General features: G+C 39.8%; 10 protein-coding genes, 1 long non-coding RNA gene, 1 other non-coding gene and 3 pseudogenes across 36 annotated transcripts; 11 read left to right on the forward strand and 4 right to left on the reverse strand.

Moving 5' to 3' along the window:
- Positions 1 to 26,622: 26,622 nt before the first annotated feature.
- LOC105716542 (cyclin-dependent kinase 9-like) lies at positions 26,623 to 29,368 on the forward strand. Its single transcript, XM_064378495.1, is given in 3 exon segments — positions 26,623 to 26,749; positions 28,041 to 28,571; positions 28,574 to 29,368. Coding segments are annotated over 3 exon segments (1,344 nt in total). The 3' UTR covers positions 29,260 to 29,368.
- ACAD11 (acyl-CoA dehydrogenase family member 11) lies at positions 27,028 to 130,316 on the reverse strand. 6 transcript variants are annotated; one of them, XR_010343452.1, is made up of 21 exons: positions 129,755 to 130,316; positions 115,450 to 115,549; positions 113,252 to 113,377; positions 112,533 to 112,694; positions 110,458 to 110,622; positions 102,928 to 103,069; positions 102,145 to 102,266; positions 100,034 to 100,140; positions 91,897 to 92,023; positions 85,002 to 85,079; positions 84,166 to 84,304; positions 73,904 to 74,011; positions 72,116 to 72,214; positions 52,423 to 52,489; positions 51,715 to 51,800; positions 49,777 to 49,848; positions 48,228 to 48,382; positions 32,808 to 32,924; positions 31,530 to 31,639; positions 30,491 to 30,754; positions 27,028 to 29,744 (listed from the first exon to the last, which is right to left on the reverse strand). XR_010343452.1 is itself a non-coding variant. In XM_012451225.3 (20 exons), exons 1-20 carry the CDS (start codon positions 129,901 to 129,903, stop codon positions 30,640 to 30,642), a joined length of 2,346 nt encoding a protein of 781 aa, XP_012306648.1. In that variant the 5' UTR covers positions 129,904 to 130,316; the 3' UTR covers positions 27,028 to 30,639. The 6 variants fall into 6 exon arrangements, 5 of the variants coding, with proteins under 5 accessions (XP_012306648.1, XP_012306651.1, XP_064234767.1 ...); XM_012451225.3 differs by having other exon boundaries at positions 27,028 to 30,754; XM_012451228.2 differs by having other exon boundaries at positions 27,028 to 30,754; positions 129,685 to 129,769.
- On the forward strand, positions 65,063 to 71,517 carry ACKR4 (atypical chemokine receptor 4). 3 transcript variants are annotated; one of them, XM_064378696.1, is made up of 4 exons: positions 65,063 to 65,134; positions 65,598 to 65,768; positions 67,380 to 67,541; positions 69,278 to 71,517. In XM_064378696.1, the coding sequence occupies exons 3-4, from the start codon at positions 67,401 to 67,403 to the stop codon at positions 70,337 to 70,339; spliced, it is 1,203 nt and encodes a 400-aa protein (XP_064234766.1). In that variant the 5' UTR covers positions 65,063 to 65,134; positions 65,598 to 65,768; positions 67,380 to 67,400; the 3' UTR covers positions 70,340 to 71,517. The 3 variants fall into 3 exon arrangements, with proteins under 3 accessions (XP_064234766.1, XP_012306656.2, XP_012306652.2); XM_012451233.2 differs by lacking the exons at positions 65,063 to 65,134; positions 67,380 to 67,541 and having other exon boundaries at positions 65,388 to 65,768; XM_012451229.2 differs by lacking the exons at positions 65,063 to 65,134; positions 65,598 to 65,768 and having other exon boundaries at positions 66,640 to 67,541.
- A 358-nt stretch (positions 130,317 to 130,674) lies between the features above and the next one.
- On the forward strand, positions 130,675 to 151,190 carry UBA5 (ubiquitin like modifier activating enzyme 5). The gene is made up of 12 exons (XM_012451234.3): positions 130,675 to 130,850; positions 136,943 to 136,988; positions 137,101 to 137,190; positions 139,959 to 140,068; positions 143,635 to 143,721; positions 144,354 to 144,438; positions 145,165 to 145,269; positions 145,449 to 145,576; positions 148,627 to 148,762; positions 149,006 to 149,081; positions 149,218 to 149,324; positions 149,864 to 151,190. The coding sequence occupies exons 1-12, from the start codon at positions 130,690 to 130,692 to the stop codon at positions 149,945 to 149,947; spliced, it is 1,215 nt and encodes a 404-aa protein (XP_012306657.1). The 5' UTR covers positions 130,675 to 130,689; the 3' UTR covers positions 149,948 to 151,190.
- Positions 142,081 to 142,179, reverse strand: LOC135275999 (small nucleolar RNA U3; annotated as a pseudogene).
- Positions 148,141 to 194,822, reverse strand: NPHP3 (nephrocystin 3). 3 transcript variants are annotated; one of them, XM_012451221.3, is made up of 27 exons: positions 194,376 to 194,822; positions 192,460 to 192,585; positions 191,750 to 191,900; positions 189,645 to 189,797; positions 187,946 to 188,079; positions 186,014 to 186,174; positions 181,238 to 181,394; positions 178,710 to 178,784; positions 176,804 to 176,977; positions 174,381 to 174,484; positions 173,279 to 173,393; positions 172,877 to 173,020; positions 172,311 to 172,408; positions 170,228 to 170,330; positions 169,702 to 169,784; positions 167,835 to 167,973; positions 165,950 to 166,114; positions 164,524 to 164,618; positions 163,854 to 163,976; positions 161,770 to 161,959; positions 161,347 to 161,588; positions 159,475 to 159,550; positions 158,584 to 158,711; positions 157,145 to 157,385; positions 155,984 to 156,109; positions 155,313 to 155,428; positions 148,141 to 154,681 (listed from the first exon to the last, which is right to left on the reverse strand). In XM_012451221.3, the coding sequence occupies exons 1-27, from the start codon at positions 194,766 to 194,768 to the stop codon at positions 154,501 to 154,503; spliced, it is 3,993 nt and encodes a 1,330-aa protein (XP_012306644.2). In that variant the 5' UTR covers positions 194,769 to 194,822; the 3' UTR covers positions 148,141 to 154,500. The 3 variants fall into 3 exon arrangements, with proteins under 3 accessions (XP_012306644.2, XP_012306645.2, XP_012306646.2); XM_012451222.2 differs by having other exon boundaries at positions 187,946 to 187,980; positions 194,376 to 194,514; XM_012451223.2 differs by lacking the exons at positions 170,228 to 170,330; positions 172,311 to 172,408 and having other exon boundaries at positions 194,376 to 194,518.
- Positions 194,823 to 195,076: 254 nt separating this feature from the next.
- Positions 195,077 to 853,100, forward strand: TMEM108 (transmembrane protein 108). 10 transcript variants are annotated; one of them, XM_012451209.3, is made up of 8 exons: positions 195,077 to 195,316; positions 197,510 to 197,572; positions 418,448 to 418,597; positions 501,810 to 501,928; positions 688,626 to 688,711; positions 837,232 to 838,641; positions 847,450 to 847,604; positions 852,754 to 853,100. In XM_012451209.3, exons 5-8 carry the CDS (start codon positions 688,672 to 688,674, stop codon positions 852,874 to 852,876), a joined length of 1,728 nt encoding a protein of 575 aa, XP_012306632.1. In that variant the 5' UTR covers positions 195,077 to 195,316; positions 197,510 to 197,572; positions 418,448 to 418,597; positions 501,810 to 501,928; positions 688,626 to 688,671; the 3' UTR covers positions 852,877 to 853,100. The 10 variants fall into 10 exon arrangements, with proteins under 10 accessions (XP_012306632.1, XP_012306629.1, XP_012306630.1 ...); XM_012451206.2 differs by lacking the exons at positions 195,077 to 195,316; positions 197,510 to 197,572; positions 418,448 to 418,597 and adding an exon at positions 494,474 to 494,561; XM_012451207.2 differs by lacking the exons at positions 195,077 to 195,316; positions 197,510 to 197,572; positions 418,448 to 418,597 and adding an exon at positions 494,474 to 494,561 and having other exon boundaries at positions 688,630 to 688,711.
- LOC105716519 (isocitrate dehydrogenase [NAD] subunit gamma, mitochondrial-like) lies at positions 644,912 to 646,117 on the forward strand. Its single transcript, XM_012451220.3, has one exon. The coding sequence runs from the start codon at positions 644,939 to 644,941 to the stop codon at positions 646,115 to 646,117; it is 1,179 nt and encodes a 392-aa protein (XP_012306643.2). The 5' UTR covers positions 644,912 to 644,938.
- Positions 853,101 to 856,992: 3,892 nt separating the features above from the next.
- BFSP2 (beaded filament structural protein 2) lies at positions 856,993 to 920,876 on the forward strand. The gene is made up of 7 exons (XM_012451254.2): positions 856,993 to 857,507; positions 894,048 to 894,130; positions 895,526 to 895,682; positions 897,038 to 897,199; positions 912,639 to 912,770; positions 918,091 to 918,311; positions 920,637 to 920,876. Exons 1-7 carry the CDS (start codon positions 857,019 to 857,021, stop codon positions 920,638 to 920,640), a joined length of 1,248 nt encoding a protein of 415 aa, XP_012306677.1. The 5' UTR covers positions 856,993 to 857,018; the 3' UTR covers positions 920,641 to 920,876.
- LOC135275904 (AF4/FMR2 family member 4-like) lies at positions 867,113 to 868,018 on the forward strand (annotated as a pseudogene).
- Positions 920,877 to 929,814: 8,938 nt separating the features above from the next.
- On the forward strand, positions 929,815 to 934,111 carry LOC105716541 (repressor of RNA polymerase III transcription MAF1 homolog; annotated as a pseudogene).
- Positions 934,112 to 961,831: 27,720 nt separating this feature from the next.
- On the forward strand, positions 961,832 to 1,008,326 carry CDV3 (CDV3 homolog). 5 transcript variants are annotated; one of them, XM_064378703.1, is made up of 5 exons: positions 961,832 to 961,855; positions 992,309 to 992,385; positions 1,001,085 to 1,001,230; positions 1,004,636 to 1,004,795; positions 1,005,965 to 1,008,326. In XM_064378703.1, exons 1-5 carry the CDS (start codon positions 961,847 to 961,849, stop codon positions 1,006,113 to 1,006,115), a joined length of 543 nt encoding a protein of 180 aa, XP_064234773.1. In that variant the 5' UTR covers positions 961,832 to 961,846; the 3' UTR covers positions 1,006,116 to 1,008,326. The 5 variants fall into 5 exon arrangements, with proteins under 5 accessions (XP_064234773.1, XP_021522302.2, XP_064234772.1 ...); XM_021666627.2 differs by lacking the exon at positions 961,832 to 961,855 and adding an exon at positions 991,294 to 991,548; XM_064378702.1 differs by lacking the exon at positions 961,832 to 961,855 and adding an exon at positions 991,294 to 991,548 and having other exon boundaries at positions 1,006,422 to 1,008,326.
- Positions 1,008,327 to 1,033,838: 25,512 nt separating this feature from the next.
- On the reverse strand, positions 1,033,839 to 1,096,774 carry TOPBP1 (DNA topoisomerase II binding protein 1). Of its 3 annotated transcripts, none has more exons than XM_012451198.3 (28): positions 1,096,758 to 1,096,774; positions 1,096,022 to 1,096,112; positions 1,093,879 to 1,094,013; positions 1,092,707 to 1,092,850; positions 1,091,465 to 1,091,646; positions 1,089,757 to 1,089,953; positions 1,087,584 to 1,087,763; positions 1,086,429 to 1,086,586; positions 1,083,591 to 1,083,754; positions 1,083,196 to 1,083,443; positions 1,077,840 to 1,078,195; positions 1,077,006 to 1,077,178; positions 1,072,403 to 1,072,614; positions 1,070,843 to 1,071,129; positions 1,061,458 to 1,061,631; positions 1,061,263 to 1,061,372; positions 1,057,497 to 1,057,620; positions 1,056,766 to 1,056,912; positions 1,056,546 to 1,056,648; positions 1,053,156 to 1,053,348; positions 1,050,930 to 1,051,150; positions 1,049,596 to 1,049,762; positions 1,049,247 to 1,049,358; positions 1,045,882 to 1,046,045; positions 1,044,512 to 1,044,649; positions 1,041,666 to 1,041,755; positions 1,041,319 to 1,041,480; positions 1,033,839 to 1,034,653 (listed from the first exon to the last, which is right to left on the reverse strand). In XM_012451198.3, the coding sequence occupies exons 2-28, from the start codon at positions 1,096,103 to 1,096,105 to the stop codon at positions 1,034,510 to 1,034,512; spliced, it is 4,569 nt and encodes a 1,522-aa protein (XP_012306621.2). In that variant the 5' UTR covers positions 1,096,106 to 1,096,112; positions 1,096,758 to 1,096,774; the 3' UTR covers positions 1,033,839 to 1,034,509. The 3 variants fall into 3 exon arrangements, with proteins under 3 accessions (XP_012306621.2, XP_012306622.2, XP_012306623.2); XM_012451199.3 differs by lacking the exons at positions 1,096,022 to 1,096,112; positions 1,096,758 to 1,096,774 and adding exons at positions 1,096,177 to 1,096,261; positions 1,096,437 to 1,096,702; XM_012451200.3 differs by lacking the exons at positions 1,033,839 to 1,034,653; positions 1,041,319 to 1,041,480 and adding an exon at positions 1,041,872 to 1,041,953 and having other exon boundaries at positions 1,041,670 to 1,041,755.
- Positions 1,096,775 to 1,099,888: 3,114 nt separating this feature from the next.
- LOC135275951 (U6 spliceosomal RNA) lies at positions 1,099,889 to 1,099,994 on the forward strand. The gene has a single exon (XR_010343536.1). It is a non-coding gene; the product is annotated as a U6 spliceosomal RNA (small nuclear RNA).
- A 21,090-nt stretch (positions 1,099,995 to 1,121,084) lies between these two features.
- LOC105716514 (uncharacterized) lies at positions 1,121,085 to 1,124,595 on the forward strand. The gene is made up of 3 exons (XR_002477774.2): positions 1,121,085 to 1,121,284; positions 1,121,614 to 1,121,785; positions 1,123,256 to 1,124,595. It is a non-coding gene; the product is annotated as an uncharacterized LOC105716514 (long non-coding RNA).
- Positions 1,124,596 to 1,136,784: the final 12,189 nt, after the last annotated feature.

Below are 1,136,784 nucleotides of genomic sequence, written 5' to 3' on the forward strand. Positions count from 1 at the left end.
GAAACTATAAACATGGAGAATGTAAACAAATAGTTCTTAAAGAATGGGGAAACACCCACACCTCCAAGATTCCTTTCAAACCAAGAACCTAGTTTACAGTTGATGTGTAACAACAGCCAAAATGGAAACTTACTTACTTCTATTACAAATCACTAATTCAAACTTTTGCATCAAGTTTATCATCTCTCACAGATTATGGAGTAATATGTTTATGGAAGTGTTTTAGTTTCTAGACAATAGGCCATAAAAATGTTCACTAAAAGAAATTATAACAGCTAAATTGGGATTAGGTATTTAGGAGAGCATAAATCAACATAGCAATATTTTCTTTTAAATACTAAGAATATAAGTATTGTGAATATAATAAAGGCCTGTAAATTCACAATCATCGATGTTTAGATGCCAATAATAGCTAACCTTTATTGAATATTTACTGTCTGCCAAGTATTGTATAACCTCATTTAATCCTCAGAACAAACCTGTGGGCCAGTTAAACCTCAAAGCAAACCCATGGGCCTGGTACCGATATGATTCCCATCTTCAAGGTGAAGTACACGAGGTTCAGAGAAGTAAAGCAGTTTACTAAAAGTCACACAACTAGTAAGTTACAGAGTAAGAAATCAAAACTACTCTTATGTGGCGCTGAAGTCTATATTCTGAGCCATTATAGTAAGACAAGAGCAATGTCAAGCAAATGTATGTGATGGGGAAAGTTGAGTTTTGATCTTTCAGGGTGGAGGCTTTACCTGAGATTTAAGCATGAAGCCATTTGCCTTAGTCCTAAGATAGATATAAAAGTGAGACAGCTTGAGCAGGGTAACAGGAAAGTATATATAAGACACCTGGAGGGGTGGGGAGTTGTCTGATACAGCTGGGGGATAAAGGTCCAGAGAGAACCCAGCCTGAGACCCAGGGAGGAGCCAGCTGGACCATGTCCTAAGTGCCGGGCTGAGGCATTAACATCAAACCTAATAGTGATTCAGGAATGAGATCTGTGTTTTAAAATAAACAGCAGTGTGGAATGATCAGTTTGGTGTGTTTGTTATGGGAGGGGCTGTTTAGAGGTAGCAAAACTCAGATACACTCTAGTAACCCACAGTCCATCTAAGGAGCAGCATAGAGGCAGAACACTGGAAATGGGCAAGAGACCACTCTGGAACCTCGTCCATCCGCTGAGGATCATTATCAGGTGCTCAGTTCAAGAATCCCTTTCAGTCTAGAACTTCTGTGATCCCTCTCATGCTTAAATTGTTCATTATTTGCTGAAAATTGTGTAAATAACTAAGCTTTATTAGGATTTTGGGAAGAGCACTTTGAAAAAAACAGTGCAGATACACTGTTTTTGGCAGCCTACTCTGACTAGAAATTTAACCGCCTACTTGAGGTTTTGGGAATACATGGCCCTTCTTTTACTGGCCAGCGGAAGTGTGACCAAGGAAGGCAGACTCCTTTGTTTCCATAACTATAAAATAAGGTTGATAATTCTGAACCCATTCCTGAAAGGGGTGTTATGAGGCGAAAAATAACAAATTCAGTCCCCTTGCAATAAGAGAAAAACCAGTGGTTACAAGGAATTGGATGGATGTGCTTTCTGTCCAGTGAGTTATTAATCAGGTGTTCTTTTAAATGACTGAACTCCTTTTGCATATGTAGTTTCATGGTCACATGCCACTTTTGTGATGGGAGAGAGGAGGACAGGACTTTGGGGAAGCTAGTTGTTAACCGACTAAATGGTTGTGTCTTCCCCCGAAATTCATAGGGTGAAGCCCTAACCCCCAGTGATATTTGCAGATGGGGCCTCAGGGAGGAAATTAGCATAGATGAGGTTATGAAGATGGTGCCCTCATAATGGGGTTAATACCTTAGACACCAGAGAGCCCACCTGTACCCCTAAATTCCCTCTACCTCCTCCTCCCCTGCACTTGACATCCTGAACCAAGAGGTCATGTGAGCACACTGGGAGATAGCAGACACCTACAAGCCAAAAGAAGAGGCCTCAGAATGAAACTGAACTTGCTGGCACATTGATCTTAAACTTCCCAGCCTCCGGAACTGTGAGAAATTTAAGCCGCCAGTCTATGGTATTTTGTTATGAAAGGCCAAGCAGACTAATACATAGTGTTTGCAGAGCACCAGTAACAAATGAGAGGAGAGTTTGCTCACAGATTAGGACAGAATACTTGGCGATGGGTCTCCTGGCCAAGATGGCCAAATAGGAACAGCTGCTGCGCACCTCCCAGCAAGATCAGCTTAGAAGGTGGGTGATTTCCACATTTCCAACTGAGGTACCTGGTTCATCTCATTGGGACTGGTAGGACAATGGGTGCAGCCCAAGGAGGGCAGGGTGGGGCATTGCCTCACCCAGGAAGTACAAGGGACCAGGGAACTCCGTCTCCTAGCCAAGGGAAGCCATTAGGGACTATTTCCTGCACTCTGGCCAGATACTGTACTTTTCCCACAGTCTTCACAACCTGCAGACCAGGAGATTCCCTCTGGTGCCTACACAACCACCAGGGCCCTGTGTTTCCAGCACAAAACTGGGCAGCCATTTGGGCAGAAACCAAGCCAGCCACAGCAGTTTTTTTTTTTTTTTTTCCATACCCCAGTGGCACCTGAAACACCAGCAAGACAGAACTGTTCACTTCCCTGGAAAGGGGACTGAGGCCAGAGAGCCAAGTGGTCTGGTTCAGCTGGTCCCACTCCCACAGAGACCAGCAAGCTAAGATCCACTGGCTTGTAATTCTAGCAGCCATCACAGCAGTTTGAGCTTGACCTGTGGGGAGGGGTGTCCGCAATTGCTGAGGCTTGAGTAGGCAGTTTCAACACCACAGTGTAAGCAAAGCTGCTGGGGAATTCGAACTGGGTAGAACCCAACACACTTCAGCAGCTGTAGGCACTGTCTCATTAGATGTCCTCACTGGGCAGGCCATCTCTGAGAAAAGTAGTCGGGTAGGGAGGTATAAAGGCAGGCCCCACCTTCCTGGGGCAGAACACCTGGGTAAAGGGGAGGTAGTGGGTACAGCTTCAGCAAACCTAACCATCCCTGCCTGGCACCTCTGAAGAGAGCAGTGGATTTCCCAACACAGTGTTCAAGCTTTGATAAGGTACAGACTGCTGCCTCAAGTTGCTACCTGACCCCCATGTATCCTGATGGAGACACCTCCCAGTAGGGGACAGGAGACACCTCATACAGGAGAGCTCTGGCTGGCATCTGTTGGGTACCAGTCTGGGACTAAGCTACCAAAGGAAGGAACAGGCAGCAATCTTTGCTGTTTTGCAGGCTCTGCTGGTGATTCCCAGGCAAGCAGGGTCTGGAGTGGATCTCCAGCAAACTCCAACAGACTGCAGCAGAGGGGCCTGTTAGAAAGAAAACTGACAAAGAAATAGGTCACCAACCAAAGGTCACCAACCTCGAAGACCAAAAGAAGATAAATCCACAAAGATTGGAAGAAACCAGCACAAAAAGGCTGAAAACTCCAAAAACCAGAATGCCTTTTCTCCTTTAAGGGATCACAGCTCCTTGCTAGCAAGAGAACAAAGCTGAATGGAGCATACGTTTAACAAATTGACAGAAGCAGTCTTCAGAAGATGGGTAATAACAAACTTATCGAAGCTAAAGGAACATGTTCTAACCCAATGCAAGGAAGCTAAGAACGTTGAGAAAAGGTTAGACGAAATGCTAACCAGAATAACCAGTTTAGAGAAGAACATAAATGACCTGATGGAGCTGAAAAACAGAACGGAAACTTTGTGAAGCATACACAAGTTTCAATAGCTGAATCTGTCAAGCAGAAGAAAGGATATCACAGATGGAAGATCAACTCAATGAAATAAAGCGAGAAGACACAAGATGAGAGAAAAAAGTGAAAAGAAATGAGTAAACCTTCCAAGAAATACAGGATTATGAGAAAAGACCAAATCTACATTTGATCGGTATATCTGAAAGTGAAGAGGAGAATGAAACCAAGTTAGAAAATATTCTTCAGGATATTATCCAGGAGAACTTCCCCAACCTAGCAAGGCAGGCCAACATTCAAATTCAGGAAATACAGAGACCACCACAAAGATACTCTTTGAGAAAACCAACCTCAAGACACATAATCAGATTCACCAAGGTTGAAATGAAGGAAAAATTGCTAAGGGAAGAGAAAAATTGCTAAGGGAAGAAAAGAATTTTGAATCCAGAATTTCATATCCAGCCAAACTAAGCTTCATAAGCAAAAGAGAAATAAAATCCTTTATGGACAAGCAAATCCTGAGACATTTTGCCACCACCAGACCTGCCCTCCAAGAACTCCTGAAGGAAGCACTAAACATGGAAATGAATAACCGTATCAGCCACTGCAAAAACATAACAAATTGTAAAGATCATCAATGCTATGAAGAAGCTGCATCAACTAACAGGCAAAATAACCAGCTAGCCTCATAATGGCAGGATCAAATTCACACCTAACAATATTAACCTTAAATGTAAATGGGCTAAATACCCCAATTAAAAGACAGACTGGCAAATTGCATAAAGAGTCAAGAACCATTGGTGTGCTATATTCAGGAGATCCATCTCACATGCAAAGACACAAATAGGCTCAAAATAAAGGGATGGAGGAATATTTACCAAGCAAATGGAAAAAAAAAAAAGGAGCAGGAGTTGCAATCCTAGTCTCTGATAAAATAGACTTTAAACCATCAAAGATCAAAAGAGACAAAGAAGGGCACTACATAATGGTAAAGGGATCAATGCAATAAGAAGAGCTAATCTAAATATATATGCACCCAATGCAGGAGCACCCAGATTCATAAAGCAAGTTCTTAGAGACCTACAAAGAGACTTAGACTCCCACACAATAATAGTGGGAGACTTTAACACCCCACTGTCAATCTTAGGCAGATCAACAAAACAGAAAATAAACTAGGATATCCAGGACTTGAACTCAGCTCTGGACCAAGCAGACGTAATAGATATCTACAGAACCCTCCACTCAAAATCAAAAGAGTATACATTCTTCTCAGCACCACATCACACCTATTTTAAGACTGACCACATAATTGGAAGTAAAACATTCCTCAGCAAATGCTAAAGAATGGAAATCATAACAGTCTCTCAAACCACAGTGCAAACAAATTAGAATTCACTCAGTCACTCAAAGGATTAAGAAACTCACTCAAAACCACACAACTACACGGAAACTGAACAACCTGCTCCTGAATGACTACTAGATAAATAATGAAATGAAGGCAGAAATAAAGATGTTCTTTGAAACCAATGATAACAAAGACACAACGTACCAAAATCTCCGGGGCACATTTAAAGCAGTGTGTAGAGGGAAATTTATAGCACTAAATGCCCACAGGAGAAAGAAGGAAAGATCTAAAATTGACACCCTAACATCAAAATTAAAAGAACTAGAGAAGCAAGAACAAACAAATTCAGAGGCCAGCAGAAGACAAGAAATAACTAAGATCAGAGCAGACCTGAAGGAGATAGAGACACAAAAAGCCCTTAGAAAAAAAAATCAATGACTACAGGAGCTGGTTTTTTGAAAAGATCAACAAAATAGATAGGTCACTAGCCAGACTAATAAAGAAGAAAAGCGAGAAGATTCAAATAGATGCAATAAAAAATGATAAAGGTGATATTACCACCAAACTTGTAGAAATACAAACTACCATCAGAGAATACTATAAATACCTCTACACATGTATAACAGAAAATCTGGAAGAATTGGATAAGTTCTGGGACACTTACACCTTCCCAAGACTAAACCAGGAAGAAGACAAATCCCTGAATAGACCAATAAGAAGGTCTGAAATTGGGGCAGCAATTAATAACCGACCAACCAAAAAAAGTCCAAGACCAGACAGTTTCACAGCTGAATTCTACCAGAGTTACAAATCGGAGCTGGTACCATTCCTTCTAAACCTATTCCAAACAATAGAAAAAGAGGGAATTCTCCCTAACTCATTTTATGAGGCCAACATCATCCTGATACCAAAACCTGAGAGACACACCAACAACAAAATTTCAGGCCAATATCCCTGATGAACATAGGTGCAAAAATCCTCAATAAAATACTGGCAACCCAAATCCAGCAGCACATCAAGAAGCTTATCCATCACAAGTTGGCTTCATCCTGTTGATGCAAGGCTGGTTCAACATATGCAAATCAATAAACATAATCCATCACATAAACAGAACCAATGACAAAAACCACATGATTATCTCAGTAGATGCAGATAAGGGCTTTGACAAAATTCAACAATGCTTTATGCTAAAAACTTTCAATAAACTAGGCATTGATGGACTATATCTCAAAATAATAAGGGCTATTTATGACAAACCCACAGCCAATATCAGACTGAATGGACAAAAACTGGAATAATTCCCTTTGAAAACTGGCACAAGACAAGGATGCTGTCTCTCACCATTCCTAATGAACATAGTATTGGAAGTTCTGGCCAGGGCAATCAGGCAAGAGAAAGAAATAGAGTATTCAAATAGGTAAAGAAGAAGTTAAATTGTCTGTATTTGCAGATAACATGATTGTATATTTAGAAGACCCCATCATCTCAGCCCAAAATCTCCTTAAGCTGATAAGCAACTTCAGCAAAGTCTCATGATAAAAAATCAATGTGCAAAAATCACAAGCATTCCTATATACCAATAGCAGAGATCCAAATCATAAGTGAACCCCCATTCACAACTGCTACAAAGAGAATTAAATACCTAGGAATACAACTTATGAGGGATGTGAAGGACCTCTTCAAGGAGAGCTACAAACTACTGCTCAAGTAAATATGAGAGGACACAAACAAATGGAAAAACATTCCATGCTTATGGTTAGTAAGAATCAATATTGTGAAAATGGCCATACTGCCCAAAGTAATTTATAGATTCAATGCTATCCCCATCAAGCTACCATTGACTTTCTTCACAGAATTGGAAAAAACTACCTTAAATTTCATATGCAACCAAAAAAGAGCCCGCATAGCCAAGACAATTCTAAGCAAAAAAAAAAAAAAAAAAAAAAAAAAGCTGGAGGCATCACACTACCTGACTTCAAACTATACTACAAGGCTACAGTAACCAAAACAGCATGGTACTGGTGCCAAAACAGATAGACCAATGGAACAGAACAGAGGTCTCAGAAATAATGCCACACCTACAACCATCTGATCTTTGATAAACCTGACAAAAACAAGCAATGGGGAAAGGATTCCCTATTTAATAAATGGTGTTGGGAAAACTGGCTAGCCACATGCAGAAAGCTGAAAATGGATCCCTTCCTTACACCTTACACAAAAATTAACTCAAGATGTATTAAAGACTTAAACGTAAGACCTAAAACCATAAAAACCCTAGAAGAAAACCTAGGCAATACCATTCAGGACATAGGCATGGGCAAGGACTTCATGACTAAAACACCAAAAGCAATGGCAACAAAAGCCAACATTGACAAATGGGATCTAATTAAAGAGCTTCTGCACAGCAAAAGAAACTCTCATTAGAGTGAACAGGCAACGTACAGAATGGGAGAAAATTTTTGCATTCTACCCATCTGACAAAGGGCTAATATGCAGAATCTACAAAGAACCTAAACAAATTGACAAGAAGAAAACAACTCCATCAAAAAGTGGGCAAAGGATGTGAACAGACACTTCTCAAAAGAAGACATGTATGTGGCCAAGAAACATGAAAAAAAGCTCATCATCACTGGTCATTAGAGAAATGCAAATCAAAACCATATTGAGATACCATCTCATGCCAGTTAGAATGACAATCATTAAAAAGTCAGGAAACAGCAGATGCTGGAGAGGATGTGGAGAAATAGGAATGCTTTTACACTGTTGGTGGGAGTGTAAATTAGTTTATTGTGGAAGACAGTGTGGTGATTCCTCAAGGATCTAGAACTAGAAATACCATTTGACCCAGCAATCCCATTATTGGGTATATACCCAAAGGATTATAAACCATTCTATTATAAAGACACATGCATACGTATGTTTATTGCAGCACTGTCCACAATAGCAAAGGCTTAGAACCAACCCACATGCCCATCAATGACAGACTGGATAAAGAAAATATCCCATCAATGACAGAAATACCAGTCTGTCACTGACAGGCATGGCACATATACACCATGGAATACTATGCAGCCATAAAATAGGATAAGTTCATGTCCTTTGCAGGGACATGGATGAAGCTGAAAACATCATTCTCAGCAAACTGACACAAGAACAGGAAACCAAACACCACATGTTCTCACTCATAAGTGGGAGTTGAACAATGAGAACACATGGACACAGGGAGGGGAACATCACACAATGGGGACTGTCAGGGGGTGAGGGGCTAGGAGAGGAATAGCATTAGGAGAAATACCTAATGTAGATGACTGAATGATGGATGCAGCAAACCACCAGGGCACGTGTATCCCTATGTAACAAACATGCATATGCTGCACATGTACCACAGCACTGAAAGTACAATAATAATTTAAAAAAGATTAGTGGCACAAAGGGCTGATTGGAGCCAGAGCCACCTGACCCTTGATGAGACTTGGTATAAATTCAGCTCAAGCACCTTCAGAAACAACTGACAGCCTGTGCTGAAGCTGGGGAGGCAGACCCCCAAGGCTGGCCCACAGCACACACCAAAACTTGGAATGGATACTAAGTTAGAACTAAGTGACTGTTAGGTGCCTGGGAATGTTACCAGTTTTGTGTTTTTGTTTTTGTTTTTGTTTTTTTTTTTTTTTGAGTACGTGTTGAGTTTTTGGTATCCAGGTTATATCAGAATCACTCCTGGATGCCCAAGGTGTTGATTCTAAATCAGAATCACTGCTGGATACTCAAGGTATTGATTCTATCCTATGTCAGCGCCAAATGTTTGTGTGGATTTTGGTTGAATTCAATGTTTAACTCATCATCTCATGTCACCCAGTCTGTTTAAATTAGGACAGGAGAAGAGAAGCAAGGTATCCCGAAGCTGGTACGGACTGAACTGGGGCCACCTGGGCTATGATTCTGGCCTTCACCAAGTGACTTTGGAGCTGTCACCAATAAATGGGGGTCACTAATGTCTCCCTCATGGGGATGTTCGGGAGGTCAGGAATAATAGATGTAAACACCTAATAGGGCGTCAGCCTTGTAGACAGGAATGTTCAGGAATCAGGAGCTGGGCTTGGTGAGGTTGTGTAGAGGAAGAACACTGGCTTGTCAGGCAGATTCTGCCCTGCTGAGGTTTCTGACATCACGCGTTAATTTCGTCTATAAAATGCCTGGTTTCATCTGGTCAGGAAATCTTACTTTGGTATTAAGAATCTGTTGAAAGATATATAAACCCTCCATGCAAAAATGCCCAAAAGCACATATTTTAAAAATATCAGAAAACCCAGTCCCACTCTCACCCCAGTTTAAAACCTCAGACCCAGATCACTTCTCAGAATTATTGTTTCCCATAAATGACTTACTACGAAATAAATTCTTTAACTCCTCCATTGTAGTGGAAACTTCAGGCATCTCTCCTGGTCATCAATGCTTTCCTATTACTAGTTTTTACTACCTGTGTTGTTTAGTATGTTATTTAGCATTTAAAGCAAAGAACTTCACATCTGGATTATTCACCACTAATTTCCAAACTTAGGGAGTAAAAGGTGGGCGAGCCTACTGCAGGCTTCAGGGCCCCATGAATGCAGCAAACAGGGTGGCCAGTTTAAAACATCTGTTTGCTATCAAGCTTACGAAAGGAGATCTGTACATTTCCATCATTTTTACAAATCCCCAATTTAGGGAAATAACTTTGTAAGAGAAGAGAAAGGCCCAGAACTATTAATGAAAACTCTGTTATTTACGTAAGTAAGAATGTTCATGCTTACATTTTTTAACATTGAAAAATGATATGGTTTATATACAAGTTACCATGTATGAAGAGTTTTCAGCTATTGTCCAATGGCAGTAGATAAAAAAAACCTCAGGTCTGCAAAGAACATTGGCCTCATTCCCTGGCCCCTGACCAATGTCTGTGAGCAGGAAAAGAGGAACCTCATGCCCTCAGTCTCTTAATTTCAAGGAAAAGTTTACGAAGATGTGGCTTGAGTCAATGAAAGAATGAGTCATTTGTCTTCAAAAGGAAAGGTCATATGGAAGTAATTCTACAAATATTTAGCTGTGCATATGTTCAGGAAAGTCACTTCAGTTACTTAAGCTCAAACCCCAGTCTCACATTTTAGTATTTTACACAACTCAAAATAGCCCTTCATATGTATCTATCGGGTTTCCCAGTATTCCAAGGCAGGAAATGGGACATTTTTCCCAGCTTTAAATGTAAGAGCTGACCTGAAGACAATCTTGTCAGCCCTAAAATGATCAAGGTGAGTTCAGAGTATCTAAGCACATCTAGAGTTTGGAGCAGAAAATTTTATCAGCTGATACACAGCTAGATGATGCCACACCCTTCCTGTGGCAGGGACCTTCCTAAAGCAACTCAGCCTTGTGGAGAGCCTTTGAAGGCAGCCGTTCGTGTGAATGCTGGCAGGTGTATACCTCCAGATAGGAGAGGAGAAGCACGAAAGAGGCCAAAACAGGAAGAAAAAAGGAAATTTGGAGGACACTAGAAAGAAGAAAGCATTGGGAAAGAAAGCTATTTAACAGTACCCTCAAAAATAAGCATTGCATCTACAAAACAACAGGATGCCACTTAGAAAAAAATTTTTTTTCACAGAAAATCAGGTCTTAAATTTTTTTTTTTTTTTTGAGACGGAGTTTTAATCTTATTGCCCAGTCTGGAGTGCAATGGCACAATCTCGGCTCACTGCAACCTCCGCCTCCCGGGTTCAAGTGATTCTCCTGCTCAGCCTCCTGAGTAGCTAGGATTACAGGCATGCACCACCACACGCAGCTAATTTTGTATTTTTAATAGAGGCAGGGTTTCTCCATGTTGGTCAAGCTGATCTCGAATTCCTGACCTCAGGTGATCTGCCTGCCTCAGCCTCCCAAAGTGCTGGGACTACAGGTGTGAACCACTGCATCTGGCCTTAAAAATTTTTTAATAATAAAAATAGAAGAAATGAAAAACAATAGAAGACAATGACAGAGAAAGTTGAGGAAATTCTGTTAAGAAGCAGAGTAAGATGGAAAAAAGAGACCCAGTTCAGGGGGCTCATTATCCAAAAACTTTAGATCCCAAAAGAGATACTAGTTTTGAAAAGGGGCTGAGAACAAAATAAAGAATTCAAGCATTTTCCAGGTAAGGAAGACTATGCCACCAAAGAGGCCAAGGGAACTTCTCCTTCACCCTCTGAAGGTTCGCTGAAAACTCAACTTGCAAAAGGTGGATGAATTGGAGAAAAGGCATACACATTTATTTAATGAGTATACACAGGAGCCTTCAGAATGAAGGCCCAAAGATCCCGGGGACATTGTTCACTTTGATGCTTAGGTTCAACAAAGTATTGATAGCCATATTCTGATTGGCTATGTTTATGATTGGACAAAAAGGGTAAAATCTAATGCTAAGGGACTGAGTGGGGAAACTCAGCAAGGTCTGTCTAGGCTCCTCTTGGTCTATTTGAGCATGCAGTCCTTTCTGGGTATGGGGTGGGTCCTTCTCTGGAATAGGGGTCCTCTGACCTATAGTCAAACAATGTAGGTGAGATAATTTCTTTGTGGCCTGTTTTTACATAGAAAGGTAGAGGGAAAGGGTAATAATTTTAGGTTTTATGGCTGGCTTTGGGGAGAAGAGGTTCTGGTTTCTGACCCACCTTGGGGAAGAGAGATTCTAGTTTCTGTGGCTAGCCTTGGGGGAGAATGGAACTGGGCGACAGGAGGGTGGGAGAAGGTCAGAAAAACTTCTGGTTCTGAGGCCTTCATTTTGGGGTTTATGAGTCCCAATGTCAGAGGTGTTTGAACCAGAGTGACTGCACCTTGAATAGGGGCTGGGTTATACAACGCTGAGACCCATGGCCTGCATCCCCAGGAGGTTAGGCATTCTCAGTCACAGGATGAGACAGGAGGACAAGAGGACTGGTTTCATGGATATAGGTCATAAAGACCCTGCTAATAAAACAGGATCTGGTAAAGAGGCCGCCAAAACCCACCAAAACCAAGACGGCAATGAAAGTGACCTCTGGTGGTCCTCGCCTCATTATACAGTAATTATAATACATTAGCCTGAAAGATTATTCCCACCACTGCCATGACAGTTTACCAACGCCATGGCAACATCCACAAGTTACCCTATGTAGTCTAAAAAGGGAATTTTCTGGAAATCTCATTAATAATCCACCCCTTGTTTAGCATATGATCAAGAAATAACCATAAAAGTAGCTCAGGCCTGTAATCCCAGCATTTTGGGAGGCTGAGGCAGGTGGATCACAAGGTCAGGAGTTCAAGACCAGCCTGGCCAAGATGGCGAAACCCCGTCTCTACTAAAAATACGAAAAAAGTTTAGCCGCCCCTGGTGGTGTGCACCCATAATCCCAGCTACTCGGGAGGCTGAGGCAGGAGAATCACTTGAATGTGGGTGGCAGAGGCTGCAGTGAGCTGAGATTGCACCACTGCACTCCAGCCTGGGTGACAGAGCAAAACTCCATCTCAAAAAAAAAAAAAAAAAGCCAGCCAGCAGCCCTCAGGGCTACTCTGTCTATAGAGTAGCCATTCTTTTGTTTCTTCCCTAATAAACCAGCTTTCACTTTATGGACTTAACTCAAATTATTTTTTGTGCAAAATCCAAGAACCCTCTCTTGGGGCCTGGACCGGGACCTCTTTCCAGTAATACCAGTACTACCAAGTGCCCAGCCCAGTAGATGATAATCAACCCTTACAAATGCACATAATTGTGAAATTTTACCATATGAAAACAAAAAGATCTTATAACCCTCCAGGGTGTAGCAGGAGAAGAGGAAACCATTTTTTAGAAAGAAACAAGCATCAGAATAGGACTAGATTGCTCAATAACATTGAAAGAAGACAAGGGCGTGATGCCTTCAAAAATCTCAACCCAGGAGTTTATATCCAGTGAAACTACTGATTAAGTGAGGGGCACGACTAAGAAATTTTTACACACACAAGGTCTCACATATACCTCCCATTAATTCTTTTGTAAGAAGCTCCAGGAAGACGTTCTGTACTAAAGCAGGGTACCCAAGAAAGTGTGGGGGCCAAGGGAAACCTGCCCGTTGCCCTCTGAAGGTTCACTGAAAATCAACTGACATAAGGCAGATGAATAGGAGAAAAAGCATACAAACTTATTAACGTGTACCTGTGGTCCCAGCGACTCGGGAAGCTGAGGCAGAGAATCACTTGAGTCTGCAGGTTGAGGCTTCAAGGAGCTATGATCCTGCCATTTTACTCCAGCCTGGGCAACAGGTGAGACTTGGTCTGAAAAAAAAAAAAAAAGCTTTACAGAGTATGTCAAAGAAGTCTATTTTGGGATGAAATATTTTGGTTTTCTTCAAAAGGATGGTGGAATTCTAATGATATTGAAAAGATATTTTGAATTAAGACCAGCTTGCAGCTGACTTAGAGAACTACACATCCAGAATGGAACAGGTCAGAAGCTCTGGGAACAAATTCTTCAAGATGAAATTGATAGGCAATATATGTATTTGAATATATTGAGAGAAAGGAGATTGCCATACTTGGGAGAAGTGTTTAAAATTGTGGGGTACATATGTAACTGTGATAGGTCTATTGCTCAATGTGTACAGCAAGTCAATAAGCTGAGACGTTGGGGTTGCAGCAGAGAAAGGGGTTTAATCATAGGGCCACCGAATGAGGACACAGGAGGATACCTCTAATCCATCTCCCAAAGGAGTTGGGGCCGGGGACTTCAAGGATTTTGGAGTGGGCTGAAGTGTGCAAATCATTGATTGGTAAAATTGTGCAGGGTGAAGTCATGGGACAGGGGGATGAAGAAACTACGTAATGCTGATTATGTTCCTCTTGTGCGTGTGCGGGGGTTAGTCTTATGTACTGTGAAAGTAAAATAAATCTCAGGACCCCAAAATCACTAAGCCAAAGGGAAAAGTCCAGCTGGGAACCATGTAGGCAAACTTGCCTCACATTTTATTCCCAACAAAAATAAAAAGCAACATACTTCCCTAACAGTTTGCCCACAAGAAAATTCATTGCGGACAAAGGACAGACAGACCTCAAAGTCATCCAAGGGAATGTGTTCTCTTTCCGGGTCCACAAGAGGGCGTAGTTTTAAGGACAAGAATTTCCCAGCACCATGCCCCCTCCCATCTCTTGCCATCCTGGAGATTTAACGGTTTATGTTTGAATTTCACTGGCTTGGGAAGAAACTAAGAGTCAATCACTCCAGCGGAAGTTCTAAGGAACTCCTTTCATTGGCCAGGGCTCTTAGAGAAGGTGGCGGTTCCTCCCAGGTTAAAAGTCCCCTTCTTCCACACCCCTTCGGACTCCATGTTTGGGTCCCCTTCCACAAACACTCCCTTGGTGGAAGCTGTCTCTCTCCCTCCTGGATTTTGCCCTGGAGTCCCCTTTCACACTCTCTTGTGGAAGCCTGTCTTCTCTTCCTAAACTCCATCTCTCTCTATTCCCTAACACCCTCATGGAAGTTCCTTTCCTCTCCTGGATTCCACCTTTCTGGATTCTCTCACTCTGACTGAGAGTTAGCTGTTTCTCTCTCTCTCTCCTTCTCCTGTTTCTCTCTTTAAATAAATCACTTTCTACACTTTTGAGTCCAGCATTTACTGCACACTGCGCTGTGGTCCTGTCTCTCATTCTTGAGAGGGCAGGAGACCAAGAACCTGGAGAAACGTCCTCTGAGGGGAGCTGAGGGCACCCTGAACCCCTGAACCCCAATATTACAATCCCTCTGCTCATGTGGGACAAATGCATATCTGATTGCTTCCTTTGCCCTATTGTTTCACTAAGCAAGACTAAGGCATAAGTGACAATTCCTGTAAATCGCGTACTCAGTGAAAGGCTAATCAGAAACTCAAAAGAATGCGAGCGTTTGTTCTTTACCTATGACCTGAATCCCCCTCCCTTCCTACTTTGATTTGTCCCATCTTTCCGGACTGAAACAGTGTACATCTTACATATATTGATTAATGTCTCATGTCTCCCCAAAATGCATAAAACCGAGCTGTGCCCCAACTGCCTCGGGCACATGGCATCAGTACCTCCTGCGGCTGTGCCACAGGGGAGTCCTGAGCCTTGGCAAAATAAGTTTCCTAAATTGATTGAGATTTGTACCAGATACTCTTTGGTTTACACTACTATGATTAATTATTTTGCTGCCCAACTCTTCTAAACTCTTCTCCAAGGTACATCAGTCGCCTTTCTCTCAATGTATTCAAATACATGTGTTTTGCCTGTCAATTTCACCTTCTTGAAGAATTTGTTCCTAGAGCCTTTGACCTGCTCTAGTCTGGATGGGTAGCTCTCTAAGTGAGCTGCAAACTGTTGGCTGTTTCACTGGAATTCAAAACTTTAAAAACGTCATAAGCAATTCTTAACAAAAGTTTTATGATTCTAACCTGAGATCCTATCTATAGAAACAACAGGCATGCAAATGGTATCTCGTGCTAGATTTTCAGCAGCAAGGAAGTAGGCAAAATGCAGCCTTATTAATGCCTAATTATATTCTGTCCAGAACCCTGTATGCAATTCTTGTCAATCTTGTGGGGACAGCTTCACATAGTACATAGTAAGGTAAGGTTATGACTGGTACTTACATCATTATAGTATCAATGTAATTCTATTAGGGGGATGAGAAAAGAGGGAGTGTACGTGAGAAGTAAAGACTTTTAGTGGGGAGAGAAGATGAAAAACAGCTGAATTCTCATCTTCGAAACTGACAAATCAATAGATGACCAGACTTTACATGATAGTAATGTTTCATCAAGGTCAAATTCTAGTGTCATTATTATTGTTAGGTGACATAATGTCAGCAGCTCACTCTCAGATAGTTCAGAAACAGAAGGAGAGAGAAAGCAAGTGTGAATCTAGATAAGGATATACAGGTGGTCACTATATTCTTCCTCTAATTGAAGGTTTAAGGTTTTTCAAAATAAAAAATTGAGAGGTGAAAGTATTATAATTGTATTATTTCAAGATATGGAAGTAGATCTCCATCCTTATCAGTTAGCTTAAATTGTTTTGTTTATTTATTTAATTATAAATTTAATTAAAATTAAAATTATTTAAATTTGAGACTCGTTATGTTATGCAGACTGGGCTCAAGCAATTCTTCCATTTCAGCCTCCCAAATCGCTGGGACTGTTAATCAGGAGGGGATTTTATGCCAGGGCTCAAGAGCAGGTTCTTAGATCTTTCATGGGAAATAATCAGGGCCAGTCACACAGTGAAGTAAAATAGTTGATTAGTGGCCAGACTCGGTGGCTCATGACTGTAATCCTAGCACTTTGGGAGGCTGAGGTGGGTGGACTGCCTAAGCTCAGGAGTTCGAGACCAGCCTGGGCAACACGGTGAAACCACATCTCTATTAAAATACAAAAAAATTAGCTGGGTGTGGCAGTGTGCTGTCTGTAGTCCCGGCTACTTGGGAGGTTGAGGCAGGAGAATTGCTAGAACCTGGGAGGTGGAGGTTGCAGTGAGCCAAGATTGTACCACTGCACCCCAGCCTGGGAAGCAGAGCAAGACTCTGTCTCTAAAAAAAAAAAAAAAAAAAAAAAAATAGTTTATTAGAAAGTACTCTATTCCAGAGTAGGGTGTCCTTGGAAAGCAAGAGGAAGAATGCCCCTACCTTAACCCATTTATGCCTGAGGTTGCAACTTTTTGAATTTTTGCATTCGGACTTGGTGATGACCTTGAGCAGTAAGATATAAATAACTCTCACATGCTTAGCGTTCCAATGATGGAACACTAGGCATAAATGGATTTAAACAAGAATGCTTGCTTATATAGGATATTAGGGCTGAGAATAGTGTAGTTTATTATAAAGGCTCATGACGGGCTGTTGGTATGACTATTCTCTTGTGCAACTTTTGATTTTGGCAAGAATTTATCAGTATACTATTATCTTCAGAGGAAAGTCTATTTTTTAAAGTAAGAATGCCTTTTTCCACTAACTTGTTTCCTCAACCATAAACGTCTTGTGATCAAGAGTGCCTAACTTCCTGGGAATGTAACCCAGCAGGCCTTGCTTTATTCAGCCTTTATTCAAGACAGAGTCACTCTGGTTGGGATGCCTCTGACAGGGCTACAGGAGCCCAGCTCTATTAAGCGTTTTTAAGTAGCTGCCTATGGGAATGAGAAATCAGCATGTTGGGATGGTGAGAGAAGGAACCACTGATGGTTTTCATAACCAGCTTTGGACAGTAATTTAATGGTTGAACTCTGAAATCTATACCTTTGATTAAAAATAAAAACTAAACTAATAAAAAACACATATTAAGGAGAAATTAAAAATCAGCAAAACCAAAACCAAAATTAGCACCTTTTGTCTATCCAATGCAAACAATATATGGTAAATATAATAGGAAAAAAAGGCAATGTTCAACTGGAAAAAAAAAAACATTATTTAGAAATAATATTTTTTTAACCAGTTGAATGTTGCCTTTTCCAAAGCTACCTATGGCCTGATCCACCCCCATCCTGTGCCTATTAAGACCCCAGACTCAGTTGGTAGAGGAGAGAGAGGTGGCTTCACTTCGGTGAGGTGGCTTGACAACAGAGAGACAGCTTGAATTCAGGGAAGAGCCGGACAGACTTTGGGAAAGAGATGACTAGACTTTGGGGAAGAGATGACTGGACTTCAGGGGAAGATTACCTGCCCATCCCATCCCTTCTCCAGCTCCCCCTCTCTGCTAAGAGTCATTTACATCTCTTAATAAAATTCTCCACCTTCACCATCCTTCAAGTGTTCGTGCAACCTCATTCTTCCTGGATGCTGGACAAGAGGTTGGGACTCACCAACTGCAGGGACCCACAAAAAGGCTGTCACACCAGTGGAGGAAGTAGACTGCCCAGGTCAACAGGTCTATGTTGATCAGCCTGAGAACCAGCAGCCATGACTACACATGAAAGCAGGTTCAAAAGGAGCTCACTTGCTGCTCTGGAGAAGGGGAGCTTACTCTTCCACACAGGGACCATCTACATCTGATGAGCAGGCCATCCCTACAGCCTTACATCGTGGTTGAGTTCCTTAACAACAGAAAGTTCGTTTGGCCTTTTTGTGGACAGAGATGGGAGTTATGATGGTCTAAACTGAATGAAATGAAGCAAGTAAGCCCTTCCAGGACTGTTTCCCCTGAAGCCAAAAACCTTATTATGAACAATTTTCCAGAGGGTAGCTTGGGAAAGAGTAATGATTACTGTTTTGATTTTTTTTGAGACAAGATTCCACTCCTGTCACCTACACTGGAGTGCAGTGACATGATCACAGCTCACTGCAGCCTTGACTTCCCAGGCTCAGGTGATCTTCCCACCACAGCCTCCTGAGTAGCTGGGACTACTGGCATGTGACACCATGCCTAAGTTTTTACATTTTTTGTAGATACAGGGTTTCACCATGTTGCCCAGGCTAGTCTTGAACTCTTGGGCTCAGCAACCTGCCTGCCTTGGCCTCCTGAAGTGCTGGGATTACAGGTATGAGCCACTGCACTCAGCCCAATTTTGAATTTTATAAAAAATGTTTTCTCCATTTCCCATGACAAGATCATTCTGAATCCCACTGAATTGGGAAGAGTCTTTGGCTCATAAATAAACTGTGTAATCTTAAGAGATTTGAGTTCACACACACTTCAATTCCTATGTATTGCTATGTATCGGACCCAACCTTTTTTGGCAGTCAGAAAACCTAATCACCTTGCACAAATGCCAATTTTCCTTCAAATCGTCTTTAGTAATATCTATATCACAGGATCTTTGGTAAACTTGAAGCACTTAGCGATTCCTTTTCATGCTAGGTTTGGGTTCTATTTTTTTCTTAAATATAGGAGATGGATTAGAGTCAACTTTGCCCTTGCTGGTGGAGGGCAGCCACCTCATGCAAGGAGGCAAGGGGCCGTTAACATACAGCCATCCACAGAACTAAAGGAGCATTATAACACCCGCTCTGGGGCCTCGAGGTTGCAGGCAGCTCCTCAAACCTGGGCACTGCTGCAGGGAGCTTTCTCATGCTGGTGTCTGGAGTGGCCAGCTGGGTCCTGCACTCACTCGCTTGCACGTGGTCTGGCTGTGGGTCCCACACAGAGCTTGTTCCTGGGTCAGCGCCCAGAGTGGCCAGTCAGGTCCCGCACTTGCTCACTCACATGCTCCCTCCTGCAAGGGGTTGAGTGTGGCAGGCAGAGTAAACGTTCGCCCCTGTCACAAGTTGAATGAAGGGGCTGAGAAAAATCCTGCACTATTGCCATGCCAGTGCTATGAGCATTGTCCTTGACTCTCACATCTCTCTTACCACACTACTTCTAACTTGTTGTATTCTATTACTTCTATATCTTCAATGTCTCTAACAATCTATGTCCAATGCAGCTACTGTCTGTGGGCCCCTAACGTGTCTTCCGTGGATCAATGCAACAGGATCCTGACTGGTCTTCCTGCTTCTAATACAGGCTGAATCCAACCCCATCTTCACGGAGTAGCATTTCTACTGCCCTTCAGTGACTGCACTGCTCTTAGGACCAAGTCCGATACCTCATCTTGGATTATGAGGCCCTTCATGATCCGGCCCCTTCTTTCTCTGGCGTCAACTCTCTGTAACAGGAAACAGTCATCTTTACCAATTGACATTAAGAAAGCCACAGGTCGTGTCTGAGTCTGTGCTGTGTGGCCTAGTTTCCAAAATTACAACAAGTAATTTGAGTTCCAGGCCAGTCCTCCCTGAACTCAAAATATTTCCAGAAGGCCAGCTTCTTAGCTATTTGGGGCTGGGACTGGAGTTCCTAAATAAGGAGAAATCCCACCTATTGTCTTTTCCTACTTCTTTTTTCTGGGTTCTTTAGTTGAAGTTGCTTCGGGCTCATCTTGCACACTGTCCTTAGTGGCGGTGGGTCTTAAAGAGAATTTGCAAATGTTTCTCTTTTGTTTTCTGTGTAAAAACCAGCTTATTCTCTCAAGGTTGTGAGACTGACAAAAATCTTGCCCTATCTAGTAGGAAAGGGTGGGGTTATTAGGTTACGTAAGTTGTCAGTTGAATGAACTACCTACTTCCTTAGGACAAGGACACCAGGGGCCTTGTCACACATGCATCCTCCACAGGCATCCACAAGGACTCCTTGAATTGTTCAGAATTGCAGGTGTCCTCTGTCTCTTCTAAAAGTAATCTAGTGTTGTGTTGCTTCAACTAGATATCAATACGAAATCCTTTTGATGTGATATACTCTGAAGTGTATCGAGAGTGATGAGTTGGCAAAGACGCCACTGAACAGGAAGGAAGTATTTTAAGCCTCTCAGTCTATGTGCTCCACCTCTGGAAAAATATTAAGCTTTCTGTGAGTGGCTGTTTCTTCCTCTCTTCTTTCCTTCTAGACTTTTTTTTTTTGTCTCAAACTTTGCCAGCAAAAGAAAGTTTAAAAACAGAATAAAGAAAATTCCCTTAGCAGGTGAAGATCACAACATATTATGTATTTGCCTGTTAAATTATTTATTCCTCTAAGATTAAATTAGTTCAGCTGTCTTAGAGGGCTGGAAGAAGATCTCTTGCAGAAGGGTTTCAACTGGATTTAGAATTTAGAATCTGACCTCAACCAGTAGAGGAAGTAGACTGCCAAGGTCAACAGATCTGTATTGATCAGCCTGAGAACCAGCAGCCATGACCACATGTGACAGCAGGCTGTGAAAGGAGCTCATGTGCTCTTCTCAAGAAGGGGAGGTTATTCTTCCACACACGTGCCATCCATGTCTGATGAGCAGGTTATCCCTCCAGTCTTACATCATGGCTGAGCTGGCTGAGTTTTTTTTTTTTTTTTTAAGACAGGGTCTCTCTCTGTCTCCCAGACTGGAGTGCAATGGCAAGATCTCGACTCACTGCAACCTCCATCTCCCGGGTTCAAGTGATTCTCCTGCCTCAGTCTCCTGAGTAGGTGGGATTACAGGCGCGTGCCACCACGCCCAGCTAATTTTTGCATTTTTAGTAGAGATGGGGTTTCACCATGTTGGTCAGGTTGATCTCAAACTCCTGACCTAGAGATCCACCTGCCTCGGCCTCTCAAAGTGCTGGGATTACAGGCATGAGCCACCATGCCCGACTGACTGAGTTCCTTCATAATAGAAAGATTGTGTGGCATTTTGTGGACAGAGATGGGAGTTACGATGGTCTAAATTGAATGAAATGCAGCAAGTAAGCTCTTCCAAGACCACTTCCTCTGAAGCCAAAAACATTATAAGGAACAGTTTTCCAGAGGGTAGCTTGGGAGAGAAGAATGATTACCGTTTTGAATGTTTTTTTTTTCTTTTTGAGACAGGATCTCACTTTTGTTGCCCGGGCTGGAGTACAGTGATGTGATCACACGTGGCTCACTGCAGCCTCAACTTTCAAGGCTCAGGTGATCCTCCCACCACAGCCTCCTGAGTAGCTGGTACTATAGGCATGTATCACCATGCCTGGCTAATTTTTTATGTTTTTAGCAGTTACGGGGTTTCACCATGTTGCCCAGGCTGTTCCACTTGAACTCCTGGGCTCAAGCGATCTGCCCGTGTCAGCCTCCTAAAGTGCTGGATTATAGCTGTGAGTCATTGTGCCCAGCCCAGTTTTGAATTTTATAAAAAATGTTTTCTCCATTTTCAATGTCAAGATCATTCTAAATCCCACTGAACTGGGAAGACTCTGGCTCATAAATCAACTGTGTAATCTTAAGAGATCTGAGTTCATACACACTTCAGTTCCTATGTACCGAAGCCAAACTTTTTGGCTCCAGTTGAATTTGGACTTAGCGAAGACACCACTGAACAAGAAGGAACCACCCTGCACAAATACTAACTTTCCCTCAGATGATCTTTAGAAATATCTGTAAACTAGGAAAACTTAGCAATTTCTTTTCATGCTAGGGTTTTTTTCCCTCTTAAATATAGGAGATGGATTAGAGTCAACTTTTTCCTTCACCAAACAAGAAAAATAAAATCCCTATTTTGAAAGGAAAATAAATTTCGGGACCCCAAAATCATTAAGCAAAAGGGAAAGTCAAGCTGAGACTTTTGCTTACGGCAAATCTGCCTCCTGTTCTAGTCCTTAAAAAGATAGCCACTAAGATGAAAAAGCTATATACCTCCCTCACAATTTGTCCACAGGAAAATTCCTTGTGGACAAAGGACAGACAGAATTCAAAGTCATCCCTCTGCTCATTGAGTTAAGTGCATATCTGATTGCTTACTTTGGAAAGGCTAACCAGAAACTCAAAAGAATGCAACCATTTGTTTCTTATCTATTTATGACCTGGAAGCCCCTCCCCGCTTCAAGTTGTCCCACCTTTTCAGACTGAACCAATAAACATCATATATATTGACTGATGTCTCATGTCCCTCCTAAAATGTATAAAACCAAACTGTGCTGCAACCATCTCTGGCACATGTGGTCAGGACCTCCTGAGACTGTGTCACAGGCACGTACTTAATCTTGGCAAAAAACAAAAAAACTTTCTAAATTGACTGAGACCTGTCTCAGACACTTGGGGTTCATACTATGCTCCCTTAATTACCACAGTGGACAATTGTTTGGGGCTGCTCAGCATCCATTTCTATTTCTAATAATGCCCCAAGTCTTTTTCTCCCCACTGAGAGTGAGTTTGGTGAGAGGGTGATCTCTGAAATGGTGAGCACCAAGCGGCTACAGCTGAGTGGCTGAAGAGTAGCCACTGGCCACACATGACTACTTAGCACTGAAATGGGGCTAATGTGATTTATTTTATTTATTTATTTATTTATTTAAAAGGTCTGGCTCTGTCACCCAGGCTAGAGCGCAGTGGCACTCTCTCAGCTCACTGCAACCTCTGCCGCCTGGGCTCAGGTGATCCTCCCACTGCAGCCTGCCGAGTAGTTGGAACTACAGGTGTGCGCAACCACTCCTGGCTAAGTTTTATATTTTTTGTAGAGATGGGGTTTGGCCATGTTGCCCAGGCTGGTCTCAAATTCCTAGGTTCAAGTGATCCACCCACCTCAGCCTCCCAAAGTGCTGGGATTATAGGCATGAGCCACTGAACCTGGCCCTGAATTTTTTATTTAATTTTAAATGAATTATTTACATTTAAAAACTGACAGGTTAGTTTTTTTTTTTAAAAAAACTTTTAAGTATGTTTAGAATAAGTTGGGCATGTGAACCTACTTTCTTAACTATAAATTTTTGAAGCTTACTTATATACAGTTAACTTTTTGCACATCAAGTATTTCCACTGAAAATTTAGCTTCCAAGTTAAGATGTGCTATAAATTTTAAAGATATTGGGATTTTAGGGCAAAAGTGTAAAATAGCTTACTGATATAATTTTTTATATTGATTACATGTTGAAATGATAATATTTGGATATATTAAATAAAATATATTTAAATTAATTTCATATGTTTCTCTTTCTTTTTTTTTAATGTGGCACTGTAAAATTTTAAATTACATATCTGGCTTACCTTATATTTCCATTGGTAGCACTGGAAGAGCTCTCTTCTTCCTGGACAGCCCAGAGGGCAGGCCTGTAACCTGAGCTTGACCAACCATGTGCACCTCAGAACCAAAGCAAGGCAAGGGCAGAGCGATCTGGTGGACGAGGTCAGATGGAGGTCAGCGATGCAGGGGTGTCTCTCCCTTCAGCCAGGTCAGGCTGCTCTGGCCTCAGCTGCAAAGACCTGCTTCCTTCTCTGTCTTAGTGGGATCTTCCAGACTTTCTTAGTGTTCCCTTCCCACACTCGTGCAAGAGATTTCTTTTCACTCACATCAGCCAGTCTTTTCCTAGCGTTTGCAGCCAATAATCCTGACATAATCAAGATTTGTCAGCAAGTAAGGCTCGCCTCTCGACCATCAATGCCCTAGAAGCCCAGGTGAACCCTGTTATTACTAAAGTAATAATCACCAGGGCTCGGGCTGAGGCAGCTGTAGCTATAGCAAGCTGCTCAGGTGATTCTGATGCTCAGCCAAGTTAAAACTACTGCTTTAAGTTTTCTTTTGAGATGGAGTCTCGCTCTGTCTGCCTGGCTGGAGTGCAGTGGCATGATCTCGGCTCACTGCAACCTCCGCCTCCCAGGTTCAAGTGATTCTCCTGTCTCAGCCTTCCAAGTAGCTGGGACTACAGGCGCCTGCCCCTACGCCAGGCTAATTTTTGTATTTTAGTGGAGACGGAATTTCTCCATGTTGGCCAGGCTGTTCTCAAACTCCTGACCTCAGGTGATCCACCCACCTCGGCCTCCCAAAGCCCTGGGATTACAGGCGTGAGCCACCACGCCCGGCCCTAACTTTTAAGTGTCTGCATGGCCAGTGAGTGAACATGAGCCTATGCTACTACACTTCTCATATAGAGGTCACTCAAACATCTTGCATTCCTGCCCTTCTGCAGCTGGCATGCATTCACCCATTCAACAAATATTTATTGAGGACCTATTGTGCATGCTCCAGGCATTGCTCCAGTTTCTAGGGATGTGGCAGTGAGCAAAACAGACAAGAGCCCTTCTCTGCTAGAACATACTTTCTAGCAGGGGGAGAGAAAGCGGTAATAAGCAAAAGAGAAAAATACATAGTATGTCACACAATGAAAAGTTCTAAGAAGAAAACTAAAGCAGGAAAAAGGAGAGAGAAAGAGAGAGAGAGTGTGTGTGTGTGTGAGAGAGAGAGAGACAGAGCGTGTGTGTGTGAGAGAGACAGTGTGTGTGTGAGAAAGACTGTGTGTGTGTGTGTGTGTGTGTGTGTGTGTTGGGACGGTACAGAAATTTAGATGGGGTGGTTATAGAAGGAATTCCTGGAAGGTTACATTTTTAGGAAAGGAGGAACGCTTGAGGACATGGAGTAGGGGGAGAATTTTCTAGGCAAACAGAAAGGCAAGTGCAAAGACCCTGAAGTAGGAATATATCTGGGATATTGGAGGAACAGCAGAAGGCCAATGTGTCTGGTGTGGAGGGAGCAAGGAAACAGAGCAGTAGAAGCAGAAGTCAGAGGGGTAAGCGTGGTGGAGGGAGGGGGTTTATGCAATCTCCGCTTTTACCCACTTAAAACAAAAGAAACGAAAGACTCCTCATTGTGGTGGCGTTAGCCACCAGATGAAGGAAGACTGGGGAAAACACCTTCAGGAGATCCTATCCATGCAACTGTCTCCGTTTGACCTGTACTTATTTAGGGTGTCCTAAGAGTGAGGCATCTCTCCAGGAAAAACTGTTACCCATTACTTGGTCACGTAATTTGGGGGTGAAGGTAGGGCAGAGAGAAACCCTTGTTTCACAGAGCTTAGGGTAACCACACTCTCACACTAGAATGGGCGTGGGTTTTCTCCACAATAAACTCATAATCACCACAATGAGAAAGAGGTACTGAAAAGAAAAATAAAAATATAAGGAAGGGATCATAAATCCTAAATGCTCTTTGTCTGCTCTGAATTAAGGGAGGACACTTCCCAGAATCCTGCTAATTTGGGAAATTGGAAAATTCCAACAATCACCAGAAGTGGTTTTGTTTCTTTTAGGCATCCTGACTTCCCTCTGTACCTAGAGCTGATCACAGCCCTCCAGCTGATTAGACTAGATTAGACATCAGGAGAGAAAAACAAAATCCATATTTCCCTAGATTGTTAAATGTTCATTAAACACCTATTCCGTCAACCGACTTGCCCAAACTGCTGTGCGCGCCCCCTGCCAGGACGCCGAGGCTTATGTTTTCTCCAGCTTCCCATGACCCCTTCGCGGTCTGTTGTCCAGCCTCTGTGTTGTCTGCTGGGGCTCAGGCTTTGGCTCTGTTGTTTGCAGACCTATACATGAATGCTTTGCCCACTCACCACTTGCTGTGCCGCAAACCAGGGATCAGGAGTGCATCCACGCACACTCATTCATTCATTCACACTCTGAGTGGCTACTGGATGTAAGTCATGATTCCAGGGACCAAGGAGACACCAGTACACACACACAGAAGTGAGGGAAGTGAACAGAGGAGGAAAAAAGTGGGCCTTGCACTTGAGTGAGAAGACAGACCATAAATAAACATATGAAATATGTCAGGTGATAAGTGCTGTGGAAAAAGAAAGACAGATAAGCAGGTGGAGAATAACAACGCATGTGGTGCTAGTTTCTTTTCTCTCTTTTTTTTTTTTTTGAGCCGGGGTCTTGCTCTGTTGCCCACACTGGAGTGCGGTGGCACGATCTTGGCTCACTGCAATCTCTGCTTCCTGGGTTCAAGCGATTATCCTGCCTCAGCCTCCTGAGCAGCTGGGATTACAGGCGCCCACCACCATGCCTGGCACCTTTGTATTTTTAGTAGAGATGGGGTTTCACCATGTTGGCCAGGCTGGTCTCGAACTCCTAACCTCAGGTGATCTGCCTGCCTTGGCCTCCTAACGTGCTGGGATTACAGGTGTGAGCCACCGCGCCCAGCCATGGTGCTGGTTTCAAGCAATGGTCAAGAAAGGACATTTTGATAATGTGCCTTTTGACCCAGGCATCTGGAAAATTTCAGTGCAAATCCTTTCAGGCAGAGAAAACAGTCTGAACCACGGCCGAGAGGCCTGGCTGTGCTCACATGTTGGAACAGCAGCCAGGAGGCCGTGCTGGAGTGAGTGAGCCGGGGGATGAGATCAGAGAGGTGTCAGAGGACAAGCTCAGATGGAACCTCATCAGCCAAAGCAAGGACTCTGGATTTATTCTAAGTGAGATGGAAGCCACTGCGGCATTTGAGAAGGTCATCCTGGCTGCTGTGAGAATAGATTAGAACTCCAGCTAAGAGACTACTGAAGTAATCCAGGCAAAAGAAACGGTGGAGAAAGACATGTGACAGACAAACACCAGCCTGTCAACAGGAGGCCTCCCCTTTCCTCTGCTTCTTGGGGAGGGATCATCTAGTGTCAGAGAAAGACAAGAGCCAAGCGGGGCTGCCTGGCTTGACTGAAATAGGACATTTTTCACAGCAAACATTTTCATAAATACATTGCACTTTATAATATCCTTTATTGAAGAACTTTAAACATTTAAAGCCTTTAGAAAGCCTAAGTAAAAAATACCTTCCTTCTGAACTTCCCCAACACTGTTGTGGCTTAATTCGAGATCAAGGAGAAAAGTAGTTTTAGGCAAGCAGTGCCCAATGTATCCATGAAAGTATCTAAATTGCTTTTCACCTACTTGGTTTCTCTTGGACAAAATGTGTGCAGGCCCATGACACCTAAGTGAAGCACAGCTGTATGGAAACCGCTGGGCTGATGAGGACCCACCCTGAAGAAGCCTTTATCAATAACCACAGCAAATCAGTCCTCCATAACCTGCTGAACCTTCTGTTGCATGTTCTTATAGGTGAGAGGGTCAATTACCAGACACCCTTAGCTGGCTCTTCCCCTGGACAATCATAGCTACCCGCTACACATCCTAAATGTTTTGCTGGAGAAAGACCGAGATCTTTTTGTGTGGAGCCTCATGGTGTCTTCCCTATCCAGCAGTCTCAAGGCCCCTCCTCCTCTGTCGCTGACCACTTGGCATTCTTGGAGCATTCTTCACCACAGAGCTCTGACTGGTGAGCTCTCTCCCCTCCCCTCGTCCCTGCCATCTGGTTATCAGAAAGGGCAGTTTCTCACTTTAAAACCATGTGGTGTTGAACACATGGCAAACCTGGTAGACTGTCCCAGATATATGGCTGCTTAGTGACTCCCAGTGACAGCCTAAGGAGACAGAGCCTTAGAAATGGCCACAAGGCTGAGGCGTTTTCTTTGGTCCATTCACTCACCAGGACTGGGCACTGACCCTGAAACTGATCTCACTTTATCCTTTGGAGACTTTTTTCCATTTCAAAACAAACCTTGCCATTCTTTTTAACCAGACGTTATCTGACTAAATTCAGGAGTGACTTGCCTTAGGGATGGCCAGATACACGACAATAGATTAACTAAAACAAATCAGCAAGCAATTCAGCCAGGTTTCCTCACACAGAGAAACAAATTACCAAATTATAAGGACCAGAGGGCCGCGGAGGGGCCTGGAGCGCGGCGGCGGGACCCAGAGCGGGAGCGGCAGCAGCGGCGGCTGGGGGCAGCGGTGGTTCGTTGGAGGCGGCCAAGGCAAAGCAGTACGACTCGGTTGAGTGCCCCTTTTGTGATGAAGTTACCAAATACGAGAAGCTTGCCAAGATCGGCCAAGGCACCTTCGGGGAGGTGTTTAAGGCCAAGCACCGCAAGACCGGCCAGAAGGTGGCTCTGAAGAAGGTGCTGATGGAAAATGAGAAGGAGGGGTTCCCCATTACAGCCTTGCGGGAGATCAAGATCCTTCAGCTTCTAAAACACGAGAATGTGGTCAACTTGATTGAGATTTGTCGAACCAAAGCTTCCCCCTATAACCGCTGCAAGGGCAGTATATATCTGGTGTTTGACTTCTGTAAGCATGACCTTGCTGGGCTGTTGAGTAATGTTTTGGTCAAATTCACGCTGTCTGAGATCAAGAGGGTGATGCAGATGCTGCTTAACGGCCTCTACTACGTCCACAGGAACAAGACCTGCACAGGGACATGAAGGCTGCTAATGTGCTTATCACTCGTGATGGGGTCCTGAAGCTGGCAGACTTTGGGCTGGCCCGGGCCTTCAGCCTGGCCAAGAATAGCCAGCCCAACCGCTACACCAACCGTGTGGTGACACTCTGGTACCGGCCCCCGGAGCTGTTGCTTGGGGAGCGGGACTACGGCCCCCTCATTGACCTGTGGGGTGCTGGGTGCATCATGGCAGAGATGTGGACCCACAGCCCCATCATGCAGGGCAACACGGAGCAGCACCAGCTCGCCCTCATCAGTCAGCTCTGCAGCTCCATCACTCCTGAGGTGTGGCCAAACGTGGACAAGTATGAGCTGTATGACAAGCTGGAGCTGGTCAAGGGCCAGAAGCGGAAGGTGAAGAACAGGCTGAAGGCCTACGTGTGCGACCCGTATGCGCTGGACCTCATCGACAAGCTGCTGGTGCTGGACCCTGCCCAGCACATCGACAGTGACGACGCCCTCAACCACGACTTCTTCTGGTCTGACTCCATGCCGTCCGACCTCAAGGGCATGCTCTCCACCCACTTCACGTCCATGTTTGAGTACCTGGCACCGCCGCGCCGGAAGGGCAGCCAGATCACCCAGCAGTTCACCAACCAGAGCCGCAATCCCGCCACCATCAACCAGACGGAGTTCGAGCGTGTCTTCTGAGGGCTGGTGTTTGCCACTATGGCTGTTGTATTCTGCTATGTGACTTGCATCGTGGAGGCGGTGGGGCATTTGAGTTTCTGTCTCTCATGCATATTTTATTTAATCCCCACCCTGGGCTCTGGGAGCAGCCTGTTGAGTGGACTGGAGTGGAGCATTGGCTGAGAGGCCCGGAGGGCACCAGGGCTCTCTCATCTTGCTCCCTGGCTTTCTGGAAGGTGCCCAGAGGGTCTCCATGGGGTGGGAGGAAGGGCTCACCCACCAGTGACTTTTTCCAAGAGCCCCCAGCATGATGGAAGAGGGGACAGGTCTTTCACCCATCCCCAATCCTATTCTCGGGCTGTGAACTCTGCGTGGGGACAGGGCTGGCCTCAGGAGTGTGCTGTTTTTGGCCTTGCCCTCAGAAGCTGGGGCTGGCACAAACTCTTGGTTTCTTCAACAGGAGAATTTTATCATGTTTCTTTTGGTTCCGTTGTTTGGAGACATTCCTGGACACAGTTTGTTCAGTTAGAATTAAAACTTGAGTTTTTTAAAAAAAAAATAAAAAATAAGGACCAGACATAGACATTAATTCTAAATGTCAAAAAACAATCCTGTCTTCTAAATCACAACTTTTAAAATTAATCAAAAGGTTAAATAGTTTGAGTTATAAAATTTATCCACTTTAAATAAGGATACATTTTATAAAGTACTTTACTGTGGTTTCACGAATTTCAAGGTGCTTCTACATGGCAAACCCTCAGTAGTCAGGATCCTCTAAGATTAAAATATTAACAGCAATACATGAAAAGTAAAGTGAGGTATAGTGAGATTACGGCTCGGTGGCAAATGTTAAAAAGGCCCACACAACACACCGGGATCAGAGTCCAGGTCAAATTCCTGCTCCGTACCTCCACCCCACCCCAAGAAGAAATGTATTTTTTATTTGTTTTTATTTTTAGAAACAGTCTCCCTTGGTCACCCAGGCTGGCGTGCCATGTCATGATCATAGCTCACTGTAACCTCAAACTCCTAGACTCAAGCAATCCTCCTGCCTTAGCCTCCCAAGTAGGTAGGACTACAAGCATGTGCCATCACACTTGGCTAATTTTTAAATTTTTCATAGAGATGGGGGTCTCACTATGTTGCCCAGGCTGGTCCTGCCCGAACTTCTGCCCTCAAGGAGGCATTAGATTGAATGACAACAGCTACAGCATTTCTTATTAAACTTAACCCTTGAAATAATAAAACTCACCAATCAAAATAGATGCTAAAATCTTTACCACGCATGAATAATTAACCCTGTGCTCAAACTGCTGCAAAAATATGAGATTCAAATGTTGGAGCCAGTGCAGTTTGTGTAAAGGAGAGTTTCTGCCGTGGGATGTGGCGGTGCCGCTCTCCTTACATCCTGGCCGTCAGCTCTTTGGCTTGGTCCTGCAGCTCCATCGTTGCAATTGCTGAAAGGTGAACTTCATCAGGTCCATCTGCTATACGCAAGGCTCGGGTTATAGCATACCTGGAAAAGCAAAAGAAGCAGGGATCATAGGGAGTTATGGAAGAGGAACATGATACTTTGATATCAGTCACCCTGATTGTAAACCAAGACTGTATTAATTCTTAAATCCCACCAAGGTCAGGATAAGAAAAAGAGTACCAGGAAAACCAAGGAAAATAAGCTAAAGGGCTTCTGAAATGCCATCTTAACGTTCCCAAATTGGGAATGTTAAATGGCAAAGTACAGTGGAGTTCATCTCATTCTTGGTTTGCTACAGTTTTCTAGAAGTTGCTAGAACTTAGAATAGGCAGTGAATGGTATGATATTATATATTTAGTTCTTTCTTAAGGTTAAACACTGATGAAGGATGAGGCTCTATCTCCAGTGTGATACAGAAGGTGACACTGTAATTATGTGTGGAAATGGACAGATGGGGAATGGAGAATGTTCCTTCCTGCCTCCCAGTAATGAGAATCTAGATGTTAGATAGTCGCTGACATGTACTGCAATAAATTCAGCAAACCCCCATGCTGTATCTACAGCCCTGGAATCCTCAGTGGGTCCCCTCAGTGTAAAAATTAACATAATGGAATGAAATGATAATTGTAATAATCAGAACAACTATTTTTTGATGTTGAGCTCTGTATTAAAGTATGTCTATCACTTCATTTAACCTTCAATTACACTGAAAATAAATTAGTATTATTTTCTTTTAACCAATTAATGTCATCTATAGATTTTTTTTTTACCTCCATGCCTATACAATGTAGATGATTCTTAAATGACATCTACTCACATGCTGGCCAGAGGGTAATCCTGGGAAACACCAGCACCTCCGCACACCTGGATGGCCCGGTCAACGATTTTGCAGACAGCCCGTGGGGCAGCCACTTTGATCATTGCAATCTACATAAGCAAGATATGAAAAGAATGCTTCTTTCTTAGACTATACACAATGTGGCAAAACTGGGAAATGAAACTAGGGAACTTTCCCACACCCAAGTGACCACTAAAACAGGATATTTAATGAAAGCCAATAAAGAGATCCTGCAACAGTGCAGTTAATGGCCATATTTCAGTCAATACAGACCCTCTGGAAAGACAACTCTTCCAAATTACACTTTATTTATTTATTTATAACTTGCCTTGTTTCCAAAAGGATTTCAGGCAGCTGATAAATCACATTTATCACCTTAGGGATCATAAAAATAGTCCAAGGGTCTTTGTGCCACTAATTAGTTTTCTGTCAGCAGTTTTATGGGCTTTTAGAATTAAATGATTATGTCTTTATTTCATATAAGACAGAAACATAAGAAAGCAGAGAATGAGAGGTCTCTTTTATGAAACATTGTCTATGTAGCAGCATCATGCTGTGCATTCTTTTTTGTTTTGCTTTTTGAGACAGGCTCTTACTCTGTCACCCAGACTGGAGTGCAGTGGCTGGCTGTTCAGAGGCATGATTATAGCTCACTACCGCGGCCTCAGAATCCTGGGCTCAAGAGGTCCTCCTGCCTCAGCCTACCTGGCTACAGACATCTACCATGTTGGCTAATTTGTTTTAAGAGACAGGGTCTCACTGTGTTGCCCAGGCTGGTCTCAAATCCCTGGCCTCAAACAGTTCTCCCACTTTCGCCTCCCAAGTGGCTGGGATACAGGCAAGAGCCACTGTGACTCACTCTATGCATATTCTATGTACATCATCTTCGTTACTCTTCACAAGAACCCTAGGCCTTAGGCAGAAAGGTTAAGTACTTTGCCCATGATCACAAGGCTAGCAGAAAGTGGCAGAGTGGGTGCAATTCCAGGTCTGTATAAAGCCTATGATTTCCCCCATTCCATTGTTGCTCTATCTTAAGAATGCTGAAGATATTCTGTATCCTGAAAATCATTCCCTAAAGCACTTGCTAGGAGACAACAAGTGACAGGTATTTATAATCTATAACTCAAATATCACATGGGGGCTTCCAATATTCTGAGTGCCATCAAGATGCCATGAAAACTGAAATGTCCAACGGGTTGAGAGAACTGGAGAAGGCTCAGCAGTTGGTGGTTGGAGGAGAGAGGGTAGCCTCACCTCCTTCCTAGCGCCAGCACTGCCCAGAGCGTCTATGTTGTGAGCGGCTTTCAGAGTCAACAAGCGGATCTTCTCAATGGCAATGCGGCTTTCAGCAATCCAGTGAGCCACAGTCTCCTACAGGGGAGCAAAAGGCAGCAAAAGGAAGGAGGAGCTAAGCTGGTATCTGACGTTCACCTGTAACAGTCTTGTAGTTTGGTGAAAACACTCTCTAAGCCAGAGATTGTTCACAAGCTTTACTCAGTGTATTTTTAAATGGCAGAGTTAATTCATTTGATATACACCAGCCTAGCCACATACTTGTGGAATGCTAATGTTAAAATGGAAAGATTTTAGAAAGACATTTTATTTTCCCAGAAAAATCATTTATTTTGGATATCTTAATGTCTAAGGTAAAGATGGCTGAACTGAGCAACTGTCTTACTCCCAAACCACTCATGGGCCCTCCTGAATGCTAACTGCCTGCTGTCATGGAAACTTGGCTAAATGTATGGTAGTGAAGCTCCTTACAGGTAACCTAGAAAATTCTCAGCACAATTTCAGTGTGGGGACAGTTCAGCAGCTATTTGTTGTATTGTTATTTATTTATTAAAAATGACCTTTTCTTTGGTGGACAGTTCAATGAATTATAATACGTGTATAGATTGGACTAACCACAGTCAGAACACAGAACAGCTCCATCTCCCACAGAACTCCCTGGGGCTGCCCCTTTTTAGTCACACCCTCCTCCCACTGCAAACCTCTGGCAACCATTGATAGTTTCTCCATCGCTACAGTTTTGCCTTTTCTAGAATTTGATATAAATAGAATCATACAGCATGTATCATTTTGAGACTAGCTTCTTTCATTCAATTTAATGCCTTTGAGTTTCATCCAAATTGTTCATTCCTTTTTATTGCTGAGTAGTATTCCATTGTAAGTATGTACTACAGTTTGTTTATCCATTTGCCTGTTGAAGGACATTTCAGTTGTTGTCAGTTTTTTTTATTATTAATAGAGCTTCTGTGCATTTGTATATGGGTTTTTGTGTGGACATGCTTTCACTTTTTAAAGGAGATACTGGAGTGGAATTGTTGGGTCAGTGGTAAATGTTTATTAAGCAGCTTTCAGTTTTCCAGAGTGGTTGTACATTTTGCATTCCTATTAGCAGTGTATGAGAGTTCCAGTTGCTCCTCAAACCATCAGCACTTAGTATCATATTTTATTTCAGTCATTTTAACAGCGTGCAGAGATATCATGGTGTTAATTTACATTTCCCTAATGGCTACTGCTGCTGATCTCCTTCAGTGTACTGATTTGCCATCTCTATATCCTCTTTGATATCATTACCTCTTTGGTAACATGTCTGTTAAAGTCTTTTGTCCATTTTTAAATTGGGTTGTTTTCTTACTATTTGATTTAGAGAGTCCTTTATGTATTCAGGACACTAGTCATTTGCCATATGAGGAATTTGTCAATTCTTTCTTTTATGGGTCTTGCTTTTGGTGCATGTTTAGAAACATTTGCCTAATCCCAGAAAATGATATTTCCACTATGTTTTCTTCTAAAAGTTTACAGTTCTGCATTTTACATTTAGATCTATGATCCACTTAAAGTTAAAATTGTGTGTGAGGTGTGTGGTTTAGATCAAGGGTCATTCTTTTGCCTATCCATGTCCAATTGTTGCAACACCATTTACTGTAAAGATGAAACTTTCTCCATTGAACAGCCTTTGCACCTATGTAAAAAATCAATTGGCTGGTATTTCTATGAATCTATTTCTGGACTCCCTCTGCTCCAAAGGTCTACCTGCTATCCTTTTCCTCACTGATTACTGTAGCATAGAGTAAGTCTTAACATTGGGTAGTGTGATTCATCCAGCTGTCTTCTTTTGCAAGTTGTTTAGGCTACTTTAGTTTTTTTTGTATTTCCATATACATTTTAGGATCAGCCTGTCTTTATCTACAAAAAGGCCTTTTTGGGACTGTGATTGGAACTGCTTTAGGTCTGTAGATCAATTTGAGGATTTAATCTGTTAGTTGTCTAATCCATGTATTTACTTAGGTCTTCTTTGATTTATTTTATCACTGTTTTCTACTTTTTAGCATGTGGATATTATACATGTTTTGATAGAGTAGCACTTAAAAAAAAACACTTGTAAATGGTATTTTAAAACTTTCAGTTCCCAATTGTTAGTTCTGGGATGGTTGTTTTATTTGATAGGTTCCTTAGGATTTTCTATACAATCGCATTGTCATCTACAAGCAGTGCCAGTTTTACTTCTTTTTTCCCCTCAACTACATGTACTTTTTTTCTCATGTTTTACTGCACTGCCTAGGAATTCTCCTATGATCATGAATTGGAATAGTGAGGGTGAACATTCCTGCCTCATTCTCAGTTTTGGGGGGAAACCATTTAATCTTTCATCATTAAGTATGAGGTTAGACTTTTAAAAATACTCTCTATAAAGTTGAGTAAATTCCTTTGTATTCCCAGTTTGCTGGGAGTTCCTATCATAAACAGATGCTGAATTTTGTCAAATGCCAAAGCATCAATTGATATGACCATGTGATTTTTTAATGTTCATGCAATTTTTGCTGTTAGTTTGGCAGATTATAATTTATTTTAAATTATCAATTTATAGATATAAATCAGGCTTGCATTTGTGAGATAAACCCTACTTGATTATTTTGTATGATTATTTTTACATACTGCTAGATTTTATTTGCTAATACTGTAAGGTTTTTGCATCTGTATCAGTCTATAGTTTGTTCTTGTCTGGTTTTGAATTAGGATAATTCTGGCCTCATAAAATGAGTTGACAAGTTTCCTCCTCCTCTATTTCTAGAAGAGATTGTGTAAAATTGGTGTTATTTCTTCTTTAACTGTTTAGTAGAATTTACCAGTAATATCATCTGGGTCTGAAGATTTCTTTTTTCAGAAGCTTTTTAACTTTGAATTCAACTTCTAACAACAGTTGTAAGAACTGTTCAAGTTATCGATTTCATCTTCAGTGAGTTTCGATAGTTTATGGGATTTGAGGAATTGGTATACTTCATCTAAATTGTTAACTTTATGTGCTTTGCACACATACTAGAGTGTGTGCGTCCTAAGTCCTAGATCTGGAATGGAGGAGACTCTACTTCTGCCTTGGCTCCAGACCCCACTCTCCAATTCTATCTTTTCCTAGAGAGCTCTGCATTGTGGCTTATGGAGAGCCTACACAGACTAAGAAAATCAGTATGTCTGATGTTCCCTGCTTCTAACAAGGACAGAATTGATATATTTTTCTCTATTCCTTCTGTTAAGTACAACTAATAACCCTGGACATTATTTATAAAACAAACATAAGAAGATGCTGAAAGGTAGAGTAAAGGCAGACTATTTAGGGACTTGAGGATCAAAAGAATAACCTGGTGGTGAGTTTCCTAGGTTTTCTTTTTGCCTCATGTATCTCAGCTGCTGAGAGTCTTCCTAGCAGCTGAAGAATCTAGTAACCTGGAAATGTCAGTGAGCACAGACCAAAACAAAATGAAACAAAAAAAACAAAAACATCAAGCACCCCAACGAAAGCATAATCTCTCTTGCCAAAGGATCAGGAAAACAGCAGCCTAGAGAGCCAAAAATCTTTTAGAGAATAACCACTTTACTGTAGCCAAACACCACAGAAAAAACCTTGGCCCCTACTCCTCCTCACACCAGCAAAGGCAGGATGGGGAGCATAGGCCTCCACTCTGGTAAGCACTGTAATGAGATGCCCCAACACCCATGCCAGGAAAGTATCAGACAGTGCCAAGTAAAGAGATGAGGCTTTCCTCCCCACTGGCCAGTAATAAATCTCCCTCACCCATCTTATGAAGTGTTAGTGCAGTCCAAATGGGATGCCTGGACTTCCATCCCGCCTGGCAGTATGATGGCATCATCCTCTTCAGGTACTAATGGAAGCTGGGCGGGGAACTGGACTTCTCTCTCTGCCTAGCAGTAACGAGGTGATGCCACTCCTTTCCCTGACAGAATGGAGTCAAAAAAATTCAACTAAAATAGAAGGTTTAAAAAGGTCCAGAGTCGGGGCCGGGCGCGGTGGCTCAAGCCTGTAATCCCAGCACTTTGGGAGGCCGAGGCGGGTGGATCACGAGGTCAGGAGATCGAGACCATCCTGGTCAACATGGTGAAACCCTGTCTCTACTAATACAAAAAATTAGCTGGGCATGGTGGCGCGTGCCTGTAATCCCAGCTACTCAGGAGGCTGAGGCAGGAGAATTGCCTGAACCCAGGAGGCGGAGGTTGCGGTGAGCCGAGATCGCGCCATTGCACTCCAGCCTGGGTAACGAGCGAAACTCCGTCTCAAAAAAAAAAGGTCCAGAGTCTCACGATATGAAAATGTTCAGGTTTCAATTTTAAAAATCGCCATCATACCAAAAACCTGGAACAACTCAAAATGAATTTTTAAAAAATCAAGAGACATAGTTATATAGTTTGTCTCCTCCAACTTGCATGTTGAAACATAAAGGTGGAACCCAGACTAAACCACAGAGAGAAAACAAACTGAAGAAAAGAAAAAGAACAGCAGCGTAGGAACATGTGGAATTATAACAAAAGATCCACCATTCACATCACCAGATTCCAGGAAGAAGAGGAGTGAGGCTGAAAAAGTACTTGAAGAAACAATGGCTGAGAACATCCCACATTTGGCAAGAGCCCTAAACCTGGAGATTCAAGAAGCTGGGTGAATCCCAAGCAGGACAGTGGGAGGTGTCTGGGTTATGGGAGAATATCCCTCATGAATGGTTTGATGACTTCTTTGCAGTAGTGAGTTCACATGAGATCTGACTGTTTAAAACAGTCTGGTCACTCCCTTATCTCTCTCGTTCCCTCTCTCACCATGTGATGTTCTGGCTCCCCGTTTACCTTCTCCCATGATTGTAAGCTTCCTGAGGCCTCCCCAGAAGTAGATACTGGCACTAGGCTTGTACAGCCTGCAGAACCATGAGCTGAACAAAACCTCTTTTCTTTATAAATTACCCGGTCTCAGGTATTCCTTTATAGCACTACAAAATGGACTAACACACCCAGATAATAGAGATGTTAGAATTTCTGACAAAATTTTCAAGCAGTCATGAGAAAAACACTTCAGTGAGCAGTTACAAACACAACTCAAGCAATTAAAAAAATAGAAAGCCTCAGCAAAGATATAGAAGATGTAAAGAAAAATCAAATGGGTATGTTATAACTAAAAAATATAACAACAGTTCAAATAAAAAAGCTCAGTGGATGGGTTCCAAAGCAGATTAGACAGGACAGAGGAAAAAAAAATTCAGGGAAGTGGAAGACAGGGCAATAGAAACAGCCCAACCTAAACCACAGAGAGAAAACAAACTGTAAAAAAAAAAAAGAAGAACAGCATCATGGGAACATGTAGAATTGTAACAAAAGATCTACCATTCACATCATCAGATTCCAGAAAGAAGAGAAAGAGTGAGGCTGAAAAAGTACTTGAAGAAGCAATGGCTGAAAATACCCCAAATTTGGCAAGAGCCCTAAACCTGTAAATTCAAGAGGCTGGGTGAATCCCAAGCAGGATAAATCCCAGAAATCCATACCAACACATATTCTTATTAAATTTCTGAAAATACAGAGATAAAAAAGTCTTGAAAGCACCAGAGAAAAATGACACCTTACCTATAGTGGGGAGATATATGTGTATATATATATATTTATATATATATATCAGAATGAAGTAGCACAATATTTTTCCAGTTCTGAAAGAAAAGAAACCTATATCCAGGGTGGATATCCTTCAGGAATAAAGGAGAAGTAAGACATTCTTAGATGAAGGAAAACAGAATTTGTCACCTTTAAACCCTAAAAGAAATGTTAAAGGAAGTTCTCTAAATGCAAAAGAAAAGATAAAAGAAAAAAATCTTAGAAAATCAGGAAAGAAGAAAGAACACAATAAACAAAAATATAGCGAATACAATTTGTTTGCTTTGTTCTCTAAAATGTTTTAAAGTATGTTTGATGGTGGAGGAAAAAATTATAACCCTTATGTTGTTCTAAATGTATTTAGAGAAAATAATTAAGACAATTATATTATTTATTTTTTTAGAGATGGAGTCTCACTCTATTGCCCAGGCTGGAGTGCAGTGGCATGATCTCAGCTCACTGCAAACTCTGCCTCCTGGGTTCAAGCAATTCTCATGCCTCAGACTCCCAAGTAGCTGGGATTACAAGTACACACCACCACACTCAGCTAATTTTTGCAGTTTTAGTAGAGACAGGGTTTTGCCATGTTGGCCAGGCTGGTCTTGAACTCCTGACCTCAGGTGATCCACCACCTCGGTCTCCCAAAGTATAGGATTACAGGCGTGAACTACTGCACCTGGCCCAAACCAATTATAGTCTAAATGGGAGCATTAAAGAAACTTAAAGGAAGGTAAAATTTCTATATTTTACTCAAACTGGTAAAATGATAACACCAGTATACTCTGATAAGATCTAGAGAGAAAGGTGAATAGACACACATGTATATATAATACCTAGAACAACCAGCAAAAGAGCTATACAAAGAGATACACTCAAAAAACACTATAAATAAATCAAAATGGAGTTCTAAAAATGTTAAATTAACTCATAGGAATGCAGGAAAAGGAAAACAAACAAAAAAAAACAATAATCAGAAAGAACAAACAGAAAACAAAAAATGAAATGTCAGATTTAAGCCCTAACATATCAGTTATTATAAAGACAAAGATTAATAAAGTGTATTAAAAATATGACCCAACTATATATTATTTAGAAGAAATGTACCGGCATGGTGGCATCTACAACAGGATAGCTACAAAAATTCTAAAGCTAACATTATACCTTACATTCCCCTAAGACAGAGAACAAGGTAAGACTGTCAGTTCTCACCACTCTTAATCAACATAGTATTAGAAATTCTAGCCAGTGCAATAAGTCAAAGGAAGGAGATAAAAGGCATACATATTAGAAAAGAATAAATAAAACTGTTCCTGATTTACAGATGACATGATTATGAAAAATCCCAAGCAATCTACAAAAAAAACTCCTAGAACTAATAAGTGAGTTCAGTGAGGCCACATGGTATGAGATAAACATACAACATGGTGAACCCCATCTCTACTAAAAATACAAAAAAATTAGTCAGGTGTGGTGGCAGACACCTGTAATCCCAGCTACTTGGGAGGCTGAGGCAGGAGAATCACTTGAACTCTGGGAGGCAAATGTTGCAGTGAGCCGAGATTGCACCATTGTGCTCTAGCCCAGGCAACAAGAGCGAAACTCTGTCTCAAAAAAATAAAAAATTTAACTGTATTTCTGTATAATAGTAATAGACCCTGAAATTAAAAACACAGTACTTACTACAATTGGTCAAAACTGAAATACTTTTGTATAGGACTTGAATGCTGAAAACTACACACAGATAAGATGATGTGTGTAGATGACAAAAGAAATCCAAGAAAAGCTAAATAAATAAAGAGGTATACCAGGTTCATGGAATAGAAAACTCTACATAGTTAAGATAGCAATTTTTCTCAATGTTTGCAGATATAGACAAGATTATTTTTAAATTATATGCAAAGGCCTAAAATAGCTGAAACACTTTTGAAAGAGAAGTCTAAACTGAGAGGAATCAGCCCGGCTTATCGGAAGACTAATTATATAACCACAGTAATGAAGACTGTGTGGTGTTGGCAGAGAGATTGATACATGGATAATTAGGACGGAAGAGACAACCCAGAAACAAACCCACACAAATAATCAGTCTGACTGATTGTTGAGAAAGGCATAAAAACAATTCAATGGAGGAAAGATAGCCTTTTCAAAAAATGTTGCTGAAGCAATTGGACACACACACATACACACACACACACACACGAACCTTGACCTAAGTCTTATACAAAAATTAATTCAAGGCTGGGCGCGGTGGCTCAGGCCTGTAATCCCAGCACTTTGGGAGGCCAAGGTGGGCGGATCACAAGGTCAAGAGATCAAGACCATCCTGGCCAACATGGTGAAACCCCATCTCTACCAAAAATATAAAAATTAGCTGGGTGTGGTGGCGTGTACCTGTAGTCCCAGCTACTTGGGAGGCTGAGGCAGGAGAATTGCTTGAACCCGGGAGGCAGAGGTTGCAGTGAGCCGAGACTGTGCCACTGCACTCCAGCCTGGCGCCTGGCGACACTGTGAGACTCTGTCTCAAAAAAAAAAAAAAAAAAATTAACTCAAAACGTAAGCAGACTCAAAATGTAAAATGTGAAACTTCTAGAGAAACATTATAGGAGAAAATCTTCAGAATATAGGATTAGGTAGAGTTATTAGACTTGACACCAAAAGCATGACTGATAAAAGCAAAAATTGACACATTAGAGTTCATTAAAATTAAAAACTTTTGTTCTGTGAATGGCCCTGTTAAGAGGATGAAAAGACAAGATACAGAGTAGGAGAAAATATTTGTAAATCACATATCTGACAGGATAATATCTGGAATAAATGAAGAACTCTCAAAATTCAATAGTAAAAAGAAAAAGTGATCTAGGACATGGACATAGAACATGAACAAAAGAGAACATAAGATGGCAAATAAGCACATGAAAAGATGTTCGACATGATTCACCAATAGGGCAACTGGGCTTAAAGCCATAGTGAGATATCACTACAAACCCATCCAAATGGCTAAAATTAAAAAGTAGTGACAACACCATATGCTGGAGGGGATGTGGAGAAACAATCACTCATACACAGTTGGTTAGAATCAAAAATAGAAAAGTTTAGCAGTTTCTCAAAAAACTAAACATACAACTACCACATGACACAGTAATTGCAATCATGGGCCTTTATCTCAGAGAAACAAAAACTTATATTTATACAAAAACCTACACAAATGTTCATAGCAACTTTATTTGCAATAGCGCAGACCTGGAACCACCCAGATGTCCCTCAACAGGTAAACATTTAAACAAACTGTAGCATATCCAGACTAAGGAATTCTACTTAACAACAAAAATGAACCAACTACTGATAAACACAACCTGGATAAATCTCCAAAAAATTATGTTGAGTGAAAACAGCCAGCTTCAAATGTTTACATACTGTATGACTCCATTCTTGGAATGACAAAATTGTAAAAATGAAGAACAGATTAGTGGTTGCCAAGAGCTAATGAGGAGGTTGGGGTGGAAGCAAACTAGATGTGGCTATAAAAGGACAACATGAAGGATCCTTGTAGTGAATGGAATGCTCTGGATCTGACTATATTCATGACAACATCCTGGTCCTGATATTGTATTCTAGTTTTGCAAGATGTTACCACTGGGGAAACTGGGTAAAGGATTCAAGAGATCTATATGTTATTTCTTATACCTGTATGTGAAACTGTAATTATCTCCAAATGAAAAGTTGAATTTAAAAGTTGGTACTTCCTTCTTGTTTAGCTGAGAAAACATTCTCTGAGCTTTCCCAATTTGTCAGAACTTATAAGAGAAACAAGGAAGTAGGTGGAAAAATATGAAAATCAAACCTCACCCTAAGTCTCACAGGGATCCAAACATTAAGAATTCCTCACTGAAACCCGGGGGGCATACTAAATGCATCCACTAGCTTCAATGAGTTTTTTGGTTTCCAATTCTAAACACAGAATTGAGTTGGTTCGAGTGTTGTGCGTTATTGTTAGGCTAACATAGAATTGATGTTTACAAATGAGTTAAACCAACAGATAATTATGGTGCTTTAATTCAAGTCACATTAACCTATCCATATCTATGTTTTCCAGACTATATTTATATTTTATTTTTTTCTGATGGTAATCATATCTTTTTAATTTTTTATTAACTTTTCTTTTAAGTTCAGGGGTACATGTACAAGCTTGTTATATAGATAAACTCATGTCATGGGGGTATATTGTACAGATTATTTAATCACCAGGTTTTTTTTTTTATTATTATAACTGGCTTTTTGCTTTATTGTGTAATTTACACAGGACAACCCTAAATCCCACACTTGGTTTTTCTCTTCTGCCTTCATTATTCTTTCAATAGCTCCATCAACAGAGATTATTTCTCCAGTAGCACATGTGGTTTGACTGTCAACCAGGACACACAGGCCCTACAAGATCCCAGCCCTCTACCATGGATGCCTGAGCCCTCCCATTTGACTGCACCCATGTCTGTCTGCATCACCCAGGTTTTAATTCTAGTACCCACTAGTTATTTTTCCTGAACTTCTCCCTCCTCCCACCCTCTACCCTGTGGTAGGCCACCATGTCTGTTATTTCCCTTGATGAGTCCATGTGTTCTCATCATTTAGCTCCCACTGATAAGTGAGAACATATGGTATTTAGTTTTCTGTTCCTGTGTTAGCTTGCTAAGGATAATGACCTCCAGCTCTGTCCATGTTCCCACAAAGGACATCAACTTATTATTTTTATGGCTACATAGTATTGCCTAGTGTATATGTACCAAATTTTCTTTATCTAGTCTATCATTTATGGCCATTTAGGTTGATTCCATGTCTATACTATTATGAATAGTGCTGTACTGAACATATGTATGCATGTGTCTTTTTAACAACTTATATACCTTTGGGTATATACCCAGTAATGGGATTGCTAGGTCAAACAGTATTTCTGTTTTAAGTTTTGAGGAATCATCACACGGTTTTCTACAATGGTTGAACTACCACCAACAGTGTATAAGCCTTCCTTTTTCTCCACAACCTTGCCAACATCTGTTATTTTTTGAGTTTTTAATAACAGCCATTCTGAGGAGTGTTAGGTAGTATCTCACTGTGGTTTTGATTTGCATTTATCTAAATAATCAGTGATTTTTAGCTTTTTTTCATGTTTGTTGGCCACATGTCTGTCTTCTTTGAAAAGTGTCTGTTCATGTATTTTGCCTACTTTTTTTTTGTAAATTTGTTTAAGTTCCTTACAGATGCTGAATGTTAGACTTGTCAGATGCACACAGTTTGCTAAATTTTCTCCCATTCTGTAGGTTGTCTATGTACTCTCTTGATAGTTTCTTTGGCTGTGCAGAAGCTCATCAGTTTAATTACATTGCATTTGTCAATTTTTGCTTTTGTCGTTAGTTTAATTAAATTGCGTTTGTCAATTTTTGCTTTTGGCATTGTTGTCATGATATCTTTGCCCATTCCTGTGTCTAGAATGGCATTGCCTAGGTTGTTTTTCAGGGTTTTTATAGTTTGGGGTTTTACATTTGGTCTTTGATCCGCAATAAAATACTGGCAAACAGAATCCAGCAACACATCAAAAAGCTTATCCACCATGATCAAGTGGGCTGTATCCTTGGGATGCAAGGTTGGTTGAACATACGCAAATCAATAAATCTGACTCATCACATAGAACTAAAGACAAAAACCACATGATGATCTCAATAGATGCAGAAAAGGCTTTCAATAAAATTAAACACTGCTTCATGTTATTAAAAACTCTCAATAAACTAGGTATTGGGGGAACATACCTCAAAATAATAAGAGCCATTTATGACAAAACCATAGCCAACATCATACTGAATGAGCAAACGCTGGAAGCACTCCCCTTGAAAACTGGTGCAAGACAAGGATGACCTCTCTCACCACTCCTATTCAACACAGTATTGGAAATCCTGGCCATAACAATCAGGCAAGAGAAAGAAAGAAAGGGCATCAAAACAGGAAGAGAGGAAGTCAAACAATCCGTTTGCAAAAGACATGATTCTATGTCTAGAAAACTCCACAGTCTCAGCCCAAAATCTCCTTAAGCTGATAAACAACTTCAGCAAAGTCTCAGGATACAAAATCAACATACAAAGATCACTAGCACTCCCCAAGAGCCAAATCAGGAATGCAATCCCATTCATAATTGCCACAAAAAGAATAAAATACCTAGGAATAGAGCTAACCAGGGAGGTAAAAAGTCTCTCCAAGGAGAACTACAAAACAATGATCAAAGAAATCAGAGATGGCCAAGTGTAGTGGCTCACGCCTGTAATCCCAGCACTTTGGGAGGTCAAGGCAGGCAGATCACAAGGTCAGGAGTTCAAGACCAGCCTGACCAACATGGTGAAACCCTGTCTCTACTAAAAACACAAAAAATTAGCCAGGCATCGTGGCAGGTGCCTGTAATCCAAGCTGCTTGGAAGGCTGAGGCAGGAGAATCACTTAAACATAGGAGGCAGAGGTTGCAGTGAGCCGAGATCATGCCACTGCACTCCAGCCTGGGTGAGAGAGTGAAACTTTAAAAAAAAAAAAATGAAAAGAAAAGAAAAAGGAATCAGATATGACAAACAGATGGAAAAACATTCCATGATCATGGATAGGAAGAATCAATATCATTGAAATGACCATGCTGCCCAGAACAATTTATAGATTCAGTGCTAGTCGTATCAAGCTACCAATGACATTCTTCACAGAACTAGGAAAAGCTATTATAAATTTATATGGAACCAAGAAAGAGCCCAAATAGCCAAGGGAATCCTAAGAAAAAAGAACAAAGCTGGGGCATCATGCTACTTGACTTCAAACTATACTACAAAGCTACAGTAACCAAAACAGCATGGTACTGGTACAAAAACAGGTACATAGACCAGTGTAACAGAATAGAGAGCCCAGAAATGGGGCCACATACCTACAACCATATGATCTTTGAGAAAGCTGACAAAAACAAGCAATGGAGAAAAAGGAGTCCCTTATCAATAAATGGTTCTGGGATAACTGGCTAGCCATATGCAGGAGATTGAAAGTGGACCCCTTCCTTACACCTTAGCCATTTTTTTTCACATTTAATTATCCTTTTATTGTCATTTCTTTTCTTTGTTTTATCATTTTACTTTAAGTTCTGGGATACAAGTACAGAAAGTGTAGATCTTTTATGTAGGTATGTGGGTGCCATGGTGGTTTGCTGCACTTATCAACATGTCATCTAGGTTGTAAGTCCCACACACATTAGCTATTTGTCCCAATGCTCTCCCTCTCCTTGCCTCCACCCTCTGACTGGCCCCGGTGTGTGTTGTTCCCCTCCCCGGGTCCGTGTTCTCATTGTTCAACTCCCCACTTAAGAGTGAGAACATGCACACCTTAGCCATTTTTATGTTTGGTCATGTTTGCTCTTCACCAGAAGGTATTTGATTAGTGTTTCCCTAAAGCAATGATGTTCAACTTGATAGCCACTAACCATATGTGGCTACTGAGCAGTTGAAACATGCCTAGTCTGAATTGAAATGTACTAGAAGTATAAAATATGCACCCCATTTTGAAGAATAAATATTAAAACATAAAGTATCTCATTAATAATTTTTATATTGATTTTATGTTGAAATAATATTTTTGATATATTGGGTTAAATAAAATATATTATTAAAATTAATTCCATCTTTTTCTTTTTACTTTTTAAAAATGTTGCTATTAGAAAATTTAAAATCACATTTAATTTTTGATATATTGGGTTAAATAAATTATGTTATTAAAATCAATTCCATCTTTTCCTTTTTACTTTTTAAAAATGTTGCTATTAGAAAATTTAAAATTACATTTAAGGCTCATCGTATATTTCTTTCAGATGGCCCTGCCCTAAAGGTTGAAACATGGCTCTGAATTAATTCCAAACAAGTTGCTGGTGGTCAATGAATATTTTTTCATGGCTGTAAAAGAGGGTAATTATAACTTTATAACTTCATGAACAGACTTAAAATACATTTACTTCTCAGCTTTAGAATAAAGGAAGTATTCTCAGCTCGTCTCTACAGACCCTAGAGTTGCTGAAAAGCATTAAATGGATAGAAACTAGGTGCTCTAGGGAATTGCCAAATGTATTTCCTGACACAGAACTTGGATGGAGAACTTTTTATTATAGTCTGGAGTAAATTAGAAGGCAGCTGGAAGGAACCTCCAAATTCAAAGAAATGAAATGTTCCTTTCAAAAAATTTGTTTAAAAAGCTGGCCCAGATTTTTGTTTATGACATGCTCACACATCTTTTTGCTTCTGCCAGGTCACATTATTTGTGCCAGATGTGAGGAGTTTCCAGTGAAGACAGGCTTATTTGTTAAAAAGCCAGGCTTGTTCTACGTGACACATTAACTTTAAAAGGTGGAAGGGAAATTTTTTACTAGTGTAGTGTTAAAACACCAGCATGAAAGCAGAACTTGCGCAGAGTGCTTTTGTGCATTCAAGATGCCCATCTGTCGACTTTACTGTGTCCTCCCTTCACCCTGGCTCCAGGGTTTGCATGCAAGCTTGAGAAGAGAAAAGGATCAGAAGTAATGGTGGTGCCCTGAGCACCTCTTCATCCTTCTTCAGCAGCATCAGGGGCTATATTTGGGTCCCAGAAGGTCACACTTTCTCACCTCCTCCCACAGTGACCAGCTAACAGCTGAACCCTTGCCTTTGCCGTACACTAAAAGGGCTCCCAACAAATTCTTCCCAGGTGTAGTGTCATAAAGCAGGCTCTAGATTTTCAGTTAAAAAAACTATACAAATAAATCATATACATACTGAATAATACTTTACAAAAAGCAAACATAGATGATAATAATTTAAGGTAAAAAATATACTGTAAATTTTATAGGATGGTCAGAAATGTACAAGGAGAGCAATGTACTAAAATATACACGTTCAGCACACACAAATACAATTCCATCACTGCAAATTTGACCTAACACTAACATGTTAGCAATAATAAAGAGTTAACACTTTAATAGTTTTTCTTGCCTCTTAAAACTTAGAAGGGAGATGATTTGGATATCCTACTTCTCTGTAAAAGACTTTCCAAGGAAGTCTGAAATAATATCTTCTATATCTTCTCAATACATATTTTCTAATTTTTGTTATATGGTCCACATGTAACTATGTTTACAGCGCCTTGTGACAACAGACTCAGTAGTACATAATTTATAGACAAAAATTCAAAAAATCATGAATATCTCACAAAATGTTGATCCCATTTCTACTGCGTTTCTCCAGTGACAGAGAGCTCAAGTCCTCCTGAAGAAGCTGATTCTATTTTTATGTCTATTAGAACGTTTCTCCTTTCCCTGAGTTTTGGACTGTTTTCCTATATCTTTACACTTATATGTCCTAATTTCTTCTAGGAAACCAAAGGACAAGCAAATCCTTCTTCCTTATGACAGCTTCTTCATGTCCACAGGGAGCTCTAATGTTCCAGGTTCTCTAGAGAACAAGAATCTGAGAAAGTTGAAGGAACTGTCTACATGGTGAGAGGTGTTGAAGCACTTTAGGAACTACTTAATCTTTCACAAAGATAAATATCTCTCATCAGACTATATTTAAATACAGATATAAGTATGCCTTATAGAAAAGAATCACCTTGTTAATGTAGAGAAAGTCTCTCTCTCACAAGTGATTTTTTTGTTCAACGTTAGTGTAGTGCACTGGGCTACAATAAATTCAAATAGGTAATCATCCTTACATGTGCAAACAACTTCTTCTTAAAGGCTACCCTTTGTGTTGCCCGCTCACACATGATCTGCAACGCGCGCTCCGCCAAACCTATTGTTCTCATACAGTGGTGGATTCTGCCAGGTCCAAGGCGGCCTTGGGAAATTTCAAATCCCCTACCTTCACCTGGGAAGAAAGGGGAAGAAAAGGGGAATGTAAAAATGGCCTAGTCCATTCCTTTTGTTATTTATACAAATCCTGGGAAAGTGATGACCTGCCCTTAAAAAGGTCACTCTGGTTAAAAAAAAAAAAAAAAAAGTCAGTTCTATAATAAGGTTCACTATTCACGGGAATTTTGATTTTTATGTTTTTAAAACCACCATCATTAAACATTTCAAATTTAAGAACTATCTCTTAAGTACATACTATGCATAAGCTACTTTATTAGTGCTGGAATAGTTACAAACTTGGAATAACATGCAGTCCCTATACTAGGAGTTTAGAATCCAGAAGAGTGGGCAAGAGTAAGGGCTATAGAGAGAAACTAAGAACGGCAAATGAGGAAGAGATTTTCTGTTCATCACTATAACCTTAGGGCCTGGCAGGTATCAGGGGCTTGGTGAGTGGATGGGATGAGAAACACAAAAATATTCCTGGAAGAGGCAGTATTTTAGATGTTCTTTTTTTTTTTTTTTTTTTTTTTGAGACGGAGTTTCGCTCGTTTCCCAGGCTGGAGTGCAATGGCGTGATCTCGGCTCACCGCAACCTCCACCTCCTGGGTTCAGGCAATTCTCCTGCCTCAGCCTCCCGAGTAGCTGGGATTACAGGCACATGCCACCATGCCCAGCTAATTTTTTGTATTTTTAGTAGAGACGGGGTTTTACCATGTTGACCAGGATGGTCTCGATCTCTTGACCTCGTGATCCACCTGCCTTGGCCTCCCAAAGTGCTGGGATTACAGGCGTGAGCCACCGCGCCCGGCCTAGATGTTCTTTGAAAGGGATATAGGATTCTAATAAGCAAGAGGATGGCATACAGTGTTCAAAGTTATTTATACTTCTAACTTATATCTAAGACTTGAATTCATAAAGTACTGAGGTTTTCTTAAAACAAATAGAGGCCTACAGATCATGTTATAGGAAAAAGTGTGTTGCTCTGAATTGTGTAATTTTCATATTTAGTTATCTTTTCAATTGACGTTATATACAAAACCACATCCAACACTTAAATAACCTTACCATTTCTTGTAAGAAAATCTACCAAATAGGAAACTTTTCCTTGACAAATGGAGTAAAGAAGAAGGGAAAGTATTAGGTTGGTGCAAAAGTAATTGCAGCTTTTGCACAATTACCTTGGTGCAAAAGTAATTGTGGTTTTAAACTTCAATAACTTTTGTATCAACCTAATACCTAAATCAGGATAGACTTCAGGTCTAAATCTGGAAAGGTTTATCTTTTCCAGATTTAGACCTGAAGTCTATCCTGATTTAGGTATTAGGTTGATAAAGATAAATCTTTCCAGATTTAGACCTGAAAATATTAATGTACAATACTGAAGAATCATTTCCAAATTAATCTCACCTAGTATTAGATTTGTGGCAGGAACTCGCACTTGATTAAAATGGATCTCAAAATGTCCTCCATGAAAATTATCTATAAAATAGAAAATAAAATTTTAAAGAGCAAAAGGAGTTGACTAAAAAAGAGTCACATCTACTTAATCTTCTAAAGTATAATTACTCAAGGAAAATAGGATTTCAAAGATCCATATGGCACGTACATTCTGAGGTAAATCTCAGCCCGGAACCCCCAGGACCCAGCAGCCCAGAAAACTCATCAACTGTTCAAGAAGAGAAAGCCTTTGATCCAGAGGTTTTCTAATTCATTCTCTGAAGCACAATTTCAGAGAGCTATGAAAAAGGAAGACTAGGCTCCATAGCTCCAACCAGAGTATTTTGTTTTATTATTGCTTCTTCTTTGAAATATTTTACATATGGGGTTCCAAAAAAATTTGCCAGGAAAAAAAGTTTCAATAATTAAAAAGGAGCAATGTAATCCAAGTTTCTTATTTGATCATTGTGGAAACCAGCGCCTAAAGATGAGAAAGGCCTGCTTGAGGGGAAACAGCAAACTTGGCAGTAGTGATGACACAGAAACGGGAACATCAGGTGGTTTTACTCCCAGTCAACACTTGTTCTACTGTGTGTTCTTCTCTTGAAAATACCTGGCATTTCAATCACTGTGGCCAGGAGCACATTGGTATTTTATCTTTGCATCGCCCTTTCTCCCTGCCAAGTTCTAGAGATAATCTCATGCTAACTCTACACCCTTTTCATGTCAGAAGAGACAATAATCAGCCTTCTCTACACTGTTTCTTTTGTCCTTGGACATAGGGACTTGAAGAGGTAAGAGTAAAGTTTTCATAGTGAATATTCAAATGTAGCCTCTGCAATGGAAAGTATTTGCAGCTAAACTATATTATAAATGCATTTTTAGTATCTTTGAGGCTCTTTCTCTGCAATCCAACATATTCCTAAATGTAATTTTCTCCAGCAAGATTGCTCATCCCATCTTGCCACTTATGCTTACCCTGTGGGTACACCCTATAGCTGCATCTTACAGAAGGTGGGTGTGCCCTACAACTGCATCTTACTGAAGGTACCCACCCAGTGGGCACACCTTACAGCTGCATATTACTGAAAGGTGATTCTATAAAACTACAAGTCTTACATTTGCCGCTTGAACATATTCATTAGTTATATTCAATGATAAAAAGAAAGCCAGAGTCACCTCAGAACCTGAAGTTCAATTATCTTTTTCACAGCATTTAACATCTGCCAAGAAGCTATATAATTTACTTGTTTACATGTCTGTGGTTATTGCTTTTCTCCTTCTATCAGCAGGTAACCTCTATGAGGGCAAAGATTGTAGTGTATTGTGTTCACTTGTGTATTACAAGCATCTAAAATTCCCTTAGCTAAGCCAATGACCTTAGCAAGTATTTACTGAACACAATGAACATGTGCCACAGTGGATGGCAGGAAACAAATGGATCCTTGCTTCTTAGAAATCCCACCTAAGGGCAGAGGAAGGAAAAGTTTTGCTCTCAAATAAGTAAAAAACTCATTGCTTTTTAGCAGTTCTTGTAAGTTGATTGATTCAGAGGGCTAAAATTGGAGACAAAAATAATTTTATCGTGGATTATCTGGGTTTAATTTACCTATGTCTATTTCATTAATCCATTCTTATGAATGACAGAGAAGACTGGAAAAGTTGCTGCTCCTTAAATACAATCTGCCCTTTCCCAAAAAGTAAGAAAATGAGGTAGAATGCTATACTTACTATTTCCTTTTATTGGCTCTACTCTGAACTTCATCGGCACTTATATTAAGACGGTTGTCAGAGACAAAGGAATATCTAAGAATATATCTCATGCATTAAAATGCTATTGCCTTCAATGTTACTGGCTATTCTAGCTTTCTGCTGGCTAATGCATGATCATATTTTTTGAATACCTACCTGTGTAGCCAAAAACTGACAAAGGTCTTATTAATTCTACTCCAGGTGTGTTCATGGGAACAAGAATCATGCTGTGCTTTTTGTGTCTAGTCAAAAGAAAAATCATGTTAGGAAAAGTTTGCTAAGAAGAAAAATAAAACAGATAAAAGGCAGAGTCACAGTTGTCTTTTTGACATTTTCATGTAATCACTGCTTACAAGCAGTGATGCTGGGTGGGAACTGTATAAAAGACGTACACCAACATAGTCTGACGCAGGTTGTGATCTGGAACCAAAACAATGATTTGAAAATAAATGAGCTGTTTGACTGAGGCTTCTCACTGCTCAACAATGGTAACTGGGAACTTAGATACAAAATTAGACATTTCAAGACTATTGCCTTTGATCTAAACATCCAATCACTTCATTACACAGTTCTGAAAACATTTATGTCTGATAATTTAATCCAAACAGCTTTGATAATTTAACAACACTTTCTAATACTGGAAATTCCATAGCGAAAAATGTTCAGCAATACTCCCTAAAATGTTTTCCAAACATATCTGTTATCAAAATACTTGTGAAATATAAATATATGACATTTACTCTCATATTTTATATTATTATGATTTGTGAGCCCAAACAGTGAATTTTAAGTTAATAAAGTAGAGAGGTGGAAAGATTGACTCTTATTCCTACACAGATTCCTCAATCAGAATTGTTTTATTACCTGGAGACAGAAGTATTTTGAGTTCTTCCCAAAACAATCGCAATTTTGCACTTGGGATACCCAGCTCCTAAAACCGAGGGGAAAAAAAGCAGATTATAAAAGGAAATGTCTAGTTTGACATTTCACCTTGAACGTTATAATCCTTTCATTTATGGCATAAAACAAATAGGAAGAACATTCTTAATTCATTAAGATAATAATGTTTTTGTAACACTGTATATCATCCAAGAAAAATGATTAGGCAAGGCCAAGAATGGACCCCATCGATGAAAGCTGCTATGAAAGAGTTGCCACCTCTCCCATTCACACCATTTCAGACATCAGCATGCTAGAAAAGCTGAGAAATTTTATATATCTAATACAATATTTTATATGTCAACATATATGAGGCTGTGATCCTACTTTCAATAAGCTTGGTTCTCAGTTATTAATATCTTAAGGGTCTAATTTTAAAAATATTTTTTCATTTTAATGCAAAATTTCATGGTGGCTCACATGAGCCTGTAATCCCAGCACTTCGGGAGGCCAAGGTGGGTGGATCACAAGGTCAGGAGATCGAGACCATCCTGGCCAACATGGTGAAACCGTGTCTCTACTAAAAATACAAAACTTAGCTGGGAGTGGTGGCATGCGCTTGGGAGGAAGGAGAATCACTTGAACCCAGGAGGCAGAGGTTGCAGTGAGCCAAGATCACGCCACTGCTCTGCACTCCAGCCTGGCAACAGGGCAAGACTACATCTCAAAACAAACAAACAAACAAATAAAAACAGCCAACTAAAAGGACTGAGGACTAGTCTGGCATCAGACTTTTCAATAGCCACAATGGATGCTAAATGAAAATTAATAGTTCAACTTAGAATTCTATACTTGTCCAAACTATCAATTTATGTAAAGGCAGAATAAATACATATTCAGATATGCAAGATCTCAGAGAATTTACCTATTATATACATTTTCTCAAAAAGTTAAGAATATACTAGAGCGGCCGGGCGCGGTGGCTCAAGCCTGTAATCCCAGCACTTTGGGAGGCCGAGGCGGGTGGATCACGAGGTCGAGAGATCGAGACCATCCTGGTCAACATTGTGAAACCCCGTCTCTACTAATACAAAAAAAATTTAGCTGGGCATGGTGGCGCATGCCTGTAATCCCAGCTACTCAGGAGGCTGAGGCAGGAGAATTGCCTGAACCCAGGAGGCGGAGGTTGCAGTGAGCCGAGATCGCGCCATTGCACTCCAGCCTGGGTAACGAGAGCAAAACTACGTCTCAAAAAAAAAAAAAAGAATATACTAGAGCAAAATAAGGGAGTAAATCAAGAAAAAGGAAGTCCTAGAATCCAAAAGATACTGGATCCCAGGAAAGAATTATCTGAAAATCCTAGAATAATTGCCTAAAGGGTAATGAGTCTAGATTGGAAAAGAAATGCTAAATTCTTTAAGAGAGAAGTCTCCAGAAAAGAAACTCAATAGAAGTAAAGGTGCAATCGAGAGATGTGTGTGTATGTAAGGGGAAGGGGGTATTGTAAAAGCAAATAATGCAAATAAAGAGACATGGCGATTAGAAACTCCAGGAAAATAACTTTGAAATGCACAAGTGAACTGTGGTCCAGAAATAAAATGAAGTATAATGTGACATGAATTTAATATATAGTATATAAGAAAAGCATTCTGATTGATCTTGATTCTAGAAACATTCCTCAGAATGGCCCAGGTGATTTTATGTTGCATCAGTTACAGAAGGGCACAAAATTTAACACACTACTTAGACCAGCACCAAACAATATTTACAGTCCTCTAAGGTAAGTGCTATATATTGGTTTTCAAAGTTTACAGTCATCCTGTAGTCAACTACAATTGTGGTTTCAAGATAGAACATATATATTAGTAATCCCCACAATGTGAAAGTATAAGCTGTAGCTGATACAAGTTACAATAAGAAAGAGAGGGATAAACGGTATAGAAAGGGTTAAGAGTGTACATACTCTTATATTAAAGTAGAGCTTGAATAGAATCTGAAATGAGGATGCAGAGAGCATTAGCAATTATTTAAGGTTTAAAAAATTAAAAAACAAAAAAAAAAAATAAGATAAATATGTTAAGAAAGAGCAGAGAGAGTTATGAGACAAATGAGTGAAACTGTCACTATTCAAATTGGGGAGTCAATGGATGGTGTCTAAAATGAATAAATCAAGAAAGAGAAAAAAGTTTACCTACAATTATAATGGAAACCAGAGAACTAAAAATAGAAACTGTTTAAAAAAAAAAAGAATTTTCTCTGTGGCCTCATGGTGGGATGTGGAGACATGTGAAACAATGCTCTTAGATACTTTTTCATTTGTTACTACTTCTAATAGGATAATAATGACTTTAAAAACATTAAAGAAAAAAAACCATCTTGTAAACAAATCTGTGGATCCCCAAATAAAAGACTGAGAGGCCTGTTGAGTGAACTACAATGTTTAGTTTATTTTTCTTTCCAAATTTCCTTTTAATCTGAATATCTAATTTGCAGGCTGTGGTGGAGTTATTTCCTGCATACAATGGGGCATTTCCCCACTTCTGTATGACACATAACTCCAGAAACACTACATGTACACTCTTCCTGATAAAATGCTTAAAGTGATTTAAAAAAATGAACACCTAAAATAAATATTATCTGAGAAAGAGAGGGAAGGAGAGGAAGGCAATGAGCCTCAAATGGGTGACTCTTTTCATCTCCAGGCTGGTGGTAGAATAAGGAGACACCTTAAACCAACTTAGAGCTTGAATCATAAGCCTGCTTTCTCCATAGTCACAGCCATCAGAATTGTAGGAACATGTAATCATATATACATAGATATATAATTTTATCTATGACTAAAAAGGAAGAGAGAGGATTCTTACATAACTAGGACAGGAAATTAAAAAAAAAAGTGTTAAATTGGCCAAGAGATGTTCCACCGCAATCAGATAACAAATATGTTGGGCAAAATCATCTCTCCCATTATTCCCCTGAATACATAACTTATTGTTTATATTACATCTGAGATACAGAGAGAGGAACCATTTTCTCTACCCTTCTCGGCATTTGTTCCATAATCTTATTAAATCAAATAGGAAACTATTATACTGAAAAGAAATTAATTTTTCACTGAAAGAAAAATACAAGCATTTTCATAAATACAAGTTTAAAAAATGTCATGTTTTTCAAGTAGAACACTTCATCATGCATCAGAAAGTCTACAATAAGCTGGGCATGGTGGTGCATGCCTGTAATTCTAGCACTTTGGGAAGCCGAGACAGGCAGATCACCAGAGGCCAGGAGTTCTAGACCAGCCTGGCCAACATGGCAAAACCCCGTCTCTACTGAAAATACAAAAAATTAGCCAGGCGTGGTGGTAGGCACCTGTAATCCCAGCTACTTGAGAGGCTGAGGCAGGAGAATTGCTTGAACCTGGGAGGCAGAAGCTGCAGTGAGTCGAGTTCATGCCATTGCACTCCAACCTGGGCAACAAGAGTGAAACTCCGTCTCAACTACAAAAAGTCTATAGTATGTGTACTGACATTAGACAACAAAGACCCTTAATTCAGGTTAAACACATTTATTTTATATCAATCAATAACAAATAGCAGTTTTATAATTTTTAGAGTTTATTCTTCCTTTAAATGTGAATCTCTCCCTCTTGCTTCTTCTGGAACTCTAATTGCACATATTTTAGAACTAAATGGTCCCTAGGATTGTTCATTTCTTTATATCTTTTCTTCATATTGGATAATTTCTATTGTCTATCTTCAAGTTCATTAATTCTTTTCTCTGTCACCTCCATTATGTTATTAAGCCCAGTCAGTGAATTTCTTTTCAGATATTTTACCTTAACTTCCAATATTTCTACTTGGATATTTTTTATGTTTTCTATTTCTCTTCTCATATTTCCTACCTTTTTATTTTTCTTGACCTAATTGAGCACATTTATAATAGCTGCCTTAAGTCCTTGACTGATAATTCCAACATCTGAATCACTTGAGTGTTGGCCTTTCCCCTTGAAAATGGGTCATATTTTCCTATTCTTCACTGGTTGAGCAACTTTAGATTGTATTCTGGACATTGTGATCCTTTTGTTTTGAAACTCTGGAATCTGTCATATTCCTCCACAGAATGTTGATGGTTTTGTTTTATCAGGCAATTAACTTAGGTAGAGTAAAAGTGCAGAGTCTATCACACTTCAGGTGAATGGGAAATCAAATTTCAACATAGTTCCTACTATTTAGCTGCAAGGTGCTTTGAGTTTGCCCTGTGCATTACTTTAATTCAGGAGTTAGCTAGAGATCCAAACAAAGTTTCCACATGAAAGCTAGAGCTCCCCTTTTCTGGCTTTTTCCTTTCTAAAAATACCAACCTCATGTCCCAGCAGTGATGGCTACCCTATTTCCTTGAAAAATAAAATTACTTAGTATATTCTCAGAAAAAAAAAAAAAAGAATATGTCCTTTTGATTTTTATAGATGCTAACAGGTAAAGAAATTGCTATGGTCTGAATGTATGTGTCCCTCCCTAGAAGTCATGTGTTGGAATCCTAATCCCCAAGCTGATTTCATGTGGAAATGAAGCCTTTAGCAGGTGATTAGGTCCCAAAGGAGGTGATAAAGAGATTAAAATGGAATTAGCACCTTTATCAAAGAGGCCTGAGGGAGCTTGGCCACCTTTTCCACTATATGAGGACAGAATGAGAAGGTGCCATCTATCAACCAAAATGCCCCTCAACAGGCACCAACTCTACTGGCACCTTATTCTTGGACTTGCCAGCCTCTAGAACCATGAGAAATAAATTTCTGTTGTTTAGAAGTTAACCTAGTTTATGGTGTTGTCTAATAGCAGCCTGAATGGACTATGACAAAATTCCACTAATCTGAGGACCAACCCAAAGAATATTAGGATGATTTAATGGCAGATCACAGTATTTATCTTTCATTGAGGATCTTACCTGAATGACTTATCTGGAAATCCTCAGTTGGGAGGAATTTTTTATCCCTGGCTATGCAATAAAATGCAATCATGCTTTGATTCTTAGTTAGAAATTACAAAGGAAGATTCATTTACAGAGTGTTCACTTGTAACTTTTCAACTGGAAATATTTTTCTACTTGGTGCTATCTTTGAGGGTTTAGCCTTGGCTAGTGCCTCTCTAGAGGCCTACAGGCTGAAGGATCGAAGCTATTTACCCCACATAATACATTGTCTCCTTGGTGCGCATACTTCTGAAAATCAGGTTAGGACATACATGTTACAAATCATGTTACAACAACATGATTTGAGGTTAATTTTCATTAGAGATATTTTCTTAAAAGAAAAACATTTATTTTAGGTTCAGGAGTAAATGTGAAGGTTTGTTATATAGGTGAACTCGTGTCACTAGGGTTTGTTATAAAGATTGTTTCATAACCCAGCTATTAAGCCTAGTACCCAATAGTTATCTTTTCTGCTCCTTTCCCTTCTCCCACCCTACACCCTCAAGTAGAGCTCAGTGTCTGTTGTTTCCTTCTTTGTGTTCATAAATTCTCATCATTTAGTTCCCACTTATAAGTGAGAACACGTGGTATTTGGTTTTCTGTACCTGCCTTAGTTTGCTAAGGATAATAGCCTCCAGTTCCATCCATGTTCCTGCAAAATACATTACCTCATTCTTTTTAATGACTGCATAGTATTCCATGGTGTATATATACCATATTTTCTTTATCCAATCTGTCATTGAGGGGCATTTAGGTTGATTCTATGTCTTTGCTATTGTGAATAGTGTTGCAATGAACATTTGCATGCATGTGTCTTTATGGTAGAATAATTTCTTCTCCTTTGGGTATATACCCAGTAACAGGAATGCTGAGTTGAATGGTAGTTCTGGTTTTTTCATTTTTGGTGGTTTTTTTTCTTTTTTTTTTGAGACGGTCTCGCTCTGTCGCCAAGGCTGGAGTATAGTGGCACAATCTCAGCTCACTGTAATCTCCCCACTCCCAGGTTCAAGTCATTCTCATGCTGTGGCCTTCTGAATAGCTAGGATTACATGCATGTACCACCATGCTCAGCTAATTTTTGTATTTTGGAGTTTTGCCATTTTGGCCAGGCTGATCTTGAACTCCTGGCCTCAAGTGATCCTCCCGCCTCAGCCTTTCAAAGTACTGGGATTATAGGCATGAGCCACCACACCCAGCCAGTAGTTCTGTTTTTAGCTCTCTGGAGAATTGCCATACTGCTTTCCACAATGGTTGAACTAATTCACACTCTCATCAACAACGTATTGTGTTCCTTTTTCTTGTACAACCTCACCAGCATCTGCTATTTTATGACTTTTAATAATAGCCATTCTGACTGGTGTGAGATGGTATCTCATTGTGATTCTGATTTGCATTTCTCTAATGATCAGTGATATTGAGCTTTTTTCATATGTTTGTTGGCTGCATATATGTCTCCTTTTGAAAAGTTTCTGTTCATGTCGTTTGCCCACTTTTTAATGGGATTGTTTGTTTTTCTCTTGTAAATTTGTTAAAGTTCCTTATAGATGCTGGATATTAGACCTTTGTCAGGTACATAGTTTGCAAATATTTTCTTCCATTCTGTGGACTGTCTGCTCACTCTGCTGATAGTTTCTTTTGCTGTGTAGAAGCTCTTAGGTTTAACTAGATCACACTTGTCAATTTTTGCTTTTGCTGTGATTACCTTTGGTGTCTCTTTCATGAACTCTTTGCCCATCCCTATGTCTGGGACAGTATTGCCTAGGTTGTCTTCTAGGGTTTTCATAGTTTTAGGTTTTACATTTAAGTATCTAATTCATTTTGAATTGACTTTTGTATATGGTGTAAAGAAGGGATCCAGCTTCACTATTCTGTGTATGGCTAGCCAGTTATCCCAGCACCATTTATAGAATAAGGAGTCTTTTCCCCATTGCTTTTTTCTTTTGTCAGCTTTGTCAAAGATCAGATGGTCATAGGTGAGCAGCCTTATTTCTGAGCTCTCTATTCTGTTCCATTGGTCTATGTGCCTGTTTTTAGAGATAGTTTTCTTTCTCTACTTTCCATTCTGGCAATCAAGAACATTTTGGGTAAATCTTTCAAGGTTTCACTGATGCTAGATATCCAGCAACAGTGAACTGAAGTAAAATCTTCTTTTTAATTCCTTTGAACCCTGATCTAAAGTCCTCTTTTTCTAATATTCAGAATATATAATTTTTTAATCTATATATCCCAATATTGCTTCTTACCTCATTTTATCATTAAAAAATGTTGGCCAGGCATGGTGACTCATATCTGTAATCCCGGCATTCTGGGAGGCTGAAGTGGGAGGATAGCTTGAGCCCAGGAGTTTGAAACCAGCCTGGACAACCTAGCGAGACCTCGTCTATACAAAAAAAATTAAAAATTAGCCAAGCGTGGTGCGGCACGCCTGTAATCCCAGCTATTCAGGAGGTTGAGGTGGAAGGATTGCTTGAGCCCTGGGAAGTCAAGGTTGCAGTGAGCTGTGATCATGCCCCTGCATTCTAGCCTGGGCAACGGAGTGAGACCTTGTCTCAGAACAAAGCAAACAAACAAAAATGTTGCTACTGCCTTATATAAATGCCCAGAAATTTCAGATATCAGGTGAATTTTGAAGAAACTCAACAAGCAAGGCAACTAATTCTTTGATTCTGTCTTGTTCAATCTTATATGGAGAACAATTAATATTCTAAAAAATATAATTTTTAAGTTGGATGTCTTTGTCATCAGTAAGTGGAGGAAGTAGGATGAAGGCATAGTTTATAGAATTTGAAATATTTGTACTTAACAATGATGTTTCAGAAAAATGAGAAAAACCCTTCCCAAATATATCATCTCCTTTTAGCTACAAGCAGAATTTGGCAAGTGCAGTAGCTGAAACAACCTTCTTTTCCAGAGAATTTTGCTTGTTTGTGCCATTTTAGTTAATGAACAGGATACCCAATGTCATAAATAAAATATATTACAGGAAATCTGAATAGACCAACAGACAGAGAATGTTTAAACATATATACTGTGTCACAGGCTTTCATGAATGAAAACAGATGGCCTAGATAAAGTAATTTTGTTTTTAATCCAGACACTCTGGTATTTCAAGGCTGTTGAAGTCCCAGGATTAAGTCAGGCTGAAAATTACATCTCCCTGATGTTAGTTGATGATTTTTAATTTCTTAGGCTTTTACAACTGCAAAATCATTTTCTAATAAAAGGAGAGATGACAGGTGGATAAAAAAAACCATGACTTTTGAGTATGGTGTGGTTTGTAACAATTAAGAAAGTGATGTAAGCAATTACATACGTGAAGCACAGTTGGCCATCCACAAATTCTCAAGGCTGTTTCTTCTACCAACATTGAATTTCTGAGGTGGAACACTGGAACTTCACTTGGTTTTAGCTTTAATGCTAACAATTCAAATTGGAGTAAAAAGCTTTACAAGGTAAGTACTATTTTACAACAAAATTTCCCTTATAAGAAAAAAGATGATTATTGTACATAGTTACCCCATAGTTAAAGAAAAAAAAATCCCATGTGTTCTCTTAGAGTGTGTGTTATTTTTAACAGGGAAATCTTCAAAATTCACTGAATCCATCTCTATGTTTACATCTAAATAAGAATTGAGTAATAATGTTACAAGCTGCTGCTATTATTATTGTTATTATAGAATATGATTACATCAAATTAAATCCCAAATGGATCAGAGTTGAAAATTTAAAACAAGTCAAGACATAAAAAAACTAGAAGAAAAATAATCTAATAGTTATCAAATTTCTGGGTGAGAAAGGATTTTAAACCTTAAAAATGGTAAGTGAAATCAAAGTCAAAAGAAAAAGATCAATTGGTTTGTCTATATAAAACTATTACACATTAGAAAGTAAATTAAAAGGAAAAAAAATTGGAGGAGAAAATATTTCAACATTTATGACAAAATGTATGCAATACTTAGCTTCCTAAATGCTAAAGAATACCTGAAAATCAGTATAAAGATGGGGAAAGAACACAACTGCAAAAAGAGGAAATAAGAATAATAAAAGAGATTTTTAAAAAGTGTTTAATGTTACCACTAATCAAATAAATGTGGAGTACAGCAATAATGAAAACATTCAAAAGCAGTTTATTATCCAGGATTCCACGCATGCCTAGCAAGGGTAGGTAAGGGGCACTGACTCTGTTACAAGTCATTTAGAAAGCAAAGTGGTAGTAAAACAACACATTCTATTGGCAATATTTTAGAAAAACAGACATTATTGGTAGAGAACAAAGTAATACCATCCCTATGGAGTACAATTTGGCAATATTCATCAAAATTACAGATTCATCCCAGCACTTTTGGAGGCTGGGATGGGTGGATGGTTTGAGTCTAGGAGTTGGAGACCAGCCTAGGCAACATAGCAAAATGATGCTACAAGAGGAGGGATGAGAAATGGGTGTGGGGAGAGAAATTCTTTAAGAACAAGGGACACTGCTATGTTAGGGAGTTAAGGGTAGGAGCGCATTTATGATAAGCAGCAAAATGGAATCACAGTCAGTTCTTAGGGACATGAGAAGTAGAAGAGAGCTAAAAAAACATCAAATAACTACTTAGAAAAGTTGCCTGAGATGAGTGATGCTTCTGCCTACCCTCCAAGCTACATGATTACTTCTCATATTTTGTCAAATCTCCCCTATTACCACTGTCTCTCCTAGTTCTATCAGGAGAAAATGAAAATACAGAAAAACGGTCAGCCAGTTAGCTAGTTTCACCATGATTCATACACCATGATTTATACACAGCATTCATACACACGCTACCAGAAGAAGCTGCTCAATTCTGAGATCCCCTATGCCTCAAGGGCTTTGTATGTGTCTAAATTAGCAAAAACAATATGCAAATTTAAAAGATGTAAAGATTATAGCATTATAGCTGATTTACAATCAAGGAATCCCATTTATGAGAAAGCTTATGGTGGTTGGGGGTGGGGTAAATAAAGGGAAGGGATACTTTTGAATCTATAAAAGAGTATCAAGAGTCTATAATAGATGGCATCATAAAATAACAAAGAGAATATAAGAGCTATGATAAAATTGACTGAAGATCTGAATTCAGAATTCTAGCTCCATTGCTAAACTTATATGTCTGTGGAGGATAAGTTAAACATCAGTTGATTGATTCATAAATTTAACTATTTTTCATTAAGCTGGTACCCTAAAGAAGGCACCAAGCCAAATGCTGAGGATACAGCAGGGTATAAGATAGCTATGGAACACAGGAAATTTTAATAAGTACCAACAACACAGTGAAAAGACTATAGAAGAGTAGGCATATCTGTTCTAATCTGAAAGGGTTATGGAAGGCTTCCTGGATTAATGTTAAGGTCAGACCTAAATCTGAATTGTAAATAGGAGTTAGGGATCTAAAATAGGGTGGGAAGAGTACTCTAGACAGGCGTAATAGTACTTGCAAAGTCCTACAAGTCAGTATTGTGTGTCATTTAGACAGACTAAATAGATTGTTAACTGATAATTATGGAGGCTGCAGCTACAGACCAGTTGTTAAAGAAGTATAACATCGGCCGGGCGCGGTGGCTCATGCCTGTAATCCCAGCACTTTGGGAGGCCGAGGCGGGTGGATCACGAGGTCAAGAGATCGAGACCATCCTGGTCAACATGGTGAAACCCCGTCTCTACTAAAAATACAAAAAATTAGCTGGGCATGGTGGTGCGTGCCTGTAATCCCAGCTACTCAGGAGGCTGAGGCAGGAGAATTGCCTGAACCCAGGAGGCAGAGGTTGTGGTGAGCCGAGATCGCGCCATTGCACTCCAGCCTGGGTAACAAGAGCAAAACTCCGTCTCAAAAAAAAAAAAAAAGAAGTATAACATCAAGAGTAAGTAAAATGAGATAATAATTGAAGTGGACAGTAGGTTTTTTTTTATTAATTCAAAATATTTTTGAATACTTATTATGTGCAAGGCACTATTCTTGGTACTTGGAATATATCAATGAACAAGCAAACCAAAGTCCTTGTTCTGACGAAGCTTATGTCTAATACAGGGTGTGAGACAATCAACAGCAATCATAGCATAAATGATATGGTGCATTAGAACATGGTAAGTACTGTGGGTCTGGTGGATTGGAGTCCAGGTGGATGAGGGGTATTTTAAGAAGAGTAGTCAAGAATTGCCTCAGTGAGCTGGTGGTGATTGGGCAAAGACTTGAAAGAGGAAGTGAGCTTTGCAATTACTCAGACACAGCATATTCCAGGCAGACAGAAGAGCCAGCACAAAAGCACTGATAAGGATTGTGACTGGTATGCTCTAAAACAGCAAGAAGCTGGGTGTGGCAGAACAAGTAGGCAAAGGGGTGAGTAAGTGAAACGAAGTCAGAGAGACAATGAGGAGTAGAGGCAGACTTTGTGGGATCTTATAGGCTATTATGAGAATTCATAAAGAAGATGCCAAATGCAATTGCAATAGAAGCAAAAAATGACAAATGGGACCTAATTAAACTGAAGAGCTTTTCCACAGCAAAAGAAACTCCAACAGCGTAAGCAGACAACCTACAGAATGGGAGAAAATCCTTGTAAACTATGGACCTAACAAAGGTCTAATATCCACCATCTATAAGAAATTTAAATTTAGAAGAAAAAAACAACCTCATTAAAAAGTGGGCAAAGGATATGAACAGACACTTCTCAAAAAAAGACATATACCACCAACAATCATATGAAAAAAACTAAACATCACTGATTGTTAGAGAAATGCAAATCAAAATCACAATGAGAGACCATCTCACGCCATCAGAATGGGTATTATTAAAAACAAAAAATTACAGATGCTGGTGAGGTTGTGAAGAAAAAGGAGTGCTTATACACTGTTGGTGGGAGTGTAAACTAGTTCAACCATTGTGGAAAACAGTGTGGGAATTCCTCAAAGACCTGAAGACAGAACTATCATTTGAACCAGCAATTCCATTACTGGGTATATACCCAAAGGAATATAAATTATTCTATTATAAAGACACATGCATGTGTATGTTAATTGCAGCACTATACACAACAGCAAAGACATGGAATCAACCTAAATGCCCATCAGTGACAGACTGGATAAAGAAAACGTGGTACATATACACCATGGAATACTATGCAGCCACAAAAAAGAATGAGATTATGTCCTTTGCAGGGACATGGATAGAGCTGGAGGCCATTACCCTTAGCAAACTAACACAGGGACAGAAAGCCAAATTCCACATGTTCTCACTTATAAGTGGGAGCTAAATGATGAGGACACATGGACATATGGAGCGGAACACAATGGGGCCTATCAAAGGATAGAAGGTGGAAGGAGGGAGAGGATCAGGAGAAATAACTAATGGGTACTAGGCTTAATACTTGGGTGATAAAATAATCTGCACAACAAACCCCCATGATACATGTTTACCTGTAACAAACCTGCACATGTACCCTTGAACTTAAAAGTTTTTTTAAAAAAAAAGAAGAAAAAATGGCATGGGTCTGAAATAATTTCTGCAGGTGGAGACTGAGCCTGACCTCACATGAAAAAATAGATTAGGCAACTGCTATGCAAATTCGAGGAGAGTCAAGTTAAAATAGACCATGAGGGCCAAATCTGCATAAATTTCTCTTCTTTCTCTAACTTTCATTTGTGTGGAAATGTGGAAAAAATAAATAGCTTCCCAGACTGAAGGATTTTGAAGGCTCGTATTCTGGCTTTGGAAAAAAGGTAACAAGAAAACAAGAGAGTATAAAGCCATGGGAAAACACTCTGGGGCAAGGATAGAGAAAGCACAGTGAAAACAGCAGGAGTCTAGTAGTTTTAAGTAAATATTAAATGATGTGGCACAAAATGTTAAATTATATTGCAAATACCTAATGATTACTCCTAATTTAGTTTTTGATAATTTAGTCTTCAAAAAGATATTTTTCTGGGTTAAAATCACATTTGCTTTCTTTCCTAGACAAAATAACTTTAGAGAGTATTTTTCTAGATGCTCCCTACAAGTGCTGCCTAGATGCCCTCGGGTGGATTCTCCTTCTGGTTCAGCAGTCAGTAGCTCAGCTGCAGGCACTTTTTTGTCCCCTGTGACTAAGTGGAAACTTTGAAAGGTCTGTAGTTTTTTGAAAAAGATGGAATTTTTGCGATTTTGTAACCTCAACCACTTAAGAAGCTGAATTTAACTTCACAGATCGTTTTACAGAAAATAAAACATCAAGTGCTCACAAGATTGAATTTCAGGAAAGCCTTCTTGGATGCAAGATAAAGGCGGGGTGTAAAGTGAAAACAAAAGTAGCTGGAGTTAGGTCATTTGATTTTACACCCTCTACTCAAGACTGCTCCTCTCTGCCGACTGCAACAGGTTGGTACTTTCTTTCTTTTCTCATTCTGACTTGAATATATTTTTTTAAGCCCAAAGACCTTGTATATTTACCTATATAGAGGGAGTCTTGATCCATAAATGTTTAAATGCTTGTTAAAAAAAAAAAGAGTTATTTGAATACTTTAACCTTAAATGAAAAGCTTATACTGTATACTTTAACCTTAAATGAAAAGCTTAATGTAGCAAGAAGAAAATATGATTTTAAATGCCAGTACTTGTCAGTAAAACTTTGTTAAGGAGAAAATAGGTTTTGTTATACTAGTTTTTTTTTTTTTTTGCTTTCTTTTATAAGTACTGACTTTTTTTGGTTCTAATAGTAATTATAAAGACACTTAAAAGTGCATCTATGTATCTGCCAGAAGGATCATTTCTGCAAATAATTCCATTTCTATTCTTATTTACTCACATTTTTGGTAAGATTAATTCTTACTTAAAAATCCCCTTCCTTAATATATTATAATATTTGGCCATATTATTCCTTATCAACAAGTTTAAGGTTTTCTGATGAAAGAGAAAGGAAGAACAAGGTTCATACTGTGTTAATAATTAACGCATAAGAACATGAGGTAGTCTTATTATGCGCAAGGCACGTGCAAGTAGTCTTCATGTTCTTATGCATTAATTACTAAGACAATATGAAGACAACAGAGTAGTCTTCCAGATTGGAACTTTTTAAGTTACCTTAATGATAAAAAGAGTCATTTTAAAAAGTTGGCACCTAGTTTTTATATAATGAAAGCAATTCTTCTATGTGCTATCTTTCTTCAGAGCCTTCTTTTCTTTGCTATATTCATTCAAAAAAAGTTAGCAAGCATAAGAATGTTCTTTAGTTGGCACACTGTTTTGAAAATAATTTTCATTATTGATTCTATAACAATATTTGAGATTCTTCAAAGGACAAAAACAACTCAAGGAAGATAAAAAGGCTAAAAGGAATGAAACATTCAGCACTATAATAAAAACACTGAGAGTCATTATTTTATGCGTTCCAAAACTTATGAATTCTGTGCAAGCTTATCTTAATACTATGGGGTGCTAGTAGCCAGTATAGTGCAATAACAATGTTGACAGAGAAGATTGCTGGCACACTATCTATCCATTCTATCCATTCTAGAGTAACAGCTTTATACCTGCTGGCAAAACTAATTTGACAATTATTTACTGAGAAGCTACTGTGTGCCAGGCATATTAATAAGATTTTATTTACAAACACAAATCAAATAGGTCATGCTTTGAGGAGTTTAGAACCCAGAGGAACAAGGTAGTACGGGAAATGTGTCCTTTCCATAGGATGGGATCAGTTTTCTGAGGGGTATGTAGAGATTGCCAATACATCAGGAAAGTCTTGTGGGGAGGTGGCATCCATGTTAATTGAGTAGGAATTGGCCCTTCCACGGTAGGGCAGGAAATCATATGGTAGATAAAGGAACAGAACAAGCAATGATGTAGACAGATGCTGTTGCATGGTGAGTGCGAGTACACTGCTGAGAAATTAGTCCTATCACTGTCTACGGAGTGGACACAGAGAAGGGGGAGGTCGCAGAAGCCATGGGTTAACTTATGCTAAGGAGCTTGGATTGTCGCTTTCAGGTGAAGAGGTGTGTTTTCCAGATGAGGAGCAAAGCAGAGAAGAGACAGCTTGGCAATTTAGAGATCAAACACTCTGGTGAAAATAAGAAAAATGTTTTTGACAAGGAGGTATTGAGGAGGAGTAACAACAGGATACGAGTTAGAAAGATACTCTTTGTCCAGGTGAGATGGCTCATGCCTGTTATCCCAACACGTTGGTAGGCCAAGGGAGGTGGATTGCTTGAGCCCAGGAGTTTGAGACCAGCCTTGGCAACTTGGTGAAACCCCATCTCTACCAAAAATACAAAAATTAGCCAGTCTCATAACTTGGTCTCAAAATAAATAAATAAATAAATAGATTGAAATTTAAAAATAAAATAAAATATTTTTTAAAAAATTAAAAAAAGGAAATAGCAGTAGGCCAGGTGAGAAACATAATCGTCGAATTGTGCAAATGTGTGGAAGACTGCAGACTGAGAAGACAAATTCAAGACCTATTTGGAAGGTGGAATCAGAACTTAGGAACTGATTGGGAATCAGGGATGAAGGTAAGAGAGAAGACAAGAATGAAGCAGGCTTACAGCTTAGTTGACTAGAGGATAGTGGTGCTACTAAAACACAGTATACAATAAGCAAGTAGTGACCAGTTTTGGAGGGCAGTTGGCTAAAGGAGATCTAGTTTTATAAAATGCAACTACTGAAATTTAGTACAAATGCTGAGAGAATGTATTTAATTTATTTAAATTAAATTTATAAATAACATAAAAATCCAAAATAAATTTATTTTAAGTAAACCAAATAATTTACTAATTTATTTTCATTTTTATTCAATGTATTGCATATATACACACACATATATATATGTGTGTGTGTGTGTGTGTGTGTATATATATATATATATTTTTTTTGAGACAGAGTTTTTGCTCTTGTTGCCCAGGCTGGAGTGCAATGGTGGGATCTTGGCTCACTACAAGCTCCACCTCCTAGGTTGAAGCGATTCTCCCGTCTTAGCTTCCTGAGTAGCTGGGATTACAGACATGCGCCACCACACCCAACTAATTTTTTATTTTTAGTAGAGATGAGGTTTCTCCATATTGGTCAGGCTGGTCTCGAACTCCCAACCTCAGGTGATCCACCCACCTCGGCCTCCCAAAGTGCTGGGATTACTTCGTGAGCCACCACACCCAGCTTATTGCAGATATACTTTGAGATTCACAAAATTATGTATGTAAAGATTATAACACTATTCTTTTTAGTTAAAATCTAATTAAATTTTCATATTTTAAAAATCATTTTTACATAAAAGTCTTTTATTTAGGATTTAATGATTAAGAAAATTCTCCAGGGCATTGTGTTTATTGTCCTGTGCAAATCCCAGCTCTTTTACACAGAATTGTAAAAGTAAAGCATGAGTAACTAATCTTGGGGTCATATTCCAATGTGGCTCCCATTAAAGTGTTTCAAAGAGTGGCAGATTCAGGCTCATATATGTTACAGCAACAGTCTATTCTCTAGGGAAAGAACAAAACAGCTTAATGAAAACGGCTTCCTTTTATTTTTAGTTTTATTTATTTATTTATTTTTGCAATGGAATCTTGCTATGTCACCCAGGCTGGAGTGCAGTGATGCGGTCTTGGCTCACTGCAACCTCTGCCTCATGGGTTTAAGTGATTCTCCTGCCTCAGCATCCTGAGTAGCTGGGACTACAGGTGAGTGCCACTATGTCTGGTTAATTTTTATATTTTTACAAAAATACAAAAGAGATGGGGTTTTGCCATTTTGGCCAGGCTGGTCTCGAATCCGTCTTGGCCTCACAAAGTGCTGGGATTACAGGCATGAGACACAATGCCCGGCCAAAAACTGTTTTCTTTTAAGCATATTTAGACAAATATATATCCTGTATTCTCTTTGCCATTTAGATTGGAACCATGACTTTGGAACAGAACCAGTCAACAGATTATTATTATGAGGAAAATGAAATGAATGGCACTCACGACTACAGTCAATATGAATTGATCTGTATCAAAGAAGATGTCAGAAAATTTGCAAAAATTTTCCTCCCTGTATTCCACACAATAGCTTTCGTTATTGGACTTGCAGGCAATTCCATGGTAGTGGCAATTTATGCCTATTACAAGAAACAGAGAACCAAAACAGATGTGTACATCCTGAATTTGGCTGTGGCAGATTTGCTCCTTCTATTCACTCTGCCTTTTTGGGCTGTTAATGCAGTTCATGGATGGGTTTTAGGGAAAATAATGTGCAAAATAACTTCAGCATTGTATACAGTAAACTTTGTCTCTGGAATGCAGTTTCTGGCTTGTATCAGCATAGACAGATATGTGGCAGTAACTAAAAGCCCCAGACAATCAGGAGTGGGACAAGCATGCTGGGTGATCTGTTTCTGTGTCTGGATGGCTGCCATCTTGCTGAGTATACCCCAGCTGGTTTTTTATACAGTAAATGACAATGCTAGGTGCATTCCCACTTTTCCCCACTACCTAGGAACATCAATGAAAGCATCAATTCAAATGCTAGAAATCTGCATCGGATTTGTAGTACCCTTTCTTATCATGGGGGTGTGCTACTTTATCACGGCAAGGACACTCATGAAGATGCCAAACATTAAAATATCTCAACCCCTCAAAGTTCTGCTCACAGTGGTTATAGTTTTCATTGTCACTCAGCTGCCTTATAACATTGTCAAGTTCTGCCGAGCCATAGACATCATCTACTCCCTGATCACCAACTGCAACATGAGCAAACGCCTGGACATTGCTATCCAAATCACAGAAAGCATCGCACTCTTTCACAGCTGCCTCAACCCAATCCTTTATGTTTTTATGGGAGCATCTTTCAAAAACTACATTATGAAAGTGGCCAAGAAGTATGGGTCCTGGAGAAGACAGAGACAAAGTGTGGAGGAGTTTCCTTTTGATTCTGAGCATCCTACAGAGCCAACCAGTACTTTTAGCATTTGAAGGTAAAACTGCTCTGCCTTTTGCTTGGATACATAGGAATGATGCTTCCCCATCAAATAAAACATATGCATTATTCTGAAACTCAAATCATTCTGAAACTCAAATCTCAAATGTCATGGTTGCAACTTATAATAAAGAATGGGTTGGGGGAAGGGGGAGAATAAAAGCCAAGAAGAGGAAACAAGATAATAAATGTACAAAACATGAAAATTAAAATAAACAATATAGGAAAATAGTAGTAATGGGCATAAGTGAATAAAAACAATCTGCTATAAAGAAGAAGAGTTTCGTGGTGATAGAATAGTTTTGTATGTTGGTTGCAGTGGTGGTTATACAAATCTACACAAGTGATAAAATGACACAGAACTGTACACATACATTGTACCAATTTTAATTTCCTGGTTTTGACATTGGGGTAAACTGGATGAAGGGTACCCGGGACCATTCTGTACCATCTTTGTAACTTCCTGTGAATTTATAATAATTTCAAAATAAAAGAAGTTAAAAAAAACAAATAAACCTACTATGCTATAAGTTAGGCCATCTAAAACAGATTTATTAAAGAGGTTCATGTTAAAAGGCATTTATAATTATTTTTAATTATCTAAGTTTGACTATAAGAACTATTTCCCTGCATAATTGTAGTACTTGAATAACTATGCAGCAGAACTCAATCTATCTTTTCTTTTCCTGTTTTCTTAGTTTGTAAGTAATTTTATAAAATCCACCTCCTCCAAAACAACAACAGAAAAAAACTATAATAAGCTTTTCTGATCCTTTTCAAAACATTCCTGATAAGTTCCTAAAGACAGAATTTGCTTCCATGATATAAACTTTCTTAGTAATAACCGGTAATCCTGACAAATGGTAGGTTTATCATGTATAGTCTAGGTGTAATCCTCAGATTATCATTTGTATCTGGGTTCCAATTTCTTAACTTCCTAAAGAACTTATCCATTTATATGAGTCTATCACTGAGGGTTGACTAAAACATATATTATCCCATGCATAAAGTGTCCCAATTTTCATTTAAACACTTTCTTTTCGAGTAATTAAAATATGTACAATAAATTAATGTTAATAACATGTACAGCTATCTTTTAAAAAAATATTTGCTGTAAATTATTGTAATCCATGTAATATGCTCTTATTAAAATTAAATTTTGCTAGCAATTACATTGGTCAAAAATAGTATGTGCTAATGAATTTTATCTCCAAAATTACAAAAAATGACATGTTTTCTGCTCTTAAACATCCCCCAACCAAGATAAGTTATTTTAAAATTACTTTTTCTTCAAACACTATTCCTAAATTTGAAAATGCTTTAACATGCAGAATTAATTAACTAATTAATTTTTCATTTTTTTGAGACGGGGTTTTGCTTTTGTTGCTCAGGCTGAAGTGCAGTGGCACCACGTTGACTCACGGCAACCTCCGCCACCAGGGTTCAAGTGAGTCTCCTGCCTCAGCCTCCTGAGCAGCTGAGATTACAGGTGTCTGCCACCATGCCCAGCTAATTTTTGTATTTTTAGTAGAGACAGGGCTTCACCATGTTGGCTAGGCTGGTCTCAAACTCCTGGCCTCAGGTGATCCACCAGCCTCAACCTCCCAAATCGCTGGGATTACAGGTGTGAGCCACCATGCCTGGCCTACACATGCAGAATTTAAAGAATTATGATCATGAAAGTGATCACTATTTATCATAGCATTATTCTACCATAGCATCTGGCACAAAGGATCAGTGTGTTAGGTGAAAAAATCAAGCTGAACACTCACCACTGCTCCACCATTTCTTGCCATTAATTACGTAGCTATCTCCATCTTGTTGGATGCTGCATTCAATATTTGTGGCATCACTTGAAGCTACATCCGGTTCTATAAATAAACAAAGGCTGAATTTACAGACAGGCAGATATCATCAGTAGATTTAGGTAAGGATATGAAAACTTTAAAAACAAAGGCATCTTTATCTTTTTCAATTTCCTATCATTCCACATTCCACCCTGCTTTTTCCATGGCCTACACACAATAGGTGTTCAACAAATGTGCACTGGAAGAATGAGTGAATGAATGAAGTATCTTGAACATTGGGGATCAGTATTTTGAATGGTTATTTTTGGCTCCTCATTGATATATGACTTGGGATACAACTCAGTCCTTTCTCCAATCAGCAAAAGTAGATAAAAGTATTGTTTTCTATTTCTCACAATGGAGATATGTACTAAATATTAATTGGCAAGACAGACTCCCCCCAACCCATATAGTTTACTCTCATGCAATTTCTAACGTGCCTTGCAAATTCCATCAGGAATGCTTTCACTAATTTATATACTTTGCATTCTTTAAAACCTGTTCAACACTTAAGGTCTTCAAAAAGTTTTCCATGGGACACCCTTAGACAACTGCTTTACTGCATGGCACTTCAGAACTGTCTAGCTCTTAATCATAGCAATCTGCACTTGTTAATATGACACTCATTTAAATCAGTCCTTCAGATATCCTATGTGTTGTTTCTAAAACTTGAGACTCAGTCTTTTTTAAAAAAGAGGGCTGTGTATTCTACTTATTTTGTAACCTCCACCTAGCGCTTTGTAGACAATACATCATAGTGTAGATATTCAATAAATGCCTATTACTGATTTAAATGGAGATCAGTTCTGCTATTATAGTAGTCCCCTGTTACCTGTAGTTTTGCTATCTGAGGTTTCAGTTATGAGAGGTCAACTACATTCCAAAACTATTAAATGAAAAATTCCAGAAGTAAACAATTCAAAATTTTTAAATTGTGTACCCTTCTGAGTATTGTTATAATTGTTCTATTATTAGTTATTATAGTCTAAATAGAGTTCAGGACTATCCCCAGTTTTCAGACACCAGTTGGGGGTCTTGGAATGTATCCCCTTCAGATAAAAGAGAACTACTGTATAAATATATACGATGTTACAGAACACAAAATCTGGCCATTATTGATAGCACTTAAAAATTATGGCCAAGCAAAATATTGTTTAATTCTAAACTAAATCACAAAACTGATTTTTTTCTATATTGAAGAGTTCTTAATGTTTCCTAGGTACAAATAATGTCAAATCTGTTTTTATTAACATGTTCATTTTCCCACATGATTATAATTTGAGCCATATGTCCAGTACTGGTGAAAGTTCTATTTTTCTGTTTATATTTTTGGAGTTGAGTATTTTATAAGTATCAATATAAAATTAACACAAAGATAGATATTTCATACATATGGACAAAAAAGATATTAAATATTCACAGATAGCAATTTTAGAAATGACATCCAAAGATTGTGAAACTAACTTTACTCTGCTGCTAATGCGATGGCAGGCTACGAGAGAACATCATCTGATATTCTGCCAAAGGAGAGGATAATTTTTCTCTGCACATTTGAAAATACCAACATTTAGTAACAGGTTCAAAATAAACATACATTTTTGGCCAATGGCAAATTTGACTGAAACACAGAATCACATCCTATGTTTCTTCAGCTTATCCGCAGTAATTCCATATGACTGACTACACAAGGGGAGAATGGTGATTTGCATTTACCTGTCATACAGAAGCAAGAGGTAATGTCCCCTTTAAGAAGAGGCTCAAGCCACTGTTTCTTCTGTTCCTCACTTCCATACAGGTGCAGAACCTCCATGTTCCCTGTGTCTATACATAAGAAAGAGTATTTGTTTTGCATTTGAAATTTTATCAATACGAAATGCATAACTTTATGTAGAGAGTACAGACGTGCATCTTTTTGAAGCAAACGTCTGCTAACAAAAATATTTTGAAACATAGAGTAAATATAATTTACACTGATGGCATGTCATAAATATTCACAAGCACGTGGCATTTGGTACATATTTATTCAACTTGTTCTGAATCACAGACTCTTCTTCAGTTCATCCCAATGAAGAATGGTTCTAATGAAGATTAACTCAATTAGAACTGAAAGAAACACTTTACTGGCCTAAACCTTGCCTGCCATATTGCAAATATGCCCTGTTAGGAGTGATTGCAATGCTCCTGGAGAACAATTAATATTGCATGTCCTACTGAGACTCCAGCCCTTAATTCTATCTGTTGTTCCCCAAACACACCCTGTGCTTTCTAATTTCTACATATTTGCTTGGGCCAGACCTTCTCTCAAGTGAAATTCTCCCTGTCCTTCACAAGTAAATTCCTGCTTATGAGCCACCTCCTCTGCAAAGAATCTCTGATTACCCAGTCAGTAATACCTCCTTCTTCTGAACTCACATAACAATTATTTCTTTTTACCCCAACATTGTTCTTACTTTTATGCATCCCATACTACCTAGAAAATACAAGATAATTTCTCAAGGATGCTAAAGACAGAATCACTACCCTGGAAAGAAAATGTCAGTGGATAACCTCAAAGACCCTCTCTGACCTTTGGAGGGTATTGTTTATAGTACATGATACACTGTAGTATCACCCTTGGTTAGCAAAGAATTCTTCATGTCTGCCATGGAGCAAAACTTTCTAGGTGGCTTCCTCTGATTTTCCATTCCTGTCAAATTTCTAAAAATACTGTCTAAAACCTTTCCCTCGAGTGTTGATTACTCAGAAGATAGTTGCTGAAATGCTTATGAAAATTGAGTTGTGTAAGTTAAATCTCTCAAGATGCCTGCACTCTGTTCAGGCACTCCTAACAGAGCCAACATTATGTCAAGATTCACAAAATTCCTTGTAGATTAACACAGCTTAACATTCTTTTTGAGTGAGGGAGAAAATAAGTCCTGACTTAAAATTCATGAAGTTCATTGCTTGTTTTCTTTGCCTGTTTTAAATTCACTGTTACTTGTTATAGTTCAAATAAGGTAAATATTAAATTTGAAATTTTCAAAAATTGTCAGTTTCTTCTGAAAAGCCTCACAAAATTATCATTTATGGGTTGGAAAAAAAAGATAAACTACACCAACAAGAAAAATTATTCCCCATTAAAAAATATCAGCCCAGCTCTCTAGATTCGTCTTCTCTGAGCAGGGCATCTCTGAAAGAAAGGCAGCAGCCCAGTCAGGGGCTTATAGATAAAAATCCCATCTCCCTTGGACAGAACACCTGGGGGAATGAGTGGCTGTGGGTGCAGCTTCAGCAGACTTAAACGTTCCTACCTGCCAGCTCTGAAGACAGCTGTGGATCTCCTAGCACAATGCTTGAGCTCTGCTAAGGAACAGAGCTGCCTCAAGTGAGTCTGCCTACTCAAGTGGGTCCCTGACCCCCATACCTACTGACAGGGAGACACCTCCCAGCAGGGGTCAACAGACACCTCATATAGGAGAGCTCTGGCTGGCATCTGGTGGGTGCCCCTCTGGGATGAAGCTTCCAGAGGAAGGAACAAGTAGCAATCTCTGCTCCTCTAAAGCCTCTGCTGGTAAAACCCAGGCAAACAGGGTCTGGAGTGGATCTCTAGCAAACTACAGCAGACCTGCAGCAGAGGAGCCTGTTAGAAGGAAAACTAACAAACAGAAAGGAATAGCATCAACATCAACAAAAACGACGTCCACACAAAAACCCCATCTGAAGGTCACCAACATCAAAGACCAAAAGTAGCTGAATCCATGAAGATGAGAAAGAAACAGTACAAAAAGGCTGAAAACTCCCAAACACCAGAAGGCGTCTTCTCCAAAGGAGCTCAACTTCTTGCCCGCAAGGGAACAAACTGGACAGAGAATGAGTTTGATGAACTGACAGAAGTAGGCTTCAAAAGGTAAGTAATAACAAACTCCTCTGAGCTACAAGAGCACGTTCTAACTTAATGCAAGGAAGCTAAGAACCTTGACAAAAGGTTACAGGAATTGCTAACTAGAATAACCAGTTTAGAGAAGAATATAAATGACCTGATGGAGCTGAAAAACACAACACGAGAACTTCATGAAGCATATACAAGTAATCAATAGCTGATTCCATCAAGCAGAAGAAAGGATATAGAGACTGAAGATCAACTTTATGAAATAAAGTGTGAAGACAAGATTAGAGAAACAAAGAATGAAAAGGAACAAACAAAGCCTCCAAGTAATATGGGACTATGTGAAAAGAGCAAACCTATGTTTGATTGGTGTACCTGAAAGTAATGGAGAGAATGGAAACAAGTGAAAACACTCTTCAGGATATTATTCAGGAGAACTTCCCCAACCTAGCAAGACAGGCCAATATTCAAATTCAGGAAACACAAAGAACACCACAGTAATACTCCTCAAGAAGAGCAACCCCAAGACACATAATTGTCAGATTCACCAAGGTTGAAATGAAGGAAAAAATGTTAAGGGCAGCCAGAGAGAAACTTCAGGTTACCCACAAAGGGAAGCACATCAGACTAACAGCAGATCTCTCAGCAGAAACCCTACAAGCCAGAAGAGAGTGGGGGCCAACATTCAATATCCTTAAAGAAAAGAATTTTCAACCCAGAATTTCATAACCAGCCAAACTAAGTTTAATAAGCGAAGGAGAAATAAAATCCTTTACATACAAGCAAATGCTGAGAGATTTTGTCACCACCAGACCTGCCTTACAAGAGCTCCTGAAGGAAGCACTAAATATGGAAATGAAAAACCAGTACCAGCCACTGCAAAAACATACCAAATTGTAAAGACCATTGACACTATGAAGAAGCTGCATCAACTAATGGGCGAAATAACCAGCTGGCTTCCTAATGATAGGATCAAATTCACACATAACAATATTAACCTTAAATGTAAACAGGCTAAATGCCCCAATAAAAAGACACAGACTGGTAAAATTGGATAAAGAGTAAAGACCCATGAGTGTGCTGAATTCAAGAGACTCATCTCATGGGCAAAGACACACATAGGCTCAAAACAAAGGGATGAAAGAACATTTACCAAGCAAATGGAAAGCGAAAAAAAAAAAAAAAAGCAGGGGTTGCAATCCTAGTCTCTGACAAAACATACTTTAAACCAACAAAGATAAAAAAAGACAAAGAAGAGCATGACATAATGGTAAAGGGATCAATGCAACAAGAAGAGCTAACTATCCTAACTACATATGCATCCAATACGGGAGCACTCAGATTCATAAAGCAAGTTCTTAGAGACCTACAAGAGATTTAGACTCCCACGCAATTATAGTGGGTGACTAACACACCACTGTCAGTATTAGACAGATCAGCAAGACAGCAAATTCAGGACTTGAACTCAGCTCTGTACCAAGTGGACCTAATAGACACCTACAGAACTCTCCACCCCAAATCAACAGAATATACATTCTTCTCAGCACACTTATTCTAAAATTGACCATATAATTGGAAGTAAAACACTCCTCAGCAAATGCAAAAGAACGGAAATCATAACAGTCTCTCAGACCACAGTGCAATCAAGTTAGAACTCAGGATTAAGAAGCTCACTCAAGGCCGGGCGCGGTGGCTCACGCCTGTAATCCCAGCACTTTGGGAGGCCGAGGCGGGCGGATCACGAGGTCAAGAGATCGAGACCATCCTGGTCAACATGGTGAAACCCCGTCTCTACTAAAAATACAAAAAATTAGCTGGGCATGGTGGCGCGTGCCTGTAATCCCAGCTACTCCGGAGGCTGAGGCAGGAGAATTGCCTGAACCTGGGAGGCAGAGGTTGCGGTGAGCCGAGATCGCGCCATTGCACTCCAGCCTGGGTAACAAGAGCGAAACTCCGTCTCCAAAAAAAAAAAAACAAAAAGAGAAGCTCACTCAAAACCGCACAACTACATGGAAACAGAACAACCTGCTCCTGAATTGACTACTGGGTAAATAATGAAATTAAGGCAGAAATAAGTAAGTCCTTTGAAAGCAATGAGAACTAAGATATAACATACCAGAATCTCTGGGACACAGCTGAAGCAGTGGGAAATTTATAGCACTAAATGCCCACAGGAGAAAGCAGGAAAGATCTAAAATTGGCACCCTAACATCACAATTAAGAGAACTAGAGAAGCAAGATCAAATAAATTCAAAAGCTAGCAGAAGACAAGAAATAACTAAGATCAGAATAGAATTGAAGGAGATAGAAACACAAAAAACCCTTCAAAAAAATTAATGAATTCAGGAGCTGTTTTTCTTTAAAAGATTAACAAAATTAAAAAAAAAAAATTAACAAAATAGATAGACCACTAGCCAGACTAATAAAGAAGAAAAGAGAAAAGAATCAAATAGACTCAATAAAAAATGATAAAGGGGTTATTACCACTGATCCCACAGAAATACAAACTACCATCAGAGAATACTATAAATGCCTCTACGCAAATAAATTAGAAAATCTAGAAGAAATGGATAAATTCCTGGTCACATACACCCTCCCAAGACTAAACCAGTTAGAAGATAAATCTCTGAATATATCAATAACAGGTTCTGAAATTGAGGCAGTCATTAATAGCCTACCAACCAAAAAAAGCTCAGGACCAGATAGATTCACAGCCGAATTCTACCAGAGGTACAAAGAGGAGCTGGTAACATTCCTTCTGAAACTACTCCAAACAACAGAAAAAGAGGGACTCCTTCCTAACTCATTTTATGAGGTCAGTGTCATCCTGATACCAAAACCTGGCAGACACACACAAAAATTCAGGCCAATATCCCTGATGAACATTGATGCAAAAATCCTTAATAAAATACTGGCAAACTGAATTCAGCAGCACATCAAAAAGCTTATCCACCATGATCAAGTTGTCTTCATCCCTGGGATGCAAGGCTAGTTCAACATATGCAAATCAATAAACGTAATTCATCACATAAACAGAACCAATGACAAAACCACAAGATTATCTCAATAGATGCAGAAAAGACCTTTGATAAAATTCAACACCCCTTCATGCTAAAAACGCTCAATAAACTAGGTATTGATGGAACATATCTCAAAAAAATAAGAGCTATTTATGACAAACCCACAGCCACTATCAGACTGAATGGGCAAAAGCTGGAAGCATTCCCTGTGAAAACTGGCACAAGACAAGGATGCTCTCTATCACCACTCCTGTTTAACACGGTATTGGAAGTTCTGGCCAGGGCAATCAGGCAAGAGAAAGAAATAAAGTGTATTCAAATAGGAAGAGAGGAAGTCAAATTGTCTCTGTTTGCAGATAACATGTTTGTATATTTAGAAAACCCCACAATCTCAGCCTAAAATCTCCTTAAGCTGATAAGCAACTTCAGCAAAGTCTCAGGATATAAAATTAATGTGCAAAAATAATAAGCATTCCTATACATCAATAACAGACAAACAGAGAGCCAAATCATGAGTGAACTCCAATTCACAATTGCTACAAAGAGAATAAAATACCTAGAAATACACCTTACAAAGGATGTGAAGGACCTCTTCAAGGAGACCTACAAACCACTGCTCAAGGAAATAAGAGAGGACACAAACAAATGGAAAAATATTCCATGCTCATGGATAGGAAGAATCAATATTGTGAAAATGGCCATATTGCCCAAACTAATTTATAGATTCAATGCTATCTCCATCAAGCTACCATTAACTGTCTACACAGAATTAGAAAACACTACTTTAAATTTCATATTAAGGATGAATTTCATCCTTTTTTGAAATTTTTTTCACCAAAAAAGAGCCCATATAGCCAAGACAATCCAAAGAAAAAACAACGCTGGAGGCATTACCCTACTTGACTTCAAACTATACTACAAGGTTACAGTAACCAAAACAGCATGGTACTGGTACCAAAACAGATATATGGTCTAATGGAACAGAATAGAGATCTCAGAAATAATGTCACACATCTACAACCATCTGATCTTTGACAAGCCTGACTAAAACAAGCAATGGGGAAAGGATCACCTATTTAATAAATGCTGTTTGGAAAACTGGCCAGCTATATGGAGAAAACTGAAACTGGACCCCTTCCTTATACCTTATATAAAAATTAACTCAAGATGGATTAAACACTTAAACATAAGACCTAAAACCGTAAAAACCTTAGAAAAAATCCCTAGGTAATACCATTCAGGACATTGGCATGGGCAAAGACTTCATGACTAAAACACCAAAAGCAATGGCAACAAAAGCCAATATTGACAAATGGGATCTAATTAAACTAAACAGCTTCTGCATAGCAAAAGAAACCTATGATCAGAGTGAACAGCCAACTACAAAATGGGGGAAAATGTTTGCAATCTATCCATCTGACAAATGGCTAATATCCAGAATCTACAAGGAACTTCAACAAATTTACAAGAAAAAAAACCCCATCAAAAAGTGGGCGAAGGATATGAACAGACATTTCTCAAAAGAAGACATTTATGCGGCCAACTAACATGAAAAAAAGCTTATCATCACTGGTCATTAGACAAATGCAAATCAAAACCACAATGAGATACCATCTCACACCAGTTAGAATGGTGATCATTAAAAAGTCAGGAAACAACAGATGCTGGAGAGGATGTGGAGAAATAGGAATGCTTTTACACTATGGGTGGGAGTGTAAATTAGTTCAACCATTGTGGAAGACAGTGTGGTGATTCCTCAAGGATCTAGATCTAGAAATACCATTTGACTCAGCAATCCCATTACTGGATATATACCCAAAGGATTATAAATCATTTTACTATAAAGATACATGCACATGTATGTTTATCACAGCACTGTTCACAATATCAAAGACTTGGAACCAACCCAAATGCCCATCAATGATAGACTGAATAAAGAAAATGTGGCACATTATACATCATGGAATACTATGCAGCCATAAAACGACTGAGTTCATGTCCTTTGCAGGGACATGGATTAAGCTGGAAACCATCATTTTCAGCAGACTAACACAAGAACAGAAAACTAAACACAGCAGGTTTTCAATCATAATTGGGAGTTGACCAGTAAGAACACAAAGACACAGGGAGGGGAACATCACACACTGTGCCTTTTGGGGGTTGGGGGCTAGGGAAGGGATAGCATTAGGAGAAATACCTAATGTAGATGATGGGTAGATGGGTGCAGCAAACCACCATGGCACGTGTATACCTATGTAACAAACCTGCATGTTCTGCACATGTACCCCAGAACTTAAAGTAAAATAAAAAAATCATCCCAAAGGCCCCCAAATTTTCCAGTAATAGCTTTAGAATTAAAATAGCTATTTTCAACATTCCAATATACAATATTGTATGACTTACTGAAGGGGGAATAAAGGGCAAACTGGAAGACTACATATGTTTTCCATACGTTTTATAACTATTTGGGAAATGATGTGGGTGAGTTGAGTGAAAATTCATCTTTTATACTTAAGAAACTTCTCGAAGTATTTACTCAACATTAATTATTCTGCCTTCTTTATCAGCTTTGGAAATGCTCCAACACACAATGCTCAAGGCCTTCACGGTATCTCCACCACACAGAGGAAACGCCTGTTTTCCTCTTACAGTTTTACACAACTTGTTTGCTTAGGAGAGTTGCTCATCATTTCTTAGCCAAAGCAAATCTCTGCCCAATTTTAAAATTTCAGCAATTAAGTTATCTAATTTAGGCAGTACAACTGATGAACTCATGAAAATTTAATACTAGAGAAAAATCCATGACCATCTAGTGAAAAATGAGTTCACAGGTCAAGTGATAAAATAGTAGCAGAGCTGCATCTGCAAAAGTCTTTGGTAGCATTATTTTTCATATTTTGATTGATTAGTGCATCATGAAATCAACTTAATGGAATACAGTTAGCATTCTCTAAAAAATGAAATAGAACAAAATAGAATGCATTAGATTAGACTGAGTGGAAAATATCCAAATGCATTTGCATGTAGTAAGGGAAACTCTTGTTTTGTGAAACTTTTGTTTCAGTAATATCCATCTATCCATCTATCCTTGTATTCATTCTGAACATACACATACAACTATATATTCTACAAATTGGGTCACAATATAAAATATAAAATATATTTCTTAATATGAGTAGCAATCAAAAATGTTTTAAACAAAAAGACTGCCAGTTCTGTTCCCTTTCCACAAAATCATGCTAGCTAAGTAGAATGACGTAACAGCCTTACACAGTTGAGATGAAATCTTTAGGAACTCTGTTGATAGACTTTACTTTTACAGTAGCTTATTATTGGATTACAATGTAGTACAGCAGTAATTTGACAAATCTGTGTTTGGAAAAGGGAAAATCATTTCAGGGGCAAGTTCGACCATTATCAGAAGTCTACAAACTATTTTAATGATGCCAAAGAAATGAGACAGTCAAAGTCCAGTGTGGAAAATCCAGACTGCATTTTGTCTCAGAAGTCCAGTATAGTCTTATATACCTCTTTCTGGCAGCCTGCATTAACTTGTTTTTGGTAGAGCTTTAGCACCAGGGCCATACATAAGCACAAAAGGCAATACTGAGGCCTATGTTGTGCAGGGATGGCCCTGCCATAGCATATTGTACCATAGAAGATCATCCTACCACAAATCAAGTGCTAGTCCTTGACTAGTAGCATTGGGATAATCAGAGTAATTTGAAAAAAAAAAAAAAAATTCCTAGGGTCTACCCTAGATATACTGAATCAGAATCTCTAGGGATGGAGGCTGGGAACACAGATTTTTCAAAAGTTCCGTAGGTGGTTCTCTGCAAATCCAGGTTTGAAAACACCTGCTATAGATTATATTTCAGGTTTACTCCTTTCATTTTACTTTTTAAAAAATTGGCCTCCTTCCTTCATCTTTTCAATTTGATTTTCACAACAAAATCCTTGGAGGCATCCTTGACTCTTCCATTAATACCCCATATCCAATCAGGATATCCTCATGGCTCTGCCTTTAAAATATATTTAGAATTCTGCTACTTATCACCTACTGCACTACTACTACCTCAGTCTAAACCACCATTATCTCTCACCAGGATTATTACCACAGACTCTCTGCTTCCCTCCTTCCCTCCTTTGGTCAAATCTCAACATAGCAGTCAAGGTGATCCTTTCAAAACTGAAGTTACAACATATCACTACTCTGTTCAACATTCCCATCGGCTCATCCTTTGAAGGAAGGCATAAGCCCTTATTATTTGCCTCATAAAGCTCAAAATATGAGGCTCTTGCCTCTCTGATCTCTTGTCCTACTATTATTCTCCTGATCACACTGGTCTCCCTGGTTATTACTGGAATACATTAATCACACTCTGGCCTTTTCTGTTCCCTCTGCTATAAAAACTCTTTCCCCATAAAACAGCTTGGCTAACTCAATCAATCATCTTCTATAAGTTATTATCAAATGTCATTTTCTATTGAAAAATGTAACCCCTAGTACCTGTACTTCAAATTTCAGAGCTCCCCTATCCTGCTGGTTTTTTCCTAAAGCACTTTGTATCTTCAAACTTATTACATAGTTTACATATTATAATTATTCATTTTTGTCTCCTGCTATGTCAATTAGATCCTTGAAGGAAGGCATCTTTGTTTATTTTATTCACTAATATATCATTGCTTGGCACATAGTAGGCAATCAGTAAATAATTGATAAGTGAATGGTTTATTCATTTGGTGAATGAATAGTGAGGCTAACCAAAAGATTTGGAACTATCTATCCATTCCAACTAGTAATGGAAATATCCAATTCCCATCAGAAAACTGGGATCCTTATATGACCAATCCCTTTGGTGGCTAATTTTTTTCACCAATACCTTAACTGTAATAATATTTAACAAAAGAATAGTCCAATGAAAATTTCAAATCCATTTTTCTATTTAAATCAAACTAACTGAAAAGTAAAATTATAACCAAATTCATAAGTAATATCTTTGTATAAAAACATGTTATTATCATATATATAAATTTTAAACACTGATCAAAATATTAGAAAAAATCCTGCTTTCAATTAACGTAACAACCTGGTGCTTGGCAGTTAAAGACATTTGCAGCAAAAAAGCATTTTCCTGTTTCTTCAGCAATCAAGGCATAGTCCAACTGGCTGAGACCGCTGAGAGCTGGCAAAAACAAGTTCCAGAGACCCTCTGCTTTGGCCATTTCCTGTCAAGGTGATGAACATATCACAGTGACCACAATTTACCATGACTCACAGTAGTTTATTTCTTTTTAAATACTGGTATTTATACTCTTTGAAATTTAAAAACACTTATGGAGTTATTTATTTTACAGTATTCTTCAATGAGCAAAACCAAGTTCTTCTTATTAATTCATTATAAATCAACAATTTAACTATTAATAAAATGTCTTTTCCTCCAAGCTTCCTGGGATTTGGCTGAAAAATTAAATTTGCTACTTGAGAACTTCTTATTGAATCAGAACTATTACAAAATCTCTGACATTTGAGTATAATTATGTCAAATATACTACTTTGTGCATTTTAATTTCTTATAAGAATTGACGTGAAGATTTGAAAAACATGAAATCTGGATTAATTCTATGTGGGACAAATGCCCTACCTTGACTTTAGTCTCAGTTCAGTGATGGCTAATAATGAATAGTTTTGATCATTATTTTTTCCTTTGAACAGTTTTAAGAGGTTGTCTTCATTACTACCATATATAGAACACTACCTAGCCTAATTTGTATATCATAGATTCTATTTATTAACATCCTTTTTTAAAAGGTTATTATTGATATAATTTTCCTCTACATATATAACAATAGCAACAACAAAACTAGGTCTAGGGTCTCAAAAAACACTTGCTTATGAATTTCCTAGCATTAAAGGCTTTCTTACCTTGAGTTTATCAATCACTAAAGGTTTTTCCCACTTGTCCACTGAATTTTCATTTTGAACATAGAACTCAATTACCTCCTTAAAGTTATAAAAGAAAAAAAATTTCATTAGAGGTTAATACAAAGTAAACAGTGTCATAACCTGCTAATATCTAAAATAAACATTTTTAGGTGAAGATGCTTTTTAAAAATGTTTAGCTATTATTAAACCAGACACAGAAGCACAAAACATTCTAAAGGTTTGCTGATCACAAAATCATGGTGCCTCAATATTAGATGGTAGGCTACTAAAATCTTATACCAAGATTTGAGTGTTTCATTTCTAGCAACATGTCAAGCTAGATGGTTATAGAAATCCCTCAAGTAAAAATGTTGGATAAAATATTAAAAATAGTTAAAAAAATATGTATTAATACATAGCTGTGCTGGAAGGAAAATAAAAAAATTCCTTGGAGGCCAGAAACAAAAAAGCCTGACTCTTCAAATGTGAGTGCACACTGGAGCCAAGTTTGTCCAGGGTAAATAGGCTGATCTATGTTAGCCTAAGTAGGTCCTAGGTTTTAAAGGGCCACATAGGCAGGAGTCAGACATAGTCAAATGCCCCAAACATGGCAAGAGGGAGGATCAAAGATCAGCTCTTCCCTCCACCAAAGCTAAGCTGCTTGATGGGTGAAACCTAAGTGGAAAAAATTTAAAAAGCAAAAACAAACAAACAAAAACCCACCCCTCAGAGGTAGACCATGGGAATACAGGCCTTTATATAGGTCTTAGTTAGTCATAGGCAAAATAAACATTTCTAATCGAAGTCTGTCTTCACCCAAGTTTGTGACTGAATTCACAGACCTATGGGGCTCTAAAACTTCAAGCCAAAATTTTAGTTTACAGTGTTTCTGGTGACAGTGCCTCCTAACACCTGTCAGAAGCAAAAACAAATCCTATCTGGAGGAAAGAGCTTTAAACAAAGCCTTAAATAACTTTCACAGATAAAATTCCAGAACATAAGTTCAAAATAAAAAATTACTTATCACTTAAGGAAACAAGCCACCATTAGTAAGAGTTAGCAAAAACAATCATTCAGCAAGACAGAATCACACCTCCCAAAGACTATAAATAGAATAATAATCTGTCACAGGACATAAACTATTTGTGTGTAATAGATTTCAAGAATAAAGGAAGAAATTAAAAGTACAATAAAGGACGATTGAAAGTGACCAGATAAATTTGAAAAAGAATTGAATAAAACCTAAGGAAAAGAAAACCATAGGAATGAAACTTAAAAACTCTATGGCAGTGATTCCCAAATTCTGGTGGCTCTCAGAATCTCCTGGGGAACTTGGTAAAAATATGGAGGCCTAAGCTGTGTCCCACTTCAATGAACCTGAGCTTCTGTATTCTTTACTAGCTATATAAACAATTCTCACACACCCCATAATTTGAAAACAGTTGTTCTGTGGATGTTGAAAAGTAGATTAGATAACAGCTGAAGAAACAAATCATAAACTGGAAGAACAGTCTGAAGAAATGACTCAGAATGATGCACAGAAACTCAAGAGAAGGCAAATATGAGTGGTTAAGGAATATAATGAATTCAAAGAGAAGTTCTAAGAAAAGTCTAATTGGAGTCCCAGACACAAAGAATAAAGAGAGGTGCAATATTTGGAAAAATTGCCCTTAAAAGTTTTCAGAACTGAGAAGACAGCAATCCTCAAATTTAGAAACCCAGTAAAGCCAGAGCACAGTAAAACTACAGAACATCAAAGAGAAAGAAAAGCTCTTAAAAAGAGAAAGAGGAAGTCGCCTCCTTAGCGCAGTAGGCAGCGTATCAGTCTCATAATCTGAAAAAGAGAAAGAGGAGGGGGAACAAAGAAAGATTACTGATAACTAAACAACAGTTAAGATTGAGAGCTGACTTCTCAAAGCAACAGATTAACCCAGAAATCACTGGGATAATAGCTTCAATTGCTGAGAGAAAATAACTGTAGTTGTAAAATTATATATGCAATTAAACTATCTTTCAAGAACTAGGGCAAAATAAAGATATTACCAATAAGTAAATAAAGTAATTGCCACCTCTCCCCAGCAAGAAAAAAGGAAAACAGACAGACAAACAAAAAATGAAAGATGAACAAAAGAAAGGTTTACTAGCACACTCACAATAAAGGAACTTGACCTAGAAGAAACATCTGAGTTGCAAGAAGGAATAGTAAATACATAAAATGATAGGTAGGTAAACTTAAAATTTATAACTATAATCCCAGCATTTTGGGTGGCCAAGGTGGGCAGATTACTTGAGGTCAGAAATTCGAGACCAGCCTGACCAACATAATGAAACCCCGTCTCTATCAAAAAATACAAAAATCAGCTGAGTGTGGTGGCACATGGCTATAGTCCCAACTACTCAGGAGACTGAGGCGGGAGAATCACTTGAACCCAGGAAGCAGAGATTGCAATGAGCCGAGATTGCGCCACTATATTCCAGGCTGGATGACAGAATGAGACCCTGTCTCAAAAAAAAAAAAAAAAAAAGCCAGATAAAACAATAACAATCTCTAATTTGTATGACTAAAATTGTCAATATAGAACAAGAATATTGGAGTATAACAGCATTCTCTAGTATTTTGCTATTATAGTATCTCTGTATGTTTCTACACTTAGGGCAGTAATATTACTTATAAACATTGTCAAAACTCTTAATCCAAATTTTCAAATTATTTTCCCACTCATTCTATCAATTTACACTTATATAACAATGTACTCAAATGTTCCTTTCATTGAAGCATGGCTAGTCTGGAGTATTGCCATATTTAATGAAAACTTCAAGAAGACAAAGGTCTGCTCTTTCAAAGACACCAGGATAAATAGCCCTTGTCATTTCTGTCAGGAAGTCAGTTAAATTGGAAGATTTCCTGTTTGGGGTTGTTTATTATTTCCATTCTTTATATTGTCATGGAAATATTCCATGTTGCTGTGTTTGATAAGAAATAAATTATGCAACACATTTCTCATTTTCTCATCTCTGACCACAGTTTGAAGAAATTAAATTATGCCAGTGTTTGTATAATTATTTTAAAATTTGTGTGACTTAATACTTGGAGTTCCAAAGTTTATCCATTTAGAGATTTGCAAAGTTTATTTGTAGCATGATAGGACTCAAAATTAAATAAAATACTTCACTACAAAGAACACTTCTTTAGTTCTTAAAGTAAAAAAAAGTAATTTATCAGTTAATAGCCAAAGCAGAAACCATGCTTGGTGCTTGTTCAATCTTCCCAAAATATCATGGGTAGCATACCACGTCCTCATTCATTGACAGAGATACTAATTTGAGTATGTTGGTTGGTTCAGCATCTTAAATCTGAGCCTACAAATAATTCTGCAAAATATGCTTTTTATTTTAAACTGAAGTCTACTAGAAAGAAGCAACAGTTTCTCCTCAGTACACTATTAGACTCAGTAGGAAAGTATGATTAATGTTACCATTGTGTTAAAAGTGTATTCTCACTGTGTTACGTTGCTAGTTCCTGTTTTACATGCTATTTTTAGGACTCCTTATCCATTTTAAATTGGCTTGACCTGGCTTTTAATATTTTCCAAGTGGAAGAATTAGATTTTAATATTTTCATACATATGGATTATGTTCTCACTTTACAATATTCAAGGAGTTTCAAAAGGTCATTAGAATAGTTTAAATGAAGCTTATATTTTCTCATTATAGAAAATTGAAAATATCTAAAAATATAAAGAAAAATTCATCAAGATTCTCAGCAGTTAAAGACAAGAGCTGTTTAAGTGTTGGTGTATTATATGATACAATGTGTTTTCTCAACATGACTGTTTTGGTTTTTGTTAAGTTATAGTAATGTTGGATAGAATATTATATAGATTTTTCCCTCTTTCATTTTGAAAAAGCTATTTATTTTTCTCCAAATATCATCTCCAAATAACACCCTCTAATAAGATTTATATTGTTCACAATCATTCTACAGGATAAAACATTTTTACAGATGTTGGTACAGTACGATTTTTTAAAAGAAGATACAGCTCACATTATCAGATATGGGTAAGTCTCAGAGTTGAAGAATCTTCAAAGACAAATGATTGTAGCTTTTCTTGTCACACAAAACATTGACAATCTTCCCTTTAAAGCTATAGACTGCTTTTTTATTTATCTTAAAGCACTTTCTTTTATTGCAAGTATCTTGTATATATTTCAATAGCTGCGTGATACAAAGTTCAGCAGAGTATCACAACCCAACCTATGACACCTCTTCTGTGCTGCAGTTTCTCTTATATGCCTATTTACATTTACCAATGAAAGAACAAGCCTGCCTGGTTTCTTCTGCCAATTCTGGCCTCTCCTCTGAATGATGGGCTGGTTGCAAGTACTCACATGCTAACAGATAGGCTTCATTTTAGAGAAAGTAGGTAGGAATCAGGCAGTAACCAGGCAAGATACTCTGCCTAATCCCATTCCCACCACCCTCCCCAACCCCCGAATAAAGGAAAAGTTGGCAGGTGCAGTGACTCACACCTGTAATCCCAGTGCTTTGGGAGGCTAAGGAGGGAGGATTGCTTGAAGCCAGTAGCTTTGGACAACAGAGTGAGACCAGGTCTCAACAAAAAAATTTAAAAATTAGCCCAGTTTGGTGGTGTATTTCTGTAATCCCAGCTACACAGGAGGCTGAGTTGGGAGATTCGCTTGAGCCCTGGAGTTGAGGCTGCAGTGAGGTAGGATCATAGCATGTACTCCAGCTTGGAGACAGAGCAAGACCCTGTCTCTTGAAGAAAAAAAAAAAAGCCAAAACATGGAGGACCCTCCTCTAGGGTACTAAATCTCATGTTGAAGCCATGGCTTCTTTGAAACAGATCATTTGCTTTTTGTTGTTGCTACTGAGACAGGGTCTCACTCTGTTGCCCAGGCTGGAGTGCAATGGTGCAATCTCGCCTCACTGCAACCTCTGCCTCCCAGGTTGAAGTGATCCTCCCACCTCAGTTTCCTAAGAGGCTGGGACTACAAGTGTGCACCACGCTGGGCTAATTTTTTTATTTTTAGTAGAGATGGGGTTTACAACATGTTGCCCAGGCTGGTCTGGTCTCAAACTTCTGGGCTCGGCCTCCTACAGTGCTGGGATCACAGGCCTGAGCCAGCACACTGGCCCATCTGTATTTTTTGGAGTGCTGTTGCACCTTTCTGTCTGGGGGCAAATACCATTGCTATAACAGGGTTGTAAGAGACCAACCCAAGCAGTTGTCCATGTTTAGGTAATTCTTAAATCAAACATCTTGATTTCTCTTCCTCTTCTCATTTTTGCTTTCTATATCAGCCAATCACAGGGGACTCCACTGTGGGAAAATGGTTACCACTTGTGCTACAGCCTTCTCTTATTTCAAAATTCTTTTGAGACATGGCTTCTGTTGTTACATTATTCTAGGGGCTAATCCATTCTGCTTTCCAAACCTAATTTCCATTCTCTTTTCAAAACCTTAATTCCTCTGATCTGTCGTTCTGTTTTCAAGCTTATACCAATTTATTCCATTTTGTAAAAAACTTCCTTATTATTTATTAAATTGGATTTTATTTGAGGGAGGGGAGGGTATTGTTGAATTCAGACTGTTGTCTTAACCTAAAAGTGTTGCATTCCCTTTTTAATACTCAAGAGTTCACTGTTTTAAAAATCAGAATTGAACAAACACTAACTAGAACAGAAAATACTCAACATGATACCTTAGTCGCTAAACACACGTGAAAGGTGTCTATTTTAGAAAGAATTTCCTCAGTTTAAGTAGTATTTTTAAAGAAATTGTACCCTATTCTATGAGCAAAGTTAATGTCAAGACAGATATTTACTAAAAATATAATAATTATTTATATAATTCAAGCAACAGAACAAACTGTCCTGCAAACACATATCAGCTCTGAACATTTCTGTTGAAAGGATTTTGGTCTCTTTCAATTCCCTATTTGATTTTGCCAGTCTAGCTGTAGACCTCTCAGAATCACAGATGATTAAAATGAGAATTTCTTATATATTTGGTCGAAACTACTCGCATTGTAGGGGAAAAAAATGAGGCCAAGCAAGAACACCTAACACAAGGCCACCTAATTTGTGACAGAGATAAACTAGAATAAAGCAATTAGCATTTCTACACCAGTGTTCTACCCATACACACACCCTGACCCACCTCCCTTACATATTTGTATAAAAGCTTTTATCTTTTCTTCACAACATTTATCATCTCTTTAGTGTTTTCCTTTCCTGCTAAAGTCTAAGCTTCACATGAACAAAAGCCCTGTATGTCTTATTATTTCTTTACATTCAGTGGCTCTCCGGGTGCCTAACACATCATCAAGTATCCAATAATTATTTGGTAACTGAATGAATGAATGTTCCATGTTGCCTTTCTACTCTCAGTGAATTTATTGAAACTTAATGCCTTAAAATAGTAGTTTATAGAGAAGATGGGTGGTAGTATCTGAACAGCTTGAAATGATATGTAAAATTCACTAAGTTTGTCCAACCTGTATAGTCTACACTTCTCACTAAATTCTCAAAGGGTCCATATTTACAAAAATAAAAAATAGTTGAAAGTTACTGCCTTAGGACAAGGCCCCCAAAGTAGTGTTTTACTCTAATATATTTAGGCTCCCAATTTTAAAACTACTAATTCTCTTTGGCTTAATTTTAATTCCACAGATTTCCCTGTGCATTCCCTAGGTTCTATTGTGGGCTCAGTGCTAAGGTGAATCTAGTAAGAATTTTAGATTCTTACTAGAGAAGAATCTAGTAAGGATTGACTAAAGAAAATGACACCATGCTTCTCTTATAAGCAGAAATAACAGAAGTATTCATCGATAGTCCTTTAGCACAATTACATTCTATTTATATAATACTCACCTTTTCAGCTGGAAGAATGTGCTGTTTCATGAAATGCTTCACCTTAATAAGAACTTCCTGACCTTTCCGAGACTGCACAAACAACCATCCCCTAGTATCAATCTGTGGTAGTGCAGTACTGAAAGTTCTTTACCAAAAGAAAAAAGAAAAAAAGGTTACAAAGATGTTTAAAAATCATTATTACATATTTCTAATATAACGTGAAGTTTCCTCAGCTACCAAAAAATATCCCCCAGAAGGAGTAGGTATATTTTATATTTTTTAAAAAAAGTATTTCATATAATGGACTGAATGCAGAATCACTCACATTTTAAACATTTACCTTTAATGCTTAAAGCACTATTTGGGGAAAACATATAAACCTGGCATCACCTCAAGCAATGTTAGTGATATATGCAGGAGACAGATAAGGAACTGACTAGGGTCTTGTCTGGATGTGCTCACAAGGGACTGGGGGCCCACTGGCACACTGGGAAGATGCCACTGGGAATTTGCACCTTAAACAGCAGGAGGACCCCAGCCTCTTCAGCTCCTGTATGGTAGCCTGGTATTCAATCAGTGAGGTGTGAGCCTATTGGCAGGACCCTCTCTTTCTTTGCTGAGAGCTTTCTTTTTGCCTAATAAATCAGCCCTCCTCACCCTTTAACGTGTCTGTGTGTCTAATTTTTCCTGGTTGTAAGAAAAGGACCCAGATTTTAGCTGAACTAAGGAGCAAAAAATCCTGCAGCATTCTGGTGGCCTGTACAGGGACATAAGCTGGAGTGGGTAAAATGGGGACCAAAAAATAAAAAAAATCTCTTTTCCTTTTGTTTCTGAGCCTTCTGTCCTCTGACTTCTGAGGGTAGAAGAGACTACACCCTTCTCCCCTACCCACCATTGCTGTTGGAGATCGAGAACGCTAGCCTTTATAACTCAGCCTTTTCTATGGAATTTTCCTTCTTTCTTCCGGCCTGTAATGGCACCTATCTTTTCTTTGGCAATATTGGGGGTGTTTGTTCCACCTCCGTCCAATAGCCGTAGGCGTGCAAGAGATGGACGAGTGAGCGAGGCTTCCTCCTTACCTCCCTTCCCTCCTTGCTGGGGTGCATGCCTGTGCTCGTTGCGTGTGCGTGCTGCATCCAATGGCCATGCAGGATGGGAATGAGCCACAAGTCACTGCCTGGGCCCCAAGGGCGGCCTCGGGCCTGACGTTGCCAGCTGGCCAGCATTCCCCACCACGACCCACGGAGTCTTCCCCTCCCCTGGCGGAGGAATCCAACTCACTCTGAGCCCCAGGGAAGAAACATCAATTAAAAGTTTCTCTCCATGCTGGAGAAACTCATTTGCATAAGAATAAGAGGTTTCTTTCCCAGGCATCTTTTTCTTTTTTCCATCAGGTCAGCAGCTAATACAGCCATGCATTTAAGCTTTTTTTCTTTTCTTCAGCAGGTTAGGAGCTAATTTTTATGTGAGAGGCTTCCCCCCCCACCCCCACCTTTAGAAGACGTTTTACTAGGCCAGGACCCCAATTCACAAGATACACTTTTCTCTCTCTTGTTGGAGGAGGACTCAATGTCACAGCTTCACCTTACCATCTGGCTTATGATAAGGAGTCCCTACCACCCTGGGACACATTTTTGTCCCAAACTATTCCCTGTTTCAGAACTGGAAAGGCTACTGACAGCAGGGGAGACAGGGCATACGTGGGTAAGAGCAGATAATCTCACCTCCTAGATTCCTCTGTTAACATGGGTGAAAACTGCTTTGACACCCATGGGCAGCACCTTGTGGTCGCTGAGACTGGGGATATAAGGAAGGAAGAAAGGAAGAGGGATGCCTTGCTTTCTCTCCCTCAAGAACCCCAGGTATTTGATAGGAAGAGAAGGGAACCAGGGACACCTCACTACCCTCTTTCTAGATGAGTAGCCATTCATCTGCAATCTGAACTTCTTTTAAATGCATCTTGAGTCCGGGGATCCTTGAAAAAATGTCTTCTTTTTCCTTTTTCCTCCTCTGTCCTCTTTTTACAGATGGGTGGTTGTGTCTCTGTGCTGTAGGACATTCTTCTCAGATGTATCCTCCAAACTGGGAAAAGTTAATTTCCCAAATCTTAAACTGTTGGCTTGGAATTGAATTCAGTCGGGGAAGGAACCCAGAAGCCTGACATGCTGGCAAAAGGGTAAGAGTTTTTTTTTAACCAATTGGGCTTTTGGCCTTCCTCTCCCTGTGCCAACCGTAAAGGATCACTGTTTATATTCTCCATAAAGTTTTAATTATGAAAAAGAATTTGTGAGGTTGGTCTTAAGCTGTAGCCAATCTGGTATGCTTTGCATGTCTCTGTATGGTTCTGTCAGAAAGAAGGGTAGCTTAGGATGGGATGTGGGCCTAGGACTTCATTGGCCCACTGTTCAACCCAGACTGGCAAACAGGTCAGTGAGAAACTGTGCTGCAGGCCTCCATCCTGTTTTACATCCTCGGAAGTGGGACCTATAACCATGTGGCACTGCTTTATTTTGGCCTCCACCATTTTACAGTGGCAGCCAGGGTTCAGTCCTGGCTTAGGGAATGAGTCTTTCTGGTTTGATATCTGTGTGACCATCACCATTTGTTGACACTCCTTGCCTCCACAAACTGCCTTGAATTTTCCTTTCTCTGAGCATCTGGGAGGTTACTTTTGGTAAAGTTTAAAAGCCAGAAAAATTACCCACTTGGCATGGCTAAAGCTAGGAAATAAGAGACTTAAAAGGATTTAAAATCAGGTAATAAGGGATTTAAAAGGATTTTCTTAAAGAGTGCTCAGCTTGATTAAAAGTGGATATCCAAGTTATAGGTATTTGAAAGTACTTGGATCTTGTTTTGTTGGAAAAGGTTTCTTTCTCAGTTGAGTGAATTCTTTTTCTCCATTTTGTCTTGCCACCTTTAATGCATACATGAGAGGCCCTAAGAGAATTTCTGATGGCCTGGGACTCCTTGGGGCGGGGGAAAAAAAGGCACCAAAGATTCCATTTTGGGAAAGACCTCTGTTTTCCTCATGGAGCCCTAGGAATTAGAAGTGGATGGATCCCTCTCAAAATCTGTTGTTTTCTTCCAGCTATACCTCTCGATTCGGCCCTAAAAACTGCATGCTTTCCTAGCACTGCTCTTAAAGGGCCCACTTGGAGGCCAATAGTCCAATTAGGAGATTGGCGAACAGATGATTTTATAACTACTGGATCTGCTTCTGTTTGTCTCTATGGTTATACATGTGTTGTGTATGGTGCCTATAAAAAAGAGAGCTCTAATTAATTGTCCTAAAGGAAAATAAGCACTTAGATCAAATTTTTTTTAAGGAAAAATAAAAGCTGTAATGCCTTTTAGTTCATGAGATTTAATCTTCGAGAAATAAAAAACAATCTTAAAGATTACTGGTAAAATGTAAATGTTAAAATGTAAATAGTTGGTCTACATTATACAGGTCAGATACTAGGTTTGCTAAATGTTTTAAGGTTGTAAACTGCTTCTTTGGCCTTTGAGAATTGTTTGACTTGCCTACTTTACAATTTGGTAAAGCCTGGGAATGTAGGCCTTAATCTTGGTAAATAATCATTAATCATATAATCTTAGTAAAAGATTATAAGAAGGCACAGAAATGTAAATTTTTATCTAGTGTTAAAGGATTTTTAAAAAATTAGATAAAATAAAGCTAAAGGTTTAAGCAAGTTGTAGAAGGATTATAAAAATTAATCTTGCAAAAGAAATTCTGTGTGTGAACATTGACTAAATTCAAAAGGGTATTATATTGTTTTTCTGTAAATATGCTCTTTAGCAAAATCTGTAAAGGGTTATACAAAAGGTTATAAGAGGGCCGGGCATGGTGGCTCATGCCTGTAATCCCAGCACTTTAGGAGGCTGAGGTGGGCAGATCACAAGGTCAGGAGTTTGAGACCAGCCTGGCCAATATGGAGAAACTCCGTCTCTACTAAAAATACAAAAATTAGCCAGGCATGGTGGCAGGCGCCTGTAGTTCCAACTACTCGGGAGGCTGAGGCAGGAGAATCACTTGAACCCCGGAAGTGGAGGTTGCAGTGAGCCAAGATTACACAACTGCACTCCAGCCTAGGTGACAGAGTAAGACTCCATCTCAAAAAAAAAAGTTAAAAGAATGTTACCTCATGACCAAACTGGTAAAGACTGGATAGGATTGTCTATAAGGTTTCATTAGAAACTTGGGGTTGACATTAATAGTACTCTAATGTAAGGGTAAAATTTGGTTTTCTCTCCTTTGTACGAGATTTTCATGTAATGGTAAAGAATAATGAAAGATTTTCATTTGCCTTGTGGATAGGCTGCTAAGGAAAAGAAAGAGAAGGCAGGAGACAAATTGTTTGAAAAGCTAGGTCTCCCCTCTTAATGAGTAAATGTTTTTGCCTTGTTTTAAAATTTCTGAGTCATCATTTTGGCAAAATAAATAACTTATGATAATCTGGAATTCTATTTCATAATATCAAGTGTTTTAAAGTGCCAACATTTAACAGACTTCTCAAAATCAAATTTCAGCCTCAAGTTTGTCTTTCCTGACTCCTAGCTTTTGGATGCTCCAGAGGGTCTCTGGAGGGTCTCTGGAGCATCCAAAAGAGAGGTAAATAGGATTATTTGACATGTTTAGGTATGTGAGATTGCCAAAATCATTTTTAATCTTCAGGTTATATTTTAGGGAATGATATTAATATATGTTCCAAAATTGTATGGAATTTCTAAAATTCTTTTTTTTCCTTTCTGAGAGACTCTTGCTCTGTCACTCAGGCTGCAGTGCAGTGGCATGATCTTAGCTCACTGCTACTTCCACTTCCTGGGTTCAAGCAATTCTCCTGCCTCAGTCTCCTGAGTAGCTAGGATTACAGGTGTGTACCACCACACCCAGCTAATTTTTTGTATTTTTAGTAGAGATGAAGTTTCACCATGTTGGCCAAGCTGGTCCTGAACTCCTGACCTTGTGATCTGTCCACCTCGGGTTCCCAAAGTGTTGGGATTACAGGTGTGAGCCACCGCACCTGGCCGGGATTTCTAAAATTCTAATGTCTGAGTATATGCAAGCAATCACAATTAAGGTTATTATGTTAAGTTATTGTAAACTACCAGAGATAACTAAATTTCTTTGTCCATCATGTTTTTGACTGTAACTACTCTGGATGTTTTGTTATTCACAGACAATTGTTGTCTTGTTTTGATACTCTTCAAAAGATGGTTTATAATCAGCTACACAACTTTGATGAGGGCTCTCAAATGCAGGTTTCTGATAACTTTGGAGGCTGTGACATTGGAATAAAGGAAAAATGTATAGGACTTATGAAGAGCTGAAACGTTCACAAATTTCAAGCAAAGCAACTGTTAACTGAATGAACTGAACTGATAGAAAACTGAAGTAATCTTTTTTGACTTTTGCTTGGAACACTGCTGATCCATTTCACTTTTCAGATTCAAGGAGACTTTTGAGCTATTTACAGTCTGTGATGATTGAGTAAGGTATACTCTTGTGAACAACATTTAGAGCATATTTGTTTCTCTTACTGCCTGGCTTCTCCAGAATTCGGAAACTAGTGAATATTCATGACTTATGGTAATATAGTTCTTTGTATCAGTGCAGTAAGAATCCATTTTCTTTTGCAATGGGGTGCAATTGGAGAAACTGGTTGTTATACTAAGGCTTTGACTGGAAAGGTATGCTTCCCTTTAAGGAATCAAGCTCTACTTACAGAGCCAATAAATGTACCTTGGGAAAACTGGCCTCATACCTCGTCTATTCAGTCCCCGTACAGAGTTCCTAACCTGCGGTAAGTAAAGAATGTCACTTTCTAACAGGCCCAGGAAACCCATGTTCTTGGGACCTCAATAAGAGAGAAGTTTACTCAACTCACAGATATTTGAGTGTACAAACTGACGGCTGGGCTCAGCTTTACAAAGTCCTATCTGAGATTCCTTGTGAAACAGAATTCCATCAAAGCTAATTTTAAAAGCCTATGTAAAAACAATTATTCTTATGGTACTTTATGCAAATAATCAGGCCAAGTATAAGACTAAAGTCTATTTTGAAAACAATTCAGTCCTATCTTGATTTGTTTTTAACAAAAATGGGAACTGGAGAGAGAAAAATAATGTTTCAAAACTTATCATACATTTGTCATTAAATTCTAGACTCATTATTTGTTTTTGTTTCTTGCCTTCATTTTAGACTAATCTTGTTTATTCCTGTGAACCAACCAGTGATTTCTGGCTGCAGCTCAGAAGGAACAAAAGCAAAGGGTAATGTAAAAATCTAGATCAAATTTTAATTCTGAGCAATTATCCTGCAAATCCAGCTGGGTGACAGAAATAAATAAGGTGCCTATGACCCAGAGTTTTCTTTTTGGAAAAATAAGACCAAAGGAGCTAGCCAAATCCAAGTCCCATGCAGCTCTTTAGCAAGCTTAACTATAGCCTCCAGTTATCTGGGTGTGTGGGCAGCCTCAGGATTTTTGAGCTGTCCTTACCCATCCCTTTTTGCTTTGTTTTGATTACATGTTTTCTAATAACCTGGTTTGTCTCTTCTCATCTTTAGGCCATTGAACTCCAAATGGTCATGCAACTGGACTCTTGGATGATGGCCCCTTTTACAGGGACCATAGGCCTCTGAAAAAGATCTGACTGCTGTCTTCCAAAAATAGCACCCCTGTCAGCAGGAAGCAGTCAAAATCAGTCTTTATCCTTATCTTTATCCTTATTCTAATGGCAGTTTGATGTACTTCTTTAGAGTGAGAAATGATAGATGCAGGAGACAGATAAGGGAAACAGCACAGGATCTTGTCTGGGCATGCCTGAACAAACTGGGGACCCGCCTGCACACTGGGAGAATGGGTGGAGTCACCAGGAATCACACCTTACGCAGCAGAAGGAGCCTGGCTTCTTCAGCTTCTGTGTGGTGGCCTGGTATTCAATCTGTGAGGTGGGAGCCTGTTAGCACAACTCCCTCTTTCTTTGCTAAGAGCTTTCTTTTCGCCTAATAAATCTGCCCTCCTTACCTTTCAATGTGCCTGTGTGCCTAATTTTTCCTGTTTGTGAGACGAGAACCTGGATTTTAGCTGAACTAAGGAGCGAAAAAACCTGCTTCATTAGTTTTGAATCTTTATTGATTCAGTTACCTGTCAGAATCTCCAAAAGAGGAAGCAAAGTTGAACACAAATTTAATCATTATTCTTAGTATTAATATATGCCTCACAAATAAAGCTGCTGAATATTATTATAAAGAAGACCTGTAGAACAGAAAACCAAACACTGTCTGGTCTCACTCATAAGTGGGAGTTGAACAATGAGAACACATGGACACAGGGAAGGGAACAACACACAGGGCCTTTCAGGGCATGGGGGGCTAGGGGAGGAAACTTAGAGAATGGGTCAGTAGGTTCAGCAAACCATCATGGCACATATACCTATGTAACAAATCTGTAGGTTCTGCACATGTATCCCAGAACATAAAATAAAATAAAATAAAAAAGAAGACCTGTAAAGGTCATTATGAAGCAAAACAGAGTCAGTTGTTATGGTGTAGAGAGAACAAATACCCATCTAAATGATAAATTGGAAAAAGAAATTGTCCTAACATTATGCCATGGATACTTGTGGCTTAAGCAGAATTTCTGGGACAGCATCACACATACATTTGGTAAGCAATGGGAATGTAACTGGCAAAGTGTGTTTGATGCCTGAAAAAGTGCTCCACTGATAAAGACATGGGTTCAAAGATGCTTATGAAATGTCTGAATAAAACTTCATGAAATATAGCAGTGAAAGAGAATAATATTTGTAAATTAATAAATCATCTTATATAATGCATTTTTAAAATTGGGTATATGTAAGTGACATAAATATTAGAAGGAAACACTTGGAAGTTTTATCTATATCATTAAAAGTTTACACATTCAAGTGGCACAAAGATACTTTTAAACCTAAATATGGAGATTTTCCTTATATTTTAGGTCAATTTGTTTTTAGGCTTAGAAGAAACTTACCAGAAAAACTATTGTGATTGGCAGCAGTAATCCTGGTATAGACAATAAAAATAATCCCTATACCCCTAAAGTTTATAGCCTTCACATACCCAATAAAGGCTCTAATTTGCATTAGCCAAAGAATCTATTTTCCTTACCTTTTGGAGAGTTGTAGTCCAGTTTCTGCCAGAGGTTGCACAATATTGGCAAATAAAAAGCTATCCTCAGATGAATTATTTCCCAGAAGATATCTGCTATATACTCCCTATAAATAAATTAATAAAGAGCAATTAAAATTCATTGAAAACAGTCCCAACTATCCAATCAATCTTTCCAGTTTCTCAGTTATGTGGGATACTATACTCACAGGGTATGAAGATGTAAAACAGACTATAGATATTAATGTACATGCAGGGGTAATTATACCCTTCTAAAGAGTCATACTTATATCCAGGTAACACACTCTCATCCTAACATAATTCTAATTTATAACTAAACCAAACTTGAAAATGATCTCAGCAGTTACCAAAGATACTAAATCTGCGAGTTATTTCACCTCTAAAGATCACTACCCTCCTTCATAGTGGGGGAAAATTGAAAGAAACCCAGAATAAGATTAAAAAAAAAAAACTATAAAACTAAAGAGAAGACAATGAGATGATCGCTAAGAATATTTTATCTCATTTTTGGGCCCCTAACTTAGGTAAAACTGTCTCTTTTGAACAGTGTTAGTTAAATGCTAATCAGTGTTTCTTTGATAATTCTCTATTTCTGTACTTTCAATATAATAAACTCTTTCCTCTTACCAAAAGACAAACATCACTGTGTCTTCTTTATACAATTCCTTATACAATAAAACACTATATAATAGTTCTTCCATCATACCCAATTTTATATTTCCAATTAGATTGGAATGTTTATGATCATCTCTAAAGCTACTATATGTACAATATTATGTATATATAGTTTGTGTTGTACATTTTAATGTCAATCATAATCCACATCAAACTTTTATTTGAAATGAAAAGCCATTTCAAATTTAAAGCCATTTCAAATTTAAAGCCTATTTGGTATCTTATTTGTAGAAACAGATTTAACATCACGAGGTCAGGAGAGCGAGACACCCTGGCCAACATGGTAAAACCCTGTCTCTACTAAATAGATGAAACACAACTATTTTAGTTGTTCATGGATAGCATGAATTCTGAGAACAGAAAAAATATTATCGTAATTTTCCTTAATCCTTCTTTTCCCACTCTTTTTTTGCTTCTAAACTTATTTACCTGTTTTTCTTCTAAAATCCTAACCCCTTGTTATTGATGAAACATCTCAATTTCTTAAACCTCCAAGATTCAAAGTGCCGGAAAACTGGATTAGTATGAAGAAGGCATTTGTTTAGATTATAATATAATTAGAGAAAAACCTAAATTTATGCTCAATTATCTTTCAAAATTTATCACTCAAATATGACTATGAAAATAAAAAATCTTACTCATCTACTTGCTCAAAAACTTTTTACTTATTTATTTATTTTTAAGATGGAGTCTCACTCTGTCACCCAGACTGGAGTACAGTGGCGTGATCTTGGCTCACTGCAACCTCTGCCTCCCAGGTTCGGGCGATTCTCCTTCCTTAGCCTCCCAAGTAGCTGGGACTACAGGCACGTGCCACCACAACTAGCTAATTTTTGTATTTTTAGTAGAGACAGGGTTTTACCATGTTGGCTAGGATAGTCTGGATCTCCTGACCTCGTGATCCACCTGCCTCGACCTCCCAAAGTGCTGGGATTATAGGCATGAGTCATTGCACTTAGCCTCGAAAACATTTCAAGAGGCTACTATATACTAGATACTGTGCTAGCCTCTGGGAAGTACAAAGATAATTCTTCCCTCATCATCAACCCTAACTAACAAATGATTTCATAGTCTGAGGCAGAGATCATCAAAAGGTGTTAGCTTTTTCTTACACTGGATATTCAGAAAATGACTAATCCTTACATACTTTTCTCTTTTTAACATTATGTCATTCTTTCTTCCTCCCTCCATTTTGTGTTTATTATACAAAAAAAGTGATAATACATTCAATTTTGTCCTTGCCAAATTCCTATTCTGTAAATTCTGAATTTATATTTTACCCATGTCTGATACTTGTTATTATGTTAAGCAAAATGATCTAAGGATAAAGAATATAAAACCCAGAAGACTGGAAAATATTGTCAACAGTACATTGGTAAATAATGGTGAAACGCGGGTTGAAAACAATTAATTACCTGTGCTATTCCAGCCATCTTAAAATATGAAAGGGCAAGAAAGAAATTCCAGTTAGGAAGAATAGAATTAATTCCCCTGCAGCGGCAATAGATTGAAATCAGTTCTTCCATTGATGGTATCCCTATAAAACAGCATGTAATATAAACTTTAATTAAAATGTCATGGTGAATATTTCAAAATGTTATAATATGAGATGGATATGTAAAACGGAATGTAATAATCATTAACCCACACAACAAAACATGTTCTAAATCTTGATTGCCAAAAGATTATTATATACAAAGGATTACCCTTTGTCATAAATAACTACAAGCGGCATGCTAAGTTCAGAAAATTTAATGAAGAAAATGAAGTAAGTCAGTCACGATGGCTCATGCCTATAATCCCAGCACTTAGGGGAGGCAAGGTGGGAGGATCACTTGAGAGCAGTAACTTAAAACCAGCCTGGGTAACACAGTGAGACACTGTCTCTACAAAAAAATTAAAACTTAGCTGGGCATGGTAGGGTGTGCCTGTAGTCCTAGCTACTCAGAAGGCTGAAGTGGGAGAATCACTTGAGCTCAGGAGTTCAAGGTTTCAATGAGCTATGACCGTGGCACTGTACTCCAGCCTGGGTCACTGAGCAAGACCTTGCCTCTAAAAATAATAATAATAAAGTAGGAACATGTTTAAGAAACAAATGAAAACCATTATCTAAAATCCAAGATTTTATATCCTAATTATGAAAGTAATAAAGACAATTTTATATTAATAGCAATTTAGACTACATTATGTTTTCATACCTGAATTTTCTTGAATATAAGAACCTTGATTTATCAATGGAATTGTCTTTGGCCAAAAATAGAACAGAAGAAGATGAGCTAAGTCTGACAAAGGATGACCAATGGTTGAAAGCTCCCAATCCAGCACTGCTATAACTCGAGACTGTAATAAAAAATAAAGATGTGTTTAACATATTAAAAGTTAAAACAAGTATAATGGAGAAATAAATAATATCAAACACATTCAAAATCATGTTTTCCATCAAAAGTCAATTTCAGGTCTTTACCCACAGTGGCATATTGCATTTATAAAATAGCCAATTAGCCTTGATTATATAAAGCTAAGTCTTCTGGTTCCATTGCTGGCCATCAATCCTTCTTATTTTACTTTACACAGGCTTGATATATCTGCTAATGAGCAGATGCAAAAGCAGTTAAAGTTTCTTAACTGGAAGTAACTGTGATAAAAAGGAATTATAGTGAATTACTTATATGTTAATAATTCATGTTATGTCATGCATAATTAAGCATTTGCTTTAGTAATTAATCTAACTGCATAACAAATATTATACTACTCCATCAATCGTACTTTTTTTTTTTTGAGACAGAGTTTTGCTCTTGTTGCCCAGGCTGGAGTGCAATGGCATGATCTTGGCTCACGGCAACCTCTGCCTCCTGGGTTCAAGCAATTCTCCTGCCTCAGCCTCCCAAGCAGCTGGGATTACAGGCATGCACCACCACACCAGGCTAATTTTGTATTTTTAGTAGAGATGAGGTTTCTCCATGTTGGTCAGGCTGGTCTCAAACGTCCAACCTCAGGTGATCCACCTGCCTCGGCCTCCCGGCTAGGATTACAGGCATGAGCCACCGCACCTGGCCCATCAATAGTACTTTTTTAAGTAAGTTATTTCATGCTGTAGATACAAAGCATAATTGTTATAAAAGATACTGTTAGTTTTATAAATATAAAATCCATCATTATACAGCAATATGATAAAACAATCATTATGTAATTTGTAACCAATAAAACAAAAAGCTTTCCTCATACTACCTTGTAACAATATGTACAAGGGAATATATATCTTGATGTTAAGAATACAGGACATTCTTTTTTCATTTCTTATGTTCATTTGGCTGTACATATAGCCAAAAAATCAATTTGCAGAGTAGTATGTAGAGTATGATCTAATTTTTGCATAAAGAAAAAGATTATAAATGTATACTCAAAATTGAAAGGATATTGCACCAAACTGATAGCAATGGCTGTGGTTACTTTAAGGGATTGAGGCAGGAGGCAGGAGGTCCAGAGAGGGGAACCTTCACTGGAGGGTTCTGTATACAGGAGTGATATGATATGATCTGTATTTTAAGAGGGTCACGCTGGCTACTATGATTTCAATATACTATAGGGGGGCCAGTGAGGCAGCTGCAGCAATACTCTAGGCAAGTTATTCAAGTCACATAAAATTACAGAGCCCATTTGGGTAATATGAGTTACTGGGCTTCATGCCTCCATATAACTGTGTGTGCTTGCACTCCCTTGCTCCTGTGGCAAACTTACATACACTATTGTAGCTTTATGTGAAAATGTGGGCTCTGGAATCAGACAGGCCTGTATTCAAATCCTAGCTCTACCATTTACTGGCTGTATAGCTCTGGACAAGTTAGTTAACCTCTCCAATCCTCAATTTTTTCAGCCATAATATATACCTCTTACACAGGGTTAATGTAAAGATTAAATGGGCAGGTAGCATGTATGGTTCATTTACCAGTTTCTAGCAAAGAACCTGGCACATAACAGATAGCCAATATATATTTATTTGGTGAATATGTACAGAACCTGGCATGTATAGCCAGGCAACCAAAACTGGAAAAAAATTGATCACTACCTTCTCTATAACTTTACAAGAGCTTTTATTGTTGTGGTTATATTATACTATAAATTTATAATATTTATAATATTATAAATTATTATACTAGCTAGATTTATGAAACTACTGAAGAGGATGGATTCATTTTTCTCTGACATCATTCTATCTGTTATCTATGCTTTTAATATCCAAAGATGAGATATTTATGCTATAAATGTTTGCTTTTCCTTTTTAATGCAAATTGGGAAACTTCTCTGGAGTTGCGTTTCATAATATCCGAACTATTTTTGGGGTAAAAACACAAGGCTATAAAACAGCCAGTGAGAAAAGCTGATGGCTCATCAACTTGCATAAATTAGTGTGAACTAATTGATAATAGATTATTAGAATCCTGTCTATGCCTGTTTGTGTTGAAAGTTATTAAAAGCTCAACATAACTTTAAGTGGTTGATCTGGACAGTTACTATTTCATCTTACTGCTACTAAGGAACTTATTAGTAAAATGATTTTTGACAGTTTTTCTGAAACCTCAGCACAACAGAAAGCTTTTAGTTGTGTTAATTATTTTCTGTATAGAGAGATTCACTTTATGTATGCCTTTTATGCCATTTAATTTTATTAATATGTATGTGTATTACCATTAGAAACAAACAAAAAATACATACAATCCAACAGAACAAACAGTAGATGAAGAAGGCAGGAAAGAAAATAATAGAATTTGTAATAAAAAGATGAGGCTAGGAATAAGGTTATTACACATAATTGAATGTGATAGGACATGCATAGTTGTTAGTATGAGTAGTAAAATTTGCTTTGAGTTTTATAGCAGGTAAAATAAAGTGTGAAGCATGGTCAATCACAATCTTTATAGTGTATGCAGGTCAAAAGCAAACCAACTTTTCTTGGCAATGAGGCTAAAGAAAAATATCACCCATTAATCTGCATACAGGTGATATTGTGTAGCAGACTAAAATGTCTTAAATATTCTCTTATATTGTAAAATATAAAGAGAACTTTGAGTGGCATGATGTAATTCCTAGAATGCAGGCTATGCTGGAAAATGACTGAAAGGACAAAGATAAGGAGAAGGCAAGACCATATGCTGAGAGTGGTAGCCAAGACAGGACAAGAAATTTGAGAGTTTGAGAAGAATGGAAAAAATTTAGAAAAGCCATTTTTTAAAAATGTCACAGGTTTTACTAAGAGATGAAGTTACAGCCTAGATAAAATCATGTGGTATAAAAATGTCCCAGACCCAATTTACCTGATTTCATGACTTTATTCTGCAGCAAAAATATGAGGACTCAAGTTTAGGGCCAGAAATTGTTTAAAGTCAAGGGGTGATGAACTTCCCCTGTAGGGTTATTAGAAAAAATAAAAAATAAAAAATAATAATGATGATAATAAAGTCAGGGATAGGAAGGTTCTAGAATAATAAGTAAACTAAGGTCAGGACACTTTATAATTCTTTTATTACTTGCATATATCTACAGTCAAAAAATTATTAATGAAATCGATACTAAAGAAGGTATTGATTTTTGAGATGACTGATCATGACCATGTAGCACTTGTAGGATTAAAAAGTGAAGTCGTGAAGGGCTTATGGATTCTAAAGTAACAGCAATCAAATTTGCAGTGTCTCAGGGGAGATATAGAGAAATAAAAGAACAGAAAGTAAAGAGGGTGAGGTCAAAGATAAGAGATTTCAGGGCCAGGTGCGGTGTCTCACACCTGCAATCCCAGCACTTTGGGAGGCTGAGGTGGGTGGATCAGAAGGTCAGGAGATTGAGACCATCCTGGTAAACACAGTGAAACCCTGTTTCTACTAAAAATACAAAAAAATTAGCCAGGCACGGTGGCACGTGCCTGTAATCCCAGCTACTTGGGAGGCTGAGGCAGAACTGCTTGAACCTGGGAGGCAGCGGTTGCAGTGAGCCAAGATTGTGCCACTGCACTCCAGCCTGGGTGACTGAGACTGCCTCAAAAAAAAAAAAAGAAAAAAAAAGATAAGACCTTTCAATTTCTAGATCACAGAAGTTGACAAGTTCCAATGGCTGTTTCTAATTAAATATATTTTTCAAGTTGAAATGACAATGTGCAGATTTTATATTAAACTCCAAGATCTTAAACATTTCTTTACCAGTAAAATTTATATTTGGGAAATCAACATTTTCCAGGAAAACTGGATTTCTTTTAAACATTGCAGTAAGCACGTTGTTCTACTGAAATACTTGCTCAAACATGCTTTAAATACTTTATAAATAAGTAACTGAAAATAATTTTGTTTTGCCATATCCTGTAGTTTTCTTCAGTGGCTTACCCCACACATTCCTGGAAAGTTTGTCATTTAAAATTGTTTTTGTCTTATTTCTTAATTGTTGTGTTTTCTGATGACAAAAATAAAACTTGCTGTTGTTTTAAAAATAAAAACCAAAAACATCAAGCCCTAAACATCATGGAAATGTACAATTATGTCTCCTATAATTCCATTTCCTACAACCACTGTTTAGGTTTTAGTACATATTATGAAGGATTTACTTATACCCTAATATTTTTCTGAAGAAGCTTGACAAGTAGTCTTAGAAAAGTCAGATAGAAAAATGAAGGGGAAAAAAATGGAAAAGTGAGGGTAACTGAAATACAGAGATCATCACTGATGTGGCAGGTACCAGCTAGTTGCTCCATATCGACTGTTTCATTTTAGCTGTCCAGCAACTCAGAAATCGTGTTTTGTTTTTTTTTCAATTTTAAAAGGCACACGGTGCCAATTTTCTGGCTTTGATAATGTACCATCGTTGCATAAGATTCATTTTGGGGAATTTGGAAGATGGATACACAAGACTTCTCTGAACTATAATACTTTTACAACTTTTTGTGGGACTATAATTATTTCAAAACAAAAAGTTAAAAACGGAGGCACAGAGAGAGGTTAGTAACTTGCTTTAAGTTCACACTGCTAGGGAATGAAAGTTAAGCATAAATTTATGAGATGGAAATAGTTGCCTAGTGAATAATGAACAAAAATTAATCCCTGTAATGTAGATTCATTCAGAATCATATATGCACCTTCGATATAAAGATGAATGAATAAGATACAGTCATTGTTTTAAAGGAGCTCCCAGTGTAGTGGGTTCTAATTGTTTACCTACTATATAGACTTGAGAGGCAAAGATAAGGAAAAATAAAGACATAATTCTTAAACTCAAACAGAAAGCTTTCAATCATATCCCTAGGATTATATACAAGTGAGCGCATACATACACATTTTCAAGATGCTATAACCCAGGGGTGATTTTGCAATTTTTGGATGACCTCATGAAAAAAGAAACATAGTCTAATTTCCTGTTTACTTGTAAAATTTTTAAACAGAGGTGGAAAAGATAAACTATTAACTAAAATTCCATTCTAAAGTTTCATAGTTCTTTTTTTTTTTTTTTTTTTTTTTGAGACGGAATTTCGCTCTTGTTACCAAGGCTGGAGTGCAATGGCGCGATCTCGGCTCACCGCAACCTCCGCCTCCTGGGTTCAGGCAATTCTCCTGCCTCAGCCTTCTGAGTAGCTGGGATTACAGGCACACGCCACCATGCCCAGCTAATTTTTTGTATTTTTAGTAGAGATGGGGTTTCACCATGTTGACCAGGATGGTCTCGATCTCTTGACCTCGTGATCCACCCTCCTTGGCCTCCCAAAGTGCTGGGATTACAGGCGTGAGCCACCGCGCCCGGCCCGAGTTTCATAGTTCTTAATGCCAGTCCACTATGGGTATCTTTCCTTCCTTCACTGCTGCTGTAATTCATCTTGTATGATACACTTCAGCACCTGGGTATATATTGTTATCTAAGTACTTTTTCTCTCCTCTGTGTTTTAAGCTCTTTAAGAGTTGTATTTCCTCTCCAACCCCAAGTTTTAGGGCATAGAGTTTATAATGAATAAATACTAGTTGACTTGAATTCTACCAACTTTCCATGAAGAATTAACTATAATACAGGAGGCAGAAATTGATTAAATTAAATTTGACTAATATTTATGAGATTACTGGATATAAAGTAGAAAACATTTCATTACCTACTATATAGCCCTAGAACATTAAAAGATAATGATATGTGTTAACAAATTAGTATTGCAAATAACTAAAAGCTATGCCTTTATAAGTTGTTTCATTAAAAAAAAAAAAGTCTCTCCCAAACTATTGACTATCCTGTTTGTCTGAGGGAAACTGATACCTGTTTCGCAACTTTAACCCTATAAGAAATAGTTTTTAAATTTGAGATTAAATGTAAAAGGAAAACAACAACTTGGTACTTACTGAAGTTTACCATTATTTTCAGCATATTATGACTAATCCCAAATTTAAACATCTCAGTAGACAATATATAATCCATTAGAAGATCTGGGTCTGAATTTTTTTCTTACTTGCTTAAGATTAGGAAAGTACTATAGATACAGAACATATGGAGAACTCTGACTTATTCAAGGATAGGTTCCTAAAATATTAATCAAATGACACAGATCAAATACGGCCAGATCCTGCTATGTTTTAAGGTATATGTTTTTATAATTTTCTATGTTATAAATTAGCATATTTAATTTTTCTAAGAGTAATTAACAAGGTTAGAATTCAGAATTCATCAGATCAGTGTCCTTAGCAAAAGGTTACACATGAATGCACATACATATATAATTACATACATATAATTTTAATATCCAAATTGACTTTTCTATAAAATTTTTTTCTCCTGCTGGTAAACATGCTCACATGTGTTTATATTCTTTTTGGATTTTCAATTGATATACACTATTTTGAGTTATGACAATAATGCAATGTATAATGGTATTTTCCACCATCATTTTCCAGTAGGAAAGAAACAAAAAACCTGGAAGTTTAGCACATGAATTTAGAGCAGCTCTTCCTGCCCTAAAACATCTTAGCATTCTAATAAAATTCATAAACCCAGCATAAATCCTCCTCTCAGAAGCAGGATTCAGGGAACTGCAAACCTTTCTCATGCATGTAGGAACACTAAGCGCCAAATGGCATGCCTAAAGGCATACAGTTAATCAGAGGATAACTGAGAAAGTTTCTTCATTCCCACTATACTGTAATCCAAGGCCTCACTGTAGGTGCTCAGTGGAGGATTACAGCTTTCATTTATTTATATTCTTATAAAGAGTACAATGTGCACATTTATACAGAGCAAGGTTATATTAATCTCACGTAATTATTTTGAAGTCTCAAGAAACTTTTAGAATTCTCTATTCTCTGAACTAATAATAAACAAATAATACATTCTTCATGAGATAGGACTAAAAACCACAAAGAAGTATAAATGAACCAGGAAAAAAAAGCAAGAACATGGATAAGCTAAATATTTTAACTAGTAGATGAAAAACTTCTTTGAAGAAAACAGCAACACACAGGTAGAATTCCCAAATCCTTTTTTAAGCAGTAAACCAGATATCACTTGGGATTAGAACCAGTCTCAAAGGTAGGCAGCTAACCTATGCTAGAAAATCTACAGGACTCCTTTCTAAAAATTTTGAGTGATGAAGACAGTCCTGAGCTATAGGGGAACAGGGAGTGGGTTGGGCTCCTTCAGTGCTCTGGAGTGGGGGGACATTTACTTAGTGCTGTGTCACAGAACAGACCTACTTGATTAATTGTAAACATGGCTAACTGTACCTCTTTAGGGTGAAAAACTGTGTTATCTGGTCTGAAATCTCCATGAACTAAACTCTCTTCATTGTCATCATCTGGCAAGTTCTTCATTAGCCACTCGGATAGCTGTTGCATGGCAGGGATGTCCTGATGAGCTGTAGCTTGATACTGCTTTGTCCAGGTTGATACCTAAAGACATAGAAATAAGAAAAATGGTAAAGCTGAAAGTGGAATGTAAGATCTAGCAATTCTAAAATTAAAACAAAATTCAAATGCTGTTTTACTCCTTAATACTCAAGACCCATGCTGGTGATACACACGTCAGCCTAAAACACTAAAATCAGCCTAAACCTTAAACATTTAAGTCTCTTTTCCATATAGTTTCATTTTCCTTACCTAGCTTTTTATCAGGAAAAAAAATACCAGCCTAGGCATCAAGAGATGTGGGTTCTAGTCTTTATTCAGCAACTATTTTGTAGAAGAAAAAAAAAAACACTGCATACAAACACACACATTTTCTCTCTCTCTCTTTCACACACACACACACACACACACACATACACACACATACATATACGCACACACATATATATAGCCATAGATAATTTCTGGAAAGGGTCACTAGAAGTAAGCCCTGAAAAAGGGAATATGGGGACTAGAAGAAAAGAAAAAAGAAAGATATTTACTTTTCTTTTTTTTCTTTTTGAGATGGAGTCTCGCTCTGTCCCCCAGGCTGGAGTGCAGTGGCGCAATCTTGGCTCACTGCAATCTAAGCTTCTTGGGTTCAAGCAATTGTCCTGTTTCAGGTTCCTGAGTAGCTGGGATTACAGGCACACACCACAACACCCATCTAATTTTTGTATTTTTAGTAGAGACCGTTGGTCTCTACTTGTTGGTCTCACCATGTTGGTCAGGTTGGTCTCAAACTCCTGACCTTGTGATCCACCTGCCTCAGCCTCCCAAAGTGCTGAGATTACAGGTGTGAGCCACCGTACCCGGCCTACTTTTCATTTTAATATTCTTTCTTATTACTCATAGAATTTTAAAAATATATTACAGGTATAAGTAGTATAAAGATCTTCTATTGTTCTTAGAAACGAATGCAAACAAATCAACCTATTCTTAAAGCCCTCTAACAAGTGGGGTCATATTGTTTATCTGCTTTTTTATCTCCATTTCTCAAGGTATCTTTGCTCAATTTAGTGCAGTAGAGCAAAGATCTTTACTTTGTCTTACCCAGTCATATTGACTTGGGTTTAAATTCTATCTAAGCCACTTACTTGTGTATTACTTGATTGATGCAAGCCTCCCTTTCTTTATCTGCAAAGTGGGAGTAATAATACCTATATCTTAGGGTTGTTGTAAAGATCAAAAAAGAGAGGTTGACAACTCACCCTGCCATGTAGGACTTAGCATATAGTGAGGACTCTCTAAACTTTAGTTCCATTTTCTCTTTCCTAACCCCCATAAAATGATATGCTTAGAAAGGAAAGCAGCCCCATGTATATCTAGTATTGCTTTCCTTTAATTTAAAATGATCCCCATCACTTTAAATTTTATCTTTCCATAAATACTCATAAGATCTCTCTCCCAGAAAACTTTATATAAGCAAGGGCATCCCAACTTCCAACCTTTGAATGGCACAGCTCTCATGATGAGTATCAAACAATTTACTACTAGATTTTATACTCTTTAATACCTTTTTCAGGTTTGCATATACAGGTCTCTCCAAAATGACAAGTTCTTATGGGGAGGAACCTATTCTATATTTTTCATGATATTTAACACAGTACTCAGCAGATATTAAACACGCAGTCAAGCTTAATAAATTTCTGCTAGTCCAACTTAGAAAGAAAAAACTGTATAATTAAAAGCATTGGAAAATTAGGTGAAGAGTCTAAAACAGAAGATTTTGCTGAACAAAGCCTGATCTAAAAATGTAAGATAATTTTATGCTAAAAACAAGTCATTCTGAAGGACGATATTAAAAGTCATAGTCAAGTTTCAGAAAATTATACAAGAATAGGTTTTTATGTTGACTAATAAATATATTATTTACAAGAACTTGAAAAAGATAGGTATTTATGTGGATGTATTACCTGTCTTTTGCAGTACCCAGCACCTATACCATATCCTTTCAGCGGCAATGACTGTACACTCAAGGAATGTAACCGAGCCAGTGTTTCTACCATGGCCACATACAAGGCTGAACGTTCTGCTGGGCTAACTTCAGGAATTGTTAAATCACGAAAGATTCGACCCTATGGAAGTGATTACAACAGATTATTTAAATGTGTGCAACCAATACTTTGCAGAATCTACTAGAAAAACATTCATTTGTGAAATATATTAAATATTAGAGTATACGTGCCACAGGAAAAATACAAGGATATGCCAAGATGACTATAAACATCAAAACTACTCTCAACTATTTTAAAGAAAAAATTTAAAACACATTTTGAATTTATTGTTCTTAATGGCTTAAACTACGTGAAGATGGGTTTTCCCTGCTACCTTATGGACAAGTTGGTTATTGCCATTACATATAGCTCTTTACTGACACCTAGAGGAAAATTTAAGAATAAGTCAATACCTCTTAATTACTAAATGTGTTTCTTGTCTATTACATCCCTCCCTTTGTAAGTGCTCACATTTGAACAAAATTTTAAGCCTTTGCAAAGCAATCTAATTACCTAAAATGTTAAATAACAAACTATATCATTTATTAGTATCATAATAAAATTTCGTGTAATAAAACATCCTAACTTCATAATTAAAAGTAAAAGCAACAACAAAATAAGATTAAGTGTTAATTTACCTGCACATGTTCCATTATGTAAAATTCTGTTCCAATGACAGATGTATCACTGCAGTACAGTATAGGCTTGGGAACGGGGAATCCAATTGAAAATAAGGCTTTCTGGACCTTAAATTCTCTATCAATCTAAATAGGATGATGAATCATTAAAAATCAGAGAAATTGATTTAATTGTAATTAAATTTAATACCTACTCATGAGCTAACCTTAAGGCTAGAAAACAACTGTAAAACAGTATCAACAAATAACCCAGAGGATAATAGTAATAATTTTCCTAATAGTGGTCTTGGTATAATCATGATTACAAATTAGACCACTGCTAAAAAATATAATTTAATTAGGATAAGAAGATGAGCACCTGCATGAGACTTAATACTGGCTCTGATAATGCCAAGGCAATAGTTAATGTTCACCATATTTCACATATTTTATCATAAAACATCCTTTTGTCCTCAGCAGTTCCCTGGCCGGCTGGTTTTTCTTTCAGGGCTTCCAAGGAAGCTCAGGTAAGTCTGTATTCTAGCACTCTACTGCAGTCAGCTACAGAGAGCTGGGGGTGAGAGGTGGGTGGTGGTGGAAGGAAAAGTATCTTCCCCTTCTGGAGAGCATCAGAGGCATGTGTTTCCAGGGCAGGGACATGGGGATCTTTCCTGGCACTCAGGACTGCTGTGGAGCTCAAGATAACTACCAGGAAAGTAGGCAGCTTGAGGCAAACTGGAGCCCAAATAAGACAGTAGGAAGAAAATGGCTTCCTTAATTAGGACAGATGCACAGGCCTATCACTCAGGACCCAAAGGGAGAGCTGTTGATGCAGGCGAAGTAAGGATGGCTCATCTGCATGTAGTCACCTGGCTTCAGATTCAGACAATGGTGACTGACCATTCTAAGGAGGGGAAACCATGCAGCTCATTTTGATATCAGGAAGTAAAGCAGCTCTACAGCAGTAACTGGAACAGGAAACTAACGAAACCCACTTCCAAGGTGAGAGAAGCCAGTGGTATCAGGGGCTGTGGAATAAAGTGTTTGTAACCTCTCTGGTGTTGGGAGATGAGGGAGAGGTGGGAAAGGGGGAGAGGGCAAGAGGGTTAGACAAGCAAAAAGAGGATCACATAGGAGGAGCATTGCTTTTTTCAGTTCAGCGTTGAGAAAAACGAAGAGAGTTGAAACAAAGTACTCCAGATCCTTGTACTTGGGCTGAGAGCATTATGCCCTGTTCTGATGTGTTCAGGTGGGATGCTTTCAAGAAAAGAGACAAATAAAGCTGTTTACTGGGGCATGGGTAGGGATTCTCCTTCAGCCATGCCATACTGAGATTTAATAAAAGTTACCCAACTTTTTTTATCTTAAGCATCCAAGTTCCTTCATGTTTCTGGGAATATAATATGGGACCAAGAAAGTCCCATAGAATCTACATTTTTAAATACTGTGATATTAAGTCTACCCCACAACTGTCCTTCCCCAGTGAGCTGGGCCTGGGAATCACCTGTAGTACATGATTACAGTCACATATAAATATGCACAGTGCTTTTAATGTTCTCCAGTACTTTGATTTCTGTCCCCTTCTGTTCTCTGGAAATCTATAGATAATATATATTTTCTGAAGACAGAAAAACTTAGTTTTTAACAAAAATCTTTTATAATTCTCACTGTCTAATATTTAGAGGATACTGTAAAATACTTATTCAAATCTTTTTTTTTTTTTTTTTTTTTTTTGAGATGGCGTTTGGCTGCTGTTACCCAAACTGGAGTGCAATGGCATGATCTCGGCTCACCGCATCAAATCTTTCTTTTTATCACCAAAAGATTAGAGGATTGTCATAGCAAATATATTAAAATAATTCTGAGTAGATACTATTATGTTTTATAATTTAAATATATAACAAGACCAAAATATCTATAGAGTAGCACTGAAACTATTCATTGGCTGTTTTACTTCTAGCCAACAGTGTAGAGGAAAATCAAATACACAAAAGAAGTGGGTATTGTTCAAGATTAATAGCCTAAAGATAGGCTTACATTTCAACCTCAAATCCTTTCTTAAGACAAGATCTAATTCAAGGGAAATTTTCATTAAAAACAAAATACATTTAATGTTATTTGGCAATCATAGGATGCCTTTTAAAAGTATATTGGCTTTGTGTGTATTAAAAGCATTTATTTATCACCAAAGAATTTATCATTACATTTGTATACTATACCTTATGTGCTTTAGGAAGAAGTGAACCTGGTGGTTTTTTCCTGAGCACATATGCTTGAAAGCCCTTCTGGAGATAAAAGGTTGGATTGGACTGTCCTGATCTAGATAAAAGTAAAGAAAAGGTCAATTACAAAGATATATTTTCCTTCATTCCCAAATCCTACTGAAATGTCAGAAGAAACAAATGAAAATAAATTCATCCCAGTGCTGGAAAATCAAGAGAAGTGCTATCAGCAGCTCACAACATGAATTTCTAGACGATATTAAGGCAGATGGCAACATACTGGCAGCTGAAGAGTCTGACCCACACAGGTAGAAGAGGGGACCCCACTTCCTGACTGCAAATCATAAGTTTTATTAGGAGAATCTGTAGAACAATGACTGATATAAGTAAATAAAGAATCTGAGAAGAGATTGTAAATGATCAGTCAGAAAATGAATTAAAGGATGCAGGAACAGCTGGGTTAATTCCCCCTCATCTGCCTTTAGAGAGATAACCCCCATAGGTGTCACCAAGGCTAGTGCATGAATTCAGCTCTCTACAATGGGAGTTCTGAGAAGTGAGGTCCCACAGTGAGCATATGGTCCAGGGAAGTGCAATGCTGGCCCATCTAACTCACAGACACCAGGGCATTGACTTTCCCTGCCAGAAGAACAGAAATTCTCACCTAGACTAAGGATAAACAATTCAGCTACCAAAACTATTCAGTGTATACCTTCACTTATAATATGGGCATTTAAGAATCACCCAACTTTTGAAGAATCCAACTGTATAAAGGAGAGATCTAAATGAAATAAACAGAAGAATCAATCCTTAAGGTAACAGGTAATAGGAGAAAGTAGAAAAAAAAAATCTTTGAAATTTCTTCCCAGGACTCCAACCTTCATCAGGAAAACACAAGCGTGAGCCTAGATTGAGTGTGGCAGCAGCTCCAGTGTCTATGTCTTCTATAAGTCAAACCCATCCTTCCTGGCAATCATATCAAAGAGCATTGGTTTTGGTACCATCTAATCCTGTGTGGGTGCCTTTTACCATAGGAATGTGGAGATAATGGCCAGTGGTCAGGAAATAGGACCACCACAGGCTATGCTGTCTTTATTGATACAGAACAATTTATATTTGATGCTGCAAACAGTCAATTGCAACGAATCTTACAAACACATTTTTTTAAAATGCCAAACATCTGATTGGATGCATTTTTGATGAGGCAGTTCTCTAGTCACATATAAAGTACTGGTCTTTCATGATACTAAATAACTCAAATTAAAATTAAAGGAAAAACTAAAAGCTTCTTGTTGAACATAGAGTGACCCAGCAAGTCTGCTTCTACATATATATCCAAGAGAACTGAACACACAGAATTAACACAAAAACTTGTACATGAATGTTCACAGCAGTACAATTCACAACAGCCCAAAATTAGAAACAGATCAAATGAAAGAAAAAAAAAAAAAAGAAACAGCTCAAATGTCTGCAGGCAAAAGGATAAACAAAATGTGGGATATCTATACAATGGAATATTGTTTGGCAATAAAAAGGAATAAAATGCTGATCCATGCTACAACATGGATGAATCTTGAAAATATTATGTTAAGTGAAAGAAGCTAGTCACAAAAGACTACATACATATTATGTGATTCCACATCTATGAAATGTCCAGAATAGGCAAATCCATAGTGACAGAAAGTAGATTAGGCAGCCAGGGATAGAGGGCGGAAAAAATTGGGAGATACGAGTTTCTTTTAGGGTGATGAAAATGTTCTAGAATTAGATAGTGGTGATGGTTGTATAATGTTGTGAATATATGGAAAACAACTGACTCGTACACTTTAAAACTGCCAAATTTAAAATTTTTACATTATATTAATTTCTCACAAACAAAAACAATTAAAAGTTTCTCTTTTGAGGAAGTATCTAAAATGGTTATAACAAAGATAAAAAAACATTGCAGAAGCCCAACTGTGTGGGCAGGATCACTGTCAACACTGTCAAGACAGTACTCGCTAAATTTAACCACTTCAAGCATCAGGCCTCCAAATAGCCTGCAACCGTTGATAGTCTCAATATAAGAATCATCACTGAGCTAATAGTCATAATATTGGTTAGTTCTTGGACAAGATATTTGGTGCTGAGAGAAATGTGTTGATCTATAACCTAAGAGATAGTACTTGTGATGTGTCCAACCTCCATTGACAAACAGAAAATCTTTGCATGTAAGTGTAGCCATGGACACTTAGTTGGTTAGAGAAGACTTTAAACAGATAATCTCATGAGACCCTACTAAGCCATCCATAGCACTGGTTCACTTAGAAGCATACACAGACAGGAACAACAGGATGTGGCATGGCGGCATCAGATGAGTTTCTTCAGCAGACTCCTTGCAGCAGTCCAGGGTTTACTCTATGTCCCCATTCCCCCCCTCCCATGCCCCCCAGTGACAGCTCAGGTGCAAGGGAATGAGATCAGAAAATGGGTGAGTATAGGTGCCACCTTGATTTAGAAGTCTTAGTCTATTCAGGCTGCTATTATAAAATACCATAGACTGGGTAGCTTATAAATAATAGAAATTTATTTCTCACATTTTTGGAGCCTGGAAAGTCCAAAATCAAGGCGCCAGCAGATTCAGTGTCTGGTGAGGACCCACTTTCTTAGAGATGGCGCCTTGTTGCTCTTTCCTCACATGGTGGAAGAAGCAGGGCAGTTCTTTGGAGTCTCCTTTATGACACTGGTCCCATTCTTGAGGTCACTGTACTCATGATCCAATCATCTCCCAAAGACCCCACCTCTTAATAACATTACCTTGGGAGTAAGGATTTTCAACATATGAATTTTGGAGGGACATAAACATTTAGATCATAGTAAAGCCTCATGCCCTATGGGAGCCATTATCTGTAGTAGCAGTCCTTTGGCACCAGCTTCCAGGGCCCTAGCAAAGGACATGAGTAGTTGAAAGAACTCTCTACACTTAGGGAAGCCCAAAGCTATGCCTCTCTACCAGATAGGCAGCAGTGCTGTCAGTGATAGGAAATGGGAAGTGGTAGGTATGTATTGGGGCTGGAGAGGGACAATCTTACACTAAGTTGAGTAATGTGGACTCACTGTTTTTCTTTTTTTTAATGTCAGTTTTAAAAGGCTTTGTCCTCTATCATGAATTGCACTTTCTACCTATTACAGTTCATTTACAGACCTTCCAGTTCAGATGTAGTTTACTAATTGAGGTTATTTTTACCATAGCAATGTTGCCTGGAAACACAGCTGATATGCCACCTTACCAAGTTTTCAGAATTATAGAGCTAGAAAATTAAATAAATTTAACCATAGAGCAGGAGAAAAGTTTTTTTAACCCTTTATTTATATCACTGTTGACAAGTCTCAGACTCATGGCATCATCCTAGAGGGAGTGCCTACCTGCCTTTCTAAGCTTTAGAAACTCAGAAATTCCTTCAGAAATTTTTCAACAGAAAGGAACTGAAAAAATAAAAATAAAAAAGCATTGGCCCTGATAAGGGAGTCAGTTATCTTTGTGGCTATCTAGGAAGCCATTTCCTCCCTTGTCCAGAGATTTGAAAATATTCAGGATTCGCTGCTTTTTAATTTTACTCCTTTGCCTTTGGTATTGAAGCCACTGGTAAAATAATTACTAATCTGATCAAGTGTGTTTAATACAACCACTCATACTAAGCAGACTCAGACCTTCACCAGCTATCTACTCTGACAACCAGTTTGGTTTGCTCATTAAGGTTTACGAAATTGAGTAAGCAATGATGAAGGATAACAACCAGCCTGGCAAATTTGAACTCACAGGATTTCCACAGATTTACATAACTTTTTGTATTGATGCCAACAGCATCTCAAAAGTGTTTGCTGTTGATAAGAGATGAGGAAAAAAGAAGATTAAAAGACCTATGACCCAGTATTTGCACATAGAAACATTGAGCATATGGTGCAAGAAGCATAAAAGTACAAAGCTGGTAGATGAGAAACAGAGAGACATTTTTGCATAAGAAGTGGTCAGATCCTATGTATTCAATAGGCCACAGTAGAAAATGAGAGATGGCAAAGCAGAATCAAAGGTGAAGTCAAACAGAAGACTCTTGACAAGTGCAATGGAGTCATCAAATAACTGGTCAAGAATCTCATTACTGAGAAGGAAGAATTTAACATCAGCCAAAAGAGCTGGAGAGGGTCCAAACCCTGCCATTATCACAGAGTACCAGAGCTAGCACCATGCTAGGTGCTTTGCTGGGGACTTCCCTAGAAGTGGTTGCTCATCCTTAGAGGTACATATTCTGGAACCATGACTACAGAAACTGACTAAGCCAACCAAAACTCAACATGAAGTTTGAACATGAACATGAAATCTGAAGGATTCTGATTTGTAGGAAGTCAGTTTAGTGGCAGTTTTTAAAAATCATATTTGAGATGCTATTTCATATATTAATAGACATTTTGAATACCTGAATATACACAGGGTCAGGGAATACAGTTGTATTTTATACACATGATAATAGGTAGAAAGTGCAATTCATGATAGAGGACAAAGCCTTTTAAAACTGACATTAAAAAAAAGAAAAACAGTGAGTCCACATTACTCAACTTAGTGTAAGATTGTCCCTCTCCAGCCCCAATACATACCTACCACTTCCCATTTCCTATCACTGACAGCACTGCTGCCTTGAGACCCCTGAAACTGGTTTCATTGTGTTCTTTAACCCTCTTTATATCATCAATACCAGAAGTCCCAAATTCCTGTTTATACTTGTCTACTGCATTATAATTACTATAAGGCTCTGCATGTTCCCTATTTTCTCCCATGTCTTCTCCACCCCGTCAACTCCTGATATCCTTCCGCTGTGCCCCTGGAACTCGTAGTCTTTCACAATCCCATACAGCTTCAATATCTTCTCTGGATAGACTCTTCGCCTCCTTGCTCTAACTAAAACCTGAATATTCCATGAGGATCCTGTTTCCTTTGTAGGCTTCTTAAGTGGTAGATGTCTTTCCCACCTCAGTTTTCTAGTAAGCCTGGATGGAGTCTGTATCCTTCCTGAAACTCACTGCCACCTCCAGACTCTTTGCTCTCCCTCCTGTGTAAACTCTTCCCTCAGCCTTGAATCTCATATCATGAGACCCTGCCTCCCTCTACTGCTTTTTCTTGCAGTCACCTACTAACTCTCAGATCGTTTCTCCTAATTTCTTAAGGATTTTGGCATAATTCACTATTACTCTCATTAACACTACTGTCTTAATTACTGATTTCAAAATCTACACAGATGTCCCTTTTAACATTCAGGCCCATCAGTTCCTTGAATTTTTCTCCTCCAGTGATATTTTCCTTAACACTATATAAGCCACTAATTCTAAGAGTTATGCCCTATGCTTTAGCAATATCAACAGTAAAAGCACTGAATAATCCTAGTTTATAAACATTTCTACCTCTGACCTACCTTTCCACTTACTCCTGCTAGTACCTCAATTCCAACAATCCTTCAATCAATCCTAAACCTACTATCCATTGATCATCCTGCCCTATACCTCATATCCCTGGACCATGTCCTTTACCCAAGACTGTGGGAGTGCACCTCTTGCATCAGTGTGACCTGGATGTGAGATATGGAGTCAAAGGAGATAATTTTGGAACTTTAAGGTTTAATGACTGTCCCATCGGATTTTGGACTGCATGGGGCCTGTAGCCCCTTTTGTTTTGGACAATTTCTTTGCTTTGGAACAGGTGTATTTTTCCAATGTCTATATCCCCATTGTATCTAGGAAATAACTAACTTGCTTCTGATTTTACAGGCTCATAGGCAAAAGGGACTTGCCTTGTCTCAGATGAGACTTTGGACTGTGGACTTTGGAGTTAATGCTGAAATGAATTAAGACTTTGGGGGACTGTCAGAAGACATGATTCATTTTAAAATGAGAGGACATGAGATTTGGGAGGGGCCAGGGGTGGAATGATATGGTTTGGCTATGTCCCCACCCAAATCTTATCTTGAACTGTAGCTCCCATAATTCCCAATTCCCACGTATCATGGGAGAGACCTGGTAGGAAGTAATTGAATAATGGGGAAGGTCTTTCCTGTGCTGTTCTCATGATGGTGAATAAGTCTCATGAGACCTGATGGTTTTATAAAGGGGAGTTCCCCTGCACACATGCTCGCTTGCCTGACACCATATAAGACATCCCTTTGCTCTTCCTTCGTCTTTTGTCATGATTGCAAGCCTTTGCCAGCCATGTGGAACTGTGAGTCCTTTAAACCTCTTTCTTTTATAAATTACTCAGTCTCAGGTATGTCTTTATAAGCAACATGAGAACAGACTAATATATCCTTCCTTAACTAGCTTAAATTTGATAGTAAATTATATAACCACTACTTTGAATACACCTTCAGTACACTTCACTTGCCCTTTTCTCACATCATGGTGTTTGCTTGGCAAAACTCCCATCCTGATTAAATCCACATTTTTTTTTTTTTTTTTTGCTTACACTAATATAACTGGCCATAGCTGAAGAAAGACACATATAGTTATAATCATTGTTTTAGGTTAGGTTATCAAAAAAACAGATCATGGGGAAAAAATTGTATACAAGTGACTTATTGAGGAAATGTTTAAAGAACTAATAAGAAATATGGGGAAGCAGGTCACGGAAGGGGAGAAAGCCAAGCAAGGGTGTGATCTAAGACAAAGTCCCTTAGAGGGTAGCTTCAGCCTGATCTCACCAGTGTGTGGGTTGGGGGTAAAGGTAATGGGGGTACTCTGCTATGTCAGAGTTTCAAATATGTTTCTGAACCAAGAATAATAAAGATTTCAAACTCCTGAATCACTATTGGTTAAGGTCCATTTTAGGTACTACAACAGTAAGGGCAAAGGGTACTCCAGTAGTCCACGGGCAGTTTGCCGAAAAAGAGCCACAGATGCCGTTTATTGGAAGCAAAAACCAACAAAGGCAGGACATGTACAGCGACACTAAAAGGAAATCCAAGGGGATCTGGACAAAACATTAATAATATCTACTGAAATATCTAGTCTTGCTTCAAATTCATGACAGCAAACCTAAAAGTGAACTGCATCTGGCAATCATAGCTCATTCATTCTCCCATTCTCTTGGATGGCAGTTCCATAATTCTCTCTCCTCAAATCTCAAACACTTTCTTCTCCATCTACATTCTCAGCTAATTAATTACCTAGTTTCTGATTTCATGGAGCAAATAGGAGGAATCAGATGAGAACTTCCACAAGCTTACACTACTGTATCTACTGCATACAATCATCAATACCCATATATTCTGTCTTCCCTCCAGAGTCTGGAGAAGGATGTGCACATTTCTATCTAAGGGCAATCCCTTCTCTTGCATATTAGATTCCTGCCTTCTTAAGGACTTCTTTCCAGCCCTCTCTCCTTTACAAAATTTTCTTTCTTTTAGATTAGTGTCATTAGCATACAAACATGCTGTTATTTAAAAAAAAAAAAAAAAAAAGCCTTCTCTTGACCTCACTTCCCCCTCTACTTAAAACATTTCGATTTCCTTTTGTAGAAACACTCCTCAAGAGTTGTTTACATGTCCTCTTCCTATCCTCTTAAACCCATTTCAAGCAAGCTTTCATTCCCTTCTTTTCATTAATACTAATTTTTCAAGATCACTAATACAAACCATGGTTTTCCCCCACCTCTTTGGCTACTTCTTCTCAGACTCCTTTGTAGGTTTCTCTTAATTTGCCAACTTCTTAATATTGGGGTGCCGTGGACTCAGTCTTGAAACCTCCTGTTTATGTGGACTATTTTCTAAGTAAGACCTTTGATCTCATGTCTTTAAATATCTTCTTTTTGTTGATGATTCCCAAATTTATATATCTCATCCAGATCTCTGCCCTGACCTCAAGACATATCCAACTGCTTACTATACATATCTACTTGGATATCTAAAAGACATCTTGAAACTTAACACTCCAAAACTGAGTTCCTCAAATTCCTCCTCAAATCTGCTTTTCTACAGTCATCTGTATTTCAGTTCCTATGAAGAGGGAAATTAATAATTTACAATTGCTGTACAATAAAGCCAATTAACTGCGTTGTGTTCAATGCAATATAAATCTGAACCCCCAGCTCTGTCTAAAATTAACTAACTCCCTGTAAAATCTACCTTACCTAACATTCTTAGCAAGTTCCCAGACATCTAAAAGTTCCCGCTGCCCAGCTGCAAGGTCACAGGCAGGTAACAACTGAAGAATATACACTGTGTTTCTCAAGATGCTATTTCCAAATGTAACATCACAAGTTATGTTACAGGTTGATTAACTGTTCTTTGTTCTTGGTTCTGTAAATTTACTTCCTGCTTCATCATCCTGTAACCCAAAGGTGCTTAAAAGACTCTCAGTTTCTTGGTACCTCGCTCAGTCTTAGGAAGCAATTCCACTGAGCCCATGATCACGTTAAATAAAATCCTCCTGCTTCCCCATCGGTCTCTCCAAGTCTCTGATTTCCTGCTTCACCTAATAACCCCATGTTTTCTGTTACAAAGGCAGAAATGAAGTAATCTTCATCTCTTCCTTTCCTAATCCACATCTAATCAGTTAGTAAATCCTTCAAAATACAACCATGCATTGCTTAATAACAGGGATATGTTCGGGGAAATATGTTGTTAGGTGATTTTGTCATTGTGTAAACATCATAGAGTGTACTTATGCAAACCTAGATGGTACAACCTGATACATAATAATGTTTTATAATCCTAAATGTCTCAAAATGGAGTCACTTATGACAGGTGACTTAGCTTACAGTAAAATCACTGATCCCTCAGAATAGTAAGCATATGTATAGTGGACTGAGGTGATTAATCACCTGCTGTGGACAGGCACCGCTGACACCAGACAAGAAAGTAAAGCCCAAAGTGAAACCAAAAGTCAGCTGAAGATAATGGCCATGGACACTTCTGTGGAGAGCCGTAAAAGACTCAGAGAAACCAATCATGGCTGAGATGCCTGCAGAATCTCTGCCCATGATAACTCTGAGGACTTCTTTCCTTTGGCTGCGGTAAGCCCTGCTGGGAAAAGAGCAGGTACCCACCACCAGTGTCAGTGGGCATTCTGAGGAAAACCAAATGTGATTTTCTCAGTCAGTGTGCTGGTCTCCCAAGCTACTTGCTGTGGTTCCCCTCTCTCTATTACTGCCTGCGTGTGTTGGATAGAGTTACATGATTGTTGTGTTGAAGCCACTATAAGAAACCATGAATTCCTAAGCATTTAACGGGCTTGTGAAGCCTCTCAGCTGGTTGGAGTTAGCATAAGTAGGCTGACTTGAACCCGACAGGACACATCTGGGCTCTATGGTACAGCCTGCTGCTCCTAGGCTACAAACCTGTGCAGTATGTGACTGTACTGAATACTGCAGGCAATTAATTATAACACAATAAGCACTTGTGTATCTAAACATATTTAAACTCAGAAAAGGTACAGTAAAAACACAGTACTGTAATCTAATGGGCCCACTGCCATACATGCAGTCCATCATTGACCAAAACATCATTATGCAGCGTGTGACTTATACATACACTATGACCACTTCTCACCTATTCTTCATGACCACTCTGGTCACTGCCACTAGTATCTCCCTGCCGGAACACTGTAATACATTGGTGTCCTTGCTTCTGCCCTTGGCCCCTTCAGTCAACTCTCAACACAAGAAGCAGAGATTCTGTTTTTTTTTTTGTTTTTTTTTTTTTTTTAAATATCACTTCCCTCCTCTGCTCAAGTCTGTTTTAAATCTCTCCCCATCTCAATTCTAAGTAAAAGCCAGTCTCTTTATTGCCTGACAGGGTCCCTGTTGCCCTTGCTTACACTACTTCAGGCATTTGGGCTGTGTTTCCTCAACACACCAGGCACATACCCCTTTCAGGGCCTTTGCATTAGCAGTCCCCTCTGTCTGGAACACTCTTCTCCTGGATATTTACATGGTTCACATCTTCACCCCTCTTCAAGTCTTTGCTGAATGCCGTGTTCTCAAGGAAGCCTTCCTGTCCCGCACCCAAACACTCCCTATTCTCTTTTCCTCCATGTTACATATCAACTTCTACATTGTAAAGTTCAGAAATTGATTTTCCTGTCTGTCTTCTACAAATAGGATGGAAGTTCCAGGGAGACAAGATTTTTTGTTATATCCTCAGTGGTTGAGACAGTGCCAGATACATATTAGGCACTCAGCTACAAATCACAAGTTTTGTTGTATCAAGCTATATAATAATGCTTTCATTATCGATTAATTCTAAATATCTTTCCAGTAAGATTTAATTTTCGCAAATTTTAAAAGTAAATGTTGCACATAAAAAGAGTATTTACAAAATTGGTAAGGCATGAGGAATAGTAGTGCCACAAACACCATTTTCACTACCCTGAGAAAATTACTGTCTTTGAAACCCTATATGTCCCTCCCCTTGAGTAAACTATTCTGAATTTTATATTTATAATTCCCTTGAAGTTCATCTCTGTATACAATATACTGTTCATTTCTCCGTGTTTTTTATTCTGTGTTATGTATAGCTGTAGCTGAATCATTTTCACTGTTGTATGGTACTCCATTATGTGAATATACTGCAATTTATTCATCCATTCTATATCTACAAACATTGTGTTGTGTCCTGGATTTTTGCTATTACAAACAGTGCAATTAACATCTTTGTAGATTGTCCCCTTACACTGTAGTACAAGAAAAAGTCTCAGGAGTATACATCTGTGAGTAGAACTGCTAGGTCATAGGGCATGTGTATCTTTCCAACTTCTTCTTTTTTTGAGATGGAGTCTTGCTCTGTTGCCCACACTGGAGTGCAGTGGCACAATCTCAGCTCACTGCAACCTCTGCCTCCCCGGTTCAAGCAATTCTCCTGCCTCAGCCTCCCCAGTAGCTGGAACAACAGGCACGTGCCACTATGTCCAGCTAATTTTTGTATTTTTAGTAGAGACAGGGTTTCACTATGTTGGCCAGGCTGGTCTTGAACTCCTGACCTCATGATCCACTGCCTCGGCCTCCAAAAGTGTTGGGATTACAGGCGTAAGTCACCATGCCCGGCCTCCAACATCGTCTTTATAATGTTGAGTTATGTTTCAATGGTATATACTGATTCACACATCTATATGAGTCCCTGTTGCCCCATATCCTGACCAATGCTTCATATTGTCAGTTTTTTGTTGTTGTTTTTGTTGAGACAGAGTCTTGCTCTGTCTCACTCAGGCTGGAGTGCAGGGGCGCAATGTTGGATCACTGCAGCCTCCGCCTCCGGGGTTCAAGTGACTTTCCTGCCTCTGCCTCTTGAGTAGCTGCATAACAGGTGCCTACCACCACACCCGGTTAATTTTGTATTTTTAGTAGAGATGAGGTTTCACTATGTTGTCCAGGCTGGTCTCGAACTCTTGACCTCAGGTGATCCACCTGCCTCGGCCTCCCAAAGTTCTGGGATTATAGTCATGAGCCACTGAGACCAGCCTATTGCCAGATTTTTTAAAAAGAAGTCAATCTGGATGTGTTAAATGGTTTCTTATTGTGTTTTTTTAAATTTGCCTTTCTCTTATTACTACAGTGTAATGAAGTTGAGCATCTTCAAGCTTTTGCCCATTTTTCAGGTGAGCTATTATAGTTATTTATATGCTGAACGTTAATATTTTAACCATTATATATACTGAAAATATTTTATTTTGTCTTTTCACTTTAAGTAGTCTTTTAATGAAAATTTATCAATCATTTCCTTTGTGGTTTCTGCTTTTGTCTTTAAAACATTTTCTTCTCTAAAGTCATAAAACTAACTTACATGTCTTCCAAACATTTATAGTTTTGCCTTTAACATTCAATTCTTTTATCTACCTGAAACTGTATGAGATAAAGATTCTAATTTCTATTTCTTCATACAGATAACAATTCTTCCAGTATAACTTCACAAAAAGTTCTTTATTCCCCCCACTGACTCTCAATGCCAATACCGTCGCATATCAAACTTTTATAAATATGTGGGTCTTTCTGTGAACTCTCCATTCTGTTTCATTGGTTTGTTTGTCTACCTCTGTGCTAATATCATGCCATCTTAATTCAAATTTCCCACCTTAGGGTTCTTTAGAAATGTTTCTGCTATCTTTAATCCTTCACTTTTACACACAAAATTTAGGAGCACTTTTTCAAATTAGAGAAAAAAATTAGGATTTTTATTGCCATTGCTTTGCATCAATAGATCGATAAGAAGAAAAATGTTTGCAATATTGAATATTTCTATCCAATAACATAGCATCTCTTAATTTCTAAATTTCTTTTTAAGGTCCTAATAAAAGTTTTACCATTTCTTTACAAAGGTCTTGACATCTTTTGTTTAGGTAATTTGTTTTGATGCTCTTGTTGGTTTTTGAAATGACATTTTAATTGTTGCTAAAGTAGAGAAATGCAGTTGATTTCTGTACACTGAACTTTGATAGCCTTTTACTGTCTGTGTAGATTATTGGATCTTTAATCCATGAATCAATTAATTTCTAAACACATGCTAGCTGTTTTCTGTTAAACTTTTGGCATTAAAAAAAAAATTGTTTTTTTTTTTTCTTTTTTTTTTGAGATGGAGTCTCACTCTGTTGCCCAGGCTGGAATGTGGTGGCGCAATCTCGGCTCACTGCAATGTCCCTCTCCCAGTTCAAGGGATTCTCCTGCCTCAGCCTCCCAAGTAGCTGGGATTACCAGCGTGCGCCACCATGCCCAGCTAATTTTTGTATCTTTAGTAGAGATGGGTTTTCACCATGTTGGCCAGGCTGGTCTCGAACTCCTGACCTCAAGTGATCCAGCCACCTTAGCCTCCCAAAGTGCTGGGATTACACGTGTGAGCCACCACACTTGGCCAGAAAGCACATTTTCAAAATACAAAGATTGATTCTTTTGAGTTTCTGAGACTTCCTTCATGGCCTATGTGTTTTCCAATTTTTATAAACTTTTTCATGTGTCCTAGAAATGAATGTGTGTTCCCTGTGGGATCCAAAGTGCTATACATATTTATTTAACCAAGCTTATACAATATTTCTGGAAGCAATTTTTATACCATAATTTCATTTATTGAACACAATTATGGTTTAACATTCAGCTTGGTTCAGAATTAAGTATATTCCAGTTATGTACTTCTTCAACAACCCTAGAATATGAATGTTACTATCTCCTTTTTGCCAGAGCAGGACTAGATGCTCAAAGGGTAACATGTCCAAATTCCACAGTAAACAGAATAGTTGGAATTTGAACTTTGATCTGTTTTAGTTTGTTATAGCACGAGGTTTCTAGCCCAGAAATCTCAGCTATTCTTTATTCCACCTTTTCCTTCATCATCCAATATCTATCGGGACATGGGACGTTTTAATTCTATACCGTAAAATGTTCCCGGATCCATCTCCTTTACTACTATTTTCACTTTCACCAAAATCAGTAGTAAAAGAATATAAATGCCAGTGATAAAATGCCACTACTATACTGTGTTATTGCAATTTTCATGCCCTTTCACCTATATTACTTACTTCATTTCATTAATAAGACTAATCAGTACAGTCAGGTATTACAATTTAGGAAACTAGTTCTCAGAGAGTTTATATAACATATTTAAACTCCCAGATAGCAAGTGACAGATTTAGTTTTCTAAATGATAAGACTCTTTCTATAGCCCTGTATTAGAAACAATGCTATTTTTATAATAAAGTTTTAAGAATGTATTGTGTATTAGAAAACATCAGATTAAAGCCAGATTCCCGGTAGGGAACGGTACTCAGGATCCTCTCACCCAGTTCCATTACCTCACTTCAAAAAACCTGAGGCCCAAAGTGGTGCTGTGACCTCCTAAGTGGAAGAGTTAGTAGTACTCGAATTCGGATCCTCCTTCTGGTGTCATTAACTCAGCCTCCCGGAATACCGCCAATCAAACGGAATTACACCAGCTTCTCAGAAAAAGATCTAAGGGTTATATCACAAAAGGTCAGAGAAGGCATCTATTTCTCAGAGTTTCTAGCCTTAATTGCCTTAGAGAATCCTCAAGGGACATAAATCCATCCTTGAACAAAGATTCCCTTGGACAGTGGAATGGTGAACGTTATTGAGCTTCCATTACTGCCCTCCAATTGGGAAGACCCCACAGCATGGAATTCAGGGAGGCCGGCAACAGCAGCTCAGGCCTGCAGGGTGAGTCCACTGACGGTAGGAAAAGCAATCGGGATAAGAGAAATTTAGTAACCCACCTAGGGCCAAAGAAAGGAAAACGCGAAGCACAGATTTGTTTCTGCTGTAGGCAAAGCCTGGCGTCGATACCTGTACTGAGCAATGGTCAGCGTAGCCTCACGTTCGGCCCCAAAGCCAGGCAAGTGCTGGTTTAGGTAGGCCTCCAGGGACTTGCGGTCGAACTTGTGCTGTGGCAGCACTTCGACCAAATCGGTCTTGTCAGTGGCACCTAGCTTCATGATCGCCCCCGCAGGCCACAGCAACGCGGAATCCACAGGTCTCGAGTGCCAAGGTCCTTCAGGGTTGGGGCAGCGCCACCTCAGAGCTTGGGCCGAGGCCGGGGCGGGGTCTGGCTTCAGCCAACCACACACATGCTACGCGCCGTTGCTGAGCAACCCCGGCCCGCTGAATCTGGACGTTTTAGCTCTAGCCAAGTGCCAGAAGAGCCCAATGTGTGTTCGGATTTCAATTCTCCAGTCAGTGTCAGAGTTGGAGCCCTCAATTGTAAAGAAAGCAAAGCCATGGTCATCGTTACGGGCAAGGAACAACGCAGAAGCCTCTTCCACCCCGAAATGTAATGCATCAGCAGGCGGAAGACCTGCAGGGTCCAGTTCAGAAAAAGGCCCGTCAGGACTTCGAGCCCAAGAATAAGAGATCCTTGTTTCTCCTAGACACCCAGTTAGAAAGGCAACATCGCAGGCCGCCTGCTCTGGACACTTATCACCCCGGTCCTGCTGCGGCCGGGTTTAAGCCGACCCAGCGAGGAAGGAAGTCGAAAGAGCCAGGTTTTTGCTGAGGGGGAGCGATGTCTGCGACGCACCGGAAGCGTCTCCGAGGAAGACCCGTAGGAGTGGCGGAGACGTGTCTGTTTGTGAGGCGCTGGGGGCACTTCCCCAGGGCTCTGGGTTAGGAAGGCAGCGGCTAGGTGCCTCCCCACGTACCCCTCGCGGGCCCAGCTGAGCAGCGTGGGGCGAAGGCGGCGGCGAAGGCCCGGGCTGGGAGCATTGGCGGCCGGAGTCCCAGCCATGGCCGAGTCTGTGGAGCGGCTGCAGCAGCGGGTCCAGGAGCTGGAGCGGGAACTTGCCCAAGAGAGAAGTCGGCGGGTGCCGGGGAGCGGCGACGGAGGCGGCGGCCGGGCCCGCATAGAGAAGATGAGCTCAGAGGTGGTGGATTCGAATCCCTACAGGTAACCTGCGTCGCCAGTCGGAGGCAGGCGAGGAGGACGAGGTCAGGCTTCGTGAGATCAGGAGTGAGGCGCTCCCCACGTCCTGCTCATGCGGACTCCCGCCACCCTTTTCTTGGGGGGATCCCGTTCCCAAATGGGCAAGGCCACATCTTAGTACTGATCAGATGTTCTTTTTCTTTTTTAAAAAAACCTCTGGTGAGTCAGCCATATGGTGCTGCACCTGTGCTTGCTGAGGACGTGTGTCCAGTTTCCTATCGCCTCTAATTAATCCACCTTGCCTCTAATTAATCCACCTCGCTGTGCATAAGACTGATAGTAAGAATTTTCAGAAGATGCGATCAAATGTAAAACCTGCTAAGAGTAAACTTGGAGTTTTATTAAAGGCTTATCAATGGGGGCGGAGCGGGGGAGAACGAGGTTAGCTCTTATCTGAGATATTCGGGTGCTCCTTAACATCTCAAACCATTTGACATTACCAAGACTGCCCACGCCTCACTTTTCTTCTTTCCTAACAAAGTTTGTCAATTCAGCAGATGGACTATAGTAAGGACTCTACCTCCAGTAAGGTAAATGCTCCTTTCCTACCCAGGAGAGTAGAGATTTCTCCAGGCTGATTGCAGGTTAAGGGTAAAGACTCTACCTCCAGGCCGATTGCAATTCAAATCTACTCTTAGTAGCTGCCTAACCTTAGGCAAGTTGTGAAATTCTCCGCTTCAGTTTTACCTATAAAATGAAGATAATAGTAATATCTTTCTTTGTCCTAGTTGTGGGGATTGAAAAAATCAGTATCTATAAAGTTCTTAGAGTAGCGCTTGTACATGGTAAGCCTTATGCAAGATTTTATTGCTTGGTGCATTCAGTCGCAAGCAGTTATTGAGCTTTCACTGTGCTAAGCACTTTACATGCATTTTGTCCTCTCACCAAAACCCTATGGGATTGCTACCATTTTACCCCCATTATATAGATGAGAAAATTGAGGCTTAGAGAGCCACCTCAGGTCATAGCACTGGTAGTAAATAATACGGCCTGTCTTGCATTAGGTTTGTCTTAATCCAATATTCTCATGGAACTATCTCTCCAGTAAAAACAAACAATTAAGTCGTGTAGCTAAAAATTGTATAGTGTTAAAGTAAATGAAATGGGAAGATTTTATTGTTGCTTTTTTCCTTTAAAGAGCATAAGATTTTTGATTTTTAAAAAAGGTTTTAGTTTGTGATATATAAAGCCACAGTAGAAGTCTTAGGGTGCACTGTTTTAACTGTGTTGCCAAATATGAAGGGTTAATGGTCCACAATTTTTAGAGACTAAATAAGCATGAACTGACATCTTTAATCAGAATAAGTGGAAACTATTTGACATTTTTAAAACATTTAAAAATTTTACAAATGAAGACTTTGAAATTTTCCCTCCAGAATGAAAAGCAGAAGAATATGGGTCATGAATTTAAGTTGTCTTTCAGATATTATTTTAATATGAGATGATCCCTTGTCATTGTAATAATAACAAGACTTTCAGAACTCAAGCCTAAATATGTAGTATTTTCTTTTCTTTTCTTTTCTTTTTGAGATGGAGCCTTGCTCTGTTGCCTAGGCTGAAGTCAGTGGAGCGATCTCGGCTCCCTGCAACCTTCGCCTCTCAGGTTTAAGTGATTCTCCTGCCTCAGCCTTCTGAGGCCCTAGGCATGCATGACCACGCCTGGCTAATTTTTGTATTTTTAGTAGAGGTAGCATTTCACCATATTGGCCAGGCTGGTCTCGAACTCCTGACCTCGTGATCTGCCTGCCTTGGCCTCCCAAAGTACTGGGATTACACGCGTGAGACACCACGCCCGGCCCATATTTAGTATTTTCTGATTTGTACCATTGACTTTACTAAAATTGCTATACAGGAGATGGCTGTTTGACACCCAAAGCTGTTGACTGGTATATGGAATTTTAATAAAGGTCAACCTTAATTTTTTGAATTGTTCATACAGCAAATATTTACTGAGTACCTTTTTGTCTCCAGTCCTCCTTGACAATATTACTCACTTTGTATTCGGTACTTATTATGTACAGACACTGTGAATACAAAGTAGACATAGTCTTTTCCCTCTAGAGCTTACCAGATGAGTGTGAGATCAATAGAAAAGTAAACATGCCATTGCAGTGTAGGTGGTAAGAATTATGATCAAGTACAGGGTTATTGAAAGATATAGGAAAGGGATATGTATGTGTTCAACACCATTTTAATTGCTTCAAGAGATACAAAAGAAATATAAAGCCCCTGACTTTTGCTTCAGTTTAAGAGACTACATGGATGTGGGATATTGATCAAACAACACAAGTAACTGTAAAATTATGTGGTATGGAATATAGTTATAAGCATGTGGAAAAACTGCAGAGGCTTTGAGATGAGAAAACCTGGTATCAAATCCTGGCTCAGAAACCCAGCTCAGTATACTGTTTGCCAGTTAGCTGATCTTGGGCAGTTGATTAACCCAAATCATTTCCCTCATCTGTAAAAGGGGGTTGCCATCCATCCTTCTCAGGTTATTTGTAAAGATTGAAGGGAGCATCAAGGTAAATATAGCAAATTCCTGTGATGCAGCTGCCATCACTTTCTACCTAACCCCACTAAAGAGACAGTAAAGCAACTGTTTAAAAAGAAAACTCCCTTTGAAAATATAAAGGGTTCCTATTAATAACTGGTGGGAAGGGGTGGGTCCCTGTACTTGAAGATTATAGTAACAATTTGGAAACTAGCGAAGGGATGGGTGAAGGTAACCGATTTAATAGATTCAGAGAAGTTTAATCTTAAGCTTGTAACCCAGTTTATTGCAAGAATCCCCCAAAAGCCTCAGGAATAGGCACAGGTACTTGCAGAACTTCAGGTAGGGCTAAAAAATAAAAAAACTTTCAGTTGAAAATCTGTTGAAACAAAGCCCCAGATCCCCACTCCACTGCGGGTAGCTGGGCAAATGCTCCTTCCCTACCCAGAAGAGGAGAGTAGAGATTTCTTCATTAGAAAGAGTAAAATAGAAGATTTCCAAGAATAATTGGGGCAGGTTTTTATATCTGAAGGAAGGGGTAAACTGAATGTTTACATGCTGAATGCTGCAGCTAAATGTGAATGGAATGCTTACATACATAATGCTGAGACTCCCAGCCTTGCTTCTTCACTTCCAACAGCTGATCGTGGGATTGGAACTCCAACTCAGGTTGGAGTTTGAAAGATTATTCTCTAGGGAATCTGATAGCACCAAGAGGATTGTGGGTTTCTCAGCTGAATAGGCTGGCCAGATCACCCTACAGGGAAGTCCAAAGTCAAACAGTATGGCCTATATTGTTAACCTTTATTAGTGTCCCATTCTTAAATATGAACAGAACAAAGGATGAGAGAAACTTCTAACATGAAAGAAATAAGAATAGCAACTTGGATAGACTATGTAAGAGAAACACATCCACCCAAATTATCATTGGTATCCTCAGATGAGAGAAGATATGGTACAAATGACATAGGAACAAGGTGCAAAGTATTTAGATGATCAAGAATTTTTGCAAATGGATATGGTAATAGAAATGAAAATCTCAACAGAAGTGTTGGAAAATAAAGTTGAAAGAAATCATCCAGAGAATAGAGCAGATAACTAAAATGATAGATAATTGGAGAAAGAAAATAAAGGACAAATCCAGATGGTCCAACTTCCAAATAATAGGACTTCCAGACAGTGTGAAAAGCAAACCAAACAAGGAAGTAACCAAATTCTTTAAGGAAATTTCCCAGAACTGAAAACGTGAGTTTTCATTTTGAAAGGGTACACTAAAAACTCAGCACAAGGGATTAGAACAGATTCACATTAAGGCACACTGTGAAATTTTATAAGCTAGGAGACACTGCAGCATTACCTTAAAACGTTGAAAGACTATTCTAACTTTAGAATTCTATACCAAGTTAAACTATCAATTAAGAGTATATATGTAGCTTCCCACAATTATATGCCCTTTGCTTTGTTGTTTTTATAAAGAATATAATTTTTTTTTTTTTTTTTTTTTTTTTTTGAGACGGAGTTTCGCTCTTGTTACCCAGGCTGGAGTGCAATGGCGCGATCTCGGCTCACCGCAACCTCCGCCTCCTGGGTTCAGGCAATTCTCCTGCCTCAGCTTCCTGAGTAGCTGGGATTACAGGCACGCGCCACCATGCCCAGCTAATTTTTTTTTTTTTTTGTATTAGTAGAGACGGGGTTTCACAATGTTGACCAGGATGGTCTCGATCTCTTGACCTCGTGATCCACCCGCCTCGGCCTCCCAAAGTGCTGGGATTACAGGCTTGAGCCACCGCGCCCGGCCAAGAATATAATTTTGATAAGGAACATTTTCAGACATGAAAGTTCTCAAAATTTACCTCTGCTATACCCTTTGTAAAACTACTGGAAGATCATCTTCTAACCACAGCAAGACAGTAAGTTTAAAAATAACTGTTAACAGAGTCTTTTAAAACTTTCACGTGCATCAGAATTACTGGAGGGATGGTTAAAGCAAATTGTTAGACTCCACATCCAAGATTTCTGATTCAGTGAATGATTATAGGGTAGGGCCTAAAAAATTGCATTTCTGTCAAATTCTCAGGTGATGCTGTTGCTGATCCATAAACACTTTAGAACTAGTGAGCTATGGCATACAGGAAGCAGGGGGTTAACACAAAATAAAGAAATTAAGAAATGTTGTAGTATAATGATGAAGGAAGATCCTAGGAAGGCAGCTGTATGTGTAGTAAGTCTAGAGACAGATACTATGTCAGATTCTAGGAGATATATCTTTAAGAAGATGAAATTGATAGACTGCTTCATGCATATGACTGTATCCAGAGGAATTTTAGAAAATTAGTGGAAAGTTGGGGTTGAATTTGTGAAAAAACATAGGAAATTAAGCATCAGGAGAAACATACTTATTAAGTCCAGGGGTGGGGATTAGAGGAAAGGGTAAGTTTTAATATATTGCTTGGCCCAGATGTGAAGAGTTAACATCTAACCGAGATGACCATATGAACACTGTGGGGAGGTTGGTGGGATGGAAAATGTCTGTGTGCAGTAGGGATGAATGCTAAGAGCAAAATCTGATTCAGTTAATTGACTAAAACTGAAAAGAAATAACAATGTTGGCATGTTATTTAGGAATATGATGGTGATGGAGTTAAAAGTGAGGGAGAGGGCCGGGCGCGGTGGCTCACGCCTATAATCCCAGCACTTTGGGAAGCCGAGGCGGGTGGATCACGAGATCAAGAGATCGAGACCATCCTGGTCAACATGGTGAAACCCCATCTCTACTAAAAATACAAAAAATTAGCTGGGCATGGTGGTGCGTGCCTGTAATCCCAGCTACTCAGGAAGCTGAGGCAGGAGAATTGCCTGAACCCAGGAGATGGAGGTTGCAGTGAGCTGAGATCGCGCCATTGCCCTCCAGCCTGGGTAACAAGAGCGAAACTCCGTCTCAAAAAAAAAAAAAAAAAAAGGGAGGGAGAGGAAAATGGGGGTGTCGGCTGAATTTCCTAACAAGCCTGGTGAAACCATCTGATTCCTTAAAGTGACGATAAATGAGAATTAATTATAGACTTAAACTGCAGATTGCCAGTAACTAGTTAAAGCACCTCTTAGAGTCTTTGGCATATAGTAGGAGCTTACTAAAATTAGACATCATCCATTGTGGGCAGAGGCAACAAGAGAATGGAATTCCAGCCATGAGTTTACTCTGACGATGGAGATCTGAGTGTTAAAACATTAAATATTTACGTATTCTACCAAAGCATAGAAAAATGTTGAAATTTAACTTTGACCCTTAACATTTAGGTACCAGTCACAATCTTGGCTGTAAATCCAAATACATAGCTTTTAAAAACCAATCTTATTTCATAGGCTTCACCTGGAAGAGTTTTTAAGCTATCTGGATAGTTTAGTTTCATCTGGTTAAAAACCAGCCTGTAAGCATCCTCCTGTTTGAAATGATTAGTAATGATAATATTTTGTTATTTATTTTCTGTGATGATATATATCTATTTGTATTACTAGCACTTAAAAGACCGTAAGCTTTAAAACATTTTTTCTCCTTTGTTTTAAGCCGCTTGATGGCATTGAAACGAATGGGAATTGTAAGCGACTATGAGGTATGATAAACCCTTTCCAAGTTTTTGTAAAATGAATTCAGTAAATGAAAATAGCTTCTGTTGATATATTTGATGAAGAGCTATTAACCAACACATATTTTGTATTTCACAGAAAATCCGTACCTTTGCCGTAGCAATAGTAGGTGTTGGTGGAGTAGGTAGTGTGACTGCTGAAATGCTGACAAGATGTGGCATTGGTAAGGTAAAAACATTTCTCTTTGCCTATCATATAGGGAACTACTCACTCCTGGAGTAAATCAGGTACAAATTAGGAGTTTTTTCATTACTAATGGCTTATTGACTTGCAGTGTATTAATCTAGATTGTTCTTTCTACTCAAAGGGTTGAGACATATTCCACCTAAACAAAAGGTGTTATTATTGCTAATTTGACAAGGATTGTCTAATTGTGTTTAGAAACGTTTATGTTGAAGTAAATGTAAACAATTTGGACTTAAGTGTTTTAGATATAGAAGCTTAGGAAAAAAGGTTAATTTGATAAAGTGTATGAAACACTGAAACATATAAGAAATATTTTATTAAACATATACCAGACAGAATAGAAAACATGTACCTTTCTTACTCTTGAATTTGAACTAGAGAATGCTCTCGATGGATTTTTTAAAATTGGTACATTTTTAACTTTTTTCTAAAATTCATTTGGATTATGGGTAGAAAGAAGTAACTTTTCTTATACCAGAATTCAATCTACCAATCTTAGATTTATAAAGCCAAAGTCTATGATGTTAGATACATAATGGTTGAATAGATAAGCTTTCCACAATTACATATCCTTTAATTTGTCATTCTGGTAAAGCAAGCATTCTCCCACAGTTTACCAGTGCTTTCTAATATGTTGGTCTACCCCCAAATTCTTAAAATGATTTCAAAATTGGCACTCACTTATCAATATAGAAATAACAACACCAAAATACTAGAAATGTTTATTGAAATTTTAATATCTTTCAAAAGATTTACAAAAGCAGAACAAAAATTGCTTATAGCTGACTTAAGCACCCTGACTGATTGACCAGGGATAATAGAGATCATTGAGATTAGTGGCGCTCAAGTTTGAGTATGTTATCAGAATCACTTGGAAGCCTTATTAAAACACAGATTAACATCCTACTCTGGTGGTTTTGATTTTATAGGGTGTCAGGTGGACTTAATAATTGACATTGCTAACAAGCTCCCAGGTGACCTGATGATGATGTTCCTAGGACTACACTAGTAAGAACTACTGGATCCTTGCTACTCCAAATCTGGTCTCTCAAGTAGTAACATCAGTATCATCTCTCAATACCTACCCCAGACATACCGAGTCAGAATCTGTATTTTAACATGATCCTCAAATGGTTCATTTTCACATTAAAGTTGGAGAAGTGCTCTTGCATCTCTAACAAGTTCCAGGTGGTGCTAATGCTGCTAGACCAGGCCACATTTTGAGTAGCACAGAGCTACAATGGAACAATAGTTATCATATTTTGTTGTAGAGTCACCTGGGAAGTTTTAAAAAAATCTTGGTGTCCAGACTGCACCCCATAATGAGTAAATAAGAATATCTGGGGATGAGGCACAGACATCTGTATTTTTAAAAATTCTCCAAGTGATTCTAGTGCGCCCTCAAGTTTGTAAACTGAGAATCTACACAGGTAAGTTTCAGGAAGTCTTTCTTTAATTTGTAAAACAGATAAATACGAAGCAAATTAATGGGGCTAAATAGGAAAGTAGAAGATGTTATGAGACCCAGAGTCCATTTCTTATCCCTAAAAAAAAAGGCTCTGGGAGCTCTTGAAAGTATATGGGGTGCCTTGGATCACCAGATCTAGATTTCTGCTTTATTTTAGAGATGAGGATACAGGCCTAAAAAGTGCAAGTGATTTACCCACAGCCAGAGCTAATTAGTGGCAGAGTTACAATTCAGACCTTCTGTTCCCAAGTTTAGTGTTTCCTGCAACTTATGCATAAACAAGCTATGAGGCAGAAACTAAAATGTAATACTTGGCCTGACCTAATACATATTTATTGATGAGCTTAAATAAACTATGTTTTGGAGACTCTTAAGTAGGATTAGAAAATTATGGAGAGTGTGAGATCTTTTCTAGCAAGGTATTAAGGGCTACCTAGGTGTTAGGGGTTGAGGTTTTTCTTTTTAGTTTTTGTATTGAGAAGAAAGTCCCATTTTTGTTTTCATTATTTAGTGTAATGAGAATTGTATTACAGAGTCACAGAATTTCATATCAAGAAGGGATTTAGGAAGTCCTTGTCTCTAGCCTGTTCTTATTGATAAGAAATGTGATCTCATGGCCATTTTAATTTGTGTGTGTGTGTGTGTGTGTGTGTGTGTGTGAGAGAGAGAGAGAGACAAATGCTGTTTGAAACAGGCTTAACTATGTAGCAGGAAACAGTTAACTGATTTGTAATTTTGTTTGGAATAATGCTTTAGCCATGTCATTGATATATATTTTGTCATCTACGCAAAAGAGTCAGGTTATACTATATTTCAAGTTACAGCATTTGTTTTTATCTTTTTTAAAGATTTCATTTATCCAATGGATTCCTGGCTTTTAGCAAAAAATGGAAATGAAGTAGGATTTTGGCACAGTTTTTAAAAATGGAATGAAAGGGAATTAATCTTAATTTCTGAATGGATCATTTAGAGAGGCAGCAAAGCATTGTGGTTGAGGTGCAGATGCTAGATTGAGAATGCTTGAATTTGAATCCCATTTTCACTTCATATTAGATGAGTGGCCTTTGGGCAAGTGTTCCAGTTGCCTCATTTCTAAAGTAAGGATAATAGTACCTACATACCTCATATTAGCATTCAACAAATTAATATATGGTACCTGGTGTTTCAGAATTAGCTAATATTATCAAACTATTAAACTAATTAAATATAAAGCTAATTTATTCTTTGGTATTTTTAGCTTTTTGGTGTGTTTTTCATCTGAATACCACCATTTTCATTTTAGTTGCTACTCTTTGATTATGACAAGGTGGAACTAGCCAATATGAATAGACTTTTCTTCCAACCTCATCAAGCAGGATTAAGTAAAGTTCAAGCAGCAGAACATACTTTGAGGTAAATGGAATAGCAATCAAGAACCATATTCAATGAAATCTTACTTTATGTATTTGATATGAGTTAATAGAAATGGATCTGAATTTTTCTCTATTAAATGCAGACTTCACTTGTACAAAGAATTTTCTTTTTATTTGATTTATTTTTTTTTATTGCATTTTAGGTTTTGGGGTACATGTGAAAAACATGCAAGATTGTTGCATAGGTGCATACATGGCAGTGTGATTTGCTGCCTTCCTCCCCTTCACCTATATGTGGCATTTCTCCCCATGCTATCTCTCCCCAACTCCCCACCCCTCACTGTCCCCCCCACTCCCCCCCAACAGACCCCAGTGTATAGTGCTCCCCTCCCTGTGTCCATGTACAATTTTTATATGTAATAAAATGTTCTTTTGATTCTTTTCCCAACCATTTAAAAATGAAAAAAACATTCTTAGCCTCAAGGCTGCACAAAAACAGGTGGCAGGCTAGATTTGGCCCATGGGCCACAGTTTGCCAATTCCTGTGTTCAACACCCGTCTATGAGTGAGAACATGCGATGTTTGATTTTGTGTTCTTGTGTCAGTTTGCTGAGAATGATTGTTTCCAGGTTCATCCATGTCCCTACAAAGGACGCGAACTCATCGTTTTTGATGGCTGCATAATATTCCATGGTGTATATGTGCCACATTTTTCCTGTCCAGTCTATCATCGATGGGCATTTGGGTTGGTTCCAGGTCTTTGCTATTGTAAACTGTGCTGCAGTGAACATTCGTGTGTATGTGTCCTTATAGTAGAACGATTTATAATCCTTTGGATATATACCCAATAATGGGATTGCTGGGTCAAATGGAATTTCTATTTCTAGGTCCTTTAGGAATAGTCACACTGTCTTCCACAAAGGTTGAACTAATTTACACTCCCACCAACAGTGTAAAAGTGTTCCTATTTCTCCACATCCTCTCCAGCATCTGTTGTCTCCAGATTTTTTCATGATTGCCGTTCTAACTGGCGTGAGATGGTATCTCAATGTAGTTTTGATTTGCATTTCTCTAATGACCAGTGATGATGAGCATTTTTTCATATGCTTGTTGGCCTCATGTATGTCTTCTTTTGTAAAGTATCTGTTCATATCCTTTGCCCATTTTTGAATGGGCTTGTTTGTTTTTTTTCTTGTAAATCTGTTTTAGTTCGTTGTAAATTCTGGATATCAGCCCTTTGTCAGATGGGTAGGCTGCAAAAATTTTTTCCCATTCTGTTGGTTGCTGATTCATTCTATTGACTGTTTCGTTTGCCGTGCAGAAGCTGTGGAGTTTGATTAGGTCCCATTTGTCTATTTTGGCTTTTGTTGCCAATGCTTTTGGTGTTCTGGTCATGAAGTCCTTGCCTACGCCTATGTCCTGAATGGTTTTGCCTAGGTTTTCTTCTAGGGTTTTTATGGTGTTAGGTCTTATGTTTAAGTCTTTAATCCATCTGGGGTTAATTTTAGTGTAAGGTGTCAGGAAGGGGTCGAGTTTCTGCTTTCTGCATGTGGCTAGCCAGTTTTCCTAACACCACTTATTAAACAGGGAATCCTTTCCCCCTTGCTTGTTTTTATCAGGTTTGTCAAAGATCGGATGGTTGTAGATATGTTGTGTTGCCTCCAATGCCTCTGTTCTGTTCCATTGGTCTATATCTCTGTTTTGGTACCAGTACCATGCTGTTTTTATTACTGTAGCCTTGTAGTATAGTTTGATGTCCAGTAGTGTGATGCCTCCTGCTTTGTTCTTTTTGCTTAGAATTGACTTGGCTATGCAGGCTCTCTTTTGGTTCCATATGAAGTTTAAGGTGGTTTTTTCCAGTCCTGTGAAGAAGGTCATTGGTAGCTTGATGGGGATAGCGTTGAATCTGTAAATTACTTTGGGCAGTATGGCCATTTTCACGATATTGATTCTTCCTAACCATGATCATGGAATGTTTCTCCATCTGTTTGTGTCCTCTCTTATTTCATTGAGCAGTGGTTTGTAGTTCTCCTTGAAGAGGTCCTTTATGTTCCTTGTTAGTTGTATTCCTAGGTATTTTCAGTGCTCTACACATTCAGAGAAACTTCTCTAGTAACACACTATAGAAATGATCCCTGAAAGTATAGTCTTTATAAAGAATTTTCTTACCTGTAGGACATGGGTTGGCAAACTTTTTATGTAAAGGGCTAGATAATAAATATTTTAGTCTTTGAGGGCCAGAGGGTCTCTGTTGCATCTGTTAGTTGTAGTGTGACAGCAGCTGTAGGCAACGCAAACATGAATGAGCATTTCTGTGCTCTGGTAAAATTCTATTTTTGGACTCAGAAATTTCAATTTCATACTATTTTTAATTTTTTAAATTAAAAAATTGTTTATGAGACAGAGTCTCACTCTGTCACCCAGATTGCAGTGTAGTGGCACAGTCTTGGCTCACGGCACCTCTGCCTCCCAGGCTCAAGCGATCCTCCCATCTCAGCCTCTTGAGTAGCTGGGACTATGGGCATGTGCCACCATGCCTGGCTAATATTTTGTATTTTTAGCAGAGATAGGGTTTTGCAATATTGCCCAAGTTGTTCTTGAATTCTTGGGACTCAAGCGATTCATCTACCTAGGCCTCCCAAAATGCTTGGATTGCAGGTATGAGTCACTGTGCCTGGCTGATACAATTTTTATATGTAATAAAATGTTCTTTTGATTTTTTTCCCAACCATTTAAAAATGAAAAAAACATTCTTAGCCTCAAGGCTGCACAAAAACAGGTGGCAGGCTAGATTTGGCCCATGGGCCACAGTTTGCCAATTCCTGCTTTAGGAACTTTTTAGTGGCCCCAAATTTGTTCTTAACTGAATAAGGAAGTGAGGCTGAGCTGTATGTAGTTACTGGACATGGTAAAGTCTTAATTCCTGCACTTAGACTGATTGGGGTGGGAACAGTTTTGTTATCTTTATGACACAAATGAACCTAGTCCTTGAAATGTGGGATAAAAGAGAAAAGGACTTTGGGTTTTCTTTGAATAGCTTGAATTCTGCTTCTCTAAGGTATGTGAAATGCCCTTTAGCTCTTTCAACTCTTTTTTTCCTCACAGCTTTTTCCTATTACAGCTACTAGTAGTCTTTTTAAAAACATTTTTTGGCCAGGCGTCGTGGCTCACACCTGTAATCTCAGCACTTTGGGAGGCCAAGGTGGGTGGATCACGAGGTCAGGAGATCGAGACCATCCTGGCCAACATGGTGAAACCCCAGCTCTACTTAAATACAAAAAATTAGCTGGGCATGGCGGTGCGTGCCTGTAATCCCAGCTACTTGGGAGGCTGAGGCAGGAGAATTGCTTGAACCAGGGAGGAGGAGGTTACAGTGAGCTGAGATCGTGCCACTGCACTCCAGCCTGGTGACAGAGTTAGACTCCGTCTCAAAACAAAACATTTTTTTTAGAGATAGGGTCTCACTCTGTCCCCCAGGTTGGAGTGCAGTGTGTGCAATAATAGCTTACTGTAGCCTTGAACTCCTGGGCTCAAGTGATCCTCCCACCTCAGCCTCCTGAAATGCTGGGATTACAGACTTGTAATCATTCCCTTTTTCCTTCTTAGGAACATTAATCCTGATGTTCTTTTTGAAGTACACAACTACAATATAACTACAGTGGAAAACTTTCAACATTTCATGGATAGAATAAGGTAAAATTTTAATTTATGAATATTTTGTATAATGTTCAGTTCAAATATTAGAAAATCTATTAGAAAAATCTATTGATTAATCCAATGAATGGTAGATTGATATATATTTTTCTGTTTTTTAAAACAGTAATTTTTGTGTAATTTTTATGTTTTAGAATAGCATTTGAAGGTATATATTGTCCAAAAACAATTAAAAATAAAAAGCAAACAAGCAAAACCCCTGTAAGTTACAATATCAGAAGAGAGTGTCAATTTTAAGTTCTGTGTTGATTATATTTCTGTCTGAAATGGTTTTCTTCAGAGACTGTCAGAACACCACTGAAATAATTGCATTCAATTAGCTTTTATTACATTTAAATTTGTACTGAAGCATGAATAAAAGTGTGAAAGCTAGTATACTTCCTTCACCCTTGTAGTTCTTGTAAAAGAAGTAATACTACAGTATCATTGATGTTATATTCATAAGTTACTCAATACTTGATATATGATATCTTTAATAGTACAGATTTACTATGTGATAATTATAGTCAAACATTTAATGAAAGAATAAATGTCAGACTGGACAAATAAGTATAATGTATTAGAGTGAATTTTGTATCCTAATGTTTTTCAAATTTATTTTCTTTGACTAGTAATGGTGGGTTAGAAGAAGGAAAACCTGTTGATCTAGTTCTTAGCTGTGTGGACAATTTTGAAGCTCGAATGACAATAAATACAGTGAGTATTCCTGCTGTGTAAGATATATTCATGGATTTATCTGTTTTCCTCTATATTCTATCAGTATACAATCCCCATCCTAAAAATAGTTCTGAATATAAACCCTTTTATGTGTTTTATTTATTATATGTTTTAAGCCTACTCTTAAAATCTACTCTAATAGCTGTTGGACCTGTCTAGCCTTGCTGGTGTGACATGTGTTATAATATTCTATTCTTTTTGCTGGTAGAGGAAACTATAAAAAATACCTCTGATGTATAATTCTTAAATTAGTATCTTATAATAATTCTTGGTCAGCATTAGGTTTAACTTCTGTTACTTGATTTTATAAATGTATAAATATGTATAAATTACCTAAAAACATGGTTTCTCAAAAATAAAAATAAATATTTTTCTTTTGAATATTGTTTCAACTTTTCAGATGATATTTTAGCATTTTTTTGTTCCTGAAATTATTTTAGAAAAGTGAAATTTCATATTAATTTGACAAGAAAGCCAATAAACTTTGATTCAATTTAATAATATTTACTGACTACATCTTGAATACTGTCACTTTAAACAGAGTATGGTAATTACCAAGGAATTACATTATCTTATGACTTTCCTCATTTATTCTGAAAATTTATTTTAAAAGACCTTGGTAATCCATTCAGTTAAAATAATTTATTGTAAATTACTTCTTGCTCTTTTATTTTTTTTCTTATGTTTTCACCCATTTCTACTAAGGCTTGTAATGAACTTGGACAAACATGGATGGAATCTGGGGTCAGTGAAAATGCAGTTTCAGGGCATATACAGCTCATAATTCCTGGAGAATCTGCTTGTTTTGCGGTATGCATTATTCTTTTTGGATTATTATTCACTATTAGGTACTTGAGTTGTTAGGGGCATTGAAAATGTATTACAATTCAAAGAAAAAACAAATGAATGGGGATGGAATACTAATTGGAACATCTCATACTTTTTCTCTTTTTTTTGAAATGTGTTTTCTTTTATTCTTTTTCGTGTAGTGTGCTCCACCACTTGTAGTTGCTGCAAATATTGATGAAAAGACTCTGAAACGAGAAGGTGTTTGTGCAGCCAGTCTTCCTACCACTATGGGTGTTGTTGCTGGGATCTTAGTACAAAACGTGTTAAAGTAAGTCAGGGTAATTTTTCTCTACAGCTTATATGCTTTCAAAAAAAAAATATTTCACATAGCATTTCAGAAATTGAAATTACCAGTTAAGTATTTAATTTGGCTACTTTAAACTTAAATGTAGTTTTAAATGTTTTATATATGTATATGTGTAAATTCTATTTTATATATGTATGTCTACTTTTCATATATAGCTATATTGTTACATATATTAATACATATGTGCATATTCCTACATGAATACATATGAATGTCAGTTACTCCCTTCATTTGGAATAGCTCTTATTAACTGATACAATGGTAGTGGTATATTTACTTATGAAGCATTAAACAAATGATTTAAATCTTTGCAAGTCTGACCAGTGGATAGAGACTTTAACACACTTGCTTCTACTATCTTGATAGAAGTCTTACCAAAAATAACCCAAATGTGATTAAACAGTAATTATTGTTAATGTAATAAAACATTCCATTAGTGTTACTGTAAATTTTACATTTACATGAACATAAAATGTAAATGTTAACACTTATATTAGTGTTAATATAAAACACATTAACAATACTTAAAATTATTTTGAACAGATTTTTGAAATCTGCTTTTGGATACCTCTGCTATCCAAAAACAAATATCCAGCAACTATACAATTTAAACTGTAGCTAAAAAGAAGGAAAAAGATTTCTTTGCTGCTAAAATTTTTGTCAGAGTTTATGAATTAACTCATACTTTATTAAAAGCAGAGTCCCTTTAGGTATTCTCTAATTCAGGCCATTTATTTTCCCTCATTTTACAACTTTAATAAGCTTAGTTGTATTTCCTAAGTCTCCAATATAATAAGAACAAACTACAACAAGACATATGGAGGCACCAATCAATAAGAAGTGTCAGTTGCTAGCAAAGAAATTTTAAAAAGCATACATATAAACTCTCAAGGTAATGGCCTAGGGCTATTTCATATAAGAGCAAGTAGCCTGTTTAGCAGTAGGCCCTGTCTAAATAAACATTTTATAGTATGATACAAAAAAGGAGAAAAGAATTATGCTAACAAAGTATTCTCTTAAGGATGTGTCCTATTTAGCTAGCCCCTCTATTAATGGACATTTAGGCTACTTAATTTTTTTTTATTAACAATGCTGTAGACTACATCTTGTATATATCTTTGAATACTAGATCAATCTTTTTTTTTTGAGACAAGGTCTCACTGTATTGCCTAAGCTGGAGTGCAGTGGCACAATCATGACTCACTGCAGCCTCAACCTCCTGAGCTCAAGTGACCTTCCCACCTCAGCCTCCCAAGTAGCTGGAAGTACAGGTGCATGCCACAATGGCTGGCTAATTTTTGTATTTTTTGTAGAGACAAGGTTTCACCATGTTGCTCAGGCTGGTCTTGAACTCCTGAGCTCAAGTGATCTGCCCACCTCAGTCTCCCAAAGTGTTGGGATTATAGGTGTGAGCCACCATGCTCAGCCCAGAGTTTTCTATAGTACAGTCTTTTTTTTTTGAAGACAGGGTTTCACTCTGTCACCCAGGCTGGAGTGCAGTGGTGTGATCTTGGCTCACAGCACTCTGCACCTTCCAGGTTCAAGTGATCCTCCCACCTCAGCCTCCCAGTTAGCTGCAACTACAGGCACCCACCACCACGCCTAGCTAATGTGAGTCTCCCTATGTTCCCCAGGCTGTCTTGAACTCCTGGGCTCAAGCAGTCTGCCCATCTCGGTCTCCTAAAGTGCTAGGAATTACAGGCATGAGCCACTGCACCTGTCCTGTAGTACAAGTTTTTTAAAGTAGAATTTCTGAATTTATGAAATATTTATTTTGAGAAAGATTACTAAATTTCTCCTGCAAAAGGATTATACATTTGTATCATAGTTTAGAAGTACCTAGTTCACCCATACCTTTGATAACTTTGGATATCATCAAACTCTATAATCTTTGTCATTCTGGTGGATAAAAAAATAGGCATTTAATTTTTATTTATGAAAAATGAACACTTACATTCTGTGAATTTTCTGCTAATAGTCTTTGCTCTTTTTTGTCTTATATATTAAGAATGTGTTTTTGCAAATATTTTTGTCATTTATCTTTTTTATGTCATTTTCTCTGTGTAGAAGCTTTTATTATGTTAGTGCAAAGGTAATTGCAGTTTTTGCCATTACTTTTGACAAAAACTGCAATTATTTTTGTGCCAACCTAATAAAAGACATCAGATTGGCTGGGTGCAGTGGCTCATGCCTGTAATCCCAACAATTTGGGAGGCCAAGGCAGGCAGATCACTTGAGCTTGGGAATTCCAGACCAGGCTGGACAACATGGCAAAGCCCCGTCTTTACAAAAAAAAAAATACAAAAATTAGCCAAGTGTGGTAGTGCTTGTCTGTAGTCCCAGCTACTTGGGAGGCTGAGATGGGATTGCTTGAGCCTGGGAAGGTGAGGCCTCAGTAAGCCATGATCATGCTACTGCACTCCAGCCTGGGCAACAGAGTAAAAAGTATCAGATTTGACTGGGAAGAGGGCAGGAGGGAGCTGGAGGTACGTCGGATACTGGAAATGCTCTGTATCTTGATCTGGTTATGGTTACATGAAAGACTCACACAAAATTTTATTGAGCTATACATTTAAGATTGTACATTTTATAATAAGTTACATACAATTTTTAAAATATAATTAGATTTAGTACCATATCTCAGGGATTTAAAAAATACACTTCTCCCACATTTTAACTTCTCTGAAATCAGCATGCTTCTTTAAGTTGTTGACATAGTTTAGCTGCCAGCATTTCATCTTTATTAGAGGTTCAAAAAGTAGTATGTTCTACAGTTGATGAAATGGAGTAATCTTTTCTTTCCTTCATTCAATAAACATTGAAGCATCTACTATGAGCCAGGCAATGTAAATAAGAGAAAATTTCTGTTTTTTGGATGTAAATTTCTGCTTTCTGGTTAAAAAAAAAAATCATTACCTATTTCAAAGTCATTTAAAAAAAAATTTAGCTATTCCAGTACTTTTCCTGGTTTTAATTTCTTTATTTAAGTCTATTTTGATTTGTCTTTCTAGGTTTCTGTTAAATTTTGGTACTGTTAGTTTTTATCTTGGATACAATGCAATGCAGGATTTTTTTCCTACTATGTCCATGAAGCCAAATCCTCAGTGTGATGACAGAAATTGCAGGAAGCAGCAGGAAGAATATAAGGTATATGGCAATCTGTTAGAGTGCATGAGGGATCATATTGCATAGGACAATAAATAACAAGCAGATTTGGAATACAAGGTAAATGGATTCTGTATTTTTATAATGTTAATTTATTCACCATACTTCAAAAATGAATGTTCTTTCTTGCTTTTGGTAAGATAAAAAGGCTGTCTGAATTCTTGATTAATGCTTCAGAGAACTGAGAATGAGTAAGAACACTTTGATACTGTTTGATTTCTACAGAAAAAGGTGGCAGCACTGCCCAAACAAGAGGTTATACAGGAAGAGGAAGAGATAATCCATGAAGATAATGAATGGGGTAGGTGTTCTTTTATATATTGAAATGGCAGCATAAAGCAAAACCTTTTATGGTAAGGAATCTAACAAGATTATACAAATTAAATAATTATTGCTTATTAAATTCCTTGAAAACTGATATAGGATCAAATTTGCAGGTATTGAGCTGGTATCTGAGATTTCAGAAGAGGAACTGAAAAATTCTTCAGGTCCAGTTCCAGACTTACCTGAAGGAATTACAGTGGCATATACAATTCCAAAAAAGGTATTTCAAAAATATGATTTACCCATATGTAAATACCACATAAGAGGAAATATTTATCTTTTTTCATCTTCATTCTAATTTGTAATGCCAATGAAGAATTTCCCATTTTAGGTATTTTATGCTATAGGCATTAAGATGTGAGAGAGAGGTATTTATTGTTAATATGCAGATATTTATAGCTTATTTTAAATTCTTTTAAAACATGGAATAAAATGGTTTTGTTCACTCATTAATTAACCAAGCATAATAGATGTTGATTAAATGAAGATCTCATTTTTGTATATTGGTAGTTTTAGCTACAATACCATTTAAAAAAACTAGAGCGGTCAAGAATATTGAAATTACTGCCTTATAAATAAACAGACTGGTGGGGAATGCAAAAGACTGTCTTTTTTCTAAAAATTAGAAGACATTTGTTAAAGAAAATTTACTTTATAACCTGTTGAGCATGGTCAAAACTTACTGATTATTTATTCCTAAGCATCAAGAATTCTATATGGTTCTTTTTTTTCCACTATATTTTCCTTATTTGTCAATAGCAAGAAGATTCTGTCACTGAGGTAACAGTGGAAGATTCTCATGAAAGCCTGGAAGATCTCATGGCCAAGATGAAGAATATGTAGATAATGGACTGGCATATATTTTATTTCTCATGTTAAATCCTCTTCCCTTGAAATTAAAAACAAATTTTTTAACTGATAAATCTTAGGCAATATTAATTAATGTATACTCTTAACTGAATTGTTAGTTTTTGAAAATCCTGTGACTTGTTTCTCCCCACTCCAATAAAATCATTAACTTTCCTAAAATGTATGTTTCATTCTAGTAAGAAAACCTCAAAGGACATTGTGGGATATAAATCTTATTTGAAAACATAGCTATTGAAATGTGTTGGCCTTTTGGAGTGGGGGAAGGACAAATCTGATCCTGTAATCTTTTCCTTTCCAATCTCTTTCTTTTCTTTTTAATTCCTTGTGTCTATTGCATGAGGATATGGACAATAAAGCAGCACATGATCCCTAGATATAGGGAGAAGGACAAGGCATACAGCTTACTGATTAGAGCTAGCAAACATTCTGCTTATGATGTCTAGAATTGCTTTCTATAATAAAATTGTCCACTACTAACTTGATCAACGATCAATTTAAAATAGTTAATATATGAAGTAACATCCTCTCAAATGTTTGCTGATGAAATACAAGTTGAAATGTAGTTATTGGAAAAATTTGTAAACCTGTGCATTATATATATTCAAAGTGAGACAAAGGCAAATAAAAGGCAGCTATCTTCATGAATAGACAAAGTTGCTTTCAGGAAGTATAAATTATATTCTGCACTGACCAAGGAATAGAAATTATTGCATCTGTGGAACATATATATCTGGAGTTACTATACTTTACTGAAGAGCAAGGCATAAATTTAGATTAATATCCCCAGATTACACTAATTCTTTAGGCTACTCCTGGATACTTCATTTAAATTTGATTATCAAGGTAGTAGATGTCGGCAAGGTTTGTCCTGTATAGTGGGCATAAAAGAACAGTTCTAAATTGCCTCTGCAAAGACTTGTAGTCAGTGGAGGAGTATCATTTCCCTTGATCATGACCGCTAAACTGTAAGTTGATATAAATTAGCTTTCTCTGAAGTTGCACCTAAGTACCTTGGTTGAAATAAATTTCCAATGGTTTGGAGACTAATAAATACCATGCAGGTGTAACCATTACCAGTAGGATGTTTCTATGCTTATTTCCTATTTTGATTTTTACTTTGAAGATGTGAATATCTAAATTATATCTCTAGGGGAAAAATGTTGTAAAAAATCAAAAGTACGTCCCTGATTTGTAAAATAAAGTTCAAAAAACTGAATTCGGAAAGTCTCAAGTATCAAATGTCTTCAATACATTGTTCTGAGGTGCTAGGATTATACTATGAGTCTCATGTTTATAGTGAAGTCTGGAAAGCAGGAGGATAGTTTTTTTAGCCTTGAAACTTATCTGTGTTGCCTTGGTGGGTCTTTTACTATCTTTAAAAAATTTAGCATATTCAACTGTAAAATAGCTTTTCTAGTATGAGAGATGTTTTGAATTTAAAACATGAAATGCAGTCTTTCAAAAATAATTTTCCTTTGGAAACTTGCACATACATGTAAGGTTTTATAAAATTTTATGATTTGATAAAGTATCGTATCTAGAATTCACTGTCTTTTATCTGCTCTCAAGATAAAAGACACTGCATCACTGCTGGTGTCTTACACTGTACCAGATCTTACCTAATTGATCTAACTTTTTTGTCTAATATCTTTCATTAAAAACCATTGGATTATTTTACCATAAAAAAATCTGGTAACAGATATGCTGCTATCCTAGAATACTCTCTTCACAGTCGGCATGCCATGAAAACTTGCATAAGAAGGCAGCTGATTATGAAAAATTAATCTCATTGAATTTAGTATTACTAAATAAACTCACAGCATTTGACCAGATTTGTAAACACTATTGATTCTAATGTGAAAGATGGAAAAGCAGTCCCCAAATTGCCTTGGAACAGAGACTCTAAATGATAGTAAAACAACATATTCAACTTTAATTCCCGTCTCACTGTTAATGGGAAGTTAGTTATGGTTCTAGTTAAATGTTGTAGAGAAAATAAGTATTATTAATTTCTTCTCATAAGAATACTCCTTGGATACTTATGCTGAGCAAAACAAAAAACAATAGCCACTTAAGAATATTTGTTAAAGGAAGCTTTGACCCCTGCATCACATTTTCTTCGTATTTCCTTTTCTGTAAGATATTGACGAATGAAAATTATAACTAGAATAAATAAGTGCCCTACCAATTCAGATTTATAATTGAGTTGTCTGAAAGCTACCTTTTTCATTATGAAGGTACATATTAATGTGAATAAATATTCCTATTCAAAACTTCAAATATGCAGACACAAAGATGTTCCAGCTATTTTTATCTTTTTCAGTATGCATTCTACATGAGAACATTTGGGTTGGTAGTAAAATAAGTAGTAGTATCAAAATATAGTTTATTATGTTTAAATTTAATTCTTTTGGAATACATAATTTCAAATGATCAATATGTCCTCAACTATAGTTACTCAAGCACAAATTTTGGAGGTACAAAGAATAATATTCTTAAGGTAGTTTTTCCTTTTTTCAGGGTTCTTCCAGAGTCCTGCTCTGATTATTTTCTAAAGCAGTTTTTCTAAGGTGATAAACTGAACACATTACTTGCTATGTATTAAATTACTAGTGTAATTTAATACTATGTATTAAATTAATACTTGCTATGTATTTAATAATTAATTAAATCACTAAATAATCAAATTCTAAGCTCTAACAGCTTAATTCTAAAATCAATGTCTGGTATATTTGTGAGTTCAATTACTTTGTGTCTTTCACAGCTGCCAAACCCAGAAAGCTATGTTATGGTTATAGTTTATCTTCTATTTTTCCCTCTTGGACTATTCCTAAAGGAAGAAGAAGAATGCTCATTATATACTGCCTCATTCCTTTTAAATTGCCACTACAGTGCTTTAGAGTTACACCACTGCTTCTCACACCTATGTGTACATGAGTCACTTTGAGATCTAGCTAAAATAGAGATTGATTCACTGGGTCTGGGGAGAGGACTGAGAGTCTGAATTTTTAATAAGCTGCCAGGTGGTGGTGATAATGGTTTGTGGACCACCCTGTGAATAGAAACTACACCTTAGAGAACATTAACCAAAACCTTAAGCTGAGCAAACTACTGAGCAGCAAATATTGACATTTTGTTCAAAAAAAATTCAACATATTGCTTTAAAAATTATGCAAAACTGCCCTCTTGTATAAACTAGGTATTTCTTCAAAAATTAATGCAAAACAGCTCTCTTGTATAAACTAGAGTAGGGAAAAAAGAACTTGAAATTGCACTTTCATTTTAAAACAGTGAAGCGTGATTATTATATCTTTCACTTTTACAATTAATACATGTTAGGGTCTTACAAGTATTAAATTGATGATTTCATTACATATAAATACACAAAGGTTCAAAACTATCCAAAATGTTGCAATATTTATAAAATCCATAAAAATATTTAATTTTCAGTATAAAAATGGCAACCAAATTTGAGTTTCAGGTAAATGAACAGACAGATTTAGGCCATCTAAGAAGCAAGATAAAGGAGAATGTCATGTCTATATTTTGGAAAAAGTCAAAGAATGCTAAAGAGCTTGACCTGTTACTGCATTAAGACTTTGGACATTATACAGATACATATACTAGATAGTAATAAATAATATACAATGTAGACAGCACAGAAAGCAGAGGGATTGAACCAATCTGTTCAAGGGAAGGGTAAAATAAAGAATTTTTAAAAATGCAGCAATCAGGGATTCTTGTGACTAATTTGTTTCACTGAAGACAACTCGAATCTTTCATGAACATTATCCCTTTAATCCTTGAAACTTTCCTTTGAGGTAGAGAATTAGGACAGACTACTGCTGAAAAGCAAGAGGCACGGTGAGGCTAAAGCAGCTCTTGAGAGCTGTAAAGAATCATGGAATTCTTTTTTTCTTTTTTGAGACAGAGTCTCACTCTGTTGCCCAGGTTGCTCTTTGCAACCTCCACCTCCCGAGTTCAAGCGATTCTCATACCTCAGCCTCCTGAGTAGCTGGGATTATAAGGATGCGCCACCATGTCCAGCTAATTGTTTTTTTTTTGTTGTTGTATTTTTAGTAGAGGCAGGGTTTTGCCATGTTATCCAGGCTGGTCTCAGTCTCCTGGCCTCAAGTGATCCTCCCACCTCAGCCTCCCAAAGTGCTAGGATTGCAGGCATAAGCCACCATGCCTGACCAAGATTCATGGAATTCTTGAACTTGTATTAACTGCTCTGCCAGCTCTTCTTGAACAAAGACCAATCCACTCTTCATGATTTGCTCCTCATGTAATCTTAGAATTCTAATGTGTCTACATCCTTGGATACCATATGATAGTAAAATTATTTTAAACAAAACAGACACAATCAATTCCAACTTAATGTAGTCCCATACAACTTCATACAAATATCAGTCAAATCACACATAGTAAAATTTCTTAAAACTTTTAAGTTTCAAATTCAAATGTTCCAAATGTTTAATGATTTTGTCTTAAGGTACATTTGCAAAGAATTCTAACTGCTGCTATTACCTTTGTCCTTGCTGAAGGAAAACATTAGGAGAATGAGCTGTTTTTAAGCTAAATGTGTCTCCACTTGATGAATGTCGTGAAGGAGCTTTTCCACCCAAGAGTGATGTTTCTGCTTCTTTTATTTCCATTGCCCTTTTGTATAATTCAGCAGCTTTTTCAAAATCTCCTTCTTCATAGCTTTGAGAGAGAGAGAGAGGAAAAAAAAAAAACCTCTTAAAATGAGAATATAACCTCTTACCAATTCAAAATGACCTTACGGGATACAGAAAAAAAAGTTGTAAATATTTGCTAACTTCCCCCCTTTTCCAGTGTATTTACTCAAGCAGACCAGTAAAACAATACCCAAACTCTTCTCCTTTCTACCAGTATCAGTATTTAATGTCTCATATGGATACCATTAAAACCATGTTGTAATGGAGGCGGTGAAATTGCTAAGGAAAGTTAGGTATTCTCTGCTTCCTGAGAAAAATACAAATGAGCAAGCAAAAGTCAACATATACTTAATGGCAAATTCACTCTGAGCACAGCAAATTACCCATATTACTCGCAGAGCCAGTTGCAGTGTAAACCATCCTTCACTATTTACCATGGTAAGTACATACATTCCTCTGCGAAATAGATCATGCAGCCTTGGTTTCACTTCTGGATACTACTTTAGTATCTCTTGAAGTCGATCAGCAAAAAACAACCCCTCCCCACTCTAAGAAAAAAAATTCAGCAATAAATATTTTGTGCTGTTGTAAGACAAATTAAAGCTACTCCAAATAAAAGAGTTAGGCTGTATAAGGAAAGTGAAAAAAATTCTTACCTAAGTACAGCTAAATTTTTTAATGTTTCTCCAACTCGAGGATGCATCCGACCCAGGCTATCTTCGTAAATCTTTAATGCTCTTTCATATAATGGCAAAGCTTCAACATGTTTTTTCTTATAAAAAAATAATGATGTTTACTTAAGTACACTGGGTTTCTGAAATTAATGTATTCTAGACTAAGCTTACCTACATTGATTAGTACTTTAAAATGTTAATATCCTCCTAAAAGAGGGGAATAAAGAGAAGCAGTATAATAGAAAGTCAGATACTTAAGATTCAGCCCTGGCTTGGTAACCATTTGACCATAACCCAATACTGTAAGCACAAACCTGTTCCTTTATTGCCCAATGGGCCCCACACCTGATTCTCGCCCATCATCATCAAATGCCACAGACTTAAATACAATATTATATAGAAGGATGTAGATTATCTCCAAAATTTTAGAAACTAAGCCTATGCTCTCAACTAAACAGTGTTTTACACTAAGAGGAAGAGACCTTTGTACAAGTCTAACTTCAATAGTTTCTTAGGTGCTAAAGGAAGCATTAGAAATAAATATCCTTAAATTGTCTTTCATTATATTTACTGTGCCATATCTAATTCATGTTTACCTATATTTTATGTCATAAATTCATTCATTTATAAAACATTAAAATATGGGAACTTACCATTTGACTATAAAGAACAGCTAAGTTCACCAAGGCAGTAGCTACACTAGGGTGCTTTGGGCCAAAAGATTTCTGTCGAATTTCAACAGCCAATTCATACAAAGGTACAGCTTTGTCAAGTTTCCCCTAAAAAACAAAAGTTAAATCTAACAAAAATGTAAGGCAATAAATACCATCTTATCAGAGTTTTCTCCATAAGTAAAATTTCATATTAAAGGGTAATTTTGAAGAAAAAAAATCTCAGAAGCATTTCCTCTTAGCTTAATGACTAAGTTTATAGATAACTGACAATCTAAAGCTACACTGTATATAAAAGCATTTTCTTTGATAATTCAGAAAACCCTTTAGAATCATCCACTATTACTCACTGTTTCTAGTGTAGTAAAAACATATCAGCTAAAGTAGATTTACTATTGCACATAATTTGGAGACTGCATCAAAATAAAAAGATCATTTCTTGTCAAATCCCTTCCAGATTTTTCTAACTACTTCATTTCAACTGAAAGTTGGGCAGAAATAGCAGCAATGTACCCTTCTTTCTAAAACATAAACTGCAGTGTCAGTATGACCAGTAAGGGTCCCACAAAGTCTAAAGACAGTCTACAAAGCTCCGTAACTATGCTAAATGAAAGCAGATTTCCCTGGAATGTTTTTTTTGAGAATAGCTATAAAAATTCCAAATATCACTCAGTATAGAACGCTATGGCAAACAATGGTTACATTTAATTACAGGCAAAGCCAAGAAAGAATGAAATAAAAATGTTCATTTAATCAACTATGAAGACATCTCCTGATTTCTTATGTTTATGTTTCTTTACACAGCAAACTTAATATTGGTGGAATTTTAGAACTTCTGAAATGTAAAACAGGTTTGAATTAGAATGCTAATAAATGCATTTGCACTTGGAATGTATTTAACAAAAGCAAACCAGCATCTTAATTTACTAGTATATTATTTCAGAAAAACAATCAATGTAACCAGCTAAGCATGAAAAAATTATTTTTAAATGTTCTGGTCAGTTACTTGTTAAAACTTAAATCATGATTTTTAAAGCTCATATAAACAAATCTATCCATCATAAAGATAAATTATTTTGCTGATAGTAGTTATGGCTTAACTGATGTGTTATAAAACATGTAAGAATGTCAAGCATTACTTACCATTTTCTTATACAAGATGGCAAGATGCTTCACCGTATACGCCAAAGAAGGGTGATCAGGAGCTAATGCACGTCTCCGAATGTCTAAAGCTCTTTCATAAAGTTCTTCTGCTTTATCATACTGCTTCTTTTCATTGCATAGAGCTGCCAGATTATTCAAAGACTGAGCACAGTCAGGGTGATCTGGTCCTAGAACTCGCTCTCTCATTTCTAAGGAACGCTTCAGAAACTGGTCAGCTGTTCTGTGAACACAATCCCAAAATGGCTTAAACTATCTATTCTCTAGAGGTGGGAAAACCGACCCCTAATTAAGTGGAGAACTCAATCATCTTTATTCTTAGATTCAAGTAAAATGAGAGATTCAGCTCAAAATCTTACTTTCCCCCTTTTCCACCCCCATCCCTTCCTGTCCTTTTCCTGATAATTTGAGGGCCTAAATATGTGGATGACTGCCTCTTTTCTCCACTTCTGAAAGACAAACTGATAGATATTTTCCAAAACAAACTTTATACTTTAAAAATTATTAGACCCAGGTCAAATATAAGGTTTTGGTGTTCACTCTTCCTCCCTTTGGAGTTAGTACTAAATAATTTTTATTTCTCTCTCTCTCTCTCTCTCTCTGTGTGTGTATGTGTGTGTGTGTGTGTGTGTGTGTGTGTGTGTGTAACCTTGAACTCCTAGGCTCAAATGATCCTCCCACCTTAGCCTCTCAAGTAGCTGGGACTACAGGTGTGTACCACCATGTCTGGCTAATTTATTAATTTTTTTGTAGAGTCAGGATCTATGTTGCCCTGGCTGGTCTCAAAGTCCTGGCCTCAAGTGATCCTCATGCCTCAGCCTCCTAAAGCTCTGGGATTACAGGCATGAGCTCTCATGCCCAGCCAGTAACGAAATAATTTTTAACAAAAGAATAAATCATTATTTTTTACATAAGGTTCTGTAAGTGAACTAAAGATTTATTATACTTTTCTGACATCCAAAGTTTCAAATTTCTTATATTTTTCTGATATCTGAAGTTCAAAAATACTTCTTTTTCATAACATATAAATATAAATGTCATTTTGAATATTTTAGCCCAAATAAACTGACAATAAAACTAGAAACCATCTGCATTATTTATTTTCCACTAGTCCCAAGTTGCTTCTCCTATGAGGTCTCATGTACAATATCCACACAAACTCACTTTTCATAAATACATAAAATGCACCAGGGAAACTACAGAATAAGTTTTTAGTTAAGAAACAATGTGAAAAGAAACACAGCAGAGAAAATGGCATGGTCTTCAGGTATGTGTATAGTCATTATATAACATTCATACATGAAATTTGGCATGATTTTTATCAATTTGTTTCTAGCTTTAGACTTGATAAAAATGTAAAACAGCATTGCATTAAAGAGAAAATGGTTAATTATTTTCATTATTAACCACATAGTACTCACTCCAGGTTATTCTGAAGATAGTAGAGAACACCCAGTTCATTGAGGGTCCGAGCATTATCAGGTGTGTCCTTACCTAATGTAAGCTCTTCTAACTGTAGAGCCCGTCTACGTAAAAGGGCAAATCCATACTGCAGCGAACATGAAAAATGAAAAACAATTACTAAGTAGGTGCAATCCTTGATTTTGAAACAATATATGAGGGTCCTAAAAAATCTTCCTTTTTTCCCATTTAATCTAGATAACGATTATTTTAAGTATCACACTAAATTAACTTAATGATTATTCAAACCCAAATATTTCCACACAGCAAAACATTCTAAAATTCATTAAAAACTATTTCATGAAAATGATTATATTTTAGAAAGTAAACTATATCTCAAAGTGCTTCAATAAATATTAGAAAATAATTAATTTGCAGATCTTTATCAACCCCATAGGTAAACACATAAACATCAGGTCCATAAAAATGCATACAGCATTTTAAGGAAATATGTTACAGTTAGACTTTATCAGCAACTTAAAAAAATGAAAATAACTTCTATTGTGTGTTTAAGGGGAAGGTGTTCACATTTGAATATAACACAAAATGTGAACTCAATTGCTTTTATTCCTTCTTCCAACCCTTTAAAGAACTGAGGTAGCTTTAAATTCCATCTTTCAAAGCCTAACCTTCACATGAACTTTAGAGTTCTACTTTTTTAAAGTCTAAGTTGTACTTCTTAGTAATGTGATATTTTAACACATAAATAAAAAAGAAAATGTTGACCAGTTCTTTTCTAAAGAACTAGATGATTTTAAAATCTAATGCTCTTAAACATGTGGGGTGTATGCATTTATGATGCTCTTTTCCTCTTATGTTCAAAACACAACACAAAAGAAATCTCTCCTTACCAGGTTGCCTTTTTTCTTTATAGCTTTCTGACGAATTTTAAAGGATTTTTTCCTAAAATGATCGGCTTGTTCATATCTTAAAAAAAATTACAGCAAGTCAAACAAAAGAAACATATTCAAAGTATACTTCAGTGAAATGAAAGCACTCTTTTCATAGTGTAAAGTCTTTTTGGGCTATTAAATATAGCATTTTTCTAGAAATAATAGTCATATGACATTACAAATCTCTAAGAAACCCTTCATAAAACAAAATATGACAAAACTAAGATACCTTAGTCTATCATGAATGTTTTCCCAATAAAAAGTTCTGTTCAATTAAAAAAAATCTGATAGCTGGCGTGGTGGCTCACACCTGTAATCCCAGCACTTTGGGAGGACGAGATGGGCAGATCATCTGAGGTCAGGAGTTCTCGACCAGCCTGGCCAACATAGTGAAACCCCATCTCTACTAAAAAAAAAAAAAAAAAAAATATATATATATATATACACACACACACACACACACACACACACACACACACTATATATATATATATACACACAAAAATTAGCCAGGCATAGTGGCAGGTGCCTGTAGTCCCAGCTACTCAGAAGGTTGAAGCAGGAGAATTGCTTGAACCTGGGAGGCAGAGGTTGCAGTGAGCCGAGATTGCACCACTGCACTCCAGCTTGGGTAACAAGAGTAAAACTCCACCTCAAAAAAAAAAAAAGTCTAGTCCTCTAAGCAGCTGACATTTAATTATCTTTAATTTAACTCATCCTGAGTCTCTAAAGGGCAACCTAACTAAATGAAAATCGAAAATTTTTGTTTGCTATGGCATACTAACAGTTTTTAGCCAACAACTTTTTCTACATAGGCTAATTTCTGGTCAAGTATAAATGTGAAATTCATACAAAATTTGTATGAAACAATACTTCTAGAAGTTAAAAGAAAAAAATCCAATATGTGTCACTTATGACAGAACAAAAGAAATAACTTCTAATAGAGGAAGAGATGCTATTCAGTGGGACCTGATAGATAAGAAAGACTTTTTATTATATCAGAGATAGGCAAGCTTGTTCTAGAAAGGGCTAGTTAACATTTTAGGCTTTGTGGGCCATATGGTTTCTGTTCCAAGTAAGGAACTCTGCCGTTGAAGCACAGAAACAACCATAGACAATATATACATGAAAAAAAATTTGACTGTGTTTCCTTTAAACCTTATTTACAAAATTGGACATGGCCTATGGGCAATGGTTTGCTGTTCTTGTAAAGGTTCAGCATCCCTAATCTGAAAAACCAAATTCTGAAATGCTTCAAAATCAGCAGATTTTTGAGTGCTGTCATGATGCCACAGGCGGAAAAGTCTGTACCTGACCTCAGCTGACAGGTCAAGTCAAGCTATAAAACAAGTCAAAACTGTGTTTTATGCACAAATTAAAACTAGTACATAAAACTACTTTCAGTTTATGTGTATAAGGTGTATATGAAACAAATAAATTTCATGTTTAGACTTGGGTTCCATCCCCAAGATATCTCATTATATGTATGCAAATCTTCTGAAATCTGAACAAATCAAAAATCCTGAACACTTCTGGTTCTACATTTGTATAAAGAATACTAAACCTGTATTAGTAAAGCACTCAAAGTTAGTCAGTGAATGAGCCAGGATTCAAACCCAAGACTATATGACTCGAAAGTCCATGTTCTATCCTTCATGCATCTTCAAACAGAGATGAATCTTATAGTTCTAATTTTCTCTGTTTACCACATGAAGACTAGGCATAGGGCAAGGAAAGTACACAGTGATAAAACAAAGCCTACTGCATAAGTACATTAAAACTGTAACTTCCTTTCATAAAATCAGGTATTACTGATCGAAAAAATCTTACTTATTTTGTTTCTGGTACAAAGTTGCAAGTGCCTCAAGTTCACGAGCAGTGTATGGATGGTCTGCACCGTAAGCATTTTCCGAGATTTCCAACGCCTGCTTATACAGTTGTTCCGCATTGCCAAACTTCTTCCACTGCACGTATACACTGGCTAGTTGGTGGAGGGACTGGGCTACTCTTGGGTGATCTGGATCTAAGGCTGTTTCTCGAATTTCTAAAGACCTCTGTAAAGGTACTACAGCCTTGGGGGAAAAAGGGCGAAAGGCCAGTTAAAGTGAGTGAAATGCTGTAAGATCTGTCGTCTGATTAAATATTAAAGATTATAGCACAACAAATGAAAGCTACATTAACATCTTGTAAAAAGAGAAGAGTGAACACAAAAGTCCACCTGTCTCTGGCTTGCCATTCATGTGCTGAGCTTACCTGACTGAGAAGGCCTAGATCCTTGAGAAATCGCCCCAAGGTTTCATAAAGATCAGCTAAGCAACTCATGTTCTCCTCGCCTTCGCAGTTTTTCTCATACTGCTTCAATGAATCAAAGTATTCTGTTGCCATCGCACTTTTGTCTTTGCCAACAAACTGCCAATAACTCAGCAACTCAGCAAAGTGTCCCCTGTTTCAACAAATAACAGTACTTTAATGAAAAACACACTTTAAAGTCCACTACAGAATGAAAATTCCAGAATTAATATGAATTATTGACAATTTATTAGTAGGCAAGTATTGTGTAGTAAGGTAAGACTCAGACCACTATCTCAGTTTCACCACTATCCTAGCTGTGTGCTCTTGAGCAAGTTGTCTGACCTCTTAGACCTCGTCACCATCATCTGCAGAAATGGAGACACTACCTGCCTCGGCTGGTACTGTAGGGAATCATGGCACACAGTAAGTACTCCACAGTGTTGGCTGTTATCCTTAATACCATCATGGCTACTCACTAATGGGAATCCATCTGAATCCTTTTTACACATTTCACAATATGCAGTCAACTGCTGAGTTCACTCTCAAAATTGTTTTAAGTATGGAAATTCAAAGAGAAGAAACTAATGAAAAATAAACCATCATAGAGTATCTACTTTGCATTTTCACCAAGAAATTGAAGGACAAAAGTAAGCTTATTCATCTGTAGGCGATTTTAAGTAGTATGGGAGAGCTGGTAAACTAAAAAACAAATCTGATTTCAAAGGAATAGTAAAAAATTGGAATGGAGGTCAGAAATAATTTAAGAGATGCAACAAATAAATTTGAGAGTTCATGTAGGAGCAAAATAAATTATGTACGTATTTTATAAGAAATATTTAAATTGGCTGGGTGTGGTGTCTCATGCCTGTAATCCCAGCACTTTGGGAGGCTGGGGTGGGTGGATCACGAGGCCAGGAGATGGAGACCATCCTGGCAAACACGGTGAAACCCTGTCTTCTGTATTTTGTAAAAATACAAAAATTAGCCAGGCATGGTGGTGCACGCCTGTAATCGCAACTACTTGGGAGGCTGAGGCAGGAGAACTGCTTAAACCAGGGAGTTGGAAGTTGCAGTGATCCAAGATTGCACCACTGCATTCTAGCCTGGGCAACAACAGCAAAATTCTGATTAAAAAAAAAAAAGGTCTAAATTTCTAAGTAAGGCAGAAAAAAAAAAACCCTCATGAAGCTTAGTAGGTTAGACAGTTGGCTCATAAAAAGGTAGTTCTGGCCGGGCGCGGTGGCTCAAGCCTGTAATCCCAGCACTTTGGGAGGCCGAGGCGGATGGATCACGAGGTCAAGAGATCGAGACCATCCTGGTCGACATGGTGAAACCCCGTCTCTACTAATACAAAAAAAAAATTAGCTGGGCACGGTGGCGCGTGCCTGTAATCCCAGCTACTCAGGAGGCTGAGGCAGGAGAATTGCCTGAACCCAGGAGGCGGAGGTTGCGGTGAGCCGAGATCGCGCCATTGCACTCCAGCCTGGGTATCAAGAGCGAAACTCCGTCTCAAAAAAAAAAAAAAAAAAGGTAGTTCTGCCACTGACAAACTAGAACATATCAAAAGAGACAAAAGGAATACATTTTTGAATTAGGGTAATTCTTTCTTTAAATTCAATACTCAACAAAGAAGATAAACAAACAAACAAAAACAAATAAATTCAACACCAGACAGATTCTATTTGGAGCTCAGAATCTGGTTTGAAGGCTACACTTTTAGATATCTGAAGGCCGAAAGAAGCAGACATCATAAACCACCTCTCTGGGTGGCTTAGATTTAGACCTGCTTAAATGTAAGCATAAGATATAAAGTTGAACCAAAATCATTCCGGCTCTGATTTCATAAAGCAGCAGTACTCTATGTTTTTCTCCTGGGAAAAGCAGATCTAATAGAGATCTGTAAATTCTCTGAAGATTTCTCCTACACTGTATGTATTTCAGAAACCTGGACTAATTTTTAAATTAAAAATGCCACTTTTTCTTTGTTAAGTGGGACATCTCTAAATCTCTCTTTCTCGGGAAAGATGCTCTATAATGTTTCTTACCTTTTATAAAGGTTTTGAGACACAAAGAGATTAAGAAGGCAATCATGCAGCTTCTGTTTAATTCCCTGCTGCTGAAAAAGCCACGGGAGTTCATCTGCACTTCTCCAAGTCACTCTGTCCTGACTATCAGAAGAGAGGAGACAATATTCAATATCTTCCTACAAACAGACTGCCTCAAAAAGGCTTCAGACAAATGTTGAAGGAAGAAAATTATATTTAATATATATCTCTGACTCTTTAAGTATAATTTAATACTAAAAAAGTTAGGTCATAATCTGAGACTTTACCAATCTACAAAAATAAATTTAGTGATAGACAGAACCATCAACCAAACTCTAAACGTATTTTCCTAAAACTGAACTATTTAAAAAAACTCTCAATGGACCCATATACACACATATAGATACAAGGACACAAACTACAGGAATAAAATAAAAATAATAAAGTGATCCTACACTGATTTTACTTCTTTAAACGTTTAGCATTAAAAATTAAAAGACAAAATCATCTTTTTCTCTTTTGATATTAACAGAATACACAGAGGATTTAATCTGTTTTGTAATAATTAAAGTTTTATACTTTAAGTTGTAAGCTAAGAAAGAGAAATAAGAACACAAAGGAAGAGTATGTTGCAGAAGTTACAGAAAAACAATAGGAACATTTACAACACCTTAGCTGCAAGGTGAAGTAATTGATTAGCTTTTGCCTGTATGAAGCAGCAACAGTAGGGCCTTCCAGATACTCCAGTCTCACTGTTTCCCAAGCCTAGGGAGAAAAAGAGGAAATACTGAGCTTTATTTTATGTAAGTCACTGTACATCTAACAAGAGATTTGCAAAAAAGAATTTGTAATTATATTTATTTGATAGCTCTGTAATACAAATGTCACTTAAATGTTTTTAAATTTAGGACATATTTATTTGATAAACTATTATTAGAATAAGAATTCCTGTACTAATATTTACGAGCTCAAAACATAATTCAATTCAAACTTTAGTTAATACATTAAAAATCTCACAACTATGGAATAAAAAGTTACTAAAAAGAATAAATTATATTCAAACAATACACAATAAAGAAAGGAAAAAGATAAGGCTGTGAAATTGCAAAGATTTCATATCAACAGATACGATACAGCATACTCAAATGAAAGACTTCATTTGCAATTGTATACCTATATAGATCAATTATGGTATTGCAGATGACAGGAATTATATTAGCCAAAACTTCCTAAAGATATACTTCTATGTGCTAAACATCTTTCTAGTACCTCACAAAGATCAAGAACCACCTCAATTAATTCTCTTCACAACCCCTTTGGTAAACTGACAAAGTCTGCCCAGGGCTTAGAATTTGCCCAAGTTTATGTAGGTATTAATCCATTAAAAGGAGGCTGAGTGGCTTACAGAGTCCAAACTCCTAATGCATATACAGTTATGTGCACATAAAAATGTTTTGGTCAAAACAAACTACATATATTATGATGATCCTATAAAATTATAATGAAGCTGCCCTATACAGGCATACCATTTTGAAACTTTTATACCTCATTTTAACTGTACCTTATCTGTGTTTAGATACACAAACACTGTACAGTAACATGCTGTGCAGGTTTACAGCCTAGGAGCAACAGGCCACACCATATATCCTACATATGTGTTAGGTTGTGCCATCTAGATTTGTGTATGTACACTCCACGATGTTCACACAATGATAAACCCACCTAATGATGTGTTTCTCAGAACATACTACCATTGTTAAGAACTGCATGACTGTATAATAATACCAGCAATTCAATGAAATATAACTGAAAAAAACATTTTTTCTGTAAGAAACTTTTTTTGATCTTTTGTGTCTGAGAGTTTTTAATTTTTAAAATTGTACTGTGGTAAGAACACTTAATATGAGATCTACCCTCTTAACAAATTTTCAAGTGGGTACCATAGTATTGCTAACTACAGGGACAATGTTGTATAGCAGATCTCCAGAATTTATTCATCTGGCAGAAACAATCTTGCCACTGCACTCCAGCCTGGGTGACAGAGGAGACCCTGTTAAATAAATAAATAAATAAATGCGTGCCTAAAATAACATTACCTGCAGATGTTGAAACCTGAGCAAGCCACAACCATAAGTCAACAAACGCATTTTGTGTAAACTGTGAATAAGGGAGGTCAAGAAAATCCAGGACATCTCAGGATAGAGTTCCATCAATTCTGATTCACTCACACCATTGTGACTAACACTGACAAGGCAGAGAATCTAGGTAGAAAAACAAATTAACAGTAATCATAAAGCACCTCTATAAGTAACTAATAGCCATTAAAATTTCCATAATTCTTTTAAGCCAATTTTTTAACAAAACTTCTAATTCAAATGATTTAATAAATCAAGAAACAGATTTCTTAAAACTCACTGTCCCAAAGGCATTAATCAAGAATAAGATAGTGCATATATAAAATCTAGCACACCAAAGATAACACTCACATAGAAAAAAGTGTAGTGAAAATTAAAACTGCATAAAATGTATTATTATAATTAATGGCAGAATTCCAATTCCAGGAAGACAGTGGAAGAAAATAGTCCTCCTATTACAAACATCTATGAATATCAGACACACTTCTAAAAGCACAGTTGAGCCTGGAAAAAAAGAAGGGGAAATTCTCCAACTGCCCAAAATGAATAAGAAATTGAAATCGGAGTGCTGAGTGCTGGAACTACTGTCTATGGGGGCAGCAGAGCTAGAGGACAGCAGCAGCCCCTAGGAACTTAAGGGCTTAGGTTTTCACACCCACCGTAGGATGGAAGGTGAGCCCTTAAGCCGTGTGAGGCAAGGAGCTGCAACTAGATTTCTTGTCAATACCAGGACCTTTGAAGGGCTCTGAAGGACCTGCACCCTCAGTGAAGGGGTGCATGAGAAAAACATTAGCCCACAGACATGGAGAGAATACAAAGAAGCTCATGGGCTTGGAGTGGGCTGAGAAGTCCAAACCCTGGGAACCACCAAATTGAAAAGTTAACATAAAAATAGATCCAGGTTCAAACTATGAGGTTGCTAGATATACATTTTCAAAAACCAAAATTGAATATATCAACAAAAAATAAAATGCCATTTAATTACAAAGCACTTAATTCTAAAAATATATATGGAAAATTAGACAAGCCAATTGTGAAGAATAATCATAAAAGGAAATTTGCCCAAGTAACTCCTAAAGCTCACTTTAAAGTTCTAACAACTAAGACAGTGTAGTGTTGGCAAAGAATAGGCAAAATCAGAACAGGAGAGGCTAGAAACAAACTCACATTTATCTGTGAGCTTGGTATTTGTCAGGTGGCACTGCAAATGAGCAGAAGAGATGTATTATTTAGTAAAAAGAACAATTATCCATATGACAGAGGATTAAAAAGTAGATTCTTTCCTCACAAAATAAACAAAAAGATAACAATGAGACTTAAGGACTTCATACCTGAAGAACGAAACTGTAAAACTTTTTGAAGAAAATTATTTGTGTGTGTGTGTATACACACATGCATATATATATATATATATATATATATATATATAAAATAAAGCTTGGTGTAATGAATGACAATGACACTATAAAGTTGAAAGACAAGAAGAAAACAGGAAAAATACATTCATTTGCAAATTTTATAATAAAGGAGTTGTTTTCAGTATGCAGAACATTGAAGACGCCTACAGATCAATAAGGAAAATGACCCAATTAAAAAAATGGGTAAAGACTGGAACAAGCAATTCAGAAAAAAAAGAAAATGAGGATAGTCAATAACATCAAAAGATGACAAATCTCAGTGATAATCAGGAAAACACAAATTTCCACAAGCATACTATGGCTATCAGCATTCCTGCATATGCCTGAAACATATTTAAGCACAAATTTTAAAAGAATTGTTATTTACCTGAATTCATACACACACAAAGCTAACTAACATTCCTTCTTATAAGTGTATTACATTTTACCTGCTTCATTAGTTCTTTATCCACATCATTTGCCATGGACTCCTGGATGGAGTGCAGAACAAGCCTATATAATGAAACAGTATCTTGACACTGGAAACATTGATGAAGGATTTTATCTAAATTGCCTGCTCTCCCAGCACTGTTGGAATTGAGAAGAGATTTAATTTCTTACAGACTGCCAACATCTGTGAAAAATTTGAGGCAGAGTAAAAGCAATGTGAACTCTATTTTTTGTATTGCAACCAATAACAAATTCAATAAAACATGATACAGGAAAGTGGTAGTGTTATGGGGCTGCTAGAGTCACTGGGTTTATTTTGCTATATATCATAAAATTCAGTGCAATAAACATATGCTGAAACCTACTATTTGTCAAGCAATTACTATGCATTATGGAACATAAAAATGAGTTAGACATGGTTCTTATCATCCAGAACCATGCCACCTACATACAGGAAGCAGGGAAATGATAAGTATTGTTAGTTAGCCATGCAAATTAAATTTGTGTGGAGCCAGAATTCTGAAAACATAAGGCTAAAGAAAATCATTAAGTAGGAGGGTTTGCTTTAAAATATTACACAATATTTACCAGTTTTAAAAAATAATATGAAGATGTATAGAGAGAAAAAATAAAGGGCTCATGATCCCTTTAAAATAGATACTTTCAACGAACATTATTAAAAGTATGAAAAATGACTCACACTCTTGACTCATACTCATTGTATCGCTGATGTTCACAGAGGCCAGATGTGTTGTCACAGCTAAGTGGAAAGGATGGTGGAAATATCACGGCCAGGCTGGGCACAGTGGCTCACATGCTGTAATCTCAGCACTTTGGGAAGCCAAGTAGGCAGATTGCTTGAGCCCAGGAGTTCAAGACCAGCCTGGCAATCATGGCAAAACCCCACCTCTACTAAAAATACAAAAATTAGCCAGGCATGGTGGTGTGCTCCTGTAGTCCCAGCTACTCAAGAGGCTGAGGTGGGAGGACCACTTGAGTCTGGGAGGCAGAAGTTACAGTGAGCTGAGATCGAGCCACCATGCTCCAGCCTGGGCAAGAGAGTGAGACACTGTCTCAAAAACAAAAACTAAGATGAAATATCGTGGGCAATGTAAAGTTTCAGAAGAATTTTTTATTTCAGATTTGGTGCTCAAGATGAGAATGTGGAATTAAGAGACAAGAAGTACTAGATTTGGTGTCTGGAAATAGGTGTGCTAGAATTACCATTGATTGCAATGAAAAACAAAAAATGTATTAATCTTTTTTTTTAATCTCAGATTGAGAAAAGATAAAGTAGAGTGATGCTATACTGAAGAAGAAATAAAAGCAGTAAAACATTCTAATGGTTGAGAATAGAGTAGGGTAAAGCTATACCAAGGAAATAAAAGTAGTGACACTCTAATGCTTATCTAAAGGCAGATTATTAATGGATATCTAAAATAGAACTATTTTATAATAAAAAGTTTATCAGGATGTAAGAAAAGAGATAATTAAAAATTCCTACCTACATATCTACCTCCTGATATTCAAGGACACCTGAAATAATATTCTAACCCTCAGTTGCTTCCTTCAGTTTTCCAAAGCTAGGGCCCACAAATGAGGGCGAGGATGGCTTTCTCTTGCACCCTCCAATATGGAACAGGTTAGTGTGAAGAAAATTAGACAATTTTATCAAGTTCTGACAATCATAGGCTACTCAATCTTCACTGATAAGTTATGTTCTCACAAACGTTAGTATCACTATTTAAATAGAATCAGAGTGGCTCAAGAGATTGGTGTAGTTGATCAGTTCTCAATTTTGCAGGGTGAGAAGGGGTCTGCAGCAAGCACAAAACATGCAGATCATGTAAAATAACCACCACTTACCGTGCGATCATTTTGCCGAAAAGGGTGACATAAAGGGCATTGCAGGTTGTAGCAGAACGACAGTGTCGTTCTAGCTGCTTCTCCTGCATCAGTTTACCAAGAAAAACAAAACAGAAATACATAAACTGCAATTAGGCGGTTTTTACTACCCAGCCATCAACAATTACCCCAGCAGAAATAATACCATTGCTGCCATCAGCGACGTCACACTGTGTAGTGGTGGGTCCTCGGCTGTGGTCAGCCTTCCACCTGCAGACCACAGATGTGGCCAGCAGGAAAATGCTTTTTTGCTTTTAAAATACCTACTTAATATTATATAGTAAAGTAAGCCCTAAGATGAAAATCTTCTTATTGCTTCTTCTCTACCTGTCATTAGTTTAAGAGGGAATACATTTACCAAAGTAATTACTAAACTTCAATTTTCCTTATGACAGATCCCCTATACTGAATTTTAAGTCTTGTATAAGATGTCTCATAGGAAAGATAAGAGAGAGTAAAAGATTGCATCAAAATTAAAAATACACACCTGCTCTTTACTCAGTTTGATGTCTACAGAGTGGCATTCTGCAATTATAATAGATTTTGCATCTTTTGGACTTAAGGGATCGAGATGAAGTGTAGGCCACAACCTTTTATTTACAGTAAAGAAAAATGAAATGTAATAATACAGCAAGAACTGTAATTACCCACAACACAATTTAAAATCCACCACAAAAATTAATTTTTTATACTGCTTTTGTAAAATAAGCAAAACTAATGTTTGTTAATCATATTAAGTAATTAATATAGCCAACTCATTCTAACATGTATCATTACTTTCAGCAATGAATCACAGCAAAGAGTGTTATAAGATAAACAGTGTATACATTAGATAGTTACATGGTAAAACATTTCTAGTTCTATGTTCCATACTATCAGCAAAACTACCTTGAGTACCTATGAGCAGTGGCACCGACACAATTATTGTCCACAAGTACTTATAAGGCAATTAAAATTTAACTATTACAGCATACATTCTCGATATGGAAGTGAAAACTGCACTTGTGGGAAGTGAAAGAAACTTATTTTTTATGTGTAAAGTACACACAGACACATATATCTATATACACAAGCTGATATAAAATATGTGTGTGGTATTAAAATTTCTTGGGAGAGGCAATTACAAACAAACTGTCTACAAAGGCTCCTTATGGGAGCAAAAACAGGTTGAGAAACACTGTTCCATGGGATCCAATTGCTCTATTACTTTTTTTGTTGTTTGCTTTTGAGACGGAGTCTTGCACTGTCGCCCAGGCTGGTACACAGTGGCGCGATCTCAGCTCACTGCGACCTCTGCCTCCCAGGCTCAAGTGATTCTCCTGCCTCAGCCTCCCAAGAAACTAGGATTACAGGTGCCTGCCACCACACCTGACTAATTTTTTGTTTTCTTAGTAGAGACGGGATTTCACTGTTGGCCAGGTTGGTCTCGAACTCCTGACTTCGTGATCTGCCTGCCTTGGCCTCTCAAAGTGCTGGGATTACAGGTGTAAGCCACCGCACAGGGTTGTTTGTTTTTCAAGACAGAGTTTCACTTTTGTGGCCCAGGCTGGAATACAATGGCGTGATCTCGGCTCACTGCAACATCCACCTCCCAGGTTCAAGCAATTCTCCTACCTCAGCCTCCTGAGTAGATGAGATTACAAGCGCCTGCCACCACGCCTGGCTAATTTTTGTATTTTCAGTAGAGACGGGGTTTCACCATGTTGGCCAAGTTGGTCTTGAACTCCTGACCTCAGGTGATCCACCCGCCCCAGCCTCCCTAAGTGCTGGGATTACAGGCATAAGCCACTGTGCCAGGCCACTCTACTACTTTTTTAAGGGCCATTAAAGTAAGCTTGCATTTCAAAATAACAGGTGTCTATTATTCCCAGCCCAGCCCCTTCTCTATTTTCCTCATCTATAAATTCAACTGCCTATTAGATATCGTTAAGTGAAGCTACTCAAACTAACCATGACTAAACACTAAACTCATCACCTTCTCCCCACAACCTGCCTGTCCTTTGTGTTTCCTATTTCAGTTCATGAAACTACATTAATTAAACTCCAGAATCATCCTGGCTCTTTCTTTTTTCCTCACATCCCAGATCTACTTAACCTTCCACCAAATCCTTTTCCTTTTTTTTTTTTTGGAGACAGGGTCTCCCTCTGTCACCCAGGCTGGAGTGCAGTGGCACAATCTCAGCTCACTGCAACCTCCGCCTTCCAGGTTCAAGCGATTCTCCTGCCTCAGCTTCCCGAGTAGCTGGGATTAAAGGCATGTGCCACCATGACCAACTAATTTTTGTATTTTTTGTAGAAATGGGGTTTCACCATGTTGACCAGGCTGGTCTCAAACTGCCGGCCTCAAGTGATCCACCTGCCTTGGCCTCCCAAAGTGCTGAGACTATAGGCTCACACCACCGCACCCAATCCTATAGATTGTATTTTTTTCATAAATTCACCGACTTCTCCCCATCCTCACTGCAACTTACATAGAAAACATGAAAACCATAAATGCATATTAAAAATCTTTCCTTGTTTGTACTTAAAACATTTCATGTAATCTGAAAGAACTAAAGTTGGCATCGTACCTCCATGCTGGAGGGCATGTTTCTACATTCACAGAAACAATTACTCTTACATTCACTGGCAGTGGATCTATCAGCCATTTCATGTGTTTTTCAACTTGCTTAAAAATATAAAGACAAAATTCAATCTATTAATCAAAATATTTCAAAACAACCCAATAATAGCTCCCCAAATAAAATGAAATTCTTATTAAGTTTATCTAATTAAGGACAAAAATCTTATTTTGGGGTGATTTATTTTAGAATTTTAAAAGAACAAGTTTAGCAAAACATCACCAATTTGAACTCTGGACATGTAAGGAAGTGTGAAGGCCCTAAAAATATGTCAAAACAAATAGTCTTTGCTAATTGTGTAAATTCAGTTGGTCTTTCTCAATAAGATATTAGTGTCTGTGGGCTTACAGTATATTTTTTTAATCCATGCTTCCTCCCTAGAAATGAAGCAGAAATGTAAAAAATAACATCATATTTTCTTCTTACAAACATATAATTTATATGCCTGCTCTAGCCATTACTGAATTCTCATCTCTTTCTGAGTGTATCAATAGGTAACAAATGGAAAACGGTACCTGAACTTGATCTATAGAATCAATAATGATGATGATGCTGCCTTGATGACGAGCAGAGAGTTTTTCCAGCCAACGTGGAAATTCTTCCAGAAGCTTAGCAGGATCCAGTGTCAGAGCAGAGACTGACCAAGAGTGCTGCATCAACTACAAGGTAAGAACATACACAAACTGAAGTCGTTACACTTTATCCGAGCTGGGGGAAATATTTCTATTCCCACTTCTTTATAAGTCAAAATCAAGTCACCAAGAGGACCTGATTGCATCGAATATTATTTTTAACCATATACAAAATCAAAACAGGTGGATAATATTGAAAACTGGTTTACCAGTAGGTACTCACTAGTCTCAACAATTTCTGAATCTAAATAAAATTCTGTAATTCCAAAAGATGGCATACTCTACCTTTAGAGTTAGTCGTTTAATAATTAAGGAGGACTCTGAGCTGGTTGACATGGGCCTTCCTACAAAATGGGAAAGAATCAGTGTGCTGGGGGAATTCTTCTGTTGTAACTGAATCCTGAAAGAAAAAGAGAGAACTTTTATAAAACTGGTAAAGCTCCTTGACTGTCAATAAAAAAAGAATTCACAATGCAGTAAACATCAAATATTGCCTAACTGAGCAATCAGATGGTCAGTTACTTTTAAATAAATATGGAGATTTCTGTTTTTATTCCACTTTTAAATCATCCTAAATAATCTTTTAAAAAATTGTAGATTCACTTTAATTACAAATTGATGTTAATTAACATAAACCAAAGTACTTTACATATGAGGGTAAGGTATTAGTAAAATAAGCATTAACTTTTAACTAAAAATTACTATTAGAGGAAAATTTGTTAGGTACAAAAATATTATTTTCCAAACATAACTTTAAATAAAAGGGTAATAAAAAGGAAACAACTACATATGCTAACTCATCAATGTAAGTAATAATGAATGAAAATATTTTTACTGCTTGTTTTTAAATAACATAATGAAATAATACAGTTTATTAGCTTATATGAAACTCAGTCCATAATTCAAGGAACTAGACTGCATTCATGGTAAAGCTTATCCTTAATTTTAATGTTCTGTAGAACATATTTCACTCTAGTCTGTTTGTGTCTTGTTTCAAATATTTAAAATCTTAATGAAACTTTTAAATAAAGCCAGTAATTAAAAATAAAGGCATATTACTCTATAATCCACCTAATAACATGTCACGTGTTATATGACACGTTATGTCACATACGATCACTTCCTTACATAGCACTCTCATATGTCTTACCTATGATTTATATACATAATCATGAATGCTCATGCTTCCTATTCCTTTCTCATTCTGTGTCTTCTCTCTGACATTGAAATTCTATGGATTTCAGGGCATGAACTTTTGTTTTACTCCTTCGAACTTTTTTAATATTTTATGTAGGCCACACAGGAAGGCAGGCATGCAATACATTTTGTTGAATAGACTCAGTAATTCAAACAATGACAACAACAATTTAATTGCACTGCATCATACCACTTTGATAAAAGAAGAGACTTTCCAGAACCTGGTCCTCCAGACACCAGAAGAGGTGGAATTGGGGCTGGTGCTGCCACTAGATCATTAAGGCGTTGGTAATACTAGAAAAAAAATGAATTTAAATTGTAAGGAAGCACATGCCTCTGAGACTACTGAAGAGTCAACTTCCAATTATTCTCTGAAAACACTGGAGAAAAGCTTCATGAGAAAATGAAATTCACTTTCAGTTGACAGCACCCTCATAATTGCCTATTTTTATGACTGGCAAAAACATGGCTAAACTAGTAAACTAAGAATGGGACCCAATTTCTTCTACACACAGTATTGCTGTAAATTAATGGGTAAAGGACAACATTTCAGGTCCCTGTGTGGTTTTGCAACACTCAAATGTTTGCAGAATGTTGCAGGGAGCTCACTGTAGCCCCCAAACCACAGAATGCATTGCAGAAGACCTTGAAGGTACTGGCAGGTGACCTAGATCTCATGGTCAGAGCAATAAACACCTGTCCTGGGAATCACCTCAGTTTCTGGGGGTTGCTGAGAAAAGGTCCAAATAAGAGCAGTTTTCATCTGGGGACTTGAAGTCTCTCAACCTGCCCAAGAGAATCAGGTTAGCTTAGGCTGCCTGAGATATTTTTGAAACTAAGTGAGTTCTGTGTAAAGTCCAAGAACTCATATTTCCCAAGCTTTCCCCAGAAACTCAAAACTGGTTCAAAGCTGAAAAGGATACACTCCTAAACCAAAATATCTTAGTATTTATTAAGGAGTTTCCAAAGTTATCTTGAGAGGTGAGTTCTTCTTAAGTGTACCAACTGTCTAAATGACAGTTGATGCGGAATTTTAAAAAGTATATAGTAAGTAGTTTGCAGCCAGCTTTAGGCTAGCTTTAGAGTAGCACAATTCTCCAGCAACTATAATAAACTACTTGGTATAGTTTTTCCATCAATTTTTCTACTTGTTATATTTAATTAACAAGCAGAAAATTTATATCTCTAAAGAATATATTCCCCGGGAACTCAAATAATTTAGATAGAAATGATACTTCTGAAGGAGCAAAGAAAGTATTAATTTACTACCTCATAAGTGCTAACAACTTAGTTTGTGGTCCCACAGAAAGTTCATTTCTAGGATCCATGCTTCCTAAGTTAAGACCCCTTGCTATAAAAGAAAAACCACTGGATTTGGAGCCAGGAGAGAACTAGGTTCAACTCCCAGATCTGCAATCTACTCACTGTGTACTCTTAGGCAAACCATAATCTGAACTTCAGTTTCTTTATTTATAAAATAACAATAGCAATACTTCTCGTAAAATAACGACTAACATTTATCCTGTGCAAGGTACTATGTTAGGCACCTTATGTGCATCATCTGGTTTAATCCTTGCAACAACCCTATGAGGTAGGTACTATTAGTTATTCTCATTTTACAGCCAAGAAAGTCAAAGTTTAGAGTGGCCAAGTAACTTGAAGAAATCTAGTTAGTAAATGATGGAACCAGGACATTAGCAGTCTAAATTATAAAAGTTGTGTAAAAATACAACTGATAATATTAGCTATTATAATATTACTTACAATACTAGTTCTTACATTAATTTTTAACTATTAAGTATTAAATTTTTTTTGAACTTGCACATAGATTTCATTGTATACTTCAAGTTCTGATAATTTGTTTAGATATTTAAGGAGGATGTTGGTAAGACTGATAAAGAAGGACTTGTCTGCCTGTTTCATGAACTACTGTGCTTTGTTTTCTAAATGTAATATTTTGACTCAAGAATTGGAAGAAAAGACAGACTTATTATTCTTTTTTCTTTTTTTAAAAAGACAGGGTCTTGCTCTGTTGCCCAGGCTGGAGTGCAGGCGCATGGTCATGGCTCACTGCAGCCTTAACCTCCTGTGCTCAACTGATCCTCCCACCTCAGCCTCCCAAGTAGTTGGGATTATAGGTGTATACCACCATGCCTGGTTAACTTTTGTATTTTTTGTAAAGACAAGGTTTCGTTGTGTTGCTCAGGTTGGTTTCAAATTCCTAGGCTTAAAGCAATCTGCTTGCCTCAGCCTCCCAAAGCGTTGGGATTACAGGCATGAGCCATTGCACCTGGCCTCAGCCTTACTATCCTTACCAAGTTTCCTAGCTGTCTTAATCCTGGTCTGGGTGGGTTGCAGATGGTGGCATAATAAATATGTGGTTGATAAATTCTAGTCTGTAACTAAAAATGTCTGGTTTTTATAAGCATATTTGAATCTCACATATCTTTCTTATGACACAAACCCAAGCACGTTTCAACATGGATAATCAAGCCATGAGATTAGACGACTAATACAATTATAAACCTTAACTATATTTAGATGAAAATACAATCATAATGCAGCCTTTAGGTGGTGACAGATCTTTGTTAGAACAATACTCCAAGCACTTACTTTCTCAAATCCCAACTCATGGGTTGAATTAGAAGCCTGCTGAAAAGTTTCCATTTGTTCTTGTTCATCATGTATGTCCCACAGAACATCACCAAAATCATCTTCTTCTGGAATGGAATCCTCACTGCCCAAATCCTTAGACTCCAGGTCTGTGTTCTCAAAACCCAATATGTCCTGAACACAAAGAACAACCACACAAAAATGAATGAAGAAAATAAAGATCTTACAGCAGGGGTTAGCAACCAGGCCCAAAGTGGGCTTCACCTACTTTCAGGAGGGCAAGTTCAAACCTACAGGCTTTGTATAATAAACTTATAACTACAATAATAATAATAAGCATAACTACAATAAACTTATAACTATAAAATAAACATGAATTTAAAAACAAATAAAAGAAATAAAAATGTTAAAATAATAGAAACAAATACCTCTTTTTATAAAAAATAAAATTAAAGGAATATTTGAATTCCATGAAATTTGTTTTCTGAAAAATATTATACAACATCTTTGGTTGTATCTGGCTGGTGAATAGTTATAAAGTACTAATTACTAGGAAATATGCTATAATAATTGAATTACTAAGAGACGTGGTTTCTTGGTATCAAGTATTTCTACTTTTATATCTAGTCTTTATAGTAAGTTACTAAAAATATATTCTCCTTTAAGCCCTAATGATGGTAAGTACCTTCACTTTCACTTGCTGCCATTCATTCTGCTCAATTAATTTTATTAACCTTGGTCCCAAAATTCACAAGATTGTGGAGAAGATCAAATTTCATAAAGACAATCTTTATACTAGAGAGCACCATACAAAATGCATTACTAGATGTCATAACATTACGTTCTGGGGCCCACTCTTTTTCTCTAATGATAAATCTCTATACTTCCTACTTCTCAAATAGGGTCCCTGGTTGCCTAGGGGAGGTGTCAGAAGGTGTGGGCAACCACAGGCTAAACATGGTACATCTTCCTACTGTGCCCATTCTGCTTGAAGATCAGGGGAGTAATAAATTACCATTATTACTATTTTCTCTCTCTTTTTTTGAGACAAAGTCTCACTCTGTTGCCCACGCTGGAGTGCAGTGGCATGATCTGGGCTCACTGCAACCTCCACCTCCTGGGTTCAAGTGATTCTCGTGCCTGAATCTCCTGAGTAGCTGGGATTACAGGCACCTGCCACCACGCCCAGCTAATTTTTGTATTTTTAGTAGAGATGGGGTTTCACCATGTTGGTCAGGCTGGTCTCAAACTCCCGACCTCAGGTGATCCACCCACCTTGGCCTCCCAAAGTGCTGGGATTACAGGCATGAGCCACTGTGCCCAGCCTATTACTATTTTTTTCTAATATATAATTTTAAATTATTTTTTATATTAAACACAAACAGACATAATATCAGGCAGAATATATAACTCACATAAATTTTTAAGATAGCACATGAAACTCAGGGACTTTCAGCTCAAGGGCCCTCCCTGGTCCAGGTTCTCATCCCCCCTTGGAGGCATGCTTTCACCCTCCTCTTCTGTTAGGGATAACATGGTGGGAAAACCTGAGAAGGACTTTCCTAATATATAAAAATTGAAAGGGTGCACCAAGGAGCCTCCCTATTGAATAAAATGAACATTTTCTCTCAAATAGTTTTTAGCTAGTGCTTTTGTAATATGTTTTACACTTAGGTACTGAAGCATCAAATAGTCCTGTGGGACTGATGAGAGATAAAGATATTAATACATGGTCCCAGTAATACCACGAGCACACCACAGGATGGACTCCCAACAGAAACAACAGCGCTTTCCTCAGTTACTGTGTTCAAAAAGACAAGCAAGGGGTTTTCTCTGGAAAATTCAGTTTTACAGAAAGTGATCTTAAAATATTTTAGATGAAATCTTACAGAAAATGCATATTTACCTGTTTAATAATCTTTTCTACACAAACATAAGTTTTATATACTCCTTCTGCAGGATCTCCTGAGTGATCAATGATCTGGAAAAAAAAGTTTAAGAATAATGAGAAAAACCATAATATCAGAAGGAAGTGGTGGTAAATATTTTCATAGTGCTTCTGTGATAGGAACTATTCTAAATATTTAACACATATTACGTCATTTATCTTCACAACAACCTTAAGAAAGAGATACTATTATTGCCCATTTTATAGAAGAGTAAACTGAGTCAAGGTAAGTAACTTGTCCAGGGTCACACAAGGGATTTAGTGTGAAAAATGGAGCAATAAAACAAGAAGTATACATTTTTTTCCCTGTCTCCAAATTATCTCTTATGTATTTCCATACCACTTAATATATTTACCCTTCAAAATGCATCAAAATCTGGCTGGGCACGGTGGCTCATGCCTGTAATCCCAGCACTCTGGGAAGCCAAGGCGGGTGGATCACAAGGTCAAGAGATCGAGACCATCCACGCCAACATGGTGAAACCTCGTTTCTACTAAAAACACAAAAATTAGCTGGGCATGGTGGTGCATGCCTATAGTCCCAGCTACTAGGGAGGCTGAGGCAGGAGAATTGCTTGAACCCAGGAGGCAGAGGTTGCAGTGAGCAGAGATCACACCACTGCACACCAGCCTGGTGACAGAGCGAGACTTCATCTCAAACCCCGCCCCCCGCAGAAAACAAAAATGTATCAAAATCCAATTTTATGTCAGTAAAGCTATAATTCTACAAAGGACAAAAGCAAAATAGTATTTTACTATGTCTTTCTAGTTTTACTAGTCTAACTGAATTTGCTGAAAGAAGAAAGCCCAATATGTAAGAACATGTATATTGCTACAAATAATTAATATTTGATAACATTAGAATAAGGCAATTATTTTACAATGCATACCAACTGAACAAGCATAGAGATTTACCCTATATTTACATTTATAATCATGGTAGAGAGATCTTATTTCACTCCTATTTTATAAAATAAACTCATTCTTCTAGCATACTAAATTTTTTAAAGAGTTATAGAATAAATAGAATAAAAAAGATAAATTAATCTTTTTTGTGGTGGGATTACAGGCATGAGCCACTGTGCCCAGCCTACTACTATTTTTTTCTAATATATAATCTAAAATTGTTTTTTATATTAAACACAAACATAGATATAATATCAGGCAGAATATATAACTCACAAAAATTTATACTTTTAATTTATTTAAATATAAATAAAATTGTATTTATATTTAAATACTTTTAATTTATTTAAATATAAATAAATTATATTTAAATAAATTAAATAAATTTTATTTGTTTAATTAAAACAAAGAATGAAATGGCTCTGGAGATTGTAATAAAAATGCACTTCCTTTTTGTTTTAGCCTCTTTAGTTTTATATGCCATGCTGGTCTCAAGCTATCTTTTCAATACTAAATGATGGAAAGAAAAATACTAGTATTTCCACTAGATTTTATTTCCTGGCTGGGCACAGGGAAATGAAAACTCCGTAAAAATCCTATAGTTGTTTTCCGTTGTATTATTCACATAACTACAGACATTTACCAAGTTACCTCCATGTACAGTAATAAAAAGGCTATAATGTCTATTCTAAAAATTATCCCAACATGTGTCTAGGAATGATCAAATTTCTCTCATCCCATCATCAGCTTTTTGCTTTCCCCAATGCTTTCAGGAAAGGTCACTATAAAAAGTCTCCTCCTGCAGCGTGGGCAACATGAGACCCCATCTCTACAAAAATTTTAACAAAGTAGCCAGGGTGTGCCTGTAGTCCCAGGAGGGAGGATTCCTTGATCTCTGAGCCCAGGAGTTTGAAGCTGCAACGAGCTATGAACATGCCACCACACTCCAGCCTGTGTGACAGAGTGAGACTCTGTCACTTAAAAAAAAAAAAAAGGTTCCTTCTGGCACTGATCCTTGGTCAGTGGACAGAAGAACTCTGTGCTTGGGAGAACAGCACAAAATACCATCTGATCATTCAGATATTTTTGCTAGCCACACATAGTGATTTATTTCTCTCTTTTTCTTACAACCCACGACCAACCTGTTAAGAAAGTGTATTGGCTCTACTGTCAAAATTTACTCAGAATCCTACCACTTCTCATTATTTCCTCTACCACCACCCTGCTTGGAGCCACCAGCATCTCAGACTCTGCACACTACCCTGAATGACTGCCTATTTTCAATATGGCAGCCAAAAAGATCATTGTCAGATGATCACGCCAGCCCTCATTCTGTTGCTTATAGTCCTGCAATGGCTCCTCATCTCATTCCAAGTCAAAAGCCAATGTCCTCAAAATGGCCTCCGAGGTTCTTCACAATCAGTGAGGCCCCCTCACCTCCTATGCCCCTCACTATCTGCTCCAGCCACACTGGTTTCTCTCCCCTCCCCAGACATGACAGGCTCAGGTCCACCTCATGGCTTTTGCTCCAGCTTTTCCCTCAGCTAAGTGTGTTCTTCAAAAATGTCTATGGATTTTACCTTGGCTTTGTTGGTCTTGTTTAGAATAGAAACTTGATCGATCAATTGCTGGACGGAGTCAGAACTGACTTTTCCATCTTCCAAACGATGACAGATTAATCGTGGTTTTCCTTCCGGGTTTTTCAGAAAAGCTTCTTCACAGTCTTCCAATAAAAGACTAGATAGGAAATCAGCATTTTGTGTGCTATACTGCATGGTGGCAGCAAGCAGTTAGTTAATCAACCTAAGTGCCAATAACGGAGTTTTACTACAGTGACAAGTGGCCAGAAAAGGCCCAACTGCAGAACAAGGGAAGCTTTCCGAAAACAGATGTGTTATGGCTCTCTTCCAGCTTGGACTTAAAATCTAATATGTTCATTAGCCAACAGTGAGGATAAATATAATTATGCATTAAATTATAAAGCATATATAATTTTGTTTTTTAAACCTAAAAAAGATCTCAAAAACACTCTTAAACTTGGCTCAAAATAATGGACCAGACTCATGAGACTGGTTTGAAAATAGATGGCAAACAAAATTGCATTTACAAATGTTTAATTTCAAAATTAAACAAATTAATTTTGAAATTAAACATTTGTAAATGGAATTTTGTTTGCCATCTATTTTCCTTTGCTTTTGAAATACAAGCAAGCAGGATGCCACGCACAGTGAGGTGCACAGGCACCATCCAGGGCAATGGCCAGGTTCCTGCACTGCTTTTCCAGGGGTTCTTCTTAATGCCTTTAATTTGACCCACCTCCCTTCATGGCAGAATCACAGGAGAAATCTCTTACAATGAAAGATGGGAACTGAAATATGGTGAGTCCAGGAGAGAACTTCAGTCCAGATAAAGGTTTCAAAATGAGGAATTCTTTGCTCTTGATGGGTCCTCCTTCATTATGTCAGCACCCTTGTTGGGCAGACCAGACTAAGAATGCTTGAGCCTACGTAGAAAAGGAGAGGTGCTTCTCTGTTTGGATGACAGCCCCAAAGTTTCCCAAGTTTTCTCTTTCCCAGTCCTTTTAGCCTTTCCTCATCTAATAAATGATCCGAATCCTTATATCCAGTATATACTACAAGAAAGATCTGGGGGCAGACTGGAGGAGGTTGGGTGACTGGCAAAAACCTTGACTGAGGTGAAAGTAAAAAAAACCCAAAAAACAACTTTGTTACAGGGAACCAAAATTATATTTTTAATGAAAATTCTAGAAAAATCCTAGAACAATCTGCTGAGGTCTCTCTCTCTCTACTTCCCTCCTTTCTTTTTTGCTCTTTTTCTTTCTTTTTGAGACAGGGTCTCAGTCTGTCACCCAGCCTGGAGTGCAGTGGTACAATCACAGCTCACTGCAGCTTCAACCTCCTGGGCTCAACTGATCCTCCCACATCAGCCTCCCGAGTAGCTAGGCCCACAGGCACACACTACGCTCAGCTAATTTTTGCATTTTTTGTGGAGATGGGGTTTCACCATGTTTGTTCAGGCTAGTCTTAAATTCCTGGGCTCAAGTGATCCTCTCACCTTGGCCTCCCAAAGTATTGGGATTACAGACATGAACCACTGCGTGCAGCCTACATTTACTGGGGTTTTCTACACAACAAAGGACACTGCAACCAATCCCCTTTCTAGAAAGCATTAGATGAAAGTTGTCTAGAGAAGCAAATTTTGTGGGGGGTGTGTGTGTAGAAGGGAGATACTATATAATTCAGAATTTGCAAATTAAAGTACTAGCCCAAAATAAATAAAAAAGAAGAAATGTTCTATTGTATATTTCTGTGCCAATCCAATCTATTCAAACCACAGAAGTTTTCTATGTTAAAATCATTCTGAAAATCTATAGAAATTTTGAATTTCAGTGGTTCATTTATCAATGCTTTGGGGGAAAAGTCTGTGGCCCACTAGAAGATCAAAGAGTGGGTGTTCTGTTCAAGCACATGTTCGTATTTCAAAACCACTCCCTATAATACTGACCTATGGGGCTCAGATAAAGTGATGATCTCTGGGATTTTATTCAAATAATTTGGAGGAAGGGAAGCAGATGGTGCAGATGAAACAAACTAGTCACGAGTTCATAGTTGCTGAGGTTAGATAGTACACCAGGCCAGCTAATATGTTGATAAACTGCATGTTAGGATCCCTTCAGAAAGTAGCCTGAGCAGACAAAAATGCAGGGGAGGAGCTGCTAGAGAAGATGCAGCTTTGTGGGGTGGAGGAGTTAAAACAGTGAGGCTGGGGCGTAAGGAAAAAAAGTTCAATTATAGAATAAACAAGAGCTTCCACTTGCCTAAATTCTATAAGGAAACTCCACAGGCAATCTGGTTAAAAAAAAAAAAAAGTTGAAGGAAACCAGTAACAGGGCCTAACAAGTCCTAAAAGGTGATTGTATTACTCTTTAGGCACAGAAGCCTCCCCAAGAGGGAACTCTTCTCCCTTGAGAAAGACTGATGATGCCATGAGGAAAACCAGTCACAGTTACCCCTCTGTGCTGGTGTGCAAAGGAAAAAGCACCTCTCCTTCTACGTAGGTTCAAGCATTCTTAGTGAGTCTGGTCTGCCCAACAAGGGTGCTGATGTAATGAAGGAGAGCCAATTAAAGGCAAGGAATTCCTCATTTTTAAACCTTTATCTGGAATATTCCTACTCAGACAGCCTCTCCTGGAATCACCATATTTCAGTTCCCGTCCAACACTGTAGGAGATTTCTCCTGGGATTTTTCTCCTCTCATGAAGGGAGGTGGGTAAAATTAAAGGCATTAAAGAAGAATCCCTTGGAAAAGCAGTGCAGGAGCCTGGCCTTTTCCCTCTAACGCACCTTCTCCGATCAACGACATTGACAGGCACAAGGCCTGTGCACCTCACTAAGCGTGACTTCCTGCCTACTTTCCCTGCCCACAACTAGGCATGTTGTTAGCATAGCTTGCTCCAATCCAATCATTTCACACCTCAAACCCATAAATTATGAGCTTCATAATCTCTTATATGAGGCCTGAATGGTGGGAGAAGCCAGTAAACAGTATCTTCAAGTAACTCAGTGGGTACCATCTGCACACAAGGAATAATTATTGATCAGGAAAGTGTTTCCCCATGGAGCTTCTAAGCTGCTCAGGAGAGGCTTTTCTAGATTCATCTTTTCAGCAGGATGGGGTTGTCATCAGGGTAGGTGAAGGCACAATCTGAGAGAAACAAAGACTCTAACAGCCCGTTTGGGGTGTGGACCCCATCCCCACTGCCATACCTCTTGACAGGCATAAATGAAACAAATAATCAAAATCATAAGCAACTGGAATAAGAAAAGTTTAAGTAAAATAAGGCTAAAGCAGGGACTAAAAAGATTAAATTTAAAAAATTAAAATCCTTATTTCTTTAACAAGAATAAAATTAAAAAAAAATGTACACTATAAAATTTTACTAAAAGGAGATAAACATAAATCTACTAAGAAAACGTAATAAAATATGAAATAAGAGGGGAGGAAAACATTAAGAATAGTTTAAAATTAGAAAAGAAAAATAAATATTAAAAGTGTAAAAATAGTGTATACAATGTTTTATTAAAAAGTAAGGGGCTTCTTTGTTGGTTTTTGAGACAGGGTCATGCTCTGTCACCCAGAAACTTTCCTTAATATAAAGAAAAAAACAAAATGGTTTTACAGATCAAAGGTAAGAATTAGACAAAATAATTTAACAACCAATAACATACATTATCAAGTAAGATAAAAAACTACTCAATTATTAAGTAATAAGATATATCCTTAATAAATACTAAAACAGGGAAAGAAAAGGAAAGGAGTAGACAGCAATGAAACCCAACTGAAGGCAATCAAGTTGAAGAACTCCTTAAGGATATTCTAGATGAAACCTTATTGTCCAGGTAGTTTCCTGTTCACCTGGCCACTAGGCAAAGTCTGAAGGATCAACAATGGGTTATACTGCAGGGAAACTGGTGAAAGTTAAGGCCCTATGTATACCTATACACAGTTAAAGTCAGAGTTGGTCCACAATTGAAAAAGCAAAATGCTTTGGAAGGGTTAAATTTAGACAGTACATCTAGAAAGAAAAATTAACCTTTTATTAAACTTACTCCGTCCTTTATCTCCATATCTAACTGGTGAAAAAAATATTTACTCACAGACAAGATTCATTAGCATGATTATATTTACATTATAAGAATATTGTTCACTTTACTGGGTCTATTTAAATAGGAAGCGCCTCACAGCATGTAAATTATGATTCAACACCTATACAAGTGATCAAGTACATGAACTTCATTTGTAACATATAAAGTTCAAATGCCTCTGAGTTTATATCCAAAGAAAGAAAACAATGAAGGTTAATGTTGATTACTGAAATTAAGGGTTATTAACTTTTTCTGTAGAAGGCCAGATAGTAAACAGCTAAGGTTTTGTAGGACATATGGTTTCTGTTATAACGATTCAACTTTGCTATAGTAGTATGAAAGCAGCTGTAGAAAATATATGAATGAATGAATGTGGCTGTGTTCCAATAAAACCTTATTTAAAAAAACAGACTCCTGGCTAGATTTGACCCTTGGGCTATATTTGCCAAAATCTGATTAAAATAGCTTTAAATTAATGATTTTGATCATATTACCTATGAAACAAGTCTAACAGCATAAAATTTTTAATTATTTTATTTAAGTGTGAAACAGTTGTAGAATTTGTTGCATTTCATGGACTGTTTTTTATTATAAGGATGCAATTAAAATTTATCTTTGAAGTTTGTTTGCCAATCTCAATTCTATTTACAGCTTACTGCTTATAATAAATTACACTTTGTTTCAGCTTACCTTGGTAATGTTAAGTGAATAAATAAAATAACTAAAGAACTTTTCTCAATTTCCCATTTTCTTACAGTGAGGTATTGATTTTCAACATCTATTGGAAAATAAACAGTGTGGAAAAAATATCCCATTGTCTCGCACATTCTCTTAAGTTTAGGTGAATAGTCCTAAAAACAAATGAAAACATGTAAAAGCTTCATGTATTTAACTAAAGATCTAGTGAGATTCATACTACTTAAAAAGCATGCTTTGAAACAGGTTATACTGGATATCTTTTCATAAAAAATTTTAAAAATCACACTTTAAAGAAAATCTTAAAGAGAAAAGGCAAGATCTCGCAAATAAAAATAATAATAGCTTAGCAATTTGGCCATTTTCTAGCTGAGAAATGACTTATTTCAGAACAACAGGAGACAGTATTAGGCTGTTTTGCTTTGTTATTTCTTTTTGTTATTATTACTATGAACAATCTGTTTTATGGTCATAGAGAGTCTCTGCAAAACATAGATCCACAGATCTGTATAGTTAAAAAAAATCCATCATTATATATCAGAATGCTAAAGCAGAGAGATATAAGTCAAAAATACATAAATCTATAATTAGGTAAGTAAAGATGACTATTACTATGAAAGAAATTAGTAATATCCTCAAAATGTTCTTGGGAACAACATATTCCATTATTGGATGGAAGCTTTGGGCTTTAAAATATTTTATCTTTTTACTAAAAAAGAATAATCTCACAAAGGAAAGCTAAATGAATTAGGTAACCAACAACAGGGAAGATGTTAATACAGCAGCTACAGCATGTGACACACAGATTCTATAAAATTCCCTTGGAACACTGGTAGGCAAGCTTTTTATATAAAGGATCAGATAGCAAATATTTCTACAAAAATAATAATAGCTTAACGACTTGGCTGTTTTAGCAGGGATCTTTGTGGTTTATTTGGTTTCTATCACAATTTACTCTGCCATTGAATTGCTGCTGTAGTGCAGCCAGGGATGACATGTAAACAAATGAGTGTGGCAATGTTCTAATAAAACTTGATAGACACTAAAATTTGCATTTCATATAATTTTCACATGTCATGAAATATTATTCTCCTTTTGATTTTTTCCTATCATTTAAAATGTGAAAACCAATCTTATCTCTGGGTCATTTAAAACAGGCAGCAGGCCAGATTTCACCACCAGGCTATAGTGACCCTGCCTTAGAATAACTCCCAACAACTGCCTTGGAAAATTTAAACCATGGTAAGGAGAAAATTTTATTATCTGAGACAGACTCGAGGATAGAGCTGGCAGAGAAAGTAAAGTAGACACAATCAACAAGAGTCTTAAACATTGTGGAGAATATACAATGAAATGTTCATAAAACAAGCCTAGGCATCACAATGAGACCCTTTCTCTACTAAAAAAATTTTTTAATTAGCTGTATGTGTGGTGTGTGCCTATGGCCCTAGCTGTTCTAGAGGACTGGGCAGGAGGATTGCTTGAGTTCATGAGTTTGAAGCTACAGTGAGCTATGACTGCGTCACTGCCCTCCAGCCTAGGCAACAGAGCAAGACACTGTCTCAAAACAAGCAAACAAACACACAAACATTCCGAAAACTCCAGAAAGTTTCAACACCTTAGTTTGACATTTAAAACTAACTAAAATGAGTTAAGACCTTCTTTTTCCGTCCTAGCTTCTGTCTTAGGAAACTTAATTCCAGAAAGTAAAAATAAATAAATAAACCCTCAATTCACCACCTTTCTTTGCATATAACGCTGAAAAACATTGTCTCTTAAGAGAAGCCCAAGATGCTTCCTGTTACTTTAAGATATATAATCTAGTAGTAAGAAACTATCTGGTTTAGATATAGTAGTATCAGAAACAGAATATAATATTAACTTATATTTTAAATTGGTAGATACAGAATTTATAAATATCCTCACCTTAAGGAAAAGATCCATCTCAGGCTGGGTTTCATCTGTATAAATGAGGTAACATCTGACAGTGTTACTCCATAGAGAATGTGAAAACAGAGGAGTAACTTGTAATAAACTAGCTACAGCAATATCCCAATCATCTGAAAGTAAAATTTCTCAAGTTCATGAAAAAATTACCAAAACACATTTGATCATTCTAAAAAAGTTTAAAAAAGCATAACAGGCATCACAGAATGGAATCTGACCTCACATGTTAATATTGCCATAGCTTCTAGAGTAATATATTCGAAGGCAGTTAGTTTTCTAAACTCAAATTCTATCCTAGGACTTGAAGCAATGAATGTCACCAGTGGTCTTCCCTGAGGCACCAGTGGTTCCAGTCAAGTGTCATGAAAAAATTCTACATGAGTTATTCAATTAGTTTGGTACTTAAAGCCAGCCTACATTCCCAGGAGGATCTGTAGCTTTACTTTCTTATTATTCTTGAAATATACTGAGTCAAAATAAAGCTCAAGAATGGCATAAAATGAAAAGTGGCCTTATGCTAACTATATTTAGTGAGAATAAAAATTTTAAATGTATTTGGATAATTCAAGAAGCACAATTTTAAACATGATTTTCATTTTGCTGACAGAGAAATAATTGTATGGTTTTAAGGAAAAAGAGTAGAACTACTTATAACTTCTTAGGTCTGCACTGATATTGAAATTCTTAACAGATCTTACAGCTATTCTGGACACTATGTTATATAAAAATAATGAAAATATTATTTTGAGTAAGAATACAGTTTTCCTTCATTATCAATGGAGGATTGGTGCCAGTACCTCCTTTCAAATACCAAATCCACAGATGCGCAGGTCCCTTATATAAAATCACGTGGCATTTGCATATAAACTAAACACATCCTCCCATACCCTTTAAATCAAGCTTGTCCAATCTGCAGCCCATGAGCCTCAGGTGGCCCAGGATGGATTTGCGGCCCAACACAATATTATAAGACATTTTTACAATTTTTTTTTTAGCTCATCAGCTATCATTAGTACTAGTGTGTTTTATGTGCAGCCCAAGACAATTCTCTTTCTTTCAATGTGCCCCAGGGAAGCTAAAAGACTGGATACCTCTGCTTTAATTAAATCATCTCTAGTTATTTATAATACCTAATGCAATGTAAGTGCTATGTAAGTAGTTATTATACTGTATTGTTTCTTATTTCTATTTTTATTGCTGTATGGTTATTTTCATTGTTATTTTTCCAAATATGTTTGATCAGCGGTTGAGTGGATCTGTGGCTACAGAGAGACAATTGTACTATATTACCTAATAGGGCTTTTTGATATTTTGCTCCATAACCTGCTCTGATCTTCAGCACCATCAAAGAAGCAGAGGGAAAGACTAAAACCTACTGCTTTTCAGTTAATCTACATTAGATTTGCTGCTCAACTAAAACACTGGATAATTCAGATCAGAACAGTTACTAGAACCTGGCTGGCCAGGGTGGCGGGTGTACCATCTAATCCCCAAATGAATTATGTAACCTTATCCTTCCTTGTTAGTTATAGCCCTACTGTATGACGGTTTGTCAATGGAAAGCACTAGGAACACAAATTTCATGGTTTGCTAATGGTATTAACAGTTCTAGCGCAAGATTATAAAACATGAACAGTCACTACCACTAGGCAAGTAATTGACAAACAGCATGTGTTACCTCTGTTAACATTTGCAAAGGGTCCTTCCACATCTATAGAACTATGGGCAAACTCAGGGCCTCTGAAGGACTGTTGAAGCTGGATCATGCTTCCTATGGAAGGTTCACTTCCCAAGGCTCCACCAGTCCAGTATTCACATTGGGTTCCAGCAGCTGTTAACCAAGAGATTTTTATCTTGTGAAAGCTAACTTATTGAATGTTCAAAAACTCATCACATATACAAAATAGGATATCTAATTTTAAAAGTATTAAAATATAACAAATACTCAAACGATTTTGAAAATACTTTGCCATCAACTTTTGGCAAAGTTCTATAACATAATTCTGGTTATCATCTCAAATTCAAAGAGCAGATTAAAAAGAGAAAGATGAAAAGAAACAAGAATACAATAAAAATAAATTACAATAAGAGGGCAGTTAAAAACACCTTACAAAAAAAATTCTAAAAAAAATTTCTAACTGTACTGCTTAGCTATCAAAATCTGAAGGAAAAAAACATCAAAGGCAGACTGTTACTAGCACACTAGCAATTAATATTCATAATGTATTAGGATATAAACTCTTTGCAGCAGGGAGTACATCCTTCTCAACCTCCTAGAGCAACAAAATTAATGTCTGAATCAATAGCTACTTATGAACATGATGATTTCCTAATAAATTATATTTACCAGAATATAAATATAAATATTTATAATATAAATATTCTGGTAAATATAATTATAACTTACAATTCTGGTAAATATAATCATGAATATAATTATAAATATAATTTATAATTATATTTATATTTATATTTACCAGAATATTTATATTATAAATATACATAGACATAATTATCTTTACTTGATAACTATAAGTAGATTGTTATTGTTATCTGAGCTAAATCTCTGGCAAAATCTCTGACAAAACTGAGCTTACTATTGGTAGCTTTTAGACTCTCAAATGGGTGACATTCCCTCAAGTGTTCCTTCTTCATGTTTACATCGAAATATGAAGAAGAAAGACCTAGAAAAGAATTTGTTTCTAACTTGCTAAGACAATTACAATAGTTTTGAAACGCTGTACATTTGAATATGTCAATATTAAAACAATCACTAAGACTTGTGTTGGGGTATAAAAAAGCATTTTCTCAGTTACTCTTGGCCATGAAGAATTATTTCATTTTTTTTCCTCAAAAGTTAGCAATAAAAATCCCAGGACTTTGGTTAGATTCCAATGATACTAAAATGAAAATTAAGAAGAACTGTCAGTTACTATATTTTACTCCAAAATGCATCCATTTTGGATGAGAATACACTTGCAGTTCATTATAAATGAGAGTGACTACATTTTCCACTGCAAGTAAAATAGAATCTTTTTCTTTTTTCAGTATCAATCATACTTTATTAATATTTTCTTAGAATATATAAACCCTTTCATTCTGATTTCAAGCTTTTATTTCCAGAAAAACATATTTTATATGTTTAATTATAAAACAAATACTTTTTGAATAGTTCACAAAGCTATACTGGAAACCACTCACTGAACTGTAACACAAGTATTCTAAACGATAGGTGAAAAGAATACACCATTAAGTAAAGAAATAACATTGCAGAGACTACTACCTCCAATATCCATTTTCCTCTTCTTCTTTTAGTAACAGAACACTACATTTTAGTTGGACACATGTCTGCCTGGCTGCTGATTACACTTTCCAGTCTTCCCAGGTATAGTTCTGACTAATGGGACTTAAGAAGTGATCTCTTAGGGTGTGCTTTCTGGGAAAGGAATGTGCTCTCCTCTTCCTTCTTTCCCATGGCTGAAATGCAGATGTACTGGTGGGAGCTGGGGCAGCTATCTTAGTCCAGAGAATTAAAGTTTATGGGTTAGGGTTGGCAGAGAGACAAGGCTGAAGGAACTTCAGTCCCCAAATTCATATATTTTGTGGAAAAGAGGTGTCCTAGCAGCTGACAGACAGAGAGAACGCACAACTCTATTTGCAACAGTAGTTAAAGCAATGACCTAATATAGATGAGTAAAAGAAATCTGGAAGAATTCAAAGTTGGCTTTACATGTAATTAGAGCTATGCTGAAAGCTCAAAATAGAAATAGGATGTACACTTACCAGTGACATCTGTACAGTTGTCATCTGAATCAGACTCCCCAGGATCAAATACTTGGATACCCTGAGCCTGTAGCCTTTGAAGTTTGCTCTCCAACTCCCTCTTGGCCCTCAGTAAGTCCTGAATTTCATTTTCTTTGGTCTCTCTAAAAATCTTTAAAAGAGTATTTTAATTTTGAGAGCTTTTTCATAATCAAAAAGTTGTGTCGTCAACTTTAAGAGAAAAATATTTCATTCATAAAACCAATATTCATTTGGTCCTCGATATCCTCTTTTGTAGGGTGAATGTCCCAGTACCTTTACCTTACTGTTTTGCAACTGGAAGCCACTGGAATTCCAGCAGGATGCATGTCTGTGGTGTGGGTCCATCATGTGCACTGCATGATGTTTAGGAAATTTGTCTCTCTCCTACTAAATACCAATAATACAACCTCCCTAAACATTTCCAAATGCTTTTTCCCCATATGGAAATGCTTTTCTTTTTTTTCAAATTTACTATTAAAATGTTCACTTTCATACGTTTTTCTCTGAAACTATCTCAAGTTTACCATGTCCAACTCAAAAATGTGAAAGTGTTCTACACTAATTCCTACAACTTTCATAAATCCTACATGATTATTTCCACTTATTCATCGCATTATATATTACATATACTTTTAAAATACACTGTTTTATTCCATTTCACTTTGGGGGTAAAAATGTAAGAAATTTACCTTGAATTGCCTTTTAACTTTATCTCTGTCATGTTCAAATGTTGCTGCTCTCTCCATTGCTTGGTATTTTGCTTCTAAAGCACTTTCTTTTTCTCGAAGTATCTTCTGATACGTTTTTTGAAGTGCCTAGAATAATTTATCTTGTTATTTCCTAATAAAAATAGTCTTGCTCCCAAATTTTACATTCTTATATATATGTTACATATCTTAAAATTTTAAGTCTACTTATTATTTTACCAATTACCAGGAACTTCACATCACCATTTTATTCAAAATATAATGGGAAAAAAAGGCAAGCATGCTTGAACTATAGAACTACAACAAATAAAGACTTCAACATTAAGCTTTCAATGGAAATTAACTTTTTTTGTGAAACACTGCATCAGCTCTTAAACTTCCTTATGCCTTTTCCATCTTTGTGATAGTAAAAATTAATTGTATAAGGCTTAACTTGAAGGATAATTAGTTCTAGGAGACTGTGTGCCTCTTGGCACTATGTCTTATTCATTTCACCATCTCTCGAGCACTTACAGTGCTTGGTACACTGCAGGTCTCCAGTAACTGACTGAATGAATGAAATAAATCTGGAAGAGTTTTTTTATGCAGAGATATGTGAGAAAGGAACCAATATGTTTCACAGGGAATCAGGATTGGTGACAGGAGTAATCCGGGACTGTGACACTTGCCAACCCTTACTGCACTCCGCCCTGTTTGGTTTGGCCTTTTTTACCTGCCACCTCACAGTCGTTTCCAACGTGCAGTGTCTGTTGGGCAGTGGCTTGGACACATGAAATCAGATATTTGAAATGCACAGGTCCATTTTATAAATGCAAGTGCATTAAGGCTGTCCAGTAGGAAAACTGTTATCAGACCACAGATAAACTGTTACACGGACTTCTTCCCAGACCACAATAATTACACAACAGCTAATGAGGGAGTTTAAAAATAAAAACAACAAAAAAACCCTCACTAGAAGAATGTGTAGGCTTGAAGACAGGAAGCATTTTTCTTTTAGAAAAATCAGTCTTAGGTATTTATTTCACCCCTAGTAATGACCCCAGGAACTCTTAGGCTGCCTAGAAGTCTCTTCCACAGTAAAGAGTAAACAAGCAAAACAACGATCAGAGGGGCCCCAAACTTATGGCAAAAAGTCTTACAGCTCTGCTCAGAGAAAAGCAATCTCTTGCTTTATATACTATTTTAATGAATTATAACAGACCTGCTACACATGGAGGGCATACAATAATTGCTTTTAGAGTAAATTAATCAAATGAACCAAGGAAATTTGACTACATCTAGAGAAGGTTTTCAACCACAGCAGTTAAGATGGTGAGAATCAGAAAGTTTCCAGAAAATTTAAGGTCAAGACTATTAAAATGCAAGAGCGATGAAACTTCACAAAGAAACTGAGACATGAGCCCCACCTTGGAGCCCCATGTAAAATTTTTATGGCGGGGAGGGTGGTAACACTCGTAGGAGGAGTTTGTTGAGTTGCTTCAACAGATGTCACCAGCCTTCTGAGGGGGTGGGCGCGGGGGCGGGAGTGGCGCTGGAGATTGGCATTTGCCCCCTCAGGACACTTTCGGGCTAATTTCTTCTAGGTGTCTTAAAGCCAAAATCAGAAATAGAAAAGCGGGGACTGGGCGCGGTGGCCCACTCCTGTAATCCCAGCACTTCAGGAGGCTGAGACGGGAGGATCGCTGAGCCCAGGAGTTCCAGGCTGCAGAGCCGCGATCGTGTCACGGCAGCGAGACCGTGTCTCCAAAAACAACGGAGACAGAAAAAGGGGAGGGAGTTAAGGAATCATTTTAGACTCGAAGAGACTATGGCCTCTCAAATTAAAATGACCGGTTTCCGCCGAACTTTGAAAGCCGCTCGGTTTGGAGCGGGGGCAGGGGTGTCCCGCCGCGCGTTACCTGCAGTTCGGCCCGCAGCCGCTTGTTCTCCGTGTCCAGCTTGGCCTCGCGGCGGCCCATGGACAACAACTCCTGGTTTTTGCTGACGCGGAAGATCTCGTACTCCTTCTTGAGCCGCTCGTACTCGGCCGCCGCGTACTCCAGTTCGGGCACCGACGAGCCGGTGGACTTGAAGCTGGCCCCCAGCAGCCCGCCCGCGCCCGCCCCGCGGGGCAGCGACCCGGGCCCGGCCCCCGCTACCGCCCCCGCGCCTCGGCGGAACGAGTTGCGCAGCAGGCGGGCCTTGGGCTTCACCTCCACCGGGATCTCGCAGGCCTCGCCGCCGCCCGCCCCGTACGTGTCCTCGATCACCTCCCCGCCCGCGGGGCTCACGAGCGATGAGGCGGTCCCCATGGCTTCCGCGGCCGCTGCTAGCTAGGGGATGCCGGCAGGCCGGGGCAGCGGAACTGGACGCGCGCGGGAGAAGGAGGGGACCGGACGGCGGGGCGGGGCGGCTCGGGGCAGCGGAGAGGGCGGTGTGGGGCGGCGGGGCGGGGCGGGGCGGTGTGGGGCGGCGGGGCGGGGCGGCTCGGGGCAGCGGAGCGGGGCGGGGCGGGGCGGCGTGGGGCGGCGTGGCGGGGCGGCGTGGCGGGGCGGGGGCGGGCTCTCCGGAAGGACCTGGCCAGTGGCGACTATGCGAGACCAGCAGTGAATGGGACGCTGGTGTGGACTGGTGCTCTGACTCAGGGTGTCTCTGCCTTGTCTCCGCCCCGCTCGAGGCTCCCGGCCGGGCGTCCCTCACAGTGAGCACAGGGTTGGGTCCCAGCTGCTCTACCTCCGTTGCGGCTATTACTTTCGCAACCCCATCCACATCACCCTGCACTGGAGATCTTTAATCTTCAGCTCCCTTGACCAGGGTTGATGCAGCTCTATTCTAGCTGTTTCTCACTCCTTGCCCAGCTGTAAGTAATGCAATGATACTTTAGGCATCCTCTTTACTAATGTTTGTTCATTCTTTCGGGGTCTTCCTTGGACAGACCTAAGATAACCCATGGCGGTTCATTTCCTGTAGGGTTGCAGGGCCCCACAGGGTCGTGGGGTGTCCCTTATGTTGTGCTGAGGTTCAGGATCTGAGAAGTAAAGAGACAGGACACTGGGGAACTGGTCAAAAGCAGCTGGACTGGCGGGGGGGCACGCAACCTATAAGCAGAGATCAGCGAGAGCCCCAAATGACCAGAAGCATCTGTATTTATTAGGTACAAGCAGGGGGCAGGGTCGTGAGTGAGATCATCTGTAGGCTTAGTAATAGGGCATACATAATCGTGAGTCACAAGTGAGGGGGCCACCCTATTATGTCACTTGGGTAGAGAGGTGGGCCGTGCACAGTAGGGGGCCATGCCATTCGCAGTAGTAGAGGGTCGTGTACAGAAAAGGGGTCCACCCCTATTGGGTCACTGAGGCAAGGAGGTGGGCTGTGTGCAACAGGTGTGCGCTACACTTCTTATCTGGGGGCTAGAGACTTCAAAGGATTTCTAATAGAAGGATACTGTAAGCCAGTGCAGTGGGAACTGACGGACTTGTGCTCGGCTTTTAAGCTATTTATGGAAGGATGATTTGACCTAGCACAGAAGCGAGAAAAGACTGACAGGGTGTACAGCCACCATGACTGGTCACACCAGAGGGGTTCTTCTCCCTCGGTTATTTCCAAGATCTCAGGCCCGAGGCCTGCTTTCCACAGGAACTGAACGTAAGGTACTACAAATCCTTTGTTAGGAGGGCAGCCTCTTGCTCCAAGCCTGCCATACAGCGTATGTCCTTTCAGGCAGGGACGCCACCGCCTGGGTCTTTGGTTCTTGTCCTAGTCTGGCTGTTTTCCTATGTACTGCTTCTGTTCTGTGACTGCTCTAGGCATTCCTCCTACTGCAAACTACTATAATGGTTATATGGAAGGATTATATAAATCAGCACTAAATGTGTCAGTACAGCACTGACTACAATACCTATATGATTATATAGAAAGATTATATAGAACTAAGTATGATTATACCTATAAGCTAGATATAGTAATCGGTGAGTTATGCTTCAGGCACTAACTGTGCCTGGGGTCTGCACAGTTCTCCTTCCTTAGTGCCCATGGAGGGTGTTACCTATATTTTTTGACCTGGAATAAGAAAATATTTCTCTGAATTTGATCTGGGCAGCCTGTAAATTAATAAACGATGCTACTGCCTTTTTTTTTTTTTAAATGGAATTTGTAGAATAAATATCATTTGGGTAGGGTGGTATGTATTTGGTCCTGAGATTATGAATCTCACAGTCACTTGGGACGTTTGGTAAAAATTTGGGAAGCTTGACAGTTTGCATGTTTAGTTAGCTCCCAGGTGATGCTTATGTAGTGTAAGATCTCAAAATACTGAGACTGCATAAAAATTGTGGCTAGAGATAATTTATTTCGTTGCTACTCAAAGCATGGTCCTCAGGCAGTAGCATCAACATCACCCTGAAGCTTGTTAAGAATCAGATTCTCACATAGTATCACTGACCTCCTGAATCACAATTTGCAATTAAAGGATCTCTCAGGTGTTCTGAATATAAATTAAAATTTGGGAAGCACTGCTACAGCAGAAGAAAATGGTTCTTAACCTTGGCTGTACATTACCATCACCTGGAGAACTTAAAAAAACAAAGACTGCTGCCTGGGCCTCACCCCAGACCAATTATATCAGAATTTCCAGGGGTTGAGGTCTGAACATCATTATTTTTTTAAAAAAGTTCCCAGTGGATTTTAATTAGTAGTCAAGGTTAAAAGCCAATGGTTTCACCTCGGCCATCTCATTATTGCCAACATATGTGTGATCCCTATTGGTAACCATCTCAATATCTGCTTACAGGCATCCAGATTCCTCTGAGCTTTCTTCACAGTTCATCATAGTGGAGACACATGTAATTTTGACTATATTGATAGTATTGTGCTTCAACTTTAGAGATAGACAGGGCACCACCAATGGTCAAAATGTCGTGAGAAAATTTATCACTTTGGAATAAATGACCTGTATACTTGGAAATGCTACCTTGAGTAACAGTCTTTGAAGAGAAAGGAACTCTGCAAAACGAAGGGATTCTAGTTCTCACTAAAATTGCCTCCCTTTTCCCAGGCTGTTTGATCCTGCTCAGTTCTACCAAGTGAACTCTGATGTCTAAAGTCTCCTACAACGTCTGTGAGTATGACCCCAATTTTAGGAACTAATTAACAATAGGGGACAACTATGATTAAGTAGCTGTGATTTAACATTTCTAACACTGACCATTAGGGGTCAGTGTAACTCAGGAAGAAAATAATTTGGCTGTTTATGTCTTGAAAAGGATCATCTTGTGAAGATGACTGTAAAGGAGTCAGTCTAGGTATTGTCTTCATTAGCAGTTATCTAGACTGCCTTACTTAGTTCCCATCACAAGTAATAATATGACTCTGAAAATCATTATGAAACAGAAAAGAGCAGGATCAGCCAGCTTTTTCTACAAAGGACCAGATAGTAAATATTTCAGTCTTTAGTCTCTCTCATGTTACTTAACTCTGCTGTTATAGCACAAAAGCACCCCAACACCATATACAAGCAAATGGCTTGTATGCATTCTGGTAAAACTTTATTTGCAAAAACTGGTGGCTGGTTGAATTTGGCTCACAGGTTTGCTGACCCCTGAACTGGAGGAGTGGTTCTCAAACCTGGAAAATTACCTGGGGAGCTTGTTAAAAATTTAGAGTCATGAACCCCACATCAAATCCACTGAATCTAAATGTTTTTAAGTAGAGCTTACACGTCTGAATTTTTTTAAAGTTATCTTTTGATTCAGAAGCAAATACTAATTTAGGAACCATTGGGACAAAATAAAGTTAACCTTACCTTTTAGGAAACCATAAAGTCCACCTTACAATAATGTTTTTAGTATCTGAAAACCTATCCATGGTATAAACGATATGAATGTGAAGCTTAGGCTTAGATAATCTCCATAAGTACTCTGAAAGTACATCAATGTACTAATTCCTCATTCCTCTATAAATGCTTGTATTAATGCACTAGTCTTTGGATTATTTTGGCCACAGAACAACCCAGCCTGTCCTAACTGACAGAGGGGAATACTGAATTAATTTGAATAGGGAAGAAGAGATTGATGAAAACAGTAAAGGAGAAGGAAAAGAGATAAAGGAGATGGTGGAATCGTGTGTAGTACCTCCTCAAAAATGTCCCAAACGTTTGATAAATTTACAAACCCTGAAAAACTTGCTGTGAACTATTTTTTTCATGAATTGGTGAAGAAGAGGAGTTTAGTGCCAAGGTGGGTACAAGCGTGAAACAAAGACAACACACATTCACTGGACAGGGAAATGGGGTCAGAATAGTTTAAATGTGGGATATCCATTCTTTTATGAAGTATGTGTTCTAATGATAGGGTTTTCCTGGGCCGTATTCCCCTTGGGCTAATCAAATTGATGGATATATAGAAGGTCATACTTTAAGAAGAGTTGTAATGGGTTTCGTTAAGAATACCATAGCCAATATATTTACCTGTGGTCCGTATAAAGCATATTGCACATTTGGACTATTTGTTTAACAAATAAAGGGGTTCTATTTTTCCATAACAGCCTCTAGGATGAAAGAAGTCATTTATTTCTTACTTGCTGAGGAATGTCCCTTCGTTTCTCAAATTCAAGGCTGTTCTCCCACCTCTCCCTGCCTCTGCCTCATGTCCATCTGTGAAACTGAATATAAGTTTAATTTCTTCTATGGCGCCATCTAACCCAAATCTAGTAACTAGTGCTCACTTCAGGTTATCATTAGTGACTATCATTTTTTCTTACACTCAATGCCTGCATGCCAGGACGAAGATGAGGAGCCATATTCAATTAGCTCCTGTGAAGGAGAGATGAAGGCTTCACTGCTATATACATTTGAGATGTGCCTTTTCTGACATAAATTAGCCACAGAGAAGAGAGTCAGCTGACATTTGTAGTTGCAAGGGGAAAACAATCTCTTCACAAGTAATATATGAATAAAAATGGCTGATTTTAACTTTAAGAGCTTAAAACAGCCCAGGCGTGCTAGCTCATGCCTGTAATGCCAGCCTTTTGGGAGGCAAAGGTAGGTAGATCGCTTGAGCCCAGGAGTTTCAGACCAGCTTAGGGAACATGGTGAAACCTAGTATCTACAAAAAATAAAAAAAATTAGCCAGTTGTGGTGATACACACCTGTAGTCCCAGCTATTTGGGAGGCTGAGTTGGGAGGATCACTTAAGCCTGGGAGGTGGAGGCTGCAGTGAGCTAGGATTGTGCCACTGCACTCCAAACTGGGACAGGGAGACCCTATCTAAAAAACAAAAAAACAAAACATAGATTTTATCTTTTAGGTAAGATTTACTTATGGTTACAAAATTTTACTCTCATCATAATTAAGGGGAGTTTATGTGACTTAAAACCCCAATTTAGAAATAAATGGTGTTCCAGTGATTGATTAAAAAATCTCATATTTAGTATTTGAAGCCTATTTCCTCAGGAAATAGCATTAGACAAGGTGGCTATTGTTTCAGCTTAGCACACAGCTGAACACCGTTTATGCTAAGTGCAGAATAACAACACTGTAATGTGTAGTCTTTGGAAATATGCTTTCAACATATTAACTCAGATTATCTAGGAACACATCTATCCTTGGGCACCGTGAAGAAGACACCTGAGGCCACAGGTCAAAGGGTGCACATTTAATTGTTCCGAGACAGATGTTCCAGTAGGGAGGAGACCTGGAAAAGGGGACAGGGAACAAGTTGTATAACAATGTATAACAATGGTTGCCATAGCTTAGATTCTAGCAAAATCTTGTGCAAGGAATTTGGCTTCCGCTGAGACCAGCTCGATCGTGGAGACCCCAACCCAGGCAGCGCTGAAGACATTAAGAAACAAAGATAGAGTGCAAAAGTGGGATCAGAGTAGGACTGTCAGGGGTTTGATGGCCTTTCCCAGCTGACAGCCTAGAACAAAATCTGACCCACATACATATTTATTCTTTGTGAACAAGTGATTATTTTTAATAAGCGGGTGCTCAGTGTTTCTTCATAAAATGAAGATAGACTAAACAGGCAGATAGTGCCTGCTTACTACTAAGATAGAAATAAGCTAAAAAACACTCTTTGTGAGTCAGCAATGGGGACAAGGTCATATATCCTGTGTTTTGGGAACTGGTTTAACTAGTGCACGACTGGCACATATTGTTTACTATTCTAGCAGTTTTCTGCCTGGGGATGGTTCAGTGTTGGTTGCCGTCACCTCTCAGCAAACCACATATACTCTATCACACACGTCAAGACCTTCTCCCATCAGGCTTCTTGCACTTTAGTCTCCTCATCTGAAAATGGAGGTAATAGTAGTTCACTTTACAGCAGTTGTAGACGTCCAAATGAGTAAACTACATTTGATTATGTTTTGTTCCCCAGGGATCCAGAAAATGCACTATGTCATTTAAACTCTCTTCTCTAAGTAACTTAGTAGGGAGACCCTAAGCATTTTTCTTTTGACAAGACTGGCAGATATATTTCATTCTCTGGAGGCTGTTTTGATTGATATCCAACAAAACTTGGTCTCTCTGTGACAGAAATCACTGGTGTGTCTGCATCCCTAAATATATATCACTACCATTGTCCTAAAAAATAGTGTTTCTTCACTGTTTTCTGGCTATCCCATTTTGAACCAGAGTCAAATCGTTACATAGAGATGGTTGATGATCTGTTATATTCTGAGACCAAAAGGCAGAAAATGCCAGACTTCCTTTGAAACATTTTTTTAAGTTGACAAACAAAAATTGTATATATTTTTGGTATACAACATGATGTTTTGATACATGCGTATTTTATGGAATGGCTAAATCAAGCTATTCAACAGATGTATTACTCTACATACTTTTTGTGGCATGAATGCTTAAAATTTCTCTTTGTAATTTTTAAAGTACATAATATATTGTTGTTAACTGTAGTCACCATGTTATGTATGATAGATCTCTTGAACTTACTCCTCTTGTTTAGCTGAAATGTTGTATACTTTGTCAGACATCCTCTAGCCCCCCTCACCACCAGCCCCTGGTAACCACCACCACTCTACTCTCTGCTTCTGTGAGTCCTCTTTTAAATTCCACATAGAAGTAAGATCATAAGGCATTTGTCTTTCTGTGGCTGGCTTATTTCACTTAGTGTAATGTTCTCCAGTTTCATTTATGTTGTTGCAAATGGCAGGATTTTCTTCTTTAAAGGCTGAATACTGTCCCATTGGAGATATATATCTATCTATAATTTTCTGTATCCATTCATTTGGTAATGAACACTTAAGTTAATTCTATATCTTAGTCATTGTGAATAATTTTGCAATGATTGTGGAGGTGCAGATATCTCTTCAACATACTGATTTCATTTCTTTTAGGTATATACCCCTTGGTGGGACTGCTGGATCATATGGTAGTTATATTTTTAGTTTTTTAAGGAATCTCCATATTGTTTCCATAATGATTGTACTAATTTACGTTCGTACCATCAGTGTGGAAAGGTTTCCTTTTCTCCACCTCCTTGCCAACACTTATCTTTCATATTTTTTATAATAACCAGTCTAATGGGTATGAGGTGTAATAGGCTAGAGGTCACATTTGACAGTTTACTTTAAAAGTAAACAGGCTTCCCAATTAACCCACGTTGGGAAGGTCTTATGATTCATGGTGACATCTTGTTGCTCAGTAATGAATCTTATGAGTTCCTCAAGTTGTTATTGTACTAATAAAGACATAACCTACTGACACTGAAAAGGATGCTGATTTATTTTCCAGTGACAAACTTTTACTGGTTGCCTTGCATATAGACACTTTAGTCTATATGTTGCAATCTGTATCCAATGATTGTAACTTTTTTTTTTTTTTGAGACAATCTCGCTCTGTCACCGAGGCTGGAGTGCATTGGCACTATCTCGGCTCACTGCAACCTTTGCCTCCCAGGTTCAAGCAATTCTCCTGCCTCAGCCTCCCAGGAACCTGGAATTACAGGCACCTGCCACCACAGCCTTTAGTAGAGATGAGGTTTTACCATGTTGGCCAGGATGGTCTTGAACTCCTGACCCGTGATCTGCCTGCCTTGGCCTCCCAAAGTGCTGGGATTACAGGTGTGAGCCACTGCACCCAGCCTGATTATAACTTTTATATTGTAATCTCCAATGAAAAAGGACAACTCCTGTGAAGGGTCCCCTTCCCTTCTCTTAAATTTTCCTATAAAAGTCTTCCAACTTGTGAGGGACTCTGGAACCCTCCCAACTTTGTTGGTGTGTCTTCCTGGGTTGATCCTCACATTTGGCTTCCAAAACACCTTTATCAAATTATTTCTGCCTTACGAGCCTTAATTTCAGTTGACATTCTGGCATAATCAGCAGGATTCCGGAGCAGTCTCCCTGGACCATCCAATGTGGGTTTTGATCGTTGTGCATGTACCAGTAATGAACCTATTGTGTTCCCAAATTCAAATGCTTCTGCTGGGTGCTACAGATGGGTTCCTCCTGGAACCCTCACATCTTGGCTGAAGTTTGGTTTATTGAATCTAGTTTCCTCCTTGGTCAGAAGGTACAACGACTCTTTCAGAATGAGAGTTACCAATTCAAGGCAAGGGTTTTATTGGGAACTTTAGGGCTGGATAAAATAGCAGCTCAGTGAGCTGTTTCCCTGGAGGATTGGGGTCAGACAACCTTTCCTTAGCTTTCTCCTTTTCAATCACATGAGGGCACTCTTGCTCCAAAGATAAGAGACATTCAGTCCCTCTAGCCAAACTGTTAACTTTTTGCTCAGCCTGGAGGCTTTAGAAAGACTGATCATCTCTTGCCCTGAGCACACTGACCCTTCTTTGGAGGTGACTTGGGAGTTCAAAACACACAAAAACATCTTTTTAGCCCATTGTGTGAAATCTCCAGAAGAAAGCACATCTGACCCACTACAGAGCACACCTGACCCACTACCGAAAGCACACCTGATCCAGCACAACTGACTACAGAGCTTGTCTTGCTTACAGCAGCCAAGATGGGAAATGCATCCAGACTGAAGGTACACTACCTCTGTTGACACCAGCTGGTATCATGTTCTTTTACTTGAAAGTACTTAGATAAGTGGACCCATCTAACCCAGGATGGTCAGCAGCAGCAGTGGCCAAAATAGAGATCTTTTGAAAATGCCTAAAATAATGTATTTGTGCACACAAATGGAAAAAGTTGGTTTTAGAACCAGATTGAAAGGGAGACTTACTTCCAACAGCACCTAGAAGCTTCTAAAAATTCTTTTAAAAAATTGTCTCCAATCTAGAGGTAAACAAAAGGATATTCAAAACCATTCAAGCCATTGTACATTAGTTGAAAAATACTTAGAAGGCTCTCTCCCTTTCTTCCTCATGGCTCCTCCTTGTCTACCCCTGTTCTTTCATCTTCTCTCTCATATGAACTCATTCCTTTCTGCTGTTCCTTGGGCTCCCATATATCTCTTAGGGAGAGCCTTTTGGAATTTCACAATGCACCCATTTACTTATTTCAAGAGGGGCAAAATGTATTTAAATTTAAAACAGAAGGAACAAATGGAACAACTACAGAGTGAGAATGAAACTACTGAGAGTCTAAAAATACAGACACAACAAATGTTTTTCTAAACTGGGACTAATGATTGACACATCTGATTATTGATAGCTTTGCCAGACCATTATGATCCCAATCTTCCATGTGCATTAGTAAAATATATACAACCACCTCCATTAAAGTGGAAGTAAACCGATTAAACTTTCTACCCAATATCAAACAATATTCTTTAAATGTTCTGCTAGACCTCACAGTCCCTTGCAGATATAAAACTTCACTGGCCTTTTAGAAAACTTAAATTATGTCTCTGTGCTTTGAGATGTAAATTTGCTGTACTCAGTAAGATCTTCAGCCATGGAAGACAAATTGACTTGTTCTATTTACAGAGGCACAATTTAATTCAACTTTCCTTTTAAGTTGGTGAGTTTTACCTGACTCGTGAAACAAATTTTAAGAGCAAAGCTATAAAATATTTATATGCATCTGTTTGTATTTTTATGTGTACATGTCTGTATATTGTTTACATGGTACCAAATTGGTATGAGCACTTATAAATTAGTAAGCCAAAATACTTTGCATATTCATATCACCTAAATAGATCTTTTAGCAAATAAGACCAGTTTAATAAAAACAACCATCTTCTGAGTTTTTGGCAAAAAATCCATAAATTTAACTTTAAGATTCTTACTTAAGTGAACACCTGATATTCACAGGCTATAAAAGTGATTAGCCAGAAAATAACTTGAAATGATGACTAGCTTTGTCTAATATTTCAGTTTTCATAAATATTCTAGGTAAGCTGTTAAAAATAAATAAATTAGATAACTGTCAATGAGATACACTTCTATAAATTTCATAAATATTCTAGGTAAGCTGTTAAAGATAAATAAATTAGATAACTGTCAGTGAGATACACTTCTATAAAGGAACTTTTTGTGTAATTGGAAATCTTAAAGCTATGTTAAATAATAGTTACTCATTCAATGTCTGGGACATTTGCAATTAAGGTAAACATGGTATAAGAAAACATGTTTCTAAAAAGTATAAAATGATTTTCATTTATAAGATACTGTTTTGTGACAAACAAAGATTCTTGTTGCCTAGGTTGTCACTAAAATGTAAGGTTACTAAGAGTTAAAAGTTCGAATTAATATTTATATGCAATTTTATATATAATATACCAAAAATAAGAGGTGTTTTTGATGAGAAAAAATTATAAGAAGGCATAAAAATGTGTTCTTTACTGAGAAAGAAAGAATAATTTTGTCTAATTTGTAGGTTACTTAAAGGTTATTTCAAAATATGAACTTAGGAAGGAAAGGGGAACAAGATTAAAAAGGAATCAGTTAGTAGGAAAAAAAATATGAAGAAGGTTATGGATATGAAGATGAATTTTTGGTAAGGAAGGTTAAAAAGAAAAGAGAATAATTTTATATGAGAAAGAATCTCATATGGTAAAGTTTTGTCCTAAAGTAAAATGACTGGTTAAAAGAAAGAGGAAATATAAGACAAAGCAGAAAGTCCATGCATGTTTTCGATGGTCTGAGTATGTCATGATAAGGTTTGTGAGAAAAGAATATATGAAAAAATTTTGTGTGTGATTAAGTTGGTTATAATTCTAAAGGAAATGAGGTCCTCTATCTTATAACAACAAAGTTTTTGTCAAGTATTACTTTTCTTTTATTAAAATTGCAAAAGGTTTTATTTTTAAATTCTGAAATCTATTGCATTTTGAAACTTGGTTTTATCAAGATAATTCCTGTGTTGTCCTTACTTGGTTTTGATTGCTTTAAAGGGTTAAGGTTTTTACATCTCTGTGACTTTCTATATTGCTTTTGAAGTCTTTTGATTACCACTCTGGTTAAGTAAATATTAATTAACAGTGACCTGTGATTCTGTTTTGATCAAATGCTTGGAACTTTTGACATCTTGGACAAAATTCCCCAAAATCAATTCCTAGAGTAAGTTGTTTGCCCTAAAATTAACTTTAGGGTTTTCTAGTTAGACCTCTGGAGAACCTCAAAGAATATCTCTTGTAAAGATATTAAGTGATTAGGCTTATTTGGTAAATTGTATGAGAAACATTGTCAAATGATAAATGGTACTAGATCTTCTTTCAGTTATATATATGAACATGTTATGGATATAAATATCCCCCAAATTATATAAATTCATAAAAATCTAATATTATGAGTCATAATTTTGACAATGTTAAATCTTTTCTAAAGTTATATTTCTATGGATATATTATTAATATGGATATTCTTAAGATACATGACATTTATAAAAGGCTGGAAGTCATGATGTCATTCTGTCAGTCATGATTCTGTTTGTTGTCTTAAAATGCCACATATAATAGAAATAACTAAATTTCCTTGTCAATTGGGAACTTCCATTAGATTTTAACCATGACTATTTTAAGTTTTTGTTATCCACAGTTATTCTTTTAAATTCTTTACTGAAAGCATTTACTATGATCTGTAGTCCAAATGCTTTTCATGGAAAAGACTAACAGGTACTCTTGAACACAGATTTCTGATAACTTTCAGATCAATGTACTAGATAAAAATTTCCATAACTCTAATAATAAACTGATAGATTCATGAAAACAGCAAACCCCACACTAAGAAAAACAAGAATTACATGAAACTAAACTGATAGAGGGCTAAAATGATTTTTATGACTTTTTGAAACATTGCTGATTCTTTTCATATTTTGTTTTTTGGTCAATATATATTTTTTTCTTTGAGCTATTGATATAGCAATTGGGTAAAGTATACTTTTGGGAGCAAAATTGAGAGATTTACCTTTTTCTCTCTACCTATATTCTCCAGAGAGTTTGGAAACTGTAAGTGTTGTTATTTTATGGCAATATATTTATTTGCAGAAGTTTGATACAATTGTTTAAGACACATGGGAAACACTGGTTATTTTACCAAGGCTTTGACTAGAATGACATATTTTCAAATATGACAAGACTGCTTTGAGAGATTGAAATTGACTTTGTAAAGCCAATAGACTTGGAAAAGACTGACCTGGTACCTTGTCTACGTAGAGCTCCTTTACAGAGTTCCTGACCTTGCAGTAATTAAAGAATGTCGATTTCTGACAGGCCTAGGAACCTCAAGATATTTTGGGCACCTCAAGAAGGGAGAAATTCACCCATTTTATAAAGGTTTTATAGGCACAGTCTGATGGTGAATCCTTGGCTTGGCTCTCTAGCCTGAAGGGATTTTTAAAAGTCTAATCCAAAATCCCTTATGAAAAAGTTCCAGCGAAGTCAACTTAAAAGAGCCTATATGGCCAATCACTATTTTTGTTGTACTTTATGCAAATAATTAGACCAATTATGATAAGACTAAAACTTACATTGCAAATAAAATGGATATCATTATTTGTCTTTGGTAAAAAAGGAAGACTGGAGAGAGAATAATTATGTTTCAGAAGAAAACTATAGTATACCTGCTTTTTGATTCTAGACCTGCCCATTGTTTTTTGAGATTTTCTTTTTTTATTATTTGCCTACAATGTGTACTGAATACTAGATTCCTTGAGATCAACAGCTAATGTCTCCCAGTGACCGGTGATGATTCCTTTTTCAGGAAAATAACATGTAGCCTGTGACATGACCTGCCCCATGTTGCTAGTAATCTTGCCTGCCTGTGATAGCAAGGTTATTTCTCCTTGCTGAGGGACATGACTTCCTGGGAATGGGCCTTCCCAGTGCTGAGAAATGAGCAATGTCTATTACTCTAACTTAAGCAGAGATTGAGCAGCAATATTTCCATGGGAAGATTTTTGATCAAAAGGGGGAAATAACCTACAGGTCACATTTGATAGTTCACTTTAAAAGTAAACAGGGTTCCAAATTAACCCACCTTGGGAAGGTCTTGCAATTCATGTTGACATCCTGTCCCTTAGTAATGAATCTGATCATGAGTTCCTCACATTGTTAATGTGTTGATTAAGGCATATCTTACTGACACTGAAAATGACATGATTTATTTCTGAATCATAAAGTATTACTGATTGTCTTGCATATAGACGTTTTAGCCTGTACCTTGCAATCTGCATCTAGATTGCATTTTCTGTTTTATACTGTCCAATTAAAAATGATAGTTCCACTATGGGAGTCCCCCTACCTTCTCTAAATTTTCCTATAAAAGCCTTCCCACTTGTAATAGACTCTAGAACCCTCCCTAATTTGTTGATGTGTCTTCCTAGTCCAGTCCTCACATTTGGCTTCCAATGCAGTAACTGGAATGCAGAAATAATTTGTCAAATTATTTTTACCTCAACAGCCTCAATTTTGATCGACATGTGATATCTCACTATAGTTTTATTATGCAAATTACATAATTTGCATTTCCCTAATGATTAGTGATGTTGAGCATTTAAAAAATATACTGTAGGCTCTTTGTCTTCTTTTGAGAAATATCTATTCAGTGTGACTTTTGGTAAGTTCTTTTACCCCTTTGAGCCTTGCTTTTTTTAGTATTCCCCCCTTGCTCATTTTTAGATCAGGTTATTTGTTTTCTTGCTATTGAGTTGTTTGAATTCCTTATGTGTTGGATATTAAGCCCTTACCAGATATACAGTTTGCAAATATTTTCTCCCATTTCATAGGTTGTCTCTTCACTCTGTTGATTGTTTTGTTTTTGTTTTTGTTGTTTTGTCATACAGAAGATTTTTAATTTGGCATAATTTCATTTGTCTGTTTTGCTTTTGTTGCCTGTGCTATTGGATTCATATCCAAAAATTATTGCCCAAACCAAGTCATAGCATTTTCCTCCTATGTTTTCTTCTAGCACTTTTATAGTTTCAGGTCTTACATTTAAGTCTTTAATCCATGTTGGGTTGATTTTTCATATGGTATATGATAAGGTCCCATTCATTCTTTCTGCATGTGGGTATCCAGTTTTCCCAACACTATTTGTCAACAAGACTGTTCTTTCCCTATTGTGTGTTCTTGGCACCTTTGTCAAAAATTAATTGACCATAAGTGTATAAATTTATTTCTGGGGTCTCAATTCTGTTGCTTTGGTTTATGTGTCTGTTTTTATGCCAGTACTATGCTGTTCCAACTACTATAGCTTTGTAGTAGATTTTGAAATCAGTGTCATGCCTTCAGCTTTGTTTGTTTCACTCAAGATTTTTTAGCTATTTGGGCTCTTTTGTGGTCCCATATACATTTTGGAGTATTTTTTCTGTTTCCCTGAGAAGTATCATTGGTATTTTGATGGGGATAACATTATATCTGTAGATTACTTTGGGTAGTATGGACATTTTATCAATATTATTCTTCTAATCCATAAACACGAGATATCATTCGATTTATTTGCGTCTTCTTCAATTGCATTTTAGCAGCATCTGAGTTGCCTCACACATCAGTTTATTAGATGATAACAGGCTCACAAACTAAATTGAACCAAAACAATACAAGACCCGCAAAAAGAAATGCTACCCTGAAAATGGAAGGAAGGGTTGTTATTCATGGTGGGGAAAACATAACCAGCATATATGACTTTTAGTTTTAATAAAGCATTAACTGTTAGCACAAAATGATAGGGTGTAGCACATAGGGAATAGTTTGCTTAATCACTTTTTATTGTCTGTAATGAATGTTTTCTCCAATCCCGTTGGACTCAGGGAGTGTATTAGTCCGTTCTTTCACTGCTATAATGAAATACCTGAGATTTACAAAGAAAAGAGGTTTAATTGGCTCACAGTTTCACAGGCTGTGCAGGAATCATGGCTAGGAAGGCATCAGGAATCTTATAATCATGGCAGAAGGGGAAGAAGAAGCAGTCACATCTTACTTGGCCAGAGCAGAAGAAAGAGAGTGAGTGGGGAGGTGCTACATACTTTTAAACAACCAAACAACTAGATCTTGTGAAAACTCTATCATGAGAACAGCTCTAGGGGGATGGTGCTAAATTATTAGAAACTGCCCTGATAATTCTATCACCTCCCACTAGCCCTCACCTCCAGCATTGGGGATTACATTTCAACATGAGATTTAGGCAGGGATACAAATCCAAACCATATCAAGAGTCTCCTCAAAACTGTGTCCTCTGCTTTTCTTCCAGTGCATTTGGGTTTTGAGTGGCTCTAACCTCAGCTGTGAGGTCAGCTCCTGTCTACACAAGTGATATCTGAATCTATCTTTTCACCTTTGAACTTATCATCTCTGTCCATTTTTTACATTGCCCTTTTTCAAATGCACTTCTTCCATTGGACATTGATTCACAACTCAAATTATACCCAGTGAAAGCCCATCTTCTACTCTTTCCCAGAGAAGGGTAGCCACAGCCTTTTCCCTTACACCATTTAGTCTCCAAATCAGGCAATTTACAAGTCCCATTTGTGACTTATCAATAGCATCTTACTACCTCCATCAACCCAGTTAATGCAAATTTGCATGATTCCCTGACTCACTAGAAGGAATTCCTAGAGATTCAAGTTCACTGGCCTTACCTGACTTATACCTTATGCAAGTTAATTTTGATCCTTGGTGATTACCCAAAATTTCTCTTTAGAGAAGTTTAAAAATACCACCAAAAAGAAACTTCAGATTCATTTAAAATAATGTGCTTGCCTTTTCTCCTATATGTACCCTCTATAACTTAAAATTGTTCAATTTTCTTTTAGAAGATTTTAGATTATTATGTCATCTTTTTCCTCTGTGCAGTTTTAGAACCACAGCAATATTGTGCAGAATGTTGGAGCTATCTTTTCACCACAGTACATTCCCTAGCCTTGGTCTTTCCTAGTTAATCCCTGAGACTTTCCAAAGTTTTGACCTAGTGAAAGGGAATAACAGAGGCAGTGAGACAAAGCAAGGTTTGAATCCCAGTTCTGCTATTTTCTACCAGGGTGACTTCTGATAAATTTCTTTACTCCTCCAAGCCTTGCTTTTGTCTGTTAGGTTTTTTTTCCCTCTTAACTATAAAATGAAGTTGGCAACATGTGCCTCGTAGACTGGCTTTAAGAATTAAATGAGGTAACACAGTGGTGGCTCTACCTAGCAGGATCCCTAACAGTGGCTCAGTGAGTGCTAGCTCCTTTCTCCCTAACTTCTCATCCCATTCCACCCCCTTGCATCCAGGAACTAAGTAGAACCAATTCCCTGAGAGTCAACGGGTTAAAGTTCAGATGGAAGTAGATTCTGACATTATATGCATTATTAGTGAAAATCGACAAACATATGTCTTTCACTTCCATGTAGTTAACTTATAGGAAAACCTCAGCTGTGTAAAATACCACCCCAAACCCATAAGTGGAAAAAGAGAAAAGTAATTTTAGTAAAAGTCTATGCACTTTCCATGTCTAGCATCCATCTAACTCACAGGAGAGGATCTATAAAGATCCTATGCTCTGTTGTGTCAGACATTGGCTTCCAAATGTATAGTAGATTAGAAAAGACTGGACAAAGTGGGAACGTTGGCAGTAGTGAAAACTACAGCTGTGGCCTGAAAGTCAAGAAAGGAAGCAGGAAAACCACAAAAATTAGATACGATAATTTTCTTTAAAAAAGAAGTAATTTAGCACTTTTAGCAGTTCTGTTGTTTCTGAGAATATTGTAGGCTAGTATAATAATCAATGTTCATAATAATGGTCCTTAATTGTCAGTAAAGGTACATATTATGTCATCTGTAGTTGATGTAAGTATATTAGGAAGTGTATAATAATTTATAAAAACTTCTATGCTAAGTAGCTAATATGTTTTCCTTAAAAAGATGTTGGTGACCCTTCATCAGAGACATTTCTATTATCTTGAAATTTCAGTATTTGGAACATCTGTGATAAGTCAGTTACTTCCATTAATGCCAATACGTATGTGGTGGGAGTAGGGTGGGGTGTGTACATACAAATAAATAAAAAGATGTGCTATGATGTATTCAAGTAAAAATATCCCCATTGAACTCTACATCGGGAGAGTCAGTTACCAAAGGTATAAAAATTCTTAATTCTAGTATGGTTTCACAGAACATTGCTACAGTGAAACCTGAGAAGATAAAACCACATCTATCAAATACTATTCCCCTGGAATAGAAACAAACATTATTTGAGTAAATGAGATCCTTCTTCACCTGAAGAAATAAAACTTCACGCTTCCCATCATCACCTAAAAAAAGTGATTTTTGTCATTCTCCTTCTGCATTAAATTATCCTGAATGTTTCAGCTTCTTAAAGTAAATTGCCTTCCTCAGAACTAGCTATGTTTTTGAAATTACTTTTCTTTCTTTAGAAATAATTTCCATATATTATTAAACTTTATGACAAAATTTCTATCCTGGGTAATTTTTCTTCTGCAACTTTGTGGATTTAAATATAATAGTTACATAGCCCACATATATATTGACAATATTTATTATCAATTCTTGTGACTTAAGTTTTAATTTTTTCCTCATTTTTTTCAAAACAAACCAAAGGCCTATATTCAACAGATGCTGAAGTTTTACTTCCATTTAAAAGGAAAAAATATATATATTGCATATAAATATAATATGTATTTTGTATACAAATATAAATACATATATTCACACACACATAAATTATATATATTTATATATTATATTAAACATACATAAATTATATATATTTATATATTATATTACACATACTTTTATGTGTAAATATATGTATTATATATATTATATTCATATAGTAATATACATCTATATCTTGCTTTTATTTGGATTAATCAAGTATTTTTAAATGTTATTTCATTTGTCCATAGTAGCTTGTTATATATTTATGTGTTGGTATTGTAGTAGTTATTTTAAACATTTTAACATGTATCCTTGGCTTATTCATTAGAACTTTTAGTACTTCATGGATAATGCAAGAATTTTAAAACTTAAACTTCGTTTACCCCATTTTCAGTTTTTATGCTTTTGTTGTCAAGCGTCTTAATTCTCTATTTTAAATCTTATCAAACATAACTATTTTTATATAGTGAGCATTTGTTCATACTGATGTCCTTTTACCCTTTCTGCTGCTCTTCATTCCCTGCTACATTCCTCTGCTTCCAGTTGCAGGCATTTTTTATTTACCTGAAAAACTCTCTTAGTATTTTATTTTAGCCTAAGTCCACTAAGAACAAATTCTCTCCATTTTTGTTTGTTTGTCTTTAAACATTTTAATTTCACCTTTTGAAGGTTATTTTTTGCTGAGTATCAAATTCTAAGCTGTTAGTTTTATCTTTCAGCATTTTTTTTTTTTTTTTGAGACAGAGTCTCATGCTGTTGCCCAGGCTAGAGTACGATGGCTCTGTCTCGGCTCATGGCAACCTCCACCTCCCGGGTTCAAGCAATTCTCACTGCTTCAGCCTCCCAAGTAGCTGGGATTACAAGCACCTGTATTTTTAGTAGAAATGGGGTTTTGCCATGTTGGCCAGGCTGGTCTCAAACTCCTGACCTTAGGTTATCTGCCTGCCTTGGCCTCCCAAAGTGTTGGGATTACAGGCGTGAGCCACCGTGCCTGGCCTCTTTCAGCATTTTAAACATGTCGTTCCATTGATTCTATAGCTTTTATTGCTTATATTTAATAGGTAACTATAAGTCTCATTGCAGAGTCCTTGAAGATAATGTTCCTGTTTTTTTTTCTGTTCCTTTTTCAATTTTTCTCTTTATCTTTCATTTTCAGCGATTTGACTATGATTTTTTGCATCCTGTTTGAGATTTTAGAGTTTTTTAAGGTTAAGGCTCAATGTCTTAGGTTGATTATTTTTGCATATTCTCAGAGAATCTGTCTTTATTGTTTTTGCTCAAATTTCTGTCTCTCTATTCTGATTCTTTGGTTACATGTATGTTTGACCTTTTCACTCTATCGTATATGTCTCTTATCTTCAGAAAACAGATGAGAGAATGGGAAATTCTTTTCCATTCTTTTATTCTCACTGTATTTCTGTCTGGATGTTTTATACTGAAGTATTCAGTTTCACTAATAGTCTGATTTGTCTTTATAATAATGTATTGAATTCTTATATGTATTTATTTAACTATATTTGCTTATTTATACTAGAATTTTAATTTAATTCCTTGAAATGGTCTTGTTTTTCCATAAAATTCTTCCTATTGTCATCTATTTTCTTAACCATATGAATCTTCTAGAAATCTCACTAGACCAAAAGACTTTAGTAGAAAACAAATCTGCCAAAAGATGACTGCTGTTCTGGCCTATTGAATTCTATCTACTTGCAGAGATAAGTAGTAACAATCAACACAAGACATAAAAGCAAAACATCTTAAGAATTACATGCAGCAAAAGAGAGGTTGACCTGCATGCATGACATAAAAATGTTTATAGAATTTAAATGCTGAAAAAGAATTTGGTGACCATGTGAGCTAAATTCACCATAGTGCTTAGTATCTTGCACCTAATGAACACTCAATAAATCTAAATAATGAATTTATTCTCTAGATGAATAAATCAAGCCCAGCAGGTAACCTGCCCAAGATGTATAATGTGACCTGAGCTAAGATGGAGCTCATTTCAGAAGAATGTCACACAGAATTTTCATTTCTTCAAACTATCTTCCATCGACACATGTCATTTTTCTTTGCTTATTTGACTTTTATCAAAAAAAATTTTAAACTCTAGAAGAAAACCTAGGCAAAACCATTCAGGACATAGGCATAGGCAAGGACTTCATGACTAAAACACCAAAAGCATTGGCAACAAAAGCTAAAATAGACAAATGGGATCTAATTAAACTCCAGAGCTTCTGTACAGCAAAAGCAACAATCATTAGAGTGAACCAGCAACCAACAGAATGGGAAAAATTTTTTGCAATCTACCCATCTGACAAAGGGCTAATATCCAGAATCTACAAAGAACTAAAACAGATTTACAAGAAAAAAACAAACAAAACCATTCAAAAGTGGGCAAACGATATGAACTGACAGTTTTCAAAAGAAGACATATATGAGGCCAACAAATATATGAAAAAATGCTCATCATCACCGGTCATTAGAGAAATGCAAATCAAAACCACATTGAGATACCATCTCACACCAGTTAGAATGGCGATTAAAAAATCTGGAGACAACAGATGCTGGAGAGGATGTGGAGAAAAAGGAACACTTTTACACTGTCGGTGGGAGTATAAATTACTTCAGCCATTGTGGAAGACTGTGGCGATTCCTCAAGGATCTAGAAATAGAAATTCCGTTTGACCCAGCAATCCCATTGCTGGGTCTATACTCAAAGGATTATAAATCATTCTATTATAAAGACACATGCACACATATGTTCATTGCTTCACTGTTCACAATAGCAAAGACCTAGAGCCAACCCAAATGCCCATCAATGATAGACTGGACAAGGAAAATGTGGCACATATACACCATGGAATACTATACAGCATAAAAAACGATGAGTTTGTGTCCTTTGTAGGGACATGGATGAATCTGGAAACCATCATTCTCAGCAAACTGACAAGAACAGAAAATCAAACACCACATGTTATCACTCATAGGTGGGTGTTGAACGAGAACACATGGACAGAGGGAGGAGAGCATCACACACTGGGGTCTGTTGGGGGGACTAGGGGAGGGACAACGGGGTGTAGGGAGGTTGTGGAGGGATAACATGGGGAGAAATGCCAGATATAGGTGATGGGGAGATGGAGGCAGCAAACCACATTCCCATGTATGTACCTATGCAACAATCCTGCATGATCTGTACATGTACCCCAGAACCTAAAGTACAATAAAAAATTTAAATGTAGGCAGGGAGGGCTGGCGTGAAAGAAGTGCTGGAGCCGTGTGTTTTGGTTGCGCGCGATCCTGCGTGGATCGGGAGGTGGTGCTGTGAACAACTTAAAGATTAGACTGTAAGAAAACAAAATAGAAGCCATGTTTCAAAGACCTGTATTACAGGTACTTCATCAGTTTGTAAGACATGAATCTGAAACAGCTGCCAGTCTGGTTCTTGAAAGATCCCTGAATCGTGTGCAGTTACTTGGGCGAGTGGGTCAGGACCCTGTCTTGAGACAGGCAGAAGGAAAAAATCCAGTCACAATATTTTCTCTAGCAACAAATGAGATGTGGCGATCATGAAGAAATAAATTATTTGGCTCACAAAAAAAAAAAAAAGAAAGAAAAAAAAAATTTAAATGTACAAAGTAAATAGAATCATTTACATATATAAAGTAGAGAATAATGAATCTCCATGTACATATCATCCAAGTTTAAAGTTGTTCAACATTCGAATGGTTATTTTAACTAGTTATTGTTTCATCTATTCTAATGCCCATTCTCCAACCCTCAATTTATTATTCTTTAACAAAATTTTCAAAGTAGAATTTATAAACATGGAAAATACAAATCTTAACCATACAATATGGGCAAATGGATCTACTTATATAACCGTACTGTTATGGACTAAATGGTGTCCTTCCATAATTAATATGCTGAATTCTTTTTTTTTTTTTTTTTTTTTTTTTTTGAGACGGAGTTTCACTCTTGTTACCCAGGCTGGAGTGCGATGGCGCGATCTCAGCTCACCGCAACCTCTGCCTCCTGGGTTCAGGCAATTCTCCTGCCTCAGCCTCCCGAGTAGCTGGGACTACAGGCACGCGCCACCATGCCCAGCTAACTTTCTGTATTTTTAGTAGAGACGGGGTTTCACCATGTTGACCAGGATGGTCTCGATCTCTTGACCTTGTGATCCACCCGCCTCGGCCTCCCAAAGTGCTGGGATTACAGGCGTGAGCCACCGCGCCCAGCCCTAATATGCTGAATTCTTAACCCCCAGTGTTTCTATATTTAGAGACAGGACCTATAAGGAGGTAATAATGGTTAAGTGAGGTCATAAGGCTGGGGTCATAATCTGACAGGGCTCATGTTCTCATCAGGAGAGGAAGAGATGCCAGAGATCTCTCTCTCTTTTTCTGTGCATGCACAAAGAAGAGATCATGTCAACATACAGTGTGACGGCAGTGCCTACATGCCAAGATAAGAGGCATCAGAATGATATGTGCCATGCTTGCACCTTGATCTTAGACTTTCTAGCCTCCAAAATTGTGAGAACTAAGCCACCCAGTGTTTTGCTATTTTGTTATGGCAGCCTGAGCTGACTAATATATGCACGCTAGCATAATAGGAAGCATAGCAATCTAACCAGGAAATTTCTAATGCTCTTCTTCCCACCCTTGAGGCAGCCACTGTTCTTTTCCCCCCCTTATATCAGTGTTGCCTATTTAAAAAATTCATATAAATGAAATAATTGAGTATATTATCTTTTTTCTTTCTTTCATTCAATATTCTGTCTATAAGACTTGTCTGTGTTATGATTCCTTTTCATTGTTCCATAGTATTCTATTGTATAACTGATCTGTTCTCATGTTGTAGCCATTTGAGTAGATTCCAGCTTTTGTGACTAGAACTGCTGTGAACATTCTTGTACAGGCCTTTTTGTGGACATGAGTTATGACTTCTCTTGGATAAATGCCTACGAGTGAAATTTCTGGGTCAAAGACTACTTACATGTTTCACCCATTCTAGTGACTGTGTAGTGGTATCTCATTGGAATTATAGCTTATATTTCCCGGATGACTAATTATGTGGATCACTTTTTTAATGTGCTTATTGATCATTTGTATATTTTCTTCTGTGAAGTGTCTGCTGTGCCTTTACTTATTTGGAATTGCTTATTAAATTATAATTCATTATATGTTCTTCATGTAGACATAGAATTTGTGATATTTTCTGTATGTCTGTGGCTTGCCTATTCCTAAGAAAGGAAGATAGCAGAAGAGAAGATAATATTTAGAGAAATATGCAAACCATAGATATACAGAAAAATACATGTTCTCTTTTGATGAGCACAAATTTTAAATTTTGATAGTCTAATTTATCAATTTTTTCCCCTAGGTTATCACTTACTGCATTCTGCCTAAGAAATCTTTGCCTATTTCACGTTATGAAAACATTCTTCTTGATTTTATTTGAAAAGCTTTATGGTTTTAGTTTTTACATTTGGATCCATGATCTATTTTAATATTAACACACTTGAAATCACATTGTGTATACAGCTTTGTAATGTTCTTCCACCGCCAACACTATTTCATCCATCTTTTCACATGTCATTGAAGATACTTCACAAATATTAGGAGCTGTGTGACTTTCTATGCTATAGATGTACTATTATTTATTTAATGGTTCCTTTACTTTTGGACATTTAGATTATTCTCTCTCTGCTGTTATACTTGTAATAAAAATCTGTTTTTGTATATGTATGTGCGTTTTGGATTATTTCTTTTGGGTGCATTCCTAGAAGGGGAATTACTGGGCCAAACAGTATGGAACATCTTTAAGTCTCTTAATACATATTATTTCCCTAAATGCTTTCCAGAAGAGAATGCAATCATTTAAATTCCCTCCAGCAGCGTATAAAAATGGCTATCTCATCATATTCTCTCATTGAATACTATCCCTCTTTAAAATATTTTCTCCTTTGACACTGCAAGAAATAAAGAAGGTATTTCTTGCAGTGTCAGTTTGTGTTTCTTTTATCATTAATGAGTTTGAACTTATAAAATAGATTCGTTAAACTTAATTTTCCTAATTTTTCAATAGCCAGTTTATAAACTATGCTCACTTATCTATTACTTTTTCAATAGGGGTCCTATCTTTATTTCCTGTGAGTTCCAGAAATTTATATATTAAGTATATTAGTCACTTGTCTTATTTTATACTCATATAGTTCTTAGTTTTTGATTTTTGGTTATGATTTTTGATGATGTTAGTGGTCCCACTCAAAATTTTTGTCAGTACTATAAAGACATTTAGAAATATATCAGTAAAATTTCAGAGATGGGAAAAGCTAGCAATAGTGAGCTAAGCACAATGCCTTTTACCGGGATGGTAGAGTCGGAATTTTCATCTTTGGCCTGCTCAGCAATTACTGTGTGTTCAAGAATGGGTCCCATGTTTATCTTCTGCCTGTTTCTCCATGTATAAGATACAGATACATATTAAAATTTTATGAGACTCCTAGATGATAGTCAGTATAATTAAATGCAAAGTATGCCTATAAGCTATTTTAGCATACATATTATGTGGAAAGTACAGAATCATTTTCTTTCTTTTTATATATTTGTAGGAGATAAAAATGTAATAAAAATGCATACATTATTTTACTTTTATGGTAAAACTAAATTTATTATATTAAGAAAATTCCCTAAAAGAAAAGATACTTTTAAAGATACTTTTATTGAAAACAGACGCAATTATATTCTATGTAATACCCTGGGAAAATTAAAGAAGAAAGACGTCTTAATTAATGAAAAAGATTCATTCTAAATATACCCCTCTCCCCCCCCCTTTTTTTTTTTATCAGACACAGCTATGCCTTCTGAAACCTCACCACTCTTGTCAGTTAATACCAGAATTCACAAATGTTCCTTATGAATTTAAAGCATTTTCCTTATATCAAGTTACTTTCTTTGGATTATGAAATCATAGACTCCTTATAGACCTGGAAGATTTGAAGACTCTTATCTAATTTTATATTTGTGAGAACTGAGGCCCAAAGAATTTCAGTATTTTCTCAAAAACTAGTTATTTCTGGCCAGGTGCAGTGGCTCATGCCTGTAATCCCAGCACTTTGGGAGGCTGAGGTCGGCGGATCACTAGGTCAAAAGATTGAGACCATCCTGGCCAACATAGTGAAACCCCATCTCTATTAAAAATTCAAAAATTAGCTAGGCATGGTGGTGCACACCTGTAGTCCCAGCTACTTGGGAGGCTGAGGCAGGAGAATTGCTTGAACCTAGGAGGCGGAGGTTGCAGTGAGCTGAGATCGTGCTACTGCACTCCAGCCTGGCAACAGAGCAAGAGTCCGTCTCAAAAAAACCCCAGAAACAAAAAACTAGTTATTTCCAAAAAATCAATGCTAAGGCCCAGATGAGAACGTGGAATTTCTTGCTTTCTACTCTGGCGTTCTTCCATAGCTCCCACACTGAGTAAAGGAAGTTAGTAAGTTCAAAGCACAGCTACCTCAAAATGAAAAACACAACACTTCACAATGTGTACTTTTTAGCATAAGATCGATTATCCAAGCGCCTAATGCTTTCTTGTTCTAAAGCAATGATTGTGTTTCCAATATACAGGTAACAGGAGAGAAGTCTCCAAACTCTAGCTTGTGGAAAATTGTGTGTTCAAAAAGAGGTGAAAATTACGGCTTTTAGAGAGTATTTTTGTCATTTGCCTATAGAGTGGCTTCTGCTTTACAAGACTTTCTACCAGATGTCACAAGGCAAAACTTTTGGAGGTATTTTCCATTTGCTACTTAAAAAAAAATATGTGTATAGAAAAAATATGTGTATAGAAAAAATATGTGTATACATCTCAAACCCTCTTTTAAATTTACTTCAAAGGAAAAAATATCTGCTGCAAAGACTGTTCAGATTATTTATGAAAAATGAATTGTCATTTCATTTTAGAACAAGGTAAACAAAGCCATAAAAAGCATTGCTCAGAACTGTCAGAGATGCATACAGCTTTTAAATCAGAAGGGAGACTTGCTGCTGCATTTTAGGCTAGTGCTTTGTTATGCCAAACTATGTAAGTAATTGAAATGATGAATGAAAAACACAGCATTCTAGCATATATAGTGATAAACATGCTATCAACACTCTTGTTAACTACTACAGAGCATGACAAATGAAACTGATCCAGTGACCTTTGTGAAATAAACTACTATCTGTAGGCTGCATGGAAAGCTTGCTATTATCTAAATTTATTTTCAGTTAGATGGACTGTTGTTTGGACAACATATAGTTTTAATAGGTATCAATAAAAAAGGACTCCATGGCTGGCAAGATGGCTGAATAGGAACAGCTCCAGTCTGCAGCTCCCAGCAAGATCAATACAAGGTGGGAGATTTCTGCATTTCCAACTGTGGTATCCGGCTCATCTCATTGGGACTGGTTAGACAGTGGGCACAGCCCATGGAGGGCGAGATGAAGCAGGGTGGGGCATTGCCACCTGGGAATCACAAGGGGTCAGGGAACTCCCTGCCCTACTCAAGGGAAGCCGTGAGGGACTGGGCCATGAGGAATGGTGCACTCCGGCCCAGATACGACAGTTTTCCCACAGTCTTCACAATCTGCAGACCAGGAGATTCCCTCTGGTTCCTATACAACAAGGGCTATGGATTTCAAGCACAGAACTGGGCAGCCATTTGAGCAGACACTGAGATAACTGCAGGAGTTTTTTTTTTTTTTTTCTCCATATCCCAGTGGGGGAACCATTCACTTCACTGGAACTGGGGCTGGAGCCAGGGAGCCAAGTGATCTAGCTCAGCGGATCCCACCCTCATGGAGCCCAGCAAGCGAAGATCTACTGGCTTGAAATTCTCGCTGCCAGAACAGCAGTCTGAAGTCAACTTGGGATGCTTGGCTTGGTGGGGAAGGGGTATTCGCTATTACTGAGGCTTGAGTAGGAGGTTTTCTTCTCACAGTGTAAACAAAGCCACTGGGAAGTTCAAACTGAGCGGAGCCCACCACAACTCAGTAAAGCTACTGTAGCCAGACTGCCTCTCTAGATTCCTCCTCTCTGGGCAGGGCAGCTCTGAAAGAAAGGCAGCAGCCCCAGTCAGGGACTTATAGATAAAACTCATATCTCTATGGGACAGAGGACCTGGGGGAAGGGGCAACTGGGGATGCAGCTTCAGCAGACTTAAATGTTCCTGCCTGCTGGCTCTGAAGAGATCAGCGAATTTCCCAGTACAATGCTCAAGCTCTGTTAAGGGCCAGACTGCCTCCTCAAGTGGGTCCTTGACCCCCATGCCTTCTGACTGGGAGACACCCAGCAGGGGTCAACAGACACCTCATACAGGAGAGCTCCAGCTGGCATCTGGCGGGTGCCCCTCTGAGATGAAGCTTCCAGAGGAAGGAACAGAAAGCAGTATTTGCTGTTCTGCAGCCTCTGCTGGTGATGTCCAGGCAAACAGGGTCTGGAGTGGACCTCCAGCAAATTTCAGCAGACCTGCAGCAGAGGGGCCTGACTGTTAGAAGGAAAACTAACAAACAGAAAGAAATAGCGTCAACATCAACAACAACAAAAAAAGTCCGCACAGAAACTCCAACTGAAGGTCACCAACATCAAAGACCAAAGGTAGATAAATACATGAAGATGAGGAAAAACCAGTGCAAAAAGGCTGAAAATTCCAAAAACCAAAATGCCTCTTCTCCTCCAAAGGATCACAATGGAACAAAACTGGACAGAGAATGAATTTGGCAAATTGAAGTAGGCTTCAGAAGGCGGGTAATAACAAACTCCTCCAAGCTAAAGGAGCATGTTCTAACCCAATGCAAGGCAGCTAAGAACCTTGAAAAGAGGTTAGAGGAATTGCTAACTAGAATAACCAGTTTAGAGAAGAATGTAAATGACCTGATGGAACTGAAAACGCAACATGAGAACTTCCTGAAGCATACACAAGTATCAGTAGCTGAATCGATCAGGTGGAGGAAAGGATATCAGAGATTGAAGAGGAAATAAATGAAATAAAGAGTGAAGACAAGATTAGGAAAAAAAGAATGAAAAGGAACAAACAAAACCTCCAAGAAACATGGGACTTTGTGAAAAGATCAAACCTACATTTGATTGGTGTACCTGAAAGTGATGAGGAGAATGGAACCAAGTTCGAAACACTCCAGGATATTATCCAGGAGAATTTCCCCAACCTAGCTAGACAGGCCAACATTCAAATTCAGGAAATACAGAGAGCAACACAAAGATACTCATTGAGAAGAGCAACCCCAAGACACATAATTGTCAGATTCACAAAGGTGGAAATGAGGGAAAAATGCTAAGGGCAGCCAGAGAGAAAGGTCGGGTTACCCACAAAGGGAAGCCCATCAGACTAACAGCAGATATCTCAGGAGAAACCCTGCAAGCCAGAAGAGAGTGGTGGCCAATATTCAACATTCTTAAAGAAAAGAATTTTCAATCCAGAATTTCATATCCAGCCAAACTAAGCTTCATAAGTGAAGGAAAAATAAATCCTTTACAGACAAGCAAATGCTGAGAGGTTTTGTCACTACCAGGCCTGCCTTAAACTCCTGAAGAAAGCACTAATCATAGAAAGGAACAACCGGTACCAGCCACTGCAAAAACATACCAAATTGTAAAGACCATCAACAGTATGAAGAAGCTACATCAACTAATGGGCAAAATAAACAGCTAACATCATAATGACAGGATCAAATTCACACATAGTAATATCCTTAAATGTAAATGGGCTAAATGCCCCAATTAAAAGACACAGACAAGCAAATTAGATAAAGAGTGAAGACCCAATGGTGTGCTATATTCAGGAGACCCATCTGATGTCCAAAGACACACAGAGGCTCAAAATAAAGGATAGAGGAATATTAAGCAAATGGAAAGCAAAAAGACAAACAAACCCAAAACCAAAACCAAACAACCCCCAAAACAAACAAAAACCAAGGGGTTGCAATCCTAGTCTCTTTAGAAAACTAACAAGGATATTCAGGACTTGAACTCAGCCCTGGAACAAGCAGACCTAATAAACATCTACAGAACTCCCCACCCCAAATAAACAGAATATACATTCGTCACAACACCACATCACACTTATTCTAAAATTGACCACATAATTGGAAGTAAAACACTCCTCAGCAAATGCAAAGGAATGGAAATTGCAACACACAGTTTCTCAGAATACAGTGCAATGAAATTAGAACTCAAGATTAAGAAATTCACTCGAAATGGCACAACTACATGGAAACTGAACAACCTGCTCCTGAATGACTACTGGATAAATAACGAAATTAAGGCAGAATAAATAAGTTATTTGAAACTAATGAGACCAGAGACACTACATACCAGAATCTCTGGGACACAACTAAAGCAGTGTTAGAGTAAAATTTACAGCACTAAATGCCCACAGGAGAAAGCAGGAAAGATCTAAAATAGACACCCTAACATCACAATTAAAAGAACTAGAGAAGCAAGAGCAAACAAATTCAAAAGCTAGCAGAAGGCAAGAAATAACTAAGAGCAGAGAAGAACTGAAGGAGATAGAAACACAAAAAACCCTTCAAAAAATCAATGAATCCAGGAGATGTTATTTTTAAAGATCAAGAGAATAGATAGACCACTAGCCAGACTAATGAAAAGAGAGAAGAATCAAATACGATAAAAAATGATAAAGGGGATATCACCACCAATCCCTTAGAAATACAAAGTACCATCAGAGAATACTATAAACACCTCTACACAAATAAACTAGATATCTAGAAGAAATAACTTCCTGGACACATACACCTACCCAAGACTAAACCAGGAAGAAGTCAAATCCCTGAATAGACGAGTAGTAAGTTCTGAAATTGAGGCAGTAATTAATAAACTAGCAAACAAATAAAAAGCCCAGGACCAGATGGATTCAGTGCTGAATTCTACCAGAGGTACAAAGAGGAGCTGTTACCATTCCTTCTGAAACTATTCCAAAAAATATAAAGAGAGGGATTCCTCCCTAACTCATTTTACGAGGCCAGCATCATCCTGATACCAAAACCTGGCAGAGATGCAACAAAAAAATAAAATTTCAGATCAATATCCCTGATGAACATTGATGCAAAAGTCCTCAATAAAACACTGGCAAACTGAATCCAGCAGCATATCAAGACTATCCACTGCGATCAAATCGGCTTCATCCCTGGGATGCAAGCCTGGTTCAACATGTGCAAATCGATAAATGTAATCTATCACATAAACAGAACTAGTGACAAAACCCACATGATTATCTCAATAGATGCAGAAAAGGTCTTTGATAAAATTCAACACCCCTTCATGCTAAAAACTCTCAATAAACTAGGTATTGATGGAATGTATCTCAAAATAATAAGAGCTATTTATGACAAACCCACGGCCAATATCATACTGAATGGGCAAAAGTTTGAAGCATTCCCTTTGAAAACTGGCACAAGACAATGATGCACTCTCTCACCTCTCCTATTCAACATAGTATTGGAAGTTCTGGCCAGGGCAATCAGGCAAGAAAAAGAAATAAAGCATATTCAAATAGGAAGAGAGGAAGTCAAATTGTCTCTGTTTGCAGATGACATGATTGTATATTTAGAAAACCCCGTCGTCTCAGCCCAAAATCTACTTATGTTGGTAAGCAACTTCAGCAAAGTCTCAGAATACAAAATCAGTGTGCAAAAATCACAAGCATTTCTATACACCAACAATAGACAAGCAGAGAGCCAAATCATGAGTCAATTCCCATTCACAATTGCTACAAAGGGAATAAAATACCTAGAAATACAACTTATAAGGGATCTGAAGGACCTCTTCAAGGGGAACTACAAACCACTGCTCAAGGAAATAAGAGAGGACACAAACAAATAGAAAAACATTCCATGCTCATGGATAGGAAGAATCAATATCATGAAAATGGCCATACTGCCCAAAGTAATTTATAGATTCAATGTTATCTCCATCAATTTCTTTGCAGAATTAGAAAACACTACTTTAAATTTCATATGTAACTAAAAAAGAGCCCATATAGCCAAGACAATCCAAAGCAAAAAGAACAAAGCTGGAGGCATCATGCTACCTGACTTCAAACTATACTACAAGTTTACAGTAACCAAAACAGCATGATACTAGTACCAGAACAGATAGATAGACCAATGGAACACAACAGAGGCCTCATAAATAACACCACACATCTACAACCATCTGATCTTTGATAAACCTGACAAAAACAAGCAATGGGGAAAGGATTCCCTGTTAATAAATGATGTTGGGAAAACTGGCTAGCATGAAAGCTAGCAGAAAGCTGAAACTGGACCCCTTCCTTACACCTTATACAAAAATTAACTCAAGATGAATTAAAGACTTAAACGTAAGACCTAAAAGTGTAAAAACCCTAGAAGAAAACCTAGGCAATACCATTCAGGACATAGGCATGGGAAAAGACTTCATTACTAAAACACCAAAAGCAATGGCAACAAAAGCCAACATTGACAAATGGGATCTAATTAAAGAGCTTCTGCACAGCAAAAGAAACTCTCATTAGAGTGAACAGGCAACGTACAGAATGGGAGAAAATTTTTGCATTCTACCCATATGACAAAGGGCTAATATTCAGAATCTACAAAGAACCTAAACAAATTTACAAGAAGAAAACAATCCCATCAAAAAGTGGGCAAAGGATGTGAACAGACACTTCTCAAAAGAAGACATTTATGTGGCCAACAAACATACAAAGAAAACTTCATCATCACTGGTCATTACAGAACTGCAAATCAAAACCACAATGAGGTGTCATCTCACGCTAGTTAGAATCACGGTCATTAAAAAGTAAGGAAACAATAGATGCTGGAGAGGATGTGTAGAAATAGGAATGCTTTTACACTGTTGGTGGGAGTGTAAATTAGTTTGACCATTTACACTGGAAGACAGTGTGGCAATTCCTCAAGAATCTAGAACTAGAAATACCATTTGTCCCAGCAATCCCATTACTAGGTGTATATTCAAAGGATTATAAATCATTCTACTATAAAGACACATGCACATGTATGTTTATTGCAGCACTGTACACAATAGCAAAGACCTGGAACCAACCCAAATGCCCATTAATGATAGACTGGATAAAGAAAATATGGCACATATGCACAATGGAATACTATGCAGCCATAAAAAAGGATGAGTTCATGTTCTTTGCAGGGATATGGATGGAACTGAAAACCATCATTCTCAGCAAACTAACACAAGAACAGAAAACCAAATACTGCCTATTATCACTCATAAGTGGGTGTTGAACAATGAGAAAACATGGACACGGGGAGGGCCTATTGGGGTGTGGGAGGCTAGGGGAGGGATAGCATTAGGAGAAATACCTAATGTAGATGATGGGTTGATGGGTGCAGCAAACCACCATCGCACGTGTATACCTATATAACAAACCTGCACATTCTGCACATGTATCCCAAAATTTAAAGTATAATAAAAAATTTTTAAAAAGTACTCAACTAAATGCTATTAATTTAGGGACTTCCTCTGAAAACACGTTTCATCCACATAAAAGTATCTCTATAGACATATTGGAAGATAAGAGATTCTAAACCTTTTCAAATATCTTTCTGAAAATTTATCATAAAATAAGATATTGAATGCAGAATTATTGAAGTACAGTCAATATATTTAACTCCGTTTAACTCAGTGAGCTCAGGTTAACAAAGCTGCTTGTTTTTGTTGTCTTTTTGGTCACACTCTCTTATGAAATATTAAAGTGTTCTAATTACATTCTCATAGAGTAAACTACAGTACCAGTACTGGCAGTCATCTCTTCCATTTTCTTAAATTAAGTGTTTATTGTTTGTTCTTTAAAAACTTAGGCCAATGAATATTTGTGTAGATGTCATAAATGAGTTGGTGCGGGCTTTCTACTCTAAGCCCATTTCGAAGGTGAATAAGCTCAGCTGTGGAGGGAGAGTATCTTCAAGTTTCTTAGCATGTTGAAAGGGTAAAGGGCAGAGGGCACAATGTATAGAATTCAGTTCTGGCACCAAGTCCAGAGTTCTCTCTAGAACCCAATGCTAAGAATGAGTATCACCTATAGAAGAACTGGACAAAAGTAAAACTTGGTGTTTTCATTTTGCCACATTTTTCTTAATGAAAATAGAAACAAATAACTAAATTTACCAAAGAGTTCTTTTTTGGAAGTTAATTCAGCAGGAAACCTATTATAGTTTCCCTTTCTAGGTCAAGAGAAAAACATTCCAACAGCACAAGGGGATTTTGAAGAACATATCATATGTCTCAAAAGAGAATTACACAATCAGAAAAATGATTGCTTAACTTATGATTAAAGAAATGCAGACTGCATTATGACAGCCTAGTGGATTCCGTCTAGCTTTGACATTAACTTCTGTCTCAGTCCAGTGGAGTTGATCCCACAGAATTATTTTTTGGCCAGATGTTTTATGATGCTTACAGGAAAGAATGATGTTGGCTGCACTAAGCAGCATGAAGGGTCTTCATGGTGCAGAGCAGTAGAATGGAGTGGGGACACATACCTTCTACAGGGTTAAAGATAGTTCCTGACAAATATCAAAATAAGGTGATCACTCTGTGGTAAGTACCTGGGAAATTCTGCCCCCAAATGGAACATTTTGTTAAACCAGAGAAGGCAACATTTCCTATCATGAGGCTGTTAAAGAATTTAACTACAACTCTAATGGGAAATAGAAGCACAAACAGAATGACGATGGTCACCTAGAGTGGCAACTATCACCCAATGTTCTGATGATTGTGTCTATTCAGATTGAACTTTAAATTTGTACTTGTTAAAATTCGGCAACCAGGAAAGAATATTCCATAGAAACCAACTCTAACTATTTCCAGAACATTAATCAAAGACCACCAAGTCAACATTCATTCATAGCTAACTATTAATTGATATTTTCTACAGGATTATTTTTTGAGCTTTCAAATTATAATTATATAAGTGAGATAGATGGAAATCTTTATGGGGATGGAAAGGATAATGTGTTAATCAGCACGCTGCTTATTCTGTAGTTATTTCCTTCTTTCAGTCCTTGGTATTGTAGGTGGCCATGAACATATCTGAATGGTAAAGCTGAACCCTCAACAGCTCTGCTAAAATCTTTTAAAAGCTTGTTCACATATTAATTGTTCTATTTCAGACTAATGTTTTATTTAACTCAGGTTATTATCCTTAATGGACATAACCTTGAACATTTTTTAACCCTTTTAAGCCTTAATATTTTATCAGACTTATAACAAGGATGATAAAATGGGAACAGAAATAGAATGTGATTCACAAAGTAGTAGCGGGTGGTAGGAGATAATATCCATGAAGCAAATGTTCAGTGCAGAGGCTGGCATGCACTAAGCACTCAATAAATGAGTTCTCTTAGTATTATTAATGATATATTAAAGCTATGAGGATGAGTGTGTGTGTGTATGTATGTGTGTGTTTTGCCTATGTAAGGGTGTTTATTTTTCAATAATGTAGGTGCTTTAAAACAAAACCTTTCAAAGTTTCTAAAAACACCTAACCAGAGCAGACTTCATTGTAACAGGCAAACAAATAAGCAAACATTGTCTTTAGAACTGAAGTAGTATGGATGCATATTTTAAGTATTTATTGTAGATTATTTGAAAATTATATATTAAATCTGAGAACTTTGATAGAAGAGAATTTTGATCTGAAACATTTAAATAGAGGTGAATTAAAGCAAATGGAACCTATGATACTTTACTTATTTTGTCGTTTATGAGTGGTTAACGTGGAAACTTTTAAATGAATTTCTTCTCCAGCAGAAAATACTTATAGATATTACATTTCATTAAAAAACCTTTCCTAACAACGATTCTTCCCTATTATCTCATTAATAAGGTCTTTAAAGTATCTTTTCTCTTTCATTTCTAGCCTAAAATGATAAAAACTGTCATGAGAATTTTTCTTCATTGTCCTAGGTTTCAAAAAATTATGCTCTACATATCTCAAAAATTTCATCATTAAAATTACACTTGTATTATAGGGGGAAAATTCTCTTTTCATCAATGAGCCCTAAAAATGCTGATTAGACAGTGCCCAAAGCCTTGTGTCCTGATTGAACTGAACCAGGCACCTCACTTTGCTGCAGTCAAATTGTAGGGTGTTCACCAAGGAATTTCTGGGCAAAAGGAGCAATTCAGGACAAAATAAGCCGTATTTTAAATTTATTTCTAGTCATGTGTAGGAGAGACCAGAAGCAGGAAAACGGAGTTCCCTGGCTGTCTTTCTGGCTTCTTTCTGTGTCACTCATTCATTTAATTTTCAACAATGCTTGGCCTGTTTGCTATCTTCTGAGAACTAGGGGTCCAGTGGAGCAAAATCAGACCCTCAATTTATACTCATGGAATTTAGAGAGTTTAAGAGGAATATGAATAGTAATAAAAACAAATTAAAAGTATGAATATAAAATTGCAACTGTGAGAACAGTTGCACAGGAGAGATTTCCAGTATCTGGCCAGAGACATCAGTAAAGGCTCTCCTGGGGAGATACTGTTTGACCTAAAGTCTGAAAGGATGAGATAAAATTCCTTACCAGAAAGACCTTTTGGCAAGATGGGATTTAGTGATAGCAAAGAACTAAAAGAAGGATGCAATGGCCAGAACAGATTGCTGAGGGGCAGTGTGGAACTGGAAGAAGCTGGAGATGTGGGCAGGAGCCAAGGAATTCTGGGCTATACCATGGTAAGGAGTTCCCGCTTTATCCCCAAAGCCATGGGAGGCCTTTAAAGAGCTTTGAGTTTGGTATGACATGGTCAGATTTTGATTTTGGAAAGATGCCCACTCTGGCTGCAAGGTTGAAACAGATTGTAGGGAGCAATGGTGGTTGGGGAGAGATTAGTTAGGGGGTTACTTCTGAATCCACATGAACCAGGAGAGTGGCCTAAAGTAGCATTGTGGTGGAGGTGGAGAGAAATGGTTAGATTTAAGAAGAATTCAATTTGAAGAGTGGGGGAGAGTGGGTTAGAAGTGAGGCCTACTTTTCTGGATATGAGACTGGAGAAATAGGGATACCATTTGTTGAGTTAGGGAGCAATGGAGGTGGAAGACCTGGAAGTGTTGAGCTTACTCATGTCACTAGGTTCTATTAGATAGTTTGTCTCTTAGGTAACTACCTCAAAGCAAATTTCTAGAATCCTGTACCTTCAATTTTATAACAACAACAAAAAAAAACCCTCAAAAAAAAAAAATCGGCAAATACAGTAATAATGACAAATCATTTCCTCTCAAAAGAGCAAGATCATTTTCAGTACATAGATATCTATATTTGACCATTGATTGATTCCTTTATATACTTTTTCATTTATTTGACAAATATTTCTTAGGCCCCTCTCATGGGTTGAATTAGAAGGAAGAATTCCTTCTATGTTTTTCATGTAGAAATTTACCAAGGAAATTTCTGCTGTCCAATTAATGCAGGGAAAATTAATAGTTCAAATGCTCCTGGTATTTTGACCCAATTTTTGAAAAGCTTAATTCTCAAAAAAAAAAAAAGAAAAAATAAAGCCCTTATTCACTTGTTAGAAACACTTTACTGATTTATTTCTCAACATCCCACCTCTGATATATTAAAAATGCTGACTGGAATGTTTAAAAACCTGTAAGCTTCATTCACAATTCTGTGTGAATCTACCTTGTCATAGGATTTTTATTTTTGTCTACCTTAAGTTTAGGCTGCAGAGATAACTTGGCTTACTGTGCCATCTTTTAGTTATCATAGATATGTCTATGACTGATAATTTAATTAAAATACCTTGAACATATGTGCAAAAATAAAATGAGATATTTCTTGATATTTTCCAATTGTCATCCTCTGAATTTTACAAGAAAGAAGGAGTATTATTTTCAAAGTGTCTCACACCTGTAATCCTAGCAATTTGGGAAGCTGAGATGGGTGGATTACTTGAGCCCAGTAGTTTGAGACCAGCCTGGGCAACATAGTGAAACCTTGTCTCAACAAAAAATGCAAAAATTAACCGAGCGGCATGTGGCTTTAAATCCAACTACTCAGTAGGCTGAGGTAGGAGGATCACATGGGCCAGGGAGGTGGAGGTGGCAGCTACCAGTGATTGTGCCACTGCATTCCAGCCTGGGAAACAGAACATGATCCTGTCTCAAAAATCAAAACAAAACAAAACAAAAACAAAACCCAAACCCAACAACCGGATATATGAAGAAACTGAGTCACAGAGCAGTGAAATTTCTGTCAAAAATTATTCAATGGTGTGGCTACAGAAACTGATAAAACCTTTAGTGCAAAATGAAGCAGTGCAAATGGATGCAGCTACCTACAATCAACCTCCATGATCTCCTCCTTGATTATTCTATCATTATTTTTCCTCATTTTGAGTTTTTATCACATACTAAATCATGGTCAGTCTTATACTGTTTATTTTTGTTTAAATCTTGTTTATAATTGTTTAAAATTGTTTTTCATCTATGCATGGTTTTGGACATAGATTGTGGCTGCTAGGGAGCAAGGACTACAACTTTTGTTTATTTTTTATCTTAGCATGTGGGGTACAGAGATAAGCATGTACTTCGGGGGCAGTGGATAGTTAGTTGGTTATAAATCTGTGTTTTGTATTTTGTATTGTTTGGAGTGAAAAGGTCCTGACATAACTCTGTTGATTGATTGTCAGTAAAGTAACCCGAGACCAAAGAGGTCTCCTGTCTGAGTCTTTTATCCTGCCATACCTGCAGATGGGTACTATGATAGGAAGAGAAGAAAAAGGATGTTTCAGGTAAACTTTTGAAAAATTTACATGTCAGAACTTAATACTCGTCTTCCAACTTCAAATTCCATATGTTGTCTACCTGTTTCTTAAAAAACACAGGCTGGGCATTTGGGATATAGCGTCAAATTCCCAAATATCCTGGGAGTGGATATTATGTACAGAAATATTTTCTAACATTAGAATCAAGAAATGGGAAAACAACTAAAATGCTTTTACAGTGGTTTACAAATTAAAAAGATAATTGAATATTGTAATATATCATAGTAAAACTGAAAAAATAATTTCAAAATTCTGATTTAAAAAGATCCTTGCCATTGTGGAAATACTCAATTTTTATTTTTTCACTCAAGTACTTCAGTCTTTGTTCCAGTTTATGAGCAGCCAGTTGTTGAAATATTAGTGCCTAGCCAAGGTTAAACAACTCACAGATGGAACAATATTATTCTAAAATGCAACACTTCTGTGCAACTGGATTGTGTATTTCATGAGCAAAATTCATTTGATCTGATTCTCTCATATTCACAAAACCCAGACTCATCTGGAAGTGATAGCAACAATGCTCTCTAACAAGTATGGAATCATCTGTGATCCAGTTCTTTAGATATTACCTTATTTGGCCCTTAGTTGGGTAGTAGAGTCATTCTTCTTCTTCTACCCTTGGTTGGATAGAAGAGTCATTATTATTAAGATGCATGTTTGAAACTGAGGATCCCAAAGCCATTGTCAAACAAGTTATTGTTCAACGCACAAGTTGATAAGAGTATTGGGGGTCATGCTTATCGTGTGTTAGAATGATCAACTAGCACTAGGTTTTTTTTGTATTAGATAATATAAGACAGAGTATGTGGGTTAAAAACATGGGTCCTGGTTTCAAATCCCAGTGTAATCTCTACTAATTTTATGACTTTGAGCAAATATAAAAACTTTTAAATATGAAGAAAATAATATCACTTACTTCCTAGAAAATTGAATAAGTTAAGGGATATAAGGCTCTTAGCACATATTCAGCACTCAATATATTCAGCTCTTAGTAATCCAACTTAAAGCACCCACCTCCCCACACATATATGCATCACAACAAACAACAACCCTTTAAGTAGAGCTGTATTTTTGTCTTCTTTCTTTGTAATCACTCCTTGGCTAATCTCATCTAGTCTTATGGGTCTGAATACTGTTTACTCATTGATGATTTCCAAATGTATATCTCCAATTTGGACCCCTTCCCTGAACTTACATATCTAACTGCCTACTTGACACCTTCTTCTGTATGACTAACAGGAATCTAAAATATAACATATCCAGAAATGAGTTCCTGATGTTCTCCCTCATCCAGCACCTCCTGCAACCTGCATGCTTCTAGGTCATGGCAGTGCCAGGTCTTCCAGTCACTCAGATCAGAAACATTGGTGTTCTTGACTTCTCCTTACACTGCCTACTTCTCTTTTACACTCAACACTGGGTCTAGAAGTAAAATCTGTTGGTTCTACTTGCAAAATATGTATCACTATGTAACATACTATACATCATACTATTTTGTCTTGTTTATTGTCTGCTCCCCTGTTAGAAGGCAAACTTCATGAGAGTAAATATTGTTTTTTCTTTTTTTAAACTTTTAAGTTCAGAGGTACATATGCAGGTTAGTTAAATAGGTAAACTTGTGTCATGGGGATCTGTTGTACATATTATTTCATCACCCAAGTATTATTAAGCTTAGTGCCTATGAGTTATTTTTGCTGATCTCCCTCCTCCCAACCTCCTCCTCTGATAGGCCCTACTACATACTGTTCTACTTTATATGACCACATGCTCTTACCATTTAGCTCCCATTTATAAGTGAGAATATGTGGTATTTGGTTTTCTGTTCTTGCCTTAGTTTGTTGAGGATAATGGCCTCCAATTCCGCCCATGTCCCTGCAAAGGACATGATCTTGTTCTTTTTTATGGCTGTATAGTATTGCATGGTGTATATGTACCACACTTTCTTTATCCAATCTGTCATTGATGGGCATTTAAGTTGATTCCATGTCTTTTTTGTTGGGAATTGTGCTGCAATGAACAAATAGGTGTGTGTGTCTTTATAATAGAATGATTTATATTCCTTTGGGTATATACTCAGTAATGGGATTGCTGTGCCAAATGGCATTTCTGTTTTTAGATCTTTGGGAAATCACCACAGTGTCTTCCACAGTGGTTGAACTAATTTACACTCCCACCAACAGTGTATAAGCATTCCTTTTTTTCCACAACCTCACCAACATGTTGTTTTTTGACTTTTTATGAACAGCCATTCTGACTGCTGGAGATGGTATCTCACTGTGGTGTGTTTTTGTTTTTTTGTTGTTGTTGTTGTTTTTGAAATGGAGTCTCGCTCTGTTGCCCAGGCTGTGCAGTGGCACCATCATGGTTCTTTGCAACCTCCACCTCCTGAGTTCAAGTGATTCTCCTGCCTCAGCCTTCAGGGTAGCTGGGACTACAGAGAGTAGTCCAATTTTTGTATTTTTAGTAGAGATGGGGTTTTGCCATGTTGACTAGGCTGGTCTCAAACTCCTGACTTCAGGTATCTACCCACCTTAGCCTTCCAAAGTGCTGGGATTACAGGCATGAACCACTGTGCCTAGCCTTGTTATGGTTTTTTTCATATGATGATTGGTCATATGTATGTTTTCTTTTGAAAAGTGTCTGTTCATGTCCTTTTTCCATTTTTTAATGGGGCTGTTGGTGTTTTTTTTTTTCCTATAAATTTAAGTTCCTGATAGTTGCTGCATATTAGACCTTTTTCAAATGTATAGTTTGCAAAAATTTTCTCCCATTCTGTAGGTTGTCAGTTCACTTTGTTGTAGTTTCTTTTGCTGAGCAGAAATTCTTTAGTTTAATTAGATCCCATTGTCAGTTTTTGCTTTTCTTGCAGTGCTTTTGGCATCTTCGTCATGCAATCTTTGCCTGTGCCTATGTCCTGAATGGTATTGCCTAGGTTGTCCTCCAGGGTTTTTGTAATTTTGCATTTTATGTTTAAGTCTTTAATCCATCTTGAGTTAATTGTAAGGAGGGAGTCCAGTTTCAGTCTTCTGCACATGGCTAGCCAGTTATCCCAGCACTATTTATTGAATAAGAATCCTTTCCTCATTGCTTGTTTTTGTTGGGTTTGCCAAAGATCAGATAGTTGAAGGTGTGCAGTCTTATTTCTGGGTTCTGTATTCTGTTCCATTGGTCTGTGTGTCTGTTTTTGAACAAATACCATGCTATTTTGGTTACTGTAGCCTTGTAGTACAGTTTGAAGTAGGGTAGCATGATGCCTTTAGCTTTGTTCTTTTTGCTCAGAATTGTGTTGGCTATTTGAGTTCTTTTTTGGTTCCATATGCATTTTAAAATAGTTTTTTCTAGTTCTGCGAGGAATATCAATGGTAGTTTAATAGGAATAGCATTGAATCTATAAATTATTTTGCACAGTATGGCCATTTTCACAATATTGATTCTTTCTACCCATGAGCATGGAATGTTTTTCCGTTTGTTTTGTGTCATCTCTCTTTGATCAGTGTTTTATAGCTCTCCTTTTAGAGATCTTTCACCTCTGTAGTTAGCTGTATTCTTAGGTATTTTATTCTTCTTGTGACAGTTTTAAATGGGAGTTCGTTCCTGATTTTGTTCTCGGCTTGACTGTTGTTGGTTTATTAGGACTGCTAGTGATTTTTTTTTTTTTTTTGAGAGTCTCATTCTGTTGGCCAGGCTGGAGTGCAGTGGCATGATCTTGGTTTACTGCAACCTCAGCCTCCCAGGTTCAAGCGATTCCCCTGCCTCAGCATCTTGAGTAGCTGGGACTACAGGTGCATGCCACAACACCTGGCTAATTTTTTGTATTTTTAATAGAGACAGGGTTTCACTGTGTTACCCAGGAGGGTCTCGATCTCTGGACCTTGTGATCTGCCTGCCTCGGCCTTCCAAAGTGTTGGAATTAAGGCATGAACCACCACACCCAGCCATGATTTTTCCACTTTGATTTTGTATCCTGAGACTGCTGAAGTTGCTTATCAGCTTAAGAAGTTCCTGGGCAACTATGGGTTTTTCTAGATATAGGATCATGTCAGCTGCAAACAAGGATAGTTTGACATCCCTTCTTCCTATTTAGGTACCCTTTCAGAGGCTTTACATACTAATTTTAAGCACTATTAGTGCCTAAAACAGTCCCTCATACATAACAAGTGCTTAATAAATATATGTTGAATGAATGAATAAAAAAACCATTACTTAATAGATGAAGAAACACAGACTCAGAGAAATTGAGTAACATGCCCAAGTACAGGAGCAGGTAAGCAATGGCACCTATGTCGATGTGACTCCAAAGCCTACATTTATCAATACTATACGTTTTGTCCAGGTTAATTTCTGGATCTTGGCCATAGCTTGGATGTGTCATCAAGCACGCATTAATATAATGATGTCTTAGCACGTCCTCAAGAAATAAATATTTCTTATAACAAAATCAGTCAGTGTTCTAAAAAAATGTTTTTCAAAGGCAGGTACTCACTGGCCAGAGTGCAGAGAGGAAAGGGACGATTGAGAGGTCTAGGAAAGGGACTTCTGATCTTGCCAATGTGCCCATATTTCTGAGAAGGAGGCATGCCTTGCTCGGGCTGGGAAGGCACCCCTTCTCTTTTTCACTCTTTCTCTTTTCCTCTTTCCTGTGTCCATCTTGTCTTTTCATATTTTCCCACCTCCCTTCTTATCCTTTCCTTCTCTGTTGAGCTTTGTCTCTATCCTTTTGCCCCAATCTGCTCTCTTTTCTCATTATTTTGTGAGAAGCTCTCTCCCCCCATATATGAACATCAGGGCTGCCCAGTGTGGCTCTTATAATATGAGAAACTTGGCCCTTGAATCCCTGAAACTTCACATGAGAAAATCATCTTAAATGAATGTTAAGTGACCTTAAGATAGGCAAAGATTTTATAAAGAAGTCCTAAAAGCAAAGGTTGATAAATTAGACTTCATTAAAATAAGAAATTTTGATCACCAAAAAAGACTGAAGAAATTGAAAATGCATGCCACAGACTAGGAAAATATATTAGCCATACATATGTCTAACAAAGAGTTTATATCCAGAATATGTAAATAACTCCTACAAATCAATAATAAACAACTCAATTAAAAATGGACAAACCTTGAACAGACACTTCATGAAAGAATATATCCAAAAGGCCAATAAGTACATGAAAATGTTCTCAGCATATTTTTTTAGCAAGGTAAATGTAATGAGATTCCACTACACATCCACTAGAATGACTAAAATTAGAAGGACCTTCGATACCAAGTATTGACAAAGACATGGTGTAACTGAAACTGTCTTACATTGGTGGCAGGTGTATAAATTGATACAACCACTTTGGAAAGCTAAACATAAGTCTATCCTATGACCCAACAATCCCATTCCTAGGTTGAAAAAAATGATAACATATGTTCACTAAAGACATGTACAAGAATGTTCATAGTAGCTATATTTATAAGATAAAAAAATTGAAAATAATCCTTATAGCCATTGACAGAATGGATAAATAAGTGGATAGATAAATCCACACAATATAAAAACCAGTCTGCAATAAGAATGAGCTATAACTATGTATAAGAACACAAATGAATCTCATAGACATATGTTGATCAAGAGAAACCCGACACAACAATGTGCATACAAACTCTATAATCCACTACATGATGTCTGAAAAAGGCAAAACTAATCAATGCAGACAAATGTCAGAATAGTGGTGACCTCTGCTGTCTGGAATGGGGCACAAAGGCACCTTCTTTGTGTGGAAAATGTTTTAAATCTTAATCTGGGTGGTGGTACACAGGGGCATATGAATATGAGAGATTGTCAATCTACATACTTTTTTAAAACATAATTTACTGAATGTATGTTACACCTAAATTTAAAAATAACATGTCTTTGGATGGTATTTACTATCTAAAGATTTATACATAAGTATTCAGGCTCTAGTCATAACCCCAAACTAGAAATTACCCAAATATGAGTTAGGAAGTGAATGGAAAATCAAACTATTGTATATCTGTACTAGGAACTATTACTTAGCAAGGAAAAGGACTAAACTATTGAAAATGTGGCAGCATGAATGAATCACAGAATCATTATGCTAAGTGAAAAAAAGCCAGACACAAAAGATGACATACTGTATGATTCCATTTACATAAAGTTGAGAAAATGTCAACCAATTTATAGTGACAGAAAGCAGATCACTGATTGGCTGTGATCCAGGGAAGAGGGAGGGAGGAACTGAAAAAAGGCTTGAGAGAATTGTGTGTCACTGTGTGATAAAAATGTTCTGTATTTTGATTGTGTCAGGGTTTCACGGGTGTATACATGTCAAAACAAATTAAACTGTACCTTTTGAAGAGATGCAGTTTATTTTTCATGAATTATATCTCAATAAAATTGATGAAAATACATATTGAACTAAGAATACTCAAAGTCTTGGGTTTGACCAAAGAGGCCCAGAGAGCACTAGCTCAATAAACTTCAGTTTCCTTCCTAAGACTCCACACCTCAAATAAAATTCGAGTTCCCCTGAGAAGGATATGTGTAAGGGAGATTAATAGTCCCACTCACTTTGCCTTGAAGAATATGGGTTGGGAGTAGAGGGCAAAAATGGGTGGTAGAGGACAACATGGATCAGTCCAGGTCAGAAGACAGACACCACACCAGTCACTTCAACTACTCTCATCCAGAAACAACCAATGAAGAGATTTACATACATACTGATTTATTTGAGCTATGTAATTGAAAAAGCAAGAAAGGGAACACTGATGAGTCAGGGATGCAGCTATTGCAGGATGCAGCTTCCTTCATGAAGGTTGAGGGAACAGAGGGGAGAGGTTAGAATGATTAAAACTTAGAAACTCAGAGTCTGGTCCTGGGGCCTGAGACCCAGGCCCCTGATGAGAAGGCCCAGGTTGGCTGGTGCTGAGGTCTCTGAAAGGGCAATGAGGTTAGCTTCTCAAGTGTCAGAGAGGCTGCAAACTGGATTCTGCTGCTTCTATAGAAAGAAGCTGCTAATGCTGGGGTGAAGAGGCATTGCTGGGTGACACTAACAGGAAGAGGAGGCAAACAGGCAAAAGCACATCCTTTCTCCTTCCACAAGCCTTGCTGTCTTCCTCCGGTGTCCCCACTGGTAGAGTCCAACAGTCCAACAGCTGGGAGACGAAAATGCGTTTTGCAGCATTCCAGGTCCAGCAGCGTAAAGTATAGTATAGAAAGGGGCAAGCGGCAGTTTGGAGTTGAGATTGGGCCTCAGACTATTTTAGGTTTAACTCTTGGCTTTGCCTCTTATTCATTGTGGGACCTTGAGCAAGTTAGTTAAATTCCCTGAGCCTCAGATCCACAAGAGTAAAACAAAGGTAACATTCCCTTTTAAGTTTATGTGAATGAGCCTTCAATAAATGGACTCTAATATAAAGTAGACTTCTTCCCTAATGTTTCATTTCTTTGTTTATGTAACACCAGCTACCCTCCTCCCACTCCTAAATCCTTCCCAGCATTGTGGCCCAAATTACCTCACCCTTGGGATGGCTCTTCTCTAAGGGGCTTGCCAGTCTCCTTATGAGAAGCCACCAATGGATTGAGATTCTGAGAACTAGCATGTGGTGGGGTTGGACTGTGGTCTGTGGTGTATCACTGAATTAAACAGCTGGCCTGTGATCCTTTTCTCTCATACCAGGAGGACACTCCTGGGAGCAAAGAAAGCAAATGGCTGAATGTAATCTTCTTTTAAACATGCTCATAATTGGCCTTCTGGAAAACAAACTAATGAAATTTGCTAGGAAGAGAGTCCCTTTTTAGCAGGAATGACTCTGGATTAGAATTGCTTATGGAAAACTAACGTAGAATCTATGGATTTATGAGGCCTGGCTTCCTGGACAATTTTGTTTAAATCTTATAATTATCTGGGCATAAAATGGAGATGATTTATAACCCCAAATCTCCCTGCTGAATGAAGTAATCTACCAATCTCTTTAGAGACCCCATCATTGCTCTGGGCCAGAGAATGCATGTCTGTCACAGGGAGGATGACCTGAGGGCCACACTCCATGTGCTGGGTCTCTCCCTGCTTCACCAGGGACTCTCGATTAGTCAATGGTCTCCAGAGGAGCAGAACCAATGTAGAGATTTACATACATATTTATTTTAGGAATTGGCTCATGCCATTATGGAGCATTGAAAAGTACCAAGATCTGCAGTTAGCAAGCTGGAACTGCAGGAGGGCCGATGAGGTAGTTCCAGTCCAAATGCTAGCAGGCTTAAAATCCAGAAAGAGCCAAGGTTTCAAAGAGTTCGAAGGCAAGAAAGAGCTGATGTCCCAGCTCAAGGCAGTCAGGACAGAGGAATTCCTTCTTATTCAGAGGAGGGTCAGCCTTTTGTTCTATTCAGGCTTTCAACTGACTGGAGGAGGCCCAGTCACATTAGGGGAGAGCGGTCTACTTTATTTAGTCTACTGATTCAAATGCTAATCTCATCCAGGAACACCCTCACAGACACCTCTAGAATAATTCTTGACCAAATGTCTGGGTACCCTGTGGCTCAGTCAAGTTGACTCATAAAATTAACCATCACTGAATAACAGAGAAGCCCAAACTAACTCAGAGAGTTTTTAAAAAGCCAGCCAGGCTTTTTCAGTGAACAAAGTATTCTCGAGCCCAAATTACAAGGGTCTCTAGACCCTTGATACAGTGTGTGTATCAGATACATTGGTGTTTTAATTCACTAAATAATATCTATATTTCTGGAGTCTAAATCATATGTTTCTCTGGCTATTGTAAGTTTTCCTTCTCTAAAACAACAGGAGTAAAATGAGCGCTTAACTTCCTTTAAAGAACAAGGGTTCTGGTCCCAGCTTTGCCATAAATGGACTGTGTGACCTTGGGTACAATCATCAACCTCTCTGAACCTCAATATCTTCATCTGCTCAATGGTGAAGTGGGGTGGCAGGTGTGATTATAATGCCTGAGTTGCCATGAAAATCAAATGAGAGATGTAGGAAAATTCCAAATAAATTATACAAAAGTATAAAATCATATTTCTGTCAGAGGTGTCATCCTTTCTGTCTGCACCTATACATTCAAATGGAATGTCCCCATGATTTAAAAAAAGACAACTTTCCATATCTTCCATTGCTTTTGCTAACACATGCCTAAGCATGTAGTAAAAAGTATAAATTCTCTCACTTATACTGATACTTACACATCTCCAATTCATGTTTTCTAAAACATACTTTTATTGAGGTTTAGTCTCCATAAAGTGAAATGTACAAGTCTTAAGTAAACAGTTCAATCACTTTTGACAAATGCACATACCTGTGCAATGCATACCTCTATCAAGATACTGAAGATCTCTGTGACCCGACAAAGTTCCCTCTGCTCTGCTAGATCATCACTCCCTTCAGAAATAACCATTGTTCTGGTCACTATTGCTTTGTATTAGTTTGGTCTGTTCTAGAATTTCATATTCTCTTGTGTTTTGTTTCTTTCATTCAGCATGTTTTGGAAATTTAATCATATTGTTGTGGATTTAAGTAACATTAGAATTTTTTTTAAAAAAAATTCCATTATATGAATATGCCATAATTTCTTTATCCATACTACTGTTGATGGCCATTTGTATTATTTCTAGTTTTTAACTATCAAGAAAAAAAAAAACAACTAAGAACAGTCTTATGCAAGTCATTGTAAAAACATCTGTTTTCCTTCCTTCTGAAAAAAGACATAGGACTGGAATTGCTGGGTCATAGTGTAGGTGATGTACGTTTAACTTTTAAAGAAACTGCCAGTTTCCCAAAGTGTATGAGGAGTTCCATATCCTTGCCAACACTTGGTGTTGTCAGATAGTTTTCAATGTAGCCATGGGCGTGTCATGGTATCATTAATTCTTTTTTTTTTTTTTTTTTTTAAGTATTTTCATGGATTTTTAATCTGGTATCTATAGAACCTCTTGGGGTATGTTTGTGAAATTACATGCAAAAATTTATGGCTGCTTACATTTTGTATGTGTGTGGACGTAGTCTATAATTTTCAGATTCTTAATGCAGTCCTGCATCCTTTCAAGTGTTAACATTTATACAAAGAGCAGTCTCTATATGTATGATTTCTGGTCAGTCTGATAGCATAGGCCATAATAAAATATCGGGAATATTTTATTTAAGCTTTTATATCTCATAGATTTTGTCTTACTGTAAAATGCAGTTAAGTAACACAAATTCTCACTAGCTCTTGATGTCTAAAAATACTATTTGGCCCAGATTTCTAGAATGTCCTCATGCATTCACAGCTATTTCTATAATGAAAATCATCTCCTCTGGCCCTGTGTTATTAGAAAAGGAAATTTACATTTCTGATTTGATTAAAGAAAAATCAGTCATGGTGACTTTCACAGTGAATGTCTTTTGGTCTACCTGAAGCTTGGGCAAATAAAACAGGTAGGTGTAATTGCTGCAGACATTTGGTGTGCTCTGTAAGGCCCAATTTGTGATTGTGATTAGTCTCATCATTGTAGACTTTGAGAAATTTGCTTCCTAGATTGTTATTTATTTTCATGTGCATAATTTAGCAAAGTTTTTCAAGGCATTATTTGTATGTGTGTGAACTTAAAAACCAGTGAGTTTCAGAGGGGATAAAGTTTCCTTTTGCGAACCCTCACATTCACTTTTAAAATTCACATTGAATGAATTCAAGGATTAAAGAAAGAATTGAAAAATGTTTGCTCATTCTGTGGATGTCCTGTTTATGCCCAATTCATCATGTGCCATTAACTGACAATGGTCATTTCCAGTATGATAATTTTTAAAAGATCCAGCTTCGGGCCGGGCGCGGTGGCTTATGCCTGTCCCAGCACTTTGGGAGGCCGAGGCGGGTGGATCACAAGGTCAAGAGATCGAGACCGTCCCGGTCAACATGGTGAAACCCCGTCTCTACTAAAAATACAAAAAATTAGCTGGGCATGGTGGCGCGTGCCTGTAATCCCAGCTGCTCAGGAGGCTGAGGCAGGAGAATTGCCTGAACCCAGGAGGCGGAGGTTGCGGTGAGCCGAGATCGTGCCATTGCACTCCAGCGTGGGTAACAAGAGCGAAACTCCGTCTCCAAAAAAAAAAAAAAAAAAAGATCCAGCTTCTAGTATTCATCTTAGTAAATGTCTTTTTAAAATAGTATTTTTATTTTTAATTTTTGTGGGTACATAATAGGCATATCTATTTATGGGGTACATGAGATGTTTTGGTATAGACATGCAATATGTAACAACCACATCATGAAAAATTAGGTATCCATTCCTTCAAGCATTTATCCTTTGTGCTACAAACAATCTAATTATACCCCTTTAGTTATTTTAAAATGTGTAATTAAAACATTATTGACTATAGTCCCCCTGTTGTGTCTCACTTATTTGTGGGATCTAAAAATCAAAACAATTGAACTCATGGAGATAGAGAATAGGATGGTTACCAGAGGCTGGGAAAGGTAGTGGAGGGTGGGAGACAGGTGGTAGTGGTTAATGAGAAAGAAAAAAAAAAAGCCAGGCACAGTGGCTTACTCCTGGGAAGCCAAGGTGGGCGGATTGCCTGAGCTCAGGAGTTCGAGACCAGCCTGGGTGACACAGCGAAACCTCCTCTCTACTAAAAATATAAAAATTAGCTAAGAGTGGTGGCACATGCCTGTAATCCCAGCTACTTGGGAGGCTGAGGCACAAGAATCACTTGAACGTGGGAGGTAAAGATTACAGTGGGCCAAGATCGTCACTGCACTCCAGCCTGGGCAACAGAGCAAGGCTCTCTGGGAAAAAAAAAAAAAAAAAAAAAAAAAGACCTAGAAATATCTTTTGTTAGACGTTTGGGTTTGAATAACAGCAACATAGAATTATGTGTTGGCCATCTATGCTGCATCCAAATTGCTTGAGTATAAAATAATGAATGAGAGACAGTAGGATGCCACTATCATTCCACACTACTATAGTCCCCAAGGCATTAGTTCAGCTAGTTCATTATCTCACTGATGGTCACTGTGAATGAGAGAAGTGGAGCAGGGGAGAAAGTTCTGGCATACTGTTGTTTCTTTGTAACAGCTTTATTGAAATACAATTTACATGTCATACAACTCATTCATTTTTAGCATATAATTTAATGGTTTTCAGTATATTCACATAATTATGCAACTGTCACCACAATTAATTTCATAATATTTTCAGCATCTCAAAAGAAACCTATACCCTTTAGCAGTCACACCCCTCCCCCTCTTTCCCCAAGTGTTTCCAGCCCTGGGCAACCAAGAAACTACTTTCTGTCTCTATGAATTTGCCTATTCTGGACACTTCCTAAATATGAAATCATAAAATATGTAGTTTTTTGTGACTATCTTCTCTCAATTAGCACAACATTTTGGAGGTTCATCCATATTGTAACATGTATCCATATGTCATTCCTTTTTATTATGGAAGAATATTCTATTGTATGGGTAAGACCACATTTTATTTACCCATTCATCATTGATAGATATTTGTATTGTTTCCTCATTTTAGCTGCTGTGAATAATGTTGGTATGAACATTTGTATAGAACTTTTTTAACTTATGTTTTCAATTCTCTTGGGTATACATATAGAAGTAGAATTGTTGGGTTATGTAGAAAGTCTATGTTTAACTGAGGAATTGCTAAACTGTTTTCTAAGCAGCTGCATAATTTTACAGTCCCACGATCTATGTTTTGGGATTCCGAGTTCTTCACATCCTCCACAACACGTGTTATTGTCAGTCTTTTTTTATTTTAGTCATTCTGAGGGGTATGAAGTGGTATCTCATTGTGGTTTTGAATGGCATTTATCTGATAGTAATAATGTTGAGCATCTTAAAATTTTTTTTTTTATTTTTAAAATTTTTTGTGCGTACATAGTAGGTGTATATACTTATAGGTTACATGAGATGTTTTGATACAGGCATGCAATGTGAAATAAGCACATCATGGAGAATGCAGTATCCACCCCCTCAAGCATGTACCTTTGAGTTACAATCTAGTTACATTCTTTATTTTTAAAATATACGATTGTTATTACTGACCATAGTCATTTTATTGTGCTTATCAAATAGTAGATCTTATTTATTCTAACTATTTTTGGTACCCATTAATCATCCCCAGGTCTCCTCTAGCCCCCACTATACTTCCCAGCCTCTGGTAACCATCCTTCTATTCTGTCTTTTGAGCATCTTTTCATGTGGTTATTTTCCATTTGCATATTATATTCTTTGGATAAATGTCTATTCAGATCCTTTGCTCACTTTTTAATTGCATTTCCTCTTATTGAGTTATAAGAGGTTTTTGATATGCTTTTGAGTAGTATCATGAAATGGAAACAAATGGTAATATGGTCATCTCCAAAATGATAATAATATACATATTGATTGAGATGCTTGGAATCACAGAACTTAGAGCTGAAAGTCACCATAGAGATCTCCAAGGCAAAGCCCTTCTTTCATAGATGAGGAAACAAATTATGATGAAGATTAAATGACTTCCTAAGAAGTTATAGCCAGGAGGTCAAAGAACCAAGTCTCAAACCCATGTGTTCTCATGCAGAATTTGCTACTTTAGCCAATAGACTTCACTGCCTGAAAATGCAGCAAGATCCTTTGTGCTGCCAGGAATTCTTAGATCTTTGTTTGCCTCTTGTCTTTAGAGATGAGTACAACATTCCTATTTATTGCTGTGGCTTATATCAGGTTTCTGTTTTGGCCAGGACTAATGGATAGTGAGTTACAGCAGTACTTCTCAAGCTTGAGAGTGCATCAAAATCACCTGGTAAGCTTGTGAATACATGACTGTGCCCAACATACATGATATGTAATATCATGCTAAAATTTATGTAAATATATTTTAAAAACTATATTTGATGCATGAGTGCCATTGGCAAAGGTTGAATAATGTGTAGCACTTATAGCATGATCCCAAATAAACATATATTGAATGGAAATTGAAAAACATAATTTAATATATAACCTTACAGCCATGGTTCTGAAACTTGAGCATGCATCAGAACTATGCATGGCTTATTAACACACATATTGCCGAGCCCCATCCCCAGAATTTCTAATTTAGTAGATCTGGGGAGGGATCCAATAATTTTCATTTCTAATAAGTTTCCAGGTGACATTGATACCTGCTGGTCTGGGAACCACACTATTATGAACCAGTGCACTACAGGAAAGAAAATATTTCAGTGCCTAGGGCAGCAATAATGTGGTGGAGGGCAGACCTAAATTATAATATAATGCCATATGTAAGTGAAAAATCTTTTCAGACATCCTCAAATAATCTCAGTCTTTTTCAGTGTACACTTTGAAATACATTACTTGCTTTTTCTCAAACTAGCTTGAAAGGGAGAGAGAATAAAAATGTCAGTACTTTTGATTTTCCTAAACACAAATTGCAAAATTTTATACCATCCAAATCTATAATAATTTTATACATAGAGGGCCCTCAATTTATGATTTTTTTACTTTACCATGATGCTGAAAGCAATATGCATTCTGTAGAAACCGTATTTCATGTGCCCATACAAGCATTCTGTTTTTCACTTTCAGCATGCTATTCAATAAATTATATGACATATTCAACACTTTATCATGAAATAGGCTTTGTGTTAGATGATTTTGCCCAACTGTAGGCTAATGGAAGTGTTCCAGTAACATTTAACATAGGCTAGGCTAAGCTATCATGTTCAGTAGGTTAGGCATATTAATGTATTTTCAACTTACGATATTTTCAACTTATGAAGGGTTTATCAGGCTTTAACCTCATCATATGCTGAAGAAAATTCACATATGAAGACATTTGACAAGGATATTCAGCTTCACTTGTTACGTAGAATGATTGCTTGATCTAAAACAAGGCAGGAAGAAGATGCTGTTTTGATGCAGCTGGAAAGCAGACCAAATTTCTTGGAAGAGCGAAGTCATGGCAAGGATGCTTAGAGTACTAAACACTGATCCTTGCATACTATAAATCCTCTGTTACGTGTTTGTTGAATGGGTGAATGCTTTATCTGCCATGGGTTTTACATTGGCTCAGTCACGACAACTTTCAAGTTGAAGAACATGGCTGATAGAATTTAGCTACATTTTTTGGATTTCCGGGAGCACATGCATTTCATTAAGGCTTTCCGAGTTCCTGTGCATTTTTTTCTCCTGGGATTTCTAAACCAATATCTGTCCTTAGCTATTAGACCTTAGGTGAATCAAAAATATTTAAAAAATGAATGCCACACATCTGGTACAAGTTATACAATTAAATTATTCCTGAATTCTAAGATTGAACATTTGGAAGTTATATAATGAATCAGCTTAGATTGAGTATCTTTTAAGTTTTCAGCATACCTATTGTTTTGGTTGAATCTAGTTTAAGAAGTAATGAAATTTTTGTGAATAATTTTATAAAAGGTATTTACATAAAAGAGGATAGTAGATCCAAGTTTGAATTATCTATATGAAACTTGGAAAATTTTCATGATGTTAGGACACCAAGGCCATATTTCCAAAACTAGCATGCAAATTATTATTATTAATTATTTGCCATTTTCTACAATGGTAAAATGTGTGGGTACTTAACTGGCTGATTGGCTATTGAGGCAAGTGAGTGGAAAAGTGCATGGGCTTTGATATCAGAGCTGTATTCATACGCTGGCTTTGTTACTTCCAGGCTGGTTGACTATAGCAGACTCTGTGATATGTTGCTCCAATCTCTATTCAGGACTGAAGAACTTACTTCCCCGCCCCCCACCACAACAGCTGCTAAAATTACTTCAGACTTTATCCAACTGGCTGACATGAGGGTATAAAATTCCAGTCCCCTCATCCCAACTCAGGACATGCTTAAGGGTCATCAGAGCTGTAGGGCTCCCTATCAGATAAGCTGAGGCCTTATTGGAACCACAGTGAAGCCCAGCTTCTCCCTCTGCCAGTCCTGCCTCAGACTCTTCCCCTCCAGATGCTTATCCTGAGAATACTCGTTAACAAATTTTCTGAACACAAATCTCCATCTCACGGTCTGCTTCCAAGAAACCCAATGTGCAACAGTGATCTTGTATGTAATTTAACTTCTTTGACCCTAAAAAAATTCCCGTAACAATATTTGTCTCATTTAAGATTGCTATCAGAATTAGATAACATGCTTGAATGTCCCACAAACCCCCAGCACAATGTTGGACACAGAATAGATGCCCAATAATGTAAAATTCCTTTCTAGTCCCAAGCTGGGTTTCCTTTCTCTTTCTTTTTTTCTTTTTTTTTTTTTTTTTGAGACGGAGTTTCGCTCGTTACCCAGGCTGGAGTGCAATGGCGCGATCTCGGCTCACCGCAACCTCCGCCTCCTGGGTTCAGGCAATTCTCCTGCCTCAGCCTCCTGAGTAGCTGGGATTACAGGCACGCGCCACCGTGCCCAGCTAATTTTTTGTGTTAGTAGAGACGGGGTTTCACCATGTTGACCAGGATGGTTCCTTTCTCTTTCTAATTAAGTCAAATTTTCCCTGACTGCACACCTTGTGCAACCACAAAAAGTATCTGGGATTTGAGAGACTTTGAATCCTTTCAGTTGGTTTGTCCAATCTCAGATGAAACAAGTCTATTCTGGGACAAGTTATACAGAAAGATAGCTCACAAAATATTACTATATAGCTGAGTAGGCCAGGCTATGGTTCCCAATGACTGCTTCTGCAGTAGGCTTTCTCTGGCTGCCAAGAAAATGGATGAAAAAGCACTTTTAAAAATTCATGACCTCATGTGTGATTTAAATCTTCAGCTTGGGAGAACATGATCCTACTTTTAGAGTCTGTTTTAAAAAAGATATTACTATTTTCTCCTAAAAAATACCACATAGCAACCAAACACCGCACGTTCTCATAAATGGGAATTGAACAATGAGAACACATGGACACATGGAGGGGAATAAAACACACTTGGGCCAGTTGAGGGGTGAGGGGCGAGGGGAGGGAGAGCATTAGGACAAATAGCTAATGCATGTGGGGCTTAAAACCTAGATGATGGGTTGATAGGTGCAGCAAACCACCATGGCACATGTATACCTATATAACAAACCTACATGATCTGCACTTGTATTCTGGAACTTAAAGTAAAATTTAAAAAATACCACATAGCAAGAACATACTAAAGAGCTGCACTGTGTAACCTATCAGATCATATGGTAGGCATGGCCAACAGTGCCATACATATGGTGTGGTACAGTTCCTTAAAATTTGGAAAGTCCGTAATCCACATGTCACTAAAGGGGTTTAATCCAGTTGAGGGCTCTAGGAATGACTATAATTGTTCACTTTGACAAACATTTTTATTAGAATGATTCTATGTTAGGTTCTGGAGATGTTCATATGAATAAGACATGGTCTTCTGTCTTCAAAAACTCATCTTCTGTTTTTTGAAGGTGCTGGTTATATGGGTTTCTTTGTATGTAAGAAGGGGGTCAGAAATAAAATGTCAAGTTTTTTTTTAACCCATAATATAAATTTATGTAATAGTGAGAGAGTAGCTAATGTAAATTGCTCATGATTCCCCAATGTCTGTTCTCTCCTTCTTCCTTTTAGTGATAGACCACATCTTCCATCGTTTTAACTGGGCATATGGCCATCCAGATAGAGACTACATTTCTCCTGTTGCTAGATATGGCCACATGACCACATTCTGGCTAGTAGTACATAAGTAGCAGCGATGTGTGTGGTTTCTGGGTTATGTCTTTAAAAGGAAGCTCTTTTCTCTATGCTGCTGGTTGAAAGGTGACCCATCCACAAATGAAAGCTACAGATTGAGAATAGAGGAAGCTATGACTCCTAAATTGTCCATTATCTCTGGAATATTACATAGGAAATAGATTTCTATCTTATTTAAACCACTATATTTTAAGCGTTCTTTGTTATAGCAGCTTAATCTGTGCCCCAACTAATATATGTATTATCTTATTTAATCCTCATAATTGTCAAGTAGAGTATTCATTGGTGTTGGCACTTATAGATGAAGAAACTGATTCAGAGATTAATTTCCTCAAATTCATTTAGCTAATAAGTGAGAAGGCTAGGTAATCTGGATTCAAGTCTAATCTTTTCTTCAAATGAATTCTTTTTTTCTTTTGAGATAAAGTCTTGCTGTATCATCCAGGCTAGAGTTCAGTAGTACAGTCTTAGCTCACTTTAACCTCCACCTCCCAGGTTGAAGCAATTCTCATGTTTCAGGCTCCTGAGTAGCTGGAGAGGCATGTGCCACCAGCTAATTTTGTATTTTTAATAGAGATGGGGTTCACTACGTTGGTCATGCTGGTCTTGAACTCCTGGCCTCAAGTAATCTGCCTTGGCCTCCCAAAGTGCTGGGATTATAGGCATGAGCCACCATGCCTGGCCAGAGCCACCACAGCTGGCCCAAATGAATTCTTTTCAGGATAAAACTAAAACATTTTCTAGTCTATAAAGTGAAAGGCCATGGAGACATGACCAAAAATTTATAAAATCAAGTAAGGATAGTTCGAACAGGTGTTTATCAAATCTTGTGTTTTAGAACTGGGACCCTTCTTTGAAGGTCAAAACCAAAATAATTAATATTAGTAGGAAGAGAAATTGTCTTATTCTGCATAGAAAGTCAATCAAGAGAAATTGCTACCTTAAGAAGAAGTAAAGACAGAGTATAAACTGGTTTAAGATTTAGGTCATTTATTCACAACAGAGTTAGATGAGGGAGGTTTTGTGGATGTTTGAGTGCCTCACTAACTTACAATTTTAAGTTTTAAAGAAGAATTCTGCCTTCTTCATAAAGTTCCCCTTGGGGATCTATCTTAGCCAGAAATTTCAGATGGACTAGCTGGCACAGAATGGCATTCCTTAAATTCTCATACTAGTGCTAACACAGCATACCAAGCTGTGAGCAGCTATGTTGCCAACAATTTACAATGAGGAAGAGGCAAACCATATGCTCAGTGTGTCCTCTATAAATGTCCTTAAATTCACAGTGATGAACAAGCAGGTGCACAATAACCATTTTTTTCAATTATGTCACAGTTTGAGTTTTGGAAGAGCATCAAGTCATCCTATATCCACAACAGAAGACTACAGATTGTTTTTGAGTTGGTTGCTTTTGGAAATTGCCATTGTACCTTCAGAATGAAAGAGTGACACAAATTAGTTCTTTGCCTTTGAGAAGGATCATCCTTCCTTATGTATGGTCTAAAGTGAACTGCTTTCTTTCCTTTTCTTCCAACCAGTGTGTTCTAGTGCAACTTTTGCCACTCCTTCCTGACTCCAGACACCTGTCCCTCCTTTTCCTCATACCCTGCTTCTCTCTGTATATGCTAAAGGAAAAAATGTTTTGCTCAACCAATAGTTTCCAAACATTAACATGCATCAGAATCCCCTGGAAGGTTATTGCTGGGCTCCACTCTGAGTTTCTGATTTAGTACATATTGGTTAGGGAATGAGAATATGCCTTTCTAACAAGTTCCCAGCTGATGCTGAGGCTGTTAGTCTGGTGAAAACTTTGAGAATTAATATCATATACATACATATGTATATAGTACATATACACTCATCTCTTTATAAAATTTTTATTTAAAAAATTTTCACTTTTATTTTCAATTTGGGCATGTACATGCAAGCTTATTACAAAGGTATGTTGTGTGGTGCTGAGTTTTGGGCTTCTATAGTGAACATATACCAGAAAGTGAACATATACCAGAAAGTGAACATATACTCAGCACGAAGTTTTTTAGCTCTTGCTTCCCTCCCTCCCTCCCACCCTCCCTCCTTTTGGAGTTCCCAGTATCTATTGTTTCTGTCTTTATGTCCCTGTGAACCCAAGATTTAGCACCCACTTATAAGTGAGAACATGGCTGTGTAGTATCCCACGGTGTATATGTACCACATTTTCTTTATCCAATCCACCCTTGATGAGGACCTAGGTTGATTCCATGTCTTTGCTATTATAAACAGTGCTGTGATGAACATACAAGCGCATGCATCTCTTTGGCAGAACAATTTATTTTCCTTTGGGTATATATCTAGTAATAGCGTTGCTGGGTCAACTGGTAGTTCTATTTTTGGTTCTTTGAGAAATCCCCAAACTGCTTTCTGTAGAGGCTTAACTAATTTGCATTCCCACTGAGAGTATATAAACATTTCCTTTTCTCTATAACTTCACTAACACCTGTTATTTTTTATTTTCTTTAGAGCGATATCTCATATTTATTCTGCTTTTACACACAGAAGAATATTTAATAAATGAATAAATGATCTTGCATGCAATCATTTGAGATTACTCAAAAGGGTGATCTTGGTATTGTTGGTATGTAAAAGATACATACCAACAATAAAGAATAATGATAAGGAACCTTCCCTAAATTTTATAAATATTTTAGTTATGTCAATAAAAAATAGTTTCAGGTTCCAGGGCAATCTCTGCCCATACCTTTTAAAAGATAACTTTTATTTTAAATTCAAGAGTACATGTACATGTTTGTTATATAGGTAAACTTGTGTCATGGGGGTTTGTTGTACAGATTATTTAATCATCCAGGTATTAAGCCTAGTACCCATTAGTTACTTTTCCTGATTCTCTCGCTCCTACCACCCTCAACTCTCTGATAGGTTCCGGTGTGTGTTGTTCCCCTCTATGTGTCCATGTATTCTCATCATTTAGCTCCTACTTATAAGTAAGAACATGCAGTATTTAGTTTTCTATTCTTGTGTTAGTTGGCTAAGGATAATGGTCTCTGGCTTTATGCATGTTCCTGTAAAGGAGATGATGTTATTCTTCTTTATGGCTAGCACATATTATTTTTTGACTTTTTAATAATAGCCATTTTGACTGGTGTGAGATAATATCTCATTGTGGTTTTGATTTGCATGTCTCTGATGATTAGTGATGTTGAGCAGGTTTTCATATGCTTGTTGGCTGCTTATATGTCTTTTGAGAAGTGTCTGTTCATGTCCTTTGCTCACTTTTTGATAGAGTTTTTTGGTTTTATTTTCTTGTTGATTCCATTAAGTACCTTATAGATTCTGGATGTTAGTCCTTTGGTGGATGCCTAGCTTGCAAAATTTTTTCCTATTTTGAGAGTTTTCTGTTTGCTTTGTTGAGAGTTTCTTTTGCTCTGCAGAAGTGCTTTAATTAAGTCCTATTTATGTATTTTTGATTTTGTTGCATTTGCTTTTGGGGTCTTCATCATAAATTATTTGCCAAGGCCAATGTCTAAAAGAGCATTTCTTAGATTTTCTTCTAGAATTTTTATAGTTTGACATTTTAAATTTAAGTCTAATCCAGCTTGAGTTAATTTTTGTATATGGTGACAGGTAGGGGTCCAGTTTCATTCTTCTCCATATAGTTAGTCAGTTTTTCCAACGCCATTCATTGAATAATGTGTTCTTTCCCTATTGTTTATTTTTGTGGACTTTTTTGAAGATGAGTTGGTTGTAGGTGTGTGGCTTTATTTCAGGGCTCTCTATTCTGTTCCATTTGTTTATGTGTCTACTTTTTGTAGCAGTATCAGGTTGTTTTGTTTACTGTAGCCTTGTAGTATAGTTTGAAGTCAGGTAATATGATGCCTCCAGTTTTGTTCTTTTTGCTTAGGATTGCCTTGGCTGTGCAGGCTCTTTTTTGGTTTCATATGCATTTTAGCATAGTTTTTTCTAGGTCTGTAAAAAATGATGTTGGGTGTTTAACAGAAATAGCATTGAATCTGTAGATTCCTTTCAACATTATGGACATTTTAATGATATTTGTTCTTCCAACCTATGAACATGGAATGCTTTTCCATTTGCTTGTCATCTATGATTTCCTTCAGCATTTTTGTAGTGCTCTTCATAGATATCTTTCACCTTCTTCCTTGGTTAGGTATTCCTAGGTATTTCATTTTTTTGGACTATTGTAAATGGGATTGCATTCTTGATTTGGTTCTCAGGTTCTCAGATTATTAGTGTATAGAAATGATAGTCCTAGCTTCTCAGGAAGTTGAGATTGGAAGATCACTGGAGCCCAGGAGATGGCTGCACTGAACTAGGATCATGCCAGTGCACTCCAGCCTAAGCTCAGAGTGAGATCTTGTCAGAAGGAAAGAAGGAAGGAAGGAAAGGAAGGAAGGAATTAAGGAAAGGAAGGAAGGAAGAAAAGGAAGAAAGGAAGGAAAGGAAGGAAGGGAAGGAAGGAAGGAAGCAAGGAAGGAAAGGAAGGAAGGAAGGAAAGGAAGGAAGGAGAAATGAAAGAAAGAAAGAGAGAAAGAAAAGAAAGAAAGGAAGGAAGGAAAGAGAGGGAAAGAGGGAGGTAAGGAGGAAAGGGGAGGGGAGGGGAGAGAAGGGGGAAGGGGGAAGGGAAAAGAGAGAGGAATGCCACTGATTTTCGTTTGTTGATTTTGTAACCTGAGACTTTGCTGAAGTTGTTTATCTGGTCTACGAGTCTTTTGGCAGAATCTTTAGGGTTTTCTAGGTATAGAATATTATCAGCAAAGAGATCATTTGACTTCCTCTTATTCTATTTGGATGCCCTTTACTTATGTGTCTCTTGCCTGAGTGCTCTGGCTAGGACTTTCAATACTGTGTTGAATAAGAGTGGTGAAAGTGGACATTGTTTTTTTTTTTTTTCTTTTTCTTTTTTTTGACATGGAATCTCACTTTGTCGCCCAGGCTGGGGTACAATTGTGCCACAGCCTTCCAAATAGCTGGGACCACAGGCACACACCACCACGCCCTACTAATTTTTGTATTTTCAGTAAAGATGAGGTTTCATCATGTTGGCCAGGCTGGGATAGAACTCCTGACCTCAAGTAATATGCCTGCCTCAGCCTCCCAAAGTGATATTCTTGTCTTGTTCCAGCTTTTGGACATTCAGTATGGGATGTTGGCTATGGGTTTGTCATAGATGGCCCTTATTATTTTGAGGTGTATTTCTTTGATGTCCAGTTCATTAAGGGTTTTTATCATGATGGGATGTTGGATTTTATTGAATGCTTTCTCTTCATCTATTGAGATGATCATATGAATTTTGTTTTTAAACTAATCTCTTTTTGCTCAATGTAAGAGTTGCTATACAAAATCCCTTCTCCTCTCTTTGTGAGACTGTTAATTTCCTTGGGTCTCATCCTTCTTTATATTCTCAGAGTTTGGTGATGTGCCTGACCAAGTGGACATCTCATCAGTGTTTGCAGATTCTCTGTTGTTATGGACTGAACGTTAGTCTCTCCCCCAAGTTCATATGTTCAAAGCTAATACCCAGTGTGACAGTATTTGCAGGTGGGGGCTTTGAGATCTAATTATGTCATGAGGGTGGAACCCTGATGAATGGAATTAGTTCCTTTATAAGAAAGCTAGCTCACTCTCCTTTCTCCACATGATTTTACAAGGAGAAGCAACTTTGGAAGAGGGCCCTCACGACCCACCAAATCAGCTGGCACCCTGATCTCAGACTTCCAGTCTCCAAAACTCCGAGAAACACAAAAATTGTTGTTCAAGCCACCCAGACTATGATATTTTGTTATAGCACTCCAAGCTGACAAAGACACCTGTGTAGTCCTTCTCTACTTCTATCCTCTTATAAATAAGGACTTATCTCCTGTCAGCAAAAAGTTCTATTGCACAAAGCATTCTTTAAAGATGCAGAATTGTTCATAACCCAAGTGAATTTCATTGAAATACGAGGAGTTGGACATTATTTCCAATGAATTGTGCATAGTCCACTCTGGTTTTTTATATGCTTGGAAGATTAAGCTAATTATCTTCTGGTTGCTGGCAACTTCTCAATAAGATATCTGTCAAGTGTAATACTATCACAAGGCATTTGGCAACATAAAGAAGAGCAAATTATGTAAGAAGGATAAACATTTCCCCTCCCTGGGATAAGGAAAGAGTGTGAGGAGAAGAAAATCACATTAGTAGTTTAAAATGCTCTTTTCTCATGAGAACATTTAAGAACAATAATGTTGGTTTATACCAGTTAACACTGAGTTCCCAGAGATGATGCAATTCTGTTTCAATGCAGCCTGTCCTCCGACAGCTCAAAACTTGGCTTAGCCCCAGAACCATTTTCTAGCCTGATGTGACTCCTCAGTTCAGCTCTGAAGAGAAGAGGCTTTCAAAGAAGGTTTTTAATTTTGCATTATGTTTTTAGAATTTTTATGTCATGGTGTCTAGAGGCCCTCATATACCAGATTCTTTAAATAATATTATTTTGAGTTAATTGCCTTGGTAAATAGAGCCAGCCAGTAGAAGAGGAATATGATACCTTACTCTGTTTGGGCTTCTATAACAAATGTACCTCATAAATATATACACCTACTGTGTACCCACAAAAAGTTTTGAAAATTATTTAAAAATGAAAAAACACACAAATAAAACATGTACAAATTTTTTTAAATTAAAAAAAACCCCACACACAAAGTGCCATAGACTGAGTGGCTAATAAACAACAGAAATTTACTTCTTACAGTTCTGAGACTAGATGCCTGAGACCAGGGTGCCAGCATGGTGGAACTCTGGTGAGCTCCCTCTTCAGGGTTGCAGACTGCTGATCCTTGCTGTATCCTTTCATGGTGGAGAGCAGAGAGCAGCAAGCAGCAAGCTCTCTTGTGACTCCTATAAGGGCACTAGTCCCATAGACCTCTTCTAATTGTAATTACCTCCCAAAGGCTCTACCTCCTAATACCATAACATTGTGGATAGGGTTTCAACATATGAATTTTGGGGAGACACAACATTCATCCATAACAATGTCTTAGAAAATTATACTGTACTTTGTTACAAACTTCTTTTCTTATTTGAAGCTGCATGCAATCCATAGTTATTTATCTTTTAGAATAAGGCAGCAATAGTTATAAGGCACTCACTTTACAGTAGGACAGCTAGCTGAGAGAGGCATAATCCTACCATCTACTTTTATTTAGATAGAATCTATCAATCAATCTATCTATCTATCTACCTACCTATCTATCTATCTATCTATCTATCTATCTTTTTTTCTTGAAACAGGGTCTCACTCTGTCACCCAGGCTGATGTGCAGTGGCACAATCATGGCTCACCGCAACCTTGACCTTTCAGAGCTCAACTGATCCTCCCACTTCAGCCTCCTGAGTAGCTGGGAGCACAGGTGCATGCCACCACGCCTGGCTAGAATCTGTACATTTATTAAGCCTTTAGTTCTGGTACAGAGGTGGCAAATAAATTACTTGTCAGACTGTACCCATCTGACATTGCCCTGCTGAGCCCAAAAGCATCTTCAGAATCCTCCATACAGCACTAGACTACATTGGTGGGAGCCTGGACTCTGCAGTCAGGACAGAGCTGGGTTTGAGTAACTACTGTAGTTACGAGAGATATGATCTTGGACAGGGTACTAATCTCTAAGCTTTAGTTTTAGTAGACAAGGGCAGTAGTTTGTCCTATCTCACAGGGCTCTCACAAGCTTAAATGAGAGAATGCATGCACATTCCTTAGCACAGGACTCTGGCACAAGGAGCTCCATAATATTAGCTCTTCTTCCTCTTGCTATTATTATTAATAACTAACAAGATTTGGCAAAGGATAAAATTATTTGAGCACCACTCCCTCTCCCATAGTGCTTAGATCATGTCTGGGGAAAGTTCTAATTTATTAAGTTTCAAAGTTGCTTACGTATCAGGCTCTATCCCTTCTGGCATAACAACACATTTGAGTGAGTACACAGTCACCCATCCAATTGGGCTACAACTTTCTGACTCCAAGCCCAGGTTTCCTTGTAACCTGTATCTCCTCCAGACATTTCTGCTCAAATGGTGCTGATTCTGACATAGGGGAAGGTACCGTTACCATTGTTTGCTGCAACTTCTCGATAGTGGGTTGAACATTGTCATACACAACATGTTACCTTCTCCCATCTTGTAGTAGAGTTTCAGGATATTGCATGTAAGAGCTGCAATTCCATTCAACTTCTCAAGCAGATCTCAAACACATACATTTTTCCCATATACATGCTGCCTTCCCTCTAATTTCACACACCATTTTGTCTTGCCTGGATTTCTAAAATAGCCTCCCAAAATGAGCTTTCTCCTTCCACTTTTGCTTCTGTCACAACCAATTGTCATATTGGCCAGTTTGATTTTTTAAAAAATGCAATCCTGACAACAGTCCATGCTTAGAATTCCTCATTGCCCTCTTAGACTCTTGTAATAAAATACAAACTCAAGAACACTGCCTACATGGCCCTGTATGAATTTGCCTCTCCCCATCTCTCCAGTCCCACCACATATACCTCTCCTCCCCTCTCTATATGTCATAGCTATTGCTGGCATCTTTCAGATCTTCAAATGAGCCCACCTCCTTCCTTTCTCAGGGACTTTGCACAAGCTGCCCCTTTTTCCTAGAATGCTCATGCACCAACTCTTAACCTGCTTGAGTCTGATTCCTTTCTTAGGTTTCAATTCAACTGTTGCTTCCTCAGAAAACTCTTCACTCACCAACCCTAATATAAACTGTATCCCAACTGTTATTCTCTTTAGACTATTTGTAATTTTCCTCCATAGAGCTTAGCATGATTTGTAATTCTATATGAACTCTACATTTACTTGTTTACTGTTTCTTTCTCCTTCTATATTGTTTAATGCTTGTGTGTGTAATCACTCTTTCAGCCAAGTAAAAATCTTAACCAGATTTTGTTTAGCCTCACAAGCAGAGCATTTCCCTTCCTTGCCATCACAATGCCAGGGTAGGTTGTGAGAGTCCCATCCTCCTTTTGTGGGGTGGGTATGTACTGTGTCCTGGTATTTTACAAATGGGGTACTTGTCCTGTGGGGTAAGTTGGATAAGGCATGAACTAAGTCTAGGGACAGTAAAGTGTTACTTGAGCTGGGTGGTTGCTGGGAATATTTGTTAACACAGGGATAAAATTTCTGTAACACACTACAACATTTTAGTGGCCTAACACTATAAAAGTTCACTTCTGCTCAAGCAAGAGTCCAATGTGGGTATGTGTGATTAGGGTGGCTACTTTGTGTCATTTTCTTCCAAGCAAAGACTCAGGGATACAAGTTCTTTCTACCTTTTGGTTTTGCTGTCCCCTAGGGATTTAGAGCCTGTCTTCTATACCCAGCAGAACAGGAAATAGGGAGCATGGAGGGAGCATAGGCAGGACAAGAAGGAGTGTATATCACTTCCACCCACATTCCATTGGCCAGAACTCACTGGTTCACAATGGGGTTTCATCTAATAGTAAGGGAGGCTGGGAAATACAGTCTAACTCTATGCCCAGGGAGAAGAGGCAGGCATGGATTTTTGATGCCCAGAGAAAGAATGATTGGTATAGACCCAGGTGTGGGTGATAGGTGGTGATCCCTATGTCTTGGCAAATCCACTCTTTGCTACCATGAGGTTTCTGGTTCCACAGTTCTCCTCACCATGGTCCTTGACAGAGACACATTTTGTGCTCATTCATTGCCCCTTTCAGGTCTGGATTGCTCCCTCTGGCCCTCCCTAGTCTCTCTATAGTAATTCTCCAACTCACTATTTTTTTTTTTCAGGTAATGGGATATTAGTGTGAGGTGAGGCCCTGCTCACACTAACATTTTTGTCTAGCCTAATATCACTTCTATTCTCCTAACACAGAAGAATTCTTCTTTTTTTTTCTCTGCTATCTGCTTATTACATCTCTCCCTTGAGGCAATGAGCACAGCATAGCTAGTGGAAGCAGGGGAAGAAAAAGGTAAACTCTTGGGAGAAAATATCATTGGTTGATATTTCAAAAACATTGCCTTGCAGCAAATATAAACTCAATGAGGATAGATACCATATCTGTATGTTCACCACAATGTCCCCAACATCTAGCAAATGGGCTCAAATATTTTTGAATAAATAAATGTGTAAATAAGTACATGAATGTTCTAAGAAGCAGCACTACTGACAGATACCACTTGCATCCTGATTCTTCATACCTTCTCGGACCTTCCTTCTTAAAGGGGTGTGAGCAGGGCCCTGGAGGGAGACTGGAGGGAGCTGTAGTTATGGGGCCCTGACTCTGCAGGCTTGACATTTATTCTTGTAGTTTACATGCACACATATTCCACATACACTTGGAAAGAAAATATTCCATGAAAACAGGATAAGGAACAATAACAAAGGAAAAAGGAATAAAAACCCTTCGTGCCTGATACATAAGAATCCTGTAAATGTTTACCGAATGAGAGAAAAGAAGAAATACCCAGTTTCTTCTATGCAGGGGCAGAAATGGGCAATTCATGAACATGAATTGATTTCCAGTAGTCTTTTCTTGAAAATTTATTAAAGAAAGCTAGACTGTATCCTGATCATAGTGTCACTCTTGTTCTTTAGAAATAGACTAGGCTTATTTTTCTAGCTGGTCTCTCTGACTCTCACAAACTGTGTACGTGCTGCAGAAAGCTGGTGGAAAATTAACTCTCATGGCTGGGAGAGGCAGAGTCAGGAGGCACTGAGATGGTTCCCATCAAACGTTGAGAAGGAAAGTGATGTGGCTTAACATGGATTCATTATCACTGGTGGAAGAAGTAATTTTTTTTAGGATGGAGGAAGAATTTAATAAAAAACTTTTCTGGGGGGATAACTTCTCATCAATCTTTGTGGCAGATGCTTCAGGTTAGCACTCTCACCTCTCATATCAAACCCTTTTCTTCCTAACCTTTGCCTACTATGTAGGCTGAAAAACAAAAGTACTCACTTTCCTAGCCTCTCCTGTAGCTAAAGGAGGTTATCTGACACAATGTTGGTCAAGGAGACATAAGTTACACCTCCCTTATTTTTCCTTTTTTTTCTACCTTGAACTGATAAGATGGCAGCAGCTGTAGTTGCCTGTGTTCTCCCATTTGCACTGTTAAAAATGAATACCCAAGACTGAGTACTTTGTAGAGAAATAAAGTTTATTTTGGCTCATGGTTCTGCAGGATGTACAAGAAATGTGGCACCAGCATCAGTGCCTGCTCTTGGTCAGGTCTTCAGGAAGTTCACAATCATGGTGGAAGGTGAAGGAAGAGCAGGCAGTGTTTCATCACAAGAGAGGGAGAAAGGGGTGGGGCGAAGGCACCACACTCTTACAAGCAGATCTCATGTGAACTCAGAGCAAGAATTCACTCCTTACCGTAAGGAAGGCACCAAGCCATTTATGGTGAATCTGCCCCCATGACCAAAACACCTCCTACCATGTCCCAGCTCCAACATTGGAGGTCATATTTCAACAGGAGACTTGGAGGTGACAAATATCCAATCCATATCACTGCCATTTTGTGACCATGAGAGAGAGGCCAGAAGACCCACAGAGAAGTGGGCCCTTACATTACTGAAGCACTGAACCAATGCTAGCAGACACCTAACTTCAGATTTCTCTTATGTGAGGAAACATAAACCCCTCTTTGTTTAAGGCATTGAAATGAAGGATTCTGTTACTTGCAGCCCAAGTATTTCTTACTAATAGTTCTTCTTTTTAAAATTTTCTGTTTTCCACTTAAAAATAAATTCACCAGCTATATGTTGTAAGTATGAAAAAATTCTCACAAATATTAAAATAAGATTTTAAAAGACAGAATTACAGAGTAGGGGACATAATTTTGAAAAAGAAGAATGTTGGAAGACTCACACTGCCTGATTTTAAGACTTATTCTAAAACTAAGCATTTATAAAGTATTTACAAATGTAAACATTGTTATTGGTAAAAGGACAGATACATGGATGAATGGAACATAATACAAAGCCCCAAAAATATGGAATTGCAAAGTAGTCATCGCTCTGGAGCATTTCTGCAGAGGAAATATTCAACCACCCAAATTACCTCTTCTACTTACAGTGTCAAGCCAGCTAAATTCCCAGGGAGCTTTTCTTAACCTGAGATAAATCCTAATCCTAATGAATATGTTTAAAGGTAAATTCTGCATTAGCCTTTCCTTGAATAGGCTACATTTCTCCGCTTTTAGGTCTTCTTTCTGTTCACCCCTATCTCCTTAGAGCTTTAGGAAAATTCCTCTGCCTCCATGTGAGCCAGTCCTGGTGCTGTCAATTCTTAGTATACTTCTAGTCTAGAGCAGGTACAAGGATTGTTCTTTCCAGCACGCCCAATGCCCTTCTCCTGCCTTTACTAATTTTGTTTTCTTCTAGACACCACATCCACTCCACTTCCTCAGTTGTCTTTGGCTCCATAGTCTCTTTTCTGATTCCTTTTCCTAACCTATGAATCAGATCACGCCATCCCCTTGCTTAAAACTGCCAATGGATGCCCCTTTCCATAAGTTTGTTCCTTCAACCCAGCAAGGGCCTCATGGGCTTCACCTTACGGGTCACCTGTCAGGACCACTCTGCCCCCACATCTCAGTATGTCGGCCCTGTCTGGACATTAAGATATCTACCAGGCATGGTGGCTCACACGTGTAATCCCAGCACTTTGAAAGGCTGAGGTGGGTGGGTCACCTGAGATCAGGGGTTCAAGACAAGCCTAGCCAACATGGTGAAACCCTGTCTCTACTAAAAATACAAAAATTAGCCAGATGTAGTGGTGCATGCCTGTAATCCCAGCTACTTGGGAGGCTGAGGCAGGAGAATTGCTTGAACTCAGGAGATGGAGGTTGTGGTGAGCCAAGATTGCACCACTATACTCCAGCCTGGGCGGAGAGTGAGACTCTGTCTCAAAAAAAAAAAAAAAGGATCTCCAGCCAGAGGACATCTCCTCAGGCAGGCCTTCCTGACTGCTCTTCCCCTACACTCTACCTTACTTCACCCAGTTTTTAAAAATTTTCTTCAGAACTTTATCCATTTTTAATAATCTTGTTCATTCACTTCTTTGTTCTTTTATTTCTTATCTCCACTTGCCTAAAGCTCCATGAGAACAAAATTCTTATTTGTTAAAAGTGGACATTTGTCTTTGGCTCATGAGAAAATGAGTTTACATGAGGGGAAAGATCCATAAGTAAGATGTCCTTGTTTTTCCCAGATCAATCCAGATAATTTCCATGCAATTATTAACAGCATTCTTTTTCATTATCCAGTGAGCACCAGCTGAATAATGCATTACATGGTCACCCTGCGTATGTGATAGAGGAGCCCATACATGAGTAAAGACCTAGCCATGTGATGGGTTGGTACCATTCAAGGCATGGTGAGAGATTCATCGTGATGGGGCAGTGGGAGCACTGGTGGTGGAGTGGTAGGGCAGGTGGTACAGTTAGAGAGACCGGATTGGGCTAAATGAAGGGTCTGTGTGCCCTGCCAAGCAGAATTATGACTACACTTGTTTAAGTGCTCTCCTTGCATGCTTATGAAAGGACTGTTCATTATGCTTTGCTTTAGACAGATTTTGGAACTGGGATTTCCCAGCTAAATATTTGTGTTTTGTATGTTAAACAATAAGATCCTCTATTTGTTTAAATGTACATTAATTAAAATTAATTATAATTTAAACATTCAGTTTCTTTGTTGCACTAGCCACATTTTGAGTGCTTAGTAACCATGTGTGGCTAGTAGCTCCTGTATTGAACAGTGCAGTTACAAAATTTTTCCATCATCACAGAAAGTTCAATTGAACAGCACTGCTCTAGGCTGTTGCAGATTGATGGAGACTAAGGAGGCATGACAACTAAATGCAATGTGTCATTCTGGATTGAGTCCTGGACCACAAAAAAGGACATCAGTAGGACATTTGGTGAAATTTAAATAAGGTCTGTCATAATACTATTGAATCAGTTCTTATTTGATAATTATATGATGGTATGGAAGATGTATATATCTGGGGTCAAGCTTGGTACTATCTTGAAACTTTTTCATAAGTCTGAAGTTATTTCAAAATGGGAAGTTAACAAAATTTATACCCACACATTTATTTCTCTAAAAGCCTGTCTACCACCTGTTAGGTAGGACAGTCAGAATACTTAGACCAGTGCTTCTCAAATTTGAACATACAAACCATTTGAAGATCTTTTTAAAATGCGGATTCTAGTTTAGTAGTTCTGGGGTGGTTCTTGAGAGTCTACAATTTTTTTTTTCTTTTTAAAGACAGTCTTCCTCTGTCATTCAGACTGGAGTGCAGTGGCACAATCATAACTCATTGCAGCCTTGAAATCCTGGGCTCAAGCAATCCTCCTGCCTCATCCTTTCACGTAGCTGGGACTACAGGCATGTGCCACCACACCTGACTAATTTTTCATATATTTTTTTGTAGAGTCAGGGTCTTGCTATGTTGCTCAGGCAGGTCTCAAACTCCTGGCCTCAAGTGATGCTCCTCCTACCTCAGCCTCCCAAATTGCTGCTCAGATTTTGCAATTCTAACACGTGATCAGGTGATGCCTGTTTTGCTATCCACGGAACATACCTTGAACAGCAAGGTTTTAATGAACTGTGAGCATTGTGACTCGTGTATATATAAACCCAATGGTAAGGCTGCTAACACTTGAATGTTATTCATAAAGGCAGTAGTTGACGTTACTATTTGGATTGGTCATGTTCCACGAATAGACTGGAAACGTGGTTACTGATGTTCTGAAACATCAGATCCTGGTGGTTATGTTTTGCTGTTTAATTTTGGTTTTGTGCACTCAAAAGGGAAAGAAAAAGTCAAGAAATCTTATGGTTCAATTTCAGCATACATTAACTGATTTTCTTATTTATGGAAGTCTGAATGTAACATAAAACATTCCAAGGTACAGGTGTTGACGCTTTTGAATAGCTTCCATTTATAGCTTGGGTCTGTTTTGCTATCCACAGAACAAAACTCTTCTCCCCTAAGTGGAGGCGAGTTGGAGGGCTGGTAGATAAATATATATTATATAAACCTTTGTGCACTCCCCACACAAGATGGTTACTTTTGGGTTTTCCTACTTATTCAAGTGTTTTATCTTCCCCTATGGGGTTTAAACTACCGATGAGAACAGGGTGAGTGGCCCTTCTCAGGGACTTATACCAGTGTCAAGCCTACTTTTTCTTTCCTCCAATTTTCAAGCCTTTCTTTTGTCCTTGAAATATAAAACTTACATAATGACTCTAACATTGGAAGTTTTACATAGGTTTCATTTTGCTGCTGGTTTTATTTCTGATCCTCTCTCCCGATACCTTGTTTCCTTGTGTCTTTTATGGTTTTAAAAATATATTTCTTTTTACTGTTTATTTTTCTTGATCTGTGAAATTTTTTTTGAGGCCTAGGATGAAGATGAGTTCCTCCAGAAAGAAAGTTTATCTGCATTTATTAGATTCCTCGGTGATACTACTGCTCTGGAACTACTGTGAATTATCAGCTTACAAGTTTTTGAAATTTTATTATAAATTCCTGTAAGGGATGGTTCATGATTATGAACACTCATGTGGGACATTTTTCTCCTTCCTCCCACCATCAAGGTTTAAGTCTGAGCAGTTTTCTTTAAAGTCTCCTTTAAAAGAAAATAGAGGTTGGGTTTATTTATAGTTTACTCTATATTGAAAATGCAGCCCTTTGGAGACTTGCTCAGTGGAGGTGGGAGTTGGGAATCATGTTAGACTTTTAAGGCTTAGGCTTTGTTATCTATTCTCAGAGACCTGAGAGGCTGGGAACACTGATGTTCAAGTTCACCCAGTCTAGCAAATGGCATCAGAATGAAATCCCCTTCCACTGTTCTCATTACTCTCTTGACTCCTTCTTCATTTAGGGATTTTTTTTTTCCCAAGTAAGTTTATGAATTAACCAAATGTAATGGCTTTACCTTCATTGTGCAGTCTCTCAAGACTTTGGGCCCAAACGTTGGCTTTAGGCATTCAAAGGTAGGCTTTCAAGATGAGGAATACTTTTCTCTTGGCCTCTTGTCTTTGGTGCAAAGCAGTTGCAGTTATCCTTCTGTAATCAGTGCTCTTCACAACCATACCTCCCTGAAATAAAGGACTCAGCCTCAATTTATATTTGCTTTAAAATTGGAAGCAGGACCGGGCGCGGTGGCTCACGCCTGTAATCCCAGCACTTTGGGAGGCCGAGGCGGGTGGATCATGAGGTCAAGAGATCGAGACCATCCTGGTCAACATGGTGAAATCCTGCCTCTACTAAAAATACAAAAAATTAGCTGGGCATGGTGGCGCGTGCCTGTAATCCCAGCTACTCAGGAGGCTGAGGCAGGAGAATTGCCTGAACCCAGGAGGCGGAGGCTGCGGTGAGCCGAGATCATGCCATTGTACTTCAGCCTGGGTAACAAGAGCGAAACTCCGTCTCAAAAAAAAAAAAAAAAAAAAAAAAAAAAAAGTTGGAAGCAGATGTGGGGTGAACAAACAAACTGTAAATGATAGGAACAGTAGTTAATGCAAAATTATTTATTTGCTAAAAAAATATATTCGACTATTTCTAGCAGTTGCAGAGTATTTCAGCATATGGATTACTGATACTTTATTTAGCTGATCTCTTATTAATGAGCATTTTAATTCTTCCCATTTTTTCCCTGCTATCCATGTTGCAACAGTGAACATTCTTGTACATTTATTTTTGTATACATGTGCAACATTTCAGCAGGATAAATGTCTACAAGTAAAATTGCTGGGTCAGATGGTATGTCCATTTACAATGCTGATGTTTATTGGTTAGGGCAATGTGGAACAGTAAATTAATGTAATGATCATCTTTCACTAAAGCAAGCATGTGTTTCACTTTCAATTTCAGGGTAACACACTTGTATTTTACACATACAATTCTCCCCTCTATCAGAAAGACTTTTAGATATCCAACTGTATAATTATCTTTTGTATTCCCAGCTTTCAACTTTAACAATCTTTAATGAGTGTATTTAGAGGAATTCATGGGTTGTAAGCAGTGGTACAACTTCTGTGTAAATTTTAAGCCATTTAATTGTCCCAGATGGATCCTTAGTTTATACTTCTCCTTTTTTTAGACAGGAGTACCAGTGACTGCAAACTTATGGACAGAGTTATGTATTAACTCTGAATTAAAGTCAGTCTTTAAGTGCATTTTGAATCATACACTAAAATTACAACATATTAGAGCTCTAAGGGATCTTTTAGGTCTGTAACCAGAGTGCCCTGATTTATAGTTTGGAATGCAAATAAGGTACTGCTCAGGTGAGTTCCCAAAGTGCAACATGTGAGTTTCACATGCCCAATGAACAGGAAACAGTGCTTTTCTTTGGGAGCCCCTTCCCCTGGTATTCCTAGGGCCAGTTCTGGCCACTCCCATTTCAACTCCTAATGTGTCAACTCAGACACCAGGAGTATCTCTGATGCCCCACAAGAAGCTGGTGACTCCAGAGGAAGCTGCTGGTATAGACTCTGCCTTGGATTACTGTTCTTTTCTAAAGAGCCAGAGAGAAGGTCCCCAACCTTTGGATAAGTACAGCCAGGAAAGGGCTCCTGTGAGACCTGGCCTGGCCTCCCATCATTAGAGTTCCTTCAGTTCACTCACATAGCTACTTCTCTAGGACTCGAATCTGCCATCTGATTCTTGGATTGGGTCTAGACCCAGTATGCACTGCCTTATAGCTTCCAAAGCACATTCCCTTTGAAATGCCTAAGTCTGCAGAGGCTGGGCTGGTGAGCCTATGTTTTCTCTTTGGTAAGGGCTTATCTGAGGGTCTCGTGGCCCTTTCCTGACTCCAGGTCTTGCTTAGGGCCACCCCCAGTCCACCCTGACTAGTTTTAATTTTTGAGACGAAGTATAGGGGTCTTGATCCTTTCCTCTAGGAGAGTCTTGGGCTCCAAATACAAATTTGGCTATTCCCCTTCTCCCCGCATCAATCTTTAGGCTCTACATATCAGTATTTTCTCTCTTTTTCACACAAAGATATGAAATTCCATTTTACCCAGCCATCCTACTGGAGAGCATTCAAGTCCAGTCCCCTCATTTAAAAAATGAGAAAACTGAGGCATAGGAAAGTTACTTACCTAGGTGACACACTTGGTCACAATAGACTATAGGCAAGAATTCTTATTGTCTAAGTCACAATATAGGACCTGTTATGTCCACTGAAATGTTTCTGTTTTGTGAGGTTTTTCCAGTGAATTTTGAAATCCTGAGCCACATTCTCTCCTGCATTCCTGGCCACATTCCACACTGCCCAGCTGAAATATGCTCAGACTTGCTGGGTGCTTTTATGATTTACCTAGTGGTGATTTCCAGAGTCAAAGCCAAACCACTCATTAAAAGTAGCCACTATTTTGGAAAGCCCACATCATTGTTCCCCTTCATTAGAATGAATATTCAAGAGCCAGCACTGAGCACGTTTGTTGCCCTACAATGTGCTTTGCTGCCTCTCTGTGACCCAGTGACTCTAGAAAATACTCACGCTGCAGCCCCACGTTTGAGGCATGCTTCCCTTCCCACAGTTCCCGTGGATTCTCCATTGGGTCAAGTCTTTTGGAGGCATTTCTGATTCTATTTCATCTTGAACATTTGCTGCTTGATGAGTAGCTTAAGGAAGCAACTGGAAACCAGAAAGTAAAGAAATCCATCTGAAAAGTGGTCTCAATCCCCTGGGTCTTGGTTCTTGACTCCTGGGGCTGGCACCCTTACCTGTGGCATGGAGTTCTCAGCATGTGCCCATTCCTCAGGCTGATAGCTAGTTTTGGGTCGAGAATGCAGTTTGAGAAGGTTCTAGTCAGGAGGGAGGGTGTGTAGGAAGAGAGTTCATATTTAAAATTTCTTCCCTTGAGGAATTCAATTTCAAAAAGTCCAGAGTTCTGCTATATATTGGAAGAATACAATTAGTCAGCTGTCTAATGGTGGGTCAGGACGGCCATTTCGACAGAACACCAGAATGGGACTCAAGCATCAGTACTTTTTATTATTTATTGTTAATTTTTGTAGGGATGGGTTCTTGCTATGTTGCCCAGGTTGATCTCAAACTCCTGACCTCGAGTGATCCTCCTGGCTCAGCCTCCCAAAGTGCTGTGATTACAGGCATGAGCCACCAAACCCAGATGAGATGGAGTCTTGCTCTGTCACCCAGGCTGGAGTGCAGTGGCATGATCTCAGTTCACCGCAACCTCTGCCTCCCAAATTCAAGGAATTCTCCTGCCTCAGCCTCCTGAGTAGCTGGGATTACAGGCATGTGCCACCACGTCTGACTAATTTTTTAATATTTTTAGTAGAGATGGAGTTTCACCATATTTGTCAGGCTGGTCTTGAACCCCTGACCTTGAGATCCGCCTACCTTGGCCTCTGAAAGTTCTGGGATTACAGGCATGAGCCACCGTGCTCGGCTGGCATCAATACTTTTTGAAATTCTCTGATGATTTGGTTCTGGAGTCCAGGTTGAGAACCACTGCCTAAGAGTTGCTACCTGCAGGCAGTAATTTGCCTGAATGCTACACTCTAAGCTTTGTGAGGACAGATACTGTTTTGTTTACTTTCAATCATCCTCAATACCTATAATACCTCCTGACTCATAATTGGAGTTTAACAAATATTTATTCATCGAATGAATTAATGCTTGTTCAGAACTTCATTAAGATGTAGATAACGAAGTTCTGCCTTTTGCCTGGGAGTGATGTTGGAAATCCTTAATCACTTATACAGCACTTGATCAGAGTGTTAGAGGCCTCAATGTGCCCTGAATTCTTATATTATAGGATCATGGGTGGTTTAGTGTCCTGGTGGAGGTGCCTCATTGGCCAGGGCTATAGGGACACTTTCGGGAGATCAGCACAATAGCTATTTGCCAACTGGAATGAAAACATTTTAATATTTTAACAATAGGTCTAGCTGTACACAGCAGTGGGAGAGCAGGTCACCATGGTTTAAGTTTTGATCCTTCTTCTGTTAGCAGGGGATTTCCTAGTCTGAAAGGCTGTATGTGGCCTGTTGCTGTCTTTCCTCTCAGAATATCACTCCCCTGACCATCTTCTCAGCAACACTGGCCTTCTGTGTGTTTCTTCAACAGGGCCAAGCTCCTTCTTGCCTTAGGGCCTTTGCTCTTGCTATTCAGTCTGCTGGATTATTCACCCAATGGGAGAACTGCAAAGTCATGTTACAAAGGGCATAGATTCAAACAAGGGATGGCAGTAGCCATTTCTGTAATCTACCATGTGGCCCCTTCACGTAAATGCTCAGCATCTCAGATTTCTTCTTCATCCCTCTTTTCCTCTCCAAAATGCTACTTGGGTATAATATAGAGAAAATGTTAGTTGTGTGGCATTATAGTCTCAGAGAGAAAAAGGCGTCTTTCAGTTGCTGCAGTTTCTCGTGGATCTTCTCTGGTCTTAGCTAGAGAGTGGTTGGTCACAGCTGCCACTTGCAGTTGAGCTTCAGGCTCCATCTCTGTGTGTTCTGCTCATGTCTGGTGCTGATAGTTATGGCTGTTGCAACCTGGGATAGTTATTTTTGTCTTGACTGGGTCTAGATAACTAGGACCCATGTCCTTCTCATTGGCATTGCAGACTCAGAAGCTTTTGCATTTAGGTTTATAATTCATCTCAAGTTAATATTTTTCCATATACTTATTCAGATGTACAAGCATTGAATTACCTTAATTTCCTTGTTCAAGATCAATTGAATATAATAAATGTGTGGTCTATTTCTGGACTCTCTAATCTGTTCCATTAATCTATTTCTCTATCTACCAATACTACACTGTCTTGATTACTGTACCTTCATGATAAGTTTTGAAATTAGGTAGAACGAGGTTCCAACATTATTGTTTTTACTCCTTTTACTTAGGTCTTTAATTTCTGTCAGCAGTGTTTCATAGGTTTTGGTATATATGTCTTTGCTGAATTTATTCCGTACATATATATTTAATTATATATAGACACACATACCACATTTTAGTGCTACTATAAATGGCAGATTTTGTGACTAAATACATGTAACATGAGATTTATCATTTTCACCATTTTAAATGCACAGTTCAGTGGAATTAAGTGCATTTACATTTTTATTTAACCCTCACCCACACCCTATCTTCAGAACTGATTTTTTCCTAAACTGAAACTGTACCATGAAACACTGGCAAACCTGGAAACTACCATTTTACTTTTTTTCCCTCTATGATTTTGACTATCGTAAAACTTCATATAAGAGGATTATGCAGTATTTGTTCTTTTGTGGATGGCATATTCTACTTAACATTGTGTCTTTAAGGTTCATCCATGTTATAGAATGTGTCAGAGTTTCTTCTTCTTCTTCTTCTTCTTCTTTTTTTTTTTTTTTTGAGATGGAGTCTTGCTCTGTTGCCCAGGCTGGAGTACAGTGGCATGATCTTGGCTCACTGCAACCTCCATTCTCTTGAGTTCAAGCAATTCTTCTACCTCAGCCTCCCAAGAAACTGGAATTACAGGCACCCACCACCATGCCCAGCTAACTTTTGCATTTTTAGTAGAGACGGGATTTCACCACTTTGGCCAGGTTGAGCTCAAACTCCTGACCTCAGGTGATTTGCCTGCCTCAGCCTCCCAGAGTGCTGGGATTGCAGCCGTGAGCCACCAGGCCTGGTTAGAATTTCTTCTTTTTCAAGGCTGAATAATATTCCATTGCATGTATATACCACATTTTGTTTATCCTTTCATCTATTGATGGATACATGGGTTGCTTCCACCTTTTGGCTATCGTGAATAATGCTTCTATGAACCCAAATGTACAAATATATGCTCCAGTCCCTGCTTTCAATTCTTTCGGATATATACTCAAATATGTGTGTGTGTGGAGGGGAGGAGTGGCACAATCCAATTGGCTGGGGACCTGGATAGAACAAAAACTGAGAAAAGGCAAATTGGTCTCTTTCTCTCCTGGAGCTAGGATATACTCTTCTCTTGCTTTTGGACATCAGAACTCCAGGCTCTCCAGCTTTTGGATTCCAGTATTTACACCAGTGGTCCCCACCACCCCAGGTTCTCAGACTTTTAGATTTGAATTGAGCCATACTAATGGCATCCCAGGGTCTCCAGCTTGTAGATAGCCTGTTAGGGGACCTCTCAGCCTTCAAAATTGTGTGTGCTAATTCTCCTAATAACCTCCTCTTATTTATCTATCTATCTATCTGTCTGTCTGTCTGTCTGTCTGTCTGTCTGTCTGTCTATCTACCTACCTACCTACCTACCTACCTACATATTTATCTATCCATCCTATTGATTGTGTCTCTGGAGAACCTTGACTAATTCAAACTTCAATTCACATTCCTGTAGCAGCCATTCTTTATTGGATCTCATTGGTTCTTTCCTCAAACGTGTGCAGCCTAGCCTTCAACCAACAACCCAAGGAAGATCCATACGGACTTTCCCCCACCTATTTTACAACCAGACAACTTTATTGTCTCTGATGCCCTTTGCTCTCTCTAATGCTCTCAGCTCACATTTCATCTCTTTGCATTGTGGTCAGAAAAATGCTTCCAAGCAAAGAGCCAGGGTAAATATGGGTCAAAGCTTACAAAGCTTAGGTGTTTCCTTTTGCTAAGGTCTATTATATATATATATACACACACACACACACACACACACACACAACATAAATATATATATTTCAGAGTATATATGTATGTATCAATGACCCATATTTTTGTTATCTTTTCCTTCTTTTTGTCATCTTCCTATGTGTTACGTTTGCAACGTTAGTTTGTTGTCTCATGGTTGTAAAGTGGCTGCCACAGCTCCAGATATCACATCCTCACATAGCTGTTTTCTAGGCAGCAAGAGGGAATAGGTCTCTTTTCCATTTGTGATTTTATCAGAGGGAAAAGCCATATCCAAAGCCCTTCCAGAAGACTTCACTTAATGTTTCTTTGGCCAGAAATGGGACTAAATCAATCACAAGTAAAAGACAATGAATTCTTTTTTCTTTTATTTTCCTTCTTCCTCCCTCCCTTCCTTCCTTCTTTCCTTCCTTCCTTCTTGCTTGACACGATGTCACCCTGTCCCTAGGCTGAAGGGCAGTGGTGTGATCATAGCTCACTGCAACGTCAAACTCCTAGGCTCAAGCAATCCTCCCATTTCAGCCTCCCTAATAGCTAGGACTATTAGGCATACACCACCACACCTAATTATTTTTTTAAATTTTTTATAAAAAAATTATACTCCCCAGGCTGATCTTGAACTCCTGGCCTCAAGCAATTCTCCTGGCTCAGCCTTCCAAAGGGCTTGGATTACAGGCATGAACCACTGTTCCTGCCCTGGCTGGGCAATGGATTGTATAGGCCAGTAATGATTCAACTTTTGAGAGAAGGTGAAAGGCCCTTATCTTTCTGAGGTAAGGTGCCTTTGAAGTAAGGTGAAATTTTTTTTTGGTTCATTTTGCTATCTGAACAATATTAAGATTTTATAAACTAATAAAGAAGAAGAAAATGGTTGTTGGAATAGCAACCAACAGTGATGGCAATAGTAAGGCTTCTTAACCCAGTTTCGGAATTTTGTGAAGCTCATATTACAAATAAATTAAAAGATAGCAGTTATCTTTTATATCTTATTTCACCTATCCATCCTGCTCATGGCAGCCAAACTTATCTTCCTGAAATACAGAACTGACCATGTTAGAACTTTGTTCAAAAATTTTGCTGGCTACCTATCACTACAAAACAATCTCCAAAGCATGGCATGCAGTGCCTTTCAGGATCTGACTCCACATTACCTTTTTAGTATTATCTTTCAGTGTAATCCCACTCTGCCCTTGTCATGCAACATTTACCCTTCCTCTGACATGCTGGGCCTTCCTGTGTCTGTTATTGCTGGCAGTGCCTTTGCTCTCCTTATTTGTTCCTCAATCCACCATTCTTTAGAGACCCAGCTGAAATGCCACCTCTTCCACAATGCCATTCATAATATTTCCAATTGTAATTGATCTCTATTATCTCTGTGCTCCTATTGTACCTACCATGCTCCATTGTAGGATATTTAGTGGCAAATGTGTTTAGATTCTGTTTTACTCAATTGTATAACCTTACATTGCCTTCTAGAGGGATGGCAGATACACAGCACAGAAACCACAAATCCCCATTTGTGAGCCCAGGGAAGATATTACTAATCTAATTTAGTGGACAGTTATATATTACTTATATAATTACTAATAATTATACATATAATTATTGTATAATTACAACATGATTTTCCACTAAGCCCTAAATGTACGTTAAGGCATCTCAGGACATTATTAATTTGTTATTAATAACTGCTTCTGGCAGTTATTACTAGTGGATTACATGAAATCCACATTCTATCTCTAGCTACATTTATAGCCTTGTTCATAACCATAGCTTAATCCTTTGGTTAGTTAAAGTGAATTTCACTACATAGATTCCATGGTTGGTTTCCACCAATGACTAAATTTATTTGGGAGATGGTAGAAAGCTAGAGGATTATAATGCTGGAACATTACAGCGTGGGGTGGAGCAAACCACATGGAAGAAATCTACTAGTAAGAGCAATAAGTTCTTGCCAAAGGGAGACCAGACTGTCAGATCTTTCTATTTTTTTTTCTGAAGAAACCCACCAGGAAACCTTGTTACTTTCCTGGTTTAAAATCCAAGAATTCGATAAAGGCATACAGCAACTGTGGAGGCTGTGCTCTGGGAATCTCATGGGTCAAGGGGAGAAGTGAGAGTGTTTCTGAATGTCACAATCCATTTTGTTATTATGGGCAAACTTTTATCAGACATGGCTGTAAGTTCCCCCCTCGGGAACAGCAGGTATCTACAACAAATAAGATTCTTTAAACCATACAGACATAAGTCTAATGTTCAAAAGTCAGTTTGGGAAAGGGCAGAATAAGCAGGGCTTTTTAAAAAAAGATTAGGTCAGTTTTGAATGTTTATAATTTTTTGGAAACCATTATAAGGCTGCACTGTCCAATATAATAGCTATTAGTCATATACAGGTAAATTAATTAAAATTAAATAAAATTTGAAATTTAGTTCTTCAGTCACAGGAGGCACATTTCAAGTGCTCAACTCCATGTGTGGTTAGCAGCTACTATATTGGACAGAGCAGATACAAAACATTTCCATGATTACAGAAAGGTCTAGTAGGCAGTGTTGTTCTAAGGCCTCCTATAAAAAGAGTTGAACTCCCGTGAGATGTAGTTTAGGGTTTTTGCAGAAGTTTTGGCTTCTATGGACCAATTAGATTCTTCAATATTACCATTAATTATATTATGTAACTTTAAATAAAAGTTATACCCAAATCAATGCTTTTCTCTTTAGAGGTCTTTCTGTTTATTGTCTTATTTGAGATAAATATCAAGAAGGTATTTATAGTTATTCTGTTATTTTCTGTTGTTTCTTTATGGTGATTAATATCTTCTCTGATCCATAGAATTGCTTTTGGCAACCCTCTGCATGCTAAGTTGGCTATGTACTATTTGGTTGTGTGAATGTAAATTGCCTAGCGTTTTGCCTCACTAAGGAAAATACAGAGAATTCAATCATTAAAGGAATAGGACTATTGAGAAATAATGTGCCATAAGGCTCCTAACTATTCTGGAACATTTTTATTCTTGCTTCTCCTTCTTAAATTAAAACTACTGTATATAGAGAGATGCATTAAAAACAGGCCACATACAATATGATTAAAGTGTCCACATTAGTTTTAAATGGAGTTCATTTGAAATGACTTAATCTAGGTTATGGTGGTTATTCAATACAAAGTTCATTCTTTGTTACAACTCAAAGCCATATGTTTACTTCATTTATTTCTGTAAATATAAGACTAATTTTTATATTTAGGTAAGGTCAAATATGAATATACAGAAATAAACATGTTGGGGCTTAGGAGTCAAAATCTCATCTTCCTTTCTACCCCTATGGTTCTACAGATTATTAGCTTTCCTTGTAATTTCCTATTAAGGTACCTCTTTGAATAAAGTCTAGATGGGCTACTTAGTATTCATATACTCTCTTTATCCACATGACACACTGAGGCTAAAATCTTGGTATATATTTGTAATAAATGAATGAAAATCTTCCCTTTTCAGCTTTATCATTGTCATGGCAAGTCCTTTTCAGAGACAGCTGTATTGAGGAGGTAAATCACACAGCTGACTTTGAATCCAAGCTCCATCACTCCTGGTTGTATGGAACCATAAAAGTTACTTAATGTTGTGTACTTCACTTCTTCATCTCAAAGATGACTTCGATTTCCAAACCTCCATCATCATAATAAAGAGTGCTATTATTTTTCAGTTGAGTTCCAAGTCTAAAAGTCATTTTTCTTTCTGACTTAAACTTGTAAAATTTAAATGCAATTTATGTACAGTGAAACACAGATCTTAAGTATACAGTCTGATGAATTTTGACATGCATACACCATGTAACCCACTATCAAGATTCAGGAGATTTCTATCTCCAGTATTTTTTCACCCTTTCCCAACCAGCCCCCAAAACACCCACATGAGGTGATCACTATTTTGATTTTATAGTCTACTTTTGTCTGTTGTGGAATTTCATGTAAATGGAATCATGCAACATGTATTCTTTTGTATAAGATTTCCCCATTTTCTACTATTTTTTAGTTTCTTCCATTTACATTTTATTTAGAACATCTATCTTTAACACATTGAAAAATCATGGGTAGAGAGTTTAATTTTAAAAGTCTAAGAGAATGGCTTGGTGTTTTGGAAATGGCTTTGTAATTCCTAGCTACATGACCATGTGAGTTTTGGCAAGTTACTTACACTCTCTGAACCACACATCACTTTAAAGTGATTATTATATTTACCTCACAAGTATTTTTTATTAGGATGAAATAAAATTATGTATGTGAAGTAACCCTACTTGTGGGCACTGAACAATTGTCAATTCCCTCCTCTTTTAGGCCAATAAATCTTATAGTAGTAACCAATCTGTTGTTTGGCCATTTGTGACTGAGCATGCATCCATCAATTACAAAGAACATACAACTGTTGGTGCTTAGTAGGCTCAAGTCAAGGTTTTTCTCTTATACAATTACAGTCTATTTTTATTTACCCTACGTTTCTATATATTAGCTCACTTAATCTTCATTGCATTTCCTATGAAAAAATAGCTGGTATTATCTTTATTTTACAGATAAGGAAACCAAAACTCAATGTGGCTTACTTATCCAGAATCTCCCAAAGAGTCAGTAGGCATTGAAGCCAGACTCTGGCACCAAAGCTTGCACTTTTAATGAGGCAACGATGAATCCCCTGAGGTAGAGACAAGGGTGACCAAAGACCCTTAAGTTTGTGGCCACTGCTCTGCACCCAGGAGAATTTCCAGTACAACTTGGGGAACCAGGAACAGGCTGGACAGATGTGTGTATTTTTCGAAGCTCTCCATATGTTTTTTGTGGCCTGCTCAGGTAGTGCTTGACTGTGAATTGACTATGGTCCAATGGCTCCTTTGTTGCTCGCTGAATCATGAAATGGTGCATCTTGTTCTGGCCACTTATATATGCCAGAAGCTATTCTGATCACTGGAAATATGGCAATATGCAAAATAGACCACAAAATTCCAGCTCTAATATAAGTTATATTCTAAATGGCAAAGATGGACAATAAGTGAATGTACAAACAGGTCTGTTTACTTATTATTAAATAAGTAATGTTGGGGACAGTAAGTAGTTTGGAGAAAAATAAGACAGAGAAGAGAAACCTGCAGTACCAGAACATGGTATTTGTCCTTCTAAATTGGGTGGTGAGGGAAGGCCTTAATTAATGTGGGGAATTGATGAGGTAAAGGAGGTGAGGAATGAGCCACACAGATATGGAGTAGGCTGGGGGAGAGTGTGTTCCTGGCAGAAAGAAGAGCAAGTCCAGAAGCACTAGATTAGGGGGCATCTTATAGGAATAGTCAGGAAGCCAGAGACCCTAGAGCAGAGTGAGCCTGTGGGGAAGAGTAAGTGGGGCATGATAGCGGCCCGTCATGGAGGGCCTTATTTGACATGTAAGAAAATTTGGCTTTTATTATGAGTGAGCTGCAAAGCCATTAAAGAATTCTGAGCCGAGAAAGCACGTAATTTGACTCATATTTTAAAGGATCATCCTGGCTTTTGGATTGAGAATGAACCATGGGGAGGCAAGGCTGGAAGTAGGGAGACCAGGTAGGAGGCTGTTTAAACCACACAGGCAAAAGGTCATGTTGGCTTAGACCGGATCAGTAGTGGAAAAGGTCATGGGAGGTGGTTGGATTCTAGATATGACTTGAGGCTTGAGCCAATAGGATCTGTTGACAGATGGGTTGTGGTTTGTGCAAGAGTGACCAAGATGTCAGGGGTTTTGTCCTGAGTCAGTGGAAGGATAGAATCACCATCAACTGAGATAGGGAAGGCAGGGAGAGGAACAGGTCTGGGGTGGAAAACAGGATCCATTTTTGGACAAGTTGATAGGAGATGCCTGTTAGGCGTCAAGTGGAGATGTTGGATACGTGGATGAATATATGATTCTAGTGTTTGGGACAAAGTCTCGGCTGAAGATGCAAATTTGGGGAATTGTCAAAAAAGAGAGATACAAAGCTAAAGGCTAGAGAGTGGGGGTGTGTCGACAGAAAAAGGAAGTCTAATTAGAGTCTCTTTGGAACTGATAAAATGTAAGTTAAAATGAAAACCGTCACTCAGTTATAGAAAGGTTATTGGAGAGCTTTTATTCTTACTACTGTTTAATATTTTCATGACATATCTAGCTTATTCCTCACCCACTCTTTTCCTGACTAAACAGGTTCTTATCATTTTGTCTTTAGGATAAAAACCAGCCCTGCAGGCCACTTATTCCAGATCTCTCACAGATTAATGGGCAGTAAAGTTATAGTTGATCTCTTTTTGAAAATACTCTCCACTCTTCAACTCTTTGTAAGTTAAGAAGCCAAGGAGACGCAAAAACAGTATTTTCTGTGGGCTCTAAAGCTTTATCAATGTGAGGAACAGAGTTTTAGTTCAAAAAATTTCTGCTCTCTTGTGAAAAGTAAATAGAAGAAACATTTTGACTGTTTTGTTTTAATCTGTGACCTTGAGAACTGCCTTCATTTTATAACCCAAGAAGCAAAATCCTATTTTGTTGAAATGTGAATGGACAGAAATTATCCTCCCATGATTCTAGATGCAATCATATAATATTCAGGTTGTTTGAAAAAGTCACCCTAAGAGTAATATAAAGATGAAGTGAGAGATAAAATACCCGGAAATGTTTTGTTCCAGTTATTGCGGCTGCATAACAAATCACCTTAACATTTAGTGGAATGAAACATTTATTATATGCTGTAATTCTGTGGGTAATGAATTTAGAATGGGCACAGCATGAATGGCTTGTTTTGCTCCACAATGTCTGGTTATCAGACGGAAGTCAGGAAGGCTATGCCCTGGAATCATCTGAAGGTTCACTCACTCACTCGACTAGCAGCTGCTTCTAGATGCCAAATGAGGCCACAGTTCCTCTCCACATGGGCTTCTCATGTGGTCTCTCCACGTGGACTAGTTTGGACTAGTTTGCCACCATGCTGCAAGTTAGCTCAAAGGTGAATGTGCCCTAAAGGGTTAGTTCCAAGGGTGAGTGCCCTAAAGGAGAGCCAGCGGGGCACTGTGTGCTTTGTATGGCCTAACTTCAGAAGTCACACAGCATCACTTCTGCTGTCCTCAATTGGTAGGGGCAGTCTCATGCTCACCCAGGTTCAGTGGAAGCAATAAAGGTTCCACATTTCAGTGGCACGAGTGTCAACCACATAGGAAGGGGAGCATGTGGATGGGATATATAGATTGGTGCAGTTATCTTTGCAAAAATACAGTCTGCCAAAGATTTAGTGACTATCAGGAGCATAAACTGTTAGATTTGCAGTCTTTTGCCTGGGAAGTAGAGAGGAGATAAACACCTCTGAGAGACTGGGTGAGGTAAGAACTTTTAAATTGATTTTAGGAATATCCTTTTATTTTAATTTTTGGCTTCCTACTCTGCAGACCATGAAAATGCTGCTTTGGAAAAGGTTTGTCTGTATCTCAGGTTCACTGTTTTATTAGGACAGCATGTGTACAGAGTATTGCTGTGTGACAAGCTTCTCACAAGGACACAAGGAAGTGACACATTGTGGAGATGCAAACAATTACTGAAAGTCCTTGGGAGTTTGCAGATATCACCCACAAGAGAGGAGAGAGAAGCTCTCCTATAAAGCTGATCCCCTCCCTGACAAAAATACTAGTGAATTCCCCTACCCTATCCTGTGATTAACATCTACCAATTTCCCTCAAGGCATATGCGAAGAGAATCAGGCTAAATCATACCCTTTACCTCTGTATATTTGGATCTAGGAAAACAAGTTTGTCTTTCCTCACACACAAGTCAGTGCCATGGACCCATTTTTAGAAGTGATGGGTGGTTTGGTCTCTGTTAGATGACAAACTGAAAAGATTCAGAATTTCTAGGTAAAGACTGAGAGGAAAATGATTGAAATTATTGATATTATGAAGGTTCAGGGCAAAGTGAACACAAATATGTGAACAAAATTTGGGGAGTTATTAATAGTTGACATGATTTCAAATTCCAAAGCAGTGAATATGCTATGGGTGGAAACATCAGGGTGATGTGTTCTGGCTTTGTTCATATACAGTCCCATCAGATGAAATTCTAGGCTCCCTGTCAACCATCTTAAACAAGATGACACCAAGCAGGAAGAAAGCTTTTTTAAAAATAAAGAGTACCTAGATCATAAAATAATACTGATCTCAGTGCTTAATGCAATTTGAATGGAGCAGATTTTTGCAGTTTTAAAAGCATCATGCATACAATTAAGGCAGAGCTTTATTGATTGATTTTTATCAGCCTCTGAATATTGGAACCTTAGAATGTTGGACTATCAAGTTCCTGTAAGTGTTGGGATTTGGTGTATGAGTGGCTGCAGAAGCAGAAGCATCCAAGGTCAAGGTGGGTGCTATGAGAGCATCGTAGGGTCCAGGCTGACTTGATAAAGGCTGGGAAGTATTTGGGGGTCACGGGAAAGTGAAAGAACCAAGGATAGGGACATAGTTTTCCTAGGAATGGATCACCTCACGGAGGCACTGTGGAAAAGATCTGGAAGGAAAGTAAGAGTAGGAGATTGGGTTAGGGATGAAGAAGTCCAGACCAGTTCCAATGTAAGTTTAGCAAGGAAAAAAAAAAAAAGATCTGGGTCAGAGGTGGAGGCATACATTTTGGTTGTTGGGAGTTAATGTGAATTTTGTGTAACTCAAACTTTCAAACAGAATAGTAATTTATGTAGTAGGGCAAGTCTCTGCCTTATGTGGTAGAGACTTTAGTGCTTACTCTATCCTGTTCACTTCGCTTCTCAGCTCATGGGAAGTTACTCTTGCCCTTCCATCTTCTGTTTGGATGGGGCCATGTAACTCGTCTGGCCCCTGGGTTGTGGGCAAAAGTGATGTGTGAACCAAAATATTTAATTATTGGTGTTATGACCCACCACTCCTTTTCCTCTGCTATCAGAAGCTGAGATATTCTAGATGATAGAGACTCCAACGGTCCAGGTGCTAGAGTGAGGACAACATGGAGCAGAGTCCCCACCCATAGACCTGCTGATGTGAGTTACACATCTTCCATAAGCAAGAAATAACATATTTTATTGAGCTATTGAGATTTTAGCATAGTTTATGACCTCAGCATAACTTACCATAAATGACACAATTCAGTGTGCATATATTATACTATTATTTTCTATAATTTATTTCACTTGGCCATCAAGTCTGCAACTCATTAGAGGCTGGCCAGGGAACTCAAAATGTGCCAATTAATGGTAACAGTCTCATTTTATATGCATACTCAAGCTCTCAGAGTTTCTTCCCTGGACAACACAGTATCTTGGCACAGAGGGCAGCTCGTTTATCTTTGTGGCAGAGGGGAGAAGAGGGCTTTGTGCTCTTGCTGTTCCCTGGATACCCTGCTGGCTTCAACTGCAGAAGTTGATGGCTAGGACTGCTGCTGATTCAGTTCTATCTAGGTTCTCCTAGACCCTGATAGGAGAACAGGTCCTCTCCTAGGTCCTCAGCTCTCAAGTCTCAACTAAGCCTTATCCAGTGCCCTTGCCTAGGATGTCCACTCCATGGCCCATTTCCACCCCATGGAGTTACTTTTCCATGGACTGGTAGTGTTTACTCTCAGCTACAATCTTTGTGCCCTTCATTATGGCCTGTGGGCATGTCTGAATCCCCTTTTTATTACCTTCTATCTTGTGTTTCTGTCCTTTCATTGTCCCCTCCCATTGCCTGAGCTGAGGAGCAGAGGGATGGGAGTACTGGCCTCTTCTGAGACCTACATTCTTTCCTTCTCAATCTTTTTTCCCTGCAGACTGGGTATGACCTGCCTTCTCTGCTGAGGATGCCCTCTAAGGCATTCCCTTCTTCCTGTTCATCTGCAGACATGTTTGTTCTAGGTGGCTATGCCTCCCTTTCCAAGGCATTAAGCCTCATGGCTTAGTCTTAATGATGAATATGATTAATGAGGACTTTTTTTTTTAAACTTCAAGTTAACTTTTCAAGATAATTACATTAGCATTAATGAAGTACTTCCTCCCTGGAAATTGTGCATGCTAGCCTGACACTGTTAGCGTTTGCTGCCCACTTGGCAGTGAATCTTATGGCCTCCAGTGTGTGGTCAGCCTATTGAGGAGTGTGGACTCACCTGGGATAGATGCTCATGGTTCAAGTTGGTGAGTCAACTAGGAGAGCTCCTTCTACTCTTTGGATCACTATATATAAAATGTTTGTCTGCAGTGAAGTAAGCCAAGAGTTTAGCCTCAAATTCCCATGGGAATCCTATGGGAATTTGACAGAGTCCATGGCTTATACCAAGACTAGCAAGCATCAAATGGATAAATGCAAAGACGTACAATGTTTTAAGCTTTCTTTTTGTCACATCTTTGTTCTGTACATTGAGGCTTGAGTGGATTTTGTCTTAAGACAAATTCTCCTTTTTGTATAGGGTACATTGTCTATTTTTGTACTTCTCTTTAGGCTGTGCACATAAATATGATGTCCATGGATCATTTTAAGCCAAATCCCAGGGAGTCTTGCTGCTTTTAAGCCTTGAGGATGGTTTGACCTGGAGACTGTTAGTTGCTTTTCATGGAAAATAATGATTACTCAAGAGCTTTTAAATTCTGCTTTTAGTTGGCTGCTGATTTTTTTTTTAGCCATGTATGATCTTGTATTTGTTGAACCCAAGGCACTCAAGTCCTCACCAAACAGTCAAATTATATTTCAGAAATATGGCATCTGTCTCAGTCACTCTCAGATGCTAAAAGCTTGTGCTAGATGAGAGCTGCTACATCTTCTTCTGGTGGCAGGGACGATGCAGAGAAAACTCTTCTTCCCTCTTTAGTTAACACAGTGATGATGGGTGCCTGTTTGCGAGCAGAGGTATGGCATTTTTGACATAAGATAAATTCCTAACAGCTGTCTTGAAAGTGAATTTCTTGATTCATTTCAACCTTATTTGTTTATATTGAACAACTTTGTCTATTTCTCAGGTCCACTTCTTATTCAAACTACGTTTATGATTACTAGTTCCTGCAGAATTGAATCTGCTTCATGCAGGTGCAATTAGACTGAGACTTGCAATGTGCTCATGCCATGGCCATGTACCTCTAGTTTCATGCCTTATAGCTTGCTGGTGCCACAGTCATGGAATTCTGCTCCATACTTACAGATATTCAAATTTCTAAAACTTCAGCGGAGTAAGCCCCTGAGTGGGAGAGAGGAGGAGACAGAGAAATGCTTCTCTCTTTTGTCCCCAGGATGGACACTTCTGTGATACAGGTCATAAGGCTCTGGAAGGTCCTGGTAGATCAAGCACTGGCTGCTTATAGTAGTGGCCAACTCAATAATACATCCCTGTATCAGCATTGCCCTCTTCCTGTTTTGCTTTCCCTGTCCTGTACACTTGCTTCCTGGGAAGCTTATTCCAAAATGAACTACCTGCAAGGAAGCTTTTGCCTCAGGTTATGCTTTGGGGGAATCCAGGCTAAGACAGAATTCTTCCTCATAAAATAGAAGCTTGCATTTTCTCCTGTTTCATATCATTTCTTACTAAAGTATGCCAATAGAGAGTCAAACATAAAGAGAAGCCCTTCTGAGTTTGGTGCAGGTGTGCATGTGTATGTATATGTCTGAGTATATTAATGGATTACAAAGCTAGTTCTAGTAATTATTTAGTTATCTACATAAAAAGACAGACAGATGGATTATCTAAAAATTATGTATATTTGATACTAAGATCCACCCACTTCCACATTTACTGGCAATCAAAACTCTTCTCTTCTATGCCTAGCTCCAAGTTTCTTCTAACTTGATACATTTTTTATAACCTAGAATCCTGTATTATGATGGTGGGGAAGAGATCTTGGGAAATCCATAAAGCAAGTAAACTAGTTAAACAGTAAGAGTTAAATTGTAATTATCTGCTGCTTGAGATAATCCACATTTTATTTCCATCAAATAATTAAGGATTGATTGAATTGATAATGATAATATAATGTGATTTACTTTTACTTAAAACTAAAAACCTGTTCAATTTGAAACATTGTCAAAATGGTTATCAGGAGAATTGAGGGGGCTAAAAGAGAAGGGGGTTAGAACATCTTAAGTGAAACTGGTCCCCCCCAAATTCTAGGGCCTCATGATCATGGAGAGGAATTCTGATGACCATCTCCATAATCAATGTCTTGAGAAGGAATTTATTTTCTTGCCCAGGAAGATAGGATCCTATCAGAATCTCAAAGGCATGAAAATGTTACAAGAGAGCTTTGGAAAAGGGGTGTCCCTAAAATTTGGACATCTATCAGGGATGCAGAAATTGGGTTTCTACTCATTTGATAGCATGCATCAAATTATTTTTTATCCTATTATTTTTCCTTTCTTTGTAACCAGCAGATAACATGTGAATTCTGGCTTCTCTAACCTTTTGCCAGCACAGGCAAAAATTAGAGAAAACATGGAATTACCCCTTTTCTTGTGGTTGCATTGTATAAGTAATTATCCATCATAGAATCCCTTCAACCTTCTGTTCAGTTTTGATCACTTTATTTCCTTTGGTGAGTCATAAGAACCATGATTTCACATATGTTCTTTTTTTAAATATTTAATTAATACTCTAGTTGGATAAAGAAATTTAAAAGTTGATTATATTAATTTGAACTATTTGGGTTGCAAATGATAGAAAGCCAAGTAACAGTAGTTGAAGCAGAGGTGCTGTGGTGTCTCAAAGATCTCAAGAGCAGAAGTGGGGCTGGGCTGCCGATGTCCAGCAGGCCTCTGACTTCACCTTTTGCCTTTCTGTGTCTTTATTTTTGTACTTCATTTATTTCTTCTCACTCTCTCAACTGGCATACTCTGCTCACATGGGAAGGAAACATGGCTGTTAACAGAACCTATCTAAGTTTTTCATTTATAGGTTTCCATCACCTGGGAAGAGATTGACCTTTGTTTTCATCTGCCAAATCCCTGGTAAAGGACCCTAAGTGGTCAGCTTGGATGTATACTTATCCTAGAACTAATCAGGGTAACCAGGACAGGTCATGGGAAGTGATTGGCCCACGTATCTTCTCCTGGACCAATTAACTGAGGCCAGGGGACACTTTGCACAAGATGATTGGTCTAGAGTTTACCATCTTGATAGAGTGGGGCAGAGGATGGGAAGGGGTGATTTTGAGAAGAAAGCAGTGGAAGATTACAGGAGGCTGTATATAGTTTAGCAAAAATAGTTCATTACATTGATCTGAAGGAATTAGAACATTATAGTCAGTAAGGTAAATCTTACATAAAGTATCCAATGCCTCTGGTGCTGTGAATATAAAATAGTTCCTTTAGAAAAATAGTGTTTTCTTTTTTCTTTCAATTTACTTATTTATTTATTTATTTTTATTTCTATAGGTTTTTGGGGAACAGGTGATGTTTGGTTACGTGAGTAAGTTCTTTAGTAGTGATTTCTGAGATTTTGGTGCACCTATCACATGAGCAATATACACTGTACCCAGTGCATAGTCTTTTATCCCTCACCCCCTCCCACTCTTTCCCCCAACTTCCCAAAGCCCATTATATCATTCTTATGCCTTTGCATCTGCATAGCTTAGCTGCCACTTATAAGTGAGCAGATATGATGTTTGGTTTTCTATTCCTGAGTTACTTCAGTTATAATAATGGCTTCCAACTCCATCCATGTTGCTGTGAATGCCATTATTTCATTTCTTTTTATGGCTGAATAGTATTCATATATATATAATTTATATATATATAAATTATATATATATAAAGGAATTTATATATATATAAAGGAATTTATATATATATATATATATATAAAGGAATTTATATATATATATATATATATAAAAATTCCTTTATTCACTCATTGATTGATGGGCATTTGGGATGGTTCTATATTTTTGCAGTTACAAAGTGTTGACTATAAACATGTATGTGCAAGTATCTATTTCATATAATGACTTCTTTTCCTCTGGGTAGATACCCAGCAGTGGGACTGCTACATCAAATGGTAGTTCTACTTTTAGTTCATTAAGGAATCTCCACATTGTTTTCCATAGCAATTGTACTAGTTTACATTCCCAGCAGTGTAAAAGTGTCCTCTTTCACTGCATCCCCGCCAGCATCTATTATATTTTTATTATGGCCAATCTTAGAGGAGTGAGATGATACTGCATTATTGTTTTGATTTGCATTTCCCTGATCATTAGTGATGTTGGACATTTTCCATATGCTTGTTGGCCATTTGTATATCTTTTTTTGAGAACTGTTTATTTATGGTTTTAGCCCATTTTTTGATGGGATTTTTTTTTGGCTAATTTGTTAGAGTTCCCCATAGAGTCTGGATATTAGTCCTTTGTCAGATATATAGATTGTAAAGATTTTCTTATATTCTGTGGGTTGTCTGTTTACTCTGATGATTGTTTTTTTTGCTGTGCAGAAACTTTTTAGTTTACATCTCATTATTTATCATTGGTTTTGTTGCATTTACTTTGGAGTTCTTGGTCATGAAGTCTGCCTAAGCCAATGTCTAGAAGGATTTTTTTGATGTTGTAGAATTTTTATGGTTTCAGGCTGTTCTTCAAAGAACTAGAAAAAAACAATTCTAAAATTCATATGGAACCAAAAAAGAGCCCAGATACCCAAAGCCAAAAGAACAAATCTGGAGGCATCACATTAACCAACTTCAAACAATACTATAAGGCCATAGTCACCAAAACAGCATGGAACTGGTATAAATAGGCACATAGACCAATGAAACAGAATAGAGAACTCAGAAATAAAGCCAAATACTTATAGCTAACTGATCTTTGACAAAGCAAACAAAAACATAAAGTGAGGAAAGGACACCCTTTTCAACAAATGTTGCTGAGATAATTGGCTAGCCACATGTAGAAGAATGAAGCTGGATTCTCGTCTTTCACCTTATATAAAAATCAACTCAAGATGGATTAAGGACTTAAATCTAAGAATAGTGGTTTTTTTTTTTTTTTTTTTTTTTTGAGACGGAGTTTCGCTCTTGATACCCAGGCTGGAGCGCAATGGCGCGATCTCGGCTCACCGCAATCTCCGCCTCCTGGGTTCAGGCAATTCTCCTGCCTCAGCCTCCTGAGTAGCTGGGATTACAGGCACGCGCCACCGTGCCCAGCTAATTTTTCGTATTAGTAGAGACGGGGTTTCACCATGTTGACCAGGATGGTCTCGATCTCTTGACCTCGTGATCCACCCGCCTCGGCCTCCCAAAGTGCTGGGATTACAGGCTTGAGCCACCGCGCCCGGCCAATAGTGGTATTTTTAACTATTAATATCTAGTTCCTGATTATATCATGGATAGAGGTGATAAAACAATTCAGTAAAAACATCCAGTGCTATTAAAAGTATGTTAATGTTGTAATGCTGATAGCAATGAAAATGAAATATCAAATCATTGTAATTTGGTTTCATTTGTCTAGCTACTAAAATGCCCTTTCAATTAAATGTGTATTTAGTTTTATTTGTTATTAATTATGCAAATAATAAGTGATCAAGCAGCCATACACTGGGAGTAATTTGCTTGGTTTAATTTTACATATATATATATATGGTTTCAGGCTGTTCTTCACAGAACTAGAAAAAAAAATCCTAAAAATCATATGGAACCAAAAAAGAGCCCAGATAGCCAAAGCCAAAGGAACAAATCTGGAGGCATCACATTAACCAACTTCAAATACTATAAGGCCATAGTCACCGAAACAGCATGGTACTGGTATAAAAATAGGCACATAGACCAATGGAACAGAATAGAGAACCCAGAAATAGGGCCAAATACTTAAAGTATTTGGTAATATACATATCTATTTATATATATATATTTAATATATATAAATATACATAAATTTATATATTTATATTAAATATAAATTTCATATAAATATATATTTATATATAAATTTACATTTCTATTTATATATATTTATATATACAAATTTATATTTATATATATATAAATATATATATTTTTAATTGCACTTTAGGTTTTGAGGTACATGTAAAGAACATGCAGGATTGTTGCATAGGTACATACATGCAATGTGGTTTGCTGTCTCCATCCACATAACCTATATCTGGCATTTCTCCCCATATTATCCCTCCCCAACTCCCTACCCCTCACTATCCCTCCCCTAGTCCCCCTCAACAGACCTCAGTGTGTGATGCTCCCCTTCCTATGTCCATGTATTCTCATTGTTCAACACCCACCTATGAGTGAGAATATGCGGTGCTTGATTCTCTGTTCCTATGTCAGTTTGCTGAGAATGATGGTTTCTAGGTTCATCCATATCCCTGCAAAGGACAGGAACTCATTGTTTTTTATGGCTGCATAGTATTCCATGGTGTATATGTGCCACATTTTCCCTGTCCAGTCTATCATCAATGGGCATTTGGGTTGGTTCCAAGTCTTTGCTATTGTAAACAGTGATACAATGAACATAGGTGTGCATGTGTCCTTATAATAGAGCGATTTATAATCCTTTGGCTATATACCCAGTAATGGGATTGCTGGGTCAAATGGAATTTCTATTTCTAGGTCCTTGAGGAATTGCCACACTGTATTCTACAATGGTTGAACTAATTTACACACCCACCAACAGTGTAAGTGTTCCTATTTCTCCACATCCTCCCCAGCATCTGTTGTCTCCAGATTTTTTAATGATCACCATTCTAACTGGCGTGAGATGGTATCTCAATGTAGTTTTGATTTGCATTTCTCTAATGAGCACTGATGATGAGCATTTTTTCATATGTTTGTTGGCCTCATATATGTATTCTTTTGAAAAGTGTCTGTTCATATCATTTGCCCACTTTTGAATGGATTTGTTTGTTTTTTTCTTGTAAATCTGTTTTAATTCTTTGTAGATTTTAGATATTAGCCCTTTGTCAGATGGGTAGATTGCAAAAATGTTTTCCCATTCTGTTGGTTACTGGTTCACTCTAATGATTGTTTCTTTTGCTGTAGAGAAGCTCTGGAGTTTAATTAGATCCCATTTGTCTATTTTGGCTTTTGTTGCCAATGCTTTTGGTGTTTTAGTCATGAAGTCCTTGCCTATGCCTATGTCCTGAATGGTTTTGCCTAGGTATTCTTCTAAGGTTTTTATGGTGTTAGGTGTTATGTTTAATTCTTTAATCTATCTGGAGTTAATTTTAGTGTAAAGTGTCAGGAAGGGGTCCAGTTTCTGCTTTCTGCACATGACTAGCCAGTTTTCCCAAAACCATTTATTAAACAGGGAATCCTTTCCCCATTGCTTGTTTTTGTCAGATTTGTCAAGGATCAGATGGTTGTAGATGTGTGGCATTGCCTCCAAGGCTTCTGTTCTGTTACATTGGTCTATATCTCTGTTTTGGTACCAGTAACATGCTGTTTTGATTATTGTAGCCTTGTAGTATAGTTTGAAGTCAGGTAGTATGATGCCTCCAGCTTTATTTTTGCTTAGAATTGACTTGGTTATACAGGCTCTCTTTTGGTTCCATATGAAGTTTAAGGTGGTTTTTTCCAGTTCTGTGAAGAAGGTCATTGGTAGCTTGATGGGGATAGCATTGAATCTATAAATTACTTTGGGCAGTATGGCGATTTTCACCATATTGATTCTTTCTAACCATGATCATGAAATATTTCTCCATCTGTTTGTGTCCTCTGTTATGTCATTGAGTAGTGGTTTGTAGTTCTCCTTGAAGAGGTCCTTTACATTTTTTTTAGTTGTATTCCTAGGTTTTTTATTCTCTTTGTAGCAATTGTGAATGGCAGTTCGTTCTTGATTTGGCTCTCTTTACGTCTGCTATTGGTGTATAGGAATGCTTGTGAGTTTTACACATTTATTTTGTATCCTGGGACTTTGCTGAAGTTGCTTATCAGTTTAAGGAGATTTTGAGCTGAGACAATAGGGTCTTCTAAATATACAATCATGTCATCAGCAAATAGAGACAGTTTGACTTCCTCCTTTCCTAATTGAATACCCTTTATTTCTTTTTCTTGACTGATTGTTGTGGCTAGAACTTCCAATACTATATTGAATAGGAATGGTGAGAGAGGACATCATTGTCTAGTGCCAGATTTCAAAGAGAATGCTTCTAGTTTTTGCCCATTCAGTATGATATTGGCTGTGGGTTTGTCATAAATAGCTTTTATTATTTTGAGATAAATTCCATTGATACCTAGTTTATTCAGAATTTTTAGCATAAAGGGCTCTTGAATTTTGCCAAAGGCCTTCTCTGCATCTATTGAGATAATCACGTGGTTTTTGTCTTTGGTTCTGTTTATGCGGTGAATTACATTTATAGACTTGCGTATGTTCAACCAGCCTTGTGTCCTTGGGATGAAGCCTACTTGATCATGATGGATAAGCTTTTTGATGTGCTGTTGCAATCAGTTTGCCAGTATTTTATTGAAGATTTTTTGCGTCTATATTCACCATGGATATTGGCCTGAAGTTTTCTTTTCTTGTTGAGTCTCTGCCAGGTTTTGGTATCAGGATGTTGTTGGTCTCATAGAAAGATTTGAGGAGGATTCCATCTTTTTGGATTGTTTGGAATAGTTTCAGAAGGAGTGGTACCAGCTCCTCTTTGTATGTTTGGTAGAATTTGGCTGTGAACCCATCTGGATCTGGGCTTTTTTTTGGTTGGTAAGCTATTAATTGCTGCCTCCATTTCAGCTCTTGTTATTGATCTACTCAGGGTTTCAACTTCTTCCTGGCTTCGGCTTGGGACGGTGCAAGTGTCCAGGAATTTGTCCATTTCTTCCAGGTTTACTGGTTTATGTGCATAGAGTTGTTTGTAGTAATCTCTGATGGTGGTTTGTATTTCTGTGGAATCTGTGGTGATATCCCCCTTTATTGTTTTTTATTGCATCTATTTGATTATTGTCTCTTTTAGTTTTTATTAATCTGTCTAGTGGTCTATTTTGTTGATCTTTTCAAAAAACCAGCTCCTGGATTTATTGATTTTTGAAGGGTTTTTTGTGTCTCTATCTCCTTCAGTTCTGCTCTGACCTTAGTTATTTCTTGTCTTCTGCTAGCTTTTGAGTTTTTTTGATCTTGCTCCTCTAGCTCTTTCAATTTTGATGATAGAGTGTCGATTTTAGATCTTTCCTTGCTTCTCATGTGGGCATTTGCTGCTATAAATTTTCCTCTAGATACTGCTTTAAATGTGTCCCAGAAATTCTGGTACGTTATGTCTTCATTGTCATTGATGTCGAAGAACATCTTTATTTCTGCCTTCATTTCATTGTTTATCCAGTCAGCATTCAAGAGCCAGTCGTTCGGTTTCCATGAAATTGTGTGGTTCTGAGTTAGTTTCTCAATTCTGAGTTCTAATTTGATTGCACTGTGGTCTGAGAGACTGTTTGTTATGATTTCCATTCTTTCGCATTTGCTGAGGAGTCATTTACTTCCAATTATGTGGTCAATTTTAGAATAGGTGTGATGTGGTGCTGAGAAGAATGTATATTCTGTGGATTTGGGATGGAGAGTTCCGTAAATGTCTGTTAGATTTGCTTGTTCCAGGTCTGAGTTCAAGTCCTGCATATCCTTGTTAAATTTCTGTCTCATTGATCTGTCTAATATTGACAGTGGAGTGTTAAATTCTCCCACTATTATTGTGTGGGAGTCTAAGTCTCTTTGTAAGTCATTAAGAACTTGCTTTATGTATCTGGGTGCTCCTGTATTGGGTGTGTATATATTTAGGATCGTTAGCTCTTCTTGTTGCATTGATCCTTTTACCATTATGTAATGTCCTTCTTTGTCTCTTTGATTTTTGTTGGTTTAAAGTCTATTTTATCAGAGCCTAGGATTGCAACTCCTGCTTTTTTTTTTGCTCTCCATTTGCTTGGTAAATATTCCTCCATCCCTTTATTTTGAGCCTATCTGTATCCTTGCATGTGAGATGGGTTTCCTGGACACAGCACACTGATGGGTTTTGACTTTTTATCCAATTTGCCAGTCTGTGTCTTTTGATTGAGGCATTTAGCCAATTTACATTTAAGGTTAATATTGTTATGTGTGAATTTGATCCTGCCATTTTGATGCTAGCTGGTTGTTTTGCCCATTAGTTGATGCAGTTTCTTCATTGTGTCAATGCTCTTTACCATTTGTTATGTTTTTGGAGTGGCTGGTACTAGTTATTCCTTTCTATGTTTAGTGCTTCTTTCAGGAGCTCTTGTAAAGCAGGCCTGGTGGTCATGAAATCTCTGAGCAATTGCTTGTTCATAAAGGATTTTATTCCTCCTTCACTTATGAAGCTTAGTTTGGCTGGATATGAAATTCTAGGTTGAAAGTTCTTTTCATTAAAGATGTTGAATATTGGCCCCCACTCTCTTCTGGCTTGTAGGGTTTCTGCTGAGAGATCCACTGTGAGTCTGATGGGCTTCCCTTTGTGGGTAACCTGACCTTTCTCTTTGGCTGCCCTTAGCATTTTTTCCTTCATTTCAACCCTGGGGAATCTGACCATTATGTGCCTTGGGGTTGCTCTTCTTGAGAAATATCTTTGTGGCATTCTCTGTATTTCCTGGACTTGAATGTTGGCCTGCCTTGCTAGGTTGGGGAATTTCTCCTGGATAATATCCCGAAGAGTGTTTTCCAGCTTGGATTCATTCTCTCTGTCACATTCAGGTACACCTATCAAATGTAGATTAGGTCTTTTCACATAGTCTCATATTTCTTGGAGCCTTTGTTCATTTCTTTTTACTCTTTTTTCTCTAATCTTGCCTTCTCATTTTGTTTCATTGCGTTAATCTTCAGTCTCTGATATCCTTTCTTCTGCTTGGCCAATTTAGCTATTGAAACTTATGTATGTTTTACGAAGCTTGTGTGTTTTTCAGCTCCATCAGGTCATTTATATTCTTCTCTAAGCTGTTTATTCTCATTAGCATTTCATCGAACCTTTTCTCAAGGTTCTTAGTTTTCTTGCATTGGATTAGAACATAATCTTTTAGCTCCGAGAACTTTGTTATTACCCACCTTCTGAAGCCTGTTTCTGTCAATTCATCAGACTCATTCTCCATCCAGCCTTGTTCCCTTGCTTGTAAGGAGTTGTGATTCCTTGGAGGAGGAGAGGCATTCTGGTTTTTGGTATTTTCATCCTTTTTGTGCTGGTTTCTTCCCATCTTTGTGGATTTATCCACCTGTGGTCTTTGTGGTTGGTGACTTGCAGATTGGGTCTCTGAATGGATGCCCTTTTTGTTGCTGATGAAGTTATTTCTTTCTGTTTCTTAGTTTTCCTTCTACCAGTCAGGCCCCCCTGCTGTAGGACTGCTGGAGGTCCACTCCAGATCCTGCTTGCCTGTGGATCACCTGCAATGGCTGCAGAACAGTAAAGATTGCTGCCAGTTTCTTCTTCCGTTATCTTTGTCCCGGAAGGATACCAACCAGCTGTCAGCCTGAGCTCTCCTTTATGAAGTGTCTCTGGTTATATGGGGGTTGCGGAGCTGCTTGAGGAGACAGTCTGTCCCTTATAGGAACTCAAGTGCTGAGCTGTGAGCTCCATTGTTCTGTTCAGAGCTGCTGGGCAGGTATGTTTAAGTGTGCGGCCTTTTTTTTCCTAGGTGCTCTGTCCTTGGAAGGTGGGGCTTTATTTGTATGTTCCTGTCATTCTGTTGCCTTTTTTCAGAGGTTCCCTACCCAGCAAGGAGGTAGCCTAGTCACAGTCTGCCAGCAGAGGCATTGCTGAGCTGCCGTGGGCTCTGCCCAGCTGCTGTATGAACTTCCTTCCAGTTTTGTTTATAGGGGTATAGTTAGAACTGCCTCAGAATGGCAGACTGTCTCTGTAATGGCAGACTGCCTCGGTAATGGTGGGCTGTCTCGGTAACGATGGGCTGCCTCAGTAATGGTGGACTACCTCGTTAATGGCGGACTGCCTCGGTAATGGTGGACTGCCTTGGTAATGGCAGACTGCCTCAGTAATGGTGGACGCCCTTCCCCCCACAGAGCTGGACTGTCCCGGGTCCAGCTGTGCTTTCTGTGAAACTCTCAGTTCAGAGCGTTTCAGATTGCTGGTCTTTGTGGGGGTGGGATCAGCCAGCCGGGCCAGATCACCTGGCTCCCTGTTTCAGCCCCCTTTTTTTCAGTTGAACGGGTAACTCTGTCTCTTAGGCATTCCAGTTGCCAGTTGAAATGGCTCCCGGATTTGTGTGAGTTTTTGTGTGGAGACCCACTGTTCCGGCCGAAACAGCTGTGCTGGAGACTTGTGGCACTTTTCTGCCTGGGAATCTCCTGGTCCATGGTCAGTAAAAATTAGTTTGGAAATGTGGTGATCACTCACCCTCTGCATTTTCGCTGGGAACTGCAATCCAGAGCTGTTCCTAGTCAGCCATCTTGGATCCTTTCCCAGTTTAATATTTTTAACTTTGCCATGTACTGGTTGTATGGCCTTGGAAAAATTATATATGTCCCAAATTACTTATCTGTAATTGGGATAATAATTGTGTCTTGTTTATAAGGTTGTTGTGAAATAAAATTAGTTAATACAAGTAAAGTGCTTAGAATAGTGCCTGAAATGTAGTCAGTATTCAATCAATGTTAGCTACTGTTATTAGTATACTCGGGCATTATGACTTTCTTCAACATTATAATGGGATGGTAAAAAATGAACTTTCTTACATACCTTTTAACATTTCACTGAAATGCTCACTTAAAATAGGCTCCTTGCAAAAACTTTGTAAGTTCCGTCACATAAAAGTACAAAGTCAAGGTTACTGGTCATGCTTTGAAGACCTGAGCCACAGTCTGCTCTAGGTATTCATGAAAACTTTTCCCAAATGTTCTATTTCACAGATGTCCCAGCACTCAGCAAATAGTAGGATTTTATTTTACACACTCTCCATGGTAAGTGTGGCTGTGTGACTTGCTTTGGCCAATGATTCATAATATACCTGAATAGAAACTTTAAGAGTCAAAGTATGTTTTGCCACATTCTCTTTTCCTCTACTATGACAACTGGCAACCTTTAAGATAAGCCTCCTCCAGTAGCCTGAATCTCCATTGACAACTCACAATGGCTATGTAGCATGATCAACAAAGAAATTTTTGTTGTTTTAAACCGCTGAGATTTTGCTATCTTCAATTCCAGTGGATCAAAGTCCTTCAGATAAGGCCTCTAAAAAGGAGAGTATCTTCAGGCATTAAGTGTGGCTAGGTTGGTTCTTTTTTGACTACATTTCATACAAGAATGAACATCTGCATAATTAGGTTATCAGTTTCAAAGAACATCACATTACTAAGAGCAAACATTCGAATGCAGGATAAAAGCACCCACATTTTGTGCAACTATGCTGTTATTATTTAAAACTCTGGCATCAATTTAAAATTTATATTAAAGTTATAAATTTCTAACCCATCCTCATAGAAGCAGATCTCATTTTTAAGGGTACCATCTCTGTTTGCCTTGTAAGGCCCGTATATACATCTTTCCAACACTTCCTAATGCTAGTATTGATAAACTGTCTTTCATTGTCCTGTCTGGTTTTAATTATCCATTAAAACCATCTCTTTCTCTTCTCTAATTTATGACACTTAATTTTCTCTATCGAGAAATTCCTTCAGATTAAGTCATTTTTATTTATTTTTATTTTTACTCATCTTAAAACTTAAGCACAGTTTATTTGTTCCTTGGAAAGAATGTTTCCTGTAATTTCTGAGCAAGGAATGAGTATCCAGTTGGGTTAAGGACCAGTTTCAAACTTGTGGAAATTTGATTTTATTGCAGATAGAGTTTTGCTGTACCATTTCCTCCACTTCCAGTTGGCCAACAAAATCTTTTTAATTTTTTTTTTTTCCTTTGAAATGCCTCTTAAATTCACTCACACTTTTGCATCCCATGGACAGTACCATAGATAAGGTTCTCTTATCTCTTGCTCATACAATTCAAGTTACCCTACTGGTTTCCCTGGGACTATTCTCTCATCTACCCTCAGAATTACCATTCTGGAAACCAAATTCTAGAAGCCCATTCTCTGCCCAAGGAATTAAATGAATGCTTTAGCATTTACAGTCCCTCTTCCATCTTATATTTTCTCCACCACCTCCCAGGCAACCATACCCACAATTCTCTAATGACACACTCACCATTTGCTGCAAATGTTGTAGCTCTTCATGTCCCTGAGGCTCTCATCATGATGTAAAATATCTTTCTATTCTATCTTGTGATAGTGTGCTTAGGGCTGCAATAATAAATACCACAGATGGGAGGCTTAAACAACAGAAATTTATTTTCCCACAGTCCTGGAAGCTGGAAATCTAAGATCCAGGTGCCAGCAGAGTTGGCTTCCTCTGTGGACCCTTTCCTTGGCTCACAAATGATGGCCCTCTTGCTGCTTCTTCACATGGTCATCGCTCTGTGCATGTGCATCCTGGCATGTTTTCGTGTGTCCTAAACTTCTCTTCTTATAAAGACACAAGTTGATTGGATTAGGGCCCACCCAATGGGCCTCATTGTAATATAATCCCCTCTTTATTGGCCCTATGTTCAAATACACTCATTTTGAGGTACTGGGGTTTAGGGCTTCAACACAGGACTTTGGTGGAAGGACACAATTCAGCCTATAACATACCCCATTCTCCAACTATTTAACTTCCAGTATCTACTTTCCTGGAATGCTTTCCTTGACTCCTCTAATTACTAACTCCTCGATGCTCCCATAGCCCTTGGTACTTACCTCTGTTATCATACTAATTGTACAGTATTATAATAATTGATGTCACAGTTTGGTAAACTTTTTCTTAAAGGGCCAGGTGGCAGGTATTTTAGGTTTTACAAGCTGAACAATCACTATCGTGACACTCAACTTTGACATAGCAGCAAAAGGAGTGCAGAGAGTTCTATATATGCTCAGGTGCCAGTCTAGGGGGGCATCACAAGCCCACAGCAGAAGAACTGCTCTTGGAATTTTGCCCTAAGGTTGGTAAACTGCATGAAAACATGTTTTGCTATGTATTTACTTACTTCTCAGAAAAATCTAGTGCAGCTTAGGGAGTGACAGCACAAATACGTTTTGCCCCCAGATGCCATTTGGCCGCCCATGCCATAGTTTAGGGAACTGGGTGTTAATAGCAACTCAGATAGCTGTGGGATCCACAGAAAGTCACTTAATCTCCTGGGAAAACTTTATTTTATGTTATTTTTTTTGAGGCAGGGTCTTGCTGTGTTGCTCAGGCTGTAGTGCAGTGGTGCTATCATGGCTCACTGAAGCCTTGACTTCATGGGCTCAAGGGGTTGTTCCCACTGCAGCCTCCCAAGTAGCTGGATTACCGGAATGCACAACTACACATGGCTAATTTTTGTATTTTTCTGTAGAGACAAGGTTTCACCCTATTGCTCAGGCTGGCCTTAAACTCCTGGACTCAGGTGATCCTCCTACCTAGGCCTCCCAAAGTGCTGGGATTACAGGCATGAGCCACCCCACCCAGCTTGCCTGGGACAAGTTTCTAATTTAAAAAATAAATAGTTGGATTGAAAGTATTTTCAATGAAAGACAAATTGGCATTGAAGCAGGACAATTCTTTCACGTGTAAGACTATCCTGAACATTGCAGGAAATTTTAAGTCTCTAGCTTCTGACCAGTAGCACTTCCTGGTCTTTATGGCAATCCCAAATATCCCCAATTATTTCCAATCTGAGTTTTGAACATCTTGCATAATCCCAAAATCTCTTCAAATTCTAGAATTCTATGGTTCATATATATTTTTTTGATAAATATACCACAAATGCCTCTTTATCTGAAATCTATGCTAATTAGAAAGCTCAGATAACCAGTTTTGTTTGTTGTGGGGTCATATATTATATAGTCTGACTCTATCTTTGTATTTTGAGAAAGTAAGTAAGTCAATAATTTGTGTTAATTCTGAAATGTTGCAAACAAGGCACATCGTTAGGATTTAACCCAATCTTTAATCCTTTTGCAAGTTACAAAATGGTAGCCGTTGGCCATATATGGCTACTTAAATTTAAATTCATATTATCTAAAATGAAATACAATTAAGAATTCAGTATCCCAGTCATACTTGTCACATTTTGCTACACATGTGGCTAGTTGCTATCATACTGAAGAGTGTAGATATAGGGTACTTCTTTCCACACAGAAAGCTCTGATAATGTGGTTTCTACTGTCCTAGTTTAACCAGTTGTAACTGACTCAAGCTATGTCATACAACATTTTATTTTACTCAGTTCATTTTTAATACTGAAATCTCATTATATTCTAATTATCTGCAATCCAGACATGAAAACCTTGCAAGAAGGCTGAACATTTACTATAATTCATAAAATACACATTTGGCAATTAAGATACTTTAAATTTGTGTAGGATGATCAAAATATTGAAGAACAGACAGCCCATATTTTTAAATATGGAGGCCTAATAAGATATGTTTATCTGTTTTGAAGAGCCTTGCAACCACAGGCATTTCCACAATCACTCCTTCTCATACAAGTTTGGAGCCATTAGAGACAGAAAAAGTTACTCTGATTTGGCATAAGTCTTTTGATTGTGTGAGTTCACCTGCTGAGGGAGGCCTGCTTGCTGTCTAATGTTAGAATTAAAGAGTTTATCCTGTTTCACTTTTTTGCCTCACTGGAACCTCACATATCCCCATCCTGTCCCAGAGGCAGGACTAGAGCTTGAAGTCTCAGAGCAAATGAGGCAAGTGTAAGATCACAGGTAGGCTGATGAATCCCTCATGACCACACGTGCTATGTTTTAATTAGTGGAGCTTTTCTTATCTCCATGGCTGTATTTTAATTGCCTGTGAGGCAGTCTCACTTCCTAGATGAAGGCCCACATAGGCCCCTGGAGACCCAACAATGATTTGTTGCTGCTTATCCGAAAGTTCCAGATGGCTTCCTGTTACTGCAGCTTTAACTCAACTCACAGTTACAGGTAAGAGACCTATAGGTGAAATCCAAGCTGATTGTCAGGCCCTTTTACCAATCTCTAACTGTGAGAATCCATTCCTCTTTGGAGAACCCTTTAAATGGGTAGATAACCTCTTGTATTGTGCAGTCCTAATAGCTAGCACTGATGACTTATTTACATGGCACTAGGCACTGGGCTAAAATTTGTACATATATATTTCACTAATTTCTCTTAACTAGATGAGGAGTGTTTTATTACTAGCTTTGATCTCAGACACATTAAGTAACCTACTGAGAGTCATACAGCAAGGAAGGTATAGAGTCGAGATTTGAACCCAGGCAATCTCACTCCAGAGTGTGTGTGTGTGTGTGTGTGTGTGTGTGTGCGCGTGCATGCATGTGTGAATGCATCGCTTATGACTCTATTAAATGTTTGACATACTTTTCTGTTTCATCTTCTTTACAGTCCTATGCAGTAGAAAAGGGCCCAACATAAACCCAAAGAGTCAAGGACCCCGACACAGACAAGTTAAATTTCAAAACCCCTTAACAAACTGACCTCTTGTTCTCAGACAAAATCATACCTACAACATGATATGACAAGTATGAGAGGAGAGCACAGACCTGGAGAGGAAGAGAGTACCTGCCTGTGTGACAGACTCCTTCCAATTAGACTCTACCTTCCATCAAGGGTTACTCAGGTAACCTCAGAAAAGGGGTAGTCATTCACCCCCCTTCCCCCCAAGATGGAGTCTTGCTCTATTGCCCAAGCTGGAGTGCAGTGATATGATCTTGGCTCACTGCAAATTCTGCCTCCTGGGTTCAAGCAATTCTCCTTTCTCAGCCTCCCGAGTAGCTGGGATTACAGGTGCAACCACCATGCCTGACTAATTTTTGTATTTTTATTAGAGACGTGGTTTCACCATGTTGGCCAGGCTGGTCTCAAACTCCTGACCTCAAGTGATCCACCTGCCTCAGCCTCCCAAAGTGCTGGGATTACAGTCCTGAGCCACCACGCCCAGCCCAAGGGACGGTTTTTCTAAAGCTACATTTGGGGCAAAGAAAAATGAAGAATCTCACAGAAATCTACCCAGTGGGTCTCTTGGACCCAGGAGGTGGAGAGGGGTTTGGGATCTGGGAAAGTTCAAGGTGTTTCAGAAATCTACTCTTTGGGTTCCTCCACTATGAGGATCAGCTTCTCGGTACATCTGCTTCTCTCTGGGATGCTCACATCTGCCTCAGGCCATCATCTGCCTTATTCCCTTCTTTCCAATGCCACTGATGAAAGAAAAGATTGGATTGGCTCTGCAATATCCATCATGTCCATTTGGGCAGAACCCTTCCGCCTTTGTGTCAGGTGCCCACCCAAGGCCCAACCGCCTGCAGCTCGTGGGGCAAAGCAGGATAAAAATGAGTGAGACATAAGAAATTGAAAATCTTGGACCTCTAGATTAAACCTTCTGCAAAGCTGTTTCCCAGAGAATGGGCTGGGGATTTATGGGCATTGAAACTCATGTGTCATTTACAGAGAGAAAGTACTGCAATTTTACATACAAGATTAACATTCACTCCTGTCTAGTGGCTGCTTACATTTTGGGGGGTGATTTCTCAATTTTCTCCTGGTTACATAACTCTTTTCAAAGCAAGTCAACCCAAAGTACTCTCCATCCCCTTGCAAATCAGATTTAGATACAATTCCCATGTATTCTATGTGTTAAAAATATTTTCACCAGGAAACTTCTGAGACCCAAAGTCACCCTGAAATAGGATGCCCAGCTTCTAACAGTCTCATTTGGGATTTTTGGTTGAGGGTTTCAGAACTTAAATTCTAATTTTTTAGTATTTTCTTTGCCATATAACAATTCTCACATAAATTCTGAGTTATTAGTGTTTTCTGCTGGCATATAGCCTACCTAGAGGTTCTTGGCTCTAGCAACACAGCAGAATCACCCAGGGAACTTTTAAAAAATATTTCAGCCAGCAACGTACCTGAAAATTCTGGCTTAATTGTTCTGGGAAGGCCTGAGCATGTTTAAAAAGCTCCCCGAGTGATATTAATGTAAAGCCAGCATTCATAACCACAGTTCTCAAAGTGTGGTCCCCAACCAGCAGCATCAGGATCATCTGGAAACTTGTTAGAAATGTAAATTTTGGAGCTGCATCTGAGACCTGCTGATTTAAAAACTTTGGTGGTGGGCCCAGCTATTTGCTTTAAGAAGCCCACGGGGAGATTCTGATGCATGCTCAAGTTTCAGAACCACTGGTCTACAATGAGCTGTTTAATTTATTATAACTCTTCCTAGAACCCAATCTCAAACTTTTGAACTAAGCCTTTTGGAGGTGGTCTCTTGAGTCACATTTGTCACGCAGCTTAACTGACTTCTTTAATGCTGCATTGGGCTGCCTTATTGCTTAGCAGAAGGCTAATTGTTTTGATAATTTTGGCAATCTTCAGTTTATTTATGATTATTAATTACCAAAATAAAACAGCTGGTTTAGTCCCCCTCAGTGGGCTCTCTTTATTATTTCTTTTTTAACGTGATTGTTTTACTAATTGTATCAGACAGTCGTTTTTCTCCCTGCACCTGTTTCATGACATGATAAATTGGCCAGGTATTAAGTGGCTGCTGGTTCTGTCTTCAGCTGCCATGATAAAATTTTCACATTTTTGGGGAGTAAAAACTCAACTGTTCACCAATATTTTGAAGCTAAATATTTTTACAAACATGTAAAGTATAATGTGTTTGCCATAAAAGCAAATACATATTTTAATCTATCTCAATAGAAACCTAGTACAGCGTATCATATAGGATCTAAAATCCAGGATGCAATGTAGTCTTTGTCACTGTATGGTAATTGTCTGTTTATGAATCTGTCTCCTGCTAAATACTGGGGTTCTGGACTGGTGGTGCATATCTTATTCTTTTCTGGCTGATAGATTGACTGGTGTATAGTAAACCCTGAACACATGTGTAGGGGAATGAATAAACAAAAGAAGCAATGATGACGTTATGCAACACCAGTGGGTCATATCCAGGGCATCATATTTATTTTGTCTGGGGGCCATTCTATAAAATACTCATTGGTGACATAATTCAAAGGTAAAAATCAAGCTGGGACATTAGAATCCTTTGGGTAAGGTAACAGAATCTGGGGGAGGAAAGGAGAATGCTGCATGGGTTTGGAGTTGCTCCTCTGTTGGAATGGAGTGGATTCTCCCTCCCTGCTATGGAAGAGTAGGAAGATTCAGTGCTCTTCTGCAAGTGAGTGGGGTGAGAGCACGCACAGTTATTATAGCGATTGAGAAGGCATTAAAATGCTTTGGTGAGAAGGCAAAGTCCTTCTATCCCTGGGGTCTGAGATATCTGTGGTGGGTGGTGTCCGGGAGAGCTGGGGGAATGGTTGCCCATTTGAGCATATTTTCCCAAAGAGACAAATTGGCAATAGGTTATTTAAAGTCATATGTTTAATATTGTAATGAGAAGGCCCTTGACTAAGTGAATTATAGAGAAAGTTCTCAAAAGTGGCACCCCATGTCAACCACCCTCACCAAGTCAGCCACTGGCTTCACTGTGACTGGGGTGGGGTGTGGAAAGAGAAGTGGTTGTGGAGCTAGGCAGAGACTTAGAATAGAAGCTGTCTGAAAACAGCAGGTCACCTCTGGAGGTAGCCTTATGCTGGGGACCTTATACTGGGGAAGGGGGATTGGAGCTTCTGATTGTGGGCTGGATAAGATGGCCTTTCTGGTAGCTCTCAAACCTCATAGGATATAGGTGAGTCTATGAGGGAGTGTAAAGGAATAAGAAACATTAAGCTTATGAAGGTCTCAGCACAAAACTTTCTTCCTCTGTGACCCAGGCATGGGCACCATTTGGCAAGATGAGATGTGAAAGGCAAAGGACTTTGAGATGAGGGAAGCACAAAAAGAACCATTTCTGCCCACTTCTAGCCCAGGAAAACAATAGCATGTTTCTTTGATGAATGATTTGGATTTGGTGGTTTCCAGATTAGTCAATTTTTTTCACATCTTGCTCTTCCTTCATACCTTCTCTGCCTCCATCAGCCCTTAGATCATACACCTCTTTTCCATCTCCCCTCACCGTCTGTCTTCCATTTCCAGTCCATTTGCACCAAATTAGCTACCAATAATCTATTAATATATGAAAATATAGCTGTATTTTGCATCCACACAAGGGCTGTCAGCGCACACTTGCATTTTCTTAACAGTCAGAAAATGAAGAGGTTCCGGTTATTATACACAGGACAACTGGCCATTAGAAGCCTCCTTCCAGTTCTTCCTGTGAACCATGGCATCTCCTGCCTCAGGATCTTTGCTGTTTCCCTATCTGGAATATTCTTCCCCTCCATTTTCACTGAGCTAATACCTACTCATTCTTCAGTTTTGTGAAAGGAAAATAAATCTTGGGATCCCCAAATCACTAAACTAAAGAGAAAAGTCAAACTGGGAACTGGATCACTCAAACTTGCCTTCCCTTTAGGTTCCTAAATAAGATGGCTACAAGATGAAAAGCTACACCCTTCTCCCATATTTTGCCCAAAAGGAGATTTCTAATGAGCTCCAACGATCTTTACCCTAAAATTTTTCGGTTAAAATTTCACCATGGCAATGTAAATTGATAGATTATCTTTACAGGTGCAGGCACCCTTGCCCACCAGACATAAAAGCGTATTGGATTGTTCCCTTGTCCCATTTTGTCTATGTTACCTTATGTAAAAATGCAGATTCCCTGCATTTTTCCTCTACCCCATTTGTCTATGTCATCTTATTGTAAAATAATGCAGATTCACTGATCCAGACAAAGCATGAATAACTATAACTATTTTTCCTTACGCCCCTCTTACATGAAAATTGTGCACTTCTCAATATCCCGCCCTTTCCCCTTTAAATTTGGGGCCCTCAATATCATCTTCAGAGAAAGGCATAGACCTGTCTCCCAGGGACACATCCTTGACTTTGGCAAATAAACCTCCTAAAATGATTGAGACTTGTCTCGTCATTCTTGATTGACAGTTTGAAGTTCAAATGTAGTAATTACAATACTAGAGCAAAATGACAATGCTAATATTTCAGTATTTGTTTCCAGTTTTAACACCACTATATTTTATTTTTCAAAAAGTACTAGCTGGCATAATGGTTAAGAGCCCGAAACCAGATTGCCTCACTTTGATTCTCAGCTCTATCATTTACTACTATGTGACCTTGGGCAAGTTGCTTAACCTCTCTGAGCTTCAGCCTCCTCATCTATAAACAGAGATAATACTGATACCCACCTCATCGGGTTGCTATGAGCATCAAATTAGTAATATGTGTCTTAACACCTCATTTGATTAAAAATAGAAACAATATTTAATACATTTCAAATGCAAACATATTTAAACCTATTACTAAATGAAATGAAAATATTAATTTTTTAAAAAGCCATTAAACATACATTATTCAGCTATAAATTATTTGAAGATACAATTAATAGAAATAAAATATTGTTAAAAATTGATGCTGAAAGAAATGACTAAAACTTGATTAATAATAAAAAATTGAATGTATAATTTTTGATCTTTTGAAAAAGCTGTGGTATTAACAAACCAAAAATGACAATGGTCATTATCAAACCTCCAGAGTACTCTCTGCAAAAATGTCCAGATATTGGAAGCTCTGGTTTGTGAATAGAAAGAAGACATTTAAAACTAATATCATATCCTTGTTTCTGACTCTTCTATCTTCAGATAATTCCATCTCTTGATTAGTAACTCTGAGAAGATATTTTGAACATTCCCCACAAAGGAACAACAGAATTTTTAAAAATTATGCTGAGCTAGAGTTTTGTTCAGAGAAAGTATTTCTGGTTTGTTTTGTGATCCTTACTTTTCTTATGCATAGGTGAAGATTCTAATGCAGAGTTCTCTGTAAATGTGGAATCTGCTGCCTTTTCATTCTAATTTTTCAGATTGTGTTTGTCCCCTGTCATTTCCTCTTTTTCTTGAGCAGACTGTGGCCCTTGGGTCAAATCCGGCTGCTGCCTGTTTCTTTAAATAAAGTTTTATCAAAACAGTCACACTCAGTCATTTATATATTGTCTATGGCTGCTTTTGCAATGCAATGGCAGAGCTGAGTAGTTGCAACAGAGATTATATGGCCCACAAGCCTAAAATATTTACTTTTTAATCCTTTACAGAAAAAGTTTGCTAATTATTAGCCTTCTATACCTTTCCTTCAAAATCCTAATACAATTTGTAATGATCTATCATGTGATTATTATTCTTATTTTTTTTATTGCATTTTAGGTTTTGAGGTACATGTGAAAAACATGCAAGATTGTTGCATAGGTGCATACGTGGCAGTGTGATTTGCTGCCTTCCTCCCCTTCTCATATATGTGGCATTTCTCCCCATGCTATCCCTCCCCAACTCCCCACCCCCGCTGTCCACCCCACTGCCCCCAACAGACCCCCGTGTATAGTGCTCCCCTCCCTGTGTCCATGTGTTCCCATTGTTCAACACCCGTCTATGAGTGAGAACATGCGATGTTTGATTTTGTGTTCTTGTGTCAGTTTGCTGAGAATGATGGTTTCCAGTTTCATCCATGTCCCTATAAAGGATGCGAACTCATCGTTTTTGATGGCTGCATAATATTCCGTGGTGTATTTGTGCCACATTTTCCCTGTCCAGTCTATCATTGATGGGCGTTTGGGTTGGTTCCAGGTCTTTGCTATTGTAAACTGTGCTGCAATGAACATTTGTGTGCATGTGTCCTTATAGTAGAATGATTTATAATCCTTTGGATATATACCCAGTAATGGGATTGCTGGGTCAAATGGAATTTCTATTCCTAGGTCCTTGAGGAATCGCCACACTGTCTTCCACAATGGTTGAACTAGTTTACACTCCCACCAACAGTGTAAAAGTGTTCCTATTTCTCCACATCCTCTTCAGCATCTGTTGTCTCCAGATTTTTTAATGATCACCATTCTAACTGGCATGAGATGGTATCTCAATGTAGTTTTGATTTGCATTTCTCTAATGACCAGTGATGATGAGCATTTTTTCATATGCTTGTTGGCCTCATGTATGTCTTCTTTTGTATAGTATCTGTTCATATCCTTCGCCCATTTTTGAATGGGCTTGTTTGTTTTTTACTTGTAAATCTGTTTTAGTTCATTGTAAATTCTGGATATCAGCCCTTTGTCAGATGGGTAGGCTGCAAAAATCTTTTCTCATTCTGTTGCTTGCCGATTCACTCTATTGACTGTTTCTTTCGCCATGCAGAAGCTGTGGAGTTTGATTAGGTCCCATTTGTCTATTTTGGCTTTTGTTGCTGATGCTTTTGGTGTTTTGGTCATGAAGTCCTTGCCTACGCCTATGTCCTGAATGGTTTTGCCTAGGTTTTCTCCTAGGGTTTTTATGGTGTTAGGTCTTATGTTTAAGTCTTTAATCCATCTGGAGTTAATTTTAGTGTAAGGTGTCAGGAAGGGGTCCAGTTTCTGCTTTCTGCATATGGCTAGCCAGTTTTCCCAACACCACTTATTAAACAGGGAATCCTTTCCCCATTGCTTGTTTTTATCAGGTTTGTCAAAGATCGGATGGTTGTAGATATGTTGTGTTGCCTCTGACGCCTCTGTTCTGTTCCATTGGTCTATATCTCTGTTTTGGTACCAGTACCATGCTGTTTTGATTACTGTAGCCTTGTAGTAGAGTTTGATGTCTGGTAGTGTGATGCCTCCCACTTTGTTCTTTTTGCTTAGAATTGACTTGGCTATGCGGGCTCTCTTTTGGTTCCATATGAAGTTTAAGGTGGTTTTTTCCAGTTCTGTGAAGAAGGTCATTGGTAGCTTGTGGAGATAGCATTGAATCTGTAAATTACTTTGGGCAGTATGGCCATTTTCATGATATTGATTCTTCCTAACCATGAACATGGAATGTTTCTCCATCTGTTTGTGTCCTCTCTTATTTCACTGAGCAGTGGTTTGTAGTTCTCTTTGAAGAGGTCCTTTATGTTCCTTGTTAGTTGTATTCCTAGGTATTTTATTCTCTTTGTAGCAATTGTGAATGGCAGCTCATTCTTGATTTGGCTCTCTTTAAGTCTGTTATTGGTGTATAGGAATGCTTGTGATTTTTGCACATTGATTTTGTATCCTGAGACTTTGCTGAAGTTGCTTATCAGTTTCAGGAGATTTTGGGCTGAGATGATGGAGTCTTCTAGATATACAATCATGTCATCTGCAAATAGAGACAATTTGACTTCCTCCTTTCCTAATTGAATACCCTTTATTTCTTTTTCTTGCCTGATTGCTCTGGCTAGAACTTCCAGTACTATATTGAATAGGAGTGGTGAGAGAGGGCATCGTTGTCTAGTGCCCGATTTCAAAGGGAATGCTTCCAGTTTTTGCCCATTCAGTATGATATTGGCTGTTGGATTGTTGTAAATAGCTTTTATTATTTTGAGATATGTTTCATCGATACCTAGTTTATTGAGGGTTTTTAGCATAAAGTGCTGTTGAATTTTGTCAAAGGCCTTCTCTTCATCAATTGAGATAATCATATAGTTTTTGTCTTTGGTTCTGTTTATGTGCTGAATTACATTCATAGACTTGTGTATATTGAACCAGCCTTGCATCCCCAGGATGAATCCTACTTGGTCATGGTGGATAAGCTTTTTGATGTGCTGTTGTAATTGGCTTGCCAGTATTTTATTCAAGATTTTTGCATATATGTTCATCATGGATATTGGCCTGTAGTTTTCTTTTCTTGTTGAGTCTCTGCCGGGTTTTGGTATCAGGATGATGCTGGTCTCATAAACAGATTTGGGAAGGATTCCCTCTTTTTGGATTATTTGGAATAGTTTCAGAAGGAATGGGTACCAGTTCCTCTTTGTATGTCTGGTAGAATTCGGCTGTGAACCCATCTGGACCTGGGCTTTTTTTGGGGGTGGTAGGCTCTTAATTGCTGCCTCGACTTCAGACCTTGTTATTGGTCTATTCAGGGTTTCGACTTCTTCCTGGTTTAGGCTTGGGAGGAGGCTACTGTCCAGGAATTTATCCATTTCTTCCAGGTTTTCTAGTTTATGTGCATAGGGTTGTTTGTAATAATCTCTGATGATGGTTTGAATTTCTGTGGAATCTGTGGTGATATCCCCGTTATCATTTTTTATTGCATCTATTTGGTTATTCTCTCTTTTCTTTTTTATTAATCTGGCTAGTGGTCTGTCTATTTTGTTGATCTTTTCAAAAAACCAGTTCCTGGATTTATTGATTTTTTGAAGGGTTTTTCGTGTCTCTATCTCCTTCAATTCTGCTTTGATCTTAGTTATTTCTTGTCTTCTGCTAGGTTTTGAGTTTTTTTGATCTTGCTCCTCTAGCTCTTTCAATTTTGATGATAGGGTGTCAATTTTAGATCTCTCCTTACTTCTCATGTGGGCACTTATTGCTATATATTTTCCTCTAGAGACTGCTTTAAATGTGTCCCAGAGATTCTGGTATGTGGTGTCTTCGTTCTCATTGGTTTTGAAGAACATCTTTATTTCTGCCTTCATTTCATTGTTTATCCAGTCAACATTCAGGAGAAAGTTGTTCATTTTCCATGAAGCTGTGCGGTTCTGGGTTGGTTTCTGAATTCTGAGTTCTAACTTGATTGCACTGTGGTCTGAGAGACTCTTTGTTATGGTTTCCGTTCTTTTGCATTTGCTGAGGAGTGATTTACTTCCAATTATGTGGTCAATTTTAGAGTAGGTGTGATGTGGTGCTGAGAAGAATGTATATTCTGTGGATTTGGGGTATAGAGTTCTGTAAATGTCTATTAGGTTTGCTTGGTCCAGGTCTGAGTTCAAGTCCTGGATGTCCTTGTTAATTTTCTGTCTCATTGATCTGTCTAATATTGACAATGGTGTGTTGAAGTCTCCCACTATTATTGTGTGGAAGTCTAAGTCTCTTTGTAAGTCATTAAGAACTTGCCTTATGTATCTGGGTGCTCCTGTATTAGGTGCATATATATTTAGGATCGTTAGCTCTTCTTGTTGCATTGATCCTTTTACCATTATGTAATGTCCTTCTTTGTCTCTTTTGATCTTTGTTGCTTTAAAGTCTATTTTATCAGAGATGAGAATTGTAACTCCTGCTTTTTTTTGCTCTCCATTTGCTTGGTAAATCTTCCTCCATCTCTTTATTTTGAGCCTTTGTGTATCCTTGCATGTGAGATGGGTTTCATGGATACAGCACCCTGATGGATTTTGGCTTTTTATCCAATTTGCCAGTCTGTGTCTTTTGATTGAGGCATTTAGTCCATTTATGTTTAGGGTTAATATTGTTATGTGTGAATTTGATCCTGCCATTTTGATGCTAGCCATCTGTTTTGCCCATTGGTTGATGCAGATTCTTCATTGTGTTGATGCTCTTTACCATTTTGTGTGTTTTTGGAGTGGCTGGTACTGGTTGTTCTTTTCTACGTGTAGTGCCTCTTTCAGGAGCTCTTGTAAAGCCAGTCTGGTGGTGATGAACTCTCTGAGTACTTGTTAGTTCACAAAGGATTTTATTTTTCCTTCACTTATGAAGCTTAGTTTGGCTGGATATGAAATTCTGGGTTGAAAGTTCTTTTCTTTAAGGATATTGAATATTGGCCCCCACTCTCTTCTGGCTTGTAGGGTTTCTTCTGAGAGATCTGCTGTGAATCTGATGGGCTTCCCTTTGTGGGTAACCCGACCTTTCTCTCTGGCTGCCCTTAGCATTTTCTCCTTCATTTCAACCCTGGTGAATCTGATGATTATGTGTCTTGGGGTTGCTCTTTTAGAGGAATATCTTTGTGGTGTTCTCTGTATTTCCTGGACTTGAATATTGGCCTGCCTTGCTAGGTTGGGGAAGTTTTCCTGGATAATATCCCGAAGAGTATTTTCCAGCTTGGATGCATTCTCTTCGTCACCTTCAGGTACACCTATCAAACGTAGATTAGGTCTTTTCACATAGTCCCATATTTCTTGTTGACTTTGTTCATTCCTTTTTACCCTGTTTTCTCTAATCTTGCCTTCTCATTTTATTTCATTGAGTTGATCTTTGACCTCTGATATCCTTTCTTCTGCTTGGTCAATTCGGCTGTTGAAACTTGTGCATGCTTCGTGAAGTTGTCATGTTGTGTTTTTCAGTTCCATCAATTCACTTATATTCCTCTCTAAGTTGTCCATTCTCGTTAGCATTTCATCAAATCTTTTTTCAAGGTTCTTAATTTCTTTGCATTGGGTTAGAACATGTTCTTTTAGCTCATGGAAGTATCTTATTACCCACTTTCTGAAGGCTGATTCTGTCATTTCATCACATTCATTCTCCATCCAGTCTTGTTCCCTTGCTGGTGAGGAGTTGTGATCCCTTGTAGGAGGAGAGGTGTTCTGGTTTCGGGTGTTTTCATCCTTTTTGCGCTGGTTTCTTCCCATCTTTGTGGATTTATCCACCTGTCGGCTTTGTAGTTGTTGACTTTCTGATTAGGTCTCTGAGTGGACGTTCTTTTTGTTGTTGATGAAGTTATTTCTGTTTCTTAGTTTTCCTTTTAACTCTCTGGCCTCTCTGCTGTAGGACTGCTGAGGTCCACTCCAGGCCCTGCTTCCCTGGGGATCACTTGCAGCAGCTGCTGAACAGTAAAGGTTGCTACCAGTTTCTTCTTCTGCTTTGTCCCAGAAGGATACCTGCCAAATGTCAGTCTGAGTTCTCCTTTATGAGATGACTCTTTGGATATATGGGGGTTGGGAGCTGCTTGAGGAAACAGTCCTTTATATTAGCTCAGGTGCTGAGCTGTGAGCCCTGTTGTTCAGTCAGAGCTGCTGGGCTGGTAAATTTAAGTCTGCAGCAGCAGAACTCATAACCCCCCCCCCTTTTTTTTCCCCCAGGTGTTCTGTCCCAGGGAGTTAGAGCTTTATGAGTTTCCACTGTACTGCTGCCTCTTTTTTTCTTCAGGGCTGCCCTGCCCACAAGGAGGCAGGCTAGTCACTCTCGGCCTGCAGAGGCTTCGCTGAGCTGCTGTGGGCTCCACCCAGCTGCCGTGTGAACTTCCCTGCAGCCCTGTTTATATGGGTGTAGTTAGAGCTGCTTCTGCAATGTTGGCCTGCCTCTGTAATCATGGACTTTCTCTGTAATGGTGGGTTGCCGCAGCAATGGCAGGCTGCCTCAGTAATGGCGGACGCCCCTCCCCCACAGAGCTGGACCATTCTGGGTTCAGCTGTGCTTGCTGTGAAACTCTCAACCCAGAGCGTTTCCAATTGCTGTTTTTTTGTTTTTGTTTTTGTTTTTGTGGGGGTGGGACCAGGTGGGCCTGATCTCCTGGCTCCCTGCCTCAGAGTCTTTTATTTTTTCATTGAATGGTCGGCCCTCTCCCAGGTGTCCTGGTCGCCTGTTGAATAGGCACCGGGATCTGTGTGATTTCCCGTGCGGCAACCCACTGCGCCGCTGAAATCACGGCTGTGAGATTCGTGGCACTTTTTTTGCCTGGGGATCTCCTGGCCTGGCTCCCTGTTTCAGCTCCCCTTGCTGGCTAAGTGGGAACACAGTCCCATTTACTCTGCACTGGGAGCGGCTGCCCCGGGGTGCAGGCAAAACAGCCACGCCGGCCAAAACAGCCGTGATGGCGACCCATGGGGCTCCTCCACCTGCGAATCTCCTGGTCTGTGGGCAATAAAAATCTGTCTGGAAATGCGGCGTCCACTTACCCTCTGCACTTTCACTCGGAGATGCAATCCTGAGCTGGATCTAACCGGCCATCTTGGAACTCCTTCATGATTATTTTATTAATGTTAATCTCTCACACTATTCTTTAAGCTCCATGAGGGTAAAACCATGTCTATTATTTTCACTATTATATTCCCAGAACCTAAAATAGTGTTGGCATATAGGTACTTAATATATGTTTGTTAATTAAATAATTTGATTATCTAAAATGATAATTTTGGAGCAAATAGAACCTCTGGGGTAAATCTGCATTTCAGTTTAAACTTGTGAGATATAACAGTAAAGTCTAGGTGGCATAACACACAAAGTGCTCAGCATAATGTTTACAACCTGGAATGTGCTTTCATTAATTGAGATCCTCCAGATATCCTGTTGAAACCATTATGGTGGCTTTGCCACCAGGGAACAGCCTTATAAATGCACAAAAATATTAGGAAGAGCATTCATTCTAGAGAACATGTTTAGTAAGCACTTAGTTTATGCCTGGTGAATCCACTTTTCTAATTTCATGGCTTCTGAGTCTTACTGGTCTGCCTAATTTCTATAAGACCTTCCTAATCACACATCTTCCAGAAAAGAAGATCAGTGGAGAAGTCAGCAGCCTTGCCAAGGCACATGTCAGTTCTTCCTGTGTTTGCTCGTTAACCAGTACTATGCATTGGAATTGCCTGGAGAACTGTTTACAAACACTGAAGTCTGGACTCTATCCTCAGAGATTCTGGTCTAATGGTCTACAGGTTATTCTAACATGCAGCCAGATGTGAGATTTTCAGTTTTATCAGTTAAGAAGTACGTGGCCTGGCCCAGTGACTCACATCTATAATCCCATCACTTTGGGAGACCAAGGCAGGGCACAGTGGCTTGCAGCTATAATCTCAGCACTTTGGAAGGCTGAGACAGGAGGGTCAGTAGAGATCAGGAGTTCAAGACCAGCCTGACTAACATAGTTAGACGCCCCCATCTCTACCAAAAAAATAATAGTAATAATTTATCCAGGCATGGTGGTCCACTCCTGTAGTCTCACTACTTGGCAGGCTGAGGCAGGAGAATCGCTTGAGCCCAGGAGTTAAATACCACAGTGAGCTATGAGTGCACCACTGCACTCTTGTCTAGGCAACAGAGTGAGATTCTGTCTTTAAAAAACAAAAACAAAAACAAAGAAACAAAAAGAGATATTCCATGAATATGTGATCTGAGAGACTGAAGATACAGACAGTGGCTAGACCATACCAGTATGACAATACAACTCTAACCCACAACCTCTGTAGCAACTGGCCTGGAAGGAAACTTTCCTATTTTTGTCCCCACTTTTACAACTTAGGACCACCAGAGAAAGTTGAGTATGTTCTCTAAGCAAAACATGGACGATGTCCCACTTCTAGTTAGCCCACCTCTAGTATCTCCATGCTAAGAACCTCCAATCAGGGCATACCTGAAACCGTCCATTCGTTTCACAATAAAGCCTTTCTATTCCCCTGCCTGCCTTTGAAACTCTGCCAAAAACAAGTGACAGTGGCTGACTCCTCATCATACTAAACTCTGAATAAATAGGCTCTTTATTTTCATCTGGGTGGTTTTAGTCTATTTCCACAGTGCCACTGTCCTTGTTACTGTAACTAGTACTGTAACGATTGCACATGTAAATAACGTACTTCTTCAGCATCCCTTAAACAAGCAGAATCAAATAACAGAGACCTACTGAGATTAGCCTAGGTAAAAGCCAGATCAAATATAAGGATTCAAGGGTGTCTCAGGCAACCCAAGAGCAGGGTACAGTTGGGTCTCAGGAACCTAGAAAAGGAAGGTTGTAGGGAACCAGAACATTTTCTCTCTTTGTCTCATGTCTCTATTTTTCTCCATGCATCTGCTCCATTTTTTCTTGGTTTAGGCCACCTGTCTCTATTTTTCAGCCCACATGACACAATAGACACTGCCAGCAGCTCCCAGGTTTGCATACATTTCCTCAATTAAAGACAGAAGAGCTAGACCAACTGGAATCTCCTACTTGCAATTCCAAATCCCTAAGGAAGGATCTGCCTGGCCCATAATGGGGTGGGGGTTCCTTTTCCTGTTGCTCCTCTACTATGTGGATTGCTGGGAGGAGGTCAGTTCCCACAGGAAACAGGGAGGGTGTCTTAGGAGCACACATGAGCAATAAAACTTTAATAATAAAAAAAAGCCATGTAATTTAAATTCTAAACTTGTACCAAACCTAGTGATTTTTGTCTCTTCTGGTAAAACTTACCTTGTATAACCTGTAGCTGCATCTTCCCTTTCAGGCATCTTGGGATAATTTTAAAATTTTTTAAAAAAATTGTCCTTGAGACCATGATGCCTCATGGGACCCTCTCTACTTTATAAGCTTAGCCCATAGCCATGTGACAGATGTGTCCATGCTCCCACCATCTCCCAATGTCCTTTTGAGGTACACTTCACCTATTACTGTTGAGGGGCACCGATGCCCAAACAACTGCTAGAGTCCTTGCTATACTTTTTGGGGGGACCTTGGATCTTCTTGCCCAGAAGACCTAGAGTTAGGACCAGCTACTTGGAGCACCTCAACTTCCTACTGTATCTCCACTCATCCAGAGTAATGCTGTTTTTCCTCACTTGCCCCTCACTCCATCAATCCACAGGAACACGGAGACAGTAACGAGGTATTAGGGATAGAGCAAGAGAGAATTTCTTGAAGTGGAATTAGCTCAGAGCCATCCACTTCTAATCAACTCAGACACTAAATTCTGGGCAACACAAGGAGGCAATTAAGCATAAGAGTATGCCGTTTACTTTGTAGGTGAATATAAATTGCAGAGACTAGAGGTTTGAGACATGGTGCTCAAGCCAAAACTAGGGCATACTGTGCTTCTCCCAACAAATCACATACCATAAGTACAGAGGATCCACAGGATTAAGTCTGAAATTGATACTTTCAAAGGAAGCTTGGAGAAAAACACTGCTTCAAACATTCCAGCTGCTGTAACCATGGAGCTCTGCACCGAGTCTTGATATCAAAGATTTACTGAAGACCTGACACATATGCCGTTATGCAAATAACATATTCTTTTTTCAACTGTGAAGTTCAATTAACGTTTTATTATGTGAAGTCAAACAGGCGCCTACTCTTAAACTTCCAGCTTTAAACAAGTAGCAATATTGTCAGTCTGTTTTGATGTCTGCTTATCTCTAAGCAGAGAGAACAGGAACAAAGATAACTGGGAGTTTAGTGTTATGTAACTGCAGAGTTCACTGTCTCTTTGCCCTTTTCAAGGTCTTGGGTACTATCTGATCTGACATTTCTCAAGCTAGATATTTGAGAATAACTTCTGAAAGATCATCTCTCCCTTTCATTTTTCCCCCTCCTGGAATATTTAACATGAGTTTTCAATGTGCCTGACCCTTCAGTGGAAAGGATTCATGAGGCCGTTAGCACCGGAGGACATTGTGACCTAGCTAGGAGGAATTGTGTTTCCACCCCCCTGCTTACTAATGATACAGGCTGTGGCAAGACACAGATATTTTTGAACCCTGATTTCATCATCAGTCAAATGGGAATAATAATAATACAAAAAAGGTATGTTCTGCCTACCTCATAGGGAATCAAATGATAATCAAAAGAGATGCCAATATGGATATTCTAGTTTAGTGGGCACCTACTGTATGCCATGTATTCTGATAGGGTCTTGGTGTGAAATAATGGAGCAAAGATAGACAAGTTCTGTTTCCATATGGGCTTACTTGAGTCTACTGGGAAAATTAGATTTCAAGTTTTAAAATTCACACAAGTATAAACTTTACTGTGACAAATGCTCCAAGGCAGAGGTCCATGATGCTATGAGAAACTGTATTAGGGAGATCTGATTTAGGTTTGAGGTCAGAGAAGGCTTCCCCCATGGTAGTGATGATTGAGCTACAACCTGAAGGGAAAATAGAAGTTGGGTAGGGGAAGAGAGAGGGGAGAGCCTTCCAGACAGTGGGAATAAGATGTACAAAAGCCCTGTAAAGAAGAGACCCAGAATGAATACAAGGGATTGAAAGACATGCAAAAGGAACATTGGCACCTTGCCCTGCCACCATTATAATTAAGTATACACACTGCATACACAGTCAGAGGGGAAAATAAAAGCAACTTTGCATCTGAGATGACCATGAAAATCAGAAATACCTGTCTAATCCTCGTTCCTCAAATGAATAGCACCTTGAGCCCCTTCTTGAAAGTTAAAAATAACTTTATCCCTTATTTTATCTTTGATATCTTTAGATATATAATGGTCCTTGCAGATACGATAATCAAGTGAGAAATTTCTAGGTTTTAAACAATGAAAGTAATAATCAGACTGATTGTAACTCCAAACACCTGCTTTGTCTTCCTTTCAGCATGTTCCATTCTTCTGAAGGTTGAATTGTTTTGCAAGCATTGCAAGGGACATTTCTTACTGCTCTTTTTTTTTTTTTTTTGAGACGGAGTTTCGCTCTTGTTACCCAGGCTGGAGTGCAATGGCACGATCTCGGCTCACCGCAACCTCCGCCTCCTGGGTTCAGGCAATTCTCCTGCCTCAGCCTCCTGAGTAGCTGGGATTACAGGCACGCGCCATCATGCCCAGCTAATTTTTTGTATTTTTAGTAGAGACGGGGTTTCACCATGTTGACCAGGATGGTCTCGATCTCTTGACCTCGTGATCCACCCGCCTCGGCCTCCCAAAGTGCTGGGATTACAGGCGTGAGCCACTGCGCCCGGCCTTACTGCTTTAAACCTCCCTCTGAGTGCTAGTGTGGCGGGAACTGTCCAAAGTAAGGTTAGCGGAATTTAGTTGGGGCCAGCTCACAGAATGAAATGTTGACCACTGCTCCACCCCCTCACCCCCCCTTAGATGACCCAAGACCGAATGAGTCAGAAACTTGGCGTATGTGATGTGGGGGGGCAGGCGGTGTTTCTGAAATCTGTATTTTGACAGATTCTACAGGTGATACTGATACACAGTCAAGTTTGAGAAGCGTTGCTTACATGTAATATCTCCTCAATGCTCAGCAATTGTGGTAGGTAGAAATTATTATCATCCCTATTACACTAAGAAAGAACTGAGAAGTCAAGTGATTTGCTTAAACACCCAGCTGGTGAAAGCAGAAGTTGAAATCCAGTGTGAGAATCCAGGATCTCCTGGATCTACGTTTAGTTCCCATCCAGCCTTCTCAGTAAAAATGAATGCAATGATCTGAGGAGACAGGTTTGTATGTTTGATGGGGACTCAGGGTGCAAAGGTGAGTTTGGAAGAGATTTCCTTTCAACCTAATTTGTACCAAGTAGTAAGCTGCCAGATTACGTTATTCTGCCTGGAGTAGGCCTCAGGAGGGAGCAGTAGTGCACTAGTGCTGGCTGGTAACAGTTCAAGAGAGCCAATAACACATGGCTCTTCCAAACTCTGTTTAGTGATGTCATGCTGGTAGGTTCAAATGGACCAGGGTGGGAGTATTTACATCACAGAAATGGCAAATGTTAAAAATTAGGGCTTAACAACCCTGCTCCCTAGAGATAGTTATTAAATATTTACCAGCAAACCAATGGGTGGAAACTGGAAGATCTCAGAGACAACATCATAAAATAGGAAAGGTGGGGAACCGAGGTAGAACAAGTTCACTGTAATCAAGGTAAAGAGTTGCCAGTTATAATTATGAACTAGATGTTTCTCTTATGGTTTAAGATAATTGGCAACAGGTAAACCAGTCTTAAATTGCATATTTCTAGTTAAGCTAACCAAGTCAAGATAAACACTGAATGCATATGTTTGAGACAAAATTAAAAAACATTTTCAAACGGGTTTCTAGTCTCTACTAAATATAAAAAACAAGTGAGCAGGCTTTTCATAATAAAGAGCACTTCTTCAGCCGTTTTTCCTGGCATTGCTTGAAATGGCTCCTAAGAACTCTTGAGCAAAATGATAACAGATGCCATCAGCAAGACCTACAGACTCTGGAAAGAAAGGAAGTTTTACCAAGATCAAGTTCATGTTATATATTAGTAAAAGTTGAGTAAAATTCTATGCATTTTTCTATAAACCCCAAAAAAGAGAAAGTATAATTATATGAAACATGGATTTATGCTGGGAGCCTTGTTTAAAATAGAATATATCTTAGCTAAAATTCGAATATATTTTGGTTTAGAAATTAAGAATGAAGACTTTTGCCTTTGGGGGCATTTAACTCCTAATATTATAGAACTTAGCTACTAAAGCCAATCATAGAATCACCTAGAATCTCTCTAGTCCAGTGATTCTCAACTTTGGATACACACTGGAACCACTTGGGGAGCTTTTAAAAATCCTGATTTCCTGGTGCCCCACCAAAGCAGTTAAATCAGAATTTCTGGGAGTGAGACACAGGCAGCAGTGTTTATTAAAGCATTCCAGGTGATCCCAAGTACGTGATTCCAATTGCAGCTAAGGTCAAGAACCTGAAACACATAGAGAACCCCTGCCCCTTATTTTACAGACAAAAGGCCTAAAGCCCAGAGAACTTTAATGACTGGCTCAGAGTCACTCAGCTAGTTGCCAGCTAGTTTATCATTGTGAACTTTGTCAGAATCAAAATGGAGTCACTAATGTTAAGAAAATTCTGACAGGCCAGGCATGGTGGCTCCCACCTGTGGCCCCAGAACTTTGGGAGGCCAAGGTGGGAGGATCACTTGAGGCCAGGAGTTTGAGACCAGCCTGGTCAATATAGCAGGACCACCATCTCTACAAAAAAATTAATTACCTGGAAGTGGTGGCAAGCATCTGTAGTCCCAGCTACTTAACAGACTGAGCAGGGAGGATTGCTTGAGTCCAGGAGGTTGAGGATGAAGTGAGCTATGATCGTGTCGCTGCACTCCAGCCTAAGAGATAGAATGAAACCCTATTTTTAAAAGGAAGGAAGGAGGGAAGGAAGGAAGGAAGAAGAGTACCCTGCTGAATAGAGCCGAGGAAAGCTATGAGGAGAGGGTTCTGATGCTTGTTTGCCTGATAACAGAAACTATCACAAAAGACTGCAAAAACCATAGCCTTGCACAAAGGCCATTGCGACCTTACACAAAAAGTACCTCTTGTATTAGTCAAGGTTCTCTGGAGGGACAGAATGAATGCTATATATGTATACATATATATATATATTCTCATATATATGGGAATTTACTAAATATTAACCCATACAATCGTAAGGTCCCACAATACACAATAGGCCATCTGCAGGCTGAGGAGCAAAGAGAACCAGTTCGAGTTTTAAAATTGAAGAACTTGGATTCTGATGTTCGAGGGCAGGAAGCAGCTAGCAGAGGAGAAACATGTAGGCTGGGAAGCTAGGCCAGTCTCTCTTTTCACATTTTTCTGCCTGCTTTATATTCTAGCTGTGCTGGCAGCTGATTAGATGGTGCCCACCCAGATTAAGGGTGGGTCTGCCTTTCCCAGCCCACTGACTCAAATGTTAACCTCCTTTGGCAACACCCTCACAGACACACCCAGGTCAGTACTTTGTAACCTTTAATCCAATCAAGTTGACACTCAGTATTAACCATCACACCTCTACAAGGACATCTGCCCAGCAACTGCCTGTCTAACCTTGGACTGGAATCACCATTGTTATTGAACTTTGTAGTCGAGGATAATTATTTCAAACCATGATATAACCTTCCTCGGTTTTTCCTTTAGAAACCCTTGTTTTACCTCCCTGAATATGCACTTAGTTTGATATGACGTGTATCCTCATTGCAATGCTTTATTCCCAAATAATTGTCTTTTCTTTTAGAGAGCCTCTCTCTCATCAATCAGTTAGCAATTATTATCTGCTCAGTACTGTGGTAGGTGCCATTGAATTTAGAGGAAAGACCAGTGGGGTGGACTGTGGAGCCTTTTTCTCATAATTCTGACACATTCTTTTGTTCTGGTGAAATCATTTTAAATCAGTAGTGACTTCAGATTCCCACTTCACCATGCAAACTCCTACCCCCAGATTTTTCCAATTACTCTAATAGCACTCTGCAATTTGTTTCCATAGCATGTATCACAGTCTGTAATTGTATATTGATATATAACATTGCTATATTAATTAATCCCACCAGTTTATAAGTTCCATGAGGACATGGATTGAGTCTGAATTTTACCCACAAATATCCATTCATTTACTCAACAAATATTTACTCTGAGTGCCTACCCTGGGTCAGGCTCTATTCTAAGAACTAGTATAGTGCCTTGCACAGAGTAGTCACTCAATAAATGTTTGTCAGTCACGAAAAGGCAAGAAGAGAGGGATATGTGGAAACACGAAGAGGTGGCCCTTTACATTAGAACTGTGGTTTTCAGAGTGGTCTGCAGACAAGCGACATCAGCATCACTTGGGATTCTCAGGTCCCCCTCCAGACTGACTTAATCACGCCCCTGGTGATTCTGATGAATGCTAAGGTTTGAGAACCACTGCTGTAAAGTTGGCGGAATTGGGAGCTGATTATATGCGTCTGATTTTCTTTTGGCATCAGTTAACAAATGCTACCTTTGATCTTCCCACCAGCTGCCTCTTTGCCTGTCCTTCTTCCAAGGCCTTCCACCTGTCCCCAGGAAATCAAAGAGCTTGAAGGAACCACTCAGATTTTGACCCGTAAGGGTAGCTCTTTCATTAAATCGTGGTCTATATCTTCAAAAAAAGATAGGAATGTAAAGTAGACTGAATGTAAGGCTGAAACAGAAGGTTTCACTTGGCACTATTTAACAAAACTCTTGAGAATATCCTTTTTAAATGAGTTGGCTGTGTTAGGAACCAGACATTCACAACCTCATAAATCAGGAATGGGAGTGTTGGCTGCATATAAAGTTTGGTACCACCTTGTCCTGCTGTACATGCCTTGCCAACTCCAGCCCTCAGCAACTCCCATTTGCTTTAGTTTCTTCCTCATTATGACTGCCAAGATTTCTGAAGAAAGTGTCAAAGCCTTGCTAGTGTGATTCACTCCCAAGTCACCCTGTCTGGCTTTGACGAGGTTCTCCCTAGTGCTGCCGCTCATTAATCACCCTTTTCTTTCCCTCTTCTTCACTCCTGACCAGCCACTTTCCACTCTTTTTACCAGCAGCCCCTCTCTGACTTCTCACTCTCAGTAGTGACCTTACTACTCCTCTTAGAATGTCAAGAAGTCCAATATGCCCTCTCAGCTTTCTTCTCTGCACCTCATTTTTCTGTATCTTATGTTTCTCCTTTTTTCCTCATTTTTCATTTCACCTCACAAGTAATTTACTATGAACCCTTTATTTGCCAAGCACTGTCTGTAATCCTGCCTTCAGGGTACATTCAAGGAAGGCTGATAATAAACATACAAGTAAGCAAATACATAAACAAATATTTAATGAGACAGGATAATTATAATTTGTGACAAGAACCACAAAGGAAAGCAAGTTCTGGGCTGGGGATGGGGATAGGGGTGGGTGTGGCGGGGGGAGAGGAGAGAGAGAAGCTTCCTAGGGCTTTCCTCTTCTCTGTGCACATTCTGATTCTGCCTGATTTGCTTCCACTGATTAAATTATCATCACCTCTCTCTCTCTCTTACTCCAAATCCTTTCCTGCTACCTACAAATAGAACGGACTCTGCCTCATTGTAAAACATGTCTTCATGATTCTGGGATCATGTAAACTGGGTTTACAGTTGCTTTTTGTTTCCACCACTTTCCTGAAACTCTATCTTCCATTAAACTGGTCACTAAAGTCTAAATCCAGCGGCCTAGTACTCTTCATTCTTCTCATAGGGATATCCATGTCCCTTCTGATTTAAACCCATTCCTTCCCTGACTTCTGTGAGGTGGAGCCAAACTTGTTCTTGAATCTACCCAATGTGCTTCTCTCTTTGTTTTGCTGTCTTCTACATGGATACATCCACCTCCTTTGGGAAATCATTTTTTATTTTTTCAGCCAGAAGTGACCACACCCTCCTCTGATACCTAACAGCTCTCCTCCTTAACAAGTGACAGCACTTACTGGTCCTTTTGTGGCTCTTTCTTCTCCTTCCTGGGATTGCAAAATACCTAAGGGCAAGAGCTGTGAATGAAGCATTTTAAAAATTCTACTACAGAGGGTTTTCTGTTTTTTTAATTTTAAACAATTTTTTGTATTTCAATAGGTTTTTGGGGAATGGCTGGTGTTTAGTTACATGAATAAGTTCTTTAGTGGCTATTTCTGAGCTTTTGGTGCACCCATCACCCAAGCAGTGTACACTGTACCCAATACATAGTCTTTTATCCCTCACCATTCCCACTCTTTCCCCCAAGCCCCCAAAACCGAATGTATCATTCTTATGCCTTTGTGTCCTCATAGCTTAGTTCCCACATAGGAGTGAGAACATACAATGTTTGGTTTTCCATTCCTGAGTTACTTCACTTAGAATCACAGTCTCCAATTCCATGCAGGTTACTACAAATGCCATTATTTCATTCCTTTAATGGCTCAGTAGTATTTCATGGTGTATATATCACAGTTTTTATCCACTCATAAATTGATGGGCATTTGGGCTGATTCCATACTTTTGAAATTGCAAATTGTGCTGCTATAAACATGTGTGTGCAAGTATATTTTTCATATAACGATTTCTTTTCCTCTGAGTAGAAACCTAGTAGTGAGAATTCTGGATCAAATGGTAGATCTACTTTTAGTTTTTTAAGGAATTTCCACACAGTTTTCCATAGTAGTTGTACTAGTTTACATTCCCACCATCAGTGTAACAGTGCTCCCTTTTCATTGTATCACCACCAACATCTAGTGTTTGATTTTTGACTGTGGCCGTTCTTACAGAAGTAAAGTGATATCACATTGTGGTTGTAATCTGCATTTCCCTGATCATGAGTGACGTTGAGCATTTTTCCATATGCTTGTTATTTGTATATCTTCTTTTCAGAATTGTCTATTTATGTCCCTTGTCCACTTTTTGATGGGATTTTTTTTTTCTTGCTGATTTGTTTGAGTTCTTTGTAGATTCTGGATATTCGTCCTTTGTTAGATGTATAGTTCGCAAAGATTTTCTCACACTCTGTGTGTTGATTGTTAACTCTGCTGATTATTTATTTTGCTGTGCAGAAGCTTTTTAGTTTAATCAAGTCCCATCTATTCATCTTTGTTTTTGTTGCATTTGCTTTTGGGTTCTTGGTCATAAAGTCTTTGTCTAAGCCAATGTCTAGAAGGACTTTTCCAATGTTATCTTCTAGAATCTTTATGGTTTCAGGTCTTAGATTTAGGTCTTTGATCCATCATGAGTTGATTTTTGTGTAAGGTGAGAAATGAGGAACCAGTTTCATTCTTCTACATGTGGTTTGCCAATTACCCCAGCATCATTTGTTGAATAGGGTGTCCTTTCCCCACTTTATGTTTTGTTTGCTTGTCAAAGATCAGTCAGCTCTAAGTATTTGGCTTTATTTCTGTGTTCTCTATATTGTTCCATTGGTCTATGTGCCCATTTTTTATACCCATACCATGCTGTTTTGGTGACTATGGCCTTATAGTATAGTTTGAAGTTGAGTATTGTGATGCCTCCAGATTTGTTCTTTTTGCTTAGTCTTGCCTTGGCTATGCAGACTCTTTTTTGGCTTCATATGTGTTTTAGGATTGTGTTTTCTAGTTCTGTGAAGAATAATGGTGGTATTTTGATGGGAACTGCATTGAATTTGTAGATTACTTTTGAAAGTATGGTCATTTTCACAATATTGGTTCCACCTATCCATGAGCATGGGATGTGTTTCTCTTTGTGTCATCTATGATTTCTTCTAGCAATGTTTTGTAGTTTTCCTTGCAGAGCTCTTTCACGTCCTTGGTTGGGTATATTCCAAGCTGTTTTTTATTATTATTTTTATTTTGGAACTATTGTGAAAAGAGTTGAGTTCTTGATTTGATTCTCAGCTTGGTTGCTGTTGGTATATAGCAGAGCTACTGATTTGTGTACATTAACTTTGTATCCTGAAGCCTTGCTGAGTTCATTTGCCAGTTCCAGAAGCTTTTTGGATGAGTCTTTTGGGTTTTCTAGGTATACCATTATATCATCAGCAAGCAGTTTGATGCCTTCTTAACTGATTTGGATGGCCCTTATTTGTTTCTTTTATCTGATTGCTCTGGCTAGACTTCCAGTACTATGCTGAATAGAAGTGGTCAAAGTGGGCATCCTTGTCTTGTTCGAGTTCAGGGCAAATGCTTTCAACTTTTTCCCATTAAGTGTAATTTTGGCTGTGGCTTTGTTGTAGATGGCTTTTATTACTTTAAAGTATGTCTCTTCCATGCTGATTTTGCCCATGATGGATCAAAGACCTAAATCTAAGACCTGAAACCATAAAGATTCTAGAAGATAACATTGGAAAAGTCCTTCTAGACATTGGCTTAGACAAAGACTTTATGACCAAGAACCCAAAAGCAAATGCAACAAAAACAAAGATGAATAGATGGGACTTGATTAAACTAAAAAGCTTCTGCACAGCAAAATAAATAATCAGCAGAGTTAACAATCAACACACAGAGTGTGAGATTAAGCATAATTTTGGCTGTGACTTTGTTGTAGATGGCTTTTATTACTTTAAGGTATGTCTCTTCTATGCTGAGGGTTTTAATCATAAAGGGATGCTGGATTTTGTCAAATGCTTTTTCTGTGTCTATCGAGATCATGTGATTTTTATTTTTAATTCCGTTTATGTAGTGTATCACATTTATTGACTTATGCATACTAAACCATCCTTGTATCCCTGTTACAAAACCTACTTGATCATGGTGGATTATCGTTTTGATATGCTGTTGGATTTGGTTTGCTAGTATTTTGTTGAGGATTTTTGCATCTATGTTCATCAGGGATAATGGTCTGTAGTATTCTTTTGTTGTTATGTCCTTTCCTGGTTTTGAAATTAGAGTGATACTGGCTTTATAGAATGATTTAGGGAGGATTCCCTCTTTCTCTATCTTTTGGAATAGTGTCAATAGAATTGGTACCAATTCTTCCTTGAATGTCTGATAGAACTCAGCTGTGAATCTGTCTGGTCCTGGATATTTTTTGTTGTCAATGTTGTAAAATTACCATTTCAATATTGCTTGTTATTGGTCTGTTCAGAGATTCTATATCTTCCTGGTTTAATCTAAGAGAATTGTATATTTCCAGGAATTTATCCATCTCTCCTAGGTTTTCTAGTTTATGACTGTAAAAGTATTCATAGTATCTTTGAATAATCTTTTGTATTTCTGTGGTATCAGTTATAATATTTCCCATTTCATTTCTAATTGAGCTTATTTGGATATTCTCTCTTCTTTTCTTGGTTAATCTTGCTATTGGTCTATCAGTTTTATCATTTCAAAGAACCAGCTTCATTTATCTTTCGTACTTTTTTTGTTTCAATTTTATTTAGTTCTGCTCTGATCTTCAGTATTTCTTTTTTTCTGCTGGGTTTGGTTTTGGTTTATTCTTGTTTCTCCAGCTCTGTGAAGTGTAACCTTAGATTGTCTATTTGTGCTCTTTCAGACTTTTTGATGCAGGCATTTAATACTATAAACTTTCCTCTTAGCACCATTTTTGCTTATCCGAGAGGTTTTGATAGGTTGTGTCTCTATTATTGTTCAGTTCAAAGAATTAATTTTTGTCTTGATTTCATTGTTCACCCAGTGCCTTAGTAGGTTATTTAATTTTCATGGTTTTGAAGGTTCCTTTTGGAGTTGATTTCCAATTTTATTCCAGTGTGGTCTGAAAGAGTATTTGATATAGGTTCAATGTTCTTAAATTTACTGAGACTTGTTTTATGGCCTATAATATGGTATGTCTTGGAGAATGTTCCACGTGCTGATGAATAGAATATATATTATGCAGTTGTTGGGTAGAATGTTCTGTAAATATCTGTTAAGTCTGTTTGTTGTAGGGTATAGTTTAAGTCCATTGTTTCTTTGTTAACTTTCTCTCTTGACGACTTGTCTAGTGCTGTCAGTGAAGTATTGAAGTCCCCCACTTTTATTGTGGTGTTGTCTATCTCCTTTTTTAGGTCTACTAATAATTATTTTATAAATTTGGGAGCTCCAGTGTTAGGTGCATATACATGTAGAATTATGATATTTTCCTGTTGGACTAGTCATTTTATCATTATATAATGTCACTCTTTGTCTTTTTTAAGTGCCGTTGTTTAAAGTTTGTTTTGTTTGATATAAGAATAGCTATTCCTGCTCACTTTTGGTGTTCATTTGCATGGAATATCTTTTTCCACCCCTTTGCTTTCAGTTTACGTGAGTCCTCTGTGTTAGGTGAGTCTCCTAAAGACAGCAGAAAATTGATTGGTGAATTCTTACGCATTCTGCCATTCTGTATCTTTTAAGCGGAGCATTTAGGCCATTTACAGTCAATGTTAGTATTGAGATGTGAGGTACTATTCTATTCATTGTGCTATTTGTTGCCTGAATACCTTGTGTTTTTTTTTTCATTGTGTTATTGTTATATAGGTTCTGTGAGATTGATGCTATTTTGGTATGTTTGAGTATTTGTTTCAAGATTTAGAGTTCATTTTAACAGTTCTTGTAGTGCTTGCTTGGTAGTGGCAATTCTCTCAGCATTTGTTTGTCTGGAAAAGACTGTATCTTTCCTTCATTTATTAAGCTTGTTTCACTGGATACAAAATTCTTGGCAGATAATTGTTTTGTTTAAGGTGGCTAAAAACAGGACCCCCAATCCTTTCCAGCTTGTAGTGTTTCTGCTGAGAAATCTGCTGTAAATCTGATAGGCTTTCCTTTATAGGTTACCTGATGCTTTTGCCTTACAGCTCTTATGATTCTTTCCTTTGTCTTTACTTTAGGTAACCTGATGACTATGTGCCAACGTGATGATCTTTTTGCAATGAATTTCCCAGGTGTTCTTTGAGCTTCTTGTATTTGGATGTGTAGATCTCTAGCAAGGCCAGGGAAGTTTTCCTCAATTATTCCCTGAAATTTGTTTTCTAAACTTTAAGATTTTTCTTCTTCCTCAAGAACAGTAATTATCTTAGGTTTGGACATTTAATATAGTCCCTAACTTCTTGGAGGCTTTATTTTTTTCTTTTTTATTCTTCTTTCTTTGTCTTTGATGGACTGGGTTAAGTCAAAAGCCTTGTCTTCCAGTTCTGAAGTTCTTTCTTCTGTTAGTGCAATTCTATTGCTGACTTTCCAGCGAATTTTTCATTTCTCTAAGTGTGTCCTTAATTTCCAGAAGTTGTAATTGTTTTTTATTTATGCTATCTATTTCACTGAAGAATTTTTCTTTCATATCTTATATCATGCTTTTTTTTTCTTTAAGTTGGACTTCATTTTTCTCTGTTGCCTCTTTGATTAGCTTAATAATTGATCTTCTAAATTCTTTTTGTGGCAATTCAGAGATTTTGTCTTGTTTTAGATCCATTGCTGGTGAGTTGATATGATCTTTTGGGGGGTGTTAAAGAACCTTGTTTCATAATATTACCAGAAGTGTTTTTCTGGTTCCTTCTCATTTGGGTAGACTATGTCAGAGGGAAGATGTGGGATTCAAGCGCTGCTGTTCAGATTCTTTTGTCCCATGGGGTGCTCCCTTGATGTGATGTTCTTCCCCTTTCCCTGAGAATGGGGATTCCTGAGAGCTGAACTGTAGTAATTGTTTTTGCTCTTCTGGATCTAGCCACCCAGTGGAACTACCGGGCTCCAGGCTAGTACTGGGAAGCGTCTGAAAGAGTCCTGTGATGTGATTCATCTTCAGGTCTTCCAGCCATGGATACCAGGATCTGCTCTGGTCAAGGTTGCTGGGAAGTGAAGTGGACTCTGTGAGGGTCCTTGGTTGTATTTTCATTAGTGTGCTGGTTTTATGTTGGTTGCTCTCCAGCCAGGAAGTGGCACTTTCAAGAGCACATCAGCTACGGTGCTATAGGGAGGATGCAAACTTGCCCTAGGGACATCTGGTTAAGTATTCAGGTTTCTCAGGCAGTGGGCAGGGCCATAGAGCTCCCAAGAGATTATGACCTTTGTCTTTGGCTACCAGGGCAGGTAGAGAAAGAACTCCAGGTTGGGGCAGCAATAGGTGTGTCTGAGCTCAGCTCCTCCTTAGGTGGATCTTGCTGTGGCTGCTGTGGGCAATGGGGGTGTGGTTCCCAGTCCATTGGAGTTATATTCCCAAGGGAATTATGGCTGCCTCTGCTAAGTCATACAGGCCAGCAGGGAAGTGGGGGAAAGCCAGCAGTCACAGGCCTCACCCTGATCCCATACAGCCTGTAGTCCTAAAGTCTGGTCTAACTTCCACTGAACCTTCTCTCAACAGCACCAAGTCTATTTCCAGGCAGCCAGTGACAGGGCTGAGAACTTGCCCCAGACCACGAGCCTCCCCATTGAGAAAGCAAACAGACTAAGAGGTTTTTGGTGTCTCAGGGAGCCCCCAGAGGTGATCCAGTTCCTTCAAAGTGTCTTTTGGCTTTCCTGCTATGTTCCTGTGGTTGTTCTTGGGACAAAAGTTCATAGTGTGAGTCTCCACACACCTCTCTGTCCATCCAAGTGGGAGCTGCAAACTAGTCTTGTCTCCTGTCTGCCACTTTAATCCTCTATCTACCACCCACAGAGTTTTACCATTGGAGGCACTCAATAGCTGTTTGAACTGGACTACTGTTAGCTTAGCCATGGTAATTAGTAGATATTCTTAAGTAATATCTTAAAATATTTCTTAATTAATTTAATGCATTCGTGCATTTCATAGATTTCAAGGCCTAGACACTGGGAATTAGATGTCTCAGCTGAGGATGAAATTGATTCTTATTCCAGAAATAAAAGTGAGGCCGTGATGCCATGAGCAGAATCTGTGTGCTACCATAGCAACACACAGCATTGCTTTGTCTTAGTCAATATAAATTAACCTTTTAAAAAATGTGACTGTAAAGGGTTATATTATATATGTTAAGTATGTAATTAAATTTTTTTTCTGTAATATCCCTCATTCCCACCATTATGACTCTCTGGAATACATCCTCATTCCTTCTCTGTTACTTACTCCTCCCATTGTGCCTTGTTGGACCACATCTGACATGTTAATAGATGTATTTTGGCACAGCTGAATGCTAAATAATGTGCTATGGATGTGTGTGTGTTGTCAGGGTCTGCAGGAGGAGAGAATTTGAGAACTTGCTCAGAAACGTTTTATGGCAGAAAGTTAGATTGAGCTAGACTGAGAGTGAGATAAGAGGCCCACCAAGAGGCACAAGGGGGACGGACCAGGGCAGTTGGCCAGATGAGCATTGTGTAAGTACAGGTGAACCAAACTGCTGGCACCAGGTTTGTTCATAATCTCTGAACCCTACTGGGTTTTACTTCAATATATGAAGTAAAACCCACAAATCATTAAGAACTGGACAGAATAAAACGTCTCTACTGATTTTAAAAAGATAAGTTTCAAAATGATAGTAGCTTTCCAAGTTCCATCCCACAAAACCCAATTCTTGGGGCTGGTAGGCTGGCGGTGAGACCATGGCTGTGCCAGGAGAGTCAGATGAATGATGGAGATCCTTAGTCTGATCCACTCTAAGAGAGATCTCAGCTGGGTCCTGTCTGTTGCCAATTGGAATATTAAATAGTTTGCCAAGGATAAAAACTAAATCTGTGTAAGAACATATAGAGAGTCAGAATGGCCTATGCTCCTGCACCTCCCTCCTCCCTACTCAGTTCTTCCCCAAGTCATTCTTCAGTTCCAGGGCCAAGGATGAGAACCACAAGAGAGAGGACATGAGAATAAATACAGTGGAGGAAAAAGAAAACAAACAGCAGAAGCAGAGAATGAAGTCAAGGAGGAGAGAAAAAATGCAAAGTAGGAAGAAGATGAGTTTGTTGTGCTAATCTGGCAAATGTGTAATCTGATTTTAATTTCTAGCCATGATGAACAATCCCAGGGGAGCACAAACTGGACTCAGCTGGATCTCTTTTGGAGAGGATCAGGCTGATAATTTTCAACAACCAATTCATTCCTGGATAAGGAAGAAGAGAGTGTCACCTACCTCAATGTGATTTCAACCCTACCTCTACATCTTAAAGACATTGTATTTATTTCAGCAATGTCCCTGTTCATTAGTCCCACTGATGTTTTTCATTCCTCATTTCATCTTTTTCTTATAGCAGCATTCAATTAATCCTTCATTCTACACTCTGTTCTTTTGTTTTTTATGAGGCCATTCCCACCTTTTTAAAAATCCTACTACTCCTTTGAAAAAAGACCTTTTCTTTCTTGTTAAATTCTGGTAAAATACACAAAATGAAAATTGGCTATCTTAACCGTGTCTAAATGTGCAGTTAGTAGTGTAAAATACATATTCACATTGTTGTGCAAACCATCACCACCATTCATCGCCAGAACTCTTTTCATCTTGCAGATCTGAAGCTCTGTACCCATTAAACAACTTCCTATCTTCTCATCACCTCAACTCCTAGCAACCACCATTCTACTTTCTCTCCCTATCAGTTTGACTACTCTAGGAACCTCATATGAGTGGAATCATACAGCATTTATCCTTCTCTGTCTAGCTTATTTCACTTGCATAATGTCCTCAAGGTTCATCCATGCTGTAGCATGTGTCAGAACTTCCTTCCCTTTTAAGGCTGGATAATATTTAATGGTATGTTTAGACCACTTTCTGTTTATCCATTCTTCCATCAATGAACATTTGTGTTCCTTCCAACTTTGTGCTATTGGGTGTCCTTCTATTATTGCTCCCAGTGCTGAATCTCATTTACTCCCTCCTAATCAAATGTACAACGTTGGACACTACGCAGGATAATGCCACTTCATCTTGGGTGCTAATCTCCCATGTTGACTTCTGACTAACCCCAGGCCCAGGAATGCCTCTAAGATTTTGACTTTATTTACTGTTGCTTGTGTAAGCCAAGACAACCTTGATGTTATCATAAACATGTACTTGCCTAAGTCCTATCTTTTAGCAAATTATGAGCTATGAGGCACATAGTGTTCTTGCCTTTCCCTGAGGGGTCAAATTTCAGTGATCCTACACATTCCTTCTTAAGCACATATGCTCTTTCTATATGGTACGTAAGCCCTGGGTCTGGGCGGTAACAGTGCAGAAATCTACCTGTCTTGCTGCCACATGATTCTAAATTTTTCAATAAATCACCTTCTACTGCCAAAAACCATTTTACTGACAAAAAACATTTCTCTCTGTAATCAGTATAATAACAATGGTGAGTAAAGGTATAGAGCATAAAAAGGATAGCATCTTATGAGTAAAAAACAACTGTCAAATGCCATTCAAGGAAATCTTTTAAAAAGTGTTATTTTTCTAACTGTAAATTGATAAATTATTGTTGTATTTGTTTATGGGGCACAAAGTGAAGTTATGACTTATGAATACAATGTGGAATAATTACATCAAGCTAATTAACATATTCAAATACTGATTAGATAGGAGAAATGTTTGTTTTCTTTGAGATATATTATGTACTATGCAATATATAGTAAATAATAATACAATTTAGTAAATAATAATGTATTATACATTCCAAGGAGGTCTTTGTTTCATCCTTCACTATTTCAAAATAGGCCAAGATCAGACCTCAGAAATTCCAAATTCAACATCTTAGATGCCAGGTGGAGAAAAATAGATATTCTTCACCTTTTCCATGGTTACTCCTGTTTATAAAGTTCTATTGTTTGAAGGCCAATTTAACAGAGCCATCTAATCCCAGTAAGCGGAGAAAGACAGGGTTACAGAAAGACCTTCAAATATATGTCTCATTATGCATGATCACTCTCACTGGGAGCAAATTGGCAAAGTGTGGCAGATTTGAAATTTTCTGAGGTCGTTTCTAATTCTTTGCTAATATTAGACCTCCGTGTGATTAATAATATAACTCATCAGTTGTAGCCACTTGATAATTATTCTCATTAGGCTTATGTATAACACCATTTTTTTTCTCTATGAGAAACCCAAGTCATTTTATAAATTTTCATTTGCCAAGTAGACAACAGTCCTCACACTCTGTGAGCAAGACAAGTGCAAATTGCATTGAGTCTAGAAAGAAAGATGCTCATTTTTATTTAATATTTTTAGTTCCCACCTGTTCTCAGATGTATTTTTATCTCACTGTTTGGTAGTCTCCCCTGCTGGATGCTGTTTCCCACTCAATTCTTTTGGATCTCTGGTTAGAGTAGCTTTCTGTAGCTCTCAAAGTTTAAATTGAAAACTCATCTATTTTAACGTCTAAAGTGATAGACTCTACCACCCGCTGCCTCCACTACCAATCTCATGTCTTGTGACACTCAACAATTAGACTGTGAACACTTCAAGGACTGGGATGAGGGCTGATCTGCATTTGTATTTCTGGGGTTGAGCTCACATCCTAGCAATTGGACATACTTGGTAAGTGATGTTTGAACAAAGGAATAAATGTATGGATGACCATTCCATTATAGTCTACCTCATTAGGCATTTATGAGATCCATGGAGGAAGTATAGGGATAAGATGCTGGGGACATGATTAGAGGAAGGCAAGGAAGGTATCTGTAAAGACGTTGATGATGAAAATGCGTGATTGCATTTATGTTAGAAAATAGGAATAAAATATATCTCATAGATAGACCTTATATAATGTATTTTTTGGGAGCCATCACATCTCAGGAGAGTCTTTTGTAACTTGTATGATCCTACCTATCCCTCCTTAAAAGATTTGTCTCTCCACTCATAGCATTAGGTTGTTCCACACCCTGAAGTTCTGTCTGTGAGAAAAAGAAGACCAGAGAGTCCAGACACACCAACAGGTTGGTAAAAACAAGATTTACACAATTGAGCATCCTTTTATATGTCAGAATATTTACATACACATTGTCATCTAATCTTCCTAATAACCCAATAAGGTTAATATTATCCTTATTTTAAGGTGAGAAAATGTAGGCTTAGATAGATTGTTTCAGGGAAGCTTTGATGAGAACTAGGAAAGCTTTTTTGAATTCACCGCCAAAGTGCTAGAGTTAGGTGTAACCTCTTTGGTCAGTTTTCCTGTTCCTTAGTACCGTTAAGTACCGTAGTGAGTCTGTGTGTGTGTATGCATATATGTGTGTGTATGTTAAGGGTACAGTTGTAAGACTTTGAAATTTTATTTTTTAAATTATTGATAAAATTGACTGTTTTTCTCACATGGAGTTACAGTTCTATGAATTTTAACAAATGTATCATTTCATGTTACCTCCACTATAATCAAGACACAAAACAGTTCCATCACCCGAAAGAACTCCTTATGCTATCACCTTGTAATTATAATCACCTCCATCACTATCCCATCATCTGTTCTCTATCACTATGATTTTATGTTTTTGATAATGTCCTACAAATAGACTCATATAGCATACATAACCTTTTGAGATTGGCTTCATTTACTTAACATAATGCCTTTGAGATTCATCCAAATTTTGTATCGAAAGTTTATTCCTTTTCATTGCTTATTTTATTGTATAGATGTAAAAAATTGTATAGGATTTCATTGCATGGAGGTGCAGAAGTTTGTTTATTTGTTTGCCTGTTTGTAGTAGACAGATCAATAGCCCCCTAAAGATGCCTACATCCTTATCCTCAGAACCTGTGAATATATTATGTTATATGGCAAGAGGGAATTAAGGCTACAGATGGAATTAAGATTGCTAATCATCTGACCTTAAGATGCAGGATTATTATATATTAGTCGGGTGGGCCAGTGTAATCATAAGACTTATTAAATGGAGAAGAGTAAGGCAGAAGGGTCAGAACCAAAGAAACTGCATTGTGAAAAACACTCAACTGGCCGCTGCTGACGTGGAAAGTAGAAGGGGGCCATGAGCCAAAGAATGCAGGCAGCCTCTACAAACTAGAAAAAGCAAGAAAATTGGTTCCTCCCTAGAGTCTCCAGAGATAAATACAATCCTGCCAAAACCTTGATTTTAGTCCAATGAGACCCATTCTGGCTTCTGACTCACTACACTATAATATAATAAGTGTATGTTATTTGAAGCTACTAATTTTGTGATGATTTGTTACAGCAGAAACAGGAACTAGTACACTATTGAAGGACATTAGGTATTTTAAGTTTGGGGCAATTATAAATAGAGCTTCTATAAACAATTATTTATAGGTTTTTGTGTGAACATAAAATTTCATTTCTTTAGGGAAAACACCCAGGAGTGGGGTGGATGGGTCATATGATAAACGTATGTTGAATTTTATAAGAAATTGCCAAGAATGTTTCCAGGGTGCTATTATTATTTTACATTCCCACCAGTAACATATAGTTCTGGTTGTTTTCCAATCCTCATCAAGTAGTATCAGGATTATTTATTTTAGTCAATTAAGTAGTTGTATAGTAGTTTTAATTTGTATTTCCCTCATGGCTAATGGTGTTGAACATCTTTTCATCTCCCTTTCTGCCAACTTTATATCCTCTTTAGAGAAGCATTGGTTTAAGTCCTTTGCTCATTTTAAAAATTGGGTTGTTTGTTTTCCTATTGCTGAGTTTTGAGAGTTCTTTGCATATTCTGAATACAAGTCTTTTGTCAGATATATGAATTTCTTTAGCACTTTTGTCAAGAATTAAATGGCAATTTTTATAAGGGTCTGGCTCTGGACTTTCTCATGGATCTGTTCCATTGATCTATATTTTTGTCCCTTTGTCAATACCATACTGTGTTGCTTACTGTAGCTTTCTAGTAAGTTGAAATTGGGTAGTATGATTCCTCCAACTTTTTTCTTCTTTATCAATATATATTTTTAGCTATTCTACTTCTATTTCCTTTTCTTTACCATATAAAATTTAAATTTTGTTCATACATATCTACAAAAACATCCTGCTTTTCATTGGCATTATTAAATCTTAAGATAATTTTTAGGTATAATTGACATCTTTACTATATTATCTCTCTCCATTTATTTAGATCTTTTTTAAGCTCTTGTATTAACTTTTTTTTTAGTTTTCAACATACAAATACTGTACACATCTTGTTATAGTTCTATTTTTTAAGTTATCAAAAATGGTATTTTTTAAAATCTTTTAGTTTCTGGTTGTACATTACATTGTTTGTTAGTATATAGAAATAAAATTGTATTGTTTTGTGTTGACTTTATACACTGCAACCTTGCTAAACTCATTCATTAGTTCTAGGGGCTTTTTGTAGATTTTCTACATAGATAATGTTTTTTGTCTGGTGACTCAGAGCCAAGTAAGAAAAGAAAAAATAAAATAAGATAATGCTGTCTGTGAATAGAGGTCTTCTTCTTCTTCTCATTTTCCTTCTCCTCCTTCTCCTTCTCCTTCTTCTTTTTTAAAATTTTAGACAGAGTCTTGCTCTGTTGCCAGGCTGGAGTGCAGTGGCGCAATCTTGGTTCACTGCAATGTCCAACTCCCTGGTTCAAGCGATTCTCCTGCCTCAACCTCCTGAGTGGCTGGCATCATAGGCATGTGCCATCAAGCCCAGCTAATTTTTGTACTTTTAGTAAAGACCAGGTTTCTCCATATTGGCCAGGATGCTCTCGATCTCCTGACCTTGTGATCCACCTGCCTTAGCCTCCCAAAGTGCTGGGATTACAAGTGTGAACCACCGCGCCTGGCCTAATTCTTTTTTAATAATCTGTATATCTTTTATTTATTTTCCTTGCCTTATTGCACTGGCTAAGATTTCCAGTATAATGTTGAACAGAAGTGGCAAAAGCGAACATTCTTGCTTTGATCCCAATATTAGAAGAAAAGTATTGCATCTTTCATCTCTAAGTGTAATGTTAGTTGTGAGATTTATGAGGGCCTTTTATCAGGCCGAGAAAGCACCACTGTATTCTTAGTTTTCTGGCATTTTTGTCATGAATAGATGTTTTATTTTTTCAAAGATTTTCTGTGTCTGTTGATATGATCATGTCGCTTTTCTTATTTTTTCCCCTGATGTGGTAGATTACATTGATTGATTGATTAATTTTCAGATATTGAATCCAGCCCTGCCTTCTTGAGATAAATCCCTTTTTGTCTTTGTGTAGTAGTCTTATTATATGTTATTGGATCAATTTGCTAATATTTTGTTGAGAATTTTTGTGTCTATATTCACAGGGGATGTTGGTCTGCAGTTTTCTCTCTCTCATAGTATCTTTGGTTTTGGTATCAAGGTAATGCTGGCATTGTAAAGTGAATTGTAAAACATTTCCTTCTTTTCTATTTTCTGAAAGAGATTATGTAGAATTGCTGTTATGTTTTTGTAAAATATTTGCTAGAATTTACCAGTAAAACCATTTGGGCCCAGAGATTTATTTTTCCAAAGGTTCAAAAATATTTTTAAATTATCATACTTACATCTTTTGGTGTACAGTTCTATGAACTTTAAAAACATGTATAAATTTGTTCTTTTAGGAATGCTTTAAAATATAAATTCAATTTCTTTAGTATTATAGTTATGAGGATCTGCAGGTTATCTCTCTTCCATTGTGGGTGAATTTTGGTAGTTTGTGGGTTTTGAGGAATTAGTCCATTCTGCTATTAAGTCTATCCCATGGGGTTTTTATATTGGTTATTACTTATTTTGGTTCTATTATTTCCATTTGGTTCTTCCTTTCCATGTACTTGTAGCTAGATTGCCTGGGTACTACAGTGAGAGAATAGAAGGAAAGAAAATAACTGGGGGCTTGACCCTATTCTCTCTGTGCTTTAAGATATCTCTTTTCTGCTCTTTGTCCCTAAATTAGAGAGATTCTTATGTCTGCATCACAGGGCTGACTTTTGTGTTTCAGGCTTCAATGAGCTTAGGCCAGATGATACCAGAGGGAAAAAAATGATAAAAATCACCACCAGCCAATTTGGTATTATTTTGAATTCTGGTGTTCTCTCTTAATCCAGCTGCTATTTACTTTTCAGAGCTCTTGAATACCTGTGCCATACAGTGTATTGAGGTTTTATTGTATTTAGTGGTAGAGAAGGGATGGCATGTGTTTACATCATCTTACCTGGAACCAGAACTCTGAACATCTGTTTTTGTCACCCAGAATTTTCTTTCTCCTTATAGCAGCCCTTCAACTTCCTCTTGACAAAATCTCCTTCATACCAGGTACTTCCAGAATAGTTGGTTCCACTTATGACTCAGAATGGATAAAGTAATTCAGGCCTAAAACAATCCACTCAATGCATTTTCTTGAACAAATTAATTGATTTAACAGTGAACACAAGACTCACTAAGAACCAATGAGATTGAACAAGATTCTGCTGAAAATTTAGAGAAATATCACTGGTTCTTCCCATCTAGATTTAAACCTAGAACCTTTAACCCCAGAAGCTACTGGTAGCTATCTTGAGACCATAGAGAAGAGGGTTCCCTGAAAGGCAACAACACAGGAAAGGAAGAGCAGAGATGAGGAGGGAAAGAAAAACCAAATTCTGGTATCATTTGAACTTTGGATCAAATGTAATCTGAGGCCAGTTAGATCTATCCCCAAACTAACCAGTAACTTGAGCCAATATATTCCATTTAACTTACTGCATTGTGAGTTGAGTTTTGCGACCCTTAGGATGGAAACATTCCTCCTTCATCAGTCCTGTCATTCTGTATTTCCTCACATATTGAAAAATTATAATTAGTTAAAATCTGTATCTTTTCTTAAAATATTTTGCCTTTGCCTTTTCCTATGTATCTAGACAATTTTGTTTTTCATCTCTCCATTTAATGTGATGAGATATCAATAAGCCCAGATTTTTCTAGAACTCTCTCTATGATTGGCAGCTGGTTCATGAGGTGACCTAGAAATGTGGTGGACTGTGAGACACTAGTAGGTTGGTATTGCAGAAAAAGCTTCTAGAATTCAAAAACAGGAAGTAATAAAGATTTTACATGAAAGGCCATGCCTCATATATATCCAATGTTTCAGTCAAGTTATACAGAGGTTTCAGATCTGTTCACCTGCTCAGGCAGGCTCCGATGCATTCTGCTGGTGGGGAGCCATCTGGAGTCTTTCAAGGGAAGGCTGCCCACACCCATTTTTGTTGGTCTAGTGCAAGGATTGACAGATTTTTTTAAAATTTTTTCTGTAAGGACCAGACAGTAGATATTTCAGGTTTTGTGGGCCATACCATCTCTATTACAACTCCTCAATCCTGACACTGCAGTGTGAAAACAATAAACAGTACATAAATGCCTGAGTGTGGTTATGTTCCAATAAAACTTATTTATAAAAACCAGGTGGCAGATTTGCCCTCATGGGTTGTACTTTGCCCACTCCCGGTCTAGAGTTTAATTCTCAGAGGACAATCTCAATTGTAGGTATAGGTTTGTTCCACAACACATAGATTCAAAATATATCACAATATTTTCTCTTTATTTTTTAAAATTAAAATTTCAAATGTAAAAGTTTAATTATAAAACAATTCAAACGTCTTTACATTTTTCTTAATAAAAATTATTCTTGTGTTGGCCATACTCCCCATGGATGATAACAAATTCAACTTGGTAATGTTTTCAGGAAAAACCCCCACCCTCCCTGGGGTCTAGTAATCTATAGTAGTTAGGTGACTGTGGATCGGGGGGTGAGGACTTGACTCTCTTCTTGAGGGTTACCTTTGTTACGGTTACCTGAAATCCATGACTGCTTCTTCTGTGATGCTCCAACATAGGACTCTTCTTGAAGACTGAAGCTCTGTCATGTCTTTTTTCCTGTTAGACACTTAATGCCCTGGATCCAGGGACATCCCTTAGCCATCCTCTGTCTGAAGCACTGGGTTTATCTGCCATTTTCAGGAATTCCCTAAGTTACCCTTTCTGTCATCAGAAAGCCTTCCTCTGGTGGTTCCTTTCTTCTGTTTCACCAACTGAAAGCACCAGGCTCCAACCATTCCCCTCTGGGATGATGCACCTTCATTTTTCTCATAAGAAGCATCTGATTTCCATCAGGTGTGGGGTGGTAAGAAAGGCTTAGACTTTTTAGAAATACAGTAGTTTGGTGAAGTGGGAATTGGGAGAGGGTTGCTTCCTTCTGCCCTATGAATTAACAAGAATAAAGCAAAACAAAACAAACACAAGCCACCAGTTACGTTTTTCTCTGAACTCCCAGGTCTCAGGAGGAGTATCTCATTGTGGTTTTCAAGTCCTAGCAATATCCAGAATTGGACTACATGCCAAGGAAATGCCACAGAAGCTTTCAGAAAACTGTCAGTCTTGTTGGAGAAAAGGAGCTCACATACAAGGCAAACTCTTTCACCAAGTGTTTCAGGGGAAGGAGCTGTTAGACCCGTGATTAAGGCATGGTCCCAATTCTCAAAGAACTTATAACAAGACATGCACTCAAGACAGTCAAAAAGCCTCACAGTTCAGTGGGTATGTGATTGAATGGGAGAGACAGCTATGTCTGCCCTGAACTTGGAAAGCTATTCTGAAAACCACCCTGGAAGGGAAACACGGTTCCTACAGCTGTTCTCAAATTGCCACTTTGCTCTGATGACCTCTTTATGATCTAGAGACAATCTGCTTGAAAGACGTTGAATGCATGTTTTTCACTGAGTAATGTGACAGGTGCTACCACAGTCTGAGAGGACAGAAGGGCAGCTGACAAAGGGGCAAGGAATCCACGGCTAAGCTTGGCTTTGTCTATTAAATACTTGTTTTTTTGTGTGGTGGGGGCTATGGGAGGGGGTGAAGTTGGTCAAAGGATACAAAATTTCCATTAGATAGGAAGAATTGAGAGATCTATTGTACAACATGGTGACTACAGTTAGTAATAATGTATTGTATTCTTGAAAATCATGAAGAGAGTAGATTTTAAGTACCTATGTTAATTAGCTCAATGTAGCCATTCCACAATATTTACATATTTTAAAGCAACATGTTCTACAAGATAAATGTATAAAATTTTTACTTGTCAATTTAAAAAAAAAACTAACTTTAAAAAAATATATATATATGATTTAGTTTCATCCTATTAAGTCCTCTGAGATGCCTGCAAGCCATAAGATGAAAAAGACCCTGTCCAGGTGTGATGGCTCATGCCTGTAATCCCAGCACTTTGGGAGGCTGAGGTGGGAGGATCACCTGAAGTCAGAAGTTCAAGACTAGCCTGGCCAACATGCGAAACCTCATCTCTACTAAAAATACAAAAACTAGCTGGGCACGGTGGTGCACACCTGTAATCCCAGCTACTTGGGAGGCTGAGGCAGGAGAATCGCTTGAACCCAGGAGGCAGAGGTTGCAGTGAGGCAAGATAGCACCACTGCACTCCAGCCTGGGCAACAGAGCAAGACTGTGTCTCAAAAAAGCAAAAAATGAAAACAAAAAAACCCGAGTCCTGCAGGGAGGCAAACATCTTGTTCCTTTTGATACATGGTATAATACTCCCCAGCTTATTAGCTATGTGATTTTGGGCATGTTAGTTAATATCACTGTACCTCTGCTGCAAAAAAAAAAAAAGTATAAAAAGATTCCTCCCCCACAGAGTTTATCAATCATTAAAATGGTACATATAAATGCACTTAAAAGTATTGCCTAGTACATAATAATTGTTTGATAGATACCAACTATTATTATTCTGGCCTTTTCCTTTTCAAATGTATTTCTAAAGAATAAATAATCTGTATTAGCCTCTAATAAATGAAACACTGATGAATAGATGAGGCCCTTAAAAGCTTAAAGGAGGTAATTCTAAGACGTGTTGAAAATAGTGTTGTCTTACACAACAAGTATGAAGCATATGGAACTTACTATCCCAGGAGGCTGTCTAAGCCAAAAATGTAAATAGACTCAAGAAGAGGTGATATAAAACTGAGTGGTAGGACTTCCAAGGGCACAGAAAGCACCTGCTGTTTCTGTTTTACCCCTTGATGGCAGTGTTAGAGAGAGAAGGCTGAATTAAACATGAGCTGATCTTGGGTAGAGCTTCAAGAGGTGAGTGGTTTGATGGCTGAAGCTTTCTAGAACTCATAGCTGGAGGTGTTTGGCCTCTTTATTGTAGGTTAAGTCCCACACATACCTGCCCAGAGAGAGTGTTCAGTAAGTTTTTTTTTAATTTCATTTTTTAAATTCAAAAATAATAATTGTGCATATTCATGGAATATACAGTGATGTTTTAATACCAATATTGTAGAGTGATCAGATTAGGGTAATTAACCTACCTATCATCTCAAACATTTCTCATTTCTTTGTGTTGGGAACATTCAATATCCTCCTTCTAGCTCTTTGAAACTATATAATATTGTTAACTATAGCTATCCTACAACGCTATAGAACACTAGAACTTAATCCTTTTATCTAGCTGTAGTTTTGTATCTTTTAACAAAATCTAAGGTTTTGTTGCATAAAAGAGATTTCCAAACTCTTGGATCCATCCTGACCCCAAGGTAGTGAAAAGAGCCATTTTTCAGGAGTTTGTATGATGGCAGCAATACTTTTCATGGTCTGGCCCACAGCCATACTAATTCTTCTGCTGACATGGCCCTGAGTTGTGAGTTTGTTTGGGTATCAGGGCAAGTATTCCCAGGGCTTGCTTCATGATTGATCTAAGCAACTGTGTTCATCTCATTCATCTTTCCAGTGATTGGTATAGTCATAGTTACATGACCCATTTCTGGCTATGGGAATGCAAGGAACTCAGCAGAGAAGGTTTTGGAAAATATTTTTTCTCCCAGGTTTAAAAATAAAAAAATACATGGAAGGAAAAGTTGGTTTTAGTCCTTCCTACTTTCATTACTATCATATGAGGATGTAATTCATGGAACTACTGCAACTTTCTTGTGAACATGAGGGAAACTAAGAAGTTCAACCAGAGTCCTGACATTGGTGAACTATAGAGACAGCTTTAGGTCAGTGTTCTTCCAGACTCTGTATGTGAGATTGCTAATTAGCCCTATTATTTAAGCCATCTTAGTTGGATGTTCTGCCACTTACAATCAGAAGCATCCTAACTGATGTGATTCCTAGGTGTGTTTTGTTCACCACCATTGCCTAGCACAGGGCCTGACATATGGCCAGAAGCTCAATAATTGTTTTTTGAATTAGTGAATGATAGCACTGTTCAATCTTACTGCTGGGTCTACTCTGACTATGCCCTGGTTCTGGTAGAGAAGTTCCAGCTAGGTTCTAGGAGGCTATCTGAACCTGGTAACCTGCCTGGAGTCCCAGCATTTGGCTGGGTCTTTTTTTGTTCTTGGCATGTTTTCCAGGGTTGGAGTTATACCCCTGGCCAGTGGTGACTCATAGTTCTCCCTGAGACCAACCTCTGCCTAGATGGTGAAAGGACAACCTGCATATCTTCTGTTGTTGAGTTCCTTCTGGAGAGAAACTACATGTTACCCTCTGTTGAGCTGCCTAGCCATAGACCTCCTGCCCCGATTGCCAGCTTTGTCTCTTTGCATACCTCTGGAAACTGTCTTTCTCCTGTTTGCCTGAAGAACCCTACCCTCTACCTGTATCTTCTCCAGGACTCCAAGTGCTTACTGCTCCTGGCAGGTGTGATTTGTTCCCAGCACCCAAACCCTGGTTTGGTTTGGTGGTTTGGTCTACCACAGACTTCCTGAGCTCTGGAAGGAAGGCTTTCCTCCTGATATACTCAGAAACCATTTCTGTCTTATCATCATCTGACAGAGTTTGGCCAGATGCTAATGAACAATGATAACAATTGCTTCTTCTGTAGGCTAGGAAGCCTCACCTGCAATTGTGAAATGTCAAGCAGAAGTTAAGGTAAAAGAGGAACAAGAAAATTATCCTCTGCCATTGTTTACTTCTAAGGTTAAAGAAAGAGTCCGACACTTTTTGAAACCTCTGTACAAGGGCATTTCAACCTCATTGCTTATAAAATCAAAGAACGTAAACTCATTTTCATTCCTCAGATTCTTGAGAATTAGAAATGGTGAAGTTTTTTACTAGCCAAAAAAGGAAACCTACTCAAATGCCCACTACTGGTAGAATGGTAACTCAGCTGTGGTATATTTATCTAACAGAACACTGCATCAATGAGAGTGAATGGTCTCCAAACACGCGGATAAGTTTCAAAATATAAGACAGAGTTAGAGTCAGATGCATACACAATGTATGATTCAATTTATTTAAAGTTCAAAAACAGGTAAATTTAATGTATGGTATTAAAAATTGGGATGGTGGCTACCCTTGTGGCAATGAGGGCTACCAGAAGGGAACATAAGATGGGCTTTTGAGATTCTGGTCGTGATCTACTTTTTGATGTGGGAGCTGGTTACACATGGTTAGTTTGCAAAAATTCAATAATCTGTACATGTGTAATATGAGCGCTTTATTTTCTCTCTCTCTCTCTCTCTCTCTCTCTCTATATATATATATATATATATATACATATATATATATATACACACACACACACACACACACTATATTTCAACTAAAAGTTAAAAATAATTACATGGCCATGGAAACAAGCCTGGATCAGAAACAAAGATTCGCAGAATCCTAGTGCCAAAAATGAACTCCCTCATTTTACAGAGGGGAATACTAAGTGGTCAGGAAGTCCAGTGAATCACCCGAAGTCACACCAGTGAGCCAGTGGTGAAGCTAGACGTGGACCTCATGTCTGATTCTATTGAGTGGGCATAAAGGAAGTTGGATTGTGGCAGAAAGTTTAGTAATGTTTTCTTCTGTGCATCTTTTTTCCTTTTGTTGGATTTACTTGAGATACAGAGTTTTGGGGAAATGTATAGTCATAGTTACTTCTAATGAACACTTTTGTTGCCTAATGGGTCTATGGAAAACAACACAGATAGACAGGGCCAGCGGGTGCATACTGCCCTCCTCTCAGAAGAGCCCTAACCTTGCTTTAATGCTCTGCCATCACCATCTTGAAAGTCTTACTAATTTTTAAACAATGGGCCCAGAACTTTTCATTTTGTACTGAATTCTACAGATTATGTGACCAGTCCTACAAATAAATGCTGCACTGTGTAATAAAGAAGGTATGCAAATCAAGTATTTGTAATCAAATCTATTTTAAATGATCAAGGAGAATTTGTTATTTAAAGGTAAATCCTATACAACCACAAATCAGTTTTATACAAGGAATAATCCCCTAATTTATTTATTTTGCCACTAAATTTCAGTACCATCAGTTGACTTTGACAAGAGATTAAATGGAAAGTAAAATAATAAATAAGAATCCTGGAATAGCAGAATTTAAGATCTTTTTTAAAAAAGGATCCTAGAGATAATCTCATCCATTCTCTACTTTGCAGGTGGAGAAAATGAAGTCTAAAGCAAGGGGATTATTTGCAAAGACATTGACCATATAGACAGAAGCTAATGAACCTTGATCGATATAGTCCAACATCTGAAGTTTCAGTAATACTTGAACATTTCTGGCCAAGTTTCTGAAGCACTTCTTTTTGCCATCCCAGAAAAAGCCACCTAGGCAGGCCAAAACGTTAAACTTTGCTTAATGCAGAATAATTTGCTGGAAAGAGAGCATACAGGGAAGTTGATTATATTTTGTGTAAAATAATTACCTTAATGTAGCTTCTGTCATATACAATGTTCACTTGGAAGCAGAAATGGCTGTCAGAATGGCTTTGCCTCAAGCACAGTTTGTTAGCATCAACTTGACCCAACTCAGTATCTTCCAGATGCAGATACTGGCATCAAGCAAGACTCTGGCATGTAACTGGGGCCCTGAGCTTCCGTCTCATTTCACCTCTGTTTGTCTTCATAGAATAGATTTAGGTGACTGGGTCATGGCTATGTTCTGCTTTAGAGCAATGGCATTTTTGCAGCTGGAAAGACAAAGGAATGAATTAAAGTTTTTAAGTAGCTAGTATGGGTCAGGAGTTCTGCTGGTGACACAGATGCAAGAGATATGTCCATGTCTCTGTTCTCAAGGAGTCCACAGCATGGCTGGGGAGGCAAACACAGTTGTAATCCAAGGCGATGAGTGTACAGCATAGATCTGCAAAGGGTGGTAGGATAGTGGGGCTACCTGGTGGAGCATGGCAGGAGAGTGGGGAGCAATGAAGGGCTTCATGCAAGAAATGAGTCTTAAAGGAGATGTAGAAATTAACCTGATGAAGGGCCCAGAAGGGAGATGACATGGCAAGTGGGGCAAAGAACTCCAGGGGAGAGTATGAACAAAGCCAGCAAAGGGTTTTCAACAAGGAGTTATTGGTGCTTCGGAATGATTACTGTAGACAATGGCTACAGGAAGATGGAGGGCAAGATGACAGGCAGTGGTCCAGGTAAGCAAAGGTGAGAGTCTGAGGTGCGATGCCTCTCACCCCTTCTCAGAGGAATAGTCTGGAAACAGTGAGGGGGTAAAGATTAGGGCTTCATCATCGCTAGGTGTGGAAGTTAAGAGAAAAGACCAAGAGGCTCTATTTTATTGCCTGGGTGATGTGGGTATAGTTGTTTGGCTGACACAAGCATTGAGGGAAGACGAGATTTAAAGAGAAGATGGAGGAATTCTTGGAGAGGCTGAGTTTCAAGTGCCTATTGATCATTTAGATGGATAGTTCTTGCCATTTCAAGCAGAAACGTTGAACTTTTCTGTATTTGCCTGAATATATGTCTGTGATAGTTGAATGGGTTCAAAGCTCACATGTGAATATAATACGCAATATCACACATCTTCATTTCAAGTGAGTTTGCATATCATTACATATTTATTTTTAAATCATGTCTAAATATAAAAGAGTAGGGAAGTTAGAATACAATTCTATTGCTAGAAGAAGCTATAATAATCATATTATGCATAAAGCAATTTGAACTCACTAAGACTAAGTGACTTTCCCAAGGTTTCCAGCTATTAAATGGAAGAGTCGGGACTCCAACCCAGTTCTCTATCCCCTGCCTTTTGCTGCCTTATCAAGATATTGAAGATGGCTGCAATTCACAGTCTAAAGTGTGCTGTAGTGTGTTTACCATGCTAACCTACTACTTCAAAAGAGAGCTTTGTAAAACTTCCTTTCTGTCACCATTTTTGCTTCTCACCTAATCACAGTTTTATTTATTCCCTCAACTTCAGGTCTCAACTTTATCCTCTGCTTGTTTTAAAGTTTCTTTGAGAAGTGCCTTTGAGAAAGTCCTCATGGGCTGGCATTGATTCTATGGTTTCCAGTGAAGTGGGAAGCTCACTGAGCACCATCACTTACTGTGGCCTGTTTGCCTTCATTTACTCTCAGGACGGCCAGAGTCTTGAATAGCTAGAAGCACAGGGAAAGGCAACGCAGGAAAACACTGAGTCAGGTTTTCCTCCCAATCATACTTTTCAGAGAGAGACAGTAACATGATGAGAATCCAAAACAAGCAGGTGTTCAGCATCTACTAGGAAGGCTTCGAAGCAACTTTAAGGAATGGTTTTTAAATAATTCTGGGCCTTCAAATCCCATCCCATTCTAAATTTTAAGAAGCAAAATTATTATGTGTCATTGCAAATGTGATGATTACTAGAGCCAAGGCCTCAATTTACATCATATGTATATATATCGGGGGTGCCTTATACCACCTATGTTTACAGCAGAGTTGTACCCAAATTATAGAAATCAGCACAGAAAATTTATTTCTAAAGTGATTATAGATTTATAGTAGAATATTTGCTGATGGGGCAAGTTTCTCTGCCCCTGGACCATCCTTGTCTTGCTCCATTCTTTCTTCTGGTGGGGAAAGGAATTTTAAGCATTTTAAGTGAATCTAAGTTATACTTTGAGAAGTCAATATGGCAAGAAGGAATTACTGTCTTATTGCTCCACTTTGAAGAATGTAAAGCATTGGGCAATGGGATTTGGCATCATGGCAACTATGGAGATTGAAGTAGGTGCCCTGGGCTGGGAGCAGGGGAAAAGGAAGAGGCGGGGAAATTCATGGAAGGTAGGGAGCTTCTAGACCCATGAGCACAGACTTTGGTACAAAAGGTGAACTGTTAAAATAATTTGCCACCCTCTGCGTTCTGAGTGTGTCCTAGATTTGTCTTAAGTAAGACTGGGCACTCTCTGGTGAAGGGCTGTGCTTTCACACCTTCCCATGCCATGCAGAAGGGTTTGATTTGTTCTTGTGACATGTTGGTAGGAGACATGGATGTTGAGTCTTTGGTCAGGAATGCAAAATAAATAATAAGAATTATACACTATTCTTTTTTGACCATATACTCTGTGCTGAACACCATCCTAGGTATGTAGTTTGACCAGTGTCTCAAAGCCAGGCCAGTGATACCTCGACAGGAACCCAGGACGTCGGGTACTATTTCAGAGCCCTTTCCACTAGACTGTATTGCCTAGTGTTTGTCGTCAAGTATGGGGCTATGTCTGCACATAGGGATAGAAAAGCTGTTGAGACCCCAAAGTATGAATCTTAGGTGGTGAATTTCCAGGTATATAAGAGTGGGATTTTGTCTGTTTTTCTGCAAATAATGCCAGTAGAAAGGCTACCCTGCCCAGGTTAAGGATATGGTATAGAATGAGGTTTTTTAGGAAGGCTTAAGACAGTAAATGGTTAAGAACCTGGCACAGTGCCTGGCACACAGTGGTAATTCATGAATGAATGAAAGTATGATTTCTAGAGGGCCTCACACTACATATTTGAAGCACTTCTTTCTATTGTGGCACCTCTGGAAAGCCGTAAAACAAAGTGCTTATAGCTTATACTTACAGCATAGTACATAGTACTTATAGCTCATCTTCCTTGGGTAGCCTGGGGGTGCACTGGGTTTGGAGAAATAGAAAAAATCCCACTCTTATCATATCTTGGAACTTTACCACCTAAGATTCATTCTTTGGGGTCTCAACAGCTTTATTCATCCCTATGTGCACACACAGCCCCATACTTGACCACAATACTAGCCCTGGATTTGGAGCCCTCTCCATGAGGGGAGTTGTGACTGGTTCTGCCAGGCCCAAAGAGTTCATATTGTAGGGTCCAACGTTACTTAGTCCAAAGGTTCTGTTTTTCACTAGTGATATTTCCACCCAAGACCTGGAGCAGAAAGCTTACTTCTAGATGCTACTTTTTAGACCCAGATCACAGATGGAGCAGAGTTTTTCTGACCCTGACATTGTGCAGGGATCTGTTCTGGATGCCTGGTTGCCTCTGTCACTCTGCTTCCTGCTTAGGCATCAAAACCTCAGCCCTTAACACACATCTAAGACTTACACCTGGTGGGCTTCACAGCTTCAACTCCCACATACTATTCTATCTAAAGACTCCTTTGTTTCTGATTCCCGGGAATTTCCCTTTCTTGTTTGCGTGTGTATTAAAGAAAAATTGCTAAGCTCTGAGCATTCAGCCTATCTATTGAATGACCCCAGGCCCACTGTAAATTCAGGCAACCAATTCTGGACTTCTTTGAAGCCAGATTTCCCTTTATTACACAAAAGGAAAGGAAGAATTTACATTCTGCCTCATGGGCCAACCAGAGACCTGAACTCAGAATCTTGCCTTCTGGGTGCATGTCCTTTTTGCCATATCCAAGCTCTTTCCATTTCTGCTTGGAGATTTCCTGCTGAAATCACACTTGAGGGAGGAAATGCAGCTCTCCCTGATCAGGTACAAAATAAATCCAGCTTTGTTTCAGACCACATTTGGTGGTCTGTTGTTTGTTATGTTCAACACAAATCTATTTTTAATTTAAAAATCTATATATGAACTCTCTCTCTCTCTCTCTCTCTCTCTCTCTCTCTCTATATATATATATATATATATATATATCTAGCTATATACACACACCAGCCTTCTTGAGTTTTTTTGTGGAGCAGTCTGTTTGTTTATATGGGGATGGGGGTGGCTTATACATCTTTAAATCTGTCACCTTATCTAGAAGTCTGAGTAACTTCAGCATTTGCAATTTTGGCTCACATTGTTATAACTCCATAAAGGTCCTCAAGGTCAAGTGAGTGTAGACAAACAAATGAATAAGTACGGAACACTAAAAGTGTTTTTCCTTGATGTAGAAAGGCCCTCAGTGCTCAGGCCAAGGGCACAGCTTTGCTCTTCAACCCAAAGTTACGAGGCAGAAGGGCCACTTTCTGTGTAGTCAGGAATCTGGGTTCCTACCATCAGCAGCCATATGGGTTTGAGAACATTCGTCAGCTAAAAGAACTTGCTGAGATGGAAAAAGAAACTTTTCACAGGACAGCCCAAAATATTTTTTAAACTTATGAAAAACTGGTAGTGACTTTCTCCATGTGCCAACTGCTGACAGGCTTTTTTGTTTAAAGATATACCAGATAGCAAAATAGTGAACTGTTTCATGGAACACCTCTGCTGATGAGTGTTGGGTCGTCTGGGGGTCACCTTTGAAAGAAAAATTACCCTCGATGTAACTAACAAGCTCAGAGGTGACTTAGAGCAGGTTTGTTGGGCCCAAATGTTTGTGTTCCAAGTGAGGCCTCAACATTTATCTCTTTAGTAATCCTGACCTCTCTGTGCCTTGGTTTCTACCTCTATTAAGTGAAGATAAAATTGTACCTACCTAGAGAACAGTGTAGGGATTGAGGCATAATATTTGTTGCAGAACAAAGGATTTGGATCAGTACCGACACACAGTAGGCATGACATAAACTTAGCTATCATTATCATATACAGTAGAATTATGAAATCCCACAGGTTGGTTTAGCTGAGGCCCCTGAGCTGACAGCAGTAGGTGTCAAGAACTCTCACATTCCAATGTGAATCACTAAACCAGCTAGAACTTCCATGTAGACCATCCACGTTGCAAAGGGAGTGGCTGGAGCCTGGTTCTGCCAGAGTCAGGGAGGTCGAAGATTAAGTGAGGGAGAACACATATTTCTTTAGAGAGAATTGTCAGAGACCCATGGAGTTTCCCCTTTCCAGGGAACAGAAGATTTCTCTGTTTACATCACTGTAAACCAAGTGAGGAGGATATGTCAAGCAAGCTACCCAGAGATCTTACCCTGTATCTTCTAGAATTTAGGGATATGAGGACAGGTACCTGATAGACATCTGGAAAAATCTATAGGTGAGGGGCTGTAGCTAAAGAGACCAGAGCTGAAAAATAGAGCATAGGGAAGGAGGTCATTTTTTTGTAGGAAGGTGGGAGGCAAAGATATGGAACGCTTGGAAGGGATCTTGCTGTCAGTTGTCTTGAAAAGGACCCTTCCCAAGACAGCATCCTTTCTGGGGTGAGGTGACCAGGGCAGAGAGAAGCTGGAGTATTGCTACATGCAGGAGCTGAGAGTGGAAGGGGAACCATAAATGGCTATCTGGGAGGGACATGGTTACACCAGGGAATTACAGCTGAAGCCATCTCCCATCTACCCCCATGTGTGTGTGGTGTGTATGTGTGTGTGGTTTGTGTGTATGTGGTGTGTGTGCATGCATGTGTGTTAGCAGTGTCTCTAGGAAATTTACAACTCAGAGGCAAAAGACTTAGCATTTAGCATTTTGCTATTCCTACTACCAGGGGACATCAGTGCCAGACTCCAACTGTACTGCTCCTTTTTTAACTTCATCTTACTCTCTGAGGACCCCTGGAGCAGCACTGTGGGTGGGAGTAGGAAGACTAGATACAAGATGAAGAGAAATAATGATGAAGCCAATGCTACCCCCCACTCCCTTCCACATTGCAGGATTTCAAGTCTGCATTAGACCAATGGAGGAGAAGTTTTAAATTAGATAAGGGTTTAAAGTCAACAAAATGGGTTTCCAGAGGCAGTTAGTTATTACATTTTTATCAAGTTCAATGGTCTTAAGTCAGTTCTCTTAGCAGCAGAGCCTGAGATAGGTATTCAAGTGCACAGAATTTGAGAGAGTGCTCAATGCTCTCAGGAGAAACTTGTAAGAGAGGGAGTGAACTAGGATAGGGCAGGGGAAGAGGCTAGGCAAAGATGTGGTCTCAGGTAAACACTGATCTTGGTATGATCCACAAGGGACTGTAAAGCATAAATAACACCACAAAGATGTCCCACTTTGTCAGTCATTTGGGGTGAGGTGGGGATGGGGAGTAACCTCCCGAGTGAGTTAGCTCCTATCAACCATGGGCAATCCTTCAGACAGGCAGCACGCTTTGAACTATTAACAGTGAACATTCGAAGCAGCTGAGAGATGGCTGCTCCAGACCAGTAAAAGGGACTTAGATGGGCACCAACAGTGGCTATTACAGCACTTTATTTCAAAGTCTGTTCCATAGCCTTTTCCTTTCAAGAAGTTTAGCAGTCCCCTTGAAATATTTTTATGTGCAGTTGATACTTATAGTAGATTCTTAGTCTTGGGAAATGCTCTATCAAAATATGTGTTGAGGAAGAGAAAGTTCCCCTGCCCAATTTGTGCCACCACATTGGGCCTGATGTGTAACAGCACACTTCTTTGTCGAATTTGGCGTGTTCATTACAATAGTCATAATGCAACATAGCACTCACTTAAGATTTCCTCTTTCCTAGAATAAAAAACTATGTGAACTAAAATCTTATGCACCCCTAACACTGTGAGGTGCAATGCAAGGGCACAAATGGAGGCTGCCTACATACCATATACCCAGTTACCTGAAAGGTATAGGTAAAATAAGTTGTATCCTCCTACATTGACATACATGCCTTCATAACAACCTGGTCAAGTTTGAGTTCACAATTTTCAAATTCCTTTAAGTTTCATGTCAAAATAAGATGGCAGTGGAAAGAGGGCCCCAGCCTGTGGCTCAGAGACACTGTACTTCCTATCCCAGGTTCCATTTTATTCTGTGAGCACAAGCATATTTGACTGCTTGGACTGCCATAACAAAATGCCATAAACAGGGTGGCTTAAAAAGAGAAATTTACTGTCTTACATATAAATGACTATTGTCACTTTAAGCCACTAAGTTTTGTGGTGATTTTTTAAATGCAGAATTAGATAACTAATAAAGGAGAGAAGTACAACAGAAGGGCCTCCCAGAACCCTCTAAAATGCTCTAAGAAGCTCCTAGGACAGAAGCTTCTTTCGCTTGGATTTAAGGGCAGTGCTGACTAAAGGACATCAATTTAGTCAGCACTGATGTCCTTTAGGATAGGTTTATTTACACAAAAGAAAAATCAAAACCAGACAAAGAACAGCAACAACAAACAAAAGGAAAACTAAAGGCCAACGTCTCTGATGAACATAAATGCAAAAATTCTCAACAAAATACTAGCAAACTGAATTCAACAACACGTTAAAAAGATTATTCTTCATGACCAAGTGGGATTCATCCCACATATGCAAGGATGGTTCAACATATGCAAATCAATAAATGTGATATATCTTATCAACAGAATGAAGGACAAAAACCATATGATCGTTTCAATGATGCTGAAAAGACATCCCTTCATGATAAAAATTCAACATCCCTTCATGATAAAAACTCTCAAAAAACAGGATATAGAAAGAACTTACCTCAAACTAATAAGAACCATATGTAATAAACCTATGGCTAGTGTCATACTAAACAGTGAAAAACTGAATACATTTTCTCTAAGATCTGGAACACAACAAGGCTGCCCACTTTCATCATTTTTATTCAACATAGTACTAGAAGTCTTAGCCAGAGCAATAGCAATTAGACAACAGAAAAAAAGGGGCATCCAAACTGGAAAGGAAGAAGTCAAATTATCCTTGTTTGCAGATGATATGATCTTATATTTAGGAAAACCTAAGGACTTCACCAAAAAACTATTAGAACTGATAAACAAATTAAGTAAAATTGCAGGATACAAAATCAACTTACAAAAATCAGTAGTATTTCTATATGCCAATAATGATCAACCTATAAAATAAACTGAGAAGGTAATCTCATTTACAATAGCTACGAATAAAATAAAATCCCTAGGAATAAACTTAACCAAGGAAGTAAAAGAACTCTACAATGAAAACCATAAAACATTGATGAAAGAAATTAAAGAGGACATACAAAAAAATAAGCTATTCCCTGTTCATGAACTGGAAGAGTCAATATTGTTAAAATGTACATACTATCCAAAGCAATCTACACATTCAATGCAATCCCTATCAAAATACCAATAATATTCTTCAGGGAAATAGAAAAAACACTCCTAAAATTTCTATGGAACCACAGAAGACCCAGTTGGCCAAAGCTATCCTGAGCAAAAAGAACAAAGTTGAAAGAATTACCTTATCTGACTTCTGTTATACTCAGAGGTATAGCACCAAAACAGCATGGTGCTAGCATCAAAACAGATATATAGACCAATGAAACAAAATAGAGAACCCAGGAATAGATCCATGCATTTACAATCAACTCATTTTTGATAAAGGTGCCAAGAACATACATTGGAAAAAACCCTGTCTTTTCAATAAATGGTGCTGGTAAAACTGAGTATCTATATGCAGAAAAATAAAACTAGACCCCATCTCTCACCATATGCAGAAATCAAATACAAATGGAATAAAGACTTAAATCTAAGACCTCAAACTCTGCAAGAGAACATTGGGGAACTCTCTAGAATATTGGACTGGGCAAAGATTTCTTAAGTAATGCCTCACAAGCACAGGCAACCAAAGCAAAAATGGACAAATAGGATCATATCAAGTTAAAAAGCTTCTGCACAGCAAAGGAAACAATCAACAAAGTGAACAAACAACCCACAGAATGGGAGAAAATATTTGTAGATTACCCATCTGATACAGAATTAATAACCAGAATATATAAGCATCTCAAACAATAGGAAAAAAAACAAATAATCCAGTCAAAAAATGGGCAAAAGATTTGCATAGGCCTTTCTCAAAAGAAGACATACAAATGGCCAACAAGTATATGAAAAATTATCAACATCACTAATCATCAGATAAATGCAAACCAAAGACTCTATGAGATATCATCTCACCATAGTTAAAATGGCTTATATCCAAAATAAAGGCAATAATGAATGCTGGCAAGGATGTGGGGAAAGGGGAACCCTCATACACTGTTGGTTGGAATGTAAGTTAGTACAGCCACTGTGGAGAACTGTTTGAATGTTCTCTAAAAAACTAAAAATAAAAGTACCATGTGATCCAGCAATTCCACTGCTAGGTATCAACCCCCCAAAATAAAATCAGTATATTGAAGAGATGTCTACACTCCCATGTTTATCACACTATTCACAATAGCCAAGATTTGGAATCAACCTAAGTGTCCATCAACAGATGAATGGGTACAGAAGATGTGCTCTGTGTGTGTGTGTTTGTGTGTGTGCGCATGTGTGTTTGTGTGTCTGTGTGTCTGTGTGCGTGTGTGTGTCTGTGTGTGTGTATGAAATATTCTTCAACCATAAAAAGAATGAACGCCTGTCATTTACAACATTCATGAAACTGGAGGACATTATGTTAAGTGAAATAAGCCAGGCACCAAAAGACAAATATCACATATTCTCACTCATATGTGAGAACTAAAACATATATTGAACTCATAGAGAGTAGAATAATGGTTACCAGAGGCTGGGAAGGGCAGTGGGGAGACGGGGATAATGAAAGCATGGTTGATGGGTACAAAAATACATTTATAGAAGGAATAAGATCCAGTGTTGGATAGTGCAATAGGGCAACTATAGTTAACAACAATTTATTACATATTTCAAAATAACTAAATGAGTGAAATTGGAATGTTTCTATCACAAAGAAATGATAAATTCTTGAGGTGTTGGATACCCGTTACCTTGATTTGACCATTATGCATTGTATGTTTGTGTCAAAATATCACATGTACCCCATAAATATGTACAGCTAGTATATATCCATAATAACTAAAAATAAGTTTTTTTTTAAAAGAAGGAACTTAAAGCACTAATTAGGGTATTTGAGATCAGGAGATTTTTCTTACAAAAGCTATAACAAAAGAGCCTTTCATCTAGAGTACACAAATAAATTAAAATATAATGAGACATTTATTTGCTTGATTGTATAAACACACCAAAATATACACATCTTGGAATAGTCAAAGTGGAAGGCAATTTATCTAAGCCAATGATGCTGTCAGTTGGTTTTCAAAAATGACTGTGAAACTTCTCTCACAGAATCACTGAGGAAACTGAATTATAAGCTCCCATGAAACCAGACTCATCAGTCAAACTGAGACGTGGTTTGTGACCCCAGACAGCATTTCCTAGCATGATCACCCAACCTACTCAGCAGACTGCTCCAAATGGCTTAAAACTGTTTTCAAAACTCACATCCTCCCTCTGAGGATACATGCTGTCAGAGTTATCTTTCTAAAACACATCTCAGATCATGTGCTTCAGTAGATCTCAGTTGCATAGATAATTAAGCCTCAACTTAGCCTGATTTTTAAAACTTTAGCATACCACCCCCACTCAGCTTTCCAGTTCTGTCATCAACCAGCGGTCTCCCATGAACACACAATGCCCTCTCTAGTTACCAGTGAAAGGTACCATTTACTGAGCTCTTATTATGTGCACCACACTGCACTCAGAGCTTTACACAATATCTCATTTTATCCTTATAGGATTTTGTAGCATAAATATCATCTCTGTAGTACAAATAATAAAACAGCGATTGCTAGCTCTTTTTATAGGACTTACAATGTGCTAAGTCATTGTTCTATAGAAATATGTGTGCCACATATGTAATTTTACATTTTTAATAGCCACATTAAAAAGTAAAAAGAAACAAGTGAAGCTGATTTTAATAAAATATTTTGTCAGGGAGCATGTAATTGACATAAAAAATCATTAATGAGATATTCCACTTCCTCTTTTTTTTTTGGTACTAAGTCATTAAAATCTGGTGTGTATTTTACACCTATAACACATCTCAATTTGGATGCTAAATTTTCACTGGAAATATCTGAGTTCCAATGAAGTCAACACAATAAATACTGTGTTTATATTTTATAAAATGCACAGTAAAAAAAAAAGTAGATTACACACCTAAGTTACAAACATGTCTGGAAGATTTCTAATGTCTGAGTCAAGCACCAAAAACTCATTTTGTTTTCTATTCTCATCTAAATTGTTAAAATTACTTGGATTTAAAATTTTTAATTTCACTTTCAATCAATTAAAATAAAATAGAGTTCAAATTTTAGTTTCTAATGTTGCACTAGCCACACTTCCAGCCCCAGTAGCCACATATGGCTGTGGCTGCCATGCTGGACAGTACAGCTCTAAGACCTTTACTACTATGACGTAGGTTCACTTTACAGATAAAAAAACGGAGGCACAGAGAGTCATAACTTGCATTAGTGTACACAGCTGACAAACTTAACTGTTTCATTTGTCAGAATGCTTTCATTTCATCAGAATGGTTGATTTGTCCAAGATGACTTTGCTAATAAGGGTTAGAGCCAGGAGTTGAACTCATGATTGTTTATGCTCATAGCCTGAATTTTTACCGTGGTTCTCATTGCTCTACATATTTAATTGCTCACTATTCTCCTAAAATCCTTACTTGATGCTGGTTCTTTTTGTCAGACTTTTATCTCTGTCTATAATGCTTGGCAAGGTCCATTTTAAGTATCATTCATTCACTTGTGTATTCAGCCAGTCAGTTGATTGCTTTTTCCAGCAAATACTGTTAGCCGTTTTTCAAATATCTGCCATGTAGACAATAGCAGTGAACAAGGCAGACATGGCCTCTCCCCACACAGAGCTTTTAGTTTAACAGCACTTCTCAAACTTTTTTTTATCTCCAGACCCTATAACACTCTAAAAATTATTGAGGACCCCAAAGAGCTTTTGGCTATGTAGGTTATAGCTATCAATATTTATTGTAATAAAAATTAAAACTAGAACATTTTAAAAACATTTATTTATCCATTCATTTAAAGATAACATAATACAACCAGGTGTAGTGGCTCATGCCTATAATCCCAGCACTTTGGGAGGCTGAGGCAGGCAGATCACTTGAAGCCAGGAGTTTGAGACCAGCCTGACTCACATGGTGAAACCCCATCTCTACTAAAAACACAAAAATTAGCCTGGTGCAGTGGTGTGCTCCTGTAACCACAGCTACTCAGGAGGCTGAGGCAGGAAAACCATTTGAACTCAGTAGGCAGAGGTTGCAGTGAGCTGAGATTGTGCCACTGCACTCCAGCTGGGACGACAGAGCAAGATTCTGTCTCAAAAAAAAAATGAAGATAATAAACCCATTATATGTAAACACATATAATAAACCCATTATATGTATACACAAAGAGCGTGTAATTATGAAAACATAACTATATTTTCCAAGACAAAAATTAATAAGGAGGATGGCATTGTTTTCCGACTTTGCTAATCTCTTTAATGTGTGACTTAATAAAAGACAGCTGGATTTTCATCTCTGCTTCCGTCTTTAATCTGTTGCAATATGCTGTTTTGGTTGAAATATATGAGAAAAATCTGGCCTCAGTCAGATATGTAATTGGAAAAGAGAGTGTCTTAACCCATTTATGCTGGGGGTTGCAATTTTTTGAATTGTAGACATGTGTGAAAAATCAGACTTTGGCAATGACCTTGAGCAGTAGGATAGAAATAACTCCCCAAGAGTAGCGTTTCAATAATGGAACACGAGGCATAAATGGGCTAATAGGCTCTTAACTGTGAAAACTCTTTTTTGCTACTATTCCCAAACTCAACAAGTGATTTTTTCTTAAAGTTTAGCTACAATATGGAATCTGAAACCACATCAATAAACTTTTTATATATTAAATTTACATTAAAATTCATTAGTCTACCTTGCACATTCAATTGTATTTTATTATTATTATTATTATTATTATTATCATTATTTTTGAGATGGAGTCTCACTCTGTCACCCAGGCTGGAGTGTAATGGTATGATCTCAGCTCACTGCAACCCCCACTTCCGGGGTTCAAGAGATTCTTCTACCTCAACCTCCTAAGTAGCTGGGATTACAGTCATGAGCCACTATGTCTGATCTCAATGGATTATATATATGCTTTTCTAACAACATGCATAGTTCATTTGGAAAACATTGATTCACTGAGTTATACAGCTCTTTCAAATGTTGACATATTTCATTATATAATATTTAAGAATCATGTTTACTAATATCAGCACTGATCAGATCAGAAAAATCTTCAAGTATCAGGAGGCTATCAGGCTTGTACAGGCAGGTACAATTTTTCCAAAATTTTGATTTTTACTTAAATGCTCAAATTTTACCATTGGCAACATATACTGTGAGTTGTTTTTCTTGAAGTGACAGCCTCATTTTTTTCATTTTTGAGAAAATGTCTGCCAAATAGTCAAGTCTAAACAACTGTAGTTTGTCTGATGTTCTTTCAAGCAAAAACGGTGCTCCTTGAAGAAAGCATCTAGTTCAGCTCACAGGCCAAACAATCATCAAGAGCTTTTCCTTGAGAGGACCATTGGGTTTTAATGAGCAGCAAAAATGCTTAGTGGATACATTCCCATTCGGTCAGGCAGAATATTTAACAGACACATATTCAAGGGTAGTAATTTAACAAAATTAATTATTTTTAGTGCCTAATCAAGGGCATTCTTAAGTACAACTAGCATTTTTCTCATAGTGAATAAGAATACAATGACTAATGGTAAGTTTATTGCCACTGTCTATTTTTGCTAAGGCACCAGCAGTATTTTTATTTTTATTCACCATTGCTTTTGTACCATCTAGCTCAGCCCACAAGTCAAACAATCATCAAGAGCTTTTCCTTGAGAAAAACGATATTTTAAAATTATCATTAAACTAGTTTTGACCTCATGAATCCCTTGAAATGGTCTCAGGACACCAGGAATCGAAGTACCACATTTTCAAGACCAGTGGTGTAGAAGGAAAAATAATTGGACAAGTACCTGGGTAAGCTGGTCCACTCCAAGGAGTCAAGGACGGCCTCATGGATAAAGTGATGATTAAGGTTAGACCAGAAATACATGTATCAGTGACCCAAGTGAACAAAGGGCAAGGTAGGAGAGGAGAGTTTCAGGCAGACATAGAGGTGTGTGTAAAAGCTGGAAAAGAGGCAGGCTGCAGGAGCTACAAGAGGCTCTTTTGGCTGGGACTTGGAAGATCAGAGGGAGAGCAGTAAGTGATGAGGCCAGAGAGATGGCAGGGCCAGCCAGCAAACAACCTTGCAAATACATTGAAGGCATCACATCACCTCTGTTTATTCCTGAAAATATTTAACCTGAATCTAATCATGAGGAGACAACCAGACAAATCTAATTTAAGGCCATTTTGCCAAATATTCTGACTGGACTCTATAAAATGTCAAGGTATCGAAAGACAGAAAAAGGCTGGGAAACTGTTCTAAATTAAAGGAGACTAAGGAAGACATGGCATGTAAAAGCATTGCATAATTCTTGATTGGATCTTGGATTTAAAAAAAAAAAAACACTGTCTTAGTCCATTTAAGCTATAACAAAGCGCTGTAGACTAGGTAATTTATAAACAACAGAAATTGATTGCTCACAGTTCTGGAGGCTGGGAGGTTCAATGTTAAGGTGCCAGCAGATCAATGTCTGGGAAGCCTTGCTCTCTGTTTCATTGATGGTGCCTTTTGTGTCCTCACGTGAGGAGGGACAAGGCAGTTCCTTTCAACCTCTTTTATAAGAGCATGAATCCTAGTCATGAAGGCTCTACCCTCATGACTTAATCACCTCCTAAATGCCCCACTCCTTAATACTACCACATTGACAATTAATTTCAACATATGAATTTTGGGGGACACATTCAGAACATAACGCCCAACACCACCACCACCACCAATAACTATGAAGAACATTGTTGGGACAATTAAGGAAATTTGAATATGAACTACATATTAGAAAATGCATACATCAAGGTTACATTTTCTAAATGTGATGGTTGTATTTTGGTTATTTAGGAGAATGCCTTTGTTCTAGGGGGATACAGTGCTGAAGTATGTAGGGATGAAGTCTGATGTCTGTGACTAGTTTAACTCTCAAATATTCATCAAAAACTATTTGTATGTGCATTCAGAAACAGAACAATAAGACAAATGTAGCAGAATGTTACCAATTGATGAAACTTCATGAAAGCCCTAAGGGCATTAACTTTATTACTCTTGCAAATCATCAGTAGGTTTGAACATTTTTCAAAATAAAATGTTGGAATATAAGGAATTTGGGCTTCATTCTGGAATCAACGGAAGCCATGGAAAGATGGTAGCCAATAATCAGGATTTGTAAACAAGTGATCAAAACCAGATTCAAACAGGAAAGTTACTAACTTGTGATCAGACTGGTGGATGGATGATGTTGGTCCCCAGAGTTCAGAATCCAGATCCCCTCGGGTCCTACCACTCTGCTCCCAACTTTCCTCTCATTCCTGTTTCTCTGTACCACTTGGCCTCGTTGTTATTTAAATTACAGACAAGAGTCCTCTGCCAGGGACAGTGGCCTCAGGCGAGTCTGAGATTGCTTTTTTACTGTCTCCGAACCATACTTCCACAAATAGATTCTATGTGAGTTTAGCCAATTGGCAAGAAAGCATTCTCAATGGTCCTGGGGGGTCCATAGGTTGCCCTTTGACCAATCACTGAGGTCACTGAAATGAGTGATAATAATTGCCTCTCCCTTGTCCTGAACTTGCACTGTGAATTGGTTTCTCCTCTGAGAAGCAGATGCCAAGAAAGGATTAGATTTGCAAGAAATATATTGGGGGAAATGCTAGGAAAGGATAGAGTGGAAGGGAGCAGGAGTAGGTAGGGAGAACCTTCAGACTATGATGCAGGCTTGACACTTGTGAGAGGAGAGAAAGGAAGGACAAAGTAGGAAAAGCCTCAGGCCACAGCACAGATCTAAAAAAGTCTTGTCTTGGCTAATCAGGATAGCCTAAGAAATGATGGTCCATTGAAAAAGCACTACATAAGGCAGGAATGTCCTACTTCTAGACCCCCACCATGCTTATTGGCTGGGAGCTGCCTTGGGGAAGCATGGTCTTTATGCAAACAGCATGTGCATCCCAAGTTGCAGCATTTGGAGCCTGTTAGTTGACTATACCACCACTCCTCCAGCAGATAATTGAATTGCACGTAGAAAGAGATTTGAATTACACACTTCACAGTTGCCACACTCTGTGGGTTAGAAAGGGAATGGATACCAGGTATATATCCACAGCAAAAGAAATCATTCTACCAAAAAGGCACATGCACTCGATTGTTCATTGCAGCACTATTCACAGTTGCAAACACATGGAATCAATATAGGTGTCCATCAGTGGTGGACTGAATAAAGAAAATGTGCTACATGTACACCATGGAACACTATGCAGCCATAAAAAAGAATGAAATCATATCTTTTACTGCAATATGGATGTAGTTGGAGACCATTATACTAAGTGAATTAATGCAGGAACAGAAAACCAAATACTGCATGTTCTTACTTATAAATGGGAGCTAAACATTGAATACACATGGACATAAAGATGAAAACAATAGACACTAGGGACTACTGGTGGGGAGGATGGAAAGGGAGGCAAGTGTTGAAAAATCACCCATTGGGTACTATTCTCACTACTTGGGTGACAGAATCATTTGTACACCAAACCTCAGTGACATGCAAGGTACTCGTGTAACAGACCTGCACATGTACCCCCCAAAACTAAAATAAAAGTTGAAAATCAAAAAAAGGGAATGGGGGAAATGGAAGAAAAGATGCTGGACAAGAAAAAGTATAAAAGTACATTTGTCCTGGAGGGAAAGAATCCTGCCTTTTCTTTGACTTTCAGTCCTCAGTTCTTTGAATCACTACATTCTTACACAGTAATGGATGTTTAATAATCAAATTTATATTTTGGAGATGATCACAAAATATGAGCTATAAAACATTTTATTTAATAATTGTAATGTAGCTCAGTCTAGCTGGAGTGATTCCTTTGAAGGTAAAAATGCATTTGATGTGTTTCTGGTGTGTTAAAAAAAAATTGCTTGTCTTAGTACCCTAACTTCCTGTTTTTTTTTTTTCCCTCCCCCCAAATGGAGTTTTGTGCTTGTTGCCCAGGCTGGAGTACAATGGTGCCATCTCGGCTCATTGCAACCTCCACTTCCCGGGTTCAGGCGATTCTCCTGCCTCAGCTTCCCGAGTACCTGGGATTACAGGCATGCACCACCATGCCCGGCTAATTTTTGCATTTTTAGTAGAAACGGGGTTTCACCACGTTGGTCAGGCTGGTCTCTAACTCCTGACCTCAAGTAATCCACTTGCCCTGGCCTCGCAAAGTGCGCAGATTACAGGCATGAGCCACCGTGCCCAGCCAACTTCCTGTGTTTTCTAATTCAACTTCAGGATGCCTGAGTGTTCTTGTTCCTTATTTAATAGTTGTGTGAGTTAGTGGCAGACCTAGAAATAGAAACTAAGTTTCCTCCATGGTCAACCCTTTTTTCCTGCCTCAGCCACATTGTACAGATAACCAGAGCTGGAACACACCAAGGTTGGATTGTTACTGAGAGATGGATACCATGTTGAAATGAAGACCTGAGTTTGGTTTGGAATAGAACTGTTAAAATAAGGTGTCATGGTACAGCTGCTAGGGAAAACAAATAGCAATTCCTCAAAAGACTAAGCATAGAATTACTGTACGATCTAGTAATTCCACTTCTGAATATATACCCAAAAGAACTGAAAACAGGAACTCAAATAGATCTTTGTACACTCGTGCTCTTAGCAGCATTCCACAATAGCCAAAGGGTGGAGGCAACCAAAGAGTCCACTGATAGATGAATAGATAAAGAAAACATTGTATAATATTATTCAGCGTTAAAAAGAAAGGAAATCCTGACACAAGCTACAACATGGATGAAACATGAGGACATTATGCTAAGTGACATAAGAGAGTCATAAGAGAACAAATACTATATGATTCCACTTATCTAAGATACCTCAAGTAGTCAAATTTATAGAGACAGGAAGTAGAATGCTGGTTACTAGGGGTTGCAGGGAGGGGAGAAAAAAATGAAATGGGAACTACTTTGGAAATTTGTTTGGCATTATTAACTAAAAATGGACTCAAGTATATCCTAAAACCCAGCAATCTCACTCATTGGCATATGCCCAAGATTACTGAGTGCATTTGTCCACAAAAAGACAGGTGCAAGAATGTTTATGGCAGCACTATGTGGCAAGAAACAATTCAACTGTCCACCCAGAGCAGGATGGATTAAAAAACTGTGGCATATTTATATAATAGAATGCTTTGCCACAATGGAAATGAAAAAACTATTGCTACACGCCACATGAATGAATCTCACAAGCATGAAGTTGAGCAAACTTGATTGCATTATAAATAAGGAGAAACTAATCTCTGGTGTTAAAAGTCAAAATAGTGATTTACCTTTGGGGAGGTGGGGGAGGAGTGAGAGGAGGGAGTGGCTGGATTAAGAGTGGCTCCTGGGTGTAGGCAGTGACCTATTTTTTAATCTGGATGATGGTCACCATGGGTGTATTCACCTTGTGAAATTTCATTGAATTTTACATGTACGTAAAATTATTTAGGCACTTTTCTGCACATACACTTGAATTTTTAAAAAATCGATTAAAATGCTGGATCAGGAGTAATTAGGATTGTAGAGTCAGCATAGAGTTTGAGAAATTAGTCTTGACATAATTGCTACTCAGAATTGACATGGTAGATAGTTTTAGCCCCAGCTGTGGGACAATGGAGACTTTTTCAGCATAAAGCTTGTATCAGTTGTGGGACTCCATAGGAGTTATGGCAGAGCCACTGGCATTTTAAAGATGTGCTTCATGTTAAAAACTCTTTCATTTATGTTCTCTCACATGAGTTCCACGCAACAGCCCTGAAAGTAGCAATTGCCATCACAGCTACCTTCCAGGTAACAAAACCAATACTCAGAAAAATCAAGTGATTTATTTAAGGTGTCTTAGCTAGTAAGCAGTGGATTCAGAGTTAAAGCCCAGATAGGTTGACCCCAAGCTTGTGTTAGCTCATCTTCCCCACCCTACCTCCAGATATCTTTTAGCAATTGGCAATTTCCCCTCCCTCACATAATACTGTGTCTAGGTAGCATAGTTCTGGTAATTATCTATACATTTCTATCATAGGGAAAGAATTTTATAATTTTCTTGGTGCTTACTCTGTTTACAAATTAGATTCGTTTTTATTGTTTTAATATTTAATTTGGTGCTTTTTAAAGAATTAGAGTACATTAAAGAGTTATTTTTATTTAGGCTTTTACATTATAAAAGAAGTATAATGATATCGTGGTGGTTTATGCCTGTAATCTCAGCACTTTGGGAGGCTGAGGTGGGCGGATCATTTGAGGCCAGGTGTTCAAGACCAGCCTGGCCAACATGGTAAAACCCCATTTCTACCAAAAGTACAGAAATTAGCTGGGCATGGTGGCACATCCTCTAATCCCAGCTACTAGGGAGGCCGAGGTAGGAGAATTGCTTGAATACAGGAGGTGGAGGTTGCAGTGAGCTGAGATCATGCCACTGCACTGCAGCCTGGGTGACAGAGCAAGACTCTGTCTCAAAAAAAAAAAAAATGTATAACAACATTAAAGGAAATTGAGAAATTAAGAAGTCATCTAGAATCTTGCCATCCTAATCCAATCGCTATTTACATACTTTTGCTTATTTTTATGAAATGTCTTTTTTAAGCCCTTTTGTTGAGGAATGATTGATATGCAAAAGGTGTACATATTAAATGTATAGAGCTTGACTTTGGAGATAGGTCAATTACTACTTAAATTGTAGTATTCCTTTTAAATCTTTTCTCATACGTTTATTTTTTTCTACTTTTCACACTTAAGAATACATATCCTAGAATTTAAAGAGTATTTAAGGCTACATTTTTAGAATTTCTTTTTTGTATCAAGAGTAAAACATTCTTGTTGTTTAAAAAATTACAAACAAAAAATATGAAAAAAAACTGTCTTAATTGCAAGACCGAGCAAGAACTAGTACGAATGATTTATTGGGTTTCATTTGAACATATAGACACTGGAGGGGAACAACAGATACTGGGGCCTGTTGGGAGGTGCAGGAGGAGGGAGAGCATCAGCATAAGTAGCTAATGCATGCTGGGCTTAATACCTAGGTGATGGGTTGATAGGTGCAGGAAACCAGCATGGCACATGTTTACCTATGCAACAAACCTGCGCATACTGCACTGTACCCTGGAACTTAAAAATAACATTTAAAAAATGTTACTGGGTTTCTTTCCACTCCTTGTTTTCTAAGATATGGAGTATTCATTTAGATATTGGAATCACACTGTATATACAAAATTGCATTCTACTTTTTTCTCGCTTGTCATATTCTTCCAGGCCATCAAATATTCTTTGAAACCATAATGTTAATGGCCATATAACAAATATTGGATTAAAATATTTACAAGGAAAACAATTTCCCTATACAACTTTTTTATTCTTAATATTCTATTTTATGAACATATAAGCATATAGTTTTTGATGTAATTTTAAAGACTGCAAACAGAATCTAGCCTTGAATCAAAATGAGGCCTCATCAGGGGTGCTGCCAAGCAGGGGATGGCCTATTAAAATTTTTAGATTGTGTATAACTATTATTTCTGGATTAAAGAAACTACAGAAACTGGTATTTTAATATTTATTTATAAAACTAAAGGAAGTTTTACATTATCAGGGCAAAATAGTCTATGGCTAAAGATGTCAAATGAAGCTATATATTGGAATATACCCCAAGTATCTTCAGTCTTGCATATGTACCCTCTGGCCTACTTGCCAGAAATTTGCCCACCACCAAGTTTCTTTATGGCATTCCCATGGTGCTCTTCTCTGTGCTGAGTCCTGGAGCTAGCATAGTTAGAGGGCCGCCACTGGCAATAGTAGAGTTCTGCTAGCTCCCACCCTCACTCCCTGCACTGTAATTGCTTTAGGATTCATCCAGGCTCTGAGTCAAGGCAAGAAAGAAGAGGAATTCCCTCTCTTTCCCATTCCAAAGACTATCAAGTGCTGGATCCCAGGATTATTAACAAGCGAAACAACCATTCTCTTTAAAGAAATCCTTACTCCTTTGACTAGGGAGAGAGCGTATTCTCTTGGCCCCAAGAAGGCAATAGCAAATTCATTCAGTCTTGGCCGGTGTCCCATGGTCTGACTCATTCTTTGTGACCCAGGATTTTTGGAGCGACAGATGCCTCATAAATATAAATAGGTCAACTTATCTCACCTAAAATCAAAATGTGTTGGAAAAAATCAAAATGTGTTGGAACAAAGAACCACAGTTTGTGTTCCAGTCAGATTCAGGCTGCCCATTTGGGAATACTGAAAAACAGAGGGAGACAAAAATTATAAAATAAGATTATGCGCAGTGTCCAAGTAACAACCTCTGTGTCTGTTTCACTTCAAGTTCATTATAATGAGGAATGCCTCCTGACTTGAAAGCAAAGATGCAATTAAAATAACAGGTTATCCTGTCATTTTCCAAACAGGTATGTTCATCAAATGCTTTAGAGGATTAGTGTTCAGCTTGTGGCTCTTTATTTCAGCCTGGTTGAGGCAGACAAGTGCTCATAAACATGAAGACTCTGGAGGCTGTGTTGTGTCTTCAGTCCCACATTTAGCAAATTATGGATGTTCTATATGTTGTAGTAATAGTTATATATTCCTGATTTAAAACCTCGTCTTGTTGATGGCACTAATGGAAATAAATATACGACTACTTTTTGAAACTTACATGTTATTTTTGACATTGTAGGTATATATAAAGTTATTATTTACATTGTAGATATAAATAAAGTATACCCTGTGGGTGTATCTTTCTGTCTAAACTTCACTGAGAATCTTGTATCTTCTAAGACTGTCCTGCACTTTGCCATGTTTGCCTGAGAATGAAGAAAAGAAACTTTATGGGAATGAACCCTTAAGAATGGAGAGAACTCTCTGCTTGCCTTCAGCTACTCAGGACATTTTAAAATTCTTCCCCCAGTGTTCCCTTCTCTGAACATTCCTCACTCCTAACATTTATAAGACCCTGAAATCCATTGTTTCCTTGATGCAGACTAGAATTATGTGCTCTGTGAATGTCTGTACAGCAGGGGAGGAAGGAGAGCTAGAGGAAAACACAGGGAATGCTAATAAAGAGTCTGATGGTGGTAAAATAAAATTGTTCCACTGACATTTACATGGTAATACAAAGGAGAAGCCTATTCCATTGTATTTTATAGTCATAGTGCCTAATTTAACTTAAAAAAAAGAGTATCATCATTGCCAAAAGCCACGTACATATATATATATAACATATATATTACATATATATATACATACACATATATATGTATATATATAAACAATACATATAAACTTGGTATATATAAACTTGACTTATTATATATAAAAATATGTATCTTTATATAGAATATACTATATATTTATATAACTACATAAAGTTAATACTGTTATATTTATATATCATTATATATATCAAGATTAAATATAATTCTTGATATATATCAAGTTGATATGATTTGGCTGTGACCCCACCCAAATTTCATGTTAAATTGTAGTTCCCATAATCCCCATGTGTCGTGGGAGGGACCTGGTGGGAAGTGGTAGGATCATGAGTGTAGTTTTCCCCATGCTGTTCTCATAATAACGAGTGAGTTCTCACAAGATCTGTTGGCTTTATAAGCATCTGGCATTTCCCCTGCTGGCACTCAATCTCTGTCCTGCCACCCTGTGCAGAGGCGCTTTCCACTGTGATTCTGAGTTTCCTGAGGCTTCCCAAGCCATGTGGAGCTGTGAATCAATTAAACCTCTTTTCTTTATAAATGATCAAGTCTCAGGTATTTCTTCATGAGAATGGACTGAAAAACAAGTTTATATTTTCATCAAATATATGAATATGAATTTATATACATACTCGATAATATACACATATATGTGTGTATAGTATATATGTGTGTATATATTATATACAATTATATCGTAATTATATATACATATTTGATATATGTATCCTCAAGTGAAAAATAGTACATGATTTCACTTTTTCTAGGTCAAATGTAATTTCTGATTAGAATCCTGCTGGGCTTCCCAGCAAGTTATCCTCAGGAAAGAAGCCTAGTAAATTTGGAGTTTGGTTGAATTTCAAATTTGATTTTAAAATTCATTTATATTTGGAGATGCTGTGTTGTTTTCCTACTCTAATTTCAAATAAAACAGCAGCCATGAACTGAAACTCTTGGTATAAATAACAAGGAAGTTCTAATGATGAAGGTTTCCCATTAAGGAGCAAGAAGATTCCTATCTTTGAAGAGAATATAAATTATTCCAGAGTAGTACAGTAAGTAATGTCTGTTCTCAATAGGTAAATCAATTGCCAAAGCCCTAAGATGAAAGTTTTCTTGAGACAAAAAAACCAAGCCTTTGATATATCTGTCCTAGATATCTATTAGGTTAGAAGTCCAATTTCCCATCCCCACCTCTGGGAATTGCCTCCTGTATAATGGACATGGTGGCACAGCCAAGGCTGATTAGATTGGGGCACCTGATCTAAACAGGAAGTTGGAGCTGAGACTAAGAGCAACCAAGATTAAGGATGGTGAAACCAGTAATGTGCCAACTCTGACATCATTACAGTGCCTGTCAAATTATGTGTGCTATAAAACAGAAAAAGCTGGGAAACAGAATCGTCGGGAATTTCAAAGCTCTACCAGCCATTCTAGGGTAGTCTCTGGTCCTGATTTGATCCTGAATCCAGCTACATTTTGCCTTTGGGTTTCCTAGTGGCCACTGTCATCTTTATAATGAACTCAGTTTTCAGCCAAAGTTAAATCCGTCAAGCTCTGTTACTTTCAACCAGGAAAAGCCCAATACAATACTTTTAGAAATTAACTCTTATAATTATTTACTTAAAGCTAAAGCCATTCCTGTTTTAAATGCTAAATTCAGAGTAGCCCGATATGAATGTCATTATTATTTTTGATGTTTTAAAAAGATGGTAGAGAATTTTAAAAACACATCATTTTGTTGTTTTGATTCCTTATGTTCCTTTACAAAAGAATTTTTTTAAATACTAGTCAAAAATAGAGAAGAAAACTTTACGTCTTTTGCTAGAGACTAATTGGTAATTCAGGACACATACTTTTAGGGAAGATTTTACATTTCTGAGTCTTTCCTGATGGTAGATTTGACCATTCCCTCCTTGTGTATCAAAGCATATTGCTTATGACTATTATAAATGTATCCTATTGTATAGTAATTTGTTATTAATCTTTGAAATTCATTACCACTTGACTCTGTGCTATACATTAGGAATACAAGATTGAGAAAACTACAAGCCCAGGCCTCAAGGGAAGACGAATAGGCATAACAGCATGTCAGGTGGGACTTTCTTTCTGCCTCAATGGTTGACAAGTGCCTGCATATTCAAGAGAAGGCAAGGAATTGCTAAGAAGTAGCAAAGTCAATTCTGTGACTCTAAGCCTTCATCCAAAGTCAGTCTATAAAAGAGAAGTCTCTTTTTTTGGATGATGAAAGATGGCGGCATAGAAAGCTCTCCCTTGCAAGGACACCAAGTTAACAACTGTCTACACAGAGAAAACAACTTAGTGAGAACCAAAAATCAGGTGAGCACTCATGGCAACTGGTTTAACTTTGTATCACTGAAAGAGGCACTGAAGATATAGAAAAAAAGTCTTGAATCACCAGTGGCCCCCTCGCCTACCCCCAGCAGCAACAGCATGGTACAAAGGGTGTCTCTGGGCACTGAGGAAGGAAGAACATCAATTGTGAGGTATTGAGCTCACTGCTGTCCTGTTAAAGCAGAAAAGAAAACTGGACCAATCTCATCTGATGCTCACCCACAGAGGGGGCATATAAATCAGCCCTAGCCAGAGGGGAATCACAGATCTCAGCTGTCAGAACTTGAGTGCCTGCAAACCTCACCAGTAAGAGCTAAAAACACTCTGTGTCTCCAAGTAAATTTGAAAGGCAGTCTAGGCCATAAGCACAACAACTCTGAGGTAAGACCTAGGCCCAGAAACAGTGGACTAGGGGGTCATACAACATACTGAGACACAAGCTGGGACAGTCAAGGGAGTGCTGGCATCACCCCTCCCTAAACCCCAGGCTGCACAGCTGGCGGCTCCAAAAGAGATCCTGTCTTTCCACTTGAGGAGAGGATAGGGAAGAGTGAGTAGGACTTTGTCTTGCATCTTGGATACCAGCTAAGCCACAGCAAGACAAGGCACTAGTCAGAGTCATGAGGCCCCCATTTCAGGCCTTAGCTTCCAGATGACATTTCTAGGGACACCCTGGGCCAGAAAGGAACCCTTTGAAGGAAAGAACTCAGAGCTACCAGAATTCATCACCTGCTAACTGAAGATCCCTTGGACCCTGAACAACATCAGTGATACCTAAGTTCTACATCAGTGGCCTTGGTTAGCCTCTGAGACTCGCTAGCTTAGGTGAGACTCAGCCTAATGCCAGCTGTGGTGCCTACAGGGCAAAACTCCTTCAGCTTGAGAAAAGCAGACGAAAAAGTAAAGGGGACTTCATCTTACACCCTGGGTACCAGCAGGGCCACCTTGGGGCAGAGCACCAAGCAGGTTCTTAGGGTCCCTGATTCCAGGACTCAACTCTTGAACAGCATTTTTGTACTTGCCCCGGGCCATTGGGGAGCCGATTGCCCTGAAGGGTAAGTTCCAGGTCAGGAAGCATTCACCCCAAGCTGACTTGAGAGCCCTTGGGCCTTAAGGGAACATCAGTGGTAGTCTGGTAGTACTCCTCATAGCCTGGGGTGGCAGTGGCCATGGGGTGAGGCTCATCTGCTTTTGGAAAAGGGAGGAAACAGTGGAAAGGACTGTGTCTTGTGGTTTGAGTGTTAGCTCAGCTGCAATACAATGAGCACCAAGTAGACTACTGAGGTTTTTGACTTCAGTCCCTGATTCTTGGACACCTCTGGACCCAAGCAAGGACTGGTGGACCTTGCTGCCCTGAAGGGAATGACACAAGCCTGGCTGCTTTTGCCACCTGCTAACTGTAGAGCCCCAGGGCCTTAAGCAAATATAGGCAGTAGACAGGGACTGGTTATAGCAGGCCTTGGGTGAGACCTCTTGCTGTGCTGGCTTCTGGTCTAACCCAGTGCACTCATAGTGGTGGTGGCCACCAGGGTTCTTGTGCCACTCCATCCCCAGCTACGGGTGGCTCAGAACAATTTTAAATGGTTCTGTTTGTTTGGGAGAAAGTAAGGGAAGACAGAAAGAGTTTCTGCTTGATAAACTAGAGAATTCTTCAAGATCTTGTCCAAGACCATCAAGGTGGTACCTCTATGGATCTACAGGAACCACAGTGTTACTGGGCTTGGGGTGCCCCATAAAGCAGATACAGCTTAGATCCTAACACCCAAGTTTTTTCAAATATCTGGAAAGCCTTCCCAAGAATGATGACTGCAAATAAGCCCAGACAATGAAGACTACAATAGATACCTAACTCTTTAATGCCCAGACACTGAAGAACATCTAGTAGCATCAACACTCTCCACTATCCATGTTCATTTGACTTCACCAAATGAACTAAATAAGGTACCAGGGAGCAATTTTGGAGAAACAGAGATATGTGACCTTTCAGATAGACAATTTGAAATAGCCGTATTGAGGAAACTCGAAGAAATTCAAGGCTAGGTGTGGTGGCTTACACCTTGTAAGTAATTCCAGCACTTTGGGAGGCCGAGGCAGGCAGATCACAAGGTCAGGAGTTTGAGACCAGCCTGGCCAACATAGTGAAACCCTGTCTTTACTAAAAATACAAAAATTAGCTGGGCGTGGGGTATATGTCTGTAGTTCCAGCTACTTGGGAGGCTGAGACAGGAGAATCGCTTGAACACGGGAGGCAGAGGTTGCAGTGAACCAAGATCATGCCACTGCACTCCAGCCTGGGCAACAAAGCAAGGAAAAAAAAAAAGAAATTCAAGACAACACAGAGAAGGAATTCAGAATTCTTTCAGATAAATTTGATGAAGAGATTGGAATAATTTAAAAGAATCAAGCAGAAATTCTGGAGCTGAAAAATGCAATTGGCATACTGAAGAATGCATCAGAGCCCTTTCATAGCAGCAGAATGAGTCAAACAGAAGAAAGAATTAGTCTAGCCTGGGCAACATGGTAAAACCCCCATCTGTATAAAAAATACAAAACTTAGCCAGGCATGGTGGCATGCTGCTGTAGTCCCTCCTGAGGTGGGAGGATTGCTTGAGCCCAGGAGGTGGAGGTTGCAGTGAGCCAGCACTGCACTACTGCACTCCAGCCTGTGCAACAGAATAAGACCCTGTCTCAAAATAATTTGAAAAATTAAAAAAAACAAAGAATTAGTGAGCTTGAAGACAGGCTATTTGAAAATACACAGCCAGAGGAGATAAAAGAAAAAAGAATAAAAAACAATGAAGCATGCCCACAGGATCTAGAAAATAGCCTCTAAAGGGCAAATCTAAGAGTTATTGGTCTTAAAGAGGAGGTAGAGAAAGAGATAGGGGTAGAAAGTTTATTCAAAGGGATAATAATAGAGACGTCCCCAGACCTAAAGAAAGATATAAATATCCAAGTACAAGAAAGTGTAGAGCACCAAACAGATTTAATGCAAAGAAGATTACCTCAAGGCATTTAATAATCAAATTCCCAAAGGTCAAGGATAAAGAAAGGATTCTAAAAGCAGCAAGATAAAAGAAACAAAAAACGTATAATGGAGCTTCAATATGTCTGGCAGCAGACTTTTTAGTGGAAACTTTACAGGCCAGGAGAGGGTGGCATGACATAGTTAAAGTACTGAGGGAAAAAATCTTTTACCCTAGAATAGTATATTCAGTGAAAATATCCTTCAAATATGAAGGTGAAATAAAGACTTTCACAGAAAAACAAAAGCTGAAGGATTTCATCAATATCAGACCCACCCTAGAAGAAATGCTAAAGGGAGTACTTCAATCAGAAAGAAAAGGACATTAATGAGCAATAAATAACCACCAGAAGATACAAAACTCACTGGTAATAGTAAGAATAAGACAAACACAATATTATAATACTGTAACTGTGGTGTGTAAACTACTCTTATCCTAAGTAGAAAGCCTAAGCAATGAACAAATCAAAAATAATATCTACAGTTTTTCAAGACATAGTACAATAAGCTATAAAAAGAAAAATAACAAAAGTTAAAAAGTGGGGGGATGAAGTGAGTTTTTATTAGTTTTCTTTTTGCCTGTTTGTTCAGTTATGCAAATCGTGTTAAGTTGTTATGAGGCAAAAATAATGGGTTATGAGATAGTATTTGCAAGCCTCATGGCAACTTCAACCCAACAAAATATATAATAGATACACAAGAAATAAAAAACAGGAAACTAAATTATATCACCAGAGAAAATCATCTTCACTAGAAGAAACAGGAATAAAAGAAGGAAGAAAAGACTGCAAAATGACCAGAAAGCAAATAGCAAAATGGCAGGAGTAAGTTCTTACTTACCAATAATAACATTGAAAATGTTAATGGACTAAACTCTCTAATCAAAAGACACAGACTGGCTGAATGGATGTGGGTGGTACATATTTGAAATGAAAAATTCTTATGAGCTTGTTTCCAAATAGAGTATTTTAAAAACACAGTTCAGTCCTGTATGATCCACTTAGCAAAATAAACAATCAAATCATTATCTACAATCTGCATATACACACTATTGGCAAATGCTGACTATAGGCTCAGATCAATAGAAAAATATATAGATACCTCTTGAGGAAGCTGGGTTTTAACTGAGTTTGGAAAGCTTAATTGACACCTATTGATGGGTGAACCACAGAATCTAAGAGCTAAAAGCTATGTTAGAAACCTTCTATGTGGTCCGGCGTGGTGGGCTCACATCTGTAATCCCAGCCCTTTAGGAGGATGAGACGGGTGAATCACAAGGTCAGGAGTTTGAGACCAGACTGGCCAACATGGTGAAATCCTGTCTCTCCTAAAAACACAAAACTTAGCTGGGCATAGTGGCGGGCGCCTATAATCCCAGCCACTCAGGAGGCTGAGACGGGAGAATTGATTGAAGCCAGAAGGCAGGAGGTTGCAGTGAGCCGAGATCACTCCACTGCACTCCAGCCCTGGTGACAGAGTGAAACTCCATCTCAAAAAAAAAAAAAAAAAAAAGAAAGAAAGAAACCTTCTATGTAAGCCTCCATTTTGCCATCAAGGACAAGTTGGCCTCTATGACTCATTAAATGTCAGGGGTACTAGTAACACAGGAGTAACAACATAAACTCACAAATCACAAAAACATATTTTGATGTCATAATTTTATATAACCCAATAAATAATACCACTTTATCAATATGATCTTGGTTGATTATAAGATTTTTCAGGCTTGCTTTTATGCAGATTATTTTAGTGACTTCATTTATAATTGATATAATTAAAAGTATAAGATTGCAATAATTTGTGATAATTTTTAATTTTGAGAAGAATATTCTGTTGATGCAACTATTACTCATGCTATTAGATTTTTATAGGTTGTGACAATATTGGGATAAATTTCTGATAATTTTAAAATATATATTTTAGTACATGTAGAAATGATGATTCTCATGGGATAGTTTTTCTAAAAAGATTTAACTCTTCATATAAATCAGTTTCATCTAAGTCTGAATTTAATTTTAAATGTAAATTTATACAAGGGCATTTTAGTGTTTCCTCTGACATATTCTGGAACTTATGGAAGCCAAAAGTGACTTCATGATTTGTACATAATTCAAAATGCTTGTTTATACATTCTGCCACTGTATATTCAATTACAAGAAAATAATAATTTTTAAAATGCCTTCCTCAATAATTGGCTCATCTGGTGCTTCATATATAAACAATGATCTTTTTCATCTAATATAACAGTCTTTAATGTTTATATCTAAGCCTGTGAATATTGGTTTTTCAATGTTGCTGCAGTTTGCATAACAAGTGATTCTAAATTATTTGAAGTTGATAACTCCATGACATGCTCTATTGCAATGCCCATTTTTGTATGTTTTTATTCTGTAATAATGTATTGACAAAGTTTACTGCCTGAGTGCCAGCAGTTCCCGTCCTGATACTTGAACTGGAGAATTAACATTTGCATAGCTGATGAAATGATGGTCTCTGGGGACAGACAGGCAAGCTATTCTCCCACTGTTGGTCCTAACACAGTCCCCATGCAAAGCCCCTCTTCTCTGCTGGGGTTATGGCCACTGCCACCACCTGCAGCTTCTGTGGCACCACTAACAACCCAAGCTAGGCCTCCTCTTTGGGGCATGACAGCACTCCAGACTACTGTGGGCATGCATGCAGGCACTGGGCTGCCTGCCCAACTGGTCAGTGCTCATGTTGCTTACTGCTGGCTGTGCTCATGGCCTTGACCCTGAACATGCCCACAAAGACACCTGAGCATCTGCATGTTCCATTGCCCCACTGGATTTCACTTACAAAATGCAAACTTAAAGTTCAAATACTTAAGAAATTCTAAATGGTGACAGCAGAGCATGAAGCCAAGCACAAGTCCCTTCAAAGACCTGCCGCTACACAGGTTGCATGCCCATAAAAGCCACCCTGTCCACAGCAAAGATTGATCCAGTGCAAAATGTCAGTAGCACTGAGGCTGAGAACCTTACTGTAGATTAGGTTTGTCTGACTTAGAATTTCATTGTAAATGGAAACTGTCTGTTCAGAGCTCTTCTTTTCATTTAAGTCAGATTTGTTGAAGGCATAACTTATACATAGTAAAATACATCCCTTTGAATACACAGATCTATGAGTTTTGACAAACATACCAACACCACCCAAGGAAGATATGAAACAGTTCCATCACCTCCCAAAATTGCTCTCATTTGAGATTCGAGTTTAAGGACAGAGACCTACTGTTTGAGAAAGATGAATTCAGATTAATGTAGGAATCTGCAGTATGCTATGGAAACGGCTTGATTTAGGAGTTAATAAAAATAAAGATGACCAAACTGGTGATATCTGGCCTGCCAAAAGAGATATCTTATAATAGTAAGAAGAAATTTATGAGGAATGAATCAAGAAATTTTAAAATACAGGGCAATTGTGTATTTTGAATATTCTAGCTGTTTCAGGGTCTAAGGTTTTCTGAAATATTAGTGTTGTATTTCATTTAGAATTATATTGGGACTATTGAATTTAATTCTGATTGTTACCTCTGAAATTACTGCCTTCTGTGTAAAATAGCATGAGGAGAGGACCAATATAGACAAAATACATATACACACTCTGTGTCATAGCCTAAGGCAGTTGGGGACACCTTATCATGGAAGAGTCTGTCATAGGCACCCTATTTTCTTCAACCTGGAGAAATTTCTCAAGGTGTTACAGATTGATTTGTTGATTTGATTAGTTTAAATGCTCACAAGCACATTTTTTTAAAAAAAGACACCGCACAATCTAGCTGCACTAGAAAAAAAGAAAAGAGAGAAAGATCATAACTCTATAATACAAGAGAAATAAATAAATGTAGGAATATCTTTGGGGCAGCAGCTTCAACACTTGATTGCACAAAATGGCAGGTAGCAAAAGTAAGCCACAAATGCCCAGACCATTTTTTTTTCTATTATTCTGCTGTGTAGGCCAACTGAATGGAGTCCAAATTTTATACAGCTGAAACTGAGGACTCTTTCTGTCCAGGCAGCATAATTGGAGTAGATCAAAACATTTTATGTGGGTTCTCTGCAAATTCCCAGAATTGAATATACCTGAGAAAATACAAGCTTTGTGTCTATATGTGCATACAAACCCATACTCCCAATCCATAGACATTCTGTATACTTCTATGGAGTGTTTATGAGGTGGTGCATGAATAAAAATTAAATATGTATGTGTTTTGGTTTTATGCACCCTAAACTTGATGAAATAATTAAGCATTTGCTTATTGCACATGATTTTGTCCTTCTGTTTTTCTATGATGCTTCAATTTGATTGCTAACTGGCAAGAAGCAACTTTTTTTTTTTTTTGAAACAGGATCTCCCTCTGTCACCCAGGCTGGAGTGCAATGGCCCAATTGATAATGGCTCACTGCAGCCTGGACCTCCCAGATGATCCTCCCACCTCAGTCTCCCAAGGTAGCTGGGACTGCAGGCACACGCTACAAAGCCTGACTAATTTTTAAAATTTCTTGCAGAGATGGGATCTCACTGTGTTGCTCAGGCTGGTCTTGAACTCCTAGGATCAAGCAATCCTCCCTTCTTAGCCTCCCAAAGTGCTGGGATTATAGGTGTGAGCCACTGCACCCAGCCAAGAAGCAATTTTTAGTGGAGAGAAGGTTTGCTTATAGATATAATAGAGAGTTATTATGAGGAAGAAAATTGCAGAAGAAAAGGAAGACAACAGGGGGCTTGTGGCTTGGGAAGGAAGAAAAAGAATGTGTCTGGAAACGGGGAGTGGTAGATAAATGTTCATCAACAATGACAGGCAGAGACAAATAATAACAACATCAGAAATATTTTTTGGACATTACCTTGTAAAAGACTAAATTGAAATAGAATTGAATTTGATATTAAACTTCAAGTGGCTTTATATTTTTCTTCAAAGGCATATATATATTTGGTTTCTGAAAGTAACTGGGATACAACCTCCCAATTCCCCCTTCCCCTTTGTAATCCATAGGCTGTGAATCCTGCCTGGGGGGCTCTCAGAATGCCTTCACCAAGTAATGATGTGTCAACTTCAACTTGGGTTTTTATGGCAGATTTTATGGAGAAGAAAAAATAACTGTTATTATTAAACTGGGAATGACTAGCGTTCTCATTGACATGTTTCTTGAAATGCAAACACTGCCCCCATTTTAACACATGCACATTTTGTCTATGGTTCTTTTGTCTTGATAGGTTAAGAAATTCTTTTCTGTATAATTTATCCTTGTTCAGGTAAATTGAGAGTGTGATGCAGTCTCAGTCTAAAGGCCATGGCACACCAGGCCACACTAGGGTCTAATTTCTTCTTGAATATTCTATGAATCCCATATATATAGATAGATAAGCAGAGTAGAGAGCAAATAGGAAGATGGGGAAGAAAAAAAAGATATGTAAAGAACACCTGTTAGGTATGGTCGATGCAACCTAAGTTGCCCTCAGAGTCAATGCAGGGCCATCCACCCACACTATATGTATTGCCATGAGTGAGAGCAGAACAAGAGATTTGCCTTGTGTGTCTAGAAGGTTTGGAAACACCCAAAACACTAATCATACTAATCACAATTACCAAGCAGTCATCTCAAGGTGATAAAAGCACAAAGCGATGGATATTTTTTATCAGAAATTACTTTTGTTGTATATTCTCTTTTGGAGAAACAGAGAGTGAACAGCAAGGAGAGTATTAGGCAGACATTGTCAGGGCACATGGAAGCACCATTCAAGAAGAAGCCAAGCCTGACGGATCACAGGGCTTTGTTGAAAAGAGAAGATTTTCTTGACTAAGTAGCTCTGAGTTGTGCCACTTCCAGAGCAAGCTTATGCCCACAGTGAGCATGGTAAATGTGAAGATGTGCCGCACGTCCCCTTCAGGTCAATCCTCTCCCAGGGTAGGCCATGCTCAGTGACTCAGTGAAGCAGGAGTGTGAAGGCCTGGTGATCTCAGTCTGACACTGTGCCCCAACCTTCACCTTGATTTTTCTGGGAATTTGAATCTTCAATGGAGATACCGGCAGAAGGCAGTTGGAGCTGAGTCATATAATGGCGGTGATCAAGAGATTGTCCTTAGATTCCTGGTACTGCATTTCCTAAAACCATCCTAGTTCCTGTAATTTCCAAGCTGTGTTTTTTTCAGCTCTCATTTCACTTTGTAAACTATCACATCAGTCTTCCAATAAATCCCTTTTGCTTCTCAAGTTAGTCAATGTATTTGTCAGGTCTAACTAGGAAAACAAAAACTGCTTTTGTGTTTTTGTACCAGATGCAGGGGATTATAAACGGGTGACGAAAGATCTGTGAAGCCAACCTCACACTGTGAAACAACCTAGAGATTAGCCATAGCAGGAAGCTACTGTCACCCTTAGGCTGGAGGGATAAAGGGAAAAAGTGGTGTTATCAGAACTAGGAGGCCAGAGTTGTCTGGAACAAGTTGAAACCATGGTAGACCTACCTGGCAGAAACTAGAGCAATAAAAGAGACCCAGCTGCAGCAGGAGAAGCTGCTGGAGACAAAGAGGGAGAGAAGAAATACTGTGGCATCTCCTTTCTTCTTGCCTACCACACTCCCACCAGTGTCTCTCATTAGATAAAGCCAGCCGACATGGGAGCCTGGCTGACCAGATCAGCCTGACTGTGTGTTATAGAGTTCAGAGCCAGTACCGCCATGATGCTTTTCAGTCACCTCCCATGAAAAACCCTAACTGATGGTAGCCATTAGGGGGGCCTTCTGGCACAGGTACCTTGTATTCTTTAAATGATCATTTGTACTATGAATTGTACACCTTATTGTAATGGTGATTATATGAACCAAGCACTGTGCCAGGCACGGTTTACATTCCTTCTTAAGTAAATCTAAATATTCAATATAAATTCATGTAGCTCCATGGCATTGGCATTAAGACAGGCTATTTTGAAATCATACCTATTCAAGACTTTTCAGATACTACACAATAAAAGATTAGCTTCACACTATTCTCTTAATATTTCTAAACTGAGCATGCAGTGCCATGTGAATAAGAAATAAAACCCAGTTAATTGAGTCCTAGGGAATGGAGAATAAAGAACCAATTGTCAAAACCTCAAGGAGTGCAGTTGTTTACTGTATTTTAAAGGGTAAAAACAAGTATAGCTGGAAAGTTACTCTATATACAATCAATTTGCTAATGGTATGTTTTTGAAATGTCGATTACGCTGTACAGATCCCTCTAATGACTTAGATTTCTACTTTTGTTGTTGCTGTTTTACCTCTAATACATGTTTCTTTTGTGGTTTCATGAAATGAAGCTGTCTCATTGTTGGTTACGTAAATAAAGGAAGACTACCGAAGAAGGAATAAATCAAGGTAAAATAGCATATTTTATTTTTCTCATTATTAGTTGGTCTAATGGATATAGTAGTTTGAAGTTATAATAATAACAATGGATTGGATGATTACAACATATGAAGAAGTGAAATGAATGACAGCAATGTTTTAATGAATGGGAGGGAGGAACTGAGATACATCTCAAAACCTTTATCCTCTTGAAACTCTTAAGACTAAGTTCAGACCCTGAGGTAAAAATATTCCAGTGGTTTATCAAGTCAGTCACAAAGGTCCATTTTCCAAAGTAATAGGCAAGAGGATAAAGATTTTGAGATGTATCTCAGTTCCTCCCTCCCATTCATTAAAACATTGCTGTCATTCATTTCACTTCTTCATATGTTGTAATCATCCAATCCATTGTTATTATTATAACTTCAAACTACTATATCAATTAGACCAACTAATAATGAGAAAAATAAAATATGCTATTTTACCTTGATTTATTCCTTCTTCGGTAGTCTTCCTTTATTTACGTAAATCCAAATTTTTGACCTATGTCATTTTTCTTCTCTGTGAAGAACTTTCAACATTTTTTGCAGGACAGATACCTTGCAATGTTTTTTATTTGTCAGAGGGTCTATGTTTCTTCCCTTTTAAGGGATAGTTTCACTGGATAGAATTCTAGACTGTTAGCTTTTTTCTTTCAATACTTTATTCCACTCCATTGTTTTCTTGCTTGCATGGTTTCTAACAAGAAGTCCACTGTAATCCTTAACCTTGTTCTTCTACGGGTAAGGTGTTACCATGCCCACCTCCCCAACTTGGCTTCCTTAAAGATTTTTGGTTTTCCACAGCTTGAATATGATATGCCTAGAAGTAGATTTTTTGGCATTTATCCTACTTGGTGTTCTCCGAGTTTTGTGGATTTGTGGTTTGGTGTCTGGGGAATTTTGGAAAGTTCCCCAGCCATTTGTTACTTTAAATATTTCTTCTGTTCTGCTTTCTCTTTCTTCTTCTTCTGATATTCCTGTGACACATATGTTACATCTTTTGAAATAATCCTGCAGTTCTTGGAGTTGTGTTTCATTTTAAAATTCTTTTTCCTCTTTGCATTTCAGTCTGGCAAGTTGCTATTGCTGTATCTTCAAGCTTGATGATTCTTTTCTTGGTCATGTCTAGACTGCTGATGAGCCTATCAAAGCCCTTCTTCATTTCTGTCACTGTGTTTTTTATCTCTAACTTTTTTTTCTTAAATATTTCATTTCTTTGCTTACATTACTCATCTGTCTTGCATGTTGCTACTTTTTTCATTAGCACCCTTAACATATTAATCATAGGTATTTTAAATTTTCTATATGATAATTCCAAAGTCTGTGTCATATCTGAGTCTCATTCTGAATCTTGCTTTGTTTCTTCAAACTCTGCTTTCTATTTTTTAATTTATTATTATGCTTTTTAGTATTCTTTGCATTTTTAAAAAAATATTATTACTTAAGCATTTTAATTTTTCACTGAGTAAGGAAATTAAATTCCACCTCTAAAAAAGTGGTATCTCTGGGGTGGATGTGTCTGGTCTGGGAAGGGTTTGCTGTGCATTTTTTTTGTTGTTCTATATGATGTTGTATTTTTATTGTTGTTGTGTATGGTGTATCAAATAATAGAAACTGAGGTAGACAGACCTGTAGTGTGAGGTTTTATGTTAATCTAGCTAAAAGTTGGGCTGTGCTTAGTGCTTGCTGTCCCTGTGGGTTATGGAGCCTTCAAATTCCTTTAGTGTCCTTGTTTTTATCTCCCCTTTTGCCTTTAGATTTCTCTGAGACCTGCTTCTTGAATGTAGTCTGCACCTTGCAGCTCTGTCAGTGGTAAGCCACTGTTATTTTACTGCAGTCCTGTTGATTTGATGGTAAGACGTCTGGGAGGGGAAGCATTCCATAGTGTTGTGATGAAATACACAGCAGTCTTTTAGTAGACCTGTTTTTCCAAGCTGTGACCTTTACATGTGCACTCTGGGCTGTGACCTCACCTTTAGGTGAGATAGGAAAGCTAGGAGGTACTAGAGGTATGTAATTGCCCTTCCTCTCAGATGAGGTAAGGCTCTGATAAAATCCTTTCCCATTGAAAGGCCTTTGTTATAGAGAACAAGAAAAATAACTGATTTCCTGTTTATTGAGCTTTTTTTCTTAATGATAAAGATGAGATAACTTTCAAGCTTTTTACATGTCAGACCTGAAAGTGGAAGCCCTTTCAGTAATTATTTTTACCAGCCTGGCCAACATGGTGAAAACCTGTCTCTACTTAAAAACACAAAAATTAGCTGGGCATGCTGGTGGGCACCTGTAATCCCAGCTACTTGAGAGATTGAGGCAGGAGAATCGCTTGATCCCAGGAGGCAGAGGATGCAATGAGCTGAGATTGCACCATTGCACTACAGCCTGGGTGACAAAAGCAAAACTCCATCTCAAAAAAAAGAAGAAGAGGAAGAAAAAAGGATAGGTAAAACAGAATCTCACCTCCTCCTTTTCACTCCTTTCCTTATATCAGGGCAATAGTTATCATCAGAATTGTTGTCCAGGATTCATTGTTATCCAAAGTGGTGTTTGTTCCAACTATCCATCCATACTTTTAGACTTTTATGCTTATATATTCTCTATAAACAATTCTATAAGTTATCTTTTGATGTGTAGCAGCAAATCTCCTCCCAACTTGGTAGCTCAAAGCAACAAACATTATTTCTCATAATTCTGTAGCTGTGGTGAGTAGTTCTTCTTTCTTGGGCTGGGAAATAGATTTCTATCTTGGTTTCACAAATATGTCTGCCAGGGTGACAAGAATGACTTGACCAAGTGTCTCGTATCATCCAACAGAATCGATCAGGCTTATTCACTCATTCACACTGTTGTGATCACCAGAGTTCCCAGGGGAAGCAAAATTAAAGTGGTATCGAAGCACTTTTTAAGTCTCTGCTATGTTGTTTGTTATGATGCCATTAGCCAAAGCCAGTCATGCAAGTTCATGTGGGAGGGGCCTTTCCACAGGGACGGATGTAGGAAGGGGAAATATATGTCCATTTGGCAGACAATCTACCCTAAATATATTAGAGTATCACATTGTGTTTTTGGAATATTACGTATACAGCAGCATAAATCCATTCCTTTTAACTGCTTGCTTTTGTCACTCAAAACTCGCCTTGTGCTTCAGTCATGTTAACAAATAGATCTAATTTATTCATTTTAACTGCTGTAGAATATTTCACTGTGTAAATATGTGATATGATGGTATAAATATATGACGATATATTTGTCTACTCCTCAGTGGTAGACATTTACATTGTTCTCAGTTTGTTTTTTTCGTAAACTACAAAAATGCTGCAATTAAAAGTCTTGTAAATTTTCCTGAGTGTATGTGTATGTATGTAATTTTCTCTAAAGTGTGGTTACCTCCACTGACATTTTTTACCTTTGTTGTGAGGAACTGTCCTGTGCCTTGTAGAAGGTAAGCAGCATCCCTGGACTCTACCCATTAGATGTCAATAGCAAGCCTCCAGTTGTGACAACCAAAAATGTCTCCAGACATATTCCCTGGAGGGCAAAATCACTATGGTCAAGAACCACCGCAGTCTAAAAGTATATATCCAGAAGTTGAAATTGGGGGTCACTGGGCAGATGTATCTTCTGATTTACTAGATCTTATCAAATTACTTTCCTAAGGGCTAGAACAATTTATACTCCCCAAATCAGTGTATGAGAGCTCATGTTCCTCAATATCCTTGCCATTACTTGATGTTATCAGATTTTTAAAAATTATATCAATCTGATGAGCATGAAATTGCACTTTATTGTTGCTCTATTTTGTATTCTTAGAATTCATAAAGTTTAGCATCTTAATTTATTGGCAGTTCAGATTTCACTCTCTGTGAATTGCCTTTTCATATCCTTTGCCCATTTTTCTATTACATTATTCCAAATTATTAGTTTATAATTCTTGATGTATTTTTATACGAATTGTTTTTCAATTATCTGCATTGCAGTATCTTCTCCCTGCCATAATTTAACAAAGTCTAAATTGATCAATGTATCTACCCTCTACCTTTTTTCAGTTATAATACTGATCACCAACTTGGACTTTAGAGCCTCTTAACTCATTCTGTCTTGTTATTGAGGTCCTGTATTTTTAGATAAACTTCTCTGGACATTGGCTTAGGCAAAGAATTCATGACTAAGACCCCAAAAACAAATGCAATAAAAACAAAAATAAATAAATGGGACCTAATTAAACTAAAACGCTTCTGCACAGCAAAAGAAATAATAATCAGCAGAGCAAACAGACAACCCACAGAATGGTAGAAAATATTTGCAAACTATGCATGTGACAAAAGACTAGTATCCAGAATCTACAAGGAACTCAAACAAATCAGCAAGGTAAAAACAATCTCATCTAAAAGTGGACTAAGGACATGAATAGACATTTCTCAAAAGAAGGGGTACAAACAAAATAATGTCTTTTGCAGCAACTTGGATAAAGCTGGAGGCCATTATTCTAAGTTAAGTAACTCAGGAATGGAAAACCAAATATTGTGTGTTCTCACTTGTAAGTGGGAGCTAAGCTATGATGATATGAAGACATACAGAGTGAAATAATAGACTTTGGAGACTCAGAAGGGAAATCATGGGAAGGGAGTGAGGGATTTTAAAAAACTAATGTTGAGTACAGTGTACACAATTTGGGTGATGGGTGTACTAAAATTTCAGACCTCATGACTACAGAGGCCATCCATGTAACCAAAAATCACTCGTACCCCAAAAGCTATTACTTTTTAAAATTTACTCACATGTCTACCAATTTCTTTCTTCTGCATCTTTTCTTACATTCTAATTCTTTTTTATATCCTTTAAAAGAACTTTCAGCAAGGAGTTTTATCCTCAATATTAAGTGCTAGTTTACTTAGGTATAGAATTTCAGTCTAACAGTTATTTTCTCTCATAGAGAAATCCAATGTGAGTCTATTTGTTTCTTCATAGATAATTTCTATTCTCTCAGTGATTGTTTTTAAGAATTTCTTTGTCTTTGGTATTCTGCCATTTTACTGAGATACATCTAGGTGGCATTTATTTTTATTTTAAACTTACCTTTTTCCAGGCATTGAATGTGTCCTCATTCTGAGAGCTTGGGTCTTTCTTCAATTACAAAATATCATCTAGTTTCTTCTAATGTTATCATAGTTCTAATATTATCATAGTTCTAATTTTATCATATGTTCCAATATTATCATACTTTCTTCTAATGTTACATCTTTCATTTCTCTCTGAGGGCCTTATTTTATAGGTATATGATGGACCTTCTCATTCTCTTTACCATGTCTGTTAACTTGTCTGTTGCTTTTTGTCTTTTTTGTTTTGAGGTATGGAACACATACAGGGAAGTGAACTAAGTCCACAAACCGAACACATATACCTTGAAAAGCTTGCATGTATACATATACATATACACATCCATGTATCCACAACCCAGATTGAGATATAGAATATTATCAGCAGTACAGAAGTCTCTCTTGTGTACCTTTTCAATAAGTATTACCCTTTGTCTCCAGAGGTAACCATTCCTCTGACTTCCATTACCTTGATGAGTTTTCTCTGTTCTTGAACTTCATAAAATACAATATGCACTCCTTTCGGTCTAGCTTCTTTCACTCAACATACTCTAATATACATTCATTCTTTTAATTATCTTATGTTTTCCTCTCTTTTTTTCTCTCTATTCTACACTCTGGGTAATTTTCTTTCTTTCTTTTTTTTATTATACTTTAAGTTCTGGAGTATATGTGTAGATCATGCAGGATTGTTACATAGGTATAATCATGCCATGGTGATTTACTGCATCCACACCCCCCCACCGTCATCTACATTAGGTGTTTCTCCTAATGTTATCCCTCCCCAATCCCCCTACCCACTGCTATCCCTCCCCTGGCTCTCCCACCCTCAACAGTCCCCTGTGTGTGATGTTCCCCTCCCTGTGTCCATATGTTCTCATTGTTCAACTCTCACTTATGATTGAGAATATGCAGTGTTTGGTTCTCTATTCTTGTGTCAGTTTGCCAAAAATGATGGTTTCTAGCTTCATCCATGTCCCTGCAGAGGACATGAACTCATTCTTTTTTATGGCTGCATAGTATTCCATGATGTATATGTGCCACATTTTCTTTATGCAGTCTATCATTGATGGGCATTTGTATTGGTTGCAAGTCTTTGCTATTGTAAACAGTGCCACAGTGAACATATGTGTGCATGTGTCTTTGTAATAGAATGATTTATAACCCTTTGGGTATATACCCAGTCATGGGATTGCTGGGTCAAATGGTATTTCTATTTCTAGATCCTTGAGGAATCACCATACTGTCTTCCACAATGGTTGAACTAATTTACACTCTCACCAACAGTGTAAAAGTGTTCCTATTTCTCCACATCCTCTCCAGCATCTGTTGTCTCCTGATTTTTTAATGATTGCCATTCTAAATGGCATGAGATGGTATCCCTATGTGGTTTTGATTTGCATTTCTCTAATGACCAGTGATGATGAGCATTTTTTTTATAGGTTTCTTGGCTCTATAAATGTCTTCTTTTGTAAAGTGTCTGTTTATATCCTTCACCCAGTTTTTGATGGAGTTGCTTGTTTTTTTCATATAAATTTGTTTAAGTTCTTTGTAGATTCTGGATATTAGCCCGTTGTCATATGGGTAGATTGCAAAAATTTTTTTCAATGTGCAAAAATCAAAAGCATTCCTATACACCAATAACAGACAAACAGAGAGCCAAATCATGAGTGAACTCCCATTCACAATTGCTACAAAGAGTAAAATACCTAGAAATACAACTAACAAGGGACATGAAGACCTCTTCAAGGAGAACTACAAACCACTGCTCAAGGAAATAAGAGAGGACACAAACAGATGGAAAAACACTCCATGCTCATGGTTAGGAAGAATCAATATCGTGAAAATGGCCATACTGCCCAAAGTAATTTATAGATTCAATGCTATCCCCATCAAGCTACCATTGGCCTTCTTCACAGAACTGGAAAAAACCACCTTAAACTTCATATGGAACCAAAAAAGAGCCTGCATAGCCAAGGCACTCCTAAGCAAAAAGAACAAAGCTGGAGACATCACACTACCTGACTTCAAATTATACTACAAGGCTACAGTAATCAAAACAGCATGGTACTGGTACCAAAACAGAGATATAGACCAATGGAACAGAACACAGGCCTCGGAGGAAATGCCACACATCTACAACCATTTGATCTTTGACAAACCTGACAAAAACAAGAAATGGGGAAAGGATTCCCTGTTTAATAAATGGTGTTGGGAAAACTGGCTAGCCATGTGCAGAAAGTTGAAACTGGACCCCTTCCTTACATCTTATACAAAAATTAACTCCAGATGGATTAAAGATTTAAAGATAAGACCTAACACCATCAAAACCCTAGAAGAAAACCTAGGCAATACCATTAAGGACATAGGCATGGGCAAGGATTTCATGTCTATAGCAATGGCAACAAAAGCCAAAATAGACAAATGGGATCTAATTAAACTTAAGAGCTTCTGCACAGCAAAAGAAACTATCATTAGTGTGAACCGGCAACCAACAGATTTGGAAAAAATGTTTGCACTCTGGGTAATTTTCTCAGACTTATTTTGTTTGCTTTTTTTTTCCAGCTTGTTTCATTTGCTATGCAGCTTATCTAATATGTGTTTAATTTCAATGATTCCATTTTTCATTTCTGTCAATCTATTTTCAAGTTTACCTCTTTTATCCTTGGGTCATGTAATGTTGTTATATGTTAAAATTTTGTTTTATTGAGTCATTTCAAGTATACTTTTTACATAGTCTCTTTTAGATTCTAATTATTTGAGTTTGTGGGAGTGAATTCTCTCTGTGGCTTCTACTATGATAGAGGAATGGCGTGCATCTACTATTATAGAGACTAGTATAATCTACTCTGTATAATTTACTATTATAGAGACTACTATTATTAGTCATCTCTTATAGATTAATAGTTGTTCATTATGAACCATTTTATGTACCCATTCTCCAAGAAATTTCTTAATATCCTAGGGTCCTTAAATGTCTATACAAAATAGTTCTTTTCTGCATCTGTTTCTTCTCTGGAAGGACAGGAGTTTCACTGTCCCCAAATCATATTTTACATTAATTTCTGTACTTGGGACTTCTACACTTCATGAGAAGTATATATTTAGTTTCTCTAATCATTGTTTACCATAGACTTTGGTTTTGATTGCTCAAGTGAAACAATAATTTTGCCCTAAAACACAGGTAGACAGCAGGTTGGGCTGAAGAGCACAGTATTTATAGATCCCTTTATATAGAGATATATGCAGTCCTAACTCCCCACCTCATCCAGACCCCAGTCACATCTCCTCTCCCAAGTGAGTGTGAAAATCCAGCTTTTGAAGACTAAGACCTGAGTCTCATACCTCTTTGTTTATAGAAATTGTAGAATTAACTTTATTGTTAACTTTTCTTTGTATTGTTTCATATAATAGGACATTCCAGCTCAGTTAAGCCCCAAGATAACTGCAGCCCCAGCTGACACCATGATGGAAAGGGATCAAAAAAAATGTGATTTATAATGACTGCTGGTTGTTGGTTTAAGCCTCTATTGTTACACATCAAAGATAACTAAATTACTTCTGTCATCTCCATGCTTTCTGTAAGGTCTGGTTAAAGGTTGCTATCAAGATGCTGTCATCACTGGAAAGAATTGAGAGAAGGATATTGTCACCTTCCCTGCACTTGCAGGGAGGAAGTTAGAGGAGCGCAGAAACACGAAAAGCGATGGCAACAAAAGCCAAAATAGATATTTTATTGGGGGGAACACCCATAAAATGTGACCCACAAAGGGGTGGACAGAGGTGTATGTGAAGAGCAGACAACAGTTCACATCTAGATGGCTGGTTGGTGTAATTCCTGAGGATTCCCCAAAGTGCCCAGGAAGGGAAATCTGACAAAGAAAGACTAGAAGAATACCATTGCATGAGTTGAGGACTTGAGCTGTAGTGAATTGTGCATTAAAAATGTGACCTTACAGGGCCAAGTGGAGACTGAAGAAAAGGAGTACCACCCAGAAGATAGTGCTGGTTAATCCAGCTAAACATAAATGGGGCCAAAATCAGTAGAAAAACAAGGGCCCAGGGCATTAATTCCAAGACTGTGTGTGTATGTGGTTTGTGTGTGTGTGTATGTATGCACACATATATATGTGTTTGGTTTCTGGAAAGACAAAATGGTCAACATTCACTATTAAACCTGCAGAAAGGAGAAACAAGATAAGATTTAAATATATATATTAGATGTGGCAGCTAGATTTATCTACTCCTGCATGAATAGTTGGACTAGATGGATAAGATCCCTTTCTCTCCTGAAATTATTTGATTCTAATGCTTTCATGTATCACTGTCTTTTTGATTCATGTTGTGGAGCTCTTCTCTGTTTTATACTGTTCTCTAAGAGGAAACAGGAATTTCACTATATCCTGAAGACGGTGTAACCCACTTGCTTTTCTCAGCTTGATATTCTCTACCCTAACTCAGATAACATGTTAGTATATGTGTACTTACACTTCCTTCCCATCAGCCCATGTAAAGTGCCTGAATGCATAAGTAAATAGATAATTTCCCAATTAACCTAGGTTTTGCATATGAATAATAGTGTTTTTTGAACAAGGAATCTGAGCATAACAGATATTAATATAACTTCATATCTACAGACCCACTATATAATGATGACTAACACTTATTGGGTACTACATGGAACAGTCACTGCTCTAAGTACTTTATAAATATTAGTAATTTAATCCTCAACAAACCATAAGGAGTATACTATTATTATTCCCATTTTATAAATGAGAAAACTAAAAAGCCAGAGGTTAATTTACCTGGCCAAAGTTCAAATTTTTCAAATGTCAATCTTATTGCAGATTGGGTTCTCCAGTAAACAGATGGAGAGATGGATATTAGTGTGTAGAGTTTCCTTAGACAGTCTCTCAGGATAAACATGTAGAAGGGAAGAGCAAGAAGTGACATTGGACAGGAAGAGAACTTATACTGAATGCAGTAATAACAATATCCTTTGTCAATGCCCTGGGAACTCTGAAGCTGAAGTAACCCTTCAGAGTAGTTCCAAGTAGGGTGAGGGGACTAGGACTTCTACGCCGACAGTCATGTGATGAATACTGCACTTGGAGAAGGGGACATGACTTTAGTGAAGCAGCTGTCTCCAGACAAGTGGACTTTCTAGAAAAGGGCAGCATCTGCAGCCACTAGAAGATTAAGTTTCTCAGTTCTGAGGGGGTAACTGAGCAGTGCATCCAGCATCCATTATGTATGTGCCTGTGAATTACTCAAGGATCTTCTTAAAGTATAGATTTTGATTCAGTAGGTCTGGGCTATGGCTGAGATTTGAAATTTCTAACAGACTTCCAGGTGATGCCAGTGCTGCTGGTTTATGGTGGCAAGGTTCTGGTCATGTAGCTTAAATGCTACAAAGCCAAGAGTAGAACCTTGTCTGTCTGATTATGAGTCTGTGGTCTTATTACTCTGCTGCACTGCTGCTTTCAAGAAATTCTCTAATAAAATTCCAAGGAACTAACTTGATATTTGCTAGACTGACTAGCTTTACAGCATTTTCAGGTCTCCTGACCTACAGCTTTAATGGACACGCTATCCCAAGCATTTGTGACACGCATCTTTTGCTTGGCCCAACTTTCATCAGGCTTCTGAATCTTTTCCTAGACTCATCTATGCACTTTCTTGTAAAACCTAGTTTTAGCAAAGATATGTTTTCATCTAGAAGTTCTTTTCAGTTAGGCTGACAGTTATTTTTCTTTTTGACCTTTAAGCAAGCATATAAAACATGAGACTGACCCTAGCTACTTGGTATTCATAATTTGTGGCACACATTGGCTATTATTATTTTTATCAGAAAATTACCATTTTTCTATTTAAAGAATTTATTATATTCTCAGGTATGATTTTATTATGTACTAGAGCCAATTTTTCCCCCAAAGGTGCCTATCTTCAGTTTCATAATGAGAATCAGTAAGAGAATTGGATTTGACATCCAGGTTCATTTATACTCAATTCTTTAGAAGCACCTCTATTCTATAAAGTCAAACCTATATTAAGAATTTTCCAGGTTACAATATCCTATTAATTACATTATGATACTTTTCTTACTGTGTATGTCCCACAAGCACAGAAGGAAGAAGATAAAATACTATGCAATTTTAAAATGTCTGTACAAAGGACAAATGTGAGAATCAGTAACATATGTGTGTCAACTCTTGTTTTAAATTCTTGTAAAAAAAACCTACAATCTAATTCTTTTTATTATTTTAAAACAAGTGTGTACAATGTATATATATTCACACACTGTATATATATACATACACACACACATATATATTTCTATATAGAGATTAGGTAACAGAGATACAAAAAAGAAAATGACCTACTTGGGGACATTTATTGGATTGTAGAAAATAAAATCTTGAACTGAGCAACGTTCTGGTTAAGAAACCTCTTCTAGCTCAGTCAGTTCCCTAGGCAACGAAAGTGTGTGTTTTAAAAAAAGCACTTAGAGTAGTTACAGTTTCAGAGGTATTCTTCATTCAGGAGATTCAAAATGGAAAATATTTCCATTCTGATGTTCAAATGCTGCATCTGTAATAGGGACTTTATAAGAATTGAGGTCAGCAGATAGAGTAGCTGGGCTTCTAGAATGATGGTTCTCAAAGTGTAGCCCCTTTGAGAACCATCATTCTCATGTGGTGGACCAGCAGCAGTAGCAACAGCAGCACATGGGAACTTGTTAGAAATGTGATTTCTATGTCTCCATCCTAAAGCTGCTGAATTAGAAACTGGGGCAAGGGGTAAAAGAGAAGGGAGGCAGCAATCTGTTCCACAAATCTTCCAGGTGGTTCTGAAGCCCACAGGAGTTTGAGAACCACAGTGGTTATAATACATTTTAGGTCTTCTTAGAACCGCTTCAGTTTCAGAATATTTTTCTATATATGTAAATAGATACACATGTATGGACACAAAATCTTTGAAATGTTAGTTAGAAGAAACTCGTACTAAAGCAGTTGTATCAGAAACAACTTTCTTGCTAAAAAGGACCAAATTAGAATAGTTTCTGACATTCCTTTTAATGTCTTTTTCTATGCCTAAACTATAACAGTTCCAAGTTGCATGGGAAACCTCAGCAGTGAAGACACTACCATTGAATTTAATTTCAAGCCATATTGAGAGGACCAGTCACAGCAAGAGACATCTTTCAGGAACCTCTTTGTGGGAAACGACTATCATTGAATTGTTATAGCAACCATCCTATTGAGGTGGAGATATACTTTGCAGTGCTCACTCTTCTTTTCCTGCCACTTAGAGAGAAGGTCAGGGAAGATAAGAGCTAGAAACAGGAGAGGAGATACTATCTTTATTTTGTTTCTGGCCTTTCTTCCTTTTGCTAGTCCATATTGGGAAGATGGCTATAAACCAGTAACTACCAGTTGAGAAGAAAAGACTAAATCCTTGCTTTCAAAACTAGAGAAGAAATAGTCTAGGGTGTTCATAATCCATGGCTAAGAGACAAGTTGGAAAGTTCTGATAATATGCTCATCTATAATCTTGCAGCTGTCCATCCCAGCCCTAGAAACAACTAAATATAAGCTAGTTGGTAAAAAAGAAAATATAATCTACTAAGATATGGAGATGAAAGTGAAGCTGGATTAAGCTTTAATTTATATCTGAGGGCTTCGTGTAAAAAGAGCTATATACTTTTAAAAATTACTTTTCAGTTATCATATTGTACTGTATTAAGCACTGATACGTAAAATCTATATTTAAATATTTTACTTTTAAAATCAGTAGAATGTGTATGAACAAAACATTCTAAGTCCTAATAAATTTACTAATATACCAATTTAACTCTAAAACTGTAATAAAGACATAAATAAATAATGTGTTACAGATGTGTTTTAAAGTAGGAACACTAATTTATGGGACAGATTATGTTCAGAGTAATTATGGTGGCATTAATAGTGTGGATTTTAAATTCAAGTCCAGTTCTATACTTAATTTTAAAAATTTTAATGTTTTACTTAAACATAGTGTTTTTCAAGTGGTTTTATGTATTTGTTCTAATAACTATATGCTTTTAAAACTATAATGAATGGGGAAATTATTGGGCTACTGCTCAGTAATGGCATGTAGTCCCCATTTATATGTTCCCAAAACATGACTTTATGTAATTCTGACAATCCTCTGTGGTCACACCATTGTAATCTTCACTTTGTATGTTGTTAAGAAATCTAGTCAAGTTCACCCAGCAGTAAATAGTGGAGGGAAGATTTGATGCTCATCTGTCTGACTGCAAACACTGCCCTTAAGCTCTGTGCTTGTTGGCCTCGATCGATCATATGTGTGATTTAAGGCTGGTAGTTGACCATGCAACCCACATAGACATTGTCCCCTTGTAGTCTTATATTCTAGTTGCAAGCCTAGTTCTTTGTTGGGGTTAACATATCTTTTTAAAGTTGACTCTATGTTTCATATATTCAGAAATAAAGGTGTTGAACAAATAATAAACTAAAGTTTAAACATTTCTATTTTTTAAATTAACTTATTTTATAGCCAATTAAGGCAAATTTTACACATTGTATAAATCCCTCATTTCAAAAAGTGTACTTTTCAATCATTCTAAAAATAAATTTATTGAGTCGTGCAACCATCACAATAAATCAGTTTTAAAACATTTCCATTACTCCAGTGATATCCTTGTGCCCATTACTTTTAATTCTCCTAACCACCCACCCCACTCAGGCATCAGTAATCTGATTTCAGTCTTTGCAGATTTGCCTTTTCTGGAAATTTCATTTCAACAGAATCATATAACATGTGGTCTCTTGTATCTGGCTTCTTTCACATAACATAATGTTTTTAAAATTCATCCATATCATACCATGTGTCAGTAGTCCATTCCATTTAATTGCTGGATAGTATTCTATTGTATGAATCTTCCACATTTCTTTATCGATTTATTGGTTGATTCTCGCTTGTATAGCTGATCATTTACAGGCTTAATTTTTTTGTGTTTTTATACATCTTGACTCTTTTTTTGTCATCCATTAGTCATGAAAATGCTGAATCAAATATTCAGAGTTCTGGTTCTTTAATTTGCTTCTGGGATAAACAGTCTTGTCAAGGCTTGTGGCTGTTTTAAAAAACTGTGATTAAAAGAAGCTTACATCAAGACCAGGTACTGGAAAAATGGACTTGAACATATAAATCGACCTATTTAAACATCATTTGAGAAGAAGTAGGGAAGGCTCATAGCAAAGTAGATTAATACCTCAAACTCTCCCTGAATACTCTTTCTTCTTAAATGAGAAAAAGGAAACCAAACGTGACATAGGGGTGGTTGTTTCATCATGTTTAAAAAAATCAATTTTTTTTTTAGTAACTGGTTTTTGCAAATTTTTATATTTGAGGATTTAATACACTTTACCAAGAATAATTTCATTATCCTTCTTTTCTTGCTTTTTTTCCCATTACAAAAGTAATGCATTTTAATTTTAGAAAAATTATAAAACATAGAAGAACAAAAAAAAAAAGAAAGTGAAAAATACCCTTTTGTTGACCTACTTTCTTGATGTCCCAGGAGAAAAAACCCTTGACTCACCTTCTCCTTTTGGTTTGAGAGTAACATATACATTTCTGAAGACTCAAGCCAAGAATGAACTCGTGATAAATAAAGAGTTGAATATATTTTTCTTAGGAAAGTTAAGACCTCCTGAAAGTTTTCAACCAATTTCTAGTCTGTGGTTTTCTTTCTCTCTATCTTTGGGATTATTGATCACAGAAAAAATTTAGTAAGCCTCTTATTGAAATCTTATTTGTACTCATCTTCAAATGCTTATTTTGAAATTACATTGCATTACATAGACTGGAATTTGTCTATTATTGGTTCATTTAAAAAATATACATGTTCCCTCTGGTAGAATAGAGCTACCTTCCTGACATATTTTCAATTACTTCCAGGGTTGAAAATGCTGCACTTTTGGGAGAATGTGATAACATGCATGAAAACACCCAAGACAGTCCTCAGTACCTAGTAGGTGCTGAGCACATATCCAGTGCTGATAGTAGGAACATCACATTCTATTGTTGCTTATACTGCTGATGACTTTTCCCTGTGCTATTGTGGCTGAAAAGACTTATGCAGGAACCACACTCATCCACTCTCTCTGTCCATTGCATGCTCTTTAGACCTCTGCTACTTTACAGAGCTTCAAGGGACAGAAAGGACATCTTTTTAACAGTAGATTAAGAAGAACTGCTTTAATAAAAAGATAATTGCTAAGCTGTGAGAATTGTTCAAGAAGTAAATTTACAAAATAAATATATTGCTCATGTGGTTCTGTCTGCTTGAAGGCCATTTATGAATTACAAGGTGGCTCCAGCTGGATATTCCATAGTACTACATGACTACAAACAAACAGAAATTGTCTCTCTGTTCATTGCTCTATCCTCAGAACTTAAAATTATTCCTGCTATGGTGGGAACATCTGTCTTTCCATTTTCTTTCTTGGTTAATGGACTCACTTCCAAAATCATCTTTGACTTAATCTTCGTACTCACCCCCATATCCAATTGGTCACTGCATTCATCAAATCTACCTGCCATATATCTGAAGAATTACTCTCTCATCTCTAGTGTTACTGTCCAAGAATAAATATACTCATTTTGTTGAATATTTGGAATTCCTCTCAGGATTATGGGGCATGGGCATGTCCAGGATGTCCAGGGAAAGAGTAGAAAGAATAAGATAAAAAGTCCCTAGAAGCTGCATCTCTAACTTACTAGTGTCTCTTATGTAATGGAATGGAGTCCATGCCTGCCAAAGAATTTGTGAAACCATCAAGGTCAGAATGTCTTGATCACCTTTACCCAAAGTAAGTATCATGGAACTCCAATTCTTTGGGATAGAGTATGTATTAGGAAAAAAAGGCATACAGCAAAAATAAGCTTGGCAAATTTGGGGTTAGGCAAAGTTAAGTCAAGGATTTCTTAGAGTTTTTTATTTGCTTTTGTTGTATTGTGAAACTGTAAGGGCAGTGATGGTACACATATTTCTTAAACTTAATTGACAATGCAGCCCCTTTTGCCAGACTCAGCTAGCAGGGAGGGAGCATGGCCTATTCAAAGCACTAAGAGGTCTGGGTGTGGTGGCTCACTACCTGTAATCCCAGCATTTAGGCAGGCTGAGGCAGGAAGATTGCTTGAGCCCAGAAGTTTGAGACTAGCCTGGGCAATAGAGTGAGTGAGACCCCCATCTCTACAAAAGGTTTTGTAAATAAAAATGAGTGAATAAAGAACAAGGCACTAAAACAAGTTCATCATGTTAGAGCTTAGATTACAGATATTAGTCTCAACACGGAAAGGCTGCTGAGCAGGAGCCAAGTCAGATCCTGTGAAGCCTTGTAAAATGTGTTGTAAAATTCATCCTCATGTCAAGAAGAAGTTGCTGAAAAATCAGGCTGAGCACCTTCAAATAGCACAGCTACAGGAGAAAGAGAAAATCACATTTAGGAGAGAAATGATGGAGATCATTAATGTTGTAAAAAAGTAGATAAGCTGGGTGCACTGGAGTGTGCCTATAGTCCCAGCTACTAGGGAGACTGAGGCAGGAGGATCACTTAATCCCAGAGTTCAGGTCCAGCTGGGCAACATAATAAGACCCCATCTCAAAGATAAAAAAGTAGATAAGCAGACAGAGAGCAACTAAAGACCCTACATTTTATTTCATCATCAGTGAAACTTATTTCATTGATTACATCATAATTCTGTTATAATCTATGCCATCATATCATAATCAACATTTTACTCTACAAGGAATTTATATGGAAAAGTGGCAGGAAGTTCTGTTCCTATTTTTGTAAAAATTATTTTGCATTGCAATAAAATCAATATCTTAAAAAGTCATAGAAATTACTTTTTGAACAATCTTTTTTGGGTATAAATATTTATGTTTAGAATCAATATGCTGCTATCTAACAGTATTTCACTCAGAATTTTTTAAATGTGAGAATTGGTGTTTTCCATTTTCAGATTATAAATTAAGTGACCATTGTCGACTTTAGAAATGTTTCTTTCTTTATAGAAAAATAAGCACTTCAATCAAAATACTCCTGATGCTTTTCTGATTAATTAATTTGGGAGAGGAGGATAGTAAAGAAAGTTTAAGTTTAGTGGTCAATGAAGATTAGTGAGAAATTGATACAACATATCACTAAGTGACAACAATGGAAGGAAACAGACTTAATTGACCAATTTTTTTCTATGCACAACTTTTCAGGAACATATCTGTTCTACAAAGAGGAATACACTTGTTGCCTGGGTGTTTATGAATGTTACTTTAAATAAACTATCAATATTATAACTTTGATTAAAATTTAGCCTCCTGACTACATACCTCACAGCAGCATGGTTTCCAGTGACAGTCAAGGGCACTTAAATGCTTCCACTCATACTCTACCTTGTCATAAGATGTCTGATATGGTTTGGCTCTGTCCCCACCCAAAGCTCATTTTGTAGCCTCCCACATAATGTGGGAGGGACCCAGTGGAGATGACTGAATCATGGGGGTGGGTGTTTCCCATGCTGTTCTGGTGATCATGAATGGGTCTCACAAGATCTGATGATTTTAAAAATGGGAATTTCTCAGCACAAGCTCTTTTTGCCTGCCACCATCCACCTAAGATGTGACTTGCTCCTCCTTGCCTTCCACCATGATCATGAGGCTTCCCCAGCTATGTGAATTTGTAAGTTCAGTTAAACCTCTTTCTTTTGTAAATTCCCCAGTGTGGGGTATGTCTTTATCAGCAGTGTGAAAATGTACTAATACAATGTCCCTTTCTCGGTTTTGCTTGTCCTTTAATATTGAATTACCTTATCTTCCTTCCTCTCATGTTCTACCCAGTGTGAATCAGTTAATGGGTCTCATCTGTCTTCAGAGGGGCTTTTTGACTTTTGCAGTTTATTTACCTGGTTACCCTGTACCTCACCTCTCTGATGGACTCCAGAAAAATTACAATTTTGTAGATTATCCAGCTTTTTCTTATTGTTAGTGTGACAATGACACTTTGTCAGCTTTCTATATTCCAAGAAGACATGAGGGTGCTGTGGTTTTGTGTTAATACACTTTGTATTATGGCCAGTGCAAACATTCAATGCATGTAACCAAGAGAAAAGTTTCAGAAAACAGAACTTAGCCTCTATTTTTCTATTCTGTTCTACTCATTTACCTTTATTTTCTATTATGTGCTCTGTTTCATTTTAAAATGCTGATTATGACCCACTAAATTCATTTCACAATCCACTAATTAGGTCATGAAGTAGTTTTTAAAACCTTGGTCTGATAGAGGAGGCAGATGTATAAATGTATCATTACAATATAATGTGTTAATTTCTACAACAGAGTATGTACTTTACTGATATATGATACATATTATATAGATAGGATTCTTATTTGAAAACATAGAACCCAACTTTGACTAACTTAAGCAGCAAAATGATTTAATAGCATATGTATCATGCAACTCACATATTCAATAGGAAAATTAAACAAGCTGCTTTTAAAATGTGAAGGATCCAGCAGAAGTCAAGTATATGAGAGCATGTCCAGGTCCATACCACAGGAACATGCTTGTTATGACATTGTTACTAGCAAAGTTTGCCCATCCTAATGGCTGAACTTTTGCCACTGCCATTGTCACCACTACAAATAATTTCTGAAGAGTCCCTGTGTCCTTGTGTCAATTTAGAGCTGAAGTCCTGAGTGGGAGTATTAGCTTGGCTGAGTCTAGGTCCCTTACCTGCTCTCTACTTTTCACAGGTGGGTAGGGGGATTATTTAATTCCTTGGGCTTCCATGAGAGAAAATTTACCTTGAAATGGAAAGGTGGCCAAAACATGTCCACCACACCGTATACTATAGTCACTAACATTATTTTTTAAAAAATAAAATCCTTTGATTTCCATTGCTTTAATTTCTCCTGATTCATGCTTGATTCCAGAATTTGTAGCTCAATCCATTTTTTATCTCTCTGAGATCTGGGACTGAAATTCACAACTGACATCTCTATTTAAGTCTCAGGAGCTTCTCCAATTTAGTCAGATCTTAACAGATCCATGAGTGACCTCATAATCTTTCCCACAACACTTGCACATTTGGTATCCCAATGATTAACTCTTCTATCTACCTATTCACACAAGCCAGAATTTTGAAGTCATTCTTCAAAATTAGAATGAACAAGAGGGAATTAGAAAGAATTTCTTCTCCCACCACATAGCTAATTTATCAATTCTTATTGATTTCACTTCTCAAGTGTTTCTGAAATCTACTTACCTCTCTCCATCTCCACCATCACCTTTTATATCCAGACTACCAGATTCTCATCAACTACCAGGCTAATCCACCACCTGCCCCTGTTCTAGCTCCTGTCTTCTACATTCACACATAAGTCTTTTTAAAACACAAATCTGACCATGTCATTCCCATTGCTTAAAAATCATTCAATGGCTTATAAGAACCAAGACTGGAATAAGATAAATCTTTTATAGTATACAGATTTTATTAGAGATTCCATTCTATATTTCCAAAACAGAGGAATTCAGAAGGAAAATGTGCATCTAAGATATGGCAACTCTTTGAACAAATAGCTAGTTGCAGTTTGAGGGTGCTTTTTTTAGTGGTTTTGGTAGTGAGTAGAGTGGGATAATCTCCTAGGCTAGGGACAGCATCAGTGATCACCAATGTATTTAACACCCCCATGTAATTAAAATGACTTTACTCATGATAAATCTCTTTGAGTTACCCACATATATGAATTTAATATTTTGATTCTCAAAGTTGTAGACTCATTTATAAGTTCCATGACATCAAGGATAGTCTTTTATTCACCCAGTTGGTAGGGATGCAGAGTCTGTTAGCAAAAGGCAAAGAGAGGGAAGGCATTCTGAGTAGAGGAAGTTAATTTTGCAGTGGGGATGTGTGCCAAACAGAGGTCTCCAGTCACACAATCCTTTCAATAATTCCTCGAGGGGTTTTTGGGCTGTTATTTTAACCAGTCTAGAATTTCATCTCCCAAAATTCCCTTTCCTATATGACTCTGTGTTAGGTTTGGCCACAAGAAATATTTGCATGAGATTCGGAAAGTGAAGAAGCAAGGTCAGTGTAGGTCACCCCCTCCCACTGCTCCTTGCACACGTCACTAATCTGCTGTCTCACCTTGTTGACGTGGGGCCACAGCCAGACCTCAGCTCCTCCAGCTTCACAAGATCTCCTTCTTCAGTTCCCTCAAGTCCCAAACCAGATGCATATGCAGCAATGTAGCAAAAAGTGCTCGCATTTTCTGTAGATCACCTGTGCATCAAAGTTGGAGGTAGTAAGGAACTGATATGGATTTCAGTTTTTCCCTCTCTCTCCTGCTTTATATCCAGCTTTGCTTCCCTACTGTCAGTTCCACTGTCCTGCTGATGCTTCAGGCCCACCAACAGATGCAGAGGCAACAACCTTTCATAGACGTTTTACCAGACCTCACAATTATGTAAGATCAAATTCCTATAATAAGTTGCTTATTCCACATCATTAATAGTGGTCTGCTTCCATAATAGGACCCTGACTGACATAGTACTACATAGCATTTCACCTAGAACTCTCTTAAATATGCACTTTACTGGATGATTCAATCCAGAGACAAATTGCCAATTCATTGCCCTCACAAGAGGCCAGTTCCAGAGGTGAGGTCATATTTGAAGCAGTACCTCAGGAATTCCCAATACCTGGGCCATGAACCAGTACTGGTCCATGGCCTGTTAGGAACCAGGCCATACAGCAGGAGATGAGTAAGTATCACCACCTGAGCTCTGCCTCTTGTCAGCTCAGCAACAGCATTAGATTCTCGTGGGAGTGCAAACCCTATCATGAACTGCACATGTGACAGATCTAGGTTGTATGCTCCTTATGAGAATCTAATGCCTGATGATCTGAGTTGGAACAGTTTCATCCTGAAATCATTCCACCCTCTACCCCATCCTTGGAAAAATTGTTTTCCATGAAACCGGTCCCTGGTACCACAAAGGTCAGGGACCACTGTAATACAGTATAGTTGTAGTTAAGAGCATGGTCTCAAATGTCAAGGAGATCCAAGTTTAAATTCAAGATCAGCTATTTTCAACTTAACTTGGATCTCTCCCTTAACCTCTATGAGGCTTAGTTCTTTCATTTGTAAAATAGAGACAATAACAGTATTAGTCAAGGTTCTCCAGAGAAAAAGAACATATGGATATATGAGAGATATATATGTGATATATATGAGAGATATATATATGTTCTTATATATTATATGTATATATATGCATATATAATTGTGATATATATACATATATTTTATATATTATATAATAAATAAATCATATATAACATAATACATACAAAAATCATATATACAATATATGATTTATTATAAAGTACTGGCTCACATGATTATGGGAGCTGAAAAGTTCCACAATCCTCTGTCTGAGGCTGGAGATGCAGGAGAACCAGCTGTGTAATTCCATCCAAGTCAGAAGGCCTGAGAACCAGAAGAGCCAATGCTGTAAGTTCCTGTCTGAATGCAGAAGACCGATGTTCCAGCTTGAAAACAGGCAGAGGGAATGAATTCTCCCTTACCTCACTTTTTATTTAATTCAGGCATCTAACAGATGGAATGAGGCCTGCTCACGTTGGAGAGGGCAATCTGCATTACTCAGTCTACCAGTTCATATGTTGGTCTCATCTAGAAACACCCTCACAGACACCCAGAATAATATTTAACCAACACTCTAAGGCACTTCCTGTCCCAGTCAAATGGACACATAAAATTAACCATCACAGACACCTATCTCACAAGATTGTTGTAAGATATGAATAAACACAAGATACATTAAGCACCTAGATTGTAAGGGAAACAAAGTAAATTAATAAATTGTGACTATTATTAAAGAAGAAACACATCAATGTAATAATTTCTCATCTAGGAGTGAAGGGATATTATCTTTTGTTGGGTAATGAACTAGAATCATTGGCTGAGTTTTCCACTAATGTATCTCTTTAAAGAATATCCTTATATTTTTAGAATAACATGAAAGTCAAGTGATTTTTCCTCAGCCTTCATTACCATGTAAGAATGAGCTTTGTGATGACACATGGTAGAGAGGGGGATGGGAAAGCTGCAGAGCAGAGGAGGTGGAGAGCTAAAGGACCTGTTACCGGTTGGCAATAAACATGGTTGATGAAATGGAACCAACACTGGTAAGAATGGACGCATTCTGTCATGTGATGGATGAGGCTTGGAGTCCCACTTCAGGAAAGATGCATGCCTCTGAGCTATTTCATTCGGTGAGCTCAATGAGGAAAATTTTCCACATGCTCGGCGTTTTCTTTTTTTGGCTCTTGTTTTGTAGAATGCAGTCTGCCCTTATCCAAGCTGCTGATTGCTTATTAAAGGCGTAAGGAAGAGCAGAGCTCTCCCTGTGGGACACACAAGCCGAACCCTCAGAAGGTTCTCATCAGCACAAGGAGGAAGATGCTCTGCAACAATGCATTGCCCTGACATTTGGTTGAAGGACATTTGTGGTTCTGTACAATACCCAAGGGTACTATTGTGCTGCAGAGAGATATGAGTGGTTTTCTTCCAACAAAGGGAGAAGAGAGGATTTCAGGCCAAGTTTAGGCTTTGGTACAAACTAATTAAAAAGCAACCACAAGGAAGAGAGGAAAGAATCCTAATCAATGTGACTCTGAGGAATTTACTCCTTTTAATTGTGTTGCAATGTGGCTAGCTCTCCAGAAGAAAATACTGCTTCATGCTTCACTATCATGAAATTTTATCAAATGCTTATGTGCATTTTTATGAAGAAAGTCATTTTTAATAATATATCTTAACGATAGAATTAAATAATGGCTCTGACTCCAAAATTCAATAGCCTTAGGTTATCATAAGAAAGATAATAAAATATTCATTTCTTTGTAATTAGTCTGAGTTAGAGGTAAAATGAGAAAAAAAATTTGTAGCTTTGAAGTACTGGTTTGAGAAAGATGCTCTCTACAAAAGAGGGAGAGTAATGGCACTGTGTTTAATAAAGACCACAAGGTCATAAAACATGGCTATTTCACTAATCTGCTTTCCAAACTTCAATTTGTCTGCAAGCAAATATGACCATTAGTGCCCACCCTTTTTAATCACATATTTTACTACTATCTCATATGCTCTGTGTTTATTTTAAGTTTCACATAGCCTACAGTTCAAAAACAGAAATTCTTTGAAAGGTAATCCATATTATCCTTCCCCCACAAAATTATGATGTGTTTGAAATTATGGGTCTGTTGTTTACATCCACCATGAAGACAAAGTTCTTCATTTTTTCTGAGTTACAATCCCCTTTGAAAATTTGATAAAAGACATAGATATCATCTCTAGAATAAAAAGCCCCTACACAATTTGCAGATACACCCTAAATTTGCATGTAATACTCAGGAGTTCAAGAACTCCTTAAGGCACATCTTTGGGCTTCAGCTTGAGAGCCACTGATTCAGAGGGTGGATGGTTATTTCCAATTTGGCATGGATACAGGAAGTTTAGCAGAGATTTGAGATGAGAAACAAATGACTTTTTGAGTATTTTAGATTTAAATAGTCACAGGCTAGTTTTAAAATGAAGTTCCAGAATACTGGACATACCCATGTCCAAATATAATTTTAAAAGGATCATTTATTGGTACCATATTTCTGAAAAGCAAATTGGTAATATGTATTAAGAGACTTAACAATCTTCATTAATTTCGACTCAGTCATTATAATTTCAGAAATCTGCTCGAAGGAAATATTCAGATATGTGAACAAAGATACATGTCTAAGTAAGTTTATGACACTATTATTATTATTATTATAACAAGAACTTGAAAACAACTTAGATGTTTAGGAGGGGAAAAGCAATGGGCGAATAAATTAATTTCATCTGTATAATAAATTATTTACAGCTGTCAAAAATTTGTGTTTTTATAAGAATATTTCATGGCATGGGCAACTACTTAAAATCTAATGTCAAGTTAAAATGGATAGAAATGATTTATATTATCTAAATGAGGGAATTAAAAATGAACGAGAATGGGTTTTAAAAGTCTGCATGTGTGGGAATGGTGTACATTAATTGAAGAAATCAATAATCATTGTATGCCTACTATGTGATAGGTAATATACTCTGCATATATCAAAGTAATGTGTATTATTAGAAAAAACAAAACCCACATGTTTTATCTATAATAGCTAAAAGATACTTGGAACTTCTCTCACACTGATTCCCAAGTATGTTTTATTTTCTCACTATGATGCAACCTCTTGTAGATAAAGGATTCCATTTAATTCACATTGATTGGGGATTTCTTTGTTTTTTCTTTTTTATTATTATATTTTAAGTTCTGGGGCACATGTGCAGATAGTGCAGGATTGTTACATAGGTATATATATGCCATGGTGGTTTGCTGCATCCATCTCCCCATCACCTACATTAGGTATTTCTCCTAATGTTATTCCTCCCCAATCCCCCCCCCCACCCCCTGCTATCCTTCCCCTAGCCACCCCACTGCCCAACAGGCCCCGGTGTGTGATGTTTCTCTCCCTGTGTGCATGTGTTCTCATTGTTCAACATCCACTAATGAGTGAGAACATGCGGTGTTTGGTTTTCTGTTCTTATATCAGTTTGCTGATAACGATAATTTCCAGCTTCATCCATGTCCCTGCAAAGGTCATGAACTCATCCTTTTTATGGCTGTATAGTATTCCATGGTGTATATGTGCCATATTTTCTTTATCCAGTCTATCGATGGGCATTTAGATTGGTTCCAAGTCTTTGCTATTGTAAACAGTGCTGCAATGACCATATGTGTGCATGTGTCTTTATAATAGAATGATTTATAATCCTTTGGGTATATACTTATTAATGGGATTGCTGGGTTAAATGGTATTTCTATTTCTAGATCCTTGAGGAATCACCACACTGTCTTCTATAGTGGATTGAGCTAATTTACACTTCCACCAACAGTGTAAAAGTGTTCCTATTTCTCCACATCTTCTCCAGCTTCTGTTGTCTCCAGATTTTTTAATAACCATCATTCTAACTGACATGAGATGGTATCTCAGTGTGGTTTTGATTTGCATTTCTCTAATGACCAGTGATAAGCATTTTTTCATATGTTTGTTGGCTGCCTAAATGTCTTCTTTTGAAAAGTGTCTGTACATATCCTTTGCCCACTTTTTAATGGGGTTGTTTTTTCTTGTAAATTTGTTTTAGTTTATTGTAGATTGTGGATATTAGCCCTTTGTCAGATGGGTAGCTTGCAAAATTTTTTTCCCATTCTGTTGGTTGCCTGTTCACTCTAATGATAGTTTATTTTGCTGTGAAGAAGCTCTTAAGTTTAATTAGATCCCATTTGTCTATTTTGGCTTTTGTTGACATTGCTTTTGTTGTTTTAGTCGTGAAGTCCTTGCCTATGCCTATGTCCTGAATGGTATTACCTAGGTTTTCTTCTAGGGTTTTTATGGTGTTAGGTCTTATGTTTGAATCTTTAATCCATCTGGAGTTAATTTTTGTATAAAGTATAAGGAAGGGGTCCAGTTTCAGCTTTCTGCACATGGCTAGCCAGTTTTCCCAACACCATTTACTAAACAGGGAATCCTTTCCCCATTTCTTGTTTTTGTCAGGTTTGTCAAAGATCAGCTGGTTGTAGATGTGTGGCATTTCCTCTGAGACCTCTGTTCTGTTCCATTGGTCTATATCTCTGTTTTGGTACCAGTACCATGCTGTTTTGATTACTGTAGTCTTGTAGTATAGTTTGAAGTCAGGTAGCATGATGCCTCCAACTTTGTTCTTTTTGCTTAGGAGTGCCTTGGCTATGTGGGCTCTTTTTGGTTCCATATGAAGTTTAAGGTGGTTTTTTCCAGTTTTGTGAAGAAGGTCAATGGTAGTTTGATGGGGATAGCATCAAATCTATAAATTACTTTGGGCAGTATGGCCATTTTCACGATATTGATTCTTCCTAAGCATAAGCATGGAATATTTTTCCAACTGTTTGTGTCCTCTTATTTCTTTGAGCAGTGGTTTGTAGTTCTCCTTGAAAAGGTCCTTTACGTTCCTTGTTAGTTGTATTCCTATATATTTTATTCTCTTTGTAGCAATTGTGAATGGGAGTTCACTCATGATTTGGCCCTCTGTCTTTTATTGGTATATAGGAATGCTTGTGATTTTTGCACATTGATTTTGTATCCTGAGACTTTGCTGAAGTTGCATATCAGCTTAAGGAGATATTGGGCTGACACGATGAGATCTTCTAAATATACAATCATGTTGTCTACAAATAAAGACAATTTGACTTCCTCTTTTCCTAATTGAATATCCTTTATTTCTTTAACTTGCCTGAAGGCTCTGGCTAGAACTTCCAATTCTATGTTGAATAGGAGTGATGAGAGAAGGCACCCTTGTCTAGTGCCAGTTTTCAAAGGGAATGCTTCCAGTTTTTGCCCATTCAGTATGATATTGGCTGTGAGTTTGTCATAAATACCTTTTATTATTTTGAGATACATTCCATTGATACCTAGTTTATTGAGAGTTTATAGCATAAAGGGCTGTTCAATTTTGTTGAAGGCCTTCTCTGCATCTATTGAGATAATCATGTGGTTTTTGTCTTTGGTTTTGTTTATGTGATGGTTTATGTTTATAGATTTGCATATGTTGAAGCAGTCTTGCATCCCTGGGATGAAGCCAACGTGATCATGATGGATAAGCTATTTGATGTGCTGTTGGATTCGGTTTGCCAGTATTTTATTGAAAATTTTTGCATCAATGTTCATTATGGATATTAACCTGAAATTTTCCTTTTTAGTTGTGTCTCTGCCAAGTTGTGGTATCAGGATAATGTTGGTCTCATATAATGAGTTAGGGAGGATTCCCTCTTTTTGTATTGTTTGGAATAGGTTCAGAAGGAATGGTACTAATTCCTGTTCATACATCTGATAGAATTTGGCTGTGAACCCGTCTGGTCCTGGACCTTTCTTGGTTGGTAGGCTATTAATTGCTGCCTAAACTTCAGACTTTGTTATTGGTCTATTCAGGGATTCAACTTCTTCCTGTTTTAGTATTGGGAGGGTATAAGTTTCCAGGAATTTATCCATTTCTTCTAGATTTACTGGTTTATATGCTTAGAGTTGTTTGTAGTAATCTCTGATGGTGGTTTGTACTTCTGTGGCTTTGGTGGTGATATCCCTTTTATCATTTTTTATTGCATCTATTCAATTCTTCTCTCTTTTCTTTTTATTAGTCTGGCTACTTGTCTATCTATTTTGTTGATCTTTTCAAAAAACCAGCTACTGGATTCACTGATTTTTTGAAGGCTTTTTTGTGCCTCTATCTCCTTCAGTTCTTCTCTGATCTTAGTTGTTTCTTGTCTTTTGGTAGCTCTTTAATTTGTTTGATCTTGCTCCTCTAGTCTTTCAATTGTGATGATAGGGTGTCAATTTTAGATCTTTCCTCAATTCTCATGTGGGAATTTAGTGCTATAAATTTCCCTCTAGATGCTGCTTTAAATGTGTCCCAGAAATTCTGGTACATTGTGTCTTCATTCTCATTGGTTTCGAAGAACATCTTTATTTCTGCCTTAATTTCATTATATATCCAGTAGTCATTCAGGAGCAGGTTGTTCAGTTTCCATGTAGTTGTGTGGTTTTGAGTGAGTTTCTTAATCCTGAGTTCTAATTTGATTGTACTGTGGTCTGAGAGACTGTTTGTTATGATTTCCATTCTTTTGCATTTGCTGAGGAGTGATTTACTTCCACTTATGTGGTCAATTTTGGAGTAAGTGTGATGTGGTGCTGAGAAGAATGTATATTCTGTTGATTTGTGGTAGAGAGTTTTGTAGATGTCTATTAGGTCTGCTTGGTCCAGACCTGAGTTCAAGTCCTGGATATGCTTGTTAATTTTCTGTCTTGTTGATCTGTCTAATATTGACAGTAGAGTGTTAAAGTCTCCCACTATTATTGTGTGGGAGTCTAAGTCTCTTTGTAGGTCTCTAAGAACTTGCTTTATGAATCTGGGTGCTCCTGTATTGGGTGCATATATGTTTAGGGTAGTTAACTCTTCTTGTTGCATTAATCCCTTTACCATTATGTAATGCCCTTCTTTGTCTCTTTTCATCTTTGTTGATTCAAAGTCCATTTTATCAGAGACTGGGATTGCAAACCCTGCTCTTTTTTTGCTTTCCATTTGCTTGGTAAATATTCCTCCATCCATTTATTTGAGTCTATGTGTGTCTTTGTATGCAATGGGTCTCCTGAATACAGCACACCGACGCGTCTTGAGTCTTCATCCAATTTGCCAGTCTGTGTCTTTTGATTGGAGCATTTAGTCCATGTACATTTAAGGTTAATACTGTTATGTGTGAATTTGATCCTGCCATTTTGATACTAGCTAGTTGTTTTGCCCGTTAGTTGATGCAGTTTCTTCATAGTGTTGATGGTCTTTACCATTTGGTACATTTTTGCAGTGGCTCGTTGTGGTTGTTCCTTTCTATGTTTAGTGCTTCCTTCAGGAGCTCTTGTAAGGCAGGCCTAGTGGTGACAAAAATCCCTCAGCATTTCCTTGTCTGTAAAGGATTTTATTTCTCCTTCACTTATGAAACTTAGTTTGGCTGGATATGACATTCTGGGTTGGTAGTTCTTTTCTTTAAGGATGTTGAATATTGGCCCCCACTCTCTTCTGGCTTGTAGGATTTCTACTGAGAGATCCACTGTGATTTTGATGGGCTTCCCTTTGTGGGTAATCTGACCTTTCTCTCTGGCTGCCCTTAGCATTTTTTCCTTCATTTTAACCCTGGTGAATCTGATGTTATGTGCCTTGGGGTTGCTCTTCTTGAGGAATATCTTTGTGGTGTTCTCTGTATTTGCTGAATTTGCACGTTGGCCTGCCTTGCTGGGTTGCAAAAGTTCTCTTGGATAATATCCTGAAGAGTGTTTGCCAGCTTGATTTCATTCTCCCTGTTACATTCAGGTACACTGATCAAACATAGATTAGGTCTTTTCACATAGTCCCATATTTCTTGGAGGCTTTGTTCATTTCTTTTCACTCTTTTTTTCTCTAGTCTTGCCTTGTTGTTTTCTTTCAATGAGTTGATCTTCAATCTCTGATATCCTTTCTTCCACTTGATCAATTTGGCAATTGAAACTTGTGTATGCTTCACGTAGTTCTCATGCTGTGTTTTTCAGTTCCATCAAGTCATTTATGATCTTCTCCAAGCTGGTTATTCTAGTTAGCATTTCATCTAACCTTTTTTCAAGGTTCTTAGTGTCTTTGCATTGGATTAGAACATGCTCCTTTAGCTCAGGGAAGTTTGCTATTACCCACCTTCTGAAGCCTGCTTCTGTCAATTCGTCAAACTCATTCTCCATCCAGTTTTGTTTCCTTGCTGGTGGGGAGTTGTGATCCCTTGGAGGAGAAGAAGCATTCTCATTTTTGGTGATTTCAGCCTTTTTGCACTGGTTTCTTCCCACCTTCATGGATTTATCTACCTTTGGTCTTTGAAGTTGGTGACTTTTGGATGGGGTCTCTGAGTGGATGTCCTTTTTGTTGATGTTGAAGCTATTTCTTTCTCTTTTTTAGTTTTCCTTCTAACAGTCAGGATCCTCTGCTGCAGAACTGCTGAAAGTCCACTCCAGACCCTGCTTGCCTGGGAACCACCAGTGGGGGCTGCAGAACAGCAAGGATTGCTGCCTATTCTTTCCTCTGGTAGCTTCATTCCAGAAGGGTACTTGCCAGATGTCAGCCAGAGCTCTCCTGTATGAGGTGTCTCTTTGGATATATGGGGTCAGGGAGCCACTTGAGGAGGCAGTCTGTCCTTTATTAGAGCTCAAGTGCTGTGCTGGGAGCTCCAGTGCTCCCTTCAGAGCTGCTTTGCAGGGAGTTTTAAGTCTGCTGAAGTGGAACTAACAATCGCCCCTTTTCCCAGGTGCTCGGTACCAGGAAGGTGGGGCATTATTTATAAGTCCCTAATGGGCTGCTGCCTTTTTACAGAGATGATTGATAGGGCATTTCTTTGAGTTGGGTGCTGTTTTAGGTGCTGAACTTGTCCACCAGTTTTTCAGAAGTTCTTAGCAATAGTCAAAGTCTTGTAGAGTGCTTTATAAATTCCTGTTGAATTAAATTCTAATGACAAAGAAGTGCATTTGTGTATTAACAAAATGAGATAAAGCCTAAACCTTCTTTTCAATAATTGTGAGATAGTAGATATCTTACTTTTATAAGTATGTTTCTTCTTCTTCTTCTTTTTTTAAAGTAGCTAATATTACCTACCTTAAATTGCTGATGACAGAATTAAATAAAATATTGCATAGAAGATGTCTTTTATAGTATTAAGCAAATAGTTGACCTGAATGAGTGTTTCCTTTCCATTTCTTATCTATAGATTAAACCATATAAAACTGCTGATATTTAGTCTTTTACCCACAATAATGGCAGTTTCATATGGTTCAACTTAATAATTAATGATTAACTATAATATGCAGTAGAACCCCTGATAAATTATATGAAAAGCTATAGCTGTGGATTGGATCAGAAAGGGAAAGTCTGATGTGATTACAATGAATTAATTCAACAAAATTCTGAGAATTAAAAATGTTGCTTAATTTTAATCTGGGGTAACAATCATATCAGTCATGTTTCAAAATAAAAAGAGTAATAAAATCTGGGAGACATATACAATTGAAGGTTGGAGAAGGCCTTATTAACTAGAATTGGAAACCCAAGTGTCCTATAAGAAAAGTCAGACCTATTTGACTACATGAAACTTTAAAAAAATCATATTAAAAAAAAATATATATTGGTTTATCAATTGATTAATTTCCTTTCTTTTATCATTAGAATAAGTGTCTGAGAGAAGATATTTTTGTGTATTTTTTTATTGTTGAATCCTCAGTACATAGAAACATGTCTGACACATATTAGGTATAATAACAAAAAATTACTATAAAGTCAATTAACAAATAATAGATGTGGGACAAATGTTTGCAACAAGAGAATAGATTAATAGTTCTAAGGCAAAAGGGTTATGAAAAATTAACAAGAAAGGGACATATAACTCAACAGGAAAATGGGAGAATCCAAATGTCCAAGGAATATATGAAAATATTACCAAACTAATACATAACATTACCACTTAAGACTGTCAATAATGGAAAAGAATGACAATCTCTGTTTTTGATAGGGTTGTAGGGGAAAGGGTGCTATCATAGGTGGCTGGTGAGAAGGTCAATTGCCTCAGGTGTTGTTGGAATACAATCTGATGTTATTTGTTAAAATTAAAAATGCATATATATTTTGACCCACAAATACATCCTTTAGGTATCTGTTCCATAGAAATGAAAGCACAAGAATGTTTATGGCAGCATTATTTTAGAGGTACAAAAGAAAACAAGTAGAAACAGTGTGATTTCCCATCCATAGGAGAGTCGTTGAATAAATTACAGCATATTGTCATATAAAATGTTACACAGTTGTTAGAGTTATTGTCGAGTACAAAAAAGCAATACTCAAAAATATGTGTATGTTCACATTTTTGCAAGATAATGACAAAACCTCTCTATGTGTATATTTATATTCATATACACATTATAAATATGTATGTACATTACAGATAGTGGTTTATTTATGAATACAAGCATAAAGAATAACATGAAAGTATATACAGTAGGCTGTTAGTATGGATAACTTTTGTGTCTATGAGGAAAGAATAGAGATTGAGAGGGAGTATATGGGAAAGGAAAAGCTAAACCAAAACAAAATACTGCATTAACAAAATGGTATGTATGATACGATCACACATATTGAATTTATGTAAAGTTAAATGCAAGTATATGTGTGTATAAACATTTTAAAAGAAAAAATAACAAGCAGAACAAGAAAAGGGAGCCATAGCCATTTCAGTGCAGCTTACATGTCTTGGTGCAGCCATAAAAAAAGCACTGTAATACCACATTGGAAGTGGGAAATAATATACAAGCCCATTCTGAGGGGAGATGGAGAGGGATACAATTCCACCATTAGATAAATCAAAATGAGTTAAGTAAACCCAAAGAACTTGCTCCTAGAAACCATAAAAAAGTCAACAGGGAATTATTAGTAGAAGAAAATGAAAGTAGAAAATAATAAAAACCACCACTGTGAAGCACATTTGTTAGAAGCCAAATTCAAGCCTTTAGTTGAATTTCATAACAGAGAAGCCCTAAAGAGAAGCAGAAGACTTTAACTATAGCATATAAGATATAGTTCTGATCTGATAGTATCAGATTTCTAAGGTATGTTCAAGCTCTGAAAGTCCTTGATTCTAGAATGCAATGGGGATGATCAAACATTCATTTTTCATACAATCATGAATTTTGGAGCCAGACAGGCCTTGAAGGATCTATTCAGTAGCAAGTGCAAAAGGTTGGTTTTTTTTTTAACATTTATTTTTTAATGATTTTTGTTGTATTTTATTTATTTCTTTTAAATTTTTGATTAACACATAATTAGATGTATATTATCAGGGTACATATTATAAACTGATGCATTCATATAATCAAATCAGGATAATTAGAATATCTATCACTTTATGTATTTATCTTTTCTTTCTGCTGAAAATATTCAGATTATTCTCTTCTATTTCGAACTACAATCAATGTTAACTGTAGTCACTCTACTAATCTATGAAACACCAGATATTATTTCTTCTATCCAAGCATACATTTGTACCCAGTAATCAAACTCTCTTCATCACCTTCTCCCCCTATGCTTCCTGGCCTTTGGTAACCACAAATCTACTCCCTATTGTGATGAGATCAATTTTTTCAAATTCCCACATATGAGTGAGAATATGAGATATTTATCTTTCTGTGCATGGCTTATTTCACTTAACATAATGACTTCCAGTTCTATCCGTGATGTTGTAAATATTTATTGCATGTTAAAAACATATAACATAAAACTTACCATTTTAACAATTTTTAAGTGTGCACTTAGTGGCATTAAGTACTGAATTAAGAATGTGAACTATAGGCTGGGTGCAGTGGCTCATGCCTGTGAGTCCAGCACTTTGGGAGGCTGAGGTGGGTGGATAACGAGCTCAGGAGTTCAACCTGGCCAAGATGGTGAAACCTGTCTCTACTAAAAATACAAAAATTAGCCTGGTGTGATGGTGGGCAATGTAATCCCAGCTACTCAGAAGGCTGAGGCAGAGAATTGCTTGAATGCGGGAGATGGAGGTTGCAGTGAGCCCAGATGCGCCACTGCACTCCAGCCTGGGTGACAGAGCCAGACTCCATCTCAAAAAAAATAATAAATTAAAAATAAGAATCTTAACTATATTCTTGTGTCAAAGGATTTTTAAAAATTGGCCCATTGAGGGGAAACTAGATGAAGATACACAGGACTTCTCTGTATTATCTTTGCAACTTCCTGTAAACTAATAATTATTCCACAATTACTTTTTTTTTTCCAAATGGGCTTTCTGTGTGTTCTTTAGGGGTTTCCTTGCAGGTACAGGAGAAATTGCATGAGCAAAATTCCAGGTATGGTCTCTACCACTCACCTTCACTCAGAATAGCTCCACTTTTTCTCTTTTACACACTGCACTTCTATATGAGATGTTTGAAATTTCATGTTAAGAAATGTTCCCATTACAAAAATTAGTTTTGAAAGTACTCATTCTATCCATTTATTTTACTGATTAGGAGACATAAATTTAGTTTTCCAAGGTTAATAAGCTAATAAACGGGAGGGCTAGGACACAAATTTAGATCTTTTGACTTTAAGTCTAGTTCTCTCTTTACTATACCATACTCCTTCCATTGAAATAAAAAGATTTTTGTTTTCATTCCTGGCTCTGTCACCATTTATTATAACTTAAAATGAACATCTGATAGCAACACAGATAATGTGCGTATTATACACATGGAGGAGTTCAGAATAGACCTGAAAACTCAGAAACCTAGGATTCCAGATTCCAACATCTTCATGTTTGTAACCTTGATCAAATAAATTTGTGTGCATAAGCCTTAGTCTCCTGGAAGGATATGCAACAAAAGATAATATACCTGGCCTGGGTCTCAGAAATCTAAGGTAAAAGTAAACAAATCTCTGCATTTCAATTCAATTCAATTTTCAATTTCAATCCAGCAAATATTTAGTAAGTGTCTACGAAGTTCCAGAAACTATGGTAGACACTGTAGATGCAATGGTAAACAGAACATGTCTTTGCTCTCATGAGCTTACTCCCTGAGAGGTTGGAATATAGTCATTAACCCAATAAGAAAACCTAATGAATAGTTATTTCAAAGTGAGTTACAGGAGAAAGAGAAAGGAAAAGAAACATCACAATGAGGACGTACAAGAAAAAGCGAACTAAAATTGGTGAAGGCAAGCTTCCCTGAAGAAGTCATGTTTGAACTGAATCTATAGAATGAATAAGAGTTAACTGGACATGCTTGTGGATAGCTATTGGTAAATAAAATTATAATTTAAATAGTTCCTTAGGGAAGCTTTGTTGAAAAGATAACTTTTGTAGAGAATATAGTATTATTTGGATTCAGCAAACATACCTTTCTGCTGTCAAGCTCACCATCCTTCAACCATAGTAGACATCACTGATCAATTACAACACACTTTCTGGTAAATCCTGATGTAGCTACTCAATAGAGGTTCCAGGTAGCCCTTGCCTATTGGTCAAAACTGGCACTAAAAACGAAATGAATTTACCGTCTTGGGTGTAGTGAAAAGATCTCTGGCCTCAAATTTCAAAGTCCTGAATTGTAGCTGTATGAATTTAATAATATAAGGAGACTGGTGAACATTTAGGCAGTTTGTCTCAGTCCCCAAAGTAGGTGACAACAAATACTCCTGCCCTTCCTGTAAACTACATGAAAAGGTCCTGTGGGGTGAGGCTTCTTTGTGTTCCACTCCTTAATTATAGTCAGAAAAGTAAGCTCAGAAAACATGTCTTTCGGCAGCACCAAAATTTGTGAATTTGCCTGAGGATTATACCCACATTTTGCTGAGACTTACAAAATTGAAATGAAGAAGAATACAAGTACAGAAGGTATAAATTTTAAGCCAGAAGGGCTGATATTAAAACTTTGCAGTCACATCAAATCTGCATAACTTAAAATTTGTGAGGGTTCCCACCTTTATAGGTTACAAAGCCACAGCAATGTTCTCTGAGCAATGAAGACTCAATTATGCCAAAAACTCTGGTTGATTTGGAACATGGCTGCTTTCTAGAACTTCTGTTCATTTTGTATTTAAAAATGTATATTAGTGTCATTTTTATAGTTTTTTCTAACCTGTACTTTCTATAAGAACATGTGCATGCCACCTGAAGTTTTGCCAGTCCTAACGCTGTAGCTGCTGGCAAAGGATTACTGGGTTTCAAAAGTTTTTTTTCTTTTTTCAGTTTTTCATCTTGACACATGATAATATCTTGCCCAAATAATCTGAGGGCATATTTTGTACTGTTGTAGAAAATATTTAGCTTGCTAAGTATTTCTAAGTTTGTTGCACCTCTTTCAAGTAATTTTCTAACTTGGCTTGATGTTTCCTGAATATAAAGACCCTCTCTTGTACCAGTATTTGCAGAATTAAATTCCTTAAATTTGTGCCTTTAATGTCAACTCTTTTTACACTGTTTTGAAGAAGTTTCTGCACTGTTCTGTGTACATCTTGCGATAATAAAATTTTCAATGTTCAAAAAAAAAAAAAAAAACCACTGACTGTTATACAATTGCAAAGTATGTCTTAGATGGCCCATGCTCTGGTTAGAACCATGCGGTACCCTATATCACTCAATACCTTCACTGCCAGCAACACAGTGCTGGTAAGATGAACTGTGGACTCCAGAGTGAACCTACCTTAACTTCGTCTAATTGAAAAACAGACACTTTATTCTGGATGAAATTTTCATACTCTTGACTTCCACAATATTATGATGAATAATTGGTATTATGCTAGTAATAGTGATTGCCTTTAGCATTTAATTATATATCTTACCCAACTACATGTTTTTTGACTGCGGTCTTTCATATCAGTGCCAAATTATGAGAGCTACAGAGGATATTTCAATTTAAAACGTGGAAAGGATGCTAATTTTAATTCTACTATATAAGTGTATTGGCAAATGAGTCAAAATGGCACAAGTAACCATGGATGCTGGCACAACTTTTACTCCAAAGGAAAATGAAGCTGTATCTTCTCTTTAGCTGTTGCCATTTTCATCACACTCTCCTCCCTCAAGCTCTCAGTTTGAGAAGTATAAGAGGGGTGGCAGGCAAAAGTTGTATGGTGGTGCTCACCAATGTTTAAGACGAGAATATAGTATCCCTAATATCCTTTTATGAAGGGTGAATATATGAAGAGTGCCATGACACAGGGCCAAAGCAGAGCTCCTGCTATGACCTACACACTTGGGAAGCTGTGTTTGCATAGCTGTGTGTGGTAGGGGGTGTGGAGGAGGTAGGTATGTGGTGCTTCATGATCTGATTGTTTCTGCTCCACTTACCCCCACCTGTTAGGATTTGCCATTTTGTCATAATTCCCTACAGAGTTTTCTTTTCTTTGTTCATTGCTACTCCCTTCTCATTGACTCCCAGAGTATTCTCAGCTTTCTATGGTAGTGTTGAAATGCAAACCTGTGCAATTGAAACCCTGAACAACTGTGGACCTGTGAAGGGCAGCCCTCCAGAATCCCCATAGATTTTAAAAAATAAACTCTCCAACTTCTCCTACATGTATACGTGTATTTCATATATAGTCAGACTATATAAAGGTCCCCAGGGAGAAGCTGTAGCTCCCAAGACTCTACAGGAAGCTGTTCTGCCTGCTATTGGGACTACATGGAATCTCTGGGAACTTTCCTTTGGGTGGTCAGCAGGATTTTAATGTTTGGAATTAGTGTTTTAAGGAAGTGTGACTTTAACCAACAGACCAAATAGTTTGGGATTTTGCTTGTCTGTTTGTTTCTGTTACACTTACATCTTGCCCTAACGTGTTATGCATATTTTTGTCTCTCTCACCTTCACCTCTAATTATCACTCTGTCTCTCTCCATCAGCAACACAACTGTGGACCCTTTCATGTGTTGCATTTCTCAACATGACCTAGCATTTCATATAAATGAGCTGAATTCCCTGTGCAAGACTTTGTTTTTGACACACTTTTGTGAAAATATTGAAAACTTTGGTTCTTGTTTCTTTGAATTCTCTCAAGGGTTAACTGTATTTTAACCTTTTTCCCTGATGGCTTAGAGTCACCTTTATGACCCAGCCATGCATGGTATCCCTGTGTGGCTGTCTGCAGCCGCTCATACTGCCTTTAATATATGGATCTCTGAGAAGCTGGAGGGCTCACAGTGCATGCTCATGAAGAAGCATGGGGCCAGGAATCACTGAGTCTCCTCTTATCTATAAATTATACCTTCTTGGTGGGGATTCAGGGAACCAGGAAGAAAACTTCCCAGGAGAGCCCAGGAGGGGCTGTGATAGCAAAGAGATGTGTGACCCTCTAAGACCAGGTTGCTAGGGTTGGAGAATAAAAGAAGGAATGGGGAAAAGGTGCCAGGCTTTTTCTGATATTTCTTCTTGTCCACCTTTTATCTCTTCCTCCTTTCTAGAATGTTCTGAAAGGCATGCTTTGTATCTGTTTCCAGTCCTGGGGGCCAGGTTCTACTCCTAGCTTCTATTTTGCCCTAACCTTATTGACATCCTCTTCCTCTTCCTCCTTTCTCATCTCCTGGGTTCTCCTTTTGCAAAGCTGAGTGGGCAGGGCTGGGTCCAAGCCAGGCAAATGCAAGGTTGCTGAATGCCACTTTTTTATATACAGGATAAACGTTTTCAGATTTCACAGAAGAGGATTGTCACTTTATACATTTTAAAGAAGAGGAAAGTACTTCTATAAACCAATAAGAAAAATTCTCCAACTTTTAGTGGGCTAACCTGTAGGAATCCATTTTTTTAAATAAAATATGTCCTTTTTAAACTGCATGTTATTAGCTACTAGTACTTTGTAAAATCAGTGTATCTAACCAAAAATTTTAAAATAATAGAACAGAAAGTATCAGAGTTCATGACACATAGTAAGAGAGAGTAATGTTGCATGAAAAGTTAGATTTAGTAAAATATATACAAAGGTATGGGTATATGAATGAGGTTACAAGGTTAAATGTATTTCTTCCTATAGGTGGTCGGCAAAATATTTGAGAATTACTGAATCCTAACAATTGCAACTGGCAGTCAACTTGGACACTCATGTGGGCCTCCCCTGGGCCTGGGAAGGTATCTGAAGTGTTGGGGTCAAGGTGTCCTCCTGACATTGCTGCCCAGGAACCAGGTGAGTCTTTGAACTCATGAGTGAAGTCCTGCACCTCTTTCAGTAAAATACTCACCTAGGACTTTAAATATGTCTACAGGTCAATTTGGGAAGGGGCAGAGGCTTTTCCCTCATTTTACATGGGTAAATTAAGTAATTGGAGAAATTAGCAATCATCTTTTACAGATGAATGGATCCATCTGTATAATCTCCCTTTTCTGTAAATGTAGTTGTGGGCTGTAAATGTAGCTTCTTCTGGTCTTAGGAGGGTCATCAGTGGCCATTTGTCTTTCACCTGGGCCATGCTACAACTTCAGTGAAAGATAATAACCTTGAGATGGTTACTTTTACATGTCAACTTGGAAGGCCATAGGATATCCACATGGGACATTGTTTCTGGGTGTCCCTGTGAGGGTGTTTCTGGATGAAATCACCATTTGAATCCATGGACTCAGTAAAGTAGATTGCCCTCCTCCAGTGTGGGTGGGCATCATCTAATCCAGTAAGGGCCTAAATTGAACAAAAGGCAGAGGAAGGAGGAATTCGCCCCTTGTTCATCTCCTCTCTTTTTCTCCAGCCCTCAAGCTGGAATTACACCATTGCCTTCCCTGTTTCTCAGGCCTTTGAACTGGGACTGAATTACACCATTTGCTTTCCTAGGTCTCCAGCTTACAGATGGCAGATCATGGGACTCCTTAGCCTCTATAGTTGCATGAGTCAATTCCTCATAATAAACTTCTCTATATATGGATATAGATAAAAATAGATATAAACACTGATACCTCCTACTGCCTCTGTTTCTTTGGAGAATCCTGACTAATACAGGCCTCAAAAAGCCTGCTCTCATCTATGCTGTTGGCTGGTGTGGCTAAATTTGGTGAAAAAAAGCTCAGAAATATCTGTCATGTACTCATCATGGGGAGAGGCACCACCACCTTATAGGTAGTTTATATAGTCTCTTCAAATGTGAGTTCTACATGTCCTCATAGTCAGGCTAAAAAAAATTACTGAGAATTATAGATACAACTTCTGAGCTTGGATATGTCTCTGTGTCTCTTTGGACCTATGGATTACCCATCCCAGGTACAATGGGTTATCTGTCATCAAGATCCTGTTAGCATTCAGGCTCTCAAGATGACCTTCCCCTGACATTCCAGCAAGCATACAGAATTCTGCATCGGATGCACACAGTGAACGTTTAGAACATTTTATATGTTCCAAAATCCAGTGTAAGCTACACTTTGGTTATTAGGCTGACAGATTTTTAGAACTTTACTGTTCAAGTTGCCTCAGTATAATAATCTTTTGGGGTCAAATCATTTGATTCTGGAATATGCACAAAGAATAGATTTGTGTTTTCTGTTGACATGCAAGTCAAAGATTCCTGCCTGCTTTGGTTTTTGGTGACTGTGGCTCCATAGAAGCAAATGGCCAGGGAAGCACAAGCCATCAAGCCACACATCTCACCATCTCTATGTGAGACCATGCCACACACTGATCCAGGTTACCAGGAAAAAAAATTCAGAAAGCAACTAACAGTAGGAGTATTATGATCAATTGCTTTACAAGGTAAGACCTGGTTTGCAGGTTTCTGCAGGCAGCAGCTACATAGACCAGGACCACATTTTGAGTACTTAATAACTTAGAGTTATTGGCATTTTAAATTCCCTTTGTTATTCTCATCACCTCTTACCAAGCACACTACAAGTTTATACTTTTTGTTAGAAGAGAGAATTATGAGCACAGATGGTTCAATATAAAATCTTGCCCACTTAAAAACTAAATATGGTTAGCCCTCCATATCTGTGGGTTACTTTCGTGGGTTTGGAATATATAAGTTCAACCAATCGTGGATTGGGAATATTAGAAAAAAAGAAAAAAATTACATCTTTACCAAACATGTATAGACTTTTTTTGGTTATTATTCCCTTAAAATATAGTATAACAACCATTTGCATAGCATTTACCTTATATTACATATTATAAGTAACCTAGAGATGATTTAAAGTATATGGAAGGATATGCATGGGTTGTATGCAAATACTGCACCATTTTATATACAGAACTTGAGCATCCATAGATTTTGATTCCCTGGGGCATCCTGCAACCAATCCTCAATAGGTAACAAGGGAAGACAATAGTTCCATCTGTGCTTCCTACAATTGGATCGATTCATTATTTAAAAATTTACAGTGTATATTACCTCAAGAAGAAAGAATGGTGTTATAAATGGGATTCAGATATTTAAACTCTCTTAGATCCACCCTCTGACCCTAAGGTCCTGAATGACTTAGATCCTCCAGTGGATATTCAGCAAATTTACTGTGTCAGAGAATAGGCTTGTATCTCAGTGAGTTTACTGCATTTTAGAAGCTTCTTACAAGCCAAGTGTCCTCACAGTCTTTAATAAAGCATTCCAGCAATAGCTTTATTTATTTCTCTCCTCCCCACGTGCTCAGAGTTCTTGAAAGAATGGTTCCTCCATTCACAACTTAGTTTTTCACCTTCTGTGTTAGTTAGTACAGAAGTTAAGTAAGCTGCTGTGACAAAGAGATCCAAAAATACAGAGGCTTACATCATTTAGAACTTCTTTCTTCTCATGCAGCATTCCAGAAGTCAGGCAGCTATGGTCCATTCAGGAACACAGGTTTCTTTTACTCTGGGTCTCCACCATGATCTAGAGTTTTGTCCTTATCTGAGCTGGGGGTGACTGCAAGAATTTGACTTGAACAACTGGAAACATGGAGTCACCATTAGCTGAAATGGAAAGAGGGTACCAAAGAACTGACTTTTAGTCTTATAAATTTGAGATGCCCATGGTAGGTCTAAGTGGAAATATAAGGCAGTAGTTGGATAAATAGTTAGGAGTTGAAAGGAGCGGTCCAGGCTCTAGAAATGATTTAAGTAGTCATTAGTTACAGGCCTTGATGAGATCAATGATGGAATGAATGTGTATCAAGAAAGAGAAAAGAACCAAGGACTAAGCCTGGGTCACTCAAAAATGTGGACGTTGGGAACATGAAGAGGAATCAGCCAGAGAATGAAGGAATGGTAAGTAAGGTAGAGGAAAATCAAGAGAGGTTGATATTCGTAGTGCCAAGAGAAAAACATGTGTCAAGGAGGAGGGAGAACTCAACTCAAATGCTGCTATGAGCCAAGGAAGGTGAGGACTGAGAAACAATAATTGGATTTAATGTCAAGTGGCAGACAATATATCTTCAGAGCAGAGGTGCAGCTAATGGTAAGAAGAACTCCTGTTTTATTGATTCACTTACAGGTATGTGCAGAGATACTGTGGGTTCAGCTCCAGACTACCACAATAAAGCAAATATGTCAATAGAGTGACTCACACAAATGTGTTGGTTTCCCACTGCATATAAAAGTTTTGTTTAGACTATACTATAGCCCATTAAGTGTGCCATAGCCTTATGTATAAAAAGCAATGTACATACCTTTATTTAAAAATAATTTATTGCTAAAAAAAATCATCTGAGCCTTTAGTGAGTCATAATCTTTTGCCAGTGGAGGGTCTTGCCTCAATGTTGGTGGCTGCTGACTGATCAAAGTGATGGTTGCTGAAGGTTGGGGTGGCTGTGACAATTTCCTAAAATGGACAACAATGAAGTTTGTCACATTGATTGACTCTTCCTTTTATAAACAATTTCTCTGTAGCATGTGATCTATGTGATAATAGCATTTTACCTATAGGAGAAATTCTTTCAAAATTGAAGTAAATTCTTTCAAATCCTGCCACTGACTTATCAACTAAGTTTATGTAATATTTTAAATCCTTTGTTGTCATTTCAACAGTGCTCTTAGCATCTTTACCAGGAGTAGACTCCATTTCAAGAAACCACTCTGTTTATCCATAAGAAGAAACTTCTCATTCATTAAAATTTTATCATGAGACTGCAGCAATTCAGTCACATCTTCAGGCACCACTTCTAATTCTAGTTCTCTTGCTATTTCCACCACATCAACAGTTACTTTTTTCACTGAAGTTTTTTTTTTTTTTGAGATAGAGTCTTGCTCTGTTTCCCAGACTGGAGTGCAGTGGTGCGATCTTGGCTCACTGCAACCTCTGCCTCCCAGGTTCAAGCAATTCTACTGCCTCAGCCTCCTGAGTAGCTGGGACTACAGGCATGCACCACTAAGCCCAGCTAATCTTTTGGTATTTTTTAGTAGAGACGGGGTTTCACCACGTTGGCCAGGCTGGTATCAAACTCCTAACCTCAGGTGATCTGCCTGCCTTGGCCTCCCAAAGTGCTGGGATTACAGGCATGAGCCACTGCTCCCAGCCTCCACTGAACTCTTAAACCTCTCAAAACTATCTATGAAGGTTGGAATCAACTTCTTCCAAACTCCTGTTAATGTTGACATGCTGACCTCCTCCCACAAATCGTGAACATTCTTAATAGCATCTAGAAAGGTCAGTATTTTCCAGAAGAGTTTCCATTTACTTTGCCAGGCCCATCAGAGGAATCACTATCTATGCCAGCTACAGACTTACAGAATGTACTTCTTAAATAATAAGATTTGAAAGTTAAAATTATTTCTGATCCATGGGCTACAGAATGGATGCTGTGCTAGCAGGCATGGAAACAATGTTCATCTCTTTGTATACCTACATAAGGGTTCTTGGGTGACGAGGTACATTGTCAATGAACACTAATATTTTGAAAAGAATCTTTCATTCTGAGAAGTAGTTCTCCACAGAGGGCTTAAAATGTTCAGTAAACCAAGGGATTCCCAGGCAAGATGGCCAAATAGGAACAGATCCGGTCTGCAGCTCGCAGCGAGACCAACAGGTGATTTCTGCATTTCCAACTGAAATACCTGATTCATCTCACTGGGACTGGTTAGACAGTGAGTGCAACCCACAGAGGGCAAGCAGAAGCAGGCTAGGGTATCACCTCACTCAGGAAGCACAAGGGGTGGGGGAACTCCCTCCCTTAGCCAAGGGAAGCCTTGAGGGACCATGCTGTAAGTGACAGAGCTATCTGGCCCAGATACTACGTTTTTCCTATGGTCTTCACAACACACAGAGCAGGAGATTCCCTTGAGTGCCTACACCACAAGGACCCTGGGTTTCAAGCACAAAACTGGGAGACCATCAAGCTAGCTGTAGGAGTTTTTTTTCTGTACCCCAGTGGCACCTGGAACACCAGTGAGAAAGAACTGTTCACTCCCCTGGAAAGGGGGCTGAAGCCAGGGAGCCAAGTAGTATTGCTTAGCAGATCCCACCCTCATGAAGCCCAGCAAGCTAAGATCTACTGGCTTAACTTCTTGCTGCCAGCACAGCTGTCTGAAGTCAACCTGGGACCTTTGACTTTGGTGGGGGGAGGGGCGTCTGCCATCACTGAGGCTTGAGTAGGTGGTTTTCCCCTCACAGTGTAAACAAAGCCTCCTGGAAGTTCAAACTGGGCAGAGCGCACCACAGCTCCACAAAGCCACTGTAGCCAGACTGCCTCTCTAGATTCCTCCTCTCTGGGCAGGGCATCTCTGAAAGAGAAGTGGCCATCCCAGTCAGATAGATAAAACCCCTATCTCCCTGGGACAGAGGTCCTGGGGAAAGGGCAGCTGTGGGCGCAGCTTCAGCAGACTTATACGTTCCTGCCTGCTGGCTCTGAAGAGAGTATCAGATCTCCCAGCACAGCACTCAAGTTCTGCTAAAGGAGAGACTGCCTTCTGAAGTGGGTCCCTGACCTCCTTGCCTCCTGATTGGGAGACACCTCCCAGCAGGGGTCGACAGACACCTCATACAGGAGAGCTCCGGCTGGCATCAGTTCTTAAAGAAAAGGATTTTCAACTCAGAATTTCACATCCAGCCAAACTAAGCTTCATAAGTGAAGCTTAAACATAAAAATAATAAAGGGGAGCACACCACTGATCCCACAGATATACAAACTACCATTAGAAAATATTATAAACACCTCTACACAAATAAACTAGAAAACTTAGGAAAAAATGGATAAATTCCTGGACACATACACACTCCCAAGACTAACCCAGGAAGAAGTTGAATCCCTTAATAGACCAATAACAAGTTCTGAAATTGAGGCAGTATTTAATACTACCACCCAAAAAAAAGCCCAGATCCAGATGGATTCACAGCTGAATTCTACCAGAGATACAAAGAGGAGCTGGTAGCATTCCTTCTGAAACTATTCCAAACAACAGAAAAAGAGGGACTCCTCCATAACTCATTTTATGAGGCCAGCATCATCCTGATAGCAAAACCTGGCAGAGACACAACAAAAAGAGAAAATTTCAGGCCAATATGCCTGATGAACATTGATGCAAATATCCTCAATAAATTACTGGCAAACCAAATCCAGCAACACCTTAAAACACTTATCCATTACGATCAAGTTGCCTTAATCTCTGGGATGCAAGGCTGGTTCAACACACGCAAATCAATAAATCTAATTCACATAAACAGAACCAATGACAAAAACCATATGATTTTCTCAATAGATACAGAAAAGGCCTTTGATAAAATTCAACAGTCCTTCATGCTAAAAAACAGTCAATAAACTAGGTATTAATTGAACATATCTCAAAATAATAAGAACTATTTATGACAAACCCACAGCCAATATCATACTGAATGGGCAAAAGCTGGAAGCATTTCCTTGGAAGTTCTGGCCAGGACAATCAGGCAAGAGAAAGAAAGAAAGGGTATTCAAATAGGAAGAGAGGAAGTCAAATTGTCTCTGTTTACAGATGACATGATTGTATATATAAAAAAATTCATCATCTCAGCCCAAAATCTCCTTAAGCTGATAAGCAACTTCAGCAAAGTCTCAAGATACAAAATCAATGCACAAAAATACACTGTATAGCATTCCTATACACTGATAATAGACAAACAGCCAAATAATGAGTGAACTCCCATTCACAATTGCTACAAAGAGAACAAAATACCTAGGAATATAACTTACAAGGAATGTGAAGAATCACTTCAAGGAGAACTACAAACCACTGCTCAAGGAAATAAGAGAGGACACAAACAAATGGAAACAACAGATGCTGGCGAGATGTGGAGAAACAGGAACACTTTTACACTGTTGATGAGAGTGTAAATTATTTCAACCATTGTGAAAGACAGTGTGGCGATTCCTCAAGGATCAAGAAATAGAAATACCATTTGACCTAGCAATTCCATTACTGGGTATATGCCCAAAGGATTATAAATCATTCTACTATAAAGACATATGCACACGTATGTTTATTGTGGCACTGTTCACAATAGCAAAGACTTGGGACCAACCCAAATGCCCATCAATGATAGACTGGATAAAGAAAATGTGCCACATATACACCATGGAATACTATGCAGCCATAAAAAGGATGAGTTCATGTCCTTTGCAGGGACATGAATGAAGCTGGACACTGTCATTCTGAGCAAACACAGGAACAGAAAATCAAACACTGCATGTTCTCACTCATAAGTGGAAGTTGAACAATGAGGAAATATGGGCACAGGGAGGGGAACATCACACATTGGGGCCTCTTGGGAGGTAAGGGACAAAGGGAGGGATAACATTAGGAGAAATACCTGATGTAGATGATGGGTTTATGGGTGCAGCAAACTACCATGGCACATGTATACCTATGATTTTTTTTTGAAAGAAAGAGAAAGAGAAAGGGGGAGAGAGAACAGGAGTTTTGCTCTATTGCCCAGGCTGGAATGCAATCTGAAAATAGGTATTAAAAACCTACTTTTCTGCCCGGGAATCTCCGGTCTGGCTTCCCTCTTGTATCCTCCCTTCAATTAGCTGAATAGGCGACTCTGCCCTCCCAGAGCTCCAAATGTCGACCAAAAGGGGACCCAGTACCGTTCACTCTGCACCAAGAACTGCCGCGCTGGGGCACCGGCAAAACTGCCATGCCGGCCACAAGAGTCACGCTGGCAACCCGTGGGGCTCCTCCGCTGGGAATCTCCTGGTCCGTGAGCAACAAAAATTCGTCTGAAAGTGTGGTGTCCTCTCGTTCTCTGTGCTTTCACTGGGAGCTACAATCCTGAGCTGCTAGTAATCAGCCATCTTGGATCTCTCTCCTCACATGCATACCTATGTAACAAGTCTGTACATTCTGCACATGTATCCCAGAACTTAAAAGTATAATTTAAAAAAACAAGTTCAGTAAACCATGCTGTAAACGTATGTGCTGTCATCCAGGCTTTGTTGTTCCATTGATAGAGCAAAGGCAGGATAGATTTAGCAGAATTCTCAAGGGCCTTAGGGTTTTCAGAATGGTAAATGAGCATTTGCTTCCACTTAAAGTCACCAGCTGCATTAGCCCCTAAGAAGAGAGTCAGCCTGCCCTTTGAAGCTTCAAAGCCAGACATTGACTTCTCTCTAGCTATGAAAGTACAAGACGGCATCGTCTTCCAATAGAAGGCTATTTTGGCAACGTGGAAAATTTGCTTAGTGTAGCCCTCTGCATCAATTAGGTTACCTAGATCTTCTGGGTAACTTGCTGCAGCTTCCACATCTGTACTTGCTGCTTCACTTTGCACTTTTATGTTACAGAGACGACTTCTTTCCTTAAACTTATTAAGCAACTGCTGCTAGCTTCAAATTGTTCTCTGTAGCTTCCTCACCTCTCTCAGCTTCCTAGAATTGAAAAGAGTTAGGACCTTGCTCTGGATTATGCCTTTGGCTTAAAGAAATATAGGTCATGGTTTGATATTTTATCCAGACCACTAAGACTCTCTCCCTATCAGCAGGAAAGCTGTTTTGCTTTGTTATCATGTGTGTGCTCTCTGGAGTGACACTTTTAATTTTCTTCAATAATTTTTCCTTTGCATTCACAACTTGACTAGCTGTTTAGTGCAAGAGGACTAGCTTTTGGCCCATCTTTGTTTTTGACATACCTTCCTCACTAAGCTTCATCATTTCTAGTTTTTGATTTAAAGTGAGAGATATGCAGCTCTTCTTTTCACTTGAACATTTAGAAACCATTGTAGGGTTATGAATGGGCCTCATTTCCATATAGTGCCTCAGGGGATAGGGAGACCCAGGGCGAGGGAGAGAGATGGGGGAATGTCTGGCTGGTGGAGCAGTCAGAATAGGCAGAACATTTATTCATTAAATGTGCTGTCTTACCTGGGTGTGGTTTGTGGTACCCCAAAACAATGATAACATTAACATCAAAGATCACTGATCACAAATTACCAAAACAGGAAAAGTAATTATGAGAAAGTTAGAAATATTGTGAGAATTACCAAGTTGTAACAGAGACACAAAGTGAGCACATGCTATTAGAATAATGGCACCAACAGACTTGCTTCATGCAGGATTGCCATGAACCTCCAATTTGTAAATAATGCAGTATCTGCAAAACGCAATAAAGTGAAGTGCAATTAAAAGAGGTATGCCAATTTTTTTATTCCTTGATTCAAGGAATCTTGAAAACGTACAACGTGTCCCACGTGTACAACATATTCCTTTAGGTAGATAACAACAACAACAAAAGACTATTTATAAATTAAGGCCGCATGCCTTAGATTCAATCCAGCAAACAATACTGTTTCTCTCCAAAGGTCCCTCTACTCACTCCTTCACAATCTTTTCCCTCCACCTATTGGACATACCAGCTGCCTTGGTGACCAGCCCATGGCAAGGGAAAGACCCAAAAGATAAATCTAAAGGATAAAACAATCAGCAAAGAAACAAATTAATAAGATATTTGGCTAAGTATAGAGGAAAATGCTTAGAGTAACTGCTGCAACAAACATTCTCTCCTGCTTCATCGGTCAGAGGATAACTATCAATAGGATTCCTTGCAACAAGTGTGCATGAGTGCCTAAGTATTCACTTCTGGTGATTCACTTTAATGAAGTGGAATAATGACATAAATTAGTCAAATCAGCTTTAAAATTGCTACATGTGCTTATGTTTGTACTAAAATGAGTGTGCTTATGTTTGTATTAAAATGAGCATGCTTAGCTGAACACATATAAGCATAACATTATGGGCCTGTAGCCAGAAGGGTGCCAGAGAGGATATAGAAATCCAGCAGAGAAAACCCACAAGGCAAAAGATAAAGTCTTGGATGTTCATCACTAGCTGGTATTAGACAGGCTGCTCTGAGGTAAATAGGTCCCCAATTAAGGGGACAAAAGCCTCTGGTTCTGGAAAAAACTCAGTCACTAGCTATGTGAACTAGGGTATGTTGTTTTTCCTTTCTGGAGTTAAATGACGGAGTTGGACGAAACAACCTTTGAGACCTCTTCTGCCAGTTACATCTCACAACCAGTCTCCCAGACTTAAAAAGAAAAAATTCATTTGGTTGATAATTAAGGAAAGAGTGCAGTACAGTCCCATTGTTAGTTTTGACCCAGATGCATCCATTACTAAAGGTGCCAATGACTTTATCCTTGTAAATCACTTTCTTAAAGAAAGCTGTGCACTAATTAACCTTACAGATTTGGAGGCCTGTTAACAGGGGGGCATTTGCTGCCTCTAGCCTATACACTCAGAACAATTTGTCTCCCACATATGCCTGGCCAGGGCAAGGTTGTTGCTAGGAAGTTAAAACATCCTGTTACTCAGCACCAGAAAAGGAAGATCGCAGACATGCGAGATTAGCCGGGTGGCAGAGATCTAACGGTGACAACACTCCTAATGTGTGCAAACATGCAGCTTCCTTTTTCCCTTCATGATTTCTTACCCATCCTTCAGATTAATTTTTGGTATGCTTTGTGGATAAATGTTGTTGAACTTCTGTGCTGGGCTCCATACCCATTGTCTAGATTGCATAACACACAGTGGAATCATGCTTTAAGAAAAAAAACTTTATTAGTAGAATTTACACAAAGCCACTTCAGTACATCATTCTATGGTAGAAATAAGAGAAAATAAGAGTCTAAGTGAAAGTTTGTGCATATATACACAAACACACATGTTATGTTAGGATATATATTTGTAGAGTCATTTATTTTTCTCTTTTAGAGATAATTTGGAAACTGATTATTAGAAAAAAATAAAATGTTACCTTAGAGGTACAATGTCTTTTAATCAAGCACAATAGCAATTTTTTCACAAGGTATATATAGCCTTTAACCATCTACAAAGCATTTGCCATATATTACATGTGTCACCTCTGCAATAAACTGGTATTATTTGTAGTCCAGAAACCAAATATTAGAGCAGTTAATTTGGGCCTGCCGGTCTTGACACATCTCTTCCCTCCAGATTCTTTATGATAACAACATAAATTTCAGGACTCAAAAGATAAGACTGGAGATTGATCAAAATGTTTTCCTGTCAAACAGCCAGAAATCACCCACACAGCTTTCAAGTTTGTCTGAGGGTGGGTTTCTCCAATTGTCTAAAGAGTTTTTAACCGCAGACCTGTGTTTCTCTTCAAAGACAAGGAGGGGCGTGGTGGGGAGTGTGACAGGGCTATTGTCATATTGTACCTGGTCAGACCCCTCCCAAGAAGTAAAAGCCCCCATCCCTTTCCTTGCCTCACTAGGAACAAACATGTTGAATCCTCAGGGACATCCAGTTTCTACGCTGTTAAGTCCCTCAGGACATGGAAGCGCAGATTTCTTCCTATTCTTGCATAGATACATAAAAAGCAGGAAAGCACGATTTCTAAACAAAGAAGGCCTTTTCGCGGGATGTTTATAGATGATACCTGGTCTTCTTCCTTTCAACAGATACACAGCAACTGAACAAGCACATATATGGAGCTACATGTCCTTCCTAGATGGCAGTCACAGTCTGCTAATTTATCTCCTATCTGAGGAGGAAAAAAGTGACCATATGATGGTGTACATCTCAGAGCCCAGGTAGGGAATTTTTCCCCAAGTTCTCAAAGACAGGGATTGACTCTTCCACATTCACACATTGACAAATAGTAAAGTTGGGATTTGAATCCTGACTTCTTGACTCTGAGTTTAACTCCCTCATACATTCATAAACCATAATTACAAAATTTACTAGGCCAATTTTTAGACAACTGGTACCCAGGGGTATCATTTGAATTCTGAATGTAACCAGAATGAAGGTGAGCTCAACCTCTGGACTCCCCAGTTAAATAAGCTGATATTTGCCTTCTTTGCTTGAGCTACTTTAACTTTGGTTTCTTCTTATTTGCCAATACATTTTCATAATGCTACATGAGCCTTCCAATTCTGCAAACAGGCATGTGCCTATAAAGTAATAGTAATTAACATGTATTGATAGTGAACTGTGTGCCAAGTGCTGTGCTGAATGCTTTGCATACATATTCATTTGCCCTCAGAATAATGAGGCAGATGCTGTTATTGTCCTCATTTTCAAGATGAAGAAACTGAGGCACATAGGAGTTAGTATATTCCCCAAGATGATGTACCTAGTAGGAGTCAGATCCAAGATTCAAACCTTAGCAGTGAGATGCCACAGTCTCCACTCAAAATTGCATTGCCATATAGACCCTTTTATTTGTGTGTAACCCCTTTATTTGTGTGTACATTTGTGTCTTAACTGTAATATTAAGAGGTAGATGATGAAGAAGGTGAAGCTTCTAGCTTGTTAGTCATTTTCTGCAGAGCAAACTCTGATCTCAGGATGCTCAGCCACAGAGCATGCTGAGAACTCCTTCCATGGAGAAGTTGGTGAGTTGAACTAAGTCACTGGACCAAGGATCATAGCAAGGGAGCTTGGGGACTTTGGGAAAGTGGTGAATCATAGCATCTGTCATTGAACAGGCAGTCTAAATGAAATAAGAGAAGGATTTCTGAGGAAGCAGAATCTAGCCCAGGGAAGGCAAAGAGGATTAACTTGACAGGTGTGTCATCCAGGCCTCCTTGCCACCACTCCATTCTCCATGTATGCCTTTAATCTAAGCAGTGTTTATGGCTACATGTAATTTGTTTTATAGAGTCAGTCTTCCATTGTTGGGTACTTAGGATGTTTCCCTTTATTTTATTTTATTTTATTTTTACTATTATTAGCAGTGCCACAAAGAACATATTATTTCCCAATTATTTTCTAAGTTTCACTTCCTTGTAGAGGAATTTGCACCACTATGCAAATATGTTTTGTGTACTTGTGCAGTGTTTATCAGCCTTTCTAATCTTTGAAAATAATATATGAAAACATACCTCATTTTATTATTTTTTTTTCTTTTTCTTTGGCCTCTTAAACCTGGTAGATATCTCATTTTAATTTGTGCTTTTTTTGTGCTAGTGAGATTGTTCCTAATATTGGCATTTAGGCCATTGGATACTTGACATTTTTTCTCTTATTTATTTTCCAGCAATAAACATGTTAGAATATATTTTGATTGCAAGTGATAGAAATGCAACAAACTCAAGATTTATTGGATCTGGGAGTGTATCTGCTTTTGGGCCAGTCTAGAAAGAATCAGGATTTCAAATTGTATAATCACAGTATAGATAAATAGATATCTTTCTTTCTCTCATGTCTTTTCTTAAGCTTTCCCCATTATATTAGTCCATTTTCACACTGCTGATAAAGACATACCCAACATTGGGCAATTTACAAGAGAAAGAGATATAATGAGCTCACAGTTCCACATGGCTGGGGAGGCCTCACGATCATGGCAGAAGGTGAAAGGCACATCTCACATGGTGGCAGACAAGAAAAGAGAATGACAGCCAAGGGAAAGGGGTTTTCTTTCATCAGATCTTGTGAAGACTTATTCACTACCACAAGAACAGTATGGGGAAACTACCCCCATGATTCAATTATTTCCCACAGGGTCCCTCCCACAACATGAGGGGATTATGGGAGCTACAATTCAAGATGAGATTCGGGTGAGGACACAGCCAAATCATATCACTCTTGTAGCAGCAAAAATGACTCTAGGCTTACATTACCCTTGTAGCTAGTGATTTCAGAAAGAAAAGGCAGGAGGCGGTTGGTGTTCCTTTCATTTTATAGCATATGCAATAGCTTACAACACCTGAAAAAGATGGACTCATTGGGAACATGCCAACTCCTGGATTAATCAGTGTGTCTAAGGGGTGAGATATTCTAATTTTTCACATACCCCTTCTTTAGGTAGGAAAAAAAGAACCATGATGTTGACAATTTCATCAGGCAGTAAAAGTAATTGTTCCAAAGGAAAATTATACAAATGAGAGGGAAAAGTTACTAGGCTGGCAAAACAAAAGACGACCACTAAATTATTCTTCTCTATTTAAAGGTGAAGTACTTATTTTTTTATTATTGATTTGGAAAGCTTGTTATATATTAAGAATATTAAAATTTAACTATTTCACAAATTGTGTATGTTTATTCACAATTTGTCAGTTGTCCTTTTCTCATCCTTTTACTTTGTTTCTGGTGTATTTTTTTCCTCTTATAGAAATTTAAAATGTTTATGTAAGCCCCACAGTGTACTGAGCTTTCTCAGAACTGCCATTCCTCACCCATATCTCAGGGTCACTCATCACCTCACCCTACAGGGCAGAACATTTAAGTATATTAAAGCTTTGGTTTCTCACCTACCTCAAAGAGATTTTCTGGTATTGACTAAATTCTTCATCTAAAAATTGAGTAATAATAGTACCATAAGGGTATACAGTTATATAGCAGAATATTCTTTTGTTTATGGAAATGCATGCTAAAAGTGTCAAGATAGCTATGGTTTATTTTGAACTGGTTTGATATGGTTCATCTAAAAAATTAAATAATGACAGCAAGGTGGATAGGGTAAATGGGTTAAAATGGAAACAAGTGTGAATCTAGGTGGTGAGTAAATGAATGAATACTTCTGCTTTTCTACTTTTCTTTCTATTTATTTATTTATTTATTTATTTACTGAGACATGGTTTCTCTCTATCACCCAGGTTGGAGTGCAGTGGAATGATCATAGTTCACTGCAGCCTTGACCTTCTAGGCCCAAATAGCCTTCCTGCCTCAGCCTCCTGAGTACACTTTTCCTTATTTTAACATTTTCTTTTCTATTTGAAAAGTTGTTATTGTTCTTGTTTTTTAAGAGGGTAAGATGAAGGAGCACTGTACATTTGTGCAGCAAGCGTGTTTTTTACTGTACCTGTCCCCATGTGGGGGGTTGTGTTCTAGATACAATACTATGGAGTATGCTCTGCAGAAACTCTGCAGAAATTGCCACTGAATGCGGATTTTTTTTTTTTTTTGGAATGGGGAGAAGGTGTTGGTGCCATGGAGGGTGTGTGAACCTCCTCAAAGCCTTACTTTCAGGTTATCTGTAGAAAGCTGTGCAAGGTGGTGCTCATGCTGCATGATGACCTGAGCATAGACTTCGACTTTTACCGTTTCAGAATAATATTTTTCACAAGTCTTGATTTTGTTCAGAACATTTAGGTCAAACAAGAACCACTTTTTATTAAAAAGATGAAACAATTTGTCCTAGAGCTTACTAACATTAATTCAGAAAAAAAAACCATGAATTCCTTGGCAGGGTTATCCCTCTTCAAAAGGAGTATGAAAAATTGTTGTCATCTTTGAAGAATACTAGCCTAGAGAAAGAATCATCAGAAATCTGGACACTGGAAGAAAACTGAAAAGTTTAAGGATGAAAAAACTTCCTAAGAATAAGACTTGGATGAAGAAAGCTCTAAACACACAGACCAAGCACAGTTAGTACTGAAATTATAGGAATGATTTATTCACCAGAAGATGAATCAAGAGTTGTCATATCATTAGCAATATTTCTAAGAGAACATCCAGCCCAGAGCCAACCCCAATGTGGTCCCTCACCAATAGGTGGACTTTCATACTGAAAACTGAACTTCCCTCTCCCCTCCCCTCAGGTCTCATCTATGCTACCATGCTACCAGATTATGCTCAGCCATCTCTTTCTCATCTCTGAATTAATTGTTGCTAGTGGGTCCAAGGGACAGTTCCTGCAAAAAGGACCTTAGTCTCCTTCTCTTTCTACCTCTTCTCCACTAAATTCAGTCCCACCCCTACCCCCACCAGCTTCACATCCAGAGAATAGAACAGGAATTGTTCACAATTAACTCAACCTTCAAACAAGCCAAACAGTGCACTTCAGGAACCATACTGAACAATTTGGGGCCTCCTTTTGTCTCTTTAAAAAAACAGTTTTAGAATTACTCATATTGAGAAGACAAGATTAGAGAAAAAAGGGTAAAAAGGAATGAGTAAAGTCTCCAAGAAATATGGGACTATGTGAAAAGACCTAATCTACGTTTGATAGGTGTACCTGAGTGTGATGAAGAGAATGAATCCAAACTGGAATATATTCTTCAGGATATTATCCAGGAAAACTTTCCCAACATAGCAAGGCAGGACAATATTCAACTCTAGGTAATACAGAGAACACCACAAAGATATTCCACAAGAAGAGCAACCCCAAGGCACATAATCGTCAGATTCACCAGGGTTGAAATGAAGGAGAAAATGCTAAGGGCAGCCAGAGAGAAAGGTCGGGTTACCCACAAAGGGAAACCCATCAGACTCACAGCAGATCTCTCAGCAGAAACCCTACAGGCCAGAAGAGAGTGGGGGCCAATATTCAACATCCTTAAAGAAAAGAACTTTCAACCCAGAATTTCATATCCAGCCAAACTAAGCTTCATAAGTGAAGGAAAAAATAAAATCTTTTGTGAATAAGCAAGTATGCAGAGATTTCATCACCACCAGGCCTGCTTTACAAGAGCTTCTGAAAGAAGCACTACACATAGAAAGGAATAACCAGTATCAGCCGTTCCAAAAATATACCAAAAGGTAAAGAGCATCAACATAATGAAGAATCTACATCAACTAATGGTCAAAACAGCCAGCTATCATTAAATCGCAGTATTAAACTCACATATATTAATGTTAATCCTAAATTTAAATCGACTAAATGCCCCAATCAAAAGAGACTCAAGACAAGGGATGGAGGAGGATTTGCCAACCAAATGGAGAGCAAAAAAAAAAAAAAAAAAAAACAAAACAGGAGTTGCAATTCTCACCTCTGATAAAATAGACTTTAAAGTAACAAAGATCAAAAGAGGCAAAGAAGGACATTACATAATGGAAAAAGGATCAATGCAACAAGAGCTAATGATCCTAAATATATATGCACCCAATACAGGAGCACCTAGATACATAAGGCAAGTTCTTAATGACTTACAAAGAGACTTGGACTCCCACACAGTAATAGTGGGAGACTTTGGCATCACATTGTCAATATTAGACAGATCAACGAGACAGAAAATTAACAAGGATATCCAGGACTTGAACTCAGACCTGGAACAAGTAAACTTAATAGACATTTACAGAACTCTCCACCCCAAATCCACAAAACATGCATTCTTCTCAGTACCACATCACACCTATTCTAAAAGTGACTACATAATTGGAAGTAAATCACTCCTCAGTAATTGCATAGCATTTCACAGGTTTAAATGAAATATTGGTTGGCTGCTTGTTTGTTAGTTTCCTCCCTTATTCCTTCCTGTCTCCATTGTTAAGCACAATTATTGACATAAAAGAAGTTTTCAATACCCGTTTTTAGACTGCATTCTAGCCTGGGCAATAGAGCAAGATTCCTGTTCTCTCTCCCTCTTTCTCTTCCTCTTTCTTTCTCTCTTTCATTCTTTTTTTCTTTCTCTCTTTCTTTCTTTTTCTTTCTTTCTAAAAAAATAGAATTACTCATATTTTATTATTATTTTAAGAAACTGTTGCTACAGAGGAGACCATCCTTTTGCCCTAATTGAAGTTCGATGGGACTATGTTCTCAATGTTTTAAAAATAATATTACATACAACTTATGAGTAATGTTTTCAATAATTTTATCCTTTAGTTAATATAAAGACTGTATTTTAATTTGTAATTACCATTATACCCTGGACAATAATAGGAGCAATATATATACAGTTCAGATATAGGTGTTGTTTTAAACTTTAAAGGCAGTTTCTGTTTACACAGAACTGTAATTCTTATAGTTGTAAAGCAAATGTAAAAGCTTATTATCTAAATAAATAGTGATTAGTGATTGATCTCCAAGAGATATCTGCACTCTCAAGTTTATTGCAGCACTGTTCACTATAGTCATATGGAAACAACCTAAATGTCCATTGATGGATAAGTAAGTAAACAAAATGTAAAATAGATATAGATATACATAAGATATACAATGCAATATGATTCAACCTTAAAAAAGAAAGGCTGCCGTACGTGACAACAGGGATGTACCTGGAGGACATTATGCTAAGTGCAACAAGCTAGTCAGAAATGACAAATACCACATGATTCTACTTATATGAGGTATCTAAAATAGCCAAACTCATAGACATGGAAAGGAGAATGGTGGTTGCTAGGGGATGGGGGAGGGGGAAGTGGAGTGTGGCTGTTCATTAGATGTAAAGCTTCAGTGATACAAGATGAATAAGCGCTAGAGATCTGCTATGCAACATTGTACCTATAATTAATGATACTATATTATGATCACATTTATCAAATACAATGCATGTTTTTAAACTTTTATGCTTAGAAACTTCTACCTCTACATTTTAAAATCTTTCTTGTAAATTGTGTTCTACAGCATTTATAATTTTATGTTTTAATCCATATGGAAGTTATTTTTTGTGTTAGTTCAGCTAACTACTGTAATAAATAAACCCCCAAATCTCAATGGTTCAACATATTAAAAGTGTACTTATTACTTACATCATAACCCAATGCAGATGTTAGCTGGGCAGCCTTCTGCCTGCACCTATAAGAACCCAGATTTCTTTTATCTTGAGTCTATAAACTCCTTTAGGTCAGTGAAGTCCTCTCCAGTGACCTAGAGGGAAGAACATCTCAAAATGTTTATAGGTGGTTTATAAGGGCCAGTCATGGAAGTGCCATACATCACTCCTGCCCCATTTTACTTTGTCTATGGATCATGTTCATAGACAAAGCAAACAGTAAGGGAGTCTGAAAATTTCAGGAGAGAAAGAAAACAGGCTTTGGGGAACACAGAGAAGTATCTGTCATAATTATGCATAATGTTTTTGTAAAATGAGAAGTAGGTATCTTTCTCACTTAAAAGTTTGGGTCCTTGTAGCATAAGTCATTTCCCAATTCTTCCATTATCATCAACTACTTTAGTTGTATATATTTACCTTTTACTGTAGGTCTTCCAGGACCAGATCTGGAGAAAGTTGCTGGCAGCCCATGTTGCTTCATCATCTTCTCTGGATTATAGAGTTTCTAGACTGGATATTAAACATCATTCCATATATGGAGGTACTATGGAGGAGGCAATGTGGTTTTCAGGCTACATAGTATCTGAGGAAAAGGAATGATGCCTTTGTTGAGTCATGTCCATGACAACCAGGATGAGGTTTGCTTATGCCTATGGAACATGATAACATCTCCCTTGTAAATTTACAGGATTCAGAATTCTCAGTAATACATAATTTCTTTCATAATCTGGTTCCAGCCTGTTTTTCTGGTTTTGCAGTCAAGATAGCATTATGCTTATTATCGCCAGATGCTTATTTTACCTTTGTGAAAGCCAAGCACTTGAATAATTTACCCCTGATTATTCAGCAAGTTTTGGGAACAGCCAGCACCAGAATTAAAATCTCCCATACCTTTTAAGTCTACTGTGCTTTTCACCACCAGCAACCTGGATTCTGCATGGGAAGCTTGTCTCTATATATATGCACTTGAGAAAGAGTGCATCAGCAATCACAGATGCTGAGACTAGGGGGTGGGGCCTGTTACTCTTCTCCTTCCCTTTGAGTGATTTGAGGAAAGAGGTGGATGGACACATGCAAAATTCCTTTCTCCCCTCTTCTTTCATTAGATTGTGGCAGTGATGACAATGACCAGATGAACATGAAAGTCTGCCTGTAAAATCTGTAACTCTTTATTTTTTTATCATTGAGACATGGTCTTGCCTGAGACAGTGTCCAGCCTCTCCATATAAGCTGGAGTGCAGTGGGGCAAAGACAGCTTACTGCAGTACTGACCTTCTGTGCTCAAAGGATCCCCTCACCTCAGCCTCCCAAGTAGCTGGGACTAGAGGGTACACCACCAAGCCTGGCTAGTTTTTTATTTTTTATAGAGATGGGGTCTCATTATGTTTCCTAGGTTGGTCCTGAACTCCTAGGCTCAAGCAATCCTCCCACCTCAGCCTCTCAAAGAGCTGGGATCACAGGCCTGAGTCACTGTACCCAGTCAAAATCTGTAATTCCGGACATCAAAAATACAATGGGAAGTCTCATTGTCATATCAGTGATCATGAGATACTTACTCCCTTTATTTCTCCATCTTATCACCAACCTTCTATATATGTCTTGGGAAGATGGGTACAGAAGTGGAATGTATTGTACTCAGGAACCACGTGAATAACGTCCCAGTTGAGAACATGGTGTCTTCTGTGGAGCGGCATCTGTGCATGGTTACAAATAGTCTGGAACATCTAGGAATTAGTAAGGCCAAGTTGAAGGGTTTATGTGATGCCTCCACCATTATGCCCCTTAGATATCATAGAAACGTTCCTGTCCAATCATTTGAAAAAGGAAGTACGCATCGAGGTCTAAGAAAGACATTTACATTTGTAGTCCTTCTGGGAATCTCAACTAATTCTGGATAAAAATTAAATCTCACCCCAGATGTTACATGGGAAAGTATAAGAAGCCAGGCATGAGAAATGAAGCAGAGGCAGCAACATACCCAAAGCCAGATGAAAATTGAATTCCTGAGTCCTTTTTGCTCTTGTATTATTTTCATCAAAACAATAAACCTCACATAGTTGTGTTTCCTCTCTAGTAAATAAAATCTGCTTGGGGAAAAAAATGCCCTCAGGATGGAGAATTGCCACATTGTTTCTGACTCCAGCACATATTCCTTGTGATTTTCTCTTTTTAACCTTCTCAGGTGAGAAAGGAAATGGTTTGGGGCCCGTAAGTTTGCTGACATTCCAGTGTTGTTCTTTCAGGGACTTAACATTTAGCAACTAAGGGTCTTAAAACTCCTTCCAGGCAGAAGTCTGCTGGGTTCTGGTCCATGAAAGCTTCCACCTGCCAGAGGACAATGCTGAGGAGAAATGACACAGAGGAACATGCAGGTCAGCAGTCTGGGGCCTCACAGAGGCATGCGTCACCAGCATCTGACACTATTTTTAGGAATTTCAGCCTTCTAACTGTTGTTCCACATACGATAGCCATCTCTCTGTCTGCATATTCCTCTGATAGGAATTAAAAGCCTCACATAAAATTCATTTTCTTTTGCACTTACTGCTTCTCTGATGCTGATGCTAGGGAAAAAAAAATGTTGCACAGATTTATTTTTAATAATTCCCTTAAGACAGAGGTCAAGGAAGCTTTTCTGGCAAGTTCCTTTAGAGCCAACTTGAGGGCTGATTTATCTGTCTTGGGTGGTGCCAGAATGCAAAGGCTTCTCAGTTAAGTTTTGTGGAGTTATTCCTATTCCAGAATATCTGTAACAGGAATAGAGGCCCCCCATCTGTCTAAAGTGACTTGGATACCATTGAACAGATATTAACTCAAGGGTCAGAGACCCCACCCATTTATTTATTTATTTACCAACCAGTACCTCCCTCTGATTCTAATAAATGTCATGGTATAGTGGAGAGACCATGAACTTTTGAGGCAGAAAATTGGAGTATGAATTCTGAAATTACCACCCGTTACTGGTGGGAGCTTAGGAGAATTAATTAATTTTTCTGAACTCCCCTTTTTCATCATAGAGTTGCCAGAAGAAAAAAGTGAGTAACATACAGTGTATAGATAGTAGGGGTTTCATAAATTACATTTTCTCCCCACTCTCCATCCCAAAGTTAAGAAGTGCCAAATAACAACGTCAGAGGTGGTGGCCCACGTAAGTGGTGGAATAAACAATACCCAGTTGATACAATTTACACATGTATCATTCACTCATTCATGGAACACACACTGAGTACTGTCTTGGTTTTGTAAAGAGAGATGAAAATTAGAGATGAGTAAGACTTGGACTCTGACACTCCACTTCCATCCCCGACACTGAAGAAAGCGAGGGACAGATGCCTCTCAGTGATGCAGTGAGCCAAACTCAGAGGCATTAATGATCAGTAGATTCAAAGCCAAAGTAGCACTGGAGTGCTGGGGTCATCCGTGCTGGTCAGCATCCTTAGGGCCAGCCCTGTCTCCAGGCCCCTTGGTCTCCTGGTGATGACATGAGACCACTATTTTGCTGACTGACGCACAAAGGGTTCCTAAAATGAAGCTGGGTCCATACTGACCTGGCTTACTGAGTAGACTGTGGAAACAGCTGAGACTTCCTTCTTTTGCACATCTCTTTTCAAAAGCTTTTGAGGGTGCATAAGATGACCTCAGACTAACACTGGAAGAGGGCTGCTGGGTCTGCATGAAATATTTGTCTTTTTTGGCAGGCTGGAATTCAGTGGGAGAAGTTGTGTGTGTGGTGCATATGTTTGCCTGTGACATGGCATACATTTACTTTTAAGTGAACTCAGAAAAAAAAGTGTGTCCTTTTTCTCTGGATGTTGTCATTGATAGCATTTTAAAGCTGTTTTTAGTGTTGTAATTCTTGCTTCAGAACAATTAAAATGTATGTGGAAGTAAATAATGTAATGAATCATTTTATAAATGAAAAGCTTTCAGGATAAGGACAGAAGCAGTTATTGAATGCTTTCTTGTCCACTGATTTGTTTTCTTCATTATGTCCTTGATCCTCAATGCAACTGTACAAAATAGGTATGATCCTCATTTTAATTTTACATGTAAATAACACTTGGATTTGCCAAGTGTTGTTCATACAAGTTCATACAGCTAGTAAATGGCAAACCCAGGTCTATATGACTCTGAAGGCTGCAAGCTACACAGTGCTTTCTGCCGTGATACCAGTACTGTACAATACAAATAAAATATGTGTATACTATTTATGATGAAATTTATAATATGAATATATACAAAGTGCCAAAGAAATCCAACCCTGGAAACAAATTATTCTCCTAGGGAGGCCATAAAATGCTTCACAAGTCAATCATTTCATTTTAGAGTTCAGAAAATGAAACTCAGAGAGTTGTGGCTTGCCCAAGGTGGCAGAATAGCAAAGTTTAGAACCAAATGCTTAAGTAGTGCTTTCCTACTAAATAAGAACATGCTATCTCATTATGCCCCAAAGTGTTAGGGCTCAATAGCAGCTATAAATAATTCATAGGATAACTAGAATGTAAAAAGGCCAAAGCTTAGCTGTGCTGGGAAGCCCAAGCCATTCATTTACCCAAGGACTAGTTGTTCCCAAATGGCAAAACCCCTTCTTTGGATCAAGTGCCAAATTAGAAGTGAAATGCAGTCATGAGTGGATGATGCTCAAAAAGAGCTCATCTGTTTCCAACTCTTAAGACCAAGGTGAGGAAGTTTGAGATGCAGGTGGAATGACAGCATGAGGGATGTTGAGAAATGGTAGACAAGTGCTATATGCTAATCCAAATGCCTTTGAAACCAACCCAATAGTCCTAGAGACAGTTGCTTTTTGATAAACATAAAAATTGACCCTTCTGGCCTTAAAACTTGAAACTTACATTTGTTTTATCTGAGTTCCTTCCTCAGGAAGGGATACCCAGTCCTCTAGAAAAGTATCAAAGAACTGAAACGTACCCGATTATCGCATCCAGACAATGAAATGCCAGGCCGCTCATTCATAATGATTGCTTCCTTATTGCTCGCAAGTTTCTGTTTTCTCATACGCAGTTACATTTTTTCCCCATAGTTACATTACATAAATCTCTAATTTTAGTGGGTCAAGGAGACAGATTTGAGACTGAGCTTCCATCTCCTTGGCTGCAGCACCTGATTAAAGCCTTCTTCCTTGGCAATATTCATCGTCTCAGTGATGGGCTTTCTGTGTGGTGAACAGCAAAACCTAGACCAAACCCCTGGTGTTTTGATAACACTTTCTGGATCATCTGATATGCCTGAGTGTTGCAGTTATCTGTCAATGCATAACAAAACTATTCTAAACTTTTGTGGCATAAAATAACTTTTAAAGAATGATCATGAATTTCATGGGTCAGGAATTCAGTCAAGGCATAGCAGGAATGATTTATCTCTGTCCTATAATCACTGAAGCCACAGCTGGGATAACTCCAAAGGTTAAACATGTCTGTCTCCATATGACCTCTCCACTGGCTAGCTTGGGCTTCCTGATATCCTGGAAGTCTCTTCTTACATGGAGGCTCTGGGTTCCAAAAGACTAAGGCAGAAACTGCCAGTCCTTTTACAAGCTAGTCCCAGATCATATTTATCTTGAACTATTTGTCACAACTGTCATGGGCTATCCCAGAATTAGGGAGAGGGTAGATAGACCCCAGCCTTCAATGGGAGGAGTGTCAAAGAATTTGGGGCTCTTCTTAATCCTCTACATTATGCCATGAGAAGGGAACATAAAGAAGACCATCTCTGTCCCATTCACCTGTAATAACAAAAAATCCAATTGGCCAGTCCAGCAAGAAGAAATAATAGGAACACTAAGACCTCATAAGTCAAGAAATTTGGAAAAGCCCAAGACAATTGAGAGGTAGACAAGGAAGTAAGACAAGTTGTGGCTTTGAGGATATGGTGGAGAGAGGACTGGTTTGAAAATCTGCACAGCTAACTTACTTGATTTGGGGCAGGCCAATTCAAGGTGAAAATGTTCATTTTTGTGAAATTGGGTTGATCCTGCCTATCTCACTGGGTTGCTGTAAAAGTTAGATAAGATGATGTTTTAGAGTGGGCCCCCTGAAGCAAACCCTGAAATCAGAATGTGTGTGAAAATTATTTATTAGGTTATGAGGAAAAAATAGTAGTGAGATGGGAAGTTGAGACAGGTAGGGATAAGAAGCCAAGCAAGGGTAAGGCATTAAGCCAAGCCTCATGGAGATTAATTTTGGCTCAGTCCCATAGGATTTCTCTAGAAAAGAGTGTAGATAACAACATGGAGAAGGAACAAGAGAGCTTGGGACTTATCCCCCTATGGGTGTTTACATTCCGCACCCGTGAGTCATTAGGTAAGGACTGCCCCATGGATGTGTAAATTCCTAGGCACTTTCAATTCCCCCTGTAGCCAGAAATGCAGGCTCCAGTAGCCTGAGGGCGGCCCTCCAACAAAAGGGATGCCCTTTTAAAAAGTAAAACCTATATGGCCCAGTGCAGTGGCTCACGCCTGTAATCCCAGCACTTTGGGAGGTTGAGGTGGGTGGATCACCAGAGGTCAGGAGTTTGAGACCAGCCTGACCAACATGGAGAAACCCCCATCTCCACTAAAAACACAAAATTAACCTAGCATGGTGGCGCATGCCTATGATCCCAGCTACTCGGAAGGCTGAGGCAGGATAATCGCTTGAAACCAGGAGGTGGAGGTTGTGGTGAGACAAGATAGTGCCATTGCACTCCAGCCTGGGCAACAAGGGCAACAACTCCATCTCAAAACAAACAAACAAACAAACACCCTCTATAAGAAGTCTGTGTGCAGGAAACACTAAAAAGATTGAGAAACACCATAGCGAAGCCATGATGGCACATAACAAATTGCTCAACAGTGTGTGGCCTCTGGTACCCCCTCAAGAAATAGTAATAGTTCTTGCTTTTTCTGACGTTGTTATTGGTGAGTAATATAAATTACTTTATATTCCTCCAAATTCTGAAGGAAAGGATGCACTGATGGATAAAGAAAAATACAGTTTCACTCAAATATATCAGAGGCATGTGAACCAGAGCAACTCCATCTTGAATGGGACTGGGTAAGATGAGACTGAGATCTACTGGGCTCCATTCCCAGATGGTTAAGGCATTCTAAGTCACAGGATGAGATAGGAGGTTGGCACAAAATACAGGTCATAAAGATCTTGCTGATAAAACAGTTTGCAGTAAAGAAGCCAGCTCTAACTCATCAAAACCAGGATGGCCACAAGAGTGACCTCTGGTCATCCTCACTACTACACTCCCACCAGTGCCATAACAGTTGACAAATGCCATGGCAATGTCAGGAAGTTACCTTATATTGTCTAAAAAAGGGAAACGTGAATAATCCACCCCTTGTTTAGCATATCATCAAGAAATAACCATAAAAATGGGCAACCAGCTGCCCTGAGGGCTGCTCCTTCTATGGAGTAGCCATTCTTTTATTCCTTCACTTTCTTAATAAACTTGCTTTCACTTTATTCTATGGACTCACCCTGAATTCTTTCTTGCGTGAGATCCAAGAACCCTCTCTTGGAGTCTGGATTGGGATCCCTTTCCTGTAACAAATCCAGGGCTCTTTTTAGTATTGTTAAAGTTCTACAGGTCTTAGTATCTTTATATTATCTGCTTCCCATCACTGTTTGGATGGAAAGAAAACTACCTTTCAAAATTCAGAGCCAGGGGTGAGAGAACCACCTCCCCTTTATTCATCTCCTCTACATTCCCAAAATACTTGTCAGTGGAGTATGTTAGCCAAGCTGGCTTTACTCAGCCTCAATTGCCTCTGCAGTTTAATCATTACCCTCTAGCTGTGGAAGAGGGAGAATTGGCTCCGGAATCTGATCTCTCACTGGAATTACTCAGATCTCTCTGATGGCATTCACTGCCCAGCATTTATTTTGGCCCAGTCGTAAATACTTCGTTAACATAAAGCCAGTGTGTTCAAACATTCCCAGTCTCTTTTTCTCTTTGAAACACCTTCAGAGCATTGGCCCAAGTTTACCTGGCAGAGAAATTTCCTCAGCATAGCTGCTGCTTGTGGTTCTCAGCCTTACCTAAGATAAATTTCTAAGTCCTCCTTATCCCATGGGTTTCATAAAGAGTGGTGCTATGAATTGAACACTGCACCCCCACCAAAAAAGCATTGAAGTCTGAATCCCCAGTACCTCAGAATGTGACCTATTTGGAAACAGGGTCTTTATAGATGTAATCAAGTTAAAATAAGGTCATTAGGATGACCTCTACTCTTGTATAACTGATGTCCTTATATAAATGGGAAATCTGGAAGACACACACACAAAGGGGTTAGATATATGGTGACATACAAAAAGCATGCTAGGCAGAGAATGGAGTGATGCATCTATTAATACAAGCAACTCTGAGGATTGCTGAGAACTGCCAGAAGCTCAGAAGAGACAAGGAAAGATTTTTCCCCTAGTTACTCTGCTGACACCTTTTGGATGTCTAACCTCCAGAACAGTGAGACAACAAAATTCTGTTGTTTTAAATCACTCAGTTTATGGAACTTTGTCGTGGCAGCCCATAAGGACCCTTGCAAGCAACTTCCCAAGTTCTCTGCACCTCAGTATCCTCATTTGGAAAATATGGAGAACCAATTTAATAGCAATAAATCTTCTCCAAAAATGCCCATAACAATGCTTCCCATTCCACATGATTTTCTTCAATTGATCATATTGTTATTCTTTAAGTCCTCTCCTTAAATATGAGTAAGCTTGTGACTCAGTTGTAACCAAGAGAATGAGGTGGAAGTGGTACTGCATGACTTCTGAGGCTATGACATAACAGCTCCCAGCTTATCAACATTTGCTGTCGAGTCCTGAGCCCCTACATAAGAAGCCTGACTCTTCTGAGGCTTCCATGTTGGGAGGAAGCCCAAATCACATGGAGAGGCCACAGGTAAGTAGTCCAGTCAATAATCTCTACCTGTGGTCCCAGTAGATAGTCAGTATCAATCACCAGATATATCTGTGAAGATGACCCTAGATTACTTTATCTCCCACCCATGAAATCTCCCCCACCCATAGAATCTTCCCAGCGGATACTCCAGACGTCCTCAAGCAAAGCCATTAATACGGTCTTCTTCCTTCCACATAACTCATGAACATGATAAAATGGTTGCTGTGGTATGCCACCAAGTCTGGGAATAATTAGCTATGCAGAAATAATAACTGGACCATCAACTCACCAAGATCTTACTGAATAGAGACTCAGAATTGGTCTGGAATGTCCTGTATAGAGTATGAAGAGATTCTGGGGAGACCAGGTTTGCCTCTGAAGGCTCTGGGAGAAGCTCCATTTTCCCACTCTTCACCTCCTAAATTGCCAGAGTTTATAGCCAATACCAAAATAACTGCAAGGTTTTCTCACACCTTTGGTCAAATCTCAGAGCGTCTCCATAAAGTCAGTATGACTCTGCTTTTCACAAGCATTTTTTAGGATCTCTTAGTCCAAATTCTATTTAATCCATAAATTAGCAGCAACTTTAAGTATATTTGGGCTTCCTCAGTGTTCATGTCCTACTTCCTTATAAACACTACCCTTTCACTCACTTGGGATCAAATTCATTCATTTGACAAAATTACTGCACAGAAACTATGTACATCAATTGTGCCAGGCTTTGGGGAACAGAGGAAGGTATACAGAGATTAATCAGCCCTTGATCTAGCTCTTAAAGGAATTTATATTTGAATCAGAGTTAAGGCATATCCAAAAAACTTTGATTCAAGGTAGAAAGTGATATGTGCTATAAAAGAAAGTGGGCAAAGTGCTGAGAGTGCTGTACAGAGAGAAGAACTCTGGTGTGCCAGCTACTGAGTTATTGCCTCTCGGCTCCAACCCACCCTTCTGCACTCCACTGAGACTGGGACTCTGCAAACTTCATTTCTGTTTTTTCAATTGCTCCCTTGTAGGCTCTGCCAATAGTGGGCACTAGAGACAGACTGCAAGGCTGGAAAAGGAAAAAGGGATTTGCTTCACTGGTTTGCTTTCTGTTCCTGTGAGCACTGCCCTAGCAAGCCTTCTTCGCCTTGGTAGTGACATTTTGACAGTAGTAGTTCATTCCTGTAGCAGCAGCTGAATCCAGTTTGCAGTCTCTCCAACATCACAGAACCAGCCTCGCTGTCACCTCTCAGAGATACTTGTACCAGCTTGTGTCTATTCCTCAGAGCTCTGGAGCCCAGCCTACAGAATCCTCCCCTAAGTCTCTACATTTTAATAAGTCCAACCTTTTCTCTTTGTTTCCTCAGCCCTAGGAGTGGTAGCTACCTCCCATATTTGCTATGTCTTTGAAACCTTAGTATTCTTTTTACTCTTTCAGTTACCTAGTTAACAGTTCTATATATTCTCTGATCAAAATAACTGGTGTGATATTGGCGAGAATGTGGAGAAATTGGATCCTTTTGCACTGTCGGTGGGAACGTAAAATGGCAGCCACTGTGGAAAACAGTATGAAGATTCCTCAAGAAGCTAAAAATAGAGTTGTCATATGATCTAGCAATTCCTCTTCTGAATGTGTAGCCAAAAGAATTGAAATAGGGGATCTCAAAGAGATATTTGTACAGCCATATTTATAGCAGCACTCTTTGCAATAGCCAAGAGGTAGAAGCTACCCAAGCATCCACTGATAGATAGATAAACAAAATGTGGTATATACCTACCATGGGATATTAATTGGCCTTATAAAGGGAGGAAATTCTGACAAATGCTATAACATGGATGAAACTTGAGGACATTTATCTATGAAATAAGCTAGTCGCAAAAAGACAAATATTGCATGATTGCACTTATAGGAATCTAGAATAGTCAAACTCAGAGACAGAAAGTAGAATAGTGGTTTCCAGAGGCTGGGGCAGGGGAAAAGGGAAGGTTGTTGTTTAATGGGTATATATTTCAGTTTTGCAAATGTAAAAGTTCTGCAGATTGGTTGTGCAACAATGTGAATAGTCTCAGTATTACTGAACTGTATGCTTAAAATGATTAAATGGTAAATTTTATGTGTTTTATCACAATTAATAGAAAATCTGGCATGAATTCTATCTTTTGAGTGGATCTTGAGAAGTGTGGCAATTATAGAAATTTTAGTATTAGTCTTGGTAAAGGTAGGAGAGAAGAAGTGAATAATGTAATAAACAACTTAGATCTTAGTGGCTTCACAAAATAAAAAGTTAGCTGTCTGATCCTGCGACAGTCAATGTGGCCAGAAGGATAGTTTGCTCCATAGGGTCATTTGGGGACTTAGCTTTGCATGAGCTCACCACCTTCAAGACATGACCTCTAAAGACAGTACAGGAGGAAAACTGCCCGGAGGATTTATGGCCAGGCTGGACACACAGACATCACATTTGCCAGATTTTCCATTGGCCAGAACTTAGTCACATGACCCAAATTTAGCTGTACAGGAAGTTGGGAAGTTTTCCTGCGAGCCCAGGTGGAAAATAAATTGAGTTGGGCGAGCGTACAGCATTGTTACTACAACCTTAAGGAAGGAGAGTGGTATTTAGGCTGAGCCTTGAAAAATGAGTCGGGTCCTATCTTCATCTCTGCATTTCTTGCCTTTTCTAAAGGGCCTACACAGTTTCCTGAGCCAAGCATCTATTGGATGATGGATGGCTGAATCAAAACATGGCTTTCTATAACCCCCAACTACAAAGTGTCTAGAGAAAGAGAACTAATATATTCTATGTCTAGCAGAACTATTGTCTGGTGTCTTATTTTAGGTCCTGAGAATATAAGATAAAACTGATTGCCACCACTCAGTAGATTTTTCTTTTCTTTCAGCATTAGGAACTAGACATTAAGAAGCTGGTGAGTGGCTTGCTTCCACAGTTCAGTGAGAAAATGAATGTCTTTGTGGCCTAGCCTAAATAGCCTAATATCACTTCCATTACTCTACTGATCAAAGCCAACACTCATGACCCCAAAATGTGACAGAGTCTGGTAGACAATGTTGAGATCACACATGGAGTCCTTTGCTTCTTATATTGATGTGAATCCTTGGTCCCTCCCAGTTTCTGGCACAAGTGCTGGATATGTGGAGAGTAAGTTATGCCTATCTTGAGACATGCCTAAGCTTGACTGACTTATTGGGTCTGTGGAAGATTGCTCAAGTATGAAGGCATTTGTCCTTTTCCTTCCTTCCTTCTTTCTTTCTTTTTCTTTCTTTCCTTCCTTCCTTCTTTCTTTGGCTTGTTTGAGGAGATATTAATAAAAATAAAGCCAATAAAAGGAAAATGACTATAATTAATGCTAATAAAGGGTAGAACTGGATTGCTGAGTACATCTGTTCAATCTGGCTTTTTGAGCAGTTAGCAGGGGGTTTATTATTGGTAAGTGGGAGATAATGAACCAGGGCTATATCCTACTCCTAATGTGCTTACACATGGATAATTAGGGCAAAATTTCTGTCCCTAGACTTTGGACAGCTGCCCAGTAGGTTTTCTATGACAATGTAATCAGGTGTACCCCTACTTGGAGTCTGTGTTTTAGTTATCTATTGCTGTGTAACAAACATGCTAAACTTAATGACTTAAACTACAAACATTTTGTTATGCTAATAGATTCTGTGGGTGCTAAATTCAGAAAGTCATGATAGAATTGCTTGTCATTTCTCCCTGATGTCTGAGGACTTAGCTAAGATGACTTAAATGGCTCAGGGCTGGAATAATCTGGAAGAGTCTTCACTCTCATGCTTGCTGCTTGGGCTGGAATCACACAAAAACCGGACTCAACTGGGCCTGTCCATTTTGCTTGGATTTCTCACAGCATGAAATCTGGGTTCTAAGAACAAGGCAGACATTCCAAAGACTGAGAAGAAAATGAGTGGCCTTTATGACTTAGCCTCAGAGTCACCTTATATGACTTCTATTACTCTACTGGTCTAAAAAGTCACAAGCCCACTTGGATTCAAGGAGAGGAGACATAGACCCTCAAGATGAGTGTTATAGGAAAGGATTTCTAGCTGACTTTTTTAAACCACCATACAGATTTGCTCATGTTTATGGTAACCAAATTCTCTTGATCCTAACTTCAAAATGTATCCTAAATCCAACCATTTCTCATTACCTCCATTGTCATCACACTGGTCCCAAGATCTTCTCCCCAGTTATTGCAATAACCTGTAACACAAATCACTGCTTTCACCTCACCTCCCCCAAAACTGTTTTGAACAAACCTACCAGAGTGATCCTATTTAGTCATTGGTCATATCATGCCATTCTTTGGCTCAAACCCTCAATCACTCCCCATTGTTCTCAAAGGAGAATAAGTTCCTCTGGTGGAACACAAGCCTCTGTACAATCTGTCACCTGTCTTCCCTCCTCTCCTACTGCTCTATCCATTGCCCCTTCTCTCATAGCCAAACTGGCCTCTTTGCTGTTCCTAGAACATATTGAGCATAGTCCCATCTCAGAGCCTTTGCATTTGCTGTTTCCTCTGCTGAGAATGCTTTTCCCCCAGATATCTCCATGGTTTAGTTTACTCCTTCAATTTTTTTTTAGGAATTGAATTATATGCCACCTTGGTGCAACCTTTGTTCACTTATTCCAAAAGACTGCCTCACCTCACCTTAACCCCCAGCATTCACTTCTCTGTTTAGTTTTTTCCATAACACCAGTCTTCACCTAACACAAAATGTGTTTTCTTATTTGTCTTATTTCTTAACTGTCTCCCCTATTAGAATGTAAGCTGCATGAGGACAAGGTTGTTTGTCTTTTTTATCCACTGTTGTTTTTTTCAGCATCTATACTTGGCATATAATAGATGGTCAACAGGTATTTGGTAAGTGAATGAAGTTTAAATTAACAAAAGAATAAGTACCTGAAAGAGAAAGATAAGCTCTGACAAACTGCTCAAAAACTGTTCTGTTATGGTAAAATGTTTCAAAGAGACTCGTAAAGGGAGAGGCTTCAACTCCATTGAGAAAGTATGAGTGGGCTGCTTTCCCTTCATAGGATAACGTCCCAGCTTGACAGAAGTTACTGTAGTTGATTTTTCTCCTCCTCCTTAGAAATACATATTGGAAATATTATGGAGGCATTGCTGTGTAGCAGAGAAAGACATAGACCTGAACTTCCATTTACTAGTTGTATGATCAAAGGTAACCCAATTCATCTCCCTGGGTCACAGGTTTCTCTTCTACAAATTGAGAGAAATTGTATTTGAACCAGATGATCTATCTCTAAGGTCCCTGCCAGCCCTGAAATTTAATTTTTTATCTCTGCTCACCAGCTCATCTACCATTGAATTCCAGTGGTAATCTAAGGATGACATCCCATGAGCTGGGAATAAAGAAAAGAAATCAGGAAGAGAAAGAAAGTAAACCAAGGGCTCAGTGTAACCTTGAGCAAAATAAGACATGTAGTGCTCTAAAATGTTTCACAAAGGGAATAGTATTAGGGATAAAATTCTAACCTTTGATGTAATCATAATATTGATTACCCTTTGGGGAACATTGAGTATAATTGGGAAGTACCATGAAGGATGCTTTTAGGGTACTGGAAATGCTACTTTAAAAAAATCTCAGTTGTGGTTATATGGGTGTATTCTTCTATGAACTTCCGTATGTTCTTTAGATACACTTTTTTTATGTGTTTGTCATACTTAAATCTGAAAGTTTACCAAGAAATTTCAACCCAGAGCAGAACACACAGACACAAGGAAACACACACACAGATACACACACATGCACATGGAAAAAGCCTTTTCTGTTGATAATTATTAAGGAGAAGAATTTGGACATTGTACCTGACTAATGATCTGGATAAAAATGAGAGATTTTAAAAGATGATTAAATGGGAAGAATTGGCACAGGGAGTTCTCAGCTCAGTTCCCGCTGAGACAAAATTATGATGACAAGCCTCACAGTGGTTAAAATGTGATGCAGAGGAACTTTTGCTCTTAAATATGGACTCTCCTTCTCTTCTTGACTTTCCTAAGCCTCCTCAACTCTCTCATCTATGCAGGAGGCTGTACCTGGGATGCTCCTGGAATTCCCAGTAAATCACTGGACTCATCCTTGTTCTAATCATTCACAACATTATTTCCAATCCATCCCTGGAGGTGCTTTCACAGCCTATTTCTGTGACTCTTTTGATCTGTCAAAATCATTTATGACTCTAAAAGGCCATTTGAAATGCCAGGCAGAGAGATGCACAAATGATCATCCAGGGGAGTGAGACTGCAGGCCTTTCAGAAGTCCCACAAGTTGAAAATTACAGCTGGTCTTTTGAATCAAATGTCTGGGTAGGATTTGGTGACTAAGAGTGAGGTGTTTGAAGAAGGTGGTTTTGTTTCCCACTGTGGCACTCTGAAAAAATTAAAAAGTAGTTTTAAAGCTCAGGTCTGACATGCTGCTCCTCACTTATCCCTAACAGAGCAAAATTCTTTTTGCAGAGTTCCAAGGTAAAGATGCTAATTGCAGTAGTTCCCTAAACCTTTCTTTTATTATTGAAACTTGGGGGAATCACTGTAGCTGGTCTGCTTTTTGAAAAGAAAAATCATTCTTTCATATACAAATTCATTAATGTTTTTTCATAAGATGACTCACCCTAATTTTCACAGCTTATCTTTGGTGCTCCTGTCTTTAAGATTTGTATTGATTAGATGCTGTAACAGTTATCTACTGCTGTGTAACAAAGCACCCAAAATGTAATAATCAAAAATAATAAGAATCATTTATTTTGCTTACAAATATGAAATTTGGGCAGAGCTTGGCAGGGATGGCTCATCTCTCCCTTATGTAACATCAGCTGGGGCATCTTGATGGGGGGCTGGATGGCACCCTTTTAAGATGACCCACTCATATGACAGGCACATTGATGCTGTCTGTCAGGTGGGAATTCAGCCAGGGCTATGGGTTAGGGAACTCAGTTCCTTTCCACATGTCCTCTCCAGGAGCTTCTTGGGCTTTGTTCTTGGGTTTTCAAGAAAGAGTGTCTCAAAAGAATAAGATAGAAGTTTATGACATTTTTATGGTCTTGCTTTGGAAGTCAGAATGTCAATTCTGTCATCCTCTATTGGTTGAAGTAGTCAAAGGCCTACCCAGATTAAAAGATGAGACATAGACTCCATTTCTTCAAGAAGCAATGCCAAATTCTAAATGAGCCTATGGGATGGCAGTTATTGTTGCAGACTTTTTGGAAAATACAGCCTGCTATAGATGTCAAAACAGTGGCCAACATTCACCAGAACAAATGTGTGTGTATATGCATGTGTGCAAAGAGCTGCTGGTTTCCTCTCCTCATATATTAATGAGAGAATGTTCATGCCCATCATCAGAAGAAGAAAATATCCAAGGTTTTCCTTCTGACCTTTCACTCTATACCCCCTTGTCTTTTTCTCCCACAGAACAAAGCAGGGCTAATTGCTGGAGCTACTGCATTAAAACTCAGATAGGGCTGAGTTTTCTCCCTTGCAAGAAAGCCTGAGGAAAAATCTGTAATGGGTAGTTGGAAATTGTCCTTTTTGTGTGACTGTGGAAACAAGACTGAGTGTAGTCTGGGGTCATCAGGTTTACCATCTTCCAAATTCTCCACTGGGTAGGTACGTGAGGGTTCTGTGGATCTCTAGATCAGAAGGAGGGAGGGATAGATGAGGACCTGCCATGTTCTTTAATCCAACCTTGTGAGTAATAAGGCAGATATTATTTCATGCCTCAGTTGATTCCTTGCTGCTATTTATCAACTGATTAAGAATCCTGATCACAGAAAGGATATCATTAGCATTCCTAAACTCTCAACATATGTATAACTAAAGTTCAGTCTAAGGTTCAAAATGGTTTTCTTATATGAAGGCAATGGAGTTTGAAATAGGCTAAGGCAAATTCTGTACTGCTTCAGCTTGGTGTTGAAAAAGCAGGAGGGCATATTAGAAAGAATAGCTCAGGGTTTGTCTGGAGACCTTGAGGAAATTGGTCAGTTTGAGCTGCTCTCCTAGCCCCAGCCCATCTATTGGCAAGGAGACCCCAGGGACCTCCAAGGCATTAAATAATGATAGCCTTATTACTCATAAGGTTGGATTAAATAACAGCAAATCCTCATCTCTCCCTCCTCCTTTCTGATCTAGGGATCCACAGAACCCAAACTTACCCACCCAGATATTAGTGGAGAACTTGGAAGATGGTGCTACCACTGCTTCCCAGATATCTCAACAAACTTCCTGAGCTAGATGTCCAGGGTACTAACCCCATCTGTCCTTAGGCTATATATTGTCCTAATCCACAAGTCCAGGATTGAAGCACCCAGGGAATTCAGCCTGACACTCTGGTTCCCTTTTACCTGGGACATTGGGCATCAAAGATTTTTCCAAATTTTGCCACTGAGGTTGTGGCCCTTGGAGGGGGCCTGCTGCATACCTAATTGGCATTCATTCAGGAGTCACTCATCATTCTGTATCGAGCGCCTACTGTTCCAGGCACTGTGCTGTATACTGGCTACAGGGTTGGGAATGAAACAGATCTAGTCCTTGGCATCATACAAGTTAAACATCAAATGGGGGAAGCAGACTATACACCATAAACGGACCCCCAAGCCTAAATAACACATAATTGTGGTAAGTACTATGAAAGAATGAAACAGGGAAGAAAGGTAAGATAAAGAGATGAGGTATCAACTAAAATAGGCCTGGCGTTTTATCTTATTCTAGCTTATGTTTTTGGAGAACATTATTCCTACTTCTCTATACCCAATACTGAATAATAATAATAACAATAGTACTAAAACAATTCTTAACACTCATATAGCACTGACCATGTCCCAGGCACTTTTCTAAGTGATTTTCATGTGTTAGCTCAGTTAACATGACATTGGTTAATTGGTTAACATGACACTGGGTTGCCCTAGAATTTAAGATCTGCTGTTAGCTGTTACCCAACTCTCTTGCTCCTCTTCCCCCAACTTCACACACACAACCCCTTCAGCTTCTCCTTGCAACCCGACCCCTATTTAGATGAGGAATTGAGCAGCATATTGGTTTGGTCCATAGTTATGATTGCCGACCTCACCTTAGGACTCTGCTTCTGCCTCTGTGTGTCCTGCACGATCACCTCACTCCCTGCTGTCTCCTCTCTTGGAGTTCCCAGCATAGTACGTGGATGCAGCATTGATCAATCCTATCAGAAAACCAATCTTATCAATATCCAGCTGGAAAGAAAAATATGTATTACAAAGATAGGGAAAATAAAATCCAGTCTGGAGATTTGAAAATCACACCAAAGAGATAAGCTTGGTCATGCTAGTTTTTCTAACATATTTTTAGCAGCTGAATCCTTTTATAAATAAAATATTATTTGGAAATCTTAATATATAAGAAGTTAAAGACTCAGGAAGAGTCTAAGACTACCTTTCTCACCTTTAAGGGACCCAAGTCAGCTCCATGGAACCATGTAATTCTGTAGAATTCAATTTTAAATACTGCATTGTGCAATAAGAAGCAACTGTGGGCAATTGAATAGAGAATTGATATTTTAAAAACTGTAGTTTTAGGAAATAAATTTTGCAGTAATACATAGGAATAAATGAAAGATGAAAAATGAAGTTGAAGAGATTCTAGCAGATTGTTGCTGATCTTTTGAGATTATAATAATACTTTTAATTTGAATAGTATATTCCAAATAGAAATGTATGTACATTATTTCATTTGCCCTCACAACAACATTGCCATGTGATATGTGAGGGGGCTGGCATGACCTCCATTATATTCTTGAGGATTACTCATTTATAAGAACCATGTAACAATATGTAAACTAAGAAATATAGTTCAGGTCGGGCACGGTGGCGCACGCCTGTAATACCAGCACTTTGGGAAGCTAAGGCGGGCAGATCACAAGGTCAAGAGATTGAGATCATCCTGGCTAACATGGTGAAACCCTGTCTCTACTAAAAATACAAAAATTAGCTGGGCATGGTGGCACATGCCTGTAGTCTCAGCTACTCGGGAGGCTGAGGCAGGAGAATCACTTGAACCCGGGAGGCGGAGGTTGCAGTGAGCTGAGATCATGCTACTGCACACAAGCCTGGTGACAGAGTGAGACTCCATCTAAAAAAGAACAAAAGAAAAAGAGCTCAGATTGTAAGATAAGATCCTCCTTCTTTCCAAGGTATTAGCTTTCAGGTGTGCACCTGAAGGAATGGACACAGGACAGATGTCTTTCAATAAAGAAAATTGAATTGATTCAGAGCAGTGTTTTCCAAGAGGTGTTCTTGCGATGTTTATAGATATATTCATGGATGCTATGTGAAGAAACCAGAACCATTCTCAAATGTGACTGGAAAATATCAGGTTTAACTGTATTATTGTTGCACTAGTGGTTTTTTAAACCTTATTTTTGGTTCAGATGTACATGTGTGGTGTGTTGTATAGGTACACTTGTGTCATGGGGGTTTGTTGCACAGATTATTTCATCACCCAGTTATTAAGCCTAGTACTTGTTAGTTATTTTTTCTGATCCAATCCTCTCCCTCCTCCCACTATCTACTCTGAAGTAGGCCTTAGTGTCTGTTGTCCCCCGCTCACTTTTTTTTTTTTAGACGAAGTCTTACTCTGTCTCCAGGCTGGAGTACAGTGGCACAATCTCGGCTCACTGCAACTTCCACTTCTCGAGTTCAAGTGATTCTCCTGCCGCCACCCAAATAGCTGGGACTACAGGCATACACCACCATGCACAGCTGATTTTTGTATTTTTAGTAGAGACAGTGTTTCACCACGTTGGCCAGGATGGTCTCGATCTCTTGACCTCATGATCCGCCCACCTCGGCCTCTCAAAGTGCTGAGATTACAGGCATGAGCCACCATCCCTGGCCATGTTGTTCCCCTCTTTATGTCCTTGTGTTCTCATCATTTAGCTCCTACTTATAAGTAAGACTATGTGGTATTTGGTTTTCTGTTCCTGCTTTAGTTTGCTAAGCATAATGGCCTGCAGCTCCATCCATGTTCCTGCAAAGGACATAATCTCATTTTTTATGGCTGCATAGTGTTCCATGGTATATATGTTCCACATTTTCTTTATTCAGTCTACCATTGATAGGCATCTAGGTTGATTCCATGTCTTTGCTATTGTGACAAGTGTTGCAATGAACATATACATGCATGTATCTTTATGGTATCATACAATGATTTCTATTCTTTTGGGTATATATCCAGTAATGGGATAGCTCTGTTTTTAGTTCTTTGAGGAATTGCCATACTGCTTTCCACATATTATTTTTTTTTAACCTAGTGCTATTTATAAGTTTAATAAGCTAATGAGCATTAACAGTTTCGAATTGGGGTATATAACATAAAGAATCCCCCATACTTTTTGATATGGGACTCTGTCTTCAGGGGCATCTCTCAGAATTTGGTAAGGCTCAATGAGATGAATTTTGCTTGGTCATCGTTGTACCCACTCACCTCTGCCATTGTAGCATGAAATGGAGACTAGTTTAAAAAAATAAGCATGACTATGTTCCAATAAAACCTTAGGAACACTGAAATTTAAATTTCATATAATTTTCATATGTCTGAAAATATTCTTCTTTTGACTGTTTTCCAATCTTTTAAAAGTATAAAATCCATTCTTAGTTTTTGGCTGTACAAAAACAGCCAGCAGGTTCGATTATAGATGTTAGGACACTCCTTATAAAGGGGCTGGCCTCAGGGTAGGAGGAATGAACAGATAGGCAAGAGGTCAAAGATATTTGTGGTTTGGGAAAGAGCGAGGATAGTGCTGAAGGCTGGCTTTACTGCCCTCAGAATTCAGCCCAGGGCTGGGCACTGCTGTAAAGTGTAACTTTGTGAGAACTTCAGTTTATCTCAGCTTCTTATATTTAGCTGAGCCACTTACCTGTGGCAGCAAGGCTTGGGATAAACTCACAACATTACTGCCAGGCAAAAAATGCCTCAAACAGTGGTTGCAAGACATCTCATTGACTCTTGTCTGAAAAAACTTTGTCAACCCTCACTTGCCATCTTGCTCCTTGATAAACCCTAATCTCTCCTATCAAATTCCCTTCTAGACACCAGGCAGGTATTTTGACTTTCCCTTAAGGATCTTTGGGTTATCACACTATAAATACCATTCATTTATCTCAAGGCAATGTTTGAAACAAAACGAGTTCTCTGTTAGCCATAATGTTTATCCCTTCTAATGGAATGTGTACAAAAACTAGGAAATACTTGAATTAACAAGTCTTTCTATACTCTCATCATTTTCCCATCTATGCTTCATTTGCCAAAGTACTGGCTTAATAGGGGTGAGGATGGGAAATGCAGAGAAACAATTCACCCCCTGAACTGATTTCCATCTCTACCCAAAGGCAAATAGTTTAAATGGTATTTTCCAAAAGTTCAGTAGTCATTTGAGCTTTTTAAACATTTTTTTTTTCTGATTTCAAAAGCAACACATATTCATGGAAAAGATTTTGAAAGAGACAGAGAAGAAAAAAAAAATATCTCCTTAACGCACCATGAAGAAATAATAGAAACTGGTATGTTGTTTATCTTTAAGGTATTTTAATGTACATCTAATAAAAGATAGTTCAATTTGTGCATACTGCTTCAAAATAGAAATTTTTCCATTAAAGGAAGTGATTTTCCAGTGACAGGTTAAATGCAATTTGGCCTTAATTAGTACTCCCCAAAGTTCATTCCACAGAACTCTATTTCTGTGGGCAGTTAATAGGCATTTGGAAAAAAATGAGAAGAGAGTTATGGTTAAATACATTTGAAATGTGAGATGTTGGGTTAGATACAGTTAAACAGGCTTCTTTGTATCAGGGGTTCTAAGGAGTTATCTTTAACATGTATCTTTACACAATTATATCTTTAATATGTATGAAGATAGTATGTATGAAGATACTATACATAACTTCATATGATAGTATCACTATTGTATCATACATACATGATATAAAAATATACATAATATCTTCAATATACTGATGAGTATTATAAATCCTCAGAATAAGGACTCGAGTACTTAGTGTTCCCCAACTTGTTGAACTGCAAAATTCTTTTTTTTTTTCTAAGAATCTTGTAAAACTTTTGATCCACCACACACCTTGGGAGACACAAGTCAAAGTCATTAAGACCTGAAATTGAACCTTTGCATTTCTTATGGACCTTTAAGATATAACTTTCCCATTTCCGGAAAACTTCTAAAAGTTTTTCTGTCAATGTATTGCTTGGAAAAAGTATAACTGAACTTCCTTGTAGTTACATATTTAATAGTGTTTTACTTTAATCAGAATAATTCAACAAATAACATTTAACTCTAAGGAAAACAGTGGCAATATATTATTGGTTGAAAATAGGCGGTCCACTGGGGAAAAGTAACTAATGTGAGCATTCTTTGATATTAGAGTAAGATTTTAATAATTTTCGATAAAGCTTGCTTAACACTTTAGCTCCTTCAGCATAAGGCTTATTTTGTATACAAGAATGTATTTGAGAGTCCATAGTGAGAATATTCTTTCCATATGATGAACTCCAATCTCAAACTTGCTGCATAATCATTGGTGATGCATAGTGGGCCATGGTGCAACAGAATTTAATTTTCATTTTATCTGGAACTGCCTCAAAGTCTTAGCTTCACAGATATATACTTGGAATTAGCTTTATATAGTGTCATGGGATCTTTGGGCAAATAGTGGACAGACCAAACTTCAGCACATTGGCCATTCATAGCCCTGTTCCGAGACACTTCCTCCAAGTCAAAGGTGGTGAAAGCCATTTAGCTCTGGGAGGATAATCTGATGCTGAGAGAGTCTACCTATAGGGAATAGTGATCATCTGAAACCATAAAATCTAGAAAGCTAGACTATGATTCAGAGAGTCAGTGAGTTGAAGATAAGAGTGGACCCAGAGAGCAAAACAGAGGTAGAAAGAGTGGCAGTCACACAAGTAGGTATAGTCCTAAGGGAAATATAGGAATCTGTGTTTGGAGCCTTTCTGACCTTCGGGCCCCAGGCCATGAGTCCCTATTGCCATGTTGCCAGAAGGGAGGCTTGGCCGTGCACTTTTCCTGAGTGAGGCTAGCCACAGGGTTGAGATTCTCGTTTTGCTAATTTCCCCAGGTATTTTCATGATGAGCTCACCTTGAGCAATACTGAATAAGACTTTCTGCAAAATGAGAAAAGTGCAACTCACACAGGTAGAAAATACAGCTGGAATAATGATAATTGACTTTCCTTCCTACTGCTGCCTTAATAAAATACCTGTCCCATGTGCCCAGGAGGAAAAAGGGATGCTTCCTGACTTCTGTGTCTTGTCAGCTAGAAGTACCTCGGGAATTATTCAAGAGCTTCAGATGCTTAGCCTAAGGGTTGCTGTAGGTGAATGGGCTTCAGCATATCTGTGAATCCTCTAATAATGTAGGTAATTTTTTTTGGCCTATGTACATTTTTCAGGGTGAGGTGTCATTTAAAACTTTCTCTAGACCCTCAAAGATGCCTGACTCAAAAACAGTTATAGATAGGAAAATTTAGGCCTGTTTGTTTTTGATCCATGTGCTTTTTCTACAGATCAAATATCTTGACTTTCTACACTAAAGTGTTGGGTTTTTTATTTTTTATTTTTTTGGTAATTTTTCAGAATCCATTTTGCGTAACTAAGTTCTATTTCCTTTGGATCCCCCACAGCTTAACATGACTACTTTTATCTTAAAAGACATGGAATAGAAGTGTCTATGTTTCTATTTGATGCATAAATAAATGGCACAGAAAAAAATGTTCAGAGAATCAAAAATCTTATTTTAAGTTGTAAAGTGACATATTTTTCTGGCCTCATAGTGTCTCATGCCAAGGCTTTCAAGTTGAAAGTACATCCATGTACAAAACCATCCACAGCTCTGTGCTTGTCCCATCTCCTTCTCTCTTTCTTTCTTGTTGTCACTCTCAATCACCAAATATAATTCCATATTCCAGGGCATGTATAAAGAAAAGGGGACAGCTAATGAAGTCACTTTAATAATATATTACAAAATGAGAATCCTTGAAAATGCCAAAAGAAAAAAACCAGCAGAAGGTAAAAAGCAAAACTCTCCTCTTCATAGTGTTGAAATCTATGCATAAGGAGAGGGGAGAGAGTTAGTGAAGTCATTTTTAAAAATGAATACAAGAAAGAATTTCTGTGAAGATGCCAAAACCATACAAGCTGAAAAATAAAACTTTCTCTCAAGAATGTGTTAAAATCTGCCCATAAAGTAGACATTTTAAATTGAAATAAAATTTCTTTTTTTTCTTTGGCTATTAGGGCTCATATATATATATATACTTTAAGTTCTGGGATACATGTGCAGAACATGCAGATTAATTACATAGGTATACATGTGCCATGGTGGTTTGATGCACCCATCAACCCATCATCTACATTAGTTATTTCTCCTAATGCTATCCCTCCTCTTGCCCTGCACCCCCAAGAGTCCCCAGTGTGTGATAGTTCCCTCCCTGTGTCCATGTCTTCTCATTGTTCAACTCTCACTTGTGAGTGAGAACATGTAGTGTTTCATTTTCTATTCCTGTGTTAGTTTACTGAGAATGATGGTTTCCAGCTTTATCCATGTCCCTCCAAAGGACACAAACTCATTCTTTTTTATGACTGCAGAGTATTCCATAGTGTATATGTGCCACATTTTCTTTATCCAGTCTATCATTGATGGGCATTTGGGTTGGTTCCAAGTCTTTGCTATTGTGAATAGTGCTGCAATAAACATACGTATGCATGTGTCTTTATAGTAGAATGATTTATAATCCTTTGGGTATATACCCAGTAGTGGGATTGCTGAATCAAATGGTATTTCTTGTTATAGATCTTTGAGGAATCACCACACTGTCTTCCACAATGGTTGAACTAATTTACACTCCCACCAACAGTGTAAAAGTGTTCCTATTTCTCTGCATCCTCTCCAGCATCTGTTGTTTCCCGACTTTTAATGTTTGCCATTCTAACTGGCGTGAGATGGTATCACATTGCGGTTTTGATTTGCATTGAAATAAAATGTCATTTGGTCTTGAATAATGAATCCATATGCTGAGGCAGCAAAGCAGGTTAAGAAGGTTATGATCCCAATTTAATAATAAGGAAAGCAGAACATGGTATCAGGGCTGCCCGCAGACACTCAGTAAGGTGGCAGCCCTGGAGGGTTTGGGAGTGTTCCTCTCTCAGGCCAGTGGTTAGATCAGTGACCCATGCTGTCTTCATGCTTTGTATCCATTAGAGGGAGATCCAATAGTAATGGAGGAAGTGATTTTAGATGAATGATAACTAAACAGAAAAGAGCACATAGGAGCATTCATAGTGTCACAGTTTGGTCCTTGTTATAGTCTAGAAATGTAAATCTTTGGAAAACTTTCAAGTCATGGAGTCAAAGATTATTTATATTTCTCTTCATTTTTTACAAGATTTTCTTGTTCTAATTCTTGCCTAATAACCTTTGTTTGAAAAAAGTATAACTTTATTTAGAAAACAGGAGTAAATAGATAATTTCAAGGAGGATCTAAAAAGTAAGCAATGGTACAACTTTAAGAACATATTCACATATATTTACAATAATGAATTTATTCTCGAATTCCCTTGACAATGTGTGAGGCAGAAATAATTTTGTCAAGAAACCCAAAATATCTTATTCCCATTTTCCTCCTTTAAAAGATTTTGAAATGTAACAAATATGCTAAAATGTACATAACACATCAATTTACATCTTAACAAATTGTAGGAAAATGGATTCATGTTACCCATTCAGGTCAAGCAAAACAAGCCTCTTTTGTGCCTCTTCTTATCATAAGCTCTTCTTTCTTTGGGGAAATGCACCATTCTTACTGTTGTGCCATTCACATCATTGCTTTTCTTTATAATTTTACTACCTAAGTATGTATTACTAAACAATGTAGTTCAATTCATGTTACTTGAAATCATGCAGTATACTCTGGCATGTCTGAATTACCATTTTTACTTAATATTATGTCTTTAAGCTTCATCAATGTTACTGCTGTTTGTGAGTTTTCATTGTTGTGTGGTATTCCATTGTGAAACTATACCACAATTTGTTTATTCAATTTTCAATTCATGGACATTGGATTGTTTCCAGTTAAAGGCTATTACAGAGCTTCAGTGAATATTCTTATACAAGTCTTTTGGTGCACATAAGTATGTGTTTCTGTAAGGTATATGCCTAAGAATGGAAAAACTGGTTCATTAATGTATGTGTATCTTCAGCTTTATTAAACACTGCCAAACTTCTTCCAAAGTAGTTATACCATGCTTAGGACTTTCTATTTTTAATTATTATAATGGTGTACCCAAGTCATGTGGTAAAGAACTGCACCTGGTTTTCCTGGCAAGAATAGGTTGGTAAATTATTTTGGATACTAGTCTCTCTGTCGACTCTTGTTTCCCTTGATTAACTTACCCCCAGTGATATGCTACTTCAGATATATGTCTTGCCTTTGCCCTGATAGTAAATATGGTCATCTTTGTTTTTATATTAACCTTTGACCTGTTTCAATATAACTATATGCAAGCTGCAATTATGGAACTTAGAAAGCCAGTATCGGGAAAATAATTTGCATAGGACATAATTTCCCTTGGGTTTAAAGCATCTATATTAGGCTTCTATGATGTGTAGTACAATCTGGTTTATTTTATTTTTTATTTTTAAGGCTATTTAAGTGATGCCAATGTAACAGAATGACTTAACACAGTTAAATGCCAAACTGGGATTTAAAATACCAATGTTTTCTCCTTTAAAGTTGGATCCCTCCAGGATATTATGAAGATGCAAACATCTTCATAGCAGTCTGTCACCTTGTGGCTCCAGAACTTGAAAGCTCATCATGTTCATGGATCAGCACCATTTATACTTATTAATATTTTTAGTGTCTGCCTTATAAATCAGGCACAAAATGCAGGGCTGTTAAAAATAGCCTTCTAAATCTCTTCAGGCTTGATACACTCTGCTAAAATGAGTTGTTTATATCAGCATCTCCTTCCCCCTTGCTGGCTTGTCTCTGCATAGTGACTACACCTGTGTTTGATTCAGGACCCTCAAAGATCGCCAAAGATTTAACTGTTACTGGCCTTTGCTTCTGTAAAACCCTCACAATAATCATCATTTCATTATTTTATCCCAGTATAGCCTTCAGTAATTCAAAATTAGGAAGCAGGGTTCTGTGGCTAATTTTGGTCCAGCTTATCTAAGTACCAGGCAATAAGGAGATCTCACACAAAAAGAACTAAATATTTGCTTGCTCAAAGTGAGGTTTAAGATGGTCTAGTTGATGTCTGTTGTGACAATTATATAGTATTAAGGGTTTGGGGGAATACACAGACACCAATGTATTTTGCAAGTTGGTCATTGCTATAGTTTGGATGTTTGTCCCCTCAAAAACTCATGTTGGAATTTAATTGCCATTGCAATAGAACTAAGGGGTGAGACCTTTAAGAGGTGATTAGGCCATGAGGGCTCCATTCTCATGGGTGGGATTAATGTTATTATAAAAGTGTGGGTCTGGTACCGCTTTGCCTCTTTATTCTTCCACCTTCCACCATTTGGAGACAAAACCTTTCTTTCTTCTGGAAGACACAGCATTCAAGGCACTGTCTTGGAGTCAGAATCACCAAACCTGCCAGCACCTTGATATTGGACTTCTCAGTCTCCAAATCTGTAAGCCAAGAAATTTCTGTTTATTAAATTGCCCAGTCTGTGGTATCCTTTTATAGCAGCACAAAATGGACCAAGGCAGTCAGTCATTTTATATTTATATAATATAAATGATACAGTACCCAACCTTAGAGAGATTGAAATTCAAATCAGGAGATTATATATACAGATGGAAAGAACTAAAGAGTACGTGACAGGCCATATAGCACAGTACAACAGGACTTCAGGACTTTAGAGAATAACCAATTCCGCAACTTCAGGGACTAAAGTAAGAACTGGCAGAGGGTTTGAAGGAAGTTGGACAGGAAGAGAAAGGGCAGGAAAAGCACTCATGAAACACAATGACTGCGTATAAGAATGGCAGAGAGACTGGCCTGACATGGCTGGGTCATGTTTGGGAGCTAGGAGAAATGATGCTGGCTACCTAGGTATGAAGATCCATCCATGGAGGGTATTACATATCAGATAGAGAAGTGGCACAGACGTACTATTGAACATTCTTTTTGTAGTTTTGTTTTTGTTTGCATGTGGTAACATTTTTAAAAAAAATTTTATTTTAATCAACAAAATTGCATATATTCTTGATGTGAAAGATGATGTTTTAAAATGTGTGCACACTGTGGAATAGATAAATTAAGCTAATTAATGTATGTTTTACCTCGAATACTTATAATTTGTTGTGCTGAGTAAACATAAAATTGCAACTCCCTTAGCAATTTTCAACACAATAGTTATTAACTATAGTCACCTTGTTGTACGATAGACCTCTTAAACTTACTTCTTTTGTCTAACTGGAATTTTGTGCCTTTTCACCATCTCCCTAACTACTCCCTCAGTCCACCTCCCTGCCACAGTCCTGGGTAACCACCATTCTATTCTCTGCTTCCGTGAGTTTACTTTTTAAAGATTTCCCATAAAAGTGAGATCATTCAGTATTTGTCTTTCTGTGCCTACCTTATTTCACTTAATCTAATATCCTCCAGGTCTATCCATGTTGTTGCAAGAGATAGAATTTTCTCCTTTTTTAAAAGTAGGATAGTATTCCACTGCATATATATACCACAATTTCTTTATCCATTCATCCATTGAGGAAACTTAGGTTGATTGCATATCTTGGCTTTTATAAATAATGCTGCAATGAACATAGGAGTGCAGCTGTCTCTTCAGCATATTGATTTCATTTAGTTCGGATATATACCCAGTAGTGGGATTGCCAAGTCATACTGTCCACTGAGCATAATGACAGAATAATGATAAGAATGACTTCTAGAAAGATTAACCCATCACAATTAATATCACAGGGCAGACAGTCAAGGAGGACTATTCTGGCCTCATTGAAAGAGAATTAGTTAAGGACTTCTGTTGTCACATTCACTTGAGCAGACAGTGCATTTTGATGTAAATTACATCCAGTAAGTCTGTGTGCAAGTACAACGTGAAAGTTGTTTTGTTTGTGGACTGAGACAATTGGGTAAATAATCATCTTATCTGCCCTGGAAATCATAGCTTGATTTTTATAAATGCCCCCCAAAATCAACAAAACTATATATGTACATTAGCATTTAAACTATATATCCACTAACAGGAACATTTCAAAGGTATGTCATATTATATCCACACAAACATTTGCATGTGAATGGTTATAGTAGCAATATTCACAATAGCTCAAGACTAGAAAATACACATAAGTCATCATGAGGTGAATGGACAACAAACTGGAGTGCATCCAAGAAGTGGAATAATACTTTGCAACAAAAAGGTATGAAGTGCTGATTGATGCCACAACCTGGACATATTTCACAGATGTTCTACTGAGCAACAGAAGCCATACAAAAAGGTAAGTGCATACTAATCTGTTGAGACTGAAAGCAGATCAGAAGCTGCCTGGAGGCCAAAGATAGATGAAGGGCTTGCACAGGTGTGTGAGGAAACTTTTGAGAGTGATAAAAATTATTTATCTTAATTGTGGTGGCTTCAGGAGTGTACACAGCTGAAAAAAGCTCACTAAATTGTACATTTTAAATCTGTGCAGCTTACTGTACATAAATCATACCAAAATAAATTCAATTAATGAAACTAAAATTCCATATATTCTCTTTCAAAAATTATATTGTTATAGTTGACTTATTAATTAATGGTAACATTTTAGTTTTTAGTCCTTCAACATATTCTTAAAAGGTTTTTATGTTCTAATTATTGCCTATTAACAACTTTACATGAAAATGTAATTAACTTTGTTAGAGAATGGGATGAACTAGAGATGAGTATGAACCTGGAAATAGAAAGCATTTGAATTATAAAAATAAAAAATTATTTTCAGGCTCACATTACCTGATTTTGTGTTTTAAGATGCAAATACAGTCAGAAACCCTGAATCAGGAAGTTATTGTGATTATCTGGTCTTTTCCTGCTATCATAGAAAATTCAAATTGAATCAGTAAACTGGATCATTTCCCCAGCTAGCTTTTTGCCTATTAGATTTTGCTGAATCAGCATAAAAATCCATCATGATTTAGCTGCAGCAAATGAAACGACAGCTTGGGACACACTTGTCACAGGAACCAGAGAAACTGAAGAATGACAGGCAAACTTTAAACAGTCTTCTCCATAGAGGATGGTAGTGGTTTTCCTTCTTTATGATATTAGTTCCCTTTTTGCCATTGGAGGATGAGCCAACAGTCATAAGATCAACAGGAAGAGGCTCTTACACCTTTGATAATAAAGAGATTAATCATGATTCTGCTAGTGACTTTCTTTGCTTTGGGCATGTAAGTTATTAGTAAAGTGTGAGTTTGTCATTTCTTACTGAAATATCGGCTACGCAGATTGGGATACAGTAGAGCAGAGGAGAAAGAAGATGATGGCTGAGAAAGAGGGCTCTCATTTCACCATCATAAATATGTCAGACCCTTGTTTGAAGAAAAAAGCAGCTTGGAAAATGTGCTTTTATACATTCAGCTGGTACCATCCAGCACTGGAGCTTATATCTCTTAAATGTACTATTTGTAGCATCCATTATAATGCATTTAAAGCAGTGGTTCTCAACCTTGGCTGCATTTGTGAATTACCTGGGGAGCTTTTTAAAAATCTCAAGGCCAGGCCCTATACTCAGAGATTCTAACTTAATTGGTCTGGGATAAGTCCCAGGCAAAGGTATTTTTAAAATGCACTCCAGGTGTTTTAAGTATGCAGCCAGGATGGAGAACTACTGATTTAGAGGCAGGACAGCTGCTTTTTATGTGTTTTAAATAAATGCAATATATAGAATTTTTTATAGTTCACATTAATTCAAAAAGACTTTGAAATGGATTCCAAAAATTTATTCAATCCTAAGATTTTTTTTAAACTTGAAAATTCTAATTAAATAAATTAAAATTAAAACAAGAGTGAGATGTCATTTTCCCCCACTGGTAACAATTTTAAAAATTGACTATATCCGGTGATAATGAGAATATGTGGAAACGGTAATGCTGATACAATACACATAGGAATGAAAATTGGTACCAGTTTCTTACAGGGCAATTTAGCAGTATCTATCAAGTATGGTGTGTATTGATCTAGCAATTTCATTGCAAGGAATTTACCTGCAAATTTTCACCAAAATATAGGTTAAGGAATTAAGGTTTGGATCTGTGTCCCTGCCCAAATCTCCTGTCAAATTATAATCCTCAATGTTGGAGGTGGGGTGGCGTAGGAGATGATTGGATCATGGGAGTGGTTTATCATGAATGGTTTAGCCCCATCTCCCTTGGTGATGTTACAATAGCAAGTTCTTGTGAGGTCTATTTGTTTAAATGTGTGTGGCACCTTCCCCTTCTCTCTCTTGCTCCTACTCTGGCCATGTAAGATGTACCTGCTTTTCCTTTGCTTTCTTCCATAATTGTAAGTTTCCTGAGGCCTCCCCAGAAGCAGAAGTTGCTATGCTTCCTGTACAGTCTGTGGAACAATGAGCCAATTAAATCTCTTTTCTTTATAAGTTATCCAGCCTCAGGTATTTCTTTATAGCAGTTCAAGAATGAACTAATATATAAAATTGGTACTAAGGAGTGGGGCATTGCTATAAAGATACCTGAAAATGTGGAAGCAGCTTTGGAACTGGGTAATGGACAGAAGCTAGAAGAATGTGGAAGGCTCAGAAGAAGACAGGAATATGAAGAAAAATTTAGAACTTAGAGGCTTGATAAATGATTGTTACTGAAATGATAGTAATGTGAACAGTGAAGGCCAGATTGAGGAGGTCTCAGATGGAAATGAGGAACTTACTAGGAACTGAAGCGAAGGTCACATTTGTTATGCATTTGTGAAGAAGTTGGGGTCATGGTGCCCCTGCTCTAAGGATCTGTGGAACTTTGAACTTGAAAGTGATGATTTAGGGTATCTAGTGGAAAAAAGTTCTAAGCAGCAAAGCCTTTGAAGTGACCTGGCTGCTTTTAACAATCTATGCTCATATGTGTGAGGAAAAAAATGACCTAAAACTAAAACTTATATTTAAAAGGGAAGCAGAGTGAAAGTTTGGAAAATTTGCAGCCTGACCATGCAGTAGAAAATATAAATCTATTTTCTGGGGAGGAATTCAAGCTGGCTGCAGAAAGCTTCATAAGTAAAGAGAAGCCAAATGTTAATAGCCAAGATATTGAGAAAAAAGCCTCAAAGGCATTTCACGGACCTTTGTGGCAGCCCCTCCTATTACAGGCCCATAGGCCTAGGAGGGAAGAATGGTTTCCTGGGTGTATTAGTTCATTTACATGCTGCTAATAAAGACATACCTGAAACTGGGAACAAAGAGTTTTAATTGGACTTACAGTTCCACATGGCTGGGGAGGCCTGAGAATCATGGCAGGGGGCAAAAGGCACTTCTTACATGGTGGCAGCAAGAGGAAAAATGAGGAGGAAGCAAATGCAGAAACCTCTGATAAACTCATCAGATCTCATGAGACTTATTCACTATCACAAGAATACTACAGGAAAGACCACACCCCATGATTCAATTACCTCCCCCTGGGTCCCTCCAACATGTGGGAATTCTGGGAGATTCAGTTGAAGTTGAGACTTGGGTGGGGACACAGCCAAACCATATCATTCCACCCTTGGCCCCTCCACATCTCATGTTCTCACATTTTAAAACCAATCATGCCTTCTCAACAGTCCCCCAAAGTCTTAACTCATTTCAGCATCAATCCAACAGTCCACAGTACTAAGTTTCATCTAAGACAAGGCAAGTCCCTTTCACCTATGAGCCTGTAAAATCAAAAGCAAGCTAGTTACTTTCTAGATACAATGGGAGTACAATTATTGGGTAAATACAGCCATTCCAAATGGAATAAATTGGCCAAAACAAAGGAGTTTACAGGGCCTATGCAAGTCCTATGCAGCAGGGTAGTCACATTTTAAAGTTCCAAAATGATCTCCTTTGACTCCAGGTCTCACATCCTGGTCACATTGATGCAAAAGGTGGGAGGCCATGGTCTTGGGCAGCTCTACTCCTGTGACTTTGCAGGGTACAGCCTCTGTCTTGACTGCATTCATGGGCTAGTGTTGGGTGTCTGCAGCTTTTCCAGGTGCACAGTGCAAGCTGTCAGTGGATCTACCATTCTGGGGTCTGGAGGATGGTGGCCCTCTCCTCACAGCTCCACCAGGCAGTGACCCACTAGGGAATCTGGGATTTCCGACCCCACATTTTCCTTCTGCACTGCACTAGCAGAGGTTCTCCATGAGGGCCCCACCCTGCAGCAAATTTTTGCCTGGGCGTTTAGACATTTCCATACATTGTCTGAAATCTAGGCAGAGATTCTCAGATTTCAGTTCTTGAATTCTGTGCACAAACAGGCTCAACACCACATGGAAGCTGCCAGGCTTGGTGCCCCAACCCTCTAAAGCCACATCCTGAGCTCTATGTTGGCCTCTTTCAGCCACACTGGGGTGGCTGGGACACAGGGCACCAAATCCCTAGGCTGCACACAGTAGGGGGACCCTTGGCCTGGCCCACAAAACCACTTTTTCCTCCGGGGCCTCCAGCCTGTGAGAGGAGGTGCTGCTGTGAAGGTCTCTGATATAGCCTAGAGACATTTTTCCCATGGTCTTGGGATTAACATTAGGCTCCTTGCTACTTATGCAAATTTCTACAGCTATCTTGGATTTCTCCCCGCCAAATCTGTTTTATACTGCATCACCAGGCTGCAAATTTTCTGAACTTTTATGCTCTGTTTCCCTTTTAAAACAGAATGCTTTTAACAGCACCCAAGTCACATTTTGAATGCTTTGCTACTTAGAAATTTATTCCCCCAGATACCCTAAGTCATATCTCTTAAGTTCACAGTTTCACAAATCTCTAGGGCAGGGACAAAACGCCTCTTGTCTCTTTGCTCTTTGCTAAAACATAACAGAGTCACCTTTGCTACAGTTCTCAATAGGTCCCTCATCTCCATCTGAGACTGCCTCAGTCTGGACCATATCACTATCAGCATTTTTGTCAAAGGCATTCAATATGTCTCTAGTACTTTCCAACTTTCCCACAGTTTTCTATTTTCTTCTGAGCCCTCCAAAGTGTTCCAACCTCTGCCTGTTACCCAGCTCCAAAGTCCCTTCCACATTTTCGGTATTTTTTCAGCAATGCCCTACTCTACTTGTACCAATTTACTGTTTTAGTTCATTTTCATGCTGCTGATAAAGACATGCCTGAAACTGGGAACAAAAAGAGGTTTAATTGGATGTACAGTTCCATATGGCCGGGGAGGCCTCAGAATCATGGCAGGAGGTGAAAGACACTTTTACATGGTGGTCACAAGAAAAGAAAATGAGGAGGAAGCAAAAGTGGAAACCCTTGATAAACCCATTAGATCTCCTGAGACTTATTCACTATCACAAGAATGGCACGGGAAAGACTAGCCCCCATGATTCAGTTACCTCCCCCTGGGTCCCTCCCACAACAAGTGGGGATTCTGGGAAGTACATTTCAAGTTGAGATTTGGGTGGGGACACAGCCAAGCCATATCACAGGGCCAGGCCCAGGGACCCGATGATCTGTGCAGCCTCAGAACATATCAGCCTGCATTCCCAGCTGCTCCAGTTCCAGCCATGGTTCAAAGGGGCCCAGGTACACCTGGCCTCCCAGCTGCTCCAGCTCCAGCTGCTTCAAAGGGTGCAACATAAACCCTGGTGGCTTACAGTGTTAAGCCCGTGGGTGCAAAGAGTGTAATACTTGAGGCTTGGGAGCCTCCACCTAGATGTTAGAGGATGTATGGAAAAGTCTAGATATCTAGGTAGAAGTCTGTTGCAAGGGTGGAGTGCTCATGGAGAACCTCTACTAGGGAAGTGCAGAAGGGAAATGAGGGGTTGCAGCCACCACACAGAGTCCCCACTGGAGCACTGCCTAGTGGAGCTATGAGAAGAAGCTGTGTATATATTTATGGAGTACTGTCCTCCAGACCCCAGAATGGTAGATCCTCTGACGGCTTGCATCCTACACCTGAAAAAGCCACAAGTACTCATCACCAACCCATGAGAGCAGCCACAGGGGTTGCACAATGCAAAGAAAGAGGGGTAGAGCTGCCCAAGATCTTGGGAGCCCACCTTTTGCATCAGTGTGTCCTGTATATAAGATAAGGAGTCAAAGGAGATTATTTTGGAGCTTTAAAATTTAATGACTGCCCTGCTGGGTTTCAGACTTGCATGGGATCTGTAGCCCCCATTTTTTTTGGCTGAATTCTCCCTTTTGGAATGGGAGTATTTATCCAATGCCTATCCTCACATTGTATCTTGGTGTAACTAACTTCTTTTTATTTTACAGACTTGTAGGCAAAAAAGACTAGCCTTGTCTCGGATGAGACTTTGTACTTAAAGCTTTTGAGTCAATGCTGGAATGAGTTAAGACTTTAAGGGACTGTTGGGAATGCATAATTGTATTTTGAAATGTGAGAAGGACATGAGATTCGGGAGGGGCCAAGTGTGGAATAACATGGTTTCAATCTGTGTCCCTGACCAAATGTCATGTTGAATTGTAATCCCCAATGTCAGAGATGGAGCCTAGTGGGAGATGATTGCATCATGGGAGTGGTTTATCATGAGTGGTTTAGCCCCATCCCCTTTGGTGGTGGTGTTGCAATAGAGAGTTGTTGTGAGATCTGGTTGTTTAAAGGTGTGCGGAACCTCCCTGTCCCCTGCCTCCTTGCTCCTGCTCTGGCTACATAAGATGTGTCTGCTTTCCCTTCACCTTCTGTCATGCTTGGAAGCTTCCTGAGGCCTCCCCAGAAGCAGAAGCCACTATGCTTCCTGTAGAGCCAGTGGAACCATAAGCCAATTAAGCCTCTTTCTTATAAATTACCCAGTCTCAGGTATTTCTTTATAGCACTGTGAGAACAGATTAATACAAGAGAAATGTTCATTGAAAAAAAATTGTATAATAGTGAAAAAATGGAGAAAACCAAAGGATCCACCGTTCAGATCGATTAAGTAAATTGTGCTGCATTAATAAGGTAGAATACTATGGAGACCTTTTTAAAAGAAGTGCCTTCTATATATGCTGACAGAAAAAAAATCCCTAAGATATATTATTAGTTGAAACGAAAAAGAAACAAGGTACAGAAAATTGTGTAGAAGATGATCTCTTTTATGCAAATTTAAATAAATGTACAGTTGACTCTTGAAGAACACTGCTTTGGACTGTGCAGGTCCATTAATGCATGGATTATCTTCTGCTTCTCCCACCCCTAAGTCAGCAAGGCCAACCTCTTCTCTTCTTCCTGCTCTTCAGCTTATTCAATATGAAGATGATAAGGATAAATACCTTTATGATAATTCACTTCCATTTAATGAACAGTAAGCATATTTTCTCTTCCTTATGATTTTCTTAATATTTTATTTTTTATTTTTTTTAAATACTGTTTGTGAAATTTTTGAGAATACATAGTATCAAGTACATAAAATATTTTTATACAGGTATGCAATGTAAAACAATCACATCATGGAGAATGGAATATCCATCCCCTTAACCATTTATCCTTTGCATTACAAACAATCCAATTACATTCTTTAAGTTGTTTTTAAAAAATATGATTAAGGTATTATTGACTATAGTCACCCTGTTGTGATATCAAATAGTGGGTCTTATTCACTCTTTTTTTTGTACCCATTAATTTTTTTCTGTCTCCCCTCAATCCCTCACTATACTCCCAGCTTCTGGTAACCATCCTTCTACCCTCTATGTTCATGAGTTCAATTGTTTTTTAATTTTTAGATCCTACAAATAAGTGAGAATGTGAGATGTTTGTCTTTCTGTGCATGGCTTATTTCATTTAACATAAGATCTTCAGTTCTACCCATGTTATTGCAAGTGACTGGATCTCATTCTTTTTTTAACAGCTGAATAGTATTTTATTATGTATAGGTATCACATTTTCTTTATCCACTCTTCTGTTGATGGACATTAGGTTGCTTCCAAATTATCTATTGTAAATAGTGCTGCAACAAACAGAGTAGTGCAGCTATCTCTTCAATATACTGATTTTCTTTCTTTTGGGTATATACTCAGTAGTGGGATTAATAATATTTTCTTATCTCTAGTTGACTTTATTGTGAGAATACAGTATATAATGCATCTAACATACAAAATATATGCTAGTAGAATTTTTATGTTATTGGGAAGGCTTCCAGTCAACAGTGGGTTACTAGTAGTTACATTTGATGGAGTAAAAATTTATACATAAGTTCTCTACTGTGTGAGGGTCAGCACCTCAACCCCTGCATTGTTCAAGGGTCAACTGTATTCTCAATGTTAACAAGTCTACTTGTACAGTTAGCAGAGATAACGTTAGTAATTATTCAACAAGATTTTGCACTGTATTTGCAAATTATCAAATGTCAAACAATTGTGGTTTTCAGACTACTATATGCTTTGGGGGACTTTTACCCTATTATAAAAATTATACCAAAATAGCAACTGTAATGATTTAGAACATCATTATGATCTCTAACAGTAGGGATGAGAAAGTTCTTTATTCTTTCAATCGTAATTCAATTTTAAATAAATGTTCACGGAATCATGTTTTTTTCTGGAAGGAAATGTGATTGTCTTTGGGAAAATGGATGTTATAAGAGATGAGAAACTTTTTTTTTAATTCTTTTCTTTTTTTCTTCTGCCTATGTCTCAGAGGAGAGATGAGAAATTTTTATTTTTGTTTTGTACCTTTCTGTAGAGTTTCAATTTTCTAACCAATTATACATATCCTGGAGTAAACTGGGTGGTAAGATACTGTTTCATTTTTTCCTTTATAATACACACGTTTTAAAGTGATGGAACTGGAAATAAAGATTTTTTTAAAAGTCAGAAAATAAGATGAAAGTATAAGTAAATTTGGAATACAAAATGAATGTCTGAAAACCTCCAAAACTGCTGAAGATGGGCCACAAATTTGGCTCCAGTTTCTCTAGCAGCCAATAAAATAAGGAGACACCATCACATATATAATTCATTATATCCGTAAGATAAAAATGCATTTTTAGGGAAAGCCCAACATTTGTGAAACCTGAATGTAATTTCTTTGGTGGATCCTCAAAAAGAGACTACTGTGTCTGATTCAGGGAAAAATACCCAGAGTTACCCATAAAAAAGTCAAGAATTTTTATTTATTTTATGATCTATTTTACAGATCAAAATAATAAGATAAGAAAAATCAGATAAGAAAACAACATCAGAAGGCTCAATTTCTGGCCCTTTCTGCTGAGACAGTAGTGTTCTTAGCTACAACAAATGATCCCTTTTCAGCTAACGTTGCTACTGATCACAGACATCGTAAACTGGATTGGCAATGCTAAGCTGTGGTGCCAGACTTCCTCCTCTCGCTGTTTTCTTAAGCCAGACACCCTCACTGCCACCCTTCCCAGAAAATGGATCTCCCTTATTCTCATAAAAATCAGTCTCCTGCACTGTATTTGATTAGCGAGGCCAAGGTCAAGTGACTGCTGTAGCTGCAAAAAATGTTGGGAAAAGGGAACAGGTCTCATCATATGATATGTTTGCCACAGCATGTGGGTAAAACATTCTCAAGATACACATTAGCCAGGAAAAGGCTAAACATCCACCCACCAAGATTCCAAAGCAGAGCCAGGATAGGTGTCCAGACCCAGGTTATAATCCATCTAACACCACTCAGGGTCTACGTTCATGCTTTGCATTCTACCTCTTGCTTTGCTGGCAGGAGGTTAGACTTACACTTTGCCTTAACTCTAACATTCTGTCACTTCTAACACAGATCATACAACTAACAGGGGTTTTGAAGACACTTTCTTCCTACAGTCTCAGTTGCTGACAGGCCTTTAAACAAAGAAACACTGAAATTAAAATCCAGTGCATTATAAAATCTAGAAACAGCCCAAATATCTTTGTACCAGGAAACAGGCAAAAACAATGGTACAATGGATTCTCAGAAACTGCAACTTTAAGAAAAACAACATATAACAAAAACCAATTTTACCATTCGCTAATTGATATAAACAAGAGTGAAGTTCCTACAGTATATTTCTGATCACAAAAACATCACCAAACTTTTGAATAAGGACCAAAACACTTCCAATATTAGGCATTGAAATAAATGTAAACTGTAATACATTAAGAAAGATTAATAAAAACAAATAAGATCATCCTTTACTGACTCATTCCAGTTAAGGTCATGGATGGCTAGAGCCTATTACAGCAGCATAGGGTGAAAGATGGGAACCAGCCCTGGATGGGATCCCATTCCTTTGCAGGGCACACTCACACATGCCCCCAGCCTCACTTGGACTGGGATCATTTAGGTATGATGAATAATGAAACCTGGAATATAGGAATGAACTATTGCTACACACATCAACATAGAAGCAGCCCCAAAACATAATGCTGAGTTAAAAAAAAAACACAAAAACAGGCTCAAAAGGCTGCATACTGCATGAATTCATTTATATAACATACTCAAAAAGGCAAAATTACAGGGACAGAAAACAGATCAGTGGTTGCCAGGGGCTGAAGGTGGGGGAGGAGCTTGACTACAATGGGGCACAGAGTAATTTGGGGGATGAAAGAACTATTCTATATCTTGATTGTGGTGGTGGTGACATGATCACAAACATTTGTCAAAACTCTCAGAACTGTACACCTAAAAGCGTGAATTGTACCGTGTGTAAATTATACCTTAGTTTTTTTAATGGAAAAAAATTCAATTCAATGAATAATAGGTGCATTTATTTATTCAACAAATATTTATTGATCGCTTACTATGTGCCAGACACTCGTAAATGGTCATATATTTAAGGGAACTAATCCCAATGTATATAATGCATTGGAAATAATCAAATTACTCTATGGATTCCTTAAACTTGATTTACAGCCAAAAATTCTGCATGAAGAACTTTATCAGTGATGGGAAATGGTGGCACATAGTTTCTTTCACCCATAACTGACAAATTACTGAAGTTTGGTGTGAAAACATATTGCAACCAATGGATTTGACACTCCCCGAGTACTGATTTAGAAAATCATTTTTAGGTGCTAATTGGCTGTGTGAAACTCACATTTTGGTGCAAGAAAGCTCAGAATTTCTGGTAGAAAGAACTAGGGAAGGGAGACAATGAGGGAGGGAGGTCAGGGCAGCCTGAAGTAGTGAGATGGGGAAAGTAGAGCACTGGCCTGGGGTCAAAAGATCTTGCTAGTCCTACTCTTGGCTTGGTCAAGGTCACTTTGCCTTTCAGGATTCAGTTTCCTTAACCTGAATTTATTAAATGAATGAATTGGAAAGGTGGAAACAGCACTGACTGCGCATTGCAGAGCTCTTCCGCTAGTAACGTGTGTGACCTTGATAGGTCAGTTGGTCTCTCTGGGCTTTTGTTTCTAACGATATCAATTGAGAGATTTAATGGTTGCATTAAAGACGTTGATGACATTGAACTGTTTAGAAATGACTAAAATGGTAAATTTTATGTTATTTACATTTTATTATAATAAAAAACAATGTTTTTCATTAAACAAAATGACATCAGACAAAATGAATTTTGGGGTAATGTAGTTTGATTTTTTTTCTCTTACTCTTGAGATAAAGTCCAGATTCCTTAACAAAGCCACCCATAGGGTATGCGTATTCTGGAAAAATGTTTTTTTTTTGTGGGGCTTCATATACAAACAGTTTATGCAAACAGTTTGAGTCATCCCAAACCAGCATGTCAGCAGCATTCTAGTGGCCCAATCTCATGAGATTATATGCAGAAAATACTGCACCTGCCAGCAGGAGCAATCTGCATGCCAGACTACCATTCTAGGAACAGGGCCTGGCCCTGTAGCCCTAAGAAAACTCCATAGTATGAGTCCTGGAGCTCCTTGGGTCATCTGTTCAACCCCACACATAAGGTAGATTAGAGAGTACTGCGGGAGAGAAATAGAGATTCCATGTAAATCCCAGTCTGGGCTGTGGGTGCCCTGCCCAAATGGCACTGCCATAGCCAACAGCTCTGAAACATTAGAGGGAAACTTAGGAAACTTTGAGGAAGGCTCTTTAAAGCACATTTCCCCCTGAGGCATGGGCCCAGCAAGGAGGATGTAGGAACTTGCCCATGCTGAAGCATGGCATTTCTTGATTTAGTTTATACACCCTGTCTGATTTGTCTCAAACGTGCCCAGGAACTTCCCACCCTTGGACTATGGCCTTCACGTATGATTTCTCTACTCAGAATATGTGTTTCTCCCATTGCCTCAACACTCATTACTCCATTTACTTAACTAATCCCCATTCATCTGGGAGGTCTCAGCTTAGAAAACAATTTCTTCCAGAAGACTTCTCTGCCCCGAGTTCTGGTTTATGAACCTGATAGCCTACATTAAAAGATGAATCTAGAATCTTGGAATCTGTTTTCTCTTTCCCAAAGCAATTCAACAGAATATTCAAAATAAAAGATATAATCCCTCTCGAATAGAATAAAAATTCTAAATCTATTTCCTCCTTTCTAGAGCCTGGAGAGAAATAGATAATTCTGCATTCTGAGTTCTCAGAGGAGAGGTGTGCATGCAGAAGAGGAAAGTCTGAGTATTAGCCCCTGACCAAGCTATCTTAAGCCTGTTCCTTGTGGTCTTATGCAACTTCTATTCATTTGTTAACTTATTCATTCATCCATCCTTTCATTCAATCGTTCAACAAACATTTATGACTCTCTATTGTATTCTAGGCAATAAACTAGATCCAGAAGGGAAAAAAGCCAAATAAAATGTGATTCCTTCAAAATGCTCATGGTCTATTGGGCATAACTCACTCTGGAATGTAGTTAATGGTGGTATGCCAAAGACTATTGGAGAAACCTGCACATGTGGCTGGGAGCTTTCCTGAAAATTTGCCATGGTACAATGAGTACATTATTTATGAGCACATGAATTCAGAAAACTGTTGTTAGGAGAGCATAATGCTTCAAGAGTTAGACCATTCCATTGCACTGGGGACAGAAGGGAGAACAAAAAAGAATTCCACTTTCTTACATTAGCTCATGAGACTGTTTCTATGCTTGCTATTTTGTAGCGTTTCCTATTAGAGAACAGGATCCCAAATGAGAAGCAAAGAATTATATAATTGGAGGTCTTCACCATCAAGCTCCATGAATGAACAAGACACTTAAGAAAAATAAATAGTCACAAGGTCAGGTCTACAGGTCTTGAGTGCAGACAAACCTTTCAATCTGCCCTTCCAAAAACAGAGGGTGGGAGAGGGAATATGGTAGTCTCTAATCTCTATTTTTTGAAACAGCTCAATAGTTAAAGAAGAGAAATCTCACTCACATAGGTGTTAAGAAAAGTCTGACTGATTTCTAAGATTAAGTGGTTTTGCTTAATAGTACTTCTAATGTCTAACTCTACAATTGACTTTTCACTGGCAAAGAAAAGAGTTTATTCTCATATTTGCTCCAAATTTCCCTAAAAGAAGAATTCTAAAGCATTTGTTCCATGACTGATATTTCTACTTCTGTTCCCATATAAAATAACCAAGATAAGTTAACAAGCTGCCATATGCCTGGGAATGAACATTTTTTTTTGAGGCATTACTCCTTTTAGAATGGATGAGAGCTACGACTTGCCTCTCTAGAAAAATATTCATACACACAAAATTTTCTTCACAATCTTAGTGGATTCAGAGACCCACTAAGGTACATGAAACCTATCCATGTACCCTAGGGGAATCTGTGCTACAGTAAATATTAAAAATGTAATTTGCTGTAAGAAATTATTTAGCTTTAGCTGCATCAGTTAATTAGTTTCCAAAGATATTGAACAGCAGTTCTCACATAGAGATTTGTGGAAAAGTTCCAAGGCAGTGGTTGACATTAATAGCTATAGAAATGGGCACAATAGCAGTATATAACCATGTGACAGTGTGAACACTATTCTTACTGGTTAGGGTGGCCAGATAAAATACAGGATATCCAGTGAAATTTGAATTTCAGATAAACAACAATAAATTTTAGTATCATTATGTCCTATGCAATTTGCAGAAGTATATTTGAGATATATTGCCATTATTCGTTGTTTGTCTGAAACTCAAATTTAGGGCTGGGTGTGGTGGCTCATGCCTATAATATCAGTACTTTGGGAGGCCAAGGTGGGACAATCACTTGGGCCCAGAAGTTCAAGAACAGCCTGGGCAAACACAGCAAGACCCCATGTCTACAAAAAATTAAAAAATTAGTCAGGTGTTGTGGCACATACCTGAGGTCCCACTACTGGGAAGGCTGAGATGGGAGAATCGCTTAAGCCTGGTGAGTTGAGGCTGCATTGAGCCATGATCACACCACTGCCTTCCAGCCTAGGTGACAGAGTGAGACCCTATCTCAGAAAAAAATAAAAATAAATGAAATTCAAATTTAACTGGGCATCCTGTATTTTGATTAGCTAAATCTGGCAACTATACTCTCAGCTAATTCTACTTCAGCAGGATTCCCCACCTTGGACTTGTTATACCTCTGTTCTCTTTGTGATTCTTTGACAAAGGTCTCTCTTCTCCTTTATCCCTAGATGTATCTTAATTTGATCCAGCACCGATGAAGATCTAATAATGATTGTTATCACTGACTTTCAATAGCACAGAAATAGGAAATCATGTATGTATGTATATGTACATGTATGTGAGATAGAAAGGGCAAAGGAGAGAAGTCACTCAGAAAGAAGTTTAAGAGTTATTATTTTGAGAAAATCATGACTATTAGTAAATGAAGTCTAACCATCAGTAACTGCAGAAGGAGGTAGTAGCACAACAGGGTGTTGATTCCTAGCACTGTCCCCATATCACAAAATTTAAGATAAAGTGACTCCTGGGAACAAAATAGAAAAAAATCCTTGAGGTTTATAGAGCCACTAACTCCTTGCCAAAGATAGTTAGCTCTTTTTGAAAATCAGATGGTTTGGGAGAACTACTAGTTGCTAATGCCACACCCATTTATTCTTTTTCTTTAAAAATTCTAAACTCTGATTTTGGTCAAGGCAGCAGTGTTTCTGGCTGAAACATATTTCCCATCATCTCTTGCAGCTAGAGCATCCATGTGACAAGCTCTGGTCAATGAGACATAAGTAGAAGATTGATGAATATTTCTGGATAACAGTTGCTTTCCTGATATAGGTACTCCTTTTTGTTCCTATCCAGAATGGAGAAATAAGGCTGGGGATGGAGAAATAAGCCTGATTCATTCTTGAGATCGTGAATCATCCATGAGCATGAAAGCCACATGCTAAGAATAGCAGATAAGGAAGGTAGAAGGAGTCTGGGACATGACAGCTGTGCTGGGCACTGTGCTATGCTGCCTGATTCCCCTTCAGGAATCCACCACCAATCTCCACCACTGGGTCTGTTGATAGCTGGTGTCTCTCTGCTATGAGCCTTCTCTGAGAATTGCCCTCAGTTGAAGACAGACACCCTACTCCAGGTCATGCCCCTTCCTGGCAGGCAGCCCACATCCAATCACTAGTTGATGAGGAGTATAAAGGCCTGCCACCTTGGTCCAACACGGAAAGATTCTGAAGGACCAGCTTCAGAGCACCCTGCAGGTTTGACTGAGGTCTTGTGACCATACCACAGCCCAAATTCTTCCTTTTATGAAATTCTGCTGCCTGCCCTTACCCTACAGGGTGCTGATCCCTGGCACTGTCCCCATTAAACTTCATACATGCAGTTTCCATGGCAAAGTCTGCTTTCTAGGGAAACTTGACCTGCAATGACAACCTTGCACAACCACTATACCAGCCTACCTCCTGATTCCTTTTTACATGAGAAGATTAAAATACATTTTGGATAAGCCACAGAGCTGGATTTTTTATATATCTAGTCCAAAGCAATGTCTGTATAATACAGAGGGGTATCTTATATCATGAACTGCGAATTTAAAAGTCTGAATGAAGGATTGATTCACAAGACTTAACATGGGTTGCTGAAGGCAAATGTGATATAAGTGAAACTTTTGGGTTGACAAGGAAAATACGAATTCCCATTTGATTCCTGCTTTATATGCAGGTACAGGAAAACCATTCCCAAAGCTACAAGAAAGGGCAGGCCCTTGACATGTCTCACTGAATGGGTAATGATGAACTCCAATGAGACTTGGCTAGACTGAAACACAAATATTGGCTCTACCAAGGCTGGAAGCCCTCTTCAACGAATAGATGAAGGTGCATGAGAGTTGGTTAGCATGACCCAGATTAAGCAACTGCAACACTGTGGATTTAATGTTCAAATGTGAATTTGTGTTGCTATTGTCACACTCCTCAGACATCCTTAGTTCTAGAACATCTTACTGACTAGAGATGTCGAATCAAGAGTACTTCATCATTTGTACCCTCCCCAAAAGTCAACCCCACAAAACTAAAAATCAAATTGAAACAAAACCTTGAAGTGAATAGGTTGCAAAAGTGGAAACAAAGAGTTTCCTTTTCTTCCCAGTGAATGGAAAAGGTGATTAAGTACATCCTTGATTATAATAAAATTTGAAGAAAATGAATTCTAGGTGAAATTAATAGTGAATTCAGATTTCTTGAGACTACAGAACACCTGAAACTAGTATTCTGCCTAGTGTCTCAGATGCGTTACACCTATGCTATTTTTAAGGATTTTTTAAATTCTACTTTAAGTTCCGGGGTACATGTGCAGAAAGTGCAGGTTTGTCGCGTACTCCTATGTTTTTTAAGGTGAAGCCCAGCAAATGTAAAATCAGGTAAATGAGAAGGCAGTCCTGAAGGCTTAATCAATCCTCACCCATGACCATTGCATCATTACTGGTAGATTATTGCCTTCTCTTCTCTGGGTTTTAAAATGAATACAATCAACTCTTCAAATAAGACAGTCATTGATATGAAAGTGAGAAATGTGTACTTGCTCCACATAGCTTTTGACTTCAGTGATATTTCCCAAAGTAATGTAAATCTAATGACTTCTCAAACATTTGCTTGTCTTGAGACTAGGACAATGACAGGAGAAGTACATCTGTCATATCATGAAAGTCCTAGAAAAGGTAGTAATTCAAATTTTAATTTGTGTACCTGGAATTTTTAGCATATCTTTTCTTTCATGTGCTTGCTTTATACAGACCTGCTCTGTATTGAAAATGGCCAAACTTGGCACAATGACTACAGTCCTTCAATTCATTATGGTTATATAATTAACAGTATAAGTCACATTATATTCAGGCTAATATATTGATCCAGAGACCTCCAAGGATCTTTCAAGGGAAAAGAGAAAGGACATTGCTGAAAAGGTAGATATTTGTGGAATCTCTTAGGTCTAGTGCTCCAAAGTATGGGGCACCTTCCCTCCTTAGGATGTGTGGCCTCCTTTTTTGCTTAGTAATAGAATCCAGACTTTCTTCACGGCAACAATGTACTCTGCCTGCTTAAAAACAAAACAAAACAAACAAAAACTATACTTCTTGGTATCCTTTGTACCCAGCAATGATCGCGTGATGCAATTCTGAGAAGAAGTTTGGGAGATTTTAGGATGGGGAATTGACCCTTTTAGCCAAGGGCCATATCTAATTTGCAGATGTGTTTCATTTGGCCCATAGACTTAAAAAAAACCCAACTGGATAAATTCCATGAATTTCTAGATTGCTGAAAAAAATTATGAGATGTGAGTGGTTTTAAACTCTCATGTTGCAACAACAGGCTGAAACTCACTAACAACACGGTTCCTGCTTCTTCCTATTTTTTTTTTATTTTAGAGGAAGTTTTGCTCTTGTTGCCCAGGCTGGAGTGCAGTGACGTGATTTCAGCTCACCGTAACCTCTGCCTCTCAGGTTCAAGCGAGTCTCCTGCCTCAGCCTCCTGAGAAGCTGGGATTACAGGCATGCACCACCATACCCGGCTAATTTTCATATTTTTATGTTGGTCAGACTAGTTGTGAACTCCTGACCTCAGGTGATCCACCTACCTCAGCCTCCCAAAATGCTGGGATTATAGGCATAAGCCACCGTGCCTAGCCTCTTCCTATTGTCTTATCCTTGCCTGCTTCGCTTTTTTGCTTCACCTGCTTCACCCCATAAGCATTTGTATTGCAACCTCTACCTTAAACCATAATCTGTGTCTCTCTCACTCTTTTTTCTTTTACTGTGTCATATGTCATGTTTTATCTGTCAGTGATTCAGCCTGGGGTGACAGGAGGGCTCCCAAACTCACACAGTTATCAGTGTTGCATAAATTACCACACCCAGAAAGGATCACAAAGCTAGAGCATGTGTGAGCAAATAGATAGATTATTATTCATTAACTTTAATTTTTTTTGTTACTGGTGCTAAACTTGGATCACAGGTCATATTTCAAGGTGAGGTGAACAACATGAAGTCTAAATGTCTATATTGCTCATTTGGTCTTAAGGGTTAGAACTGGGTCCAGTGTAGTGGCTCATGTCTGTAATCCCAGCACTTTGGGAAGCCAAGGTGGGAGGATTATTTGAGCCCAGGAGTTTGAGATCAGCCTTGGTGACATAGTGAGACCCTATCTCTAAAAATATTTAAACAATTAACTGGGTATAGAGGCATGTACCTGTAGTCCTAGCTACTCAGGAGGCTAAGGCAGATCACTAGCACCTAGGAGCTTGAGGCTGCAGTGAGCTACGATCACATCACTGCACTCCAGTCTGGATGACAGAGTGAGACCTTATCTCAATTAAAAAAAAAAAAAAAAGGAAAAGGTTAGAACTGTGTTATGAGACAAACTCAGGAAGTATTTACTACATTATTTTGTCAAAGACAGTGCAAGGGGACAGGTATTGGGGAGATAGGTTGTCCTCACTTTTATGTTACAGGCTAATTAGCTTTTTCATTTTAAGCAGTTTATGATTTTATCACTTATCTACTTGACAAAATACATTTTCATTATCTTTATTTTCCTTACTCACATCATTCTTGGAGGTTATGAGTGCCACAAAATATTCCCATTGAGTAAAGTAGTACTTGCTTCATAAACTTCCCTAAGTTGAGTTTTAAAGGATCCCACTGCCCTCACTGTGCATTCTAGGGTTTCAGAATTGGACCATTAGTCTATCTGTACTGTTCATGATCTTAGAAATTTTTATTGTCCCACTTCTTAGCTTTTACCATCTTGAAATGAGAAAACCTGCCACCTCCTTTCATTATAGGGTAGCCTCTGTCCAATGGAACCCTTGCTTTCCATCAGCCCAGATACCCTTCCTGGCATTTTTTCCAGGGCTGCTGTAGCTTTCTTGAATTTCAGTAACCAGAGATACACATAGTTTTAGTGCAATAATCTTTATTTCTTTTGAATGATGTTCAACATCTGGCTGACCATTTGAGCTATGGTGCCATATTGAACTAGCATCCTGGAATGACTCCAGTCCCTCCTTTGGTCATAACCAATCACAGAGAGCAATTCCTTTTGTGCTTATATTTTTGATTATTTATTAGTTACATTTTAATATTGTTTATTAGTTTGTCATTTAAACACTGTATCCCTGATACAGTAGTGATTCTAAAGTTCACTTCTCATGCAAAAGCATTAGCAGTATCTAGAAACTTGTTAAAAACATACATTTTCAGTCCTTACCCCAGATCTACTTAATCAGAAACCCTAGGGGTAGGGTCCTAGGGTCCAAAAATTTTGTTTTTGAAGCAGGTGATTCTGGTACACACTCAAGTTTGAAACCCACTGACATAATGTTTTGTAAGTGAATAAGATGTAGTGACAGAAAAATCTATAGAAAGGAAAGTTTTTAATTAGAAAAAAATGGAAGGTAAAGGAATGGAATATCAAGAATATCTTATATTGCCTTTTGTTTGTTTGTTATATGGCTGTTGATGCAATCACTGGCAATTTGTACAAGGGGTCAATTGCTCACATTTGAAGTCATACTATCTACGTTTGATTCTCTAAGTAAAATTAGCAGGAGGAAAGAAATAAAGGTGAGAATGGAGAAGTAATTTAGTATGAAAAGAAATGTAAATATTTATACATGCATGTATTAGCAGAAAGAGAAAAGTGCCCTCAAAGGAAAAGAAATGTAACAGAATATTAATGATAGACCCTATTAATAGGTAAGAATAATTCTCCAGTTCAAAGGGAAATCAGCAGAGATGCCAGCAGAAGTAGAGGGCAGGTTTTGAGAATGAGTGCTTTTATTCATTTAACAAGTGACTACTGAACACTTACTTTGCACCAGACATTGTTCTAAGGGCCAGGATACAATGATGAACAAGACAGAACTTAGTCTAGCGGAAGTCATAAACTGTTGAACTGCCAATGGCAATACAGTGTGATGGAAGCCATGTTAGGGGAGGGGCAAGCTGTGGAAGCTCAGAGGAGAGATGCTGGATGCTGAACTGAGACTTGGGAGATAGGAATCTTGGTAATGGCCATTACAATGTTTAGAGCAGATATATACTGTAGAAGCAAACTGGAAGAAATTGGTAAAGTACCTCTCTGGGGCTCATTTCTAATTATATATCTGAAATGGGAAGCATTAGTCTCAGTTTGGGGTTTTAATAGAAAATGTGTGTGATGAGGGCATATAACAGAAGGAAGGGATCTTGGGCTCTGGAAATTCAGATTCCTGGCAGAAGCACAGGACTGGGTCTATAGCCCACTTTGAAACTAAATTTCTAATCTTGCTTGACATACAAGCAATCATAACATTGGGGAGAGGGATCTAGCTGAAAGAAAATATTTTTTTAATCTTTGAAAACAGAAAACTTGAATACTCTTCTAATGCAATGGCTTTAGGTACTTTGAGATTCTCTCAGGAGGGCTTCTTAAGCAGAAATAACTATAAGAATATATTAGGGCCATGTTTGGGGACCGCTTGTTAGTAGAAATTTTCATCAGAGGGCAGTTGTTGATATAGCTGGAGATGGCAGACAAAATTCCAATAGAGAGCTAAGCACAAAAAAAAGAAAATAAAGGGGGAGGGGAAGACAACCTGGATTTTATTTTATTTTAATTTTTTGGTTTTGGTATTTTTTTATGTTTACTGAAAAAATCTATTTTAAAGCAGGTAACAGTTACTGAATATTATTATGTGCCAGGCTTTTGGTTTGTTTTAAACCTGTAACTTCAGGTGTAATTGGTCAGTAAATTCACAAGTGATAGCTAATGCCAAGGGAGACAAGAAAAAACAGAACATGGCCACATACAATTTGTATCAGGTCCAGTCGATTATCCATTTCATTAAGTCAATTGAATTTCAAGTATGGTAAAGTCATAGAGCCTGTAATGAAAGCTAAAAATCATTGAATATTTAAACAAAAATAATCTTTGAAATTATCTTTTTTCAGATTCCTCAGAACCCATTCATATTGAATGGGGAACAGCTACACATTTGTGATACAAGTCATTCACTTAGCCAGCAGGTTCCCCATCTCTCAGTCCTCATGGCTTGTCCACGTGGATTTTGTTCAGACTTGTAAAGCATCCTGAATCACTAGTCATTCTAACTAGTGCATCTTTGGGGATATCATAGGAAAGGAAGTCTCTGTGTCATTTTTTCAATATCTTAATTCGAGGCAAATAATTCAGCCTGTGAAACATGCCCTTTTCCATTCTTGAGCAAATCCTTTATCTACCAAGATCAAAGTAGTCCACGTATTCTTTGAGTGACTTCCTTCCTCTGACATGTTAAAATAATCTCATTTTTTTGGTTTTGGAGACATTTGCAAGGTGCTTTAAAAGTTTTTTTTTTTTTTTTTTTGTAGTTATTATTCTCCTCATTTAAAATTGATTGGGTTTCTTTCTTCTCTTCACATGAATTACCATTTTGCAGGGAAATGCCTTCTTTTTTCTCTGATAATTTATATGGCTCTAATAGTTTTCTTTTTAGCCCCTGCTTCTAATGCTTGTTATTTTTATTCCTCGGTATATGCTTTTTGTGAAAAGCAAACAATAACAACAAAGTATTTAGGCTTTCCTTGTGGGTTATTGACATTTTAAAGTCTCTTACTTCAATTGTCTCCTAAATAGGATCTATGTTTATCACATTTTCCTTTAAAAAATCTAAAGTATGTGCAATTTGTTTCACGGTTTTCCCTTGTCCCATGAGGATGTAGAATTTAATTATGTTATTAGTTTTTACTTAGTGGTTCACCCAACACAATCTCTTGGGTTCATTTCTGATCCTTTTTAGGATGAAATTTCCCTCCATTCCTTTTCTTGTGGGATTTAGAAAGCAGTTCTCAGTTTATTGACACTTATTCCCACTGCCTCTCTCACCTCTCCTCCTGACTGAGCAGTTGGCTGCTCTGTGTTTGGATAATTAAAGCCTTTCATTATTATTATCTAGACAAATTTTTTTTTTTGCTTTCCCAATTCTATTTAGAATTTTCTGTCATCATTCCTCTTGGGTAATCTATAATTTTTTTTCTGCATGGAGAAGTTTTAACATGAATTGTTTTGACATAAAAAAGATATTAAAAGTTATAATACAAATGGATCCTGTGAAGTTCATTCAACAGATACTTTTTGAGTGCTAGCTGTGTACCAGTTCTAGACTCTGGCGATAAGCAGGGATCAGAATCAAAGTTCATGTGCTTATATTCTAAAGAGAGCAGGGTAGGGAGACAACAAAGAAATAATTCATCAGATGTTGATGAGAGGTAAGAAGAAAAAAAAGTAGGATAATAAGTTAGAGCAGGCCTTTTCCACCAGTTCTACTAGAAAATTAATCTCTAATGGCCTAAGGTACACTTTGTATAGAATGAATTAACTTCTCTCCTATGCAGATAGAATGATACCAACTGTGTACTATCCTTGGGAGACTAAAGAAAGCAGTCATTGAAATCATTTTCTACAGGGCTTAATTTTCTCGAGGAACCCTAAGTTGAGAAAGGCTTGAGTTAGAGAGTGACAGTTATGGGAGGGAAAGCTACTTTGGATCATTTGACCAGGGAAAGCCTCTCTGACAAGGAATCCTCTGAGGAGAGACTTAAATTTAGCAAGTGAGGGAGGATCTTGAAGATGCAACAGCTGCAAGGTGGTGGTGGTGAAGGACAAAATATTACAGCCAGAAACAAGAGTGGGTTTGGTATATTTGAGAAAGTAGTTAAGAAGGTCAAGGTGGCCAGAGCTGAGTTATCAGGGGGCGGAGAAGTAGGGATAAGATTAGAGAATAGTGAAAGGTAGAAATGGGTGTAAAATGTTCCGGAGACATTTCAGCTCAAGCCAATTAAACAGAGATTGACTGTGCTTCAGCTATGCGTCATAGCTTGGGGAGTTTCAAAGATGAATGAATTATGGTCTCTGTCCTCATGCATCTTACAATATAGAGTATATAACATAACTTAGACTAAGAAAACACAGTGTTTTATTAACACCTTAATAATAAGCAAAGGGGTGACCATAAGCTGAGTTTTCCCAGGAGTAGACCCTCAGCCAAGTAAGTATTCAAGGGTAGGTGATTTATAAAGAAATAACACCCAGGAGGACTCATAAGAGTCAAGTAGGGATGAGATATCAAGCAAGAGACCGCCTGGCCATGCAGAGAGCTCTGTAGTATAAATGACACCTTAGAGATAATCACACTTTGAAAAGCAGAGGCTGGGTTTTTGCATGTACACCTGTTAATCATTGCTAACGGTGGTATACTCTCTTAGGCATGTTTGGTTCTTCATACAGGTGAAGTGGTGCCAGATAATTCTCTGAAGAACTCAGCAAGGGAGCAGAGGCTCAGAAATGGGAGCATAGAGCTGTTAAAAGAGACCCAAGGAGATCTTGGTGGGGCATCAGTGGTGCCTGCCACCTCAGGGCTCACAGAACTTCTCGACCCGAAGGGTGGTACTTAAAGGACAGGCAGAGGATGTTAAACTTTGCCTAGGTGAAAATCATGCCTGTCTGCTTGGTCCTGTAGCCTCAGCATCTAGTGTGGGTCATACTCATCATAGAGAATCCTAGAGGCGTTTCTGAATGGGAATGAATGCATGCATGAAAGACATCTCAGGCCCAGCAATTAGTCATCATAATTTTTAGGAATCATTTGGTAGAATCCATGCAATCTAATATTTCATCTTTGTAGAAATGCTAAGATCCTCTGCATAAGAATTGCAAGCTGATGAAACTATATTTCAGAAATTCAGGAGGCATAGCCATAAAATGGTATGTAAACGAGTCTGAGCAAGTGAGGAGAAATGCATCTAAGGAACAAAAAGTCCAAACTACTTGGAATATGATGTGTTTTATTTAAAAATTATAAATAAGAAAATCAGTGAAAATAATCTCTAAGTTTCCAAGAAAATACTTAAGTTTGTGAGCTGCTATTTTTTATGTGTGTGTGTGACTTGTTTTGGACTGAGAGAAACATTTTATAATAATAGCTTGCTTAAACGTGAATACGAATTGGCATACATGAGGGGCATTACAATAAGCGTTAAGTCAGAGTTGTGTCAGGCACCATTATGTGCCTCACTTGTAACATAAAGCTTTTTATTTTGAATTATGATAGCTTACTTTTCTTAAAATGAGCTAAAAGATAAGGCTCATGTAGTGTGTTGATTGAATGAATGAAACCTGAATCCTCACCTCATCTCTGCTCCAAACTGTGCTGTTTTCTAAAGATTACCTGCTTTCCATGTCCAATTTGTAATTATAAGACACAGGTTTTGGACCACAGGTGATTTCCAGCTTTCTTAGCTTTTTCTTATATCAGTTTGGAATGTCCATTTTATTCAGTAAGACTTCTGCCCATTTACACTTGTATTGTCTATTATATGCATGAAATATGGTGTTCTTTCCATAAACCATTCTCTCTCCTCTGTGATTAAGCTTGCTAAGTATGAAATCTCCATTAAAAAAAATTAGCTTGTTGAGGGGGGTGCATGGGGTCTTCAACTGTATGTGTAATTCTTGGTTTCCTAAGTTGGGGAGGTACAGAGGGGTATATATTATCTCTATACATTTTAAGTCTAAAATGTTTTGTAAAAATAAAAGAGAATATTTATATTTTTAACATTTGTTATAGAAAATATAAAGAAAACCAAGTTTTCTACAAAAATGCCTTGTGGTTGGGTTAAATCTATACATATCACAGTAAAGGGATAAATGTATCAGTTATTAAAACACAGATACATAGATATAAAAAATTATCCTGGTAGGATGTATATGACAGATGGAGACTAGACTCTTGGGCCATCTATGGGTCTTCATGAATGAAATCAATTAAGTTTAGAGAAGCTATTTATTGTCAGAGAGATAAAACGGTAATTAGCAATTATAAAGCAGTCTATGTGGGTTCTGATTATAATACAGCAATGGGTGGATTTCTGTGACTTGGCAAAATGGTGGATGGTTTATATATTATCTTTTTTTTTTCTTTTCAAATATACCTAAATCTCTTGCTGAGCAATTTCTGGACTAAGGGATAGGAAACCTGGTTTGAGCTAACTCACATCAAATTACTAATATATCTATTTCCTGAGACAGGAAAGCCAGGTTATACATATATGAGGCAAGTAGACTGAAAAACAGAGAATAAATGACAGCATGGATGGTCTTTTTTTTTTTTTTTCAAATTAATATCCTCAAGCAAGAGTCCTTGTTTCTTGTTGCTTCTTTCTGTAGTGATGACACTTACAAAGAGAAAAATAGATGCTTTTTTCCTAGTTAAAAATTTACATTACTTACACTAGTTAAGTAGCAGTGAAAACTGTTCTTGTTTTACTCAATAGATAAAGCAAGTTTACAAGGTGAGAAAAATTTCTCCCCCATTTGAATGCTGTGAAATATATTTTTTAAAGTGTCAGAGAAGGAGGGAAGCTAGTTTGCAGACTCACACATTGGGCTTCTATATTTCTGGTGTCACAAATAAAGTCACTTTTGAGTAAGATGGCTAGTCTTAGTAGAATGTTCTAAGGGGACCTCACTAATTTACTTAAAATCTCAGTAAGTCATATTCCACTATATTGAATATCACTCCATGTAAAAGCTCTGTACAATTTTTCAAGATGCAGGCACTAATTACTTTAAAAAAAACAACAACAGAATTTGGTAAAATGCCAGTAAAGAGAATTGGAAATCCTTGGAATCTTTGAAATAGACTCAACTAGGTGATGGGTTGCTAGTGCAGCAAACCACCATCACATGAAACCTGCACATTCTGCACATGTACCCCAGAACTTAAAAAATAAAAATAAATGCTCAAATGGAACTTTGTTTTAGTTAAGAAGGACATAAAACAAGTAAAGCTATCACCAGAGAGTTTATCAGTTTGGCAAGGTTAACAAAAGGCAATAGGCTCTTTTAGAAATACTTAATTGAAATTAAACCTAGTTGTGGACCTAGCTTTTCAGTTTATTTCATTGACTAGTCCTTGGAGTATTTATTACCTATGAATTATTTTTGGCCTTTAAAAGTCAGTTCTCAAAAATTATGTGAAAATGTTCTTCTGTTTACAGAGTGTATATGTCATTAGTGATTTGTGTTGCAGAGTTTAGTTTTCCTAGTTTAAAAAATGAGTCTATCGATCTGGCAGCTTATACAGGTGTTCTCAAGCATGGCTGAATACCAAATTGCCAGTGGAACTTTTTAAACCTGTAGCTGTCTAAGCCCCACTTCTCATCCCAATCAGAATCTCCAGGCACAGGGCCCCACAGTCTACTTCCATAAATACCGTCCAGCCAGGCTTGAAAACTGGTTTAATGATAGCAAAAAAACCTTTCTTTGAGGCTTTCAAAACATTTTTCTTGCTTAGACATTTCTTTACTCCTCCTGTAGCCAGAACCATTGCTGTGACAGATTTAATATGTTCCCAGAAACTCTGAATTTTGTGCAATGCCATCTCTGATAGGGACAACGTGATGTACAATGTCTGAGATTACTAGGTGGACTTCACTTCTGGGGATGAGAAGCCGGAGAGGTCCAAGACACACTGACAAAGGTGAAGTTTTCTCCAAGTGCGTTTGATCACCTTGATAAAAATAGTGAGAGATAAATGCTGAAGCAGGGTTATACCACCTGGTCTGAAGAGATGAGGGAAGAAGGTTTTGGAGAATGCAGCACTTAAGAATCTTGAACCACTGTGGTACACTACTGGGTAATAAGAGTTTGGCTACGATGAACGGCAAAGGTTCTAGCTGGCCAGTCCGAAAACACTGAGTCTTTAGGTCAAATTTGAGAGATGACAGGGCCAGTGGGAGTCCTAACTTCTTGACTCTGGAATTACAGACAGAAGAATATTTGGACAGTTTTTAAGATCCCCAAGGCAGGTTATTTTACAACCTCTCCAGCTTATGCCTAAATTTGTGCTGTGACCATTAACTCCCCACGTTTTCCCACATGCTTCTTTCTGAGCTTGCCTGTGTAATTCTACAACAGATTGTTACGTTTTGAGAAGCAGAGACCACTTATACCACTTCTCTGGCCAAGAGTCTGGCACCGCGACACTCAGACACACATGCCCAACCCTTTAGATTAACGTAGACACAGTGTTCTCTTCCATAGACATTCTGTCTCCGCTTCTGGTTCCACACTCCAGTCACTAGGTTGGCATCATTGCTGCTCCATAGTCCAAGAGTGGGTAATATGGGGATTAAACACACCGTCCCTCAGCTGGTGCCCAAACTGTAAGCGTCACCAGGACACCCCATGTAGGCAGTCAAAGGAACGCCTCCCATCAGTGGAAGAAGGACAAGAAAGGTCACGAAACTTTCAGATAACGTGGAGCTGGGGCTACAGCCATCACTTTCGGACAGATGCAATTCAAAGAGTGATCCTCCGACCAGGAGCGTAGTCATCGCCACCTGGGGGCTTATTAGAAATGCAGGGTCTCAGGTCCTCACCCCAGACTTTCTGGATCAGAATCTGCATTTTAACAAGATAGTCAAGTGATTCTTATTTATATTAGAATTTGAGAAGGCAATTGATCTGGTAATTGATCAACTGAGTGCTACTCAGCTCCGAAAACAGAGACTCAACCCTTCATGCCCGCCTCGCACCGGCTCTGCCAGGTAGCAACCGAACCCCTAGGGACATCGGAGCGGGCGCTGCCGAGGGCAATTTGGTGATTGGCTGGTCTGACCACGTGACCGGCGATGGGCCTTCCGTGCTACCGGATTGGCTGTCGCGGACGCTGACGGACAAGGCCGGGGCGGGCTAGAGCCTGGTCGGAGGGGCGCGCGCGGGGGCCGGAGGGGCGAAGGCGCGAGTGCGCGAGAGCGCGTGCGCGAGCGGTGGGGCTTTCTCCTGAGCCGTCGGAGGGAGCCGGAGCGCTTCTCCCGAGGTAAGCGGCGCTGCGGGGCGGTCCCCGTCCCTCACATGCTGGGTCCCGGCAGGCGGGTTAGGCAGGGCTGGGCGGGGCGCGGGGAGGTGTGGGGTCAGCTTGCCCCAGGAGCCCAGCTTCGGGGAGGATGCAGTCCCAGTTGCCTTGGTTTCCCTTTTCCTATCCTCTCAGGCACCTTCCCATCCTCCCCACTGCGGTGACGGGTCTGCCCGCGGGGAGTTGCCCACCTGTCAGCCCTGCCTCCGCCTTTGTTTCCCGCCCGGAGGGTTGCTGGCATGAGCCCCCTCCCTAGGTGGAGGGTGCGGGTGGTGGGGCGCGGGCGTCAGGGGCGCTGAACCTAGGCTGGGGCCGAGGAGGAGGTGGCTTTAACGCAGGGGGACCTGTCACATGGGAGAACGAAGAAAAAGAAATGTAGTGTCACTTTGGCCAGCCCGCGGGACTCGAACTAATCCGGCGGCCGCGAGCGAAGCCGAATTCCTAGCGCAGCTGTGCGAAGAGCCCTTCTGCCCAGGTGCGGGCGGCCTCTCCGGGGACGAAGCCCCCGTGCTGCCCGGGAGCTTGTTCTGCCCGCTGGACCTGCCGGCTTTCACCCCAGAGTTTCAGCGAAATTGAACGCTTTGAGCCTGCTGGAGGAATCCAGAGATTCGTTTAGAGGCTTTTTTTTTTTTTTTTTTTTTTTTTTAAAGCAGTTGGGCACCGGTGGAGCCGGTCTAAATGAGAGGCTACAAAACGGGATTTCAGATACAGCGTAACTGATGACTGGTAAATGATGAGGAGGGAAATGCCTGCAGTGAACTGCAGACCAGACCATTACACTAAGATTCTTCCTCAAGAAGATAACGTTTTTTTCGGAGGAAGGGTTGTAGTTTCTGTAATCAGGTTTTTCTGGGGCTACCCAGGAGGGTAATTATTTTCAGCATGTTACTGGGTTGTATGGAGAGGGAAGGCAGGGTCCAAACTAAACCTACTCAGACCTCCTTAATTATTTGAAAAGTGTGTGCTTGATTAAGACCATTTGGCTGCCAAAAGAGGTTTGTGTGGGCATCGGGGGAGAGGGATTGTTGCCTTTAAACCATACTTTAAAAAGGCGAAGGTGTGTCCAGGAACTTAAGAGCAGGTTAAGCTGTGCAAGGTATTCCCTGCCTCTCCTCCATTTCCCCAGACAACTCGTAGGCAAACACAAAAAGTCCCTTCAATTTTCCACTGGTTAACTAACTTCTTGATTTGTTGGGTATACCTGGTAGTCTACTCACTAAGAAATGGTTCAACCAACTCATTATGAAGATTTTACTGTGTTCTGGAGTTTCCACGTAATTCATTCAAAACTCTTTCTGGTATGAGATGGACAAGGGTCTCTCTGCCTTGTCCCTAGGAGACATCCTGATACCTTCAAAGCCCGTTGTAACTCTTACATTCCTGTACAACACCATGTTTCTTTAGGAAACTACCTGATTTCAAACCTCTAAAACACACCCCGTGCCTGTGAAATGCCTACATTTGCTAAGAAATGAGTTACTAGGCAAGGTAATTTTTTTAAGAGGGAACACCTAAATTTGTTAGGGGGATCAAATTCAGGTTTATCAGCCACAGAAAATCAACTTTTGTTGGTTTTCTGAGATGAATGAAAAAAGAACAAGTTGCTGCAAAGCTCATTCAGAATATCACAAATGACCTTAGTAAAGTGAAATATACGTTGTCACCTGATAGACTGTCACACAAACCAAATTAGTGGGAATAATTTAAAACTTTATCAGAGTTGTTGTTGTTGTCGTTTTTTTTGAGACACTCTTGCTCTGTCGCCCAGGCTTGAGTGCAGTGGTGCAATCTTGGCTTACTGCAACCTCCGCCTGTCAGATTGAAGTGATTCTCCTGCCTTAGCCTCCTGAATAGCTGGGACTACAGGCGTGTGCCACTATGCCTGGGTAATTTTTGCATTTTTTAGTAGAGACAGGGTTTCACCATATTGGCCAGGCTGGTCATGAACTCTTGACCTTGTGATCCATCCGACTCGGCCTCCGAAATGCTGAGTTTACAGGTGTGAGCCACCGTGCAAGCCCAGATTACACACACACACACACACACACACACACACACGGGCATGGAGTAGAGGGGAGAAAAGAATTCTGAGAGTGAGGTAGGTGGCATAGTTTGAAAGGGTATATACACTTTTATTTTCAGAGGAAAGAAACTCATCTTTGTTCTGTAAACTACACAAAGGGTATGCAATGTTTGGCCTGTGGAAGGGAGGCAGGGATTTTGAAAAGGTTTGGAAACACTGATTCGGTTATGCAAGGGACAGCAAAAAGATTGACAGGCTTAGTCCATCTAGCAACATACTTCAGTGACCTATAGGACAAGTTTTTATTCTCTGATTCAATAAAAGCCCACTAGTGTTGCTTTCAAAGCAACAACAACAAAATCATTTCCTTTCTGTTGTTTCTGTCCCCTGGGTCAGGGATGGGGAGGATAGAGAGTGAATGAGAGAGATTAGAGTCCGACCTGCATGCCTAAGCAGTAGTGTCCTTTTGAGGAGGATCTGTGTCACATTGTGTAAGTAAAAGAGCCTTCATATTGAGAAGGATCTGAGCACCTTAGGACACATACTGTAAGATACAGCTGGATAACAATGCCACAGGTGGGGGCACTGGGTGAGATTATCTGATAGGAAAGCATTGGGGAAAAAGCAGAGCTAGGAAGTTCATATCAGTGAGGCTCTGCTGCCTGCTTTTGGATCCTTAAGGAGGCATTTCCAGGCAGAGCTGCCTATTATTGGCTAGCCTGGCTGGCTTTATATCGCTTCCAGAGGACCTGTCATTCACACGATGAAGGCTCCTGTGGTAGTTACATGTCTCAGGTTGTGAGCATCAGTTATGCTTGTAATGTGCTTGAGAAAAGAAGAGCTCACAAAGACCTAAATCTAGGCTGCAGTTGCTTCAGGTTCTTGGCTCATGTCATACCCTAGACTCTGAGAAAACAAGCTGTACCCTCCTTACCAGTAGATGGCACTGCTGCCTCTGGGAATTCCTGGAGGAGCTGAACTATGGAGCTGGAAAACCAGCAGTATGTAGCCTCTAGTCAGAAGATTTTGAAAGACTATGTCAGCCCTCAAAATCTCAAAGAAAACAGTTCTGAAAGACATAACTGTTTACATAAGGTAGGAATAATATGTGTCGTGGGGATTGAGGAATGGATGTGATTACATTGACTGTGCCTGTGTGTTTCTGAAGGGAGAAGGCAGAGTAAACTGACAAGCATCAGCGCATAGGCTTTAAAAGCACTTGCCATACATATTGTTGGTTAACTAAACATAATCATGATTTGATCACAGTTTCCAACAACTTCATCGTTTGTAATTATTTGCATGTAAAGCTAGTTTATACACTGTGGAAATATGCATGTGACTTTTAAACCTGAACAGTAGCTGGTAAGTACCTGCTCTGAAGATGGCAGCGAGAGTATTAGTAAAAATAATGCTGATAAAGTAGTCACTATGTTTCAGGGCTGTCCACAGAAAATAAGTCAAAGTAATGCTGAATTAGTTTCTTCTAAAACTTGAAAATTTCTAAAAAGTGTTTTTAGATTTTCTTAGTTAATGCTGATCTTTCAATATTATATTAGTAACCCCAAACTTGTGCTTTGGTATTAGTGATATCGTTAGTCAGAGTTAATTCGTCTATCCACCTCTTTTGAAATAAGTATTCTTTGTTCTTTAGCTGTTATTTACTGTTCATTGAGATGGGAAGATTATAGTGTATAATGAGGGCCCCAGCTTTGACCTTGCCCGAGGTATAGGATGCTGCCTCTAGGTGCCATTACCCTATTCGCCTGCTTTGTGTAGTTCCCATCCTATGGCTTAGCTTATTTGTGGTTTCTTTCTATCTCTCCAAGTGAACTGATGAGCTTGTCTTTACTACCAATGATGAATACTAAAATCCTCTTTGTGCTAGATAGCAGTAGGCCCAACAGTCCATTAATGCCACTTCATTATGTGACTAAAAATAAATCTATTCACCTTTCTGAACCTTACTTTCTCACCTGTTCACTGAGATTGATGAGATGGTGGATGTCTCTTAAAATCTCTTCCAAGTCTAAAGTTCTATGGTTAGGTGATTCTGATAAGGTGTTTCTGAAGACTCCAAAAATTATTTAGAAAATATTTTCATACTGTGAGCTTAAGGCAAAAAGAAGTCTTGCTAAAGTTTCCTCCTAGAGAAATGATTGTGCATTATCTTAGGATCCTAACAGTTGAGAATAGGAAGAAACCCTTGAAGACGATTTAACTTATCCTTCCCAATTTATAGACAGTTCCATTCAGAGTTGACTGACTTGACTAAAGTAACAGAGCCAGTTAGTGGCAGAGAACTAGTTAGAGGTCTAGGATGCAAGCTCAGGACTCAATATAGTTTTCCCTTCTCCAATGCTGCTTTATTTCATCTGCCATCAGGCCACAGAATATGCTGTGTCTACAGGACTGGGGCCAAGAAAATTTTCTGAATAATTCCTTAATGTAGGACTTTAAAGCAACAGCATGAATAGCTATGAGTTTTGGCAGAAATTCAAGGTCAGGCTTCTCTTTGCAGCTCATTCTTTTCTTCACTGATTGATTGTGAGCAGGATTCTTTACTGTGCATCTTTAGGATTTTAAAACTTTTCTGTATATGCTGTTTCTTGTAAGAAAAAAACTTTCATCGTCCTAGAAGAGTCATTCCCCAATTAGTTGTTCTTATGTTGGGTCTCTGGACTCCCCAAGATCTCTGTGGATAGGAGAATCTTTCATATAATTCACTTCCTTTGTAATCTTATGTATTTTATTTTGTGGATAGGAGAATCTTTCATATAATTCACTTCCTTTGTAATCTTATGTATTTTATTTTACACATTTCACACAGTCTGAGAAGGGGGTTCTTTGGCTTCAGCAGACTACAAAAGAGGTCTGTGGCACACACACACAAAATAGGGTAAGAATTTTGAGTTCTTGTCTGAGGAGCTAAAAGACATTAGGGTGGAAGAGTCTTGGGGGTAAGGTATGGCGTAAATTTACTGAAGTTCGTAGGAACATTTTTACCTTGTAAAAAATTGCTCACTAAATGGAGATGCTAATAATAGTCTTTTACCTATCTTAAATTAATAATGGATACGCGAGTATTGATTTCCATTCTCATTTCTTCCCCAATAAGTACTCTTTTCTAATTTTACCAAAACACTTTCAAATTCATGTTGCTTTGTTGGCAATGACATGCATACTAAGAGTCTCCCTTCTCCCCCAGTCTGACTTGATTTACAGATGTTCATTTCCTTTCAAATTCATGACTTGGAGTTTTTTACTTTTGAGGTACTACACCTCATGTTCAACTCTAGGCTCCTAGAACCCACCATGAATGATCTCAGAGATGCAAAATAATTTACATGCTAGGGATTTTAGAAAATCCTTGTATTCCTTTATTTGTACCTGGGGTTTACTACAGAAATTGCTGCTCCTCATTGGCTAATTATTCCTTTTTATTTGCAATCCCAAATTCTCTCTTTTCCTAATGGTTTCCAAATAGGAGTGACTCGGAGTTTGTATATATTGGAAATAAAAATCCCTGTTTAAAAAAATGCAAAATTTTTAAAGTTGGAAGAACATTTGCTTGAAAATATCTTGCTTTGTGTCCTGTGACACCTTGCCTACTTTTGGTACTATGGTGACCCATGTTGGTGAATTTACATGCTGTCACCTTTTTGACTGTGTACCTTTTTGGCGAAAGTAATATTCTTGCTTTAGTAGAATATTTAAAAATTACCTTTTCTTCTTTAGATGGTTATAATTGGGTTTATCTAATAACCTAATTTATTATGTAATGTCAAATTTCTGCATTCTAATCACAGCACATTGCTGAGTTATTGTGAGATTTTGGGGGCATGATTGACTTCTCTGGGCTTGTTTCCTTGTTTGGAAAATAAGGGGAGAAAGTAGTGACTACCTAAATTGTGTGTTCCAAAATCCTGTGACTCTAAGAAATTGTACCTGGTACCCAGACTAAACATATGCTAAAAATACTGCCTAATTTGGAATTTATTTATAATCAGTTAGTGCCAGGATAATCTTTGTATCTGCAAATCACTTTATGGTTTTCAAAAATATTCTCTAATCCTTTATCTATTTTCTACTCAAAATGCCAAAGGATAGCAGCACCAGTATTATGTGGGAGCTGGTTAGAAGTGCAGACTCTCTGGCCATGACCTACCAAATCCAAATCTGCATTTTATCAAGATGCCTAGAGGATGCACATGCACCTTAAAGTCCAAGAAATTGGTGGCTTGTGCCTGTAAAATTGGTGCTTTGGGAGGCTGAGGCAGGAGGATTGCTTGAGGTCAGGAGTCTGAGACCACCCTGGACAACATAGTAAGACTCCATCCCTACATAAATTTAAGAAAAAATAAGCTGGGCATGGTGGCACATATATATGTCTCTAACTACTCAGGAGGCTGAGGTAGGAGGATCACTTGAGCTGAGGAGTTTTAAATCTGCAGTGAGCTGTAATCACACAGCGTATTCTAGCCTGAGCATGAGAGTGAGACCTTGTCTCTTAAAAAAAAAATCTGAAGTGCTGCTTTGTTTCATTTTGAGTCTTACATTGGCCCTATAAGAGAGGAAAGGTATTTTACAGTTGAGAAAACTGAAACTCAGAGTAGTTAAGTAACCAAGTCAAAGTTACTGTGCTAGTGTCTCATTCAGAATCCTGTACTCTAAGCTTAATGCTGTCTTCGTGATTGGGCTGGAGTCACTTTGGTACAATAGGGTCTGGTCACTGCCCTGCAGCCCATAAGGTTAAATGTGACTGTGTAATTGAGTTTTAGCCAACCAACAGAATGTGGTGGAAGTGGAAAAGTATTACGATCTACTTCTAGGAAAAAAAGCACAGAGAATGTTCATGCAAACTTCTCCATACTGTTTTCTATTCTTAGCTGACTGGAATGGAGAGGACCCATAGGGCAACCTTGGAAATTATATTTTAAACATGGCATAACTTTTGTCATCCTGGGTACCTGGATCACTACATTAGGTCCACCCCACTGACATGTTCCCCTGCCCAGTATGCATGCATGAAACAGAAATAAACTTTTATTGAGCTTGAGCTATTACACATGTTTGGGTTTATGTGGTAAGCACATAGTGTACTCTCATATTCACTTCAGCAGTGGCTTAGGACTTGAAGTTGTGGATCCTTTGGCCTAATGCATTTTTTTCATTTTCATCTTTGCCAGCTGGTGATAGATTGGTGGTCATCCAACATGCAGAAATGAATGAGCAGTGAAAAGCAGCAGAGCTGATGGGTCATGAGGATGTAAGTGCGTTTGAAGGCTTCCACACCCTCTACTCCAGGGTAAGGCAAAGGCATTCTCTGCCATTGTTTTTCTTGCTTTTCCAATTCACAGAGGCTCTTGTCTCATCTGTCTCTTGGAGTCAGTGCAATGTGATACCCTGTCTGTGAAAAGCTTCTAAAGCCTTTATGGATCCAACTCATAGATATTATGCAAATCAGCAATTATGAAGAGAAAACCATGACCAAGGTGATGGGATGGAATTTGTGCATGGAAATACTTCAAAATAGGAATTTTTAATGAGTTCATATAGTGTGTGATTTATATGGGAGGAGCTCTGTAGAGAAGGGAACTGGACTTGATTATCATTTTCTTATAGCCATTTCATATGTTAGCTCTGGTAGCTCTTATTTCCCTCACCTACAATCTTCCTTCTTCCTTGATTACTTTGCTTAACTTTTCCTTCATTAATCACTTTTTAAAGGTTTGGTTGATAATAGCACTAGCAAAGCACATGGTTTTGCCTGTTCCATTTTATTTTATCTAGCATTACTGGAAGTCACATGCCCATTCATGCCTCATCTATTTACAGCCCCTAGTACAATGAGTGTGGGCACTGGGAACATTATAACCAAAACTGGCTTTGAATTTTCACTGGTGCTGCAGATTTTTGAGACCAGAAGGAGATTCACTGTTTGGTGTGGAAAGGACATCACATGCTTTCTGAGCTCTCCAACTTCTAGAGCTTAAACTAAAACCAGACTCCTTGAAGAGAAAATAATGATTCATATATATCTAAGAAAAGCTGAGGATGGTTAGGAACGAGGTATAGGAGGTTAAAGAAACATACTCAGCTGAAAACTAAAGGGTTGTTTTAAGAAGCTTGGCTCAGTACTGCTGAACCTTTGCTAAATAATGTCCCATTATCTAGGCTCAGACAGAGGGCACCCAGAAAAGGCTGATATCCTTAGGTGCCTCATGTGGTTCAGTAATGAGTACAATTTACTGAACAAAATAGACAATTAGAGGAGGAGATCTCTGGAGATTCCAATAAACGTACATCATTATTGCTCTAAAGTGATGGACATGCTTGGGGATAAAGCAAAGAAAGGGCAGCTGCAAAGTACATCAGAGGAAGAGTTCAGGTGAGCAGCCAGATGCAGACTATAGCTCAGCACCTGGAGGTTGCTAAGAAAAGGAGTTGGACTTTGCTAGGTTTTCTCATTAAAACAAAGGAGCTGGGCTTTGGTAACTTTGTTCAGTTTCCTCTGTGTCTCCTGTATATCCTCTATTTTAAAAGTAACTAAAAAGTATAGCATGTCAGAAATAGCACTTGGGTGGCGTGTTTCTGTGTAAATACTATACAAGGACTACATTGTGAAGGGAGCCATTCTTTAATTATTTATTAGGGGCCAAATAATGTAATGCTAGAGATGCCGGTGGACCAGAGTTAGTTTCTCAACCTTGCACTATTGACACTTTGAGCCAGGCAATTCTCATGTGGAGTGTCCTGTGCAATTTAGGATGTTCAGCAGTGTCTTTGACCTCTACCCATGAAATGCCAGTATCTCCCTCCATAATTGTGACCATCAAAAATGTCTCCAGACACTGCCAAATGTACCCTGGAGAGCAGAATTGCCCCTGGTTGAGAAACACTGCTGAAGGAATATAGTGATTTAATCTTGCTCTGAATTTCTCTGGTATCATTTTTTAATCATTTAACTTCATTTTGCTTCACTGTCCCTATCTGCAAAATATACACACATAAATAGCTAAATAGTTAATGTACATAGTACTGTGTGACTACCTGGAGGCACTGTTGATTCTAAGAAGCAATACTTGTCTCCCCAAATTTCTAGGACCCAAGGGTAATTCTTAATTCTTGTGATGGCACTACCTGAGGAACTGTGGGAGTTTGAAGAAGGGTGATGGTCTGTGGTATGGGAAATAATGAACAGTGCTGGATTCTGAGTTTATTCAAAGGCTTCATGTTCTGGTTCATTGCGATAATATATTTTGGATGAAGACTTTCCTTTGCAAAGTTAAAAAAGGAAAGAGTGGATGAGGCAGGAAGAAGGCTGTTCAAAAGAGCAGTCAAAGAAATTGCATTTGACAAGGTGATCTCCTAATGTTAAAGTGACTCATATATATTTAGAGCAAAGGACATAAAGAAATAGGCTTCAAAGGAAAACTATCCTCCCATATGACTGCTCGTCCAGATCAGTTTTTGCAGGCATTGCAATAAAGACCAGAGAATGTTTGGAGTAATTGGTGTTTATTCTAGAAACTTTTACATTTCTATTTCTTCTCTTCTTTAGGAATATGGAAAGGGGTTGTCTTTAATATATGCCCTTTGAGTTATAAATAAAATGTTTTAATATGACATGTTCTTTTGATACTTCTAGTACTATGTGTTGGAATGGTCAAATAGGCCACTCTGACTTGAAGTAATCTACATTATTTTAATAGAAAGGCTCAGTTTACCTCTAAAACAAGGTTAGTGCACGCATTAGATGTAAACTGTCCTGGCAGGTCTGCATGCCCCCTTGCCATGTTTCTGGTCTCTGTGATTATTAGACTTTCTTACAAAGTTTACAACAAATGCATTCTATCTTGGATCTACTATGTAGAAAAGCCATCATGGATAGTTTGCCTTACTTATTTGCGTTCTTCATACATTTTTAGTCTTAGATATTAAGCAAAACTTATAAGAATGTTTAAGAAAGACTCCATGTACCTTGAAGAAAGAGGCACTTTGGTGTAGAAGAGAGGTGAACAGTGAAAGAAGCTTCACTTTGGTAGGAGTAGCTGGTGTTTGAATGTTCAAGGTTTAATTCTAGTACTATTCAAAATGTGGGCTCTGAACCAGCAGCATGAGAATCATTTATACTTGTTAGAAATGTACAGACCTATTAAATCAGAATTTCTGGGAGTGGGTGTAATAATCTGTGTTTTAACAAGACCCCCAGCGATCCTGATGGATGCTAAGATTTGAGAAGCATTGTTCTATTTGTGGTTTCTGATGTAGTGACTTCTTACAAATGGTGTCTGTGTGTGTTTTTGGTTGGGAGGGCACAGAGAAAGTATTTTTCAAGATGGTCAAAACATATATAAGATTTTCTTATGATAACCGCTTGGATCATTTTCTCAAAGGGTGCCTTAAGCCTTTTCCTGCATTGTCTAATACAGTAGCCACTAGCCATATGTGGCTTTTATTTAAATTAATTAAAATTAAATTGAAATTCAGTTCTTCATTGCACTGGCCACATTTCAAGTGCTCTGTAGCCACACATGGTTAGTGCCTACCATATTGGACATTGAAGATATGGAGCATGTCTATCATCAGAGAAATCTGTTGGACAGCACTGCTTTAGCTTGTGAAGACCCCCATTTGTCAGAAACTTACATTTAAAGTGACAGTATGCTCTTGTTGTAACAACACCTCAACTTATTTAAAACAGAATTGAATTTTGGGCTTCTCCATCCTGGGGAAACTTTCAGTCTGTGAGTGTATCTTGCTGTGGCATCTGTCTGCTGCAAAAAGTGCCATGGGTCTATCTCTGACATAATCAAATCCATAGCCTCTGAAATATTTGCCCTTTAGTCCAAGGCTGCTGAGCTGTCTCTTTCCATTTGGTCTCTCTATGCCCTGACCCTTTGTGGTAAGGCTTGTTTGTTTAAGATGTCTCTTTTGATACTGCCTAGAGCTTTACAAAGTGTCTGGAAGAGGTGGCAAGAGAATTTTCACCTCCCCTTCTTCCAATTCCCAGCTTGGCTCACAAAAGTGTTTCATAACAGGGTATTAATACACAAACATCACTGCTGAGGAGTTATCCCCTGAAGAATTAGTCTCTAAAGCAAATTTTCCAACAGACATTACAGCATAGATTTAGTAATTAGTCCCTTTGGCAACATGGAAGAATTTTCAGTTGATATTATGTATTATTACCAATATTAGTTGCTCAGAAATTATCATAATTAGAACAAATGAAAAGATGTGGAAATATAGATACACTGTTTTTAAAAGACATAATTTAAAGTTACCTGAGCCCAAGATTCTTGTGGATGGGAGAGGTAATGGGAATAAGGCATTTGTGGCAATTAGTAGTATTGCTGGAATTGAGGGGAAGGAGGTGGATAGAGCCTGGACTTGATCCTTGAATAGTCTTAACTCTGCTGTTTTACTTTTTGATGGATGCATTGCTTGTTTGTTTGTTCCCTCCCTCCCTCCCTCCCTCTCTCCTTCCCTTCCTTTTCTCCCTCCTTCCTTTTCTTCCCTCCCTCTCTCTCTTTCTCTCTTTAAAAATACTTTATTCACTTATTTATTTGAACAGTTTTAAATTCAAGCAAAATTGATAGGAAGATACAGATTTCCCACATATCTCCTACTCTTCCTACTCCCTGTGCATGCATAGCCTCCCCGCATTGTCAGCATCATCTACCAGAATGGCACACTTGTTAGAACTGATGAACCTACATTGACACATCATAATCACCCAAAGTTTACGGTTCACTTTATGGTATATTCTTGATGTTGTACATTCTTTAGTTTTAGACCAATATGTAATCACATGTATTCATCATTATAGTATACAGGTATTTTCACTGCCCTAAAAATCATTCATGTTCTGTCTTTTCATATCTCCCTTCCCTTTGCCCTTCACTAAACCCCAGGAACCACTGATTTTTTTTTTTTTTTTAAATATCTCCACAGTTTTGCCTTCTCCAGAATGTCATGTAGTTGGAATCATGTAAGATGTTGCCTTTTTAGATTGGCTTCTTTTACTTAATAATCAACATTTAAGTTTCCTCCATGTCTTTCATGGTTTGATAGCTAATTTCATTTTAGCACTGAATAATATTCCATTATCTGGATATACCATAGTTTATTCATTCACCTACTGAAGGACATCTTGGTTGCTTCCATGTTTTGGCAATCATGAATAAAGCTGATATAAACATCTGTGTGCGTGTTTTTTTGGTGGACATAAATTTTTAACTCCTCTGGGAACATTCCAAGGACCATGATTGCTGCCTCATATGGTAAGAGTATGTTTTGTTTTGTAATAAACTGCCAAATTGTCTTTCAAAATTACTAACATTTTGCATTCCCACCAGAAATTAATGAGAATTCTTGTTGTACCACATCCTTATAAGCATTCAGTATTGTCAGTGTTTCAGATTTTGGCCATTCGGATAAATATATAATGATAGCTCAGTGTTGTGTTGTTGTAATTTGCATTTCCCTGTTGATATGCGATGTAGAACATCTTTTGATATGCCTACTTGCCATCTGTATGTCTTCTTTGATGAGGTATCTGTTAAGGTCTTCGGACTATCTTTTACTTAGGTTATTTATTGTTGACTTTTAAGTTTTTAAATATTTTGGATAATAGTCCTTTGTCAAATATGTCTTTTGAAAATATTTTTTCCCAATCTGTGGATTGTCTTCTCATTCTCTTGACCTGATTTTTCAGAGGACAGACATTTTGAATTACATAAAGAAGCTCAGCTTATAAATTCTTTCTTTCATGGATCATGCCATTGGTGTTGTATCTAAGAAGTCATTGCCATACCCAAGGTCATTTAGGTTTGTCTATGTTATCTTCTATGAGTTTTATAGTTTTGTCTTTTACATTTAGGCCTGTGATCCATTTTGAGTTAATTTTTGTAAGGCACGTAAGGTCTTTCTCCAGATTATTATTATTATTTTTTGCATTGGATGTCCAATTTTACCAGTATCATTTGTTACTTTGATGTATTGCCTTTATTTCTTTGTCAAAGATCAGCTATCTTGATGTAGGTATATTTCTAGGGTCTCTATTCTGTTATATTGGTCTATAGGTCTATTATTTTACTGATACCATACCGTCTTGATTATGGCACTTTATAGTAAGTCTTGAGGTCAGGTAGTATCAGTCTTTGAACTCTGTTCTGCTTTAATATTGTGTTGGCTATTCTGGGTCTTTTGCCTCTCCATATACACCTTAGAATCAATTTGTTGGTAACCACAAAATAACTTCCTGGGATTTTGATTGGGATTTTGTTGATTCTATAGATTGAATTGAGAAGAACTGACATCTTTACAATATTGAGTCTTTCTGTCAATGATCATGGAATATTTAGTTAGTCCTTCTTTGAGTTCTTTCATCAAGTTTTATAGCTTTCCTCATACAGATCTTTACACATTTTGTTAGATTTATACCTAAGTATTTCATTTTTGAGATACTAATATAAGTGGTATTGTGTTTTTTATTTCACATTTCATTTGTTTATTGCTGATATGTAGGAAAACAGTTGACTTTGGATATTATTCTAGTATCCTGCAACCTTGTTATAATTGCTTTACTGATTTCAGAAGATATTTTTAGTTGATTCTTTCAGATTTTCTACATAGGTGATCATATCATCTGAACAAATATACTTTTATTTCTTCCTTCCCAATCTGTATTCCTTTTATTTTGTTTTATTTTATTGTTTTATTGCATTACCTGGGACTTCTAGTACAATGTTTAAAAAAAAAAAAGTAGTGACAGGGCACTTCCTTGCTTTGTTCCTGAACTTAGTAGGAAAACTTCTAGTTTCTCACCATTTAGTATGATGTTAACTATAGATGTTTAAAAATATTCTTTTCTCTTTAGTTTGCCGTTCTCACCCATTTTTTCCTGCTCTAAATGTTGGAGGGGGCTCATTTCTTTCAAGAGGGGTGCTATTACCATTTTGAGAGAATGAGTTATTATGTAGAATTTTCCTGTCTATTATAGGATGTTTGGCCTCTCTGGTCACAAAATGCCCATATTATTCTAACCAAGCCATTGTGTCAACCAAGATGTCCCCCTACATTTCCAAATACCCTATGATTGAGAATCACTGACTGCTAGAGAGATGAGTTTGGTGGGTTTTTTGTTTGTTTCTTTTTTGACAGGGACAGGGGGTAGTAATTAGAGTTGGGGAAGATGCAGGTGCTCTGAGTGTCTGGTTCATTAATTTCCAGAATCACCTAATCTTTCCCCGGTGCTAGCAGTGCTGTTGGTAGCCAATATTATTCTATTGGGATCAGGAGAATCAGGGTGTGCTACTGCAAGACGCTTTCAGAGGCTTGATACTAACCCAGAAACCATAGGTGGTTGTCCCAGCCACAGCATAGAGGATTTACTGAGGCTCCCACAAGAGACTGCATTTTTATTTTGATTCACTGCAGCTAAATATCCTACATCTACTTGAAAGTAGATTGTGGTCTACATGACAGTGGTCTATTGAGGGAAAAAATACAATATGAGCAATTTAAAGACAATCTAAGGGAGAAAGGCTTTGCCAGCCATTTGCTTTCTTTCTCTGTGATTACACATATTGGCAAAGTAGCCCCTAAATTTGTGAGGCTTTGTGTAGACTATTGGGAGATCTGAGAATTGTTCTACGATTAGCAAAGAAAAGGAGAACACTTTTAGACATCTTGCCAAGGGGCCTACATAGACCATTTTAATTACAAGAATGGAAACTCAAGTTACTTTAAAAAATGGGAGGCTTAACTAAAGATGCATGAGAAAATAAGGAAAACAGAATTTCAGTCATGTGGCAAGTCTGCGATGAATCCCAGGGGCCTTTTAGGATGAGAGAATAGTCTGGCTGGGCTTCATGGAGTCAGGACTTAACTCAGGAGCAGGAAGATTGGTCTAATCTGTTGTAACTCCGGGGTGTGTCTGCACTAACAGTGTTGGTCAGTCCATATTGTACTTTTAGATCATTAATGTGTTTCAGCATTTCCATCTTAGATTCTCTCTTGTTCCTCATGTTCCTGCTTCCATTTATTATGCCCACAACCTAATCAATGATTTGTGTATAGACTAAACTCCAAAATAAGAAAAGGAATATGATAGGTTTTGTAGTAACTATCATCCTGACTAGTCAAAGCTCTATACCATGCAATTTTAGAGTTGCTGATGCTCTCTCCCAGTCCAAACAGCTTCGATTTAGGGATATTTGCTTTATTAAGGGCTATGGGTCTGGCAGTTTCTCTAGAAGAAAGTAACGGTGTGGTAGACTGAGACCCCACAGCAGTGCTGGGGTAGAACATGAGACTTCAGTCTAGTTTAACAACCCTGAATTCTTAACTCTTGGAAACAATATAAATAGTATTTGCGGGTTATGTGGATAACAAAGAATGGAAGATTATTCAGAAAGCATGCATGCATGTTTAGTAGCAATTGTAAAAAGCATGAATCTGTTTTTTCTTCTCAAAAAATTATGTCCCAGTGCTGAGTGGTAGGGAAATTGCCGGGCTGGATGATTGGGAAATGGGGAGTTGTATTTCCCATACAGATATCTTATTTTTTGCATCTGTCAAATTTGATTCTCTTCGCCACCCACATGTTGCACAGAAATAATGGCAAGGTGACTTTCTAAATGTTGAAAGACATTTTGACGTCTTTGACAAGCGTTGTTCAACAGCTGGGTTTATAAGACTTCATTTGGGATAAGGGAAAATAATTTGGCTTATTACTCTAAAAATAGATTCTATAGAAATGTTGACATTTGGGGGATTACTACCTAACAAAGTGGACTTTTAAATTTTTACAGTGTGTTTTGTTCACTTTCCCTCTGGTCTTGGAGCACTATTTTCATTTGAGCCAATGATTGAGTGTGCTTTACAAGGGAATGCATTCTGATATTGCAGAGGGCTGTGTCTCTATTTACGATTCTGTGTCAGGGTAAGAATGATGGTCCTGGCACCATTTGGACCTGCACAGCTGTGAGTGGAGTGACCCATGGCAGCACAAACAGTCCATCATTTCATCGAATTCATTTAAGGCTCTTACACTTCCCTTTAAGTAGCTGGATTGTTGTGGCACCACATACAGGGAATAAGTTAGTATTTCCTTAGAGATATGCAGCTTTTGTTAAAAGAGAGTCTGAAGAGAAGCGGTTCAGCAGGGCTTCTTCAACTGCTGGGTGAAAAAAGAATGTAGTTTGTTATTGAAGGGTAATGGGGATTGGGATCAACTTTCTCAACCCACTTGCTGACTGCAGAGGTGAAAAGAGCAGAGATAAAATGTTTGCTTCAGTATCTCTTCTGACTCTGAAGATCCTCATCCCTGTATTGAATTTTTAAAAATAAAATGGGAAAAATATAGAGGTGTATGTAATTGGTTTTAACATATATCCATGTTTCTTCTGAACAGGAAGATTTGTATGTAGATAACCACATGTTGCCAGAAGATTAAAATCTTCAATTTTAACTTTTAAAGAAGCATTAATCTTACAAGTGAAAGATTAGGTAACTCAAATTTGTACATATACAATTTTTCTACAAAATAAAACAAAATGATGTTTGTTCTCATAGAATTAATTTGCAGTCCTTGTTGAAGATTCTTTAGCAACAGTAAAGACATCTGCTCTCTCCAGGGTGTAAAGAGATTCTGAAAGATGGCCAAGAGCTAGGAATCCTGAATCCTTTATTCCCATTCTGCCATAGGCTACTCCCTATGAGGTTCCTGCAGAATAAATGTGCATGAGGGTGGTGGAGGCAGGACTTTCTCCTGCCTGAGGGCCTGGGACTGAAACCCCCAGCCCTGAACTGCCCTATTCTTCCTGCGAACCACAGGAAGAGGCAGTTCTTCTCAACCTTTTTCTTTCCGTGCCCACTGTTGAATCTTCCCCTTCACTTTTCAGACAAGCAAAGCTGAGGCTGATGCCATGTCCTCAAACATGACCCATTCCTATCAGCACACCCCTTTAGAGGGCCCATCACAGACAAGGAAGAAGGCAGACAGGGAGGAGTATGCTTCCTCTGACTATCAAAAGCTGTTTCTTTTACACTGGAAAGAACTTACTGGATCACTTCTGAAATTAATTATTGTCATTAGAACAGTATTTACCAGGCATGAAATGTTACACATTATTTAGAGACTCCCAACTTAGAAAATAATATTTTTACTTTGAGAGAACAAAATCTCATTATTAGTACAGTCCTGGATTTTAACTTTTGGTTTCCTCTGGTGTTTCCCCACATACCCCTCCATTTTTTCCTTCCATTAGCCCTGTTACCTTAAGTTCTTTAATCTCTTTGCATCTATTCTTACATCTTTATTTTATTTTCAGAGTACTATGGTTCCCAGCTGACTGCAGGACAATGCGCTTCGTAACTAGGCATAAAGCCACAGGCTGACTCCAACTTCCCTTTCTGATTTTCTTTCTATTCTTTCTATGCACAAACTTCTCTTTTACCCAAACTGGCCCTTGGTCCCATTCTTTCCTCCCTGTCTAGAATGCTACGGTTTCTTTTCAGTGACCACTTGGTAGCATTGATAGACTTTGGGCCCTGTAGCCATATAGATCTGCATTTCTATAGTGTCCCTATCATTTTTTAGAAATGCGATTTTGGGCAGAATATTTAATTTCAACCTCAACTTTTTTTACCTTTAAAATGGGAATCATAACTACCTTATAGAATGCTCATGGGCATGGTACTTGGGAAACTGTCCTGCCAAGGTTCTGTTTTCTACCTGTTCATCCCAACAGTATGCATACGTGATTTCTGATGAAGTTACTGAACATCAGAATTCCAGAGCTGGTCTATGTCACAGTTCTTGGTTAACCATCCTCTACCTGCCACTTTTACACCTTTCCTAACCACATCTTCCTTTGATAGGACCTAATCCTATCAGTGAGTACCTAAAGATACATTCTCCTCCTACCTGTGATTGTGAAAACTGTGTTCATAGACATTCAGAATGTCCAGGTATATCTGCCCATATCAGAAATTGACAGCAATTTCATGGCCACTATCTTCAACCTTGAGCACGAATGAACATCAAATGTTGTGATTGCAAAGAATACCTCTTTAAAACAAAGTTTTCCAAGCTCCAACCAACAGCTTTTTATTCTGAATATCATTTAATAAAATGAAACATGACATTAACAAGATTGCTTAGACAAGCCTTCGAAGTTTATTTAAGCAGACTCTGCCCCATATTGATTCCCAATTACAACATGTTTAGCATGAATTGAACCTGCCAGTGTTCCCAAACGATGTGATGCTCTCCCTGCAATTCTGCCCTTCTCTGTCAGCTACAAGAGTGTCAGTGTTTGTTTATTCTATTTAAAACATAATTCTCAACCCCTTGCTCAAACAATTTAAGCTATAAGTGAGGTCTATAAATTTTGGTTTCTCAAACCACCACCTTCTGTCCCTTCTCACTATTTCTTACTTCTTTTTCTCTATTTTTCTTATAGTCTCATGTACTAAGATAAGACTTTAAAACTTTTTTCTACTCAAAATAAGAAATTCTTATATTTTTCTAGTTTGATCTATTTTTAGTAATAAGTGTGGGCTGCTAATTGTATATATATGTGGGTTTTCATGGAATTAACTTTTTCTCTTTTTTTCCATGAGTTTATTGGTGAAAAGACACAAGTATAACTGCTGGGATTCTTCTGTATTCTTTGGTTATTTATGTCTATTGCTAATTGAACCTTTATTGACTGTTTAAATTTTGTGGTCTTATATGTTTTTACCACAGGCTCTTAAGAGAAATACATAAAAGACCATGGGAAAAATTGGTGGTATGAAAAAAATCTATCAGTATATTCTTCTCAGATACCTCTTTTTAAGAAAAATTAAGATACTTTAAAAAAGATTCATAATCAGAAATATTACCTAGTGTAGCTTCTTTGAATGGAGAGATTTTATAGGCTGGCAAAAGGCGCTTCTAACCTTTCTTCTTCATGAGCACTGATGATGGAGGGGGGTGACTGTGTTTGAGTACATTTTGGGTAGAAGAAAGGGAGCCTGGTAACAACAAACTGTGAGACTGCTTGTACTAGGTTACTTGTTAATCCTTCTGAAGGAGAGATACCAGAGCCTCTGCCATACAGCCTTCATATTAGAAATATTCATAGTTGGAGGAAGCAAGAAATGCAGCCTTTGAGCAAGTTGGATTTTTTTTTTAACTATTGGTTTTGGGGAAAATTTTGTTTTTGTAATTATGGATACCAGGAGAAGAAAAAGTAAATGAGAAAAGAGATGTATAGCAGATCAGATATGTGGCTGCTTTGTTGACTTGTGTAAGGTCAGATATTCCACTCCACCTTCATTTTTAAATAAACCTCTTCTCTCTGTTTCTTGCCTTTTCAGCTAATCACAACTTTTCTCCTGCTCTCTTTTGTTCTCTCAGGATTTTGGAAAAGAGCTGATGGGATTGGGCTGGGCCTAGGAAGGATTGACAGCACCTCCAAGGATTTACTTCTGAGGAGAGGAGAATAACTTGCCTCTTGTTCCTCTTCAAGTCTCAGACGGGAGCTCACCCCTAGCCTAGCAGTTAGCATTGCTGCTGCAGTCAGGTGTGCTCTCTCTGTCCATCTTTTCTGTCTGGGGTTCCCTTCCTGTCTTTTGTTTGGCTCTGAGACATGTGGTTAAGTGCTTTGGCTACTCCAGTGCCTACAGGCCCTCTTGCCCAGGTTTGAAGGGATGGGGTAGGAATGCTCCTGAGGGGTGAAAAGCCCCCAGAGAGGAGACCAAGAGGTTCCAAGGGCAAAGCCCAGTTTCACAATTCTGTTCCAGGCCTCCATGTTTACCTGGCATTGCTTCTTAGCCTGGAGGACTTTGTTACTTATTATAATTATTTTCCTCAATTACATATTTTGTTTCCACGATTAGATAATGAGGCCTCTATAGGCATAGATCCTACCATGTGCTTCTCTTGCATTCTCTGTGTTGCCTACTTTATGGGAGGCTCATAGCAGGAGGCCAGGTATGGGGGTTTCATTGCATTAATAATGTCTCTTTGTAGTTATCTTAGGGCTCTTAGAACAAAGACTGGGTGGCTTATAATAACAGAAATTTATTTCTCACTGTTCTGGAGGTTGGAAGTCTGAGATCAGGGTGCCAGCATGTTTAGGTTCTGGTGAGGGCTCTCCCGAGTTGCAGACTGCCAGATTCTCATTGTATCCTCAAATAGTGAAAAGACAGCGAACTGGCTCTCTGGCCTTGGATTGTAAGGGTGTTAATCCCATGTATGAGGGCTCTACCCTCATGACCAAATCACCTCACAAAGACCCTATCTCCTTATGCTTCACAGTGGGGGTTAGGTTTTCAACATATGAATTTGTCTTAGTCATTCTCTCTACTTTCACTTACGTAGTATTCTTTTATTTTTTGTTAAACATATACTTAGTAACTACTTGCCTGGTTCTTGCTGGAATGACTTTTTTTTGAAAGGGTCCAGATACTGCATACTTCCAAAGCAGTCTTCTTTAGGATTGATTTGTCCATGTCTGCCTTTATCTGTTGAGTTGAATCTTAAACTTCTTCTTTCTTGTAACTATGAAGAACCTGCAATCTCAGGAAACATGAGCTCCATTTTTTTTTTTTTTTTTTTCAGATCTCACATAAATTGGCTATGCGGCTGTAGAAGAGTTAGGTCACCTCTCTGTATAGTGTATTCTCAGATCATGTGAGTTAGGCTCATAATTGGGAAGTTTATCTAGTGTTAACTCCTCTAACTCAGATTGTTCTCTCTGTTACTTAGGTTCTCCATTACATGCAAAATCATTGTTTTTGTTAAAGTTTTTCTGTTCTTTTATTCTTGTCGTTTAATGCATTTTTCTCCTGGCCAGATCAGTTTTTTTGAGGGGCAAGGACAAGACCTAATTCTCACATATCCTTGGCTACCCTTTTTCTCCCTGTAGACCAAGCATGAGGTTCCATTCTAAGTAGGTGATCCATAAATGTTTTAACCTAATTAGACACAAGCATTTTTATAATTCAAGAGGAAGAAATTCCCTAAATACATTAGCATTTAAGCACATCCTGGAGGTCATCTGGTTTACCACCTGATTTTTTGATCATCAGTGTATTGGTTCCATTATTCCTTTCTTCGTCCCTTTTGTGCCAGGCGCCAGGAGCAGGGGATATGAGGTAAGGATAGGCATAGAGTTTGCCATCAGGTGAAGAGGATAGATACTGAGCAAGTAATTAAAAGTCTAAGGAGAGCTTTAAGTACCAAAAGCTACACAAGCCCGTGATGGGGAGCTGCCTTGTGGTCTGAGAAGGCTTTTATGAGGATGTGATGTTTAAGCTAAGGATTATCAACCCACAGAAGGAAAGTGACTTGCCCAAGGTCCGTCAGTAGCTCATGTGTAGCAGAGCATAGCTTGTAGCACAGATTTCTACCCTGCCCTGGGCTTCCTATGAGTTTTGTGGGGGTGCTGAGAAAACACTCATTGTTCAAGTACTTTGATTTTTGAATTTCACTGGGGCACATGGCTTAGCTATTCTATGAATAGCTTACATTTTGATAATTTTATGGACTGTTTGTGTATCCCCCAAATTCATGTTTTAATCTAATCTCCAATGTGATAGTATTTGCAGGTGGGGTTTTTGAGAGCTAATTACATCATGAGTATGAAAATACCTTCTAGAATTTGTCCACCAATTCAACTTCTAGTATTTGTCCAACTTCTAGTATTTGTCTATGTTGTTATCTTTCTGAAAGGCAGTTTGGCAAGATCTATAAAAGTGTAAAATGTATGTATACTTTGACCCAGCAATTCAACTTCTAGTATTTGTCTAACTGCCTAGCCATGAAATGATACATGCACAGAGATACCCACTACAGGTTTGTGTTTCTACAAAAAGACTAGAAATAAGCTGAATACCTATCAGTGGAAGACTTGTTAACTAATTAACTAATTATTAGGAAATTAAATAGTAATACATGTCAACTGTGGAATACCATATGATTTTTTTAATGATATAGTAGTTGTTTTTAATGGAAAGATATCCCTGACATATTATTTAAAACAATTCTGGTCACAGACAAATAATACTAGTCCATTTATTTAAAATTGTTTGTAAATGTATGCATGTATATGAACATGCAAGGTGTGTTCAATAAAATCTTAGTGTTTTTGCCAAGTGATTTTTTAGCTTTCTTTTGGCATTTTGCTGTGTTGTTTGAATGTTTGTACAATGATCGTGTCTCATTCTTAAATGTCACAACAATATTTAAAACATGCATGGCCCTATTGACCAAATGTTTGCAGCCTCATCTAATTAAATCAGAGCATTAAGTGGGTAGAGAGGATTGGACATTGCTTTCATAGAGCATCTATTAACTGTATAAGCCCTATAAAACTAGGGGATATGACTACAGAGAGGTGTCCTTGTTCCCTAGGAGGGAATAATTTCAAGGCAATATGTTACTAAGTAGGCATACTGCACTTGTGTGTGGAATATATAAGTACCCACAAAGGAGAAATTTTATAATGGCTTGAGTAATCACTTTACCTTGAGTGTTTACCCAAATATGAAAGGAATGTCAGTGAGTGTTTCACACTGAAGGGAAGGGATTTGGGCACAATATGTAGATCTCCAGTACCATTTAACTGGGTGTTGCTACCAGTTTTGGCACTTATTTTTCGAAAGGAGCTAGTAGTTTCCTTCATTGGCAATTCATGAGGTATCCTAAAAACCTGCAATTTAAATCTGATAGCATGGACAGTGAGTCTTCTATATGGCAGTGTTGGAGAGAAAGTCCAAGAATGTATTTTCTAGGAGAAAAGGTCACTTAATAGGTCACCTTTGCAAGTAAAATCAATACTTAGTCATTCCTTCATGCAGTTTTTCTTTTCTGGTGTTTCTTTAGGAGCATCATATTATTTTTTGACATTGGGAAATCATAACCTATTGACCCAATGCATAAACAATAGCTAGGAAAGCTTTTTAGAGTTTTTGATAATTTTATCAATTCTCTGTTAACGTCTCATTCTTTATTGTAATTTTCTTTAGGCTCAGAGAATAAAAACATCTGTCTCTAGCTAATGGACCAGTAAGATAGCCTTTTGGGTCAGTAGGATATGAGCCTGTTGTCTGAAGAATCCAGATAGATTTAAAGAATTTGGTTAGTGAGCTTGAATCTTTAATGTTCTCTGCCACACATTCTCCTCTTTTATAGTCTTATAAGAATTTGTGCTAAGAGGAATCTTTGGAAACATTCTATCACAGGACACACAAACTGCCTTAGAAATCTGAGGTAAATCTCATATAAAATTTACTTACACATAATTAAATTTGTTTTAGTCTAAAATCTAAGGATGTTATTTAATGTCAGTTCATTTCCACAAAGATTTATTAAGCTTCTGTGGATTCAAGTGAGAATGGAAGGAAAAGGATTGGAGACAAGACTTCTGAGGACTTTTGCCAATCACCTGAGCAATGTGAGCTTCCGTACTTTCAAGTGAGATCATTCAAAGATGTTACATGTTTTTCTCCCTCTAGGCCTTCGTGTGTATGAGTGGAGTGTTGAAGTTAACCAAGCCATGATTTTGCCGAGTGAGCAGGTCCACACTAGAGTGGGGATAGAGTTCAGCATGTATGGAAGGAAGTGGTTATGACAGTTGACTGTGGAATTTAAATTGACTAAGGAGGTGAGGTTGGACATGAGGAGGGTGAGGTATAGTGAAAAGGTGTAGTATCCAATGGGTTGCGGATCTCCCTGGGGTCAAAGACTTGCTGAAGTTGTGGTATCAGAGGTGGAAAATTGACAAGAGATGTTGGTGGTAGGAGAGCAACATGGAGAAATTTCAGCTATGAACTGGTGTGTGACCTTGGATTGAGGACAGAGGACAGGGACTGAAAAGCCAGGGTATTGGAATGACCATCTGTGTGGATACTGAATTCACCTAGAGTCATGGCCACACAGGAGTGATAAAGAGTGACAGGGAACCAGGAACCCAGATCTTCCCAGAATGAGGGAGAGTGGGCAATATAGTCTGATTGTGTATGATTCAAAGCTCAGGATTTTACAGAAGAAGAAAGGAGGGACAGTGGTATAAATGTGATAAAGATAACCCACTCCACCTCTAAGCCTTGAGGTTCAGGGAATGTGGGGAGAGAATAGTCACCACATAAGGGTGCTAGAAGTGGGGCAAGCAGTGGGATCTTGCTGATGACTAAGTTCCAGAGAGCACAGGGAAAGGGTTTCAAGCACTGGGGAAGAGTGGGTGATAGGGTCAGGGAAAGGAATGAAAAGGGCCATATGGTGATAAAATTTTAAGGTTGAGAAATGACTTGTGAGTCCTTGAGGGCTTCTCCTTGTATTAGAGATAAAAGATGTGATTAAGTTAGTCCTGGTATTCTCAAGGCTATTAATTTATAGAGTGGAATGGGAGGGTGGACAGCACCCAGGGTTTTGGGTCTCCCACTGGAGTCCTGCTTGAGGGGGTGGTCTTATACAGAGCACACAGGGCTCCCATTTAACCCCAGCCAGAGGAGGAGCTGCCTTAAGACCAAGCATTCATGACCCCTGTCCAGGGAAGCATAATGAACAACAGAGGTCCTGGAACACTCTCATGCCTTATTCAACTTTGTGTATCACTTCACATATTTCACCACATAGACAGCATTCCCTTGTGCCATGTTTCTGATTACTTTGTGCCCAGCGAGGATCCCTCATTCACTTATTGCTTCTTTCCTTCCCAGTTACTTGTGTCTTGTGTTTCTTTTGTCTGGACAGAAGAAAGCTGTAGTGTCTGCCAGTCTGAGGGCAGATTGTGTGTGATGGTGCCCTATAGGACTCTACTGAATTGAGATACTGTCTTTAGGAAGGCCATTTGGTCTACAACCAGTTTTCACTTCTAGTGACCTAAAAAGCATTCAGTTCTATCTTCTGGTCACTTCAGAAGAGATTCCACAGTACAAGCCAAAAAAAATACATGAAGTGACCTTTAAATAATCTATATTAGAGAAATTAATTTGTGTTTAACTCTTTGGGTGCACTAGATTTAAAATTCAAAATGAATTCCTTAATAAGTTCTTACTGTCTCCGTGTGGACAGATGCTAGTTCTTTATTATCTTTATTCTTTATGTCATAGTCTGTTGAGCCCTAAACACACTTGCATAAATAAAGAGATTCAGGAAAGATTTGCCAAAAGGACTTAATTTTGTTTCTAATTCTTCTTTGTGGAATCCTGCTTCCTTTACAAGGATATTGCACAGAAACATCATTTTATGAAATACTTGAATTGTTTTAATAGTTTATTTTTAAAGGTCCACTATGTATGTAAGAGGACTTCTTAGATTTGAGTCATAATTTTCAAAACATAGTGAAGGACCAAATGGGAATATAAAGGTTGCTTAGAGAAATAAACCTTTTTTTTTTTTTTTAATGGACAGTTACAGCATGTGATAGAGGTTCCAGAGGTAGATTGAGGCAGGGGAAGATAATGCTGATGAAATTATGATTTCACAGGTGCCCCTTTCTTCCTTACAAATAATCTATCCTAGAGATCACTTATGCAGTATGTAAATAATAAACACAGCCAAAGTTGGTTTCCTGGTCTTTTTTTGCAGCCAGATTTTTACACTGACACTTCCTCCCATAGTTGGTTGGATTAAATTGTCACTGCATTTTTTTTTTTTTTTTTTTTTTTTTTTTGCTGTGTGTATTCTTTTTTAATTTTGTGGACTCCAAAAGTGTGGTTGTGTATAAGGATATATACATATATACACTTATACAGGTAGAGACACACACACTCTCTCTCTCTCTCCCTCCCTCCCTCCCTCCCTCCCTCCCTCCCTCCCTCTCTCTCTCCCTCTCCCTCTCTCCCTCTCTCCCTCTCTCCCTCTCTCCCTCTCTCCCTCTCTCCCTCTCTCCCCCGACCCCCCATATGCAGAGAGACACCTGACTCTTGGTTCACATAGGTGTCCATTAATCAGAATGTTGCCTGTTGCCTTTTCCAGCTATGGTAAATAAGTAGGTTTACTGTAAATGTAGTTGTATTTGGCCAGTTCTTTATATTTTGCCTCACAGATATAACAATCAAATTCATTTTAGGAAATCATAAAGTCACAGTGCTCTTGAAGAGGGATGTAGCATCTTGTTTTCTCTTTGTGGCTCAAGTCTGATCTCTCCACCTCTGACCCAGTTTTGAAATTTTGTAGCTCTAGTTAGTACAAAAGAAATCCAGTTTTTTTCACATTCCAGAAACAGGTTCTTTCTTCTAAAACAAACAAATAAAAAAAAAAAATGAAAGGACCTCAACATAAGGTGCATATTTTCTAATTAAGAACATCTATGTTGCATTTAATTGATAGCTTCTCAACCTTATTTCCAGCAAATTGTTTTATTCATAACTGGGCCAATTCTTACTAAATTTTAAATAATTTATGTCCATATGGCATTCTAGTGGTTGTGAGCATTTGTACATGGCATTCTAGGAATGAAAATATCATTTTAAAATGGAAATTACAAAACCAGCATGTGCCTGTTTCTACATAGTTCAGCCATTTTCAAGGCTTAAAGTGGGTGGGACCACACATCTGAATTTTTCAGTACAATTGTGGGGTTATTAATGCATGGCAATTTTGGTTCTATGAACAAGGAAATAGACTGTGCTGGAGTTTCTTCTGTAGTGGGTAAGTATATCCTCTAAGTTAAGTATAAGGATTCAAAGTAACCACAATAGTTATGTAAAGCTACTTTTTTTTGCTTCATTAGTATGGTTTCTTTGAGGATTTTATTGTTATAATTCTTTACATGTACTTATATTTCAATTACTTTACTATATTTGGTGGCCCAAACATGACATTCCTTACTAGATTCCAATTGATTTACTTAGACTCATATTTTCTGTGAAGTAAAGACCTTCTTGGAGTTTGGAATTTAATTGATGTTATGCTGGGATAACTACCAAGTTCATTCCCATTGCCATCTGGTATGAGCCCCTTTAGTCTTGTGTGTGCCTGGTTGCACAGTGATCTCGTCAGTCGATTTTGTATTACTATATTGTTGTTTATAATGTACATCTCATTTATTTTATACCTGTTCTAGAAAGGATTTAGCGTGGTTCACAAAGATGCATAAAATATAGCAACTTAAAATTTAAGAGTGTAAGTAATAGAAGAAATAAGAAAAAAGGCAGGATAATAAGAATGGAACTTGAAAAGGGCTGAGAAATTGCTGATTTTTAGGACTGCTATTCATGCTTTCGCGTGAACGCACATATGAAGCTTTGGGCATCATAGAAACCATTTAGGAAGGATCTCTACTCCATTATGTAATATCCTTAGTGTAGAAACAAACTGTTTATCTTCCCTTTTCTATAGTTTGATCAGTGTTTGTTAATCTTTAAACAGTTAATTTATTACATATAGAGCAATTATAATGTATATGTTATTTATGAAGAATAAAATGCATACCCTCTGCCTAGCTTAAAAATAAAACATAACCACTGGTTTTGAAGCCCCCAATGTGCTCTTTACCAATTGCATTTCTCTCGCTCCTCTACTAGATATAATTAATATACTACAATTTGCAGTTAGTCTTTACTTTTGTTATATTTTAACATCTCTTTACAAATACTTAAGTACAAATGAAATTATAACGTGCATATTTTTTCCTGTGATCTTTGCTTCTTGTGCTCAGCACTGAGATTCACCCATGTTGAAATGTGTACCTATAGTTCATTCATTTTCACTTGTGTCAATGTGTACTACTTATCCTTTCTCTTATGAACAATAAACAATGCTATCAATATTCTTATTTGTGTCTCCTGGTATGACTCACTTTTGTATGTCTTACATAGGTACATATATGTGAGACTTTCTCTAGGTTTTAGAATTACCAATTTGTTGTGTCATGGGGATAATCAGCTGTGCATATTAAGCTTTGCTAGATAATGCCAAATTGTTTTCCAAAGAGATTTCTGTTCCCACTACTGTAAGAGGAGCTCTTGTGCTTCACAACCTTATGATACTTGGCATTGTCTGACTTTTTGATATTTGCCCATCTGGTGGATAATTGATGCATTCTTTATAAAGGTATTGCTAGCCCAGAAGCCTGGCACCAGAGATAAGTTATATATTTCCTTCTCATCTTATTCAGCAGACCTTCCTTCACAACTTCTCTCTTGTCCCTGAAGTTTTCCTTCATGCTATCCATCTAAAGCTTGACTACATCTCACCTGCTTTAGCTCTATTGATGCATTGTTTCTTGTTCATAAGGGAAAGGATAAGTAGTACACATTGACACAAGTGAAAATGAATGAACTATAGGTACACATTTCAACATGGGTGAATCTCAGTGCTAAGTACAAGAAGAAAAGATCACAGGAAAAAAATGCACATTATCGTTTCATTTTTACTTAAGTATTTGTAAAGAGATGCTAAAATATAACAACTTGCTTACATTAAAAATTTAGAACAGATTTCCAGGTGTCTTCAGTCATGGTCCTCTATTAATTAGCCCAATACTTAAGTACCTGGTATATGCTAAGGTAAGTACTTTGCTCTCAGAGACTTCTGTGTAGCTAGGGTGGAGAGGGCCAATAGGGCTGTAAACAAATATGTGATAAATTAAAGTGCTATGAAGGAAACATCAGGTGCTGAGATGGTGAATAACATGGAAATGAACTTTAGCTGGTGTCTTAGTTTTGTGCTGCTGTAACAAAATAAGCTGGGTCATTTATAAGGAACAGAAGTTTGTCTCACAGTTCTAAAAACTGGGAAGTTAGGGTTATAAGGAACAGAAGTTTATTTGTCTCACAGTCCTAAAAACTGGGAAGTTAATATGTACAGCAGCAATAGAAAAAAAAAAAATAGAAACTGGGAAGTCCAAATGCATGGTTCCAGCATCTGGTGTGGGTCATCCCACGGTGGAAGGCAGAAATGAGCACATAAGACCGAAGAAATCAGACTAAACTCGTCCTTTTATCAGGAGCCCATTCCCGTGGTAACTAATCAACCCCTGAGATGATAACATTAGTACATTAATGTTATCGCCTCTTAAAGGTCCCACCTCCCAACACCGTTGCATTGGGGATTAAGTTTCCCACATGAACTTTGGGGAATATACTCAAATCATAGCAGATGGTATGGTCAAGGAAGGCTTCTCAGGCAGGTGAACTTAGCTGAGACATAACCAATGGGAAAAGGTTAGCCAGGTGTTGTAACTTGTATGTGTGGGGCAGGTTGGAGGGAGAGAAGGAAACAGGCAGCACTTCAGGCCAAGAGGTTGAAGTGTGAGGAACTCAAGGCACAATAAGACTGGCATGTTTAATAGTTGTAAGAAGGCAGATATGGCTGGAAGGCAGATGTGAATAATGGACTGAGGATCATGAGTGAATGAATTTTTTGTGTTCAAAAAAATCACAAAATTTTAAACATTTGCAGCATCTATTGTTACCTGTGAGGATACAAAGTGGGGTCTCTGCCCTCTAGAAGTTGTTCATAATCGTTTGGGGTGGTGAAGCACATAAGGAAGCTGTTAGTACTAAATGCCAAGTGAGCTGTATAAAGAAGACATGTGTTACAGGATTAGAAAAGAGAGAAATAATTGTGGGCAGAAGCCATCAGGAAAGGCTTCCTGGGGCAGCTGTGGGGCTCAATACTGACAGGGAAGGATGAGTAGAAGTTAACTAGTAGGGAATAGAGAAGGCATTCCAAGCAGGACAAAATGGTGTACATCCATGTTTCGATAGAACAAAGGGAGACTGGGAGGTGAATTTATAGAGAAAGCCATTGCCAGATTGTGAAAGCCCTGGAATGACCTCTCTTCCCTAAAGATGGCACCATCAGTAGAGTAGTAAACTGACACACTTCACATTTTCATGAGGATGGAGCTGATGGCTCTGGTTTAGAAGACTTTACTAGGAATGCAGTTTCTTTACAAACAGTAACATTGCATTTATGATTACAGACTTGTTTTTTTGGTCCTGGATTAATATCTTGCAGGTCACATGGTTGATTTTGGTTTGACATTGGGTCTCTACATAAGAGAACCAGTTCTTTTTTTAAAATAACCTAAGAAGTGATTAGACAAATGCATACCTAGCTAATAAAATAAGGGCACTTTACTCCCTCAGGACTCCTTATGTCAACAATAGGGCAAGGAAATGGTTGAGGCAGCATGCGTCTGGGGGACTGACTGACTTAGTTTAGCTAGGATCAAGTCACATCTTTTAAGGTCCTGTAAGAATATAAGGTCCAGCTCAGTACAAGTCCTTTTATTTAAAATCCAAGCCCTTCTTTTCTATACTTGATCCTTTATTTAATACCCAAACTTTTCCCTTGGCCGGCTTTTAAGGTAGAATTAGTGTCATCATGTGAAGCTCCTGGCTTCCAGCTTCCTTCATTTCTTAAGACTTTTTATTAATATTTCTCCATCATGCCTATAGCCAGGATTGGTACATGGTCTGTCAAGGTTTTGTCTGTCTGTTTGGTCAAAGTCCAGCTGTATAATTGACTCACTTCACTCTTATGCTTCCAAGAAAGTGTACATTGTTCAGTCTCCTTGTCTGCTTTTCCACAGTATTTTGTATACTTACATATTCTTTAAATGTGTTCATTTAATATATCCTATTTGTATTCACTATTTTTACTCATGAAATGTCTTTCTAAATTTGTCATCTTCCTATCACAGCCCACTGCTGCATTTTTGCCCAGTCTTCTCTCATGACTCAATACCATAAATCTTACCTCATTCAATGGTGAGGAAATGTCCATGAAGACCCTAAACAGTACAGAGCACTCGATTCTTTTCCTGCTCCCTCTGGAAGCACTAGGTAACATTGCCAGTATAATAATCATGGTGGGTCATTGCCAGCCTTACTACATCTTTTCTTCCAGATGATTTAAACATTTTGATAGCCTGCCATAGTCACAAAGTTAGACCTTCAAAGTGCCCAGTGTGAGATATTGTACCTTTCTTCTGGAAAGGCTCTGGTCTTGGGAAAGCAGGGCTTACACAAATGAGGGCAGGAGAGGAGTACAAGACTGGCTTTATCAAGTTATCTCTGACATAAGGCAGCTCAGCTTTGGTAGTTGCAGGGCTGTGGTATATCTGCTGCCACTGCCCTTCTCTCCTCTTAACTTGTGGGCAGTGAGCTAAACTGAGGAAATTTAAAGGTGGATTCTCCACTGGAAAAGGCTTCGAACTCTAATGCAACCTATGATCAAGTGCTGCAAATACAGATATAAAAGAAACGTACACTAATCCCTGAAGAGTATTTATTAAGAAGAGAGCGTGATTTAAATCTCGTTGCAGTATTTTTTTTCATACCAAGGATTCATTCTTTAAAGCAAAGTGATGTCCCTGTCCTGGTAGGCGACCCACAGAAAAATCATTTTGTTTCTCTGAATACAGTAAACTCCTTACAGTGAATGCTTTCTCTGATTTGTGTGTGTGTCTCTGTGTGTGTGTGTGTTTAACAGTCTCTTGTCATTAAATACGAATTACATTCGGAGCTGAAGATGGGTATGAGGGTGCTAGTGTGCTGCAGCTGTTCTGCTAGGGTACTCTTCTGAATGTTCTGTTGCCTTAAAAATAAAATCAACATTTGCTGTCTTCAGTGAACTCCCATTGAGAAGATGGGGACACCAGACAGCTAACTAGCACAGGTCTGATCTCATTGAAGGTAGGAGTTCAGGAATTTTTGGTCATCCCCTCTCTATGTTACCAACATATTGTACAGTGCCTGGTGTGCAAAAGGTGTTCAGTAGGAATTCACTTTTTTCTTGTTTGGAAATAATTTCAAAATTTTAAATAAGTTGCAATATAGGCTATACCCATATACTCTTTACTGTGTGTTTTAGTTTGCTAGGGCTGCCATAAGAGTGTATCACAGACTGGGTGGCTTCAACAACAAAAATGTATTTTGTTATGATTTTAGAGGCTAGAAGTCCAAGATCAGGGTGCCAGCAGAGTTAGTTTCTTCTGAGCCCTCTCTCCTCATCCTGTAGATGGCTGTTTTCTTCATGTATCTTCACATGGACTTCCCTCTATATGTGTCTGTGTCAAAATTTCTTCCTCTTATATAAACACCAGTCATATTGGTTTAAGCCCCACTTGAAAGAAATCATTTTAACTTAATTACCTCTTTAAAGATCCTGTCTTTAAATATAATCACATTCTGAGGTTAGGACCACAACATGTAAATTGGGGCAGGATTTGTGTGTTAAGCATCTGTTCATATTCTTGTTAGCCATTTGTATAATGTCTTTGGAAATAATATACAAAGTCGTTTGCCTATTTTAAAAAAATTGTGTTGACTTATTTGTTGTTGAGTTGTGGGAGTTCTTTATATGTTCTGGATATTACCCCCTTATCAGATATACAATTTTCAAATATTTTATCTCATTTTATAGGTTATTTTTTCACTCTACTGATATTGTTGTTTGATGGACAAAAGTTTTAGCATTTGATGTAGTCAGTCCCATTTGCCTATTTTTGCTTTTATTGCTGGTGCTTTTGATGTCATATCCAAGAAATCACCAAGTCAAATTCCAACATTACATTTTCTTTTGGGAGTTCTACAGTTTTAGAACTAATGTTTAGGTCTTTAATCCATTTTGAGTTGATTTCTATATATGGTGTAAGATAAGGGTTCAATTTCATTATTTCATTCTTTTGCATATGGATGTCCAGTTTTCTTAGCACCGTTTATTGAAGACAGTCCTTTGGTGTTGGTACCCTTGTTGAGAATCATTTGACCATACAGAAGGAGTTTATTTCTGGGTTTTCTTATTCCATTATAGACACTTACTTTTTAAGTTTACCAGATCATTAGGAGAATCCTGATGACATTTAGGAAAGGGATCCCTGCAAATGGTATCTAAAGATATTCACATGATAGTGAGGCCAGTGAGGTAAAAATAATAATTAAGGACAGATTTTTGGAATTAAAAAGTACTTATTTTGATAAATATGAGACTGTTAAAATCTGTCAAGTAAAATATAATAAATCTCAGGATAATCAGAGAATGGGTTATTCTTATTAGGGGAAATCTGTTTACCTCAGGATTTAGCCAAAAGTGCTTTAATTTTAAACCTTAATTAATATAAAATTATTAATATATTAAGGATAATTCATAAAGGATTTCACAAGATCATGGGATTATAACTCTCTTGTCAATTACTACATTTAATGTAGAAAAAGGGGAACACAGAATACACGTTGCCAAAGAATACCCCACGGAAGTTATTTGCTTTTGGTTTTTACCACATACCTGGTGGTACTTTTTAAAGCAAGTCTTCTTTTTAAATAACAGCTTTATTGAGTTATAATTTACATATTATAAAATGTACCTTTTAAAAATGCATAATTCAGTGATTTTTAGTATATGTAGAATGTTGTGCAACTATCACCAATATATTTCAGAACATTTTTATCACCACAAAAGAAACCTCATACCCATTAGCAGTCATGCCCTACCCTCTTTCCCTCAAGTCTCTGACAGGCATTAATCTACTTTATATCTCTGGATTTGCCTATTCTGGACAATTCCTATAAATGGAATCATTCTATATGCAGCCTTTTGTATCTGGCTTCTTTTACTTAGAAAATGTTTCCAGGGTTCATTCATGTTGTAGCATATATTAGTACTTCATGCCTATCTATTTAAATTGACAGATGGAAATTATATTGTTTTTTATTACATGGCATTTTGAAATATGTATATATTGTGGAATGGCTAAATTAAGCTAATTAGAATATGAATTATCTTACATACTTATTTGTGGTAACAACACTTAAAATATATGCTCATCAAATTTGAAGTATACAGTACATTGTTGTTAACTATGACCACTTTGTTGTATAATAGGTCTTTTGGATTTATTAGTCCTGTCTCACTGAAATTTTGTGTCCTTTGACCAACATCTCCCCAGTTCTCCCTTTTCCCAAATCCCTAGTAACCACTCTTTTACTCTCTGCTTCAATGAGTTCTCCTCTTTTATTATAGATTCTACATGTAAGTGAGATTGTGTGGTATTTCTCTTTCTGTGCCTGACTTATTTCACTTAACATAGTGTCCTCCAGATCTGTCCATGTTGTTGGAAATGACAGGATATTCATTCATTCTCTCTCTCTCTCTCTCTCTCCATGTATGTATATGTATATATATACACACACACACACTTATATATACACACACACGTATATATGTGTGTGTATATATGTTTATATATATATGTAACATTTTCTTTATTTATCTGTTGAGGGTCATTTAGGTTGATGTCATATCTTGGCTATTGTGAAAAATGATGTAATGAATATGGGAGTGCCTATATCTCTTCTACATATTGATTTCATTTCCTTTGGATATATACCAAGTAGTAGGATTATAAGATCCTATGGTAATTCTATTTTAATTTTTTGAGAAACTTCCATACTGTTTTCCATAATCATTGTATTAATTTACATTCTCACCAACAGTATGCAAGAGTTCCTTTTTTTTCCCACATCCTTGCCAACACTTACCTTTTATCCTTTTGATAATATTCATTCTAACAGGTATGAGGTGGTATCTCATTGTGGTCTTGATCTGTATTTCCTTGATGATTAGTAATGTAGAGCATGTTTTCATGTTTGAAAAATATGATCATTTGTATAACTTCTTTTGGGAAATAACTTCAGGTCCTTCCCCACTTCATTTTTTAATCAGGTTATTTGTTGAGATTCATAGAAATTAGTCAGTTTTTCCCAAGTTATATAATTAGAAAGTAGTAGAGTTGGGGTTTCAAGTCACTTGTACCTGTTTCCAAAGTTGAGGCAGGTTTTTTTGTTTTATTTTGTTTAAAATCATAGTCACAGAGAGTTGAGTGAATCCGAGTTCTTGATACATGGAACCAAGAAATAGGATTTGATTAGGCTCCCTCTTGATTATTTACTTAAATATTTATTTCCTTTAATTGTCATACTTCATTTGATTTCCTACCCCCCAACAAGCAATCATTTTAATTGTTTTCATGTACAGATGCTTTTCAATTTATAATGGTGTTATATCCTGATAAACACAATGTAAGTTACAAATGTTGACAGTGTGTTTAATACACCTAATCTACTGAACATCATAGCTTAGCCTGCCTTAAATGTGTTCAAAAACACTTATAGTAACCTGGAGTTGGGCAGAATCATCTAACACAAAGCCTATTTTGTAATAAAGTTTTTATAAAGAATTTTTAATCAAAAACCAGAGTTCAGAGTACATTTTCTACTGAATATGTATCACTTTTGCAGCATTTTAAAGTAAAAAAATAATAAGTAGATCCCTCATAAGCCAGGAACCACTCGTATATCTTTTTGAGTGTATTATAAAATTTGTATTGTGTTGTATTCGTGTATTAGAACAAATCTTCTCTCTTTTTTTCCCACTAAGCCTTGCAGTTTTAGGATATGTCCATGTTGCTATAAGTACATCAAACCTGCTGCATCTCTTTGCTATGCTTCTCTACAGAGCATCCAACACATTTTTATCCTTCTATTCAGCCAGTGACGCTCCCTCAATTCCCTCAAGCTCTCCTTCCCCACAAACAGTACCACTGTCAACAGCTGCTTTTGATTGCACATGAACATTCCTCTGGGAGATATACAAGGGAGTCAGATTGCTGGATCATAATTAACTTGACTAAGTAATAATGGATTGCTCTCCAGAATGGCTCTACCAGACATCCCTCTACTAGCAGTTCCTGTTTCCCCAACACTCCACCAATGCTTGGCATTATCCAGCTTCCTAATTTTTGCTAGGGGAATATGCATAAAATGAAATCTTGGGGGATGTTTTGGGCATTTCTTTGATCGCCAGTGATTTGACATTTCTTGCTATTTTGCTGTGATTTCTAGCAAGTGGAACAACCCTGCTGAATAGTAATCCTAACCCTCAAGTCCAGATCATCACTATTTTTCTGTTGTTGTCCTTCATTACTCCTCCTACTAAGCACATGCTCATGGTTTTTCCTTCTCTGCAGTAATCCCTCCTCCCTGGCACCTATCCTTTTATCTTTTTGATAATATCCATTCTAACAGGTATGAGGTGATATCTCATTGTGGTTTTGATCTGCATTTCCTGGGAAAAGATCAGGAAAGATCCCTGGGGAAAGATGAGAAGATATTTAGCCCATCCTGTGTTTTGATGCTATGGAGAAATGAGGAGATTCTCCTGCTTTGTACCAGCAGTGAATCAAAGAAGTACTAGACGATTTGAAGGGTGAGGACAAAGGCACAAGGCCATAAGCAAGTGACATTCCTTTAGAACACAGCATTCAAGGAGAAGCAAGCGAATGGGCTGAAAGAGTGAGGAAGCCATAAGACAGGTTGCTAGGAAAGACATCAGGTGGTATCTGGAGAACACCAAGGTCCAAAGGAAGGAGGAGATGATCCACAAAGGAATGTAGTGCTGAGTAATGTGGGGACCCTCGAGATTTGGGGAAGGAGGAAGGCAGGAGGAGGATTTAAAGGTCTAGATTTTTGGATTCAGGATCCAAGATGGCCGCTTAGGAAGAAGTCGGGATTGCAGCTCCGAGAGAAGGCGCAGAGGGTGAGTGGACGCCGCATTTCCAGACAGATTTTTACTGCCCACAGACCAGGAGATTCACAGGAGGAGAAGCCCCATGGGCCGCCAGCGCCGCTGGTTTGAGCGGCGTGGCCACTCAGCTTATGCCCTGGGGCAGGGGGCAGTGGCTTCTTAGGCAGAGCGAGAGAGACAGAGTTCCCTCTGAGCCAGCAAGGGGAGCTGAAGCAGGGAGTCAAGCCAGGAGACCCCCAGGCAAGGATGCGCCACGAATCTCAGAGCCGCTGCTTCGGCTGACGCAGCGGCACACAGGGCATCGGATTTTAACTGCCCACAGACCAGGAGATTCACAGGCGGAGAAGCTCCATGGGTTCCCAGCGCCGCTGGTTGGACCAGAGCAGCCGCTCAGCCTGCACCGGGGGCAGGGAGCAGCGGCTCCTTGAGCAAAGTGAACGAGACTGTGTCCCCTCTGGGCCAGCAAGGGGAGCTGAGGCAAGGAGGCAAGCCAAGAGATTCCCGGGCAAAGAGGGCCCCACTGGAAACACGGCTGAACCCGGGACAGTCCAGCTCTGTGGGGGAGGGGCGTCCTCCATCGGGAAACACCCTGCAGTTCCCGGGGCAATTTGCTGTAACCAAGACAACCCGCCACTACAGAGACTCCGTCACTATAGGGGCGGGCCAGCATAACGGAAGCAGTCTAACTACACCCATATAAACAGGACTGCAGGGAAGCTCACACGGAAGCTGGGCGGAGCCCACAGCAGCTCAGTGAAGCCTCTGCAGGCTGAGTGTGACTAGACTGCCACCTTGTGGGCAGGGAAAACGGTAGCAACACAGCTGAAAAGCATAAAGCCCTAACCCCCTGGGCCAGAACACCTGGGGGGAAGAAAAGCGGGTTTATGAATTCAGCTGCTGCAGACTTAAAATTACCAAAATCAGAAAGACAGCAACTACAAAGTCAATAGGTGGATAAATCCACAAAGATGGGAAGAAACCAGTGCAAAAAGGATGAAAACACCCAAAACCAGAACACCTCACCCCCTACAAGGCAGCATAACTTCTCACCAGCATGGGACCAAGACTGGACGGAGAATGAGTGTGATGAAATGACAGAATCAGCTTTCAGAAAATGGATAATAAGAAACTTCTGTGAGCTAAAAGAACATGTTCTAACCCAATGCAAAGAAACTAAGAACCTTGAAAAAAGACTTGACGAAATGCTAACGAGAATGGACAACTTAGAGAGGAATATGAGTGAATTGATGGAGCTGAAAAACACAACACGAGAACTTCGCAAAGCATGCACAAGTTTCAACAGCAGAATTGACCAAGCAGAAGAAAGGATATCAGAAGCCGAAGATCAACTCAATGAAATAAAACGAGAAGGGAAGATTAGAGAAAATAAGGTAAAAAGGAATGAACAGAGTCAACAAGAAATATGGGACTATGTGAAAAGACCTTATCTATGTTTGATAGGTGTACCTGAATGTGACGAAGAGAGTGCATCCAAGCTGGAAAATACTCTTCAGGATATTATCCAGGAAAACTTCCCCAACATAGCAAGGCAGGCCAATATTCAAGTCCAGGAAATACAGAGAACACCACAAAGATATTCCTCTAGAAGAGCAACCCCAAGGCACATAATCATCAGATTCACCAGGGTTGAAATGAAGGAGAAAATACTAAGGGCAGCCAGAGAGAAAGGTCGGGTTACCCACAAAGGGAAGCCCATCAGACTCACAGCAGATCTCTCAGCAGAAACCCTACAGGCCAGAAGAGAGTGGGGGCTGATATTCAACATCCTTAAAGAAAAGAACTTTCAACCCAGAATTTCATATCCAGCCAAACTAAGCTTCATAAGTGAAGGAAAAATAAAATCATTTGTGAACAAGCAAGTACTCACAGATTTCATCACCACCAGACCAGCTTTACAAGAGCTCCTGAAGGAGACACTACACATAGAAAAAAACAACCAGCACCAGCCGCTCCAAAAACACATGAAATGGTAAAGAGCAGCAACACAATGAAGAATCTGCATCAACCAATGGGCAAAACAGACGGCTAGCATCAAAATGACAGGATCAAACTCACACATAACAATATTAACCCTAAATGTAAACGGACTAAATGCCCCAATCAAAAGACACAGACTGGCAAATTGGATAAAAAGCCAAAACCCATCAGTGTGCTGTATCCAGGAAACCCACCTCACATGCAAGGATACACAAAGGCTCAAAATAAAGGGATGGAGGAAGATTTACCAAGCAAATGGAGAGCAAAAAAAAAAGCAGGAGTTGGAATTCTCATCTCTGATAAAATAGACTTTAAAGCAACACAGATCAAAAGAGACAAAGAAGGACACTACATAATGGTAAAAGGATCAATGCAACAAGAAGAGCTAACGATCCTAAATATCTATGCACCTAATACAGGAGCACCCAGATACATAAGGCAAGTTCTTAAAGACTTGCAAAGAGACTTAGACTCCCACACATTAATAGTGGGAGATTTCAGCACCCCATTGTCAATATTAGACAGATCAACGAGACAGAAAATTAATAAGGATATCCAGGACTTGAACTCAGACCTGGAACAAGCAAACCTAATAGACATTTACAGAACTCTACACCCCAAATCCACAGAATATACATTCTTCTCAGCACCACATCGCACCTACTCTAAAATTGACCACATAATTGGAAGTAAATCACTCCTCAGCAAATGCAAAAGAACGGAAACCATAACAAACAGTCTCTCAGACCACAGTGCAATCAAGTTAGAACTCAGAATTCAGAAGCCAACCCAGAACCGCACAGCCTCATGGAAATTGAACAACTTCCTCCTGAATGTTGACTGGATAAACACTGAAATGAAGGCAGAAATAAAGATGTTCTTCGAAACCAACGAGAACGAAGACACCACATACCAGAATCTCTGGGACACATTTAAAGCAGTCTCTAGAGGAAAATATATAGCAATAAGTGCCCACATGAGAAGAAAGGAGAGATCTAAAATTGACACCCTATCATCAAAATTGAAAGAGCTAGAGGAGCAAGATCAAAAAAACTCAAAACCTAGCAGAAGACAAGAAATAACTAAGATCAAAGCAGAATTGAAGGAGATAGAGACACGAAAAACCCTATAAAAAATCAATAAATCCAGGAGCTGGTTTTTTGAAAAGATCAACAAAATAGACCACTAGCCAGACTAATAAAAAAGAAAAGAGAGAATAACCAAATAGATGCAATAAAAAATGATAAAGGGGATATCACCACAGATGCCACAGAAATTCAAACCATCATCAGAGATTATTACAAACAACTCTATGCACATAAATTAGAAAACCTGGAAGAAATGGATAAATTCCTGGACAGTAGCCTCCTCCCATGCCTAAACCAGGAAGAAGTCGAAACCCTGAATAGACTAATAACAAGGTCTGAAGTCGAGGCAGCAATTAAGAGCCTACCACCCAAAAAAAGCCCAGACCCATATGGTTACACAGCCAAATTCTACCAGACATACAAAGAGGAACTGGTACCATTCCTACTGAAACTATTCCAAATAATCCAAAAAGAGGGAATCCTTCCCAAATCATTTTATGAGACCAACATCATCCTAATACCAAAACCCGGCAGAGACTCAACAAGAAAAGAAAACTACAGTCCAATATCCATGATGAACATAGATGCAAAAATCTTCAATAAAATACTGGCAAGCCGATTGCAACAGCACATCAAAAAGCTTATCCACCATGATCAAGTAGGATTCATCCCGGGGATGCAAGGCTGGTTCAATATACGCAAGTCTACAAATGTAATTCACCACATAAACAGAACCAAAAACAAAAACCACATGATTATCTCAATTGATGCAGAGAAGGCCTTCGACAAAATTCAACAGCCCTTTATGCTAAAAACTCTCAATAAACTAGGTATCGACGGAACGTATCTCAAAATAATAAAAGCTATTTATGACAAACCGACAGCCAATATCATACTGAATGGGCAAAAGCTGGAAGCATTCCCTTTGAAATCTGGCACTAGACAAGGATGCCCTCTCTCACCACTCCTATTCAATATAGTACTGGAAGTTCTAGCCAGAGCAATCAGGCAAGAAAAAGAAATAAAGGGTATTCGATTAGGAAAGGAGGAAGTCAAATTGTCTCTATTTGCAGACGACATGATTGTATATCTAGAAGACTCTATCACCTCAGCCCAAAATCTCCTGAAACTGATATGCAACTTCAGCAAAGTCTCAGGATACAAAATCAATGTGCAAAAATCACAAGCATTCCTATACACCAATAACAGACTTAAAGAGAGCCAAATCAAGAACGAACTGCCATTCACAATTGCTACAAAGAGAATAAAATACCTAGGAATACAACTAACAAGGAACGTAAAGGACCTCTTCAAGGAGAACTACAAACCACTGCTCAACGAAATAAGAGAGGACACAAACAGATGGAGAAACATTCCATGTTCATGGTTAGGAAGAATTAATATCGTGAAAATGGCCATACTGCCCAACGTAATTTACAGATTCAACACTATCCCCATCAAGCTACCAATGACCTTCCTCACAGAACTGGAAAAAACCATCTTAAACTTCATATGGAACCAAAAGAGAGCCCGCATAGCCAAGTCAATTCTAAGCAAAAAGAACAAAGCGGGAGGCAGCACACTACCGGACATCAAACTCTACTACAAGGCTACAGTAATCAAAACAGCATGGTACTGGTACCAAAACAGAGATATAGACCAATGGAACAGAACAGAGGCCTCAGAGGTGACACAACATATCTACAACCACCTGATCTTTGACAAACCTGATAAAAACAAGCAATGGGGAAAGGATTCCCTGTTCAATAAGTGGTGTTGGGGAAACTGGCTAGCCATATGCAGAAAGCAGAAACTTGACCCCTTCCTGACACCTTACACTAAAATCGACTCCAGATGGATTAAAGACTTAAACATAAGACCTAACACCATAAAAACACTAGAAGGAAACCTAGGCAAAACCATTCAGGAGATAGGCGTAGGCAAGGACTTTATGACCAAAACACCAAAAGCATCAGCAACAAAAGCCAAAATAGACAAATGGGACCTAATCAAACTCCACAGCTTCTGCACGGCAAAAGAAACAGTCAATAGAGTGAATCGGCAACCAACAGAATGGGAAAAAAATTTTGCAGCCTACCCGTCTGACAAAGGGATGATATCCAGAATTTACAACGAGCTAAAAAAGATTTACAAGAAAAAAACAAACAAGCCCATTCAAAAATGGGCGAAGGATATGAACAGATACTTTACAAAAGAAGACATACATGAGGCCAACAAACATATGAAAAAATGCTCATCATCACTGGTCATTAGAGAAATGCAAATCAAAACTACATTGAGATACCATCTCATGCCAGTTAGAACGGCAATCATGAAAAAATCTGGAGACAACAGATGCTGGAGAGGATGTGGAGAAATAGGAACACTTTTACACTGTTGGTGGGAGTGTAAATTAGTTCAACCACTGTGGAAAACAGTGTGGCAATTCCTCAAGGACCAGAAATAGAAATTCCATTTGACCCAGCAATCCCATTACTGGGCATATACCCAAAGGATTATAAATCGTTCTACTATAAGGACACATGCACACGAATGTTCATTGCAGCACAGTTTACAATAGCAAAGACCTGGAACCAGCCCAAATGCCCATCGATGATAGACTGGACAGGAAAAATGTGGCACATATACACCATGGAATATTATGCAGCCATTAAAAACGAGGAGTTCACATCCTTCGTAGGGACATGGATGAACCTGGAAAACATCATTCTCAGCAAACTGACACAAGAACACAAAATCAAACACCACATGTTCTCACTCATAGGTGGGTGTTGAACAAGGAGAACACATGGACACAGGGAGGGGAGCACTATACACGGGGATCTGTTGGGGGGGAGGGGGGACAGCGGGGGGGTGGGGAGTTGAGGAGGGATAGCATGGGGAGAAATGCCAGATATGGGTGAAGGGGAGGGAGGCAGCAAATCATACTGCCACGTATGCACCTATGCAACAACCTTGCATGTTTTTCACATGTACCCCAAAACCTAAAATGCAATAAAAAAAAAAAAGGTCTAGATTTTTAAATACATGTAGGTTTAATAAGTCCAAACTCATCAAAATACTTACTTTAAATGTGGGCAATTTTTGTTTTTCAGTTATGCTTTGATAAAGCTAAAAAGTAAAAAATAAGGAATTTTTCCATAAAAGTAGGTAGAAACACTAATAATGGTAATAATGTTTTTTGTGTGTCTATTTCACAGTTTAGCATTCTGCTTGCACTTCAAGGAGTCAAGGATGCCACTGCCATCATTATTCAAGTAAAGAGACCATAATATAGATGGGAGAAGGACTTCCTTGAGGTCTTTTGGAAGTTGAGATTGAAACTTGGGTCTTGAAGCCCAAGTAGCTTATTGCTTATTTCTGTACCAAGATGTTGGAGATTGGGCAGGAGTGCTTGGGAGAAGCAGTTGACTATAACAGGAGGACAGAAAAGATATAAAAGGAAGAGAAAAACTGTAGATACAGAGAGTGTAATAAAATGCAAGCTGCTCTGCCCTTGAAGTTTATGGCCTATAATCTTCCACTTTAAATTGTTCCTTCAGATTTTTCTAGTGTAAATAGGTTGAGAATATTAGAGCTGATTATATTTTCAGTTCTCTCATCTACCCATCCTCATTTGGCCAAAGGCCAAAGACAGTTTTCCAGATTGAGATGTAGGAAGGCTTTGGCAGTGGGCAGCTGTCCTTCTTAGCCCATCTCTGCCATGGGGCTCAGTCTCTTTGGGTTGTGCCACCTTTACATGTTAGCTGGAGTCAGGCTTAGGTCACATACAGGGATCCAGATCGAGGGATAAGCCAATGAAAGGAAGAGAAATCAAGTGCAAGGCCAATAAATCAGAAACAGGTTACCACATCAAAACCAGAATGACAGCTCTCTGAGCTGGGAGGGTGAGGGCACTGCCTCAGTTCCTCACATGACATAGTCATGCTAGAGCCCAAGAAGCAGATAGGTCCAAGGCAAAGAGACCAGGACTTGTGGGGCCGAGGCTCAAGTGGTTTCTCATGCTTTGACTTGCTGGGCCAGTCAAAGAGTTGGACAAAGGGCAAGAGAAGTGAGCAAGTGGGTACCTGGCTGTTTGGGACCGTGCTGGTGGTGAGCAGGGGAGGCAGCTGATGTTTTATAAATTGTTGCAAACAGAACACTCCTAAGGTCTTGGGCTTTATTTTTGCAGAGAGGAAAAATGGCCCATTTGATTGTGCTTTGTTATTCTCCTACTCATTTTTTTTTTTAATTGTAGTGATGGCAGTGGTGTTCAGCCAGGAGCCAGTTATGTGAGGTAGGGTTCTGCCCAGGGAAGGTGCCAGGGGCAGACAGTGAGGCAGGATGTCCAGGCTACATGGGTGTCCCCAGAACACCCTGAAACATCCATTTTAGTGAGTTGTCTGACTCGGGAAGGTCAGCACTCTGCTCCCCCCAGTTTGTTCTTGGGGTGAAGGATGGATCTTGTGAAATCCTGAGCTAAATCAAAGGCTAACTATCCCCAGGAGGGATGCTTGGGTCACATTTCCTCTCTGAAGACTACTTCCACAGTTGTCAAAGAAAGAAGGCAGAAATGAAAGCACTTTCTCTTTTCTTTTTGTTCCTCTAAATTCCCCTACACCTTCAGTCTTCCTTTGGCCAGGTAACTTCCTGTTGAGTCGACCAGCTTCCCTCTGCCTGCTGCTTAGGTTTATGAGAGAGATGGCACATTCGAGAAAGGACTCTAATCCTTGTCTTCTGTGTATGGAGTAAGTAGGTACTTGGCCAGGATTCCCTGAGCTCTTGCTTCCAGGCCAACTCGTTTGCCTGCATTCTGAGGAAACGGGCAGTGTATATGTGTATGTATGTATGTATGTATATATATCTCAGATCTTTGTTTTCAGTGACTCACATATGTGCTCCTGAGTTGCCTCTTGTGAATGACAAGATATATACTTCCATATTCTTCTCAGTCTTTTGGGACATCTGCTCATTTTATATCACCTGAGGGATGGCTCCAGGCTTCCTACTCAATTCTTGAGTATTAGAAGACAGGTTACTTCCAAACAGCAAAGCACTGTCTGATACTCCTGTGGCAATCAAGTGATGCTCTACAAAGCTGCTTTGTAGAGCTGAGCTGAGTGGCTAGGGTTAGCTTAAGGCTTGTAACTTGTTCATTTTAAACAAAATTAACAAGTTACAAGGCTGTAACCCTGTGAAAAGCCACAGAATTATTGGTGATACTTTCAGTTTTAATTATTGATAGCAACTCAGTAATTTAAGTAGTTCATCAACTCAAGAGTAAATACAACTTAGCAGGAAGTAATTAAAAAATTGAGATGTTTAACCAAAAGGAGTTTTAAGATTAGAAGTTATCTATTCAGTCAGAATAACTGTACTAAATAATAACAAATTATTTATTTACCAAGTATAAAATATTTTTTCTCTTTCCCTCTCTGATGCACACACACACACATATTTTTATCATACTTGGATCTTGTAAGAAAAAACTGATCACTTTTTTCCTACAAAATGATCAGTGAAGGGACTGATCATTTTCAAATCATTTTTCCAACAGATATGTATTGAAATATTATTTTGTATGTAGTTCTCTTCTCAAAACTGTAAGAGTGTTAAAATGCTTAAAATATGATTCTTCTCTTTCAGAAACTTTCAGCCATTAAATTGAGAAGAGAATAAAAACTTGCAAAATAAAATAATAGTTGTATAAATATTGAATTCAATGAGAAGTGCCAGTGGTATATAATTAGGTTCTAGAAGAATGGAACAGACAGCTGTGACTTGTGAAGGGAAAGACATAATTGGTGACTACATTTTACCAAATCATTTATTTCCTCCTGGATTTGTTCCCTGTGTGTAAAGAGGGGCCTTCAACCCTGGTCAGCTGAGATGAAATATGCAGTGAATATACATTTATCTGGAACTTTGTCCAGAGGATGGATTTTTCCAAAAACGGAGTTACATAAATCCTCTCAGTGATTCTTTGGGGGTTGCTGAGATGTTCATTGTTACTTTTATTTTGCAGGTGCTTTAGTCTGTTTGGGTTGCTGTACCAGAATAATATAGACTGGGTGCCTTATAAACAACAGAAATTGATTTCTTACAGTTGTGGAGGCTGTAAGTCCAAGATGAAGGTGGCAAGCTGATTGAATATCTGATGAGGGTCCTCTTCTGGTTTACAGATAGCCATCTATTTTCTGTGTCCTCACATGGCAGAAAGGAGCAAAGGCATTCTCTGGAGTCCCTCTTATAAGGGCACTCATCCCATTCTTGAGAGTTCATGATCTAATCATGTCTGAAAGGCCCTATATCTAGATACCATCACATTAGGATTAGGTTTCAGCATGTGAATTTGGGGAGTACACAAACATTCTGTTTATAGCAGCATGTAAGGAACTGCAGGTCAGAAGGGCCCTAGCAAAGTATCATTCTGAAGTGAATGGCAAATGGGACAGGCACGAAGCTTGAAAGCAAGGAATAAGAGTGCTTGTCCACAGCTACTTTCTTGCTCACCTGCTGAGACAGAGGTGCTAGGTATGTCTTCTCTTCAAGGCAGGAGGCTCTGGGCGCAGGCTGAGTGTTTTCTGTATATAGCCAGAGGCCTCACTCGGATTCTTGGGGTGTGAAATCTAAGTTTTGCACAGATGTCTTCTTGCTACATGCCAAGGCCACAAGCAATTAAGGGGAATAGACTGTTTTTACATACTTATTTGTCATCTCTTCCAGGGTAGATGGTTGATGAAAAAGTGCTGTATGCTAAAGTGAGCTGCCTAAGGTTCCCTACACATGAAAAAGAAGCCTAGAGGAAAGCACAGATGAGGGACCATTCAACTGCATTCCCAAGAGCTGTGACAGGGATAATGGCAGGCTGTCCACTGTCTGCTGCCCCTGCCCTGGCCATTCATCCACATTCATTATTGTAGAGGGTATAAATAGGAAAAAGGAACTGATGGCTATGTGAAGGTGAATTTCAATGATTGTACCATTCTCTCAAGCCATTCTTGCTATATGGAATATAGATCTGTCACTATTTCCCTGCAGGCCAGAATAAAATTCATATTTCTTTGCATAACACTGCAACTCTGACTCTTATTTAATGCTTCAGCATTGTATCTCTCTGCCTCCATGTTGGTTGGTTCTTTGAGGAAGCAGACACCAACATGGGAATTAAAAACGCAAGCACTATTTTAATCTTTTTATTTATTGTTGTTTTGAGACAGAGTCTCACCTTGTCTCTCAGGCTGGAGTACAGTGGTGTAATCATAGCCTATTGCAGCCTCAACCTCCTAGATTTAAGGGATTCTTTGGCCTCAGCTTCCCAAGTAGCTAGGACTAGAGGCAAGCACCACCATGCTTGGCTAATTAAAAAAATTTTTTTTTGTAGAAATAAGGTCTCCCTCTGTTGTCCAGGCTGTTGTCGAACTCCTAGGCTTAAGCAATCCTTCTACCTCAGCCTCCCAAAGTGCTGGGATTACAGGTATGAGCCACCATACTTGGCCTCTAAACTTTTTGTACAAAATACTCATTTAATGCCCACTATACCTCTAAAACAGTAACTTTTTCAAAAAGTTGCAATTTTAACAGTGTGAGGAGTGAGGTTAAACAATCCACTCAAAGTCACTGAGCCAATGGCACTGGGATTTGAGCCCAGGAAGTCTGTTCCTAAGCCTGTGCTTTCAACTACCAAGCTGTTTTGCCTCTCCAAGAGGCATTACTTGGAAAGCCCCTGCCATGCCCTGCCCCAACCCTCGGCCTGGCTTGGCTGTTTCCCATGTGATCACTCTGTATCCTGTACATGCCTCTGTTACAGCACAGTGTGAGAGCACTAGAAACTGTCCTTCACTCCTCATCTCCCCACTCCCAGCACCTCACACATACTGAGCGCTCAAACTGTTGAATAAATGGATTGAGACAGATGAGGGAGTTGCCCATACGTGGCACATGGACTATTAAGCTGGAACAGGACCTTGGGTTAGTTATTTTCTCCTTTTTAGGTGTTTTTGCCCTTGTATAACCTTCATACGTTTACTTCCTCTCTGGTTTAATACTGTCCTTAGACCTACCAAATTACAAGGACTGTGGACTGAAAAGCGGCAGCTTTGAAAGAAGTCTATCTCATATAGTTCTTTGTTTTCTTTGTTTTGTCTAATTCATTTTGTGGTGTCACATTCATTGGGCAATTTATATTTCTTTTCATTTCCCTGAAGTAATGTTTTATTTTTAGATCGTTCTAACCCTGAGGGCATTCCAAAGACAATGATATTTCTGGTTTTTTTAAATAAAGGAATATATAATTTTTTAAAAGCACATTTTGCTAAGGGATTTTTAAAGGGACAGAACAGTTGAGTAATTGTGGGGGGAGGAGGGGTGAAGGTGATTGTGTTCACCTTGATTCTATTGTTTTCACCTTTCCCCTTCGATAGGGGCTAGTTCTGAGGTAATGTAAAAAAAAGGGATATAGTAGTTCATTCTGAATATGTCACATTCCCTTTGTTTTCATAGCTGAGACCTTCCATAAACTATTTCTTAGGACATTGAAGATGAACCTCTTGACATGGTTATAGGGAGCAGAGATAAGACATCCAAGATGTTGCTTTTCAGTTAGGAAGTTTTTGGTCATCTGTATAATGCATACCCCAGTATCATAAATGATAAGATTTTATTTTCAACCATTCTTTTTCTTGAATTAAAGCGATTAGGAAATTTTCAACTAGATGAAACCAAAGAACAGTATCATGAACCATATGTATCTAGCTTCAACATTTACCCACATTCTTTTAATCCTACTACCAGTCTTGCCTATCTGAACCATGAATGCTAGGCCCTCTGGTCAACTGGGTTTTCTTCAGTGCTTGATTTTTCCCTTCAGACAGACATCTCTTACTCTCACTGGAACAATCAATATTGGACTTATTCCAGCCACTCTTTCCTTCTCTCTCCTACTCTTGAGAAGCAGTGGCCTCACATTTGGTTTGGAGTAGGGTGCTGTGCACATATCTCATTAGGAAATGGTGTAGAAATTCACATGCTATCTAAAGATAGTTCATAGGACAAAGGGGGAAGCAAAGAGAGGTGATTCCTGAGCTGGAATGATGAAGGTACCAGAGCTGCTCCTTGAAGGATTATTAGCTTTTGGATGAGTGATGGAAATAAAAATTTTTAATTGTAGTGACAACAATAGCTAACATTTTTGGCATGTTAACTATGTTCCAGGCACTGTTCCAAGCACTTCACATTTATTATGTCATTACTGTATGCGAAGGTGACATACAAGAACTGTTAACATTCCATTTACAAATGGGATGGAACCTGAGACACAAGGAAGTTAATTCCTTCAAAGGCACACAGCACAGGGATACACAGCACAGGGATAGAAGCTCAAATATTCACGAGATCATAGAGTGGGAGTGAAAGTCTTGATGACTTTCCAGCCCTTTCATTAAGGAAACCATAGTGCAAGGGGTAAAGGGGCTTCTCCAGGACACACAGCAAGTGGGTGGTGCAATTGAGACTCTTCTAGGAATGTAGATTTGAGCGTGGTATGTTTCAGTTATACTAGACAGTTGTCTTCACTAACAGAAGCACCTCATGAGGCCTCATGATGTCAGTTCTCTACCTTTCAGCTTTCATTAGGATAAACTCTTCTTTTACTATTTATTTCTTCCAGGAATAGTTCTTGCTTTTTATATTTTTTAATCTTGGCTCTGCAAATTGTTGAACTTAGCTAACATTTAGAGAATACTGTTCAAAACATGGTGCAAAGACAATGTAAAGTTAGGGGAAGAGTCTCTTGCCTCTTTATCTGAAATTCCAAATATAAAAAAGTTTTAATTTTTTTTTCCATTTCCTCTGCTTTATAGTCTCAAAAAAGTGACAGATGTCTGAAGGATAAGTTCTTTCCTATCACCAAAGGCCTTGCCCACCATGGTGCTTATTCCCTTTCTTATTTTACTTTTATAATGGAAAAAGATTATACAAAGCAAAAATTGAGCACTGAAACAGATCACTGATTCTCATTCAGAGGCTACAGCAAGAGATGGGAAATAATTGAGTTATAAGAATTTCCCCTTTCTCTTTTAATTTTTTCGTGCATGTTACTATGTACTCATGGATTTTCATCTATTTAGTCTGTTACAATCAATTGTAGTCATTACTGTTTAGACCAAATTGGCCACTGGGAGCCTCTTCGTCCTGATTCCTGTGTCCTTTGGGCATAAACCCATTAGTCTTTGAATCCTTACTTGTATTCATTGGTAATAAGATGTCCCATTAAGATGTTATATTGTACTTTCTTGCTAGACTTATTCTTTTTTGTAAAAATTACTTTTCTTTCTTGGAAGAATAGTAGTAGTTTAGATTGTGTGGATTTTAGAAACTCTTGAAAAAAAAATGAAAGCCATTAGCTAGATCAATGCACCATTTGAGATTTTTTAAAAAGTATTTCAGCCTTCAAGAGCAATATTTTTAGAGTGAACCTCATTTTGGAAATGAAATCTATAAGGTTTCTAAATCAGGGGTTTCTATTTTTCACTAATTTCATCTTTTCTCTTGTTCAGCTCTTCTAATTTCTGTCTTTGACTACTGAGCCACATTAAAAAAAGAAAGCAAGAAAGCACCATTATTGCTTACTAAGAACATATCACATGGAAAGAATTCTCAGATCCTGACCTTGTCAAGGGAGTGCTGGAAGGGATGGCATCCCAAATGTTAGCTGTCCTTTGTGGCCTTCTGTGATCCTGTAGTCCAGAGGATCTTCCTCTGTACCTTCTGACCTATCCAACATTGACTAGAGGGAAATCGGCTTACTCATTTTAGTGCCAGATGTATCTGGAGTTCACCTTAGTTCTCTTCTTGCTTAATCTCTGCAGCATTTGAATTTTTTCTTTCCATCTGTAAAGTGAAGCAAAACTTCTAAGTTTGGGGTAAGCTTTAAATGAGCAATGCTATATGAATAATTCTGTATACTATAAATAAGGGATTTGAGGCATAATAGGGTTTTGTACCTGCTGAGTTCTTTCTTCCTTGTGTTATATTTACTTACACATGCAGGATATATGTCTGCTTCATTTCTAGAAACATTTTTATGTTAAATATAAGACAAATACAAAAACCACATAAAATAATTATAGAGTTTAATGAACTATCAGGAGATGAGCATTTTTTAAAACATTATCCATGTGAAATAGGCCCTCCCTTTATTAGAGGAGATACACTCTGTGGTGAACAGGACAGGGTCCTCCTTTCACAGAGCTGATGATTGTGTAGCGTCTGATACTGCCAGAGATCAGACATAGGAATGGGAGAAGACATTTCATTTGGCTAAATTAACACTGGCTCAAATGTAGCAAAAGACCTTGTTAGCACAAGGTAGAGCTCTTTGCCCACTTTTGTGTGGTTTGGGCATTAGATGGTTGTATGGGGTTGGCCATACAACCATGAGATAACATAAGATTCCATGTCTCACTTCAGTGGTTATGGAGGGACTGGCATGCCTTACAGTTTTAAATCATAAAATGATTCAGAAAAATGCAGGCGTTTAGAAATCCTATACTTGTCCCAGAAACCTTCAACTCACACTTGAAAAGGAAATTCAAGATGTCAGAAATCTCTGGGGAGGAACATTCAACTTTAGGATCTTGGCTGTGCTCAACTCTCACTCAGGGTGGCCACCAGCAGTTGGCTGCAGCCCTGATAGAGATTAATGTAACTCAGCCTAGACTTCTTCCTCTCTGGGCTCCTCCCTTGTTAAGTCCTCTGGCTGTGACTCTGCTGTGTGTCTCCTTGACCTGCTCCCCACTCTCTGGGTCTCTGGACTTAAAGCCTTGGTGAGTTCTAACTGCTACCTCTGGGAGTTCTCTGTACTTTACCATCCACTCCCATTCACCTCTCTTGTTCTGTCCTATTTAGATGTGATAACACTGCAGGATAAATCTTCTGGAACTATCTCCCAGGCTCCATGCTTATAGGAGATGCTAACTTGCTTTGTTGTACAGCCCCAGTCTTGGAGATCAGACAGTGGCTTGAGGTTAACCATAGAGATGTCTTTTTGTTCTCTCTGTTCTTGTTTCCTTGCTTGTTTTTTATGCTGGTACTTTAAAAATGTCGTGAAACTGTGGCATTATGACAATTAGTCCTTGGCATTGCTGTTTGGGACCAGATAAGAAAAGTTTCTGACATTAAGACTGGTTATGCCAGGACCATACTACCTGTCTCAATTATCCTCCTTGGGCTCCCTGGAATTACTGGTTAGCTTGCTCTGGACTTTGTCTGCCTAACAGGACTCTGGGTATCTTGAGAGCAAGAACTGTGGCTATCTTTCTTCCTTGAAACCTGAGCACTAACTGTTGTTACTTTTTCACTGTGTGTGGCAGTGGCAACCACAGAAGAGCTGTAGGTTTGCCTGTTTTGTCGCCTAACCATCATCCAAGATGGCAGCCTCTGTTGTGTCATTAGAGTCGAGACCCAACTACATGGAGACTTTGAGAGAGCCCACTTTCATAAAGTAACTCTACCAGAGATGCAGATGAATACTATAATGTGGGTATTGCACCCTTTGTGACAATGAGAAGAAAAGATTGTCACTGTGTCTAGAGTGTTGCAATTGACTTTAGCATGTTCTTTATCATTGGAGGCCCAAACGTTTTAGCCTGTGATGGGCATTTGGAGAATTACAAAGAAAGATGGCTGTGGTCCTTGTTGTCACAATATCTGTGGTGTTGTGAGAGAGACAAGACCTGAAACAGCTAACCAGCAGTGTTAGAGAGCCTGAGAAGTGCATGCTAGGACAGGCATTGTGGGCTTCAGATTGACAGGAGGGCAGGAAAGGCCTCACAGAGGTGGCAGAACATGAAGGTGTTGAGTTGGACCTTCATGAATGGAGGAGTCATAGGGGAGAGAAGAGGGCTTTGGAGGAGACCATGGCTTGAGCAAAGCTAATACACAGGGTGTGTTTGAGGAAATTAAGTGAAAGTGATATAAGATTAGCCTTGAGAAGGCATGTGGGGTGGTAGGAATAGAGCAATGCTGAGAAGAAGGTAATTGAGAGGGAAGATTGCTACTGGGGCTGGCTTTTTGAGTAGCAAAGCTTAGATCATTGTATTCTGCTCCTAAACTAATTCTGATTCATTTTTATAGATCTGTGCTAGGAGTTCATCACACAAAAAAGGATTTTTGAATGATTCATGGTGCTAAGTAGTATATTCACACTGTATTTGGACATTTGGCTTGGAATAAATATTGGCATTAATGACAGTTTTTAAGGACGTTTATGATTGATAATAGACATTTGAATCACTGCTTGCTAGATTGACTCCAAGAGCTGTGGCATTGTGACAACCCTTGGCATTGTTATTTGGGACCAGTGAGGGGCTTCCTCTGTCATCAAGATTGGCTGTGCCACAGCCATGAATGCTGCGAGCAATTATCTGATGCATGGAGACCTGGTATGTTAGTCCATTCTGTTATATTTGCTATAAGGAAATACATGATGATAGGTAATTTATACTGAAAAGAGGTTTAATTGGCTCACAGTTCTTGTACAGGAAACATAGCAGCTTCTGCTTGTGGGGAGGCCTCAAGATGCTTCCAATCATGGCAGAAAGAAAAGGGGGAGCGAGCTATCTCATATAGCTAGAGCAGGAGTAAGATGGGGTGGTGCTACACACTTTTAAACAACCAGATCTCACAAGAACTCACTCATCATCACGAACAGCACCAAGGGATAGTACTAAACTAATCGTGAGAAACTGCTTCTGTGATCCAATCACCTCCTACCAGGCCCCTCCTCCAACATTGGGGATTACAATTTGACATGAGATTTGGGCAGGGACACAGATCCAAACCATGTCACCTAGTCAATGCACAGGGAGGCATGGGAGAGTCACCACTGAAATGATACCAGTTGTCTGGTCAAACTACCAGTTTATGTTCTGTGCCTTTTCTATAATTTTAATATATTAGTATATTTTGAGTTTTTGATTCAAAATAAATTTTACTCTTGTGTCCTTTTAAAGAAAATACATATGAATCTTATTTTTGGCTGCAGTTAATTCATTTTTGATAGTCGTTTTTTTGGTCTACTTTACTCTGAATGTACTTCATGGACTCCTTTGGTGCTCTATTGGCAGGTGACTCTAGTGACACCAATTATAGGTTGTCACTTCATATAAATAGTAACTGAAGAAACAGTGAACTTGACAAGGACAGAGAGGAGAAAAGATGTTTGGGAGCAGGAAAGAGGTTGGCTTAATAATTGTCTACCTTCCGTAATCCTGGATTTGTACCGGACTGCATGGTTCAGAGGTACAAACTATCTCCTGTTTCCCGACTCTTAGGAAAAAATGCTAATGATCTGTTTGAAAACCTAGTTCATTCATAAACTGACCTGCAGAAGGTAGGTCTGACTATCTTGAATAGACAGCAAGTAGATTTGTTTGCTGGCTGTATATCAGCATTTGGTAAAAGTTTCAAGTTCAATTAAATATCAGTTTAGCCCGTGTTCAATATGTCGAATTTATTCCTGGATCAAACTATGCAAAAATGAAAGGCTTAACTAATGGAATTAAAAGGCAAGTTCCTACTCTGTCAGCCTTGTGGGCTGAACATAAGTTGTAGATTAAAATGAGACCAGCAAGGATGAAGAACACCTTAACAATGGAAGGTGGTGGCCAGTGGGTTTTAGAGGCACGTTACTGAAACCGTGGAAACTAAGTACAAAATGAATCATTACCTGAGAGGGAGGGAGATCATTGTTTTAAAACTATGTAGATTCTCACTGTAGGATCTGTAGTCTTTGCCATTAAAACAAACAAAACCAAACCAAACAATTCCCTAAAGTCTTTCATACAAACACCTGGAGCCAAGCAAAAGGTTGTCAGGGAGCATTTCTTGAACTCTCTGGCATTTCAAGTCAGTGATGTCATTCTTATTGCTTGGTAAACATAATGATTCTTCAGGAGTCTTTTTTTCTCCCATTTAATTTAAAAGGGAACTATTACATAGCTGCTATATTGTTGGGATTAAGTATATAGGGGTGTGAGGTCCATGTATCTTTAGGATTCTTTCCCATCTCAGCTGTGGGCAGTGCACTTTTGGGACAAACCCATCAGTAAGTTGTTTTGCATTACTATAAAGAAATAGTATATTCATATTTTTTCAGATAAAGCTTGAGAAATCAATGCACTACCATTTTTATAAGAATTATTGTAAGAAATTTTAAAGATGCATTTTAAGAGTGAGGCAGTCTTCCATGCAGTCAGCATCTGGAGAAACCCATTGGTTAACAGTTTGGAGTTTTTCCTTCCAGTATAATTTATATGCCTATAGGGGTATATTTTTTATTTTACAGAATTAAGATCATACTGAATATAGGAACACGTATCTTAAATTTTCACACATCTTACAGTTTACCATGTCACTAAATATTCTTGGAGAACTTGAAAGTATTCTGTCATATGGAGTGCCCAGAATTTATTAACATCTCACTTTTGTTAAATGATGGTTGTCTTCTGTTTTTTACTTTTATAAAAGTGATGCTTATCCTTACACATTAGATTAGTATTTGTGAATTTTTAGGGTAAATCACTGTAAGTAAAACTATCAGGTTAAATATATACATTTTTAATAAATATTGCCTGAATGCCTCCTAAAAGCTGATTCTAGTTTATAATTCCTGTATAAGTATGTGACAGTGTCTATTTCAATGTAGTCTACTGACACTATTACTGTTAAAAATATTTCCTAGATTCTTAGATAAAACATGGTATCTTACCTTAATTTGTATTTTTTGATTACCTGAGAAATTGAACTTTTCCATATATTTGTTACTTGTATTTATTATTGTCCTGGCTTCTTCTGTACTTTAGATCCTCTTTACAGGGATCTTCTTTACAGGTAGGCTTCCCCAGTGAGCATGAATTATTGGCCAATCATAGCTAATAACTAACCACAAACCATGCCAAGGGACAGCTATTCCTATGGACTTGTTGACTAGATCAGTGGCTTTTATGTTTACTTAATGCACATCTGTCATAACTTTCTGTTCCTTATTTATTCTTCCCCTGACATTTATTGATTTTAATGCATAATATGATTTAATAAGCCACTAAGGAAACAATGTGATGGGTGGAATAATTTTTCCTATCAGGAATTTACAAATTCATTAATATCATACTTGAAAACTTTGCATTTGTTGTTAAAGAAGTTAAATACTACTCTACTTATGCACCAGCTCCTTATTCAAATACTTTGGCTTAAGGAAGACTGTGAGAGGTTATCAAGTTCATTCTTCTGTCATTAGGCAAAACCTAATCAAATGAGGCTGGAAGAGGCAGTAGAGAAATGTAAAGTATTGCCTCTCCCAGCCTCATTTGGTTAGGCTTTGACTAAAGGCAGAAAATGAACTGATGAAGAAATATTTCTCTGATTTGAGATATTTCTTTTAAAAAAAACCATGGTAGCATAAGAGCATGAATGTATTATGATTATTTTGAGCCTCTCAGAGAAAACGCATTATTTGACATCTTCTCTTACTAATCATCAACTATTCTGTCCCTGTCTGATAAGATACTGAGTACATAAAGTATGATGACTTCAGTAGTACTTGGAGCTTCCAAATTGCAAGGCATGTCTTGGAGGAAGACTACAGCTTCTCCTCTCCTGCTAAACTGAGGCACTTTTCTCTGATACCTGCTGAAATGGTAGAGAAGGTAGTCAAGAGGAAGCAATCCATCATCTAAGCCTTGAATCTTAGAAACCATTTAGTAATATGAACAAGTCAACTTAATTTCATACCAGTCTGATGAGGAACCAGCTGTGAAAAAGACAGCAAATGTCTAGAACTTTCTTCCACATTGATTTGTTGGTATACCCAGAGTGGTGTGAAACGTCTCCAGTGTTTCCCAAACTCCAGGGTCTAGTAACTGCAGCTGATATTTTCTCCTACCCTCTTTTACCCAAGTCATATTTAAAAGTTTTCTTTCTGTCAAATTTTAAATTTATGATTTTTTAGTTGGGCAATTTTAAATATATTAAAATATTAAAACTCACTTTTGGTCTTTTAGAATTATTTTATTCCTTGGTAACTCTACAGCTGACACAATGGCCATTATTATTACTTTGATTTTTAACCCTATTTTTAGAAGACACAGTTTTTACATAGTGTGATCGTAGGTTGTACTCTGCATTGTAACTCAGATATTTTCACTTAACATTAAATCCTAAAGTATTTTCCTAATTTATAGTATAGTATTGATAATGTTAATAGCAAAATCATTTTCCATTAAGTGAACATAACTCCTTAACCATTGCCTATTGGAGGACATGTTGAGCTTCCAACTCATTATATTCATAGTATTCATTGAAGCTGTATTTATGTTATAATAATACATTCATTCATGGAGGCATCAAGTATTTAAAAGTGAAAAGTGGATTTAATAAGAAGGAAATAGAACAAAACTGTGTAATCACATAAAATAGTTCACTTAGTCATAGCTGAAAAAGTTCCTCTGCCATGTCTGTGGCTTGGGAGGAAAAACATATCCCATATTTTACATTTGTAGATAAGGATTTTTTTTTTTTTTTTGAAATGGAGTCTTGCTCTATTGCCCAGGCTGGAGTGCAGTGGTGCAACCTCAGTTCACTGCAACCTCTGCCTTCCAGGTTCAAGTGATTCTCCTGTTTCAGCCTCCCGAACAGCTAGGACTTCAGGCATGAGCTACCATACCCAGCTAAGTTTTTGTATTTTTAGTAGAGACAGCGTTTTACCACGTTGGCCAGGCTGGTCTCGAACTCCTGACCCCAAGCAATCCACCTGTCTTGGCCTCCCAAAGTGCTGGGATTACAAGCATGAACCATGCCCGGCTGTAGGTAGGGATTTAAAAAGTTAGAACTGAAGCCCCTCTTGGGGTGGGGAGCTGGAACTGATGCTGTTTGAAGTTAGAACTCTCGGGACACCACACTCTCGTTAAGGACAGTAGGAGCTTCCTTCCACCTGGCCTATTCCTCAGGCCTGAGGTGTGCAAACAAAATCCAGAGGAAGATTTTCTTCTAGGACTGGTTCTCCATCTTTATTATGTATATGCTCTTGGCCAAGTCACTGAATTTCGCTGGGCTAGTTTTGTCTTCCATTAAAAACAGAGGCATCACATCAGATCTAAAATACTTGGCAATATTCTCACTTCTGTGGCTTGTAGACAGCTTACCAGCTCAAAACTGCTCTGAGTGATCTGGAATTACAGGGAGTTAATATGACTTACTGGGTGGAAGAAATTTAATTCTGATGGGGACAGACAGAAGGTTCCAATATTTAATGTTGCTTTAAAACATTTTTATGCTTTTCATCAGACTTCATTTCTACTGTTAAGTCAGCATATCTTGCTGAATTAGAAATCTAGCTATAAGTAGAGACACTTTTAGTTCATTGAAAGCACTAATGATGTTTTGGTGGATGGCTGTGACTTTTCTGATGATTCAGCCCCTGGCCACCTAGGAACCTGCCACTTGTATTTATAACATTAGTCATGACAGTTAGGTATGTTGATACGTGAAGCAGACACTTGGGTAGATTAAGAAAACCTCAGGAACTTGAACTGTTACAGTTGTATAGATAGTAATATTATAGCCAAAATTTCCAATTTAGTCCTTGTTTCCAAAGGAAAATTTCTTTCATGATGTGAAGATATGCAGGTCTGTTTCTTAACCCTCTCAGAACCAATGTCCCTTCTGATGAACCTCAATGTCAGTCATTCATTCTTTCTCCCTTTCCCACCTTCCACTGTCTCCCCACCCCCAATACACATGAGATGCTTGTGACCAGGCTGATAACCCTTGATACAAATGGAAAGAATACTAGGTTCATTCATTTCAGGGCTACTCAACTGTAGTCTCAGATCAACCTCTTACCAGCCCTGTGGCCTTGGGTAAGTTATCAAGTCCCTCTGTTTTCTCTTCTAGAAAATGAAGACTTTGGCCAGAGAATCTCCAAGAAAAAAAAAATCATACTTTCAGAAGAGTAAGACCTGACAGAAATAAATACAGGCCTGGCCCCAGGCATACCAATAAAACAAGACATGCTGCTTGTTTGTGGAACTTTCTTGTTTCTTGTCCCTTTCTGCGCACCTCATCATTTCTTCTCCCTCCTTCTATATCCTCAGCATATGGCACTCGGTAGACTTCTGCTGCCACTGTTGGCCTGGCCCCTTAAAGGAGCAGCTTAGCAGTTTCAGGGCAGTTTCTCAGCCACCTCTTCCGCTTGTTGTGTTTGTATTCTAGCCGTCCTTCAACATGCAGGTTAAATGACATTTCCACGAAGCCACATAGATCCCCTCACCTAGACCCTCATCTAGCCTAATCTCTTCTGCCTGCTAGCTTCCATAACACTTTATCTTGTTTTTTAAATTCGGGGTATTTATTGCTTCCTTTTTTGTGGATACAAACATTTCCTCTACTGGGTTGTAGTTCCTCTGAGGGTTTAATTTGTATCCCAATGCCTGGTATATTTGCTGAATGAATGAACAAGTGAATGAGTGGGGAGTTAGTAAGTTAAGTGAATTTGTTAATTGTATTCCCTCTCGGTACTATGCCACTCACTAGTAGACCCTCAATACATACAAAGTTCTACTTTTCTCAATTTATGGTTAATGAAGAGATTGTTAATGGCTGATATTCTGATACGTTGCTGCTTAAAAATTTTGTGTCTTAATAGCAGACCCAAAAGGATGACTCTTTAGTTCAGATAATGGACTAGCAGAGGATTATGGGATGTGTGGATACATGTAGTGAGGGATAGGGAAGTTCATCTACCATAAAGTGATGGTCTCAGCCTGTGTAGAAAGCTGGTCCAAGTTACATGTATTACATTTTAATTTATAATGCAAAACAAAAATTCTCCATAGAACAGCAAGCCCCAGCCTTTTTGGCACCAGGGACTGGTTTCACGGAAGACAATTTTTCCATGGACTTGAGGGGATGATGGTTTCAGAATGATTAAAGTACATTACATTTATTGCATACTTCATTTCTATTATTGTTACATTGTAACATATAATGAAATACTATAATTATACAACTCACCATCATATAGATTTGGTGGGAGCCCTGAGCTTGGTGGGAGACCTGCAACTAGATGGTCCCATCTGGGGTTGATGGGAGACAGTGACAGATCATCAGGCATTAGATTCTCATAAGGAGCATGAAACCTAGATCCCTCGCATGCACAATGCACAGTAGGGTCTGCGCTGCTAAGAGTATCAAATATTGCCACTAATCTGACAGGAGGTGGCACTCAGGTGGTAATGCGAGTTTTGGGGAGTGGTTGTAAGTACAGATGAAGTTTTGCTTGTTCGCTCACCTGCCGCTCACCACCTACTGTGTGGCCCCGTTCCTAGCAGGCCATAGACCAGAACCAGTCCATGGCCCAGGGGTTGGGGACTTCTGCCATAGAACACTTAATAATTGTGGCAACGTTGACAGTCAGCTGCTATCTCTTTGTTGCCTTGCAAATACTCTTTCCATTCAATAGTAGTGCTTTAACTTTTGCCATGTGGACCATCAATCTGTAAGCTATGCTCAAGAAAGAAGACTGACTGAGGTTCTCCTAAAAAATGATAATTGGATCATCTTAGCCTCTTACACAGAATCTTCCTATAGCACAGGTGGGCAGTGTTCAAAGGCTCACTTGTATTCACTCCTGAGGATGCAGTGGTGGTTTTTGTTTTTTTATAGACAGGGTCTCACTCTGTCACTCAGGCTGGAGTGCAGTGGCACAATCATGGCTCACTGCAGCTCTAAATTATTGGGTGCAAATGATCCTCCCACTTCAGCCTCCCAAGTAGTTAGGACTACAGGCATGCATGACCACATGAAGCTAATTTTTAAAAATTTTCTGTGGAGGTGGGGTCTTGCCATGTTTCCCAGGATAATCTCAAACTCTTCACCTCAAGCAATCCTGTCTTGGCCTCCCAAGGTGCTGGGATTACAACTGTGAGCCATTGTGCTGGATAGTAGTGGTATTTTAAAGTGAGACATGGAGATGAGAGAGACTCTTAGGATGTCTCTACTAATGGACCAACACAGGCTTTCTTGTCTCTTCAGATTATTTGCTGAATGGCCTCACCTCATACAAACACACAATGTGGATGGCTCTGACTCCCCTACCACCATGCATTGTGCCTTTCCTATAATGTATATTAAAATAGATGACAGATGGTAAAGAGCAAAGTTGATTCTGAAAGCCTTGTTTTGTGAGTGCTTGATCTTTTTTGAGATGGAGTCTCGGTCTGTCACCTAGGCTGGAGTGCAATGGTGCTATCTTGCTCACTGCAACCTCTGCCTCCCATGTTCAAGCAATTATCCTGCCTCAGCCTCCCAAATAGCTGGGATTACAGGTGTCTGCCACTATGCCTGGCTAATTTTTGTATTTTTAGTAGAGATGCAGTTTTGCCGTGTTAGTCAGGCTAGTATCAAACTCATGACCTCAGGTGATCCACCCACCTCGGCTTCCCAAAGTGCTGGGATTACAGGCGTGAGCTGCCACTGCCAGCCTAGAGTGCTTGATCTTTTATTTCAGTCACTGTGCAGTTTTCTGTGGATTATATTTCTCCTAATCTGGAAGACCAGGTATATCTAAATAGTTTGGTATAATGCCCAATAGAGTATTGTCGGTGAACTGACGCTGAATAAATAATTTACTTTGAGAGAATGGAGGTTTACAAATATGACAGCCAAGAAACCAGGGCAACAGTTAACTTGAACAGTTGGCCCCAAAAGGAAATGTCTTGGTGGCTTGGCAGAAGAGAGCCAGTGGTCTGTGTTTGTACCACAACAATCTCCTTCCTTCCTTTTCTCTTCTGTCGGCACCCTTACACATCATGGAAAGGACTCAAACGTGGTTAGATTGGCCATTCCAAATAATTTTGTTAAGTTCTGTAGAGGCCATGACCAGGGTCATTGTGGAAACAGATAGCAGTCTTTAATCTGTTGCTAGAATGCAGCGTGTTTAGTTAAGCAGTCACTCAAGGTTAATATATCTGCATCTGTGGTGTTTGGTACTTAAAGAATCAATTTAAACACCCTTTTATTCAAAGAAAAATCTTAATGGTCTTTGGAGGTTAATAAAATTCAAGTATACTTGGGATTTAAAGAGTAGACAAAAAGTGAAAGAAATAGATTTATCATGTCTTAGACGTCTGGTGGTGAAAACATAACCGCTTTCTAATGTTTTAATGTTCTTCCTGTGGTAATTCCAGAATGCATTCATTGTGGTTGTATGCCATTAAGTACAGGCACAAAGGAGTTGTTGATAATAACCCAACCTGGGCACATTTCCCAGTCTGTAAGTTGATTTACAGTTACAGATTCTCTGCATGTTCATGACTCCCTACCCCTATAGGAACTAGAAAAATACTATTAGTGGCATTTGAAAGGATAACATTAGAAAATTATCTGTTGTTATATTAATATGTATTATATTGACTACTACCTATTTTATTGTTCTGCTCTCTGAATGTTAGACTTCCATGTAGAATTCATTTGTAGTTTGGCTTGGTTTAATTTTTATCCAGAGAGAGACATAGAAATGTGCTTTACTAGTACTTTTTGAGGACAAGGTCTATTAGTTTACATGTGGCCCATTACTGTGTATGTAGATCCTGCAATATACTCCTCTATCACTTTACATAAAGAACAAACAGTAGAATGCAAAATGTAGAAAAAATTGCTTTAGGTTTCACACCTCTGTCTTCTAGTTTCAGTTTGGTTCAGTCTGAGAAAGACCTAGTAAATCAAGGAAAGAGAAGGGCTGCCTTGTGAAACCGTATTACAAAACTGAGAATTGCTCAGTCTGGATAGATACTTACCAATAGGATAAATTACCTAAATCCAAAACGGGCCAGGTGTAGTGGCTTGTGTTAGTTTGTTTTCACACTGCTGATAAAGACATACCCAAAACTGGGAACAAAAAGAGGTTTAATTGGATTTACAGTTTCACATGGCTGGGGAAGTCTCAGAATTATAGTGGGAGGCAAAAGGCACTTCTTACATGGTGGCATTAAGAGAAAAATGAAGAAGCAAAAGTGGAAACCTCTGATAAACCCATCAGATCTTGTGAGACTTATTCACTATCACGAGAATAGTATGGGAAAGACTGACCCCCATGATTTAATTACCTCTGGGTCCCTCCCACAAAATGTGGGAATTCTGGGAGACACAATTCAAGTTGAGATGTGGGTGGGAACACAGCCAAACCATATCATCCCACCTCTGGGCCCTCCAAATGTCATATCCTCACAGTTCAAAGCCAATCATGCCTTCCTAACGATTCCCCAAAGTCTTAACTCATTTCAGCATTAACCCAAAAGTCCACAGTCCAAAGTCTCATCTGAGACAAGGCAAGTCCCTTCTACCTATGAGCCTGTAAAATCAAAAGCAAGCAGGCTGGGTGCGGTGGCTCACGCCTGTAATCCCAGCACTTTGGGAGGCCGAGGTGGGAGGATCACGAGGTCAAGAGATCGAGACCATCCTGGTCAACATGGTGAAACCCCGTCTCTACTAAAAATACAAAAAAAAAATTAGCCAGGCATGGTGGTGCGTGCCTGTAATCACAGTTACTCAGGAGGCTGAGGCAGGAGAATTGCCTGAACCCAGGAGGCGGAGGTTGCGGTGAGCCGAGATCGCGCCATTGCACTCTAGCCTGGGTAACAAGAGTGAAACTCCATCTCCAAAAAAAAAAAAAATCAAAAGCAAGCTAGTTACTTCCTAGATTCAGTGGGGGTACAGGTATTTGGTAAATACAGCTGATCCAAATGGGAGAAATTGGCCAAAACAAAGGGGTTACAGAGCCCATGCAAGTCTGAAATCCAGCGAGACAGTCAAATTTTAAACCTCCAAAATGATCTCCTTTGACTCCAGGTCTCAAATCCAGGTCACGCGTGTGCAAAAGGTGGGTTCCCATGGTCTTGGGCAGCAGTGCCTCTGTGGCTTTGCAGGGTATCGCCTCGCTCCTGGCTGCTTTCATGGGCTGGTGTTGAGTGCGGCTTTTCCAGGTACATGGTGCTAGCTGTTGGTGGATCTACCATTCTGGGGTCTAGAGGATGGTGGCCCTCATCTCACAGCTCCACTAGGCAGTGTCCCAGTAGGGACTCTGTATGGGGGCTGTGACTCCACATTTCCCTTCCACACTGCCCTAGCAGAGGTTCTCCATGAGGGCCACACCCCTGCAACAAACTTTTGCCTGGGCATTCAGGTGTTTGCATACATCTTCTGCTATCAAGGCAGAGGTTCCCAAACCTTAATTCTTGACTTCTGTGCACCTGCAGCCTCAACACCACATGGAAGCTGCCAAGTCTTGGGGCTTACACCCTCTGAAGCCACAGCCCGAGCTGTACATTGGTCCCTTTCAGCCACAACTGGAGTGGCTGGGACACAGAGCAGCAAATTCCTAGGCTGCATGCAGCACAGGGACCCTGGGCCTGGCCCATGGAACCACTTTTTCCTCCTGGACCTCCAGGCCTTTGATGGGAGGGGCTGCCATGAAGGTCTCTCACATGGCCTGGAGACATTTTCCTCATGGCTTTGGGGATTAACATTAGGCTTCTTGCTACTTACACAAATTTCTGCAACCAGCTTGAATTTCTTCTCAAAAAATGGGTTTTTCTTTTCTACTCCGTCACCAGGCTGCAAATTTTATGAGCTTTCATGCTCCATTTCCCTTTTAAAATAGAATGCTTTTAACAGCACCCAAGTTACCTTTTGAATGCTTTGCTGCTTAGAAACCTCTTCTGCCCAATACCCTAAATCATCTCTCTCAAGTTCGAAGTTCCACAGATCTCTAGGGCAGGGGGAAAATGCCACCAGTCTCTTTGCTAAAACATAATAAGAATTACCTTTGCTCCAGTTCTCAACAAGTTCCCCATCTCCATCTGAGACTACCTCAGCCTTGACCTTACTGTTCATATCACTTTTGACATTTTTGTCAAAGCCATTCAACAAGTCTCTAGGAGGTTTCAACCTTTCTCACATTTTTCTGTCTTTTTCTGAGCCTCTGTTCTAGCCTCTGCCTGTTACCTAGTTCCAAAGTCGCTTCCACATTTTCGGGTATCTTTTCAGCAACACCCACTCCTGGTAGCAATTTACTGTATTAGTTCATTTTGACACTGCTGATAAAGACATACCCAAAACTGGGAGCAAAAAGAGGTTTAATTGGATATAGTTTCACATGGCTGAGGAGGCCTCAGAATCATGGTGGGAGGTGAAAGGCACTTCTCACATGGCAGCGGCAAGAGAAAAATGAGGAAAAAGCAAAGCAGAAACCCCTGATAAACCCATCAGATCTGTGAAACTTATTCACTATCATGAGAATAGCTGGGCCAGAAAGACTGGCCCTCATGATTCAATTACCCCCTGGCTCCCTCCCACAACACATGGGAATTCTGAGAGATAGAATTCTAGTTGAGATTTGAGTGGGGACACGGTCAAACCATAATCATGGCTCATGCCTATAATCCCAGCATTTTGGGAGGCTGAGGTAGGCAGATCACTTAAGCCCAGGAATTTGAGACCAGCTCAGGCAATACAGAGAAACAGTCTCTACAAAACTATTTCCAAAAATTAGCTGTGCATAGTAGTGCACTTCTGTAGTGTCAGCTACTTGGGAGGTTGAAGTGGGAGTATCACTTGAGCCCAAGAGGTTGAGGCTGAAGTGAGCCATCATTATGCCACTGAACACTAGCCTGGGTGACAGAGAAAGACCCTGTCTCATAAATAAAGGTTTAAAAGATGTGAAAAGTTAGGGATTTGTTCAGTACCACCAAAATATTTTTCTTTACAACTTGAAATAAGCATGAGGACTTTGATTCTACTCTCTATCCATTCCATGAAGTCCGAAACCTGGAAGCAATTTTTTCCTAAAATTTTTTTCTGATCATAAAAGTAATATGTTAACTGTAGAAAATATTGAGCACAGTAAAGAAAATAAATAACTTTTAACCCTATATCTTAGAGATAATTGTTACAATAGTCATAACTGTAATTGTGAATCAAGCTTTGTTTTGTGTATTTATATGTCTAGATACTTATTTCTAGTTGTGTATGTAATTGCTTTTCAGAATTGAGATTGTATTGTTTTTGTACCTACATTAAGAACATTTCCTCATTGTCACAAACACTTGAATATCCATCATTTAGATGAACTGTAATTTTCTCTGTGTCCTATTTTTGATTATTTAAGGTTGTCTCCCAGTTTTGGCTTCTATACATAATGAAGCAATGAAAATAGCCTTATATATAAAAATTTCTGTGAAAATTTCTCGTTATTTTATTATGAACAATGCCTGAAACTGGAATTTCTGGTCAGGAGTGGTGGCTCACAGCTGTAATCCCAGCACTTTGGGAGGCCAAGGCAGGTGGATCACCCGAGGTCAGGAGTTTGAGACTAGCCTGGCCAAGATGGTGAAACCCTGTCTCTATAACTAACTAACTAACTAATTAACTAACTGGAATTTCTGGGTGAAAGCTCCTGATAGTTTCAAATATTTTTTAAAAACATATTGCCAGATTGTTCTCCAGAAGAGCTCCCATTGTCTTCCCACATCACCATTGTCTTCCCATGTCATCGTTGTCTTACCATCTTGCCCAGTGCTATGTATATCAGGCATTTTATTCTACAAATTATGTTCCCTTTACCATCTCTGCCTTAGTTAAAGCCTTACCATTTCTACACTGGTTTACTTCAACAGCCTCTAGCCTTGACTCTCTCTAAGCAGTTTCCACATTTCCAACATGATCCTTCTTATATAGGAATTAATCACATCAGTGCCTCCTCTGTTGCCTTTACATGAACCCACATATCCTAGCATGTATGTAGAACTTTTGGGAATTTGAGCAGTCCTGACCTCTCCAACCTCATCTGGAAATAATTGACCACCTACAGTCTGGGCTTCATTCTGTTAAACTGTAATAGAACCCCTCTAATCTGAGGAATGATTTTTAAATTTTAAAATACTGGTTAAAATAATGAGAGATTGTTGTCTTAAAATGTTTATTTTACATACACCTCTTAAAATGTTTATTTTAACTTAAAACATACAGCTGGACATTGTTCACCAATCCTTTGATGTAGGAACAAGACCTATCCTTTGAATGTGGTTCCACCATTGGAATCTGCTTCTTGGAATCCCATGTCATTTTTCTTTGTAACCACACCCATAATATGTCACTTATGAGTTCCAGTTTGGGATTCTTTTAAACAGAGTAAATACAAGGACAAAATTCTTCCAGGTTACGATTTATTTTCCAGTCTCAATGGCAGCCTCACTACTAAATTAACAGTAATTTTTTGGCACCTAGTCTTTTTTAGGCTATTCTGCCTAGTTTTATAGAAGTAGTAACTCTTAGTTCACATTCATATTCCATTGCTTTCTATAATATAATTAAGTTACATAATTATAATGCCAAGCACAACTAGCACAAACATATTGAGAACTGACATAAATAACCTTTAGCACGCATGCGCCTCAACTGGGAAAGCATAAATTCCCCCAGCATACTGTATAGAAGCCTTCAGACTGAGAGCACTTGACTGGGCATGGGTACTGGTGAGCACATCTTTCAGAAGGAGTGGAGAGTATTTGTTAAGTTAGGAGTTGGTTCAGTGGAGGCCAGTGAAAGAAGTTTCTGTTGTGTTTATAGTACCTTAAATATGCCATGGTCTCTCCCTTCTGTATCATCAGCCCGCTGCTTGCTCTGAGATCCTTGCAAACTGAACTCCACCCTTGTGACTTACTGCAGGAAGTTTTCTCTTTCATAGCCCCTCCCCTTCCAGCTAGCTGCTCCTCCTGTGTGCTCATGTACCACCACGTGCTTTTCTCTGTTTAAGTGCCTATTGTAATTTATTTGCTTAAAGTCTCCCTAGATTAGACTGTGAGCCCAGTGAGATGGGGGGCCATGTCCTTTATCTCTGATTCCCTAGCTTCCAACACAGTCTTAGCTCTTAGAAAATATTGGATAAATGAAAATGAACTTGTTTCTTTAGCAAGTGGTGTAAGCTGAAAATATACATATCACATATCCTCATTCTAAGACATAGTCAGTGTTCCTGAAATTAGAATAGGACTTCGAGTAAGTGTGTTCACTTTCTCAATAGCTGTTATTGAATTGATGGAAGGTCTTAAAAATAAAAGAAATGAGAGTGCATGTGAAAAAAAGCTCAACATTACCGATCATTAGAAAACTTCAATTTAAACCCACAATGAGATACTATCTCACACCAGTCAGAATGGCTGCTATTAAAAAGCCAAAAAATAACAGATGCTGTCAAGGTTGTGGAGAAAAAGGAATGCTTATACACTGTTGGTGAGAGTGTAAATTAGTTCAGCCATTGTGGAAGACAATGTGGGAATTTCTCAGAGACCTAAAGACAGAAATACTGTTCAACCCCACAATTCCATTACTGGGTATATACCCAAAGGAATATAAATCATTCTGTTATAAAGATGCATGCACACCTGCATTCATAGCAGCACTATTAACAATAGCAACATCGTGGAATCAACCTAAATGCCCATCAGTGGCTGACTGGATAAAGAAAATGTGGTACATATACACCTTGGAATACTAAGCAGCCATAAAAAGAATGAGACCATGTCCTTTGCAGGGACATAGATGGAGCTGGATGCCATTATCCTTAGCAAACTACTGCAGGAATAGAAAACCAAATACTGCATGTTCTCACTTATAAGTGGGAGCTAAATGATGAGAACACGTGGTCACATAGAGGGGAACTGCACATACTGGGACCTTTCAGAGGTGGAGGGTGAGAGAAGGGAGAGGATCAGAAAAAACAACTAATGAGTACTAGGCTTAATACCCAGGTGATGAAATAATCCATACAACAACCCCCCATGACACAAGTTTACCTCTGTAACCTGCACTTGTACCCCTTTAGTTAAAATAGAAGTTAAAAAAAAATGTTAGCTAACTTCAGGGACATCTAAACTTTAGTGAGCACAGTTATTAAGTGTGACAGTGTTCTTCCATGAACACCCCTCTGTATTTCTTTCAGAATCCGTATTCTGGGCCTCCAGTAACCAGTGCAGCATTCCTTGATTTCTAATTCCTAAGAGTGGCTCAGGATAGGGAGGTTGTGTAGCCCCATGGTTATGAGCATGAAGACTGGAGGTTTTGCCTCTTGCTCTGTGCCCTTAGGAAAGTCAGTTCCTCACTTTTCTCATCTATAAAATGGAGAATGTCATGACTTTGGGAGATGATTCATGAAACCGCTTAGAACTGCGTGGCCTTTAAGATATTCTAGCAGTTGCTGTTGCTGTTGCTGTTGTGAAACCAAAGAGTACATAAAAGTGATCCTATAAATAATATAATCAAAGAAGGATTCATAAGATGATTCTATAAATAATATCATTTCTGTCACACACTCAGTGCAAGGAATGTAAGGAGAGAGTGCTAGTGGGTAGATGTTTGATTCTGAAACTACCATTTACCAACTGTAACATTCTGGGATTTATTTTTTTCTCTTAGCCTTGCTTTCTCTACCTATAAAATGGGATAATAATGCAAAACTTGGGTGGTTATTGAGCATAGCAAATTATAGGATACTTTTAAAGTACAGCTCCTGGCAGATAATAACTGCTCAATAAATGTTAGCTATCTCTGGCAGTTATAATTCATAGTCACAGACTTGGGTATGCAAAATAGAGCTTTATTTGTCTGTAACTGAATGTTTCTCACCTCTTGAATTTCCATTTCCACTGATGGCAGAAAACTAAATCTTGCCAATTTATGATAAATTTGGTGGCTTTCAGGCTTTTTTTTCTTCTTAATCTCTAGTTTAAGTAAATAGTTGATTTTGGATTCTTCCCTTTTGCTTTCTACCAAACAGTGAGGTACTGGGGAGCAGGTGGTTTTCTGATATCCATATGCTTCTGTTCAGATGTAGGGTTGCTGTTGGTCTTTGGCCCTGCTGTGTGCACAGCTGCAAGTTTTCATTTCTCTTCTGTCTCCTGGGATGCATCAGGGTCCTACAGATCCCTTTGTTTCCCTGAAGCCTGATTCACCTGCCTCACTAGTGACTGACACTTTGGAGGACACTCTCAGTGTTCTCTGGCACCTCACAGGAGAGCCAAGAACCTGTAAAATGGCCTCCATTCATTTCCATGCCCACACTGTGCAGCCGTAGCTTCTCCATCCCTCAGGCCCTGCTGAGTGCTGAGCTTTTCTAAGAGTTGCTACTTTCCTGGATTTCCCAGGTTCAGGCATCTGCCTGAACTTACGGTGTTTGTTACCTGAGGATTCATCCCCTATCCACCTGGGCTTGACTCAGTGTGGATTGGGAGAGGAGAGTACTGTTACCTTCTTAGAAACCCACAACAGCATATGACTGTTACTCTTTGTGTTAGTTTTCTGTTGCTTCCATAACAAATTACTACATGTTTTGCAGCACAAAATAGCACAAGTTTATTATCTCACAGTTCTATAGGTCAGAAGTCCAGCTTAACTCTGCTGATATCTCTGTGTCAGGTGGCACAGGGTCAAAACCAAGGCCTGCTTCCAAGCTCACCAGGTGGTTACTGAGATCTGTTAGCTGGCTGTCAGCAGCAGGACATTCTCGGGTTCTAGAGGCTGTCCATGTTCTTTGGTCCATGGTTCTCTTCCTCCATCTGCAAAGGTAGCAATGGTGGGTTGAGTCCTTCTCATGGTTTGAATGTCTCCAACCTCACCTCCTGCCTCATCTTTCTTGCCTTCTTCTAATGCATCTCTCTCAGTGACTCTTATGACCTTCCTCTTCTGCTTTTAAGGACTCAGGTGATTACATTAGGCCTACCTTCATAATTTCCCTGTCTTAAAGTCAGCACATTAGTAATCTTAATTCTGTCTGCAGAGTTCCTTCACTGCAGTACCTGGGTCCGTGGTTGATTGAATAACCAAGGAACAGGAAACCGTGGGGGTTTATGTATGTGTGCACATGTGGGTGTGTCTTTAGAATTCTGCCTGACACGCTCTTACCCCAGATTTTCCATGACTTTCTCTTGTCTACAAGTAGAGGGATAAACTGGCTCGGCATATATTCTTTGACAACTGTTGTTTCTGCTAGAACCTCATTTTTTGAACCTGAGCACTTCTAAAGTGTCAAACTATATCCTCTGCAGCAGGCTTCAAGATGCTTCCGATATATAAATCAATCAATAAATAAAATTAATATTTTTCTCTGTTATAGCCTGTGTACCCCATGGGCAGTGGGTACAAAGAGGTCTCCCTGTCTCAAAGGGTGGTGGCTAAAGGGTAAAGGGCCTTCTAAAGACATGCCAGTTCAGTTAATCAAACATTTATTGACTATTCTGTAGACAGTGCTGTGGGAGATCCTGCCCTTAAGGAATTTATAACCTACTAGGGGTGAACGTCATTTAAATACACTTATAGTAAGTGCAGAATATGAGAAGACTATGGGGAGTATGCGTTGTCAGAGCCTATAGGAGGAGGCTAGGACTTCCAATTGAGAGGTTAAAGCTTTTTTTTTTTTTTTTTTTTTTTTTAAAAAAAAAAGGGTGGGTTTTGAGAAGACAGTGAGGTGAGCTAGTGTAGCATGTAGAGCTAGCCTCCAGGGTGGCCGACCATGATCTCCAGCTACTGGTATTCACACCTTTGTGTAGTTTCCTCCCAAACTGAATAGGAATGGCCTGCTTAACCAATAAGATTGTAGAAATAATGGTGTGTAAGTCTGAGGCTAGGTTATAACAGATATTGCAGCTTACAGCATGCTTTACTGGATCTATCATTCCAAGGGAAAATAGCCACCATACTGTGAGGACATTTAAGCATCTTTTTTGGGAGATCCATGTGGCAAGACTATGTAAGAGTCATAAAAGCAGATATTCCAGTTTCAGTCAAATCTTCAAATGATTACAATCTAAGGCAACATCATGTCTATACCTTCATGGGAGCCTCTGAGCTAGAACCACTCCAGTTAAGCTGCAATCAGAATCCTGACCGCAAAAAACTACATGAAATAATCAATTTTTTTCTTTTTCTTTTTCTTTTTTTTTTTTTTTTTTGAAAGGGAGGCTCACTCTGGTCACTCAGGCTGGAGTGCAGTGGCGCAATCTCGGCTCACCACAACCTCCACCTCCTAGGTTCAAGTGATTCTCCTGCCTCAGCCTCCCAAGTAGCTGAGATTGCAGGCGCATGGCACCACGCCTGGCTAATTTTTGTATTTTTAGTGGAGACAGGGAGTCACTATGTTTGTCAGGCTGGTCTTGAACTCCTGATCTTGTGATCTGCCTGCCTCGGCCTCCCAAAGTTTTTTTAAGCCACTGTGTTCTGGACTAATTTGTGTCATAGTAATAGATAGCTAATACAACATGGGGTTTAAAAAAGTAGTAGTATTTAAATAATGTTGAACAGATTGCAAAAAACTTGCCTGACAGACTAAAAATCATATTTTTTATTCTTATGGCATGAGGGAGCCTCTGAATGGGTTTTGAACAGTAGAGTGCTTGGAAAAATAGACTATTGGAGAGTCTCTTGCATATAGAGTATTTTCAAATTAACTGAATTCCATTTCATTTAGGCCTGGAGAGAAGTCACTAATAAATTAAATACTCCCCAAATACATCTGCTTCATCTTTTTTGGTCTAATAATCTTAAAATATGTATTTGCCTTCTTTTGCAATCCTAGGAATCATGTTTCATTTTTAATATTTTTCTAATTAGTGTAGATTTTCCTACTTCTAGCATTCATACAAGATTAGAGCCCATGAAAGATAAAACAACTAGTTCCAAGAGTATGCCAGGGGCCAATCTGTGGGTTACCACCAGGATGAAGTGTATATGGCATGTATATATATGATGATTGCATTTCAGCCAAACACAGATATAGCAGGGAAAAGTGTGTAGTGGAAAAATTGTGATCTTAAGCCTCTGTTCTCTAGCCTGCTAGTGGAGTCAGATTACAAGGGGGAATTTAATTGCCAGCAAGACGTTGATGTTAATTCACCTGCCACAAAAGGGATTGCTAATGATTCACCTGGCTACCCAGGAGAAATTGGGTGACACATCCTGAGTCTCGGAGACCTTTAGGGCTTGGAAGGCCTCTCTACCTGATCCTGGTGCTGTGGCCTCTAAGCCACAACCTTTTCAGAAGAGTGATCTCAGTGTAATGAATGCTTTCCTTTTAAGTAGATTTCCTAAATCCAAGTTTAGAGGAGGTGGTCTAAAATGGCTCCACATCTTTGGACTTAGCGTGAACCTTGTAAGGACTGACAGATCTCCTACAAAAATGTTGTTTACAGCTGAGTGTGGTGGCTCACTCCTGTAATCTCAGCACTTTAGGAGGCCAAGATGGGTGGATCACCTGAGGTCAGGAATTCAAGACAAGCCTGGCCAACATGGTAAAACCCTGTCTCTACTAAAAAATACAAAAGTTAGCCAGGCGTGGTGGTGGGTGCCTGTAATCCCAGCTATTCGGGAGGCTGAGGCAGGAGAATCACTTGAACTCGGGAGGTGGAGGTTACAATGAGCTGAGATTGTACCACTGCGCTCCAGCCTGGGCAACAGAGTGAGACTTTGTCTTCAAAAAAAAATGTTTTTTGTGAAGATGACCTTTCTATATCATGGATGTACTTGGCCTTGCAGGTGACCTCAGAGACTGTCATGCCTGTTTTGCTTTGCTTGAAGCTCACAGGCAGAATGATATGGTGGAAAGAATAGTAGGTTGGAGAGTCTAGAGATGAAAGTGCTGGTTTTCACTGTGCTCCTAACTAGCTGTGTGAACTTGGGCAAGTCACTGAATTCTGTTGGGTCACACAGCTTTGTTGCCCATGAAGTGAGGGAGGGTTGGAATAGATACATTTGAAGGTTCATTCTAATTACAATACTCCATAACTTGTGTTTCCTTTTATGAACTATCCTGGCAGGTACAGCCTGGTCAATATAGTGAGACCCTGTTCTCCACAAAAAGAAAAAAAATTGAGGTACTGTATATCTCTGGGGAGAGTTCAGAGTGATAAGCTGACTCTATTTCTAAAGAGAATAGGGCAAACATTACAACCAGAGATATTCTTTGGAAATTTTCTGCACTGTTATTAGACACAATAAATACCTGTTTGTTAATTTTCCAAGGTTTTTTTGTAAGATAAGTATTACTTTGTAATTCTAAGAAATATTTAATTTCTAAAACATGAGAAAGGCTGCCATCGGGTGCATTGACAGTGCATAAGTGAGCAAATCTGCCGTAGATATTGTTCAGTGTGTTTTATATTGTCTAATAACTGCAATTTTAATCAATTATGATTTGTAGCATATTCTTAATGTCACACAGAGGGTGCAGCCTCCTGCCTGATAATCAGTGTGACCTTAGTTTTGGTGCAACATTAGTATATAGTAGGGTACTTAGGAATTGTGATTTGTAGCTGTGACAGATTTTCCTTTTAGGACTGATAAGTACAGACAGGGCCCCTTATGGAACCCTTATAGGATAAGTGAAATCCACCAATTAATCACAAATCCTCTATTTTAGCTTCCACTGTAATTGCATCTCTTCTTCACCAAGCCTATTTTGCCTGTTTTTTTTCTCTTCCCTCAGAGGACCAGTGATAATGCAATCAGATGAGCAAGCAGGGAAGTAAAAAGGAAGAAAATCAAGGAGCTTAGGTATTCTCTGAGAAAGCTACATAAACTTAAACTCTGGTGCTTTTGGAGTTGATCTGAGTTTGGGGGAGGTGGAGGTAGAGAAGGTCACCAAGTACAGTAGCTTGTCTTGTGTGAGCATGCAGCCACAGCTTCCAACACTGAAGAGAGAAATAAAAAGTTGGTGCTGGCTATGTGCTGCAGGTGGTTCTACATCAGGTCTCCCACAGTAGCCCATGTTTACACCAGTAGGTTATTTTCTGCACTCCTTTCATTCTAAGAGGATTGTATCCTCCATTGCTTTCTGTCCAGGAATCCTCCAGTTCCTGCTGAATGGCATGTTTGTGAGATTTCTAGTTGGATCAGGAATTGACCTTGACCTATAGTGGTCTGAGGAAGTATTGAATTGCTTGGTGACTTGCATCTTGTTGTCATATAGCCGGAGTATTGTGAATCCATTGCTAATCTGTGTTATATCACAGGGCCAGAGGGATACTGAGATTTCTTAGACTAACTCAGACATTTTCTAAACTGTGACTTGAAACAAATACAAACTCCTGAACTCACTGAAGCGAGACTGTCTCCTAAGGCTTTGGTTCTCGAGCATCAGAATCTCTTGGAGAGTTTGTTAAAGTCCATTTGTTGTGTCCTTACTAGCAGAATTTCTGATTCAGTAAATGTGCAGGAGGGGCAAATATTTTACATTTCTACCAAATTCCCAGGTGATGCTAATGCTGCTGGTCCAGGGACCACTTTTGAGAGCCATTGTCCTCAGGGGCTTCTCAACATGGAAAGATTTGAAATCAGGCCATGGTCCTTCTGAGATTTCTCAGTCTCTCCACTCTTTTGACCCAGCTTGTCTCTGACCTACTGCCTGTTGAGTTTGGGGGTCATAGATATGTGGTCATATTCTGTCTTTCAGATCCATAGTGCCTCAGACAACCAAGATTGTTTCTGGACTGTGGTAGCCATCTAGTCTCAATTTTTGAATGTAGTGTAAAAGCCAGAGATTTAGGGCAGAATTTGTGTCTCCTTTTGCCTTAGGAACATTATTTAATCTTGAAAAAAAAACAGTCTTAGGTGGGGAGGATTCTTACTTTTATCTGTGAGGAATTGAAACTCAGAGTTTAAATTACTTGCTCAGGAAGTATATAGCAGAGTTGATATTTGAACCCAGAACTCTGGCTTCAGTGATGATTTTCCTTCACCTAAGCTTCTCTTTCTCTTGGGTTCCTTTTGAACTGAAGATTTTCTTCACCCTTTCTTCTCATCATGAGTCTCCTTAATTAGAGAGTGAGTTATGACTTCCATATAGATATATGTGTGTATATATGTCTATATGGAGGCCCTTTTTCCAACAGTTTTATTTAGTCAGTGAAGTACTCAGATGTGTGTGTATTCATGTATATTAATATATATACACCCATACATAGCTTCATTTTTAACATTTTACATGCAATTTATCATACTATATAATATGCATTTTTGTGAGCTGCCCTGAAGCAGTAACAGGGTGAATAATACATGCAGACCCCCAAGTGTAGTCAACACATGTGTGCACACACACATTTTTTACCCACCCACAAGCTGGCTTGTTCTTCATACCTTAACAGTCTAAGAAAATGTCTTTTTGGTAGCTAAGGTCTTGTACTAGGTTCCAGCTATGCCCTTGACTGTCATCAGTAAATGGAGTTGAAACTGGCTTTGCTTACCCTGCTTCCACCCAGTAATTCTCTATAAAGGAGATCAGGGCATCATTTAGTTCTGTGGGGAGAGAGGTGGCAGGTCTGTATTGACACATTCATCTGCGGGAAAACAAGAACAAGCCCTGAGGGGGCTTTTAAAGTATGTTCTGCAGTGAGAGTTTATATGCTTTATCCACATTAAGAGTAATACAGTTTTTTTCTTTCAAAAAAAACAGTTCTTTTTCCATTGGGGGGAAACAAAAAACAAAGAAATTCTGGCATCTCTTCCTGAAGGCTGTAATGAGGCAAGGAGCTGGATTGCAGGAGGAATGGTAGTATTGCAGGAGGAATGGTAATAAGAAGGAAAAAATGGTGGTCATAGATACCCCTCCAGGAACAAAATGACTCTGGGAAGATGTAAAATTGCTTGGTTTTGTTTTTAAATTATCAAATAATATGACAAAATGTATCTGTGAACCTTACCTCATTCCCCAGTCTTCTTCTGAGTTAGATGGCTTTTTTTACTTTTCCCTTCACTCATGTTTTATGAGTACAATCTTTACTATCAGCAAAACATAATAAAGATGTTTGTTAAAAACCTGTGACAACTGGTTAGCTTTCAAGGGGGTCTCAGTTATGCCAGCTTCTATTATTATGAAGAAATCTTCTGATATTTAATAACATGTATAAAGAATACTAAAAGAAATTCTGTGTCATCTACAGCTGAGGATAAGGACCATCACATGAATGAAGCATTCTTTTATCTTCCCTCAACCCCATTCACACACAGTTATTAATCAGACAATATTAATGTACTTAGGAGCCTACAAAAAGTAGAGCTGTCCAGCACCTAATGATGGCATTTTCCATGAGGAAAATGGAAAATGCCATCATTATTTGTCCCATTTTTTGGGAGGAAACTGAGGTTCAAAGAGGTGACTACTTTCATAAAGCCAGTCAGCTAGTAAGTTGAAGAGCTGGGATGCAAAGCCAGGCTATTTCCAAACTTACACTCCTAGTCAAATGTGTTTCTCAATTGAGAGTAAACTAATTTGGCCAGTGCTGCTTTAAGACAGAAGTCAGAGAATTTAAGTTGCAGAAAGACACAGTCAGTTCTGCTATAGTGACATGGGAGTTTGGGAGAATCACCATACTATGCAAAATTGTGCAACAAAACCTACGGGATTTATGAGGAAAATGGGCTTAGTGGCACAACATTTAAAAACTTTGTCAGTAAAACATTAAAACAAAAAGATAGAAACCTAATAAAAATGGTAGCACTGTTAATATAGTTAAACAGTTAAGGAATACATAAGAAACACTACAAGAAGTATGGCACTTTTCCTTGGAAAAGAATTACTAAGTTTGCTTGTGGAAGCAGACATTGGAAAGGTTCCTGCTTATGGGTTAATGTGAAGTGGTAGAAGGAGGATTTTCCTGAAATTGGAAGGAAAGTTGTAACAGCAATGTGGATGGATGGGTGGCTCATAACACTCAGTGACTTAGGTAGCTGTTAGGTGTTAGAGGCATGTGTACCTGCTTTGGGTCAGCTGGGTGTGGTTTTCTGCAGTCACCTGGTGTTTCTCATGGATGAAATCATGCATAAACCCAACATTTGCATTATACTTGAAGTATTCCTTAATATAGCAATAGTGTTGAAACAAATTCATGTTTTCAAAATAAGCATTATAGAAGAATTGGCTTTATAAGTCAATCCTCAGAGGATGAGTGGAACCCTACCCCCACCTTCTCATTTTTTAAATACTGATGGTCATCTGTGAGTGATGAGCCATATGAGGATGACTCTTTTATGCATGTTTATATCATTTCTCTTACAAAACGTTAAATAATATTAAGAAACATAAAGTAACATGTAAAGTTCTCTTTCCAGCCCCACAAGACAAATAATAATTTTAGGCCAAATCAGTAATATCCCATGTATCAAAATGGCCTTGTCAAGATCACATGTCCTCACTCCACCTCACCCCTGCCCTTGAGTTGAGTCAGATGGAGGCTGAGTCACCGATGACTGGATGTTACTCATTTTCTCACTGATTATTATCCTTGACTGAGGTGGCAACTGTTGAACAGCTCTGTATTGTTTGATGAAGTGTATATATATAATCATTTGTTCTGGGTCCCAAGGCAGTTCCCAGGGTCTTGTTTGTTGATTTCAGGATGTGGCTGCATGTACTAGACATTTCTCAGCAGATCCTGCATACAGCATGATTGATTCTGGGAATTCCTGGATGTTCTACTCTCTTTAGATCCACTTTGGGGGAAATAAAAGGGAAGCTACTGCTTGCACATGAAGAAAGAAGTAGCTCTACATCATTGAGCCTACATTTGCAGGAAAGCCATGTCTAGAATAAGCATAGTCAAAATGATGTCCTTGGAGGGGGCGCCTGGCTGTTTTCAGCAAGCGAAATCCTTGTCTTCCAATTAGATGGGTAGCTGGATAGTCACGTGTACATTCAGGTTGCAAAGAGAGGAGCCTCTGCTAGATGAGCCACCACTATAGAACTGCTAGGATGATGTAATAAACTACACCACTAATGTAAGTATGACAGCATCAATGTAAGCATATAGGAAATTTTGTTTTAAATCTAGATTTAGGTATCAACCATAAAACCCTAGAACTATGGCAAGTAGTAAATGAGAAGAGGATGTTTTGTCCCACACCTCATCTTACAATGAGATGAGGCCTGCAGAAGCAATAACAACTAGCCAGAAGATGCTTATGAGTCATAATGTGCCTGAACAGTGACATAAACGCTAGAATTCCCAACTGTTCTCCTTGTACCATAGTATTGATTTTTGTAATTCGGTGAGTTTTGACAACTTATTTAAGATTCCAGACAACCCTCATGTTGTTGCTGCTGCTCTCCTTTACGCCAGCATTTGTCATACTTTGATTTGATTCCCTGACTATGCCTTCATTTTATTTTATTTTTTAAAGCTGAGAAGAACGAGGGTTGCTTGTATTCAGGCCACAGTTACCACCAGTTGGCTGTATTTCTTTGGTTGATATCCTCTCTTACTTCTGTGGATAGAAATATGAGAAAGAATAATCCTTGTACAAAGGAAACAAAAGTGCTAGCCTACTTTGTATGGAGGCCCATTTTCCAACAGGTTTGTTTTATCTGGTCAGTGAAGTCCTCAGATGTGTTACTCGAGATGCAAGAAATACATTGGGAAAAACACCCCAGAAAATGTTAGGGGAAAAAATGCTTATCTTTCAAGATTTTTCCTAAGCCAAATTGAGAAAAAAATGGATTATGAAACATCTTTAGAATTAAATGCAATATTTAAGATATATTCAGTGTTGATATACTGTTATATAGTTTTTAACCTTTCAAAATGATTTTTAAAAACCATGAAATTAGAGGATATTCAAAAATTTTTATATAGTTTTTATATAGTTTTTAATCTTTCAAAATGATTTTTAAAAACCATGAAATTAGAGAGATATTCATAAAAGACAGTGTCATTTAGCACAATTCCCACACACCAAGGATAAGCTAATAATAATATTGACAGCAGCAGCTAAAATTCACTGAGCACTTACTAAATACCTGGCATCATTCTTCATGGATTACATGGAACTACTTAATCCTTTACCCCAAGAGAAAAATGCCATCATTATTTACCCCATTTTATGGGAGGAAACTGACATTCAAAGAGGTGACTACTTTCATAAAGCCACTCAGCTAATAAGTGAGTGAGGAACTGGGTTGCAAAGCCAGGCTGTCTACTTCCAAGCTTACACTCCTAGTAGAAATAAAGGGAGGAACCAGCAGCACTTGAGTTAGCCATGCCTCTCTCACCAGGGAATAAAGGGCATGACTCCAGGCGGTTTTGTTATCCATTAAAGAGAAATAAAATAATACATGTTTTTTCTGTCTCACAGATTTGTTGTGATAATCTTAGAAGATACGGGGAGGAAGTGGTGTTTAATGAATATCTGCTATATGCAGGCACTATATCAGGTATTTCATATAACATCATTAGCTGTTGCTATCCCTGTTATTATTTATTGTGCAGGTCTCAAATTCACCATTGACTGTAGAGTCACTGCCATTTTCAAAGGATGGATTCATTGCCATCTGTTCTCATGTGTGAGTTTTTCTTGTTGCTTTATTTAACTGATTCCAGTGGGGGGTTATTTTTAAAGCAATACATGTTATTAGTAAAAAATTTGAGCAAAGGATTTGAACAGGCAGTTTACATAGGAAGAAACTTCACAGGCCATCAAGCATTGGAAAAGATACTCCAAGTCATTAGTAATGAGAGAAACGTAAATGGATGGTCTGCCTCTGTGGACTTCATCTTCAGCCTCATCTCATCTCTCCTTAAAACGAGTTATCCATTTGTAAACTGCTGATTTCTTTGGGGCATTATCTTCATAAACAATTTGTGAAGCATCAATAATTCCAACATTCTTCCACCCAAGAATCACAGTAAATTTGATGTTTGCTCTTCAATTTTAGCAGAATTCTTGTTGCTTAGATAGGGGCTCTTGGCAAACTGATGTCGTATACTTATTAGTGCCTTTAACTAGATACTGTTTACATATAACAACTTAGTGTGAGTATTTTGGTGTAAAAACATTTTGCAATCCATGTATAGTTTCTTTTTAATATGCATTTTCCATGAACTTTTTGAAGACTTGTATTTATTTACATAAATAAATGAATAAAATTGGGTAGGCATATTACATATGCTTTTTCTGTACCGTGGCTATGAAGATGGACTAAATTATCTGTAAGATGACATCCAACTCAAAGACAATCTCCCCTCAAGGCAAATATCAGATTATCAAACCCAGTCAAGTTATAAACTGACTTGGGTTCAGCATAATTCAAAACGTATTTTGCTAAGTGCTTGTTGTCAACTATATGAGATACTGGTGTACTAGTGCATTCAAAGGAAAATATATCTGTATTTTAATTTATCTGAATTTATTTTACTTATCTTTTGAGACAGAGTCTCACTCTTGTCACCCAGGAGTGCAATGGCACAATCTCTGCTCACTGCAACCTCCACGTTTCAGGTTCAAGTGGTTCTCCTGCCTCAGCCTCCCGAGTAGCTGGGACTACAGGCACACATCACCATGCCCATCTAATTTTTGTATTTTTGTAGAGATGGGGTTTCACCATGTTGGCCAGGCTTGTCTTGAACTCCTGACCTCAGGTAATCTGCCCACCTCAGCCTTCCAAAGTGCTGGGATTTCATGTATGAGCTGCTGCGCCCAGCCTGATTTATCTGCATTTAATTCAAACAGTACACATTTTGACTTGGTATGCTGAATGTTTGAGTGTATTCAGACCTTTCACAGGCTGATAGTTTACTCTAAAAATATAGAGTACAGCATTAAACAAATATTAGTCCTCAATGGAACAAGTGAGGTTGAAACTCGATCTAATGTACCAGGAAGCCATCCCATGTGAGTGATCTAGTGGCCTTTAATAGGCTAGAGCCAAACAGTTTCTGATGACTGTTTGCGCAAAAGCAAGTCAATCAGTGAGTGAGAGAGTTCAGAGTCTTTATTCTCTGTTTTGTATCTGAACTGTGAACAGCCCTTAATAAAGAGTGCTTTTCTTTCTGCCAGAACTGCCCAATGGAAGACAGCAAGTCTATCTAGGCTTCTTACAAAAGCCAACAGAAACCTCCTAAGGGAGAATCAGACCTCAGATCATTGCACTAGGAGCTGAAAATTAGAGTGCCATTGGCCGTTGTTGCTATGGTAATCACTGCTGACCCCGCAGGTTCTTCCTCATGATAGTCTCCTCAACAGGTTCACTTCTTCTGCATTTGGTAAGGTGTGAGGTGTGTCTGTACCTATTTGCTTGTGGCAAAGTTCTGTTTTACTCTAAATCCAAAGTCAAAAGATAGGAGCCACCAATGTCTTGCACTTAATAAATGTTAAATGAAGATTTTTGGGGTCGGATTGGGTGCACCAGGTTTGGAAAAAAATCAGAGGTGTCAGTCACTATTTTCGGAATGTCCATGAAGCCCCAGTTGCTGGCTGCTGTTTCTCTTGAACAGTTCCAGTTGCTTTTTGGAGTAATCAGCACATGAGTATGGTTTGCAGCTCTCTGATCCACTAAGTCCTTTAGGTAGCCAGAGATGGGGGAAGCTGTTTTAAAACTCTCCTTCTTTAGAATCTATTATAAGGCCTTTTTGGGGAGGAACAGCATGGACTTAATAGGCTTCTGAGTACTCATTCTATTAGGTTGTCTAGAATAGAATTCTAGTACTCATTCTATTAGGGATTGGTAGAGTACAAACTTCAGGTTCTCTGATTTCTGGGGATTGACAGAGTATTTACCCTATGTTGTCTGATTTCTGGGGCCCTCCTTTGGGATTTTTCTGCCAATCCAGGTGTGGAAAGTACTCAATGGTAATAGTCTTAAAATCATCTTAAGATTTTCCAATCCTGAGATTTTTCCAAACCTAAACTGTTGTTAGTAGTCTTACCAGATTTTTTACCATGTGTTCATTGAAAAAATAATCTCCTTCATGTTATTTCATTACTTACGGAATTACTCTTTCCAAGAAGAAAGGAATGATAACATCCAAAGTTTTGGAGGTAGTTTAAGCATTTGTCTTAAGTTTTGTGTTTGCAAAATGCTCTTCAGTTGCCTCCCATTTATGTTACAAGCCTAGCCATACCTGTCCCAGTGAACATCTCAAATTTACTAAAATAAAAATTCAGTACAGGTGATTTGCCTTGGCTGTTGCTACCAGACTCTGTTTTTCCCCAGTGGAGAAGCAGATGCATTTAAAACTGGACTTGACAACTGAAAAATCACTGTCCTAGAAGCTACTAAGTCCTTTGTGAAATCACAGTGAGGCTGAGGGCTGAACCCCTGTGGTTCTCCTACCCAGGGTTCTGCTTCCCACAGGCATAAGTGAATCAGATGCCAGGGAGTTTCAGTTTACTGTAGGGGGTGTGGAAAAAGACCTAAGATCATTTACTTAGGAATTGTAGTGTGGGGATATCACCACAAACCAATACTAAGATATCAGTAGTCTTAACAGATTTATCAAGATTTATCAGTCTTATCAAGAAGGTTGGACTTGATGCTGGGCTCTTTTTCTAATAGTGTGGACTTGATCACATCATTAACCTCTCGCCTATAAAATGAAGACACCTGCCTTTCCTATGCCACAGGTGGTTGTATCAAATGAGGTTATGTTTGTTAACATTTTCTGCAGCCTCTAAAGTACTTTGGAAATGTACTAGCTCTATTCATGAAGGTCCGATGATCATACACTAGCTGGAAATAGCATTTTCACATGAGCTTTTCTTGAGTCTAGGTTGTCAGGTGGATCTTTCTTAGGCTCCTCAGTTTGAACGAGCTGTCATAATGTATCAAAGAATACCAGATAGGAGAAGAAAGAAAAATAAGAGCAAAAATTAAAAAATTTTAAAAAAGAGGGGGAAAAAAGACTAGGCACTCCCTCCACCCACTCTCCAGTTCCATTCAGCACACTGACTTCATTCAGCAGTTTTTTCCTGCTTTGTATGCAAAGACAGAGCCTCTCATGAGAACTTGGATGAACAGTGGAGTATAAACACTCATTTAAAAATAAATCCAGATGTAGTTGGCTGCAGTCATCTGACAGGACCCTGATTCTCTCTTCAATAGTGTCATTCATTTGTACCCCATTAATTCAGGGTTCTTAATAATTTCTCCATGGTAAATCTGAAGTTTACTTCATTTTATCTGTGAAGAAAGGACCCACAGAGCAAAGGAATAGTGTAAATAAGTTTGCTAGGAACCATTTAGCCTGCTTGAGCAGAAGGGCCATTTTCAAATGCCTTACTTGCATCTATTTCCATCCTAACTATCTACTGATTATGAGTGATTCTAGTCATTAAAGTAGTCCTAGGAGAATTCTTCTTGGTGATATTTTATTAGCATTTAATTTGAACTACTCTAATAAAACTCCATTTTTAAAAACTCGCCCATAATTCAATATTGTCGCGCATCTTCCTTCGTATAAATTTGTTGTAAGGCATTATTGTAATTACGTGCCCCCAAATCGCTTGCATATTATCTGGTACAATTACATCTTTCTGAAAAAGATTTTCCATTTTCCTTTAGTTTCTTAAGATTAAAGTGTCCTAACACAAATAGCATCACTAAGGCTTAGACGTAGAGAGGAGCTGCCTGTAAGAAACCAACTAGGGAGGAATGTAATTAGTTATTTCCACTATGACTAGATTCCAGCCCAAGATAGAGGGCAACTTCTTCTTCTAAAAACTTTAGATTCCTCTAATTGCATAAACTAGACTTTATTCATAAAACAACTTCTGTACCATGCTTGAGATATAGTGAATACTAAGTACTTCATGAATTAAGGCATGAGTGCACATGTATCTTTTGGGTTTTCCTTTGTCTTTCATGAAGACACCTTTTAATATCAAGCAGTCAGTATTATAATAGGAATTCTGCAAGAAGATTGTATTGAAAGCAGTGTGTTCAACCCATTTATCCACTCATTTTTCAAACATTTTTGAGGTATACCTACTATGGACCAGCCTGACCTAGAGGGCAGAGGAAGTCCGTGCTTCTCTACATCTCACATTTAGCGTTTAAGCCACTTAACCTTTGAAAGTGACATTGATACACTGTACAGTCTTTGTCTCTTATTGTACTTTGAGTTGCTGTGTGCCTGGTTCAAATCCTATCCCAGCCATCTCCTATGGTTATTGCTTTAGGCCTAACTAGACCACCAGTTAAAGCAGATCGTCTGGGCATAGCTCATCCCTCTTTATGTTTGTGTCTAACTTTTCACTTGGTTCTCCTGCCTTCACATTTTGAACATCTGCAGCACTAGGGATCTACACTTCTAAATAAAGTAGCTTTGTACTAAAGGTAACACCTAATATTTTTATTGTTTATCTATGCTAGGCACTCTTCTAAGAGCATATGTTAGCTCTTAGAAGAGTGCCTAGCATAGATAGAGCAAACAATGAAAAGCATGGGTGCATGCATCTAAGAGCATCCATGAAATGTGTCTTTTTATTCCCATTTTACAGTTAAGAAAACTGAGTCACACAGGATATATTTGTGTAACACAATTTCGAAAAGGCAAACTACGGTTCTTGTTAATGGTAAGGCCTTTTTGGCATCCCATTATTTGTGAACTGTATTGATATATTATCTCACTTGATCTGATACGTCCCTCCCCACTTGTTCACATGAAAGAAGTGAGACAGATGAAGGTGAGTCTGCTTTCAGCAGCTCTGCAGGTTAAAGACTTTACAGCACTTGAACCCAGGGCTTCTGAATCCTGGTCTTGGACTCTTCCCTCAGAAACATACCGTCTTCCTTTTGCTGGTCTGGCCAGTAGATCCATACTAAAGATACAGGCCTCTCAACCTGAATGGGAGATTTGGAATCATAGGGACCTGAAGCAGTTAATGGAGGAGTATTGTAATAAAACATGTTTCATAGTCAGTCTATTTAGTCTAAGAGCTAGAGTATTCCAAATAAACACCAACTCCTAATTAATTTTTTACTCCTGTGTTGAATTAATTTCTAGAATATGCTCTTGACAGCTCTAGAGCAAAAAGCCAGGTCTTCGACAAAAGAATGAGTACTAATTGGGAAATAAATCACAGTTTGCTATAGCTAAAAGGAAAAAACGCCCACAAATTCATCTGTCATTTTTATTTGTTCTTTCATCCTTTGTAGTACATTTACAGGGTCTCAAAGAAGCTCATCTGTCTATGCAGGTGTTCATGGAAGCATCTTGTTTTACATATGATGAAAATGGAGAGAGCACTTCTTTTGACAGGAAACTTCACTTCTTGTTACTAAAAACCGTCACAACAGTCATTATGTCTGGCTTTCAGAGATTTCCTGTAGTTAGGAGAACAATAGACAGTCAAAATGGCAATGTCAAAAGCATTCTGGGGTTTTATAATGAGTACCAAGGGAAATTTTTTCTCTTGAGTTTGTAAGAAAAAAGTAGGAGGAATATTTGGAAACCTCGGGATATGTGGAAATGAAGGTGAATGCTCTATTTTTTTTAATGGAGTGTTCTTTCTAACCTTTGGAAGATGAAAAAAAGTATATTTTATATGTTACTGAGTTGCTAGTGAAAAAGAGAAGTTTCTCTTAGGTTGTCCCTCTCTGTAGGTTAAATCATCCCCTGAAAAGACACATTTGCAGCTTTCTGTATTTTTCTTTGATTAAACATCATTTAGAGTTCTTCAATCCAGTTTTCTTCTTCTTGTTATACATGTACACTGCTTCTAGGGCTTATGATTTCTAATTTAGCAGCAGGGGTTGCTTCTCTTTTCCCTCTACCTCCAAAAAAAGATGACTCAAGCATTAGGAATATGTTTTTTGGCTTATTGTATAATTCAAATGTGTATTTTTAGTTGTTCTATTTTTAATCTTAAATTTACACAGCCCTAATATGATTTCTAATATCTAATAAAGTTTTTAAGGTACTAATGTCTAACACACTAAAAGTACAAACTTCATAAACAATTTATATGACCTGCTGTTTTCATTTCTATAGTTTCTTGCTTGCTGCTAGAGCTGTGGGGATGGTTTTAAAGATCCCTGTATTAGTTACACATGGATCCCTGAATGGTAAAAATAACCTGCTATCTTTATTTTTTTTGGAATATCTAATAATACAAAGGCAATTATCAATTATTAACATGTTTTAAATATATGAGTAGAACATTCCTTGTTTTAAAAATTAGTAAACATTTTAAGATGCTGTAAGGTAGAAATAAAAGTCTTCCTTCCTTTTGTCTCAATCCTAAATATCATTCCTTAAAGGTAACCACTGTTAAGTCTCTACAAATTCTACCAGAAATGACCTAATGTTCTATTTGTATACAAGCATACATACACATATACATAATACCTATACACATATAACACACATCTATGTTTATATGTGTATATATGGATACATATATGTCATGCCATATATTAGCAATATAGCTTGGACATCTGTTCACATCAGTACGTATAAATCCATCTCATTTTTAATGGCTATATTGTATTCCATTGCAATGGTTTGCCATAATTTAGCTTACCTTCTGTTTTTTGACATTTAGGTTTTTCCAGTTTTATCTTATTGCAGACAATGCTGCAATAAATACCCTTGAATATATCTTTTTGCATTTTTATAAATATATTTGTAGGATACATTCAAAGCAACGGAATTATTGGTAAAGTGTGTCCATTTTTAGCATCACTAAATATTGCCAATTGTCCTCCAAAATGACTGCCCTAATTTATACTTTCATCAACATTGTATAAGAATGTCATGTTTCTCCACACCCTTATCAACACTGAATATGACAAAAATTTTAGTTTATAAATATAATCAGTAAAAATAGTATCTTATTTTAATTGTCTATTGCTGCTGTATTTAAGGTTCACTTGAGCAAATGCCTACCGAGCACTTACTGTGTCATTGAAATGGCAAATGGCAATCAAAAATTGTACTTGTCCTTAAGGAGCCATGGAAGTGAATAAGAAGCCTCTTTTTAGAAGAAATTCAAAAGTTGCAAAGATAGAAAAGTGGGTCTTTTGCACCCTACCAACAGGAAATAGTTGTCTAATAAAGATAGTGTCCACCCATGTCAACTTTCAGTTCTATTGCTGGCCTAAATTGGCAACTCTCTGCTTCTGCAACAGTGGCCTTGCTTTCGTTTTGGAAGATGGTTGGCTGCAGGTAGGAGCAGAAATGCCTATCTAGTAGCTTTTGTTTTTCTCCAAGACCTGACTTGATTATCTCATTGGTTGCTTTTAAGAGAAAGCACCCACTGTTGGCTTCTGTCCTAAAAGGGCACCAGGCAAGCATGGAATCCTATCAGCAGAGCAAGTCAAAAGGTCAATAAACTGTTTATTCATTGTTCAAGATTCTTCACCTGTATGGATTATTAGAAGAAGTATTTCATCTTAGGGTACCCAGATTAGATTATAGGCACTTCAAGTATTTCTTTAGAATTCACTGAGGGGAAAAAAATAGGGAAAACAGCATCAGTCATTTGGGACCATGTTGTTTCCTGATGCTAAAATAATCTATATGAATAAACTACATTCTGTAAATTGAAATATCTGGTTTCCAGCCTGTTAAATAAAAACAGGAGGATCTGAAGTACATGGCAAAATGGGATAAGCTTGGTTTTCTGAGTGGAGGCAGGTATTGATAATTTTACTTTCTTATAGCTGAAGGTGAAGGAGATTTGAGGTTCTCTGAGAATTAAAATTCCCCTGGAGTTAGCCCAAGGTGGGACCCTCAGAGCTGTCTACTCTCGTGCCATTGCCTCAAGCCTGTGGACATTTTTTCACCTTGGGGCAAGAGGCAGCTCCAGTTTGCCCAATTGCTGTGTGTGTTCCAGGCCAGTGTCCAATGAGGCTGACTTGGCAGCTGCCCTTCCCACAGCCAGCCAGCCAGTCCCGAGTGTGTTTTAAAAGATAAGCAACAAAAAGCCAACCCTTTTAGAGAGGCTGGAACAGGCTAGTAGTTGCTAGGCAAGTTAAAGTAATTCAGTGTCCTTGCCAAACGTCTGCCATGCAAATAGGGAACTTTCAGGGAAGGAGAGTGAGATGGTGGTGTGTGTTGGTTGCCATAGGAATGTTTCCCTGATTGGAACAAGACCACAGAGTGGGGAGAGCAAGACGGCAGCATCTATGGTGCTTTCTGCTTGGGAATGGGAACCCAGAGTGGGCAGTGGAGCGGAGGCAAGCCATGCAGAGGCAGGAGCAGATGAGACCCTAGATGCCATGTGAAGCTAAAAACGTGGGGAACAGAAAGAGCAGATTAACTCAGGAAAATTATATGGGGAGCTCTTATGCTGCTCTGAAGATCTGAGCCTTGGAGAATTTACATTCCTGAATTAACTCAGGGAAAATTCCAACTAGACTCTGAAATGAATTAGATGGAGATTTAAAATAGGGCAATTTAGTGGGAAAAGATACTTAGTTTGAAGGTAGGTATTTTGTATTTATGTAAATATTATGTCAGATTATGTCTTTGTTTTAGCTGTTAAAGGTAGTAATTAAATATTTGTTAATGAATTATAGTGCTATATTTATCAAGTTCTGATTTACAGGGTAAAAAAGCACAGTTGACCAAATTGTGTGAAAGCTTGAACCTCAGACCCTCTGACATGGGCTTACTGCCTCATTAACACCCTGTGCATCTGGTGGTAGCTTCCAAAATGATAGCTGAGGGTCTGAGTGGAAATAAATGGCTTTTAGCAAGTGTTGAACTTTGAATGTGCTATTTAACCTCTCTGATTAATTGATTACCCAGCTCTGAATATGACAGGTGTATAGCTATCCCTTATCTCACTTAAATGATTTGAGCATGGATGCTGTTCTCATTTGAATACAGTTTTTGGGGTGGGTCGGGGTGGTATCAGATCCTAGGGTACATGCTATGATAATGACAGGCTTAATTATCAGTCAGTCAGTATGGTTCAGGACAACGGTTTTCTTTTGATCACAATCTTAAGAAACCTTTCTTTAACAGATAGTTTTACTTGTACATATGAAGTATATATATAAATTTATCATTTCCCATATATTTGATTCATGTTCAGAGGGTATTTAAAATAGTGTCTTCTTCAGAATGTATATGTTGGGATTATATATTGCTGTTTCTTTCCTTTTTATGTAGTTTCTTTTTGTGGTCAGATAAAAGAAGACTAAAGGGATGTGATATTTGGTCTCAAATATTTGAAGTATAGTCACTATTCTGTTTCAGGGCTGTTTCCCTCTATCAATTCCTTTGATATGGAACTCCAATGTCATTTTTACTTTACAATTGACCACATGCTGGCTGACTGACATCAATTAACTAATCTGAGGCAAATTTGTAAACCAAATGCCAAATTTTAATTTACTGAGAGAATATAATCTAATAAGGAAGACTACCCTTGGGCTCTTCACATGGTGAACCCTAGTGTGGTTTAGATAAAGAAGCCCAAGTATATACTAACTATAATCTTTTCTTAAAAAAAGTGGTGGTCTTATCTAGACCCTCCAGAATCTAGAGTAGCATTGTCCAATAAAAATGTAATATAAACCTCAAGTATGAGCTTTATACGTAATTTAAAATTTTCTAAAACCACATTAAAAATGAAATGTGAAATTAATTTTAGCCATATATTTTATGTTGCTTAATATATTCAGCATATTATTTCAACATGTACAGTTGACCCTTGGTATCCATGGAGAATTGGTTCCAGGACTCCCCACAGATACTGAAATCTGTGGTTGCCCAAGTCCCTTATATAAAATGATGAGGTATTTGCATATAACATGTGCATATCCTCCCATATATTTTAAATCATCTTTAGATAACTTAAAATACCTAATACAATGTAAATGCTATGTAAATAATTGTTGTACTATATTATCTATATTGTTTTTTGTTTTTTTTAATTTGCTTTTTAAAAATATTTTTACTGGGCAGTTGGTTACATATGCAGAACCCATGTATATGGAGGGCTTACTGTAATTAATATAATGAATTATTAATAAAATATTTTGTGTTTTTAAAATACAAAGTCTTGAAAGTCCAATTGAGATGTACTGTAAGCATATTTTACACTTATAGCACATCTCAACTGGGACACTGAAGTTTCATGGACAGTACTTGATCTGTACTTAGATTAAAACTTACAGTAGAAAAAGTAGATTCACATACCCAAGTCATTCCAAACATACAAATCAGTTGTCCAGTAACTGAATCGGTGTCCATTTCTAAATTTAAATTTAACTTTAATTAAAATTAAATAAAATTTAAAACAAAATTCAATTCCTGATTGACACTAGCCATGTTTTAAGCACTCAGTAACCACCTGTGGAGTGGCTGCCATGTTGTGTTGGACAGCACAGAAAGGACTGCTTTCTCTAGCCTTTTCCTTCACTCCCGCATGTCTCAGATGGGAATACTTGTGTGAGACCTCTGATGGGAAGAGAATCTCATTGTGAAAGTGTGGAACCACAAAGAGTTGACTTTCTTAAAAAGTTTCCATTCAGGCTATATTAGAACCTGCCTAGCAAGGAGTTATCTGTCTGGTAGACCACACTATCTCCACCCTTGTTCCTAAATACACCCCTCATTGTCTCCCCAACAGATAAAATTATGCCAACTTTGTGTCAAGGTTGCCTCCCTTAGGCTCCCCTTGTCCTCCACTGCAGGCTGGCTCATTTCCATTACGTCAGTGTATTTCCTGGTTATAGGCCTCCTTTATCTTTCTCATTGTTTCAGTTTCCACATTTGGCCTTAATTTCTGTGATACTTCAGTGCAGCATTCAAATGTTTAAATTCCAGTTTAGTTCTTAATTAAGGTCATGTATATCAAGGTCAATGTTATGTTAATTTGAATAACAGACATTTCCTTTGCCCCTTGCTCCAGATTTCTAGAGTGGCTGGGCTGAGAAACTTTACTTCCTGTTCACGTAGGTAGGTATCTTGCTTTGGGCATATCAGGATTCTTGAATATAATCACTCAGTGGTGAGTCAGTCAGACCTGTGAACCTTAAAGAACTTATCTGTTCCCTGGAGAGGAATAATTAAGCAAAGCTAATATCAGGTGGATGGATAAAGACAGCCTTGCCAGAAGTTTTGCCCCACACCTTTGCTTGGGTCTGAAACTTGGTTGGCACATAGTATAACAGTAACTTTGTCACCCATAGGTTAAAGAGCACAGAAGTCTGTCATTTTCTGTTGGGTACCTGGCACTTGCAAGGGACATCACTGATGATAAAATTCATCCACTCTATTTTGAATATATCAAGTGAAAAGCACTTACATTGCTTTTTCAGGTCTGGAGAATGATGACCTAAGGATGGGCCCTTGTCCAAGACAGTTACAAGTCCCCCCTTTGTAAGAAAGTTAGCTTGGAAATTAGGAAATAAATATTTGACCTGTTGAATCATTTTAAATTAACCTGACTAGAAATGCATATTGTGCTCCTTCCTTATTACCATCAGAATCAAATTATTTTAGAGACAGGTAAGGCTTTGCAGAAAGAGGATCTGTACTGCCTGTAAACCTTGGATGCCAGTCCCAAGTCTATTGGCTGCGAGGGCTGTGACATCAAGAAAGCCATTGAGTTGTTCTTGGCCTCACTTCTCACCTGTCAAGTGAGAGCACTGGACTAGATGATCTTAAGGCCTTTTGGTCATCACATGGTTTGATCATCTACTCTAATCTCATAGTTTCTTGGGTGAAGAAACAAAGGCCTGCAAAGTTGCTTTCTAAGATCCCATAGCAAATGTGAGGCAGGTCTTAGGTTCTCAGTCACGTGCTTTGTCTACTTCAGGAAGCTTCATTGTTCACTTAGAGGTTAGGCTTGAACCAAATAAAAATATCCAGAGGGATAGCTGATTCTCTGTTCTTCCCATAAAGTCACTTTGTCTGCTTATATATTGAGGTTGTTGGCCAAACATCTAAAATCCATAGGTTACCTGTTAATTTTTTGCTTCCTTAATGTAGCTGGCCAGTAATTCAGGTCGGATACTCTCTGGCATAAAGTTTCCAATGACCTCCTATTTCAAACAAAACAGGCTGGATGCAGTGGCTCACGCCTGTAATTCCAGCACTTTGGGAGGCTGAGGTGAGTGGATCATTTGAGGCCAAGAGTTTGAGAACAGCCTGGCCAACATGGTGAAACCCTGTCTCTACCAAAAATACAAAAATTAGCCAGGTGTGATGGCGTGCACCTGTAATCCCAGCTATTCAGGAGGCGGAGGCACTAGAATCTCTTGAACCTGGGAAACCGGGGCTACAGTGAGCTGAGATTGCACCACTGCACTCCAGCCTGGGTGACACAGCAAGACTCTACCCTGCTCCCCTCCAAAAATAAAACAAAATGAAACACTACATTAGTTCTTTGCTGGTGAAGATGCATGATAACAAAAGAAAAAGCGGTAGCTGGGATGCAGAGTTAAATTTGCTCAAATATTTTCCATTAAAACAGTAACTACAATAAACAATGAAAACCAGAGAGGGCCTCAGTAGCTGCTCTGGTTGAAGTTCCCAGTGTAGGTTGGAGGCCCACTTCCAAGTGTTGGAGTATCACTCATGGACAGGAAGCAGAACCTGACTTTTTTGGGAAGGCTTCTTTTAGCTGGGGCAAACCCAGGGACTTTCATTCTTCTTTAGCCTGTCATTCAATGAAAAAGGCCAAGAGTGCCAAGGAAAAGAAACTTGTTGATTGTCTATTATATACCAGGCCTTCTAAGTATTTTAAATATAATGGCTCATTTAATTCTGTAACCACCCTGTAAATAGATGGGCATTATTTCCATTTTACAGATCAATAAAAGTTATGTAGCTTGTCTAGGGTTACACAGTAAGTGATCAGGGATTTTATTTAGCTCTAAAATCTGATTGCTTTCCACTAATAGCCAATAGCAGATAATAATATGTAGACCCCAGTGATTTCCACTAATAGCCGATAGCAGATAATAATATGTAGACCCCACTGAATTTGAAGACACCTGATATCAATGTGTAGGCACCAACATAAATTACAGCCTAAAACTAAAGGTGGATACGGTAATTGAGTAAATTTTGTTAAGAAGCAGAGGCTATTAACCTGCATCACAGATCCTTTGAAGACATTAAAAGTAAAAATATTAAAGGGTTTTTTTTTTTTTTTTTTTTTTTGCAATTGACACATTTACATACATATCCACTAATCAGCATTGTTGGTGAGTGACAAAAGGTGTGTGAATCCTAAGTCAAATTTAACTTTCAGAGGTGGTGCTTGCTGCTTTTGGGGTAAAATACAGTGCCATCATTTTGGTTTTTAAGTAATCCTGCTGTTTGGGCTTGTGGCTCTGTCTTTTACCCTTTGGGTCGATGAGGGGATGATATTTGCAATCAGTGTCCCTCCTACAGACATGGCAACTGTTCCAGTTAATTGGTGCTGCATGACAAACCAATCCAAAACTTAATGTCAGCCACAACCATGTGTATTTGACTCATGAATCTGCAATCTGGCCAGGGCTCAGCAGGGACAACTCATCTGTGCTCCATTCAGCTTCATCTGGGTTGGCCTAGAGGCTGGGGGTTGGAATCATCTGAAGCTAGCCCACTTAAAATCTGGAGCCTAGCTGGGAAGACAAGAACAGCTGGGCTCCTCAGGCATCTCTGTGGTCTCTCCAGCATGGTAGCTTCAGGGTGTACAGACTTCTGTACCAGTTCACTGCTCAGCATATGACTCAAGAGAAAGAAAGGAACATTTCATGATCTACCTTAGAAAATCAGACAGCATCACTCTACTATGTTCTATTAAATTGAAGCAGTTACAAAGGCCACGTAGATTCCATGGCAGTAGAAATAGATTCTATCTCTTGATAGGGAAGTGAAAAGTTTCTGGAAGAGCCTTGCAGTGGCCAGTAATGGAAAATACAGACTGCTACACAGATATGGGAGGTTACAGGTAATGTGCTAGTGCCCAAACCAGATACATCTCTGGGCCTTTGTCTCTGATAGAGAATTAGGTATCCCTTTGGATATTTATAGTTGGTTCAAGGTTAACCCAAGGGAGTATATTGGCATACAAATGGAATATAATCTATTCATTATAATTTAACCAATATAATTAATACTTTTCAAGAAAATTATTTGAAAATTTGTGACGCTTTACTATTAGAAACAGATTACTTATGAAACACCAATGGATTAGGCCAATAAGATAGATAGTTGAGTCTTTCCCTAAATTTTTCATCATTTTTGAGCTAGTGTCTGTTTAGTGTTCCTGAATTGTCATTAGATTTCTGCTTTTCTACCTTGTGCGCAAAGGTAAACAACTGATTATTTATGTCAACAGCTTTGTGTAGAAACTTTTCCATTTAAAACTGAAAAGGGAAGGCAATTGCACTTAAGATTGGCTGTTTCCCGAAGGGGTTGTTTCAGCATTTTACAGCAGCTACTGCCTCCTCTTTTGGAGATGAAATTATTATTCAAGACACATTTCTCAAAGTTTACAAAATTAGTACAGGCACACCTTATTTTATTATGCTTCACTGTATTGTGTTTTGCATATATGACATTTTTTATAAATTGAAGGTTTGTGGCAACCCTGTATTGAGCGAGTCTATCAACACCATATTTCCTACAGCATGCGTTTAATTCATGTCTCTATGTTACATTTTGGTAATACAATATTTCAAACTTTTTCTTATATCTAGTATGGTGATCAGTGATCTTTGATGTTACTATCGTAATTGTTTTGGGTGCCATGAACCATGCCGATATAAGACAGCAAATTTAATAGATAAATGTTATGTGTTTTCTGACTACTCCACACTACGCCACCAACCATCTGTTCTACTTCTGTCCTTCTCATTGGGCCTCCCTATTTTCTGAGACACAGTAATATTAAATTGGACCAGTTAATAACCCTAAAATGGCTTCTAGGTGTTGGAAAGCTTGTTGAAAACTTAGAGGCCAAAACAAAGCTAGGCCTCTTGCATCAGCTAGACAAGTTAGAAATACAAAGCAAAAGTTCTTGAAGGAAATTAAAAGTCCTACTCCAGTTAACACACGAATGATGAGAAAGCAAACAGCCTCACTGCTGATAGAAAGTTTTAGTGGTTCAGATATATGTGTGTGTGTGTGTGTGTGTGTGTGTGTGTGTGTGTGTGTGTGTATGTATATATGATATGTATAGAGACAGCAAAAATATATAGAAGATAGATAGATAGATTATATATAGAGAGAAGAATAAATCAGTCACAACATTCCCTTAAGCTAAAGCCTAATTCAGAGTATGGTATTAACTCTTCAAATCTCTGAAGGCTGAGACAGATGAAGGAGCTGCAGAAGAAAAATGGAAAGCTAGCAGAGGTTGGTTCGTTACGTAAGAGGAAAGAAGCCATGTCCATAACATAAAAGTTCAAAGTTAAGCAGCAAGTGCTCATGGAGAAGCTGCAGCAAGGTATTCATAAGATCTAGCTAAGATCATTATGAAGATGGCTATACTAAACAACAAATTTTCAATGTAGATGAAACAGCCTTCTGCTGGAAGAAGATGCTGTCTAGGACTTTAATAGCTAGAGAAGAGAAGTCCGTGCTTGGCTTCAGTGCTTCACAGGGCAGGGTGACTCTCTTGTTAGGGGCTAATGCAACTGGTGACTTTAAGTTGAAGCCAATACTCATTTACCATTCTAAAAATCCTAAGGCCCTTAAGAATGATGGTAAACTATTTTTGCCTGTGCTTTATAAATGGAACAACATAGCCTGGGTGACAGCACATCTGTTTATAGCATGGTTTACTGAACATCTTAACCTCACTGTGGAGACTCACTGCTCAGAAAAAAAAGATTCCTTTAAAAATATTATTGCTTATTGACAATATGCGTGGTCACCCAGAAGCTCTGAGGGGGATGTACAAGGAGATTCTTGTTTTCATGTTTGCTAATGCAACATTCATTCTGCAGCTCATGTATCAAGGAATAATTTCAACTTTCAAGTCTTATTATTTAAGAAATGCATTTCATAAGGCTATAATTGCCATAGATAGTGATTCCTCTGACAGATCTGAGCAAAATAAATTGAAAAGGAAAATTTACTTTCTGGAAAGGATTCAGCTTTCTAGATCCCATTAATAACATTCATGATTTATGGAAAGAGGTCAAAATATCAACATTAACAGGAGGTTGTAAGAAGTTGATTCCAATCCTCATGGATGACTTGGAAGGGTTTAAGGTTTTAGTGGAGGAAGTCACTGAAGATGTAGTGGAAATAGGAGAACTGAAGTTAAAAGTGGAGGCTGACTATATGACTGAATTGCTGCAATCTCATGATAAAACTTGAAGGAATGGAGAGTTGTTGCTTACGGATGAGCAAAGAAAATGGTTTCTTGAGATGGAATCTATCCCTAGTGAAGATGCTGTGAACATTGTTGAAATGACAAAGGATTTAAAATATTACATAAACTTAGTTGATGTAGCAGCAACAAGGTTTGAGAGTATTGACTCCAATTTTGAAAGAAGTTCTACTGTGGGTAAAATGCTATCGAATAGCATCACATACTGCAAAAAAATCTTTTATGAAAGGAAGAATCAATCAATGCATCAGACCTCATTGTTTTAAGAAATTGCCACAGCCACCCAAAACTTCAACCACCACCCTGATCAGTCAGCAGTCATCAACATCGAGGATCCTCTACCAGCAAAAAGATTACAACTCACTGAAGGCTCAGATGATCATTAGCATTTTTTAGCAATAAATTATTTTAATTAAGGTATGTTATAAACATAACTTTTATATGTACTGGGGAACCAGAACATCTGTGTGACTCACTTTATCGTGATACTCACTTTATTGCGGTGGTCTGAAACTGGACCTGCAACATCCCTGTGGTAGGCCTATAAGGGAGATTATATGCCCTTTGTCTTTCTGTGCCTGGCCTATTCACTTAACATAGTGCCCTCCATGTTCATGTTCATCTATGTTGCCACAAACGGCAGAGTTTTCTTCTTTTTTAAGGCTGAATACTAGTCCACTATATATATGTACATTATACATTATATATATGTATAAAGTCTATCTCACATTTGTGCATTCTAGTTACCTTTTAAAAATATATTTCCAATATTGCATTGTAAGGGAATGTTGGTATACCAGTCCTTTGCAATTTATTGAGGTTTTCTTTATAGCTTAGTCAGTTTTCAAAGTTAATATTTCACTAATTATTGTATTCAATATTCTATATGTGTTCTGTACATCTAAAAATTTATTAGCTATGCTGTTTACATCTTTTTTATCTTCACTGATTTTTTTTTAATCTGCTGAAGCTGTCAATTACTAGGTGAGTTGTATTGCAGTTTCTCCCTCTGGTGATGGATTTGTCCATTCTCTTAATTGCCATGTGTGATATAATAAGAAATATTTATTTGGTCACTGCCCTCAGTTCCTGATACAGAGCTCCTAAAATGCTTGTAATTTCCTGAGTAATGGGGGTGCTAGGAGTGTCTTTTGTTCCAATATTTGGTCTTTGAGTTGGTTCCTGACAGAGCTCCCAAAACCCTTGTAATATCCTGAGTGATGGGGTGATAAGCCAGTCTGACACAGATATCCTAAATCACTTGAAATTTTCTGGATGATAAGAGCATCTTTTGTTCTTGTGAAGCAACTCTTGGTGGGTTTTTGGATAATTTCAGAATGAGAGGGGTTCATCAGAAAAACCATGCCATGATTAGAAGATTGGAACTTTTACCTCCACCTCCCATACTCTAGGGAGGGGAAGAGGTTAGAGATTGGGTTAATAATTGCTTATGCCTGTGTGATGAAGACTTCATAAAAATCACTAAACTACTGAGTTTGCTCTCCTCTGTATGAAAAAATCCAGCCCCTGAACTATGGATTTTAGAGTTTCTGGGTAGATGAACACATTGAGTCCTGGGAGGGTGGCATACCAAAAGAGGGTGTGAAAGTTACACACACACACACACACACACACACACACACACACACACAGTCTCTTTCTCTCTCATTTCCTTCCTCTCTGCATCTCTTCCATTTGGCCATTCCTGAATTGTATCTTTTATTATAAACTAGTAAATGGAAGTAAAGTGCATTCCTGAGTTCTGTGAGCCAGTCTAGCAAAGTGTTGAACCTGAGGAGGAGGTGTTGGGAACCCCCAACTTACTGTTGACTGGTCAGAAATACAAGTGGAAATGTGGGGCTTGTGGATGACATCTGAAGTGGTCTTTTGGGACTGAGCCCTTTAATTTACGGGATCTAACACTAACTCCAGGTAGTGTCAGAATGGAATTGAATTGTAGGATATCTAGTTGGTATCTGCAGAGAATTGGAGAATTGCCTGGTTTGGGAAAAAGCTTGCACAATGAGTGTCAAAAGTATTATAAGAATATAGGAAAATGTTATTTTAATTATGTCAATTTTTCTTTTGCATATTTTGAAGTAATATTCAATGGATACAAACAGATAGATAATTAAGTCTTGTTTCATGTTTTAGGTGTGTCTCTTATAAGCAATATATAGCTAGATTTTTGTTTATTCTGTTTAAAAATTTTTACGTTTAATAGGAGATTTGGGTCCATTTGATGCATTCTATCATCTTTTTTATACATTTTTACTTAGTAATGCTATTTCTTCCCCCATCCCTACTTCTTGTTGTGTCTTTTTTTTTAATCATTATTTTTTATCATAAAAGTTTTTTTGTCAATAGCTTTAGGAGTAAAGTGGTATTTTTGGCTACATGAATGAATTGTAGAGGGGTGAAATCTGGGTTTAGTTTAACTGTCACCTGAATAGTGTACATTGTACTCAGCAAGTATTTTTTCATTCCTCACCCCCGTCCCAACCTCCCCACTTCTCAGTCTCTAGTATCAATTATACCACTCGGTCTGCCTTTGCATACCCATCTTGCTGTCTTTTGAATTGATAAGTCTTCCCCACTCCAAGTCTCCCCTACCTGTTTAGAGGTTGTGTGCCCTGTGTCTATCTACTTCCTTAGTAGCTGCTTCTGCTATTTTAATAGGCATCCTTTAAAAAAATCTCCGTTTGAATGAGTATATTACCACTCATGCTCCAAAATTCAAAGATGTATCTCTCTAGCTTTTCTATTTTTCCTCCACAAATCACACATTTTTTTCTAGTTTTAAACAATGTTTTCCTTTTCCCATCTATTTATCAATATCTTCTCTCATTGTTGCTTTCTTCCATTTTGAGGTTTCCATCTGCTATCATTTTTTTTTTTCCTGCAGTATGTACTTTAGAATTTCCTTTAGTCGGTCTTTCTTCTAATAGCAAACTCCATAATACCCATCAGCGATACAGAGATAAATAAGGCTCATTCCCATACAAGATGTAATTGCAATGTAAACTAAGTACAAAATTGGAGGTTAGGACAGTGTTGAGAGCACAGAGAGGGGAGGCTAACTCTAGAGAGTGAGAAGAGCATCTCAGGAACAGTAAGTGTAGATGAAATTATGGAATACTATGAGTATATTCATGGAACATTCATCAGCTCAGTGGGCTGGAGCTTAGGCGCGGGTTGGTGCCAGATGGAGCTTGAGAGGTGAGTTAGCTAGATGGTGCGTTGTGAAGAGCCTTAAATGCCAAATTGAATGCAACAGGGAATTGGGGGAGATTTTAAGCCAGGGACTGGCATGATTAGATGCATTATTTATAAGTAAATTGTGTGACCACATGGAGAGCCATGAGTTGCAATAGCCACCTGAGAGGAAGCTGAGTAACTAAAGCAAGGCAAAGCAAGGATAATGAAGAGAAGAAAAGAAATTTTGAAAGCCATTCATGAGGTAAAATCTTAACAGATTCAAAGCTGAGAGCACTGGAGGATGTACTCCAGGGACTCTGATTTAGAAGACCAGCAAGCTTGAAAGCACAGGAGGGAGTGCTCCTTTGGGAACTGGAGGGAGGGTGGCATTAGAGAGAATGAGTTTAGTTTGTAGCATAAAACATTTTATGTGTCTTCAGGACAAATGGTGCGTTGGTTTTAGAAGAATTAATATTTGAGATATTAGAGGGGATATCTGTGTGCTGAGAACTCTGCAACATTTTCCAATTATATTTGGTTGTTGTGGTCATTACTATTTTTCCTATACTTTCTGAATTGGAATACAGATCTGGGTTTCAGGATGCAAAGGGTCTATTACAGCAATAAAGTGTAATTAAGTAATAGTTGGAGTTCAGTTAAATTTTAAGTCAGAAATTTGAAATGTAATCCTGTCTTCACTATGTTTGCAAAATTATTGCTTCTGAGCACTGATTGCTCTTGGCTGGTAGGACCTCTTGTTTTCGGTCTGTTTTTATCTTCACACTGTTTTCAGACTTAGAAATGTGACCCAGAGTGTCTAAGAGTATCTGTCAAGGCAGGAGAGAAGGAAGACAGACAGAGCAAGAGAAGAGGAGAGGAAAAAAATACTTCATTTAATTAAAAAAGTATTTGCAGGGCTTATGCTTCCTACCTGCTGTTTTTAGCTAGCAAGATCAGATTCTCCCCTGGAGATTGCCTCCTGGCCTATAAGCCCAGGATAGGGCTTTCTTTTTGATGCATGAGTCATCACAGTAGTTCAGTGACTAGCTCACATGTAATAATTGCAGTAGGCACTGCTGAGAATTGAGAGGAGCTCCTTCCCACCAGGGTGTGAAGTAGTTTTGACAGCAGGTGTGGTATGTCAGCCTGAAACCTGAACAAGGCATCATCTTTTACCTGGTGCCATCACAGGGTGCTCCAGATTTGAGTAGGAAGAGGATCCCATCATATCCAGGCATCTCCTGACAGAGGAAAGGGAGCTGGCCAGGGAGTTTTGAAAACCAGAAATTGTACCATAAAATGTTTTATTTGGAGAACTGTGCTCTGGCAGCATCCTGATCTGAAATAATTTCTAGCGTCTTATCTAGTTGGTGGTGGCTGACCCATGGAATCCTGCTGTGTCGCTCAGCTGCTGTTAAAATATTGGATCAAAGAAATGACTCAGGAGGAAAAGTGTCAAGTAAAAGTTAATCATTTCATCCTTGTTGAAAGATAAAATTTGAGTTGTTGAACTGCAGAATTAGTCCTGGAGTTTTTATTGTTGTTGTTGTTGTTGTTGTTGTTGTTAGAAATTAGTTATGATAAGAAGTTGTATTCCTACATCTGTATAGAGACAGCGTTTATCACTAGCACCTGTCTCTGGTTGGCATTGGTAAGACAGAAAGTGAGACGTGGTGACATATGTGAACACATATGAACAATGCTAGGCATTGTACCTAAATTATCTCATTTAATCTATTGTGCATTAAAGGAAACTCAGAGATGCTCATAGACTAAAGACACCATCCAAGGTCACTGAGCAGGGGACACCATGTGATCCAAGGTCACATGGTGACTACAATTCAAACCCAGTATAATTGTTGGCAAAATCTATACCACATTGCCATCAGTCATCTTTCAGTATTTTTTTTCTAATTTGAAAGAGTATATGTGGTTTCCATGATGAATTAGCCTCATCCAGGTGTTTTCCCTTGATAGAAACATCATCTTTTCACACCTGGCCCAGATTCCCAGCCTTCTATCCCCAGATGCTGTCTTCAAATAACAAAGGAAGGAAAACATCTCAAGGGGCTCACTCCACAGTGCAGTAGCCAGCCCTACTTCATTCTTTGCTTTGAACTGTTTCTTGACTGCCTGTTAGGCCATTTTTCAAATATGTTTTTAAACTGTTACAGTTTCTGGCTGTCATTGTCACAAAGATAGATTACATAAGGTTGTGGGCAGCAAAGATGTCAGCTGTATAAATACAAGGATTTGGTCCTTGTTTTTCCTAGCAGGTTAAAATTGACTGAAGGTCAAGGATGGGCCAAATGTCAAGCTGTCAGCAAAGGCGGGAACATATAAACGTTGTCTTGGGAGCAGATTTCCTTGATGCCCATCCAGAGTGGCTTCCTGAGTTGTACAAAGCATAGGAGAAAACAGCATTTAATTTACATGGAGTGTTCTGTTGTCTCCAAGAGAATGTAAAATCACTTGCTTGAACAAGCAGAATTTCAATAAGCGGACTTGAGGACATGAATAGGTAGCCTTTTGTTATGGAAACAAGTTGTGTTGTACAGATGAAAATGTTAACAGTTTTGGATGGCAATTGAAACTGGAGCCTGTATCTGTGCAAGGTTGTTTTCCATGGGACTTGTAGATACCCAACCAAAAGAGTAGAGTATTTTTGGCACAGGTTGCTGCCCACAAAGCAAATAAAATGAAGATCTAGAACTAGGAATCCGGAGTTAAGAAAAAGAGGAACAGAAAGTGAGAGAATCAGTTACAAGCCATGACCATATATGGAACAGGTGTGACTCATTCTCCAAGGTAGTGTTTATCACCTTACCCAACAAGGAATGACTTTCTGGAGAACCCATATTAGTATTTTCCTTTATAAGACTTCAAAGGAGGAAAAGGAGGAAAAAGGAAGAGAGACTAGCAAGCTTGTCCAACCCATGGACCATGGGCTGCATGCAGTGACCCAAGACAGCTTTGAATGTGGTCCAACACAAATTCCTAAACTTTCTTAAAACGTTATAAGATCTGGCCAGGCATGGTGGCTCATGCCTATAATCTCAGCATTTGGGGAGGCCGAGGCGGGCTGATTGCCTGAGGTCAGGAGTTCAAGACCAGTCTGGCCAACATGGCAAAACCCCGTCTATACTAAAAATACAAAAAAAATAATTAGCCGGTCATGGTAGCATTTGCCTGTAATCCCAGCTAGGGAGGCTGAGGCAGGGGAATTGTTGGAACCAGGGAGGTGGAGGTTGCAGTGAGCCAAGATCGCGCCACTACACTCTAGCCTGGGCAACAAAGTGAGACTTCCATCTCAAAAAAAAAAAAAAATTATGAGTTTTTTTTGTGTGTGATTTTTTTTCTAAGCTCATCAGCTATTGTTAGAGTGTTTTATGTATGGCACAAGACAATTTGTCTTCTTCCAGTGTGGCCAGGGAAGTCAAAAGATTGGACTCCTGCCACAGATTGAGGAAGTTCATGTTTATTTGTATATTCAGATAAGTTCTAACTTACCTGACCAATTTTTCTTTGTTAATTTTATGCCACCTCTTTGCAGTTAAATGGATTTTGGCATAGTTCCAGGGGCCACTTGTACTAACCTCTGTTGATTTTCTACTAACTTTTTAGAAACTCATGTTCTTAAAGTGCTCAGAGGTTTGTGTTTCTCATCTGTGTAATAAAGGAAGTAATACAAATGACCCATAGTGTATGATTTATGACCCCAGCAAATAGTTATGAGTGAATTCAGTTATCAGTTGATGTACTAGACACCCAATGAATAGGGGAAAATCAGCCAAGGATGAGTAGTTCTCTAGAGCCCTGTCTGGTCTTTCCTGTGCATGCACAACTTTGAGTATTTGCCCAGCCTTGTACACCTTTAGAGATAAGGGATCTTAAAAGGCTGTCTTTGGTTGTTTGCTTCCCTGGATTTCCTTATTAAATTTTTGGCTGTTCTGCAATTTTGTGTTTGCCTCTTCCAACTAATATCAAAACCTAGGCTAGCCTTGCTATTAGGCTGTCCAGATTGTTTGCCACTGTGATATCTATCATTTCTGATAGTACCCTGGGTACTGTTTTCCATGCCTTGTTCCAAGTACAGCCAGCCCCCTCCAGCAGGGCATTGGAGCTGCTGGTCCATATAGTCTTCCTCATCTGCTGAGGCTGGGGTGGCACTTTCAGGTAATGGTGCTAAGGTATGAGGGGGAAGAGGGTGGGAGCAGTCCTGGGGAAGATGTCACAGACTCCACGGTTGTTACTAAGATTCAGTAGGTTTTCTTGATAAATCCTTTTCAATTTGTTATATGCCATTGGTCAGTTTCCAGGATCTTAATTTGGTTGTTATTGACAACTGTGCCCAGTTTTATCATTGCCCTTTGGGGAAAAGATTAACCAAGCTCCTCACTCAGCCATTCCAGAAATCCCATCCCTTCTTCATATAAGTTTCCTTTAAAACCTATTTTACAATTCTGACTTCAGATTAACACATGGACATTATGGTTGTAAATATCTTGAGTCCCTTCAGTTATCTCCTACAAGCCCTGCGGGTGCAATTTACCATGACTTGGCCCTAAACCATACTGATTTAATGAACACAATCAGCTATATATATTCCTTGATGATCTATTGGTAATTTGAAAGATCATATCAATGGACATTATCCTAAATGGTAGAATTGTAAAGAATTGTATCCTGTGAATTTTGCAATTCAGAGGACAGATTGATTAGAAAGAATATATTCTGCTGGATAATTTTGTACTTAAATAAATCTGGAAAATTTGTAAGATCTCGAAACAGAAATTAAGTACCAAATTGGTTGCCGTGATCTCAAACTAGTCATTTACTCCCTTCTGTTTTCTGTACTCCATAAGAAGTCTTAAGCCTTAATCCCATTTGAGTGATAGAAATATATCACAGTACCAGAAGACAGAAAATTAAAATGAAGTTTGGCTCTAAGAATGGGGTAGAAACTTGTAATCATTCCAATAAAAAGTTATTTTATTTTCTAATTTTTAATAATTATATGTTGCTATTTTAAAATGTTTAAAATATGTACACATGGCCCTCCCCTCAAATTTTATGTGTGCCAATCATGGGTTCCATTTCAGCAGTGAAATGGCTGTACATGCCACGGTAGACTAGGGGAGAGGTACTGACTATCGGTGTTCACTCCAAAAGGATCCAGCCTACCAAATCATCGTCATTTTGTGAATCTAAATTATTTAAAGGTTAAAATTCATACAATTTAAGGAGTAAAGTTAGTTAGTATCCAGGAGAGCCTTGAGGCCAAATAGTCTCACCTCTTTTGGGCACAGATCTCTCTAATGGTTAGGTTGTTTCCAGAGCTGTGGTGCTAGCAGGGCCATTGTGGTTGAAGCAGGCCCACAGCCGATGGCTTGGATACTGAGAGCAGGGCTCATCTCCAGGTCAGCGAAACTCTCTAAGAGCCAGAGATAAAGGATGGGAGCCTGAACTATAGGGCTGTACTAGAACTCATTTTAGAACCTAAACCTAAGCCTCATTCACAGGAATGGGGCAAATGTGGCAGGATTAGCAAGAGAAAATGGCAAGGAGATAGGTACGTGGGTGCGTAGGAGTCCACTTCAGTTACCTTAGATATACCTGAGCAAGAGCAGCAAAATTAACCTCATACTCTACCTGTCCATGGATTGGGCTGTATTAATATCCAGATAAGGAAGGTGGGATGAACCTGCTGGTAAAAGGCTTTCAGAGCATGCAGCTGGATGAGGTGTAAGCCAGGAAGCTTACACCTTGTGCGGTCTACCCCATGCCTAGGAGATGTCATTGTCTCTATTCATAGTGACAATTGCACAATCACTGCTGCTGGCACAAATACCACAAAGCCCAAACAATATAAAGGCAAAATATCCCGTTTTATTTTCTTGGTTATCATTATTTCTATTAATAAAAAGAAAGGACCTTGGGTTAGTGGGTATGACCCTGGAATGAAAGTTGAGACTTAGTGCTTGGCTTATTGAGACATTACAGGAAAAAAAAAAACATATAATTGGAATGACTTTCATTTCCCACCATCCTTGGTATTATTGGACAGGATTTCTTTTTTTTTTTTTTTCTTTTTTTTTTTTAATTGCATTTTAGGTTTTGGGATACATGTGAAAAACATGCAAGGTTGTTGCATAGGTGCATACGTGGCAGTGTGATTTGCTGCCTTCCTCCCCTTCACCTTTATCTGGCATTTCTCCCCATGCTATCCCTCCCCAACTCCCCACCCCCCCTCTGTCCCCCCTCTCCCCCCCAACAGACCCCAGTGTATAGTGCTCCCCTCCCTGTGTCCATGTGTTCTCATTGTTCAACACCCACTTATGAGTGAGAACATGTGGTGTTTGATTTTGTGTTCTTGTGTCAGTCTGCTGAGAATGATGGTTTCCAGGTTCATCCACGTCCCTACAAAGGACGCAAACTCATCATTTTTGATGGCTGCATAATATTCCATGGTGTATATGTGCCACATTTTTCCTTGGACAGGATTTCTTAACCCTGATACAGTGAACATTTTGGACCAGATCATTCTTTGTTATGGGGAGAAGAGGGGCAGGCTGTCCTGTGCATTGTAGAATGTTTAGGAACATCTCTAGTCTTGACCCATCAGATCCCAGTAGCACTCCCCTTCCCCAGCATGACAACCAAAAATGTCTCCAGACATTGCCATGTATATGCTGGGGGCAAAATTGTCCCCAGTTAAGAACCACTGCTGAAAAGATACAAAAGATATGTGTAAGATACATGAAGTCCTTAAAGCATTCACAATCCTGTGGGGTAGACACACCCAGTATACGTGGATAATGTGGTAGAAGTTAAGTTTGGAACAGTGAATTTCTCAGCTTACGAATAAAAAAGTTAAAAGCAGAATATGAGACTGGTTACTATCAGGAAGGGTGCTAAGGAGCCACGGATAGAAATAGCATTTGAGGATGGACAGCATTCAATATATTTAGGGGAGATGAGGAGGGCAGCTCAGCTAGAGGAACAAGAGCAAGTGTGTTCGTTGGGGTCTGTGAGAACATTCCCTGCTTAGGATGAGTGTGTGTGCTGGGAAGTAGAGGCAGGAGGCTGTGCCAGGCTGCTGCTGTCTTGGAGCACAGTTCCATACTCCACATGTCCCTGTTCCCTAAAACATCACATCTCAGGCATAAAGTTAGTTCTAGAAACCAGGCCTTACCAGTATTTGTGGTTCTACTTTCGTCTCCCCATGTGATTAAGTGTGATAATAAAATACCTGCTAACACTTTAACTCACAGTCTGTGCCCCCTCATTAGGGATTCTACTTGATAAGGTTGTTAGTGTAGTATAATTATAACTAACACTTATTAAGTTCTCACTGTGTTCCAAGCAGTGTTCTAAATGCTTTACATGTCTCAATTCAACAGCCCTAGTTGTAGTATGTTGTCATTTTCTATTTTTACTTATGAGGAAACCAAGATGTGAAGAGGTTATACCTTGAATATGCCCAAGATTATGTACCAAATAATGGCAGGAACAGTATTTGAATCCAGATGATCTGGCTCCAGAGTGTCCTTTTAACCCATATTATGCTCCCTATCTGTGCTGATAAAATTGTGTATGTGACATATCAAAAAAACTACATAGAAAAAAGAAACAAGTATATGGTGCCGAAGAATTACTGGTTCATACCCAGACCTCTGGCCTCTGGGAATCCAAAACTGTCCTGAGGCATGGGCCTATCTTTGTGGAGTTTACATTCCAGGGATGAATTGAAAAGAAGCTCTGGGTTTGGAATTAATATCACATAAACTACTTGGATATATTCAGTATTAGGAATATTGGTGTACCTCGTCTGAATCTTTCAAAATGGGAATGCTTGAATCTGTCTTATTTCCAGATTTCATAGATTAATGTATTCAATTCAAATTCCCCAGGATATTAAAGTACAGTGTTTTCATCTGGAGCTGTTTAAAAGAGAAAAAAAAGAAAAAGAATGCCTTGTGTTTTTATAGGTCATTTTCAATTGCATCATTTAATTTTATCATCATAACAGCTCCAGAAGCAAAATTGCTTATGAGGCAGAAGAATTTGCGTTAATCTTTTCATTCCTTTGCCTTTTATTATTGCCTGGTATAGTGAAGAGATCTCATAATCCTGTTTTACAGGTGAGGAAACAGAGGTACAGAGAGATGAAGCTAATTACCCAAGAAGGCAGAAACAGATTTAAATGTGTAATTCTCCTAAGCACCCCCTGGGTAGATCTTAAATTTGCTGCACTGAAATGGGGAAGGAGACCAGACAGCCAATATGGTTTCTCCCTACACAGAGATTCCATGCTCTGCCTTGACCAGGCTGGTGTCTTGCCAGCCCCAGCACGTGCCCTTCTCTACCTTCGCTCATTATATTCCCTGACCTGAAGTGCTTCCTCTCCTCTTCTCTGATACTCTAAGTTATGAACATTCTACAAGGGAGAGGAAGGCTCACTTTTAAAATTATTATTATACTTTAAGTTCTGTGTTACATGTGCAGAACGTGCAGGTTTTTTACATAGGTATACACATCCAATGGTGGTTTGCTGCACCATCAACCCATCATCTATATTAGGTATTTCTCCTAATACTTTCCTTTTTGTAGCCCTTACCCCCTGATAGGCCCTGGTATGTGATGTTCCCCTCCCTGTGTCCATGTCTTCTCATTGTTCAACTCCTATTATCAGTAAGAACTTGCAGTATTTGGTTTTCTATTCCTGTGTTACTTTGCTGAGAATGATGGTTTCCAGCTTCATCCATGTCCCTACAAAGGAAATGAACTCATCCTTTTTAATGGCTGTATAGTATTCCATATGTGGCACATTTTCTTTATCCAGTTTATCATTGATGGGCATTTGGATTGGTTCCAAGTCTTTGCTATTGTGAATAGTACCACAATAGCATATGTATGCATGTGTCTTTATAGTAGAATGATTTATAATCCTTGGGTATATACCCAGTAATGGGATTGCTGGGTCAAATGCTATTTCTGGTTCTAGATCCTTGAGGAATCGCCATGCTGTCTTCCACAATGGTTGAACTAATTTACACTCCCACCAACAGTGTAAAAGCATTCCTATTTCTCTACATCCTCTCCAGCATCTGTTCTTTACTGACTTTTTAATGATTGCCATTCTAACTGGCATGAGATGGTATCTTATTGTGGTTTTAATTTGTAGCTCTCTAATGACCAGTGATGATGAGCTTTTTTTCCCATATGTTGGCCACATAAATGTCTTCTTTTGAGAAGCGTCTGTTCATATACTTTGCCTGCTTTCTGATGGTGTTTTTTTTGTTTGTTTGTTTTTTGTGTTTTTTGTGTTTTTTTTGGAAATTTGTTTAAGTTCATCGTAGAGTCTGAATATCAGCCCTTTGTTAGATGGATAGATTGCAAAGATTTTCTCCCATTCTGTAGGTTGCCTGTTCACTCTTGTGATAGTTTCTTTTGCTGTGCAGAAGCTCTTTAGTTTAATTAGATCTCATTTGTCTATTTTGGCTTTTGTTGCCATTGCTTTTGGTGTTTTAGTTATGAAGTCTTTGCCCATACCTATGTCCTGATTTGTATTGCGTAGGTTTTCTTCTAGGGTTTTTATGGTTTTAAGTCTTATGTTTAAATCTTTAATCCATCTTGAGTTAATTTTTGTATAAGGTGTAAGGAAGGGGTCCAGTTTCAGTTTTCTGCATATGGCTGGCCAGTTCTCCCAACACCATTTATTAAATAGGGAATCCTTTCTCCTATTGCTTGTTTTTGTGAGGGTTGTCACAGATCAGATGGTTGTAGATGTGTGGCATTATTTCTGAACTCTCTGTTCTGTTCCATTGGTTTGTATATCTGTTTGGGTACCAGTACCATGCTCTTTTGGTTACTGTAGCCTTGTAGGATAGTGTGAAGTCAGGTAGCATGATGCCTCCAGGTTTGTGTTTTTCCTTAGGATTATCTTGGCTATACATGCTCTTTATTGGATCCATATGAAATTTAAAGTTTTTTCTAATTCTATGAAGAAAGTCAATGGTAGCTTGATTGACTCTACAAATTACTTTGAGCAGTATGGTCATTTTCACAATACTGAGTCTTCCTATCCATGAGCATGGAATGTCTCCCATTTGTTTGTGTCCTCTCAATTTTTTTTGAGCAGTGGTTTGTAGTTCTCCTTGAAGAGGTCCTTCACATCCCTTATAAGTTGTATTCCTAGATATTTTATTCTCTTTGTAGCAATTGTGAATTGGAGTTCACTCATGATTTGGCTCTTTGTTTATTACTGGTGTTAGGAATGCTTGTGATTTTTGCACGTTGATTTTGTATCCTGAGACTTTGCTGAAATTGCTTATCAGCTAAAAGAGATTTTGAGCTGAGACGATGGGGTTTTCTAAATATACAATCATGTCATCTGCAAACAGAGACAATTTGACTTCCTCTCTTGCTATTCGAATATGCTTTATTTCTTTCTGTTGCCTGATTACCCAAACCAGAACTTGCAATACTATGTTGAGTAGGAGTGGTGAGAGAGGGCATCCTTGTCTTGTGCCAGTTTTCAAAGGGAATGCTTCCAGCTTTTGCCCATTCCATATGATATTGGCTGTGGGTTTGTCATAAATAGCTCTTTTTATTTTGAGATACGTTCCATCAATACCTAGTTTATTGAGATTTTTTAGCATAAAGAGGTGTTGACTTTTATTGAAGCCCTTCTCTGCATCTACTGAGAGAATCATGTGGTTTTTGTCATTGGTTCTGTTTATGTGACAGATTACGTTTATTAATTTGTGCATTTTGAACCAGCCTTCCATCCCAGGGATGAAGCTGACTTGATCATGGTGGATAAGCTATTTGATGTGTTGCTGGATTCGGTTTGCCAGTATTTTATTGAGGTTTTTCACATCAACGTTCATCAAGGATATTGGCCTGAAGTTTGTTGTTGTTGTGTCTCTGCCAAGTTTTGGTGTCAGGAGGATGCTGGCCTCATAAAATGAGTTAGGGAGGAGTCTCTCTTTTTCTATTGTTTGGAATAGTTTCAGAAGGAATGGTACCAGCTCTTCTTTGTACCTCTGGTAGAATTTAGCTGTGAATCTGTCTGGTCCTAGGCTTTTATTGGTTGGTAGGCTATTAATTACTGCCTCAATTTCAGAACTTGTTAGTGGTCTATTCAGAGATTTGATTTCTTCCTGGTTTAGTCTTGGGAGGGTGTATGTGTCCAGGAATTTATCCATTTCTTCTAGATTTTCTAGTTTATCTGTGTAGAGGTGTTTATAGTATTCTCTGATTGTAGTTTGTATTTCTGTGGAATCAGTGGTGAGCTCCCCTTTATAATTTTTTATTGTGTCTATTTGATTCTTCTCTCTTTTTAGTCTGACTAGTGGTCTATGTATTTTGTTAATCTTTTCAAAAAACTATTTCCTGGATTCATTGATTTGTTTTTTTTTGAAGGGTATTTTATGTCTCTATCTCCTTTAGTTCTGCTCTAATCTTAGTTATTTCTTGTCTTTTGCTAGCTACTGTATTTGTTTGCTCTTGCTTCTCTAGTTCTTTTAATTGTGATGTTAGGGTGTTGATTTTAGATCTTTCACACATTCTCCTGTGGGCAATTAGTGCTATAAATTTCCCTCTACACATTGCTTTAACTGTGTCCCAGAGTTTTTGGTACATTGTGTCTTTGTTCTCATTGTTTTCAAAGAATTTATTTTTGTCTTAAATTTGTTTTTTACCCAGTAGTCATTCAGGAGGAGGTGTTCAGTTTCCATGTAGTTGTGTGGTTTTTAGTGAGTTTCTTAATCCTGAGTTCTAATTTGATTTCACTGTGGTCTGAGAGACTGTTTGTTATGATTATTTGGAGTGGAGAGTTCTGTAGATATCTATTATGTTTATTGATTTCTGTATGTTGAGTATGTAGTTGAGTTCAAGTCCTGAATATCCCTGTTAATTTTCTGTCTTGTTGATCTCTCTAATGTTAAGGTGGATGTTAAAGTCTCCTACTATTATTGTGTGGGAGTCTTAAGTCTCTTTGTAGGTCTCTTAAGAACTTGCTTTATGAATCTGGGTGCTCCTGTATTGTGTGCATTTATTTTTAGGATAGTTAGCTCTTCTTGTTGCGTTGATCCTTGTACCATTATGTAATGCCCTTTGTCTTTTTGTATCTTTGTTGGTTGAAAGTCTATTTTATCAGAGATTAGGATTGCAATCCCTGCTTTTTTTTCTTTTCATTTGCTTGATAAATATTCCTCCATCCCTTTATTTTGAGCCTATATGTGTCTTTGCACATGAGATGGATGTCCTGAATACAGCACACCAATGGGTCTTAACTCTATCCATTTTGCCAGTCTGTGTCTTTTAACTGCGGCATTTAGCCCATTTACATTTAAGGTTAATATTGTCATGTTTGAATTTGATCCTGTCATTATGATGCTAGCTGGTTATTTTACCTGTTCATTGATGCAGTTTCTTCATAGAAGTGATTGATGGTCTTTACCATTTTGTACGTTTTTGCAGTGGCTGGTCCCAGTTTTTCCTTTCCATATTTGGTGCTTCCTTCAGCAGCTCTTGTAAGGCAGGCCTGGTGGTGACAAAATCTCTTAGTATTTGCTTGTCTGTAAAGGATTTTACACAGTAGTACTGTGGTGGGCTCCACCCAGTTGGAACTTCTGGTGGCTTTGTTTATACTATGAGGGGATATTATCCTGCTCAAGCCTCAGTAATGGATGCTCCCCCGCTCACCATGCTCCAGTGTCCCAGGTCGACTTCAGACTGCTGTCCAGGAAGTGATTTTTCTTCTTTGCTTATGAAGCTTAGTTTGGCTGGATATGAAATTCTGGGTTGAAACTTCTTTTCTTTAAAAATGTTGAATTAGGCCGGGCGCGGTGGCTCAAGCCTGTAATCCCAGCACTTTGGGAGGCCAAGGCGGGTGGATCACGAGGTCAAGAGATCGAGACCATCCTGGTCAACATGGTGAAACCCCGTCTCTACTAAAAATACAAAAAATTAGCTGGGCATGGTGGTGCATGCCTGTAATCCCAGCTGCTCAGGAGGCTGAGGCAGGAGAATTACCTGAACCCAGGAGGCGGAGGTTGCGGTGAGCCGAGATCGCGCCATTGCACTCCAGCCTGGGTAACGAGCGAAACTCCGTCTCAAAAAAAAAAAAGTTGAATTAGTCTGGCTAGTGGTCTAGGGCCCGTACTCTCTTCTGGTTTGTAGAGTTTCTGCAGAGAAATCCGCTGTTAGTCTGATATGCTTCCCTTTGTGGGTAACCTGACCTTTCTCTCTGGCTGCGCTTAACATTTTTTCCTTCATTTCAACCTTGGTGAATCTGACAATTATGTGTCTGGGGGTTGCTCTTCTCTAGGAGTGTCTTTGTAGTGTTCTCTTTATTTCCTGAATTTGAATGTTGGCCTATCTTGCTAGTTTGGGGAAGTTTTCCTGGATAATATCCTGAAGAGTGTTTTCCAGCTTGGTTCCATTCTCTCCGTTACTTTCAGGTACACCAGTCAAATGTAGGTTTGGTCTTTTCACATAGTTCCATATTTCTTGGAGGCTTTGTTCACTCCTTTTTATTCTTTTTTCTCTAATCTTGTCTTTGCATTTTATTTCATTGAGTTGATCTTTCTTCTGCCTGACTAATTCAGCTATTGATACTTGTGTATACTTCACCAAGTTCTCATGCTGTGTTTTTCAGCTCCATCAGGTCATTTATGTTCTTCTCTAAACTGGTTATTCTAGTTAGCAATTCCTCTAACCTTTTGTCAAGGTTCTTATCTTCCTTGCATTGGGTTAGAACATGCTCCTTCAGCTTGGAGGAGTTTGTTATTACCCACCTTCTGGAGCCTACTTCTGTCATTTCTTCCGACTCATTATCTGTCCACTTTTTTCCCTTACTGGCAAGGAGTTGTGATCCTTTGGAGGAGAAGAGGCATTCTGGTTTTTGGAATTTTCAGTCTTTTTTGCTGGTTTTTCCTCATCTTTGTGGATTCATCTTCAGATGGGGTTTCTATGTGGACTTTTTTTGTTGTTGATGTTGATGCTGTTCCTTTCTGTTAGTTTTCCTTCTTACAGTCAGGCCCCTCTGCTTCATGTCTGCTAGAGTTTGCTGGAGGTCCACTCCAGACCCTGCTTGCATGGGTATCACCAGCAGAGGCTGCAGAACAGCAAAGATTGCTGCCTGTTCCTACCTCTGGAAGCTTTATCCCAGAGGGGCACCCACCAGATGCCAGCTGGAGCTCTCCTGTATGAGATGTCCTTTGACCCCTGCTGGGAGATGTCTCCCAGTTAGGAGGCATGATGGTCAGGGACCCACTTGAGGAGGCAGTCTGACCCTTGAGAGCCCAAGCACTGTGCTGGGAGATCTGCTGCTCTCTTGAGGATGCTCTCAGGCAGGATATTTAAGTCTGCTGACTGCACCCACAGCCACCCCTTCCCCCAGGTGCTCTGTCCCAGGGAGATGAGAGTTTTATCTATAAGTCCCTGATTGGTCTGCTGCCTTTCTTTCAGAGATGCCCCGCCCAGAGAGGAGGAATCTAGAGAAGCAGTCTGGCTACAGAGGCTTTGTGGTGCTGTGGTGGGCTCCGCCCAGTCTGAACTTCCAGGTGTCTTTGTGTACACTGTGAGGGGAAAACCACCTACTCAAGCCTTAGTAATAGTGGATGCTTCTCCCCTCACCAAGCTCAAGCATCACAGGTCAACTTCAGACTGCCGTCCTGGCAGCGAGAATTTCAAGCCAGTGGATCTTAGCTTGTTGGGCTCCATAGGAGTGGGATTTGCTAAACTAGACCACTTTGCTTCCCGACTTTAGCCCGCTTTTCAGGAGAATGAATGGTACTGTCTAGCTGGTGTACTAGGCACCACTGGGGTATGAAAAAAAAAAAACCTCCTTCAGCTAGCTCAGTGTCTACCCAAACGGCTGCCCAGTTTTGTGCTTGAAACCCAGGGCCCTGGGGGTATAGGCAGCTGAGGGAATCTCCTGGACTGTGGGTTGCAAAGACCATGGGAAAAGCATAGTATCTGAGCCAGATAGCTGTCCCTCATGGCACAGTCCCTCGTGGCACAGTCCCTCATGGCTTCCCTTGGCTGGGGAAGGGAGTTCCCCAACCCCTTGTGCTTCCCAGGTGAGGTGACACCCCCCACCCTGCTTCTGCTCACCCTCCGTGGGCTGGCATCCACTGTCTAAACAGTTTCAATGAGATGAGCCAGGTACCTCAGTTGGAAATGCAGAAATCACCCACCTTCTGTTTTGATCTTGCTGGGAGCTGCAGACTGGAGCTGTTCCTGTTTGGCCATCTTGCTAGACACCTTTAACTTTTTCTTTAAGTTAACTTTAAAAAAATTTTATTTTAGGTTCAGGGGTACATATGCAGTATGTAAGTTCTACGAGTAAGCTGTGTGTCTCAGGGTTTTGGTGTACAGATTATTGCATCACCCAGGTAATAAGCATAGTATCCCTTAGGAATTTTTCGATTCTCTCCCTCCTCTACTCTTCACCCTGAAGTAGACCTTAGTGTCATTTGTTCCCCTCTTTGTGTTCATATATTCTCTTTGTTTAGCTCCCACTCATAAGTAAGAACATATGGTATTTGGTTTTCTGTTCCTGCATTAGTTCACTTAAGATAATGGCCTCCAGCTCCACCCATGTTGCTGCAAAAGACATCTCATTCTTTATTATGGCTGCATAGTATTCCATAGTATATATGTACCACATTTTCTTTAGCCCACAATTGATGGGCATCTAGGTTGATTCCATGTCTTTGCTGTTGTCAATAGTGTTGTAGTAAACATAATACATGCATGTGTTTTTATGGTAGAATGATTTATATTCCTTTGGGTATATACCCAATAATGGGATTTGCTGGTCAAATGGTAATTCTAAGTTATCTGAGGAATCACCACACTGCTTTCTACAACGGCTGAACTAATCTACACTCCCATCAGCAGCGTATGTGTTCTCTTTTCTCTGAAACCTTGCCAGCATCTGTTTGTTTTTGACTCTTTAACAAAAGCCATTCTGACTTTTGTGAGATGGTATCTCATTGTGGTTTTGATTTGCATTTCTTTAATGATTAGTAATGTTGAGCATCTGTTCATATACTTGTTGGCCATATACCTGTTTTCTCTTAAAAAATGTCTGGTCGTGTCCTTTGCCCACTTTTTAATGGGGTTGTTTGCTTTTTGCTTGTAGTAAAAATATTGGCAACTTTCTTAACCTCTCTGGAGACTCAGTTTTGCCACCTGTAAAACATAGTCAGTACAACCTACTACCTACTTCTGAGAAGATTTTATTTAATTAAAGAAACTCAACTGATGACCATGTCAGTATCTTCCCCTCAGTCTGGCCTAAGACATACCTGCTTTGAGGAATCTTTTCTTTACTTAAAATCTTTCTCTGATTAAAAACTCCCCTCCTCTGAATGCTGTGATAAATCCTACGGTGCTGGATTAAAGTTAGAAATACCAATATGAACTTCTATTTATGTTAATGCATATTTTGATAGCTAGCTACAGAAATACAGGTATCTCTGTATGCCTGCATTAATACACATACAAATATTTTCTAGCTCTATCCATGAGCAATGAGCATACCTAGCGCCCAGATTTTGTTTTCTAAATATCGTTTTCTGGTAAAATAGCCCAGGACTTCATGGAGAAATGGCTGATTCTAAGACCGGGAGAGGAAAATACAAGAGGAACCGAGAGTATCTTGTGGTGCCAGAAAGTAAGTAAATGCTCAAGAAAAAAAAAATACACTAAAAGGACACAGAAGCCAGTCTCAAAGAACCTCTAATGGCCAAAGCTAGAGCAAATATACTATCTGTTTTTCTTGAGGCAGTTGGAAAATGTACAGGATAACTGAGGAGCCAGAGCATCTGGTTTTGTTGTGGTCATATTGCACTTCTGTTTCTAGGAGCATTAATTTAAAAAAATGAGGACACTGACTACCTGCATCATATCATTATGCTTTCAGTTAGGTGATGCTAATGCTGAGAAAAGTCTAAGATTTAACTGAAAGGTCTTCTATGTGTTCAGAATATAAATCCATATTAACAAGGGAAGCATGATTGTTCTTAAATTACATTCTTGATAGCAGTCATTCTAGAGAGCCTCTCACCTTTTAAATGTGCTGGTAATGTTTAAAAACAATTCAAGCATTGGCCGGGTATGGTGGCTTATATCTGTAATTCCAGCACTTTCAGAGGCTGGAGTGGGAGGATCACTTGAGCCCAGGAGTTTATGACCAGACTGGGCAACATAGTGAGACCCCATCTCTACAAAAATATAAATAAAATTAGCTAGGCATGGTGATGCATGCCTGAGGTCCCAGATACTCAGGAGGCTGAGGTGGGGGATCACTTGACCCTGGGAGGCCAAGGCCGCAGTGAGGCGAAATTATGCCACTGCACTCCAGCCTGGAGTGCAGAGCGAGACCTTGCCTCAAACAAAACAAAACAAAAACACAAGAAAACAGAAATATTTAACCTAGCTTATAGAATAAGAGAAGAAAACATCTATATCAGTCAAGTTGGACTTCACTACCTGATAGTGCTACATAAAAGAATGACCAATAGGAGCTTAGGTTTTAGGCCTTACGCAGTTGATTCAGCACCCCACAGGCCCTCAGATAAAACAGATCACCTTTCTTATCTCCACCCACCAGCTTTCCTGAAAAATAATTGACAAATAAAAATTATATATATTTAAGGTGTACAATGTAATGTTTCAAAATATGGATACATTGTGAAGTGATTACCAAATCAAGCAAATTAACATCCATACCTCATATGCTCACCATTTCTTTCTTTCTTTTTTTTTTTTTTAGTTTATTTATTTTACTTTAGGTGCCTACTATATCTATCTGGCATTTCTCCCCATGTTATGCCTCCCCACCCTCCCCTCCTTCCCCACCCCCCATTGTCTCTCCCCTACCCCCCCCAACTGTCCCTTTTGTGTGATGCTCCTCTCCCTGAGTTCACGTGTTCTCATTGTTCAACACCCAACTATGAGTGAGAACATACGGTGCTTGGCTTTCTGTTCTTGGGTCAGTTTGCTGAGAATGATGGTTTCCAGATTCATCCAAGTCCCTACAAAGGACACAAACTCATCGTTTTTTTATGGCTGTGTAGTATTCCATGGTGTATATGTACCACATTTTCTTTGTCCAGTCTATCATTGATGGACATTTGGGTTGATTCCAGATTTTTGCTATTGTACACAGGGCTGCAATGAACATACATGTGCATGTGTCTTTATAGTAGAACGATTTATAGTTCGTTGGGTATATACCCAATAGTGGGATTGCTGGGTCAAATGGAATTTCTATTTCTAGATCCTTGAGAAATCTCCACACTGTCTTCCACAATGGTTAAACTAATTTACACTCCCACCAACTGTGTAAGAGTGTTCCTATTTCTCCACATCCTCTCCAGCATCTGTTGTCTCCTGATTTTTTAATGATTACCATTCTAACTGGCATGAGATGATATCTCAGTGTGGTTTTGATTTGCATTTCTTTACTGACCAGTGATGATGAGCATTTTTTCATATGTTTGTTGGCCTCATATATATCCTCTTTTGAAAAGTGTCTGTTCATATCCTTTGCCCACTTTTGAATGGGGTTGTTTGTTTTTTTCTTGTATATCTGTTTTAGTTCTTTGTAGATTCTGGATATTAGCCCTTTGTCAGATTGGTAGATTGCAAAACTTTTTCACATTCTGTTGGTTGCTGATTCACTCTAATGATGGTTTCTTTTGCTGTACAGAAGCTCTGGAGTTTAATTAGATCCCATTTATCTATCCTGGCTTTTATTGCCATTGCTTTTGGTGTTTTAGTCCTTGCCTATGCCTATGTCCTGGATGGTTTTGCCTACATTTTCTTCTAGTGTTTTTATGGTGTTAGGTTTTATGTTTAAATCTTTGATCCATCTGGAGTTAATTTTAGTGTAAGGTGACAAGTAGGGGTCTAGTTTCTGCTTTCTGCACATTGCTAGCCAGTTTTCCCAACACAATTTATTAAACATGGAGTCCTTTCCCCATTGCTTGTTTTTGCTGGGTTTGTCAAAGATCAGATGGCTGTAGATGTGTGGTGTTTCTTTTGGGGTCTCTGTTCTGTTCCATTGGTCTGTCTCTGTTTTCGTACCAGTACCATGCTGTTTTGATTACTGTAGCCTTATAGTACAGTTTGAAGTCTGGCAGTATGATGCTTCTGTCTTTGTTCTTTTTGCTTAGGATTGTCTTGGCTATGTGGGGTCTCTTGTGATTCCATATGAAGTTTAAAGTGGTTTTTTCCAGTTCTGGCTCATCATTTCTTTAATGCATGGTGAGAACACTAAAGATGTCTTAGCAAATTTTAAGTATACAATTCATCATAATTAACTATAGTTACTATGCTGTGTATTTGATTCCCAGAACCTATCTTATAAATGAAAGTTTGTATCATTTGAACTATTCTACTCTGTTTCTATGAGTTCAACTATTTTAGAAAAATACTAAGTGAGATTATACAGTATTTTTCTTTCTGTGTGACTTATTTCACTTAACATAGTGTCCTCTAGGTTCATCTATATTGCTGAAAATGGCAGGATTTTCTTCTTTTTGAAGGCTGAATAATATTCCCTTATATAATATTTACTCATTCATCTCTCAGTAGATACTTAGATTGTTTTCATATATTGGCTATTATGAATAGTGCTGCAATAAACCTGGGCATGCATATATCTCTTTGACATACTGATTTCAATTATTTTGGATATATGCCCAGAAGTGGGAGTACAGGATCATATGGCAGCTCTATCATAAGTTTTTTTGAGAGAATATTCATATCGTTTTCCACAGTGATTGTACCAATTTACAATCCCAAAACAGTGTACAAGGGTTCCCTTTTCTCCACATCCTCACCATCACTTGTTACCTTTTGACTTTTTGATAATAGCCTTCCTAATAGGTATGAAGTGATATCATTATGGTTTTGATTTGCTTTTCTGTGATGTTTAGTGATGTTGAGCACCTTTTCACATGCTTTTGTCTATTTCTGTATCTTCTTTGGAACAATAACTCCTTAGGTCCTTTGCCCATTTAAAAAAATCAGGTTATTTCATTTTTGTTTGTTTGTTTGTTTGTTTTTTTGCAATTGAGTTGTCTGAATTTCTTATATATTTTGGAAATTAGCCACCTGTCAGATATATGGTATCAGATATAATAGAAAATATTTTCTTCCATTCTCTAGGTTGCCTTTCCATTTGTTGATTGTTTCCTTTGCTGTGCAGAAGCCTTTCAGTTTGATGTATAATCACTTGATATTTTTTCTTTTGTTGCCTATGCTTTTAAGGTCATATTCATAAAATTATAGTTCACCTTTTTTAAACCTGTGTTTATCTACCTGAATAGTAAGAAGAAGTAGAGCGTGTGATCTTTAAAGTCCCTTCCAGATCAAGAACATGATGGATAGATTCGCTTTAAAAAAAAATTAAAAAGGAGCCATTCTTTGGTTATAAAATGTCTGTAGAGGTTTCTAAAGTGGGGTCAGATCAGAGACATTATGAGAAATGTATTCTGATGACACAGTGAACATTGATCCAACAAGTACAAGATGGCAAGAAGACTAGACACAATCAAGAACACTCCCACCTTTCTTTCCAAACACATTTAGTGCCTCCATACTTTTAAGGTAAACTCAGACACCTTCATTTGGCTTATACAACATTTCCTGGTCAGTCCCCAGTTTATGTCCTTTGACCTCATTATTCCAGTGTGAGTATATCAGTAATGAGTTTCCATTTCTTTCTCTTGCCATGCCTTTCTTTTCCTGACCTGTGTAGCTGCTACCTCCTCTTCCAAAAACTCTTTTTTATTCCTTTACCTCTCCTATTGCACCACCATTTTTTCCAAGGTATCTTTCATGAACCCTGTCTGGGTAAGGAGCCCTTGGCTAGATGCTCCTTTAGCATTGACCCTCCCTTGGCATTGACACTGACATGCTGCATTGTATTTGTCTGTTAATTTTCTGTTGCCCCCTTAGAACTTTAAATCTGAGGGCAGGGAACATGTTTGTTTTGTTGCGTACCTATCCCCTGACCCAGTTTATAGCACCAAGATGCCCAACAAATACTTGAATAAATGGACAAACTAATGAATGAATGGACAACTGAGCAATATTAAACCTGAGCTAGCTTACTGAGAAGACTTTCCAAAGTCTACTTCAGAGATCTTTAATGGGAAAAACCATCATGGAAATCAAATTGCAAGTCACTTTTGCTATGAAGCATAAATTTTCTTGTAGAATTATTTTATTTCTTATATTCTGAGAAGCCCTCTGAACAATAAGAAGAGTCTAATAGAAACTTGAGGGGAAAATCATTGACATTAAACCTAGGATTATAATCCTAGAAATAAACAGTAGTAACAAAGTGCCTATTGTAACAAACCAGGCTTATAGTTTTAACCTAATTTAATGAAGTATTTCAGTGACAGATCTTACTTTGTGTTTATATTCAAATAGCAATAAAACCATTATGTGGAGTTTCTAAATATATTAATTGCACATTGTCATTAAATTTGTGGTATCTTGTCACTTTAAATGAAGTAAATGTTTATTTGTCAAACATTTCACATCATCTCTGTATCCTGAGTGCCTCACACATCAATTGTCTCTTTCTATGGTAGAGTAGAAAAGAGAGCTGAGTAAGAGAATGGAGAGTCGAATGTCATGATTGATGCGAACCAGAGTAGACCATATGCTACTGTATGCATCTACAGTTGACCTGCACAAATCGGGTGATGACGTATTTATTTGGTTGTTTGAGACATTGGTTGACCAAAACAGCATTTGATTCAACTCCATGAGTAAGCTTCATCAGTTGAGTGCATCCAAAATGCCAGAGGAACATTCACTTTAATCAGAATCTCAAGTCATACTTCAGATACGAGGGACAGAAGAAGGTATTTAACTCTTCATTCACAGTGCCTTTGAAGAATGGCATTGGTTGCTAAGGAACAGCAATAGCATATTCTTGTGCAAACGATTGGTCTGCTGGGAATTCATGTTACTGTTTGAGTGGACTTTCTTAGAAGGAGGCAGTATCTTTTTTTTATTTGCCAATGTAATGGCAACATACGCTGACTTAACTTCATCTGTTTTGTTCAAAGAGATATCATAGTTGAACCTTCATAAGGGCAGGAGAGAAGCTAGATGGCACACTGCTCTCTGTTGAATAGTGATTTGACTCTGGAAAGAAAGAATAAAAAGAGGAAATCCAGCTTTATAGTTGTTTTAGAAATTGCTGTCATCTATTGGGTAATGCCTTTGTCACATGACTCCTGTGTATCTCCCCTGAGTTACCAGGGTCCGGATTTCTGTTTCACAGATAAGGCAATTCAATGGCTTACTTCGGAAGAATGAGGCTATAACTCTTAGAGCTTGGAGGACATGCAAACTTACTGGAATTTCCAGACCTCAATTACTTAGAAAAACACGTTTAAGCTGTTTTCTGAAATGCCCTTATCTAAGCCTTTTAAAAGAGAACCAATTTAAATTTTTTCATTTTAAAGTACATTGGAACACAGCAAGCATTTCTGATAGCTCTTAAAATTCATTCAGTGTAGCAGTTAAGGGCGACTTAATTAAAAAACAACTGACAATACCATTAAGCTGGTGAGCAAAATAGAACTAATTGCAGACTGGAGCCCTACCTCTAGGCTGCAAAGAGCTTTGATTCAATATTTGGGCCTGTTTCATTTTGTACTCAGGCCAGGATTTAACAGTGATGGGAGTTGGTTGTGTTTTCTGTGCTTAGATAGATAGATTTTTCAGAGGAAATGAACACTAACCAAGGAAAATCAACTTTGATTTGTGCAGAATCAAGTAGACCATTGTGTCAAACACCATTCTAAATAAGATGTTCCTTCTAGACATAAAATTACACAAGGTTAACAGTCAAGAAACCCAGATTTCATCTTTGCTCCCTCATAAACTGTTTGATTCCAGGGAGATGCCTTAAATTTCTTTGGTGCAGGTAGACTCCAAAGACCCATCCAGCCCCAAAATTTCATTATATGTTAATATCTGAGTTCAGTTGGCTCAAGTGGAAGCTTTTGGCAAAATTCAAAGGAAAGTAATAGCTATACCATTTAGTGAATGCTTACCATGTATTAGACATCTTATGTGTTTTATGCATTCTCATTTAATTCCCCCAACATCTCTATGAAATAAGTACTGTTATTATCCTACTTGTACAATGAGGAAAGTGAGAGAAGTAGAGTAGCATGCCCAAAGTGAGTTTAGTCTGTGATTAGATTATGACAGATCAGACAAGTTCTCAGGGAACTGGTTTCACCATTATCACTTCTCCTTTTTATTCAGACTCTGGTGCTAATTAAGCACTTGGCTTTTGATCCTTCCAATCTTGCCCTGTGCAGGAGCACTGCATTCATTCCAGTGTTTTCAGAAAGATTTTGCCTTTGGGAAAATCTATGGAAATGATTTAATGATGGCAAAATGACTTTTAGTGAATTCACAAAGAGAAACTTTCAGTGTCATAACAAAGGCAAACAGAAGTCTGCAAATTGGGAATGGTTGTATGTAGTAAGAATGATGTGTTGTCTGTAGTGTGTGATGTGATTTGATAGGATGAAAAAGGGAAGCACTACCTGAATTGAACCTTAGAAAGAAAAAAGAAAATTAAATAAATAAACCAAAAAAAAGAAAAAGGAAGCATATACATATATAGTCACAATTTATATGCACTTTAGATGCACCATGTATTTACAAATATAAAACTTTGTATTTATAAATGAAGGTGCTATATGGAGGACATATCCAAATAGAGCAGTCTTAAGTTCTTCATAATAATAAAGTGGTAAACTATTTTTTTCTTTTTTTAAAAAGTTTCACTTTAATTTTAGGTTCAGTGGTACATGTGCAGGTTTGCTAAATAAGTAAAATCGTGACTTTGGAGTTTGGTATGGCGATTATTTCATCACCTGGGTATCTTTTTCCTGAATCTCTCCCTCTTCCCACTTTCCTCTCAAGTAGACCCCAGTGTCTGTTGTTCCCCTCTTTGTGTCCATGTGTTCTTATTATTTAGCTCCTACTTATAAGTGAGAACATGTAGTATTTGGTTTTCTGATCTTGTGTTAGTTTGGTAAGGATGATGGCCTCCAGTTCCATCCATGTTCCTGCAAAGAAGTGATTTCATTCTTTTCTGTGGCTGCATAGTATTCTATTGGTATATATGTATCACATTTCCATTATCCAGCCTATTGTTGATGAGTATCTGGGTTGATTCCATGTCTTTGCTATTGTGAGTAGTGCTACAATAAACATAATGTGTGGATGTGTTTTTATGGTAGAATGATTTATATTCCTCTGGTTATATTCCCAGTAGTGGGTTGAATGGTAGTTCTGTTTTTAGTTATTTGAGAAATCACTGCACTGCTTTCCACATGGCTGAACTAATTTATACTCTCACCAGCAGTGTAAAAGTGTTTCCTTTTCTTTGCAGCCTTGTCAGCATCTGTTATTGTTTGAGTTTTTAATAATAGCCATTCTGACTGATGTGAGATGGTATCTCATTTTGATTTTGATTTGCATTCCCCTAATGATTAGTGATATTGAGCATTTCTTCATATGCTTGTTGGTCACATAAATGTCTTCTTTTGAAAAGAGTCTGTTCATATCCTTTGCCTACTTTTTAGTGGGGTTGTTTGTTTTTTTGCTTGTACATTTAAGTAGATTCTGGATCTTAGACCTTTGTCAGATGTATAGTTTGCAGATATTTTCTCCCATTCTGTGGGTTGTATGTTTACTCTTTTGATAGTTTCTTTTGCTGTACAGAAGATATTTAGTTTAATTAGGTCCCATTTATCAATTTTCACTTTTGCTGAAATAGCTTTTGGCATTTTTGTTATGAAATCTTTGCCAGATCCTACGTCCAAAATGTTATTTCCTAGATTATCTTCCAGGGTTTTTATAGACTTAGGTTTTACATTTAGGTCTTTAATCTGTCTTGAGTTGATTTTTTTTAATATGATGTAAGATAGGGGTCTAGTTTCAATCTTTATTATTATTACTATTATTTGTTAGAGACAATGTCTCACTATGCTTCCCAAGCCTGTACTTAATTTTTCTAGTTAACTTCTTTCTCCTGAGATACTCAAAGGTACAGGCATGGTGTTAAGAAAGTAGTAATTCTGTAGATGTTTAACAACAACTAAGACAAACTTAGAAATATTTTGCCTTTTGTGACTCTGCAGTAGGCGAGATGCTGTGGAGAATGCAAGGATCTATGTGATAATATATCTTCAGGAAGCACAGAATTTAGTTAGAGATAGAGTGCATGTATAGTATATATGAAGAGATGAGTAACATCAGACAATATATTTAATGAATAGTACAAATAACAACTTAGAATGTACTTCAAATTATGGGTGCAAAGATTTGTACAATAGCCTTTTAACTAAAATATTAGAATATGGAATATCAAAAGCTGTTTTACTTACTATTTATGTGATTTAAGCAAGTCACTTAATCTCTCTGAAGCTTGGCTATTTTTGTTTGTAAAATGGAATGCTGATAGAACCCAAACCGCAAGGGTGGAGTAGAAGTCCAGTGAGATAATAGATGAGAAAGAACAGTGCAAGATTCTTATGTAAGATTGTCATTTGTGATGTTCAGAAATGTCCACCTCTGTGCCTTTTAGGCATGTGGCAGAATTTGCAGTTAGGTATGGCCATGTATCTTACTCTGGTCAATGAAATGTGGGCCCAGATGGATATATGCCACCTCTAGAGGGAAGCTTTTAAGAGTCTGTGTGTAAATCACTGTTTTCCCCTTCTTTTTCTCTGCCACTGGGATGGTGGAAGCAATGTGAAGCCTTAATCAACCTGGGGTTCCTTAAGTGGCCATGATGAGCAAAGCCCCTAGCTACCTGATGTTGACTATGAAGCATGAGCAAGAAATAAATTTCTGTCATGTTAAAGTAATGAGATATTTGGGGTTGTTGCTGCAACATAATTTCCTGAAACAGTCTGGCTAGAATGTTTACCAATCATTCTTAATATTACTTGAGTACCTGGATATTCAGGTTTTAGATATGTTATACATGTGTCTGCTGCATATTAGATTTGTTAATATCTTTGCTACCTTTTTTAACTCCAGTTTTCAAAAACAGATGTTGGCCTCAAACCAATCATGTCTTTTTCTCATCTTTTCTGTTAAGTATTTAAGGTATCTACAGACCAGGAATAGAACTGGGCTTTTCTGTCTACTTCTATTTCTTAAAAGTTTAATTGAAAGGAAAAGTTATTGGTCGGGACAAAGTTTCTATGCAGATCATAACAACATTTGGAAGAGTGACTGAATGTAATTAAAGACAAGCTACCTTTATATATATATGTTTTTTAACAAGTTTGTAGTTATTACCACAAAATTAAACCTGAGTCTTATAATTTTGGGAAAAGTAAACTCTTGCTCAGATTTTAAGTTCTTACTCTCCTTGACACCCTTTTCTCACTTAGAGAAAATTGGACCCATTTTAGAACATGTGGCCATAAACCGGTGCTTGAGAGCCGTGCAAGGAATGGCATTCTGATTAAGAGTACTTTTAACAAGTTCAGGGTAGCAAGTTCTCTTGGAGGGTGCCTAAGATGGAATTACTTTATATTAAACCCTTATCTACATTAAAGCATATAGTAAGCATTCAGTATAACAGTCACTAACTTTGATGATTTGAGCCATCAATTTTAATGGAGATTCACGTGTATCCCGTTGAATATAGCTCTCTCAGGGTGTGTGTGAGCCAGGGGCATGAGCTCCCCTAGTTCCGGATAACAATTAGCCCAGTGTGACTCTGTTGAAAGGCTGGTTAGTGCCAGCCCTGGAGACTGTGGCATGGCCTTCTGAGTGCTTAGTCTCTTTAGACTGAACAGATTAACCTTTCTTTATGGAGCAAAGCCTACATGCCATATGCCAGGTATTAGACAAGTGGGTTATCTCCTTTAAGCCTCTTAACAATCCTGTGAGTCCTGTTAACTCTTTTTTATACAACAGATTCAGACAAAAACAAACACAAAAGAACAGAGGTAAGTTCTGCCCTCCATATTTGTCTCTGTGGTGTCTCATGTATCATAGAAATTGGTTAGATGTGAAAATGTTGACTCAAGGAAGCAAACCTTTTAGTTCTTTAACATCTTTGACATTTGTTTCATAGAAAATCGAAAAATGCCAGAGTCAAAGAGAAACTGCCCATCATTCTGCCAGTCATGGTGAAGTATGATTGAACTTTGGCATGCAGTCCCCTTCCTGACCCTAAGTATGTGCAGTGTTTGTGGAGGGAGATGTGAAGGAGCACTGTCCATCTTCCATCAGTACTCGGAGACCCCTGTGTCTCAAGGATGAGGGGCAGGAGATTTAATTTAGTTAAATAGTCATTTATGAGAGGAGCTATCACAAAAGTAATGTCCATGGTTACTGTCTTCTGTTGGCCTTTCCCACAGCTGGCTAATGTCATCCAGCCACCAATCAAGGCTTGTGAATAGGTGTCTAACACAGCAGAGTAACAGCTCAGGCTGCATGTATGTTTACCAGGCTGTAAAAATTCCCAGCCTTTACCATTCAGGGAAAGTGTCACAAGCATGCTATATCTGTTGGTGAATATGATGAATCACCCAGAGAAGGACAGCAAAAATGCACGCTTTCCATATTAAAAGGGAGAACATTACATTCATTATCTCCCCAGATCTTCACTTGTGACATCCACGGTTTCTGGTAGATCATCTTCTATGATTCCCCACTATTGTAAGGAAGTAGGCAAGCTGCTCTGTGTATCCTTTATCGTACCAGTTGATAGTGATTAGTAGGAATTTATCACTATGATGTACTTCATGGTTTTCCACCTATAAAGTAGATTTTATTCTAGTTTTGCTAATCTATTTTGGTAAATCTCCATGGCCCATTTCCCTGGAATTTAGGTATTTTAAAACATTATACATCTGTCATCTGTGTTTTCTGTTTCTTCTCTTTAGCTGCATTTACCCATGCTCTAAGTAGCTAACTTATTTTCCTCCATTCACTCCAAAGGATCTACCCCTTTGATTACCTGATCTTTGAGGGCTCTTGCACCCTACTCAGTGTCTTTCTGGTATAATTTTTTTTCCAGGAGTAGCACTGCAGGTTTATGTTCAGATTTAAGAATCCCACTGTGATGATGATAACTCATACGTACCTCTAACTCTGGGCCAGGGACTGTTCCACATGTTCGTATTAATTTACTTCTCATAACCCTGTGAGCAGATACTGTTGTTATTCCCATTTTACAGATGAGGGAGCTGAGTCACAGAGATGTTAAATGACTTAAACAAGGTGACACAACTGTTAGTGGCAGATCTGGGACTTGAAGCCAGGCAGTGTGGCTCCAGGACCTCTCATTTAATGACTACTTTGTGCCCATCCTGTTCTTTCTGTTTTCATTTTCACTTTTTTTTTTTTTTTAACTTTTCTTCATAAACTATGTGAAGTCTCTTTCTGTTTTGTCCTGCTTTATTTAAGAGGACCCAGCAAAGGTGCAGAGAGAATGTAATGGCTTTGTTCCTGATGTCACTGCAAGTTAGAATCCACGTTGAGAAGCATGGAGAGAGGCCAGAATCAAACAGAATGTTCTGGGTTCACAGTCCCCTTCTTGCTTGTCAGACACCTTCTCTGTGGAGGACTACAGGGTTCTCCTGTGGTGTGCTTAGGAGGGGACTGGCTTTCTGGCCTATCTGAAGTGGAAGGCATCCTCCAGGGTAGGTGAGCTTCCTTTAGGGCTGCTGCTTCTCTTGTGTGTCACTCAGCCTCGGTTAAAGTCCTCAGAGCTGGTTCTAGAAAGCGGCACTGGTGGGAGAAGAGAAACTGATGCTGCTCAGTGGAATCATATGAGGAACAAACTGCGATGTTTCCTTGGTTCATGGGTCTGGGTGTGAGACTGTGAGAACATGTTTGTGTTCTCAGTCCTCAACATAGCCACACCTGAGGAGTTGGCCTTGGGTCTAAATGATGCTCCCTTTTCTTCTGCTAGGAACCAGATAAGGCCTAAGTTCTCTGCTGTGTTTGTGAAATCACTGAGTCCTAGGACTTCTTCCCAAGAGATTGAATGCTGCTTCTCTAGGTTTAGGTTAAAAATATGTTAGCCTTGGACACTGGGGCCAGGTTTATTGCAACAGGGCATAGGTTAAAAATATGTTAGCCTTGGACACTGGGGCCAGGTTTATTGCAACAGGGCATAGCCAGGCTGACCTGGCCACCTTGGGCTGCCACTCTCAAATGCTTTCCATTTACAGAAAAATTGATGAAGCTTCTCCCAGGGTAGATCTAATCAGGTGGCAGTTCCTTGCTGTCACTGCTAGCCTGTCTGTGCCTTCAAATCTCTGTTGACTTTGAGGACCTATCTGCCTACTTTCTGCAAGTCACTCAGCCCAGCCATCCTGCTCCACTTCTTTATGTATCTGGTATCTGGGTCAGTCCAGCACTACCTTTGGTGCCAAGCCTTTGTCCTTGTGCAATTTTGTAGACTTCTTTCGGGGGTGGTTTGAGAATTTGATGCAAAGCATGATGTCTGACAATTGTCTGACATTAATATTACACAGTCATCTGATCCTCTGTAATGGCCTCCTAACTGACCCTCTTGCTTACACACCCCTCCCCCCAACCTCCAAAAGCAATTTTCTACCTATTGCCAATACAGTCTTTTAAAAATGAACATTCTGTCATATCAGTTTCTTGCTTAGAATCCTTCAGTGACTTCTCAATTTTTGGCATGTTGAATAAAACCCAAGCCTGCATAACCCCACATGATCTGGTCCTACCTCTACCTTGGACACCATTTTGTACCAGCCTCACCCTTTTGATTCAGCCACACCAACCTTCTGTTTTAACACTTCAAGTATTCAGATTGGCACTTATGTAGATGCAGTTTCTGCTTCCTGGAATGCTTGTCCATTGATCTTACATGGCTGGCCTCTTCACACCACCAGCTGTCACCTTAACATCCTCAAGAGGCATTCTTTCATCACTCAGTCTATGTAGCCACCCTGTCACTCTTTCCTCCTTTTGTATATTTGTCCATTGTCTTTCTACTCTCATTAGAAAATAAGCTTCATCAGGTGGGGACCTCTCATGGCCTGTTCTCTGTTGTATCCCCAATGCCTATAATGGTGCCTGGAACATAGTAGGTAGGTGTTGACTTAATAGCTATTGAATGAATAAATGATACATGGTAAGTGCTCAATAAATATTAGCTATTATTATTATGTTAGATATAAACAGAAATGTGAAAATGTAACTGGGGTTCAATTGAGTCCTTATTTGCAATAATATGTTCAAAGAAACAACTGTGTGGCAGAAAAAATACTAAAAGCAACTAACATTTTTACTCATTCTCACTCAAAAAATGCTCAAAGTGAGAGGGTATATTTTTCACCTATAACAACTTGTTGAAATCTTGTCACCATTTCTGATACAGTATTCAACACACATGGCAGTTCTGCCAACTGTATCTTTCTGTCTCTTTGCCAACCCCCAACCAAAGAGCTCTTCAAAAACCTGGCTAAATGCCTTCAGGTATTGTTGTTACCTTTTTTTGGCACGTTTCTAAATCAGCATTCAGAAAAGGTCAGGAGTCACACAGGCACATTGGAACCTAGAGTGAAGTTGGGGGTGCTAGAAGTGAGGCTGGGAATAGTCAGGTTAATAGTTTTTGAACCTGCTGGACATACAGAAAAAAAAAAAAAAAAAGGAAACTGATTAAAGATATTAGGGAATTCTAAACTGAATGATACCTAAATAAGACTATCCTAAATAGTTGTACTTGTGGAGCATTGAATCCTAGATTTTTTTTTTCAGATACACAAAAGCTAAATCTCTTAAATCCTTACTATCCTACTACAAAGCTTTGAACCCAGATTAGACAGCGATCTCTACTATCACAAAGCTTATGTGTTACAACTATTTGTTTACTCTATAAGTCCTCCCTTGCAACCTTATTGACTTGCTTTATTATTTTGTTTGTAACAACTGTGAACTGGACCTAAAAAGGAAGGGGAACTATGAGACAAGGAAAAGAACATGATACTACTCAGCCTGAGTGAGCAGACCAAGATGAAAAATGATCTCACTACACAGTGGTAACAGTGACCGTAATTCCTAAAGTGGGAGTAAGGTCAAAGATAGGAGTGTGTCCGGGCCACTTTTTATCTCTGAATTGTTTCTCCAGTAGTGAGTTCTGGCCTACAGAACCATCAATGCCCTTTGTTCAGCTTTCTCATGTCTACTACACATTTGCAAGACAGACCTTTAAGATTACAGGATGTGGTCTTAGGAAAGCAGGTCTTTACTGTGCAAAATATCCAGGTCTCCCAGAGCATCTTTTCTGAGCTCTTGGCTTCATTAATACACTGCTCCAACCTGCTGACCTCAACTGACTCATCAGGTTATAAACGGAGTTGGGAATAAAAATTATTTCCCTGGGGGATCCCAGTTGTATAATAACTGTCATTTGTATGCAGTAAAATGATTTGCAGAGTAGCACAGCTCAGAGTTCCCAGCTGCATTCTGTCTGTTTATTTCTGGCAGCATATGAAACAGTTTGCTGGCTATGTGCTTTCTAAAAGGTAATATGGACATGATAGTAACATCTGGGCCTGGGGTTTTCTTCCAACCCATATAGATTTTAGTAGGAAGTCTGCATCTAAGAAATTTGAGTTTAATGTCTGTTCTTTGCTTTCTAACTGCATGCCTGTCAGTTCTCCCTTGCTTTTACTGGCCAGTCTTGAACCTCTCAGCTGCCATCTCCCAGAGAGTGCCAAGCTAAAGAGCTACACATAAATATTCATGAGGGAAAGAGACTCAGAAAACAGAGGACAGGTTGGGGGACCCTTTTTCCCGAGATGGGCTACTGGCTTCTTGCCTTACTTTCCTTTTCCTCTCTCCATCTACCCCTAGAGTAAATTAACTTACACACTGGCCATTATCTTTATCCAGTGGGGAAGAGGCAGGACAGTGTGGAAGGCAACATCCAAGAGAAGTGTGAGAACTACCCATGTTCCCTTGGGATGGCATGGTGTTATCCAACAACTTATGCCACTGAAGGGTGCATTGTCCAAATAGTCCTTATATGCCATAGGAGTCAAGGAGGGTGGAACAAGGAGAGCAGAGAATCACAAGTGATAATAGCTGTTGTGGTGGACAGCAGAGGGGTAGAGGAAGGAGAGATGCTCTTGTTTGCCCTAGCCAGTCTCATGGGGACTGTGCCTTGGAGACAGTAATACAGGGGCTCACACTCCCTCCTCTAACCCTCTAAACATTTCTGTTCTAGAAAATCAGATTTAAATGAATTACAGCTGCAGCCTTGAAGACTGTGGAGAAAGGGAGGATATTTCAGACCTCTGTGCCTCACTTAGAGGTGAGACAGTTGATGCTCAGAGGCCTGAACCTGTGTCTTCTGATAATTTTGCCATTGGGTTTAGCATCCTCCACTTATTGCCATCTTTCTTCTCCCTCTGCATTGAAATCATCCCTAGCCACCAAGTTTCCCACAGCTTAGGCTGCTGATGAAGGCCTCAGTTTGTTCCACACTAGGTTGTTCTCTGACAGCTACTTGTCTCAGTCTCAAGTTCCTGATTTTCAGTTTTCACACTATTCCAAGCTAGGATCTTGCCTATTTCTAGTTACCCTTGCCTAGGTTTCCATTTTATAACTTCCCATCAGAGATGCACAGTGTGATTAACTCTTCATAATACTGTTTTCTCTTTGTAAGCAGTAGAATTGGACTCTTAATTCAGATCAATTTATGGAAGAGTGGTCACTACCTCTATCTCTATGTGCCTGCCTTTGCATGGACTACATTTAGTGCCTTTTTCTACTATATGGCAAGAACAATTTTATTAATCTCAGCAGACAAGACAAAGTGTCAAGTCACAGCAAGCATTATGGGAGCCAGGATTTCTTACTGACTTGACTGAACACCTCTGACTAAGGCCAGTTCTTAAGGTAATTGAACACACACCAATGCTTTTACACAGTTTCTAACCTAGCCTGTCTTCTCAGCCTGATACTTTGAATAAGTGGGGAGTCTATAAGCTGAACCTTGTGTTATATGATTGATGAGTCTGAATGAAAATCGTTGTATTGGAGCCAGAAAGGCAGGAGACAGTGTGATACAGTAGAAGGAACACTGAACTTGTAGTGAGAATCTTAGGTTTGGGAGCGTCCTTACTCTGCCAACTTACTGTCCACATGACGTGGTCAAAACACTTAACCTGATGTTGTTCAGCTGCTCATGAATCCTGTGTACCAGGCACTGTGCTTGGCATTATTGACACATTGGTGACTGTGGCAAGATCTTGCAGCTAAGTGTGACAACCCTGGCTATGTTAGGGGGCTCTTGTGACACTTGAATGAGATAATGTTAGAGGATTCTTGTGTACCATAAATGATAGAAGAGTCACTTGTTTTGTGAATTTAAATGTTCACAAGAGAGGTCTCATTTTTACTGAAAAAAAGTAATAGTATACATAATTTAAAGGCCACATGGGAAAGCATTAAGGTATCCAACAGAGCACCATATTGAAAAAAGTGCATAGTTACACAGATGGAGAGTGTACACTATCTAGTGGGAAAATATTTTTTACACATTTGTACATATACAGTAGCAAAGTATAAACACTACTGCCTTTGATACAAGGAATATAAAGTACTTATTAAAAATAAATTATGTGAAACTCCATTTGTTTCTCTTAGAAACTATTCTTCTGTGTTGTCATTGAACACCCAGAAAGACTACAGGCTTGTAAAGAAACATCTCTGTTTACATGATGTGTTTCTGTATCACTCTTCAGGGTCAAAAGAGCAGCAGAGCAGAGTGGCTGTAAGGCATGGATTGAGGACAGTCTTCAGACCACCCTTTCCTGGTGAGGGAGAGGCTTTATGAAGGCTTACGTGCTCCTTTGGAGCCTAAAAGGCAGCCCTTGATATCCTCCTGAGGGACTAAATACCAAAGGGATATTAGACCTGGGCAGACTTAGATGCACTACACATTGGATGATTCCAAGTGACATAGAAGAGCATTTTAAAATCATATACTGTAAGACAGATTACAGATCTATAAAAAGACAGTGTCCCATTAAAAACCCCTCATGACATATTGGTAAGTGGAAAAAAAAAAAAGAACTATAGACTGTTTTGTGCGTATCTTACTTTTTGGAAAAAGAAGTATTTGCAGGTTTATATGTGTCTCAGTCTGTTTTGTCACTTAGCTTAAAAAAACACACAACTTATAAATTTAGAAAAGGAAAGGAGACTTTATTTCTTCCTAAGAATTGTAGCTTGCAGGGTGGCCATCCCACAGAAGCCTGCCTCTGGCCAAGACCCACTATGAAGGAGGTGTGTTTGGGATAGGAGCTTTACGTTGAACAGGTTGGCTAAACATACATGTTGAACAGGTTACAAAAGGAGCTAAGAATATTCATGAAGGTGGTCCTAATACATGTGTATTGGACAAACATGCATATAACAGACACCTGTGTTCACTTTGGAGTGGAGACTTAACGTTTAAATGTATTACAGTTAGGCCCTATATGTTAAAAGGTCTTTTCAGGACATGAAGGCACCCAAGTGGGCAACATCTATAAACCAGCCAGAACCAGTCCGTGGTTGGTGGTTTTCTCATCAGGAGAAAGTTATTGAAATCAGTTTTGTCCAAAGCTGTATTTATGGCTGATAGAACAGGGTTCAGTTAGCATTGATGAGTTGGATGAGTTGTAATTGTTTTAATGTTGCCTATCTCAAGGTCAGTGTTTGTTTAGCTGCTAGAGAAAAAGAAAAACCTTGTGGCAATTAAAACATAGTTTATGCTGGAGGGTGGTGTTGGGAGGAAGGAGAGCATCAGGAAGAATAGCTAATGGATGCTGGGCTTTATACCTAGGTGATGGGGTGATCTGTGCACAAACCATCAAGGCACACATTTACCTATGTAACAAAACTGTACATGCACCCCTGAACTTAAAATAAAAATTGGAAAAAAAAACAGTTTATTTTACTCATAAATAAACATAGTTTATTCCAAGTATAGGAGTGTGTGACTTACCCCTTGCCTGGCATGGCCATATGTCCTGCTTGTAATTTGATATCTTAGTGCCACAAAGAGTCTGTTCTGTCAGTCTTATGATCCCTATTTTAACATTAATGCTGGTCAGTCGTGTCTAAACTACAAGAGGGAGGGAATGTAATGAGGCATGTCTGGCCTCCCATCCCATCCTGGCTGGGAACTCAGTTTTAAGATTTTTAGGGGGCTCCCTTGGCCACAAGGGGTTCTGTTCAGTTAGTTGCAGCGGGGGTGGGTAGGATTTTATTTTTGGTTTACACCCTGTAACAGAATACCACAGACTGGGTAATTTATAAGGAAAAATGTATTTCTTACCATTCTGGAAGCTGAGAAGTCTAAGGTTAAGGGGCCCACATCTAGCGAGGGCTTCTTGCTACATCTTCACATGGCGGAAGGCTTGAAGGGCAAGAGAGCAGGGGAGAGATGGGGGAGAAGGGGACCGAACCCATCCTTTTATTAGGAAACTACTCCTGAGATAACAGCATTAATCCATTCATGCCCTCGTGACCTAATCACCTCTTAAAAGTCCCACCTCTCAACACTTTTTCGTTGGGGATTAAGTTTCTAACACATGAACTTTGTCACATTCAAACCATAGCAGTATGCAATATTAACTTTATCATTGGATGATACAGTTTTGTACTCATCTTTGGACTTTCTGTATTTTCTAAGCTTTGTGCAGTAAGCATGTATTTCTTTTGTAGTCAGAAAAGTAATTATTGTAAACAAAATCCTATTACAAACAGAACTCTAAAATATTATCTATACAGCAAAGGGACTGTACTGTTCATCATTTTATCCCTGGTGTCTGGACTACGCAGTGGAATCACATGAGAGAGCTTGTGAACGCTGCAGATTTCTGAGCCTCAGCCCTAGAGATGCTGGCTGATTCAGTTGTTCTGGAAGGAGATGAGGCTGCCAGGGAAAATGGGAGCAGATTCTAGAACAAGTCATACTATGGAATATTATCAAACCTATCATTTCCCATATAACTCCAGGTTTATTATAAGCTGGGACAAAATGTGTACTCCAGTTGAAAATTACCACTGTAACCTTCCTTCCATCTTGGCTCCAATTGCTGCTCTACCTGGGAAGAATGTTATCTAGTTCAGTTTCCCCGAGATAGTTTTCAGGCTCTGTGGGACTTAGAAAAAGCAATTATCTATCAAATACCAGATGGCTCTGTAGATTAGCCCCAATGAGTAAAAACACAGTGATGCGAACAAAAGATGGTGATTAGCTGGTTGAATAACAACAGACCATCTCAGCGCAGATGTACTGGAAACAAGGGCAGGATCAGATACTATGGTCTTTATTTTCTTGGTTTCATTAACAATGCATTCATTATTTCAATACTGCCCTGATGTTAACAGGGAGATAAGGAGAGGGGGATAACTTTTACACCACAGCTTTTTCATTTTTATTAAAATAACATTTCCTTAAAATTTCATGGTAAGAGATGACTTAATGTTATTTTCCATCTGGTTGTAAAGAATAGTAATGTGTGCTTCCTGGGAGATTTTTTTTTTTAATCCCAAACTAAGCATTTTTAGCTCAGTTTACATAACTGTTATAGAAAAACTAATATTCCCATAATATTCACATCATCCACGTATGCAAACACAGGGCTAAGTTGTATTTAAACAAAAAACAAAAAAGACAGTGGAAGCCACCCAAATGTTTCAGGCCTCCATTCTGGTTCTATTTAGTTAAAAAAAAAAAAAAAAAATTGAAACTTTCTAAGATGCTGTCAATTCAAAACCTGGCTGTAAACTCTAGGATCTCCCAGCTCTCAGACTAAGGTATGAGTTGGAGGTTACCAAAACTAGTAAAATGTGGTACCACAATTTTAATTGTAAAAATACCTAGTTTAAAATGTAGCCAATATTTAGAAACACATTAACACACTCTAAAGCATCCAGAAGCATTTAGATATTGGTGGTGTACAAGCACTAAACATCATTTTACTTCAACAAAGAAATAGTCAAAATATTAAAGTCAGAGTTTTAAAAAGTATACACTGCTTTTTTTAATGAAGGAAGAAACATATCTCTAAGGTATGATAGGAGATATATCAGTATATATCAGTTAATATACATTTCTAGGAATAGATGCCTTCAAAAATACAGATATTGTTGCAGAATTGTGGTGGTTTAATTTTTTGACAAATGCATTATCTTAGGAGTGGTCCGTCTGATTTGTCCACCCCTAAAGAAGCAATAGTTAAACCCCATATCACCCAGCCCATGTTCCTAACATTCAGCCAAGTGATGAAGATTAGGCAACTAAAAGCAGATATTTTGGCAAGAAGTATCACTGAGAGGCAAGCTGGTCATGAGTACATATTTTTTCATTGTTTTATTTACTCATTTGTGAGCCTGAGGTATTGATTCCTCCTAAGTTCTCTCTCTGACATTTAGATAATTTACCGCCAGATAGATGGTGATGGTGATGGCTGGCTTTCCATTAATCTGTGTATCGACACTGTAGTTCATCTACCCATACTAGGTACAGGAAAGAAGTTGGCAAAGGAATAGTATAAATGGATGCATGTGATGTGCTTTCAGAGAGTATCAGGTTTGCTTAAGAATGTTAGGGGCAAAATAATATAAACAAGTTATTTTATTTTATTTTATTTTTAAGACAGAGTTTCACTCTTGTTGCCCAAGCTGGAGTGCAATGGCCCGATCTCGGCTCACTGCAACCTCCACCTCCCGGGTTCAAACAATTCTGCTTCAGCCTCCCAAGTAGCTGGGATTACAGTCATGCACCACCAGGCCAGGCTAATTTTGTACTTTTTTTAGTAGAGCCGGGGCTTCTCCATGTGGATCAGGCTGGTTTTAAACTCCCAACCTCAGGTAATCCGCCTGCCTCAGCCTCCCAAAGTGCTGGGAATACAGGTGTGAGCCACTGCACCAGGCCCTAATATAAACAAGTTTTATTGCTAGTATATAATTTTAAAATTATATTTATATTAAAGTCATTACATATTGTAGAATATAAAGCAAAATATTTATGTGTCTTTAAGAGATGGAGTCTTGCTCTGTCATCTGTGCTGGAGTGCGGTGGTGCAATCATAGCTCACTGCAACCTCAAACTCCTAGGCTCAAGTGATTCTTCTGCCTCAGTGTCCCAAATAGCTGAATTCAGGTGCATACCACTATGTCTGGCTCAAAACACACATTTTTGTAAAGATGAAACAGGAAATTTCAAGGACATTTCCTGCTTAGAGAGGCCACTTTCCACTGTACCTGAGGACTTCAGAATGTGGGATTAGGGTGATATATATTAGTTCATTCACATCTTTTATTAGAGACTCTTCCATAAAAAGATTTGAGAAGCACTGCTTAGGGGCAGGAAGAAAAAGAGCATAACATTTACTTAAATAGATGTCTATTCAGTTACAGTTATGAAAGGACTCCATTCAGTTACACATTTTTTGAAAAAACCTAACTCTCAAATGAGCTAAGCAGGCCAGGCGCAGTGGCTCACACCTGTAATCCCAGCACTTTGGAAAGCTGAAGTGGGTAGATCATCTGAGGTCAGGAGTTTGAGACTAACCTGACCAACATCGTGAAACCCCGTTGCTACCAAAAATACAAAAATTAGCTGGGCAGGATGGTGCATGCCTGTAAACCCAATGCTTGGGAGGCTGAGGCAGGAGAATTGCTTGAACCCAGGAGGTGGAGGTTGCAGTGAGCCAAGATCATGCCATTGCACTCTAGCCTGGGCAACAAGTGTGAAACTCCATCTAAAAAAAAAAAAAAAAAGCAAGAATAAATCACTAATTATTCTATTTATGAGAATTAAAATTTTAGGGAATAAAGAAGTACCAATGGCTAGATTCTTACCATTTCCTGGTAAAGAACCATGAGTGGAGCTTTTATCTGCTTTAGTGTCTCATTTACCACTTTTGGTGTGAAAAGTTCCCATGATTTATACATACCTAGACACTTGCTGCTAAATATTCTCTGCATACTTTGATAATGTTTATAATGATAATGAACCCATACTAGTGTTTACTGCATACCAGACACTGCTCTAAGGTTTTTGCATTTAACCCTCATAGCAACCCTGTGAGATATAATTGTTCTTGTGTTTTCATTTTATAGATGAGGAAACTGACTCATAGAGAGTCCAGTAATTTTTTCAACGGCACATAGCTTACAAATGATAGAACAAAGAATGGACCCTGGACCATCTGGTTCCAGAGTCCTGTTGTTAAACATCACCTTTTCCTGCTTGTCATCACAGAAATTATTAAATGTTTACTGTTTACAAGGCAAATATTTATGAAGTCATTAGAAATTCTGTTGGAGAACTGCTTTGAATCACATAAGTAGCTATTAACAAATGAGGATCTAGTAGAATTTGAGAATAATGACATGGTAGGTGTCATTTGGCTAATAAAGGAAAGAAAATGAAGCCCTGAAATAGATTTTTTTAAAATTACTTTCATTATGGTTGTGCTATGTACAATGTGTGAAGTAAAGGATGTTGCTTGCTGCTATTGGGCAGGGTTTTTTTGAGCTTTTTAAAACTTTATTTCAGCATAACTGTGCTTACAGAAATACACTCATATTTAATAATAGAATGTAACTTAAGTTTAACTTATAATACACAATTTAGATCAAAAACTTGGTACATGGTTTAAGATTTTTAAAAAGGACTTGTAATTGGAATTATTTTTATCTATTACCAGTTGATATGGTTTGGCTGTGTCACCACCCAATATTATCTTGAATTCCCATGTATTGTGGGAGGGACCCAGTAGGAGGTAATCAAATCATGGGGGTGGGTCTTTCCTATGCTATTCTTGTGATAGTGAATAAGTCTCATGAGATCTGATGGTTTTATAAGGGGGAGATTCTCTGCACAAGCTCTGTCTTTGCCTGCTGCCATCCATGTAAGACATAACTTGCTCCTTTTTGCCTTCCTCCATGATTGTGAGGCCTCCCCAGCCATGTGGAACTGTAAGTCCATTAAACCTCTTTCTTTTGTAAATTGCCTAGTCTTGGATATGTCTTTATCAGCAGCAAGCAAACGGACTACCATACCAATGTAAAAAAAAGTTGAGATCCTCCATCAAATGCTGCTCTAGAAGGCAGCAAGAACCTTGAGAAACTTACCTTTGGTTTGCCTCATAAAAATAGCATGTGTGTTGCACTGTGTAAGTTTATAAAATTTGTGCAACAAAACATTGTAATATTTCAATGCCAGTTCAGAAAGTTTAGTAACTAACAGATATGGAAGAGGGTGGGAGGGAAACCTACGTATACAAATATTGCATGTAGATTGTAAATCTACACAAACCAAGATTCAGATAATTTCTTCAATCTGCATTAACAGTATCTGTTCAATTCATCTGCTGAAGTCAACTAGAAAACACTAGCTGTTAATTTTTTTTTGACTTCTGAAAAAAAGAAAATTAAGTTTCTTCCTCAGCTTTTCAGTCCAGAAGTGAAGGTATATCACAGGCAAGGTATTCCTTCCATTGTCAACATTCATGGGGTAGCATGCAATGTGGTCTACTTGGGTTTTAATTTGTATCAGCACTCATATGAAAAATGGTTTTCAAAGTTAATGACCACATGACTTTAGAAGTGACTCTAAAAAATAAAATCTCCCTTCTTGGAAGACTAGAGCAAAAAACATCTAGCCATACTTACAAGCCTTACCAAAAAAAAAATGCACCCCCTTGTGAATTATACCTTAATTTTAAAAAGTAGCCTCAATATAAGAAGCAGCTTTGAAAAAAAAGAAATATATACAACTTAAAATATCTTTAAAACCATTTTTAATATAGATTTAAAAGATAGTTAAGAGATTCATTTTCATAAGACTCCCTTGGATTAAGGCTTATCATAATTTCTAGTATATCAAGTTTATCACTAGTTACTAAACATCAATTTATAAAGAACACATTCTTTTTTGTTCTTTTATCAAAAGGGAAAATTCTAGCTTCAATTCTATCTAGTGTGAGGGAGAGGGACTAGAAAATAAAATTCAAACAGTTGTGTGGAAATACCACATTTTTCTTTTTCTTTTCTTTTCTTTTTTTTTTCTTTTTGAGACGAAGTCTCACTCTGTCTCCCAGGGTGGAGTATAGTGGCGTAATCTTGGCTCACTGCAACCTTTGCCTCCCAGATTTAAGCAGTTCTCTGTTTCAGCCTCCCAAGTAGCTGGGATTACAGGCCCATGCCACCACACCTGACTAATTTTTGTATTTTTAGTAGAGATGGGTTTCACCATCTTGGCCAGGCTGGTCTTGAACTCCTGAACTTGTGATCCACCTGCCTCGGCCTCCCAAAGTGCTGGGATTACAGGCGTGAACCACTGTGCCTGGCCCACATTTTTCAAATGAAAGAACTTCCAACAGACCAGAAGTTCATACTGCTAACATACTTTTCATTGAAACAATTTTTAATGAGTACAAATACATGGCATTGGAATTAAAATCTAATATAGGCCTGAGAGTTAAGTCCTTTTTTTCTGGAAGAAGGCCTCAAGTCACAATCAGTTTCAGTAATGATGTTTTTTACAAATCAATGTAATAATAAGTGGTTTTAATTTCCTTCATATTTTTGTTTTTTAGCATTCTAGTCTTAAAGACTAGAATTTAGTTCAATTCCCCAGAAGTCAAATAGCTTTTCTTTTGCAATATGAGAGAATCCACAAAAAAACCTCTTCCCAAACTAATTCCTAATATACAATTTGTGCTTAAATGAATCTTTGTCTATACAATGTAAATGGTAACTTAGGTAAAATGTTCCCAGGAGTTGTTAGAAAGGTTTAACTAGCTTTATAGTTTAAGTTTTAAAATATAAATATCTACAGCTAGATCTTCTGTTGATAGTGATTGTTGGAGCCTAGAATTCATCATTTACAAATTCCCATTCATGCACACAAAACACACACCATTATCAGACAACTTACTCCTCATGTCTTGAGAAGAAGAATCTTCTACTTCTTTCAATCTTTGGCCTCCCAGTAAATTCCAGTTTCAAACAACTTTTAACTCAAATTTCACTCTCAGATTTTTAACAAGCTTTTCACCCATATATCATTAATGCTTTCCCTAATCTTTCATGTTGTACTGGCAGTTTTGTTAAAAACAAAAAACAAAAAACAAAAACAACACTCCCAAAAGTGCTTGATTTATTCTTTATTTGTAGAATTGGTGCCTTTTTCTCAATTGTCTTTCAATAAAGATAATCCATATTAGATAAATTGTATGCTTGAAAGTTATCATCAGCCTTGTTACTGACACAGGAAGCTGGGCAGCATAGGAAGGTAATAATGCCATGTCAGTAGAAGTATAGAGGAGGCTCATCTGTGAACCATCATCCTGTCCCAGAAAAGAGCCTGAGTGGTCTTACCTATGCCCCATTACTCCAGATTTCTACATTTGTCTTCATCATAGGAAAAGAGAGAACTCTTCCCTAGCAGTCACTCAGAGGCTACATTATTCCTTGTGACTACCAGGAACTTCTTTTCCACATCAGGAAAGTCTGTGTGTGTGTGTGTGTGTGTGTGTGTGTGTGTGTGTGTGTGTTTTTAATTTCCCTCTAGTTGACATCTTCCTTAGTTCTGTGCCTTTTGAGGACAAACTCTGCATAGTTTTTAAATTATGTCTAATGTTTACAGTCACTTTATCACTAAGGTTTCCCTTTCCACAGCCCAGACCCAGACAGAGATTGATTGCCCTCTTATGAAGAAATACCATTGCAAAGAGATTTTCAGGCACATTTAAATGGAACGTATAGGGAGGTTGTCAAGGAATGAGAAAAAGTGATTATTCTCCAAAAAAATTAAGATTTCAGCAGACTAGATTAAGAAGCACAAATTTTAGTTAAACAGAGGAGGAGACATTATTCATTATCATCATGTTAAGCCTGGACTTTGGTAATTGGAACAGAGATTAACCAGCTAGTCAGTCACCTGAAAATAGTCCTGAATCCAGTCTGGGGAAATTCTGTTACCAAATAGCTTAATGTGATTAAACTGCTTTAGGCCCTGAACATCTGAAGATGGTTGACATTGAAACACAATGTAAATGTTCAGAGAGATCTCTTTGTCCAGAGTATGGAGTCACAGATATTTTAAGCCAAAATGGGCTTTTGGCAGTAATCTTTGCCATAAAGCCCCAGATCTTCCCTGTCTGATAGTCTGCCCTGTAGATCTCAACCTGTCTGGGACACCCTACCTGGCTTGATCTGCCACCAAGCTGCCATTTATCTGTCAGATGTGTCAAGATTAATAGTTTCTACATGCTGGCTTTTCATTCCAATTTTAATGGAAGCAGAGTCCCTTTTTCCCAGTGGTAGATCAATTAACCAGACTGCATTGACGGCAAGGAAGGTTAACTTTTCCCTTCAGGACCAATAGTCCTAATTCGAATATAAAAGATGAAATTTTGCTTTGATCTAGGAAAATACATTAGTTTGATTTCTCCCTGGAGAGCTGCTCTGAGTTTAAATGTGAGTAGGCTCTTTTTAAAAACCTGCTGAGGATCACCCTTTAGAGAAAGCAGCCTGAGATTCCAGTATGGGTTTATCACTGGGTGCATGTAAGCATTAGCAAAACATGAGAAGGGAATCCTGGGAATCCCCTGGTCATTAGGTGATAGTATACCGATGTCACGTTGAGGTCTTTATGTCTGCTGGTTTGAAGGTTCGTGATAAGACAATTTCCTTTTATGTTTTAGTAACCTTAAACATGGGCTTATATCTTTATTTGCCCATTGTGTGCTGGAAAAACTGCTACAGCAAGCAGACCACATTTTTCCTTCATCCCAGAAGCATAAGGCCCAGCTAGAAGCTTGGTGGAATCCACCTCTCCTTTTGATGAAGCCTTCTGAAATCCAAGAAGGATGCCACTTGTGTAATAATAGCACCCAGGTCTGTTGAACAGTGAGAACACATGGACACAGGGAGGGGAACATCATACACGGGGGCCTGTTGTGGGGTGGGGAGGGCTAGGAGAGGGATAGCAGGGGGTGGGTGGATTGGGGAGGGATAATATCAGGAGAAATACCTAATACTGGTGACAGGGTGATGGATGCAGCGAACCACCATGGCATGTGTATATCTAGGTAACAATCCTGCACGACCTGCACATGTACCCCAGAACTTAAGTATGTTAATAAAAAAAAATAACACCCAGGTCAAAATATAGTATTTCAGTCATTTGTGTGTCTAACTCAGTTTTTTCTTCTCTGGTGCCAGCATTCTCACTGTACTTTCCAGTCCAGACATCTATGTATAATAGCAACACATATTAGTTCCTAACCAAAGGCAGAGGAGATTTTATAATAATAAAAAAAAGTATTACAAGTTGAGTATCTCTTGAAATTTTAGGGGCCAGAAATGTTTCATATTTTGGATTTTTCTTTAGATTTTGAAACATTTACATATACGTAACCAGTTGAGCATCCCTAATCCAAAATCTGAAATACAAAAGAGCATGATCTTTGAGTGTCATGTTGGTGTTCAAAAAATTATAGATTTTAGAATGTTTTAGATTTCAGATTTTCAAATTAGGAATGCTCAATCTATAGTTGGGAATGTTTGTACCATCACTTTGAAATAATAAGTAAATATATAAATGAAAACAAATAATATGTTTTCATAAATATTAAACCAATGCATTTCCCTCCTCCTCTTAAAGTCTTGTCTTATTCCTAAGGCATATGATTCCTAAGTCACAGTGGCCTTAGTACTCCAACATAGGAAACAGTGGAATTGGGGAGTGAGAAGTCTTGGTATCTTTATCTTCTCCTTAGGCGTAGAGAAGTTAAGCCTGGAGAGATCAGCTCACAGACTTCTCTTACAGTGTGAAGAAGTTTGAGTCGGGAAGAAGGACAATAAGATGTAAGAGAAAATTAGAAAGGCTTGCCTCTATCCTGGCCATGGTAAGGAAAGGGAGGAAGGAGAATGAAAATGGGATAGAAAACAGAAGTGAGCACAAGTAGCATCTGCAGAGTTCTCTGTGATCTTTGATGTTGGGAGACTGAGGAATTCAGAAAAACACCACAGGCCCAAGATTCTACCCTGTATTCTTGTTGGGATAGGGAGTGGGCAGGCACCCTGTGCAAGGCCGTTCAAGCCCAGGAAAAGCAGCTCAGTTACCAGAGAGCTGGGATGCTGAGGTGAACAGCAGCATCATAACAGACATTGGGGCTGAATGGTGCTGTGGCACAGACTCCAGGGTCTCCAGCCAGCCACAGCTGAAGGAAGCTGAGCCAGCAAACGGGAGATGACTATACATACTTGAGAGGATTGCGGGAAGTGAAAGAAAGGGCCAGCCTGGTATTTTACCATCAGAGGCCAAAAGGGCACATGATGATAAGGGAATAAGGGCATTACTGCAGAGCAGTGGGTGCCAGGCAGTACCTACAAAAGAACTGGCACAGCCTACATAACTCCCAACTCCCCACCAGACACCAGGAGGACCGAGATACTATTATAGGAAGACGGGAAGCTATCAGGAGTCTGAATATTTTCTAAAGGGACTATTTAAATTATTAGACTAAATTTGAAGCTGACTTGGATATTTACTTACAGTAAAAGCTGTTACATCATATGTGATCAGAACCAATTTTTTAATGTGATTAAGACAGAATCAGATTTATATATATATATATAAACATTTTATTTTAATTTAATATAAATGTACATTAGCAATCTTTTAATTCGGGTCAAGACTTTTTCTTTGCATATTGGTTTTCCAGTTAGTTTTGCTGCTTACTTCTTGCATAAATCATTCTCTAATGCATCAGTTACATTTCTATTTGCATTTTCTTTACTAGGCAAAGAACTTTTTAAGATACTTGCAAAGAAATTTGAGTGCAGAATCCTAGATTTTTACAGTTAAAAATATTTTTTACCATTGCCTTGACACCTAATTGAAAGTGTTGTTAAAACTTGCCTTTATTAAGTCTATTCAAATCATTCAACTTAGTTTTCATACAGACAACTCCCTTCAGTCATTTTTTTTCTCATTTTGCAGTATTTTAAATTATATTATGTAATTAACAAAAGAAATGAATGTAAACAGACATGGAGACAAAACTGGTTCTTGAAAGCAGACAATGTGGGGACATCCTAGGGAGAAACCGTTAACCTTTAAGTTCCCAGTTTACCGGGAGAATCAGTCAGTATGATGTAGAAAAGGAATGAGTTAATTCAGCAAGACAGTTAAATGCAGATTGATCTCTCTAACAGCAGATGAGGGCTCAGAAGGAAAGTCCACTTACAGTTGACATTTTAAAAATTGTATTTAGTTGCATGTACTGTAGATAAATTTTGCAAACCCGCCACATATATTCTGCAATAAATTAATCAAATCATAAATTATATAGTTAATTTGTAAAGGGATGTTTAGTGGAAGACTGATTTTTCTACTGATCATTTTCCGTGATATTCCTGATCCCATGATGGTAAATAATAAGATTTTTCTTTCTTGTCTATAGAATTTATCCTAGATTCTACTTGTATGCCTCATCAAAGATCTTTTAAAATATTATCTTTATTACCATACTTGTTAGAAAGCTTGTTTCCTGTCATAAATTCTCCAGAAGTATCTTTGTTCTGAAAATAGACTAAATAGGAGAAGGTGTTTTAAGCTACTTTTGGTGGGAAAAGTAACTTCCTAATTGGGAAGAAACAGTTGTTTCTTCCATGCTAGAAACAGTTGTTTCCCCATTGAATGGACATGTGGATGCTTTTGGTTTAACTACTGCATTTCTCTCTGCCCCTTACCCTGCCTTCACTTCTGCCTATCTCCAAAGATGCTGTTGTTTAACTGTTTCATGTCCAGTACCATACAGGCTTCTCTTGCTCTATGCTCAGGCATCATTTACCCATCTAGTAGCCTAATCTCAACTCTTTATGGCCACCTGAGTCTACAGTGGAGCAGGCTGAAGGGAGAGTTGGTAAGTTTCTTGATATTTTGCCTGTGTATGTTCACCATCATGTTTGTAGAGGCAAAAATTCTACAGGCCAACCCCTGGCCATAGAGCAGGGAGCAGGACTTCAGTGAGTGCTCATTGATCTCTCCAGCTGTCAGAAAATTTGCACCCAGGAATGAGCAGGTGCCTTCATTGCCTTTGGCAATGAATTGGGGACTTGACTCCCTTCCCTTCCCTCCCCTTTTCCCTTCCCTCTCCCTCCCCTTTTCCCTTCTCTTTTCCCTTCCCTTTTCCTTTCCCTTTTCCCTTCCCTTTTCTCTTCCTTTTCCCTTCCCTCTTCCCTTTCCCTTTCCCTCTCCCTTCACTTTTCCCTTCCCTTTCCCTTTACCTCTCCCTCCCTTCTCCCTCCCCTTCCCCTCCCCTTCGCTTTCCCTCCCCTTCCCTTTCTCTTTCCCTCCCCTCCCCTCCCCTCCCCTCTCCTCTCCTTAGACAGTTTTGTTCTATTGCCCAGGCTGGAGTACAGTGGCATGACCTAGGCTCATTGCAACCTCTGCCTCCCAGGTTCAAGTGATTCTCCTGCCTCAGCCTCCCCAGTAGCTGGGATTACAGGAACATGCTAGCATGGCTTGCTAATTTTTGTATTTTTAGTAGAGACAAGGTTTAACCATATTGGCCAGGCTGGTCTTGAACTCCTGACCTCAAGTGATCCTCTTGTCTCAGCCTCTCAAAGTGCTGGGATTACAGGCATGAGCCACCACAACCAGCTGGGACCTTGCATTTCTAATCAGTCAGAGGATGCAGTCTCTAAAACGGAGTTGACGTTATTTTCAGGCTGGGTGATCAAGGTAAATAACCCATTTTCTTTTGTTTCATTGTGTTATTGTTTTCTCCAGAACTAACACTGTTCACTCATTAGGAACTGTTACAGGTGGCTTCACAGTATTGATTACTATTTGTGATCCATTTGTGGCACATTCTTGAATCTTACTTTCAAAGTATGGAAGGGAGAAGGGTTAACTTCCCTGAAACCATTTGAACTGATACTACTGTTCTATTATAAATGCAACTTGTAATTTATTCCTTACTGTCCTAGCTCTGAAATGTGCCTACAAAGCTGTATAATGTAAACTGATTTTAAAAGCCATAGCATCAGCTACTGTGCTGGGTCAATTTTTAATATCCTGAAAAGGCTTAGGAATCCAAACCCAGTTTAAAACTTAGCCCAGTTTATTTGTAAGTGGAAACAGAAATATCAGTCTGAGAGCATATTGTGACAAATCTCTGGGAAATGTGTCCTCCGTTGATTTGTGTCGTTATCCCTGGAAAGAGCACGTGAGGAAATAAGTCTTCCCAATCCAAATTTCCTTTTGATAAAACCTTGGCAAAAGCTTTTCTAATCCTAGGTTTCAAGTCTTTAAGAATAATTTTGGTGGATGATGCATGCTTTGAGGATATGATATTTTAAATATCATCATATTGCTTCCAGACATCTGAGGGTTTAGGATGCATATTAGTATATATCATTTCTCCTCTCCCTCCCTACACATGTGTGAATATGTATGTGTTTGTGTTTTCTGTCATATGAAATCAGTCCGAAAACCAGACCTTGGGCAAGTCAGTTAACCTTTACAGGCCTGTCTTCTCACAGTATAATGTAAAGGAATTTACTGTATTTAAATTTTAGCCCTTCACAGTTGTAAAATTCTTTTATTTTACTGGAAAAGAATTTGGAGTCCACATGCTTATTTGTGTCCTTCATATGCAGATGACATAGACTACGTTTTATCTCTGAGAGCCTAAAATAATATGATTCACATATGCAGAACTATTTTTTTAACTTTTATATTTTAATATGTAAACTAGAGGGAGAGATTTTTAAAAGAGCAAAATCTTTTTGACTAAATATTGCTTCTACACCTAAACTCAGTCTTCATCATCGCCTTACCACTACCAACTTCAGTGTTTAGAAACCATGAGCAAGAGGTTTTATTAACAGATTGGTGTTACATGGAGCTCTTATAGGGTCGAGAGGTAGTGGGGAGAAATTCTCAGCCTGAGTCTCCAAGGTTGTCACTGGCTGATTAGCATAAGAAGTGGTCTTGGGCCAGACAAGGTGGCTCACGCCTATAATCCCAGCACTTTGAGAGGCCTAGGTTAGTGGATCACTTGAGGTCAGAAGTTCAAGACCAACCTGGCCAATATAGTGAAACCTGGTCTCTACTACAAATACAAAAATTAGCCAGGTGTGGTGGTGGGTGCCTGTAATCCCAGATACTTGGGAGGCTGAGGTAGGAGAACTGCTTGAACCCAGGAGGTGGAGGTTGCGGTGAGCCAAGATGGCGCCAGTGGAGGTTGCAGTGAGCCAAGATGGCGCCATTGCACTCAAGCCTGGGTAACAAGAGCAAAACTCCGTCTCAAAAAAAAAAAAAAAAAAAAAATTAATACTTCATATATCTCTACTTCCTAGAGCCACTAAAGGCTGTCTTTTAGAGTTTAATTCTTTGTTGCTGCCTTGCAAAGATGAGGACCATAGCTAGTCTTTGCCTGCTTTCTTGATTCTCACACACCATTAAGATTGAAGCTAATTTGTCACATTGACACTGAGGAATGTTATTATTCAAAGCCGAGTTAAAAAGGGAATTTATAGAGAACAAAACCAATAAGCCAAGCAGCTCTGACATTTAATTTTCTTGGAAACCTTTCCCATCAAACCAGGCGAGTCTGCACACTACACATTTGCAAAATGAAAAGTGGTGGTGTAGTAGGATAATCTCCTCATATAAACGATGAATGAATAATTTGAAAGAGATTGGATATCATAGAGGGCCCTTTCTCCTCTTGTCCTCTCCCATCCTACCCTGAAATGACATTTGTGGGTGGATTCCAGCTTTTAGAGGTGATGTGTTAAGTTCTATTTTGTTTCATATTTTCCATAGGAATTGAGAGTTTGGGGAAGTGAATACAGATGATTTTTATTTATGTTTTTGGCCACCAGTTCCAGGTTTATACTATTAAGAATATTGCTTCCTTGGTCCATCAGCCCAAAGGGTCAATAAACCCTGTCCGTCTACCAAGAGTTCCTTTAAAATCCTAAAATGAACTAATTTAGGATTAGTTTAGGACACTGTTGGCTTCCTAAGGTAGGCTAAGCTCACAGAAGGAATCATATTTGAGGATCCATTTAGCTTTCTGTTTTAGTCAGGCAGGGTAATGCTAGTTGCTTTAATAAAGAGCCAAAATCGGCACACCTTCGAATTCTCGCGAGAGCGGTGTCTGCGTGTTGGGACGTGCGGAGATTCTCACTTTCAGTCATGGCGCTGAAGGTGGCCACAGCCCCTGGCGGCGCTACAAAGGCAGTGCTCAGGCCAATCCTTCTCTGCAGTCCCTGGGAGGTTCTAGGCGCCCATGAGGCCCCCTCAAGGAGCATCTCCTCACAACAAACGATTCCTCCATCAGCTAAGTATGGCGGGCAGCACACGGTGACCATGATCCCAGGCGATGGCATCGGGCCAGAGCTCATGCTGCACTTGAAGTCTGTTTTCAGACACGCCTGTGTACTGGTGGACTTTGAAGAGGTGCATGTGACTTCCAACGCTGATGAAGAGGACATTCGCAATGCCATCATGGCCATCCGCTGGAATCGTGTGGCCCTGAAGGGCAATATCGAAACCAACCATAATCTGCCACCATCCCACAAATCCCGAAACAACATCCTTCGCACCAGCCTGGACCTCTATGCCAACATCATCCACTGTAAGAGCCTGCCAGGTGTGGTGACCCGGCACAAGGACATAGACATCCTCATTGTCCCGGAGAACACGGAGGGCGAGTACAGCAGCCTGGAGTATGAGAGTGTGGCGGGAGCGGTGGAGAGCCTGAAGATCATCACCAAGGCCAAGTCCCTGCACATTGCCGAGTCTGCTTTCAAGCTGGCGCTGGAGAGCGGGCGCAAGAAAGTGACGGCCGTGCACAAGGCCAATATCATGAAACTAGGTGACGGGCTCTTCCAGTGCTGCAGGGAGGTGGCAGCTGGTTACCCCCAGATCACCTTCGAGAATATGATTGTGGACAACACCACCATGCAGCTGGTGTCCCGGCCCCAGCAATTTGATGTCATGGTGATGCCCAATCTCTATGGCAACATTGTCAGCAATGTCTGCGCAGGACTGGTCGGATGCCCAGGCCTTGTGGCTGGGGCCAACTATGGCCATGTGTATGCGGTGTTTGAAATGGCTACAAGGAACACTGGCAAGAGTATTGCCAATAAGATCATCGCCAACCCCACAGCCACCCTGCTGGCCAGCTGCATGATGCTGGACCACCTCAAGCTGCACTCCTATGCCACCTCCATCCGTAAGGCTGTCCTGGCATCCATGGACAATGAGAATATGCACACTCTAGACATCGGGGGCCAGGGCACAACATCTGAGGCCATCCAGGACATCATCAGCCACATCCATGTCATCAACAGCCAGGCTGTGGAGGCCTAGGCTTGCCCTGGAACCTTCTTGGTTTGCTCCTCAGATCCCCCTTCTCACTCCCACACCCCAGCCAGCCTGGTAGGCAGAGCCCAGAATAAAGCAGCTTCTCCCCTCCCTGCCCGCAAAAAGCCAAAATCTTAGTGGTTTGACATATTTATTGTTAAGGAAATTTCTGGGCCCAATGCAGGTTGACAGGAGGTGAGCTGGGAGGGTTTGTGCTGAGTTCTCTGTCTACCTGCAGGGAAGTAAGAAAGCTAGTGGATGGAGCATCATGCAAGATAGGAGTGGGTGGGTATGGATCCAGGCCATTGACTGGAACTCAGTCACATGTCCCCATATAACTGCAAGGGAACTTTGGAAATGTAGTTTAGCTCTGTGACCTGAAGAAGGAAGAAACAGGTTTGGCAAACACATGGTATTGACTCTCTTGGTTCTCTTTCCTCTTACTACCCGTACCTGCATATGTACTCCCAGTCCCAGAGAAATCTACTTATGATGTCACCAAGGCATTTAATTTAACTGATCTAGTGGTTAGGCAAATATCCATCTGCTCCTGTATTATTCTATTTGCTTTTCTTTGGAAGGAGATGACCTTTACATAGAGAAGAGGACTTTCCTGCTATGAAGGGTAAACATGTATAAACATGAACCCTCTTTAAATCACCATGTTTTTAAAGTGGAATTGTGCAGGGAGTGAATGCCAACTATTGGGAAAAGCTTTGAATGATTGTTCCTGTCTACCAAGTCGTTCCTCTGTTGGGAAGAAGAGAGAATTCTAGGGCTTCAAGATAACCAGAAGATAACCAAATGATTTTTTTAAAACTAGAGAGATTTTAGCTTAAACAATAATGGAATAAGGTATCACCAAGTGTCTTATAACAGAAATTTACTTGACAATTTGAGACACAGTGTTCTAAAGAGATTGGTTTATGCCCCTTGACTGTATTCCAAAATTCAGGATCTAAGAAATTCTCAATTCAAGTTGGTTCTTGATTAAGGAACCATTTAGATATGTGAAGGACTTTTTAGACGAGGCCAAAAGTAGGGAAGCAAATTGACAAGGAACTAATAGGAGCTAAGGGTTGTTTTACATGTGTGTGAGTTTTTGGGTTGTATACATAAACTTTCATCCAATACTTCAGCAAAACATGATAAAGGCATAGTTTGGCATTATTTGGTATGCAAATTTCTATCCATGGACATTTTGGGACCATCACATATGGCTCTCTATGCTTTTGGTTGGAAGCCCATACCCCAAGAGGGATGCAGAAAATGAAGTATTGCTTTCTTATTGATTATAGTACTGACTTCATCTGCCAGGAAAAGGCTGGCACTGCAAGAAGAAAAAAATCTCATCACCATGGCAATGGAAATCTTAACTTTGATATCATATGAAAAGGAAATTATTTTTTCTCTGTTTTTAAGAATTGCAATTTTGTGAATGTGGAAGTGACCTTTGGTAACCGTATTTTCCTAGAACACCTGAGCCAGACAGCTAATGTCCAGGGTGAAGACCTTTAGGACTTTTAATATGGCAATCCTGATTTTATTTATATCAGGGGAAGAAGCAATACTTAGACCATGTAAGATATCATTTTCCTACCAAGACAGTGACCTTATTTTCATGCCAGAGAGATCTCAAGGGTAGAAGAATAAGAAATTTCATATGCTGAACTTCGCTGGATATTGCCAGACGCCCAGAAATGGAGTGCAGGAGGAGGTAATTAAATTAATCTCTATTGGATGTTATTATCCTCTTTCCCTGTTAAGTCAGTGACCCCCTTCTGCTGTCATTAAACCCCTTAAGATGGAACTAGCCAGATAAAGGACATCTGATTACTCTGGTCTAGAAAACAGCTTCTTTTAAAAACAGAGTTGTGGAGAAATCACTTGCCTTCTTGTTTTAAAACCTTAAAGTGACAGTAAGTCTGATCAGCCATGTCTCTTCAGTAAAGTAGCAGGTCAGGGGTTGGGTACAAGAAGAAACCTGTCATTTATTGGTCCTACACTTTGTGCTGGGCACTGTGCTAGTTGCTTGAAGTATTCAGACCATAGTGTGTTTTTCTTCCTTGCTCTTATGGACAAAGAGGAATGTTGGCTCATACTGGATGTTACTAGAGGTGGTCACTTCTGTATGAGGATCTAAACTAACAGTTCAACATATCTTTAGCCATTGGTGCCAGATATGTTATGATTTGGTCAGAGTTATTGAACAGCTAGTATTTCAATTAAACAGTAGTTCTTGGCAAAGAAAAAAAAGTCCCCAGAGTACCAATGGTTCATTTTTATTCTTAATGATTAAAAACATCAAATCCTTTTTCATTTAAAGTTGAGGAAGTGACCGACTGTAGTTTTGAGTAGTAATATTATGAATAGAACTAAAGGATTGGGGTGAGAGGATCTATAGGCAATACAACCATGCAGAAGTGGTTTTTTTTTTTAAAGAAAACTACATAGAGGGAGGCAAACTTGGAATAGGCAGTCAGTTTCAGCAAAGCACAGTCCCCTCTATAATCTTAATACCAGATCTTCAATTCAGCAAGTTTTCTCTCTCACTATTCACTATTTTATCTTAGTAAGCAAACTTTCACCTATGTTGGTATGAAATAAGTCCCTTCTCCTCTGAAGTTTTGAGACATGTTTATGAAAGTCACTATATCTGGCAGGGTAGACTGTTTACACTATGATAACAGTCAACCACAAAATAATCATAGATGACAATCATACGAGTATATTTTTTGTTAATCACTGGCCATTAAAGTCTCCTTCCCAACTTCCTGCTTCTACCTGGTCAAGATTCATATGTTGTCATCGCCCAATGGAAAGCTACTGAATAATTTGAGGTATAGTAGTGTAGGAATCAGATTGGATTTTTAGAAGCTAGGAGGTAGAAGGCAGGAAACCAGTGGGAGGCTACTACAATTGCCTGCTGCTGGATGTGGACCCTGCTATGAATGAATTGATGGGGTGAAATTATGATGCTGCCACCCTGTTATTTAAAACCTGATTACCGATGCACCCAGACTGCTTGAATATGTCTCTGTGGTGCGACATGCCAGAGTGGCCCAACTTCTCAAGACCAATCTTTCCAATCAGATTAGGTTCCCAGCTCTTCCCCTATTCCACTCTGTCCCACAATAGCTCCAGCTAGCTGTTTTGCTGAGATCCATGTATGTCCCATGGCCAAAGCTGCACAAGCTCTGTCAGCTTGAAGAACCAGTGTTTGGATGCAGGAGGAAGAATTGGGAAGCCATTAAAATCACAAGGGAAGGATATATTGAGGTTTATTACCTGGTAAGATATAGAGGGCAAGAGTTTCAGCTTGGGTAGTTGAAAAAGTCCATTACCAAGATAGAGAACTCAGGGAGGCAGTTGAATATGTACTGAAACTAGTTTACTACTCTTATTTTGGCTACATTGAGTAGGAGGTTTGAGCAGTACTTTTCTGAGGAGTTGTCCGGCAGGCATGTGGGAAGCTCAGGGAGGTGTCTGTAGTTAGAGGCATCACTAATGCAGAGGTAACTAAGATTTGAGAGTTTTGAAGGAATTGCCTAGGCAGAGTGTGTAGAGGAAGAAAAGAAGAATGCGGAGGCAAGGATAGGCAGGAATTTCCATTTAAGAGGAGGCAGAGAAGGAGACAGAATAATGAACTGAGGGGAATGTGGAGCAAGGAGACATGTATCAGGAAAGTGGCATGCCCAGGAAGCTAGCATTTCACTAGCTAGCTAAGCATCAATTACAGCAGGAAGGGAGTTTGGAGGAGGAAAGTCTTGAAGGAAATATGTTTGAATTGCTAGAGGAAAGGAAAGAGGACATTTCCTGTGGGGGGTAAATACTGAGGTGGAAATGAGCAGCTTCAGGCTGCTTTGTGAATGTGCACAGGAGGAAGTGAGTGAGGAGGCCAGCTTCATGAGGAAGAAGAATGCATTGGGAAGCAAGAAAAGGTGAGATGGGGCAATGCTGAGGGAACTTCATATACTAGTCAAGAGGAGGTCTGTATGGATTCCTGAAAAGGAAATTTACTCTGTGTGTGTGTGTGTGTGTGTGTGTGTGTGTGTGTCTGCATGTCTGTGTGTCTGCATGCGAGCAGAAAAAGAAGTCAGTAGCTTCAGCAGAAAGTTTGAAAAATCCATCAGAAATCTTTTTCCGGAATCTATACCTAAGTTGTTTCTTCATCTAGGTCACAGTACATTCTTAAACTATGAGAGAAGACTCTAGAAAGAATTTGACCATTGCTTTGCAAAGCAATATTTCTTTTCTTATGTCAAAGGGAGCAGAAGTGTGTGGATCTGATATTCAGTGTGGAAGGCTAAACAAGAGGCACAATTTTGTCGTTAAGTCAAAATAAAAAGGCTTTTTAACAGTTGCACTTTCCCCTCAATTAAAAAAATATTTATAAAAATGAAAGCTAAAAGATGTTCTTTTTGGTCACTTTTTAGAGAGCCTAAAGAAGTAAATGTTCAGAGATAATTCAGTGAATGAAAAGCATTTATGAGGAGGCTGTGTGATTATTGATGATGTGGGCATTTGGTAGGTCTGGGTTTTCAAGGCTGTTTTTTAAGAAATTGTGCATATTTTTTTATTTTGTAGGAAGCCGTATGGTTTGATAGAAGGACAGTGAGCTTAGCAAAGTCCTGAGTTGGAATCATGGCTCTGCAATGATTGGCATAAATAAAGCTCTGCTAAGCTTTGTGACCTTGAGTAACCTAAACTTTCTTAGCACTCGGAAAAAAAAAAAAAAAAAAAAATTGCCAGTGCTTACTTTATGAGGCCAATGTGAAGCCATCAGTAAAACAGTCCCATCTGGCATGTTGCTGGGCACACAGTCATTGCACAATAAATGTTCATTTTCTTTGCTTTTACTAAAAATTACAACATAGTACCCAAATTAATGGCAGGGCCTTAGGTATACCTTCAGGTCTCTTTCTCATATTACTGATCAACTAGAATAAGGAGGTGGGCATTTTTTTTACATAATTAAGTTTTTTGTATAAACATTGAGTTCACTGTTAAACTGATTAAATATCATTAGCTGAAATCTATCTTATTTATAAAATATTTAATTGTAAGGCTTAATGAAATGCAAAAACTGAGTAATGGTAGGCACATTAATTCTTTTTTTTTTATTGCATTTTAGGTTTTGGGGTACATGTGAAAAACATGCAGGGTTGTTGCATAGGTGCATACGTGGCAGTGTGATTTGCTGCCTTCCTCCCCTTCACCTATATCTGGCATTTCTCCCCATGCTGTCCCTCCCCAACTCCCCGCCCCCGCTGTCCCCCCCACTCCCCCCCAACAGACCCCCGTGTATAGTGCTCCCCTCCCTGTGTCCATGTGTTCCCATTGTTCAACACCCACCTATGAGTGAGAACATGTGGTGTTTGATTTTGTGTTCTTGTGTCAGTTTGCTGAGAATGATGGTTTCCAGGTTCATCCATGTCCCTACAAAGGACGCGAACTCTTCGTTTTTAATGGCTGCATAATATTCCATGGTGTATATGTGCCACATTTTTCCTGTCCAGTCTATCATCGATGGGCATTTGGGTTGGTTCCAGGTCTTTGCTATTGTAAACTGTGCTGCAATGAACATTCGTGTGCATGTGTCCTTATAGTAGAACGATTTATAATCCTTTGGATATATACCCAGTAATGGGATTGCTGGGTCAAATGGAATTTCTATTTCTAGGTCCTTGAGGAATCGCCACACTGTTTTCCACAATGGTTGAACTAATTTACACTCCCACCAACAGTGTAAAAGTGTTCCTATTTCTCCACATCCTCTCCAGCATCTGTTGTCTCCAGATTTTGTAATGATCGCCATTCTAACTGGCGTGAGATGGTATCTCAATGTAGTTTTGATTTGCATTTCTCTAATGACCAGTGATGATGAGCATTTTTTCATATGTTTGTTGGCCTCATGTATGTCTTCTTTTGTAAAGTATCTGTTCATATCCTTCGCCCACTTTTGAATGGGCTTGTTTGTTTTTTTCTTGTAAATCTTTTTTAGCTCGTTGTAAATTCTGGATATCATCCTTTTGTCAGACGGGTAGGCTGCAAAAATTTTTTCCCATTCTGTTGGTTGCCAATTCACTCTATTGACTGTTTCTTTTTCCGTGCAAAAGCTGTGGAGTTTGATTAGGTCCCATTTGTCTACTTTGGCTTTTGTTGCCGATGCTTTTGGTGTTTTGGTCATAAAGTCCTTGCCTACGCCTATGTCCTGAATGGTTTTGCCTAGGTTTCCTTCTAGTGTTTTTATGGTGTTAGGTCTTATGTTTAAGGCTTTAATCCATCTGGAGTCGATTTTAGTGTAAGGTGTCAGGAAGGGGTCAAGTTTCTGCTTTCTGCATATGGCTAGCCAGTTTCCCCAACACCACTTATTGAACAGGGAATCCTTTCCCCATTGCTTGTTTTTATCAGGTTTGTCAAAGATCAGGTGGTTGTAGATATGTTGTGTCACCTCCGAGGCCTCTGTTCTGTTCCATTGGTCTATATCTCTGTTTTGGTACCAGTACCATGCTGTTTTGATTACTGTAGTCTTGTAGTATTGTTTGATGTCCGATAGTGTGATGCCTCCCACTTTGTTCTTTTTGCTTAGAATTGACTTGGCTATGCGGGCTCTCTTTTGGTTCCATATGAAGTTTAAGGTGGTTTTTTCCAGTTCTGTGAAGAAGGTCATTGGTAGCTTGATGGGGATAGTGTTGAATCTGTAAATTACTTTGGGCAGTATGGCCATTTTCATGATATTAATTCTTCCTAACCATGAACATGGAATGTTTCTCCATCTGTTTGTGTCCTCTCTTATTTCATTGAGCAGTGGTTTGTAGTTCTCCTTGAAGAGGTCCTTTACGTTCCTTGTTAGTTGTATTCCTAGGTATTTTATTCTCTTTGTAGCAATTGTGAATGGCAGTTCGTTCTTGATTTGGCTCTCTTTAAGTCTGCTATTGGTGTATAGGAATGCTTGTGATTTTTGCACATTGATTTTGTATCCTGAGACTTTGCTGAAGTTGCTTATCAGTTTCAGGAGATTTTGGGCTGAGATGATAGGGTCTTCTAGGTATACAATCATGTCATCTGCAAATAGAGACAATTTGACTTCCTCCTTTCCTAATTGAATACCCTTTATTTCTTTTTCTTGCCTGATTGCTCTGGGTAGAACTTCCAATACTGTGTTGAATAGGAGTGGTGAGAGAGGGCATCCTTGTCTAGTGCCCGATTTCAAAGGGAATGCTTCCAGTTTTTGCCCATTCAGTATGATATTGGCTGTCGGTTTGTCATAAATAGCTTTTATTATTTTGAGATACGTTCTGTCGATACCTAGTTTATTGAGAGTTTTTAGCATAAAGGGCTGTTGAATTTTGTCGAAGGCCTTCTCTGCATCAATTGAGATAATCATGTGGTTTTTGTCTTTGGTTCTGTTTATGTGGTGAATTACATTTATAGACTTGCGTATATTGAACCAGCCTTGCATCCCTGGGATGAATCCTACTTGATCATGGTGGATAAGCTTTTTGATGTGCTGTTGCAATCGGCTTGCCAGTATTTTATTGAAGATTTTTGCATCTATGCTCATCATGGATATTGGACTGTAGTTTTCTTTTCTTGTTGAGTCTCTGCCGGGTTTTGGTATCAGGATGATGTTGGTCTCATAAAATGATTTGGGAAGGATTCCCTCTTTTTGGATTATTTGGAATAGTTTCAGTAGGAATGGTACCAGTTCCTCTTTGTATGTCTGGTAGAATTTGGCTGTGAACCCATCTGGACCTGGGTTTTTTTTGGGTGGTAGGCTCTTAATTGCTGCCTCGACTTCAGACTTTGTTATTGGTCTATTCAGGGTTTCGACTTCTTCCTGGTTTAGGCTTGGGAGGAGGCTACTGTCCAGGAATTTATCCATTTCTTCCGGGTTTTCTAGTTTATGTGCATAGAGTTGTTTGTAATAATCTCTGATGATGGTTTGAATTTCTGTGGAATCTGTGGTGATACCCCTTTATCATTTTTTATTGCATCTATTTGGTTATTCTCTCTTTTTTATTAGTCTGGATAGTGGTCTGTCTATTTTGTTGATCTTTTCAAAAAACCAGCTCCTGGATTTATTGATTTTTTGTAGGGTTTTTCATGTCTCTATCTCCTTCAATTCTGCATTGATCTTAGTTATTTCTTGTCTTCTGCTAGGTTTTGAGTTTTTTTGATCTTGCTCCTCTAGCTCTTTCAATTTTGATGATAGGGTGTCAATTTTAGATCACTCCTTTCTTCTCATGTGGGCACTTATTGCTATATATTTTCCTCTAGAGATTGCTTTAAATGTGTCCCAGAGATTCTGGTATGTGGTGTCTTCGTTCTCGTTGGTTTCGAAGAACATCTTTATTTCTGCCTTCATTTCAGTGTTTATCCAGTCAACATTCAGGAGAAAGTTGTTCATTTTCCATGAGGCTGTGCGGTTCTGGGTTGGCTTCTGAATTCTGAGTTCTAACTTGATTGCACTGTGGTCTGAGAGACTGTTATGGTTTCCGTTCTTTTGCATTTGCTGAGGAGTGGTTTACTTCCAATTATGTGGTCAATTTTAGAGTAGGTGTGATGTGGTGCTGAGAAGAATGTATATTCTGTGGATTTGGGGTGTAGAGTTCTGTAAATGTCTATTAGGTTTGCTTGTTCCAGGTCTGAGTTCAAGTCCTGGATATCCTTGTTAATTTTCTGTCTCGTTGATCTGTCTAATATTGACAATGGGGTGTTGAAGTCTCCCACTATTATTGTGTGGGAGTCTAGGTCTCTTTGTAAGTCTTTAAGAACTTGCCTTATGTATCTGGGTGCTCCTGTATCAGGTGCATAGATATTTAGGATCGTTAGCTCTTCTTGTTGCATTGATCCTTTTACCATTATGTAATGTCCTTCTTTGTCTCTTTTGATCTTTGTTGCTTTAAAGTCTATTTTATCGGAGATGAGAATTGCAACTCCTGCTTTTTTTTGCTCTCCATTTGCTTGGTAAATCTTCCTCCATCCCTTTATTTTGAGCCTTTGTGTATCCTTGCATGTGAGGTGGGTTTCCTGGATACAGCACACTGATGGGTTTTGGCTTTTTATCCAATTTGCCAGTCTGTGTCTTTTGATTGGGGCATTTAGTCCGTTTACATTTAGGGTTAATATTGTTATGTGTGAATTTGATCCTGTCATTTTGATGCTAGCTGGCTGTTTTTCCCATTGGTTGATGCAGATTCTTCATTGTGTTGATGCTCTTTACCATTTCATGCATTTTTGGAGTGACTGGTACTGGTTGTTCCTTTCTATGTGTAGTGCTTCTTTCAGGAGCTCTTGTAAAGCTCGTCTGGTGGTGATGAAATCTCTGAGTACTTGCTTGTTCACAAATGATTTTATTTTTCCTTCACTTATGAAGCTTAGTTTGGCTGGATATGAAATTCTGGGTTGAAAGTTCTTTTCTTTAAGGATGTTGGATATTGGCCCCCACTCTCTTCTGGCCTGTAGGGTTTCTGCTGAGAGATCTGCTGTGAGTCTGATGGGCTTCCCTTTGTGGGTAACCCGACCTTTCTCTCTGGCTGCCCTTAGTATTTTCTCCTTCATTTCAACCCTGGTGAATCTGAAGATTATGTGCCTTGGGGTTGCTCTTCTAGACGAATATCTTTGTGGTGTTCTCTGTATTTCCTGGACTTGAATATTGGCCTGCCTTGCTATGTTGGGGAAGTTTTCCTGGATAATATCCTGAAGAGTATTTTCCAGCTTGGATGCATTCTCTTCGTCACATTCAGGTATACCTATCAAACGTAGATTAGGTCTTTTCACATAGTCCCATATTTCTTGTTGACTGTTCATTCCTTTTTACCCTGTTTTCTCTAATCTTGCCTTCTCATTTTATTTCATTGAGTTGATCTTCGACCTATGATATCCTTTCTGCTGCTTGGTCAATTCGGCTGTTGAAACTTGTGCATGCTTCACGAAGTTCTCGTGTTGTGTTTTTCAGCTCCATCAATTCACTCATATTCCTCTCTAAGTTATCCATTCTCGTTAACATTTCGTCAAGTCTTTTTTCAAGGTTCTTAGTTTCTTTGCATTGGGTTAGAACATGTTCTTTTAGCTCATGGAAGTTTCTTATTATCCACTTTCTGAAAGCTGATTCTGTCATTTCATCACACTCATTCTCCATCCAGTCTTGTTCCCTTGCTGGTGAGGTGTTGTGCTCCCTTTTAGGAGGAGAGGTGTTCTGGTTTTGGGTGTTTTCATCCTTTTTGCGCTGGTTTCTTCCCATCTTTGTGGATTTATCCACCTATCGACTTTGTAGTTGCTGTCTTTCTGATTTTGGTAATTTTAAGTCTGCAGTAGCTGAACTCATTAACTCCCTTTTCTTCCCGCCAGGTGTTCTGTCCCAGGGAGTTAGGGCTTTATGATTTTCCGCTGTCTTGCTATTGGTTTCCCTGCCCACAAGGAGGCAGCCTAGTCACACTCAGCCTGCAGAGGCTTCGCTGAGCTGCTGTGGGCTCCGCCCAGCTTCCGTGTGAACTTCCCTGCAGTCCTGTTTATATGGGTGTAGTTAGAACTGCTTCCGCTATGCTGGCCCACCCCTGTAGTGACGTAATCTCTGTAGTGGCGGGTTGTCTTAGTTACGGCAAATTGCCCTGGGAACTGCAGGGTGTTTCCTGGTAGGGGACGCCCCTCCTTCACAGAGCTGGACCGTCCCGGGTTCAGCCGTGTTTCTGGTGGCGCCCTCTTTGCCCTGGAATCTCTTGGCTTGACTCCCTGCCTCAGCTCCCCTTGCTGGCTCAGAGGTGACTCAGACTCTCTTGCTCTGCATAAGGAGCCGCTGCTCCCTGCCCCAGGGCGTAGGCCGAGCGGCCTCGCCACTCAAACCAGCGGCGCTGGCGACCTGTGCGGCTCCTCCTCCTGTGAATCTCCTGGTCTGTGGGCAGTAAAAATCCGCTGCCCTGTATACCGCTGCATCAGCCGAAGCAGCGGCTCTGAGATTCGTGGCGCACCCTTGCCCGGGAGTCTCCTGGCTTGACTCCCTGCTTCAGCTCCCCTTGCTGGCTCAGAGGGGACTCAGACTCTCTCACTCTGCATAAGGAGCTGCTGCTCCCCACCCCAGGGCATAGGCCGAGCAGCCCCGCCGCTCAAACCAGCGGCGCTGGCGACCCGTGGGTCTCCTCCTCCTGTGAATCTCCTGGTCTGTGGGCAGTAAAAATCCGTCTGGAAATGTGGCGTCCACTCACCCTCTGCACCTTCTCTCGGAGCTGCGATCCCGAGTTCCTCCTACGCGGCCATCTTGGATCCCTAACCCAGGCACATTAATTCTTTTTTTTTTTTTTTTTTTTGAGACGGAGTTTCACTCGTTACCCAGGCTGGAGTGCAATGGCACGATCTCGGCTCACCGCAACCTCCGCCTCCTGGGTTCAGGCAATTCTCCTGCCTCAGCCTCCTGAGTAGCTGGGATTACAGGCACGTGCCACCATGCCCAGCTAATTTTTTGTATTAGTAGAGACGGGGTTTCACCATGTTGACCAGGATGGTCTCGATCTCTTGACCTTGTGATCCACCCGCCTCGGCCTCCCACAGTGCTGGGATTACAGGCTTGAGCCACCGCGCCCGGCCTAATTCTTAAATCATATCAACTTCTACATAATTTAACCTTATTTCTTTTCCCAAAAATTAGTAATATAAGTAATTTCACTGGACATAGTGTCTGGGCATAGTGTCTGACCCCCAGCTCTAACACTTGACATTTGTGTGTGCGTGTGTGTGTCTCTCAAGGGAAGATAGATGACAGGTAACTATTTAAACATCTATTATGTAAATCATGAATGATCTTAAATCTGGAATATAAAATATTTCTTATAAATAAAAAGATGATGTCCTGAGTTTTTTCACATTTGAACTTTTTAATCCTGTTTGCTGTATGTGTAAGAATAATAAAAATCATAATAAGAATAGACAGTTATACTTCTTTATAATTTATAGGATACTTCCACATGTATTATCTAATGTAATACTTGTAATGAGCAATCCCTGAAGAGTAATACTGTGTCTCATTTTTAAAGGTAAGCAAACTGAGGCTCACAAAATTTAAGTAACTTGTGTAAGATCTTGTAGTCCTAAGAGAGAGACTAATACAAGATCCAAGATCTCATAATTTTGTACCCTAATTTTTTCCTATTATATTCATTGCTTTTCTCTTCCAAACATTCCTTTTGATATCCTTTCCACCCTTCATGGTTCAGCTCAGCTGTCATCTCCTTTACGTGGATTTTCCTCTAGTCATCACATCTGGGAGAAATTTTTCCTATTCTCTTGTAACACAGCATACAGTATTTCTGTCGTGACTCTTAACCTACAGTGCCTTTGTGTTATTATTATGTATGTGTCAATTACCACTCCCAGACAGGTAAGCTCCTTGAGTCCAGGGGGTATATTGTACCACTTATTGGTAGTGGGCATACAGGAAAAGTGTGAATGAGTGAGTGAATGGATTAATATGAATGCATGAACCACTGACATACCAAGAGTCTCTGCCATGAAGCAGTGTTGTAATGACTCATCCAAGGATCTTTCCTCTTAGATGTGCTAATAAAGTAGGGAAATGAGCTCAGATATAATCTGAAGCTGAGCTTTGAACACAAACAGTACATGACAAACCATGGTGAGCACACCTATTTTGCCGTGGTCTTCTCTTTACCATCGTAAAGGCCATAATAGCTCTGGAGCAATCAGATAGATACATCTCGCCTTTTTCTTTTGCTATCCGACAGTTCTCCTTTCATTTGGAATGCTGAAGAGACTTTTTAACCTTTGTCCACCTGTTACAGTTACAGAAAATCCTTTAGCTGTTGGTAAGCTATTGGCCATACTGGTCTCCTTGTCATCTTCTCATTGTTTTTAATCTCATCTCTATGGCTTCCTTGACCACTGTGTTCTAATTGGAGCAGCAAGGGAATTCTTTTTGAAGGAGGTCACACTGGCTGTCTTGATAACCTGTGATGCAATTCCTATTATTATAGGAATTATATTCCTATAATAATAGGAATATTATTATATGTGCTGCTTTTTTGAGTGGGAAAAACACCAAGATGTTTTGAATAGGGCTCCCACAGAGCTTTTTATCAACATGTAGCCTATGAGCTCGGAGCCTACCAGTAGTATATGAGATTGCTAATCAAAATGGAACCCAGTTAGCAAGATAATTAGAAAACAAGTATAATATTTCTTTTCAGAATATATGGTTTCAAATGATGGTGGTGGCCATGTAGCTTCATGTATTCCTTTTGGAAAGTAATTTGGCAACTATATCATAAATTTACATGTTTATATCTCTTTTGACATAACAGTTTTCTTCTGGGAGTCTAGTCAAAGGAAATCTAAAGTTAAACAGTATAAATGCGGTGCATCAGGTAGGGGATTGCATTCAGCAGTGACAGAGAAACAATCACAGTGGTTTAACACAATAGACGTTTATCCATCTCAAGTAACAAGAAGTGAGTAGACCAACTTTCAGAGCTGCAGAGTCAGCTCCATGATGCCATTGATATACCAGGCTCCTTCAGTGACTTTTGTCCTCATTGTACTTTTGTGGTTGTAGGATGACAAGTTTATCACGTCATTGTTCTAGGCGGAAAGAGAAAAAGGCAAGGAGAACAGGCGAAACTTACCCAGAAATCCCAGGTAGACTTCTTTTCATTTGTCATTAGCCAGAACTGTGTCACTGCTAGCAGTAAGGGAGGCTGGGAAATTAAGATTTGGGTCAGATACTTTGTCAGGTTAGACAAAATTAGGAAACTGAGAGAATGAGCACTGGTAAAACAATGTCTTAATAATGTCTTCTATGGAAATCAATGTGCTGATGATGAGTAAAGTGATGAAGGCACACTTACTGTTCATTCACACAGTAACAGATAAACAAAATGATACAACATAGACAACTATATAACTGCAATGTATTAGTCATAGTTTGTTAAGGAAAACAAGCCACTCTCTGAGGAATAGGAAATATTTTAGTACAGGGAATTAAAGGTTTGTACAACCTTTGGAGGGCTGGAGGAGTGAAGATCAGAAAGGGCTATCATAGCTTGGGTCATTTTAAAGCACAGCCTAAGGTGAGGAGTTATGCGCAGGCAGTTTATTTGGGAGGTGATACCAGGGATCCGCAGTGGTAGAGTGAGGAAAAAGGAATGGCCCACATAGGGGTGTGTTGCAGAGGTTGCATTTGGGGAGAAGGAGCTTGATTCTGTCAAAATCTAATGAGAAGCACATAAAGTACCTTCCAGAATTGTCTACCCAAAGTATGGAAGGTAGGAGGATTTCTCTATTGGCTCCTAGGACTTGCCCCCAGGGATATTAACTCCATTTGTTTCTGAGCTGTACACATCTGTGGGCCCAGTTAACTCCCATGGCATCGACAATGTTGGAAGAACTCAACAACAGAAAGTAGAAATGTGAAGCCTGTACCTCAGGCAGCATGATATGAGTTGAAGCCTGATATGAGTTCTAGCATGGTATGAGTTGAAGCCTGTATGGAACTGTGCATTCATGGCTGAAATCAGAGGTGAAGCCAAGAAAATATGAGCCAGGGTGCAGAGGTGTCTGCTACAGCACATTTCAGAAACTCAAACGTGAAAGAGTCATAAGGAAGTGACCACCAAAAGTCTTACTTGCTTGCTGTACTCTAATGAGTGGTTCTTTGGTGGATACTTAGAAGCCTCTGACAAAACCTTCCATCTTTTGTCTACCACTGCCCCACAGCTGACGCTGGAGAATAATAGCTTCTCCTGTTCTTTCATCTTTCTAATGACATGCAGTTATCTTCAAATGGTGGGATTAATGGGAATCCTGATAGAAAAGTCTCTGAGAGATGTAGTTTCCAGGTGTCATGCCCCTGAGGTACAAGAGGGAGCTCAGAAATGTAAGCGTTGTCCTGAGTATTGATAAATGATATCTGTCTCATCAGTAACTGATGAATTATTTATGAAAAATTTTTGTAAAACTTGTTTTAATCACCTCTAGTTAAACCCACTGGTGAGAGGGGGATTCCCACCGTAGGGTTATGGGGACTGTGAGAATGGTGAAACACATAACTCCTAACACTGGATAGATGAGGTCAGCAGACATTTAGTAGTCATACATACTCACAGCTTTGGGAGAAGGACTCTGCACACCATGCAGGGCCACATGGGAGTTGCACATGGTAACAGCATGAGCAACCAGAGGCCGTTTTGTAGGATCAAGAGGATGGGGTGCCCCCTGGTTCCCTCAGGAGGATGCGATTGGTTTGTTTGAATAATTCTACACCACTACTCAGGGTTAAGCAGGAACTGCACCTGGTCCTTTGAATAAGGAGGGCTGCTTGGCTAGGGGATCTTATATGGGAACTGAAGCCTCAATTTTAGACCTTACATCATGTGAACAGCAAATAGTCTTTATTAGTTTGGGTAGAGAAAAAAAAAGGCACATCTTTTGTAAAAATTAATTAAATGACTCTCATTTAATTATCTCGTTTTGCGAAGCAGTCCTTTCTCAAGATTTTTCTCTATTTTGTGATAAGCCGAAGAACTCCAAGGTCTAACTCAATCCCAAGGCACAGTCTTTGGCAAAGTGTCCCAAAATAAAATACGAATGACACTTTGCATTGGAAAATATTTGAATGAATGCACACCTGAACCGGAAAGCAAGCTCAGCCAAGAGAGAAGTTCCGAGCTCCTCACTGCTTATGCTTCCGCAGGCACTTGCTGTCTCTAGCCATCCAGCAGTGATTCTCACAGCGGCCATGGTGTCCAAGAGTTAAACACCACTTTGTCCCTGGTGAGAGAAGCATACAGACTCTTCTCCTTGATTCTGAAACCCAGTCCTCCCTGCCTCAGCAGCTGCTGCCACAACTTTTAATGAATTTAAAGGAAGGCAAAAAGAAACCAGAGCCTAGGAAACATTGCCCACCCAATCTCCTCGTATATGAACGACTTCCCAGGGTCAGAAATTGTAGATAATATGTTTTCTGTATTACACATTGATTGTGTTTGCTTCATGTTGTTGTTTCTTCCCTAGCCCCTACATTTGTCCCAGCCTTTATTAGCTATGCTGTCCAGTATGGTAATTGTTAGCTACATGTAGCTGTTTAAGTGTAAATGAATTAAAATTTAAAATTTGGTTCTCCTGTTAAACTAGCCATGTTTGTTTTAAAAGCTTGGTAACCACCTGTAGCTAGTAGCTACTCTATTGGACAGTAGAATTTATAGAACATTTCTATAATCACAGAAAATTCACTTGGATAGCACCCCCTATGTTAAATTTGGAGTATCATTTAGGCATTTATTTAACCAATATACTGAAAAGCCACTGTGTGGCTGACCCTATTCTAAGCACAAAGGATACTGCAGCAGTCAACACACACACAATTTCCGCCTTCCCAGAACTTACATTTTAATTTACAAAGCCTGTATCAAAGTATCCATGTATATTCACAGCTTAAGCCAGGGAAGCACTGGAAAACAGATGGCTAGTTGTTTATTCAGTTTTAGCCTCATCCCCACTCTGATTTCTTTGAGTTATGACTCAATTTTCTTCAACTTTTAGACCTGAATTTTAGACCTCTGATTTGAGCTGATTTTTCAGGCAGAAATGGCTTACATGTTTGATTTACCTGTAAGTACTGGCTATCCTTGTAAAGTCTTTTAGGTCCTGGATGAGAGGCTTATTTGAAAGTAGTTGTTCTAGGATTTAATTGTTTAAATCAATTCCAACTGCCTGTGTTTAGAATTTTAATTCAGTGAAAGGTCTAGTTCTTACTGATTATATGTAACCACAACAGAGACAAGAAATTCATTGCAGTTATTTTGTTGGTTTTCCTCATACAAAGCTCATGCTTTAATGCTTCCCTCCATATGGGGGTCAATTGTGTAGCATTAACATTAATAACCTAATAAATCTAATAATGGAGATGTGTAGTGTGTTAAAATTAGCCATTAAAATTCAAACACCCCACACTCAGTGCATGCAACAAGATCCACAGATGCCAACACTACCAATCTGTCTGAACTAATGAGCTGTAAACATTTCCCCCACTGGTGAACTAATAAATTGTAGCATGTTACAATTGAAAGGGACCTTGGAGATAGATCTTTCTGCTCCAGCTACCTCTTTCTTCATTTTATTGGTCCTCTAAAGAGGTATATTATTTATCCAAGGTCACAGTTGTACGGTAAAACCCTGCTATAGTATAATGGGGCCAGAAATTCCTGTAAACAGGGGTCCCCAAACCTTAGCATGCATCCTGGAGAGGTTGTTGAAGCACGGATTGCTGGGCCCCACCCCCAGAGCTTCTGATTCAGTGGGTCTGAGGTAGAACCTGATCATTTTCATTTCTAACAAGCTCCTAGGTGCTGTTAGTGGTCTGAGGACTAAACTTCGAGAACCACTTGTTTGTGTAGACTATGTGGTAACATTACTGTGAAGTTAATGGAATGATGAAAGTCAGCCTACATGGTTAGCCAGCTTGGAGTTTTGAGGATCCAGCGCAGGAGCCAAATCTATACAGGTGTAAACTTGTGTTTGGCACCACCTAGTGGTAGTCATCTAATGCTGTGTAAACATTGATGGGGATGATTCTGGATCCTATAAGGCTTCCAACTATCCTGTGGTTAGTAGGCATTTAGTTCTTATACTGATTTGGGAAGACTGTGCTTTGGGGACCCAGTTCCCATCTACCTGATTTCCAACTACTGCTTGCTACTTCCCTGTCAGTCTTGTCCTCTCCTGAATATATTTTCCCCTCCCCCAGAAGACAAGAACATTGGCCCAACTCTGTTTCAGAAGCTGAAGAGCCAGTCACATTATATACAAAACTATTTTGGAAGGATTTTACAGCAGCCAGTGGTAGATTTCCTGTTGTTTACTCATTCTCAAACTCCTGCCTCACTGTCCTACCTCTGTGCCTTTGCATTTTCCATCATTACCTATCGAAATCCTTCTTAACCTTCAAGGTTTAGCTGAATTTCCATCTCTTTCAGAAAGCTTGTCTTGCTACTCTAGAAGATAACACTTTTCTTTTAAAAAAAAAAAAAAAAAAAAATAGGACATGATTCTGGTACTTCTGTGTTCCAGACTCTGTGTAGATGTTTCTTGTCATTTTCTCAAAACTACCTAGCAGTATAGGCATTATACCTGTTTCATTGATAGAGATACTGAGACTCAAGAAGGGTAAGGCTTTTAAGAGACGGGTCTTGCTGTTGCCCAGGCTGAAGGTCAGTGACATAATCATAGCTCACTGCAACTTCAAACTAGCTCAAGGGCTCCTGCTGCCCCAGCCCCTTCCAAGCAGCTCTAACTATAGATGCATGTTACCATGCCTGGCTAATTTTTTTTTTTTTAAAGAAATGGGGATTTGCTATTTTGCCAAACTAGTCTCAAACTCCTGGCCTCAAGAAGTCTTACTGCCTTGGCCTTTCAAAGACCTGGGATTATAGGCATGAGCCACCATGCCTGCCCCATTTTCTAATTTGTTAGAATATAATTTACTATGATATAAGTTGTCTGATGCAAATGCATTAGACAAATAGGCAAAGCTGTCTATAGAGTGACTTTTGACAAGAAATTCTCTCTCCCTGCCAAACTGCAAGCGCCTTAAAGACAGGGAGCATGTCTCATTTGTTTTTATTCTCAGCCCCAGTTCCTGCTACTAGCACAGTGCATGTTAAGTTGTGGCACTCAGTATTTTCCAAGGAAATGGATCTCCTGGCTCTCTGCTGTGGGTACTGCATCTTCCTGCCCTGATTCTCTCTGTGCGGTTGGCTGTGGTCCCCAGCAGGGAAGGAAGTTCCTTTGATGTAGTCTCTCCTCCATTGCCCCCACTCAGAATTTGCAGCCTCAACTGTTTTCTCTCAGTCTGTTTCTCTATGAATGCCATCTTCAGGAAAAGGAGCACTTTTCCACCTTGGGAATGCATGATTTGGAAATGAGGGTAGTTTTAATTTCATGCCAAGCTCTCAGTCTGCAGGTGGCTTCCCACACCCTCTTCACTTCCCTGAACCTCATCTCTCTCCTTTTCAGTCATTATCTCCTTATCCTTCCAGACATCCCTAAGAATCAAGGAGTTAGGGACAAGTGAGAGGCTTATCAGAGTCAGAGATTGGGTGTAAGATCACCAAAAGCACATGTTGCTTAAAACTTGAATTGCATGAAAGGCACTGGATCCAAATGTTTAAGAAACACTGACTGACTCCTTTGCTGTTTTAAATATAACTTGCATATGTGGTTTCATTTACCATCCCACTTCCTCCATCTCCCGTAAAACTGCCACTTTCAGGGAAGAGAATAAGTGGGTCTGGCCTCACTGTGGCTCTAGTACTCTCTGAGACTAGCATAAGGATTCCTGGTTCTCAACCCAGCTATACAGTATAATCACTTGGAAGCTTCCCACATTCCTTCAGGGAATCTGATTTCCTTAGTCTGGGATGTAGCATGGCACAAGCATTGCTATCTTCCTCATTGTTCTAGTATCCAGTCATTGTTTTAGTGTTCATATCAGCATTAAGAACTGCTAGATTAGGTTTTTGGATTTCAAGCCTGGCTGATCATGATAGCCATATTGGGAGCCTTTTAAAATTTCTACATCCCATAATCTGGGAGTCAAATATTTTTGAAATAGATTCTGAGCATCAGTTATTTTGGGGAATCACCAGTCTTGGTACTTTCAGATATTTCTTCTAGCTTTCCAGTTATCAAAGCAAGGTAGAATTGTCAACATAATGTTATAAAACTATTTAAATTCCTCACAGGTAAAGTCAAATGTTTTTTATGTGTGCTTCCTGGAGCAAAACATAAAGATGAGACTCATTAGAAATGTTTGGAATATTGTGAACTTCACTGTGGGACTAAGCTTTCCTGCACAAATCCAAACAGTGAACTTGATCCTTATTCTTCAGATGATAGCTACGTCTCTTTAATATTGGCCCAACCTACTCCTGCCTACATATTTTTCATTTCACTATAATTTTTATTCCAGCTGTATGTTCAACAGACTGCCTGCCTATCCTGTGGAACTACTTGACATAAATGATGTGTTTTGAAAGATTAAATCAGAAACACATATTAAAATCATCTTCGTATTAACTCAAGACTTAAAGAAGTTTTTATGTGCATTCAAGTGGAATGAAAGGAACCATGAAAGGGGAATGAGGCCAAAAAACAAAAAGCGAATTTGAGGTTAAAGATCAAAATTAACTAATTTTTAATCAACATACCACTTAGTAGCAAAAAATAAAAATGTATTAATGACTATAATATTATGAGTAATTTCATATGCTGAAGTGTATTGCCTCTTCAGCGCATGTCTCTTAGGTTGAAATGTTCTTTTCACATGTAAAACATTCTGGCAAGAACTGTGCCTCCTTCCTATGACCTTACCTGCCTTTCTACTGTAATAAAAACATCAGCACATCTTTCAGGAAAACTGCCTACTGCCCAAAGGAAATACACATAATTTTTAGGTCCATAAATTCAATTTCTAAAGATGTTTTTCAGGCATTGCAAAAGAAAAAAGAAAAATGAATAAGTTTGCTGTGTACAAGAAATAATCTTTTTTTCATAAGCAGTGCAGTCAAAATGATAGAACATACTCCTTTAGACTTTGGCATCTCTACAATATCATTTAATTCCTTGACCTCAATATTCAGTCTTTAACAGCAAAACCATAAAAAGGAAAGTATGATACGTATTCTTCACCCTGCACAAGCACCTTCCTGTCTCCTCAAATGAGATAAATGGTCCTAATACACTTTATTGCCGGAAAAAAGAGGTTCTGTGTCATTCTAATAAACCTCAAACTCCTGGTACTATTTTTACCCCATTGCTGACCTCAGTATCTGTGGACAGCAGAACACTCTCCCTCAACAAATCCAAATAGACTCCAGCAGCCATTCTTGAGGAACACTCAAGCAATTACTTCTGAGTCCTCAAGCAGAATTCACATTAATTGATTCCCTTTTGTAGGTTTTTCCTTAGCAGATTAACAGTTTTTGCCCTTTTGTGTGTAATTCAGCATGTTGGAACTGACAACCTCCCATATTTTCTTTCATTTTTTAGAAAGGGAAATATGAAAGAGAAGAGCGGAAAGGAGCTCTGTTACAGGTGTTCTCCCACCCTCGTGAAAATATTTTGAGCAATAGCCTAGACTCCAGGCCAGCTGGAGGCCTTGCAGAATGCAGGGATCTCCTCTGCCTTCTCCATCTGTAAAAAATCTCTCCAAGGACAAGCACTCTGCTCCTCAGTTTTCTAGAAAAGTGCCCATGTAGATTCTGCATTCTGAAAGCCTCTCTAAATCAGGAATCACACAGTCCTCTTTCATCTGGCTTGTAGTCTCGGCCTACATGAATTAATTGCCAGCATTTTAAAATAGGGAGATTCTATCTAAATACCTGGATTTCTGGCTTTTCTTAAAAACTTAGGGGAATATTTATTAGAGAATTTTCTGTTTTCTTAAGAAAAACGAGAAAAGATTTGTTTTCTTATTGACAGTTGGTGCGAGCCAAAAAAAAACACTATTCCCATTTGCTTTCTAGTTCACCATACTCCTTGTAAGCTCACAGAACTGAGACAAAGTGACAGTTACTGAAATTGTGCCCATGCTGTTGACCATAAGTTCAGAGAACAGTGAAATATTTCTTGTACAAAGTACAAAAATTTAAAAGGTAGGCTAGGAATACCACAGATTTCAAGGAAAATGAGAGAGAACATCTAGGTGTCATGTCTCACACCTGTAATCCCAGCACTTTGAGAGGCCAAGGCAGGTAGATCACCTGAGGTCAGGAGTTCAAGACCAGCTTGGGCAACATGGCAAAACCCTGTCTCTGCTAAAAATACAAAAATTAGTTGGGTGTGGTGGCCCACGCCTGGAATCCCAGCTACTCCGGGAGGCTGAGGCATGAAAATGGCTTGAACTCGGGTGGCAGAGATTGCAGTAGGGCCAAGATTGCACCACTGCACTCCAGTGGTGACAGAGGGAGACTGTCTCAAAAAAAAAAAAAAAATGAGAACATCTGTTTCTTTATGGAAGTGAAGAATATTCCTGTGTTTAACATGCAAAGTTTCTGTATCAAAAGAATTTGACTTAAAATGCCGTTATAACCCAAATCCAACCCTGTAGACACATGCATTCATTTGTGACTTACGCTATAAGTAAGCATGAGAGACCTTCATATTTGCCTTCCTGAAGTAATCTGTTGCTTATGGAACAACAAGATGCTCAGGCCCTGGGATCACATGCTGAATATTCATTCCTTCTGTTTTCCCAGTTCTCTCTATCCCCAAATAACCAAAAGCAGCATGTCTGTACACCATTATTAGCTCAGGAGAAAGGGAGAGACATATGATGTGCAAGGCACGTGGTAGGTGTTCTACTATGTTTAATTCTTCTAACAATCATCTGATTAGGTTTCAGCCCCATTTAAAGATGACAAAGCTGAGGCTCCAGAGAAATTAAGTAACTCCCCTAAGGTCACAAACCAAAGCTACTAAGTGGTAGGCCTGCCTGGTTCTTTCCCCTCCACCATTGTGCTTGCACTACTTATTTAAATGCTTTCCCTGAGTTACTGCTTAGCACAATGACTCTAGTTTTTATTGTGGGTTGATAAGAAGTAGCCATAACGAGAGTGTTCAGTTCATATTCTATAGAACTGCTATTAAGGATGCTAATGTTTATCAAAAGATCTGTCTGATGATCTTTTCTTAGCAGTTAGTGACAGATGAGGTTTGTATTTCTAAACAAAATTAAAAATGTACTTCTGTTTATGCAGCCAGAAATAAATAATACTAGCTATCCTTTTTGGCTTCATTTTCAGGAAGCTCCAAGGGAAATGTATTGTCCCATTCCATCTTATGGTAAAATTAATTCTCCCTTTTGCCACATTATTTTGGAGCTTTCTTTCTGGAGTCATTACCGTGGTTTGGCGTGTTCGTAGTTCTGTTACACAAATTGCATCTAGTTGTAAGCTTCCTCAGATTCCTTTTAAAGAAGGCAAAAATATACATTATAAATAAGACCCTTAAAATTCAATTTAGATCCCTAAGAATAATTAATAAAGCCAACTTTAATATGACACTAGATTTCACAGAAGGGGCTATTTGGGGAATGGCCCAAAAGCCTTTGGGTCATTTCTGGCTTGAGGGAATCACAATTAAGAGAGAATTGGTGAGCTGTGGCCCAATTTTTCTTACATTCTGCTACTAGGTGATAGTTGCTAACTTGCACAGAGAACTTACTGTGTACCAGGCCCTGGGCCAAGTGCTTGACATGCCTTGTCTCCATCTCTGCAGCAAGTATATCTAGTAACATTCTTAGTGCTGTTACTAACAGGAAATTCAAGGATCAGAGAGCATGAGAAACTAGTTCACAGGCACATAGGTAATAGGTTTGATCTTGACCAAAGACCTTGACTTCTTGGTATCCATGTCCCCACCTGTAATACTGGCATATGCTCCTTTCCCAACCTTCTCACAAATCTGTGATGTTAGTCAGTTTTGTCCTCCCTGCCCCCCACTGCAAGGAACTAGATCCAAAGGAGAAGTCATATTTTATATCTAAACCCTCCTAGTCTTTTATTTTCCCTGACAGCTCTCTAAGGCATGTTGTACACCAACTTAATCAAATCTTCCCTTTTCCTAGGGAGAGGGAAATCTATTGTTCTGTTTTGTCTAAGCTCTAGTATTGACCTGGGTTGTTGGTTATCATCACTTGTTGTCTCACAAAATATTTTAAATATCAATTCAAACACAGTCAATTCTTGTTATTCACAGTAGTTATGTTATACAACCGGTGTCCCTCAACCCCTGGGCCACAGACCAGTACCAGTCCATGGCCTGTTAGGAACCAGGCTGCATTAGCAGCAGGTGAGGGAGCATTACCAACTGAGTTCCACCTCCTGTCAGATCAGCTGTGGCATTACATTCTCATAGGAGCAGGAGCCCTATTGTGAACTGCACATGTGAGAGATGTAGGTTGCATGTTCCTTATGAGAATCTAATGCCTGATGATCTGAGGTGGGACAGTTTCATCCCAAAACCATGCCCCCCACCTAGGTGTGTAGAAGAATTGTCTTCCAAGAAACTGATCCCTGGTGCCAACAAGGCTGCAGACTACTGTTGTATAAAGTCTCCATGAACATTGAATTATGTAATTCTGAACCATTTCTCATAAAAGAAATAGAAGGTTAGGTTCCTGTGAGCCTCTCACAAACTTTTATCAACTGTTAAGTATGTAACCTTCTTTTATGTGTTTCTGATTAAAGACACCTTATTTAGTATATATTGTTGATTCACTAACAGTGAGCTTACGGCCAACAGCACTGTAACTTATGCCTGAATGAATCTGATTTACGGCATTTTTTTTAAAAGCCACATTACAACTTATTGTGCTTAAAACACTAGACAGCACATCAGGACTTTGCTTGCAAGCCATATTTAATGGTAAAATCACCAACACAAAAGCATAAACATAAAAAAAAGGCACTAAATAGTCCGTGGAGAGGACATTTGTTTCTAGTACAAGAGCCGAAGCAAGAAAGACAGAGCATCACCTTGTTAATCTTCAGCTGGGAATGTATGTGTTGATTGACTGAAATTTTTTTCCAGTCTATGCATGTCCACTAATGACCATGAAAGCATTAAAATTATTTATTTTGGGATTACAAAGAAATTTCAGGGAGGGATATTAACCCTTTGCCTCTTATAAGTTGAAGATTTTTTTTTATTGCATTTTAGGTTTGGGGGTGCATGTGAAGAACATGCAAGATTGTTGCATAGGTACACATGTGGCAGTGTGATTTGCTGCCTTCCTCCCCATCACTGATATCTGGCATTTCTTCCCCATGCTATCTCTCCCCAACTCCCCACCCCCCGCTGTCACTCCCCTATTTCCCCCTGACATACCCCAGCGTGTGATGCTCCCCTCCCTGTGTCCATGTGTTCTCATTGTTCAACACCCACCTATGAGTGAGAACATGCGGCGTTTGATTTTCTGTTCTTGTGTCAGTTTGCTGAGAATGATGGTTTCCAGGTTCATCCATGTCCCTGCAAAGGACACAAACTCATTGTTTTTGATGGCTGCATAATATTCCATGGTGTACATCTGACACATTTTCCCTGTCCAGTCTATCGTCGATGGGCATTTGAGTTGGTTCCAGGTCTTTGCTATTGTAAACTGTGCTGCAATGAACATTCATGTGCATGTGTCCTTATAGTAGAACGATTTATAATCCTTTGGATATATACCCAGTAATGGGATTGCTGGGTCAAATGGAATTTCTATTTCTAGGTCCTTGAGGAATCGCCACACTGTCTTCCACAATGGTTGAACTAATTTACACTCTCACCAACAGTGTAAAAGTGTTCCTATTTCTCCACATCCTCTCCAGCATCTGTTGTCTCCAGATTTTTTAATGATCCCCATTCTAACTGGCGTGAGATGGTATCTCAATATAGTTTTGATTTGCATTTCTCTAATAACTAGCGATGATGAGCATTTTTTCATATGTTTTTTGGCCTCAGATATGTCTTCTTTTGTAAAGTGTCTGTTCATATCCTCTGCCCACTTTTGAATGGGCTTGTTTTTTTCTTGTAAATCTGTTTTGGTTCTTTGTAGATTCTGGATATCAGCCCTTTGTCAGATGGGTAGATTGCAAAAATTTTTTCCCATTCTGTTGGTTGCCGACTCACTCTAATGACTGTTTCTTTTGCTGTGCAGAAGCTGTGGAGTTTGATTAGGTCCCATTTGTCTGTTTTCGCTTTTGTTGCCACTGCTTTTGGTGTTTTGGTCATGAAGTCCTTGCCTACGCCTATGTCCTGAATGGTTTTGCCTAGATTTTCTTCTAGGGTTTTTATGGTGTTAGATCTTATGTTTAAGTCTTTAATCTATCTGGAGTTAATTTTAGTGTAAGGTGTCAGGAAGGGGTCCAGTTTCTGCTTTCTGCACATGGCTAGCCAGTTTTCCCAGCACCATTTATTAAACAGGGAATCCTTTCCCCATTGCTTGTTTTTATCAGGTCTGTCAAAGGTTGGATGGTTGTAGATGTGTTGTGTTGCCTCCGAGGACTCTGTTCTGTTCCATTGGTCTATATCTCTGTTTTGGTACCAGTACGATGCTGTTTTGATTACTGTAGCCTTGTAGTATAGTTTGAAGCCCGGTAATGTGATGCCTCCCACTTTGTTCTTTTTGCTTAGAATTGACTTGGCTATGTGGGCTCTCTTTTGGTTCCATATGAAGTTTAAGGTGGTTTTTTCCAGTTCTGTGAAGAAGGTCATTGGTAGCTTGATGGGGATAGCATTGAATCTGTAAATTACTTTAGGCAGTATGGCCATTTTCGCGATATTGATTCTTCCTAACCATGAACATGGAATGTTTCTCCATCTGTTTGTGTCCTCTCTTATTTCATTGAGCAGTGGTTTGTACTTCTCCTTGAAGGGGTCCTTTACATCCTTTGTTAGTTGTATTCCTAGGTATTTTATTCTCTTTGTAGCAATTGCGAATGGCAGTTAGATCTTGATTTGATTCTCCTTAAGTCTGTTATTGGTGTATAGGAATGCTTGTGATTTTTGCACATTGATTTTATATCCTGAGACTTTGCTGAAGTTGCATATCAGTTTCAGGAGATTTTGGGCTGAGATGATGGAGTCTTCTAGATATACAATCATGTCGTCTGCAAATAGAGACAATTTGACTTCCTCCTTTCCTATGTGAATACCCTTTATTTCTTTTTCTTGCCTGATTGCTCTGGCTAGAATTTCCAGTACTATATTGAATAGGAGTGGTGAGAGAGGGCATCCTTGTCTAGTGCCAGATTTCAAAGGGAATGCTTCCAGGTTTTGCCCATTCAAAATGATATTGGCTGTTGAATTTCGTCAAAGGCCTTCTCTGCATCAATTGAGATAATCATGTGGTTTTTGTCTTTGGTTCTGTTTATGTGGTGAATTATGTTTATAGACTTGCATATGTTGAACCAGCCTTGCACCCCGGAATGAAGCCTACTTGATCATGGTGGATAAGCTTTTTGATGTGCTGTTGCAATCAGCTTGCCAGTATTTTATTGAAGATTTTTGCATCTATGTTCATCATGGATATTGGCCTAAAGTTTTCTTTTCTTGCTGAGTCTCTGCTGGGTTTTGGTATCAGGATGATGTTGGTCTCATAAAATGATTTGGGAAGGATTCCCTTTTTTTGGATTGTTTGGAATAGTTTCAGAAGGAGTGGTACCAGTTGCTCTTTGTATGTCTGGTAGAATTCGGCTGTGTACTCATCTGGACCTGGGCTTTTCTTGGGTGGTAGGCTCTTAATTGCTGCCTCGACTTCAGACTTTGTTATTGGTCTATTCAGGGTTTTGACTTCTTCCTGGTTTAGACTTGGGAGTGTGCAAGTGTCCAGGAATTTATCCATTTCTTCCAGGTTTCCTAGTTTATGTGCATAGAGTTGTTTGTAATAATCTCTGATGATGGTTTGAATTTCTGTGGAATCTGTGGTGATATCCCCTTTATCGTTTTTTATTGCATCTATTTGGTTATTCTCGCTTTTCTTTTTTATTAATCTGGCTAGTGGTCTATTTTGTTGATCTTTTCAAAAAACCAGCTCCTGGATTTACTGATTTTTTGAAGGATTTCTTGTGTCTCTATCTCCTTCAGTTCTGCTCTGATCTTAGTTATTTCTTGTCTTCTGCTAGGTTTTGAGTTTTTTTGATCTTGCTCCTCTAGCTCTTTCAATTTTGACAATAGGCTGTCGATTTTAGATCTCTCCTTGTTTCTCATGTGGGCATTTATTGCTATATATTTTCCTCTAGACACTGCTTTAAATGTGTCCCAGAGATTCTGGTATGTTATGTCTTCGTTCTCGTTGGTTTCGAAGAACATCTTTATTTCTGCCTTTATTTCATTGTTTATCCAGTCAACATTCAAGAGAAACTCGTTCAGTTTCCATGAAGCTGTGCAGTTCTGAGTTAGTTTCTCAATTCTGAGTTCTAACTTGATTGCACTGTGGTCTGAGAGACTGTTTGTTTTGATTTCCGTTCTTTTGCATTTGCTGAGGAGTGATTTATTTCCAATTATGTGGTCAATTTTAGAGTAGGTGTGATGTGGTGCTGAGAAGAATGTATATTCTGTGGATTTGGGGTGTAGAGTTCTGTAAATGTCTATTAGGTTTGCTTGTTCCAGGTCTGAGTTCAAGTCCTGGATATCCTTGTTAATTTTCTGTCTCGTTGATCTATCTAATATTGACAATAGGGTGTTAAAGTCTCCCACTATTATTGTGTGGGAGTCTAAGTCTCTTTGTAAGTCATTAAGAACTTGCCTTATGTATCTGGGTGCTCCTGCATTGGGTGCGTATATATTTAGGATCATTAGCTCTTCTTGTTGCATTGATCCTTTTACCATTATGTAATGTCCTTCTTTGTCTCTTTTGATCTTTGTTGCTTTAAAGTCTATTTTATCAGAGATGAGAATTGCAACTCTTGCTTTTTTTTTCTCTCCATTTGCTTGGTAAATCTTCCTCCATCCCTTTATTTTGAGCCTTCGTGTATCCTTGCACGTGAGATGGGTTTCCTGGATACAGCACACTGATGGATCTTGGCTTTTTATCCAGTTTGCCAGTCTGTGTCTTTTGATTGGGGCATTTAGCCCATTTACATTTAGGGTTAATATTGCTATGTGTGAATTTGATCCTGCCATTTTGATGCTAGCTGGCTGTTCTGCCCATTAGTTGATGCAGATTCTTCATTGTGTTGATGCTCTTTACCATTTGGTATGTTTTTGGAGTGGCTGGTACTGGTTGTTCCTTTCTATGTTTAGTGCTTCTTTCAGGAGCTCTTGTAAAGCAGGCCTGGTGGTGATGAAATCCCTAAGTACTTGTTCGTAAAGGATTTTATTTTTCCTTCACTTATGAAGCTTAGTTTGGCTGGATATGAAATTCTGGGTTGAAAGTTCTTTTCTTTAAGGATGTTGAATATTGGCCCCCACTCTCTTCTGGCTTGTAGGGTTTCTGCTGAGAGATCTGCTGTGAGTCTGATGGGCTTCCCTTTGTGGGTAACCCGACCTTTCTCTCTGGCTGCTCTTAGCATTTTCTTCTTCATTTCAACCCTGGTGAATCTGACGATTATGTGTCTTTGGGTTACTCTTCTTGAGGAATATCTTTGTGGTGTTCTCTGTATTTCCTGGACTTGAATATTGGCTTGCCTTGCTAGGTTGGGGAAGTTTTCCTGGATAATATCCTGAAGAGTATTTTCCAGCTTGGATTCATTCTCTCCATCATATTCAGGTACACCTATCAAACGTAGATTGTGTCTTTTCACATAGTCCCATATTTCTTGGAGACTTTATTCATTCCTTTTCACCCTTTTTTCTCTTATCTTGCCTTCTCATTTTATTTCATTGAGTTGATCTTCCACCTCTGATATCCTTTCTTCTGCTTGGTCAATTCGGCTTTTCAAACCTGTGTATGCTTCGTGAAGTTCTCGTGTTGTGTTTTTCAGCTCCATCAATTAACTTATATTCCTCTCTGTTTATTCTCATTAGCATTTCATCAAATCTCTTTTCAAGGTTCTTAGTTCCTTTGCACTGGGTTAGAACATGTTCTTTTAGCTCACAGAAGTTTCTTATTACCCACCTTCTGAAGCCTGATTTTGTCAATTCATCACACTCATTCTCCATCCAGCCTTGTTCCCTTGCTGGTAAGGAGTTGTGATCCCTTGTAGGAGGAGAGGCATTCTGGTTTAGGGTGTTTTCATCCTTTTTGCACTGGTTTCTTCCCATCTTTGTGTTTTTATCCACCTGTCGTCTTTGTAGTTGTTGACTTTCAGATTGGGTCTCTGAGTCAATGTCCAGTTTGTTGATGATGAGGTTATTTCTTTCTATTTCTTAGTTTTCCTTCTAACAGTCAGGCCCCCCTGCTGTAGGACTGCTGAGGTCCACTCCAGGCCCTGCTTGCCTCGGGATCACCTGCAGTGGCCTCCGCGCTTTCGGTGGGAGCTGCAATCCTGAGCTGCTCCTAATCAGCCATCTTGGATCCATCCTGTTTTTTTTTTTAATATGTATTTTTACTTGGTATTTTTTTTACTGATTTTTATATGTGTAATAAAGTTTATCAATCTTTTTCCTTGTTGATTTAGTTTTTTTTTCTTAGATGGAATTTCACTCTTCTTGCCCAGGCTGGAGTGCAATGGCGTGATCTTGGCTCACTGCAACCTCTGCCTCCCAGACTCAAGCAATTCTCCTGCCTCAGCCTCCCAAGTAGCTGGGATTATAGGCATGTGCCCCCACCCCTGGATAATTTTGTATTTTTAGTAGAGATGTGGTTTCCCCATGTTGATCAGGCTGGTCTCCAACTCCTGACCTCAGGTGATCCACATGCCTCGACTTCCCAAAGTGCTGGGATTACAGGCATGAGCCACCAGGCCTGGCCTGTAGAGAACCGGAGTAGCACCCTCCCTTTTGGGGGGAATCAGAAGCAAGCCTGCTGTGAATTTTGGTTGAACTTCAGAGAAGTGGAATCATAATAGGAGGATGTATATGTCTCAGAGTAGAACAGAGACTGGCCTAGAAAGAGATAATCAGCTTTCACTGACCTTGCTGCAAGATAGTTTCTTAGCTGAAGTATGTGAACTGAAGTATAAGAATAATAACCACAGGCTTTTCTAAGTAACCGCACCCTCCCTCTGCTATGCACTTTGTGAACATATAAAATAAAGTACACTGAGACGGGTTGGGGCCAGAGAGACTGACATCCTTCACCTCCCAGACTGCCTGGCTCAGCTTTCTCTATGTTGTGTCTGTGTTTTTCTTTATCCCCTACTGTTCACTCTTAGGTCTTTGAACCCTCGTGCAGTGCAGGATGCAGCATGCATGAGACTGTCCTGCTTTAGATTTTGAGTCAGAGTTAGCAAAGCTTCTCTACTCACAAGTAATATACTTTACCTATATTTTTTTCCTAGTACTTGTATGCTTTTCTTACATTTAAATATCTGATCCATTTGGAATTTATGTTGGGGATGGTGTTTGAAATGAGTACAGTTTTAACATTTTTCACATTGCTCAACCAGTATCTCAACATTTGTTAAATGCTTATATTTTCCCCAACTGATTTGCCTATATCAGTCCTAAATTTTCATATATCATTGGGCCTACTTATGTGCCAGTATCAAATGCTTTTAGTTATAGAGGATTTAGAGTATGTTTTAAGTCTGGCAAGGCCAGCAGATCCCCCCACACCACCTCGTTTCTCCCACCACCCCGCCCCCCAGAGATTTCCTGACTGTTCTTTCTTACTTGCTCTTCATGTACTTGTCATTTCAAGTTAATTTACATATCAAATAGCAAAGCTTTTCATTTGGCTCTTTATTTCTATTTTCTGACACCATAAACATTTCTAATTAGAACATTTTTAGTGCTCTATGAAATAGAGAAGTATCCCTCCTGACTCAGTGCAAATGATGTATGACTCTTCCACTTAAGCTCAAGAAGCAGGGTTCTATTAGGTTCACTCTCAGTAAGTAAGGTGTGGTCCAGGTGACTCACATCCTTCGTGTTTCTCTTGTGGTAATAATCAGTGAGGTCCCCACCTGTGCCCCTATCTTGTATGTTTGGTCAGATGCTTTCCCTCACATATTTTTTATTGTCAGAACTTTTAAAATCTACTCTTAGTAGTTTCCAAGAATACAATACATTGTTATTAACTATGGTCGCCATGTTATACAGTAGATCTTTTGAACTTATTTCTCCTAACTAAAACTTTGTATCCTTAATAACATCTCCACAACCCCCTTCCCCGCCCCCACCCCGGTAACCACCATTCTATTCTGCTTCTTTTAGTTCAACGTTTTTAGATTACACATGTAAGTGAGATCATATAGTAATTGGTTTTCTGTGCCGGGCTTATTTCACTTATATCTTCCAAGTTTATCCATGTTGCTGCAAATGACAGGAATTGCTTCTTTTTTAATGCTGAATGGTATTCCATTGTGTATGTATATACCACAATTTCTTTATCCATTCATCTATTGACATATACTTAGATTAATTACATATCTTGACTGTTGTGAATAATGCTACAGTGAACCTGGACATGCATATCTCTACATACTGATTTCATTTTCCTTGAATATATACCCAGTAGTGGGGTTGATGGATTATATGGTAGTTTTAGTTTTTTTTTTTTTCAGGTACCTCCCCACTGTTTTCCATAATAGTTGTACTAATTTATCTTCTGATCAACAGTGTGCAAGGGTTCCATTTTTTTCACACCTTTGCCAAAATTTATCTTGGATCTTTTTGATAGCCATTCTAACAGATGTGAGTTGATATCTCATTGCGGTTTTTTGTATCTCTCTTATTAGTGTACATTTATGTTGAGCATTTTTTCATGAATATGTTGGCCAAGTGTATGTCTTCATTTGAGAAATGTCTGTTCAGTTTGTTTGCTGATTTTTTAATCCAGTTGTTTTCTTGCTATTTAGTTGAGTTCCTTATATATATATTTGGATATTAATACTTTATCATATGCACAGTTTTCAAACATTTTTTCCCATTCCATAGATTGATAATTCTTGATTCTTTTGCTGTGCAAAAGCTTTTGTTTGATGTAATCTCATTTATTTTTGCTTTTGTTGCCTGTGCTTTGGAATCATATCCAAAAAATCATTGCCCAGACTAATGTCATGACGATTTTCCCATATGTCTTCTTCTAGTAGTAGATTTACAGTTTCAGTCTTATATTGATGCCTTTAATCTATTTTGAGTTGAGTTTTACATATTGGGTGACATAGGAGTCTAATTTCATTCTTTGTGCATGGTGATAATGAATTTTCCCAATGACACTTATTGATGAGATTGTCCTTTCCCTATTACGTGTTCTTGGCATCTTTGTCAAAAATCAATTGGCCATAAATACATGGATTTATTTCTGGACTCTCTCTTCTGTCCCATTGGTCTGTTTTTATGTCAGTGCCAAACTGTTTTGATTACTGTAGTTTCATAGTATATTTTGAAGTCAGGTAGTGTAATGCCTCCTTGTTTGTTTGTTTGTTTGCTCAAGATTGCTTTGGCTATGTGGAGTCTTTGTGGTTCAATACAAATTTCAGGATTGTTTTCTCTCTTTCTGTTAAAAAAAAGTCATTGAATTTTGATAGGAATTGCATTGAATCTGTATATTTCTTTAGTTAGTATGAACATTTTAACATTTTTCCAATCTGTGAACATAGGATATCTTTCCATTTATTTGTGTCTTCAATTTCTTTCATTAATAGTTTGTGGTTTTCAGTGTACAGGTCTTCCATCTTCTTGGCTAAATTTATTATAAGTATTTTTGTAACTATTGCAAATGGGATAGTTTTCTTGCTTTCTTTAGATAGTTTGTTATTAGTGTATAGACATGCAACTAATTCTGTGTCTCTGTTTTTTGGATTCTACAACTTTACTGGATTCGTTTGTCAGTTTTAACAGTGTTTTGGTGGATCTTTAAGATTTTCTATATATAATATGTCATCTGCAGACAGAGACATTTAATTTTTTTCTTTCCAGTTTTTTTTTTTTTTTTTTTTTTTTTTTTTTTTTTTTTTGAGATGTAGTTTCGCTCTTGTTACCCAGGCTGGAATGCAATGGTGCAATCTCAGCTCACCGCAACCTCCGCCTCCTGGGTTCAGGCAATTCTCCTGCCTCAGCCTCCTGAGTAGCTGGGATTACAGGCACGCACCACCGTGCCCAGCTAATTTTTTGTATTTTTAGTAGAGACGGGGTTTCATCATGTTGACCGGGATGGTCTCGATCTCTTGACCTCGTGATCTATGCACCTCGGCCTCCCAAAGTGCTGGGATTACAGGCGTGAGCCACCGCGCCCGGCTCTTTCCAGTTTAGATGCCTTTTATTTCTTTCTCTTGCCTAATTGCTCTGGCTAGGACTTCCAGTACTATTTTGAATAGAAGTGACAGTAATGGCATCTTCTTCTTGTTCCTGATCTTAAAGGAAGAGCTTTCAGTTTTACACTGTTGCATATTATCTTAACTGTGGGTTTGTCATACATGGCCTTTGTTGCCTTGAGGTACTTTTACTGTACACCTAATTTTGGAGAGTTTTTTCTTTTTTATCATGATAGGATGTTAAATTTTGTCAAATGCTTTGACTTTTGAAATGATAATCTGGTTTTTGTTCTTCGTTCTGCTAATTAATAGGTTTGTGTATGTTGATGCATCCTTGTATCTCTGGGATAAATTCCACTTAATCTTGGTGAATAATACTTTTGATGTGCTGTTGAATTTGGTTTGCAAGCACTTTTTTTTTTTTTTTTTTTTTTAGAATTTTGTGTCCTATGTTCATCAGGGATACTGACCTATAATTTTCTTTTCTTGTAGTATCCCTGTCTGGCTTCGGTAACAGGGTAAGGGCTAGCCTTCTAAAAATGAATTTGTAATTATTCCCTCTTCTTCAGATTTTTTGGAAGAGTTTGAGAAGAACTGTTAATAGTTCTGCTTGAAATTTTTGGTAGAGTTAAGCAGTCAAGTCAAGGCTCTGGGCTTTTCTCTAGTGGGTGACTTGTAATTACTGATTCAATCTCCTTGTTATTGGTCTGTTCAGAATTTCTGTTTTTTCACGATTCACTCTTAGTAGGTTGTTTATGTCTGTAAGTTTATCCATTTCTTCTAGGTGATTCAATTTGTTGGCACATAATTGTCCATAGTGGTCTGTTATGGTCCTTTGTATTTCCATAGTATTCGTTGTAATGTCTTTTCTTTCATTTCTGATTTTGTTTGAGTTGTCTCTTTTTTTCTTAGTCTAGCTAAAGTTTGTTGATTACCACCTTTTAGTTTCATTGATCTTTTCTATTGTTTATATGGTCTCTCTGTCATTTATTTACACTTTGGCCTTTATTATTTCCTTCCTTCTAGCTTTGGGCTTAGTTTGTTATTTTATTTCTAGTTTCTTGAGGTATGATGTTAGTTTATTTGAAATCTTTTTTGATGTAGGCTTTTATTTCTATAAATTTTCCTCTTAGAACTGCTTTTGTTTTGCATTCTATAAGCTTTTGTGTATTATGTGCTTATTTTCACTTGTCTCAAAATAATTTTTATTCTTCCTTTTAACTTATTCTTTGGTTCTCAGGGGCGTGTTGTGTTTTCTATGTTTGTGAATTTTCTGAAATTCTTCCTCTTACTGACTTTTAATATTGTACCATTGTGATTGGAAAATACATTTCCTATGATTTAGATCTGAAACTTAAGACTTGTTTTATATCTAGTCTGTCCTGGAAAATGTTTTATGTGTGTTTAAGAAGAATGTACATTCTGCTGCTGTTTGGTGGAATGTTGTGTATATGTCTGTCCCATTTGCACTAAAATGTAGTTTATATCAATGTTTCTCTCTTAATCTTCTGTCTGGATAATCTGCCCATTATTGAAAATGGAGCCTTGAAGTCCCCTACTATTATTAAGAGTCTGTCTATCCTTTCAAATCTATTAATATTTTTTATATATGTAGGTGGTCCAATGTTGGTTGCATATGTATTTACAATTGTTACATCCTCTGATTGATTTGAACCCTTCATCCTTTTATAATGATTTTTTTTTCCTTTTTTTTTACAGCTTTTGACTAAAAGTCTTTTTTATCTGATAAAAATATAGTTACCCTGCTCTCTCTTTATTTCTGTTTGCATGGAGTATTTTTCCATCCCTTCACTTTCAGTCTGTATCTGTCCTTAAAGGTGAAATTAATCTCTTGTAGGCAGTATATAGTTGAGTCTTATTTTTTTATTCATTCAGTCTTTTTTTTTAAGAGATGAAGTCCCACTGTGTTGCCCAAGCTAGAGTGCAGTGGCGTAATCATAGATCAATGTAGTCTCAAACTCCTGGGCTCAAGTGATCTCCTGCCTCAGCCTCCTGACTAACTAGGACTACAGGCATGCACCACCATGCCAAGCTTATATTTCTTGATTTGATAATGTAATCCATTTATAATCAAGGTAATTATTGATAAGTAAGGACTTTTTAGGAGGAAAGAAGTTTATTCATTTCTTCAAGGTTGATAACATTTTTTAATAAAAATATTATTCAAATAAATATGTTTGAATAAATTTATTTATTTCCCTTTACTCACACACTACTCAACACTTCTGACACCAAATGTGTGAGGGTATTTCCCTACACACGAAGCAATTCTCGCCTGAACATGAGCTCAGTATCCTATAATTCAATTTAATTCTGACAGTAACTACCTGGAGATAGGATCAGATCCTGCAGGTTAAGGGCTCAGTCCCACAGGACTGCTCCCCACTTTAGATGGTAATCAGAAGTAGTAGGTTGTCATCTATACTTCTGACCAGCTGACTGTAAATCGGTACTCCCACTACCCACTCCTTGGGTTTGATGAACTTGCTAAAGGGGCTCCTAGAGCTCAGGAAGGCACTTTACTTACATGTACCAGTTTATTAATAAATGAAATAATAAAGGATACAGATGAACAGCCAGATAAAGACATACATAGTATAAAGTCTAGAAGACTCCCAAACGTAGGGGCATCTGTCCCTGTGGAGTTGGGTATACCACCTTCTCAGCATATGGAAGTGTTTACCAACCAGGAAGCTCTCTAAATCCTGTAGTTCTTGGAGTTTTATGAAGGCTTCATCACATAGGCATGATGGATTAATTAACTCAATTTTCAGCTCCTCTCTTCTCTCTGGAGAATGTAGGATGGGGCTGAAAGCTGCAAGCTATATTCATGGTTTGATTTTTCTGGTGACCAACCCTCATCCAGGAACCCACCAAGAAAAAAAGATACTCCTATCACCCTCATTAGAAAAAAAGGAGCGATTTTCCTATCACCCAGGAAATTCCAAAGGATTCAGGAGCTCTGTGTCGAATGCTCCAACCACTCAGGAGATTACAAAGGTCATAGGAGCTTTGTGTCAGGAACTGGTGCAGAGACCAAACATTAGAACAAAAGATTGTCCTAGCACTCCTATCACTCAGTAAATTATAAGGAGCTCTGTGCAATGACTAGGGGAAGGGTCTAACACATTTTTCTTATTATTTTACAGACTTACTACTACCATTTTGTTCGTTGTTTCATGGTTGTTTTATAGGTCCATTGTTCCTTTCTTCCTCTCTTGCTGCCTTCCTTTGTGATCAGGCGACTTTCTCTAGTGGCATGCATTGATGCCTTTTTTTTTTACCTTTTGTGGATCTACTATAGTGTTTTGCTTTGTGGTTACCATGAGGCTTACATAAAGCAACTTATAAAAGCCTTTTTCAAGCGGATAACAACTTAACTTTGATTGCAAAACAAACCTCTACAATTTTATTCCACTTCCCTATATTTTATATTTTTGATGTTACAATTTAACATCTTTTATATTCTGTATCCTTTAATGAATTACCATAGTTCTTACTATTTTAATAGTTTTATGTTTTAACCTACATACTAAAGATATAAGTGATTTACATACCACTATTATAGTATTAGAGTATTCTGAATTTGACTGTGCACTTACTTTTGCCAGTAAGTTTTATGCTTTCATATGTTTTCTTGTATTCATTAGTGTTCTGTTATTTCAGCTCAGATAACTTCCTTTAGCATTTCCTGTAAGACACGCCTGGTGGTGATGAACTCCTTTAGCTTTTGTTTGTCTGGAAAAGTCTTTATCTCTTCATGGTTTCAGAAGGACAGCTTTGCTGGTTTGAGGGGTGTTTTGGCAATTTTTTTCCTTCAGCACTTTGAATGTATCTTCCCACTGTCTCCTGACCTAGACGGTTTCTGCTGAGAAACTGCAGCCTTACTGGAACTCCATTTTATGTTATTTGCTTCTTTTCTCTTGCTGCTTTCAGAATCCTCTCTTTAATTTTTATCAGTTCAATTATAATATATCATCCTTCTTGTTTCAATTAAATCTTATTGGAGGCCTTTGACTTTCCTGTATTTGGATATTTATATCTTTTCCCAGATTCGAAAAATTTTCTGCTATTATTTATTTTTAGACTTTCTCTTCCTTTGTCTTTTTCTTAAAGCTCCTATAATTGAAATGTTTGCTCTTTATTGTTGCCCTACTAGTCCCATAAGTGCTCTTCATTCCTTTTTATTATTTTTTCTCCTCTGACTATATATTTTCAAATAATTTGTCTTCAAGTTCACAAATTTTTATTCTGCTTGATATTTCTGCTGTTGATGCCTTCTATTGCATTTTTCATTTATTTCATTGTATTATATTTTTCAGCTCCAGAATTGTCTATTTTGTTATCTTGTTTTTAAATAATTTCAATTTCTATTAAATTTCTCATTTTGGTCATTATTCTCCTGATTTTGTTGAATTGCTTCTCTGCAGTTTATTGAAATTTACTAAGCTTCCTTCATACAATTATTTGTACTTTTTTTTCTCACTTTGTTACCCAGGCTGGAGTACAGTGGCATGATTATGGCTCACTACAGACTACTTCATGAGGCATCTCCTTATGGGGAATTTCTCACTTTATCCGTCATCCTTGGGTCCCACCTGCTACCATCTTTTGGAGTTGCCTCTTTCTGTTTCTCAGTATCTCTTGTGTGTTATCTCTTCAGCTTCTCTAGTTTCTAGACTCTTTAACTCCTGTTTCCTAGCCATAGCCTCTGGAAACTCAAAGGTCGTAATTAATTTTTGTATAATGAAAAGCACTTTAGCTGTCTCTCTTGTTCTTCCTCATAAAAATAACACTGGTGGTGGGGGATAAATTTGCCTAACCAAAGAAGTCATTGAGCTTTTCTACCCGCCTCCCCCAAAAAAGAGCACTTCCCAGCCCCGAAAAGAACTCTTCTGATTTCCAGAACAGTAAGTTTTGGAATACTTACGTTCTTCCTCACCCCAGATGGATTTTGATGAGATCAAGTCATTCTCTCTCAAATTAATAAAGCAAATAGAAGATAATTCTGACTATAATCATGGGGTTTCACCATGATTATAGTCCTGAGGCCAGGATGGTCTCAGTCTCCTGACCTTATGATCCACCTGCCTCAGCCTCCCAAAGTCTTGAAATTACAGGCATGAGCCACCATGCCCAGCCTCGGCATGTTTTTAAGATTCATCAATGCTATATAACATTCCAGGTTTTCAAGTGCTTTTTCAGTAAGAATTCTACTTACCCCACAGACACACTTTCATGGTTACAAACGCCTTCCTCAGTCCAAGATTACATAAATTCTTGCCCATATTTTCTTCCTAATATGGTTTAGCTGTGTCCCTACCCAAATCTCATCTTGAATTCCCATGTGTTGTGGGAGGGACCTGGTGGAAGGTAACTGAATCATAGGGGTGAGTCTTTCACATGCTGTTCTCATAATAGTGAATAAGTCTCACAAGATCTGATGGTTTTAAAAATGGGGGCTGGGTGCGGTGGCTCACACCTGTAATCCCAGCACTTTGGAAGGCTGAGGCAGGTGAATCACAAGGTCAGGAGTTCGAGACCAGCCTGACCAACATGGTGAAACCTTGTCTCTTCTAAAAATACAAAAATTAGCCAGGTGTAGTGGAACACACCTGTAATCCCAGCTACTCAGGAGGCTGAGGAAGGAGAATCACTTGAACCCAGGAGGCGGAGGTAGCAGTGAACCAAAATCGCGCCACTGCCCTCCAGCCTTGGTGACAAAGCGAGACTTTATCTCAAAAAAAAAAAAAAAAAAAAAAGGGAATTTCCCTGCACAAGCTCTCTCTCTTTGCCTGCCGCCATCCACATAAGATGTGACTTCTCCTCCTTGCCTTCCACCATGATTATGAGGCCTCCCCAGCCATGTAGAACTGTAAGTTCATTAAACCTCTTTCTTTTGTAAATTGCCCAGTCTCTAATATGTCCTTATTAGTAGTGTGAAAACAAACTAATATACTTCCGGTATTTTTTTATTTCATTTATTACATTCTGAATACTTTTGTATTCTTAGATAATATAAACTAAAAATAAAATTCTAAGCACCTCAACTGACTGAATGACTTTCTCTTCTCAGCCAAGGGAATTCCAAAGAAACCTGAAAAATTAGCTGAGGCCATGATGGGAAGTGGAGGTCAGACATGCCTCATTATACTTTATTCCCTTTGGAATTCAGGCAAAACTGACTGGCATTAACATTAAAACAGTGATCTTAGGACAGACGGAACAGACTGTTTGTAGTAACAAGATACCAAATTCTGACCTGACTCTAGTATAGCATCACATGACGGATAGCAGGCCCTGAAAAATATCAAAGTATTTCACCCAAAAATATATTTCTTTGATGTATTTTAAATGGTCCTGCAAAGCTATCTCTTGGAGAGGAAATTTACATACTGTAGAGAATCCCATTGCCTTTCCAGGACTTCTGACCCTGGAGAGATTAGCTGAGAGTCTGGCACCTTTTAAATGTTTGAATAGGAAATACTTGCCATCTGTTACCTCTAAGGGCAGCCGCTTTTCTGTGCATAATGAGAACCTTGGTTTCCACAACTCATTATCTTAACCCAGACGCTTCTTTCTGTTGATTCTACATCTTCAAATAATATTAATAACTCCTTCAACAGACTGCCAACCAGAAAATCTTTGAATCCACCTATAGCCTGTAAGCCCTTGCTTTGAGTTGTCCCACCTTTCTAAACTGAAACAGTGTATACCTCACATGTATTGACTGATATTTTATAAAACTTACAAAACCAGGTTGTAACCCAACCACCTTGGGAACATGTTCTCAGGACCTCCTGAGCCTTTGTTACCGGTCATGGTCCTCACATTTGGCTCAGAAGAAATCTCTTCAAATATTTTATGAAGTTTAGCTTTTTCATCAACAGTCTGTTTCTGAACTTTGTATTAAGTTTTATTTCTCCATTTGCTGATTCTTCAAGTAGAATAGTAAGTGTTTAAATTAAACCACTGGTAGTTAGTTCTCTATTATTACTGTTTTTAAAAGATTTGTCTTGTTATTCGAGTTTGTTTCTTTTCCCCCTCCAAAATTAACTTTAAGATCACTTTATTAAAATCCTTAATAAAGGATTTTATTTTGTCTATGAAAAATACAAAAATTAGCTGGGTGTGGTGGCACATGCCTGTAATTGCAGCTACTAGGGAGGCTGAGGCACGAGAGTTGCTTGAACCCAGGAGGCAGAGGTTGCAGTGAGCTGAGATTGCACCACTGCACTCCAGCCTGGCAACAGAGTGAGACTCCATCTCAAAAAAGAAAAAAAGAAGACATTATGCTGAGTGAAAGAGCTAGACACATATTGTATGATTGTATTTATATAAAATGTCCAGAATAGACAAATCAGTAAAGACAATAGATTAGTGGTTGCCAAAGGAGGGGAAAATGGGGAGTGACTGATAGTGAAGTGAACAAGATGATTTCATTTTTGAGTGATGAAAACATTCTGGAATTAGATAGTGGTGATGGTTGGGCAACTTTTGAATATGTTGCCAGTCAGTGAATTGTATACCTTAAAGGCTAAATTTTACATATGAGTTATATCTTAATAAAAAAAAATTTAAAGATAGGTAGTTCTACTTGGGGTGTCATGAGGAAAAAAAAACCTAGCATGATAGTAGAGAATGGTTAAGGAATATGAATTTTTAAGTTTTTATGTATAAACGACTAATAAACGTAAAATGAAAAGTAAAACATTGAGACGGAATATTTGCCTATTGGCAGAGATGAAATTGTTAATTTCTTCATTGGGTAAAGTGTAGTCTAATGGTTATTCTAATATACCGGAATTGGTGAAGAGCAATTTGGAAATATATTTATTTCAGAAAGCCTTAATTTATGTTCTTCTGTAATGTATTTCCATTTCTAGGAATTTGTCTTAAAGACACAGTTTGCCATGTAAAATAAAACTGTAAAATAATAATAACAACACAGAAAGATATTTCTGCTGCTAGGGAGAAAAATTAAAATATATAGTATATAAAATGAAACAGACCAATAGAAAGTGCACATTCAAAAGGCTGAAGAGATATACTCTAAAATGTGAGCAGTAATCAACTCTTATTTGTGGGATTGTGCACAATATGTATTTTCTTGTTAATTTTTATCTGTGTTTTTTGTTTACTTTTTCTAAATATGCCATACTAGAAGTATCCATGTAATCAGAAAATAATAGAAAAGTTATTTAAAATAATACAGTTTCAAGTGTGGCGAAGCTTTCTGGCTTGTTTTTTGTTTGTTTGTTTTATTTGGGTGTTTGCTTGTTTTGTGAGTGCCTTAGCAGAAATTAGATTAGAAAAGAAGTTATTTGGTTCTCCTATGACTACAGAGATTCATGAGAGATTCATGAAAAGTCTTCAATTCTGAACCCAGATTTCTCGCTAGCTGCCCCATGAGCTTCCTTCAGTGGGGTGTATAGTTTCAGGGTTTGACCAGTTGATTCGTTGGTAATTTTACAACATACCCCATTGTAAATTAAACTGTGGTGTATTTATCCCAAGATTTTTTCTCTTCGAAATTGTATATGTTAGGCCTTACAACTAAGATCCTATTGAGTGGAGTCCTTACTGATTTTTCAGTTATGTTCCTCAGATGTAACAATTTTCTTCTCCCAATTTCCTAGACAGAATCATGAATAAACTGGAGGATAAGCAGGACCAGATGATACCATGAAGAGAAGTTTACAGGCCCTCTATTGCCAACTGTTAAGTAAGTTGACACTGCATTTCTTCTTTCATAAATTATACCAATGTTGTTATTTGCTGAGTACCCAGAACTTACTTTTTGGATGAAGACCAGGGTTAAATCAGTGAAAGAGGATGGTAAAGTTTCACTCTGCCTTATCTAGATGAAGTATCAAGCATTAAGTCATTCTAAGATCTCTGTTTTAATGTTAATGCTGGTCAGTTGTTCCTGAATTCCAAAGGGAAGTTTTAACATCAGTTACAGTTATAACTTGGACATCAGTTATAACATAAACTCCATTATAATAATTCTAAATTGACATGTTAACCATAGTTAATTTGAGAATGAGTGTCCAAAAACATTATTGCCTTTGGTTTGGTGTTCTTCCAGGATGACCTTCTGTAGATTCCTCATGGAGAGGAAATTGTAGGCTGTATTTTCTGTATTTTAACACATAAAACCTGTTGCCATACAGCCTTTGGCTTGAAATGTTATGCATAGTTATACATGGTTCTCAAATAACAAGTAGTAAAAATGTGACTTCTTGGTTTTGTGGTAGAATAAAGAGTGTTCAATTATGACTTTCTGCACATTGCTCATGTGTTTTGGGTATAGTGCCACAAAGCACCAATTGCCATGTAGTGATTGTACTTCCTTTGGGATTAGAATTGCTACTGAATGAATGTAAAAAACAAAATCAGTTGGTGGGCTTGATGTTCCAGTTAACCCACTTAGGATCCCTCATTAATAGATTAGGACAATAGGCATTACCCACTCCAGGTCAAACCAAAGCCAGTGAGTTGGAAAATTGTGAGTTCATTGTTTGTCTTGTTCTTGCTAAGGTAAATGAAGTACCTATCTTTCATAGGCTGAGTGGCTCCTTGTTAACTTTTGTTGAGAGAACAGGATGGAAAGATACTGAGATGCAAATCACCAGTCAGCCAGCCCTTAGAATTTAGTAATTTAGCTTATGTTGTACCCCCAGTGCAAAGCACTTTATCTACAGACAGCATTCTGGCAGGGTGTTTTAATTGACTCATTTCTTCTGCTGAATTCTAATCCCTAAAACATATCACGTCAGCCTGTTTCAGCCTGGTGGAAAGTTGCCAAGTATTATAGGGACTCTCGCATGTTCCTTTTCCATGTGTTCTGTGGGACTGTCAGTTTGTTGCTTTTTAAAAAATGATAAGCTTGTTTGTTGCAGAATAGGCTTTAAAGATTGAAGAAGCAATGTCATCAAGGAATGATTAACTCTGCCTTGATAGGAGACATATGAAGGATAAATAGGATTTTACATACACACATGTACACATACCCCTCAGAGAGGGAGGAAGGCCTTATCGCCAGAAAATCAAGAAATAAAGAACAACAGAGTAGATTTTGCAAGAGCAAAATGTTTGTTGAGTTCACCTATGCTGATTGTATGCCCCAAAGTTTGCATAATATTTTAGGGTCATATGTTATTTGAAAGGCATCAGTAAATTATCCTGCAGTCCTGAGAGACAACTCTTATCCTATGATGAGGTCCATCCTCCCAAATTGAGCTACTATGAATGCTGAAGGGATTTCAAACATTATCTGGCTAGCTACGGAAATCAACTGTGTCTTAACAACTGCTGTTTGCAAAGCTTGCTGGGAAATGCAAATCGCTCAGAACAGGTAGTTTCCCTGCTTAGGAGGAAGATAATGGCCCTCACTAAACCACCCTGATTACTGACAAGAATATACGCACAATATCTCCTATATGTCACTGGTCAGCCAGTTACTAAGTTATGTGTGCATTAACATTGTCCACGAACAAAACGTTTTTAAGACATTTAGTCTGTGTCTAAAATAGACTTGAGAACTAACATCATCACATGCAATATGTTATTTTATATAACTCATGTATTTTATATAACTCATATTATGATAAAAATATATAAAAATATGGTATTTTTAATTGGGATGAAAAAACCATGATTGGGTATTCTGGTTTTTCATTGTTACATAACAAACTAGTCTAAAATCTTGTGGCTTAAAGCAATAACATTTATTCTGCTCATGAATCTGTAATTTGAGCAGGACTTAGCAGAGCCTACTGTCTTCACTGCAGAGTGTTTGGGACCTAGGCTGGAATGATTCCAATGGCTGAGGGCTTCCTGAGGCCTTCTTACATGGAAAGTTTCAGTTCCCCTACAACATGGTGGCTTCGCAGTGGTCAGACTTCTTACATGGCAGCTACCAGTATGAGGCTTGGTCATACTTAGAAGCTTAGAAAACTTATTATGAATTAGGCTTGGAAATCCTAGAACAATAACTCATGCTACATTGTACTGTCTGAGGAAGTAAGACCAACAGTAATTCAGGGGAAGAGGAACTAGGCTTCACCTCTCAAAGAGAAGAGTAGCAGCAGTTTTTAACGGTTATCTGTAGTCTACTACAGAGAATATCTGTTTGTTAAAAACAATTACTAGTGGACATTAGCCAGTTCGTAAGTCATTAATATAGAAGCTATACCCTCCTGAGTGCCTACTGTGCTCAAAGGATTTGCTGACAATTTACCTAAGTCTCCTCAATTATTCCAGAGGCAAATGCTTCAAGATGAAGCATTACAGATGGATAAGTAAGGACTGGCCCAGGGGACCCAGTGAGTTCAGGTCACAGCCATGTCTCTCCAGCCCCTGCATATATGCCCTTTTCTTCATTCTGCCATGGTGCCCCACCACACACAGGAAAAATCAGCAGTGTGGTCCCTCTGCGGTCCTTATAGCTAAAATAGGGATAGTTCTAGCCCATAAGCAGTAAAGTTTGCATCTTGTGAGTGATGTTAGATGAGTGCTAGGGTTTGGATATTTGATCCCTCCAAGTCTAATGTTGAAATTTTATCCTGTTTTGGTGGTGGGGCTAAATGGGAGGTGTTTGGGTCATGGAGGTGGATCCCTCATTAATAGATTAGTGCCCTCTCTGGGAGAGGGGAAGTGAGCAAGTTCTAGCTCTTTTGGTTCCCTTGAGAGATCCTCCAAGAACTTGTTGTTTAAAAGAATCTGGCACCTCCCCCGACCTTGCTTCTAATCTCTCACCATGTGATCTCTGCACATACTGGCTCCTCTTTACCCTCCACCAACAGTGGAAGCACCTGGAGGCCCTCATCAGATGCAGATGCTAGTGCCATGCTTCTTGTTTAGCCTGTAGAACTGTGAGCCAAATAAACTTCTTTTCTTTATGAATTACTCAGCCTCAGATATTTCTTTATAGCAACACCAAACAGACTAAGACAGACCAAAATAAAAAGATGCTCTTTAGATCACTGAATCATAATCAATAGTCATTGAGGCCTGCATGTGCCCAGTTGGGGTTAAGAGATGCGGTCTTTGGCAGGCAAAGCTATTGTGGTTTTAATTGTTTACTTTTGTTACAACTGATTATCTCTGCCTTTGTTTTTATTTCCTGAGCTCTACTCCACAATGCATACTGAGTGTTTCATCCCACTGGCTTTAGCCCTTTCAGAAGGTTTAAAACATTTTATATGCTATCTTGTAAAGCTGAAAGCTTGAGTATGAGGGTGGTGATGAGAACCTTTATGGTTATATAAAAACCAGGATACTGTCATTCATATTTCTTTCTGAGACCTAAGTAATCAATTAGGTGTTAGTGCCAAGATACCTGGTTTTTTGAGACAGCAGACAAGTTCAGATCCTAGTTTTACCACTTTCTAGGTGGCTTGCCTTAGGTAAGTTACTTAAGCCTTAGTGAGCCCTAGATGTAAAATGGGATGTGATCACTCTCTGAGATGGTATTGAGTGAGATGACATGCCATATAGAAGTCCTACATAAATACCAGCTTTCTTACTGGCTTTCCTGCCTGAAAACATGAGTATAGCCTAACCAGGAGCTCTACTCTAACTAACATTTGTGTGGGACTTTCTAGTTCACAAAGCATTTTCTCATGATTTGGTCCTCACAACAATCTTAAAAGGCAAGTTGGGGCATTATTATTTACCCCATTCTACAGAGAAAGGAATTGACATCATCGAGACTGCCTTTGCCAAGCCACATCACAGTTTTTTGAAAAAGTTTTTAATAATGAAAGGTAAAGAGCATTGTCACAACCCCTTCAGAGCATGCCACTGCTGAGAAGGCTCTGAATCTGAGTCTTGAGTTAGCAGAAGTGGTATTTGCTTGGATACTGTATACTGAAAAATTGTTGTGCTGCTTTGTTGTTAAGAATTTTTACATATCAATATTTATTCAAATTAGAGTGGTTTAAATACTTAGAATTAAGCAGTGATTATGCTTTGTAACTTCAGTGTTTGCTATACACCCAGGCATTTGAATTTCTTAAATCTTGCACTCTGTTGTTATACTAGTACACCCTGCTTGCTCATTCATGCACCCTTTGCATCTACTGGTCTGTGTCAAATCACACAAAGTAATTTTTTTTTCTACTCAGAACTGTCGCTATCTTAGGAAAAGGAGGGGAAAAAGGAAAAAAATAAATGCTGGTGTGGATTAGGACCCCTAGACTATAGAATTTAGAAGGAAAATACACCTCTTTTTCTGCCATCTTTACTTGGGGCATGGAGATTGTATCTCAGTCTCAGATTTGAATTATGTGTATGTATACACACAAACACACAAATCCATATTACCTGCCTCTCTAGATTTTTCTGGGCATAATGAGAAGCTGCTTGGGAGTTCATTTCCACTTGAAACCTATTTTCTGATGGGGTGGTCTGCTTCTCTTGTGATCTCAAGCTGAGCAGAATCCTTGAAAACACTTTAAAGTGACAGAACTCTGAGAGAACTCTCTCTGGTGCCTTTTCAACTCTAACCATTTCTTCTTGCCTACCAGCTGCCCAGTGACTTTATTCTTTCTTCCAGTCACTTCTTAAACTAGAATTATCCGCATAGTTATATCTCCTGCAAGGGATTAACATTTTCCCTCTTTTCCTTCTTCCGTGCTTATTCTTGTCCCATATTAGACCCAAAGCCCTCAACATGCTACTTTCTCATCTCAGATGTCCTCCTGTGGTCTGTGATCTGAAGTTCTCATGTATTCCATTGAGATATATAGCAATTTGACTAAACTAAGTAATCCCAAGATGTGCTCACTGGTTAAGGAGAGTTAAGGAACTTCTCCCTCCTTAGCTCTCAGAGATATTTGCATTTTGAAGAGATTTGATATTGTTTTAAACAGCATTAAGTACAGTAGTTTAAAGAGGTAAGCCCAGGGCCTGCCCACTTCTCTGGATCTCCCTAAGTCATGGTCAGGAATCTTCATATTTCCCTTTCTAGATCATTTTTCTCTTTTTTCTTTCTTTTCTTTTTCTTTTGTCCAGCTAACACCAGAAATTATCTTCTTATGCAGTACCTACACCTTTCTATCATCACCATCCAACCAGATTTTGCAACCCCAAATACATGAAGCCATCCTTGACTTGCCTTCTGCCATACCCTGGTTGCATTTGGATACTAGTTCCCATTGAATTTAACACATGAATTCATTCATGTCTCTGCATCCCCATTGTCTCAGCTTTAGAGAATAGCTTCCTATGTTCTTTCCTGGACCATTTTAATAGTCCTCTGCTTGTTGTCCTATTTTCAGGCCTCCTCCTTCTATTTCATCTTCACATTACTGCCAAATTAGCTGCTTATCATCTGATAATCTTTCCATGGATTTGCATTACCAAAAGCAGCAGTTCTCATAATGCGGTCCAAGAACCTCTGGAGACTCCTGAGGCCTTTACAAGAAGTCTGTGAGGCCCTTCTTTTTCCAACTATACATAATTATAAAGCCAGATTTTTTTCCCTTATACTATACTTCAATCAAAATAACATATCTCAACAGATTGAATGCAGAAGCTGATAAGAGAAACAGCTATCTTTCATACGCCAGACACTAAAGATATTTAGAAAAATATAAAACAATGCCATCCTTCTGATTTTTTGCATTAGAAAATGTTTTTTCATTAAAAATGCTGTTTGTTAACAGCAATGAGTTAACAAATATGAGTTTTTAAAAAGTCAGAATATGAGTTTTTTATTTTTAATGAATTAATATTTTTTGTTTTCAAGCTTTAAGTATAGTAAATACCAGTAGTTATAACCGGTATTTTAAAAAGCTCTTTTGGGAGTCCTCAATAAATTTTAAGAGTATGAAGGAGTCATGAGACCAAAATGTTTGAGAACCCCTGACCTAAAGGACAAATCCTAAATTCCTTAGCTTAGTGTTAGAGTCATTAATAGTCTGGTCCCAGGCTACCTTTCCAACCTCATCTCTTATCACGTCTCCCTTTCATATCTCTCCTCCCTCACTCATGCATATATACCACACAGTTCTACCCAGTAGACACCCACAGTGTGCTCCAGTAATCATAACACATACTTTATCCACCACAAAATATTTATCTCTGAATATACATGTGCTTGTTTTCTTTTCATCTAGCTTTTCAGGCATGGGAATTATATTTCATCATCCATTCCTTTGTTGCCAGTCTAATCGGGAGCTTGATTCCTAATGGGACCCATAAATGTTGTATTTAATTACCATATTTCATCAAGTCTAAGATGCTATTAGTTGTAAGATACACTGTTATTTTATGAACCACTAAAAAAGACAAAATATTGCTTAAGCCATCACACACTATCAATTACATCTTACAATTTGGAAACACATGTAGAGATAAAATAGAGAATTATTAGGGTGGATTGTGGCTAACTGGGAAATGTAATTTCTGAGCCTCTGCCACTAAATTCTTTAGGATCAAGTCTCAGCAAACCCATCTGTAGTTCAAGCTCCCACCCTAGGTGGGCCTCATGGAACAAAAGAATTTCCCTTTAGAAACTAGAGAGAGATTCAAGGAGCTGGCCATCTCTAGCTGAAGCTGGCTCATGTATTTTATCTTCATGGTTTGTTTCTCCTGATAAATGAGAGGAAATTTTTTCTACAATTAAGGAAGGAGAGTTGATATGAGTTATAAATGACATAGTATTTAGGTCCAAACAAATTTCGACTTCAAAAATATATGATCTTTTAGATGTTACAGGCAATCATACAGATATTGCCATTCTGTATACATGAGTCGTTTCCCTAGTGCGAGGAGATGAACAGAACTCCACCATTCTTTATGAGGTCTTCGTTTCCTCTTCTTCTTTTCCCAGTGAAGTTGTCTTCCCTTGTGTTTTACACCACTTGCTCACAACCTTCATGGACAGTGATTAAGACTACTTGAGTTCAAGTCTTGGCTTATCACAAATTATTTTTGTTCTTTTCCATCCAGAACATACCATTGCTAAATAGCTGCTGGGCTTTGTGTCCCCCACCCCTTTACAAATTCATCATTCCTGAGCTATCGAAAACCCATTGCTCTTCAGAAAATAAAACAGCATGGTTCATCTAGTGGCAAAGACCAGTTCATCAGCCTGCAGTTCTCTTCTGCTACCAGAAGTGGCTACAATAACAATAATGACACTTATGGTCATCAGTTGGCCTTATGGATATTGGAGGTCATCAACGTCATTGACACTAAAATTCAGTAATTTAGACTGGATTAACTTGATTGGCTTTGATCAGTGTTTCCAAAATCTGGCTGTACACTAGAATCACCTTGGGAACTTTTTAACAAATCCCCTTGCTCAGACCCCATCCCAGAGCAGTTAAATCAAAATCTTTGGGCATGGAACTGGAGTATCCAGTGATTCTGATGGGCAACCAGGGCTGAGATCACTGGCTTCAGTCTCTGATTCTTAAACTTTAGTGAACAACAGAATCACATCGAGGGCTTATTTAAACAGTGATCACTGGGCCCACCCGCAGAGTTTCTCATTCAGTAGATCTGGGGTTGAGCCAAGAATTACATGTCTAAGTCTCTAGTAATGTTGAAGCTTTGGTCCAGAGACTTTGAGAATCACTGTTGTAGACTTATGAAGGGTTATCCTGGAGCAGGAGATGCTTTTAACTTCCCTACCTCACTTGGGCTACATGATGGTGAAATGAGTTCTGGAATAAAACCAGGATCAGTTAGGAAGGAGAATGGAGAGAAAGTGTCAGGGAAGGAGCCAGCAGAATCCCTCTCAAGTGTTGTGGGATTAGGAACTGTTAGAACTTGGTTTCATGTTATTCTTTAGGATGTCCTGGAAGTTAGTTTTTACTCTGTTTTAAGAATGAGAAGGGCACAAGGAATGGGCTGGCCGGGATTATAAAGCAAAAGGAAAACACCTTTTGAGTAACCCTTGGTCTTGACTTTATTGCAGCTGTCTCATTTTAGAACTTGATTTTATAAGGCTATTTTTTTTTCTTATGCTGCATAATTATTTTGCAAATCAAAAATTAGAGACTTTTTTGGAGGGCTTAATTATAAAAAGATTTGCAAATGTTCTCTAGGGATAATAGATCTCTTTACTTCTGAAGGGTAAGTTGTTCATATAAAAAATTTGAGGAAGTGATTCTTTCCAAGGTGATATTAACCCAGGAAGTTTAGGCATACCAGGTCCTTAAAAGTGTCATATTGATTTAATGTATGTTACGTTTTAGGTTGTGATTTTAAATTTACATAAGTCAACAATTCTCTTCTGCAGATAAAACTTTAATAAGACATTCTCATTGTAAACAATGCCAGTGGGGACTGAAGAATAAATATTTTAAAGAAATTCAGCTTTATGAATTTGAGTACATTCCATTACACTCTTGGCAGAAGAGTGTAGGGGAGGGAAGTTGTGCTCATACTTAGGAGAGCTGTTCATTTATGTAAATTAAAATGTTAACCCTTAATGAGTAAATTCAATTTTCTATATGAAAGTATTTTTGCTAAAATATATGGTGGGAGAAAGCATAGAATTTCAGGCTCTCATGTTGTCTCTTACTAGTTAAATGACTGCACAGAGTGCTTTACCTCCCAGAGTTCCCTCATTGTCCTCAACTACAATGCACAGATGACCACTATAATGTATACCTTGAGGATTGTTGTGAGAGTTAAATGAGTAGGGTTTAAAACATTTCATGGGTTGAAATGCCTTTAAAAATGGGTTGTTGCTGTATTACTATCCTTAAATAACATTACTTTTATTGTAATATTGTAAGCAAATCTTATTTTTGTTTAGCAACTCTTTATTTTTTTAAAAAAAAGAAATGTGAAAGGTAGTCTAGATGTCCTTACCCAGATTTGAATTGAGTAGAATGCTCATTAATACACATAAACCTCATGAATTGGAGTTATTTTAACAGAGAACTGTCTTGTTTGTTAAGATCTGGTAAAATTCTGGGAGATTTTTCTGAAGAAGGGAAATTCAAACAGAATTTTTAATGAAAAACAGGGCTTTTTCCCAGCAATTTCATGACGTCTTTATAATAAATCTCTGAAACATTTTTGAAACATTTAATCCCTGCCTTTATGTAGGTGATGGACACTGGAGATTATTCAAGCTAGGACCCCAAAAGCCCCCCATACCTAAGATACGTTGCCTTTGCAGCATCTTTCTTATCTCCCTCTCCTGTTCATCCATTTCCCTTCCCTTCCTTTGGGTCATTTGCATCACCAAGCTTTCTCATGTCTTTACCCCTCCCCTCAGAAGTTTTCCAGCCTTTCTCCTCAAGGGAATCAATTATCTGCTGCAAGTATCCTAGCAGCTCTTCAAAGATGAATCATTTGCCTTTATTCTAACTGTACCAGGATATCACTCAGCTGTGAGCTGTGGGCAGCCTCATTGCTCATTTCCTCCAGAGCATCTTCATCAGTTTCCCTGTCTGTAAAATGGGTGTTTGTATTAGTTTCCTGTGGCTTTTTTTTTACTAGACAGAATTTTGTTCTTTTTGTTCAAGCTGGAGTACAATGGCTTGATCTTGGCTCACTGCAACCTCCGCCTCCTGGGTTGAAGTGATTCTCCTGCCTCATCCTCCAAGTAGCTGGGATTACAGGTGCACACCACCATGCCTGGCTAATTTTGTGTTTTTTTTTTGAGACGGAGTTTCGCTCTTGTTACCCAGACTGGAGTGCAATGGCGTGATCTCGGCTCACCGCAACCTCCGCCTCCTGGGTTCAGGCAATTCTCCTGCCTCAGCCTCCTGAGTAGCTGGGATTACAGGCACGCGCCACCATGCCCAGCTAATTTTTTTGTATTTTTTTTAGTAGAGACGGGGTTTCACCATGTTGACCAGGATGGTCTTGAACTCCTGACCTCCAGTAATCCATGAGCCTCAGCCTCCCAAAGTGCTGGGATTATGGATGTGAACCACCCCCCCCACCCCCCACCCCCCCGCCGGCCTCCTGTGGCTTCTATAACAAATTACCACAAACTTTGTGGCTCAAAATAGCAGAATTCTTTTGCACAGTTCTAGAGGCCAGAAGCCCAAAATCAGGGAGTTGTGGGGGCCACACTCTCCCTGAAGGCTCTAAGTCTCCAATCTCTGCCTCCATTTTACATGGCCTTCTCCTCTTTTCTGTGTATCTGTCCTCCGTTCATCATTGGATTTAAAGCACACTTGGATAATCTATCATTAGCTCATCCCAAGATGCTTAATTATAGCTGCAAAGACCATTTTTCCCAGCAAGATCACATTCAGAGGTTTCAGGGTTAAGATGTAGATATGTCCCTTGGGAGACTACCATTCAATCGACTACAATGTGATATTGCTATTCTTCATAGATTTATTAATATAAGTATATGGCACACTTAGCATAATGCCCAGTTTCAGAATAGGTGCTCAGTAAGTGGAGGGTATAGGCCAAGGAATAAGTAGAGGGTGAAGAGACAGAACCATGAGTTTATACAGTTTTTTGAAGAAGTTTAACTATAAAGTGAGAACAAGAGAATGCTGGAATGAGCAGGGATAGAGAGCTGATTTTATAAGATTATTTTAAAAACCAGTGTGTTGAGCTGGTCTAAGAGCTCCCAGCTGAGTGCTATAGGCATGCGAACTTAGACATGTGCTATAGGTATGTGAGGACTGAGTGCTATAGGCATGTGAACTTCAGATAAGGTGAGATGCACACTGATGGGCAGAAACTACTCTACACGTGATTCCCGTGCTCACATGTAGCACTGGTGCACGGGGTCTCTTTCCTGCCCTTGCCAACCAGTGCCAGTGCTAGATGCCTGATTGTGCCATGTTTGATGAGAAGAGGCAAGAGTGAGAATCTCCTGTCCTGTGGTCAGTGAGTCAGATTAACACTGAGTGTAAGTGCTTTGAGACAACAGTGTAAGATGTTCTCTCAAAGTTACACAACTGTTTCACCACAGAGCAGAGCCCAGGCTCTGTGCTGGCAGCACAAGGTCAACTCATTATACAGTAGGTCAGGAGCGATCCCCAGAACCCTCTGAGATGAAAAAAAAATGCAGCAGTTTGCTGTGAAATTCCTTGGTTGGATGAAGAAATTAGAATGTGCCCACTTTGCCCAAATGGCAGAGAAACAAGGGTCCAGGAATCACCCAGGGAAGCAATATTGTGCCCCAAGAACTTGGTCATGGCTGAGCATCCCTGGAAGCAATGGAAGATGAATGAGATGGGAGGGTTGGAAGTTCTAGAGTGGGGCACTTGAGAAGAGACAATAATTGTTCAGATTCCAGTTGCTGGCCTGGAGGTCACTATGAGGTATGGACAGCCCCTGAACCTGAGAGAGTGCTGTTTAAAGGCAAGTGAGAGTGGCTGGATAGCTTGCTTGTCTAAACACATAGGGTCACTTCTAAGCAGCTCTATAACACAGGAGAATCCCTGAAGGAGGAAAGGAGGCTCAGACAAATACAGTCACATTCTTTTATTGATGTTGTTTTTATTTTGACCTGCAGTTAAGTGTAAAATAATTGAGCTAAAAAAATAAAATATAATACTTATTTAAATAGCCTAGCTATAGAAAGTTTATAAGGAAAAAGTCCCATATTTGACACTAAAATTGGTCCGATTGTGGAAATATTCATGTCTTTTTTAATGAGTGTCATAGGTTGGGCAGTCGCTAGGAACAGACCTTGAGCCCTGAGACCAGGAGTCCTGTGGAGTGAATTATTAGGAAGGTTTCCTAGGAATAACTGATAGGAGAAAAGGGGAGTGGGCCTGGAAGGGGAAGAAAGCCCAGCAAGGATGAGTATCAAGAAAAGCTCCACAGAGGTTGGCTGTTGCAGTCTCTCTTGAGAGTTCTGGTGAAATTATAGCTCACACCTTGGACTTATCCTCATCAGGTGACAGAGTATTATAATCCTGGATCTCCCAGTCATTGGTTAAGGGCACTGAAGATGTGCCAAGCTCCGTTTAAACATTTTAAATTAGTGCCCTACATGTTAACATGTTTAATTCATTTAATATATATAAAGTATTTTAAACAGTGCTATAAATGTTGGGCTGATGTTATTCTTACCATCATCATCATCATGTGTTCCCCTACTCCTCCCATTTGTCTGAGCATAAAGTAAAACCTCATCTCTCTTCCATTGCTAGGACCTTGTGACTGGTTCTCACATTTCATGTTACAAATCCAACTTATTGCATCTTCCTCCTGTCATCTATGAACCCCTGTCCTAAGTCTCATTCTCTGAGAACCAGTATGGAGGTTCCATTTGAGGGCTGGAGATGGCTAGTGAAGGGCTGATTATTAAACATTTGTCATATGCCCTTGGGTACAGATGGAACTGAAGTTCCCCCTGGATATAGTCCCATGGGCCTCTCTTTTGCATTATTGAATTATAATGATAAATGAACATGACCGGGTATTGTGTTCTTTTCCTAGAAGTATGGCTTTTATAGATGTGGTCTCCTTGATAATGTTTTGCCATAGATGAAACTTTTGGCAGAATCATTGCCAGCCTGACAATCCAAATTTCCCCCAAGTTCAAGGGATACTTTGAAAACATAAAGTTGTGAAAACTAGAAAATGTGGACTTTTGTAGGAATTGTAGTCTAATTATAAAGGAGAGTAGTATCTGTTCAGGACAGCTGATTGTATTTGTGAGGAAGATGATCCAGATTTTGGAGGAAAACATTCTTGTGTGTACAATAAAGAATTTAGAGGTTTACTCTTTGATGCTATATGAGAATGGGTTGGCTAGATGGCATTTTGATCTATTTTCATCTTTTAAATTTTTAAATATTTTCCTAAAGAAGAAGGAGAAGAAGAGAAAGGTAAGCATCAGATAAGCAGTTGCTAAATCTTGAAAAAGGGTCAGAGTATTTCCGTTTGCTTACTCTTCCTTTAATTTTCTAGGACAGGACTTTCATTCCTTAGAATATATAGAAGAGTCATAAAAGTCTATGCTCTTAGAGCTGAAAGGAAGATTCTTTAGTAATTGCCACTCTGTTTAGCACATGAGGAAATGGAGACCATCCTGAGTGGAGACGTGACTTACCCAGGATCCAAGCCTAGCTGATATGAAGGAAGACGCTTAAGCATGAGTCCAGATTCTCAGTGCAGTGAGCATGCTAGGATGTCCTTTTCTACATCCCTCTGCACAGCAGTACTCCAGTCACACTGATGTTCTTTTCATTCTTCAAGCACTTCAACTTATTCCTTGCAAAGGCCTTTGACCAGTTGTTTGTCCCAGCCTGGCATGGGTATAATCTGCTGTTCAGATTACAGCCCCAGGACCTCCCCCCAGCACTTGCCCTCACCACTCAGCAGAAAAGAACACACTACCCAGTCTCTCTCCATTATTTTTCCTAGTTCTGCACAGCACTTGGAATTATATGTATTTTTTTGGTTCTGTATTTGTTTATTGCCTTCAGTCAGTTAAGAGCCTACATGCTGTATTATTAGCCTAGAACAATGCCTGGCACATGGAAGACCCAAGAAACATGGCATTAAAGTGGAATGAACTGGACAGAGGAACAATGAGCAGGTTTCTTGAGTGGTCCATATTGTCAGGTGAGATTTCATTAGAGAGATTGAGAATTATAGTGTAGATTGGCCCAGTCTAATGGACATAGAACACAAGACATATACATACTTTCAAATTTTCTAGTAGCCGTAATAGAAAAAGTGAAAAGAAATAGGCAAAAGCAATTTAAATAACACTTTTATTTAAACCAATATATTTAAAACATTACTTTCAACATATAATCAATAAAAAAGTCTAGTGAGATATTTTCCTTTTTTTTCAGACTAAGTCTTTTAAATCTCCTATATAATGTACATTTATAGCACATCTTCAATTTAGACACTGAATTTTTTTCATAAGTATTTGACATTTAGATTTCATAAAACTTACAATTGGAAAAGTAGATTTACATACTAAAAATGTTTCCAGTGACTGAATTAGCTATCAGTTTTTAAATGTAGTTAAAAAAAATTAAAAAATTCAGTTCCTCAGTCACACTTAAAACATTTCAAGTTCTCAGTGCCAGATGTGGTCAGTGATTACACAAGTCCATATCAGTTACACCAGACTATTAATTTTGAAGTTCCTTAGCATTTCCTGTTCCGTATCAGCTCTGTGGGAACAGTCTGGCATGTGGGACCCATTGAGTTAGAACACCCAGGCCTTAGGCCAGGAATATATGACTGTGCCTTGAGCCCAGCAATTTCTTGGCCTTTGTGTTAAGAGATAGAAGTTGGTGAATCTTTTTGATACCTTGAGAGTTGACTTGTTTTATTCTGATTTGTTCTAGAAAAGAGCAAAGTTAGGGGATTCTCACATCATTCACAGAGCATGTAGTCCAGGGTTGAAAACAAAATGCAGTGCACAGGTACAGACATCTCTGGAGGCACAGCTCAGAGCTTAAAGGACACAGAGAGAATCACATAGAGCAGAGGACTTGACTCCACAACCACCCTGCCCAGGTGGCTGCAGCTGAGTAAGCCACATCTCATGCACTCACCCCACTGAGGCACTGAGAGTTTATCCGTACAGGAAGGTTTGCTGTCTCAGATCCTCTGCAAGGCCCTGAACTGAGGAGCAGCACACTTCACAAGAGTGTTTTGAGGTCCTCACCCCTTACCGAGACCTCTGCATGCCATCTCATCCTAGATATTATGTCAGCAGATTCTACTAGCAACTCCAAAGGAAATTGTTTCATGGTGTATACACCTCTTGGGAGAAGAACAAGGGTTATTGTTATATTCTGAAACAACAGATGTGACAGGCTTCTGTCATGGCTCTAAGTTAATTACAAAATGACAGTTCCTCTCTGCTATGGACATTAGCAGACTAACTGCAATGGAGATGTCCGGGGCTCAGATGCCCAGATAGCTAAGGTGCCTAACAAGTTAAGCAGAAGCTGAAGTTTCTCATGGGGAAAACTGTCTCAAATAAAACCTTCAGTCATGATAATTTGCAGGTAGTGCTATTTTCCAAATGAACAAACTGTCAAGAATGGGATCCTTAGAAGACATCCCTCCTTTAAATCCCTCTCTGCTTAGCTCATCATTATTCTTTACCTTATAACATGGTTGAAGAAAACTTCATATCAAGAATAAAAGAAGTGTCAGCCTGCCTTTTGCTTTTTGTTTACTTGGGCTTCCATTATTAGCATTGCTTCAATCCAGTGTTTCTTTCAGACATCTTTTTAAGTTACCTTCCCACGTTTTAGGAGCTAACATGTCAAATTAGATAACAGAATAAGCAAATCCCCTCGCTAGGATACAGGTAAACTGCAGGGCTTCCTAGTGTCCTGAGTGTTAAGGAAATAGGGTAGGCCCCACTCCTGAGCCTTCACAGATGGGGAACTTCCCCTTTTCCATTAAGGTGCCACCCAAAGAACTTATTTGCAATCTGTATTTATATTCACTGCTATTCATAATAAACCTGTCCTAAAAATAAAAAAATTAAATCCTTCTCTGCAACCCCTGGGTGGCACCCTTCTGTTTTCATGATCTTTCAACACACTTTATAAAAGTGTGCTAGGTATTATGCTAAGCACTGGGAATGAAAAGACATAAACCCTGCCCTCCAAGACAAGGGCTTCACACAGAAAACTGTGGTACAAATGTGGTCTTCTTTTTCAGAGTCATATCCTTCTGGATATCCCTTCATATCCCAGAAGGATACGACTCTGAAAAACTCAAGGGATGCAGAGAGTTATAAAGCATAATTTCTGCTCTCCAAAAGCTTATAGTATAGTCAAGGAGAAAGGGCAGAATATGAAAAAATAGTGTGTTACAGGATGCAGTATGAAGCCACAAGTCAAGCCATGTTCTTAATCCAACTTAACTAGTAATAAAGATAATGTTTGATCCACCTCTAACTCCTCTATGTATGTTTAAATTAGTTCTGAACATGGAGAGAGGCAATAATTAGTCCCCTTAACCAATATGACAACCAAAGGAGACTGACGGTAACAAGGCTTTTGTACTTTATAGTGTTTTCCCATCTAATATGCCATGACTCATCCTGACAAGCCTGTTGATAGGCAACATTTTAATACCATGTTACTACAAAGAAAATACAGTCCCCCAAAAGCCAAGTGTTATGCCTAAAATCCTAGAACTAGGAACGTCGACTGAGGTTGCCTTATTCCAAGTCCCGTGTATTTTCCAGAATCCCACAGCCTCCCATATTTCATCCTAGGCACAGCCCTTGTACTTGGAAAATTCTGACCCACTGAAGACAGTTGTGCCATCTGATTGTGTGTCTCTTGATGGAGTTTTCACAACTTCAGCCAGTGGACTGTTCCAGGCTTTACCTTGCAATATGCCTTATCTTGTTTTAGCAGCTTTAGTGGTTGGTCTTTTTGTTTCTCCCCTGGGTCTGTTTAAAGAAATAAAACAAACAGTAGCAGGATAGAGGTATTGGCTCTCAGATCAGATATTGGCTTGGTAATATTTAGGGAAATAAATATTGCAACCCATTGTGGCAGTGGATTATTCCTTTTATAAGCTGATGAATCTGTAGCTCATTTAGCCTCATTATTTTTTGGTTAGCAAACTCTGGTTGTGCCATCCTTATGGCTATATTTTTAGAAGTCTTAGATTATTACAGCAACTGTGAAAAAGGATGGGAAAAGAAATCTGGCTCCTAATATACATCCGCTTAATTGTTCCTTGAATTAAATTAGTCTTCATCTAGCCCTCAGAGAATGCTGCACTCGCCTCTGCTGCTAATTAAAAGCTGCTACCTTTGCATGGTCACTGAGGGGGGTACCAGATGATGAGAGAGGTATTTCAGAGTGCTGGTGGGCCTCCTCCTCATCCAGTTTATTTCAGGTACCAACTGGGCCTGGGAGGGTAGAGGTAGGAAAGGCCAGAAAGGAAGCATGTATAATCATGACATCTTCACAGTGCCAAATGAAATATTCACAATTTGCATCAAGTCTGATACTCTAGTTGTGGAACTTAAGCCTCCTCATTCAAGCTAATGTGATAGGAGGAAGAGACAGTAATGAGACAGCCCTACTGTGTTTCAGAGGGTGAAAAGGAACTAAGGAAATAAACAAACATGGAAAACTATCAGACTGCATCAGTGCAGTGAAGGGCAGAGAATGTTAGCCCTTAAACTGTTTCTGTCACACTGTGGTTAATTATAGAAAAGCTTTGAAGGGGTTGTAGGGAAAAAACTAGGGTAGGGAACACTCTTGAGTATGAGGGATGTAAACTGATGTTTTACTGCCCCTGCTTCCCTCTGCCTTCCAGTAGTCTCCAGTGTCTATTGTTGCCATCTTTATGTCCATGAGTACCCAATGCTTAGCTCCCACTTATAAGTGAGAGCATGTGGTATTTGGTTTTCTGTTTCTGCATTAATTAATCTAGTATAATGGCCTCTAGCTCCATCCATGTTGCTGCAAAGGATATGGTTTCATTCTTTTTATGGCTGCATAGTATTCCATGGTGTATACATAACACATTTTTTAAAATCCAGTCCACCGTTGATGGACACCTAGGTTGATTCCATGTCTATGGTGAATAGTGCTGAGATTAACATGAAACACCATGATTTTAAATTAACTTTTGTGGTGAATAAATTTTCACTACATTAAGGAATAAAGAGCTTTAAAATTATTTGAGTAATGGGGTAACTTAAGTGACTATCATGCACACAACAGAAACACTTTCAATAAGAAAAGGAAATTTCAGTTTATGAAAAATGTGGGTTTTTTTGTTTTTGTTTTTGTTTTTAAGAGACAGGGTCTCACTGTTGCCCAGGCCGGCCTTGAACTTCTAGGCTCAAGCAATCCTCACACCTCAGCCTCTGGATTAGTTAGGTGTACTTTTAAACTTTAGACAATTACACTCTTGAGGTGTCATTAGAGTAATATCAAATGATCTAGAAATAAACGACTCTGGCTTAATTCTAGATAGGACTATACTAGGAGATAGACTTCTCATTCATTATACAGTTGGCCCTTGAACAACGTGAATCCACTTATATGTGAATTTTCTTCCATCTCTGCCACCCTTAAGATGACAAGACCAACCCATCCTCTTCCCCTCTACCTCACCCTACGTGAAGCCAGTGTGAAGACAACAAGGATGAAGACCTTTATGATCATCCACTTCCACTTAATGAATAGTAAATATGTTCCTTCTTATGATTTTCTTAATAACATTTTCTTTTCTCTAGGTTACTTTATTGTAAGAATACAGTATATATAACATATAAAATATGTGCTAATCAACTGTTTTTGTTATCAGTAAGGCTTCTGGTCAATAGTAGGCTATTAGTAGTTAAGTTTTGGAGGAGTCAAAAGTCGTATGTGGATTTTCAACTGTGCAGGGGATTTGCACCCCTAATTCCTGCATTGTTCAAGGGTCAGCTGTATTCTTGATGTTAGCAAGTCCATTTGTACAATTAGCAGAAATAGCCTCAGTAGTTTTAAATAGGATTTTTTGTTATATTTGCAAATTATGAAATGCTAAACAATTGTGTTTTATATGATTTGGGGGGATTTCTGTTCTTTTATGGAAAAATACTGAATGGCAAATATAATAATTTACAACATAACTATGATCAGAGGGTTGAGGATTCATTTTTTAATTTACCCATCCTTTCAACTCTAAATTTACTTTGCCTCCCATTTTTTTTCTCTTTCTCTCTCATCTCTTAAAGCAGAATTCTTTGATATTGAGCCACCTGCCTTAAAATCCTATAGCATATTACCAAAACAAGTCTCTTGAATTTTGTTTGCTTGTTTGTTTTACTTCATTTGAGTTCTAGTCTTTGGCTCATATAGCTTTGCTGGATTGTCTGGGCTGGTGAACTTTCCTAGGATCTCAGCTAGTTCATGATCAGTCATTCTGTAACCCAAAGGGACGTTGAATGAAATAAACAAAGATAACCATTAGTTTCATTTATTTAACAAACATTTGAATGCCTGCTATATGTGCATGTTCTGTGCTATATCCTGGGAATATCCCTTGAAAGTCAAATAAACAAAATTTTAAACTCAAAAAAAACGGCTTTAAAAGATTATCCTCTCCAAAGCAAATTGTTATGGACATTTATTAAGCACTTATTATAAAAGACACAGCAGAGGATATAATATATTAAGATAAGGTCTCTAAAGAGTTTCATACAGCTAACCAACAGATATTTATTGTTTTAGTTAGTATAGGCCATCTGATATAAAAAAAGAACTCAAAGTTCACTATAACGTAACTTAAGAAAGGTTTGTTTCCCACTCATAGGAAATTTTAAAACAGACATTTCTTGCTGCCTTGGTTTCCTTCAAAACGTAATCAGGGACCCAAGCTTCTCCTACTTAGACTCCCATAATCTTCAGTGCTGGCCTTCAAGATCATCATGGAAGGGGAAGAGATAGTAGATAGGTCTACTCCTTTGACTAGAAGTGATACGTATAAGTTTTTGCTCCTGTCCCACTGTCTAGCCACACAGTCCTATCTAGATGCTGTGGAAATGTTGTCTAGATTTGGGCAGCCACTTCCCAAGAACAAATCTCCACTGTGGGAGGGAAACCTGAATCTTGTATAGTCAACTAGTCACCTCTGTTCTTAGCTCTAAGCTTAAAACTCTAGTTGCAAAGAAAACTAATGAAAAAAGACAAACTGTCAAGCATTGGATTTTTCTGATAGCTTATAAAATATATTAAAATAAAGGTAATAGGCATGTTTTGCCAACATAACTAATTCTAATCACTTGCTATGAAACTCCTATGATATTGTTTGATTAACAGTTTTCTCTTAAGGAGTTCTGTTTTTACTGTCACCATTGATATCTTTTGATGTAGGTACCCTTGAAATAATGAATGATCAGAACCACCTTAATTTCAAGTTTTGATAGACTCATGGGGGTAAATATTGCTCTTCACAGATTGAAAAGACTGAAGGAGAAAGAAAAACATGATTCTTTCAACTTTTTGCCATGATAGTATTATAAGAGCTGAAAAAATCTGGGTATGTGAAATGAATGAAAACAGGACTACCATCTACCATCTAAGGTTATTCGGGTTGCATACTGAACAACTGTGGGTGCACCATTCACATTGTAAGCTGTGTAAATTTTGTAGTCCAGGTGTTATGTGGCTAATATATAGAGAATCTGAATGAAAATTTTAGCAATGGAGTAATTAGGAAAACAGTAACATTTTAATCACAGTTCATGATGCTGCAACTATACGTTCACATTGGAACCTAACTGATAACTTGCACTTTAGATTTTGCTGATTCAAGTTCTGATCACATTTTTCTTAAAACAGTATGTAAGAAAGTCTTGTTTCTTTAGCAGATATTTCATGTGTCTGTAGAGAAGAGGAAATAAAAATCAAGAGGAAGAGAGTTGAGAGTATGATGAAAAGTAGAGAAACAAGAGAAAGAAAAAAAGATGAAGGAGACAAGAAGTTATGACATTTTGAGAACTAAGTAGTAGATCTGGAGACATCTCTGAACCTCTGATCACTTATCTATAAAGTGGGAGGCTTAATGTCAGGTGATCCCTGACATCTATTCCTGTGTACAGTGTTCAAAGAAACATAAAACACCATCTGTATTTTCCATCTGCATTTGGTTGAATGTGCAGATGGGGATCCTGTGGATATGGAGGCCTGACTGCACTACTCAATTTTATATCAAAGACCTGAGCATTCACAAATTTTGATATCCAAGGGGGATCCTGGAACCAATCCCTTCTGAATACAGAAGGCCAACTATATTAGGTGTTATAAGTAATAAAGAAACTAAAGTATACAAGAGGATATGTGTGTAGGTTACATGCAAACACTATGGCATTTTTCACAAGGGACTTGAGCATCTGTGGATTTTGTTACCAGGGGTCCTGGAACCAATTCCTCAAGTATACCAATGGTTGACTATACAGAGAAACCTATTACAGTTGTTTTACTCAAGAAATATCATATAAGACAAAAAGAGTGTTTGGTGGTAGAAACATTTATCTGAGATTCAGAAAAGATAGAGTCTAATAGTGGCTCTTCTACCAACTTGTTGATCATTTCACCTTTCTGAACCTCGCTTTTCCCATTTATCAGGAGTCTCAGTTTACCCACCTATACAAAGTACATCAAGTGATCTGTGAGGTTGTTTTGACTCTTCCTAGTCTCTGATTCTGGAATTTTTAAATGGTTGTATGTTTTTGTCCTAAAAAACAACAGAAATTAGCCCTGAATGTCATCAGCTCTGCACATTGGAGTCATATGACGTGGGAAAAGTCCACCAAAGGCCAAAGAAGAAACATAAATAATGACAGTATGTGGTCTTTTCAAGTTAGTCCATCCCAAATGTTGCTGCTTACAAAATTTATCAAATTCTTTAACTCTTTAGGTATTATTAGGTTTGTACAGAAAAATGAAACACATACCACCCTTTCTGATAGGTTTTTTTAATTCTAAATCTGTAGGAAGATTTTGTGTTGCCAGTGGTTAATTTAATTTTATTTGTTTTCATTATTTACCAGGTTTCCCTTGGTTGGCTGACAGCCATCTTCAAAAATGTGTTCTGAGCATCTCTTGGGCATACTGCACTGTTGTAGTCATTATGACTTTTAAAGAAAACAAAAGGAAAAAGATAATATGTCTGACCTCACATAGCTTCAGATTAATTCCAGTAAATTTGGGAAGTAACTAATTAGAAAGATAATTTTAAAGACTAAATTGTCAGCCTGGCTACAGCACTACTGGGGTTCCTAAATATGTCTTGTAAAGGAACATATGTCATATTCCTATAAAAGAACATTAAAAAGTGTTCAAGCCAGGCACAGTGGGTCACACCTGCAATCCCAGTGCTTTGGGAGGCCAAGACAGATGGATAACTTGAGGCCAGGAGTTCAAGACCAACTTTGGCAACATAGCAAGATCTCATCTCTGCCAAAATAAATAAATAATAAAATGTATTAAATAAATGTTTGTAGGTTGAATGAATGTGTCTAAGAAAATTTCGTCTACAACAAAGACAGCCGATAAACAAACCTGTTTGTCAATAGTGACACTTAATGGAGGAAAAAAGTAGTAACAACAAAGGCTTCCCTTGAGAATTGGTAACCATAGGCCTGCCCTCTTGTGGTTTAGGTTTTGATTCCTATTACATATGCAATATAAATAACTCCAAGAGCCCATGTAAATAAAAATAGTTCCAGTTAGTAACACCCTCTGGGACCCAGCTAAAACAAATGGAAATTCTCTTGGTAGGAAAAGGTTCTCAGCCAAGGTGCCTCAAGATACTTGCATGTTAAAGTCAGTCAAGTACGTTATCTCAGTAAAAAGTTACCAAGTACATAAGAAAACAAGCTATGATAAGCGTCAGCAAAAGAGTCAGGAAAAAGAACATTTTTTTTTCTGAGAAACAAGGTCTTACAGACAAAAAGGAATAGCCAGCAAAGAAATTGGCAAACGTATAAGTCAACCCAAACACATATTTTCTGTATTAAACATATAATAATATCTAACATGTGGGGTTAATGAAAACACAGACTAAATATACTAGACAATAATAGCAGTTAAATTGGTAGGGGATGAAGAGAATCAAAATCTTATAAATTCCTTGTATTGTTAGACAGGATGGAAAATATATCATTTAACTTAGATATAGTCAAGTTTTAGGAGGCATGGCAAAATTTCAAGAGAACTACTAAAAGATACAGAATTTATAACTTCCAAACCAGTAAAACAGAACTATTGGAATAAGAAAAGAAAAAAAAAAAAAAAAACTCAGTCCAAAGGAGGGCAATCAAAAAGGGTAAAATAGATGTAAAGAAAGCTGGATAAATAGGATAAGACAGAAATAAATCCAAATGTCAGTAAGCACAGTAAATGTAAATGGACCAAACCAGCCAGTTAAGTGTTCCACAACTCACTTTATTAAATTACTATAACCTTATTGCAAAAGCCAGAAAATGGTAATATGAGAAAGTAGAATTACTGAGTCAGTCTTACCCATGAACATAGTTGTAAAGTCATGGGTTGGTAAGAGGTATGACAATCATGAAACAAAAGGAAACAGTGCCTGCACTTATCATCCCTGATGTCAAAATGCCTGCAAGGACAGTCTGCCTTCTTTTAGTTTATTTCTTGGGTAAAGACAACAGTAGGTCTTTACTGATATTGTCTCATTTGAGATTCTCTCTTAATATTCATGACCTGAGGCTGCTGTACAGTGCCTGTGTTATATAACAGCACCTCTTTTACAACCCAGGATGTCACAATATTATGAGTAATGAGGTGCTTGTGGGAGTTATTGAAGGATTAACTATAGACTCGTAACCAATCCAAGAATTGCAGGAGATGAGGCACCCTTATAAAGAATTTATCAAAGTAATTCGTCTGTGTTGCTGTGGACAGATTACATTTTTATTCAGTCTCTGAAAGTTTATTGCCAGTCTCTGAGTAGTTACAAATGCATTATTAATAATCCTTAGAAAAGCAATACATTGTTGCATGGCTTAAGCATTGCTCATGTGTAGAAATCTGCAGCAGTTGAACCTGACTTCATTTCACTGCATCTTAAAATTTGATCCCCCTGAAACAAAACCAAAAGAAGTATTGTGTTTCTCCCTCTGACTTCAGTGAATCTACTTGTCTTTTATTCGATGGTGTCTTAAAGCTTGAGTTGGCAAATTAGACTAAGATTAAAAACTTAGATATGCCTCTCCTTCTTTCCCATCTTTGAGAGCTGTTATTGAGTAAAGGAGCAAATGAAAAGGGATGAAACTCCCTGGTAAAGTTAAGTAGTGTATCTAAACTAAGTAGACACTGCCTAGTTGTAAAGTTCAGCCAATTCTGTGTTGAGAAAGACAGGTGCAGGGGCTTTTGTTTTTCTTTTCAGGCAGTGACCTAGTTAGTGTGTAACACTGAACTCTCCCTGTTTGGAAGAAGTCAGAGGCCCAGACAATTTTTGCTAGAGGAAAGGATCCCCAAGACGAAAGGCTCTAGGAGGAGTTCCTTCATGTATCTGCCTTAAAGGGAGATGAGTAGGACAGGATTCAGATGCTCCTGAGTCCCATGGTGAAAATACCATTTACAACCTGCTATAGACTGAATGTTTATGATCCCCCCAAAATCCATATGTTGAAATCTGAAGCCAATGTGACGGTATTTGGAGGTGGGCCTTTGGGAGGTGATTAGGTCATGAGGGTGGATCCCTCATGAATGGGATTAATGCCCTTATAAAAGAGACCCTAAAGAGCTCTCTCATCCCTTCCTTCATGTGAAGACACAGTAAGAAAGTGCAGTCTGTGAATCAGCAGGCAGGCCCTCACCAGAAACTGAATCTGCTGGCACCTTGATCTTGGACTTTCCAGCTTCCAAAACTATAGAAGTAAATTGCTGTTGTTAATAAACCATTCAGTCTATGGTATTTTCTTATAGCAGCCCTAACAGACTAAGATCTTTACCATTGTTTCCATCAAGCTACAAGAAGGGCCTGTTGTGAAATCAGGAAAGCATACCACGTGGTGGGCCCAGGCTGAAAGGAGCCAGCTCCCCACACTGCCTCCCTTTTGGTAAAGTCAGATGGAGCAAAATGATGGAAGTGCAAAAGAATTTCTTAGGTATTTCTATCTCACATTCTTATCTCTGAGGCAGCTGCTGCCATCTCATCTCCTAGTCCCTACAGCTCAGGAGGCAGAGAGGTGCATTCCCTAGAACCAGTCACCATTCAGAGCTGTTAGGCATCACCACTGCCTCATACTGCTATTCTTCATCCTCTTTGGACTCTGTCCACTTTGACTCAGTCGTCACCCCCAAGACTTCGTGTGAAGCGAAAGGAACTCTTCATTCAGACAGAGAGAGAGTTGGAGAGGTAACCAGGTGAACATACCTCATAGCCTGAAGATGTTTTCCAAGAGAAAAGGTTTATGCTTATAATTATTATATAGGAATCAGTTCACTGATCTCTGCCTCCAAGTGGCTGAAAATTCACTGACAAGATGTAAAAGGGTGAAATGTAAGATTGAAAAGAATGATTAGAAAATAATTTATTTTAGTATTTGTAGGCCCATATGCAATAATCCTTTCATTTTCCCTTGGTTTATCCTTCAGTCTCAGACTGTCCTGATAGGTAGCTTTTTAATATAAGGTAGCACGTCCACTAACATTTCTCCTAGTTACCAAGGAGACCTTATTGACCTTAATATGTTACTGCCACTAAGTCAGAAGTCTTATATAATTAAGTGTTGTCATCTGTTTCACTTCGTACTTTAATAAACCTGAACTGATTAGTTCATTTTGCTTCTGATGTTTGCTTCTGTAGCCTGTGGTGAGATGTCATTCTTTGCTTTATGAGAATTGTGTTTCAATGACTGAAGAAGGGTTTTTGGTGTTTTGAAGTTCTTCTGGAGTTGAAATTATCTCTTTCCTGTGAATGCTTGAGGAACCACTAGAGGAAGCCATTGAGAAGTAGGCAAGGCCACAGGTTTTGGACTAGCCTCGCTCTTTAGCTCACATGTGGAGTGCCTACAGTGCATGCCCCATTGCTTTCATATATTTACTTAAGAGGTAGGTGGTATTATCCCCATTACACAGATGAGAAAGCTGAGACTCAGTAAGGTTTAATAATACTCAAGAGTTAAATTGGCTGCAAATAAATAATTAGGATTTTAATTCCTGACCTCTGACTTCAAGCCTGGTGTTAGCAGTTAGGAGAAATAAGGGGTTTAAGGAAATATGAGTTTTTCAATAGGAGGACAAGAGTACCTTTGAGTCCTGATATGGGGCCCAGTGGCCGCTATGATAATATCTTAGCACAGAGGCAAAGAAAGTTTACTAGTACCTGGAGTATGGGTGTGATTCTTAAAAATAGGACAACCCTTGGAGGAATGGGTCTCCCAGGAGATCAGTTCTTTAATTGGCCCAAAGGGCCAAGGAGGCAGTTCCTGTGTCAGTGCAAAACAGGTGGATGCCCACAGAAGATTCTTCAGAGTCCAGATAGGTGAAGGCCTTGTAATAACAGAGCCCAGGAAACAATCTCCAGGGCCCAGAGTCAAGAAGAGTAAGAACTGTAGTCACAAAGACATTAAGTGAGGCTTCTGCCAAATGTGGAAACAACCACACCAGTTCATCTGCACTTTGAGCCAGGTGTTAAGTGTCTTTGCTTCAGTAAAGTATTAATATGTTCTTGCTTGGAAAGCTACTTGCCTGTGACTGCTTTGGTCATGTTTTCATTTCTTCACTAAGAATACTGGATACCTACTGTGTGCTAGTCATCATTCTAGGTAGTTAATAAGACAAATAAGGTATCTTCCCTCCTGGAGCATGTAGATTAGTTAGGGAACCTAGACAATAGCAAATTTTTTCAAAAATATCAGAACAAGAACCCTACTAAGTAGAGAATTAATGGAGTTATTGTGATGGTATGTGACTGGTAGCTAGTTTGATTGGGTGGTCAAGAAATCATCTCAGAATTAATGACATTAGGCTGCTTTGTTAATGGCAAGAAGCCTGCCCTACTAAGGTGAATAGGAAAGAATTTGCAGATACAATAAAGCAGAGGCAAAGGCCTTGAATAGGGACCTGCTTGAGATTGTTGAGGAATAGAAAGAGGGCTGATTGTGGCCAGAGTGTAGTGAGTGAGAGAGAACCAGTGGAATGAGAGAAGGTATGCATGCAGGTAGGGAGCAAGAGTAAGAAGTTTGGGTTTTATCTTAAGTATAATGAGGAGCCATTGAAAAATTCTAAACAGATAACATGATATTATTTATGTCTTGAAAAGATGACTGACTACTTTGTGGAGAATTGATTGTAGGAGTTTAGGAGTGTTGCCACTTAGGAGTTGATTACAGTAGTCAGGCAAAAGAGATGGTGACAGATTGGCCTAAGGTGGTAGTTATGGAGATGGGGCAGTATGAAAGTCAGGAGACGTCTTGGAAGTAAAGTCAAAAGGACTTGTTCATGAATTGGATAATACAGAGTGAGAGAGGCAACCCTGACAGTCAACAGAGTAAAAGATGTCCTAAAGAGATAGGTTTTAGGTCCAAAATTGCTCATTATAAAGAGATAATGAGCTTTTGGTGACCTCTGTGCTAATCGCAACAACAGCATCATCTGTAGATCCTGTTATTGTTAGAATACGTGAACAGTGGGAGATCACAAGGAAAAACTTGAGACCATTTCTGGAAGTGGTACCTGTTTCATTTATTCATTCATCAAATACATAACATCTGTTAGATGTAGATAAGTGTTCTGAATATAAAAAGATAGATTTCTACCTCAGGTGCTCACACTCTTATTCCTTATGAGAATCTTCACAAACAGCCCACCGTGAAGTCACCCCTTTGGATTGAGACCTCTGTGGACATCAAGTTGGTTAAAGTCTGTAATTAACAAAGCAGCCCTTTAATTTCTGGATTGGTTGTGGTTTTTCTACAGCAGTAATAACTTTGACCCTTTTTAAATGCATTTCTGAAAAGAAAGCAGACATCGTCACTCATCCTGGCTGTGCATCGTGATTGTGCTCCATATACTCTTACTTACCTCTTCTCGCCTACCCACTCCTGAGACATACTGGCATATAGTAGCTGACATATTACTATTTTCCTGGAGGAATGTAAAGGGTGTCTGAAAACCCTCTAGTTTTCCCTCTCACAAGATCCAAACTGCATTAATTTATCATTGAATATTTCCATTTTAAGAAGCTGTTAATTCCAATAAATGTTGATGGAGGTTTGAAGCCCAAACATTTTAATGAAGCCATAAATCAAGAAGCCATGGTGGCTCTCTTCAAATGCCCTCACATAAAATGATCTGCAGGATGGAAGGTTTTCTATAGTATTACAGTGGCTGCTTCAGGCAGACAGACAGGCATTCCCAGCTTGGATGTTAATATGTTATACTTAGCACAGTGCAGAGCTGGTGTGAAAAACCATGAGTTTGTGGTTCAGTTGTCAGCTACTTCATGCCCTTTCTCCCTCATCTGTCTCAAATTCTAGCTTTGATCATAAGCAGCCTTGAAGTTGCACATATCAGAGGGCAAGTATCACTAACATGTGTCTTTGTTTCCTTAGGTTATCCCTGCCATTCATAACTACAGTTACCAATGTACTTCACCATTCAGGTCATATCTCAGGTTAATATTCTTCCTCCACTTAGCATAGTCTTATACACTCATCTTTGGAATTCTCCAGCTATTACCTTTATGTGTTGAAAGAGTGTCTTATTTGCCTGTGGACTAAATTCTCACTGGTATTTTTTCAAATGTCTTAAAATATTCACTTGCTTATAATTTCATACTTAATGCAGTTTTCCTGGGCTCAGTGGATCTGTTTCAACATATTGTATCTGTTCTGTATAGTGTCATGTATTATTTAAATGCATTTATTATAAAATAGGACACGCACAAGTTTTTGCAGATTGCCAAAAAGGTTGCCCTCTGGGCAGATTTTTCTATGAACTACATCAATCTCATGATCTCCTCCTCCTCTCTACTTTCATTTATAGAGCATCCTGGCATTACCATAGTAACATAGAAAGATTGTTCAAACGAAAATGGAAAAGAGATAGCACTGAACTTTTATTTTCACTGCTTTGGGTTGCTGTGCACCCACCAGCGAAGATACATAGTGTGGAGAAAGCAGGGAGCCGTATCCTAGAAGCTATTAACTGTCATTAGAGATGAGGGTGTTGTAATACCTGTGAATTCCTGAGAAGTCAGTTCATTAGCTAGTTACTAAGCCCTCACTGTGTGCCAAGCCCCACTACATGTGTGATGCACACAAGAAAAGATATGGTTGCTCCCTTCAAAGAACTTACACTCTAGTAATTGCACCCCTTTCTCACAAAAGAGTTGTTTTGTAAAAATCTCGATGATTCCAAATAGATTCCCTTTTCTGACAGGTGTATTTTTTTCAAATCTCTTGAGAATAGGTTCCTGAAGTATATGATTATAAATCAAATTTTTGTCCTGAATACCCTGCTAATGGGGTGAAAATGGAAACCTGTGTTTGAAATACTTAAAACTTGTGTGTTTTTGGAAGTTCTATGTTGCTGTAGATCATAGGCAATGGTTTATAATACTTTGTAAGCCAATTGTTGTGTTCCTTTGCAAAAATCCTGATCCATTTAGAATGCCCCAGGTGAGGTACAGACCATAGGTTTTATAAGACTCCAGACAGCCTTGTGTGGTGAACTGGAAATGCTTTTAGCTTCTTAGAGAAAAATAATTGAAATAATATAGTGGTAAATTAAAGAAAAGGAACTAGAGTGGCAAGTGAGAAATTAGCTGAATTCCATTTTCTGCTTAAGCAAGTAAGTAGCAAAGAACAGTTATGCCATCTGAAGCTAAGTTATTACCTGGGTGTTTGCTGCCTTTAAAAGCTATATCAATTCTTCTGGTATACTTTGTTTGGGACTGTTTGCTACATTTCTATTCTATCCTGATCACAATTAAAGTAAAATAAGCCTTTTCAGTGCTTGGAGAATTTCATCTGTATAAAAATAAAATTTTTCCCCAAATCTGTAAACACTGTCCTTTTTCCCTGACCTGTTGGAAGGGTGAAAAGAAGCTCTTGAGAGATAATACTTAGAGATTCTAATAATACCGAAAAGTCAAATTTGTTGTTTAAGTTTGTATTTTACAATTCATGTTAACCACAGCAAAGACAGACTTCTAAACAGTGAAGTGGCCCAAAATTAGCAATGGAAAAGAGAGAAGGACACAGATAATCCCAAAACTATGTAATCAAAACTTGCAGGCAGCATTTGGGCAAGGTAGAGAAGTCAGTCTGCCATGCTGTCTTTTTCTAGACCACACAGTTGCAGTGAGAGGACAAGGGGTAGGAGAGCTACTGCAAAAGGCACATCCAGTTCAGAAATAGTTTTCTTCCTTTAACTTGAGCCTATTTAAGAGCAGTTATTTTGTCTGTTTATAGAATAGTCATTATATCATCCTACAAAGGAAATAATCATGGTCTAGCTCAGAGGTGCATTATGGAGTATCAGGGAAGTGGAAGTGAAAATTTTTAGATATTCTGCTTTCAAGAAGTAAATAACAGGCCAAGTGTGGTGGTGCATACCTGTAATCCCAGCCCTTTGGGAGGCCAAGGCAGGAGGATCACTTGAGGCTAAGAATTCAAGACCAGCCTGGGAAATGTAGTGAGAACCCATCTCTACAAAAAAAGACTTAAAAAAAAAATTAGCTGCGTGTGGTGGCACATATCTAGTCCCACCTGCTCAGGAGTACACTGGGAACTATAATTGTGAACTATGATCACACCAACGTATTTTGGCCTAGGTAATTAGAGCAAGACTTAGTCTCAAAAAAAAAATTTAAAGTAAATGAAAGTACTGATGCATCTAAAGAAAGCTATCCATCACACTGTTTTCCCAGTTAGTAACAGATTACTTCAGTCATCTGTGTTCTCTTGTCCAGATTGCTCATGAGCAGGAGCCACATCTGCAGCTGCATGTCTGTGGTTAGAGCTTTATTCTATGAACTTGGAACTATGATATTCTCAGCAGGAAGTCAGCTAACTTGAGATTGAACTAATATCTACTGGTGCAACACCATTTTGTTTGGGACTGTTTGCTACATTTATAGCAAAGATAGTGTCATTCCTCTGCAAGTTGTCATTATATTGTTTCTGTCTACTTTGGATACAAATTCATCACACCAAAAAAGTAGTGATAGTCTAAGTTCATGCACTGGCTTTTGGAACAGTCCATGAAACAAGTATAGATTTGTGGAGAAAAGATGGGATCATGAATATGCAAACCACTTACCATAAAAGGAACAGGGTTTGAAGGTCATCTGTAAAAACAAGCAATGGTGAAATTACCTACCCTATAGGCTTGCTGAAGGAACCAAATGAAATAATGTAGGCACGTCAGTCAGGAAAATAGTGCAGGAAACAGAAATCACTCTAGGTATTTCAAGCAGAAAGGGGTTGCATATAAGGAATTATATACTTCCAAAGTCGTTGGGAAGGCTAAGGCAGTGGATGTTGGGAACTGTGAGGTCCAAGGACACACTCCACTAAAGCAGCAGTCCAGAGGTCAGAAATGACTCTTGCTGAGCACCAGCACTCACCACAGTCATCTCTAAACACCAACAGAATGGTGACCAAGATACCGAAATGCTGAATACAGCTGCCTCATAGCTGATCATTCTGAACACTCACATTAATCAAAGATTACATATACCCAGATGGATCAGATTAGCATAGATCTGTTAGGAATCATCATAGCCAGACATAGACAAGATGGGATCATTTGGTTATGTGTTGTTCTGTTAACTTAATTCCTCTACACAGCTTTTTGTTCCTGTCGCTAACGTTTTGTATGTCTTTGAGGTTTGGTGTTCTACCTTGAAGCTTTGAAATAATTCGTTTAAAAATGAGTCCTTGAGCTCCCAACCTGTTGGTAGGCAGAACACATACTTTGGGTTGAATGTGATCACTGTAGTTTGCACTCTCGGCACTAGCACTTGCAGATAAAATATACCTATCCTCCTATCATTTGCTAATGCTACAGTGCAGTGATTCTGAGCCTAGTGTGTGGGAGCCTTTGTGAATCAATGTGCTTGCATTTAATCCACACCTCCAACCTTTCCATCTCAACCTTCCATCCTTGACAAGCAGAGCTGCAGTGAGAGAATATCCCAAGTTTGGACTTCCAGGTAAGAAGGTGGAATGAAGAGGTGTCTGCTGTTGAGCTTCTGCAAAAAGCTTGAATGAGATCATTGAAAATAAATGGAATATGCATGCTTTTTCCCCTCCACGTTCCATAGTTCTCTTATATTAAAGCAGATAACAGGGAAGGTACATACTTTATTATTTGGCTCTCTGTAGAAATACCTTCACCAACCTAGAATTTAACATTATCCTTTTGGCTTTTTCTTGAAAATTACTGTATGTGAAACATTCCTATACTTTTTGTTTTTAAAAAATATACAAAAGACACCATTCATTGTGTTGTCCACTGCCTCTCATATCAAGACCTATAAGATAAATTCCTGTTATAATTCAATACTAGAGCAAAGGTTGTCTTTATTGACAAACTTACATGCTATCCTTGCAAATATTGAGAGTTGTGTAATACATTCAGACTTCTTTTTGCCTTGACTCCAAGAAAGCTCTAAAAAAAAAAACTTAGTTCACTTGCAGTAGTTTCCCTAGCCTAGATTTTCTGGGATAATATTCTTCCTTCGCCCAGCCTTATCATCACTTGTGCTTGTTAATGTACTTCCCTAGAGTTTTGGGGGTTGGTATTGGGTTTGTTTGTTTGTTTGTTTGTTTTACTAACTGTGTTCTTATAAACCACATATCTCCTTTGGGGCATAGATTAGATATCAAATTCATGAATATCAGCTTTGGTATGAAAAGTCACCTATAGAATTAAAATATGCATGTCTGGAGCTTACCACATGATTAGTGACTTAGAATCTTTGGGATCAGGACTGAGATAAGAATATAGGAAGTCCTCATGTAACATTGTTGACAGGTTTTTTGAAGACTGTGACTTTAAGCAAAACAACATGTAGTAGGTCCTCAAATGATATGTTCAATGTTGTTTCATCATAGCGTAGAAGAGAAAATGAAATTGATTTTGTTGTAAGTTGTTTTGCTTGAAGTCTCAGCTTCAAAGAACCCGTGGATGACATTAAATGAAGTTTTACTATATAGTTTTTAAATCTCCACATTTAATTCTGATATGTTCTCCTGATTAAGTGCACTAAAGTAAGTCAGTCAGTCATTCAGTCATGTGAGTGAGCAAGAACTGGAAATTAAACAGTCAGTGGATTGCGTATTGGCTGATCCATGTGAGATGGCTGGTTGTGACAGTTGTTTAAAGAAGTCCCAAGGTAAAGGGATATGGTTGCTGTAGAGCCACCATTCCAGGGCAGTTGACTTCATTCATTTATTTATTCCAACATGTAGTGAGTGTCTGCTGTGTACCAGATGCTCTGGCACTCAGGATACCAAAATGATACAGTCCCCAAGGAGCTCACAGAGTCTGGTGGGAATGACAGACATATAGATAATAACTAAACATTGTAGCAAATACAAGAATGGAGACACATGCCCAGGGCATCATGGTAGCCCAGTGGAGAAGCATCTTCTCAAATCTTACAAGAAAAGGTCAATGAAGGCTTCCTGGACAAAGCAACTACAGTGGATCTCAAAGGATGAACATGAGTTATCCAGATGAAGGATATTCCAAGAAGGGCCAGCATTATGTGGGAAACTATATACTGTGTATAGGAGAGCTCAGCTATTGCTGCATGACAAATTACCCCAAAATTTCGTGGTTTAAAACAATAAAAAATTATCTCTTAATTTCTATAGATCAGGAATTCAGGAGTGGCTTAACTGGAGGATTCTAATGAAATGTCTCCCATGTGGTTATGGTCAAGGGGTCAGCAGGAGCTACAGTTATCTGAAGGCTTGACTGGGGCTAGATGATCTGCTTCTAAAATATTTTACTCATGTTGCAATGGACAGGAGGCCTCCTCAGTTCTTTACCATGTGTGTCTCTTGACAGACCTACCCACGTGTCCTTGTAACATGACAGCTGTCTTCTCCCAGAGTGCATGATTGAAGAGAGGGCAAGGTGAAAGACAAAATATCTTTTATGTAATAACCTTGGAAGTCACACAGAATCCTGGAGATTACACAGATCAGCCCTATTCACCGTGGGAGGGGACTACACAAAGACACAAAACAGGGATAATTGAGGCGATCTTGAAGCTGGCTACCACACAATGCCATCAAGTTTATGATCTGGAATGGCAGAAGAACTGGCTAGATGCAGAGCCCAGTCCTGAAGGAGCCCAAAGACCATCAATAAGGAGCTGAGACTTCTTGTGTGGGCATTGTGAAGCTATTGCAGAGGCAGTAAGGAGAGAATTGATGGTGTCAGATTTACATTTTAGAAAGGCTTCTTGATAGTATGGAGAAAGGGTTTGGAACAGAAGAGCTAGTTAGATGTCACAAAAGTCCAGCAAGATTATATGGGCCCGTATTAGGGCAGTTGTGGCATGGAAATATAGTCCTTTATTGCTCAAAATGTTGTACATGGACAGGCAGCTTTGATATTAACTGGGAGTTTGTAAAAATGCAGACTCCCAGGCACCAGCCTAGACATACTGAGTAGAATCTGATTCATGTGGACCTAAAAGTTTGAGAAGTGCTATTGTAAAGGATGCTGTAGAAATAATTAGGAACACAGAGGAAACAAGAGTGACTCTGAAGTCATGTTTATTCTACTTCAAAACTAGAATGCAAATTGTAAACATTTTTACTGAAATCTACAGAACAGATCCAGAGAGCTTTGGGCATTCACAGCACCACTAATGATATGGCATGATCTAATAACAGAAGGGCTTTATCTGTTAGTATAAATGGTAACCGTGTAAATAAATGTTGCCAGCAAAGGAAACCTATTGAATACTTCTCTGCTGTAAAGCTTTACATCATTTTCCAAAGAGCTTATTTGTTTTCTCTCAGAGTCTGAAGAACAAGATAGCTAAATTTTCAGAAAAGGGACCATGAGGAATGGAATAATGTGATAAACAGAGATTTGGAAAGCTACAAGATAATGCACATTCTGGAAATTGTCCTAATTTCCAGATGACCTTTCCAAGCATTGTCTTTTCTGGGATTAGATATGGGAACCAATTAACTACTGGGACTCACACAGTAAATGTCTGCCAGAAAATTCATTACTTGCATATGGTCAACAGGAACTACCATCCAGAGGGTTTTTTTTTTAACTTGTTAAGCACAAGTGCATCTTATGACATTCTCCTGGTCTGCCGGCTGGCAAGTGCCATCTGCTAACATTGGCCCTGTGTCAATCTTGTTTTTCCCCCCTTCGTTCTTCCACCTACCTCTTTACAATTAAGAAAATTATATAAATCAATTAGTGCTGGATCTCAGAACTCAGATGAATCTTCTGCTAGTTCTGCAATGACAAGAGGAGGAGGGAGGGATGGAGGAAGGAAGAAACAGATCTACCTTTAAAAAAACTAGTAAATGAGCATTTACACAATGAGAACACTTTACTGATGGAGGAGGGAGAGTTTCCTCTTGCAGCATGTTCAAATGCTTTGGTGGCTAATGATTTCAGACCTCCCAGAGCCTTAGTCCCATTCTTCTCCAGGCATGAACTGTTGTCCCTACTACTAATCAGGAGGTACTTTAGGTAAACTTATTAAAGAACACTGGGGTCACTGGATCCAGGAGCTGCTAGAGATTAAATGGCTTCTTTGGCATATGTCCAGAAAGAGGAAACGTGAAAGGGAAACTGGTGCCTTTTCCTTGGCCCTTCTGCCTGACTCTCTCCTGTGTTCCAGCCCCTGATAGTTTAGTTTCCAATGAGTTATTGCTCACTTACTGAGTCAGTTTTTAATTAGATTCTCACATGATATGAAGTTATTGTTGCTATTTAGAGTGGTTAGACACATCCCTGATTAGTAAATCTGAGACTACCAGTAATTATAGAGCCTTAGGTAGAGCTCAAAGCTGCTTGTCACTTATAAACTCCTCCTCTGGGGTTCCCAAGGAGTAGGTAGGGAAGTTTTCAATAGTACCATCCCCCTCTGAACTTCAAGTACTTTCACGTCAATACTCCCACCACAAACCTTGAGTGAGTGTTTAAAATAAGATCCACTTCCTCCTCCTGGAGTGAGCTAGTGTTGGGGGAAGAGATGCTAATTAAGAATATTCCCAAATATTGTAAAAGATAAACCTCATTTTCCTCTTTTTGCTTATGTCAGTTTAATAGGCATCATATCCCTATTTCTCAGAAGTTTACCTTTGAAAGCATTCTCTGAGATTCTAGAAAATAAGATATTAGAGATTTAACAATTCTCCCCTCCCCCAGTCAAGGTCCTCCTTTCCTTACTCTGCTCTATTTCATCCCATAATACTGGTCACCTTCTAGGCTACAGTATAGTTATCTTTACCATCTGCCTCCCTCCATTAGAATGGAAGCTAAGGACAGGTATTTCAGTCTTTTGTGTTTGCTGCTGTATTCTCAGCACCTAGAAAGTATCTGGCACATAGTAGGCACTCAATAAATATTATTTGAATAAATTTAAGATTCTAAACAACCATGAAACCTGTTTAGTATCTTTGTTTGGAAATAAACCAATGAAAACCCTGAGAGTTTGTGACTTTCCCAAGACCACACAGCTGATCTGCAGAGGCAAGTCTAGAAGGTGAATCCAGATCTTTCTCTCAAGCCTGTGTCCTTCCTACCACCCACTGCTGCTTTTGGCTTATGGATGGAACTGGGAAGAAGACTGGAGGCTACTGGTCCTAATCCATAGAAGGGATTTTCTGAGTCCTGCCCAGAAGTAAGCAGGTGTCATGAGCATCTTCTGCCCTCGAGAGGATCTTGGCAGTCAAATTTGGCTGTAGCCTGGTTGCATTCGTTAGTCATAATAGCCAGCTTCTGCTGCCAGGATTTTCTCCCTGTTTTTTTATAAGACTGCCTGTTTGAAGAATGTCTACATACACACACACACACACACACACCCCTCCAGGTCACCAAAGCAACATACAGCTCTGTCAGGAAAAGGATCATAATCTCAGCCCTAACTCTCTCTGATGCAGCTTGGGCAGAGGGATTGCTGATGAAATTATTGAGGTTTCAAAGCCCCCAAGCTATCCTCTTGACACAACCACTATTTTAGCACTACCTTCTGTTATTCTTTGGTTCTTGCTACCCCAAATGATCACACTACCCTGCTTTGGATCCACAGACTACCCCAGCATCTGGCCAATCTTGCCATGCCCTTCCCCCTACACCGTGCCCTCCTCACCATCCGTAAGGAGCTAAAATGGACAATTGTAGAGACCAGACAAGACTGAGCTCACTGGTTGAGAGAGAAGGTCAAGAGTTCTGCTGTAGAAGGGAAAGAATCAGGAAACAGGAGGAGGACCAGAGAACAGGCAGTACTTGACAACCCTGTGGAAGCAACTTGTCTGTGGAGTTGAAACAACTACATCACTTTTGTCATTAGAAAATACTAATTTTTTAACCTTCTCAATACTATGATCAAAACCTCTCTCACAAGGCCCACAAACTTTCCTATTACAAGGCTGTCATTTTTGAATAGGAAAATTTAAATTCAATATTTCAAAAGCGATTGCTTGGAAATAATTTATTTCATGGTGTTAAGTCTTCTGGAGAAAAGTGCAGAAGGTCTTTCTGTCCATTAGATACTGTTCACAAGAGAGAAAAATAGCAGGAATTAACAGTATGGTGGCTTCACAGGACCACCCAGCTAGTGTGTGAGTTCAGGAAGTGTCTCGTTTGCAGAGAAAGAGTGATTAACAAACCAGATGCTGCTCTGACTCTCCTAGGAGTCAGAGGAGACAAGGTTCGAAGGCTATGTTTACAAACTATCATAAACCAGCCCCACCTATAAGCATGCTGAACTTGTTTCAATAATCTAAATTCTCTCTAGCCCATGGGCCAGCCTTATTCCTGCCTTTTTGCATTCATTTGGGTTCCTACTATGTTTTAGCCTCTGTGCTGGGCTTGTACTAACAAGGTAAAGAGGAATCCTACATGATCTCTGCCTTCCAAGACCTCATGTACTTGATACAGAGGTAAGTAGATTAGCAAATAATCAACAGCTATTGGCAAAATTAATGAATCAACAAAAATGCATTTAAATTAGGTTGTGAGCTCCTAACTGCTGTAGGAGCTAAAGAAGGCCTCTTAGAGGAGTTAACAGCTGAGCTTTGTGCTCACAGTTTCCTTAAGGCTGTGCAGATTCTTGGATTCTCATCAATAACGTCAAATAAGATATCCCTCCCGTAGGACTTTTTCTCTATTAGGCGTCTCATTGTGTGATCTAACACTTAGGGTATTGGGAAGGTTGGGGGTGGGGTGGCATATGGAGTATCTTGTCTCTAGTATCTTGTCTCTAGTATCTAGTATCTTGACTCAGCCTTATAAGAACACTGTGTGTGTGTGTGTGTGTGTGCACATGCACGCGCACATGTGTGTGTTTTAAAGGAGGACTGATTTTAATATCTGAGAGGAGACTTCTAGGAACTTCCTTGATGTATGGAAATCCCATAGACCCTACTGTCATTACTGCAGAGAATCATCCCATTTTAGAGCTGGCATTGACCTTCTAAATCAACTCATCCTTTTTACAGTAATGGAGGTTAAAGCCAGAGATGCTAAAGGACTGCCCAAAGTCTTGCAGCTAACTGCAGGCAGCAAGGCCTCAGTTCTTTGCAATTTTTATGGTACCTTGTGGGTGCCCCCAAGGGTCACACATCTGTCAGCATAGGAGCAAGACCTCAGTTCTTTGCAATTTTTATGGTACCTTGTGGGTGCCCCCAAGGGGCACACATCTGTCAGCATAGTGGGGTGACTAGGAACAAGCGTTACACTAGTGGCAAGAGTTGGGAGTGATGTATGAGATACTACTGAATCATTGAGCTGGAAGGGCCCCTAGGAGTCATCTCACTCACCTCCTGCATTTTTTTTGATAAAGAGAAGACAGGGAAGGTGAACTTGATCTTCTCAGCCAGGGGAGGTATTGCCCTCTAAGTGGGATATGGGAATGTGTGGGATCATTTTCAGCTTTCACAATGACTAGGAAATGATACTGGCATTTAATGGGCAGGTGCCAGGGATGCTAAACATATATTGAATGGAACAGTCCTACAATGAGGAATCATCCAGCCCCCAGATGTCAACAACGTCCCCATTGAGAACCATGAAAAGAGCCCCATTACAAACAAAGAAGGGACCAGGCTCTGCGGCGGTTTACCCAGTAGTTCGTCATTGTGTGCACATCTGGGGGTGAGTCACAAACCCCTCTGAAAATTAAATAAAAACTTCCTCTTCATGGAAACCTACACATACACAAGAACCTTGCCCTTAATTTTAGTGGTTAATGAGCCCCTTTAACCCATCAATGAACCACAGGTAAATGACCCTAGTCTAGAAAGAGACTTAAAGGTGGAAGAAATTAAATATGCCTGTATTTTCTTATGGATAAAAATTGTCTTATGATCTGTCCAATGGAATGAAGAGTAAATGTGGGTTTTTTCCCTACCGAGTGAACACAGTGCTATCCAGACTATTATATTGTTTCTTTTGTTTATTCATCAGAAGCCTTGGATTTTTATTCATCACTTAAGAAGTATAGCTGTTATTTCCTATTGATAGTCAAACTAAACACCACATCTGCCTCCTGCACCTTCCTTTCCTTTCTCTCCCCATAGGAAGTACTCAGCAGGACTGAGGTAGGAAGTAGGAGTAGGCACTGACTTCAAAGGTTTCCTCTCCCTGAGCTTTGGAGAGTCCCTTCTTCAGGAGTGTGAGCCCTGGCTAAGCGATGGTAGAACTGCAGGCTTTAAATGCTAGTCAAGGTGTAAATTAGATACTGTGTTTTTAGATGTGCTGAGTAATTTCTGACTTGTTAGGTCAGTTAAATTACAAAATGCCCCATTTCAGGATGATCTGTTTCTTCCATTTGCAACAAGTCATGGCAAATGGAAGAAATAGATTAACCAGTCATGCCTCCATGATGTTGTTGAAGAGAATAGAGGAAGGAGAGATGGAAGAATCACTACCACTCTGTGAGAGGAGACTTAGGGTCAGGCATAACAGTCAGACCAAGCAGACTTATAGAAGAGCTATTCTTATTCTTCAAGGGTTTTACATCTTATTCACTCCTGATGGAAATCCTTGGGGGCTTATTTTCTTATCTTTTTTACTAATGAAGAAACTGTGACTGAGAGAGGTTAAGTAACCTTTTCAGTTGAGTCAAAATTCACACCCAACCCTATGTGACTCCTAGGCCAAGTTCTTTCCACCACAATGCTTCCCAGTGAGTTTGTGAATGAACACAGGTAATGATATTTTCATACAGCTAAAATTATCTGCACAGCAGGTGCCCCGTTAAAATTATAGCAGCCTTCCCATCTACAAGACCCATCTCAGATTGTTCTTGATTATTCCAGTATGTTAAGGACAAGTCTTCTGACTTTGGTTTAGTTTTCTTTTGTTTTTCATAAACTGTGCTTTCATCAAGGCTGTAGAGAATTCTGTTAGGACTGCATGTCATGATTTTAACTGTGGCTGATGAGTGATTCCCTTCTTTCCTTCTCTTGACTCAAACCTTTCTTTTCTCTTCTTATGGGAGAGACCAAGTATACTGCTGCATGCACAGTGCCTGGAAATCTTCCCAAGCCTGGCTTGGAGATGTCAAAAGGGAATCTGTACCTAACTTTAACAGAATGGCTTCCACTTAGCTGGGGGCTTTGTTTTGTCCCCCAAAGTAGCTGGTGACTTTGTTTTGTTCCCCAGAGTGTTTCATCATGTTCCCTTTATAGATTTGTTTCTCTCTGAATTTATCTGAAGACAATGGCATCCTGTTGGGCAAGAAGTCCTTTTCCACTGCCTCCTGTTGGAGAGCTATAGTTATTGCTGAACAGATGACACCCTGCCCTCTTCAATAATAACAGCCATCCCCCCTGGGTGACAAGTATGTCATTAACTGAATGCCTTGGGTCAAGGGGTCATCTTTCTGCAATCAGTGGACCTTTGTACCATTTGCCAGTTATGGGGTTAGACACATCCCCTACCCTACCTCCCTGCTGGGTATAAGTTTCTACCCCTGACCCATTGCCAGCAGAACTGATGAAGGAGCTTACCTCAGAGTCTCTAAATTAAGTCCACTGCTCTAGATCTGCTAAGAAATATCTGAAAAACCATTGGTTCCAAGTTGGTGCTTGATTTTTCCTATTCCCATCAGCAAAAACCATAAATACTCAAACTCTAAAAGTGGTCTTAGAATTCCAGCACCAGGTATAGTGGTCTTAATTCTTTTAATGGGGGAGCAGAAAGAGCACTAGGTCAGGAGTCAGAAGACCAAAGGTTTAGCTCCAACTTTACAGCTAACTGCCCACGTGACCCAAGTAACTTTCTTATCCAGTTTCCCCAACTGAAAAATGGGAGTTTTTTCCTTGGTCTCTAAAAGCAGTACTGTCCACTAGAAATATAACAGGAACCACAAATAAAATTTTAAATTTTCTGAATTTTAGCAACATTAAAAATAAAAAGCAAGTAAATTTTAATAATATATTTTATTTAACCCAGTATATGCAAAACATTAACATGTAATTGGATTTTTCACATACTTTTTCCATATTAAGTTTTTGAAATCATGTGTATTTTATACTTATATTGCATTTAAGTTCAGACTAGGCAAATTTCAAAGGTTCAGTTTGGCCACATGTGACTGATGGTTACTGTATTGGATAATGGAGCCCTAACTCTTTCTGGCTATTAATTTTTTTTTAGTCTGTCACAATCCTTTACTTGAAACTTTTGAAGTTAGATGGAGTATTTAGAATTTTTTATGTTTTAAAATGTAATATTTATTAATACCCCAGGGGAATCTGGAGCAGCACTCCATGATCAAACATATAAATATTTCTGTAGCAAAAGTATGAGAATACACAGAAGATAAAGACAATAAATAGCATTATGTAGGTTGGGTATTGCTACCAAGTGAGTTACAGAAAAAATAAAAACTTTGATTTTTCAAAGGGTTTGCCTTTTGAAATTGCAGATAAAGGATTGTGAGTCTGTGTCAAAAAAAAAAAACTGTTCAGTATTAGGTGCAGTATCTGCTTAGTAGTTTTATTTGTCAAAAATGGTCCCAGCGTTACTATGGCAGTGTGGTTGTCCTTTGACTAGCCATGGACATGGCATTCTGGTTGAATTGTTTCCCTTGTTTTGACTCTTAGTAGTGGTAACTATCTCCAAGCTGAAAAGGTAACCCATGGAGCCCATGGAGACTTAAGACTGCTGGATAAAATATGGGATGCCCAGTTAAATTTGAGGTTAAGATAAACAATGAACACATTTTTAGTGTAAATATGTCCCATACAACATTGGACTTTTATATAAAATTCAAATTTTACTGAACATCTTGCATTTTATGTTTTAACTCTGGCACCTCTACCATGTTAAAAACCATTTCAGCAAGTAACCACTGCTTCTTGTGGGGCCAGCCAAGGGAGTGTAAGGGAAGACTTTCTCATCTGGCATCACATTTGCTCAGACAGACCATATAAAGCAGCTTGGATGGTTAAGGAGAATGGAAATCTGGTTATCTTGATTCTAGAATCCAAAAAATTAAGAATAACAAAGAATTGAGCTACAAGTATGGCATTTGCAATCCTGATGTGGGCCTTGATCATGGCAGAGGACTAATCTAACAGGTGTTCTTAATTGACTGTCTTAAAGCCCTTAAGAATCTTCTCAGGTCAAAGCCACACACCAATCATGTAAATTAATTGGGGATTTCTTAATCTCCATCAAGGTTTCCAGAAAGAAAACCGAAGAGAGTGAGCTAGAAGGTATCTCTGTTTTTTTAAATATGGGGTGGGAAGTGGTGGGCGTTTGTTGAGAGCATAACTCTCTCTCTAAATGCCTCAGAAATTAAGAGGTGCCAAGAGGAAGTGCTGCTTTAAGAACCATCTGGCTCACCCAGGTGCAGGACTGGGGAGGCTCTGAGCCTGCATCAAAAGTGGCTTTAGCTTCTGTAAACAGCGTCATTCCCAGCATTCCCTGCCAAGATGGGGCTTTATGTATCCCAGAGAGAGTCAGCAGAAGCAGGTGGCAAATTTGACAGACTAGGGAGAGGATGACATGGTATCTATTCATTCAGTGGGGTCCGCTCAGGATCCCTCAAACTTCAATGCCTTCCTTTCTAATGACATGTGAGGTGCTGGATCAAGAGCAGTGGCCTGGCTGAAACTTTCAGATCAAAGGAAACTAAAAGAACATGACCAGCAAATGCAGTATGTGATCTTAGATTGAATTCTGGACCAGAAGAAAAAGTGTTCCTATAAAGGACATAATTGAGACAATTGGTGAAATTTGAATATAGGTCATTTATTAGAGAGCAGTTTTGTCATTGTTAAAATTTCTGATCATAATTGTACCATGGTTATGTAAGAAAATGCCTTTGTTTCTAGTTTTTAAGGGTCAAAATTTATGGTTTCAAATGGTTCATAAAAAAATAATACAGGTACGCATATCCACTTTAAAATGTGGCACAAAGTTACCTATGAGTAAATCTCTGTAAAGAGTATGGAATTTCATTATACTATTCTTGTAACTTTTCTATAAACTGTTTAAAAGAGAGAAGAATAGCAGCATGACACCATCCAAAAACAGATACTCCAAAGGGATAGCCATGTGAGAGGTGAGGATCCCTGTCTCCCTGAATGAGGAGCTGCCCAAATTAGAATTTCACTGACTTTCAGTTTCAGGATTTGGTGTAGTGGGTTTCAGGATTTGGTGTAGTAGTAAGAGCCCATGCACCAGACTCAGTCAGCCCTGGTGTTCAGCCGGGCACTCCATTGTCCTGTTTAACTTTGCTGAGACTTAGTTTTCTAATCTGTAAAATGGGGCACTGTAACTTACGTCACAGCCTTTCTGCTAGGATTGGAAGTGATGTTTGCAAAGCAAAGTGGCTGAGTGGCATGTAATAGGTATTCCCACCAAATTAAATATGTCTTTGTCTCCATAGAAAGACCATGACTTCATGGCTCCAGAGTCTTTCATTTTCATCAGGTACAAGGAGCAGCAATCTGTTACCAAATCTGTGGACCAGAGACTCAGGCTCTGCCCCATTTGAAACCCTCTCATTGCAAATCCCAGTGGAAAGCCTATCAGCTGGCAACTTCTAGCAGTATTTCCAAGCATGATCGGTTTCTTAGTGCACATAATCACTTTGAACAAAACCATGACAAGCCTTTTCAAGAATGCTTTTGAAAATCTTTTCTTCCACAGCTGCCACACAGCATGAGAAGCAAGGTCAGGTTATTGGCTCAAAGGTTTGAAAAGGATGGAATTAACTCTGGACTTTAACCTTTAGACAAATGACTTCACAATACATGGGAAGTAAATGTAAAAAGGAAAAAATGTCTGAGGCTGTCAGTGAATAGTAATAATGCTGAACTTGAAATCAAAAAACTTGAATTAGAATGCTGGCTCTGCCATGGAGTAGCTGGTGATTTTAAAGCAGGCCATTCCGAGCCTTTTGCTTTATATGTAAAATGGGAACACTAGTGCTCCATATAGTTGATGGGTTAAACAAATGAGATGAAGTACAGTGCTTCATTGCTTCCACAGGAATATGTTCTAAGAAATGTGTGTAGGTGATTTCATCATGCTAACACCATTACGTGAACAGTATATTGTAGACCTAAATGATAGAGGCTACTACACACCTGGGCTGTATGGGATACCCTATTGCTCCTAGGCTACTAACCTGTGCAGCATGTTACTGTACTGAATATTGAAGGCAATTATAACACAATGGTAAATATTTGTATGTCTAAACATAGAAAAGGCACAGTGAAAATCCAGTATTATAATCTTACGTTACCACCATCATCTATCAGTCCTTCATTGACCCAAAATGTCCTTATGTGGCACATAACTACACATGGAGGCTCTTGGTAAACTCTAAGGGGCTATGTAATACATAGTCTAGCTACCCAAGTGTCGTTCAGCATTGACATCACCAGGGATGAAATGAGAAATGCAGACTCTCAGGCCCCATCCAGACCTACTGAATTAGAATTTACATTTTAATGACATATAAATTGTTCAGAGCATTCATGAAAATTTTGAAGACATACATGAAAGTTTGAGGAGCTCTGAGGTAAACCACCACCCTTGAATTGATTCTTGAGGTGGCGCCCTGAAAGAGACCTGAGGGGGCTTACTTAAAACCAGGTCTTTTGAGGCCTAGCATTTTGCCTATTCAGACTATCAAATGTGTCTCGTGAGGGTTGGGCAAACCAGCCTAGTGTCTAGTCGACGTTAAAACACCCCATGTCAAAGTGAGCACTTGCACTTTGACACTGCTTCTGCCTCAGCACAGAATTTCTACACGCATGGACAAAATCCTCTGTGCCACCTCCACCATCATCACTGTGGCATACTACAGTCAGCTATGAGGTTTGGAACACCTGTTACTCCCAAGTCCTGCCTTCTCTCTGGGTCTGGAGACTACCATGTCTATCGTGAGACCATCCTAGTTTTGATGTAAAGGAATGTAAAGATAATAACCAAAGGTCACCGGCAAGTAAGAATTAGGATAGTCTGTCCAGTCTCCCTTTGCTTCTTGAAGTGGCAGGTGGTAATGACCCCAAGTGACCCTACTCACCCTTGAGTAGATGAAAGGAAAATATTCTGGGGTACCTTGTAGTTCCACAGTTTCTTGAATCTTCTCTACTTTGGGCCAACCTTTGGTTGGCTAAGGCAGACGCCTCAAAGTCAGTAATTGAGGGGACTTTATCCTCATTTTCAGCACCATGTACCATGCTCAGTGCCTGGACATGGTAAATGGCTGCCTAATGAATGAATTTGATTAAGACTCCAGCACAGCATTTTATAGATATTAGGTGCTCAATAAATACCTATTGGTTGATTAACTAGGTCAAGGTGACTTTCTCTTAGGCACTTACAGGCACAGAGCCCAGACTCTATGAGCTTGTCAGGGTCTTTGAAAATGTTTCAGACCTGAACATTAACAACAAAATAACTCCAAGATACAAAAAGGAAACTGCAAAGTAGATATTAAAATGTGTAATTAACTGGTTGTAAAATATAATATTATGCCAACTAGTCAAGTGCAACTTGCCTCTTAGAGTTCTGTGTAGATTATATTAAATTTTGAGATGTGGGAACTTTTAATATGTTAGATGTGGCATGAAGGAAGCCCCAAAAGTTAGTGTCGAGAGCTTAAGAAGGATTTAAAAGATCCCCAGTCAGAGGAGTCACATTGGGTGATGTTTCCTCTCCCCTGCTAAGGAGTCTGAAGCAGGGCAGTCGAGATGCTGCCTATCTGAGATAGACACCAGATAGTGGGAAAGAAACAGTGCAGCAAAAATCAGGAAAGCCAAGATGTAGGAAAAATTACAGGGTTTTCACCATCCCCAGATGATTTTTCCCAGTATATATTTTGTACAGTTTTGTGTAAAGAGAAAATTTTCTGCTTCTTGTCTTACTGCTCTAGCATTGATTAATGGCAAGCCCTATATCCTGTGCATTTCTATTTATTTTCTTAATCACAGGCTGTAGACACTGGGGTGGGCTGAGCATAAGGGGAAAGTGAAAATCAGATGTTCATCAGTTTTCTCATTTCCCCATTCCCTTCAAGAACATTTTTTTTCTAAACTTCCATTAAATTACTCATGTAGGTAATGTACAGAACTAAGTGGGAAACGTAATCCATTTGCTCTCTGAGGCCCAATTTCATTAACATTCCTGCAGACACAAATAAAGGGATCTATATTTGTTAGCTTTTCCTACACAGCAGTGCCCCCAAAACTTAGTAGCTTAAACAACCATCATTTATTTGCCTCACAGTTCTACAAGCCAGCAACTTGGGCTGGATTCAGCAAGGTAGTCCTTTGGTTTTGGCTAGGTTCACTTATGCCTCTGTGCTCAGCTGCCAAGTGAATTGTAGGAATAGCTGGTCTAGGACGGCCTGAGTTGAGACTACTCATCTTTATCCACATGGTCTCACATGCTCCAGCAGACTAGCTCAAGCTTATTCACTTGGAGGCTGAGCAGGTGTCCCAGAGAATAATAACTGGAAATATACAAAACCTCTTGAGGTCCAACCACACCGTCACTTCTACTGTATTCTGGTGAACAAAGCAAATCACAAGGCAAGCCTATATTCAAGGGATGGGAAAATAAACTTCACCTCTTGATGGGAAAGAATTTCAGAGTCATACTGTAAGGGACATAAATACTATGAAGGGAAGAACTGCAGTTCCTTTTTGCAGTCTACCAGAGTCAAACATAATGAAAGAAATACAGCCTTGAATGAAATGAGTAAATAATGTTTAAACTGCATGGCCAAAAAAGAGAGGATGGGAATCAGAGGATTCACATGTTTAAATAGAGTCAGACCAAAGCTGGAAAATGAGAGCCAGGGCCTGATCATTCTATTGGCGCTTGCAAATTTGGTTTTGATGGGGAAATAACCACTTTAGAAAAAGTAGGGGTGTGCATACACATATATGTGTGTGTGTAGTTTTGCCGGAGAGCTATGTTTCAAGAGTATGCAGAGTTATAACAGATAAAAATTAACCTTTGTGAGAGGGGGTGGATCCAAGATGGCCGAAAGGAACAGCTCTGGAGTACAGTTCCCAGGGAGAACAATGCAGAGGATGAGTGAACACCACATTTCCAAACGAGTTATAACTGCCCACAGACCAGGAGATTCCCGAGGCCGAAAAGCACCATGAGTTCCCAGTATGGCTGTTTCAGCTGGCACAGTGGATCTCCACACAGAAACAGAAATCTGGGCAGCTGTTTCAGCTGGCACCTGGAATGCCTGGGAGACAGAGCCACCCATTCAACTGAAAAAAAGGGGGCTGAAACAGGGAGCCAGGTAATCTGGCTCAGTGGGTCCCAACCCCACAAAGACCAGCAATCTGAAACGCTCTGGATTGAGACTTTCACAGCAACCCAGGATGGTCCAGCTCTGTTGGGGGAGGGGTGTCCACCACTACTGAGACAGTCCACTCTTACAGAGGCAGTCTGCCATTACTGAGTCAGACCACCATTACTGAGGCAGTTCTAAATATACCTCTATAAACAAAACCGCAAGGAAGTTCACACGGCACTGGGCAGAGTCCACGGCAGCTCAGCAACCCCTTTGCTGGCAGACTGTGACTAAGCCACCTCCTAGCTGGGCAGGGCAGCTCTGAAAAAAGGCAGCAGCATGTCAGGAATTTAGAAATAAAGCCATACCTTCCCAGGACAGAGTACCTGGGAGAAAAGGCATATATGAGACTTAAATGTACCTGCCCAGCAGCTCCAAACAGAACAATGGAGTTCACAGCTCAGCACTTGAGCTCCTATAAGGGACAGACTGTCTCCTCAAGTGGCTCCCTGACCCCCATATATCCAAAGAGTCACCTCATAAAGGAGAACTCAGGCTGACATCTGACAGGTATCCTTCTTGGACAAAGATAACAGAAGAAGAAACTGGCAGCAACCCTTACTGTTCTGCAGCTGCCACAGGTGATCCCCAGGCAAGCAGGGTCTGGAGTGGACCTCCAGCAGTCCTACAGCAGAGTGGCCTGTTAGAAGAAAAACTAAAAAACAGAAAGAAATAACTTCATCATAAAAAAAGGATGTGCACTCAGAGACTCCATCTGAAAGTCACCAACTACAAAAACCACAGGTAGATAAATCCACAAAGATGGAAAGAATCCAGTGTAAAAAGGATGAAAACACCCAAAATCAGAACGCCTCTCCTCCTCCAAGGGATCACAACTCATCACCAGCAAAGGAACAAAGCTGGATGGAGAATGAGTCTAATGAATTGACAGAAACAGGCTTCAGAAGGTGGGTAATAAAGTTTTCTGAGCTAAAAGAACATGTTCTAACCCAATGCAAAGAAACTAAGAACCCTGAAAAAAAGTTGACAAAATGCTAATGAGAATAAACAGCTTAAAGAAGAATACAAATGACTTAATGGAGCTGAAAAACACAACACGAGAACTTCATGGAGGATACACAAGTTTCAATAGCCAAATCAACCAAGCAGAAGAAAGGATATTAGAAATTGAAAATCAACTCAATAAAATAAAAAGAGAAGTCAAGATTGGAGAAAAAAGTGTGAAAAGAAATGAACAAAGCCTCCAAGAAATATGGGATTATGTGAAAAGACCTAATCTGTGTTTGATAGATGTACCTGAATGTGACAGAGAGAATGAATCCAAGCTGGAAAACACTCTTCAGGATATTATCCAGGAAAACTTCCCCAACCTGGCAAGGCAGGCTAATATTCAATTCCAGGAAATACAGAGAACACCACAAAGATATTCCTCAAGAAGAGCAACTCCAAAGCACATAATCGTGACATTCACCAGGGTTGAAATGAAGGAAAAAATGCTAAGGGCAGCCAGAGAGAAAGGTTGGGTTACCCACAAAGGGAAGCCCATCAGACTCACAGCAGATCTCTCAACAGAAACCTACAAGCCAGAAGAGAGTGGGGGCCAATATTCAACATCCTTAAAGAAAAGAACTTTCAACCTAGAATTTCATATCCAGCCAAACTAAGCTTCATAAGTGAAGGAGAAATAAAATCCTTTACAAACAAGCAATTGCTGAGAGATTTCATCACCACCAGGCCTGCCTTACAAGAGCTCCTGAAAGAAGCACTAAACATAGAAAGGAACAACCAGTACTAGCCACTCTAAAAATGTACCAAATGGTAAAAAGCATCAACACAATGAAGAAACTGCATCAACTAAAGGGCAAAACAACCAGCTAGCATCAAAATAGCAGGATCAAATTCACACATAACAATACTAACCCTAAATGTAAATGGGCTAAATGCCCCAATCAAAAGACACAGACTGGCAAATTGGATAAAAAGTCAAAACCATCAGTGTACTTTATGCAGGAAGCCCATCTCACACACAAGGACACACATAGGCTCAAAATAAAGGGATGGAGGAAGATTTACCAAGCAAATGGAGAGCAAACAAAAGCAGGAGTTGGAATCCTAGTCTGTGATAAAATAGACTTTAAACCAACAAAGATCAAAAGAGACCAAGAAGGGCATTAAGTAATGGTAAAAGGATCAATGCAACAAGAAGAGCTAATGATCCTAACTATATACGTACCCAATACAGGAGCACCCAGATACATAAAGCAAGTTCTTAATGACCTGCAAAGAGACTTAGACTCCCACACAATAATAGTGGGAGACTTTAATGCTCCACTGTCAATATTAGGTCAACGAGACAGAAAATTAACAAGGATATCCAGGATGAACGTGGATCTAGACCAAGCAAACCTAATAGACATCCGCAGATCTCTCCACCCCAAATCCACAGAATATACATTCTTCTCAGCACCACATCACACCTTCTCTAAAATGACCACATCTCCTTAGCAAATGCAAAAGAACAGAAATCATAACAAACAGTCTCTGAGACCACAGTGCAATCAAATTAGAACTCAGGATTAAGAAACTGACTCAGAACTGCACAACTTCATGGAAACTGAACACAACTGGCTCTTGAATGTTGACTGGATAAACAATGAAATGAAGGCAGAAATAAAGATGTTCTTCAAAATCAATGAGAATGAAGACACAACATACCAGAATCTCTTGGACATATTTAAAGCAGTGTCTAGAGGAAAATTTATAGCAATAAATGCCCACATGAGAAGCAAAGAAAAATCTAAAATCGACATCCTATCATGAAAATTGAAAGAGCTAGAGGAGCAAGATCAAAAAAACTCAAAAGCTAGGCCGGGCGCGGTGGCTCACGCCTATAATCCCAGCACTTTGGGAGGCCGAGACGGGTGGATCACGAGGTCAAGAGATCGAGACCATTCTGGTCAACATGGTGAAACCCCGTTTCTACTAAAAATACAAAAAAAAAAAATAGCTGGGCATGGTGGTGCATGCCTGTAGTCCCAGTTACTCGGGAGGCTCAGGCAGGAGAATTGCTTGAACCCAGGAGACAGAGGTTGTGGTGAGCCGAGATCGCGCCATTGTACTCCAGCCTGGGTAACAAGAGCGAAATTCTGTCTCAAAAAAAAAAAAAAAAAAAAAAAGTCAAAAGCTAGCAGAAGACAAGAAATAACTAAGATCAGAGCAGAACTGAAGGAGATAGAGACACAAAAAACTCTTCAAAAAATCAATAAATCCAGGAGCTGGTTTTTTGAAAAGATCAACAAAATAAACCACTAGGCAGATTAATAAAAAAGAAAAGAGAGAAGAATCAAATAGATGCAGTAAAAAATGATAAAGGGGATATCACCACAGATTCCACAGAAATACAAGCTACCATCATCAGACATTACTACAAACAACTCTATGCACATAAACCAGTAAACCTGGAAGAAATGGATAAATTCCTGGACACTTGCACCCTCCCAGGCCTAAATCAGGAAAAAGTTGGAAGCCTGAATAGACCAGTAACAAAGGCTGAAGTTGAGGCAGCAATCAATAGCCTTCCAACCAAAAAAAGCCCAGGTCCAGATGGGTTCACAGCTGAATTTTACCAGACACACAAAAAGAAGCTGGTACCACTCCTTCTGAAACTATTCCAAACAATCCAAAAAGAGGGAATCCTTTCCAAATCATTTTATGAGACCAAATTCAACCTGATATCAAAACCCAGCAGAGACTCAACAAAAAAAGAAAATTTCAGGCCAATATCCATGATGAACATTGATGCAAAAATCTTCAGTAAAATACTGGCAAACCAATTGCAACAGGACATCAAAAGGCTTATCCATCATGATCAAGTACGCTTCATCCCGGGGATGCAAGGCTAGTTCAACATATGCAAGTCTGTAAACATAATCCACAACATAAACATAACCAAAGACAAAAACCACATGATTATCTCAATTGATGCAGAGAAGGCCTTCAACAAAATTCAACAGCCCTTTATGCTAAAAATCCTCAATAAACTAGCTATTGATGGAACATATCTCAAAATAATAAAAGCTATTTACAACAAATCCACAGCCAATATCATACCGAATGGGCAAAAACTGGAAGCATTCCCTTTGAAATCTGGCACTAGACAAGGGTGCCCTCTATCACCACTCCTGTTCAATATAGTATTGGAAGTTCTAGCCAGAGCAATCAGGCAAGAAAAATAAAGGGTATTCAGTTAGGAAAGGAGGAAGTCAAATTGTCTTTATTTGCAGATGACATGATTGTATATTTAGAACACTCCATCGTCTCAGCCCAAAATCCCCTGAAACTGATAAGCAACTTCAGCAAAGTCTCAGTATACAAAATCAATGTGCAGAAATCACAAGCATTCCTGTACACCAATAACAGACTGAAAGAGAGCCAAGTCAAGAACAAACTGCCATACAAAATTGCTACAAAGAAAATAAAATACCTAGGAATACAACTAACAAAGGATGTAAAGGACCTCTTCAAGGAGAACTACAAACCACTGCTCAATGAAATAAGAGAGGACACAAACAGATGGAGAAACATTCCATGCTCATGGTTAGGAAGAATCAATATTGTGAAAATATCCATACTGCCCAAATTAATTTTAGATGCAATGCTATTGCTATCAGGCTACCTATGACCCTCTTCCCAGAACTGGAAAAAACCACCTTAAACTTCCTATGGAACCAAAAGAGAGCCCACATAGCCAAGTCAATTCTAAGCAAAAAGAACAAAGCTGGAGGCATCACGCTACCTGACTTCAAACTATACTACAAGGCTACAGTAATCAAAACAGCATGGTACTGGTACCAAAATAGAGATATAGACCAATGGAACAGAACAGAGGCCTCGGAGGCAATGCCACACATCTACAACCATGTGATCTTTGACAAACCTGACAAAAACAAGCAATGGGGAACAGATTCCCCTTTTAATAAATGGTGTTGGGAAATTGGCTAGCCATGTGTAGAAAACAGAAACTGGACTGCTTTCTGACACCTTACACTAAAATTAACTCCAGATGGATTAAAGATTTAAACATAAGCCTAACACCGTAAAAGCCCTAGAAGAAAACCTAGGCAAAACCATTCAGGACATAGGTGTAGGCAAGGACTTCATGACTAAAACACCAAAAGCATTGGCAACAAAAGCCAAAATAGACAAATGGGATCTAACTAAACTCCAGAGCTTCTGTACAGCAAAAGAAACAATCATTAGAGTGAACTGGTAGCCAGCAGAACAGGAAAAAATTTTTGCAATCTATCCATCTGACAAAGGGCTAATATCTGGAATCTACAAAGAACTAAAACAGATTTACAAGAAAAAAAAAACAAACAAACCCATTCAAAAGTGAGCGAAGGACTTGAACAGACACTTTTCAAAAGAAGACATACATGAGGCCAACAAACATATGAAAAAATGCTCATCACCACTGGTCATTAGAGAAATGCAAACCAAAACCACATTGAGATACCATCTCATGCCAGTTAGAATGGTGATCATCAAAAAATCTGGGGACATCAGATGATGGAGAGGATGTGGAAAAATAGGAACACTTTTACACTGTTGGTAGGAGTGTAAATTAGTTCAACCATTGTGGAAGACAGTGTGGTGATTCCTCAAGACCTAGAAATAGAAATTCCATTTGACCCAGCAATCCCATTACTGGATATATGTCCAAAGGATTATAAATCATTCTACTATAAAGACACATGCACACATATGTTCATTGTGGCACTGTTTAGCAAAGACCTACAACCAACCCAAATGCCCATCGATGATAGACTGGACAAGGAAAATGTGGCACATGGAACCATGGAATGCTATGCAGCCATAAAAAATGATGAGTTCGTGTCCTTTGTAGGGACATGGCTGAATCTGGAAACCATCATTCTCAGCACACTGACACAAGAACAGAAAAACAAACACCGCATGTTCTCACTCATAGGCAGGTGTTGAACAATGAGAACACATGAACACAGGGAGGGGAGCATCACACACTGGGATCTGTTGAGTGGGAATAGGGAAGGGACAGCAGTGGGTAGGAGGGTTGGGGAGGGATAACATGGGGAGAAATGCCAGATATAGGTGACGGGGGGATGGAGGTAGCAAACCACATTGCCATATATGTACCTATGCAACAATCCTGCATGTTTTGCATGTGTACCCCACAACGTAATGTGCAATGAAATATTTATCTATTAAAAATTAACCTTTGTGATAGACACTACACATAACTAAGTACAATCATAGCTGTTGAGCATCTTTTTCTGTGCATTGTAACAAAGGGCAGAGAAGTTTAGTTTAAACAAAAAATGTTATGTCACGTGGCTAAGAAAGTGATGAGCAGAGGTGGTGCTTTAAGGCAGAACCACAACAGCAGCTGGCTCACTGGGTGGTGATGGTAAGCCATGCTATGGTGAGCAGCAGAAGGCTGTTTCAGGATAGCATTGCCCCGGTCTTGTCTCTGCTGCTAAGCAGCTCTGTGACATTCCCAAGTCACTTTCCCTCTCTGGGCTTTGGTTACCTTCTTTACAACATAGGAGGGTGGGTTTGATCATCCCTATGACTCCTCCTAATAGTAAGACCAAATTGGCTGAATATCCCAGCACATAATGGCTTATCCCAAAAGATAAACAAGGGCAAAAGAGTATTTTTAGAAAATTTTAATTTTAGACTACAGCTGAGTTTTCTTGGCCACAGGCCTCTCTGCCAAACCTACTTTTGCTGCTTTTCTTTGAGGTAAGAGAGTAATTAAGCAAATAAGAATGAAAAGGGACTCTAAAAGGGATTTACAAGGCTCTCCTTCCCAGGTTTTCTCAGTTGTATTTAAAGCTACCTGAGATTCCCTGCTGGATTCCAGAGATACAGGATCACAGTCTCATTTACATTCTTCTCCCGCACAACAGCATATCCATGTTTCGTTACACAGTCATGTTTTTTCTTAAATTCCTGCATAAACTCTTCATCTCTGATGTGCTTAGAAGACTTTCTTCAGCTTGGCATTTTAATTCATGGATGTTTAATTCAAGTTTTCAGATGGTACCAAAGAAGAATCCCCTGTACCTGGCACCAGTTGAAAACATGCCCTTGTTTTACTATTTTGCTTCTCCAATTGCCCATCATAATTTTTTTTCTCCTCCTTTGGTTTTTGTAAAGTTAAAAATGTATTTGCTCTCTGTCTCCATGCCTCTTTATAAAAGGTGAAGTACATTGCAGCATGGTTTGTAATAATGAAAAGTGGGGCATAATGCCCCATAAATACTCAGAGAGGAAGGAATGGTTTGATTTAAAAAAATTTAAAAAAAGGACCACTATTCAAGGGAATACTAAGGAACAGTTAAAAAGAGCAAGGTTCATTGGTATTAACATGGAACATTTTCCAAAACATATGAATAAATGAAAACTAATGTGTATAATATGGTATTATTTATGTGAAGGCTTATCTGAACCACATATCTTAGTGTAAGCATGTGTGTGTGTAAACAAGAAAACTCAGGAAGGTCACACAAATAGGTAGCAATGGTTTACTCTGGCAGCAGAGTTAAGTGAGGGGTAGCAAAAGTAGGGAGAACTTTTGTCTTATCTGCATTACTTAGATTTTAAATGTTAAAAATATAATCATTTGTGCCACTTTAAAAATGTATTTTTAAATAGGATTTTTATAAAGAGTGAGGTGGCAGTGGTTTATATCCACCTCTGAATTTCAGCAAATAAGCAAAAGGTAGAGAAAACATTTCTTTCCCAGATGGATAACCTAGCATCCTGTGCTTGGAGGTGTGGTGATCTTTCTGATTATGTACCAGTGTGAGGGAAAATAACACAACAAAGGTTTCAGGAAATAAACCATGTATTCCATCCTGTACAAGAACCATCTGAAAACCTCTGCATTTCAGGTCTTAATTACCCTGTCATTTCAGTTTTATTCTCAGAGCTAATTCTGAGAAGTGACAGATTTTCTCATATGCTGTGCAATTTAATTACAATTAACTCCTTACAATTTAATTACAGGAAAGTGCTATTTTTTCAGAATCTGAGCAACCAAAAAGTTCACATAATCAGCAGCTTTCCTCTGTAGTCTGCTTTTTGAAAGTGAGACAAATAAGAGACTGAATCAGGAAACTCTTCCAAAAACACCTTTCAAGCTCTGTCATCGGGTCAGTCCAGATGAAGCTTAATTTCTTATACCTTCAGCAATTATAGTACTGTGTGCTGATACCTGATGTTTCTAACAATGGCAGTGAGATAGCACATGCAAACTTGGAAATTTCAAAGAAAGATAAAATCGTAGGTGGTGTCTGGTGTTGCTCTGTGTTTTTGAAAATTATAATTCATAGCCACATATTTGGTATGTCTCAGATACTCAGAAAATTCAGCAATCACATTTCTGAACCAAGAGATGTAAGAGACAAGACTTGTGCAGAATGTTTTCAGGTAGCAAACATGGGCAAGCCACATTTTAAGCACTCAGTAGCCACATGTGCCTAGTGGGTATCATACTGGAAAGTACAATTCTAAAGCATTCTGACAGGAAGTCTTCCTGACCAGTGGGCTATTAGAGATTGCATGGCACTTCAGGGTATAGCTTGTCGTGCAGCCAACCATGTCTTTCTCATCCTTCTGTTTGGTCTCTTCTATTTGGTCACCAGCTCCAAGATAGCAGGAAGAAGCAGCATATATCCCCCCGCAGGGCATGTCGTGAATGATGCTGGATTCTGCAGGGTTAGCCCTTTCCTCCACCTTCATACCCTCTGTTGAGAGTCTCACGCTTCCCAGAGTCCTAAGTAGTTTATGCATAGAAAGGGCCATTTATGCAAGAGCCAGTGGTGCTTAGGCCTACCACCTGGAGGCCTACCTCAGGGAAACTAGTTTCTAAGCACCAGCAACAGATTCTCCTTGTTCCTTCAGTCTGTCTTCAGATGGCCACCTTCACTACACAATGGCTGACTTTGTCCTCTTTGTATGGGGCAGGAGCCTGAAAGGTCACAGCAGCACATCCCTGGAAATGCTGAATCCCAGCTTCCATGGCTGCTGGGACTAAGGGCTGTTTGGTGATCAACCAGATGTTTTGAGTTTACCTCTTCCAAAAAATGGCTTTTTTCTCTTCTTTGCATATTATTTTTCTGAATTGCTGCCTGTATTGTTCAGACTACCCCAGATTAATAACAAAACCCTAACTTATCAAGCCAAGAATTATCTACAACCCTCCTTCTCAACTAGTTTTTGCAAGATCATTTCAGTTTATCTTTTGTGCTACATCCTGAATTAATTCCTCAGTTTTGTTTTCTATAATAATTCGTTATTTATTGAATCACTACCTAAGGCTTATTCCATGTTTCACGGTGTTTTTTCTTTTTACTTCGATGAGTATGTTTATCAGTGCTTTCTTACTTATTTGTTCTTGCCTTATTTTGGCATTCTTTGTTTTATAATTTCTTTTTTCAGGTGGAAAGTATTTCTTCATTTATCTTTTGAGCATCATAAATTTGTTTTAAAATCCTTGTTGAATTGTTTTGTAAAATATATTTCATCCACAGTGCTGTGCAATAAAAGAAATTGTATCTGCACTGTCCAATATGGTGGCTGTTGAGCCCTTGAATTTCATTTGATTTTAATTAATTTTTATTTAAATGTAAATCATCCATATGGCTAGTGTCTGCCATATTAGATAACATAGCTCTAGAATAAGTTTTAAAAGCAATCGCTGATTTTGTTGTTAGGATTAGGTTTCCTCCTGTGTTTTAGAATTTTGATTTTCAAGCTCATTTTAAATGGAAGATAATTTATTTTTTCTGTGGCTGGGGGAAGCGAGGTTGGGAAGGAAGGTTGGTTTTCAGTATTCTCCACTGGGACACCAGTTTAGAATTGTGTCTTTAAATGGTGTTTTGAAGCTCTTGTCTCAGAGAGACATTGATGCTCACCCATTGGCAGCTTGGTTCAGTTTCTGATCAGACCATATCTTTGTTCTTCTTTTGTAGACCTACCACTTGCTAAAAGCTATAGCCCCTAGCAGTAGCAAGCAATGGCACTTTTTTTCACTCTACTTTTTCAAGCAAAAGAGCCCCACCTGAGCCCCAAACATGAAGCCATGAGGCTAATCCCAATCCCCTAGTTTTTATGAGTCATTTTTGTCCCTTTTTCCTGCCAGAGCTAGAGCACTATCACTGCCTGCCTGCCTCCAGACTGGGCGCCCAGATGCTTTAGCTTCCCTCACTGCTTTGCCTTTCTGTTCTGTTCTGGCCCTTGGATATATTTATCTTGTTTGGGAGTCTAGTTATATCTTTTTAGTTTTCTATTTTTATATTATAACTGGTATTACTATGTGTTTGAGATGGAGGGGGCACATCATGACATGAACTTAATAAAGCTATCTTGACTCAATGGTGTCCCCCCCATAACATTTCCAGTTACAGCACATAAATGAAGACTTTCACAACTACCTCATCATTCCCTAAGCATTTGGTCACTTGTGTGACAGAACACAATAGGTTCTCATTAAATGTGTGTTGAATTAATAAATGAAGTATCAAACCTCAAGATAAACATTACCTCCAAAGTGGAACTCCCCAAATTTTCAATAAACTCCTTCTATAGTATCTCAATGAGATGATGTAAAGTGATAAAACTCTTCTTCTGAGCCACACAGAGCCCTAGAAATAGAGCAAACACATAATTGAGAAGAGCAGCAAATAATTTGTGGTCATCTCTAATTTACCAAAACACCCAGCTTTTATTATTATTATTATTTTAAGAAACAGCGTCTCTCACTCTGCTGCCTAGGCTGGTGTAGAGTGGTGTGATCATAGCTCATTGTAACCTTGAACTCCTGGGCTCAAGGAACACTCCCACTTCAGCCTGCCAAGTAGCTAGGACTACAGGCACATGCCATCACACTCAGCTACTTAAAAAAAATTTTTTTTGGAAAGATGGGACTTCCACTATGTTGCCTAGGCTGACCTCAAACACCTAGGCTCAAGCAATCTTCCTGCCTCGGCCTCCCAGAGGGCTGGGATTACAGTTATGAGCCACTGCACCAGGCCCACACTCAGCTTTTTAACAATTCTGAAAGGGATTCCCAAATGTGACTCACGAGTTCCTACCTCTGTCAACCTTGGGCTACATAGGATAATAGCAAGGGGAATAAAACAGTAGTGAAATATCTGGGCTGTTGGCCACTAAATGGTCCTGAGCAAGCCCATATATCCATTGAACACTTACGTAGATCCTACCTCTAGATCCTCACTGCCTTAGCAACTAAAAAAGCTTCTCTTATCAGGAAAGAAGAAACAGACCAATATAAGTTGGATTGGTTTAATTTTCTTAAGTAGTCTCTTTCTGCTATCTGCTTCCCTAATCCTGTGTTTTCTTAGATTTGCAACTAGTTAATACCCACATTTGAGTATTCTCTGTTTTTCTGCTTCCAACAGTTGAATCCCGTGTTCCTCTTTGTTTCAAAAACAGGCAGGGAACTTGGACAAGTAGGAGGCTTAAGTTCCTCAAAGACCTGCCTTGGTGCTACTGGAACTGAGCCTGTGGCTGGCTGGCAAGAAGGGTCTTGGTATTTTTAATAACTCACCTGCTCCAGACATTTTTATGTAGTGAGGTTTAGGGCTAATGAGCAGATCACTCATAAAGAATACAGATTAAAACTCTTCCCAAACCTTACTTACAAAACCTTTTAAAAAATGGATCAAGGCTAAGTATGTCTATGGGTATGAGTGACCTCAGTTAATGATTCTGTTAACCCAGTAAAAACTGGGTTTAAACAAAGCACCATGGAATAATCAAGTATCTAATACAGTATCTCATACGTATCTACTCCCTGAACAAACTACTGACAAATGTGATTTTATTGAATCCCGATCCTTTGTAAGTTGTCATGGAGTTTAGTAGAGTTACTTCTAGCCAGTTCATTCTGTTTGCCAAAGAATGTTTTTCCTTGCTCCTTTGTATGGGACTGTCAGTTGTCTCTGGGAGATGCTAGATAGAAATTACGATATAATGATGGTAGATGATATAATGAAAACTGAGAGAAGCTATGTTGATGTGATTTCAAAACACCTTCTAAGATGTGCTTATCACCTCAAACAAATAGATGTTTGCTATAGATGGTTTAATGTTAAAATTTGCCATTCAACTAAATGAAATCCAAAAAATTTTAGTTAGGGTATCTTTCAGATTGGTTACCAAACACTCTCAAAATAAAAATATACAGATCAATAATTTGTTCAACTTTGTGGAACACGGATAATCACTTAGGTTCAAGAACAAATGAATTCAGAAACACTGGGTGGAGAAATTTGCTGCTATAGCATAAAAATCAAAGATGTACTTTATGTTTCCAACATCATCCCTCACTCACTGGGAGCCTTAGGCCGGGTTCAGCATGATGAACCTGGAGATCCCAAGAAAGGGACAATTTCAGTTGCATTTTAATCAAGCCCCAGGATAGAAGGGAGAATTATGTGAAATCGTTAATAGAAAAGAGCAATTGTTTCTTGCCCCCATGGTCATTTACACACCTCATGCCTGAACAACTGGATAAATTAGTAACTGTGCCTTCCTCACAATCAAATGTGTATGCAGGACAGTTTCAGAAGAGTTCAACCTCCTGCTCTAAACTGATTTCTTCTAATACTTCTGAAATTGTGCTGTAACAGATAAGCAGCATTCTGATGCAATTAATTAAGTAAAACCTCACTACATCCAAAGCAGCAGGAAGATGGATGGATGTGGCCTTAAGCTTTCCCCTACCCAGAGAACGTTTCTACCCAGAACAAAGAAATCACACTAAACTTGATATTATTTGGTTGTTTAGATATACTCTTTAAATCGGATTCCTTTAGAACATCATGTGTTCTCCATGGAGGATGAACAGAAGTTCCTCTTGGAGAGAATGTTTGCTCAAATACTCCCGTGGTAGGTGCATTTGCAGCAGTCCTATTCCCTGTGATCATGGGTGTACCTTTATAATGGGGAAAATCACATGAAACACTTCACCTCCTACCTGTCTGATGATGCTTCCCTGCAGAGGAGGCATTGTTTATATATAGTACCTAACACTTCAGGATGCTCAGCACAGTGCTTAATGCTTTATGTATATTAACTCATTTAATTCTCACAAAAAAACTTAAGAGGTATTTTTACATATAGTAATTTGGGCTTTTTTTTTTTTTTTTTTGAGACGGAATCTTGCTCTGTCGCCCAGGCTGGGGTGCAGTTGTGTGATCTTAGCTCGCTGTCCTCCGCCTCCCAGGTTTAAGCAATTCTCCTGTCCCAGCCTCCGAAGTAGCTGGGACTACAGGTGTGTGCCACCACACCTGGCTAATTTGTGTTTTGGGTAGAGACAGGGTTTCACCATGTTGGCCAGGCTGGTTGCAAACTCCTGACCTCAAGAGATCTGCCTGCCTCTGCCTCACAAAGAGCTGGGATTTCAGGCATGAGCCATGCCAGTCCTCACATAGTAATTTTTATATATTCTAAATATAGAAATATTTCCAGATGAGATCTACAACCGTGGGGAGTAGAGCATGGAGGTATGTCCATGGAACAGGGTTGGCCATGATTTAATGGTTCTTGGGGCTTGGGGATGGGATTTAGGGGTCCATATTTTATCCTGCACACTTTTGTGTACATTGAAGTTTCTTCATAATAAAAGCATAACAAAAACTCTGAGGTAGATACTATTTTTTTCTCTTTCTTATAGATGGGAAAATTTGCCCAAGTTCACACAATTTCAAAGACTATGCATTCAGCCACTGTACTCAAGGTTGTGAAACTGCACCAAGGTGCCCCAGGGCACCACCATGAACTGAGTGTGGATGGAAGCACAGCAATACTCAATATCAGTCAGACACAATGTGAACTACCATACTAGCTCAAGTTCACAGTTTCCATGTTGGATTTCACTACCTTCCTTTTGATGATGTCATTTCTTTGGGAAGCTGGGTTTTCAGCACTTGTCATTGAGAGCAAGCACCATGTGAAAAATCAGTGTGGAACAGGAACCGTGGGAGATGGCGTGCAATCTGACTGTGAGGTTTGAAAAGTTGTGCAGTGCCCATTAGGTATACACATCCCAATAGGAAGTAAGTGTAGATTTCAGAATGAAATTATTTTTCTCTCAGTTTATGTGCAGTTTTTTCTAACGGCTATTAAGTTGTTAGGATATAAATTTTTAAGTTTTTTTGGACCTAACCAAGGGCCACATGAATCAAAAACATTTGGGAACCCCTGCATTATATTATACTGCCTAAGATGCAAAAGCTAAAACGTGGAACATCCAAATATTTGTTCCCTAAGCTGGTTCAGCTCCCTCATTAGAAGCAATGTGTGCTTATTCACTTATCCATTCAACCAATACACGTTGAACACTTGATATATTCCAAGCACTGATGGGGGCATATAGCAGTGAACAAGACAGAATCCCTACCCTGACATGCCTGCTGGGAAGAAAGATAATAATCAGGATTAACAGTAAGCCTTCACTCTATTAGATTGTGATAAGTGCTAAGAAGATGGGGACAGTGCAGGCTAGGGGATAGGAAATGTGGAGGGCAGGGAGGAAGTGAAATTCTAGACAAGGTGACCAGGGAGGGCATCCCTAAGCTGACAATTCAGTAAAGACGTGAAAGAGGTGAGAGAACTATCAGCCGCTTAGTTATCTCTCTCTTTTTTGTTTCCTAACACTTTGCTGTGAAAATTAGTTCTCTCTTCATAGAAAAAATAAACTGATTCAGCCAGGTGTGGTGGCTCACACCTATAATCTCAGCACTTTGGAAGGCCAAGCTGGGTGGATCACCTGAGGTCAGGAGTTCAAGACCAGCCTGGCCAATGTGGCAAAACCCCAGCTCTACTAAAAATACAAAACTTAGCCAGGCATGGTGGTGCCGCCTGTAATCCCAGCTGCTCGGGAGGCTGAAGCAGGAGAATCTCTTGAACCTAGGAGATGGAGGTTGCAGTGAGCCAAGTTAGCGCCACTGCACTCCAGCCTGGGCAACAGAGCGAGACTCCATCTCAAAAAAACAAAACAAAAAACAGATTCAGAAACAGAGCCCTGAAGTTAAACTATACAACAAATAGGATACTGACAAAGACTGGCCTGTATCAGATAGAGTAATTAATGAAAAAGCAAAAGAAAAATGGTGTGTAACTTACTTTCTTCTCTGTGGATTACCTTCACTTTTTTTCAGTGGAACCTGAACTTGGAGCATGAAGGAACAAAGGTAATAAATAATCACACCAGCTCAGCCCTATACCTCATTTCCAATGAGAAATCAAGAAGGTCCCAGAGATTTTATGCAAATAAGTCATGTTATCATGACTTGAACGGTAAATGACACTAACTAAAATGCTTAGATGTTTTAAATGGGATCGACACTGTACTAACGCCAGTTGCTCGTATGATAACACCTTCAAAGTTTGCTTTTGTATGGAGATATTTTATGAAGATGGGAGTCAAAGGCCATAAGGGGATTTTTTTAATCGAACCATGAATAACATACAGAGGTCAATCCTAAAAATGTTAATAGCAATTAGAACAATCAATCAAAACAAGCAGTGGGTTGTTTTCTTTCTGGCACCCTGTAAAGCCCATGTAAATGGAAATACCAAAAGAAAAAACAAGTTTAAATTACCACCACTGAGTTGTTTTGTTGCTGTTGGTTGGTTGGTTATGTTTGAGATAGGGTATCATTCAGTTGATTGTGTTTGAGATAGGGTATCATTCAGGCTGGAGTGCAGTGGCACTATCACAGCTCACTGCAGCCTCAACCTCCCAGGCTCAAGCAGTCCTCCCATCTCAGCCTCCCGAGTAGCTGGGACCACAGGCATGTACCACCATACCCAGCTAATATCATTTTTTGTAGAGACAGGGTCTCCCTATGTTGTCCAGGCTGGTCTCAGACCCCTGGGCTCAAGTTGTCCTTCTACCTGGGCCTCCCAAAGTGCTGGGATTACAGGCATGAGCCACTGCGCCCAGCCCACCACTGAGATTTTTTATGGGACAGCTGCAACCTTCATAGAGCTATGGAATTTTTCTGAGCCTCATTATAAGCACCTTAGATATCCTATGCCCCTGAACTTGTTTGTTGACCCACTTCTATGTCCTTAACAAATCCATCAAACTCATTATATTATACTGCTTAAGATGTAGAAGGCAGGGTTCCTCAAGGTACCTGGAGCCATTTCAACTCCTTTCCCTTCTATCTTGGCCTTTCTGAGCTCCAGAAATCTTGACAAGGTACAGATATATATGATCTCTCTATTACCCTCCTCCCTTCCCAAAATATTTAGAGTTAATCCCACTGTAAGTCATGTCTTGTTAAAAAATCATTTGGCTGAGCAGGAACTGCAGTGGTTCCCAACCCTGACTGCACATCTGAATGCCCCCAGGAGCTTGATAACAAGAGAAATCTAGATTTAGTATATTTAGTTGAGGCCCATGAATTTGTATTCTGAACAAGTGCCTCAGATGATTCTGTTAAAAAACACTTTGTGGGAATCTGGATGGTTGAGTAGAAGCTTACTAGACTGGTAAAGGGAAGAAGAGAATTTTTTTACACACGGGATATAAAATGCCATGTGTGCAAGTATGGATGAGGAAATATGTGTGGCAAGTTCAAGGTTTTCAAACTGTGCTCCAAAACACTGCTCAGGTAGAAAGTAAGTTGTTTTATAAAAATCAAGATTCTTTTTGATATTGTATTATTATGATTATATTACACAAATATACCGTTGTTTCAAATAATACAGGGATACACAAAACATATTAAAATTTCCTTCAAACATCACCATTCTCCATATTCACAAACACAGGTGCCCTGTATTCCCATGAAGAAATTGCTGTTGGCAGTTTTTGGCATATCCTTCCAGAATGTTTTCCATTAAACTAAATATGGTTTTGTTGTTGTTGTTGTTTCGTATAGTTAACAGCTTACATATATCAGGTTAACTTTTTTAAAAATTTAATATGCCTTGGAGTCTTTTCCATGTAAGCATATATAAATTTTATCCCCTTCTTATTAATTGGGAATCTGTCTCCTGGTCTCTTTCCCAATATTAGGGGAAAATTTTCTAGTATCTCACTCACCATTTAGCATGATGCCTCCCATAGGTTTTTGTAGATTTTTTTCTATCCAATCAAGGAAGTTCCTTCTCTCTTAGTTTATAGGGAGTTTTTCGTATTAAATAGATGTTAAACTTTGTCAAATGTTTTCCCATACATCTATGGAGATGATGATTAAATTAGTTTTTGTTTTCTGTTTATGTGCTGAACTACAGTGATTTATTTTCAAATGTTAAATTACTCTTGCATATGGGGAATAAACCCTACTTGGCCATGCTATATTATCCTTTTCATATACTGCTAGATTCTGTTTGCTAATATTTTGTAACATTTTTACATTTATATAAAGGAGTTTGTTGTTTTTCTTATAACTCCTTAGGTTTCAGAATTAGTTTTTTTTTTATATGGCCTCATAAAAAGAATTAGGAGTCTATTTTTTTTTTAACTTTCTAGAAGCATTTGTACAAGATTAGTTTACCTTTTCCTGAAATTTTGGAAAAAGGTATCAATGAAGTGTTCTGTTCCTGGAGTTTTGTTTGTGAGGAGGTTTTTAATAAAGAATTCCATTTCTTTAGTTCATACCAAACTATTCAGATTTCTGTTTCTTTTTTTGTCAGCTTACATAATTTTCATATGACATGTGTCCATTTCATCCAAATTTCCAAATGTATTGACCTAAAGCTGTTTGTTGTATCATATTATTTGACTTTTAATATCTGCAAGGTCTGTAGTGAAAATTTTCTCTTTCTTGTTGGTTTCCTTTCTTTTTTAAAGTTCTTCTTGGTAGCAATTTATTCAATTTTATTAATCTTCTTAAGGAAATATTTTAGGATTTTAAAATTCTATTGTGCCTGTTCTTTTTCTATTTAATTGATTTATCATATAGTACAAGAAAGTTCTGGTCTCTGCTTGTGGTAGGCAGAATAAGGGTCCCTCAAAAATGTCCACATCCTAATCCCTGGAATCTGTAAATATGTTACCATACATGGCAAAAAGAACTTTGCAGATGTGATTAAGGTTTGGGTCTTTTAGATAGAGAGATTATCCTGGATTCTCCTGGTGGGCTGAATCTGATCACAATGTCCTTAAGAGTAGAGAACCTGTCTCAGCTTCACACAGAGAAACAGAACATGAAAAGGATTCAACCTGCTATTTCTGGCAATGGCATGCAATGGGACCACCAGACAAGGAATTTGGTCATCTCTAAAAACTGAGAATAGGCCTGGGCATAGTGGCTCATGACTATAATCCCAGTGCTTTGGGATGGCAAGCAAGGAGGATTGCTTGAGGCCAAGAGTTCGAGGCCAGCTTGGGCAACATGGCAAGACTCTGTCTCTATAAAAATAAAAAAATTAGCTGGGCGTGATGGTGTGGGCCTGTAGTCCTAGCTACTTAGGAAGCTGAGGCAGGAGAATCACTTGAGCCCAGGAGGTTGAGGCTGCAGTGAGCCCTAATTGTACTACTGCACTCCAGCCTGAATGTCAGGAAGAGACCCTGTCTCTAGGAAAAAAAACAACCGAAAGTGGCCTTCGATTTATAACCAGCAACTGATCCTACAGCCTCAAGGAACTGGATTCTGCCAACAACCCAAATGAGCAAGAAACAGATTGAGACTCCAGAAAAATAAGGCAACCCTGCGTCCCCCTTGATTTTAGCCCAGCTAGACCCATGCAAACCTTCTGATCTGCAGAATTGTAAGATAATAGATTTATATTGTTTTAAACTAAGTTTGTGGCAACTTGTTACAATAGCAATAGAAAATGAAGATGCCGCCTTACATAGCTTAGAGTCCAAAGAGGGAACAAGAACATACATCGCCCATGACAATACAGCAGGGTGTGAGTCACGGGGTCAGTGATTTAACCCTGTCCACACCCTCAAAAAAGAGCCTCAAATTTAAATTTGACTTTATTGGCAAATGCCCATATATGTACATATGATCATTTTATTAGTACATCTGTGTGTATGAAATAATTCAACTTGTTAAACATTTATTATACTTTAAGTTCTAGGATACATGTGCGTAACGTGCAGGTTTGTTACATGGGTATACATATGCTATGATGGCTTGCTGCACCCATCAACCCATCATCTATATTAGAGATTTCTCTTAATGGTATCCCTCCCCTACCACCCCCACACTGACAGACTCCGGTGTGATTCTTTTTTTTAATTGCATTTTAAGTTTTGGGATACATGTGAAGAACATGCAAGATTGTTGCATAGGTACACACGTGGCAGTGTGATTTGCTGCCTTCCTCCCCATCACTGATATCTGGCATTTCTTCCCCATGCTATCTCTCCCCAACTCCCCACCCCCCACTGTCGCTCCCCTATTTCCCCCTGACAGACCCCAGCGTGTGATGCTCCCCTCCCTGTGTCCATGTGTTCTCATTGTTCAACACCCACCTATGAGTGAGAACATGTGGTGTTTGATTTTCTGTTCTTGTTTCAGTTTGCTGAGAATGATGGTTTCCAGGATCATCCATGTCCCTACAAAGGACATGAACTCATCGTTTTTGATGGCTGCATAATATTCCATGGTGTATATGTGCCACATTTTCCCTGTCCAGTCTATCATCGATGGGCATTTGGGTTGGTTCTAGGTCTTTGCTATTGTAAACTGTGCTATAATGAACATTCACGTGCATGTGTCCTCATATAGAACAATTTATAATCCTTTGGATAGATACCCAGTAATGGGATTGCTGGGTCAAATGGAATTTCTATTTCTAGGTCCTTGAGGAATTGCCACACTGTCTTCCACAATGGTTGAACTAATTTACACTCCCACCAACAGTGTAAAAGTGTTCCTATTTCTCCACATCCTCTCTAGCATCTGTTGTCTCCAGATTTTTTAATGATCGCCATTCTAACTGGCATGAGATGGTATCCCCATGTAGTTTTGATTTGCATTTCTCTAATGACCAGTGATGATGAGCATTTTTTCATATGTTTGTTGGCCTCATGTATGTCTTCTTTTGTAAAGTGTCTGTTCATATCCTTCACCCACTTTTGAATGGGTTTGTTCATTTTTTTCTTGTAAATCTGTTTTAGTTCTTTGTAGATTCTGGATATCATCCCCTTGTCAGATGGGTAGACTGCAAAAATTTTTTCCCATTCTGTTAGTTGCCAATTCATCTAATGACTGTTTCTTTTGCTGTGCAGAAGCTGTGGAGTTTGATTAGGTCCCATTTGTCTATTTTGGCATTTGTTGCCACTGCTTTTGGTGTTTTGGTCATGAAGTCCTTGCCTATGCCTATGTCCTGAATGGTTTTGCCTAGGTTTTCTCCTAGGGTTTTTATGGTGTTAGGTCTTATGTTTAAGTCTTTAATCCATCTGGAGTTAATTTTAGTGTAAGGTGTCAGGAAGGGGTCCAGTTTCTGCTTTCTGCACATGGCTAGCCAGTTTTCCCAACACCATTTATTAAACAGGGAATCCTTTCCCCATTGCTTGTTTTTGTCAGGTTTGTCAAAGATCAGATGGTTGTAGATGTGTTGTGTTGCCTCCAAGGCCTCTGTTCTGTTGCATTGGTCTATATCTCTGTTTTGGTACCAGTACCGTGCTATTTTGATTACTGTAGCCTTATAGTATAGTTTGAAGTCTGGTAATGTGATGCCTCCCACTTTGTTCTTTTTGCTTAGAATTGACTTGGCTATGCGGGCTCTCTTTTGGTTCCATATGAAGTTTAAGGTGGTTTTTTCCAGTTCTGTGAAGAAGGTCATTGGTAGCTTGATGGGGATAGCGTTGAATCTGTAAATTACTTTGGGTAGTATGGCCATTTTCACGATATTGATTCTTTCTAACCATGAACATGGAATGTTTCTCCATCTGTTTGTGTCCTCTCTTATTTCGTTGAGCAGTGGTTTGTAGTTCTCCTTGAAGAGGTCCTTTACATTCCTTGTTAGTTGTATTCCTAGGTATTTTATTCTCTTTGTAGCAATTGTGAATGGCAGTTCATTCTTGATTTGGCTCTCTTTAAGTCTGTTATTGGTGTATAGGAATGCTTGTGATTTTTGCACATTGATTTTGTATCCTGAGACTTTGCTGAAGTTGCTTATCAGTTTCAGGAGATTTTAGGCTGAGATGATGGAGTGTTCTAAATATTCAATCATGTCATCTGCAAATAGAGACAATTTGACTTCCTCCTTTCCTATTTGAATACCCTTTATTTCTTTTTCTTGCCTGATTGCTCTGGCTAGAACTTCCAGTACTATATTGAACAGGAGTGGTGAGAGAGGGCACCCTTGTCTAGTGCCAGATCTCAAAGGGAACGCTTCCAGTTTTTGCCCATTCAGTATGATATTGGCTGTTGGATTGTTGTAAATAGCTTTTATTATTTTGAGATACATTCCGTCAATACCTAGTTTATTGAGGGTTTTTAGCATAAAGCGCTGTTGAATTTCGTCAAAGGCCTTCTCTGCATCTATTGAGATAATCATGTGGTTTTTGTCTTTGGTTCTGTTTATGTGGTGAATTACGTTTATAGACTTGCATATGTTGAAGCAGCCTTGCATCCCTGGGATGAAGCCTACTTGATCATGGTGGATAAGCTTTTTGATGTGCTGTTGCAATCTGTTTGCCAGTATTTTATTGAAGATTTTTGCAGATTCTTAATAAGATTTCTTCAAATAAAGGTTTCACTGCTAAGCTTCCCTCCAGTTCTGTTGTTTTAACCTCACAAAGTGATGGATTCTTTGCCCAGTCTTCATTAGGCTCATTGCCAGGGTTTGGGTTGATCTCAAGTTTTTCTTTGATCCTACCATTGTCTGCTTCTTGCTTGTTGTTAGCTTCAGCACTGATTGTCATGGTAAGAGAAATAAACAACATGCCTGGAACTTGGAATTTTGCTGCTCATAAAATGTGTCAGGCATGAACAGCCCACCCCAAGTGTTCTGAAATTGGGTGGTAGGCGCGTGTGGTTTTGTTTTGGAGCCTGCCTGCTATGGGGACCCTGGAGACAGTTTATATGAAGTTTTTTTAAAAGCATCTGTTTCAAACTCTAAAGCACCAAGGCCCTCTTCTTTTCTCAGAGAGATAGATGCCCTAGCCACAAATCCCCTGCTGTAGAATTCTGAACTTAGCAGTTTGATCAGGCAAAGTTTTGTAGAGAGCTCTGGGCTTGAGAGAGAGGATGCTTGGCTTCCAGTTCTATTTCATATGCCACTTGTTTATACCAGCTTAAGCCAAATAACTGGCCAAATGAGGCATTCTGTAGGTCATAGTTTTCCTATCTATAAAGTTGGTGTACTAGCATGCTTTAATTTCTGAGACCAGGAATAACGAGTGATGTCTTATGTGAATGGAGCTTTGAAAGAAAAGAGTAACATACTATAAATATAATATTATTAAGAATAGGGAACAGAACTGTGCATAATTTAACCCTGTAAAACAAGTTGCTTTTTCTGAGACACAAGGAGGAATCAATTTATCAGTAATTACCTTTTAGGAAATGTTAATTCTCATTGATAGAATGTACATCTAAACCATCTGCCATTCATCAAAGGATCCAGCCTCCAACTTTCTTCAACACTTGAGTCCACAGATGAATCAAGCATGCCTACCTTTGATTTCTCATCGAATTTAGCACTTCCCTCCATGAAAGCCTTTATCACACTCTTCAAGGGTAGAAACCTTCTTCTTTGTATCTGTTCCCAAGCCTAACACAGAGCCTGGCACAAAGTAAGCCCTTGACAAGTGTTGGCTATTAAATGAATTAGGTTTGGACACTGTCCAGTATTGAATTAGATGCACTCAAGACCAAAGATTAACACAATACACATTCCTGAATTTGAACGGATCTTAAGGATTCATCTCACCAACTTTCTACCTTATGCCAGTGCCAACTTTCAAGCATAACTAGGACCCTTTATTTTTAGTTCCTTCCTAAAAAGGATATTGAGTGGTTTTGCTGGCTAACTCATCAAGCATGAGTATTCTTTGTGCAGTTTAAGTCCATTTTCTTTTTCTCCACTTACATGAAATGGAAGTAGAACATGCCTACATCTTGTGTATGAGGTTTTTTGTTTGTTTTTATTTTTTTACATATTGAAAATTCCTCATATCTCACAGTGTCTCGTCTGGTTCAGATTGGAAGCAGAGACCATCACCTCAATTAGAGTATAACAGAAGAGTTAAGAGGTTGTCAACTTGAATTTTAAAATTGCATCTGGCAGCTGGCAACATAGAAATCAGCTTCCGTTCACCAAGGGGAGATGTTGCAAACTGGAACACTGCCATCCTTTGCCAAAGATAGACCAGGCTACTGTGCAGAAAGTCTCAGATTTGTTATGACTGAATATTAATGTACCACTCTCTGTAAGTGTTTGGTCCTCTTTGCCTTATTAGATGTGGTTTGAACGAATTTAATTTACTAGAAGTGCTTTTCTGGATAATAAGCATTTGTATTTTTCATCCTTATAAAAATGCAGGGCATCTTCAGGCAGAAAATAAGTGATAATGTTAAATATCAGGAAGAAAGCTTTATTTTACAGTAGAAATCTTGCAACCCTAGGGTTATTTTGAGCTGATAGCAACATGGTACTAAAACTCTATGAACTTCTCAAAAGAATAAGGTATTATCTGAAGACTTCACTGGCAAAAGAATTTGTATTTTTAAAAAAAGGTAATAAAAAGTGAAGCCATCATTTTTATGTTGTTTATTTACTTTTTTAAAAATCCAATTTAGAGTTGAGAAGCTAAAGAAAATGGTAAGACTACAAAAACACACAGCCTTATGTCCCAGAGCCATCACCTCATGATGACTCATCTCAGGATGTTTTCCCTACTTCCTTCAAATACGATTATTTTCAGACAATTTAAATACCAATATAATTATTTCTGGAGATGGGGGGTTTGCCTCCTATGATAATTCTCTTATCTGCAGAAGGATAGAATCAGTTTAATTCCCAAGTAGCAATATTGAGATGTATTTTTATTGGTTTGCTTGATTATTTTTAAACTTCTGTAACTATTGATGGAAACTAATGAAAACTAAATGCACATCAGCTTTTATTAAGTCACTGCTACTGAGATGGTGAAGTTCAGGAAACTGTAGCCCAGCCCATTCCCTTTAATGATGTTGGCTGATTCACAATTGGGGTAATTTCAGATGTATGAGATGTAAAAGCATCCATATGTTCTATTTCCTGAATAATTTTTAATAAAGAAATGAATGTATGTGCCATTTCAGTCTAATGAGAACAGAACTACTAACTTAATAATGTACATTCCTTACCTGAAATCAAATTTCACCAACCCTAAGAGTGTTACTGAGGACAAAAGTACTTGGGGTTTATCTATCAAGTAAACCAAAGTCTTTCACCACTTATTTATGAAGTATCCCCTCCCCACTAGGTACTTTTGTAACAACAAATTATGGTAAAATGATGAATTTAAATAAAACTTGAGATGCTGCAGTTAGAATTATTAGCATTTAGGTCTTAAGCACTTTTTTTTCATGTTTGTTTCATAAAAAGGGCAAGTCTGGAGAGTGATACAAGTTATCCAAAATTTTTTTATGCAGAATCTAGACAAAGTTTGCCCAGAACCCTAAGAATCACAGTATTTGAGATCTGGAAGGAGGCTTTTGAGTGAAGCTTTTCTGGAGGGAGGGATGGAAAAGTAAGCAGAGCAAGGAGCTGGGAACTCAGAACTCTGGCTTCCCTGCTCACCATCATCTAACACGTGGCGTTAGGCCCATAAGGGAACTCCTGGGCCCACTGTTTCCTTCTCTGTAAGTGGAGAGGCTGATGACTCATATGCCTACCTGGAAAGTTGTGAGCATGAAATGAAATATCCTGAGAGCATTTTATCCACTATAAAGCCCCATGTCAAGGTGAGTTATTATTATTACTGTTATCTAGAAGGGCCCTCCTCACTTTTCAGGAGAGCAGAAGTGTGCAGCGACTTGCCCAAAAGCATCATTTGGTACAACCAGGCCTGGAATCCAGGATATTCCAACCTCCAGTCCAGATTCTTCCTGATCCTGTGGGACACTGAGAGAGCCAGGAGGGAGATAATGAGTGCAATGTGAGGACCACCACTGGCTTCTGGGCAACTTGGTTACATTAGTTTGCCTTGTAATTTCATGGGAAAACATAATTACAGGCCAGAAGTGATGATGTTGGATAAGCAACATCAGCATTGCAGCTGGGCCCGCTAGAAAAAAGAAAACCACGTGGTATAGGGTACACACTTCACCAAGGCCCCCTGAATGGAAACAATTTGTAGCCAAAAAAGGGTAACCGGACTATCTATAGGGAAATAACCTCTCTTATTAAAATGAAAGAGCTAGACAGATAATTTTAAAACTGAGAAGAGCTCTTGTCCAAATTGACTATTTCCTCCCCTCAAAAAATTATCCTTTGTCTTTTCATTCCTGCCATGTCTAGCATATCTAATGTCCGAGTGCATGTCCATCCTTAATGTCTGGTTCAAACATTAGAAAAAGCCCCTTTTTTTATTGGTTTTCTCTTAGTCATGTTTAAGTTTTCTAAAGAATTTTCCTATATATCAAAGGCAGGCCAAAAACAAAGCATAAGTAATAGAAGAAGCATTAAAGCTGTCACAGTGGTGGAGCCAGGATTTAAATCTCAGAGTATCTGCCCCCAGAACCCTTGCTTTTTTGAGTTCATTAAATGCAAAATAACACTTGCATTGTTGAAACAGGAATTACACACACACAAGAGCCAAGGGGCTTAGAACCCTCATGGGGATTTATATTTACACACAAAGAAATCACATGTTTTTGCCTGTGTTCCCAGACCCAAAATATCAACTAGCCAGGCTAACCAAGAAGTATCACTTAAGTATTAAGCTATTAATACCAGGTTGCTAGGCTGCCTAAATAAATAAAAATAAAATAAAAAGCAGTAGTCTGATGTCTTCATTGAGCTTTATATTTGTCCAGATCTCTGTCCCAGTCCTCAGAGAGAGATGGACAGGCTGGAGGAGGAACATGCCTGAGCCAAAGCAACCCTGGTGTCAATGACTGATAGAGTAGGACAGGGGGACTTAGGGCTGTTGGTGGACAGTGGGGTGGAGAGCTGGCACAGAAGGATTAGGAGCACACATAGAGGGAATGTCCAGGATGATTCTCAGAAATTAGGTTAGAATGCAAAGCATGTCTAGCTAATTCTCAAGTATAGAATCTCTACAGACAACTTTCTTATCAGGTAGAAGGAAGAATAGAAGGTACAAGCTAGTGAGAATGATAGCCTCCCAATGATATCACCTATCCCCACTTTCTTACTGGTGGGGGAATGGTGGTGGTCTAATCCCCAGATAACCAGTCAAAATAGAAGGCGGCCCAGGTCTGAGCTTAAATTCTCAGATCCTGTTGATCTCTGAAGGAGGTCTGAACAATATCAGGCTAACAGTAGCTTTTTCTTAAGTGCATGCAGATACGCTAATAACGCTCATTAGGCTTATAGCTCACTCAAATTTAATTCAGAGTATTTCATTTGTGTCTTCACTGCTCTTGCCAGGACAGATGTGTGCATGGCTCAGGCACACTTCGCTCTGCCTGAGACAGATGTCAGGGTATTGGACCATGCTGGAACAGTGCTAGCATGTTTATTAGTGAAAATAGATTGTCAGCCTTCTCTCCCTCAAGTGAGGGTTTTCATTTTTGTAGTTAAAATGCAAATCCCAGCTCAGAAAAAGAGATAAATTTTGAGGGATATAAAGGAAGATGGAGGAAGTGCAGTGAAAATAAAGAAGAAAATAGAAAATGATTTTGACCATACCTATTCTCCATGATTTCCAAAAAAAAAAAAAAAAAAAAAAGAAAAGTAAAGTAAAGTGATTAAAAGAAGAAAGAGGGAAAGCTTCGGGCTTTTCACTTCCTCTCACTAAACAAGACGTAGGTGATTTCTGATTCTCACACATAATCGGGATTTACCTGGGGGTGGGGAGAGATTAAAAATGCAGAATCCAGGGCCCCACCCCAGAACTACTACTTCATAAGGCCAAGGAACTAAAGCTCCCTGGGAGGTTCTCAGTCACTCCAGCAGTAGGCTGTGAGTCAGTCTTGAGGGCCACTGGCTGAGGCAATCTCTAAGGTTCCTTTCTAGCCTTAAGAACTGTTAAGAAAGAGCAGAAGGAGTGATGGAGACCACATGAATACAGAGGGCACACACTACTGTATTCATGTTGCTTTACACTGCAGAACAAGCACCCCTCCTGGTAAAAACTGATAAGATACCGAGATCAGAGAATGAAGAAAGGAAGTAATGTTTGATGTTGATGTTGACATTGGTAATTTGTGTTGATGTTGGTATTGATAACTCTTTTCCATTACTGGAGTTACTTATTTCACTAAATGTGCACAAGTCCCTGACAAATGAGTAGTGCATCCCTACCTTATAAGTCTCAGATGCTTTGATCTCTTTGTCCGGCCATCTGATCTGCGAAGATGCTCTGAGCTCTTGCCGTCCCCTGATGGGCCACACTACTGGAGAGGAATGGAGCAGGTAAAAAGGAGGTGGCAGCCCCACTGACTTTAGACTCTCTTCCTGGCTTCTGAAACCTCTCTCCTTATCTGTCTTTCTCTTTGAAGATAGTTTTATTAGTAGGTTTCTATTAACTCTCTGGGTAGAGCAGACAGCACTCCCAGCTCTCCCAGAAGGACCAAGTGATTTGTTTGAACCAGAGGCCCAGGAAGAATGTTTCTTCTGACTCCTTCCCCTAGCCCTCTCTAAGCCTCATCAAAACTTCTTTGACTTACAAAAGCAAACACAGAATGTCTGGAAAACAGAAGATCTTCTTAACCCAATACAACTATGCTTATTTCATCCAGTCCCCTGATGAATTTTCATAGTCATATTTTAACTAGAGTGCTTATGATCTTCATGGGACTTTTTTCTTGTTTCTCGATAATCACTTGTAAAAGCTATAAAATTCTTCTTTTAGAAAAGGTACCACTTTATCAAATACTTATATTTATTATAATTATGTATCAGGTATAGAAATATTACAATAATGCAGTTCTTATAATATTTATAAATTCATTTCACACTCATAGCAACCATATTATTTATGTTCATGTTACAGATGAGGAAACCAAGGCTGAGAGGTTAGGTTACCTGCCCAAGGACACACAGTTGTGAGTGACAGAGACGGGCATGTGCTCAGCTATGCTCATTACCACTATGTTATGCTGGAATTTTATTTAACCACCTTTCTACTGTTTAATATTTAAGCTGCTTATAGTTTTTTTATAATTATAAGAAACTACAAAGACCATCCTACTACCTGTGGCTTTTTATTCTTCTGGATTATTTGTTGAGGATAGGTTTTCCGAGAGATCTGCCTGCCACACTCCCTGTTTTGAGCTGACAGATTGCGGTGACAGTCTTACATGAATTCCCTTTGGAGAAATCTGAACTATGGGGAGAAGGAACACTTCCTTATGAGTTTGTTAGTGCTTGATCCATAGCCAATGTAATCGGAACAATAAGAGGAAACAATAAAGCTCACTGCTTAGTAAAGATGAAGGCTTCAGATGTTAGATGATACCTTGCAGCCAGCTAGTGCTCAATTACTGTCTCCTGGTAGACTTGGCAGCCATAAAGCCACTCTTTAAACAAGAAAAATTGTTTTTATTTAAGTAGGGAAATAACAAAATAACTCTTTTTTAAAATTTTATTTTATTGCATTTTAGGTTTTGGGGTATATGTGAAGAACATGCAGGATTGTTGCATAGGTACATACATGGCAATATGGTTTGCTGCCTTCTTCCCCATCACTTATATCTGGCATTTCTCCCCATGTTATCCCTCCCTAACTCCCCACCCCCCACTGTCCCTCCCCTAGGTTCCCCCACACAGACCTCAGTGTGTGATGCTCCCCTCCCTGTGTCCATGTGTTCTCATTGTTCAACACCCGCCTATGAGTGAGAACATGCGGTGTTTGATTTTCTGTTCTTGTGTCAGTTTGCTGAGAATGATGGTTTCCAGGTTCATCCATATCCCTACAAAGGACACGAACTCATTGTTTTTTATGGCTGCATAGTATTCCATGGTGTATATGTGCCACATTTTCCCTGTCCAGTCTATCACCAACGGGCATTTGGGTTGGTTCCAGGTCTTTGTTGTTGTAAACAGTGCTGCAATGAACATTCGTCTTTAGTGGCAAATAGATTAACCAACCATTTGATGAGATTAGTCTTTCTCCTTCAAGCTGAATATTTTGACATCCTGTAGACGGAAGTTTGATGTGGAGATCCAGCCCTGTTCTCTAGAATTTCTGTATAGATGGGGTTGGAGTTGGCAGTCCTTTTGGAAGGAGGTGCTAAGGGGACTTGTTGTGAAGCTATGTTTGCATGGCAGGCATAGGTTTTCCCTTCTGCAATATGTTTATATAGAGGATGACTTGGAGCAGAGGAGCTCATGGAGATTATGCCTTCATAGTCACTGGGCCTTGACTGGGTCGGTCAAGTCATGCTTCAGGTTTTCCAGATGATGTTGGGCCAAAATTGTCAGAGGTCTTGATATCTCACAGGGCATTTATTTGTATTTTCTCATATATGACACAGGCCCACTGTTGTTCTTTGCTTAGAATTATATCATAATACCAAAAACTAAAGATAATTTCCATTTGGGAGAGTCAGGCCGTCATATATCTTCAACCCAACACACACCCTCTTCTGGCAGAGGGACGTTCTTCTCCTGGACCATTCCAATTTTAACAATTATACGTCTGTTCCCCATTCTTCCCAATTATAAATGTAATTACCATATCCCATTAGCACATTTTATTAAAAGTCTTCCTACCACATAAAAGTGATAAATCTGAAAACCAGAGATGAGAAAGTAGAATGTCATAGAGTGAGAGGAAAAGTAGCTGATTTCTCCTGCTAAGTGTTCAGGTAAATTGCAGTGAGCCAAAGAGGCCTCAGTGAAGTGTGTTAATGGCATAGTTAGAATCAGTAGGCTATTTCATTGGTCCACACCTTCCCTTGCTCCATAGCTCACTGTATCATTTATCAAGCATTGAAAGCCTCCAAAATGTTTATTTAAAAAAGCAAGAATGCTTTGTGGCTGAGATGGCAGGGGTGGGTGGTAGTCCTGACCACATTTTAAGAATGTAAAATGAGTAAGTAAATAAGACCTGAAAGAGAGGGATTAATGTCCATAGGCAGTATGAAGCATACCTGATGGTGTTGCCTGGCAACCTACAGCCAGTCCTGCAGCAAAAGTCCCAGACAAAGAGGGAAACTGAGGATGTGTTTAGATAAATTAGCTTTATCATCCCTACCCGTTTTTTTGTTTTAACTGTGGTTACAACTTGGTAAGGAATCTTTTTTTAAATGTAGCTAGGATTTGCTTTCATCAGATATGGTAAGACTTACAGATATGGAAATGACTGTCATGAAGGAAGAAGTTTATACTCACAGATCCCTAAAAAGAGGAGGTACTGCATACCATGCAAGGCTGTGTGGAGAAGCACCAGGTTCAGTGAGGAAGCAGAGAGCCTTTACTGTGGTTTTCATAAAAAGGAATGGGTAAGGCAGGGTAACCATGGTAGACAGGTTTAGTTTGAATGATTTTAGTGGGCTCTGGGCTATATGCATTGCTCCTAATTTCCAGGTGTTTAGCACTGGGGTAGTTAGGGCTGAGGGATAGTGTCCTGGACTGCAAGAGGCTGATGAAAGGATATGGGGTGTGGGAGGTATATGAACTCTGGTTTGGTGGATTTGCACATCAAAAGTGTACTTGCAGACAAGTTTACTATCTCTAGGAATTATCTAACCCCGGAAGGGTCAACCCCTACCAGATGCAGAAGGCCCCAGATGCCACAGCATAAGAATAAAGAAAAAAAGAAAATACAATTAATACAGACTCCAGTACACACACACACACACACACACACACACACACGTTCTGCTCTTTGTTTTGTGACATAAGAGGCCTCTCTATTTTAGAGGCTGATGTTCACAGAGCATGTAAGGAGCCTTAAAGAGTATTATTGGAAGATCTCCTGTTCCCTGTCCCTTTGATGCCAAGTACACAGCCAGAAAGTCTGCAAGCAGTTCTAATGCCAAGCAAGGTGCCTCACTTCACAAGAAAAGCCATTCTTTCAAGATTTGCTCTTAGGATCTAACAAACATTAAAGCATTTTATGCAATAGCAGCTTGTAGTCCATGAAACACAGGCTTGAAAGAGTAACTCTGAGAAGTGCAGGACTTCTATCTCGTCATTTTGGTTGTCTCAACACAGAAAAGAGGAAAATTCATTTTTGTCAGCTCACCTCACAGGTTTAACCAGAGTTTAGGCATGAACTATGTTATTTCCTATCATGCACAGTGAACACTGCTGAAAGCATTATCTGGAAATACTATATTATGCCATTGTTGAATTAGTTTCAATAATGAGAATAAACATTTGCAAAGCCTTTTGTGTTTGTAAAATGGTTTACAAGCACCGGCTGGCTCACTTGTTAATAATTACTTTGGGGGATTCTTAACAGTGCATATTTAGGAGATAAAAGTGATGATTTAGATGGGATTAGGGGAAAAAACAAGTAATAGAAAAGCATTTAACACAGTCATTTTCAGTTTTATAGTCTCTGCAAGCCCATACCAACTAACTTTATCATTTCATTGCATTTCATCTCACGTTCCTAATATTCAAAGACCAGCACAAATACACTCAATGTTTGGTAAAACCATGGTTTAAGCTCTACATTATCACTCTTCTTTGTTGCCTTTTGCTGTCTTGATTTGCATGTAGCATGGGTGCAACTCAGGAAGCTCTCCACAAACATACCCACCCAACTACCATGAAGACAGGAAACTCAACTCCCTGCCCTTCCTCTGCCTCTGATATAATGGATGACCCTAAGAACTTCACTGCATTCCTAAGCCTTAGTGCTCTCACCTGTAAAATGGTTGAGGAAGGAGGGATGCAGGGGAAATTGGGGAGTCTATAAATTCACAAATCTGTGATCTTGCCACTATCATTGTCTAAAGCTCAAAACTGGCTCTTAAATCTAGTGAATTCATGATCTTGCCACTTTTGTTGTCTGAAGCTTGGAGATGTGATGCCATGCATCTCTCTGCTCATTTTCTTATAAAAACTCAAATGAACACATCAGTGGAACCACACAACTGCATGTGCATGCGCTCACTCACTCTCTCTCTCTCTCTCACACACACACACACACACGCACACACACACATATACACACACACACAGCTTACCAAACTACCTAGGAGGGAATTTACCCCATTGGCAAACTGCAGATATTCCAGAAACACTCATCACAAATGTAAAATTTCAAAACAAAAATGTAAAATTTCAAATATTTCTTGAATTTTCTATTCTAATCTCAATTTAATATTACAGTATTTTTACTTGAATTGTTAGTTAACATTGACCCTTTAGATCAGTGTTATCCTACAATATTTGGGTATCTTCAGGCCACCCCACATATGCACCATGCCTGCTCTCTGCTGTGAGAAGATAGTATGAAGCCTCATGTTCCTCTTATTTCACACCTTGGTGAACCCTAAATCTGTTGCAGATAGAACAGTGGACTCCACTTCCTCTGCTTTGTTTTTAAACTGTCTCTTGATGGGTTCTTAAACCCATCTACTAGTAAAGCCTGAAGTGCTCCAGGAAATATGATCAGAACCAAAGACATGTTTGAAAATAAAGCTGTTCTATGGGGAGGTTTTCCATGACACTCATCTTCAACTTTACTATATAACTAACTGTAGAGAGATTTTTTTAGAGGCAACAGTGGTGGTACATATCTCAATAATAATCACTGTATATATTTATATATTACGTAGGGTTATCTTTGAAGCACTTTTGATGTATTTCAGCAGTAACCACCATTTTTCGAATACATACAGGCTACATAGTCTGTCATACACCAATCATGTCAGTCAGGGTCCCCACAGGGAATAGATGGCACTCAAATGGGTTAAGTGCGTATGTTTTGACCTTTCAAAGGCAGTGTTTCATTATGGTGACAAATCTGATGGACAATGAACCTTATCGAGCTTTTTCATAAACAATTCTTTTCTGGTACCTTCCTAAGCATTTCACTGTATGTAGGAAATTACTGTAATTTAATAAGCTGCTGATTCAGGATCCTGAAAATAACTTCCTAATGTCCCCATTCTAGAATAAAAAATCTTAGGCCCCTAAGGAATCTGGTCATTGTTTATTCATTATTCATTCATGAATTATGTGATCTTGATGAAACATGAAAACATGCCCTACTCATAAACACACACACACACACACACACACACACACACACACACCCTTAAATATGAATATTGTTAACTAACTAAACCAAGATTGATTTATGAAGATCAAATCACATGTAATAATGTGATAATTCACTTTGAAAATCTTTCTGCCAGCATAATGAGATATCGAATAAGTCCAATTTTAATTGATTACTTCGTTGTAGTTTTTAAAAATCTATTAGAAAGACAAATGATTGTATAGTAATGTGGTTGCTATTTCCTTCCTGCCCAAGCAGGAAATTGGAGTTTCTTTCTGTTAATGTAGTTTTTTACTTTATTCTTGGCTTGGGGCTTTCCTTTTCCTAGGCTCGTGCTACATAATCTAGCATAGCCATGTGGTAGCTGTTATTTTCAGTAAGTCTCACGATTTGAGGTCTAGCTTCACCAAGCCATAGTAACACGGCCATGCTAACATGCTAACATAATCTAGCATAGCCATGTGGTAGCTGTTATTTTCAGTAAGTCTCACGATTTGAGGTCTAGCTTCACCAAGCCATAGTAACACTGCCATGCTAACAACTCTGGGCCCAAATCTGCAAAATGGGAATAAATCTCAATTTCATTGGCCATCGTAATATTTCAATAGGACAATATTAGAAAATGAACCAGCATAATACCTAGTGCATAAAAGGAGTTCAAGAAATGCTCAATTCTTTACTTTGCCCTATGCATATATTAAGGCTGTGGTCATCTCACTCTAAGACAATGGTTTATGGACATTCTGATTCAACCATGATCATGAAGAATGGTCTGACGGAGAAGTCTCATATAGTGCATGTCCCTTCTAAACTTGGTTATACTGACATTTTTAACAGCTTTAGTTAAGTATATATTGCATATCATAAAATTTACCCATTGCAGGTATACAGCTAAGTGATTTTTATAAATTTATAGGGTTATGTAACCCTCAATATAGTCCAGTTATACAACATTTCTATCACCCCAAAAAGTTTCCTTATTGTGCCCATTTATAGCACTTCACTCCCACCTCCAGCCCTAGGCAACCACTGAGCTGCTTTTTTTCTCTATAAATTTACCTTCTCTAGATTATTTATATAGATGAAATTACACATTCTGTATAGTCTCTTGCATCTGGCTTTTTTACTATGCATAATGTTAAGTTTATTCATGTTGTAGCCTATATCAAAATTTCATTCCTTTTTATTGTATAATAATAATCCATCATAAGGATATGACACATTTTGTTCATCTGTTCACCAAGTGATGGAAATCTGGATTGTGTCCAGTTTTTGTCTGTTAACAATAATGTCAGGCCAGGTGCAGTAGTTCATGCCTGTAATCCCAGCACTTCAGGAGGCCGAGGCAGGCAGATCACTTGAGGCCCAGAGTTTTAGACCAGCTTAGCCAACATGGAGAAACCCTGTCTCTAGTAAAAAATACAGAAATTAACCAGGAGTGGTGGTGCACACCTGTAATCCCAGCTACTCAGGAGGCTGAGGCCCAAGATTCACTTGAGCCTGGGAGGCAGAGGTTGCAGTGAACCAAGATCGCACCAATGCACCCCCAGCCTGGGCAACAGAGCAAGACTCTGATTCAAATAAATAAATGAAGAAATAAATAAAGCTGCCTATGAACATTCATATACATGTCTTTGGGTGTACATATGTTTTCACTTCTCTTGAATAGATTCCTAGGAGTGAAATTGCAGTAATATGTGGTGTTTAACTCTTTAAAACTGACAAACTGTTTTCCGAAGTGTGGCTGTACCATTTTACATTCCCACCAGCAATATGTAAGTATTGCAGTCTCCCCATCAGCACCAATATTTTTATTGTCTTTTTTGTTATAGCCATTCTAGTGAATATGAAGTGATATTCATTATCGTTTTAATTTACATTTCCCTAATGATTAATAATATTGAGTATTTTTCAGTATATTTGCCATCCATATATCTTCTTTGGTGACATGTCTGTTCATATATTTTGCCCATTTTTTAATTGGGCTATAAGGGCCCAATTTTTTATTGAGTCATAAGAGTTTTTTATACACATTCTAGATGTAAGTCTTTAGCAAACCTATGTTACACAGATATTTTCTCCTGTGGCTTATATTTTCTGTCTGTGGCTTATATCTTTATTTTTTTAATAGTGTTTTTGGAAGCACAGAACTTTTTAATTTTGATGAAGTTCTATTTATTGAGTTTTTTCATTAATAGTTTATGTTTTGGTAGTTTACCCAGCTGTGAACTATAGCTATTGATGCTCCCTCCAATCTTTTGAGCATTTTATTTTTCAGAACTCCCTGCTCAACAGTCACAAAATTTGTCTCCTATGTTTACTTCTAAAAGCCTTATAATTTTATATTGTGTTAATTTTCATATATAATGTGAGATACAAATCTAGTTCATTTATTTTGCATATGGCTTTCCAGTTATCACAGCATCATTGGTTGGAAAGACTTTTCCCTCCTTCATTTTATTGTCTTAAGAATGACATTCTCTTACATAACCACAGTAGAGTTACCAACTTTACTATATTTAACATTGTTACAATGCTTTCATCTGATTCATTATCCATATTCTAATATTTTTGTCAATCAGAATGTGCTTTATAATGTATTTTCTTCCTAAGCAAGACCCAGTCTAGGACCACAAAATTTACTGTTTTAATCTCTTTAATCTGGAACATTTGTCTAGCCTTTCTTTGCCATTTATAACACTAACAGTTTTGAAAACACATTTTCAAAAACTTCTGGATAATTTCAGCAAATACATATATAAATGTTTTAATAATTTAAAATTTTGCTTTAAGATACATTTTTAAATAAATACTCCTTCTCTTTTCTTTGTCTGATGTTTCCTCCTGATTCCATTCGTGCTGTGCCTCCCAGGTTAGAATACCACTTAGGTGATGACCTGTCCTTCTAGTGCACCACTTCTGGGCACATGCAACGTCCATCTGCCCTTCTTTGATGTTAATTTTCATCACGCAATCAAGATGATGTTCAATTTCCCCACTGCGTAATTACTATCTTCCCCTTGTATTTAGTAAGTCCTTGGACTTCTTTTTTGGGTTAGCATGTTTAGATTTTTCTGTGTCCCTGGCAAAGAGAGGAACTATTCCTCTGCTTGTAACACAAGTAATTGCTACCCCCTGTGAAGAGAGCATTTATAATGGCATTAATGCCTGAAGATCTTTTTAATGTGTATTTAAGGATTTTCCCTAATGCATGGATGATTAGAATTAGAGAAAGCTGCTACCAATTAGATGACAGTTTTCTTATCCACTGTAATCTAATATAAAAATAACTCCTTTCTGCTGTCCTATTAATATCTCTAGTCAAAAAATTTTCTCTGATTTGATCCCTGCCATGCTTGTTCATGAATAAATGAATGGAGCTGTATTCCTGCAGGAATTTTTAAGAGTTTATTTTTTCTCTGTTTCATCAAATGAAGATAAATGACATCTAGGAAGAAAAGAAGTTGCTCAGACTTTACTGGAAAGAGTAGAGTAAAACTTGGAAAAAATATTTCTAATAACTTGGGAAAACAAAAAGGATGATGACAAATCCAAAGTGTATGCCATTTCATCAGTATCTCTCATCCAGTTAATAGGAGAGGATGACAGCTTTGTTATTAAATGATGTAGATGCTAATTGAAGGCACAACCAAATAGAAGGATTGGTTGCCTTCAAAAGCACTTTCAGATTATTAGCTGTGATTTCAGTGATGGAACACAATTTCCAGATTCATTTCCAATTCTTAGACTGATAATTTTCCTAAGAACGTGCATACTTTGGGAAAGAATGGTTGTATAGCTGGCCTTCATTAAGAACCTCATTCTCCAAGTCACTTTTGCCTCTAAAGTATAAACATTCCCGTTATATATTCCAGCCAAGGTCACCTGAGAGCTGTAATGTGCACACTAAAGCCATTTCTCCACCTAGTCCCTCAGATGTCTATGACAGTTTGGGATCTGCTGGTGCTTTGTAGCATGGAATCCATCCTGGTATTGGTGGATGGATAGCTTTGCCCAAAAGTCTATGGGACAAGAAAGAACAGGCAACATCAGTTCAGATTTTGAAATGGCCCAGTCCTTAGAAGTAGCTCATCCTGACCCCAGAGATATTACTATTGATGTATCTCTCTGAAAGAAATAACAATGACAGTGACAACCTGGATTTGCATAGCTCTTTGCCCTTTCAAGGCACTCTTGGAAATACCTTTTTTCAGGTAATATAACCAAAATGCCTTAGTTTAAAACTTGGCGTCACCATCCAGTGACTGTATAATCTCAAAGTTACTTAAACTGTTTTGTCTCAGTTTTCCTATCTGTAATATGGAGACAGTAGTAGAACTGTATTAATAGGTTGTAAGAATTAAAGATAATGTTGATCAAGTGCTTAAAGCAATGCATTACAGAAAGTGCTTAATAGAGGTCAGGTATTGTCCTTTTCCTATTATTCTACTGAAGAAAGTAAAGGCATGGATTAATATCCTGTTTTTATGTCAAGAAGTAACCAGTTCAAGAAGTAACCAGTGACTTACCTGGTTATTTAGCCAGTTCAATAATTTAATCTTAGGCAAGTTATTGAGCCACTGGTTATGTAGGTGACTGGCAACATAGATTATTAGCTGTGATTGGCAACAAAGAGAAGCCACTCAGAGCTTTTGAGTCCCACTTTAGGTCCCTGGGAAGGATCCCTCCTCCCTCCAACTTTTTGAACATTTCATTACCTTAAATGATTTTGAAACACAGAAAGCTCTCAGGACCACACCTGGATCTACGGAAGGAGGTCTGGACCAACCTGTGTCACCGCAAAAATGCTTGGCCCCTCACCCCAGCCCGCAAGCCCACAAGAGCTTGGGTCTGTGGTAGCAGCCAAACAGAGATTCCATAAAGAGCCAGACAAGATGGGGGCACTAACAACACAATCACCACTGCTTCTGCCTCTTCCAGGCTCACAGCTGCCCTAGCATGTAGTCTTGCTGATGTGCTGGTTTCACCAAACCCAACAGTCACAGGGGCTGTAGCAAAAGCAGTTAAGGCTCTCTCAAAAATAAAGACCAAGAGATGGATTTTGAAACTTCGAGATCTTTAGGGAATGAAAACTGAATTTAACCCAACTTTGACAATGAACAACTCCTAAAGTACTTGTTTGCAAAATCACTTTATTTTATATTATAGATTAACATTCATAAATGAATAAAGAATACATAATTGAGTCAATATTGGTCTTACACATTTATACTGATACATAAAAAGCATGTACTCATACTTTGCAGCTTTAGCTAGCACATGTCCTCAAAATAGACCTCCCTACTACTAAGATCCAGTGACAACCTAAAGTCCTGCAGCCTTTCTTATAACACACACAAATAATAAAATGAAAAGCGAGACTAATAAAAAGACAAACATTTCTTCCGGTAATCAGCTAGTCTGGAGTCACTGTTTTGTTAGGTATTCCATTCATCACACAAAATAAGGAGAATAAATAGAAACACACATATGGCGAAGAGGAAGATAAATGAAATATGTACCCCCACATTCTTACAAAAAAAATCACTAGGTTGAGTGATTCCCTTTGGGGGGCATGACTGTGGGCACTCTGGTTCCCTTCTTTCTATAGATATCCTCCATATAAGAACATATTTTACAGTGAAAACTGAAGAAAGTACACTCTTATGTTTTTCTTTTTTTAATCAGAGTTCAAGTCAGCTGGAAGAAAGTACATTTTTAAAATATCTTTAAAAGAAAGTCGGTACCTACTGGGTACCAGTTGTAAGGGTATACATTGAAGAGTCTACATCTTTAGCGTCATCACTTAGGGAGCTGTGCAGTCATTAGGTTTATCCCAGTGAGAGCGTGCTGAGCTATCACTTGAACATCATTATGCTTGGCACTTGTCAAAAAAGGTCTGAACCTTAGAGACTGAAGATGTATTATAAGGCAAGCAGAGGGGAAAGATTTAAAAACATGTGTAAACATCTTTTCTTTTTGGATAAAGAGGTGTGGCCAAATCCTATACCTTATCCATAACTCTGGAATGTTATAAGAATGAGCCAAAGTGTCAGATTCTTCCCCCTATCCAAACAGCCCAGCTGGCAAGATCCCCAGGGACCCAAATCAGATCTGACGTGAGCATACTGGTCCTCAGTTTGCAGTAGGCAAGACCACAGGGCAAGCTGAAGAACAGGGCCTTGGGTGATGCCAAACTGTAAGGCCAGAAAGACTGTCCAAGTGAGTTGGCATAGACAGAGCAGGAAAATCTGGATACCAAGCCAGAAGACAGAGCCCAGGGAAATCAAACTGTGATGGGAGAAAATTCCCTCTATAAGTAAAAGAGATCTGTAGCAACCTCTTTTAGCATAACTCGGGAGAAGAATGCCACGGAAAATTTCAGTGTGGCCAGGATGGGAAGGGTTATAGATATACCTTTGTGCTTGTCAAAGTGAAGATTTATTCAAATGTGAACTACAGCTATTATTGTGAGTGATTGAAAAGCATTCCAAGTTCCTGGACTGACAAACATTCTCAGTGTACTCACAGCCCTGTTATTACCCATCTAATTCAATGATAGGACGTTGAAAGGGATTTGTATCCTCAGGGAACATATGTATTGCTGTTACTGTATTACTGTGATGGCTTTTTTTAAAAATTTATTTATTTTTTTATTGCATTTTAGGTTTTGGGGTACATATGAAAAACATGCAAGATTGTTGCATAGGTGCATACGTGGCAGTGTGATTTGCTGCCTTCCTCCCCTTCACCTATATGTGGCATTTCTCCCCATGCTATCTCTCCCCACCTCCCCACCACCCGCTGTCCCCCCCCACTCCCCCGCAACAGACCTCAGTGTATAGTGCTCCCCTCCCTGTGTCCATGTGTTCCCATTGTTCAACACTCATCTATGAGTGAGAACATGTGGTGTTTGATTTTGTGTTCTTGTGTCAGTTTGCTGAGAATGATGGTTTCTAGGTTCATCCATGTCCCTACAAAGGACGCGAACTCATTGTTTTTGATGGCTGCATAATATTCCATGGTGTATTTGTGCCACATTTTCCCTGTCCAGTCTATCATCGATGGGCATTTGGGTTGGTTCCAGATCTTTGCTATTGTAAACTGTGCTGCAATGAACATTTGTGTGCATGTGTCCTTATAGTAGAACGATTTATAATCCTTTGGATATATACCCAGTAATGGGATTGCTGGGTCAAATGGAATTTCTATTTCTAGGTCCTTGAGGAATCGCCACACTGTTTTCCACAATGGTTGAACTAATTTACACTCCCACCAACAGTGTAAAAGTGTTCCTATTTCTCCACATCCTCTCCAGCATCTGTTGTCTCCAGATTTTTTAATGATTGCCGTTCTAACTGGCATGAGATGGTATCTCAATGTAGTTTTGATTTGCATTTCTCTAATGACCAGTGATGATGAGCATTTTTTCATATGTTTGTTGGGCTCATGTATGTCTTCTTTTGTAAAGTATCTGTTCATATCCTTTGCCCACTTTTGAATGGGCTTGTTTGTTTTTTTCTTGTAAATCTATTTTAGTTCATTGTAAATTCTGGATATCAGCCCTTTGTCAGATGGGTAGGCTGCAAAAATTTTTTCCCATTCTGTTGGTTGCTGATTCACTCTAATGACTGTTTCTTTTGCCGTGCAGAAGCTGTGGAGTTTGATTAGGTCTGATTTGTCTATTTTGGCTTTTGTTGCCAATGCTTTTGGTGTTTTGGTCGTGAAGTCCTTGCCTACGCCTATGTCCTGAATGGTTTTGCCTAGGTTTTCTTCTAGGGTTTTTATGGTGTTAGGTCTTATGTTTAAGGCTTTAATCCATCTGGAGTTAATTTTAGTGTAAAGTGTCAGGAAGGGGTCCAGTTACTGCTTTCTGCATATTGCTATCCAGTTTTCCCAACACCACTTATTAAACAGGGAATACTTTCCCCATTGCTTGTTTTTATCAGGTTTGTCAAAGATCGGATGGTTGTAGATATGTTGTGTTGCCTCCGAGGCCTCTATTCTGTTCCATTGGTCTATATCTCTGTTTTGGTACCAGTACCATGCTGTTTTGATTACTGTAGATTTGTAGTATAATTTGATGTCCGGTAGTGTGATCCCTCCCGCTTTGTTCTTTTTGCTTAGAATTGACTTGGCTATGCGGGCTTTCTTTTGGTTCCATATGAAGTTTAAGGTGGTTTTTTCCAGTTCTGTGAAGAAGGTCATTGGTAGCTCGATGGGGATAGCATTGAATCTGTAAATTACTTTAGGCAGTATGGCCATTTTCATGATATTGATTCTTCCTAACCATGAACATGGAATGTTTCTCCATCTGTTTGTGTCCTCTCTTATTTCGTTGAGCAGTGGTTTGTAGTTCTCCTTGAAGAGGTCCTTTACGTTCCTTGTTAGTTGTATTCCTAGGTATTTTATTCTCTTTGTAGCAATTGTGAATGGCAGTTCGTTCTTGATTTGGCTCTCTTTAAGTCTGTTATTGGTGTATAGGAATGCTTGTGATTTTTGCACATTGATTTTGTATCCTGAGACTTTGCTGAAGTTGCTTATCAGTTTCAGGAGATTTTGGGCTGAGATGATGGGGTCTTCTAGATATACAATCATGTCATCTGCAAATAGAGACAATTTGACTTCCTCCTTTCCTAATTGAATACCCTTTATTTCTTTTTCTTGCCTGATTGCTCTGGCTAGAACTTCCAGTACTATATTGAATAGGAATGGTGAGAGAGGGCATCCTTGTCTAGTGCCCGAGTTCAAAGGGAATGCTTCCAGTTTTTGCCCATTCAGTATGATATTGGCTGTTGGTTTGTCGTAAATAGCTTTTATTATTTTGAGATATGTTCCATCGATACCTAGTTTATTGAGGGTTTTTAGCATAAAGGGCTGTTGAATTTTGTCGAAGGCCTTCTCTGCATCAATTGAGATAATCATGGTTTTTGTCTTTGGTTCTGTTTATGTGGTGAATTATACTTATAGACTTGCTTATGTTGAACCAGCCTTGCATCCCCGGGATGAATCCTACTTGATCATGGTGGATAAACTTTTTGATGTGCTGTTGCAATCGGCTTGCCAGTATTTTATTGAAGATTTTTGCATCTATGTTCATCATGGATATTGGACTGTAGTTTTCTTTTCTTGCTGAGTCTCTGCCGGGTTTTGGTATCAGGATGATGTTGGTCTCATAAAACGATTTGGGAAGGATTCCCTCTTTTTGGATTATTTGGAATAGTTTCAGAAGGAATGGTACCAGTTCCTCTTTGTACGTCTGGTAGAATTTGGCTGTGAACCCATCTGGACCTGGGCTTTTTTTGGGTGGTAGGCTCTTAATTGCTGCCTCGACTTCAGACCTAGTTATTGGTCTTTTCAGGGTTTCGACTTCTTCCTGGTTTAGGCTTGGGAGGAGGCAACTGTCCAGGAATTTATCCATTTCTTCCAGGTTTTCTAATTTATGTGCATAGAGTTGTTTGTAATAATCTCTGATGATGGTTTGAATTTCTGTGGAATCTGTGGTGATATCCCCTTTATCGTTTTTTATTGCATCTATTTGGTTATTCTCGCTTTTCCTTTTTATTAATCTGGCTAGTGGTCTATTTTGTTGATCTTTTCAAAAAACCAGCTCCTGGATTTATTGATTTTTTGAAGGGTTTTTCGTGTCTCTATCTCCTTCAATTCTGCTCTGATCTTAGTTATTTCTTGTCTTCTGCTAGGTTTTGAGTTTTTTTGATCTTGCTCCTCTAGCTCTTTCAATTTTGACGATAGAGTGTCAATTTTAGATCTCTCCTTGCTTCTCATGTGGGCACTTATTGCTATATATTTTCCTCTAGAGACTGCTTTAAATGTGTCCCAGAGATTCTGGTATGTGGTGTCTTCGTTCTCGTTGGTTTCGAAGAACATCTTTATTTCTGCCTTCATTTCATTATTTATCCAGTCAACGTTCAAGAGAAAGTTGTTCAGTTTCCATGAAGCTGTGCGGTTCTGGGTTGGTTTCTGAATTCTGATTTCTAACTTGATTGCACTGTGGTCTGAGAAACTGTTTGTTATGGCTTCTGTTCTTTTGCATTTGCTGAGGAGTGATTTACTTCCAATTATGTGGTCAATTTTAGAGTAAGTGTGATGTGGTGCTGAGAAGAATGTGTATTCTGTTGATTTGGGGTGGAGAGTTCTGTAAATGTCTATTAGGTTTGCTTGTTCCAGGTCTGAGTTCAAGTCCTGGATATCCTTGTTAATTTTCTGTCTCGTCGATCTGTCTAATATCGACAATGGGGTGTTAACGTCTCCCGCTATTATTGTGTGGGAGTCTAAGTCTCTTTGTAAGTCATTAAGAACTTGCCTTATGTATCTGAGTGCTCCTGCATTGGGTGCGTATATATTTAGGATTGTTAGCTCTTCTTGTTGCATTGATCCTTTTACCATTATGTAATGTCCTTCTTTGTCTCTTTTGATCTTTGTTGGTTTAAAGTCTATTTTATCAGAGAAAAGAATTGCAACTCATGCTTTTTTTTGCTCTCCATTTGCTTGGTAAATCTTCCTCCATCCCTTTATTTTGAGCCTTTGTGTATCCTTGCATGTGAGATGGGTTTCCTGGATACAGCACACTGATGGGTTTTTGCTTTTTATCCTCTTTGCCAGTTGTGTCTTTTGATTGGGGCATTTAGTCCATTTACATTTAGGGTTAATATTGTTATGTGTGAATTTGATCCTGCCATTTTGATGCTAGCTGGCTGTTTTGCCAGTTAGTTGATGCAGATTCTTCATTGTGTTGATGATCTTTACCATTTGGTATGTTTTTGGAGTGGCTGGTACTGGTTGTTCTTTTCTGTTTAGTGCCTCTTTCAGGAGCTCTTGTAAAGCAGACCTGGTGGTGATGAACTCTCTGAGTACTTGCTTGTTTGCAAAGGATTTTATTTTTCCTTAACTTATGAAGCTTAGTTTGGCTGGATATGAAATTCTGGGTTGAAAGCTCTTTTCTTTAAGGATGTTGAATATTGGCCCCCACTCTCTTCTGGCTTGTAAGGTTTCTGCTGAGAGATCTGCTGTGTGTCTGATGGGCTTCCCTTTGTGGGTAACCCAACCTTTCTCTCTGGCTGCCCTTAGCATTTTCTCCTTCATTTCAACCCTGGTGAATCTGAAGATTATGTGCCTTGGGGTTGCTCTTCTAGACGAATATCTTTGTGGTGTTCTCTGTATTTCCTGGACTTGAATATTGGCCTGCCTTGCTATGTTGGGGAAGTTTTCCTGGATAATATCCTGAAGAATATTTTCCAGCTTGGATTCATTCTCTTCATCACATTCAGGTACACCTATCAAACGTAGATTATGTCTTTTCACACAGTCCCATATTTCTTGTTGACTTTGTTCATTCCTTTTCACCCTGTTTTCTCTAATCTCGCCTTCTCATTTTATTTCATTGAGTTGATCTTCAACTTCTGATATCCTTTCTTCTGCTTGATCAATTCGGCTGTTCAAACTTGTGCATGCTTTGCGAAGTTCTCGTGTTGTGTTTTTCAGCTCCATCAATTCACTTATATTCCTAAGTTGTCCATTCTCGTTAGCATTTCATCAAATCTTTTTTCAAGGTTCGTTCTTTGCATTGGGTTAGAACATGTTCTTTTAGCTCATGGAAGTTTCTTATTACCCACCTTCTGAAGCCTGATTCTGTCATTTCATCACACTCATTCTCCATCCAGTCTTGTTCCCTTGCTGGTGAAGAGTTGTGATCCCTTATAGGAGGAGAGGTGTTCTGTTTTCTGGTGTTTTCATCCTTTTTGCACTGGTTTCTTCCCATCTTTGTGGATTTAGCCACCTGTCGTCTTTGTAGTTGCTGACTTTCTGATTGAGTCTCTGAGTGGATGTCCTGTTTGTTGATGATGAAGTTATTTCTGTTTCTTAGTTTTCCTTCTATCAGTCTGGCCCCTCTCCTGTAGGACTGCTGAGGTCCACTCCAGGCCCTGCTTGCCTGGGGATCACCTGCAGCAGCTGCAGAACAGTAAGGGTTGCTACCAGTTTCGTCTTCTGCTTTGTCCCAGAAGGATACCCGCCAAATGTCAGTCTGAGCTCTCCTTTATGTGGTGACTCTTTGGATATATGGGGGTCAGGGAGCTGCTTGAGGAGACAGTCTGTCCTTTATAGGAGCTTAAGTGCTGAGCTGTGAGCTCTGTTCATTCAGAGCTGCTGGTCAGGTACGTTTAAGTCTGCTGCAGCAGAATTCATAAACCCCTTTTTTTCCCCAGGTGTTCTTTCCCGGGGAATTAGGGCTTTATTTATCAGTTTCCGCTGTGCTGCTGCCTTTTTTTTTTCAGGGCTGCCCTGCCCAGCAAGGAGGCAGCCTAGTCACTGTCGTCTGCCTGCAGAGGCTTCGCTGAGCTGCTGTGGGCTCCGCCCAGCTGCCGTGTGAACTTCCCTGCAGTCCTGTTTATATGGGTGTAGTTAGAACTGCCTCGGCAATGGTGGCCCGCCTCTGTAATGACGGACTCTCTCTGTAATGGCGGGTTGCCTTGGCAACGGCTGGCTGCCTCAGCAATGGCAGAGTGTCTCCGTAGTGGTGGAGTGTCTTGGTAATGGTGGACGCCCCACCCCCACAGAGCTGGACCGTCCCGGGTTCAGCTGTGCTTGCTGTGAATCTCTCAATCCAGAGCATTTCCAATTGCTGTTTGTTTTTTTGTTTTTTTGTTTTGTGGGGGTGGGACCAGCCAGGCCTGATCACCTGGCTCCCTGCCTCAGAGCCCTTTTTTTTTTTTAGTTGAACAGTTGGCTCTCTCCCAGGTGTTCTGGTCGCCTGTTGAAAAGGCGCCGGGATCTGTGTGATTTCCCGTGCGGTGACCCACTGCACCAGCTGAAACAGCGGCGCTGAGATTCATGGTGCTTTTTTGCCCGGGAATCTCCTGGCCTGGCTCCCTGTTTCAGTGCCCCCCCCTTTTATTTTTTTTTTTAAATCAGAAGAATGAGCGACTCTGCCTTCCTGGAGCTTCCCGGAGCTCCCCTTGCAGCTAACAGGGGACCCAGTCCCGTTTACTCTGCACCAAGAACCGCCGCGCCAGGACACTGGCAAAACAGCTGCGCCGGCCAAAACAGCCGTGCTGGCGACCCGTGGGGCTCCTCCACCTGGGAATCTCCTGGTCTGTGGGCAATAAAAATCCGTCTGGAAATGTGGCGTCCACTCACCCTCTGCGCTTTCACTGGGAGCTGCAATCCTGAGCTGCTCCTAACCAGCCATCTTCTTGCATAATTTTGTGATGGCTTTTTTAAAAAAATGTGTATACCATTCTCTTAATACAAGATATTTGACAGGCTCTCAGCAAAATACTGAGCTTTTACCACCTTTACTAAGGAAGCAATAACACTATCCCAAAGGGAGAAAAAGGGAGATTTTTGCCAAATCTTGAAGATCTTGGCATATATCAGTAATATGATTTTTATAAGAAATGAGATTCTACAAATTGTGGGTAATAGATTTCCACATTGCACAGATGGCTTACAGAATAACAGACTGGAAACAGAACGTAAATTATAGGCCAGAACATAAACACCAGACCTAATTTTGAAAATAAGCAGAATAGAAATATGAAGAGCATTAACAAATAGTAATTGTTTGCAACCTTTAATGTCATCTTTTCTAGAGGTGTTATTTGTTGTGAATGCCCCAAATAACAAGAACTGAAAGTGTTTATTTTCAATATAACTCAATCCAGCAGATATAAATTGAGTACCTTCTATAAGCCAGACTCCATTCTAGGAGTTGGTGACATAGCAACAAACAAAACCGAACAAGTCCTTTCCCTCATGGTACTGATATTCTAGAGGGGAAAGACAAGTGCACAGGAATAAAGAAGTAAAATGTATGTTAGATGGGAATACATGCAATGAAATATACCTAAAGCCAGAAAGGAGAATATATGTGTTGAAGGATGGTGCTTCAGTTAGAAACGGGAAAAATTCAGTCAGTAGTCTAATTTTGGAAAAGAAATAATGGGTTCCAAAGTGGGAGGCAGGAGGCCAGTCATTTCACCCTCTGGATTTCCCCATCTATCAAGTGAAGCAGACAGTGGGATCTCTGTCACAAACAAGCTCTTGCAGTTCAAGTTGCTGGTGGTGCTTTGGTATGTGATACAAGGGAAATTAAGAAACAACACATTGGATTTCAAACTTTAAAAGTGACACACCAAGTAGTGTTCTTTTGTGCCAGTAAAACAAAGCCACATATTGTCCAGTAGGAGACTTCTGCCTTGGAGTGAATGCCCCCTGGAAGACGTTACACTGGTACTTTCCACTCCAGTGACAGCGTGGGGAAGAAAAATGGGGATAGTAACTGGTTTATATCTCAAGGATATTATAGGCTCATAATTGCTTCTTTTTTTTAACATTATTTTTCTGAGAATTACTATCTGTTAGGCACTGTCATTTTTCAAACCCATTTTATAGATTAGGGAATTAGAAAATAAAAATTAAGTATCTTGCTGAAATTCATACACCTAGTTGCAGTCCAAGAATTTAAAACCAGATCTCTCTGATTCCAGAATCTGTAAACTTTCCATGACACCCAGCCATGTTCTCCTAAGTGTAAGGTTTGTTCTCGCCGAGTTTAAAAGAAAGAAACTGAGGCCAGCACAAGAAGATCCAATGTGAAAGAATTTATTCAGGCTCCCGGACGAGGTTCTGCGGCCCGACAGGAGGGGCCGGAGAAGTCACATGGACTCCTCTCAGACATGGGGTTTTATAGGGAGTGAAACAGCTCGATTGGTTGTGGGAGAGCAAGACTGTCACTGGGTAGAATTACAAGCCTTCAGCTAGGACTTGGCTTGCTGTTGGTTAGAATTACTCAGCTGCCATTGGCTAGAAAGGATTGGCTGCTATTGGTTAGTAAGACTTGGCTGCTGTTGGCTAGAAAGAGGCTAGGGTTGCAGCACCTTGTTTGCATACTGGGCTTTTTAAGGGAAGGTCAGGCTGTGCGAGCATGGGAGAAGGGAACATGCCTGAGTGTGTCTGAGCTTGCCGGAGCTCATCCGAGCTTGCCTGGGGGGGTGGGGTACGTCTGAGCTCCCGGCGAGGCAACCGGCCTTAGACACTAAGTACCTCATTTTTTACTCTAAAAATCTCTCCCAGATGAGAATGCACTCAACAAAATCTGAAGTGGGACACTATACAGGACAAATGACCTGCTTTTCTCAGCAAATAAATTATAAGAAAAAAAGAGAAAGAAAGGCAAAATAACATATAGATTAAAAATTACTTAAGAGGGTGAGCTCTGGGAAGATGGTGAATAGGAGACAGGACTGACGTGCAGCTCCCACTTGGATGGACAGAACAGCATGTGGAGACTCACACCATGGAATTTTGCTCTGGGAACCACTGCAGGAGCATACCAGGAAAACCAAAAGAATTAACAGATCCTTTGAAAGAAGCAGCGAATTCTGCACGATAGGCAAAACACGCAGGTAAATGTATAGCTTGGGGCTAGGTCTGAGTCCTGACACAGGCTGCCTGGAGATAAACAGTGCTGTTAGCAAGGCACAGTGGGAGTGAGACTGGCCTTGCCAAATGCATGGGAGCTGGGTGAGGCCTATTGCTCCTGGCTTTTCTCCACTTCCCTGGTGACAGAGGCAGCCCTAATCCCCTCTGGAACATAGCCCCATTGGCACAAGAACCACCCCCTTATCCCCCGTGGTAGTTATGGCAAGTCCTGCCCAAGAAGAGTCTGAGCTCAGACCCACCTAACCCTGCCCCAACCTGATGATTTTTCTCTGTCTGTCCCAGTAACCAATCACAAAAGACATAAACTCTTGAGAGCTTTATGACCCTGCCCATCACCTCAGAAAACTGAATATTTATCCTGGCCAACTTAGAGCAAGCTTATAGCCCCCTTCTACTGTTGCAGCTGGTGCTTTCTTGAAAGCATGACCTCCTGGCTGTAGGCCAACCAACCCAGGATGTTACAGCAACTCATGACAGAACAACCCTGCTCCAAGGAAGGAGAAACATCTAATTCCATTGCCTGCAACATTCTGGCTAACCAGTGGTACTGAGCCTGTCCACATGACAACTTCACTGCTAACAAAACTGGCATTCAGGAAACCTAGTACACTAAACGTATCTACAACCAAGAACTCTCACAGGGTCTACTTCACTCCGCTGCCACCTCCACGAGAGCAGGTGCTGGTATCCATGGCTGGGAGACCTGAAGATGGATCACCTCACAGGACTCTTTGCATACATTCCCTAGCACCAGCCCACAGTCTGGTAGCCCCACTGTGTGGCTAGACCCAGAAGAACAATAACAATCCCTGCAGTTTAGTTCACAGGAAGCACCATCCCTAAGGGAAGGGAAAGTGGACCACCTCATGGGACAAAAGAATCTGAAGAGCAGCCCTTGAGGTCCAGATTTTTCCACTGAAATAGTCTGCCCAAATGAGAAGGAATCAGAAAAGTAATTCAGGTAATATGACAAAACAAGGTTCTGGCTGGGCACAGTGGCTCATGTGTGTAATCTCAGCATTTTGGGAAGCTAAGGTGGGAGTATCACTTGAGCTTAGCAGTTCAAGACCAGCCAGGGCTACATAGTCTCCATCTCTACATTTAAATATAACAAGGTTCCCAAAAATATCTTACTAGCTCTCCAGCAATGGATTCAAACCAAGAAATATCTGAATTGCCAGATAAAGAATTCAGAAGGTTGATTATTAAGCAACTCAAGGAGATGCCAGAGAAAGGTGAAAACCAACTTAGAGAAATTTAAAAATATATACAGGATATGGATAAAAAATGCTCCAAAGAAATAGCTATCATAAAGAAAAAAACAATCAACTTCTGGAAATGAAAGATGATATACTTAGAGAAATACAAAATGCATTGAAAAGTTTCAACAGTAGAATCAAACAAGTACAAGAAAGAACTTCAGAGCTTGAAGGCAAGTTTTTCAAGTTACCCAATCAGACAAAGACAAAGAATTTTTAAAAAATGAACACAACCTTCAAGAAACTTGGGATTATGTTACATACCCAAACCAAAGAATAATTGGTGTTCCTGAGGAGGAAGATAAATCTAGAAGTTTGGAAAACGTATTTGGGGAGTAATCAAGAAAAACTTTCCTGGCCTTGCTAGAGATCTAGACATCCAAATACAAGAAGCTCAAAGAACACCTGGGAAATGCATCACAGAAAGGTCATCACTCAGGCACATAATCATCAGGTTATCCAAAGTCAAAACAAGGGAAAGAATCTTAAGAGCTGCAAGGCAAAATCCTCAGGTAACCTATAAAGGAAAACCTATTAATTTAACAGCACATTTCTCAGCAGAAAACCTGCAAGCCAGAAGGGATTGGAGTTCTATCACTAGCCTTCTCAAACAAAATAATTGCCAGCCAAGAATTTTGTACTGAACAAAAACTGAGCTTCATAAATGAAGGCGAGATAGTCTTTTTCAGACAAACAAATGCTGAGAGAATTCACCACTACCAAGCCAGCACTACAAGAAATACTAAAGAGTTCCAAATCTTGAAACAAAACCTTAAAATATACCAAAATAGAACCTTCCTAAACCATAAATCTCATAGGGCCTATAAAAAATAACAGAAAAAAAAAAAAACACAAGGTATTCAGGCAACAGCTAGTACAATGAATAAAACAATATGTCACATCTCAATATGAACATTGAATGTAAATGGCCTAAATGTTCCACTTAAAAGATGAAGAATGGCAAAATAGATAAAAATCCACCAGCCAAGTATATGCTGCCTTCAAGAGACTCTCCTATCACATAAGGACTCACAGAAACTTAAGGTAAAGTGGTGGGGAAAGATATTCCATGCACATAGACACCAAAAGTGAGCAGGAGTAGCTATTCTTGTATCAGACAAAACAAACTTTGAAGGAACAGCAGTTAAAAAAGACAAAGAGGGACATTATATAATGAAAAAAGGATCAAAACAACTGGAAAATATCACAATCCTAAATATATACACACCTAACATTGGAGCACCCAACTTTATAAAACAATAATTACTAGACCCAAGAAATGAGAAAGACACTGACACAAAAATAGTGGAGGACTTTAATACTCCACTGATAGCACCAGGTAGGTCATCAAGATACAAAGTCAACAAAGAAACAATGGACTTAAAGTGTGCCCTAGAACAAATGGACTTAACAGATATTTGCAGAACATTCTACCCAACAACTGCAGAATATACATTCTTTTCATCAGCACTTGGAACATTCTCCAAGATAGACCATATGACAGGACACAAAACAAGTCTCAATGAATTTAAGAAATTCAAAATTATATCAAGTGCCCTCTCACAGTGGAATAAAACTGGAAATTAATTCCAAAAGGAACCCTCCAAACTATAGAAATACATAGAAATTAAATAATCTGCTCCTGAATGATCTTTGGGTCAACAATGAAATCATTTGACGGAAATTAAAAATCCTTTGAACTGAATGATAACTGTGACAGAGCTTATTGAAACTTCTAGGACACAGCAAAAGTGGTGCTAAGAGGAAAGTTCATAGCATTAAATGCCTACATCAAAAATCTGAAAGAGCACAAAGAGACAATCTAAGCTTACACCTCCACAAACTAGAGAAAAGAACAATCCAGACCCAAACCCAACAGAAGAAAACAACAACCAGAGCAGAATTAAATGAAATGGAAACAAAATACAAAAGATAAATGAAACAAAAAGCTGGTTCTTTGAAAAGATAAATAAAATTGATGGACCATTAGCAAGTAAGGAAGAGAGAAAATCCAAATAAGCTCAATTAAAAATTAGAGATATTACAACTGATACCACAAAAATACAAAAGATCATTCAACACTACTATGAGCACCTTTACATGCACAAACTAGAAAATCTAGAGGAGGTGGATAAATTCCTGGAAATATACAACCCTCCTAGATTAAATCAGGAAGAAACAGAAACTCTGAACAGAACAATAACAAGTAGTAAGATTGAAACAGTAATAAAAAAAATTACCAAAAACAGCAAAACAATCCAGGACCAGATGGATTCACAGCTGAATTCTATCAGGCATTCAAAGAAGGATTGGTAACAATCTTACTGAAACTATTCCAAAAGATAAAGAGGGAATCTTCCCTAAATCATTCTATGAAGCCAGTGCCACCGTAATTCCAAAACCAAGAAAGGACATAACAAAAAAGCAAACTACAGACTAATATCCCTGATGAATGTAGATGCAAAAAAAAAAACCCAAAAACAAAATACTAGCCAACCAAATCAAAAAAATGTATCAAAAAGATAATACACTATGATCAAGTTGGTTTTATGCCAAGGATGCAGGGATGGTTTAACATCTGCAAGTCAATAAATGTGATACATCACATAAACAAAATTAAAAAACAAAAATCATATGGCCATCTCAATAGAAACAGAAAAAGCATTTGACAAAATCCTGAATCCCTTTATGATTAAAACCCTCAGCAAAATTGGCATAGATATGGCATACCTCAAGGTAATAAAAGCCATCTATGACAGACCCACAGCCAACATTATACTGAACAGTAAAAAGTTGAAAGCATTCCCCCTGAGAACTGGAACAAGACAAGAATGCCCACTTTCATCACTTCTATTCAACGTAGTACTAAAAGTACCAGCCAGAGCAATCAGACAAGAGAAAGAAATGAAGGGCATCCAAATCGGTAAAAAGTAAGTCAAACTGTTACTGTTCCCCAGTGATATGATTGCATACCTAGAAAACCCTAAAGATTCATCCAAAAATCTCCTAGATCTGATAAATGAACCCAGTAAAGTTTCAGAATACAAAATCAGTGTACACAAATCAGTAGCACTGCTGTACACCAACAGTGACCAAGCTGAGAATCAAATCAAGAACTCAATCCCTTTTACAACAGCTGCAAAAAAAATAAAATACTTAGGAATATACCTAACCAGGGAGATGAAAGATCTGTACAAGGAAAACTACAAAACAGTAATGAAAGAAATTATAGATGACACAAAGAAATGTAAACACATCTTATGCTCACGAATGAGTAGAATCAATATTGTGAAAATGACCATACTGCCAAAAGCAATCTACAGATTCAGTGCAACTCCCATCAAAATACCATCATCATTCTTCACAAAACTAGACAAAAAAAAATCCTAAAATTCATATAGAACCATAAAAGACTCCACATGGCCAAAGCAATACTAAGCCAAAGGAACAAATCTGGAAGCATCACATTACCTGACGTCAAGCTATACTACCAGCCAATAATTACTAAAACAGCATGGTACTAGTATAAAAAAAGGCATTTAGATCAGTGGAACAGAATAGAGAACCCAGAAATAAAGCCAAATATTTACAGCCAACTGATCTTCAACACAGCGAACAAAAACGTAGGAAAGGACACACTATTCAACAAAGGTGCTGGGATAATTGGCAAGCCACATGTAGAAGAATGAAGCTGGATTCTCATCTCTCACCTTATATCAAAATCAACTCAGGATGGATGAAAGACTTAAATCTAAGACCTGAAACCATAAAAATTATAGAAGATAACATCAGAAAAACTCTTCTATACATTGACTTAGGCAAAGAGTTCCTGACCAAGAATCCAATAGCAAATGCAACAAAAAGGTAAATAGATGGGATCTAATTAACTAAAAGCTTCTCTACACCAAAAGAAATAATCAGCAAACAGACAACCCACAGAGTGGGAGAAAATTTTTGCAAACTATGCATCTGACAAAGGACCACTATCCAGAATCTACAAGGAACTCACATCAGGAAAAAAAAAAAAAAAAAAAAAAAAAACATCAAAAAGTGGGCAAAAGGCATGAACAGACAATTCTCAAAAGAAGATATACAAATGGCCAGCAAACATATGAAAAAATGTTCAACATCACTAATTATCAGGGAAATGAAAATCAATACCACAAAGAGATACCACCATATTCTTGCAAGAATGGCTGTAATTTAATAAATTAATACATAACAGATGCTGGCATGGATGTGGTGAAAAGGAACACTTTTACACTGTTGGTAGAAATGTAAGCTAGGTACCATCACTATGGAAAACAGTATCGAGATTCCTTAAAGAATTAAAAGTAGAACTGTTTGATCCAGCAGTCTCACTACTGGGTATCTACCCAAAGAATAAGAAGTCACTGGCTGGGTGTGGTGGCTCACGCCTGTAATCCCAGCACTTTAGGAGGCTGAGGTGGACAGATCATGAGGTCAGGAGCTCAAGACCAGCCTGGCCAACATGGTGAAACCCTGTCTCTACTGAAAATACAAAAATTAGCCGGGCATGGTGGTGGGTGCCTGTAATCCCAGCTACTCGAGAGGCTGAGGCAGGAGAATTGCTTCAACCTGGGAGGCAGAGGTTGCAGTGAGCTGAGGTCACACCACTGCACTCCAGCCTAGGTGATAGAGCAAGATTCTGTCTCAGGAGGGAGGGGCGGGTTGGGGGGAGTCATTATATGAAAAAGATACAAGCACATGCATGTTTATAACAGCACAATTCACACTTGCAAAAATACGGAACCAGCCTAAATGTCCATCAGCCGATGAGTGGATAAAGAAAATGTATATGTGCACAATGGAATGCTACTCAGCCATAAAAAAAGGAATGAAATAATGGCATTAATAGCAAGCTGGATGGCGTTTGAAGACCATTATCCTAAACGAAGTAACTCAGAAATGGAAAACTAGACATCATATATTCTCACTTATAAGCAGGAGCTAAGCTGTGAGGGTGCAAAGGCATAATAATGATCTAATGGATTTGGGGGACTCAAAAAAAAGGATGGTAGGTGGGTGAGGGATAAGACTACACATTGGGTACACTGCTTAGATGATGGGTACACTAGATCTCAGATATCACCACTAAAGAACTTTTCCATGCAACCAAACACCATCTGTTCTGCCAAACTCATGAAATTTTTAAAGAGTAAAAATAAAAATTACTTAAGTGACAACAAATATCAGTATTTGGACCTTATTCAGATCCTGGTTCAAACTATTTAAAAGCAATACATGTTAGCCAGATGTGGTGGCATGTGCCTGTAGTCCTAGCTACTTGGGAGGCTGAGACAGGAAAATTGCTGGAGCCCAGGAATTGAAGATTGCAGTGAACCTGGGCAACAGAGAGACTGTCTCTTAAAAAATTTTAAAAATAAAAAAATATATATATAATATTTTTAAAATATGTGTATATATATGTGTGTTTGTATATATAGATGTAAAATCAATGTATGAAGTATGTCTGGGAATTTGAATACTAATAACATTTGATAATATTAAAGAATTTGGTTTTTTAAGGTGTTATGTTTACATTTTAAAAGAGAGTCATTTTAGAGGTACATACTAACATATTCCCAGAAGAAACATGATGTCTGGCATTTAAAGGAGTGTGTAGAGGGAAATTTATAGCACTAAATGCCCAAAAGAGAAAAAAGGAAAGATCTAAAATTGATACCCTAACATCAAAATTAAAAGAACTAGAGAAGCAAGAGCAAACAAATTTCAAAACCAGCAGAAAACAAGAAATAACTAAGATCAGAGCAGAACTGAAGGAGATAGAGACACAAAAAAAACCCTTCAAAAAAAACCAGTGAATCCAGGAGCTGGTTTTTGAAAAGATCAACAAAGTAGATAGACCACTAGCCAGACTAATAAGAAAAGAGAGAAGAATCAAATATACACAATAAAAAATGATACAGGGGATTTCACTACCCATCCCATAGAAATGCAAACTACCATCACAGAATACGGTAAACACATTTACACAAATAAAACAGAAAATCTAGAAGAAATGGATAAATTCCTGGACACTTACATCCTCCCAAGACTACCAAAAAGAAGTTGAATTCCTGAATAGACCAATAACAAGGTCTAAAATTGAGACAGCAATTAATAGCCTACCAACCAAAGAAAGTCCAGGACCAGACAGTTTTACAGCCGAATTCTACCAGAGGTACAAAGAGGAGCTGGTACCATTTGCTTCTGAAACTATTCCAAATAATAGAAAAAGAGAGAATCCTCCCTAACTCATTTTATGAGACCAATATCATCCTGATACCAAAACCTGGTAGAGATACAACTAAAAAAGAAAATCTAAGGCCAATATCCGTGATGAACATCGATGTGAAAATCCTCGGTAAAATATTGGCAAACCAAATCCAACAGCACAGCAAGAAGCTTATCCATCACAATCAAGTTGACTTCATCCCTAGCATGCAAGGCTGGTTCAACATACACAAATCAATAAACGTAATTCATCACATAAACAGAACCAAAAACAAAAACCACATGATTATCTCAATAGATGCAGCAAAGGCCTTCAATAAAATTCAGCACCCCTTCAGGCTAAAAACCCTCAATACACTAGGTATTGATGGAACGTATCTCAAAATAATAAGAGCTATTTATGACAAACCTACAGCCAATATCTTACTGAATGGGCAAAAACTGGAAGCATTCCCTTTGAAAACCAGCACAAGACAAAGATGCCCTCTCTCACCACTCTTATTCAATGTAGTATTGGAAGTTCTGGCCAGGACAGTCAGGCAAGAGAAAGAAAGAAAGGGTATTCATATAGGTAAAGAGGAAGTCCCATTGTCTCTATTTGCAGATGACATGATTGTATATTTAGAAGACCCCAAATAAATAAAAACAAAATATAAAAATTGTTAAATAAAAAAAGGAAAGAAATACGTCTGGGATTAACTTTAGAATAATGCATTGAAGGGATTATAAATAAATAAGATTTTACTTATATGATCACTGATGTACCTGGGTGATAGGTTCATAAGGGTGGTTATACTTTTATTCCCAATTTTATAGATGCATAAGAATTTCCACAATAAAAAGTAAAACAAAACAAAATTTTTACCGTGGTGAATATGGAATTAGCTGCACTGACCACCTGCCACTTTCTTAAGTCCTGTCTCTTCTATTAGACTGGGGGCAAGCCTGGACACACACCCCAGTCTAATGGTTAGAACACATGTACTAGTGCCTCCTGCTGCCCTGGTTTATAGAGCTGACCTAGACATTGGACTTCCTGCTCACTGTAGACTCTCCTGTTCTGGGTCTTTGGCTTTTATGCAACCAGCCCCAAGGACATGTCACCCAAGGATCCCAGGAGGCAATTTGATATAATGAAAGAATTAGAACAAACTTCACTGGGAGTCTCACCCTACCTTTAGTAGCTATAGCTATGTAACATGGAGTAAAGCCCTTTACCTTAAGTGAGCCTTTATGGATTGTTACGATGATGAAATGGAATAGTATAAACAAGGGTTTTTTTCAAGAATCTGGGCTCCTAAAAATACTGGTCTACGAAGACCCAGCAATGAATCAGATGAAGAAATGGTTTCTATAGTGGGAGTGACTGACATTTTCCTAGATTGCATCTATCTTCTCCACTGGACTACATCCTCTAAAGGAAGGAATCATACTTTGTGCTTTTGGTGTTCCCAAAATAATGAGATGGGAAAAACACAGTCTTGGTGTCAGAGAGTCCAGGGTTCAAATTCTGTCTTCATAGATTACTAACTGTAGAGCCTTTGACACATAGTTTAGCCTCTTTATTGATGAAATAATAATGTCCACTAAGAAGATTTAATGAAAGAAGACATTCAGGTGCCCACAGTATAGTTGGGGCTTGAGAAGTATTATTTTCCCACCTCCCCTAGGTGCTCTCTTGATACTTGGTGAATGAATGAGTTTAACTAGATGTTTCTTTGACACATGGATGCCTCAGAGGCCAGGTCACCAGGTACAGCTTTTCAGGTCTTTTACTGCACACAGGCACCTAGGTGAACTTCCCAGGCTGTGGACTTGAATATGGGACTGTTTGCCAAAAGAAGGGTGCCTTTCTCTACTTTGTGCAGGATGCTGAGTGGGCAAGCATGTCCCTGCTCAGAAGAAAAATGCCAGTCACCCAGAGAAAGGAATTTGTTTTTGTAATGAATAATTCAGACTTGTGCCAAGGTCAAGAGGAAAAATAACTCTAATTGTCAGAGCACTGGGCTTTCTTTGAAGAAAACCACATTTCTGACTGTATTAAGGTTTCTTTGTGGTTAATTCAGGTCCCTGGCCTGGGCCTCATGGTATTAGGGTTATTATGAAGACAGAAGCATATAAATACCAGTTATCCAACTAGGCCTGACTGCATGTTAGAACTGACTTTTCCCCAGGCTACCCTCAGGTTCCAGTCAGCTTTGCAGAGCCAGAGTGGCATCAGTTCATACTAATGCCAGGCGAATCCTGAATAGTGATAGGAGCAACCCCCCCACCCCCACCCCCACAAGAAAATGTTCATTGGCAGAAGGGCCTAAGGGCTGTTGCTTCTGTTGAAGTGTTTGAAGAGGTGCTGCCACCTCAGACTGGTGTCAAGGTCAGAGTGTATGAGCAGTTACATCTTCTCTGCCCTTGTCAGTCTTGCTACTTCATCTCAAAAGTTTGAGGCTACAGATGCTCAGGGGCAGGGATCCCACCTTTCTGAAAGGAAAGAGAAGAGGTAAGGCTCATTTCTGTGGATGGGAGGAGGGGTCAAAGGATTCTAAAGTCTGTCAGGACAAGCGAAGACAAACGAAGAGTCAAGAAAGTTATGAAAACAGTGAAATTCAGTGAAGAAAAAAGCACAGGCAGGAGGGAGGTAGGTGTAACAAGTGTATGGAGTGAAATATGTATCTCAGTTTATTTTTCCCACGTGCTTAACTAGTTGTCCCAATGCCATTTGTTAGGAAATTATTCTTTTCCTTGTTTTATAATGCCACTTTTGTGGTAGACTAATTTTTCATTTTTCGGGGGCTTACTGTTTAGTTCCATTCGTCTGTCTCTGATCTCATGCCAGTGTGTTGTGTTGGAATCTAAGTGTGCAAGTCCAGGGAAATTCAGACCTACATTCAGAACCACAGTTGGATGTGTGCTTTCCTAAACAGGAGAGTCTTCCGTTTATCATTTTAAATTTTGTATCCTAATATTGTGAGGTCAGAAGGAACTGTTTAGGACAATGTTGTGCACCTAATAGGGAATTAATCATTTGTGCCTGAGTATAAGACCATGCCATGACCTTCCGACCACAAAGAAATGAAGTATCGTTGGAAAAAACTGTAAGCCCATCACCTGGATGTAAAAGTCTGGTTGGCGAGATCCGGCACATTCAGGGTGGTATGGCGCTAGACTAAAAGCTTCGAAAAGATAAATGCAAGTCCCCGTAATTTGATTAGTTTTTTTCTGTTTCTACAAGTCACAAAAGTACATGAGCACTCAGTGGCCTGCATACTCTACGGTAGCCCCAGCCTCCTTCAGCAAGGTGTTGTCCCTCTCTGTCACTCTGTGAGAAGCAGAGGGACTCTGATTGTTTCTACCCAAACAGGGTGAGAACAATGTTATCAGACCTTTCCAGGCAGATAGCAGAGGTGGATTTTCCTAACCTCATCCCACCCTCTCTCATCTCATGCTGTCAGGCTGTCATGTAGCTACAGACTAGAGTCCATCCCCAGAGAGCAGTGGATGGTGGAACCACATGTTTATTTTACTTTTAGTTTCCAAGTGTGCAGTAGGCTAGATGTAATGTAGGAATAAACCCTGAACAATGCTTTTTGAACCTTCTATGCCACAGGTTCCCCCAAATAATTGGGAGTGGTTGGGAGGAAGATGGTTAGAGGTGATTATTCACTGCTCTCTTTTCAGTCTCATTGTGCTAAATCCATGCCTCTGTTTGAAACCTTACTACAGCATGGTGGTATTGATTGATCTGTGTGTCTTCACACCCACCCCTAACCCCTGCAGGCTGCCTAAGAGTATCTGGACCATTCTAAAGATTTGCGGAAACTAGTGTGGTGTCTGGAATACAGTAGATGATAAATAAGTGTTTGAGAAATTGTGACATGCACAAGTCTGGGAACGTATGTGGCAACACTAGTACTTCGTGAAAACCCCATTCAGTTCAGGCACATGGTATGTGTGGTAGTTGCAATTGGGAAGAGGAGTGTCTGCTTTAAAAAAAACAATAACACCCTACAATTGCCTAATGCCTGAGTCACCTTCACTAGAATCAGAGATGGAATGTTGGAAATGAGGTTAGGACTCTTTACTGAGAAAGATAAATATTTTTCCTTAAGCAGGTGACACATTACAACTTCAGTTCATTGCTGCCTAGGTCCTGTGACAGCCCTGGCAGGTGACTGGCAGAATTTCTCTGTGTCTCGTCTCCGCAGAAAGAATTTCAGGCCTCAAAGAAAAGCTCCAGTAAAAAAGAAGGGGGACATCCTGGGAGTGGCACAAACCCAACCTCCAGTGGCTCCTTTTCCCTGCAGGTTCACCTCTGAGCAGCTTTGCTAATCACATAAGAAGGTCTTTTGGGAGAGATTTTATTATTTCCTTTCCTTGGAAAGCCTCCATTCATTCGTTCATTCATTCATTCATTCATTTATGGCAAAGAAAAAGTTTCAACAATTCTTATAGCCTGCAGGCACACAAGAGCAGGAGAAAAAGCCAATTGCAAAGTGAAGACCCAGCATCCTCTGTTTAGCCTTCACCCAAAATTGCACTGCATAGTGAACACTTAGTTGCTGATTAAACATGTTTCTGGTCTGTGACTTGGATTCCCTAAGATTATAGGATAGTGTGTGGTTATATTCCCTCTACCTAGAGAGGATTGAGTCTAAAATCTCCTGCATCAAGAAACTTGATGTTGGGAAAGATGCAGTAAAGATTCTCTAAGGAATGAGTTTCCACCTGTCTTTTTATCTTTTGCATCTGGCAGTTTCTTGCTTTTGTGGGGAAAAAAAAATCTGTGACAACATACAGGGGGAAAAGGAACATTAAAAATGCCATAAATACCTCTAGCTATTTACCCACCATGAAATGTGCTAGATCAGTTCCCTTGATGAAGACAACTTTAAAAAATATATGTAAGTTGCCTTTCAATAGATAAGAAGCTTCCTCTCTGCTGGCCATGCTTCCCCTGCGGAAGCCTGCAGTGCAGTGGCTGCTGCTGAGACTTCTCTGCCAGTTGCTATGGAGAGCATCTGCAGGGGAGGGGATTCCTGGAGAGGCAGAGAGGTAGAAAGGAAGTTCGCCTGTCTAAATCCAGATTCTCCATCTGAAAAGGTTAAGCAGGAGGGAAACAATATTCAAGGATGGGTGTGGTTTTGGGGGTGGGGGGTGTGTGTGTATGCAGAATATGTATTATTTTTATATATGGGTTATAGTTCGTTTTCTTGGAAAAAAATCCTTTTCTAGAATGACATTGGAGAAAGTCTTAGGTAGTAAAACCATCTGGTTTTCAAGAAAGTGATCACATAGACTATATCTTGTGTATCTTTTTGTTGATGGTGGTAGTGGTAATAGTGTATTTGCTTTGTTTTGTTTTTTAGCAAAAATAAAGCACTTGTGTCTTCCAATTATATTTAGTTTTATCTAGACAATGGAGCCAGCTTTGTTGGCCTAACTGGATTCTAACTCATATTTTGATGCTGAATAAGTTGACCTATTTTTTAATGTGTTCAATTTTATAGAAAATAGTTGAACAAATAACTTTATAACAGAGTATATCAGACTAAGAGGAAGAAAGGGATTCCTTAAAAGTATGATGTTTGGGATTTACCTCAAAATAGAGTATTAGAAGTTGTAAGCAGGCAACATAACATAGCAAAGCAAAGAAAGAGGATCAAAGGGTCCCAAAAATAGTTACAACTTTCCAATGGAATTTACCTTAAAACAACATAGGAGAGGAGGGAAGTGGATGGGGGTTTAGATGAAACTAGACTGACTAGGGGCTGATAATGTTGGTCCATGGGAGTCTTATGATACTACACAGAGGTTAACATAAGCCTCTACTAAAAAGTCAAAAAGTCATAAAGTTAAAAGAAGCAGTTGTCCATATATCTCTCAGCTCTCAAATATGAAAGAAATCATGGTAGACCTCAACAAAATCAGGCTGCAGGCTAGGAAAACATTTTACTAAAGGGAAAATACTGACGTTTGGTGTGCGTGGTTGATTGACTTGGAGACGCTGTCATTAAATGTCTCATTGGTAATGAAAAAATGCTTGTTAAGCAGCAGGGAAATGATATTTAAGGGTGGGTATGTGGATTTGATCCAGGCTTAACAGGTCTCTCCCATTGTTGATTACTTTATGGCACAATTTAGCATTAGCATCCTATTGGAACATTCCTCTGATGGAACATTATTAGAGGCAGAGAAACAAGACAAATGACTGTTTCCTAAAACTAGTGACAAACTATCCAGTGTAGACTATAGTATATGGGTTTACCAGCCAAAATGTTGCCCTTCTTAGCCTATCAGAACCCTCTGCAGACCACAAGACATATAGAAAGTACCCTGAGCAACTATATCAGTGCCATTTATAGACTATAAGCTACATATCTACTGGGGCTCTCAAGGACCCATACTGATTATCATTTCTCATTTGGTTTTCCCAGGCATGGCCCTCTATGTTCATGATGCACATACTCAAGAACTCAGAAGAAGCAATCTTAATAGTATTTGTCAGGGGAATTCTAGTGATGGAGGGTGGGGAGGTCTCAAGACCCAAGAGGCCAGACCAGAAGTCAGCTTATGTCACAAATATGTATTGAAACTTTGAGTTCAATTTTCTGGCTAGAGGGTTTGGATCGTAATCTGGTCTTACAGTCAGATCTGATATAGTCAAGTCTGAAGATCATAGTTGCACTTAGGGGACTGCAACCTTGAGTTTCTACCGCACATTCTTGTGCTTTTTATGGAGTTACACATTGGCTGAAAGAAAACTTGTACACGTGAATGCACACACAGTTACCTAGACACTAAGTTTAACTTAAGGACCTCAACCCATTTAATTAGCCAAGAGGACAAAAATATCATCTGAAGCCATATAGGGGAGGGGTGCACAAGGAGCAGAAGATGATAGATGGTGCAGTGAATCTCCAGATGGCTCCCTGTAGTTCCCAGGGTCCCTCAGTTGACTTATCCAGGTAGATCATGATCCAAAGTCGCTGAGGTGTCCCATTTGCCACTGGAACAGCCACTCCTTACATTAGGAAGGACAATATATGAGGGAGGAAAATGGTTTCATCTATTTCTACCTTAAAGTCTGGTTCTGAAGGCTAGTTAACATGCTCACTAAACAGGGAACACTAGGAGAGTTGTAACATATGGCAGGAGATACCAACAGTGACACACAGGGATCAGAGAGATCCATTTCAATGTGGACACTGGCTTTTAGGCAGGTAGATGAAATAGTCATAGAACAAGATCCTTCTGTTGCTGTGGTAATTAGCCTTACTGGGAAATGCTTATAGCCCCAAGCTTAAACCTAGAGTCAGGTGCTGGTATATTTCAAGACCTTTCTGAAAATGGGAGGTAGAGGGTTATATCTTATAGCCATTCTATTTTAGTCATTTTTCAATCAGCTTAATTCAGTCTTTTTCCTATCCTTTAAGCTGATTTGTCACACCACATAGCATGTTCCTTTAACCAAGAAACCATTAGGAAAGTGGATGACCATTTGTGTCACTTTCGTAAACTATTTCAGGAAGATAAATTGACATACAGAAAGAGAGTTTATCCTTGTAATGCTCCAAGTGTCAGATCCTTGAGGATTTGTCAGAGAATCAGACCATCTCCTCAGTCCCTTACATGAATCCATCATGACCTCATCTGAGGCCAGGATGGAATGGTTGCATATGCCATGGTGGCAAGGCCCCAGCGAGCTCTATGTAGGTGAGCACCTTTCCTTGCAGGGTGAAGTTCTCTTCTGTAGGAGCCTGTGGCTTTTTTGAGGGAAGCCATGCCTCTATTTCTATGATGAAAGTTCTAGAGCTGCACTGTCCAGTATAGTAGCCATACACTGGCTATTAAATTTAAATTTTCATTAAAATAACATCTAATAAATTAGATGTTCTTTCTCTCCACCTTTTCATTCTTTCCAGTCTCCCATACCTGTTTTCTGAAATTACTCTCCAAAATAAACTGTCTACATTTTAACCATGTCTCAGACTATGTTTTTCACCTTCTTAACTCTGCTTATTCATTGCCTGGCCCCTCTTTAAAAAAAAAAAAAAAAATCAAGAGCCAGAAAGACCTTTAGAAAACATTTATTTCCACACCTTATGGCTATAGATAAGGACACAGAGGCTCAAAGGATTAATATGCCCCTGCTATAAATTGTCCTTCTTGTGGAAAAGATGTGTGAATCAAAAGTAGAGAATCAAAAAATAAGTAAATAATGTAGCCCAGAGCTTGACATACAGTTCCAAAGTCAAGAATAAGACTTTTTTTAACACAGAGAAAAGAGAGCTAACCTTTGGCATGGCATAAAAGACTTACAAGTAGAAATAGAGAAGTAAATGTACAATTTTGTTCAAAAAAGAAAGTTTTAAACATAAAAGATATTCAGAGTTTTGGGTCAACTGCATCTTTCTGGAGAGTTTAGTTTCTTAGTAAGTCAATGTATGTATTTTCATTAAGCATCCATCCTTAACAAGATTTTGTACATAAAAGATATTCAGAGTTTTGGGTCAACTGCATCTTTCTGGAGAGTTTAGATTCTTATTAAGACAACTTATATATTTTCATTGAGCATCCATAACAAGGTTTTGTACATCCTGATACTTTGAGAGAGAGTCAAAGGGCATTCTGAAAGAACTCCCAGCAGACTGGGGATCAGGAGATTGAATTTCAAATTATATTTTGTCCATTAATTGTGTAAACTTGAGAAAGTCATTGCCTTTCTCTGGGCTATGTGGAAGTTCCTTTTTTTCATAAATGATAAATAGTCTTATCATGGAGTCATAGAATATTAACTTTAGAGGTGGTTTAGGGCCCATCCTCATTTTGCAGGTCCAAAGAAATGAAGTGAGTTTCATCAGTTGATATGGTAGCTCCTGGGGAAGAAAAAAAAAAAGTGAGTTTCTGAAAGTTGTTGTGTTAGAATCAGATCACATACTACCTGATCCTCAATCTAGGATTAATTTTATGAATCTTCCTAGTCATGAAATCCTGTAACTCCATGATCCAAAGATAAGACAGTATTTCCATCCTGCAGGATCACAGCCAAATTGAGGAGACACTTGATACCCATAAATAGTTTTTATTTAAGACAAAAAAATGAGACCCAGTAAGCACATTAACAATCCTCACTTAAATTAAGGCCATCGAGAAAAGCAGATTGTCAGGAAAATTTGTGAGGTTTGAGCTGAGCTTTTAAAAAGTTGAGTGAACAGAAAATGTCATTTGGGTGTAGGAAAGTAGCCAGAGCAAAACATGGACATGGGATCAACCTAGAGGACAATGGCTGTATCCATCTATTAGAAGGAGGTGAGATGGGCTTCACAGGTTATGGTCCTCAGAGAGAAGTTCTTGGTGTTACCCTTCCTCACTCCTTGTGGCACGTCTGAAGATATAGTGAAGGGATCTGACTCACACTTTCAAGTAACAGAGAAGGGAAGTAGAATGTGAAAACTATGACCAGGAGCCCTTATAGTAATTACATAGTTAAAGATGCTAATTTCTGATTTGTCCTCAAGCAATTTTATTTTTAAATGACATTTTAGGCATAACTGATACATGGTGTTCCTGGCATCAGAATAGTTAGAAAATTCAATTCATAGACTAATGAAAAACAGTTCACATTTCTGCTGGTAGTTGTCTGAAACAGATTGTTTAAATAAACATAATTATTTAGAAACAGGAATGAGTGAGCCCTTTATCAAAGCCCACCAGCTTGATAAATTTCTTATTTTACATAGAATTGGTAAGGTTAGGAAGAGATTCAGAGTTTCATATTTGTAATTAGAAAAATGTAATTATGGTAGGAAAACAGCAATACATATACTTTAAAAATGAACAAATAAGGAAGCATCAAAATAAAAACAAAACAAGCAGTAAAATAGAAATTATAAAGCAAGATGAGAGAAGTAAGACCTACCAACATTTATGTCAATAAATGTGAATGAATTAAAGTCATCCATTGGACAACAAAGACTTTCATTTAGAATAAAACATAGGCATGTGCTCCATGGACCTAACTCAAAATGACACAGAAGATTTACAAATACAAAGATAGGGAAAAATCAGACCAAAAAATATATTTTTTTAAATCAAAAAAGCAAAAATCAGAAAAAGTCAGTAGTGATAATATTAATATTGGTTAAAATAAAACTCAAGAGAAAAATTCCTTGGATAAAGAGGATTATTTTATAAAAGTTGCAATGCACAATGAATGTGTAATGTATTATAGCATAGGAATACAAGAGCAAAACCTATTAGAAGACAGGAAAAAAAGTCAGAGAAAACATAATTGTTGTGAAAAACGTAGCATACCATATTTAGTCTTTAGTAAATTATGGAATGAAAACTAAATAGGATTTGATAAAGAAAATGTGGTATATAGAATGAGCAGAGCAAAAGGCCAAATAGAAGGCTCTATCAATTGTTCCCCCATGCAGGAACTCCAAATCTAATAACTATCTACACCAAAAAAGCACCTTTGGAAGAACCAAAAATAAGATGACCACTAACAGTACCTGGTTTTATCTTCATATTGCTGAAAGAGGCATTGAAGAGAATAGGAAAGACAGTCTTGAATCACCAATGCTACCCTTTCCTCATCCTCTGCCAGGAGCCTCATGGCATAGAGAAAGAATCTGTTCACTTCAGCATGAGAGTGCAGCAATTGTGGGACACTGCATTGAACTCAGTACTGCCCTGTCACAACAGAAAGCACAGCTGTGCTGAACTCAGCTGACACCCAGATCTTGGGTTTTTTACAGTAAGATGTAAATAGAAACAACAAAAAGCTTAAAATCAGGAGAATGAAATTAAGGTGAACAATTTTTATTTTATTTTTGCTTGCTTGTTTGTTTATGCAAAGAATGTTGTTATCAGCTTAAAATAATGAGTTATAAGATAGCATTTGCAAGCCTCATGGTAGCCTCAAATTAAAAAACTAATGGGTACACAAAAAAATCAAAAGCAAGAAATTAAATTATACCACCAAAGAAAACCAGCTTCACTGAAAAGAAGACAGGAAGGAAGAAAAGAAGAAAGAGAAGATCACAAAACAACAAGAAGGCAAATAACATAATGACATGAGTAAGTCCTTACTTATCAATAATAAGTTTGAATGTAAATGGACTAAGCTCTCCAATCAAGGACATAGAGTGGCTGAGTGGATTAAAAAACAACTTAAGACCCAATGATCTGTTGCCTATAAGAAACACACTTCACCTATAAAAACAAACATAAACTGAAAATAAAGGGATGGAAAAAGATCTTCCATGCCAATGGAAACTAAAAAAGTGCAGTAGCTATACTTATATCATACAAAACAGATTTCAAGACAAAAACTTTAAGAAGAGACAAAAAAGCATCACTAGATAATGATAAAGGGGTCAATTCAGCAAGAGGATAGAATAATTTTAAATATATATGCACCTGATACTGGAGCACCCAGATATTTAAAGCAAAGATTATTAGAACTAAAGAGAGAGACCCCAATATAATAATAGCTGGGGATTTCAACACACCTCTTTCAGTATTGGACAATCTTCCAGACAGAAAATCAACAAAGAAATATCAGACTTAATATGCACTGTAAACCGAATGAACTTAAAAGATATTTACAAAATATTTCATCCAGTGGCTGCAGAATACACATTCTTTTCCTCAACACATGGATCATTCTCTCTCAAGAATAGACCATGTGTCAGGTCACAAAACAAGTCTTAAAACATCCACAAATTGAAATAATACCAAGTATATTTTCTGACCACAATGGAATAAAGCTAAAAATCAATAACAAGAAGAATTTTGGAAACTGTACAAATGCACAGAAATTAAACATTATGCCTTCTGAATGACCAGTGGGTCAATAAAGAAATTAGAAGGACATTGAAAATTTTCTTGAAACCAATGATAATGGAAACACAACATACCAAAACCTATATGATACAGTGAAAGCAGTACTAAGAAGAAAGTTTATAACTATATGTGCCTTCATCAAAAAAGAAGAAAAACATCAAATAAACAACCTAATAATACATCTTAACTAGAGAAGCAAGAGGAAAACAAACCCAAAATTAGTAGAAGAAAATAAGAAAGCTCAGAGCAGAAGTAAATGAAATTGAAATGAAGAAAACAATATAAAAGATCAATGAAACAAAAAGCTATTTTTTTGAAAAGATAAAATTGACAAACCTTTACCCAGACTAAGAAAAAGAGAGAGACCCAGATAAAATCAGAGATGAAAAAGGAGACATTACAACTGATATTGCAGAAATTCAAAGGATCGTTAGTGGCTGTTGTGAACAACTGTATGTCAATAAATTGGAAAATCTAGAAGAAATGGACAAATTCTTAGACACATACAGCCTACCAAGATTGAACCATGAAGAAATCTAAAACTTGAATAGCCTAATAACAAATAACAAGATCAAACCTGTAATAAAAGTTCTCCTAGCAAAGAAAAGCCCAGTCTCTGATGGCTTCACTCCTCAATTCTACCAAACATTTAAAGAACAACTAATGCCAATTCTACTCAAACTATTTCAAAACATAGAGGATAGAATACCACCAAACTCATTCTACAAGGCCCAGTACCACCCAGATACCAAAACCAGACAGACACAAGTTTAAAAAAAAAAAAAAAAAAACCTATAGGCCAGTATCACTGATAAATATTGATGCAAAAATCCTCAATAGAATATTAGCAAGCCAAATTCAACAATACATTCAGAAGATCATTCATCATGACCAAATGGGATTTATCCCAGGGATGCAAGGATGGCTTAACATACACAAATCAATTAATATAATACATAATATTAACAGAATGAAGGGAAAAAAAGCATGATTATTTGAAATGATGCTGAAAAAGCATTCAACAAAATTCAACACTTTCATAATGAAAACTCTCAAAAAAGTGGGTTTAGAAGGAAAATACCTCAACATAATAAAAGCCATATACTACAGACCCATTGCTAGTATCATACTGAATGGGGAAAAACTAAAAGCCTTTCCTCTAAGATCTGGAACACGACAAGGATGCGCACTTCCACATTGTTATTCAACATAGTACTGGAAGTCCACTATACAGCAATTAGACAATAGAAGGAAATAAAAGTGATCCAAATTGGAAAGGAAAAAGTCAAATTATCCTTCTTTGCAGATGATATGATCTTATATTTGGAAAATCCTAAAGATGCCATACACATACACATACACACAAAACTATTAGAACTGATAAATTCAATAAGTTGCAGGATACAAAATCAACACACAGAAATCAATAGCATTTCTGTATGCCAACAGTGAATAATCTGAATATGAAATCAAGAAAATAATCCCATTTATATTAGCTGCAAATAAAATAAAATACCTAGGAATTAACCAAAGATCTCTACAATTAAAACTATAAAGCATTGATGCAAGAAATTGAAGAGGACACCAAAAAATGGAAAGATATGCCATGTCCATGGATTGGAAGAATATTGTTAAAATGTCCTTACTACCCGATGCAATCTACAGATTTAATGTAATCCCTATCAAAATACCAATGACATTCTTTGACAGAAATAGTGGAAATAATCCTAAAACGTATGTGGAACCACAAAGATCTAAAATAGCCAAAGCTATCCTATGCAAAAAGAACAAAACTGGAGAAATCGTATTACCTGACTTTAAATAACACTGCAGAGCTATAATAACCTAAACTACATGCTACTGGCATAAAGACAAACACATAGATCCGCGTAACAGAGTAGAAAACCTGGAAGAAAATCCTTGCATCTACAGTGAACATTTTTGACAAAGGGACCAAGAACATACATTGAAGAAAGGACAGTCTCTTCAATAAATAATGCTGGGGAAACTGGATATCCATATGCAGAAGAATGAAACTAGACCCTATCTTTCACCATATACAAAAATCAAATCAAAATGGATTTAAAGCCTAAATCTAAGACCTCAAATTATCAAACTACTAAAAACATTGGAGAAACTCTCCAGGACATTGAACTGGGCAAAAATTTATTTAGTAACACTCCACAAGCACAGGCAATCAAAACAAAAATGGATAAATGGGTTCACATCAAGTTAAAAAGCTTCTGCACAGCAAAAGAAATAATAAAGAGACAACCTACAGAATGGGAGGAAATATTTCTAGACTATCTATCTGACAAGGGATTAATAATCAGAATATATACATTTCAAACAACTCCATAGGAAAAAAAATCTAATACCCCAATTTAAAAAATGGGCAACATATCTAAATGGGTATTTCTCAAAAGAAGACATACAAATGCCAAACAGGTATATGAAAAAGTGCTCAGCATCATCAGTCATCCAAGAAATGCAAATCAAAACTACAGTGAGTTATCTCACCCCAGTTAAAATGGCTTTTATTCAAAAGTCAGGCAATAACAAGTGCTGTTGAAGATGTGGAGAAAAGGGAACCCTCATACATTTTTGCTGAGAATGTAAATTAATACAACCACTATGGAGAACAGTTTGGAGCTTCCTTTAAAAATTAAAAATAGAGCTACCTTAGCCCAGCAATCCCACTCCTAGGTATATAGCCAATAGAAAAGAAATTCATATATTGAATATATATTCATACTTCCATGTAGCGCTATTCACAATAGCCAAGATTTGGAAGCAGCCTACGTGTCCATCAACAGATGAACAGATGAAGAAAATGTGGTACATATACACAATGGAGTACTAATCAGCCATAAAATATGTACAATTTCAATGTGTCAATTAAAAAATAAAAGATAAAATCTAGAAAACAAATGGAGAAGGGGTAACTTCCTTAGAAACCTGATGAAGTTGAATCCTAAACTGGGAGTCAGGAAGACCTAGAACCAACTGTAGAACCTCCCAAAACCTTAATTGGCAGTAATTCCAGGAACCCCTGGGAACGGGGGTGGAGGTGGAACTACAGGTCAGAGAATTGGTTGAATGATCATGTGAAAAGCAGTTGGAGCTCCAGAGCCTTCCCAGATTCCATGTAGCTAGGGGGTCAGCCTTTGTCTTACCCCTGCAGAATCCCCACTCTCTGCAGGCATAAAACACAGAGGCATACAGAAACACCAAGCACTGTATACAAAAATAGGGTGTAAAGGCAGTTTACACACTGAATGCTGAGACCCTGGCCCTCTTCCTAGCTTGCTCACAGAATATTAGTAGCCAGAGTCACACCCTCCAGGCAGGAAACTGAAAGATCCATGAAATTGACATCAGGATTCCCTAAGTTATATTACAAAGTCTCTTTTCCACCACAGCAGGTTGTGATATTCTCCAAATCAGATTTAAAGAGTTGTAAAACAACAATGTTTACAACTGGTTTTATTGAGGTTGGGGGTATAGGTGGGAGAAGAAAACAGTAGGAAAAGCCACCACCATCACTGTGATCCTGGTGTGACTTTGCTTGCCTATAAGACTGGCTTTTTGTTCCAGCACTGCTTTTCTCAAAGCCCTAAAAAAAAAACAGACTATGTCAGCCTTGGTTTTCAGGTTTCAGCCTGAGCTATTTGCTCCCGTGACACCGTCAAGATTATTTCACCCGTGTGTCTGGTGGGAGGGGACTGATCTTCAATCACCCTGATGGCCTTGCTTACTTTAAACTCAGTATGTGGTAAACAGCATGGCTTCCAGGGAGTATTCTCCCACCAGCTCCTTCCTCTCCCTGCAACTTGCACATTCTGGGTGGCCTCTCCCCACATTTGTTTGCCTGTTTTAAAAAGTATAGGCCATAAGGGCTGCAGAATATGAAGCACAGGCTTTTTCTGGAGGTGCTCTCTTGGTGTCCCAGGTTCTTACTTGCTACTTTGCTCTGAGCCCTTGAGAAGGCTGAAGGAGAGTGAGATGATGATACTCTAGGAAGGAAGATGACACCCTCAGGATTAATAATAATCATGCTCATAGCAGCCATGATGCCTGTACCAGACACTGTGAGATGCACTTTCCTATATTATCTCACTAAGTCTTCATAAGCCTTTGTTTCATGGATGTGGAAGTGAGGCTCAAAGTGATCAAGATCACACAGCTGAAAGCACTCTCCTGAGCCACCTGAATGTGAACTAAGTCTGTCTCATTCCAAGGACATCACTCTCCCTACCACCTCCAGTTCCTCTCAAGCTATGCAACTTACCAGCAGAGGACTTAGTGTGCAACTGTTATTAGATCAGTGACTTTCAGTCTTGGCTTCACATTATATCCACTTAGGGAGTTTTTTTAAACCCTGTTGATTCCATTGAGAAGCAAGGTTGAGAACTACTTATCGTACACACAGACATAACCCTAGAATACAAAGTCGGTATCATTTTAAAAGCTAATGTTACCTCATTCTTAAACTTTAAGATTACACCATTGGGTAATGTCATGATTACTTTGAGCATCTTATTTACAAATTTATTTTCATATCAAGCTAACCAGCATGGTAACTAAACAAAAACATAGAACATAGCAGCTTCATTGGGCTTAGGAATTCTGGCTGCTGCCATACATGCCCATGCGTGGTAGGGAGTCATAATTCTAAAGAGTTAGAAAATGTGGGTTCAAGTTTCAACTCTGCTGCTAGATAGGAAAAACCAAACTGCTTTTCTTTGTGCTCACGCTCAACACAGAACACTTCTGATATCAAATGTTGGGAGTGGCGGGTTCCCACACTAGCCAGTTCTCCAACTTTACAGACACCAACTGGGTGTTCTACAATTTAACTCAATTTTTACATTATCTACCTGGCAATAGTGTCAGATCCCAGGAGTCAAGAATTCAGCCCCACAAGACTGCTCCCATTTTAGATGCCAGTCACAAGTCCAAGTTGTCACCTGTGTTTTGGACTGAGTGGCAGTAAATCAGAGGTTCCCACAACTTCTTCCTTGGGTTTAATAATTTGCTAGAACAGCTTACAGAATTCAGGAAAACCATATGCTTAGTAGCTTACTGCTTTATTAGAAAAGAACACAACACAGGAACAGCCAGAAAGAAGACATGCATGGGGCAAGGTGTATGGGAGGGGCGCAGAGCTTCCATGCCCTTTCTGGGCATGCCACCTTCCTAACACCTTCATGTGTTCAGTAATCCAGAGGTTCTCTGAACCCTATCATTCTGGATTTTTATGGCGGCCTCATGACATAGGCATGCTTGGTTACATCACTGGCCATTAGCAATGAACTCAACTTCCAACCCCTCTCCTTCCCTCCCCAGAGGTAAGGGGTTTGCTGAAAATTCCAACCCTCTAATCATTTGGTTGGTTCCCATGGCAACCAGCCCCCATCTAGAGGCTTTCCAGGAGCCCCCAGCCACCAGTCATCTCATTAGCATACAAAAAGAAGCTGTGTGCCAGGAAACTAAGCAGAAACCAAATATATATTTATTATGTCACAACCACTTAACCACCTTTGTGATCTTGACCTTGAAATTTCTCCTGAAACTGAAGCCAATGTGATTTTTGAACAGAAGAATGACATGCTGGGGGTGGAGGACAACCTTTCCCAAATACTGGAAAGTTATAGATAAAAATGTTGTTCAGGGAAGTCAGGGTATTAATAATGCTGCCCTTACCCACACATTCCAGCCTCCATGAAGTTGAAGCTATGGAGTACAGTCTAATGTTGATTCTGTCTTAAGCATCAGGAGAGCCTTCTTTGTAAGAACTCCTTAAATGGAAGCATATGCAGTATATTACTGGTCTTACTTCTTCCAAAATGAAGATTTAAATTCAAGCCTGCAAGACCAGTGGCATAATAAGAATCTCGTGTGACTTCAGATACCATAAACGTCTTTATCCACTAGGGAAATGAATGCCAGGAATGAAGATACCATAAACGTTTTTATCCACTAGGGAAATGAATGAAGGCCATGCCAAGGATTGCTATATCTGCCTTTGCCTGTGCGGTCATACGTTTCTGATCTCACTCTAACTTGAAGTGGATATATGGTCTGCTTCAACTCTATAACCTACATGCTTGTAGACTGGCAAAGAAAGTCCTGGATGTCAGATTTTGAGTTGGGAGAAAGAAAGGTGATACAAGTGGAAGGAAGTAATCACTTCTTAAACTTACACACATAGAGGTGGTTTAGGAGCCTGCCAAGAACCTTTTTATCTTCCCCAATCTTTGTTCAGGCTCTCCCTTTCAGAAAATGAACAGTGTGTCTTGCCTACTATCCAATTTAATCATACAGCCTATTTGCCCAAACTTTCCTTTATAAGCACCAAGCAGGCAGATGATCTCTCACACACTTTGTTTCTTGACATTCTGGAGAAGCATCAGTTTGCTTGTGTTCATTGATTTGCTTGTGTCATTTGAGCTTCAATAAGGCTGCAGGAAGCAGGGTGAGCAGCATGGATTTTAACAGGTGGCTCTTGTTTCTCCCTGCTGTGCTTATTCCACCTCTGCTTCAGCTCATTTTAGACTTCTATTTCTCTATTAAGTCTTGACGTCAGTATATATGTTATAAGACTTATGTCTGTGCCTGTTCTGTTGTAAACCACCTTGAAGCCTTTTTGAAAGAATAAAAGGTATACATCACAGACAAACTCTGTCAGCTCAGACCTCCATGTCTGTGGTGAGAGCATGATATATACCACATCAGGGGTCTTCTGGCAAAGCTCTCAGCTGGGGGCATTATCTGACTGGGGCATATCTGGATATTCAGATCATATTCAGAACCATCCAGGAGACCTGGCCAGGCATCTGAGACTCTGGCCACATTACAGGGCCACAGAATGGTGAGCTGGCATCTAGAACATTGACTCACTCAGCCTCATCTCCAGGGGAGCTTTGCAAGGAAGCTTGTTTGCTACAGTGAGTTGTACAGAACAGAAATATTGGTGTTTTTATATTGGATTCTAGCAGCACCTCTGAGAATTAGCATGAGGTGGAAAGAACAGAGGTTTGGAGTAAGACAGACCTGAACCTTGAGCAGGAAAAGGACACAAGGTCTGTAACAGAGGAGGTCTGCCATATAGCAGGTACTTTCCCTGCCACCCCATCATGCACCCCCTGCCCCATTAAACAAAACCCAGCAAGCCTAGCTCAGAGAGGGGCATAAGGAGCCAGGCAGACTTTTTCACTGTTAGCAGGAGCTTGTCACATTCTACTTTAAATGTCGTATAACCATTTTTTCAAATGGATATAAATTCCTAATTTGGCTTTTTCATTTACACATTCCTTTGGCATATGTACTAAGCACATGTTAAAAAAAAAAAACTAGCTGTAGTTCACTTCGATTTTCTTACTTTGAAAATGATCGTCACTTCATACTCATGCATATTTCATTATGCAAACCATAAGATCCTTTTTGAACTCATGGTAGGAAGGGTAGGCAAGTGTAAAGATACAGTTTTGTAGGTCATACCAAGTTCGCACCTACAAGAATTCCATAGTGAGACCTATTTCCACCCACGTGACTTCCAATGCACAGATATTCAGCTGGATGTATCTAAATGTCACTGCAGAGCATTTGTGAATAGTTAGAAGGAAAATGATACAACATGCTGCTTCAAAGCCATTGGTTTTTTCCTTTGTTTCTTTTTTGTTTTTACCTCTTAAAGTTCAAAATTAGAACTTTGTTTAATTAAACACACATCTTCATCTAGGTTTATGTTGTTAGAGAAACTCCTCTTTATCTTAATATCTCTGAAACCAGAATGCGTCTTTTGGTCTCTGCCAGCCAGACTCATGTTGTAGTTACTACTGCCTGTGCATGGGTGAATGTTGGTTGTAGTTCACCTCATCATCTCTCCATTTGAGGCAAATGCATCATGTGTATTTAACTGCTGTTTTAAAAGTCTTCACAAAGATTCACTGTGATTTAGCATTAAAACAAAAAGTTGTTGTGTGTGCAGAAGGGCAAACGAGCAGCAGGCCAGAAATTTGATATTCATGGAAAAAATGTCATCATTATGAAAACAGTCTCCATTCCATATTCCAAAGCAACAACCAAGTTCTACATGGGACCAAAGGAAAGAAGACACTCAAAGCAATTGAAACTAGGTTATGTTGTTGCTGAGATGCTTGCAAAAGGATTGGCATTTACACACTACTTGCTATAACTGAAGGCAGCAGGATGTATGATAAACTGGTTAGATAAGTCTAATGGAGTTATTTCAATAAGGATAGAATAAAGATTAAAAATGTAAGAAAGCACTGTGACATAGTTTAATTGGCAGCTTTTTCTTTCTAACTGACACAAAAAATCAATAGTGTATTGCTTCATATATTTGGTAAAATATTGGACCCAAAAAAGAAATACTAGGAGGTCCTAACCAGAAAAAGCAGGCAAGAGAAAGAAATATAGGGCATCCAAATTGGAAAACAGGAATTCAACTGTCAGTGTTCTCCAGTATGATCATATATCTAGAAAACCCTAAAGACTTATCCAAAAGGTTCCTATATCTGATACACAAATTCAGCAGAGTCTCAAATTATAAAATCACTGTACACAAATCAGTAGTACTGCTATACATCAACAACAACCAAGCTGAGAACCAAGTCAAGAACTCAACCACTTTTACAATAGCTGCCAAAAACAAAATAAAAACCTAGGAATATACTTAACCAAGGAGGTGAAAGATCTCTACAAGGAAAACTACAAAACACTGCTGAAAGAAACCATAGATAACACAAATGGAAACACATCCTATGTTCATGGATGGAAGAATCCGTATTGTGAAAATGCTACCAAAAGCAATCTACAGATTCAATGCAATTCCTATCAAAATACCATCATAATTTTTCACAGAACTAGAAAAAACAATTCTAAAATTCTTATGGAACCAAAAAAGACCCCACATAGCCAAAGCAATACTAAGCAAAAAGAACAGATCTGGAGGTGCATCACATTACTGAACTTCAAATTATACTACAAGGCTGTAGTTACCAAAACAACATGGTACTCATATAAAAACAAGCACTTAGACCAATGGAACAGAATAGAGAACCCAGAAATAAAGCCAAATACCTACAGCCAACTGATATACAAACCATCCAAAAACATAAACTGAGAAAAGGACACCCTATTTAATAAATGGTGCTGGGAAAACTGGCAAGCCACATGTAGAAGAATGAAACTGAATCCCCATCTCTCACCTTATACAAAAATCAACTAAAGATGGATCAAAGACTTAAATATGAGTCCTGAAACCATAAAAATTCTAGAAGATAACATTGGAAAAATTCTTCTGGATATTGGCCTAGGCAAAGAATTTATGACCAAGAACCCAAAAGCAAATACAACAAAAGCAAAAATAAATAAATGAGACCTAATTAAGCTTAAAAGCTTCTGCACAGTAAAATTGGCAGTGTAAACAGACAATATTTGCAAACTGTGCATCCAACAAAGGACTAGTGTCCAGAATCTACAAGGGACTCAAATCAGCAAGACAAAACCAATCCCATCAAAAAGTGGGCAATGGACATAAATAGACATTTCTCAAAAGAAGATATACAAATAGCCATTAAAAATGAAAAAAAATGTTCAACATTACTAATCATCAGAGAAATGCTAACTAAAACCACGAGATACCACCTTACTCCTGCAAGAATCGCCATAATTTAAAAGTTAAAAATCAATAGTCATTGGCATGGGTGCGGTGAAAAGGGAACACTGTTACACTGCTGGTGTTAATGTAAATTAGTACAACCACATGGAAAACAATACAGACATTCCTTAAAGAACTAAAAGTAGATCTACCATTTGATCCAGCAATCCCACTGCTGGGTATCTGCCAAAGAATAAGAAGTCATTATATGAAAAAGATACAAGCACATGCATGTTTATAGCAGCACAATTCACAATTGCAAAGATATGGAACCAACCTAAGTGTCCACCAGCCAATGAATGGATAAAGAAAATGTGGTATATACACCATGGAATACTACTTAGCCATAAAAAGAAACAAAATAATGTGATTTGCAGCACCTTGGATGGAGCTGGAGTCCATTATTCTAAGTGAAGTAACTCAGGAATGCAAAATCAAATACTATGTATTATCACCTATAAGTGGCACTTAAGCTATGATGATGCAGAGACATACAGAGTGATATAATGTACTCTGGGGACTCAGTGTAGGGGAACGTTGGGAGGTTGTGAGGGATAAAAGACTACATATTTGGTACAGTGTACACTGCTAGGGTGACAGGTGTACTAAAATCTCAGAAATCACCACTAAAGAACTCATCCATGTAACTACAAACCACCTGTACCCCAAAAATATTGAAATAAAAAATAAAGTTTAATAATAGAAGAGTCTGCTGGGTGCAGTGGCTCATGCCTGTAATCTCAGCACTTTGGGAGGCCAAGGCGGGCAGATCACAAGGTCAGGAATTTGAGACCAGCCTGACCAACACGGTGAAACCCTGTCTCTACTAAAAATACAAAAATTAGCCAGGCATGGTGGCGCACGCCTGTTATCCCAGCTACTCAGGAGTCTGAGGCAGGAAAATCACTTGAACTCGGGAGGCGGAGGCTGCAGTGAGCTGAGATTGCACCACTGCACTCCAGCCTGGGTGACAAAGCGAGACTCCGTCTCAAAAGAAAAAAGAAAAGTAGAAAAGTGAAAAGGACAAGATATAGTTTCCTTAGATAACTATTGTATCTATTGCCCCGTTGTTAGATGAAAAACTCATAAAATTTACTCCCAGAATCACGTATGTCTAGCACTTATCTGGCCACAAGCTCACTTGTCCTCAGATGGTTTTGACATGGGCAAAAAAATTTCATGGCATCCTCAAAGAAGGAAGCTATTAAGGAGTCTGTGGTCTTCTTTTTTTCTTCGAGATGAAGTCTTGCTCTGTTGCCCAGGCTGGAGTGCATTGGCATGACCTCAGCTCACTACAACCTCCGCTCCTGGGTTCAAGTGATTCTCCTGTCTCAGCCTCCCAAGTAGTTGAGATTACAGGCATGCACCACCACACCTGGCTAATTTTTGTATTTTTATTAAAGGTGGGATTCACCATGTTGGCCAGGCTAGTCTCAAACTCCTGACCTCGTGATCCACCTGCCTCAGCCTCCCAAAGACCTGGGATTACAGCCGTGAGCCACAGTGCCCAGCCATGTCTATGGTCTTACAGATGGAGATGCTGAAGCCTGAGCCCAAAAGCCTCCATTATTTATTTACTCAAATAGAGCATGAGAATGTGCTGCGTGGATGCTCTTGTCCAGGGTTCCATGTGGACTCTCTGGGCATAAAGCTGCATAGAGAGGAAGGAGAGGAAAAGAGTGTAGGGCCTTGAGTAGTTATTCATTCTGCTCTTGGAAGTTTTTATTTTCTCCAGCCTCTGCTCCAGGACACCTTCCCTTCAATTCACTCTTCTGTCTCTTCTCCCCCAGCCCACAGCTACTTCTTTCGCTTCTGTTCACTCCTCTCCTCCCTTCCCATCCCTGTTCTAAACTTTGTGATGGCAGATTAGTTGGGGTTGAGAAGGGCATGGGGGTGTGTAGGGAGAAAGTAACACAAACAGACCTTGGGAAAACACTTTAAAAATGTATTGGGAGCGTTCCCCACCTCAGTTCCTGCCATCTCTAGATCAGGAGCTGGCAAACTACAGCCTGCCATCTCTTCTTATAAATAATGGTATATTGAAACAGCCACACCCATTCATTTACATCAGGTCTGTGGTTTCACCCTACAGTGGCAAAATTGAGTACTGTAAAATTGTGATCAGGACCATATCCATCAAGCCTGAAATGTTTATCTAGTCCTTTACAGAAAGTAAAGTTGTTGACTCTTAGTCTTCATAAGTGCTTCCCTGAGAGTATTCTACAGAATTCTCATTTTCCAAAATGTTCAATTGGTATTGCTGGAAAGAAAATTCTACAGTCAAATCATTTTGGAAACCCTGCTTTTTAATCCCAGGACTACTTAGAGCTTTTAATAAGTTAATGTGCATTATGAATTTCTAAGAGGTAGCCATAGTTTGCAGCATTTTCCCAAGTTTATGGGTAAATGCTCCTGAGAACACACTTTGGGAAATGGCTTTTTAACAATATCCAAGATACATTGTTAAGTGAGCAACACAAGGTGTGTCCAGGACACGCTCATCTGTGTAAAAAATGGGAGAGGAAAAATGTAGGTAAGTGCTTGTGACGTTTTAATTGTGTCTGGAAAGGTCCATGAGGAACTGGTAATGCTTCTCACCTTCAGGTGGGTTAAAGGTGGGAGAGAGACATCACACAGTAGTTATTTTCTACATTTTGACTTTTGCATTATGTCAGTATACTTTATTACCTCAACAGTCAATTAATCCATCTGTCAGTTGACATAATTAAATTTTTAAACAAAAAGGTAAAATGATAAAAGACTTGGAAAACACTTTGGCAGTTTTTAATCAAGTTCAATAGACACCAACCATATGTCCCAGAGTTCCACCTCTAAGTATTTTCCCAAGATAAACGAAAACATATGCCCTCACAAAGAATTTGTAAACAAATGTTCATTGCAGCTTTATTCATAATAGTCCTAAACTGGAAATAATTCAGCTATTTATCATCAGATGAACAAATATATAAATTGATCATATCCCTGTAATGGAATACTACTCAACAGTTAAAAAAAAAAATGTAGCAAATCACTGATACATGCAGCAAATGGGTAAGTTTCACAGCTGTTAGGTTTAGTGAAAGCCAGACACAAAAATAATTGTATTTAATTTCATGTTTGCAAAAATCTAGAACACACAAAAGAAACCTACAGTGATGAAAAGCAGATCATCTGCTTGGAGTGAGGGTTGGGGAGGAGATTTAACTATAAAGGGACACAAGGGAACTTTATGGAGAGATGGAAGTGTTCTGTGTCTTGATTATGGTAGTGGCTACACAAATGTATACTTTTGTCAAAACTCGCCAATCTATACACTTAAAATGGTCAATTTTATCGTATGTAAATCATACCTCAGTAAAGTTAATTTTGAAAAGAAATGTCTCTTAAAAGGGAGCAATGAAGGAGTAAGGGATATTCAATAATTTCAAAATGGGGTCAAGTCAGCCCACAGTTGATTGTAAATAGGTTACTGTCACCCTTTAGGTGACAGTTATCTGGAACCCCCAGAGAAATAGAAATGAGCAGCCCATAACTGACTGCATTTGTTCTCTGTCCAAGCCAGCTGAGGGATCTGGTCTGAAAACCAGTTCTGCAAAAGCAAACCTGCTTCACCTAATTGAAGGTTCCCAGTCACCATGAGTGAGGTTGGTGACCTTTCTCCCACTTGCTGTGCACCATCTCTGTGATGGTCCTTCCATTTTCCAGAAGCTTGCCAATTCCAAGTGTATCCCCAAAGTCATTTTGGGTGTACCACCTGGTGAAAATGTAAGCAGCACATGTGACCTTGCTGCAGCCTTGAAAGATTATCCCCAGTGGGCTATCTCCAGTTTACAAACCAACTGGACTCCAAAGTAAAAGACAGTGAAGAAGCTATTTGACTCTTAGAACACATTTCCTGATTAAAATACTATTATGAATGGTAAAAACAAAGAAGATAGGCTGATCTGTAAAAGGCCACTAGAGTTCTAGGACATTACAGACCTCATGTAACCTCAAGACCCACTTCAAGGTAGTGTCTCTTCATACTGGACATAGGAATCAACCTTAACTGCAGACCTTTAAGGATAGGTCTTCTTTCCTAAGACACATTTTAAAACTTTGCATCATTTCTGCTTATAGCTGTCTATGTAGAGACATGTATAATCTAGCAGACATTTCTAGGCATCACCAGAGACCCACTAGGGACTGTAGTATATGCATTAGAGTGTGCCCAAGCCAGGTAAGGTGTGACTCAAAGAGCTGGCACTGTACTCAGAGCAAGACAGTCCTGGACTATGGCTCAGCTCTGCTACATACCAGCTGTGAAATTTTAGGCACATACCAGCTGTGAAGTTTTAGGCAAATTATTTAATCCATTTGTATGTTTCCTCATCTGTAAGATAACTGTGATAATAATACCTAGGTTAAAAGGTTATGTGGGTTTAATGAGGTTGTGTAGGAGTTCCATTTACTATCGCTGAGCAACAAAACCACCCCAAAAATCAGCGTCTTAATGACACCATTCATTTTGTTTGAAAGTGTGCAATCTGGACAATACTTAGTGGGGACAGCTTGTCTCTGCTTCCCTTGGCATCAGCTGGGCTGAAATCACCTGAAGGTTTGCCTGCTCACATGTCTGGCAGTTGCTGCCAGGAAGATTCACATAGCCAGAGGCTTGGACAGCTGGGACTCCTAAGTGTCTCTCTCCATCTCTGTGTGGTCTCTCGAGCATGGCAGCTTCAAGGTAGCCAGATTTATTACATGTTATCTTTCATTACCTGAGCTTGAAACTCATGGAATCACTTCTGTCATAGTCACAAAAACTGCCCATATGAAAGAGGAAGGAATGCAGACCCTATGTCTCAGTGAATAGCAACATCACATTGTAAGAACCTGTGGAATGAGATATTTTGGTGCAATCATGTTTGGAAAATATAATATGGCATAGTAATAAGCTACTTAATACCTGGAAAAAGTAGGACCGAATAAATGATATGTATTTGACCATTCCTATCACCACCACCACCTAGCTATCACTTCTGTAATTAACATCATTAGTGCTATTGCCAGTAAACCTGATGCACCTTTCAGTACTGATGATGTGATGCTTGCCCTTCCTGCTGTGGGGAGATGAGGGCCATAGACCAAAGGCTACTTTCGGGAAAGGGCATAACAGAAACTTTGCTGCAGGCCCAGAAGTTCCACAACATAATTCACTGTGCATGAAGATGATATCATTGATAACAGCAAAGATGGCTGCAAGTACACAAGCTGAAAATAAAAAGGAAACTGGTTGTTGGGGGCAGGAGAAGAAAGGCTTTTGTAGAAAGAAGAATTCCTTCTGTACCTGCAGCCTCTTCCACAATGATGATGTCCCATGGAGCCCCTTCTTTCCAGCCCTCCAGTCCCACTCCCCCAGGGAAGAAAATGTGGCCTGAGCCTACCAAGTCCTTTCATTCACTATGTGTCTTACCCACACCACAGTGCAGAAGCTTCTTTGGACTCACGTTCCTCTCTATGACCCTACTGAAGACCAAGGGCATATTTTGGGCTTTATCAATTGTAAGGCATCCATTTAGTAGGAGTCCAAAAGAAAATAAAGGCTATAAGTACAAAGTGCAAAATCATGGAGTTAGTGTAGAATCTTTTCCTAATGGAAAAATATCTCTGCAGCCACCTCTAATCCTCCCCTAGTTAATGGTACTCTAAGGAAGTAGCTCTATTTAGAGACTGACCTGCTTGTCACAAGCTGGCTCCTGAGCTCTTGCTGCTTCTCCCTTGCACTCTCTTTCTGAACCTGGGCTGCCCATCTGCCCCACATCCATCTGGTGCTAAGCACAACACAGGAAATAATAAACACACCTTTTGAGGTCATGCTTTACAAATGCAAATTATTTTCACTAAGAGCACACAGTTTAGACCTAATTTGTTCTTGGCTCACTTTAGATTAAAAAGGTGCAGAGGGCACGGGACCCATCCAGGCCAGGGGGTGTTGTTTCCAGAAAAAGCAGCATCTAAAGGAGACAAGCAGAACAGGATGGAGATTTGCCATAGGCCACCTGACTACTTTTATGTCAAACTTTCTACCTGCGTGGACCATTTCTGTGTGGCCTTCCCTGCCCTGCCTTTTCTTCAGTACTATTGTGATGGACAACTTGGTCTTCTCTAACTGAATTGGTTACTGATTCCTCTGTACTCCCTTAGGGAAGTAACTCTTACCCTTTGGTTAGATCAGAATCACCTGGACACGCAGCTTTCTGGACCTTTCTCCAGAGTTTCTAATTCAGTCCTTCTGGAACAGGGACCCGATAGTTTGAATTTTCAACAAATTCCCAGATGACAGATGATACTGATGCTGGTTGTTCACTCTTAGAACAGTTCTTCTGGCAGTACATATACCTTTATGATGGTATTTCTTATTTTCTGCTTCTCATTGTTTTGTTTTCTTTTTTTCTTTTGGGCAAGGTCTTGCTCTGTCATCCAGGCTGTAGTGCAATAGTGTGATCACAGTTCACTGCAGCCTCCTGGGCTCAACAATCCTCCCACCTCAGCCACCTGAGTAGCTGGGACTACAAGTGTACACCACCACACCCAGCTAATTTTTTGTATTTTTTAAGAGATGGGGTTTTGCTATGTTGCCCAAGCTGGTCTTGAACCAGTGGACTAAAGCAATCTGCCTGCCTTGGCTTCCCAAAGTTCTGGGGTTATAAGCATAAGCCACTGCTCCTGGCCCATGATTTTTATAGCAAAGACTTAGGTCAGTACTGTCCAACAGAAATATAATATAAGCCACATATATAATTTTAATTCATATAGCAGCCACATGAATTAAAGTGGAAAATTAATTTTAATATATTTAGCCCAATATATTGAAAATATTTCAACATGTAATCAATACAAAAAGATTAGTGGAATATTATACCTTTTTCAGACTAAGTGTTCAAAATGCATATATATTAATATTTTATACTTACAGTACACAACTACATTTAGAGTCCTTAATAGTCACATGTGGCTAGTGTCTACCATATTGGGCAAGGCAGGCTTAAATAATGCTTACTGTGTACCAGACAGTAGTACAGACACCTTACATGTTAACTCTTTTAATCCTCACAATAACCCAATGAGGTGGCTACTGTTACAATTCTCATTTACTGGTGAGGAAACGCTTTGAGCTTAAATAACTTGTCCCAGGCCACTGAGCTGGAAATTGGGAGAGAAAGGTTTGAACCTTGGCAGTCTGGCCTCGGGTCAGCCACTTTACCACAAGCCTCTCCTGCTCAACTACAACCCCCTGGACAGTAGGAAGGAAACGTCATTTCTTTGTGTGTCCCCATAGCATAGGAAATGCTTAGCTCAGACAGGACAGCCGGTAAGTGTGTGCTGAATGAATTAAATGAGAGGAAGGTGAAGCACTGACAAGGGATTTGTCAAACGTGTTCTGCCAACAGGATTAAGTGCCTCCAACCATCACTGTATATGACTGAGTGAGAGAAAATATTTTAAAATTAAATTTGAAATCTCCTAGTCATAATGAGCTTCCAGGATAATGGAAAGATGTGAGAAAATACAGAATGACTTTTATAAGAATAAAAGTCTTAATGCCATCTATTAGAGTGGCAGTCATGATGAGAGTGACCAGAACCTGGAAGGAGTGCATGAAGGACGCCTTCCTGAAAGGGTTGAAACCTTAAAGGGATGTAAATGGGATGAAAGTAATATGGTGGAGAAAGACATGGGAATGGAATGACAAGAAGGAAGAATAGTCTACCTCATCATGAACATTGATTGAATATCATCTGTTGCAGACCTAGTTCCCAGGAAGCAGATTAGGACCTGGAAATTTGCATACAGGAGGTTTTCCAGAAGTACTCCCAGAATCACTTACTTTCCTTCTGGAGAGTAAGGAAAGCAGGATTAGGCAAGGGGAGAAGTTGGGCTGCAACACAGTCACACCAAGGCCTTAGCCAACCCTAAGAGCTGGGATGGTTCTTCCTAGTCTTCCCAAATGGAAGCAAGGCAGATCTTTTAAGGCTGCTCCAGTCCTTTTACAGAAACCAGTCATTGGATACTGGTTTCCCAGGAAAGGGGTGTAACCTTGAGCAAGGCAGCTCTCTTAATCCGAGGGCAATAGCTGAAGAGAAGTTCGGCCGTGTGCCATCATCTGGCACCCCTCCTAGCAGCTCTGGAATGAGAGCCTCATTGCTGTGGGTTGAGGGAGGAATCTGGGCAGTGGACTACAGCATCCACTACATCAACCCAGTGCAAAATGTAAAAGAACCAAAAAGAGGACATCAATGATAAATGGAAAGAGCCAGACAGAATCCCAACCCTGCCAGCTTATCTGGGAGATTGATGCAAGATCATGAAGCTAGTGAGTAGATTCATACCTAGCTTTGTGTGATTCTGGTGTTTATTTTCTCTCCATACCTCCTCAGGAAGGAGAAAAGAGAGGATGCAGGAAATACACATAGGGTGGTATTTATGTGTCTGGGTACCTGGATTTGTTAGGAGCTGTGGTTGGGGTGAGGGAGGAACAGCTAAGCAAATATCAGAGGCAAGGAACCACTGTCTCCTATCCCCCGACCTAGGATATAGGGGCAGCTACCCTTCTGCTACTGAGGAGGGTGTTTCTACAAGAGACAACATTCCCCAAGTTGGGTTGTGGTGGTCCATCTCCTCACTTCCAAGCTTAGCCTGGAGATAAGAGCCTTTCAGGGGATGCACTTAAGCTTTCATCTTGGTCTTATTTTCTTGGGTTCAACTCAGAAGCAGGATTTGAACTGTACCCCTGACTGGAATGGGGTCCGGACCAAAATGGAACAGCCCTAGAGACCCTGATTCTGCAGGGTCATCTGCCTGTCATCCTTAAGGTCTGCTGAAGCTAGGAGCCCTTTAGTCAGGCTATGAGCTTACCAGGAGCAGAAGTAATCAGGAATAACTACTAAAGAAGTTTGCAGCTGGCAGTGTCTACAGCTGAAAATGGAGACAGAGAAGCAGGGAGTATGAAAAAACAGGAATAGACTCAGTTGTGCATCATGGCTCCACCTTGAATGTGTGGCCTTGGATAAATCTTTTAATCTCTCTGAACTTTAGTTTTAAGGAATGAAATGCACCTTACAAAAGCTGCTTAAGTATCAAATCAGTTTTCTGGAGTAAAGTTATTTGCAGACATGGTAGGTGCTTAATAAATGTGTGTTCCTCTTCTGAACATAACACGTGATCAAGTGTTTCTGCCTATGGATAAATTTACAAAATTTGCCAGAATTTTCCCTACCAGTATGCATCTTGTTGCCCAAGGTGGGGAATGAGATAGTAGCAGCTGAGATCCATGGCTAAGATCAGGATATTAGTTTACCCAGGAAACACAAAGCCACACTCAGCCCTCAATAAATATTTGTTGAATATGTAAATGAAGAAATGAACAAATGGTGGAGTGGTGATAAGAGAACTCAGCTTTCCCTTCTTCCAGGAAGCCTTCCAGTTTCCTCCAGCAAGCCTTCCAGGTTCCTCCAGCTTTCTTGGGTTCCCTGACAAGCTTCTATACATAAAATATGTTCCACCCAATGTGCTTCTGAATTATAAACCATCTTCTATTCTCTTCTTGTTCTTTGTATGTTGATCTTGCCTCCTTGGGTTGACATAGATAAATGGTGTTGTTAGTTTTTCCACCAGAATGCCACAGTGAAACATTCCAGGTATGCACATCCACAGATTTGTTGCCCAAAAGAGAATAATAAAAAGGTGGAGGGTGAGTACCCTTATAATCACATAGGACATGGGTTAAGATTTGTCCTTTTCTACCTCATAGGGTTTTGTGAAGATTAAGATGATATATGGAAATTGCTTAGTACAGTGCTGTCATGACGGACCCCTGTTGACTTTAGTAGTGATGGTACCATGTTCAAGAGGCTGAAAAAGAGACCTAGAGCCAGAAATGAGACATCGGGTTTATTGAGGGGACTCACATACAGAGGAGTCCAGTGGTGGTGAGCTGGACAGAACTTCATTTGCTGGTAAAAAGCATGCAGTTGATACAGCATTGTCACTTAGCGCCCTCCCCCAACAACCTCACCTGTCAACTTTCATTTAACCCAAAACAAAGGGATTCAATCCCCTGTACAGCCTGCATTCTGTGAAATGGGTCAGAGGTTCAGATGTTTCTCATAAGGAAGGAATGAATCTCTGGATTGGCCACTCCCAGATTTCTTAGCTTGGAGTTCCAAGCACACACTCTTCTTAGACCATAGGGTCATTCTCAGGATAGGCTTAAGGTAAGCTATTGGTGTCAGGTGCAGCCATAAAAGTGCCTAGCACATAGTAGATACTCAATAAATGGAAATTTAGCATTAGTGATGGTATCAGTATTGATAGTGGGGAGGGGGTAGATAGTGGAGGAGGGAAGAGGAGAAGAAAGCTTTAATTCCCAAGCATACACAGCCTGGAGGGCTGAGTTTCAGAATTTAATTGTGAAATTCAGCTTATACCCAAAACCTAAATTACACCTTGGGGTATGGCATCCTGCCTTGAAATGGGAAATTAGGCAGTCTCACAAGGATGCACAGCTGTGTTGCCTGAGCTGTTTTGTTCCAGGCAAACTGGAGCAGGCAGTGAACCTTTGGCAACTAAGGAGAGCAGAGCCAGACAGCTTTGCAGCCATACAACAGAACCAAGTGAAAATACCAAGCAGCCTTGCACGGTGCTCCAGGGAAAGCCACAGGGACTCAAGAGCAGGCAAACTGTATGCCAGAGGGAGCAGACTCCCTTCTTAGACATCAGCCCCTCCTCAGGTAGGCCTGCCCTTTCCTCTTCCTGGACACTTGGCCACTGTTTCTGCTAACCACTAGCCACTGCCTCTTCTCCTTCCTCCTCAACAAGCTCTTTTGTGAGGGGAGAGGAAGTGCTGAAAGATGTCAGCACACCTGGAAGGATATCAGATCAAAAGCCCCCATGCTCTTTTTATGTAAGCGATTCTCAGGCATGATCAGGCCAGGACAATGTGTCTTTTTCCTCTTCTGGCTTTGGAGAATTTGAAGCTTAGGGTACACAGATGCTGGTGTGCTCAAGTCAAGAACTTTAGGCAGGTCCCAGGACTCTCCAAGAGGTTCCCTAGGAGTCCCAAAGGTCCTCTCTGAGGAGTGCACTGGACCAGACCCCAAGCCATGGGCTGCAGGCTCTGGGGATTTCAGTGCACTGGGTTTATAGGAGCCAAGTGTTCTGGAGACACCATCATAGGCCTGTCCCTTGCTTCTCTACGGAGTTCATGGGCCCTTTGTGAGGCTGTTTTATTAGCTGCCTCCCTAACAAAAACTCCTATTTGTCCTATTTCCTGCTGCTCTCATCACAGCCTTCTAAAGGCAAAGGCCTTAAAATGAAAGCAAAAGCTGGGATTTGTCTCTGTAAAATCCAAATCTTGGCAAATACTCATACCATCCTTTAGAACTTTGGAGAGAAATACAGGCCAGTTTCCCTAGGTAATTAGGAATGGAGCTCGCCATGGGGAGAGCAACTGTGGGGCGAGAGGGTCTCTGCAACAGATCAACAGGAGTTAGGTTCCAGCTCATCCTTCTCCTGCCTCACCCTGGCCTGTGAGATGTGTGTGCATTGGATGCAGTTAATGTTCATCATAGAAGCAAGCAAAGTAAAAAGATAAATACATACACTCACACACACACACACACACACACACACACACACACACACACCCTGAATTGGCATGTCACAGGACTGATGTTATTGACTGCTTTCTTTCATTGACATTGTCTTCAAAGAAATAAACATCTACAATTTTGTGGTAAGCATTCAGCTGCAAATACTCAAATATGTGGAATTATTCTTTCATTCTTATGTTGTTTCAAAAGCATTATTGTGCTCTTATTATGTGTCAGACAGATAGCGAACTAAGTTCTGGGGCTCCAGATGGCTCAGTTCAAGAACTCACAGCCCTAGGGGAGAGTATAAGTTTAGCTTAGAAACTAAAACCAGAGTTACCACTTACTTAATGTTAGGCACTGTGTGGGACCTTCTAAGCATCTTAATCACATATTCCCACCCTAAAAGCACCCTGCAGATAGGCATTATTTTCCTTATCATACAGCTGAAAAAAACCAAAGCTTAACTAATTTGCCTGAAGGCTATAACTAGAAAGTTACAAAGCCAAGATTGAACCCAAATCCCCCTGACCCCAAGCCCATGGCCTTCCCACTACATCCTCTACTGAAGGTGTCTTTGCAGAGAAGAGTCACAGTAGGAACAGGAACAGAGTGTCTGGGAGCACTGGGCAGGGAGCCACCATTTCTACCTGGAGAACTGAGGGACCTTGACTTTGCCAAGATGAGGTGACAGTCAAATTGGGTTCTGGAAATGAATACATCATCACCTAGCAGGAAGGGAGTATGGGCAGAAATTCTGAACAAGAATGGATGTATCCATGTCCAGCACCTTATGTGACTTCCACATTTAAGCAACAGGGTAATCTAGCCCCATGGCACTGATGAATAAGGTTTGATTTTCATTCAGCCTGCTTGGTCAAGAAAGTAGTGGCTGTTGATATTACATGGGTGGCATTTAAGAACAGGTTAAAAACTCTATGTTCAGGTTGTTTCCCTGACCATTTCACCTAACTCCATACTTTGAATTAGAAGGTTTAAAAATTAAGAATCATGAAATACAGACAGATGCAGCAAAATCTTAGAATTTTCTCTCCTCTCTCTTAAGTGGACTCCAAAGCACATCAGTGGACATATTCGATTAGAATCTGTCAATTAGGCTAAGAGAGATCTGAGGATCCAGAAGCTGGCATTAAGGCAGGGAGATTCTCAGCACCCACCCCTACTCCACCACCTGCATGCCCAGATCTGGGAGTGCATGATCTCATGCCAGGGTGCTGTGAAAGTTGCCTATGAACCTCCCTTCAGTTATGTCCCCTTTCAGAACCTCCCCCATGGGGTAGCCTTCACTGTCCCTGCTGTCCGCCATCCATGCCCCAAAGCCTTGCATTGTCCCTGCTGTCTGCCATCCATACACCATTTTTAAAATATATTTTTTAATTTAGAATAGTTTTAAATATACAGAAAAGTCGCAACAGTAGTACAGTGTTCCTAGATGCCTAGTTTCCACTTTCCTCTGTGATTAGCATCTTATGGTACTGTAGTGCATTTATTAACTGAAGTAGCACTTTGTTCAAATTACCTTTGTTTTTGCCTAACATTTTTTTTTCCAGGATGTCATCTGGGACACCACATTACATTTAGTCTTCATGTCCCCTTAGGCCTCCCTTGGCTATGACATCTGCTCAGACCTTCCTTGCTTCTGATGCCCCTGGCAGTTTTGAGTACTGGTCACCTATTTGGTAGACTGTCCCTCAATTGGGATTTGTCTGCTGTTTTTCTTATGACTATACTGGGCTTATGGGTTTGGGAGGGGAAAACTATAAAGCACCTTTTTCATATCAAGGGTACATATTGTCATTGTGACATTAGAACTGTGGATGTTGGTCTTGATCACCTGGCTGAGGTTGTGTTTCTCAGGTTCTCTACTGTAAAGCAGGGAACAGTTTTTATGAGCTTCTTCCTTCGAGTATGGGAGAGTACAAGGCAGTCTGGACTGATGCATTTGTGTTCTTTCCCATGATGTCAGAGAGATGTTCCATGAATATTAATGATCTTGTTATTTTATTAGAGGCTGAGTTGACCTTTTCATCCATCTAATTTGACTCTCATTTTTGTTTATTTGAGGCAAGTCTTCAAGAGAACACCTTTGGTATGTGAGTTTATGCTCCTGTCACCACAAATTTTATTTCCTTATATACTATTAGCTACTTGAAGGAAATGGCTATGTCCTCGATATGCAGACACCATATAACAACCTCCAGCTTTATTCCACCTGTTTCCCCAGCCCACTGTGTGTGTGCACACATGTGTGTGCATGCGTGCGTGCACACACACACACGGAAGCTTCATGGTCCTCCTAGTATGCATTTGTTCCTTACTTCCCTGAGGGAGCCCGATATGGCTGTCGATCAGAGAAATTATGATGCTGTAGAAAAAGCTCGGCATTGAGATGTTTCCCTTTCTCTCAGTCTGGCCAGGAAAGGAGGACAGTAAGGAAATCCAAGTCAAAATCAGCCTGTTGAGCTCCAGCACTTGAAAGCCCTTCTTATCTAAATCAGAATGGTCACTGAAAGAGCTTTGATTTCACTTCTACATGGATGGTATTCCAGTTACTGCTGCCACTTAACAAACCACCCCAAAACTTAGTGGCTTAGATCAATAACAATCATTCATTTTGCTCTTAAGTCTGTAGCTGGGGAGGAGTCACTTGTCTCTGCTCTCCCCAGACTCAGCTGCGCTGCATGGGCTCAGGCTGAGTCAGCTTGATGGGCTGGAAGATCTACTTTCAAGATGGCTCATTCACATGGCCAACAGGATTGTACTGCTATCATCTGGAAGTTAGGCTAAGGCTGAAGGCCATGAAGCTTAGTTCCTTTCCACATGGGCCCCTCTCTGGGCTGCTCAGGCTTCCTTGCAGCATGGCAACCAGCTCCCAAGAGTAAGCACCACAAGAAAACCAAGAAGTAGCCATACCACCTTTTATGGCTACTGGCCTTAGAGGTAAGGTAGCATCACTGCAGCCACAGTCACAAACCCACACAGATTTAAGGGAAGGAACATAGACCTTACCTCTCAACAGGAGAGCCAAAAGTCACACTTAGGAAAGGTAAGTGGATTGGAATGTACTGTGGTGGTTGTTTCCAGAAAACACCAGCTGCCACAGATGGCTAGTAAGTGATTTAGGAAGGTTTCTTATTCTTCAGCAAATATGTGTTGTAGCCTAGGTGCTGGACTAGATATGGGCATATAATATTGAATCAAACATGGTCCCAGCCCTGGCAGCGTCCACTTCTGACAGGGAAACAGACAAGACATTGTCCATTTCCATTCAGAGAGGTGAGAGCTGGAATAGAGATAAGCTTATAGGTTACAGGCACACAAGGAGGGATTCCTAACAACAGTTTCAAGGCCCAGGAAGAATTCTCAGAGGAGTTCTAGGTGAAAAATGTTTGTACCAAGTTGAATCAAATGATAAAGGCAAAAAAAGCTAAAGCTGAAGATTAAACAAAGGTAGCATAGTTAGCATAGTTGCTCCCAAGTGCTGCTGTATTTGGGGAAAGATTTGTTTTTTAGTCGTGGTCATCACAGTTGTTACTATATCTTCATAAAGCTTTCCTCTATTCATGTAGGACATGTTCCTGGATCAAAAATTTCTCAGTTTCCAGGATTTCTTGGGCAGTCAGGATCAGAGAAACCTGGGTTTAAATTCTGGTACTGCTACATGGTGGTCATTTTGACCTCAGACAAATGACGTAACCATATGTGAGCATGGAGATGATGGGGACTTGAGCTGAAAATGTGTCATTCTTCCCTGTTTCTTGTCCCCAGGAAAGGGCCTATTTTTACTCTGTGTGGGTTTGTATTCACGTGTGTTTTTTTTTTTTTTTTTTTTAGTAGGCCATAATCTGTCAGCCTCTCAGAGCTTCAGCACAAGGTGAATTCATGTTGGCTAGAGGCCATAGGGGTGTCTGGGGCACACAGGACCTGTCTCACATGGCTTTCTTGCTGGAATGTATTCAAGAGATTGTACTCTGGGAGGCAGTTTTCCCAAAGTACAAGTCATGGACCTCATTAATCTAGCTGTTGAATCAGTAATCTCAGAGATGTCTAAAATCTGCCAGGGAATGGTCCCAGTTATCTCTGAGCAGAACTTTCTGTCCTTCAGCCTTGTTATCTGAGGCATGTTCCCAGCAGGATTTTATAGGAGGGAACATTTGAAATGTAGCAACCTGTAGTGAAGGAAGCAGAAAAGATTTCCACCTAAAACTCCTTGGTTTCATCAAGAAGTGAGGTCACAGGCATGGAATGCCTCTTAAGATGCTCACCCTGAAGTCAATGATACATATTTATTTTTGGTTAAGAGAAACTATGCTCCAGGGAATTAGAAGTTTATATTTGATCTTTGATAAAAGGAATCATTGAAGTTCAGAGATGGACCATGCTAGAACACTGGAACCACAGTGAGTGTAAGAAGAACACTGGCCAGGTGCAGTGGCTCATGCCTGTAATCCTAAAACATTGAGAAGCCAAGACAGGCAGACTGCTTGAGCCCAGGAGTTAGAGACCAGCAACATGAAAAGACCCTATTTCAAAAATTAGCTGGGCATAGTGGCATGTGCCTGTAGTCCCAGCTACTTGGGAGGCTGAGGTGGGAGGGTCACTTGAACCCAGAAAATCAAGGCTGCAGTGAGCTGTGATCATTCAACTGCACTTCAGCTTGGGTGACAGAGTGAGATCTTGTCTCAAAAAAAAAAAAAAAAAGGAAAAGAAAGAAATTTTAATAAATAAAAAGAACAGGGTGAGTTTGGAGCATTAATGGGATTGGCAGGCAATGAGTTGGCCTGAGTCCCTCTGTATCCCTAACCCTCTGTGTAGCTATGTGGCCAGGGTAAATCATTTCACTTTGTTGGGCCTCAGCTTTCTCATCTGTAAAGTGGAAGAGCTGATACCAGAGTCTCAACATCCCTTCCGATTAAAGTACAATAATCTTGAAATTAGAAAAGCCCATTTCCTGGCAAGGTTGTATGTTATTGCTCAAGCAGAAAATGTGCTTACTCTTTTCTTTTGTTGTTGAAACATCAGTTGCAGAAGCTAAATTTCCAAGTGTTCTAGTTATCTATTGATAATAGAAACAAAAACAGTGGCTTAAAGCAGTAACAATCATTTATTTTGTTCAAGTTAGCTTAGGGTTGACTGGGCTTGTCTAGGCAGCTCTCATTTCGGATCTCTTGGGTGACTGCAGTCCAGCAATGGCCAGGGTCATCCTGCAGGCTTTTCACTTTCATGTCCATTGCCTGGCTGAGGCTGGGACAGCTGGGGATCCTGAGGCATTCCTGTCACTCTCTGCAAGGTCTCTCCATGTGGCCACCTCGAGGGAGCTGGACTTCTTACAGAGGGCCAGAGCCCCCAAGAGAAACCTGCAAATGCTGCATGGGCTTTTTTGTCTCTGGCCTCAGAAGGGATGTAGGGTGTCACTTCTGCCTCATTGTATTCATCAAGGCAGTCACAAAGGCCTACCTAGGTTCAAGGGGAGAGAAAATAGACTCTACCTCTTGGTGGGAAGAGTGTCAGAGAACTTGTAGACACAATTTAAAATCACACCAAGCATCCAGGATCATCAGAAAACTACTCAAATTGCTGTGATTCTCTGTTAAAAGGGTATCTTGCAGTAGAAAACCTACTTTCATGGGAAAGGAAGATCTACTTAGAAGAAACTTAAAATTGGCAAGGCGTGGTGGCTCACGCCTGTGATCCCAGCACTTTAGGAGGCTGAGGTGGTCGGATCACCTGAGGTTGGTAGTTCAAGACCAGCCTGACCAACATGGAGAAACCCTGTCTCTACTAAAAATACAAAATTAGCCAGTCATGGTGGTGTATGCTTGTAATCCCAGCTACTCGGGAGGCTGAGGCAGGAGAATCGCTTAAACCCGGGAGGTGGAGGTTGCAGTGAGCTGAGATCATGCCATTGCACTCCAGCCTGGGCAATAAGAGCAAAACTCCATCTCCAAAAAAAAACTTAAAATGATAAGAAAGATAAAATTATATTTTTTATGAATTTTCTGTGTAACAAATATGCCTTGTTATAAATATAAGTAATTTTAAGAGAAAATGCATATATATATATAATTTTTTGTAATATATACACATAGATAATTTTGTGGGGTTTTTATATTTAATTTTTATTCTACCAAACAATGGCATGTATGAGATGTTAGGACTGGTGAAGAGGAGAGAATTTAAAGCAGGGGTTCCAGCCCTATTATTGTACTACTGCAAGCTCCCCTAGTTACTTGCAAAATGAAGTTAATTAACTAGGTTGTTAAAAGAACACCAAATGTGTCACACAGAGCCCTGGAATAGAGAGAGAAAAAAAACAAGACAGAAGAAAAGTCAAGAGACCAACAATAGAAAATCAGTTCTCCAAAGATGTGAATCATTGCTTTTGAATGGCAGAGCACCCTGGGGAGGTGGATGGGGCAGAACAATACATGAAAGTAGTTGAGAGTGTAAACTCTGCAGCCAAGCTGCCAAGGAACAAATTGCAACTTGCTCTTCCCCAGCTATGTGACCATGGGCAAGTTCCTGTACCTCTCTGTGCTTCTTTTCCTCAATTGCAACAGGGAGCTAATAATACTACATGCTTCATCAGATGGCTGTGAGGATTAAATGTGTCAGTACAGGCTTAGCCCTTTGAGCAGTGTATAGTACATATTAGCCACTTCCCTTTTCACCAGTTCCCTTTTTGCCTTTGCCAGATGCGAATGTCGTGCCCAATATGGACTGCAGGCAGCAAACTAAATAGGAGGAGGAGGAGGGCCTTTCTTTCCCTTGGGTCCTGAGCTCATGTATGCATTGGAATTTTCAGTAGAAGGAGACCTTCTCGTGATGTCTGGACACTCATCAATATGTGGATTCCACCCCCAACACTCGTCCATATTTGGGCACATTTTAAAAATCAGTTCCACATTTCAAGCATGTCAAGCTAGATTTTAGCTTTAGTGTCTCCTACATATTTGGAATTAAAGCCTCTAGAGTCCATTATGCAAATCCATGCAAATAATATGCAAAGAGACAGTATCCCCAGATTGTGGGGAGCGGGAGTGTGTAGGCCTGCACAAAGGGCCTTGAATGAAAATTTGCATGTGTTAGGGAAGCCCCGAGTTGAAGGCCTTAGCTGTTTATTGTGACAGTGTGCATAGCATTTAGTTGTTAACCTTTTGTGCCAAAGAGGAGAGGTAAATGGTAGTCTGATTTCCATATTGAAGGTGACAGTAGAGGTTAGAGGTGGTGGTTGGCCAGTACAACATTGTAGGGATTTTTATTATACAAATGAAAAGTTGCTTTGAAATAACGGCTGTGGTCCAGGCTGAGTCCCCAACCAGTAATGCATTCTTGGACAAGGTTGTGGTGAGCTAAGATCGTGCCATTGCATTCCAGCCTGGGCAATATATAATATATTTATATATTGCCCTCCTGTTGTTGCCCACTCTGTGAAATGAGGGGATTGGATTCGGTGAAATGCTAGATCCCCTCACACTGTAACATCTAAACATCATCTTCCAGGTAAAAGCCCTTGGCACCCAGGGTGGCAGTATCCATTCATTGTACCAAAGATGTACTCTAAAGTCCAAAGAAGAAAGGGCTAAGAGGTAACTCTACAGTTCTTCTAGCGAGAACAATAACGTCAGGGGATGCTGATAGCTGTGTGGGGGAAATAGGCAGCAGCAACAACTGGGGCAAACATATTTCCTTAGGCTGTGTATCTTACAGCACCAAGGATTCCAGTCATAGGCTTCCCAGCTAGGAGGATGTTAGTTCCTGGAGTGCCAATGACAGGAAAGTCAGGGGAGTTTTTTTCTCTGAGTGTTTTAAAGACCAGTCTGTATTAACCCCTCTCTCTGCCTCTGGAGTGCTGCAAAAGTCCTCCTAGAGGCCATGGTGGCTCCTCTCACACCAGAGGGCCTGTCCCTGGGGTCAGCCAGTGTCTCTCCTAAAGCTTTGTGTTGCATTTGACATTGCTGCCAAAAGACTGCTACATCCTTGGTCTCTGGTTTTTGATTGTGTCTGACATATCTGGTGCCTGGACCCAGAGATTCCCCGGGCCCTTAATTTTAAGTCCAGCTGTTGCAGCAAACACCAGCTGGGTACAGGCACAACCTGGCAGCCCCTTGGCCCAGGGTTTCTCTGGGCCAGCCAATGGAGACCTGGCATCAATCAAGAAGTGCAGTGATGAGCACCCCAGGAGCAGCCCTTGACCAGTGAATATGGGAGCCTCTGGGTAAGTGTTCTTTTCAGGCAGACAATTTGAGATGCAGCCTACTCAGCTCCACTGATGTCCCCAGTGAGTCTGAGGTGCCCACCTAGATCAGCTCATAACCTGCCCTCAGATTGGTTTTCCCTGTTTCACTTGTCTCAGACCCCCATGGCTGTCCCCACAGATCACTTTCCAGTATAAACTTCCTGCACACAAGCCCTGTCTCTGTCTCTCCTTTTTCAGAGGATCTCCAACATCAGGCATGTATATGAGTTTGCTAGGGCTTCCATAACACAATACCACAGAGTGGGTGGCTTAACAACAGAAATGTATTTCCTCACAGTTGAGGAGGATGGAAGTCCAAGCTCAAGGTGCCCGTAGGGTTGGAGTCCTGACGCCTCTTTCCTTGGCTTGGAGATGGCGCCCTCTAGCTGCTATGTCTTCACATAGTCATCCCTCTGTGCACACGTGCTCTGGATGTCTGTGTGTCCTAATCTCCTCTTCTTAGAAGGACACCAGTCAGATCGAATTAGGGCCCACTCTATTGGCCTCATTCTACTTTAATTACCTCTTTGAAGGCCCTATCTCCAAATATAGTCACATTCTGAGGTACTGGGAGTTAGGGCTTCAATCCTTTCAATAGGGATTTTGGGGGTGCACAAGTCAGTCTTTAACAACACTTAACACTTGTGAGCTAAACAGAGGCTTGAAAGGGAATGTCCCTCAAAACATGGAGGTCATCACCACTAGCCCCAGGAATAACTCGTCTCTGTGGTGTTAAGCCATGGGCAGGATAGGGGCGCTAGGATAACCCTGAACAGGTCAGAGCATGGCAGCACATTAATTCTTCTGGGATGCAACATACTGTCCTCTTTCTCCTTCTGCATCACTGATGGTGGTTGACCAGGATGAGCATGCACTTTAAAGGCAGCCCTTGTTTCACATACTTCTGCTACTGTGTGACTTTCCACATGTTGCCTAATCTCCCCAAACCTCAATTTCATGTCCCACCAAGTGGTCATATGGATTAAAGTAAGCATGAAAGCCTGGGTCAGGGCATGTATTCAGTAAACAGCTTTTAGGATTGACTCGAATATGTAGAACGTACTGTTGGTGTGTGGTCTAGATCAGGGGTCCCCAACCACTGGGCCGCAGACCAGTAGCAGTTAGGAACCAGGCTGCATGCACATCAGGAGGCGAGAGGCCGGCAAGCCAGTGTTAGCGCCACAGCATTACCACCAGAGCTCTGCCTCCTGTCAGATCAGCAGCAGCATTAGATTCTCCTAGGAGCACAAACTCTGTTGTGAACTGCACATGTAAGGGATGGATCTAAGTTGCATGCTCCTTATAAGAATCTAATGCCTGTTCATCTGAGGTGGAAGAGTTTCATCCCAAAACCATGCCCCACCACCAACTCCAGTCCATGGAAAAACTGTCTTCCACAAAACCAACTGGAAGAAAATTTGTCCTTGGTGCCAAAAAGGTTGGGCACCACTAGTCTAGAACATGAATGAAAGTTTAGAAAAAAATATTGTTTAGGGCAAATTTTTGGTCCTAGAGTTGGAGGGTGCTACAGCCTCAGTGCAATCTAAAGTCCCCGCAGCCTCCCACAACCCACCAGTTTAGAAGTGCAGGGTGAGAAGGACACTGGTCCATGTCAAGGCTCCACCACACACCAAATGGTGATCCTGGGCCTTGTGTCAAAGGCATGCCTGGAGATCTCCTCCCCATCTCTGTTTCCTAGAATCTCCCCAGGGTCCTGCCTTCTCCATCAGACACCTGGGAATCACAGCTGGATTCCTCTTTTGGCCATGTGTCCTGCTGGAATCTGATGGGGGAAAAGAGGCTCGGAGAGAGTAATCAGACACGGAGATCTCTCTCCATAGTCAAGGGGGGCCTGGCAGAGGCTGAAGGAACTTCCAGAGGCTGACAAAGAAGGGGATTCGTGAACAAGGAGGTGCTAACAGGACAAGGAGATGCTAACAGGTCGGAATCGGGCCCCAGAGGACTCTTGGCTGCTCCTCAGCAGTACAGACAGGCTCTTGCCAATCCATGTGTTGTCAGGGAATGGCTCCTACATCTCATGCTTGCATGAGGTACCATTTTTAAATACAGGCATATGCTGCTGTGATTAATAAAATTCACACATAACTAGAAATGTTTTTTGTCCTTGTGCATTTTCTCAATGAACTGAAACGATGCACATTGACTATCATACAAAATCCTTTTTTAAAAAAATGTTCAAAAGGGCTCCTTCTACTCAAAAAGGCTGGGTATCACCAATGACAATTTTTCACAGAGTTCAGCCACGTGAATGCCATAGCAAAAGCAGTTAATAACAACCATGACACCAGCTGGCATTTGTAGAAGGCACCTTCTTTTCCAGGCTGTGCTAAGTGCTTTTATGGGCTCCAGGTCTGGTTGCCCTTCTCTGGACCCCAGTCCTCTTCTGTCTGTCACTTTTCTAGGGCACTGGGACATCTTTGTCTTATTTCAGGATTGTTTGTGGATATGTGCAAACTTATTCAGGGTCAGGGAGAGGGTTGAGCCTCCTCAATTGTTTGGTAAATAGTTGTGAAGGGACAGAGGTCTGTTCGTTTTTACCTTTGTGTAGTTTATAAATGGAAGATTCAGAAAAGGGCATAGGAGTTGGTCCACACTGCCTCCCAGGCCTTCCTCATTTGGCTTGCAGTGGCTCCCACAGAGTCACAGGCTTCCCTACAGGCAAGCTGGCCTTGACCTCTCCTGGCTGCAGAGGAAGAGGCAGATATAGAGGCCACAAGCCTTCTGCACCCCCAGCCTGTTCTGAGAAGCTGCCCTTGTGGGGAGGGCTGATGGCATTTGAGAGGCATGTGGGAAAGGACAGGCCTGGCAGGGTGGCTGCTCTGGTCCCCCTGGTGCTGGTGTCTCAGGAGGTACCAGGCAGCACCTACCTAATATATTTGCCCCAGCACCACAGACAGTTCTGATGCAGTGTGGGGGCACTAGAGTGGGCCTCAGGGATGCTCCTGACGTTTCCTGAGTTCCCAGCACTGTCCCTGGCCACAGGTAAGAAAGGCCCAGGCTGTATGCTGTTCCCCAAGTATTTCACCCCTTCTCTCTGTCTCCCTCTCAAGGTTTCCTGCTGATCTTGGCACTGACCGAAGCGCTGGCATTTGCTATCCAGGAACCATCTCCCAGGGAATCTCTTCAGGTCCTCCCTTCAGGCAGTCCCCCAGGAACCATGGTGACAGCACCACACAGCTCTACCAGACACACTTCTGTGGTGACACTGACCCTCCATCCCAATGGAGCCCCCTCACAGGCTTCAGCTCCCACGGCAACACCGACACCCCGTGCAGAGGGGCACCCTCCTACGCACACCATCTCCACCATCGCTGCGACAGTAACCACCCCCCATTCTAAAAGCTCCCTACCCACAGGGCCCACTCCAGTGGCCACGGCAACCACATCCTCCCACCCAGAGGGCCGCCCCCCAGGGCAGGCTACTCCCGCCATCCTGCTGACAAAGCCACCGGGGGCCACCGGCCGCCCCACCACAGCGTCCCCCCGCGCTACCACACGCAGGCCCCCCAGGCCCCCAGGCTCCTCCCGAAAAGGGGCTGGTAATTCATCACGCCCTGTCCCACCTGCACCTGGTGGCCACTCCAGGAGTAAGGAAGGACAGCGGGGACGAAACCCAAGCTCCACACCTCTAGGGCAGAAGCGGCCCCTGGGGAAAATCTTCCAGATCTACAAGGGCAACTTCACTGGGTCTGTGGAGCTGGACCCCTCTGCCCTCACCCCCAGGACCCCACTCTGGGGCTACTCCTCTTCACCACAGCCCCAGACAGTGGCTGCCACCACAGCGCCCAGCAATACCTCATGGGCACCTCCCACCACCTCCCTGGGGCCTGCAGAGGACAAGCCAGGCCTTCGCAGAGCGGCCCAGGGAGGTGGTTCTACCTTCACCAGCCAAGGAGGGACGCCAGATGCCACAGCAGCCTCAGGTGCCCCTGCCAGTCCACAACCTGCCCCAGTGCCTTCTCAGCGCCCCCACCGCGGTGACCCGCAGGACGGCCCCAGCCATAGTGACTCTTGGCTTACTGTCACCCCTGGCACCAACAGACCTCCATCTGCCAGCTCTGGGGTCTTTACGGCCGCCACGGGGCCCAGCCCAACTGCCTTTGATGCCAGTGTCTCAGCCCCTTCCCAGGGGATTCCTCAGGGAGCATCCACAACCACGCAGGCTCCAACCCATCCCCCTAGGGTCTCAGAAAGCACTATTTCTGGAGCCAAGGAGGAGACTGCAGCCACCTACACCATGACCGACAGGGTGCCCAGTCCTCTCTCCACAGTGGTATCCACAGCCACAGGCAACTTCCTCAACCGCCTGGTTCCCGCCGGGACCTGGAAGCCTGGGACAGCAGGGAACATCTCCCACGTGGCCGAAGGGGACAAACCCCAGCACAGAGCCACCATCTGCCTGAGCAAGATGGATATCGCCTGGGTGATCCTGGCCATCAGCGTGCCCATCTCCTCCTGCTGTAAGTGCCGCCCTCGCCTACCCAGCCTCTCCCTCTACCACATCACTGACTCATCCCCAGCATTCCTTTGTCCCTGATTTGGGCATCCCTGCCAAATGGGCTACAAAAATCCCCAGAATCTCAGGAAACTAGGAAGCAGGACAGGAATCATAGGTTATCCCTGACCCTAGTCCTCAGCTCTGCCAGGCCATGGCTTGAATGCCCACTGATCATAAAGCCACAACTCCCAGGAGCTGGGGGAGGACCTTACAGGCAATCTAATCCAACCATCCATTTTGCAGAAACAAAATGCCAAGCTAGCAGTGACATGACTCACCCAGGATCCTAGAATTAGTGAGAGGCAGGGCTGGGCTGAGAGCTTATAGCAGCTGTTTTCCAGCCCAGTGCCCTTGTCATGACACCACTCTGCCTCAAGGTAGCCTGCCAATGCCTCTAGCGACCTGGCACCAAGACACTGTAGATGAATGCTGATGCTTCAAAATTTACAGCTTCCAGCTAGCAAACCCCTCACCTTCATCTTCCGTCCTCTTTCTTGTGTTTTCTCTCCTCTCATCCCTCTTCTCTCCTTCTGTCTCTCTTCTCCTAAGGAAGAAAAAGAGGTAAAACTTTCATCTGGGGGGAAGTTCCATAGCCTTGGCAAAAACCTAGTTCTTGCAGCTAAATTAAGGCTTGAGAGTTACGTAAATTCTAGCAACTCTGCACCCCCACCCCACCTCATTTGTTCATAAGTGATGTGAGCGGAATGCAGCATGGACCTTGTCCTTGTTTTTTGCCCTCCCAAGGCCCCCAGCTCCTCCTTGCTGCTGCCTGACACTCTGTGAATCAAGAGTCGGGAGGCATTCTCTCTGTTGTCTCCATAAAGAACCTGATACAACCTCTCAGAACTTTAGGGATTTCATGATGTCTTCCCTCATGGACTTGAGCTTTGATTCTTAGAGTTTCTCTGACAGCCTTTCAGGACTCCTCAGCCACACCTCAACCCAAATGGTTACCATCTGCCACTTCCTGACCCTTTCCAGGCATAACCACACTGCCCCACCCTCGTATCCCCGCTCCCTGGACAGCCCATTCTCCTCAGCCCCTCCAGGTTGTTGCCCAGCTCCCCCGGGAGCCTGAAGTTTGCCTGCTTGTGATTCCTGCTCTATGGTCCTAAGCCATGCCGTCTGAAGCCATACAACTCTAGTCTGTCTAGCAATCCCTGAAACATTTGAAATAGCTCTGAAAAGCAGCCTTCTTTAAGCTTCTCATCCCCATCCTTCAAGTCACGTTTGTAGGGCTGCATTGCCTGGGCCTGTCTCCCATCTGCCCCCTCTGGGTGACTTCTACTTTGTCTCCCAAAAGGAAGCACAGCGTTCCACCTGTGTCTGGCTACAGCAGAGGGAGCCGATTCTGGGGAGCTACACTTTCTTTAGTAGCACTCAGGCAGCCGGCACTGGCCTCAGCTCTACTGGTTGTATTGGGTTCAAGTCATACCTAGGCTTGCCCTGATCTCAAGAGGAACAAAGCCCCGAAGGCTTTCCCCCAACCCTGGGTGGTTAGTGCAGGAGGTTTATGCCTTTAACGTGAACCATTATATCCACTTGGCCTTGTGTTACAATATCTTTTTAAATCTGGAGTCTAGATTCTTTTCAAGAGCCACCTCTCCCAGCTTTCTGTCTCCTTCAGGTTGATAAGCACAGTAATTTTCCATGTCAGGGCTGGGTGACCTGTAGAAGGACCCAATTAAAGAAAAGTAAAGTGTTTGCAAAGTTGCATATTTCATTCTTACTGAAAACAGCTTTATGGTATCTCATGGAAACACACATTTAGTCTTAAAACTGTGGTTGCCCACTTCTAAAACAGAAGAATGGTCATGAAAAAATGTAGCACTATTAGCCAATAAAGTCTTAATAATGGTCGGTCATATCTGAGAAGTAGCTACGGTAGAGACAGCTTTCTAATTTTTCAGTCTTTACGTGTGTCTAGGATGCTCTAGATACATGTACTGCGTGCATTACGTTGTTAAAGTGCATTCCATTATTTATTTATCATTCCATTCTTAGACCAGCCAGAGAAATAAAAGCAGAAACAAGCAAACACGCTGCCAAACACACAGGCATCTCAGGACTCCAGCCATCCTCCACTCCTTACAGGTGGGGAGTAAGTCACCAGGTGAAGTGATTGATCTGGGGTCCCAAGCACACATTGAGTCAGCCTAGATCTAGTAGTACAAAATGTATTTGGTTCAATACAGGATTTCCTGTGTGCCCACTGTGTGCCAGACACTGCACCAAGCATTAGGGAATCTGAAATGTGGGCCTCCCTCTTTGTCTGAGCTGGATAGCCTGCACCCCACAGGCTACACCCACCTGGGTTTTGCAATTCTAAAAGGACTCCTACTTCTCCCCCAGCCCTTCTGTTATGTATAAGGTTGAAATTAGATCAGATCTTGCTGCAAAGCTGGAAAGCCCATGGGCTTCCTAAACCATGCATGAAAATGTCAGCCAAGACAGAAGCAAGGACACAGCCTGGAACTGTCCCTCCAGGATTCTTCTGGCACCCTGAAAGGAGCCTTCAGGTACTGGAGATGGAACATAGTACCTTCTAAAGAAAGACACAAACTTTTAATAAAAGTGGCCTCTGGTAGCCCCTTGGGAACCTCAGACCCCACTTCCTTTGATGCCTGTCTTGCATTTCCACTATACACAAGGAGGCTCTTGCCTCAGCCCTGACTGCCTCCACCTCAGCTCCCTGTCCTCAGCCATGGCCCCAGCTCCTATGGGACCATCATTAACCCTGTGAAGGCTCCAATGAGAGGGACAGTACGGTGGAATAATATTCATCCAGCTTCAGAACCCTGTACTCTCAGGAAATATCCTCATCTGTTTGGGCTGTTGTCATAGCCCAGCACCACTCTAGTTATCAGGAAAGCAGACCTCTTCCAGGTCTAAGGGCCACTTGTTTTGGACCTTCTCAGTGGCTTCATTTATCCTAAAGTTACTCTACAGACCTCAAAGAAGGGTTTCATCTTTTCCCAGTTTGCCAGATATTTCAGGCACTCTGAGTCAGTAGCAAAATGCAGGCATCAGTTTCTTCTCATCTGGCTTTTCATACCAGCACTGGCCTCTGCCCTACTTCTCTCTGAAGCCACCAAAGTCAGAGCTCACATAGGTGCTGGGCAGGGGTGACCCTCTGCTCCTGGTGCAAGTAGGGGAACAGCAAGGCAGATCCCAGGCCTGCCCAAGGAGGGAGGGTGTCAGTTCACCTGCCCTCCCAGATCACAAGCTGCAACCAGTGGCTGGAAGGATATATGTGTCCCGGGGCTGAGAAATGCTTTTCCTCTCCTGAGCCCTGCCAGACGCTCTCAGCCACACACATTTTCAGAAGTGATGAGAACTGAAATTGATTGGATCCAGGCCATACTGAGCTAGGGCAGAGGAGCCAGGGGGCTCCTGAGCTGGTCTCTGCTGCCACCATCAGGATGCACAGAGCCCACCACCTTAGCTAGAAGCCTCCAGGCCTGGCACTGAATTGGTCTGTGCTCACCATTGTCAAGGCTCTGGGTTTTCATGAGCATGTCAGTTTTGTGGCTCTGGCAGGCTCCTTTGCCCGTCTGTCACATGTGATGTCCGTTTTTGAGACTGTCTTCACCCATCCCCTCTGCAAGAAGATAGGACTGTTTGGAGGGTGAAAAAAAGACTAGCTGCAGATGTTTGTTATCACCAGCTCAAGTTCAGCCTGGCCAAAGTGGAGTAGCCCCTCTCTCTGACGCTAGACACTTGAGGGAACCCTCTGCACCTGGGCCCCAGAGCAATCTGGCCTCCTTCCAGACACTGGATCATTAGTGTGTCATTCAAAGAGATCACATATCATTGTGCCCAGTGGTTGTTCAGTGAATATTAGACCTGAATGTAGGTGTGTGTCTTTTCGCTCACAGGCCCTGAATGAGTTTATAATTATTATATAAGAAAACCTAGGCCAAGCGTGGTGACGCATGCCTGTAATCCCAACACTTTGGGAGGAGGCTTAGGCGGGTGGATCACAAGGTCAACAGATGGAGACCATCCTGGCCAACATGGTGAAACCCCGTCTCTACTAAAAATACAAAAATTAGCTGGGCATGGTGGCACGTGCCTGTAGTCTCAGCTACTCGGGAGGTTGAGGCAGGAGAATCACCTGAACCCAGGAGGCAGAGGTTGCAGTGAGCCGAGATCGCACCACTGCACTCCAGCCTGGAGACAAAGCAAGACTCTATCCCCAAGAAAAGAGAAAATCCAGGTGAGAATGACTCTTACCAATGAAAAGAACAGAAGCGATTGGGACCAGAAGGCATTATGGCTGGGAAATGTGTCTCCTTGGAGTGTACGGATCAAACAGGGATGGGAGAGCCTCAGGGCAAGGCAGGGGTGTCCAGGGGATGTCCCCCGGCCGTTCCAGCGTTAGACTCACACTCTGACAGCTCTTCCCTGTGCATCCCAGTCAGCACCTCTGTGGGAACTAAGCCCTCAAGCCTGGCCTCCCTCCATACCCTGAGGCCTCCCTGCGACCTCCTCCTTCAGCCTCCAAAGGAGGGAAATGGCTGTGCACAGCCCAGGTACACCCCTTACACTGACACCCCTGGGTGAATCCTTTCCCTCACTGGTCTCAGGCTTCTCATCTACAAAACAAAGGGCCCAAACTGAAATGTATCATCACCCCTTGTCCTCATCGTCAAACCTGCATAGATCACTAGAGAGGAAGCCTGGTGTGCTTGTAAGACTTGGCTTGTGGAATCAAACATACCTGCACAAACCCCAGCTCTTGACATTTGTTGGCTGTAGGACTTACACAAGTGACTTAACTATTTATCCAGTGTTTTCCTGTCTGCAAAATGGGACTCCTGTCCACTGTGTTAGTTCCTTTAAGATGCAGGCACCAAGATGGAATTAGGCATATAAGAGAATTATTGGGGGAAACACCTGTAAAATGTTCAGGAAGGAATCGAAGTAGGCAGAGGGAGCCTGACTTCAGTGCAGGCCTGACCCCCATGAAAGGAGAGGGAGAAGGAAAGAGGATTCAGTAGGAAGAGTCTTAGATTGGAGTACTGTTCTAAGAAAGTTTCTGCCAGCCAGTGGGAGTCCTTGAGCCATTAGAGGGGTTCCATGTCCGGCAGGAACAGGCCTGCACTAGTACCCCTGTCATGGTCAATCACAGCTGACCAGGGCATTTTCATGGCTGAAACCTCAAAGACTTGTAAAATCAGAGATGATGCATGTTAGGTCTTATCTTAGTGTCTGCCATGGAGAAGGTACTCAGTAAATGGCAGTGATCGAACAATGATTATTATTCATCTTACTGTTGATAGGATTTGCACTGCCTGCTCAAACAGGCCAGGGAAAGAGCAATTCAATAGGTGTTTGAAAAGGTTGAATCCTCAGGGGACCTGCAGGGTTTCATTTCCATTTCTCATCACACAGCAGGTCCTATCACCTGAAAGCATGCCCCTTCCACAAATGTGAACACAGTACTCAGGGCTCCAACTTAAAATCAATGACCCCACTTCCTGTCACACATCTGACAAGCCATGGATGACTCCCCAGTGACATTTCTGGGAAGCTAAGAGAGCTTAATTCTGAGCTCTGTTTTAAAACTCAAGGAAATTGGGACTCCATAACCTCCTCCAGAGTCTTGGTGGCTACTGCCTCAGAAGAAACAGAGCAAGTTGAAGCTTTTCAACTAAATGAGAAAGGGAACAGCTAACACCTTGTTTGCAGAGAGCTGCACAGTTTACAAAACACTTTTACACATGTCCTCTCTATACCCTCCAGTGTTCAGGACAATATGGGACAGTGGATATCAACTTGAAGATCATCAAGACCTGGCTTCACATTGCAGGTTGGGTGATCAAGATCAATGCTATTAGCTTCTATGACCTTCAGTTACCTGTTCTGAAAATGGGAAGATTAACAACAGTGCCTTCCTCAGGCAGTTATCATGTGGTCTAAATCAGCTTTAAAGTGCCTGGATCAGTGCTGGGAATATAGTAGAGACCCTGTAAGTCTGACTTGTACTTTTCGTTCTTGGATGAAAGGCGAGACCACTGAAATAATGAGTGTTCCAACCCCTAGGTGGAGCTTTGGCCTGAATCACCCAAGAGTCATGTAACAGTTTCTAGGTCTCTCTTGTAGAGGATGTTGGGAGAACAAGAAGAGAACTCTCATTAATTAAGCATCCACTGCATGTCAGAAATTGTGTTTGGCATTTTGCATCCATGGTCTCTTTAATTCTCTTTACAAGCCTATGAAGTCCATCTTAATCAGAGAGATGAAGTGACTTTCCAGATGGAATACATGGCAGAGTCACAACTTGAACCTAGGTCTTTCTGTAGCCAGGCTGGCTTACAGTAAGTGAATGAAATGGTGTTTGAGAAGCACTGGAAACTCTGTGAGAGAAATATAATCAGGCCAGGAGCACGAACATGCGAGGGGAAGAAAGCGTGTAGCAGAACTTTCTGTTCTGACTCCCAGGCCTTCCCGCAGTGCAGGATCTCTGCATGTGGCATTTTAAAACATGGGCTGTTAGAGCACTGGACTGGGGGTTGGAGAATTGGGACTCTGCAACCTCTACCAGCCCAGGTTAGTAGCATGTTCACCTCTCTAGGTTTCCATGCCCCGCCTTGTAGAATAAGAATGTAGGCTGGGGGAAAGGGCTGATTTGGTTCAGCATCTACTGTGTACCAGGGACGATTTGAAGTGCTGGCAGATGTATGACTACATTTAATCTTCCCAAGGAAGCTGAGGCTGGGAGAGGTTAAGTAACTTAAGTCATGCAAGAAATAGATTATCACCTAAATTCTAATTCTAAATTCTATGTCCCTCTTGCCATATTGACTAGGCCTAAGATGGCATCTGTCACTTTGATTCTGTTTGCTTGTAACTACTCAACAGTTCAGAGGCATATCTTTTTACCTTAGAGAAGTATGCAAACTATACAAATCTGACTCACAGATACATTTTTCCCCAATGGCCTGTGTTTTGTGTCTATGGCAATGTTTTGTGGGGCATGATGGGATGTTCCCCAACAGGCCGATAATTCAAGAGTTGTTCTGTTTGTCCCAACATAGGAAATGTCCCTGTCAATTGCTCCCCTCCTTCCAGCTCTAACTCTACCAGAACTGAGCTGGAGCTGAGGAAACAGCACTTTTTCCACTTCCCAGATGGTTCCCTCTTTATGGCTTCTGTTGCACCAGCTAGAATTCCCCCAGGTATTTCACCATCCCAGCTGCAGGAGCAGAGTTAAAGGTAGTGACAATGAAGAACAGAGACACCAGAGAAGGGGAGAGGAGATCTGGGGTCTTGTCCCAGCTCCGCCACTCACGTACCTGTGACTTGTGGCAAGTTGGCCAGCACTTTAGGCCACAGTTTCTCCTCTGTAGAATAAGGAGGTGGCCTAAATTAGGAAGTTTCAAGTTGAGCACCACCGCCCCCTCCTTGCCCCTTTCCTCTTCAACCATCTGAAGAAAAGTTTCTTTGGAAGGAAGGGAGGGAAAAAAGAAAAGAGACTCAACATTTGAAAAATTCTGTACCAGCTAATCTCTAAAGTCCCTCTTAGCTCAAACATTCAGAAATCTCCTCTGTGTTTTATAGGTTTTTTTTAAAGGATCTGAAAGAATGAAAAGCAAATTAGAAGTCTTTTTGATCAAAGCAGATCAGATAAAGTAGAAACTTACCCTATCTCCTAACCTTCTACAGAGACCTTTTCAGAGGTTGAGAGGCCAGCAAGGCTGGCAGCTGGAAAGGAAGCTACAGAATTCCCCAGGCAGCCCCCAGGGCCCTGGACTCTGAGGTTCTCACCCGGTACACGTGCCAGCTTTTGCAGCTGCCCCACACCCTGGCACAAACCCACCCCTGACATTGGCCAGACCCCCAGGATGCTGCGGAGAGAGCTGGCCCTCTGCCACCCCCTGGTGCCAGCCTCTCTAGACAGCTCAGCCTGGGCCCCTGACTCCCCTGCACATGGTTGGCACCACCAGGATGTTGGCTGTGGCCCTTGGTTTCAGCTCCCCTCATCCCCAGAGGCTCTGGTGATGATGAACCTGGGGCAAGATACACTCAGGCCTCACTTGATGGCTTCTCCCCAAGAGGGCCTCTGTCACCCTTGTCCTTGTGTTACCCTTCTGCTTTGTGAATCTAAACAGGCCTCCCCACCTCTCTGATCTCAGAAGCCTTCCCTGTTCACAAGCCACTCAGTTCACACCTGGTTCATCAGCCAAATCCAGACATAATTCTTCCTCCTGGACCCTGCGAGTCTCAGGGATGAACAGACAGGGTCACATGTCACACTGTGCTCAGTCAAGCTGTGTGGAGCCCAATTCAGGCCATCTGTATAGGTGGGCTTTTGCATCAGCCTAAGGCGGGAATCAGCTGGGTAAGAGCATAGACTGACTGGGCATGGTGGCTCACACCTGTAATCCCAGCACTTTGGGAGGCAGAGGCTGGTGGATCACTTGAGGTCAGGAGTTCGAGATCAGCCTGACCAACTTGGTGAAACTCCATCCATCTCTACTAAAAATACAAAAATAGCCAAACATGGTAGTGGGTACCTGTAATCCCAGCTACTCAGGAGGCTGAGGCAGGAGAATCACTTGAACCCAGGAGGCAGAGGTTGCAGTGAACCGAGATCATGCCACTGCACTCCAGCCTGGGCGATGGAGTGAGACTCCATCATCTGGTTCCCAGATGGAGAACCAAGCTGGTTCTCCTGCTGGGACCTCTCCTCACCAGTCCAGTGGTGCAACTCAGGCACCATCCTTGCAGCCTCCCTCTCCTCTCTGACTTGCACTTTCCACAGCTGTCCTGCTGACGGTGTGCTGCATGAAGAGGAAGAAGAAGACTGCCAACCCGGAGAACAACCTGAGCTACTGGAACAACGCCATCACCATGGACTACTTCAACAGGCATGCTGTGGAGCTGCCCAGGGAGATCCAGTCCCTGGAAACCTCTGAGGTAATGAGCTTGGAAGTACTGGCCCCACTGCAGGGAAACCAGGTCCAAAGACAGCCATGGGGCATCTGCTCATTTCTGAGTGCCTTGCTCCTTAAGGCTGTGGACCGGCAGCATCAGTAACACCCAAGAGGTTGTGGGCTCTGCCCCAGCCCTCCTGAACCAGGATCTGTGTTTTAGCAAGAATCACCAGGTGCTTTCTGCACATTAAATTTTGGAAGCACTGATCCTGGGACTTTCAGTCTCTGGGAACAAGTGAACAAATACTCTGTGAGAACCTGTTTTGTGCCAAGCACTCCCAGGGGTCTATGAAGATGAGAGCTTGGTCCCATGGGGCTGAGGTTCTGAGATGTGGCTGGGGGAGAAACCCCAGCATCATCCAAAAGCAAAGCCAATTAGGGGAAGCACAAGACGAGTTATGGAAAAGGAGCTGTGGAAACCCAGGGAGGAAAGCCTTCCCAGTGGAGATGCTAGGAAGGATCGGTGGATTTCAACAGGCATTCTGGCAAAGGAAGTAGCCTGGGGAAAGGTGGGGACACGTGCTGGATCTGAAAGGAGAGAATACACTGTCAGGGGGTGTTTTCCCAAGACACCTGGCTGGTCAGTGAGAAAGCCGAGCTTTGAACCCAGGACTCTAACCACAGAATCCACGCTCTTTCCATTCTCACACGGAGGGTGGAGTAGAGGCCACGGTGGAATAGGAAAGAAGGATAAAGGCCAGATTAGACACAGCCTTGAATAGGGTATTACGGCATTGGGACTCTTGTTTGGGGCAGCAGAGAATCACTGAAAGTTTTGATCTTTGGGTGACCCAGTTTTAGAAGGGTTATGCCAATGGCCTGGTGAAAACACCCTATATATGATCAGTGAATGGATAAGGAAAAGAAAAAAGAAAAAAATAAGAATGGCTTGATGGATGAGTAAATGGATGGAATGACACAGAAAGACAGACTAAAAACAGGTAGCTCAACTAGGATGTGATTGAGATGGCCCAGGAAAACGATAACAGACATCTGAGTAAGGCAGTGAGAGCTGAGAAGAGTTCTTGCAGAGATACAGCCCCCACCTTCCTATGAAGGTCCATTCCCCAGGGTGAGCTTTTGTAAACATAATTGTGGTCACATTGCTCCCATGCTTAAAACCTTCCCATTTCCCTCAAGTTAAAGTTCAGAGTCTCGTATAGGACCTGCAAGGTAGACCTAACCCAGCCCAACTTTCCAGCCTCACATCACACCCCTCTCCCCGTCTTCTGCTAAGCTCCAGCCACACTGGAATTCATTTCGTTCCTTCCCAGCACCAAGTTACACCACATCCACTCCAGGTGTGTGCATGAGCTGACACCTCCTGCACCGCCTGCAGTCTCCCCAGCACCCTCTTCTCTTGCTCACCTTAGTGACTCCAACTCATCGTTCAGGGCCCAGTCGAAATGTCAATTCCTCAGCAAGGCCTTCTTTAACCTGCCAGGCTGGGTTCAGCTCTCCTGTCACGTGGTCTCAGCTCCCTGTGCTTTTTCATTGTGACACTTTTTAGAGCTGTGATATGCATGCTACTGGTCTGATATTAGTTTAGTGCCTCTCTCCCCAACCTGAGTAACCAGTTGCCTCCACCACATTGCTAAACCCAGTAGCCGATTCCGAGCACTCATCCTACTCCATCTGCAGCGGCACTGGCCATCACATGGCAGCAGAGACCCGGCCCTCTCAGGAGCTCCCACTCCTGATTCCTTGTCCTTTCCCCAGCCTCTGTTCCCTGGAGGGCCCCATCTCCATCCTGCCACCACATCTCTTCTCTTTCTCTCTCTCTCTTTTTTTTTTTTTTTGAGATGAAATCTCACTTTGTCACCCAGGCTGGAGTGCAGTGGCATGATCTTGGCTCACTGCAACCTCCACCTCCCAGGTTCAAGTGATTCTCCTGCCTCAGACTCCTGAGTAGCTGGGACTACAAGCACACGCCACCACATCTGGCTAATTTTTGTATTCTTAGTAGAGACGGGGTTTCACCATGTTGGTCAGGCTGGTCTTGAACTCCTGACCTCAAGTGATCCACCCGCCTCAGCCTCCCAAAGTGCTGGGATTACAGGCCTGAGCCGCCATGACCTGCCACTTCTTTTCTCTTTCTTCTTAGTCCCATGACTTGAATACCATCTCTGCACTATAGAGTACAAGTGTCTACCTGTAGCCTTGACGTCTCCCCTGACCCCAGACTCATGTACACAGCTACCTGCTGCTGCACATGTCTAATAGGCACTCAAACTCCACACACCCAAGATTGAACCCTTGATTTCCCCCTCCTGCAGCTTCTCTTTACATAGATGGTACTGCCAGCTGCCCTTCCTTCTTGTATACCCTGCTTCCAGTCTGTCAGAAAATTTTATTGATCCCTCATTTCATTCAGGTCTCTGTTCAAATGCCACCACCTCTGGGAGACCCTCCCTCCCTCACCGCTCTGTATTATTTAGACCCCAACCTCATTCTGTTTTCTCTTCCTTGCTTTATTTGTCTTCAGAGCACTTCTTACTGCTTGACATTGCATCCTTCTCTCTCTGTTGATTGGTATGTGGTCTGCCTCTCCTGCTGCCTGAGGCGGAAGCATGTTTGTTGTGCTCACTGCTCTATTCCCAGCACCTAGAGCAGTGCCTGGCACATGGCAGGTTCTTAGTAAATGTTTTTCAAGCGAATGAACTATAAATGTTGTTCACCACAATTTACCCATCACCCAGCCAGAGCCTAACACACAGTAAATGCCCAAGAAAAATGTTTCACCAGAGGACAAACGAGGGGCCAGCTTCATTGCAGCAATGACCTTTAGTGTGGCCTGTGCACATTTTGCATGGAAAAAGTGTTCCTGAGATCTGCTATACTAAGTGGGAAAAAATGTGTAACTTGACAACAGGGTTGGTCCTACTTTAGGGATGGGCTGTGAACCCCTGAACCCTAAATTTCTCATATTCTCTTTGCAAATTGGTAAATGAAAACCAAAGCCAAAGGACAATACGCGTGAATGCACTCTAGAAAATGCCCTTGCTTTTAGAACATCCCAGTTAGTCACTTGGCACAGAGCATGAGGGCCGCCATCCAACACAAGCCAGAGGCTCTGGTAGAAAGGGCTGCCCTACCAGTCATGATCTCCAGACCAGGACCTGCAAGCACAAAGCTCAGCTTGGCTTCAGAGTGGATTGGATTTTGCTGTTTCCCTCCCAGCAAGCAGTTCCTCTCATTCTGCTTTATTTAGAGTAATATTACAACTTGTTCCAGCTCTCCGGGCTCAGGCTATTTGAGGGCAAATGCAGGCAGGCTGGGACCAGGATGAAGCCAGCTGGGCACACACACACACGCACACACTGCCGACCATCTCTAGAGCAATCATAAGGTACCAGTTCATATTCCACCATGTTCCGTGTCCCTGGGACATGCACTCACCACCTGCCCTTTAGCTGCTGACTTTGGAGACTGCCAAATGCTTTGCCTGAGCAAGTTCCTCCAATGCCATGCTCCACCTTCTGTGTCAATGCAGGCAGCAAAACACAGGTCTAGGGCTGTACAGGCAAAATTGTGATGCCCAAAAGGTGCTTGGAAACTTCTATTCTTTTTTCTCTTTCCATCCTCCTCCTCCCCACTCCCTGCTTTATCTCCTTCCTTCCTTCCTTTTCTCCCTCCCCATCTCCTGCTCCTCTTTTTTCTTCTCCTTTGCCTTGGTTGTTTCCTAAATAACTCTCTCTTTTTCATGCAGCAAAGCATACCCACATGGTTGTGCCTTTGCTGAATACTTGCTTTGTGAAAGCTATAAAATGACAAGCCTAATCCAGCCTCCACAGTTGAACCCAAAAGCATGGTGCAGGAAAAGGATTTTTGTCTCTCTTTGAGGTGCTCCACTATTTTTCTTAGATGGCTGGCCCCATGTCCACACTTAGATAAGTGTTCAACTCATTCTAGACACTAAAGGAAGTTCTTGTCTTCTGAAAAGACATTTGATCAACAATGCCATTTCTTCCCTTAGGATTTGTAGAGCAGTAAGTACTCCTCAGAAAGTATCTATTATGCATGTTTTGTTTAAAAGTAAACTTAATTGCTTTGCAAAATGATCAGAAAAGAGGAAAAAAAGCAAACAGCGAAAAAATAAGATAAAAAATAATAAACTTAAGAGAATTAATTGTGGCTACTTAAGATATTTCTAACCAACTCTGGCATGAGCCAGTATATGTAGGCCTGTAGTTGAGTCTCTGCCCTGAAATGGCTTGAAGGTTCTGAGTCATTAGCTGTTTTAATTGGAACAAGCTATGACTTTTTTTCCTTTCTCTAAATTAGTACCAGGCCCAAATCCAAGCACAGCCATTTAGTGACCCATAAATGTTTGCTGTCCTTAGTAGCTGAAACCAAAACCCTGCCAAACCCATACAGATTACCTTCTGGGCAGTGGATTGCCCATTTCTAGGCTTTTCTGCTCCTGCAGTTGAACATACAGACTGAAATTTTCATTTATCATGTATTGTGCAGTCACACAGAGATGCAGATCCATTCAGCTCAGCATTGCTAGTGCTATAAGAAATGGGGCAATGATTCTGACCAGAGTCTGGAAGGCAGAATGGGGAAGGAATTGACCCTTGAAGCCTCTTGACAGGCCTGTTAGATTCTGATAGGTGGGTAGCAGGAAGGGAAAGAGGTGAGTGAGTCTACATATATTCAGGAAGGAAAAGCAGAGTTTCCCAGAAGTCAGTGAGAAAGAGGCAGGAAGTATAGTCTGGGGTCCCTGTGGACCAAGTTTCACTACTAGTGCAGTGAGCCATGCACTGTATGTGTGTTATGCATGGCAAGCCCCCTCAGACCTTGACAAGGAAAGTAGAACCACCTCTGGCAACCTGGGATTGGGGTAATTCCAGAAGCAGGAAACATTTTTTGGGAGCTGCTATAAAAATCTGAAAGAACAGCATAAAAATTAAAATACACACACACACACACACACACACACACACACACACACACACACTAATTAAAAGAATAGCAAAGAGGGCTCTGTGCCTCAGCATTAGCAGTGAGGATGATGAAAATGTGTGCCAAGCCCTCAATGCTGAAATAAATATTCCCATGTGTACTTTTAAGAACAGCCACCCTAAGCCTTCTCCAGCTCACTCCATCTCCTTTCTCTCTCTCCCCAGGACCAGCTTTCAGAGCCCCGTTCCCCAGCCAATGGCGACTACAGAGACACTGGGATGGTCCTTGTTAACCCCTTCTGTCAAGAAACACTGTTCGTGGGAAACGATCAAGTATCTGAGATCTAACTGCAGCAGGCTTTGCTTTGCTATTCCCTATTTTTCGTCTCTAAATTATAAATATACAAATATATATATTATAAATATAACCTTTGTGTAACCCTGACTTAATGAGAAACATTTTCAGCTTTCTTTTCCTATGAATTGTCAACATCTTTTTTACAAGTGTGGTTTAAAAAAAAAATTTACAGAATGATCTGTGGCTTTATAAAATAAAGGTATTTCTAAGCAAAGCAGTTGCATTGATTGCTTCTCTTAATAACTATTTTTGAGCAGCTGGGGATCCCAGGAACCCTGGTCAGGTGAGGTAAGAGACTGACCTCCTGTAGAAGCTGAATGTTACAGTGGTCAAGCGCACAGTTCTTTGAGTGATTCTTAAAGCTCTGGTTCCTCTTGATTTGGCGTGGCCCATTTCCTCCCTCTCATAGGCACACCTGTAAAGGGAACTGGGCCACCTGGGGGGAAGACGGCAGACTCCTGCACAGGGCAGGAAAAGGGAACAGCTCATCACCCCCAAGGATGAGGGCCCTGGAGCCTCACAACACCACCATTGGATGTCATGTTTAATTCCATCCAAGTTGTAGACAGCAGACAGAAGCATGGAGTCCTTGGGAATCCATGGAGGACATCAAGGCATCCCAAGGCCATGTCCCCCTAACATTGCTTCCACTGCTAACAACAAGACTGCCTTTCCCCGGTGGGAAAATGCTCCCTTTATGCCCGTTCCTGCATCCCCTCCAACACTCAATCTGCATTAAACACTTTCTCTTGGAGAGGGTTTAGATGCCTTTCTCTTGGAGAGGGTTTAGATGCAGATCCCAGCCTCGGAGCTTTAAAATGCTTGCCCTTCTTCAAGGATCAAATGTTTATTGGGGTTTAGCTTTGTTTTCTCAAAAGGCCATGATATTGTGCCCCTAAGGAACATGTTTATCTAAGAAGCTTTGAGGTGGCAGAGCTATGTTTTTTGAAACCTTCCTCCTGCAATCATTAAAAAAAAAAAAAAAAAAAAGATTGCCAAGCAAATCATTTCAGAGAAGACATCATTACACTCCTACTTGCCCCTGCAGACCTGCTCGCAGCACCAGCCGGTGGACTTGCCATGCAGCTCGCAGCTTCCACCGTTCCCCTCGCTCCCCACTGGCTGGCTGCCTCACCGTGCTGTGTCCAGCATGGCCAACAGGGTCAGACCCTCAGAGATGCCCAAGAGGCTTACAGAGGTGGCTGCTTCTCTATTATTTTTTTTTTCCTGATCGTGGCTGAGAGAGATGATTACTGCTTTGACACTTTCTTTCTCTAAAGTAAAACTAGTTTGATAGTATATTTTGAATACAGATGCTCTTCTAGTTGGATTGGGAATTGAACTTGAATGTTGATTCATATGTTTGTGTTGTTGCTGTGGTCTTTTTATTATGACTTTTTTCTTTCTGCGTTTTCCTTAAAAAAAAGATGGCCTTCAAAAGTGTGTTCTCAGTGTTGTATAAACCTACTTCACATGAGTTCAGTTGTTGTCTCTCTTCAAAGACTCTTCAACCCACAAAGAAGCAAGTTAAACGTTTCTCTAAGTTTAATTTTCTAGCGTGTTGTTGTCTGACCTTTTTAACCTTACCATAATATTTCTGTTAACTGTTACATTTAATATACCAATGTGTGTGAGTATATATAGAGAAAAATCTGTAAAGTAAAATTTATATATAATATATGTAATCCAAGATACATATGTTATATATACGTATGTGGATGTATGACTTATTTTTCCTTATCCACAGATTTCAGCTACCATGTATATATAAATAAACTTATTTTGTTAGCCAGAGGATTCCGTTGCTAATACATTTTGCATTCTTTTCATTTTAAGATAAGTTCTAAGTCTTCCTTAAGCAGTACCAAGGCCACTTTACGTCCATCCATATTTTTTAATCTGATTTAACAGGTGAGTTTTATGTACATGATGAGCTAATAGGATTAGCAATTTATCATTTGATAAAATAAATCTTTTTGAACATGTTTGCAATTTCTCCAAACTAGAGTCATCTTTCATCCGGTCTTTGGAGACAGCGGTGTCAATTAAAGTACATCCTCCCACCATTCTCCCCATCTCCAGGGCTGAGTGGATTTATATAGTAAATATCTTTGGCCCAGAGATGTCTGAAGTAAACCTGGCCATTGAGTGTTACCATTCTGTAGAGAATAACAATGCCTAAACATGACACATTTGTGCACAACTTAATCAGTAGCTTGAACCTTTCGTTCAGCCTTGGACAATTCAGCTTGGAATTCACAATAACGCAGATCCTCAGAACCAAGTCAGTGTCACCTGTACAGGAGGCTGTTACTTTAACACAGCCTCTCATGCCCCTTCTGGGTGTATCAGGGCTGGTGTTCACAGCATTAATGCTACATCTGAATAAACAAGGACACTACTGGCTTTTACTTAATCCAATTGGTTCTTTCATCTGTTCATCAAATAGCCAACATTGTTATTTATAAAATACCTCCTAGGCCATGTCAAATGGACAAAGTGGAAGACAATAAAGAAAGGAAGGGTTAGAGCGTCCTGGTCAGCAGGAAGGAAGTACGCACAGAACTTCTATAGTAGACCAGGTTTCTTAACTTTACCTGTGTGACCTCGTGTAGGTACCCTGCTCTCTGGGTGGTGGGCAACATGGAGGCCCCTAAGTAAGTCACTGGCCCAGAGGTCGGAAGAGGCTGTCTACCCCCAGCTCTGCTACTTTCTGGACCTGGGACCTTGGACAAGTCATTGCAGCTCTCAGGGTCCTCCTCACATAAGAAGATAGTGGCCAACCATAGGACACATGATATGGTACTTTGGAGCTGTGAGGTGCACAGCCCATATGGCAGTACTTGTCAACCCTGGACCTCCTTCTTCCTAAGGTTGGGTCGAGAATTCCATGAAGTAAACTATAGGATTTGTGCACACAGCAGGCTGGATTTGGTACTCACTAGAGGTTGGCTCCCTTCTCCTTCTCTCATCTGAGGTACATTCCTACATTACAGCGTCTGGAAAAATATCCAGCTCTGGGGTTTGGTGACCTGGTTTCTCCAGGCTTAAAACTTAAATACAGAGATTTTTAGGTCCATGTTGTCATCCTGGAACTTGAGGAACCTTTCTGATCCTAGAGAACTGATTGAGGTGTGACCCTTGATGGCTTAGTGGATGCCAACGTCAAAAATTAAAACCCAGGGGTGTCATCATACCTAACTTGAAGAACTCTTGGAGAGCTTGCCAGAAAACGCTCTCTTTGTTCTTTTTATGTATCAGTTTTCCAACAGATGGAGAAGCAGAGGTGGAGAGAATGGCCAGAACATAATGTGTGGGGCCTGAATTTGCCCAAGGTCCTTATCTGGTACATCAGAGAGTTAGAGGCTCAGACTGATGTTCAGAAAGTGAGGTCCAGAGGGAGGAAGTATCCTGGCCAACAACAAGCAGCTGATGAACAGAGAATCTGAGGACAGAGATGAGGAAGGAAGGAGAGAGATGAGGGAAGGACCTGAAGCTGCTGCCAGGATTGAGAGAGGGGGAAGGAAACCACAGGCAGGGGCTTTTCTCTTAGATCCCTGGGGCTGCATCCTGCCGTTTTTCATCCTCTACTGCCTGTGTGGCCATGTGTTCACATTCACATGTGCCAGCACACATAGGGATGTAGAAAACACTGAAATTAGCCCTGAAATAGCTGGATTGAGTCCTAGCTTGTAATGTGAGGTCTGGGGCAAGTGATCACTTGTGATCTGAGGTCATTGAGCCTCAGTTTATTCGTCTATAAAATGGGGTTGCTTGATGCCTGCCTTGCCCACTCTTAGGTAGTAAAGTGCACAAACCCAGATGATCTACCCCCACAGCCTGCACTGATCCAGCCTCCCCCACCACCAGCAGAAAAATCTGGGAGGTTGGGCACATGACCCTACATCAAAGAATGCATGAGTGCCTCTCTGCACGCAGCCCTGGCCAGTGCCCATTTCTCTTTCAGCTCAGTGAATGATGGAAACTCATGGAAGACAGCAGACAAAGCAGCCCCGGGGATAGGGGAGATTCCAGAGAGGCCCGTGACCAGGCCACAGGGATGCTGGGGCTGTAAACCAAAAGCCACTGGACTCTGTAAACCCACTTGGGCACCACAGAGGCAGAAGGGGTGATGAGTGAGAGGCGAGTAGTAGTGGACTTGCCCACCAGTGCCAGCTCCAGTATGCCCCTTCAGAGGCGCAGGGCATCCTTCAGGGGGCTGCGGTCATCATCCTCCCTGGATAGCCCCCCAGCCTCCAGGACCAATGCCATGAGTGGCCTTGTCCGAGCACCTGGGGTCTATGTAGGAACAGCACCCAGTGGGTGCATAGGTGGCCTGGGTGCCCGTGTGACCCGCCGGGCCCTTGGCATCAGCAGTGTCTTCCTTCAGGGCCTGCGGAGCTCAGGCCTGGCCACAATGCCGGCTCCAGGTTTGGAGCGGGACCATGGTGCTATTGAGGACCTAGGGGGCTGCCTGGTGGAATACATGGCCAAAGTGCATGCCCTTGAGCAAGTCAGTCAGGAACTGGAAACACAACTTCGGATGCACCTGGAGAGCAAGGCCACACGCTCGGGAAATTGGGGTGCCCTTCGGGCCTCCTGGGCCAGCAGCTGCCAGCAGGTAAGTGTCCAGGCTGTGCCAAGGGCTTTGCAGAAGGCTGGGAGGGGCTGCTGAAGGCAGGGGGTAGGGTTTTTCTGGTCTTTCTCAGGCCAGAAAAACTGACCATAACCCCCTACACTTTCACACTTAAAATGCTAATGACAACCATGCTACTTTTTACCGAGGTTTACTAGGAGCCCACGCTAGCCCCTGTACGTGTACTATTCACTATCTTCTGTAACCTTCAAAGAAATGCTATGCAGTGGATCATTCACTGATTACATTTTTCAGATGAGAAACTTAGGCATGTAATTTGCCCAAGACTTCAAAGCTAGTAGAGGGATGGAGATGAGATGTGAACCTGAATTTTTGTGTCTCCAAAGTTGCATTTGCTCCATTACCCTGGGCTGCCTCAGTGACCTTTACTATTGAGAAAGGATTTTTACAGCCATTATCCAATAAAATACCATCAGATGGATGTGGTATTAAAAACAATGAATAAATGGAGGTGTGTTCCTGTATCCACCTACAACCATGCTGTTCAATAGAAATCAGTACATCGGTAATTGACAAGTTTCTATTGCCCACAGTAAAACAAGTAAAAAGGAACAGATGAAGTTAATATTATAGCTTATTTAACTCTATATGTCCAGAATGTTATTTCAACAAGTAATCAATACAAAATATATTAATGAGATAATTTACATTCAAGTAGAACTTTCTGCATGACAGAAATATTAATATATCTGCACTGTCCAATCTGGCAGCCACTAGCCATATATGGCTATCAAGCACTTGAAATGTGGCTGAGACTGAGGAATTGTATTTTCATTTTATCTAATTTTCATTAATTTAAATGTAAATAGCCACAGGTAGCTAATGGCTATCTTACTGGACAGGGAAGGATGCCCAGGTTTCATCTTTCTCCCTTGCTTGGTCAGCCCTGATTTTCCCACTCTCCAGGGTGATTTCTGCAGAGCCTGGAGCTCATCCATCATGTCTGGCCTGCAGCCCATGGTTCTAATGCTGGGACTCCAGCCAGCATTACACTTCTCAGCTGGTCTCTCTGTGGATGGCTGGCTTCTCTCCTCCTCTTTCTCTCCAGATGCTGGCCTTGGGATCCCTCTGAGCAAAATCAGTCTAACCCACCAGGGACTACCAACTCAGACCCTTGGCCCCCTAGAGTCCAGCATGCAGCCTCCCAAGAGGAGGCCACAAAATTGTATTTGTGTGTAGCTGGGGGGATGTTGAGCAGGTGCACACAGGGACTCCTCATTTGCCCCTCCTGCCTCCTGCTTCATCCCAGGATGCTTCTCCTGCACTGCTGTCAGTGCCCACTGACAGCACAGAGCACATGATGAACAGCACTGTCCTCTCAGGCTCTCCCCCTGGTGCTGCTGTTCCGCTTGCCTCCATCTGGGCTGCTCCATCTTTAAACAGTCCAGGCCCTTAACGCCTGTCAAATCAAAGAGGCAGCCATTCCTCCAGGATTCTTCACAACTGTCCTGTTTCCAAATATTGTGCCATAACCACCACCAGACCATCCCTGGATACTCTACTATGTCGGCATCTGCTGGACAATCGCTTGCACTCAGGTGCCACACAGACTTGTCAGGAGAAATCAGGTGTCCCAATTTCTAGGTTAAAAAGTAGGGCCACAAAAACTTAGTTTATACTATAGATACTGACTTGCTCTGGCTCCAGATAGCTACAAGAGCTGTTGCAACTTACTGACTTCTCTGGGCCTCAGTTTCATTATCTACAAAATGGGTATAATCATGCCTGGATATTCTCGCAAATCCATAGATAAATAAGATGCCTCGCTCCTGCCTACAAGCAGAGTACAGACTAGGAAGCTCTAAAATCCTGTGAGAGCAGCACAGCCATGTGCCAAGACACGCACCCTCTGTCATCGAGGGTCAGGCTCCCACATGGCTCACTTTCCTATTAAGTGGCTATAAACGAGATCCTGGGTATGAATAAAGGTCTCTTTTTCTTCTTTTTTTAAAAAAACATGGACTTGAAGATAGAGTTAGACCAATCGATAAAATGGAGTTACTATTTCCTTGTTTTTTGTTTTTTGTTTTTTTGAGATGGAGTCTCCTTCTGTCACCCAGGCTGGAGTGCAATGGAATGATCTTGGCTCACTGCAACCTCTGCCTCTAGGGTTCAAGCAATTCTGCTGCCTCAGCCCCAAGTAGCTGGGATTACAGGTGCCTGCCACCATGCCTGGCTAATATTTTTGTATTTTAAATGGAGATGGGGTTTCGCCATGTTGGCCAGGCTGGTCTCAAACTCCTGACCCCAGGTGATCTGCCCCCTCTGCCTTCCAAAGTGCTGGGATTACAGGTGTGAGCCACTGCCACGCATGGCCGGAGTTATTATTTCTATATTGCACAGCCCAGGCTTTCAGCCATATTAAGCTCTATTCCATCAAGAACAACAACAAAAAAAAACTCCATAATTGAGAAATACTCGTGATTTTTTCCATCAATCTGGCCTCGCTGAGCTGCAGGAGGCCCCCACTCAGGCTCCCACCTCCTTTTTTTTTCCTAAAGGCCACCTTCCAGCCCAGGCCTTTCACAGAGTACTGCCTTCGCCTCTCTTGGAGGCCAGAGGCAGCCACTCTGCGTTCCTGGGCTCTAGAAATCCAGTGCTCCCTCCCTCTGCCCTCACTTAGGCCCCTCTTGCTGGTGCTTCAAGCCCACCTTTCCAGACTCAGGGCTCCGGTGTTCTGTGCTCCTCACAGCACTCCTTACCCTCCCATTTCTCCACCTGCAGCCACCTCTTCCCCACCTTGCCTACCTCGCAGAACTCCTCCTCGTCCTGCAAGCCCAGTTCCATGCAACCCTCTGTGACTCCTCAGGGTCCACGCAGTGCCTGAGGTCTCAGAGCAAGCTCTCAGCAACTGAGCCCCGAGTTGGCACCTAGAGAGAAATTCGACCTCCTCCTTAGCCTGGGCCCCAAACAGAGAATCCAAGAGAGGCCTGTCACTCAAGAGCAGGGTAGGGGTTGTCCATTTTGGTGGCACTTTCTTGCATCAGGCTGGAGCAAGCAGTGGGGAAGTTCAGAGCAAGTGACAACTTCCATAAATGTTTGGGAAACAACATTTCCCCTTGCTTTCAGAGGGGGATAAAAGAGTTGGAAAGGGGACAGGCTCTGCTCCCCACCACCAACCCCCAGCAGACACAGAAATCTCCTGGGGCCATTCTGGGAAGTGGGGGCCCCCTGTGCCCTAGAATCTCCCCACAGTCTGTCTCACCCCTACCAAGAGGAGACAAAGACAGGTTTTCAGGAAAAGCAGGAAGAGCCGGGGGAGTGAAAACATTGCTGTCACTGTGCAGAAAGCCGCGTCATAGAGAGCAACACAAAGCTTGGGCATCCGGAAGGCTCAGGCCACGGCACAGTCAGGAAGGCAGCCCTGGGGAGGGGGTCTTCTCCATCCTTAGCACCATTAAATTTGGGGCCAGGGTTGGCTCCATGGGTGCACCTCCAGTGAAGTCTCATAGGGTCCTGAACTGGAGTGCAGTGGCCCATCATAGATCACTGCAACCTCCAACCTCTGGCCTCAAGAGACCCTCCTGCCTTGGCCTCCCAAAGGGCTGGGGTTATAGGCATGAGCCACCATGCCGAGCCAATAGTTTTATCTTTGAATTTGTGTTTTGAAGTCAAGTCTGATGGGACAATGGAGCATAGACCAGGGGCTCTCGAATGGTCCTACCTCCCTCTGTCTCCCTAGAACAGGTTCTTGGCCCACCCTTCTGCCCCCAGGAGCCCCAGGCCCCTTCTGACAACCCCCTCCCTGCCCCTGGGTGGCAGCAACTGGAGGGAGAGGACAAGCCTCTTGCCCACCCCCAACCCAGGTACCTACAGGTGGCACTGAGGTCATAATACTCTTGGGGGTTACCACCCCATCCCTACCAGCAGGACATGGTACATCAGTCCAGTGGCTGGTAAGAAAGGTACCCCAGCCATTGATGGGGTGCACACACACCCAGAATCATGGAGCAAGGCCTCTGGATGCCTATAAAGGTCTGCATGAGTATCCCCATGCCCCCAGGGAGTACAAAACTAAATAGCAGATAAAAAGTACCATAACAAGTTGAAACATGACAGAAGAAAGGAAAAGCTTTATATTTTAGTAACTTAAATTGCACTTTGCTCCTGCTCTTTGAACAAGGGGCCCCACACTTTGCACTAGGACCCTCAAATTGTATAGCTGGTCCTGGTTAGGGTTTATGCATATGAAGTTCCGTTTCAGTTCCAACCCTCTCTCCTCCCACTCCTCAGCTGCGTTAGAACCTCCCAGCCTCTTCTGCTAAGTGGTGAAAACAGACAGAAAAACCCCAGCTGGCAACTACCGAGGCTGAGGAAGACCTGGGCCATTTCCCTCTCCAGCCTTGCTCTGTGCTCCTGACTTTTCCTCCAAGTGAAGGATGCTGACAATAGGCTCTGGTGGCAACATCAGGCCCTTTCATACTCAAATAGGCCAAACACAAGCTTGGAATAAGGCAGCCTTGTGCCTCAGAGCTGCAGATGAAAGGAGAGTGGGGACAGAGGCACAGCCCTCAGAGACGTGAGTCAAAACAAAAGGAACAGCTGAGGCCTGGGGAGAATAGAGCTGCCTGAGGAGGAAAGGGGAGTGCAGAGGTTCTAAGTTAAGGAGCCAGGACATTTGTCTAGGTCTCCACGGGAGAAAACTGCAGCTTGCACCTCCGAAGGAGAAGGCTGTCAGCTGGAGGAAATGGGAGATCAAAATTGCTGAAAGGCAACAGGACTAGAGTTTAAAATAGACCCGATTTGACTATTTTTCCTGCTGTTCACAGCCCCTCTTTCTGTCCCTTTCAGAGAGCGAGCCCATACTCAGGGAGTCTGCCTATTTGAAGAAAATGCTGGAAACTCAGGCAATCCAGATCTGGGCCAAGTTTCTCTCCCACAGAACCTGTGGTCCTAGAAGGCTTTCTTTTTAGAAAAAGAAACAAGAACTAAGCCTTCTCCACTGAATATAAAGAAAGGCAGCAGGGTTTGTTGTTCATCACTTACCACTGGTATCCCCGAAAGCAGGCGATGGGGGCAGAATCATAAGCTATTTTAGCATCTGCAGAGGTCTGAACACATTTCCCCAAGGCAAAGTCACTCAGTCTGTTTCTTAATAAATGCAATTTGTTTGGTCAGAGTGGGCCAGTGGGGCAGTTGCTCTGTCAGCCAAGTTATGAGGCACACTACAGTATGTTTAGAAATGTAGCTACTGGGAAAGTACATTGGAGAGATTCCTTCCTCTCAGGAAGAGTGACTGGAAGAAATATTTTGATGGGACAGTGGGAGAAGGAGGCATCAGCCTGCTCCCAAGGGTCTTGTTCATATAATATGGGTAGCCACTGAGCTGCTTTCTCGTTTTTTTGAGATAGAGTCTCAACTGGGCACAGTGGCTCACACCTGTAATCCCAGCACTTTGAGAGGCCAAGGTGGGCAGATCATCTGAGGTCAGGAGTTCGAGACCAGACTGACCAATATAGTGAAACCCTGTCTCTACTAAAAATACAAAATTAGCTGGGCATAGTGGTGCATGTCTGTACTCCCAGCTACTTGGGAGGCTGAGGCAGGAGAATCACTTGAACCCAGGAGGTGGAGGTTGCAGTGAGCCAAGATTGCGCTATTGCTCTCCAGCCTGGACAAGAACAACATTCCATCTCAAAAAAAAAAAAAAAGAGAGAGAGAGAGAGAGAGATGGAGTCTCACTCTGTTGCCCAGGCTGGAGTGCAGTGGTATAATCTCAGTTCACTGCAACCTCTGCCTCCTGGGTTCAAGCAATTCTCCAGCCTCAGCCTCCCAAGTAGCTGGGATTACAGCTGCTCGCCACCACACCCAGCCAATTTTTTGTATTTTTAGTAGAGACAGGGTTTCACCACGTTGGCCAGGCTCTTTCCACGCCCCTCTCAGACACCACACTCAGCCACGCTTAAAACTCTTAAGATTTCTTAAAATGCGAGTTCCATGTTGGGAAATGAAAGATGCGGAGGTGGGGTCAGTTTTCCACGAAAACTAGGGAAAACTAGATGTGGTACAAAGACTGGGGATTTTGAAGCCAGACAGCCCCTAGGTCAAACTCAAACCTTGCCACTTACTAACTGCATGTCCTTGAGCCCGTTCTTCATTGATCTCTACATCTCAGTTTCCCATCTGAATAATGAGGATGTTTAGAGACTTCCTTTGACATGATAAAATATCTCTAAGAAGGAAACACTAGGCCTTCCACAGAAATGAGGAATGAGAAAAAGATGCCCACCGTCTACTGCCCTGTAACATGGGTCAGAGGCGGTAGTCAATGTGATTCGACAAGAGAAAGTACGTGGTATAAGAATTGGAAAGAAAGAGGGAAATTTTTGGTCTTTCTGGAAATCCCAGAAGGAACAAGGTAAAAACTATACAACAAACAATAAGATAATTTAGTGAAGTAGCATGCTATAAAATAACATCAAAAAGCAATACTGAGGCCAGGCATGGGGGCAAACGCCTGTAATCCAAGCACATTGTGAGGTCAAGGCAGGAGGATCACTTGAGCCGGGGAGGTTGAGGTTGCGGTGAGCCATGATTGTACCACTGCACTCCAGCATGGGTGACAGAGCAAGACCCTGTCTCTAAAAGAAAAATAAATAAATACATGCTGCTTGGTGTGGTGGTACAACTCTGTAGTACCAGATATTCAAGAGGGTGAGGCAGGAGGATTGCTTGAGCCCAGGACTTTAAGAACAGCAATGCTATTTATATATAATCAAAAAAGACAAAAGAGATGAGAAAATCTCATTTATGATAGCATAAGATTAACTACTTCTTAAAAAACTTCAGAAACATCCGAAATCTATATCAAATCTTCAAATCTTTCTGAAACACACAAAATAGTCTTGAACAAACAAAAAGAAATACCATGCATGCAAATAGAAAGACTCAATAGCATAAAGATGTCTCTTCTCCCTAAGTTAATTTATAAACTTATCGCAATCCTAATTTTTTAAATACCATCTTTTTTTCTAGAGTTAGATGAGTTGATTATAAATTCCATTTGTAAGAACAAAAAGACAAAAATGTCCAGGAAAGAAAAAGTAAAAAGAGTGAAGGGGAGGAGGTTGGAGAGGTGACCAGCAGCCCCAGCAGACATTAACATATTATAAAGTCTCCATAACTAACATAGTTTAGCATTGGCACAAAAAAGATCAGACGACCAAGGAACAGAATAGAAAATTCTATAGTAAGCTCTACTGTGTTTGGAAATTTAGTACTGATAAAGGCAGCATTTGAAACCAATAGAGGGAAGGGTGGACTTTTTAATAAGTGATAGTCAGACAGGAGGATCACTTGAGCCTGGGAGGCTGAGGGTACAGCGAGCCACGATGGTATGCTGCACTCCAGCCTGGGTGACAGAGCAAGACCCTGTCTTGAGGAAAATAATAAAATTGGATCCATTTCTTGCTGTACCCTAGGGTCAATTCTAAATGTATCCTAGATATAAATGTCAAAAATGAAACCATACAAGTAGAAAACATAGGTGAATTCCTTTATAACCTGGATGTGGGGAAATTTTTCCTTGTTACAATTCAAAATCCAAAAGCAACAAAGGAAAATATTGATACATTAACAACAATTTAAAAATTTTGCACTTCAAAATATCACCATAAACAAAATTAAAAGATAAATGACAAACTAGAAAAAAAAATGTAATGTAGGATATAAAAGGTTAAAATAGCCCTATTCTATATACAGCATTTAAAATTTGAGATTAAAAAAAGTCAATGTACTCTTCTATTTTTAAATATGTTAGAGATATGAACAGACAGTTGACCCAAAAAAATACATGAAAATGGCTCCTAATGTCTCAAATGCACCCATAATAAGAGAAATGTTTAAAATCTACCCGAGATACCATTTTTACCTATCCGATTAGCAAAACTCTAAAAGTGTGTCAAACCATTTTGTCAGTGAAGCTCTAAGAAAATAGGCAAGTTTACATAGTGTTGATGGGAACAGAAAACGTTGCAACCCCTATGGAGAAGAATATGGCAACAGCTGTATGATTTGGCAACAAATTATACAGGCATTTATGTATACATAATTTGGCAACAAATTATATAGACATTTATGTCTATATAATTTGACCCAGCAGTCCTGTTTCTAGGACTCACGCCCAAAGACACATTGGCAAAAATATGAACAAGAAGTATGTACAAAGCTGTTCATTGCAATCCCATCTGTAATACCAAAACACTGGAAACAATCCAAATACCTACCAGTAGGGGGCTACCTGAATAAACGATGCACCTGCAAAGGAACAAGGGGTAGCTCTATAACTACCATGGAGCGATGATTTCCAGGATACATTATTGAGCTAAAAGACAAGATGGAAAGAGTGTGTTTTTCATTCTACCATCTAGCTAAGAAAAGGGAAGGATCTGAATATATACACACATATTTGTTTACATTGGAAAAATGGAATAAAACAAACCATAAGTGTTTTTAAATGTCACTTATAGGAGGGTGGAGGGAAAAGGGTAGCAGGGAAAGGAAGGACACCAGAGTTCTTTTAGTTTATCTTGTCATGTGGAAATGACTTCAGAATCACAAAAATATTTCACCAAATTGTATAATAAAATTAGATTTCAGAAAGCCAATTCTAAGAATCAAAAATAAAAGGGAACAAATGAATCCAACTATTTATCAAGTTGATCGCATAGTCACACAAAGAAGAACTATTTCAAGTGACTTTTTAAACCACAGGAATTTAACTGTTCGTTCCTAGCAGAGATGCAAAAGAGAACAGAAAAAAAAAGCCAACAAGTTTTCAGTAATCATATTGGTGATGGTAGCCCTGGCACTGTTATTCTGACACTGGTGTGTGTGTGTGTGTGTGCGCGCGCGTGCGCGCGTGTGTGTGCGTGTACGCATGTATACTGCAGGATAGAGAGTAACTATATTTGTGTTATTGAAAACTGAGACTGGAATGTGAGTGAAAAAAGATACAATTGTAAGATGCATGATGTTTAGCGACAATTCTTTAGTCTTGAATTTAAATTGGAATTATCAGTATAAAGTCATGATATATGTGATTATAAAAATAAATATATGCCTATTTCCAAGTCTGACCACTGAAAAGATCTAGAAGCAATAGCCACCTTATTGACAATGAGAATTTTAGTCTCATATCTGGGTCTCAACCATCTTTCACTAAAAGAATGGGGGTTCCTCGTAGAAATGGCTGAATCCAGGTTTGAGGATGGGAAATATACAAGATGAATCTGAAACATCTTGTCATACCAGAAAGCAAGGACGCTATCAAAAACTACTACAGTCATGTCAGAAGATTTAGGAGCCAATTCAGATAAGCTCCCATGAACCCATGATGGTTAGGAATCAATAAGAATGTCGTCAGGGCTTCCAGTCAGGTGAACAAAACACATCCACGTGCTGGGAGGTGGCACACCCCAACACCACGGAGACAGAAGCCCCCGTGCACGGGACTCTGCTACATCTCATACTGTGGAATCTCAAGCAACAGCAAAGCTGATGTCCAATTGCCACAAGGATGGACACCAAGGAGGCTGCATTGGGGACAAAAATAAATCAAGATAGACAACATGAACCATGAAGACCGGAGCATGCAGATAAGAAAGAACAAGAAAGGCGGGATCAGGCAATTCAACAGGGTGAAGGCGCCTTCCCCCACCTAGCTCTCTTCTCTTTGCTGAGCCACACAAAGTTACCAGCAAGGAAGATAAGTTACCTAGTTGTATCCAGAGTATGCTTGGAAACTACGGTGAAATGAAGGATTTTATAGAGACAAATCTATACCAAGGCTTACTGCAATTTCCAAGCCTACAGTACCACCAATAACAGATGAAAATGGACTCCAGTAGGACCTCTGCACCCAGCATTTCTCAGTCTCGGAAACAGCCCTCAGGCTTACAGAGTGGACACAGTAGCCAGTAGACCAGTGCAGGTGGCAGCAGTGGCACTAACGGTGGTGGCCAGAGACATGACTGTGACTCATATAGCAGTAGAGGGAGCAGAAGACCAGAGAAAAAGGCCAGCATGGATCACAGCACTCCAAGCCATGCTCTTCCAGCCCTGGAAAGCCCTAGGCTGTCGCTTGATGAAGCACCCGTCATTCTAGGTCTCACGGAATGATCAGCATAGCAAGGAACATCAGCGCTCCAAATCACCTTGGGCCCCTGATGCAAACGGGGATTCTCCTCTCATGCATCTTTTCCAAGTGGCCAGCACTCAAATCAGTCTTTCCCACCTTCGTTGATGTCAAAGTTCAGTTCAGTGTTACAGAAACCTACTGCCTGTGTGCAGCCCCTGGGCAGACAGGAGTCCGAGGAACCAACGCTGTTCTCTGAGCACTACAGCAGCCGAGCTCATGGTGCAGCACATATGAGCTGCCGCCCAGGAGCAAGGTGCATCTTGCCAGGCTGAAAACACTTTTCCAACCACTGCATGTAAATCACAAATTCAGAGCTTTCAACACTGTGACTTTGTGAAGCAACTGAACATGAAATTCTGATTGAACTCGAACTGCCTCTTTGCCTTAATAGTAAAGAATGTAAATGTTTAGAGATTTTTTTTAATTGTAAAGAAAGACTTGTAAGTGACCTCCAAGTGAATCCAGAGAGAACTGTTAGCTCCCCTCTTGGGAAATAGAGAAAATGTCATTTACAGCTTTCGAATATTAAAATAAGTTAGAGAATAAAAGCATGATCCATCAGTTTTTTAAAAGAATATTAAAAACATTAACTGCAATAGATTGAAACCCATCGAATATATCAGTATAATACCAAAACAACAACAAAAACACTAATCACCTTTGGAGTCCACTGAGGAACCAACTCATCATTTTTAAAACTGGTAAATAATGAGAGAAAGTAAAACATTTTCCTGCCTTTTTTTGTAAGACCTATAGGTTTTATCGGGTAAGAAAAAGAAATAAAGAGAGGAAGTATCTTTTCATAGAAGTATTCCAGCTAACAAAGAAAAACAGTAGATTATTATTAATTTGATTTATAGCTATAATAAAACAATGGCTCTAGGCAATAACAATAATCAAATGGCGACTACCATCACCAAATGCGACCAGCAGTCATTCTGTATCTCCCGGTGGAGTACACATCGCCACCTATGAAGTAGTCTTGCAGACAAACCAAAACCCTGAATGAGATTAAGCCTTAAGATACAACTACTAATTTACAGAAAAGGCAAGGGTCGGATGAACAGGTGAATTCTATAGTAAGCTCAACAGTGTTTGCAAATTTAGCATCAATAAAGGCAGCACCTGAAGCCTATAGAGGGAAGAGTGACCTTTTTAATAAGAGATATTCAGACAACCAGAGAGTCGTAAGGAGAATACTAAAATTATTATTATAGGGATGAAATCAGCAAAATCCAGACTCTGGGAAACTATAGGACAAAAGACCCAATTTTTTAACAAATTAAAAATTGCAAGGGAAGGGAGATGGTAAGAGAAACCTATACATTAAAAGAGACTAAATCGACGTATCAGCACGCCAAAATAGGCTTTATCTGGATCACTACTCAAGCAAACTATTAAAAAAAATTAGACGCTTGAGAAAAGATAAACACTGACTAGATATTCGATGACCGAGAAAGTATTATGAAAGTATTAATTTTAAGACATGAGCATGGTTGTGAAGTCACGTGTTCCTTTTAAAGCATTCTTACAATTTGCCAACACATGCTGAAATATTTGCAGAAGAAATAACATGATGTCCGGGATTTGTTGAAAACAATCGCAGGCAGAGTGGCAAGATGTGTGGATACAAGTAAAACAAAATAGGCCACGTGCTTATAATCAAGGAAGCTGGAGGACGCGTATATGGAAGTCCATTATACCGGATTTCTTTTGACTTACGTTTGAAATTTTCATAAAAATGCAGCTAGAAGACCTACCTCATGGGGTTGGCGCAGGAATGCAAATGAAATATGTGTAAATCGCCTGGCACAGAATCAGTGCCCTATTTAAGTCTGTGGACTTGAATACACTTGAAGACGTATTAAATGAGCAATAACACACGCAGCTGCTTACCTGTGCGCGGATCGACCAACAGACGCTGTGGAAGTTTCCAGAAAGCGCAGGGTATTGATTAGTTCTCAGCAAGGGTGCCCCAGGAAGTGGGGACTGAACGTGGGTCCCAAGGAACATGCTGGAAGACGGCCCTGCAGAGCGGGGCCCAGCGTGGACCAAGGTGGGAGCAGGGCCCGGCGTGGACCAAGGTGGGAGCAGGGCCCGGCGTGGACCAAGGTGGGAGCAGGGCCCGGCGTGGACCAAGGTGGGAGCAGGGCCTGGCGTCCGCAGGGAGGGCTGGGTCCGGGGCGGGCCTCCAGCCCGGGGCCGCTGCTCCGTCTCCCTCCCTCTCCACGGCCAGAGCCTGGCACAGAGAGGCAGACCTCGACACACAGCGGGCGTTGAAGAAACGGTTGGTGGTGAAAGTTGAATATGGAACCAGACCGGCTCCCGGTTTCAACGCACAACCCCACATCAGGGATCCTCTGAAATTCCAGACCAGCAGTGAGACAGGAAGCGGCTGCGAGGCCTGACGCAGCGAAACGAGGCCGCAGAATCCTCTGCAGCTGTGAGAGACGAACCAGGACGCTGGTTAGATACTGACGTGCAGCTGGCGCCAAGATGCAAGTAAAGGCGGGCTGCGGAACCACGTGTGTGCCCTGCTACTATTTGTGTTCCTTAGGAAGTGGAGCGCAGACCCTCTGGAAGCACACATAGGGATAGTGGGGGCTGCTGACGAGAGGCCTGGGGCTGGAGACAGGACAGGAGGCTCACGTTAGGGTATACACTCTTTGGCACTGTTTGGAGGTTTTATCTTAAATAAAATATGCAGTAATAAATAAAACTCCTGTCAGTGGCTTTTGGGGTGGGGGAAGCAGTAATTCCTATCAGGTGTTGGGGCAGGGGAAGCCTTCAGAACTCCACAAAGGCAAGAGAACCAACCCTTCTACAGACGTGTCCGGGTGGGAGAGAAGACCCATCTCCACAGCTCCTCTCAGATCAAACCCAACCAAATTAAACGTCCGTAGAGAAGAGCAATAGGAAAGATGTTCTAAAGAGCTACACTCTCCAGAAAAGCTAAATTAAAACTAACCCAGGCAGCTGGCACAAGTGCTGAGGACAAACGCGGTGGCTCTTTACGGGGAATTAGTGACAGAATGGCTGAACCAAGCAGAATGCTAGGCAGGGTCCCCAGCATTCTCCCAGAGGGTTTATGCTGATCCACAGAAGTTGAGGACTCAATTTAGGCAAATAAAACCTAGTTTATTGTCGTCTGGCTGGGGAAAGCACATAAAGACTCATTTATCTGGTTATAAATGAGCTAGTAGAGCTGGCTGTCACAAATGCATTATTCAGCAGAAACGAGAAGTGATTTCAGCAGTCCTCAGGAGGCAGTAGCAGGGCACAGGAGTGGAAATCTCCACCACAACGCTAACCACAGCTGAAGAGCAACTTGTCCTTTTTAGTTACGTATTTATTCCAGGACCAATGAATAAGCATCTAAATAAGTGCTACCTAAATAACACGACAGTGTGGAGACCGAAATAGTGACGCTAGAAAGGCCCCCTCTTTCAGCAGTCTCTGGGCAAAATTATGGAGAAGACGAAGTCCCCTGCTGAATGTAATTGCCCACACCTGCCAGCCCCTCGACTCACCTCTCTACTCACCTCTGTGCTTTCTCCTCTATTCACACCTGTCCTCACCCCTTTACTCACCCCTGTCCTCTCCCCTCTATTCACCCCTGCCCTCTTCCCTCTACTCACCCCTGCCCTCCCCCTCTACTCACCCCTGCCCTCTCCCCTCTACTCACCCCTGCCCTCTTCCCTCTACTCACCCCTGCCCTCCCCCTCTACTCGCCCCTGCCCTCTCCCCTCTCCTCCCTCCTAGCCCTACTCCCCTGCTCCTACTCCTAGCCCTAGAAGAGAACTTCCAGGCATCATTTCCAGCTTTCAACTTCATTTCATCTTCATCACCTTCATTCCCCCCCAGGGACATTTCTCCAGCTCTGAGGAGAAAGGTTATGTGATGGAGGGTTTTATCATTCACCCACTGTGGAAACATGGGCCTTGTTTTATTCATCTGCACAATGAAGATGAAACCATCGCACTCACGTGAGGAGTAACTGGGACAAGGAGAAGCCCCAGGAGATGGCGGGAGGTCACTGGGTGTGGGTACCCACCGTCCCTGAGGAGACTGCCTGGGAAATGAATCGCTCACGGTGGCATCCAGCCCACCCAGGCCAGGAACATCTCCGGGGACAGTCTTGGGTAGGCCACTGAATTCCTGGCTGCAGTTTGCCCAGATCCAGCCACCCCTAGAGTGGGCACAGGCACTCTGGGAGTTCTCTGGGTTTACCTCCTGTGAGGCATGTACCTGCTCAATCCCACCAGCCACAAACCACTGAGAACATACCTATGATTTTTTCCTCACAAAATCATGTTCCTTCCCTAACCAAATAATTTACTGCCATAAGACTCATGAGGATAAAACCACCCACAGTCTTCACTGTGAACTGCAGGCCTCAGATATGACCCTTGTGTTTGCGTGACATCTGCAAGCTTTAACAAGAATTTTTACTCTCAGTCCTAATTTGGGCCTCTCCATAATGTATGGGGTCACCCAGGAAGATGGGATTATGCGCAGTGTATCCGCCGCCTTGGGCTGCCAGAAAAGAGGCCCATAGACAGCGTGTCTTCAACAACAGAAATGCATTTTCTACCTGTTGTGGAGGCCAGAAGTCCAAGATCAAGGTGTCAGCAGGACTGTTTCTCCTGAGGCCTCTCTCCTTGGCTCGTGGAGGGGCCTTTGCCCTGTGTCCTTGCCCTGGCTTCCCTCTGTACATCTGTGTCCAAACTGCCTCTTCTCAGAAGGGCGCCAGGCATCTTGGAGTAGGGCCCACCGTCAGGACTTCATTGTAACTGAATCACCTCTTTAAAGACCGTGTCTCCAAATACAGTCACATTCTGAGGTACTGGGGGTTAGGATTTCAACACAAAAATTTGGGGGAGGAAGGACATGCTTCAGCCCATAATACCCATTTTAGAGATAAAGAAACGGAGGCCACAGTTAGTGTTCCAGCCAGGACCAATTCAGTGTTGTTTCTATCCCTATAATACTGTTTAAAAACTTCCTGTCTTGGGATGCCGACGTGGGCGGATCAGGCGGTCAGGGGATCAAGACTATCCTGGCTAATATGGTGAAACCCTCCCTGTCTCTAGTAAAAATACAAAAAATTAGCCAGGCATGGTGGCACGCACCTGTAGTCCCAGCTACTCGGGAGACTGAGGCAGGGGAATCACTTGAACCCAGGTGGCAGAGGTTGCAGTAAGCCAAGATCGTGCCACTGCATTCCAGCCTGGGTGACAGAGTGAGTCTCCGTCTCAAAAAAAAAGAAAAAAACTTCCCATCACACTAATTTATAAGTCCCGAGTTAGTGCTGTCCCAGAACCCGAACGGTAGGTGGGCCCACAGTCTAGGTAGAGCACCCCTGTTTTATAAAACAGAGCTGTAGCTGGCACAGACCCCACTCTGTGAGGAGTTCAGACTCTGGGATGGGCCTCCTTTTTCTGCCCTTCTCTGCCTCTTTTAATTCAGAAGAAGCTGTCAGAAAGGGTGATTGATTCTTCCGCGAGCACATCTCTAACTGGAACTAACTGCTTTAACCGGGACGCACAGGACACATGAGGCTGGGCGGCTTCCGACCTGTCCGACGGCTCAGAACTGACACTTGCAAGTTTAATAGCTTTGCTGCCGGGGAAGAGCGCAGCTCGGGATTTCTCGTTTTCTTTTTCAGTGATTTTAATACTCAGAAAAACGTGCTGAACAGTCAGCACTCGAGGCAGAACGACTTTATCTGAGTAGAGTTCAGGGAGTCCCCGTGGTGCGTGGGTCCGGCTCCCCGAAGCCACTCCACCACAGGTGAGCACCTGCTCTCGTGGGAGAGGCCTGGCATGAGGGTTTCCACAGACTGCTGGGCTGGGACCCCCGCTCCCCTACAGGGGCGATCACCTCTCACCACCACCTAGCCCAGCGGTGGGGGCCGAGATGCCAGTCTCCACGGGGTGAGGCATGGCCTTGTTAAATCCCACCAGCCAAAGACCCCTGAGCACATACTCGTAGGTGGAAACGCTGCATTAGCATGGGGCAGTGACAGAGAAATATACCAGGAGAACCCCGGACATCTCAGGAAGAGGGAGTTGGGAGGGGCTTGTTATGAGCTTTAGGCCTGTGTTCGATGGTTTGGGGAAAGGTTTCAGAAAGGCTTGCTCTGCGTTTGATGCTGTCAGGAAGAAGGGGCAATTTGATGATTGGGGATCTTCATAATCTTTATGCAGGAGGTGGACGGAACGAAGCAGGCACAAAACTGCCATTAGTACAGAAGCAGCAGCCACTGGTCGCTGGAGTCAGCCAGAAGAGGGGATGTTGAGGTTTTGTGGTTGCAGAGCGTCCCTGCCTCTGTTTAGGTGGAGTCACCATGTGCCTTTGTCTCCTTCTTCTTCCACCATGATCACAGAGTGAGCTGGTCTGATGATCGCTGATATTCTGTAAATGCTCGTTTACAGAATATCAGCTGTCAGCTGCCCTCCATCGGCGCCAAGGTTTTACTTCCTCACAGCAAGCAGGCATCCTCAGCCTCCTCCTCTGCAGCAGTGGGAGGACCACGGAGGCAGAACCGAGGTGCGAGCGACCTCTTGCCTCACATGTCCCATGCAGCCCCATGAGGCTGGGGCTGAGATGTAATTGCTCGGGCTGTGCTGTGACTTTAGGAGCAGAGCCCACTCTGTGCCTCCCACATGCTGAGCAGGATGTACCTGCGGATCGCACACTCCTGCCTGTCTCATCTCACCCACCTCTCCCCCAGAACCTGTCTTTGCAGTCCTGCATCTATGCAATCCACCGAGGTAGAACATAGCAAGTCTAGCTGACTCCTTCCCACAAGAGAGGCCGTGGCCCCATGACTAACCCCTGGGAGTCCATTTCCTTATCTGTACATTGAGGGAGAACGATTCCTGTTTCATAGGACTGCTGTAGGGATGCTGGCTGGAGATTATGCATGTGAACTAGAAAATGTGCATCAGGGAGGGAGGAAACTGTCCTCTCTGGCTTTCTGCTGCTTCTCTATCACCCAGGACGGCAGCCAGCACATAGATGCATGATAAATCCTCTCTGGCTTTCTGCTGCTTCTCTATCACCCAGGATGGCGGCCAGCACATAGATGCATGATAAATCCTCTCTGGCTTTCTGCTGTTTCTCTATCACCCAGGTTGGCGGCCAGCACATAGATGCATGATAAATATTGGTTACATCAACAAATGAAAGTGCCCCACGTAATCAGTAACTAAGAGGCAGCCATGTTGGTTTCCCAGGGCTGCCATGACAAAATATTACAAACTGGGTGGCTTAAGACAACAGAAAGCTATTCTCTCACAGGTCTGGAGACTAGAGGCTGGAAACCAAGGTGTCGGCAAGGGTAGCTCCTTTTGAGGACTGTGAGGGAGAATCGGTCTCAGGCTGCTCTCCCAGCTCTGGTGATGGCGGGCAATCCTTGGTCTGCCTTGGCGCGTAGATGCATCACTTCCACCTCTAGCTTCATTCTCCCATATGTCTGTGTCCAAATTTTCCTTTTCTCATAACGATGCCAGTTACATTAGATGAGAACCTACCCTAATGACCTCAACTTGATGGCATCTGTAAAGATCTTATTTCCAAAAAAGGTCACCTTTACAAGTACTGGGGGTCAGGACTGCAGCTTATCTTTTGGATGGTACGTAATTAAATCCATAACGCCAGCAATCGTTCTTTTCACATTATAGTCCTGATGCCCATTAGCGTCTTGTTTTGTCAACTGTCATTTAAAAAGATTCCAGAAATGTCAATATTTCTGCACCTAACCTGTTTCGTCCTCTCTTCCTTTTGTACTTGAAATTAAACTTCACTTCTATCAAACTACTTGTGCTACTGGGGTCTGGAAAGGAAAACTGTACAGGGAGCCCAAGAGAATGCTGTTCATACAGTAGAAACACAGTAAATGCCACTGAGCTACTGTGTGACCTGGGACGAGTTACTCCACCACTCTGAGCCTCAGTTTTCTCAACTGTTAGATAAAGGCATTGGATCTCACTGACATCTCCCTTCAGACACACAGGGAGTTGGCCAGATTCCCTTGTAGAACTCTGTCAGGCAGATGAGATGGATCCTTTCCCTGAACATGCAGAGACTTGGTACCACTGACTCCTACCTCTGTCTTCACCTCTGTGTGCCCTGAGATGAAGCCTTTTCCCTCTGAGGCTCCTTATGTGTAAAATCAGAGGGTAAAATGTTCTGATTTCCCAAGCCTGAAGCCATAGAGGAGGCTGTCACTGCTTCTCATCTCTGAGCAGTGGATGAAGCCTATAGGAGAGAGACAGCCTCCAATGAGCTCCTTGCCCCCATCCTTTGGTTGACTGGCTGGAAATGAGAATGTCCAGTACATTTGGGGCACCTCCTTCATTCCTGAGGGTCAGTTGGTAGCCTATGCCCCAACATTCATGAAGTGGCATTTGTATTAACCCCCAGCCCAACACCTGCCAGAATGTAGCCCAGGTGTTGCCAAATGGCAGTGTAGGGAGAAATTGTCCAGACGGGGGTTTGCCAAGAGACAGAAAAGCCAGCACCTCGCCCAAGTTCACAAAAGCCCAGATTAAACCAATGAACAGCTGGGATTTCCAACTTGGACAACCCCCAGGATCGTGCCTGCCTAGAGCTGGCACTGAATACTTGAGCCTTCTTGCTCCTTCTCTGACATACGCCATCATGGTTCCAGACACCCACTGTTGTGATTCTGAGCTTCCTTGTTACACTGAAAATCCTCAGAGCAGAGGTATGGTCTCATTATTTCTGAACCTCAAACCTAGCACAATGCCAGGCACAAAGAAAGAAGAGAAGGAAGTCAGGAAGGCAATAAAGAAAGCAGGAAGGATGGAAGAGGAAGGAAGAAAGGAAAAGAGGGAGGGAGGGAGGGAGACTGAGACAGAACATCACAGTGGCTATGGCTGTAAGCTACGGACTGTGAAAGAACTAGTTCAAACTGGTTTTGCCATTGGCTGGCTTTGTGACCCAAGGCAAATTGCTTAATCTCTCTGAATTCCAACGTTCTGATCTGTAAAATGAGGGTACTATTTATTCCACAGGGTTGTGGGAATTAAATAATTCACTTAGAACACTTAGCATAGTGCCTTGCCATGGTAAGCATTCGGTAAACTGTGGCAGTAATTCGTGTCGTCATTTCTAGTAGTTAATAATAACCACATGGGCTGCATAGCCCTTCTGACATCATCCGCCCCGCCACCCTCGAGTGGTGGGGAGTGGCGGGCGCAGGGGGAGAAATGGGCATTTGCATGGCAGTACACAGGGATGGTCCCGCTGTCTCAGGAGCATTCCACTTCGTGGCAGCGGTCTGCGGACCAAGTCAGAGTTGCCAGAGCCCCTTTGAGATGGGCGTGTCTGGGCTACTGCCTCTGTCCTGGTTCTCTTGGCAGGTGGCGCCACCTGCTGGCTGCTCTGGGAACTGTCTTGCACACCTAGTCACCCAGCTGCAAAATGTTATTTGTGTCCAGCCCTGGATTCCTATAATCACCTCCTGACTGCCAAAGCCACCTTGATCCTGGGAAGCCAGTCACGCAATTCATACTGCTCTGCAGTCGTCCTGTTCATGTCAAAATTTCCAGGACAACTCCCAATCTCCTGAGGATTATAAATCAACCGTAAAATTTCATTTTGCCCTGAGACTTTACATATATTAAGCCAATCTGTTCCTATTTTCTTCTGCTTCTATTCATGACAGAAGAAACCTCCTTCCTTTCCTCTTTCAGGTGAATTCTGGGATGCTTTGGAGCTTAGGTCGGAGTTTGAGTTTAGAGTCAAGGGACCTTTTGCCCAGGTCCCTAATCTCTCCCACCTCCAGCTGCTTTATCTGGAAAAGGACTATTATCAGCATCATGGTCCTGATCCTTTTCTGTGGTGGTGGTGTTGCTGCTGTTCTTAAGACAGAGTCTCACTCCATCACTTAGGCTGGAATGCAGTGGTGTAAACTCTGCCTCCCAGGTTCAAGCAATTCTCGTGCTTCAGCCTGTCCAGTAGCTGGGATTACAGGTGTGCGCCACCATACCCAGCTAATTTTTGTGTTTTTAGAGATGGGGTTTCACCATGTTGGCCAGGCTGGTCTCGAACTCCTGACCTCAGGTGGTCCACCTACCTCAGCCTCCCAAAGTACTGTGATTACAGGCATAAGCCATTGTGCCTGGCCTGGTTCTGATCCTTTTGAAATGTAAAGGAGAATAAAATCAAGGGGAAAAGGCTTAGTCAGTGTCAGAGGCAAGGCTACAACTCTTTAGCCTGTGGGTGTAACTAGTGTCGTGTGTAAATACAGAATCTTGGGTGATGGTGGCATGCTTTGGCCCTGCCTTCTTCCTCACCAGCAGCCTCTCAGTGTGACATTATCATGGTGGCCACTACAAGGCTGGCACGGGTTTCACTTTTATTATGGTCATTCATGAGTTACTTAATGAGGGCCTACTATGCACCAGGCACTATGGGAATTCAAATATTAGAGTCAAAATTCTTGGACTCTGGGACCTGGAGGTCTAGGAGGGATGAAGCATAAACAAATCCACACATTGGTCCATCGCTGTCATGTGCCAAGCACTGTGCTGGGCATGCGATGAATGCCAACCACAGGTCGGACAGGAAAGACTCACGTAGTTACGAACACAGCTTTGGTTTGATAGGGACCTCGCTCAAGATCCCTTTCAACCTGCTCAGTGGATGGTAGATACTCTTCCCAACCCCTGGGCAAAAGCATGGAGGGTCCCATGATTTTTCTGATGACTTGCAGGAAACTAAAAATGTCACACTCGTTTTAAGTCACAAAACAGTCTCAATTCAGGAAATAGAATGTCTAGTTGATATATATTATTCAACACATCAACCCTCATTTTCTCTCCTGCCAGGTAGGACAGCTCCATCTCTTTTTCTTGCTATTCTCCTCACTCCCACTTCACAGTGGCTGTTTGCAGCCCACTGAAATCTAAGCAGGACGAAGGGAGGGGAAATGGAAGGGAACGGAAGGGGGAACGGAAGGGGGAACGCTCTTCCTTGTCAGATATTGTTAAGTTGGTGTCATTGTCTGGGTCCAGCTAAAGTTTAAGCCAGATTCTTTCTCTTGGAGACACTTTTCTGGATTCCTTTGAGACTCCCCTGCTGGGGCATCTGCAGGCACAAGCCCCTTCTTCAGTTGACCTTCTGTGACCCCTCCCCACAAGCTTCTGCCCCTGCAGTATGGCCTGCTGGCATCCCCTCACCCTTGCGGGCTGCCCTCCCAAATGACCCCCAGCTGATGTGCCTGTCAAGGGCTCCACATCTCCCAAAGATGGAAGCGCCTGCCAGGCATTGTAAGAGGAGTGCAGTGACTTTGCAGTCATCTCAGCTCAGAAAATTGAACATCCTATAACACATACATCTCTTTTAATCATCTTGCAATCTAGGAAAAAAAGTTCCCTTACCTCCTTTCTACAAATAGGGAGACTTTTAGAGAATTATACAATCACTAAGTGACAAAGATGAGGTTTGAGCCCTGCATCTCCTAGTCAAAGCCCATGATATTCCCATGAGTCCTTGCTGTTGGATTCCAAAAAGCAAAGGGCCACTCTGGGGCCTGGGACAAGCCATTAAACCTCCACCTTGATTCTTCATCTTCATGATTTCCAAGAGCTCATCACATTCTAAAACTCTATAATAAAATTTCCGAGTTGAGGAAGCCTAGAAGCACATGGCAGGGAACTCTGCTGGGGCCTCCCTCTTCTGTGTGGGAGGTGGTCCTCACAGCTCAGCTCTTCCTAAGAGCTCTCTGCCCTGACACCCTACATGATATGGGCATGTGCCTCCAGCAGGTACAGGGCAGAGAGAGAGAGAAACACTATTTAAGTGGTGCTGGCATTTCTGCTTCTCCAGGAGGATATGCCAGTACTGAGCAGGAGATGGAAGACATGCATTTGCTTCCTCTCCAAACAAGCTAGCTCATTTCCCATGTGCCTCTCATGATGAGAGGATTATGCAGGCTGAGCATGATGCTGGTGTTTCAAGTGAGGAAGTTTCCAGATACCATGCATGACTCCTGGTTTAAGCCAATTATCGCATTATGGTTCAACCAAAGAAATAACAATTTATTCAAATGCTGGAGAAAACTCTCAGCAGTGCTGGTCTTATTGATTGTGGGTCTCCCAGATCGTGCCCTTCTAAAAGATTTCCAAGGATCGTCTTGACTGCGTAATTGCAATGTTCTCCCTAAACCCTCGTCGCCATTGGTGGGACTTCAGTGCTTAGCAGCTCAAGGAACCCAGCATGTTCTCCATGGCTGTGTCCTCTAGAGCCTCCTAGCCTCTCTGCAGAATAAGCAAACAGGTGTCATTGCCTCCTTTTTACAGATAATGAAACTGAAGCTGAAGCTCAGAAGTGATAAGTATGATGCCTGGCGAGAAGCAGAGCCAGGACTCGAACCTTGGTTTCCCCATCATAGTCTAACACGTTGAGTCCTATACCTTCTTTCTTGCTGATGTTCACACAAGATGGAGCGAGCATTTACCTGCCCTTCCTGATCCTCTGCTTACCAGAATCCCATCTCCCTGCTCCTCAGCCAGCTTGGGGTTGGAAAATGGGGTGAAGTCTCAAGCAGAGTAAGGGTGAGGATTCTTCCATGATTCTTCCAATAGGACATCAGCCACATCCATTCTGGCAACAACACACTAAACTGTCCATTCTGTCCCATTGGAACCAACTGAGGTTATGTTTCTACATAACAGAGAATAGTTTGTTCCCTTCATTACATTAGCCCGGATGGGCCAAGGAGTAAAGCATCTCTATCCCTTTATTGCCCATAAGTGTCCCTTAGTCCCAGTGGAGATCAAGAAAACTGACATTTATTGAGCATGTACTAGATGCCAGAATTTGTTTTGAGGGTTTTGCACATCTTAATTCATTTAACCTCACAACAACCCTGAGACCATTACTTGTATGATTCCTTTTTATAGATGAGGAAACCGAGGCACAGCACAGTTAAGTAACTTTTCCAAGGTTCCCAGCGAGAAATGATAGACAAGACCTTTAACTTGGGTAGTCGGATTCCAGAGCCTATGCGCCCAGATCCACTCTCAACAGACTAAAGCTCAAGCTAGCCTGACCCTTGAGGTTTCCAGGAGGAAGAGCACGAGGCTGAGGAGAACACTTACCTTAAATTGGATTCCTGAGAAGCAAAGCCCAAGTCTAGCATTCGCTTGTGGGCCACGTACTATGGAAGTGCTCCTGGGGAAACCTGCAAGAGACGGGGAGGCGGGACGTGGAGGAGCAAGCAAGGCAGCCACCTCAGGGCTGCCCCACCCCCAAGCCAGGGAGCTGGGCTTTCACGCCCCCAGCTGTCAGGCAGAGACAGAAGGCCAGGCTCTGGTGCCCTAGAGCCCTGCTCCACAAATGAGCCACAGGGACTGGCTGTGGGGATTGAATGCTCACAGAACCTGGGGACACAAAAAACTGGTTTAAAAAAGGATCTGTCAGCGCAGTGACAGAACCTGCCGCAGCAGCCTCGCCTGGGATAGGAAAGGCGCAACCTCCGCCTTTCCTTAAGCCTCAACACGTCCCAAGAGAATTTCTGAGGAACTTAGATTCCTCTGATGTTGGCGAGTGCCCAGGTAACATCTTGTCAGAGGAAAGTCGGAGATAACTGTCTCTGCAGGGACATCTTCGGGGAGAGCCGTGTGGGTGACTGTGACTGCGTCCACGTGACCTCCACAGCCCTCCGCCTGCTGTTCCCTGAGGCCACACTTGCACACCACCCCTCCCCGCCCCGCTTCCACCTGCCTTCTCCATCAAACCCGTCCCAGCCAGTCTCTCCCTATGTCTGTCAGGGACCCAAGATGTATCAGTCATTGTGCTAGCTTTCTTTTCTGAGTTGATTTTATTTATGCGATCTCATTTTGTTTTTAATTATGAAATATTTTTAACACATCAAAAGGCACCTAATACTCAGCATTGTCAACTCAGTGTTATTTGTTAAAAACCTTCTTCTGAAACATGAAATCAAAGATTTTAGATACAATTAAAACTCCCTTTGTACTCTATCCTGATTCAATTCTCCCCCTCAGAGGTCACTACTGCCCTAAATTTGGTGCTTACTACTCCCACGAATGTTTTACTATGTATGTATATAAGCCCTTTATGGGACTATTTTGCATTATTTTAAACTTTCTGTTATATTGTGTTATGCTGTGTATTAGGGTTCTCCAGGGAAACATAACCAATAGAATGTGTACAGAGAGATTAATTTTAGGGAATTGGCTCACACAGTTATGGAGGCTGGAAGTCCAAGATCAAAGTGTCAGCAGGTTGGAGGCCCAGGCAGGAGCTGATATTGCAGTTCAAGGATGAAGGCTGTCTGCTGGCAGAATCCCATTTTTCTCAGGGGGTCTCAGTCTTTGCTCTACTAAATCCTGCAACTGGGCCAGGTGTGGTGGCTCACACCTGTAATCCCAGCACTTTGGGAGGCCGAGGCAGGCAGATCACCCAAGGTCAGGAGTTCAAGATCAGCCTGGCCAACATGGTGAAACCCTGCCTCTACTAAAAAAAAATAGCCAGGTGTGGTGGCAGGTGCCTGTAATCCTGCCTACTCAGGAGCCTGAGGCAGAAGAATGGCTTGAACCTGGGAGGCAGAGGTTGCAGTAAGCTGAGATCACACCACTGTACTCCAGCCTGGGTGACAGAGCAAGATTATCAAAAAAAAAAAAAAAAAAAAAAAAATCCCAGAATTGACTGGATGAGAATACCCACATTATGGAGGGCAGGTGGCCTGCTTTACTCAGAGTGCACCAATGTTAATGTTAGTCTCATCCAAAAACACCTTCACAGAAACATCCGGATTGCTTGGCCATCACCACATACTATTTCCTTCTACAACTTGCTTTCTTCACTCACTGTTTTTGGGATTTATCTATGTTGACTAATCTATCATTTCATTGTATTATATGAGGGGACTTCAAAATGTTTCTGGAAAAACTTGAATTAAGAAATAAAAATACAAAATACAAACGTTTTTTCTCAATATCAGCTCCATCAAGTTCGAGACACTTTTGTAAGCAAGGATTCCAGCCATTTAGTTCATCCCTAAAGAACTGAGGGTCCTGGGAATTTAGCCATGTCAGTGCAGTCTTTTTACATTATTAATGGAAGAAAAATGAGTTTCCTTTAAAGATTTTTTAAGATTAGGAAACAAATAAAGCCAGAAGGAGCCAAATCAGGACTGTAAGGTGGATGCCTAGTGATTTTCTACTGAAACGCTTGCAAAGTTTCCATCGTTTGATAAGAGGAATGGGCAGGAGCGTTTGTTATGGTGGAGAAGGACTCTCTAGTGAAGCTTTCTCAGGTGTTTTTCTGTTAACGTTTTAGCTAACTTTCTCCAAACACTCATAAATAGCAGATGTCATTCTTTGCCCTCCAGAAAGTCAACAAGCAAAATGCCTTGAGCATCACAAAAAAACTGTTGCCATGACCTTTGCTCTTGACCTGCCTGCTTCTGCTGTGACTGGACCCCTTCCACCACTTGCTAGCCATTGCTTTGATTGTGCTTTGTCTTCAGGATTGTACTAGTAAAGCCATGTTTCATCTCCTGTGACAATTCCTTGAAGACATGCTTCAGGATCTTGGTCTCACATGTTTACAACTTCCATTGAAAACTCTGCTCTTATCTGCGGCTGATCTGGGCAAAGCAGTTTTGGTACCCATTGAGTGGAAAGTTTGCTTAACTTTAATTTTTCAGTCAAAATTGTGTAAGCTGAACCAATTGAATAGGTGTCAGATATTCTTTCTGCTATCAGTCATTGGTCCTCTTCAATGAGGGCATGAACAAGATAAATTCTTTCCTTGCAAATTATCTGCCGCTGTGGCCTTCAACACCATTTTGTTCCTTCTTAAATGAATTATCCATTTGTAAACTGCTGATTTCTTTAGGACATTGTCCCCATAAACTTTTCATAAAGCTCCAATGATTACATTATTCTTCCACCCAAGCTTCACCATAAATTTGATGTTTTCTCTTGCTTTAATTTTTGCAGAATTCATGTTGCTATGATAGGGGCTCTTTTCAAACCGATGTCCTTCTTAGTGCCTTTTATATCTGATTCTGTTCAGATATAAGAATTTAGTATGAGTTTATTTTGGTGCAAAAATATTTGAAATTTAGGCTGGGCATGATGGCTCATGCCTGTAATACCAGCACTTTTGGAGGCCGAGGGCAGGTGGATCACTTGAGGCCAGGAGTTCAAGACCAGCCTGGCAAACATGGCAAAAACCCATCTCTACTAAAAATACAAAAAAAAAATTAGCTGAGTGTACTGTCATGCACCTGTAGTCCCAGCTACTTGGGAGACGGAGGCATGAGAATATCATAAACCCAGGAGGCAGAGATTGCAGCGAGCCGAGATCACTTCACTGCACTCCAGCCAGGGTGACAGAGAGAGACTCTATCTCAAAAAGAAAAAAAAAGAAAAATAAATCTATGCATTGTTTTTTCATAATACACATTTTCCCATGAATTTATTGAAGATTCCTTGTCTATACAATAGGTTATGAATTTTTCTGCTGATAGGCATAGGTTGCTTCCAATTTTCTATCACAAACAGAAGAGAGCATCAACTCTCTCTAGTAAGGAACTGCCATGGCTAATACACAAGTGCTTAAAAAGTGTTTGGGTTTGACTTGTTTGGTTTACTATGCACCTGGTACCGTCAAGACAAAGCTGCTCCATTTTATAAGAAAAGGAACTGAGCTATTTAACATTAGAACCATGATTCAAACATGAGGGTAACCCAAGATGGCTGAGCATGGGTTTTGCAGGCCTGCCCTGGAGAGGGAGCACAGTGAAAAATAAACAGCTGGTATTATTCTGCAGGCTTGAGGATGCTCAGTGGGGAAGTAAAACAATGATTTGGCTACCCGCCCACAGCTTCTGACAGCCAGGGGCACCTACGTCGTAATTCTCAGCAGAAAGGACCTGTATTTCACACAGGTGTCAGCAGAGTAGCTTAGTAATTAAACTGGTTTTTTGTCTTCCCTTTTGACCTTAGAAAACAAAACATCTGTGATTCTAAGAGAGAAAGAGTAGGAGGAAGAAACTGTCTACAGTTGATACAAGAAATAGAGCTTTATTATTTAAAGTCATCAAAATAGTAAAGGGAAAGGGAGGTAGAGTGTGAGTAAGTTAAACAGTCATTAGTCAGCTAGAAGTCAGTAAACGATGTCTGTGGCTGATAACTTGAGCAATCAAGAAATATGGGGGCAGGTTCTGTATGAAAGAAAAAGTGATTACAGCTCACGCCTGTAATCCCAGCACTTTGGGAGGCCAAGGCAGGCAGATCACCTGCGCTCAGGAGTTTGAGACCAGCCTGGCCAACATGGCGAAACCCCGACTCTACTAAAAATACAAAATTACAAAAATCAGCCGGGAGTAGTGGCACGTGCCTGAAATCCCAGCTACTCAGAAGGCTGAGGCAGGAGAATCTCTGGAACCTGGGAGGAAGAGGTTGCAGTGAGCCGAGGCACCACTGCACTCCAGACTGGGTGACAGAGTGAGACTCCGTCTCAAAAAAAAAAAAAGTGAAAAGCAAAGGTGAAACTGCTGAGAGTGGGGTGTGGGGAGAGGAAAGCGTGGTGCAGGGAAATGTTCTCTAGAAGGTCTTCAGTGGGTTAACTTTTTAAATCAGGTGATAATTATCACTTTAATAATTATAAAATTAAAATACAAGAACTACAAAATAGAGCAAGGACTACCGAAATATTTACAGATGTTTCAAGTGATATGTGCATAATAGCTTCTGAGATAGGGATGGAGGGATGGCGGGCCGGGAGGGTGGTCATTATTCTACACTCTTTCTACCTTTACATATAGTTGTATATAGTTGAAATCTCCCATAATAAAAAGGATTTAAAAAAAAAAAAAAAACACAAGTCTGCGAGGTCAGACAGGTGTGAGTTAAGTTCTAGCTGAGCAACTTAGCAATGTGGGTAAGTTACTTAAACTGTCTGAGCCTGAGTTTCCTCATCACGTAATGGTTTCCACTTGGTGTGATCACTCACATTGGATGTAGAGATGAAATGAGATTATGCCTGTGAAGGGCTGACTGTGGCGTCAAGTGTGGTAAGTGCTCTAAAAATAGATTTGGGTTTGGTCTGCTTGGTTGCTTCTATGTGGGGGTTTTACAAAGAAGGTTTGGCTCTAAAATGTGAATTCTGCTTCTCAGACATCTTGTATTTGTCTGTACCTCTAATTATTTCTGCCTTATGTGTTCGCTGCTGTTTTGTGTTAATTTTCTCTCCTCAGCTAGCTTGCTTAGTCTATTCTGTTAACATTTATTGAGTCCTATGTGCCAGGTGCTGTGAAGGCAGAGATGAGAGACTGTCCCTGACCCAAGGACACACAAGTCAGTGATAGAGAAAGACAGGAAAAGATCAGAATAACATGCAGCATGACAACTGCAGAGACTGGTAGACCACAGTGGGTATGGGGAACACCAAGGATACCTAGCACAGCCTGAGCCAGGTTTTGAAGGATGGATAGGAGTTCACTGGACAAAGGAGAGTAGGAGGCAGGATGCTATGGTTAGGCCATGACATTCAGAGGTAGCAGCATGAGTTAAGGTCTGGAAGCTGGAAAGGCTTGAGTCTGTTCGGAAAAATAACTCAGTTCATGGTTGGAGAGTGAGGGAAAAATAAAAATGGACTGAAGAGCAAGGCCCAAATTGTGCCCCAGGGTACAGGGTTCATAGGACAAGGGGACATGGCAGTGTTCATTCTGGAGAACACCTTCAAATATAACATGAGTTCCAATCTACATCTGAGTAAGTTCATTCCAGTAGAAAGGGGGAGGGTAGGAGGTTAGAAAGCAGAGAGAGAGAGCACGCACGTGCGACATCACAGAGGGTGGATAAGTCCATTTCACACTGCTATGAAGAAATACCTGAGGCTGGGTAATTTATAAAGAAAAGAGATTTAAGGACTCACAGTTCCCCATGGCTGGGGAGGCCTCCCAATCATGGTGGAAGGCGACAGAGGGGCAAAGGCACATCTTACATGGCGGCAGGCAAGACAGCGTGTGCAGGGGAACTGCTCTTTATAAAACCCTCAGATCTCCTGAGACTTACTATTACGAACACAGCACGGGAAAACCCGCCCCCATGATTCAATTGCCTCCCACCAGGGCCCTCCAACAACACATGGGGATTATAGGAGCTATAATTCAAGATGAGATTTGGGTGGAGGCACAGCCAAACCATATCAGCAGGAGATGCTGGCTGTCCAAATAGAGCCCCCTCAGAATCACTGTATCTGGATGTGCCAGGGGCTCAAAATTCGATTTTGTTGGGGCATGTGGAAAAAATTAAAGGGCTGTCTCACATCAAACTCATCTGGCATAAACACCCAAGACTGTGTTATACATGGTAGGAGTTAAACCCTGTATATGGTAGGGGTTAAACATCTTTAGTGACCAGCACTGGTGCCTACTGTCCAAAGCAAGCCCTTGTATTTCTGAGGTTGTTGAAGGTGGAAGTCTAGGTGGGCCCAGAACCAAAACTTGGAGGGATAGAGAGGCTTCCAAGGAAAGAGGGGCCTAAAGAACTTTGTCCTCAGCGTGACAGAGGACAACTTCTAGGAGCCAAGGTGTCCCTGTTTGCCCAACAATGGCACATAAACTCCAGCCACCAGTTCTAGCTTCTCACTGCATACTCATTGGGCCCTTCTATAATGGCATTCCTTCTCAGCCAGTGCAGAGTCTGATGAAGTCAGGGTTTATTTGCAGTACAGGCTCAGAAGTGTATTGTGGCTTCCAGAGTGAAATCCAACCTTAGCCCTCAAATGTCTCTCATTCTCCTTGGACACCCGATGGCTGTGACTGTGCCTGAGGGTTAGCTGTCTCCAGAGATGGCTGGACTTCTCCATTACTTGATATTTCCTCTAAGTTCACTTTCAGATGCAATCTTTTTTTTTGGATAAAGTTTCGCTCTTGTGCAGGCTAAGTCTGACAGTGCAATCTCGGCTCACTGCAACCTCTGCCTCCCAGGTTCAAGCAATTCTCCTGCCTCAGCCTCCCGAGTAGCTGGGATTACAGGCTCTTGCCACCACGCCTGGCTAATTTTTGTATTTTTAGTAGAGGTTGGGTTTCACCATGTTGGCCAGGCTGGTCTCGAACTCCTGATCTCAGGTGATATGCCCACCTCAGCCTCCCAAAATCCTGGGATTTTGGGATTTTGGGTGGCGTGAGCCACCATGCCCAGCCTCAGCTGCAATCTTACTTAACTCACAGTGCTTGGGCTTCTTATTTTTTTGTCCTCAGGTATCAGGTTAAACCAGAAAAGAGATGATTAGGACTTGAATGAAGCCAGATAATAAAATGGGAATGGATTTGGGTACATCTACGTGGTGAATTGATGGTCTTTGACTTGGGAGATAAGGAAGAGAGAGGTGTTTAAGGTAATTCTCAGGTTGGAGTTAGGTAAGAACCTGGCTGTTCCTTGAGGGTAGGCACTGGGTCCTCCCTGCTTGGGTTTTCCATAAAGAGGCAGCACTACTGCTTGGCTCATTAATTCTACTGATACCTGCTGTACCAGACACTGTGCTAGGGATGGAACAATGAACAGGACAGAAAGGCGGTGCCTGACCTCAAGGAGGTTATATTCTAGTGGAACATACAGAGAAAATAATTTTAAAACCATAAAATTGATGATACTAGCTGTGTTGTTTTAAAGAAAACTAACAAAGCAGAAAGGGGCAGAGTAAAGGGAAGCTCTACTTGCAGTAAGGTGACCAGGATGAGGAAGCCGTTCATGCAAAGAAGAGGGAGGAGTGGACAGAGGAGTCAGCAAGTGCTAGGGCCTCGAGCAGGAGAGGGACTGGTATGGTCCAGAAAGGCCAAGCCCTACATGACTGGAGCCTGGGAGCAATGGAAGAGTGACAAGCATGCAAGGCCTTGAAGGCCACTTCAGAAGACTGGGTTTTACTCTAAGTGTAAAAGACACCTCTAAAGAGTTTTGTTTTGTTTTTTTGTGTTGTTTCTGTTGTGAGACAGGCTTTCACTTTTGCTCTGTGTCTCAGACTGGAGTGCAGTGGTACAATCATAGCTCACTGCAGCCTCGACCTGCTGGGCTCAAGAGATCCTTCCACATCAGCCTCCCAAGTAACTGGGACTGTGGGTGCACATCATGACACCTAGATAAATTCTGTATTTTTTTTTTTGAAGAGACAAGGTTTTGCCATGTTGCCCAGGCTGGCCTCAAATTCCTACGCTCAAGCAATTCACCCACCTTGTCCTCCCAAAGTACTGGGATTACAGGTGTGAGCCACTACACCCAGCCCCTCTAAAGAGTTTTAATTTAGTTTAATCGGAGTGATATGATATGATTCTAAGAGTCTAAGAAGCCCACTCTGGAAGCAAGATGTAGAATGCACTGGAGAGGGAGGAAGAGATCAGAGAGTCGGAAGGATACTGCAATGGGACAGGAGAGCATGATGGTGACTTTCACCAGGGCGATGTCAAGAGCGGTAGAGAGAAGTAAATGGATTTGAGATACGTTGTGGGGGTAGAATTGACTAGACTCAGTGATAAATGAGATGTGGGAGATGACAGAAAGTGAGAGATCAAGATGACCCCTTGGTTTCTGGATTGACATTGGGGTTGTTTACTGAGATGAAGAGGATCAAGGGGCGGTGGGGAAAGCGGAGATTTGAGGGGGAATCATCTAGATTTTCTTTTCTTTTCTATTTATTTATTTATTTATTTGATGGAGTTTCGCTCTTGTCGCCCAGGCTGCAATGCAATGGCACAATCTCAGCTCACTGCAATCTCCACCTCCCAGGTTCAAGAGATTCTTCTGCCTCGGCCTCCTGAGTAGCTGGGATTACAGGTGCTGGCCACCACGCCTGGCTAATTTTTTGTATTTTTAGTAGAGGCAGGGTTTCACTATGTTGGCCAGGCTGGTCTCAAACTATTGACCTCAGGTGATCCATCCCTCCTTGGCCCCCCAAAGTGCTGTGATTATGGGCGTGAGCCACTGGGCCCAGTCAAGATTATCTAGATTTTCATTTCAGGACATGTTAAGTTTGAGATATCTGAGAAACAGCCAAGCGAAGACCTCAAAGAGAGGGTGAGTATGCAAGTCTGGAGCTGAGCAGAAAGTTCTGAGATAGACATTTAAATGGGAAAGTCATTAGCACATACAATGGCATTTAAATCTATGTAGATAGATCAGACCACTTAGTGATTAAAAGAAAGAAGCACCAAGACCCAATCCTGAAAAACTTTCAGAGGTCAGATAAGAAAAAAAAAAATCTGGTGCAGCAGAGAATAATGAGAAAGAATGGTGAGTGAAGTAGGAGGAAGTGAAGAGAGAGTGTCTCGGTTTCCATGACACCATGGAAGCTGAGAGAGAAAAGCCCATCTGTGACAAATGCACTGGCAGGTCAAGATGAGCGCAGAGAAGCATCTGTCGGGCTTGGTAATGCGGTGGTCTTTGCCTTGTTTTGCTTTTTTGGTTTTTTTTTTTTTTTAAAGACAGGGTTTCACCATGTTGGTCAGGCTGGTCTTGAACTCCCAACCTCAGGTAATCCACCCGCCTTGGCCTCCAAAGTGCTTGGATTACAGGCGTGAGCCACCACACCCAGCCGTTGCCTTGTTTTTAAGAGCAGTATCACTGGGGTGCTAGGGACTGAAAATTATTTCTCATTCCTTTATTGCTAGGAGCAAGTTATGCTGTCATCCATCCTAAACTTGAAAGTCAAATAAATGTGGGAAGGGTTTCCAAGGGAATCATGCATCTTGCCATTACACCAGCTGAGTTTAATTACCCAGGAGCCCAGTCTTGCCCACCTCCTCCCCATCCTTGCAGCTCTAGCTGCCAGGATGCCAATATCTTTAACTCCAAACAAACCATTAATTGTACCCTTGGACCCAAATGATAACCTTTTTTAAAATGCTGCTTGTCTTTGCCTTTTCTTTAACACAATGATGGTCAAATCTCTCATCCACAACCACCAGCTCATTTATTTTAATAACTACATCCACAATGAAAACAGGAGTAGTATTATAGAAAGGGATAAAGTCCTCATCACCATAGTACAAATGACTAGGACTTTTCAAATGACTATGGACAGGAAAACCAAAGAAAAAAATTTTATACATATATATCAAGCCACTAGATGGAAGTCTTCATTCAACTCCCTGTGCATTCAAAAAAGTAAAGCAGGATCAGTGCCAGACTGCACAAACCCATCAAATTCATTCGACATTCATTGAACAACTGCTCTGTACAAAGACAACTAACAATGATGATAATGGCTACCAGTCATGCAATAGTTACTCTGTGTCAGGCAGTCTGCTGAGTCGCACATACATTGAGTCTCACATACCTTGGCTCATTTAATTCTCCCAGGAGGAAGGGAGTATTACTATCTTCATTTTATGGGGTAAGAAACCAAATCTTAGAGTTACTTACTCCAAGTAACTGGCCCATGTTGGTGAATGGAGGAGCGAGGTTCCAGAATAAGAAAATACTGTCATTATCTACAAAGTGTTTATACTAAAGGTGGTAAGAGAGGGATAATGTGCCACAAGGGTGGGCTGTGACTCAGATGCAGGAACTAGCCAAGAAGGGAGGAAGAGAATCAGCAAAGGCCCCACCATGCTCTCTACAGCTCAGGGTGAAACCAAAGGGTCACCCCTGATTGTCTTCCCTCAATCTCCCCACAACTACTTCACCAAGAACTGACTGTTCCATTCCCCAAATGCATCTTAAACTAGTCCGCCTTTCTTCACCTACCCTATGATCACATCATTCGTCAAGGCCACCATCATTAATAAGATGTGCTCCCTGGACCACTGCAAGAGCCTCTGGGCTGGTCCTTTGGCATCTTCTCTGCCTCCTACAATCCTCCCTTCCCACAGTAGTGAGAGGGTCCACTTAGTGCACAGATCACCTCTGTACCCTGCTCAAGCCCTTTCAAAGGCTTCCCAGTAAATCTCAACTCCTTTCCATTGTGTCCAAGGCCTTCCCTCCATGATCTGGGCTTTTTAACCTCATCTCCTACAATAGCTGCTGGTTTCTCAACAACCAGGACAGAGCCTGGTATAAAGAATAATTAGGCACTGAAGAAATGAAGGCAAAAATGAATGAGTGAATAAATAGAAAAGCCTTGTGGGGGAGCCATGTTTGAAACTAGCATTAAAGTGGAGCAGGATTTCTTAGACAGTGAGGGCTAGGGGGTGGGAGGTAGTGAAAGAAATTGTTCTCAGTGGAGGCAGCAGGTGCAAAGGCACAGAGGTATTCCAGGTGCAGCAAGGACATAGCCTGAGCAGGCCTGGGGGCAGGGCCGTGTGAAGCCTGGGTTCTCAAGGTTGAGTATGCATCGTAAGCTCCCGGAAAGCTTGCTGAGACACAAACTGTGGGAACCCACCTCCAGAGATTCTGATAGGTCCATCTGAAACAGAGGCTGAAATGTGCATTTCTTACAAGTTCCCAGGTGATGCTACTGCAGCTGGTCCAGGGCCCACACTTTGAGAACCACTGGTACAAAGTACACTCGGTCCTTCACATCCATGGGTTCCACATCCATGGAGTCAACCAACTGTGGGTCAAGATATTTAGAAAAAAAATAGATGATTGCATTTACACTGAACGTGTGGGTTTTTTATTGTCTTTATTTTCTAAACAACACAGTAAATAACTATGTACATAGCATTTCCATTGTGTTGGGTATCATAAGTAATCTCGACATGATTTAAAGTATATGAAAGGATATGTGTAGATTATATGCAAATACTACATCATTTTATATAAGGGACGTGAGCATCTGTGGAGGACTGGAACTAAGCCCCCACAGATGCCAAGGAACAACTGTATGTGTATATATGCTTTAATTTTGGAGAGTGGGGATTGTTACTTTAAAGGAGGGATATAAATCACTGTTTTAAGACATTATTAGTCCTTTGATACTTAAATGTGAATGAGCTGCAAGTTTTTTATCAACCAGAAGGAGAATTCCAGGCACCAGAGGTAAGAGACAGGAGTGAGATACGAACTGGGAAAGCGAGAGACCCTAGTTTGCCTGCTTCCCAGCACACCCCAGGGCCAGGCTGGAACAGAAAAGATTAGCTTTGCTAGTGGGAAATTCAATGAAAATGGCTGGGCGTAGTGGCTCACACCTGTAATCCCAGCACTCTGGGAGGCCGAGGTGGGTGGATCGGTTGAGGTCAGGAGTTCAAGACCAGCCTGGCCAACATGGTGAAACCCTGTCTCTACTAAAAATACAAAAATTAGCCAGGCGCAGTAGCACATGCCTGTAATTCCAGCTACTCAGGAGGCTGAGGAACGAGAATCACTCAAATCCCAGAGGTGGAGGTTGCAGTGAGCAGATACTGTACCACTGCACTCCTTCCTGGGCAACAAAGCAAGACTCTGTCTCAAAAAAAAAAAAAGAAAGAAAGAAATTCAATGAAATGAAACAAAATAAGACAGTCACACTGGAGCAAGGGGGAGCTCAGTTACTTCCTTCTCCCATAGCTGGGACTTGGCTCCACCCCGTGAGCTCCCCCTGTCAAAGCCTTCAGCCTACCATGTATGTGTATGTGTGTATATATTTATATAAAGGAATTTCTCAGGTTGAAGAGAGGACACACACACCCCCAAACCCTACCTGTGGGAGATCCTGAGAGGCTTGGGGAATCAAGTTTGAAAAACCACTCTTCAAGGCTCCGTGAAACTCCTAAACTATATGCACAATATCTATGTTCACGTGTATGTTTTGGGGGAGATGAAACTCTAGAGCCACACTGCCCAATACAGTGGCCACTAGCCACACATTATGGCTATTTAAATTTAAGTTAATAGAAATAAAATGAAGTTTTGAGTCTCTCGGTCACCCTTACCACCTTGGGTATTCAGTAGCCACATGTGGCCACCATGCTGGACAGTGCAGACACAGAGCATTTCCACCATCACAGGAAGCTCTGCTGGACAGCACTCATCTAGAGCTTTCAACAGTTTTCCAAAGGCATCCATGGTCAGAAATTTTAAGAGCTGCTAGTCAAAGCCAGTGAAACTCCACCTAAGGAGCCAGACTCTGCCCTGAAGAGATGAAAGCTCATCACTATGACAGAAGCTGTGAACAAATCTGCCTTTGAATAGTCTTTTTGTTCCAAAAATCCCACTCTAAAAACTCTTAGAAGATATCCAGATTTTGTGCCTTATTATTTATATCCCCTCCTGACCATTGTCCCAAAGAGAGGGACAGCTTAATTCCACAAATATTTGCTATAAAAAGGTTCTCTGAGTTCCCCCAGAGCATCTGTGCCTAACACAAGTCATAGTGCTAAGTAACCTTGACGCTCCCAGTGACCTTGTCTCCTTTGGTGTGTGTGATGGCTCTAGGTGGGCGAGGCAGTCTTGGAAAATGCCCGGCTCATGCTGCAGACAGAAACTATCCAGGCGGGAGCAGATGACTTTAAAGAGAGGTAATGCTTTACAGCAGAGGGGACAGACCCTTCACACCCCTACACTCCTGGGCAGTGTGGATAATGCTGTACTGGAGCCTGCATCATTCACCTCCTACCCCAGGGGAGGCTGGGCGGGATAACAGAGCCATGATTATCCGGCTCATGTCCCTCCTTGTAGACACAAACTAGGCATTAAGGGCTCAAAGATTTTGCCCAGTGTCAGTTGGTTTAGAGCAGGGGTTTTCAAACTCTGGAATGCATCAGAATCACCCAGCGGCCATATAGAAAACACAGATTGCTGTGCCCCACCCTGTTGGATTTCTGATTCAATAGGTCTGGAGTAGGGCCCCAAATTTATATTCCCAACAAGTTCCCAGGGATGCTGATCATGCTGGTCCTGGGACTCAAATACTTTGAGAACTACTAGTTCAGAGGAATGATTCTCAATCCTGGCTGCATATCAGAATTACCTGGGCACTTAAAAACGTCAGTGCAGGCCAGGCATGATGGCTCACGCCTATAATCCCAGCACTTTGGGAGGCTGAGGCAGGTGGATCACAAGATCAGGACTTCAAGACCAGCCTGGGCAAGATGGTGAAACCCCATCTCTACTAAAAATACAAAAATTAGCCAAGCATGGTGGCAGGTGCCTGTAATCTCAGCTGCTCAGGAGGTTGAGGCAGAGAATTGTTTGAACCCAGGAGGTGGAGGTTGTAGTGAGCTGAGATTGCACCACTGCGCTCCAGCCTGGCGACAGAGCGAGACTCCATCAAAAAAAAAAAAAAAAAAGGTCAGTGCAGTGCACAAGCCATATAGACTAATTAAATCAGAGTCTCTGTGGGTGGGGTCCAGGCTTCAGCAGTTTTAAAGCTCATCAGGTGACTTAATGTGCACCCGGGCTTGAGAAACATGCTCAGCTACACCTCCTACTCAGTCCCTGAAGGCATCTGGGTTTGCAGCCAGTGTCCTGGAGATGCGCACTTTTAACATGGGTGCTGTGGAGACAGAAACCACATTTCTTATTTTGGGGTCCCCAACCTGATGCTTAGCAGGTTGTCAGTAAAGTCTGTTAAAGGATCCTTGGTTGAAAAGGAGGACAATTCAGGATAGTGATGAAGATGCCGCACCCCCTAACCTGGATCTGAACTCCTGAGTTTTCCCTGGAGCTCTGTGCTTCAATATTTCCTTTGGTAGCCCATGAAGCCAGGTTATCAGAAGTTGGCTGCAATTGCCTTCATTCTAATAAATCAGTGTGTGACAATTGCACTAACAGTGCCCTCAAAGCTATTGAAACAGTGACTTTTACCATTCATTGTCTAACTATCACATAATTGGCCTGTTGGTAACATTTATAATCTGATTATTTTTCTTTTGGACTACCCAGTTATACTGATTAAGTTCGTTTATCTGCAGATATGAAAATGAGCTGCCATTTCGAAAGGCAGCAGAAGAAGAAATTAACTCTCTGTATAAAGTCATTGATGAAGCTAATTTGACAAAAATGGATCTGGAGAGTCAAATAGAAAGTCTGAAAGAAGAACTTGGCTCTCTGTCAAGAAACTACGAAGAGGTAGGTGGGGGCTGGGGTTGCTGGGTTGGCCACAAGACCAGAGGTGCACATCTGTCTGCCTGTGCTTCCGGACAAGGCCATGGTAGCTCCTCTCTGACCCTCCACAGTGCGTGCCCAGAACTGCAGGGAACATACCTGTAAAATACTCTCAGATCCTTGGAGTGGGTCCGTTTGCCCCAGCAGTCTCAAACTCAAATAGCTTTGGGAACCATTGTGGTACAGAAACAGGGGAAGGCAGCTGGCCTTGGCACTAGCAAATGGGAGAACCTGGGTTAAATTAGAGGGAGCAACCCCTCCTCGATGCATTCTATGTCAGGTTTTGTTTTGTTTTTTTCAACACTGTATTATACAAACAAAATAACTCTGAGGGTAGATCCAAGCTGTGGTTTACATCTACTCATTAACAAAATTAGGTCAGATCATTGAGTGACAGAACTGGAGGGGACCTCCAACAGTTACAGGGTCTAGTTCCCTGCAAGACTTCAGTGATTCTAAACCACCTCACACATATTACTGTCTGATTAGAGATTTAGGCTGCTTCAAGTTGAGTCAAAACAATGCTCACACTGGGAAGTTCTTTCTTGGGTCCAACTTAAGCTAACTGCAACTGTAAACCCATTTCCTCTTGTTCTTAGCTCAGTGATTTAAGACTACTCTCCAACAGTAACCCTTTAGAGATGCCAAAGTTATCTTTAAGTCTCTTTCAGCCTTGTCTGACTTTATGATTAAATTCACTTTGCTGTTGTTGGTTACTTTGTTTTCGTTTTTTTAATTTATTTATTTTGATTTCTGCTTTGGGCTGGGGCTTGTGGAGACCAACGTAATAAATGCATCCTTGGTGCCAGGCGTGGTGGCTCGTGCCTGTAATCCCAGCACTATGGGAGGCCAAGGAGTTCAAGAGCAGCCTGGGCAACATGGCGAAACCTCGTCTCCACTAAAAATATAAAAACTAGCTGGGTGTGGTGGCATGTGCCTGGAGTCTCAGCTGCTCAGGAGGCTGAGGTGGGAAGATTGCTTGAGCCCAAGAGGTGGAGGTTGCAGTGAGCCGAGATCATGCCACTGCACTCCAGCCTGGGCGACAAAGTGAGACCCTGTCAAAAAAAAAAAAAGAGAGAGAGAGAGAAAGAAAGAAAGGAAGGAAGGCAAGCAGGCAGGCATCCTTGGGAAAAGATAAATTGAGAAATTTTACTTATGCTAGGAAGAAGATCAGGGACTTTCCCAGTCTCTGTGAAGCCTGTGTCTGGCAGTTGCAGAATAAGAAAAGAATTGCACACAGAGCTGGTCCTCTGCTGGCTAGAATTCTATGCCATTTATTTCCCATGTAACTCACCTAAGATGTGTATTGTCGTTTTCAGGATGTGAAGGTGCTGCACAAACAATTGGCAGGGTGTGAGCTGGAACAAGTGGATGTTCCCATTGGCACTGGTCTGGACGACATCCTTGAGATGATCAGAATTCAGTGGGAGAGAGATGTTGAAAAGAACCGGGTGGAGGCAGGAGCCCTGCTCCAAGCTAAGGTGAGAGGCAGGACCAGCATCCTCCACTCTGCCCTGTGCAGGAGGCCAAGCTGAGCTGAAAACCAATCAACATGCAGAAGAAGAAATACAATGGTTTAGTAACAAGTTAAACTGCATTAGACATAGAAGAAATGAAAATTAAAATAATAGCTTTTTTGTTTACCTATCTAAAACTAGAAAATGTTTAACATGGTCATAATGCTGGCAAGTATGTGGAGAAGTAGGTTCTCTACTGTATTACTGACAGGCACAAACTAGTGCACTGCCTTTGAATAAGAAATTTTGTAATATGTACCAAGAGAGTTAAAATGCCCCTAGCTACCAGCCGAAAAACCTAAATACAATCCTAAAAGAATAATTGAAAAAACAAATCATCTATGTCCAAATAAACTCACTGAAGCATTGTAAGAGTGAAAAAACATACACGTTTACTAATAGAAGAAAGTCTAAGCCACAACCTAACTCTGTGCAGTAAAATATGACGCAGTTATTAGAATTAATGTTTATGAAGCATTTACAAAATAGGAACATGCTCATGATATAAGGTAAAATGAGAAGAAAATGAGAGTACAGAACGGTATATGCCAGAGCCCAAAAAATGTTTTCTGTAAAGCACCAGACAGTAAACATTTCAGTCTTCATGGGCCAGATGGTCTCTGTTGCAGTTCCTCAGCTCTGCCACTGTGGTGTGAAAACAGCTGTAGCCAATAGGTAGCAAATGAGCATAGCTGTGTTCCAATAAAACTTTATTTATAAAAATAAAAGGCGAGCTGGATTTGGCCTGTGGGCTGCAGATTGCCAGTTCCTGGTATATACAGTAGGGTAAAGCATTCAAACGAAGAAACTAGGCATTGAGAAAAACATTTTAAAAGAAAAGACTAAAATGGGATTAGCAGTCATTGCCTTTAAGTGATGGACTAGTCTGATGGTTTGGTATGTTTTCTCTTTTTTTGTTTTTAAGTATTTCTCAAGTTTTTGTTAAATAGTATACATTATATTCATGGAAGAAAAACAACTTTTATTAAACCTCATAAATAATACAGGAATTAACCAGAAAATAGGATGCATAGCATTTGTTCTTCCCTTCTCCATCTTCCACCCGTTTCTGACTTTGTAATTTTGATACAGAGGCTGAACATTGAAGAGGAAGGAAAATGTGAAAAAGCAGAGAAAATCAGGTAGATGTCTGAGCACAGGCAAAAAGGCTGTTTCTGAGCTCTTGGTTACCATTCAGTGGTTCTTGAGCCTGGCTACGCAGCAGAATTATTTCAGAGCATTTTCAAAACTCACCATCCCAGACCAATTAAATCAGAAAGAGGAGAGGGACTTTGTGATTTTTAAAGCTCTCTGGACAATTCTAAGATGCAGCCAGATTTGAGAACCATGAGAATTACAAAAAGCTATGAAAAGAAAAATAGGAGGTCCTTTTCTGTCCTTTTTCCCACCATACTCCCTCAATCCCTCAAGTAGCAACAGGAACCTTCCCAGCCTGGTCTTCATCAATTCTGGATCCCCCAAATGTTCTCCAGCCTAGAAAACACCCTTTCAATCACCCATTTCTCCAACCCCTACCCCCTTCCAATAGCTTCTTTTCTTTCTAACCACCAATCCTTGAGCGAGCCAGGTCACTATAAACACTTTTTATGGCAAATAGTGCCTAGTAATTCAAAAAAATGATTTCCCCTCACCCCATCCAACCTGATGAGAAGTGGAGCAACACAGAGATAGAGTGAAGCCATAGATTTGACTTTGGTCCATTACCTTTTTTAACAGACTCGTGACAGACAACAGACAATTAATGGTCCTAGAGACCATCTGATCCCATTCCCTAATTTTAGAGGTGAGGAAACTGAGACCCAGAGAGTGCAGGTGACTTCCCAAGGTCACACTACTGGTTGAGAGCTTCATAGTTCATCTCTCCTGTTCTTGGTCCAGGGACCTTTTCTCTGCATTGGGCTGCATCGTTTCTCCCCTGGCTCTGCTCCCAAAGCTAAACCTCAGAGGCCCAGCAGTTTGCAAACTTTGCTTCTGTTCCAGCCCTCCTGGGGTGTGCGCCACACTGTGGTGACTGTTTCTTTGGGAAAGGACAGGCCATTATAATTATCAGAAATAAATCCTTCATAGTTTCAAAAAGAAAAAAAGGATCATTATTATCTACTCCTCATCCCTTGGAGAGTCATCACTAGCCCAACAGTAACTCAAACATTAATTCTGAACAGATTCATTAGTGTTTTTTAATAGAGTAATCTGAAAGCTACATCTCAGAGAAAACAGACAGTATTTGTTTTAGCTTGGCCCATGCTGCCTGGGCCTCTTGCAGAGAGGCAGAGCTCAGAAAATATTTGCAGAATAAGTGAATTCCTCTGATCATCAACAGAGATCTGAACTGACAGCCAGAATTCCTCCAATAAATAGTTTTGTCAGTTGCAGTTGCACCCGCAGGGGCTGACATTTGCCCATCCTGAGCATCTCTTGTTGGTTTCTTGGCGGCAAAGCATAAATGTGAAATGGCTTAGCACACACAGCTTTCAAAAGCTTTTGTAAAGGAAATGCAAGCATGCATCTAATTACCTTTCAGACCAGAGAGGCTGAAAATTAATTAACATGATTAATTTATATCATAGTTTAGGTTCCTTCAGAAGCAGAATAAACAAATATTGGAATTAAGGTAGTTTACTTGGAAGTTGGGGAGTTAAAAACCAACACAATATCAGAAGAGGAGAAGCAGAGAAGGGAACCAACAAGGAATGCGTAATCAAACCAGTTACCACTGTGGGAGACTGACGTGTAAACCAAGAAGAACTGTGAGAAGTGGTACAGAACACAGGAGAGGGGAAAGGCGAGGGAGGTGAGATGTTAATACCATCTCCCAACAGTCTCCACCATCTGCTATCAGATTGACCTTCCAAAGGCTTCAGAGAAACTCGCAGGCAAAAAGATGCAGAATCTGGCAGGGGGAACAGGAGAGCACTAAGCTATGAATGCCTAAGGGACAAAGGCGGTGCCATCAGCATCTGCTAGAACTTACCTGCCAATTCTGTTTACTTTTTCAGTCATTCAAAGCTTAATAAAATAGAGACACAAGAAAACGTATTAAGAGGTTCTGGCTAAGGTCACTGCAGTCATCGTATTCTTTCCAGCCATGGTGTTAATGAATGTCAGGAACCTCGTGGTCCAATTTTTGGAGCTTCTGAAGTTGCATGATTCAGTGATTATGGATCAGACTGGTCCACAGAATTTCTGGAGGGTCTTAAAGTCTGGCTCTTCCTTGTCTATTTGTTGTGGTTACCCAATGCAAGGTGTTCAGGGACGCTCCAGGAGCCTCAGACAACATGCCCACCATGCTCCAGACCTCCTGGTTAGTCATGTAAAATAAAACAACTTTTTTTTTTACGTTGGGCACTGCGGCATGTGCCTGTAGTCCTAGCTATTGAGGAGGCCAAGGCAGGAGGATTGCTTGCACACAAGAGTTTAAAGCAGCAGTACACTATGATCATGCCTATGAATAGCCACTGCGTTTCAGCCCGGGCAATATGGTGAGACCCCATCTCTTTTAAAAAAATCCTTTTTGTCCTCTATACTCTCACAAAATGCTTCTGACACCAAATACATAGGTTTCTTCCACTCCAAGCAGCTCTCAAACACCAACTGGGTGTCCTATAATTCAATTCAATCCTGACACTACCTACCTGGAGTTAACATCAGATCCCACAGGTTTAAGAGCTCCATCCCATAAGACTGCCCCTACTTCAGATGACAAGTCTGGCCCTCCCATACTTCTGATAAACTAACTATAAATTAGGGGTTCCCACAACCTCCTCTGCAGAGGGATAAATAGATAGTTTGCTAGAACAGCGCCCAGAACTCAGGGAAACTATTTTTGCCAGCTTATTATAAAGGATACAATTCAGGAGCAGCCAAATGGAAGAGATGCTTAAGGCAAGGCAAGTGAGAAGGGGCATGGAGCACCCAACTCCAACTTTTTGAGTCTATTATAACACTTGACTTAAAATGCAAACGTTATACAGCTGTCCAAAAATATTCTTTCTTTTACCCTTATTCTATAAGCTTTTTTTTCTATTTTCAAGAGGGTTTTTTTTAACTTTTTTAAGTTTTTTGTTAAAAACTAAGACACATACATACACATGAGCCTAGGCCTACACAGGGTCAGGATCATCAATATCACTGTCTTCTATCTCCACATCTTCTCCCACTGAAAGGTCTTCAGGGGCAGTAACATGCAGGGAGCTTTCAGCTCCTGTGACAATGCCCTCTTCTGGATTCCTCCTGAAGGACCTGCCTGAGGTTGTTTTATAGTTAACTTCATTTTCTTTTTTAATTAGTAGAAGGAAGGCCGGGCATGGTGGCTCACGCCTGTAATCCCAGCACTTTGGGAGGCCAACGCAAGTGGATCACCTGAGGTCGAGGGTTCGAGACCAGCCTGACCAACATGGAGAAACCCCGTCTCTACTAAAAATACAAAATTAGCCGGGCATGGTGGTACATGCCTGTAATCCCAGCTACTCAGGAAGCTAAGACAGGAGAATCGCCTGAACCCAGGAGGTGGAGGTTGCAGTGGACTGAGACCGTGCCATTACACTCCAGCCTGGGCAACAAGAGCAAAACTCCATCTCAAAAAAAAAATTCCTTGCAGATGTAGGATTGAGGTCCCCAACTCCTAGAGGCCACTCCTCCTCAGAGGCCATTTACAACATGGCTGCTTGCTCCTTCGGGGCCAACAGAAAAGCATTACTATTTTAAGCCTTTAATCTGATTAAGTCAGGCCCGCTTGGATACTGCTCTTTTGATCAATTCAAATTTAACTGATTTGGAACCATAATTACATGTTCAAAATCTCTTCATACTTCTCATCTAACATAATCTAATCATTGGGCGTAATACCAGAGAGCAGAGATCATGGAGGGCCATCTTAGAATTCTGCCTACCATACTGGGCCCCCCAGCGTTGAGCAGTGAACTAAAACTGTGCCCCTCTCCAAACCCCCACCATCTCACCTCCTCCGCCAGGCAAATAGCTCTGCCTTCAGCCCATCTCCTCCAGGGAAGCACAGGTCCCGTCTTTCTTGTCCAATTTCTCAGCCAGGGCACTGACACATCTTTGTTCCCTCACCCTAAGCGTCATCTGAAGTCTGCCTCCTGCAATGCAAGCTCTGTTTCGCCTTCTTAGCCTTCTTCCTGAGATGCTGCTTCCATTTAGTTTCCATTTGCCTAAAGCTGACTCCACACTCTCATTCCTAGAGGCCTCTTTTCTCCATCCTTTGCCCACTGCAACTGGATGATGTATACAATACCCAAAGGCTTAATCAATCACCAGCACAAGCTGATGATTGCCCGGATGTGAGAGAACTCAGTCTGTGTTAATGGTCCCCAGGGCCAGGAACTCCGTAACGAATGGATTGCTCCCATGCTATCTGCTCCGACAGTAAGTCTGCACTTGCCTCAGGTCAGTTTGAGGCATCTGTGGTCAGGAACTTTATCTGAGCTGTAACCATCTTGCCTTCAACAGTCAGGATGACAGACTGTGCAAACTATTAAGAATGAAGAGAAGTGAATAGATGGAAATGAATTGTGAGGTTTCTGGATGTTGATAGTCTTAGAGCCAAAAGAAACATTCAAGATCATTTAAAGCAGAGCCATCTAACAGAAATACCACAATGATGGGCATATTCTATAATCCACACAGCAATCCAGTATGGTAGCTAATGGCCACAAGGGGTTATACAGGTGCAGTGGCTCATGCCTATAGTCCCAGCATTTTGGGAGGTCAAGGTGGGCAGATCGCTTGAGCCCAGGAGTTCGAGACCAGCCTAAACGACATGGCAGAACCCTGTCTCCACAAAAATACAATAATTGGCCAGGTGTGGTGACATGTGCCTGTAGTCCCATGGGAGTGACTTGGGAAGCTGACGTGGGAGGATCACCTGAGCCTAGGAGGCCAAGGTTGCAGTGAGCTATGATTGCACCACTGCACTCTAGCCTGGACAACAGAGCAAGACTCCTTCTCAAAAATAATAAATAAGGCTGAGGAACTAACTTTTAATTATATTTAATTTTTATTTAAGTAGCTACAGATCACTAGTGACTACTCTATTGGACAGCACAGGTCTAGATTTACCCACGAGGAGAGTAGAAACCTTGAATAGCATGTCTCCATGTCATCCATACTTACAAACAATAATTTTCCCTGAAAACACAGACATTTTATACAGGCTACTCTGTCTATACCTTTTCTTTGCTTGCTTTTACCAACAAAAGTCAGTATTTTCTAAGATATATACAGCTAGATTAAAATGGGCACTGCCACTCTGACTCTAGACTACAAGATGACCTGTTGCAATATTGCCATGTTAACCACCTAGGAAAGTTCCTTTCCAAGAGAACAACAAAAGCAGGACCCCCGACAGCATCTGCAGTCTAGAGGCTCCTGTGTGCTGATGAGCTGGCTGAACTCCCTGAGGGCTCTTCAGTGAAATAAGCCATGGCTGTAGCCCAGTGTGCTCGAGGCAAACCGTGAACAGGGGATCCCTGAGCATCTTTCATATCTCTGTATCTCACAGAGAACTTCACAAAAGGGCCCCAGTTTGCTTTTATGTCTTTTTCAATTTACTTTTATTTTATTTCGACTGTATAATAGATAATACATTCACTTAGTTCAAAATTCAAAACACACAAAATTATACACAGTGAAAAGTGCTATCCAACCCATGTCCTAGCCATCATTTTTTTCTATGGGGGTCAATCAGTGTTATCCTTTTCTTATATGTCCTTTCAGAAACATTTTACACATATACAAGGAAATATATATATATTTATATATATATATATATTTTTTTACACACATAGTATTCAGAAAGAACATACTGCTTTATGGATTTATGATATTATACCACAGGGGGCAGCAAACTCTGACCCACAAGCCAAATCTGACCCACTGCCTGTTTTTGCAAATAGAGTTTTATTGGAACATGACCATCACATTCATTTACATATTGCCTATGGCTGCATTTGCACTACACTAGGAAAGTTCAATTGTTGCAACAGAGACCGTATGACCTGCTAAGCCTGAAGTGTTTACTGCCTAGCTAGTCACAGAAAAAGTTGTCAACCTCTGTTCTAGCTAACAGATGCCCCAGAATTTGTTTAGCCTGTTCCCTACTGCTGAGCACTGAGGGTGGCTTCCAGTTTTTTGCTATTACAAGAGATGAGTCACTAACATGGTATACCTCTTATAGAAACTATATGATTATTTCTATAATTTCCAATTATAGAAATGTATCTGTTAAATTAACTTATAGACATGGAATTGCTGGCCCCAAAAGTGTGTACATTGGTAATTTTGATAAATATTCCCAAATTACCTTCTACAAAAATTATAACAATTAACATTTCTGTCAGAAATATTTGAGAGTGTCCATTTCCCCGTATCTTCACCAATACTTTGTGATCTTTGCTAATACTATGGGTTAAAAATGGATTTCTCACAAATTGCTTTTGTGTGTACTAGCAGATCATATCTTTTGCCCATTTTGATTGTAGCTGTATGCTACAGTAACATATACCAGTTGGTGCGGCTACAAAGAGAATGGAGAGAATCAGAGTAGATTTTAAAAGGAAAAACAAAAAGACTGTCTCATTGAGATAGGTACTGCCTACTCTTTGCCTATTCTTTTCTCTAGTTAAGACAACACACAGACTGGGTGTGGTGGCTCACTCCTGTAATCCCAGCACTTTGGGAAGCCAAGGCAGGCAGATCACTTGAAGTCAGAAGATCAAGACCAGCCTGGCCAGCATGGTAAAACTGCATCTCTACTAAAAATACAAAAAATTAGCCTGGTATAATGGTACATGCCTGTAATCCCAGCTACTGGGGAGGCTGAGACATGAGAATCACTTGAACCTGGGAGGTGGAGGATTGCAGTGAGCCAAGACCACTCCACTGTACTCCAGCCTGGGCGACAGAGTGAGACTCTGTCTCAAAACAGCAACAACAACAAAAAAACCCACAGACATTGTAGAGGGCTCTCTCAGGCCCTTATCTCCTTATACTGTGTGTTTAAACTCACAACTGGTTAACTACCAATATCTGGGTATCTACAGTGGGGATTACCCAACATTGCAACCTCTTTCTTACATCTTCTACCAAGGAATCTCCAGTCACTCACTCATTAAAAATCCGTTTGTCAAGAACAAACCAGGTGCAAGACCCTGACTTGATGTTATGGTTCCTGAAGTCCCTGACTTCAAAGAATGCTTGTCCCAGGCTACCTGACTATGCTGATCTCAAAGCATATGTTAGATATTTTAAAATAGCTCTTTCCCATAAAAGTGTAAGGACTGGCCAGGCACAGTGGCTCATGCCTGTAATCCCAGTGCTTTGGAAGGCTGAGGCAAGAGGATCCCTTGAGGCCAGGAGTTTGCAACCAGCCTGGGCAACATAACAAGACCCCACCTCTACAAAATTTTTTTTAAAAATTAGGTGTGGAAGCAGACAACTGTAGTTCTAGCTACTCAGGAGGCTGAGGCAGGAGAATTGCTTGAACTCAGGATGTCGAGGCTGCAGTGAGCTATGATCTTATCACTGTACTCCAGCCTAGGCAACAGAGTGAGACCATGTTGACTCAAAATAAAATAATAGAAAAATTTATTTTTCTCTTTAGATTTAGACTCATTGCTGAGCCTCTTCAGCTGCTTTTATCAAGAGGATAGGCTTACTTATTACCAAAAGGGCAGCAAAGTTACAAAGCCATTGGCTCCTCTGTGTTTCGTTTGGCAGCTTCAATAGAGGCTGGGAATTGGTCCTACACTCAAAATGCAGCAGCTCCAACAGTCAGGCAGTTACTGTGTAAACTCCCAGAGAAACTTGTCGTAGCCTCGCCAGGCCAGCTCCTCTGCCAGTGTTGAAGTTTCATTGAGTGAGGTGTGTACTTCTTTTTAATCCTCACTAAGGAGGGTCCATGTCGTTAGTGCAGACTGGATGGCATCCAGTCTTCTCCCAAATAAATCCTACATCTGGCTGAGGAAGGTCAGGAGTGTGTGCTGCCTGTCAAAAGCTATCCTTAGCTAAATAACATATGACACCATGTAACTGTAAAATGACTTACAACTGTTATAATAACGATAGCTGATCCTCTTAATGAAAAGGAGATTTGATCTCATTCTGTTCCTGGTAGATCCTCCTCTTCTTCCCTAGTCCCTAGCATGTGCCTGGCCCACACTGTAGACCTTCAATAAATATTGTTGAGCACATTCCAGGTGTAAAAAGCTATGTTAGGTCCCCAAAGGGGGCAGAGGGGTAAGAAGTTGTTCTGTACACAAGGTACCCACAGTCCAGTGTGGATGTTGGCTGGTGTACTGGTAGAAGGCAAGAAATTGTGTGGAAAGGGGCTAGATGCAGTGGCTCACATCTGTAATCCCAGCACTTTGGGAGGCTGAGGAGGGCAGATCATGAGGTCAGGAGTTCAAGACCATCCTGCCCCAGCATGGTGAAACCCCGTCTCTACTAAAAATACAAACATTAGCCAGCCATGGTGGCACATGCCTGTGGTCCCAGCTACTCAAGAGGCTGAGGCAGGAGAATTTCTTGAACCCAGGAGGTGGGGGTTGCAATGAGCCAAGATCGTGCCACTGCACTCCAGCCTGGGCAAGAGAGCAAGACTCTGTCTCAAAAAAAAAAAAAAAAAAGCAAGAAAAGAAAGAAAAAAGAAATGGGTAGAAAGGCTACTCTTCTACAAGGCGGAGTGAAATATGATATGAAAGCAGAGCCAGCCAGGCTTTTATGGAGCACCTACCAAGGGTTCTAAACACCCAACAGGTATGTTATCATTTAATCTTCCTAACATGAGATAGATATTATGATTTATCATTTTATAGAGGAGGAAACTGAAGCACAGGGAGGTTAGGTAGTTTGCCCAAAATCACCTACTGAGAAAGTGGCAGAGCTGGGATTCAAATTACACATTCTGGCTCTAGAATCAACATTCTTAACTGCTAGTTTGAAATGGACAGACCACATGAATGGGGGGACCTTGACTGGGTTTTTTAAAAAAGAGTTTTTTGTGGAAACGGGGTCTCACTATGTTGCCCAGGCTGGTCTTGAACTACTGGTCTCAAGCGATCCTCCTGCTTTGGCCTCCCAAAGTGCTTGGATTACAGCTATGAGCCACCACGCCCAGATGATTTATTTTAGTTATTAAGAATAAATAAGTGACATCTTGTAGAATGTGAGGTTGGAGAAGCCTTTGTCCTGAGGGGCTAAAAGTTATGCCAGACTTCTGTTGGGAGCTTTTCAAACCAAGGGTCTGTGCCCTCCTTGTAGGATTCTCTATGAAACAAGATAGGGAACCGCTGTGTTCCCATGGGACCATTGTTTGCCTTTCTCCATGACTGTGAACAAGACCATGAGATTAGCATGATCTCATGAAACCTGAAAAGTGCTGAAGAGTCGAGGCAGGTAGCTATATTCTGTGGTAGAACAATGCTCATGTAAAGCAGTTGATCACCAGTTGCAGAAACCAGAGAGCTCAAGTGACTTGCTCAAACCTGCACAGCAACTGCTCAGCAAAAGGCAGAAGACACGTGAGGCAGACAGCTCATCCGGATACATGATCTGCTGAGAATGCACTCACAATTTCAAAGACCAGGAAGTATCATCATTCTCTCTCCACACTCTCCCTCCTCCTAAACACTCACCTTCCCCTCATACTGCAAGGTAGCAATTCTCTCAGTTCTGGGTCATTGCCAAGGGTGTTTTTAGAAATGGCCATGCGAATCACCAAAGTGGGTCAGGCTTGGACTTGGAGATGGTTCTTTACCTCTTTCCCAGTCCTCATTTGCATCTTCAAGAGTCAGGCCCTCAAATACTTAATTATGACTTAATCAGAACACACTGCTTTTCTCCTCTTACATCCTTCATGTGCAACAAGCTAAATGAATTTGAAATTTTTGAAATTGGAAAATCTTTATGTTTCAAAATGCCAGTGTCTCCTGCCCCAGAAGTAACTGCACTCCTACGCAGCTGGAGTACAAACATGGGCAGCTCAGCTCCTGCACAGTTTAAAAGCCTAGGGATCAACACATTTGAATTTCATCACACACCTGCACTGGGCGACAAAACACAGTCCTACCTTCCTATCCGCAGGGGCTAGATCACACACCTGCTATGAGAAGAAATCTGGAGGCACTGGGTTGAAATGGAAACAGAAATAGAGTTACAATAACCAGAAAGCATAAATCTAAAAAGCCATTGGATAAAAATGCATAATACTTTTAGGTAAGTTACTTTTAGTAGTGGTTACTTTAGGCAGTTGAGTGGGAAGTATCTCTTGTGGTAAGATGATTTGAGAAGAAACACAGTGACACTGAAACTTGTAGTGATCAAATTACTTTCTTTTTCTCTTTCAATCTTAAACTAGAAGAAAGCCTTTGTTGGGTGCTGGAAGGTTTTTAATACCTCTACTGTATTTGTTAATCTCCCCTTTCCACAAAGAGAAAGCAGGCCTCAGGACTTGGCGCTTGGCCAGCAATGATAGCTGGAATTTAATAATAGTGGTTTGTTATAACTTTATTAATTTTTTAGTTATCTTCTATCCACTGCAAGGGATACTGTTTTATTAGCTTCTGTAGTGATCTAGAACTTTGCTTCCACGGACAAGGCGTCACCTGGGAGTGCAGCTTTCTGAGCCGCACTCAGGATCTCCTGCATGAAGGCCTTTTCACAAGATGCTCAGGTGATGCCGATGCACATTCAACCTACAGTTTCCGTGTTAAACTAACCTACAGTTTACAGATAACCAACCTACGGTTTCCATTTTAAGCACATTTATTTGTAAAGAAAGAGTGAATTGGTTTAAATAAAAATAGCATGAATGACTATTAAGATGGTGTGAAAAACCATGTCGGTGGTCCAAGAACATTTGAGAAACACTTAGATACAGTATCTTTGCAAACGAAACTAAGACATGGTGTTTCGGCCTGGAGACCAGTAAGTAACATGGAAGCCACCTGCTGGGTTGAAAGGGGACAAATCACACGAGGGACTGTGGCTACAGCCTTGGCCAGCAGCTTTACACTAGACCTCCCCACCAAGGCTTTGAAACTTGTCCTCCATGCCTTCCCTGGCTCTTCCCCATGGAGTGATGGCAAATGTTTCATAACTGCTTTCTGGGGAAAATGTTTGTATATGTATATATGTGCCAATCAAATTCACAGTACTGCTTACGAGTAATGTAACAATTTCTGTTGAATTTATGTGTATTATTTTTGAAATACAAATTTTAAGACAAAATACTTTGCCATTTCAATTACACCTATAACTTCAGTATGACTTATTTCTTGGAAAATTCACCAACCATTTTTCATAATTCTATCATCAACAATAGTATCACAAAATCAGACTACAAAAATGCTTGATTACTAATTTCTGATTGAGCAGAAAGTCACGTTATTTGTTACCAGTGGCAAATCTGTAGGGGGTCTGTAGCAACCTCAATTCTTGCCTCTTCAGAAGAAATAATTCTACTAAGGGGCATAAGGCAGAAGAAGAGACTGCAGCAAGTTTTAGAGCAGGAGTGAAAGTGTATTTAAAAACTCTAGAGCAGAAACAAAAGGAAGGAAATACACTTGGAAGAGGGCCAGTCAGGCAACTTGAAAGACAAGGGCGTGGTTTGACCTTTTGACTTGGGGTGTTATATGTTGGCATGCTTCTGGGATCCTTCTCCCATGATTCCTCCCTTGGGGTGGGCTGTCCGCATGCCCGGTGCCCTGCTGGAGCACGCGCAGTGTGCTTACTGGAATTGTACGCATGTTCATTTGAGGCATTCTTCCCTTCCCAGTTGAACATCCCTAGGAGGTCACATACCACTTTAACTCTGCCATATTGCCTCTTAGTTTGCATGCTTGAGCTCACTTGACCAACTCCTGAGATCTTATCGGGAAGCTGCTGATCACCAGTTTCAGGCTTTTTCTGTCTTTAGGGAGACTGGTTTTCCCTGCCAGCTGTGACCAGTTATTTTAGAGAGACAGTTAACAACCGCCTGACCATCACCTGATGGTCGCCTGGCATTCTTGGTTGGTCGTGGGGCGTGCCTCTCCTGCCCTGTTCATGTCTGACTAGCTACTTATTAGCTACCTACATTGTTACAGTTAACTGTAACAATATAATTTAATTTCTAATGATGGCTGTATTTTAGCAGTCAGCTTACAAAATTCCTGAAAATTTAAAAATCAGCTCCTGTGAGCTGTTAGGAGCCAGTTCTAGCTCAGTGCTGCTCCCGGCCACCCTCTGTAGCTACAGTGCCTGACTGCACTTGTCTTCCAGGATGCCCCGCCTCCTGCCTCCTACTCCCCTACACAGTCCATCTGGCCAGGACCCCAATCCCAAAGAGGGGAGAAAAACTGGGGTACTGATCGTAAGAACTTGGAAGGTAAGGAGTCTATTTCGAAATGATCCACCTCAGTTTGGGGGATGTTACCTCCAATTTTAGGGATCTTAAATTGATAGATTGGTAGAGGTGACAGTAATAAATACTAGTTAAGATTACATCTCTGGGTCTGCTTCTGGGCTTGAATCCTATTTCTGTCCCTCACTGGCCATATGATCTTGAGCAAATAACTCAATCTTCCTGTGCCTCAGTTTGCTATGAGGATAATATTGGCATCTCCTTCATAGGGTTGTAAAGATTAAATGAGATAATGGATTAAAACTGTTAGCATGATGCTTGGCACAGAATAAGTGCCTAATGCATATTAGTTATTAGTAGTAGTATTTAACTATTACTATTTAACTGTTACTAAATATTTAACTATTCGTAGTAGCATTTATTATCATTTTATTATTTATTAAATAACAAAAGTTATTTGTTGGCTACTATTACTTTTTACATATAGAAAATATATACAGTCAGTGTTTTCATGCTTTTGAGGTTGTAAAGGTTTCAGCATGCTTCATCCACAGGAAGGAGTCATTATATGATTACGAGTATCATTCTCCATTCATTATTGTCTGTGTTCCATGGGCAGAAACTGAACGATGGCCTAGGGACACAAGCCGTTGGCTAACCAGAGCTGGGCCCTAGGCTTCTGTTCTCCTTCAGCTGCTCCAAAGCCTTTAATGGTCATTATTTGGACTCCGTAAAAACTTCGAACTGTAAGAATTGGAGGTGCTACTACTGAGCTACGAGCTTCTTGACTTGGGGTTTGTGTGTGTGTGTGTGTGTGTGTGTGTGTGTGTGTGTTTTTGAGATGGAGTCTCACTCTGTCACCCAGGCTGGAGTGCAGTGGCGCAATCTCAGCTCACTACAACCTCTGCCTCCTGGGTTCAAGAATTCTCCTGTCTCAGCCTCCTGGGTAGCTGGGACTACAGGCTCATGCCACCACTCCTGGCTAATTTTTGTATTTTCAGTAGAGACAGGTTTTCACCATGTTAGTCAGACTGGTCTTGAACTTCTGACCTTAGGTGATCCACCCACCTCAGCCTCCCAAAATGCTGGGATTACAGGCATGAGCCACTGCACCCAGCCTTGAGTTGGGGTTTCTTAGCCAGTCCATTAGATTGGACTATCTTTGGATTATTCTATAAATAGATAGTCATATATGGTAAAAATGGTAATTCCAGAAAGCTGTAACCTAGGAAAGGAGTTTTTTCCCTCCTACATTCTTGGCTAGGAGACATTCCATCAGACTGCATTGAAGAAAATGGGGATGATCTCTCATTTTTCATCTTTTCCCCAGAAAAGAGGAGTAACAATGACCTGCTCCCCTGAATATATGGGGAGAGATCAGACCCTGTCCATCTTGCTCTGGGGAGAAGGTTAAAAACACAGAGCTTCCTGCCAGGTGCGGTGGCTCATACCTGTAACCCCAGCACTTTGGGAGGCCAAGGCGGTTGGATCACCTGAGGTCAGGAGTTCGAGACCAGCCTGACCAACATGGAGAAACTCTGTCTCTACTAAAATTACAAAATTAACTGGGCATGGTGGCATATGCTGGTAATCCCAGCTACTTGGAAGGCTGAGTCAGGAGAATCATTTGAACCAGGAGGCAGAGGTTGCGGTGAGCCAAGATTGCACCATCGCACTCCAGCCTGAGCAACAAGAGCAAAACTCCATCTCAAAAAAAAAAAAAATAGCCAGGCATGGTGGCAGGCACCTGTAATCCCAGCAACTGGGGAGGCTGAGGCAGGAGAATCATTTGAACCAGGAGGTAGAGGTTGCAGTGAGTTGAGATCATGCCACTGTACTCCAGCCTGGGTTATAGAGCAAGATCTCCATCTCAGAAAAAAAAAAAAAAAAAATAGACGTTTCCATGTGACAGCTGTGTTTCCTCTGGTTAGAGGCAGTGAGTGGTGATTAGAAAGCCTGGAAAGGAAGGATAGGCTCAGCTCCTGATCATCTCTGCTCATACTGAGACCTGATTCTCCACAGCAACAGGCGGAGGTGACCCACATGTCCCAGACCCAGGAGGAGAAGCTGGCAGCTGCCCTCAGGGTGGAGTTACACAACACTTCGTGCCAAGTCCAGAGCCTCCAGGCTGAGACAGAATCTTTACGTGCCCTGGTAAGTGGGCCAAGGAAAGGCCTGGGGTCCCTATGCTAATTTTAACTCTCTACTGTCAAATTCAAGTATTATGGATCATAGTTTGCAAGGGATTCCCATCTCACAGCATATGAGTTTTGAGGCCTGAAACATCTTCTGACTCCCAGGATCATCAGATACTGAATCACAGCAAGTGCAATAGACACTGTAGTGCCCCATGGAAATATCTCTTACCAGGCTGCTGCTGTGAATGTGGCTGCTAACACCTGCAGCTGCCCCTTTTCAGCTGCCCCATTGCTCCTGAGACCTGCCCTTACCCACACTGAGGACACCTGGCCCAGAAGATTAGGCCCTGGCTCCCAGCTCTCGGCCAATGACTGAGAGGGGGCTTTAAAAGCCCAGCCCCCTTCCTTCAAAGTGAAGCTAGCTCCATGCTGTAGAGCTCTCCATGGGACCAGGCTGTGGCCAGATTCCAGAGACCACATTCTTGCTTAGTGCCTTCCTCTGCCTTATCCTGCTTTCCTCACTCCCCCTTTTCCTGAGATTACTCCTTAATGATTACAAGTTCCAGGATCCCCATCTCAGGCTCTGCTTCTAGAGAACCCAACCTGAGACATCTAGTAAGCTCTCAGACTCACTGTGATTTGCAAGCATGTCTCTTTCATCACTAATTATTATTGATTAAAATAATCAATCAAATGTATTAATAATGAAGCAGTCCACCCTCTGATCTCTGGGATGGATGGAAGTTCTATTTGGGTGTTAAACACAGCTCTTCTTAGACATCCCCGCCAGGAGGTCATTTGCACTGTTCTAACTACAGCTTTGTTGGTGCGGATCAAAGGGTTGTCCATGTAATCCTTGTGCAGCTGAAATGGTCTGAAGTCAATGAAGTGCATGATAGGATGTAGGTCAGTACAAGCATGTATAAGAAAAGGATCAGAGGATCTGAGGGAAGGAAAATGAAGAGTAATAGCGTCAGAAGGTCTCAGTTCCTCCATTTATCCCTTGGGTAAATAAGCAAATCCCTGAACCACAGTTTCCTCTTCTGCAAAATGGGTGTAACAGCCACAGTCCAGCCCACTTCTCAGGGTTTCTAGGAGGATCCAATGTATAGATGCACATGAGCACACTCTTCTTACTGTTAGCACTACTTTGAGAACTTGCTATGTTCCTGGAACTGTACCAAGTGCTTTGGGGACATAAAACTAATTAGATATGGTCCCGGCCTCCAAGGAGCTAATGCAGCTTCAGTGGAGGAGCTGATATAAACATGAGGAGGTGGCAGGTGGGAGAGATCACCCCTGCTGTGGGAGTCAGGATATAGACTTCGTGGTGGATGCTCTACTCACTCACTAGCTCTGTGAATGAGCAGAGCTTTCATTTTCCCACTTATAAAGTGAGGACCTATTTTGGCTATTATATCTAGTTACTGTCTTAGTGGCTTAACACAACAGAGAATCATTTGTTCTCTCATTCTGTGATTTAGGCAGAGTTCAGCAGGGATAACTCTTCTCTGTCTCATGTGGTCTCTGCTAGGGCAAGAACACCCAAAAATCGCTTCTTCACTTAACGTGCCTGGTGACTCAGTTATGCATCTCTTTTTCTCTCTCCCTGTGACCGCTCCGTGTAGCTAGCTTGGACCTCCTCATATCATGACAGCCTGACATACTCAAACTCCTGATATGGCACCTGAGTGAGCACAGAAGCTACCAGGCCTCTTCACACTGGGGCTTGAAAGTCTCTGAACATCCCTTATACCACATTCTAGTGGTCAAAGCAGTCACAAGACTATCCTAGATTCAACAGGGAGAGAAATTAACTTAACCTCTTGATGGGACAATGGCAAGGTCACGTTGAGAAAGCAATTGTGGAGTGAAGATAATTGCAGCTGCCAGTGGAAGTGTGATCCACCTTAGGATCATAATAGAATCTACCTCATAACGTCAATGAAATGATTAATCAGATAACGTATGTCAAGCCCTTAGCACAGTGCCTGGTGCTTAGTGAGCAGTCAATAAATGCCATCTGTTATTAACTATCATAAAATTGCTATAATAACAACTAGTATACTAACTCCAAGTTGGCACCACCAGCCACCTGGTCACCTGGTCACCTCACTTAAACCCACTGTCCTAACTATTGGGGAAAAAAATGGAAAAAGAATTTACACCCTCAACCAGAAAACTTCAGAGTAGTGGCATTCTGGTTATGCCCGTGGCCCAGAACAGGCTGCTCAGTTCCCTGCTGGTTCTGGTACCTTATCATTCTGGTCACAAGGCCTTGCAGCCAAGGTGAGGAGCACAGATTGGGACAAAATAGGTAACAAACTCTCACACAGTTTTTAAATACAGAAAATTCATCCAGCCATCCCCATTATTCTCCGTCAATGCAACCTGTGCACTCACAAGGACCCCGCAGCTTATATAAGCTTCAGACAACCGAGCTGGAGAGACTTTTGATCCCCTCTGCCAATAAGGCACTATTTGCATTGGAAGGTAGGCACAAATAATGGTGCTTGAGGCCTGCTGAACTTAAATCAGGAATGGAATTCAAGGTAAGAAGTTACATAAAGTCACTATCTTACTTTCTGGAGGGTTTTGCAATTTAAGAAAGTCCCTTCAAATCTCCAGAGAAATTGGCAGGATAAGTGTGCTTCTGTGATTTCAATTTGTTTGCTGGTACTATCTGTGTGGCTGAGTGAGCTAGCATACTGCCTGCAACAGTAACCTGATCACAGTCACTCAAGCTCAAGCATTTCTGGGAGAACCAGGCATCCTCTCTTTCTGCCAGAATGTCAGGGACTTACGTGGAGAAGCTGGATTTGGACTTTAAGGGTGGGATGGAAGACACATAGAACCTTTGGCTGGGGTTCCCATGAATGCCTTGTTGGCAGTGAGTCCTAAGTCACCAAAGAAAAACCTCAGGCCACATGAAGAACTCATGTAGAAGATGGAGCAAAAATTATAGACAGATGATCCAACATGATTCTGTGAAGGGCATTCCCAAATCACAGATGTTGCAAATCCAATGTCAACAACAAGTAGCCACAAATGAAGTACTTTCATGTATAAACAAAGATGGAAAACCCAGGGAGGTTGGAACAAATGATGCTCAAAGTCGTTTCTGCATCCTCACTGCTATAGAAAGGTTTTCGAATTCCATTAGTTAAATAATAACCCTAGACCAGATACTGATCTAGATTTATTTTCTAGAAATCTATTTTGCCTCTTATAAATATGCCTCAGATAGATGAGAATCTGACTCAACATTCTCATATCCTTTGGAATTAAGAAGATTTAAATAAGGTAATATGGTGATCCCTGCTAATAGCAGTCATGATTCAAGACAATGTCGTGACAAAGAATTTCCTGTTTCATCCACAGTGGTCGTAAGGGTGTAAAAAAATCTCCTCCTGGAGGGCAGGGTACAGAATCTTGTTTCTTTAAAATTCAATTCAATCCAATTTCGAAAGTTATTTGTTTTTTCTGTGTCATACTAAAAAGCCAGATGCTAAATTATAAGTCAACCATAACTAAAACTATTAGAAAATGCTAAATACAGATAGTTTTTTAAAGGGATTTATTGAACAGCTCTGTAGTTTTCAGGACGTGGTACATGGGAAGATGAGAAGAAGGAAGTTTCTGGTCTAACGGGGAGGCATAGGTAGGACAATAAGTGCAACCATAATACGAGTGGTATCATCCAGGGCAACCTACACATACCAAGAACCTGTTTGGTGCCAGGCCCTGACTTGTGTGCTGGGACTACAGAGACTTGGTTTCCAAGACTCACCATCTGGTGGAAGAGACGTGCTCATAAGTCCACTGTGATAAATTTAAGAGCATGCCTGTGCTTGGGGAGCCGTGGAAATACAGAGGGTCTCCTAACCCAGCTTGGTGACGGTAGAGGCAGAGGAGTTTCAAGGAAGGCTTCCTGGGGCAGGTGACCTCTGAGCTGGGACTTGGGGATGAGTAGGATTAAGTCAAGTGAGGATGCTGGAAGGAATGGAGGAGCATGGTTTAGGTGGAGGAAACAACACCGACTCATTAAACTCCAAGACTGGAAGTGTTGATGCTGCCGTAGGGTGAGGAATGAAGATGGAAAGATACTGGGCAGTTGTGTGTGCCATATCAGGGACCCTGGGGAGCCATCAGTGAAGTTTAAGCAGAGGAGATACAGGCCCAGATTTGGGCTTTGGACAGAGCACCGTGGCTATTTGTATGGGGAACTCAGGAAGAGGAGGAACTAGAGGTGGAGAGATAAGCTAAGAGGCCACTGAGGGTACCACAGGTGAGAGGTGACAAGCTTCCAATCCCAGGCCATGGTGGCTGGAGAATGTGAAAACTTCTCAAGCGATACAATAAGCAGGATTCAGAATATACAGGAGGCCATGATGATTGCATTTGGAAGGAAGGAAAGGAAGGAAAGCAGGAACACATCTTTCCCCAGTTTCTAGCTCACATGAGTTCACCAGTTGAAGCTTAGAATAGGAGGGGTCAGCAGGTTCAGGAGGCAGCCAGTGGCTCCATTTTGGACACCTTGATGTGAGGTCTGAGTATGTATTTCCAGTAAGAAGTTCAGTAGCAGGGCCACAGCTACTGAAGGAAAGATGTATGGTGGAATTACCAACGCAGGATGTGGCCTGGAGGTGACTGTTAAAATCGTGAATATGATAGAGACCAACACAGACCCAGGATGCACTGCTCAGAAAAAAAGTGGGCTCAGGGTGGGCACTGGGGAACCCACAGTGAAGGGATGGCAGAGGAAAAGGGATGGGCAAAAATGTGCTACTAAAACACCAAAGGGGAAAACACTGAGTATATAATGGCCAGAGACATTCATTCTAACACAGTGATCTGGGAAAGAATGCTGGAGGAGTGGTGTTCTAGCCAAATGACGGATGGAGTTTCAGCAGCCGAGGGAGAAGGGGTCCCCCAGGGAGTAAAGAAATCACAAGAAAAAGCCCCAGAGAACAAGATTCCTTTGAAGAAACACCTACAAACTGCCTCTCATTTGTCTCTCTCAATCCCTCTCCCTCTTGCCCCCCTCCTCTCTCTCCTCACACTCCCTTTCCTTTTCTCCCTCCCTCTCCCTGTCTCCCATCAAAAAGATCATTCGATCAGACTAATCCACAGTCTGACCTGAGTGGGATTCCTTATTTTTCCCACAGAGCGGCTCAGAATAACTCCCATCAGTGTCCATAACTGGCAAGGTCCCTGCCACAGAGTGGGGGAATAGTGCAGGCTACCACCAGCCCCTGCCACTGCTCTGCACACCTCCCTCTTCTAGGGCCCGGCCCCGTCATCCTCGGGTTCGGACCAGGTTGGTTCTTTTGTAGAAACGAGGCCTGGAGAACACCTTGCATGATGCCAAGCACTGGCATGACATGGAGCTGCAGAACCTGGGTGCTGTGGTCGGCCGGCTGGAGACGGAGCTCAGCGAGATCCGCGCTGAAGCTGAGCAGCAGCAGCAGGAGCGCGCGCATCTGCTGGCCCGCAAGTGCCAGCTGCAGAAGGACGTGGCATCCTACCATGCGCTGCTGGACCAGGAGGAGAGCGGGTAAGCCTCGCTTCTTCCACGTCAATTATCCAAGGGATGCATATTCATGGCTTTAAAAATATTTTCCAAACTACAGAAGTATTTAAGATTCACAATCATGTTGTGTTAAAATAAAATTCTAAAGAAAAAAATAATTTAAGAGAAGAAGAAATCACCCCAGACTTCGTCTCACATAGGTACCCATTCCCACAGCCTGGCTATGACCTTCCAGGATTTTCCTATTCACATACAAATAATATATATAATTATATATTCACATGCTAATACATATTCTATATGTATGCATATTTATGTATGTATATATACATGATATGCATATACCTAGGATGTACATAATAGCTGTTAGGAATGCTTCAGTTGCTTGTAATAGAACCTAATTAATGAGGCTATAAACCAGTGCTCCTGAAACTAATGTGCACTCAAAACCCTGGGCATTTTTTTTTTTTTTTTCGATACAGGGTCTCTTCTCACTATGTTGCCCAGGCTGGTCTCGACTCAAACTCCTGGGCTCAAGTGATCCTCTCACCTAAGCCTCCAGAATAGCTGGGATTACAGGTGTGAGCCTCGGCACCCCAGCTGCGCATCTTTTTAAAATGCAGATTCTGCTTCAGTGAGTCTTCCTTTCTTTTTTTTTTTTTTGAGACGCAGTTTCGCTCTTGTTACCCAGGCTGGAGTGCAATGGCGCTATCTCAGCTCACTGCAACCTCCGCCTCCTGGGTTCAGGCAATTCTCCTGCCTCAGCCTCCTGAGTAGCTGGGATTACAGGCACGCGTCACCATGCCCAGCTAATTTTTTGCATTTTTAGTAGAGACGGGGTTTCACCATGTTGACCAGGATGGTCTCGATCTCTTGACCTCGTGATCCACCCGCCTCGGCCTCCCAAAATGCTGGGATTACAGGTGTGAGCCACAGCACCCAGCCCGAGTCTTCCTTTCTAAGGAGCTCCCAGGTGATGACTATATTGCTGCTCCACAGACCACACTGAGTAGCAAAGATATGTAAACTGTTTTTTAAGAGTCCCAGAAATAGGTGATCTAGGCTGCTCAAAGCTTTCATTAAGAACTCAAGCTCTTTTCATTTTTCTAACATACATGATAATATTGGCTTTTTGTCTTTATCTTTGTCTCCCATGGTTACATATGCCAGCCACACATCCAGACATCACATGCTCATTTGTGACCAGAAGTGGGAGGGAAGAGGCAGCAGCAAAACGACTTTTTCTTGAGTGGCCCTCTTCTTTTCTCAGTGAAGGAAAGACATTTCGAGGCTTCCAGTGGACTGTGCCTTGTATCTCATTGACCAGAACCTGCTTACACTGGCCATACCTATCTGCAAGCAATGTTGAGAAAGCAACTCTAGCTTTTGCAGACTCCATAGTGGAGGCAGGCAAGGAGTTGGGAATAGCAGTTGGGTTAGTCTGCCAAAATTACACACATACACTCAACACGCACTTTTTTTTTTTAATAGATAAGGATTCCAAAGGCATATACGTCAGCGGGCCTTAGCTTCCTTGCCAACTCTTTCCAGAAACCCAAGCCCTTATTTTGTATCATAGTTCTATGTCTTATTTCCCTCCAAGGCCCCTTTTCTGACGTATGTTGAATAAGGAAGATACAGCTTAGTGACTGTATAGTCCAACCCCTCCTGATTCAAGAGAGAATACAAAGACCCAGAATGGAAAAAGATTTGCCATGATCACACAGGAGGCAGAGACAGTGCTGGGACAGGAGCCCGGGTCTCCTGCTCTCTCCAACAATGTAACCTCTCTTTATTCAGAAGGCAGGAGAGCCTCAATGAAGCGACCTAACCACGCCCTGCTTTCAAACGGAAAATATGTCATCCAGCTCCTCTCCAGCTGTCTTTTATTGAATTGATTTTTATTGATTATAAAAGCCAGAATGTTCCCAACAAAGTTTTTTTTTCCAATGCCTATGAGTATCTGAATAAATACACAAAGTCGGTTTAAACAAACACCAAGAGTAGTGAGTTAGGCTGAGTTACTTTATAAGAATCTACGTGCTTCGTTTCATTTAGTGAGTGCCAGCGCAGTCCTGACTCTTGATTATTTTCATTTATCCCCCAAACCCTGCCAAGGCGACCTCACCATCCCCATTTTACAGACGGGAAACAAAGCCTCAGAGAGCTTAGGTCATGGTCCGAGGTCTCATAGCAAATAACCATGGAATAACGATTTAAAATCCAAAACTACCTTGTTTGAAAGGCCAGATTCTTTCATGAGACAGCCGCCTTTCTCGTAATGCTATTATGATAGAATTACCAATTTTCCTCACCCATTGCTTCTGACTCTTACGTGTTTCCTTTCAGCTGATGGAGAAACTTCCTCTTTTCATGAAGAAAATGCTCCCTTCCTCACCAGCTGACCCATGAAGTTGCTTGAGAAGCTTTCCCCTGAGCTCCAGTACCTGCTGGATTCCCTGGTTAATTCAGCTTGAGCTGAAAAGCTTCCTGGAAGTGGAGAGGGTCCTTCTGCTTTAATTTGAGTAGTCTGTAGCTTGAGCAACCTCCCTGTCCTCCTTCAAATAAACGCTTTGTGTGCAGCGTCCAGTTTGCCCACCTTGTTCAACTCACTATAGGGTCAAGATGGATATCACTTTACCTGCCTCACATTTGCTCACGGAGCTATGCTTGAAGGCTTCTGGAAGGAGTCCCTTGAATGTGACGCCATCTGCCTCCCCAGGATCACCTGCTCTTGGGCTTGTCAACATAAAAGTGCTGCGGAAGCAAAAGCTGTGCTCGTGGCATGCAGGATTGCTGCAGTCTGGGGCAAAAAAAAACAACACTCTTGCTCGAGAGGGGATTAGCGTGGTGCTTTATTGCATGTTTCATAATTACAGGCATCACGGAGTATTCAGACCTCTTTAATGTACTCTGCATGCATATTCATGTGCAGACACACACATTTCACTTGCTATTGGCAGAGTACCTCTCAATCAGCTAAAAGGGAACTTCAGTCTAAGCCCAATCTAAACCCATTCAATCTAAGTGGGGGATTAATTACACTGTGGTTGCTCACCCCACTTACAGCTTCAGAATTTTCTTCCAGGGTCCTTTCCCCAGTTCTCTCAGGGCCTAAGCCAGCCAAATATAGTTCATGCATCTGCCACCTACCCAGGCAAGACTCTCTTGCCTTCTGATTAAAATTGAAACCAACACCTGTGTCCTACCACAGGTTCTTAGTCCTCTAAAACTGAAAGAAAAAAAAAGCCCAACTTTAATTTCTTCATTCTTCCCTCAAGTTTCTGTCGGTTTACCTGTCACACAGAATTACAGATCAAAATATCCAAGCTGAGTCTTTGTGTTTCCGAGCTGCTAATTCAGACAGGGGGATGTATCCAACACGGGTACATTTGAAAACCCCCATACCTGAGGGTCTGAACACCCAAGGCCCACACACAAAAAAGAAACTTTATTTATCCTTAAGGATTGCTTATAAAAGAAGCAAGGCAAGAAATACGGTATCCTGGTTGGAATTGCTACAGCTGGTTTTCCTTTTTGGCCTCCAGGAACAAAGGAATTGTATTAATAGCTCACATGAGCAGAACAGCTATTTACGATGTGCACAGCACCTTGACATAGGTCAGTTTGTTGTTTGAGACATGGAAATAGCCAAGACACCCTAAAACTATATTTTAGCAAAGTATCCATCTCCTCCTCCATAGCTGCACACTATGGGGCTGCCCATAATTGAACCACATGGGTGCAAAAGTCCTGCCAGAAAACGAAGTGTGTGGCTGGCCTTGCTATATTGGATGCACTAGACACTGAGGTCTGTTTCTTTTCTTTCTTTCTTGTTACTATTAATTTTTGGCCCCTCAGCCAAGACCTAAATTCCTAACCTAAACGTAGCTGGAGGCTTTGAAGGTGAGAGTCCCCGAAAGGTCAGCCATCAAAAGGAGGTACTTCTGTGACTAAATGGCCGTGCAGTTTTTAGAAACTGGAAGTCGTTTGGGCCACTGGAAAGAGGGGAGAATGGATCTGTGCATACTCCTGAGTTTCCACCAGACAGCACGCTGTGCAAGGCTACACACACTCGGTCTCCTCCGTGCCGTAATCTCAAAGAGCAGCTGCCGCAAATCATTCAGTTAATCACCCTTTGGCAGCACAGGTTCTTGCTGTTTCTAATGAGGCTTCATTAACAGGTATGAGAAGGCACTTCTGGCCCCCCAACTCTGCCAGGGCCTTGTTTAAATCAGGCTCCCTCTCGCAACATCCCAGTACAATTACGCTTTGGCAGTGGTTCACTGACAGGTGGCAGGGGAGGCTGCTGCTTGTATTGGTGTCAACGACAGAGCATTTGTTCTGGAACAGACCAGAGCAGGGCTCCCAATGGACACCTTCTGAAACACAGCCGAGCCCTATTTCCACACCAGGCAACTCCAGTGGCCTCTGGCCTAGCTTCTGGAGGGTAGTGTGAAATCCCAATGGGATTGCTAGAGCATCCATTGGTTTTCAGATGCAAAGTTCTTTTATATCAAGATCCTTAAATCTTACCTTCATGATCATCTGTAACACTTCTTAGCATGTACTGGTGCCCACACATTTTGATGCATTTTGGGGATACCAATAAAAAAGGCCCAGTTTCTGCCCTCGTGGGTTTACATTACAGCCTTGGTGAGTGCAGGTGCGCTCACGGAAGGATCAACAATGCAAAGGATAAGTAAAGCAAAGCAGGCAGAGCAGCATATTACAGTTTTCACAACCCCCTCATAGATTCATTTAGTCATCAAAGGTATGAAAATAGACATCCGGGTCTGACCTCAGTTGGTTTTCAGCAAGATGATTTAGCAAGAACCATCATGCACCATGCCTGTCTCTGTCTCCACACACCCCTCAGATTATTATTTCATAAACTCTTACATTGTCTTGCTTCTTGTGAGAAAAGGATGGGTTGCCTCTTTGGAGACAAATCTAGAATCTTATCTGAGATTGCCAGACAGCAAATAAAAATATAGACTCCCCAGTTTAAATTTCAGATAAAAAATGAATAAGTTTTTAGTATAAGTATGTCCCACATGTTGCATGAGACATACTTACGCTAAAACATTATCTGGCAACTCTAATAATATCAGAGAGAAGCACTCCACACTTCATATTCCCCACATAGTAATTTGACCTCAAGCAATTCATAAAGGTGTGCCTAGCACGTCCAGCTGGGACATCCCAACACACAAGAAGGGGAAAGGGTGACCTAGACTGTGTCTCTACCCATTTCTTGATTGGAAACTCAGTCCCCTGGCACAAAAGTGCAATCACGTTTGAGAAATTAGTCTGCTAGTTCAATGAAGAAATAAAGCAAACTGTTTTCTCAGCTGAAGTAACGGGTTTGATTGGATAATGTAGACTGGTTATTTCGAACAAAAGGTTGAGCAGGAACAGGAATAGATCCCAGCATAGACAGGTTGTGCTGCAGAGATGACAGAATTTTCACTATCATGCCCAAGAGGAAATATTTCATTTTCTCCTGCCCTTCCTGAGAGTGGAAGGTAATTTGCATCACAGGGAGTCCAGTTTTTTAGTGTAATTCTGAAACTGGACCAAAAAAACCACATACACATTACATCTAAAAGAAAGGGTTTTGCAAAATGGATGAGCAACAAAGTACCAAATTACTTTGGACAAGTCATGGGTGCTTTGCTTTTGTTTTGCTTTTATCTGCAGCTAAAGTTCTTACTGACATCCTAGACGGGAGAAATGTATAAATGGGGTTCACAACTAAAAAGGCAAAGGCAAACCTGACAAGATGATTAAGACAAATTGTCACTAGCTCCCTTGATGATAATTAATGGTGTTGTGGTTGCTTTGAGAAGAAAACAAAAGGAGAGGGGACAGGAAATCAGTAGACTAGTGGTAGGTTCAGCCCGTCATTGTTTAGTACCAGCGACCAAAAGAAAAGCAGCAAGAGAAACGTGTATGGTAACACATTGTCCTGAGGAAGTGAAATACTGGGTTTACACATCATTTCGGGAATTCGGTCCTAGCAGGTCACGAGAGCAACAATCATGCTGAGTAGTGGAAAACTCCCTCCAAAACTAAATCGTCTCCCTCAGTAAATATTTATGTAGCCCTTCGTACATGTCAATGACATGTTAGTTGTCAAGAATATGAAGATGTACAAAATGTGGGCCTGTCCTTAAATGATCTAGCACTGTCCAATAGAAACAGAGTGTAAGCTACATGGGTAATTTTAATTTTTCAAATAGCCATATTTTAAAAGGGAAAAATAAACAGGTGAAACTAATTTTGATATATTTTAATTATCTTGACATGTCCAAAATTCTATTATTTCATGATGTAAACGATACTTTTAAATTATTAATGAGAGTTTTATATTTTTGGTACTAGCCCATCTCAATTCAGATGGAATTCATCAGAAATATTTGAGCTATATTTAGATTTCATAAAATTTATAGTTGAAAAAGTAGATTGGCATAACCAAGCTGTTCCAAACATAGTTAAAAGTTTTCCAATAACTGAATTTAAGATCACAAAATTTGTTTTCCTTTGATCTTCACATCCACATCGACATAACTGGTTCATCTTTTTCAGAAGAGTTTGTGTGACTTTGAAGCAAAAACACATCAGTTTCAAAGCCACACCTGTCTAAGGAAATTCATTAACTCCTGCATCTTATTAACATCATGTTCAAGGAGGTATTACATATATTGAGAATCAACTCTAAATTTATCAACATAAAAAATTCCTTTTCAAATTTTTCTTATAAGTTTTAGAGGACAAATATTTTACACTGCTTAAGTTTTTTAATTACATTTTTAATTAAAATTAAATAACATTTAAAATTCAGTTCTTCAGTCACACTAGTCATATTTCAAGAAAATAGCCACATGTGTCAGTGGCTACCATATTGGAGAACATGGATAAATGCTGAGTAGAGGTGGATGGGATCTACAATGGGTTTGACCAGCTTGTGAAAACAATTGAGGTCATATTGGCACGATGATTTGTGAGAAGTCCTGCCTTCCCACCAATTTACCTCATCAAATACATATGAAATTTCTGGCAGGTGAGCGTCCCACCTAGAAACAGAGTGGCTACATTCCAACACTTTTACAGGCCTCCTACTTGGCCTACATAATCCTTCTGCTGCACTGCACTGCTTCTCATAACTAGATCTTTTGGAGGGAGTTTCCTCTACCAGAGATCTTGAGCTTCCCCTGACACAGTCCTTTTGTTTCCTTACATAACCCTCTCCTTTCCTTAATCTCCTAACCACACAAACCCTGGGAGAAGTGAGCTGATGAAAAGAGGCTAGCATGACCTGACAGCCAGCCCCGACTTGCTCAGTCAGACACTTTGCCAGTTTCTTCTCTTCCTCATGGTGATTTTCTCTCCAAGATCTCATAGCCTCTCCCTCAATCTGGCTTCAACAGAACCCACCTCAGATGACTTCAGTTCTTCTGACAGCTCTGAACCCTCTCTCTGGGCTGAATTCTTGTTCCTGTTTCAGCACCATGCAAATCAAGGCAAGTGACCAGGCATCTATTTCAACATCCCTAGACACTTTCTAAGGTTTTTTTTTTTTAAATCAAAAATTTTATTTTTTTAAATTGAGGTAAAATATACATAATTTACCATCTTTACCATTTTTAAGTGTACAGTCCAGTGGTAATAAATATATTTCTTTCTTTTTTTCCCTTCATTCCCCTTTTCCCCTACCCTTCTTGGTCTCTGGTAGCCACCAGTCTGGTCTCTATCTTCACAAGACCCATCTCTTCAGCTCCCACATATGAGTAAGAACATGAGATGTTTGTCTTTCTGTGCCTAGCTTATTTCACTTCACATAATTTCTTCCACTTCCATCCATGTGGTCGTAAATAACAGGATTTCATTCTTCTTATGGCTGAATAATATTCTCAAGTGATTCACCCACCTTGGCCTCCCAAAGTACTGAGATTACAGGCATGAGCCACCACGCCCAGCCTGACTACATATTTTGACTAATGTGAATGATACTGCAATAAATAGCATGCATATATCTCTTCAATATACTGATTTCCTTCCTTTGGTGTATATATCTAGTGGTGGGATTGCTGGATCAAGTTTTAGGTTTTTGAAGAACCTCCATACTGTTCTCCATAATGGCTGTACTAATTTACATTCCCACAAGCAGTATACCAGGGTTCCCCTTTGTCCACATCCTCTCCAGCATTTGTTATTGCCTGTCTTTTTGAATGCAAGTTTTTAACTGGGGTAAGATGATATTTCATTGTGGTTTTGATTTGCATTTCTCTGATGATTAGCAATGCTGAGTATTTTTTCATATATCTGTTGCTATTTGTATGTATTCTTTTGAGAAATGTTTATTCAGATCTTTTACCCATTTTTAAATTGGATGATTTGTGTTTCTGCTATTGAGTTGTTTGAGCTGCCTATATATTCCTGTTAGAGACAGAATGCTTGTTGTTAGGTACTGTAAGGAAAAATTAGCATTCAGACAAAAAGTTTTCTCAACAAGGCAATTTTACTTTCTGCAGAAAGGGTGCTCCTGTTAGCCCTCTTGCCACGAGAGTACAATGAACAAAGGAAAGGCAGCCGTATTTATTTCTTACACATTGGGTTCTTACTGCTGTGTCCTATCTCTGTTGGTTGGAGACAGACCTCACAATCTAAACTGAACCTGACTGGCTAACAACTTAAAACTTTTCTAAATAGGTAAAGGCAATGGAGAACAAAGAAAAAGAGGAAGTCTAAATAAGGAAGGGACAGGGAATTGTTTGTGAAAGGACTTAGAAAAGTAATAACAATTAAATATTAGATATTAAATATCTTGATTAAAGTACAAGGACAGAGAATGTACTACGTGCCTGTGAGCACATCTAGCACAAATATCTTGGTTAAAGTACAAAGACATAGAATGCCCTTATTCCTTTATATCTAACAGCTACATAGGATAGGACTTAGAGAGTTATTAGCAAAAAGCCAGAAGGCTTTGAAGAAAGATAGTCTTTAAAAGAAACTATTATTTCTAACAATTCCTGTTGTGAATCCCTTGTCAGACAGATGGTTTGCAAATATTTTCTCCCATTCTGTGGGCTGTCTCTTCACTTTGTTAATTGTTTCCTTTGCTGCGCAGAAGCTTTTTAGTTTCATGAAATCCCAATTGTCTATTTTTGCTTTGGTTGCCTGTGCTTTTGAATGATACACAAAATATCTTTGCCAGATCAATGTCCTGGAGCATTTCTTAGTGTTTTTTTCTAGTACTTTCATAGTTTTAGGTCTTTCATTTAAGTCTTTAAACCATCTAATTTTATTTTTGTGTATCATAGGAGACGACAGTGGTCTAGTTTCCATTCTTCTGCAGATAGTCAATTTTCCCAGCACCATTTATTGAAGAAGCTGTCCTCTCTCTATTGTATATTCTTAGTGCCTTTGGTAAAGATGAGTTGGTTGTAAATAAATTGATTTATATATTGGTTCTCTATTCTGTTCTATTGATCTGTGTGTCTGCTTTTTTGCCAGTGCCATGCTGTTTTGGTTACTATAACTTTGTAGTGAATTTTGAAGTCAGGTAGTGTGATGCTTCCAGCTTTGTACTTTTTGCTCACAATTTAAATTGCTTTGGTTATGTGGGGTCTTTTGTGCTTTCACAAAAATTTTAGGCTTTTTTTTTTTAATTTCTGTGAAGAATGTTATTGCTATTCTGATTGGGATTGCATTGAACCTATAAATTGCTTTGGGTGGTACTGTTATTTTATCAATATTAATTCTTCCAATCCAATGAGCATGGAATATCTTTCCATTTTTTGTGTCCTCTTCTGTTTTTTTCAGAGTTTTATAGTTTTCCTTATATAGATATTTTACTCCGGTTAGATTGATTTCTAGATATTGTATATTTTTACCTTGTAAATGGGATTGATTTCTGTTTCAGATTGTTTGCTGTTAGTGTATGTAAATGCTACTGATTTATGTGTGTTAATTTTGTATCCTGTGACTTTACTGAATTTGTTTATCAGTTCTAACAGTTTTTTGGTGGAGTCTTTAGGTATTTCTAGGTATTAAAATCATGTTGTCTATGAATAAGCCTAATTTGATTTCTTTCTTTCCAGTTTGGATGCCTTCATTTTATGCTCTTGTGTAATTGCTCTGGCCAGGACTGCCAGTATTATATTGAATAACCATAGTAAAAGTGGGCATGCAGTCAGGCACAGTGGCTCATACCTATAATCCCAGCACTTTGGGAGGCTGAGGCAGGAAAATCACTTAAGCCCAGGAGTTTGAGGCCAGCTTGGACAACATAAGAAGATCCTATCTCTACAAAATAAAGTTTTAAGAAATTATCTGGATGTGGTGGATCACACCTGTGATACACAGCTACCTGTGTGTCACAGGATCCTTGGGGCATCGCTTTTCTCCCATCCAAGTACTAACCAGGCCTGACCCTGCTTAGCTTCTAAGATCAGATGAGATCAGGCACCTTCAGGGTGGTATAGTCATAGATGGAGTGTCACTTTTCTGGCCAGAAATCTCTGTGGTCAGTGGCACCTTTGCTTGAGTTTTGCTCAGGCCCACTGGGCTCATTCCACCCACTGGCCTGGCAGGCTGTGCTCAGCTCATGCTACTGGCCCCAATCCCAAGCCTGCCAAGGGTGAGCCAGGAGTGGAGTAGTGAGGGATGTGTGAGCAAATAAGTGTGGAGTCTGGCCACTGCTCACAGCTGTGAGCTGTGGTGAGGTGGGCAGCTCCAGGTACTGGCACGAGCACTGTCTCCCTGAGAGTCTGCAGCTGGACCAGGCATACTGCAAGCAGCTTCCACAACTGGCACTGGGGAATGCCGTCATGCCCAGAAGCTTGGAGATGCCAGCAACTGCAGAGCCCCAAAGAGGGTGTCACAGCCCTGGCTTAGAAAGCTCGTAGGTCTGGGCTTCCCAGAGTGCCACAGCTCTTCTCTCCTTCTCTCTTTTCTCCTTCTCATCACCTGCAACATGGTGAGCAAGGGGTATGTTTCAGTCCTGTTTGTGTCACAGCTCTTTCAGCCCCAGTACCCCAAGTTCTATACCTCAAGTTCTATCCCACATCCATGAGGTATGCAGGCAAGTAGAGGGGGAGCAAGGCAAAGTGGTGTGTTATAGAGCCACAGAACGGCTCAGAGGAAACCCACAGTGGGTAGGTCATCCTGACAAGAGTCCAGCTCTCAGCAGAGAGGAGACCCACAGTGGGTAGCTCCTCTCTGCAGGCAGGTCATCCTGACGTCTGCCCAACTCTGGCTGAGTCCAGGGTTTTTTATGGTCTTTAGAGGGGAGGAAGCACATGCTGATTGGTCCATGGGCAACCATGGGTGGGGAGAGGCTGGGCAGCAGAAACAGGCATTTCTAAGCCTGTAGGAGCTTCCCAAGCCCCTGAGACTTCAGGAATGCTGGGGTCTGCAGCTGTGGCTGGGCAGCCTTAACTTTGCTCCACAATCAGGCAGGTGCCAGGAGCAGAGAGAGGCCAGGCAGCAGACCAGGCATTTCCAAGCCTGCGGGGGCATGAGGGGCTTCCCAGGCCCCCAAGGGAGCAGGAATGTCCAGGTCTGCAGGGCAGCTGGGCAGTTGCAGCTGCACCTGGGAAGGTGGGGCTCCTGTCTCTCCAACTAGGAATGAGACCAGCTTCCACCTAATCCAAGCTTCCACAGGCTCCCGCCAGCTTCCTGGCACACACAGCCCTTACTACAACCAGCATCTTTGCATTGGCTGCTCCAGATAGGCTGCTGCTGCCATCACTTGGAAGGTTGAGGTGGGAGAGATTGTTTGAACCCAGGGGGTGGGGACTATAGTGAGCCATGATCATGCCACTATACTCCAGCCTGGGTGACAGAGCAAGATCCTGTTTGAAAAAAAAAAAAAGTGAGCATCCTTCTTGGTTTTTAAGAACCTCCCTGCCAGTAGTTGCTAGGGGGCTAATCTCCTCAGGTTACAAGACAGACCTCTAGGGGGCAGCGTTGTCCAAACTCCACAGGCCAGCCTGCTGGTCGCCGGGGAACCCAGCCTGAGTACCCTATTATGTACTATGTTCATGGAACCTAAGGCATCATTGATTAAAAGAGATACCATTACTGGATGTGCCACTAAAAATAAAACTATTCCAGATAGAAGTCTACTAGAACTCAGATAAAGCGGACACAGTAAAGGCCTCTGTGGAGGGGGTCCATGAGAAATATACAGAAAAATGAATAAGAGCAAGAAAGGGACAGGCACAGTAGGACAGCAAGAGAAGTTGCATGTTTCAATTTTGCCATGGGCGGAGGAAGTGAAATATCTGCCCTCATAATTTGAATCAAAAGTTGGTTCTCGTGCAGATTTCTGGACTCCTTGTGCCATCCAAAAACCTCAGACAGAGAATTTTATTTAACATACAAATGTACCTCAACTTATGATGGAGTTATATCCTGATAAATCATCATAATAAGGTGACTATATCATAAGTCAGTTTTATCCAGTTGGAAGTCAAGGGCCACACTGAATACAAATTATTTTCAAACTATCACAAAGTTGGAAAATCATAAGTTTTCAAAGTTGAAACATCATAAGTCAGGGACCATCTGTAGTTTCACATTTTTATGCGTTCCTTGCAAGGGTAGAACCCAAAGCTTATATAATTTGATGCCCTCTTTTAAAAAAGAAATATAAAATATCTTACTCTTGCAAATTTTATAAAAACCTATGATCAGGCGGAGCATGATGCCTCACATCTGTGATCCCAGCGCTTTGGGAAGCTGAGGCAGGCAGATCACTTGAGACCAGGAATTTGAGACCAGTCTGGCCAACATGGCAAAACCGTGTCTCTTTACTAAAAATACAAAGAAAATTAGCTGGGTGTGCTGGGGCTTGCCTGTAATCCCAGCTACTCTGGAGTCTGAAGCATGAGAATCACTTCAACCTGGGAGGCAGAGGTTGCAGTGGGCTGAGATCGCACCACTGTACTCCAACCTGGGTGACAGAGTGAGGACTCTGTCTCAGGAAAAAAAAAAAAAAAAAAATATATATATATATATATATATATATATATATTTGATCCCATGAAGCTGTGAGGAGGAACACTTTTAGAGCCTTGGAAGGGCCATGTAAATGAGGGGTCTTGAAGCTTTACTCTCACTGGTAAATCGGTCTGTGCCCCAAGTGACTGGCAGAAGCAAAAAAAAATCCTTTACAAATGAACACAATTTTAACGAATCAATAGCAACCTTAATGACATACCATCAACTATTATCATATTCTGATTTCAGAGATGTTGAAGTACAAAACAGTATGCTTCTTGGGAGCAATGAAATATGGTACTTCAAAAAGAAAAATGATAATGTAAATTTTAACCCTGACTTGGCTAAGACAATGACAACAACAGTGATGACAGCTGTCGTTTATCAAGGTCCTACAGCGTGCCAGCCTTCTTACAAACTTTTTTTCTGCTCCTCCCATGAGCTTAGCACCACCACCAAAGACTTGAAAAATGCAAGGTGGTGATTCCTACCAAATCTACAATTAACTCACTTGTTTGATCGGTGCACAAATCAGCTAGGTAATGGAGAATGACCACAGATTATCACAGACTAATCAGGTGGTGAGCTGAATCACAAGAATTGCAGAGGTTGTATATTTACTGGAGCAAATCCACACAGCCCCTAGCACGTGGTGTGCTACTACTGACCTGGCAACTGCCTTATTCTGCCCACCCACACCCCAATCCTCTCTTGCTCTGTCGTGGCAGGGACAGCAGTAAACTTTTACTGTCTTGCCTCTGGCTATATTAGCTTGCCTGTACTTGGTCAGAATGTAATCTGGAGGGACCCAGAAACCCAAGCTGATCCATTACATGTCTTTATCATGCTAATTAGACCTGGAGAGCCCCAAAGAGCTAGCACCTAAATGCCTTAGTAAAGTACATGTATGCCAGAAAATGGGAGATAAAGCCTGACAATACTCAGGAGTCTGCCACATGTGTGAAGCCTGTGGAGTCCAGTGGTCTGAGCTTTATTGGGATAGACCTTCTTCTTTTTTGTTTTTTGAGACGGAGTCTCACTCTGTTGCCACAATGGAGTGCAGTGGTGAGATCTCGGCTCACTGCAACCTCCGCCTCCCAGGTTCAAGCAATCCTCCTGCCTCAGCCTCCTGAGTAGCTGGGACTACGGGCACACGCCACCACACCCAGCTAATATTTTATGTTTTTAGTAGAGACAGGGTTTCACCATGTTGGCTAGGATGGTCTTGATATCTTGACCTCATGATCCGCCTGCCTCAGCCTCCCAAAGTGCTGGGATTACAGGTGTGAGCCACCACGCCCAGCGGGGATAGACCTTCTAACATGAGATTCAAGATGTACTTTACACCAGCTGCCACAAAGAAAGAGTGAGATTCAAGATGTACTTTACACCAGCTGCCACAAAGAGATACAAGGCTTGATTTTCAGAAGTAACACAAACCAGATTAGAGTATCTATTGCTGTGAACCACTAACTCAGTAACCCTCAAGTGTACAAGGTTTTTGGCTTTTGTTTTTGAATTTTTTATTTTGACATAATTTCAGGCTCACAGAGCAGTTGAAAGAATAGTTGAAGAATTGCCATATACCTATCACTCAGATTTCACATATATTAACATTTTCATAGGCAGGTAGATAAAAGCAAATTATTTTTAAGTTGAAGTAGTTAAATTTCTTTTAGTTCTAGGAATTTTGACTGATAGACATTGACTGGGGAGGGAGGTGGAGGTTGCTGGCTGACCAAGACCATCTGTGGTCGGTGGCATGTTGGTGGCTAAAGCAGGCGATGTGCAGTGGGGCAAGGCTGTGTCTTAGTGACCACCTGGATGGGCCAGCGGGGCCAGGTGTAATGAGACATTGCCATGGAGTTCCTTCCCCCAGATACAGTGTGGCCCATGTAGAGGCCATGGTGCCACCCTCTGGTGCTGAGGTGCCCACACTGTGTGGAGCCTGCCCTGCTTATGCACCAGTGCTGATGACCCAGCCAGGCCTGATTTAGCCCCACCAGGCAGGCAGCAATGCCTCCTCTCAAGCATGGAGCTCCCTCCCTGAAACAGGAAGCTGTTGGAGAACCCCAGCTTTGAAGCCATCAACTTGCAGCTAACTGTAGAAGCAAAGATACCCATATTATTGGAAGGATTGAGAGCTACTCACGTCAGACAGCAGGAGACGACAAACACCGGTGTAAGCTGTTCTGCCATGAGGGCGTACTGAAGACTCTCTCCCCGCCCCAGACTTCAGGCCTCAGCCCCAGGAGCCTGAGCAAGAACCAAGGTGGCAAGGAAGAGGGCCCTCCAGGGACAAGTGCAATTGCAAGACTCTCTTCCACTTGATTGCCATGCTTAGTGAGTCCTTTCAGGCCTGACTATGACCTCAGCACAGCCCACAGCCATGGGTTCAGCTGGAAGCCCAGGCTCAGCTGGGTGGTGAATGCAGTCAATTGCAGTCTGTTCTCAGCTGCGTGGGGGGACATCAAGGCCCTGAAAACACAGCTGTGGAATGCAGTGGACAGGGAGATCTGTCTGGCTTCATGAGACACCTACAGCTATAACCCAGACTTGGACTCAGACCCCTTCAGGGAAGATGATACCCTCTGGTCCTTCAATTACTTCTACAGCGAAGAGGTCAAGCAAATTTTCTTCTTCAGCCACCACTTCATTCGCTGCTCCACCTACAAATCCTCAGAGGCAGGCAATGAGCTGCACGTGGAACTGGGGGAGGAGGAGGAAGAGAAAGAAAGAGGCAGAGGCAGTGAGGGTGGGGCTGAAGAAACCAGACCATGGAGGACAGCGTCCCAGTGATTTGTATGTGATGAGGAGGAGCAGAAGCCCCAGCTTTATCCAGCTTCAACCAATGCCAGGACCTGCCCGCCTTAGAGGCCCTGAGGCCTCCCCAGCTGCTGACCAGACCCTGGTCTACCAGAGTCTCAGTGCTGGCCAAGGCCACACCTGCCTGGCCCTTTGGCTCTAGCCTGTTGGTGTCTACTCACCCCCTTAGACTTTTGCTGCCCACGCTGTGGCTGGACTAGACAGCATGGGGCCTGCGCAAAGAGCAACCACCTTGCCCAAACGAAGCAAGGCGGTTGCTCTTTTGTATTTCTGCTGAGCCTACACACTCCAGCCCAAGGGGCCCATGGCCAGAGGCCCCAGAGGTCATGAGCTCCAGTCTTGGGCCAGCCCTTGGTGCCCACCTATAACCTTACCTCACCCATTTGGCCGCATTCACTGAGTGCCACTTTGCTGCCGCTCATTTTTTTCCAATAAAAATTTCTGTGATTTAAAAAAAAATTGGGACAAAAATTTAAAAATTTTATAACATGCTCGTGAATGCTGACAACCCCACCTCCACTAGCACCCCACCCCAGCTGCCACCACCTCCAGTACAAGTGCAAACACAACACCACCAACCCCATGGCTTCCAGTGCCCTATCCCCCCAATCCCCCCAATGCACCGCCACCACCACTGGCACGAGCACATGCAGGAACACTGCCTCCTCAGTCCTGCCGGAACCCCCCCCCCGCAACAGCTAACATTCATGCACCCCGCCATGCTGCTGCAGCTGCTGGCATATGTGAGTACGCACAGATCTCATTGACACCACCCTGACCAAGCACTTTGGCTAGCACCTTCCATCACAGTGCTGTGGCCAGCAGACTGGGAACACCTCAGCCCCTCCACCAGAGTAGATTCCTAACCTTGAGGGTTCAGAGAGCCTAGCCGGGGGCCCAGTACCAGCGTGCAGCCCAGGAGGGGTGAGCTGAGCCTGGGCCCCCTAAAATCTTCCAGAAATGAAGCAAGTCAACCAAACCCACCATATACCACAGTCAAATGAAAGTCATCAAAGAAGATAAAGGCAAAAAACCCTATCCAAAGGACAGCAGCTTCAAAAGCTGAAGGAACATCAGCCCACATGGATGAGAAAGAACCAGCGCAAGAACTCCAGCAACTCAAAACATCAGAGTGTCTTCTTACCTCCACACCACCACACTACCACACTAATTCCCTAGCAATGGTCCCCAGCCAGGCTGCAGTGGCTGAAATGACACACTCGAATTCAGAAGATGGATAGGAATGAAGATCATGAGATTCAGGAGAAAGTTGAAACCCTATCCAAAGAATCTAAGTAATCCAATAACATGATACAGGAGCTGAAAGTTGAAATGGCCATTTTAAGAAAAAATAAATTGATCTGATAGACCTAAAAAACTCATTTCAACAATGTAATAATACAATCTCAAGTATTAATAGCAGAATAGACCAAACTGAGGGAAGGCTCTCAGAGCTTGAACACCAGTTCTCCAAAATAACTCAGACAAAAATAAAGAAAAAAGAATTTAAAAGTATGAACAAAATCTCCAAGAAATATAAGTTATGTAAAGAGAGCAGATCTACCATTCACTGGCAACCCTGAAAGAGGAGAGAAAGCAAGCTACTTGGAAAACATATTTGAATATTTTGCCCATGAAAATTTCCCCAACCTTGCTAGAGGCCAACATTCAAATGCAGGAATTGCAGAGAACCCCTGCAAGACACTATACAACATGACTATCCCCAAGACACATAGTCATCAGATTTTCTAAGGTCGAAATGAAAGAAAAAGTTTTAAAGGCAGCTGGAAAGAAATGGCAGGTCATCTGCAAAGGAAACACCATTAGGCTAATAGCAGGCCTTTCAGCAGAAACAATACAAGCCAGAAAAGATTGGGGGTCTATATTCAGCATTCTTTAAAAAAAAAAAAAAGAAAGAAAGAAATTCCGGCCGGGCACAGTGGCTCACACCTGCAATCCCAGCACTTGGAGAGACCGAGGCAGGTGGATCACATGAGGTCAGGAGTTCGAGACCAGCCTGACCCACATGGTGAAACCCCATCTCTACTAAAAATACAAAAATTAGCCGGGCGTGATGGCGGGCACCTGTAATCCCAGCTACTTGGGAGGCTGAGGCAGGAGAATCACTTGAACCTGGGAGGCAGAGGTTGCTGTGAGCCAAGATATCACCATTACACTCCAGCCTGAGTGACAGAGTAAGACTCCATCTCAAAAAAAAAAAAGAGAGAGAAAGAAAAGAAATTCCAACCAGGAATTTCATATTCAACCAACTGAGCTTGAGCTTCATAAGTGAAGGAAAAATAAGATCCTTTTCAGACAAGTAAATGCTAAGGGAATTTGTTACCCTTATATAATGTTATATAATAGTAAAGGTTTCAATTCAACAAGAAAACCTAACTATCCTAAATATATATGCACCCAACACAGGAGCACCCCGATTCATAAGTTCTTAGAGACCTAAGAAGAAATTTAGATAACCACACAATAACAGTGGGGACTTCAACACCCCCACCGACAGTATTAGACAGATCATCAAGGCAGAAAACTGGTAAAGATGTTTGGGACCTGAACTCAGCACAACCAAATGGACCTAACAGACACCTACAGAACTCTCCACCCAAAACCACAGAGTATACATTCTCATCTGCATATGGCACATACGGCACATACTCTAAAATCAACCACAGAACCAGCCTTAAAACAAGTCTCAGCAAATTCAAATAAACCGAAATCATACCAACCACACTCTCAGACCATGGCACAATAAAAATAGAAATTAATACTAAGAAGATAATTCAAAAGAATACAATTACATGGAAATTCACCTGCTCCTGAATGATTTTTGTATAAACAATGAAATTAATGCAGAAATCAAGACACTCTTTGAAACTAATGAGAACAATGATACAACATACCAAAATCTCTGGGACACAGTTAAAGCAGGATTAAGAGGAAAGCTTATAGCACTAAATGCCCACATCAAAAAGTTAGAAAGATCTCAAATTAACCACCTAACATCACACCTAGAGGATCTAGAAAAACAAGAGCAAACCAACACCAAAGTTAGCAGAAGACAGAAAATAACCAAAATCAGAGCTGAACTGAATGAAACTAAGATGTGAAAAACCATCCAAAAGATCAACAAATGCAGGACTTGGTTCTTTGAAATAATAAATGAGATTGATAGACTAATGAAAAAAGAGAGAGGATCCAACTAAACACTATCAGAAATGACAAAGGGGACATTACACCAACCCCACAGCAATGCAAAAACCCTCAGACTACTATGAACACCCTATGCACACAAACTAGAAACCCAGGAAGAAATGGATACATTCCTGGAAACACACAACCTCGCAAGATTGAACCAGGAAGAGGTTGAAACTCTGAATGGCCCAATAATGTTGTGTGGGCATCATAGTGAAACCCCCCATTGCTACACAGAATTAAAAGTAAGAAAATTAGCCAGGCATGGTGATGCACACCTGTAATCCTAGCTACTTGGGAGGCTGAAATGGGAGGATCCCTTAAGCCCAGGAGTTTGAGATTTCAGTGAGCTGTGATTGATGTTCTCCCTTTGTGTGTCTGTGTCTCTGTGTCTTTTCTTCTCTTCTAATAAGGATACATGTCATATTGGATTAAAGGCCCATTCTCCTCTAGTAGGACCTCATCTTAATTAATTACATCTGCAAAAACTCTTATTTCCAAATCAGGTCATGTTCTCACATACTGGGGACTGGAACTTCAACATAACTTTTTTGGGGAGTCACAATTCACAAGTCAACCCATCCAACAGAGCAGTTATTTTATGAAATGTCCTCAACTTGAGTTCTGGTATCTCCTCAGGTTAGATTCAAGTTGCACACTTTTGGTTGGAATACCATAAAACTCACCAGGAGGCACATGATATCAATATGTCCCACTACTGGTGATACTAATTTTGTTTACTGGTTTAAGGTGGCGTGTGCTAAGCTTCTCCACTATAGAGTTACTGTTTTTCATTTGTAATAGTAAGTATCCTGTGGAAAAATACTTTTAGTCTGTTTTTAGTAAATGTTGTTATTCCTCAAACTTTCTCTCCCATGACTTTTTGTTTCAGCATCAATTGATGACTCCTGCCCAACTCAGTTGTTACTATTATGGTTGCCAAATGGTGATTTTCAAATTCCATCATTTCGTCTACATTTTTTAGTTGGCTTTCTTCTGTAACAAAGAATCTTCTGCCAGGCGCAGTGGCTCACACCTGTAATCCCAGCACTTTGGGAGGCCAAGGTGAGCGGATCACCTGAGGTTGGGAGTTTGAGACTAGCCTGTCCAACATGGAGAAACCCCGTCTCTACTAAAAACACAAAATAAGTCAGGCATGGTGGTGCATGCCTGTAATCCCAGCTACTCGGGAGGTTGAGGCAGGAGAATGGCTTGAACCTGGGAGGCAGAGTTTGTGGTAAGCCAAGATCATGCCATTACACTCCAGCCTGGACAACAAAAGGGAAACTCTGTCTCAAAAAAACAAAAAAAAAAAAAAAAGAAAGAAGGAAAGAATGGTCCTTTCTCCCCTAATTGTGTGTGTGTGTGTGTGTGTGTGTGTGTGTGTGTGTGTGTGTGTGTGTAACAGCATGGACGCATGGAGAGGCTGCAAATTCTGAGCAGGGTGTGTAGCAAAAAGGCATCTGCAGCAAGCTGAGGTGTGGAGCCAGCTGCCTGCCACTGCACTGATGACCAGCACACACAATAATTGTGGAAGTGTCTTTTGCAGATGAAGGTAATACATAGAACGCTTGGCATGCCACAGCAGGAGAATAACAGTCCTAGAATATTTGAGAAAGGCTATGTCCACCACTGTTGTTAATTATGCTCCACTAAAAAGCAGCTCCTGAGTTACACCTGAAACCTCATGGACTGAGCACTTGGCTTCAGGAGCTACTCTGTACCTGGACTACGTGAATGGCGTTCCCGCTGAACGCCAGTGTATTCCAGCAATGGGGAGCACCAGGGGGAGAATGAGGGACGAAGGAGAGTGAGGTCAGGGTATTTATTGCCCTGCCCCTCCTGCAGTATCACCACAGGCCAGTTCTGATGATGAGCTGAGGAAAAATATCACTCATATGACATTTCTACCAAAAATGCGTATTCCAAATCTAATCCTGAGAAAACACCAGACAAGCTTAAATGGAGGGACAGTCCACAAAATCATTGGCCTATACGTCCCAAAAAAACATCAAGTTTATAAAAGAGGAAAGACTGAGGAACTGTGCAGATTAAAGAAAACTAAAGAGACATGACGACCAAATGCAACCCATGAACCTGGATTGTATCCTGGACCAGAAAATTGTTTTCTTTTGTTATAAAGGACACATTTTGGACAACTAATGGAATTTAAATAAGGTCTGTAAGTCAGATAATAATATTGTATCTATGTTTATTTCCTATTTTTCTCGTAATTGTATAAAAGATTAGGTTCAGGCCGGGCACGGTGGCTCACATCTGTAATCCCAGCACTTTGGGAGGCCGAGGCGGGCAGCTCACCTGAGGTCAGGAGTTCGAGACCAGCCTGATCAACATGGAGAAATCCCGTCTCTACTAAAAAAAAATACAAAATTAGCCGGGCATTATGGTACATGCCTGTAATCCCAGCTACTCGGGAGGCTGAGGCAGGAGAATCACTTGAACCCAGGAGGCAGAGGTTGCAGTGAGCCGAGATTGCACCATTGCACTCCAGCCTGGGCAATAAGAGCGAAATTCCATCTCAAAAAAAAAAAAAAAAAAAGATTAGGCTCATTCTATACAAGCTGCGTTTTTTATTTTGTTTTTGTTTTTCTGAAACAGGGTCTTGCTCTGTCACCCAGGCTGGAGTGCAGCAGTGAAATTACCGCTCACTGCAGCCTTGACCTCCCTAGCTCAATCGGTTTACCCTTTTCAAACTCTCAAGTAGGGACTACAGGTGCACACCACCACATGGGGCTAATATACAGACATATAATTTTTTTTTTTTTTGTAGAGGTAGGGTTTCACAATGTTGCCCAGGCTGGTCTCAAACTCCTGCATCTAAAGGATCCACAAAGTACTTGGCTTACAGGTTTGAGCCACTACACCTGGCCCTAATTCTTTTTTAATTAACAGGTGTTCAGTATTTTCTCAAGTACATTTCAGCCCACAAAGTACTTGGCTTACAGGTTTGAGCCACTACACCTGGCCTTAATTCTTTTTTAATTAACAGGTGTTCAGTATTTTCTCAAGCCTTAATTCTTAAATAGAGGAAGAGTCTCACTGTGTTGCCCAGGCTGGTCTTGAAGTCCTGGGCTCAAGCAGTACTCCCACCTCAGCTTCCCAAAATTCTGAGATTATGGAGGTAAGCCATCATGATAAACTTATGCTGCTTTTTAAGAAAACTGAGTTTTTAGTTTAATTTCACTTGAATTTAACACAAGAAAAAAATGAAATTTAATTGAAAGAAATATTAGACTTTTAATACATTTTTTTCACCTTAGGAAATATTCATTCTTATAGGATTCCTCTGTTCCTATAGGTTTTTAAAAAATGAAAGCTGTTAAGAATGTTTTTGGTTTTTTTTTAAATTTTTTACTTCCATTAGTTATTGGAGAACAGGTGGTGTTTGGTTATGTGAGTAGTTCTTCGAGCTGATTTGTGAGACTTTGGTGCAAGGAGGTTGGAATGTTATATATTCTTTTAAGTGCATGTTTCAGTTTTACATAGTATCAATTGTCTGTATACTACAAGCCATGTAATTATTGGCATAGGTATATTTCTTTCCTTTTCCCTTCTCTTTCACTCTTGTTTTTTGCTCATATCATTTTTACTTTATCAAGCTTTATAGGCTTAATATGTTTACTTTATCAAGATTTATAGGCACAGTGGCTCACACCTGTAATCTCAGCTCTTTGGGAGGCAGAGGCAGGTGGATCACTTAAGGTCAGGAATTCAAGACCACCCTGGCCAACATATGCTATGTTTTATCTGCCTGAAAATTCTCGTTTCTTTTGGGGGCACCTGTTTTGCATTATAGCTCTAGATATAGAAAATATATTTTTCTAGTTTTATTTGTTAGACTTTGTACTTCAAAGCCATCAAAGGATTATCTTCACCCTCTTCTATGTCTATCATCTTCTTTCTATATTAAAAAAAAAATTTCTGGCTGGGCATGGTGCCTTATGCCTGTAATCCCAGTACTTTGGGAGGCTGAGGTGGGTGGATCACCTGAGGTCAGGAGTTCGAGACCAGCCTGGCCAACATGGTGAAACCCCATCTCTACTAAAAATACAAAAATTAGCCAGGTATGGTGGTGGGCACCTGTAATCCCACCTACTCAGGAGGCTGAGGCAGGAGAATCATTTGAACCTGGGAAGCAGAGGATGCAGTGAGCCAAGACGGAGTCTTGCTCTTGGTGCCCAGGCTGGAGTGCAGTGGTACAATCTCGGCTCACTGCAACCTCCACCTCTCACATTCAATCGATCCTCCTGCCTCAGCCTCCCGAGTATTACAGGTGTGAGCCACTGTGCCCGGCCTATTCTATGTGTTCTTACAATGCAAAGCATTTGTGGAAACATGCCCTTGTTAGAGGCGGTATATTCTTCTGTACTGGTATCTTTGTATGCCTTTTGCATTCTAATCATTTCTTCAACATATATTTAAGTACCTACTACTGTGAGACAGTTTTTGGATTCTGGTGATACCACAAAATAGAAAAAGTCCTCGTTTTCATGGTGCTTATACTGCATGTGTATGCTTGTGCTATACATGCGTGTGTATAGTGTGTGTTGGGGCAGGTATTCGGGTTTGCTATCATATGTTTACATAGTTACTACACGTTTCTTGCCGTTTTACTGACAGCTAAACTGGGCAGTGTTACCTAGGTCTTTTGTTTCTCTAACAAAGTTAAGAGTGAATTCTCCCTGACATTGTGTTCACAGTATCTGGAACCAGTTTGAATTCTCTTCCAGGCTTCAGATTAAATTCTCCACGTTGATTTTAATCCACTTTCCTGTAGCCTGAGCAGAGAACTGTTATGATTAAATTTATGGACTTCAGCCTTACAAATGGTAATTCAGTTTGTTGTCACAACAACGTTTGCTTTATAAATTTAATTTTGATTACAAACAATATAACTACATTTTCAAAAAATTGGAAAAGAATAAGATCACTCATATACGATTCTATTGAAAAGCTGTTTTTATAGTTTTTTTTTTTTTTTTTTTTTTTTTTTTTGAGTAACTGGACCATTACCTAAAAATAAAAAGCTGAGGAATCCAATAGAACTAGCCCCTAGTCTCTATGGCAACCTATAAGAAAATTCATCCTATGACTCTGAAAACTCTTTATTGACTGTTTGGAAGCAAACTATGGAGCTTTTTCTAACAGCTGAAGACAAACGAGCAATCCTGAAGGTGATCCATATCTTAGTTGTATCTTGTAACAAAAATAATCTCATTTTTTGTGCCCATGTGCAAGCATAATTTCATTTATGTTCAAATTGGAAATGTGGCCTCCACCTTCTTATTTATCTTCTTGGTCAAAAACCTTTTTGGTTTCTTGGGTGAAATGAAAAGGAATGTTGTTGAGTATCAGAAATAAAACATTTCCTCTCTAGGGTGTCTCTAAAACAAAAAGGGAAGGCAAGTGGCAGAACCTTTAGCTAATTCATTAAAGACAAAGTTGCCTTAGGCAGCCACAAAGAGATTTGTCCAAGGATGTTACAGACTTTCAAAGGAATCGAGTACAGAATGATCATATCAGCTTGAGCTAAAGAATATTCCTTCATCTGAACAGAAAACATATCTCTAGGTTTCCTGGCAGCTAGAGCAGAGAAGAAAATGAAAGTGATGTCATACTTGTTTTTGCCTTATAAATGACTGTGTTCCAAAATGTTGGAAGACTCATTTCTTCCCACCTTTGAACTCTGAAAGGACAATTTTTACGTGACTCTTATGTATAGGATCATGCACAATGGAATAGGCAACATTCTCGGTAATCGTGTTTAACAAAAAGAGAGAGAGAGAGAGATTTATTATGACTGTTTCTTCTACAGTCCCAAATAGGAAGGCAGTAAAACAAGATGTGGTTCTATAAAGTCATGTCACAAGAGAAATTCTCTAAAGTCCTGTCTAGATTATTAAATCCATTGTGTGATTTTCTTCTTGCTTCGTGTTCTGTTTTCCACTGCTCCTGCCTTTGTACTTTTTCTGTGATTCTGTTTCTCTCTTGTGGCTGAAAGCATCAACTGTGACATGCCATTGTTCAACAAAACATCTTGACAGTGAGAACAGAATGAGAGAGCTGTCCTCAGAGGCAGGTCCCGGCGGAGGCAGGAAGCAGACACCATTTTTCCTTTATTCTCTCGATTCTCCAAGCCCTTTCAATGTGGCCACCACCTGTTGGTCCCCACTGCTCTCTGGGCTTACAACTTCTCACTGCCATGTCCTAGCCAGGCTCACCTTCTCAAACATTGCCACAGCTTTAAAATTACCTCTTTTTATTTTCTATCAAATCTTCTCTTTCCTCTGGGCTGAATGAAGCATCAGAGGGAAATTATGTCTATCAATCCAAGTTCAATCAGAGAAGCAGAACTACAAAGAGCTCTGGGATAAGGGGACAGGTGCAGTGGCTCATGCCTATAATCCCAGCACTTTGGGAGGCTGAGGTGGACAGATCACCTGAAGTCAGGAGTTCAAGACCAGCCTGACTAACATGGTGAAACCCTCTCTCTACTAAAAATACAAAAAATTGGCTGGGCATGGTGGTGAACACCTGTAATCCCAGCAACTCAGGAGGCTGAGGCAGGAGAATCGCTTGAACCCGGCAGGTGGAGGTTGCAGTGAGCCAAGATCATGCCACTCAACACCAGCCTGGGCAACAAGAATGAAACGCCATCCAAAAAAAAAAAAAAAAAAAGACAGAGCTCTGGGATAAGGGATTTGGAATTAGACCTTACACAATGATGGGAGGAGCTGGGAAGTGAAGGCTGAAAATAAGTGAGATCAGAGAGTCATTAATCTGGATTTGAGAAGTAGATCCCACTGTCGAATTCAAGAAGCAGGTAGAGAAGTCTACAAAAAGCACCTGCCTACATTGGCTGTGGGTCCACACCAAGTATCAGATGATAAGGCTGGGGCTGCTGCTGGTCATCAGGGCCAGCACTTGATAGGAAAGCTGGTCACAGAGCGTGGACAGCAAGGACAAGTTGGAACCCTCTGGGCACTTCCGCATCTGCCACTGCACCTAACCACAATGACCTTCTGAGAGGAGTGGCTGCTTCTCCTCCACCTCCCAAGTTTTGTGCAAATTACTCTTTTAGCCAACTCTAATCTGAGACCACATAAGAAAGAAGATTCTGGGCCAGGCACGGTAGCTCACGCCTATCATCCCAGCACTTTGGGAGGCAGAGGCAGGTGGATCATCTGAGGTCAGGAGTTCGAGACCAGCCTGACCAACATGGTGAACTCCTCCTCTGTTAAAAATATATATACAAAAATTGGCTGGGTGTGGTAGCATGCCTATAGTCCCAGCTACTCAGAAGGCTAAAGCAGAAGAATCACTTGAACCTGGGAAGCAGAGGTTGCAGTGAGCTGAGATTGCAGCATTGCACTCCATCCTGGGCAACAAGATCGAGACTGTGTCTCAAAAAAGAAGAAGAAGGAAGAGGATTCTGAAAATGTAGTTCCCAGTTTAACCAAGTTGACAGTAGAACAATCTAGCACAGTGTGTTTTGATAAACTCCTACTAAGTTACAAATAAATGATATTCAGCTGGGCATGGTGGCTCATGCCTGTAATCCCAGCACTTTGGGAGGCTGAGGCAGGCTAATCACAAGGTCAAGAGTTCTAGACAAGCCTGGCCAATATGGTGAAATCCCATCCCTACTAAAAACCAAAAATTAGCCACGTGTAGTGGTGGGTGCCTGTAGTCCCAGCTACTCATGAGGCTGAGGCAGAAGAATCACTTGAACCCGGGAGGCGGTGGTTGCAATGAGCCAAGATTGTGTCACTACACTCCAGCCTGGGCAACAGAGAGAAACTCCATCTCAAAAAAAAAAAAAGATGTTATTTGTGAAATCCCCTCAGAAGGTCACTTTCCAGTAAAGAAGAAGGTTTTTAGTTCAAAGAGGTCTCAGGCACTGACAGGCCAATACAGGCCCGGGAGTTACTTTCCTGGTGCCCTAGTTTACTTGCTCCAGAGCTTTGCAACTTTTCCACCAACAAGGCCCAGCCCTAATTATAGAAGACAGTAAGTGTCCTTTAGTAGATCCTGGGCGACTAGGCTCATAGCCCAGAGGAGCCCCCCACAAACTCATAATCTCTTTGAAGTCTTCTGTTCTATCTTCCTTAGTCCTGCAAATCTTAACTCTTACCTTGCCGTACAGCATATGTGTGCTTGTTTCATATAAAAATAAATTTTGTTTAAGAGAAAGGGTCTCACTCTGTCACCCAGGCTGGAGTGCAGTGGCATGATCATAGCTCACTGCAGCCTCAAACTCCTGGCCTCAAGCGATCCTCCTGCCTCAGCCTCCCAGGAGTGAGCCATCCTGCCTGGCCTCTGCCCCCATTAATCTTTGTTTCCACCAGTAGTGCCAACTTGGCATGCTTTACTACCTACTAGTGTTTATCTGGCTTCCCAGGTAATCTGTGAGCATCTCAGTGGCAGATATTGTCAGAAATCTACCCATTCCCTCTTCTTCCTTGCTAACAGAAAACTGATATTATTTGGAGGAATCATGACTAGTCTAAACCTGTCATGGAAATCTCATTGTCCTCTGCCAGTGAGTGATAAGGCTGAGCACATGACTCAATTCTGGTCATCAGGATGTACAGAGAAATCTGCTGAGAAGCTTCTGGGAAATATTTCATTTTTTAAAAAAAGAAATATACCTCGAGAAATGTCTTATCGAAGAGGACACTTTTGGATACTATGTCCCTTGCCTCCTGCTCTGGACATAGTAGTATGATAGTTGGGGTGTGGCAACCATCTTGTGACTATGAGGAGATAGATATTATGCCAAGGGTAGCAGAGCAGAAGAAAGGATAGGAAGAACCTGAGTTCCTTTCTTTTCTTTTTTTTTTTTTGAGGCAGAGTCTCACTCTGTCACCCAGACTGGAGTGCAGTGGCACGATCTTGGCTCACTGTAACCTCCACCTCCTGGGTTGAAGCAATTCTCCTGCCTCAGCCTCCCAAGTAGCCAGGATTACACGCACCTGTCACCATGTCCTACTAATTTTTTGTATTTTTAGTAGAAACGGGGTTTCACCAGCCAGGCACAGTGGCGCACGCCTGTAATCCCAGCACTTTGGGAGGCTGAGAAGGGTGGTACACCTGAGATCAGGGCTTCAAAACCATCCTGGCCAACATGGCAAAACCCCGTCTCTACTGAAAATACAAAATTAGCCCTCAAGCGGACGCATGTCTGTAATCCCAGCTACTTGGGTGGCTGAAGCAGGAGAATCGCTTGAACCTGGGAGGCGGAGCTTGCAGTGAGCCGAAATTGCACCACTGCACTCCAGCCTGGGCAACAAGAGTGAAACTCCGTCGAGAGAGAGAGAGAGAGAGAGAGAGAGAGAGAATGAGAGAGAATGAGAGAGAAAGAGAAGGAAGGAAGGAAGGAAGGAAGGAAGGCAGGCAGGCAGGCAGGCAGGCAGAGAGAGAGAGAAAGAAAACAAAACAGGATTTCACCATGTTAGCCAGGTTTTTAAACCTGTGAAATGCTATACAATTACTGAGGAGTGATTTACTTCCAATTATGTAGTCACTTTTGGAATAGGTGTGATGTGGTACTGATAAGAATGCATGTTTTGTGTATTTGAAGTGGAGAGTTCTATAAATGTTTATTAAATTTACTTGTTCTGGGTTAATGTCCTTCTTTGCCTCTTTTGATCTTTGTTGCTTTAAAGTCTATTTTATCAGAGGCGAGAGCTTGCAGTGAGCCGAAATAAACACGCTCTTAGGGTTTATGTTACCTACAGAGGGCTACCCTGAAGGAACCTGCTATGAACTGAACTGTATCCCCCAAAATTATTCCTACCCTGAAGGAACCTGCTATGAGCTGAACTGTATCCCCCGATATTCTGAAACCCTAAACCCCAATGTGGTACTATTTGGAGATGGGGCTTTGGGAGGAAATCAGGGTTAGATGTGGTCATAAGACTAGGGCCCTCATAATGGGATCAGTGCCCTTATAAGTAGAGACACAGAGAAGATGCTTCCCCTCTCTCTCCATCAGGTGAGGTAGGTGAGGACACAATGAGAAGGCCACTATCTGCAAACCAGAAGAAGAGCCCTCACCCCAAACTGAACCCTCCAGACCTTGATCCTGGACTTTGGTCTCCCGAACTGAGAGAAATAAATTTCTGGTGTTTAAGCCATTCAGTCTATATTTTGTTATAGCAGTCCAAGCTGATGAAAATCGGACTCTAATTGGTAGATACCTAAGTAGCTAATATTTACTGACTGCTTACCATATGCTAGACATGTTCTAATGTTAAAAGCACCAACTCATTGAAATCTACACTTTTCCAGTGAAGTGGGTACAATTATAACCATATTCAGGCCGGGCACGGTGGCTCACGCCTGTAATCCCAGCACTTTGGGAGGCCGAGGCGGGTGGATCACGAGGTCAAGAGATCGAGACCATCCTGGTCAACATGGTGAAACCCCGCCTCTACTAAAAAAAGACGAAAAATTAGCTGGGCGTGGTGGCGCGTGCCTGTAATCCCAGCTACTCAGGAGGTTGAGGCAGGAGAATTGCCTGAACCCAGGAGGCGGAGGTTGCAGTGAGCTGAGATCGCGCCATTGCACTCCAGTCTGGCTAACAAGAGCGAAACTCCGTCTCAAAAAAAAATAAAATAAAATAAATAAATAAATAAATAAAATTAAAAAATAGAAAAGCATTCCCTTTAAAAAAAAAAAAAAAAAAAAAAAAGCCGGGCGCGGTGGCTCAAGCCTGTAATCCCAGCACTTTGGGAGGCCGGGGCGGGTGGATCACGAGGTCAAGAGATCGAGACCATCCTGGTCAACATGGTGAAACTCCGTCTCTGCTAATACAAAAAATTAGCTGGGCGTGGTGGCGCGTGCCTGTAGTCCCAGCTACTCAGGAGGCTGAGGCAGGAGAATTGCCTGAACCCAGGAGGCGGAGGTTGCGGTGAGCCAAGATTGTGCCATTGCACTCCAGCCTGGGTAACAAGAGCGAAACTCCGTCTCAAAAAAAAATAAAATAAAATAACCATATTTATCATATACATAAGGAATTTGAGGCATAGCAAGGTTGGATAACATGCCCCAAATCACAAAGCTAGTAAGTAGTAGAACTGGACCAGGTTTGTCTGGGTCCTGAGTTCACACTCTCAACCATCATCCTCCACTGCATTTCGAGGTCACCCTGTGCCGTATTCATCCTAAAATTCTCAAAGGCTGGCACAGTGCCTGACACATATTAATGCGTGTGTTGAACACTGATGTGCAAAGCAATCTCTTAATTTTGTCAACAATCATCTAATTTCATCTTCATAATAACCTTATTAGTAGGGTGACTAATCATCCTGGTTTGCCCAGGACTGAGCAGGGATTTGGGGATGCTGGACTTTCCGTTGAAAACTGGGACAAGTTGGTCACTCTACCTATTAGGTCAGTTCATGCTCGCACTGTGGCTTTCATTAGCTCTGGACACTTTTGCCTTCATCAGACCCTGATACCATCGTAAGTCTTTGAGTACCCTATAAAATTAGTTTTTTAATTTTATATGTGAGAAAAATTAAAACATTTTCTCCAATGCGAAAAGTTTATTTTTTTTTTCTGATTTTAAAAGAAAGCAAATCATTTCATAGATCCTAAAAATATTATGGGCCCTAGTCATTGTGCCCATGTGGATGAATTAACCCTGCATTCGTTCTGTCCTAATGCCCATTTCACAGACAGCTTAAGTAACCTGCCAATAATCCTACATCTAAGAAATGATGGAACCAGAATTTGAATTCATGCTGTCAAACTCCAGTGCCTATGCTCTTAACTGCTACTTCAGTGTTTTCCAAACATTTTTATGTTGACCCATAATAAAAAAAAAACCTCATAGCACAATGCAGTACTCATATGCACACATACAACACACATATACAACTGAATTAAAAGTTTCATTTAATAGTACTGACTCTTACTATACTAATTTGCACTGATGTTTTCTATTCTATTGTATTTGATTCTATTTCATTTTTTAAAATGCTGTTTGCAGCCCAATATATTGAGTTCATGACCCTTCGATGTATTGTGGCTCACAGCTTGAGAAATCCTACACTCCACTATAATATCCTTTAATAAACATTTGTTGAGTAAAGTTCTTAGGTGCAAGGACAGGGTAGGGACATCACCCAACACAAATATTTTCAGCCAAATAACTATCAGTTTCATCTGTCTCTTTCACAACTGAAATAACATGAAAAGGAAACGTGTGTTATTTTAGAAACACAATGCCAATGGCTGATTTAATATTCTACAGTATCTGCTTCCTGGAAAGATTGTGATGAGAGCTTTGATTTTTTACATATTTGTCTTGAGGAAGTCTTAACATTCCATCCTTCTTCAGCAGTTCTTAAGATAGGGCATTAAAAGGTCCTTAAGAAAACTCATGAACCCAGGGGCTGAAATGACACAGCTCAGTCTTCCATCTGTGCGTGACTATTTTCTCCTTGATTAATCAAACATGAACCTTTCACTGGGTTCCTTTAACTGTGTCCTAGGGGAAAATGTGACTTGCAAACTGACTAGGTAGATCAATAAAGGTTACTAAACTAGACCCCAAATGCAGATCAAGCAACGTAAATACACTATCTGGCTGATTTTAATCACTCTGAAGCCCACAGGACTTCAGAACCTCTAAACAAAGATGCTGACACTAATGTCAGCAAAGATGCTGACATTAGTTATTCTCAACTAACACTGAGGGAGTGACTTCCTTCTGATTTTGGGTACTAGTCTTGATACTGAAAGTAGCACAAAAGCTTCATTCACTAGGACCTTCTGACAACCAGCAGTACATTTAACAGACTAGCATTGGGCACCAAATGGCAGTTGGTAGATGATGGATGGGAAAAGGGCTGCTTGAAGGAATGAATGAATGTTAGAGAGAAGATCTCAAATCAAGGAAGTTCAGACCAAGAAGACATAAAACCCAGGTGTTGAAGTGGGGCTCAGAAAAGGAGGGAAGGCCAAGGAAAAGTTAAGGGCCATGGTACACGGGAAGGGCTCAGGGCCAGCAGGGAGGAGCCTACATTCTGCTGACCTTGATGTCTGACTTGCTGTGATTTTGGCAATAGCCTTCAGTTTTCTGAGCCCCAGTTTCCTCAACTGTAAATTGAGTTGTCTCCACCCAATGACATTAAAGTCTTTCGGCCTTTAATTTCAGAATCCACGGAATCACAGACTGCACAGAATCATGAACTCACAGGCCATGAGGGCAACAGTTATATAGGTAGAGGGCAGGGAGGAGGGCCTCTTGGAAATTTTGACTTTAGAAAGGGTGTCTTGAGCCCAAAGATAGTGGGACCCTACATCTTCACTGAATGTGCTGCTTTTCTGGAGCTGGGTTTCAGAATCCCAGTTCCTGTACCAATTTGCCAGACAGCCTAGGAGAAGCTTCAGCATCCCCTGTACTTCTTTAATGTTCCTCGTTGTAATTACAATTGTGCCAGGCACTGTGCTATGTTCTGTATACGCATAATCTCATTTTGTCCTTACAGCAGCCTGTAAGGTAGACTACACTTTATTATGCTACAGATGGGTAGAGAGGACTCAGAAAGGTTAAGTGGCACAACCTAAATTGTTCAGCTGGGAAGTGGTAGAGGTTGGACTTGGACCCCCAGTTAAGCTTGTCTCCAATTTCCACACTCTCACTACAGCACCAGGCTGCGCAAGTCTCAAGGTTTGCAAAAGCGAGTCCCTTCCCACCCTGCCCATTTACAGAAATGTCAGGAAGATTAATAATACATCCCATTTGACACTTTTAATTTCTTTATAATTTATAGCCCACTTACTTTCAAAAATGGATCTGAGGCACCTCAAAATACTAAAACAAGCTGGGTGTGGTGGATCACATCTGTAATCCCCACATTTTGAGAGGCTGAGGCAGGAAGATTACTTGACCCCAGAAGTTCAAGACCACCCTGAGTGACATAGTGAGATCCCAGTCTCCACGAAAAATAAAAATAAAAATAAATTCGCCAAGGGTAGTGACATGAACCTGTAGTCACAGCTACTCAGGAAGCTAAAGTGGGAAGATCACTTGAATCCAAAACTTTGAGGCTGCAGTGAACTATAACTCTGCCACTGCTCTCAGCTTGGGCAATAGAGTGAGATACTGTCTTTACAAAAAAAAAAAAAGAGCATGCTAAAACACATAATATAGGACAGTTTTTAAAAATTAAAACATACACACACACACATACACACACACAAATGAATGTAGTTCTAAAAAAATCACAAAAACAAAATAAGACTCATAGTCTAGTTAACAGTAATGTACCAATGTCAGTTTCCTAGTTCGTTATTGTACTGTGGCTATATAAGATGTCTTTTGGGGAAAGCTGAGTTTAGTGTACATGAGACTTTTCATGTTATTTTTGCAACTCTCTATGAGTTGATTATTATTTCAAATACCAAGTTTTTAAAAAATATATAAATAGAGATTAAGGAGAGATGGAATAATTTATGGCAACTTTCTATGAGTCTGTTACTATTTCAAATAACAAGTTTTAAAAGTTTATAAATAGATCTATAGACAGAGATTGAGAAATCTGGAATAATTTAACAAATAAATTTGTACCAGAAACCTGTGATGTCATGTCAGAAACTATGAGCCCCTCACCCCAATGTATTTCCTCTTCTTCCTGGGCTCATAGATAGACCATATTTTTCAACTTCCTTTGAATTAAGAATGTCCACGTAGCTAAGTTCTGGCCAACAGAATGTGGGGAGTGAATGGGTACTATTTCCAGGCCTAACCTATAAAAACCTTTCAAGTGCCTTCTTCCATGCTGTTTCCCTTCCCACTAACTGAGGACAGAAGATTTCCAGGTTCTAGGAATTGGTAAAGCTACAATGAAGAAGCTTGGGTGCCTGATTACAGTGTGAGGGAGAGCTGTCTGGTGACTTCCCACCTCGGACTGTTGAATGGGCAAGAAATAGGCCAGGCACGGTGACTCACACCTGTAATCCCAGCACTTTGGGAGGCCAAGACAGGAGGATCACTTGAGCCCAGGAGTTTGAGACCAACCTGGTCAACATGGAAAAATCCTGTCTCTACTAAAAAATATAAAAATTAGCCAGGTGTGGTGGCATGTACCTGTAATCCCAGCTACTCAGGAGGCTGAGGCAAGAGAATTGCTTGAACCTGAAAGGCAGAGATTGCAGTAAGTCAAGATTGCTCCACTGCACTCTAGTCTGGGCAGCACAGCAAGACTCTGTCTCGAAATAAACTTCTAGTAATTTCAACCACTCTTTGCACATCCTCTTTGCACTCTTAAAGCATATTGAGATCCTAAAACGTTTTGTGTATGTAGGCTATATCCATTGACATTTACTGTACTAGAAATGAAAGCTGAAAAAACATAAAATGTTTATTAATTCATTGAAGAAGAATAAATCATTACACATTGACATAAATAACATATTTTATTTTTTAAAAAACTGTATTTTTCCCCAAAATTACATTTTTGCAAATCTCTTTAATATCTGGCTTAAAATGGAAGACAGCTAGATTCTCACATCTGCTTCTACATTCAATCTGTGAGATAAATTGTTTGGGTTTATGTACATGAAAAAAAAATTCCAGCCCCACACAGATATGTAGTAGAAAAAGAGGAGTATTTAAAAGCTTTTTCCAGATAATTGTGGATATTCTTCTTTAATATTACATCTAAACTGGACAAGTGATCATTTCCTAAAGGTTAGTTTTGCAATGTGAAATCTGAAATCCTATCAGTGAACTTTTCATGTTGCATTACCTCAAAAGCTGTTGGTTTATCTTATACTTTGAATGGACCTTTTACCCATACATGATTTTGTAACATCATCCTTTGGTCATTTGGAAAATAATAGTTCACTGAATTACACAGATCTTCCAAATGTTAACACATTTTATTATGCAATACCAATTTGAAAAGCCTATATTTGTTCATATCACCACCAACAGTATCAGAAGTCTTCAAATAGTGGGAAGATGGAAAGTTCATAATGGTAGATGCAAGTTATCCAAAATTCTAATTTTCATCTGAAAGCTTGAATATTATTATTGGCGATAAATATTGTCAACTCGTTTTCCTTAAAGTGACAGGCTCACTTTGTTCAAGAAAATGTCTGCCCAATACTCAACCCCTCTGAATAACGATAGTGGGTCTGTCAGTCATTCTTCCAAGTCAAACTAAAGTTCCATGAAAAAGCATCTAGTTCATTCAGCTCACAACTCAATTGCATAAGTGCTTTCCCCTAAGACAACCATTGCGTACTTCAGTGTGCAACAGCAGTGCTTTGTGCATATGTCCCATTCTGGTTCACAGAATATCAAAAACATGGACATTCAAGAGCAGTAGTTTAATAACAGCAATCATTTTTACTGCTCATTGAAGAAATCTTAAGTGAAACTAGCGTTTCTTTTTGAATTTATTTTTATCTTTATTTTGTAGAGACAGCGTTTCACTATATTGCCCAGGCAGGTCTCAAAATTCTAGGCTCAAATAATGCTCCTGCCTTGGCCTCTCAAAGTGCTGGGATTACTCCCAGCTTTCAAACCCCTTGAAAGTGCCATGATTGGCATTTCTGTAGGCCAGATCTTACAGGAGAAACCACAATCACTCAGATGGAAACTTAAATGCAATGGGAGTGACGGATGTCAGGAGCCAAATGGTGGCAATCAGCTACCAAAGGCAAGGTGCACATAGTCACCATAATGGACGGAGTGTCAAAGCAGCAATCAGAATGGTCTGACTTGGCCGGGTGCGGTGGCTCAAGCCTGTAATCTCAGCACTTTGGGAGGCTGAGGTGGGCAGATCACCTGAGGTCAGGAATTTGAGACCAGCCTGGCCAACATGGTGAAACCCTGTCTCTACTAAAAATACAAAAATTAGCCAGGCATGGTGGTGGGCACTTGTAACCCTGGCTACTTGAGAGCCTGAGGCAGGAGAATCGCTTGAACCCGGGAAGCAGAGGTTGCAGTGAGCCAAGATCGTGCCATTGCACACCAGCTGGGAAACAAGTCTCAAAAAGAAGAAGAAGAAGAAAAAGAATGGTCTGACTTGTGTAGACTATGACATTGACCAGTTAATTGTGGAGTTTTTAGAAGTAAAATGGATAGGAAGCCTACTAAATTCTCACTTAATTTGTGTAAGTAGAAATCTTCCAGGTCAAGTCAATAAGAGTCAAACTTGAATCACAGGAACAGAATCATGGCCTCTCAATCAATTCCCAGATTTGAACCGATTTAAAGACCCAGAAACCTTTGAATGAAGGAGAGGCTAGGTCCTCTCAAGGAAGGACCCTGGTACACTACCAAAAATTTATATTGTTAATATTTCTCTCAGCTTCCCCTAAAGGGAGTTATAACATTTTACCAGGGTAACTGCATTGGGGAAAAGGAAATAGTCAGACATTTCAGGGACCACTGGAAACTGGCTTTAGACTGACAATGATTCCAGGAGACCCAAACATCACTGTGGCCCTCCAGCTAGAGTAGGGGCTTCCAGAGATCAGAATTAATGAGTGTTATCTCAGGTCTGACTCACAGTGGGTCCAGTGGGTCCTTAAAACCATCCTGTGGTTACTTCCCCAGCTTCTGAATGCGTAGTGACATAGTACTTAGCAGCTGGCAGAATCCCCATACTAGTTCCCCAACCTGTGGAGTGAAGGCTATTACTGTAGGAAAGGCCAAATGGATGCGATTTGAGCTGCATCTACCTAGGAAAATAATAAATCAAAGCAATGCTGCATCCCTGAGGGGATTGCAGATATTAGTGCCACTGTCAAGTACTTGAAACATGCAGGTATAGTTATTCTCACCACATCCGCGTTCAACTCTATTTGTCCTGTGTAGAAGACAGATGGATCTTAGAGAATGATAATGGATTATCATAAGGTTAACCAAGTGGAAAGTCCAATTGCAGCTGCTGTATAAGATGTGGTTTCATTTCTTGAGCAAATCAATATATTTCCTCGTACCTGGTATGAAGCTATTGATATGGCAAATGCCTTTTCTCTATACCTGTTCATAAGGCCCACCAGAAGCAGTTTGCTTACATAAACCAAATAAGCTCATGAACAAAATGGCCATGGTGGCAGGGATGAAGGTTATTCATGGGCTCAGCAACATGGACTTCCACTCACCAAGGCCAACCTGGCTATGGCCACTTTGGGACTGAGTACTCAAACTGCCAGCTGCAGAAACCAACACTGAGCCTCTGATATGGCATCATTCCCAGGGTTGATCAGCCAGCTACCTGGTGGCAGGTTGATTACATTGGACAACTTCCAATCATGAAAGGGGCAGTGTTTTTTCTTATTTCAACAGACACTTACTCTAGATATGGATTTTTTTTTTTTTTTTTTTTTTTTTTTTGAGACAGAGTCTCACTCTGTCACCCAGGCTGGAATGCAGTGGTGTGATCTTGGCTCACAGCAATGTCTGCCTCCTCAAATTATTCTCATGCCTCAGCCTCCCAAGTAGCTGGGATTGCAGACATATACCACCATGCCTGGCTAATTTTTTATTTTTAGTAGAGATGGGGTTTTGCCATGTTGGCCAGGCTGGTCTTGAACTCCTGGCCTCATGTGATTCTACTGGTTTAGCCTCCCAAAGTGCTGGGATTACAGGTGTGAGCCATGGTGCCCAGCCTAGGTATGGATTTTTACCTTCTCTGCACACAATGCTTCTGCCATAACTACCACCCATAGACTTACAGAATGTCTTACCTACCATCATGGTATTACATACAGCATTGCTTTTGCCAAAGTACAGCAATGGGCTCATCCTCCTGGAATTCACTGGTCTTTCCATGTTCTCCACCATCCTGATGCAGCTGGCTTCCAGTTCAACAGAATCTTTGTTGTGTCTTGTAGTGAAAGCATTCTTCCCTCTGGAAATAAGACCTCTAGGGCAGCAGAACATAAAGCCATGGGAATAGGAAGCAAAAATTTTGCTAGCAGGTCATTAGGGGTAATAATGAGTGGTGCCACTCCCATTTCCACCCCTTGATTCATGGACCCCTACATCCTCAATGGGAGAAACAGCACCATATATTAGATGCCGATTCAGAGGTTATACAGTCTTTTGGAGAACCTTGCCTCTATGAAGTTTTATCACCTATCATGCTATAACAGTGTATTCAAAAGCCTATCCCATCATTCTATCAAGCCAGCCAGATTTGCATTTCTGATAAGTTTCCAGGTGATGGTAATTGGTAATACTGCTGGTCCAAGAACCATACTTTGAGATCCACTCAAATTTGATATGTGCTATTATCTCATTTAAACATCCCCAGAACACCGTGAAGTAGTGTCATTATCCTCATTTTTTGCATGAGGAAAGTAGAGTTCGGAGAATTTTCAGAACTTGCCCTAGCTTCACAGGTAGTGAATGGTGAAACTAAACTCTCAATTTAAGTCTGTCTCACTCCAAAAGCCATAGTTTTCCCACTATTTCAAACTGCCCCCAGATACTTCCTGGAAAAGTAGACCAAGAATACAATCTGAGCTGGTCAATGTTGTCAGAATCTCTAGAGCTTGGAAGTAAGCAGGCCTGGAGACATTACACATGAGGACATGGAAAGATGTTTGTGATATACAGGGAAGTGAAAGCAAGCAAGTCTATATATTCAGTAAGTCTGACTTATTCAGTAAGTCTCACTTACTGAGAGATATACTGTAAGTATTCAGTATATCTCTCAGTAAGTGAGACTTACTGAATATATTTCAGTATATCGCTATATATATTTACTGAATATCAAGCAAGTATATTCAGTAAATCTCGCGTTCTATTTTTTAAAAAATTTTTCCACATAAATATATGCATGATTAAAAAAAAGATCATAATAAATATCCAAACTATAAACAAAGGTTGCTGCCAGCTAGTTAAATTAAGAGAAATTTATATTTTCTTCCTTTTGTTTTTCTGGCTTTTTTTTTCTTTTTTTTTATTTTAGACATAGTCTTGCTCTGTCACCCAGGCTAGAGTACAGTGGTGGGATCTTGGCTGACTGCAATCTCCACCTCCCAGGTTCAAGTGATTTTCCTTCCTCAGCCTTCCAAGTAGCAGGGATTACAGGTGCCTGCCACCAAGCCCAGCTAATTTTTATATTTTTAGTAGAGACGAGGTTTTGCCATGTTGGCCAGGCTGGTCTCGAACTCCTGACCTCAAGTGATCCATCCACCTCAGCCTCCCAAAGTGTTGGGATTACAGGCATGAGCCATAGCACCAGGCTCATAATTTTCTATGAGGAATCCCATATTATTTTTTAGGGGAAAAATGTTTAATAGTAATGCTTTTAATTAGGCTTGCAAGATAAAATGTATCATGGGACATACTTATACTAAAATATGATTTATTATTTATATAAAATTTAAATTTAGCTGAGTGTCCTCAATTTTTCTTTACTAAATCTGGCAAGCCCACTTTTTATGTGAAGGAATAAAAGAGAGATGTGGGTGCTGGAACCCAATGGGCTGGCCCCTGTGAAGACAGGAGAAGAATTATTATTCCAAATCTTTTAAACAAGGAAAACAGGATTTTGGTGAACTAAGAAGGGGAAAATCAATTTGAGAGCCACGTAGTCCTTGTCTCAAATCTGGAGTCTACTACCACCATCACCACCACCACCATCATCCCACCTCACTCCCCTCCTCGCATCCTGACCTGAGTGTCCTGGAGCAAGTTACTCCTTTCCCCCAGTATCAGGAATAGTGCATGTCTCGCAAGGATTAAATGAGAACATGTGTGTAAAGGCACCTTGTAAATTGCAAACTGCCAAACAGCATGTTATTATCATGTTAGTAAATTACACACACAAGGACATGTCAAACAGGAACAAAACATCTGCCGCAGGCATCCACAAAATTGTTCCTTGCAGCACATTTTTGATGGCTCTCTGAGGTCAAAACAACTCAAGGTTTAGTCACTCCAGTGCTGAACCCATATATTAACATCTATCCAAATTGTTCTGTGATCCTATTTATAGCTGCACTGATCATTAAATGTTGTTGGAACATTTTGCCGCAAGTCAGTTGTTAAATTGCTTGGCGAGTCGTGTGCAACGCGTGGCTCAGGGGAAGCCTGTGTGGTTTACGAGTTTGGCAGCTCATAACTCCAGGGCCTCACCTTATCCTCACACACTAGTCCTGGTCACCTTGGAAACTGCCCTATTCTAGATGCAGAGCACAGGACGCCCTGGCTGACATGGAATTAATCAGCAGTCGCCTCCTCTACCGGTCTCTGATACTGGAAAAACATCAGTGCCTCTCAAGCCACTTTAAGGAGGATCCATGGCAGAGTTTTAAGGATCTTCCAGGGAAAATTAATATAAGAGGATTGGGTTTATGAGAAAATGGAAAAATAAAACAAGAGAGAAAGAAATTAAGGAAGAAAGAAGAAAAGACAGAAAGAAGAAGAAAGAGAAAAAAATAAGGAGAAGAAAAAATCAGGGGATTATTAGTTCATTTTACAGATAAGGAAACTGAAACCCAAGGTTACAAAACTTATGTATGAGAGCTGTGTTTCAAATCCAAGATAAATAAAATTTCTTCAGGAGAAAAAATTCTCCCCAAGAAGAATGAATTTTACAGATGTCCAAAGATGTAAAGACATCATCTGTGTTTACGTCCTTCAGCTTGAGAGTAAATTCCATGAAAATATATGAGGATACCCCATTGGATGGACACTTTTTAAAGTGAAAAGCTCAAAGCCAGCAAAGTGTGTGATTAAAACTCTAGCCTGCAGACATGGTGGTTGACAACAAAAAGCAATTTGTAAAATGTAACAGGAGTCATAAAAATGTTACTAGTTTTGTTCAAGTTACTGTTGCTTATAACAAATTACCCTAAAATTTAGCAGCTTAAAACAATCATTTAATGATATCCATGGATTCTGTGCATCAGGAATCCAGACAAGGCACAGTGGGGTGGCTTGTCTCTGCTCCTCACTGAGTAGAGCTTCAGCTGGGAAGGCTCTATGGCTGGGAGGACTCTATGGCTAGGAGGACTCTATGGCTGGGAGGACTTAATGGCTGGCATTGGAACCATCTAAAGGCTCGATGGGCTGAAAAATCCCAGATGGCTGCCAGTTGGTGCTAGCTGTTGGCCAGGAGCTCAACTGGACTATTCTTGGGAGCATCTACCTGTGGCCTCTCTAGCATGGTGGTCTCAAGGTAGTTCAACTTCATAGCTGACTCTCCCAGGAGGAAGAATCAGGCAGCAGCTGCGTGGCCTTTTCTGACCAGTAACATGGTATCACTTTCACTACATTCTCTCAATTGAATCAGTCACAGCTGGACACAATAGCTTCGGCCTGTAATCCCAGCACTTTGGGAGGCCAGAGTGGGAGGATCGCTTGAGCCCAGGAGTTCAAGGCTGCAGTGGGCCATGATGGTGCTGTTGGACCTTAGCCTGAGTGACAGAGACAGACCTGTCTCAAAATCAAAATCAAAATTGTTTTAAAAAGTGTTGAGTATTGACTGGGCACAATGGCTCACACCTATAATTCCAGCACTTTGGGAGGCCAAGGCAGCCTGATCACTTGAGGTGAGGAGTTCAAGACCAGCCTGGCCAACATGGCAAAACCTCATCTCTACTAAAAATACAAAAATTGGCCGGGCGCAGTGGTTCACACCTGTAATCCCAGGACTTTGGGAGACCGAGACACGTGGATCACCTGAGGTCAGGAGTTCGAGACCTCAGTCTGAACAACATGGTGAAACCCCATCTCTATTAAAACAAATAAACAAAAAAAGACCCAAAACCTAAAATGTAATTAAAAAAAAAAAGTTTAAAAAAAAAAGAAAAAAAATAGCCAGATGTGGTGGTGCAAGCCTGTAGTCCCAGCTACTCGGGAGGCTGAGGCAGAATTGCTTGAACCTAGGAGGTGGAGGCTGCAGTGAGCTGAGATCATACCACTGCACTCCAGCCTGGGTGACAGAGTGAGACTCTGTCTCAAAAAAAAAAAAGTGTTGAATATTGTATGTAACTTTTTTGACTACTGTACTAAGTGTGTAATGCTCTTAGATCACATAAAGTTGAAAAATTGTAAGCCAAGCCATTGTAAATCAGGGTCCATCTATATATATGTAAGGTCAAAGACTGAGAGAAAACACAAAATGAAAACAGTTGCTGTTTACAGGACTCGAATTATAGGTGACTTTTTTCTCCCTTCTTTGTGTCAGAATTACCGTTGTTTATCTTCTTTATAATAATTTCTAAAATTTTCAAAGTCTAGGATAAAAAACAGGCACAGAAAAGGAGAGCATCAGGGAGAGAGAGAATGAGTAGGGAGCATATCAGTCAGCTATTGCTATGTAACAAACCACCCCAAAACTCCATAACTTAAAAAATTATTATTGATTGTTAAGCTCACTTGTGTGAATCAGCTAAGGTGTGGCCAATCTACACTGAGCTTACCAACCCTATGGGTTGGTTGGAGGATCTTCTCTAAGCTGGGCTTGTCTGGGGAAGCTCTGTTCCCTGTGTTTCCTAGTGGGCTATGGGGAGCCATATTCTTCTCATGGTGATGGCAGAGGTGTACAAAGATAAGCAGAAACACATGTGGTCTCTTGAGATCTAAGAGCAGAACTTGTGTGTCCATTTCTGCATTGTTGATATAACCAAACCCAAAGTTTAGGGCAGGTGGCATTCACAGAGAGAAGACACTGCTAAGTTACATTGCAAAGGATGCGGACACAGGGAGGGATGATAAATATGAGCCAGTAACATCATCTATCAACAGGAAGGGAAAGGAAAATGAGAGACTGGACAGGATGAGAGGCAGTTCAAGGGAGGAGGTTCAAGGACACAGGGGATAACAGCTATTCTCTCATATTCCACAAACCAGACCCCAACACACACACATGCATGCATGAGAGAGAGAGAGAGAGAGAGAGAGAGAGAGAGAGAGAGAGAGAGAGAGAAAAGCATCTAGTCTGAACAACATGGTGAAAACTAATATCCATTTGTTTATCCATAGAGATGGGGTTTCACCATGTTGTTCAGACTGGTCTACCTAATATCCATTGCTTTTCTCCTTTACAAGAAGAACTCTGACCTAGCACCAGCCAGAGGGGGTTGTTCCTGCCTGGTCTAATCTTATCTTTGTAAGTCCATTTGCTTGATCAGTGATTGGTTTAGGATTGGTCACATGATACCATTCAAGCCAATAAGGAGTGAGAGAAAAATCTGCTAGCCAGTAGAAGGGTTTCTCTGAAATGTTTCCTGGCTAAAAACAAAACAGAAATGAGCAAAAAGCCGCAGCCCTCCTCTTCTAAACTTTGTGAGGTCTGGACCTGCCACCACCCTCCTGCATGGCAGAGTGGACAGAAGGAAAGAACCTTAGACTTGCTGATATTGATAACAGCTGAATTCACTGCCAGAGCTGCCCTCCCTCTGGGTGACCTGACATCTGCGATGGATTTTATTTTCTCCAGGCTTGTCCTCTCCCCTAGACTCCAAATGCTTTCAGCTGCCTCTGTGGCCTCTACATTCGAATGTCTCACGTAAGTCCAAACAAATTCCTCCTGGGACTTGCTGGGATTCCCCAAGAGCAGACAGAACAGAAGTCGGACACTCTGAAAATCACGCCATGAAAATGCCATTTGTTAGTGAGGTGGCAAGATACAGAGGAGAGAAAACCAGTGTGGAGCCCCAGAGTCCTCAGCCTGAATCCTGGCTCTGCCACATACATATCTCAGTGAAGTCCTTATGTCACCTCTCTGTGTCTCAACTTCCTCATCTGTAAAACGGGGATAATAGAGTTGAGGGAAAGATTACTTAAATAACATATGAAAAGCTCCTAGTGCACGATGCTCAGTAAATGTCAGTGATGCCCTTTGTTGGTGTGGAGAACAATAACAACATCTCGGCCAGGCGTGGTGGCTCATGCCTGTAATCCCAGCACTTTGGGAGGCTGAGGCAGGTGAAGCACCTGAGGTCAGGAGTTCGAGACCAGCCTGGCCAACAGGGTGAAACCCTGTCTCTACTAAAAATACAAAAAATTAGCTGGACATGGTGGCAGGTGCCTGTAATCCAAGCTACTCGGGAGGCTGAGGCAAGAGAATCACTTGAATCCGGGAAGCGGAGGTTGCAGTGAGCCGAGATTGTGCCATTGCATTCCAGCAAGACTCTGTCTCAAATGATAATAAAAATAACAAAATCTCAGTTTGGAAAGGAGCCTGACAGGTACAATAAATGATTGTATTTCCTGGATGATCATAGCAGGATCATTGCATGCCCAAATCACCATCACTGCACACTGCAAGGCATAAGGGGCCAGAACCAACTGCACTGGGCGTTAGAGTGGCATTTCTCAAGTGTATTCTTAGAAACAGCTCTCACGTAGTATGAATGTTATGAAGGGGCAAAAGAAATCCTGGGATTAAATAACTTTGGGAAACATTGCTTTAAATAACACCAAAGCAGTTTTGTTTGTTTGTTTGTTTGTCTTTGTCTTTGTCACTCTGTTACCCAGGCTGCAGTGCAGTGACACGATCTCGGCTCACTGCAACCTCCGCCTCCTGGGTTCAAGTGATTCTCCTGCCTCAGCCTCCCAAGTAGCTGGGACTACAGGCCCACACCACTATGCCTGGCTAATCTTTGTATTTTTAGTAAAGAGGGGGTTTCACCATATTGGTCAGGCTGGCCTTGAACTCCTGACCTCAAGCCATCCACCTGCCTCGGCCTCCCAAAGTGCTGGGATTACAGACATAAGCCACCGCTCCCAGCCCAAAGCAGGATTCTTTAATGCAGGACCTCTCAGAGCATCGAACATAGTTGTACACTTTGAAATATCCATTGAAGGATGGAATCTGCAGAATTTCCTAAACCTCTTGCTCCTGGGAGACTATCCAGCTGGGAAAGGCTGCATCAGGAAATGAGGCATCTGTCCATGTAGTGGCAAAACCGCAGACAAACACCAAGGTCAGCCTCAACTTTGCTTTCACCCTCAGTCACTGCACTGTAGAAATTCTCTCCTTTTCTGCTTTGGTCTAAATGGTAACTTAAGAAACTTCAGTCGCTGCTGCTCCACAGTCTTCCACAGCGTCCCCATTCACCTGCTTCTAGTGAAGCAAACCTCCAAGTTCATGGTGTTAGGAGTCTTCTGAGGCTGAGAGAAGAGAGTCATCTGCCAGGACAGAGAGAATTCTCTCTTCACATTCCGGTCCTGAAGCAGGCCCTGAACACAAGTGAGCAGAGCCAGCTTTCCCATCTCAGCCAGGCCTCTCAGCTGCTGAGTTCAGTAAATTTCAAGAGAGCTGGCTTTCTTGGGTCCTGCTATTGCCCTTTTGTATGTATGTTAATGAACTTAAAAGACCCATCATATGTTTTGAGACTATAACTAAGAGATATAAGGAAAGGTCAGGATCTGGGGCAGACCAAAAAGCCTTAGCAAAACCCTTAGACTCTGAGGAAGGGACTGCGCATAGTTCCAGAAGACCTGGGCTCCAAAGTTCGCCTGTAATACACATGTGAATGAGCTATTCCTTTCTGTTGCCACCTCCCAGAATGGTCAATCATCCTATCTCAGAAATTGACCAGATAAAACGACTCTCAGTTCTCATACAGTCTTATCCTGACTCTTTTAGTCTCAGGAATGCTGAGAAAACAGGTCTTTTCCTGAACTCTTTTAACTAGAATGAAGAAGACATTCCCAGGATGACTCCAAGTCAAAAACCACAGGCACTGATGAATCTTTATTAAGCATCTACTATATGTGACAGATGTATATGGTCCTTGTCAGAGAGAAGAGCAAACTGCCCACAAATGTGTATGGCAAGGATTAATCCCAGCCATTCCTGGGACCATCACCAGCTCTTCCGGGCTATCTGCTCAGTTGCAGTTTGGAAAACTGAGCAATGTCTGCAATGTAAAGAATCCCACCCACCCAGCCCTTATCAACCCACTCCGACAGCTGCAGCTGTGGGTGAGGCCCTTGGGAAGATTTACTTAAATATGAAGCTAGACACGGGTTTGCCTTTCATTCAACGTACTTGCAGGGAACAGGCAGTGGAGACAGCAGAAGAAAGGCTGGCCAACTGCTTTGTGGGTGGGCAAGGTGGACCTTTGCCTGGGAGGCAGAAACGATGGAGTGGCATGCAGCACAGGCCTTTGCATGCCCCTGAAACTTAGTGTGGTTTTTTTGATAGGGGTTTCTATGCAAGGGCTTTTGAGGAAGAGAGGCAGACTGCTATGGTGGGCTACTGGGTCAGCAGTCCTAGCCTCACCTCTAACAGACTGGGTGATCTTGCTAGGTCATTTCCTTCCTTCCGGCCTGCCTGCCTGCCTTCCTTCCTTCCTTCCTTCCTTCCTTCCTCCCTCCCTCCCTCCCTCCCTCCCTCCTTCCCTCCCTTCCTTTCTCTGTCTCCTTCCTTCCTTCCTTCTTTTCTTTCTTTCTTTTTTCTTTCTTTTGTTGGTAGAGACAGAGCTTCACCATGTTGCCTGGGCTGCTCTCAAACTCCTGGACTCAAACGATCCACCCACCTCAGCCTCCCAAAGTGTTGAGATTGCAGGCGTGAGCCACCACACAGTTGTTCTAGATCTGTCTATTAGGATTTTTTTTATCATGGTAAAATATTATTGACATTAAGTAAATTCACAATGCTGTCTGACCATTATCACTACTTAGTTCCAGGACATTTAATCATTCCAAAAAGATACCTTATACCCATGAAGCAGTCACTCCCCATCACCCCTCCCCCTTACCCTGGCAACCACTGGGTGGCTTTCTGTCTCTATGGATTTGCCTATTCTGGATGTTTTGTATAAATGGCATCATACAATATGTGTCCTATTGTGTCTGACTCCTTCCACTTAATACACTGTTTCATGCTATAGTAATCATGCTACAGTATAGATGGTCGTCTATATTGTAGCATGTATCAGTACTTCATTCCTTTTTAATGGCTGAAAAACTCTTTATTGTAGTGATAGATACATTTTGTTCATCCATTTATCAGTTGATGAACATTTGGGTTATTTCCATCTTTTGACTACTGTGAATAGTGCTACTAAGAACATTACAAGTTTTCCTTTTTTTTTTTTTTTTTTTTTCAGACAGACTCTCACTCTGTCACTCAGACTGGAGTGTAGTTCTGTGATCTCGGCTCACTGCAACCTCTGCCTCCTGGTTCAAGCAATTCTCCTACCTCAGCCTCCCGAGTAGCTGGGACAACAGGCGCATGCCACCACACCTGGCTAATTTTTTTTTTTTTTTTAGTATAGACAGGGTTTCACCATGCTGGCCAAGCTAGTCTCGAACTCCTGACCTCAGGTGATTTGCCCACCTCAGCCTCCCAAAGTGCTGGAATTACAAGCATGAGCCACCGTGCCCGGCCACATTACAAGTTTTCAATTGGATACTTGTTTTTAATTCTTTTGAGTATAAACCCAGGAGTAGAATTGGGGGTCATAGGGTAATTCTATGTTTAACATGAGAAACCTCCTAATTGTTTGCCATAGTGTCTGCATCGTTTTACATTCCCACCAGCAATGTAAGGGGGTTCCAATTGCCCCACATCGTTGCCGAAAGGAGAATTTTTTAAAGCAGGAGGCCACTTAGTAATCAAACCTTTTCTTCTAATGAAATCTTTCTTAGAAACTTACTATAATAAAACAGATTAAAAGAAACTGCTGGGGTAAAGGTGATAGCACTTCTGAAGACTCTTCTAGGATTCCAAGGGCACAATTTAAAAACCACTTGCTGCAAATGGGTTTGCTAGATTCTTCCCTGAATGGAATCTGAAGACCCTGTTTTCTCCCTCTCTCTCTCTAAGGTCCATCCACCTGGTCCCTGGAAGTAGGTATAGATTGAAGAAGGTTCTTCCCATCTGTATTCCATTTGAGGTTACAGTGCTCCTCAAGCTGTGGCATGGGGCCCATTTTCAGAAGAAATCACCTGGTTATTGTTAAAATGAAAATTCTGGGCTGGGTGCAGTGGCTTGCGCCTGTAATCCCAGCACTTTGGGAAGCCAGGGCGGGTGGATCACTTGAGCCCAGGAGTTCAAGACCAAACTAAGCAACATGATGAGACCCTATCTCTACAAAAATTTTTTTTTAAATTAGCCAGGCATGGCGGCACATACCTATGGTCCCAGCTACTCAGGAGGCTGAGGTGGGAGGATCACTTGAGCCTGGGAGGTTGAGGCTGCAGTGAGCCATTATCATACCACCACACTCCAGCCTGGCCAACAGTGAGACCCTATCTCAAAAAAACTAACTAAATAAATATATAAAATTGTAAAAAAAAAAAAAAAAAAAAAAAAATCCAGGCACAGTAGCTCATGCCTGTAATCCCAGCATTTTTGGAGGCCAAGGCTGGTGGATCATTAGGTCAAGAGATTGAGACCATCTTGGCCAACATGGTGAAACCCATCTCTACTAAAAATACAAAAATTAGCCAAGCATGGTGGCACTCGCCTGTAGTCCCAGCTACGCAGGAGGCTGAGGCAGGAGAATCGGTTCAACCCAGGAGGCAGAAGTTGCAGTGAGCCAAGATTGTGCCACTGCACTCTAGCCTGGTGACAGAGTAAGTCTCCATCTCAAAAGAAAAAAAAAATTTTTTAAAGAAATTCTGGGACCCCACTCCAGACTTATAGTATGGGAATCTTCTTAGGGTGAACCTAAGATTTGCATTTTTTACATACTTCCCAGATGATATTGACGCCCTAATATCTGAGCACCACTAACGAGAAAGGACTGAAAGGTGAGAGGCGAGAGAGTAAATGAGGGAGGCCGATGGAGACCAGAATGCCACCACCTCTGTGTCCTTGTGAACACCCTTCTCCGCTCTCTGAATGGGAGGGAGAAGCTGGATTTACTTTGGGATCCAGGTGCCAACTGGGGCTACCACAAGATCATCTTGGCACCACTCCCTGTGCACAGGACTGTGAAGACCAGTCCTGAAGGAAAAGGACCATCTCATGCCCCTCAGGAACTGTGTACAGTGTTGTTTGGCTTTATTTATTTATTTATTTATTGAGACGGTTCGCTCTTGTAGCCCAGGCCGGAATGCAGTGGTACTATCTAGGCTTACTGCAACCTCCACCTCTTGGGTTCAAGCGATTCTCCTGCCTCAGCCTCCTGAGTAGCTGGAATTACAGGCGCCTACCACCTGCCTGGGACACACCCAGCTAATTTTTGTACTTTTAGTAGAGATAGGGTTTCACCATGTTGGCCAGGCTGGTCTTGAACTCCTGACCTCAGGTAATCTGCCCACCTCTGCCTCCCAAAGTGCTGGGATTACAGGTGTTAGCTACCACACCCGGCCTTTTTTTTTTGAGACAGAATCTCACTCTGTCACCAGGCTGGAGTGCAGTGGGGCGATCTCAGCTCACTGCAACCTCTGCCTCCTGGGTTCAAGCGATTCTCCTGCCTCAGCCTCCCAAGCAGCTGGGACTAAAGGCACGCACCACCATGCCCAGCTAATTTTTGTATTTTTAGTAGAAACAGGGTTTCACCATGTTGGCCAGGATGGTCTCGATCTCCTGACCTCATGATCTGCCCACCTCAGCCTCCCAAAGTGCTGGGATTAAAACCATTAGCCACCGCACCCAGCCAGTGTTTAGCATTTCTAAGTGCTGTTATTTTTTCTAATGATGCTTATTATGGCTACTTTTTTGAAATTGGAAAATTTCAAATATAGAAAATCAGTCATAAAGCAACAACTGTTTATGTGAGTTTAAGCAGCATTAAGCAATGCTTCCTTTGTGCTAAGAATCAACATTATTTACTTTGGGAATCTTGCCGAGATTTCTGTTAACTCGTTCGTGCACAGTTTCTCCTCCCAGCCTTATGACCCAACGTAGTTATTCCCAGCTGAGGCAGGGAACAAGAAAAAGCATCATATACAGACCCAGCCTTGTGCACTGAACTCACCGAGGCCATGAAGGTCCCCTACTTCAGCCACTCCCCCAGGGAAGGAACTCCCTCTTCAGGTTTTGCTGGGACTCATTCAAGAATGAATAGCTTCCCCATTTTGGTGATCCATTGCTGTGTGACAAATCTTGCCAAAACATAGTAACTTAAAACAACCACCATCATCTTCGCTTTGACCACTGTTTGGATTGGCCAAGCTTGACTGAGCAATTCTGCTCCATGTGATGTCAGCTGGGGCTGCAGCCATAGGGGACCTGAACTGTGCTGAGAAGTCCTACGTGACTTATTCAGACGGCTGTCTGTTCACTGGGAGCTCAACTAGGGCTGTTGACTGAAATGTCTCCACCTGGCTTCTTCGTGTGGCTTGAGCTTCCCACAATATAGCAGCTGGGCGTTGAGCAGGAGTATCCTAAGAGCAAGTGTTCTAAGAGGAAGGAAGTGGGAGACTCTGTCTCAAAAAAAAAAGTGCAAAGCACGCATGGATTTGGAATTCAGTTCTAGCTCTAGGGTCTTGAACCAGTTACTTAATCTCTTAGAACCTCAGCTTCTCCCTCCACCTAATGAAAATAATGCCTTCCTCATCAGATTTATGTAAAGATTAGAGATAGCATATGTAAAGCCCTTCTCACAGCTCTTCATAAACAGGAGCGGGTCATGATCATGGACACTCCAACACCGTAAGCCTGGGATCACCCTTGAAAGTACAGGCTGGTTGGGTGCAGTGGCTCACGCCTGTAATCCCAGCACTTCGGGAGGCTGAGGTGGGTGGATCACTTGAGGTCAGGAGCTGGAGACCAGCCCGGCCAACCTGGTGAAACCCTGTCTTTATTGAAAAAATACAAAAATTAGCTGGGCGTGGTGGCCATTGCCTGTAATCGCAGCTACTCTGGAGTCTGAGGCAGAAGAATCGCCTGAACCTGGGAGGCAGAGGTTGCAGTGAGCCAAGATGGTGCCACTGCACTCCAGCTGGGCAACAGAGCAAGACTCTATCTCAGGAAAAGGAAGTGAATGCTGGATCTCTCCACTCTCTCCCAGGCTCATACAAATTCCTGAGTTGCCATCCTGGTTTTTAAAACAAGTGTGTGTGTGTTGTCTTTAATGGGATCCTACAAGACCAGATGCAGAAATCAGAAACTATGACATGACTCCTCAGAATTTACATTAAAGGAAAAAAACCTTGCAAGTGTTAAAAGATATTTATAGAAAAATGCTCCTTGCAACAGTACAAATAACATGGTATCAATAGCACATTACAATCTAAATATGTAACGATAGGGGATGGCGGCCGGGCGCAGTGGCTCACACCTGTAATCCCAGCACTTTGGGAGGCCAAGGTGGGTGGATCACGAGGTCAAGAGTTCCAGACCAGCCTGACCAACATGGTGAAACCCCGTCTCTACTAAAAATACAAAACAGCCAGGTGTGGTGGCACGCGCCTGTAATCTCAGCTACTCAGGAGGCTGAGGCAAGAGAATCCCTTGAACCCAGGAGGCAGAGGTTATAGTGAGCCGAGATTGTGCCACTGCACCCAGCCTGGGCGACAGAGCAAGACTCTGTCTCAAAAAAAAAAAAAAAATAGGGGATGGAATGTTGAGACATGATACCTCCATATTCTGCTGGATATTAGCTGCTAATTAAGGTATCAATTATCTGATCATCATTCCTCTTAGGGGGAAATTCTAAGGTAGGGAAGCTCTCCTGCTTTTCACTACAGAATCAGGAAGAAAGCAGATATACTCACTCCCTGCTCCCTGGCAGGCAAGGTACAGGCATGTGAGAGTGTGGTTGGGTGAGACGCTCCTGCCTAAGGCTTTGCCCACAAAGATAGAGGAACCATGAGTGACTTTCAAGATTGCCATGTTGGTAGTAAAGCCTAGCTTCCAGGGACATGGACATAGATGTCTGGTGGAACAGAGCCACCTTCCCAGAGCCACTGAACTAGACTTTGAGAACTGTGATGTGTGAGAGACACACGTTGGAACTATGATGTATGAAAGAAAGAAAGTGTATTCATTAAACCACTCCAGGTTGGGGTCTCTTTGTCACAGCAGCTTACCTTACCCTACTTGTGGTGATTTTAAAGCATGGCCACAAATTCTTTGGCACTCCTCCCATTGAGAAATGGAGTCTATGTCTCCTCTCTTAGTATCTGAGCAGAATTATGACCACTTGGATCAATGTAATATGGTGAAAGTGACCCTATTTGACTTCCAAGGCGAGGTCATAAAAAGCCACATATCTTCCTTTCTGTTTGATGGAATGTTAGCCTCTAGAACACCAAGCAGCCTTTTGTAAGAAGTTCGACAACAGGGCCGGGCGCGGTGGCTCAAGCCTGTAATCCCAGCACTTTAGGAAGCCGAGGCAGACAGATCACCTGAGGTTGGGAGTTCAAGACCAGCCTGACCAATGTGGAGAAACCCTGTTATCTAAAAAAATAAAAAAAGTTCAACAACCCAGTCAGGGTGCAGTAGCGCACACCTGTAATCCCAGCACTTTGGGAGGCTGAAGTGGGTGGATTACTTGAGGTCAGTTTGAAACCAGCCTTGCAACATAGTAAAACCCTGTCTCTACTAAAAAATACAAAAATTAGCCAGGCGTGGTGGTGGATGCCTCTAATCCCAGCTAATCAGCAGGCCAAGGCAGGAGAATTGCTTGAACCTGGGAGGTAGAGGTTGCAATGAGCTGAGATTATGCCACTGCACTCCAGCCTGGGCAACAAGAGCAAAAACTTCATCTCAAAAAGGAAAAAAGAAAAAAGGAAGTTAGACAACCCAGAGGCTGCCACACTGTAAGGAAGCCCAAGCTACAGGAGTCCCAGCTCAGCCCAGGGTTCAGGTTATCCCAGCCCAGGGCCCTAAACATGTGAACAAAGCTTCCAGATGATTGCATTCCCTCTCCCCATATCCCAGCCTGTCATGTCATTCCAAGTTTGAGTTTTTCCCACTAAGGTCCCAGACATTGTGGTGTCATCCCTGCTCTGCCCCGTCAGAATTTCTCACACACAGAATTTATGAGCATAATGAAATGGTGGTTGTTTTACTCCACCTAAGTTTGGTGAATTGTTATACTACAATAGGTAATAGAACACTTAACTAACATGTGATAGATTCTGTGGGCTATCCAAAATACTTCAAAAAAATTTGTTTTGGCTGACCAACTTAACCAGTGTTGGCTTCTGTTGTCACAATCAAGAATCTTGGTTGGTGTATATATATATACAATAAAACACTATGCAACCTTCAAACTAATGATGTAATTCTATATTAATTGTCATGAAAAGATGTTCCAACTGTAATTTTAAGTGCAAACAGTAAGTTCCAAAACAGTATGTACAGAGTAGTTTCATTTTTAAAAACAGTATTACTTTTGCATAGAATAAATTCCAGGGTGTTATCTACCAAAAATATACGGTGATTATCTCAGGATATTGGCATGATAGTTGCTTTTTTGTGCTTAACTGTATTTTCTATTTTTTCTATAACGAACATCAGTTTCTTATGTAATTTTTATCTTACATAATTTTTAAATTAAAAATATTTTTTAAAAAAACAAAGCAAGGGTTACAGATCCAGGAATTTGAGAGTGCCTGCACTACCCCTCCACCTCTGGAGATTTAGTAAATTTCCCAATGGGAGACCCCAGAGTGTGATCTCTAAAGAGTATGCTAGCCCAGAGCAATTCCTCCCCTCCACATATATATGTGCATGTGTATGTGTAGTGTATATGTACATGTGTATGTAGTGTGTATATATATGCATGTACATACACATACATATATACATACATATATACACACACAAACACATATATATGTGGAGGGGAGGAATTACACACACACACACACATATATGCTGCTCTTCACTTTAAGAAGTGTTTTTTCCCCTCTTCTTATATCTGAACTGGCCTGTGACTGCATTGGCCATAGAATGCATCATAAGATATTCAAGGACATCTGAATTTCAGGCCTCAGGAAGACTAGTAGCTTCTGTTTCCTTCCTCTTACTATGCCTGTCCTTGGGATGTTCTTTTTTTTTTTTTTTTGAGGTGAAGTCTTGCTCTGTCACTGGGCTGGAGTGCAGTGGGGCGATCTCGGCTCATCACAGCCTCCACGCCTCCCGCCCCCCGCCGTTCAAGTGATTCTCCCGCCTCAGCCTCCCAAGTAGCTGGGACTACAGGCATGCACCACTACGCCCAGCTAATTTTTGTATTTTTAGTAGAGTCGGGGGTTTTCACCATGTTGGTCAAGATGGTCTCAATCTCTTGACCTCAAGTGACCCACCCACATTGGCCTCTCAAAGTGCTGGGATTACAGGCATGAGCCACCGTGCCCAGCCTTTTCTTTCTTTTTTTCCTTTAACTCTTTTTTTTTTTTTTTGAGAAAGAGTCTTGCTGTGATGCCCAGGCTGGAGTGCAATGGCATAATCTAGGCTCACTGCAACCTCTGTCTCCTGGGTTCAAGCAATTCTCCTTCTTCAGCCTCCTGAGTAGCTGGGATACAGGCACTTGCCACCAGGCCAGGCTAATTTTTATATTTTTAGTAGAGATGGGGTTTCACCATGTTGGCCAGGCTGGTCCCGACCTCCTGACCTCAAGTGATCTGCCCGCCTTGGCCTCCCAAAGTGCTGGGATTACAGGCATGAGCCACCACACCTGGCCAACAATAGATATCTTATACAGGTCATTTGTTACACCCCAACAGATAACACAAAAGGGGACATTAGTGGATCATGTTCTCTGCCCTGTTGTGTGTATTTTGTATAAATGTATGGGGTACACAATACTTAAAATTTTAAAAATGGGCCAGTCATGGTGGCTCACGCCTATAATCCCAGCACTTTGCGAGGCCGAGGTGGGCAGATCATGAGGTCAATAGATTGAGACCATCCTGGCCAACATGGTGAAACCGTGTCTCCACTAAAAATAGAAAAATTAGTTGTGCATGGTGGCGCACATTTGCAGTCCCAGCTATAGGCTGAGGCAGGAGAATCACTGGAACCCTGGAGGCAGAGGTTGAAGTGAGCAGAGTGTCACCCACTGCACTCCAGCCTGGGCAACAGGGTGAGACTAGTGTAATTTTTGTCACATGAATGCATCATGTAGTGGATCTTCTTTTTTTTTTTTTTTTTTTTTTTTTGAGACAGGGCCTCACTCAGACATCCAAGCTGGAGTACAGTGGTGTGATCATAGCTCACTGAAGCCTCGATCTCCTGGGTTCAAGCGATCCTCCCACCTCAGCCTTCCAAGTAGCTGGGACTATAGGGGTGCACCACCATGCCCAGCTAATTTTGTTTCTTCAGAGATGGGGGTCTCCCCATGTTGCTCAAGCTGGTCTCAAACTCCTGGGCTCAAGCAATCCTCCAGCCTCAGCCTCCCGAAGTGGTAGGATTTCTTTTTTTTTTTTTTTTTTTTTTTTTACTTTGACCTGCCATGTCTTGATATTTACCTGAAAAAGTGGTGGGATTTCAAGCGTGAGCCACCACTTTCAGCCTGCCCTGCTTTAAACAGCTGTGATGATCTTTCTGTTTGGGGATTTCTTTTCCTTTCCTGAAAATCAACCTAAGGGAATTTTGCTCCTAGAGTTTCTGGAGAGCAGTACTGGGCAGGTCCCCTGGCTGCTGCTGGGTGAACATTCCAGTGCTAATTGTTTTCCAAGCTTTAACCATATGGCCCTTGGACTCCTTTGGGTCCTCTAACCTATTTCCAAATGCTCTCTGAGTTGGCCCTTATTTCCCTGAAGGCCTGAGGTGTTTACCTGGGATGCTTACATAGTCTTCTCTCCTAGAAAAGATCCCTGATGTCTGGCAGCATGAGATCTGTGCAAAGAACAGTCCACGGGGTGCATGGCCTACAGGACACACAGGTGCGGACGTCTGGGTGGGCCCCTCCTTGACCTCAAAATCTTTTCCAACCAGGCACCAAGGTATCAGATCTCACCCTTTGGGTGTAATTCATTCACTTGAGAGGGACAATTCTTCACCGGTACTTTCTTTTAAGTGAGTTTATTGAAGACATTTTTTTCTGCTGCGGTAGCATGAGATGAGTTTGAACATAATCCCAGGTGAGCACAGAAGGCAGGTGGGGCCCAAAGCTGACCCTGGCTCCACTTCATAAGGTCACTTTAGACGGATCCTGATTCATCTACAGAGAGTCAGGCTGCAGGGCTACGCCCATGCCAAGCACCCCAGCATGCTCAAGAGCAGGCCCCGGTGTACACCAGAGACCCAGAGATACATTGCAAAGTAGGTAAGATGCAATTAACATGTACTGAGTGAATTTGTTTCCCAAGGCTGCCATAACAAAGCCCATAAACTGGGTGGCTTAAAATAACAGAAATGTATACTCTCACAGCTCTGGAGAGTAGAAGTCCAAAATTAAGGTGTCACAGGCTTGGGTCCTTCAGACGGCTGTGAGGGAGACTCTGTTCCTGGCCTCTCTCCTCACCTCTGGTGTTTTGCTGGTGATCTTTGTGGTTCCTTGGCTTGTTGATGCATGACTCCAGTCTCCTCCTTCATCTTCACATGGCTTTCTCCTGGTGTGCATATCTGTCTCTGTGTCCAAACTATCCACCCTAATATCTTCATCTTCACTTAATCATCGGCAAAGATCCCATTGCCAAATAAGGCCACATTCATGGACACTAGGGGTTAGAACTTCAACATCTTTCCATGGAATGCAATTCAATCCTTCAATCCCTAACACTGAACAGTTAGCAACAATAGTTAATAGCAGGCTGGGCGCGGTGGCTCACACCTGTAATCGCAGCACTTTGGGAGACTGAGGCATGTGGATCACCTGAGGTTAAGAGTTAGAGACCAGCCTGACCAACATGAAGAAACCCCCTCTCTACTAAAAATAAAAATTAGCTGGGCATGGTAGCACATGCCTGTAATCCAGCTATGTGGGAGGCTGAGGCAAGAGAATAGCTTGAACCTAGGAGGCAGAGGTTGCAGTGAGCTGAGATCTCATCATCACACTCCAGCCTGGGCAATAAAAGCAAAACTCTATCTCAAAAAATAAATAAATAATAACATATCTATGAAATACCAGGCACTGCCATAATAGTGATTTTATATACATTATTCTTAAATTTTCTTTTCTTTTCTTTTTTTTAAGATGGAGTCTCACTCTGTCACCCAGGCTGGAGTGCAGTAGCAAGATCTCGGCTTACCGCAACCTCCGCATCCCAGGTTCGAGCCACTCTCCTGCCTCAGCCCCTCCCGAATAGTTGGGATCACAGGCATGAACCACTATGCCTGTTCAATTTTTGTATTTGCAGTAGAGACAGGGTTTTACCATGTTGTCCAGGCTGACTTCGAACTCCTTACCTCCAGTGATTCATCTGCCTTGGCCTCACAAAGTGTTAGGATCACAGGTGTGAGCCACCGCACCTGGCCTATATACATTATTCTTTTTTTTCCCTTCTTTGAGATAGAGACTTGCTCTATTGCCCAGGCTGGAGTACAGTGGCACAGTCTCAGCTCACTGCAACCTCTGCCTCCTGGGTTCAAGCAATTCTTCTGCCTCAGCCTCCTGAGTAGCTGGGACTGCAGGTGTGCACCACCACGCCCAGCTAATTTTTTGTATTTTTAGTAGAGACGGGTTTTCACCACGTTAGCCAGGGTGGTGTCGATCTCCTGACCTTGTGATCCACCTACCTTGTCCTCCCAAAATGCTGGGATTACAGGCGTGAGCCACCATGCCCAACCTGTATCCATTATTCTTAATCCTTACAAAGATTTCCTCATTTTATAGCTGTAGAAACTGAGGATAAGAAAACTTATAGGACTTATACTAAATTACTTAGCTAGAAAGTACAGGCTCTGGAATCAGATAGCCTGGCTTCACCACTTACCTGTGTGAAGCCTTTGTCAAGTTATTTTACCTCTCTGTGCTTTGGTTTCCTCATTTGTAAAATGAGGATAATCATCATACCTCTATTCATGCTGAGTTGTTGCAAGCATTTTAAAGAAGTGCACAGATCCTGGTACACAGAAATTACTGAATTCATGGCAGTTATTATTATAAGTCGTAGAGTCAAGATTTAAATCTATATCTCCTTAGCTCCAATTTCTTCATTCTTTTCTTTCTGATCCAGCATAACCAGGTGTCAGGCACTTCAGTGTCCATGATCTCATGGAATCCTCATAATACCTCCGTGAGGTGAGTATTTAGGTCTAGCTTTTATGTTTGCAGGAAACAAGGCACAGAGAGGTGAGGTGACTTGACCAAGGTCATCCAGTAAATAAAGCATTCTATTCTAGCTCCACTGATTCGAATATTTCTTCCACTGTGTTACCTGTCATCCCAATGCATGGAGGTTCAGCAACATAATATAGTGGAACATTTTCCTCTACAATGATTTGCTAATAGCCTCTATATCTAAGATATTAAGTCAGGATTATGACCTAAGTCAGGGGCCCAACCTGAGACTATGGAAGGCAGAGCGTTCTGTTTCCATAAGAGTCAGCTCCTGCCAGGTTCAGAAAGCTCAGGCCACAGGATATGTTGTTAACTCTTGAGAAAGTCCACAGGAGAAGGAAGCTGTCTCTTTCTCCCTCTTTTTCTCCCTCTCTCTCCCCTGCTCCCACACCACACACACACACAGACACACACACACACACACACACACACAATGCTTATAAGAGGCTTCACCCTTGGGACAAGCAACTAACTATTGAAAAGCTATGGGGTATATAAGACTCTTCTGTTAGGAAGCCTGAAAAGTGAGAACCAGCTGTGATATGGATTGGATCTGTGTCCCCGCCAAATCTCATGTTGAAACGTAATCCCCAGTGTTGGAGGAGGGGCCTGGTGGGAGGTGTTGGGTCATGGGGGCAGATCCCTCATGGCTTGGTGCTGTCCTTGCTGTAGTGGGTAGTGAGATCTGGTTGTTTAAAGTGAGTGGCACCTCCTCTACTCTCTCTTGCTCCTGTGTTTGCTGGGTGACGTGCAGGCTCCAGGCTTTGCCTTCCACTGGGAGTAAAATCTCCCTGAGGCCTCTCCAGAAGCTGAGTCCTGATGCCAGCACCATGCTTCCTGTACAGCCTGCAGACGCATAAGCCAATTAAACCTCTTTTACTATAAATCACCCAGTCTCAAGTATTTCTTTATATCAATGCAAGAACAGCCTACCACAAGCTGCTAGGCCCAATTCAAAGTTTCCCGGCAGACCAGTATAGGGAGGATTCCAAAAGACAAAAATAGAAAGAAACCCCAAAAATGCAAACACCTCAGAGAGGAATGCTTTTGGGTTTCTTCATAAGCAAAGACAGAAAGTTAAAGCAGCAGAGGCTTCTTGCTGGAGCTTTCCCTGACCCTCCCTCTACCACCTCTGCCCAGCGGCTCTCCACACCACAGCTTAGTCCTACAGACACTGGGGAGAACAGACATTTCAGGGGCCTCATCTGGCCCTTAGACAGGTTTTGTTTAACTTGAACACATTTTAAGTAGTTGTTAACATTTTTAAAGTATGAGATTTTACATAAGAATCTGGATTTTTAGGCCGGGTGTGGTGGCTCACACCTGTAATTTGGGAAGCTGAGGTGGGTGGATCACAAGGTCAGGAGATCAAGATCATCCTGGTCAACATGGTGAAACCCCGTCGCTACTAAAAATACAAGAATTAGCTGTGTGTGGTGGCGAATGCCTGTAATCCCAGCTACTCGGTGGGGCTGAGACATGAGAATCACTTGAATCAGGGAGTCGGAGGTTGCTGTGAGCCGAGATAGCGCCAGTGCACTCCAGCCTGGCGACAGATCAAGACTCTGTCTCAAAAAACAAAAATGAAAACAAGAATCTGGATTTTTGTTGTTTTGTTTCTTTTGAAAAATCAAAGGTTCTGTCCAGGTGACTGTATTCTTGAGTGGTGTGAGCTGGAGTTGGGTCATGGCTGCCTCCCAATTGTTTTTATGTGCAGACCACTAATCTTGCCTGGTCCCTGCAAGAATTTGGGTTTTTCACTTCAGGCCAACTGCAACCTCACCTCTGCCTGTCAAATGAAACGGACGTGGCTTCACCTTGGCATTCAAAATTCTTTCTAAGCATGGCTTATATCATTCATGACTTCACTTCATTCAAAATTTTTCTACTGCTTCATCCTCTAACAGATCTCTTATTTTCCCACATTAATGGCTTTTCTAGTGATTTTTATTTCCTCTAAGATGTCTTCTTGGCCTGGCATGATGGCTCATGCCTGTAATCCGAGCACTTTGGGAGGCCAAGGTGGGTGGATTGCCTGAGCTCAGGAGTTTGAGACCAGCCCGGGCAACACGGTGAAACTCCATCTCTACTAAAATACAAAAAAATAAATAAATAAATTAGCTAGGCATGGTGGTAGGTGCCTGTAATCCCAGTTACTTGGAAGGCTGAGGTAGGAGGACTGCATGAACCCAGGAGGCGGCAGAGGTTGCAGTGAGCCAAGATCACGCCACTGCACTCCAGCCTGGGAGACAGAGAGACTACTTCTCAAAAAAAAAAAAAAAAAAAAAAAAGATGTCTTCTTTCTGAAATTGGCCTTGGAACTTTTCCACATCCTTTAAAATTCATATGAAGGCCTTGCAGAATCTCCCAAATAAACTTTTACAAACTTTCTTTCCTTTGATACTCCAAAGCAAAAATGCCTGTAATGCCAGCATTTTGAGAGGCCGAGGTGGTCAGATTACTTGAGCTCAGGAGTTTTGAGACCAGCCTGGCCAACATAGGGAAACACCATCTCCACTAAAAATACAAAACTAAGCCAGGCATGGTGGCGGGCACCTGTATGCCAGCTACTCCGGAGGCTGAAGCAGGAGAATTGCTCAAACCTGGGAGGTGAAGTTTACAGTGAGCCCAGATCGCACCACTGCACTCCAGCCTGGGCAACACAGCAAGACTCCATCTCAAAAATAAAATAAAAGAAAAACACTTTACATATATTATCTTTTTTTTTTTAAGATGAATGCTCTCTCTGTCACCCAGGCTGGAGTACAGTGCCGTGATCTAAGCTCACTGCAACCTCCACCTCCCTGGTTCAAGCGATTCTCCTGCCTCAGCCTCTTGAGTAGCTGGGATTACAGGTGCGCACTACCACGGCCAGCGAGTTTTTGTATTTTTAGCAGAGATGGGGTTTCGCCACGTTGACCAGGCTGGTCTCAAACTCCTGACCTCAGGCGATCCACCTGCCTCAACCTCCCAAAGTGCTGGGATTGTGTAATAGGTATGAGCCACCCCACCCAGCTGTATTATTTTATTTTATGTTTTATTTTATTTTATTTTATTTTATTTAGAAGGAGTCTCACTCTGTCGCCTAGGCTGGAGTGCAGTGGCGCAATCTCAGCTCACTGCAATCTCTGCCTCTCAGGTTCAATCGATTCCTGCCTCAGCCTCCCAAGTAACTGATTACAGGCGTACACCACCACACCTGTCTAATTTTGTATTTTTAGCAGAGATGGGGTTTCACCATGTTAGCCAGGCTGGTCTCAAACCCCGGACCTCAAGTGATCCACCCGCCTTGGCCTCCCAAAGTGCTGGAATTACAGGTGTAAGCCACCATGCTGGACCTATATCTTTTAAATGATCAAACCAATCATGAAATGCAGGCAAAATTGTTATCCCAATTTTAGAGATAAGAAAATTGCAGCTCAGAAAATTTAAGTGCGTGCCTGGCATAAGATCACTAACTCTGTCTGACTCCAAGAACCCCCACCCCCCATAGTAACTGTTCAAAAACATTGCTTATTTTTGTTTTCTAAAGTCCAAAGGACATAACTTTATTCTCTTCCCTTGGATCTGCCTGCTTCCTTCTCTACCAATATCTGCATGCCTGAGCCTCTGGAGCTTTCTGCTCAGCCTAGAGACAACTCCAACCCAAACAAAACTCAATGGCCAGGCATCTTCCCAGACAAACACTTTGATAATTTAACTTTACAACAAATGTTAATATTAATATTACATCTTTCATTGACTGAACTTCTGGTTGCAAAGGAAGGAAAAAATATATATATATATTACATCTTTCAGACAGTTGCTGAGGTAGGTTAAAAATGGCTACGAATGGCCAGGCAAGGTGGCTCACGCCTATAAACCCAGGACTTTGGGAGTCCGAGGCAGGCAGATCACGAGGCCAGGAGTTCAAGACAAGCCTGGCCAATATGGTGAAACCCTGTCTCTACTAAAAATACAAAAGTTAGCAGGGCATAGTGCACATGCCTGTAGTCCCAGCTACTCAGGAGGCTGAGGCAGAAGAATCACTTGAACCTGGGAGGCGGGTATTACAGTTAGCCGAGATTATGCCACTGCACTCCAGCCTGGGTGACAGAGTGAGACTCCATCCCCCCACCAAAAAAAATGGCTAGGAATTCTGCAACATTCCTTCCATGGAGATGTGGGGTCTCTGCACACTCTCCTTGAATCGGGGCAGGATCGGTAACCACTTGAACAATAGAACAGAGTAGAAGTGAGTCTGGGCATGGTGGCTGATGCCTGTAATCCTAGAATTTTGGGAGGCTGAGGTGGGCAGATCATTTGAGATTAGGGGTTCAAGACCAGCCTGGCCAACATAGTGAAACCCCGTCTCTACTAAAAACACAAAAATTATTCGAGTGTAGTATCGCACACCTGTAGTCCCAGCTTCTCGGAAGGCTGAGGCAGGAGAATCGTTTGAACCTGGGAGGCAGAGGTTGCAGGGAGCCAAGATCGGGGACTGCACTCCACACTCCAGCCTGGGCAACAGAGGGAGACTCTGTCAAAAAAAAAAAAAAAAAAAAAAGAACACAGCAGAAGTGATTCTGTGCCAGTCTCTAGGCCCAGGTCTTAAGAATCTGGCAGCTTCCTCTTCCTGTCCTTCGGACACTCTAGAAGTCCTGAGCCACCTTGCAAAAATGCATTTACACTGAGACCTCCATACTGCAGAGGCCAGAGGTAGGACTGAAGAGCATAAATAAATAAATAAATAAATAATAAAAAGAAGAAATAAAAGAGTTCCAACTGAGTGCAGCCTTCCAGCCAGCCTCAACAAGGTACTAGCCCTATGAATAAGGAGGGTGTCTTGACCCTCCACATCAGTCCAGTCATCAGATAGACTATTGAGTAGCCTTAGTGAATGCCACAGGGAGTGGAAGAACTGCATGGCTGAGACTTGCCCAAATTCCTGACTTTCAAACTGAAATGTAATGAAGTAGTTGTTTTAAGCCACTAACTTTCAGGCCAGTTTGTTACATCACAATAGATAACTGAAACAGTTGGAAACATAAAAGAGACCTGCCTGTCTCCACCTCCCAAAGTGCTGGGATTGCAGGCGTGAGCTACTGTGCCCGGCTTCGTGAATTACCTCATCCAATACTGAAAACAATCAAACTTGTATTTTACCCTGATTTTTCTTTCTCTTTTTTCAGAGGCAGGTCTCACTCTGTGACCTGGGCTGGAGTGCAGTGTCACAATCTTAGCTCACTGCAACCTCTTACTTCGGGACTCAAGTGACCCTCCCACCCCCACCCACTGTGTCAGCCTCCAGAATAGCTGGGACTATAGGCATGAGCCACTATGCCTGGCTAATTTCTGGCCTCAAGCAATCCTCCTTCCTTAGCCTCCCAAAGCATTGGGATTACAGGGATGTGTCACCACTCCTGGCCCACATTTTAAAAGCGATGATTCAGTAATGACAGTAAGGAACTTAAAACAAAAATAAGAAGAAAACCAAAGCCCAGAGAAGTTAATGAGCTTGCAGATGGTCACACAGCTTGTGAGTGGGGGAAATGGAAACTGAACCCCCAGTCTGGTCTTTCCAGCTAGAAAATCCATGTTCTTGTCACCATCTCACATAGCTACACCACCTCTCTGGGCTCTGATGGTGGTCTACATCCCTTTAGTATGACATCATGCGTGGTTTTTCATATTGCTACAAAGCCTCCAAAACCCTCCTATTCATTATTTATGTATTTATTTTGAGACAGAGGCTTGCTCTGTGGCCAAGGCTGGAGTACAGTGGCACAATCTCAGCTCACTGCAACCTCTGCCTCCTGGACAACCCTCCTTTTAAACGGCCACATATTCCAACTATAGTTTACATACCATCCCCTTTTTGAGTATTTACATTCCTTCCAGATGTTTTTGTAATTAAAAGGAATTCAGAAATGAACAAGCTGCATCATGTGGACATAAAGCCGAAATTCTAGAGGGAGGAGCATATTATGTATTAAACCTGCTTCCAAACATAACTCAATGAATAACTCAATTTGTAAGTTCTCAGTAAAATGACACAGTCAATTAAAGATGCTCAGTGATGGCAAGCCTCTCCCTGTCCCTTAACCCCACTTCCATGGCAAAGCAGCCCAGATACTAACCTACTCCTGTCTCACCCTGCTATACTGCATGCAGCAAAGCTGCAATTGCTGGGCGCCTGGGCCTCTCTCGGGGTTCCTTTGGTATTATCGGCAATTTCATTTACACAACTCCTCCCCATATTCTGCTGCTTCTCTGCACTGACTGCTCTAATGAACCTGGTTACCCAGTCACCTGAGAAGGGTGTCCTGGCCTTGCTCTGCCCCATTGTGCAGCAAAGAAGGTAGAAAAAAATGATCCCCTTGGAATTCACATGCCATTCAGGCCAGATAAATTAATCACCTTTTAACAATTTAGTGCGGACCTCATGGATCTTAAATAGCTTGGACAGCTGGAAAAATTAAGATTGTCTCAGGATGCTTGTTGGCTTTGAAAAGATTATAAATCCTCTTATCTCAAAAGGGCCAGGTGAAGAATTTGTAAATCCTGTTAAGAATTTTAGCCTTTATCCTGAGGGCAATGGGTAGCCTTGAATGGTTTTAAACAGAGGAGTGATGGCCTGATCAGATTTTTTGATCTAGAAAGAACACCTTGGGGCCGGGTGTCGTGGCTCACACCTGTAATCCAAGCACTTTGGAGGCCAAGGCAGGTGGATCACCTGAGGTCAGGAGGTCAAGACCAGCCTGACCAACATGGTGAAACCCCGTCTTAAAAAAATAATAAAAATAAAAATAAAAAATAAAAAAAAAGAAAGAAAGAACACCTTGGTTGGAGGGCAGTTGTAGGATTCGGTGATTAAAGGAATGGAGGGTAGAGGAAAGGGAGGATTCCATCACATCCCCTGGATCCTGCCCAGAACAGCTGGGTGGGTAGGATGAGGAGCAGAAAGGGAGGGAATGACAGGAGAGTGGTTCCCTCTTGGGCCACGTGAGTAGGGTGCCTGAAGGTAGAGACCGGGGCTGTGATTTCGGCAGACAAGCAGGCTGACTTCCAGATGACTTCCAGACTCCAGATGTGACCCAGGCTACTGGGTCACATGAATGCAGGCCCAGGAGGGAGAGCCCCATAGGCCAGGCTAGCCCAGGGAACTGAGCATTCTCGGAGGCCACAGCTGGCCCAGCAGGAGAACTGGGGATATTGGGAAAGACCCTGAGGCTACGAAGGCTGCTAAATCCATGAGACTTCGAACCTCTTCCTTCCTATCTAGGGAGCACTGGACTATCCCATTTTTAGAGGCTGTTGAAAGCTATCAAGTCACTGGAACTTTTCAACTCAAGGATTCTTGCTAAATTTATACTTAGGGGTAAGCACCATCCCACAGCCCCAGGATGAAAATCCCCCAGTTCCTCCTCACCCAAAGATGTACAGCCAGTAAGAGACAGGTGCCAAGGAGACACTCAATGGCATGGGCTGGGACCAGCGCCTTAAGAGAGGGAAAAGACCAAGGCAAACCTGGGGGAGGCAGAGTTTAACTCAAATGGTGAGCATCTGGGAAGGTGTAGAAGGCAATAGGTTTTCCTCTGGGCCCTACAAGGACTTACGGCGGGTGTACCCTGTGACTTACCCTGTGAGATATGTACACCCTGTGAGATATTTTCTGTTATATCCTGGGGAGATATTACTCCTAATATCACAGTGAGTGTACACCCTGTGAGACCATTCCTAATATCTTTGGGAGATATTTCTCCTGTTATCATTGTGGGTGTACGCCATTTGAGATTATTCATAATATCCTAGGGAGATATTTCTTGTAATAGCAAAGTGGGTGTACACCACGTGATATTATTTATAATATCCTGGGTACACAGGAAGTATCCTCCCCCCGTGATACTGTTTCTCATATCCAGGGGAGGAGAGGATGATATTACTCCCAAAATTGCAGAGGGTGTACACGCTCCCTGTGATATTGTTCCTAATATCGGGGGTGGGGGAGAGGATCATATTACTCCCAGTATCGCAGCAGGTGGACACTCCCTCCCCACCCCCACGGCATACTGTTTCTAATAAGCTCCCAAAAGGACTGAGTAAGAAAGTAGGTAGCAGTAATGTACTCAGGAATGAGCCACATGTCACCAGGAAGACAGGGCACTTGGGAGTGGTCATTTTGATTCAGTCATTTTTTTTTTTGAGATGGAGTCTCACTCTGTCGCCCAGGCTGGAGTACAATGGTACGATCTCGGCTCACTGCAACCTCTGCCTCCCGGGTTCAAGTGATTCTTCTGCCTCAGCCTCCTGAGTAGCTGGAATTACAGGCCTGCACCACCACACTTGGCTAATTTTTGTATTTTTAGTAGAGACAGGGTTTCACCATGTTGGTCAGGCTGGTCTCAACTCCTGACCTCATAATCCACCCACCTCAGCCTCCCAAAGGGCTGGGATTACAGGCATGAGCCACTGTGTCTGATCTGCCTCAGTCATTTTGAGGTCGTGGATGATTTAACATTAGGAATAGAAACTATATATAATCAGAACATTTGAGAGAAAAGCCCCAAATGCCAAACTATTTCATATCTAGAAACTGCAAATGTATGGTCGGGCACGATGGCTCACGCCTGCAATCCCAGCACTTTGGGAGGCTGAGGCGGACGTATCACTTTAGGCTGGGAGTTCAAAACCTGATCAACATGGTGAAACCCCATCTCTACCAAAACTACAAAAGTTAGCTGTGTGTGGTGGTGGTGCAAGCCTATAATTACAGCTACTTGGGAGGCTGAGATAGGAGGATCACTCGAACCTGGGAGGCGGAGGTTGTAGTGAGCCAAGATTGCACCACTGCACTCCAGCCTGGGTGACAGAGTGAGACACTGTCTAAAAACAAAAAAAAAAGAAGACATTGAGGACCTAGTAATGAATGAGTGCAGAGTTAAGGAGGACAGATATGACAGATATGAGAATAATCACCAAAGCCCCCCACCATGTAATTATAAATCAAGATACATGCCATCATCATCATCACCATCATCATCCCTCACATTAATTGTAACATTAATTGGGTTTCCTATTTGCCATGCACTAGAGCTGAGTGGTCTTAAATTCATGTCCACATTTAATCCTCACAACTCTAGGAGTCAGTTGTGTTTACAACCCATACTTTGCAGGTGAAAAAACCTGTGATGCAGAGAAGTTAAGTGACTTTCTAGGAGGAGGCAGAGCTGTTACTCAAAACCAGATTGGACTCCAGAAAGCATGCACTTCACCATGGAATAAAAAGCAGGGTCCCTGAGAGAAAGTAAAAGATTTGCCTTCCACTTGGCATGCGGAAGGTCTCCCTGCACTCTGACCCTCTCCCTGCTTTTTGTCAATCTAAGGAGGATGACAATACCATTGACCTAGTGACCTAGTAACCAGGAATACAGAGGCACTGAGTCAGAAGAAGAAAATGCCAGACAATTTCACATGTAGTTGCTGATCATGAAGTAAGATCATGAATGGAGCTGGGGTCAGGAACAGGATAATCATGTCCTTGCCAACGTAATTATATCCCTTGCACTCTGTGATCAAAATGATTGAGTCAGAACGTCTTGCTTTGTGTCAGTCATTTGACTGACTCCCAAAGCAGCCACATGGAGTAGCTTTTCCTTGGTGAATTTGCCACAGAGCTGAACCTGTTTCATAGCATATCAGTGTCCTGGTGGGGTTCATCTGCCTTTAGAAGCCTGACTCCTGGCTACCCAACTCATAAGAGACCAAACTATATAACCACATACATACTGATATATTCATTAATAGTGTTAGTCCTTCAGTAACTGGAATGTTCCTCTCCCAACCAGGGCAATATCAGCAGTCTCAGAGAGGCAAGTTAGTCATCAGCAGGCTGGTTGGTGAGTATATCCCAAGAGTTAGGAGAAGCTGACCTTTTGAGGGCTATTTCAGCCAAGTCAGCGTGTGGTCTAGTGATTCATCTCCACCTTACAGCAGGGCACGTCTATGTGAACGCAAATTTCACACTGCTCTTTCCTGGACAGTGGTGGGTAATCAGTGCCAACATCTGGCCTCATGGTTTTATCCTACTTCTTTTTCCTTCCTCTTTCTATTCTCCAGCCTCTTCCGTCATCCTTCAGTTCACACATTCTTCATATAATAAAGTTGATTCATTTGCTGATCATTCAATTGTCATCACATTGTAGCCCTTCCCTCACTGAGATGCCCAAGGAGGTCACCTTGATGGATAGGTTGATTGTTCCCAAGCTCTTCATTCATTTACAGAACTTTTTGGTTTATTCTCTAATATGTTAGATTTAACCTTTCAAAATGGTTGTTTTTGGCAGGTCAAAACCAGTCAAATAGCAGCAATTTTTTGTGGTTCAACAATCAGCAAACCAGACCCATTGAGGGTGGGGTTAATGAGTCTGAATCCCTTCTCAAGCCATGGTGGGGTGTGTGTGTGTGTGTGTGTGTGTGTGTGTGTGTGTGTGTGTGTGTGTGTGTGTCTAGGGGAGGGGGATGCATGGAAGCCCTTTCCTCTTTCTGAAAATAAGCTCTCCTGGATAGTCACTGGTGTCTGGGGCCTCATTCCCCTTGCTGTTCATGTATCCTCCAACTAGAGCCCTAATGTCAAAAATGAGCTAAAGAGAAACTTGAGGTTGAGGGAGAAGGTTGAATTATTTGTTATATGTGACAGAGCTAGTCCGTGTTTTTTTTGTTGTTGTTCATTTTTGTTTTTGTTTTTGTTTTTGAGATGGAGTTTCGCTCTTGTTGCCCAGGCTGTAGTGCAATGATGCAATCTCAGCACACTGCAACCTCCGCCTCCCAAGTTCAAGCCATTCTCCTGCCTCAGCCTCCTGAGTAAGTAGCTGGGATTACAGGCATGTGCCACCATGCCCAGCTAATTTTGTATTTTTAGTAGAGATGAAGTTTCTCCACGTTGGTCAGGCTGGTCTCGAACTCCTGACCTCAGGCGATCTGCCCGCTTCCGACTCCCAAAGTGCTGAGGTTAGAGGCGTGAGCCACTGTACCCAAACTAGCCTGTGCTCTTTTTTTTTTTTTTTTTTTCCATTTGAAAGCACTTTGATCTGTCTCCTAGCCTGTGCTCTTAAGCCAACAAGGAAACACTTGAGAGTTCATGGTTTGTGTAGTCCTCTGTCAATGTGGAAAACTGGAGATTAATGAAGACGTTTTTCATTTTACAAACAGCAGTTAAATGCTTGCGTGATTTAGGCTATATGCTCAACGCCATTCCTACCTTCAAGAGTTTTCAATGTGCTATTGTAGGAATACTTGTGTGTCTGCTTCTAGTTACCAGCTTAGTGTACAATAAGCTCTGTGAAGGTAGGGCTTAGCTCTCATTTAACTCCTACCATAGGGCCTGGCAAATAGTAGGTGTTCATTAAATACATGTTTTCTATAAGTAAGTGAGTGAATGAATGAGAGTGGTTAAATAACAAACCAATTAGGCAAATACCAGGAAGGCATCAATTATCATACCAAATGAAAAGACTCTGGGCCTCTGAAGTTTAGGAAATCAAGCTGCCTGTAGAGAATCAGAAGAGACTCCCAGAAGAGATGATCTGTAAGTAGTTTATCCCCAGTTGAAAAGAATAACAGTTCAGGCAGTGGCATAGGTGGCCTTACAGATATTAAAGAGGAAGGCAGAAATGAAAAGAAGAATTCTAGCCACCCATTTCCTGGTGAGCACATTGGCCAGCATGAGCTGCATTCCTTTGAGCTGAGCATGAGTGGAATTTCCAGCCTAGGTGGCAGAATGGAACTTGGAACAAATAGCTCAGCAGAAAAGAACCCAGAAACAATGGGGCTGGGCTCAACTGCTCTTTGCCAGCTCTTGAGCTCATGGAATATTAGAGCTCAGCGGGACTTATTGAGGGAGATACATGATGTCCTTTGGATTGCACCACTTCAGAGGTACACTGGCAGAGGACTCAGAGGTAAGCTGCCACATTCAGATCGCATCAGGAACCTTGGAAGATGTGCAGAAATACCTGGGAATAGTCCGCATTACTATTCAACTTCTCCATCTGGCAAGTACAAGTGAAGGTCTGTTTGAGGATATGGAAGGTCCAAACACATTGGACAGCAGAGGGGACGACATCTCCATCAAGAGAGAGCTGGAGGAGCCGGGCACAGTGGCTCCAGCTTGCGATCCCAGCTACTCAGGAGGCCAAGACAGCAGGATCAATTGAGCCCAGGAATTCCAGACCAGCCTGGGCAATACAGCAAGATCCCTATCTCTAAAAATGTAAAAAAAAAAAAAAAATCAGCTGTGCATGATGGTGCCTTCCTACCATCCCAGCTACTCTGCAGGCTGAAGCTGGAAGATCGCTTGACCCCCACCTCTTAAAAAGAAAAAGAGAGAGGGAGGGCAGAAGGATGCTTCAGAGATGAGGGGGTGCCTGGTAAGGGTACCAGGATGATGATAAGGATAGCAGGATCCAGGTCACTGTGCAACCAATCTGGAGGAAGGTGGCAGGGGAGATTTAAAAGGAACAACTGGTGGGAATAGATGCTGTCAGTTTTAGGGCAGGAGATTCAAAGAGGAAGGGACCAGCTTCGCAGAGGAGAGAATTACTACAAACAATGACACAACCACAAAGACATTGGTCTCTCTACTGGCCTGACCTGAATTTCTTACACATGATCAAGTTCTTGGAGAATGCCATCAATCACACTGAAAAATGTAGCGGGAAATTCTGCAGTGTCAGCCCTCAATGACTGTTCCTTCTGTGTATTTTCTCAAGTCATTAATTCTTTCAAGACAATGATGTATTGATAAGGACTTAAGAAAGATATAAATAATTGAGCTTCAATTATTTATATCTCGATCTCTTCTAGATTAGAAGGGAATTGAAGGCAGGAATCACAAATTACTCAACTTTGAATAAAGCACTTTGCCCTAAATATAGCTAAATAAGTGCTTCATAGATGAGGAAAGAAAGAGAGAGAGGGGAAGAAAGAGGAGGGGAGTAAAAAAAGAAGGAAATAAAAGAGGAAGGGAAAAAGAAAGAAGGAAAGAAAAAAAAGAAAATAAATTTGATTAGTGATCGTAAGGGAGGGTGAGGGTGATAGGCAGTACTGAACCTGGCCTGCATCACAGGAAGATATATGCTGTCATAGAAGGAAGTCACCTTGGGATCCATAATGGGTGGTTGGGAGCTGTTTATGTTTGGGGAATAGTGTATGTATAAGCTCAAGCTACTTGCTGGCCAAGGTTAGGTCCTTGATTTATTTGACATTCAGAAGTTAGTTCTTTAATAGCAGTGTAAGTAGAGAGTGGGAAAAGAGAAACTTTAATGGGGTAACTGTAAAGGAAAAGATAAAGAAGTCACTCCATTTACTGGCTGGGTTCTATCTACCTCATTGGGCTACCAACATTTGTCTGAGTCATTTCCTCAGTGGTTGTGACAGCTCCCTCCCCTGCTTTTAGAAGGAGGAAGCAGAAAGTTTAAGAGCTTACTTTAGACCATCTTTTGCATATAGAATTCATTCCAGTCTTAAGGCCCCAAGGGTATTTAAGTGGGCTTTAAACACATTTAAACCTGGGTTTTAAGCCAGGTTTAGCCTGGGCATTTTCGTCTCCACCCCTATAATGAGACATTCCCTTCCTTTTATCAGGGATAGGAGCTAAGAATAAACCGCATCATCATCTAGACTGAAGTCAGGACGTTAAGCACTGTGCCGGCCTGTTGACGCAGACTCTCTTCCCTCCCTCCCCCATATCTTGTAAAATCTAGTATACCCACTTTGCAGATTAGGGGCTCGAAGATAGGATTTATTGAACTTGACCTTGGTAAATCCCCTTCTACCGACCTATCGGCCTATGAAAGCTCTTTTAGTAAATAGGACTAAACTTTAGGATCACTGCTCCTCACGCTTTCATAATCAACCTGTAAAGAAGAAAATTAATGGTTGCCAGACCAAAGAGGGTGGAAATACAGAAGCGAATAGAGGAGAGGAGCAATCTTTAACACAGTTGGCTTAATGCAGTGCCTGTCCGTTTCGGGAAAGTTCAAACGACTACTACCAGGCCACAGTTTGTTCTGGGCCAGGAAACACACGTGTATCCTGCGCAAGCGCCCAAAAGGAACCCACTGCCCCTCCCGCTGGAACTCTTTAGCCAAGTCATCAACCAGCCCTCGAAATGCCCGCCCTCAAGACTAAACCCTCGGCCAATCGGGAGACCGGAGTCATCAAACTCGTCACTTATTTTGCATATGCCCTCCTCTCCCCGCCCCCACGCTTTGACTCCGCCCCGTCTGGGGCACCGATTGTCACCTAAATGCTTCGTCTAGGCACCTGATTGGCTGTCTTGCCACCTCCCCCTCCACCTCCTCCCGCCGCCCGCCCCTCGGCGATCCCACAGCGGCGGGCAGAACAAAGTACGCAGGCGCGGGCGCGGCCTCTCTCTTCAAGCGGCCCGCCCTCCCTGTTCTCCCTCCCTCCCCTCCCCTCCCCTCCCCACGCCCTTCCCCTCCTCTTCGGGCCTGCGCGCTCGCATCTTCCTCCGGCACGCGCCGCCTCTATCCGAGCACTCTCGCCAGAGCCTCTGGCCCGCGCGTTCCTTTTTCCCTCTGGTTGTAGGGCGAGCGGGATCCTGCGCCGCCGCCGCCGCCGCCGCCGCGGCAATAGCCGCAGCCCCGGCAGCCTCGGGAGACAGCGGCGGCGCGCGAGCCTCCGGGCGGACCGTACCACCGCTCGCCAGCACGCAGGGGGAGCAGCCCGCCCCGCCGCGCACGCCTCGGCGACCCCGCGGGGCTGAGGCGTCGCCGCGCCCGGCAGCGTGAGCTCAGAGCCGGCCTCGACCCCGAGCTCGGAGTCCCGCGGACCGCGCCCGCCGCCGGCCCCACCCATCCGGGTCGAGGAAGCCAAGGCCATGGCCGAGACGGAGGAGAGGAGCCTGGACAACTTCTTTGCTAAGAGGGACAAGAAGAAGAGGAAGGAGCGGAGCAACCGAGCGGCTAGTGCTGCGGGCGCAGCGGGCAGCGCCGGCGGGAGCAGCGGACCCGCGGGTGCTGCAGGCGGCGGGGCGGGCGCGGGCACCCGACCGGGCGACGGCGGGACCGCGAGCGCGGGGGCTGCGGGCCCAGGGGCCGCCACCAAGGCTATGACGAAGGTGAGGGGCCGGGAGGCCGGCACTCCGGGCCCGGGCGGCGCGCCGGCGCCCCATGTGCCCGCCCCCGCCTGCCGGGGAAGCGTCCGGGGGGGCCGCGGGGGCAAGGCGGAGGGGCGCGGGTCGGCCACGTGACTCGGGCTCCCCACTTCGGACCGGGCTCGCCAGGCCCGGGACCCCCTCCGACACCCGCCCCGGAGCTGCCCTTCCTACCCCGCGTCTGTCCGCGTTAGCCAAGGCCCAGGCGGCGCCACCTTCTGGGGGCACTAGGTCTGGGGCTGCAGTGCCCAGCACAGAGCAACGTTTATCGGTGACGTCTAGGCTGAATAATTCCGCGTGCTGACCTCAGCCCAGTAGTTTGAGCTGAATTTTCGCTTTCAGCAGCCGCATTTGTGGCAGCTCTTTTGTGATGGCTTAGTCTCTCAACCCGAGAAAGAAAAAGTAAAGTCTCGGTGCAATAACGTTGAGGTAGAAATGTAGTTGTGAAATTCCTGTTGACTTCTTCCTTGGGCTTTTCCTAGTTGCTTAAAGTAACAGCTCTCGTGCTGGAACCCAGCGGAAGTACAGTGTTAGACTGCTGAGCATGTTTGTCCTCCGTGTAGCCTAGTTTACCCCAGGACGAAGCAAGGGCTTTGGCCAGAAGAGGAGTGCATACTTACTTAGTTTAGGTTCCAGCCACTTGATCCACTTTTCCCAGTTTGATAATTGCTTAGTTGTATGTCTGCAAATAGCTTTAATTCAACAAATGACGTTTCTTTTACAGGAGGAAGATGAATGGAAAGAATTGGAGCAAAAAGAGGTTGATTACAGCGGCCTCAGGGTTCAGGCAATGCAAATAAGGTATGGTCTGGTTACAAATGTGTTTAAATAACCTTTAGGACAGATATCGGATACAAGTTAGGTTTTCCTTTAGTCCCAAAGCAGCATCATAGTATCCTTGTGTTCTAGATATGCTTATTAGGACTCAAATGGATTATATCTACTCTTTCTCACTCTTTGAGGGCAGCCCTTCCGTGTGCTCATCAAATTAGCTGCCGGCCCTAAACTCCTGTGAGAGCTTGCCTACTTCCAGTTCTGGTTAGGCCTTTTCATTTGAGACAGCTACAGTGGATTTTGTCCCTTCAGAATTTTTACTTTTAACATGGGTGGTTGTACTTCTTTTTGGTTTCAGAAATAATATGGAATTTTTCACATGCTCTCCAATAAGCAAGTGAATATATTTTTGTGATTGAAGTATAGCATACTTACAGGGAAAGAGAGATTTTTATGTGTTCACACAGTGCAGTCAACCTGTGCAGTAAGAGCACAGGTCAAGAAACTGATATAGAACAAGGTTCTCTAACACCTAGTCACTGCATTCACCTTCAACATAACCACTATCCTAACACCTTAGTTTTTTCCTAAAACTTCATAGGAATGGAATTCTATGTGTAAACATGCTATTTTTTAAAGTTCAAGAAAACAGTAATTTTTAAACATTGGATAGTTTAGAAGATTTGAAATTAACATTTTGTCAAGTCCGGTCTATGGCAGTCAACTTTAAGGTTGATGTTAAGTAAGTGCTGTATTTTGGAGGGTTCGTAAAGTAGGAAGAAACAAGTGAAGATACGATTCTGCTTTAAGATTAAAAAATCGTTTGCTCCCAGTTTAAAGAAAGAAAGGATCTTGATAAACTGCCTGCCCCCAGTTTGGAGTTTGCATTGTACAGACAGTGCCAGTGACTGCAAAGCACAGTGGAGGAAGTACTTTCCTTAACTGAAAATGTGTTTTGACCTCTCTGGATGTTAGTATCTGTAGCTTTAGATAACCTATTCCAAAAGCAGGGTTAATATTATTGACATTTGTTGAATACCTACCACAGCCAGGCATTATGTTCTGCTGTGAAAACGTCATTTTGTGAGCTTAACCAAAGTGAAACCCCTGATTGATAATGGACAACTTTCAGGAATGGTGGCTTCTCCACTCTCCACTCCGGAGATTCCTTTATAGTGGTGTTCAGTAGAAGTGATTAGACTTGAGTTTGATTCCCAACCACTTGTTGGCTTCCTTCAGGTACCTTCCCCTTTTCTCTTTCCTGGGGGTTGGCCTGTAAAAAATGGGGGAGGTGGGAATGTGAGGTTCTTACCATTTGGGGTGTGGAACTGCCTGTGTGTGTGGCTCCTGTTCTGTTGTAAAGTTTGGCTCTTAATCTGCCTTTCTTAAATGACTGCAGGTTCTTGAAAACTTGAGTGACTGGAAGGTTGGTGTTTGGTCATGTTGAACTTACTGGGCAAAAGTAGCACTTTTCTGAAGAGAAAAAGTTTCAAGTTCACTGAAGATTAGAAATTGATTTTGTTAAAACTATGGAGAATATTTAAACAGAACCTGTGTTTTTCTGTTATTGACTAGAAATTGCATGTTCATCTTAGTCTTGATCTATTTTGGCTACTCCTGAAATAGTAAAAAATGTCTTAAATAACTTAGGTACTTCACCCTTGCCAGGGATATAAGTGTCAGCTAGTATGAGCATTTAATTGCTGCTCAACGTGAAGTAGACCAGTTTTTATATTTTTGTTTGTTTGTTTGTTTGTTTTCTTAGCATCTAGTCATTGCCGCTACATGGCCATACTAGTAGAGGTATTCCACTAACCTGCTAACGCTGAAAAACACTCCTTCCCATATGCTCTTCTCTTCACTCAGATCCACCAGTCTCTGCTACATGTGCTTTATCTTTTTCTCTTCTCTATATACTGAGACTTAGATAACATGTGACATCTGCAATTTTTTTTTTTTTTTTTTTGAGTTTTGCTCTTGTTGCCCAGGCTGGAGTGCAGTGGCGTGATCTCAGCTCACTTCAACCTCCGCCTCTCAGGTTCAAGTGATTCTCCTGCCTCAGCTTCCTGAGTAGCTGGGATTACAGGCATGCGCCATCACACCTGGCTAATTTTGTATTTTTAGTAGAGATGGGGTTTCTCCATGTTGGTCAAGCTGATCTCAAACTCCCAACCTCAGGTGATCTACCCATCTCGGCCTCCCAAAGCACTGGGATTACAGACAGGAGCCACTGTGCCCAGCCAGATGTCACATGCAAACTTAAAGTTCTTGACCCTGGTCCTTATAGTAGTTAGCTAGCATGTTAGGTCTTTACCTGTACACTTGAGGGGGGAAATTTTTCATTAACAGCAAACATACTGTGTATTAACATCCTGTTTTGCATTTACTAACCAGCTCAAGATTTAAGTACCAAGGTACTTAAATGTGTCCACTTTTATGTCTAAATTAACAGGTCTTATTCAAGATATGCTATATAGACAAATTCTTAAGAGGGAAGCCATTGAGGTGGTTATAAAGGAGCCTGTCACTTGAGTTAGATCCTTGGTTGATTGTAGGCCCTGTAGGTCTCTTTCATCTCTGTTTTTTTATTTTATTTCTTTGAGACAGAGTCTTACTTTGTCACCCAGGTTGGAATGCAGTGGCACGATCATAGCTCACTGCAGTCTTGAACTCGTCAGCTCACGTGATCCTCCCACCCTCAAACTCCCAAATAGCTGAGACTACAGGTGTGAGTTACTACACGTGACTAATCTTACTTTTTTTCCGTAGACAGGGGCTATGTTACCTAGGCTGGTCTCAACTCCTGGCCTCAAGTGATCTTCTCAAAGCACAGGAATCACAGGCATGAGCTGCTACGCCCAGCCACTTCCATCTTGAAAGTGGATTTTTGGGAGAATGTTGGAAAGATTTCATTCTTAAAGGCATACAATGTTGAGCATTTGTCATGTTTCAATAAAGAATTAAGTTCTTGGAGCCTAGTGGTTTTCTAGAAACTTTGGTGAGAAATCTAGACTTCTAAACCTGTTAGGTAGAGCTAGTTAAGTTATCCAAGGTGGATTTATTCTAGCGAACACTTAGGTGACTACTTTGTGCTAGGCACTGTGCATAAAGTTTTCTGGTCATGCTGTAACAGATAACAGTAATGATATTTCAAAGAGATGTGTAGGGTGCTCTGGGGCAGAGGAGAGACATTTCATCCACGAAGGGGTCAGGAAAGGTTCTTTGGATGAGATTCTGTGACATTTTAAGCCTGCAGTCCAGGCATAGCTAATCAGGCGGTGTTCATTTCCCCATTTTACTGTTGTAGCCATGCTAGGTCTAATAGTGACAAACCTGTGGAGATGCCCAGTATTCCAGCTGCTCAGTCCAGTGTGATTTTTGTTTTAGCTGCTTCCCCCTAGTGTTGGGGAAGGGGAGTTAGCATGTGTAAATTCTCCTGTCTCTTGAGGTAAGGAGATAAGACTGTTCTATTCTTTTTTTTTTTTTTGAGACGGAGTTTCACTCTTGTTACCCAGGCTGGAGTGCAATGGCGCGATCTCGGCTCACCGCAACCTCCGCCTCCTGGGTTCAAGCAATTCTCCTGCCTCAGCCTCCTGAGTAGCTGGGACTACAGGCGCGCGCCACCATGCCCAGCTAATTTTTGTATTTTTAATAGAGACGGGGTTTCACCATGTTGACCAGGATGGTCTCAGTCTCGACCTCGTGATCCACCCGCCTCGGCCTCCCAAAGTGCTGGGATTATAGGCGTGAGCCACCGCACCCGGCCTTCTATTCTTTTTAAATATACTGCTGCAGGATGTGTGATCCTATCAGCCTTACTAAAGAAAATGAATTTCTCAAATCTCAAAGTAGAGAATATTCTGTGTCAGATCTTAGAGCTATAAAGAGGACAAAATGAATTAAAAGAATATGGCCTCTGGAATCCCACACTATCTTGGCTCTGCTACTTTGTAGCCCTGGGGAAGGTACTTAAGTTTCCTCATACATACAGTGGGTCTCTAGCCTCCCTTAATGCTACTGTGAGGTTTAACTTTGTACAGTTGGGTGGAATGCTGCTTGCCATAGTAGATAATTCTATAAATTTTCCTTTTGTAATGCCATTATTCTCCTCACCCTACCAATAGTGCCTTACAGACTTACACATATTCCTCTGCGAGGCAGAATTGTGATGAATTTACAGTAGTATTGTAGTGTTTATTTATAAAATTTAGCTGATGAGAAGCTATATATTTGTGTCAAACAGTGAATTTTAGCATGTCTCCTGTGGAAATAACTGTTTGCAACATGTTTCTTGCTCTGCTGTGACATTTGGAGAGTTGATACTTTCTGAAATATGTAAATATGAAAAAGCAATAAAATATGTAAATCATTTCTACCCTGCTAAGTGACATTTAGGCAAGCCTGTAAGCATTTCTGGGCTTTAATTCCTTCAATTGTTGAATGAAGAGTCTTTTGGCGGGGCGAGGCGACGGGGCGGCAGGGGGACTGAGTTTTTGCTTTTGTCACCCAGGCTGTAATGCAGTGGCACCATCTCCACTCACTGCAACCTCCACCTCCCAGGTTAAAGTGATTCTCCTGCCTCAGCCTCCCAAGTAGCTGGGAAAGGCGTGTGCCACCACCCCTGCTAATTTTTGTATTTTTAGTAGAGACGGAGTTTCACAATGTTGGTCAGGCTGGTGTCAAACTGCTGACCTCCAGTGATCCACCCGCCTCAGCCTCCCAAAGTGCTGGGATTACAAGTGTGACCCACCACACCTGGCTGATGAAGGGTCTTGACTAGACGATTTCCACGTTTATTATTTCAGAATCTTAAGAACCCAAAATATTTATTAAAAAGTTTTTGAGGGGCCAGGCGTGGTGGCTCATGCCTGTAATCCCAGCACTTTGGGAGGCCGAGGTGGGTGGATGACTAGACGATTTCCACGTTTATTATTTCAGAATCTTAAGAACCCAAAATATTTATTAAAAAGTTTTTGAGGGGCCAGGCGTGGTGGCTCATGCCTGTAATCCCAGCACTTTGGGAGGCCGAGGTGGGTGGATCACCTGAGGTCAGGAGTTCAAGACCAGCCTGGCCAACATGGTGAAACCCCATCTCTGCTAAATATAAAAAATTAGCTGGGCGTGGGAGTGCATGCCTGTAATCCCAGCTATTTAGGAGGCTGAGGCCAGAGAATAGCTTGAACCTGGGAGGCGGAGGTTCCAGCCTGGGCAACAGGAGTGAAGCTCCGTCTCCAAAAAAAATAAAAATAAAATATATATTTATTTTTAATAAATAGAGACAGGGTCTCACTGTGTGGCTCAGGCTGGTTTTGAACTCTGGCCTCAAATGATCCTCCCATCTTGGCCTTCCAAAGTGCTGGGATTACAGGCATGAGCCACTGCTCCTGGCCAAGAATTGAAAATACTAAGTTGTCTCCTTGTGCCTTTCATTATTGACATGCAATCCCTCTAGTTAAACAGATTATGCTTATTTTTTGGTAATAGTTTGTAACCTAGGTGTATTTTTAAATATGTGGTTATTTTATTACTTTATTTTTTTTCATAAGGTCAAGGAGATGTTAGAAAGACACTAGACAGTAAAAAAAAAAATTTTTAGTTGATGCTGTCACTATTCCATCAGACCAAACTGGAGTTTTTATTTAAAAGTTTTTTGTGAGGCTGGGTGTGGTAGCTCACCCTTTTAATCCCAGTACTTTGGGAGGCAGAGGTGGGAGAATCACTTGAGGCCCGGAGTTCAAGAACTCAGCCTGGGCAAGACTGTGTCTCTACAAAAAATGCAGAAAAGTAAAATTAGCCAGTTATGGTGGTCTGCACTTGTAGTTCTGGCTTATTTGGGAGGCTGGGGTGGGAGTTTCTCTCTAGCCCGGGAGTTTAAGGTTACAGTGAGCTAAGATGGGCCTCTCTACTCCAGCCTGGGTGATAGAGCGAGACATTGTCTCTAAAAATTTTTTTTAAATAAAAAATGATTTTTTTGCGTGAATTATAAAAATATGCTTGTTTTTAGAAATTTTTTGAAAAAATTTAGAAGCATATAAAGAACAGGGATCTGGGAGAAATAAAAGGAAAAAAAAAATGCCTTACAGACTTAATATTCCTCTGCGAGGCAGAGGAGATGTCTAATGTAGAATGTCTATGTAGAAGCATACATAGAAATGTGTAAGAATTATCTGTAATCTCTTCTATTTAGGGATAGTCAATACATAGTGCTGATTGTTATGGGGTTGTCAGCTCCATTTTACATAAGAGTAAATTGAGGAGTAAAGAAATTGTGTACCATATTCAAAGTTTTCTGGCTGGTAAGTGGCAGAGCTTGGATTTGAACCAGGAAGTCTGACTTTAGAATTTGTTCCTAATTGCTTGCTGCAGGAAGAAGATAAAGTCATATATTCTAGCACCCAGAGCTACTCTACAAAACTTTTTAAAATTGTTCTAGACGTTTTTGTATTTATATTATTAGGTATATAGATGTTTTAGTGTATTTTCAGTTTATATGACATGAATACTACCTCTGTGTCAGCATAGGCTTTACATCATTTTAAATGGCTGTATAGAATTCTGTTACATGTTAACGAAAAGGAAAACTGAGGGATGGCTTGGCTATATTTTTTCTTTTAATTAGCTTTTTTTTCTTTCTCAGCCCTCTGAATATGGGATGAATTGCCATATTCTCTATCCTTTTTCTTTCCTTGCAGATAAAGTTTTAAGTAAAATCTTGTTGTAAATGTAGATTGGAGATAAATCTGTTCTTTTTTCCCCTCTCTTCCTCATTATCACTCTAGCCTCTAAATTCTGCAGTCACCCTGGTTGGTAGGTAATTCATACAATGCTGCCATTATTATTATTATTTTGACATGGAGTCTTGCTCTGTTGCCCAGGCTTTAGTGCAGTCGTGCAATCTTGACTCACTACAACCTCTGCCTCCCAGGTTCAAGAGATTCTCCTGCCTCAGCCTCCCAAGTAGCTGAGATTAGAGGCATGTGCCACCACACCCAGCTAATTTTTGTGTTTTTAGTAGAGATGGGGTTTTGCCATGTTGGCCAGTTTGGTCTCAAACTCCTTACCTCAGGTGATCTGCCCACGTCGAACTCCCAGAGTGCTGGGATTACAGGCATGAGCCACCGCACCCAGCCAGTGCCATTATTTTTGAATGGCATCTTGCCACTTATATTTTTCTAAGTATCTTTAAAGGAGACCCTCAAGCTGGTCAAGAACTTTGTCTTATAGCCAACATGTGTCTTGTTTTAATAGAAATGGAAGGAAAGCATCTTTAAATGTCCTTTTGCAGAAGCCAAGAGAGGCTGTTAGGCTCCCAAGGTTATACAGTTAAGAGAGTCAGGGTGATAAGTGGAAGGCCAGGGACAGAGTTTTGGGAACCAGCTTTTTTTTTTTTTTTTTTTTTTTTTAAGAAGGTAGGGAAAAGAAGGTAGAATGGTGAAGGAGTTGAGAAGCTTGAAGACCTAGGAAAAGCCACCATTGTCACGATAAATAATTTTATGAAAAGATTGGTAGTTTCTGCCAGGTCTTCAAGGGCAAAGAGTTGCCTGATGTTTGAGTTAGCTTTAATATCCTTGTTGTCAATGTCCCTTTTGTTAAGAGACAAAAAATATACACTTGGTAATTTAGGACATGTAAAGTTATAAAAAATAATCCAGCAAAAAGAGAATAGATTCCTACTCAAGTCAATTAAGAAATAAGAAATTAAGAATAAAGAAATTAAGTTAGCATTGAGAAAATACTGCAAGCATTCTTAAGATGATGTGTTACCACTGAGGGTATATTTTCACATTTGTAACATCTCTAGAAAGCCAAAGACTGAGTTCTTATATTTTCTTTTTAAGCAGATGGTGAATACATGTCTAATGTTAGGGGCTAATTCTATCCTCTGTGTCAAACAGGAGAGACTGGCACTAATGAAATTTGTTGCACTCGTGTAAACACTGGACACAGACTTGTTTTCATCTGCTGGAATGTGCATTCTACTTCTGAGAGCATTTTGTTACATGTGCTAAAGGATTGGCAAATAAAATTATACAACTTGCAAAACCCTTCATTTGCTCACTAAAAATATGCTTACCATAAATGCCTGTTTGTACTCTTTGGTGCCAGGAAAATCTTGTAATTGTGCTTTTAATCCTGCAGCTCACTTTGTTCTCTGCATTTCAGGTGGTATCAACCTCCCTTCCTTCCCTTAGTCGCTTGAGGCAGCAGCTGGGGTCCTGCTTTTACTTGGTGCTGCTATAAATGATCAGGCATATTGTCACAGAGGCATATCAGTTCTTTGTTTTTATTTTTATTTTTATTTTTAAAGACACAGTCATGCCCTGTTGCCCAGGTGGGAGTGCAGTGGCACGATCTCAGCTCACTGTAGCCTCCACCTTCTGGGTTCAAGGGATTCTCCTGCCTCAGCTTCCCCAGTAGCTGGGATTACAGGTGTGCGTCCCCATGCCTGGCTAATTTTTGTATTTTTAGTAGAGATGGAGTTTCGCCATGTTGCCCAGGCTGGACTTGAACTCCTGACCTTAGGTGATCCGTCCACCTCGGCCTCCCAAAGTGCTAGGATTACAGGTGTGAGCCACTATACTCGGCCTCACTTTTTAAATAAGACCTTTAGGTTCCAAAGAGATTAGGTGACTTCTTCAGGGTTGCACAGATAATCATGGATAATTTGGACTGCAAATTTTTTTGGTGGTTCCTTAGTTGAATTTACATGCTTGCTTTTTCAACAGTGAAAAGGAAGAAGACGATAATGAAAAGAGACAAGATCCAGGTGATAACTGGGAAGAAGGTGGAGGTGGTGGTGGTGGTATGGAAAAATCTTCAGGTCCCTGGAACAAAACAGCTCCGGTACAAGCACCTCCTGCTCCAGTAATTGGTAATTTTCTGTAATTTTCAGAAAAACGTCTAATTTATATATGGTCCACTTTCAACCAAGTGCCTGATTGTGGCGGGATGTGGAGGAGAGGCTCCTTTTCATTCCTAGTAGAGTGGGATGTTAAAAGACTTTGAAATCCTAAATAAAAGGAATCTGGAAGTTAAAAGACATACTTTTGTACTATACGTTGTTATAAAATTTATATGTAGATAGATTAGTCAATTCCAGTTTTATTTATTGGAATTTGTTTGAGCATTTATTCCAATTTTCTCTTTAAATATTAACTACTTGCTAATGGAAAAGGTAAGGAAAAGATTTTAATTTACTAGAATACAAAGTAAGCTTTTAATTTAGGATTTTTAGTATTAATTACCAAGGGTTGGATTTAACTCAAGGTTTTCATGAGAGGAAATTCCTAAAGGTTTTATTATTTAAAAATTTTTTTTCCTTTTTTTTTGAAACAGAGTCTCACTCTGTCGCCAGGCACCAGGCTGGAGTACAGTGGCGCAATCTCAGCTCACTGCAATCTCCACCTCCTGGGTTCAAGCAATTCTCCTGCCTCAGCCTCCCGTATTTTAAAATATTTTTGATAGCTGAGTAAGGAATATTGGGGCCCTTGTTTTTCACTTGTGCTTTGTCTTTTTCGTTCCCTATTTGACTTTCATGTTTTTTGAAGCATGAATTCTCAGCAGAGCTGATTTTATCATGCTTTTTTTTTTCTCCAAAGTCTTCAGGAAAAAGATGCAAGTCAATTTTATCATTCTCAAGGGAGTAAAAGTTGCTTCTTTCAGGCTGAAGGAATCTCATACCTTAATAGTCATTTGTGGCCCACGAGAAGACCAAAGTGCATAAACAGATGTATAGTTTATCTGCAGCATTAGAATTTCATGGAATAGGGACGGTTAGGAAACAGCTGTCTGGAAAGTCTCCTTACACCACTTTAAGAAATGTATACCCATTATTTTATTCAGAATAGTGTAAAGAATAACAGATCACTCCAAATCTTGCTATCCAGAAATCACAGATAACTACTATATGTTAACATTTTAAATCTTTCCAGCTTTTTGCTGTGTGTATGTTTTTGTCTATTTATTCTGTCAGTGGTCTTGTAAATAATCACATAGATGCTTATTTGAAATGTTTTCAGTAAGTGAAAAACATGTATATAACACTGTTTGAATCCATATTGAGCATGGAAAAACGATAGGAAAAAGCTGGAATGTTAGCTATGAGGGAAGACCTTGGGCTGCTCAGCTCTTTGTTTTTCCCTGTTTTACCTGTGTTTTCTAAGTAAATAAAAAAGAGGTAGAGTCATAAAATCTGTTGATGAGGTGAAAGATAGTGAAATAATTAAGGATATTCTTAGACAGGGGGTCTCACTCTGTAGCTGGGACTACAGATAATGCACCACTATACCTGGCTCATTTATTTGTAGTGACAGAGTTTCACTATGTTGACAAAGTGACAGGCGGGTCTCTACCTCCTGGGCCTCAAAGGATTCTTTTGCCTCCATCTCACAAAGAGCTGAGGTTGCAGGCCTGAGCCATTGTGCCCAGCCATGCTTTAATTTTAGATTTTTATTTTTATATTTTTTAGAGACAGAGTCTCGCTCTGTGGCCCAGATTGGAGTGCAATGGTGCGATCATGGCTCATTGCAGCCCCTCAACTGCTTGGGCTCAAGTCATCCTCCCACCCCAGCCTTCCAAGTAGACTACCAGGGCACACCACCTGTTTATTTTATTATAGACATGAGATCTCACTATGTTGCTCAGGCTTGTCTCCAACTCCTGGGCTCAAGCAGTCCTCCCACCTTAGCCCCCCAAAGTGCTGGGAATACAGGTGTGAACCACCACATCTGGTCTTAGGTTTTTAGATCATCTTTAGAATCTTTTTGTTTTGTTTGAGATGGGTCTGGCCTCTTACTTTAAGTGACCTGCCCGCCTCGGCCTTCCATAGTGCTGGGATTTCAGGCATGAGCCACCGTGCCCAGCTAGAATCTTTTTTCTTTTCTTTTTTTTTTTTTTTTTTTTTTTGAGGCAAAGTCTCACTCTCTTGCCCAGGCTGGAGTGCATTGGCACAATCTGCAGTCACTGCAATGCAACCTCCACCTCCCGGGTTCAAGTAATTCTTCTGCCTCTACCTCCCAAGTAGCTGAGATTACAGGCGTGCACCACCATACCCTGCTAATTCTTTGTAATTTTAGTAAAGATGGGGTTTCACTGTGTTGGCCAGGCTGGACTCCTGACCTCAAGCAATCTGCCCACCTTGGCCTCCCGAAGTGTTGGGATTACAGGCGTGAGCCACTGCACCTGGCCCCGGTTAGCATCTTAATAAATAACCACACTGGCATTTCGGGTTTTTTTTTTTTTTTTTGGAGACAGAGTTTCGCTCTTGTTACCCAGGCTGGAGTGCAATGGCGCGATCTCGGCTCACCGCAACCTCTGCCTCCTGGGTTCAGGCAATTCTCCTGCCTCAGCCTCCTGAGTAGCTGGGATTACAGGCATGCGCCACCATGCCCAGCTAATTTTTTGTATTTTTTTTAGAGACGGGGCTTCACCATGTTGACCAGGATGGTCTCGATCTCTTGACCTCGTGATCCACTCGCCTCGGCCTCCCAAAGTGCTGGGATTACAGGTGTGAGCCACCACGCCCGGCCCCACACTGGCATTTCATTAAATAAATTATTTACATATGGCATCATAACCAGTCCACCAATCAGGTAAAGAAGTAATTCATATTTGCTGGTAGGTAAATTGAGGACTAAAGTGGTCCTATTCTGAAATAGGGCTGCTATAACTGGATGGCTGATGAGACCAGTCATCCAGGTTCAACAGATTCCTTTCTCATTTCCAGTAGTTTGGCCTGTGGAACTCAGCATTTACATAGATTACTAAAGTTGTACATGGAAGAGGAGTTAGGGTACTACCCTAGAAATATATAGTGTTTTCACCTTTTTGTTGTTGTTGAGATGGAATTTTGCTCTTTTTGCCCAGACTGGAGTGCAGTGGCTCAGTCTGGGTTTACTGCAGCCTCCGCCTCCCAGGTTCCAGCTCCCTCAGCCCACCAAGTAGCTGGGATTATAGGTGTCTGCCATCACGCTTGGCTAATTTTTGTGTATTTTTGGAGGAGTTGGGGTTTCACCATGTTGGGTAGGCTGGTCTTGAACTCCTGACATCAGGTGACCCGCCCACCTCTACCTCCCAGAGTGCTTGGATTACAGGCGTGAGCTACTGTGCCCAGCCTGTTTTTACTTTCAGACATTTTCTCAAATAAGTTTTCGTCTGTTGTCTGACCCAGAGACCCTTCTTATAATCAGGTTATTTGTTAAATGATTGGGAATGCAAGAATGGCTTATTAAAATGCTGAGCATTTTAATAGTTTATCTAAATTGTTATAAAATATTAGTTACAGAAACCCCAGAACCGGCAATGACTAGTGGTGTATATAGGCCTCCTGGGGCCAGGTTAACCACAACAAGGAAAACACCACAAGGACCACCAGAAATCTACAGCGATACACAGTTCCCATCCCTGCAGTCAACTGCCAAGCATGTAGAAAGCCGGAAGTAAGTACTATAATTACTGCATTTTGTTTGGGATGTCCATTCCTTGGCCACAGAGTGGGGTGTAGGGGATGTGCATACCCACCCAAGGAAGACTGCTTAACTAGTAAAGCCTGGGCTTCAGCTGACAGGCAACTGAGAATCAGGGTGGGACTTTATATGCCTAGAGGGGAGGAAAGGGGGAGGGCAAAGAACACTGGAGACTGAACTATGTCTGCTGTCTGCAAAAGTTTCTCTTAACCCTGGTTTATGTTTTTTAGCAATGACAAGTTTCAGTGTAGTTAATTCTTTTATAATTAAGTGGCTTTTGCGCCTTATAATATGGAAACTAGAAATATAAAAGCGCTGTTTAATTGTATTCCCAGTTTATGTGACTATAGACAGAAGATGTTGACATTTATAAATCTAATATTAAAATAATCTTATTTCAGCAGGTACTTAAAATGAATGCTACCTGGAATTAAATGACTACATATGGCACATCTACATCTTACTTAGGGACATGAATTTTAAAACATAAATAAAATGGGAAGAAATGTAAATGACATCAGATGGAAATGTTTTTTGGGGTGGCTTTTAGAATAAATCCCAGCCTTTTCACCATTTTGAGAGCACAGCTGGCTTGAATTTAAACCTCCACATGGACTTGCTCCTCTGCTCTGTCTTAAAAAATGTATAAGGGACCTTGGGAGGGCCGTGATTCACCACACTAAAGTTTCTTTACCTGACCTAATCAGATCCACTCCCTCAAAATCGATGTGAGGAGAAATCATTGACTAATGAGTAGAATTTACTTGAATGAGAAAATTGTTATTCTTGTGCATAAAGAGAGAAATGTATTATCTATTATCTATTACTTGCTAAAAGTGAAAGTCTTAGGAGGAATCTCATTACACAGCTTTTAACAGTTTTCTTCAAGATTGTCCTGAAATAGGGTCACAGTTAATACTGTTCAGTAGAAGATAGGACCCTAGAGCTTCAGTACAGTGTTCTGTGTTTTTTGTTCTAATTGAAGCCTTAAAATGATTTGATAAGGATTTTATATATGCCTTTACTCCTACCCCTCCCCAGCATTCTTCTAAGGGGTGGCTTTTTTGTAAATTCAAGGACGAATATTTTCAAAAACCCTAGTGAAGAAGAAATGTTTACTGATTACATTTCTTTTCCCTTAGGGATAAAGAAATGGAGAAGAGCTTTGAAGTAGTAAGACACAAAAATAGAGGTAGGGATGAGGTTTCAAAAAACCAGGCCCTTAAACTTCAGCTAGACAACCAGTATGCTGTGCTTGAAAATCAGAAAAGCAGCCACTCACAATACAATTAAGGAATGGGCTTTGCTAACCCTTCTGAGGTAACTAAACTACAGCTAACCACCACCAACAGCCATTCATCATCTGATCTCTGCTGGATCTACAGACACCGTTACAGACCACTGAGTTTCATGACCGGCCCTATGGCACTATGGAAGTTAAAGTGTCACGACTGCTCAATGCATATTGGATTTAGGGGAATTTTCATTGTTACATAAATGTGTGAACTAGTTTCAACAGTGTTCTTTCATATTTACTCTGCAAATACAAAAAACCAAAACCTGCAGCCAGTGGTCATTTCAAAATCTTTTTATGTTCAGATACTGAGCCTTCATAAGGGTTGACTACCTCAGATTTGCTGCACTCATTGTGGACTTCGTGTGGATCACAACTTCTGGATAAGAAGCTTACAACTATTAAGTGTCGATGTGAACCTTCAAACCAGCTCTACTGGATTCTTATCGGAAATCCTGCATAAAAAGTCAGCCATCTGGGTTCTGATCTGCTGTAAAAGATGAAGATTTAAGTGACCTTAATTAACCTGTCCTGTGCCCTACTCTTAAGGAATACTCTCTGTAGTAGGCTGTGGCTATATTAGACTTCCTGGAACACACCGCTGAAAAGAACTGATGTGTTCAGGTCATCTGTGTAGGGCTGTGATTTGTAGTTTAAATTTTAGTTGTATTCTGAAGAAACCACAAAATAAATTCAACTAAACTGGGGTCCACCAAGTGGGGGAAGGGGGAAGGGAGAGAATAATCTTGTGGGTTTTTTGGTAATTTTTTTGTTTGGATAGTGCTTTTTTGTTTTGTTTTTGTTCTACATTAAGGCCTTTTTTGCTTTGACTTGAAATAAGTTCTTTGACAGAGCATATTGCTTGGTTAAGTAACCTGAAGTATACATTAGGATTGTCAGATGTCTCATGGGAATGCCAATCCTGAGGGTGGTGGAACCAAATAGCCTTTGATGTAAAGGGCAGTGGATGCTGGAGGCTCAACTTCAGGTGCTGCTAATGCCTTGCCTAATCAGGTCTAAATGGTATAGTAAACTGCAGTGGGAAGAATATGCTTTCTGCTGAGGCTAAGGGGTTCACTGATCTGTCCTTAACAAATTCAGAGCAACGTGAGCAAAACCTCAGCTAAAACCCATTTAAGTATCATGGATTGTGCGTGATCTTTGATAAGAATAGCTTATATACTTGTGCCCAAATTTGCAAAGTATTGGCTGTTCATAGATGCAGTGATTGTCCCAGCTAGCTCTGTTTTCAACCTTTTGGTGTGTCTTTATGTTCATTTGGAGAGTCAGGGCGAAAGACAGGTGATGTAGCACTTCTGTTTTTAATAATTACAGCTTAAAATACCTATTAATCATAGTTTTTGGTCCTTTAAAGGGACCTGAGGAAGCTACCCAGAATTACAGAAGAGTGTCCACCTAATGAGATAGTCTGGCAGTTTCCTAGTTTTGTATCTTTCAATGGAAATATCTGAAAGTGGTAATCTGACTACTTGATGTAGAGTCTGGGTTTCTCTATAATAAATCCCTTTGCCAAATGCATGAGTTGCAGACTTGCTACTGGCAAGAGTGAAGCAAGTGGGTGAGTAAAACTATTTTGATGTGGGAGCATTTTTGGATAGGAGTTTAGTCTTGATGAAAGTGTCCGTGCAGGAATTGGGACTCTGAGGGGGGTTACAGTATCTCCTGATGGGATCTGCCACCCACATCTGGGCAATAATGTTGGCATTTGAGGTGGCAGGCAGGATGCCTGTCTTCTAATGTATTTGAGTGAGTAGCTGAGCCAGCCAAGGGGAGGTTGAGTGATTAAATCAGAAATGGGATTCTTGGTAAACTGAAGACATTATTTGGGAACCAAAAACCTTAAAAAATAGTCTCTTCATTGCTGAACTGTGTATTTTCCCTGAAAGTATGTATTTTTTCCCAGCAAAATTTTGTCGAGGGTTATGTTACTGAAGAATGAACAGAGATGACTAAGTGGAGGTGTTATGTAAAAGCATACTGTACCCTCAGCAGATTTAAATTCCAACTCTTTGTTATACCTTTTTAAAAGATTGTGAAAATATCAAAATGTACATGAATCAAGTTTTAATATACTGTATGATGGGTGGATGAGGCTGTCCATTGTACCATTTGTTTGAATTCTCAGGCATGGTTTGGCAGTGCAAGAACTCTGTAACATTAACAAATTCAATAAAAAGTAAATATATGGATTTTGAACTGTAATGGTTATTTTAAAGTCTTATTCTGTCTTTGAAAATGGTGAGTTGAGGTCATACCTCTCTCTTGCTTTAGGAAAATGATGATGCTCTAAACTCAAGAGTTACTTTCTGTTTGAGAAGTGTTTGCAGAGTACTCAATCATAAAAAGACAGATGAGGATTTAGGCAAACCAAAGACAGTTAAAAAGAAATAGAAACATTTAAAAATACAGAACAGGCATGTATGGCTGCAAAGCTGACAAATTTCTTTGGAAAACTTTTGAAATGCACATTTGTCCTTGTTGCTGTATTAAATTTTGTTACTTTAAACTAGTAGAGGGATCTAAAAAAATTTTTTTTTTTTTTTTTTTTTGCCAGCAGAGCATTTTATTTCTCCTATAAATATTTCTCCTATTTCCTCCCAAATATTGTGGTGAAAGACAGTATTTTTTTGAACTCAGGTGTTACCCTTTAAATAGTTTCTTACATGTAGAAAGTTTTAAGTTTTATAGAAATTTATTTTTTCTTCTGTTCTAGAAATAATTTGTTCTTCAATCACTCATACTCTTTTCCTCCTGTTCTTTCTTCCTTCTTGAAGTGCTGAATGTTTTCCTTCCATATTTTTTCTATTTTTCACAGCACTTTAAAGGGAAAGTTACATGTTTCTAACATTGTATGTTAAGGTCTCTCTTTCAGCACTGATGATATTGGGATTTATTAAATCTTCCAGGAGCAGATAGGTAGGTCAGGGTTGATTTGGAATTTTTTGCCAAGCCAGAAGCCAGGATGTCTTTTGCTAGTAAGAATGGTACATTGTCCAGATTCAGACCCCAGTTGGAGCACTAACTGGACAGTTCCATAGTGACCCATTTCTGTGCCTGAATTGCTTTTTTTTTTTTAAATTGCATTTTAGGTTTTAGGGTACATGTGAAGAACATGCAAGATTGTTGCATAGGTGCACACGTGGCAGTGTGATTTGCTGCCTTCCTCCCCTTCACCTATATCTGGCATTTCTCCCCATGCTATCTCTCCCCAACTCCCCACCCCCCACTGTCCCTCCCCTATTTCCCCCCGACAGACCCCAGTGTCTAGTGCTCTCCTCCCTGTGTACATGTGTTCTCATTGTTCAACACCTGCCTATGAGTGAGAACATGCGGTGTTTGATTTTGTGTTCTTGTGTCAGTTTGCTGAGAAGGATGGTTTCCAGGTTCATCCATGTCCTTACAAAGGATGCAAACTCATCGTTTTTGATGGCTGCATAATATTCCATGGTGTTTTCCCTGTCCAGTCTATCATTGATGGGCATTTGAGTTGGTTCCAGGTCTTTGCTATTGTAAACTGTGCTGCAATGAACATTTGTGTGCATGTGTCCTTATAGTAGAACGATTTATAATCCTTTGAATATGTACCCAGTAATGGGATTGCTGGGTCAAATGGAATTTCTACTTATAGGTCCTTGAGGAATCGCCACACTGTTTTCCACAATGGTTGAACTAATTTACACTCCCACCAACAGTGTAAAAGTGTTCCCATTTCTCCACATCCTCTCCAGCATCTGTTGTCTCCAGATTTTTTCATGATTGCCATTCTAACTGGCGTGAGATGGTATCTCAATGTAGTTTTGATTTGCATTTCTCTAACAACCAGTGATGATGAGCATTTTTTCATATGCTTGTTGGCCTCATGTATGTCTTCTTTTGTAAAGTGTCTGTTCATATCCTTCTCCCACTTTTGAATGGGCCTGTTTTTCTCTTGTAAATCTGTTTTAGTTCTTTGTAAATTCTGGATATCAGCCCTTTGTCAGATGGGTAAACTGTAAAAATTTTTTCCCATTCTTTTGGTTGCTGATTCACTCTAATGACTGTTTCTTTTGCCATGCAGAAGCTGTGGAGTTTGATTAGGTCCCATTTGTCTATTTTGGCTTTTGTTGCCAATGCTTTTGGTGTTTTGGTTATGAAGTCCTTGCCTGCGCCTATGTCCTGAATGGTTTTGCCTAGATTTTCTTCTAGGGTTTTTATGGTGTTAGGTCTTATGTTTAAGTCTTTAATCCATCTGGAGTTAATTTTAGTGTAAGGTGTCAGGAAGGGGTCCAGTTTCTGCTTTCTGCACATGGCTAGCCAGTTTTCCCAACACCATTTATTAAACAGGGAATCCTTTCCCCATTGCTTGTTTTTGTCAGGTTTGTCAAAGATCAGATGGTTGTAAATGTTGGGCATTATTTCTGAGGCCTCTGTTCTGTTCCATTGGTCTGTATCTCTGTTTTGGTACCAGTACCATGCTGTTTTGATTACTATAGCCTTGTAGTATAGTTTGAAGTCCAGTAGTGTAATGCCTCCCGCTTTGTTCTTTTTGCTTAGAATTGACTTGGCTATGTGGGCTCTCTTTTTTCCCATTTCTGTGAAGAAGGTCATTGGTAGCTTGATGGGGATAGCGTTGAATCTGTAAATTACTTTGGGCAGTATGGCCATTTTCATGATATTGATTCTTCCTAACCATGAACATGGAATGTTTCTCCATCTGTTTGTGTCCTCTCTTATTGCGTTGAGCAGTGGTTTGTAGTTCTCCTTGAAGAGGTCCTTTACGTTCCTTGTTAGTTGTATTCCTAGGTATTTTATTCTCTTTGTAGCAATTGTGAATGGCAGTTCATTCTTGATTTGGCTCTCTTTAAGTCTATTATTGATGTATAGGAATGCTTGTGATTTTTGCACATTGATTTTGTATCCTGAGACTTTGCCGAAGTTGCTTATCAGTTTCAGGAGATTTTGGGCAGAGGCAATGGGGTCTTCTGGATATACAATCATGTTGTCTGCAAATAGAGACAATTTGACTTCCTCCTTTCCTATGTGAATACGCTTTATGTCTTTTTCTTGCCTGATTACTCTGGCTAGAACTTCCAGTACTATATTGAATAGGAGTGATGAGATAGGGCATCCTTGTCTAGTGCCAGATTTCAAAGGGAGTGCTTCCAGCTTTTGCCCGTTCAGTATGATATTGGCTGTTGGTTTGTCGTAAATAGCATTTATTATTTTGAGATACGTTCCGTCAATACCTGGTTTATTGAGGGTTTTTAGCATAAAGGGCTGAATTTTGTCAAAGGCCTTCTCTACATCAATTGAGATAATCATGTGGTTTTTGTCTTTGGTTCTGTTTATGTGGTGAATTACATTTATAGACTTGGGTATGTTGAACCAGCCTTGCATCCCCGGGATGAATCTTACTTGATCATGGTGGATAAGCTTTTTGATGTGCTGTTGCAGTCGGCTTCCCAGTATTTTATTGAAGATTTTTGCATCTATGTTCATCATGGATATTGGCCTGAAGTTCTCTTTTCTTGTTGAGTCTCTGTCGGGTTTTGGTATCAGGATGATGTTGGCCTCATAAAATGATTTGAGAAGGATTCCCTCTTTTTGGATTATTTGGAATAGTTTCAGAAGGAATGGTACCAGCTCCTCTTTGTGTGTCTGGTAGAATTCGACTGTGAACCCATCTGGACCTGGGCTTTTTTTGGGTGGTAGGCTCTTAATTGCTGCCTCGACTTCTGCCCTTGTTATTGGTCTATTCAGGGTTTTGACTTCTTCCTGGTTTAGGCTTGGGAGGAGGCAAGTGTCCACGAATTTATCCATTTCTTCCAGGTTTCCTAGTTTATGTGCATAGAGTTGTTTGTAATAATCCCTGATGATGGTCTGAATTTCTGTGGAATCTGTGGTGATATCCCCTTTATCGTTTTTTATTGCATCTATTTGGTTATTCTCTCTTTTCTTTTTTATTAATCTGTCTAGTGGTCTATTTTGTTGATCTTTTTGAAAAACCTGCTCCTGGATTTATTGATTTTTGAAGGGTTTTTTGTGTCTCTATCTCCTTCAGTTCTGCTCTGATCTTGGTTATTTCTTGTCTTCTGCTAGGTTTTGAGGTTTTTTTGGTGTTGCTCCTCTAGCTCTTTCAATTTTGACGATAGGGTGTCAATTTTAGATCTCTCCTTGCTTCTCAATGTGGGCACTTCTTGCTATATGTTTTCCTCTAGAGACTGCTTTAAATGTGTCCCAGAGATTCTGGTATGTTATGTCTTTGTTCTCGTTGGTTTCGAAGAACATCTTTACTTCTGCCTTCATTTCATTGTTTATCCAGTCAACATTCAAGAGCCAGTTGTTCAGTTTCCATGAAGCTGTGCGGTTCTGAGTTAGTTTTTGAATTCTGAGTTCTAACTTGATCGCACTGTGGTCTGAGAGACTGTTATGATTTCCGTTCTTTTGCATTTGCTGAGGAGTGATTTACTTCCAATTATGTGGTCAATTTTAGAGTAGGTGTGATGTGGTGCTGAGAAGAATGTATATTCTGTGGATTTGGGGTGGAGAGTTCTGTAAATGTCTATTAGGTTTGCTTGGTCCAGGTCTGAGTTCAAGTCCTGGATATCCTTGTTAATTTTCTGTCTCATTGATCTGTCTAATATTGACAATGCAGTGTTAAAGTCTCCAACTATTATTGTGTGGGAGTCTAAGTCTCTTTGTAAGTTATTAAGAACTTGCCGTATGTATCTGGGTGCTCCTGTATTGGGCACATATATATTTAGGATCGTTAGTTCTTCTTGTTGCATTGATCATTTTACCATTATGTAATGTCCTTCTTTGTCTCTTTTGATCTTTGTTGCTTTAAAGTCTATTTTATCAGAGACAAGAATTGCAACTCATGCTTTTTTTTGCTCTTCATTTGCTTGGTAAATCTGCCTCCATCCCTTTATTTTGAGCCTTTGTGTATCCTTGCATGTGAGATGGGTTTCCTGGATAGAGCACACCGATGAGTTTTGGCTTTTTATCCAATTTGCCAGTCTGTGTCTTTTGATTGGGGCATTTAGTCCATTTACATTTAGGGTTAATATGGTTATGTGTGAATTTGATCCTGCCATTTTGATGCTAGCCAGCTGTTTTGCCCATTGATTGATGCAGATTCTTCATTGTGTTGATGCTCTTTACCATTTGATATGTTTTTGGAGTGGCTGGTACTGGTTGTTCCTTTCTATGTGTAGTGCCTCTTTCAGGAGCTCTTGTAAAGCAGGCCTGGTGGTAATGAAATCTCTGAGTACTTGCTTCTTTGCAAAGGATTTTATTTTTCCTTAACTTATGAAGCTTAGTTTGGCTGGATATGAAATTCTGGGTTGAAAGTTCGTTTCTTTAAGGATACTGAATATTGGCTCCCACTCTCTTCTGGCTTGTAGGGTTTCTGCTGAGAGATCTGCTGTGAGTCTGATGGGCTTCCCTTTGTGGGTAACCCGACCTTTCTCCCTGGCTGCCCTTAGCATTTTCTCCTTCATTTCAACCCTGGTGAATTTGATGATTATGTGCCTTGGGGTTGCTCTTCTTGAGGAATATCTTTGTGGTGTTCTCTGTATTTCCTGGACTTGAATATTGGCCTGCCTTGCTAGGTTGGGGAAGTTTTCCTGGATAATATCCTGAAGAGTATTTTATAGCTTGGATTTATTCTCTTCATCACCTTCAGGTACACCTATCAAACGTAGATTAGGTCTTTTCACATAGTCCCATATTTCTTGTTGACTTTGTTCATTCCTTTTTACCCTGTTTTCTCTAACCTTGCCATCTCATTTTATTTCATTGAGTTGATCTTCGACCTCTGATATCCTTTTCTGCTTGGTCAATTCGGCTGTTCAAACTTGTGCATGCTTTGCGAAGTTCTCGTGTTGTTTTTCAGCTCCATCAATTCACTTATATTCCTCTTTAAGTTGTCCATTCTTGTTAGCATTTCGTCAAATCTTTTTTCAATGTTCTTAGTTTCTTTGCATTGGGTTAGAACATGTTCTTTTAGCTCACGGAAGTTTCTTATTACCCACCTTCTGAAGCCTGATTCTGTCATTTCATCACACTCATTCTCCATCCAGTCTTGTTCCCTTTCTGGTGAGGAGTTGTGATCCCTTGTAGGAGGAGAGGTGTTCTGGTTTCGGGTGTTTTCATCCTTTTTACGCTGGTTTCTTCCCGTCTTTGTGGATTTATCCACCTGTCATCTTTGTAGTTGTTGACTTTCAGATTGCGTCTCTGAGTGGGTATCCTGTTTGTTGATGATGAAGTTATTTCTGTTTCTTAGTTTTCTTTCTAACAGTCTGGCCCCTCTGCTGTAGGACTGCTGAGGTCCACTCCAGTCCCTGCTTGCCTGGGGATCACCTGCAGCAGCTGCAGAACAGTAAGGGTTGCTACCAGTTTCTTCTGCTATCTTTGTCCCAGAAGGATACCTGCCAAACGTCAGTCTGAGCTGTCCTTTATGTGGTGACTCTTTGGATATATGGCGGTCAGGGAGCTGCTTGAGGAGACTGTCCTTTATAGGAGCTCAAGTGCTGAGCTGTGAGCTTTCTTGTTCATTCAGAGCTGCTGGGCAGGTACGTTTAAGTCTGCTGCAGCAGAACTCATAAACCCCTTTTTTTTCCCAGGTGTTCTGTCCCGGAGAGTTAGGGCTTTATTTATGAGTTTCCACTGTGCTGCTGCCTTTTTTTTTCAGGGCTGCCCTGCCCAGCAAGGAGGCAGCCTAGTCACTCTCTGCCTGCAGAGGCTTTGCTGAGCTGCTGTGGTCTCCGCCCAGCTGCCATGCGAACTTCCCTGCAGTCCTGTTTATATGGGTGTAGTTAGAACTGCCTCGGCAATGGTGGCCCACGTCTGTAATGGCGGACTCTCTCTGTAATGGTGGGTTGCCTCGGCAACGGCAGGCTGCCTCAGCAATGGCGGACTGCCTCTGTAGTGGTAGAGTGCCTCGGTAATGGTGGACGCCCCTCCCACACAGAGCTGGACCGTCCCGTGTTCAGCTGTGCTTGCTGTGAATCTCTCAACCCAGAGCGTTTCCAATTGCTGTTTTTTTTTTGTGGGGAGGGGGATGGGACCAGCCGAGCCTGATAACCTGGCTCCCTGCCTCAGAGCCTTTTTTTTTTTTAGTTGAACGGTCAACTCTCTCCCAGGTGGTCGCCTGTTGAAAGGCACCGGGATCTGTATGATTTCCCATGCGGCAACCCACTGCGCCGGCTGAAACAGCAGCTCTGAGATTCGTGGCGCTTTTTTGCCCGGGAATCTCCTGTCCTGGCTCCCTGTTTCAGTCCCCTTTTTTTTAATCAGATGAATGGGCAACTCTGCCTTCCTGTAGCTCCCCTCGCCAGCTAGAAGGGGACCCAGTCCCGTTTGCACCGGGAACTGCCGTGCCAGCCAAAACAGCCGCTCTGGCAACCAATGGGTCTCCTCCGCCTGGGAATCTCCTGGTCTGTGGGCAATAAAAATCCATCTGGAAATGCGGCATCCACTCACCCTCTGCGCTTTTACTGGGAGCTGCAATCCTGAGCTGCTCCTAACCGGCCATCTTGGATCTTCCTCCGATCTAAAATTTTTATATAGATTAAAGGATTTGAGGCTTTGTTCCTTGAGTATTTAACAATTCTCAAAAAGAACACTAATTTTAAATTTCAGGATTTAGTTTGGATGATAGTCCCTAGATTTTAAAATTAGCAAAAGTATATTTCAGTCATTTTGGTAATGAAATTTAAATATGTAATGTTATCAATTTGCTATTTGGTTATTCTTTGTACTTGATTGAGATATCTTTTTAACAGCCCCATTTAAGATAGAACATGCACAGAACTCACTCCCTATCACCCTTCCCTCCTTTGATTTCCTCTTTTTTTTTTAATCTTTTTTTTTTTTTTAAGATAGAAGTCACCCTTTTTAAAAAGACAGGGTCTTGTGTTGGAGTGCAGTGGCACAATCATGGCTCACTGCAGTCTCTAACTCCTGGGATCAAGGAATCCTCCCACTTGAGTCTGCTCAGTAGCTGGGATTACTGTGTGTGCCACCATGCACTATTTTTTTTTTTTTAAGAGATGAGGTCTTGCTTTATTGCCCAGGCTGGTCTCAAGCAGTCCTTCTTGGCCTCCCAAAGTGGTGGAATGTTTTACAGCCACTTGGGGAGCCACTACGCCTGGCCAAAAGTCACCATTTGAAGTGTACAATTTAATACTTTTTTTGGTATATTCTCAAAGTTATGCAACCATCACCACTCTTAAAATTCTTGAACATTTTCATCACCGCAAAAGGAAATCCTATTTGTTATTAGTCATTCTCTGCTTTCCTCCCCAGTTCCTCAGTCCTAGGCAGCAGCCACTATTGTATTATTTGTCTCTAGTTTTTTTCTTCCTTTTTTTTTTTGAGAAGTCTTGTTCTTGCCCAGGCTGGAGTGCAGTGGCGGAATCTCGGCTCACTGCAACTTCCATCTCCCAGATTCAAGCAATTCTGCCTCAGCTTCCCCAAGTAGCTGGGATTACAGGTGACCACCACCACACCTGGCTAATTTTTGTGTTTTTAGTAGAGATGGGGTTTCTCCATATTGGCCAGGTTGGTCTCGAACTCCTGATGTCAGGTGATCTGCCCACCTCGGCCTCCCAAAGTGCTGGGATTACAGCTGCATGAGCCATGATGTCCAGCGTAGATTTTCTCATTCCAGGCATTTCATTTAGAAAAGATTCTACAATTTGTTTTTCAGTGACTGGCTTCTACACTTAGCCTGTTTTTGAGGCTTAGCATGTATCAGTGCTTCATTTTTATTGCCGAACAATATAGGTAATTGTATGGATATACCACATTTAAATTATACATTCATCAGTTGGACATTTGAGTTGTTTCATTATTTTGAATGATGGCATTATGAATGATGTTGCTATGAACTTCCATGTACAAGTTTTTCTATGAACATATCCGGTTCTCTTTGGTATATACTTAGGGGTGAAATTGCTGGGTCATATATCACTTTGAGGAACTGCCAAACTTCTAAAGTAGCCTCACCACATTATATTACTATTCCCACCAGCAGTGTCAGAGGATTTCAATTTCCCCATATCCTTGTGATCACTTGTATCTAGTGATCTAGTCTTCCTAGTGGTGTGAAGTATCTCATTGTGGTTTATTTTGCATTCCTATAATGACTAGTGATGTTGAACATCTTTTCTTGTGCTTATTGGCCATCTGTATGTCTTCTTTGGAAAAACATGTATTCAAATCCTCTACCAATGTCTAAATTGGTTTATTTGTAATTTTATTATTAAGTTGCAAGTGTTTTAAATTTCAGGTACTACTTTGTCAGATACCTGAATTGTAAATATTTTACAATTTTTCCCTTTTGTAGAAGTGTCTTTTGGAGCACAAAATTTTCAATTTTGATGAAGTCCAACTTAGCTGCTTTTTAGTTCCTTATGATTTGGGTGTTATATCTAAGAAAACATTGCCTAACCCAAGTCATAAAGATTTATCCCTATTTTCTTCTAAGAGTTTTATGTTTTTAGCTCTTTCTTTTAGGTCTTTGGTATATTTTGAATTAATTTTTTTTATTGCAACCTAGGGTTCCAACTTCATTATTCTGCATATGGATATACAGTTGTTCAGCACCATTTGTTTAGACTCTTGTGGTTTTGGGGGGAGGATGGGTGGTTATTTTTGAGACAGCATCACCCAGACTGGAGAGCAGTAGTGTGATCATAGTTCACCGCAGCCTTGGCCTGAGCTCAAACGATCCTCCCTGCCTCAGCCTCTCAAGTAGCTGGGACTAAAATGTGTGCCACCACACCCAGCTAATTTTTTTTTTTTTTTTTTTAGTAAAGATGAGGTCTTGCTATGTTGCCCAAGCTAATTTCAAACTCCTGAGTTCAGGTGATCCTCCTACCTCAGCCTTGCAAAGTGCTGGAATTACAGTTGTGAACCACCCTGCCTGGCCTGTAGTTCTTACTCTTTATTTAGCACACTAAAGATTTTGCTCATTTATATCCCTCTGTTCGAATGTGAAATTGGTTTGGGGTAGGAACACGTAGGCGGAGATGTCAGGAGTTTGAGAATGTGGGATAGGAGTTTAGGACAGGTCATGCTATGGGTGTGTAGACTGACAAAGGAACAAATTAGGTCATGATCTCAAGTTAGGGAGTGGAAACAAATTAATGGAGGTAGTCAAATCCAAAGGAGAGCCATGAAGTTAAAAAATCATATGGATAGGTGTGCTGGGCACGGTGGCTCACGCCTGTAATCCTAGCACTTTGGGAGGTTGAGGCGGATGGATCACCTGAGGTCTGGGGTTGGAGATCAGCCTGACCAACATGGTGAAACCCCATCTCCACTAAAAATTCAAAATTTGCTAGGTGTGGTAGTACATGCCTGTAATCCCAGCTACTTGGGAGGCTGAGACAGGAGAATTGCTTGAACCCAGGAGGTGGAGGTTGCAGTGAGCCAAGATCACGCCATTGCACTCAAACCTGGGCAGCAAGAGTGAAACTCTGTCTCAAAAAAAAAAGTCATATGGACAGATGTTCTAATAGTAGCATCCTGATACTGCAGGCTTGTAATTGTTTTAATTCACCATTTATCTTTTTTTTTTCTTTTTACTGTTTTTGTGGAAGTCTCATGAGATCTGATAATTCACCATTTATTACAACTAGGTACTGATGGAGCCTGCAGAATGGAGGTAAGATAACGAATTGTTTCTCTTGGGCTTGAAATAAAGATAATGAATATTAGTGATATATTGAATAAGAAATAATTGCTTATTTTATTTTATTATCTTTTTTGACATAGTTTCACTCTGTCGCCCAGGCTGGAGTGCAGTGGCACAATCCTGGCTTACCATAGCCTCCACCTCCTGGGTTCAAGCAATTCTCGTGCCTCAGCCTCCCCAGTAGCTGGGATGAGAGGCGTGTGCCACCATGCCCAGCTAATTTTTTTTTTTTTTTTTTTTTTATTACTGGAGACGGGGTTTCATCATGTTGTCCAGGCTGGTCTTGAACTCCTGATCTCAAGTAATCTGCATGCCTCAGCCTCCCCAGGTGCTAGGATTACAGGCGTGAGCCACCATGCCTGGCCTTAGAAATAATTGCTTTAAATAATCATATTTGTATTATTTAAAATAGGAATTATGTTCACGTCAGGGATTTAGGATATACATAAAAGTAATCATTAAGGCAGTTCAGTCCTTTTGAATTTGCCCCCCAAGTGGGAACTGGAATTCTAAATAATTGGATTTAGTAATACAATGGGTAGACTTGAAGTCATTAACTTTAAGTCTTTTCAGTCCCTCAACCAAACTGTTCAGGGATCCAATCAAAGCATGCCGCAAGAAACCTCTGTAAGATGATTCATCTCCAAAGATGACGGAGAGTAGTGTGTACGTGTGAGGGAAACAGCATTCACAGTATGTCTTACTTGTTATTAGGCTTGAGCAGACAGCTTTGGTATCAGGTCAGAAGTGGCGTTAACTAAGTAGCAGGCAGTCACTTTCTCACTAAAGGTAGCAGATTTAAAAGTAGGAATGACTTTAAATTTTTGCAATTATTTAGTGTGACACTCTACACTTGGCATTGACATTTTAGGAAACATGGTCTTCTGTGACTAGATTTTGTTTTTCTTGAGACCTAACAGTTTTTGACTTCAAGCACTGAAGTTTGTTTTTGTTTTATTGTAAAGAGTCTCGCTCTGTCACCCAGGCTGGATTGCAGTGGCGCAGTCACAGCTCACTGCAACCTCAAACTCCTGGGCCCAAGTGATCATCCTGCCTCAGCCTCCTGAGTACCCAGGACTACAGGTGTGCACCATCATGCCTGGCTAATTTTTTATTATTTTGTAGAGATGGGGTCTTGCTGTGTTGCCCAGGCCCAGGCGATCCTCCCACCTTGGCCTCCGAAAATGCTGGAATTACAGGTGGGAGTTGTTTGTGCCAATCCCTGAAGTTTTCAATCTCAGTATATTTAACCTTTTCTTACCTTTTTATGACAGAGTTACTGGCAGTGGTATTCTATTCCATGTCGTTTTCCTTTTATCCCCAGAGAACTCAAACTTTGATTTTGTATCTTTTGTTTAGGGAGGCAAGATGTACAAAACACACCATTCATTTTTTTGAATGTTAGCATATGGAAACTCAGAACATCACCTATTGACAGAGATTTTGTGTCTCTTCCTTTTTTTTTTGAGACAGTCTTACACTGTTACCCAGGCTGGAGTGCAGTGGTGTGATGTCAGCCCACTGCAACCTCCGCCTCCTGGGTTCAAGCGATTGTTCTGCCTCAGCCTCCTGAGTAGCTGGGACCACGCCCAGCTAATTTTTGTATTTTTAGTAGAGACTGGGTTTCACCATATTGGCCAGGCTGGTCTCGAACTCCTGACCTCATGATCCACCTGCCTCGGCCTCCCAAAGTGCTGGGATTACAGGTGTGAGCCACCACGCCCAGTGTCTTTCTTTTTAACTCCAAAGTTTAGATAGTATATCATTTCCTAGAAAATACTGCAGCTGAAGTTTTTATCCTGTATGAGCAATTTTTTCTTTATTTATTTTTGAAATGAAGTCTCACTGTGTTACTCAGTCTGGAGTGCAGTGGTGCAATCTTGGCTCACTGCAACCTCTGCCTCCCAGGTTCAAGCAATTCTCCTGCCTCAGCTTCATGAGTAGCTGGGACTACAGGCACTCGCTACCACACCCGGCTAATTTTTGTATTTTTAGTGCAGACAGGGTTTTGACATGTTGGCCAGGCTGGTTTCGAAATCCTGACCTCAGGTGATCCACCCACCTCGGCCTCCCAAGGGATTACCTCCCAAGTGCTGGGATTACCGGCATGAGCCACCTCACTCGGCCTTAGCAATTTTCATCATAAGAAGTAGGGCAACTCTATAAGATTATGTCCATGGTTCTCAAACTGCTGCATTTTGGAATAACCTGGGAGTCATTAAAAAAAACACAACCAAAAAACTGATGCCTGACTCCCACATCCAGACATTCTGAATTAATTAGTATGGAGTGTGACCTGAGCAGAGGGACGTTTTTTCAAGTCCCACAGTTCTAATTACAACAAAATCTGGGAACTACTGCGTCATGTCAAAAAATGATAAATTATTTCCCTAGTGCACAGTTGGAAAACAACCATGGGGCTAGCTCAAGTAGGAACTCTTCTGAATTGCATTCTTAGCCCAGAAAGGATGATCATATTCCTAAATGCATTTTTGGATGCCGTTAAATGAGGGAACGTGGAGACTGAAGTTGGAGGGAAAGACCTGGAAACTGAAATACTTCATTTTTTGATTTTTTACAAAACTACACATTTTTGTAGTTCAGTAATCAGTATAAAGACCATTTTTAATATCTCACCTGTCATTTCTTAGATAACTGCCTCATCATCAATGTAATTTCTGTAGCTACTCGTTACCCTTCTCTAACAATACTTCCATTCTGTTTGACTTGTCTCTTGACAGCAAATCTGAGCATTCCTGAGTTTAATCGCTGTGAATGTTCATCTGCCTTACGCTACCCCTGGCCACTTTAAATTTGCCGTTTCATTATGTCGCTCAATCACAGCACCTCTGGGTTTTAAGAGTTTCTTTAGAATTCTGCTATTCTCCCTGGTGACTATGAATTCAACCATAGTTAATTAACCTCACCAGAGATAAGCTTTGGCAGCTGCAGAAGCTTACAGCTCATCTATTTAGGAATCAGAGCCTCGGGCCAAGTGTAGCTTGTACCACCTACACACTCGAGGTCTGTGGCTCACCTTACCAGTTCCTGCCTTTAAAGGTCATGTGGGTTGCACTTAAGCGTCTTTTCATAATGAGGTGTGGGCACAGACTGGAATCTCTCAGGTTTGTCTTTGGTTTTATTATAACTTGCTGGGACTACTTCCTGGATTGCTCTGATTTTACAGTTCAAATGTATGTCTTTAATTAGAACCTGAATTAAACATGGAAGTCAGGGACTCCTAACCTCAGTGGCACCATGGTAATGGGGGTGAAGAGGAGGTTGCAAGCTCCCATTATATTCTTTTGTTCTGCCCTGACATCCTCTTTTTAATATTAAAAAAAAAAAAAAAAAAAAAAAACCTTAGCTCCAGCTGGCAAGAGTGTTAAATCATTTACTGGAAAATTTTTAAATTGTACAGTTTTTAACCTTGAGCCAGGCACTGTCCTAAACAGGTAAAAATGTTGACTCTTTTAACCCTGAAAGCTCCTTAAAGATGGGAAAATAGGTTCTGGAAGGTTCAATAGCTTGTCTGGAGTCATAGCTAGTAATGAAGGAGCCAGGATTCCAACCCAGGTGTTTCAGCTCTAGCAAGTTTTTAACCATGAGGCTTTGCTTCCACTTTTCTCCTTAGATTTAACGGGAGAGAAGGAACATGGGACCCAAATGCGCCTTCAAAATGACTTGAAAATGCCCTTTGCCCTGTTCCCGTCCCAGGATCAGCAGGGACGCATTACAGCCTGACTTCTTCAGTCTCCCCTCAAAGCAGCAGAAAGTTCTTAATGTGGAGGTGAGTTGTACTATCTTTTTTTTCAGTTGCTGACGGCAGAATTTTTAATCTTTTTTGACTGTTTTACAATGAGAATTTTCATGTACAATAGTACAGGGGGTAGCATAGTAAATATCCTTCAACCTCTGGCCCAGCTTCAACAATTACTGCTTTGTGGTCTCTCTTTTTAGCTGTGAATATACTCTACATTTTCTGGGTTATTTTAAAGCTAATCTGAGACCAGCCGGGAGCGGTGGCTCACCTCTGTAATCCCAGCACTTTGGGAGGCTGAGGCAGGCAGATCACCTGAGGTCAGAAATTTGAGACCAGCCTGACCAACATGGAGAAACCCCATCTCTACTAAAAATACAAAATTATCTGCGCGTGGTGGTGCATGCCTGTAATCGCAGCTACTAGGGAGGCTGAAGCAGGAGAATCACTTGAACCTGGGAGGTGGAGGTTGCAGTGAGCTGAGATCATGCCATTGCATTACAGCCTGGGCAACAAGAGCAAAACCATCTCAGAAAGAGAGAGAGAAAGAGAGTGAGCAAGCTAATCTGAGACCTACTCCTTCCATAAATATTTCACCAACAGATAAAGGCTCTTTTAACAACCAAAATACCATTATCACACCTAAAAAGCATTTCTGTAATATTAGATATCCTATGTGTTAAAGCTTCTGATTTCACATGGCCACTTTACAGTTGGTTTATTTGAAAAAAAAAAAAAAAAAATCCAGCAAGGAAGCCCCATTGCATTTAGTTTTCTAAGTCTCCCTTAATTTCCTCACCTTATTTTTAATTGTTTGCCAGTTATTAGGGAAACGTGGTCACTTGGCTTGTAGGGTTTTCCACATTCTATATTTGACTGATTGCTTTCCCTCATTTCCTATAAACAGTCGTGTCCCAGCTTATAATGCTAGATTGAGCTGAATTCATGGACATGGATGCACTTCAGAGATTCTGGATTTAAGTATTAGCTCATTAAGGCTCTAAGGGCTTGCTTGTTTGTTTGACTGAAATGTGGACTTGGAGGTGGCCTATGTTTAATGAAGTGGGGTGCCAGAGCTTCCACAGCATGCTGTGGAGGGGGATTCGGCTTAGGGAGATAGGAATGTTGGAGTGGATTTATCATGCACTCTCCCAAACCACTTGAGATGGTCCAGAAGGCACTCTCTTATTTAAAACATTGAGAAATACATTAGTGAAGAGAGTACCTGCCACCTTGAAATCTCTGTGGTTGCTCTCTGTCGTAGGCCAGACAACTGTGCCGTGGAGATGGGCGCCCTGATTTCAGTGAAGGTGGTGGGATCTCAGAGTAGCAGAGGCCAAGGGCAGCATTAACCAGCTCCATTATCGACAGACTATGTTGTCAATAGAGGGCACTGTGGAGACACTGGAAGGCTAGGGCAAGAAGAAGGGACTTTCCTTCCTGGTTTGCTGTTTTCCACAGTGGCCAGTGGATGAGCACGTGGTAGAGCCTGGAAGTGTTTATGTGGCAGCTCTCAGTTTCAGCAGCAGCTCACCCCCTCCTCCTGTAAGCTTCTCCCCACGGCAGCACTACCTCCCATGGTCAGGAGCTAGCCGGGCCCCCTGGTAAGTTTTCCTGCCGCCTAGTGGCAGGATTCTAGGTCAGCCAAGGCCTGTAGTCTTCAGCACTTACAATTGCTGAGGTGTAACTGTCTCCGGAGAGGGTGGGGTCCTCTTCTAAATGTCCGAGCTCCTTCCCTTTTCTCTCTGTTGGGTAGTAGTTGCTTTTTGCACTTGCCACTTTTATACTTTTTAAAAATCCCATTTAGTAGTTGTCTTCTAATTAACAATTCTTTAACATTTCCCTTTTCAAGTGTGGTTTTTACTCAATGTTCACAGACTCTAGGCAGTTAAGATCTGGAGGCTTCATCAAATGTGAGTCTAACAGTATGGACAAGAATACTTCATAGATCATGTTCTGTGCTTCTAGTGCGTCGCGTGAGAGCCACATATCCAGTTGTCTTTTTATTTTTATTTTTTTATTTATTATACTTTAAGTTCTGGGGCACATGTGCAGAACATGCAGATTTGTTACATAGGTATACATGTGCCATGGTGGTTCGCTGCATCCATCCCCCGTCACCTACATTAGGTATTTCTCCCAATGCTATCCCTCTGCAATCTCCCTACCCCCTGCTATCCCTCCCCTAACCTCCATCCCCCGACAGGCTCCAGTGTGTAATGTCCCCCTCCCTGTGTCCACGTGTTCTCATTGTTCAACATCCACTTATGAGTGAGAAGATGTGGTGTTTGGCTTTCTGTTTCTTGTGTCAGTTTGCTGAGAATGATGGTTTCCAGCTTCATTCATGTCCCCGCAAAGGACATGAACTCATCCTTTTTTATGGCTGCATAGTATTCCATGGTATATATGTGCCACATTTTCTTTATTCAGTCTATCACTGATGGGCATTTGGGTTGGTTCCAAGTCTTTGCTATTGTGAATAGTGCCTCAGTAAACATATGTGTGCATATGTCTTTATAATATAATGATTTATAATCCTTTGGGTATATACCTAGTAATGGGATTGCTGGGTCAAATGGTATTTCTAGTTCTAGATCCTTGAGGAATCACCACACTGTCTTCCACAGTGGTTGAGCTAATTTACATTCCCACCACAGTGTAAAAGCGTTCCTATTTCTCTACATCCTCTACAGTATCTGTTTCCTGATTTTTTTAATGATTGCCATTTTAACTGGTGTGAGATGGTATCTCAATGTGGTTTTGATTTGCATTTCTCTAATGACCAGTGATGAGGTGCATTTTTTCATTTGTTTGTTGGCTGCATAAATGTCTTCTTTTGAGAAGTATCTGTTCATATCCTTTGCCCACTTTTTGATGGGGTTCTTTTTTTCTTGTAAATTTAAGTTCTTTGTAGATTATGGATATTAGCCCTTTGTCAGATGGGTAGATTGCAAAAATTTTTCCCATTCTGTTGGTTGCTGGTTAACTCTAATGATAGTTTCTTTCACTGTGCAGAAGCTAAGTTTAATTAGATCTCATTTGTCAATTTTGGCTTTTGTTGCCATTGCTTTTGGTGTTTTAGTCATGAAGTCCTTGTCCATGCCTATGTCCTGAATGGTATTGCCTAGGTTTTCTTCTAGGATTTTTATGGTGTTAGGTCTTCTGTGTAAATCTTTAATCCATCTGGAGTTAATTTTTGTATAAGGTGTAAGGAAGGGGTCCAGTTTCAGCTTTCTGCATATGGCTAGCCAGTTTTCCCCACACTATTTATTAAATAGGGAATCCTTTCCCCATTGCTTGTTTTTGTGAGGTTTGTCAAAGATCAGATGGTTGTAGATGTGTGGCATTATTTCTGAGGCCTCTGTTCTGTTCCATTGGTCTATATCTGTGTTTTGGTACCAGTATCATGCTGTTTTGATTACTGTAGCTTTGTAGTATAGTTTGAAGTCAGGTAGCATGATGCCTTCAGCTTTTTTTTTTTTGGTTAGGATTGTCTGGGCTCTGTGGGTCTTTTTGTTCCGTATGATGTTTAAGGTGGTTTTTTCCAAGTCTGTGAAGAAAGTCAATGGTAGCTTGATGGGGATAGCATTGAATCTATGTTACTTTAGGCAGTATGGCTATTTTCACAATTCTGATTTTCCTGACCATGAGCATGGAATGTTTTTTCCATCTGTCTGTGTCCTCTTATTTTCTTGAACAGTGGTGTGTAGTTCTCCCTGAAGAGGTCCTTCACATCCCTTGTTAGTTGTATTCCTAGGTATTTTATTCTCTTTGTAGCAATTGTGAATGGGAGTTCACTCTTGATTTGGCTCTCTGTCTGTTACTGGTGTATAGGAATGCTTGTGATTTTTGCACATTGATTTTGTATCCTGAGACTTTGCTGAAGTAGCTTATCGGCTTAAGGAGATTTTAGGCTGAGATGATGGGGTCTTCTAAATATGCGATAATGCCATCTGCAAATAGAGACAATTTGACTTCCTCTTTTCCTAACTGAATACCCTTATTTCTTTTTCTTGTCAGATTGCTCTGGCTAGAACTTCCAATACTATGTTGAATAGGAGTGTGAGAGAGGGCACCCTTGTCTAGTGGCAGTTTTCAAGGGGAATGCTTCCAGTTGTTGCCCATTCAGTATATTGGCTGTGGGTTTGTTGTAAATAGCTTTTATTATTTTGAGATATGTTCCATCGATTTATTGAGAGTTTTTAGCATAAAGCACTGTTGAATTTTATTGAAGGCCTTCTCTGCATCTATTGAGATAATCATGTGGTTTTTGTCTTTGGTTCTGTTTATGTGATGGATTACAATTATAGATTTGTGTATGTTGAACCAGTCTTGCATCCCAGGGATGAAGCTGACTTTATCGTGATGGATAAGCTATTTGATGTGCTGTTGGATTCAGTTTGCCAGTATTTTATTGAGGATTTTCACATCAATGTTCATCATGGATATTGGCCTGAAATTTTATTTTTTTAGTTGTGCTGCTGCCAGGTTTTAATATCAGGATGATGTTTGTCTCATAAAATGAGTTAGGGAGGATTCCGTCTTTTTGTATTGTTTGGAGTAGTTTCAGAAGGAATGGTACCAGCTCCTCTTTGTATGTCTGGTAGAATTCAGCTGTGAACCCATCTGGTCCTGGACTGTTTTTGGTTGGTAGGCTGTTAATTGCTGCCTTAACTTCAGACCTTGTTACTGGTCTATTCAGGGATTCAACTTCTTCCTGGTTTAGTCTTGGGAGGGTGTAAGTGTCCAAGAATTTATCCATTTTTTCTAGATTTACTGGTTTATTTGCATAGAGGTGTTTGTAGTATTCTCTGATGGTAGTTTGTGTTTCTGTGGGATTGGTGGTGATATCCCCTTCATCATTTTTTATTGCATCTATTTGATTCTCTCTTTTCTTCCTTATTAGTCTGGCTAAAGTGATCTATTTTGTTGATCTTTTCAAAAAACCAGGTCCTGGATTCAATGATTGATTGATTGATTGATTGATTGATTTTTTGAGATGGAGTCTCACTCAGTCACCCAAGCTGGAGTGGAGTGGCACGATCTCAGCTCACTGCAACCTCCACCTCCTAAGTTCAAGCAATTCTCCTGTCTCAGCCTCCCAAGTAGCTGGACTACAGGCATACACCACCATGCCCTGCTAATTTTTGTATTTTTAGTAGAGACGGAGTCTCACCATATTTGCCAGGCTGGTCTCGAACTCCTGACCTTGTGATCCACCTGCCTCATCCTCCCAAAGTGCTGGGATTACAGGCATGAGCCACTGTGCCTGGCCTCACTGATTTTTTTTGAAGGTTTTTTTATGTGTGTCTATTTCCTTCAGTTCTGCTCTGATCTTAGCTATTTCTTGTCTTCTGCTAGCTTTTGAATTTGTTTGATCATGCTTCTCTAGTTCTTTTAATTATGACGTTAGGGTGTCGATTTCAGATCTCTGCTCACTTCTCATGTGGGCATTTAGTGCTACAAATTTCCCTGTAGACATTGCTTTAAATGTATCCCAGAGATTCTGGTACATTGTATCTTTGTTCTCTTTGGTTTTGAAGAACATCTTTGTTTCTGCCTTCATTTCATTATTTATCCAGTATTCATTCAGGAGCAGGTTGTTCAGTTTTCATGTAGTTGTGTGGTTTTGAGTGAGTTTCTTAATCCTGAGTTCTAATTTGATTGCACTGTGGTTTGAGACTGTTTGTTATGATTTCTGTTCTTTTGCATTTGTTGAGGAGTGATTTACTTCCAGTTATGTGGTCAATTTTAGAATAAGTGTGATGTGGTGCTGAGAAGAATGTATATTCTGTAGATTTGGGGTGGAGAGTTCTGTCGATGTCTGTTAGGTCCACTTGGTCCAGATCTGAGTTCAAGTCCTGGATATCCTTGTTAATTTTCTGTCTTGTTGATCTAATATTGACAGTGGAGTATTGAAGTCTCCCACTATTATTGTGCGGTAGTGTAAGTCTCTTTGTAGGTCGTTAAGAACTTGCTTTATGAATCTGAATGCTCCTGCATTGGGTGCATATATATTTAGGATAGTTGGCTCTTCTTGTTGTTGCATCAATCCCTTTACCATTATGTAATGCCCTTGTCTCTTTTGATCTTTGTTGGTTTAAAGTCTGTTTTATCCGAGACTAGAATTGCAACCCCTGCTTTTGTTTGCTCTCCATTGGTTTGGTAAATCTTCCCCCATCCCTTTATTTTGAGCCTATATTTGTCTTTGCACATGAGTTGGGTATCCTGAATACAGCACACTGATGGGTCTTGACTATCCAACTTGCCAGTCTGTGTCTTTTCATTGGGGCATTCAGCCATTTACAAGTAAGGTTAATATTGTTATGTGACGGGCCGGGTACGGTGGCTCACACCTGTAATCCCAGCACTTTGGGAGGCCGAGGCGGGTGGATCACAAGGTCCAGGGATCGAGACCATCCTGGTCAACATGGCGAAACCCCGTCTCTACTAAAAATACAAAAATTAGCTGGGCATGGTGGTGCGTGCCTGTAATCCCAGCTACTCAGGAGGCTGAGGCAGGAGAACTGCCTGAACCCAGGAGGCGGAGGTTGCGGTGAGCCGAGATCGCACCATTGCACTCCAGCCTGGGTAACAAGAGCGAAACTTCGTCTCAAAAATAAATAAATAAATAAATAATAAAAATATTGTTATGTGTGAATTTGATCCTGCCATTTTGATGCTAGCTGGTTGTTTTGCCTGTTAGTTGATGCAGTTTTTTCATAGTGCCGATGATCTTTACAATTTGGTATGTTTTTGCAGTGGCTGATATGGTTGTTCCTTTCTATGTTTAGTGCTTCCTTCAGGAGCTCTTGTAAGGCAGGCCTGGTGGTGACAAAATCTCTCAGAAGTTGCTTGTCCATAAAGGATTTTCTTTCTTTGTGTGTGTGCTTTTAATATAAAAAAAAAATTGTATTAGTTTTTTTTTTTTTTTTTCGAGACAGAGTATACCTGTTGCCCAGGCTGGTCTCAAACTCCTGGGCTTAAGCAATCCTCCCGCCTCAGCTTCCCAAGTGCTGGGATTACAGATGTGAGCCACTGCACCCAGCCCAGTTGTCTTCTTTTTTGTAAGATGGAGTCTCACTCTGTCACCCAGGCTGGAGTACAGTTGCACAATCTCGGGTCACTGCAACCTCCGCCTCTTGGGTTCAAGCGATTCTCCTGCCTCAGTCTCCTGAGTAGCTGCAATTACAGGCAACTGCCACCATGCCCAGCTTTTTTTTTTTTTTTTTTTGTATTTTTAGTAGAGATAGGGTTTCACCATGTTGGCCAGGCTGGTCTCAAACTCCTGCCCTCAAGTGATCCACCTGCCTCAGCCTCCCAAAGTGCTGGGATTACAGGCGTGAGCCACTACACCCAGCCGAAACTTGATAATTTTCATTGCAGATTTCCCAATGTTAAATAAGCATGAGATGGCTCTGCTTAATGGCTACTACTTGTTGTGCCAGACTACTATCGACTCTAGTGGGGATGGTGCCATGTGAGAGAGGCTGATGAAGAGATGCGGAGCCAGTGAATGAGACCTAGGGTTTATTGTGGATTTACATAACACGACAGTCCAGGAGCAGTGGGCAGGACAGGAAAATTGCTACTGTTTTAAAAAAGCATGTAGTTTAACATATCATTTTCACTTAGCAACTTCTACCTAGCAACTTCCACTTAACCAATACAAAGGGCCACCATCCCCTGTACAGCCTGCATTCCAAGGAATGGGCAAGGGGTACAGATGTCCTTCACTGGTAAGGAGTGAGTCTCTGGGTTGGCCATACCTGGATTCCTTAACTTGGAACTCCAAACATAGATTCTTCATAGGCCACAGGGTCACTTCCCAGGGTATGCCTGAGTTACCGTTGTCAAGTATGTCTGTCATAGGCTGCAACTCAAGATGGTAGAGAAAGAGCTGAGTGGCAGGGCGTGGTGGCTCACACCTGCAATCCCGGCACTTTGGGAGGCTGAGGTGGGCAGTTCACTTGAGGTCAGGATTTTGAGACCAGCCTGGCCAACATGGCGAAACCCCATCTCTACAAAAATTGAAAAATTAGCTGGATGTGGTGGTGGGCGCCTATAGTCCCAGCTACTCAGGAGGCTGAGGCAGAATGGCTTGAACCCACGAGGTGGAGGTTGCAATGAGCTGAGACTGTGCCATTGTACTCCAGCCTGGGTGATAGAGCAAGACTTCATCTCAAAAAGAAAAAAAAGAAAACGAGCTGGGTGCCTTGCTTGTTGACAGATCTAGATTTAAAATCTTTTTAGGGATTCAGAGTAAGGATCAGACAACTATGGCCCACTGCCTATTTTTGTATGGCCTCAAGCTAAGAATGATTTTTATCTTAAAGGGTCAGAGGGAAACCAAGCCTTGATACAAAGCAGCCTAGGTAGTGAAGCCCTTTTAGGTGAGATGTATTAACTGTGAAATAATAGGTTTGGATTAGAGCAGTGGTTTGTGACTCTGGGGTGGAAAGTCACAGATCTAAACTCTAGAATTATGAATTCTACCCTAAAAATGCTCATATACAAGCCGGCTGGGCGTGGTAGTTCATGCCTGTAATCCAAGCACTTTGGAGGCCAAGGCGGGTGGATCACCTGAGGTCGGGAGTTCAAGACCAGCCTGGCCAACATGATGAAACCCCGTCTTAAAAAAATAAATAAATAAAAAGTTTAAAGAATTTTTTTTTAATTAAAAAAATAATAATAAAAATGCTCATATACAAAACAGCCTGTTCGATTCCTATGCATCTCAGGCCCCACAGTAAGCACCTAATTACTGCTAATACTGTTACTGGTCTGCTCAGGCTGCCATAAAAGAACACCATGGGCTGAGTGGCTTAAACCACAGAAATTTATTTTCTCACCATTCTGGAGCTTGGAAATCCAAAATCAAGGAGATGGCCAGGGTTGGTATCTGGTGAGGCCTTTCTTCCTGGTGTGTAGACAGACAGCTGCCCTCTCCGTGTGTCCTCACAGGGCCTTTCCTCCATGCAGGCAAACTCCTGGTGTGCCTTCCTTGTTTTTCTTTTATTTATTTTTTTGAGACAGAGTTTCGCTCTTGTTGCCCAGGCTGGAGTGCAATGGTGTGATCTTGACTCACCACAACCTCCGCCTCCTGGGTTCAAGTTATTTTCCTGCCTCAGCCTCCCAAGTAGCTGGGATTAAAGGCATGCGCCACCACGCCCTGCTAATTTTGTATTTTTAGTAGAGACGGGGTTTCTCCATGTTGGTCAGGCTGGTCTTGAATTCCTAACCTCAGGTAATCTCCCTGCCTTGGCCTCCCAAAGTGCTGGGATTACAGGCGCGAGCCACCACACCTGACTGTGCCTTCCTATTAGCAGGGCACTTGTCCTGTTGGATTAGGGCCTCATTCTTATGACATCATTTAACCTTATCCCCTTATAAAGGCTCTTTCTACAATCACATAGCAGATTAGGCCTTACTTAACCTGTGAATTTTAGGGGGACACAACTCAGTCCATAACAATGTAAATAATAAATCTGAGTATAATTGAGTACTGTATTTACATTAAGAATTCCTACCTCTTTAAGTTCTAAGAGACCATGTGTCCAGGTGGTTTGTTGCTGAATCCTAGGCACAGGTTGAGGATTCCTATTTGTTGAATTAACGAATGCTGCTGAGATCAGACTAACAAGAAAATTCATGGAGAGATATAAGGTGCTAATTTAAATATCACAGAATAAAATGCTTCAGAGAAGAAACTCAGACTAATCTAATCAAGGCAAGTTCCACACCTCCCTCCCCTTTTTAAGCAAGACTACCTATGGTTGGAATTAGCATGTAAAAGTATATTGTTGCTGGCATTAGGACATTTACAGATTAAGAGTCAAAGCCAGAGTTCAAGTGGTTTATACAGGGTATGGGCAGATGCTGGAGAGTCAGAAGGAGAAACTGAGACCTGGAGCCTTAAATGATAAACTGTGTGCCTGTTTGAACTGGAAAACCATTCATAATTTTGGCAGAAAAGAAAGTGGTAGATTAGGTTAATTTAAAAACTAAGTATTTCAAATAATTTTTCTTTTTTTGAGATGCAGTTTCACTCTGTTGCCCAGGTTGGAGTGCAGTGGCGCAATCTCGGGTCACTGCAACCTCCGCCTCCTGGTTTAAGTGATTCTCCTGTCTCAGCCTCCTGTGTAGCTGGGATTACAGGCACATGGCAGCACACTGGGTTAAATTTTGTATTTTAGTAGAGATGGGGTTTTGCCATGTTGACCAGGCTGGTCTCGAACTCCTGACCTCAAGTGATCTGCCCACTTTGGCCTCCCAAAGGGTTGGGATTACAGGTGTGAGCCACCGTGCCCGGCTTATTTCGAAGAATTTTGAGTAATAAAATTCAGGGAAATGTATTACAAATCTATAAAGTGATTCAGCTAAAATAGCTCTGATAAAACCAGGCCCACTGGTTTTTGTTTGGTGGAAGGGAGGGGGATGTTTACATCATAATGCTACCAATTTCTCTGTGTGGAATTTGTATTGTCCTAAACTGTGAAGTAGATCAAAGCTGAAAATTGAAGGGCCAATCCTCTAGCAGCAGGGATACCCTCTACTCCATTTTGAAGAAAATCTGATGAAAATTTAAGGGACTTTGTGTCCAAGTTAAGCGCTCTCTCCTTCATTGTTTGAATCTGCCTTTCAAAAAGTTATTTCGAACGGTTTATATCAAAATTACATTCCTAACAGATTCTGGTTTGTCCTTCAAATGAAATTAGGGTTATTTATAGAGAACTGTAGTAGCACATGTAGTATTTGGTGTCAGGGTTTAGCATAATAAAGGCTAATACAATATAGTGTTCCAATAAAAGTATGTCTTAATCTAATAGGGCAATATTCTAAATAAACATCAGAAATGTTAATGAGCAATTCATTTTTTTTTTTTTTTTTTTTTTTGAGACAGGGTCTCATTCTGTCACCCAGGCTGGAGTGCACTGGCATGATCTTGGCTCAATGCAACCTCTGCCTCCTGAGTTCAAGCAGTTCTTGTGCTTCCGCCTCCCAAGTAGCTGGGACTACAGGCATCAGACAGCATGCTTGGGGAATTTTTTGGTATTTTTTTTTTTTTTTTGTAGAGACAAGGTTTCGCCATGTTATCCACGCTGGTCTTGAACTCCTGGGTTCAAGTGATCCACCCCCTTGGCCTCCCAAAGTGGTGGGATTACAGGCATGAGCCACTGTACCTGGCCTGCATTCATTTTTTAAGTTAAGTTATATAAATGTTTTGTTGCTTCAACAGAAGAACAGATGCCAGGGTGCGCTTTTTAAAAAAATTTATCTATGTAAACACATCTTAATACTAATTTGAGTCACTACTTTTATTCTTTATTATCACATTTTCCAAGTTTTGGCACCCAAACTTGGCAAACGTCACGTAGATGTGTACAAACATACATATACATATATACACATATTTATAGCCCCAGCTTCCTAAACTTTGTGCTCAGGCTCCTGTTAAAAGAGGTAAAATGGTGAGAAGATAAAAATCAGGGAAAACATGAATAAATCCTGATTGACAAATCTTGTTGTTATGAATTAAGGCAGACATTTTAAAGCAAAATCCATCACCTTACTAAAATTTCCACTAAGCTACAGTTTCAGATATTTACAAGAAAAACATCTTTTAACATATTTCAATGTGGTTTAACAGCAAGCTAGCTGAGGAGTTGTATTTTGTTGTTATTTCAGGTAACTTTTTATTAAGAAACAGTTAATATTTCAGTGATTAAAATTTCAGGTGTTCAAAACTCAGGAAGGTTCATCATTATACTCTGAAGCAAAATTCTTCAGGTACTCATCTTTAAATAACCACCCAAATCCATCACAGTCACATTCAGGCTTTAAACTTTTAAAAGCATTTAATGTTTGGTAACTAGTTTTTTGTTTTTGTTTTTTCCCAATGCTTGGTAACTGAAAACTAGATGTGATTAGTGTACTTTCGGTCTTTTGATTTTATCTTTTTCTGTAGAAGCTTTCCTCTTTTGTGATAATCCAGGCCCAAGTTCCTTATTATTCTGAAGAAATGAAATAGCTTCTGGTAGACAGTAATTTTCTACATGAGGAGGTGATTCCTATAAAAGGAAAAATAAATGATTTTTTTAAATGATTTCAAACATTTACACGATCTGGTAACATATATTTTTAAAAAAATCTCAGACCTCTCAGGGATGAAGCTAATAAACTTACTTAAAGGAAAATGCATATTCATTCCTAGGTTCCAGCAAATTAAACAAAATGGACGCTGTGGGACAAAGTCTCACCTTTTATCAGAGAAATATGTGTATAGCTCAGGTAGAGTGGGGCAAGCTCAGATCTTACAAACATTTCGTATCAGTGTTTTTAATCCCCACTTTAGAGAGAAAAATGAAAAACGTTAAATAAACAACCAATGTCACATAACTAGCAGGTAGCAAAGCCAAAATTCATACCCTACCTGACTCCAAAACCCTTGCATTTTCCCCCTACAACCAACAGAGAAGAAATGGATCTTTACCCCCTTATTATGAGTGTAATAAAACTTAAATTCCTAGCAACATGGCAGACTGGGCAACCTGAAAATGAATCACCACAAAATACCAAGTAAGTGCCTTTTGATTCAGTTCTTCCATGGATAACAACTACAAATTCTGACCAAAATATATTAAAAGCAACCGCAGACCCTGGATAATAAATAAATCAAGCAAATAGGGGGGCTGGGGGTGCAAATGCAGTGTATGAAGTACATTGCCTGCTAAACAACACAATACTCTTTGGAGGAGCAAAAGAGCAGAACAGAATCTAGAGTTTCTTTTTTGTGGGGAGATGAGGGTCTCGCTATTTTGCCCAGGCTGGTCTCAAACTCCTGAGCTGAAGCAATCCTCCTGTCTCAGCCTCCTGAGTAGCTAGGACTACAGGCATACCACCATGCCAGACTTGAATCTAGAGTTTCTACAACTTATTCATGATGTCCAGAATATATCCAAAATTACTCCACATGTAAAGAAGCAAAATATGAACTATTTCTTAAGAAAAAATCAGAATCATTTAAATAAACAGAAATACTTAGGTATAAACTTAACAAAACATACATAGGATTTATATACTGAAAATTACAAAATGCTCATGAAAAATTAAAGACCACCTAAATTAATAAAGATATTCCATGTTCGTGCAATAGAAGACTCAATGTGGTAAAGATGCTGATTCAAAATGATCTGTAAGTTTAATGAGATTCCTATCAAAATTCCAATAAGGTTCTTTTTATAGACATGAATATGCTTATTTAAAAACTTATATAAAAAGATACAGGCAAAAAAAAAAAGCTGCTAAAATAGCTAAAACAATCTGGAAAGGAATAAAGTGGAAGGAATCACCTGCTGATACTGGAGTTTACTTTATATAGGTTTAGTCATCAAGACAGGGAAGTACTATAAAGGGAAAGAGACACATGGATCAATGGAACTGAAAAAAAGAACCCAGAAACCCACATAAATAAATATGGCTAAATGAACTTTTTTTTTCTCTTGCTCTTGTTGCCCAGGCTGCAACCTCTGCCTCCTGGGTTCAAGCAATTCTCCTGCCTCAGCCTCCCCAGTAGCTGGGACTATAGGTATACGCCACCATAGCTGGCTAATTTTGTATTTTTTGAGATGGAGTCTCACTCTGTTGCCCAGGCTAGAGTGTAGTGGTGTGATCTTGGCTCACTGCAGCCTCCACCTCCCAAGTAGCTGGGATTACAGGTGTGCACCACCACACCCAGCTAATTTTTGTATTTTTAGTAGAGATGGGTTTTCACCATATTGGCCAGGCTGGTCTCTTGACCTCAGGTGATCTGCCTGCCTCAGCCTCCCAAAGTGCTGGGATTACAGGCATGAGCCACCGTACCCAGCCTCAGAAAATAATTTGTAATCTGCATATAAACACTCCTTCCTCCAAAAGGTAAATATTTTTGCTTTAAAAGACCAATGGATATAATTCTAGAAATATTAAACTAACACAAAAAAGGCAAGAAAGAAAAGGAAGAACAAGGTCAAAGAGCAAACAGAAAACAAACAGCCAAAAAACTCATCCCTAAATCCAATCATATCAATAATTACATGATGGACTAAACACTCCAAAGAATAAAAGAGGAAGGCCCAACTACATCCTGTCTATAACAAAGCCATTTTAAATATAAGACACAGACAAGTTTAAAATTAAAAACCATGAAAAGAGTTATCATGGCACAGAGCAAACAGATAAAGGCTCTATTAACCTCAGACAATGTACATTCAAGACAAAGTAGGCCCAGAGACACGTTATAACAAAGAATACGTGCAAATCACAAAAATTTATATATGAGCAAACAACTAGCAACAAAGTTTGAAATAAATGGGGTAAAAGCTGACAGAATTAAAGAGAAAAAATAGACAATTCCACAATCACCTGGAGATTTTAGTATCAGTAATTGATATAACTAAAGAAAAAAACACATAGAAAATCTGATCAACATTATCAACCACATTGACCTATCTGATATTTTCAGAACACCACACCCAACTGCAGAATATAAAATCTTTCACATACATGATATGTTCATTAAGATAGATGAAGGGGTGATAAAACAAGTCTTGATAACGTTAAAAGAATTAAAATCAGAGTACATTCTGTGATTACAATGGAATTCAACGAGCAATCACAAATAAAAAAGATAGAAAAAAATCCTCTTATATTTGGGAACTAAACAACAGACTCCTAAACAAGCCAGTTATAAATGAAAACAAGTTACCAACATCAGGAATAAACCTATTTATTTATTTTTTGAGACGGAGTCTTGCTCTGTTACCCAGACTGGAGTGCAGTGGCATGATCTCAGCTCACTGCAACCTCTGCCTCCCAGGCTCAAGTGATTCTCCTGCCTCAGCCTCCCTAGTAGCTGGGATTACAGGCACACACCACCACACCCAGCTAATTTTTTTGTATTTTTAGTAGAGATGGGGTTTCACTATGTTGGCCAGGCTGGTCTCAAATTCCTGACCTCAAGTAATCCACCTGCCTCGGCCTCCCAAAGTGCTGAGATTACAGGCCTGAGCCACCAAGTATGGCCAGGAATAAACTTACTACAATTAAAGGGTAATAAGATTATTATGAAGAACTTTATGCCAACAAGTTTGACAAGATTAAATAGATATATTATTTGAGAATACCAGTTATTAAAAACTGACATATGATGAAGCAAAAAACAGGAAAAGCTCTGTATCTAGTAAAGAAAGTTTGTTACAAAAACCATATATAAAGAAAACTCCAGGCTGGGCAATCATGCCTATAATCCTAGGACTTTGGGAGGCTGAGGGGATCGCTTGAGCACAGCATGGTGAAATCCCATCTCTACCAAAAACACAAAAATTAGCTGGGAGTGGTGGTGTACATTTGTAGTCCCAGCTACCTGGGAGGCTGAAGTGGGAGGATTGTTTGAGCCCAGGAGGCGGAGGCTGCAGTGAGCTTAGATCATGCCATTGCACTCCAGTGTGGGTGACAGAGCCAGACCATGTCTCAAAAAAAAAGAAAGAAAACTCGAGATCTTCAAACATTCAAGGAAGAAACAGGCATTTTACACAAACTCTTCTAGAAAACCAAGGGAGTACTTCCCAACTTGTTTATGATGCCAGCAAAACCCTAATACCAAAATATGACAAAAACATTACAAAACATGAGAATTACATGCCAATATCCCACTCTGAAAATAGATTTTAAAAATTCTTTTTTTTTTTTTTTTAAAGATGGGGTTTCTCCATGATGGCCAGGCTGGTCTTGAACTCCTGACCTCAGGTGATCCACCCACCTCGGCCTCCCAAAGTGCTAGAACTACAGGCATGAGCCACCGCACCCGACCTTTAAAAATTCTTAAATAAATCTGGTAACATATACAAAGATTAATATGGCATGATCAAGTGGGATTGATACTTTATGTGAAACTTAACATTTGCAAATGTATGTAATTTGCCATAGTAACAGAATGAAAGAGAAAAACCATATAACAACTCCAACAGAAGTAGAAAAAAACATTTAACAAAAGTTAAGCCCAACTGATGATGAAAAAGAAATCTTAGTAAACTAGAAATAAAAGGGCTCTTCCTCAATCTGGAAAATAAATCTATGAAGAACTTATAGCTAGTGAAATACTGAAAATTTTCCACTTAAGATAGGAAATAAAGACAAGGAGGCCCAATCTCACCATTTATATTTAGCAGCATACTTAAGGTCCTAGCCACAGAAGACAAGAGGAAGAAATAAAAGGCTTAAGAAAGGAAAAATCTACAAATCTCTTTGTAGATAAAATGATTGCTATGTAGGAAGGCCCAAGGTACTAACTGTATGAAGTAAATTTTATTAAAATCGTAGGGTATAAAAGACTGACAGGCCAGGCACGGTGGCTTAGGTCTGTAATCTCAGTACTTTGGGAAGCCAAGGCAGGTGGATTGCTTGAGACCAGCCTGGGCAACCTGGTGAAATTCTGTCTCTACCAAAAAAAAAAAAAAAATTAGTTGGGCATGGTGGCACATGCCTGCAGTACCAGCTACTTGGGAGGCTGAGGTGGGAGGATCTCTTGGGCCTGGGAGGCAGAGGTTGCAGTGAGCCAAGATTGCGCCACTGTACTCCAGCCTGGGCAACAGCGTGAGACCTTACCTCAAAAAATATAAATAATATAACAAAAGACACGCAAGTTCTCTTACTGAAAACCACAAGATGTTGCTGAGAGAAATTAAAGAAGACCTAAATAGAGACATTCTGTGTTTATGGAATAGAATGCGCAATACTGTAAAGATGCTAACTGTCCCCAAGTTGATCTATAGAATTGGTGCAATCCTAATCTTAACCATTCTAGGCCTTTTTTTGGTAGAAACTAACAAGCTCATTCTAAAATCCATATGGAAATGCAAAGGACATGGAAGACCCAAGTAACCTTGAAAAAGACAACTAAAATTGTAGTCTTACCACTAGCTTCAAAAGTTGCTGTACAGCTACAGTGATCAAGACGCAGTAGGAAAGGTATCAACAAGTAGATAAGGAAACAGAATAGAGTTCAGAAACAGACTCACAAACATTTGATCATTTGATTTATCAAGGTGCTAAAGCTTTTGTGGGAAAGGAAAATCTGTTTAACAAATGGTGCTAGAACACCTAGATATCTATATAGAAAAAAACCAACGTTAGTCCCTACCTCACAGCATAAAGAAAAATAAATCTGTAATACATCCTAGAGCTAAACATAAAAGCTTAAAACAATAACTTTTCAGAAAAAAAATATTAGCGAACACACCCTCCCCCGCCCACCGCCAAAAAAAAAAGCCTGAAAGAAAAAGTGCTCAATATCATTAGTCATCAGGGAAATACAAATTACAAGCTACAATGTGCTCCCACTATAAACCTACCATATGGCTAAAAATCAAATGACTGTCAACACAATGTTGGCAAAAATATAGAAAAACCAAACACTTTTACAGATTGAGTATCCCTTATCTGAAATGCTTAGAATCAGAAGTATTTCAGATTCTGGAATATTTATATTTACTGGTTGAGCATCCCAAATCCAGAAATCAGAAATCTGAAATGCTCCAATAAGCACTTCCGTTGAGCATCACATCAGTGCTCAAAAAGTTTAGGATTTTGTAATATTTCTAACTTTTGGATTTGGGATGCTCAATCTGTACATTATTGGTGGGATGGGTTAAAATGGTAAAAATCCTTTTGGCAAAAGGCCTGGCAACTTCTTTAAAAATGAAATATTTACTTATTCTATTACACAGCAACTCTATCCTATTTACCCAGGAGAAATGAAAAATGTCCATAAAAAAAGCATGTATATTTTTAGTAGCTTTACTAGTAATAGCCAAGATGACAAACAGCCCAGGGGTCCATCAACAGGAAAGTGAATAAACTATGGTATATTCAGACAAAGAAATACTACTTAGCAATAAAAAGGAATGAACTATTAGTATACACTTTAACGTGAAAGAATCTCAAAAACATCGTGTTGAGTGAAAACCTTTGAAAAAATAGTGCATACTAATCAGTATGCCCTGTTTTATAATAGCTTCACATTTATGTTTTAGGCATTCTATTAAATCCTCAGCAGTCTCCCAACATAAGCAGCAAAATCACAAAGCAGGTTGACCTTTGACCTCCCCTTATTTCTATACCACTCCATTTGAAATTCTTCATAGGAAGACATTTATGATTATGTGTCATGCCTTGCTGATTCCTGGTAGCCTTTTGGGCACTCTGGTGTCAGGAAGATTTTTCTTAGCCCATTCAAATTATACAACACAGGCCAATTCTGAATATGAGAGTAGTAAGCCCACCATATAGTAAATGCTTAAATTTACCACAGTTATCTAACATAGGTATTTACTGTATATGAAAGCAAACAGTCAAGAAAACTAAAGGACCTTTGGATAAATGTTTCTCCTTGGACTCCTGGAATCAATTTCTGCTTTCTTTATATTCCAACATTTTAAAGGGTATTTTTAAAGTCTTTAGAGGTACCTAGATTTTTATACTCTTCTCATATTTAACTTCCAAACTAAATGTTTACATAATGTGTTCATTATTATAAAAAATACAAATAGAATAAACCTGAAAGGGGTTGAATAGAGGAGAATAACAGGAGACTCACATTCTACTAATCATGAGCTGAAGGTTTTGTTGTGCAGTTACTTGTTTACGCATATAAGCATATCTCTGGTAATGAGGTGGTCAAGGATAGAATCTCACAAACCTGCATGAGATAATCAGCGATGTATTCTGTTCTCAAGCAGTACACATTCTGGGCAGCAGCTTCTGCTATATTAACTCCCGAGTCATCTGGTTTCAGTTTATTCAAGTCGGAAAAAAGATGTGTGGCCTCTTTAAATAAAGATACAGAATGACCAGGTAGCACCTAATGAAAAAACAAGCAGTATCACAATCTACCAGTATTCCGAGGTAGTTCAGTTGTATAGTTCAGCTGTTATCATGTGTACTTAAGGATTCTCATTTCAAAAAGTAGAGAAAATGAAGAACTGTTCATAGCAATCTTGGTTAATTATTTATGTAAAAAGGTCAGTAAATTAATTCAATACAAACCTTTGCTCCTCCTGACTGAAGAATGCGTTTGAAGCCTGCTTCTCGAGACTGATCCACATGTAAAATAACCTTCCACCCACTAAATGCTCCCTACAATTAAAAAATAATCTGTGGTGAAATCATTTGGAAAATAACAAAATAATACTGATAATGAACAATTTTATCTGTAGATTTAGTTTTATGTCAATAAATCTTATAAACTTTACTTTTGCCACAGTATAATTATCTCTGGTCAGAACACTGAAACGTGAATCCATGGTATCTGGCACATAGTAGGCCATCAAATACCTGAGGAATGAAAAACCATTTCATCATTAGGTAATATTAAAACAAAGCAGCATGATTTATGTTTAATCTTTACTGGTATTTTTTTTTCTTATGATTAATCAAGGGAAGACCTTAAAGCACAGCTTTTTAGGTTAGATGAAGCCTGCATGTTACTTCTCTTAAAAATGTTTGCAAATTGAAACCATAAAATATTTAGGTAGGGAATAACAACTAACAAAAGCCAGTGGAATTAATCTAAAAGGGAGAGACTCATGGCTAATAAGGATTTGGAGATATCAGAGACTTGGAATATGACATAAAAGATTATTTATCTCAGGGGTTCTGATAATGGTTTGGCTGTGTCCCCACTCAAAATCTCACCTTGAATTGTAATCAGAATCCCCATGTGTTGGGAGAAGGACCTCGTGGGAGGTGTTCAGATTGTTGGGGCGATCCCCCCATGCTGTTCTCATGATAGTGAGTTCTCATGAGATCTGATGGTTTTATAAGGAGTTTTTCCCCACTTTGCTCTGCACTTCTCTCTCCTGCCACCATGTGAAGGACGTGTTTGTTGCTTCCCCTTCCACCATGATTTTTAAGTTTCCTGAGGCCTCCCTAGTCACGTGGAACTATGAGTCAATTAAACCTCTTTTCTTTATAAACTACCCAGTCTCCGGTGTTTCTTTATAGCGGCATGAGAATGAACTAATACAATTAACTTTTCTGTGAGCCATGGATCCGTTTGGCAGTCTGGTCATTAGACTCCTCTCAGTAATAGCTGTACTGAGACATAATTCCCAAATCATAAGGGTGATTTTGAGAAAAATGTTAAAAATAAAATATAATGGATTACAAAAGGAAGCCATTTTACTGAAAGTTATCAAAATATTAAAAACAGATTTGTGATGTAATTATAGATATGCTTTATATTAGTACATTAAATCATATGACCTAGTGGTGGGTCTAATAACTACTGTAGTTTCAAAGTAGCAGACAATAACTAATATGGCTTCCAGTGCTTTGACGAAACCTCAGATATGTGGCCTTCTGACCTACTGTCTGTGGTTTCATATTGTGGGAGCATTCGCTGTATCCTTGGGATTGCAGCTCGGTTTGCTGTGGTTGAACCAAAACAGAAAGGATATGCAGATTTCTACAGAAGTTATGATTCCACAAAAGATTCTGAGATGAAGAGTGCTATTATGTTTCAGAGTACAAAGTGATTTTGGAATATAAAGAATTTCTTTGGACTGAATTATTATTTTTCTTTTTTGAGTCAGAGTCTTGCTCTGTCACCAGGTTGGAGTGCAGTGGCACAATCTGGGCTCACTACAACCTCTGACTCCCGAGTTTAAGCGATTCTCCTGCCTCAACCTCCCGAGTAGCTGGGACTACAGGCACATGCCACCACGTCCGGCTAATTTTTGTATTTTTAGCAGAGAGAGGTTTCACGATGTTGGCCAGGATGGTCTCAATATCTTGACCTTGTAATCCGCCCACCTCGGCCTCCCAAAGTGCTGGGATTACAGGCGTGAGCCACCGCACCTGGCCTGGACTGAATTAATACATAGAAGTTTCCAATTGACTTGTGTTCCTGAACTATAAAACATGAACATGTGGCCTAAGTAACAGTTTCTCTTGATAAATAAACAGTTAACAAATAATATAAATAAAGTACTGATGAACACAAACAGTATTTCAAGATGCTTACAATTATAATGCAAAACAAAAACATCTGATTTCTGTTAGTGTAGTTACCGGTATAGTTGATAGTGTTGTGATTTGTTGCTTAGAACTTAAAGGAAGTGCTAGTTTACTCAAAGCATAATGTAGGCTGATAAAAAGGAAAGTGCTAATTTTTTTTCTTTTTTTTGAGATGGAGTTTCGCTCTTGTTGCCCAGGCTGGAGTGCAATGGCACAATCTTAGCTCACTACAACCTCCGCCTCCCCGGTTCAAGTGATTCTCTTGCCTCAGCCTCCTGAGTAGCTGGGACTACAAGTATGTGCCACCATACGAGGCTAATTTTGTATTTTTAGTAGAGATGGGGTTTCACCACGTAGGCCAGGCTGGTCTTGACCTCCAGAACTCAGGTGATCCACCTGCCTTGGCCTCTCAAAGTGCTGGGATTACAGGCGTGACCCACCGCGCCCGGCTTGGGAAGTGCTAATTTTCAATTAGAGGTTAGTAAAAATAAGAAGGTATTTTTCTCCCCATGTAAAGTACATGGCCTTCCCAGAGCTGATCTACAAATTCCTTTGAGAGAGTCTGTGAATTCAGGTCAAGAACACCTGACATTAGATGCTGAAAAGATTCTTCGAAAGAAATGCAATATGGACCACATTTTACGTATATACATTATTTTTTAAAAAGACATCAAAATTATATATACACACACATATATATATATATGTATGTATCTTAAAGTCAAACACAATTAAAAGAACCAGGAACTGAAAGTAAGCTCAATTCAGAATGCCCAAACTAAGCATATCAAGGATAAAAGACAAGTAGAATCATTATTTCCTCAAGCACATTCTCTTGCTATTTGTATTACCTATATAATTATGTATGTTAATACCTCAACAATGCCAGATTCTTGTCTTTGCTGGATTTTTTTTCTCCATCTCATAGCTGCAAGTGCTAGTCTTCGTTGCTGTACATTGATTCCAGTCAAAACATCAAGTATGGAACTACTTCCCCATTCATAGTCTTCTTCCTAGAGAATTTGTCCAACAAACTTGAGTTGCTACAGTTTGGGGAGCCACAGTGCAACATCCGGGGCTCCTCAAGGAGCTCAAAGTCTAATAACGGCTAAAGCTCTATATTTAATCTGTTGTAAATACAGAGAATACTATGTAAATACTGTTTTGTGAGCATGGAAGAAATGTAGATTAAGTTTCAAGTAAGAGTCAAGTATATTTGGCTTTTAATTAAAAATCAGAAAAATATCACATACATTTTTAAGAAACAAAATGATAGCTCTATCTTGGCAACTGGTAATATTCAGATGAACAAATTTCACCCGCTCTAAGACTAACTTCATAGAAGGACAGTCTCAGAGGAGGTATGTACTGACAACTTGATTATTGGTTTATAGAAGAGATCCCTAAGGGACCCTGATACGAAGCTTCAAAAACTACATGGTGGGATATTACTGTGATGACCAGTTAGGAACCAAAATACTTCAAGTAATTAGTTTAATAGGCTAGTAGTAAAGATCAAAGCTTACAATGAGATAATCTTGAAGCTTTCTGAGTAAGAAAATGTTATTTCAATTAAAAACAACACTGACATTCAAATTAAATGATTTAAAAAGTGATTAAAGGTGAATCTGGCTCTGTGATCTCTAGTTTTGTTGCTGTTTGGCTTTGTTATTAAAAAAGTTGGTATACTCCAACTGGCCATATTTGGTTATTTCAGTTATATGAGCAGTCAGCATATGTGATGGAATCTGAGATTTACTTTTTAAAGTAAATAAATTTGTCTGTTTACTTATTTAGAGACAGGATCTTGATTTGACCTCCTGGGCTCAAGCAATCCTCCCACTTCAGCATCCTAGGTAGCTGGAACTACAGGTGGGAACCACTGTGCCCAGCTAATTACTTTTATTTTTTGTAGAAATGGGGTCTCATTATATCGCCCAGGCTGGAGTGCAATGGTGTGATCTCAGCTCACTGCAGCCTCTGCCTCCCAGGTTCAGGTGATTCTCCTGCCTCATCCTCCCGAGTAGCTGAGATTACAGGTGCTCACCACCACCCCTGGCTAACTTTTGTATTTTTAATAGAGATGGGGTTTCACTATGTTGGCCAGGCAGGTCTCAAATTTCTGACCTCAGGTGGTTCACCCACCTTGGCCTCTTAAAGTGCTAAGATTACAGGTGTTGGCCATCATGCCCAGCAGACACTCACTCTTAAAGAAAAATAAACTTCCGCAAATCTGAATACACACCTGCACGAAGTGTCCAGCAGTCCTGCATGCTTCAAGGTAGGAGCGATGAAGCACCCACTTCCCAGCTGCCACAGAGCCTAAATACTTCTCATTTCGAAGTGGATGTCCCACAACAATGTGTGTACAGCTGGGATCAAAGCACTGCTTTTCTATCACCAACCCACCTTAAGTAGAGAAAAACTGGTTGTACTTTATTGATTCTCAACTTCTTTCTAGGAAAAATGTAATCTCAGCTTGCATAGAAATTGTCTATAAATAAAATGCCCCAAACCATATAAACCAAAAAACCTTGACTTAGAATTATTTTACTTTATATACATATGTATTAATGTTTATTATAAACATTTTAAATACAAAAGTAAATAAAACAGTAAAATGAACCCCCACACAAACACTGGCTAACTATATTCGAAAATTATCAAAATTTTGCAACCATTTTTTTTTTGCTTTACTACTGTATTCTGTTTTTATTTTTTTGAGACAGAGTCTCAGACTGAAGTACACTGGCACAATCTTGGCTTACCACAACCTCTGGCTCAAGTGATTCTCCTGCCTCAGCCTCCTGAGTAGCTGGGATTATAGGCACATACCAGTACAGCCTGGCTAATTCTTCTATATTTAGTAGAGAGAGGGTTTCACCATGTTGGCCAGGGTGGTCTTGAACTCCTGACCTCAAATGATCCACTTGCCCTGGCTTCCCAAACTGCTGGGATTACAGGTATGAGCCACCACGCCCAGCCCTGTTTAACTATTTTAAAGCAAATTCTAGATACATGTTACTAGCCCCTAAATATTTCAGTATACATCTCTAAAATATATGGAAATTTTCTTAACCATAATGCCATGATCAGATCTAATATAATTAACAAAGATTCTTTGCTGTCTCAATACTAAATCTTTGTTCAATTTTTCCTGTTTGTCTGCAATCGGATTGTTATAATTAGGATACAAAAAGAAATAGAACATAAACATGAGTCACACACTGTAGTTAGTTATGTTTCTTAAGTCTCAACTACCAAAGCAGTTTTCAAGCACTGAATATGGGTAACCAGGGAGATGGAAGTAAAATAGGGGCATTTGTAGACTTTAAAACAGGAGGAAATTTTTTGTGACTGGAAACAAAGTCAGCAGACCAACACAGAAGCTTGGGAAGAACACACACACAGATAAGTAAGAGATGAAGCAGCAGGTGGGAAAAAGCAGTAACTGAACTTTTTTCAGATATAAATGTATGAAGCCTGACTTTGAGGAAAAAAGGCTTAAGTAAATATAAGCTTATGTAAAGCATGGCTGTTACATTTTAGAGGTTAACTTTTAGAGGTTAACTTGACTACTGGTTGGGCAGAATTAGTTATATCAAGGACTTTCTAAGATTTTAACAAAACATTCAAACTCATAATTTAAGATGCCTCTAATAATAACAGCAGCAACACTTTTTGAACATTTACTGTAAACCAGAAACTATTAAAGTGCTCCAGATTACCAATTCGATTAATTTTCACAACCATATGAAGGAAGGTTACTATTATTTGCATTTATGCCATGAAAACCAGTACAGAGTAACTTACCCAGGATCACATAGTGACAGAAGAACAAGAAGGTAAAATTTCTTATTAATATAATAAATATCAATTTCCAATTCTATATAACAAACTTATTCTGTGACCCAGACAACATAATAGACTGATTTATATATTTATCAATTGGCTACAGTTGCTTCATTTATAAAATGAGGGGCTGGGCATGATATCTATTATAATGTCTCTTTGCATTCTAATATTAGAAAACCTCTAGAGTTGCAAACTCCCAATTCCAGAATAATCCATACTCATCCGCCTCTGCTCCCTGCCCTCTTCTAGATCAGTTCTCTACTAACTGCTATCACTCTTGCCCAAAGTTTGCAGAGATGGAAAAATCTATAGAAGACAGAAGCCTTGAAGCCTTTCATTTTCATGAGTTCTGGGTAAAACTTAGCAATTCTGACTTATAACCTCATCTAAGTTATCAGGTGACTGGGAAACAATGTGTTTTATATGAGTACAAAGTTTCTAAGAAGAAAGAGTTTTTCCAAGTATACAACTGTATTTGACATAAATTTTTTCTTTTTTTAAAAAAAGCATATCCTAGTTCCCCACATTCTTAAAAAGATAGCACTAAATAACATTGAATCTTTTCCTAATGATTCAGGGCCACTATTAAAAACCATTATTTCAGCCAGGTGTGGTGGCTTACACCTGTAATCCCAGTATTTTGGGAGATGGAGGCGGGCCTGATAAGTGAAGACACGATAAGTAAAACTTCATTTCACGTGTTACTTTTTACTTTTTATTTTTGAGATGGGGCCTCACTATGTTGCCTATGCTTGTCTTGAACTCCTGGGCTCAAGTGATCCTCCTATCTCAGCCTCCCAAAGTCTGGGATTACAGGCAGGAGCCACTGCACCCAGCCTCTTTTTAGTTTTTAAAATGCAGCTACTAGGAAATTTAAAATGACATATGTGGCTCACATTCTATTTCTATCGGACAGTGCTGCTACAGCATACCAGACTGCTCTTTTACTATGCTGCTTCTAGAATGATGTCAGGTGGAAAGCCTGACAACCAGTGGAATAAGAATAAATAAAAATAAGAAAAAAATAATAATGTTACACAAGAAGGAGCTCTTTTCCATTGAATTTCTTTCTTTCTTTTCTTTTTTTTGAGACGGAGTCTTGCTCTGTTGCCCAGGCTGGAGTGCAGTGGCACGATCTCAGCTCACTGCAACCTCTGCCTCCCAGGTTCAAGTGATTCTCCTGCCTCAGTCTCCCAAGTAGCTAGGATTACAGGTGTGTGCCACCACACCCAGCTAATATTTTGTATTTTTAGTAGAGATGGGTTTTACTATGTTGGCCAGCCTAGTCTCGAACTCCTGACTTCAAGTGATCCTGCCAGCCCTGGCCTCCCAAAGTGCTGAGATTACAGGCGTGAACCACCATGCCCGGCCTCCACACTGAATTTCTAACTGGAAAACAACAACAACAACAACAAAACAAGAAAAAGCTCCTCTCTAGATACTATTAACCTTTCCAGTTCATTAAAATGTAGTTTTATTTATATAGTAAGTTTTTAAAGCTTCATTAGTGAACGAATAGTCAAACAGCACAGAAGATACTTAAACCTCAACTGTTAGATTCCATTTAAATTTTAAATCCCATGACCTACTGACTTTAGAGCTCAAAGTTCCAATGCTGACTCAATGTACAGCCTTAGACAAGCTACCCATGGTCTTTTCCTTTACTTCTAGACTTTACAAATAATATTGACAACATTTGACTGCCAAATATGGTTATTATATGGGACATTTTTGATTTAAGTAAAATACTGTTACCTAGTTTTTCAATCAGATGACAATAGTCAATACGTTCTTGAGGATTCAGAGATGATAACTGAAATATGTACTGTTTTTTCAATTCTTCATGAGTCTCCTCTATTGTTATAATCTGGAATTAAAAGTTTTATTTTAGAAAAAAATCAACATTAAAAGTGATCAGATATACAGTTCTTTTATAGTGGCATTTTACTCAGTCTTCTAAGTTATCAAATATACAAATAATAATACAATGCAAAAAAATATACTTTTCAACATTTGATGAAGGCTTGATATCAATATCAATAAATTTCTAATACAGCATAAGAGCAATATCCAAAAGCTATATCACCATCAAGGATCAACAAACCTTTTCTCTAGGGTGTGGAGCCACAGGGGGGTTGGCGAGCGGAAAGGCAATACTGGGGGCTTGAGGCGTAGGGATCAGGTGGCTGTCTTTTATGGGAGTTTCCAGTTCTTCAGTGATCAGGTGTTTGGGGGCTTCCGTCACATGTATGTTTCCAGGATCACAGACAGCTGAGGACAATAAAATGCTGCAGTGTGACAATATCCAAATATGACTAAAAACAAATTCTAGGAAATATTCTCATCTGTCTTAGCCAAGATGAAGTTAAGCACAAACTCTGGAATGTAAAAAGTATGTGGGAAAAAAGTATTCTATCTCCAGAACTTATAAATAAATGCATCCCATCTGCCTGTGGCAATATAATAGTAAGGAAAAAAATAATGCAATTAAACATTGAAGGGAGCAAATGTGTTATCTGTGGGCTTCTCCCAACACTTTCCTTAAATAGCAAGTTTTCATTAAGTGTAACCCAAATTTGTAAAATAAGCACAATTCTACACTTGCAGAAAAGCAGAAGCAGAGATAAATCTATGTATCTAATGTAGGGAGGTATTCATGCGATGTGAAAAGGAAGAAAAAAGATGAGAGAGAAGAAACATTTTGTTTTCAAGGTAAAGCTCAAGGAAGAAAAAAAATAGCAGAATTCAGAAAGAAACTCATACAATCCAAAGAACAAATATAGGTATATGCTAGGCAGAATTCAGAAGACTTAAATGAAAACAAGATAGGCAGGAAAACCAAGCACATTCCACAAATACAAAAAGGCCTAGAAGAACAATGGTAAACGTTATGTCTAGAAAAAAATGCCCAATTCTAAATTTCCAAATTTAAGAATGAATTTTTTTTTTTTTTTTTATTTTGAGACGGAGTCTTGCTCTGTCACCAGGCTATAGTGCAGTGGTGCAATCTTGGCTCACTGCAACCCCCTACTCCCTGGTTCAAGGAATTCTCCCGCCTCAGCCTCCAGAGTAGCTGGGGTTACAGGCCTGCACCACCACACCCAGCTAATTTTTGTATTTTTAGGAGAGATGGGGTTTCATGATGTTGGCCAGGATGGTCTCCAACTCCTGACGTCATGATCTGCCCACTTCAGCCTCCCAAAGCGCTGGGATTACAAGCATAAGCCACTGCACTTGGCCAAAAATGTTTTTCAATTTACTGATGAAGTACCTCGATTTACAAGTTATTTTTCTGACTTAAGTTTAAACCAAAACCAGAAATATCTACTAAGTTTTTTGTTTGCATATTCAGTTCAGAGAACTACAACATGCTCATCTGTTTTTTTTTAAGAGGTCAACATGTACTTAATACAAATACAAAGATTTCTTTCTTGTTACCCTGTTTAGCAATTTCTGAATCATGTAAAGGCTTTTGAAAAGGAGAATCCTCCAAGTTTTGAATGTCAACCTGAAGCTCAGAGTATTGTGTGGGACAACTAGGCCACTGCAAATTGCTGGCGAGCCTTGCTCTCTCCTCCCTTGCTGTAGGGTCATCCCAAATGATCTGTTCATTTTGGGAGGGCTCTGTGTTGACATCAGGTACTGTTTGACGAGACTGCCTGAAGAATAAAAGTGACAGTTTTAAATAAACAGCAATAACAAATCCAAACTCATTAAATCCATAAGTTAGACCATAAAAGTTGTGGCTCACCTTTATATGCCCACCATCTAGTATAAAGTAAGCATTAAAAATATTAAATAAATGAACCTAGGGACATTTTTTTTAAAAAAAGGTTTAAGGTTTCTTCCAGAAAGTTATCTGTTTTAGCTAGAAACACATATTTTAACTAAATGTCTATAGAATTAAAACTTCAAAGGATAAATTCAACACTGTTAAGAAATTCTTTAAAAATACTAAAATAAGCTGGGCTTGGCAGCTCACGCCTGTAATTCCAGCACTTTGGGAGGCTGAGGCAGGTGGATCACCTGAGGTCGGGAGTTCGAGACCAGCCTGACCAACATGGAGAAACCTTGTCTCTACTAAAAATACAAAAAAAAATCTTGTCATGGTGGTGCATGCCTGTAATCCCAGCTACTCAGGAGGCTGAGGCAGGAGAATCACTTCAACCTGGGAGGCGGAGGTTGCAGTGAGCTGAGATCATGCCATTGCACTCCAGCCTGGGCAAAAAGAGAGAAACTCTTCGTCTCAAAAAAAAACAAAAACACCTAAAATAATTGCTACATTTTAAAATGGGATTTTCTTTAATTATACAGGTTAGGGAAACAGGGTGATGTTTCCAACACTATGGTTACTTTACTTAACAGCAGTTGTATTTTTTAATTACTTGAAATTATAAGCACTATGATTATGTGGGAGGCTTACTGTAAAGGCTGCCTTCTCAGAAGGGCCTTTTGGCCATTGGTAACCACTTTGGTCCAGAGTCTATGACAGAACAGCCATATGCTGAATTACAGGGAAGTGCATTTTATGGTGCAATCGTGATGATTCCACTTGACAGTAAACAGAAGTCCTATGATTTTCTTTATATTCATTCATTCATTCTTGGTAAAAATAATTTACCATAAATAAAACTTACACTGTGGAGAAGGAAAAAAAAAAAAACCCACAAAACGATTTACCAAAGCTGACGGTATCCTCAAAGAGTTACTTTGCCTCAAAAATAAAGAGTATAGCTTTTTATGTTCAGAGTATATTTATTTACTCTGACTTGGTACAGGTTGTAGGTTCTCTATAATGATAAAACATGATCTGAAGCACATTAAACAAAAAGCTACTTTACTCAGTACTGAGATAAAGAACTGCCTCATGTAATACACAGTTAGCATAAGATAAATGCATAGTTCAATTAGTCCATTGAAAATATAAGTCCCATAATACTTATCACACAATTATAGAGTTTGTTCTTCTATCAGGAAAAAGATGAAGTAACGCAACTCAACATAAGTCACATCACACTAAAAACTGTAATCGCCTTTTCTAGAAGATAAATTTTACAAGGAGAATACAAAATGCATGCAAAATTCCAATAAAAAATAACTTTAAAATTTTATATACTGCTTTGGAAAAACAGAGTCTGAAAGAAATATATATACATGTACTTATTGTTTAATACAAATACTATCGAATACTAATACTAAAAAGCAGAGAGAACTGCCTACTGAATCCATTTCAAATGAGGCCAATTAGACCTTAAAATAATTTCTTTCTCAATGGAGGTAATAAAAAGCATCAATCATGCCTCACTGTGAAGCAGGTGCTGCTATAAGACAAACCTCCATGTCTGCTGCCACCTTCGAGTAAGAAGTCTAGAACTGCTGGGAGCAAGGAGCAGAAGGACAAGCTAGAAAGGAAAATATAGTCAGCAGAGAGCCAAAGGCAATAGATAATACTGGAATATAACATTTATTGTTTGGGCTAAATAAGGACTAGGTGTATAACCCCTTCACTAGTCTTGATATTTTATATTTCTTTTACTGCATATTGGGGGGAAAAAAGCTAAATTAGGCCAAGCTCATGGAACTGAGTCAGCAGCAGGTACCTAATAAGGGGCTACCTTTCTCTCAAGTCATCTAGTCTTTCTGCTATCAGTGACAGGTACACACCTCAGTGCCTCTAGGACTCTACTTCGTCCACTGCGAGCAGAGCGAGTGCTGTCAGGGGTTGAAGATGCACTGTTACAGCCACTTCTTGAAAGGGAAGTCCTCTGCCCTTGGTGTTTCACTATTGATGTTGCAGACATTATCTCCTGTAACTGCTTCTGAAAGTTCTCTCTCATCTCTAAGGTCTGTGTCAGAACTTGAAACAAACACAAATACATCATTCAAGGTAAGCTTCTCTCTCTTTTTTTCAAACCATATCTTACATTAACTATTTTGTTTAGACTTGGTTGAACACAAACTTATTGATGTGACATTTACTGAATACTAACTACAGACCACAGTAATGTACTAAGACTATGAATACTGTAGAACATAAAAAGCAGCCCTTACCACAAGCACTGTACATGTAATAACTAGGAAGCCCTTCAAAGACTTTTTTACAAAGATCTCAGCTCACTGCAAACTCCGCCTCCTGGGTTCAAGCAATTCTCCCTGCCTCAGCCTCTCAAGTAGCTGGGATCACAGGTGCCCGCCAACATGCCCAGCTAATTTTTGCATTTTTTAGTAGAGATGGGGTTTTGCCGTGTTGGCCAGCCTGGTCTTGAACTCCTGACCTCAGGTGATATGCCCGCCTGGATTACAGTGCTAGTATTACAGGTGTGAGCCACTGTGCCCAGCCCCCTTCAAAGACATTTCATCAAGACCTGTAATGTTTACCCTTCTGTAAAGCTCCCTGCCTGCTTCTGACTCTCATGGTAGGTACTGCACTCTGAGATGCATTACAGTCATTTGTGTAGGTGACTGATTTTTCCCAAAGATTCTTTTTATTTTTTAAAGACAGGGTCTTGCTCTGTGGCCCAGGCTCATTATAACCTCCTGGGCTCAAGTGATCCTCCAACCTCAGCCTCCTGAGTGCTGGCACTACAGGTGCACACCACCATGCCTGGCTAATTTTTAAATTTTTTGTAGAGACAAGGTCTCACTTATACTGCCCAGGCTGGTCTGGAACTCCTAGCATCAAGTGATCCTCTTGCCTTGGCCTCCCAAAGCTCTGGGATTATAGTGTGGCCCATCATGCCCAGACTCCCTAACGGGTCTTGAAAACACAGACCACAACATACAGCCAGCCCTCCACATCCACTGGTTCTGCATGCATGGATTCAACCAAGTATGGATCAGAAATATTTTAAAGACATAAAAATGAAAAATAACAATACCACAAAAAAGTACCTGTAAAAAAATAAAACAACTATTTACAAAACATTTACAGTATATTAGGTATTATAAGTAATCTAGAGATGATTTAAAATATACAGGAGGATGTGCATTGGTTAAATTCAAATCCTATGCATTTTATATAAGAGACTTAAGCATCTGTGGATTCTGGTACCTGAGGTAAGTCCTTGGAACCAATACCCCATGGATAACCAAGGGACAAGACAACTGGATTTACCTTCAGTTTCTTTAAAGCCTAAACTCTGGAGTAGGTATTAAATACTTTTGGAATGAACAGAGTGAGATTAACCAAATAGGTAAGTCATAGGGAAAGCTTTGGTAGGTTAGAATAAGTAAGGAAAATAGAACATATTAATCTGTTAAAAAGACATCCATATATAAGGAGCAAGGAAGTAGAAATAACCTAAATGCCTATTAAGTATGGATGCCTCAACAAAGTGGGGCCATTCATCATAAATACAATATAGTTGCCCAAAAAGAAAAAGAAAGGAGGAAAGGGAAAGGAAGAGAAAATGGGGAAAAGGAAGAAAGGAAGGAAAGGGAGGGAAAGAAAAAAGAAAAGAAGACTAAAGATGGTCCTAGTTATCCACTGATATAAAACACTCCCCAAGGTAACATAAAGATCAGTGTATGAAACAGCATGTATAGTAGTCCACCATTTATGTTTTTTTTTAAATGGGAGAAAAAAACATATTTATGGCTGTATATGCATGAAACAGCTCTAGAAGGATACATAAGAAACTAATAATATTGGGGGCCTGGGAACAATGGTGGAAGAAACTCTTCATATGTCTTTTAGTATCTTTAAAACTATATGAATATGCGCCAGGCGTGGTGGCTCACGCCTATAATCCCAGCACTTCGGGAGGCCGAGGCGGGTGGATCACGAGGCAAGAGATCGAGACCATCCTGGTCAACAAGGTGAAATCCTGTCTCTACTAAAAATACAAAAATTAGCTGGGCATGGTGGCGCGCGCCTGTAGTCCCAGCTACTCGGGAGGCTCAGGCAGGAGAATTGCTTGAACCCAGGAGGCAGAGGTTGCGGTGAGCCGAGATCACGCCATTGCACTCCAGCCTGGGTAACAAGAGCAAAACTCCATCTCAAAAATAAAAAAAAATAAAAATATATAAAAAAAAAAACTATATGAATATGCTAAAATATATTGTACGTATAAGAACACTTTTTGAAAATCACTCAAAAGAACTGAACCAAAGACCAGATTTTTAAAAAATCACCAACTTCACCTGCCTTCAATGGAATAGGGCTGTCTCACACTAATTCCATAAAAATCTAGTTTCAGGCCAGGCACAGTGGCTCACACCTGTAATCCTAGCACTTTGGGAGGCCAAGGCAGGCGGATCACCTGAGATCAGGAGTTCCAAGACCAGCCTGATCAACATGGTAAAACTCCGTCTCTACTAAAAATACAAAATTAGCCAGGTGTGGTGGTACAGGCCTGAAATCCCAGCTACTCGGGAGGCTGAGGCAGGAGAGTTGCTTGAACCCAGGAGGCAGAGGTTGCAGTGAGCCAAGATCATACCATTGCACTCCAGCCAGGACAAGAAGAGCTTAGATCACACCACTGCACTCCAGCCTGGGCAACAAGAGTGAAAGTCTGGTCTCAAAAAAAAAAAAATCTAGTTTCATAAATTTTGTAAGCTTTACACTTAAACTACACAAAACTTTGCAAATTATCACTTAATGATCAGCATGGGACCACATATCAATCCTCTAATATATGCTTTGCTTATATTTAGCAATATAGAAAATAATTTTTTTTATCTGATATAAAGGAAGCATTCTGTATGAAACAAAGACATACATTTGTAAACAAATTTAGTAATTTAAAAGTATTTTAGAGCTGGGTACAGTGGCTCATGAGGCAAGAGGATCCTTTAAGCCCAGGAGTTTCCGACCAGTGTGGGCAAGATGACGAGACCTCATCTCTACAAAAAATTAAAACATCTGCCAGACATGGTGGCATGCGCCTGTGGTCCCAACTATTTGTGAGGCGCAGGTAGGAGGATCACCTGAGCCCAGGAGGTTGAGGATTCAGTGAGCCATGACTGTGCCACTGCAATACAGCCTGGGCAACAAAGTGAGACCCTGTCTCAAAAAAAAATTGTTTCAATTTAAAAATAAATAAAATATTTTACCTCCTTTAGAGTCATTCCTTCCATTTTCATTTGATGGTGCTGATTCTTTATTATTGGTGGCCATATTGTCTACATCATTTTCTTCTAAAATCAAATGATCTGGCTATTGAAAAAGAAAAATTATAATTTCTCAAACCAAGTTACTGTATAAGGGTTCATAGTAATATACAATTATACCTGTAGCTTAAGAGGGGGTAAATGTATCATCCATATCGCCTACCTCATCATCCTTTGTTGCAGACACAGCTGAGAGTAGTCGACTATTACAGAGTCGGCCATCTGGCACTGCACTGATATCCAAGCTCATTTTGGGATTATAAGTATGTGGATAAAGAGATTCAGGAAGATGTTTATTCTCTTGGGCACACTGCAATACAGTGGTGTGCTTTAAGAAAGGACTGACAAAATCTTAATGAATAGAGGATGTTAAGTAAGATAAGGACAAGCAATACGTTATAATGTAAGATGGCAAAAAATTCACAAAGTTAGTTTTAAAAAGTAGTTACACTGAAAAATTTGCATCATACAAATGACAAATTGTCCTCACTTTTCCAATGTCATATCCACTGAAGTATAAAATCTGAAACCATTCCCGTGCTTTTGCAAAGGTATCAATTACCCTCCAGAGGATACCCAGAAAAAAAGAAACACAGACCTAAACTCTATTGATAATTTAAATTCTCCTCAAATAATTATAAACTTTCCATTCACATCACATTTTTAATTAGTAAAAGGAAATGGAGAATTAGTCTCCATTAGAGATTGGTTAAGTATTTAAAGACTAGAGATCTTAAGGTTTTGATGCCAAAGAACTGAAATGTGTACAGTTAACCAAGATTATTAAACTGACTTTTAGTTCCACTGAGAGAGAAAAACTCTTGAGTTAGTGCTCTGAAATAATGTTTGTATACATATTCAATTAACAGAGAGGGGACAAAAAGCATTGCTTACATCTAAAAGCCAGTGCTCTGAAACAATGTGTACTCCTCTTTCTTTTACAGATTTATACTCCCGATTTGTGTCATTTGGCCGCCCTTGATAGATGAAATGAGTCACTGTTTCATCAAAACTCCACCTGAAATAAACAGTACAAGAAAATGAATAACAGAAACATCCACATTAGTTTAAGATGATCCTTATTTACTATGAACAGAACAGAATATTCTGACCTTCTCAAAACTTTCAAACTAGAGTAAACAAGACCATTAAAATGACAGGCTCAAGCCAAGTGACACATCCCTATAGTCCCAGCTACTCAAGAGGCTGAGGCAGGAGGATCACCTGAGGCCAGGAATTTGAGGCTGTAGTGCACATCTGTGAACAGACACTGTATTCCAGTCCAGGCAACACAGCAAGACTCCGCCTCAAGAAAAAAAAAAGTTAAAAAATAATGACAGGCTCTATCTTTTTGGACAAATTTTATGCATATCTCTGTAGGTACAGAGAGAGGTTTGGAAGAATATTCTTTAAAATATTACTTTCTTCTTTATGCTTTTCTGAATTGTTCCAATTTTCTTTTATGAGTATCACTTTTACAGTAATTGTAAAGATATTTCAAATTGATAAATCACAAAGCATCCAATTTGCCCTCCAGTTGTTGGCAGTCACTATTCGTTGTATGCCCCAAAAGACTATATATATATTTTATACATCATTATCTCATCCATTCCTCACAACAATCCTAACAGTGGTATTATTACATTTACCTTACAGATAAAAAAACTAAAGGATATGGTTCAGTACTGTGTTCAAAGATAGTCAATGAGTAAATGATAGAGATAAGTTGGATTTCAAAAGCCATGCTCATGCTATGATCTCCCAATATTCTCTCTCTCTTTTTTTCTCTTTTTTTTTTGAGACAGAGTCTCACTCTGTCACCCAGGCTGGAGGGCAGTGGCATAATCTCGGCTCAATGCAACCTCCACTTTCTGGGGTCAAGCAATTCTCCTGTCTCAGCCTCCCGAGTAGCTGGGATCACAGGTGTGTGCCACCACACCTCGCTAATTTTTTTTTTTTGTTTTTGAGATGGAGTCTCACTCTCACCAGCCTGGAGTGCAGTGGCACAATCTTGGATCACTGCAACCTCCGCCTCCCAGGTTCAAGCAGTTCTGCCTCCCGAGTAGCTGGGACTACAGGAGAGCATCACCATGCCCAGCTTATTTTTGTATTTTTAGTAGACAGGGTTTCACCATGTTGGCCAGGCTGGTCTTGAACTCCTGACTTCAAGTGATCCACCCGCCTTGGCCTCCCAAAGTGCTGGCATTACAGGCGTGAGCCACCATGCCTGGCCCCTATTCAATATTCTTTTGACCTGAGAAAGATCAAGTAAAAATCAAGGGGTAAGTGAAAAATATATTTCTAAATACAATCACCAAAATAAACAGAATTTTATCCTTATGGATACGTAATGTTTTCCATTTTCTAAGTAAGGAGTATCTCTAAACTTTTTAAATAGACAAATTAATTAAGAAGTACTATTGCCTCCTAAATAATATGTAAAAATCTCTATTTCCTACTGACTATGTATCCTCGAACACAATATTAAAAATACACCATGCCTGTTTGTTAGTCCTCCAAATAACTGTCTCCCTTCCTGCTGTAGTAGTATATTATCAAGATAATTCAGAAGAACGGAAGAGTATTTTTGCCTGAATCAATCTGATTTACTATTCAACTCCACTATGACAATATGGAAACCATGAGTTTCAGTCTTCAGAGGCCATTCAGAAACGACTGTCAGTATTTGTAGATCGTTTACATCAGGGTCTGGCAATTTTTTTTAAAAAGGCAGATGGTAAATATTTTAGGCTTTGCAGGCCAAACAATCTCTGTCGCAATTGTTCGACTCTTGCCTTGTATGTGAAAGCAGCCATAGGCAATTTGTAAGTGAAACAGCATTGCTGTATTCCAATAAAATTTTACTTACAAAAACAGATGAACCAGCCCATCCACCCTTGGTCTAGATCAGTAGTTTCAGCAAAAGTGTTACTTCAGGAGTTATTCTGGACATTCATGAGGGTGGTTTTGGTTATTACAATGTGTGTCTGTATGTTGGAGGGTGCTATTAGCATGTAGTGGGTAAGGTATAGGATGCTGGAAATTCCGGGGAACAGTCATACATATAATTATCTCATATCTTGCATGATATTCTAATGTCTTGACAAATTCACATACATAAAAAAAGTTGTTTATAATTAGATGAGTCTAGAACCTGTTCAACATATAAACACAAGTTATTTTTTGCAGTTTTAATACACACTAATATACCAAAAATGCAACTACTGTATAAACTGATGGAAGACCACTGCTACTCATGGTATCTGAGCCCCCAGATCGGTCTCAGCCTTGGGACTGTTGGATTTGTGCTGACTTTACATAGGCACACAAACATATTAATACTCCATTGTTTTCTAGTGTAGTCAGGCTCAAGCATTACATACTGAAAATATATCTTTTCTATGTTATGCACCTTCTATTTCTCCTATGTATCACAGAGTGCTGTACTGCCTGCTACTTTTTTAAATTATAAAAGTAGGTAGGTTACATTTATAAATTTCATTTTAGTAGAGGGAATGTTACACAAATATTTATAATAAAATGAAGATGCTGCATCTGATGTGTTGCGAAGATCTGGCCTACATGTTTAACCTTCTGAAGGCAGAAGACAGTATCAAATGATCTCTTTGGGACAGTCTGCTCCTAGATCATGGAAGGGGACATTTGGAACAACTTCATTTGAGAACTGCTTACCTATGAATACATAAATATTCATAACCTCTGCATATTAGAAGGCTCTTCCCTTTTGTCAATTACCAATCCATTTCAGGAAAAGACTGAATATAAACTTCAATGCAAAGCAATAAATTCTGTTTAGGAATTTCAGTAATAAATTCTATTTTTTATACTGAGAAGACTGGCATTTTAAATTGTATAAAAACGTAAACCCTATATGTTCCTTTGTAAGTCTTATGTCTACATCAAAACAGAATATCCAAGAAAACATTCAATTTTGCCGAAAAAAAATACACACACACACACATACACACACACCCCTTGTAGGGCTACTGTGAGAATGAAACGAGATAATGCTCAGCAACTGGCAATAGGTAACACAAAAGTAATTATAGGCAAGAGACTCTCAATTCCAGATACTGATGCCATTTGTGCTAGAAACTGTATTCTGCTTAGGTTGTCAGATTGAGTGAAGAAAAATCTGATTATCTAAGTCTCCAAAGTCTTAAAAAAAAATGATTTTAATTAAAACATGCTCAAAAAAGACTATCTTAATAAAGGAGGGTTGCCAGAGTACTTAGTACTACTCACAGAGGGCTCTAATCTGAAAAATCACTAAGGTAAAAACAATCTCAGATCCAGATGTATTACTATTAATAGACTATAAACTCCCTGAACACAGGGATTCTTTTAGACTACACTGATCACTCATGGATCCCAAGTTTCTAGAATAGTTAGTGGCACAAAATAGGTTCTCCAATATTTGTTGTGCATACCCTAAAAAATACACATATAAGAATGACTTGATATGTGAGAGGCTATTTTCAAAGGATGTGGTAAATTAAAAAATCAACTGGAGAGATTTTATAGATAAAGACACATGAAATAACAAAATAAATGTTTCCCTGTAGATGCTCACAATAGCTTTAGGTTTCCTTATAAATTTTAATCACATCACCATGAAACAGAAAGATGTGCCAAGTACCTGTAATCAGCTCCTAGAGAGGCTGCAATCCCATTTAGTTCACTCTGCTTCTTACTGAGTTTTTTACTAACACATACCACTACTTTGTGAAGTGGCTTTGGGGCTTCTTCCTGTTCATGGAAAATAAAGGAAACAGATCAGCCATTATTTGAAATGTTATCTAAAACTTCCTTTTAATAAGAGAACTAATCCTACCTTCTCTGACTGGGCATCTTTCAGTTGGGGGCTGGCAGAAAGAGCGACAGCATCTCGAGAGCTATTTGCCAAAGCAATTTTCAAGTTTCTGACAATGACTTCTGAGAGCGGTGTACTCAGTTTCCTTTTCTGTTGGCTAGGATGTCCTGGAGTTTCCAAGGCTGCAAGTGCATCCTATACATACGAAGGAGAGGGAGAAAGAGAAAAGAAGAGAGAGAGAGAAGCAAGATGGGTTAATAGGACAGGAAAAAAGAAAATGAGGAGGGAGGGATAAAGGGAGAGAAGGGGAGGATCCTCGTTATTTATTATTTTATTATTATTTTTTGAGACGGAAAAATCTCGGCTCACTACACCCTCTGACTCCCAGGTTCAAGCAATTCTCCTGCCTCAGCCTCCTGAGTAGCTGGATTACAGGCATGCACCACTATGCCCAGCTAATTTTTGTATTTTTAGTAGACACGGGGTTTCACCACATTGGCCAGGCTGGTCTTGATTTCCCGACCTCATGATCCACCTGCCTCGGCCTCCCAAAGTGCTGGGATTGCAGGCGTGCATGAGTCACCGCGCCTAGCCAAAGGGAGAATCCTTAAAATTAATGGATTGCAGTTTAACCTCTTCTAGTTTTCCTCCAAACAACAATAAAAAGAATAAACTATAATCAAATCTACATGCTGTGAAGAACAAAAATTCCATACTGTCCAGCAAATTGGTACAAAGAGACTAACAAGCTTACATTTTCGACAGGGCTTGCCTCTTACCTGAATCTTAGAGTTGAATTTGCAAAACAAAGAACAAAACCCAGAAGGAAACAAACAAGCAAGGATGGATATAATCAAGAAATGAATTATAAGAAAGTTTAGAAAGTCAGAATGAGCTGAGAATTATGAAAAAAATCTTCAAAAGTACAAAATATATTCCTGTTCTAAAGCCACCCAGATCCCTCCTGAAAGGCAGTAACTGTTGTCCAAATGGCTTGCTCATTCTCTGTTGCATGTGCATAGTATTCCATGCATCAAAATGTATTTAACCTGTGTAAACTGATAAGTTTCAGGTTAACAATCTTTTGCTAGTATAATGATGCAATGAATAACCTTGTACACACACCATTTTGCACATCCAAGAGTAAAGGAAACCTTCTAAGCAAAATTTATCTACCAGCCCAGTGCAGTGGCTCCTGTCAGTAATCTCAGCTACTCCAGAGATGTTGAAGCATGAAGATGGGTCAAGGCCAGGAGTTTGAGACCAGTCTGGGAAACAAAACACTATGAGACACCATTTCTTAAAAAAAAAAAAAACTAAAAACTAAAAAAACCCAAAACCAACGTCTATCTACCAATGCTGACATTTTCATAAACAAAGTATGAGAGTGTATGTTTCCTAAACATGCTTGATATCGCAGTAATCAGATTTTTCTTTTTTGACAATCTGATAAGACTAAAAATTGTATCTGTATGCTTTAATTTTCTACTCTTTTATACCGAATGAGGTTAAATATCTTTATATATGTTTACTTATATCTAATTTTTTTGTGACAACTATCTGTTCCTATCCTTTGCCCATTTTTCCACTGGGTTGTTAGCTTTTTTTATATATTCACTTGTATGAATATGTTTTTATATTCATTTGTACGAATTTACATGTGCATGTATCAACTGTGATACAATATCCACCTATTTTTAATTTTCCACTTATCATTTGTCAAATTTTTGCCATGGAGCTTTTTTTTGTTGTTGTTAAAGAAATGGAGTCCTGCTTTGTCACCCAGGCTAGAGTGCAGTGGCATGATCATAGGTCACTTCTAACTCCTGGGTTCAAGGGATCCTCTCACCTCAGCCTCCCAGGTAGCTGAGACTCCAGATGCACAACCCTGTGCTCAGCTAATTTTAAGTTTTTTCATAGAGACAGGGTCTTGCTGTCTTTCCCAGGCTGGTCTCAAACTCCTGGGCTCAAGCAATCCTCTTACCTTGGTCTCCCAAAGTGCTGGGATTACAGGTGTGAGCCACTGTGCCTGACTGGAGATTTTCTTTGTTTTGTTTTGTTTTTTGAGACAGGGTCTTGCTCTGTTGCCCAGGCTGGAGTACAGTGGCTTGGTCTTGGCTCAATACAACCTCTGCCTCCAAGGCTCAAGAGATCCTTCCACGTCAGCTGGGACTACAGGTGTGTGCCACCACACCCAGTTAGAGAATTTTTAATGCTGTCAAATTTATATGAATCTTCTATTTCTTTTGGAGTGTACATTATAGTTAGACCTTCCCCACACTAAGATTGTTTTAAAAACAAACTCATGACATGTTTTGGAATTTTTATGGCTTCATTTCTTATATTTAAAGATCTGATCATCTAGGCTGGGTTTGGTGGTTCATGCTTATACTCCCAACACTTTGGGATGCCAAGGCAGGAGAATTGCTTGAGCCCAGGAGTTCTAGACCAGCCTGAGCAACATGGTGAGACTCTACCTCTCCAAAAAAATACAATTAGCTGGGCACCGTGCCATGTACCTGTAGTCTGAGTTACTCAGGAGGCTGAGGTGGGAGGGCTGCTTGAGCTTAGGAGGTCGAAGCTACAGTGAGCCATGATGATGCCACTGAACTCCAGCCTAAGTGATAAAGTGAGATCCCATCTCAAAAAAAAAACCTAAAAAGTTGATCTCAAAAGTTTTCTGATGTAAAGTGTGAACTTTAATTACAACGTATCCTCAGATGTCTACCTAGCTTTCTGATTTAATGCTACTTTTATTACATAATAATTTCCTCTATTTATGGAGTATAATCTTGTACACTGAATTGATTATTCACGTGACAACACACTGCTTTAATTTTTGCAACTTGATATAGGAGGTTTTAATAAATGGTAGGGCTACTGCCTACCTGCAATTATTCTTTTCAGACTTTTAAAATACTGTTTCTGCTTGCATTTTTTTTTTCTAGGCTCTACACTACCTTTTGATATAGTTTGGATTTGTGTCCCTACCCAAATCTCATGTTGAACTGTAATCCCCAATGATGGAGGAGGAGCCTGGTGGCAGGTGATTGGATTATGGGGTAGATTTCCCCCTTGCTGTTCTTGTGATAATGAGTTCTCACAATATGTGGTTTGTTTTGAGATGGAGTCCCATTCTGTCACCCAGGCTGGAGTGCAGTGGCGTGATCTTGGTTCATGCAACCTCTGCCTCCTAGGTTCAAGCAATTCTCCTGCTGCAGCCTCTTGAGTAGATGTGTTTACAGGCATGAGCCATCATGTCTGACTCATTTTTATACTTTTGTAGAAGACGGAGTTTCACCATGTTGGCCAGGCTGGTCTTGAACTCCTGATCCTAACCTCAGGTAATCCACCGGCCTCGGCCTCAAAAACTGCTGGGATTATAGGCATGAGCCACCGCACCTGGCCAATATCTGGTTGTTTAAAAGTGTGTGGCATCTCCCCTTGATATTTTTTCCTCCTTCTCCATCCATGTAAGACTTGCCCACTTTCCCTTCACTTTCCACTATAATTGTAAGTTTCCTGAGGCCTCCAGCAGTGCTTCCTGTATAGCCCGTGGAACGAGACAATTAAACCTGTTTTCTTTATAGAGTTGGGCATGGGAGCTCACACCTGTAATCCTAGCTCTTTGGGAGGCTAAGGAGGGTGGATCACTTGAGGTCAGAAGTTTCAGACCAGCCTGACCAACACAGTGAAACCCCATTTCTACTAAAAATATAAAAATTAGCCAAGCGTGGTCGTGGGTGCCTGTAATCCCAGCTACTCAGGAGGCTGAGGCAGGAGAATTACTTGAACCCAGGAGGCAGAGGTTGCAGTCAGCCAAGATCACGCAACTGCACTCCAGCCTGGGTGACAGAGCAAGACTCTGTCTCAAAATAAAAAATAAATTACTCAGTCTCAGGTAGGTCTTTATGGCAATGTACAAACAGAGTAATATAGCTTTATAGCTTATGACAGTTAAATCTATTTTGTAAGAACATGGTTAAGTCTTTCTATATGCTAAAATTTTATTTTTTGTTTTTATTTATTATTTTTCTTCAATTTACTCATCTGATATGCTAAAATTTAATTCTTAAAATTTCTTCAAAGCATTTCAGAGGATTCCTTATACAAAAATCAGAAGCTCCCATACCACATCTATCTGCCTTCAGCACACGTGCCACTATTACTTTCCTCTACTTAAGAAATAGATCCCAATGCCTCTCACAAACTCAGCCTCGAGCAAGTCTTCCTTCTCTCCTCTGCATCATCAACTGGCTCTCTACTGGACCAGTTACACTGGTATATCGTTATTTCTTCTTCTTTTTTTGAGACAGGGTCTCAGTTTGTCACCAAGGCTGCAGTGCAGTGGCATGATCATGGCCTACTGCATCCTCTATCTCCTAGGCTCAAGCAATCCTCCTGCCTCCGCCTCCCAACTAGTTGGGACTACAGGTGTGTACCACCATGCCCAGCTAATTTTTGTATATTTTGGAGAGACGGGGTCTTGCCACGTTGCCTAGGTTTGTCTTGAACTCTTGGACTCAAGTGATCCTCCCGTCTTGGGCTCTCAAAGTTTTGGGATTATAGGTGTGAGCCACTGTGCCTAGCTATTTCTGCTATCTTAAAAAGAAAACAACTTTCTTTTGACCCTACTTTGCCCCATAACTACAACTCCATTTCTTGGCTCCCCTTCATGGCAAGACTTCTTCAAAACTGTTGTTTATACTCAATGTCTCCCATTCTTCTCATTTCTTCATGAACCCATACTAGCTTCCACCTGCATCATGCCACCAAAACCCTTATTGTTATGATGACACCATTGACCTCCATAATGCTAAATCCACCGGCCAATTTTCTGTTCTCACTTTTCTTGATCTTTCAGCAGTACTGGACACAGTTAACCCCTCCTCCTTCTTTGAAATACTTGGCTTCTAAAACAATCTCTAGGCTTTCCTCCTTTCTTATATCTCCTTCTCAGTCTCTTTTGCTGGTTTCTCCTCTAAAGGTGAGCACCTCAAGGTATTCCTTAGAGTTCTTTTCTTGGGCTGGGTGTGGTGGCTCACTCCTATAATCCCAATACTTTGGGAGGCCAAGGCAGGGGAATTGCTTGAGTCCAGGAGTTTAAGGCCTGGCAATGAGGTGAGATCCCCATATCTACAAAAAAGAAAAAAAATTAGCCAGATGTGGTGACATGCACCTGAAATCCTAGCTGCTTAGGAGGCAGAGGTGGGAGTATTGCTTGAGTCCAGAGGTCAAGGCTGTAGTGGGCTGTGATCATGCCACTATACTCCAGCCTGAATGACACAGCAAGATCTTATCTATAAAACAAAAAACAAAAAAACTCTTTTCTTTCTTTGCCTTCTCCTACTTTCTTGGTATCTATTCTAACGTCTTTAATCATTACTTACAAACTCAAAACCCCAAATTTTTATCTCCAATCCAGACCATTCCTCAAAATTTCAAGTTTATTTGCAACTGCTTATTTAACAACTACTTGGATATCTAACAGGCATCTCAAGCTTAATGTGTCTAACATGTGAACTCTTGATCTTTAGCCTCCAATCCCCAACCTGTTCTGTTCAACTCAGTTGACTGGCAGCTCCATTCTTCTAATCTCTCAGATCAAAAACTTGAAAAGAATCAAATTTTAAAACCTAACATGTATTGTGGAAAACTGATTTCAAATGATTGACAATTCTTAACATCTAGACATCCTCATAAAACTATCTGAGTTCAAAGACAAAAAGAAAAGGCCAGGCTCCCAGCACTTTGGAAGGCTGAGGCGGGCAGATCATTTGACGTCAGGAGTTTGAGATCAGCCTGGACAACATGGCAAAATCTTATCTCTACTAAAAATACAAAAAATTAGCTGGGCATGGGGGCAGGCACTTGTAATCCTAGTTACTCAGGAGGCTGAGGCAAGAGAATTGTTTGAACCTGGGAGGCAGAGGTTGCAGTGAGCTGAGATTGCACCATTGCACTTCAGCTTGGGCAACAGTGCGAGACTATGTCTTTAAAAAAAAAAGTACATCCAAACTACTTGTAGAAGAAGTAATGCCACGGTAAAAGTTATGAACATGCAGAACTCAAGGAATACTGTACACATGTGTAAACACAGCTTCCCGAGGAATCTACTAGAGGAGGAACTTCATCCTACCAAAGGTGACAGGGAAGCTTCAAAAAGAAGAGTACATATTTCATATATTTGATTGTAAGGTCAAGACAAAAATGAGGCTGAGGTCTGTGGGTTGAAAAAACACATTTTCCCTCCTGACAAAGTAAAAAATATGCAATGAAAAATAAAAGAAAAAAGGGGTAAACAGAGTAAGATCTGCTACAAAGGCAATTGGTGAGAGTTGAAAACATAATTTAAGACTGACAAATAATAAAGAATATTATTTAAGTAAGATGAGGTATGCATCATCCTGCCCAGCTAATTTTTCCAACTTTTTATAGATTGGAGGGGGTCTCACCACGTTGCCCAGTCTGGTGTCCAACTCCTTGCCTCCAGGGATCCACCTCAGCCTCATAAAGTGCTGGAATAACAGGCATGAGCTACTATGCCCAGCCATCCTTGTACTTTTTTCTTTTTGAGACAGGGTCTTGCTCTGTCACTCAAGCTGGAGTGCAGTGGTAGGATGACAGCTCACTATAGCCTCAAACTCCTGGGCTCAAGCCATCTTGCTGCCTCAGCCTTCTGAGTACCTAGGACTATGGGTGCACTCCACCAAGCCCAGATAATTTTTAAAAAAATTTTGATAGAGATGAGGTCTCGCTACTTTGCCCAGGCTGGTCCAGAACTCCTGGTTTCAAGTGATGCTCCCACCTCAGCCTCCCAAAGTGCTGGGATTACAGGTGTGAGCCACCATGCCTAGCACCTTGTACCATTTTTATTTTGCAACTTTTTGTAAGTTAGAAATTATTTTGAAGTACAAAGTGAAATAGTAACAAGTATCAGCAAAGATGAGGAACACTGGGTACACTCAACACATTACTGGTGGAAGCATAAACTGTTACAACTACTTGGGCAAAAAATTTGTCATTCTCTACTGAAGCTGAAATATAACCCAACAATTTCACTTCTAGGTATATATTACATAGTAACACATGCACACACATAGATTCCAAGAGACATACACAAGAATGTTCACAGTAAAATTATTTTGTAAGAGCAAAAAACTAGTAACCAACTAAATGGCCATCTATTGACAACAGTGCTAGTACACTGGAAATGTAAATTCTGTATATCCATACAAAGGAATAAATAAATGAACTATATTTGTATGCAGTAAAACAGACAAATCTAAATAAGGGTTAAAGAAGAATTAAAAAACAGACTCAAAAGAATACATACTATGATTCCACATATTTCAAAGTCAAAAACAAGCATAACAAAACTACAGTGTTAGAATTCAGGAGTACACTTTAGGGAGAAAGCAGTAACGGAGCCACAAGGAAGGGTTTCCAGTACTGACCATGGTCTTTATCCGAATATGTATAGTGGCTTCCCAATGATTAACCCTGATATTTCATTAGCAGTGTAGTTATTGTACTGTCCTGATGTATACTAATTAAAAATTAAGTTTAAATAAGAGGTGAGTATTTTTTGGGGGTGGAGGGAGGGTAAGGCCTAATAGATGGTCAATTTTGTGATTATTCCATGGGCTCTTTCATGTTTTGAGTAAAGAATTCAACATATTATATCAGTTTGAAGAACCACTGATTATAAGATGAAGCATTATTTATATGCCATCAAACAAGAAAGAAAAAAGAGAAAAAAACACTGCTCAATAAACTATGACTCTGAACAATAAAATCTTTAAATGTGTTTTTTGCACTGAGGCTATTCAGAACTATAAGCTTTCCCCTACAAAACTTTTATTGCAAGGTATCTACAAAAGAATGGTCTCAATGACGGAAAATATTTCTATTTTCTTCCCTACTAATATTATTACATTTGCTCTTCAGAGAGTCTGTGAGTTATGAGACTTTAGAGATCATCTGGATTTTATCAATGAGAATATAAAGCCCAGAGGCTGACTTGCTTTTAAAGGGCAGCAGGAGGCAAAAGAAGAGGTTTGATCCTACACCTCACAGTTCCCAAGACTGATTTTCCTCTATTTCTTAAGGGATATGGACCAGGTATTAATCACAGTACAAAACATTAACTCAGAAGAGATTTCATGTGAAAAGGTAGGATTTTGAGTTTGTTATAACAATAAAGACAGATTTTTTTTTCATGTGGGTCACTGGAATTCTGACCAAAAATAAAGACATAAATTAGCATGGGGAAAATTATCTTGGATATCAATTAATATTTATTTTCTGAATATGAATAATCTGTAAACTTTTTAATAAGTCTGCTCCAAAACAAGCTAATAAAAATTATTAAAACGTTGCTTCTAAATACCCTACAAGCAAAAATATCAACAGATGAATGAGTACAATGATTCTGCAAAGGTTCATGGATAAAGAAATCATAGACAATGGTTTGAATAGCCACTTAAGAGGTCAAAAGCTACTAAAGAAACAGTGATCACACTTATAATCCCAGCACTTTGGGAGACTAAGGCAGGTGGATCACCTAAGGTCGGGAGTTCAAGACCAGCCTGACCAATATGGAGAAACCCTGTCTCTACTAAAAAAAATATAAAATTAGCCAGGTGTGGTGGCACATGCCTGTAATCCCAGCTACTTGGGAGGCTGAGGCAGGAGAATCACTTGAACCTGGGAGGTGGAGGTTGCAATGAGCTAAGATCACACCATTGCATTCTAGTCTGGGCAACAAGAGTGAAACTCCATCTCAAAAAAAAAAAGTGATGAAAATCAGCTTTGGCAAATAAAAGAAAATCATCTGGAAGATTATCTTAGCCCCTGATTTGCAAATAAATTTTTCAGAAAGGGAGTCATACTATACTGCTCAGGAGATGAAACTAAAACACAGATTTAACTAATGTCTTTACAGGAAACAATTCAAGTAAGGTGGTAACACACATTTTCAGAAAGTAAATCATGGGTGTACTCGGAGAACCAATATATAAAGTAGCAGTGTGTTATATTTTATAGTTTATAAAATGCTTTCATCATTTGATCTTTAGAATCTGAATTTTTAAAACAAATAGTATCCTCTTTGTATGAAACAACAAACTGAAGCTCAGTTATGTTAAATGATTGGCCTAGTCATAGAGTTCAAGATCAATCTAGTACTTGAACCTAGATGTCCTCATTTCACACCATATTTATCTATATCTGTTCCTGTAACCCTGGATGTATATTGGGATACAAAACATTCAAACTCAGTAACATAAATCTACTTGCCAACATCTCTGGAAAATTGACTCCAACACTTTAGAGGTGATGTAGAATTTGGTGCTTTAACTTTACAAATGGTATTAACTCTGGGACCACTGCCTATAAATCTTACCTTCACATCAAAGGAAGGCTTGAAGAGTTTGTCCTTGGAGAGAAATTTTGATGGTGTATCCAGGTGTAATGAGGGCTCCTTCTGAAGTGGTTGTCCTACTGCTGGGGAGGCTGAAACCTGTCTGGCATGTTGTGAGACCACAGCATAGAAAGCTTTACTCTGAAAGCGGTTCATATCTAAAGGTGTAATGACAGTTCTTCTGTGAGTTTGCAAGTGTGTGCCAGGATGCTCTGCAGTATCTGGATTTAGATTGATTCCATTTGTTAATTCCGTTTCCAAAGTTCGTTCTAGAGATTTAAAATGAAAAGAAACAAATATGAGCCACTAATGCCCACTTTTTTCCTATACACAAGAAGTAATGTTTTATATCTGTTTTCTTTCTTTTCTCTTTTTTAGATATTGGGTCTTACTTTGACTCTGACCCAGGCTGGAGTGCAGTGGTATGTTCACAGCTCACTGCAGCCTTGACCTCCTGGGCTCAAGCAATCCTCCCACCTTGGCATCCCTATTTAACTGTTAGTTTTCGTGTCAATTCTCAGGTACACTTTAAATCATAAAATTATATAGCTACTTTCCAAGAAACAAACCAGATTATGCATTAAATATATATTAAGTTAGACAAGCACATTAACTAAAAATAAATAAATAAAAATAATTTCCTGTTTCATCTTGCTATGTCTCAATAAGCTTATCTGCCAAAAATTGTATCAGTGAATGTCTTCCTAGTCAATGACACAGTAAAAAGAAAATCTGAATTACATGTACTCAGAGTTAACTACAGTCAAATTTTGGAAAATCCTTAATCAAATTTCAATACAGCCTAAACATCACTTAGCCTCAGTCATAAAATTACATCTGTCTGGCAAAATAAGTAATGACCCTGAGAGGTATTCCCAAGTTGCTGATATGTCCCTGAAGTTTGCCCAGGAATGCTATTATCTTACAAGAGAGGGTACTGATTCTTCCACCTCTGCCTTCCACCTTTTACCAACACTTAACAAAAAACTTATTAGATAACTACTCAATGCCACGTCTAGTGTTAAGTCATGGGAAATACAGAATTCACAAGACATGCATGTTCCCTGCCTTTCTAGAACTTGTAATTTAGCAGAAAGACACAAAATAAACCAGCATGGTAACACTGAGGTAAGAGCTATAAAAGGGATGATACAAAGTGTCATGGTAAAACAAACGTTACAGCAAGACAAAGGCCATACTTGGTGATTCAAGAAAGGCTTTCCAGGGAAAGTGGTAATTTAGCTGAGAACTGAAAGATAAGAAGGAAGAGCAAGCAATTGTGAGGTGGTCCACAGGAAACGTGCATAAGCCCAAAGATGAAAGCACATTAATTACATAGTGTGTTATTGTGAGCCACAGAAGGAATCAATAGTAAATAGAAGCCAAGCATACATCTTTAGACTTTAAACACTGAGACCCTCACTTCACCCAATGTGAAAAGTGAAAACAATAGCCTTTCCTAAAAACAAGCATTGGCACATTTATATCCCAGAAACCATCAAGTTGTAAATATATATAAAAGAACAGAATAAAAGTATTAACCTTCTTTAGATGAATTTTCAATCAGAAAATGGCTTTCATCTGCTCTCTTTCCCGTTCTAGCAGTCTCCAACAGCCAAGCTATAGTAACTGCAGGTAAATTCCACTTCTTTGCAGCTTCATATTTAGAGCCACCAGGTTCTTTTAATATAAGATGAGTACTGGCAAGCATGCCTTTCTTTGCATTGGATTTGCGAACAAAGTATTCTTGAACACTGAAATTTATATTTAAAGAAGTGCAAATGGTTACATATACAATTAGTCCACAAAACTAAGAACAACATTTCTAACACAACAGTGTGGTTAGAGATCATCTAAGTATAAGAAAATATACACTGGTTAAAAGCTGGTTTATTCTAGGTGAAATTAAGCTAATCCCCTTACAAATGCTTACTCTAGGGTAAAAACGTATTGCTAGAACAAACTTTTTTAAAAACATAGTTAGACATGCAAAGAATAGACAGCAAAATTACCTATTTTTTTGAGACAGGGTCTTGCTATGTTATCCAGGCTGGAGTGCAGTGGCATACTCACAGCTCACTGCAACCTCTGCCTCCTGTGCTCAAGCCATCCTCCAACCTCAGCCTCCCCAGTAGCTTGGACTACAGGTGTACACCACCACACCCAGCTAATTTTTCTATTTTTTGTAGAGATGGGGTTTCACCATGTTGCCTAGCCTGGTCTCAAACTCCTGAGCTCAAGTGATCCTCCTGCCTCAGCATCCTAAAGTTGGGATTACAGCCGTGAACCACCTTGCACAGCCAAAATTACCACCTTAATTAGTTACTACCCACACGCCTTGTCCTTTCTGGAAAAAATGACAGGAGCAAAGAGTAATTTTTTAAAAATCTACCACAACTTCTCAAAGCATTTCTATGTATTATCTCATTTGATGCTCTCAATATTTTACACATGGGGAAAAATACAGAGAAATTAAGTGACTTACTCAAGATCATAGGATATTAAACACAGAGAATATGGGGCAGAAAAAAGAAGTCTACCACTTGAGACTGAACAGAATTCAGTGATTTCTTTTGACTTCTGGGTTTTACATTCTAGTCCCTGACTTTTCAGATTTTTTAATTTCCCATGTTTCCTAGCACTTTTTTTTCTATGTTATATGTTTATCCTACTACTTTTATAACTTCATTTTCTACATTTAACCCACTAATCCATTCAGTACTGATTTAGGTATGAGATATTGCTCCAATTTTAATGAATCCTATTTATTGAATAAGCCATATCTTCCTTAATAATCTGAAATGCCACTTTTATCATAAATTCCTTTTTGTATTTGGGTCTCCTACTACATTTGCTGACCATTAATTAAACTTCCTGCTACAGGCAACCACACTTATTTAGTAAAGTTTCACAAAATACATATTTGTTTGTTTTCTGAGACAGGGTCTTGCTCTGTCCTCCAGGATAAAGTACAGTGGTGCCATTGTGATCCACTGCAGCCTTGACCTCCCAGGCTCAAACAATCCTCCCACCTCAGCCTCCCAAATAATTGAGACTCCAGGTTCATGCTACATAGCCTGGCTAATTTTTAAACTTTTGTAAAGATAGGGTCTCAGCATATTGCCCAGGCTGGTCTTGAACTTGGCCTCCTGCCACAGCCTCTCAAAGTGCTAGGATTACGGGCATGAGCCACCAAAAGTGGCCACAAAATATATTTTAATAACTGCTAGGGCTAGTCCCAATTATTCTATTTCAGAATTTGCATGACTTTCCTGCTGAGTATAGCTTTAGTTGTATCCAGCGGAGTCTGCTGTAATGTTTGTTATCTTCCACAATTTCAGTTTTAAAAGAATATTTTATTATTTCATGTAATTCAAATACAAAACCGCAAAAAAAGAGAAATATACAGCTTAATGAATTATTATAAGGTGAAACCCTTATGTCCACCACCCATGTCAGAAGACAGAATCTTGTTAGCCCCCCAGAACCTCTCCAACATGCCATACCACCTCCCTTCCCTCTCCGCTTAATAGTAGCCACTATTTGGGCTTTTTTTTTTTTGGAGACAGGGTCTCACTTTGTTGCCCTGGCTGTAATATAGTTGCGTGATCATAGCTCACTGCAGCCCTGATCTCCTGGGCTCAAGCAGTCCTCCTGCCTCAGCCTCCCGAGTAGTTGGGACCATAGGCACATGCCACCATGCCTGGCTCATTTATTTTATTTTTAAAGTAGAGATGAAGTTTTACTACGTTGTTCAGGCAGGTCTTGAACTCCAGAGCTCAAGCAATCCTTTGGCCTCCCAAAGTGCTGGGATTACAGGCGTGAGCCACTGGGCCAGAACTATTTGGACATTTATGGTAATCAATTCTTTACTTTTCTTTAATCAAATAAGGGCATCTTTAAAGACTACATTTAGGCTTTTGCTTTTCATGTCTTTTAGCTTATAGGTTCCTACCTTCTCTTCTACACCCTTAACATATATTCATTGAAGACACTGGATCATTTATACTGTAGAGTTATACCAGGGTTTTGCTCATGGTATTATTGTGATGTAGTTTAACGTGTTGTTCTGCTGTTTGCATTTCCTACAAATTGGTAGTTGGGTCTAGAAGCATCATCAGATTGAGGTTTGATTATTTTGGAAAGACTAATTCAAGTGGTGGTATATTCTTCATAAGAAGGTACATCTTGTTTTGTCCCTTTATTGTGTGATTAATTTTTGATGTTCAATGCCTATATTATTTCATTCATTACGGGTTACAATCTTAATCATTCCTTATTTATTTATTTGTTGAAACATCTTCATAAAGGGAAACTCTGCCTTACCAACTACCACGTTACCCTGATGCAAACTGCACAGGAAATGCAAGGTTAAATACTTGATCTTCTCCCTTCGTCAGCTTTCAAAGTAATGGATTGGTTCCCTAATATCTTTCAAAGATGACCAATTACCTTAGTTTATTTGGTGTCATTATGAAGTCATGACTCAAAAACTATTTCATGTGTTTGGATCCACCGCAGTTATTATCTCTAATGATACCTAAGTTTTCATCTTTGGCAGTGGAGGTACTTTTTTTTTTTTTTAAGGCTAGTCAAGTGAAGCAGTAGGTTTAGAGAAAGAACAAAGATGTCTGTAACTGGCTGTGATCAATTAGTTGTAAACATCCCTACACTCAGACCAGCCCAGTGGAGGTACTTCAGACACAGTCCTTTCTAGTAGTCATTGATAATGTCCTTGCTATTTGGTCTGACAAAATATTCCAGACTTACTAGTACATTTTCTCCCCCAGATCTGAAATTAACTGTTTTCTTCAAGCTTTAGTTTTAGTGAGAAATGGCACCAGGTTGCTTGTTACTATTGGGTTGATAACTATTTCTTTCTTTTCTTTTTTTTTTTTTAAGACAGTCTCACTTTGTTGCCCCGGCTGGAGTGCAGTGGCGTGATCTCGGCTCACTGCAGGAGTGCAGTGGCATGATCTCGGCTCACTGCAAATTCCGCCTCCTGGGTTCAAATCTCAGCCTCCTGAGTAGCTGGGAATACAGGCTCACAAAACTACACCCGGTTAATTTTTGTATTTTTTTGTAGAGACAGGGTTTCACTATGTTGGTCAGGGTTGTCTCGAACTCCTGACCTTGTGATTCACCCACCTCGGCCTCCCAAAGTGCTGGAATTACTGGTATGAGCCACTAAGCCCAGGCTTTGGGTTGATAACCATTTCTAAGTTTGTATAGTTTTGATTTCCTCTTTAAACAGAGTTACTAAAAACAGTTTTAAAAATTTCCAATTGATAGAATTGTTCATTTTAGAGTTTTATTATTCATTTCTAGTTTTTTGTGCTGTGATGACAGAATATGGTTGGCAAACTTTTTACTTTAGGAAAAGTACTAAGATTTTCTTTGTGGCCAATTTTTTTTTTTTTTTTTTTTTTTTTTACAGGCAGCGTTTATGAGTATCCACAGGCACTTGAAAAGGTATGCTCACCATTTCAGGGTAGATATGTAATTAAATATGCTATTTAAGTCTATATCCTTCCTTGTTTTCTGTCTTTTTCACCTGTCATACAGTAAAATATGGGAATTAAAGTCTCCTAGAAGTAATGCTTCTGTTGATTCCTATTTACATCTCTGTTGTTCTTGTTTTAGAAATGATGCTGCTCTATTTGGTACATACATATTTTATCTTCAATGTTAACAGCACTCTTTAGAGTGCTCTTCTTTTTCTAGCTTAATGCCTTTTGATTTACATTTAAACTTGTGTGATAGTAAAACTGTACCCCCTTTTCTTTTTGTTTACATTTACTTAGTACATATCTTTGCCCACCCTTTTTGTTTTTCTCAAAAGTTCTGAATAACTTTGTTCTAGGTATATCTTTTGTTTAAAAGTATAGTTGAGGCCAGGTGCGGTGGCTCACGCCTATAATCCCAGCACTTTGGGAAGATGAGATGGGCGAATGCCTGTATTCTTAGAAGTCAGCCAGGCATCCAACTACCAGTACTCTCCCTTCTGCCACGTTGAGCCATCACAGATGCAGCACATAGTGTCCATAAATAAAATAAAGATACCCAACCAAATTCTAATTTGAATGCTCTCTAAGAAAACAAAAAGATACACCAACACAGTGGATTCATTAAAAATATCACATACCTTGCTCCAAGGAGGTTTGCTAGGAATGTTAAAGACTCTTTTTCTGCTCCAGCACACTGGCTAAATGATATAACACAATCCTCTAAAGGAGTCATTCCTGTCACTACTGGGACTGGTGTGAAGAGAGGATTTGACTCTGGATCAAACAAAGTCTGATAGTCTATGCAAGTAACCTTTTGAAAACAAGAGAAACAGTAAAGCCAACCTGAAATAAGCAACCAGTGGTTAACATTAATTCAGTCACAGGAGCAATACTTTAGTTTTGATAAGAAGAAATTTTACTTTAATATAAACTTGTGTATGCTCATTCTCAATACATTTCATATCATGTTAAAATTTACATATACATACACACATATACATAAATCGACTGACTGTATTAGGCTATTAAAATAGTAATATCATTGGAGTTATTGAATGTTGCTTTAAATTTCATTCCTTCCAATGTATTAGTTTATATATATATTTTTAAGTTTATACTATTTTTCTCATAATTCTTGAAACCTTAAAAAAAAAATCCACAGTGAAATTACCAGTGATGCTTTGGTTGTGAGAAAACAAGACTAACAGTGTGAGATGACCCTAGAGAGACCTCCTAAGAAGGAATGTTGCTGCTGTGGCCTCTGGGAAACAGGAACCTCTACTATAACAGGATTAGGCCCAAGAAGCTTACACATTTTATTTTAGAATTTCCCTTGCTAAAAGCAAAATCAAGAGTGTTGTAATTCAAACACAGGTTTACTGTAACTGAACTGCCTGAGAAATCAACATTAACCTTCTTGGCATTCAGATATCCTTCAATACTGTATTTCAGCTGCTACAGTGTTTTCTTACCAGCCACGTATTTGTAACGACTTCTCCCACGGTGGCTTCTACTTTACACCCCAGCAGAGGAACCACAGCATAATCAGCAACAGTTCTGCTTGGAAGGGACATGATTTTCCCAGCATTTTCTTTTATGATGTTTGCAATGTTAGATTCATTTTCAGTACTAAAACCCAAAACGAGGAAACTCTTTCGGCTAAATAAGCCTTCTTCAGTAACTGTAGAATCATCAGGGAAGCAATGACTGATAGAAGACTGTTTTTCTTCTTGCAAAATGTGAGTAGAATCATTTAATGGCTCAACATGAGGAAAATCATTAAAGGGCCTAACTTCGGACTTCTCAGCTTCAGACTTTTTACCCTCAACTGAAAGAGAAAAGTAAATGTTTTCTAACAAACAATTTACCTTATAGTTAAAGTTTACTTCCTAAGAAGGATATTAATGTAACATGGAACCTAAGAATTTTGACTATACTTACAAAACTAAGGCTTATGTGTACCCAATAAAAAGATACGGATTCACCCTGTCTTTGGGGTTACCAAGAGTCCTATTAGTATTACCATTGTCCATCAGGAAGGACAAGAGTGATCATGTTAGTTCTAGGTATTCCTAGTATAATAGAAACTTGAATTAGTTTAAAATTATATACCTCCAACAGGACTGTCTTAGTTCCAAAATGGTTTAGATGATTCACCATACAATTAAGAAAATATCATTATGGAGAAAATTAACAGTTCTAAATGGTATAACTGTCAAGCCCTTAACATGGAAATAACTATAAGGAAGTGGCTGGCAAATCCTGAAATATTTATTGTCACCCCTTTTAGAGAAAAAGTTTGCCATGCTATGCAATTCCAACAAGGCTGGAAGCTATTCAACAATTCATTCTTTCATTTATATAAGCACTGTGACTAAGTGCTTTACATGCATGTAATGCTCACATAATACCAACTGTGAGGTTGATAATATCAGTACATCCCTTTTGTCCAAAAGGAGTCTCAGGCTTGAAGAGGTTATGTAACTTGCTAAGGTCACACAGTTAAGTGGCAGAAATGAGGTATGAACCAAAGTCTGTCTGACTCCAGAGTTCATAACACCATGTTATAGTGCCATCTTCTTACTTCTATCCTCATCTCCAATAGACACTGGCATTTTCATTTTTAAGTAAATTATTGTAATAACACATTAGGAACTTATGACTCCTACTAAACATAAGTATTAAAATTGTTCTTATTCACACTAAGGAAGCATAATGTTGTCTAGGGAGTTTACTGATCACTAAGTCAGGAGAGGTGGGTTCTAGTTTTATAGTCTCCTTGACTCTTGGTTTCATATCATAAGGAATAAAGGATAATAGTATATTTACAATTTATAGATATACTCATGAGAATGAATAAGCTTAGATGGAAATAAAGGTGTTGCAATACTGTAAAACATTCCAGAAAGTTTGTTTTTTTAACAGTTTTGTTAAAATGCAAACGGTTTGTTTTATAAGTAAAAATCTTTCTATTTTTTGCAAGTACAACTATTATGCAGTCACATCTAGGAGAAAAAAATAACTTTGTTCAATGTCTATATATTGTTGGTAAGATGGGAAGGAGGAAGAAATCCAGTAGAATTTTAGACTACTACTACAAAAACAAAGTAGAAATAGTAAGTTCTTATAAACCATTAGTAAAACTCAAGTTATTAAGAGACTCATAATAAACTAACATGTTCTACAGCGGTTCTTTCCATTTATTTTAGTAGTAGCATCTCTTTTCAGACAGATCTCACCCAAAAGCCTAAGAGATACTACGTGATAAACCAATCATTCGAAAAGCTCCCCTAAATCAAAAGCAATTTTAAGAATTAATTATAAAATACTTTATTATAGACTTTCTAAGATGCTTGGTGATCCACGGAGATTTACTATCATTTTGTCCTTATAAAGTCAGTAAACCACTAACTGCCTTAGAAAGGAAGGTTTAAGAAACTAATCACCTGCCCTACACCAAGTACTATTGGCTGAAGGATAATATATAAAATTGCTGGCTGGGTGCGGTGGCTCACGCCTGTAATCACAACACATTGGGAGGCTAAGGCAGGAGGATCACATGAGGCCAGGAGTTTGAGATCAGCCTGGCCAACATGGTGAAACCCTGTCTCTACTAAAAATACAAAAATTAGCTGGGAGTGGTGGTGCACGCCCATATGCCCAGCTACTCAGGAGGCTGAGGCAGGATAATCGCTGGAACCCAGGAGGTAGAGCTTGCAGTGAGCCAAGATTGCACCACTGCACTCCAGCCTGGGTGACGAAATGAGACCTTGTCTCAAAAAAAAAAAAAAAAATTGCTTTCAGTTAATTTGTGGCTTCTTTATAGCAGAGCATCCTGGAAAATTAGGATGATCTCCTGACATGATACAATACTAAAACATAAGTAAATTGTTTGAGAAAAGTCAATTCTGGAATATGGAAGCAGTATAAATAAAAAAGGAATGGTAGGAATTTCCTCTCTAGAAATATGGTAGGCTAGAGCTTTGAAACCTTCTCACTAAAAAAAACACTTCAAAATACAGGATAAAATATTAAAATCCAGATCACTAAGTGGTTACTAAATCCAGAACATTAAGTAGTTACTAAAGCTAATGGTTAGTCTATTATATATTCGTGTAGCACCCAGACCCTTGGAATATAAGGGCATCACACAAGAGACAGGAGTCAATCTTTTGGTTTCATAAAAATTAGAGGTGAAGCAGAATATACACCCTGAGAGAACAAACCCAGAATCCCTGAAGGGACATACCTTTAGTAAATAGACCGAAACCAACCAACCAACCAACAACAAATCTGCCTTGCAAAGGAAGAGGTCAAGAACACTGGCTTTGGGTCAAGGGGAAAAAACATCTCTCCTGAGAATTTGTTCATCAGAGGCTGGTACTCAAAGTAGCTTTGGGTATAAATTTATGCTAGTTGGATGATCTAAGAAACCTCCAGTCAATAAACCAACTAAGAGGTGTACTGAGTTTGTCAACTCCTAGGCACCTAGCAGACCCAAACATGAACCTTTTCTGGGGGAACAAACCCCTACCCCAAGTTTCTTAGAAATCCTAGAGTCCTAGTAAGTTCAAGTTCACAATAAAAATCACAAAACACAAGAAAACCAGGCACCATAAACAAAAGCCAACAGAACAATTTGGATATTCTGGTAAGTTTCACGTGTTTCAAGAAATAAAGAACAAAAAATACAAATACAAAATGACAGCCTTGGCCGAGTGTGGTGGCTCACACCTGCAACCCCAGCACTTTGAGAGGCTGAGGTGGGAGAATCACTGGAGTCCAGGAGTTCAAGACTACCCCATCTCAATTTTTAAAAATAAAAAAAGTAAATGACAGACTATTTAAAAAGCTAAAACTCCTAGGAATTGAAAAATTAATTATTAAAACAGAAAATTTAATGGATAGGCAAAACAGATTAGGCAATAGCTACAGAGATGATCTGTGATCTGGAAAAAAGTCTGAGGGAATTACACATAATAAATCAGAGAAAAACAAAAAGATGGAAGATAAGGACAGGTTAAGTGACCCATATACAGAGCAAATGGGAGTTAAAAGAATATAGAGAGTGGGGGAGAAGCAATATTCAAAGAGATAATAAACATTTCTCGACCTAACAAGAAGCAAAAAAACGTACTAATTCTCAGATTCAGAAAGCACAATGAATCTCAAGCAGGACAAATAAATGGCAAAGCTCCAGGACACAAAAACCAAAAGAAAGATTATCTTAAAAATAGCCAGAGAATAGGCCGGGCGCGGTGGCTCAAGCCTGTAATTCCAGCACTTTGGGAGGCCGAGGCGGGTGGATCACGAGGTCAAGAGATCGAGACCATCCTGGTCAACATTGTGAAACCCCGTCTCTACTAATACAAATAAATTAGCTGGGCATGGTGGCGCGTGCCTGTAATCCCAGCTACTCAGGAAGCTGAGGCAGGAGAATTGCCTGAACCCAGGAGGCGGAGGTTGCAGTGAGCCGAGATCGCGCCATTGCACTCCAGCCTGGGTAACGAGAGCGAAACTCCGTCTCAAAAAAAAAAAAAAAAAAAATAGCCAGAGAATAAAGATATATTATCTGTAAAGGAATGACAGACTAACATCTGACTTCCTATCCAGCAGTCCGGGAAACAGATGACAATGAAATACTATCTCTGTGCTTAAACAAAGTAAAAGTCTAGAACTGTATACCCAGCTCAAGAGTCTTCAGAGAAACCAGAGGCGTTTCTAAAGGATATTATTTTAGGAAGAAAGAAAATGATTCCAGAAGAGAGATCTCAGATGTAAAAACAATTGAGGAGAGCAAAGAAACAGTCAAACATGTTAGTAAATGAAACAGATTTACCATATAAAAGGATAATAATGCCTACTTGTGAAATTTTAAAAGATAATGAAAATACTAGACAAAATCACGTAAGCTGAGTGTATGTTGATGAGTAGGGAGAGGCAGCAGGGCTAGTTGTGATCATTAAAGTATTCTAGGCCCGGTGCGGTGGCTCACGCCTATAATCCTAGCTCTTTAGGAGGCCGAGGCGGGTGGATCACCTGAGGTCAGGAGTTTGAAACTAGCCTGACCAACGTGGAGAAACCCCATCTCTACTAAAAACACAAAATTAGCTGGGTGTGGTGGCGTATGCCTGTAATCCCAGCTGCTCGGGGGGGTTGAAGCAGGAGAATTGCTTGAATCCAGGAGGTGGAGATTGCAGTGAGCCGAGATCGCACCACTGCACTCCAGCCTGGGCAATGAGAGCAAACCACCTCAAAAAAAAAAAAAAGTATTCTAAGGTTCTTGTTTTATTCAAGAAGTAGATTAAAATTCTGATTAACTTTAGATTTTGTTATGATACACATTAAATTTATTGAAATTAATATTTTTGGCTACATATTTCATAAAGTCTTTTCTTAATAAAAAAGAAGCAATGCTGTTTATAATGCTTCACTGGCAATTTACCTTACTACAAGATGAGAGTACATGCTGAGTTGGTAGTCCACAGTGCAGTTTCATGCATTAAAGACCACAATAATCCAGTAAGAGGCATTTGTTACAAGGTTTTAATAAAAAGCTCATGCTACTACAAACACACAAATCAATCAATACCTGTATATATAACAAATCAAAATACAGCTAATTAGCTGAAGAGAGGAGAGATGGTTAAAGGGTTCAGGGCCCTATTGTCTTACCTGCTCTGAAAAAAAGTTATAAGCAAAATTTTAAAGAAAGAAAAAGGTTAATTTAACTTAAAATCTAGAAAACTTGGCAGAGATCACATATATATGTATTAGGCTACTAAAATATTTCTTACTAACTACAAATATTAACCAAATATTTCTTACCTACTGTAGAGCTATCATTTTCATATTGAGAGAGCAGATCTTCATCAGCTTGCTCATGCTTTTCACTAGGAGTAAAGTCTTTCTTAGAGAAGCTGCTGTTCTTTTTTAAAACAGCTGCTTTACTTTCAGGCGGATCTGAAACTGGAATTTCCACTGGCTGGTAATTAGCATGGATATATGGTTCTTCAGAAAGCATATAACCTTTACTGAAACACTCTAGCAACCACTTTGCTCCCACTACATGAGGCCTACAAAAATAGCACATAGTTATGTATTACTGCAAGCTATAAAGACCATCATCCCACTTGTCATGCAGTTTCCATAACTGCATGAATATGCAATTTTAAGAAATACTATGTAGTAGAAATTGCTTTGAATTAAAAAATGAAAAAAACCTGTGGGCCGATTTATTCCAAAACTGCTTCAATTCATCATCATAATCTCCCACAATAACATGAGTTACATCTTCATTAAGCTGGTTAAAACGAACTCCACCTCCACTGTTAATAAGTCTTCTCAGTTTATCTAGCTTTCTGCCACTAAAACCGCAAAGATATATCTGCAAGAAAGAAAATATTTAATATATTTAACATGCTTTCTCTCAATAGAAAAAAACTAAAATATCTAAATTCATTGTATATAAACAAGACAACTTGTGTACATTTAAGATACATGAATAAATGCATTCTAAAACTTTTGATATTTTAACAGTTCTGCAACTTTGATTTTTTTTTAAGACGGGGTTTCACCATGTTGGTCAGGTTGGTCTTGAACTCCCGACCTCAGGTGATCCGCCCGCCTTGACCTCCAAAGTGCTTGGATTACAGGTGTGAGCTACCACGCCCAGCCACAACTTTGATTTTTTAATCACTTTTTACAATCTCATACAGCATTATTATCTTTCACAGTGGATACCTGATAAGTATTTTGAAGCTATAAATAAAATAGAAGCCAGATTCCAACATCTTCTAAATATTAATGCATACCAATTTTTAAAATGCAGGTAACTGCTTTAACTGTGAAAGTCTCACTACCTGTAAAGTTTAAAGTAATTATAATAGTAAACTTTAGGCTGGGTGCAGTGGCTTACACCTGTAATCCTAGCACTTTGGGAGGATGAGGCGAGCAGAATGCCTGAGCTCAGGAGTTTGAGACCAGCCTGGGCAACATGGCGAAACCCCACCTCTACTGAAAATACAAAAAAATTAGCTGGGTGTGGAGGCATGCACTTATAGTCCCAGATACTCGAGAGGGTAAGACAGGAGAACTGAACCTGGGAGGCGGAGGTTGCAGTGAGTCAAGATTGTGCCACAGCACTTCAGCCTGGGCACGAAACTCCATCTCCCAAAAAAAAAAAAAAAAAAAGTAAACTGTAGTTAACTGTCTGAAATCAGAACACCTGGGCTTAAATTGTGGGTTTTTTTTTTTTTGGGGTGGGGGTTTCAGCTGCCAATGATTAACAATATGACAATAGGCAAGTTGCTTAAGCTCTTTAAACCAATTTTCTTAATTATAAATTCATGTCACCTTATTCACAGAGTTGCTTGAACAAAAAAATATACATGTCAAAGAACTGAACACAATGCTCTGAGGATAACATATATGCAATAATTTATTTTTAACCATGAGGATGCATATATTTAAGCCAATTTAATCAATATAAAAATATTTTTACCTCTATTTTACATAAGGTGCCCTTAAAAAAATTTTAAGCATGACAAGTCTATTCCAAACTGCATTTACACCCCAAATTAAATCACCCCCATTACTAGAATATATTTTAACAAACATTTGGAATCATATACTTCCTACATGTAAGAAACAATTAAAAGTCAGATCTAGAATTAGTAGTCTAGCTAGGATAAAAGATCATACAAAACATCTCTAGGCCAGGTGTGGTGGCTCTTGCCTGTAATCCTAGCACTTTGGGAGGCTGAGGTGGGCAGACCACTTGAGGTCAGGAGTTCAAGACCAGCCTGGCCAATACGGTGAAACCCCATTTCTACTAAAACTAAAAAAATTAGCTTGGCACGGTGGCACACACCTGCAATCCCAGCTACTTTAGGAGGCTGAGACAGGAGAATCACTTGAACCTAAGAAGTGATGAGCAGTGAGCTGAGGTAACACCACTGCACTCCAGCCTGGGTGACAGAGAGTCTCCATCTCAAAACAAAACAAAAAACCCACCTTTTGTTTAGCCAGTAAGTTGGTAAGTTTAAAAAACAAAACAAAACAAAAATGGTTAAGGTAATTTGCCCAATTTCCCTTAACAATAAGGTAGGGTTACATTTTTGCTACTCTGTGAAAACTAATGCAGAGCCAAGTCATTCTACAAATAGGAATACGTTAAGTATTCCAATCTAAGACAGCTGAAAAAGCATAGCATATGATGTTTCCATCAGTAAACTTACAAGACAATTATTTACATACTAAAAAATTAAAATAACCCACGAAATACCAAACAAAGCAGTGGCTCTAATGGTGAGGAATATGGACTTTGGAGTAGATGACTGGCCACTTAATGTCTCTCTGTGTGACTCTGAACAAGAATTTTAACTGAGTCTTACCCTTCAAGATAATATCCACTTTAGAGTTATTTGTGGGAATTAAATGAGATTATATATAACATATTAACATACATAAAATTATTAGGATGCTGCCTAATACACTGTAAACACTTAAATGATAGTTATTAATAAAAGTCCAAATCTAGGAAACACAGTAAGACCTTGTCTCTACAAAAAAACTTAAAAATTAGCCAGGTGTGGTGGCAGGTGCCTATAGTCCTAACTGCTTGGGAGACTGAGAGATGGCTGATGCCCAGGAGTTCAAGGTTACAGTAAGCTATGATTGTGCCACTGCATTCCAGCCTGGGCGACAGAGTGAGACCCTGTTTCAAATAAATAAATAAATAAATAAATAAATCCAATAAGTCATTCAGAAACTAAGTGCTCTCAAAACATAATAGATGGAAAGATTAATGTAGTTAGGAGTGTTCAGAGAAGAATTAAAAACTGAAATGAACTTCTAAAAGATAACAGTGGAAGATGACTCACAGAGCAACTCTCACAGCCAAAGGAGGACACGTTTAGTAAGTGCCTCTACTTAGCTAGAGAGGAGGGTTTACATAGATAGTAATGAGCAAGCCCAACTCTGAAGAATCTTCAGAGTCAGGCTAGGACATACTAATGTATATCATCACTTACTGCAGGTATTACATAATAAAGACGTACCCGACAACCATCTAATAAATCTTCAGGTGCTTGAAATGCACTGACATCCAGATTTTCCAGGGTAGCCTCCAGTTTGCTGTTAAGTGAATTACATATTGATTCACTTATGCAACTTGCATTTATGTTGGAAATATTGCTGACATCTGAAAGAGTATGACCTACATATTTTGAAAACATGTATCAATTTATGGAAGATAAAATAATCGTGATTACATATTGTCTATAGATAAACTTTCCTTACAAATAAAGGGCAATAAACAACTTCCAAAGTAAGATGCAGGGATGTTTACTGAAATCTTAGTGGAAAAGTATTAAAAGAGAAAATGAAATTAATTAGGCCTCATAACTTATTTAAATGAAAACAAGACACATTTTCTTAATAGTGTCTTGTTTCCCATAAAAATCTGAATTTGCTGACTTTAAGGTCCAAGAAGCTCACATTTGAAAAGATTTTTAACATTTTGCCAACATGACACCTACAAAATAGAAACTGTTTTAATTTTTATACAAATACAGATGATCTATAACAATTGCAGCAAAATCATAAACTAAGGAAACATTAATATATGCATGTCAGTAAATATCTTAAGCCTCTATCTACTATTGTTCTTAATTTTTTTTTTTTTTTTGAGACAAAGTTTCACTCTGTCGCCAGGCGCCAGGCTGGAGTGCAGTGGCACAATCTTGGCTCACTGCAACCTCCACCTCCCGGGTTCAAGCAATTCTCCTGCTTCAGCCTCCCGAGTAGCTGGGACTACAGGCGCACGCCACCACGCCCAGCTAAATTTTGTATTTTTAGTAGAGACGCGGTTTCACCATGTTGGCCAGGATGGTCTCAATCTCTTGACCTCGTGATCCGCCCGCCTAGGCCTCCCAAAGTGCTGGGATTACAGGCTTGAGCCACCGCGCCCGGCTGTTCTTAATTTCTTTGATCATCTTTTGCATGACATCAGGGTATAAAAGAAAGTCATCATTCTAAAAAAAAATTAGGAGCAGTACTAACTTTTTATACAATTTGACTATTATACAATTATGCCTAGAAGCATAGCAAATAAGAAAGAAAAATTCCCTATCTCAGTGATCCTATTAACATACTGATTATTACACAGAAACTGCTGTCTTTAGAATGATTATTTTAATTTCAATGAGACTCACTATCAATTGTGTTGATCTGGCCGGTAGGAGTTGAAGAATTGGGCATAGTCTTTGCTTCTGGTCTAGCTTCTGTCTTGTACATGGATTCATCCTGACAAAAACCTTTTTCAACACTGTCAAAAAACCACTGTGTGGTCACACAGTGTACATTCCATCTCTTGGCACATTCATACTTCTGACCTGCAGTGTTCATTAAGAAAGAAAGAAAGAAAATGGGAGAAACCAAGAAATGAAAACCTTTAAAATCTATCTTTGCAGAAGTATTCAGATAATTTTAATTTTTGTTTGTTTTTGAGACAGAGTCTTGCTCTGTTGCCCAGGCTGGAGTGCAGTGGCAAGATCTCAGCTCACTGCAACTTCTGCCTCCCGGATTGAAGCGATTCTCCTGCCTCAGCCTCCCGAGTAGTTGGGATTACAGGCATGTGTCACCACTCCCAGCTAATTTTTTAATATTTTTAGTAGAGACAGGGTTTCAGCATGTTGGCCAGGCTAGTCTAAAAATCGACCTTGTGATCTGTCCGCCTCAGCCTCCCAAAGTGCTAGGATTACAGGCATAAGCAACAGCTCCTGGCTTCCAGCTCTAACGGGTTATTTTAAAAACCTATCAACCAAATTGAAGTTACCAGTACTTACTCTTAAACAGTATGCTACATAGTTTATTGCAAAGTAGTACTTTAGTTTACTGCCTAATTAAATTTTCCATGTGTTGTATAAATACACATGCCATGTGAGGGGGTTTATCATTCATACAAACTGCGGGAAGACAGGAGCAACTGTGGGGTAACAATTAATATTGGACTTTGGTTTGCATTTAGGCTCCATCACTTAATTCCTTTAAACCAGCTTGTATAATGTGAAAATTGTAAATGTGTGTAATATAATAAATCCCAATTTTGAACACTGGGATTCCAATGTTAACAGTCTTCTACTTAAAGTCCAGGACAGATAAGCCAATAGATAAATTATGTTAAAAATATGTATCTTTTTATTACCTTAAAAACCTTTAACACAATATATTTTGAAGCAGCATCACAGAGAAATTGAAGTCTATACGTCACATGAAAGGTTTTCTGGCATTCTTGAAAATCAACAGTGAACTGTCTTCAGATTCAGAAAAAGAACAGCAGTATCAACTCTACTCACAATCATCCTATCACAATTGGCCATACCCAAATTTCTGACTTAAGGGCAATTACCTTTTAACCTTAATTACTTTTCAGTCTAGAAAGCTTAGTAAAACACAGTACACATATAAAGAGCAGTAACAAAAACATTAACAAAACTCATCTTTTATCAATTTGTGTGTATTTTAAGAGTGCTGATAAAAAGTTATCCAGAATAATGTTATGGAACACCAAATTTAAAAACAATTTTAAAGAATTTTTCTTGGTTGGTAACGTCTTTTTCATTTACTGCCTCATGTTCTGCAAGGCGTGTCTTCCAGTTATAACTTGTAGTTCATTCAGTCAAACTGAAACTAAGTCAAGCCTTTCGTCATTAGAAAGAAATGCCATTTAGCTATATTTATTAGTTTGCTTGTTATTTACCCAAACTTCTTTTCATTATTTGGTAACTGTGTGAGGAATATTTTTTTTAAATCAAAAAATAACAAAGTAAGCTTACATAAAACATCACTAAAAGGTTTTGGTTTTTTTAATACTTATTAAATGACCTGAATAAATATAAGAAAAGTCATATAGTTTAGACTGTGACCCAAACGACTTCTGCAAGATGTTAGAGAAAACGGTATCAAACTAGATAAATGACATGTCAGAAGTAAAAGCTGTTCTGTAAGATTTTAAAATATTAAATACTAATGGCTGGGCACGGTGGCTCATGCCTGTAATCCCAGCACTTTGGGTGGCTGAGGCAGGTGGATCACTTGAGGTCAGTTAGAGACCAGCCTAGCCAACATGGTGAAACCGCATCTCCACTAAAAATACAAAAATTAGCTGGGTGTGGTGGCAGGTGTCTGTAACCCCAGCTACTTGGAAGGCTGAGGTGAGAGAATTGCTTGAACCTGAGAGGAGGAGGTTGCAGTGAGCCAAGATTGCACCACTGCCCTCCAGCCTGGGCAACAGAGCAAGACTCTATTTCAAAAAAGTAAATAAAAAAAAAATACTAAATAATAGAGAAAATGTTTCATGTGTCCATTTGTGAAACACAGTTTTACCTTTTGGTTCTTGCACAATGAGGTGTGTACATTCATTCATTTTCAATTGTCCCATGTATTGACCTCCATGCTTAACTGTGAGTTGCTGAACTTCCTTCCGGTCTAAGCCACTTAAACCAGTCACACAGATTATGCAACCAAGAAAAACAGGACACTTGAAATCTTCCATGTTTATATCAGTATATCTAGTTATTTTTCTGTGGGAATCAAATGGTTAAAAAGAACATATTACATTTACCAGATAGTTTTAAATTTACTAGAAGAATAATGACATCAGAAAAATAATGACATCACAAATATCACTACTGTTTTCCTCATTTTTTAGGATTTATAACAATTTTTTTAAAAAGGATAACTACCAAACAGAGTAACACCAATTGCTCACCTAGCTCAACAACAGGTTTTTTTTTTTTTTTTGAGACGGAGTTTCGCTCTTGTTACCCAGGCTGGAGTGCAATGGTGCGATCTCGGCTCACCACAACCTCTGCCTCCTGGGTTCAGGCAATTCTCCTGCCTCAGCCTCCTGAGTAGCTGGGATTACAGGCACGCACCACCATGCCCAGCTAATTTTTTGTATTTTTAGTAGAGACGGGGTTTCACCATGTTGACCAGGATGGTCTCGATCTCTTGACCTCGTGATCCACCTGCCTTGGCCTCCCAAAGTGCTGGGATTACAGGCGTGAGCCACCGCGCCCGGCCAACAAAGTAATTGTTTCAGATACAGTCTCTCAAAACTGTTTTAAGAGAAAAATATACATTTCCTTAACTCTAAGCCCTTGCTGGTCAAAGTGGTATATTTTCCAAAATTATACGTCTGAATCTCTACTTAAAAACCCAAAGTTACTTTGGTTGCCTATTAGAAAAATGAACTTTTCAATCTTTCCATTATTCTGTATAAGTAAAAGCAATGATTTTTGACAAAATACCAACAAAAATGTCATCATTCTGCTGCCATGCTAGGCAGATATGCTGAAGTAATCACACCGGGAATGAGAGTTGCTGACATGGAGACATTTAGGATATGCTGGATGGTGTTGAAAATAAGTCCAGAAAAATGCTGATACAATTCATATGCCAATAGAATTCTGTGGTATTTGGTCTTGTGGTTGTTTACCTAGTTTCAGGGGAAATTTAAGTGTGCCCCTTGAAATAGGCTCTAACCTCCATGAGGGAAGGGACATTATCTTGTTTTGCTTACTACATGTATCTAATGCCTAGCTCAGGTCAGATACATAAAATAGGCTCAATTAACACTGATTAAATGATCACATCTCAACTGATGACTTACATACGTTTATATTAAACCTTACATCTGCCCCCTTTTGGAAGGAATGTAACTGCCAACATGGCTAATTTATTCTCTATCTTAATATATGGGAATGGTGTTGAAGGATGATGCAACATAAAAGCTAAAGTCTTGCCAAACTGTTTTTCTCTATTATTTCAGAAACATTTACAGCTGAGAACTTTATCACCAAAGCATTTCTTACTCTGTAGCTACTGCTAACCCCTTAGCCCATTCTATAATGCCTGTCAACTTTTACCTTGGTAATAAGAGCATGCAGATTCTGCTCTTCTGTTTTCACTGGAGAAAAAGAGTAATTACGCTATTTTTTTCCCTGAATAATAAATCCAAAGAGTATATCACATGCCAAAAATGACTGAATGCATCATTTTTTCAAATCTAGAAAATATAAAAATGTCTTACTTCTCTTGTGACTTCTCCCAAAGTGTTTTTATCCAAGAGGGAAGCAAAATAGGTTTCTTCAGGTTTGCAGCAACTAAATATTTTTTGCTACCAACTTCTCCTGCAATAAGGTGAGTTACTGATATGTTAAGGTCTCTGTATACTCGTCCGCCCATCATTTGTGCATATCTATGAACTTCTTCCTGCAGCCCCAAATGAGAATACATTAATCCTGACGCAAACAATATTGCTTCCATTTTTATACACTATATCAAAAATACATGCTTTTGATAGTTTAAATACATATATGTTACACACAATTACAGTTAAATAATTAACCAAATTATTTTTTGGAAGATAAATATGAATTATATTTAAAAAATTTTCCTATATTTATCCCTTTCAACTCGATGAATGTATTAAACCATTACACAAAGGATATATAATCTTTGCTTCTCTATATTTTAATATACATGTGTATTTTTAACAACATAAATTATATCTATATAATATATAAACATACATTTTTAGCCAGACTTGGTGGTGCATGTCTGCAGTCCCTGCTACTCCGGAGGCTGAGGCATGAGGATTACTTGAGCCCAGGAGATCAAGGTTGCAGTGAGTCGTGATTGTGCCACTGCACTCCAGCCTGGGTGACAGAGTTAAGACCCTGTCTCAAATACATATATACGTACTTCTGTGGCTCTCTCTTAGAATCCTTTTTTATTCTTTTTTTTTTTTTTGAGACAGAGTCTTCCTCTGTTGCCCAGGCTGCAGTGCAGTGGCGTGATTCTTGGCTCACTGCCACCTCTGCCTCCCTGAGTCAAGTGATTTAGAATCATTTTTAAAAAGACTATCCACCTACAGTGGAAAAATCTAAGTGATTAAAAAATGAGTGTCTTTTTAAATTAAAACAAAAAATTTCAATTAGCCAGTTTTCAAAAAAAATTCCACTGTATTCAATTTATTTAAAAAATGTGTGTATACATTGCCATGTATGTACCTACGCAACAATCCTGCATGATCTGTACATATACCCCAGAACCTAAAGTACAATTAAAAAAGTGTGTATATATGCATAAATATATATATACACACATCATATATTTATATAAATATATACATGTATACACACTGTGGTTGTAAATTGAACTTAAAAGTCATGAACAATAAGTGGAAGGTCTTTTAAGTTATCTTCTATGCAGTGAAAAATTAAGTATAAGAAGAGATAGATTGATCGTTCATGATGAGGTCAACATCTACCCTTTTTTCTTTTTCCAGACTTGTACAAGATATTGTTACATCAGACATAACCATATTATAAACTGGATGTTCGGCTCTTGGGACACATCGCTGGTGGTGCATACAAAATATGACTACTTGAGGACCAACAATTCTGCAGCCAAGCTACAAAAGAGAGAAAAGTTTAAATGAGGTAAGAAGGAAAAGACCAACAGTCTTACAAAATTACATTTTGTAACATTTACCAATTCTTTACGAAAGTTGATGAGCACTGTAGAAAAATCAGCAAATTAGAAAAAGAAAAAAACAAAGATTACATAATTTATCAGATATACCATACACTAAACACACACAAAAGCAAACCAAACAATGCAAGCTATCAAAAGAAATAAACTTCAGGTCAGGCACAGTGGCTCACGCCTTTAGTCCCAGCAGTTTGGGAGGCCAAGGTGGGTGGATCACCTGAGGTCAGGAGTTCGAGACCAGCCTGGCCAACATGGTGAAACCCCATTTCTACTAAAACTACAAAAATTAGCTAGGCATGGTGACAGGCACCTGTAGTCCCAGCTACTAGGGAGGCTGAGACAGGAGACTTGCTGAACTCAGGGGGCAGAGGCTGCAGTGAGCCGAGATCACATCACTGCACTCCAGCCTGGGCGACAGAGTGAGAACCAGTCTTAAAAAAAAAAAAGAAGAAGAAGAAAAAATAAACTTCAAGAGCCCCTTTCACTCAAAACTGCCTTAGTGCTTACACCTGTAAGTCCAATACTTTGGGAGGCTGCGGTGACAAGACCACTCAAGCCCAGGAGTTCAAGACCAGCCTAGCCAACATCAAGAAACCCCGTCTCTTCTAAAAACACAAAAATTAGCCGGGTGTGGTATTAAACATCTGTAATCCCAAATATTCAGGAGACTAAGGCACAAGAAGCATTTGAACCTGGGAAACAGAAGTGGGCCAAGATCAGGCCAATACACTCCAGCCTGGGCAACAGAACAAGACTGTCTTAAAAAAAAAAAAAAAATGCCTATTGTAACAAAATTAGCCTTTCAATCCTGGTCTTCCCAAACGAAAAGAATTCCAATGTACTCATAAGTTGCATAATACCTCATGATCAGTAAAGAATGTATGTCCACTGAAGCAAAGATAAACCAAAAAACAGACTATCAAAGGAACACACTAGAAGTTAGCAAACCTTTTTGAGGTGATTAAAGACAATGCCACTAAAAGGGTCACATATATAAAGTGATCTATCATTCTCCTTTATTTTCAATGCCTCTTCTTCTGTAATAATCTGAAGATGTTCTTCTGAATGGAATTCTTTTACTAACTGAAAGAAAAAATAAGAATGTACTTGAAATTACTCCCCTGTATTTAGGTCCTATTGAAATTCCATCTCAAATCCAGCCTTTTACCTATTGAAAGCCACCATCACATCTCACCTACACCTCTGCAGAAGCCTTCCAAGTGGTCTCTTTCTCCTTTCCTTGCCCTAAATCTGTTCTCTACACAGCAGCTAACAATCTCTTAAAAAATACAAGTCAGACCATGTCACTCTCTGCTCAAAACCTAATGTTTTTCTACCACACCCAGAATAAAATCCACATTTCTTACCATGGCCTTCAAGACAACACAGTGTGGCTCTTGCCTATCTCTCCACCTTTACCTCCTACTTCTCATCTCTCTTACTCCAGCCACTCCTGCTTTCTTGCCAAACCTGGAAGAAGCCAACCATAACCTCATTTAGAGGCTCTGCTCTTGATCTTTCAGCAGGGAATACTCTTTTCCCAGGTTTTCACCTTCCCCACTTCAATCAGGTGTGCTTAAATGCCTTATTTAGAGGCTCTGCTCTTGATCTTTCAGCAGGGAATATTCTTTTCCCAGGTTTTCACCTGACTTAATTCCCCACTTCAATCAGGTGTGCTTAAATGTCACCGCCCCAGAGATGCCTATCCTAATCATGCTTTCTCAAATACCCTTCCCTTACCCTTTTAGTCTATTTTATTTAAAAAATACATACGTGTGTGTGTATGTATGTACACACACACACAAACACACACACACACACACATATATATAGTTTTTGTCTCTCTCCCCTAGAAGTTTCATTTTGTATCTTGTTTGCTACTATATCCTGACACCCAGTAAGCCCTCAAAAATTTTCTGAACCAATTTTGAAGTCCTTACTTTAATACAATAAACCTTTTAAAACTGTAAGTCAGATCATGTTTACTCTTCTGATTAAAACCGTCCAATGGCTCTCCATTTCACTGAGAGAAAAATGGCCCACAGGGCCCTACATGACCTCTTTACCACTATTCTCTGAAGCATTCCTTAGTACTCGTCCTCCATCCCTCAGTCACTACACAACAGTACACTAAACTTGGACAGAGACTACAGACACTTTCCCAGGGGCTGTATAACGTTGCTCTCTCTGCCTGAAACATTCTTCTCCAGATACCTGCAAGGCTATCTCACCTCCTTTACATTTACTCAAATATCCTTTTATCCATAAAGCCTTCCCTGATCACATTCTATTTAAGATTATAACACCCTCCTCTCCTCACCCCCAAGAAACATCTTCTGGAACCCCTTAATCTCGTTTGCTTTTCTTCCTAATTTATCATGTCTGATTAGTGTCTATTTCCTCCTGCTAGAATATAAGCTCTGAGAGAACAGAAATCTTTGCCTGTTCTCATCACTGATGTATCCTAAGTACTAAAGAAGTGCCTGTCGAATCACGAAGACTCAATAAATATTTGCTGAATGAATGAAGTTGAAAAAAAAATCTGCTACAAATAGTTCTCGAACTTTAAGGCACGCTGAAGATACTGTTAAAAATGCAGATTCTAATTGATATGCCTGGGTTGGAGCCCAAGATTCTGCATTCCAGGACATGCTGATACTGCTGTGGTCTGTGAGAAGCAAGGCTCTACATCACCCCTACTATCATTCAATTATTATGCTGTACATAATAAAACATAACTTTTAACAATTAACCAAAAAAATTTGAGCTATGACCAGTAAACTACTGACTCAAATTTTTACAGCATGTTAAGGACCACTCTGGTTAGGAGAAAATGAAAGCAACTTAATTTCCAAGAACTGCAGGTCACCCACATTAAACAGCAGTGTGGAATAGACTTCGAACCCCATGAAACACATAATGATGTACTTAGATCAACTCAAAAATATGTAACAATGATATATCTGTATTAATGTAGACTATAAAATTATGAAAGTGAAATATCTACTTCTAAGACATAACGCCCAACAAATAAAAAATCCTTAAAAACAAGGAAGTTAATTCGTGGTATTAAGACCTTTTCAACTCTTACCTTGAGAGCTTTAAAAAAACATTTGGAATTGTCTGAAGACTTTAAAAACTTCACAAAAAACGGTTCTTTGTCATTTCTGGACATTTCTGAACTGTCAAAGGAACCATTAACAAGAACAAAATCACATTAGGTATAAAGTTGCATGTTTAACCCACCTATTTTTTTGTGCAGACAAGAATGCCTAAAGATAGACATTCTGGCTCTGCCCGTGAATTCATCAAAGGTATTTGTTAAGAAACCCTGGAATGTGGGCAAAGTCAAGGAAAAATAGACAACACCAATTCTTGCAAATCAGAGAGCAAAATTAACGTTCTCGAATTGAATACATAGAGGAGGGCCCTGCTATGAAGGCTCTAAGCCCTTTAGGGACATTCAATTGTCAGTGGACACTCAATTGCACTTGTTTTAAGGATACACAGAGTGCATCTGTCCCTGCGGATGCCCATGGCCTGCGAGGTTCGTTCATCCTTCAGTAAACGGATTTTAAATATAAACATGGAAGCCAGTTAGCATGGTAGTGCCCCCGCATAAGGCTAGATGCTCCGGTTCCCAGCTCCAGGAAAAGGCCCGGCTTTGGGATCAGGGAAGCCACGTCCTCTCGGCGTCAAAGGCCCACCCGCCGGTCCCAGAGCCAGTTACCAGGACAGGAAAAGAGGGCCCCGAAGGCCACACAAGGCATTGCGAACCCCAGTTGGGGCCGAGGAGGAGCTGAGTCCCCACTCCGCGCCTCACTTACTCGTTGGAGCCTGGGGGTCTCCGGGCGGCGAGTCGGGGTACTCGCTGCCAGCAGAACGGTGACTGGGGTCGGGCGCCAGCCCGGCGCACAGCCCCCGCCCCCGACTCGGCGCCGCCCCTAGCCCAAAGCAAACGCTGGCGACCCCAGAAATTGCCGAGAACTGGAACGACTTTCGCGCCAACCGCGAGGCCTCGCTAGCCTTTTCCGGCGGAAGTGATGCCATCATCAGCTGCGCCAAGAGGGCGGAAATGTCAAAAGTGGAAGTGGGCGGTCCGTAGGCGGTGGGGTTCCAGGGAAGGCTTTGGTGGGTTCAGGATTGAGCGCTTTGCTGGGGTGGGCCTAGTCTCCGCTGTAGGTAAGCCCAGCTCCGTCGGTTCAGGAGGTAGGATCACAGACCAGGAATACTCTTTTAGTATTAAAAAAAAGTCAGAGAGGCTGGGCGCGGTGGCTCACGCCTGTAATCCCAGCACTTTGGGAGGCCGAGGCGGGTGGATCACGAGGTCAACAGATCGAGACCATCCTGGTCAACATGGTGAAACCCCGTCTCTACTAAAAATACAAAAAATTAGCTGGGCACGGTGGCGCGTGCCTGTAATCCCAGCTACTCAGGAGGCTGAGGCAGGAGAATTGCCTGAACCCAGGAGGCGGAGGTTGCGGTGAGCCGAGATCGCGCCATTGCACTCCAGCCTGGGTAAGAAGAGCGAAACTCCGTCTCAAAAAAAAAAAAAGCCAGGGAAAGAAAGGATTTCCCCAATAGATATTTTACACTTGCCTTATACCAGGCATGCGTGGGACGTATCATCCAAAACAATTCCATGAGGCAAATAATGGTAGATGTATTTTGCAGATGTGAAAACAGAGGAAGTTAAATGATGGCTTCAAGGTTGCACAGCTAGTAAGTGGTAGAATTAAGACTGCATCCAGGTCTTTTGACTACGGACTGGGTGGTTTCCTCCAACATAGCAGGAATAGAATCACACAGCCACAAGATGGCAAGGGAAAAAAGGATGACTTATACAGCAAATACAAAGGGATCTTTGCCAAAATCTGCAGTGGTCTCCCCTCCTCCTCACCTTCAATGGACATCTCCGTTTTCTTTCTCTGCATCTGCCTCAGTACTGGGGAGATTCTGTGACTGAACCTAAGGTTCAAATGGCAAAGAGCAAAGGGAGAGGGGGTAAAATGGGGCTGCAAAACCTTAGCTCAATGATAACCAGTGGTAAACTGTTATTTGTTTCTTCTTTTCATTTTATTATTTAAAAAAAAAATTTTTTCATTCTTGACTGCTGAGATTGAGAAAATGACTTTGGATTTACTAATGTAAAACTATAATGCCATGTCCCTTGATTGTTTCTCTCTTTTCTTTTTAGAGCCTGAAGATAGTAATGAGTAGCTTGAGTTTTAAGTGTTTGAATACACCAATGGAAGGTGACAAAGATTCTTTGCTTGGCCAAACTTTAGTCAGACTCCTGAAACTTCTCGTAGGTTTATCTGTGCATTTCCTTGGAAAATCCAGTTAGAACCCTCCACTCTGAATATCTGATCAGGCTCCTCATCCTCTTCCATCCCCAGCTGATGTCTGATCAGCTTGACCTATTTTCAGCAAGAAACCCCTTTACTCCTGAAGTTACTTCTTAGTAATTTTCCACCCAGTGACCCCAGGCTTCTGTTCCTTGGCTATAAATTCCCACTTATCCATGCTGTATTTAGAGTTGAGCCTACTCTCTCTCTCCTAATTCAGTATCCCATTGCCATGGTTGCTATACCTATTCTTGATGGTCCTGAATAAAATCTTTCTTACTGTGCTTTAATAAGTATCATTGGTTTTTTCTTTCCAAAATGAGTCAGAATCAGTAACACTGGGGCTCAAAGGTAAAGGCCTATTGCTGGGGGAAGGGTGAAAAAAGCCTTAAAAGCAAAAAATAAAAATCACCAGAGGTGGGGGAAAAAAGAAACCACAGTTAATTGTTAAGGTGCAAATCTGACCTGAATCTGTAATCATTATTATTTCTAAGGTACTTTGCGGTTAACATGGGACTCCTGCTCACCCTATTCCCGTTTACTCTTCTCAGCAACCCTGTAGTATGTGGGTATCATTGTCTCGTGTTATGAATATGGGGAAAGTGAAGCTCAGGGACTGTGTCACTTGCCCATGCCTTTCCTGACACACCGCACTGCTCCTGGGCACGTGCTGTCTGCCCATCTCTGTGTGAAGGTCCACACTGGGGAGAGAGCCTATTCCCAGCATTTATGGGGCCAAGTAGAAACTTTACAAGGAAGGAGATTCACAGATGCTGCTAATGAAGATGAGGAGGAAAATTCACCCTTTAGCTTTTAGCCAGCTGGAACTTGATACCAGAGTTGACCTGTCTTTAGAGCAAGAGTTCACCGCTAGGGGGCAAGTTCTCCCATCTTGTGTCTCCAGATAGGCAGAGAGGGTCTGTCTCTAGTACCTACTCCTGGTAAATGGATAGAGTGGTTCTCATGTGTGATGTCTGGACCAGCAGCATTGGCATCTGCTGGGAACTTTGGGGGAATGAAAATTCTTGGGTCCAACCTCAGATCTATCAAGTTAGGAACGCTTAGGTAGGGCTAGCAATCTGTGCCCTTCAGGTGGTTTTGATACATATTAAAGTTTGCTTGAACAGCAGTCCTTCAGGAAAGGGCAAAAATGGTTACAGCCATTTCTTAGTATCCACGGGGGATTGATTCCAAGGCTGCCTACAGATAACAAAATCTGAAGATGCTTAATTGCCTTATATATAATCTATGCACATACTCCCATGTACTTTAAGTCATCTCTAGATTACTTAAATACCTGATGCTATGCAAATACTATGTAGATAGTTGTTACACTGTATTTTAAATTTTTGTTTTAAAATTTATTGTTCTGTGTTTTTAAATTTTGTATTATTTTTTATTGTTGGTTTTTTTCTCCACGATGGCAAATTTTACACGAAAATTGTATTTTTTTTCTGAATAGTTTTGATCCCCAGTTGGTTGACTCCCTCAGATGTGGAACCCACAGATACAGGGAATTAACTGTATGTGGGTTTGTGGTCCATGAAAACTTTGGTGAAAACGGGGAAAGGTTATGATATGCCCCTGGAAGCTGAGGTTTCCATGCTTGCTTTGGCAGCAAATTTACTGAAAAAAAAAAAAAAAGGAATGATACAAAGATTGGCATTGCCCGTGTGGAAGGATGACACACAAATTTGTGAAGCATTCCATATTTGCCAAGTGTGGTGTCTCACGCCTGTAATTCTAGTATTTTAGGAGGCCCAGGCTGGAGGATTGCTTGAGGTTGTAAGTTCGAGACTAGCCTAGGCAACGCAGCAAGACCCCCTCATCTCTAATATTTATAATTTTTTTAAAAAAAGAATCTGGGAACCGGGTGCTGTGGCTCACATCTGTAATCCTAGCACTTTGGAAGGCCAAGGTGGGCAGATCACATGAGCCCAGGAGTTTGAGACCAACCTGGGCAACATGGTGAAACCCCATCTCTACAAAAAATACAAAAATTAGCCGAATGCAGTAGTGGGCACCTGTAGTCTCAGCTACTTGGGAGGCTGAGGTGGGAGGATCACCTGAGCCTAAGAGGTCGAGGCTGTGGTGAGCCATGATTGTGCCACTACACTCCAGCCTGGGTAACAGAGTGAGACTGTCTCAAAAAAAGGAAGCCGGGTGCGGTGGCTCACACCTGTAATCCCAGCATTTTGGGAGGCCGAGGCAGGGGGATCACAAGGTCAGGAGTTCAAGACCAGCTTGGCCAACATGGTGAAACCCTGTCCCTACTAAATATACAAAAGTTAGCCAGGCATGGTAGCATGCGCCTGTAATCTCAGCTACTTGGGAGCCTGAGGCAGGAGAATCACTGGAACCCAGGAGGCCAAGGTTGTAGTAATCTGAGATCGTGCCATTGCACTCCAGAGCAAGACTCTGTCACAGAAACAAAACAAACAAACAAAAAAAATGAAAGAGAAAAAAGTAGCTGGGAATGGGGATTAACTTTCCCCTCATCTTCCTGGCATTTGGTGTGAGTTTCCTGTTTCTCTGGCACTTCTGTCACCTAGAGCTAGTCTCTCCAGACCCTGCTTGGGGTGAGATTACAGGCAACATTATCTGTTTATAGAATGAGAAAGAAAACACAGGGAACAAATAAGACAAAATAATTACTTTTACAATATGGGTGGCGGGAATATGAATATTGTATTTTACTACATAGATAATATTTCTCAAAATTAAAAACAAACTAAAAATAGAGTTTTTTTGAGTGATAGAGTTTTATGTTTGTTTCTCATGCTGTAAGTTAATAAATATGTGTAAATAAATGAATATACAATTTAAAAGGAAAATTAGTAAATGATATTTATTGCTGCAGAAATAGTCTGACTAGCAAAACATTTGTTTAAACTATTGTCTTCAGTGACCTGGAAGATAGAACATAGGCCTACTAAGTCTGCTGAGCTCTAGCGAAGAGGAGGTAAAATAGAATGTCAGCAGCACATTCTGTTCTGTTTGTTGCTACTGGCTGCATTTAATTAGATGTTAAAGAAAAAGACAAGCACAAGGAATTGGACTTTTTGCAAACAAAAATAAAGAGAATTTAAAAATCCAGGCTGGGTGCAGTGGCTCACACCTGCAATCCTAACACTTTCAAAGGCTTAGGCAGGAGAACTGCTTGAGGCCTAGAATTCAAGATAAGCCTGGGCAACATTGCAAGACGCCATCTCTAAAAAAAATTATTTTTAATTAACCGAATGTGAAGGCATACACCTGTGGTCCTAGCTACTGGGAGGCTGAGGTGGGAGGATTGCTGGAGCCCAGGAGTTTGAGGTTACAGTGAGCTATGATCTCACTATTGCACTCTAGCCCAAGTGACACAGCAAGACCCTGATTCAAAAAAATCCAAGTATGTGAGATTTTGCAAGGTTGAAAAAGCTGGCTTCATCTATGTCCTAAAAACAAGAGATAAACCTGAGAGAGGTTTTGAGCAACAAATGTCCATTACAACCCGACCATGTGGAAAAGATCTAGTAAAAGAATATGTTTCTTGGCTGGGCGTGGTGGCTCACGCCTATAACCCCAGCACTTTGGGAGGCTGAGGCGGGTGCATCACCTGAGGTCAGGAATTCAAGACCAGCCTGGTCAACATGGTGAAACCCCACCTCTACTAAATATAGAAAAATTAGTCAGGCGTGGTGGTGAGTGCCTATAATCTCAGCTACTCAGGAGGCTGAGGCAGAAGAATCGCTTGAACCTAGGAGACAGAGGTTGCAGTGAGCCAAGATCGCGCCATTGCACTCTAGCCTGGGCAACAAGAGGGAAACTTCATCTAAAAAAAAAAAAAGAATATGGTCTTCTTACCCAAGCTAGTTAGGCACCATCAACTAAGAGAGATAGGCATGGGGCCAAAGGTAGCAATCAGATTTTAAAATTATGTCTAGGAAAGAACTGGGGAGAGGACCACTTTTGTAAAACAGCTCTGCCATGGCTTGCTCTATTGATAAGCTTACACAAATCAATAGGGGCAAAGACCTGAATTGCAACTTCTCTGAGCCCTGGCACAACACCTTGTCATCCTTATGGGAGGTGTCTAAGGAGCTACTAGAAAGGTATCTGTCACTTGTCTTTCTATCTCTCCAAAGAGGCCATCGTGACATAGTTTCTCATCACCTCCCAGGTTTTGATGATATATGGGGCTTTCTGCCCCACTCCCCTCATGATAGGACTGAAAACTATGAAAGCACTAGTTGCCATCTAGATTTGGCTTCCTAGCAATGGAGTATCCCACAGGTCATATTGCAATCATCAGACCCAGGGAGATGGCATCTTCACTTATTATTCTCTGTTGCTATTTATAGAAGTAATAAACCATCTAAATCTAAAAATGTCTCAAGTATGTTCACTGGTGGAATCAGGCCCTACCCTTGACCTTGTTTTGTATGTGTGAGGTTGAAAACTACCACGTGAAACTGACTGGAAGCAAATAGATCTGAAGATGACAAACATTTTGAGATAATTGCTTTCTGAACCAAACCAGAAACCTGGCGTATTCAGACTTTGATACAGTCCTCAAGTTTTCACAGCACAAGTAGGTGAAAAGTCATATAGCCCCAAGGAGCACGAACTCCTCAATACCCAGATATGGATAGAGAGGGTAATAGAAAATGAAGATCCTCCCGAAGGAGGTACCAGCGATCTTGGAGAGCAATGAGCAAAGGAGCTCCTGTCAGAGAACAGAATCTGATCTAATCAGAATCCCCAGTTGAGAGCCTCCTAGTGCCTGCCCAACTTCAAATTTGATACTGACCCATGATGGTTATGGGTCTCCACTTCCCTCTTTTCTGAAAGGGAGTTTTATCGTTGTTATTCTATTTGTGCCTCCCCATTCCCCATTGTGTAGCAGAAGTGTGCTTGGGCAGGGAGGGACAAAGACATGTCTTTTGAGTCCATGTGTTACTGGTGATCCTTGCAGAGACCACGTGGAAACCCTTAGTGTCCCACCCATACCCCCTCACCCTTAGCACTCATGCACATTAGGACACTTCCAGCTGCCAGCATCTGTGTTCCTTGCATGAAGGCATTCTGTAGTACCAGGAATCTGCTCTGCCACCTGCACAATAGGCCAGAGGGCTAGAGGATTTATGACCCATCGGGGAAAAAAACCTCCAACAATGGCTGACAGGAGTTGGTGCACAAAAACCCTTGTTTGCATGTCCCATGGATGGGATATCTACTCTGACTCTCAGAGTTTCCCCAGTGGAATTAAGCCCCAGTCTCCACAGTGGCAACTGACTTGTTAACACATTCTTTAGATGCCTTTTCTCCCTGTCTCACATCTCTACTTTTTTATTTTTTTTGAGACTGAATTTCGCTCTTGTTGTCCAGGCTGGAGTGTTGAAAATGGCAGAGCCTCTCTCAGCCTGGATCTCTGAATGACTGAATGGAGCTATGAACGTGAACTCCCCACTCCCACCCCAACAAATCACCACGATTGCTGCCAGATGGGCTTTATGTGAGTAAGAAGTCAACTCTTATTGTGTTAAACCATTAAGGTTTTGGAGCTTTGTTATTATAGCAGCTAGTGCCAATCTAACCAATTCTGAAATTGGAAACAGTTTAAACAAACATGTTGCTCCCCTGCAAAACATGCCATTATTACTTCAAGATCCCTTGGAAAGGGAAAAGTGTGACACTGCTCCAGAGACAAATGCCAGAGGCCACATGAGGAAGAGCATGGACTATGGAAGCAGGCTCCCTAGTTTGAATGCCAGCTTGGGTATCTACTAGCTACCTGACCTTGGGCAAGTCACTGGTTAACCTCTCTGTGCTTCACTTTCTCTTTGTACAAAAAGTGGATAGCAATAGCCTTGTGGGGTTATTATCAATTAACATTTGGAAAGCACTTAGCACGGTGCCCGGTACACAGTTAATAATAAATTTATAAATTCCCAGTTTTCCAAAGACCATCTTTGCCGTGAAGTTTTTGAACTGTTTCCCACCATACAAGCATCTAGCCTTCCTTCTGCTTTGCTATTTGTGAGAGCCTGTACCAAAGCACAGAAATGACTTTAGCACTTTGGATGTCCTATCTTTGCAATATGACTTTGTCCCAGTACACATGAAGTTTTCAGAGTTTGATCTAATCTAGGGTCAGGGACACAGTGGCCACTATTGGATTTAGGCTGTGTTAGTTTTAGGTGGATAATTAACCTTAGTAGGAATGATCACCTCTGGACTTCATTTGGTTTTTGTCTACAGGCCTGCCAAGGAGATTGCTCAACTTATGTTTGAGATATTTGTGTGCATTTACTGATCTAGCTGATAATTTTTTGAGCCCAATATTATATCAGACACTGTTTTCCAACCTAGGATTAGAATGCTGGACAAGAAAAAAGTGATCTCCATCCTCATAGACCCTATTTCCTTTCAAAGGTATCAATAAGCGAAGGGAGAGCCAGGACATTTAAAGATGAGCCACTCTGCACAAGGCCAAAGGACAGCTGGCTTTGCCAGAGCAGAGGGCCACTGCTGGCTTACAGAGAAACCAAGCTGATGGCAGTCTCGGGGCTGGAAAAACAGAAGTGGAGGCAAGATCCCAGTGAGAAGGGAGAAGCAGAGAACTAAGTTTGACAAAGGGCCAGTTTTCTCCTTAACATACTGGGCACAATTTGAAGTTCCATGGAATGGGAGAGAAAAAGATAATACTGGCCAGGCGTGGTGTCTCAAGCCTGTAATCCCAGCACTTTGGGAGGCAGAGGCGGGCAGATCACAAGGTCAGGAGATCGAGACCATCCTGGCCAACATGGTGAAGCCCCCATCTCTACTAAAAATACAAAAAAATTAGCCAGGCATGGTGGCAGGAGCCTGTAGTCCCAGCTACTCAGGAGGCTGAGGCTGGAGAATCGCTTGAACCTGGGAGTCGGAGGTTGCAGTGAGCCGAGATTGAACCACTGCACTCCAGCCTGACAACAGAGCAAGACTGCGTCCCAAAAAAAAAAAAAAAAAAGATAAAGATAATGCCACACCTTGAAGAGGCTTCAATAAATATATCAAGTATATGAGTTTCCTGTTACAATTGTTACTAAACTTAATGTCTTACAGTTTTGAAGGTCAGAAGTCTGAAATGGGTCTGACTGGGCTTAAATCAAGATGTCAGCAGGGCTGAATTCTTTCTGGAGGCTCTGCTTCTGCATTTAAAGAACCCTTGTGATGGTATTGGCCACCTGGATAATCAAGCAATACAGTTCTAAATACACCATGAGTTGAACAAGAAATCACAATAAAATTGGAATATATTTTGAATTGAATAACCATAAAGTTATGATATATCAAGAAAAGGAAGCTTATAGGGAAATTTATAGCATTCATCACATATACTAGAGAAGAAGAGAGGCTGAAAAATCGATGATCTTAACTGCCTTTAAAAAAACAAAAAACAGCAAGAGAAGCCAGACACGGTGGCTCATATCTGTAATTCCAACACTTTGGGAAGCCAAAATGGGTGGATCACTTGAGGCCAGGTGTTTGAGACCAGCCTGGACAACACAGTAAAATCCCATCTCACCTAAAACAAATAAACAAAAAACAATTAGCTGGGTGCTATGGCTCATGCTTGTAACCCCAGTTACTCAGGAGGCTGAGGCAGGACAATAACCGGAACCCAGGAGGCAGAGGTTGCAGAGGGCTGCAATCTGGGCAATAGAGTGAGAGTCTGAAAAAGAAAGAAAGAAAGAAAGAGAGACAGAGAATGAGAGAGAGAGAGAGAATGAGAGAGAGAGAGAGAGAGAAAGTCAACAGAGCAGAAATCAATGAAATGATAAATGAATGTTCAATAGAGAAAATCAGCAAAGTCAAGGTTGATTCTCTGAGAAGATTAATGATATAGGTAAAATCCTGGCAATACTAATCAAGGAAAAGTAGTAACATAGTAAACATAAATCACCAATATCAACAATGAAAAGGGAGATCCTCCACATACTAAAAATGTCGAAGGATAAGGTTGTGAATGGTTTTATATCAATAAATTTGAAATTTTGATAAAATTGACACATTTCTTTAAAAAACAAAACTCACCAACATTGAAGCTTGAAGAATCATAGAATCTGGATATTTCTCTAGCTCAATCTGTTATCAAAAACTTTTCCACAAGGAAAACTTTAAACACAGATGGCTTAACTGGTGAAGGCTTCCAAACATTTAAGAAAGAAAGAACACTATTCTGACACAATATCTTCCAGAGAATAAGAAAAGAAGTAGCATATTTCAGTTCATTTTATGAGCCGTTATAACCTTGAAACCAAACTTTTACGGACATTAAGATAAAGAAAACTGCAGAATGATTTCTCTCATCAACACAAATGCAAAAAATCCTTAAAAAAGTAATCAAGATCAGCAATAGGTAAAAAATGTTACACATAATAGCCAGGGGGGATTTATTCCAGGAATGTAAGAGTAGTTTAACCTTTAAAAATCAATTAAAGGAGCCCAGTGTGGTGGTGCACACCTGCAGCTCCAGCTACTTGGGAGGCTGAGGAGGGAGGATCACTTGAGCCTAGGAGGTGGAGCATTCCATGAACTATGATCCCACAACTGTACTCCAGCCTGGGCAATAGAGCAAGACCCCATTAAGCAAGAAGAAAGAGAGAAAGAAAGAGAAAGGAAGAAAGAGAGAAAGAAAAAGAAAGAAAGAGAGAGAGAAAGAAAGAGGCAGGGAGGGAGGGAGGGAAGAAAGAAGAGAGGGAGGGAGGAAGGAAAACAGAAAAAGGAAAGAAAGAAAGAGAATTAGAGAAGTTCACTACATTAGCATAAAAAGAAAAGGGAATCATATGATTACCTTAGGTGTAGAAAAAATACTTGACAAAATACAACATCCATTCATGATTAAAAAAAAAAAATTAGGCAACCCAGGAAGGAAGGAAAGATCCTTGATATGGTTAATAACATTTAAAACAAAACAAAACAATAGCAAAATGTTTGCATAATGGAGAAGTATTGAAAACTTTCCCTATCACCACTTCTACTCAATATCGTATTCACAGTTTGGCAGTATCTGTTAAAGCTGAACATACATCTGCTTCATGATATATGGGGAAACCCTGCAGTAATGCATACCTAAGTGCACTAAAAGACATGTAGTAGAATGTAATGTAAGTTCTAGCCAGTGCAGTAAGTCAAGAGAAAAAAGACTCCTAAGGATCTGAAAGGAAAAAGCAAAACTGACATTATTCATATAAGATATAAGGATGTAAATAGAAAATTAGCAATTCCAACTAATAAGACAATTCAGCAAGATCATTGGATTCAAGGTCAATATACAAAAACCAATTGTTTTTTTTTTTTCCCCAGATACCAGCAACAGATAGAAAATGAAATTAAAATTATATTCACAGCAGCAGTATCCATAAGAGCCCAAACTGAAGACTACAGCCATCAGGAGGAAAGACAAAATGTGCTGCATACACAGTGTAGAATGAATAAAGGGAATGAGTAAAGGGCAGCTCAGTATAGGTGAATCTCACACACAGACTCTCCAGTGAAAGAAGCCAAACACAAAATTGTACGCACGGTATGATTCCATCTGTATAAAGCTCACAAATCAGCAGAATTAGTCTATGTGTTAGAAGTCAAGATAACGGGTACCTTTGTGGGAGGGAGAATGGGAAGTGAGTGAAAGAGGCCGCCCTGGGCTGTGCCAACTCTGTTAATGTTCTGTTTCTTGATGGGGGTGCTGGTTATGTGGGTGTGTTCATTTGATGATAATTAAGATGTACATTTATTTAGCACATGTGATATTTCATGTACATTTATTATATTTTAAAAGTTCTTAAAAGTTCATTTAAATTCAGATTTTCTCAAGGCAGAAGTCACAGACCTGAGCAGGATGGGCCTGCAGGGGTGAGGAGAGGCAGCCCTCTCTGGGGCTTCACCTGACCTCGGCCTTCCAGAGCAAAGGGCTGCTGAGGACAGTCTCATTTGGGTGGAGTTTCCGAGAGGACACAGGAGTGGTCCATTCTCCCGATGGAACGCTTTGGGAGAAAGAGTCTGAGAATCCCTGACAATTGTGTTCAAAACGTTGTGTATATGTGTGCGCATGCTTTCCAGGGGGAAGGGCCCATAGTTTCCACCCTATGGACTGCCCCGGAATCCCGAGGATTTTGTTTTTGAGATGTTTAGGAACTGCTGGGCTAGATGAGGGTCCGGGGGTCAGAAACCTGTGTACTGGCAATTCACCTGGGACCCCCGGCGGATCTGTCTCTGGGTTGTAAGGTGGCCACACCAGCGCGCTCCGAAGCTGCTCAGGCTCTGGGGTGCGGCTCCCTCGCCCGAGGTGGGCAGGCGCTGGGCAGGGGACTGAAGAGGGGCTGGCATCTTGCAGCCCTTCGGTCCCGCGGAGGGCACGGGCTGCTCGCTGGCTGCCCCGGGGGAGGAGTGGGAGGAGTGGCGAGGGCTATGAGCCCTGGCGGGCGAACCTTTCCCAGGAGGCGCTGCTTGCTCCAGCGGGGTAAAGCTTGACGAGGCGCGAGAGCGGGGCTGGTGACGCGCGCGCCGGCCGCGGAGAATGAGGCTGGCCCTCTGCGCCCTACCGTGCGCTGGAGCCCTGGGTGAGTGGGCGCCGGGAGCGGAGGTGGCGGCCGGCCCTGCAGGGTGCACCGGTGAGGCAGTGGGTGCCAGCAGGGGGTCGGTCACAGCGGGACCCTGCGCAACGACCGGACAAGCGGGCCTGCGGGGCTACGATGAGCCCCTAAAAGTGCTTTCTCCACGAGGGCGCACCTGACACTTTGGTCCTCGCAGAAACTCCATTGACTAGGGAGAGGGTTGTAGACTGTGACTAGCTGGCCAAATCCTGTCTGTGGCTTGGTGTTGTATACAGCTGGATGAGCCAAGAATGTTTTTCACATTTTTAAATGGTTGAAGGGGACAGGCCGGGCGCGGTGGCTCAGGCCTGTAATCCCAACACTTTGGGAGGCAGAGGCGGTGCATCATCTCAGGTCAGGAGTTCCAGACCAGCCTGACCAACGTGGTGAAACCTCGTCTTTACTGAAAATACAAAAATTAGCCGGGTGTGGTGGCGTGCGACTGTAATCCCAGCTACTCGGGAGGCTGAGGCATGAGAATCGCTTGAACGAGGGAGGCGGAGGTTACAGTGAGCCAAGATCACGCCACTGCACTCCAGCCTAGGCAACAGAATGAGCCTCTATCAAAAAAGTTGAAGGGGAAATCAAAAGAGCAATATTACATGAAAATTACATAAAATTCAAATTTCAGTGTCCATAAATAAAATTTTATTAGAATGCAGTCATGCTCACTCAGTTAAATATCATCTATGGCAGCTTTCAGGCTTGTCTAAGTCAAATATCTCTAAGTTTAAAACATTTTATTTGGGAATAAGAATTGAAATTCTGGGCATATACACAGACTGGATGGTCCTCCATATGTTCAAAGAACAAAGAGAAGATTGGAGGTTCCATAGAAAAGGAGAAATGTTCTTCTAGAAAGTTCATTGGCACAAGTAAAGTTTTGGGGAACTGGCAAGTCCTGATTGTTGAGGGACTGTAACAGGTAAAACGAGGTTTCAGTAGCTGCTAACTAAAACTGGTCTTAGGTTACAATGGGCAGTTTCAGCAGCCAGGCTTGCTGAGAATTTCACATGTGGAGCAATGTTATGTGTCCCCAGTGCTTTTTTCCCCCTGACTTCTCGCTCTGTTTTAGTTGGTTGTGACAAAAATGACCCAATTTTGCATGATCAACTTTCACAGGCTTCAAGGTCAGAGTTGAGTAGTTGTGACAGAGACTGTGTGCTATTTACTCTTTAGCCCATGACAGAATAAGTTCATGACCCCTGGCCTAGAGGTTACTGATCCTCTTTACAGTGAAGGAAATGGGGTTAGAGGAGAGAAGGGATTTTTTTCCCCTGGGCTTAAGGGTTATTATGAAGTGTAGGGAAGGAACAGGTGGGACACGTGTGAGGTGTGCCTAACATCTAACCAGAGGGGTCTTTCTTGCCCCAAACTGGATAGTGCTTCCAGTACTTTTACCATACAACAGAGAGGTAGAGAGATATAGAGAGAAAGCAATCACTGTAGAATGAGATCCACCTGTCACTCACTGCTGTGTGACTCTGAGCTGTCTCTTGACATCTCTGAGCTGGTTTCATTCACTAGTAATTGCCTTTTCACGACAAACACACAAGTACTGTGAAAATGAGATATTGTGTCTAGTGGCAGGCAGAGCTCTAGGCACAGGTGAGTTACACTGGTAAAAATCCTGTACATAAATGCAGGGGGTCCCTTCCTGTTTTGCGAGGGTGGTCTCCTCTAGGGCTCTTGGCTGGGTCATTTGAGGAAGGGAGTGATGCAAAGTCAATCAACTCATGCATGTGAAGAGCCCTCCCTGGCTCAGCAACTGTTGGTTCTGTCCAGCCCTGGTTCTGCCATGTCTGAGGCTGCTGTAAATAATTTCTAGGGTAGGATATCTTATGTGGAGTGAGGGGTAACTTCAGCAAGGGCAGAGCAAGAAGATGGAAGGAAGGGAAGTACTGTGGTGGCCCCTCCCTGGCTCAGCACGGCCATGTGGGGCCACACAGAGAGCTCTGCTGGGGCTAGGGAAGGCTGGAAAGTAGGGCACAGATGTGGTTCAATGGCAGTCGCAAGGAAACCCAGAGTGCAGCCCGTCTGGGATTGTTTCCAAATTGTTCTGGAACAGTGCTGCTTGTTCTTCCTCTGTCTCTTGTCCTGGCAATGTCAGGCTCTGATCAAAAGTTCATTTTCCCAATTCACCCTGTTTACAAACCGGAGACAAGAGCTGCCCTACCAAAAATTCATTTTCCCAATTCATCCTGTGTTTACAAACCAGAGACAAGAGCTGCCCATTTCGGCCTCCGCTCTCACCTTCCCCCCTTCTTGGCTGCTGGACCAGGCCGGAGTCTGGGATATGCTTTTTTCAAAGCTCAGCGTTCTAGTCATACAAGAGCTATTCTGGTGGCAAATGACAGAAAACACAACCAAAGTAGCTTAAATAAAAAAGACCAAAGGGAAGGGGACAGTTATTGGTATGCCCTGCAAGAGCCAGTAGCCAAGGGCTCAGACAGTCTGTATCTCCACCTTGGCCTTCACCTCCTTTCTCAGCTTTTTGCCCTTCTTAAGAACTCTCTCTTTTCAGCAAGCACACACAACTTTCCTGTTTCGGGAACAGTCTGAAATATTCATAGTGGGCTCTGATTACTCCTACTTTAAATTGTCATATGGCCAGTGCTTTCAGTGAATGATCTAGTCTAGGTTACTTGACTCTGTCTACCCTTAGCTTGTTTACACATACTTTCTCTTTCTTTTAAAAATCTTTTTTTTTTCTTTTTATTCAGACAGGGTCTCTCTCTGTCACCCAGGCTGGAGTGCAGTGGTGTGAGCATACCTCAAACTCTTAGGTTCAAGTGATCCTTCCATCTCACCCTCCTGAGTAGCTGCAACTACAGGTGTACATCACCATGCCCAGCTAATGTTTTTTAATTTTCTTTTTTGTTGTTGTTATTATACTTTAAGTTTCGGGGTACATGTGCAGAACATGCAGGTTTGTTACATAGCTATACACATGCCATGGTGGTTTGTTGCACCCGTCAACCCATCATCTACCTTAGGTACTTCTCCTAATGCTATCTGTCCCTTAGCCCTCCACCCCCCAACAGGCCCCAGTGTGTGATGTTCCCCTCCCTGTGTTGATGTGTTTTCATCGTTCATCTCACACTTATGAGTGAGAACATGCGGTGTTTGGTTTTCTGTTCCTGTGTTAGTTTGCTAAGAATGATGGTTTCCAGCTTCATCCACGTCCCTGCAAAGGACATTAACTCATCCTTTCTTATGGCTGCATAGTATTCCATGGTGTATATGTGCCACATTTTCTTTATCCAGTCTATCATTGATGGGCATTTGGGTTGGCTCTAAGTCTTTGCTATTGTGAATAGTGCTGCAGTAAACATACGTGTGCAAGTGTCTTTATAATAGAATGATTTATAATCCTTTGGGTATATACCCAGTAATGGGATTGCTGGGTCAAATGGTATTTCTGGTTCTAAATCCTTGAGGAATTGCCACACTGTCTTCCACAATAGTTGAACTAATTTACATTCCCACCCACAGTGTAAAAGTGTTCCTATTTCTCCACATCCTCTCCAGCATCTGTTGTTTCCTGTATTTTTAATGATCACCATTCTAACTGGCATGAGATGGTATCTCATTGTGGTTTTGATTTACATTTCTGTATTAAAAAGTGATGATGAGCTTTATTTCATATGTTTATTGGCCACATAAATGTCTTTTGAGAAGTATCTGTTCATATCCTTCACCCACTTTTTGATGGGATTGTTTGTTTTCTTCTTGTAAATTTGTTTAAGTTCCTTGTAGATTCTGGATATTAGCCCTTTGTCAGCTGGGTAGATTGCAAAAATTTTCTCCCTTTCTGTAGGTTGCCTGTTCACCCTGATGACAGTTTCTTTTGGCCCAGCTAATTTTTAATTTTTAAAAAGTTTTTGTAGAGATGGAGTCTCACCATCTTGCTCAGACTATAGTCTTGAACTCCTGGGCTCAAGTGATTCTTCTGCCTCAGCCTCCCAAAGTTTTGGGATTACAGGTGTTAACCACTGCACCTGGCCTTTAAAATCATTTTTATTGAAGTATGATTTACCTATAATATAATACCATGCACTCAGTTAAAGTATACATACAGTCCAGTGAATCTTGGCAAATATAATGATTCACATAGTTATCACCAAGATAAATGACATTTTCATCACCCTCAAGATACCCCATTTCCTCCTCCCAGTCATTCCTACTTTCTGCCAGTATAGATCAGTTTTGTCTTTTCTAGGATTTCACATAAGTGGAATCATACAGTATATTGTGCTTTGTTTGGCTTTTTTTTTTTTTTAACTCAGCATAATTGTTTTGAGAGTCATTCATGTTCTTGTGTGTGTCATGGTTCATTCCTTTGTATTACTGAGTAGTACTCTAATGAATGGCTTTACCACAGCTTATTTACCCATTCACTTGTTGATCGACATTTAGATTGTCTCCCACTTGGGGCTATTATGAATAAAGCTGCCATAAACATTAGTGGACAAATCTTTGGGGAAATTCTAAATATCTAGAATTACTGGGGCATACTGGTAAGTGTATGTTCAATTTAACTTCAAATAGTTGTGCCATTTTACATTCCCACCAGCGGCATATAAGAGCTTCAGCTACTCCATGTCCTGCCGGTGCTCGGTGGTGTCAGTCTTTTCAGAGTTAGCCATTCTAATAGGTATGCATTCTAATAGGTATGTAGTGAAAATGATCTCCATGTGGTTTTAATTTGCATTTCTCTGGGGACTCAAGATGTGAAGATCTTTTCATATTCTTATTGGCCATTCCTATATCCATATATAGTCTTTTATGATGTTTCTATTTGAACTTTTTCTCCATTTTTTTTTCAATTGACGGGAGGCTTCCTGGCTTTTACTCACACTCTTCCCCTTCCTTCCTTCCTTCCTTCCTTCCTTCCTTCCTTCCTTCCTTCCTTCCTTCCTTCCTTCCTTCCTTCCTTCCTTTTCTTTTGTTCTTTCATTCTTTCTTTTTTTGGAGATACGTTCTCACTCTGTTGCCCAGACTGGAGTGCAGTGGTGCAATCATGGCTCACTGCAGTCTCAGACCTGGGCTCAAGAGACTCTCCCACCTCAGCCTCCTGAGTAGCTAGAACTACAGGCACATGACAACACACATAGCTAATTTTTTATTTTTTGTAGAGACCTATGTTGGTCTTAACATAGTGAGACCAATCCTCCTGCCTCAGCCTTCCAAGGAGCTGGGATTGTAAGCAGACAATACCGCATCCAGCTACTCTCCACTTTTTTTTTTTTAAATATAAGTACAGTGGTGGCTGAAAATACAGACTTCTAAAAAAGGCCTTATCTTGAAATTCCACACAAAGGTGCCTGGCCTGCATAATTCCACTCCTTCGCTTGTGCTTCTTACCCTGTGTTGCTACTACTTAAGAAATTTTCAAGTAAATTTGTCCCTTTTCATCACTGGCATGGGATTCTGTGTAAGGTAATTTGGCATTTTCTGTTCTTTTTCTTTAATATTTCCTACCTATAGACAGTTAAAAAGCAGTATAGGTTTTGGAGTCAAACAGACCTGGATGGTTCAAATATTAAGTTCAACTCCAGTTGTTTAATTCCCTGACAGTTTTTAAAAAATCTTTTCTCTAAAACAGCGTACAATAACAACTGTGAAAATTAGAGGAAAGAAACATGCTTGGCACACTGCCTGAGATATTACAACTAAGAATATTAACAATAAAGGAAAAATATTCATCCCTTTTAATAAAGAAATGCAGATAAAACCATTCTAAAAGTAACAGTTTGTATCTAGTAATGTAATGACATTTCTAAACTGATAACACTTCTCACTGGTAGGTTTGCAGTGAAATTGGTATGCATTGCTCTTGGCATTATAAATCATACATTTCTATATCATTTCTGGAAACCAATTTAGAAATATTCAGTAAGGGTCATAAAGATGTGCATAAATTTTCATCTATTTTTGCTAATGTGTGTGTGTGTGTTTATAGAAAGAAAGATTTCTTAGAGGAATTTGACCTTACACAGTTGTGGGTGCCAGTTAAGTAGTCTCTATAAGATTGTTGACTTTTTGCATCTGTTATTGGGGTTTGCAGAGTAGTCAGTCAGGAAAGAAAGATGTCTGTAAAGATGTATGTAAAGCGTGCAAGAACTACCTGGAGGCCATAATCATGAGCTGGAGCCCACAAGATGGACTAAAACCCATGTCAATTATTTTTGCTTCTCATCTTGATGGTGTTCACAAGGCCCAGTGGCCTTTTACCTGTATACTAAACCTCTCTCCTTTTTTTAAGGTAATTCATCTATTAAATGCATGGGCATTGCCAGCCACCTCCAGCAGGCTGCACTGGCTGGCCCCTGCACACCCACTTCCTTGGCCAGTCCTGGGAGGTATGTGCAGATGCATGGGCTCTCAGTGAGGGCTGCTCTCTCACACACATGTGGGACCTGGAGGCCGTAGCCAGCTCATGCCCTGGGGTCCATGTCTCTATGTGGAGCGGCAGCGGCCAAGTTCTTCTCCAGCAGCTGTGTCTCCTGTGCGGACATGAAGAAGTTCCCAGCCTGTGTCAACTGTGTGCGGGGAAAGGGAGAGACGAGTGTGCCTGTCCTCCCATGAACTGTCCTGCGGCTACACAGGAGCCTTCAAGTGAGTGAGAGCCCACTGCTGCTCCTCCTCAGCCTGACACTGGGGAAACAAAAGCACAGAGCGTGGACAGGGCCACCCCAGGCCACACAGAGCTACAGTGTGGAACCTGGGGTCCCAGCTGCCTCCCATGGCCAACCCTTGCTCCTAACTATCCACAGAGCACTATTCTGTGTGGGAGCCCCTGGCCTCCCCAGAGCTTGGGGTCTGCCCATGTTCCCCTCCTGGATGAGGGAATGCTGGGAAGACAGACTCGTGTATCTGACTCTGAGATCTACAGACGCGGGTCTGGGTTTTCGAAAGGGCCAAAGGCCAAGACCTCCCAGCACACATCTTTCTGCTGGGCTGCTTCTTGTGCATGCCTCTCCATCTCCCTCTCAGCCCCTGGCAGACACCTCTGCATAATCCATGCTCCATAAGAGAAATGGCTACTACTCCAAGGCTATCCAAAGTTATTAGCCTCCATACAAAGCCTTAAAGCCTTTAGTTTTTTTTTTTTTTTAAACCTGTTGCTTTTGTCTGCTTTTTAAGAGGAAAATGAGGGTCCTTCTTTCCTACCCTGCCTCCTCAGAGTTGTCTGGGTTCATGACTTCCAGAGCTCCTGGCTGCTTCTGGCCTGGGCTTAGCTGTGGGGTTCAAAGGCCCCTCAGACAAAGCCATTGCCTCTGTGAGACAGAGTGATACTCAGGAACTCTGAGAAAAGCCCTGTGAGCCAGCGGCCTGGGCCAACCCTCAGAGGGGCTGCATGGGGAAGAAGCAAGGCCTGTGTCTGACTGTGGCTCTCCTGTCTGTCAGGTGTCTGAAGGATGGTGTGGGGCATGTGTGCTTCGTGAGGCACATCACAGTGTCTGGTAAGTGCTAGATAAAGAACCTCGTGGACCCCACCCTCGCCAGAGGAGCTGGTTATTTATTTATTTATTTTTTGAGATGGAATCTCGCTCTGTAGCCCAGGCTGGAGTGCAGTGGCGTGATCTTGGCTCACTGCAACCTCCGCCTCCTGGGTCCTGGTTTAAGCAATTCTCCTACCTCAGCCTCCCAAGTAGCTGAGGTTACAGGCACGAGCCACCATACCCAGCTAATTTTTGTATTTCTTAGTAGAGACGGGGTTTCACCTTGTTGGCCAGTCTGGTCTTGAACTCCTGACCTCGTGATCCACCCACTTCGGCCTCCCAAAGTGCTGGGATTACAGGCATGAGCCACCATGCCCGGCCGAGGAACTGGTTCTTACCCAAAAATTGCCTTATATAGAGAGATGGGTGAAGCTCATTAATGCCACAGGAGAGTTTCTATGTAAGCATAGAAACATAGAAATAGAAATTCTGTTACAGTAATTCCCCCTTATCGACAGTATCACTTAACATAGTTGGATCTGTGGCCAGGCAAGGTGCAAAATATTACATTACTACTCTTGCACCTTGGGGCCATTACTAAGTAAAATAAGGGTTACTGGAACACAGAAGCCCTGTCATACCACAGTGGTGGATCTGATCACTGAGAAGGCTACTAAGTAACTAATGGGTGGGTAATGTAGGCAGCGTGGATACAGTGTTGACAAAGGCAGGATTCACATCCAGGGAGGGACAGAGCAGGACAGTGAGAGATTCTGTCATGCTATCAGAACAGCAGGCAATGTCATACTTGTGAATTGCTTATTCCTGGCACTTTCCATTTATGTCGCAGTGCCTTCACAAGAAGGGTGAGTATGGTATAAGAAGATATTTTGAGAGAGAGAGAGAGAGGCCACCTTCACTTAACTTCTATTACAGCGTATTGTTACAATTGTTCTATTTTGGCTGGGCACAGTGACTCGCGCCTGTAATTCTCAGCACAGAATTATTAAACCTTGTTTTATTAGATGGTAAGTATTGTTTAAATGTTCATAAAATGTGTTTAGTAGACTTATAGATTAATCAAACTGAGCACTAAAGAAAGAACAAACATAGCAGTCCCCCTTTATTCAAGGAGGATATGTTCTAAGACCTACAATGGATGCTGGAAATCATGGATAGTGCCAAACCCTAATATAGTATTTTTTTCCTATACATACATACTTATGATAAAATCTGGTTTATAAATTAGGTACAGTAAGAGATTAACAACAATAATTAATAATTTAAAAAAAGAACCATTTTTTTTTGAGACAGTATCTTGCTCTGTTGCCCAGGCTGGAGTGCAGGGGTGTGATCATAGCTCACTGCAACCTCCACCTCCAGGGTTCAAGCGATTCTCCTGCCTCCTGCCTCAGCCTCCTCAGTAGCTGGGACTACAGGCACACACCACTACGCCTGGCTAATTTTTTTGTATTTTTATTAGAGACGGAGTTTCACTGTGTTAGCCAATATAGTCTGAATCTCTTGACCTCGTGATCTGTCTGCCTCGGCCTCCAAAAGTGCTGGTATTACAAGCATGAGCCACTGCGCCCAGCCAGGTCCTCACTTTTTACATTGGTCCCAGTTCCTTACAACCTAATGCCTTTCCCTAACATGAAATTGACTTCAGTGTCCTTTATTCCCTTGTTCAATTATTCACAATTCACTGTCTCCTCATTATTACACATTGACCTACTTTGTTAGCATTTTGGCAATTGATGCATGTCTTATTATCCACAATTTTAATTAGTGGGTCTCATCAAGTTGTTCCAAATAATAATTATGTCCTTTGGATGCTCAAGTTACCACACTTAATAATAATGGCAGCATCTTCCATCTCCCCCTGAAGTATCTGAAAACATCCTCACTTTATGGAAACCAGATTGTGCCAGACCACCTTGATTAACCTTTGCCCAAAGTCACTTGTGTACTATTTTGCAAGATTCCCTTCTTGCCTGGTAGGAGAATGTCATGAGACTATGACAATGAGTGGGGGTGAGAGCCCTGGGCTGCTGCTGTCACCCTGGGCCCTGGAGTGGCCAAGGTGGAAAAGTGATTTATTTTTGAAGTCATTAGGTCATATTGATTCTCTAAACTTAATTCTAACATTACTAAATCATTTTGAAACTTTTCTTTTAATGTAAAGATTTAAAATATATTTTCTAGAGAAAATACTGAATTAAAATTGTAACCACTCACAGGAGCCCTGATTACACTCCTTCTCTTTCGGTTTGAGATTTTATCAACCTCAAAGGCCATCTGAGGCAGAAGAATAGGGAATTAGGGTAATCAAGGGTTAAGGCAGAAGCAATAGAGCAGCAGGTGCAGTCAGTTAGTTCCAGGCAAGATTAGGCAGCAAATAGGCCACATCCTCTCTCTCAGAAGTCTCCCCTTCAGCCTCTGATTGGCCACGGGCCATCCTTCATAGGGTGTAAACAATTAGAGGCCTCTAAATGGGAACCTGGGTGTTGCCAAATTCTTTTTGCTTAATAAAAACCCTAAAGAACACCGTAATCAGGGCTCTTGAGCTGCTTACTGGACCCTGCTGCCACTCTGTGCAGTGTTCTTTCTCTTCAGTCAATCTGCACTTTCATTGCCTCATTCGTGCATTTTGTTCAATTCTTTGTTCAATGTGCTGAGAACCTGGACCACTCACAGTCAAGAGTTTCCATCTGGTAACACATTAGTATTCGTTTTCTTGGACTGCTGTAGCAAAATACCATGAACTGGGTAGTTTAAGCAACAGAAATATATTGTCTGATACCTCTGGAGGCTAGGATGCCAAGATCATGGTGTTGGCAGGGTTGGGTCCTCCTGAGAGCTGTGAGGGAGAATCTGTTCCAGGCTGCTCTCCTTGCTTCTGGTGGTTTGCTGGTTATCTTTGGTGTTGCTTGACTCACAGACACATCACTCCAATTTCTGCCTTCATATTCACATGGCCTTCTCCCTATGTGCATGTCTTCTGAGTTCAAACTTCCCCTTTCAATAAGGACAGCAGTCGTATTGGATTAGGGGTCCACCCTATCCCAGTGTGACCACATCCTAACTAATTACATTTGCAAGGACCCTATTTCCATATAAGGTCAAATTCTGAGGTAATGTGGATTAGGACTTCAATATATGAATGTATTGAACCCACAACATTTTCTAATACCTAGACAATGGAATCAAAGAGCCTGTTTTCCTCATAGGGTCTTTCTGGTTCATCTTTGCACCTGCAGAGTACCCTGACTAGGCTCCTAGACCTCCTTCCAGCTCTCTGCCCTCCCAGCTTTCTCCCACAGTCCCTGCCTCAAAGGGAATGTGGCCCCTTTAGTGGGGGACCTGGGCTGTCCTGGCATGGTAATGTGTCAGCCCCAGACGAGTTACCTTAAGTCTCTGAGTCTCAGTTTCCTCATCTGTAGAATGAGATACTCATATTACTGGCCTCTCCCAGTTGTTGTGAGGATTAAATGCAACAGAGCCTGAGAACCTTCAGCAAATCTTTGATGAGCTATGACTGCCCAGTACACATTTGCTGTCACCATTCCTATTAGCAGAGTCACAGAGAAGTGGGGCAGTTGGAGGACCCTGGGCCAGGCACACCTCCCAGCCCTGTGTCTACCTGCAGTGACTGTGAACCAGCTGTTTCACTCCTGAGACCTCTAGTCCTTATCTGTATAAAATGTGTTTGGAAAAAATTCTCTCTCAGTCCTCTTCAGGTCACATATTATATGGTTCTGTGAGGGTCAGGGATCATCCTAACCACAGCTCATGGGTCTCCTGTAGTTGGCTCACCTGGGCTTTCCCTCCCCAGAGAACTTGGCAAACAAGGCTGACAGGGACCAGTATAAGCTGCTTTGCCTGGACAACACCCGGAAGCCGGTAGATGAATACAAGGACTGCCACTTGGCCAGGGTCCCTTCTCACACCGTCGTGGCCCAAAGTGTGGGTGGCAAGGAGGACTTGATCTGGGAGCTTCTCAACCAGGCCCAGGTATCCCCACCAGCCATCCTCCGCTCAGGCTTAGTGCTCCCTGCTTGGATTTAGAGGGAGGTTGACTTCCTCGCTTTCTTGCCACTCTGAAAGTCCTGATGTGTTCAGGGTGCAGTGGGAGCCCTGCCACATGTGGTCCTCTTCACCGACAAGCCACTCAGTCTGTATGCATTATAGACAGCAGAGGCATAAAACCTTGCCTGGCACCACCAGCCTGGTGGACTAAAGACTTTCTGCAGAAGTTCCTCTTGTTCCACTTAATTATTTTTCATTCTAAACGGGTTCTCGGGATGAGCTCACATGCCCTCTTCCTCTGCAAAGTGCTCCCCCGTCATCCCACGGCAGATGATCCTGCCCTCCTGACACCTCTGCCAGTGCTCTCTCCTTAGCACTGGGGATTCAGAGACAAACTAGGCAAAGACGTGTCTTGAGTCGTTCACAGATGAGTGTGGGAGACATACGGGTATGGATTCTCACCCAGTGGAATTGCACCACCTCAGGGACATGGATGGTGTCCTTTGTGGAGGACAAAGGGACTGATTCGCAGAGTGTATCTGGGAGTAATTGTGTGTACCCTAAGGAGGCGGGGGGTAGGGGTTGTCAGGGAGGGCAGCAGGTGACATTTCACGTAGAGTCACTGCGAAAGCAAACACCAGCCAGCCATTTGAAAGAACACGTGGGTAGGTGCTGCTGTGAGCTGTGTCAGGAATGGCTTTGGGCCAGTCAACCAGAGTCCTAGGCAAAGAGCCCTTTGGTTTTTGGAGGACAGAAAGGGGAAGGGACTGTTTGGTGTCACACAGCTGCTCCTTCAGTGGCAGGCTTGGCATAGGGAGAAGAGGAGCTCGGGAAGTCTGACTGCAGCCCACAGTGTCGGATCACCAGCCTCTGCAGGATGGAGACCACCACAGGCACTTAGGGTGATCAGGTGACCTGAGCGCAAGGCAGCCTTCGCTGAATGCCCCATGGGAACACAGAGCAGCAGCCCGCAGTGGAGAGAGATGGATCTGGGGGGTGGCCCCTGGCAGTTTCCCTGAGGCCACACCAGGCAGACAAGCTGGAACTTGAGCAGAGCTTTCCCTTACCATGCGCCAGGGATGCAGGGGACCTCAGCCACTGCCTTCACCCTCAGCCACTGCCTTCACCCTCAGCCACTCATGTCTTGCTTTCTGTTTCCTTTGTCTGTTTTGGGGTTTGTTTTACCTTTACCTCTATGCCATCCTCCCTCCTTCACCATCTCTTTTGTCCTTTTGACAGGAACATTTTGGAAAAGAGAAGTCATCTGAATTTCAACTCTTTGGCTCTCCTCACGGTACAGATCTGCTGTTTACTGATGCTGCTCATGGGGTTTTAAAGGCCCCACCTAAGATGGATGCCAAGCTGTACCTGGGATATGTGTATTTTTCTGTGACTCAGCATCTAAAAAGAGGTATGCAAGGTCCGTGGAGGTACCTGGCCAGCCTGGGCAGCAGGGCGGTCCAGGGCGGTCGTGGGAGGCTTTTCTGGTGGCTGCAAGCCTCACTCGATCTTTATTGGCCTGCAGAGTCCAAGGGAGCTACTAACTGCATTGGGTTCATGAGGGGGTTTTCTGCTGAGCTGGAAAAAAGACCTGACGTATGTGATTAGAAAAGGGCTTTAAAGACCTTCATATTCTAGACAACTTGAAGTCATGATGGTTCTGGCTCTTTTTTATTAGCTGGGGTTATCCCACCCAAGGTGAGTCTATTTGATATGGAGAATAAAAATAGTCCATCCTAAACTGAAGTGGGAACGTAGCCGCTACCACCATCCAAAGGTTTCTGGTCTGGCCATCCACTGGATCTCTAAGCTAGTTAGTTTCTTTCCTTCCTTCCTTCCTTCCTCCCTCCTTTTCCCCCTCCTTCCTTCCCTCCCTCCCTCCTTCCCTCCTTCCTTCCCTCCTTCCCTCCTTCCTTCCTCCCTTCCTTCCTTCCTCCCTTTCTCCCTCCTTCCTTCCCTCCTTCCTTCCCTCCCTCCCTCCTTCCCTCCTTCCTTCCTTCCCTCCCTCCCTCCTTCCCTCCTTCCTTCCTTCCCTCCCTCCTTCCCTCCTTCCTTCCTTCCTCCCTTCCCTCTTCCTTTCCTTACCTCTCTTCCTTCCCTCCCTCCTTCCTTCCCTCCTTCCCTCCTTCCTTCCTTCCTTCCTTCCTCCCTCCCTCCTTCCCTCCTTCCTTCCTTCCCTCCCTCCCTCCTTCCCTCCTTCCCTCCTTCCTTCCTTCCTCCCTCCCTTCCTTCCCTCCTTCCCTCCTTCCTTCCTTCCCTCCCTCCTTCCCTCCTTCCTTCCTTCCTCCCTTCCCTCTTCCCTTCCTTACCTCTCTTCCTTCCCTCCCTCCTTCCTTCCCTCCTTCCCTCCTTCCTTCCTTCCTTCCTTCCTTCCCTCCTTCCTTCTTCTAGCTTTACCCTCCATTTAGTCAACCAGTAGGTATTAGCATCTACAGAAGGGCAGCTGCTGTGTTAGATGTGGGCATATGGTGGTGAGCAAAGACACTGGGTGAGGGGAGAGCAAGCAGGCCCACCCAGAACAGAACTCGTGACTGCCAACTGGGGCATGCTTGCTGGATGGGGAGCCCAGTCTTGCAAGAGAAAACCCCAGAAGGCCCTGAGCTGCACTAGTACTCAGAGTGGCCTTCCTGGGGAGGTGATGCCTGAGGAGCTGAGGTCAGGAGCAGGGGGAAGCTCTGTCTTCATTGCTTTTTCTGAGAACTGAGTTCCCCATTTCTCCTGGAGGGTGACAGGCAGGAATGAGCAGTGTTGTGGGAATGAGACAAGTCAGCGCTGCTGCTGCCACTGAGGGCCTCGTTGGACAGCTACTCTGCAGCCAGGGGCACTAAGCTCCCAGACTGACCTGGGGCTTCCTTTGGATCTCTGGCTCTTCTCCACCCAGCCTAGGTCAGGAAGATGCCCAGAGAGTGCAGTGGTGCAGTGTGATGAGTGGAATGCTGTGAGTGGTGGTGCCTTGGCGTGCACCATGGAGGAGACCCTGGAGGACTGCATCACTGCCATCATGGTAGGAGGGCTCTGCTTTGAAGGCTGGGCTCAGACACAGATACACAGCACTTCTGTCAAGTCTGGCATTGAAGATCTCCTTCCCAAACACCTCTTCCTCAGCCTCCAGGATAAGGACATCTATTGTGTGCTGTCCCCCACCCACTCTGTGGGCTCCTCCAGCTCTGAGCAGGACAGAAACACAGAGCCAGCCCAAGTGCTGGACTCCTCAGGGGCTCAGCTCTGGAGTCCAGGGAGCTCAGGGGAGTGTATTGCCTAGGAGCCACAGGAAGTAGGGTGACATTCCAGGCGATGGTCAGGGCTACTGTGAATTGTGAAAGCAGATCAACATTTTCAATCCTTTAATTGTAAGTCTGTTTTTTTCTGATTATAAAATATTAAAATAAATAAATAAAAATAGGGCTGCAGTAAGCCATGGTCACACCATTGCACTCCAGTCTGAGTGACAGAGCAAGACCTTTTCTCTAAAAAAAATCAATAATTAAACATAAAATCATTCACAACTTCATCACTCAGAGATCATCATCATGTAATCTCTAGTGATGAAATTGTTGTTATTAACTTTATGAACAGAACTATTTTTATAATTAGGAAAACATAAATTTATAAATGAAAGAATGAAAATTTGACAAAGTTAGAAGGCTATGCAGCCGTTTTGTTTAACTTGAGAAGACCCTCATTTTGGTAAACTTTCCTAGCACCAATCTATAAGATTAAGATCTGGATAGTTAGCCAGGCACAGTGGCTCACGCCTGTAATTCCAGCACTTTGGGAAGCCAAGGTGGGTGGATCACAAGGCCAGGGGTTTGAGACCAGCCTGGTCAACATGGTGAAACCTGTCTCTGCTAAAAATATAAAAATCAGCTGGGTGTGGTGGTGCACGCTTGTAATCCCAGCTACTTAGGAGGCTGAGGCAGGAGAATCGCTTGAACCTGGGAGGCAGAGGTTGCAGTGAGCTGAGATCACACTATTGCACTCCAGCCTGGATGACAGAGTGAGACTCCGTCTCAAAAAAACAAAAGAAGATCTTGATAGTTATATAGTTTCCTAAATGTGTCAATTGTAAGGATTAAATAAATCTGAGTACTTAAAACATTGTCTGGCATGTAGTAGGCAGTGTTAGCTATCATTATTATTAAAAATCCTGAGGACAGTTGGTACATTTTGTTAAATAATGAAACACTCATTTAAATAATGGCTATGTAATATTCCACCAAGTATGCTTGCCTCCATTTATTTAACCAATTTCTCAGTGTGCATATTTGAGTTATTTGCAAATCCTTTGCTATTATAGACAATGTGGGGTTGAAAAATCTTTGTATCTAAAATGCCTATATTTCTGAGTATCTCTTTAATATTAATGATAACTAATTCTGGAATTCCTGTGTGCCAAGCACATTTATGAGCTCTTAACCTGTACTACTCATTTAATCTTCATAATAAACCTATGGGGTACAATTTTTACCCAACTTATGGATGAAAAAATGTATATAGCATAGAATTGAGGGATGTGTGCTTTGGGATAGACAGAACTTGGAGACCATCTGGAATAGTGGTTATAAGGAATTAAATTGCCTAGGTTTAAGTCTTAGCGGCCATCGATTTGACATGCTTTTTTTTTTAGATGGTATCTCATTCTGTTGCCCAGGCTGGAGTGCAATGGTGCGGTCTCGGCTCACTACAACCTCCACATCCTGGGTTCAAATGATTCTCCTGCCTCAGCCTCCCAAGTAGCTGGAATTACAGGTGCTCCCAGGTCCTTCTGCACCTGGGGCTTTGGATCCCTGGCTCTTCTCCACCCGGCCTAGGTGCAGAAGACTCCCAGAGGTTGCAGTGGTGCGCAGTGGGCCACCGTGAGAGGGCCAAATGTGAGGAGTGGAGTGCTGTGAGTGGTGGTGCCTTGGCCACCACAGCCAGCTAATTTTTGTATTTTTGGTAGAGACGAGGTTTCACCATGTTGCCCAGGCTGGTCTCGAACTCCTGGCCTCATGATCCACCCACCTCAGCCTCCCAAAGTGCTATTGATCGAATATACTTAACCTTTCTGCTTTCATTTATAAAAGAAGATAAATTCTAGTACCTAGCTTATTAAAGTTTGTGAGGAATACATGAGGAACACTGTGAAGTGTTTAGAAAGGAGCCTGGCACATAATAAGGCTTATTTGCTGCTGTAGTTACTGTTTTTAGATTTCTAGAAGGGTAGTGAACAGGTCAAAAGCAAAAAGTGCCAGGCACTGTGGCTCACTCCTGTAATCCCAGCACTTTGGGAGGCAGAGGTGGGTGGATCACAAGGTCAGAAGTTTGAGACCAGCCTGACCAACAGGGTGAAACCCTGTCTCTACTAAAAATACAAAAATTAGCCAGCATGGTGGTGCATGCCTGTCAGCTACTCAGGAGGCTGAGGCAGGAGAATTGCTTGAACCCGGGAGGCAGAGGTTGCAGTGAGTCAAGATCGCATCACTGCACTCCACCCTGGGTGACAGAGCAAGACTCTGTCTCAAAAAAAAGCAAACAGCATGTATGTGTAGTATATGTTTTTTATCTTGGTGGCCTTAATCTGTAAGGATACATTTTTTGCTCTATTAGAAAAATTAATTGATTAAAATAACAAGTTAATTATGGGTGAGTTATTTAGATAAATGAATTATTTATTGAAAGTCTTATTAGCACTGAGTACAGTGCTAATGGGATTATGGGAATAGATTTGAACTCCATCATCTGGAAGAAACGTGTCCCACAGAAACAGATTAAATGCATTCCCTGAGTGACTGTGGTCCCGAAGAAGGGGTGGTGAGGTCATGTCCAGGACTCAGCACGGGTCTCGTGAGAGGGCACAGAGATGCCAGGGGGCATACCCAATGATACCTTGCTTAGTTGGTGCCTCTCATTTTATTATTGACTATTGAGATTGAGAAGCTCCTGACTTTGGATGGAGTAATGTCAGAGTTTAATGCCATGTACCTCGATTGTTTTTCTTTTTATTTTCAGAGCAGTTTAGGTCGAAGTGTGTGAATTAACTCACCATGGAAGGTGAGTTAGGATCAGTAACACTGGCTCAATGGTAAAGGCCCATTGTTGGAAAGAGGAAAGCCTTAAACACAAATAAAAATGACTAGAGATGGGAAAAAATCTACAGTTAATTGTTAAGCTGCAAACCTCTCCTGGGGGTGTAATATACTCTTTGCAGGGTACTTTATAGTTGGCAAAGGACTCCTGTTTGTATTATTCCCGTTCACTCTTCTCAGCAACCCTGGAGCCTGTGGGCATTGTTGTCCCAAGTTATGGAGCTGGAGTCTGAAGCTCAGGGACTGTGCGACTGGCCCAGGGCCACACAGCCAGGAGGTGGCTGCACCTGGGCTTGAGAAGAGGCAGAGTGACTGGAAACCCCGGGCCCTTCCTGACACTACACTGTGCCTGGGCACATGCCGCATGGCCATCGCTGCATGAAGGTCCACAGCCGGGGCCCATTCCTGGTATTTCTGGGGCCGAGTAGAGACCTCATGGGGGAAGGAGATTCGTAGATGCTGCTAATGAAGATGAGGAGGAAAATCAAATCCACCATTCAGCTTTTAGCCAGCTGGAGTTTGATAGCAGGGAGTTTGATAGCAGGGGAGTTGATCAGTCTTTAGAGCAGGAGACCACTACTAGGGGCAAGTTCCTCCGTTCTTTGTCTCCAGATAAGCAGAGAGGGTCTGTCTCTAGAACCTACTCCCGGAAAATGGATATAGCAGTGGTTCTCAGGTGTGATCTCTGGACCAACAGCATCGGCATCTCCTGGGAGTTTGCTGGGAATGAATATTCTGGGGCTCCATCCCAGACTTTCCGAGTCAGAAGCTCTGAAGTTGGGGCTAGCAATCTGTGTTTTGACGAATTTAATGCACATTATGGTTTGAAAACTGCTGTGATAGAGAATTCTGAGGTGAAATCCAAGTACATACTTGGGTTTAGAGTTTCTTCTGAGGCGGAAGAAGAGCTGGGGAAGATGAGGGGTTTGGAGCATCATAGCACAAGGAGCTGTGGTCTCTGTCCCCTGCCGAGCACTGGGTCATGGGAGCCTGCACGGCCCACCCTGCACAAAGGCCACTGGGGTGCAAAGTTGAGCTCACCTGCAGCAGCTCCCCTTCCTGGGTGGCAGGACCCCAGCCTGGGGATATGCCATACCTCACCCCTCTCTGCTGTCATGGCCAAGAAGTCTTCTCTAAACTGTGTCTTCATCCCTAATCCTAAAGTCCAGCAAACAGTCTCCTATCTGCTATGTATTCTTTTCTGATCATTTATAATCAGAAACAACCCTAACTGCTTCAAGAGTAGTTGACATTTTTGGAAACTGCAATGATACACAAATGTAGATCAACAAGTATGCTTAGAGGATGGTTTAGACACCAGCAGGGTGGCTGACTGTGATGGAGAAGGCACCATCCGAGTAGAGAGGGGGAGAGTTAACCTCAGAGTCACACACACACATACACATGCCTGGAAAGATGCATGACAATAATGAATACCATAGGCATAGAAACAGTGGCATTGAAGGACAGCACTATGACAGCATTTGGCTACCAGACTGGTGTCATAGACTGCAGCCCGGTAGGCAATGGTCTGCCATGGCCTCAGGAGAACCTGCTTCGCTGGGAGGGGCCTCCAGTCCTGCTTCTGCACTAGCAGCACTGCTGGAAAGCCACCTCTCTGTTCCAGACAGCTTGGCATCCTGGCTGTTCCATGAAGAACTCAGGCACCTGCCCCAGGGCCTTTGCACCTGCTCCTACCCCATCTGGAGTGCTTGTCCTCCTCAGATCATCATGGCTAGTTCCCTCATTTTCTTTAGAATTTCTCAGAGCAGACTTAATTTTAAACCTATAAACACACATGCATGCACATACCCTTACCAATACTTCATATCCCCCTTTCTTGCTTTATGTTTTCTTTAGCACTTATTACTCTCTAGCTTACTATATATTTTATCTACTTACCTTGCTTCATGTCTATTTTCTTCTGTAAAATGAACAAGGACCCCATTGGTTGTAAGTGAGAAAATCTCATGTGAAGCTGCTTACACCAAGGGTCCTGTCTTAACAGGTGCTCTGGGTGCTCCCTCCTTGTAAGGGCTGAGACCTGAGCCTAGGAGGCCAACCAAGATGCTTTAAGGGTAGGGTTGCCACATACAATTCAGGATGGCCAGTTAAAGTAGAGTTCCAAATAGACAACACCTGATTTTTTAGTATAAGGGATACCCCTGCTTCTCCCATCTGCTTGTCTTTCTCTGCACATCTGCCTCATTTTTCTTCTTCCCTGCAGGGTGGGTTTTGGTTTCTCAGGCTACCTGGAGGGAAACATTTGCAACCAGCAGTCCCGATGTTGTTACAAAGGAGCTCATCAGTTGCAAAGGAGCAGTCAAACAAAGACCATAGCATATTCATCCCAATGCTCAGGAAGGAGATTGTCAGCTCAGTTTGGGTGAAACCTTCCTGTCCACACAACCCATGCAGTGAAGCCACGCTGTAAGGCGACAGCTGCCTCCACTGTGACCACATGGATTGAGGCAGCTGGGGTGGGGGGAGTCGGTTCTCAAAAAAGTAACAATGCTTGAGGGACCAAACAAGAACTGAATACACAAAGGGAATTTTGTTTTCCTAGATACAAAAATCACATTATAATGATGTAATAATCAATACCAGCTGGTTTAAATGCAAGAATAACAAATACATGGGAAAGAATTGAGTTCCAACAGAGATTCATGGAGATATTGCCGTTTGGTCAGTAACAAAGGTGACATTTCAAATCACCGGGAAAAGGATGAACTTGAGAGGTCCAATAAAATATGTAGCAAGAACTGGTCTCTGTATTCCCTGATGGGAGCACATTTAATGAGTTAGTCCTGGACGCTGGACAGGCAAGGGTCCAGGAGAGTGGGGGGAAAGCGTGCTGATGACGAGTGAGGATGATTTCTTTCAGGTATTTGTATGAGTGGGGAAGAGAAGCCCATTGCTGGAGAACGGGGTGGGATCAAGGCAGGGTTTATTGTTTTTGCAGAAAGAAAAGGCATGTAATGTGATGAAAAGGGCCCAGTGATCAAGAAAAGGTTACAATTGAATGAGAGAAAGAGTATAGCTATAGCAGAAAGTTGCCAAGCGTGAGGATGGGGTTCCTGGTAAGGACACGTTTGCTGGGAAGGAGACCTTCCTTCCTCTATACCTGGATGGCAGAAGAGGGCACTGGAGATGCAGGCAGGCAGATCTGTTGGAGGGATGCTGAGAAAAAGCCACATAATTTCTGTGTTTTCTCTGGGAAGCAGGAGCACAGGTCAGTGTATGAATGTTGCACGGTGGGGGGATGTGGAGAGGCAGAAGTTTGTGGAAAGGGGAAACTGTTTGCTCTACAGAGTGGGGAGGTGGCTGTCTAGAGCAGTGCTCCTCACACTTGAGAATGGATCAGAGTCTCCTGGAGGGCTTGTTAAGGCACAGGTTCCTGAGCCCACCTCCAGAGCCCCAGAATTTGCATCTCTAACAAGTTTCCAGCCAACACTGATGCTGCTGGTTCCTTGCCTCCAACTTTGAGAACCACTAATCTAGAGTAGAGGAAGGAAGGCAGGAATGCTGAGGTGAAACTAAGGGTCAGGAAGGTCTCTTTTTGTCTACCTACCTTATCCTGAGATGCAGACACATCTAAGACAGGGGATTGTGCTCATTCAGGACCGGGATTCTATGAAGGGGCATGAAGAAAAGAAATAGGATAATGGAGCTTAGGAAACGTGAATGGGAGTGATTGATCCTAGCTAGGTATAGAGGGACCTGAAGAATAGTGGGGAGGATCCAAGATGGCCAAATAGGAACAGCTCCGGAGTGCAGTTCCCAGCAAGAACAATGCAGAGGGTGAGTGCCCACCACATTTCCAAACAAATTTTCACTGCCCACAGACCAGGAGATTCCTGGGCTGAAAAGCACCATGAGTTTTCAGCACAGTGGTTTCAGCTGGTGCCAGCTTGGCGCACAGAAACTCACACAAATCTGGGCAGCCGTTTCAACTGGCACCTGGAATGCCTGGGAGACAGAGCCACCCATTCAACTGAAAGGGAGGGGGCAGAGACAGGGAGCCAGGCAATCTGGCTCGGTGAGTACCACCCCCACACAACAAGCAATCTGAAACGCTCTGGATTGAGAATTTTGCAGCAAGTGCAGCTGGACCCAGGATGGTCCAGCTCAGTGGAGGGAAGGGCGACCACCACTACCGAGGCAGTTCACACAGAAGCTGGGCAGAGCCTGCAGCAGCTCAGCAATACCTCTGCTGGCAGACTGTCATTAGACTAGTCCGTGTGGGGCAGGGGATCTATGAAAAAAGGCAGCAGCACAACAGGAACTTATAAATAAAGCCAACCTTCCTAGGACAGAGCATATGGGAAAAGAGGCGGTTATGAGTTGAGCTGCAGCAGACTTAAAAGTACCTGTCCAACATCTCTACATGGAACAAGGGGCTCCCAGCATAGCACTTGAACTCCTGTAAGGGACACACTGTCTCCTCAGGCAGCTCTCCAATCCCTGTACACCCAAAGAGAAACCTCATAAAGGAGAGCTGAGGCTGACATCTGGCAGGTACCCTTCTGGGGTGAAGATAACAGAAGAAACCGGCAGTGACCCTTACTGTTCTGCAGCCCCTGCAGGTGATCCCCAGGCAAGCAGGGTCTGGAGTGGACCTCCAGCAGTCCTGCAGCAGAGGGGTCTGACTGTTAGAAGGAAAACGAAGAAACAGAAAGAAATAACTTCATCATCAACGAAAAGGACATCCACTCAGAGACCCCATCCAAAAGTCACCAACTACAAAGACCACAAGCAGATAAAGCCACTAAGATGGGAAGAAACCAGTGCAAAAGAATGAAAACACCAAAAACCAGAACGCCTCTCCTCCTCCAAAGGAGCACAGCTCCTCACCAGCTAGTGATCAAAGATGGATGGAGAATGAATCTGATGAATTGACAGAAACAGGTTTCAGAAGGTGGGTAATAACAAACTTCTCAGAGCTAATCTGCTTTTTAAAAAAGATTCTTAAGGTGCAAGTTTAGATTAATTATTTAGAACATTCTTCTTTTCCAAAATAAATATTTAAAATGATAAATTTCCTTCTAAGCACTGCTTTAGCTACATCCCATAATTAAAAATATATATTTATTTATTTTTAAATTGACACAGTGTAATTGTACACATTTATAGGGTACACTTTGATGTTTTGATACATATCTATATTGTATAATAATCCAATCAAGGTAGTACATCCATTGCCTCATAAATTTATCATTTCTTTGTGGTGAAGACATTTAAAAGCCTCTCTTCTAGCTGTTTTATAATATACAATATTGTACTGTTAACTATTGTCATCCCACCATGTGGGGAAACACCAGAATTTAGTTCTCCTATCTGATTGTAACTTTGTATTTGTTGACTAACCTCTTCTCCCCTTATCCCTCCCTTCCTCCTAACCATTGTTCTACTTTCTGCTTCTGGGGTATCAGTTTTTTTTTTCTGCTTCTGGGATATCAATTTTCTTTCCCATGTATGAGTGGGACCATGCTGTATTTGTCCTTCTATATCTGGCTTCTTTCACTTAACATCATGTCTTCCAGGTTTATCCACGTTGTTGCAAATGACAGGATTTCATTCTCTTTTACAACTGAATAGTATTCTATTCCGTATATATACCACATTTTTTAACTTGCTCATCTGTTCTCAGACACTAGGTTGATTTCATATCTTAGCTATTGTAAATAGTCCTGCAATAAACATGGGAGTGCAGATATTAATATTTCTTTGACATGTTGATCTCATTTCCTTTGTATATATAACCAGTAGTAAGATTGCTGAATCATATGTTAATTATATTTTTAATTTTTTGAGAAACCTCCATAGTATTTTTCATAATAGCTGTTCTAGTTTACAATCCCACCAACAGTTTGTGTTTCCTTTTCTCTACATTGTAACCAATACTCATTTTCTTTTGTCTTTCTGATAATAGCCTTTCTAACTGGGGTGAGGTGGTATTTCAGTGATTTCGATTTACATTTCCCTGATGATTAATGATGTTGAACATTTTTTTTCATATGCCTGTTGACAATTTCATGTCTTCTTTTGAGGAATGTCTGCTAGAGTCTTTTGCCTGTTTTAAAAATTGAATTATTTGTTTTTCTGCTGTTAAGATCCTGATATATTTTGGATATTAATCCTTTGTCAGATGTATAGTTTGCAAATGTTTTCTCCCATTTTGTAGGTTGTGCCTTCACTCTGTTAACAGTTTTCTTTGCTGTGCAAAACCTTTTTAGTTAGTTGCAGTCCCATTTGTCTATTTTCGCTTTTGCTGCCTGTATAAATGTCTTATTTTAAATATCCTTGCCCAGCCCAATATCATCAAGGTTTCCCTTATGTTTCCTTCTAGTAGTTTAATAGTTTTGGGTTTTACATTTAAATCTTTAATCCATTTTGAGTTGATTTTTGTAAATGGTGATAGGTAGGGGGTCTAGTCTCATCCTTGTGCATATGGATATCCAATTTTCCCAGCAGTATTTATTAAAGAGACTGTCTTTTCCCCAATGTGTGTTCTCAGCTTTGTTGCAATTAAGTTGGCTGTAGGTGTGTAAATTTATTTCTGGGCTCTCTATTCTCATCCATTGGTCTATGTGTCTGTATTTATGCCACTACCATTCTGATTTTGTTACTATAGTTTTGTAGTATAAGTCAGGTACTGTGATGCCTCCAGCTTTGTTCTTTATGCTCAGGATTGTTTGGGCTATGCAGGGTCTTTTGTGATTCCATATAAATTTTATGATTGTTTTTTCTACTTTCATGAAGAATGTCATTGTTATTTTGAAAGGGATTACATTAATTCTATAGATTTCTTTGTGTAATATGGCCATTTTTACAATGTTGAAGTCCCCTATTATCACTGTATTACAGTGTATCTCTCCGTTTAGGTGTAATAATATTTGCTTTATAAATTTGGGTGTTCCATTATTGGATAGTATAACAATTGTAAGCATATCTACTTACAACTTTTATATCTTCTGTTTAATTGATTCTTTCATCATTATCATCTTTCTATAATGAACTTGTCTCTTTTTACACGTTGTTTTTGTTGTTGTTGTTGTTGTTTTTTGAGACAGGGCCTGGCTCTGTCACCCATGCTGGAGTGCAGTGATATGATCTTGACTCACTGCAACCTCTTCCTCCTGGGCTCAAGCCATCCTCAACTTCATCTGAAGTCAACTTCAGCTTCCCAAGTAGCTGCGACTACAAATGCTTGCCACCACACTTGGCTAATTTTTTTGTATGTTTTGGAGAGACTAGGTTTTACCACGTTGCACAGGCTGGTGTCAAACTCCTGAGCTCAAGCAATCTGCCTGCCTTAGCCTCTCAAGGTGCTGGGATTACAAGCATGAGCCACCATGCCTGGCCTCTTTTTACAGTTTTTGACTTAATATCTATTTTATCTGATGTAAATATGGTTACTCCTGCTTGCCTCTTGTTTCCATTTGCATACAATATATTTTTCCATCTCTTCACTTTCAGTCTATGTTTCTGTCTTTAATGATGAGGTGAGTCTACAAGACTAGAGAGTACATAGTTGCATCTTGTTTAAGTCTTGTTTACTTAGCCACTATAGCTTTTAATTTGAGAATGTAATCCATTAACATTCAAAGGCTGTATTTGATAGATAAGAACTTACTCCTGACAAAAATGTCAATTGTTTTTGGTAGTTTTGTAGATTGTTTCTTTATTCCTCCTTTTCTTGTTTACTTCTGTGATTTGGTGGTTTTCTGTGGTTTCTCTTTCTTATTTGTGTATCTGCTGTAATTTATTTATTTGTGGTTACCATGGGGCTAATGTGAGTCTTGTACGCATAATAGACAATTTTAAGCTGATAGCAACTTAACTTTGGCTGCATAAAAGTATTCATGCCCCCTTCTCCTCCCACAGTTAATATTTTTGTTGCCTTAATTTACTTCTTTATCTATGATGTGTTCCTCAGCCACTAATTGTAGTTTTTTTTTTAACCATTTGACTTTAAATCTTCATACTAGAAGACTGAGAGTTTTAGATAGCACCATTATATCCCTGAGTATTTTTAGATTAATTTATGAAATTACCTCTATATTTTAATGTGTTTTTAATAACAGTAATTATCATCCTTTTGTTTCTTATTGTAGCACTCCTTTAAGCATTTCTTGTAAGGCTGGTCTTCTTCATTTCTGAGGGATAACTTTGTAGGACATAATATTCTTTGTTGACAGTATTTTTTTATTTCAGCACTTTGAATATGTCATATCATTCTTTCGTGGTAAGGCTTCTGCTGACAAATATGCTGATAGTCTGATAGGAATTCTCTTATATGTGACTTGACACTCTTCTCTTGTGGCTTTTATAATTTTCTCTGTCTTTGACTTTTGACAGTTTGATTATAATGTTCCTCAGAGAATCTTTTTGGGTTGAATCTAGTTGGAGACCTTTGGGCTTCCCGAATCTGGATGTTCATATCTCTTACAATATTTGAGAAGTTTTCAGCTATTATTTCATTAAATTAGTTTTCTGTGACTTTCTTTATCTCTTCTCATTTGATATTTCTATAATGTGAATATCTGTTCACTGAATGGTGTCTTATAGGATTTCTTCATTCCTTTTTGTTCTTGTTTCTCTCTCTGACTGGGTTACTTTAAAATAGCTATCTTCAAGTTCAGAACTCTTTATTCTGCTTGATTTAGTCTGTTGATGAAGCACTTAATTGCATTATTTTATTTTATTCATTGAATTTCTTATTTTTTTTTTTAGAGACGGAGTTTCGCTCGTTACCCAGGCTGGAGTGCAATGGTGCGATCTTGGCTCACTGCAACCTCTGCCTCCTGGGTTCAGGCAATTCTCCTGCCTCAGCCTCCTGAGTAGCTGGGATTACAGGCACGCGTATTCATTGAATTTTTTAGCTTCACAATATCTCTTTGGTTCTTTTATATGATATCTCTTTGTGGATTTTTTTTTTCATTCAGATCATGAATTGTGTCCTGATTTCATTGAATTGTTTGTCTGTGTTCTCTTGTATCCCACTGAGTTTCCTTAAGATCAATACTTTTAAAATTTATTTTCAGGCATCTTGTAAATGCCCCTTTCTTTGAGACCTCTTACTGGACATTTATTGTGGTGTCATATTCTCTTACTTTTTCATGTTTCTTGTATCCCTACATTGATATAAGCACATCTAGTAAAATAGTCACCATTTCTAATTTTATGGAGTAGCTTTAGTGGGGAGAGTCTTTTTTCTGTAGTGGTCCCACAGTGTTGGTTGAGTATGGTGCATTGGTTTTGGTTATGGGTGAACTCAGTAGCATGATCTCTGTTTAAGCTGCAGTCGTCACTGATGTCAACAATTACCTCAGAGACCTAGGTTGTAGGAGCTTGTGATAGTGGTGTGGTTTTGCTGGGAGTGGAGGTACCAGGATGGTTGTCTAGCTCAATACATGCAGGTACAGAGGGCTGACAGGCTGTTTGGTGAACAATCTGAGGAGATAGTGACCACTACTGGCCTGGCTGTCAAGCTAGGCCCAGGTATGGCTGCTTGTGTAGTGGTATAACTGTCTGGGGAGGCAGGGCCACCACCAGACCAGCTGTTGGGCTGGGCACAGGCTCACCAAGCACAACAATGCTGGGTGGCCCCACAGTGGTTTGCCTGGGGAAGCAGGTCTGCCACTGGACTGGCTGTGGCATAGTGGAGCCAGATGGCTTTGTAGCAGTCTGTTTTATAGGAGTGGGTTACTGCAGGTCTGGCTGTCAGGCTGGGTGCAGGAGTGCGCAGGTGCAGTGGGACCTGGGACCAGGTAGCTCTGTGGTAGTCTGTCTGTGGGAGTAAAACCATTCCAGGATTGGTTATCAGGTTGAACATTGGTATGCATGGGCTTAGCACGCCAGCCACTCTGTAGCATGAGGTGATGTGGGCAAGGCAGTTTCACTGCTATGTATGTTCTCCTGTTCCCTGGAGAATGAGTGCCATGTGGGTTTTAATGCCAGGTCTCAGTCACTCCATCTGGCCTATGCTCTGGGCAGCCATGGTAATAGTGCTGGAGGCACCTGTGTAAATGTGGTAGTATGGCAGTGGGCATCAGGATAGAAAACATCAGTTGCTATTGATCCTGAGGGGGCACACTCTAGTAGTACAACCTCTGTCTCCCAGTTCAAGTATTCTCATGCCTCAGCCTCCCAAGTAGCTGGGATTATAGACGTGCATCACTACGCACAGATAATTTTTTGGATTTTTATTAGAGACAGGGTTTCACCATGTTGGTCAGGCTGGTCTCGAACTCCTGTCCTCAAGTGATCTGTCCACCTCAGCCTCCCAAAGTGCTGGGATTACAGGCATGAGCCACTGCACCAGGCCTGCTATTGATTT

The sequence above is a fragment of the Aotus nancymaae genome, unplaced genomic scaffold (assembly GCF_030222135.1).
Source record: "Aotus nancymaae isolate 86718 unplaced genomic scaffold, 86718_ANA_hifiasm-v0.15.2.pri h1tg000019l, whole genome shotgun sequence".
Lineage (NCBI taxonomy): Eukaryota > Metazoa > Chordata > Mammalia > Primates > Aotidae > Aotus > Aotus nancymaae.

What these genes read in the sequence shown, in the direction of transcription:
- ACKR4 (XM_012451229.2), top strand. Translation starts at nt 67,350, where the DNA reads ATGCTAAGGAGCTTGGATTGTCGCTTTCAGGTGAAGAGGTGTGTTTTC. An exon ending in GAAAGATACTCTTTGTCCAG is followed by an intron (nt 67,542 to 69,277) that starts GTGAGATGGCTC and finishes TTTGCCATTTAG; the next exon opens with ATTGGAACCATGACTTTGGA.
- ACAD11 (XM_012451225.3), bottom strand. Translation starts at nt 129,903, where the DNA reads ATGAAGCTAGGTGCCACTGACAAGACCGATTTGGTCGAAGTGCTGCCA. An exon ending in AGAAGAAGTTGTTTGCACAT is followed by an intron (nt 32,925 to 48,227) that starts GTAAGGATGATT and finishes GCTCCCCTGTAG; the next exon opens with GAGACTGTGGCTCACTGGAT. An exon ending in GATTACCCTCTGGCCAGCAT is followed by an intron (nt 30,755 to 31,529) that starts GTGAGTAGATGT and finishes TTGCTTTTCCAG; the next exon opens with GTATGCTATAACCCGAGCCT.
- UBA5 (XM_012451234.3), top strand. Translation starts at nt 130,690, where the DNA reads ATGGCCGAGTCTGTGGAGCGGCTGCAGCAGCGGGTCCAGGAGCTGGAG. An exon ending in GAGAATCTGCTTGTTTTGCG is followed by an intron (nt 145,270 to 145,448) that starts GTATGCATTATT and finishes TTTTTCGTGTAG; the next exon opens with TGTGCTCCACCACTTGTAGT. An exon ending in CCATGAAGATAATGAATGGG is followed by an intron (nt 149,082 to 149,217) that starts GTAGGTGTTCTT and finishes TCAAATTTGCAG; the next exon opens with GTATTGAGCTGGTATCTGAG.
- NPHP3 (XM_012451221.3), bottom strand. Translation starts at nt 194,768, where the DNA reads ATGGGGACCGCCTCATCGCTCGTGAGCCCCGCGGGCGGGGAGGTGATC. An exon ending in GGCTGCGGGCCGAACTGCAG is followed by an intron (nt 192,586 to 194,375) that starts GTAACGCGCGGC and finishes AAATTATTCTAG; the next exon opens with GCACTTCAAAAAACGTATCA. An exon ending in CTGTTCTTTATAGTCAAATG is followed by an intron (nt 155,429 to 155,983) that starts GTAAGTTCCCAT and finishes TTTTTTTATAAG; the next exon opens with AAAAAACATGTTGAAGCTTT.
- LOC105716519 (XM_012451220.3), top strand. Translation starts at nt 644,939, where the DNA reads ATGGCGCTGAAGGTGGCCACAGCCCCTGGCGGCGCTACAAAGGCAGTG.
- TMEM108 (XM_012451209.3), top strand. Translation starts at nt 688,672, where the DNA reads ATGAAGAGAAGTTTACAGGCCCTCTATTGCCAACTGTTAA. An exon ending in CCTCTATTGCCAACTGTTAA is followed by an intron (nt 688,712 to 837,231) that starts GTAAGTTGACAC and finishes CTCCCTCTCAAG; the next exon opens with GTTTCCTGCTGATCTTGGCA. An exon ending in CGTGCCCATCTCCTCCTGCT is followed by an intron (nt 838,642 to 847,449) that starts GTAAGTGCCGCC and finishes CACTTTCCACAG; the next exon opens with CTGTCCTGCTGACGGTGTGC.
- BFSP2 (XM_012451254.2), top strand. Translation starts at nt 857,019, where the DNA reads ATGAGTGAGAGGCGAGTAGTAGTGGACTTGCCCACCAGTGCCAGCTCC. An exon ending in GGGCCAGCAGCTGCCAGCAG is followed by an intron (nt 857,508 to 894,047) that starts GTAAGTGTCCAG and finishes TGATGGCTCTAG; the next exon opens with GTGGGCGAGGCAGTCTTGGA. An exon ending in TGTCAAGAAACTACGAAGAG is followed by an intron (nt 895,683 to 897,037) that starts GTAGGTGGGGGC and finishes TGTCGTTTTCAG; the next exon opens with GATGTGAAGGTGCTGCACAA.
- CDV3 (XM_021666627.2), top strand. Translation starts at nt 991,309, where the DNA reads ATGGCCGAGACGGAGGAGAGGAGCCTGGACAACTTCTTTGCTAAGAGG. An exon ending in ACCTCCTGCTCCAGTAATTG is followed by an intron (nt 1,001,231 to 1,004,635) that starts GTAATTTTCTGT and finishes ATAAAATATTAG; the next exon opens with TTACAGAAACCCCAGAACCG. An exon ending in AAGCATGTAGAAAGCCGGAA is followed by an intron (nt 1,004,796 to 1,005,964) that starts GTAAGTACTATA and finishes CTTTTCCCTTAG; the next exon opens with GGATAAAGAAATGGAGAAGA.
- TOPBP1 (XM_012451198.3), bottom strand. Translation starts at nt 1,096,105, where the DNA reads ATGTCCAGAAATGACAAAGAACCGTTTTTTGTGAAGTTTTTAAAGTCT. An exon ending in CATTGTGCAAGAACCAAAAG is followed by an intron (nt 1,087,764 to 1,089,756) that starts GTAAAACTGTGT and finishes TGAACACTGCAG; the next exon opens with GTCAGAAGTATGAATGTGCC. An exon ending in AGCCTTCCTTTGATGTGAAG is followed by an intron (nt 1,061,632 to 1,070,842) that starts GTAAGATTTATA and finishes TCGTATGTATAG; the next exon opens with GATGCACTTGCAGCCTTGGA.